This window comes from Xiphophorus hellerii, chromosome 3, assembly GCF_003331165.1.
Source record: "Xiphophorus hellerii strain 12219 chromosome 3, Xiphophorus_hellerii-4.1, whole genome shotgun sequence".
Lineage (NCBI taxonomy): Eukaryota > Metazoa > Chordata > Actinopteri > Cyprinodontiformes > Poeciliidae > Xiphophorus > Xiphophorus hellerii.
In genome coordinates, this window is record NC_045674.1 from 29,335,777 (window position 1) to 30,377,722 (window position 1,041,946).

Sequence of the window (1,041,946 nt, forward strand, 5' to 3'; positions counted from 1 at the left end):
TTTTGTAGGAAAACTGGAGCACCCAGAGAAAACCTTTTGTTAAAATGACTTATGCTACCTTCAAAGCTAAGGCCTCATATGTCTGACGTTGCTAACGGAAAATATTACAAAGATGTTTTGTAAATGATAAGTGAAAGCCGCTGTTTTCACAGACAGGCTGAAGAGAAAAGGAAAGACTGGTTTGAAGAGCCATCCGTCCGTCCATCCATCTATCCGTCCATCCATCCATCCATCTATCCATCCATCAGTCCGTCCATCCATCTATCCGTCCATCCATCCATCCATCCATCCATCCGTCCATCCATCCATCTATCCGTCCATCCATCCGTCCGTCTGTCCATCCATCCATCCGTCCGTCCGTCCATCCATCCATCCATCTTCTTCTGCTTGTCGGTTCATGTGGCCGGCAGCCTAAGAGCGGCATCCCAAACTTCCTTGGATGGGAATTTTCCTTTTTTAGAACTCTGTTGGCAATTCTTAGAGACGTGCACAGATTTGGAGTTTAGTGAGGGAAGTTTGACAGTATTGGTATTGGTAACTTTCTGACAGCTCAGTGAAGGTCTGCAAACCTTGCTGGTTTTTCCTTCATCATGTTTGTCAGAATACGTCGTTCTTCCCTCACAGGACTTGGAGCAACTTCTCTCTGGTCTTGCTGCTGGCAGAGTCTCCTTAACGTCGTCATAAACAGGCTGTTTGCATTTGTCAAGATGGATACTTTTAATACGTTCACCTCCACACACTCTCTCTAACTCAATTAAGGATAACATGTCTTTCCTCTCAGCCTCACGAAGTTCCTTCTTCTCCTGCTGTTTGCGTCGTATCTGATAATCCCACGAGTCGGTCAGAGACTTGGTAGCTGCAGCTTTTTTCTCTTTCGCCAGTTTTTCAAGCTTCTGCTCTGCAGCTTCCCGATGTTTCATTTCTTTCAATGACCTATCTTCCATAATTGTCCTTTTCGCGTCTTCTTTCTTCTTTATTAGGGACAGTTGGTTGTACACTAATTTTTGACGTATTTCACGACTCCTGTCCTTGTCATCAATGTACTGATGTCTAGTAGCCAATTCATCAGCCAGAGGTTTTTGCTTCGGAGTTTTCTCCTGCTGCTGTATTTGATGTGATAATTTGGTAACTTCATCCTTGGCCATCTTGTTGCATTGCTTATTGTGTAAAAGAACATCATAATCAGTTTCTTTCTTTAATATATTCTTTAAACTGTCCCCTCTAGATTTCTTTTGCTCTTTTTGGTTAAGTTGAGCCTCATTATGTCTCAAAAAATTCCGGCTTTTCTCTTTCTTCTGTCTCTTCATTTCCATTTCTTCATTTTTATGCAGTCTATCTGACTGCATTATGGCAGCCATTTGTTGCCTTTCAATTTCAGCCTTCTCCATGTTTTTCTGCTTTTTATATTGAACCTGGGTGTCCCATGTATCAGTCAGAATCTGTTTCATTTTATCTTTCTTCTCCCTCTCTTGTTCCTCTTGTAACTTTTGGTGTAAATGCTGCTTGGCCCTCTCTGCACGACGCTTTTCCTCCAAAAGGATGTAACTAGCAGTTTCTTTTTTCTTTATTTCATCCAGATTGTTATAAACAATTTTCTTGCAATCCTGTTGAGATGGAACCTTTTCAGGACGCGTGTTTTGAAATATAGGCGGAAAGCCTTCATTTGACTCCCGCTTAGCCATTTCTTTTACTTTTAAAGGCTTTTTAAACAGTTTGTCTTTTCCAGAAACCTCGCTGTAATAAGCTGTGGACGCGTAGGGAGCTCTTTGGCTCAGCAGTCTTTCCGTCATTTTTCTTTCAGGTTCCGTATCTTTAGTGTATTTAGTCCAGTAAGAAACATAGGTGTTTAAAGATTCTTCCTGTTCTCGAAGTCGGTTCGATTCTTCATTCGGTTCCGTCTTCTGTCTTGTCCTTAGCAAAGGATTAATAATCTTAGGTAATTGACGGGAATCCATCTTCCGTTTCTGTCTAACAATGAAAAGAGAACAATTAACTATAAATCCGCTGGGTTCTGCAAGTCTGGCTCTAGAACACAAGTGACAAACTATTTAAGAGGTTTCAGAGCTGATGTCATAGCTCTATGACACAAAGCATCTGATCCTAGTGACATCATCAGTCAGGTAGAAGTGTCGCATTAGTTGCTATTGCTATGGTAACCAGGAAAAGCTCTGAAGTGATTCCCACCTTCTAGTAAAGGAGATGTTTCAAACCATTAAAACATTTCCAAATAAATTCGTTCATATTAAGACAAATGAAACTTTTCCCAACATATTAGACTAGTTTCTGCCAATGTGGCTGTAATTGATATGGGCTTAACAATGTGCAAAACACAATCACCTGGTTTCCCATTGAATCTGCTCAACAGTGTTTTCCTCATCAAAAGAGGTTTTTGTGAGGAAAAGTGTTTGATGAACTCAGGTTAAACTGTGGCCGTTTCTCATTTAGACATCTTAAGGGCTTTTTTCCTTTATCTCGTTTTATTTTGTATAACATATGACTTCCAGTTTTTGATTTGATGTTATTTTATTTTTATTTTTGCTCTATATATGTTGTAGAATGGCAGCTTAACAACAGAAAGGAACAGAAGACAAGTTACAACAACGTGTTAAAATGTGTCTAGTTATTAGCGAACCCCTTGATAGAGGCACAAGGTATGTTTGTTTTGTAAATAAGGATGGTTCTAATTTTGTAATCGATTGAAATTGTGAATTTGTTGTATATAAACACTAGGGCATAGTTTTGAATTAGAGTTGATATTTTTAGAGGTGAATATTATTTTTAGTTGAAATGTTCTGGTTGTGTTTTTGTAGCTTACACTGTCCTTTGTGTGTGTGTGTGTGTGTGTGTGTGGGTGTGTGGGTGTGTGTGTGTGTGTTTGTGCATACAGCTATTACAATGAAACTCAGGGTTAACTTTCCAATAAACCTCACGTTCATCAGTAAAGCCACAATCCTTCATTTGGGGCTGGGGGTGTTACACACTTTTTTATCTTTAATCCTATTAGGCTGCTGTTCATGCTTGTATATATGTGTGGCCCAGTGTAGACAAATGAGCCAAACACATTCAACTGAAAAACGGAAGTGGGTTTTATTCCCGACTGTCCTCAGATGGAACAGTATTAATTTTGGTTTGATTTGTATGGAAGCGCATTGCTATCACACAGGAAAAAAAATATTTAGAGTGCCATCACGTTATAGCGTGATACTTATCTTAGACGTGATACGTATCTTGTTTAAACGTGATAATTGTATGTCCAGGAAGTGGCGGTTTTATGCTAGGCTAGCACAGTGGCTAACTGTACTAGCTTCCCTTGGTCAAGTTTCCCTTCATGTTTGGTCTAAAACATGGAGAGACACGGATGCTGCTTTGCACTGTGGTTAAAACCATTAATAGCATGATGAGCAGGATCCTAAACAGAACCGGACTGCACAGAAGGAAACGTCAGTCCAGTCCTCTAACTGTGGCGGCGATCCTAACTGACCGTCTGGATCAAAGCTGAATTTGGTTTCCGATTGTAGCTTCTGATTTTGGGGCTTTTGGAAACCAAGCCCCAAAAGCTATTTTTTCCAGCCGACTATGTAATCTTAACAAGCTCAATTTTTTGTAGGGGTCTGGGACTGTTTAATAAAGATTTATTAGGCCACAAAAATGCTACCAGAGCTAATTTGACCGACGGAAAAAAAATTCAAAAATTGACAAAATTGTGTATTTTTTTGACCACTTCTCAAATTTGTATCTTTCATACAAATAAATAAAACTTCTCTACTAAAGATAAATTAGGCCGCTGAATAATATAAAGTCATCCATTTTGGCCATCTTTAATAGTTTCAAGATATTGGTGGTAGAAAACAGGGATTTTTTGTTTGTTTTTTAAAATATCTAATTTTAGGGAATTTTTGACTTGCACCAAAATGTTTATTTTTTTTAATGCATTTCATTGAAACTTCCTTCTTAGATGTTAATTAGGCTGCTTCATCAGATAAAAACATTCATTTATGGCAATCTTTAGTAGTTTTGTTTTATTTTGCAGACTGAAAATACAGATCGTTTTTTAGATTTCTTTTTTTATGGAAAATTCCCTACTACCCACCATCTGAAAAAGTGCCAAAGAAAGTACAGTTTTTTTTATATATATATAAAAGGTGTCCAGAATATATTATTTCAGTATAGATACAGTCACTTCATCATGATGCCGCCCACATGATGATGCCCTGGGCGGTTGTCCACGCCGCCCAGTCTGAACATTTAATGATTCAATTACATTGAATCACCTGTTTGAACAGCATGTGATGACCGCTGCGTCTGTTGGTTTTCTATTACTCTTCTATCAATTATTTGCCATGTGAAATATTACGCCTTATATAGCGATGTTAGACTGCTTTATCTTTTAACACAGCTTCAACGGTAAATAAATAAATAAATAAATAAATAAACGGATCTGGGTAAAGAATTGACCCATAATTTCCAGATTCGTGTTCTGAGTTTAATCCGCTCAGTAACTTTCTCGAAATCACGCATTACATAATCGGATTTGAGTCCAACTCCTTTCGGGTGTTTATCGTCACCATGACCGAGGTTGTTCAATCAAGGTAGCACAGATTACCACCGGAAGTACTCTTCAAAATAACTTTAGCTGAAGTAATTAGACCAAAACTTGAATGGGGTCTGCAAACTAGATTAATTTCTGTTGTATCTGTGGTCTCCAAAAAATAGATCCTTCCCCTCAAAAAAAATAAAAAATGTTGGCCTGTGTTGCTGTGTTTGTTCACCCCAAAGAAGTCAATTGACCCCAGGGCCAGTTAATAATCAACCAATGCAAAAAAAATTAAAAAAAATATTCATATGGGGCCCATTCACAAGTGTCTGCTACAATGTACAATTAAAGTGTTATCACTAAATTATATTGATGCCAGTCATGTTGGATTTTGAACTTGGAAAGAAACTTCATATTTTCTCATGTGGACGTTTGACCTCGGGGACCCTGCCTGTTAATTTTCCTTTCCTTAAGAAGTTTCAGCTTCTGAGCGAAGTTCACAATTCGACTGATACCAGCTAAATAGTTCTTTCCTTCACCTGAAGAAGAAAAAGTACACTGAAACTGTGTTTGTTATAAAATTTCAAAGATTCCCTATTCGAGAAATTTCTTAAAACATTTTTGCGTCAATGTGAAATTCAGCTTTTAATTTGGAATCAGATTTCCGCTTTCCGCCTCAGATGGCGTCGAACTTGACGCGGCGGCGCGTTTATAATCCGCTCGAGCGACGAGTAAACAACCGAAAGACCAACAGCGGATGATTCTCGTCATTTCTCGGCGAGACTCGGCGCTCGGCGGACGTGGCTCGGACGACGAGGCGACTGCTTTCCTTCCCAACCCGACCCGTCACCGACCCTGCGTGTAAATGTTCACAGACAAGATGATGATGTCCCCGTGGGACCGCTGGTACTCCACAAGCTGCTGCCTGTGCTGCCATGTCCGCACAGGAACCATCATCCTGGGGGTCTGGTATATGGTGAGCATCCGTCTGCGTCCCACTGCATCCCTGTAGACATTCGGCAGCAAGCGGGGAAGCGTGGCCTCGTTGGAGGGATTCAGGTTGGATACTGCACTCCAACAAAAGGATGAAATATTATTTCAGGGTATTCTGGTCATTTTTATGGGTTTGTAAGCCTGTCGCAATAAGCAATTAATCAATTAATCGCGTGATAAGTTAAAAGCCCCCCCATTAATGTCCATTCTGACTATTCATATTTTTTGAAGGGCTATTTTGCTTAAAGAAACTTTGTAATCTAATTTATTTACGGTTTCGGTTGCATTTGGTTTAATTTTCAGTTGATTGTTTTTTGGTCTTTTTTTATTGTTATTTTTTATATAACAATATATATACATTTAAAATATCTTCCTTGTCGAGGATAAAGTGTTCTTTACAAAATTGAAACTTATTGATCTCGCAGAGGGCTGAATTTGAATTATTATGCTGTTATCTACACATGACTTAAAAACGGTCTCAAAATAATGTAATAATAATGTTTTCTTTTATCGCAATAATTTCTGTGATAATTTATCGTCCAGTAAAATGTTATCGTGACAGGCCAATAGTTTGTTATTGTTTACCTCTAAGATCGTTAGGCTATAACTAGCGCAGCAGATGACGTGTGCAGCTAAATGTAGGCAACTATCACAGTTTATTCCGGGTTATTGTCTCCTAATTGAAAACGAGGGGAAAACTCAGCAGCATTTTGAAGTCAATTTAAAGGGCCTGTGGAAAAATCCTTTTTCTGCCTGCTATTAATAAATCAGCAGCAGGTCTCTTCAGGTAGCAGGTTTGGTGTCAGGTTGCCTATTGAATGCGAAGAATGCTCCGTTGCTTCACCCCATCAATAGGGATGAATGAGTCATCAGCATAACCAACTGCACAAGCCAGAGATTGTGTTGCACCAAAAACACAAATTTCCAAGCAGACCTTTAACGTTCCTGTGTTTATAACATCGACTTTACGTCCTGCACAACACCTAGAGTTCATGTGTGCATTTTAAGTTCTACAGCTCCACTGTAATTTGCCCGTTTCTTACCCGTATGTCCTGTGTCCCTAAAGCTCATCAATGCCGTGGTGTTGCTCATCCTGCTCACGGCCCTCAGTGATCCAGAAAAGTATCATCTGACCAGTGCCGAGTTGGCCAATGACCTGGATGTCATGGATGATGCCAGTAAGTATCCTAAAAACAAAGTTATAAGTAGAACTTCACAGTTTGTTTTCCACCCAACACGCTACTATGCACTACCTGGTCTATCATACAAAACCCTGCTGAAATACATTGAAGTTTGTTACTGTGACATAAAAATATGGGAAAATTTAAGGGGTATTAATATTGCTGCAAGGCACTATATCTAGTACGCCTTTGGTACTTTTGCTGTAAGATGAATTAATCGACAAGTGTTATTAATATAATATAAAGGTAAGGGTTGTTCCTGCTCTGTTTGAAGCTAGATTTTCTGATTACTTTATGGTTTTCTCTGTGAAACTAAGGCGACACTTGACTGTTTTGCTAGACGACCTCTCTAACTAGTGGACAGTAAACACCTTTGTGTGACTTTAACATCCCAAATCACAGTCATGCAAACCTACTTTCCATCTGTCCAAAGAATTAGATAAATCCGTCTTAGCCCAGGAGTGCTCTGGTCTCGTTTGGCCGGAGTTTACCGGCACCACATGGCATTCATTCAGATTCCCTGATTCAGAATGACTGTAAAGTCCCCGGATTAGAGTCACCCTGTAAGGCTGGCTGCGTTCCAGCTGGTGCAGTGTCACCTCTTCTTTTGAAACACACACGAAAACTAGAACACTTTTAATGTGATTTATTTATCTGAGGGGTTTTCAGTGCCAAGGCTGGACAAACACTAAAAGTCAGAGAGAACGTCAATGCAGTGTCGGACTGTTATTGTCTACTGATCTGAGATCATCTTTCAATTTTACTCAATAAGAAAACTAATACAGTCAATGAAGACCACGCTACACAATCAATAAAAATATTATTTTTATTAGGACTTATGATTATCTACTCTATGAATATATAATTAATGGCAACTACATATTTTTGTAGAGACTAAGGAAACTGGAAACGGCTTTTTTTAACACCCTAATGTTTGCTTTGCACTTGTTTGAAAGTAAAGCTCTGCTAAACGAATGTTAAGGTGACTAATGGATTTAAAATCACCAGGAGCCAAAGACTAGAAGTTAAAAGTAACTTGTTGCTGTATGTTAGCTAAATTTGTTGTCCGCTAGTAGCAAACATAGCTAATAGCCACCAACAATCCAGCGCAACATGTCCAGATTAGCTGGAACACAAAATAGAGTATTATTGTACAGTTGCTCTATTATGGAAAAAAAAATGTAATCACACTTATTTCCTTAAATTTATGGCACTTAAAGAACAATCTAGGAATATACTTTCAAATCAGATTGAAAAAAAAAAATTGCTAAGAATACTTTTTTTTAATCAATTGATTTTTTTTTTCTTGTAATTGTCTAAATACAAATGAGATTAATTGTATATCAGGTCTGCAGTCGCACTTTCATTTTTGGTGTTCAACATTCTCAGGTACTGATTCTGTCAGCTCTCTTGACATTCAGGTAAATTAGCCGCTGCAAACAAAGGGACGTATTTTCTGGACCAGATGTGATTCACTGGATGACTCATAGCTGCAGTTTATTAAAGAAATGCTGGATAATAAGTTATTGATTCACATGACGAGCAAGATGTCGTCTCGGTGAACTGTTCCAGTACCGCCGGTGCTTTATCTGATTGTACCAAACTTTTATTTTGCGTAACACAGTTATTGGTTTTCCTCTGTTACGCTGAGGGTGATGTGAGGTAAAAGGAACAGTGAGTGACCCAAAAACTGAGGTTCATCCCTTTTCTGCTTGACAGATGCGGCGCACCTTTAGTGTTTCTATTTCTAGTCTGAATTTCTAATATACAGTATATATATATATATTTATTAAATTTTTTTTTTTGCTATTGCAGACATGTGTATTGCCTCAGCAATCTCCCTGCTGATGATCCTTATATGTGGAATGGCAGCATATGGTGCATATAAGGTAAACTTAGTTGTTATTTTGTAATATCTCTTTTTCGTTTTTTGTCTGTGGAAGAATTCTACCTTTCTGTCTCACAAACGTCTCTGTCGCAGCTGCGTGCCGCATGGATCATCCCCTTTTTCTGCTATCAAATATTTGACTTTGCTCTCAACGCCCTGGTGGCTGTCAGCATTGTGGTGTATCCAAACACAATACAGGATTACCTACAGCAGCTGGTAGGAGTCATGTCATATAAGGAAAAATGAGGAGACGCTCCTTTACGTTTACCTCTCGGCTGTTTAATGACGGGATTTTTATTTTGACTCGCTTGCAGCCAGATAATTTCCCTTACAAAGAGGAAGTCGCTGCGCTCAGTAACATCTGCCTGGTCCTCGTTGTGCTGCTCTTCATTGGCTGCATCATCGGCTTTAAGGTAAAACCTTCTTTGACTCCATAGTAAGAACCCGGGCATACATTCAAAAGTGTTTTTTTTTGATCAGTATTAATAACTTTTTATAATCTTTCTTTCACATATTCTCAGTTGGAAGTCTATTTGAATATCATTTAGGGGTTTTTAAGTTTTCATAGGCAGTTTTGAGATTACAGCATGATACTAAGACACCCATTTAATAATAAATATGTGATAATTCAAACATAGAGACATGTAATTTTATAATATTTTTGTTTCTGTTTTATAAAAAGAAGTTAAAACCAAAATAAAAATTATATATAATTATCATTATGTGAAAATTATAAAATGATTGCGTATTAAATAGTCTCTGTGGAATTTTCCCCACTTCTCAGTTACTGTGTGTTGCTAAAATAGTTAATTATATCGATTATTAATGATACAAAATATGCTAAATTTAGTAGTTTTCAAATGCTTAGTGAGTAAAATAAACATTTTTCTATGATAATCTTTATAGAGTAATAAATGCTAGTATTAGTCAGGATTTCTGTTGCGTTTTCTGCAGTCTGCTTCTTGTCAGATGTAACAAGGTCACTATGTGTTTTTCAACCCATATATTTTCCAAAAAGGGAAATTCCTCTTGAAAACGAGCAACAAGTACAGACCCATTGAATAAATAAGAATATCACTGAAAAGCTCCACATATTTCAGGAACTTTATCACAAAGTGAAACATATTATCTCGATTAATTCCACCCAGATGGACGTTTGGAAGCCTTTGTTTCTGTTACTCGTGACGATTTTCCACTTATGGCTAATGAAAACGTGACATTTAAAATTTGAACATTACGTCAAAGCAATTAAAAAACTATTTCTCAAAACAGAAATGTGGGCTTATTTAAAAGAGTGTTTAATACCTGATTAAAAGTTGTTATTTTCAAAAGTGCTTTCAGTCTGACAAACAAGTCTGATCTGGACATATTTTCTGATTCACTGAATATGACTGTAGTGTGGCAGCAACAGGCAGGGGAGGGGCAGCGCTGCATTATTGAACTCCACCCAGCTGAAGAAAACTTTTTCTTGGTTTGTGTAGTCTGCAAACCATCATCCTGATCACACTCTGATCCTCTGCAGAGACGTGGGAGGTTAAATAACCTCGCCCCAGGAAGCAGTTACTTGCCTTCCTGCGGAGGCCTCTTTAAATCACACCGGCTCGTCTAATTGGGCTGTGACAGTAAGAAAGTAAAGTGCACTCAGAGCGGCTTTGGGCCGTGGAGCAGATGGACGGGTGGATGGACGCGGCAGATGGTGCTGTGTTTAACAGAGGGGCTCCAGCGGCGATCCGCCTGTCGAGAGCAGAAAGGATTCTGTGGATAAAGAACACAACAGGAGCTTGTTTCTCCTTCTCCTGCTAAATGATGGATGGGCCTCAGGCAGACCTAGTAAGCCGAGACCGAACTCCAGCCTTTCACGCGCTTCTCATGTAGTGCGGCACGCGTCTCTGCATGCAGGAAGTAAATCATTTAACACGGCTTCTCTGGGGACGAGGTGACCCGACTGCAAATTAACAGGAACTCTTAGAGAAATGCTAAACAAACTGCGGCTCGGTTTCTGTCTTGTGAAGACAAACACGTCTGCCTAGAATCACTTACTGTCGTCGATTATTTTTGTAAACTCTTCAACGTTTTTCCCAGTTGGTAGAGTTGGTATGAGGTCATTTGAGGTTCTCCTTTGCTTTTCTCCCGTCCCGTCCCGTCCCAGGCCTACCTGATCGCCTGCGTGTGGAACTGCTACAGATACGTGAGCGGCAGGGGCGGTTCTGAAATCCTGCTCTACGTCACCACCAACGACACCACGGTGAGTCACTGTCTACCGTCTACACACACGTTCAATAAATCCAATTAAATTACAAAAAAAAAAAGTCAATTTATTTCAGGAACCTTGTCACTCAGTCTGCAACTTGTGACTCTGAAGCTCCACTGCAAAAACACAAAATCTTACCAAATTTCCTTACTATTGATGAAAAAGTTTTAGTTTCATCGGCAGACTGACATGGGAAAATATTATAAGTAAAATAATCTACCAGAGGAACCAGAACTTCTTCATTAATATAAAGGAACTATTGACTTAAACGAGCTCCTATATCGTCCCTTAAAACTGAATTATGAGTTAGTTTTGTCTTATTTTAAGTGTATTGAGATATTCGCACTAGAAACTCGACTAAAATACTCGATAAGATTTTGTTTTTGCTGTGTTCCACAGAATTTTGCTAAACTAATTAATCTAACTAATGTTTTTTAAATATACATATATTTACAAAGGTTTTAATGTTTTATTAGTTTTTCCCAGTTTTGCCATTGACTAATCTTCTACGACAGAATGACGCTAAAAGTTGCAGCTCTTGTCATTACGGTGGAAACTATGTGCTTTTTTTTTTCTCACATATTTCAACTAATATCTCATAGAAGGAAATGCATCCATCCTTTTTTTTTTTTTTTTGCAAACGTTTTAATTTGTTTTAAATCTAAAAATTGAAATAAAATTGTAGTTCTTCAGCAATTACAACAAATTTCCAATAGTAAATATTTACTAAAAAAAAAAAGCAAACTTTTTCCAAAACTTCATTTAACATTTGTGACTCTAAGCGAGTTTTATTCAGCAGAACTGGGGAGGAACAATGGCCGAGAACAAGAACTTTAGACAGAAGCTGGAGAAAAGAAAACCTGAGTTTATGTCTTCTGGCAGCCCAGCTGTGCTGCAGGCGTTCCAGCGGCCGCCTGAGCTCCTCCTCTTCAACACCGATATATCTGTCGGTCTTCATGTCTGGCGAACAGCTGTGCAAACAACTTTTATGAACAACACCTGTAAAGATACTTTTCGCATCAGGTCGCAATACGTGAAAAGCGGATAGTTCTGTGGAAAAAAATAAACTGTATTACCATAAATATGCGCAGCATTTACAGCGTTTCGCAGAACTGTTAATCCCCCCCTTTAACTGCTTCACCATATCAACCACTAAACCCGCTGTTTTTGTTTTGAGTTTAAGTGGAAGAAAAATCATCCGCAGTTTTAAATTGCTAACCCCCCAAAAATCTGAAAAGCCTGGCACTCGTTTACATTCACTCCTCCTGTGTGAATAGGAGTGAATGTTGTTCCACCTGTGAAAAGACGTTCAATAGGAATTCATTTTAAGAATTACTCACTACTCAAATGCAGAGACTATTTTTACATAAGCTATTTACTGAGTTGTAATTGACAAATTCGCGTGGGCCTGACTTTATTTGGGGGTATCGTGCAAATGAGGTGACTGAACATAATCGCATGCCACGCTTTTCAGATCCGTATTTCTAAATCTAAAAAAAAATCCTCCTTTTCCTTCCACTTATCTATTTTTGTGTTGATCTCTTGCAAGAAAACCCATTACAAAAAAATAAACTCAACTTTGTAGTCGTTGCGCGACAAAAACGAGGAAAAATTCAAGGTGCATGAAGACTTTTTTTGCAATATACTTTACATATACTTTGCATATTTCCACAGTGTTTATGTCAGCATCTCGGGATCCAGCATGAAACAGTGTTTAATGTCGATTTGTTTCTTTCTTCCACCTCTAAATCCATCAACACGCCTCACAGCTGGAGCGAAACGGATTGTGTTTTTTTTTTTTTCGTTTTCGTTCATCCAGTCCCCGGCCTGCGCTCATGTTTTTATCGTCTGCGTAGGTTTGCTTCTGCTTTAGCCAGTCTGTCCGCTGCGGAGCCAACATGTTGAAGGCAGGAAGGAAACATAAAGGCGTTCTGTGACAGCAGGCGGTTTTACAGAGGCAGGACGAACAGGGACGAGGCTCCGCTCTGCCAAAGCCCTCAGCCTGCAGCCTGGATGGAGTCCTGAGGCTCCACTGCTGCCACCCACTCACTAATTAGAACCACTTATAGCATGACAGGACGGAGGCAGAGGAAACACTAATCACCTGCTTTGACCATCAGCTCTTAATACCTGTCTCCATAGAGACCAGCATGTCCGCACGGTATAGTCGAACGTTGGATTCAAAACCAGCATTTGGAAAACTCCTACAGTTGAAACCAAAAATTTAAGGATAATTGTTTTTTTCTCATTGTCTGAAGTGAAATCTGATGACGCTTTTCTTGTTTTAAGTCAGTTTAAAGTTCCAAAAATTATTTCTATTTGCTAAATGCCAGAAAACATTTAAAAAAACCAACCATTTATGTATTTTTTGTGACTTTCTCGACCCAGTCAGGTGTTTAAGAGACATTTCAAAACATAAAAAGTTGCTATATTTCAGTTTACTCGTCATAATAATATTCTTTTTATTGTTGGATGAATAGGATATTATTGATAATGGTGAATTGAAACAGTCTTTTTTTAAGTTAATTTGTATTTTTATTTCTAAAGTGTGGTCTGAAGACGTACGTTGAAAACTTTCGAAAAGTTCTTTAATTTTACTGTGGGAAGGTTGAATGAACCCATTTGATTTGACTTCACTGAAAAAAACAGAACGAAGCTTCAACTTAATAAAATAAGAATTAATTTGTTACATGTAATCAAATTAACTTTGTCAAACTTTACCTACGTTTGCTTTACATGACAACTTAAGAAACTTACTATACTTACGTGATTACTTGTAACAAATTAACTAGTTTTTTTTTTTAGTTGGACCACCTGTTTTTTTATTATTTTTCAGTGTTCTACCTTGTTCAGTTTCACACGTGTTTAGATGAACGTGTGCTCCCAGTCTGCAGCATTTCAAGCAAACACTCCACGTATTAACACGTCGTGTGGTTTTATGCGTCGCCGTGGACGTTTAGGAAGCGGGGACGTCTATAGGGTCCTGATGAGTAAAACACCTGGCGGTGCAGAGGGGAAGTAGGAGGCCTCTCTCCTGCCTGACGACAGGAACCTGTCCATTTATCTCCCAGCATCAGCCTCAAGGTTTCATGTTTTTTCAGTTAAAACAAGGCGTATTCAATTATAGCCTGGTACACACACACACACACCCCCACACACACCAATACTTGCCCACACACACACACACTGCGGACTGCTCTGTGGGTTTTGGTTAATAGCCTGAGCGGTGAAACAGAAGTAAAAAACGACGGTTTAGGTCGAAAGTGCACAAATAGAGTCCATGTGGGACGAATTCCTGGCTGAGCGTTAAGTGGTGGACTCCCACACAGAAGCAATAAGGCTCCCATTAAAATGCATCAGAGCGCGAAATGAGGTCCGTTTCTCTTCATGAGGTCGAGGTGGTACATTTTCGCAGCGTTTTGTGCTGAACTAAAACAACAGCTGGGTCCAACACAGATCGTCACATCATTATCTGTGTTTCCATTGGCCGTATAATTGCGCACTTTGATATTTCAAAAATAAATTCGCTTATTAAAGGTTCGCTTATAAACACACAACTTTGAAAAAACAAAAAACAAAACATTTGTTTTTGGATAAAACGTTTTGGCATCAGGAAGAGCTATTTATTTATTTATTATTTAATAAACTTTAAAAATGATGTAGCTTTATGTTAGTAAAGTTTAATCAGTAATGCTTTTATAACAAATGTATGTCAGATCATGATTTCTTGGTTAATGTCAAGTTGTCATAACAAAGACATTTTGAATAATGTCAACTTTGTGTTAAAAGTGTCGTGATTTACCGACTGACACTTTATGACAACAGTCATAAATATTCATAAAGACTTACTCATGTTCATAACAGGTGTTATGTCATGTTTATGACGGTGTCATGACAGACTTATTCACAACCCGTCAAATAAAGTGTTACCCAATTATGCAACACACAATATTGCAAAATTGTGTGTTTTTGACACTCGCAGAATATTGGCAGAGTTTTGCGATCGTTAGCAGCTAGCTTCATGTTACTCTCCTTTGAACTCGCTGCAGCCGAGTTTGGTCTACATTTATGGAAGGTTTCGGTTTTTTCAGATTGGAAATGAATCAGTGAATCTTTTTGGTTTTGTTTTTAATTTTCTGTCGGATGCAACTTTTATGAACTTGCAGTGAAATTTTGGGTATCTAATTAAATCCATTATTTAATTGATCATTATTGATCATTTAAATAATGTTTGGCAGTTTTCTGGTCTAAAGCGGTTAGGTGTGTAGCTAACACAACGCCAACCTGGGAAGACATCAGCAATGATCTGTGATTTTGCTGAAGCAGACGACGTTTCAGACGGGTGCCTCTGTTCCCCTCAGAGGACCAGTTTGTATATTTATCCCAAAGTGCAGAGAAACAGGACTCAGGTCAGTAAAGGGATGGCTAACATTTCTGCAGACCCCACACATCCTGGACTTTCATGATACAGCATGATACAGAACTACCAGAAACTACTTCACCGTAGTTTTCCAGGGAAGAAGAGAAATGACGCACAGGTAAAAGTTAACAGTTAGGCGTTTGAGGGCCAGGTCCGTTCATGTCTGTAGGAATGGACTTTCTCAATGGCTTATTGTTTAAAACATGGGACCCATCAGTGAGACACATGGTGTTGTATATGAAGCCAGCTGAACCGTTCAGGGAGCTCACGTTTTTGTCGGCCACATGGCGAGAAGCGACTTCAGCGGGTGTCGGGTTGCTCAGCTGCTGGATGAGGAAGTACAGAGGAGGCTAAAGCAAACTTTCTTTTGTTTTTTGTTTTTCTTTCTCTCATTCTTTGTTTCTTTCGAGTTTCTTCGTTTCCTTTTCTTCTTCGTCCCTATCCTTATATTTGCACTGTATAATGTTTCTAATTTATGTTTCCTCATCCCCGTCGTCCTTTTACTTGTAGGCTAACATGAGGCAGGGTTGAAATTTTCAAAGTAATAACAAAACGGGATCTATCAGCTGTGGTCTGGACGTGAGAAGACTGAGTGAAAATGACGACCAGGACGTTGAACATGTGGTCAACAGTCTGGTTTAGAGCCTAATTCTAATCTCAAGTATCACAACGCCACAGATTCCAGCATTACTGATATAAATTTGCTCAATGTGTTACTTTTTAATTTAAGTATTCTAACTATAGTTATAAATTAGTCCCTATGTTCATCTGCTTAATCATTTTAAATGTTACAAAGCCATATTAGGCAAACATTCTGATTTATATTCTGACTTTGTGAAAAACAAAACAATGCTGACCAAAATATTCTCCTGTGTTTTGTTGTTGTTGTTGTTAATGTGCAGGTGCTGCTGCCTCCGTATGACGACAACATCAGCGTCCCGTGCAAACAGGCTCCTCCGTCCTACATCTCCGCTGAGGCGACGGCATGAAAACATTCCGATGTCGGGATCCTGCAGATTGGATCCTCCTGTTAGCACTCGATACGACACACTCCCAGCAAAACGACGCGCCACACTGCCTCTCCAGTTATCACTATGTTCATAAATATCCATGATAGCACACATCGCTCAGCGATCTCCCATTCCTTCTTGGCGTTACCGACCAACTTGTAATTTATCAGTTCTCTTCCTCTTAGGTTTAATCCAGGAGCGATTAGCCTTGTGCGCTTTAGATTCTGGCTGAAATGAAATGAAAGCTGTAGGAAGTCGCATACATTACATATATTTTTGTGAATTCTATTTATTCTTTGTGCGTTTGTAACAGTATTATGTGGATCTTATTTATCTAGTCGTATTTATGTTATGCTCAAATGCATCAGTAGCTGCGTTTCCATTACAAATGTGCGCCAATCTATGTTAAAAAACCCCCAACTAAACTAAAATTTGCAATTGCGAAAAAACTTGTTTCCATCAAATAAGAAATGAAGCTAAAGCCACACATGAATAAGCTTGTTCACGCAAAACTTGACCCAAAACTTGGTATCCTGCATTTTGGGGAAATAATAGTCTGCGATTTTACAGAAGAGTTACGGATTCCAAACATTTGAATGACACACATTCAAAGGCCACATATTTGTTCGATATGAACATCGTATAGTTCATATTTTTATGAACTATACGATGCTGTGAGAGCTCTGGTGGAGCCAGCTGCATGTTGTCAGAAAAAAATAAATGCAAACCATCATCCTGCTACCACTTCCTGTCATCTTCTTTGCCGTTTCCACCAGTAGTAACATCCGGCTGTTGATCACGTGACGCGAAAAAAGTCACGTGAAAAAGTGAACTGTTTCATCTATACATCTATTTTGGCTGAAACGCGTCTATTTCATTCGGCTGAAGAACCACCTCAACACACTGTAAAAGCCTTTTTATTGAAACCAGTGAGTTTCTTTTTAAATTTGGCATGTTTCCGTTCAGCGAATTTATTTTTAGAACTTAAATTTGCCCAATTCTATAGTTAATGGAAACGCAGCTAGTGAACGGTATGGATCAGCGTGGGAATGGATACGGAGTTATTCGGTATCGATCTCGTCTCTGCTCGTGATCAGGGTTGGATTGCCTTCTCTCTCTCTCTCTCTCTCTCTGTCTCTACAATGGGTTGCACTTTATCTGCTCGTGTATGAAGTGTCCCCTTAACTTGAAGTTTTCCAAAGAGATGTATCTGCCTGTATTCTGACGTGATCAAAGAGCCGCCCTAATGTACATCACCAAGCATATCACCTCTTTTTCCTGTGTTCTTTTTGACTGAATTACGTGACTGTAATCAGGAGCGTAGCGTTGTGAACTTTTAACCGTGTTTCTACCGACCGACGAAGAACTTCTTAGCTTAGCTGCACTTTCTATTTTTAAAGCACATTAGAGGCGCTGATCTAGAATCAGTTTGCTGTGCGAATGAGGGGAACCTGGAGCGTTGGGAAAGCAGGTCCTGCTTGTGTTTTATCGATCAAAGACAAAAAAAACAACAAAAAGAAGCAGCTTTTTGCTCTGGGTAAACATTACACAACCATGTTCCTCCAGATGGACTTGTTGGCTTGTTGCTGCCTGAAAACAAAACGTTCTGCAAGGACGCAAAAGTCACTGTTTCATGGAAATAATCGATGTGACATTTTTGCCTATTAAAACCAAATTTCCTGAGCAGATGTTGTGTTTTATTTTACGATTTGGTAGTAATCAGCTCAAAGCTCAGCTCTTCACTTTTTCCATATTTTGTTGTGTCACAGCAGGTGTCAAGGTCCGCTGGCCAAATCCGGCCTACCATAAGTTTTTACATCTAATCTTTGAGATTACAGTTGTGTTTTTAAATATTATTTTTGTTAATAAAATCACAGTTTTACTGTACATGAAGGTGAAAATATATGTAATATTATTTAATCTCAAGAGGAACTCACCGAATGCAGACAGCTTTCTATTAATATTTTGATAGTGTTTTTTTTTATAGCTAGTTTCATGAATGCTTTCTTGATCTTGATGTGGCTCAAAGTAAAATAAGTTTGATCACGTGTTACATTCTATCTCTTTCCTCAAAACTGTACACACAAACACTTCATTTTAATGGTATGGAATAACATTTTAGACATTTATGGCAAATTTATTATTAAGAATAATCACATTTACATAGGTATTCATGCCCTTCATTGTAAAATGGCGTGACACAAAGTATCACGCAGCTGTGAAGTGGAAGAAAAATGTTGGTTTTCAAACTATCTTACAAATAAAAATCTGAAACGTGTGGTGTGCACATGCACTATCCAGGCCTCTAAACAAACGGGGCTGGATAGCGCAATTTACTTTCAGAAGACTCACATCTGGACTATATTTCTATATTTCTGTGTGATTTATTGTTTGCGTGAATGCAGCTGTTTTGCGAAGGCCTCACAGGTTTGTTGGTGAACAAACGGCGTCATGGCAACCCAGGAAAACAACAGGCTGGGAAGACGTTTAAAGCAATGTTACGTAACGAGATAATATTTCAAGCTCTGAGCATCTCACAGATTCCATCCATCTGAAAACGGAACGGGTTCGTTGGATGCTAAGTGTGGTTGAACATCAAACACGGCGACCGATGCACGCTTATCGGCTAATCGGATGTCCTATGAAGCGCTCCTCCACGTCGAATGATGCGAGCGTCATTGTTCACGAGTTTTATTTCCTCATTATTTTTATGTCCTTTATTAAAATATTTAAACGCTGCACATGGGGACGTTTTTAATTCTGTTCTATTTGCTTGGAAAGTTGGGTGACAACTTTCATGTCACTGTGAAATAAACACAAGCTGCAGTTGTGGGTTTACAGGCAGGCTGAGCTGAACGAGAGGCGTCTCTGAAGTTTGAGTCAGAGGGAGTGTAAACAGAGAGGTGAAGCAGATGGAGGAAGGGACTGAGCGAAGCACAGAGACACACTTCTGGGATATACATACATAGATTTGAGTATTTACGGCAGGAGGCAGCAAGAAAAAATATTTCCATCGAAGCTTTTCGTTTTGATTCCGTTCTGGGGGAGACTGAGATATTGTTTCAAAGGAACTTAAAACTGATTCAGTTTTTCCAACAAGGTGAGTGACTTTCAAAAACTTTCAACGTTAGAACGCAGTTCTGTTGCCATTCTAGCTAAGGCTAATCCAGGAAACATTATTTAATGTTTTCTTCAGGGTCTGGGTCAGAAAAAAAAAACTGGGCTCCCTTCACTGTGTCAGGAAAAGTCATCAAGTACGGAGAAATGACCAAAACAGAGATCAGGTCTGATAAAAGCTGTTCAGTTCATTGTTGTTTGTTTGAGATGATAGTAAACATCTTATCTTGGACTTATTTTATTAAGCAGAAAACATTCATACAATTTGAATATATTTGACAGAAGAAAAACATGTTTTAAAATGAGTTTTTAAAAACGTATGGCTTACTATAGGCTAGGGATGAGCATTTATCGAATTGTTCATGATTTATCGTGATAAATTTCTTATCATGATAAGACGTGTGATTTATCATTGTCACAATGAATTCCAACTGGTTATGTTTAAAACCCCCCACCGCATTGTTGGGATTTTTAGTTTCACTATTTTCTCCATTGTTTGTTCAACAGAAGTATCAATAAATGTCAATATATTTTCAAAACTTTGTGTGCAGTTTAGTGTTGCTAGTTACACTTTATGTGACTGGTGTCCTTGAGACATGTATTGCAAATGTTTTTCAGGAGCAGTATTTGTTGTTTGTGTGGCTATTATTGCTGTGTCATGCAGTCACAACTATAAGGTCACCTTAAAAATAAGTAATTAATAGTTTTTATCATCACTTTTATTGTTATCACAATATGTATTGTGATTTTTAACTCCATATCGCCAGCATACGCATTACTTCACTGTTGCACAAAAGAGGGTTAGACGAGTAGTAAAGAGACATCAAAGCAAAGTGAGTTCAGAGGTCAGCTTATTGGTGAGGTAAACATGTGACCTCTGTTTGACCCCGGTCAGCAGCTACAGTGTAAACTGTTCCTATGTTCAGCGGTCCATGATGTCAGCTTTTCCTGCTTCATCTGAACGATCTGGAAAGTTCAGATTCACCACAATTCTGTCTTTCAGTGTGGCTGCATTTGTAGTTGTAGTGATTGTTGATACTTTTCACGTCGGTGCCAAGCTGTACAGTCTGAATATGGCAGATAGAGAATGGCTCTCCTGGGAGCCGGATTGGAAAACAGTCTGTGCTATCTGTCAACCTCTCTTAAATCAACCTTAACAACCTGTGTGGATAAAAATCTAGCGGCTCTGAACCCGCACGATGCCAATGGATAAATACGGTCCACTTCAGACAACACTTCTGTTGTCTGAAGTGTCAACAGACTCTCAGCCTGTAGGATTACAGTGGGAAGTGATTCTTATTTGAGGTTTCTCAGAATCTGCTAAAACGTATATGGCCATTTCCAGATCCTAGTGGCATTTTTTTTCCAGGTGAAGTCATCAGAGGCCTGCGCTCAGAGGAGCCAAAGGGGGCAGTATGTAAATTTATAAAAACATATTTGTTAAAACTGTCACCACGTCACGACAGTACTTTATGAGACAGATAATCTGTGAAAAGATTGATCTCCTCCGCCTCCTTCCTGAGCTGCTACTGTCGTCTGAAGAAATGCATTGATCCCGACCAAAAACAGCCAATAAGAGCCAAGAGGAGGGACTTGGCGCTGTCAATCAACCTCACGTTCTCGCAGCTAAATGTGCTAATGGCGGAGAAACAATTTAAAGTTACAGGAAAGCCATTTATCCGTTCTCATCGGTGGCTATGCTAACTAGCCTTAGCGTTCATGACAGGCTGTGCAATGGGAGAGGCAGAGGTGTGGATGAGCAGCGCCACACAGAGGGGTGATTGACAGCACTAATACACTCGTCTGATTGGTTGATTCTAGTTAGCACTGGAAGAAGGCAGAGGAGCTCGATTTTTTTCACAGATTTTCTGTCTGATTGTCACTTTTGCCTGGGAGCCGTGCATTTCTGCACCACAGTTTCACAGGCTACGTGTTTCATAACGTACTGTCACAACACAGTGACAGTTTCAACAAATATGTGAAACAATTTTTTTATCAAAAGTTACATACTGCAGCTTTAATGTCTGGAGGAAAACCATTTTATGACAAAAATTAGGATGACGAGGGTAGAAAAACTCTTTGGGATCGCATTGGGGAATCAGTGATCCTTAGCTTGCAGGAACTGATGTGAAAACACAATATTGATAATCAATCACTGTTTTTCTACTTCAGAGTAAGAACTGAGGGAGCAACTAAAAAACTTCAAAGAATCCTAAGCCTCTTTATATTTACATGAAATTCTGTCATGGATTTTATTTGACGCCAGTTGTTGGAAACAAAATGGCCGCTGCACCAGATAGGTTCTGCTCGTTCTGCCCTCTCCACCCCCGACCCGCAGGAGACTTTGGGTTCTTTGTTCATACTATCTGGGAATATCCAGCGATTCAGGATTTATGGACCAAAGCAATATGCTGTATTTCTAAAACAGCAGGAGTTACTTCTTCACTGGAACCCTGTGTACGTTTGATAAACGATGACACACAGTAGAAATTGATGGAAGAACTTGGCTAGCTGAACCAACTGCAATGAAGAAAACCACTGATGGAGATGGAATGAATTAATGAGGCAACAGCTTGAAGCCCTTTTTAGATTTTTGATATTTAATGATGTACAGGTTTCATTAAAAAAAAGTTTATTGTTGAGCAGGTAAATCAAACAAATAAACAAAACCATCAAAATAAACTAACATGTTGCATTTTTAATATAATGAATTTTGAGGCCTGCAAGTAGTTTAAATTTGCCCGTTTTGGCCTCTAGGATATGAAGTTTGAAAACCACCTTCAACAGTTCTTCACACAATAACTGTAGAATGGATTCAATATGATTTTTTTTTCTTCTACTTTGTGTTGGAATCAGAAACGCCCCAGTAAAATGCATTGATGTTTGTGGTTGCAACGGGGCAGCATGTATCAAGGCTCCCTATTGGACAGCAGAGTTCCTGGCTTGTTGCCTCTCTGAGTTTCTGTGCTGTCATTTCCATCCAGACGAGCTCTCATCTTCTGATTTTATGAATCCCTGTTATGTTGCCTCTCTGCTGCAGTTGCCTCCTCTCGTCGTCATGAGGTCGCTGGTCCTGGCCTTGGCCGTCTTCTGCCTGATGTGCTGCAGCGCAGCGCGTCCAGAGAGACGGCGTCCCAAACTGGTCACGGTCAAACGGCGAAACGACACAACCATCCAGAACAACACACCGGGTGAGAGACTCGGTGTTAACGAGACAATTTGCACTGCCAAAAAAAGAGAAAAAAACAGAAACAAAAATTTTTGGTTTAGTTTCTAACGCAAATATCTGCTACACTTGAAATAAGACACAACTAGCTTACAAATAACTTTTCAGCAAGATATTGGAGCTCTTTCTAAGTGGATAATTCCTTAATATTGATGAAAAAGTAACAGTTTCACTGGCAGGTTATTTCATTTATGATATTTTCCATGTCTTATTATAAGTGAAAAAATCTGCCAGTGGTGCTAGTACTTTTTATTAGGTGTGTATTGTAAATAGGCCAGCCAAAAAAAAAAAAGAAATAGACTCCAATTTCTTTAATTTTGGGAGATAGGTAATCTCTAAAAATTTGTGGATCTTATCCAGCCATCTTATCTTCCTCTGCAAAGGTCTAAAAATCAGCTACTGTCCCTTCTTGCTCTGTTGTGAGAGGTTTGACTGATAGACTGGCCCACCAGGTCATGTCTGCATCGGCCAAAATCCGTCATCAGGTCAGGTTTTATAAAGTTTGTGATCAACAATCAGACAGAAAACTGCAATTGTTTTTTATTAACATTCTCAAATTACCCACTTAAAACAAGCTACTATATTTTGCTGGAAAGTTGCTTGTTGGTTAGTTCTGTCTTCTTTCAAGTGCACTGCCACATTTGCACTAGCAAACTAGACCAAAACCACTTGATAAGATTTTGTGTTTTCGGACCAAAATCTGACCTCAGCCCTCTTCCTGATTTGCAGAGAATCCGTGTAAAGCCACGCCGCTGGATTTCGTCTTCGTCATCGACAGCTCCAGGAGCATCCGGCCCGAAGACTACGACAAGGTCAAGACCTTCATCGTCAACCTGCTGCAATTTCTCGACGTTGGCCCCAATGCCACCCGCGTGGGGTTGCTGCAGTATGGCAGCGTGGTCCAGCCTGAGTTCTCTCTCAACACCTACACCTCCAAAGCCCAGGTGGAGGAGGCTGTGAGAAACATGCGGCATCTGGCCACCGGCACCATGACCGGCTTGGCCATCCAGTACACTATGGAGGTAGAGCTCACTGAGGAGCAGGGGGCCCGACCGAAGAGCCTGCAAATCCCACGGATCGCTATGATCGTGACGGACGGGAGACCTCAGGACACTGTGGAGGAGATCGCGGCTGAAGCGAGGGAGGCCGGCATCCAGATTTTTGCTATCGGAGTGGGACGGGTGGAGATGAAGACCCTGAAGGCCATAGGAAGCGAGCCCCACTCTGAGCACGTCCACCTGGTGGCCAATTTTAGTCAGATAGAAACCCTGATCTCAGTGTTCAAGTCCAAGCTGTGTGGAGGTGAGCAATCCCTGACCTTGGATTTAGTTGTCGTTATCCATTGCAGAGCTGTGCTTTAGTGTTTGCGCGTGTTCATTAGGCGCAGACATGTGCAAGGTGGTGGAGCATCAGTGCCAGCACCTATGTGTGAGCAGTCCCGCCTCCTACAGGTGCAGGTGCAGGAAAGGCTTCACTCTCAACCCGGATGGGAAGACGTGTAAAGGTGAGTCTCTGACAGGTAAACATTTCCAGTGCAGCTGTTCTGAAGCGGTTAGCGACCTGCCGCCATGTTGTCTCTCTGCAGCTGAGGATACGTGCGCCGCGGTGGACCACGGCTGTGATCACATCTGTGTCAACCTGGCTGATGGCTATGAGTGTCGCTGTCGTCCAGGATATGAGCTCACCATTGACCTGAAGACATGCAACAGTAAGAAGTCTCACTTTGACATGATCCTCTCTTTATCCTGCTCATACTTTTACTTTAAAGGGACAGTACTGAATGTTTTCTAGCTACGTACAATCTTTTTCTAGCAGAGTTAGGTACCTATGTTACCGACAACTGTTATAAAATTATGGCTTGAAAGAAATTTAACACTGTAATTTAAAGCCTTATAGTTGGGCCTCTGTCTCTTTAAAAACCCCTGCTCTTTCTGAAACTCCACCTCCAGGAATTCATCACATGTCACCTCTATTAACCCTCTAGCGATGTTTTTACCATCGTTGGACTGAGAAATAGCTTTTATAATGAGCTCAGCAGATGAGCAGTTCCACCAGGTGTTTGCTAATTGCTGCTGGCTAGTCTGAAGGAGTTGAGTGGGGGAGTGAGGGATGGGGGACTGTTCTGTGCTTGGAAGCTTGGAAGCTGCAGCTCTGAGGAGGAGCTTCGTCTTGAAGACGGGGCTAGGTCCACCCCGGCGTTATGCACAGCTGAGAGATTTAAGGATTTTTCAAACATGCATGAAAAAATCAAGGCAACACTCCAGATGTCTTTGACGATGAAATAACCTTAAAACAGAAAAGTTGAACTGAAAACTTGCCATAATTTGTAGATTTCTACTTGTAGGAAAAGAAAAAAAACATTGGAAACCATGAATCATACTTCGTCTACTTCACAATTATGATCATCTTTGTGTCAGCTTATCACATTTGACGTTTGTGTTTGCATTGTAACATGTTCAAGGGACACCAACACTTTTCAAGGGTCGTAGTGTGATGTAAATCTTACTGTTTTTGCCTGCAAGACAACGTGCGCAAAATATGACAAAGTTTTAATTATGATCATGAATGATCTGAGTAAATAAGGCCGTGCAACATATGTGGCAGGCGAGGCAAAAAGAGTCATGCTGAGCGGGTTACTACGAAAGCATCTCTTGGAAATAAATGATCTTTGTGGCCCTCCTGCTGAAACCACAGCCAGCAGGACTGCTACTACTGATGTCTTGTCCGCCCACTGCTGGGAAAGTTTCCCCTTGCTCTCTTGATGGATGCTAACACACACACAAAAAAAGAAAGTAGAGGGGGATTTCCTGAAGGATGTGTGTTATTGCAATCATCAGAAACGAAGACTTGGATCCAGGCTGAATCCAAACACATCTACCTGACCGATCCCGAATTCACCGCCATGCCCCTGAAGGGAGGATTGAAAGTTACACCACTTTTTATTATTTTTTTAAAAGTCTGCTTCACTCGTAGATTTTGTATTAGTCCTGTTGTAAATGCAGCAGCGGCCCTGGTGGTGTGGTTATGACATTAATAATGCTTTCTCTCTCCCTCCTCAGGAATAGATTACTGTGACCTGGGAAACCACGGCTGTGAGCACAACTGTGTCAGCTTACCGGGATCCTACATCTGCAGCTGTAAGAAAGGCTTCGTCCTGAACGCAGACGGAAAGACTTGCAGCCGTACGAGAATTTTCCCTCATTTCTGGAACGAGGTCAAGAGACCAAATCAACTCTGAAGTCATTCTTGAACTCCCGCTCACAGCTAGATGATTAATAGTTTGAATAAATAGCGATTGTATTGGGGCAAATTTAATGCTTAAAGTGGTTTGTTTTTGTTGTTGTCCTTCTTCTCAGAGATTGATCACTGCGCTGCTGGAAGCCACGGGTGTGAACAGGAGTTTATGAACACAGAAACCTCCTGTGTGTGTAAATGCACAAACGGCTACACACTCAGGTCAGACGGGAAAACCTGCCAAAGTAAGGCTCTCGTTACTCCGTTTGGTAAAAGTGTTTGCAAGATATGTCTAGTGATATGTAGAAATAAAGTCGGAAATGTACCTACATTTTAACGAGACTAGTTTCCTTTTATTTCTTAGTGTTTAGCATTAAATTAGACCTTCTCTTTCCTGTTTTAAGTCTGTAAGGATTAGAAAATTTTTCCTATTTGCTACATGTGAAGATATTTGGAGGGAGAATTTATTAGAATATGCTAATAAATTACTTTCTTTTACATAAACTGAGATTCTATGTCTTTAAACAACTTTGTTATAGCCCAGATCATGATGTCACGGCTTTCCAAGCTTCTGATAGGCTGATTCACAACATCTACACTTTAATGCAACACATAAACAAAACTACCCCCTTCAGTGGCAGAATGGAAAAATCAGGAGAGACGATGTGAGAAATGAAGAACAGAAATGTGGACCGCTCCCGACGGTTCTGTCGGGAGGAACGGGACAAAATCCCAGCAAACAACTGAGAATCTGTGGAAGGACGTGTGGAACAAATCATACAGTTTTACATTTAAATGATCAATTCATGTCTTTTTTAACATGAATGGAAATATTTTACTTCATCTGTAAAAGGCAGAAAAATTCCTGCGTAGTTCATGACTTTTATCTATCAATAAATGCTTAATTTAAGAAGCAGACCAAACGATTCAGTTGTCTCCGACGTTTGCCGATTCTTTTCTTTTCCCAGAAAACAGAAAAGCACAACAGAACTCATGAGCATCAAACATACAGTACAGACCAAAAGTTTAGACACACCTTTTAATTCAATGAGTTTCCTTTATTTTCATGACTATTGACATTGTAGATTCACACTGAAGGCATCAAAACTATGAATAACACATGTGGAAATATGCACTAAACAAAAAAGTGTAAAACAACTGAAAATAGCCCTTATATTCTAGTTTCTTCAAAGTAGCAACCTTTTGCTGTGATTACTGCTTTGCACACACTCTGCATTTTCTTGATGAGCTTCAAGAGGTAGTCACCTGAAATGGTTTTCACTTCCCTGTCAGGTTAATAAGTGGGATTTCTTGCCTAATAAATAGTCATGAAAATAAAGAAAACCCATTGAATTAGAAGGTGTGTCCAAACTTTTGTTCTGTACTGTATGTTCTTGCCGTCTTTGATAATCTGATGAATGTTGAGAATGAGCTGCAGTATTGAAGCTCTTGAAAACTACTGGCAGTCTTGTTCACAGGAGCTGACACACCTACACACACACTCTCTCTCTCTTTCACACAGAGGTGGATCCCTGTGCTGACGGCAGCCATGGCTGTGAACAGGAGTTTGTGAGCGCCGGAGACTCGTGTGTGTGTCGATGCAGGAAAGGCTTCACACTCAGACCGGATGGGAAAACTTGTAAAAGTATGCGTCTAAACACTATTTTACCTTTAATTGTCCATAACTTTGGATTTCTCTTTACAACTTAGTAAAACACATTTAATGGTATTTTTGATATAGAGTTACAAAATTGACAGAAAATCCTGTTGTCATCTTGTAAATACTGAAATGAGCTTTTCTTTTGTCTGCTAGATTAAACCTCACAGACAAACAGCCTTGAGGAATATAAGAACAGATCAGTGCATGTGAGGCCTTGAAGGAACCAAAGAGTATTAAACAGCAGAATCTGTCTTTTGCCATCTCTAACGCCTTCCTCAGACTCCTCTGAGATCTTTGCATCAAAGAGCTGATTCAGAGAATAAAAGTGATGGAAGAGAGAGAGAGGAAAACATGCAGTCATTCACCAGCCAGCTGGGTCCAGTCGTGCCTACAGACTCGACTGGAATCTGGCCGCGTTGTTTTCAATGCAAGAAACATTCTTTCATCTTTCAGCAAGACAGATTTTCTACTTGCAAACAATTCGGCTCAGACGTTTTGAGAGTTCTCCTCTTTCCGTCAGACTCGTGGCAGGTTTTTGGAAATCCAAATTCTGTGCATGAAGCGCGAGTTGACCTTCTTCAGAGGAAGAGAAGGAAATCCTTTTTTTTAAAGCGAAATCAGAAATCTGAACATTCATTCTCCAAACCACTTGATTCATGCAATCTAATCGATTAATTTACAATTAATCGGTTAACCAAGAATGCATTAGTTATTTTTTTTTTTATCAGGTTCAAATCTTAAAAAGCTAACTCTGAATGATAAAGTCTTCTCATTATGAAAGGGTTGAGAGGAATAAATATGAAAATATATGCTTTTTTCAAAATCAACATATCAAGGCAAAGTGATGCTGCCTATGCATCATGTGAAAGCTTTATTAAGACACTCACCTCAGAATACATTCAGAACAAACAGATGATTATCACCTAAACTTTAGGTAGCTGAGACGACACCTGTTTAGTTGATTACTTTTTTTCTGAATTCTTTTAATTTCTCATAGAAACACTTTCTTAGAACTCACAGGGTTCTGATATTTGACTATGTTATATGTCTTCATTTATCCAAAATCAATTGCACAAGAAAACTCTAGGATGTCATTATTCAAAAATGTACGCTCTTGCTCTTTCCCGTCTAGCCGACAAATCTTGAGAAGAGATATTGCTGATGAAGAGAAGAAACTTTTCAAAACTGCTGACCAACCTACACACACTTTCTCTCTCTCTTTCACACAGAGGTGGATCCCTGTGCTGACGGCAGCCATGGCTGTGAACAGGAGTTTGTGAGCGCCGGAGACTCGTGTGTGTGTCGATGCAGGAAAGGCTTCACACTCAGACCAGACGGGAAAACTTGTAAAAGTAAGTAGATTGCAGCATATTGTGGTTGAGGAAAATGTGAAACTTTTTTTAAAAAGGGATTTGAGAAAGGTATTATGTTTCAATAGTGCCTTGGTTTTCAGCATGTAGCGCCTTCTCTTGTTTGCTAGACAGGCACTTTGACCAACTAAGCCACAGCACCTTGTAGTTGCTGAAATGACACTTTCTCTAAAATGTAGGACATGTTTTGAAACTGATTTCAAATAAACAATAAAAATGAATGAGTTACAAAGCCATTTCGTCAAAGGTGCGGCTGGGATTTGAACCCAGGATCTCCTGTTTACTAGACAGGCACTTTGACCAACTAAGCCACAGCACCTTGTAGTTGCAGAAATTACACTATCTCTAAAAGTCAGGACATATTTTGAAACTGATTACAAATATCAAACAATTTAAACAAAAATATCTAAATTATAAATACTTTTTTGGAAAAGTACTGCTGGGATTTGATCCCATCATCTCCTGTTTACTAGACAGGTGCTTTGACCAACAGAGCCACAGCACCTTGAAGTTGCTGCAATTACACTTTCTCTAAGAGTCAGGACATATTGTAATGACATCTTGAGATAATAGAATAAAAAAACTACATCAGTAAAAAAGTCATTTCATTCAAAGGTGCTGCTGGGATTTGAACCCAGGATCTCCTATTTACGAGACAGGTGCTTTGACCAGCTAAGCCACAACACCTTGAAATTGCTGCAATTACACTTCCCCTAAATGCCAGTACATATTGTAATGACAACTTGAGAAAATAGGATAAACAAGACTACATCAGTCAAAAAGCCATTTCATTTGAAGTTGCTGCTGTGATTTGAACCCAGGATCTCGTGTTTATTAGACAGGGGCTTTGACCAACTATGCCACAGCACCCTGAAATTGATGATGTTACACTTCCTCTAAATGCCAGTACATATTGTAATGAAGACCTGAGACTATAGGAAAAACAAAACTACATAAATAAGACAGTTTATTCAAAGGTGCAGCTGGGATTTGAACCCAGGATCTCCTGTTTACAAGACAGGTGCTTTGACCAACTAAGCCACAGCACCTAGAAGTTGGTTAAGTGACACTTTCTCTAAAAGTCAGGATATATTCTGAAACAGATTTCAAATGAACAACAAAAATGTATTAATTATTATGCTGTTCTTTAAAAGGCACTGCTGGGATTTGAACCCATGATTTGATATTTCGTAGACAGGCGCTTTGACAAACTAATCCACAGCACCGTGAAATTGATGAAATTACACTTTCTCTAAAAGTCAGGACATATTTTGAAACTGATTTCAAATATCAAAAAATTTAAACAACAGAAATGTCTCAATTATAAATACTTTTTTAGAAACGTACTGCTGGTATTTGAACCCAGGATCTCCTGTTTATTAGATAGGCGCTTTGACCAATTAAGCCACAGCACCTTGAGATTGATAAAATTACACTTCCTCTAGATGCCAGTGCATTTTGTAATGACGACTTGAGACTATAAGAAAATCAAAACTACATAAATAAGACATTTCATTCAAAGGTGCTGCTGGGATTTGAACCCAGGATCTCCTATTTACAAGTCAGGCGCTTAGACCAACTAAGCCACAGCACCTGGAAGTTGTGGAAACGCCGCTTTCTCTAAATGAAAGGACATTAGTTATTTTTTTTATCAGGTTCAAATCTTAAAAAGCCAACTCTGAATGATAAAGTCTTCTCATTATGAAAGGGTTGAGAGGAATAAATATGAAAATATATGCTTTTTTCAAAATCAACATATCAAGGCAAAGTGATGCTGCCTATGCATCATGTGAAAGCTTTATTAAGACACTCACCTCAGAATACATTCAGAACAAACAGATGATTATCACCTAAACTTTAGGTAGCTGAGACGGCACCTGTTTAGTTGATGACTTTTTTTCTGAATTCTTTTAATTTCTCATAGAAACACTTTCTTAGAACTCACAGGGTTCTGATATTTGACTATGTTATATGTCTTCATTTATCCAAAATCAATTGCACAAGAAAACTCTAGGATGTCATTATTCAAAAATGTACGCTCTTGCTCTTTCCCGTCTAGCCGACAAATCTTGAGAAGAGATATTGCTGATGAAGAGAAGAAACTTTTCAAAACTGCTGACCAACCTACACACACTTTCTCTCTCTCTTTCACACAGAGGTGGATCCCTGTGCTGACGGCAGCCATGGCTGTGAACAGGAGTTTGTGAGCGCCGGAGACTCGTGTGTGTGTCGATGCAGGAAAGGCTTCACACTCAGACCAGATGGGAAAACTTGTAAAAGTAAGTAGATTGCAGCATATTGTGGTTGAGGAAAATGTGAAACTTTTTTTAAAAAGGGATTTGAGAAAGGTATTATGTTTCAATAGTGCCTTGGTATTCAGCACGTAGCGCCTTACAAGAGTATCCAACCATTTTGTCGCCTTACGACTGCGAACGTGAGTTTGATTAAAATTTCAAGATCTAGAAACAACGAGGAATTGTGGCGGGGAAGGGGAGAAAATTTTGTTTTTGAAATTTAAAAAAACAATAAAAATGACAAAAATATCTGCATTTATATTTATTCACTCCGCATCAACACTTTCTGGTGCTCAATAAATTTATTAGGCTTTTCACATTAGCTATATATATATATATATATATATATATATATATATATATATATATATATATATATATATATATATATATATATATATAAATAAAGTCAGGACATATTTTGAAACTGATTTCAAATATCAAAAATTTATCAGTTTCAAACCCATAAGCAATTTCTTGCAATGGTGCTGCTGGGATTTGAACCCAGGATGTCCTATTTGCCAGACAGGCACTTTGACCAACTAAGCCACAGCACCTTGAAGTTCCAGAAATGACACTTTCTCTAAAAGTCAGGACATATTTCAAAACTGATTTAAAATATGAAACAATTTAAACAACAGAAATGTCTCAATTAAAAAGACGTTTTTAGAAAGGAACAGCTTTGATTTGAACCCAGAATCTCACGTTTACTAGACAGGCACTTTGACCAACTAAGCCACAGCACTATGAAATAGATGAAATTACACTTTCCCTAAAAGTCAGGACATATTTTGAAACTGATTTCAAACAACTAAATTTTCTCATTTATAAAGGTACTGCTGGGATTTGAACCCAGGATCTCCTATTTACGAGACAGGCGCTTTGACCAGCTAAGCCACAGCACCTTCAAGTCGCTGAAATGACACTTTCTCCAAATGCCACTTTCTCTGAATGCCAGGACATATTTTATTAAGAACATGTGTCAAAGGAAAGACAAGACTACATCAGGCAAAAAGCCATTTCATTCAAAGGTGCTGCTGGGATTTGAACCCAGGATCTCCTGTTTACTAGACAGGCACTTTGACCAGCTAAGCCACAGCACCTTGACGTTGCGGCAATTACACTTTATCTAAAAATAAGGACATATTTTGTAACTGATTTCAAATAAACAACAAAAATGTATTCATTAATAAGCTGTTCTTTAAATGGTACTGCTGGGATTTGAACCCAGGATCTTCTATTTAAGAGACAGGCGCTTTGACCAACTAAGCCACAGCACCTTGAAATTACTGCAATTACACTTCCTCTAAATGCCAGGACATATTGTAATGAAAACTTGAGAAAATAGGATAAACAAAACTACATCAGTCAAAAAGCTATTTCACTCAAAGTTGCTGCTGGGATTTGAACACAGGACCTCCTGTTTACTAGACAGGCACTTTGACGAACTAAGCCACAGCACCTTGAACTTGCTGCAATTACACTGTAACTAAAAGTCAGGACATATTTTGAAACTGATTTCAAACAACTAAATTTTATCATTTATAAAGGTACTGCTGGGATTTGAACCCAGGATCTCCTATTTACAAGACAGGCGCTTTGACCAGCTAAGCCACAGCACCTTGCAGTTGCTGAAATGACACTTTCTCCAAATGCCACTTTCCCTGAAGGCCAGGACACATTTTGCTAAGAACATGTGTCAAAAGAAATACAAGACTACATCAGGCAAAAAGCCATTTCATTCAAAGGTGCTGCTGGGATTTGAACCCAGGATCTCCTGTTTACTAGAAAGGCACTTTGACCAGCTAAGCCACAGCACCTTGAAGTTACGGCAATTACACTTCCTCTAAATGCCAGGACATATTGTAAGGACAACTTGAGAATATAGGATAAACAAAACTACATCAGTACAATAGCCATTTCATTCAAAGGTTCTGCTGGGATTCGAACCCAGGACTAGACAGGCACTTTGACCAGCTAAGCCACAGCACCTTCAAGTTGCTGCAATTACACTTACTCTAAAAGTATGGACATATTTTGTAACTGATTTCAAATAAACAACAAAAATGTATTATTAATAACCTGTTCTTTAAATGGTAGTGCTGGGATTTGAACCCAGTATCTCCTGTTTACTAGACAGGTGCTTTCACCAATGAAGCCACAACACCTTGAAATTGCTGCGATTACACTTCCTCTAAAGGCCATGACATATTGTAATGACAACTTGAGATAATAGGATAAACAACACTACATCAGTCAAAAAGCCATTTAATTCAAAGGTGCTGCTGGGGTTTGAACCCAGGATCTCCTGTTTACTAGACAGGCACTTTGACCAGCTAAGCCACAGCACCTTGAAGTTGCTGAAATTATTCTTTCTCTAAAATTCAGGACATATTCTGAAACTGATTTCAAATAAACAACAGAATTGTATTAATTAATAAGCTGTTCTTTAAATAGTACTGCTGGGATTTGAACCCAGGATCTTCTATTTAAGAGACAAGCGCTTTGACCAACAGAACCTTGAAAATAGCACAATTACACTTCCTCTAAATTCCAGGACATATTGTAATGACAACTTGAGAATATAGGATAAACAAAACTACATCAGCACAATAGCAATTTCATTCAAAGGTGCTGCTGGGATTTGAACCCAGGATCTCCTGTTTACTAGACAGGCACTTTGACCAACTAAGCCACAGCACCTTGAACTTGCTGCAATTACACTGTAACTAAAAGTCAGGACATATTTTGAAACTGATTTCAAACAACTAAATTTATAAAGGTACTGCTGGGATTTGAACCCAGGATCTCCTATTTACTAGACAGGCGCTTTGACCAGCTAAGCCACAGCACCTTCAAGTCGCTGAAATGACACTTTCTCCAAATGCCACTTTCTCTGAATGCCAGGACATATTTTATTAAGAACATGTGTCAAAGGAAAGACAAGACTACATCAGGCAAAAAGCCATTTCATTCAAAGGTGCTGCTGGGATTTGAACCCAGGATCTCCTCTTTACTAGACAGGCACTTTGACCAGCTAAGCCACAGCACCTTGACGTTGCGGCAATTACACTTTATCTAAAAATGAGGACATATTTTGTAACTGATTTCAAATAAACAACAAAAATGTATTCATTAATAAGCTGTTCTTTAAATGGTACTGCTGGGATTTGAACCCAGGATCTTCTATTTAAGAAACAGGCGCTTTGACCAACTAAGCCACAGCACCTTGAAATTACTGCAATTACACTTCCTCTAAATGCCAGGACATATTGTAATGAAAACTTGAGAAAATAGGATAAACAAAACTACATCAGTCAAACAGCGATTTCATTCAAAGGTGCTGCTGGGATTTGAACCCAGGATCTCCTGTTTACTAGACAGGCACTTTGACCAGCTAAGCCACAGCACCTTGACGTTACGGCAATTACACTTTATCTAAAAATAAGGAAATATTTTGAAACTGATTTCAAACATACAATTCAAACAACAAAAATGTCTCAATTATAAATACTTTCTTAGAAAGGATCTGAACCCAGGATCTCCTATTTACAAGACAGGCGCTTTGACCAGCTAAGCCAAAACACCTTGAAATTACTGCAATTATACTTCCTCTAAATGCCAGTACATACTGTAATGACAACTTGAGAAAATAGGATACACAAAACTACATCAGTCAAAAAGCCATTTCATTCAAAGGTGCTGCTGGGATTTGAACCCAGGGTCTCCTATTTACAAGACAGGCGCTTTGACCAGCTAAGCCACAGCACCTTGCAGTTGCTGAAATGACACTTTCTCCAAATGCCACTTTCTCTTAATGCCAGGACATATTTTATTAAGAACATGTGTCAAAGGAAAGACAAGACTACATCAGGCAAAAAGCCATTTAATTCAAAGGTGCTGCTGGGATTTGAACCCAGGATCTCCTGTTTACTAGACAGCCACTTTGACCAGCTAAGCCACAGCACCTTGACTTTGCGGCAATTACACTTTATCTAAAAATAAGGACATATTTTGTAACTGATTTCAAATAAACAACAAAAATGTATTAATTAATAAGATGTTCTTTAAATGGTACTGCTGGGATTTGAACCCAGGATCTTCTATTTAGGAGACAGGCGCTTTGACCAACTAAGCCACAGCACCTTGAACTTGCTGCAATTACACTGTAACTAAAAGTCAGGACATATTTTGAAACTGATTTCAAATATCAAACAATTTAAGCAACTAAATTGTCTCTTTTATAAAAACATTTTTAGAAAGGTACTAATCGGTTTTGAACACAGGGTCACATGTTTTCTAGACAGGCGCTTTGACCTGCTAAGCCACAGCACCTTGAAATTACTGCAATTACACTTCCTCTAAATACCAGTACATATTGTAATGACAACTTGAGATAATAGGATAAACAAGACTACATCAGTCAAAAAGACATTTAATTCAAAGGTTCTACTGGGATTTGAACCCAGGATCTCCTGTTTACTAGACAAGCACTTTGACCAACTAAGCCACAGCACCTTGAACTTGCTGCAATTACACTTAGTCTAAAAGTCAGGACATATTTTGAAACTGATTTCAAACAACTAAATTTTATCATTTATAAAGACGCTTTTAGAAAGGTACTGCTGGGATTTGAACCCAGGATCTCCTATTTACGAGACAGGCGCTTTGACCAGCTAAGCCACAGCACCTTGCAGTTGCTGAACTGAAACTTTCTCCAAATGCCACTTTCTCTGAATGCCAGGACATATTTTATTAAGAACATGTGTCAAAGGAAAGACAAGACTACATCAGGCATACAGCCATTTCATTCGAAGGTGCTGCTGGGATTTGAACCCAGAATCTCCTCTTTACTAGACAGGCACTTTGACCAGCTAAGCCACAACACCTTGAAATTGCTGCAATTACACTTTATCTAAAAATAAGGACATATTCTGAAACTGATTTCAAATAAACAACAAAATTGTATTAATTAATAAGCTGTACTTTAAATGGTACTGCTGGGATTTGAACCCAGGATCTTCTATTTAAGAGACAGGCGCTTTGACCAACAGCACCTTGAAAATAGCAAAATTACACTTCCTCTAAAGGCCATGACATATTGTATTAAGAACTTGTGTCAATAGGAAAAACAAGACTACATCAGGCAAAAAGCCATTTAATTCAAAGGTGGTGCTGGGATTTGAACCCAGGATGTCCTGTTTACTAGACAAGCTCTTTCACCAACTAAGCCACAACACCTTGAACTTGTTGCAATTACACTTACTCTAAAAGTCAGGACATATTTTGAAACTGATTTCAAACAACTAAATTTTCTCATTTATAAAGACTCTTTTAGAAAGGTTCTGCTGGGATTTGAACCCAGGATCTCCTATTTACGAGACAGGCGCTTTGACCAGCTAAGCCACAGCACCTTGACAATAGCACAATTACACTTCCTCTAAATGCCAGGACATACTGTATTAAGAACTTGTGTTAATAGGAAAAACAAGACTAAATCAGGCAAAAAGTCTTTTGATTCAAAGGTGCTGCTGGGATTTGAACCCAGGATCTCCTGTTTACTAGACAGGCGCTTTGACCAGCTAAGCCACAGCACCTTGCAGTTGCTGAAATGACACTTCCACCAAATGCCACTTTCTCTGAATGCCAGGACATATTTTATTAAGAACATGTGTCAAAGGAAAGACAAGACTACATCAGGCAAAAAACCATTTCTTTCAAAGGTGCTGCTGGGATTTGAACCCAGGATCTCCTGTTTACTAGACAGGCACTTTGACCAACTAAGCCACAGCACCTTCAAGTCGCTGAAATGACACTTTCTCCAAATGCCACTTTCTCTGAATGCCAGGACATATTTTATTAAGAACATGTGTCAAAGGAAAGACAAGACTACATCAGGCAAAAAGCCATTTCATTCAAAGGTGCTGCTGGGATTTGAACCCAGGATCTCCTGTTTACTAGACAGGCACTTTGACCAGCTAAGCCACAGCACCTTGACGTTGCAGCAATTACACTTTATCTAAAAATAAGGACATATTCTGAAACTGATTTCAAATAAACAACAAAATTGTATTAATTAATAAGCTGTTCTTTAAATGGTACTGCTGGGATTTGAACCCAGGATCTTCTATTTAAGAGACAGGCGCTTTGACCAACAGCACCTTGAAAATAGCAAAATTACACTTCCTCTAAAGGCCATGACATATTGTATTAAGAACTTGTGTCAATAGGAAAAACAAGACTACATCAGGCAAAAAGCCATTTAATTCAAAGGTGCTGCTGGGATTTGAACCCAGGATGTCCTGTTTACTAGACAAGCTCTTTCACCAACTAAGCCACAACACCTTGAACTTGTTGCAATTACACTTACTCTAAAAGTCAGGACATATTTTGAAACTGATTTCAAACAACTAAATTTTCTCATTTATAAAGACGCTTTTAGAAAGGTACTGCTGGGATTTGAACCCAGGATCTCCTATTTACAAGACAGGCGCTTTGACCAGCTAAGCCACAGCACCTTGGAGTTGCTGAAATGACACTTTCTCCAAATGCCACTTTCCCTGAAGGCCAGGACATATTTTGCTAAGAACGTGTCAAAAGAAATACAAGACTACATCAGGCAAAAAGCCATTTCATTCAAAGGTGCTGCTGGGATTTGAACCCAGGATCTCCTGTTTACTAGACAGGCACTTTGACCAACTAAGCCACAGCACCTTCAAGTCGCTGAAATGACACTTTCTCCAAATGCCACTTTCTCTGAATGCCAGGACATATTTTATTAAGAACATGTGTCAAAGGAAAGACAAGACTACATCAGGCAAAAAGCCATTTCATTCAAAGGTGCTGCTGGGATTTGAACCCAGGATCTCCTGTTTACTAGACAGGCACTTTGACCAGCTAAGCCACAGCACCTTGACGTTGCGGCAATTACACTTTATCTAAAAATAAGGACATATTTTGTAACTGATTTCAAATAAACAACAAAAATGTATTCATTAATAAGCTGTTCTTTAAATGGTACTGCTGGGATTTGAACCCAGGATCTTCTATTTAAGAGACAGGCGCTTTGACCAACTAAGCCACAGCACCTTGAAATTACTGCAATTACACTTCCTCTAAATGCCAGGACATATTGTAATGAAAACTTGAGAAAATAGGATAAACAAAACTACATCAGTCAAACAGCGATTTCATTCAAAGGTGCTGCTGGGATTTGAACCCAGGATCTCCTGTTTACTAGTCAGGCACTTTGACCAGCTAAGCCACAGCACCTTGACGTTACGGCAATTACACTTTATCTAAAAATAAGGAAATATTTTGAAACTGATTTCAAACATACAATTCAAACAACAAAAATGTCTCAATTATAAATACTTTCTTAGAAAGGATCTGAACCCAGGATCTCCTATTTACAAGACAGGCGCTTTGACCAGCTAAGCCAAAACACCTTGAAATTACTGCAATTATACTTCCTCTAAATGCCAGTACATACTGTAATGACAACTTGAGAAAATAGGATACACAAAACTACATCAGTCAAAAAGCCATTTCATTCAAAGGTGCTGCTGGGATTTGAACCCAGGATCTCCTATTTACAAGACAGGCGCTTTGACCAGCTAAGCCACAGCACCTTGCAGTTGCTGAAATGACACTTTCTCCAAATGCCACTTTCTCTTAATGCCAGGACATATTTTATTAAGAACATGTGTCAAAGGAAAGACAAGACTACATCAGGCAAAAAGCCATTTCATTCAAAGGTGCTGCTGGGATTTGAACCCAGGATCTCCTGTTTACTAGACAGGCACTTTGACCAGCTAAGCCACAGCACCTTGACTTTGCGGCAATTACACTTTATCTAAAAATAAGGACATATTTTGTAACTGATTTCAAATAAACAACAAAAATGTATTAATTAATAAGATGTTCTTTAAATGGTACTGCTGGGATTTGAACCCAGGATCTTCTATTTAGGAGACAGGCGCTTTGACCAACTAAGCCACAGCACCTTGAACTTGCTGCAATTACACTGTAACTAAAAGTCAGGACATATTTTGAAACTGATTTCAAATATCAAACAATTTAAGCAACTAAATTGTCTCTTTTATAAAAACATTTTTAGAAAGGTACTAATCGGTTTTGAACACAGGGTCACATGTTTTCTAGACAGGCGCTTTGACCTGCTAAGCCACAGCACCTTGAAATTACTGCAATTACACTTCCTCTAAATACCAGTACATATTGTAATGACAACTTGAGATAATAGGATAAACAAGACTACATCAGTCAAAAAGACATTTAATTCAAAGGTTCTACTGGGATTTGAACCCAGGATCTCCTGTTTACTAGACAAGCACTTTGACCAACTAAGCCACAGCACCTTGAACTTGCTGCAATTACACTTAGTCTAAAAGTCAGGACATATTTTGAAACTGATTTCAAACAACTAAATTTTATCATTTATAAAGACGCTTTTAGAAAGGTACTGCTGGGATTTGAACCCAGGATCTCCTATTTACGAGACAGGCGCTTTGACCAGCTAAGCCACAGCACCTTGCAGTTGCTGAACTGAAACTTTCTCCAAATGCCACTTTCTCTGAATGCCAGGACATATTTTATTAAGAACATGTGTCAAAGGAAAGACAAGACTACATCAGGCAAACAGCCATTTCATTCGAAGGTGCTGCTGGGATTTGAACCCAGAATCTCCTCTTTACTAGACAGGCACTTTGACCAGCTAAGCCACAACACCTTGAAATTGCTGCAATTACACTTTATCTAAAAATAAGGACATATTCTGAAACTGATTTCAAATAAACAACAAAATTGTATTAATTAATAAGCTGTACTTTAAATGGTACTGCTGGGATTTGAACCCAGGATCTTCTATTTAAGAGACAGGCGCTTTGACCAACAGCACCTTGAAAATAGCAAAATTACACTTCCTCTAAAGGCCATGACATATTGTATTAAGAACTTGTGTCAATAGGAAAAACAAGACTACATCAGGCAAAAAGCCATTTAATTCAAAGGTGGTGCTGGGATTTGAACCCAGGATGTCCTGTTTACTAGACAAGCTCTTTCACCAACTAAGCCACAACACCTTGAACTTGTTGCAATTACACTTACTCTAAAAGTCAGGACATATTTTGAAACTGATTTCAAACAACTAAATTTTCTCATTTATAAAGACTCTTTTAGAAAGGTTCTGCTGGGATTTGAACCCAGGATCTCCTATTTACGAGACAGGCGCTTTGACCAGCTAAGCCACAGCACCTTGACAATAGCACAATTACACTTCCTCTAAATGCCAGGACATACTGTATTAAGAACTTGTGTTAATAGGAAAAACAAGACTAAATCAGGCAAAAAGTCTTTTGATTCAAAGGTGCTGCTGGGATTTGAACCCAGGATCTCCTGTTTACTAGACAAGCTCTTTCACCAACTAAGCCACAACACCTTGAACTTGTTGCAATTACACTTACTCTAAAAGTCAGGACATATTTTGAAACTGATTTCAAACAACTAAATTTTCTCATTTAAAAAGACGCTTTTAGAAAGGTACTGCTGGGATTTGAACCCAGGATCTCCTATTTACGAGACAGGCGCTTTGACCAGCTAAGCCACAGCACCTTGCAGTTGCTGAAATGACACTTCCACCAAATGCCACTTTCTCTGAATGCCAGGACATATTTTATTAAGAACATGTGTCAAAGGAAAGACAAGACTACATCAGGCAAAAAACCATTTCTTTCAAAGGTGCTGCTGGGATTTGAACCCAGGATCTCCTGTTTACTAGACAGGCACTTTGACCAACTAAGCCACAGCACCTTCAAGTCGCTGAAATGACACTTTCTCCAAATGCCACTTTCTCTGAATGCCAGGACATATTTTATTAAGAACATGTGTCAAAGGAAAGACAAGACTACATCAGGCAAAAAGCCATTTCATTCAAAGGTGCTGCTGGGATTTGAACCCAGGATCTCCTGTTTACTAGACAGGCACTTTGACCAGCTAAGCCACAGCACCTTGACGTTGCAGCAATTACACTTTATCTAAAAATAAGGACATATTCTGAAACTGATTTCAAATAAACAACAAAATTGTATTAATTAATAAGCTGTTCTTTAAATGGTACTGCTGGGATTTGAACCCAGGATCTTCTATTTAAGAGACAGGCGCTTTGACCAACAGCACCTTGAAAATAGCAAAATTACACTTCCTCTAAAGGCCATGACATATTGTATTAAGAACTTGTGTCAATAGGAAAAACAAGACTACATCAGGCAAAAAGCCATTTAATTCAAAGGTGCTGCTGGGATTTGAACCCAGGATGTCCTGTTTACTAGACAAGCTCTTTCACCAACTAAGCCACAACACCTTGAACTTGTTGCAATTACACTTACTCTAAAAGTCAGGACATATTTTGAAACTGATTTCAAACAACTAAATTTTCTCATATATAAAGACTCTTTTAGAAAGGTACTGCTGGGATTTGAACCTAGGATCTCCTATTTACGAGACAGGCGCTTTGACCAGCTAAGCCACAGCACCTTGCAGTTGCTGAAATGACACTTCCACCAAATGCCACTTTCTCTGAATGCCAGGACATATTTTATTAAGAACATGTGTCAAAGGAAAGACAAGACTACATCAGGCAAAAAACCATTTCATTCAAAGGTGCTGCTGGGATTTGAACCCAGGATCTCCTGTTTACTAGACAGGCACTTTGACCAGCTAAGCCACAGCACCTTAAAGTGGCTGAAATGACACTTTCTCCAAATGCCACTTTCTCTGACTGCCAGGACATATTTTATTAAGAACATGTGTCAAAGGAAAGACAAGACTACATCAGACAAAAAGCCATTTCATTCAAAGGTGCTGCTGGGATTTGAACCCAGGATCTCCTGTTTACTAGACAGGCACTTTGACCAGCTAAGCCACAGCACCTTGACGTTGCGGCAATTACACTTTATCTAAAAATAAGGACATATTTTGTAACTGATTTCAAATAAACAACAGAAATGTATTAATTAATAAGCTGTTCTTTAAATGGTACTGCTGGGATTTGAACCCAGTATCTTCTATTTAGGAGACAGGCGCTTTGACCAACTAAGCCACAGCACCTTGAAATTACTGCAATTACACTTCCTCTAAATGCCAGGACATATTGTAATGAAAACTTCAGAAAATAGGATAAACAAAACTACATCAGTCAAAAAGCTATTTCATTCAAAGGTGCTGCTGGGGTTTGAACCCAGGATCTCCTGTTTACTAGACAAGCACTTTGACCAACTAAGCCAAAGCACCTTCAAGTCTCTGCAAATACACTTTATCTAAAAATAAGGACATATTTTGTAACTGATTTCAAATAAATAAGAAAAATGTATTAATTAATAAGCTGTTCTTTAAATGGTACTGCTAGGATTTGAACCCAGGATCTTCTATTTTGGAGACAAGCGCTTTGAAAAGCTGAGCCACAGCACCTTGACAATAGCACAATTACACTTCCTCTAAATGTCAGGACATATTGTATTAAGAACTTGTGTTAATAGGAAAAACAAGACTAAATCAGGCAAAAAGCCTTTTCATTCAAAGGTGCTGCTGGGATTTGAACCCAGGATCTCCTGTTTACTAGACAAGCACTTTGACCAACTAAGCCACAGCACCTTGACTTGCTGCAATTACACTTACTCTAAAAGTCAGGACATATTTTGGAACTGATTTCAAACAACTATATTTTATCATTTATAAAGACGCTTTTAGAAAGGTACTGCTGGGATTTGAACCCAGGATCTCCTATTTACAAGACAGGCGCTTTGACCAGCTAAGCCACAGCACCTTGCAGTTGCTGAAATGACATTTCTCCAAATGCCACTTTCTCTGAATGCCAGGACATATTTTATTAAAAACATGTGTCAAAGGAAAGACAAGACTACATCAGGCAAAAAGCCATTTCATTCAAAGGTGCTGCTGGGATTTGAACCCAGGACTAGACAGGCGCTTTGACCAGCTAAGCCACAACACCTTGAAGTTGCTGCAATTACACTTACTCTAAAAGTATGGACATATTTTGTAACTGATTTCAAACATCAAACAATTTAAACAACTAAATTTTCTCATTTATAAAGGTACTGCTGGATTTTGATCCCATCAGCTCCTGTTTACTAGACAGGTGCTTTGACCAACGAAGCCATAGCGCCTTGAAGTTGCTGCAATTACACTTTCTCCAAATGCCAGGACATATTGTATTAAGAACTTGTGTAAATAGGAAAAACAAGACTACATCAGTCAAAAAGCCATTTCATTCAAAGGTGCTGCTGGGATTTGAACCCAGGATCTCCTATTTACAAGACAGGCGCTTTGACCAGCTAAGCCACAGCACCTTGCAGTTGCTGAAATGACACTTTCTCCAAATGCCACTTTCTCTGAATGCCAGGACATATTTTATTAAGAACATGTGTCAATAGGAAAGACAAGACTACATCAGGCAAAAAGCCATTTCATTCAAAGGTGCTGCTGGGATTTGAACCCAGGATCTCCTGTTTACTAGACAGGCACTTTGACCAACTAAGCCACAGCACCTTCAAGTTGCTGCAAATACACTTTATCTAAAAATAAGGACATATTTTGTAACTGATTTCAAATAAATAAGAAAAATGTATTAATTAATAAGCTGTTCTTTAAATGGTACTGCTGGGATTTGAACCCAGGATCTTCTATTTAAGAGACAAGCGCTTTGACAAGCTGAGCCACAACACCTTGAAATTGCTGCAATTACACTTCCTCTAAATGCCAGGACATATTGTAATGACAACTTGAGAATATAGTATAAACAAAACTACATCAGTACAATAGCCATTTCATTCAAAGGTGCTGCTGGGATTTGAACCCAGGACTAGACAGGCGCTTTGACCAGCTAAGCCACAGCACCTTGAAGTTGCTGCAATCACACTTTATCTAAAAGTAAGGACATATTGTATTAAGAACTTGTGTCAATAGGAAAAACAAGATTACTTCAGGCAAAAAGCCATTTCATTCAAAGGTGCTGCCTGGATTTGAACCCAGGATCTCCTGTTTACTAGACAGGCACTTTGACCAACTAAGCCACAGCACCTTGTAGTTGCTGAAGTTCTACTTTCTCTAAAATTCAGGACATATTCTGAAACCGATTTCAAATAAACAACAAAATTGTATTAATTAATAAGCTGTTCTTTAAATGGTACTGCTGGGATTTGAACACAGGATCTTCTATTTAAGAGACAGGCGCTTTGACCAACAGCACCTTGAAAATAGCAAAATTACACTTCCTCTAAATGCCAGGACATATTGTAATGACAACTTGAGATAATAGGATAAACAAAACTACATCAGTCAAAAAGCCATTTAATTCAAAGGTGCTGCTGGGATTTGAACCCAGGATCTCCTGTTTACTAGACAAGCACTTTGACCAACTAAGCCACAGCACCTTGACGTTGCTGCAATTACACTTACTCTAAAAGTGTGGACATATTTTGTAACTGATTTCAAACATCAAACAATTTAAACATCTAAATTTTCTCATTTATAAAGACTTTTTTAGAAAGGTACTGCTGGATTTTGATCCCATCATCACCTGTTTACAAGACCGGCACTTTGACCATCTAAGCCACAGCACCTTGATGTTGCAGATATGACAGAAATGACACTTTCCTTCCATTTCAGGACATTCTCAATGCAGAATATATATATATATATATATATATATATATATATATATATATATATATATATATATATATATATATATATATATATATATTTACAGCCTTCTCTCAGTTACTACTCTGACTGTGTTGTTCTTTCAGCAAATTGCATGGTTTCAACAACAGATTAACTAGATGAATCGCTTCAGCCCCGGTTTTTAGTAAAATACAGTATGAATAAACAGGTTCATTGTTTCACAGCAGCATCAGTAACACATGTTAAACTTCCAGGTGTTGATCTGTGTCAAACTCTGGACCACGGCTGCGAACATCTGTGTGTCAGCACCACCGACTCCTACATCTGTAAATGTAACGAGGGATTCCTGCTGGCTGAAAATGGGAAAAGCTGTGGAAGTAAAGCTTTAGCTATTTTCTTCTTTATTCTTAGATGCAACTGAAGACAAAACAAGCAAACAAAAAAAATCGACATCACCACGTTTTTCATGTCTTTGCACCTGCAGAACCAGGGTGTCACGACGGAGTCATGGATTTGGTGTTCGTGATCGACGGCTCCAAGAGTTTGGGCCCCGCCAACTTTGAGCTGGTCAAGCAGTTCGTGAACAGCATCGTGGACTCGCTGGACGTCTCCAGGACGGCCACGCGCGTCGGACTCATCCAGTTCTCCACCAAGGTGCGCACAGAGTTCTCTCTGGGCCAGCACGCCGCGGCGCAGGACGTCAAGCGGGCCGTGAGCCAGATGCAGTACATGGGGAGGGGCTCCATGACCGGCTCGGCGCTGCGCCACATGTTCCAGTTCAGCTTTTCGGAGAAAGAAGGCGCCAGGTTGAACGTCCCACGCGTCTGCGTCGTGTTCACCGACGGAAGGTCGCAGGATGATGTCTCCGAGTGGGCCAGCAAAGCAAAGACCTCGGGTGATATGAGTTACTTTGTCTTTATCCAGATTTTCTAACGAAGGCATGTTCTTTCTGATATTAATCTCGTGCCTTCACTCTGTTTTCTGCCGCTTTCAGGGGTGACGATATACGCGCTGGGCGTTGGGAAGGCCATTGAACAGGAGCTGAGGGAAATCGCTTCGGCGCCTGCTGAGATGCACCTCTATTACGCGGAGGACTTTGAGAAAATGGGAGAAATTACAAAGAAGCTGAAGTCAAGGATGTGTAAAGGTGATCACTATTTATGAACTAATTTTACGGTGCAAAAACACAAAATCTTACCAAGTATGTTTGGTCTCGTTTTTTGTGCAAATATCTTATTTACGTATGCTTGAAAGAAGACAAAAAACTAACTGACATGTAACTTTTTCAGCAAGAACTAAGAGCTTATTTAAGTCAATAATTCCTTAATATTGATTGAAAAAAGTAAAGTAAATAAGTTATTTAACTTCTTTGTGAAAATATTGCAGATAAGTGAAAATATCTGCGTCTTTCTGGATACCGATATTTCATCCCCAGATGTAAAACTAGGAAGTATAAAACCAGTTTTGTTCCTGTTTCCATAAGCTTCCAAAATTTGATTTAGCACAGTTTTATTTGATCTTATTTAATTTTTTTATATTGTCCTAAAGGGTACAATGTATTTAAGTCTATTTTTTCATGGTTTTTAATATTTTAAAAACATTGAGTGCAGGGCTATTTGACTCATGTTACATTTACATTTATTGTTTGTGTTGATATTCATTTTCCTGTCTGGCAAGGAAGCTGAATCACTTCCCTATAATCAAATCGACCTAATGGTATAAATAAAGTTGTTTGATTAATTATAACAAGACGTTTTTTTCCCATGTTAGAGGTGAAATAATCTGCCAATAGAACTAGTACTTTTTAGTCAATATTAAGAAATTATTTCATTAAAACAAGCTTCTATTTCTTTCTGAAAAGTTACTTGTTAGCTTTGTCTTACTTCAAGTATACTAAAATGTTCGTAGTAGAAACTAGACCAAAAATACTTGGTAAGATTTTCTGTTTCTGCAGCATAAAAATGTTTAATTTTTAAAAAATAAATAAATAAAATAAATATTGGAACAGAATGAGAGCAGGAGGAAAAGAAACCCTTCCTCCTGTGTTATTTCCGGAAAGTTAAGAGTTTCCATTATTTCCGCAATGGCAATTTTGTAGTAAAAAGTTCAGTTACAGTAAAATCGTCCTTTTATATCAGCTGAGCATCACTCCTACCTGCTGGAAGAGCCGCCGCTCAGAACCGGTTCCTGACAGGAACAGAAATGTGTCGGGTGCTGAAAGAGGAAAGTCATTTCCCCTCACAGCCCATATTGTAAATTAAAGGTAAAAAAAACATGTGCTAACCGTATTTACTTTTGCCCCTACAGACAAACCGGCAGATGAAAGCTTGTGTCGGTGTGAGAGCTTGATCATGTTTCAGAGCCAAGTGACAGAGAAGCTGAAGAACCTGGCTCAGAGTAATATCCTTTTTTTTTTTGCTGGTTTCCTCCACAGCGGGAATAACTGGATTTACGGTAAAACGACAAAGCTGATGAGGTGATAAAATAAATAAAGCAGATGTTTTAAAATGCGGTCTCAGTGGGGCAAAATAACCTTTATCTTCAGTGCACAAAAACAGCATCTAAAAGTTACGCTTATTTATTTATTTATTTTTTATTTATTTATTTTTATAAATTATTTCTATATTTAGCTATACTGACTTATCTGACACATAACTTGTCATTATTACATTAGCAAAATTATAGGTGTGGGCCACCTTACAAGGATGCCTGTATATGAGAATGATGTCAGGTCCAAAACCAACATCTCACAGCTTTCACCCAAATAGACTCAGTCTGTAAGCTAAACTAGAACATGTCTGCAGCCGGTCCCACAACAACATGGTACCATTAACGGGGAACACACCATTAATGGAATTCTGGTTTTAAAGTAAAGATCCCTCAGTTAATAAAAACAATCGAATGTTGTCTCACTTGTCCGCACATTTGACTGAGCACAGCTTGTTGTTACTTTGTTCAGCTAGCTGAACAAAGTCTCTCTCGTCTCTCTTGTCCTCTATCCAAGAGAGGATAGAGGACAAGAGGGCGAATATTGTTTCCGACATGAGAATTATTATTCTTCCATACCTGCTTGTTTACCTCTTCAGACCGAGATAGCTTTCCAAAAATAAGCCGTCTGGAGGTCGAAGCCGAGGACAACACAGACGTGTCCTAAGCAGGGAAGAGACGAGGCTGTGTTCTGCTTCCTGAGCAGAAACAGCAAGGCCATTTTAATTTCACTTAATATTTTAAACATTTGATTATATTCACTGTGTTGTTCTTTATGCGTCTATACATAAGAATCCTCAAGAACGTTTTTTTGTGCATTTGTTAATGCTGCATTTATTCAGTGCCGTATTTATAAGGTGTTTCCTAACATATATCCAGTTGATGCTTACTAGAAAAAGTATGATTTACAAAGATACCGCTGTGCTCCTTTTGGGAGCCTTTTTGAATAGGAGTATCTGTAATATCTTTATTTGTTTTCCAACATTGGATGTATTTCTCGTGAGCCTCTTTAACACGAATACTTGAAGAGATGTCAAAGAAGCTGGAGACTCTGGAGAATCAAGTGGCGAACAAATGAAATTCTGGCGCTGCCTGGTCCTGACGGGATCGTCCTCAACTGTTGATGCAGTTTATCGTCTTACAGTACAATGTGACGTTTTTCCATTAGGTGGTTCTGTTTCACATCCTATATCTCAGCATATCTGTATACATTAGCTCAAATAGACACCTTGTCTTCTAATGAAACAAGCCTTTCAAAATGCAAAGCTGCAATAGGTGGAAGTTTATATATTTAGATGAAATCAAGTTTTATTTTGAAATCTTTTCAAAATTTCATTTTGGTCCTTCTAATGGCCGCCCATTTGCTGCAAAGATTACTTAAAATGCAAAGTTCTATCAGATGCACAGGAAGCTATATGAGCTATAAAAACTTAACGTGAGATATTTCAATTCAGACACATGAAAAATACAAAATCTATTCATTGATTCTACTTTACTAATAAGTCTAAATCTGCACAAGATATAAAAAACACAAAAGCATCTCCAATTTTGTGTTCTGGTTAATATTACACTGACCTCCCAAACGGGATGAAAACAGCATTAATTTGGTATTCAATATGCCCAGATGACATTGACTAACAACTGTGTAGAATTTTTATGGGATCTTTTTAGCCATCATTATCAATGGAGGCTCAATCTGCACAAAACCAAACACACTAAGGTGGATCCAAAGTCCAGGAAATTCTCTTTTTGTGTGGTTTCACAAATAAAACATGTTCATGCAATCTGTTTTAAAAATCTGACCGGTCCATTAGTTTTGGATTGGAGATGTTTAAAAGTTGTCCAAAGTCCAGAAGCATATTTATGCAGCTCCTTATTTTAGCAGAGAACCAAAAGCTTCAAGTCAGACACCAACTTCAGCTCATCAGCCACCAATGTATTTTACAGCGGTGTTCAATGTGTGGCCCCAGGGGGCCAGTTGTGGCTTTGTCATATTTTGGATCTTCACTCATATACACATTTCATTAAAAAAATTGTTTATTGTTGAGCAGGTGAAACAAAAACAAAAAAATGTAAACTAATTTCTGCATTTTCATTTCAATGAATTTTGTGACCCATCAGTTGTTATCAGTTTTTGCCTCCTGGGGATAAAGGTTTCAACACCACTGACTGGACATGCAATAAACACTAAATCAGTGTTCTACTGATCTAGTGTTATGTTCTGTAGTCGTGTGTCAGAACATAACACACGACTACATTTGCTCCTCCCTCGTGCTGCCCCCCAAACCCATGCCGCCCTGGGCAGAAATCCAGGAAGTCATGGTTTTTCAACTGAAGTGCTCTCCCACTTTAAACACTTTATTTGTGAAGAAAGTCGACTATATTATTGAAGATTGTACAGCATACTGATGAATAAACATTTAAATAGTTGAATTTCTGTGCCTTGATTTTCTTTGATCCATCCATCCGCCTATCCTGGCCTCACTTTCTTCTTCTAATTTGCATTATTTGTTGTTATTTCAACTGTGAACTTTATGTTTCCCTTGAGTTATTTTATTTTCATGGAAGCTGCAGTAGAGCATGTCTGCAGCTGGGATCATCTTTTGGTACTAACATTTTACTTGTCATTAACACAGAAAGCACTCCTCCTACATCAACTCCTCTGTTTATGTGTCTCTGCTCTGGATTCTTAAACCTCCAGCCGCTTGTGGCAGGTGGCCGCTCGTACTGACCCAGCTCTGGTTCTGCTGGAAGTTTCTTCCTGTTAAGGGGGTAGTATTATGTAAAATCAACTTTTTTGACTGTTACATCTTGTTATAATGTTATTACCTCATTAATAACAAAAATGGAGTGCTGATTAGTTCATGCATGTCTGAAAATTTTTTTGAATCTCCCACAGCACTGCTGAACTCATTATAGAAGATTTTTGTTGTTTTCTCTCAGCGTTTACCAGTGAAACGCTTGTAAAAACGTCAAAGAGTTAATAGAGGAGCCATGTTGTGATGATTTCATGAAGGTGGACTGTCAGAAAGACCAGCAGATTTTAAAGAGACAGAGGCCCGATTTCAAGGTGTTAAATTACAAAGTAAAATTTCTTTTAAGTCATAGTTGATATATACAGTATCTTTATAATAAGTGAAGTTAACACAGTTACTTGACTCTGCTACAAAATGGCACTATGTGCCTGGAAAATACATAATATCGTCTCTTTAAAGAGGAGGTTTTTTCTCTCCACTGTCTGTGGAGGCGACACTTGTCGTGGAACGACGCCATATAAATGAAATGAACTGAATTCAATGTTAATCCACTCATTCACTTGTAAATTCAAATTTCTACTTTTATATTTGTTGCGTGTGCAGTTTGACACTTCACCACCAGGGGGTGGATCTGTGCCACACAGGCCTCAGAGGGGAGGACACTGTCCTCAGAAGTGTTTGCCTCCACCCCCTCCTCCTCCTCCACCCCCTCCTCCTCCTCCTGCTGCTGCTGCTGCATGGATAGTTCTACATTAGAGCTGGAGGTAGTTAGGGGAACACTCAGCGTTGCTGCCTGAACTGCTTTACTGCATCCAGGGAGCAGATTGTAAAAGTACAGGGGAGCATGAGTGATCCCACAGCATAGAGGAGATAATGGTTCCCATCTGCTTTGAGGACTTGTGGAGAGTTTAGATGCTCCTGTTAGCACAGAAAGACAGCATCGACCTTTAAGAAAGAAAGAAGGCAGGAAGCACTAAAACTTGTGGTCGCTTGTTCCTGAAGCAGCCTCCAGCTTTCTAGATTTGCCATATTTGGCTTCCAAGCATGGGCTGCTCATCATCCAGCGCACAGACAGTGGAGCAGGAGAAGAGACCAGGCACAAAGCCTGAGGCGAGCAGCGGAGACACAGCGGGTGAGTGAGGGCCATCTGAGTGAGGATTAAAAGTGCAATTTGCCCGTGTGTTTCTGCCCAATTTGTGTGTTTTGAAGTGTCGAGAGCAGCAAATGTTCTGTCAGAGTGCAGCTGCTTGTCTAACTCTCCTTCTGCCGCTCAGTCACATTTTGCTGGAGGCTGTTTGCAGCTGGCTGGTACACTCTGTGCTTTCACTCTCCTGCACAGATCAAATACTTATAAAAATAATAGGTGTCGAAATATTTCTGTTGTTCTCTTTAAATCCTACAAGTCATTACTGTTTGTTGGTCCTGATCCTCTCCTGTCCTGCTGGGCTACTGCTAAGAAGAGGAGTGTTAAAAACATTCAATGATTTATTGATGAAACCAGACCTGAGAGGAGGGTTTTTTAAACTCTATGGACATGTTGACTTCTCTCAGTCTCTTCCCATAAAGCAAACTGAGCATTTTATGTAGGACAATAACTCTGCATGAGAGCAGCTGGGAGTGTGTAGAGATCTATCTGCGGCCTGCGGCAACATTTGCAATCTAACCTGTTTGTTACCAATCTTCTGTAGTGATTCACGGACGTCGGATTGTTCTGGAGTGCAAAACTTTCAAAAACAAGTATTTACTGTACAACACACAAAAAAAGATATTTATAGACCATGAACTTTTTTTGCATTTTGTCCACTACAACCAGAAAAAAAAACCAGGTGCTTCATTTGGGACTTTGGATAGAACATAATCGCGAGTTTGAAGAAAAATAATGCATGATTGTTCTATTTCTTTTTAAAGAACAATAATCTGGAAGTGCGGTGTGCGTTAGTATTCTGTCTCTCTATGGCATCTGAAGAGGGACATTTTTGCACATCCTGCTTCACAAATCAGATGAACTTCAGTCATATTTGATGGTGAGAATCTCTGAACAGCAACATTCAAGTTTTGCCACAGATTCTTATTTGCATTTGAGTCTGTACTTTGACTGGACCACTCAAACACATGAATATGATTTGATACAAACTCTTACATTGTAGCTCTAGTCATATTCTAGAGTTTTTGTTATGCGAATCTTTACCCTGATCTCAAATCATCTTTCAAGTCAATAACTGACCAGATTTTTCTGTTCCTGCTCATGAGTTCCCACAGCATAATGCTGCCACCAACATGTTTCACCTTGATGATGATGTGTTGAAAGTTTTTTTTTTTGACCCTCATAAAAAAACAAAGCAATTGAAATGTTTTGGCCTACATAAAACTTCAGATATGCCCAGAGAATCTTCTTCCACATGTTTTTTATGTTCCCTACATTTATGTTCCCTACATGCTTTGTGGCAACCTGGAACTCAGATGTCTTATCACCTTCTGCCAACGACCATGACACGCTACTAAAAAGGTCAGATTTGTGGAGCCGTTTGATATGACCAAACACTCCACCTCATTCTAGCGCAACAACGTTTTTTTCCAAAAATGTGAGTTACTTTAAAACTGATGTGACAGACTGGCGACCTGTCCAGGGTGAAGAAAATGGATTGATGGATGGACTTTGAAACTGACGTTCGTAATTCCAATTCCCAAAGTCATGTGGTGAATGGAAGCTCAGCCTTCTGTGTTCTGTCTGTGTCTCTCTACATGTGTGACCTCCGTGTGCAGGCCTGAGCAGATACCCAGCAGAAGGTCTGACACAAGCTATTACTGTCTCCTCATTGTTCCAGACGATTCACTGCCACACGGACGTGCCATGCCAGGCACCGCTCCATGCACTCTGTGTCCCCCATCCTGGTTTGCACATGAGCAACAGAACGCTAGAGCGCTTGCTCATGTGGAACAAAAGTTAATTCAGATGTCTGGGGAAAGGAACAACTGTATATTTTAACCTGAAACGGACTCGCCGTCTCTGTGTTTGTGTTCTGCTTCGCTGACTGACTGTGGGATGCTTGTGTTACTGCGTTGTTGTTCCTGCCAGACAGCTTTTTCCACCTACAGAGAGAGAAACTCGGGTTCCCTTCCAGACTCTTCCGTCATCACCACTGAGACCATCGGTAATTGTCCGCTCAGCCCGGCCAGGCTACGTTAAATGCGGCCGAATGAGGGGAGGTTTTTATTCCTACAGCGTGCCGCCTGTCTGACACACCAGCTGGATGACATCCTGGCCCGTGCCGGTCCCATCCCCTGGTCTGGGCCCCTGCTTTGTGTCCCGTCCCCTCCTCCCCTCTCTTCCCTCCACAGCAGGCCAGCCATGGCGCTGTTTTGACTGAGATCTGTGTCATCTTTGGCTGCTAAATCCTGTTGAAACATGGTTCATCGATGCCTGGCATGGAGGCGCCGACCTCAACTCAAACAGTCGCTTCCCCACTTTTCAAAACTGAACACTGACTAGGCAGAATGGATTTACAATTTTATTGCAATATTTTGAAGTACTATTGCGATAATGATCAAAATTATGATGAAAAAAAGCGATTCATTACTTATTTTTTAGGTAGTCTAGCAGGACAGCAACTGCATGGCACATTGATCTGAAATAGGCTTCTTCACGACGCCACTTAAAGAGTGATTTCTGTCACTAAACTGCACAGTTACTGCATTCAATCCTGTTTTTGAATTGACATATAGTATTTATTGGTGCTCTCATGGAACAAAAGGTGGAGAAAATTGAAAAAAAAAAACATTTCTGATCATACTGTCAAGTTTTATTTAACATCAATAACTGAAATGTATCATGACAAAAATCAAAATTCTAAAAGTTTTTTTTTTTTTTTTTTACAATAAATGACGAATGATAAACAATAAGTGCCCACCCCCCAACTCTGGACCACTGCTCAAACTTCAGCTTATCAATCCTGTGATAGTGGGAAGGGAGGGGGGGAGAAGTAAATTTTTAATCATACCTTTGGAAATTATCTAAAGGACTGATGAAAGTCATAAGTATCTACGTTTCTGTTGACCATATAATTGTGCAAATTTTGAAAATAAATTTGCTTACTGAGGACTTGGCAATGGCAACATTTTTTTTTTTTTAAACTCTGTCTTTTGCTAAACAGATTTGTATCTAGTTTGAGGTTTTTTTTTTTTTGGCTGCATCGATCCTGGTTTATTTTTGCAAAAACTGCAATGGAAACGCTTTTTTGCGTCACACGAGTCACGTGAGCAACAGCCGACGTTACCACTGGCGCGAACTACAAAGAAGACGACAGGAAGTAATCGGACGGATCCCGCAAACAAACTTATTCAAGTGTGATTTTGATAGCGTTTCTTATGTAATTGTAACCAGGTGAACAAATGGGTACATGTCTAAACTGTATTTTGTAAACCCTGTTTTGCTTTGTTTCGCCAACTGGTTGCAATTCTTGTTTTTGCCAGCATGTGGTGCTGCTTTACAGAGAGGTCAAAAGATTTCAGGAAGTAGGAAAAAACCTCTTGTGTATATATCGTGGAAATCTGAGCAAAGCGGAAGAGAAGGACATTTTTGTGTGCCGAGACCTGGTGAAAAGGATGCCACCAATCCGAGAATCCAAGTATTCGGTAATGTCGAAGCTGAATTATCTTCTATGAACAAAGTTAAGGAGAGGATGTTAATGTTACGTTTTTTTGTTTGTCCTCTAGAAGTGCCACTGCCGTTTAATGCACTCTTTGTAATAGTTTAGCTTTGTATGTGAAGCTACGTTGCTACATGTGAGCCCGCCATTTTCAACGAAGCTGAGGCTTTATGTTGACAGAATACGGGTCATTTACGTTTGTTTCTTTGCAACCCAGAAAGAGAGAAAAGTGTTCTTTTTCCATAAAAAAAAAAAACAATAAAGGACCCATTTTATTTGAAGCTCCGTGTGCTGCATTACTCCCGGCTTCAAATATTGGTACCAGGAGTGGGGTCTCGTTTTTTTTTTAAATTATTTCTCTCGGTTCGGGCACGAATATGGCGGTGCAGCGTTAGCTTTGTTATACGGCAGTGGCGAAGAAGTGGCCTAAACCTGAGTGGACCTGGGTATCGCATCTGTGTGGCGGGATCCGTTTCGAGATCAGAGGAGGACGTTGCTGGACAGTCTGTGCTGGCGTGGTTGTGAGGGATTTCAGCCGAGGTGACCATCAGACCAGAACGCATTCCAGGCGGGAGAGAGCATCGCCCAGCAGCGGTCTAGGAGCAGCCCAGGAGCATCCGGTGGACTCGGGACTTCGACCAATTTATCCTTTGCTATTTACACTTCTATTGACTGTTCAGTAAACTGAAAAAAAAATAAAATAAAAAAAATCTGACCATGTCTGAACAAGATGAACACTTTGAGATGGATGAACAACAGTTAGTAGTGAATAATGATGAGGATAATGAACAGGATGGTGGACAGAACAATGAACAAAATGACACTGAACAAGCTGGAGTGTTACAACAATTAAGTGAGTTAGCCAGAAGACAAGAAGAAGTCATGACAGTCATATCATCACTAAATACTGAGCCTACCAGATCTTATGTCTATGTACCCAGAGAAAGGCACATTTCACCATTTAGTGGAGACATTGACAAGGATGGGAGGAGTGTAGATGAGTTTATTGAAGAAGTAGAAAGGGTTATTTCTGCTAGAAATCAATCTGCACCTGAACAATTTGATTTTGTGCTGTCACTGTTAAGAGGCTCAGCTCTGGAGGAGGTGCGTTTACGCAAAGCTGATGGTGATGTTGTAAAAGACCTGTTTGTCTACCTAAAAGATGCGTTTGGAGATAAACGTAGTGCTTCCCAACTTTTACAAAACTTCTACAACTGTAAACAGAAGGAGGGTGAAGACATACGTGACTTTTCACATTCATTATCTCAGGCTTTTAGTTTTGTACGGAAACAACATCCTAATTCCGTGGCTAATGAGAACGCAGTGTTAAGAGACCAGTTCATTGAGGGCATCAGAGACCTCTCACTGAGACGAGAACTCCGAAAATATGTAAGAGGAAAACCTGCATCTACTTTTGTAGAGGTGCGTGAGGAAGCTTACTTGTGGTCCTTAGACCAAGCCCCTAGCACAAAAATGGTTAGAAGTAAAGTGAAGACCTGCAGTAATGTTGCAGCAGAAGCACAGTGCTGTGCAGTTAAAGAGACAGGAAATCCAATGTATCTGGAGGATGTGATGAAAACTCTTAAAGAGCAAGACAAAGTCACTAACTAGACCTAATGAGAAGTCAGTATCAATTGATGACGTTCTTAAAGTGCTCACTGAGCAAGGGAAAGTGATAACAGAACTCACTAAAGCTGTAAAAGAGTTGACAATTCAGAGCAAAAACCCTAGTAGCCAGACACCATATCAGATCAAAACTGTTCCAAGATTTACCCCGGACGGTAAGCCGATATGCTTCAAGTGCCAAACTGCTGGTCATGTTGCCAAACAGTGTCCTCAGAAAAGACACAAAAACTCTGATGAGTCCCCTGTTTCCGGTCAGTCGGGAAACGAGAGACCCTGGTTGCAATGAGTCGGGTAATGCAGGGTCATGTCCTAGACTCACCTACACTAGAGATCACACGAGAACAAATCATTGAGCGTGCCATAGGAAAATGTCCAGTGGTTGATCTAAAACTTAATGGCAGGTCAGCTCATTGTTTACTGGACACTGGCAGCCAAGTCAGTACTATGACAGATGAGTTTTTCAGAAAATATATTGGTAATGATGAGAGCATGCTAGCTACAAATAGTTGGCTTAAAATAACTGCTGCAAATGGACTTGACATCCCTTACCAGGGATATATTGAACTGGAAGTTGAGACGATGAGTTTAAAGATCCCAAATTGTGGCTTCTTGGTCCTGAAACCTTCAGCGAATCCTGTTGTTTCTGAAGAATGCATAATTGGTATGAATGTTATTCACAGATGCAGACAGCTGGTGACAACAGAGTTTGACAACACTTTGGGCGGATCCTTAGACTCTGGGTGGAGGACAGCTTTTCAACAGGTACAGATCTGTTGCATTGAGAGAAAGGCGGTAGTTCGGGTTGCAGGCAGAAACAAAATACGTATCCCTGCATCCTCGGTGTCCACTGTGTTCGTAAAAGGTCACACTAAAACCTCAGATGCAGCCTCGCAGTTGATCATTGAACCAGTGACCACTCCTCTACCACCTGGATTAGCAGTTATCCCAACACTTGTCACGAGGACCAACCATGTTCTTCCGCTCCAGGTAGTTAATTTCTCTGCCGAGGAAGTGTGGTTGTGCCCCAGAACCCGGCTAGGCGTGATCTCAAAGGTTGAGCCTGTTGAGAGTGAGCAGACATGCCAAGTAAAGTTTCAACGCATCTCTGCCGATGTTGAACAGGTTTCAGTGGACTCTAACACAGTGCAAACTGACAGTAAGGTGCAAGCCATGTTGGAAAGACTTGACATGGGGGGCACAGAGGAAGAGCGTGTTGCTCTCTGTGCATTGCTGTCCCGTTACATTGATGTTTTTGCAGATGATGATGAGAATCTGGGTCACACAGATAAAGTGAAACATGAGATCAAGCTGGTGGATGACGTACCTGTCACACAGCCATATCGACGTATACCTCCTAACCAATACCAGGAAGTAAAAGAACATATCTCTAAACTTTTGAAAAAAGGAGTTATACAGGAAAGTGAAAGCGCTTACGCCTCACCAGTTGTGGTAGTCCGCAAAGGTGACGGCAGTATACGCTTATGTGTAGACTATCGAAAGCTAAATCTAAAAACGAAGAAAGACGCATTTCCATTGCCTCGTATTGATGAGAGTTTTGATGCGTTAAAAGGTGCCAAATACTTTTCCACAGTTGACCTTGCCAGTGGGTATCACCAAGTAGCCATGGATGATCGAGACAGACATAAGACTGCTTTCACCACGCCTTTTGGGCTGTTTGAGTATGTACGCATGCCCATGGGGGTGTGTAATGGGCCTGCAACATTTCAAAGGTTGATGCAAGCAACTATGAGCGATCTGATATTCGACATCATGTTAGTCTATCTGGATGACATTTTGGTGTACTCACCAAGCTTTGAGTCTCATTTGGAACGACTAGACCTAGTTTTTAAACGTTTGAGAGACGCAGGATTAAAAGTGAAGTGGGAAAAATGTCACTTTTTGCAGAAGGAAGTAAAATTCCTTGGACATCAAATTTCAGCAGAGGGTATCGCAACTGATCCCTCCAAGGTCGCAGCAGTCAAGGATTGGCCTGTGCCTGGCACTGTTAAGGAACTCCAGTCATTTCTAGGCCTAAGTAGCTACTACAGAAGGTATGTTGAGGGCTTTTCAAAAATCGCCGCCCCACTACATGACCTTGTGAATCAGTGCCGAGGAGCTGCTACTACAGCCAAAGCTAGTCAAAAACTGAGTGCATTGTGGGATACCAACAGTCAGATTGCATTTGACACATTGAAAGAAAAGCTTGTGACTGCTCCCGTTCTGGGTTATGCAGATTTCACTTGTCCTTTCATTTTGGAAACTGATGCTAGTGGTCAGGGTTTAGGAGCTGTCTTGTGTCAGCAGCAAGGTGACAAAAAACGGGTCATTGCATATGCAAGTAGACGGCTGAGAAATGCAGAGCGAAATGACAAAAACTATAGCAGCATGAAACTTGAGCTGCTCGCGCTTAAATGGGCAATAGTGGAAAAGTTTCGGGGTTATTTGCTGGGTTCTAAATTCACTGTGATATCAGACAATAATCCCTTATGTCATCTAAAAAGTGCAAAACTTGGGGCTATTGAACAGAGATGGGTAGCGCAGTTAGCTGCTTTCGACTTTGACGTGCAGTACCGACCTGGTCGGTGCAACTCAGCCGCTGATGCACTGTCACGACACCCGTTAGCAGGGGAGCCAGAACCAAATGATGATGAGGAGTTTGATGATTGCGTTGCAATTTGCAATTTGATTTGTAGAGGCACTGTCCTTGAGCCTGAGCTGGTTACAGCTGGGGTCAAGTGTTGTCAACTAAACCAGATCAGGGCTGCAGAACCTGAAAAGTTCGAGTCACATGCTAAAGAGGCTACACCAACTCTTCCAGGTTATTCCAAGGAAGAGCTGCGGACATTTCAATGTCAAGATCCAGTGATTAGTGTTTTAAAACAGTTTTTGGATCAAGGCAGCCCACCAAGTTCACAAGAAAGGAAGAATCTTCCTGTTGCTGCTAAATCATTGTTGAAACAATGGAAACACATTAAGATGCGTGATGGATTGGTGTACAGAGTGGTGAGGGATGATCATGTTGGAGAGTACTTTCAGTTGCTTGTTCCAGGTTGTTTACAACCAGCTGTCATGAGGAGTGTCCATGACTCTATGGGACATCAGGGAATAGAGAGGACATTACAGTTGTTGAGACAGAGAGCATTCTGGGTAGGGATGCACAAAGATGTTGAGCGATGGGTCAAGAATTGCGAACGTTGTATTCTCACAAAAATGCCCAACCCAAAGATTCACCCTCCAATGAAATCCTTTTTGGCAACACGACCTTTAGAAGTTGTGGCAGTAGATTTCACGCTCCTTGAACCAGCTTCAGACGGCCGTGAGAACGTACTAGTCATTACCGATGTGTTTACAAAGTTCACTCAGGCGTTTCCTACACGTGACCAAAAAGCAGAGACCACAGCTAAAGTCCTCTTAAAGGAGTGGTTTATGAAGTACGGTGTACCTGAACGTCTCCACTCAGATCAGGGCCGTAACTTTGAATCAGAAGTTATTGCTGAACTTTGCAGAATGTATGGTGTGAAAAAAACGCGTACAACACCCCATCATCCGACAGGGAATGCACAGTGTGAGCGTTTTAACCGCACTCTGCATGAACTGTTGCGCACACTTCCACCTGACAAAAAGAAGCGTTGGCCTGAACATTTACCTGAGCTGGTTTACGCGTATAATGTTACTCCACACGCGACTACAGGATATTCCCCTTACTTCTTGCTCTATGGGGTTGATCCACATCTTCCTGTTGATGCATTGCTTGCAAATGAAAGTCACCATGATAAAAATCTTGATTGGCTTGCTGTGCACCAGCAAAGACTCAAAGAGGCACATGCAAAAGCAAAAGAGTATGCAGAGCAGAAAGCAGCAAAACGCATTGCTCGGCAAAGTCCCAAAGTGTACTGTCCTTCAATTGAGGTTGGAGAGTATGTTTACCTGAGACACAGACCAGCTGGTCGTAACAAAATTCAGGATGCATGGAGTCCAGTTGTTTACCAACTTATAGACATGGTAGGCACAACTTGCACAGTACAACCTGTAGAGGGAGGACCTACAAAAACGATTAATAGGGCTGACATCAGGTCATGTGTTAATCTGCCAGACACAACCCAGAGACACGTTGAAAACACTGTAATCAAACAGACGAACACTACTGAACCACACACTGACTCATGTGATGAGTATGATGGGGGTATAGTCATTGAAGAAGTTTCTTTTGACTTGACTCCTTGTTCAGGTGTAGAAAACTGTCCTATTGGTGAAAGTGTTCAGAAGCGAGCAGAGACTCAGTTGATTTCAGAACGTGAACCTCCTGTCATCGAACAGGTGGAGACGGAACATGTTGACAATGAAACATGCAATATTGACCAACCGGGTGAGATACCAGTATCTCCTCCTTGTGTTAGACAAGCTCCCATACCTGCTCCACGCAGGAGTAAAAGAGTGAATGCAGGGAAACACTCAAACCCGCATCATGAACCTAGGTCAGTGTTGGAGCCAGAACTAAACTCATCAATGGTTTCACAGATTATTGCAAGCTTAGGTTCTGTGTTTTTCAGAGAAGCTTTAAAAGAAGTAAAAAACAGTTACTTTGTCACCGAGGACGATGACGGTTAAGCAGGGGAGAATGTAACCAGGTGAACAAATGGGTACATGTCTAAACTGTATTTTGTAAACCCTGTTTTGCTTTGTTTCGCCAACTGGTTGCAATTCTTGTTTTTGCCAGCATGTGGTGCTGCTTTACAGAGAGGTCAAAAGATTTCAGGAAGTAGGAAAAAACCTCTTGTGTATATATCGTGGAAATCTGAGCAAAGCGGAAGAGAAGGACATTTTTGTGTGCCGAGACCTGGTGAAAAGGATGCCACCAATCCGAGAATCCAAGTATTCGGTAATGTCGAAGCTGAATTATCTTCTATGAACAAAGTTAAGGAGAGGATGTTAATGTTACGTTTTTTTGTTTGTCCTCTAGAAGTGCCACTGCCGTTTAATGCACTCTTTGTAATAGTTTAGCTTTGTATGTGAAGCTACGTTGCTACATGTGAGCCCGCCATTTTCAACGAAGCTGAGGCTTTATGTTGACAGAATACGGGTCATTTACGTTTGTTTCTTTGCAACCCAGAAAGAGAGAAAAGTGTTCTTTTTCCATAAAAAAAAAAACAATAAAGGACCCATTTTATTTGAAGCTCCGTGTGCTGCATTACTCCCGGCTTCATAATGGAAACACTGCGTTGTTTTTTCAACATTAGCAGAATACAGCGTTTTGCACACACTCATAATGGAAACGCAGCTAACGATCGCAGAGTGCATGTAAAGATTAATTGTGAAAAGGAAGAGCAAAGGAATTTGTGTTACTTAATTGCTGTAATTTTCCCACTGGCTCATTTTCACACAGTCTGTCAAGCCCACACATTCCCTTCCACCCATCACTCTGATCTCTGCTTAGTGCTTCCGACAGACAAATAAGATCAGAAAGCTGAAGCATCAGAGCCATCCACCCGTATCGCTCCGGTCCAGCTCGTCTGGGAGCGATGTCCACACTGACTGCGACCAATCAAAAGCTTCCATCGTTACGTTGGGATTCTGACTATTGACATAACTGAGGATTCTCCTGTAATATAACTTTATTACTTCCATACACAAGTGCATTTTGTTTGCATGTGCGGAGACCCAACTGACCGTAAAAAGCGGAGAGGATCATTTCCTCAGAATGCTCGTCCTCAGGGCTTCAGTAAATCTTATTTTCAAGTAAGGAAATGAAAGGAGGCCGTTTGTGTCCTTTATTGTTTTTCCTGTCTCCTACATTCTGTGTTCACTGAAGCTTTATATAATTTCCCTCAAAAATGTCTAATTCTCTCACATACCATGTTATATACCGAAAGACAATAGAAGCACACCTGACAAAATGATGAAGTTAAGATATTTATTCACTTTAAAGTTGATTCACAAATATTATTTTATGTGTATAAAACAGGTTGACAGGACAGCTGGGATTTTCACCACTGAGATCATTGTCTCTGTTTTAGTCTTATCATCTTTGTCCAAAATGTGCATTCACTTCACTATAACTTATGCTTTTGCAAACGAGGGCCTGGCCCCTGACAGAAATGTGACTGATGCAAAGTCTGAGAATTCATCTGAGAACTTTATAATATCACAGTCAACAGGAGTTAGTCAAAGGTTCTGCCTTTAAATCCAAGGCAGTAAATCTTATGAGGAGAAGAATGTGGCTCATTCTTTTATTCCCTGACTTTTGTCATTGCTATGTCAGAGTTACAGACAAATATGTCACTGACAACTGGTGGTCTAGTTGCAAGTTGCTAATCTTTTATTTTCCATCATTTTTTTTTGTCTTCATAGCAATCAGAAACGGCATCATCGCAGAAGATGTACAGACCATTGAGGACCAGATGCAGCTGCCTGTGCAGACCGCCTCACCAGACGATGCTGAAGCGGGACCTGAAGACGAGACGGAGGCCGTGCTGGAGGCCGTGGAGGCCCAGGAGGATCTCGGGTCTGGGGAAGATCTCCTAGTAGTTCCTGAGCCACCTGCAGCTGGTGAGGAGCTGGCACCACAGCCTGCAGTAGAAGAAGAAGTTGCTGTCACAGTAACTGAGGTATTGTCCCCAGTGGAGGAAGCACTTCCTGTAGAAACTGTATCAGCAGAAGCCCCTTCTGAAGTCAAAGCAGTTGAGGCCCTGGAGGAGACCCCTGAAGCTCAACCTGTTGAAGCTGTGCAGACAGAGGTCCCTGTTCTTGTTGAGGAAGAAGTTCCAGTATCGGTTGTAGAGGAGCCAGCAGGGACCGCCGGCGTTCTGGAAGAGGGAGTGGCTGAAGACGCCTCCAAAGCAGCAACTGAAGATGCTAACCCTGTCCAGGACGAAGCCCCACCCGGCAGTACCTCACCAGAAACTGACTCAGAGACTCCTGCAGCAGCTGAAGCTTCAACAGCAACCACAGATTCAGTAGGCAACGAAGCTGCAGCCCCAACCGAACCCTCAGAGCCTGCAGATGCTGTAATAGACACAACTATTGCTGCAGCGAGTATTCCAGAGATGCCTCCGGTAACTGCTGCTCAAGCTGAGCCTCACTCTGCCACCAATGAGGAGACGGAGGTTTCCACAGTCTCCTCTGATGTTACTCCCTCACCAGACGAGGCATCCGGTCCTGTAGGGGTTTCAGTCCCGGAGCCAGCCGAGGGTTCTGAAGCTCCACCAGTCGCGATGAATCCAGAGTCCAGTACGGAGACTGGAGTCACAACAGAAGTTCCTGAGGGGAAGCCCAGCGTGACGCAAACTGAAGCCCCCGCCGATCCAGAACCTGCAACTGAGCCGGTTCCTGAAACATCACCAGAGGGTATGACATACCAACACCTTATAGACACAAGCTGTGTTTCTATTACAAATGTGCACAAAACCTTCTCAATATTCCGCTAATAATGTTGGAAAAACACAATTTTTGCAATTGCTGCGTTTCCATTAAACAAGAAACACAGTTAAAGTCATACATGACTAAGTTTGTTCAGGCAATAAGTCATTCAAACACATGCCACGCCTTCATCCTCTAACTACTTCATGTTGTCTTCTTCTTTGTGGTTTGCGCCATCGGCAACATCTTGCACCACCTTGGAGGATGAAACTCTTCCTCAGACCAAACACCTGCTAGAGCTGTGCATCAGCTGAGCTCATTAAATGAGCTGCTTCTCATTGCAATGCTGGTAAAAAACGTTGTTAGACACTTATGTGTTTTTGTGTAATGACAGTAAAACAAGTCTAAATCCAGAGGAGCCATGTTGTGATGACTTCCTGAAGACGGAGTTATTAAAGAATCGGGGTTCCAATTTCAAGGCCTTAAATTACTAAGTCAAATTTCTTTCAAGTCATATTTGATATATTTATACACAGCATTTTATAACAACTGAATGTAGCGTTATTGTGATATAAAGGGGCACTACAGTATGTGCCTGTAAAACACATAATACTACCCCCTCTAAGTTCATGATGGATGCCTCTGTTCTCCAGAATCTGGCAGTTTTATTTTGCTCCATGATTAATGAAACGACACACACACCATGTCGACAGAACTGTCACACTGACAGACTCTTCAGGGAGTCACGTTGATTCAGAAGACAGTTTTCAGGCAGAGGTCATTTGTAGGAAGACTCCGACTGGAATGGAATGTGACAGAAATGCGAGCGAGTGTTTGGCTCGACGCGTGTGCAAACACGCAGAAACGGTTTGGAGGCGGAGCAGCAGGTGAGGAGAGGTAGACTCGGTGGAGTGGATGAAATCTTGTTGACATGCAGAGAAGCATTGAATGTTCCTTCATATGGCCGATCGCTTCAGTCATTGCAGTGGTGCAGGTGAAGCCGGAGCTGAAGTAGCTTTACATGACTCCTTCACATGCAGCTGGCAACCCTGAGATGTCAGTGAGCGATTCAGCTGCATGTGCTGAGACGGCTGAATGGGATATTGTTGGACCTTAATGTCTAACAAGTGACATGAGCAGAGACATGAATGCTTCTCTTCTGCATGTTGATGTTGTATTATGAACATGTTGTCAGCACAACAGCTCCAGTCAGACAGTCCTCTCTCATTGTGTCCCATTGTGAGCCGCCAGCAGACTTATCATGGCCCGCCGCTTCTGATTAAATACAGAACTGTCTGTGGCCTTTGCTGAGGTTTGGTGGAAAACTCCATTAAGATGAGCTAATTTAAAGTTTCTATTTTATTTTATTTTATTTTTTTCAAATGATTGAACCAGATACTTTGGTTTAGTTTACATTATTTCAGGTCATTTCATGTTAACATTTTTTTTTTCTATTTGTTAAAATAATGAGTCATTTAAAAATATATATGTATTTTCAGAGGGGCAGCATTATGTATTTTTCAGACAGAATGATATTTTAAAGCACAAACAAACACCAAATTTAGCTTCAACTGTTATAAAAAATCAAACATATCTTAAAAGAAATTTGACTTCACAATTAGACTCTGTCTCTTTAAAAAGCTCCTGCTGTTTCTGAGACTCCGCCTTCAGAAGGCCATCACAACAAGGTTCCTCCATTACGCATTTAGCATGTTTTTTAGGAGCACTGCACTGAGAAGCAGCTCATGTAATGAGCTCAGTAAATGTTTAGCTCCATCAGGTGTTTGCTAATTGCTGATGGCTAGTCTGAAGGAGCTCAGTGGAGAGTTGAGGGGGTAGGCGTGCTCTGTGAAGTGTAAATATACTTCTTAGTTTAAAGCAAGATGAATCAATCTTTAAAAAGAAATGTCTCATTATTCTGACAGTTTGGACCTAGAAATAAAAACAGGAAATGTGTTAGCTGACTTGATGTTAGACAGTGGGAGAAAAATCACAGTATCTTTTCTTGCAGTGTGTGTAAATACAGTATCACTTAAACTTTACACTTCTTGTCTCACTCTTTACACTGCAAACAGTTCGTACTTTTAGGGGGTAAACAGTCTGTAGCATTGTGAAAAACTCAAGTGGAATGGAAGAAAGCATTAATTACAATACGTTTACAAGACTTTATCTAGATGCTCTGTGTGTGGGGGGGAGGCGTGTGCGTGAGTGTGTGTTGGAATAAATCAGCAGTGGTGAAGTTAAAGAAGCTCAGATGTAGATATGAGTAACTATTAGCTCGTCAGTTCACCCGCGGCGGCTGTGTGTAACATGGTAAAGGTAAAATCATGTCAAACAAGCTCTGAGCCACTGGTATGATAATGACATTCCTGTGTGTGTCTCTTTGTGTGTGTGCGTGCGTGTGTATGCAGTGTCATCTGTAAATGAGGCCTCTAAGGATAAAGAAGAAGAAATAGCCAAAAAGCAAGATTAAGATGGTAAGAACCAAGACATAAAATATTGTTTTTTTTTATATCTAGAACAAACTCTGCAGAATGAAACTGACTGACTCATGTAAATACATTTAAATGCAGTAGGACATCTTCAGAGTACTGCACTATAATCTCATGGTGCATATTGTTCTTTATTCTGTCCCTGAAAGCATAAAAGCATTTTGTTGCATGTAAACTTATTGCTTGAATTGAGAGTAAATATGAAGTATAATGATACAAATTAACTCTAAATATTGTACAATTTTACTTCGCTTCTGTTTCTTTCACAGATCAGAGATTCACCAAGTAACGAAGCCACAAAGTGACGGGTGAAGACCAGAGGAGGAAAAAAACGTGAAGAAAAAACAAAAAAAGTCTAACTTCTATTTTTGTCTCATCAACACCAAACTGCACAATACATTTATGATTATTGAATCAATACATTTTCCTTCAGGATAAATGAGGATTTCCTCCGTGTTTATATTTAAGCATTTACCGCGACGGAGAGAATGAGTTTTTCTACTTAGACCACAAAGTGCCTGGAGCCACATGTTTTCTCAGGCACTAAAATATGCAACAAAAACACTTAGGTGGCGAGGAGTGTGAGGGTGCAATGCTACACGGGATCTCTTGGTAATGAGGTAGGCAACTGTAGGCTTGAAGTATTTAAAAAGTATGAAGGATGCTGGCATCACATCCTTCGTTACAGCTTTCTGAGGGAAACAAGCCAAATTTCACTGTGAATACAAAAACAAATGCTCAAAGACGTGGAGGAACAGAACTGTCTCACCAAGCAGGGTCGCAACTAGCTAAGGGTCGGTGCTTTGACAGCGGCTGTGTTTCCATTAGAATTGTGTGCAAAATGTTTGTCGATATTCTGTTCATGTAAAACCCCCCACTATTTCGCAATTGTGGTGGTTTTATGACATGAAAAGCACAATTAAAATCAAATGTGACTAAGGTTGTTCACACTATAATGTTATTAAAAAAAAATGCCACGCCACCATCATCCAACCACTACCTGTCGTTTTGTCATTTCCGCCAGTAGCAACATCTGGTTGTTGATCATTTGTGTGATGCAAAAAAAGAAAAAAGTGCTTCCTTTGCAGTTTTGCAAAATATAATACTTTTGATTGACATTTTTCAAAATTGACTTTCCCATTAAGCAAATTTATTTATTGCGCAATTTTAACTTTAATGGAAACGCAGCTGGTATCATGCTACTTGCACAAAATGCTAAGCAAAAATGTACGTGATCTAATTGCTTGGATTTTTAACAGAAATTCACAGTTTATTCCTGCGGCTACATTAACAATTTTCACATTGTACTCTATCTTTTGCTCTTTGTAGATTAACATGAGCTGATGCTATCTGGTTATTTGTTCTGGTTTGGCTGATTAACACACCTACCACTCCTGGCTATCAAACGACTTTGATAGGATTGATGGATGGAGGTCCTTTAGGTTTTTTAGGATCAGGACTTCTAAGTATTCACATTTGTGTCTCTTGTACGAAAAGGCAAAGGTGTCTGGAAATTCTTGGAGCCAGCTGACCTGCAGTGAGCAGAAAAAAAAAACAAGAGAGGGGCAATGCTGTGTTTCTCTTCGACAGAGAAAAACTCGGTCACTTTGAAACAAATGACACCATGTAATGTTTGTACCAGTAACCGGCCCTTGCCTCACCTCAACACTAACAAAACAAATCCTTGGAGATTCTGTTATTGCACACCAGGCTTTGAGATTTTGGCGGAAATAAATCAGGAAGCATGTTTGCATGTAGCAAGTTTTATCAATAGTAACGGCATGTTTTAAGTAACACTGTGCACAGCTCACATGGAAACACTGTAGCAAAGAACTTTCTTCATCTGCAGGTTGAGGATGAAGACGACCGAGTGCTGACGTGTTATTGTAAAGCCCTCTTGTTCAGCTCCAGTGTGGCTGTTAGCTGTTGCTTGGCAGTAAAAGTCTTTTCAGCAGACATTTACACCGTGTTCCAAATTATTATGCAAATTGGATTTAAGTGTCATAAAGATTAAAGATTAATTTTTTTTGTTGTGCTATTAAATTTATAGATGGTATTGTGTGTCAGGGCTCTTTGAATCACTATAATTAATTTCAGAGAGCTGAGTTGATTAGTTTGTTTAATGAGCTCAATTAAAGGAAATCTACTTAAGAAGGATGTTCCACATTATTAAGCAGGCTACAGGTTTCAAGCAAGATCGGAAAAAGAAAGGATCTCTCTGCTGACAAAAATCATCAGATAGTGTAGTGCCGTAAGACAAGGTATGAAAACATTAGATATTTAACAAAAACTGAAGCGATATCATCGTACTGTGAAGAGATATGTGGCTGATTCCGAGTAAAGATGGGTTTGTACAGATAAACGCATAATGAGGAAGGTTTCTGTTAGACAAATTCATCGGATTAAGAGAGCAGCTGTTAAAATGCCCTTACAAAGCAGCAAACAGTTATTTGAAGCTGCTGGAGCCTCTGGAACCTCAAGGTGGAGGATCCTCCAGAGGCTTGAGGTGCATGAAGCTACTATTGGGCCCCTAACCAGAGCTCACAAGCAGAAACGGTCTCAGTGGGTCCATCCGATCATGAAGATTAATTTTCAAACAGACTTGTTCACTGATGACTGCTGTCCAATCCTGGATGGTCCAGATGGATGCAGTAGTGGATTGGTGGTGGATGGTCACCACGTCCCAACACGGCTGTGACGTCAGCAAGGAGCTGGTGGAGTCATTTATTGGGCCGAAATCATGGGGAGAGAATCATTGGTCGACTCCTTCAGAGTCCTGAAGGTGTGAAAATGATCTCAGCAAAGTCTTTCTGACTGATCCTTTGGAGTTTCCTCAAGCAGAAGATCTGAGGATGGAATGCAGTTCATATCAAACCAGCAGCTCTGGGAAGGTTTTCTGACATCCTGCAAAGATTCAAGCAGAAACTTTCCACAAACTCACAAGTTCAATGGATCAAGAATTGTGCTGTGATATCAAAGAAGGTCCTATATTAACATGTAACTTGGTCTGTTAAGATGTTTCTGATTGAAACAGCTTTTGATTTTAGTACATGTGACCACTTAATGCTGCACATTCAAAGAATGATTGTTTGCAGTTCTTTATAATCCATAAAATGTTTAGAAAATCTGCTGTGCATAATAATTTGGAACAGTGCATTTTGAGTTCTTTATTTTTGAAAAAAAAAACTGTTCTCATGGGGAGCTTTGTTCAGTAAAATTAGATTTATACTGTAATAGTTCATGACTTGAAAATTATACTGACCATCATCTGCATTGACCATTTAAGAAAATCTGAGAAAATATGACTTGCATAATAATTTGGAACACGGTGTAAAGGTACTACTATGGGACTCTGATGTCATAATCTTGTATTTTTTAGTAAGAGTGACTCACCTGCTTGTGTAGCGCAGTCAGAAACCACAGCATTCTATTGAGCGTTCTACTTTTTTTGTGTTTATATATGTATGTATGTCTGGAAATACATTTGTTTGGTTGTTGTTTAATTTCTTTCCCTGGAATCAGCCGCTTCCTGTTTTTTGTCTAGGATTCTGCTAACTAGTTAGTGTACAGAATAAACTTTCCCTTACTAAAGAGATGCTTTTTGTTGCTGGAGTTGAATCTATATTTTCAACAGCAGATGTCGCAGCTGTAAGTATGCACTACCATGACAAGCAGAGGCAATGTTACAGTGTGTTGCAGAACTTTTTAAAAACTTTGTAATATTACAATTACAAAGTAATATTACATCTATGGTAATATTTATGGTGATTCTGTGTAGCAGACCAATAACTAGAAGGGCAGGATAGTGAAGCAGAAAGAAAACGCTACATGGTTTTCAGGTCTTGAAAAAAACTAAGCAAAGTTAAAAAAAAAAACTGTGTGGTGTAATCAGTTGCAACTTTCAGGTGTCACTGAGTTAGTAAAATACTACACTGTAAAAAACTGTATTTTATTTACGGTAAAATACTGGCAGCTGTGGTATTTTACTGTAACTAGACTTTTTTTTTTACAGTGCATGAAAATTAATATTAGTAAAAAGTAGTGGCAAAATAGTAGAAATAGTAAAGCAAAAGTAAATGTAAAAGTAAAATACAACGGAATATTAGGGCCTTACTAAGAAACAATAACAAATTGCAAAAATAAAGAAGAAGTTGTCCAGGTTTAGATGCGACCAAAATGGAAGTTTTGACCTACTTTCATTACATACTCCGCAAGAACAAAGAAATCTGTTCTCTGTCCCACTCCTGTAAGAACAAGATGATGTCAGTCTGTCCTTACAGCCTTGGTTTGCAGCTTGTTCTTGACGCTTACTCTGGGCAGATCTTCTTTGGTGAAATATGAGGTGGCTGTGCTGGTGTGGGAGAGACCTATGAAGAGACTTCCTGTGATTCCTTTGTTCTTGGGAAGTTTAAAATGTCCTTGATAGCTAGAACTTTGTTCTCAAAACCTTGAGTAAAAAGAGTTCTTGTTCTGTTGCTTTAAAATTTATAGACAACTAATACTGCGTGTAGACTAAACAACCAGACAGAAAGACGAAAACTTTTAAAATCTGACAAAGTAATGGAATAATACTTGGTGAGTTATCACTCTTATATTTAACTCAGATTCTGATTAACAAATTATGAAGATTCCCAAGATCCACAGACAAAGGTAGCATGTACTAGTGTAAACACAGGAAAACAAACTTTTTTCCGGTGATGTTGTTTTTATATATTCATATATTGCTTGTCGCTATGGTTTCTTGGTTCTCTTTTTTTCCTCTCTTTTATGCAGGAGTAGAAGCAGATTTCTAGGGTGTTGTATGTGCTCCATTCCTCTTTCTCCTTTTCCTTTAAACATTTTTCTCATTTCTTTCCCCCTTTTTTTTTCCATCTCTGTGTCCATTACATTTAGCGAAAGACATAAAGCTCCAGTTGTGAAATTAAACCAGTTGGACTTCTCCTTGGCACTCAGACAACAACTCTGAATGCCACACTGCTGGACAGGCTATGTGTAAAGCTAATAATAATAATAATTAAAAAATTAACTTTTTGTGGTCCTGCTGTCTTATTCATCGTGAACCACACACTTGGGTGGTCAGATGAGGCCATCGACACACATCCGCTGGTGGAGAATAAGAACACAACGTAAGCAAACGTGATCACAAACATGTGTAATTGTAAATATATATATAAAATTTCATGACGTAGAACAGTTAAGGAGCGTTTATTTCTGAGTTATATGTGAACATCAATAATGAATGAGGATATACATTATGCCATGGGTAAAACTGGTGACAATGAAGGGCGGTGGTGAAATTCAAGCCACAGACAAGGTTAGATGCTTAACAACTATTGTAAGTGAAAGTTGATCCGTAGGAACTGAAGATCCAGTGTTGTCTCTAAACACGGCGTCTCATCAATGTTAATGAGGTGAAAGTGCTTCAAGCTTGGGTGATGCTAGACTGTGAGGCAGCGACATCATGAAAACAGAAACAAATCACTTACTGGCCTTTTATTAGACTAATACACAACACCCTGCACATCCACTGGAACCTCTGGTGTAAAATGCCTGAAATATTAGTCACACAGACTATTTAAGGATAACCTAACTTTTAATATGGAAATCCATTGTTTTAATTGTATTAACACAAAAATTTGCCCTTATCCCCATCAAAAAATAAAAACAAAAACCTTAGGCATAAACGTGTGTCATTATTTTTAAGGCCAACCCTACTGTTTTAAGTTGAACATGGTGTTAAGTGACTCAGAGACCTAATTTTCTTTGCCTCTCTTCAAGATGGGGAAGATAAAAGAAGACAGCTCAATAACCGGATAGCAAGATACCCAGCTAGACAGCAAGATACCCAGCTAGATAGCAAGATACCCAGCTAGATAGCCGGATAGCAAGATACCCAGCTAGATAGCCGGATAGCAAGATACCCAGCTAGACAGCAAGATACCCAGCTAGACAGCAAGATACCCAGCTAGACAGCAAGATACCAGCTAGACAGCAAGATACCCAGCTAGACAGCAAGATACCCAGCTAGACAGCAAGATACCCAGCTAGATAGCAAGATACCCAGCTAGATAGCAAGATACCCAGCTTGATAGCCGGATAGCAAGATACCCAGCTCGATAGCCGGATAGCAAGATACCCAGCTAAATACCTACAAACATACAATAGGCTAACACAGGGACAAACAAAGAAGACCATGAAAGGACCTCAGTTTATGTTTCCACCAAGGACATTGAGGAGGATGTTAAGTCACAGTGTCTGGAGAACCTCAGATGTCACAGTGGCATGTTTTTATTTCTTTTACTGAAATAAAAGATTCATTTATTTCAAGGCCTTTTACACATCATTACCAGAAGAAACCAATAAATGTTGAGGGTGCTGTACATAGGGCAGTGACGTGCGGTCAGGGGAGGCACCTGTAATCATGGAAAAATAATAATGATAAAATCATTTATATTGCTATTTTCACCCTGTGGTTTGTACTATACCTATTTTTCATTTAATTTAAAAAAGTTCAGATTATTTTTTCTTCAAAATCGTTGAATTTCTGCATTTTCCCATTCAAGTGCTCGGAAGCGAAGCTGGTGAGGCAGCAGCAAGCTGAGCCTCACCTGGGATTGCGCAACTTCTCGCTAACTGCACTGGCTGGCTGCCATTCTGAGAGCATGTTCCTCCTGTCTGTACATCGCCAATAAAATGGCTAAAAAACATTTAATGTATGAGCTGATTTTCCATAATTTAGCTTATGTATATAATGTACAGTGTTTTTTTTTTTGTCACCAATTGTGTGCGTAACGTGTTTCATGTGCTGAAGAGCGATCAGAAACGAGGTGAGGCAGGCAGTTCTCTTGCCTCATGGCAGGGGGCGCTCATGATCCCAGACATTGTGACTCCACAACTGCAGAGTAAGATACTGTAAGCGAGCTAGCCATGGAGCTAGCCATACAACAAGGTCAAGTGCAGCGATATATTTATAGTTTTCTCCTCTTACCACAGCAATTAATTAATAATCGCAAAATAATACTAAAACAATACTACTGCAACAGATTGAATGTTCTGCTTTTTGCGTGGGAAATATTTGAGTGTTTTTTATTGTGGCGTTGTTGTCAGTTGCTGTGGCAACGAGTCTGTGCGTAGCTGCGCTGATACCGAGAGCGACAAAAGACGTGGTTTTGAGTTGTACTTTAACGGGTTTCCCCTTCGCTGTGGAGCACAGCACGAAATGAATAATATCTACATGTCCAAGTTTGATTGAGTGAACGGAAATAGTCTTTTTGCCCTCCAGCGTTGTCCACATGCGCGAAATTTCCTTACGTAAACAATAACATGCAGGGGGTCTATATTTGTACATCTGAATATGATTAAGTCAGTGCCTCACCAGCTATGAACCTCACCGCACGTCACTGACATAGGGGTTATTTGATCAGCTCTTTCCTGGATCGCAAAGCATCACAAATTGCTACCGTGTTGTTTTTATTGTTTCATCGATGTGTTTTTTTAAGAAGTATCGTTCAGAGGGCCCAAAACAGCGACTGCTTCAATCTCCACCAGTCCACCCTGCAGACACGCAGCGCAGTTGGCTTTCAGACAGATCTTAGTTTGGAATTAGCTCAAATCAGCAACAGTTTGTGGTAAGTACTCACTCTGGGAAGTGCTGCTACCTGATAGGCGGCTCGGGCTGGGAAGTTGGTACTGAAAACTACAGAGGGAAACTCAGTTAGGGCTCACATAAACGTAGTCGTAATAGGTTTGATTGTTTACTTTGATGGAAGTTTTATACTTGTGTCACCAAATACAAAAGAAACAAAAACCACCATAAAACCCTAGCAACTGTGATTTTAATTTGGTTTTCATAATAAAATGACTAATTTTCTGTCGTGGACTAATACAAAAGTGTGTTTTAAGCACACCGCAGTGTATTGTCGGTATTTTAAATCAAACACACAAACAAAGAGCAGGAAGATTTATTTAAAGAGGGAGCCGAATATGCCTATACTTAGTATTCTGTTCTTAAATATGCTTTTCAGTATTTACACAAGGCTTTGTATTTTGAAGGATTTTCCCCGAGAACCAGTACTTTGATTTACATAATTGCTAATTTATAATACTTGGTGGCAAATTTATTCTCTTGTTTTCAAGGATTTGATCAAACCAAGGGGATAAAAACAGTAAATCCGCCTGAGCGATGCATTTTTTGGGTTATACTGACACCTAGTGGTCATTTTTTTATAAACTGGAAATGAGGGCGACGCTTAGTTTTACACGTCTAATCTTTTGGAAGGAGCCAGCCTAGACTCTACTGTTTGCTAAAGATAATATACTTACACTGCTTGTAAACATCGTTCACATTTACAAAGTCGTTCATGTTGGCTAACAGTACGGTGGTTTTGACAACTGTAAAAAAAAAAAATAGAAGTCAAATTTATAATCTGGTCTCAAACGAAGGTAAAAACTAATTTAACTACTCAACTACAGTTTCTCTCACCGTTCCCATAGCCGCAGCCAGCAGCTTTAAGAATTTCACCCATATTCACAAGAGCCTGAAACAAAGTTCACAGAACAACGTCCAGCACAGTTCACCCAGCACTTCAAATATTAATTCAACTCTTAACAGTTTTATGGGAGGCAAAAACTGAAAATGGACAAATTAAGATTTAACCAAATGTTGCTTAAAAAGACCTTAAGAAACAAGTATTGCTTGACAATCCATTTCAAGTGTTGTGACTCAGTGTATTGAATGGATGAAACACTGACTTCTTTTAAATCTCGACTAAAAACCCACCTGTTTAGAGTTGTATTTGAAATGTAATCAATTACAAATTTATTGATGGAACCTGACTTAATGCTGTGTTTTGATTATTGATTCTATATTGCATTGTGTTTCTGTGTTTGTTATGATGCAAAGCACTTTGAAATGCCTTGCTGCTGAAATGTGCTATACAAATAAAATTTGATTGATTGATTGATTGATTGATGAATGAGAAGCGGCCGGCACCTGTCTGGCCTGGGCCTGAACTCCACCTGCCACCAGCTGTCCACTGGCAGGATCCATCCCCAGCTGCCCCGATACGAACACGGTCCGATCAACCACCACTGCTTGGCTGGAACACACACAGACGACAAATAAAGAGTTACCTGGAATGTGGGTAAGTCTGTCCTGCTGTAAGCTTTCTCCCAAATCAGTTTCTTGGGGTCAAAAACAAACAAAACAATTATAAATAAAAATTCTGCTTTAAAAATTATTTTTTATTTTAGTTGTTCAAGTTTAATGTATCCTATTCTAGAATGCAGCTGTGAAATCAAAAGAATTGCAGTGTTAAAATATGAGGTGTGTATTTGTATTCAGATAAAAGCCGGTGAAGCCCATTTCTTTCTGAATGCATATTGATCATAGATGATATAGCTAACCTGAAAAAAGATGAAAAAAGATAACTTATTTAAATCATTAAAAACTGTCTCAGATAATTCATTTTAAGCTTCATCAGACAAGAAGCACACAGTGGAAACATTTTAAGCACAAACCTGGTAGCAGAACTTGTTAATAGTTCAACTTTTGAACAGCTCTTCAGGTAATAAGTGCAAAATCTAAAAATGTGCACTTTGCTCTTAAAAAGCTGCTTGGGCATTTCTGCCCCCTTAAAAGAACAGAGGGAATAACATTTCTATTTACGTCCATACTGCAACTCACTATACTATTACAATGCAATAGTCAGTGTGTTGTATTGCTCGTATGGCACTAGCTGTGTAGAAGCTGTCAAGTTTCCTCTCACCTGTATGGGCCGATCGCAGCCGGGGCTTTAGCTGTAGTGATGATCCTCCTGATCAGTGCAGCCATTTTCCTAAAGTATTCAATGACCGAACAGAGTGAAAGGTGCTGTTTAAAAGAGAGCAGCTGACAAGAGAGCGTCACACTCTCTTTACCGTAAACAACAAAGTATCTGCGCATTATAAAAAATGACAATGTATAAAGTTTGGTTGGTTGCCCACACAAATGCCTTTGCATGCATTGATCATTTAAATTTGATGTAAATTATTCAAGTTAAGCTGAATGTTTCTGCTAGTATATACTGAACGTGCGAAAAGTGTGACTGTATTATTTTGCTGCGCTAATTCACTACATATCCCAGGATTCCTCCCCTAAACACGCGGAAGCAAACAAGAAGACCAACTAGCATGAGGGGAACTCACATGGTGGCTAACAGCAGGAGGAGAGCTCCCACGAGAACTGCGTGACATTTACAAGCCTTAAAGTAACGGTACTACAATCATGGATAACTTGTGTATTTATGGAGAAAAAAAAAAAAATTCCAGTTTTAACAGAAATGCTAACTTTGCCTTAAATAACGGAGCAAGTCAGCTAATACTGTAATGTGAGGGTGTTGAGCTGTGCCTTTTGGTTTCCTACAGAAAATGTCCGCAGCTAAAGCCAAAAGGCGCGAGAAGAAGATGAGGAACCAGCCTGCCAATGTTCAGTATCCATCTCCTCCTCACGTGGAGAGTAGAGCAGAGAACGGTGGAGGAGGGGAAGGCCTTCACGTCACCGGTATTCATGACTTCATCTCTGCAGAACACCTGTTCATTCCTCAGAGGCCAGTTAAAGCTTTGGGAGTCAATTTAAGTCGGAGTGATCCATTTATTTATGCCAGGAGTCGGACGACGTTATCGGTGTCACCAGGACCGAACTAACAAGGATGTGGGGCCCTGGGCTGGAGCCAGATTTGGTCCCCCAGAACAGAACCAACCTTCTTTATTAGGTTGTTGGGCCTGGTGAAAAAGTTACCAGTTATATATTATTATTATTTTTTTTCTCCATTAGGTGGGCAATCAAATGCGGATCCTTCCTCAAAGAAGGAAGGATCCGCACCCGTCAGGCACGGATGGGTTCGTGGATATCACAAAGATGGCGGTGGTTACAGCACAGAGATGCCCAACCACATCACTGGTAAACATGTTTACTACAAATCAATGAAAACTCTTTCTTGGCCTTTTTTGTGTTATTGAGCTATTTGTTTAATGCTTCAGGCAACAGAATAGAATCACACTGCTGCTTGCAGAAGTACTTTAACTTGGGGAGTGAAGAAGTCAGTTTTCTCCACTTTCTCCTTGCCTAGCTGGAGCTTTTGCTAGGGCTAGAGCAGCAGAGGTAAGTGCCATGCTGAAAGCGGCCACCAAGACGACGTGCAGCAGCCACGTGTTTCAGGCTCTGCCCAAGCACATGAGGCGGCGGGCCATGAGCCACAACACCAAGCGGCTCCCTCGCAGGCTGAGAGACGTGGCCAACAGGATGGTAACCTGAGAGACCTGCAGTACTTTTAGGAGGTGAAGAGCGTCCGAACGCCCGTCTCTGACATTCATTCCCTCTGAATGTTCCCCTTCAGAAGGAGAAGAGCCTCCTGGCTGGCTTGAAGAAGAGAAAAGAACCGGTGAAGAGCAAGAGCCGCAAAGCTCGCCGTCGCCACGGGAACCTGCTGCTGGAGTTCAACCGGCGCCAGAGGAAGAACATTTGGCTGGAGACGCATATCTGGCACGCCAAGCGCTTCCACATGGTGAAAAAGTGGGGATACTGTCTGGGGGTCAGACCCACATACAAATGCTACCGGCCATGCTACAGAGCGATGAGCAGCCACTGCCTCCTACAGGTAGCCACCAAGAACAACATGGTTTCGGTTTCTTCAGTGGGTTCAGTTTGTAACCCGTCATGTTTTTCCACCTCAGGATCTTTCTTATTACTGCTGCATTGAGTTGAAGGGGGAGGAAGACAAGCTGCTGGCTGCTCTGACTCAGCTGACATGCAAGGAGGCTGGTGAGATCAAATCTCAATCTTTCTAGTGATCTATTCTTATTTAGGGTGCATTCATACCAGCTCTGCTTAGTTCAAAGACAGTTCATTTGTCTAGGAAGATTGTTTGTTTTTTATAGCTGCAGATGCATAATCAAACTGTGATGCAGATCAAAAACTCAACTGTCTTCCACCTACGAACCTAGATCTCTGTTTGGCTCAAGTGAACTCTGGTGTGGTTTGAATGTAATGTGAATGTCAACTGGACTGGAGACCACTTCAAAAGCATTAAGTGGACTACAGCACAGGGCATTCTGGGTAAATGGTCTTTTATCAACAACAAAAGAGAAATCCTACAGCTGCTGAAACCTGACACCACTCCATTTTTGTTTGCATTCCTTTAAGAAGGATGTTGTGGTCTGTCTTCTTCAGTGGTTTTTGTGTCATTTCCTTCAGTGGCTCTTGGTGCAGCGCCACCTCAGACAAGAGGAGGAACAGGTTTATCTAAGAGTGGTTTGTTTAGCACAGTGCAGTGAGAAAGGGAACCACACTAGCTTCAAGAGTAACAAATGTTGTAACTTTGACCCCCAATCAAAGAGAGTCTGCTGGACTATCAGGCGTGAAAACACCTTACTCTAAATTTCTATGTAGAAATCCCATTCTGGTGTTTTCCTTTCTAGGTCCTACATTTGCTGCAGCCATGTTCCTGTCAGGGGCCAGACAGGGCAGCGTCACAGTGTACCGGGCGGGTCGCTACCCTTCCGACCCCCTGGGACCCGTTACCTTCCTCTGGAGACCCCAAACACCAGGACTAACCCACCGGCAGCTGTGGATCTGGGCTCATCCTGCTCTGAAACAGGTCTGATTTCTAAGGAGTGATTGTCGTGTAACCGGGAATGAGTCGGTATAGAGGCGAGTTGGGTTCATGTGTCTCGTATCCAGGATCTGCTCCCTGAATTACAAAGCGCGTGCCAATGTTCCGAGGCCGTGGCGCCCCCTGTTGAACCGGAGGTCTCGCGTGCAGAGGCTGATCCCACCCCTCGGGCAGAACCAAACCCTGACAATGAGCTGAAAGCTGGAGCCAAGAGAAAACGGCGCTGTAAGGATGGCAGTGAACCTCCTGCAAAGAGGATTCTGGGAGATGGAACCAGATTGCCAACCTCCCCGGTTACCTGGAGGTCCAGCTCAACTGGACTAGTTATAAAGTCAGTCCAGCTCCAAGATTCTGAGCAAAACCAAAGTTAGGATTATTAAGTCTGTCGATGATTGTTCTGTTTTTCCTTTTTTTTCCCTTTAAATGTATTTCAGCGATCTCACGATGGAGATCATACGCTATCGTCTGATTGGACCACAGTCTCACTCTGTGCTGGCGGAGACTTTGGAGGCAGCTACAGTCTGTGATGTAAGCAGCCTCCAAGAAGAAGTGGAGTTTCTGTTTTCACACTGAAAAACTCAGTTTGTATCTTTCTGTTTAAGGAACTGAAGTTTTCTCCCCTCTGGTGGCCTGAGCATTGCAAAGACCAGAGCAACATGAATCTCCATCAGCAACAAACGGATGTCTTTAATGTACTGAAAGGTTTGTCTTTTTCTGTTTTTTTTCGTTTTGCTTATTTACTGTCCCTTCAGGAAGTTGCGATCGCAACTACTGACGCAAATTCAATGGTCATTAACAAATTTTGTGCAGACTTCCAATTTTCACCAGTCATTGCAACTTTTCCAAAAGTCTGACCTTAATGTTTTCTGTATTTTATTATTTTTCTGACCAATTCCCTTAGCCTTCTTTTAATTTAATTACTTGTTTCATAGGGTCTCTTGAACATTACATACATCTTTTTTTCTTTTCTTTTTTGCAAAAATCAACTGTGCTGCACAATTTCCTGTAACTGTAAGACAGTAATGTAATTTTCCGAACTCCTGGTGTGTCTTTAAAAGCACCATGAGTGTACACAAGCTGTGTCATGTTCAGCAACTAGCCAGAGCCAAAAGACTTTACAATTTTCCTCCAGACAAACCAAGTAAGTTGAGTAATGATGCATGCAGGTAATGTTAGCTAAATGATGGCTACTTGATCCAAGCTTGTGAATAAGAATGCTAATGTTCGTTCTTATTTTACATCCCTTGCTAGTTAGTTAATGCCATGAATAAATCCAATTCTCTTTCATTTCTGTATAGAAGTTATGCTCACTGTTTCTTTCCACGTATTTAAAATCTTAGTGATGCACGGTTTTCTCAGGTAAGGCGGGAATTATAACTTGATGAGAAAAAGAGAAAGGAAGGGAAGATTCTTGTAGCAATTCCAAATTTTTTGTAAAGCTTAAAATTTGCAACTTTTTTTGAAAACGGTGTCCCAAAATAAGTAATTTTAGGCCTCAACTATCACAAAAAAGCACGGCAACATCCTGGAGGGACTGATTGTTACCAGGTTGCTCAGTGTTTGTGTGTGATGAACTCATCCAGGTATCTATTCAACTGGAGAGCTCCCCCCAGGAATGGTGCTGGGGTTGACTGTGGACGACCCCCGACTGACTCTACCCAGACAGAAGGTTAAAGCCGTACCCTGTGTGAACCAGGACCCAGGTAAAATCTGTCCTGCTGGAAAGGCGATGAGCTTTGTGCTCTGAATTCACCACACGCTGTGAGCCGGGGTTTATTGTCCGAAACAAAACCAGCCAAACGAAAGGATACAAACCGGTTCTAATGACCCTCTGGGTGTCTGCGCTCCAGCCTGGAGGTTGCTGCAGTGAGTACACATATGGTTCTGTGCTCTGGGAAGCCTCTGCCTTGCCATGCAGGTGTTCCAGGTTCGAATCCTGGCAGAACCCTGTACTCCAAACAGAACCTCCGGGATTGATGGCGACTCAGTGGCCTTGACTAGGTAAAGTGAGCTTTTAAACCCATCAGTGTAGTTCACATAAACGGCAAGAAACATGTGGTAACAGTTTCAAAATAAGACAAATCTTTGTTGTTCCTATTTGACCTTTATATTTATAAAGCCAGTTCTCACAAAATGTTCATCTATTAACCTGTTAAGACCTGATGGTGAAAAAATGCTGAAACCCAAATTTTCTTTGGCACTTGAATACCTCAGATTAAAAAATTTCAGCTGTTGTAAATCGATTTCATTCTGGGATCTAGTGAGCAGCTTCTGTTTCCTGAGAAAGAGAATCTTTCTCTTTCCTTCCACTTTCCTGACTTCCTACAGAAAGTCAGCAAAATGGAAGGATGTTTGAAAAGAAAAAAAACACGATTACATCAACTTTTGAAATTATAAAATAATCATTTGCATACAAAAGTTAAAAGTAGGAACATTTCCTACAAAATGTACTACAGGGATGTGTGAGCACTGAAAACACAATCTTACTAAGTATTTTTTTAGTTTCTAGTGCAAATATGCTTGAAATAAACTAACTTAGAAGTAACTTTTCAGTAAGACCTTTACGAAGGTATATAGTATTGGCTGATTGCCCAAAATTGAGAAAATCGTGCAGCTTTATTGGTGCAGCCATGAACATGTGACTGATTCTATTTACCGTGATCGACTCTGTGGGTTCTGTTGCACTGCGTCCAGGATCCTAGTTAGGAAGGTTCCTGGATTATCATGGTGCTGCCTTCACAGGACCATACTCTATGTGCGTGTGTGTGGTTTTTTTTTTTTCTTCAGTAGGTGACGAGGAGAAGAGGAACCAGTTGATGCTGCAAGGAGTCCCACTGCAGTGCTGCCAGAGCTTCCTGTGGGAGCGGTCTGTCCGGGACAACGTCACTGACAACAAGATATCTGAGCAGGTACCATCAGAAACATCACCACAGTCCTGCCTTAAAGGGGCAGTGTCATGTAAATGTAATTTTTTTTTTAAGCTTTGCGTCATGTTATTTTTTCATCAAAAACATGCCTGTGTTGTCTTGATTCTTTCAAGCACATTTGAGAAATCTTTAAATCTCCCGTGGCAACCATTTAGCTGGGTGGCCCTAGTGCTGTTTTTGAGATGCCTTTCAGCTTCTTCAGACTAGCCACTAGCAATTAGTAAACACCTGGTGGAATTGCAAATCAGCTGAGCTCATTAATTCAAAAATACTTTATCAATCCCAAAGGAAAATTAAATACAAAATCATAGGAGCTACTTCTCAGAGCTACTTCTCAGTGAAACGCTGGTAAAAACGTTAAAGGCTTAGTAGAGCAGTGATATTCTGATGACTTCCCAAAGATGGAGTTTCTGAAAGAGCAGGAGCTTATAAAGAAACTTTTGTTGGCCAGCCGCTTCTTTCTCCCCTGAAGAGTTTTCTGTGTTCTGGTTAAAGGAGCTGAACAGGATGAGGAGTGAACTGCTGGTTCCGGGCTCCAGGCTGGGCCCCGGGCCCCAACAGGGCAGGGTCCCCGTCCTCCTGGTTCACCAGCCTGGTAAGCAGGTGGGCGACGAGCTGGGCTCCTGGGGGGCCGGCTGGGACCTGCTGCTTCCTAAAGGCTGGGGGATGGCCTTCTGGGTCCCCCTGGTAGGTAGCTCTGCTCCAACATTTTTCTTAAACACCCTTCGTTCTTCCAATGCAAATAAAAACGGCCCAACATTTTTTTATTGGATCTTGTTGGGGGAAACAATCTATCATATTGTTGTTTTTTTTATGAGTGTGATTTTATGTGATGATCTCATTGCGGGGACAATAGCAGAGCAGCAACAGCTGCAGCTTGTTTTCTTTCGTTTGTGTTCTTTGGCAGAACATCAGGTCTGCCAAACAGAGCGGAATATGGCAATTTATCAGCAACATTTTAACTGTTGCCTTCTAGACTGCTTATCTTTATATCAGCTCTGTTGGAAATCTATAAACACAGCTAATATTTACCATCTTAATTCTTCTAAAGTGTCTTCTGACAGACAATAATGCTTCAGAAGCTGCTGGCGGTTTTTACAACAGATCTGGTTTGGTTAAAACATCTTCTGTTGAAGCAAACCAAGCAGATTGTATGGAGTCACTTTGAAGCAATCTCTGGTACATGCAGTGACAGTGGAGAGGAAAAACTCCCCTTTAACAAGAAGAAATTGCCAGCAGAACTTAGTGTATTAATTATGTAGATTCTGAAAGAATAAAACCTGAAAACTTGTTCAAAAACTTTCCAAGGACTTAAACATGTCATGATGTACAAGCTGCTATAAAATATTGTTGCTCACACTGTATGATGGAAGAGCTTCTGAGTGGGTGAATTTTAAATGTATGGGACTGATCCGATGGATGTTAGTCCAACCATAAAGGGACAGCATGATCAGTGTTAATCTTCCTCTTTTCAGCTCTAATAATCAGAAGAGCAGGATGCGAAAAATCAGACAGAAATAGAAGATAATCAGACAGAGGATAGTTAATCTCCATGATTTCCCAGAAACATGTGGACTCTGCCAGACATCGTCACAAGTCGTCTTTAGATTATTATGGTTTATATTTATCAAAAGTTCCTATGTTTTCTTTTCTGTCCCTCCAGGTGTACAGAGAGGTTCGAGTCAGCGGCCTGCACATGAGTCTGAAACACTCTCAGAACAAAGCGGCTCCCCACTTTCCCCACGACTATCCGGACTGCCCCGCAGGATCCCGCTTTCAGGAGGAGCAGGAGGCCGAGTTCCTGGACACATTTAGAAGGTCAGCTGAAGGTCGAGGCCCAGAGACAAGCAAAATATCCGCGCTAATTGAAATCAAAGCATTTCCGGGAACAGCTTGTGCTGCAAGTGGGGCTGAAGCGATTAATCGCGATAAATTGATTGAAACATAAGCCAAAACTATAAAAGTAATATATATATACATACATGTATTTTGTATTTAATAGAAATAAAAAACTTTTATGTTCTACCCAAAACTCCTTTAGTGGCAGTTTTAGCTTCACCTGGTTCAGATTCAGTAAAAAAGCAACAAAACATACAAATAAAAAGTTATATCTAGCACCTTTTGTTATCCAATTATTAATGTGTAAATCTAAAAAAATAAATCAACAGATCAGCCCTACACAGTACACCGTGTTCCAAATTATTATGCAAGTCATATTTTCTCAGATTTTCTTAAATGGTCAATGCAGATGATGGTCAGTATAATTTTCCAGTCATGAACTATTACAGTATAAATCAAATTTTACTGAACAAAGCTCCCCATGAGAACAGTTTTTTTTTTTCAAAAATAAAAAACTCAAAATGCAAAATGTTCCAAATTATTATGCACAGCAGATTTTCTAAACATTTTATGGATTATAAAGAACTGCAAACAATCATTCTTTGAATGTGCAGCATTAAGTGGTCACATGTACTAAAATCAAAAGCTGTTTCAATCAGAAACATCTTAACAGACCAAGTTACATGTTAACATTGGACCTTCTTTGATATCACAGCACAATTCTTGATCCATTGAACTTGTGAGTTTGTGGAAAGTTTCTGCTTGAATCTTTGCAGGATGTCAGAAAACCTTCCCAGAGCTGCTGGTTTGATATGAACTGCATTCCACCCTCAGATCTTCTGCTTGAGGAAACTCCAAAGGTTCTCAATAGGGTTGAGGTCAGAGGTCAGAGGAGGATGGTGACCACACCATGAGTTTCTCCTCTTTTATGCCCATAGCAGCCAATGACACAGTGGTATTTCTTGCAGCATTCATTGTCACGCATGAAGAGGATTTTGCTACTGAAGGTACGGCTCATCTTTTCCAACATGAAAGAAAGTGATCAGTCAGAAAGTCCAGATACTTTGCTGAGGTCATTTTCACACATTCAGGGACTCTGAAGGGGTCGACCAATGATTCTCTCCCCATGATTTCGGCCCAATAAATGACTCCACCACCTCCTTGCTGACGTCACGTTAGGACGTAGTGGCCATCCACCACCAATCCACTACTGCGTCCATCTGGACCATCCAGGGTTGCACAGCAGTCATCAGTGAACAAGAATGTTTGAAAATTAATCTTCATGTCCGGCTGGGCCCACTGAGATCGTTTCTGCTTGTGAGCTCTGGTTAGGGGCCCAATAGTAGGTTCATGCACCACAAGCCTCTGGAGGATCCTCCACCTTGAGGCTCCAGAGGCTCCAGCAGCTTCAAATAACTGTTTGCTGCTTTGTAAGGACATTTTAGCAGCTGCTCTCTTAATCCGATGAACTTGCCTGGCAGAAACCTTCCTCATTATGCCTTTATCTGCACGAACCCGTCTGTGCTCTGAATCAGCCACAAATCTCTTCACAGTGCAATGATAACGCTTCAGTTTTTGTGAAACATCTAATGTTTTCATACCTTGTCCAAGACATTGCACTATTTGATGCTTCTCAGCAGCAGAGATCCTTTTTTTTCCCCATATTGCTTGAAACCTGTGTCCTGCTTAATAATGTGGAACATCCTTCTTAAGTAGATTTCCTTTAATTGAGCTCAGCAGACAAACTAATCAACTCAGCTCGGGCTGAGCCCAGCCACCAGGCCCTACCCATCGTGCCCCCCCTCCAGGCCTGGCTCCATAGTGGGGCCCCGGTGACCCGCGTCCGGGCGAGGGAACACCAAGTCCAAGGTTTTCGTTCATCATAGGGGTCAGCTCTCTGAAATTAATTATAGTGATTCAAAGAGCCCTGACACACAATACCATCTATAAATTTAATAGCACAACAAAAAATGTTATTTTTATGACACTTAAATCCAATTTGCATAATTTGGAACACGGTGTATTAAGTCGAGCAGAAAGGCCTGAGATTTTCACATATTAATGTATTTTAGTTGCAGATTCATGCTGTTGCTGCATTATAGGCAATGAAATGTGTATTTTGTATTTTAAAAAATTATTTCATTATTTGTCTGCATCTTTTAATGTATTTCTAATATATATATGCTGTGTATATATATATATATAAGTAAAAGGCTTAAGTGACTAAATTAAAAAAGCTGAAGAATGTGATCACTTTGTTGATCCAGTTATTGTCAGAATAATTGAATAGTTGATTACTAAAATAACCCTAGTGGCAGATGCATTTCGAATATTATTTTTATCTCAAATGACCAACCTGTAATTCTATAAGCCTCACAATCACTTAGGTCCAACACCAAGTTTAAATAATTAACAGAAAGTAAGATTATAATCAGAATATACAGACTGAAAGTCTTTGACGTTAAGCAGATATTTGTGGACATGCTGATGAAGATGCTGCCTGAACTCAGCAGTAGTTCTGTCTACCAGAACCTGGCGGGGTTTCCGCTTACTGTTTGACGAGGGCATGACCTTTCACCCTCTCCCTCAGGCGTCCACCAGCCAAGAGGACCAATTACATAAAACATGGCTGTCTAGCTCCTTTTCGTTGCCCCTGGCAACAGCTGGCAGAGGAGTGGGAGCTCCTGGTGACGGACGGAGGAGCGGACAGGAAAGGAGGCGTGCAGACCCAGATGACCAGGAAGAGCCACGAAGTGATTGAGGAAGTGACATCACAGCAGAACGTAGCTGCAGCTAGTCCTCCGAGCTGCTTCACTGTTCTGAGGTAAAGTTAGTTTCGATTGTGCTTCTTATTTTACTGCGTTTGAGTGGCTGACTTAACGGCGCCATGAAAAAGTAATCACAGCCTTTTAACTTTTCAACATTTAAAAACTTCAGTGATTCTTAATGGGAAGTATCGACTCAAGGAGGCTGAATATAAATGCGCAGCAACATTATGACTGAAAATCAATAGAATTATAAGTTTTGTTAACATTGCAAAATGTGGAAAAATTGAAGTAGTGTGAGTAAAACCATCAATGCACACTCACTGATCTTTTGTAAATTTTGTGTGGACTTGCGGTTTTCACCAATCATGAATGTTTTCCTTCTTTTCTGGCCAATCCCTGCAGTCGGCCGAATTTTGACCTGTCCTCCTAGTCCTCAGTTCTAGCAACTCCAACTTTTTTGTAACCATCTTATGACAGAAATGAAGCTTAAAATATCGGCCACATTTTGAAAATGGTGCCACAAAATCAGTAAGTTTAGGCCAAAAATTCCCATAAACATCGCAACATCCTGGAGGGACTACTAAATACAATAATATAGATGAGCCCAGGAAGTCTTTTACTTTGAAGAGATCTCATAAGATGTTAAAGCTTTCGACAGGCTTGATGCATGCTGTTCCTCCAGTCTGCCCTTTTTCCATCAGAATATCTGAGAATCCTCAAAGTACACAGAGCCTTATTGCTGCAGTAGATCACAGATTAGCAGATGGGAAAAGTTGCATTTTCCCCCTGAAAGCAGCTCCTAAGCTGTGTGTAAAGTCTTCCTGACTTCCTGAGGATAAATCAAGTCCCATCGGCTTCATTTTTGTTTTCTGGGTCATAAATTACAAAACATAATTTCTCTCGCTCTGAGCTCACCAGTGAATTGAATCCTGAATATTACACACCTGCTCTAAATGGATGCTGGTTATTTTGGGTTTTCCAGGAACAGAAGGTCTCTGAGGCTTCTCTCCAGCTGGTGTAGACCCCCGACATGCAGAGGACAGAGACGGGGTCGCGGGGCAGCGGCGGCGCTCCCACTCAGCGACTCGGCGGTGACGTCTTTCCACGCCGCTCACAAGATGAGTGTGGTGTGGGTGCGCCTGACACTGCTGTCCAAAGGGAAACCAGAAGCCCATGCCATGGTGTGCGCGCCGACGGCAGAGGACCTGAAGCTGTTTGGTAAGAGCCCAGAAAACTGTGGCCCTCAGGAGCCCCCCCACAAAGACCACTATAAAAGCAGAATTAACCGCAAGAAGAAGAGCTTCAAGACAGCAACTCCATCACAAGAATCAGACGACCCAACTGCATCCACAGACCCCCATTCGCCCTCTGACCTCCTCCTGGGGCTCTGGCCGGACCCTCTGCCGAGCGTGGCGTCTCACTGCTCCCGGGTGACGCTGGGCTGGGTCACCCAGGGGGACTTCTCCCTGGCTGTGGGGCGTGGGGAGGCTCTGGGCTTCGTCAGCGTCTCCGGTCTGCTCCACACGCTCCTCAAGCAGCCGCCGGAGCTCAGAGGGACGCTGCTGCTGCGCAACCCCGCCTCCCTGCACTACCGCTTTGTCAGGCTCAATATCGACGTATGACTTCCAACAGCTGGACCTGAACAGAACCGAACCCCCCCCTTATTAAAAAATAAAAAGATTTGCATAGTGCAGCGGCAGGTGACCGAATGGCTGGTGAAAATTGTGCCTTCAGAGAGCATGACTGAGGCATCCAATCAAAGCTGTGTGTATTGCACACCAACAGTATCCTTATCAGAAATCGTTGTCTATGCAGATCATGAGATGAAAACTGAAAATGGAAGAAACATGTTTTAGTTACTCAGGTCTTATTTCTGGGTTCTTTGAAAGGAATCTGATCCCTTCTGCATCCTTTGTTGATAAAGTGTTTTATGTTGAAGAAAATACAACTGCAGCTAAGAGCTTTTGGTTAGAATAAATGCGAGTAAGAAAAAAAATAAAATAAGGTATTTGTGTATCTTAAAGTTTTTAAGACTTGATTAAAAAAAACAACTTACATTTACTTACATTTTTAAGTATGTTACTCAAATGTCTTAAATGTTGTCATGGCAGGACCATTGTAATCTCTTATATCCTACGCCATTTTTTATTTTATTTCTCCTCACATGACTTTTCTTTCAGGCAATAGTTTGAGTCATGCATGTTCTGTGACTCGAGGTGTTTCAGGCTACCACTAACTAGCCAATACTCCCTAGCTACCATTTAGCTAGCTATTCTGTATCTATTACGGTCAAGTTCAAGTTATTGCTGGTTGGTTAGACGACGTTCATCTTCGCTTCTGGGTCACTTGACAACCCGGTTGATGCTACGTGTATCCTGAGGAGGAAAAAAAAAAAGTTTGGACTACGGGGATACAGCTGTAGAGAGAATAGGCAAAATATGGATTTTTCTTCTGTGTATTTTTGTTGTGACACAAGACTTAAATTTGAGTTTGTGCAATCTGCAGAACCCCTGAATAAATTTGATGACAATGTTTCAACATTACATCCCAAAATCCAAGAAGAAAGCCATCAAAAGTCTTGTAATGAGACGTGTAGCAGAAGGTTTTTAAAAAAAAATTGTACTCCAAGAATGGCAACTGCTGCAAACTACTTTTAACATTCTATCCATACTGTGTAGGAGGTTCACCTTTGAGGAGGACAACCCCAAACATAAAGGCAAAGCTGCAATTTATTGTGGAGAATGGCCTAATTAAAGTCCAGAACGATATCAAAGAGACAATTTGTTGGAAGACTTGATGCTTGCAGAGTCTTTCCCATTTGAGCTTGAGGTGATGCCCAAAGACGACTGGACAAAATGTTTGGTCTGCAGATGTGCAAACCTGGTTGAAATCTGCCCCAAAAAGACTGCAACTGTGCTCAAAAGTGGCTCAGTAGAGGAATTTCTCTCTAAAGCTGAATTTATTTTAAAAAATGTTGGTCAATCACAAAACATCAATAAAACACAAAGTGTGTGGATGTAACCTGACAAAACTCCTGCAACTGCATCCAACTACAGATACTTAAACTTTGTGTCTTCTTATAGCAACCCTGCCATGAACTGTGGTTTCCCACATATCCCATAATGTGTAGGTGGCAGATAAGAGTTTTGTTGCTTGGCAACGCTACAGTTTGGTAGCGGCTCAGCCAGGCGTGCAGTCTGAGGTTTACCCGAGGTGAAGATGGGCGGTGAAGCTTCACTCTGGTGCTTCTAAGGTGAGTTAGAAAAGAGGTTGGTGCTTTTAAACAAAGTATTTACATTAGACAAGTAAAGAAAAAGAAGACACTACTTTAGAGTTGACTTTTCCTCTTTTTAAATTATGTAAATTTACATTTGATCATTAAAGGATAAGTGCAATCAGGCATTCTTTTCCTACCATTAGAGGGCAGTAGTGCACTTATTTTGATTCATAGACTATTGAGACATCAGGTCTGCAAAAACCTGTTTATATTCTTTTTTTGATCTTATTGCAGCCAATGAAGGATCTGATGTTTTAGTGCCGTCATGAAGAGTTTAATTTAATTTCTGAAACATCTTTCCTCATCGGGATATTCCAGACAGTGGTGACCATTATATAGATTAATATTTCTTTTCTAGATTTGTGCCGTTTTTAATAAGACATTTTGTTGAACCCTGTAAAATCTGAGCTCACTCCCAAACTGAGTAAAGCAGCAGTCCCGACAGACGGAGAGGCTTCCTGTCAGTCGTCTGTTTGGCCGGCTCTGTTGCACATGAGTTTGGCTGCCAGTGATCCGTATGTTTGGGTCTTTGCCTCCGGCTGCACTTTGTCTGTGTTCCTTCTCCCTGTGAACATGGACGGCACAGATCATTAGGCGAGACCCTGCTGCTAAACTCATTCTGTCTCACTGGCCTGTTTGACATCACATTGTTTTGTTTTTTTTAACTGATCTGAGAGAGAAAAAAACTTACCAGGAATCTTGTCCATTGGAATAAAAGTGCGATCTTGTTGCTTTATCTTTGGTCTGTTTCTGGCTATCAGGAAAACTCCGATGAAGGACAGAAGACAGCTACAAGACAGATTCAGGGAGGATTAACGCCAACACCTGCTGCTATTGTTGTACAAGAAAACACAATGAGGGGTTTGCAAAACACTTACCCAAATAAGAACATAAAAATATTCAGCAAAGCTAAGCCTTCAAATTCCTGGTAAAATATTATCCCTGCAAAATAAAAAAACTAAAGTTATCTCAAGTGCTCAGATATTTGTAGCTTTACAAAAAAACAAAAACAGAGAGTTTGGCTAAGAGCTCTATTATTAAACGATGTGCTTCTATAGATTGGTAGCAGAACAAACATAACTCACAATTAAATTTTATCCTGAATCTGCTCAAGTTGCCAAAAGGCAGGCAAAGACATCTCTTCATGCATTTCAGCAGCTCAAATTAACTGCTGTAGCAATTAGAAGGTTAAAAAAAAAATACAAACAAAACATTCATTTTCTTCCTTGTGGAACTAAACTAATCTTAAGAGCAAAATCCGCCCACGGATGTTCTTCCACTGCTGATGGAAAATAAAGAAGCAATTTGTTGTTCCGTGGAGTCAATCGTGTGTTTGTGTGGGCAGACACAGCAATGGTTAGACAAAAAGCTGTGGAAGGTGAGGGTAACTCCAAACCACACATCCTGAGACTCTTCCAGGTCCAACTAGTGACAGACCTGTGCCATTGTGAAGATGGAGGAAAACGCTGGAGAAGAACGTCAGGCTGGTGAATGAAATAATATGGAACGACTTTTCACATTGATCAATCTATTTGTTTTTGTGATTTTTTTTTTTGCAATCAAAATACATTTTTTGGTGCTAATTTAGAAATATTTGCAATATTTATACTATTTTGCAATATCTGAAATACAGTTTTTGGGTGGGAGTTAATCACTTAAACTCAATGTTTTTGACCATTTTTGCTGAAAATTTGCTAAAACCCAAAGTTTGCATTAGCACAAAAAATTGTGGGGATCTGTTGATTTTATGTGAATTTACACAATCACTCAATTGCAAAAAAACTGGAAGGATTTATTGATGTAATTTGGTGTCTGGAGGAGTCCTGAGGGCCACACAAAAAGCGAGGGCAGGCCAGATTTGGGGCCCGGGCCTCGAGTTTGACATGTTTTGGACCCTCGAATGTCTCAGGACACAAGCGGAAATGTCAGAAGCAGAAGATAAATAAGATTAATGCCGGTATTGTCAAGACTAATATTTTTTATGTTCTGTGCTGTTTCTACCTGTATCTACAGTATGTGCCACATACCAACAGGTTGAATTATTGTGAAAATGCAAGTTGCTTGTGGTGATTTCAGCAGCCGAGCTTTTGTCAGCTTTAAGTTATTTCAGTGACCATTTTTGATTTTGTCAACAATTTTGTCCATGTGTTTATTTTTTCCCTTTGGCATTAATGAAGTGCTTTTGAGCTGAATTGAAGTTTTCTTGTTGCAGATGGGCCAAAGTAGCTGCATGCAGCCTGAAAACAAGGAGGCCACGCCACCAAATACAGCTAATAGATGCAGTGAACAGCGAGGTTCCACCCCTTTACAACATTCTCTTTGATCACCTTACGTTCTTCCTTCAATGAGAGAAGATCAAGAGTGTTTTTTTGCCTACCTGCAATAATGGCGCTCGCAGTGAAAAACACAAAGTTGATGGGAACCACCTCTGTGGCGTCAAACATTTTCATTGCCTGATTGAGAAATCTGTGGAGAAGAAATCAAGCATTGTAAGTAGTAATATACTAATGATATAATTTTCTGTGTTTTGCAGCTGGAAATCCACAAAAGCGTTTTAGCCTGTTGTGAACACGGCTGATTTAAGCAAGGACACAAACAAGCATTTACACCAAGCCTGGCGAGAGTAAACCGTGACTAACTTGATCTGGAAAGCGCAGGAGGCCACCATGACGACGAGCATGACGTAGAAGATGGGGTAGATGAGCTGCAGCTGGCTCGTTATCGACTCTGTGATCATCCCTGACACGGCTTTGACCGAGATGACCGTAAGGGAGGCTGCAACGGAATAAAGTCAAAAGCAGCGTTTCTTCGACTTGTGTTCAAGAAATTCTCCTGTACTTGTTAGAAGACTTGCGGAGGCGATTTATCTCTGCCAATGTGAATTAATGTTTTTCCACATAGTTTTCCACTAATCTCTAACTAGAAATGATAGCAGATATCTGCTTTTGGTAGCCTAGCAACAAGGCAACCTCTCTGCTTACTTAAAATACCTCAATCCATAACCTCTGCCCTCGTTTGGAGGCTTTCTGTGTGTTCATACCGAGCAGGGCCACCAGCAGCATCACAATGACAATGTGCTTCACACCCCTCCTCTTGTACAGATAGAGCAGAATGCAGAACAGGACGACCTCAATGAACTGTGGAGAGAAAGAAAGAAGGGTCACACAAGTTAATAATGTTCATTTGATTTGCTCAGAAACAGAAAGTTGAAATTAAACTTTCCTTCGCCGTCTTATCGTTGGAAGAAAATGCGGCACACAGTCAGACGACGACAGTTTAATTGAAATAAGTGACTGTTGCAACAAAAAGAGAGATGAATTTCTTGTGTTTAATGAGAAGGGCTCGGAGCTGTCCTTGTGAGTCCGGCGGCATTCAGTCGTTTCCGACTAAACACAGATTTAATAGGTGCAGTAAGAAAGGAGCTCAGCAGCTGTATGGAGAGGAAAAAGGCCAAGCTGACCTTTAAAATGTCTCCCAATGGCATCCTGGTAGCGTAGAGTGTATGTTAAGTAAGAGCTCATTCCAGAATGTAATTATTCTATGTGGAAATGGATTACCAAAGACCTGGGTCATTACCGATAGCGCACACACACACAAACACACACACAGGGGACACCAACCAAAAAGTCTCTCTACACCAGGAGATGGGATAACCTCTGTTAATGACCAAAAGTCAGCAATGATATTTCATTTCCTCTGATTAATCACCATCTACAATTAATCCCACATTGGTTGGAGGAGGCCACTCTGCCAGCTGATGAACTAATTCACTGCCTGTGATGAGGAAGATCCTTCCATTTTGCACACCAGTGATGACAGGAGCAATCTGTCAAAACACACACACAGCAAAAATATCCATATGCCTTGAGTGTATTTACAGCTTTCCCTACTTTAAACTCCAGAAGCTTCAATGCATCAGTCAATCACAAAGTAATCATAAAGGTTTAAAACTGTTCTAGCTGTAAAGCAGGGGTGCCCAAAGTGCGGCCCAGGGGCCTATTGTGGCCCCTTGACCACAAATCCAGAACGGCACAAATGTGTACATCTGAGACGTTCTGTAATTTTTTATTTTTTTTGTACGATTACATTTTCCAACCGCTGGAAACAGCACCTCTTATGACTCCACATGATATAAGCGTGTTAGAAAATGGATGGATGAGATTTTCCATGGCAAGTTTATATCTTTTTAACCTGAAAATGTTAAGTACAACACTAGTTTCCTTCAGTTTGGTTTGTCTACCACATAAAAAATAAACATTAAAATTTGTATTTGTATTCTGCAAGTCTCAGGTTCTGCAAAAGCTAAAAGAAAACTGTCCAAATACTGGTTCCACTTTAAGAACTGCCAGCCGCAGTTGGACAGCAGCAGGATGTGAACTCCCACCTTGAACAGCATCTCTGGAGTGTTTTTAGACAAAGCCAAGTGTTCACATCCCAAGCCAACATTATCATTTTCAGAGTCGAGTAGTTTTTGTTTTCCCAACTCAGCTGTGTCCTCCAGATATGTTACTATGGCAACAGCTATGTTTGCGCCCTCGCTGCTTGAGGTGAAACGGGACGAGGCTAGAACATGGAGGAGTAGCAATGCTCTCAGAGGGTAAGTAGGTCTGTCGCGATAAACAATAAATCGCACGATGAATGAAAATTGTCGACCTCATTTTTTATTTATCGGCTTTATCGTTTCTTCCTGCCTTTTTCTATTTCTACTGATGACACTGGTTAAAAAAAGGCTCAACTCCACTGCTCTCCACCCCTTCCTTCCTCATTTCCTTAGCGTCAGGGAGAAGTGAATTATTGCATCAGGTGGTCGGATTTGCCCCTCTTCTCTATCTAAATCTAATGATTATTGAAGGGAAATATACTATACAGACTTCATAATCTGCACTCTTTTGGTTGAATGTAGTTTTTATTTCCACTTTGGTTTTATGTTGTGTTTAGTTTTTATTCAAGAAAAAAACTAAAAACTTCAGGGGGTTTTTGTTAACGGAAACCGAGAGTCCATTTTATTTTTCGGTTGTTTTGTTTATTTTGTTTACCAGTTCCAGTGTTAAGTGTTCTTTTGAAAATGAAGTGTATTTATTTTTGGCAGGATGTGCTTGTATTATTATGTCATTACCCTTACATGAGTTTAAAATAGTCTTCAAACAATGTTATCGTTTATCGCAATTATTTTTTAGACAATTGATTGCTCAGCAAAATTTGTTATTGTGACAGGCCTAAGACCAAAGCATTGTGTCTTACACAAGAAGGAGAATTCTTCAAATGTCACACGTTCAGAAACAGTGAGACAAACAGCAAGTGCTGAACAGGTAGAAGGGTTGATTTAGGCTCATCTATGAAGTTGGTTATTCTTTAGGTACAGTTAAGTTTCTTAAGCCTGGTTTACAGTTGAAGACTGGATGCAGAAAGTTTACTCAGCTGCGTGCACGTCAGACCTGTAGTCTGACAGCGCAGAGGAAGGCTGTCTAATTGTTTTCAGCTATAAATAATAGCAATGCGTCATCTGGAAAACTGTCATGACCTTCGCTTTCATTGTGCAAATTGGAATTACAAAAATAAATATGCTTAAAAGAAACACGGCAATTAAAAAAATAAAGAAAAAAACGAACAAAAAAAACTCACATTTTCTGATAAAATACCTTTTGCACTAGGATCAGCCAGTTATTCTGGCTGCATTGGACTTTGCATATTTTCAAAACTGCAATGGTAACACCTTTTGCACATCACACAAGTCATGTGAACAACAACCAGCATTTGCCACTGGCACAAACCACAAAGAAGAAGATGGCAGGAAGTAGTTGGAGGCTGATGGCGCGGCATGAGTTTTAAGGGCATGTCCTGCGAACAAACTTATACACGACTGATTGTAATTGCGCTTCTTATCCAATGGAAACACAAAATTATGTTTTTTGCAACACTAGTGGAATATCAACAAATCTTTGCGTGGATTTATAATGGAAACGCAGCTGCAGCCATCCATCAGTTCTCTTGAGGAGGGTTACATACGAGGTAAAGCAGGAAGTGCCAGCTGATGGCGTAGTACTGGACCAGATGAGCTGTGATGTGTGTGGATGCGTGGGGGGCAAAGGTCACCAGGAGGTACGTTCCAGTTATGGCCAGGCTGCCACCTATGGGAGAAAGAGACAGGAGAGGCCAGTCAAGTTCTTCATGTGGGAACAGAGGGGGACCTCATCCGAAACTGTTCCCATAAAATTTGCAGAAATCAGGCTTCGTCCTGAGAAACCTGATTGGTGCATCAGCTGCAAACATCAAATTAGACACAGCATCTTTTATAGCATTCATATTCTTCTTCTGTTAAAGTTACGGAGGAACCAATACAGCTAATCTCACCAAGCACATTCCTGGTTTGTGTAGTTTGAATAAATTCATTCTGGCTTGCTTACCTCTTTGTACACAGCCCATTACTGAAAACAAAGCCGGCCTCTGTTAATACCTCTCATTATAAATAATGCTTTTTCTTTTTTTTACTATGAAAATGTCTCCAAATTATTGCTGAATGCTGTGCAGCAATTACAGGACTAAAAACCCCCCAAAAAACAAAAACTGATGCTGCTGTATTTGGGAAAACAACAACACACAGAGCTGTGTGGTGCTGATATGGGTTTCCAGTTCAGCAGCTGTGACGCCCGTCATTGTGACAGCCATGACAATCATGCCATTTATCAGCATGCTCAAAATATTGTTGTAGAATCACTAAACATCGTGATTAGAACTGAGCAAAGCACATCTGGTCAACAATTGAACCAAAAAAGAATTAGACTTTTTTTGGCAAATATTCTAAAAGTAGGTACATTTTTCACCTGTAATAAAGATGTGTCAAAAGCCTCAAAACATCAAGTAATGAAAAGAATCTACTTTTAATTTGAGTAAATTCATTTTCTGAGGCAAAAAAAGCTATGTTTTTTTTATATAACAAAACACTCATTAATACTTAAACTACTTGTATAATCCCATTTTACCAGTGGGACTGCACTTCTTTTCTCTTAAAACATTTCAAAAATGTTAGAGCACACAGAGAGAAAGACAGACCTCTGAACATTTCTCTTTGAACATTTCCCCCTGGTCCTCTCTTTTGCTTTTTTCTCTTCAGCTCAATCCAAAGGTTTTCTGCAGGCTTAAGGTATTGGAACTGGGAATCACTTGGATAAAATAGATTCTATGTGTGGTGAACTAATTCTGTGTTCAAATAATTAGAACTTCCCTAGAATAAATGTGAAGAAGTGAAAATTTAAATATTTTCTATTCCATTGCTCTTTAAGGTAATGGTAAGAATATTAATCAACGAGCCACGGGCAATTTTGCTAAAAACAATTATTTGATTTTACATCTCGGATGTTTTCACTATCTAATTTTTAAGATGGAGTTCTTCATCTTAAATTTGCCACTGCACATAAAGTTACATTTCTTAAAGGCTTACATAATTTTCATAGACCAGGGGTGCCAGAAAATTAGTCTGCATGTTCAGGTCAGTTTATATGCCAGAATTGATTTTTGTAATATTTTCTTCCAATAGTATCACAAATATTCAAAAAATGTCATTTGTGGCCTCAAGTGTATGGGCCAATGTTAAATGAAACTAACAAAACAACACAAACTGAAATTGAGAAAACACTTTTGTTATAGGACATAAAAACAGTAATTAATGGGAAAAAAAGTATAACTAACTGGAACTATATTATGGATTTATAAAACTAAACATGCTGAAAAAATAGATTTAATATCCATCCCATTTGTGTTTATAAATCTACATTTGCCTTTTGAACAGATATGAACCAGATTTTTCTCCCCCCATACAAACAGTTTACGGCACCCCATCCTCCTCCTGGTAGTCTGAGAATAGTGCTGAGTAATCATTACCCAAATGATGTTTACATAATCACAATACTTCAACCGTTTTGAATTCTGTACCTAAAAATTAACCAGAGTTTGAAAAAACAAAATACTACCATAACTAATAAAAAATAAGCTAAATATTTAACGAATAATAACTATTAAAAACTGGCAAGCACACTCTAAAAACTAATTTAAACAAACTGAATTAGACTAACAAAAAGTCACAACAAAATTACTGCAATGAAAAACCCAAAACTATCATAACCCTGGTATGAACTTCAAGTGTTTGCTTACCGACTACATCAGAAGCTCGAATCGTCTCTTTGAGGAAAACCACAGATATAACAGCGCTGGCTGAAAAAAACAAAAAAACAAAACATTTAGTTAGTCGAATGTACTTTCCTTGCATTGTATACAATTTAAAAAGTATGTTAATGTCACCATTAAGAACTTTGTTAGTCACCTGGGAACATTTCATCAATACACCACGCACACGACAGACTATTTGACTTCACACGTACATGATGAATAACATGCTGGCATTTCTACCACTTTTGCAGCATTTTTCCTGTAACCACTCATCAATATCACTGTCAAAACCCGAGATGGTGAAATGCAATCAGCTTCACATTAGCTAAGCCTCAGATTAGTCTTGCTAACGTTTCCCCCGGACACGCACCAAACCGAGGGAGACAAACGGCGCTCGCGGTGTTTGGCTGTCACCGAGACGAATAGCGAGACAGACAGATGTGCGTGCAGACACGTAGAAGTGCTGAGTAAACAGACAGAAACACAGATGGACAGACAAACTGACCGAGACACAAAAACAAGCAGGAAGACATAAAGATGTCTGACAGCAGGAGGTCAGTTTACATCACACTCATGGTCAAAATTCATTAATGCTTAATGACCAGAACACATTTAGCACATTTCTTATATAGAGGAGTGTGATTGAGCAGGGGGGAATCTCTGTACTTGCAGGATTTTAAGTGTGTGTGCTGCATATGTGGACGCAGACTACAGAAACTTCAATAAAATTATTAAAGTGTCAGTCACACAATGAGATGAAAATATAGCTGGGAACTCAGAAAATCTAACATTTTTTAAAGATTTTCTGCTACCAGCTGGAAATACAACAACATTTCCCCCCTGAAGACGCAATTCTGACAAGAAAGGTCGGAGGTCAACAAGCAGCCCTGAATCCTGTATCCAACGTTGCCGTCGGGATTTAAAAAATGTTGTGAAAACACTTTTGAGCCAGAAGCACACACACAGAGCATCCATTTTCAAAAAAGTGTTTGAACACATAATTAGAGAGAAATACATAATTAGATGCGTGTGTTGGTAACACCTGCTGACACTGAAACAATGAGTAAATCCCACTGGTTTCCCAACTTGCTACCAGAACATTCTTAACTTGGCCGTGACGTCATTCCCAGATCCGAGCGTCGACTTCTGAGACAAACTGAACACACATTCATACACCGCTGGCAAAATGGACACAGAAAGGAAAAGCTTCTGTTAGTGCACGATGTGTTGTGCATCAACTTAACTATGAAATATTTATCAGTAAATGACAGACCAATGATTTAATGAAATATGTTACATTAAAATGCAATCTATATACATTATATCTCCCAGCATTGCAAAAAACACGGGCTCTTTACAAAATAATAAGCTGAACTAAGTGCTTACCCTTACTGACCACCTGACAGACATAATTTGTTAAACTCATTTACGTCACAGTATATTTCATACAGTGTTCAAACTCAGTGGTCACTGGGTTAGGTCTGTCTGTGTAATTACTTACACAAAAAGCAGAACATGGATCCAGCTCGCCTTGTAGCGGTGGTACTTTCTTGGCCCACTCTGAGGTCCTGTTCAACACCACAGCCTAACTAAGCATTGCTTCTAACTGGTGACCCATATATGAACACAGTACATCTTCCTATGGCTATTTTCAGCAGCACAATGCACCCGGTCACGAAGCATGAAGTCATATTTGATATCTACTGCATTTTTGAAGGTAACATAGTTACTTTGATTGTGCTATAAAATGGCACTATGTTCCTGGAGAATACACAACACTGCGCCTCTAACATTTTGTTTGGGTTTGGTTAGAGTTTGGGAGCCGAGTCAGCGGTGGCAGCTCTGTGTGTCAGGAGATGTCACAATAATACCAGGGAGAGCGGCACATGGACAGAGGCGGCCTGAAAAATTGCTTGCAAATAGCAATAACCAGACAGACGGGCCATTTGAGCAGGAGCTCAACAAGCACCAGAAGGAGATTAGCTAGAGAACACAAACAGCTCAGTGTCAGACACACAGTGTGGCTCACAGAAGACAGTGTGCCAACAAACACAGACACAACCCCACTTATGACGCTCTAATATTAGAGTTTTATCTGTGAATACCATCATAAAAGTAAATTTAGGAAATCAATAGTTCAGGACAGAGCAGTTAATTTAAATAAGACAAGCTTAATTATACATAATAATTTCTCACTAAATTTTATAAGATTTTCTTGGCACAGTTGAAATAAATGCACATAAAGAAGCTAGGACTGTTCACTCAGACTAAGTTTACAGCAACTTTCCTTAAAATGCAGATGAAACAGGGAGGTGTTCAATATTTCACACTCTGAGCGTGTTTACATGCACATTTAGGACTGTCCCTTTTGCCTCTGGGACCAGCTGGATCTACCAAGTTACCATGGCAACTCATGGAAAAAGTGAGATTCGCACAGCTTGATAACATGAGAAATATGGCAACACGGGAGCCTCTGGGGGATGCAGTTGTGACAGCGCTGCTGAACGCGTGTGTGTCAGATCGGTACACGGTCTCTCAGATGTGTCGTAATGGGGAAGCTCCCAGTGGGAAAACACACTGTGTCTGACATCTTTACACTGCAGGAATCCCACAGGAAGAGGTGAGTTACTGAAGCCTGGCTGTCATTTGCAACAGAAACCTAAACGTGAAAAACTGTCGACCTTTATTATGCGTGTGATTTCTTTTTCCTGGGGAGAGAAGCAACTGAGTGTATGCAAATGCTTTTCTTTATTGGAGTCAAGTTTATTTGTATAGCATATTTCAACGACAAGGCAGTCCAAAGTGCTTTACATGATGAATAAAAAACAAAGCACGATGAAAAAACAAACATTACATTACTGCTGCAAAATAAAGTTATTATTAGTCATAGGCAAATCTACACAGGTGTGCTTATAGCCTTGATTTAAAGGAACTCAGTTTTTCAACAGTTTTGAAGTTTTCCGGAAGTTGGTTGCAGTTTTATGGTGCAAGAAAGCACAACAAAATAAAAAAGTAATTCTCAAAAGTAGTGCATTTAAATAAATAAATGTATTTATTTAAATTAGATGAAAGAGCCTTGTTTTTTCTACTATATAAGATACATAGTAGAAACAAACAGAAACAATCAGGATGCTGAGGTGCTTCTCCGTGTTTGGTTCTGGGGATGCAGAGTAACTAGAACCAGAAGACCTGAGAGGTCAGGAAGGTTGATACAATGTTTTTTGGTGTTGAGCAAAATATATTAAGTGATTTATAAACTAACAGATGTATTTTAAAGATTATTCTCTAAGCTCTATCTCCCTGGTTTTAGTGCGATGGCGATCAGCTGATTGATTGATTTTTTTTAGGTAGACTTAGGCTTATTTCAGTCTGCAACTTCTCAAGTTGGACTAGATGTTTTTTTTTTAGGAGTATCAGAGTAAAGAAGTCCAAAAACATATGAGAGCATCACTTTTTAGATTTGCATTTTAAAAAATGAAAAAGCCTTGATTTTTATTTGTTATTTCACAATTGCTTTATGCTGATCTTTATAACAAAATTCAAACAAAATCCATTTAAATTTGTGATTTTAATATGAATAAAGGTTGATTGACTCTTCAGTTCATGGAGGTGGTGAGGGAGACTGACTTTTTTCACAGATTATCTCTCATATTTATACTGCCACCACATGGTGACAGTTTTAACAAATATGTCAAAATTATATGTTTTATAAAAGTTACTTATTACAGTTATAAGACAGTGCTAACATCACACTTTAAGCAGTGGTTACAGCTCTGCAGCCGTTTCCACCATGCCTTCCCGTTCTTTAACATGCAGTGACTTCATATCTGAGGAGGACGGCTGAATTTTGGATGATGCTGTCAGTCCTAATAGAGAGAGCTCCACAGACAGGACAGCAGTAATTGCTCTCCACGGAGCGTCGCAGTGCAGGCGTGACATGCATGGACAGCGGGATGACATCATCTCCTCCCCTAATCCTCTCCTTTTCCTTCCCAACTTCTGCTTGTCAACCACCTCAACACACACCCAACCTCCGCCTGCTGTCCCACTCCATTAATTCATCTTCCTCCGCCATCACCTTCTTCTGTTTTTCCACTCATCCGGCTTCCTTTTAGTCTCCAACGGGACCTGCTACTCGGTTTTATCTCGTTTACTCACCAAAAGGCACCCCACTGCCTGTATCCCCCCACCAGCCCCCACTGAGCCGCCACGCAGCTCTAGGAAAACGGGCACGACAGCGCAGCAGGAGGGAGAACGCATGTGTTAATGGAGGGAGCATCTCTGATCGGGAAAGTCTGTCAGACCTGAGAGTTTTTACACTGGAAAGCATTTGAGCCATATTTAGTCATGTCTAGTATCTAGTACCATTTCAGTAAAATAAATCTAGCAAGTTTTACATTTTGAACTTAAATGTGCGTTTGTGAAAGCTAAACGTAGTAGTTATGTTATCTTTTTTAAAACTTTATTTTATTGTATTTCTAAGAGTTGAGTAAATGGAGGTTTTTAAGTTGAACAAAAAAAAACTGAAAGGAAAAAAAAAGGTGGAAGTGAGGGACTTTTTCCCAGGGTGCTTAGCGGTATGCTTTTGTATTATGTGCTGAGATGGAAGTGTGTTACCGTAACCTGCATCTTGTGTGTTATTAAGGAAAACATGTATTTCTGTTTCAGCTGTGTGATCGAAACGACTGAGGAAAATGTTTTCTCTTTTTTAAGCTTTGTTCAAACTAAACGTTTCTGAGCAGAATTCATTGTGATGAGTTTAGATATTTTGTTCATGCAAAGTAAATCAAGAATTTAAGTTCCTCCAACTTAAAATGAGGTATTTTAGCTTGAAAATGTGAGTGAAAAATTCAATAAAACAAGTCTCCAATAAATAAATAAAATTCAAATACAGGAAGACAGTTATCTTCTGTATTGTGAATTTATGTTGTTTAAATTACTGAAACAAGTTATAACTACTTACAATTCATGTCTAAGGAGCACTCAGAACCTAAAAAACAGTGTTTAGACAACTTGTCTCTTGCACTTAAATCTACTTGGTGAACTATAATTTCTGAGTTAAAATCACAATCATTTTTTGTTTTAACTTAGAAATACAGTGTACACATCACCTTAAGTATGAACAAGCAGTGGAGGCATGTGTGTGTGCGCTTGTTCATTTTCCAATGTGTGAGTCAGTGTGAGGTGAAAGTTACGATTAGAGCAGAGCGTGCCACAGCTGCAGACAACTTCCTCTCTTTGCACCTCTTTATCTCTAGTAAATTAATTAGCTTGGCAGCTCCCTTTAACACCCATTTATGTCAAACTGTGGAATGTTACGCTAATATTTAAAAACCTGTGTTTTTTACACAGATTGAAAAGAAGTTGTAGTAACGTCAGCTTCGTACTGACAAAAGATGCTCTCAGTGGTTTACAGCGATTAAGTCCACTTATTGTGGCAGAGACATTTTTCAAGCGGCCGCTCGAGCAAATCGAACACCAAAAATACAGCGAGCAAGAGCTCCAAGCCTTCTTAACAAGATTTGTGGTTTTGTTTAGCTCGTTATAAAAACCATTCATCCGCTCGCGAGACGGGGAAAATCGTTCAAGGCACCGGGTTAATAGCTGTCGTTAATATCATCGACTCTCTGCCACCTCCAGGTCAGTGAGTGATGTGTGGCAGCAGGTGAGAAGTGAACCTGTTCAATATTTAACCCGCTTTTAAAGCAGCTGCCAGCAAGGCCGGCCGCTTCTGTTTTGACAGGCTAATGAATCTGGGCCCAGTTCACGGCATGTTTCATTCAAACTGCAAAAAAAAAAAAAAGAAGAGAGATCATTTTGGGGCTGAATGTTAAGATTTATACAGTTGGTGGTAATTGGACTTCCTGGGTCACCGGTAAAATATAAATGTCCAAATTAATCTTAAAAGCGACTAGAGATGGGAGAACCACTTACAGTCCAGCTACAGAGCAACCTGCTGTGATTTCAAGTTTTTGCTGCATTGCTCCAACTAATTATATGAAATGTTAAAGAAACAGTGAGCATTTAATGTGCTTAAGGCCCATTTCCCAGAAGAATCTTTGTCGAGTTTAGAACAAATCAGTCGATAAACGCAGGTGAAATTTCAACATTCAGAAACTCTGGGAACATTTTTATAGTATTTTGCAAAATATATTCATACCCTTTGAAAATTTTCCACATATTCTCACATTCACAGTTTTTGAAAATGAGTTTCCCAGAAAGCTGTGTCGGGCATAACATGGAACTTATGAATTTTAAAGGAAAAAGTTTGCATTAATCTAATACATTATTCTAATTTTCTGAGACACTAAATTTTGGGTTTCCATGTAAGCATCAAAATTACAATAAATAAAGGCTTGTGAAATACTCCACCTTGTGTAATGAATCTATTTATTATACGAGTTTCACTTTCTGAAACAAACATTTTTTTTTTTTTACAATATTCAAATTTATTGAACTACACCTGTATAAGTTACCTACTGATTTGCATATCAGTGTTTGAACATTTGCAAATTTCTGACTGTGGCTATGTGATTGTAGTTAAGTTTCTCTCATAGCCCTTCAGAAAAGTAAAAAGAGATTAAAAGCAGACTCACCTATCACAGACACACAGCCCAGTGGGGCAATCAGCGATGCTGGGGCAAAACCATAGGCTGCAAAGTTCCCCAGTTCCCCGACACCCATCAGGACGACACCAGACCACCACATCCCAGACCTGTAATACGGCTTGGAGCCACGCTGAGCCTGACGGACATGGGCGTATTTCTGCCACCAGGAAAAAAGGGAGGGATGGGGAGGAGGGGAACCATCATTTAAAGTGATTTAAACCAGAGAGCTGCACAGCATGCAAAACTACACAACAGTTTCTCAGTCTCACTCAGGCTTAAAAAAAAAAAGGAAATGTAATTAAATAAACAATACAGGATCAGATCGGCTGTAATGTGACTGTTAACACACCATAACACCCTCTGCTGATTAGAATTGTATCCAGGCAGAAGCATGACACCAATTAGGTAAGTCATTGAAGTGGGACTTTACAGTTCTAATGACATGAACACACGCTACGCTGAACAATCATTAATAAATCTGGTTTTGGAAGCTTCCGCTGCCTAATGATGACAAACGAGCAACCTCTTCAAAAACATTTGTAATCCTAACACCTCCGTCCTGTTCCTAAAAACCACGCAACCTTCTGCACATCAGCCTGCTATCACTGCTAAACAGAGAGCAGCTCAGCATGAAAGGCGCCTTGCAGGTATGATCAAAGTTACATAGCAAGAGAAAAACACCAGGGCATGAAATGAGTAATGTTTCTGGACTCCAGTCAGTATGACAGGTAAGGGGTGTGTGTGTGTGTGTGTGTGTGTGTGTGTGTTCCTGATGAATAATATTTACTCAGAAAAATGACTTGTAAATAAACAACAAGAAGCTCAGAGAGGAATACAAGCATTTTAATTGGAAATAGTGTGGATAAGCATTAGAGTTGCTATAGTTTAGGGCTGAAGCTACTATTCGGATTAGTCCTGATGAATCAATTATTGGAATAACTGTCAGCTAATTTAGTAATCAATTAATTGTTATCTAGAGTACCTAGACTTAAAAATGGCATCTGCTGAAAGAACAAGACTTTCTCAGCACTTAAGCCAATACTGTAATATACTGTATATGAATTTATGATAAAAAAAGAATCTAAGTAAGTTCTACCTAGATCTCCTCACTTTGCAGTTTTAGCTTAACCTGGTTCAAATTCTGTTAAAAAAAACAACTATTAAGCACCCTTTGCTATCTAATTATTAATCAGTTATTCCAAAAATAAATTGACAGATCAGTCTAGAGATGTATTTGATGTTAAGTAAAGCAGAAACCCTGAGTTTTTAGATACTGATCTTAGAAATAGTTTTTCAACCTTTGCTACAAATGTCAAGCATTCACTAAGGAAATGCTATGTTACTGTACTACAGGCAACAAAATGTTTATTTTCTTATTTATTTATATTTTTTGCATGACTGCATCTTTTAATGTATTTATAATATTTTTTTATCCATCCATCCATCCATTTTCTGTTCACCCTTGTCCCTAATGGGGTCGGGAGGGTTGCTGGTGCCTATCTCCAGCTACGTTCCAGGCGGGAGGCGGGGTTCACCCTGGACAGGTCGCCAGTCTGTCGCAGGGCAACACAGAGACATACAGGACAAACAACCATGCACACACACACACTCACACCTAGGGAGAATTTAGAGAAACCAATTGACCTGACAGTCATGTTTTTGGACTGTGGGAGGAAGCCGGAGTACCCGGAGAGAACCCACGCATGCACAGGGAGAACATGCAAACTCCATGCAGAAAGACCCCGGCCGGGAATCGAACCCAGGACCTTCTTGCTGCAAGGCAACAGTGCTACCAACTGCGCCACTGTGCAGCCGAATATTTTTTTATTTTTATTTTTTTTCTCCAAAGAGTTTTTGCAGCGCTAGTGGCTCGTATTTTTTAATGACAGTAGTCAGACAGGAAGGAGGGCGAGGAGAGGGGGGAAGACATGCGGCAAAGGTCGTCGGGACCGGGAGTCGAACCCGCGACGACCGCGTCGAGGACTGAGGCCTCCAAACGTGGGGCGTGCTAACCCCCTGCGCCACCACAGCACGCCCCATGTATTTATAATATTTAATAAAAAGGCTTACGTGGTTAAATGAAAAATCTAATAGAACGTGCCATTTGCTTTTATCTGATCAATCTTCAGAATAAACGATATATTAACTGATTACTAACATAACCATTAGATGCAGCGTTAGTAAGAGTCGGTTAACTCTTACTACTATAGTTATATCATCCACACGTTCCAACTGTGCATCACTTCTTAACTGGTAAAAATCTGTTGGTTGCACAGATAAATCAACATGAAGGTATGTTGATTTAAAATAAAAACAGGCCTGCATCTTTTCTGCTGCTCAGAGCCTGAGAGGAGATGCACAGTCAGTGCCTCAGGGAAGGTTTACAAAAATCCTCGCGAAAACAGAGTAAACTATCAGAGGAAAGCTGGTCGGGCAAGATAAACCTTCAGAGGCGCTGCGTTCCTGCTGTCGGCTGGCGCTCCGTACCTGTATGTTGAGTGAAACACTGATGAGGACATTCCCACATATGGAGATGATGATTCCCAGGAGATAGTTCTGTGCAAACAAAGAGCAAACAGGCAGAAGATTAGGCAACGCTCCACTTGCCAAACAACCCATAATACTCCCTGCAGCTGTCACATCTGTCGTTTCCATGTCAACCACAGAGAACGTCTTTCCATTGGTATTCTGTTCAGAGGTATTACTCTGCAGCCTCCTGTGGAGCCCAGGCTCCTGACGTTTAAACACATTAAAATCTTTATTCTCAGACTGTACGCACACACAAGTCAGTGGTCACAAGGAAGCACGAAACACACACAAAAACACAAACACACTTCACCTTTGTAGTTTTCCCATGATATCCGACACCTTAGATGGAGGTCGGTGAACTCTTTAATACTCCAACACTTCTGGTCTTAACACTGGTTCAGGACTTTTTAAAAGCCCGAAAGAAGTAAAAGGTATTGTAGAACCAAGACATATTTAACTGAACTTAACGAAATGGCAAAAGGTTTAAAACTTATCAGAAATGTACAGTACAATGGCATATTAGAGCCATTGCAGACAAGGAGAGAAAAAAAGAGTAAATAAAAATAAAAACTCAGACATTTTGAGCTTAATCTCAGAAATTTTCTAGAAAAACGTGGGAATTGTTTTGACTTTTGAAAAAGATTTTTCCATTTTTTTTCTAGAAATTTCTGAAATTAATCTCAAAGGTTCTGAGATTTTCCAAGCAAATTTTTGACTTTTCAAACTCAGAAATGCCCTTGTCTTTTCTAGAACGTTACTTTCTTTTTATCTATCTACAATGCCCCTAATGATCATTATAGAAATATGACCTAAAAGCTATGGGGGTTTTTAAGTCCTGATCTCTGCCTGCATTTTTTGCACCTCCTTTACTTTGTTGTTCAACAAGCACAAATAAAATTACAATAATTCAACAGACCGAATGAAACATAATTCCTTGAGGCTGTTTCCTTAAAACGTATTAATGTTAAAAAGCTTAGGAAATGACGACTATTTGATGAACATAGAAATGTTTAAGAGAAGCAGGAAAAATGACTTTTCTGAAAACCTCCCTCTATCTGTGGCTTACTGAGCCAGCCCAGCATTCATTCATAAACGAAAAAGAACATGTTGTGCTACATTTTTCACATACAAAAATAGCTGCCAGGTGGAAAAACAGTTTCAGGTCATAAATGTACCGCTGGGTGTGGGAGGACAAACTTTATAAAGGAATCCAAACAGCTTGGGGGTGGAATTTGAATGATGGAAACTAGAAACGGGAACCCAATCAGAGCAAATATGAGGAATAAAACAAAAGGATATGAAGCTGAGCAGGGGAGGAGATGCAGAGAAGAAAACAGATTAAGAAGATTAAAAATGAAGGAGAGGAGAATGTCAATGTTCAGGTTCAGTGGTTCATTAAGACAACCGCAATGTTGTCAGTGTGACTCTGCTAAAGGCAACATTTTTTTCCCCAGAAGACACAAAACCTGAACTACCTTCTGAGAACATCCCAAACTAATCACTGCTGCGTGGTAAAGTTGCTACTACATGTTGTTTTGAGTTTTTGTAATTTGACATTTGTTAAGTTGCACTTCTAGCCATCTACTGACGGGTAGAAGTGCTTTATTTGCGTCAACACCAACTTATTCAACATTTAAAAACCTGAATTTCACTTTGAAATAGGGTTGAGACGATTAACCAGATTAATCACAAATAATCAGTGATTAAAAGGATCTTCAGTGAATTTAGTAACTGATTAACTGTTAACTGGAGTTTACGGACCGCCCCCCCAAAAACGATCACTTGTTGAAAGAACACCACAGTCAGAGCTGTAATTAAGCCAAAACTATACAAAACATACAGAAAGAAAACTGAATTATTTGCTATTTTTATACATTTTAAATATTGTATCAAGTTAACTGTAAACCATTTAATATTCCAGTCCAACAAAAATAATACAATGACATTTGTAAGGCACTTCCAGCCATCTTGTGTAAGCTGTGCACATAAGGAAAATGAATAAGTCACTCCAGAAGATCCAGCAGAACGAATGAAACAAGAGACTTAGTTGTCGCTTTCCCTAAAACTCCAAGCCCATTTCTATTTGTTTCTGATTTTTCTCCTCATTACGCAACATAATTTTGTAAGTCCACTCAACATACGTCGCTGTACAGTAAAACCACTGCTCTGTGTTGCATGAAAGTGCTTTTTATCTCCTTTGAAAGCCCTATTGAAGCCCTATGGATTTATGGATGATCTGAAATTCACATTCAGTCTTATTTTTCTGCTCTGCTTCCATAATTTCAACCCCTTGCTCACTGCTTTCACTTTGGCACCATGTCTGATGATGAGCCCACTGACCTGGAACATACCTGAGCCGGGATGAGACATCACCAGAGCACAGCAGGATTTAGACATCAGTCTGTTTGTTTTTCTATATAAGCCCCAATGATTGCAGTGTGCGAGAGGGAAACAGGATTTCTTGGAGGAGGAGGTGGGGAGCAGATGGGCAGAGTGCTGATAAGATTCCTGAGGGACCAACACCAAGTCAAGGTAAATAGTTTCTGAGTGTGGGGGGAAGGAAGGTTGCAGCACTTCATTCCCACTTTAAGCCAGAAAGACTGATAGATCATAGTAGGGCTCAAATGATTAATCGTAATTAATCAAATATCGACATGGTTGATTAATCGTGATTTATTCATTATTAAACATAATAAATTAATCATGATTAATCATTATAAACACAACCAGTTTGTTGTGATTATAATTGATTATTCCAATAATCATCAACTGATCTCGTCATTGATTAATCGTCAACTGGACTCTGACACTAAAACATGCCATTTGCTGACAAAATATACAAAAATGTAAACATTATACAGTCGAGATGAAAAAGCTTCTTTGTATATTAATATGTTCCACCCAGAACTCTGTAAGTGGTATAGTTTTAATATCACCTGGCTCAAATTCTATTTAAAAAATCTCCTATTAAGAAGCTTTTGCTATCCAATTATTAATCAGTTCATCCAAAAAATATATATAATTAATAAATCAGCCCTACACTGTGTTGAGGTTAAATCAAGCAGATGCATCCTTAGTGATCAAGTATTCACTAGATGAAGGCTCTTATTGGATTTTAGGCAAGAAAATGTTTAGTTTCCTAATAAAAAAATCGATTTATTTATTAGTATCTTTTAATGTATTTCTAATATTGTACAAAAAGGCTTAAGTGGTTTTAAATAAAAAATATGCAGAATGTGTCAATCTGTATAAGATTAATCACAGATTAATCACCAGACTAATCGATAAAATAATAGAGTAAATGATAGTATAATCGATTACTAAAATTAGCTACAGCCCTAAATAGGGGTAGGATTTCATTGTAGGTGCAGCTGAGTTACAGGGAGATGTACGACATCCTCCATCAAATGCACTAAGTCAACATCAATAACCTTGTCAGGCTTTCCAAGAGACTGCATGAGGGGTCTGAAGAGGCTGCAGGTTAATACCAAGAGGAACCGGAGAGCAGAACGAGTCCTTGTGTGAGAAGAACGAGACTCCATGCGTGTGCGAGAAGGTGTTAGGGTAGTGGATGAACTGCCTGAGGATAGTTCATTTCACACACCTCACACTGGAGAAAGCAATTTAAAGTGTGAGCGGGGGTTCATCTCATCTTCTACTGGATTCATTCCCGTCATACCAAGCGTGCCAGCGAGCGGAATTCAACTAATTACAGGGAATTATGCTCTCCTTTGTTTATTTGTTGCCTATTGATGAAGACGGGAGGTGTGCTTTTGGAGTACGGTCGGGGAAAGAGAGAGGGGGGTCTCAGCAGGAATCAAGCACCTCACTCAAACAGCGGAAGATTAATGCTCTACTCACTGAGGGAGACAAATTCACATGAGAAAGTGTGAAAGAGAAAGCAAGCAGCGGAGGAGGACCAAGGGAGAGAGAGAAAGAGAGAGAGCTTTTTCAGTCACAGGAAGAGCAAACAAAGCAGCCGAGGCCGGTACGCTGGGAGGGGCTATTACTTAGCAAACATTGCAAACTTTACACACAGAGAGCAGGAGACAGGAAAGATCCTTATGTTGGAGGGGTGTTTGCTTTCAAGCAGGACCAAGTGGGGAAGATTTCAATTTTTTTATGCTCAGAATTGTGGAAAGGTAGCAGATTAAACACCTACAGAACAGGTCAGATGAAGTAACAATACTGGATTAGCTAATCTGTTAAAAACACTCTGTTCTTGCAATATTTTGGTTTTGGTTTCCATTATATTTGAGCTTCCTCCAACATGGAGGCTCAAATATATACATACACCTTCACTAATGGACTAAAAACAATGACAGAGGATTATGTTGTCGTTTTCAGACTTGGTCATGATTGGGTATTCCTACAGGATAATCATCCCAAAGTGTTTTTGAACACATAAATAAAAGACTAACATTAAGTCTTCATCTCAAATATGCTGGACAATTTCTCAACTATACTTAAAAGCTGGGTTTGCCTGAATACCTAATTTTGACCCCGTTTAGATTAGATCCACAGTAAAATTTAAACTTGTGTATCTATTTCTTGTTTTTATTGCATTTCTAATGGGTTGCATTGATTGTAGTTTTCTGGACGATCACCAATGTTTAAAAAGCGTGATCTGTCGATTCTAATTTTGGCTAATAATTTTTTAGACTAAAAGTCACCAAATATGGCACAAAAAAAAAATCGCTAAGTTGGCAACAGTGGAGTGACCATTGTTAGCCATGCATGTGCAGACATGATCTGGTGGGCGGTGCAATCAGTCAGTTCTCTCTCACAGCAGAGCAAAAGGGAACAGCTGCTGATTTTTAGACCTTAGCAGAGGTGGAAAAGATTGGTTTCACATGCAAGCATCGGACAATCACTGATCACCCAAAATGAAAAAAAATTGGGGTCAATTCATCAGTGCACCCCTAATTTCTAATATTCCTAACTGAATGTGGCAGTGATTGTGGTTTTTGCACTGTAAACCACTCACTATTCTACAAATACGAATCATAAAATACCAGAGTAAACTATTCCAAGCAGGACATTGTGACACGTGCTTAGTTAAAAGTTAAAATGGCATCACATAAATATCCTGGTGGTCTTTTTACCTGGCACTTTGAAGACATACTTACACAAACGTGAGCTGTGCTCCAACTCCAACAGGCCTGAAAATCAGGATTAAAGAAAAAGAAAAGAAACTGAAAGTTTGTTCACGTATGCTGGTTTTATTTACTGTCCTAGAGGAGAAATTAGTTCTGTGATTTCCAAACTCAACTGTGTCATCTAAATTAGATCACACACATGTTAAAATAAAAGTTGGATTCATTTACGATCAACTGAACCTGAACCATGTTCATAAAAATCTGTGGATTAAACAAGAACAACACTTATGATGAGAAGCTGCCATCCAGTCATCCTGGGCTTGAATATTATATAAATTCTTGACATTTAGCCATGTCCATGAAACATTAAAACACACCTTTTCAAATATTAATACATATAAGGACAAATTAGTCACATTTGTAACTTTATTGCCAAGGTCTGGAAGAACACCCAAATCTTCCCCGCTGAGACAGATGGAAATTGTTTGGGATGTTCAACAAGACTGAAGTTTGTCATGAACTGAAAACTGCTGAAATTGTTCACAATGAAAGTGTTTTTACATCATCTTGAACTGACATGGTGGCAGATGACTACATGGAGAAGTCAAATGCCTTCTGGATGAAATGATAATGGACCTTCGACTGAAATCGGGAGTTAACGCTGACTGATCGTGTTACGCTATCCCAGCTATGAGATGTAAGGATAAGACGGGACTGTGGAAAAAGTCTGATAAGATACAAAGCAGAGCCAGTTCAACTTTATAATCCTCCTGCATCCATCTGATGAAAGAAATATGTTACCGTGGTAACAACACTTTTGCTTTGATCTAAGTGCTAAATGCATTTGGACAGCTACCGTGTTACAGGATAAGGAGAGTTGCCCAACACACATTTACAGCCTGTCCTCATATTGAAGCTGCCTAGTTAAAGGCCCCTCGAGTCTCCAATCTGAGCCTAGTTATGTTGGTGTATCAACTGGCATGAGGAATGGAAAAAATGGTCCAAAAAGGGGGCTTCTTGGTTGAAACTATGGTGTGAAAAAGACTAAAAACTTCAAATGAAAAGTCAAAGTGGAACTTTTAAACCCAAGAGTTTATTTAAGTTCATTTAAAAAGTTACATTTTTGGGGGGGGGGCTGTATTGCCACCAGTGGCATTGGTGCACTACAGATGATGGATTAAACAATACAAAAAAATAAAAAATAAAAATGTTTTTACTTACCCTCTAGCTAACATAAAGCTTTTGTGCCAGATATAAACCCTTTTAAAATGTGCTAAATGTATGTAAGATCAGTGCCAGAAAACAAGAAATTTAAATGAGCTCAACTATATTTCAGAAGAAGAGTAGCCAAGAGTATACTGGAAGGAAGCTGATAACTACAATACAATAAATTCAAGGCACAATTTACAAAGGCACATTTAAAGAAGGATTAATGAGGATGTATGTCACGTTGGGTGAGGTTATAATCGGATCAAATTACAAACTGAAATGAGTTGGGGGGGAAAAGAAGCTCCAGGTTATTATAAACAGCTAACAGAAATACTAATCTGACGAAACAAATCAAAACCACAAACATTGAGAATTATGAACAAACATGGCAATAAATAAGAATATAAATACAGAAATGATCAAGGCAGAAAATAACTGTAGCTGAACGTCTAACACCAAAGGATTATGTGTACAGTATTTCTGCTTGTGTGTGTAATCATAAAAAAATCTATAACACATGTAAAGTTTTGCCCCCATTTTTTTCCCTGTACAAATCACTGCTGTTGTGCACTGACAATCATTCAAACTACTGAATGAAATCTTTAAAAGGCCCAAACTAAGATAAGAGTGATGCTCATGGACAGTGTATGTAAACTCAAACCAAAATACTTAGATGTTATAAGGAGGTGTGGATGTTATGGGCTTAAGAATTTGTTTCGCAATATTTTGTGGTATTGTGATAAGAAATATTATGATAAAAAATACTATTTATTACTTATTTTTGGGAATCTTTGGTTCTCCATGGAAACTCATCCATAGCAACACAAACTTTAATATTGTTTTTGAATACATTCCCATGAATTACTTAAAGAAGTTTGTTTTATGTCACCAAATTGCACAGAGTGACTTAATTTAACCATATTTTCAAATTTGCTGATATTTATTGACACTTTAGTGGGGAAAAAAAGAGCATTCATAAGTGAAATTTATTGTGACAACGATAAATCTAAATTCTTATCATGATGATAAATGTTTCACAATAAATGATAAACAATACAATAAATGCCCACCCTCACTACTAAGAGGGTAGTTGAATGTAAAACTGTGCAGGCTTCGAGGCAGATGAGAGGAACTGATCCCACTCCATGGTACGACACTGACCAACAGTGAGACAGACAGACAGACCAACAGACAGACATGGAGACAGCATGGCCTTTTGTGTCCAAAGACAATAGGTAACTGTCCCTCTATGGGACGGGCTGATCTTTTTTATTGCTGCTAAGTGCTGTGGAGAAGCACATAGGATGAAAGAGTCAAATCAAAGAGCGAAGGGGAAATAATGACGTGCAAACTCTTGATAGTCATCGCTGGTTTTGATAATTGTAAGAAATCATGCATCAGCATTCCTGGTGGACTTGGAAAATCTAAAAATATTTTTTCCTCAGATTCTGAAAACATTTAACCCCCAACTACGTATTTACTAAGCAGGGCTTTCGATCAAAATCAAGACACTGAACTAAAGCCAGTAGAGACATCAGCCAGAAGCATAAACAATGGCTATTCTTAGAAACTTAAATGAATTACAGCTCCAAAGATGTAGGGCAATTAGATAATCAAAATGTATTCTGCGCTTTGGGGGCACAAAAATGTGCAAATGGTTCACCAAGTGGGTGTTAAATCTGAATATATTTAGCAAGATGGAAACTTTCGCTTATTGACTGGCAGAGAATCGAGGTATGTTATGTAAAAGTGAACTCTTAAAGTTGCTTGTAGCATTGATATTAATGCAAAACATAAAGAGTTATGAAACGGAGTGAGACAGACAGATATTGTCCCCTGGTAGTTAGGGATGTTCCATGGGATGGTGGGTAGCTGGGACCATTAGGCAGCTGCTCAGGACTTCGTACACTAGATCTATTCTCCAACATCCCACCCAAGAGCCATTACTCATTACTCACGCCTCTCTCTTTCCTCCTCTGCCACTCTTTCTCTTTCTCTCCCTGGCCCCCGCTGGTAATGTCACGCAGAGGAAACGTGCCAATAAAAGACAGAAACACTTTGCAGAGGGAAATGAGCATCAGGAGAATGTGCCTTGGCGAAAAGGGCAAGAGGATATTTAGGCGGGCGAAAACACACACAGTGGGACATTAGCAAACACACATTATCTACCACAGACGGAGAGAAAAGGCTGCATATCTGAATATCAGATTTTATTGAAAAGACAGATCGAGAGAGTCTGCTAGTCACATTTCGGGAGGCTAAAGAAGGCTTTCGGCACAGTGTTTAGTCACGATCACTTTAAAAGGTAGTTGAAAAGGTTGCCAACAGCAGTAGATCTCTGCTCTGTCAGCTTCCTGGTTTACACCACTCTTCATTACACAAAAAGCTTCAGAAGCAAAGGTTGTGTTTTAGATAATAAAAAAAAAAGTTGTTGAATTATTGAAATTTCTTTACAAAAGCATACGCCAAAAAACACAGTTGTAGACAGCTAGGGTGTCCATTAGCAACAGCTGCTTAAGCATCATAAGGAGCAGAGCTTACAGGGATGTTTGACTTTAACACTAGTACTAAAGTCAGACTATTAAAAGTCAAGTAACTAACATTATTTTAAACCATTAAAAAGTCAAGAGCATTATTGGCTGCATGTTGGCGGCTAATGCCAAAAAGCAAAGGAACATTTTGGGGGGAATTTGAGAGTCACAAATTTCCACAGGTTTCAATGTAAACTCCGTGACGATATTTCCACACTAGCAGTCCTAATACTTGATACTTAACCTACACACATACTGCAATCAACTCAAACTTCTTTTATGCCATTTCAGAAGGAACTGTTGTTTCCAACATTTTGGTGAAACACCTGATATCAGCCTCTGCTGATCATGATGCACGAGAAATTGAGAACACTTCTACAATTTAGCTATAGTCTAATCCTAATGTTAAGTCAAGATGATTTTTCAAATGTAATAACTAAGCAAAGGATAGCGGAATTAGATTTAATCTAATTAATGGTAACGGACATTTAAAAACTAAAATGCTTGATTTAGACTTAGGGAATGGTTTTTTTGTGACTTTTGTTAAATGGACAGGAAAGAGAAGCGAAAGACTTGCAGCAAATGGACCGGGAATCGAACCCGGGACAACCGCGCCGAGGACAGCCTCACCATCACACGAGTGCGCGCGCGACCAACTAAGAAATCATCCGCCCGATTTAGAAAATTTTAATGACTAATATTTAATACGCTCCGAAGAAATCTGAACCGGGATAAATGCCGTGTTGTCTAACGAGATGGATGGGTCGAACGTGTTGAGGTGGATGGCTGATATCTTAAAGATTTAAAATTGTCTATTTAATTGGTAAGAGTTAACCCGTGTCTGTGAGACAAAGTCGGCTTTTAAAAGTATAACGACTTTCATTCAAAGAGGCCCCAACACATTAAGTCAACAAAGTTAAGTTTAAACTTAAAGCGCACGAACACGCAATAATAAGATGAATTCCTGACAATCCATCACCACGCGCCATTAATTCTCGACACAGCTCAGTCGTCTCATTTTTCCTGAGTGAAAAGTTAAACCAACTCACCTGGAGCGGATTCTCAACAATCTGCGCTCTCAGAGCTTCGGCGGAAATTAAAGGAACAGTCGCGTTAAAATCACTTGAATTCTCCATTTTTCTCCCTTATCATGCAGCAAGGAAATGTTCCTCCGTTAGAACTGCCGCTCCCATCACATCCTTATCTCCCTAAACGACCCCCAAAGCATCCCACGTCCGGAGTCGCTCCAGTCGAAACTCAAGAGGAAAAGTTCACCTCTGATGTCAACCCGGATCAGGAGTTTGTGAGGGGTTCAAGTGCGCCTGGGAAAATTGAACTCTCATACGCAAAACCACAAAGAAGACGCGATGGTTGCAATTTCTGGATCAATTTATCACGTCTTCATTCTTACGGAGAATGCGGAAGAATTTTGTGTGCATAATCAAATATTTTTTAACCATAGCAGCACAATTATTGTTTCTAAATGTTTCGGTAGCAATAAATTTGACATAAGCATTTCTAGTGTAGAAAATGAAGACAGGTGGTGGGGTGGGCGCACATCACCTCCAAGAACGAGCAATGTGCAAAAATAACTGCATACTGTGCAAGTTGCTGTTTTGTATAGTGCTTGCCTGGATGTAAGGTTATTGATCAGACCATGTTGGCCGGAGATGATCAGAATGTTGAGTTACTTAAAAACCTGGATTCACCCAGATTCTATTATGTAGTAATCAGCGCTTTTAAATGCCAATAAAACTTCTGCCAGTTTTATTGGCGGAAGTTTATAATGCTGGGGTTGAAAAGGAAAGTGAATTTCATTTTCTGTTTAGCACATCAGCCGAACCTCCCTGGTCTTTGGAACGGTGCGTTGTGGAAGCTGTGAAGAGGCAGTAATAATCTAAGGAAACAAACATCAAGGCCTTCATAGCACCACTTTGATTTGTGGCTCTAATAAAATTTTTTATATTGTTTCCATTCGGTTCTATAAAACCTCCTAAATGGGTATGAAGTTTTCCAACAGACAGAACAACATTTTTGTATGGAACAGTTAGACTATGGTGGAACTATGGACATCACTTGCTTCCCCTATCCAATAGCTTGCAAAACCACCATTAGTGACAGTAATCCTCAGTAGTTATTTTTCGTAGCCGTAACATTCACTTACTCTACTTCCAACAAATTCAAGCTGCTTGAGGTATGATAAACACTTTTTGGTCCGCACTGCCCACACATATAGCTTTCAACATCCATTTGAATAAAGTGACTCCTGTCTTTTAAAGGGGCAGTGTCATGTAAAATCAACTCTTTTAAGTTTTACATTGTGTTATAATGTTATTTCTTCATCAAAACGCATAGGTGGAATGTTGCCTTGATTTGTGGCTGAGCAATGTGCAGAAATAACAGCATATTGTGCATAGGTTATTGATTTCATTCATGATTCAGAAATCCTTTAGTCTCCATGGCAACAATTCAGCTGTACAAAACGCCTGGGTGGACCTAGCCCCGCCTTCGAAGACAAAACTCCTCCTCAGAGCTACAGTTTCCGAGCTTCCGCCTCACAGAGCAGCCATAGCCCACGACTCTCCTACCTAGATAATTCAGACTAACCACCAACAATTAGCAAACACTTAGTGGAGCTGCGCATCTGCTGACCTCATTAGAGAAGCTACTTCTCAATGCAACGCTGGTAGAAATGTTGTTAAAGGGTTAATAGAGGAGCCATATTGTGATAACTTCCTGAAGGTGGAGTTTCAAAAAGAGCAGTTACCTGATTATCATGCAAAATGGCACTGCATGCAAACACATAATACATTTAAAGCTCGGGAAGTCCTAGCTTAACCTGTTCCATCTGCTGGGCACATTCAGGACAGCAGGGAAATCAAAGAGACACACGTCAGTTGCCCGCACAGTCCAGGCAGCAGAAAATGATTCAAAGGAGCTACAGTGTTTCCCACTTGTTGCTAAACCAGTAATGATCTCCTCTACAGCCAGCAGGAGTGGCATTGTGGATGAGTATGCATATTCATGCCCCCTCTTTCCATTTGGGAAGCTCATCAGCAGCTACAGGGATGACAAAACAAGAAGGGGCAATTATAACAAAATGAGGCTGCACATGTCGATTCAGGTGATAATTTCTGTTCTGCAGTTAGAATGGGTCCAGCTGCGGCTGCTGGTCAAAGAGACGGACAGTGAAACGCCGTCGTTTGTCTTTCATGGGTTTTCATTGATCCCTGCTGTGAATAAAGGAATGATGAATGCGATTCATCTTCTATGTGGCTGTGTTTCTAATATAAAATTCAGATCTGGTCTGTTGCAGTATGCTACCCAGATTTTCACTAAATTGTTGTTTGATTACAAACTACAACTTCTTTTGCCATGAACATCAAAGTGAATAAGTATTTTTTGTTTAGTCAAAGCTGATTAAAAGCTGCATTAATCCAGAAATTCTCAATAATTTTGAGTTTGTGTTTGAGTCGGTGCTGTTCCCCTGGTTTGTGTGCAGCCATGACACAAAGCCTCATGTGAATAATATTGAAACAGACAATATCGAACATTTTGAAATACTTCGTCAGGATCAATCACTGGCTACTTATGCCTGTGTGAAATAGTTTCTATAAACATACTTATTCAGCTATTTTAAAAGATGTTGCAGCTGTTTGAATAATTTAGATGCAAAATTGACAAGTGGCCAACAGGACCTTGGCAGAGTCTTCCAGTCTTTACAAATAACCCAGAGCAACGCAAATAATTTAGTTTGGATATATTTTTAAGTTAAAAACAAAAAACGAAGGACTTTTGATGTTTCCCACAATTCAGTATTTCACCTGAGGGAGAGAAACTGTCAGAACAAGCAGAGTTTTCCTGAGGAACGTCTGGCTTGTGAAAACACAGCAGATCAGCTCCGATCTGACAGCCAAACATGCAACAAGCTGACGCAAGTACAGAAATCGACTGAAAAAAAAACTTTGCATTGCAAGTGTATCTTCCTTTTCTTTTTAAAGATTTCCGCCTGCTGCATACGTTGTTATGTTTCCAATTTTTTTCATGGCGATGCCTCAATATTCAAAGCTCTGTTCTGTGACGAGCAGAGGTTTGCTAGATACAGAAATTACTTCACTGTCATCTGTTCAGAAAAGAAGACTGGGCAACCAAATTCGTACTCCACAAACTCCTTCAACACCGTTAATAAGTCACATAAATTAAAAATCATAAATAAAAAAAACAAACAAAAAACCCACTTTTATCTTATGCGTTAAAAACTACACAAAAGCTTCCATCATGTTGAGTCTAAAAGTCTGATGACCCTGGGATAGAAATAGTTTTTTAACACCGTTGGCCGGTCAGGGAGAAAGTTTGGAAAATGTTTAAAGCAAAGTTAGGTTAAAATACAAAACCTTCGGCTTTAAACAAGCTTGAAAAAGGAAACTACTAAGAAATGTCTGAATGTCCACTTGAACCAGACAATGAGAACATTAATCAGGGAAACTCATAAAAAAAAAAAAACTGAATTATTTCTGTTTATTTGCATTTTTTATGGATTTATTGGGTAAAAAAAAAGGCTTATGTGCTTAAATGAGAAATCTGTATAAAATGCCATTTTTTAAAAATCTGAATAATTGATTAATTGTCAGAATAATAGATAGATTAATCGATCAGTAAAATAATATAAGTTGCAGCCCTTCTTAGTATTGGGTGATTATTTTATTTGTATTGTTTCTGTTGTTGTTCTGTCTGCTTTTTATGAACCATATTTGTGGCTGAACAAATAGGATTGTTTGATTGATTAGTAAAGTGGTGAACTAAATGGGAAAAACATCTCAAAATATTTGACTGAGCCAGTTTAGGGGATCACCAGGCTTTCAGGATTGTAATATTGTTTCATTTTGAAGAGCATATACCACATCTTTATTCAACATCTTTTAAATTTTGGTATAGGTTTTGCACTGCAGATATATTTAACCAGATTTAGGCTAAATTTCTGAATCTCTACAGATTTAAATGGCTTTTTTTTGTTTCTTCCTTTCTATAACACTTGTACTCAAGCTTAGCCCGCATGAAACTCGAGTCGCCAGCCACAGAATCAGTGGTACTTATGTCTTTTCACTCAGCAGATGCGGCTTTCATAGCTCTGACACGCCGGCCTGTTGAGCAGGATCTGTGACTGAAGTCCTCCCCCACCCAAACAACACCACACTGAGCCTCCAGTTAAAGTAATTAACTGAGCTTTCGCTGCTCTTTTAGATGTAGCGGAGCAATAATTGGGTATTATCTTTTTTATTATTTTTTTAATTGTCGCAAGCGCTGCACCTGTCTAAAAGCATTTGCCTTCCTCCACTCATTAAATCAGCCTTTTTTTTCCTCTCTCCCCTCTTTAAATTCCTTATCCAGCTGTAAGTTGAGTTGTTGCCGCTTTAAATTTCGATGTCAAAGCACATTTGATTCATGCCAAGCATGTTAGAGCATCTTAACTAAGCATCTTAGTCAAAAGGCGGATTTATTGTTTTAATGTGTTCGGTGTATAATTGCTGTCGTTGAAGGTAACACCGGGAGTGAAGCGGCTCCTCCAGCTCCCATCTGTATTCATTCTGCACTCGGTCCTGACTGAGTCAGCCAGCTTTCTCCGCCATAATAATCAAGACCCATTTGATGTGATTACTGTGGCGTGAAGCGGAAGAGCCAAGACGGCTGAAAGCACATTTTATTCCATATGTCAGAATAACAGGAGTAAATAGATTCCACCTTTTTATTATTTCTACAAATCTCCCAGGAGCCTGCTGGTTTGTCCGTCAGAGATGCTCTCTGGGTGAAAGCTGAAGGCTTCAGTGAGACTTCAGATGACGCTGACGTTTTCAGCCACGAATGAGGTCAAAACGTTGATGAACCTTCACCTTTTATGAAGAAAGCCTGGAAGAAATGAGATACATTGGGCAAAACATTTTTTTTTCTTTCGCAGTTATACGGCACTGTCAGTGTTTGATTTTACAGTTAAAAATGGTGCAGGAGCCAATGTTTTACTGTAAAAGAAAAATGTCTTAAAGGGGCAGTATGGTATGTTTTCCATTTTGTAGCACAATCAAGTAACTATGTTAACTTTTGTTGTTAAAAACAAGCTATGTATATGAAGTATGACTTAAATAAAATTTGACTTTATAATTTAACACCTTAAAATTGGGTCTCTGTCTTTTCAAAAAAAAAAAAAAAAACTCCTGCTGTGTCTAAAACTCCTCCTTCAGGAAGTCATCACAACATGGCCCCTCTATTAACCGTTTAACAACATTTTTGCCAGCTTATTATTTAGAAGTAGCTCACATAATGAGGTCAACAGATTTGTAGTTCCATAAGATGCTTGCTAATTGCTGCTAGCTAGTCTGAAGGAGCTGAGTTGGGGAGAGCTGCTCTGTGTTGCAGAAGTTCAGAAGCTTGGAAAATGCAGCTCAAAGGAGGAGCTGCACCTCGAAGGCGGGGCTAGGTCCACCCAGGAGTTTTGCACAGCTGAATGGTTGCCATGGAGATTAAAGGGTTTCTCAAATATGCATGTAAGAATCAAGGCAACACTCAAGGTATGAAGTGTTAACGTGAAAACATGATGTGAAGCTCAAAAAAGTCGATTTTACATAACACTGCCTTAACTTATGGGGGAGGGAGGAATTTTTGTTTCCTAAACAATAATGAAAACAATCTATAAAATGAATGTACAGTGTAAAATGTACAAATTGCAGTTTTCACCAATTAATTTATTTACAAGAACTGATTAATATACAGATTTTTTTTTTTTTTTACAGTGTAAGAGTAAATAATAGCAGACATTTGTGAGGGGAAACAGAAGATAGCGTGCTCCATGTTAAAGATGGTTAAACACAACAAAGAAAGAAAGTGAGAAAAAGTTTGGTATGATAAAGGTAAAACACACACGCTGAAAGATTTACTAGGCAAAAATAACTCCTACACACTTTCGCCTGAGCCCGCACTCCAGGATTTAAGAGAAAGAGGCCGAGCCGCAGTCTTATATTTTTGTCTCGGTGTAACTTTCTCCATTTTCCGGCCTCTGCCACTTTGCTTGCGCCATCGTCTATTTATGTATTCTCTCTGCTCAGTGCCTAAAATAATCCCACTAAAAGTTTAAAGAATATGGACCTCTAGAGGGATAAATGGTATGTCATATGCTGGTATGAATATTGAATATGGCATGCGAGCATCAAGTCTTCTAACCTTGAAATCTCAGTTTGTTATTGAATGCATTTTGTCCCATTACATCCACAAAGTAGGTGTATTTTATTGGAATTTCATGTGACAGATTAAGAAAAAAGTAGAGCTTTATTGTGAAATGGAAGGAAAATTATGCTTTTTTAAAGCAGGAAGCAGGAAGAAGGCCATAGTTGCAAGAAATCCACATGAAGTGCTTTCTTTAAAGCCAATTTGAACAAAATGGGCCAAAACTGAACCTTTCTTATTTTCCAAGGAACATAGTAATCTCAGGGTTACCCATCAGAACGCCACAGCATCAGCAGGGACAAGGAAGCTGGTCAGAGTTGAGAAACGGACAGATGGAACTAAATTCAGCCAATCCCAGACAAAATTATTAGTATTATTATCTTTAAAGGTCGACTTCTAAAAGCCTAAGCTGGGACTGAGTTGGTAAATAAGTTTTTAGTTAGAGGTCAATGGTTTCCTTTGAAAAGCAGCATTCAGTTTTTATGCACCACATATCTGCAACAAACGTCCAGAAAACTGCAAAACAGCCGAAACACTGAGTTCCTTTTAATCCGGGCTAGACCCCCGCCGGTTTAGAGTTGCCTTTGATTCATAAGTACTGTAATATTGAGCAACATATTTGATGTATATTGTCTCGATGGCGGCATTTGATAAAATACAATGTTTATTGCTCATTTCATAATTCATGACTGATTAGGGTGTAAAGCACTTTGAACTGCCTTGTTGCTGACGTGTGCACTCCAAATAAACTTGTATTTGAATGTAACGTTGTTGTTTATATTGTCCCTGCTCAAATCAATTTGAAATAAATTTAAGAAAACTGTGACTGTCACAGACTTGAAACTTGTGTTGAAGTTCACTTTCCGGCAAGAGAACAACACTAAACATGAATCCAATAACCATGTGCTGGCTCAGTCAAAGTATTTTTTTTTTTTTTCCAAAATCCAATTGATAATTTGTTATAAGATCTAAACCACGGCTGTTCACAGATGTTCTTCTTCAAGGCTGAGAGAGCTTGGTGGTGTGCAGCCCTACAAACATCATTAGTCCATCAAAGGCAACACTAAGACAAACTGGACAACAACAACATGCAATCACAGGCTGGGACCAGAGGTCATCTTAGAAACCAGGGCATCTTTGGAGAAGCCAGGATGCAAGATGAGAACTCTGAGACTCTTTATAGTCCGGCGCACCACTGACAACAAAAGCTTTACAGATACTTTCTGTCCAAGGAGTGATAACACTTCTGGAGAAAATGTAAAATCCAGCTCTAACTAGTGCTTTTACTTAGCAGTTTTCCATTTGAACTCTAAAATCCATGAGGATTTATGAACTAACATCAGATAAATCTAAATTGTGTTGTTGCCTAGAAACAGGTAAATCAGCTTCCTTTTTGTTTAATAACTTTAAATTAAATCCACTGACAGTTCCAGTGGCTGTGATTCATGTTTGCCTCATCACCTTCACGCTGGAAGAGATGGAGCCAAAAAGAAAATGAATCAGCTGGGCTGAAATATTTCAATTACTCAAGCAAAAACGACAGCTTTCAAATGTTACGCTCAGTTTCTACAAATCTCAGACCAACTTTTATATTTCTAGTTCTGTCACAAACCTCCACAGATTTTCCTTTTGAGTTGCTCTGAAGCTGAGGATTCCAACTGTGGCTCGTGTTTGGCGGACAAAACGGTTGTTTCTCCTTTTCTGCTGTTGTGTTGGCAGAGATGAACCACGAAAAGGAAAAGCCGACAGTCACGTTCTGCATCCGTTCACACAGGGCTTCCTGCAAGTCTCCATCAAGAGATAAAAGATGTGAATGAAAGCTTGCCAAGCATGTGCAGCATATTAATGGCTTTGATTTGAAATGTAGGAGCCACTGCACTGAGAGAGAAAAAGGCTCTGATTGCTCATTTTTCTCACCAAAGACCTCCTCTCTTCCATTCATGGAAAGTGTCACGTTTCACACGGCCTGATGTACTCTAGCGTTTTAAACCATCTGTTCTGACTTTGAAAAAAATCTCTCTATATTTATGCCTACATATGACATTACATCAGCACACCTGCAGGTGAAACTATATGTTGACTTTGAAACAAACACATAACCTTTTGTTTCTCCCCATCTGACAGCTACTTAAAATCAAATTAATCTTCTTCTGTTTTAAGTCAGTTAAAATGACCAAAACAATTAAATTGTTTTAAGTCTGAGAACGGGAAAGAGAGAATTTTACAGAATCTTGCATTAGCCTTTTTAAAGTCAGAGATTTACATGCGCTAAAGTTGTTTTTTGTTTCATTTTAAGAGACCAGTAGTTTCATTACTACTGATTAAAAGTAAACTTTTTGTGATGAAGATTCAACACTTTTCGGTCAAATCTACGCTGCAGTGAAACCCCAAGGTCAATGCTTCCCCTCTGTTAAAACTAAACAAATCAGATTTAGACACATGCCATGTCACACGAAATAGTAAAATAGCTGCATGAAATGCTGTCCTAAAAAGTAAAGTGCTAACGTCAACAAACCACCACCATGTTGGACAACTTGTGTGCCGTTTTTACTGAAGTGTTGTTCGCCAGATGTAGTAGGATGCACCAAAGGACCCCAAAAATCCGATTATTTTAACTTTTTTTTTTTTTAACTGACAGCTGTACTGAATAGCTAAGTAATCTTTAATCATTGTCAATCAAAGTTTGACCCGTTGGGGGAAAAAAAAGCAAAAGCGAAGGTTCACTGTAACAAACTTTCCTTGTTAATTTGCTTTCATTGATAATCTCCTGGATCAAATTAGGTTACTCAAAACTAGCACGCCGTGACAAGGCAAGGCAGAAAAATATCGCGGGATAATTTCCCTTCGAGAAAGCTTTTGCTTGCGACAGATCCACAGAGACTTTGGCAATGAGCTTCGAGGAATAGTTCCTCCTCCACAAAGAGGTGCATTAATCTCAACCACGTGGGAGAGGAATGAATCAAACGCAGAGCGTTTCCACAAAGTGCAGAAAGGGAAGGCCACAGCCTGTCGGCTCAAACAGTCACAAACAAACACACACATAAGTCTGGGACAAAGACTCGATAAGCATGTGTTAACTTCTTCACCCACGCTAATGACATCTGAGGAGGTGTGTTGGTGTGTCATCAGCCTCCGTTTATGTTCACCTGAATTACATGAAGAGACACAGACAATAATTTCCACTCGCTCTCTAAATGTTGGCCACTGGAGGCCATTGAAGGGCCTGAAAATCCTGCTGGGAAATATATCGAATGACAAAAAGGACATTTATATAACATTACAAACTAATTAGTCGCACAAATAAGAAGCATTTGAAGACAAAAGCTGTTATTTTATGCAACTAATCAGGAGAGAGTAAGTTGTAGGCGTGGGAGTGTGTTGAAGTTCGGTCAGAGCTTTTTATGATAAGAATACTCAAAGCAGCTGAACACATCCCAGCTTCCAGGATGAAGAATGATTACAGCCGCAGAGCTCCGATCCGTTAGGGCTATTTACAAGCTCTTCTTAACTTACAATTGTTCAGAGAGAGAGAAAAAGAAGCGTGATGAAATATTAATGCACTGGCTGCCTGGGAGTAAAAAAAAAAAAAAAAAAAACGCAAAAGAGGAAGATCTTAAACTCTTCCAGCGCAGCCTCTAGCTCCTGTTTATGTTTCCAAACAAGCGTTGTGTAACGCAATACAGCCAGGAGAAAATTGCTTCCAATGATCCTTAATGTATTCTCCAATGAAACTAAGGCCTGAAGACTTAAAGAAAATGGCCAGTGAACGACACCATCCGGATAAGAGTGGAGGGGGTAAAAGGACTGCTGTGGACTCTTATTACAAGTCCTCAGAAGTTTGTGCTGGTAATGGTTTGAAAATGTTTGTTTTCTTCAGACGCTAAAACTTCTCACACGAGCGCCGCCTGAATGTTTAGACCAGGTGTTTGTGAATATGTGTGAATGACAGCAGGTCAAAGAAAAACTGGTCAGGATGTTTAAGAACGGCCCAAGAGCCTCGTCTTCCACAAACCAGAAGCTGAAATATGCACTGAAAGAAAAAATAATTCTTTGAACTAACTAACTTAGACAATTTTTTTATTTGTTACAGGCAATTTTATTAGTTTCGCTCAAGCTATAATTCTAAAATCTGAAATGTAGCTCGATCAAAACCTCTTCAAGCCATCACCCAACTCAAACCCAGAATCAACAAGTGGACATGAAATTCTGAACTGCACATCTTAATCCAGGGAGCGAGATAAAAATTGGGGTCGTACTTTGATCAGTTTTGTAGTGTTCCACACATACACTTGATCAGAAAAACAAAGGCTATTGATGAGGCAGAAGAAGTAATTATTCATGTTCAATGATTAAACTCTGTTCATGGGGGGCAATTTGGTGCATTTAGGAAGTTCTTTGCCTAAATGAATTCCTCTGCTTGGTGCAACTACAGCTGAACCTCTAAAGCTGTGGGTAGTTTTACTGCATCTGAATTATTATTATTATTATTGATAAAAATGGGGGGTGGGGGACAAAATAAAGTGATGAACAATTTTAGAGACTCACATTCTTTCCTGTTTGACTGACTGGTTAAACATCTTTCATTCTTTGGTCATAAATAACTGCATTTATGTAGAATACGTTGTATTTTGTGGAAATTCAATTCTTACACCACTTCCTTTTCAAAGACACTTTCTAGGTGAATAATTCTAGGAAAAGTGTCTCGGCTCCATGTTTTTTTCCCCCCCTGATTCAAGCTTCGGCATGGGTCCGTTTGTGTTGGGGCGTTTTCATCAGCAGAAGCAGGTCTGCAGCGTGAGCCGCGTCGGGCTGTGTGAGAGAAAACCTTCAGTCCTCGATCCATGAAAGCCAGGCCGCTCCGCAAGGCCGCCTCTTTAGCCCTGGCTTTGTGTTCAGCCTGCCGAGGCCGTTAACGATGCAGCAGGTGGAGGTGAGAACACCTTCCTTTCTTCCCCCTCCGACACATCAATGTCCACGTTTTTAAAGGAAGAACTGCAAAGCAGAATCTGCGCCGTTTTGGCGCGGTCAGTTCCCGAAACCCCCTGAACGTAAAAATGTGACGATGGGTTAATGCATCCTGGGAAATGGAGTTTGAGGAGGCGCAGAGGAATGGTCAACTATAGCAGCAGAAATATAACAATAAGTACATTGGGAAATATTTGTTCTCCTTAAACTTTACCGCATTTTGATCAATCATCTGGTGTTGACATGTTGGTAAAAGAAAAAAAGATGCTTAGGACCCCAAAAAGGCTTGGACCGGCCCTGGCTAGATTTTATAAACGCACAATATAATTCTAGCAATTTTCCCCCATTAATTACTGCGTTTATTTATTTTAATTTTTTTTTTCCAGTTAACCAAAAATGCTTTCTCAATTTCAACTGAAGTTATTTCGTTGGGTTTTGGTAATCTATGATGACCTCGCAACGTAAATGTTTTATTAATGACGCATTAAAGTCAAAACATGTTGAGGGGTCGCTTTAAAAAAAAAAACACCTCTTTGGTTTTCGGTTGATGACCTCTGGCAGGCGCTCTGTCTGCTTTGCGCGCCGGGTTAGTTGGTGATTCCCTGCGCGCCGTGGCTGAGCTGCGCGCCTCGCCCCTTCAGCACCATGCTGAGATCACATCGGGAGGGCGGTGCAGAGGAGAGGAAGAGGAGGAGGAGGAGGAGGAGAGAGAGAGAGAGAGAGGGGAAGCTACGTGTTGCTGCGCAGCAACAGATAGAAAGAAGACCCAGAGAGGAACACAGAGTGGAATTCCCCACTGCTCAAACAGAAGCGGCTGTCAGGGCGTATCAGTCCTGTTTTTCATTTCTCTTTCTTTTCTTTTCTTTTTTCTTTTTGGCTCCCAGAATTCACAGAAATAAATCTACAGCCTACCTGTAGCTGGAGGCGCTGCAAGCCCCCCCCCCAACCCCACGAATGAAGGCTGTGAGAGCCGACAGCTGCAGCAGCAGCAGCAGCACCAAGCCACCAGACACTGAAAGGAGCGGATAGTGTTCTCTGTCTGGAGGCAACGCTCTCTTTAACAGCGGGTCCTCTGGAGCGGTGTCGCCCTCTTTCTGTTTGGTAGAAACTGGAACCAGTTTGGAGCTCGGAGGACAGAGGTCCAGAGGTTGCCCCTTGACTGCGATGAGCCGCCTCTACAAATGAAGAGTGTTTCGGAGAAATCGGTGAACCGATCGACCGTTTGAAGTAAGTTCTCTTTGTTTCAACAAGCTACAGAAACAAGCAGCTCTTCTTTGTCTTTTGGAATAGAGGCTTGGAAAGCAACGCGTTAGTTTAGGTATCTAAGTGTGGAACCAGTTAATTAAAGCATCAAAGCATTATCACTGCGTGCAGTTTAACTAACTTATGCTTTCTCCTTGTCTGTGATTGTGTCTTCTCCTTCAATGTGTTTGGTCTGCCACTCTGTCTCTCTTTGTTTTTTCTTTTCATCCTTTCATTTTGTGCGCCCCGCATCTCTCTCTCTCTCTCTCTCTCTCTCTGTGTGTGTGTGTGTGTGTGTGTGTGTGTGTTCCCCTCTTTCAAGGCATGACAGGTCAGGTCCTTAGGGACACGACCGCCGGGGCTCCCATGGACGACAAAGCGGGCATCCGCATCAACGTGGGCGGCTTCAAGAAGCGTCTCCAGTCGGACACGCTCTCCCGCTTCCCCGAGACCAGGCTGGCGCGCCTCCTCCAGTGCCAGTCCAAGGAGTCCATCCTGGAGCTGTGCGACGACTACGACGACGCGGAGAAAGAGTTTTACTTCGACAGGAACCCCGCTCTCTTCCCCTACGTGCTCAATTTCTACAACACGGGGCGGCTGCACGTCATGGCCGAGCTGTGCATCTTCTCCTTCAGCCAGGAGATCGAGTACTGGGGCATCAACGAGTTCTTCATCGACTCCTGCTGCAGCGGCGCCTACCACTGCAGGAAGATGGACCAGGACAGGAGCGACTGGGACGACGGGAGCGACGCGGGGAGCACCACGTCGTCGTTCGACGAGCTGCTGGAGTTCTACAACGACGCCACCAAGTTCGACAAGCAGCCGCTCGGGAGCGCGCGCAGGCGAGTCTGGCTGATGCTGGACAACCCCGGGTACTCCGTGGCCAGCCGCATCATCAGCGTCCTGTCCATCCTGGTGGTGCTGGGCTCGATTGCCACGATGTGCATGAACAGCATGAGCGAGTTCAGCGTGCCGGACAGCAAGGGGGAGCCCACGGAGGACCCGCGCTTTGAGACGGTGGAGCACGTCGGCATCGGATGGTTTACGCTGGAGCTGGTGGCCCGGTTCGCGGTGGCCCCCGACCTGCTGCACTTCTTCGACCACCCGCTGAACGTCATCGACCTGGTCTCCATACTGCCGTTTTACCTGACGCTCCTCATCAACCTGGTGGCGGAGAGCAGCCCGGCGCTCGCCAACCTGGGCCGGGTGGCGCAGGTCCTGCGGCTCATGCGAATCTTCCGCATCCTGAAGCTGGCCCGCCACTCCACCGGCCTGCGGTCCCTGGGGGCCACCCTCAGGAACAGCTACAAGGAGGTCGGCCTGCTGCTCCTCTACCTGGCCGTCGGCGTGTCGTTCTTCTCCGTCATGGCCTACACGGTGGAGAAAGAGGACAGCGAGGACCTCTCCACCATCCCCGCCTGCTGGTGGTGGGCCACCGTCAGCATGACCACCGTGGGCTACGGAGACGTGGTGCCCGTCTCCATCCCGGGCAAACTGACCGCTTCGGCCTGCATCCTGGCCGGCATCCTGGTCGTCGTGCTTCCGATCACGCTCATCTTCAACAAGTTCTCCCTTTTCTACAAGAGACAAAAGCAGCTGGAGATCGCAATGAGAAGCTGCGACTTCGACGAGGGCGCCAAGGAGGTCCCCTCCGTCAACCTGAGGAACTACTACGCGCACAAGGTGAAGTCTCTCATGGCCAGCTTGTCGAACATGAGCCGGAGTTCTCCGAGTGAACAGAGTCTGAACGAGTCGTTACAGTGAAGCTCGGCTCGGAGCTGTCCGGGGTGCTGACACCCGGAGGAGGAGGAGGAGGAGGAGGAGGAGGAGGAGGAAGAGTTCTGCTTCTCACAGTTTGCCTCCCTGTAGCTCAGTGCAATAACGTGTCGGTGTGTGTGTGTGTGTGTGTGCGTGTGTGTGGGTGTTCGTGTGTGTGTGTGTGTGTGTTGGTGTGTGTGTGTGTGTGTCAGTTCCAGTGAGACAATATAAAGATCACGTGCACTTTCTAAAGGAGCAACTCGGTTTTGTTTTACGTGGGGTTCTGTGAAGATGTGAACCGTAGTTCTTGTTGTGGAAAGACGTCACGTCACAGTGAGTCTGTGGGAAAGAGGAAATCCTCAGAGCGACTGAAGGCTGACAGGAAGTTACTTTTACTATTTCAAAAACAACTCGACCCTCAAACTGTTCATGTCTTTGAAAGTCAACAGCACCGTGTCGTCGCTTTTTGTTTTTCTGCTGTCAGTCCGTCTCCGAAAGCAGAGCTGGGAATGAGCGTTATGGTTTTCGCTTTCGATTAGATAGAAGCTGTGATATATTTTCTCCATGTTAAATATTCAAACACAGCATATGATCACAGCTAGGCGTTTTGCAGAACAGATGTGAAGTGCGTAAAAGTGGGATGTAGTGGTGAAGACGCTTAAAGACAGGCTTAAATAAAAATTAAGTGTATGACAAAAAAAAAGCAAATTTTTACAGACCAGTGCACTCGATCTGTGCGAAATTGTTTAAAAAAAAACAAGCAAACTGTAGTGATTTATGTGTGAAAGCAGCACACACTGCACCCAGCCTGCCACATCTGGCTTCCTTATCTGTAACTCCGATCCTGACAACACTGACGCATGCTCAAGATCTGTCTGTTATCTGAGGAACCAGGTCTTCCTCAGACATTGGCTCATCACCTATATTGAGCCACAGCAAAATATGGGTGACACAGACAGGGGCCAAATGAGACCAGAAGACAGTAAATCAATGTCTTATGACCATATGCACTGACAGGGAAACGGTGACTAAGTGAATGAATTTCATTTTCTACTTTCACAGTTTTACTTTAACAGTGAGTTAAAAATGGAGGTGTTGCATCTTCAGCTTCAGCTGCATTAGAATAGGGTCACGGTTTTCAGCTGCAAGTGGCTCTCTGACTCTCACGTGATACATTAGGCTTGTAATACGGCCCCAATAATTTTATTTATTTATTTATTTAGTTCATTCTTTTATTCTGTGCCCTTTATGAAGTAACAATGTCTTCCCCGGGTCTAGAACCGGCACTTCTCCAAACATTCCAAACTCAGCTTTTGACTTGGACACAGACCTGCTTCACTTCCTAACTAATGGACCTGTGGTGAACTAATACAAGGATGTGAGCAAAGTTATCCATGTGTGACTTTAATAGCGTTTCTAGTTTAATTGAAATACTGCAATTGTGAAATTTGTCTGCGTTAGCAGAGCATAGACAAAGTTTTGCGCGCATTTGTAAAGCTGGTGATGTTTTGGGTTTGTTCTCTTTTCAAAGTTCCCAGCTGGGGAAAAAAAAAAAAAACAAGATCAAGAAATTCTAAGTATGTATGAGGAGGGACAGGCAAATATTAATACACAGTTGCATCCCGTTGCTATAAAATGTTCAGTTTAAGTTGTTTTAAATTGATAAATAAACAATTTCAAATAGGACTTCCTGCCTGACCTGCTGTTCACCTGTCACTCCTCTGAAAACCTTTTTCTTTCCTAAAACCTCACTGTGATTTGCTATCGTTTTGCTGGTAAAGAAACTGCAAACGATTACATCTTCACTGGGGCCTCAGTTGAAGTGATCCAAAGTTTCCCCTGAAGGCCTCTTCATCAAAGCCAGATCACACCAAACACCGGTCCTCCTGTTTTTGTTGTCTTAGTGGTTCGTGTGGGCGTTAGTGTCACAGCGTCACACTGTTATCCACCGTTCAGCTGCACTTGTTCTGATAAAAAAACAAAAAAAAAACAATGAAATGTCCACATGAACCCCCTGGTGTTTCTCCAGTTGAAAGTAACTTGATGTGTAAATGTGGTGTTGCAACAGTACTTCAAATGTTCGGCCTAAACGAAATAACAAATTAAAAAGAAAAATCCTGTTACATTTCCACGTTTCATTCATGTCCAGAGCAGAGGGAGCAGCTCACTTCCTTCACAGCGACACATGGAAAAGTGCTTAGCGATGACTGACTGCCGCAGCGTCTTCAACACGCTGACAGCCACACCAGCAACCGCTCAGAAGTGACGCGTTGATTAAATTCCACTTGTGGGAATTTGTCAGGATGTTTTTTGATTTTTTTTAATTTTATTTTTTGCTGCATCATTACATTAGAGTCCATAGAAGCTATTTTACAGTTTTGTCTTTTTACTTTACATCAGCAAAACTGTTACTCTGCTACCACCGTTTAAGTTATTCCGCCTTACATCAGAATTAAAGATGTGATAGAGAACTGTTATTTTTCTAGCTGTAAAAAAAAAAAACCCAGTATGGGTGGTGAACTTTAGAGTTACATTGCAGGATTTGGAGCTGGATTGGAACGCTGCAGGTGTTAGCCAGCGTTTGACTCAGAATCATTACGGGTCTGTTTGCTAGCTATTGAGTTACTGACAGAAAACTCTGTTGAAACTCGCAAAACATTTTAATAAAACCCAGAAAGCAGAATATGTGGGAAACTGTTTTGCAAAATTCAAAATAATCGATAATCCACAATATTGAATTCTGACCACTCTGGTATTTTCCAGTCTTCTTTGCAAACTTTATTATTGCAAAACTTTCAAGAAATGCATGAAGTCCTCTGTATGTATGACACGAACCTTAAAATGGGAGGCTAATTAACAACAAATATAAGGACGGTTGATTTCTACCTTATTATATGCATCTCTAGGATATGATTTTGTCTGTTCATATAGTCAGCTCTGAATAGTAGCTGCAAGAAGAAGAACACATAACTGAATAGTTGAATAGTTTAAGTTACTAAAGATGTCTAAAGATTGTAATTTTTAGATCTGAATATGCGAGATGGAGCCAAAAAAAATAATTTATTTCCAGTTTTAAGCTAAGTGGAAAATATTTGCTTATTCCACTGGAAGAGAATGGCGTTTTGGTTCATAGCAGCCCAACCAGGAGTTCCCACAGCAGCTGCTCTCAATATTCAACAAAGCGCTGACCAACTGGCATTGATTTCAGTTTAAAGGATAAAGAGGCAATATCTACAAGTAGCTTGCAGCACTAAAAAGAGTCAATATTTTTTTTTCTTTTGGCATTTCATAATTTAACCTGGGTTAGCTTACCGACTTCCCTTTGAGATTTACTTCTACTTTACAGAGCTGCAAGAAGAAGAACACGTGATTTTAAAAATATAATCTACTGATGCTACAAGCAAAATCTTCTGATTAATGCTGCAGATTCCTCGAACAAACATCCCTATTTATCGTCTGTTCTCTCATCTCTAATAAGTTCAGTGAAACCTGTTACATTTTTTTCTCATGTAAAATAGTTTCTTGCAGTCTCAATTTGCAAACACAAATCTTCACAAAAGGAAAAAGAAGGCTTGAAAGAACACAACGTAATCTTGCAGTTAGATTTCAATAATCACAGAAAAAAGAAAGCACAACAGCAGTTTTCTGTCTTTCATTTTACTTCGAAGGTCATCCTGAGCTCTTCTTCAGTCCTAATGAGAAAACGACGGCGCTCCAGGAATGTTTTCCACACATTTCCGGTGAGCTCGCCTTGATTGGGACTTTCCCTTAGAGTCCAATTAAATCTGCCTCCGTTTGTTTACGCCTAAACCTTTAAAGATTTCCCTCCTGGGAGAAAATCCACCGCACTGGTGCAGAGCCGGACCGCTACGGAAACTCAGCTATTGATTGTAAACGAGTTCAGGGTGACGACTGGTGACCTTTCACCAAATCAGAGCAGAGAAACAACATGTGTCCATTTTCAGTCTCACGTAGAAGAAAAATGCGGTAGAAATAGATTTTTGTTCTGTGTCACTTAGATCCAAATATTCTTACAATTTCTAAGTGCGTCTGTGCAGGGGCGGTCCTAGGCTGTGGGTGCCTTGGGTGTACAACTTTCAACACTCCCCCCCCACTCCCACCCTCGCTGCTTTTTCAAACAATCACATGATTTAAATGTCCAATTGCCAGCTCAGCCACATTGAAAATGTATTTTACCATCTTATTTGTAAAATTGGCGGTGTGATGAAGCACACTTTTACAGAGACTGAAGGCGGTGTGGTCGCTTTTAGTGTTAAAACTCACTCAGGTGTTTGATGTTGGGGGGGGGGAAGGCAGGTCTTCCTAAACTCATTTCGTCACAGACTCCAGCTAAAGCCTCGACACGACGGGAAAATGTTCATCTTCCGCTGGTACGATCACAATCATCCACCCTTAAATTAAAGTTCATCGCGCATGGAAAGAAAAAGAAAAGAGAAGAGAGAGCAACATCCGTTCAGCTCCTTTAATCTTTAATCCCTCACGTGTGTTCATCAAAGCTTTCAGAGGTGCGCTTGATATTCACGGTTAATTATCAAAGCGCAGAAGAACGTTTTGATGAAGTGCCTGTTGCTGTAACAGAGGCGTCCTACAGAAGCTCAACGTAAGTTTGTGTGGTTTATTTTTTCATTAGGTGTGAACAAAGTCGAGCAAAAGCAGCACAAAAACAAATTCTAAAAATGTGGGAAGAAAAGCATCATTATTAACAGAGGGTGGATGGGGAATAAACTAAGCTGGGTTTTTTTCTGTCCAATGGTGTGTGCACGTGGGGTGTGTGTGGGTGTGTGGGGGTGTGTGGGTGTGTGTGTGTGAAAGCACTTTACACAAACACAGCAGACAGTGTGTCTAATGGGGAACTTATTAAAGCTGGCAGCACAGGCGTCATCTCCAGTCTGCTCTGTATTGGTGATTTAAACTCTGTTACTAAGCAGGCGTTCCGTGTTGTTGCACATTACCATCTGCTGCCATCCCTTCACTTTAAACAGAGTGGGAAGATTGGATCTTTTCAGCGGCCTCTTCTATTTCTCTCCCCGGCACTTTTTTTTTTTTTTTTTTGTTGATATCTTCCCAACGTGTTTCATCTGCGAGCGGCTCCAGAAATAGTCGTCACAGAGATCACGGCGTCGCCAATTATCACAGGTGAATCTCATGCCAACACAGAACGCAGGTAACGCAGAGAAAACTAGATCAATTCCAGACCAGGAGCAGAAACATTTAAATAAAACCCTTGTTGGACGTTTTTTAAATGTATTTATTTTTTGACCGGTTGAAGATTGTTATGATGATTCTAGATGATTATTGTCCTGTTTTTTAAAATCATCATACAATGCTTCAGCTTGTTTTTTCTTATCATTATTAAAGATAATTTTTTTATGACTTGCCAAAACTAAAATAGCTAGAAATAATATTAAAGGGGCAGCATAATGTAAAAGTGACTTTGAGCTTTACATCACACTATTCCCTTATCAAAAACATACTTGGAGTGTTGCCTTGATTATTTAATGCACGTTTGAGAAATCCTCTAATCTCCATGGCAACAACCTGGATGGACCTAACACCGCCTTCGAGGACGAAGCTCCTCCTCTGAGTTGAAGTTTAAAAGCTTTCAAGCTTCTGCCTCACAGAGCAGCCCTCGCCTGCACTCCCCCACTCAGCTCCTTCAGACTAGCCAGCAGCAATTAGCAAAACACCTGGTGGAACTGTGTACCTGCTGACCTCATTATAGGAGATACTTCCCAGTGAAACGCTGGTAAAAACGTTGTTAAAGGATTCAGAGGAGCCGTGTGGTGATAACGTCCTGAAGGCAGAGCTTCAGAAAGAGCAGGAGTTTTTAAAGAGACGGAGGATCAATTTCAAGGCATTGAAATAAGTACAATTTCTTCTAAGTCATATTTGATATATACAGCATTTTATAACAACTAAAAGTAACATTTTTACTTGATAGTGCTATAAAGTGGGACTATGTGCCTGGAAAACACTATACTGCCACTTTAAATATTTGAATGCAGATTTTAATACACTTTACAGTCTCAAATCCACCAAACTATAACTTTTAAACTATTACAGCTCATATGAAGCTCATTTGCTGCCCCAGGTTTTGTTTTGTTCTTCTAGAATGATCCGCCACTAATCTTCATCTACACCAGCTTTATTAATCAGATAATTAGACAACGGCATTGCAAGTTTTCTTCCTGATAATCCAGTGGCTATGTATTCTGGATATATCAGATAATCCTATTCATTTCATATAATTCTGTTTGTCTATATCCATTTAAAAATGTGAAAAGCATAAATTTGATCTTTTAAATACCTCCTGGGTTTCACGAGGATTGGGTTACAGTAACACAACTGGAATACTAAAGAGTTCAGCAGCTTAGCCGGGCTTAGTACCTTCAATTTGACAATTAGAAATTCTAAAAACATTGCAGAGATGTCATTAGCTGTTAACTGGGAAGTTCAGAGTTTCTCCCTGGACAACAAGTTGCATAAATCAGACATATGAGCAAGATTTATCAAGATAATTCAGCTATAGCAGAGGAGGGAAAATAACATAACTTTATTTATGCTGGTTGTGCGAATTAAGCACAACCAGTTTAATTTGCATGTATCATTTTCCATTTCACTGTGTAGGAAAATGCTTTTATATGCATTTCATACTAAAAGATGATTTAACACTCCTTAAAAATCGCAGCTTCAAGATATTCAGTTTTTTTTTTCTTTAGTCAACTACTTTACGAATAAAATCAGGACTGCTGTTTACATAAAAACTTGGATTACAATTGAAACAAATATTATTGCAGTCAAACCGTGCGGTAACCACCTTGTGTTTAAATTCTTGTCTGTGAAACTGTGTTTGGCCCTGTTCCAGAACCTCCCGGCAGGCATTAAAATATTGATTAACTGCAGTGACTGTGGACAAATTGTGACATTAATGCATCTTCATTTTAAAACAGCCATCCGTCCATTAAGTTACTTGTCCTTAGATACAGATGGTTTTGGATCTGAGTCAAAGCCGTTAAAAAACAAATAAAATAAAATTATGGATAGAACAAAATGGCCTTGCTGGTTATAGCAATTACTTACTTTATATTTGGAAATCTCCCCCAGATTTTAATAAAAAATATAAGTCAGTTTGGATTCCCTGAAAGGAAGGTAAATGTAATTTTAGTCAACATCCAAGAAGAAACTTGTTGTATTGTGGTTGCATGGATTTATGGATGTTAAACACAGAGAGCAAAACACTTCACTTCCACATGCCTGTTTTTTTCCCCAGAAACTTTTTACTCTGAGAACCTTAACCTACATGCAACCTTAAGAAATTAATAACTGTGTGTCATTTAATTTCAGCATTCAGTGAAGGCTGTGTTTATTACTGAAAAAAAAAAAAAAAAAAAACTTTACCAAGACGAAGGATCACAGCAGGAAGATCTGGGGGAAAGTTATGGAGGAGTTTAATACAGGGTTAGGTCATAAAAACAAGATTTTAACGTTACAGGGACTGTTCAATCAATCATGCAAAAATATGAAAAGCATGGCACATCTACAGGACATCCAGCTCAACCAGTGGAAGCGTCACATGGTGGGTTAGTGTCGCTTCAGCTCAGAAACAGAAGAAGTGGTTCGGATTTGATGGGAAGATGATGGATGGAAGTAAAACCTTCAGAAAAACTGAGAGTGTGGAGGAAGGACAGCAACACTAAAACACACCAACAACACATTGGTTCAGGTCAAAACAAATCTGGTAACATGACCCAGTCAAAGTCCAGACTTAAATCAAGCTGATATTTTCTGGCGTGACTTGAAAACTGACCGCAGATGCTCACCATCCACTCCCACTCACTTTATGGTATTTTACAAAGAATAGGAATAAATTTCAGTTGAACTACGACATAAAATCCTTGATAAAATACAGCGAGGTGTTCAGCTGTACTGTGACAAAACGTAAAAATGCTCGAGGGAAACGAGGAGCTCAGACTCTGCTGCAAGCACAAATAACAGACAGACTCAGACTGGATGGATTACTGCCCTGAGATCAGGGCTGCAGGGTTCGAGTAAAGAATACAGGCACACTAACACGTAATTTTACCCAACATCAAAGTGAGTAAAAATGTGCGTGTGTGTGTGTGTGTGCGTGTGGGGGGTGGGTGTGTGTGTGTGTGTGTCAGTAAGATGTGTTTTTGTGGTTGTATTTTTGCATGCAAATGCTTGTTAAGGGGATTTATGGAGCGTGGAGCATGTGTGTGTGTGCGCGAGTGTATGTCATCTCTTCTGCGTGGCATCAGTTTTCTCAAGGATGTGCCAAGGACACTGGTGCAGAGTTTAATTAGGAGAAGTCAGAGAGGATTTTTTTTTTTTTTTTTTTCTGAGCGCTTTGGGTTCAGCTGAGTCCGGCAGGATGACGTCAGAAAACACAACAAGGTTCTTAGCTTTAAAAAACCTGGACGGGAAAGAAACGGAAACAGCAGCAATGTGTGGAATAGCTGGAGGTGAATGGCTGGAGCAGCAATCACCTGCTCTTTGGGCGGAAGAACACCAACTGTGAAGTGATGCGTGTCGATAATGTCGATAATGTTTCAAAATGTTTTGATTTCGAAACATATCGAAACCCGTTGCCCCCCCCCCCCCCCCCCCCCCGTTTGACTTTAAGGGGGGGGTGGGGAGTAAATAAATTCTGGATCACAACCAGACTCCAGCTGTCAGCTGGATGTGTCATCACATCCAACACACTCTCTACATGCCAGGAGGATGAAGCTGATTTCCTGGAAGATGCAGGGGTTGTGGAAACACACTGGGAGACATGATGGGAGCATAATCACACAATGAGTCTGTTTCTTCTGCTACTGAGAAGTCCCATTCTTCTTGCCCGATCGCCCCTCTCTTCCTCCATCTATCTTCCTGAATCATCAGCTCACTAAAACACTCAGCGCCACAATTATCCTCTATAGTTCCGGGGCATAGTGATAATTGGCAAATTTGTCATAATTGTGGTAAAATAATGTGCCTGGTGTAGTTAATTGGCTTTGGGATCCACCTGATGTTAAAATCCTGCCCCACGGCCGCTGCAGGGTGCAGGCCCTCCAAATGAAACTGATTAAAGAAGCAAACCAAGCCTCATCACGGCTCTCTGCATCCACAACGTATCTTTTATGTGATCTAAATTCAGAAGTCAGTGGAGGCGATTTCCATTCAGAGGCAAAGTTAAAGCTGCAGCGTCCAACTTTTATGAGAAATATGCTTTCTACATATTTGTTGAAAGTGTCAGCACTTCCTGACAGTGTATGAGACAGATAATGTGTGAAAAGATTGATCTCCTCCAGCTTCTCTCTACGATACAATTGGTGTTTGAAGAAACGCACTGCTCCGGAGCAAAAACAGCCAATCAGAGCCAGGAGGAGGGTCTTAGTGCTGCCAATCAATCTCATGTACTTGCTGCTACATGTGATAACTCAAAGTTACAGAAAAGCCATTTATATGCCGTTATCGTTGGCTGTCCTAATTAGCCTTAGCATTCTCAACATGCTCTGCTAGCTGTAGCAGAGAGACATAGTTGACAGCATAAGCCCCGCCTGCTGGCTCTGATTGGTTGTTTCTAGTTAGCACTGGGAGAAGGCAGAGGACCAGGATTTTTTCACTGATTTTCTGTCTCATACTGTCAGGACATGGTGACAGTTTTAACAAATATGTAAAAATATATCTATGTATCTATATATATATATATATATATATATATATATATATATATATATATAGATATAGATATATCTATATATATATATCTATATATAGATATATATCTATATCTATATCTATATATATATATATATAGATATATATATATCTATAGATATATATATATATATAGATATATATATATATATCTATAGATATATATATATCTATAGATATATATATATATACTGTATATATATACATATACTGTATATATATATATCTATATATATATATATAGATATATATATAGATATATATACTGCAACTTGTCCCAGTATCAAGTCCCATACTGCAACTTGAAAGCTGCTTGATCCATGCTAATCTGTTGCTACAGGCTGTAACATTATGAACAATCACGAGCAGTTGAGAAAATCATGACCCGAATGACAACCAGACCTCCTCGGCGCCAATTACAACGGCTGAGTGAAGTACCATCAGAGATCATTGAGAATGTGAATGCAGCATTGAGAACAATCCCTACCAACACCATAACAGAAACCAATGAGCTGATCTACAACTCAGCATCAGTGATCCTTGAGACACTTGGCTATAAGAGCAGCCATGAGACCCAATACCCACCATGGAAAAGACGGTTAGAGGCTAAAATCAAGGTATCAAGGAGGGAAGTGAGCCAACTGTCAGAGCTCCACAAGGGTACAATGAAAAGACCAGTACCCAGAAAGTACAGGCAGATGCCCATACCTGAAGCACTCGAAACTGCCAAACAGAGGCTCCAAGCCTTGGCCAGCCGCCTAAAGAGATACACAAGGGAGAATGAATCCAGAAGGATTAACCGGCTCTTCTCCACTCAACCAGCTAAGGTGTACTCTCAATGGCAGGGTAATAACAACAGAGTAGACCCACCAAGGCTGGAGACTGAACAATACTGGAAAGGCATATGGGAAAGGGAGGCGTCCCACAACAGCAATGCACAGTGGTTGATCTCTCTACGAGAGGACCATAATAACCTCCTCCCTGAGCAAGCCTTGGTAACCATCACTGTGACAGATGTCCAAGAAAGAGTCTCAGGTATGAAAAACTGGACAGCACCAGGGCCTGACATGATCCATGCCTACTGGCTAAAGAAACTCACTGCCCTCCATGAGCGACTGGCAGACCAAATGAACCAGCTGCTACAAAGTGGGACTCACCCTGAATGGTTAACTGAAGGGCGGACAATCCTAATCCAGAAGGATCCATCAAAGAGTCCAGTCCCACCCAACTACCGACCAATAACCTGCCTCTCCACAACATGGAAGCTCATGTCAGGCATCATAGCGGCCAAGATAAGCAAACACATGGATAAATACATGAGCACGGCACAGAAAGGTATCGGTGTAAATAGCAGAGGAGCCAAACACCAACTCCTCGTAGACCGCACAGTTGCCCGAGACTGCAAAACCCGACACACCAACCTGTGCATGGCTTGGATTGATTACAAGAAAGCCTATGACTCAATGCCGCATACTTGGATCATTGAATGCTTAGAGATGTATAACATCAACAGGACTCTGAGAGCCTTCATTGCAAACTCGATGAAGCTGTGGAAAACCACCCTTGAAGCCAACTGCAAACCACTTGCACAAGTGTCCATCAAATGTGGCATATACCAAGGAGATGCTCTGTCCCCGCTACTGTTCTGCATAGGCCTGAACCCCCTCAGCCAAATTATCAACAAGACTGGCTACGGATACCGACTCAAAAATGGGGCCAACATCAGCCACCTTCTCTACATGGATGACATCAAGCTGTATGCCAAGAGTGAGCGAGACATCGACTCACTGATCCACACCACCAGGATCTACAGCACGGACATTGGGATGTCATTCGGACTAGAGAAGTGTGGTCGGCTGATCACAAAGAGGGGGAAGGTCATCCGCACAGAAGGGGTCTCACTCCCAGAAGGAACAATAGCAGACATAGAGGACAGTTACAAGTACCTAGGTATACCACAAGCAAATGGCAACCTCGATGAGGTCACAAGGAAAGGAGCCACAGCTAAATACCTCCAACGAATAAGGCAAGTCCTGAGAAGCCAGCTCAATGGCAAGAACAAAATCCGCGCAATAAACAGCTATGCCCTGCCAGTAATCAGATACCCTGCTGGAATAATTAGCTGGCCAAAGGAGGAGATAAAAGCCACTGATATTAAGACTAGAAAACTACTAACAATGCATGGAGGATTCCATCCCAAATCTAGCACCCTGAGACTGTACACGAGCCGCAAGGAAGGAGGCAGAGGACTAGTGAGTGTGAGAACCACAGTCCAGGACGAAACAACTAAGATCCATAAATACATCAGGGACAAAGCCCCAACAGACAATGTGCTCAGTGAATATCTCAGACAACAGGGAACGGAGGTTGAGGTGCCAGAGATACCATCATGGCAGGACAAGCCCCTACATGGGATGTACCACCAGCAAATAACCCAAGTGGCTGATATCAGTAAATCCTACCAATGGCTGGAAAAAGCTGGACTCAAGGACAGCACAGAGGCCCTCATCCTGGCCGCCCAGGAACAGGCCCTAAAAACCAGAGCAATAGAGGCCCAGATATACCACACCAGACAAGACCCAAGGTGTAGGTTGTGCAAGGAGGCCCCTGAGACAGTCCAGCACATAACAGCAGGGTGCAAGATACTGGCAGGGAAAGCGTACATGGAACGACATAACCAAGTTACAGGCATAGTGTACAGAAACATCTGTGCAGAATATGGACTGGAAACCCCGAGATCAAAGTGGGAAACACCCCCAAAGGTGGCGGAGAACGCCAGAGCTAAGATCCTGTGGGACTTCCAGATCCAGACAGACAAAATGGTAATGGCGAACCAACCAGACATTGTCGTAGTGGATAAACAACAGAGGAAAGCCGTTGTGATAGATGTAGCAATACCAAGCGACTACAACATCAGGAAAAAGGAGCACGAGAAACTAGAGAAATACCAGGGCCTCAGGGAGGAACTGGAGAGGGCCTGGAAGGTGAAGACCACAGTGGTGCCTGTGGTCATCGGGGCCCTCGGGGCAGTCACCCCCAAACTGGACCAATGGCTACAACAGATCCCAGGAACAACATCAGACATCTCAGTCCAGAAATGTGCAATCCTTGGCACAGCCAAGATACTGCGCAGAACCCTCAAGCTCCCAGGCCTCTCTATAGAGGACCCGAGCTCAGAGGATAAGAACCACCCGCGGTGGGTGAGAAGGGAATTTTTTTTATTTTTTATTTTTTTATATCCATCCATCCATCCATCCATTTTCTGTTCACCCTTGTCCCTAATGGGGTCGGGAGGGTTGCTGGTGCCTATCTCCAGCTACGTTCCAGGCGGGAGGCGGGGTACACCCTGGACAGGTCGCCAGTCTGTCGCAGGGCAACACAAAGACATACAGGACAAACAACCATGCACACACACACACACCCCTAGGGAGAATTTAGATAGACCAATTAACCTAACAGTCATGTTTTTGGACTGTGGGAGGAAGCCGGAGTACCCGGAGAGAACCCACGCATGCACAGGGAGAACATGCAAACTCCATGCAGAAAGACCCCGGCCGGGAATCGAACCCAGGACCTTCTTGCTGCAAGGCAACAGTGCTACCAACTGCGCCACTGTGTGTATATATATATATATATATATATACTGTATATATATACATATACTGTATATATATATATATATATATATATATATATATATATATATATATATATATAGATAGATATATATATATATATACTGCAACTTGTCCCAGTATCAAGTCCCATACTGCAACTTGAAAGCTGCTTGATCCATGCTAATCTGTTGCTACAGGCTGTAACATTATGAACAATCACGAGCAATTGCAGTATTATGGGTTTGCTGCTAAATCTTTACCTTATTGGAATGTAAAGGATCAATGTTTCACTTGATCTAATAAGAACAGCAATTCAATGTTTGGGGAGTCTTTGATTTTTTCAAACTGAATAAAAATTGCGTAACAAGAATTGTTATGGATTTCTATGTTCTGAATTACTCAACTAGTCCTAATTTGACTTACCCTCAGGGAGTAAGTTCATAGGTCACCTGCCTGCCAACCCTGGAGGCACAGCCGCAAGATTTTCCTGACACTTCTCTCCCTCTCTGTTTTAAGATATTTTTTCTTCTTCTCTTGTTCTTTATTCAGCTGCTGGAAACTTGCTTAAGGTGGGCTGTGAGATGCAAATGCTGGAGCTGAAACTCTAATGAAATGAAGTCGTACGTCCGAGTTCTTCAGGCTGCATAAATCACTCATCACTTCACATTTCACTGAGAAGATAGGAAGGAGAAGGTGACCTTTAAAACCTAAGGTTGTGTATTTTGTGCCTGATCAGATGGCCTTTCAAAACTCAGCTTCTGCTCTAGAGTCTGTGCAAGCACATTTTCCACTAATTTTAAAGAATCACAACATATTTTCATGTGTGCTTGCAAATATCATTTTGTCAATCCAGCAACTTTTGTCTTCCCCAAACAACCTAACTGCTATTTACCATTTAGAAAAATATTCACAGTGAAAGAGAAACAGCACTGAAGGTTAGGTGGGTGAAAGGTACCTGGCGGTCCGTGAGTTGACCAGTGGACAAGGGGGAGGAAGCTCAAAAATCAGGCAACGAAAATGTATTTTTGTGCTGCATTTCTTAAAGGGGGTCTCATGTGTTTTCCAAGCACATAGTTCCATTTTATATCACGATCAAGTAACTATGTTACCTTCAGGCGAATTCAAGGATTTCTCAAACATGCATGAATGAACCAACACTCTGCGTATGTGTTTGCTGATGAAATAAATGCTAATAGCCAATGAAAAAGTGAACAAAAGGGTAAAAACCAGAGAAATGATTTTCCGGAGACGTCTTTGTGGATTCAAAGATGAAAACCCAACTGCGCAGCAGGTGGAGGATTTTTCTGCAAAGGATGAATTTTTACTTTTGTCCAAGTAGAATAAATGAGATGGACAGAGAGAGCAAAACCAAGTGATAAACAAAGACAGAAAGTGATTTAGCCGAAGTAGATTAAAGAAGAGAATTAATTCTCACTTCAGGTAATGACTCTCTCTCTCTTCTTCTCCCTCTCTGTATCTCTTTCTCTCTCTCTCTGTCTCTGAGAACATTTGTTAAAGTGGATGTGGGAGATTCACAGCTCAGGATGAAAGAGGGACCAGCTGGAAGATGCATCATTATCCTGGTGGAGGCAACAGGGTTGGGAATGGGAGGAAGAAGAGAATACAGATGGATGGCTTCTCATTACAGGTCATTGTTGTTTACTATGGGCCAAAGGTCTGCAGATGTATCAAGGTCTGCTGTAAATTTTCATTGTCAAAATCAATTAATTAATTAATGGCATGATAAATTAAAACAAGCTAAATTATTTTATTTTTTTTATTTTTCTCTATTTTGACCAAAAACATGACGATAAAAGTCTTCAGTCTGGTGGTTTGGTCTGAACTAGACCATTTTTTTTATGAATAATAATTTTGTTTAGAGAGACTTCATAAGTCATTTTATTTGTGGTTTTGTTTATTTACTTTGAATATTTAAAATGTCTTCCAGTTCCAGTGTTAAATGTTCATCAGAACTGAAAGTTTATTGATCTTTGAAAATGTGTTCTTACATTATTATACCATTATAACAATATCACTTGAAAATGGCCTCAAAACAACAACAATGTTATTGTTTATGGCAATAACTTCTGGGACAATTTATCGTCCAACGAAATTTGTTATTGTGACAGGCCTAATTGTAAATGTTGAATCTTTCAGGACAAAACTTTAACTTTTTAAAACTTTATTTCCTAACAGTAAAGTCATCAACATAGAGTGAAACATAGAGGAAGAAATGAAAAAACAAAGCAAGTTAGTTACCCATCTTCCAGTGCAGATATAAAATTGCTTATGCGACTTTCAGAAAGACAGTAGCGGTAATAGATCTCCATGTCTTTTTTCTTGATTTTGATAATCACACATTCATGCAAGTGTCCCTATAGAGCTCCAGTACTTAACTCCTTAGTCTTACACATAAGGTTTGACGTCCATTAAATGTGTGTGATTTGTCCATCCAACGTGAAACTGGGTCGTTCAGTTTCCATCAGTCACAAAACAGAGAAGGAAGCGAGTCCGACTGGAAGCGACCTCACAGAGGACAGCTTTTATTATTATTATTATTATTTACTGAGCTCCCATAAAACACTTGTGAATTACTTCGCTACAACGTATTATAGCATAAATAAAAAAAACCCTGAAGACCAGAAAACTGATAACCATGGCAACAATGTTACATCCAAATTCAAAACCCAAACCTTCCCGGCTCTCAACACCAATTTCAATGTTATGGAAGAGAAACGAGCGACAAGGACAAAAATAAGTAAATAAATAAAACTCATCCAAAAATCTGGCACTACCTATTTTAACAGTAGTGCCAGACTAACTGTTCAGCTGCAGTTTGGCAAACACGCCTGAGGAAGATCTGACACTATTCAGACTCCGTGTTCAAAGGGACACATCTGAATAAGCCAGTTCGGTTTTTGGATGAGGTGTCTCCCATCCTATTGGCTCCGTAGTGACCTCTGTGGGCGGAACGAGGAGCTCAATAGAAACTTACGGAAACTGTTTTCAAGATATCAAAAGCCGGAAACGTGAGCTTCAGCAATCCCCACAAAACCTAGGAGGATTTTAAGCTTTTGTCGCCGAAGCTCTTGGATCCGAGCGTAGGAAAAGAAAAACCTTCCTATTTTTAACAGATAAATGAGATTTCGTTCTGCTAAAATGTCACAAGATTTCTTGCTCAAAAGACTGGATGTTATTGTATCTCTCAGAGCCACTGAGATCATTCAGAGAGGCTCATTACTCTTCAACATATCTCTCCAGTCTAAACACACACACACACACACCCCTACACACACACACACCCACGCACGCACACACACCATCATCACCATGTGTGGAGTTCCCATTCCTTCATAAGGTCACCATTAATTCCGCTTCTCCCCCGTTGTGGAGATGGTGATGGATGTTTGAGATTTGGGGCGGAATGTCCCCTCTGTTGCAAAGAAAAGGCCTCTCCTCCATCAGTGAGCCAGAAAAGCGATTTCCCCTCCATGCAGGGACATGAATCTGTTCGCTTCTGTCTGCCGGCACCTCGGCGCTGTAAGCAAAACAAGGAGAGCGCCGTCTGAGTGGATGAGGAGTTAATGGCGGTCTGTCGCTGCCGACGAGGAGCAGCGCCTGCCAAGGACTCAAACCTCCCCGAGAGGAAAGACGCACAGCCAGGGAATGTTGAAGGAATAATCCTCCGTCACTCTGCCGATGTCTGCCTCGCCTTAAACTCTGCTTTATTTTTCCCTCCTCTTGTTCCATCAAGTTCACTCACTGAGAAAAAAAGTGTGTTTTTTTGTTTTTTTTATCTGTGCCATCAACTATAACCTCCTGATCACTGGACAGTGATCAGGAGGTCACTGTCCAGTGTCCAGTGACCTCCTGGACTGGACAGGAGGTCCAGTCCAGTGAACCAGTGACTGGACTGGACTCCAGTCCAGTGCAGTCCAGTCCAGTCCACTGGACTGGACTGGAGGTCCAGTCCAGTGAACCAGTGAACCAGTGAACCAGGTTCACTGGTTCACTGTCCAGTGAACCTCCTGATCACTGGACAGTGATCAGCTGTCCAGTGATCACTGTCCAGTGATCACTGGACAGTGATCACTGGACAGTGATCAGTGAACCTCCTGATCACTGGACAGTGATCAGGAGGTTATTTTCCTAATAAGACACAAGTTGTGAAACCATAATACAGAGTTTAAAAGGTATAAAGTTACAAATAAAAGTATAGACTTAAAAAACAAGCTCTGTGAACATACTACTCTTAAACTTACACACTGTATAATTGTTTTGTTTTTTATGAATAATGGGAGGAGCAAACAGTCGTGTCCAAAACCTGGGAGTTGTTCTCTGACATGGACTCAGATCCCTCATATTTAACATTAATGTCATGAAACTACAATGCATTTACTATCTATTATGATATGAAGTAGCAAATCTATTTAATTTATTCATTTCCTACTTTAAGCCTTCTACAAACTGACTTATTTTAAAAGAGCACATTTTTATTCTGTTTTTTACATATTGTACAATTTTTATAATGTGGTGAACCTTTGTACTTTTTAATTTTGTAACCTGATATGCTGTTCTCAGATTAAAAACAATGTTTTATTCACTTTTATTATCCTCTTTTTTTGTTAGGAACTTGTTAATTTGCCTGTATTGCACTGTAATGTCATATGTGATGTGCATTGTCAATTTTGAAATAAACAACTTCTTTAAAAAGACAACTGATTTTTATGTTAACAGTCAAGTTTCCCTTCAGTTTCCTCTTTGAAATAAAACGTCTGATGACCTGCTGGGTGAACACAGTGTCAAGATTTAAATAGCTGGATTGTATTTCACTGTTAAATCAGCGGGTTGGCGGTGATGCAGCTGGGTGCAATGACAAAACCAAATGGCCACATTTCAAAAAAATGTCAGATCAGACACATTCTCTTGTGAGCTGTCAGAGAAACGTGAATGTTACTCCAAAAACGTGTTCAATAGGATCACATTTACTGCCTAACTTATCGCTTGCAGTTGTAGATCACAACTTGCTGTGAGAACTGAAGCTGCGATTGGAGCGCGGAGGCTTTGACAGCTTGGTGCATCCTCGAGCTCCAGCGCATGACTGCCAAATTGATTGTAAGCTAATTGTGGCATTCCGCTGTTTCATTCTAGATGTTTTCTACGTTTAAGTTAACCCCGAAATTTAAATAGAGAGACCAGCAAAGACTGTAGCTACTAGGAGTAAAGAGATCAGTGTGTACTAGATTATCATAAAGTTTGATAAATAACTCAACTTTTGGATGTCAAATCTTATAGGAAGCCGCTATGGAAAAAGTCTTTTTATATTATTTCATTTTTTATTTTTATTTATTTCTAACATGAGAGAAGTATAAAATCACACACATGAACAAGGAATGCAAAAGACACATATTTTTGTACTACAAATTAACTCAGTGTGTGTAATTTCAGGATTAGAAGAGGATTATTTTACATTAAGTATTCAGGTTTTCTGAATCAGTCTTGCTAAAATACAAATCTATTTTGATGGAAGTTCCCTCTTTTGTATTTTAGCCAGATTCTAATCCATTTTAATTCGGTGATTGATGCATTTTCATTTTGTATATGTTGTTAGTTTTGATTTATCTGGATTTTGCAAATGATAAATACATTTCCTATAGACCGGCTAACAGTTACTGTATTTTAGCTCTTGACATGACATAAGCATGGAATGAAGCGTTCAATTAAAATCCGTTTAAGTCTCAATGACTCACAATTTACATTTTGAACATGCGGAATGTTTTCATTTCGACAGCTATGCCGGTAAACGTTAAATAGAATCAAGATATTTCCACATTGTTGCAAAACACATTTCCCTCAGTCCCCATAAAGCGTCACATTTGCTGTATTTATACTTTTTGCTTTGTGACTTTGTGATGCCTGGTTTTTCTTTGCTGCTTCCTAATTAAGGTCAGGGTAAGAGAGGTCATGGAGTTGTATTTAAAAAAATGTATTTATTCCTCAGGTCAGTGTGGCTAATTGGGCAGATGAATAAATAAAGAGTCTGCAAAGTCCCTGCAGGCAATTAAGTCATTAACCGGGGGTCTTGGAGGGTCTTGCTTAGAATTGTAATTTTCCACTGAGGGATGTTGGGGATAACTACATTCCCAAAGGCAAGACAGAAACAATATGCAAAGTGCATTTTGATGGTGGACAGCTCTGGTCCTCTGGGGTCTGTGTCATGAGTATTTGTGAAGAGTCCCTGCAGGAGAGCATTTAAAACATGCAGGACCACTGCTATCAGACTCCGTGACAACTAATACGATGTGAGCTGGCACATGTTTTCATTTGTGCTGCTGCCAGTAATTTGTTTCTATGCTATTTTTGCATAGCTTATGTTCTTATCTGCACTGTTTGCTGTACTTGTAGATAATTTTCCATATTTGTTACGTTATTTTACATTGTCTACCTTTTTTAAAGCTTTTTTTAAAGTGGCGTTCTTGCAGACACTTTGCAAGCAAGTTTTTCGTTGTAGTAGAAAACGTGTTTCTACGGCGCACGTGACAAATGAACGTTAACCATGATCTCGGAATCTATTGCCTTATTATTATCAATTAAGAAACTTTGACAAATTCTCTTTGTGTGAATGTAATCAGCAAAGGTTAATATTCAAATAAGAAATTCATAAATGAAGTTTGCTTTCTGCCCAAACAGAGACAGCAGGCTGTGAATCCACGAGCCTGACAGCCAGACTGAAGCTCAGTTCTATCCAGGAACAAACACTTTGGTCTCTATAAATACTGAAAAAAATGTGACAAGCTTGTCTCATAATAAATTTAAAAACTGTTTTCCCCAAACTATTATAAGAGGCAAGATTTGTTTTTGCTTTTTTTACTTTGTATTTAACTCACCAGGCAGAGAAAGTCCTACTGAGCAATGCTGTGCTTTTTATCGTTCAAAAACTGCTGCTTATGTACATTTATGTATTTGGTAGCATACATCACGTCCAAGATGCAGATATATCAACAAACATGAATCATAATAGCTTTTATAATTCAGTTCAATTTGTACTGCTTCTCTATTAATGGTCTCTTAAACAGCAGCTTCATTTGGATGATCAACATTTCCATCCTAACATTTCCCAGCAGGATTTCTCAAGGTAGCCTCGTCTTAATGAACAGAGTCCACATTAATCTGATTAACCTGTAATCTGTATTAAGCAGCAAAGCATGTCAGGCTTTTCATGCTGCTGTGATGAAAGGGATTTTTCAAACTAGAAACTAGATTCGATTCACATTCCTAATCTGTTTTTTATTCTAGGTTCTGTTTTGAAGATGTTGAGCATTAACAATGTGGCCAATTTCACGAACGCAGTTTATGTCAAAGAAGCAGAGCTGACATCAGGCAGCAGGTAAAGTTATAGAAAATTCTGAGAAAGGATTTATATGAGATAATCAGTTCATCTTCATGTTCTTGGTATTATACAGTTGTGGGAAGAAATTAAGTACGCCCTATGACCCCACGGCTCACTGAGCCACTTTTAGCAGTAATGTGACTTAATCGTTTCCTGTTTGACTTCAGTCAGTCTCTCACATCCTCCAGCAGCACTTTTTGCTTACTCTCTCTCTCTCCTGCTATTGCTTTATTTTTGTCAGGTTTTGTAATTATGTATTTATGCACAGCATTATACAATGGCAATAAGCAATTACTGGTCTGGACTTTGACTGGACCATTGCAACACTTTGATTATTTTCTGATTCAGCCATCATGTAGAGTTGTGACTGATCTTGGGGTTACATTGCTGTTGAGTCAGCCAGTTGTGTGAAGTCTATTCTCATGGTGAGTGTGCTGGGAAGTGGACGCCTGGAAAGATCGATTAGCACATTTGAATAATCTGCCTCACTGTAGAATGTTGCACTTCAAATAGTTTAGAAATGGCCTTTTAACTTCCCCAACTTCCCAGATTGATGTGCAGCAAACATGTGCTCTCCATCCAGCCATTATCTTCCACTTATCCAGGCTCCCGGAAACCCTGCAGAGGAAACTCATTTCTGTCACTCATGTCCTTTGGTTCACCATCGAAAGGTCACGACTATAGATGAAGGGATGAACAAGGATTGACCGATAAATCTTCCTCTTCACCACAACAAACCAGTAGCACCTGCATCACTGCAGATGCACCAGTCCACCCATCGATCTCCCAATCCTTTTTTCCTTCATTCGAGATCAAGAACCAAGACCCTGAGATACTGAAACTCCTCCACCTGGAGGAGTATTAATGATCCTGAGGCCACCAAAATGGATTCCAACACCCTGTCTGCACCTGGTAACTCTGTTGATAAAGGTTTTGAACAGAATTGGTGTCAAAGGGCAACCTTAGCGGAAATGACCCCAACTTACTGCCGAGCGATACGGACCATGCTCTGGCACCAGTTGCACAGGGACCAAATAGCCTGTATCAAAGGGCCCGGTACGTCATACGTGACTTTCTGGGCACAGTTAAAAGCCTTCTCCAAGTCTACATAAAGCATGAAGACTGGTGGGATAAAGAAGGTCTTTCAGTCAGACCTCAGAGAACACCTGAGCTGCATTCTGTTTGAAATGCCAGCGACTATCAGATGCTGCCAGCAGTCTTTTGCTTTGTGTTAACAGACCAGCATGCGCCAAACCAGCAAACTACCAAGACAGTTTGTTCAGTTTGATGGTGGTTACCCATACAGTGGTGGCAAGAAAGTGATCCTAACCATGTAGTTCCAGCTCTGTGCTTTTCATAGATTTGTTCATTTATATATGCTTGCATATTTACATTGGGTCATTAGTGAAACCATCAACAGATAAGCATTTCTTCCTGAGTTTGCTCGTATGGACCGTAACTTGTAGACCATAGACCAGGGGTCTCAAACTCCAGTCCTCGAGGGCCGCAGTCCTGCAACTTTTAGATGTGCCTCTGCTGCACCACACCTGAATAGAATAATTAGGTCATTAGCAAGGCTCTGGAGAACTGATCTACACAAGGAGGAGGTAATTAAGCCATTTCATTCCAGCGTTTTGTACCTGTGGCACATCTAAAAACTGCAGGACTGCGGCCCTCGAGGACTGGAGTTTGAGACCCCTGTCATAGACTGACCTCTTAGTCTCATTCAACTAAAAAAATGTGTTCCAATAAGTATACTTTTCTTTTCCCACTTGTAAAAAGCTATTGCCCAGACAGAAGTATTTGGTGTCTGTAGTGGTGTGGAAAACTAAGACACATTCTTGAATAACTCAGAGCTTTTATTTAACCTAACACATCAGGCATGAACTAAACGAAGGAGTCCAGTCAGTATTCTTCATCATCATAGGAATCATTCTCACTCTTCCTACCGTTTTTTTATTCCATTTACTTCTTGTCGGCAGCTCCACCTAGTGGTGTGGAGTGATATAACTCTACATAACACAACAGTGTACCAGTGTGTCTTTCAGTGCCTTGACTCGTCTTCATTGCTGTGAATTTCATAAACAGGATCAAACTGAATAATTCTCAGGTGCAACTGATGAGAATGGCGCGCATGATGAAATTGACCTAACTCATGCTGCTATAATCCAGCACTACTGCAGAAGTGTTCATTTAGAAGTGAGCGCTTCTACTCCTCTCTCTCTGTGACACAGATCTTTCACAAAAAAGATATTCCAATTCAGGAACATCGATTCCCGAAATGGAATATTCAATTGTTATAGGCGTCGTGATGAACTGAACTGAAAACAGAGTCACTTTAATTTGGAAACCTTTGATTAAATACTAATTACAAATTGATATCTCCTTAGGCTGGGTAAGGGTATCTGAACACGGGGTTATTGAAAATGTTCATAAGTGTCTAAAAGCAGAAACACGTGGACAGGAATTCATTAGCAGACCTGTCAGGATCAACAAAAGGCTGCAAACACACGCATACAAATGAAGCCAGACATCACAGTCATAGTCAGACGCTGCTCAGCCAACCCTTCCACCTTTGGACACACACACACACACCCCTGCATATGTCCATACACACCCATACACACATACAGAGGCTTATTAAGAGAGAAATGTGGCACAGTTGATCACAGCGAGCGCCCGCAGATCTAAGGCATTATTGACTTAAAAGTCGCAGTCGGTCACAACTCTGCCACAGCTATCGACATGCTGTCTGCTGCCGGGCGGATGTCTGCGTGCCGTCTTTAATGGGCTTGTTGAAAATGGACTAATTAATATAACTGTGTGCTCTGATATCCACAGGAAAGGCTATTGTAGATTGATTGCTGGTTTCAGCCATTCGCCGTTTTAACAGACGCATTCCAAACGAAGTTACAGGATTAGTCTGGTTCTCCACAAACTCTCCGTAAACCCCGATGACTGGAAACCGCTCGGAGAATTTTTCCGCTGCTGTCAGAATGGGATTATGTCCCCAAATGTTGTGGGTATATTTTTAAACCGAGCCAGACGACAGTTCTTGTAGTGATTCATGACGCTAATGAAGTGTGGCTAGCCAACTGAAAAGACTTTTAATTGAGGCTTTATGTGAAAAGGAAGTGCAAATATTTTATTTGCTTTTTAGTTAATGTGTAAAAGGTCATCCGTGTTAGTTATTCCAAGCTGTCCATTATGTTATAATAAATCTGATACATACTACTTTGATGTTTGGGACATTTTTTTTTTTTTTTCAGTGGAAGTGTCATGCTTTTAGTCAACAAAACGAGGCCATTAGCGATGACCTATTAATAAGGGAAGATTCATGCTCTGATGCTAATGAGGTGTTTAGTATCAGGTGGAGCAGCTCTGTCATATTGTCAGAAATAACAATTACATGTTGTATGATCATGCTGAGCAATCTTTGGTGACTTGGAAGAGATATGTCAGTTTAGGAGCTTCGTTTTCAAGAACTTCTCTCAAAATGTTATGCTTTATGCTCCAAAGATTCTCAATGTGAGAAGGAAGAGCAAACTAAAAATATACAAAAAAAAACCCATAACTGTTTTTACTCTGTGGCTCTAATTAAGCCTTCTTATTATCCCATACATTGCTTTGTACATTCATAAAACTTTCTATGAGGAAGGAAATCTGGGATTCCTTCCTCCCAGAATCAAAAAGCTCTGCTGGCTTCTTTTTTAAGCCTCCTTATTTCCTTTCTATTCTGTCCGCCTGGCTTTGTGAGAAGAAAAGAAGAAGAAGAAAAAAAAATCAATCTCAGCTGCACATATTGAAGGATGCACCCATTTCAAAAATATATCCAAAGCACAAAGACGAGTAGTAAGCAGAGGGAGCACTGAACGGATGCACCGCTCTATCTGTTCAGTGAAAAAAATGATCACTTTCTTTATTATACACAGTGTGACTCATTATCATACTATGTGAAATATAGTAACTTTTGTACAGATAAATTTATGGAACTGGTGGACATATGGTAAATGAATGATTTTAAAGGTGCGGTGCAAGACAAAAACAAACCATCATCCTTCTACCACTTCCTGTTGTCTTCTTCGTAGTCTTCATCAGTAGTAACATCTGACTGTTTGATCACGTGACTCGTCTGGCGTGAAAAAATTTGCACTTCTGCAATGGAAATACCCATTTTGATAGAGCTGAAAAACCATCTCATCCTAGAACATGAAGGTTTTGTTTTTCTTTTATTCAAAAACCATGAGTTTTTTTTTTTTTTTTTTTAATTGTTGTATTTCCATTAAGCAAATTTATTTTTCGTAATTCCATAGCAAGTTTGCACAATGCTATGGTTAATGGAAACACAGCTGCTGTGGGTTTGGAGCAGAAACAGCCCTGATGAATCTTGATTGCCGTAGTATTTCTATTTTTATTCTCTTCAACATCAGATCAGCGTTAGCCCCTTGAACATCATCAAAGTCTAAATGGTTGGGCAATAAGTTGGTTTTCTTCACATCGTGCTGGTAGAATGTGTTCTGTCTCTATTCATATCTTTGAATTCAACAAGGTTAATGTTCCTCAGTTTGTTCCACAAGAATCTACTCTTGGTCTGCTGTTATGTTCACCTACGATTCGTGATGTTTCTGATCATTTTTGCGCAAAAGACACACGGCTGTATATATGTGATTCTACTGGCAGCATTAACTTGAAGGCCTCACTGATTGCTGGTTATCCAGAATTTTCTAAAATTGAATAAGGACAAAACTGAGATTCTTCAAGTGGGCCCTGATAATTTGATAAACAACATCATTTATTCTCTGTTTAATCATTTGTTGGTTAAACCTTGTGTGTTAAAAATATAGAAGTGCTTTTGCAATTGTGACTTTAATTTTCTGAAACGAATCTATGACATATCAAGGTCTGAATCTTACCTTCTTAGAATAATAACCAAAGTGAGATCCGTTCCCATCTTAGAAAAACGGGTTTATGTCTTCATTTCTACTGTAGCACTGCTTTTGCTGGACTGTCAGATCAGTTCTTCTGTAAACTTCAGCTGATTCAAATGTTGCTGCTGGACTTTTAACCAAAACCAAACAGTTTGAGCATCATCACTCCCATCCATGTGGAAGAAACCTTTTTTTTTTTTTTAGCACATTTTGGTTCTCGACTAGTGAGGATTTAAAAATGAATCTAGAGCAAATCAATAAGTGTCTCTTATGTAGCAATGAAAAGTGTCAGTTTGTGAATGTTAGGACAACAGATCATTGTTTTTTTCTGTAAAGTTCAAGACATAGAAAGACTGTTTACCATTGAGTTGACAGAAGAGAGAACATTTAATACAAGCTAAGAAATTATTAAGCAGAAAATGACGCCATGGCTTCCTCACCTAGAAAGGGGGATAATCTATCACAGCAGAAAAAGGCTTCACGTTCAATCAACTCATTTTAAAGCCTCACTTCTTCCAGTGACGCAGTTTCAGAAGCTCAAACACTCCACAGGAGCTGAGTAGATTGAAACTTGTACCAATGTTTGCTAAGAAACAATTAGCACAGATAGGATTAAATTGGATAAGCAGGAGCTGGCAGTGGAAGATGTGATGTTGGCACCCTAAACTTGTCCAAACGGCTTGGAATCAAGAGATGGATAAGTGTTGGTAAAAGGTATACGTTTTAGTATGCAGCGCTGCCTCAAATACAAATACAATATAGAACTTACGAGGGTGTTTATTTGTGCTCAGTCGCAAGAGTCATGGGGGGAGACAGGCAGTTAATCAGCCACGTCTCTCTTTTCACGGTTTCTCCGACAGAGGAGGCCAGGAGGCAGTCACCGGGAGCGAGAGAGACACTATCTTGATTACATTTTTCATCAAAACAATCGGCTGTCTGCCAGACTCGCGGCCCAACCGCATCATTGAGAAGATTTAATATCGGCAGGTAGAGAAAGCACTTTCCCCCGAAGGTTAGAGACGTATGCAGATAAGACGAAGAGGAGCACGAAGGGACAATTTTCCGACACAAAGGACACAAACCTATTTATGGCCTCGCTTGTTAAAAAGAAATCCAACTCGGAAACCAAGGACGTCTGATGACGCTGAAGATGAGAAGGCAGATTTACACCAAGTTGTACCTTAATAACTCTTGTGGAAACACACCACTTTCATTTTGAATAAGCATTATACAATACAGCAGATTTCTGTCCTTTCAGCAGAGGCATGAATGATCGGATGAAGGGTAAATGTTAATGGAAAGTTTTGACGCAGGATTACTGAGAGGACGGTGGCTCTGGAGGGCCGCCTGTCTGGATGAGTCACCCTGTGATAGCTCCTTTCCAAACAAACTAGAGCAAAAACAAGCACTACACCAGAGCAGCTTGATGAGGTCTGTGAAATCAATATGCTATCTCGACCCATCGTCCCCTCTATGGTCATTCTGTCCTAGCGCAAGCATGCTGGACCATTCTGCACAGATAGTTGACAAAAAGAGACTTCAGGCATTGAAAGCGTTTTCATCTTTTTTTTTGTAAAACTGAAAAAAACCCATAAAAAAACCATATATACATCATTTTGGAGCAACCTACATGCACATTTGCCCTTTAAAATAAACATGAATTAAAGACAAACATGTGACCTTTGCCAGTTGAACATGTATGTTGCCGTTTTAACCCATTTCTGTTCACCCAAACACCTACAAAAGCCTGTTAGCAAGCTATATTTTACAGCTATATTTTACTTGGCATTAGCTTTCATGTGTTTCATGTGAGGGGTTGCACAGTGGCGCAGTTGGTAGAGCTGTTGCCTTGCAGTAAGAAGGTCCTCCTTTCTGCACGGAGTTTGCATGTTCTCCTTGTGCATGCGTGGGTTCTCACCGGGTACTCCTGCTTCCTCCCACAGTCCAAAAACATGACTGTTAGGTAAATTCTCCCTAGGTGTGTGTGTGTGGTTGTGTGTCCTGTCTGTCTCTGTGTTGCCCTGCGACAGACTGGCGACCAGCCCAGGGTGACCCCACCTTTTGCCCGAAACGTTAGCTGGAGATAGGCACCAGCACCTCCCGACCCCTCTAGGGACAAGAAGATGGATGGTATTTCATGTGTTAAGGCAGCTAGATACACATTTAGCTAAGTTACAGCTAATACAAAAATATTATAAACATGAATCAAAATGACTTTATGTTGGTCCCCAATAGAATACATTGTGTTTTTTTGTGGTTTTAAAATTTGGAAAAATAGTGCAATATGCAGTGTGTGCAGTGTACACAGAGTGTATAAGAAATATTCATCCCATTGGCTATTTTAACCTTTTTAATGATGTTATGAATCAGTCAAGATCAACGATGTACATCAGTTAGACAAAAAAATTATAATAATGTCAAAGTGACAATTAAATAAAAACATTAAGGTTTGATTTCAGTTCTCAGTTTTTCGGGGGGTTTTGACGTATTATTATACAAAGACCTTTCTTTCCCTTCTCAACCAGATTGCCAAGGTTGCCAGTTAAAGAAAAAGCATGAACTTTTGTGAAAGCAGAATATCCACAAAGCACAAAAACACAAACCGTTTTTTGTGGGGGTTTTTTTACCACCACCAGCTTTTTTTCAGTTTAGAAAGTCTCATCTTTGAATAAACTTTCATAAAATGACCCAGTTACAGACGGCCTCAATCGAGGAAAGGAGCCTGTGGAGCAGCAGACCACACCGAATGACCCTACATATATTAGATTTAAAGAAAGCAGTACTTGAACTGACTTCAGAAGCCTGAAGTGACTGACCCTCAGCGCAGAACGCTTCTCTATTTTCTGCCTATCCCTCAAGGAATTGAACTTCAGTGGACATTCATTCAGTCGAAAATAGTCTTCTTTTTCCATTCATGAGGAACAGCAGTCAGTCAGTCGCTGTTGCTGGATGCATGACACACATTCAATCATTCCATTTTACACCAGGAGAGAAAAGCCATTAAAATCTGACACGTTCCCTAGGAAACAACTTTGCGCTCCGTACCACACCGAGCCGCTTTGTATTTGTTTTTCTTTTTCAGCTCTTCTTTCCTCAGGTAAAACTAACAAAGAATGCATTCACCCTCTTCTTTCTAACTTTTACTTCTTTCTCTCTTTTTTTGACATGTCTAATAACAAAACGTGCATCCCGTAAAACATTTTGTAAAGAGTGAAAGTGAGGTGTGAAACGTGAAACAGAGACAGAGGGGGGAAAAAATACATATAGGCTATGTCAAGCTTTGATCCACAATGAAAACGTTTTAGCCTCATCTCCTTTAAGTGTTCATCTCCATTAAGTGCGCTCTCAGTCAGTTGACTTCCAATTTGCAAATGATTCGTCTCTCAAATGAGGGATGGCAAGTGAGGCCCTTCAATAAAAGCCGAGTCGTGTGCGAGGCAGAGGAATGCTGCGGACAAGGCAGCTCATTAAATTGACAGTGCTGGTCTAAAAATGGCAAGTTGTTAAGGTGATTACTACATATAGCACAACGTGTTTCCTGCCACATACACATATTTATTTAATTGACTTGGTGGCGATGATCTCTGAAGGCATTTAGCACTTATTTTACTGAGTAGCTTAAATGGAAACTCTCTTCCCACTATTAATACTGATTAGTAGACATTATGCATTATATATATATATTTTTTCCACTTCAAAGACTGATAACGGTTCATTAAAATGCATTAACCAGTTGGAATCTAAAATGAAATCCATGCTATCTTACTTATCTGCCCTTTGCAGTCCAAGGCGACTAATGAGCTCAACCTGTGCTTCACCTCGACTCACAAATTAAGCTACATTTACGAAAAGCGAACCATGAGCAGGATGCCACATTATTCACCCCTTCCTGACACATGAGGTGTCAGAAACAAATGCCCCAAACATATTGGCAGGCTCACCTCAGTAACAAGATGGAGCTGGATAAGAAAAAGAAAGCATTTACGGCGTAACCGCGAAGCAAAAACCATGGCAACACTCGTACCTAGTAAAAGCCTTAAAAACCCGGGTTTGGTGATGTGAAGCGAGTCACTCGCTTTGACTGTACAGATAAGGATATTTTGGCTCCTTGTTAAAGCTAATTTGTTAATGGGAAGAGCCGTCTTAGTGTGCCGACAGAACATAATGACCGCTTTTCATTTCTGGAAAGTTGCACTCATGATTCTGCATAAATTTGCCTCGGTTGCGTCTGTCTGTTTTCAGATGGAAAAACTGGCATCAGTTGTCCCCACAGTGCTGGGGGGCGGAGGGGAAGTCTGTTAGGAGCTAGTTTGGTTATTAGAAAATATGTCTGAACACCTACATTACTATTAATAAAAGTATAAATAAGCAATAACTGTAACAGCTTCAAATAAAACTGCGTAAAAAATGAGGAAATACCTTAAAAAATACAGTAAAAGTATAGCAATAAGGAAAAAGATCAGTGGTAGAAAACTACTACTACTTACAGTGTACACAATTTAAAATGTGTATTAACAAGGGAGAACATAAAAGGATTCAGCAGCGTGGCTCATGACAGCATGAGGTCAGTTTTGTAACAAGATCATTAGATGGATATGAATATTTCTGTTGTTACGAGGTTCATTTCTGGTAAATTATTTGTTTCTTTTCTACTCACCACTGTTGGTTCCTTTAGGCCAGCGGTCCCCAACCACCGGTCCGCGGACCAATTGGTACCGGGCCGCGCAAGAAATAATGAACTACTTCCGGATCTTTTATTTTGAAAATCCTAAACCGGATTTTACCGGTTACGTCTTGCGCGTCAGAATTGAGCCAACCTGCAGCAGAATGAGTAACAAAACAACATCGGAGGGCTGACCGGTTCGCGACTAAAAAGGTTGGGGACCGCTGCTTTAGGCTACAGCCACAGCAGGTGTGTGGGCGGGGCCGGCTCGGCATTTCCGGTTTACATTGGTGTGTGATGTCACTGATTGCGCCGTCTTTCTTGTTCATATTGCATTCTCTGTTTTCTGTGAAGTGACCTTTTGAGTTGCCCCATATTAAATTGTTTTACTTTGTGGACCATTTGGTTACATCAGTGTTTCCCAACCCTGGTCCTCAAGGCCCACTGTCCTACATGTTTTAGAGTTTTCCCTGCTTTAATGTGCCTGATTCAACTGATTGCAGTTCAACAAATGCCTGTTAATCAGTCATCAATTGAAATCAGCTGGATTGAAGCAAGGAAATACCTAAAACATGCAGGGCAGTGAGCCTTGAGGACCAGGGTTGGGAAACACTGGGTTACATTGATGAGGTTGTAAATCAGATCAATAATTTGTTTTGTTTTTTTGTTTGTTTGTTTGATTTGATTTGATCCGTTTTCTCGTGGTGGCTAATAAAGCGAAAGTGTGTTGCCAATTTTGTGTAAAACCAGTGAGATTTGATCTATTTGAGATGGATGTCAGAAAACAAAGACGTGAAAGAATAAAATCCAGCAGAAAATCATCCAACAGAAAATCATCCAACGCTCCGACGCAGCAGCATGCTGATGCTGCTGCGTCAAACACGGTGGCAGCGCTGGGTCCAGACCGATAAGCAACAGCAAAGCAGAATCTCAACGAGATTTTTATTTACATTTAGTTTAAATCACAGCATGTGTGTTAAGTAGTGGACCCTGATATAAACAATAAAGGAGTGAAACTATGGGATAAGACATTATTTTTAGCTCTGTTGCAAACTTTTAAAGAATGTATCTGTTCTGTGGCAAGATGCCCACCATGGCAGGATTTTTATCCGTTTTTGGCACAGCTTCATTCTCTTCATGCTGTGATCCAAACTGCTGTTCACTTCACTGAAGCTCTGGATCGATCGGAGACCTTTCTCTTTTCTTATGAGTCAGCAAATTTTTTATTTTTTTTTTAAATCTCTGGAGGTGCTGTGGTGGCGCAGGGGTTAAGCACAACCCACATACAGAGGCCTTAGTCCTCAACGTGGCTGTCGCAGGTTCGATTCCTGGCCTTATGACCTTTGTCGCGTGTCTTCCCTGTTCTCTCATTACCATCTTTCCTGTCAATTCACTACCAAATAAAGGCCACTAGAGCCAATAAAACCTTAAAAAAAAATTCACATCTCTGAGACTTTTGGACATGGATTAATTTCACAGGAACTAAAGCAGTTACTCAAACACACAGAATGTGTCACAGAGTTTTAAAGGTAACCTGCAGCCTGCAGTGTTTCAGCTAACAGAGTGACAACAAACAGGCAGGACTCCCAACACTTTTCTCACCAAAGGTCACGTCTGTCAGCGAGTGGTGAAATCGCTTCTCCAGATTATGGGCTTTGAGTTTTGTTAGATAACATGTTTGAACGTTTAAGAGCAGAGAGACGTATCATTAAGCAAAGTCACGCAGGTTATTCACATCAAACCGACGGGAGAAACCTTCCTTCATCTCCTCCTTTCGCTGCTTCTCTTATTGTTCTGATTCTTTCAAGGTCAGACTTTCTTTTTTTTTTTACATTTCTCTATTGGAGAAGTTTCAAAGGTTTAACTCTGAGTACTGAACCAGTTAATGTGATGAAAATCCCACGCAGTGCGATACAGTGCTGGTCAGAAGTTTTCATACGCTGACATTAATGTCTTTAATGTTGAGCTTTTATTGACATGGATGAATGGTTTCTTCTTTTTTTTTCCAGGTTAACATGATTGTACGACAAACAACCAACTGGATGAACATGCTTGAATTAACTGTGGGTCAAAGTTTTACATATAAGCTCAGATGTATTCATACAGCCCAAACACAAACAAGTGCCTTAGCATGATGCACCACACTCTTCTAGTCACCAGAACTCCAGCAAGGTTCTGAGAGAATGCTTGATTGTTATTCTTTACAGAAATACTAAGAATAACTTAAACTAGTTAGGTTTCCTTCCAATGACTCAGTTTTTAAATAGAGTCCATTAAAGTCTTTTTATTAAAGCCATTCCAGAAGCTTAGTGTCATTCTGTTTCCATCATTCCAAAACCAGTTTTTATATTTGTTTTTATTAATTAAAGGGTCAGTGTTCTGTAAAATCAACTTTTTTGAGCTTTCATATCAGGTTTTAATGTAATTCTCTCATCAAAATTAGAACTGTCTTGTTTCTTGCATGCATGTTTTAGAAATTCTTTAATCTCCCATGGCAACCATTCAGCTGTGCAAAACACCTGGGTGGACCTGGCTCCGCCTTCTAAGACAAAGGTCCTCCTCAGAGCTGCAATTTCTGAGCTTCCGCCTCACAGAGCAGCCCTCCCCCCGCGACTCCTCCACTCAGCTCCTTCGGACTAGCCAGCAGCAATTAGCAAACATCTGTTAGAACTGCAGCTGAGCTCATTATAGGAACTACTGTACTTCTCAGTGCAACGCTGGTAAAAACCTTGTTAATAGAGGAGCGTTTTTAAAGAGGGTGTGGCCCAATTTCAAGGTGTGAAATTATAAAATTTAATTTATTTTAAGTTGATATACACAGCATTTTATAACAACTGAATATGACAGTTTTTTGATTGTCCTACAAAATGTCACTATTTGCTTGGAGAATACATAATATTGCCCCGTTGAAAAACTTCATCCATCTAGCTGTGAATTTTAGTCGAAGGTGAAAAATCCGGAAGGTGATTGTTCTTCTTCTCTGACCTGCCCAGTTCCAGAAGCAAAACAACACCTCAGCATGATGCCGCCACCACCATGTTTGACAGTTGATACCGCTTTCGTAGCTTTTTGAAATCCCCAGCATGATTCCTCCAAACATTTAGCTGTAGCAGAAAAATAGCTCCACCTTCATCTCATCTGACCTTAAAACAAAGTCGGGGAAGGCGTCTTGGCTCGTCTATGTGAGCAGCTGCAAATTTACTTGAACAACTGAACCGTTGTTCTTCCATCAGAGGTGACAGTTTTCAGTGGGCGGAGCCTAAAAGCTGAGCCCATGGCAGGAAACCAACCCGTTTAAGTGAGCTACACCATGACTGCCAAGAAAACGGGGCAGGGAATTATGAAGAAGCTTGTTGATGGCTACAAAAAAATAAAATTAAAATGTGTGTGTGCGTTCCCTGCAGTAGAGCGTGTGTATTTTTATAATTTTGAACCTGTGTTTTGCCAGTTTCTTTTTTTCTTATTTAATTCACAGATTTTGCATTTTATATTAGCTACCCACACTGAAAACGGAACAGCTAAAATTAAGAAGAAAAAGGCCAAAATTAATTAAAGCTGCAAGCAGCCTCGGGCGGCCCTCGCAGCAAGCGCCGCTCCGGCCTATTGGCCACCGTGGGGGTTCCAGCCACCGCAGAAGCTCTCGCACGATTTCCAGAGCCGCAGCCAACTCCCCACCGCAGAAGCTCTGCCGCAGTTTCCAGCACCGCCGCCCGCTAGCCGCCGCAGAAGCTGTCGCGCATTTTCCATGCCCGTCCACCGGGCGACACGCGTGAATGCGTTCGGCGGCGCTCCCCGACGACTGTCAAAAAATCTGGTGCAGATCGGTCGATGCATCGAGGAGATACAGCCGATGTATTAACTTAGGGGGCGCAGTGGAGCCAAATTACATCTCAATCCCGTTGGGCTCTTTAGAGGTGAACAAAGGTCATACATATCCAGTTTGGAGCCAATCGGATGATCCATGCTTGAATTAGAGCCAAACGTATGAATATGGCGAGGGACTGATATTCGCCATTTGGCCACGCCCACACGGTTCAGCCAGCAGCGAGCAATGACAGAGCTCATCATCCGAATCATCTTGATTAGGTCAAGAGAGCCATAAACGGAGCTTTCCAAGGAAAAAAACGGCACTTCCGGTTCCGAGGGGGCGGGGCTTAGATGACGTCATAATGTGATGACGTAGGATCGACGGGCAAGCCTCCAGGATCACTCAGGCCAAGTTTGATGCAGCTCGGTCAAAATATGTGGAATGTAGAGGCAAACGTATACGAACGGCGTTGCCGCCATTGAAAACTCTTGGCACTTTAAAGCAAGCGAGACCAACTTCCTATCTGTCATCCAACACAGAATCACCTTGATTAGGTCAAGAGAGCCATAAAAAGAGCTTTCCAAGGAAAAAAACGGCACTTCCGGTTCCGAGGGGGCGGGGCTTAGATGACGTCATAATGTGATGACGTAGGATTGACGGGCAAGCCTCCAGGATCACTCAGGCCAAGTTTGATGCAGCTCGGTCAAAATATGTGGAATGTAGAGGCAAACGTATACGAACGGCGTTGCCGCCATTGAAAACTCTTGGCACTTTAAAGCAAGCGAGACCAACTTCCTATCTGTCATCCAACACAGAATCACCTTGATTAGGTCAAGAGAGCCATAAACAGAGCTTTCCAAGGAAAAAAACGGCACTTCCGGTTCCGAGGGGGCGGGGCTTAGATGACGTCATAATGTGATGACGTAGGATTGACGGGCAAGCCTCCAGGATCACTCAGGCCAAGTTTGATGCAGCTCGGTCAAAATATGTGGAATGTAGAGGCAAACGTATACGAACGGCGTTGCCGCCATTGAAAACTCTTGGCACTTTAAAGCAAGCGAGACCAACTTCCTATCTGTCATCCAACACAGAATCACCTTGATTAGGTCAAGAGAGCCATAGATGAAAGTTTCCAAGGAAAAAAATAGCACTTCCTGTTCTGAGGGGGCGGGGCTTAGATGACGTCATAATCTGATGACATAGAATTTTCAGGTATCACACCAGCATCACTCAAGCCAAGTTTGGTGCAGCTCGGTCGAAACATGTGGAATCTAGAAGCAAACGTATGGCATCGGCGTTACAGGTCACTTCGCCACGCCGCCACGCCCAGCTGCTATCTCAAAGCCGGTCAGGGTTGGAATCCTCAACACACCAACATGTCTTCTGTGTCTGGACACAGTTTCATGTTGATTAGGTCAAAGGGCTAAGAGAGCGACCGCTCACAGTAAAACATGACACTTCCTGTTCTCAGGGGGCGTGGCTTAAGTGATGTCATCATTTCACCACAGGGTATTTTAGGACATCCGATGCCGATCAATCACTGAAAGTTTGGTCCCTCTATGTGTTTTTTTATAGGAAATATAAGAGTTTCGTGTTTCATGGCGAGTAGGTGAACTTTGACCCCTGCTAACCCCCCTTCAACATACTCCAAAACTCACCAATTTGATAACTTTAAATCAAACATGCCTTATGATCAGACTGACCGAGTTTGAAGTCGATCAATCGAAATCCCTAGGAGGAGTTCGATCAAATACGAAGGCTGTAAACGTCAAAATCGAGGAAAAAAATGGACGTTCAATACAAAATGGCCGACTTCCTGTGATAGTTGGCTAATAACATTAAATGTAAGTTCTGAGTCTTTTGGTGAGCTCTACAAGTGTACCAAATTTCATGTCTCTACGATGAAATACGTTCATAACATTGTGTCAACAGAAAATTGCTAGTTGCCGCCGTTGAGCAATTTTTTTTGCGATTTTTGCGACAACCTTAAAATTCAAAATTTTTAAATTTTCTAGTCGCGACCGCCAAGTTTGGTGAGTTTTTGAATATGATAAAGCCCCCAAAAAGGCGCCTCTTTGGGGGGGCAGAATCGTAATAATAATTAAAGCTGCGAGCAGCCTCGGGCGGCCCTCGCAGCAAGCGCCGCTCCGGCCTATTGGCCACCGCGGGGGTTCCAGCCACCGCAGAAGCTCTCGCACGATTTCCAGAGCCGCAGCCAACTCCCCACCACAGAAGCTCTGCCGCAGTTTCCAGCACCGCCGCCCACTAGCCACCGCAGAGGCTGTCGCGCATTTTCCACGCCCGTCCACCAGGCGACATGCGTGAATGCGTTCGGCAGCGCTCCCCGACCACTGTCAAAAAATCTGGTGCAGATCGGTCGATGCCTCGAGGAGACACAGCCGATGTATTAACTTAGGGGGCGCAGTGGAGCCAAATTACATCTCAAACTCGTTGGGCTCTTTAGAGGTGAACAAAGATCATACATATCCAGTTTGGCGCCAATCGGATGATCCGTGTGTGATTTAGAGCCAAACGTATGCATATGGCGAGGGACTGATGTTCGCCATTTGGCCACGCCCACACGGTTCAGCCAGCAGCGAGCATTGACAGAGTTTATCATCCGAATCATCTTGATTAGGTCAAGAGAGCCATAAACAGAGCTTTCCAAGGAAAAAAATGGCACTTCCTGTTCCGAGGGGGCGGGGCTTAGATGACGTCATAATGTGATGACGTAGGATTGACGGGCAAGCCTCCAGGATCACTCAGGCCAAGTTTGATGCAGCTCGGTCAAAATATGTGGAATGTAGAGGCAAACGTATACGAATGGCGTTGCCGCCATTGAAAACTCTTGGCACTTTAAAGCAAGCGAGATCAACTTCCTATCTGTCATCCAACACAGAATCACCTTGGTTAGGTCGAGAGCCATAGATGAAAGTTTCCAAGGAAAAATATAGCACTTCCTGTTCTGAGGGGGCGGGGCTTAGATGACGTCATAATCTGATGACATAGAATTTTCAGACATCACACCAGCATCACTCAAGCCAAGTTTGGTGCAGCTCGGTCGAAACATGTGGAATCTAGAAGCAAAAGTATGGCATCGGCGTTACAGGTCACTTCGCCACGCCGCCACGCCCAGCTGCTATCTCAAAGCCGGTCAGGGTTGGAAACCTCAACACACCAACATGTCTTCTGTCTCTGGACACAGGTTCATGTTGATTAGGTCAAAGGGCTAAGAGAGCGACCGTTCACAGTAAAACATGACACTTCCTGTTCTCAGGGGGCGTGGCCTACGTGATGTCATCATTTGACCATATGGTATTGTAGGCCACCTGATGACGATCAATCACTGAAAGTTTGGAGTCTCTGTGAGTTTTTGTGTTAGAAATACCAATTTTTCATTTTTTCCTGTGTATTACAAAATCGAAGAATTTCATCTGCAGGGCAATGCTGCCCTCTGGTGTCGAATTACTGAAATAATGAAACTATTTCAGTGGCCAGCAGAGGGCAGCATTGCCCTACAAACGACGAACATGTACTGTTTATTATGTAATTACACAGAAGATCTCTCTAATTCATTCTGAGGGGGCGGGGCTTAGATGACGTCATAATATGATGACATAGCATTGTCAGGCATCACAACAGCATCACTGAGGCCAAGTTTGGTGCAGCTCGGTCGAAACATGTGGAATCTAGAAGCAAACGTATGGCATCGGCGTTACAGGTCACTTCGCCACGCCGCCACACCCAGCTGCTTCATCGCAGCCGGTCAGGGCTTGAATCCACAACACACCAACATGTCTTCTGTCTCTGGACACAGTTTCATGTTGATTAGGTCAAAGGGCTAAGATAGCGACCGTTCACAGTAAAACATGACACTTCCTGTTCTCAGGGGGCGTGGCCTAAGCGATGTCATAATTTCACCACAGGGTATTTTAGGACACCTATTGTTGATCAATAACTGAAAATTTGGTGTCTCTGTGAGTTTCTGTGCAGGATATATAAGAGTTTCGTGTTTCATGGCGAGTAGGTGAACTTTGACCCCTGGTAACCCCCCTTCAGCAATCTCAGACAGTCACCAATTTGATAACTTTAAATCAGACATGCCTTATGATCAGACTGACCGAGTTTGAAGCCGATCAATCGAAATCCCTAGGAGGAGTTCGATCAAATGCAAAGGCTGTAAACGTCAAAATCGAGGTCAAATGAACTTCAATCTAAAATGGCCGACTTCCTGTTGGGTTTCGACCATGGCTGTAATAGACTTTTTTGTACGTCCTGACAAGATACACATGTGTACCAAGTTTCGTAATTCTAGGTTAAAGCATGGCTTAGGGCTGTTCATTTAAAATACTCTAGGGGTCGCTATAGAGAAATTAGGCCACGCCCACCAAATTTTGTTATGAATTCCTGTCGGTGGGTGGATAAGGATCCATCCTAGTGAGTTTGGAGCAGCTGGGCCCGAAATTGTGGAATTCAGAGCCAAACGTATGGCAACGGCGTTACAGGTCACTTCGCCACGCCTCCACGCCCACCTGCTATGTCAAAGCCGGTCAGGGTTGGAATCCTCAACACACCAAGATGTCTTCTGTCTCTGGACACAGTTTCATGTTGATTAGGTCAAAGGGCTAAGATAGCGACCGTTCACAGTAAAACATGACACTTCCTGTTCTCAGGGGGCGTGGCCTAAGTGATGTCATCATTTGACCATAGGGTAGTGTAGGGCACCCGATGACGATCAATCACTGAAAGTTTGGTCCCTCTATGTGTTTTTGTATAGGAAATATAAGAGTTTCGTGTTTCATGGCGAGTAGGTGAACTTTGACCCCTGCTAACCCCCCTTCAACATGCTCCAAAACTCACCAATTTGATAACTTTAAATCAAACATGCCTTATGATCAGACTGACCGAGTTTGAAGCCGATCAATCGAAATCCCTAGGAGGAGTTCGATCAAATACGAAGGCTGTAAACGTCAAAATCGAGGAAAAAAATGGACGTTCAATACAAAATGGCCGACTTTCTGTGATAGTTGGCTTATAACATTAAATGTAAGTTCTGAGTCTTTTGGTGAGCTCTACAAGTGTACCAAATTTCATGTCTCTACGATGAAGTACGTTCATACCATTGTGTCAACAGAAAATTGCTAGTTGCTGCCGTTCAGCAATTTTTTTTGCGATTTTTGCGACAACCTTAAAATTCAAAATTTTTAAATTTTCTAGTCGCGACCGCCAAGTTTGGTGAGTTTTTGAATATGATAAAGCCCCCAAAAAGGCACACGAAGAGGTGGGAAGAATCGTAATAATAATAATAATAAACAGTACAGATACAATAGGCCTTCGCAGCGCTTTGCTGCTCGGGCCTAATAAGAAACAGTACAGAAACAATAGGCCTTCGCAGCGCTTTGCTGCTCGGGCCTAATAAGAAACAGTACAGAAACAATAGGCCTTCGCAGCGCTTTGCTGCTCGGGCCTAATAATAAACAGTACAGATACAATAGGCCTTCGCAGCGCTTTGCTGCTCGGGCCTAATTAAAGCTGCAAGCAGCCTCGGGCGGCCCTCGCAGCAAGCGCCGCTCCGGCCTATTGGCCACCGCGGGGCTTCCGGCCACCGCAGAAGCTCTCGCGCGTTTTCCAGAGCCGCAGCCCGCTCCCCACCGCAGAAGCTCCGCCGCAGTTTCCAGCACCGCCGCCCGCCAGCCGCCGCAGAAGCTGTCGCGCATTTTCCCCGCCCGTCCACCGGGCGACAGGCGTGAATGCATTCGGCGGCGCTCCCCGACGACTGTCAAAAAATCTGGCGCAGATCGGTCGATGCGTCGAGGAGATACGGCCGATGTATTAACTTAGGGGGCGCAGTGGAGTCAAATTACATCTCAAACCCGTCGGGCTCTTTAGAGGTGAACAAAGGTCATACATATCCAGTTTGGCGCCAATCGGATGATCCATGTGTGAATTAGAGCCAAACGTATGAATATGGCGAGGGACTGATATTCGCCGTTTGGCCACGCCCACACGGTTCAGCCAGCAGCGAGCATTGACAGAGTTTATCATCCGAATCATCGTGATTAGGTCAAGAGAGCCATAAACGGAGCTTTCCAAGGAAAAAAAACGGCACTTCCTGTTGTGAGGGGGCGGGGCTTAGATGACGTCATAATGTGATGACGTAGGATCGACGGGCAAGCCTCCAGGATCACTCAGGCCAAGTTTGATGCAGCTCGGTCAAAATATGTGGAATGTAGAGGCAAACGTATACGAACGGCGTTGCCGCCATTGAAAACTCTTGGCACTTTAAAGCAAGCGAGACCAACTTCCTATCTGTCATCCAACACAGAATCACCTTGATTAGGTCAAGAGAGCCATAAACAGAGCTTTCCAAGGAAAAAAACGGCACTTCCGGTTCCGAGGGGGCGGGGCTTAGATGACGTCATAATGTGATGACGTAGGATTGACGGGCAAGCCTCCAGGATCACTCAGGCCAAGTTTGATGCAGCTCGGTCAAAATATGTGGAATGTAGAGGCAAACGTATACGAACGGCGTTGCCGCCATTGAAAACTCTTGGCACTTTAAAGCAAGCGAGACCAACTTCCTATCTGTCATCCAACACAGAATCACCTTGATTAGGTCAAGAGAGCCATAGATGAAAGTTTCCAAGGAAAAAAATAGCACTTCCTGTTCTGAGGGGGCGGGGCTTAGATGACGTCATAATCTGATGACATAGAATTTTCAGGTATCACACCAGCATCACTCAAGCCAAGTTTGGTGCAGCTCGGTCGAAACATGTGGAATCTAGAAGCAAACGTATGGCATCGGCGTTACAGGTCACTTCGCCACGCCGCCACGCCCAGCTGCTATCTCAAAGCCGGTCAGGGTTGGAAACCTCAACACACCAACATGTCTTCTGTCTCTGGACACAGGTTCATGTTGATTAGGTCAAAGGGCTAAGATAGCGACCGTTCACAGTAAAACATGACACTTCCTGTTCTCAGGGGGCGTGGCCTAAGCGATGTCATCATTTCACCACAGGGTATTTTAGGACACCTATTGTTGATCAATAACTGAAAATTTGGTGTCTCTGTGAGTTTCTGTGCAGGATATATAAGAGTTTCGTGTTTCATGGCGAGTAGGTGAACTTTGACCCCTGGTAACCCCCCTTCAGCAAGCTCATACAGTCACCAATTTGATAACTTTAAATCAGACATGCCTTATGATCAGACTGACCGAGTTTGAAGCCGATCAATCGAAATCCCTAGGAGGAGTTCGATCAAATACGAATGCTGTAAACGTCAAAATCGAGGTCAAATGAAATTCAATCTAAAATGGCCGACTTCCTGTTGGGTTTAGAGCATAGCTCTAAGAGACTTTTTTGTACGTCCCGACAAAATACACATGTGTACCAAGTTTCGTAATTCTAGGTTTAAGCATGGCTTGGGGCTGTTCATTTAAAATACTCTAGGGGTCGCTATAGAGAAATTAGGCCACGCCCACCAAATTTTGTTATGAATTCCTGTCGGTGAGTGGATAAGGATCCATCCTAGTGAGTTTGGAGCAGCTGGGCCCGAAATTGTGGAATTCAGAGCCAAACGTATGGCAACGGCGTTACAGGTCACTTCGCCACGCCGCCACGCCCACCTGCTATGTCAAAGCCGGTCAGGGTTGGAATCCTCAACACACCAACATGTCTTCTGTCTCTGGACACAGTTTCATATTGATGAGGTCAAAGGGCTAAGATAGCGACCGTTCACAGTAAAACATGACACTTCCTGTTCTCAGGGGGCGTGGCCTAAGTGATGTCATCATTTGACCATAGGGTATTGTAGGGCACCCGATGACGATCAATCACTGAAAGTTTGGTCCCTCTATGTGTTTTTGTATAGGAAATATAAGAGTTTCGTGTTTCATGGCGAGTAGGTGAACTTTGACCCCTGCTAACCCCCCTTCAACATGCTCCAAAACTCACCAATTTGATAACTTTAAATCAAACATGCCTTATGATCAGACTGACCAAGTTTGAAGTCGATCAATCGAAATCCCTAGGAGGAGTTCGATCAAATACGAAGGCTGTAAACGTCAAAATCGAGGTAAAAAATGGACGTTCAATACAAAATGGCCGACTTCCTGTGATAGTTGGCTTATAACATTAAATGTAAGTTCTGAGTCTTTTGGTGAGCTCTACATGTGTACCAAATTTCATGTCTCTACGATGAAGTACGTTCATACCATTGTGTCAACAGAAAATTGCTAGTTGCCGCCGTTCAGCAATTTTTTTTGCGATTTTTGCGACAACCTTAAAATTCAAAATTTTTAAATTTTCTAGTCGCCACCGCCAAGTTTGGTGAGTTTTTGAATATGATAAAGCCCCCAAAAAGGCGCCTCTTTGGGGGGGCAGAATCGTAATAATAATTAAAGCTGCGAGCAGCCTCGGGCGGCCCTCGCAGCAAGCGCCGCTCCGGCCTATTGGCCACCGCGGGGGTTCCGGCCACCGCAGAAGCTCTCGCGCGGTTTCCAGAGCCGCAGCCCGCTCCCCACCGCAGAAGCTGTGCCGCAGTTTCCAGCACCGCCGCCCGCTAGCCGCCGCAGAGGCTGTCGCGCATTTTCCACGCCCGTCCACCAGGCGACATGCGTGAATGCGTTCGGCAGCGCTCCCCGACCACTGTCAAAAAATCTGGTGCAGATCGGTCGATGCCTCGAGGAGACACAGCCGATGTATTAACTTAGGGGGCGCAGTGGAGCCAAATTACATCTCAAACTCGTTGGGCTCTTTAGAGGTGAACAAAGATCATACATATCCAGTTTGGCGCCAATCGGATGATCCGTGTGTGATTTAGAGCCAAACGTATGCATATGGCGAGGGACTGATGTTCGCCATTTGGCCACGCCCACACGGTTCAGCCAGCAGCGAGCATTGACAGAGTTTATCATCCGAATCATCTTGATTAGGTCAAGAGAGCCATAAACAGAGCTTTCCAAGGAAAAAAACGGCACTTCCGGTTCCGAGGGGGCGGGGCTTAGATGACGTCATAATGTGATGACGTAGGATCGACGGGCAAGCCTCCAGGATCACTCAGGCCAAGTTTGATGCAGCTCGGTCAAAATATGTGGAATGTAGAGGCAAACGTATACGAACGGCGTTGCCGCCATTGAAAACTCTTGGCACTTTAAAGCAAGCGAGACCAACTTCCTATCTGTCATCCAACACAGAATCACCTTGATTAGGTCAAGAGAGCCATAAACAGAGCTTTCCAAGGAAAAAAACGGCACTTCCGGTTCCGAGGGGGCGGGGCTTAGATGACGTCATATTGTGATGACGTAGGATTGACGGGCAAGCCTCCAGGATCACTCAGGCCAAGTTTGATGCAGCTCGGTCAAAATATGTGGAATGTAGAGGCAAACGTATACGAACGGCGTTGCCGCCATTGAAAACTCTTGGCACTTTAAAGCAAGCGAGACCAACTTCCTATCTGTCATCCAACACAGAATCACCTTGATTAGGTCAAGAGAGCCATAGATGAAAGTTTCCAAGGAAAAAAATAGCACTTCCTGTTCTGAGGGGGCGGGGCTTAGATGACGTCATAATCTGATGACATAGAATTTTCAGGTATCACACCAGCATCACTCAAGCCAAGTTTGGTGCAGCTCGGTCGAAACATGTGGAATCTAGAAGCAAACGTATGGCATCGGCGTTACAGGTCACTTCGCCACGCCGCCACGCCCAGCTGCTATCTCAAAGCCGGTCAGGGTTGGAATCCTCAACACACCAACATGTCTTCTGTGTCTGGACACAGTTTCATGTTGATTAGGTCAAAGGGCTAAGAGAGCGACCGCTCACAGTAAAACATGACACTTCCTGTTCTCAGGGGGCGTGGCTTAAGTGATGTCATCATTTCACCACAGGGTATTTTAGGACATCCGATGCCGATCAATCACTGAAAGTTTGGTCCCTCTATGTGTTTTTTTATAGGAAATATAAGAGTTTCGTGTTTCATGGCGAGTAGGTGAACTTTGACCCCTGCTAACCCCCCTTCAACATACTCCAAAACTCACCAATTTGATAACTTTAAATCAAACATGCCTTATGATCAGACTGACCGAGTTTGAAGTCGATCAATCGAAATCCCTAGGAGGAGTTCGATCAAATACGAAGGCTGTAAACGTCAAAATCGAGGAAAAAAATGGACGTTCAATACAAAATGGCCGACTTCCTGTGATAGTTGGCTAATAACATTAAATGTAAGTTCTGAGTCTTTTGGTGAGCTCTACAAGTGTACCAAATTTCATGTCTCTACGATGAAGTACGTTCATACCATTGTGTCAACAGAAAATTGCTAGTTGCCGCCGTTGAGCAATTTTTTTTGCGATTTTTGCGACAACCTTAAAATTCAAAATTTTGAATTTTTCTAGTCGCGACCGCCAAGTTTGGTGAGTTTTTGAATATGATAAAGCCCCCAAAAAGGCAATTCATTTGGGTGGAAGAATAATAAGAATAATAATTAAAGCTGCAAGCAGCCTCGGGCGGCCCTCGCAGCAAGCGCCGCTCCGGCCTATTGGCCACCGCGGGGGTTCCGGCCACCGCAGAAGCTCTCGCGCGTTTTCCAGAGCCGCAGCCCGCTCCCCACCGCGGAAGCTCTGCCGCAGTTTCCAGCACCGCCGCCCGCTAGCCGCCGCAGAAGCTGTCGCGCATTTTCCCCAAATTACATTTCAAACCCGTTGGGCTCTTTAGAGGTGAACAAAGGTCATACATATCCAGTTTGGCGCCAATCGGATGATCTATGCGTGAATAAGAGCCAAACGTATGCATATGGCGAGGGACTGATGTTCGCCGTTTGGCCACGCCCACACGGTTCAGCCAGAAGCGAGCATTGACAGAGCTCATCATCCGAATTACCTTGATTAGGTCAAGAGAGCCATAAACAGAGCTTTCCAAGGAAAAAAATAGCACTTCCGGTTCCGAGGGGGCGGGGCTTAGATGACGTCACAATGTGATGACGTAGGATCGACGGGCAAGCCTCCAGGATCACTCAGGCCAAGTTTGATGCAGCTCGGTCAAAATATGTGGAATGTAGAGGCAAACGTATACGAACGGCGTTGCCGCCATTGAAAACTCTTGGCACTTTAAAGCAAGCGAGACCAACTTCCTATCTGTCATCCAACACAGAATCACCTTGATTAGGTCAAGAGAGCCATAAACAGAGCTTTCCAAGAAAAAAAACGGCACTTCCGGTTCCGAGGGGGCGGGGCTTAGATGACGTCATAATGTGATGACGTAGGATTGACGGGCAAGCCTCCAGGATCACTCAGGCCAAGTTTGATGCAGCTCGGTCAAAATATGTGGAATGTAGAGGCAAACGTATACGAACGGCGTTGCCGCCATTGAAAACTCTTGGCACTTTAAAGCAAGTGAGACCAACTTCCTATCTGTCATCCAACACAGAATCACCTTGATTAGGTCAAGAGAGCCATAGATGAAAGTTTCCAAGGAAAAAAATAGCACTTCCTGTTGTGAGGGGGCGGGGCTTAGATGACGTCATAATATGATGACATAGCATTGTCAGGTATCACACCAGGATGAGTCAGGCCAAGTTTGGTGCAGCTCGGTCGAAACATGTGGAATCTAGAAGCAAACGTATGGCATCGGCGTTACAGGTCACTTCGCCACGCCGCCACGCCCAGCTGCTATCTCAAAGCCGGTCAGGGTTGGAATCCTCAACACACCAACATGTCTTCTGTGTCTGGACACAGTTTCATGTTGATTAGGTCAAAGGGCTAAGAGAGCGACCGCTCACAGTAAAACATGACACTTCCTGTTCTCAGGGGGCGTGGCTTAAGTGATGTCATCATTTCACCACAGGGTATTTTAGGACATCCGATGCCGATCAATCACTGAAAGTTTGGTCCCTCTATGTGTTTTTTTATAGGAAATATAAGAGTTTCGTGTTTCATGGCGAGTAGGTGAACTTTGACCCCTGGTAACCCCCCTTCAGCAAGCTCATACAGTCACCAATTTGATAACTTTAAATCAGACATGCCTTATGATCAGACTGACCGAGTTTGAAGCCGATCAATCGAAATCCCTAGGAGGAGTTCGATCAAATACGAATGCTGTGAACGTCAAAATCGAGGTCAAATGAACTTCAATCTAAAATGGCCGACTTCCTGTTGGGTTTAGAGCATGGCTCTAAGAGACTTTTTTGTACGTCCCGACAAGATACACATGTGTACCAAGTTTCGTAATTCTAGGTTTAAGCATGGCTTGGGGCTGTTCATTTAAAATACTCTAGGGGTCGCTATAGAGAAATTAGGCCACGCCCACCACATTTTGTTATGAATTCCTGTCGGTGAGTGAATAAGGATCCATCCTAGTGAGTTTGGAGCAGCTGGGCCCGAAATTGTGGAATTCAGAGCCAAACGTATGGCAACGGCGTTACAGGTCACTTCGCCACGCCGCCACGCCCACCTGCTATGTCAAAGCCGGTCAGGGTTGGAATCCTCAACACACCAACATGTCTTCTGTCTCTGGACACAGTTTCATATTGATGAGGTCAAAGGGCTAAGATAGCGACCGTTCACAGTAAAACATGACACTTCCTGTTCTCAGGGGGCGTGGCCTAAGTGACGTCATCATTTGACCATAGGGTATTGTAGGGCACCCGATGACGATCAATCACTGAAAGTTTGGTCCCTCTATGTGTTTTTGTATAGGAAATATAAGAGTTTCGTGTTTCATGGCGAGTAGGTGAACTTTGACCCCTGCTAACCCCCCTTCAACATGCTCCAAAACTCACCAATTTGATAACTTTAAATCAAACATGCCTTATGATCAGACTGACCAAGTTTGAAGTCGATCAATCGAAATCCCTAGGAGGAGTTCGATCAAATACGAAGGCTGTAAACGTCAAAATCGAGGAAAAAAATGGACGTTCAATACAAAATGGCCGACTTCCTGTGATAGTTGGCTAATAACATTAAATGTAAGTTCTGAGTCTTTTGGTGAGCTCTACAAGTGTACCAAATTTCATGTCTCTACGATGAAGTACGTTCATACCATTGTGTCAACAGAAAATTGCTAGTTGCCGTCGTTGAGCAATTTTTTTTGCGATTTTTGCGACAACCTTAAAATTCAAAATTTTGAATTTTTCTAGTCGCGACCGCCAAGTTTGGTGAGTTTTTGAATATGATAAAGCCCCCAAAAAGGCAATTCATTTGGGTGGAAGAATAATAAGAATTAAAGCTGCAAGCAGCCTCGGGCGGCCCTCGCAGCAAGCGCCGCTCCGGCCTATTGGCCACCGCGGGGGTTCCGGCCACCGCAGAAGCTCTCGCACGATTTCCAGAGCCGCAGCCAACTCCCCACCGCAGAAGCTCTGCCGCAGTTTCCAGCACCGCCGCCCGCTAGCCACCGCAGAAGCTGTCGCGCATTTTCCACACCCGTCCACCAGGCGACACGCGTGAATGCGTTCGGCAGCGCTCCCCGACGACTGTCGAAAAATCTGGTGCAGATCGGTCGATGCGTCGAGGAGATACGGCCCATGTATTAACTTAGGGGGCACAGTGGAGTCAAATTACATTTCAACCTAGTTGGGCTCTTTAGAGGTGAACAAAGGTCATGCATATCCAGTTTGGCGCCAATCGGATGATCCATGCGTGAATAAGAGCCAAACGTATGCATATGGCGAGGGACTGATATTCGCCATTTGGCCACGCCCACACGGTTCAGCCAGCAGCGAGCATTGACAGAGTTTATCATCCGAATCATCTTGATTAGGTCAAGAGAGCCATAAACAGAGCTTTGAAAGGAAAAAAACGGCACTTCCTGTTCTGAGGGGGCGGGGCTTAGATGACGTCATAATATGATGACGTACGATCGTCCGGCATCCCACCAGGAACACTCATGCCAAATTTGGTGCAGCTCGGTCAAAATATGTGGAATGTAGAGGCAAACGTATACGAACGGCGTTGCCGCCATTGAAAACTCTTGGCGCTTTAAAGCAAGCGAGACCAACTTCCTATCTGTCATCCAACACAGAATCACCTTGATTAGGTCAAGAGAGCCATAAACAGAGCTTTCCAAGGAAAAAAACGGCACTTCCGGTTCCGAGGGGGCGGGGCTTAGATGACGTCATATTGTGATGACGTAGGATTGACGGGCAAGCCTCCAGGATCACTCAGGCCAAGTTTGATGCAGCTCGGTCAAAATATGTGGAATGTAGAGGCAAACGTATACGAACGGCGTTGCCGCCATTGAAAACTCTTGGCACTTTAAAGCAAGCGAGACCAACTTCCTATCTGTCATCCAACACAGAATCACCTTGATTAGGTCAAGAGAGCCATAGATGAAAGTTTCCAAGGAAAAAAATAGCACTTCCTGTTCTGAGGGGGCGGGGCTTAGATGACGTCATAATCTGATGACATAGAATTTTCAGGTATCACACCAGCATCACTCAAGCCAAGTTTGGTGCAGCTCGGTCGAAACATGTGGAATCTAGAAGCAAACGTATGGCATCGGCGTTACAGGTCACTTCGCCACGCCGCCACGCCCAGCTGCTATCTCAAAGCCGGTCAGGGTTGGAATCCTCAACACACCAACATGTCTTCTGTGTCTGGACACAGTTTCATGTTGATTAGGTCAAAGGGCTAAGAGAGCGACCGCTCACAGTAAAACATGACACTTCCTGTTCTCAGGGGGCGTGGCTTAAGTGATGTCATCATTTCACCACAGGGTATTTTAGGACATCCGATGCCGATCAATCACTGAAAGTTTGGTCCCTCTATGTGTTTTTTTATAGGAAATATAAGAGTTTCGTGTTTCATGGCGAGTAGGTGAACTTTGACCCCTGCTAACCCCCCTTCAACATACTCCAAAACTCACCAATTTGATAACTTTAAATCAAACATGCCTTATGATCAGACTGACCGAGTTTGAAGTCGATCAATCGAAATCCCTAGGAGGAGTTCGATCAAATACGAAGGCTGTAAACGTCAAAATCGAGGAAAAAAATGGACGTTCAATACAAAATGGCCGACTTCCTGTGATAGTTGGCTAATAACATTAAATGTAAGTTCTGAGTCTTTTGGTGAGCTCTACAAGTGTACCAAATTTCATGTCTCTACGATGAAGTACGTTCATACCATTGTGTCAACAGAAAATTGCTAGTTGCCGCCGTTGAGCAATTTTTTTTGCGATTTTTGCGACAACCTTAAAATTCAAAATTTTGAATTTTTCTAGTCGCGACCGCCAAGTTTGGTGAGTTTTTGAATATGATAAAGCCCCCAAAAAGGCAATTCATTTGGGTGGAAGAATAATAAGAATAATAATAATAATAATAAACAGCACAGATACAATAGGCCTTCGCAGCGCTTTGCTGCTCGGGCCTAATAATAATAATTAAAGCTGCGAGCAGCCTCGGGCGGCCCTCGCAGCAAGCGCCGCTCCGGCCTATTGGCCACCGCGGGGGTTCCGGCCACCGCAGAAGCTCTCGCGCGTTTTCCAGAGCCGCAGCCCGCTCCCCACCGCGGAAGCTCCGCCGCAGTTTCCAGCCTCGCCTCCCGCTAGCCGCCGCAGAAGCTGTCGCGCATTTTCCCCGCCCGTCCACCGGGCGACAGGCGTGAATGCGTTCGGCGGCGCTCCCCGACGACTGTCGAAAAATCTGGTGCAGATCGGTCGATGCGTCGAGGAGATACGGCCGATGTATTAACTTAGGGGGCGCAGTGGAGTCAAATTACATCTCAAACCCGTTGGGCTCTTTAGAGCAGAACAAAGGTCATACATATCCAGTTTGGCGTCAATCGGATGATCTATGCGTGAATAAGAGCCAAACGTATGCATATGGCGAGGGACTGATATTCGCCGTTTGGCCACGCCCACACGGTTCAGCCAGCAGCGAGCATTGACAGAGCTTATCATCCGAATCATCTTGATTAGGTCAAGAGAGCCATAAACGGAGCTTTCCAAGGAAAAAAACGGCACTTCCGGTTCCGAGGGGGCGGGGCTTAGATGACGTCATAATGTGATGACGTAGGATTGACGGGCAAGCCTCCAGGATCACTCAGGCCAAGTTTGATGCAGCTCGGTCAAAATATGTGGAATGTAGAGGCAAACGTATACGAACGGCGTTGCCGCCATTGAAAACTCTTGGCACTTTAAAGCAAGCGAGATCAACTTCCTATCTGTCATCCAACACAGAATCACCTTGATTAGGTCAAGAGAGCCATAGATGAAAATTTCCAAGGAAAAAAATAGCACTTCCTGTTCTGAGGGGGCGGGGCTTAGATGACGTCATAATCTGATGACATAGAATTTTCAGACATCACACCAGCATCACTCAAGCCAAGTTTGGTGCAGCTCGGTCGAAACATGTGGAATCTAGAAGCAAAAGTATGGCATCGGCGTTACAGGTCACTTCGCCACGCCGCCACGCCCAGCTGCTATCTCAAAGCCGGTCAGGGTTGGAAACCTCAACACACCAACATGTCTTCTGTCTCTGGACACAGGTTCATGTTGATTAGGTCAAAGGGCTAAGAGAGCGACCGTTCACAGTAAAACATGACACTTCCTGTTCTCAGGGGGCGTGGCCTACGTGATGTCATCATTTGACCATATGGTATTGTAGGCCACCTCATGACGATCAATCACTGAAAGTTTGGAGTCTCTGTGAGTTTTTGTGTTAGAAATACCAATTTTTCATTTTTTCCTGTGTATTACAAAATCGAAGAATTTCATCTGCAGGGCAATGCTGCCCTCTGGTGTCGAATTACTGAAATAATGAAACTATTTTAGTGGCCAGCAGAGGGCAGCATTGCCCTACAAACGACGAACATGTACTGTTTATTATGTAATTACACAGAAGATCTCTCTAATTCATTCTGAGGGGGCGGGGCTTAGATGACGTCATAATATGATGACATAGCATTGTCAGGCATCACAACAGCATCACTGAGGCCAAGTTTGGTGCAGCTCGGTCGAAACATGTGGAATCTAGAAGCAAACGTATGGCATCGGCGTTACAGGTCACTTCGCCACGCCGCCACACCCAGCTGCTTCATCGCAGCCGGTCAGGGCTTGAATCCACAACACACCAACATGTCTTCTGTCTCTGGACACAGTTTCATGTTGATTAGGTCAAAGGGCTAAGATAGCGACCGTTCACAGTAAAACATGACACTTCCTGTTCTCAGGGGGCGTGGCCTACGTAAAAAAATAATTTCACGACAGGGTATTTTAGGACACCCGATGACGATCAATCCCAGAAAGTTTGGTCCCTCTATGTGTTTTTGTATAGGAAATATAAGAGTTTCGTGTTTCATGGCGAGTAGGTGAACTTTGACCCCTGGTAACCCCCCTTCAGCAAGATCATACAGTCACCAATTTGATAACTTTAAATCAGACATGCCTTATGATCAGACTGACCGAGTTTGAAGCCGATCAATCGAAATCCCTAGGAGGAGTTCGATCAAATGCAAAGGCTGTAAACGTCACACTCGAGGTCCAAAATGGACCTTCAATACAAAATGGCCGACTTCCTGTTGGGTTTAGAGCATGGCTCCAAGAGACTTTTTTGTACGTCCTGACAAGATACACATGTGTACCAAGTTTCGTAATTCTAGGATAAAGCATGGCATGGGGCTGTTCATTTAAAATACTCTAGGGGTCGCTATAGAAAAATTAGGCCACGCCCACCAAATATCGCTATGGATTCCTGTTCGGGGATGGATAAGGATCCATCCTAGTGAGTTTGGAGCAGCTCACCCCGAAACTGTGGAATTCAGAGCCAAACGAAATTCGATGGCGTTCGCAACGCCGCCACGCCCACCTGCTTCATCGCAGCCGGTCGGGGTTGGAATCCACAACACACCAACATGTCTTCTGCCTCTGGACACAGTTTCATGTTGATTAGGTCAAAGGGCTAAGATAGCGACCGTTCACAGTAAAACATTACACTTCCTGCTCTCAGGGGGCGTGGCCTACGTAAAAAAAAAATTTCACTGCAGGGTATTATAGGACACCCGATGCCGATCAATCACTGAAAGTTTGGTCCCTCTATGTGTTTTTGTATAGGAAATATAAGAGGTTTTTGTTTCATGGCGTGTAGGTGAACTTTGACCCCTGGTAACCCCCCTTCAACATGCTCCAAAACTCACCAATTTGATAACTTTAAATCAGACATGCCTTATGATCAGACTGACCGAGTTTGAAGCCGATCAATCGAAATCCCTAGGAGGAGTTCGATCAAATACGAAGGCTGTAAACGTCAAAATCGAGGTAAAAAATGGACGTTCAATACAAAATGGCCGACTTTCTGTGATAGTTGGCTTATAACATTAAATGTAAGTTCTGAGTCTTTTGGTGAGCTCTACAAGTGTACCAAATTTCATGTCTCTACGATGAAGTACGTTCATACCATTGTGTCAACAGAAAATTGCTAGTTGCCGCCGTTCAGCAATTTTTTTTGCGATTTTTGCGACAACCTTAAAATTCAAAATTTTTAAATTTTCTAGTTGCGACCGCCAAGTTTGGTGAGTTTTTGAATATGATAAAGCCCCCAAAAAGGCACACGAAGAGGTGGGAAGAATCGTAATAATAATAATAATAAACAGTACAGATACAATAGGCCTTCGCAGCGCTTTGCTGCTCGGGCCTAATAATAAACAGCACAGATACAATAGGCCTTCGCAGCGCTTTGCTGCTCGGGCCTAATAAGAAACAGTACAGAAACAATAGGCCTTCGCAGCGCTTTGCTGCTCGGGCCTAATTAATGTCAGTGATGAGTGTATGAATGATTCTCTCAACTTTCAGCAGATATATCTAAAAAAGAAGCTTCTATAATGAAGAAATATTTCCGCTCATTGTGACTTACTGCAGTGTTTTTTGTTATATTGTGATAACGATAAAAGATTAAAAGCTATTAATGTTTTTGTTTTTTTTAGATAACTTTCCGGCTGTGGCTGCATGACACAGCAATCATAGACCCACAAACACAAACACTCCTCTAGAGAAACATTCCCATTTGTAATGCGCTTATTTAAATCACACATGAAGAAGTGTGATTTCTACCACTAAACGGCAAACAGTAACTGCATTTCATCATATTTTCAAACTTATTTAAGCTCTCGTTGAACAAAGTGGAAGAAAATAGTACAATAAGGGCAGTTTTAAGCATCGTTCATCGGAACTTATCGCAATAACAATAAATCAATATTCTTATCACGATGAGAAGTTTGTCACGATAAATGGCAAAACGATACGATAAATGCCCACCCCCAGTCACTGCACTTCATTATTTAAAATGTTTTTCCTCTCAGAGCTGGATAAAGCTCTCCAGGCTGAGATTTGCAGAAGAGGATTTCTCCTGCTGAAATCCCTGAGACTCCATAAGACCACTCTGTGACGACGCTCAGCTCAGGCGGCCCGGCCCGGTCCGGCCTGTCCACCCACAGAACGCTTTTATAACGCCTGCAAGCCAACCTTTGGGTCACGCTCATCCCACTTTCACACTTCTCAAAAGCATTTGTGAGGAACTGTGACATGTTTTCTGTTGTTCCTGGATCACAGTGTCAAGATGCTCACTCAGGTGGGTGACAACAGAGCGGCTGAGGCTGACACAGCGGCCAAGAAGGATTTGTAGGTCAAACAAAATATCAGCGGCTACAGTTGTTGTTAAACTAAAATACAGCATGTTAACATAATTTAGAGCAGTGGTGTCCCAACGTGTTGTACCGAGGCCCAAAATCTCCAAGTTGAAAGCTTCCAATCAATAACATAAAAATAATATTCTTTTCTTTTTCTCCGTTACTTGCACAACAATAAATTAAACAAGTCATATTTTAACAAAACCAACAGTAGAATGGCATTTCCTTTAATGTTAATAAAGCTAGAAAAAACTTACAGAAAATTACCAAACAGCTGAAACACTGAATTCCCTTAAAGATTAAAAACCCACCTATTTATTATTGCTTTTGGACAATAATAAATGGAACATTGACCAACATATTTGATGAGTATTGATGAATTTGATGATGGCGCTCATTAAAATGTAATCTTTGTCACTCAATTGTTGACTGTACTGTTTTTTACGACTTTGTATTTTTGTGTTTTATTGATGCAAAGCATTTTGAATTGTCTCATTGCTGAAATGTACCACACAAATAAACTTGACTGATTGATTGATATTTACGTATCTATTTTGAGCCTTTTCTTTTCTTTTCTTTTTTTTTTTTTGATAAAGTGGTTTTAAGTCATTTTCAGCAACAAATAGAATTTTCCTTTAAAACTTTTGCCTGCCTTTAGCCTCAGTGTGTTTGTGAGTAAAAATGTGTTTGTGGCATGGCTTTCCATGAAATAAAAAATAAAAGCAAAAAAGAAAAAAGGGACCATTAAAGAGAAAGAAAATCTTCTTCACGTTTTTTATTTAGAATACAAACTTGCCATGAAAATCTTCTCCTGAAACAATTATAGAAACTGTCCTTCTGCATGCAAAAGTGCACTTCATATCATGGTGTATATGCAACAATATTTTCCATAAGCTGAGGACAGGATTTCAATATGTGCATAACTTCTTCTTCTCTTACCTCTGGTTTGCTTTTAACCATGGCTCTGGATAGTTTCAGTGACACAGTTTGCCCTCTGCTGTTCGCTTCATATAACTCACTCAAGTCCAACCACACAAAGAATGAGCAGATAATGTCTGAGAGGGTTTTTTTTTATTATTATTCTTATCCATTAATCCGCCTTCGTTCAGGCTCGCTGCCCTGTTAGCATCTGTAATTAGCCATGCTTGACCTTTTTCATGGAGCTACTGTGGAATTTTGGCGGCAGTGGCTGCTGGGAATTTTCCTCCGCCCTTTTAGCTGACGAGAAAAGACAGGAAGGGCTGCGATGAAACAATATGATATTGATGTGCGATAACTTGTCAGTGTATTTAATCTGAATCCAGAGTGCCACAGTAATTCTACAGTAAAACACCCGAGCAGAGGAGACGGTGGGAGCACCGGGATGACAGCGTCGATTGTTAGCTGCCTCACAAACTGTCTCTGATGACTTGTTCTTTCTCATGCGGCTCCTTTTGAATCCTTTGTTTTAAGTCGCAGCACGACTCAGGCTCAGCCCACCCCTTGTTCTCAGGCTTGAACTGAACCATCTCTTCACATGGTTATTGTATTTCCGTCCTCTTTCAGCTCCCCACCGCTTTCTGTTCCAGGTTCAAACCCTCTATTCTTCTTTTCTTCCTTTTTTCCCCCTCTTTTAAATTATTTTATCTCCTGCCTTTCGTCATCAAGATAAAATGAAAGCGGTGGTAATTAGCTCGGGAGGTTTGGAAGAAGCTGGATGTGGGCCGAGCGAATGAGAGTCTTTTTGACAGCAGGCCAGAGATAATGAAGCGATTTCATGTTCTAATCCCCCAAACTCACTCGCTCTGAGATGATTAATTTGGAAAGGAGAAGGGACGATTAGGCACACCTTTAAGAGATAAATGAATGCTTTTAAGTACAGAGTGGTCAAGTAGCTTTCATTTGACTTGATTTGACGACAAGATTTGTTGTAAAAAGTTATGCCTGAGCTGGAAAAAAGAAAAAACCCAATAAAAAACAAGTCATCATGGATCAAACAGAATTTCTTTTTCATTTCAGTCACTCATGACAACAACGTTTTTACATTCAGTTAGCCGTAGTTTAGAAACTAACAGAGAAATAGGGAATCAGGAGAATATTTTATCGCAGAAAAGTATTCACACCCCTTGTATTTTTTTCCACATTTTGTCACATTATAACTGCAAACTACACTGCAAAAACATAACATCTTACCAAGTGTTTTTGCTATAGTCGCTAGTGCAAATATCTTTTGAAAAACACTCAAATAAGTAACAAGTAGCTTTACAGAAAGATATAGAAGATTGTTTTAAATAAATAATTACTTAAAATTGATGAAAAAGTACTTGTTCTCCTGGCAGATTACTTCACTTTTGAAAAAATTTCTTGCAATGGACATTTTTTCCATAACTTATAAAATGTTATAAGTGAACATTTTTTTATGTTCACTTATAACATGAAAACATGTTTTGTTATAAGTGAAATAATCTCCCAGTGAAACAAGCATTTCAATTTAAATCAATTTGAAGTAATTATTTACTTAAAACAAGCTTCTATATCTTGCTGAAAAGTCACATGTAAGTTCGTTTTTATTATTTCATGTGTACTAACATATTTGCACCACAAACTAGACCACAAATACTTGGTAAGATTTTGTGTTTTTGCAGCGTACAGTGGAATTTATTGGAGTTCCATGTTCTATCCAGAGCAACACAAGGCAACACGTAACAATGAAGTAGTGAAGTTGAAGGAAAGGCTTCAGAGGTTCTTTGCTCAGGTGAAACACTCTGGGTGAGTCTCCCACGCCACAAACTGAGGCTGCTTCAGCTAAGATTTGTAGGATTTTGTTGAAAGGAGGTGAAAACAAATATTTTTGTGTTTTTAGTCGCACGGGACTAAAAATGCAATAGGGGTGGAAAGCCACTCCTGAAAGATGGTGGCGGCAGTATCTTCTTTTTCAACAAGGACCCAGTAGCCGGCCAGAGTTCACAGGAATTGCACTTTAGTGAGCTAAGCAAGCTGGTAGCAACACAGACCACGCCTCCAGGAAGCATTAATTTCTGAATAGCCAAAAGCCCAGACCCTCTACATGCAGCAAATAGCCTAGAACAAGGGTCTGGTTTTTACCAGGCCAGAAATTCACCAAAATCAGCATCTGCAAGATAGATGATGTAAGACTGATTCAAAGACCACGATGTCTGGTAAATGAGGGTCCAAAGCTATCTGGGGAAGATTCCCTGGGCTTTGGTTTCTGGTTCTTTGGGTTTATAGTGTCTGAAAACAGGCTAGTTTTCAGTGTCTCCCATATATGAAGGGCTATGCCAGTGAAGACCACTGCTTGGAGGTTCAATGTTCACAAGTGAACAAGCTGGTAGCATCAACTAATTCACACTTTGGTTACCTACCAACAACTTGCTGAGTAACTTGCACAGCAGATGTTTAAGGTTTCGCCACTGTGCCTCATAACTGCTACAAAAGAAACAACAGCATGGAGTGAAAACTGTGGATTAAACAGTGAACGTAATGCCTCCAGTTTGGCAGCATTCCACTTATTTAAACCAAGGAACAAATGAATAAATAAAGACATTGAGAATTATTGGCAATGGCTGATATGAAATGCAAATACTGTGATAAGTTTTTCAGCCGTATCGTCCAGCCCTCGCTGTATTTATAAAAAATATGATGACATGACAGAAGTTTTCACCAAAGGAGACTGAATGCAAACACGGCACATTACGTAGGACTTTACCTCCACTTCTCACATCTGTGTTGTTGTTATCACAAAATGCAAAACAAACACAAAAAAAACATTCAATATGTGTGTAATTTTTCAAGGCATTGATAAAAAGACATGACACTGGCAGTGGTTGCCATTTCCGAATGGGGCTCTGCATAATCACAGAACTGGTCGATACGTTTGTTGGGAAAAATAAAATAGTAATGAAGGTTTGGCTTTAATATTTAATTAGCCATTGGAATAGAGTCCACAGACAAAAACAGCAGTCTAACAAAGCACAAGTTATAATTTCTGAAAAACACGAGACCGTTTTATTTTCGGTTGTGGAGGAAAGAGAGAAGATCAAAGGATCATTATTTGTCTCCCATCATATTTGAGACTTACATGAAAGAACAGTTTCAGAGGCTTCAGGAAATAATGATTCACCTTTGCAGATGCTTCCTTCACTGTGTGAGATGTTGATGCAAATCAGATCAAACTTAAAAGCAATAGTCTCCTTGATAAGTAGCAGAGGGATCATTTGAAGTTGGACACATTAGACTTAATGGAAATATGGTGTTCTGTAGTCCTAATGAGTCGAAAGCTATTATGAAACAGCAGAATTATAGTATGTCCAATAAACGGACTACTACTACTGCATCAACTTATCCTAAGAGAAAAAGGAAGACTATTGACATTCATTTTCACACTAACAGTATTCAGAACAGAAGACTAACATTATCAACACAAAGAAAATTAAAATAAGGCACAAACCTTATGCTGTACTTCTGAATTCAGATAGTGCCAGTCAAACTGACCTGCAATTGTTGCTTAATGGCCTAAATATCCACTGCTTATTGTTTCTTTTTTTTTTGCCTATTGAACAAGCCGGTAAATGAGAAGACATATTTGATCAGACATGAAAAAAATATTGTGAAATATAAGAAACACATTTTTGAAAAGCCATTCCAGGCCAATATTTCTATTTTTTTAAAAATGGTACAGGTTTGTGGCGCAGACTTTGGGTTTATCACAGCTAATTATCAATCAATAAACCGATTAATCAATCAATCAATAAACCAGGTTTATTTGTATAGCACAGTTCAGCAACAAGGCAGTTTGAAGTTACATAAAAAAAACACAAAGTTATAGAATGCACAGTCAACAATCGCCAAGTGCCGGTGAATAGTTTTTCATACTGCAACCAACTGCAATTAATTGGACACAATTACCCAAGATTGTGTCCAAATGAGCAGATTATGTTAAAAAGAAGTCACCTCCCATTACTAGCAATAGCGCTGGTTCTTTTATGAAACCCTCATTTTCTCATGCCAACAGATACAGGAGAGTCAACATGTTTCAGCCCACAAAAACCCACGCACACACACCCACGCCCACACACACACTCCCTGCTGCAAACTACCCACTCATCAACAAAAAACAGCAAGACGGAGATGGTGAGTGTTTAAGAAAGAGAAGACGTTACAAGCGTCTTTTTCTGTCTTTATGAAAGTGAAATGACGTGTCACTTTGTGAGTTAAAATGCAATGAAAGCTAACAGAATAAACATCTGTAAAGTGTGATGTCAACTTTAGGATAACGTTGACATCACATCACGTTTGTAAAAACAAACGTTGCCACTGGTTTTTACTAAGGGGATGTTAGACGGCTGTTTCCTCTCCAGATTTTTATTTTGAAGAATCGAAGCAGGTGATACATGCTCAAACAAAGACCAGGAAAAGGCAATGGCAGACTCAGTTTTAAAGAAATGATACTGACGTGTAAAGAAGATTACGTGTTGGCCATAGTCACTGACGCACTGACGTATCAATTAAGGGTGTATTCATACCTGACACAGTTGGTCTGTTTTAAACGTAGCAGAGTCCTTTTCCCCTGTTGGCCCAGACCTTTTTGTGCAGATGTGAGTACACTCATGCAAATCCTTGTGCGGACGAAACAACTGGACCAGGACCCTCCATCTGAGGTGGTCCAGACAAATTCTGGTACAGTTCAGTTTGGTGTTAATACAGACCAGCCTCGATCTGAACCAGCTAGAGGAAATATACATGTTTAGTACTTCACAAGTCTCCGTTGTTGGCAATATGGTAAAAATAAGCCCTTCAGCGTTGCTAACACTACAGCATGGTATTGCAGTTATAATAACAAATGAAGGAAGCAGGATGTCCAGATCTGTGCAGTTTTTCTACCTCAACGCAAAAAATGTGACAAACTATCTTAAAGTATCCTGTTAGAGGAAGTACGGTGTTATCCAATTTCCAGGTTCCATCTCTCCATTCCCCAACAGTTACAGTAACATCATCTCACAAACATGTGACCATCTTCCCATATTTAGCATCACTTGTGAACATTGAACCTCCAAGCAGTGGTCTTCACTGGCATAGCCCTTCATATATGGGAGACACTGAAAACTAGCCTGTTTTCAGACACTATAAACCCAAAGAACCAGAAACCAAAGCCCAGGGAATCTTCCCCAGATAGCTTTGGACCCTCATTTACCAGACATCGTGGTCTTTGAATCAGTCTTACATCATCTATCTTGCAGATGCTGATTTTGGTGAATTTCTGGCCTGGTAAAAACCAGACCCTTGTTCTAGGCTATTTGCTGCATGTAGAGGGTCTGGGCTTTTGGCTATTCAGAAATTAATGCTTCCTGGAGGCGTGGTCTGTGTTGAAGTTTTAAATCTAACCAAGTTTTACATTGAACCAGTTTGACACAATGAAGCTTGCTAGAAATGGCCTGCGCTGTAAAGAACCATCTTCCACTGCAAAGAGAGAAGAGCAGATCTGAACCGAACGAGGGGGCTGTTAACGCTGATACAATATTTGGAACAGTGGCCAACACGGACTGAACGGCTTCCTTCACTTCCTCCGCTGCTGTTGCTAAATCGATTACAGCAGACAAGCGAACTACAAGTCTAAAACAGCGCAGAAAACTGACATAATCATTCACAACTTCACAGAGAAATCCAAGTTAATAGGAGAAAACCCTGAAGAGAGGTGAGAATAGAGCTGAATTGAGTAGGAGACCAATGGTCAGGTTAGTGAATTTCAAATGTATTGCATATTTTTAGATCAAATACATTTTGCCCATCTGTTAACCCTCTGATGCATGAATTATGATCCTTTGTGTCAGAATTTTGTTTCCATTTTTTAAAATTATTTTCTTAAGGCATAAAAAAGGTAGGAACATTTTTTTGTAAAAATAATTTTTTTTTTATTTTTTTTTTTTATGTGATCAATTGTAATTTTGTCCAAATACAAAGTTGTTATTTGAAAAATACATCAGTAGTATTGTTCCTTAGGGGTTATCTGATGTCACAATATTTTTTTTACTTGCATGAGTCGTCTACAGTAGAAGGAGGGACCGGGTCGGTTCTCATGCTTTTTTGTCTGTCGGCCATATTGTATTTAACAAAAATAATTTCTTGCATTTGCAGCTGATGGCCAGTAGTTGATGGTATATTTTATGATGCATTAGTGTCCACTTCAGTGGTCTGTGTGCATTTATAACATAAAAATCCACAGGAAGCACAAGAAAATGGCTTTTAGATAGCTGTCCACTGTAGTGACCACTATGCATGAAAGGGTTAAGCACCTGAAACAGGAGAACACGGGGTCCACAGGAAATGCAAAACATTTTTAGTACATTTCACCTTTCTTTTTTTAGGTGAAAAGCACACAGATGTTTCTTAGGGAGGAGTTTTAATCCAAACATGGCAACACCAGCGACGCACACACCATCTGATCACAGCAAAACCATTACTTGATGATGATTTTCTGTTTCAGGTGTAGAGCTCAGTTTTTCGAGACAAACCCAGCGTGTGATTATTTCATGCTCTGCACAGTGGAAAACAATGCAATCAGCAGAAACTCCCAGGCTGGACTGACATTGAAGAAGAAATGGCGAGATTTGTTATCACTCAGCGGTGGGCACTAAGTATGCAAATCACAGCTCTGAAAGCAGGGAGTTGTCAACCCTTCAAAGCTTTTTCAGCCACAACTCAGCTTGTCTATTATGTGACATGTTCAGCCTTTACAAGGTTTGTTGAAGTAATAACTACTAACATAGCAAAAATAGAAGTTTGTAGATTCAGATGTGGTTGTTAGAGACAAGGATCTTTCAGATGGCTATTTAGAAAAACCAAACTACGTATTTTAACTGGTTAATTGTAAAGTGCCTTCAGAGCCTCTGTGCCAGCCTGGATGTTGTTCTTCGAGCTGCCATGCTTATTTAAGGACATGTATGCTGTGCAATACAATCATCAATACACTCCCACACCATGCCTACAGTTTGACCCGGTTTAAAACTGTAGCTCCTCTTCTAGATTTTATTTCATTTTGTTTTTTTCGGTACATCAACTTTCTTTTTTTCCCCGGTAAGACAGAACCTGGTTACTGTAACGGAGAAATATTTTTCAGTGGAGAGCTTTAGAGAAAGGGATGCAGTGACTCACCTGGCTCTGCCTAAGTCCCTTCCTTCATTACCCTGGCCTACTTTATGTCCCTTTTTCTTACCACAGATGCCTCTTTCAATTTCTAATGCTCAACTCATTCTCTTTCTCACACACACACACTTTTTTCCTCTCTCTCTCTCTCTCTGGCCTGTCATGCTCTTTTCTCCTCTGAATCTCATTAACTCCCACCCCTCCCCAGCCCCTCTGTCCCTGTACCCCCTCCTCTCTTTCTGTCAACTCGGTCTCCTCCGGTCCCGCTTGGCTTGACTTGAGCTTTTGGCTTCAGTCTTGTTTTGATCCAGTCAAGGTGCCTGAGGGAATCTGTCGATCAGAGCTAACACTTTGACAAGGCATACCAGAGTGTTTATAATGAATACTTACCTCAACTTTGTTTGAGGTTTTGTACTAAAAAATTTCGATTTTAATGGCTCATGCAGACCATGTAAATGTTACAACTACAAACTGATTTTTTGTAGAGACTGATGCTACAATTCTAAGGACTTAGCGGCGTAGGCAACATATCCACTAAGGATCGATCGATCAATCAATCAATCAAATTTTATTTGTATAGCACTTTTCAGCAGCAAGGCATTTCAAAGTGCTTTACATCATTACAAACACAGAAACACAATGCAACATAGAATCAACAATCAGAGCATGACATTAAGTCAAGTTCCATCATTAAATTTGTAATTGATTACGTTTCAAATACAATCCTAAACAGGTGGGTTTTTAGTCTAGATTTAAAGGAAGTCAGTGTTTCAGCTGTTTTACAGTTTTCTGGAAGTTTGTTCCAAATTCGTGGTGCATAGATGCTGAAAGCTGCTTCTCCTCATTTGGTTCTGGTTCTGGGGATGCAGAGCAGAACCAGAAGATCTCAGAGGTCTGGAAGGTTGATACAACAACAGATCTTTAATGTATTGTGGTGCTAAGCCGTTCAGTGATTTGTAAACTAACAACAGTATTTTAAAGTCTATTCTTTGAGCTACAGAGAGCCAGTGTAGGGACTTTAAAACTGGTGTTATGTGCTCTATCTTCCTGGTTTTAGTGAGAACGCGAGCAGCAGCATTCTGGATCAGCTGCAGCTGTTTGATTGATTTGTTGGACAGACCTGTGAAGACGCTGTTGCAGTAATCAATCCGACTGAAGATAAACGCATGGATGAGTTTCTCGGATGGATGAGGATACGGGGTTAGAGCACTTTATTATCTCCCAATTGTCCCTTGGCGCTCAATTGGGCGAAGCAGATTGCAAAAACGATTTTCTTTCGTAGCATCTACTGTTTTACTGTCTTTCAAACAGCTTCAAACCAAAGAAAAAAGAAAGAGAAGTTAGATTTTGGTTGCAATTTACATCCCTGTCACTAGATGCCACTAAATCCAAAGCACTTATCTAACTGCAGGCCGGTGAAAGTTTTCCACACCAATCTCCGACAGAGAATTATGACATATATATTTAAAAGAAAACTTCCACTGATATGGTTCTTTTATTGTTTTTTAATGAAGGCTGCAAACAGTTGCAAAGCGTCAGGATTCAACGTTGATAATTGTGTTTCAGTTATAAGAAAAAAAGGGGGGGAAAAAAAAGACTGAATGCCGAGCCTTTCTCATAATCCCCAGCGGCTGATAAGCACAGTTACACGCATACTTTCATCTTAATGGTGGTGCTAATGAAAAACAAATTGCATAAATCTATAGGGTACTGCTTCATGTTTTCTGTGAGGATCAGAAGATATAAATAGATCAGAAAATGTAGATGCTTACCAGAGCATGTGTGCGAACGAGCAGAATAGAAGGAATTGCTTACATTTTGAAGGTAATATAAGGAAAAGTCGAATCTGGGTTGGCATCAACCATCTTTCTAGTTGTTAGACTGAAATCCGAAATGAAAGGAAATGAACGGACAAGCCTGGGGGAAAAAGAAACCCAACAACGACCAAACAGAGTTTTGTGTTTGCAGGGAAGCTCTGAATTCTGGGACACCACCTGATGAAGAGAGCAAGTTTTTAATAGACCTGAAACAGCTGTGTGACTCCACAGGCCACAGCCAGACACACACAGAAGGAAATTAACTTCTTCTTCCACCAGTGACGTCTTCCAGGTCACTGGTGGAGGAAACTTTGAAATTTATTGCTGTTATCTGATCATTTTCCAGTAATGATGGATTATGAAAGCAGAAGTGTTGAATTTGAAATGTTTCAAAAATAAATTATCTCTAAGTTGATTATGTTTCAAGTTGCAGTGTTATGTGTTTTCCACACACACATATATAGCCCAATTAAGTAACTATGTTACCTTCAGTTGTTATAAAGTGCTCTATATATCAAATGTGACTTAAAAGAAATTTGACTTTGTAATTTAAGGCCTTGAAATTGGGCCTCTGTCTCTCTGAAACAACGTCTTTACCAGAGTTTCACTGAGAAGAGGCTCATATAATGAGCTCAGCAAATGCATAGTTCCACCAAGTGTTTGCTAATTGCTGCTGGCTAGTCTGAAGGAGCAGAGTGGGGGAGTCATGGAGGAGAGCTCCCCTGTGAGGCATGAGCTTTGAAGCCACAGCTCAGAGGAGGAGCTGCATCCTGAAGGCGGAGCTAGGTCCACCCACGCGTTTTCCACAGCTAAATGGTTGCCATGGAGATTAAAGGATTTTGTCAAACAGGCATAAAAGAATCAAATCAACACTCCAGATGTGTTTTTAAGATGATGTAATACTAAAAAAAATCATTTTACAGAATGCTGCCTCTCTAAATTTAAATAAGCAACTTAAATAATAACCCTCCTTTAAGTGTTAGTTGTGGTAAATCTTTGTTTGCTTTAGAGAAGTCATGTTTAATCCAATTTGATTTGTTTGAAATGATTAACAATGAAAATTAACTTACATTAAGTGTGTAATAAATACATATATTCTTCATTGTTTGAAAGGTTATCAACCTGAATTCACCTTCAATAAAATAAGGAGCGAAGACAAAAAGCTGCCCCATGCGTTCTTCCAGGTTAAGCCTTTTCCAACTTTGGGCAGAAGAAATAAATAAGAAGTAGAGAATACCAATTACCTTGTTAGGCTGACAGAGTTGAAAATAAAACCCTTGCATGACGCTCCTCAAACGTCATTGTGTCAGTGTGTGTTTCTCCAAAGCCATGATCATCGTCACCAGATGAAGGTACAACATTATTGTAAAACCTCAGCTGACTGTTGTGAATCATTAACGAGGGATTTTCCTAGGGCGGGGATCAGCCCAGCACAGAAGGTGTGAGTAAGGCAGGCCACCAACCCTCTCAGGGAGGAACATCTACACCATTTCCTCAGCCTTTTGGCACCGGCTCTTTAAAAGATGACTCAGACCGGCAGAGGCAGAGGCACCGCAGAGCTGATGATTCCTCACAAAGCGAACACACAGCTGCATTCACACACAAGCCAAGAAGGCGACCGCACAGTTTTAAACACGTCGAGAGCGAACGCATGAACCGCCGTCTCGTTCACATGCAAGAACGCTGCATGAATGCACTCCTAGTGTAACCTCCCCCAGGACGCTTGTGAAAAAGATGTGAGAAATTAACAAAGTGCAACAAAACAAAACAAAACAAAAAAGATCACAAACAAAATCATGCAACATGGCCACACTCGGTCTAATTTTATCTCGCTGATATAAACCTTCTTCGGGTACCAAACAAAACCGCGCTCTCAAAATGCACTTCACATTGCTGGAACATAAACAGAGAGAGACCTGAAGTATATCAAAGGAGCACAACACAAATTAAACAGCTCTGCCGTAACCCAAACTGTTCGCCATAAAACAGGATCTTCTTTTTCCTGGCTGCTCGTGTGTGAAAAACCCATAACCATAAACAGTCCAGCTGGCAATCCGTTCAGAGGCCCCAGGGCTTTGGGCGCTGTGTCAGCGCAGCGCTGAGTGGCTTTAACAGGTCCTGGGATGCGTATGAAGGCCTGGGAGTCGCTCACCTGGATGTAATACGCCTTCGGTTGCTCGGACTCGCTGCTCTGTTGAAGGATGCCCTCCGCTCTCAGCAGGCTAGGTTTAGACTCACATGTGCTGGACAGATGGAGCTCACTCATCTGACAGAAGAGCACAGCAGGAACCCTGGTCGGATGTGATTGGTGATATTTTGCTGTTGTCCAGTATGTGGGTCAATCCCTGTTCTTGGGTCCATCACTTTGTTCACATCAGACCTGAACCTTCAGGGTCACGTTCAGATAGTTACAAAGTCGGCCTTCTGTCACCTGAAGAACATTTCCCGGATTGGAAATGTCTCAGGAAGATCTAGAGAAACTCATCCATGCGTTTATTTTTAGTCTGCCACAGTGTCTTCACTGGTCTGCCTAAAAATATCAGCTGGCTGCAGCTGATCCAGAACACTGCTGCTCACATTCTCACTAAAACCAGGAAGATAGAGCTCTATGTAGCATCACTATACATTGAAGATCTGCTGCTGTTGTGTCAACCTTCCAAACCCCTCAGGCCTTCCGGTTCCGGTTCTGCTCTGCGTCCCCAGAACCAGAACCAAGCATGGAGAAGCAGCATTCAGCTTCTATCTAAATCTGTAACAAACTTCCAGAGAACTGCGAAACTGTTGAAACACTGAGTTCCTTTAAACCAAGACTAAAAACCTGTTTACAGCTTCTTTTTATGGAACACTGACCAACATATTTGAAGTGTATTGGTGATTTTGCTGATGATATTTGACAAAATGTAATGTTTACTGTTTGTTTTACAGTTCTACTCTCTTCAAGTTGACTCGTTTGGTCAGTGTGGTGACATGCAACAATATTTCTGGTCATTTCGGTTAGTGCGGTGAAAAGAATCACATTATCCATAAATTAATGCCAAATGTTTAAGCGGCTGTCAGACAGTTTGTTTTTATCATCCCACGTGTTTTCATATATCTAAAGATGCTTTTTCGTCTTGGTCTAAATGTGAAAACTGGGAAATAGAGTCCTGTCATTTCAAAAGAGCTCAAGTATCTTTGATAGTGCCTTCCTACAATATGTGTGTGTTTTAGAGTGTGCTTTTCTTTCTCAGTGCCATGTCTTACTTTTTTAACAAAAAATCTTAGGCTGGAAGTTTGATGCTTTATACACAGTCTATGATTGTGTCCAGTTGGTTATTGTTACTTACTGCATATCTGTGTGGTGTAAGTTGTGTCTCTATGTTGTGATGCTTATCCAATGAAATGTTTTGGCTCATCCTAAATATTTGTGGCACCCTGGCTTAGCAGGAGAACGTGTTTCCTCAGCTAATCTGAACGGAAGTGCCTCAGATTAGCGTTAGCAACAGCATGATAAGGGTGTTATCAAACCACTGGCCTTGAGTGACTGCTTAGATAACGTCTCGTGTTTTAAATATGGTGCAGTGTCAAACAAAATATGTAAACCATGTGTAAAAGAATGAACAGATCTGCTCAGAGTAACTAAATCCTAATACAAGGTTCTTTTTTAGAGAAAGTTATTGGATCTTTATGAAATCATGATGACTGATTGATATTTGTCTAAAGGTGAACGGTAAATGCAGTACATCCACGCAGTATTCACATCGCTTCACTTTTTCCACAATTTGATATGTTTGTGCCAAAAAAAAATCACATCTGCATAAGTATTCACAGCCTTTGAGCTCTTTCCACTGATCATCCTTGAGATGTTTCTTTAACTTTATTTACCGCAGATTTATCTAGGCAGATTGGACATGATTTAGAAAGACACACACCTGTCTATGAAAGGTCACACAGTAGACAGTGCAGGTCAGAGGTCAAACACCAAGCATGAAATCAAAGGAATTTTCTGCAGACCTCTGAGATATGATTATTTGGCACAAATCTGGAGAAGGATCCAGAAACAATGTTGCTGCTTTGAAGGTCCCAATGAGCTCAGCGGCCTCCATCACTGGTCAGTGGAGAAAGTCTGACGCTCTCCCTACAGCTGACCGGCCGTCTAAACTGAGCAATCGCAGGAGAAGGGTCTTAGTCAGGAAGGAGACCAAGAACCTGTTGATTGCTGGTGGCAGAACTCCAATGTTCCTCTGTAGAGAGAGGTGAGCTTCCCAGAAGGACAACCATCTCTGCAGGAGTCCACCAGGACTCAGACCATGAGAAACAAGATTTTCTGGTATGGCCAGGCATGGCTCCTCAGGTCAATACCATCCATCCCTACAGTGAATCATGCTGGAGGTAGCATCATGCTATTTGGATGTTTTGCAGCAGCAGCAACTGGTAGACTAGTCAGAATAGAGGGACATAGACAGAGATATCCTGGATGAAAACTTGTGTCACCCCAGTCTGACCTCGGACTGGGCGGTGGTTCATTTTCCAGCAGAACAACGACACAGAGCACATGGCCTGGATCTCAAAGACTTCAGAGCCACTCTGGGAACGTCCTGGAGCGGCCAAGCCAGAGTCCAGGCTTCAATCCAATTAAACATCTTGGAGAGATCTGAAAATGTCTGACAGAAGTCTCCCGTCCATCCTGATGAAACTTGAGAAGAACTGCAAAGAAGAATGGCTCAAACTGCCTAAAGATAGACCTGCTAAGCTGGTGGAAGCATGTTCAGAAAGACTTGAGGTTGTAAATGCTGCCAAAGGTGGCTCAACAAAGTCTTAAGCAAAGGCTGTCAATGTCTACTTAAATATGATTTCTAGATTTTCTATTTTAAAAAAATAAGCAACACTTTAAAAAAATCTACATTTTGATATAATGGGGTAATTGTGTGCAGCATTTTAAGAAAGAGATCAATTTAATACAGTTTGAATGAGGCTGTAACATAACAAAATGTGGAAAAAGTCAAGAGCTGTGGATACTTTCTGGATGCATTGTACTTTGGCTTTCTCATATTACCTTATCTCAAAATGGAAATTTTGAGATAACAATTTCTGCCATTTATTATCATATACTATATTTATGACTCATTACACGAACAAAGGAGAAAAAAAATTGAAAAAATACCATGTTAGCAACTCTGAGTGTAAGCACTGCGGTATTCAGATATCAAACATACTATGAATATTATGAACTTATAGCTAAACTTAAAAAAAAAAGTACATGGATCTGGTTCCAGTAGACTTCATCTTGGTTGTCAAGGTGCTTGGGAGCAACATATAGAATTGTCTCACCCAAAGCTTTAAAATTTGCATGCAGGAAAATGTTTTTTAATCTGAGGTGAACATATGCTGACGAACAACCATTTCAGGATTAGAACCTACCGACAGGATTTATAAGAACCACTGTGTTTGCAGCTGTGAAAGGGGGATGACTCCTAACGCTTCTGTAAATAGACATGCATGGAGATGGAAAAAGCGCTGTTGTTTTCCAGCTTGAATCTCTTTATGTCTCTTTCTTTTAGGAGAAATTGCTTCTTCTGCGAAATACAGCACCGCTATGTGGCTCCATATATTTACCCGTGACTCTCTGAGTGGCGTTGCTGAAAAATGAAGTAACTTTTGCTTTCTTTAATGAAGTAATGCATGAAGTAATCCCCTTTCTTCGGCTTTCCAAGTCTTATTAGCATGCACTGATTGCTAAATGGATTGTTTACACCTTCTGCAAACAAACACGCTCTGCTTCCCATTTAGCACTTAACTGAAACTTTTAACACGTAGCTATTGGGAAATGCCTCCACGGCCACCAGTTTGTGGAAAAGCAGACAAGGACAAATGGAAAGCGAGGGTTATTTAAAAACAAATGTAAATGTTCCCACCCTCACTCACTTCATTCTCTCTAATGTGCCGCTCCTCTAGTTCCCTGGTAATCATTCACTAATTATAGCCACAGCTAAAATCCCTCCTCCATCATTCTCTGTTTTATTTTATTTTTTTATCACACTCACACATTCCTTCTAATTCGATTTCCAACTTTAACGCCGCTTTAATTACAACAGCCAGATTGCACCCTGCCTGCACAGACAGACACCCGAGCAACAGTCAAATCCAAACGGTGTTTTATTCTCTTCCCTCTGATTCCAGTAGCAGAGCGAATCCAAAATCATTCGAACATCTGGTTTAACACTTACATCTAGTGGCGGAGGGGGGGAACTGCAACTCAATGTAAAAGACCAGTACAGAGCAACGAATGACCGAACCTCCCAGGTTGCTCTTCCGGCATCTGATCTAAAACAACTGAAGCGCTCCCTTCACCAGAATAAAAAAGATGATGACTTCCACAGGAACAGAGGAGCTATTTAGTATCACATCACTGTAAGTGCGCTGGGCCCTGAAAAGGCGGCAGGGACTTTTCCATAACTCTGCCTGTAACTGTGTCTGGGTGTCCTGACCCCTGGCTCTGCAACGCGCCAAAAAAGGTTCACAACAAGGCTGCTTGCCTCTGTGTGTCTATGCAGCCTCTTAAAGTTCCGCGAGGACGTTTGTCCCGTAGATCATTATGCTTCCAACCACTGTCACCAAACTGCATCAAGGCCAAGCGGCTCCGACGGTCCATCACAACGCTGCTTCAGCAAGTCCTCCGTTTTCCTGGCACAATAAGTGACATAAAGACGAGCGCAACCAGTGAACAGCTTCCATCCATCACTGTCTCCATCTTGAAAAAGTATTCAACCCTCCTGAAATTGTATGTATTTTATCAAAACTTTGAAGTTTGTTGTATTTTTATGATAGTCTAACACAAATGAATGCATAAATATGAAGTGCAAGGAATATGATTCATTAAAAAAAATTTTTAAGTGTGATCTTGATGCTTCATTTACAGGTGCATGTCTTTTATAGTCTGTCTCTACTAGTCTTGCACATTTATACGCTAAATCCTTTGACCTTTTACTCTTTACAAATCCACAGGTTAGACGAAGAGCTTCTGTGCCACAGACTCTAAGTTGAATTTAGGTCTGAACTCACACTGAGCCATTCATACACTTATATAACTAAACCATTCCCATGGATGTATCTTTGGGGTCATTGTCCTGCTGGAAGGTGAACCTTCGTCACACTATCACACCTCTAACAGGTTTTCTTCCAGGAATTCCTTGGAGTGCGCCTACAGTATGAAACTGCCACACCGGTCACCGTGGGGACGGTGCGTTCAGTACGATGTGCAGTGTTAAGTTTTGTTTGCTGCACAATGTGTTTTGCATATAGAACATTTTAATTTTGCTCCCATCTTGTCAGATTACCTATGGCTTTGTTTCCTCTTGTACCAAACTGTAAACAGGTCTTCTTGTTTCCTTCTTGCCAAGCTTCAGTAAAGGACAGATTTTTGGAGTGAACTAGTATTCTTCCTCTTGAGAGATTCTCTGATCTGTGGATCCCTGCAGCTCCTTCAGAGTTACTATGAACCTCTGTTTCTTGTCTAAATAACGCTCTCCTTTCCTGTAGCCTAGCCAGTAGCTATGTCTTGATATGTTTGCAGTCACGTAATACTTTTCAACTTTGGAATAGGCTCTACTTTGTCTTGGTATGTCACATAAAATTCAAGGAAAATATTTTTAAGTTTGTGGCTGTAACAGCAAAATTTACAAAAAATGCAAGGGATATGAATGCTTTCTGCAAGGCACTGTACCGCCAGCAGCAGAGCTTTGCTTTGCTGGCGGCTGTTTGAGGTTGCTCCGAGGCGAGCGCTACCATCACAGTGTTTAGGAAAAAGCATTTAAAGGACATTAAGCGGCTTGGATCAGACTTCCAATGGAAAGTCAATCAGGGTGTGAAAACAGCAGCTTGTATTATTAATGGAATCAGTTTTTGTTCGAGAACGGCAGGCTGTAATAGTCAGCCATTTTGTGGGGGTTTTCCTTTGTAAACATAATTTGTGGTTGAGGTAAGCGGTTAAAGATCTGTGAATCTGGGTTCAAGACGGTACATGTGACAGAAATGAGTTTTAAAAAAATGTAGAGTTTTAGATTTAACTGAAGGGGGTAGCCTGAACATAAAGCTGGAAAAGGCAGAAGCAGTGAGTAACTTTACAGAAACTGTTTCACTTAAAGGGGCAGTGTTACGTAAAATCTACTTTTTTTGAGCTTTGCATCATGTAATAAAGTTATTCCCTCATCAAAAACATACCTGGAGTGTTGCTTTGATGCTTTCATGCACATTTGAGAAATCCTTTAATCTCCATGACAACCGTTCAGCTGTGCAAAACGCCCAAATGGACGTAGCCCCCTCTTTGAGACGCAGCTCTTCTTCAGAGCTGCAATTTCCAAGCTTCAGTTTCTGCTGACAGAGCAGCCCTCCCCTGCGACTCCCGGACTCAGCTCCTTCAGACTAGCTAGCAGAAATTAGCAAACACCTGGTGGAACTGCTCATCTGCTGAGCTCATTACAGGAGCTACTTCTCAGTAGAAAGCTGGTAAAAATGTTGATAAAGGGTTAATAAAGGAGCCATGTTGTGATGACTTCCTGAAGGCGGAGTTTCAGAGACAGTATGGGTTTTTAAAGAGACAGAGACCCAATTTCAAGGCCTTAAATTACAAAGTCAAATTTGCTTTAAGTCATATTTGATTTATACAGCATTGCTATAACAACTGAAGGTATCATAGTTACTTGGATTGTGCTATAAAATGGCACTATGTGCCTGGAAAACACATAATACCGGCTCTTTGAAGACTTAACCAGGTTACATTTAGTTTGGATTCAAAGAGCAAATGTGGCCAAGGCTCAGTCAGGAGCAAAGAAAGAAAGTGGGTGATTGAGTTACAGTGGGACAGAATGAACGAAACCCTTTTTGCTGGTCTGACCTGCGAGACGCCATAGAGCTTGCTGGATGAGATTAAGAAATTGCAGCTTTCTTCACCTCTTCCCCATGAATGACGGGATATAGCTGATGACGTCATCGTCATGGTAACAGCAGCCAGTGTTTGAGGCCATAGACTCAAACCTTGCGCAGGTCTTGCACAGGTTACATTATATGAAGCAATCCATTAAAACGTCATATTATGTATTATAATGCCTCGGGGGATGATAAAATCCTACACCTCCCATGTTTTTTATCCCCACCATTAAAAAAGGAGAGGCTACTCCATGTGTCTCCCATATACATGCTGTGAGTGTGCATGCATACAGTACACACAGATTTGTGCTCTGCTGAAATCATGCATGAATCAGTGTGCGTGTCATGACTAAGTGCATAAGAATAAAAGATCTAGAAAGAGGAGATTCGCCTCATTGCTTGCACCACCGGCCAACTTTACCCGGCACCGAGCGAGAGGGGGGGTCCCTGGGAGCCCAACGACCGGGCTCTCAACTGGACAGCAGTTTGAACAGACGCCTGACACATTAATGAAAACCAGCACTAAGAGTTCAAACCACATTTCTCCCACCACCTCGGCTTCCTCAGACGCCGACACACACCCGTGCACCCCCGCACATGCCGCACAGTCAGAGACACACACACACACACACACACGCAGTTCACTTTCCAGACTTGTTGTCTGTCCAGTCTGTTCACTACACAATGCATGTCATCTGAGGGAGCCGCACTAATTTGATGGCTCTGATGAACAATTGAATTTACTGAAATAGAATCAGCTGAAGCCCGCCTCGCAATCTGTCAAAAATGTGTCTCATGTACATTTTAAAAAACTAATAATTCTCCATATTCATCAAAATCATCCATAATCGGTAATTCTATTCATAATTGATTGATCTACCGCAGACAATAAAGGAAAGATTCTCCGAAGTATAACATTTAAATTGTGATGTTTCTTTTTTTAATTCAGAGAAAGAGTTGTAACCTAAACTTGATGGTTTTGTAGAAGTACCTTTTTGTTTTTTGTAAGGTTTTCTGAAAATGTAAAACTACATTGAACATAAAGTTATTTAGCAATTTGTACATTTTGTTATGCATTGCATAAATCATCACATGTTCTGACCCTGTGGGGGAAACTTGTAAGTGAATTTCCAATCCAATATTATGACTAAACAGCAAGGTTCAGGCTCTAAGTTTGCCTAAAAAATAACTGAAGAAAAGGAAAACATCATTTTTTTGGTTTGAAATAGCGATGTTTTAATATTACAACACTGAGTCTTGCAGGAATAATAGAAGTTAAACGTTTGGTAAAAGAAAATGAGGAGGGATTTAAAGTTTCCAAGACCCTCGAACATGTCAACTCTCTCAGTTCTAAACAATGTCAATAAAGAAGCAGAACGTCCAGTGCTAGTTTTTACTTACCTTAGTAAACTGAATCTCTTCAACATCCCAGCTCAGCCGAAGAGGAAATCTCAGCACAACTCCTGTTGTTCTGGCCTGAAGAGTGTTATTGGAAAGGGGAAAGCGGGCTGGAAATGCTCGATTTATTCTGATTTTTAGTACAGCACGCCATCTTTTACCTCGGTAATCTGTGTAAACCTTCAGTGGAAGTTAATAACACTTCCATGTGAGCATGACGGCAATGTACAGGTTTATAGAATAAGATATATTGTCACAAGTTTTTTTTATTTATTTGGAATTGTTTCCAGACAGTAGAAGTCCTATTTGGTCTTAATCCCTTTTGCATCGGCTGTTAGCTTCTTCCGCTAATCTGGAATTACACAAAAACGAAGATGTTAGAGTTTATCTTCTGCTGGTAAGAGATTAATTGGTTAAACATTCTAGCAGAACCAGATTTTTAAATCCAAAGCCCTCACTTTTACATTTTCTCAACAGCAATTACAATGAAGGAAACATGGTCTTGTAAAAAAAAAAAACAAAAAAAAAAAACATTAGGACTGAAATTACATCCTCGGCAGATCAGTGTGGTGTAATCTGGATGTGTGGTCACTAAAGATTTGTTCAGACACACAACTGCCTTTGCCAATGGCCAAGGGGGAGCAGTAATCAATTTGGCTCACATGGTATTGCGGTAATTATGTACTCCAATTTACTCCTTGAGGGTGGTGAGAGAGTCGGAGAGAGCAGGACGACCATTTCATGCTACTCCAAACCACTTCCATTCATGTATCTCTCAGATCCTATCGTATTATTGCGTCTGCACTCCGATTCAAACTGGCATGGAGAAAAGCAGGTCCACATTACCCCCTTAATTGGTCATTTCCAGGGGAAAAACTAGGTCCGCAAAACCCGCATTCAGCACGGGGCTTTCTTAAATAAGCATGGGTTTTAAAACAGAGTCTACATCTGGGAGCCGGCAGGTCGACAGGCGAGCATTGATTGGGTCTGTCCCAGTAGTAAGTGGGCTGATTACAGACAAGGCAACACGTTACATCAGCTTTTCGTTTCCTTTTATTTACCTCATGTCAGCGGAGAAAGGTATACAGTGCAGGAACTTCAAAGTGAACATGGAGGTAGAAAGCCTGAATGAATTTCAATTACAGTGTCCTCGACTGTGAAACTACACATTTCACTGATGCCACTGATTAGAGTCTGAGGGCCCCTTCATGTAAATCCTGGACAGACTCACTTGCCAGTACGGTCCAAACCTCTGAACAGCAGTTTCCATATCTGTTGGACTGTCCATTGTTTGCAGGAGCGTCTAACTGGTAAATAAAAAACAATCCCTTACATCCAAATCCAGCAGAGAAACCTGGATATACTTTAACCGCACGGCCCATCGGGTGTAGACCTAGAATTAAAAATGCAGAAGTTAATTTAATTGTGCATAATTTTGAATGAAGAGGCGTGGATATTGTTCTTGGTATATGTAACACATATCTGTCCATCGCAGAATGCATGCAAACATCTGCAAACACTGACTTCCCTTTTGAGCATCTTGAGACAAGGCTGTTAAGTACTACCAGATTTCCATCAAATGACTTGCTATTAAATTTCTAGCTGCAGGTTACTAGTCATAATTAGATCCATGCCCAATAGATGTGAATGTGTAATTTATTTTTGACTCCTCACTTTGTACTCCGTGTGCCGAATGCGTGCATGCTTGGTCTCCATAAGCTCAGACCCTCGACCTCCAAGCGCAACTATAAGCCCATTCCGTCGTCAAACTCAGAGTTTGGTTTCCTGGAAAAACAGGGGACACAGCGATGATCATGAGTGAATCCATGGATCTGATTTCAGTTATGCTTTACTACTAGTGTGGGAATGAGTTAAGCACTGGGGTGGCGGGGGGGCAGTGTACTGTACAGCTCAAGAAACCCACCTGGCCCATCTGACTCCACACGGACGTCCAACAATAGACTGACTGTTACTGGGTTAGAACCAGAGCTCTCCTCACCTTCAGCAGCGGAAATCACTGGTGGAATTTCTGCAACTGGCAGAGTGCTGAGTGAGGCGGCCTCAGCGCGCTGTAACAGTAAAACATACCCACCTCGCAGGGTTACAGCAGTGCATGAAAAATGAAAAGGTTAACCAAACACGTTTGAGCTTGCACAGGCTGTTTGCAGAAGTCACACATCATACAGACCTTAATGAATATTTAAATTAATTATGTAATTTAAGCTCAACCCAACCGCACAAGGTCATACTGGGCATGGACTCGTGTAATACGTAGCAAACAAGCGCATGAGCAACTGTCCAAATCCATTAGGAGTGTGAGTGTGTGGGGGTGTGTGGTTGAGTGTGTCCGCCGCTGTGCTGTAATAACATCGGCAGGTGGCCCAGCTAGCCCCATCCCCTCAGCGCTCCCCCCACCGTCCCACCGCAATGGAAAGCAGGTGTCGGACCCTGGTCTGAGACAGAATTGAATTAATGTGCAAAAACAAATGACTCCATCAGCAGTGTCTACCAGAGCCGCAGTGACAGGCCTGCAGCATTGTACAGCCCATAGCTGAGCGCACAGTCACCCGACACTGGGCTGACAGGACTAATATCCACATCTATTACACAAGGATTCCTGGGAAAACAGTTGGGGCCAAAGGTAATGATGAGAAAGATGAGAAAAAGGAAGAGAGTGGAGGTTAAAAAGGGCACTTGGAAGTATCTTTATGTCCCGTTTGGCCTACGACAGCCTGTTTGTCTGTGGTAAACATGTGAAAGGGAGAGAGCTTCCTCAAAGTCCTGCAGATCTAGCAGGACTTTGAGGAAATATTTGGTCTAATTGGAAGCGACGATAGTCAATACACAGGCAGGATCCTGTCTTTGAATGACATGCCCAGCTCTAATACTGTCTCCAATTTCAGGATTACCCTGATAATAACAGAGGCCGCCATTTCCAATGTACACACATGCACACGTAGGGACGGCCGCAATACACACAGGCTGTTCTGGCACTGACTTTGTAGCAGGGCACCAAGAGCAAATGTCTCAAATCATTAACTGCACTGCCTCCAATGAGGTTCTCTTGGCAGGGTGATCATGAGAACCATGGAGAGGAGCTGTAAAAATGACAAAGTCAATATTGAAGATGACTGCAATTACAGGCTTTCAGGGGAATGAGGAGTCATGGGGTCTTCCTGGGAAGTGTGTCTGCATATGTGCTGGGAGCTTTTCTTTGAATGCAACACGCCAGGAGTTACCCGAGTCTTTCTGTTGGGAATGAATTGTTACAAAAGCGCTTCTTTCCAATCCAGTTTTACACCGAACGTCCGTTGCGAACGCTGCAGCTTGTTATCATCCTGCGTCTCCTCAGGGTTCATGCTTAACTCAATGAATGCCGTTCAGATAAACAGGCAGCTATCAGCAGTCAGCTCTACAAAACACAATGGTTATATTTCTGCATGTTTCCCTCTGGTTTCCAGGCAACCAAGGGCTTTCCTTCATAAAGAATATCAAAGTTTCAAGCACCTCCAACACCCCTCCCCAACCAGTGATCGTACCATCTCAGGTCCACCCCTCCCACACACACACCCCAACACCAAAACACACCACTTCAGCTACCACAAGCCAATGGTTATCTTATCATGTCTGATCATTATACCCCTGACAAAAAGCAGCCAGACGCAACCGACATCCCTGAGACTCACTTGCCCTTAACTCGCCCTCTTGAAAACTCGTTTCAATCATTCAGTGATTTGTAACAACTTTACACAGCACCCCCACACAAACCGCCGATCACAGCGGCTGGAGCTCTGACTCAACTTTCTGTCACTTCACACCAGCCAGGAGGAGGTTTGTGGGGGTGGAGCGGAGTGCAGACGGGTTCGGACTGAGGCCACCATACCCCCAAAATGCTCAAGTCAACACCCAGACTTTGATGTTAAAGAATTAAGCTCCTGTCGGAATGGCACTATATTGCGAGGCAGGGGAGGCGAGGCGGCCGCCATAATTTCAGCCTCCTAATTTGAGAAGAAATGTGTGGAATGACATCAGCAGCTATCAAAACAAGAACAACTCTGCGAGGGAAGGGATGTACCGGGGATTCTGGCTGACCAACAGTGGCTGATTAGATTTTGGTGGGACCTCAATGAGCTTTAGAGTCGCGGCTTGTCTGTGCTTCAGTCCAGATGACACAGACAGACAGGCAGGCAGACAGGCACAGGGGCTAAAGGATGGGACGGAAGGAGATCAAATGTTGAGGGTGAAGCTCTCCTTCTCTATGCCACTAAATACCTGTGGTGTACTAAGTTGGGAGTGGCATGGGGGTCAAAGAGAAGAAGGGGGTCAGAGGCATTAGCTGGTCTGATGGTATAATCTTGGAGCAAACAGGGAACACCGGCTTGTGATAAATAGAGGCTGGAAAGGTTGGACTGAGACATCGGCCACTGTGTTACGTACAGTCCTGTCTGCATTTCCAGACTCTCGCACCGTCCAAATATATCAGCATTGGCAAATATACCACGCAGTTTAATTATTAGTAATGGAAGACTGTCTGAGAGAGATACACTGTCAAATCAAGCAACAAATCCATCCGGATCAAAAGAGACAAATTCATCAGGCTAATTAGATTTGAAGGTGCCCTTATCATCGACAGGCCACCCATCCAGGCCAGATTTAAGGTGACGTTCAAAGTTTTTATGTTAGATTTTAAGTATTGACATGCAGAAAATTATCCTCTTTTTTTTCACTGAAGTTCATTTTTCACTTGTTTAGATTGGTCCATGAAGTAGCCTTTGTGCCAATTGGCATTGGCTGTTGGAAGTGTTTACATGCGCGAAGGCTTGATGGATCACCAAGATACCATCCTCTCATTTCTCTAAGTTGCTCCTACTATCTTTCATTGCTAAATTTATGACCTCCTTAAGAGGTCATCAGCGGGGTTACACGTTTAGCATTCCCAACAGCAAGGAAGTTGAAGGAATGAGATGATGGGGGTGGTAAAAAAAAAAAAAAGAGAGAGAGAAGGAGCAAATAGCAGGTAAGGGAGTGTGGAAGAATGAGGGCGAAAGAGAGATAAGAAGTGGGGGAGAAATACTGATGACTGCAGGTCAAATGCCTGAAAGCAGCAGTCAATAAAGCAGCCGCCCACCTCAAAAACGTGATAAGGAATAGCCTTAAGTGTGTGCTATAGATCACAACAGTATCACTGAGATGTTTTGACCATTGATGGAAGTTGTCAACACACACGCAGGCGCTTATTAGCTTAGCTTTTTATTTCATTCTTAGGAAATGGACTGCTTTTGACCTGAACTACAGACCTTGTATCTGTCAGTTATTCAAATTATTAAAGTCTTTTATAATACACCTGGAATGACGAAAAAAATATGCTCAAAAGTACTGCTAGGTTCTTATTATGTTCTCACATCAGTTCTGTTTTAATCCTGCTGCTTCTGCGCACGAACAGAAGGATTTTAAGGCTTTTTGTCTTCAGCAAAGAAGGTTCCAGTTTGAAAAAAAAACGCAGGTGCCATTAAAATTCATCACACACAATGAATTGGGTGGGGAAAATATTCACAATGGCGGTTTGAACAAACCGTTGGCCGAGCTTGGTCTTCTTCAGGATCATTGTCTGCTTTGTTCTCAAAAAGCTGCTTGGAGCTGAAACTGACAGCTTCACTTACTGCCTCTTAATTGCAGTTAATAATTTTCTCACCTCTTGGAGACTAAATCACGAGACATCACAGACATGTTGCTTATCACACCACTGACAGAAAATGGCGTGAGGGCAGAAAGCCGACTGAAAGAAGTCACTCAGGCATAATATGCCATCATATTTTGAAATAAAGTTTTAAAAAGAGAGAAGAGAATCCATTTAAAGGGGAGGTGGGAGCCACAGTCTTCCTTACAGCCAATCAGAGACAAGGGAAAATGAACACCGCCCCTGGATTGGGCGCTTTGCTAATGCTAGCAAATATCATGTGAAGTACCACTGTGTTTTAGGTTCCTATAAGCTGCATTTTCACAAGGATATTTTAAATATACCCTATGAATCGCTTATTCTCTATGAAAAGAGGCAAACTGTTATCTGACTGGTTTAGATCTCTGGGCATTTCCACCTTTACACAGATAAAACTCTACAGCAGATCAAAGATAGTGGAAGAAGATAATAATCTACAAATAGGTAAATCCGCAAATACTGCACTGCGAACAGGCAGGTCTCCACTGTATTACCTTACATATCAAATTGCAATAAAACGTTCATCATAAAACCACAGATTTTTTAAATATCAAGATGGGGAGCAGTCTGTTTTATCAAAGATAAATAATTGAAAAATGATTTTGATAGATGAAAAGACGTGAGTAATTCATTGGTCTTTCCCAACAGCAGTCTCTGTTATTCTGCCACGAGAAACACAGAACTCACACGTATCCTCAACCGGTGGACTTTCCTTTCAAGACTTTTCAAAACTCCTAAAAGCCCCTCTAATCAGCGGTTCACATCAAAACATTTTGAAGTCTGGCTTAATTGAGGCTACACTGCATTACTCTGGTGCACACGGTGGAGTTCACATTCCGGATCGGGGCAGCGAACTTCAAAGATCAACAGAACACCACACAAACTGTCCGGCCCAATCGACTCCTCTGCTCACGTGGCCCTTTGTTTCCATCATTTCATATTCATCACTGGAATTAATTTCTTCAGTCTAATCATCCTCATCAACAAAATGGGCAGGGCTGGATTCTGAAAGTGAGGCCATTCCCACTGTATAAACAAAGACTATTACAATCCCATGCATCACTGCTGGGACTTGGGTGGGGGGGAGAGAGAGAGGAAGAAACCAACATGGCCGATGTCCACAGCACATCAGGTTTTATGTGGTTTCATTAATTAACTACTTTCTAACAACTTTACCCTTTTTCTGTTTTCAGCTGTCACAATCAGCCTAGGGTTAGCAGTGCTGTGTTAGCCCCAGGCTGGAAACTCCAGGTGTTATTTAAAATGGGACAGAGAACCAAAGAGGGAAACAGACACTTCAGTTGTCTTAATGTGGTCAAACGCAAAGTAGTTCTGTAGACTTTGAGTCGCAGAGGGGGAACGGGGACGCTGAGGCATTTCAACCAAACACATTATTAATAAACCAGATTGATTGTGCAATCATCAGGTCTTAAAGTAAGTGTATTTATTACTGTCATCTCACTCAACCACTCAACCCTCGGCTGAACCACCCACACACAGAGCCAGCTCCCACACGTATATGCATGCACACGCGCGCGGGCCCGCGCACGAGCGCACGCACACACGTTTCGGCTTGCAAGAACCCAGCGTAGGTTTTACTCTTTTCAGGAAGCTTTCTTCAACAACTTTACACCAAATTTGTCAGCCTGGAGCTCCAGCCTCAGGATTCCGCCAAGCAACTGTGGGAATCCTGAGAACCGGCAACCGAAAAGACAAATAGCGAGCGCATGAGGGCATGGGAGACGTGCACACTCTGTAAATGAAGCTAGTGAAGAGACAAGGAGAAGACAGGGGGAAAAAAGTGAAGAAAAATATGAACCCCCTGCGCCTGAGGTCCCAGGCAAATAAACACTCCCAACCACCCCACCCCTCCCCCGGTTCGATCCCCCCATCTTTATCATACTGTAAATCTGACAAACAAACTTAAACACTCGGCGTAGGGTAGGTGTGTGTTTCGGCTCGCGAGTCTCTGTGTGTCTAATAACTCTAACGTGACTGAGATCCAGGAAACTGCTCCATCTGCTACCAATGCAGCCACTTCCATTAAATTTCCTCCCACACAAGGGCATCACAGAGAGCCCATCACTTCTGAGTCTTTATCTTTGGCGTGCTCAAAAGCTTCTCTGGAGGTGGGCCTCCACCTCCACCTGGCAGCATTAGCCAGTACATATCTCCATCCATCAGATAAAAATGTATTTATGCCGCGCACAAATCCCAGCGGCTCGGAGGCCCGCCGGCCCGCGCACATAAACACGCATGCCGAGTTAACAAACGGGACTTGTTCGAAAGTTTAAATGAAGAAGAAGGGGGGGGGGGAAACTTCAGCTCGACCCGGGACACAGCAGATAAGGCTCCCTGCTACTTGTAGAGTTCAAAACCTGACCTCAGTCTAAGGCGTATTGAATTTGTAGAAATACAGCCCTTTCCTAAACCGCTACGATGATGTTACTCTTTCCATACGGCCAAGAGGAACTTTTGAAAATTAGTTAAAATAAAAATATCCTGCGACGGGTCATGACTTCAACTCCAGACCAGACAGCCAGCTCATGAACCGTTTTCTCAGGTTCTGGGTGAACTGCACTTAACTCGATTCGAAAATAGATTTTCGTCTCCTGGACCTGAGACCAGTGTCACCCAAGCTGACATTTTTGATTCAGTTCTGCTCAAGGGGGAAGGACCGGGGTGAGCGAAGACAAATAAACACAGCACTCAGGATCACAGACCCAGACCGAAGAGGCCCTCCACCCCCAACCCCCACCCTCCCACGCCCACGCCCCGCTCAAATTTATTCACCTCCCCAGTGGAAAGAAAAACAGGCCGAGCGGTGAAGTCCAGTTGTTGTAGGTGGCTTCAGGAGGGCCGGGCAGTGCTCTGACTACAGCGCACCAACACTGCGACTTCACATCTGTGCCTGGTTAGAAGTGAAGCAGGATGGGGAGGAAGGAGATGGACACTAGCTGAGTTTCCATTACAAATTTGAGAAAATCTTTGTCTACCTTCTGCTAATGTAAATAAAACACAATTTTGCAATTGCGGTGTTTCCATTAAGTAAGAAATGAAATTAAAATCACACGTGAATGAGCTCGTTCATGCCATATGTCATGAAAAATCACCGCAGTGACGGATGTAAACAGTTGCATGAGACCAGCCACCAGAGGACATGTCGGCGTCTTATTCAGATGTTTTAGCTACCAACCCCTTACTCTATGCAGCGTTCTGGGTAAACTGTAGTCAGTAATCTTACAGAAGACTTATGGATTCAACATGTTGGAATGCCACACAACTTTTTATGAACTGTGTGATTCTGTGAGCGCTCTGGTAGAGCCAGAAACAAAAACTAAAACAGACATCCTCCTACCACTTCCTGTCGTCTTCGTTGTTTTCACCAGTACCAACATCCGGTTGTTGATCACGCGACTCGTGTGATGCCAAAAACAAAAAAATTTCCATTGCAGTTTTGCGAAATACATCTATTTTACTACGGCCAAAAAAGAAAACAACACCTCACTTTTTATCTTGTTTCAAAATTGCCATGTTTTCATTAGCAAATTTATATTCGGAATTTCCATTCGCACAGTTCTGTCGTTAATGGAAACCGACAGACGAGACAGACTCGGACAAAACAGGCTTTGTCTCCAGCGTGTGCGTTATTGGTTTGTGTTTCCACGGTATCTGTGGGAAAAAAATAATAAAATGCATCCTATGAAAGTTAAAATTTATTGATTGCTCCATTCGGTCCAAGAGTGACCTTTATCCCTGGCTCTGAAACCCAAGAGGAATGTTCCTTCTGTGGGAGGGTAGGTGAGAGGAGCAAGGCTGGGGGCTGGCAGGATGGATGGATGGATGGATGAATGGATGGATGGCTGAGCAGCAGGGACTGAAATAGCAAAGGCATTTAAACAAGTTAACTAATAAGTGCTCGTTATAGACGACGTCTAGCCAGAACACAAACAGCGGCTCAGTGAAGGCACAGTGTGAACTGACACGCCGTGACAACTGAGCGCTCATGAGGTGAGCTCAGGCTTCAGTCTGTGAAAGTCAAAGAGTGTTTGTTGAAAACACAATTTAAATGTTAAGTGACCAAACTTTTCACTAACGCATGTCGGAACATGTAAAACATCATAAGGAATGATCAGAATGCTGACTCCAGCTTCCACCTGTTTCCTGCGTTGGTCCGACTGAGTGCAGTTTGTTTGGGGTTGTCTACATGTGAGATAGTGTTTTGTGTCACAACGGTTTGATTTTATCACCAAAATTCTCATAGCAAAGACTTTAGCATTTATAAGGAATCAGCGTCTACGCACAGAAAAGGCAGCCGGCTTCCTTAAAGCTGCACTGATTTGGAGTCTGCTGTTTGAAAAAGTAAAAATAAAAAGTAAAATCTTCACAGTGGTTTGGAAAAATCCATCACTCTAAGTGTTTTACAATGTCTTTTTCTTTACGACATTCTCTGTGTTTGCTTGCTTGACTCCTCGGTCCCTACTGCTTTTGGAAAACGTCACCCCGGCTGCCTTAAGCAGGTAGGACACTGACAGCTCAGAGGTACCTAACTCAGTCCCATTAAAAATGACATCCCTGCAAGTGCAATCAGCAGGGAGAAGCCCAAATTAATACAAATAATAATAATTTATATGAACTGCAGTAAAATCCGGTGCAGGTACATCTTGTGACTAAATACTTCATGTCTTATCCTGCCATTGGCTGTTTGAAAACAAAAAAGCCAATCCAATTTATTACACTTTATTTATACTGCGGTAATTCACAGCATGTGTCATCTCAGGGCACTTTGCAAAAGAATCTATTCAGTTGGACCGTGCAAAAAGACTCAACTGCAAGCATTGCAAGTTTTTCCTATAAGATTTTTGAGATTAATCTCAAAATTTCCGATTTTTTTTTTCTTGCGCACATTCACAACTTTTTGAGCTCAGAAATGTTCTTGTTTTTTTTACAGAAGACTTCCAAAGAAAAAAAAATTCTGAGTTTTTTTGGCTGAAATGTACTCCTCCTTTTTTTTCTGTCTACAAAATGTAAAGTTCAAATTCTTATTCAAACTGGTTTAAAAAGTTTTCATTTGAAAGAAATCCGGTGGCACAAGATCACCTTCTCATCGCTTGTTCTTTTTGGCTAAGATCAAGTGCAAATCGCTTTCTTTTTGCATAGCGACAGTCGACAGCTGCTTGCAGTGTGTCCTTGACTCTGCAGCAATTACAGGGAGCCTGGTGCAGTGACAGCGGAGAGGAAAACTCTGCAATGCAACACTCATAATTCTTTAAAATGTAAAAGTATTCTCATTAGAAGGCAAAACTTTACGTTAATTAAACAAACTATTAGGTGTAGAGCTCCTTTTTGTTTATTTTGCTTGTTTTGACTTTGATGGAGAATGAAAAAAGCATCTCTTTGCTACAACAAAATATTATTTGGTAAATTTATTAAAGGACGGACACCGGAAAAAGCAAACATTTATTATTTTTATTTGCTCTGTTAGAGTCTTCTGAACGGCTATCAATCAGTTTGCTGTTATTGCTGTGGTTAGGTGTGTTTGAAGTGTGGATCCCCTGATGTGAGTTTATGACAAAATATGAAAGAAGCACAAAGTTGGTGAATTTTGGAAACTCTTTTAGCAAGATCAAATATAATTAAGTACCATTTCTTGAATAATTATTTTAAATATTTTTCCAGTCATCTGTTCCTAGATGGGATTTTTTTTTTTTTTAACCACTGACATTCAGTTTGTCTTGCTCCTTCTACCCTTTGAGCCCCAGAAACACTCTTTTCCTTATCATGAAAGACAAACCATCTTGGTAGTCAATTATCAAAACCCTTGGGTAGATAAAAAAAAAAAAAAAAAAATCATTATGAGCCAGCTTGTGACCTTCAAAAGGTAGTAAATGGCACCAATAAACACATCACCTTTGTACTGGGGCGTCACTGATTTTAGGATGCATCTACATAAATCAGTATAGTAAAAAAAAACAACAAACATGGCTTCCTAAGATGTATGTTGTCTTCTTTTCTTTATTATTATTTTAAATCTTAAAAGCTGGTCCTTTAATCATAAATGGCGGTAGGAACCTGCTGAAGAAAACAGAAAGCTCCGGCGTGAGGAACTGACGTACGGCGATGCGTGACAGACGGTTTATTGACAAAACAAGCCACTTATCACATGACGATCGATATTATACTGCTTCACCAACATCCCAGAGTAATTAACCAGGTGCACTTTACATAAAGAACCCTCCTTATCCACAGCTCACTTTACCTGCAGGCCTCATTGCTCTAATGCAACTGCTAGATGTTGGGCCATCAGCGTCGGGCCATTGACTACGGAGGACACATGGCTAGATGGTGGAACGATACGCCGGTGCTGTATCGTCGCTCTGGAGGTTGATGTGGAGGCCAGATAGCAGCCTTATCGCTATCTTATCACCGGCATCTGCTGCTCGGATGATCTGCTGCCCTGCTCTGCTGATAACCGGCCCTTTTATGCTCTCAACAGCGTTCCCTGAAAGGCCGTAATGACAGCCATCATGCCCATGAGGTCATCGTTCAATTGGCTGGAGGGAAACACACGTGGCCCATCGCTCCTGGAAACGCGCACATCCCTCAGATAGAGGAGCAAAAACACGCAGCCGTCCTCGTCGCCCACCTGCGAGCGCGCAGTGCAAACAGTGGGCGCATCTGCCTTCGCCGCCTTCACATGCACAGAGGAGAGGAGCAGACAGACAGCAGATGATCAGTGTAAACCGACGGCTCCAGTCTGGCACAGAAGCTGTTTGGGTGTTGTAAACTGCACGAACATGAGGGCTCACACAAACACATGCAGCAATAAGCACAGCAAGTGAAGCAGTCGGGCATTAGATCTCGACCAGTTCGCTAAACTGGCAGCGAGAGTGAAAAACTATGAGGGGCCGTTTAGGACAAAATTTACGTTTTGTCTCTCACACACTACCAAAAAGTCTCGCATACTCCAAAAAAGTAGCCACGCACACTCCAAAAAATTACGTTTTGTCTCTCACACACTACCAAAAAGTCTCGCATACTCCAAAAAAGTAGCCACGCACACTCCAAAAAATTACGTTTTGTCTCTCACACACTACCAAAAACTCTCGCATACTCCAAAAAAATAGCCTCGCACACTCCAAAAAATTACGTTTTGTCCCTCACACACTACCAAAAACTCACGCATACTCCAAAAAAATAGCCTCGCATACTCAAAAAAATTACGTTTTGTCTCTCACACACTACCAAAAACTCTCGCATACTCAAAAAAATTACATTTTGTCTCTCACACACTACCAAAAACTCACGCATACTCAAAAAAATAGCCACGCACACTCAAAAATTACTCACGCACATTCAAAAAATACTCAAATTGCGTATACACACACTACTAAAATGTCACACACACACACACAAACGTTAACTTTCTCGCTCACATACACTACTACCAGCTCGCTCACATACACACAAACGTTAACTTTCTCGCTCACATACACTACTACCAGCTCGCGCACACACATACACACAAACGTTAACTTTCTCGCACACATACACTGCTAACAGCTCGCACACACACAGACGTTTATCTCTCACATACACAAGACTAAAGTTGAACACACACACAGTACTAAGACTCGTTTTATGTATGTGTGAGAGCGAGACTCTTTTTGAATGTGTGAGAGTTGTCACGGAAGAGGCGGGGCATAATTTTTGGATCAAACTGCGCATGCGTAGATCCTAAACTATAAGTTTCGATTGTTGACTCACTGTATGTTCTATTACTTAGTATATTTGTGCTTTTAAATATATATAGAACGTTTAACTTTCTTGTAGATTAAATGTGCTATAGAAATAAATGAATCTGATTGATTGATTGATTAAAAATAGCAAAATTGCTGTAGTACAATCTGTCCACTGGGTGCCAGATTGTAGCACTGCGGGCAGTCGTTGAATCGTTTAATGCGCCTGTCAAAGTGCTGGTTGCCTCCGGAGAAGATAGAATGGTGTTTAAAATGGCAGCTGCCTGACCAATTCTCTCTCGTTTCGAATTAGAGTTAGCCATGTTCGGTATAGCAAACTCTTTCTTCTTCGGCACTAGTTGGCGCCGGTTAATAATTCCTGTAATACTGGCACCCAGTGGACAGATTGTACTACAGCAATTTTGCTATTTTTAATCAATCAATCAGATTCATTTATTTCTATAGCACATTTAATCTACAAGAAAGTTAAACGTTCTATATATATTTAAAAGCACAAATATACTAAGTAATAGAACATACAGTGAGTCAACAATCGAAACTTATAGTTTAGGATCTACGCATGCGCAGTTTGATCCAAAAATTATGCCCCGCCTCTTCCGTGACAACTCTCACACATTCATAAAGAGTCTCGCTCTCACACATTCATAAAAAGTCTCGCTCTCACACATACATAAAACGAGTCTTAGTACTGTGTGTGTGTTCAACTTTAGTCTTGTGTATGTGAGAGATAAACGTCTGTGTGTGAGCGAGCTGTTAGCAGTGTATGTGAGCGAGAAAGTTAACGTTTGCGTGTATGTGCGCGAGCTGGTAGTAGTGTATGTGAGCGAGCTGGTAGTAGTGTATGTGAGCGAGAAAGTTAACGTTTGTGTGTGTGTGTGTGACATTTTAGTAGTGTGTGTATACGCAATTTGAGTATTTTTTGAATGTGCGTGAGTAATTTTTGAGTGTGCGTGAGTTTTTGGTAGTGTGTGAGAGACAAAATGTAATTTTTTTGAGTATGCGAGAGTTTTTGGTAGTGTGTGAGAGACAAAACGTAATTTTTTTGAGTATGCGAGGCTATTTTTTTGGAGTATGCGTGAGTTTTTGGTAGTGTGTGAGGGACAAAACGTAATTTTTTTGAGTATGCGAGGCTATGTTTTTTGGAGTATGCGAGAGTTTTTGGTAGTGTGTGAGGGACAAAACGTAATTTTTTGGAGTGTGCGTGGCTATTTTTTTGGAGTATGCGAGAGTTTTTGGTAGTGTGTGAGAGACAAAACGTAATTTTTTGGAGTGTGCGTGGCTACTTTTTTGGAGTATGCGAGACTTTTTGGTAGTGTGTGAGAGACAAAACGTAAATTTTGTCCTAAACGGCCCCTCATAAAAAACCGTTGAGAGGCGTTTTTTAAAAAGACTTTCAGTCGGGTACGAGCGCCTCAGATAAAACCTTTTACTTCTGCTTAAAATGTTCTCACCATGATTTCAGAGCCGGTGAAATGAATTAACGACGTACTGGAACCTCAGAGATAAGAGTGTTTTTATGACTTTGCTCTGCTGTTTTCCATCCAAACCTGTCAACACAAAGTGTTCTTTAATTTTGGTTTTATTCTGCTAGTTTCAAAGTTAGGAAAGTTTTTGATGCAGTATGTGTTTATTTCAAAGTCAAATTTCCAAAATATGTTTAATTGATTGATTTTTTTTTTTTTGTTTTTAACTGGCTGCCTAACGCCACGTGGCACAGATCAACCAAATTCTGTGTCTGGCTGGAAACTGAAACGTGTTCTCCCACAGACTCTGCCAAGTCCGACTGGTGTGTGTGAAGAAAACGTAAGACAGAAGTAAAGAATGAAGCAATGAGTTTTGCCCAGTTAATAAAGATAAACCCTGATCACCTTGCCAAATTTCTGTTCCAGTGTTTTTTTCTGCATTTTGCCTTTTTTTGATCAAATTTTTTCTCTTTCTTCCTTGTTTCCAATATGTCGATCCTACATGAGAACTCATTCAATGAAGAACTGCAGAATGACCTTCAGGCTAGACATTCTTTGTTTAAAAAAAAGCTCGATTTTTAATCAGCTTAATTAAAATCATTTTTGATTTTAATTAAAAATCATCTCCAGTAATAGAAATTTTCTACGTTTAAGTTTCCTGTTGGTTATTTTAGATTTTGGTTTCTTTGTTTATTTCATCAGTAGAAAGCCGACTTCACTGTGTGACGCATAGTCAACATTATACTCGAATATATACGTGTCATTCATTTTATTATTAATACGTATTCAGTACTGATAAATCATAGATACATTAAATATAACTTGCTATCTTTTTAAAGTTAGTTTAAAAAAAGGCAAAAAAAAAAACAATAAAATATTTATTTTTATTGCACTTTTTCACCATTAAGCATTAAATAGCAAGATCTGATTCCGCAAGACAATTTAGAGAATAGATGTACCAATTTATCTGATCACTATGCAGCTGTATGTACACTATGTTTACGTCTCACACTTGAGTAAACGTTTGTGTTTATTTTTGCCAAAAAAATATGTGCATTTATTGTGCTGCAGTACAACTTAATTTTTATATATAGATTACAGTTGTCTTATTATTTTTATTTTTATGGAAATAACAGAGGCTGGGCTGCACAGTGGCACAGTTGCTAACAGTGTTGCCTTGCAGCAAAAACGTCCTGGGTTCGAATCCCAGCCAGAACCTTAGAGCAGTGGAGATTTGTTCCCCAGAAAAAGTCTGGAAATCTGACTTAGTCTAGGAGACTGTCACCTCTCTGACTGCATTGAGTCAGGTTGGTTGCAGATTTTATGACTCTTGTTTCCAGTGAAAGTAACATTTAGTGAGTCACAACACTCACATATGTTCTCAGCTTTATAGCAGCAGTTTATGGGTTGTCCCATCCTCTCCCATTATATATGGACGCCGGCGCACGAAGCAAGGTAACCGAAGACATGAAGAATTTCACTGGACTGCACAGAGTCACCAGCTCAACAGAAAACCGCCCTGATGAATTAGAGCAGGGACTGTGTCCAACATGGTCTGATGTCACAAATCCTCTTCTGGAAGAAAAAGGGTCAGATGATCCCAGAAACACACACTTCCTGAACCTCACCAGAAGAGTCAGAGCTTTTATAGACCATAGACCAGAACCCAAACTCTTCACTTTTCACCTTCTAGGCACCACAAATCTGGAAGAAACATCCAGAAAACAACAAAACACCTGAAACAGAGTTCCTTTAAATAAAGGCAAAAAACCCATCTGCTAACAGGTGCCTTTGATTCAGGATAACTGGAACATTGATGAACTTAATTGACATGCGTTTGCTTGATGATGTTGATGATGGCATCTGACTAAATGTAATGTTTATTGCTTGTTTCATAATTGGTGACTGTGTGATGTTTTTATGATGCAAAACACTTTGAACTGCCTTGTTGCTGAAATGTGCTACGCAAATAAACTCGACCTGACTTGACGTGAATATTTTTGGCATTATTGTGTCTCCCACCCATAAGGCTGAGCATAAACGACGTTGCAGGTACATTTTGGTGGTGTGTGGTTTGCATGGCATGGATTGATAATCTTAGATCTGCAGCATCAATAAGGTGTCACTGCAGCTTCTGTACAAATAGAAAGCAGCACACTGACATACCTAATTTTGCATCTTTTTTGGGGGGGGGGGATAAAGCATTCAATCTTTAAAGTAAAAACAAACAAAACTATATTTTAGCCTCCGATGGCTAGCATGTCAATATTAATCTAATTTAGGAAGCCCAAGTTAAACTATTAACTTGATTTATGGTCTTATTTGATGGCGATAACCTTTCTTTCAGTAGCGTTAACATTTTAATCAAGAAGTCCTGTTAAGTGCCGGTGAAGTGCTGTTAGTGGTTCTTGGAATATTATTTCTTCCTATTCCGTTTCTAATCGCGCTGATAACGCACCACTGCGAAATAAGGCAGTCCTCATTCATAAGATATGAACAGATATGAACAGAGCAAAGGTTATAATTCAGGAAACCACGGTGAAGAAGAGGTCCAAAGTCCCTCTGAGAAATCTATAGACAGTAGCTCTGATAACGACGCCTTCACTACCTCATGTTTGTTTGGGATTTTTTACTTTTCATTCACCATGAGAGGGCATTGCTGCTGCTGTTTCTCTCTGAATGGATATCGGCAGTTCAAGATATGATATGAAGAAGATGGTTTTGAAAATCCGGGGGCAAAGTCTTCCTGGATCAGCAGGGAACTTTCTCCCGCTGGCACAACGGAACGCTTCGTGACTTTCTGCGCCCATGTGTGTTTTTTCCGCTGTGGAGACAGACCTGTAACCAGGAAATAAGACTGACAACATTGACACCCATGAATTGCCTCACATTGCTTCTGAACTTGCAGATGCATAAAGTTATTATCTGCATGAACCCTGCATAGGGACAGTTAAAAAGACCTGCGATAAAATTTCAAGATATGATTAGCAACTACTATGCTGACGGTGCTGTACACACACACACACCCACCCACGCACACCTGCACACGCCGGTACACAGGATTTTCTTTTTTTGTCAATGCAAAAGTTTTATTGGATTTGCTTGCAGCTGAAAAACATTTTAATAAAAAAATCCCACCGTGTTCCTCCCTGTACATCTGCACCCTCCAAACTGTTTGTGGAACCAGAAGTAATCCTGATTTTTGAGGTTAATAAAACTTTTTCAGAAGAGACCCTTTTTTTTTTTTCACATATTGTAACAATTTTGACCATAAAGCCCAGATGCGGCTCCCCCCTCTCTCCTCCCCTTCTTATTAAACCAGATTCCTTTTCCACTGTGCATTCTCGCTCCAACAATGACAGGTTGCAGCGTCTTCAGCTAGATTAGCCCTGGCATTTCATCACAGTGATTTATGTGTCATATAAAGATAAACTTACACAGATTCACTATGATTGATGCGCATGTATAAAAAGAGAAATGAGGCAAGTAAGTCCAACTTTGTGTCATTTTGAGATTTCCTGTTTTGCAAGCTATAAAAAAAAGGAAGAAAAAGACACTTCCCTCTGTTTCCCTTGATGATGTTTATGGTTATGGCAAAGAGCTCATAACATTCAGTAAAAATGTTAAGTAGTCAAGTTGAAATATGGATATTGTTTTTCATTAAATAACATTAAATACGCTTTAATCATTTCGGTGCATGCACAGTTTACTCTTTTATTAACAGTAGTTTGTACTCCTTCACGTCCCTCCTTACATAAGCTTATGGGTACGAAATGTGCTGCATAAAAGCCTCAAGCAGGCTTTTGTTTTGTGCGTGCAAGACTTCGAACTGACAGCACATGCGTGCAAACTTAAGATGAAAAAAAAAAACCCAAAAAACCCTCTGCAAATATCTCTTTAGAAACAGCGTCGACTCCATAAAGTCCACTGTCAGGGCCTGTGCAGGTACGGAGCGACAAAAACGGCCGAGAGTGCGCGGCAACGAAACTCGCTGCTCCGAGATAAGAGCGGCAAGAGATGGTCAGAGTCAAAGCAAGGTGGAGGCGCACCGTGTTTATGCAATTAAGTCACCTATCAATAGAGGCTTATGATGAGCTCCAAATAAAACAACCTTCCCCTCGCCTGGAACGCATCTTTGGCTTTATTGTGAGCAAAGGTCTGCGATCGCTGGCACCGAGAGGTTCAGTGTGGAAATAATCTTATCTACCATCAGCTATAAATATTTGACAGAAAGGGGAGTTTGAAGGAAAGATGAGAGAGGGGAGAGGGAGTGAAAGGAAAGGAAAGGAAAGGACAGGAAAAGAAAGGAAAGGAAAGGAAAGGAAAGTCATCTGCTGTTCTCATCTAAACAGGAACAGATTAAGATGCACTTTGGCGGGATGTTTTCAGCCTTTGGCCAACCAGTCGGACGTGCAGCCCAGTGCAAACTAAACTTCCTTTACACCCTATGTTCCTCATCACCATCACAAGCTCATTCTTCTGTGTGGAAACACAGGTGGTACCACAAATAAACACTGTAAAACCGTCTGGATAGCTTTTATATTTGTACAACACTCCCATAACAGTCCTAATCAAAGGAAACAACCGCCAAAATACAATCAGGTGGTCCAAGGCAGTGTGTGTGGGGGGGGGGGGAGGGGGGCATGTGTCTGTGTGATAGAGAGAGAGAGAGAGAGAGAGAGAGAGAGTGTGTGTGTGTGTGTGTGTTTGATTTAAGGCTCACTGTATTCTTACATGAAGTTTTTTGTTTTAATTTGTTCCATACCTCCTTGCTAACTTGTTGCGTTTCTCTCTCTAGCTCAAGGTCCCAAACCAGCTCACAGTACGGGAGAAGATTATAGGAAGAGTGGAAAAAAAACAAAGCTAATTACTCCAGGTATTTCCACCAGCCAGTGCAACTTAAAGTGTAATTACGTGGATTTAGTGCTGTGGCTGTGGTTGGGGTGGCCACAGATCTCACACTGATCCAAGTCTAAAATCTGACTACTGCTCAACATGACAGCGGGAGAGTGGAAGATCTTGATGAAGAGATTATTCCTGTCAGGGTTATCCCACTGAGGGTGGGCAAAGAAGTTATCTTTTTTTTTTTTTTTACAAGAGCAACATTTTGATTAGCTAGCTAAATTGGGCTAACTTAGAGAAAACATTAACCACTATCAGATGTCTACAACAAAATACATTTGGCTATAAGGGCAACCACCAACTCCCTATACATAGCTAGCTTAAAAGTAGGTTGTTTTATGCATCTCATTGTGGCTAGGTTACCATTAAATAAACTTTTAAGTAGATTTCTCTGTCCTACAATCTAAAAACAGCTCATTTGTTTCTTCTGACCTAAATTCAGGGGGTTTTTTTTAAACACAGACATAAATGTACTGAATTACAAATTTGACAATAGAGAGACTCTATAGGCACCCTTCTGTCAAAATTTAATCGGAGTTTGATGGATGAGTGATTTATGACCCTAATCATTAATTGCTATTAATATCCACCCCTCCCCCACCTTTCCCACCCATCCCCCACACACACCTGTTACGACAACTGTTATTCCCGCTATGTGTTTTAAAAATAGTACAATTAAAGAACTGAGTTTGATGGATGAGTGATTTATGACCCTAATCATTAATTGCTATTAATATCCGCCCCTCCCCCACTCCATCTGTTACGACACCTGTTATTCCTTCACCTTCTGACCTCTAGGGTTTGAATTAGCCAATAGAAACAGAGACAAGGGGTTCGGCCTTTAGTGTTTCTGCTATAAGTAATGTCGGAAAAAATCAAGCACTCTACTTGTAAGAGTTGTTCAAGAACTTTACAATGAATGGAACTAAACGAGTTCGTCCTGCTGCTGAGAAAAATGGACCTACCTCCTCTGCATCAGCTGATACGGATTCGAAGCTACCTAGCCCTAAGACATTCGCTAAGATGATGAAGTCAACACCGTTAACGAACAAATACTTGCTTGCTGAACAAGAAGAAGAAGAACGTGCTGTTGTATATGAGATCCCAATAGCAGTGAAACCGGATTTGGGCCCAGTGTTGGATAATCCTGTAAGCTCACCTTCATCGCCTGATGCATCTGCCTCAAAAACTGTGGATAAAAGAGAAATAGTGACAGGCGGAACGTCTCTTCTATGCGAGACCCCGATATCCATCTATGACAACTCCAGGCCTAGAGCGGATGCCCCAAAGAAATCGAAATTTTATCTGTGCCGCGTGCAGAGCCCGGTACTTGGATCCCTCAAGGCAGACTGGTCTTTAAAACCTCATGGTCTATGGGGGTCATGGGGTTATGTTTTCCGTTATGAGACCGGAGAGCTTTACCTGTACCAGCTGGACAAGGATGAGGAGCTTTCACCGATATCGGATACATGCAGCCTCACCTATAATGACTGGGCAGTGCTAAGGCTCGCAATTCCTCGCGCCAATGAAGATATGGAATTGGCCTTAGAGCAAAATACAAGAGAAGATGAACCTGACCCTCGATCTGCAAAGAAAACCAGAAGACAGTGTTTCCCAACCGATACTGAAATTGGAAAGGGACACATTCTTTTCAGCGCAGTGTGGGAATCGAAAACTACTGAATCTGGGCGCTGGTCCTTAAGGGCGAGCAGACGGAGGGGCGAGAGCCTGAATTCCCCAGACCTGTTTGTGTTGGAGGCTTTCAATGTGGACTGTGGTGTATTCAGAACCATGCTGGCTCTCCCATTTGAGGCCTGGTCTGAGAAAATGACGGAAGTCGGGGATCGGATTTCAGAACTGTTCCGAAAATCTCGCTGCTGGCTCGATATTTTGGCAGTGAAGAAAACTCTGACATTTCCTGTCCTGCCATCCTCTTCTGGCCCGACCCTCTTCTGAGGACCCGCCCCTCTACCTTATATAATGAGAGCGCTGCGAGGACTTCTGACACCAGACCTTTAGAATGGAAGAAGTAAGGAGCTATGGACTATGGGGATCAAACTGGGGCGAGCCCAGTTATTCTACAGAGAGCCTCTTCACTCCTCCGTCTCCTGGAAGCTACAACATGGGTCCATATTACCCGCCTTCTCCTGTTTTATACTCTTCCTCATCGGCATCATCTCCAGCACTCTCTCCTACAAAATTTCTGATACCGAGTACTCTAGCTGAAGAGGGTATCCCTCCGACAGCAGCAGCAGCAGCAGCAGCAGAGGACTCTGAGGAACCTTCTACCACCTACACCCAACCTCCAGCACTGGCAGCAGAGGATTCTGGAGAGCCTGCAACCGATTACTCCGAACCTACACCTTCTCCAATTCAACAAGAAGATGAAATTGATGGATGGATACCGAGCACGCTGATTGGTGGTGTAAAAACAGCCTTACTGCATCTATTCAGTTTAATTTGTGCCAAGTATGTCAAGGAAACCTGCTACGGCTGCAAAACAGATCACCCAAGCCAGCGACAGCATCAGTGCCTGGAAATACCGGAGGAGGAATATTACCAACTCCACTTTCATCGCATCACACAGCGACTCCTGACTCCACGATTCATTCCGGCTGTCCAGAAATTGCTGAAGCAGCGTTACATACAGGTTGAGGATGCAAAAGTGAAGATGATTGCAGAAACGGTTTTACACGAACTGAAATCGGCATTCGGAATCCAGACTGCAATTAACGACATGTATCTGAGCATGTCCACTGATGAAAAACTCAACCAGCTTCGTTCTGTTTCAGAGTGTTACACTCAGAATGAAAAGTAATCTCTCTTCTGTTCTGACTTGTATTTTTCTAGTTCTATAGATTTAGTTTAAGTATTATCCTTTTCTTCATCTTATTTAGCATGTTTAAGTATTTTAGTCATTATCCTTTACTTGTGTTTTATGACTGATTGACTAGCATTAAATATATCTTTATACACATATTATCAGTAAAACATTTAATTGTAATTTCTAGTAAATAATTGTACTGTTTGTGATTTCTTACTATTAAAGGAAGAATAAATCCTTTGTACTATGATCTGGTTTTGTCATTATTTATCATCCGTCCATCAAAGCAGGTGACACTAGGATGGCTGGGAAAAGGTTAATGAAAACGGTATATTACACTCCGTCACATCCCGGTAGTTTAGGAGGAATAGAGAGATTGAGAAGAGGTTTGGAGGATGAAACGGGAAAGAAGGTTAAGGTGGAAAAAGTACAAGGTTTTTTATCGGAACAAGACACTTATACTTTGCATAAACCTGCACGCATAAATTTCCCAAGAAACAGAGTTTTTGTCACGAGGCCTTTAAAACAGTTTCAAGCAGACCTTTGTGACATGCAAGCTTTGGCTGAGGAAAATGATGGTTATAATTACTTATTAACAGTCATTGACATATTTTCTAAAAGAGCATACGTACGGATTTTAAAGAGGAAGACTGCGGATGAAGTGGTAAAAGCCTTTGCATCCATTTTCAAAGATAGTCAGACTCCTAAAAAATTGCAAACAGATGCGGGTAAAGAATTTTTTAACAAAAAATTTAAAGCTTTAATGAAAAAGCACGGCATTGAGCATTTTGCCACTGCAAGCGAAACAAAAGCCTCAGTGATTGAAAGGTTTAATCGTACGTTAAAAACAAGAATGTGGAGATATTTCACCGCTAATAATACCCGTCGTTACGTCGATGTTGTGCAAGACTTGGTGAAAAGCTACAACCACAGCTACCATGCAAGTATTAAAACTACCCCTATGGAAGTGAATTCAAAAAATGCCTTTCAAATCTTTCAGAACCTGTATGGTACGTCCTCGAGCACACGTCGCAAGAATGCCAAACCTAAGCTTAAACCCGGGGATCTGGTTCGATTATCTAAATTACGCGGCGTTTTTGATAAAAAATATGAGCAGAGTTTTACGGATGAAGTGTTTACAGTGACCGATACCATACTTCGATCTCCTCCTGTGTATAAACTCAAAGATCTTGATAACGAACCTATTCAAGGTTCTTTTTACGAGGAGGAGCTTCAGAAAGTGAAACTGTGTAAAGATAAAATGTACCAAGTGGAAAAGATATTAAACCGACGCACCCTAAGGGGGGTTAAACAGGTTTTTGTGCAGTGGAAAAATTGGCCTCAGAAATTTAACAGTTGGATCAGACTGGCTGACCTTCAAGATGTATAAAAGACACCTGCAGTAAATCTTACACCTGACACAACATCATGGAGCGCTCGGTAGAGGATGAAGGGTTCTACGTTACTTTACCCTCAAACGCGGGTTTAAATGTTTTTAAGGATAATACCATTTCAAGTTTTCGTGTGAATTTAGCACAGCATATTAATTTAGAAGGTTCCTGGCAAGTTGCCTTGACAGAGATTTCTTATCCTCACACCTGGTATAATGTCCCGGAAGAATTAGCTTACTTTGAATGGAGGGATAGAAAAGTGAAAAAGGTGTTTCGGGAAAGTATTACTCACGGATACTACAAAAACGCGACACATCTGGTTGGAGAAATCGAAACTGTCCTTAGAGCAATAAAATCTGACATTTACTTTGAACCGATTTACGCGTTTGTAAATAAAGTATTCTTTCAAGTAGGAGGACAATATCAAATACGTTTTCATGCTCCGATTGCTTACATGCTCGGCATGGAACCTGGAAAATGGTTAACTTTTGATAGAAAAGCTTCTCAACCAATGGACATGCAAGCAGGATTTTACATGATTTATTGTTACAGCGACGTGGTCGAACAGCAAATAGTGGGGGATAGTTATGCTCCTTTGCTGCGTACGGTTAAAGTGGACGGTAAATTCGGTGAAATGATCACTCAAACCTTTAATCCCCCCGATTATCTTCCTGTGGCGCGGAAACATATCGAATCTATTCAAATAGAACTGAAATCAGACCAGAACGTTCCGATAGATTTTACCTATGGAAAGGCAATCGTGAAATTGCATTTTCGACCTGTGAGGTCACGAGGAAGCCTGAGATAATAACTGTATGAACTTCGATGAGAAACATTCGTATAAAATACCGCTGATGATAAGGTGATCATTCATACGGGCTCACCCTCGCAGCGTGAAAGAGAGTATTTACCTTAAGAGAAGAACTGTATAAATCAGGGGTAACATGAGTCAAATAAATCTGAGAGATGATCCTCACCGGTTTGTACATTATTACCATAACCAGGTAGGGGGCGCGTTACCTGGTTTCTATGGGGCGCCGGTGATGTACGGCAGAGGTATAGGGGCGGTATTCTCAAGATTATTCAGATTTGTGTCGCCCCTAGTCAAATCAGGTTTCGCCCTGGCTAAACCTCACTTAAAAAGAGCAGCCGCTAATATTGCCACAGATGTTCTAGGCAAAGCTATGAATAAAATATCTGGTTCTAAAGAGGGTCAAGAAGGGTCAGGAATTATGGTTCTGTCAAGAAGAGCAAGGACGCGCCCACCGGGAGAGCGTGCGCATAACTTACAAATACGTAGAGCACTGAAGCGGAAGAAGTCAAACGGGAGAAGGAAGGCTAAAGCGAGGAACTCTGTTCCTAGCAAAGATATATTTCAATAAAACATGGCTCTTTTGCATCACAAATCACCGGAATGTACTTTAGCCGAGTTAGATTTATTTTCAGCCCCTATGACCCAGCTATCTATAGAAGATAAGGTCTACACTGAAATTTTGCCGCTGTCGGCTCTTACGGACAACGGTCCTATCGAATTTATGATCCCGGGAGGAGAGAAATATCTGGACTTAAACGACACCCTACTTCATCTACGCATCAAGATCACCAACGCCGATGGTAGCAACCTAGCTAATGACGCTGCTGTGGGATTAATTAATTATCCTCTTAACACAATATTTTCCCAATGCGACGTCACGTTGGGAGACCGTCTGATATCTCAGTCGAGTTCCACCCACCCTTACAGGGCAGTGATTGAAACTTTACTTAATTTCTCTCAAGATACGCTGAGAAGCCAATTTAGCGCAGGTCTTTTTTACAAAGATACAGCGGGAGCCATAGACTCTATAGTTGTAAATAATGGTCCAAACCAGGGTTTAAATAAAAGGGCCTCCTTCACCGCTGAGTCCAGAGAAGTGCACCTGTTGGGGGCACTGCATGCCGATATATTTTTCTGTGAGAGGGTGCTGCTTAATTCTGTGGATTTAAGGATTAAATTAACAAGAGCCAGCGATGCATTTTGTCTGATGGGAGCCCGTGACTCAACTTTTCGATTGAAAATTTTGGGGGCTTCTCTTTTTGTGAAAAAAGTATCGGTTTCTCCCGCGGTCCGTTTAGGACACGCTTCTGCTTTAATGCGGGGAAATGCGTTGTACCCACTTTCCAGAGTTAATGTTAAAACATATTCTATCCCTGAAAACTCAAGAATATGTACTCAGGAGAACCTATTTTTGGGGGCTATACCAAAGTATATAGTTCTGGGAATGGTTCATCACGAGGCCTTCACAGGAAGAAGGGACTTGTCACCTTTTCATTTTAAACATATGGACGTTGAGTACTTGGCTCTGTGCCAGGAGGGCAAACAGATCCCCGGCAAAGCTTTCCAGCCCCAATTCAACCAAGGAATATCGGTCAGAGAATTTTACAACATATTCTCTGCATCAGGCCGTCATCTTAAAGACCTTCCGCTGAGCATAGACCGAACTGATTTTAACCAGGGATACTCACTGTTTGTCTTTAATCTCAACCCTGGAGAGGACGCAGACGCATTATCACCGGTTTCTAACGGAAACTTGAGGTTAGAGATCCGGTTCAGAGTCCCATTACCACACACGACCACGCTAATCGTCTATACGTGTTACGATTCTATTCTGGAGATCAATTCTAAAAGAGAGGTTTTGGTGGATTATTATTAATCATGAATAATCATCAACTTGAGAGTCTGCTACACCAGCTGTTGGGGAAAGTATTTTGCGGAGTCTGGGCATGCGATGAACTGTCTTTGCTCTCACACGAGTACGCAGGACCCGCATATTTTATTGTGAACACGCATCCTGCTCACATGCCCGGAGAACACTGGCTAGCTCTTACTTTGGAAGGGAACGGTATTGCCACGTTTTTTGACTCCTACGGCTTTCGGCCAGACTTTGATTTCTATCCAACAAGCATCGTAAAATTTTTGAAAGACAGGTCTTCAAAAATAATATATCATAATAATCAACTTCAAGATACTCTGTCTGTTGTTTGCGGTCATCATTGTGTTTATTACTTATGTAATAGAGCATGTGGTTTATCAATGCAACAAGTGCTTGATTCATACCCCGGGGATGTGAAAAAAAACGATGTCATGGTTTCAGATTTTGTGAAAAAATATCAGCGCTGTGTAAAACACCAAAAGTTTTGTTCTTTTCACCACGGAACATGTTCTATGCAAATGTTTAAAGATTGTCACAAATTGTTAACATGATTTTCTAATATTAGTGTATTAAAACAAGAGACTGTACACCTGAAAAATTCTTTAATAAAATATTTTATTGGAAAAAAGAATTGTTGTCAGAGAGTTTATGGAGTAAAAGCAATCCAACGTGATGGTTTTGTTCTTTTACGCGTACTTTGTCTGTTTCTGATCTTATTCTGTAGATCAAATTTAGGGGATAAGATAAATTTCTTTTTACGCGTACTTTTTACATCCGTCACCTCATCCCCAAAATCAAATTTTGGGGTTAGGATAATCTTCTTTTTTTCTCTTCTGGAAGGGGTTTTGACACCGTCTGTCTTGACACGCAAATATTGTTCACGAGCTTGTGGATTATTAACAGACGATACCGGGAAATTTAATTCATCCAGTGTGGAAAGGAAATCGGTCCACCCTGCAGGCAGGAGGCTTTGGGATTTTCTTTTAAACGGGAGCAGAAGGTTTTTGAGTAAATCAACCAAATGAGAACCTTTCATGACATTTCCTTTATAAACAAATTCTGCTTTAGATGTCCAACCGCTGTTACTTTTGGACAGCTTTTTCAAAATGTATTCAGCATTTTTACGATCTCTTTCAGGAAGCGCTTTCACAACTTCATTAGCAGTTTCATCCAATTCGTTAGTTTTTTGAATAGAATCATCTTCACGGTTTCTAAGTTCAGGATCATCCTTGGTACGCTGCACAGTCACAGATAACTGTGGCTCTTCTAGTTGACCTTGCTTGATTAAAGATAGAGATCTTTGTAGCAAAGCATCATATTTCTTAATTTTCTCGTATGCAGTGAGCCCTGATTCATTCAAAATGGCTCTCATTTGAGAATCCAGATCCTCCGCCGCCGCATCTCTGATTGAAGTCTTTGAGGAGTTCAAATGTTTAAACTGATGAGGTGAGATGAGAAACATCTTTTGAGATGTTTTAAGAGCCATTGCTTTTGTTCTATCTGCTGAGGATTCCGCCCACTAAGTTTCCTATTAACGGAGTCAGAGCAGCTAGCAGGGGGAGAATAAATCCTCCTCCTTGACTTTTAAGAGCCAGCTGTTTACGCTTTAATCCGGTTCTTTTATCCGCCAACAGTCTGATAATTTTTTGCTGCTTTTTCAATTTCCGGTGTTGAGAAGGTGTTAGTTTAATATTTCCTTTTAGAATGTTCAGCGCAATCTCACATAAAGTTTTAAGAAAATCCGGTGAGCAATGAGCTAAAATATCTTTACGCTTCTGAGGGGTGGCCTGGTAAAGAGCCCTGAGCATCGGAGCATTCCTTTTTATGCGTGCAGACATTCTGACTTACTTTGATTTAGGTACATACACCACTGGGCATTCGCCGGGTAATATCCCCGTCCTTAACCTGTAACGTTCTGGGCAGCTAGGAGTAAGATCTACGATTAAATATCCGTGAGCTTCTTTGGTTGCATCTTCAAAACTCTCCAGGAAACTTGCTTTAGCTGATGGGAAGACTTGACGCGCTAGTATATCCACCTGTAATTTATCTCGAGGGTTCTTAAAGAGCACCATATAATTACTGTTGAGACTAATGGTGCGGCTGTATTTTCCCTGCTGAAATACATTCTGGGTGAGATATAGAACAGACATATTTCTATGATGTCGATATTGGGTGAACAATTTGGCTACTTCAGGGTGGTTAGAAGCCTGGAAAATGACATCATCCAAAATGACCAAGTGACTTTGATTCACGGGGAATAAATCTTCATCGTCGAAAGAATCAGGCAGTCCTTCCACAAATTTAATATTTTTATTCAGTTTTTGCAATTCAGCATATAATGGTTGAAAAGAAGTAAAAATCCAAACAATATTATCCGGTACAACATTCATGACATGCTCAAGATTTTGCAACATTTTCCCTACAAAGTATGATTTTCCACTTCCACTTGCCCCGACGATCATACATGAGAAAGGTGAATTGAATCTGGGGTCAAAGTATACCTCTTGAACATCGTTGGAATAAGACATTTTTATTTTTTTATTTTTTTCCTTGTCTCTTAAACTCTAATAACCAAAAGGTAGAGTTGAACCATCAGGAAAAAGCCTGCGTTTGTCATACACAACCTGAAACCTTTTAAGAAATGTCGCGTTTCTTAAAACGAACCCTTTTTTATCGCGTTTTATGGTGTGTTGCGGTGTTTTGATAACACCGTGTCGGGACCCCTCTAAGTACCCTCCCACCAGCTCTCTGATGCTGTCAAAATTGACTCTCTCGCTGCACTCATAAGTCTGAGTGATGCCTTTCACCCGGATCACCACTTTCTTTTGATTTTTTGTCTGGTAAGCATAACTTTTAGGCCCCGCTGCTACAAATTCCTGAATGGTGTCACCTCCTAATTCGTCGGTTAAATCACCGAGATAATTTCCCAGTTCTAGAGGACTCTCACCATCTTTTACCACATAGATCAGGCTGTCTGTGTCTATGTAGAGAATCTTATCCTGCACACGCTCCAGACAGCTGAAAAGTTTTAAACGAGCATAAGCTGTGGTAAATGCTGCGATGAAAATATTATTTGATTTGTTAGGACGAACGATGCAACGTTTGCTGTAATTCCACTGGATCAGACAGGTTTCAGGGTTGATAAAGTGAAAGTACTTCACCACGTATTTACCTGAGAAAAAAAAATTGAAATATTCATCAGGATCATTTACAAAGCTGGTCTGAGAGAGATCATTTCTTTGCGCAAACTTTCCCCAGAAGCTATTGAGACACAGTTTAGCTACTTGTCTTTTAGCAGGGTTCACCTCAATTTTCCCAGCATCTAGTTGAATACCTTGATTAATTTGATAATCTCTCACATATTTCAACCTGCTCTCCTGATCCAACGCTTCAGGGGGATAACCGCTGGCTTCCTGTTTCCCCTTCAAAAAGGTGTGAATGTAGCCTTTAAAGATCGAGCTACTGCTTCTCTCAAAATGCCAGACCTCAGTGATTTTTCCAAGACGATAACCACATTGCAATGCTTTTTGAAACTCCGCACTCACCCAAACACCTGTCAGAGATCGAGCATCGTCCTCATGGGTGCAGATCCCTGTTTGATTGTTAATATCTGCACATGTGCGGCAAAGAGTGAAAACTAGCTTACCCCTAGATGTCTTGTAGGGTAGAACTGGAAAAAACAGGCCTCGTGGAGGATAAACGGTAGCTCTGATAAAACCAAAATAGTTGAAGGGATCATCGAAATCTTTGTAAATGAGGGTGGGGTGACCTAGCGGATATTCACACGTAGCATTTACATAAGGGTAGAGAGATGTGAAGTCCACATAATGCACAGACTCACCCGGTCCAGCGGTGTACCTGAGCTTTAGAGCACAAGTTCGACCTCCGTACAGAGCGTTCCGTGGGACCAAAGGTTCTGGCGCATCAAATTTTTCCAGGAATCTGATTACCCCTGGATCAGACTTTTTCATTTCATCCCACTCATGTTCCCACACAGTCTCGACTCGAACACCATAAACGGCTTGCAGAATCTTAGATCTTTCAATCGTAGCTGCATAAATTTGTTCAAACGGTACTTTTCTCAAAGGACACATTTCAGTCTGCTTGAAACACCGAGGGCAGGCATGATAAAGACACCCGTTGAAAGAGAATACGGTGGCTAAACCTGAGATTACTGCGAATCCGTCGACAAAATAGGGTCCGATTTTGCGTTCGCCCGAGTTTAGCGCGTGCTCAATTTGTAAGTTCTCACTGTCCATCTTCCACTCTAGCCACTGAATTGAAGCATTGGAGAAAGTTTTGGACCCACGCCTGTAATCTACAGCGGATGGGATCGCCAAGGATTTCTCTGGAAGAAAATTGGTCACAAAAACCTGCATGCATGCAGAAGCAATTGTGATGTTCTTAAAGGGATCCACATTTGTCTCCTTAAAAAACTCCTCTCTGAATTTAACACAACCTTGAAAAAGAATGTCCACATCATTTTTGCAATAATGCAGGGATTCTTTCTCAAAGTCAAAAATGCCTTTGGATGCTTCACCGTACCAATCAGTAATTTTCTGCCTCTCATCAGGATTCATAAGTTTGACGCCGTACGAATCTAAAGGAGGAAACACACCCACATACTTGAGATGCTCTTCAGCGGAAAATTCGTGGGGAAAATATCCTTTCGAGCGGTCATGGAAGCCCAGTGCTTTCGGCATGGCACTCAGTTTCATAGTCAGAAATGACAGGCTATCAATGAATTTCAATTTGTAATCGGGGTCTGTAAAACAAAGAACTTTTCCTCCTTGCATGATTAGAAAAGGCTTGATACCTAACTGCACCATAGAGTTAAGCAATAAATAACTATCAAACCCACGTGCATTATGTGCGATGAAGGTGTGTCCCTTAAACATTGGTCTTCGAAAATGAAGAAGGAATTGCTGTGCACAATCCAGGCCATAAGCGTGCCATTCAACACCTTTCACAGTTTTTGAACAGACTAGAAAGGGTTTATGTACGCCGCTCTGATCTACAAAGGTTTCAAAATCGTAAAACACAAGTTTGTCATGAAGTTTGTCATCAGTAGTACTGGTTTGAATGTAGCATTGATGATCGTTAAGAGTTACATCTGTACCAGGAGGTAGATTTTTTTCACCGCAGATGACACATTTTGATTCACATATGTGTAAAGTTTTCTCTTTGTTCATAGGAACGCGATACAACCTTTTACACGTAGAACAAAATTTGATCGTCTCGCAATCACTTACAAGCATTTCAGCATGAGGTCTGTTGCGAGGTTCTTTGTGCCTATCGAAGCATGTAGAGTTTCGACATATTCTGTTACAGTCATCGCAATGTACTGGATTGTACTGCAGTTGTGTGCAACTGTAACAACTGCAGACACCACAGTAACCTTGGCAATGATGGGTGTTAGAATTATTATGACCGCCGTAACAAAATCTGCAAATATATCTCGACCCGGTAAAACCAGACTTTGTTTGATCTTCTGAGACTGCACAGTGATACCGGGCCAAATTCTGGAAAAGTCTGGACAAATTCTTTAACTGCGGAAAGATAAAAGTTAAATTTGAGTAGGCCTGTTTACTGTCTGTCACATATTCTTAAGAAGTACGTGTACAGATGAGGAACATTTACTGAAACGTATCACACTAGCAAGTGTTACAGAAAACAAAATCTATAAGAGTTTAAAATTTAAGTGATGAAGGAAATCACAAACTCATAGTCAGCACTGACTAGTCGTGCTACCATAAAATAAAGCAGTAAAACAGTTAAAACTCTAGGCTTTCTCTAGAGGTATGTGTTCAGTCTTACGGGTGCACCCACACACACACACACACACACACACACACACACACACGCCTCTGTCCACCCTTATGCCCTCTCCCGTTCCTGATACACAGCATTCAGGAAGATTGTCTAATACCTGATAATTGATGAGAATCACCCTGAAAGACACGGACAGCTGGCTCCCGCCTTTTCCCGCGCAGATCCCGAGCTGATAATCGATGACGGTTTGAAAATCTGTTTTCTGGAGACATAGAGTTTCCTTACAGGCCCTCTGTGATGACCCTCAGGTCAAGAGAATCGCCTACCTAGGGTTTTTTTTTTTAGCCCGCCACACACAGATGACAGGTGAGGCCTGTCCGGTATTATGTCACAAACTCATAGTCAGCACGAGAGAGCCGGACACACACACACACACAAACACCAAATGGCTTAGTGAGAAAAACCGGAGGTAACTACAACATTCTATTTAAATATACTATATTGTATATTATTCTCAATTATCTAACACTTATTGTTTTTCATACTTTCATTGTATTATTCTTAAAACTCATAATGTTTTTTCATACTTTAATTGTACTATTTTTAAAACACATAGTGGGAATAACAGTTGGCGTAACAGGTGTGTGTGGGAAAGGGTGGGGGCGGGGGGGGGGGGGGGGGGGGGGGGGGTGGATATTAATAGCAATTAATGATTAGGGTCATAAATCACTCATCAATCAAACCCCGATTAAATTTTGACAGAAGGGTGCCTATAGAGTCTCTGACAATGTTGGTCAAACATGTAAAAACGCCACAACTTTAATCTGTTCAGTCAGAGCATCTACGAGTAGAACAGCCAATGTAAAATAAATAATAAAGAAATTGAAACTGACAAAAAAAACAAGGTCAAACATGAAAAAAACAAACTGCAACAAACCTTCTTTCAACCTTCTGGATATAATGTACAACAAATAATAAAGCATGAGCACAAATCATAAAATAAAATTATATACTGAATAGATCTGCCCTTATAGATTGGGCACATTGTCACCGGTACCCAATCTAGAATTTTTTTTATTATTATTTTGGGACTGATACAGATATTAGATTGTTGCATCTCCAGTTTTCACCTTGCAGTTTAGCTAGTCTTAAATCAGTTCAATTTCATTTTCATTATTCCTAGACATGACCAGAGTCAAAAACGGTGCCAGCTGTGCTAGTTTTAAAGTTTCTAGTTCCATACAATCCCCTTATTCAACCTTATTGGCAGCGTTTTTCCCAATAGCTACCCGTATATCGCGTTGAGTCATCTATGTTTTTACAGGTTTTTCTGTTATGCCAGTAAGCCTGTAAACATTCTCAGAATAAACAAAAGTTCACTTTAAAAGCCAATGAAATTCTTTACGTCTCTGAAAGTCATTTTTAAGCAGTTTAACACAGGTAGCAGCGTTTTACAAGGACATCTTGTCATTTAATCACCAATTAACTACTGGGTGGATGCACCTTTGAACACTATCATGGGTTAAGAGACGCTCACAAAGGGTGGTAAAGCCATAAAATTAGGGTAGCTATTTGACAAAAGGCAGATACCAGCCCATGTAAAGCAGAGGTGAAGGTTATGAACTGAAGGAGCTGATAAGAGCAGCTCATCTTTCCTCACACCGCTGGCAGTTGGAAGGGTTCTCTCTTTAAAGTCCGCCTTATCAGAAACAGCCTCTTGTTTTCCTTCATCAATGAGCAAGACGTAGTGAGCTGACGGTGTGAAAAAAAACATCTCCTTAATCCGCTTGTTCATTCATTTATCTGTAAACTACAAATAAATATTTGTAGAAGAAAAAAAAAAAAAGAATGACTCCAAGACATACGGAGAACTAATGTTTGATTCATGCTTGTTAAGCTAGCATAAAATAGCTACTGAAAAGCAACAAATACCTAAACCCTCCATTTAATTAGCTCACATTGAGCAGTAAAAATCTACATACACAAAATGTAGTGTTTCCTTAATCAAACCCGCCTGCTTATGCAATAAGACAGTAGATGGGCAATAATAAACTACTGTTTATGCCCCGGCTGTAAAAGTAAGGTGTGTTTCTTGTCCGCGGTTTACAGCCTCCTCCACTGTCGTCCGTGCGTTCATTCACAGTCTTTTACAAGACTATAAAACGGACTCTCATGCAAACATTTAGGAATAAAAAGTAAACATGAGCCTCTGAGGTTTCCATATGCACAAAGTTAATTACATTGTTAAACCGAGGCATGAGGATGAGCTCCGCGGACACATGACATATGCATTCCCTTAATACTAAAAAAATGCACAAAGAAAAGACCAGAAGATTTTAGGCCTCACTCTGCCTGACAGGTGAACGAAGAAGACGAGAAGTACATTTTGCTAATGCTCACAATGCTAATTGAGCTGCATGCTAATAGAATGAACTAAAGATGGCGTGAAATGTGAAGTCTGTGTAATTTGGACGTCTTTTAAAATAGTAAAACCCAACCTCACAGAATTTGCCTAAACACGGTTAATGACAGTTCTTAAAAAAAAACAACTGAAATCCAGGTCAGAGTTTTACAAAAACAAAAGATTAGAAATCAGCCAGAAGTGCCTGATTTGTGTATCTTTACTTAAAATAGGAATTCATGTTGATCTGAATCAATCACTGAAGCTCCCTGAATTCACAAAGAGTTTACAAACTATAAATGAGGTTGCCTTTTAGTGCCATGTATCTTTACAGAAGTCATCTAAATCCTTTTTCTATCAGCTCCAGCTTAGCAGCGTGTGTTTAGGCTTAAATTAAACAGTAGAGCGAACAGAGGAATCAGGCTTCCAGTCGTTAGAAACGACAAAGCATACTGCTCCCTTTAAGTCAGCTCCTTCCTCAACTTCCATGAAATATATAAAAAGGGGCAAACCCTCCAAAAGCAACAAAAACCTGCATTAAAGTGTCACGCTTCTGTTGCTATAAGATTCAGAACCCGTGTAAACACGCCAGGGCCCACGACAGCCTCCAAACGCGCAGAACGGGGCCTGATTCTGGAAATTGTAAATGGGAGTTTTGGAGAAGATGAGGAATATGGGCTGGGGACCGGGAGGTGATTTAATAGAGCTGGCATTTAGAACAACAAAGCGGAGACAAAAGCAGCCACTTGGACCGTGCTTCAAAGACTTGTGTGTTAAACACTTGCAGAAAGACATTCTTTGGAATCACGATCATTCGAAGTAAAGGGAAAGAAGAATTAGGGAGGAAGCCGAGGAGGAGGAAGGCAAGAAAGAAGAACAAGAAGGAAGCCAAACACACAAAACTGTCAACCTGATGATACCAGAGCAACATGAAAGGGAGGACGAGTTTTAGAGCTCCGGCTTAATCTGCAGAGTCCATCTTCCCCCTTCCGCCGTCCTCGCGTCTTCCTGTCGGAGCGGCAAGCCCACAGATACGAGCTCCACTGTTGCGTTTCAAATTAACGATAATTCAACACAGGTCAGCTGGTGTCCCGTGGCTCCAAATGACCTAATACGCAGAGTGGATGTGCTGACTCAACCAGAACCTCTCTCTGTCTCTCATCAGGTGGCTCAGCTCAGTTCCTGTACCGAATCTAAAACTCTGGCAGAGCGTTTTTCGGGCCCGCCGGATCAAGGCTACTGGCACTGAGATCTAAAGGGCCTGTACTCAATATAATGTGAAATAATAAACTTCCTCAAAGTATCAGTTCTGTAAGTCGGAGCCAGTTTTGCATGTGGTTTAAGGAGGCTTTTGTTTAAAAAAAAAAAAAAAAAAAAATTAATGGCAGATTGTTAGGCACACGTCATTATTAAAAGCAGATCAAACTCGTCCGCAGCGCCGCGCGTTTGAGCTGTTCTAAGTTACGGTAACACCTCGGACAGCAGAGGGCACCAGCTGTACTTTCTCTGATTGCGTTTCGCAAAAAAAAAAAAAAAAAGAAAAGAAAAACCACATTCTGCTGATCAAAATGACAGATTGGAGGTTCATAAAAACAAAGAAAAAGAGAGAGAGAGAGAGAGAGAAAATCCTGAAAGAAAATCTCAGTAAAAAAGATCCCTGCTTTAAAACTATCCACTTCAAAACTAAATAAGAGAAATACAATAAATCTGAAGCTCCTTGGCTGTCCTGAAAGTCCTTACATGCAGAGGGCAGGGTGGTATTGCCTTTCATTGCATCCTTTTTAATTTCTACACATTGAGCACAAAATGTGCTTTATTTGGATTTACGGGGAGGGACGACTGACATTTTGAAAAATCTTCCAGTAACTCAATCTCGGTCTTAAATGCTACTGCAGGAAGAACAGAGGGTTTTTCTTTCTAATTGTTTTACCAGTCCCACTTGCTTACTCTTTCAGTGATTAATCAAAGTTAAGAAAAGCCAACCATCAACTTTGGGGCATGTTTCGCATTTCCTCCTCCTGCTGGAGGATTCGCCCGGGCCCGAGCAGCCCGGGCCTTATTGCGAGTTAATTGAAACCTTGTTTAGAAATACCAAGGTCAACATTTCCAGTCATGTTATCCCAATTAGTCTGCAATGAATCCTTTCAAACAGGGGGAGGTATTGAGTGGCTGACCCAACGTGCTACTTGAATTCCCAATGGGACACCCACAGTCAAGAGCCTGGGAATGAGAGAGGGTGACCAGAAGGAGAGACACCGATGGAAAGGGGAGAGAACAGAGGGAAGCTGCAGAGGACGGCTGGTGCCTCTTGTCTCTCCTTCTGCCATAAATTTCCTCCGCATTTCCAATCAAGCCCAGTTGCGTACTTAAATAGTGCTCAGCGCTACTTAATGTCACAGATGTTGAACATTTTTACATAAATTATATTCCACGACGTAGGCTTGTGTAGCGTCCAAATCATCCCCCTCGACAAGCCACTTCTTTTATGTTTGCCTCTGCCGCCTAATCTGGAAGATAAATGAGAAAATACCCTGCTAAAAATAACCGAAACAGTATGTGTTTATGTAACCAAGAACAGGAGGCAAGGGTGGTGCCAGAGAGGTTGTCATGTGGAGTTTTCTTTTTGTTTTTTGTCCAAGCATGGGCTTTATCAGTGGATTTTCCTGATTAGAGAAGAAGAGAAAAGAGACAGTAATCATTGGAATCAGCTGGTCAGAATGAAAACCAGCCCCTTCGCTTTCACATCCCCTCTGTGACATGTGGACGGCACACGCTGAGCCAGACAAGTTTTTGACATCCCCTCCAGATTATTGCAACTACAGAGCCATTATTTTCTATTGTATGTGATGTCGAGCTGAGTTGTGTCAGATCTTTATTTTGATAAATCTAAGTTATGGCTTAATAATCCGTGACAACAGGACACAGGAGAGCATTTAAGACAAATGAAAACCCAGGCAGGGTAAAAATCTGATGCTTCTAGTTTGCTCTCATTTGTATGAATTTATCCAGTAAGACCTCAGACAGTAAAGCTGACACAACTTGTACATATTTTGTTACACTTTTTTTTTTTTTACATGAAGGCACACAAAACGAAGACAAAATACCTATCTACATGAAAGTTGGAGAATGGTCTCCCAACAAGGGGCTTGTGTCTGGGCAGAGAAAATGAGTTTATTAGTTCATTATGATGTTATAAAACAATTCACTTATCATTTCTTTGTGCTTGTTTGACGTGCTTTTAAATGCTTACGTGCAGGCTCCCAAAACACTACCTGCAGTTTCTGTTACAGATTGCTCGTTTCGTTCTGCTGTTTGTTTGCTTTGTGCTTAACTGACGAAGTTCACAGCAGGCAGCTGAATCTGACAATCTCTAACCAATCTAGATTGGTTAGATTGTTTGTACCGTTTGTGTAGGATTGTGCCTTTTTTTCTTCTTTTATCATGTCTTCTAATCTTCAGCCACACACCCATACCTGTATTCCTGCAAGGGGAGGCACAAGCTCATTTCCCCTCTTTATCAGGTCTTTAATGCTAGTTATAGCATGTGTTACTTTGTTCTAATTTGGCACAATTTTTTCATATGGTATAACAACGTGACGCCATCAGACATCAGCCATCCGATGTGCACCTCTTTTTTTCCATCCGCTAGCTTTCTTGCTAATTAGCCTAGCTTCACACACTCACTCACATACCCTTACCTGTATTCACCAAGCGTGTGCCCCTGCCCCCAAGATAGATAGATAGATAGATAGATAGATAGATTAAATTGAATAGATATATTTTAAATCACAACAAATGTCATCTCAAAGCACTTTACATATGGGTGTGTGCGTGTGTGTGTTATTAATTATCTTACTGCGTCACTTTTCAGTTTTGTAGATGCTTCACGTTGCATTCTGAGGAAGCGTTTCACACAGGAAGATGACTTCTAGTGCACTGCCTCCCTCCTCCATTTTCTGCGAAAGTAATCATTGGGTTTTGTGTAAATAATCGCCCAAAGCAAACATGATGATGATTTAAAGGCTCATAAAATAGCGTTTGCCTAAACCACTATTACGTCTATGACATTGGAGTGGATTTAATTTAGCAGTGGTTAGCTTCAGCCTGTAGGGTCAACCGGTCTGGATTTCTACTAAATGAATACATCGAGAGGTTTGTCTTGTGCAGCTTGGATATTAACTGTCCTTTTAGCAGAACGTCAATCCAAAAGAAAAAAAGAGAAAAAAAACACATCTGGCTAATAGTTAGCCTCAAAATCTAAAAGCAGGAGCAGAAACTGATCGTGCTGAAAGGAGCAGAGTAATGACAGTCATGAAGTCTGTTTGACTCATCTTGTAATGACAGTGTGAAGGTGGCGCTTGCAGTGGAACAACACAAACAGGCCGGCTGGATCAGCTTAAATGTATTGCTTAGTTTTAGATTTGGTGATTCATTTTGTTGGAATCAATAAGTTTTATCACATAGTATGGCTGAGCAAATCCAGTTCCAGTGTTGTCAGTCTGATTGCTGTGGAGACGTAGGTCTAAAATTCCACACGGGTGCAAAAAAGGAGCTGAACTAATATGTAATCATCAGTGTTTCTCTGTCAAAGAACCGATTGTCTTCAACAACGCATTACATTATGAGGAATACCTCTTACTTTAATTTTCCCTTTAGTAATTTATTTCACCGCTCCACCTCTAATTTTCTTGATTGAAAATTCTCTCATTAACTCTCGGCTCAAAATTTGGTCTCACATACTTCACAAACAATGAAATAAAAATTTTTTGCAGTTGGAAAATATTATCAATATGCACATTAGTTTTTATAAAAAATTTGCAACATATTACTCTGGCGAATGTGTTGGTGGATTGCCTGAAACGTGGCTTGAATTTAAAGATACCATGGGAAATGTCAGGATCTTAATCCGCTTTTGATTTTGATTTCTCACTGACACCTTCTGAACACATTCCCCCATCTGAAGTTGGAGACGCCATCTCCTGAAAACACTTCCGAGTCATTTTTAGCCATGCACATTTTGCTGTTTTTCTTTGCTCCAATTTATATATATGGTTATATATGATATATGTTTCAAGGAAGAACCACTCACTGCAGCAAATATATACTGATTAAGACAAAGTGAACCACAGCTGTTATGTTGTACGTTACAGCCGAATAATAACAGAATATTATTTTTAACAAACAAAATCAAAATTTAGTGCCATAACTCTGAACTCAAACGCACCACAGGCAGACAGGAAACGAGTTTAACTGCAGGGTCCAACTCCTGTACGTATGTCTTGAAGGACTGTTGAAGGGAAAGTTAAAGTGCTGCTTTCTTAAAGCCTTGTGGAGTCAGTCACATTCCTATGCTGATGAAGGCCACTCGTCTGCTCACATGCTGTAATGAGAGAGAGCACAAACACTGAGAGCTGATTAAACATCTGGAAAGAAGCAGCACAGTCACTTTTAATATATAAGTATATATATATATATATATATATATATATATATATATATATATGAGTTAATCCACCACAATGACAGAAACTTGAAGGTGATATGTTTGCTCGGACCAGCCAATCAGAGGGCGTAAAACCTCTGAAGTCATTGTGAAACTTCTAGCTGCCGGGGTGAAGTGAGTTTGAAAGCTGATTGGTTAAAAAAAACAGTTCCACTGTTATATAATGTATTTAACTTGCATCTTCTCTACCAGTTCTGAAGGCACTGGGCAGGTCCTCTCTGCCATGATGAGTGTATTTACTGTACTGTTGTCCACCAAAACACCATGATGTATTCTGCGGCGACAGGCGCTTCATAGCAGCTCAGCTCGGAGCGTCTTGTGGGCCGCAAAGGGTTAGGGGTCCTGAAGGTCCCGAAACCACGCAGTTCGACTTCCATTTGACCAGTGGAAAGAAAAATAAGGGTTAATGTGTGTGAGCTAAATGAACTGTACAGCTCCAGTGTTGTCTTACTTCTAAAGCTAAATATTTTCCCTACAATGCCTTTTTCGACTGAGCAAAGCCAGAGGCTCCTATCACGGTGGAGACACAACAGCGCGAGTAAGGAGCCAGCATGATGTAAGCGTAGTGCAGGACACAGGCCACGCATTCCAGCAGCAATCAATATCAACGTCTCTCTGAGTAATAGCACGGAATTACAGTCGAGCATTTCTTATGGGCTCCCTGCTGTGGTTTCACAGCTTCCAAAAGCACAAGCAGACAGTGTCATTACCTCGCCTTTGGGCCAGCCATGTTGAGCGCCGCAGCCTCTCCTTTCACTGCATTTCCACTCCAAATACACAGATCATAGTGCAAGGTTAAGAAAGCAGGGCTTGTGTATTTTGGCAGGTGGAGCAAGTTCCAAAGGAGCAACAAATCTGCTATATTTAGTTTTTGATGGCTGGGGTGCAAAGAGAACCAACAATCCCGGACCAACAGAAGGACGGACAAGGTTCTGCATGAGTGGGTTCGGGACGTGCAAGCCGCTGGCTTGGAGCAACGCCAGGACAAGTCGGCATCGTGACAATTCATTTTAGAGGTGCTCAAAAAATGAAATGCGGAATCTGCAGAGGCACTCTTTAGACTAAAGATCGAACCTTTATGTGGCAGCTCAGCCAAACGTCTTACTGGACAAACACAAAATCAGAATTGATATCTCTCTCTCCTCCCGCATCAAACTCTACAGCCGAGCATTACGGCAGCAACTGCCTGCACAGTCCAAGATGCTAATCCTGTTTACATTCAGTCTGCCATTTCCTCCTCTCCGAAAACCTTGAGAGAGCAAAGTCATGTAAGAAGCGCATTAAAAATAAGTGTAGCAGAAATGGGCCTATTGGCAGCATGCAGCAAGGAGCTTTTGTGGCCTGGCCAAGAGGCCCTGCGGTGAAAAGTAATCGATACGCCCAATATTCCAGCACATACTCTCAAATAACAATAACCAACATGTAGAGCTTCCACCGCAAGTGTTTGACGCGCTCCAGAAAAAACATGGGGGACTACTCTCTGTGTCCACATCAATTGGCGCGCGGGTGGTGAAGGTTGTGAAATGTAATGGTTGCTTGTGTGCGCCTAGGTGTTTGAGTCCCTGTGAACGGAAGTGTGTGTATCTTAATACCAGGCAAAGAAAATATAATAACAGGATTCATTTCATTTCATTGCACAGAACAAGTCAGACATTCAGCAGATCCGTCAGAGTACTCCAGAGTGGCAGGTTTATGATTATTAGAGCTACTTGTTATAGCGAGAAAGACATTTCTGTTTAGGCTCACTGCAGATTACCCAGAGCAGGTTACGCCTTATTCCATGAGAATGATAGAGGGGCTTTGTTATTGTTGTACTCAGAAAGTATTTTTTTGTAAAAGTATTCGCACATTTCGAAGCTTTGTAACATTGTTTCATGTCACACAAGACTATTTTCTCAGCATTTTATGTGTTATGCTAGAGCAAAGTGGTAAAAAAATGCTGAACAACTTTCAAAGGATTTTTCAATAAAACGTTACGTTCACCATCCCCTGAGTTAATTCTTTGTAGAACCACATATCACCGCAATTACAGCTGCAATTCTTTTTGGAAATGTCTCTAGCAGCTTTGCACATCTGCAGACCAAAATGTTTGGCTTGTTTTTGTTTTGTTGTCTTAAATTAGTTTAAGTTCACTCAGATGGGATGGAGAGTATCTGTGAATGTCAATATACAAATTTTCACAAAGATTCTAAACTGGACTTAGGTCTGAACCTTGACCAGCACACACACGCACACACACCACCACACACCCCTACACACATATATATCTACAGTATATATACAGTACAGACCAAAAGTTTGGACACACCTTTTAATTCAATGAGTTTCCTTTATTTTCATGACTATTGACATTGTAGATTCACACTGAAGGCATCAAAACTATGAATAACACATGTGGAAATATGCACTAAACAAAAAAGTGTAAAACAACTGAAAATAGCCCTTATATTCTAGTTTCTTCAAAGTAGCAACCTTTTGCTGTGATTACTGCTTTGCACACACTCTGCATTTTCTTGATGAGCTTCAAGAGGTAGTCACCTGAAATGGTTTTCACTTCATAGGTCAACCTGTCCTGTCAGGTTAATAAGTGGGATTTCTTGCCTTATAAATAGTCATGAAAATAAAGAAAACCCATTGAATTAGAAGGTGTGTCCAAACTTTTGGTCTGTACTGTATATATACAGTATATGAATATATGATTGTATCTAAACCTTTGCATTGTAACTCTGGTTAATTGTGTAGCGTTACTGTCCTTCTCTAAGGTGAATCTCTATCCAGTCTCTCATTTTTTATGGACTCAGGCCAGTTTTCTTCATCATTCTTCCCACCTACTTCTGACCAACGTCCCTGTACCTGCCGTGTGGTGATGTGCCGCATCTTTAGGCCCTTGTATTTGTTATCAGAGAAAACCCTTGTGATTGTAATGTATGGTATTGATTTGTAGAACTATTAATCCTTGATTTTATGTTATTTATTCCTGATGTACGCAACAGGTCACTCTTGTAAATGAGACGAGTCTCAAGAGATTTTTCTGCATAGTATAGGTTTTCCTGTACACTTAAAATCTGAGATGTAGGCCAGTGTTGGTTTTATCTGAAAAGGCATGTGGCTTAAGGTTTTTCTCATTCATGCCACTCTGTCATAATGGTCAGATTGATGGAGTGCCTGACCAGTAGATGTCCTGTCAACAGATTCACCAATATGATTAGTGACTTTCTGCAGCTCCTCCAGAGTCGCCGTGGGCCTCTTGGCTGCTTCTCTGATCCACGATCCTGTCTCCGTTTTGGTGTGTGAGGATGTGGGGTTTGGACTTTGGTCCTGTACTCCTGCCATTTTCTGGTGATGGATCAAATGGCTCTTTGTGATGTCCATAGCTTGGAATATTATTTTGCACTTGCATAACTATGTTTATCCTATTAAGTAGTTCATTTTGAAAGGCATTTATTTTACTTAAGGCTAGCAAAGTGAAATGAGCAAACTAGATATGTAGGCAAAGTGTCTCATTTTCCTTCCGTTTCACGATTATTCACCATATTGTGTGTCCATCACGTACTGCTGTACTAAAAACACTTTGAAGTTTGTGTTGGACCACTCCAAAATGCAACATGTGAGCAGTATGAGTACTTTTGCAACTCCCTGTACTTGTCCTCCATGATTCTGTAAAACCCCAAATTCTCATTTGATTGACTGCTTAGCCCCCAGTAATAGAGGCGCATTTTACTGTTGCACACAACTCGTCCAGAAACTAAGGTCTACAGAAAACCAGCAGCCAAAACCTTAACCATCATAGCTCTCTGGTGTGCTCTGAAATTAGCCAACTGAAATTTCTTACAGCGGGGAAAAAAAGGTGAGAAAACCTTCTGAGCATATTGGATGGTTTTTAAAAGCAAATTTAACATCGCATTGTGGAAGAAAGTAGGAGGCTAGAAGTTCCCAAGGGGGGAAAGAAATACAGGGAAAGGACGTCAGCGCTGCTGTTGTGTCAAGCCCAGTTCCGAACCAGCTGTGCCTAACAATGAATGAAAACCGAGGCCCGGAATGTACCTCCCTCTGGTACCACACACCTCTGATTTCTCCAGCACTGCCTACTTTTTGCCCCGAATACCAAAACTCCCTTTCCTCTAATCATGAAAGGTTGCTGGATTTAATAGAAGGTCTGGTACCTCTGCAGCACTTTAACAGGGACGCCGCATACACACGTGTACAGACACACACACACCCCCACACGAAAAGAAAAATTAAAGTCTGACTGAGCAGTGGAACCAGCTACAATCAGTGCTTTCCTATATCAAAAAATAAATAAAATAAAGTTTAATGAAGAGTTCCCATCTGACAAGTGATGATTTTTATAGAAGTGCTCTCAGAAAGCACGCAGCTGATAATGTAAGCAGCAAATGAAAGGAAATAGGTATAAAATGGGGGGTGAGGGGGTAGCACAACGGAAAAGTGTGTTCTTTTTACGGAAATAACTTCCTAACTGAAACCATGCAGTCACCACATTAAAGGGCTTCCATTCTTCAGTCGACCGCGGGTATGCGGCGTGGATGCCAGGGCAGTGTTTTCCATTAGATTTCTCTGTTTTTTCAGTTGATCTGGTAAATTAACTTACAACAGGCCGAACACGAGATGCAGCCTGGAAAAGGAGCGGAGCAGCAAATTGCATTTATCAAAAACACTCACTGTGACTGTTTGCTTTATGCGAGCTAATAAAAGAACGCTCGCGCCGAGAGATGTTTCTGTGATTGCAGAAGGGACGCGAGGAAGAGCGGCGAGCTTAAAGAGCCGCCGCCGCCGCCGACCACATGAAGAAGAGCCGCGTTTAAGCTAATCGCCTTCGTTTGTTTAGCGCTTCGCCCATATTCGGCATTTTTTTTTTTTTTTTTTTTTTTTTTAAGTTTTTTGTTTTGCCTAGCCTGGCAGGCTGACGGGAACGCGATGGCTCACGCTTTTCTGATGCATTCTTCGGCGGTAACGAAGCTTATAAACGCCGTAGGTCATATCCTCGCAGACGTTTTATCGCTGCGAAATTTACACACAAACACACACACACACACATTCCGTAATTAATTCCACAAAAAAAAAAATCGTCATATTCTTTTGAAGGGCCGCAGCGCTGACAAAATAAAATGTACTTCATGTCCTACCGCAGGTTTTATAGGGCTGCGGGGTGGGTTGGGTTAGAGAAAATTGCTTTCTCCAACACCCGCCACCTGGTAGCTCTCTGAAGAGATCATATGAACTTATTTCTGGGACTTTCTCTCTCCTCTGTAGCGTTGGGGGAAAAAAAGAAAGAAAGAAAGCAGAACAACATCCCCTATTTTGGATTCAGTATTGGGGAATTTCTTTGATTTTCTTAGCAATATATTCTCTGCTGAGAATATACAGTATAACTGTCAATGGCCTTTTTTTTTTTTTTTTTTTTTTTTAGTTTTGGATGGTGTTTTTTGTCTGAAAGCAGACATGGCATTCCACCTGTGACGGGGAACATGACTAAACAGAACTTATTGTATTTCAGAATGAAAAATAAGTGTTCTGATATGCCAATGGAGCCTGGACAAGGACAAGGATGACCCAGTGAAACGTCCTCCCCTCCAGTCTCCTTCGTTGCAGCTTCCATGGAGTGACGCGTGATGAGCTTAGCAGATCCGTTGGCCATGAAGTGAAATTAAAATAACCTCTCTTCAACCTCCTGCTCTTTCCTCATTGTAGATTGTTACCTCGTCGCATAGGTTCGGTTTCACGTTTAATTCCTTTTTATTGTACCATATACGTATATTCCATATTGAAACTCTAACACCTTCACGATATTCCCCCGCATCTTGATCCAAGTCGGTTTCAGGCAACGCGGGTTCCGAAGGGGTCACACTTCTGCAGGTTTTATGGATGTCTTTAAATCATCAAGTGCTTAGCAAAATGGGCTAAGTGTCCAAAAAGTAAAACAATGCAGCCAGGTAGGTAAGTAATGGGGTGCTTATGTTCTTTGGACCGGAGACCACCCAGTCAGAAGCAGCAGCAGAAGCAGAAGCAGCACGATTAGTCAGTGTGCAGCTGCTGCTCTCTAACTCAGGTAATGAAACTCAAAGCTTTCTTCTTCTTTTCTTTTTATTGCTTTGTTTAGTGGCGTTTCCATAGACTTTTTTTTTTTTTTTGCACAACTCCTTGCGGTCCAAGGAAATTTCCTTATCTTTTGGCTTGCTCCATAGATGGGGTCAAATGTGAGGGTCACTCTCAGAGCAGTGATCCTTGAGCTAGCTTCAATGTCTTGCTCAAGGGCCCTTCAGCAAGCTAGACGCCTGCCAGTGCTGGCCTTCGGAGATTGCGTTGATGACCTTTAGAGCGTGCTCCGAGCTCACTCCGCTTGCATGCTTTTTTCTAATATGTCTTTTTGTTTGTGTTTCCCCTCTGCAGTTTATGTCTTGTTTTCTTTATGTCATTTGAATATTTTGGAGTAATAAAAAACAAAACACTACTGTATGTCTCTGGTCTTCACCGAGAGGATGGCCCGTCGCCCACAGAGCTCTCTGTGGATTAACCGTCCTCAGGGAGTCGCTCTCTGACCCTCCCTCAGTGGAACGTTGGCTTTTCAGCGTGGAGAGGCATGAGGAAAAAGACGGGTGCGCTGAAGATGTGCCAGTGTGGGAAAAGAAAAAAGAAAAAAATAAATCTCTTCACCAACGCAGCATGTGCCAAACCACAAACTACTGTTGGAAATACATCCACTTGTCTCCACAGCTTGAGCAACCAACCTCTTGTCTTTTGTTCTTCGGCATGTTGTCTCTCTGGCAGCTCCGGGGTGTTTTCCTTTAAACCTGCGAGACATCGGCCTGTGGACTGAGCTAGGAGCCGCGTGATGATGAACACCCCCAAATTCGGTGACTTTGTTTTCCCCTCGCAAACGTTTACTTCTCAGCAGCAGAACTGGACAGAAATGAACGCTCTGTGCCATTTTCAAAGGGAGATTCGCTTTTATTATGTTGACTTTTAGAGAGTGGAAGGCTCAGCGGAATCGAGGCGCACCGTCGAATGTTCAGCCCGGCCAACGCCAGCCAGTTTCGCATGACCTTCTCTGTCACAGAGTAAATTCCCAGCTTTCATCTCCCAGTGGATTTTCCTCATAAAACGCAGATAGCACAGGCCCTTCAAGGTTGGTCTGGAGATGAAGACTATGTCATCCTCGCTGAGCTGTGCAGCAAAAATACACTCGTGAATTATTTTTCCAGTCATTAACACACTCCTTGTGGAATAAGAAGCACTTGGTGCGAAATGATTAGTTTTGCAGCTATGGAGCAACAGGTGCTCTTGCTTGGCGGTCTGTATTCATTTCAGAAGCTGTAAAATATACGAAAGGAGTTATTTTTTAGAAAACTTTATAAACCAGAGTTAATCTTGGTCGTCAAAGTTTAAATCTACAGTGCCTCTCAGATGTTTTCCCTGAGAATCTGTGCAGCTTTAGTGTTCAGTACCAACTGATTAGTAGAACGACTTTTTGCATCAATTACATCCTCAAGTCTCTTGGGTTGATCTCAAAATCTACAACATCTAGAGAAGTTTTTTGGGGTGTTTTGCCTGTTATAGTCTACAAAATAGCTCCAGTTCTGTTAGATTTGATAGAAAGCGTATGTGAACGTCAGTTCTTAAGTGGTGCCATAACTCCGACAAATGTCAAAACTGGATACAGGTCATTCTAGCATATGGGTCAGCTAATTTATTCGGTTGATACTCTGGCTGTATGTCTACAGCACTGAAGGTGACTCCTCAAATCCTTTGCATCCTCTAGCACGGGGGCATCAGACCCATTTCTTTTTCAGCCATATCATGAACGTAGATTTTCTCAAGGTTGTGCCAGAACGTTTTGAGAAAACCCATCAAGAAGCTGTTAAAATATTAATAAATAGCTGTGGCTGTACATCTCAAAATTAAATACTGAACATCTTTTCATATTGATCAATCCCTCCAGAATGTTGAGATTTTGTATTTTATGTTTTCAGTAAAATTTACAGATTTTTTTGGTGCTAAATTATAAATATGTGCAAGGATTTTTGGCAATATTTGGGTTTATGTGTGATGTTAAATGTGACTGGTCATATCGATCACGGGCAATAACTTGACATCAAGTAAGGCTGATGCAGCGGTATCGTAGCATAGCATCACTTATACCCAATGTTTTTGACCACTTTTGGTGCAAATTTGCAATAAACTCACAATTACACAATAGCGCCAAAACATGCAGGGATCTGTTGATTTTGCGTGAATCACGGAATCACAAAAAACTGACTCAGTGATGTAATTTGGTGTCCGTAGTCTAGAGGACCACAAAAGTTATGTGAGGCCAGATTTGGGCCCCGGTCTCCGAGTTTGACACATGTGCTCTAGGTTTCATTCAGTACAACCATGTATTTGTCACCATCTGTCTTTCTATGGAAATGGCACTATCATGGTTTTGACAGTGTGTAAGATGTAGTCCAAAAAGTTCAGTTTGGTCCTATCTGACCAGAGCACCCCATTCTTAATTTGTCACCTACATGACTTGTGGCAAACGGAACATGAGACTTTGTTTAACAACAATGGTTTTCATGTTCTGCTTTCCATAAAAGACAGATTTGGGGTTTGCGCTGCTACTAGTTGTGCTGTCAACAAATTATCTGCAGTTCCTCCAAAGTTACCATGTTCCTCTTGGGAGCTTCTCTGATTCTCTGAGTAAAGCTCAGGGATATTGTCTTATAGCCTAACCCTGACCTGTGCTTTCTGTTCCCTGATCCTCATGATGCAGCTTGCTAACGTTCTCCAACAAACCTCCGAGGCCTTCACAGCTGGGTCTAATTCAATTACACCCCCAAGTGGACTCTGGAGTAAGTTGGGCTGAGTACAAATGCATCTCAGATTTTTATTTGTAAAAACAAAAAATTAAAAAGCCATGTATCGTTTTCCTTCCAGTTCCCCATTCATGCTCTACTTTTTATTTATCACATAAAATCCCAATAAAATACACCAAAAGATTGTTGTTGGAAAGTGTCAACGGTTCAACGGATGTGAATACTTTTACAAAGCGCCGTAACTTTAGTTTATTTGAACATGCGCATACGAACAGCGTTTTTCTTCTCACGGCGGGGCTGCTGCGGTGTCACTCAGTTTCCAGGATTTAAACCTTTTACCCTGTTCTGAGCCACCCAGGTCTCCTGTAAGTCAGCCCTTTAGCAGATCAGACAGCCAGTTACCCAGAGCGCAAGCCAACCAGTCCAACAGTGGCAAACAAGTATGAGAAGGTTTACGAATCCAGCAATCCCCTATGTACCACCCCCTGCTACCAGCTGATGACTGGCAGCTGAGGACATGAGTCATGCATGCACCAGAGTGGCAGTGGCTGAGAGCGAGACAGAAGGGATGCATGGAAGGAAGGGAAATTCCCATTAAGGAATGGCCAAGACACCGGGACCCGGCCAAGCACGCCGGCAGAATGTGCACTTCATTAGTGGGAAAGTGCTGGAGTGAACCGGGCCAGGCTGAGTTCTTTGAGGCCCGGGGAAAAGCTCATAAAAGTGCAAGCCAAGGAGCCATGCTAATATACTTGCACCAGGAGATGGAGCAAGGCAGCAAGACAGCAGAGGTCTCATCAAAATGAATGGACAGATTAAAGTGTTCGTTATTCCAGCGACCCAATTTCAAGGTATCCGTGACATCTGTCACCAGGCGTCAAGACTGAAACCAGAAGCAAACCAGATCTAAGTCGCTCGCGAGAAACTCCTCGGCCATATCTGGATGTCCGACATCGGTTTTGTTTGTGAACTCTACAATGTTAGATCTGGATCCCACGGAGCTACAGGTTAGCATAGCCCCACCAGCCACCCAGCTGTTTAAGCTAGCAAAACTCACATAAAACACGAGATTTTTATTTTATTATTTTTTTTGTTCATTGCCTTTTCGCATATGGCTGCACTTACTCCGCGCATCGGTGCCCTGACTTACGTTGAGAGAGTTTCTGATGCAATAACACTGGGACTTGTGGTGCAAGTGAGAATCATAAAGAGAAGGAAATACAGCTGGGGATACAAAGTGAAAGAGGAATATTTATGGAAATCCAAAGGGCCTGAAATGAAAAGTGATGATTTCTAAAAGTTAGAAGCAGAATGTGGATTCCCCCCCACATCCCGGGAAAGACAACACACAGTATGATTCAAAATGATGGCTCAGGAGGGAGCAATAAGAGATGGTGTTTTGTCACTGCTAAAGTCTTGTTCACAGAAAGAGACGGGATGCTGGAATATTTACAGGCAGGATCTCCCTGTTCACCGGTGAGGCCTGAGCCTGCAGCACCTGGACAGTTACGGATCCCCACAGCCTGTTTCAGCTTCTTGGACTCCAGCGCACACCACACCATCCCGCCCAGAGATTCTTCTGCTTCCATCTTTCTCCCGTACACTTAGCTGGTGTTTATTCTCTTAAATAGTATCAAAGGGACTGGGCCACAGAGAACTGTATCTTTTTACAACGTGGTGACATCACTTGTAAAAGTAGAGAGGTAAACACAAAGAACTCGGGCTCCTGGTCTTCAAGGTTTACAGTTCCTTGCCTGTCCGTCCACAGGGTCCACAAGGTGGCCCCTGCCTCCCCTGACCCCCGGCACTGCTGTCTGACTCCTGATAGGGGTCAGGAACATGGCTCACGTTGGTTTCACAGCCCAATGAAATCAACCCGATGGACACGCTTGCACCGTCTTGTTAATTCAGTCAGCAAGGAAATGGAGGAAGAAAAAATATCCTGCAACAGCAAAGAGTTAAACAGATGTACGTCTTGGTCAGACAGGATGACAGAGGAACAGATGATGGAAGCAGAAAAATAAGGGTGAGCAAACTCGATTGTCGTAGGGAGAAAATTAAATACAAACGTATTTAAAATTCCCATTTCATCATTGTTTTGCTACCAGAACTGACAGACCTTTTTACTTTTTATCAAAGTAGATCCATTTAAAATTGCACTTTTCACAACCAACTACCAACCAACGGGGACAATCACAACATTTGAAGCAATTTCTTAAGTCAAAGAAAAGAGTCTTTGTGATTGTGGTCATTCACCCCTGAGGGAGACAGGTGAACAATGCTCACCATGGAGCGCTTTCAAGTCCCTTTGGTAGAGTTCAGGCCTGTTAGGTCTGCATGTTACTGCTTTGCTGTTCCTTGGGTCACCATTTTGTGATGTAATATTGCTGAGTTTGAGGTCCCTTTAGTATCTTTTATAAAAAAAAATATTTGACAACTTTTGCTGAATCTTCGGTGGCACTCATCCTCATATTGCTTGTTTCCCTCGTTTGTCTGGGGAGAATCTGGAACAATGTACTTGTAAACCAAAAAATCTGTTTTAAATCTTTCTTTAGAGCTTTGCCTTTATCATCAGGTCATCTCAAGCTGTTAAATTTACCGAATGGACCAATGATACGTAGGTTAGCCGATGCTAACTGTGGAGTTCAGTTCCAGTATTTAATTGCAAGGCTTTCATCACAGTAAATATCTGGTTACCCATCTTTGGCTTGAACGTACCAGTTACTTGATTTGCATGGTTGTTTCTAATCAAATGACTTGATTGTTCCTCCTATTCTTTATGTTCTTCAGATGAACAATAGGCCTGGACAAAGTCTGGATAATGAGGAACTCCACCGACAAGAAGAAATTCATCCGCCTCGGATGTGGTTTAGCTCATTGTTTTGTAAGTAAAGGCCGACTTGGATGTGTCTAGATCCCTTATATGAGAAGAACTTGCTTTTTCTTCTTTCTTTTTTTCCTCCCAGTGACGATTAGAATATAAGTTCTACTGAAACAATGGTAATGCTGACAAATTGTCTTGCAGCATGTCCACTTCTAGATTATCTGTATCATCGTGGCGCCACAACGGTTGGCAACGCATATTCAGTCAGCGGGAGCGAAAAGTCGGAGCCAGCACTCCGCACATCGACGCGAAACCAGTTCCTGCCTGTTACTGGGCGACCTATCTGCAGTCAGTGCTCTAACGAGGAACATTTTTCTCCTCTTCCTCGCTGTGGTCATTTTGGCAGCATCTGTTGACTGTCTGTACCACACCCTCGCTTCCCACTAAAACTCCCCCAATACAAACCAGCTAAACCAAAAGAAAAGAAAACACACACACACACAAATCAGCCACGAGTATCACGGTAAACATTTCCAGCTTTCCGCTACAGACGAGAGAGCTTCGCAAAGTTTTGCGCAAAAACCAACGTCACAAGGAGACTGTGGCAGGCTTCCCTTCCTTCTGCAGAATCCACAGAACATGAACAAGAATGTCATCATTAGAGAAACATTTTTAAATGACGTCAGGTTAATCTCAACACTTCAAACAGCCAGAAACTGATGCTCTGAGTTAAATTGGTAGTAATCAACTCCGGACCAAAAGGTGTAAAACCAAACAACTTCTCTGCTGCATTTCCTCAACAAACTAAACGTCTGTGTTCTTCTTTACTACCGGCAACTTAGCCCACTGCGTTACATTTGCTGCTTCAACTGTACTGAGTTTGCACTGAGAATCTAATTGTTTTATTTTGGCTCTAGTGGCCTTTATTTGAAAGTGCTAAGACAGGAAAGTAGGTAATGAGAGAGAGGGAAGGTCACCAGGCCAGGAATCGAACCTGCGACCGCCACTTCGAGGACTAAGGCCTCCTTATGTAGGTTGTGCTTAACCTCTGCGCCACCACAGCAACCCAAGTACCGACTTTCGATTGGCGCCTGATGCCGCTGCTGGTTCAACATCACAGTGACTGAATTGTCCGCTTGTAAAGCGGAGAACAATAGGAAACGGAATTGGTTCCATCTACTATTGTTTGGAACCAAAGTGACTCAGATTCATGTTTATGTCAGGATAATAAACGAAAGATCAGCTGAATCGTTTTAAAATCTGGAATTTAATGTTGAGTGAAACCATGTTTAGGCTCTATTGGCTTTTATTTAAGAGATAAGATGGTGAACACTGAGGGGGAACTCAGGACTACCTCTGTACTTAGTTGCTGATAGCTTTTAGGTAATTAATAATCTTTAATAAACATGGAAAAGTCTTGTTCTTTTTCTCAATAAATAATGTGCAGCTTAAAAGAAGAATCATTCATCTTGAAGTCACATCATTTATTTTCCTTTAATTAGTTGTCGGTTGATTTGTAGTAGATTTGAATTTTCTTCTATAATCTTTAGTAAAATATTAGATTCTCTATGTTGCTGCTTTCAATATGGTAATCCTCAGAAAATATAAAAACGTCTCCGTCCTTAAGTGCAAACATTAACTAGATGGAGAGGTGGAAGAGTTAAGTTTTGGATGGAATTCATTTTAATAACAGGTTATGACTCTGACTTAAGTTTTGATAAGTGATCAGACCCGGCTGAGTTATGGACGCTAATATCTTCGTATAGGAACTGGATCAAGCCCCCTGCCCCACGACCTGTGAAAACTAAGATGTGCACGTTACTGTGTATTTACCGTGCCAGATCTATAAAAAAAGAAAAAAAAATCTGTTGCCATTATGGGATATTTCATTAATATCGAGTGCACTGTTACCAGGGGAGCAGCAATCATTTTCCATGTTTTATCCATTAATATATCCACAGTGAGCCTTAACAAAGATTTATAAATCTAAAAAGTTAGAATAATTGTGAATATGGAACTTTTTTATGGTATTTTTAACGGTTCCCAGAGCTGTGGAACTAGGCTCTGGGCCCCTAGAGCCTCTGGCGAGGCCTCCATGAACATCCCCGGCTCTGTACTTCCCTTCCTCCTCGGCTTCTTGAGGCTTGGTAGTATAAGTCCACATGTGAAATCAATACCACTTCATTTATAGCCAGTTCTCACTTGTGCCATCAAACTCCAGATCCATTGCCAAACATATTACCCTGTTTTTTTGTTTTGTTTTGTTTTTTCTACGAGTCACTTTTCAAAGATAAAAAACACACAACCCACCCTCCAAACTAAAAAACAGATAAGGAAAATTTAAAGTGTGTCACAGATTGACGATTCTAATGAATCACAGCTCAATAATGGGGCCCGTATTTTGTTCTGGGTATTGAATAAAATCTTTAGAGGCATTTTAATTTCATGCCCAAATGGCAAGGACGTGTGATGAGAGCAGTCAGAGTGTTAAGTTGGACATTCAGAGTCCTCCACCAGCTCTAGGCTCTGTTGTAGGTGTTTAATAATAAAGTCTTGGTTCATCCAGCCCTAGCACTTCAGCCGAAATTATGTGCTTCACAGACCAACCCCAGGGCCCTTTAACATTTATAAAACATAATCCTGGAACACACTTCCACCATCCATCACCCTGACATCCGCAGCGGACGAGGCAGAGTCACTCTTTGTCTTACGGCGACAGGTAAAATGAAAAGCTTTTGAGCAAAAGTTGGGTCTGCAGAAACGGCGCTACACCCCGAGAGTTCTCCCTCACCTGCCTCGCGTCTGAAATTTCGAATGCGCCGCAGAAACGCCAAGGCCGCGGCTCGAACCTCCTCAGACGTGAGAAATGTGTGATTTGTGGGCAGTTTTAACACTACATCACAGCTCTCTCTCTCTCTCTCTCCCGCAAGCCCCTCAACGTCCAATTAAGGCATGAATCGCCAGCGACAAGGAACTTGTTTCAGTCCAAAAAGGTAAGAGGAGAGAATGTGGTTCTCGGTGGTATTAGGAGTTGTTTTACCAGAACCCGGGGCACCGGTCTGAGGTCTATATAAAAACGCAGCTGCCTGCTTGCCTGCGCGTTCACGCTCCCTTCAGCTCCGAACACTCACACACAGTCAGGCCGCAGAAGGACTTTTTCCACCGGCTTCAAACGAATACTCGAGCTGTGACTCGGCTTCCCCTTGGCTTTTTTATGACAAGGCACCACTGTTGGTATAAAACAGGTCACTGGGACCTCCCCGGGACCAGTTTTGGTGGAGCTGTGCAACTTGCCAATATCCACAGTGGCGCAGGAGAAACACATCCCCAAAATCCCCCCTCCTGACCAATAACTCCCCTCTCACCCGTACGTCGTAAACAGCTTTGGAAGCCCTGTTAAAAAAAAAAAAAAAGAAGAAGCACAAATACATTTTCAGAAAGTGAGTAGACATTTACAAAACGTTACTTCCTGTGTTGACTGTGTGGATGCAGAGGAGCTTGCGGCACTCAAGCTTGGCCTTAAGTTGCAAACGTGCTTCCTGTGAGTGCATCAGTGAAAGACGGTGATTCTGTGGACTGGAAGGGAAGTGATTACCAGTGATTACTGACGAGAGAGTGAAATTTTTTTTTTAAAACTCCTGACAGGCTCCACCTGTGTATATTAACGTCTACTTAATGTGTGTGTGAGTTAACATGAACGTGGGCCCATATAATAATGCGTGGAAGCTTTTTTCTGTGTTTGTGATTGCATGCATTCGCTAAATGCCACCACACAGGCATCCGAGTTGTTAAAGCTGCAGCATGTAATCTTTTTTTTTACATGTTTGTCGGAACTGTCACTACTGTATGTCGTGATTGTATGGCATGAGACAAAATAATTCTCCTCTGCCTTCTCCTGTTGTAAGTGCTAACGTAGACGCAACCAATCAGAGCCAGGAGGAGGGTTTTAGCGCTATCAATCATGCTCCGTCACCCTTGCTCTCTGCTACAATACAGCTTCTTCCTGTTAGCAATGGCTGTTGTGAATGCTAAGGCTAGTTAGCGCGGCCACCAAGGACTGTTTTTTTTTTCTGTAGCGGTGAGTTGTTTCTCCGACATTAGCACATTTAGCATTGCATTCATGAGGATGATTGACAGCGCTAAGTCCCTCCTCCTGGCTGTGATTGGTTGCTTCTGACCGGGAACGGTGCATTTCTTCAGACGGTAGTAGCAGCTCAGGGGAAGATGGATCTATTCACAGATTATCTATCTCATATTATCCTGTCACGACATGGTGACAGTTTTAACAAAAATGTAAAAAAAAAAAAAAAAAAACATACTTTTTTATCAACGTTATATTCTGCAGCTTTAATGCAAACCAGAGTGGAGTAGAAATCCATGTGCACCAGAAGAACCCATTTAAAAAAAAAATTCCTTTAGTTGAAACTTCAAGCAAAAAAAAAAAGACAAGTAAAAAAATTGGAGTCAAGTCAAAGAGGATATTTGTATATTTTGGGGGGGGGAAAGATTGTCTATTCTTCACGATAGCGCCCTGCGAAAGACTCCGAGGCAAAAAAAATAATGATAACACGCAGCAGAAATATTCCTCCTAGTGGAGAAATTGAATTAAAAATTGCTGCGCTCCGATGGGAATCTGCAAGAAGTGCCCGTGTCTCCAAAGTCCCTCACAGCCGAAGGTCCTTCGTGTAACAGTGTCAAGATCTGCTCTCGTTTGTTGAAGTGGAAAGCCATTTCCTGGCTCCCTTTGTACTGCACATTCATCTGGCGTGTCACAAAGGGAGAGAGCGGCAGGGGAATGGAGAAATTATATGAAATCACACAGGATGAATGTTATTGTTGTTGCCGTTGATGTGGGAAAGTGACTGCATGCATTGCTATGCTAATTCCTCTTCCAACAACATTACAGACTTCACCAAAAACCGTGCACTGCAGTGTGTGGGGGTGGGTGTGTGTGTGTGTGTGTGTGAGAGAGAGAGAAGCGCTTTGCAAACTTTCTTCCATTTCTCCATTCCTTACATGCACCCTTTCCCCCTTCCTCTTCACACATCCATTCCTCCTCCCTTTCTTCCATTTCTTCATCTTTTCTATCTACTAGTTCGTTTCTTTCTCTCTTTTTTTCTTTTAACAGATCCACCCAAGCTCTGTTAAATCTCCCCACGCTATAATCACTCAGTTCTCGCTCTGTTTCCGACTTTCCATCCTCAGATTGACAGTGAAGTCACAGGGAACTTTTAAAAACGTCACCCCCCCCCGACTGACTGGATGAGACACATCACCGCTCTGTTGATTTATTCTTCCAGTGTGCAGCAGTAACTTTGTTAACATCTCTCACCAGCCGATTAACGGCCCTCTGGTGTTGCCAGGAAACAGGTGCTGGCAGCGTTCAAGCTGTCCGTCAGCTCTACAGCAGCAGGAGCGAACGCAGCCGTCGTTACACGCGGGGAGTCTGAGGCAGCAATGGATGTCAACAGGAAGTACAATACAAAGTAATTCACTTTTTTTCCCCATTTGTTGTTACAACCACATTCTGTAACATATTTTGAGGGGGAGAGGGGGATTTCAAGTGACACACTGTCTACGCAGGTTTTGTGGTTTTGCATTTGTATTCAGCCCTTTAGCAGGAAAAATCTGTTGTGACCCACTAACCTTCAGAAGTGACCATTATTCGCTAGTCATAGTTTTTCCAGCTGTTCTGTGAAGAACTCAAGAGGTCTCTTAGAGAACATAAAGATTGATGAAGACCAGAGAAATGGCAAGTGGTAAAAATGAACACAGCAGACAGGTCAGCGATGAAGCTGTGGAGAATTTTAAAGTGGGGTTAGGTTATAAGGTAACTTAAAAAGCCTTGGAAAGTTCATATCCTGCTAAAAAAAAAGAAAACCTTGTTGTACACTTTGCAACACTCTGGGACTCTGGATCCCATTTTACCCGATTGCTAGCTTTTGACTTTTGTGTAATGCACTAGCTAGATTGTGAAGGAAGTTGCACTATGAAGCTTACCGGAATTTATGCACCACATCTTTGCCGGCAACAAAAAGTCCTAAACATTCCTCTTGTTCTGAATTGAATTGCTTAAAATTTGGCCAAAACAAACTGAACGGCACGGGCGAACGCCAATTCCAAAACAGCTCAAGAAATTTATGTGGCTGTTTACAACTCCTCCTGTTTGCTACTCGGCCCGGATGAAATCAAGCTCAGTGGGACAAATCCCAGACGAGCACTGGCGGGAGATGAGAATCAAGCGGAATTGCGTAGAAAAGCAACGGCCAGGCTAGACAGCTCATAAAGCATTAGTTAATCCATCAGTCAAACATGAAAACGTTATGATATGACCTGGCCATGAAACGGCCATCCACGTCATCTGATGGCTCAGAGGGGAACATTAATTAGACATCTATCGACCAGGTCCGTGGTGACGCTATAGAGGAGCTGAAGGGAACCACAGTTGGGTCAGAAGAGATCAGATTTGTCTTCTTTTTTTTTTCCACTTGCTTTCAAAAGCAGGTGACACTGTACATCACCCTGAACACTCCATCCTCACTGTGAAATATGCTGGTTCCAGCTTCATATATGTTTTTATTAACAGAGTCAAGAGTTTGTGTGAAGACGAATGGAGCAAAACGTGGGGCATTGCTAGAGGACAGAACTAGTTGCTAAAGACCTGCTGGGTAGTTTGCCAAGAAATAAATATGGCTATTTGTAGATGTACAGCGGTAGAGACACACTCCAAAAGACCTGTAGTTGAATCTGCAATGAAAGGTTCTATACAGCTTGGGTTGGTCCACCAGATAAAATCCTAATACATCCATTCAATTGTGTGGTTGTAAAACGGCAAAACGTGAAGAAGAAAAAAAGACATGGTATTGTAAAGAGTGGAGTAGTAAACGTCTTAGATAGACAACCAAGTATGAAGTCTTTTTTTCTCTCTCTCTTAAAAAATTCATCTACAAAATGCATGATTACATAGAATTTGATCTTTAGTGATTTTTTTTTCTGACTTTCAATTAGTTTTATTTTTACTTAACTGGCGTAAATTTGGGGGATAAGTTTCTCTGTGTCCCGAAAAGCCCTTCAGTTCATACTGAGGGGAAGAAAATTGTGAAGTTTATCATTAAAATGCATTATTTGTTTTCACAGTTGTTTCCAAGACAGAAGATGATTAGGACCACTGGAATTTAAAAAAAATCTTTTTTTTTTTTTGTCAGTGACCCTAATTGTCTTCCCTATTTAAAGAGGGAGGAAAAAAATGATTGGTCTAACAAGACAACTTTGAAAAAAAGGTCCTCAGCGTAGCAGAACAGCTGCATCCAGAAATTCCCCACCCTGAGAAGAAAACATGGGGCCTGTCGCAGCTGACCCGTGACAAAACTCCGACCTCAGAAGGAGAAAACAGCGTGTTGATGACAATCCCACATAAAAATTCTAAACTGCTGTGATACTGCAGCAGGGAGAGCTTGCTCTGGGTGCTACGATATGACCCTCCCTGCCTGTATCTCTGCGGAGGAGGAAGTGAAGCCCACAGCGTGCAGGATAGAGTGAGGCCTCTAACCTGCTTCCCTGCTGCTCTTCTACTCCTGCGTCTCTTCCTGCCGCCACTTCTACCCAGAAAACCGAGGCAGCTGTGCTGCGGCGGTTTTCACACATCTGCCTTATTCTTCCTTAAATGTCATGAGACTTTGATCCTTCGCCTTTTCACCTCTGACTCTGAACGTTCAGGATTTTTGGATCACGCCGGTCGGTTCACCGTTTAAAAAAGAAACGATTCTCACGGTTCACCGTTTAAAAAAGAAACGATTCTCACGGTTCACCGTTTAAAAAAGAAACGATTCTCACCCTATGAATTTGCGCACGTTTCGTTACCGTACACGCTTACGAGAAGATTAAAAAGACACTTCATTACAATGAATTAGTAACACAGATGCATTTTATTTTTTGTCTCCGACGACAACTTGCGGCAGCGGCTGAACATGGAAGTTGAAGAAAGCGAGGCCGAGGCGCAAAGATGCTTCTCCGAGGCGAACACACCGAGACCAGCGGATCCACTACAATGCTGGGAAATGCAAAGACTACATTACCTTACCTTGTTATACAAACTTGCAATTAAATCTCTATGTGTGCCATCATCATCATCAGTGCCCCTGTGAGAGGATGTTCTCAAAAGCAGGAGAAACGGTTTGTAAAGGGCGCAATCGCCTCGGCCCAAAGCTGTTAGAGCAGCTGATGTTTCTGAACACGAACATGTGAATGAACCTTGTTTCCGGACGACTTTTTAAATCCAGCAGATGTCACTTGCAGTGACAGCAACACAGTTTGGGAAATGTGCCGTTACACCCAGTGAGGCCTCATCTGCCCATCACTAGGTTTCCAAGCTAGCAGCTAGCTATTTCAAACTTTTGTAAATGGCGCCGTCTATGAGCCCCAACCAGGTGTGTTACGGCCACAGACAAATGATCTTAACTCGGACGGGTGGAAGCCACGAATAAACTGGCAAAATGTAGGGAAAACAATGTCAGTCGCCTTGTCCGATACTCCCGTCTCTCACCTCCGACGTCCATCATGGCGCCTCGAATGATCTGCTGACGTAGCTGCCAAAGGTCTCTTCTCGTCTTTTAGGGATTCGTTCACATTCTCACCTCGAAACCCAGGCTTCCGACAGAGCCACACGACTTCAGAGCCTGTGCAGTTTGAAAACCGGCATTATAATATCTAATTGACCTCAGAAACAGGAGCTTAACACACTGTGACATTGTGTTTATTTTTACTTTTTTTGGAAAACAATCTATTACTTAAAAGCAGATAATAATTGGATGGAAAAACAGATATCAGATCGCGCGTTTCGTGAGGAGCTTTCATGATGGCGAACAGATGTCTTCCTTTTAATCCCCCCCCCCCCTCCACCCCTCCTCATTCACTCTGCCTGCCGTCAGACCAGACAACAAATAACCGAAGATGTCATTTTCATGGCAGGGAGCTCCACAGAAGCACCCGGCCAGCTCAGTCAAACCGGGGGAAGCTATTTGCTGACAAATGGGATTTGGTGCCGGGCTCCAGCTGCATTTACTGGTGGGTTTTATTGGCTGAAGGAGCGCAATATCATGGCGGTTTTCTTCTCCATGCCTCTCCAGCAGAGTGGATAACGTTGCAGGGAGCAAAGAGGAATGCCGGTCACGCAGCGGCGCTGTTAAACGGTGGCAGGAGACCAGTGAAGAGGCTGGGCACCGGACGGCAGATGGAGAAAAGATCCTGCAGGAGCGCGGAGGAATGCAGTGTGTCCGTTATAAAGTGCGCTTTACCTGTTCACAGGCTCGTTTTATAGGTCTGGTTTAGCTTTTCATCACATAAAACGCCTGAGGACGGGGCGGAGGTGTGGGGGGGGGGGGGAGGAGCAAAACTCTGAGTATTGCACCAGAAATGAAAATGGAAAGCTGGAACAGAGCGGGCAAAAAGCTATCCTACATGAAGTGTTTTAATCTCTGTTTCAGTTCTGAAATGGACACATGTTCCAGTGATTACTTCACACGGCTTCTGACGAGAGAGCAGAAAAGGCTACACCACGGTGATCCAACAGGAGGCAGTGTTGCGCAGGGCTCTGGTTTGCAGGAAAGGGGCTGTTTTATTCAAACTTGCATCTTTTCAGAGGCGACCCTGAAACTGTCGGTGAGCAGAGGGGTTCGGTTTAAAGCGAGGCGACACGTGTCACCGTCACGACTCACACAAACCCACCGAATGAACTGGATCTAAAACTTAATGGAAGCATTTTTTATTTATTTATTTTTGGCTAGTTAAATAAATAAAAGATGAATAAAAGATTTTTTGTTCCAAAACAATATTCTTTTGTCTAAACCAAAAGATAAATAGAACGAGTCTAAAAGGCCCAGCACAGCCACACGTATTCACTGCCAAGTGTTTATTAGTTGTGGTTTGATGAATATGCTAAATAATATTTATAAGGCACGCAAAATAAAATGGTCTGAATACAACACATACAGCGGCACACATTAGTCATCAAAGGAGAAACAAAAACTGCTATACCTCTTTTGATGAAGTGAAGGATAATTGTAGCTTTAAATAGTTGCTCAAAATGATAAAAACAGGATATATGTTACGTGCATTTAAAGCAGAAGCTATTTCCAGAGGAAGATGTATGACGGCTTAATTCTGTTTCATTCTCAAAAAGAAAAAAAAAAACACAACCACCTGTATGATAAGAGAGTCATAACCCCCCCCCCCCCCCCCTCTTATTCTGAAATGCTCAATTTCAAGTAAAAGGAGTGTGATGTGGAGGAAAATGTGACTTGGGGGTCTTTGAATGAAAAACAGCCATCCTCCGAGCTGCTGCTGCTGCTGCTGCTGTGGGAGAGGATGAGTGAGAGTGTAGGTGGGGAAGTGGGGGCTTTCAAACCACAGCAGGTAGGCAACAGTGACAGGTTTACCTCCCCCTGCTCGTACACTATGGACCTGACATCCTGTCTGCCAGCACACACACACACACACACACACAGAGAAAGAGAAAACAACACGGAGAGACAGAAAGAGCCCAGAGAGGGAGAGAGACTCCGGAGAAGGCCGTCGGCTCCGGCTGTTCTAGCGAGGGATCTGCGGGCGGCCCCAGGTAAGGAGGGTTTGAAAACTTGGGCGACGCCGTTCAGCAGCTGGACACATATGAGGTCAAAATTATGATTCTGTTATCAAGAACAACAAACGTCTAATATGACCGTGACAGACAGAGGTCAGGACATGGTGGCAGCTACAGCGGAGTCTACTTTCTATTTGTTTTTTGAACATTACAAGGAATTACATATCAAACACTTTTTTAAGTTTGTATTTTTAAAAAAAGTCAGAAACTGAAAACCTGTTTGTTTAGGTATAAAGAAGAACACATTCCAATTCAGTCCATTTCTTCGTCTGAGCCTCATCACACCTCTTCGATGTGTGTGACTGACTCCTGTTGGACTTCTCCTCTGTCACTTAGGTTTATTTAAACAGGAGTGTCGGCCATTACGGGGCTTGGCAGCTGCACCGAGCTGCAGCTCCGATCCTTCGTGGGAGTCATATTATCATAGAGGACGATGGCGGCTGCAAGGGACTCTGGCTGGGGGCCAAAGGGCAAAAACGTTAACTCCCCAGCTCTGACGTTACCCAACGTGGAATTGATACAACGGTGCACGTTTTAAACGGAGGTGCAACGTAAAACTGGAGCGTTAAGACACTCCAAGTGTGATCAAGTTCTCTGGACCTTTCCCAATCCGCTGCATGCCTTAATAACTGTGTCATCAGAGGCTACTGAGCACAGGAAGTCCTACGATCCTGTAGTCGATAGTTAGAAGTCTTAAGCTACAAAATGATTTGTCTCAGCAAAGAAAAAAAAAATAAAAACACAAAGCAACCACTTATCACTGCAATGCTCTAGACTCCATCAGCAGTAGAGTTTGTTTGCACTAAAGTTTAGCTTTTCACTCAAGGAGGGAAAACTTGGCTGCAACAGGAAGTCAAGAGAGTTTTGCAGACAGTATTTTGCATATCTGGTGAGAGGTGTGGGTTGTCTTCGTTGAGTGAACAGCACAGCACTGATTAATGGAATGTAATTATCAGTGGGTGGATCTCCTTTACCAACCTCTCTGAGATCTTTAAACAATTACAGCCTCTTCTTTTTTCTTCTTCTTCTTCTTCTTCTTCTTTTTTAACTCCCCCAGCACGCAAAAAATAAACATTTAAATTGTTATGCTTTTCTGAAGTGAATAGGATATGTCGCGTTGGGCCTTTTATGTGTGCTCTATTCTGTCTCTAGTCGTTCGGTGTTTTGACAGTGAAGCTCGAGGCCGGGGTGATACGAAACCGAACCAAAAACCACAAGCATGTTGTGCGCAGACGACATTCTGCAGCTGTAAGAAAACGAAAATTGGGTTACACACACGGCCTCGTGGACAGATTAAACCCCAATTATTATTATTATTATTATTACTTGAGTCGCTTATTTCTCATCGTTGTGGACTAAAATCTGTCCTTCTGCTCTCATCGGAGAGGCCTCGTTAAACCAGGGTTTGCAGCTCGCCTCTATGAGTCCAACCTTCATGTGTTTGTATCTAATGTTCCAGATAGCTTTAATCATCTGGGTATTTGAATTAAATGAGTAATCGTTTATTTAAACGAACTTTAATGTTGACCCGTTGATTAAAAAAAAAATAGAGAGAGAGACTTGTTTTCTAGTGCGAGGCGCATAAAAACAGAGGATTTGGTGGACGGAGGCGGAGTGGCGTTTGATTCCGTCCTTGGCCACTGGGCGCCGCTGTTGACCTGTATTCTGACACAAGCAGCAGAGTCTTCCCTGCCTTCCACGTTCACGAACTGAAAAATTCAGGCCGAAAGTTTGCAGAAGTTTGGGAATGCGGAAGGATGAGGCCAGAGAGGATGGACTGGAGCGACGTCTCACTAAAATGACAAAAACATAAAACATAACTACTTGTACCTTATTTAATGAATATTGTTTAAAAAAAAATATTGGAATTATGTAGATTACCTATTGTTATTTTTCATGTCAGAGGAAGCATGTTTACGTAGCACCAAGCTTTTGTATTGAAATAAAGCTCAACGAAACTGTAATGTAAATAAATGACCGTCAAGACGCCACATGAGTTTTTCCATGCTAACCATAAGAGAGGGTGTGCAAAAAAAAAAAAAAATCATTAGCAAACCAATTTTAAATGTTTTTCTTTTTTATTATTATTATTACCACTTCACTGAAAAACCAAATGTTGGAATTTAGCCAATTTAAATGTTGGGACACGTTTGCATATACTTTCTTTGAGTTCATTCTATTGAACATTTCTAAGAAGAAATCATGTTTAAAAGCTAAAAGAATACTGAAATATAAGTAGGTATATTTAAGTGTACTTGGAATGAATGAACCAACTGATTCCTCTGGGGTTTTTTTTTAAAAAAGAGATAAACAAAGACAAGTTTTAGGTTATGTGCATAAAACATTGATAAAACAGGACCATAACTGTTTAATGTATTGTCAACCATTTTCTCTTCTTTTAGAGCGACTGCTTCAGATTTGATAAGCTTCACTGTAAATGCTGTTCAATCTGGATACAAACTTCAGTTGTTGCTCCAAAACAGAAACCTACAAGTCTTCTTAAAACTGCAATTTATTTTTTTTATTTTTTTGCTTGGTTGATATGTTTATATGATATAGAATACAATATACACATAAGCCTTTATTTATTTATTTATTTATTTATTTATTTATTTTTGCTGGACACGACAAAGACCAGTCCTACTGACTGAACCAACATGCTCTGTTAACTCTGGAGAGAGAGAGAAAAATTAGGAACTAAAAGAACGTTAGAAACAACCAGTAATTAAACTTTGCATTTGAATTTTAATATAGAATTTAAAACCATTTTAGAGACTGGCCTTGAACATTTTTTTTTTAATTCCCTTTATAATGTTGTCACAACACAATTCGCTCAGTGTTTATTGGCTGTCCTGTAGCTCACGCCATTTATTCAGATTGTGTAATTCCCATCATAACGCTATGCTAAACATGTTAGATCATGCAAGACAACAAAAAAAGAGAGAAAGAAATTAGGTTGTGCTCAAAAATGACAAAAGGAAAAATCCAGAGGATATAAGCGTCAAGTGGTAGAGGTTTTCTTCTATTATTTTTATTTCATTTTTCAAATCCAAACCTCTAAATCTACTTCTTCTATTTTTTTTTTTTTTTCACCCTGACCACAATGAAATAAAACGATTTAATGAGGCGGATCTTGGATATAGCCCTCCATTTGGCAAATGAGCTCTATGGTTTGAAAAAAAAAACAAAAAAAAAACTTCTTGTAAGCTGCTTAAGATTCCAAAAAAGCACGTTTTAGAAAGCGTGGAGTTGGAAGGAGGGGGGGGGGGGGGGGGGGGGGGGGAGACAAGAAAAAGCCGCTCAGGGTTTCCCCCATGCGCTTTCCAAGCAGCGTCTCCAGCAGGAAGGTATCAGCCTTGGCCGCGCCGCGGTGTGTGTGAGAGGTGTCAACGAACGGCAGGTTGAACGGAACACGCTTCTCTACTATGGTCTGGAGCCTCAGTTGCTATCCAAACACAAATAAACAGAGGGGAACATTGGAGTTAATGATAGAGGAGGTGGGGGTGGAGGCGGTGGGAGACGGACGGGGGGGGGGGGGGGGGGGGGCGTGTCAGAGGGCGGGCTGAGCGCTCCAGAGTCCCGTAGCCCTAAAAAGTGAAGAACCGCACACTTCCAGCCCCAGCTTCGGACGGGACTCCCACGCTGCCGCTGCCGCCGCCGCCGCTGCCGCTGCTGCTGCTGTCTCTCCTCCAGAAAAACTCTCTTCGCCTCTTTCCACAACTTTTCACAACTTGTCACATCCCAGCAAAGGTCCGAGGCATCAGAGTTTGGCTGCATGGCTACATGAAAGTTTCATGGACTTGGATGTTGGAAGCGTTTTATTGGAGCTCGTCGCCTGTGTAGTTACTGTGGATTACTGACATACCGCAGGACCTCTGGCAGCCACTTATTGGGGTAAGATTGTGTTTGGCAGGGTGCATGTCAGTCCTCCGCTGGGAGAGGAGCCAGCCCCACGGAGCCCACTTGTTAGATCACTTTAAAAAAAAAAAAAAAAAAATCAACAACTTCTAATTAGAAAAAAAACGTTACTTTTTTTTCCCACTCCCGTTTTTTGTTGTTTTTCTTTCCTTTTTTTTTTTTTTTTTTGCTGTTTCACTGCGCAATTGGACCAAACCGAAACGTCCGCTTTTCCAAAAAAATAATCAAACTGGGTTGATAATGTGCAAGACTAGACATCTGAGTCTGATGACAACCGACAGGAGGACGTATCTCCCTCACGTTGTGACATCACTGACCTCTGTCCGTGCAGAGCGCGAGGCGTCACTGAAACTGACAGTGTGGCCTTCGACTTTAGAAAGCATATTACGCCTCCTGACACGCAGTGCGTCATTTAAGCGAGATATTAAAGATTTTAGACGAGACACTCAGGCTGCTGCTAAACTGGGGGGGCAAAAAAAAAAGAAAGAAAAGAAGTCCAAAGGTGAGGCGAAAACGAGCTGAATGAAAGCTGCTCCACTGGGCAAAGAACAACAAGTGTCTCCACGGTGATTTATGCTGCACCTGTGCAAAAATGATATTTAACCGCACCGCATGTGACAGGGAAAGCAAAGTCCAGGGAATTCAATCACATCTGCAGCAAAAACACAAGAGCATGTGCAGCCTGTCCGAGAGCTTCGTGTCTGTCCTCTCCAGGTGTGAGCAGAGACCTAATATCCACAGCGTAAAAAGCCAGATTGATATATTTACATATATGTATATTTCCCAGCTATCAGTATTTCATGTTATGTAGTCAGTCTAAATGATGATAATAATAATAAAAAAAAACCTTTTAGTTTTCATTCTTGCCTGAATATCTGACCGCCTGATAACTGCTGGATCATTTCCAGTTCCACTTTCATCAACTGGAACTCTTACTACTTCCACGACAGTTTTTAAAAATTATTATTATTATATTTGTGAGTCTGTGTGTATGTGTGTGTGTGTGTGTTGGGGGGTGGGGGGGTGTAAAACATAACTTGTCGCAACAAAAAAAAGAAAGAAAGGAGGCCAATCCTGTTCCGCTCACCTCGTCTGTCCCACGTTAATACGGAGGCAGGTCGCGTTTTATTACTGGCAAATATGGTTGTGTGAAATGTTGGCCTGTAAATGCCAGGAGGTTGCCAAGATATGGGGTGTGATGGTGGGGGAGACACGCCATATATAAACATGGACTAAATTTAATAAAGAAAAATACATACTATTCTCTTTCAACTAAAACCTAACGGCTCCAGTAAAATCAGAGATGCATTCATTTCATGCAAGAGGTCAAAGCCGTTTATTATTATTATTATTTTATTTTTTTTTAATATTCATATTCTGCCTTCTTTTCAAATCTCTGAAACTCTGCAAACACCAAAAAAAAAAAAAAAAAAAAAAATCCGTCTACCACGAATTTACACGGAGAACACTTGTTTGTGAGTGGAGCAGTCTCATCCATTACGCCTCCTGACACGCAGCGCGTCACTCACTGTGATCTGAAATCCCCGTTTCGCTGCGATAATCGAAGCCAGATGAGCGACGCGTCTTACACCTTCTTGATGTCGACCGGTTACAGTTTCGATGAGTGATTTTTTTCTTTGATGGAATTATTTAGAGACGCGGTGCGCACGTCGCGTTAAAATGTTAAATGTGTGGGCGTAAATCTGGGTACGGTAAAAAATGAAAAAGAATAAAAATAAATAAATAAGCAGGTTGTTCATTATGTTTATCTGATTAAATAGAAAATAGAGGCTAATTCGAATTTCATTTTGGCTACAGATGTTATTGGATTTTTTTATTTGATTTATTTATTTTTTACATACAAGTTATTACATCAGAGTTTTTGTCGTCATGTTTCGTTATTTAAAAGCCATGAAATAGCCATGTTTCTGTATTATGACAGCCACATAATTACTCACGCTGAGCTTGGCGTTAACTCACAACTTTCATTGCTTAACTTTCTTTGTTGTTGTTGTTGTTGTTCTCCCGCAGGGTTTCCAGCTTCCTCCGCTGAGGTCTGAGCCGAAATGGGGAGCAAAGCCCTGCACGCTCCGATCCCGCTGCACCCAGCCCTCCAGCTCACCAACTACTCCTTCCTGCAGGCCGTCAACACTTTCCCCGCTGACCAGCTGCAGGGACTGTACGGGCTGAGCGCGGTGCAGACCATGCACATGAACCACTGGACTCTTGGCTACCCGCACATGCAAGGACTGAGGTCGACGATCACGGCGGCCGCCCAGGGCCTGGTGGACCCCAGGATCCCCTTCCCGGCGTTGCCCTTCACGGCGGCCGCGCAGCTCTTCCATCCGAAACAGGCCGCCGTCACGCACGGCGTCCCCCCACATCACAAGGACAGACCCAGGTTTGACTTTGCCAACTTGGCCCTCGCCGCCACTCAGGAGGACCCGCCAAAGGCCGCGGACCTGGCAAAGCTGACGTCGGGACTAGGGGGGACCATCTCCGAGCTGAGCAAGCTGTCCCCCGACAGAAAACCCACCCGGGGCAGACTTCCGTCCAAGACTAAAAAGGAGTTTATTTGCAAGTTCTGCGGCAGGCATTTCACCAAGTCCTACAACCTGCTCATCCACGAGAGGACCCACACGGACGAGCGGCCCTACACGTGCGATATTTGTCACAAGGCTTTCAGGAGACAGGACCACCTGAGAGACCACAGGTGAGACGGCGCTCTGTGCAAAACTACCTGCCTGCAGAAATATCCACTCTGTTTTCAGCTCAATGTTTCTTTCAAAACATAAATTCTTCTACAGCCTTGATTTTGTTTTTGTTTTCTACACGAGTGCGCTAAATCTTTACATTTATTTATTTATTTATTCTTTTTTTTTGCATTCTAAATGTGTGGGGGTTTTTTTTTACGCAAATCCATCCAGACCCTAATGAAGTGCCACTTCTTCTCCCCCCCCCCCCCCCCTCCCCCCCACAGATATATCCACTCCAAGGAAAAACCTTTCAAATGTCAAGAATGTGGGAAGGGATTCTGTCAGTCCCGCACTCTAGCCGTCCATAAAACCCTACACATGCAGGTAAGCTCAAAATACTACGCATGACCCTGACCTGAAATGCTCAAACATCATGACTCTGTGTATGCTTGCATGCATGTGGGATGTGGATTAGTCTTTTTTTTTTTTTTTTTTTTTAAATCTATCAATAAATAAATAAAACTACTGCATTTTGGCCTGTGTTCTGTTTAAAGCGTAAAAATTAACCCGTAAAATTGTCATTAAGAGCTTGCAAACTTAAAAGCTCTTTATATATATATATATATATATATATATATATATATATATATATATATATATATATATATATATATATATATATATATATTAGTGTATTTGGATGTCTGAAAAAATACATCTGAGCTGTACAATTAAAGGGAATAATCCTTTGCTTGCTTTAAATCTAAACAGGAATCCCCCCACAAATGCCCCACATGCGGAAGAACCTTTAATCAAAGAAGTAACCTGAAAACTCACCTTCTCACCCATACAGACATCAAGCCCTACAGCTGTGGCCGCTGCGGAAAGGTGTTTCGGCGCAACTGTGACTTGCGACGGCACAGTTTGACGCACAGCCCACATCAGGACTACTAGGCCTGGACAGACTAATAAAAATAAACCAAAAAAAAAAAAACAGTGGGGGGCAAACAAAGCTCGGCGGGATGGCTCCCCGACTTTTTTCTTCTTCTTCTTCTTCTTTTTTTTCTTTTTCTGGTCATCAAAGAGACTTTTCGAAGCAGGACACCGTTGCTGCCTCGGTGCGCAATTTCACTGAGAGGATTTGCTTGCGCCTCAAGGATAATCCAAAGTAGCCACGACAAAAAAAAACAAAAAACACCCAGCTTCCCCGGCACCTGTAAATATGAAGACTGTGTAAAAAAAAAAAATAATAATAATAATATTAATTAAAAAATAAAAGTGTTGTTTTTTTTATTATTATTATTATTATTTCCTTTTTCTGACCTTGAAATAATAAAATTGTCCAAAAAAAAAAGTCATAAGTTGAAAGTATGTTAAATTGTATTTTAGAAATAAATATTTTCATGACACGTATGCAATTTCGTCCTGTTTTTATTTCAAGCATTTCGGAGGAAATGCAGAAAAAAAACCCCAACAACATAAAAACAAAAACGTGTTGAAGACGTTTCAACTAATCAAAAGTGACGGATCGTTGGTTCTAGTTCCTTCACTATGAATCGACAGCCAGCGCACAGAACTGGACGACTTCCAGCTGAAGACTCTGATGATAGGAATTACATGTTTAATTACAACAACTGGTGGTCTCTGTAAGTGTCTGAATCACGAGGCTCTGATATTATCTTCCAGAGGCTGATAAGTATATTAGGAGCATTAACAGCCGCATCACGTCTTTATCTGAATCGCGCACCTCTGATTACATTATTGACTTGCTAAGCGGAAGAAGGACGAGTCTGCGCCACAAAGCGTGTTAATGCACATTGTAGACAGGCCGGTCCCCTACGGAAGCCTTGTGGTTCCTGCAAAATCAAACTTAAAGTAATTCAGAACTTATCTCCCACCAATCAGGTTAATGCAAGACTTCTCGAGCCATTAATATGAGAGTTTTTGGTTTTCGATGACACGAGAACCAATGGGCGATCCAGCGGCGGTTGTTTCGTGTCGACAGACTTTGGATTTCATCCAGCTAAACTTTGACCGCAGCCACACAACAACCATCAGAGCTCTGGCCTGTAATATGATGAGTTGAGATATATATATATAAAATTGCCATATATATATATATATATATATATATATATATATATATATATATATATATATATATATGGTAAAATAAATAAAGACCTAATTGACTGAGCTGAAACCCGAAGCAATTACTTGAAAAATTACTTGTATCTTCAAGGCGCTTGCAACTACAGTCTGACTAAAGCGACAGCAGCAACAACATGAATTTCATTTTTTTTTTTTTTTTGCTTGGAAGGGGAGGAACACCTTGATGGAGGCTGTGGATCAAGAGTTTTCGTTATTTCCCAGAAGGCAATTCTGTAAAGAAGCGAACTTATCCTACAGCAACAAGGAAAAAAGTTACCTATAATTTTATTAGATTAGATTTTAGTAGAATAGTATTCATACAGCATCAGCAGCAACAATAATAAAATCACTATATTATTATTATTATTATTATTATTTTTTTTAGCAATAGCCTATGTATATTTCAATTTTGTCATTTACACGATGCCTCTTTTCCCTTTAATTTTTTTTTTAAAAAAGCAGGCACAAGTAAGAGAAGTGAACTTGACATTTTGTTACAAGGTGTGTCATCCATCCATCCATCCATCCATCCATCCATCCATCCATCCATCCATCCATTCATCCATCCATCCATCCATCCATCCGCTCGTGCGTGCAGTCGCCGGGGTGCTGGTGCTTCTTTCCAGCGGTGGTTTATCTATTACCAAACGATATAAGTCTGAGAAAATACTTGTACCTTGTAACGAATACCAAAATTTTGGATGAATGAATACAATTTTAGGAGAACATGTGTGTAACGCGCAGCAACTTATTGTAAACATTGATGCGCGCGCGAGACAAAAAAACAACAACAAACAAACAAAAAAACACCAACAGTGGTTTCCATGAAACATATGCCTTACAACTCTGCGTGAGTATCACTAAATTCATGAATTAATTAAATAAATGACCAATATCATCATCCTCATCATCATCATAATGATAATAATAATAATACAAACAAAATGCCGAGCGGATTTCAAAGACAACCTGATGTTTGACTTTCTTCCAGGACGCAGTCAACAGTGCGTGGACATTCGGGGACGGATTCCGTTGACTGTGTCCTCTGTAAGTCTTATCTAACTGACAGGTTAGCGGCTGCGTTGACTGCAGGCCAATGGGAGCCGCTGCTCTGCTTTCCTATCTTTATATGACCTGAAGCAGATTTTCCTGACACTTTAGACAGAGAAGGAAGGTGGAAAACACTCCGGGTGGAAAAAGGAACCCGTATATATATATATATATATATATATATATATATATATATATATATATACATACACCTGCTGATTACACCTGCGACAGTCCATTGAAATTTGAAATTTGATTAGTTTGATTCACAGAAAGAAAGAAGAAACACAGTTCAACGGCAGTATACAAGGAGAGGCTTAAGAATTATTCAAATGGTTTAAGTATTAACGAATTTCTATAAAGGTGCCCCCAAAACAATGTTTTAAATATTTCTACTCTATTATTATTATTATTATTATTATTATTATTATTATTATTATTATTATTATTTGCTATTTAATAATATTTTTGTACATTATGTCAATATGTGTCTCTCCAATGCAATTTCTAATATTTATTCATAAAATCTTCAGCAAGCCTATTATATGGCAACATTGCAATTCACATTAATATGATTCATTTGCATCAGAATAGCAGTACAGATGAAAAAGATATATATTTTTAATGACTTGTCTCTCTCATGTTCCTTTAAACTCAAAGTGTTACAAAGGCAGATGATTTAGTGAAGATAAATATTCCTACATATAGGAACATTTATTCCTATTCTACCAGGATAGGAATAAATATACCATCCACTATTTTTTCTCTTGTAAATGTACATTTTTGATAAGAAAGAAAAAAGCAACAACAAAAAAAAAGCATTGCTAGATAATAAAGTTTGTATTTCTACTGCAGGATTCCTACTGAAATGCGCACTGAGGGTGAAAACCACAAACCTAACCAGCCTGAACAGTTGGCTTTGATGAACACAAAACACATTTGACAGATTTGACCTAGATTCTAAAGTTATCAAATCTTCTGGAGATTAGAGCACTGCTCTCAAATTACAGCTTGCTGGAGAAATACTGAACAGAAGAAAATACAGTTAACAGAAAAAAAGGAGTTTGATTATTTTTCTTTTAATTGATTAAGCAGAAAACCAACAGAAGAAAAATACAAATGGACGCACTCAAAAGACGCAAAAGTTGGTCAGCTGTTTCATGCCTCATGTGACGTCACAAGAAGCATGTGGGTGTTGAGGCTTGCAAGTGTTTGGGCGGGTAGATTATATATGAATTCAACAACATTTTACAATAAAATACCAAAACAAGTGGAAAACAATTATATGTTTTTATATAAGGGATAAACTAACGATGTAGAGTTTGATTACTTTATAGAAAAGTCGGACGTTCCTTTAAAGGGAATAACTTTAAAATAGCAAATATTAATAGTTGGATTTTATAAATCGAATGTATCATAAAACACAACTGTGACCAACATCTACAGCTATTTAAAAAAACAAGACAACATACAGTCAAAATGTGCACTTAAATAAGGAGACAATCATGTTCAATCTAATACATAATGTTGATCAACAGTAAGTGCATTGAATCTTTGAACCGGCTTTAAAACCGCTAATCTAATAAATGTTTTAAAGATCATAAAAGCACCTTGTGCTAACCACAGAAGAAACAAATAATCTATTGACAGATTCATAGCGTTTTGGTTGTGTAAACTGGTTAGGGAAATGCTCTTTTCCCACGAACGCAAAGGCAACGCTTGTCATACGGAAGCCGCGTTGGTGTTTACAGATGACGTTTGAGCTGTAGCCGCTATGGGATGTAGCTGACAGGAGAAACGCTGAATTCAAGAACTAGTGGATGGACAGAAGCTGGAATCAAGTAAGAAGCTTATTTTCTGTGTAAACCTTCAATGTTTTTGTTTTAGGGTGTCTTTTCTTTGCCGCAGCTGAACATTTTTCTGCAGAGTACGAAGCTGCTTTAATGACAGGTAGGGTTAGCATAGCTAGCCTCTCTCTCTCACTATCGAGAACTGCTCCTTAGTAAGTTAAACTTGGGGTTACACAGCACTTTAGTTCTGTTTATGTCTTTATCATTTTGAAATATAGGACGCTGATTACTGGTACTGGTTCTCCGTCGTTGCATTTCGCGAGGAAAAGCTGCATTAGCTCTCACGTTAAACGACTGTGATAAAGTTTAATTTGCGAAAGGTTAACACGTAAATAAGAGTTTGTGCAGCTAAATATTTGATAAAAATCATCTTTAAACGGGGAATGACACAGCTGTTTGATACATTTTGATATGAGGCAAATGGGAATACGTCATTAATGTACACAAAATGTCACGTTTTCTGCAGATAAAAGACCCGAGATATTTGGAGTTTTAACTGCAGAAAAAACACAGGTGTGGTCAATATCTTTAATTAGCTTCCTTCCATTCTGTGTTTTTCAGATATACCGAAGTACTGCCTTTAGTGACGCACATGAGATTATTTTACCTTCTGTTCGGTAACTATTGAAATTAGGATTTCTGCTGTTACCAATACCTAATTTCAGGCTTTAGCAATGCGCCAATATCCATACCATCAGTAGTCTTCTATTGGGCATGACTATTTTTCACCAAAAAAAAAAAAAATAGTGCAAGACGATCACACACGTTAAATTGTATAAACATGTCATAAGTTTGGTATTTAATCATACTAGTAACACCTGAGAACATATTAAACATGCATGCTTTAAACAAATTTTTAACATCTCGCATACTTAAATGAATTTATTTTAAATTCGCTCTCTACTATGAATATACATTGTAGCCGGGTGCTGTACTTCCAAAGTCCAGTTGTTTAATGTGCCTGTACTTTATTCCAGTCATCAGCCATTTGAATGTTTATTGTTTAGAGAATAGCTGTTTTTTTTGGAGCAAGTAGGTTCAAATCAGGCCTGGGTTCTTTTTGAATGGAGTTTGCAGGTTCTCCCAAAGCATGTGTGTGTTTTCTCTGGGTACACAAGCTTCCTCCCATAGTCCAAAAGACATGACTGTTAGGTTAAACTGTCTCTCTAAATTACCCTTAGTTGTGTGTGTGTGTGTGTGAAAGGGTATATGTCCAGTGTGTCTCTGTGATGGACTGACAATCTGTACCCTGCCTCTTACCCAATGACCGTTGGAGATAGGCACCAGAGCAACCTCTTTTTCCCTGTTTCATGAGATTAATGGACAAGCCTATCATAACAAAAATAGAGTATATCTTGATGTTAAGCAAGTGTTTACATTTTCTGTCATTAAAAATCACAATTTCTTATTGTGGTTTTCAAACGCTTGTACTTCAGACGGTGTGAGTTAGAGATCAAGTCCTGCAGGAAAATGAAAAAATTATAAATCTTGGGAGAAGAAGGAGACACGAAGCGCCCTAAAATTTCCTGGTAGACGGCTGTGTTGACAGTAAATCATCTTTATTTGTGGGATGGGGATGTAGAGCTTAAATTGCTCTCTACACCACCCCAGTAGCTGGTACAAAATTCTACAAATGAACACCATTATTGCCCGACATTGTAGTGTTTTGCTGAGCCTTTGACTTGTGTCCACCACAGTGAAAAGATGCTGGAGTCCTACGTCACGCCGCTCTTGATGAGCTATGTGAACAAGTACATAAAGAACCTGAAGCCATCTGACCTACAGCTTTCTCTATGGGGAGGGGATGTGGTGCTCAGCAAGCTGGACCTGAAGCTGGATGTGCTGGAGCAGGTAACGTATGCTAAATAGAACTTGGTACTTTTCTGAACATTGATCAAGATGGACTCCATACTTTATTACAGTGCTCCACATTTTATCTGCCACACTGTCAGAGGTGCAAACAAGTTGTAAACATAACATTGCATTTGTCTGAGAAAATGTAGCTTAGAAAAATATGCAACAAACAGCCTAAATAAAGAAATATGCCTTGAGTAAAAGTGCAGGTGCCTGAGTCACCTCATTATGAAGTGAAGTTAAGTAAAAAACTAACTGTTTTTTTGGTATATTTGCACTTAATGTCATTGGTCTTTATTACAGTAGTGTTTTCATTCTGGATCTCAAACCTGCTGCTGCTTATGAAAGAAAGTAAAGAAAGCAAATTGTTCATTTTTCAGTAATAGACCTGAGAAAGTGGCCTGGAAGTTTAGGAAGCTGTGTAGGTGCACACACCCATGTACAATTATGTAGAGTGTTGATATAATGAATGCATTGATTGAGCAAAAAGGACAAAATAACATTCAAGTGAGTTTCCAAGAGGAACTTTGGAAATTAAATAGCAATGATCTGGAGCCATCAAGAGAATGAACAATTCTTCAATATAGGGATAATTTTAAAGAAATGGATTTAATATTACTGTGTGATTGCATTTCCAACTCTATGGCATCAAATGGAAGCTGGCTGTACCCCACTTAATTACAACATGATCACAATAATTTTTCAATTGAAGTCCAGATGGATTCTATCGAAGTAACTGCTTAAACACCAACCGGGAATCTTCCTGTTACAGTTATAGGTGCAAGTCTTTCGGTATGTTTCTAACTGCTTTGCATTTCTAGAGTGTGACTTTTTTTTTCATTTGCTAAATGGCTCAAGCTCAGTCAGATTAGAAAGTAAGTAGCAGTTTTCAAGTTTAGCTTTTGGCCATTCTAACATTCTGTATGTTTAGCATCATTGTCCCTAGAAGATGAACTTTAGGCTTAACAATATATCGCCAATATATTGTCCAGGCAAAATTCATGAATGAAATTTTCATATCACGAAGGACTGTTTGGAATGCAGTTAAATATCGCTCTGACTCTTATTTTAACAATTATTTGTATGTTTTATATCTTTGTCTTTTTGCAGGAGTTGAAGTTACCATTTACGTTCATGAGTGGCCATATCCATGAGCTACGGATCCATGTACCCTGGACCAAGCTGGGCTCTGAGTCTGTTGTCATCACCATCAACACCATGGAGTGCATCCTCAAGTTAAAAGATGGAGCACAGGTCAGTTCTTTATGAGAAGCATATTTTTGAGTTAAACTGACATCTGGGCTGAAATAGCACTGACCAGAAAGTCTTGCTATTTAAGGTTCACTGTATGCTAAAATAAAACTCTCTTATACATTTATCTTAATGTTTCCAAAAAGTGTAATAGGTGTTACAAATGCAGCTTCTTTACACACCTTTCCCCCTTCTTGACACAAAGGGGAAAGGTACAAACCCTGGACTGTTGCGTCAAGGTCTCTGTATATCTTTAGTAGTGAGGAGATGGCAGAAATTATATCGCCTGAAGCAGACAGCAATCAGAGCAGATACAAGCTAGCATTTGCTCTGAGCAAGGCTCTGAGAATTGACAGCAAATTTCTGCCATTTCAGAAATCCATATCAGATGTTTCTTAGAATTGGATTATTTCATGCAATTTAAACATTATCACAACACAATGCTGCTAGTTTTGCCAGTTCAGCATCCATGGTGTTGCATCTATTGGTGTACCCCAAGATTGTTGACTGTGTCCTACTAGCAATCAGCTGGAGCTGCATTTATTCCTGTTCATCTGTTCGTTTTTCTTTACCCACAATACAACAGTGAAATACATTAAAATGGACCTTTTTAAAACTGCTGGCAGACTCAACTTAAGAGTAAGTGGTGGGATATGCCCACTATCAGCTATATAAGCAATTGCGTGTAGTAATAAAGATGCTGTATGCAGGGGAATGTACTTTTTAAAGTAAAAAAATATTTTACTGGTAAGGTTTGAATCCACTAGAGTTCACCTAGACTGTAATAAAATGGATTGTTGCAATAATGCATAAGATATTTACTCCTCATTAGACAGTTTTTTTCACAAGGAAAAAATTGAGAAGTCTTACCTGATTCAAGATGCAGATTTTGCCAAGTACTCATAAGTACTTCACTCAGCATCATTAAGAAATGATTTAGAAAATATCCCTTTAAATGAAACCAAAAAAGCAGATTTTGTCTTAGTAGGTTTCTCAAGAGTACCATGTCCAAGATTTTGTGGTTTCACCATTTAATCAGTTTCATGCCGTTAAAAGGCCTTTTTTCATAATATCGCATTTACACACTCTAGATGCTGAGATAATGTTTTATAGTTTCTGTAGTCATAAATCTTTTTAGTTTTGAAGTGCAGTGATGTAAAAGCAGTTGTCTTGGATACAATATTTTAGATTTTTCTGGACTCATGTTTGCCACCCATGCTGGTTATAAAATTCCAAATGCAGCTCAGAGCTGGCCCCTTATATGGGGAGGCTGAAGTTTCAAGGCCAGATGTCCCAGAAGAAACACATTTCAAGGGAAGTCAATTACAGCTAATTATATAGGCAGCAGCAAAAAGATTTGTAACACATGAGTTTGAGCTCCCCAGAACTAATGGTAAATATCATTCTATGCAGGTGGCTACTGCTCATGCTATCACGTTTCCAGTTCTATGGAAATTTAGACTTGTTTTAATGCTTCGTACACAGCTTTAGGTCATGTGCCAGTAACAGCACTGATGTATTCTCAAAACAACTATTTGTTACAGATGTTTTCTGAAAGGCTTTGGGTAAAGAGAAGATTTTGGGGAATTGCAAATGACATTTGGACAAATTATTCAGTGGTATGCGAACCCAAGAGACATAATTTGGAGTAAAGCCAGACTTACAGGAGAAATCTTTCAAACATGTGGAATTTAAATGAAGCCCTGCACTTCTCCCCTGTCTGGGAGGCACGAGGCTGACTACTGGGTTTTAACCCAAGAACATGAGGCCAGCTTGTTTTTCTTATTAAAGCTGTGATTATATTAATGAGGATAATTATAAGATCATAACAAGAATAAATAATAAAGAATTTAGTGAATCTTTGTATATATAGTTCCATCTAATGTTGATATACGTTGAATTGTAATCATATTCTGATTGGATGCAGGGAGCTTGTTTGGCATAGGTTCATGCAACAGATGGGCCTTGACATTTCACCCTGGAGCTCTCGCGCAATTTGCACAACGGCCCAAAGGATTTTGAAAAGAACTGCAAAATCTCATGTGTGTATGGAAAATCTTACGCTTTGTTTAGACAATCACTAGTGTTTCTTTTGTCCAGTGGAACCTTGTGGTAGGCCTCACACCGCCAATGTGTGGAAATGATAAATGATATCATTAATATGGTTTGTTTTCATAATTACCGTTAAAGCCTGAGCTCTGGCCTGTAAAAACATCCGCACATCTTTTGTAGTTCATTAAAGGCCACGTAATTTGACCGGAATTATTTAGACCTTTTGAATGTTCATGTTTCCTCCCGAGAGGAACCGGGTAATATTAGGGATATTGAGATTGCCCAATAGGGTCCATCTGCACAGCAGCATGAGCAGCTCACGACTGTGGTTTCCAGAAAATGTGGAAACTTGGGCATTTAGCAGCAATTGGAGATTACAGCTCCTGCTGACAGTATAATTGCTTGAAATACAGTGTAATAAGGATTGTAGTACAGAAAGAATGGTAAGGGTTTTGTCCATTTTCTTTAGCTTTAAGTTTGCAAACTAGTGGTAGGTTATACATGCCAACATTTTATAAAAGAAAAGTTACCTGCGATAAATTAATTACAGTTTATTGTTTGTGCTCTTTTTTTTAAAGTGTAAAATACCATTTCTCCAGGGTTCACCTTTGAAAATGGCATTACACTATTTGCACAAGAATTTACCTTGCTTTTCTTTTCAGACTTGCCTTATGAGTTTGTTGCTTGTTGACATAGTAACCTAAATCCCCAACATTACACAATTTTAATTGAAAGTCTAAATGCGTACCTTGATGGAGTTTTTTTTAACTTACATTTTTTCCCCTCTGCAACATGGTAAATTGCCCCAGATGTTGAAGATAAGCTGTGATCAGCTAAGGCAGAGAGGAACTTGCTGGACAGCAGTTACAGCATAATATTCTAAGACCCTCTTTATTTTTTATGAGACAGTGATAAGGACTTGGGTTTACTGAGCAGAGCCTTTCTGGTTTTGGCTCAGCTTGCTGCTTGATCTGTGGAGTTTTATGACCGCTGAGTGAATTTGCCACTGATGTGGAGTTTTTGATTGATGCTTTGCCTCAAGATGATTTGGGGAGGTGCCTTTGAGACTTGTTGGTTTGGCATGCATTCCCTTCCTCTGTTAAATTCCTTCCAAACTATTTTTAGGGTTTTACACCACCAGACCTCATTGCTCCTAAATAATGGGTAATGCATGTGAATTAGGAAACCCCTTATTCAGGACTTCCCCCAAAAAGCCTAAGCTACTATTCTAAAACTGAATCTATCCCCTAATAGACAGAGGCTTGTTAGTTTATTCTTATATGTTAAATTTATTACATTAATATATTTATTATTTCACATTTTGTTTCCAAATGTCTTAAAACATTCGTTGTCCTACATAGAGACTTTACATCTGCCTTTTGAGGTTGAATTCATAATGTGTAAAACAAAAACTTTTGTGTTTATAGACTGATAGTCCATAAATACTAGTAATATTGATTGTGTCAAGATGACTCGTGCACAATATATCAAATTGCAGTTGTCAATATCAATGTTTTCAACATTGTACCATAAAGGACTGCTTGAATGCAGTATTTTGGAGGATACCTTCAAAATACCTCCTCTCAAAAAACATTACAATGGGCGTGCCGTGGTGGCGTAGGGCGTAGCGCGACCCGTATTTGGAGGCCTTGAGTCCTCGCCGCCGCCGTCGCAGGTTCGACACCCGGACCTGACGACATTTGCCGCATGTCTTCCCCCTCTCCTTCCCTGTTTCCTGTCAGCCTACTATCACATAAGGGACACTAGAGCCCACAAAAAAGACCCCCTGGAGGGGTAAAAAAAAACAAAACATTACAATCACTTTGACTACACTGTATCATTTATGTAATTTGAAATCATATAGAAAGGAACAACTGTAAAAAAACCCCAGAAAAGCTTCTGCTAATTTAGACTTCCATGTTTACTCACCTTAGGAGCGAAGCGCAGGCATACAGCTACAGCAGCAGCTGCAGCCGTTACAGCACATCTGGTTCTTTCAAACTCAAAACTGGTTAATGATACACAATCCTGGAAAGCTGAGATTGTTTCAATTTGTACCTCAGAACATAAACACTGTAAAACATTCTTACTTTAGTGGGTTAAAGTACAAAAAAAAAAAGCTGTCACAAAAGAGTTATTCCCTTAACCTCTAAAAATCCTAAGTGAAAGTCTCTGCTTCATTTAATTCATTTTGCAATTAAGGTTTATGTTTTAGTTAATGTATCTGATGGAGGTTGTGCTAGACTTCTTTATTGTCTGTCATTTTGACTGACGAGGTAAAAAAAAAAAATTAGTCACAGTCTATTTTTACCTGCCAATTTTTTAAATAACTTATTCAATTACATTTAATTTTGACTTAGTTTAATATTCAGTCCAAACACGATGAACAGAAATTCCACATCGAGCCGTCATACATCAAATGGTGAATAATTGTAACATTTTCCTCACAGTGACAAAAACCACTGACTGTGGCTCCAATAACTACATATTAACAATGAAATTAAATTATTGCATTTAAATTTGAACAATTTACTGCTTCTAGTGTGAACGCACAGTCTCAAAACTTCCTCTTGCACTGCACGGACCTGAATTGCGCACCCGCTTGTGCGTAACCAAATGTCTCAAGGGTTATTGCTGCAGAGGCAATTGTTATGAGGTTTTGGACTTTTGCTTTGGACAGATAACGTCTTATTGCGGTGGCCCTGAGGTGCAAACCACTTCAGCAAATTGAAAGCACAATTACAAATTACAAAAGCACTACAACATTAACGAAACGGAAGAGGTATGTCCCAGTAGGAGACCTAAGAAATCGCTGGTTGGACTACAGCTCGTTTTAATTTTGAACCGGAAGTTACTCTGGTGTGCTTCGTTTTAATGAGAAGCAAGCGGGAATACGATGACGTCGCCATGTATTGCCCAAACTGTGGAAAAGAGCTGGTTGAGCCGTCACCAAACTTTTGTAGCAGTTGTGGCAAGAGGCTTTGGATCACCGAGAACATTCATGTTTTTAAAAAACACGTTAAAGCCAGAATAACTTCTGGTTCAAAAGTAAAAACGAGCTGCAGTCCAATCAGCAATTTCTTAGGTCTCCCACTGGGACATACCTCTTCCGTTTTGTTAATGTTGTAGTGCTTTTGTAATTGTGCTTCGTTAATGTTGTAGTGCTTTTGTAATTTGTAATTGTGCTTTCAGTTTGTTGAAGTGGTTTGCACCTGAGGGCCACCGTATCTTATGACTGTTTTGATGTTGATCTGGAGGTTGAATCTGTAATCTGGTGTCACACTGGAGGCTGAAATTACAAGTGCCACTTAAGCCAAAGTTTTGAAATCGGGGCACATTTCTCCAAATAAAGTGATCGAAAGTCGACAAGACTCTGGACAAGGGATAAACTACCTTTTTTGTTTCAGCACAGAAGAGTTTCTATTTGATTGCTGTTTATAAGAGAACAAAAGTACTTTGTCTTGAGCACAAAATATCCCAAAATCTAGTTCATTTTTTATCACAACTGGAAAGTAGAAAAAAAATTATAATAAAGTGAAAATTTTGACTAGCCCAGATAGCAAGAAGTGGAACATTCAGAACAAGATCTAGTTTTGTCATGGAAATCTGGTAGAATTTGGGTTTTTGGTGGCATGAAACATTTTTTCCTTCTGAAAACTTCTTGTAGCAGGAAAGAAGCTGGTGGAAAAAAATCATCCCAGTAGCTTCCTGTATTCAGTAAGTCGAGCAATGATCAATGCACTTTGGGCAGGATGCTGCTGTTCCACGGTTTAATCCCTGCTCTCAAGCCATCCGGACCAGAGCGGCCTCTCTTCTGACCTTATTACTCTTATTACATGTTCGCTGTTCTGACTGATACTGTACTTTAAGAAACAGTTACCTTCATTTAAGGCAAATGTTTACTCTAGTGATACTTTGTTCTGTCAGAGACATGTTGCAGTTTGGAAATATATTCTACTTAGCTCATATATAAAGTAAAAATGACAACCACTGAGTGTTACTTTTAAATAACAAAATATTTTATACTCTTCATTGCCTTGACATGGAGGTTCTTTCCTGCCGTGTCTCATTCACAGTATTTCCAGGTCATCTCACTTTCTACCGTGGTGTGGAAATTGCTTATTTATATTTCTGAAGCAATATGTCTACTCTAAAGCCAGAATCCTGGTCTCGGATTTGTTTTGGGTTTATTTTTAAGTGCAAAGTTGAAGTCTAAAACTTGTGCTGGTGCTGCAGAAGTGCTGAGCAAATACTTCTTTCAGTCTGGGTATTCAAACATCGTCTTAGCTGGGAGTGGTATTTCCTGACACTGAAGGAAAGTCCTCTCCTATTTCATTTGTCTGATTTATTTTATCTTGCTGGTTTCAGAACATTGACTCTTACTACAGTTTGTTCCTTCCAGCTGCACCTCACATGTGTAATTAAGTTGTCAAAGTTGCTTCAGCCACTGCTTACACTGTACAAGGAGCCTGATGCTTACATTGTTCAAGGGGAGCTTATGTTTTGCATAATGTGGCTTAGTGTTTTGTTTGACATAATAGGAAAGAGTCTGAGAAATTTATAGTTTTGTTTAAACAGATAAATGTCTAGTTTAGTTTTCTGATAAACTTAGATCCTGTGTTGTCACTTCACTAAAATAAAAAGGCTGATGTCATAAAACAAAGATTTGGAATCAATTATTTTTTCTTTGGAAACTATTTTAAGTTTAAAATTCTTATCATTTGAGTGATAAATTCATGGAAGACAACCAGTAATTTTTATGAATAAACAGAAGTCAGGTTAAAACTAAAACTCTTTCTTATGAATGCTTGTTGTGTTAATGTTAAACCTTTAAGTCCAAAGTTTTTTTTGTAAGCTTCTTTGTATATCAAGACTTATTGTAGTGTTTTAATGTAACCAACACATTGCCATTATTATCATCGCAGAGTGAATGTACCAGTGGAAGTCACATGCCTCACATGCTCAGCCTTGGCTTGTGGTTAACTGATGGAAACATCTAAAGGACCATTGCTTCTCAGATCTTAATCTGGAAAAATTTACCCCGCTTTTTACATTTTTCTTTGACTTCTATTGTGCTTTTTTCCTTTCATTTTGTGATTTTTTTCTTTTCTGATGTCTAATTCTTTCTTTTTTCTTTTGTATTAGATCTTCAGTTGTCCTTCATTTATTGTGTGTACAACTATTCATTTCTTAAAAATAGTATTGTTTTACGTTTTTTTAATAATCACATCTGTAAAACATAGTTATGTTCTGTTTTCTCATAATTTACAAAATCTAGATGATGAAAAATATCTGATTAGGTGGGGCAGCCAGATTGTGATACATTTTGGACACTCCTTACAAAAGTACTTCATAAATATGCGCAGACTGTGAATATTGTGCACAAATGTACGTAATAATTTGCTACACATTTGGGTAACAAATTGTTTTAAAAATGTCAGAACAACCCACTGTTTCCAAGAAAACTATTATCAGAGATTTACTTTTACATTGCAAATAATAGAAAAGTAGTGTCACATCAGTGTCAAAACTAAGCTACTGTAATGGGGCCTGCTGCTTATTTATAACATATCTTTAAAAATTGTGGTTATATATGCTAAAAATTTCAAAGAAGAATATCGGTGGCTTAAAATTCTCAAGTCCTGCTCTTCGGACACAAGATGAACAATTTTGTGTAATTTTAGTTGATGTGTCAGGATGCAATCACACCTCCTCAATCCCACCGGCATGTTTTCCAGTGAAGAAAACACTGGAAAACAGACTTGGGACTTTGGGTCAGGCTGAAGTCACTGATTTGGTTAAAAAAACGTATCGTAGCAGGGCCCCGGGGGTGGATGAGATTAGCCCAGAGTTTCTTAAGACTTTGGATGTTGTAGGGTGGTGTTGGTTGACGTGCCTCTGCTATGTCACAAGGACATCGGGGACAGTTTCCCTGGATTGGCAGACCAGGGGTGGGGTTCCTCAGGTTTAAAAAGAGGGACCGCAGGGTGTGTTCCAACTACAAGAAGCTCACACTCCTAATCCTCCCTGGTAAGGTCTATTTAGGGGATCTGGAGAGGACAGTCTGCAGAAAAGCTGAATCTCGGATTCAGGAGGAGCAGTGTAGTTTTCATCCTGTCCATGGAACATTGGACCAGCTCCACACCCTCAGCAGGGCCGTGGAGGGTGCATGGGAGTGCATCCAACCAGTTTACATGTTTTGTAGACTTGGAGAAGGCGTTTGACAGTGTCCCTCCGGGAGTCTTCTAGGGGCTACTTGAGGAGTTCAGACTTCCAGGCCCCTGACACTGTTACGTCCCTTCATGGCAAGTGTCAGAGCTTGGTCTGCATTGTTGGCAGTAGTTAGAACTATTTTCATGTGAGAGTTGGATTCCACCAAGGTTGTGCTTTGTCAGTGGTTCATAACCTTCATGATAATTTCTAGGTGCAGCCAGTTTGGTGGCCTCAAGATTGAGTCTCTGTTCTCTTGGCTTCATCACACCATGATCTACAGCCTTCACTTGAGCGGTTCTCAGCTGAATGTGAAGCAGTTGGAATGAGAACCAGTACCTCGAAGTCTGAAACCATGGTCTTGTGTGCTTTTTTTGGTTCGGGCACGAGATCCTACTCAAAGCAGAGTTTCAGTATCTGCATGCCTTTTTTGCGAGGGAGAGAAAAATGGAGTGGGAGATTGATAGGTAGATGGATTGATGCTGCATTTGCAGTAATTTGAGTGCTGTACAGGTCTGTCATGGCAAGCTGACTCAAAAGGTAAAGCTCTCGATTTATTGGTCAATCTGAGTTCCTACCTTTATCTGTAGACACAAGCTCTGAGTAGTGACTGAAAGAACAAGACTGGAGATTCAAGTGGCTGAAAGGAGTTTGCTCTGCAGGGTTTCTGGGCTCCCCCTTGGAAATGGAGTGAGAAACTCAGTCATCCAGAAGACATGAGGCCAGTTGAGGTGGCTTGGGCATCTGGTTAGGAAGGTCCATGCCGCCTCCCTGGTGAGGGGTTTGGGTATGTCTCATAGGGAGGTAATCCAGTGGAAGACCAGGGACTCTCGAGGGACTATGTTTCTTGACTGCCCTGGGAACACCTTGGGATTCCCTCAGAACAGCTGGTCAGAGTGGCATGGAAAGGGGAAATCTGGGTGTCGCTGCTTAAGCTTCTGATGGATTGTGTCTCAGGAGCTATTTTGCTAGAGAATCAATAATGAACAGACAACGCCATTGAAATTTTATTTTGGTGTTGTGTAATATCCCTTTCAATTTATATGATGTACAGCTGGTGTATGCTACTTCTATGAAATTGCATAGGGAATTTCTAACACAAGTTACACAGTGAACTGAGCAGTGACACACTGGACAGTTCAAACACAGCTAGAATAGTTAAGTACACACTCATATGTTTTATTTTTACTTACTAGATGATTTAATTAAAAAAAAAAACTTTTTAAAACTTAGAAATATATTTTCACTGTTACATCAGCTTTCAGATTTATGTTGTTCCACAAGTTCTGTGCGTCTGGATTCAAATTTGATAACATTAGAGGTTTTGCCAGGATGAAGAAAGTTACCAATGTTGGTTTAGTTTGTTTCACTATGTTTTCACATTTAACGCCTCCACTAAGACTTGTGGTGATGGGGTTAAAAGCATTTTTCTTTCTTTGAGGTTTATGGGATTTAGTCCTCGTTTAAGACTTCTGACTGCCCTCATTGCACATTATAAAGTGTTAACTTTTTTTTTAACACCGTCCTTAAAAAAATAATGATAGGGTTCTTAAACAGCTTACAGACATCAACTTTAAAATTAGCATTCAAATATATTCAAAATCCTATTTTCAGCCCCTTCTGCAGTGAAACAGTAGCTTTTCATGTGTGGATAATATTGGGGAAGTTGTCTCATTAAAAACTAGAATGTTATGTTGTGAGCCTATTAATCTGCTCTGTAACTTAGATTTATTAGTTATTCTGGGCATGTTGAAGTCAGATATTAAACAAGGCCAATTTCACTTTGGCATGCGGAGGTATTCTTGGCTGAGTTGTACAACATGACATCATCAGCGGTGTTTGTTTTTTCTTTTCTTTACAGAATTCACTTATGTAAATATACTTTCTCTTATCATTCTTATCAGCCTGCCCTCCTCAACATGCTGCATGCTCTTTCAGTGGAAGTTTGTGGAGGTTAAGAGGTTTTGTCGATTTCTCTGTAATTAAAACTACAGTTTGTAATTGAAACAACTCCTGGATTAATACTAAACTCTTTTTATAATAGCCATTTAAAAAAACACTAGACTAACATTACATACTTATTTGCCAAATTTCCTTTGAACATTTGAACTTGGTGTTACAGATGGAATTCTATATAATCTATTCTCACTGACTTTTGACATTTGAGTTAGTATGCACAACTATATTATCGTAAGTGCTTAAAAATAGTTCATGAGGAAAATGTTTACTTGAACAGCGATTTTTTTTATCAATGACCATTAGAAGTGTGTTTTTTTTCTTAAAGATTACTTCAACATAGTCGACATAAAAATAACCATTGTATGTTGAAAATTTGTTTTTATTGCTGCTTTTCACTGTTTGAAATGTTAAATCAACTGAGTTTTTTGTCACTTGCGGTGACTTTGTTTTTCGTGAATTTGTTTTTATTTGCTGAAAGAAAGATGACTAATAAAGGAAGGCTCAGTGTATACGATGTACATTGTGTACATTTCAGTTCTTTATTAGAATTTTTTTTATTTCAGTCACTTTAAATTGAGATTTCCTCTCCCTGTAATTAACTTGGATCCTGGAGCAGAGGAAGAAAGCAGCAGGAGGAGAGCACATTTTTGTAATGAGCTGTTTTCATTGAGATAATTACTCAGAATGTCACACAATGTTACATTCATCATGGCTGATTTCAGTCTCTAATCCCTCCAATCTGCCATGGATTCCAGCTGCTTCACAGGGGTTTTTAGAGTCTGGGTCTTTATATTTAGCTTCCCTGTGAGAATGTTCGCATACAGTTGTGTGTTGGGTTGTAAGCAAGGTGTTCACTCCGGGCAAACGTCCCTAATGTAGTGTGGTTGCATCTGAATGTGGGTTACTGAACAGGTTTGTAGTTAAAAGTTAACTCCAATCTGAGGACGGAGAGCACAATTTCGTAGTTATTCTGTCATGTGGTACTTCTACTTATAAAAAAACCCCTCCCATTCAACCCCATCTTTAATCACAGTTCTTTTGCTTTCTACATTTGTTAGAGTTTCATTAAAGTCATTCGCAGCCAATTTTTAGCTGAGCAGATGGGTGTGTTTATATGTAATGGACGTTGAAGAGAAGGTCGTTTGAGTCTACACTGGTGAGTTCATTTTTGTTTCTGCTAAAATTTAATTCACATTTTCATGTCAATGAAAACGTACAATGAAATTTCTAATCTTAAACAATTTCAATAGTTTGAATACAAATGAGCGACTAAATACTTGACTATTTTGTAGCCATCTAAATAGTTTGATTGTATGAACTTACATTGATAGACATTGTAAGCAGTAGACAGGATGTGTATTTGTCAGATTCAGTATGGATCCATTTGTCTCTGTTTATGTATGCCAGTGTCTTGGAGAAGGAGGGCCTGTGTCTGAGATAAGGAGCTATTGGGTTTCCATATTTATTTTCTCACTCTGTAGGCGTTTGCCTTCCCCTGCCTGGCCTCCAGTCTGCAGCCCTGCTGCTTTGATGTCAGCATAAGTTTTCCAGCAACCTGCAGAGAAAAAGCAACAATAACAGAGTGTGTTTATTCAGCAATGGTCTGCATGCTCTTATTAATCTGGGAGAACTTTATGAAATTGACCAGTTTCAAAAATGTTTTGATTTCAAAGATCAAGCAGTTTCTGACAAAAAGGTAATATGCTTCCAATTCCTGTTAATTTTTATGTGTCCAGTAAAAACAGTTTTGTTTTGTAATAGAAAAAAGCCTTTTTTATTTTTCCCAACAAAGTTTTCTTACACTGAATGTCGAGAAGGCTGTAGATGACAGGAAATTACAATAGGACTTGTATATCGTAATACAAACAAGTATGGAAAATCTTCTCTGAAACATGTAATTAAAAAAAAATATGTCTGCTCAAAATTTTGCTTGACCTTGAAAGTTTGACTAATTAAACACTTAAAGATGTTAGTTTTTATCTAAACAAGTAGAGGTGTACCAATCAGACTTTTCCTGACAGCAGTTTCTATTTGTGCATGCAAGGCCTAAACTGTACAATCAAGTTTTTTGAAGGGCAATAAAACATGAAGGAAAAATTGTAAACTTCTCTAACAGGAGTAAAGAGTTTTTAAAATCCATCAAGCTATATGTAAGTTTGCACACAATATTCAATGACAGGTGCATACTTGGTTCCTACTATCAGGGCTTCCTCGTTTACTTAGCTCCTGCAGTGTGTGGTTCCTAATAGCAGGAGGTGGTTGAGCTTAGGCATTAACACTTAGACAACCCTATGAGTTGAGGTTACTACTGGTCCCTACTGGTCTATGATTGAGTGAACCGTCTGTTTGCGGACACAGGTCACATATGACCTTCTTGTGCCAGACATGCCTACTCTAGTGCCCACTTACCCTCTGAGTTGGGGGTCCCTCTCACCTGCCACTCACACTTGTGGAGGCTTTTTCATTTTCTTTCTCCTGTGGTCTTCCAATCTATAAGGTCCTGTAACTCCCTGCTTCTCTCAGCCTAGCCAGCTCACTTTTTTTCTCACTGTATTATTTTTCCACTTATCCCATTGTTTTTTGTTGCCCCTTTCCTTTCTAACTACCGTCATCTTAACTTAACGGCTAAGTTGACATGCCTGTAGGATAGTAACCCCTTTTCCTGTTTTTTGTGTGCGTCTGTCTCTCTCTCTTTCTCTATCTTTCCATGACTTATTCCCTGTCCTGTGCACAGCTTTGGCATTGCTGGGATCAGTTTACATGGCAGCAGCTGAAGCAGGCTTCATTTGTCCCAGGGCTTCCCTCTGAAAAGGCATTTTTCACCTCTGGAGAATTGCTCACTGCCCACAGTGACATTGAGTGCTTAATTGCACTACTTCCAAATTTGGAAGTCTTGATCTTTAGTGGCAGTCCAAGCTCTTGAACTCAATGTACTATGTGGGCTTGGAGGGTTTTGCATTCCTTTAGGTATAGATATGAGTCTCAGAGAAAGGCAGACTGTTTCTAATTCTTATCTAATCACATTGCGTATTGTGAACTAAATACAATAAAATGTGAGGGATTTTTATAAGCCTACTGTTTTTTTGTTTTTTTTAACCTGGATATATTTTATCATTACACACCTGACACTTATTTGTAAGTGTTGGCAAATTTATGTTTGTCAGTATTGAACAGCAATCTAATTACTTCCCACATACAATACCTATATTAATTCTTGACCTGATAAAGTTTTTCTAATCTTACCCTCTGTTTACCATTGATACACTGAGAGAAAATGAATGTGGATGAATCGGTGTGTAACTTGAGAACGTGGCATTGTTTTTTTTTATTTTCTGAGTATTTTAGAGTGAGGTGTAATATCCTTGAAGTACCCGAATACACTTCATTTTTGACACATTCAGTGTTGTTCTGGTTAGTCTAAAGAGAAATGACTGAGACATGTAAATACCAAACATATGCGATCCTCTTTTTCTTTGTCCAGATTGTCTGTCTAACTTACCACCCTGGTGAACAGTGGAAAGGTTACAGTGCTGTGGTAACCTCTTAATCAATACCATACTGAACTTTTAGTTTGCTCAGCTAAGCTCCTTTGTCTTGACATCCAGTTTTCCAGAGGTTTTAAATTTGTTCCAAATTTGTTTTTGAGTTTTTTTCGCCCCAGTACTTTAATATAAACTCCTGTTGAACAGACAGTTGTTGTAGTGAAACCGTGTTGGATTTTTTGCTGCCTACTTGATCCAATGAAGTCATTTCTTGTTTAATGCTTTTTCTGGCCAGTCATGTTATTTTACTTAATTAAGGATGTATATATTTGTTTAAATTCCCAGTGACACCAAATAAGTATAGACCTAATGGAAGAGAAAAGTTATGTTCTATACAGTCTCTTGTCTATAAGGATGCATCATGCATGTCTTTCCTCATTCCTTGCATGTTTTCCTATTTGTTTTCCATTACTGTCTAGAAACATTTCATAAAAAGGTAAGATTAAGACTTGTTCCAGACAAGTCTGTCTGTATGAACTCCATCAAATTAGATCAAATTATTTCAATGAACTCCTCCAGAATTTCTGTTGTTGACACATCAGAGCCTCTTTTGGAAACACTTACTCATATAGAGGTGATACAGTGGTAGAACAATTAAATTACCATTTTCATTTTCAGTCATTAATTTTCATATTGGTAAATATTTGCTTCGATTAGTTTTATATCCATCTGGGCCTTATGACTGAAGTTCTTTGACCTGAATCTTCTGATATCTCTCCTCTTTGTCTGCTGTTTTATTTGTATGTAAAGTAACATAAGGCCTGTTGATCTGAGGGAGTTTTTTTTACTCAAGACAAAAATGTTCCTAATATAATGAAAATTTTGACTCATTATGTTTCTCTGCAGCCTTATCCTCTGAAATAATAATTTTTTTTGTTATCAAACACACCTAGAGAGTCTTGAATTTCTGATCTTAACATGCCATGTTTTTATGGTAGATGACATGTGCTGTTGTCTTGTGCCATCTTTGGGTACTTTTATTTTTTAAAAGTAATTTATATCAACCCCCTGTGAGGATGAGGATCCTTGTTTCTTTGTAGAATTCATCAAGGTAGGAGACAAATCCGCTGCGTTTGCTCTGCTCGCGCAGCTCAGTGTGAACCGCAAATGTCCACATTGAGCTGTGCTCAATGTTCTCACAGGTGCACCTTTAGAGGTGCACGTTGAGCATGCGGTGAGAATATTTCTTTGTGAACAAAGCATTATGTGCGGCATGTGTGTTTATGTTTCAACATTCTGACTCTGTCTGCATTGATAAAGCTTGAGTTCCCAGTTAGTTGGTGCGTTATGAACCAGTGGTTCAGCCCGTGGAGGAGCTTTCGTGCTCGCCTCGTGACTTGTGCATCACGCTGGCTCTTTTTTTTTTTTTTTAGTTTATTTTTTGCGGCGACAAAATGCATATGAAATGCTTTGTCTACTTAAAGTCAGGTAGAGTTGGTGCGCGGCCTCGGGGAGATCAGCACAACTCCTCCCATGAAGCTCGGACAACCAAAGCAGTCTCTGTGGTGCTTATTAAAACTCATTAGACACGAAATGAAAGAGCTACTAAAGCCACATAAATTAAATCTCCCGTTTGTTTGTCCCTCTGCAGCCAGTTGCCGAGATGCATTGTGCAGCGGGTCTAGCTCATCATACAAGGCCGGTCCAATGTTGATTGAGGCCTTGAGCAGAATTTGACTTAGGGGTCCCTCTTGCTGCAAACATCAGCACCACTAACAGCATTTCACCATGTCTGAAGTGAAATCTGGAAGAGGGGGCCTAGATTAATTGACAGAGCAGTCAAATGTAATTATAGTTTACTAAGATGCATTTATGAACAGCTAAAACTCAAAGAATAAACTGAGAGCATTAGATTGTAGCTATGGTAACAAAACAATCTAACTATGGAGATTGTTCTTTGAACTTTTACAAAGAAAACTTGCCAGCTCCCTAAAATCCTAACTTTAAATGTTGAACAATTTATAATCTTTTAATTTGCTGAAACCATTAAATCAAATTTAACTGCATTGATATTCTCTTAGGTTATTTATGCCTTGGGCTGGTTCTAAATGTGATCAGCATTACATCGTATTTTTAGATCGACTAACTGATGCCTTAATTTGGATTTAACAGAAGTGCAAATAATTGACATTTATTTTAGTTGTATTTTTTTATTTGTTGTTTTTAAAACTACAATTGTGGGTTTAAGTCTTGTTGGCAATGACTTCCATTAACATAATTATCCAGTAATATTTATGTTTCCTGTCAACTTAACATCTTTTAATACAAAACCCAAGTGGACCGCCTCGGTGCCCTGATCACCTTGCTTAGCAAGTTTTCTGGGGGGAAACCCTGTAAATTTAACCCATTTTAAAACAGGAGAAATGTCAGACAATTTCTGTTAAAAAAAGAAATTGACAGAGGGTGTACTTGATTACAACAGATTATTGTGATATATATTTTTTTCATATTTTTCAATTTAAAAGCCATCAAAGCCTGATTTGTTTTAAAATGAAGATCACCATTGTGAAAACTTTCACCTGACTATTTTATGCTTGAATTAAAAGTTCTTGGTTTAATGCTGTATTAATTTGACCACCCTCTTTTTTGTTTTGTTTAGGATGACCATGACAGCTGCTCCAGCTCCACCAGTCGCAGTGTCTCTGATGGCTCCAAGTCCACAACAAAACCTCGCCGTCTCCAACAAGCAGCTCCCAGCGACCCAGACCTACCACCAGGTAACTAGTTGTTTTCTTTTTCCCAATGTGGACATTAGTTTTTTTTTATGCTTCGTTTTTGTTTAATGAAGCATAAAAATATAAAACAGGATGTTTTGTAAGTATTAATATAAATTTTTGTGTTAAAATATCTCTAAATATATCGTTCTTAAAGATGATCTCTGACACAACACATTTTCTAGGGGCATGGTATGTTTAACTTAAAGTAGAAGGTGGAAAATAGGAGATTACAGTATAATTATTTAACAAAGACAGGGTAAAAGCAGTGAGCTGTAAGATATAGGAGCCAGATCACTGTACCATCCAAAGGTTAACTCCCAGAGCCCTGGTAGGCCTGAATCTACGAACGTATACTCCTGACTGGTTTTATCAGGGGAGGATCCATTTCCATGCCTGATGTTATGAGATAATATCTCTCCCCAGCTGTTAAAGCAGGGTGCCCCCACACCCCAGCATCCCCTACGGTGCCTGCCTCCAAGTAATCTCTTTGGAGTGTGTGAATGTGTGCCTTTGTTCCACTTTGTGTGTCTAGGATTTTTAGAGTATCAGTGTTCATTTATGTGCACGTTTTAAACTTTTCCACCAGTGGTCCTTGTTTTAACCCATTACAGGCAATAGAGACAACTGAGGTCAGAGGTTAAAGGAGCTCAATAATAGCAAGGAAGTAGATGAATGCCGTAATCCCTGGCTTCCTAATTAAGAGGTAGAGGTTAAAAGGTAGGTACGGTAAAACTAGCCTGCTATGACTCAGACTGGATATTTTTGTAAGAATAAGATACAAACCAAATGTGTCAGAACACTTGGTTTCTAAAAGCAAAGACAAAGCACATTAGTGGACTTAATTGGGTTCTGTAAACCATGAGAACTTCTTATGTTCTCGTGGTATGGATAGATTTTGTTGCTTTAAGTTTGTTTGCTTTTTAGGTTAACCTGTTTACAGTCATTTGAGTCAAGAAGTGTAAAATGTATTGGTACTGAAAATACAGTATGATCATTCATTATTGACATGTACTGAATGAGTTTTAAATCTGATCTCATGCAGAATATCAATGTGCACAATGTAACGTTCTGTAACACAACTTTTAAATGTGACATCAGAAGTAAACAGAGAAGTGATCACTAAACTCTGCTATTTTGCAACATTAAGGTTTCTCATGCAGCTGTAGCGCAGAAAGAACCAAAACTTTGCCAGTGAAAAGATCTTTCAACAGCAATAAATGTACATGACTCCCTCTGGACTTAACTGAATTGGTCACATGAAAAAACATCAAACAGAATATAAACAGAATATATATCATTTTGACTCATTATGGTTATCTGCATAGACATTGTGTATGTGTGTGACTGAAGAAGATGGAGATTTTCATTGATTGAAATAGAAACACGTGTTAGCTATGATAGGTACGTTCCAACTAAACTGCTTTTCTGGGTCAGTGGACTATAATTATACATCCACTTGTTTTGCTATTACTGGGAAATAGAATAGTTGCCATTAAGTCTCTTTAAAGTGTAAAAAGATAATATCCCATACTGATGAAGCATGGGAGTACATTGAGCTCTTTTCTCTTCCTTACATGAGACCTTAGGGGTTGCTCCTCATTTTTCCCTTTGAACATTTCATAATACTTCTGGCCTTTTTCTTTCCACCTGAGTTTTTCAGGTCCAACTTGGACTCCATTTAAATGTACCTTATGTTGACACTTGGTATTGGATTGGAACATTCCTGCTAAGCACATTACAATACAGATTTCTTTGCGGTACTTGACATAAGAGAGGACATCTGGCTTGTTTTTACATTGCATAAAATTGTTATCTTTTCCACTCTGTTTATGCAAAAGGTTTAGAGCTGCAGGATAGCTTGCAAACAAAGTGGATTGAAGCCTTAGACCTCTTGTGAACCAAGACCAGGCGAAAATGCAAGAGTGCAAAAAAGGGGACATTCTGTAATGGGTAAATTAGATCCAGAGAGTTAAATAGCAGGGGGTAAAGTGGTAGTTTTACTACCCAGTCTGCAGGTGCAACAGCAGCTTTCTTGCTGACCTCAGAATCACACGCACACATGCACACACACCCCGCCACTCCCACAGTCATTCATGCTAAAAAGCATGAATGCCTGGAAGACCATGCGCAACTTGAGTGAACATATGCTCCCTTTATAAGAGAAGTTTACACTCCTTCATTCTCTCTTCCTGCCACTCTGTTTGGTCAGACCCATGAGAATTCTGGTGATTGGATTATAGCAATATGCAGTGGGGCCTGTCTAGAGTGGCTCTACACTCAAACTATTCATATAAATTTTCTGTCAACAGCACTATTTAGTTCTGCCTAATTATTGATTCTCTTCTTCCTTAAGCCAAGTGTGCAGATACAGGAAAACAAACATTTGGTTTGGAAATAACGCAAAATCAGTAAAGATTTATGTTTCAATTTGCCGTGAGCAAGTTAAACATTATACAGTAGGAATGAAAAGTACTTTTCATTCCTACTGTATACTGCTTCCTGTGGTTGGAAGCTGTTATTAGTGTATATTTTCATATTCTCTTGTTAAACTCTGCAGATCTGTCATTTTAAGTTCTTTTCTGACTCACTCCAAAGTGTTTTCCTGTGAAATTGCTGTCTCTTTGTGTCACTGTTTCTGAAAGGCAACATTTACATGCAGCCCTCTTGTTCTATGAAATTCAGCCTGATGCAGTGGTTCAGGCTTCATAGAGTATGCCCCCGTTAGAGAGTGAAAACATCTTCAGGTGCAGTTAAACAATCACTCATGATGATGTCACTTTCTCACAGTATTCCTGGCTTTGTTCATCGCTCACTCACTCTGCTTTTTGGAAGTAATTTTCCTCCTTTTGGTTTTCCTTTAAACACAAAATAGTTTAAAATGGGACTTGGGCTTTAAGGTCTACTTATTTTGTAGGCTACATACTGTAGACTGACATAACACACAAACAAATCTTGAATCTTCTATTAATTGTTGTAATCTCAGCAAAACGGTATCCATAGTAAAATTGTTTTTGGCATTTGATCAGTTTTTTTTATGCCTCTACGTTCTTTAGATTTCTACTTGTTCCTGGGATGAAAACAGCTTTCTCTCCTTGACTCATATTTATTGTTCAGTAAATCAGAAAATACTGAACTTTAGTGTTGCTTTAATAATTTTCCATAGTAAAGTATCTAAATGTGCTGGTGCTGAAATATCAAATTTTAAAGCTATTTACTATTATGTATTCTTGTTTCTTTTTCTAATTAAATATTCAAATGGCATTTGTGTATTTGTTTTTAGGTTATGTGCAGAGTCTAATCAGACGCGTGGTGAACAACGTGAACATCGTGGTGAACAACCTGATTCTCAAATATGTTGAAGACGACATTGTGCTTTCGGTCAACATTACTGCAGCAGAGTGCTACACTGTGGATGACATCTGGGAGAGGGCTTTCATGGACATAACTGGTAAGAAGAAACTGGCTACATTCAGCAGTGTTGGGTTTAATTTGTCAGTCAGGAGATGAAAACCAATAATGTTGTGCTATCTGATGCGTTGCAAACATCCACCCCCATGATATTGTGAAGCCAGCTGAGAGGAAATAACTAATGATGTTTCTCAGAGATGGGTACTCAGGAAAAAGATAGTGCCGCCTTCAAACATAACACCTGTTTTTTATTAAGTAGCTCAGGAAAATTTCCAAACGTGCTGCGGCCTCGAATCTTGTTAATCCTGTCGGGTGGCTGGTGGCATATTTTAAGAAATGAATGATTAGATGTTAACTAACAGAAAAAGAACACCTCTTAAAAGAACTAATTATTAGAAGCCTCTAAAAAGTTTTAAATTTAAAAGCAATGAGATATAATTCCAAGCAATTCTGTGTAGAAAGTAATTTAATTTTGAGAGGCAAAATGGAATTAATGTATGCCTATTTCATATCACTCAAAAAAGAGCAGCTTTCTTTATGTGGGTTTATCTTCTTTTAAATTGCAGCCTTTAATATTATGCACTGAATGTTCTACAGCCTGCAGTGTTTAGCAGCAACATTTCTTAGTGTCTGTTTTAAAGCAGCAGTTTTAAGAAGCAAGAATCATTCATTTTTTTGTTAGTGTACATATAATTCTAATGTTGAAAGAGTTTCAATGGCCTGATTATATATTAAATGACTTTTTAAAATCTACAACCAGTCATTGACCCATTCATACAGACATGCACATGAATAATGATTTACTTCCTATTTATGCCATAAAGTATATTACTGCAAGCATTCTGTGATTGCTGAAAGTAACAAATGTATATTAAAAAATCGAAATCTAGTTTACTTTGATTTGTAAAGCTTTAATTTTAGTTTTGTAATTGTTTCCTAAATTATTTCCTAAGTACTTTAATCAGTGAAAAAAATTATTAGATGTATTTTCAGAATTATATCTTCATATATAAATACTAACTTTTTATTTTATTTTTTATTTTTTTTGCTCTTTTGTCTTTGTAGCTCCAGAACTGGTCCTGAGAAAAGTGATAAACTTTGCTGACTGCACTGTGTGCTTGGACAAAAGGAATGCTAGTGGCAAGATCGAGTTTTACCAGGACCCCTTGTTATACAAATGCTCCTTCAGAACGCGCCTCCATTTCACTTATGACAACATCAACTCCAAGATCCCCTCTGTCATCAAAGTGAGCCTTTTCACACTGTGTCAAAACTATAGGAAATATGGTCAAGATATGATTATCAGGATTTCTTAAATTTTTTGAAGGTTTTGGTTTGGCCTTGGTAATATCTGAGATAACTTGGCTCTCATTAGTGTTTTTGTAGCTATATTGGTTTGTTTGATATTCATTTTAGGTAAAAAAAAAAACAACATACATAATTAAATACTTTTATTAAATTACCATGGTTTTACCCTTGAAAAAGTCATGCGTTTATGGAAAGATTTTTGAAGAAATTTGTGTGGCTTTTAAAAGTAAAAGATTTGATTATTGATCATTCAGCCTCTCCTAGATTAAGATATTATGCAGGTTCTCAGCAAACTGTTGAAATAGTTTTTACCAAAATGTACACATTATTTACCTAATAGGTTTTAAGTTGTTTTAATTGGACTTTAACATAAATTCCATATTAGTGAAATGCAAACAAAATTTGTAAAATTTAATTGAGCGGTAACTTATCGGCAGAGTATAGTTATTGACCCAGCATCATAGACATAATAAATTTATTGTGTTATGCCCATTGTCTCTTTATCTAATAATTCTTCTGATTTTCTAAGTTTGCTGCCTTCAAAATAAAACAACAGGCTTTAACATTTATGGTAGTGTCATTTTAATAGAGAAAGAAAAGGCAACTTATGACCCAGAAAGACTTGCATTTCATCAGATATTTAAAAAAGGTTTTCAGTCCAACATGCATTTTTTACTTTTATGAAAACCTTTTGTGGATTTTTGTTAATTCTCACTCTCCATATTGCCTTGAAACACTTGCATTTATTTATTTGATTTTTTTAGAAGAAAATGCATAAAATCAACAGTGAATTAAATTACTTTTATTTTTATGTTCTTTCAATAAAAAAGAACTTGTAGCTTATATTTATTAAACAGACTGTTTCTTTGTATGTAAAGGCGCACTGGAAGAAAAGAGCATGCATTTTATTCTAAAGAATAATAAAACAGGAGGCTGTACCAACCAAATTCCAATAAATTGTTATCTATTGTTTCATAGATTCACACAATGGTGGAGAGCTTGAAATTATCCATCACTGACCAGCAGCTGCCCATGTTTATCCGAATCTTAGAGCTGATTATTGCTCTTTACTATGGAGAAATAGGAGGACACAAAGAAAGTGAGGGAGAAGAAGGCACGGGTCATGTAAGGGAAGGCGGAGCAAGTTCACCTGGTGAGTATTTTTTTCACAGGCAAAGTACAGCCTTGTTAACTTACAAAGATCCACATTGGTCAGGCTCGATCATTTCCAAATGAATTGGTGTTGAAGGTAGAGGATGAAGAAAGGGTTGATTAACTGTTCTGCTGCTGTAACATGCAGCTCGTATCCAACAGTCAGGCAAATGCAACATCCATAACATTAAGTGGACAAGAAAAGATTTGCAATTTGCTTTAAAATATACTTATTACTTATTAGCAGGTTCATTCTTCATTTTTCATAATCCTGAATAAAAAAGGAACAGACTAAAAACAAAAGTTTGAATGCTTTTATTTGTGCGTGCTTTGTGCACTTCCAAACCTTAAAATATTTAACAACTCTTTATAATTTTTGTTGCCACCTAAGTCTTCCGGTTTTTCTGTGAGGCATTTTTCAACATTCTTCCTTCTAAAGATTTCCAGCTGTTTGAGGTTTTTGGGTTGCCTTGCATGTGCTGCTCTTTTGGGATATATGATCTCTGTTGAGGGTGATGGACTTAAAAGATTATAGAAAACTTTAGCTTTTACTCCTTCAGGAAGTCTATAAGGAGTTCTTGAGTTTTAGCATCTTGATATGGCATAAGCTATTGTTTACATATCTAAAGCCTTCCCTTTTCTTCTCCAGAAACAACTAGCTTTGTTTCTACAATTTGCTCTTGTTTAGCTAAATCAGTTCTGCTGCCATTTAAGCTTGGCTTTACCATCTGATTTAATGTGATTCTATCTCCTGTTGAAAAGTCAGGGCACACAGTTTTGGGGTAAATGTTGGTTTTCATCAGGCTGCAAGAGTGTCGCTTCACTCTTTTTTGTTAAGTTGCTATTTTCCAAAACATTGATGCTGCTTTCATTCCAAACATTCAGAGAATCTTTGTATTTGTACTTCATGAAAATAGAATAGGTCATCAATTGCTACAGTCTTCGAGAAAAAAAAAATTGTTGTCCAGATATCAACTTCTAGCCAAATACCTTGCAGGCATCAGTGTTTATACTATTAGAGACCTTGGCAGCTGCCTATTTGACGCTATTACTGTTAATAGCATCAATCTTTAAAAGTATAGAAAATGTTGGAGAATTGCTGGTATCAGGACATTACTTGACCTTTACAATCTTTAAGGAAGAAGGTGTTAAAAGCTGTATGGACAGCATGACCAGATGCAAACTTTCATCACTCTGACCTTCTAAAATTTTGTTAGGCTGGATGTCTCTGAACTCTGTGAGCAAAATAAGCGCAAACCAAAAAGGCTAAGTAGCCACAGTCGCACTCTCTTCCTCTCGTTTGAAACTGTTGCTAGTCAGACTTATCACTCGTTTCCAAAGGAGAGGATGAAAAATCTGCAAGCAGAGAAATCGGACGTGACAACGCAGGTTTGACGTCCTGCTAACAGACAGATGTTTAAGACGGAGAGAGATTTAAACAATTTCAGAAGATATTTGGGCAGGCGTCATAGATTCGGAGTGCTGAATCAACATATTTGCAAGCAATATTTCTGACAGTAGAGTTTTGAGTGAAGGCAGCCCATATTCTGAGACAGAAAATAAGGTATTGCGCTCTTAAAATTAAGTTACATGCTCATCTATCTTGGAAAAATAAGTGCCCCCATATAATACTCCCTTCATTCCCCTAAACACCCATCTTGTTCCCTCTTAATGTGTTCATCCTTTACCCTGCCAAACAGAACGAAATAAAGTCACAACTCCTTTTGGGTTTAATCAGTCTTTGTTGCCCCAGGAGCAAATATTCATGGAGCTAAAGTGGTGGCCAGAAGGACAACACATTACAACCTTGCTTTCTTTAACTTGCCTGCTGCTTCTTGGCCTTTTCTGCAAGTTGGCACAGCTTCCAGTAAAGTGTCCAATGCCAGATGTAAGAGTCGCGGTCATGCTATTGCTATGCAGAGCCTCTGAGAATGAATTAGTATCCCGTCACAAAATGAGAGAGGACCAGCCCTTGGAACCTGAGTACTCAAATACTTAATTATGTAGGAAATATATGACAGAGTCACAAGGCTGAAGAGGGGAGGGGAGTCTGCATTTCTGCATTGTAGCAAGTCATTCGGGACACCAGAAACCTTTTTCAAAGATCTAATATTTTCTATTCTTTTTTTTTTGTTTGTTTTTAGGCTGCAGGAATCACAGCTTCACCTTCAGTAAAGTAGCACAAAAACAATTAAAGCCCAGGCTTTCTTGGGCCTGTTTACAATGAAAGGGAAAATGTTTTAAAGTAGGGCTACAAAATAGTCACAGATTGTAATAATACGTTTTTCAAATGTATTTAATTTTAACCCATTCATAATCCAGGCTCAAGATGGATGAGTATGTTACTTAACTAAAGTTCTAAATTGTCTTTAAGAAAATGATTCTCAACTAAGGGACTCAAATGTGTTTTTAGGCAGACACCGAGCCATTAGAGTTGTCACAATTCAAAATGTCAAATTAATACTAATGAAAATGATTTATCATTTTTGATATCCCAACAACATTCTTTGAGGGCACAAGGTTCTTTGTAGTTAAAAGCAAAAAATATAATTATTACAAAATGACAAAAAAGAAAATAACCTCCTTAATTGAGGCAAAACCAGTAAGGATGGAACAATTTAGCCCTTCTTTAAAAAAAATAAAATAAAATAGCACTTCCCTTTTTCAAAAAAGTAGACAAGATAACATACGTAAGTGTTAATATCCTTTATAGAAGTGTGTACATTTTATTCCGTTTTGCAGTTATAATATTTTACTATAATTTTCTATGTTTAGTTTGCCCAAGTATGCTTCTTTTTAAACTATTAATACCAAATGGCTGGTGTTTTAAATGTTGTTTCATGTAGAGATTATCTACCAAACTGTATGTGCATCACCTGCATGTAGGCGATGAACAGAAATTGAGACCAAACATTCAGGTAACCACTGTTCCATCTATAAATAATCAGAGACTTATAATTCTGTTTATTCACATTTCTACTTTTCATTATTTTAAGCATCTAAAATAATAAAAGGATTTTTTTTCTTCAAACGAATAATTTTCATTCAAAACGTTTATACCGACCCGTGACATGTTCATTTTAAACTGTAAATGAGAGAAATAAATGCATAAATAAAATAAATGACTGTATGAACTGTACATTTCATGACATGGTGCCTGGATACATTTTCAAATTCTCGTTTGTCCCAGAAACAACTGTCTAACCATTTGTTGGTACGAAATAATCAAAGATAAATAGTTAGATTTCTTACATCACTCTTGTTTTGCTCAGCTTTTTCGGCATACTATTTCAAGGTCTTCCTAATCGGGTCAAGTTGTTTAATACTTGTGCTTCTACATGATTATCTTCACATTCAGACTTTGAGTGTGATGTGACATGAAAGAGCTCAACTAGGTAAACGGACACCTAGAGCTTTCTTGAGTAAAGGCAAAAGGAAAGGAAAACAAAACTATATGAGAGATGGAATCAGAGAGGGAAGTTGGGACTTAAAACCATAACATGGGATTTCCAACTGCCAATTCTCAAAGTGAAAGATTTAATTATAATGTGTCATATTTTCACTGCTGTTGCCTCTGGGATTCCTAAAGTATGACTTCACAGACAATAATGTTTCTGAAAAGGACATGAGGCAGTAAGGAATGGGATTACACATTCTTTACTATTGACATCAGTTTCCTCTATCCTGACATGTATGGAAACAGAAGTGATAGGACCAGGTCAAAGGTCATGATTTGTACCAGAGGAGTGTGAATGTATTCGGGTTCCTGATGACCATAGACTTGCCATATAACAGAATTAAATTCTTGTGATATTTAATCACAAGATTTTTAATTTTTAATCATTGTTATTTTTAATTGTGAAAAATATTTGAATTTGCAAAATTCAGTTTTTTCACCACATTGCAATTCCCTTTTGTCTTCTATCTAGCTTATTTTCAATCTTAACTTTGATATTTTGCAAAAAACAACAACAAAAAAAGTGCTTTTAATATGACATTTTAAGGGGAGATTTTGAAAATACATGTCTAATTCTGAAACATAGCACACTACTTTACACATGCCTGCCTTATGGGCTGGAAGCTACATCAAAAATAAAGCTAATTTTGACATAGGTCTACGTTTCCCACAAACTATTAAACATTAATCAGATGCCCTTGCTGCCATAATTAAAAGTACAATTGTTGTCAGAAAAAGTGGAATATTCTGATTCTGATGCCATTGGATACTCTCTGTACAACACCTGACCTGTATTTATTAGTATCTTGAAATAATAATAAATCTAATTCAGGATTGTAAGATGTAAAACCTTATATGGTTTGAAAATGTTACTGTAGTTGTAATAATTTTTTCCCCATCCATTTTATGGCTGGAATAATAGATGTTTTTTTATGCTTCAAAGCATGATTACTGAGAATGTTTTTGCTATTTAGCAACACCATTGCACAACTTAATATGACTGATGTAGTGGAGAAGCCTATTTCATAAGTAGATTTTAGAGGCCTGGTTGGGTTTTTCTGGACATCATATTGTGAGAAGTGTCTTGGGACAAAGTTGAAATTTCCTGTAAATCTTTTAGACTTGCTATATGTGCCACAAAATATGATGATAAAAATATGTCTACATCTTCCCTCCTGATTATCCAGTGTCTTCATCATCAACAGAAGAACCTCCTTGACCTCAGTTTGCACATTCTCAATGTCGATCTTTTTTAGCCTTCACCTTAAGCTCTGCCCAAGCTTGCACTGTACAGCTGGCTTAGACAGTTACATAGTTTGTTGGCTGCTTATCAAATTTGTGAGCCAGCCCCTCCCCAGATGTATTTGTAGACACAGCCTGGGCTGTTGGTTCAGGGCATATATCCTTGATCAGTGAGCCCAGTCAAGGGCTCTGTCAGGATGCTGGCTGACTCACTTTGCTCTCTGGCATCAAATGGAATGGAATGGACTTCCCCTGTCTGTGTAGAGTTCATGCTGCACTGCAATCCAGCAATACACAAAAACTGACACCTGCACAGTGGAGCTGCAGTGGCACTGATCTGTGTTAGCTTTGTGTTTTCATTTGACAGCTGTAACAACTTGCCTTAGGCATCCCTCAAGACATGAACAAATTGACTGTTCTGCTAGGCGTTCAAAGAGACTTCCATTGTGAACTGTTTTTTTCTCTGAAAGAAGAATGTTCTGTAGTTTCAATCGATTTATACATAAGATTGAAACGATGCTAAGACAATGGCAGCATTTTGTAATTTGAGTATTTTTCTTTTCAATAAGTCAACAATTTCTTCATGATACTTTGTGTTGAGGTTTATGGTTTTGCACTAGAAGTCTTGACTGTAAATTTCTATGAAAAGTCTTGTCATGTCTCCCAGTAGGCAGTTCAGGAATGGCCATGATTGTCTGCTTCTAAAGAAATCATGTGGTTTTGTTTGCTTTTTTTTTTTTTTGCAAACTAAGACTTTCTATCATTTCAGGTACCGATGTTGAAATGGAAAGTTTGGGATCTAGTCCGTATTCCAGCCAGGACCTCTACACGGAGGGTGGGAGTCCTGAAGATCCAGATCAGGGTTGGATGTCCTGGGCTTGGTCCTTCGTCCCAGCCATTGTAGGCGCAGAGGAAGAAGGGGAGGGAGGCCTCTACATGCAGGGGGACACAGAAGGCATTTCCAACTACCCTCAGCAGCACACATTGAAGGACCCTATTGTCTCTATTGGCTTCTACTGCACTAAAGCTTCCATCACCTTTAAGGTAAAACTGATAAAAACACAACTTTAAAGGCTTCATGCTATAACAATTCAAAAATAAAAAAGTGCTTTTTTTGCTGAACCAGTTTCGTACCCTTTTATGTTGTGTTCATGTAAGTGCTGTTTTCTCACAAACTGGGCACATTAATTTTCCTTAGCTTAGATCTTATTAGTTCCTGTGGACAGCATCAGGGCGGGTAGTTTGACTAATAGTTGCTGTCCCTCGTTACATTATTACTTAAAACATTACAGAGGAAGAAAAATATTTAGAAAATGTTGCCAAAATTTTAACGTTTAACGTCTTTTCACTCAGAATAATTGGAATCCATCCCTGCTTCCTTCCAGAATTAGGCCGTATATATCAGATTACTAGGAGTCTGCGTTTTTCTTCTCTTATGTTGGTGCATGCACATGCGTGTGCAGACATCTCGGACACACGCATTTGTGTGTGAAGGGAAAATGTTCATACATTTGACAGTGTGTGTGATCAGTGGAAGGGAGCTAGTTCTCAGGCCACATAAACCTTGGTGTTTTTCTAATGTTTAAACTGTTCCTGTATTGTTTGAGTTCTTTTAATCAATTAATTGCCTCTCTTTTGGAATAATTGCAGGCAGCTGAAAGGAAGGGTTTTTTACATTCTTGTTTCTTTCCTAGAAGGAAGTATTTAGGTTGAAGTAATTTTATGTCTTTGAACAGCCACGGGCTGAACTTGAGTTTGACGTGAATGTGAAATGAGAGATGTATTTTTAGATTACCAACACACTATTCCCCAAATCTCTTTGATTAGGGGAAAACGGCAGTGTAAGACTTTAACTTGTAAACACATTATTCATAGTTTAGCCTTGATCAGTTATTTCCTTTCTTTGATTAACACACCTGCTGAGCCTTTACTGGATGCCAGATTTAATGTTGCTTTCCCAAAAACAAAACCAAAAAAAAAATTATTAAATTTTCTTTACATATTTTTCTGTATGATTGATATGTAAGCTACTTTCAAAACAGTCGTGACCCTGTGTGTTGATGCTAGAAGCCAGTATCTGGTAACATGATGATCCTTTCTGCCACGAAGAGTCCTTAAATCTGGGTCTACCTCTATTTCTCTTTATCACTATCAAAAAATAGGAAGTGGTGGAACTCAATTAAAATTTTCAATTGAGGTAATTATATTGCCTGTAATTAATTAATCACATTTTGATTGAAAACCTTATGTAGAAAAATAAGTAACATTCTCAATTCAAAACCCTTTTTGTTGCTAAATCATTGAATTGTACTTTTATATGCAGTAAAAAAAAAGAAAAACAGTCATTTATTGTGTTGATATTTTGAATGTGTTAAGTGCTGCATAATTAATTAGTCGGAGTTAGCGTGTTAAAGAAGATTACCCTTATTCTGAAATTCTCCACCACAGTAGTATGGATAATGACTGGTTCTTATCTAAACATTTGTTGTGCCTTCATCATCACCTTTAACGATTTAGTGGGCTAGTACGTCTACTAGACAAAGAGCTTCCCCTGATATTCTTCATTGTTGGTTTTCACAATATTATAACTGAAGTTACCACACACCCAGTACTAATACTGAACTGTTATTCTGTAAATATTGTCAAATCTAATTTGTTTGTGTTGTTTAATGTATATTTGTTTGTTTTATTTTCTGATCATATTTGACATAAACTACTAAACTATGTAGCACACACTTTGCACTTGTGTTGCTAGAATGAACAGTATTTTAATGATATTATTAATTTTTTTTTTAATTTAATTTAATTTTTTTGCTATTTTCTGGGATGTGCTGCTTGGTGGAAGATTGTTTCTGCACGTGATTAAACTATCCGAACCAAAAGGGGAAAAGAGATCCAGGGTGGGAGTGTGCTCAGTAAGAATAATAAGCCACAGCTGCTTTTGCTCTGCACCTGCTTCCTGTGTTAAAGTTGAATGGGTTTAATTCTGCTCTACACCCAGCTTATTAACCAACATCAGGAGCATGCTGTACTGTCCTTCTGCCAGATCATTTTAGCCAGGTGTTTTTCTGTCTTGGCTTCCATCTCTTCAACCAAAAATGATTGAAATACATTTTCTCTTGTTCCAGTGTTTTGTCCCAGAATTTAATGAGCAGCATTTCTTAAAAAATGTCAATATTATAATTGGTAATTTGATAGATTATGGTGATGATCTGGTTTTTCATTTTTCCCCTAAAATCAAATCTAAAACAAGATGTACCGTTGCTTTCAATTATGTTTGTCAGGTTGTTGCTTATTTGTAATATTCGCTATATTTAAAGGAAAAAAGTTTTTACTAATTTTTACTAGGAAAAAATATTTTTCCAAATCCAGCAGTTTAAAAAACCTTAGCTTTTGCTGCACATATCTTTCCATTTGTGGATCATTTCTCCAGTGAGGTTTGCTGTCTAGTACATTTTAATGGTTCTTTTTTCCTCCCCTTCATCTCAAATGACTTAGACAAAGGGTTTCACCAGGTATACTTCATTGTTGGTTTTCACTATAACTGAAGTTGCCACACACCCAGTAGGACACGACTTACTTATGCTGCTGTTTATTAATAAAACGTTATTAACAATATTATTTTTTCTCTTTGTTTATCAGCTGACAGATACACAGTCAGAGAGCAGCTACTACAGTCCGCAGAAAGTCAAGTCCAGAGAGGTTCTGTGTATGGAGCACGAGGGAATCACTATTGAGGTATGAGTGTCAACCTTTCTGGTTTGCTAACAAGTTGAACTTTCTTTTGGTTCTTGATTTGTTTGAGCATTGGAGCTAAATCTGCATTTCCTGTAATAAAACAATGGCCAACAGATGGTACCTATCATTCGTGCCTGTAGCTAGTTAGATTATGCAACTCCCAACTCTGAGTGTCTTTAAGATAACTTACCGTGTTTATTAGATTTATAAATTCACATGTTTTTATTTACATACTTTCTCTTATTTGTTTTTGGTGTATATTTTGGTAGTATTTAAATTAGTTATCATTTCACATGTTTTTTTTTTGGATGTTACTAATGGTTATATTTATATTTGTTAATATTCAACTCTTTGGATGGGAGTAGCTTGTCAATAAATAATCAATTTCCCCTTGAGGATCAAAGTACAGTATATTCTGATCTGATTTTTCATGCCCTTGACAAAGCAATGAAAAACAGTTTTCCTTTAACTATTAGTTATAGAAAACAAGTACAGTTATAGAAAATTTGCGCTAATGTTGATATCTGACATTAGCGTTGTGACTGATGACTGATATTCACAGATATTATATATATTATATACATTCCCTACCCTTTAAACACTGTGATAAACAATCAAACTGCTGACCTTTCTTCTCTGCTTCAGTTAAAGGTTGGCTCTTACCATCAACCCAGTTTAACTTATCGGACCGATGTGATTTAAATACAGAAACTGTGAAATACTGATCCAGTATTTCAGATGTGGCACAACAATGGTATTAAATCTGCTAATGATGTACACAGATGGCATATTCTCCTCATTTGAAGAGCTCCCGACAGCCTCCCAAATCAGCAGCTTTTTCAGGCCTGGACTAAGTCAGAAAATTGTTTCCTCATTTTCCTGGTCTTCCCTCCCGAAACAACTGTAAACACGTTACTCTCTACGGATTCTGTCATTAAAGGATCCATCTCAGTTGGATTATATGGATTATATGACTATATAGGATTATATGGCTTTCTCTCCTCGTCCTCACTCTGTGCTGTTAGGAAAGTTCAGGAGGAAAGCTTCAACATTCATCACACTGATTGGCAGTGGGATGCTGCTGTGTCTCTGCTTCATGCATCTTCCATTTGTGTCTGCCACAAGCTGATTGAATGCAAGGTCCTACTAGGGACCTACTAGGGATACACTATTCTACTGCCAGGCTGGCAACAACCTTTTGTTCTGACAGTGATGTAGGTGGCAGATGTAACACGTTTCTGGTGAAAAATGTACACATGTTTTGGCTTTGGGGGACTGAGGGATTCACATAAAGGTGATGTGTGAAGTTGTGTATGTGCTGCTCTGATGTTTGCATTTTGAGTTATTGTGTAAAAGAGAAATTGTTCTATAAATAAAGTTGGGAGGGGGGGAATTACATCAGTTGATACCGATGATAATGCCAATACATTGTGCATCCATAATTGTAATTATTATTTTTAATGTTAGTAATAATCTGTTAATCTTTTTTTTAATATAACTCCAAACCCTTATTTTTAAATGTTTAACGGTTTTCCATGTTATTTGCAGACTGCAGTGTACTAATGTCTGACTAGTACCCAAGTCTGATCATTTCCACCTTTCCTCCCAAGACCTGCTTTTTAGTCTGATTTATCTAGACAGAGTTGGAGGGAAGTTTTAGCTTTATGGTTTCTTCCATATATGAAAATTCAGAGATTTTTGATTTCTGTCATTTATAGTTCTGTTGAATGAAGGGCTGAGTATTCTTGGACAGAATATGAAAGTGCTGAAAGGTAACTGGGTACCTGAAATGAAACCTGTGATATTTGATGGTGGGAGCAATAAGCCAAGACATTATTATATCTTGGATCAAATCAATCAATCAATCAAATTTTATTTGTATAGCACATTTCAGCAGCAAGGCATTTCAAAGTGCTTTACATCATATCAAACACAGAAACACAATGCAACATAGAATCAACAATCAAAACACGACATTAAGTCAGGTTCCATCAATAAATTTGTAATTGATTACGTTTCAAATACAATTTAGACAGGTGGGTTTTTAGTCAAGTTTGCATCCATAAAAGGTTTACCTGTTACTCTCCTACTGTGTTATATGGAACAAAATACCTATTGCTGTTTTTATTCCCACTCACGCTCACAATCACAGTTTAAAACGATATAGAGGCATTTTAATGGGCTTCTGGCACAAGGCTCCGTACACCTCTTTCACGGAATTTCGAGTTGGGACTCCGCCGTCCCTCACGGATTTTTGTGCAATTCTATGGTGTTTGCTAGGTGGATGAAAACGACATCCACCATAGGAATACAGAATCTGACTCTTGCGCTACCTAACATTGCAAAGTCAAATGTTTCCACTAAGAAAACATCTAGTCATTTAGCTGGACTCAACAGTTCAAAGGCAAAATTCCAGATTTCACACATTTTATATTTAATGTCTTAAAAAACCAAAATGTTTCTGTACAACTAAACATTAAATGTTTTTGCAAAGTTAAGTGCTTAAGTAATTTTAAAAATGTTTCCTAAAATTATACTGCTTGCATATCTAATGAAAATACCTCTTCTTCTTTTTTAAAATCTAGTTCAGACTATTCTATTATTTACCATTGTGGACAAAATCTTGGGTGGTGAGATAATTGTAAGAATTGGTTGTGAGGTTAAGTCGGTGGTCTGTGGTTTTTGTTACAGGCAAGTCGATTTGCCACTCTAGATATCCAAAAATGATTCGACAAATATCAAATGTTGTCTTAGGAGAACATCTTGAAGATTATTGCCCTTTTCCATTCCATCCTGTTTTTAATGTCCTACTCTAATAAGGCCGTTAACGCCTCCAAACTGGCTTCTCACTAATTGCTGAGCTCATATCACTGTCTGATCTGACTGAGGCAGTTTTGCCATTTTAAGAAATCAGTCTTGCATCTCCCATCACACCGTGTGACTCAGGTTACTACCAACATTTTTAGAATATCGATCTTGTACACTGTGGCCATTGAAATTTTTGAACTGCACAGTGTGCAGCGTTAAGGTCATAGCTGACTTGTTTTACACAAAGTTAGTTTGATGCTAAAGCTGGTATGTCTTATACTGAGTCATTTACCAGTCGTGTTTGCTTTCCCTCTGTGTGGGAGTGGAGTGGAGTGGAATACTGAACAGCCTTTGTCAGAATTAAATGGGGGTTTTGAAAGCTCCTAAAATGTTTTGTCAAAATTTCACCTAAAACACATATAAGTTTACCATTTTTATCTAAACGAGTAAATAAATGGCACTTACAACTACTAAGTCTTTAAATATTTAATACATATGCATATTGCTTCTTCTGTGAATCATTGCATATAGAGAAACTTGCTCAAGTGCTAGCCAGCCAGGCTAATGAAAGCATACTACCTCTCTGATATAATATTACTCATTTATAATGTGGTTGGTACTATGTTTTCTTTTGGCTCCAGATAACTGTGTGGACAGAGATCGGTGTTGAGCTAAACTCTTCAAGTCATTCTATCAATGTTCCTTTATTACTACTAATGTTTAAATAGAGAACATTTCAGAAAACTCTGGAACCCTCCGGTTGTTTGATCTGACATGTCTCCATGCCTAGGTCTGGAATTTCTTCCAGGCCTTAACTGCTATTTGACTTTCTGTGGCAAAGACAATAAATTACAGCCTCCAATTTTGAAGCTGTATATTTAAATTGGGCTTTTAAAAATGGATGGGGAATCAATGGTGGCACAGCTGGTTGGCTAACTGGACTTTAATGGTTGATGGAGATTTCTTTTCTGGTTATATTTCCAGGTACTCATGATGGGGGAACCCTTCTTCAACTGTCAGATTGGCTTTGTCGGCTGTCGGGCACTGTGCCTGAAAGGCATCATGGGAGTTCGAGACTTTGAAGAAAATTTGAACAGGCGTGAAGAGGTAAAAAGAGCCTAACAGATCTTTTTATGAAGAAACCTTTAAGAACAATTAAAGCCAAAAATATAACCAAATCATTCTTTCTATTTTCAAAGGAGATTGACGCATGTTTGACATCGTTTAGTAGTTTTATTATTAGGGCAAAATGTTCCATTTCTTATTCACTAATAGTGGTATTGTCATGTCATGTATATCTGTATTGACTTACAGATAAATAATTGTTACTTTCATTTGATGTACTTACTGTATTAGTTGTATACATTCGAATACTTCATTTAGGTATAAACATATGTTAAGTTTTATTGTGTTATATAAATTTGCTTCGTTTTACAATCAAACATGATTTTAAATTGATTTTTTTTTCACAAAAGCTTATTTGATGTTTTCTTCTTCTCCATAAAGGATGCAGTGTTCTTCAGCTGTGGGGACAACCTAAAAAGTAAAGGGATGACTTACCTTACCAACTCTCTGTTTGACTACCGCAGTCCAGAGAATAATGGAGTAAAAGCCGAGTTCATCCTAGACTCTGCTAATCACAAGGTAAGTACAACATGCCTCTAGTAAATAGAATGACAAAATGCAGAAGTAGATATCATCCAGATAACTCTGGATTTTGTTGGTATTTGATTTTGACAGTGATATAGATATTTGACATTTTAACATGATGCTATGTTAAGCTTTATAATTGATTATGTCCTATTTAAAATATAGTTCTAGCTTAATTTATTCATTGCTTTTACTGTGAACCTTATAATAAACTTCGATTTATTATTTTACCACTCTTACCCAGCTGGCTGTAATGGTCCAGCAACTCAAGTATTAGTGTTAACGCCATTGTTCCTGATAATCCACGGCTCCCTTGATCACCCCTGCAAGCATAAGTGTTGACTCTTCTTTGAAATGTTCATGACCCTCAATAAAGCCGGTGTTTGGATGTCCGTCCATCCTCCCATCCATCCCCTCTCTGTTTATAAATGGACGTTTAAGACTAACTCGAAGGTTCTGGTGTTAAATCATCATCAGAGATTTTGAAACCAGGCTGACTTTGATCCAAAAGCATGCCACATCCATTAGAAATCCCCTAATAAATATTAATCATTAACCTGTCTCTCTGATAAGGTTCTCCTGAAAAAAGCTGTTTAAAGAAATTTTGGGTAAAGGTGGGTGGTTGAAGGAAAGGACTGAGAGTTAGTTTAATCCTTTCAGTGATTCATGTGGAAGGAAAACTTACCTCCTGACCTTCCAACTAATGAGTTATAACAGTAGGCTTTTAGACAAACAAACTTTCAAACAGGAGTTTAAAAATCTAGAAATGTTAAGAAACAGCTTTTTCTTACAACATTTTATTATTTATTGTGAAATTTCTAAATAAATACATTTAAAAAAGGCTGTTACCTAGTGCTGCCAACCTTTTCTGAATGAATTCAAACTGGAATTACCTATTGAGCTTTACTTTATCATTTATTTTTATGTTACATTTGTGTTTGGGAGTGATTTTTTTTCCTCTTCTTTATTGTCTGTTAAATTGCAGACTGTGACACCTGCCTAAGAAAAACAAAAATACTGTTTTTTAAAAAAAATTAATCAATTTCTTGTTTGCTGTAAGTTATAAATATTTTATACATTTTTCTATTTACACTAAATTGATCTCTTAATGGTCAATCAAAGTTTGCAGTTTTTTCAGTTGTGAAACATTTACACAATTTACTTGCTCTTATAGTGTTTTTCTTTTAAATCTTAACTGTAAGGTTCTGTGCTTTTATTGGGATATTAAAAAACTCCAACAACAAACAAAAAGCAAATGTCCAACTAAGTAGTTCTGCCACTCAATAGCTTTTTATCTGTGATATGACCCTCACTACCATATCTCCCTTGACCCCAGTCATTGCCACTCTTAAAGGCTATCAGTGCGTTTGCTGCCTTGTTGCCATGTTTACCGAACTCTGCTTTTGTCTGATAGGAGAGCTACACAGAGATAGCTGGCATGCAGCGCTTTGGGGCTTTCTATATGGATTATCTCTACACAATGGAGAACAGCAGCTCCAAAGGTATTGTTTCATTTCTTCTTCCTCACAGAGTTTGTTTGGTTACCTTGTCACCTCCTCTTTCTTTCTCTCTCACTCTTCCCTCATTCCCCCTTTTTTTCTATCTCACTCCTTTTCTCTTTTCTTCTCCCTGTCAACCTGGCCCACTCAAGGCTTGAAGAAAGAGCTTTCCTTGTTTCATTCACAGCCACCTGGTCTTTGACCCTCCCTGTCCTCACTCTCACCCCAAACTTACCTGCGGGGCAACTGTCAGAAGTGTTTAGTCTACGCTGACACATATTTGAGTTTCTCTCTCCTTATTGCTTGTTGAAACAATGTTTCCCCCTCTTTCTCTTTACCTGTAAGCTGTTGAGAAAGTGAATTGGCCCCACTTGCCTAATTAGGTGTCACTCTTCCTGGCAGAAGTCTTAAGATGGGCAAGGTTCCTCATTCCTTAGCAGCAGCAGCACTTGAGATTGTTTATCCAAATCCAAGAGATCTGAAGATCACATTAAGAGATAAACTGTTCTTAAATTGGAAATGTTATTCTTGGACCTTTTTGCTTATTTGCCTTTTTTCAGTTCTGGTGGGAAAGGTTCATTTTGTGCTCTTCTATTAAAGAAATTAATTCTACACTACCTTGTTGTCATTTATCTTATTTAATGGCAGTAGTCCAGAACATTATCCTTACCTTTATTTTAAGGTGATAATGATTCTAAATTGAGTTAACCATTTCATGTATTCCTTTAATTAACCATCTTGCAGTCTTACCAGACAGGAGTCATTTAGACCTCACAATTTTTTTACTCTGCACTGTCCGGCGGGGTCACTGTGACCCCGCGTGTGCTTTTACAAGTTTTTTTTCTTTTTGCTTTTCTGTGTGGTGTCGGAATCTGAAAGTCTGACGGGACAACCTGCCTGCTACCTCTCTGTCCCACATTGACGTTTGCCGTGCTTCTCCTGAGTGTTGCACTAACACTGTGGGAGGGTTAAATAAAAAGAATAAATGTCTTAGCAGACTAAATGTGCTAATGTTTTTGTTTTAGTTGCCTTCTTGATTTTTCACTTTTATTTTCTGTTTTTGTGAGCGTCTCTGTCCAGATTCTGCCAACTATAGACAATTTTTTATTATAGAAATCATTTGCAATCAGAAAGAGCTATCAAAGATATTTCTGACAACAGAAGAAGTGCCAGTTGTGTTTCCTGTGGGACAGCTGTGGTTGTTCTGGTCTAGGAATAGCTCTTGCCTTCTTGAACATGCCTCTGATCCTATATTAACCCCCAAAAATGACTTGACTCTGCATTCCCACTGGAGTGCAAAGTGACAAACAAAATACTTACCCACTCAGGTCAGTTAAATACACCTTAGAATAATTACTGCAGATTAAATTTATTTTTAATCTTGAGGAACGAGGATGCTTTCAGATGTCTAAATCGGTGCTAATTTCGGCCTCCTCATCATTACATCGACCATTCTAACTATGGCCATCTGGTTAATATTAGGCGTAATCCACTGCAGCCCTATCTTACTGGGTGTGGGGAGGGAAAGTGGCAATGCCTGTCGCCTTTTATAAGTTTCAAAAATCTGTGAGTTACGACCCTCTCTCTCAAGCCAATTCCACAAAAAAAACTTAAAGGTCGCAGTGTTTAACTCTGAGCTCAGCGTATTGCTGGAATGTAATGGGAATAAAGCAAGTTTTGACCCTTTGTCCTCTTCCTCCCTCTCTGCCATTCTTCCACCCCCGTCTTTTATTTTTAATTTCTCTATGTTTTTTTGTTTTTTTTATTGCCGGAGAGCTTAGTCTTTTAAGTGGACTTCTGGTACATGGGCCTGAGATGAATGAAGGGACAGCTGTGTGAGAGAACACGACATTTGGAATATTCATCACTTCGGTTGTTCATGGCTATGTGTCCTTCTCCCTGCTGCTGAGTTACACCACAGCTATCTTTGTAGTGTTATTCCAGGGAATAGAGGAGAATATAATACTGCAAATATTAATATGAAAAACAAATCTTTTATTCTGTCCACAAAAAAAAGTTCATATTTGGGGCTGAAAGAAGATACTGTGAGTATTTTAAGCCATTCTATTATGTTTTTTGTAGGTTCGCAGGACATTTCTGGGCTACATCCAGAGGAGTTGGTACCTGCAGTTCAAGAGACCTCCATGAAGAGGCTGGTGGTCGGACCTCTTGACATCCGGCTGCACAGTAGTGCAGCCCACCGTATCCTCAAGATGATCACCTGTGCCATGGATCACGAATATGAGCCCTATTGCAAACCACAGCAAGGTCAGAGTTCACTCTTGAACATGTGACCAAGCCTCACAAACTCTTGTTTTACTCTCCAGATCCTGTATTTTACCCTCACCATAAGGTGTAACAGTTATACTTTCTAATGTCTTCATCACATTGCTATCTACTTACACAATCTGTTCCTCAGCACACAGCTGTGCATAAAAGTAGCAACTTTTAAAGCCTTTTGAGGAAGTTTGAAGCCAAACACATTCTCTTAGTGATCATTCCTAGATACTTGTAGAGGTATGAGCATTCCCTGGGTGGTTGTGAAAGAGAGAGCAGTGTGCTTCTGTGTTTAATAGTTGAAGCACTAACATTGTGAAAGACTTGGAAATAAGTTTTACTCTGGTTTAAACGACTTCACCTTTGGAAACAAAATATAACAGATAATGATTCAATCAGAAGTGTTGTCCTTTGGTCAGTATTAATACTTTTCATGCATATATATTCTTCATACCTGTCTCTACTGTAAGGACAGGTGTGGCAAGATTCCCAGGTGGAGTTATAGAATGAATTTATACAGCTGACTAGTTGAGGCAGTTACAAAAAATATCACACAGCATGTGTATTGTCTTACAGTCTCAATTATACTATTTTGTGAAGATGTACTCATGCTGATTTTGTAGCTAATTTCAGATTTGTGGTCTTTGCAAATCTTTAACCTGTTGATGTTAATTTGATCAGACTGCAGTTTTACTCTATGAATTATAAGAAGAAATAATAACAGCAATGAATATATTATTTTTAGCCTTTTGCTGTGAGCAGTAATTAGTTATCTATAACACAAGGCAATTTCATGCAGTTCTGTGAAAGAGAAGTTGCTGTAAGACAAAGGAAAAGTAGTTACAAAGTTTAGCATTTTAAATGAGCTTTTACCATATTTAATCTGGCTAGCATTCCAAATAATGTCCTTCTCAATCTTTGAGAATTTCAAAAACCTGCAAGCATTTCTAAATCCAGTATGTTGTGTGACAAAGAGAGTTTGGAAACTTAAAAAGTTAAACCAGAGCAAACTTTAGTTCAGCTATGTCAGTTTTCCTTGAAATAGCTTCTTTACCTCTCTGTGCTTTGTTTTAAAAACATTGCAGATACTGAAAATGGCTCCCATTGAATCTTCTTCACTTATCCAGCATGACCTGATCAGAGCTTTTTTTTATTTTATTTATTTATTTATTTTTTTATTACCCCTCCAGGGGCTCTTTTTGTGGGCTGTAGTGTCCCTTATATCACAGTAGGCTGACAGGAAACGGGGAAGGAGAGGGGGGAAGACATGCGGCAAATTTCGTCGGGTCCGGGAGTCGAACCCGCGACGGCCGCGTCGAGGACTCAAGGCCTCCAAATACGGGTCGCGCTAACCGCTACGCCACCACGGCACGCCCTGATCAGAGCTTTTTGTGGCTCATTCTCCGGTCAGAAAATATGTTTTAAGTTTCTGACCTGTTGGTCAGCTGGCAAACTGAACTTTGGCCGACTCCAAAAAGTTTACAGTATTATGCACAAAAGAAAAAGAATGCTTATTTACAGAATGATTTACCTCTTGTTTTTAGATTTACAACTTTTGAACTAGGAATAATAAAAAAAAGAAATAAAAAAAAAAACAGTTCAGTTTCGGTTCCTCACTTTTAAATCTTGCATGTTTTGTATTCATTTAAGTTTTACAATTAGAATAATCTCTGGGAAAAGAACAAATGCTGCTTGATTGTCTTTTCCATATAATTTGGCTATTATTTAGTCCCAGGATCAAAGTACAGATTTCAAGGGAGTCATGGATTTTTCAAAACTATGTGCAATTGTGTGTATCTTTACATAGACAGTTATTCTTTTTCAAGTGTATTACACTGAGTTCTGTTCTGAATGGTTAAAGACTATTTGTCTTCATTACCACTTTCTTGTGTCCAAGTTCAATTAATTATCTAATTGTGCACTGAGGATATCTAGTTGAACCCTGCCACTCGATTCTTTTTAGACAGAGCAGTGCTAGTCTAATCTCACTCATACTCCAGGTTGGCCAGAGACCAACACATTAGATTAGGTTCTGGGACCACCATGGAGGTGGGAGCCAAGCCCATCAGAACCCTAACAGAAGTAAAAGAAGCCAGTGTCCCGGAACAAGAGCCAAGACCACAACAGAAAGCTACCTCAGGCATAAGACATGGTATTCCTCATTAAAGGTGGGCAGGTTTGACTTTACTGCTGCCTTTTCTGTGGGGTTATAATTATTGATTTTATAAAGCTGTTCATGAACATAGCTACTGAAAAGCACTCTAAAGCTAGTGCCAAAAGGCTTCAAATAAATCAGCTGTGATTTATTTGATGATTACTTTTTTTTCTGGGAACCTGATTATGTAGTTCATGTAGCAGGCATAGTGGGATGACACAAAATCACTGAAATTGATTTACTTGCCAAACCGTAAGTAACCGTAAGATTTACTTGCCAAAATCCAAATGAACTCCGTACCGGATTCCTTTCATTATTAAACCACTGATTACTCATGGCAACATTCATTCTAAAATTATACTCTGACACTTGCAATTTAACATCAGTATCTCTCCAGTATATAAGAGTAAATAATCAAAGGTAAACTTGTGTATTTGTGTGTGAACACCTCTGCAGAAGCTATTGAGGCGAGCCATGGTCCAGTTAGTCCAGAGGAGATCTCCCGTCTAGAGGAGTTCATCCCGACCAGACTCACTTCTGTCACGCTGCTCCAAGTCTCCGTTACCGTCTCCATGGCAGAGTTCAACCTTCTTCACACACTTATTCCTGTCATCTTGGGATATAAGGTAGCTCCTCAACGTCTTGTTTTTCTCCACTCAGCAGCCGTCTGTCTTCATTCTTGCCGCACATTTCTTTAACGTATTTAAAAGCGTCTTTAAGTGCCATGAAGGATTGCATGGTGAAAATCTCTAACAGAGGCCAAGTGGGACTTTTGGCTTCATCCAACAAACTCTGACACTGCTTTTGATTCAAATGTGCTTAATAAATATTAGGTTATGTGTATTTTAAACTCCTCATATGGAAATCAATTGCTAAATGTTTACAATTTGACAACTTGCATTATATTTTGCAATATATTTTGAATCAGAAACCAATTAAAGATAGCTTACAAAGCATGGCAAAGATTTGAAAACTATGAAAACCAGTCATATTTTATAAACGCCAAAACATCCAGCATCATTTTAATGTTATGATTGTCAATAATGTGAGCTGTGTGGTTTGGAATTGAAGTCATGTTTTCTTTCTAAACTTTAATAAGATTCAAATTACAATTTTCTTACCTGGATTTAATCGACTGGTCGCAAGCTTCTGATCTGCCAAGTTAATCGACGCTTTGCTTGTATTTCTGTGACGGTGATGACATCACAACAAAAGGGTGTTTTATAGGTTCGCTGTTTTAAAAAAAAGTAATGCAAAATAAACCATTTGTAAAGTGAAGGTATTTTTGATTAATTTTAGTCGAGCAAAACTTTATTCTTATAATTACTGACCATTGGTGATGAACTCCAAGTCACTCTGATCTTTAGCTCTCTTCAAAGTTCCCAGTCTTGACTTTGACTTCATCAGACTTAAATTTCAATACCCCTCCCATTTAGAAATATGTTAATAAAATGAAAAGATTGGTGCAAGTCAAAAGCTTCCAGGGATATGAATCATTTTGGTCTTAACTGGTGATAAATTGTCATATCCTGAGGAAAGATGGCGTAGAAATGTTAAGCATCACCGAAGTCTACAGCATCTTTCATGCTTGATTGAATTTATAGACTACACTTTATTTACATTTAAATCCAAGTTCATGTTCCCTTTTTTGTCAAACTACTGATTAGAAATCAGTTTGAAGTAGTTAAACTGTCACTGCTTTATCAGACTGAATCTAAAGTAGAAATATTTTAGTATTATTGTCAACTCTGAAGCGTATTAATGTGAGAATGGGCTTGAATAGAAATGCAAGGATTTTGTAGTCTTTGTTTTAATCCTTTTACTTTTCCCCCCTCTTCAGGCTGCACCAAGACCAGTCTCTGTGCCAGTGTTTCAGCCACTGCACCCCCTACCGTCCATGCAGTTTCAGGTTGAAAGGGTGAATTTTGACCACTCTGTTCCAATGTATGGTCCAGAGCTGGTCAGTACTGTCAGTAGCCTTAGCCAGCCCCCAGACAACCTGCTCCACCACTGCTACTCACATCTCTACCTCAAGGTGAGCAGAAGACTGGCGAATTCTACTCATAACTATTCAACTAAAAGATTATAGGGAGTTCTTTTGCTTTAAAATATAATTTAAATGCACAGGACATATTTTAAAACATGTCTTATAAAAATAAATATTTTATCCCCTGCTAATTTTGTAAATGTTGTTCCTTTATTGTGGGGAGAGACAATATCAACCAAAAATCCAGATAATGCATTACACCATTTGTATGTGATGAACTGAAATATGATATTTTGGAAAAACATGACTTAGAAATTGCTGCAGAAGCTTTTATTGATAAGAAGATTACAAAGACAGTTCTGTAGTTTGTCAACAGGTCTGCCAAACTCTGAGGAGGAATTTTTATCCAATCCTGCACTTTGTTGAAGTGTGGCTCCCTTAAATCAATTATGTACTCATGTTACACTCATCATTCAGTCTATTAACTGCAGAAGTTCTTGTTCTTACCTCACCAGGCAGTTAACATGACCGAACCGGTCTCCACTGCTCAGTCTTCCAAAAAATGTGTGGAGGGAACTAAAGTTCTCGGTTGTTAACAATCTAGAAGGATTTCAGTGGTTTAGTAAAGTAGTATGTTCAAACCAGCTGAAAAACTACAGAAAATGTCTTGGTGCTGTGGTTTCAAATAAAGGATTTTCCACCATGTTCTGCTAAAGGATCAAATAGTTATTTTACTCAGAGATGTGCAAATCAGATTTTAATGGATGATGTAATTCTCTTTTCTGTATTTCAGTTTGATATTCTAACTCTCTATTGTACATTTATTTTGTTTTAAAAGAACAATCTCATTACATGCTACTGTTTTGTTTTTGTCAAGACAAACAAAACCTTTAGAAAATGGCTTCTTAGGCCTTTATGTGCAACATTGCAGTACTGTGGTGCCTTCTTTCATGTCTGCTGTACTGTATTTTTGAAGTTTTCATACAAATGAAGCATAACAGTAGGTAAAAAACCTTTTAAGTTAAGTTAATATAAAATTCTTGCAGAACAAAGTAATACACATAGACTAGTCAGTTTAATGGCCAGTTCATCTTTTTATAAAACTAACCAGACCTGAACTAATTTGTGTTGGACCAGTCTTCCAGGGTTTTGTCTAGGAGTGTTTTTAAAAGCAGGATGTTTACTGGATGTCTTACTGCTCGTTCTTATCAAAGGGTCACTGGAGGGTTAACAGTCAACTGGTCAGTGGCTAAGGACTTTTGTGACCAATCAGCATCTGTATCTGTCAGCGTTCTAACTGCCTCTGGATTTTGGCAGCGGGATCATGACAGGGTGGAGGTCACTCTGGCCGCAATTCACCTTAATCTAAGTTTTATTACCATGGCACTTTTTGTCTGTGCCATGGTGTCTGTTTTGAGGGTAGCGTTTATCTCATTTCTCACGTTTCCAAGATTATTGGCAAGAGCTCAAAGATGTGTATTAACTTAACAAGGCTATAAAAGAAAACTGACATTATTTCTATTTTCTGATAAACTGTAAAATTGCATAGTGATCTTGTGACAAAAAACCTTAAGTTCTGTGTCTTTCATGCAGTTTATGAAAGACACAGCAACTACATGACTGTATGTTCTGTTCCAAGAGTGGTGTGCTGTTTCAGATCAAGAAGATAAGATAAATGTACATAACATGCTTAATAATGCTGTGATATATTTCCACAGAACTAAAACAAATATTGTAAAATTGCACAGTTTTATTTTGGACGGTGTTATTACTCTGGGATTTATTTTTTGTGGGAGTTTTGCATGTTATGCATGTTGTTTAATGTATGGGGGTATTGTAGCTGAAGTGCCCAGAATGAGGCCATGATGTATAGGCTAAGCCTGAAAGTGACATTTTTAAATCATGGTATGTTAATAACAGGATAACGAATCTTAGGAACCTTTTCTGAATTTTTAAATTAGGCATGAGTCAATATGAGATAGAAAAAACACACAAATATTATGAACATATCTTCTGTTATGGATGACCTTTTGGATGCAGTAATTAGGTTCAGCTGTGCAGCAGCATGTTTTCCATCTCAGTCCATCTCCTCTTTAACCTCCTCTGTCTCATTGCAGGTTTTTGGGTTCCAGGCAGGCTTAACATGCCAGGACCGCATGGGAAGCTTCCTGCCTCTCATCTCCATCATCCCTTCTTTCAGCACAGCAATCTATGGAAAGCTCATACAGTTGCCTGCTTATTGGTGAGTGTGTAAACTTTTCTTTGGTAGAAATTTCTGTGGAAGTACAGTAGATGAGCCACACTTTTAATGTTACTTTGAATTCACAAAAAAACGGTACAAGCCTCGGCAAAAGGTAATTTTGAGTGCGATAAAAGTAAATTTAAAAAAAAAGTAAAATGTATAATGTCATTTTGTATATGTGAATAAAGGGGACAATACAAAGAGGAGAATAAAATGAATATTGACTCTTAAAATTGATTAAACCAGTTTTTAGTTTGTATTTCCTTGCACCATTACCTTCTTTTATGATGATCTCAATTTAATGGGCTTGAGTTGGTATTCCTTAAGAGAGACTGTTTAGGTTGTTTGTTTGCTATATCTTCCTTGTGCAAGTTAAGCAGCTTTGTAATGTCTTTTATCTATATGGAGCAAAAATAAGATTGTTGCCATTATTCACTCTGTCACCAATCTCAGTAACCTACTGTACTTGAGGAAAATCCCACACAAGCTCACCATGTGCCCTCTCTCTCACACCTTGCAGTCAGAGTGCCTGTTAAGGCAGGAAGCTTGTGCCAGAGCACCATCTTGGGAATCTATTTCCCCCATTAGTTCAAATTTAAACACGTGAAGACCTGCAGATGGTTTTGACTTTCTTGACTACTTCTCCAGACAAATAATGTATTTGCTGCAGAGTGGTTGCTTTGCTGGGAAGTTAACCAGGTTTGAGCTGGTGCTTTGACGGAACCTGAATGTCTCTTCTCTCTGCTACTGTGAAAATCTGTTTGCAGTCTGTCAGCTCTTTGCTTAGAGATCCACTCTCTTCCCCAGATTCACTGCCTTCCTTAAGTAATTGATTGAGAAGCTTTATGCAACAATTTCCTGTTACCTTTAAAAAAAAAGAACAATAGGAATATTAGTTTTGATGAAATAAGATTATTTTATAAATATACTTTTAGTGGGTCACAGAGTGTGGTGATGAACGTCATGAAGTGTAGTGTTTACTTATCCAAACTATTGTTTGTGAGTTTGACATTTCTCTCAACTTTTTGCCAGTTAACTTGTCCTTGATGTTAAATATTTTGGAGAAATATTGAAATATGGTTATGTTTGTTCAGTTATTCTTTTTCTTTTTCAGTATTTTCCCTTCAGGCAATAATAGGGGCAGTCTGCTGTGTTACGTTAAATAGTCTTCACTCAGAAACTTAGCCTCTGTCATTTCAGTCAATGTGACTCGTATTTGACCCCCACCTGTCTTTAAAAGGAAGCAGCTTGCCAGACATCCTACCTCTTGTATTATCTGTCACTAAAGTCAAAATCTCATAAACACAGCTTCCCAGTTTGCTCCTGGAAGAAAGGTGATAGGCAGGTTTGACAGAGTTCAGGGATATACAAGATGACAGCAACATGCCTCATGAACCAAAGTCTTGGGCAGGTAATACTCCTGCCCAAGAATACTTTTCAGTGAACCCCAGGGATTAAATCAAGTGGGTCAAAAATTTAAATGTTGGTTGTGACGCTTCTATGGTAAATTTAGCAAATATAGCAAATTATTACTCATCTAGTAAATCCATCTGCTTGCATGATTGTGAGCCTGTATATTGGTTGTTATACTGACAGTAATGGTTTACTGATAAATTGCCTAACTATTATGATGTGTATGGACAGCCGACCTTGTGGACAACTCTGTTAAACATTTTAGTCTATATAAATTCCACACCTACTTCTTCACTCCTGTTTCCCTCATGAGAAAAGATGGAATAAGGGGAGGCAGTGTACGTTAGAAGTGCCACCTGCATTGATTTCCCTAAAACTTAGCCTCACTCTCACTCAAACACATGAGTGCATACACATGCACACTTGCGCTCACACCATATAATATTCCTTATTCAGGGCCACCTGACGGCAACAACATATGGAGGCTGGCTGTGGCCCACCAACCAACCAACTAACCAGCAGCAGCTTGGTGTGGTTCGTCGCGTTGCAGGCCATAATTCAAGCCTCCGCCAGCTTTTATGTGGCATTTTTAGCAGCCCCTATTAGTTGCACAGCTATTTCTGAGGGGATCATTTTTTTAAAGCATGAAAGCATGTGGTATTACAGGTGCATGTTATACAGCGTCTGAAAGAGGACTTAGTTTTAGACTGGTAGCATAGAAAAGAATGTTGGTTTTCCCTTGATATCTCATTATTGGTCGTAGTCTATTACCCTATCCCAGTTAAATTCCATTTTTAGCACTAGCTGTGAGATTTCTTCACTTTTTTATTTGAAGTTTAGAAGTGCCTTACTATGTCTGGCCCAGTGGTCTAGACTCTAGATTAGCTTGTGTTGTGATTTATGAAGTCTGCTTGAGGTATCTGAGGCACGAGGCTTCTGGTGTGATTGTAATGCCTCATTACTCCTGTTCATAGTTACTCATAGCAAGCTGCTCCTGGTCTATGTCTCCAACTACAGCCAAAAGCTGGATGACAAATGTTTTTTGTGTACTTGAAAATAGAGCCAAGTTAAATTTAGAAAAAAGTACATGAGCAGGATGCACTCATGAGAACATTGATTGTGGCTTTGACATTTGTGAAACAGAATTTGGATTGTAAAAACTGTGCAGTAGATGGTGCATTGTAAAAAAAAAAGAAGAAAAAAAGACTCTGAGCACATTATGGAATATTAACAAGGATTTTTACTTTCTACTCAATTGTTGGATCAGCACATACTTTGAAGCAAAATTTGTCGGTATGATTTGAAATGTTTTAGTAAAGGTAGTTATAGCAGCCTTTGTGTATAAACACTGTACTTAAAAGTTGGAATATGGCATATGATGTAATTATGTTCCACGTTTTACTCAAAGCCATTTCATGTAAAGAATTGTGAGCTGCAAAGTATTTTTTTTGTTCCACAGTCTATAAAATATTTTGGCCTACTCTGCAGAAAGGAGTTTTTTCTCTTTTGCATCTGGTGTTAGACAGTTTTATTTGGTTTTATGGCTGGAGGAAATCAATGGATGTATTGAGCCGTGTTATTTTAAGTAGATGGCTTGAGAAAAAGCAAATCTTATGTCCTCAGTGATTGGCATTCCTGCTATAATAAGCCATATATGCCTTTCTTAGAACATTTGATCACATCAAGAGTTGAAAAGTAACGTTAGCAGTGCAGCAGAAGTGCTATTCCTTCACTTATTTTTGTGATAAATTTTAGCCTCAGTCAGCCTGGGTTTTAATTTGTCCCAGAGATGTATATTTTATGTTGTAATGCCAGGAGGCAGCGTTAGTCCAATCCAAGAATATCTACTAAATTTTAACTTGACCATTAAATAGATTTTGTCATGTACATTAAGAGCACCATGGCACATATAAGAGCAGCTGGAGATGTTTTCAGTTTACCGAAAGACTCCCATTAATTCCTGAATTAGTCATCTGAGGACCTGACACTGGATGGAAGGATAACAGTGGGAAGTAGGGAAGGATGGATGGATTATCAGCTCTCTGTGGATTATTATCTCCTGTGGTGTGCATTCCACTTTCCTTTCCTCTCCACCTGCCTTCAGTAATACTCCTATTTCTTCCAAAAAGCAAGAGAATAAAAGTGAAATCTTAGATCAGAAATCATTCATGTCTTTAAATCTGAACTTTATCTACACAAAGTGGGGGAAAGATTGTTCTGTTAACTTTAATTTCTTCTACCCTAGTTTTCCTCCACAGCTGGACTTGTTGAACAGAGGCAGAAAGTTGAATGTCCACTAAACCTCTGGCCTTCTGATGCGTCTTTCTTTAACGCCTGATGAACCGCATCATTGTCATTTTCTCGCCTTGTGGCCTGCAGCTGTCTGAGGCACTTGATTAAAACATTTCTTTTAGTAATCCCTATGTAATAAAGCTGTCTCTGGAGAGAGAGAGAGAGAGCAAGAAAGGGTGAGAGAGCGAGTGTAGGCGTGTGTGCATGTGTGTGCATTTTGGGTCAGGGTGCTCCAGATGTCTAGATAGGGGGGGTGCGAGGTGTGTGAGAGTAAAAGAAGGCAAGTTTTTCTTGTGAAGAGTTTTTGCTCATGTACGATTGAGAAAGTAAAATATTGAGGATCATTGACTTTGAGGAGCTCCAAAGCACAAATACAAAGCTCGCTGTGGTTGCAAATGCAGTCTTGGACCTTTAACTTGTTTCCAGATTGAATCCAGATAGTTTTGCCATGCTGGATATCAGTGGAGATTCCAGTTAAGATACGGTAACATCATAATTGCTTAATTGTCCCACTAGAGTAAGCATAAGAAATGATCTAAAGTGTAGTACCTAGATAAAAAATGTCCAACAGTTAGGGTTTGTTGGGTTTTTAGCTTGTCAGATAGCAAATTATTTTAATGTATATTTGCATACACTAAAATATATGCAAGTATATTTTTTGTCCTCCATTTTTGACTATATAACAGACAATTAAAAATGTTTCACAAAAAAATTATATTTAGTGTTGTTAAGTCAGCAGCTGAGTCCATTATTGCTTACATAGTGCAAGTAAAATGCTCAATATCAAATAAAATGCTTAATATTTGCACTCTGCTTTTTACATCATATTCTACTTTCATTAGTTAAGTGAACAAGTTGTCACTTAACTAATGAACAAGCTGTGCCTAAAAGGCATGCCTCAACCTTTGTGGTCTAGTAAATATGTAAAAATGTTGGTGCAGGCAACAATAAATAAACAGAAGTTTAGTTACAGTAGTAAAATCATTACACTTAAAAATGTGAAATTATCCACCATTTACTTTGCTTACCATTTATCCCGTGGGTAAAAAGAAAAAAAAATCTCATCGCTTTTTATGTGCCTAATTTTACTAATCCATTACTGAAAGAAATATTTCAAGGTGGACTGTAGAAATTAAATAGATAAGGTATCACTAAAGAGCAATAAACTTGTGCTTTAGTTTTTAATTTAGTATTGTTTTAATGCACTTAATATACTGTAAAGTGTTTGCTTGTTCAATAAATCTTATTTTGAAGAATTTGCAACACATACTAAGTCAAGTTTGTTGTAGGATAAAATTGGGCACTTCACAGCAATAACCACTGATTGTTACCAGGAGCAGTCAGTTCTTGACTAGAATGCAGTAGGCTGCTGAAAGTCCATTTTGGCACTGATTCCCCAAATAAGCTCTAAAAATTTAAAAACAATTATTGTTAGTGAATTTTGTGAACCTAGTTTAGGAATTGTGCCATTAGGATAGGTTAATTAAAGTAGATTGTGACAGTGAGTGATTTGAAATAATTTCTGATAAGGGATTGCTGGTCTTATGACAGTTGCTATCTATGGTATTTATCAGACAAATATGTCAGCCCTTAATTGATTGCACTGGCACTTCTGTGGACTTTGCAAATAGACACAGATAAGGTAAAGTAAAGAGAAAGTTTCACATGTTCCAGAGCCATGATATGTCCTTAGGAATGTTAAATCCTTGGACAACTCATTGATGCCTTTGCTACATTCTGTGGTCTGCCTCCCTGTTTAATGAGTTTGTGTTCCCTAGTACTTATATTACCATAAAGTTTTCCTTTTTTGGCAAACTTATTTGATATAGGCCTCTCTATTAACTGCATTTTGTAACGCGTAAGACGACAATTTTTTGGTACACAACATTATACAGGTAATTACATAAATGTATATTTTGAAAACGTTAAAGACTTTCTAGGGTTTTATTCTGGAATGCTGTGTGATTCCTGTTAACCAACAGGAATCACCCAGTGGTGGGTGCACAGGATTCATACTGATCAGAAGCCTTAACTACCCAGCTTACTTCTTTCAACATTATGGAGCAGCAGCTATGTTCTCAGCTCTGGCCTATGACAATGGAAACTCAGAGCAGCTCCTTTAATCCAGGATTCTGTTCTTTTAGTCAAGATTTCTATTTTCACCTAGCCATCCAGGAGAATTGGAATGTACACTACATAGAATGCTATATTATTAGCTTTGCTTCTTTAGTTCAGCTGTTTTTCACCATTGTAGACTTGAGTACTGTCTGGATTGCTGCAGACAAGACCCCATCAGTTTACCACTCTGCATCACTTCTGAGCAAAACAAACAGATAATCAAACCCTTCTGCTTGAAGGAACAGTCCACTTTTTTCTATTCAAGAACTTTGGCGTTGCACTAAAAGGACCTGACTCTCATCTGAGCCGCCGCACATATGGCTGTAAATTGCTTTAAGGCATGCTAAAGTGTCATAGCTTGAAATACCAACATAACCATATAGTCTGTAAAATGCAAAAATGACAGTGAGTCTCCTAAAGCTCTTGCTGTTATACAATGGCTGGATTTCTCTTAAGGCTCCCACATACTCAGACATTCTCTGTGTATTCTGCGAACTTCACATGCACTGTCCATGGACTGTTGAGATGTCATAGCTGAGCATACCTATTACCTAGATTCCTTGTGACAAATTCCTTCATTTCCCACAATCTGAATGGATACTAGCAAGTTTGATGAGCAAAGCTGTATTTCTTCTCCACTAGGGGAGCCACAGCCACCTGTCAGTGTGGCACAGACAATGGCAGTCACGCTTTGCGTCCTTGCAACTGGTTGCACCGACTCTCAACTGTGTCAGCGTGATGTTGGATACAAAACAGTTTGATGTGACACATTCCCACTGAGCAGTTTACTGTGTGACACAAAGTACATGTACATGGTAGTAAATATTGACTTTTGTTCGGATGCGACCAGCAGACGTCAGCTTCGAGGACGTGTCCACCTTTACGGATGCATTTGGTGCAGCAAGTACCACCAAATGCTATGAAGGACTTCCGTCACCTCCTTACCAAATCTTTACCCTTGCAAATATCAAAGCTGAAATGCACTCTCTGGTTACCCATCTTAAATATTCAGACCACTTGTCTGGTATTCCATTCCTTAGGTCTTGTCATAATGGGCCACCCACAACACCATAAAACAATATTTGAGAAGTCATGTTAGCCCCACATTGTCCAAAGCCTCAAGTCTTTTGGCTTTGTGGAGATTTTAACAGCCTCTTCAACCTTGCAAGTCCATTCAGCGTCACTGTTTTTCTGCTTTGCTGCATGCCAGAATTTTCTAGAGGCCACCTGCATGGTTGTGTTCCATTTTTGTGGTCATGAGAAGAGACAACCAAGTCCTAAAGACTTACTTTTTCATCTTGATCATCTTAATTATCTCAGTTACCTGTTTTGTCCACCACCAGTCTGCTAGTTTCACAAACTACATGTAGGCTGTGTTTTTTTCTGATCTTAATGTGGACAAACGGAGAAACCTCTCCAGGAGCTGTGAGAAAAATTTCAATAATAGAGTCCAAAGGGGATGATCAGTTGATGGTTCTGCCCCTCTCTCCATCCAAGTGTCCAAGACATAAGCCACTGATCTGCTGTCATTAAAAAAAAACCATATTCCATCTTTGGCTTAAAGTGCCCTGGTACCAAATACACTTTAGGTGCAGATTATATTCAGATCAGGAGGGCTATTCCTCCAGATCACATCCTTCCAGGTGTCTCAGTTATTACTCACATGGGAGTTGACATTGCCAAGAAGAACAACGGAATGTTCAGTTTGCATCTTTATTCAGTGAACCATGCTCATCTGGTTTAGATAATCTGAACGGCTGTTTGGAGCATAAGTATAAACAATGAAAAACTTCCCTTTTACAACTCGAAGCTGCAATGAGACAACCCTCTCACTGGGGATCCTCAGCAGGGTGGCTTGCAATTAACCCAACACCAGTGTAATGTTTCTGCCTCAAGGCAAATCTGGACTTTCTGTCCTGGCACTGAGGAGGCATTCCATGTCCATAGAAGCAGATTATTACCCCCAGGAATCAACAACTCCAGGTTGCTACCTTCCACCTGGCTCACTTGGCACATGACCTCAGCTTCCCCTACTGCAGGTGATGAACCCATGAGAAATTGGCTCCCTGTTGCTTTGCCTGTATCCTTAGTCACAGGAACCAAAGCTTGAGCTTAATTTGCTCCCCAAAACAACCAAACAAAGATGAGGCAAGCTTTTTTTTTTATTTATCAAGTAACGCGTTGTTAGAGCAGTGGGATCCTTTTCAGTTTTGGAATCATTATTGCTACCGACCGTGCTTTGGCTCACTAAGCTGCCATTAGTAGTTTGCACTTGAATGTAAAGGTGTGTTGGAGTTTGTGTGACAGCACATGTGTTGGCATGGGATTTGTGTGAATTTCCAGGAATTTATCTCTGTTGTTTGGGGGATGTCTTCATGTTTTTTATGTGATTTGTACGCAGTGTGTATAAATCAAGAATTAGACTTAATAAAAAAAAAAAAAAGTTGAGACAATATAAATATCTCTGCTTATATCTCTAAATCTTACCACTGTATCTACTGTTGATGCTAATCCATTATGACCTTTGGATTGCTTTTGTTTTGCTCAAAGCCTGTGGCAACAGTGAAAAGCTTCCTGCCAAAAAGCTGTTTACCATGCTGCAGCAAGAAACACTGACCGTGCCAGCTACTTAATGAAATACGATGAGTGCCTGGCTGTCCTCACATCCAACATTCCCAAAACACCCTAATGAGGGTTTCTGCTTCTAATTTATTTCCAAGATCCAAGATGGTGTTCACAAAGAACTGGGTATATTATAATAAAACAGGTGCATAATTAAAATTTTAGGGGACCACATGCTCATGACAGCTCCCCTTAAACGCTATAAACACTCAAATAAGCCAACAAACTTTCATCCCTTGCCAGTCCTCTCATTGAAGTGGCTCTGCCAGCACATTTGCTCTGCATGTGGAAGCATTGTTGATGCTGTGTCGTCTTTGCTGTCTTTTGTTGAACTGCAACGTCTTCTAATGTGCTCACACACATACACTTTGCGCAAATTTGAGCACACAACTTACATATTACACACATATGATTTATGTCTTGTTGTACAATGCAACAGTAGGGATTGCTAATGCCTAAAAAACATGACCTTGCATAGTTTACCACGGTGCCATATGCATCAAATAGACATGGTTTTGGGTACGCTGTGTATGTCAGTGTTGTCGAGGTAAGACTCGCTGTACTTGTCATGTCTGAAATTTCTTAACCTTTTTTGTCCCTCTTTCCTTTATTCCTTTTTATCAAATTCTCACACTTTTTGCCTTGTAGTAGAGGCAGCAGTCTTCAGAAGTCAAAGCTTGCAGAATTGCAGCTCACACCTCTTGTCACAGTTCTGAACCACCCAGGAGTAGAAGAAAGAGAAGGATAAAGAGAGCCTTGGAGGAAAAAGAGGGAGGGAAACAGAGGAGCTAAACGATTGCAGAGCTGAGAAAAAGATCAACTCTGTGACATATCCCGCACTCGAAACACCATATTCTGTGTGTGACTGAATGAAAAACAAAGCACATTTCTGACATTTTCCCACCATTGTCAGGATTACACACTTTTTATTTTCACTAAAATCACTGTTGGGAAATATACTTCTTTGTTTCCATTGCATTGTTGGTTATGCATGGGTGACTCATCAACTATATATGACTATATATGCAGAACAGTGTCCACTGCAGCCCTGTCACATAAAATATTTTGCTGGATGGTACATTGTCCCAGAAGTTATTACAATAAATGATAATATTGTTGAGACCATTTTTGAGTTGGTAATGGTAAAAGCATTATAATAATAATAATTTTGGTAGAAACAGAGAGAGAAAAGCATGATAAATTATGAAAATGGAACTTAATGAACTCCCTTTAATTTATCATGTGATTAATTGATTTATTGCAACAGGCCTAGTTCACTGCAAGTAAAGTGTAGCATTGGACCTTTTACAAAGGAGAGAAAGCATGCAATAATCCTAGCAAGAAATCTGTATTTTCTGTGTTTAGTTGAAGCATCCAAGGTTTTTTTTCTCCAGTAAATTCAGATAAGATATATTTCTTTAAAAATTAGCTTTGTCGCTATGATGGGCACAAGTGCTTTATTGACCTGTGTACACTACTTTCCCTTGTTTGGGGATATTGGGGATGTTTGCTAAATGTATTGTTTTGTTATGTATTTGATCGAAATGACTGAAGAATATAGTGGATTTAGTAGGATTTCAGTGAGTGATAGGCAGGTATCACAGTAGGTAAAAATACCTTTAGAAGATTTGGAAATGATTAAACAAATAGAATGAACCCCATATAGTGAGTTTGTGTGCATGTCAGATGATAAATGAGACCATGGTCCGTTGAGGTTCTGATGGACAGAGGCTCAGAGGTTTCCATCTCAATGCTCTGTTACCTCATCCCCCAGAACACTCAGCTCATCTTGTCATGTGTCTAGAATCTCACAAGTTCTCTCTCTGCACTGCGGACGTATGAAATGTTAAATGTGTAGAGATGTATTTCAGGCTCAGGTTTCTAGGGTGTTCATCTTTTCACATAAATCATCGTCAAAGTTGTGACAACGGGGGAGAACAGGGTCAGAAAACTCGACCTACTTGCCAAGTAACCAAGGAAAGCTTGGCTTACCCGTTGTACTCCTTCGCTGTAACTGTTGGAAACTAGTTCATTTTACTTGGGCCTTTTTGACAAGTGATTTTTATTTATTTATTTTATTGTGGTGCTGTTTTTATTGAACAATAAAATTTATATACTTGAGTTTCTGTGTATTTCTACCAATTCGACTAAGCGATTATTTGCTCATTTGGAACACATTGGAACATCATCCTCGGTGTAATCTTGCCTGTTCTGTCTTTTCTTTTGCAGGAGCAAAAGGTCATCAGTCCCCACCTCAGAGTGTATTTTTGAGCTTCCGCATTTTGCTGTACAGGCCACAAGGCCTCAGACACTTTTGCTTCAAGCAATCTGTCAGAGCTGGACCCACAGTATGGTGAATGGATCCTCAGTGCCAATCAGTGAAAGCCTGCTTAATGAGGTGTTCAAAGCTCCAGGTAAGCAACATCTATGTGAAGTAAGACGATATTAGCTGTTTCCAAAAAAAGCAAAGTTATAGTATAAACTTTTACAATTTTATCAGTGACTACTTTATGTTTTTCCTTCCGTTTGTGTGTGTAAGAGTAAGTGTGATTTCCTCTGGACCTTTTCAGTGTCACACAGACTTTTAGATAAGTCTTCATTTTACTATACATTTACTTTTAGTGCTGCAGACAGTTCCAAAGCAAAAGTATCCCTCTATTTACAATGAGAAGTATTTGCAACTCCAAATGGTTCCACATGTGAATTTTCTTGATTTTCCTTATGCAGTTATGAGCTAAAACGATCAACACTGTAATCCCACTACATATAAAGAACAAAGTATTTAGTTATAAAACAAGGACATGTTCACATGTTTAGTTTTAGGTGGGTGCATCTAAAATTCCTTTAATTGAGCTTAGGTTTTAAAATCTTGTTTATGTACCTCAAATGAAGTAGCTGGAGGAAGAAATGAGTGAGATGCATGTGAGGGATATGAATCAGATTAGTAGAGTAGTAAAGTTGTTTATGGATAAAGCTGGATCGTTAATGCCAAACAAATTCAGCTGAGAAATCTGTAGCTGACAATAACTTATAGTGAGTTGGGTCTTGTGAAACGTTTTACAGTTATTTCTCAGGGCTTAACTAAAGTGTGAGACTATGACTAAGAACAAGTCACCCCGAGTGCAGCTAGTAATCTGGAGCCAATTCCTTAAGCAGGGGTGCAAAAGATTCTACAAATTTTCTCCAGATACATTGAGTTGCAGAAGATGGTTAAAGATGTACTTTTTTTTTTAAAATGAAAGTTACAATAACTGCTGTCAAGTGTGAAATTATGTAATGCTTCATTTCACCAAGAATCCCTTAAAGGTTAATTAATAAACGTTACCCCTTTTCAAAGAAAAGGAGGAGAGCATAAATTGAACAAAACAGTAGCACGTCTTATGACGGTAGCATCTGGACTGTTCTCTGGAGGGCCAGGGATTTTCCAACTCATTAGGATCATGTTGTTTGGTATGCTGTCAACATTCTCCTTCAGCCAGGCCAGCTAAGCTACCTTTTTACTGTTGTGTAGCTGCCAAAATGTATGAAACTAGTCTCCCATGAAGTGAAGTCAAATATTCCTCTTCCCCCATTTTGCTGTTTTCTTGGAATGTGTCTTGAAAAGTGACATGGAGAAACATTTACACATCTGGCCAATATGCTGGCAGGTCAGGCAAAGTAGAGTGGGGGGGGGGGGGTCTTAATAGGGGGACTGAAGTCTCAGAATGCATGAGAGTGAAGGGAAAAACGTGATGTATTAGGTCAGAATCTTTTAGTAAGGAAAATACTCACCATAATTCATATAACCAAAACCAAATATTTTAGATTGTGTATCTCCATTTGAATACGTGTCTATACTTTCCTCTATAGCAATCCTCTTTAGGCACACTAATGTGAGTGTTGTAATTAAGTGGAAAATTAAAAATGAAGACAATAAAGAAAAGTAAAGTCGATCAACTTGAATTTAAAAAACAAACACTGATTTACTTTCTGACCTTAGTTGTTCCTGGTGCTGTGCAGGAACCACTGAGTTTCCCCTGGGAACTTACCTTTCCACTTACTTTTTTCAGCAAAACAATACAGTCCTTTAGCTGGTACAGGCTTGCCATGATTCCCATAAAGATTTATATTCATAACAATATGTGTTTTCAATGTACCAAATTTGCAGTGCTCAAGATGAGGCTGAAGAAATGTAGATAACAAAACTGTTTGCATTTTAAACATGTGGTTTTGTAACCTTTTCGGAAAAGACTCTCTTCTCCTTTTGATGTTGCTGAGCCTTTCAGTGGTGGAAGGCGTTTCATATTGAGGTCTAGCTGACAGCACAGTTGGTTAGTGTCCTTTGTGAGGGAGAGCTATTTGCATACGGAGTACACTTAGTTAGAGGGAAGTCAGACTGTTTAGTTGCTGGGGAAACATTACTGCTTCAGTGTTATTTGCATGCTTCTGATGGTTAATCTGAAGACTTGAGATAAAGAAAAAATTGCAACAGCAATAAAATGACATCAATAGCTAGATTTCCAATGTCACGTGAATTTTGAGCACACTTTTAAGATGTTGCAAAAAGAGAAAAAAAAGCAAGTTAGGTGCATTTCCAGCTGTTGGTTTGGAGAAAATCAATTGTCTTAAACGCCCCGAGAAGTGACATTTTTGAACAGACATCTGTAATGCATGACACTTTGTTTTTCAGTCATCTATCTGTGGTGAATCTGTAATAGCCTTGTGCTGTTAGAGGAAGAAACAGGGTCTATTTTCTCCAAGTTTTTGATCTTTGTTGCTGGTATAACTACTACATACTCCTTAGCTCCTTCGCTTCAGTAACTCTGGCTCAAGTTTATTAGAGTCTTTTGTAGTCGAGCTGTTTTCAACTCTTTTTTTTTCCCCTTCGAATTGTATTAAAAGTTATATTTTTTCTTTAAAGTTTGATAATAAATTTCTTCTGACATGGCCTCATCTAACAGTATTCTGTTTCTCTCTTTCTAACTTTCTGGATATAGCCATGGTTAAAACATTTGAGGTCCCTTTGTGGCTAGCGGAGCAGCAGTAGTAATAGTGAGAAAGCAGGGCCAGTAATTCCTGTCTGCTTTAGGGCAATTTTACACCCTGATTCCACCACACACTGACCACACTGACCTCCCACACATTGCTCAGATCTGTACGCATCTGTGGGAGAGGGCAGTGTGTGCTGCTTCTGCATTGTGAGTGTGTGTCTGAGTTTACTACTACTACCATGTAAATTGCACTGCGAGTATATAAACATGTAATTTTGTTGAAGCACAAATGCTCTTACTTCTGTTAAGCTTAGTAGTAACAAAACTGCGTCAGCTGTTTCAACATCTGTATAATCTTAATTCTCGACATTTCGACTTCTCGACTTGATAAACTTGACCTTTTCTTCACATCTCCCTTGTCTTGAAGGATCATTTGAAAAGACAAAGGTAAGATCATTTAAATCATCGCAGCACTCGCTTTTCCCAGCAGTGATTGATTAAACTTTGATCCAGCCACCACAGCTGTTTTTCTGGCCACAGAACTCTGTGGTGGTCTGGTCTACAACATGATGAGGGGGAGGTACTGGTAGACGTCGGTGGATGGTGGTCACCAGCCATGTTCTGGATGATTGCCGGGGGATATATGAGCTGTGACATAGCTTTAGCATGACAGATCCTCAGGAGAAAGAACAGAGGAAGAGAGAGTGAATGTTTTAATGAGCAGAATAAAAAATGAAAAAGAAAAGGAACCTGAAGGCCGAAAGGGAAAGTGACAGGATGAGGGAAATAAAGCGACTTAAGAGTTTGGGACCAACATCAGTGCCCAAAGTTACAACTGGCCGTTGGTCCCCTTTATTACACACTGCTCTGGCGCCTCTTTGAGTGTCAGGTTTGGCATTTGGACAAAGAGACAGGCATATGCACAGATGTGTGCCTACCTTTATCATTTCTGGATCATATGTGCACTTTTGAACTCACACCATGTGATCCCATTTAGGGCAAATGACTCAAAAATGTTGAACTAGAGCAAGTCAGTGCTCTCACTGCATACCAAGCAGATGGATGTTGATATTAAAGAAGGACCTGGGATATTACACATAGTGCAGTCATTATTAAAACATTTGAACATTTGTTCTTGTTTCTTCTCTTGCTTAAATCTTGAAAAGGGAGGCTAGATTGTGGGGTTTGTGGGGTTGCTGATGGCCAAAAGAAATGGAAAAAATCTTGCATCACCTGAACTTATTTGTACCTTTTTTCACAATGACATACCTTGTTGCTAGGAAACAAATGTCATTTCTGAGATTATGTCAACCATAGTTTTAACACATTTTTGCACTGCATGAAAAAGACTACTCCTCCCATGCCCAGCACTTCATACTCCTGTGATCTAACTAGCTTTAAGAGCCTCAATCTGACGCAAATCCCCCTGTGACGCAGTGGTACAATACTGGTCTGTAAGAGCTCTGCTTAGAGGTGGAAAAGTGTCTATTTTCATATCGCTTGATCACCTCTGTAGTCTGATATGTGGCATTCTGTGTTTAATGATGTCTATTTACAATGCTTATCTGTCTGGTTTTTTTTCTTCCATTTTTTTAAACTCACCTTTATGTTTTTTTCTGTCTCTACTGGTTATCCTGACAGTAGAATGATCAGAGAGGGTTCCGTTTTTTACCGAGTTGCTTTAAGGAACTTTTTAGGAAACATGATGTTCACCATCTATTAATTGAGACAAGTTGGAGGAACAAGCATCTTTGCCTTGTCAGCTAATAAGCCCAGACACTTTTTGCAAAGATTGTTTGGATACATTTCAGTGTTTTACAGTGAGAGTGAAAGACAGAAGGACCAGAGGTTTCCTTTGGTCTGTGGTTGTCACAAATGTCAGTAAAGAGATGAGGAATTAAATGAAAGCCCTATGATGTCTGTTTCAGCATAGCCTGGCCCCTCACTCAAATATCCATACTTCTTTGAAGAGGTAACTTATTGGTTTGGGAGAAAATTCTTCCTGTCTTCTTGTCTGCTTCACAAATTGACATCAGGACAAGAAGAAAGCTAGAGAGAAAGGAAAGAGAATGGGCTTTTTCATCTATACACAACCTTATTTCTGACATTAAAGACACGTTGTGTCAGCATCAGAGAACTGATAAATAAATTTTGCATGGAACTTGAGACAGTTCTTGTCAATGAAAACTTCAATGGACTACAGACGGCCTTTATTCCACCCATGGCAGATTGTGATGATGTTTTAAGTCACTCCAGACTCAGTCTTTCCCTACATTTCTTTTGTCTTACTGAAGCTGTCTGCACCTTTGCTGTTGCTCCTTTTAGTCACTAGCTAACAAGTAATGCCAGTGGAGTCAAGTGTCAGAGTTTGTTGAGTCATGATTAGACTTCCAAATGCTTAGTATGTTTATATTTAATACCATGAATGGACCTCAAAGTGGCTTCTGTTTCCTCCATCTAAAAAACAACAGACATATTATTTATTATTGTGATGGTGGTTTTGATTGTGGCTAATCCAGAGTTTCCTTCCTTTACCATGCTAACCATGTCCTCACCACTCTGAGTTTCAAGCTCTCACATGCTTCATCCAAAGTCAAAATGTAGTCACGCAGACACATGGTTTCAGGATGTTGGTATTTACACACACCTTTCATACGACACCATAGACCACCTAGGGGAGACTCCTCCCGCTTCTCTATATGCACTGACCCTGCCATTCCCACTCTCTCCTTGCATTCTCTTGCGAAGAGAGTGCCACACTTTTCTGCAGACAGCCCCCTCCGTGGACAATGACATTACAATTTCCATCCCCGAGTATTCAATCTTTTTATTGTAGTAGTTATTTAGTGAAGAACACTACAAATGTACGCAATTCCTCACCAGATTCCTCAGATAAACATTCCTTGAAATTATTCATGTCTTCTGCGGATACAAAAAGCTGAGCACATTCCTCGATAAAACACAGAAACTCCTGACCGATCACACAACACTTTGAGCAGATTTCTTTTGAAATAGTTTGACCATGGTCTGGTGTCGAGAAGGAGAGGTGCATGCCTCTGATATGAGCAAAATGAAGCATTTTTGTTGTCATGCTTCTATATCAGTGAGAACCTATTTCTACACTTTTGATGAAATATGTGGGAGCCTTTAGCCTTCACGCTCAGGTTTGAACAATGAACAGCCCTCCCAGGTGACCAATAGTTAAAAGTTTCAATCCATGGCGACTGAATTGTCATGGATTACCATGTAGTGCGTCCAAGATGTCCTTTGTGATTGCGATAGTGCACACATTTATATTGTAATGACTGAGATTCAATATGTTGTTCAAAATGTGAAATAAACAAAAATGGACTGATCTTATATAGCACCATTTCAGTCACATTCGCCATTCCTAGCATTTAGAAGGTACCAAAAATGTGTTTTAATGTTTTACTCAGTAGTGACTCACAACTTTGTCTTGGAAAGGTAAATAGAAATAATATGTAACTTTACCCACTGTGGCCTTGGATTATAAAATATCACAGAGGTAATGACTTGTTGACTATTACAGTGTCAGTACCCACACTTCTCTTGATCATATTTAAATAAGCAGAGCAAAAGATGTGAAAGAACTGGCAAGAAGAAAGCGTTATGAGAGCCCAAACCAATTCAACAGAAGCCTTTATTTTGATCTGAAAGGAGATTCTTAAAATTAAAAGCATAGAAAAACTTTTTTTATGGTTTGGTTGATTAATGGCAAAGATTTTTTCAAGAGTTCTTAACATGAATCATCTAGGACATGAAACAAAATCCACTGTGAGAATAATAAATTTTAAAGCACCCGGAGCAGACTCTGGATGTTACCAAGTCCTAAATTAATGACAGATTGAAATAAATCTGTTTGTATTTATTTCATCTTGTAGTGTCTACAGAGCTGACTCCCTGCTGAGAGCCAATGGTCCCATCTGAGGGTAGTGACTAGTGCCAGCCGAGCACATAGCTCCACGTCAAAAGGCCATAAATATCCGCTGTAACACCCATTGAAGTGCCTCACCAGCACTAAAACCTCAGTCTTGGCTACCACCACACACAGACCCAGCAGTTCCCTCAAAGCTTAGATGTAAATATTGATCCCCATGGATTATTAGTAAACAAGAATGCTTTGCTTGTTATTTTATTAGTTTTTTCTCATCAAGAGAAAATGCACAAGTAGTAGAGCCTTTATGACTTATAGATACACAGGGGTGTTGAGATCTGAAGCGAGGGAGAGAACACAGTATTTCCAAGTTGCTTTTAAGCAATAAAGAGACTGGTTTATTGTCATTAGCTGTGGTGTGTTGTTTCGAGCATCTGTCTCGGTGGAACCACACTGGCATTCCATCCTGGCTGCTACTTCAAAGCTATAATGCCCTTGTTTCTTATAGCCAAATTTGTCAGGGCAGCATTAAGCTGAGTATATGAGTAACGGAAGGACTACTGGAAGGACTACTGGAAGGACTACTAATATACTTGATCCTCATCCAATACTGTCTTACCACTAGCTAATTAATTCCCTCCAAACGGCAATGTGGAAATGACCTATTTTGCAAGAAAATGCCTTTCTTCCCTTTTTCCCCCTATATGTTCTTTCACATTTCTATCTCTCAGGCACTGTGACTTTTAATTCATTTTTTCCCTACACACTCCCCTGTTCCACCCCAATGTCTGCCAAACCTTGCTTCCTCGGCACATTAGTGTTTGCCAAATTGCTTCCGCATGAAGCCTCCTTAATTGTGGTAATTCAGTGGCAGGGAAAACCATGGCTTGAATGCAGAGAACATATGTCACTGTTTTAGTGGACAGACAAAAAGGCAGGCAACACCTGGAGGGGATGGAAATTATGAAAACTAGACCTCCAGCTTGTGCTACCACCAGCACTTAGACCCCATCACTGCCTTTATTGCAATGATTGTCCTAAGCACTGAGTTGTGCAGTTGTTGTAGCCTCTGTTCAAAGTGTTCAATGAGGCCTGGCAGTACTTTTCTCAGTTAGGGAAAACCACATTTACATTTGTATGTATTTGTTTGTAGACACTCTTTTGCTTGACTCCCTGTTTCGATGTACATTCACCCAACTATGTTTTTTATTTAATATTTTGGTGAAAACTTTTTGCAGTCTAGATTGATTCAGTCAATTTAGTATTTTCAACTATTTGAAGAACTAGTGTGCTTTGGGCAGACCTGTGTGTGCGAGGTTGAGTTGATTGTTGTGGCTTTTCTTATAAATGGCTCATAAATGACATTTTTTCTAAAACCAGCCCAGTAACAAAAATTGTAAACATATAATACAGTTCAATAGATAATTATCTCAACTATATTAAGAGTTGGTGTCATGGTAGGTGACATTAGGAACAGTACTTCTATGAGAACTGCTCTTCTCTCAGTTTTAACTGCAGGACAAACCACTACTGCTTTGCCTTGTCTGTTTTCCTGTCCCACTCTTTCTGCATGTGTCTATATTTCTGCTGTGTGTCAGTTCTGGGCACAATGCCAACAGACCTGCTCCTACTTACTGCCTCTACTACAGCCCCTCCTGACTTAAGAGAGACAGTTATTGTTTCTGCATCAGCACTTAATGGCTCAGCTGGCTGCTTTCAGGCTACCCAACTTGTCTATGTCTACCTCTTTTTCTGTCAGCCCCCTCGTTGCTTTAGGCTCATTGCCAAGCTGGAGGGCTGTAGTGCTCTAGCTTACCTTCATATCATGGTTTGGCAATAATGTACAGTACAGACCAGAAGTTTGGACACAACTGTGTGTCCAAACTTTTGGTCCGTACTCAATACAGACCAAAAGTTTGGACACACTTTCTAATTGAATTCAATGAGAAGGTGTGTCCAAACTTTTGGTCTGTATTGAGTACGGACCAAAAGTTTGGACACACAGTTGTGTCCAAACTTTTGGTCTGTACTGTACATTTTACTAATCATTTGCCATTAGTTACAGAGCAAATTAATACATTTACTATGAACTGAAGACTTTCACTTGAATTAAAACAAACTTGTTTCTCTCAGAATAAGTTAGTGTTACACTTTGAATTTCTTCAGTCCGGTGGTACATATCAACATGCCACATGACCAATACCCTCCTGAAACACAAACAGGAGGGGAAAAATATTGGCACATGTTAAAAAAAAACAACTCCTGACTATTGTTGATGGTCGCAGAAAGTTGAAACGTACCTTAGCTCTGCCATATTCAAGTTAGGAGTTCTTACTTTTAATTTCCTTTAACTCTTGTCTAAGTCATTTTTGCTTTGTTGCAGTGGATTCAGGAAGCGGTGTCTGTGACTCTGTGTTCTCGTCATAAACTTTTCTGGTTCTGCATTTACACACTTCTGAGTTCCCTTTTTTTGTGTCAAAATTGGGTCATAGGTTTACTCTGAGATGATCGAGTTCTGATTTTTGTTAATCAAGTCAGAATCATCCGGGTCTGATTCTTGATGCTTTGAAAAATTGATTTGATTTCCCATCTATACTCTGTACTAAGATTTTTAGATGTCTGAAGAGTAAGTTCACAATCCGGATGACTTAAATGGAAGAGAACTATGGTTTCTACACTTTGAAGGAACTTCCTCAGCTCTACAGCTCGATGGTTGAGTCAGGAGTGCTTAGTGGAGGAACACTCACTGAAGAGGTTTACAGATGGAAAACACGTAAACAGGCAGAAAAACTTTTATGTGGCTTGGTCATTCCATAAATACTCGCATAGTTGTGATTTTAGAAAGCACAAGAAAGAAAAAGAGGAAAACATGAGCATAGCTGTTGTTGTGGTTGCTTACCATCCCCTGCAGCTGGCTTATCATTAGTGCATTATTGCATTAATGCAGTTTTTGTGCCAGCATTGAGGCCTGGAAGACAGCTGTCTGGAAACAGTGCAAAAAACAAACATAGTACTTGAAGTGCTCCTGATCTGCTTTTAAAATCTACCACTGACTTTCTAGGTCCCATATGGAATAAAAAATACACTCAGGAGGCTTCAGTAAAGAGGAGACAGGCTGAAAATAAGACACTTCACGGGGGTTAACTCTCAATTATTTTATTTTTATAAAATAAAAATAAAATAATTCCTATCAGTGGAACTCATTCACTGAATAATGATGTAAAATAGCTCACAAGGTTTTTTCTTTGTACTCCTTCCAGTCCTCACAGTAACAAATTGTGATTTTAATATTAATGTATGTGAACAGGTGTACATCATACTTTTCCCATCATATATGTCTGGCTTCCATGAATAATGGGCACTAGTGGACCATACAGCTTACTGATTTTGACCTGATTTTGTCTTGGCCTTATTTCTATAAATTAGTGTTGTTTTACTGACTTCCTTTTGCTCTTTTCCTCCCGTCCTTTCAGCACATCTCATTGGGGTTTAGTCAGGCAGTTGCCCTCTTTCTGTCTGACGGAGTACTGTAGCCTCTGACCCCCAGCTGTGTGTTTATGTACCTCTTGCACCTGCCTTTGCTTGACGACTAACAGCGCCACACATCCATTCACTTGGTCTCTTAATAACACGCAGAGACGAACAGACACACGTCTGGTTGTGTTACACACACATGCACCTTGCACACATACGACACACAGAATGCCATTGTTCAAGCTGACAAAATTACCAACCCTTGTTTTTTCACTCTTCCTGTGCACCCCACATTTTTATAGTCCAACAGCTGGACAAAACATTTTCGAGAGCCCCCCCACCACTTCCCAACGCCCTCCTCCTGTTCAGCAGCTACCAACCCAGCAGGTGCGCTGTGCCCTTGAGGGCGTCTACGTGGGCAGAAGGGATGTGTTATCGTGATACCCCTGGTGCTATTTATCCACAGCATGTTGGAGACTAATTATTAAAAACTGAATTTAAACTCAGACTGTTCAAAAGCTGATCAATAGTTTCAGACCACAGTTTTAAAACTTTTAGTTGTCCTAAAAAAGGTCTTTTAAAGATTGGTCAGAGTGGTTGGGAACAAAAAAAAGTTAATTGGTAAACCCAAAAAAGTTTCACTTAAACAGAGCGGAAGGATCAAACAGGGGTCTGTAAAAACAGATACTTGACCCAGACTAAGGCCCTTAATAAAGAGCAGTTTTTAAAGAACAGAAAACAGAAAAATCTTCAAATCCAGTGACTCCTCCTACGCCACAAATTCTGTTGTTGGACTTTTCAAGGGAGGACCATGGCACATTCAAATGTGGTGGCAAGTTTCATTTTCAGACAAGAAAATTCACTTTTGATGGTTTTCATGGTTTCCAACATTGCTGGCATGAGAGGGAAATCCCCCTTAAGATGTTGTCTGTGCAAAACAGTGGGGGAGGCTCAATCACAATCGAGAAGCTTTTTTTCTTCAAAGGAACTAATAAATGTGGTTAACTATGTGGATATCTTGACTAAGAGCCCTCGTCATTATGACGATGACTGGATCTTTCAACAGAACAACACTGCAGTTCACAGTACACGTCTAAGGGCTTCTCCCAGGAGAATAATGTTCGTCTTTTGGATTATCCTCCATATCTCTCTGATCTAAATCCTGTGGAAAATGTTTCAAAAACGATGATGAGAGATTTTTGCAAAATCAGATTTTATGAATGCCCGTCATGTAGTCACCTTTAACATATTGAAGAGAGTTCCCTAATTCTACTGTAAACATTGCATGAAACATCACTATTAATCAACAAAATATTGTTGGGCTCCTCACTCCAGAATTCTTTTGGAACATTTTTAGTTTTGCTTGTAGGTTTTTTAGTTTTATGGACTGTTGACCAGCTGATGAACAGACAGTTTTTAGCTCCAGGCTCCGTTTTTGTTTGTAATTTTGAAGCTCCGTTTCGAACTGGGTGACTCCCATGCAGTGCTAAATGTGAGTTCTTCTAACTCTTTCTCTGGTCTTATGACTTCGATTGTGTATTTGTTATATCCAGTGAAATACAAACCAAATCACAATGTATTAAACTAATGTAATACTGAAAAGTTAAATGGACAATCACAGATATGGTTATAATGCTTCAGCGTACCACCAGTTTTTTATGACAGTGATGCATTTATTTTGATGATATAAAAATCATGTGTTGTTTACTAGCAGCTGACTAATACATCCGAAAGATATTAAAGTAATTTAGTAGTTTAGAAAAAATAACGTCCAATAGAAGCACATTATTAATTTGGATTTAAACATGTCCACGCTGGAATGTCTTCCCACTGCTTTCGTCCTAAATAGACTGGAAGCTGTTACAGGAGTAAGGAGCCAAAATCCCAGAGCGACATGAGGTACTGTTCTGTTTGACTTGCAGGTTTATTAAAATGTGTGGCAGAGAGACTTCAGCTGGGTTGTTAACGTTACCATCTTCCATCTGGGCGTATAGAGGGCCTCTCAGACAGCAGGTGAAGAGGTTGATTGGTAATTTGTCTGAAAGAGAGAGAAGGGAAGTCAGTGGTTAGGGATTTTAGCAATTTCCCAGCAATTCCCTTGGTTAAGTGTGGTATTTGTGGTCAACTCAAATCCTGCCATCCATGTCTGCGTGTTCGCAATAAAAATACATTTGAGCTACAGTTGAAATGAACTCAACCCACCAAGAGATGTTCATCTGATGTTTGCCATCATTTCATCTTGGAATTAAAAAAAATATTTTGTGTAAATGTATTGTACTTTATTAGTACCACTGGAATGTATTGGTTGAACATTATATACATTCCACTGTTTTTATGCATTAAGATCAGAACCTTTTACTGTTTCAAATTAGGAGTTTCAAGCTTCATTGCCAAATAAGTTGTTTTTTTATTTATTTTTTATTTTTTTGTCATGGTTCCCCAACTAAACTTTGTACATCTTACATTCCTAGAGAGGAATACCCTTCCAAGCCAAACAAACCAGCCTGTGTTCTCAGCTGAGTAACTTGACATTAAAGTGACATTTGGGGAAAATTTTTAGCACAGAAGTACACATAGAGAAAACTTAGGTTTGTTTAAAGAAAATATAAGAAAAGTACTGACAATGTGTTCATAATGTTGAAATAATTTTTGGATTTTTGGAATCATAGGTGTATGAAGTCCAGACTAGGGCTGTTGTAAACAAATATTTTAGTAATCGAGTAATGTGTCTATTATTCTTATGATTAATCGAGTAATTGGATAAAAAAATTGATAAAATAAAATACTGGTAAATCTAGTATAATACCAGTGTTACTATTGGATACCAACATCAGTCCAATTTTTAATATTTGAGGATCCCTAACAGTTACTTTCTTGTAGTTTAGAAAAAAACCTTACAATAATAGCACACTTTCTAAGTTAACCTGAAGAAAAGTTATACAATAATCTGAAATTATATTAAATTTAACAATAGAGAGGCAGGCTCACAAATACGCTTATAAAACATGTCTATACTCCAGCTTAAAGTTTAGTTTTAGTTTTTTGTTTAGTTTAAACATCTCCAATCAGTTTAATAAATGAACTCTCACCTTGCCCAGACATTTATAGCTTTTGTGTTCATGTTAGCGACGGGATTTGACACCTTAGTTCATCACAGAAACTCACCTATCAGCTATGCAGCATCATGATGCGCTCTGCCACCCGTTTGTTGAGACCGGGATGATATGAAATAAATTTTCCGGTTCGTCCGTAAACTACACTTACATTATAAGCATCAAGTACTCAGCCACCCGCCGTGTCCAGTTTATCTTCTCACCTGTATAAATACTCCTGCAGCGCTCTTCCTGCCGTTCGCTTCGAACCAGCAGCTCCCGGAGGAGAAAAGCTGGCGTACTTCAGGCATCGCGCCATTCATTTTAAGGATGTTTACTGGTCCCGCAAAAACTATCAAAACCCGGGCATTATCATCAATCAATGAAACCCCATGGGCCAAACTCGAAAATTGGACACTATGCTGCCAACACTTAGCTTTCGTCAACAACTCATAGGCAGAAGTGAAAGCGGTGCGCAACGCAAATAATGTCCCGGCCGGAACACGGTGTGCTAAATAATAAAACATAAATTGACGAAGCTTCGAGGCAGATCAACTTTCCTCGAGGGATTTGAATAATCGAGGTATTCAAATTATTCGAGGAATCGTTTCTGCCCTAGTCCAGACCATACTCAACTCATGAAGGGAAGAAATACAAAATGAAATAATGAATATAGTTTGGGGAACACATATATGATTTTATTTCATTTTTTGTTTGCTTTCTAAACTAAAACAGAACAACCAACTGACATCTTCAGCATTTCAGTATTTTGCTGCTGGGATATTTCTGACTTTGGGTGATTCATACAGTAAAACACAGAAGAGGATGTGTTGGAAAATATCTCAATAGAAGAGAAATTATTAGGATTTCTGTTATTGCTTTCAAAATTTTTGCCTGCAGTCTTTTACAGCTGTACACAGTACTGCTCTTCTCCTTATTCATACAGAACCGTCACATTAATCAGTTGGGAAGTAGTCCCCAGTTAAACGACGCCCCTTTTGTTTTATTTAATTAAAATTTCGCAACTTCTACTTGGTTTAACCTTAGTATTGTTTTTGTGGCATTTTGTTCTGCCTTTTGGATTTGTTCATCTCAGAGCCACATGTTCAACATGTTGCAAAAAAACCCAAAACATCTGTAAACTCAGTAAGAAGAAAAGTGTTGACTGCTTGTCGGAAATGAAGAGGTATTACTGTAAGAGGGGATTGTTTTGAAATATCCCGTAAAGTCTTGTTGGAAATGGTGATGTAAGAATGCAGTGTCTTTCCCTTGGCCAGTTTGTATCTCAGTGGAAGAATGTGTCAGGTGATGGATGGATCTTCCTCCCTTCTCTCAACAGGCTTTTTGGCACATGACACCATTTACTTTATAATGCTTTTCAGTTATCCAGCTAGTGTTTAACCTTCTTCTGCTTTTATGTGCTTGAAACGGTTTCTGACTATAAAAAACATTGACATATAATTACTTTTGGTATGAAAACTCTCCCACCACACACACCTGCAAGTTTCACACTCTTTAGCACTGTTGAGTTATTAGATGATGTGATTTTTAATTATATGTCCTGTAGGTGCAATTATTCCTCTTTCTAATAATTTTCGTTTCAGTTCTCTGAGAAACGCGAGCCCCTTAAAATCACTCACAGTTTTAATCTTTGGGTTCTTCAATGTATGCATGTAGTAGAATATACACATCAATATGATACGCTTGGAAAGAAAAGGTCCTTTTTGTCTGTAGTAATCACTACAAAACACTTTTTAAAATTTTTTTTATTGCATTTGTTAGTTGTTTGTTACATAGCACTTGGTTGGTCAGTTGTAATTAAAACCCAATCAGATAAAAACAAAGCCACAGGAGAAGTGTTTTAAAGTTGCAAGACTGCAGTTCATATTCACTTTTTTAAAAAATTTTTTTATTAGGTGTGAAATATCCAGGCCCGTCACCGACTCTCGAGGGCTTGATCCAAAATCTGGAGCTGAAGTTCTGCAGCCGTGCGATGGTGAAATGTGCCTCAGGAACTGTGGGAGCTGTAAAAGTGTGCGCCAGGACCCCAGGTGTGTACAGCTGTGCCCTGTTAAAACTTTACTGCTTGTGTAGGAGGGAAAGAGTGAGACAGACTAGACTCTTCCTTTACTTTCTTGAAGTCATACTTTTACGTGCTCCAGTCTGTCTCTATCCCCCTCTTTTCTTTAGTCCACATTTTATCTTGATTTCTTTCCAGCTGTTTGATTCAGCCGCTGTTTTCTCCTGGATCTCATGTCGCTGGGCTGTGGTCACGTCTTTGATAGGATGGATGTTATTGAAATAGTGTCATAGCGAAAAGTTCACAAGTTCAAAATGCACACATGATGCTGGTTAGATTAGATGTAATGCAGCTGTAATTATAGAAACATATAAAGATAAAAGCATGCATAATAAATTTTGGTAACTTTAATATCTGGGATTCACAGAATATTCACTGCATAAAATAATTCACTACTTTAGCAGAAGATGACACTGTTTCATTACAGCTAATTTTCTGCCCTGCATTTAGAGTACAGTGTTTGGTTTCGCTTTGGCCGTTTAAACAGTGAATGGACTGAATCTATGCAACACCTTTTAGCCAAATTTATCAATCAGAGAGTTTCATACTAGAGCCACATTCACCCAGTCGCCCCCAAAAATACACATTTTTATATACCAATGCTCCTGGGCAGGAAAAGGCCAGAGTCGAACCCACAACTTTTGGATTGAGTATTTTTCTTTTCAGCAACACGGAATAAGCTACAAATGTTCATCATATTTTTCCTCATGGATTTTACTGTATGTTTAGTTTTCATGATGCATGCTATTTTGACCCGAATTTTATACAACTACTTTATTTTACCTTTTCATTCCAGACTTTGTTTTAAGCTTTAGTAAGAATATAATTAGGTTATGATTGTTTTGTATTTGCTGTGATAACATGTAGCACAAGGCTGTAGCTATTAGCTCTGTTACCTTGCAGCTAGTAGGTCCTGGATTAAAAATAAAAAATAATAATAAAAGATAGAAGAGAGATGCCGTTTTGGAGCATATAGATAAAAGTTTTTAAATAGAGTGGTACCTTGAGATCCAAATATAATTTTGTTGCTCCAAATAAAGGTCAAAGACTAGATATGCTGCCTGGGATATCTAGATATGTTGGCTGGGAACTCAGAAATAGCTAAGAATTTTGATTTAACTTAAACTCTTGTCTTTCAGGTTCAGAGGAGGGCATAAAGGAAAAGCTGGTTCCACTTATTCAGGGCCCTTCTGACACCAAAGAGCTCCACATGAGTCGCTGGCTTAATGAGATTCGCAAGCCCGAATCTTTATTGGCGCCGGACCTGCTGGCATTTTCTGTACAAGTGCCTCAGCAAGGAGATGATTGCAGGAACTCAGGTAAAAGAACGATTATTTGGCTCCATAGTTGTGCTTCCAGTGTTGTAGAAATGTTGTTTAGATACTCTGTTCCTGTACAGACCTAACTGCATACACAAATTTAAAGCTAGAGGCAGGGGACGAAAAAAAAAAACATTGTCTTTTCAAGACTTGATTGATTTCTACAATGCCATTTTTTTAAAGCAATGTATAGTTTTTGTAAGAGTGTTGGTTTTGTCTTTATTGACACTGGATAAATGTAGGAATTCTGGTAAATTCTGTTTGGTGCACGGTTTCAGAGTATTACTTTGATTTAGTAAGCATATTGCTGCAGCGAAGCAGTGGCTCATAAACTAAAGACATATTTTTTGAATATTAAAACCTGACATAAACACAAAGCAGAAGACTGAATAGAAACATAAAGGGACAGAGTGAGGCCAAAGATGAAGTTGATGAAGTTGGGCTTTGAGTCCCTAAAGAAAAGGTTATATCCCCAGCAGATGTTTAACTGTGGAGCTCTGCAATCCTTCTCTATATTGCCTCTTCTTTTTTTCCAATCTTTTTGGTTTAAAGTGTCTTTATTTCATTCTTCTTCATTTTGTCCAGGTACTTATTTTTTTGCCGTGTGGACTCTCTGTACCTACGTCTATAATTTCCTTTATTTCTCTTTAAACACATTGATTGAATTTTGTAATTGTTTAGTAATCTGATTTAAGGTAGTCTTTACCAAAAAGCAGATGGTGTAACTTTGTTTTATATTGTGCTGTGTAACTTTCTTGACCATACATGCTAGCTGGAGTACATGTGCAAAATTTGAATTTGTGCCAGAAGTCCTTTTATATGAAATTCACCTGTCCATACAGGCATATCATGGGGCACCCAAATTGATGGGCTGGAATTTTTCTCTCCGTTTCTGTTTTGCTGTGTGTGTGCGAGGAAAGAGTCTGAAAGCCTGTGTGTGAGCGCAGGCAGTCTTAGATGTCCACTTAAAGGTCTGGTTTTTCTAGGCTTTTCAGCCCCACATCAAAGCCTTTGGTGTGTGCACATGTCCCTGCTGTCAACCAGAGCTGACTGAGAGCCTATCAGTGAAATGTTTATGGAATGATAGATGTAACGCCTCGTTCTGCCAGAGGTGAAAGGTGGTCCACAGAAAAAACCTAAAAGCCTGCAGCCTTTTAGGATTCATTTGCTTTGCTACTACATAGCCAATTTAGGAGATTAAGTGATTGTGATATTTCAAAGTCAAGAGATTACTTGGTGTATTTTAATGTATACATAAACCTTAGGATTTGGGTAAGCAAACTAAAATAAGCCTTTCTTTCACTATAACCGTTGTGATAAAATATTCTGCAATAGACTTTCACTAAATGACTTTCATTGTCTGAATTACTTTTATTTTGTGGAAATTGGCATATTGAAATGCAATTGTTTTGTCATTTAAATATCTTATAAATATTTATTTTACTCTCCTCAAGCAATGGAACTGATAAACTGGCAAACTGTATATAAGTTCATGTTTCAGAGAATGTGAATGTTAGTTAAGGTCTTGTTTTCAGTGTTTCACCTCCATTCATACATGTGTGACCTGTGTTCTGTCATTTCTTAGCGATATCACCAGCACTTTTCTTAAGAATCTTTATATTTTCCATTGATTAAAAATGAGAAATGTTTCCATCACTAGGATTCCACTTACTATAATTTTCTTAGTCTGATAAACATGTTATCCACATTTGCAGCATGCATGTCTTTTAGCATTGTTTCCCCTGTGAAACACTTGTAAGACAAATCACAAATGAGACGTAAATTGCCCATGCAAAAGCAGTAATGGTGCCAGTTGTTGACTTTCTGGTGCAGCATTTAAATGGGGACTTGGAATAATATTTTAATCATGTTGCAATCTCTCCTATTTTAATCTCTTTATTGAAAGACTGAGTAGTTTGAAAATATGGCCAGGGACATCTGTTTTCTGTCTCGTTGTTTACCAGTGACTTAAAACAAAATTCCAGTTTACTTAGAAAATGAAGGGAGTGGGTTGGGGTTTTGGATTGGCGGTTAAAGGAAGTCCTGGTACACTTGCAGAACTCCTGCAGATTGAGACGAATCTGTTTTCATTTAATTGAGCTGAGGTTGGAACGTTCTAATAAATTGAACACAATTAAAGGCTCAACTCTTGATGCTTAAGACCCAAACAGCTCTGGTTTGAAATGTCCTCTGAGAAATGATCTCTGGAGGATGTGTAATTGCCTGTAAGCATCTTTTTAATTTACAAGGTCAGTTATGCGTTGTCTTCAAATTAAATTGTACTACTGTTCTTAATAGCGATATATACATATGTTTTTTAAAGAGTTTCTCTTTCGAAAAAGTCAAAAATTAAATACGTTGTACATCACTAAAGAGAACGTAATTGACTCCGTTAATCGTTCTGTTTGCTGGACAGTAATTGGCTGACGATTTCCCTCTTTGTTACTGATGATTGAGAAAACCAAGGTGAGGCTAGAGTGGAGGCACTAAAGGTCAGAGCCATGGTTTCTCCAGAACCTCGCGAGTAGCAGCAACCTGCAGGTGTCCACTACCAGTACACACACACACCCTTCACTATGAGTTTCATTAGTTGAGGGACCAACAAATCGGGTGGGCTTATGATCAGAGAGAAAGGGAAAGAGGGGAATAGCATGTGTTTTCCCTAGGCACACCAGCAGCTGCGAGAGAATGATTTATGCTTTTCTCAGAACTCTGGGATCCTAAAATGTTACATTTAATCAAGCACACTGTGAACGGAGCAAATGTTAAAGATGTTCCCTATAAACCCCTCCTGTTTTGATGTCTTTTCCATACCATAGGATCTGTGGGAATGGGGCAACAAAGCAATCTTTAATCTCAGTTTAAAGATATTGAAGGGAATTATGAATGCAACACGAATATGGTCCTTTGAGAATTTCTTTGGCTCTATAATTATGATCACATTTAGTTACTTCATAGATATACATGATACTTTTTTTTCCTCCACAGTTTTAAAAATCTGAAAAAAAGTCGATGTCTTTATGCAGTCTGTCAACTCAATACTTACTGCTACCAGTGTTGCATATGTAGCACACATACTTTTAAGGGAAAATGATTTCCTCTTAAATAGCATGGATTGTTTAATCTTCATTGATTCTTCACACTGACTTGTATGGTGGGGTGTGTTCGTAGTGTGCATTAATTTAAGTGTCTTGAGGGATCTAGCCAGATCAGTCAGAAACAGGTGGTACCTTATTCTGCTCTGGGTCTGTAGGACCCTAAGACTAATGAGAGCAGGTGGGAATGACTGCCTCCTTACTTTGATCGGACCACTTCACACATGCAGCTCACAGACACTCTATTATCCTCATTGATACATGGACACACGTATGCGTAGAGGAAAGCTATGCAAATTCTTTCGCTGTGAAACCAAAGCTTTTTGTAATGGAGGACTGACTCTGTAGATGTAGTGTGAACTGACACAGGATCTCCCTTGGTAGGCTACTCCATTACAATCTTTCAGAAGCCTGTCGTAGTTTTATATGTCCATCTATCATGTTATTTTCCCCTCCTCTGTATGCGTCCTCTCACTCCATAGAGTGTTAAATCAACAGTCTGGCTTTGTCTCAGGCAGCAGCCTGATGTCTTAAAGCTGCTGCCTGAACTTTTTGCTGCTGATGGATCTTCAGTAGACATAATGCTACTAAAAATACATTTCTTGTATGCTTTTGAAAACCCCCATGTGGCAATCTGTTAAACCCTTTGTTCATAAAGTTGGGTCCTGACCAAATATATCCTGAAGTGATTCTGAATAAATGAAAGATAAATATCTTTTTCAGACAGTTCTTGGCGGTACGTACATATACCTGTCAGGCAAAAGATTAAAACCTCCTGCTTAATATTGAGTATGTCTTCCTTCAGTCTCTAAAGCTGCTCTACTCTGTAAGAGCATGACATATTTCGGCAGAAAATACCTTCAGCCCTTGTGGTTGTTACTTTTTTTTGCCGGCGTAAAACCAGGTTCTGCTGCTGAGGTGCTTGTAGTTTCAGTTCATAACAAGTTTAGTTTTCAACTTTTAAGATGGCCACAAGAGAGCTGTGCCATTAAGTCATTACATATTTGTTCAAGTGCATTTAAAAATACAGTCGAACCTTTGAATGCAAACCATCTGAACATAACAATTTTCATGTCATAAATAGTCATATACATGAATGTCTCAGGACTACCCCAATTAAAAATGTTCTGGATCCTGAATATGAATCACCAGGATGTTTAGCAAGCCAGCCAGCCCACTGCACCCTGGTGATCCTGGCTTTGTTTTACCAGTTAATACTCCACATGCAGCTTGTGTGTAGTTTTCTCCTTCCTTTCCTAGGCCTGCCACCCTAAGCAACTGATTGTAGATGTGTACTCTTCCAGAGCCAGTTTTGAAAACAGTGCACTACTTTTGTGCACATCATCGCCAAGTCGTTTAAATGCACCAGAGGTCGGTACATAAGCAGTGCTATGTGACCTTTCCACATAGGTCACTTTGTACACTTTCAAATGCTTCTGCCTGCATTTGAAAGTGCAGGCAGAAGCAAATAGAAATGGACAAAGTTGTTTTTAATTATAAACCCATACATAGTGACGCATTTATTTTTGCCAACTCTTCCAGGCAGTTCGCATGGAATGCTACAAGTGTCAAAATATGTTGTTGTGCAGAAGAAACTAGGATGGGCAGCACACCATGATCACTTGTGTTGGAACAAATAATTTTAATTAAGACAGATTGTGACCTCTGATAAAAACCTAAGTTATAAGTGAACTCCTAGTGGTGTATTTTGTTCATTGAAACAATATAACCCAAGTATTCTTAAGTGCTCAGAGTTCATCCCCTCAGATATTAGAGTGTGTAAATGGTTATGTTATGTTATAATACCACTCTCTGATGTATGTCACATGTAGCAGTGTATTCCACATGAGCTGCTTCTGTCTGCTTCTCACTAATCTGCATTGATTTTGCTTTGTCTGGTTTGGACATTTGAGTCACTAATGGGAGCTTGCTGCCTGATGTCAAAATCCTCAACATAATGACGGCATAGTGTCTGTTTCCTTCTGGCAGGTAAAAGACATCATCAATGTATTAAAGTAGAGCATAAAACCCACAGAAACTGAATAGTCCGTATAGTGATTACAAATAGCTTGACTAACTTCTTCAGCTTTCCGGCTGCGGTGGGTTCTGATGACAAATACATTCTCGATCTTCCCACGGCTCACAGGGCTGCTAAAAATCCCTCTGAGGAGGAGGCCATCTCCATTTCCACAAATAAGCAATTCCTCCAATGCCTTACAAAATGAACTCGCTTCATACTCCTGTGTAGTAGTGATTTAGATTTAAATTTACAATGGCTTCAGAGTCCCTTGTGTAGCTCTAGGCAGTTGTTAAAGAAGCTTAATTCTAGGATGCAAAATATTTTTTCACTTCCTGACTATAGCTATACAGCTCAGACTTACTCTGGACTGAATAAATATCTGACAACTTATTGCCAGCATTAACAGGGCTAGTGTGATATGTTGATTTGAAGATTACATTTTAAAGCATGTAAGCCTACATAGCAATAAGACATGGCCAGATAAATAAAGCTATATCTCTGATTGATGCATTAATAGAAGTTCATCTTTGCATATTGTGAAAAGTTATTTATGGATGATAAATGACAAAAAGTTCAGCCAGCTCACATTACTGTTGTGAATGACCAGCCTGTAGTTTGAATTCAGATAGTAAACAAAGTGAATGCACCATGCAGATATGCTTCAGAGAATATTAGATTTACAATTGTTTTTAACTGGATCATAGATTTTTATACATTTAAAGATTTTGAAATTTCTTCACCAGACCAATCTTCACCGCTCCCACTCTGGTCATGTTTTGGCATTTAGTGTATGTTTCAAGCAAGGCAGATAATGTGGAGATTAGACCCAAGGGAACCAACTCAGAGCTGGCTGTTGGGATAAATCATGGCCGATTACTGGAGCTGTTCATCTGTGAAGTGTTGGGCTACCAAGACCACTCTCACAGAGCTTAAAGTCTGTCTGGAGCGTGAGGCTGAGGAACATGAATAGAAATGAGAAACAAAGGAATGAAAGCTGAAACTAGAACATGGTTAATGTTGGAGAGTTGTCTTGGCCTAAAACTGCTGCTAACTCTGCTCTGCACAGTTATGTCTGAAAGCTCCCAGACTGTACCTGTTAAATTTTCAGTTAACTTTAAAGTAGATGACAGTAGTTCTCTATTGCTGTTTGCAAGCAAAAGCTTTAAACCCAGACATAGGCTTTTACAGAGTTTGAAATATTTAATGACATGAAGGGTTGACTTTAGCATCTCCACAGATGTGGAGAAAGAAATTCAGTCTTATTATGAAGTTTAAAATGTTTAATATTTGTCCTCTGAAGCATTCACAACTGCCCAGGATTGTTGATTACTCAACAATTTATATGGAGCAGACATGCTGCTGCAGCCACAGCATGTGTTTGTGAATGTACAGTTACTGTTCCTGTGAGATAAGCAATAATAATTGAAGATCTATAGATTATTTAAAACTTGTTTTGAGCTAAAGCTGTGCAGGAGTAAAAGATGCTCAACATCAGGTAACAATCTATAATCATCCTGCTATGCTGCTCATCTGCAATTGAACCCACAGTTAAGATCATGGTAAAGTTGAAGATGGTTTGGCAAATAAATGGATTCCATTGTTAAAACTTCCAAAATAAAATTTGCTAAATATATTTTTTATTTTTTTTCCACAGAAGTTTTAAACAAGGACTTTGTGGTAGTTAGAAGCATAATCCTAAAAATTAGCAGGTGAGTCAGAAACGAAGACTTAGGTTTTGAGTGTGAAAACAGGTCATTCTGGGTCACTGCAGTTTAACTTCTATAAGCTGTGGTCTTGGTAGGGCAATGTCTCAGGAAAAAGTAGAGGCAATTAGCCTTTTATACTGTGAAAGTAGAGATGATGGTAGCTAATCAGTCTCATTAAGAAGATCTTTGCAAAGGCTTCATAATGCCTACAATGGTTGGCTTAACAGTTAAAATGTTTTAACCGTTTTATCACATTTATTGTGAATTTAACTTTTAGCGGTGAAAAATAATTTGGAAACTTTGCAACAAAACACCAATGCATTGATATTTAGCTAACAAATAGCCTTGTTTGCCTTGTTTTCATCATTTTAGTGGGTTATAACTCCAATAAACTGTTGTAAGAAGCTTGTGGAAGGATAGCCAACACACTTTGACTCAAATAATGCAAGCCTTAGTGTATGTATGGTGGTGTATATTCTCAATCATCCAGAAGATGACAAAATTGAGTGCTTAAATAATATTGCAGTTTGGACTCTAACTTATAACCCATGTTCAGAATTGAAGAAATGATGACATGTGAAATGTCTTTAAGAAAGAATAAAACTCCAGTTGCTATCTTTTTAAGCCCTTGGTTTATACCATTTTTTAATTTGAAAACTATAAAAGAAAAACATTTTCACTCTATTGTCATCTAACAAATAGGCATAACTTTATTAATCTGTTGTATGTGGTAATTGGTGGATCTCCCTAATCACCTCCCACTAACATGTAACTAGTTTTTAAATTTTGTCTTTAAAGGAGATTTTTCTCACAATTTGTAAGACTCATACTTTTCAAAATAGCCTTGCTTAGTGAATGTAACACCTGATAACCAAGATCGACCTGCACTGTGAGATTATTCAGTCGTCAAGCATAATTGCAGAACAAGAGAAACACAAGTGGTTTTAAACCAGAAACACTTTGTACATGTTCTGTAGGGTTTGTCTGTGAAATGGCATTCTTACAAGCTGTTTACCCTTTATCCAGCTTTGGACTGAGTAGCAGGAATGGAGAAGGTCAATTTACTTAACCTTATCTAATTGAATGTTGTCACTGGATCAAAGGTCGCCACATTCCACACAGTGAGATCAAACATCACACAGCGAAATCAAAACAGTTGGCTTCCCTCCATAGGTTAATCAGGGTTTGTGGTTTTATTTTAACAAATTAGAAAGCATAATCTAGACACTCGCTGTGTAACACAGAAGACTGTGCAAATTGTCTTTAATTATGCACATAGAATTTAATATAGTTAGGTTTTATCCAGAGAACTGGCTCTCCTTTTTCTCTATTTCAATAGTAAAAAAATTTGTAAACTATTTTGCTACTTTATTTCAACTTTTGCTTTGCAGCAATTGTCCTATTTCTATATTTGTTGTTTCTGTAAGTCAAATGACTCCTCTTTTTTGCTGACGGAAACAAACATCAGCTTGCGGTTGCTCATCCCACCACTTAGTTTATCAGAGTCACTGTCTGTCTGTGAGCCATGCATCTGTCTTTCATCTCTCATTATTGCTGCTCCAGCAAGTAAGATCAATCACCGGCTCCTAAAATCATTAAAGTTTGGTTACTGATTCATACTGTGCCAGTTGTCGAGCTGCATGGAGGCTGTCCGTCGTTTATGCAGATGCTGAATAGGCAGAGTAAAGTGAGTTGACTGAAGTTCTGTACCAGTAGCCAAACCAATATGTGTTTCATTGCTTGAGTGCCCCTTAGAAAACACGCTGTGGGCGTGGGAAGAGAATAAGAGCCCATTAGCTTCTTCACAGCTCAATTGGTGCGATATGCCTTCTTTCTGGTAAAGCCTCTTACCCCCAACAAAATCTCCTCCACATCGACTCCCCTTCTTATCTTGTGCTTCATACACATTTTCCCAGGGCGCACTGCTGCCCTAGTCAGTTTGTGAACCCACACTTGGTAAGGTTTTGTCACATACAATTCTCCAGCACACACCCTCAGGAACAATACAGAAGTGAAAACTAGTGTGCAAATAAAGCAGCAATATGGAACATGAAAAGATTGAGAGGAAAGATGAGTACATGTATAAAAGGAGTAAGAAATGTTACATATTTTATAATTTGCTTTTTAAACTGATTTGAAGATTAGTACTTGGGGACTAGGACAAGATTAAATTAATCAAGACAATAGTTGTTATAAGAGTCTGGGTGGGGCAGTGATGGCAGTCAGTGAGATTTCTCACAACTTTGGCAAAGTAAAACGTGAAGTAATTAACAGAATCATTCAATGGGAACCAGACTGGGGGAGTTGGAGGTGTTAAGTAAGGCTCCATGAAGAATGGCATGTAGCACTCACAACTCTCATGAATGTTGAATTTACTCTATGTGTGAAAACTAAGCTTATTTTCTGCCTGTATTGAAGCTATAATTTCTAACCTTATGATATGACAGTTTGTATGTCAGTTTGAATATTGCTTAATTATGCAAAGCTTAACCCTGCTCTGTTTCTCCACATATGCAGAGCTAAGTGATGCAGCTTGTCAGCTAGTCCAATCCTTGAAGCTGAACCTGAGGGGTAGAAACCATTTATTCCACATACCTTCAACACTGCTCATGTCACTCCATTTCCTTTTGTACCAATTTATAAAAGCGGTCTGACTTAAAAGTTGTGTAATCTATTCACATCTTTAACTACTTTGATTGTGTGCAGTTAATATGTATGTAGTGCAACATTGATTTTGTTTCCCCCACAGTGATAGACATGGGCACAGTTATACTTAGACTGCACTGACTATCATTTATTTTTGATAAAACTTACACCCGCTAACTACAACTACTAGCTTTTTATGCATAAACTAAACCGAAACATCTTCACAGTGACAACAATTAGTACTTGTGACATTGCAACAATAATCTCAAATGGCCTGCTTCTGCAAACAGACAAGAAAAAGAGTTCCAGATTCCTCCTACAGCCCCTTACCTCCTGGTCTTCACCCTCTTCCCTCCTTTCCCTCTCAAGGTCTTTTCTAGCCATCACCATATTCTCTGTTTTTTCTTGTTAGACCTTCAAACTGATTCAGCTTCCCTACCCCACTTAACCTTTTTGTACTTGTCTGCCAGGTTGGGCAGGAATGTTAATGGAAGCTGTCACTGGGAACTTATTTGAGAGGTGATGGGGAGCACCAACCAGGACATCATCTAAGTGACAGAGGCTCTGGCCTTGTGAGAGTTATGGTCGTTTGAGTGCAAAGAGCACCGCGCTCCCTTACCTCCCTCAGCTTCTTCTGGTAACTTGAGCCCTATATTTTTTAGGACCTTGGAGGGCCTTGTGACTGGTCATCCTCAACCCAACTACGGTTTTATGGCTAGTTGTCTTTCTCCGACTTTAAGGACCCAGATTTTTCTCTTTTTTTCCCTCCATCACACCATGTAGCTTAGAAACAGACCCAAACAAGTGCACTAATGACCTTAATTTCCTGAGTTGTGTGGTGATGACAATTATGTCCACATGCAATATCTGATTATAGGGAGCCTCTTCAACATGTTTGCTTTTCTTGAAGCTTGTGCTGTAACTCTAACCTTTGTTTTAAATGTATTTCTCACTCAACCTTATCTGCAGCATCAGCATTCTTGGGTTACCAAGGCCTTTGGCTTCTGTTGGATTTATTTTATTCTGGGGATGTGAATAGAGGATTTAAAAGTGGGCTCTGCCTAAAGGCATAAAGGGTGTCATTTGTACTTTTTCTTCACATCTAGATTTGTGTGATGTCTGAGCATAAAATAAAGTAGACATGCCACAAAGCCAACACATTTATTACTGAAATTAATTAGGAAAACATTTTAGAAAGATATCTGATCCTGTGTTTTGAAAGCTGCAGCTAATGTGTTTCTGTACCCAGAGTGTGTATTAACTCAACAAGGTTTCAGGCTGTACAGGCTGTCTGAACTGAGAAGAGGCCTGACACTTTGCCTACAGGCTACACCCTTGCCTCTGTGATGCTAAACTCCACAGCTAGGTTGCAGAATTTGCTCCAAGGTTTAATGCCTCAGAACCGCCTGTCAACTCCCTGGGTGACTTCACTAATAGGGCCTTCCTGCCTTGGTGTGTTTGGAAAAAGAAGGCAAGACCTCTCAAACATTTGATCATATCACACTATATGGCTGTGCTTCAGCTGATCAGGTCATCAGTGTGTCCACACAATTTATGCATAGATGATTATTTTTTCACAACATATCAATTTTAAGACTTACGACTGAAAACAAATTTGGTAATCTGTGTTAAATAGGAGAAAAAAATGCAGCTAGTTTTTCTAAATAGCACTGAATACACCTATATTACCATTTCCAATATTTTCAAGAAGACTGCCGCTAAGCAGCTAACTGCTGCTTTAGGTAAATGGGAGCATTCTTTTTAACTTTAAATTTGGATTTTGTAGAGGTTTTTAAATAGAAACAGCTGAAAAATCTTTTGGGGTTGACACGTTTTCTGAGTTTGAAAATATTGTTGTTAAGTCTCATTATCTCATGATCAGAACAGAAAACTACTATTCACCTGAACAAAGCATCCTTTAGCCATCTGCAGGTTGTACAAAACGCAGCTGCCAGGTCTTTGACTAAATCCCACTGCTGCTTGTCCATCTCAACTACATTGTGCAATTGTATAATTTTAGTTTTTACTTGTAGGGATCTGCAGCAGCATGCATCTCTGAACTTTTAAATCCATATGTCCCCAGCAGGTCCCTGAGGTCATGTCACCAGGATCTGTTGTTGACGAGTGAAAAAGTGGCAAACAACAGGAAGATAAAATTATCTTTTCTTCCTCTCCCTCTGAGTTTGTTTTTGCAGACTGAAGTTTTTTTCATAAGCAGCTAAAAGCCCATCTTTTCAAAGTTGCTGTTGCTTAACTAAATTGATATACTAATGGGTTTTTTTGTAGCAGTTTGTGATCTATGTCTTGAAAGGTGCAGTATACATAATGTTTTACATATTCCTCTATATATACATGTAGACCTATTGGTTTATATGTCTTGTAAAAAAGCAAAAATACATTGTGGATGATTCTGTTTTAACAAAGGAGGAAAGGAAAAGCTTGTGACAGCAAGTGAGGGTGGACGAAATAAAGACTTCTGAATGTGTCTGCTCTGGTTTAAATTGTCAGTGTCAGCCTGTGATTTTAGACAGGCGAGGATCTCTGGCCAGGTGGAGGCATTAAATTCACTCTGCTGCTCCACTCAGGGAGATGGATGAATTGTCTACATGTGTGGTGCTCAGTGTGCAGTAGGCCAGCTTTCAGTGGAGCTTGGTACTAAAGAGTAGAGAGGTGAAATGATGGAGCGCATTCACAAGGTGTCATTTATGAAGTGAGAGGTTACCCATTTTCGGGGGGGGGGGGGGGGGGGGGGGGGGGGTATTTATTTTTTTTAATCTAATGCCTATACGGAAACAAATGTGAATTTGGTTCCTTTTTAAACTTCATCATACACATCTGTAATTATTATTATTTTTTTTTAGAAAATGACCTTATTCAAAACAAATCAGATTTGATGCCTCCACATGTTTTATTTCACACAGAGCTACAAAACCTACAAGACCTGTTCTAAGAGATTATTTGATCATGTGAAAGTAATCTTGGCCCATTTGTTTTTGTTTTACTATTTTTGTTTAGAAAACCTTCTTGTCAACTAGTGCATTATTTAGGATTACTGCTGTATTTCAAGAATTTTTTTTGCTTTTGCTCTTTTATTCATCAACACACTTTTTTTATTCAGAGTTTTTTGTCTTTGTCATGTTCTGTGTTTTCTGTGTATTTATTTAGAGTTTTCTGTGTCCCCGAGTCTTCGTGTTGTCCTGTCTTCCCCTTGATTGTTCCCAGGTGTGTCTCGTTCTGTGATTACCCGCTGTGTATTTAACTCCACCTGTGTTCCTTGTTCCTCGTCGGGTCCTTGTCAATTCAGCGTCTAATGTGCGTGCTGTCAGTCGTGTTGTCCATTCGTGTTGACGGTTGCTACCGGCGTCGAGCCCTGGCTTCTGCTCGGCCATGCTGCCCGTTGATTGGACGGTGTTTGCTTTATTAAAATCATTTATTCATCTTACCTGGGTCTACAGCGTCTGCCTCACCACCTCTCACCACCCGCACTTCATGACAGTCTGCACAATTTTCACCTCCGCATGCATTTTACAATCCGTCATCTAACTCCTTTTTGGATATCTTTCCAAAAAAATGTATGGTCATGCAGACATGCAACAACAAAATGCCTTGTTTAAATATGTCTGAAATACCATTGTATAGAGGGTGAATATTTTATTTTCTGATGTATCGTATGTTCACATTTGTGTCCAATAATGTTCAGAACTTACTGTGATTTAGTTCTCCTCTATTAAAAAAAAACTGAAGATAAATAGGCCGTCTCTTTGACACAGGGCTTACGTGAACTAGGCAGGGAAGTGGTGTGTGACAGCACTCAGTGGGTGGAAAGTTCCTATCATGGGCCTAATAAGCCAGCCTAATCTGTAAACCCTGTAATGTCCACCACTCTCCCACCACTTCTGCCACCTCCAGTGTTGGCGACAGCATTTCAGCGCTGCTGCTCCTGGATCCCTCTTAGCCTCTAGGCCAGCCAACCAGTCGCCCTGTCAGCCCAATCTACCCAGTCCGCTGGGTTTGTTTAAGAGTCTCTATAATTCCTCTTGATTAAAGTGTCAAAGGTCACACCGTCGTGCTTTTCCACATCGTGTCGGGGGTGCAAATTGGGAGGTGGGGCAGAGAAGGGGTGAAACGGAGTGATAAGAAGCAGATGGGGGGGCTTTTAAAAATGGGACCTTATCACAGAATCACACAGAGGATTTATGACTCGGTAGAGCTGTAGAGTCATGAGCTGATACGTCAAGACTGAGTCATTTTTCAAATGAGATATAGTTATAGTATGTAGCCAACAACTCAAACCCACAACCATCTAGCATATCTGGTCACAATCCTCAGAGTCTGGCCAGAAAAAACAGGCTTACCTTAGTCTTACTTTAACTATGAAAAAAGCCAACACTTCAGGTGATTTATTGAGGCATTGTTTGCAATATTCCTGCATTTATGAAAACGCCATAAATGTGTATTAGCAAATCAATTTACTTAACTAAAACCTAAAGTCAGAAGCTATGACTTTGGGTTTTAACAAAATTAAGAGTCGTAATTATTAAACAAAAATCTGTAATTCTGTAAGGCTATTATCTACATTCCCTGGTCTTGTAGCCCTCCAGCCTTTGATGGCCTGTCAGTCTTTGCCTCCTGCAGTGACATGCTTATGCTGCTGTTCACACCTTTCTTATCAGCCACCATTGCTTCTCTGCTATCAGAAACCTTCACAGGAGCTTCCTCTGCAGGCACTGGAAAGCCACCACAAAGCCAACTCTGGAGCCAGACAAACACCCCAAAGACAAGTAGTTTGGGAAATGGCTTTTCTGCGGATGTAGAATTTTACCTTCTTGTCAGTATTTGTTTAAACTGGTCAATACTTGTAATGATGTGATTACAGAAGGTGAAGGAGACTAAGCCGTTCATTTAACCTAAATCCCCTGTAATCTGGGGATCTACCAGTGAGCAGAGCTTGATGAGAAGATGATGTCTTATCATGACACTCAACAGATTCACTCAGCGGGTACCCACACAGTAGGTGGTAGTTTGAGCTGGTAGACGGGGTGAAGAGAGGCATTTCAGAGACGTTACTGCAACTCCTGTATTTATCTTGGTGTGAACATAGGGTCATCTTTGCCAGGGGAGGGAACAAGCAGCAGGGTGCTGGAGACGGCTGTCAGACAGACCTCAGTGGCTTGATAGTTTCACCCCATTGGTCGGTTGCACTCTGGGTAATGGGCTTCAGATCCCATCATCTGCATTGATTCACCTCAAACCATTACTATATAGTGTAAGTTTTCTGCTATTAAGTTTGTGTACCCAATATCTGATGGGCAATGGATGCAGAAATGTAGTCTATTGTGTACCGCTGCAGCCAACTGTCAATGTATGAAAGATCTGCACTTCACAAATAGTGAACATTTAATTTCCCAAAACAGCAGCCTAATAAACACCATTTGGAGCTTGAAAAAAAAGCACAGCTTCATGGCTGTTTGTGGTCTCCAGTTTAATGCATGGAAGTAATTACAAGCAGCTTTTGAAGTGAACACACAAAAATGTTACAGAAAACCCAAAACGCTATAAGGATTGGGGTAGTCATACACATATGATTTAAGGTCCATAGGAGCTTTTTTGTTTGTTTGTTTGTTTTAAGGGGAGAAAAGAGGGTTTTTTACCGATTCAAAACCTTATACATTTAATTCAGACTGTAATTAAACTCTTCTTTGCGTCTTTCTTCAGTGTGCTAAATGCAGTACTGATTTAAGTGCCATTAGTTCATTTGCCACATTTTGTTGGGGTCACACAGAATTGAGTGTGGTGAATGCACGCTAAGTCTGGGAAAAATAGATTGCAGTATAGCAGCAAGTACTGCAAGCAGTAATCTATCTTTATACGAGTGTGCCACTGTAGCTGTTGCTGAACCCTTCATCCTCTCCAACACGAGTTATCTATTAAACCAAAGAGTCATGTCTCATCTAGAGGAACTGTCGGTCCAGCTTTAAGGTCCACAGAAAGTCCACTGCATGAACAAGTTTGGTCAGGAAACCTGCACAGAAAGTCTGTTCAGTACAATAGCATAAAAGTAGAAAATCGAGTGCATGGAGAAATTTTTGTTCTCACAAATTGCTTGTTGGGTTTTAGTTTTTCTGATAGAAACCTATTTTGTGTGCAGTGACGGCCTTCCAAGTTGTGAAAAATGTAAGAAAAATTAAAGATGCGGTCTCCAATGTTTGCTGTTGGCCACCATAGACACAATGGAAATGTCCAGGAAGTTTCCACTCCTATTCATGGAATGGGTCACTAAAGGCATACCAGGGTGCCTCCCTATGGGAACTGGGGCTCCACTGGGACAGCTCTGTGGGAGGTCAGTGTTTATGGGTTACATGCAATGTTTCCTATTCAAAGGAGAGAAATGACTTCCATTTTTTGTATTTTAGCTCATAATTTAAATTAGGTATGCATAAATCATTCTGGCTGAGGGAAATTAAGCTCTTCTTTTTAAGAATATGACTCATATAAAGTAGCATTAACTTTGTTTTTATTGAAAAATCCAATATACCAAACATTGACTAAGAGAAATGGGCTGGGTATTTCTTTTTAAGAGATAGTCATTTTAACCCAATCGAGAATAACTGCCCATTTTTGCCTCAAAGCATATGGCCCTTACTTTTATGTGAATTTTGCTCAACTCAAAACAAAAGTGTTTTTGTTGATGCATTAGCAGGAAAAACAAAATGGGAGTTTTTTTTCAGTTTTGATGCATTTAATGGGAAGGAAAACAAATCTGATCACTGATGAGACGGTCAAAGATTTAGCTGTCAGATTAATAGATTCACTAATTCAAATAATTTATGTGTTCTTTGTAAAGTAAAGTAAACTAATATTTACCTTTGTGTTTAATCAATAACATCAGAGTTGAGAATTAATGGGTTGATTTTTTTTCTTCTTCTTCTGTTTAAACACCGTTGGTTGCAGGTCACGTGAAGCCCCCCACGTTCTGTCCCTCATGTTCCTACAAATGTCCCCCACTGCTTTCCATCTCCTATAACAACTTTTTCTTTGTAAAAGCTAAATATTCCCATTTTGTGGACGTAAACCGTGCTCTCCTTTTTTCCACCACCTGACCTCAAGCTTCCTAATACTCAATGATCAGTGCTTGCTCAGACCTTTTCCCAGGTCTTTGTTACATCATTGCCCCCTTGTGGTGTGTCGTTCTCTCCAATCAAATGAGTGTTTCCTTCTTTGGCCACAACAACTTTACTGAATAAATACTTATTACTCACTTTTTGTCAGATAAAATGAAGCATAGAAGAAACAGTAAGTAATCACATAAAGGTATTTAATTGTGGTGCATTTGGATAAAACTATAACTTATCAAGCTTAAAATGTTCAAATATTGTGGTGTATTTAATAAAATCCAAAAAGCAATTTAGTCATTAAGATTTGGTTCTAATCAGTCACTTAATCAGTGCGTGACCAGAGCATGCAGTTTTGGTGTCGTTTTCTGAGCTCATCAAACCCCCCAAAGTGTTAGAATCTGGAGGGAGCTCAGCAGCAGTTTACACAAGAGGAAATAGACATAATCATGCAAATACCCACAGTCACTTTCCAAATGGAGCAGACTTTCACTGAAGCAAGTAAATGCAGGCACTTTACAAATATGCTAGAGGGTTGTGTGAAACACTCTCATAAACACATCTAGCCTTGGCTGTGTGGAAGAGTGTGTTTGTGCTCTCATGCAAAAAGTTGTGTAAATGCTGCAAAGCAAAAGGAATTCAGCCACTCAGAGGTCCTTTTCCTCTACAAATAAATATTTGGTGATGACAATATTGGAGATATGTTAAACATGAGGAAGGTAATTTTCAAGTTAAATAAACCTCTGCAATGGTGGTGGGGCACGGGGGGGGGGGGGGGGGGGGGGGGGCACAGATGTCTCTGTGATTCTGACATAAAGGCAAGAAAAAGCATCACAGAGGGGCATGGGCCTGAGGGAGAGGCGTAAGCAGTATGTTATAAAACTGATTTATTTCATGCTTATTTGGATTGATTGTCTTTGTTACAATACCAATCCTTCTACTGTGAGTTTGGTAAAAGGTGATTTATGAAAGGGTGAGGATTTTATGACACTTTTATTGATTTGAATTCATGTGTAGGTTCATCTGTTCAATCTGATCTGACTGTAAAATATAGATGGAAGAGATTTTATCTGAACTTTTTTTTCCCTATTGGACAATTTATCTAGCTTTAATTAAATTGTAATAACTTGTGAAAGATTTGTTACACAATAACTTATGTCACCTTAACAACATTTAGCACTAATTTGCAGCCTCACTGCCTTGCTTTATTAGCAAAGCTATTTTTTGCAGTATAAATATTAAACTCAGAATTGATCACTACTCATGATCAATTGACAGTTCAAAGTGAAATTGTAATATTACTTTATAAATTCTCATGTTACTTAAAATCTGATACTTTAGGAATTCCAGACTGTTTAAAAAAAGTCAGCTGTTCTTGTTTCTAATCTGCAGGCAGTGGTTTGTGTGGCTAAAGGCACTTCAGCAATAATGTTTTGTCAGTAAATGTGCCACATCTGGCTGGCATTTTTTTTAATCTTCGCAAAGACTTTCCAACTTCATAGAGTGCCCACAAACTGGAAAGATGCAGAAATGATACTTAATTGCTTAATTCCCCATCGGTGCAAAATGATATTTATCCTGTTGCTTTTACCTCACTGTTTATTTCATCTTTTGAGAAGATGAGATCCTTTAAACTTCACTACAAAGGGTGAGGGTTTATGGTTTTTTTTTTTTTTATCTGACATGCTTTTAACATCCACTGGTTCCCCTCAGGGCTGTGTCCTTTCACCACTTTCATTTATTTCTTACACTTATTCGTGCCAGTCGCATCATAAAGTTTGCTAATAGCTCAGTGATTGCGCCTCTGCTTGATGACCAGGGTTCCGATCATGGCTCAGTGATGAAGGATTTTATTGGTTGGTATTGGTGCTCTTTTCTGAAACCTAATGTCTCAGAAACTGAAGAAATGTTAATTGACAAAGTTCTCTTTGCAAGTCCAAACCCCCCTTTTTACCATAATTGCATGTTGCTAGCAGACACATTGCAGTAAATTGCTCCACAAAAAGCTACAGATCTTCATTTGTCCCCTTTTGTGTCAGACTCGTTAATAATTTGACCAAATAGGCCCAAATCGATTCTGCAGGGCCCTAGGTTTGTGTCTATGAAGCGATTTTAATAGTGTGTGACATCATATGGTCAAGTTCAGGTCTTGAATCGGCTGATATGACAGACCTTCTATTTTGCAACACTTTTTCAGGTCTGATCCAAAATCGTTCCTGATCTTAAAGCAACTAAAACAAAAGACGAACACAATCCTTTATAGTTAGGTAATGCTCTGTGGACTTGTGTTGACCAATCCTTGGACTTGGATTGAAGGATCTTTTTTTTTTTGTATACTGTTGTTTGGTCTTTATTATTCAGCTGCACCCATCTTGGGCCTGGATTCCTAAAAGCAAATTCCCAACACAATCAAATGAGTCATATTCTTGCTGTGAAAGTAAGCCGATAATAATACATGGATCATAGTTTCATTTTGCTTCTGGAGAGACCTAGTCAATCCTGAACTATATGCCAAAGCTTCAAGATCATGATATCCAAGTTTTAATTTGAAATATAGAAACTTATGCAAAAATAAAAAGCTGCACAGACTCACAAGTTTTAACAAAATGATTCACTAAATAGAAGAAACGTGTTTTTAAGGTGAATATTTACTCTTAGTTTTGGTAAGAAGTGTTTTTTAATGTCCCATATAAGGCATGTAGAGTGGATTTGTAATAATGATGTTTCATGTAGCAATCAATGGTACTTAATGTCATTGAGACAGGGAAACGTTAAATCAGACTGTTTTAGCTTGCACCTTCATATAATTCATACCCATAATCTTGACTTATTGAAATAAAACATTTTCGGCTCAATATGACATATGTCAAGCATGGGTCTATTTTTTTTTCTTTTTTATAGTCAGTGTCTCTTTAAGCCACATGTAACACTTAATCTCATTCTTGCTATAAATCTAGCTTTAGCCCTTTGGCAATCTTATAACATTAAGAAGGACTGAGTTGTTGTTTTCTTTTGCACATCTTTTTGGCAGTGTATAAATATTAGCTTTTATATGCAGTGATAGTGTTAACTGTTCTCATCAGGACTTTAGAGCATCTGCATTCACCATGCACAACATAGTGAGCAACTACTATTTAATTTTATGAGCGGAGATTATGGCCTTTTCATGGTCACTGTCTCCAAGATGGCCATGTTCATTTCTACGCCAGCTCTCTTTCTTCATATGTTCCCCTGGTTATCTTAAATTTACTTTGCAACTTTTATGGTTGTTTTGAATGAAAGCTTCTTGCAGTTAACAAGTTGGTTTGCACAAATGAGTATGCTGGCAACCAAGTAACGTTTTTTTTCTTTTGTTTCTTTTGGAAAGCTCTTGGCTGTTTGAGCAAGTCGGTTAGATAAACATTCTATGTGACAATTCTCACCACATTTTTACTTTGAAAGTGCAAAATGCAAAATTGGAGTGCTACGTTATTATCAATAATTCTTAGGAAAACTGTACTGATATTGTAATGCTTGTAAGGAAGTAGAATTAAGTGGTAAAGACAAAAAAAAGAAGAGCTAAGTGTAATATTATGTTTAGCTTAGATTTTCTCTTACCTCCCCATGCCATGTGTGCAATGCTTGAGTGGAGGGAGGATTCACTGAATCAGAGCGTTAAGGTTGATAATCATGTTCTACAAGTGCATCTCCTTTGATGTAGGTTGTTGTTGCTGTTAGCCTCTCTGCCTTGGCGCAGCCCCCTCAGGCAGCTGTGCATCGGTCAGCCAGAGTGCACTGAGTAAGATGCTCTTAGTTGGATTTCAATGAAATTCATAGGGATTTATACACAAACCTGAATAGTTCAAAAATCCAAGTCTATGTTCAGAAATTTAAATATTTAAAACACTTGATCTAAATATTTTAAATTTTCTGGCATATTTTGGACAATGTGTTTATTTGGGATGCATCACCAATAACATCGTGGACTTTATCTGTGACAAATTAAGAATATATTAACTTTATTTTCCTACATGTCAATGTCATTAGATTCTATTGACATTAGAATCTATTGACATTTTATTGCACAGACAATAAAATCTTTAAGCATGTATCCATCTGTCTAGAACATTCACAATCTACATATAGTAAATATATTCAATTAAATTCAAAAATACTTTATTGATCCCAAAAGGGAATTTTTTTGTGTATTCTGTATTGAAACAGACAATAAAACATTTTCATTTTCCAGCAGCCATTGCAGCGGTAGCTTGGAATGAAGTGGGCGGAGCTTTACTTGGGTTGCCAGGTTAGGGACTGGGGTTAAAATTTGTCATGCAACAACTTAGAGGTTTTTGGAACAGGCTTTTTTGCAGATACCAGCAGAACATTTACTGTGTCTAGAAAGAGGTTAATTTTGCACAATAGTGGACCTTTAAAGCAGTGTGAGAAGATAATTATTTTTTTAATTATTTTGTATGTAAACAAAATTATATTCTTCTCAATAATCAATGAAAAAAACCTGTATTGCCATTATATGAATTATATTTTTATAACTGATGAACATCTTTATAATTGCCACATATTTCTACTGGTATTTTCCGAAGTAATTTGTGGTGATGTCAGCTCACCGGCTCTTTAAAGTTGGAGGAAATCGTCTTTGGCTCCCTCCACAGATTCCAGTTGAGCCACTCCAAAATGTTAATTTTACCTATAGTTGGAAGCAATGTGTTGGTAAAATTAAAGGATTACTTTAAACCTAAATCTGCCAGGGGCATGTTTCGGGCCTAACGGTACATGTATAATTTTTACTTTTTTGTTTGAAAGATTAGGGACAGCAACACTTTAAACTTGTTGAAGGGGGTATTTTTTGTCTTTCTCCTTTTCGTTTTTGCTTTCTTTCCCTCCCTCCTCCTCCTCCTCTCACTAGTGCCACAGGCAGTTGTGCTCATTAACTCTGGATGTAATTATTTTTGTTTTAGTCTCATATTGCTGACATTTCAACTCAGGGGCTCCTCAATCAGGATTAACCCAAACCGCAAGAAATCACACTTCACAGCCGTTTCTTACAGCAGCGCCTGTTGCCTCCAATTTCAGTCAAATTAAAGGTTTATTTTATTTAGCTTTTTTTCCACTCTGGCCCAGTACCCTGTAAAACAAACCAAACTGCTTGTCTTTGATTTGCTGGTTGCTAGTCACTTTCTCAGTGTTCCCTTCTTCTCTGTCTGGTGGGCACAAAGCAATCCTCTGTCCAGAGACTGGTTCTAAGGATAAGAACCACGCAGGTGCTAACAGTGTAAAGATGTCACATGTGTTGGGCTTTTCATTTGGTATAATTGGTGTTATCAGCTACAAGTATGTAGTCTCGGGTTTGTGGTGAATTCTGTTCTCTGAAATGATTTACTCAAAGTATTTTCAGTGTTTTGATGGTTCAGTGTGAGGTTTTCACCCATAATACAGTTTGGTATTGGTTCAAATTTAAACCTTCCCATGTAATGCAATGTGTTTAAGTCAAATTTAAAGAAACAATCTAGTGGCCTAAAAGTGTTTTCCCCTCATTTTTACCTTGGGGCCCCCAAGGTCTACAGGAAACCTCGTCTCATCTTTATGCCCCAAGCGCACTTAGCCCTAGCACAGTAGTAATAAACTATCATCACTCTGCGTCAAGTATGTGTGTGTGTTTGTGTCAGTCTTTTGCTGTGAAGCAGTGTGTGCGGCCTCAGTAGTCCTGGACCAAGCAGTAGTTGTAAAATCCCATCACGTTGAGTGGTCCTCCGGGGGTCCTGTACTCCTTTCGCTGTGTGTGGTTTGACCTGCTGTGGCCTTTCAGCCCCCAAATGCCCATTAGATAAACGGTCAGTAAACAGAGGAAGCCTCACCATTACTCTCTCACCCTCGCACCATATACAAGGATTGTAGATGAAAGGATTTTTAGCCGATGCCACTAGCTAGTGGACATTAACTTTCATCAGCTCCCTCTTGGTCCTTGTTTAATTTGAATCCTTGTTTAAAATTAAAGTTGAGCCACCATGTTTACATAGTTTCAAATAGTAGTTGATATACGTTTAGATTGCCTGTCCAATCCTTTCTATCCTGTTCTTGCCCATTTTTGAAAGAATTCGATTGGATATAGACCGTATTTGAGCAGGATTTCCAAAGACCTGGGGCCTCATGTATAAAGCGTGCGTGCGCACAAAAAATTTGCGCCGCCATATTTTGCGCACAAGTCGGCATATATAAAAATTTACTTTGCGTCAAAGTTTGCGTAAATATATGCACACTTTTTCCCGGGTGTGAAAATGTGCGGCTGCCACACAAATTTTTTCTGTGGACAATGTCAAACTACAAAGCGTCAAAACTCACCTAATACACTGAAATATGAAATATGACATTCAGTGTTATTTAGGCCAAGAAGCATCAAACCCGATGTTTTTTTTTTTCATGATTATCATATTTCATTGTTTAAACGTAAACGATGAAACTGAACCACAATTATTTTTATACAATAACCTAACACGCACACAAAATAAAGAAAACGAAAATAAAAGGATGCGAAAACTTCACTAGAATGTTAAAAAATAAATTTTGTCATAAAGATGTAACACATCGGTCTGTAAAGCACATGAAATGCGTCTATGGGGTAATTTAATTCTCACTGAAAAAGAAAGCAGGTTTGGATCAGCAGATTAACTCCAAACAGGTTTGATTATTCTTAAGGTAATTAAGGTGTGTGTACAATCACACGCATATAAGTAGCTGCGCAAAGGTGAGCCGCGTAATTGTGCAACGCTTTGGCTCTGATGGAGAACATCGCCAATGGAGGGATTCCGAGGGAGCGATTGATCATATTGATCTGCTGGGAAATGTTGATGATGGTTTATCAGTGTTTAGATTAATCCAGACTGATCATCCTGGAGCTCTGAGCAAAACTTAAAGGAGCCGCGCGGTACCGGTACCGGTCCAGCTGCAGTCATCCTTCAGTGGAGCCGCCAGCTTTGCACCTTTGTGGAAAGAAAGAACCTCTATTCTGTAAATGTACAACTTATGCACATGATTCCTCTATTTAGAATAAACGTCCAATTTACCCACTCAAGGACTCTCTTACACACTGTCTCTCTTTAAATCCTGGCTGAACGCGCTACTGTTCAAACAGGCATTTAAATCAAATATATAATAATTATTATTATAAATACTTATACTGCTACAAACAAGGATGTTGCCATGGTTATTGCTTCACGTGGTGGCAGACTTCCGGGTATTTATACTAATTTACATATGTATTTATGGGTGGCGACAGGCGGACCAGCAGCTGCGCTCTATTTGTGGCAAATTGGGATGTATAAAGGAAAAGTGCGCGGCCACGTGTGTGCACATTGCTTTATACATCCGAATTTATTTTGCGCTGCACTTTTCTAAATTTTTCCATGCGCCAAGTTTTGGTGTGAAAACTGCTCACTCTTTTATGCATGAGGCTCCTGGAAATTGACTAAAATCTAGACTTCTAAAGACAGCATGTTGCACTGGTATCAGAGTATACGGGGTTGATTACCATATGTCATCTACCTAGGATCCACTGTAGGGTAAACAACATGGCAATGTCCATGTGACAATACTTTAATTACATTAATTTAATTTAATTTATAAAACTAACCAGCTTACAGTATTTTTACTGTATTGTTTTTAGATCTGAAATCATTGTTTCTCACAGTTTACTACAGCTAGTCATGGACCCATTTAAAGCTACGATGTTCAAATTGTCACCATCTCGTGACAGTATGGTATGAGACAGATAATCTGTGAAAATTGAGCTCCTTTGCCTTCTCCCAGTGCTAACTAGAAACAACCAATCAGAACCATGAGAAGTGTCAGTCATGTTTGTGTATGTGTTGCTTATCCCCTTGCTCTCTGCTTCTGGATGGCAGAGTCTAACAAGAATGCTAAGGCTTTAACCCATTTAGCAGTAGGTACTCATGGTTGATTGACAGCACTAAGACCCTACTCTTGGCTCTGATTGGTTATTTTTGTTGGGGAGCGCTGCATTTCTGCAGACAGCAATGGAAGGGAGAAAATGGAAGAGGCTGATCTCTTCACAGATCAACCTGACAGTTATGTCCTAACTGTCACTGTTGGGACATAGTGACAGTTTTTAGCAAATATGCAAAAAACATATTTTAATTAAAAGTTGCACACTGCATCTTTAACAACATTTCTTTTGGCTCCTTCCCTCCTGAGAGCTCTGTATGCCTATCATCCTTCTACTCACACTCCCATGCTCCTGTTCCTCTGGTCTGCACTAGGCTGTCCTGGAGTTATCTCCTGTTTAGAATACTGACCTGGCACTTTTTTTGTGTTTAATGTGAGACAGCTGTCTTGTGCTACAGGTGGCCTGAGCATCCTTTAAATGTTGTTGAAACGATGCATGATGTGTGGGGGGGTGTGCGTGTGTGTGTGTGTTTGTGATGTCCAACTGTATTAAATACAGTTTTGATGTATAAACACCTCCCAATTATCCTCAGTGTTTGTGCAGACAGGACTGACCCCTTCCAACATCAAAACACATACTTGGCCTTTACTTTGAACTGTCAGTGATGAGTGTGTAAACCAAGACTTCATTCAACGGTAGCTAATAACAGGCCTAGGACTCAAGAAGAAATGCTTCTCTGAAGGTTGAGGACAATGCAGACACACACACACAACATATCATTGCTCATTTCCTCTTATAGTGTATATCTTCTGTGCAAAGAATAGATATATGCCATAAAAGAATGTTATTCGTGCTTTGAGCTGCTTCATGAATAAAAGAAAAGTCCGATCATAAGTGGTGTTTTATTACACTGTGTATCGCCTTATCCTCTTTGTTCCCACATAGCAGCTGAAACGCCTCATCCTGAAACCATTAGACCAAATTGCTAAATGGTTCAAATGTGCTTCCACTTAAAAACTATGTCTCTTAGAGGAGTAATCTTCAATCTACTGTGGCAAGCAAAAAGAGGATGAGTTGGATAGCAGGAATGGAAACTGAGAGAAAGACCCTCAGAGACAAAACCTGAAAAAAGAGGGTGGAGAGATTGGTTTGAGATTTGAGCTATGTCATAAAATTCTCCCCCCTCACTAGATTCCTCTTTAGTTGTGTCCATGTAATACAGAGCTTTTTAACAGGGTTTCAGTCTGTGTGTAGTGCAAAATGGTATTTATTGGGTTTTGAGTAGCAATGTTAAATTTTGAATGAGCAAGAAACTGCAAATATCAAGCCCTAATTTGTTTCTGAATAGTTTGTTTTTAAACTTCCACATGGCAAATGTGGCAAATAATTCTTTTGAAAGAAGCTGAAAGTATGTGAAACATTAAATTGATGATTATGTATTAGGCTTTTTTGTGGGGTAATTATTACTTTATAGGGCTAGGGTTATAGGGTTATTTATACTTATAAATTTAACCTAAAAGTCATTTTTTTTGTTGCTTTGTTGTAACAGTGCTTATTGGAAATGACTCTGATACTTTTGGAAAGTTTGATATTTTTTTCCTTAAATTATCCGACATTAAGAAAAATATATTTGTGGGTTGAGCAGCAGATTTTATGGGTTGTGCCCATGAAAAACTTGGCAGATTGTTTCAGCCAGTGCCAAACAGCTCATTCTTCTAGTAACTCTTGTTTGGCAATTAAACAATGTATTGATTTCTAAAAATGAGGGCCTTTGTAGTGTGTATGAGAGCTGGCATGAGCCGCAAAACTCTGACATTTCTTCCCGGTGGTGACCAGCATGAAGACTAGCTCGGTCCCTCTGCTGTGGAATGGCATCACATTCTCCAACCAGCATTTGTCACAAGTCATTAAATGAAGGATGCATTAGTCACTCAGTCACGAACATCACGCCCAATCTGATCCCACAATCTGATCCCGGTTGCAACAATACACAAATCCAGTTTGGTCGTTTTGTGAATATCTTTCACAGCATGTTTATGTTTTACTGGCAACGCTGGCACCAACATTTTCTTTGATTGTGCTACATAATACAATAATTTGGTACCAATTAAATCAAATGAACTAATGATCTAAGGTGATACTGATATATTCTGGTTGTTTCTTTTTGTTAATCATGAATGCTTATTTTTCTGAACACTGGCGAGACTTGAAGCGTATTTAAATTTGGACTGTATAATTGAATGTATAAATTGTATAGCTGTATAACTAACTGTATAAATGTTCAAATAATGGGCTGATAGAACTATGCAACTGTTAAAAATATTATTTAATTTGTATCTGAAACACAACAAAATGTGTCTATTTCAGACTGGTGATGTGTGAAAGAAAATCAAGAGTTTAATATTATTGAACATTTTCATCCTTTTCAATGGCAATATGTTTATTCTTGGTAATGTTCAATTTCAACTGGAGTCAGAGGAAAGCAAAAAAAAATGCCCTCCTTCCTCACCCTTTATAACAAATTGAGAGAACTTGGTTTGAACTGAAGAGAAAGCCTTCAGAGACAACTGAATGATAGTAGTGATAAGGTTTTTACAAGATGACTACGCACAACTATAGCTTTCTATGGGAAAGCAGAAGCACAAGACTATTTATTTTAATGAGCTCAGAAGTGTCTCTCTTGTTCCCCTAAGATTACACTGGGGCTCATTGGAGTTCACCCAGTGCAGTGAATGCTGGTGATGGATATGGTAATGATACATTAATGCAATCAGGACCTAGACTGTTTTCCCTCTCATTAAGAAGGCAAGCTATCTTGCTGACAAATGACTGGGTCACACTCGGCTGCGAGTTATTTTCTATTGATGTGGTTTTGAGTGAGCAAGACATTGTGTTTTGTGAAGGATTAGGAAAGGAACGACATACTGAAGGCTCCACAATGAGAACTGGGGTAGTTCAGTTGGGGCACAAGCAGCCATGTTTTCTTGGGTTGGGTTTTCAACACCAGAAGAGATGATGTAGGTGTATGAAACTGTGCAGTCAACCAGATGCTGTCTGTCTATGGCTGTGAGGCTTCTTATGCGAACACAACTGTTCACTTAATTATATTTGATACAATTGTTCAAAAATAAGAAAATGCCTAATTTATGTGTTTAGATGAAATATTAAAGGATCATCTATAATGTAAAACATGAAATAAATCAGATTTACAAATCAACACTATCTGCACAATAAAATGGAAATAAAACAAGATGAAGCAAAATTTAATTGCTCAATTATGTAAAGGCAGCATCATGCAAGCACGGGATTAATTGGACAGACATGCAAAAGTTAATGATTTACTCAGGGAAAAACAAACGAAATAAATATTTTAAGTTTTTAAGATTTTAAGTATTATGCAAAAAATTTTACAATAGACTAGTGTTTTTTCTGGCTCATCAGTACCTCCAGACTGTTGTTTTTTTAGCTGCTCATGCATCTGTTTATGCTGTGGTGATGCAATAGGACTGTTCAAACTAACTTTACTCATCCTTGCCCACTCTTCCACTTCAGACTGACTCAGCTTTTGAGAACTTTGAATAACTTTTATAACCTTGCTCGTTACACCCTAACGGGGACAGTTAACCAGCCATGTATGTTTTAAAGCCTGGCCAGATGAAGCAATCCAATGAGTGAAATAGAATATGACCGATGTACACGTCACACACAACAAATTGAGGTAGAACAATTGCAACTTTTGTTGACTTACTGTTATACTGTTAGAACATTGAATTATTTAAATTTGACTTTGAACGACTGAAGGATAGAAATTTGTTGTCAGCATGGGTCATTGCTGGTGAGTGAATTTCTTTGTACGTTATTCTTGCATCTTCACATAGTCTAAATATATGCGTTAACATTGTCCCTATTTTATATTTACTAAAGCTGAAATATTAACATTAATATAATACTAGCAGTTTTTAGTGTGCACATTAGATGGTCTGTATGTAAAGTACATGGTTGGACGGACGGACGGACGGACGGATGGATGGATGGATGTGCAGTGACTCTTAAAACTTGCACAACATAATTTTGTGATTTATAGTTTTGTTATCCCAATAACTCATGCCATGACCATAAAAACGTTTTTTTTTCTAGTTTTACTGCTTATGTTCTTTAACTGTGTCTCATCTCTTTGTTTTTTCTCAAGATTTCTTTGCTGCTGTTGTTCTAACCTTCAGTGTGTAGCTCCAGTTTTATCATTTTCAAGCATGTAAAAGTGCATGTAAGCCAATTAACTCTAACCTTCCCACCCATCTACATACACGCATACTTGCATACCCACGTACACGCCTGCATGCCGTATGCAGTGGCATGTTGTCTAGTGTATTAAATAAATCCAGAATGAGAGCTGGCTTTCCGTAGACCTGGGTCTGTTTCCAGTCAGACTTGCCTGTGTCCTTCCTGAGCCCCTGGGCTCCTGTGGCGGCGTAGCCCCGAGCCTCTTGGTCGTCGCTCACTGAGGGGAAGAGAAGTGCCTGTTTGTGTGTGTTGTGCGTGTGTGTGTGTGTGTGTTTGGCTGCAAGTTGTGTGACATCAGTGCCTGTGCAGTAATGTAGACACTGTCTTCTTAAAGATACATTTACACAACCAAAATATATATTACTCCACACAGTGTTGCATGCCAACCACCCACACACAGCTGAGTCCCTTTTTAATGGTGTCAGCAGTTCCATTTTTTTACTTCTTTTCTCTCTCCCTTTCTTTCTCTCTCTCTCACACACACAGACAATTACACTTATAGCTACACCTACACACTCATAAGTAGAACACCTGTCGAGTAGCATAGCTTGCTCCAGGACACCTTCAAGTCATGAGCTCATCGGAAAAGCAATTAAAGGCGGTGTAGGCTGTGCACGCTGGCGTAATGTTTTGTTTTGCTACTTGGCTTAGAAATTAACCAAACCTGTCAGAAGTCATCTGGCTGACACGGGCTGGGCTATATTTATTTATTTTCTGTTGGAGAAGCTGGACGCACAGTCCCTGCGTTGCCTCACATCCAACAATGAAGCGATTCTGAGGGGGTGATTAGCTGGCCGGGACATAAATCCCTCCCCTCCCGCCCTGCCTGGGGGGTGGTTCGAGAGCACCCCCTTTGGTTCCTTGCCCATCTCTTACTGCGGAGGTCACGGCCTTCTAATTGAGAGGTCACAGCCTTTGTAACCCCAATCAGAACTTTGGTGCCAAATGAGGGACTTGGTGTTGAACTTGTTCTGACCCAAGCACTCCTCGTCTCTTGAATTTCAGTGTTGCAACACAGTAAAGCAAAATTTTCATGTGGAAAGTTCACAATGTTAGCTTGTGATACTTGTACAAGTATATGAATTCAGAATGAAGGCAGAAATCTTTATTGCGGCTAGATTTCTGAGGCTGGACATGAACAGAGATAAGACTACTGGTGTGACCTATCTGTGTCGCCCGAGGCTATAAGCAGCCTGATGTCACTGAGCCGTAAAACAACACCAGCAGCCCCATGCTTTCTTTTACCTCTATTGGTATTTCACCACTGAAGGAAAAAAAACAACAGCTTTGACATTAATAGGTCCACCATGGAGAAGTCAATGCAAGCCTTTTCATACAGCAGTCAGTGGTCCGGTTCATATTTTCAAAGTGTAGGCCACTGTGCATTTTTTTTTCAGGAATATTGAAGAAGTAAGAAAAACACCTTTGTTATTATTGTCATCACTTGTGTGTAATTACCCACATGCCACCCGGTGAGCTTGGAGGAAAAAACAACAGTTAGCCTGCTGTCGAGGTCACCCTTTAAGCATGCTAGGCCCTTTGATGATGTTTCATGCTTCAAAGGATTTGTCACTTATGTCAACACAATGATAAAGCCAGAAGAGAGTGTATGCGGTAGAGCCGTGGCCTTCAAAGCTCTAGAAGACAGGCGCTTTACACAGTGAGGAAGGAAGGATGATCCTAGAAAGACAGCTTTTTTGGGATGTGCTATAATCTGTCAACATGGGGAATTTATCAGCATGAGGTTCAGTATGGAAAGATAAGCAGTCCGACTGCCACTGTTTATCACAGAGATGCTATATATAAATTGGGATGTACTTGGAAGACCAGTGTCCTGGACCGACATACGCGATGAGATCGGTAGACAGCCATCTGCTATAACCGAGTTTGAAAATTTATTGTCCTATGTGTCATTTATGCTGATTGCGCTAAATGTGCTAAATTGGGCTTACTGCATCCCGAGGACCACAAGTTAGGATCATTCCATTAAACACATCTTCACTACTCAGGCTGTTCCCAGTCTTTTTGGGTTCCTTGCTACCCCGAAGTGATGATGAAACAGCTTGAAGTCAAACCCCAGCTCTGTAGCCGCAGCCAGAGCCTATTAAGCAGCCACAATGTGGTGGAAAAGTTCAAGCCACAGTTCTAAGCTTATAATTCCATGTCAGGAAGAGAAAGTGAGTGATGGCTGTAGGATGATAAGTACTGGTGGAAGAATTAAGGATTTTTGAGAAAACTGATAAAAGGTATCTGATGTTGAATGCAAGAACAATTGATGTAAAAGAGAGAGCGAGACAGCATACTTGGACACATGTCTAGAAACAAAGATGTTTATTGATTCTCTTTGAATGCACCAATAAAGATATACATGTACATCTTTACCATAGTGTAAATGGTGAACTACCTCTCAGTTTAATTTGTTTTCAGTAAGAATAGTAAGTCTCTTTGTCCCAAAACAATTCTGTGCCAATAATATATCATCACTAAAGGGGTTAGGTGCAATATTACAGCACATTCTGAATCCTCAAGCTGTATTAAAAATGTAAATTAGATTTACACGCAAACATTGGCAGTGACAATTTTATAGGCTGTCATCATGCGCATGAATCATTTTAAATGCACAGAAACCACACAGCTGCACACCTTCTACTTTTCTGATACAGACGATTGCCTTGGTGTGCGCATAAATACACACACGGACAAGTTCATAGGCCACTAATAACATGCTGTAAAAGCAGAGTAAATTAAAGAATTTTTATTTGCAATGTTCACAAAGAGTAATGGAGAGGAGAGCAAGCCAAGCTGGAGAGCTAGTGTAACAAAAACATGTGTATTTGGAAGTGTATGTGTGCTCTTAAGGAGGGTTTATTATTATGCTCTGACCAAGCATTACAGACGCTACAATATTAGACTATGCAAGAGGCAGCCGGGCGTTATTGGAGATAAAAACGCATACTTGTTCAGTCCGACCCCATTCCAGACCCTGAGGCCTAAACAGAAGACTGGAGTTTAGTCCAAAGCTCTATTAAACTGCTGAAAGTCTTTTCTAGAGCAGAAACATCCTCCTATCGTCATGCTGGGACATTCCACTGCAAGCCAAAGAGCCTACACTAATCCTGGCGGCATGGGAATCATTATTGATATGATCCTAATGCATTACCTCAGGGCCTGCTTATTGTTGGTCAAGAGTATTTTTTAAAAGTCAACCAAAACCCAGTGAAAGTCTTGAGTTTCATTGAAATTTATCAAAAGAAAATGTTATTCTTGGCTTAGCGGGGTTACGGCTTTGAACAGTACAATTGAAACAAACTGTGCTCCTTGCTGCACTCTGACAAACCTGCTTGATACCCAGCAGCAGGTCTGTGAAACACAGTATGGACTGCTCTGAAAAAGAAGTGCACTGACAATCTATGCCACTTTCACTTTATTATCTTACATTGATTTCAGAGATCTCGTCTGTCTTATCTCCCTCCTCATAATAATAGTTTGGTTTGGTCTGAATTGCCTTTCAATATGGGTACTTTATCATGGATTTTGATTAATCCCAAATGCTTAGGTGTTGCTAGTGTTGCATTATCAAACCTGAAGTTTTTGATTTTTAACTATGCTTACAATTATCATTTTGTTTTTTGAACCCATTTATGTTTCACTAACATTTTTTGTTTTGCAGGTGCAGTCCTACTGGTCAGTGTCCAGGGCATAGCTGTGAATGTGGACCCAATCATCTGCACATGGTTACTGTATCAGCCTCACAGAGGGAGCAGCAGGAAACAGCAACAGGTACTGGATCTCATATCGTGTTCTCGGACAATATCTGTCAATTTATCTTTCTGGCCAGGTGTTCACTTACACAGTCATTTTCTGGTGCTTATCAGGATTCTGATCACAGTCATAGCAGACTAAAAATGGCTCTGAGCTCCGTTTTTTTTTTGCCGTCTGAACTTTTACCCCTGTGTCTTAGGATGAACACAGCCATCAAATAAAGGAGATTATTTGCCTTAAAGTATTACATTATTTTACTTTTGTACTGTTACTTGTCAATTGCACAGTAAAATATGTATTCATGTGATTGTGTGAGTTGAACTAGAGCCAATTTGTAGGATAGACATGCCGGTTGTGTGTTTCTAAGCAAAAGTGTGTGTTTGTTTAAAGCTGTGAACATCTGCCTGTCAGGGCCACTTTTCAAGGCCTGGCTAGTTACACAAAGCCTTCAGTTGAAGGACAGTGAAATGCATATGAAGGACAGTAGAGAGGAAACTGACATTTTTGGTACAAGATTCTAGGAAATCCTGAAAAATAAAAACATATCTGCTTGGGAGCAGGGGCATTTTTAGTGCACAGTGAAGTACATAAACAAAAACTTTGGGTATGGAAATGCCTTTTGTTGTGCAAGAAAAAGCCACAAATTTAAGTGAAAGTGAGAGATAATCACCAAAGAGTGGGATGTGATGAAAATGGAAGAGTTGGAAGCGAATTTAAAACACTGCGTATGTGAATGAGGAAAGGGGAAATGTAAGAAGTAGTTTGGGACAGGGAGGATAGAACATTATTTAGCAGGTGGGGTTGAATTAAATGTAAGCTTAAACCAGCATGAGCAGGAAACTAAAGAAATCAGATAAGGATAAGGATGGCTAGGGAAATGAACAATGAAGAGAAAAGAGAACTGGAATCTGAATCGGCATTTGCCTTGACTGTTTTTAATGCTCCCAGTCCCCCATGTGTTCAATTGAAGGAGTTAGCTTATATTATGTCATTCAGGAGGAATGAACAATGATTATCAGCCTTTGAGACAAAGAAACTGAAGATGTTTATATTTTTAATGCATATATATGCTGTAATGATACTAATTATTTAATTAACTATGGATTATTGATGTGATCACCATTTAAATATTGACTACTTAAATCCTTTTTCTTTTTTTTTTTTGAAGTTTGAGGATTGTTGTAACAAAGAGGTTACGCTGAATAAACTGTAGAAACAGTTTAGAAGTTTTAATGAACATATATACAGTATATATATATATATATATATATATATATATATATATATATATATATATATATATATATATATATATATATATATATATATATGTTCATATATGTATATATATATATATTGTATATATATATATATATACTGTATATATATATGACACCCTTAAATATATACACCCTTAAATACACCCTTATATATATATATGACACCCTTAAATACAATAAATAAATAAAGGAGGGGAAAAAAACAATCCTAGTACTAAACCTAGCTCTAGGATTGCACTAAGAAACTCATGTTATATCATATCATCCCCAGAAATGCAGCAAAGCAAGAATATAGATCTTGAATATGTGTTCATAGTTTTATGACCCTATGGGTGCTCAGTCATGCTGGGGTGTCTTTACAGAATCCAGGTCCAGTTCCTCTCGTCAAGAGGAGAGAAGACGAAGTATCGGTGGGGAGTGCACCACTGGCCAAGCAGCCCTCCAATCAGGCCTCAGACTATGCTAGCAGCCCCATGAAGACCAAAACAGTGACAGGTAGGTCTACCAAAGCCTATCCACTGTGAAATATTAAAGATGTCACCTTGATATTCATCATAGAACGTATCTGGGCAATTCTTTTATGAAATATGAAGTGCTTTTTATATAGTGTCTCCTCTGAAAGTGCTAAATAGTTCATATCATAAAGGGGCTTTGAGATGCCTTACATATCCAAATCAGCTCCTTCTTGGTTACGAACGAGTTCAACCCTTTTTCCTATCTTTTTTTTTTTAAATTGGATAATTACAGATTGTAAAAAAAAAAAAAAAAAAAACATTTAAAGTTTTGGACCCTAACCATTACCATTTTAGGTAATTGACTGGCCCTGTTCTTTGGGCACAGTATTTTGGAAGTGAGAAAGGCCCTCAGTTATTTTCTTTGCCATTTTCTTTTATGACACAAGACATTTGCATCCATTCGTACATGTTCAGCATCCTCTCTTTCTCATGCTTCCTGTCACTTCCCCTTGAACTTCAGAGCGTGGGATTTTGTCTTTAGTCCTAAATAAAAAAAACTTGTTTCACATTAATCACAGGTTCGTTAGAAGGTTGCTTAGTAACATAATCACTGAAGTGTTAACACTTTTTGCTGTTGTTTTTTACAAGATAGGCTGTGAGAAATGACTTTAAAAACAAGCAATTTTTTCCTCAGTTTGAGGTTGATTTCTGTCTGCCCGCACAATTAGACCACAAATTGATTCACATAAAACTGGCCTCTAAGTATTTTTCTTTATTTGTCCCTAATGAATGTTCTTATTGGCAGCAGCACAGTGTCTCTGATCAAGATCTGAGCTTCTCATTGTTCTTTAACATCTACCAGAGTAATGAGCTCACTGGCTTTTCTTTTCAATCCTAAAATTAGCTGCTGGCTCTCTGCGAGCATACTTCCATAGCTGTGAAATCTAGCTCCATACCTGGCTCTGCTCCTCAAAGTTTGGAAGGAGAATTGTTGTCTTTGTTGCCGCCTGCTTCTGGTCTGAATGATGAGATAAAATATAGCTTTCCTGGTAACCAAGAAAACTAAAAAGAAAGGGGGAATAAATAAACAGTTACGTTGTTAACATGTTCAGCTTTCACTTCAAGACTTAAACTCTGGTGTTTGTCGAGGCACTGCTTGTCTCGTACCGTCTGCTTTTGTAAGATGAATTACCATCAAAACAGGGAACAATGTAAAGGCTGGAATGGATGGATATTACAGAAAGACAAACAAATGCGTTTTGAAGGAATAAACAGCAGAGAGAAACAGAGAAATAGAACTGATGAGAGGACGTCTGGCAGAGCTGTAAAGTCGTACATTACCATTACCCGAGCCCAAGTAGCTTGATGGAAGTCAGGCAGGTTTTTATTGGCTGCTGTGGGATTTTCAGAGGGGGATAATATTTTCATTCTGGAGTTATTTATGTAGTTTAATTTTTCTAGTAAAGTCAATAATTTATCAAGGTAATGATGGTTGGAGTTGGGAAAAGAAAACACAAAAACGAGGAATAATTGGATGGGAACCCCAAGCTGCCCCCGCAGAGTACTCCCCTCGTCACTTCAGGATGTATCATCTACTCACAGATGGACCCTTCCAGTACTCTCGCTCACTTCCAGGACAGACTGAAGGGTCTTTGGTGAAAAATGCATCCCTGTGAATCGCAGGTCGCCTTTCAAGAATGATAACAGTGTTAGGCTTTGTGGATGTTGCTTTGGTTTCCGTGGTTTAAGTAAGAGGAGCAGAGAGGGAAATTGGGATTGAATTGGGGTTCATCCAATGGATGCCACGGATTACTATAAAGGCTCGGTGGTGTTAGTGAGAGATAATGATAGAGTGGAGGAGGAAAGTGGAAACTGGGTTGAGATGATTGCTCTTAGGGTCTTTCAAAACCTCTTAAAGTCGCAGACAGTGTGTGTCATTATGTTGAAATTCTTTGCATGTCATAAAACAGTTGGCAGATCTCTCCTCATCTCTCAGTGGCTTTTCTTTATAGAATACTTAGTACTTTGGCAGGGGACTATTTTTTTCTATTTTGCAGGAACAATCACTTTCTGCATATCATTGCTTAAAAATCCTTCCTCTGGAGCTACGTTGGCTGGATGGGAAATGAGTGGGGAAGAAACTCTGAAACTCCTCCTGGACAACTTTATTTTTCTTCATTTCAGTTTACCTCTGTACAACACAGATTTTTCTTAGTATCTTCAAAAATGTGGAAACAAATTGAGTCATGTGAATGTAAATAAACACTAGCTTGCATCCAAATCCAAATCAAATGGGCAGCCAGGTTTATTAAAATGGTGTGCCTGTATGCAGCTGCAACACTTCACCTTACTGTAAACCATTTGTAACAGGGTACATACTGTACTAGACTAGAGTGATAATAGTCAGCATCTATAATTCTGATTTCTGCAATTCTTAGACTAGTTTTTTATTTACTTACTGAAGCTCAAAAGAATAACATTTTCTTTTACAGTTTTGATGATGTAATTAGATAATTAATCCCAATATTAAAGTCAGGAAATTCAACCAAAAACACTCCTAAAAAACAAATGAGATCATCATTACCAAACAGCGAAAACTTCTATTAAACAAAGGTGCAGCAAACAATAAGTTATCTTTGACAAAAAGGAGCAAAACAGTCTCCCTTCTTCTAAAACATCCAAAAGCACACTCCTTTCTTGTCAAATAAAACTTCCTTATTACTTCCTTATCATGACACCTAGCTCTACAGCAGTCTGCTATTTAGCCCCTAATTTGATTCAGGTGCGTTGGATCAGGGCAACATTTAAAACATGCAGTGAGGACTGACATTGGACACCATTGGCTCAAATGTGCTGCTTCACATGCTGACTAGTTGAAGTGGGAACAGCTGCACTCACCTGCACAGTCAGGCCACATGAGGGGGAGAGTGAGAAAAGAAACCGCGTCAGACACAACCTGTGTCCAATGGGAAGTGATCAAGGACACTATGTCATTTTGTTCTGCTGATTTTTTTATTTTTTTTGTAGATTTACAATAATGTTTAGTGCTTTATGATGCTTATAGCTCTTTTGTCCAGAGATGATGGTTATTACACCCATGATATTATGTTTTAGCTAGAGATGGTCACCAAGACACAGACGCTGACACTGTTGCATATACAAACACCTACACCTGGATTTCCCCACCATGGGTCAATAAAAGCTTCTATTTATTTTGAGCTATGCAAGTGGGAACTACATTTTTTCTCAACTTTATATGTGTGTGCAAAATTTTCTGAGTAGTCACTTGCCACTGATTATTTTGTTACAGGAAAACAAAACATACTAATTGTTAAAAACACTTAAAATTGCTGGATAATTAATGATTAAAGAAGGTAAATAAACAACTCTTTTTAAGAGTTGTGCCACGCCACCTGTAGGCAAATTCATAGTCTCATAATCCCAAGTGTCAAATGAACCTGGATGCAGAGTGTGAGAAAATGCTCAGTGATCGTGACCTACTCCTTTGTGCTCTTTTATTTGCACACATGTACGTACACGCCCACACACAGTATGTCTTTCTAACTTCACAATTCCCTATAAGGAACATTTAGTCCCCACAACATGGCATTTGTTGGAAAAATGATCCTTCCAATGTATCAAATACAAGGCCACACGCGTTATGCTCCATCCACTTACATTTTTAGTCACTAATTACTTGCACTCACACATGTGCTTAACACACACTGTTACGTCCACAAAGGGCACAACATATTTGAGGACACGAAGACAAAAATGAGGATTCAAAAGTAATTTTTATTTTCAATTCTCTCGAGCTTTTCTTTAAGATGAGCTTCTTTTGATTTTTCTGTGAAGAAAAAAGAGAATTAAATCCTCGGTTCCCCGTGTCCCAAAAAAGAAAGAACACAAAAATCCCAAAGTATAAACAGAAAGTTGGACCTGATGAGCTGGTCAAAAAGAACAAAACGGTACAGCAGGGGGCCAACCCTATACAGGGCCGTCGAAGCCCCTGCTAGTACCGGACTACAAGAAAAAAGAAACTACTGTTAAAGAAAAATCGAAAACAGGACAACCGGCCCCACCAGGTCAAAAATTACAACAAAAAAAACATCAACCAAACAAACAGCTAACAAAAACTACCGTGTGGCAGGCTGGAGACGTGCGCACCGCGTCAGAACGCATCCTGGGTGTTGGTTGGGAGGGCGTCGCCTTTACCTGGCGCAATCCAGCCTATTTATAGGCTGTCCAACAGCGTCACAAATTAACGGACCAATTACAAGAAAGAATTATCAAAACTCCAAAGTATATTAAACAACAACAACAAAAATCATACAACTAACTTCTATACAAAATAATCCAAGTGAAAAAAAATAGACAGAAATAAATACAATGTGCCGGAGCACATAACACACACGCATAGTTATTCCACACGTTTTAGGTTGGTTTCCACAGCAACTACAAACTAGGTGAACAAGCCATCTGATTTCCTATTTCCCTAGTAACAATTTGTTATTGCTTTGCGAACTTTCTTTGTGACATTTGGTAACTCTGTGTCAGAAAAGACGAAATGGTCCTGTGACATCAGTCCAGTTTCATGACAACTGTGGAATAAGTCTGCTGAGCAAGCGGAGCTTTAAATCATGGGATATAGTTTAATGTGTCTTAAGAGATGCCTCCCCTTTTTTTTTTTTTTTCTAAATCCTGACATCCAGATGGCTTTAACATACACAGACCATACACAGGTTATCCTGGTGGAGCAGGTTGGTTTTCTTTCATACCTGTGTTTGTGCATCTCTTCTCCTCATTTGTTTTTCTTCCTCCTTATGTTTTCATCTGTAAAAAGAACTATTATTAAACCGTAAAGATGTGATTTGACCACAAGGTTAATGCGGGTAATTGAAAGCTGACTTGTACGTTTGTTGCCGTTTGACTTCTGTTGCCATGAGTGTCAGCACAGACAATCAGCCTGCGTCTGGACCACAGCTGGCACACACAAGAACAAATCACGTCTCTAACAGTAGGCGTGTATGTGTGTGTGTGTACATGCACACACTTTATGTCAGTTCTCACAGTTCCCTCTCCCACTGTTGGAGACAAGAAACCTGAGTGCCAGCATTACATCATCTCAATGAAGTGTCGGTTAAACATCATATAACATGATACTGTACAGCAAATGAAAATAACAGGGAGTTTTAAAGAGGGTTAAGTAAAGGATAAATGCGGGACAGTACATTTCCTCATGTTAATAAATAAAATATTGATTTTGTTTAAGACTTTAACAGGGTGCTACATTATTTCTGTGGTAAAGAGGTTACTCAAGCAGTGGGCTGAATGTTTCAACAAATCTGACATCACTACTGGATGCATAAAGTTCCCAAATATGTTTTGGGGAAGTAGGATTTAAAAGACTACTGAATAAAACTTTGAATGTCAAGTTCAGTTAGTCGTCATTATATTTGTTTTCCCCTGTCTCACAGAATCACGTCCCATGTCCATCCCAATGAAGGTGATACCAGAGACTTCAGCCGAGGAGTCCTGGACGACTTCTGAGGAGCGAATGAAGGAACTCTTCAGTCATGCCTGGGATGCTGTAAAGCGACTTACTCTCCAGGTAATCTGGATGGTATTGCAACCCACTGAATTTAGTGTTAAAAAAGCTGCACTTTATACTTTTGTATTTGTACAGAGTCCCTGTCCATTCACTTCAGGGCTACATCTAATTTCCCAGGATGCACTTGCACCTGTTCTCCTGCATCTACTATTTCCCCTGTTTGTTTGTACCTAATGATTGAAGTATTTTATTAAGAAGAAGAACACTTCTTCAAGAAGTCCCTGCTGATTCATGGCACCTAAGTTCCAACAGACTATTAGGGCCAAGATATGGCAATCTTTATTTTTTATTCTGAGAGTATAGTTATCACAGTAGCAGGAATATTTTTAAATCACGAGAAATAAGCTATTTAATGAGAAAAAAATGATTCTTGCTGATATGTTAACATACTGTATTTCCTTATTTCTAAAACCAATGCCAAAGTATAACTTCAGTAGATACTCAACATTCGTGATTTTAAGTTCTTATCTTTCATTTACGAATTCTCATAAAATTATTGCTTCACTCTCTCAAAATTATAACTTTATTCTGAAAATAATAACCTCCATCCCCCCACCCTCGTATTATGACTTTATTCTTGTTTTGCTACAAGAATAAATTCTGTAGCGCTCTGATTCTGGCAATATTTTGACTTAATTTTTGTATTATTACAACTTTGTCATGCAACTTTATTCTTGTAAAATTCTTAAAAATATTAATGTCATAATTTCATTATGTCATAATATTACTGTTGTAATTTGAAAAAAACTAATTTGTTATTTTTTTGCCTATATACTTTGCTTGTTGAGAAGAAATAACAATATCAAACCAGAATACATTGCTTTGAATAGCACTAAGCTATACAATATTAACAAACCATGTAATGTGAGGGGAAATATTTCAAATTAGAAAATCTAGTTAAATCTTTTGCTATTTTTATTCCCACTGGCAACAAATAACAGTGATACTAAATGTAAAATATCCAAGCATTTCGAACTTGTACAAACACACAGCTCTGTAGCCTTTTTAGATCGGCACTCATGTCCATGTCTGCTTACTAGGACCAGTAAGGATGTCAGTCAAACTTGGAAACGAGCATGGCTCGTTTGAATTGAAATTATACACCAAAATTAATTTTATTGACATGTTAGTGCATTGGAAGTGTTAACAGTAGTTTTACAAAAGCAACTCAACCTTCTATTTACCACCTTTACCTCCATTTTCCTTTGTCCTCTTCCGATGTGTGACCACTGCACCACAAGCTGGGAGTTGGCACAGAAGTAGAAGGAAACCAAACTTAATAACCCGACAGCTGGCTCCACAGGTCTGGGATAATCTGAAACATAAACAATTACTTCTATTTTAGTGCAGTGTAAACAGAATACATTTTAGCCCGCGCTGCTACTGTGCCCATTTGACTGTGTGGCCCTTCCTCTCCATCTCTTTTAGAAGCTGTAGAAACAAAACAGCAGAAAGAAGCGCAGTCTGGTAGACACAAAGTATTTGTTATCTTAAGTATGTAAATCTAATTAAACAGAATAGCGAAATGTGATAGTGATTATGTAAACTGCAAAAAAAATTATTTCTCGTTTTAAAAGTGGGGTCAAGACGCTTTGTCATGATGGCATAAACTCTGAATTAAGAATGTGCAGCATTTTACTTAGACATGGTTGAAATGTTCCTTATGTTCTATAGTATACCCTTTCAAAATTTAATCTGGCAAATTACAGGTTGAAAATTGGTATGTTCTTGCTCTGGTTAGTTGGCTTTTATGCCACAAGTTCTTAAGTGTAAGTCCAAGAAGAAATGTCTCTGTTTTCACTCCATTTCATGTAATCACATGTAAGAAATAATGGGGAAGTCAATCTCTGCAATGAGAATCTCCCAAAATAATAAAGCAAACATATTGGTAAGTTCAGCAAGAAAGCCTTTGGTCTGTCTGGTATGTCCTGGTTACTGCCAAATTCTCCCTTTATAAAATTTAATGTTAGAAAAAAATAAGTTATTTTTGTAACATTTGGAGGTAAGGAGGAATGAGTGATGTTTTTGAGGTATGCGTGCAACATGTGTAGAACAAACCACACAGCCGTACGTTCTGCGCATGTTTGCTTTCACACATGCAGAGTACTTCACACATCTACTCCTACTCTGAGACCTGGTTTCAAAAAGTGTCGGTGTGAGTCGCTCCAATCAGTGGAGAAGTATAAGTACAAAGCTGGATTCGCAACTAAAATGTCTTAGTTTCATTGAAATCACACTCAGTGTAAACGGTGCCAGAGGCTAGTTAAAGATTTTTAAGATTTACATGTCCAGCTTTTTCTCTGACCAACAAAGAGATTGAAAGCACAAAGGAATATCACAGAGCAACTTTCCTGTATCCTATTCAGCCTTCCTGTCATTTAGAAAACGTTTTCCTCTCTCGCTCTCACACAGATTAAATAAACAGCAGAAATGTTTCAACTTTTAGTAGAAAATAGTTTCCTCTTGGAAAGCTTTCTACGTCTGCATTGATTTTATTTTCAACTGGCAGAGCACCGATGTAACAGCCAGCTGATTTATCAGTTCCAATTTTCTTAATTTTGGGAGATCGGTGGATACGCCGATCTTATCCACCGATCGTATCAACCTCGGCAAAGGTCTGTGAATCAATCGCTGTCCTCTTCTGCTCTTCTGTGAGAGGTTTGGCTGGTAGATCGGCCCACCAGGTCATGTCTTTTCATTTGCAGTTAACAATAGTCACCCCACTGTAGCCAACTCAGCAACTTTCTTGCCATGTTTGGCAACATTTCAGACAAAAAAAAGTTGGTATAAGCCAAAATCGGAATCGGTAGGTCAGACTTTTTAAGGTCGGTAATTGGCCAAAAAAACTGCAGTCTGTGCTCCCCTATTTTCAACACCTCTCTGTTACCGATAACAGCTAACTGTTGAGTCTTTTCCATTGGACTCAACTGGTTAGCATCCTTACTCATCTGTTTTGTTTTTTGGATGTTTCGCGTGTCTGACTGGCTGATTGCGGTCATCGATTTCTCTGTTAGTGTCTTTTAATGGATGTTAGCGTTTAAGTTTAGATGTTCCAACTACTGGTTGTTTTATTCTGTACTTATGGTATGTTCACTGGTGTCCTGTTTTTAATTTTGTAAATCTACACTTTCTTTTGCTCCTATGCTGCCCATTCAAAACATAGTTGTCTACCTGACACCACTCTCCCTGTTTTTATTCTGCTGTCCCTCATACTTCGTTCTCCCCATGGACACCCATGTTCTCCCCTGTCCTGAAAATAATTGCAACTGATTTTATTTCAAGAATTTTGAAATAATTTCTTCTATTTAACACGTAAATGTGTTCAGCTTTGGCAAAGGAACACGTTGCTACCAAAACTGAAATGGGATATGCTGAAACAGAGAGACCGTTGCCATGGAAAAATGAGGTAACACTGCTCCCTGCAGCTGCCATGCATTAATGAGTAGGATATTTTTGAGTGAGAAAAAAAACGAGGAAAAAAGCAGTGGGGTTGAAAAGGTACAGTGATGGAAAGGAGGGTGAGGGTAGGAAGCAAAGAAGAATGCAAGGAAGGAAAAATGGACACAGGAAAGAAAGCAAGACCAAATGGAGAATGGTGTGCACTTCAGGTTTGGTGTGGCCCACATTGGAGTTGCCAGATGGTTTCCATGAAAAAATCTGTCCCTTGGATGGAGTGCCTTTTGGGGACACATTACTTCATGCTCCACCTTCCCCTTCATCTTTTCATTCCAACATCACCGTCTGTCAAGTTCCAAATGATTGACAATTACATATCAAGTCATTTTCTAACACAAAATCTTTGTGTTACAACTTTTAACAACTTTTCTGTTTTATCTGATTTGCACACATACTGATGAACTGCTGTGCAAAATCCTGTCTGGGTAAAGGCAAGTAGATCAACCCTGATAATCCAGATGAATCCAGTTGTTTCCCTGTAGATCTTTACCGGGACAAGAACCAGACTGAGATAAAAAAAGAAAAAGAAACACCACTGCAACTTCAAAACTACAGGTTTTGTGGAATTTTTTATGGACTGTTTGTTTTGCAGTAGAACACATTTTAGCAATCTCAAAGATTCAAGATTGCCAATAAGATCTTGAGTTGAATCTGACTGGATCTGGGCATGTTGGGAAGATGTTTCTGGATCTGCCTGTCCAAAAATATCTGCTTCAGGAAGACTGACTTAAAAAATGAATGTGGGTGCCTGGTACCTCAGCACAGCTTCAGATGAATATATTTTATGACGCTCTTGATGGCCCAAGAACTGCAGGTTTGGTTAGATGCTGCTTCTGCCATGTTGACATGGCTAATGGTAGGATAATAGGAAATGGGATGGTATTTGACAAGATTTTGCCTGTTGTTTCCCACCTAGCATATAAGTTTATTGGAATCAGGAACAAACTTTAGATAATAAACAAATGGACAATTAAAAAATAGGTGAAAAGTGTTTTCCTATTAGTTTTTGTGCCTATCTGAAATTACCTGATCGAAATGAATACGCCAAACTGCAATAGTTGTAATTAGTGCTAAGACAATGGAAACCACGTTACAATGGAAACCTATTAATGGAGGTTTTGATGACTATAAGTTCTGTCAATCATCTCCCGTTGTCAATTTACCAATGACCACACTGCTGTTTTAGAAGCACAAACATGAGAGCCTCCCTACAGACTCTACTGGAAAAATACTTCCAAGATTCTCTTTACTCTGAAATATGTTGAATCTCTGACGCCCAGCAGCCCACACCTGACTTTCATTAGTGTAAAGAATCCTAAACCATCTGCAATTTTTAATATTGAGAGAGTCAAATATTGATTAGAATATTCAGATGTTATAAAATGGTTACAGATAATTGTCCTGTACTTTATGCTCTCTTCACCTAAAGCTGTGGATTTAGTGAAATTTTCAGTTCATTCGTCCCTTGTGTCGGGACAGAAAAGGAAGCCATGGGTTAAAAAGATCAGTTGGGGTTTAGATCAGCCCGGTTTGGCCTGTTTTATACAGTCACACTACATAAATCAGTAGTGGTGAAAATTCGCCAGAGTTAGCCTATAAACCTTTTTGCATCTGCAGTCCATCACATTTGATCCAATTTGGCCTGTAATACATACTGTGTAACATAATCGCAGCCACCTTTGCTCTCCTCCGTGAGCTCCAGACACAATTGTCTGGCCATACCACTACTGCAGATAAACCAGCCCGGGAATTTTTTTTTTAATATACATACGTATCGTGCCAAACATTAGTTCAGCTGGCTTTGCATGTGAAAGCTCAACTCTGGCTTGTCAGTTCCAGTCCGATTTATCCACCCTTTTCAATCTTACTCTCAGTTAACGGTCTGCCTTTCTCAGCGAAGAGATTCCATCTTATAAATTCTTCGTTCTGCTCAACTGAACACCAGCTTTTTTTCGTTCTTTTTTTTTTTGCCTCGTAGACCTTCCAGTCATGACCACCCTCTCCAAGTGCATTCTCAGGCTTTGTTTGGTGTGGTCACCCCATTAGACCCCATCTGTATTGGCTCACCAAGCTAGGATGTTGGTGGTGGGGGGTGGGAGGGATTGTTTGGGATAGGGCGGTGGGAGTAGGTGAAGCAGGCCTGGCCAGCCGCACTCCTAAGGCCACTGTTGGATCAATAAACGCAGCGATCAAAGTTGCAATTAACCCACCGCGCTAACACAAACAGCCGGGCCAGCAGAAACAAACAAAGCCTTCATGTCACCTAAAGCGTTTATTTTTGCAGATTTCCACCTCGGCCAGGGAGACCTCCAGAGCTTGTCAGCTTCTGTAAGCAGTGTTAGAAAAGAGGAATGCAGGGCCACAGGGATGGCTGGCTGCCTGGCCGTGCTGCAGTGCCAGGCCACGAGCTTATTGCTTGCGGTGACGTGGTGGTTGAGATCGAGCTTATCTGTTGTCAAGACGCATCATGCTTAAAGGCTTTTTTCCCATGGACATTGAGGTAGATGGCTAAATTATGAGGTCATAACCAGAACGTTGTGTACACATGTTCGCCGCAAAACACACATCTGAATGGTGTCATCTTCAGGTACACACATTAATCATGGTAATTTACAGGAATACGTTGTTTACACTGCACCCCTCAATTCCAAATGCGCTTTTGGATGAAGCAGAAAACTCAGGATGATACAGGGAAGGAAAAAAAGGGAGCATAAGGTCACCAGTGGGTGTGTTGAGTGTGGGGGCTGGTTTGTGGACCTTCCGTTCATCCGACCGTCTACTTCGGAAACACAGTGTCCTGTCTGTTGCATGGACAGGAAGATTACATTTGGAGAGGTATCGGGTTTGTAAAACAAAGGGATGTGTTTTCCGTTTGCTGCCGATCCCTCTGCTGAGGTTTTTGTGCTCAAGAGTTGCAAATGTTTTCACTGGGGATGCTGGGAGGGTGTTTCTAATTTCCGATCCTCTATCTCCTGGCGATTTCCTGTGTGTCATGACTTGCTCATTGTGTGTAGGGAGGGGTGGGGGGAATGAGAGGAAATGTGTCTTTTACAAGTTGTGTAGACTATGTACAGAGAAGTGATCTTGTCCTCCAGAGTTCATGAGCTGCTAAGGTCTGCACAGAGCTGGGGCATCCAAGTTTCTCTTCCCCACTGAGATGTGAAAACAATCAGCCTAACAGCGGATATATCCACAGCGCCACAGAAAAAATGTCACACGTATGGTAAAGCTTAGGTCAAGTTAGATGATGACATTGTACATCTGTACTGCTAAAGCAATTTCTACTAAGCTTGAAAAAGCTGAAAAAGCATGAAAAATTGATGACTGAGGAAAAAAAATCAGCTGTAAAAATTATGTAAAAATGTACCTCTGCAACTTGTAAGCAGACTTGTTGAGGTATTTTCTGAGCTTCTTATTGTTTTAAGAGCTATTTGTTAAGAGCATCCTGTTGTGAGCACACACTGCTCACAATAGGATGGTAATATTAAAAATATTATAAACTTTGGTAATTATGGTTCTTTAGGATACATTTTTAATTACCTAAAAATATTATTGGCATGTCAGACTTTCAGAAAAATCACTAGAAAATGCATCACTAGCTTTATTCATATTCATTTTCACACGGTAGGTTTGTATATTTTTCATATAATAAATCCAAGGAGATCTGAAACATTAACTAAGATGTACAGTATTTCCTACAATGAATAGCTGAAAATAATCACATTTATGAGTCTTCTGAGTTGACAAGTTATCTTCAGTCTAACTCGCTGCTCTGTCTTTTAGTTGTAAGGCCTAAGGGCCTCCTGTGGTTATATAGGCCTTTTCCACATGGCGTTTTAAAGCCTAACTGTGTTTGGCTCTCGGCCTTCTCTCTATTAGAACCTGCACCACATCTACTCACAGGAACAACCGCACAAAAGACCCATGAATCCTATGTAGAAAAGTTGAAAGCAAGGGACGGGTTGTGAGGGTATTAAAGTTCAACTATTTCAAACAGGGTTAAATCACAGGCCTGTATTCTGAACATCACCTGATGGTCAAAGAGGTGATCAAGAACAAAAAATGCGCAGAGCCTTTCACAAACCCCGGCACCCCCCAACCCCCCACCCCCCAAAAAAACATATTTTCAACAGTCACAATCAGATTAGAGGTGACTGGGACGAAACTGACAAAAACCGTCATCTTTCTGTATTTACAATTTATTCTCCACATGGATATTTTAAGCTTCAGGCTCTCGATGTTTCCAGAGTTTAGTTTGAGTTTCTTCTAGAGGATTGTATTTATTCCTAAAAGAACATGGTTTCCTGTTTCAGAATATAGTAGATCTAAAGATAAGCTGTAGCCTGCATCCTGTATGGTGGACCTTCTTAAATATTCTAGGCAGGGGTGCCACCAGGAATCTTGGGCCCCCTGACAAAAAATTAGACTTGGCCCCCCCACTCATTTGCTGTTAAAATTTTTTGAGTCTATTTGACCCATAAAACGCGTCACAATTTTAAAGGCTTGCAACTTGCTTTCTTTGGTTCAATACTGATACTAGCACAATATTTACTGCTCATGAATTTAACATCCAATAATCCGCATACAGTATGCAAGTAGGTTGCTTAAATTTTTTCTATTACTTTTAGCTTACTGAAATGTCTCTCCCCACGAGCAGCAGTCAAAAGCAACATGCAAAATACACATAAAGCAATCCAGACTACTCAAAAAATGCTGTGTAGTTGCGTTTTATTCAAGTTGCAGTATATAACTTTAATAAAAAATATGTTTTCTCCATATTTGTCAAAGCTGGCACCATGTCGTGACAGTTTGTTATGAGACAGATAATCTGTGAAATGATCAATTTCCTCCCCCTCCTCCCTGAACTACTATTACTGGCTGAAGTAATGCACCGTTCTGACCAAAACAACCAATCAGAACCAGTAAGAGGGTCTTAGTGCTGTCAATCAACCTCGTTCACTCACTGCTAAATGTGCTAATGGTGGAGAAACAACTTATCATTACAGGAAACTGTTTATCTGCCGTCATTGGTAGCTATGCTAACTAGACTGAGCATTCACAACAGGCTATGCTAGCTGTGGCATAGTACAGAGCAAGGGGGAGGAGGATGAGCAGCACCACATGAGATTGTGATTGACAGCACTCTCCTGCCACTGACTGGAAATCTGCACTTTGAGAAAGCAGAGCAAATGGATTTTTCACAGATTATGTCTCATACCATACTGTCACAACATAATGACAGTTTTAATAAATATGTAAAAAAAAAAAATTATTATGGTAACATAAAATTTTTACTGCTAAAAACAATCTTCGAAAACACAATATGATTAATTTTGTAATTGACATGGTCCCATTTTGTTTTTTTAAATTTCTATGAACAAAAAAATAAATAAATAAATTGTGGAGGGCCCCCTGTTGGTCAGGGGCCCTTAGAATTGTCATAACTTTCCTCCCATATGTGGTGCCCCTGATTCTAGGTACATTCTTTTCTTAAAGAAGAGATTTTTAAAGCCTGCTGTTATCTATAGTCTTGGACATAAATACTTTTTTTGAGTTGCTTGTCAAGTGTGATAACTGCATACTGAATAAAACAAGGTGAAACAGCATTTAATTTTCATGCTCCTCTGGAAGAAGCACCTTGAAAACACGATTATTGGTTCTACTTTACATTAGAAGTGAAAACATTTCTCTTTACAATATATTATGCTCAGAAAATTTGACTTATGACTTTTTGTTTCCTAAGGGGCGCAAAGCACTTTTGATTACCTTGTATATGAATGACTCTCTAAATAAACTTGCCTTGCCTTTAAAATCTGTAGAAACCAACATAGTTTTAATAAAAGTGTGTCATTGCTGGAAAATGATCACAAATAGGCTTGTTGTATAGAACTACGTTTTCTTTCCTAGAGTCAAATCTGCTACAGGTGCCAGAAATAGGATTCAGGTGTATTAGCGTGTGGCCAAGAGGGTTTACATTTTACTTTCTTGTTTTCTTCAACTCTATTTTTCCATAATGGGCTCTCTTTTTAATGAAATGACTTTAGATTGTTTTTAGGAGGACATTTGATCTGGATCTGTGCGTGTGTTCAGTTTTTGTATGAATATAATTTGAGCATGCGAGCAGACATGATGTATGTCTGTGTATAGTCTTGTTAATGAGTATGCATGTCATTTGAGCATGTTGTTACAGTTAAAATAAAGCATGTGCAGCCTCGCGAGGGGTTGGTTACTTCAGTCATTTTTTAAAATGATTTTTTTTTTAATTTTCTGTCAAAACAGAAAGACGGTCATTTTTTCCACAAGTGTATTAGTAAAATATGGTGCAAGATACACCCTGCTCCTGAATATAAACTCGAAACATGGTCACATTGTCAATCAATGTTTTGTGTTTTTTTTTTTCCTTAATGGATTCGGTCATTAAACTTGGAAACTGAGGTACATGTCCCAGCTGACAGTTAAGTCCATTTGTTATGTTTAAAGACTTTGTTTCACCTCAACAGGACATGATGTCATTGGATAAAAAGAATGAAAAATCATGTTTCCTTGACTCGTCTTTTCCGTTCCTAAATTGTAGAATTACAAAGATGCCCTTTGAGCACAACTGCTAATCTGGACTTAAAGCCATCTTAAGAGTTGATCTCTAATCTATATCGGTATGCGTTTCAATCGTGGTTAGTACCATCTACCATTTTTTAACAAAAGTTGAAAATGTCCTGCTTTTTGAAACATAAACTACACCTATACTTCCAAACAGCTGCAGGACTCTGTTTGGTATTAATATTGTTGTGCCTGATCCATGTCCAACTCTCTGTCAGTTTGTGCTGCTGTTTTTATTCCACATTGCCCCGAACACATCAGAGGTTAAACTTATGTAATATATTTTCCTTACTACAATTATACTTTGGGCTTTCAGATGGGTTTTTTTGTGCCCATTTCTATTTTTAAATTCATTTTAAATTTTTTCCTTTTGCTGTATTGGAAAAAGTCTATTTCTACTAAGTCTACTATTACAGAAAATACATTTCTATTGTCCTAATATGGGTAAAATTTGTGAACACAATTAAATTCCACAGATTCCGACTGATACATTCCGATATATGAAACTGGATCAAATGCGTCTTCAGAAGTCACAAACACAAACCTTTGTGAATGTAGGATGTCTGTCAGTATTGGGAGGCAAAAATTATTAGACTACTTTGTTTCACTACTGCGTTTGTTAATTACAGAGCTATTAAACACAGTAGGAACTGGCAGGGTTGGTTAATGTTTGCAAAATACCAACGTTTTTAAAAAGTTACACTTTCAAAACTGCCACAGTTTTTCTCTGACATCTCATTACCAGGAATTTAAAGATTAGGAACGCACTCTTGAGGTTTTCTGGGGTTTTCTCCAGAAATAATCAGCAACAAGTAAGGGTGGGGAACACCGACATGCTCCTCCAAGTTAAACCAAAGTCTATTTCTATGGCACATTTAGAAACAACAATAATAGAATAGAATAGAATAGATAGAATAGATAGCATTTATTGTCATTGAACAGAATTCAACGAAATTTCCATTTCCATAATTTACCAAAGCTGAGAAATCACCAGTGACACAAACAGGTAAATAAAGTAGAATAAAACATTAAAATACAACAGAATGAAACAAGACAAAGTAATATGATAATTAGCACAGTAAAAGCTAAGAAAAAAAATGCAAATCAACTTGATCTAAAAGCCAGTGTAGAAGTAGGTTTTTCCAAACCTTAAAATGATTAACAGTCTATGCAGTTTGGATATATAAAAGCAGGTTGTTCTTCTGGATCACCTCTATATTTGGGTGTGGCAAACAGCTCAGACCAATATGATGGCGCCATACCATTAACACTCTTTAAAACAAGCGATACAATCTTGATACTGGATACTGAAATGAAAAGACAGCCAGTGCAGGCCGGCCAGCGCTGGTGTGATGTGATCATAGTGTTTAGTTCTTGTCAGAAGGTGTGCAACGGCACTTTGTGCAGCCAGCAGCCACTAAATAGACGATTTATCAACACCAACATGCATAGCGTTACAATAATACAAGATTTAATAAAAGCTTGAACCACTTGCTTTTATTGCATCTGTTAATGGAATGGACTTTTCTTTAATGAGGAGTCTTAAAAAGCTCAGGTGATCTGTCAGTCAGATTAAAGCTACCGTTGAAGATCACCCAAGGTTTCATAATAAACAGGCTTACTTGACAACAGAACTTCTGTATAAAAATAACATTTTCAGCTGTTGTATTGCAATTGCATGTTTTTTTTCTAGGAAAAAAATCGTCTATTCTGTTGTTCAATGTTGTTTACCAAAATCCTAAAATTTATGTCAGCTTTTGCTCTCTATTGTTCAGCTCCCTTCTATCCTCATTTTGCCTCATTTTGCTTTGGTCACAAGATGTGTACAGATGGAGACTCTACATCAGTGAGTGGCTAAAGCAGGCAGAGATATGGAAGAAATGACAAATCTAACATTAGTGAAGGAAAGGAGAAGTTGTCATTTATTTTGGCAGTGGTCAAAACAAATATGTAAGTGGACCGTTTCTGAACTTAGACTGTTTTTCTTTTTTTTTTCCTGGATCTGTCAGCACTGTTCTGCTGACGGAACTAGTGTGCCCCTTTTTTGCCAGTCTTATGTTTTTTGCTTGGGTACTCAGAATGTGTCTCCCATAGTGGCGGATAAGTATTGTGAAAGCTTCATGGTTCTAGAAGTTTATAGTGAGACAGTAACTTAAGGACTTAATAAAAAAATAAAAATGTGGGTCTTTTTTGCTCTTAAATAAGTAATGGTATGTTAAACTTGAGGAAGCAACATCACTAATTATAAATACCTTCTTGATTTCTGTGTCTCAAATGTTTACATATGAGTCTATTTGGTTATGTAACTTAAAATACCTTGCTGAAGTATTTATATCTTATGAACCTTTTCATATTTTGTCACAATACAAGCACAAACAAATCAGACGGGTCACAGATGAAGCTGTGGAAAAGGTTTAAATCATGGTTGGGTCATAAACAATATTTCAAGTCTTCAGCTTCTATTCTTTAATGAGAAACTAATTAGAACATTTGACAAATCATTACGACTCTGGAGCTGCAGAGGTCCAATGCTCAGGTTGGCGAATCTGTTGGTAGAGCAAATATTAGTTTAATCTTTATGTAACAAATGCAAGAAGAAAGGCATTGTTGACAGAAATCCATAAGAACTAAGTTGATACAACAGGACACTATAAATGTGGAAGAAAGTTGTTCTGGTCAGATGACAACATCATGGCACTTCTTGCCCTACTTAGAAAACAGTAGGTGTGAATATGCCTGTCATGATAACAAATTTTGCTCGATGATGAATTGTTCCAGAAGTTATTGAATAAAACAATAATACTTTTGTTTTGAGACCATTTCCAAGGAATATAATGGTAATGACATATTAGTGCAATTATGCCCTGTCAGAGATCAATAGGTTTTAATCTAAAGAACATTTAACCCTGGACCTAGAAGACATTTTAAATATCCAAACAACAAGTGAAACACCAAGTAAAATGGAAACCGAAGACTCTGTAAACATATCTGTCCTTCAAAAAAGGAGATAGTTGAGACCAATACACAAGACTGAAACTTATTGTTGTGGCACAAAGAGACACCAGAAAACAATCAATCATTCAAATGTAATTTTCAAGCTTGTTTTAATTTATAATTCAATTAATTGACTTACTGCTTATTGCGACAGGCTTAGGTATGGAGGAAAACATGCCATAACAACCATGCGACATGGTAGTGGCAGCATTTTTCCACTAAAATAAACAAATATTAATTTATTTTCCTACGATAATCAGAATTCAGTATTTTTCTGTCATAAATTGTCAGATTATTTTTCCATCAATGATTGTTATCATCATGATTGTTCTTTAAATGTGCTTGCAAATTCCTAAACTTTATCTTCTATTAAAGTAATTAGTTCAAATCAATGTTAAGCATTGGCTGTGACACTCTGTTTTTATTGACTTCCTAGCAATTATTGTTTTTATCCCTTCTTCTTAATGACTACCCTTTGTGGTTACTCTATTTGTGTTGGATACAGCTTTAGCAGGGAACCCAATTGACTCCTTTTTTAGTTAAAGGTTACAATCATTTTTTTATTTTTTTATTTTTTATTTGGTCTCCAGATTGGCTCAATATAATCCAAACCCTGATTAAAAACAATTTCCTATGCCAGTCCAAAAATGAATCCACTTGGCCCCTAGTTTACAAATTCCCATTCTGCCGCCATTCTTACCTGCTCTGTTGGCTCAGTTGTCCTTGAATCGTTTGCCTTTGTTCATTAAAGCATCTGGAAGTTTTTCAATGGTGTTTATTGGATTTCACAAAAACATGACTGTAAAAAGCATACAACCAAACAGACAGAAGTAGCCTTGTAACATTTTGTTTCCTGTTGCCTTCCAAAGCACATTAAGGCATTTAATTTTTTTATGCATCTACACACACTAAGCAGATGTCACTTAGCCTCCAATGTATTTGTGCCTGTCATTCAGTAAATGTTACATTATTACTGTTAAACTGTTTTTAATCAAATATGTATTTTCAAAACATTTACTAACAATACTCAAGAAATAATGTCATTTTAGCAGTGTTGTGTAGTGTTAGTTTCTTTCTATCCAAGTACAGCCTGGCTTCATTTTCCCTTTGTCAAGATGTTTTGCATACACTAACATATTTGACACAACAGATCCTAGGAATATAAGTATGGTTCTGCAGATCCTGCATAAGCAATAGACAGTGCAGAATAAGTTTATGTGAATCAGCAGGAGGTAAAACCATCAAGTAGCAAATGAAGCTTAACTTTTTGGAAGGACTGTTTGAGCCAAGCATTTACTGTGCAGTTTCTGGAAAAGAGCCGTTCCAACCAACAGGATTTAAGAGGTTTCTGGCAATGATAAGGTATCGGTGTGAATAAAGCTTGCCGTAAACATGATCTGTGTACTTAAATGAGACACTAAAATGTAGAACTACTGAGTTACAGAACCCCCTTTTTTAAAAAAATAAAATAAAATCCGCAGTCTGAAAACAATGAACGTTTTTTTGTCATTATCAAATAATTTTGACTCATGAAGGCTGAAATGAAATACAGGATGTGCTGAAAAAAAAACGTACATCTGTGTTTTTTCATGAAAACTCAGTCAGGATGTATTTCTGTGGGTCGAGATTTTCTTAAGCTTGATTCTCATATATGTGACATGTGGTTACAGATTTATTCAACCATCATGTATACTGTGGAAGCAAAATCATTTAGGAAACTTTAATATGTTATTTACTGCTGGTTTATGTGGTATGTTAGCTGTGCTCTGAAATGAACAATGTGCAACTTCAAATGTATGAGCATGGGATTACTTGTCTAAGTTATGTCAGTTTCTCTTTTTCCCTTCACCCTCTTCTCTGCTTTTGTCCAACTCTAATAATAAAAGCATTAGCGTCTTTAATTTTCTGTCCATGTGTATTATCATATCTGTCCTCTGCTCTGTATTTTGGGACTGATACTCACAGGCCCTTTGAGGATGTTTAAAATATTTTTGGTTTGTTTCTTTCAGTCTGTTGATGCTTTACTCATTGAACATAAGTTCACTAACAAATTACCGGTACTTGAAATATTTACACTTTGTGTCACCTTATTAAAGATATGAGAGGTTTTTAATACTCTTTAAGGAAATAAAATTGGATACAGAACATGCATTTGTACCTGAAACTGCCCTAAGGCTCTGTAACTGTCATTCATATGATTTGGTCTTTTAATTCTGTGGTGCACCGTTATGATAGAGAATGACAAACCTCGTCTCATTCTCAAAAAAGGCAGAGCAGTGGCTACTGATTACTGATTACTGGACCAAATCCCTGAACCAAACAGCTTTATTTTGATGAACAAAAAACACGTCGACCGTAGGGCAGCTAGAATTTGTCTCTGCTCCTTCAAATATAATTTGAGGTCTGGATTTGACTGCCAAAGTCTCTAAAGTTCTATATGGTGTTTAGTTCCCTTGAAGGAAATTTCAAATTGGCTTCAAAAGGGCTTTAAAACTCTCCAAATATTTCTTTAGCTAAGGTCAAGTAAAATTTTTCTCTCAGGGGCAAAGAAACAAATAAATATGCACAGTCTTAAACTGTGTGAACTAAGTTAAGTTCATTAAAAGCATCACTCAAATACTCACGCATTGCCAAATCTGTGATTCAAGGGTCCTGATCCCTTGCACACAATGTTTCTTCTTTTCAGTGCTCTGGAAGTCCCTTAATGATGCCATCTGACTACTAAAACAGTTCACTAATGTTCTTTAGAAAGGTCCAACGCTGCTGATTTCGGAGCCATGACCTAATGTGGGTTTCTTCTTGTCCCTTTTCCAGCTGGATCTCCAGTCATGCTGTGTGTTCCTGCCTAATGACAGCCTCCCTTCTCCCAGCACCATCATCTGTGGAGACATACCTGGTACCGTCCGCAGCTGGTACCACAACCAGGCCTCTATGCCCGGAACTCTGGTCGTCTGCCTGCCCCAAATAAGCGTCCTCAGTGCTGGGCACAAGTACATGGAGCCCCTGCAGGAGCTCCCCTTCGTGGTCTCAAAGCCCATTTTAGAGGAAGGTAGGTTCTGATCTAATCACATCTAAACCTGAATGGATGTTAGAGAAAAAAAAAAAAACATTCCCAGGCACAACGTGAGATCCACTGGTGACCCGGTGTCAAGAAGATTAATTTGAAAGGTTAAATGAGAAACAATGATGGGTGAGAAGTACACACTGTGTGCGTTAAAAATGGAATCATAAAAACTATGCTCCAATTGGTGGGGAAAATTGGAGCATTATTAATGTAATTGATAATTACATTGAATAGTAACTTAATAGTTATAGGCTGTATAACATGAATTCATCATCATTATGGCTTTTTCAACACTGAGGAGACCTTTGACCTTCTACCACTCATTTACTGTGACAAAAGACAAACAAACTTAAGGAGAGTTCCTTTGAGAGACAGATCTCACACATGTGGTGTGCACACCTGGGAGGGTTGACATAAGCAACACTTAACACAGTTGAGCTGAGTTTCTGTCTCTCTTTAGCGCAGGAAGGAAAAAGAAGGGGCTTCTTTTCTCTTCAACCTTTCAGTGACATCAGTTTTGGCCTTAAATGTCAGGATAAGAAAAGACAGCAAAATGGCGACATTAGTTGCCTCGTCTGGTTCGCTGCAAAAATGACTTCCTTAGCTAGTCATCTCTGTGAAATCCTCCCTTTTGGACCATTGAATATATGGAATAGTAAATATTAAAAATATAGATTTAGGACATTATCTAATTACTGCTTCTCAACTTATAGAACCACAGAGGCTCTTCTCACAAAAGCAACAGCTTTTCCTTCTAGATGTTTGTTAAAAGAACATAAATGATTACTTATATTAAAAGGTGAACTGAAAACTACAATAGACATAAAAGTAGACAAGGTAACTGACCACCTAGTTGCATTCAGCATGGTGATGGCTGATGGGTAAAAACTGTTTCTCAGACTGTTGGTTCCAGTTTTTAGAACCAACCGTCTGATATCAAAACAAATTAATGTTTGGTTCTTAAAGATGGGGTAAAAACTGTAAGCTTTACAGAAAAAGCAGCAAGTTAAAGACAGAATTATTTCTTAGGAACTTCATGAACTACCATAATGACTGAACTTGTTCAGATTTATAGTGCTGACGGCATATTCTCTTAATTTGATCCTCTTTTTAACTTCTACTTAAAGTATAGCTGAAGTGACTGAAGAATGAAATGTAGCCATTAGTGCCTCTAACAAATTCAGAAAAATGGCTTATATAGGTATATATGAATTCTTCGTAATAATTCAGTTCTGTTTATTTATATATCTCCAAGTCACAACAAATGTGTCTAGGCACGTTACAAACAAATTTCAATTTAATCGCACATTCATTCAGTTCATCCTGAATGGAATGAAATTTGGGTGCAGTTCTCCATATTAAAACACTATAGTTTATTATTCAAAGTAGTTTAAAAATTTTCTATGAAAGGAAACCCAGCAGATTTTTTTGAGTCATTGATTTGGCACATTCACTCTTTCTGGATGAGAACGTGCAGACAGTGGAGAGGAAACGGAAAGTTTTAAGCCCAGTTGTGAAAGTAGACTGGGTCTCTACCTCATGGACTAAAACTGGGAGTCAGAGAACTAAAGGATCCGTCTCCCATTCTACCTTTAGAAGCTTTAGGAACCAGCATAAACCCGCAGTATGAGAACAAAGTGCTCTGTTAGGAACATACGGACCAATCACATCTCCTATCAGGTGATTATTAAGGGCTTTACATGTGTGAGTAATCAGCTTTGCTCATATATCTGGTTAACATTTTCTTCAGACTATACTGTAAAGTGCAAACTGCTTCTCTTAGTTTACTTTTCTCCCTTCCCAACATGTTTATGAATGTATCGTTGTTCCCTAGGTGATGCCTTCCCATGGACCATAAGCCTGGGTCAGTTCAGTGTTTACACATTGTTGGGAAAGCAGCAGAGTCTTAGCCTGTTGGAGCCCATGGGATGCACCTCCACACTGGCTGTCACATCTAAACTGCAGGGCAGCTCGGAGGAGCGACCCTCCTTTGTGGTCTGTCTCCATGTTGACCTGCAGCCCGTCCATGTCAAGAGCTCTAACTCTCAGGTCAGCCACACCGTCCTAACATTCACAAAGTAGAACCGATTAGAATTCCATGTTTACTTAAGCAAATTATTGCCAATCAGAAATTTTGCCAAGTAGTTTATATTATTGGTACATTACAAGTAATATGTAATTCTAACCACAACTTCTGATATCCTATTATTCCTTTCTATGTCTCTGTAAGAACTCCTTTTTAACCCAGCCCACTACAGAACCTGAGATCTCAAAGCTTTTCTGTTTATTTATCATTTGCATTGTTAATAATCCACCTTTTGATCGGTGCATTGTTCCTGAACAGTAACTATTACCAAAACCAGAGTTCGCACTAGTACTTTCCAGCCTCTGCTTTCTGTCTTTGGGTTGGTTAATTAATATTGCACCGAATCTGAGACATTGATTCACTCAAAGTACTTGAACATACCCAAAGCATTTGGCCTTGTAATGGCTCCTTCCCCCAGGAAATACATTCTTGCAACATTAAATCATTTTTTCCATTGCTTTGTGATGAAATACTTCACAGCACAACTAGAAGTATTTTTAGAAAGTGGGATAAAATGGTCAAGTGCTCAAGAGAACGCTCTTGTATTTTTTAACATAGCATTTTTCCTTGGTATTTACAGCCAGAAGACATAAGTGTCAATCTGCCTGTTGTCTTACAAGTATTTTATGTGAAATCTGAACTTTATCTTGTTACAACAAACATCAGAGAGTCTTATTAGGATTGTATGCAATAGAAATCTCCAGTTCAAAGATTTGTCAACTTGTCAACCTGTTGCTGACAGCCTAACGTGATGGTTTTCAAAAATCAGGTAACCATTTTATGCTCTTCAGCAAATAAATCAGTTTGCAGTTGCAAAGAAAAATTAAGATAAAAACTGTACCTGATAGAAAAATTAAATGTAAATGCCACTAATGAGAAGAAAGGTAAAAGGAATCAGCTGAAGATCTCTTTGCAGAATTGATTAGCGACCCTGGCTTTAAAAACTTGGGCCCCTCAGCAGCCTAGTTGTTCTTTATTCAATGTGCACTCCCTATCCCTTCTTCCCTTTTTCCACTCTCCAACATTCTTCATTCCCTTGTTCCACATCTGCTGTTGAGAGCAGTAGGCCTTGTTGTGCTTGGTTGGAGTTCCAGGACCAAAAAAAACAAAAAACAAAAAATCCCAGAGAGGGGGAACATGGTGCTTTACCTCCCCTGCCGGCGGTGCTGTTTGGTCGGGTATGGCAGACAGCTGTTGGCCCAGACTCCGGACAGCAACTGGATCGACATCAGCAGCTCTTCCTGGACATGTTTGAAATGGCCCAGCTGTAATGTATTGTGCTGCATTTAATTTGATTTATGTTCATTTGTGGAAGGCTTCCTTGCAGTTTGTGCTCTCACAGTAGTGCACGTGTGTTCGCCAGCAATCGAGAGTAAAAATGGGTTCTAAAGAAATCCAGTTTTGTGTATGTGTGTGTCTGTTCACCTTAAAGCCTGAGGGACGCTTATTGGTGGGGATTACAGGGAGGGGTCGCTGGCTGCAGGAGCACAGCCTTTGAAAATCCAGAAATTTGCTCACTTTTGAAAGTATTTTGCTTTTCTCTGTTTCTCTCCTTCTCTTCCCCTCCCTAAAAATACTGTGTGAAGGCACAAATAACTGAAAGCATCACATCACATTCTCATACTGTCCTCTCATGTTTTCCACTTCTTTATTTGGCTTTGTGTTTGTTAAAAGCCAAGACCTCCTTTAATGTGAACACATAATAAATAGTTGAGAACACTTGACAGCAGCTCTTCAGTTTTTCCTAAAAGTGGAAGTTATTTTTTTATTTTTTATTTTTTCAAGGGAACTTGATGACATAATTCAACTTTCCTTTGTGATTGTTGTTATGGATAATGATTTTATTCTAACAGGGAAGCATGTGTATGCGGATGCTGGGGTTTTCAGTAAATGCCCTATGGAGTAAAACACGAACGTTGGGCTAAAGCTGCGTTGGGTTGGGAATTATAGCAAATGAGGATAGATTATTGTCCATTTCTATGTAATATTTCCCTCTTTTCTTTCCCTCTACCTCAACTTTAACTAGGTTTGTTGTCACGTAACTACAAAGCTGCCAAGCTAAATCATGATAATGGCCCTTGACGCCTGAACTATGAGAACTCCCAAGTGCAGCTGTTTGAGTCAGACCTTGGCATATATATACATTTCAGTCTGGTAGTAAAGAGTGGGCTTGCTTGTGGTTTCTCTTAAAAGGTACACTATTTGGTCTCAGATTTATCCAGAAAGCCATTCTTGTTGATGCATAAAAACGTCCTACAACAATCTGTCACACATAAAAAAATAAAACACAAAGAATTAAAAGTACGCAGAGTATCATTTTTGTTCTATTCTGAAGTAATTCATCACATTGGCCAATGAGTAGGTTGGAAGTAGAGGTAAAGATATGTTGCTGTGACCTAATCGTACATGTTTATCTTGTTCTTGTTTAGGTGCAGCTTTTATATGAGATCTTCCTCAGCTGGAGCTGTACATGGGCACGTCTGCAGAAGCACGGTATTCTGCGTCAGACGTCCAGCATCCCAGACCCCCCTGCTGGCGCTGCTCCGTCCTCCCCAGTGCGCAGCAGTGCAGGCACGGCTCTCCCCGACACCAGCACCTGCAGCCCCTCTGCAGACTTTGGCTCCCCCACTGAGGTTTGTTTGTTGGCCATTGGACTTTTTCTTAGAACAGTTTTTAAATTAAAGAAGTTTAATCTTCCTGTCACAATCTGAGGGGGGTGGAGGTTGTCAATACATCCTTTGTATCATACAACAGGACTAAATCTATCCTTGAAGCAAAACTGATTCATCATTTAGTCCTTCGTTTAATGTCTCCCAGCACATTGCTCCTTCCAAGCCCCTTGTTGAACTATTACACCATTATCAGTCAGTGTATTTTCATATTCTGCCTTTGATGGTGTGTTGCATTACTCTACCAAGAGAGCAGAAGACTACACCCCAACCAGATCCAGTTTTTTTTTCCTAACAAAAGGTGTTATGAGTCACGCAGTAACAAATGATATTTAAGTCTTTGTTGTGTATATAATTCTTCTGCTGATTTATGACTGTAAGTGTAAGCAATGTTTTATTGTTGTGAGCAGTTGAGTCAGTACCAACACATGTGATCTGTCTTAAAAAAAAATTGTTTAGGAGTAATTTTCAAAGCTGGAAAAAACCTCATCAGTGTTTGTGTTTCTTACGTTGGTGTGTTTCAGTGAGAGCAGACTCTCGATAAGCTGCGAGTTCTGTTTGATTCTTTTAAGCTGGGGCTTGGTTGCCTCCTAATTAAGAAAAATTGACTTTTTATTATGCTTGCATAAAATATTAAACTTTGAGAATGAAGTGAAGAGGTGTGAAAAGTTTTTGCCACCTTTCAGATCTCTTCAGTTTTTGCTTTTTTGTCATTCGGACTACAAGCGGACTACAAAAAGCTGTTCTCACTGGAGTCCTAAAGCCTTAGGAATTGTTTTTCAGACCGATAGATTTCAGTGACTCTGTTTTTCATTTGTTCTTGAATTTCTTTAGAATGGGACATTATGTATTGCTTTTTTAGATTAAGCAGGATTAAACCTGTTAAGAACACTCACAAAATGTGGAAAAAGTTCAAAGCGCGCCCGACTTGCTGGGTGGGGCTTGGAACCCATTGATAACTCCTCGCAGTTCTAGTTTGCTCTCTAGTTTCTTTAGATTGGGGCATGATGTGGTGCTGTTTTAGATTTGTCAGGGATAAACATTTTGAGAAGTCTCGCATGCACAAAATGTGGAAAAAAGTTCCAAATGTGAGTATTTATGCAAGGTACTGTACTCAACTAGATGTGCTGTTTGTTTGCTGAAAAAAATATGACCGGCTGCCTGTGTTTCTGTTTTATTCTTTGCTATCAACATCCATGTATTCTTGCATCATTTGTGCTCCCACAGAAGTGGCAGCTCTTCACAATCGCCTTGGAAGACCTGCAGAATAGCGGAGCCAGTAACAACGGCAGAGTGGCCCCTGACAGTCCACTTGTTACTGTTTACATAAGTACAAACACTGGTAGAAGTGTTTAGACCTCTGGGAGTCTTGGTGATTGAGCAAGGCTGTAGAAGCTGTTTTGATAAGTCTCAGCAGTGGTGGCAGCAGTTCTTCCCTAACGGTCTCACTCCCATCACTGTTTTTTGTACTTTGGGCAAAAAAAAAAGAAGTGTTGTACCCTTTTCAATAATAACATAAAAGCTTTATTGGGCTTACATGAATCAAACCCTTCATCTTGACCAGCTTTTTGCTTGTTTCCACTTGGTAGTTTAATGATTCATGCTTGGTGAAAGTGCAGTTATCAGAAGATGGACGGCCTCCTTGCCATCACCCTAATCTTTAGCTCCTTGCACAGACTCAAGTCTGTAACTCTGGCAGCGCTTTTCCAAAATGTTAATATTACTTCCACTCAGAATAAACATGTAAAATAAAAAGGTTACTTTAAACATAAATCCGCCATGAATGTAAGTAGTTTTGGGCCAAACTTTAGATCCTGTACATTAGAACCAGACATTTTGTCTTTGGGCTCATCAGAACTGGTAATCTTTTATTAAATAGATATGTCATGAATGATATTTATACCTATATATTTCTATGGTTGACCTCACCTAATTTTAGGATCTTGAAAAGATATGATTTTTTTTTACCTTGTAGTGGCAACCAAAATTTGTACTATTGTACATTGACATTAGAATTTATGTGACATGCTTTATTGTCTCACATTTTATTTACTACAACACCACCATATATGTTTTTCTTAATTTCCCTATTTCTAGAGTTTCATCTAGTCTCTTTGCTTCTTCTGTCCTTTTCCCTCTTCCACGTTCTCCTATCCTCCCTCTGGTCCCTTCCCTTCTCTTCTCATTCATTCCTTCAATAATCAGCATATCCCTCCATCTCTCCTTGACACCTCCCGGCCTGCTGTTGTCTTCCAATGTTTGAGTCTCTCTGATGAGGAAAGACAAACTCTGCAGAGAAAATAAACCCGGATCCTCAGCCCGTTTATAGCATAGAGGCCCAGGAATTAAACTGTATACTTTACAGCTTGGCCTGTGGAGGTGTGGGAAAATAACTCCTCCTGAGAATGTGTGCGATTGTTTGGGGCCACAGTTGGGCAGCCTTTCGAACATCCCACATCTATCAGGTCCTTACTACCATCAGTCTGGAGCGTTTTCACTTTGATCTGATTTTCTTCACCTAAAAATCTTTAACGTTGACATGCATTTTTGTTGTAAGTTACCGAATGAACTCTAAACCTTATCTTTTTAAATTGGTTTTTAAGCTGAACATGCAGTTTATTTTGAATACACCTTTTTTATGGTTCTGTTGACTTTCTTTTTCATCACTAAAACATAAAAAAAAAACAAGACGTCTGTCAAAAACCCATTACTTCCTTTTCCTCTGACCTGTTTGAATAGAAATTTGTTTTAAATTGCCAGCAGCTGTTCTGGATGGGAAACTGTAGCAGTTGGGTGTCCGATGCTCGACTGTAACCACGCGGCAGTACACTGTGGTCGAAAACTTCCCACAGCGCCAATGCTGGCTCCTGTTTCCACACATGACAGTACGGAGCCTAATCCTTATGACTGGCCAAACTGTAAACCAAACACTCCTAACCACACGCACACACACACACACCCCCACACACATACCCCTACAGGCAACACACACAAACACTTTTTTGTTTTGACTCCATTTCAGCAATAATTAGTCTCTAAATGGTAGCTGACACAGGAATATCTCACTGAGACTGCATTACTACTGGTATCATGTTACTCATTACCTGTCACTGCAATTGCAGACTGAGACATGAACACCCCTACACACACACACAGTTATAGTGACCGATTGAAACTTCGAAGAAATCCTTTAGTCGTTCGGCTTTTGCGATGTTTCTGTTAGGTTTTAACTTTACAGGATATATTTTGGTCAAAAGCTCTCCTACATATAATTAACTCAACTAATATGGGACTCCAGCTAAATGTAGGCCTCTGTTTCTCAGTCCATTTCTTTCACTGTAAGGCTAGTACACAGAGCACATGCTTCTCATCAGCGTCTTGTGGTCCCCAGTCTATTTTTGAATCCGCATAATCCCTAATTTCTTTATATTGTTGTCATCCGCTGTTTTTGTGTTCTACTTTCAGCCACCCTCAAGTGTGTGATTAAATTAAATTTGCAAATTAGTGCGGGGGCCCTCCTCCCTCCCCCATCCTGTGGAACGGGGACATAGTTTCCTCATCTGGATCCTCTTTCGGGACACTGTAATCAGCCTTAGCAGCTGTGGGGTTTCTAATTGAGATGGTTGATAACCTCCGCACCAGCCACAGCCAGGCTCAATAACCATGACACGATCTGTCATTACCACACTGTGATGAGGGAAGCAGTGGAAAAAGTGAAACTCTGTAGAGCCGAAGCTGCACACGGTCACACCGTTTGTTTACAGGCTTTCCACTTCAGAGATATGGATTTGAAAAACAGATTTAGCAGAAAAGAGATAAAATGTCCCCAGTGTCGTCTGTGTCTTGCCAAACCCTCAGCATTGTGTTGAGCGCTTACAAACGACTCTTCCACCGCATCCTGCTGGCTTTTCCACTTCACCTCTCCCACACACACACACACCCCTCCACCCCTGCCTCCAGTCTTCTCTTCCATTCTCTCCCAGGACGCAAGACGTGTGTGTCCCGCCGTACTTCAATGAATGAGGGGCCTTGTGGGTGATGGTGGCTCAGCTTGGGGTTAACACCAATGACAGCCTTGCACCATGCTCCCCTCCATCCCCCACATTGCTCTCTGCTGTGTACAGTTCTGTTTACCAGACGTTGATGTCATCTTCACACAGGAAGGCTCGATTGTTGGTGGTTGCTTTGTTATGGCTACATGCACAGCGACAACACTTGCAAACATATGCATCCACCAGGCATATGGTTGGACTCATGCCCTCAAGTAGACTTTCAGCAGTAACACAAACACAGGAATGTCTTTCTTTTCCTTTTTGACTCATTGCATAGGTCTGTCAATAAGTAATAGCTGTCGCTTTGCTCCACCTGCTTTACCTTTTCATAGGGGACACTGAATCGTTGAGGTTTTCCATCAGTTTGTGGTTGTTTACTGCCTCACCTATCCCTTCCTGCTTTGGCTCCACAGGGTGACTCGGTGCCTGCTGGAGATGATGGTCCATTCGCAGACACAGTGACTCTGGAGCAAAAAACCAGCAGCATTGAGGGAACAAGTGGGAAGGTCAGCCTTTGGATGCAGTGGATGTTACCTAAAGTCACAATTCAACTCTTTGCTGCTGATCCGACTGCAAGAAAGACAGGTAACTTGACCTAATTCTTGTTAGTCCCATTTTCTGTACATGTACCATTTTATCAAGCTGTTCTATAATAAAGTTTAAGACCATTTATTTTATTTATTTATTTTTTTCCCCATTTTATACAAACTTATAAGTTGAAAGCTTGTTTTTCTTTCATGTTCTAGGACTAACTAATATAAGCAGAATTGACAGCGCAACCAACTACAGCAGCCTTTCAGTAAATTATGGAAGTGTGCTACATAGTATGTTACATACCCAGTGCTACTTTACCTTGTAAAGTAATCTGACTACTGATTAATTCTTTAAACAGTAACAGGCTTTAGTTACTTTACTTGATTTCAAATACTCATTTTAATGGAAGTGCATTTTTAAAAGTAACATGAAAAATGTTTCTCCTGACATTTCAAGTTCAACTTAAAAACTTTCCTGATGAAAAAAGAATAAAGACAGGCTTTCTAGACTTAACCTAAATAAACACAACATGTTTATAAAAAGAAAAGCACTTGGTTTAATGATCTGTCCTCATGCAGAAAACAGGGCTTGTCTCATATGTAATGAAACTCACTGTGACACAAGAAGATGGCAAAAACATCTTTTTACAAAGAAAAATGACAAACATAGTAACTCACAAATGACTTGGACAACTATTCCCGTTTCTGAAAAAAAGTGTTCATATAAGAGTAACTCATTAATACCAAAACATGCCAAAAATACCAAGACCTGCTGTAGTGTTTTCAGAAAACTGACCTGACCTAAAACCCTGAAAAAAAAACAGAGGAAGAGATGTGAGACAAATAGGCTGATAATGTGAAATATTCTGGCGGTTGCTGTTAAAAACATAATATTTACATTTTCTGATCATTTTTTTAGCTTTTGTTATTTGTACACCAAATTCATTCAAATTTGGGAAGGTCAGCCTTTGGATGCAGTAACAGGCCACAGTTTGTAGACTGAAAAATAATTGTATTACTTATTTAACTTCATCAAGTGATTCTTTGGACTTTTTAGGAAAATATTTTGCACTCAGTATGGAAACGCTGCTGAAAAGACGTTGGCATGAGGGAAAAGACAAATAAATAGGTGGATGATGAATCCCAAGCAAACCACCTCTTGTCTCCTGAAGATTTACTGGGGGATGAAAGACCAGATCTACCTTTAATTGCTGCCTGTAATGTTTAGCATCTGCCAAGCAGATCACCAAACTTAAGGGGTTTTTACATGGAATGTCTTAAAGGATGCAAAGATAGGATCTTAACTTGTACATGTGTACCATTATTTTGGGGGTATTGGCATTAAGAATTTTTACAGACAACACGCAAGAAAATAAAATAGTAAATTCTTTTAGTTCTTTTCTGAACAGAACTACTCTACCTTTCAAGATAGGGAAGCTAAAAAACACGAGATGATATTATTCGGTGGTTTAATGTTTGAGAAATGTAAGAAAGAAATCTTGTAGACATTCATATTATATTCTTCCATGTCGCATAAATGTGGGATAGAAAGACACATACTGAGTTTGATTAAAATAAATAAATAAATAAATAAATAAAATAAAATGAACTGTTAATGGCATATTAGTTGTGGTGAATAAAATTTAATTATAAGCACAAACTAATTTGTGCTTATTAGGTGGTATAAAATATTTTCTAATTTATTTAGGGTCATTTAAAGTGCATGTTAAGACACAAGTGTTTAATAGTTGTCTTTTTTTATGTTTTTCAGTTTATATTGTGGGACACAAAAAACAATCATAAATATTAGATGAACATTGATTAACATTGAATTAACATGAATAACATTACCATTAGCATCTTTTTTTGGATTACTTTAAGTGTCGTTTTTACTGGGCAACAAAGCTAATGAACCATCAAATGTTCTATGTTTGTGCATAATGCATTAAATATTAACCTATAATATGCAAAGGCTTAGAGACAGACTGCTGTAGCATTCAGAGAGAAATGGATGACATCCTAAAACTCTGCATGGGTTTTAAGAAAGCACAGGGTTTTTTTTTTCAGTGATCTTGCTATGTCAAGCCCATATGAGTTCCTGAGAGAAACAACTTCAATCCTTTCAGTATCCACACTAACTTTTAAGAGCTTTGTTTTTCATTAATAATAAGCTGGTGGGGGATATTTTCTCACCACAAAGCATCAGTACCACATCTTTAGTTTCACATGCATGAAGCCCATTTCTCCCAGCTGGTTTGTGGGACTTTCTCAGTGGAAACAATTAGACTTGAATGTTAAGCATAGAGACTATGTTCATCACAAAGCAAAGCGCTCCTATGATGCTTACTCATGTTGCCTCTGCAGTGGGTGGACACTTGTGCTCAGAGCTGAATAGAGGCATCAACAAAACTTCTTAACTTTTAAAATACCAACATAGAATAAAAATATATACCAGACTGCATTCAACTGCAATCAGTGGGACAACTATTTAAATAGAAATAACAACAATATGTTCTAAAACCAATGAAACTGCTGACTCAATAAACTCAGACCAAAGTTAATTCCTGATGTAGTTTTTATCTTTTGCAGGTAATTGCACGAACGGATACAAAAAAAAAAATCTCTGGAAGCCTAAGCTGAGCTGTGTGTGCTGTTAGTCTGTCACTGAAGGAATATTGGAATGTATAGTGATAAGACATATAATGAACAGCTCTTTCTTTGGGTGGGGGGGGGGATTTTTATATCCTATACTAATGTTGATGAGGTCAAAACTCTGATTTTCTTTTTCCCCCACTAGAAATCTGTGTCCTCAGTGAATTAGAAGACCTGAGTGCGTCTGTAGATATCCAGGATGTATACACAAAGATCAAATGTAAAGTTGGCAGCTTCAACATTGATCACTACCGATGCAGGTATGAATCTGTTAACATCTTGTAAACACATTTAGACATATTATATACATATAATGATATATTTTTCATACATTTGTCTAATTCATTTTAACCTATCTTTTGCCTCAAGTCATAATACTTGGTGATTGACATATTTTAAAGCTGTTATTTTGCCTAATGTATTATATTTCCATGTATTATTCACAGTGCTTCACATTCTTTCACATTTTGTGTTACTGCCTCATTCCAAATTGTTTTAGATTAACTTCTTTCTTCCGCTTTCTACACACACTCAACATTTTTTTAAGTGTTTTGCAAAGTTTTTAAAAATAGAAAACCAAGAAATTACATTTGCGTAAGTATTCACAGCCTTCACAACAACAAACCTTCACAAACACAGAAGTGGACCACAACCCTCGTTAACCCACCTGTGTTCCCTACTCATCAAAGTCAACATGGCTGCTGGGAAGTTGGCTAAATGTGAGCACATTTTCTGTCCACCTCAACTCTACCGCTCCTAAACACCAGATCTCAGAATCCCATAGTTCACCCCGTCCATCTCTGAAAAGATAATGAAGTAGCAATCACAGTAATCAACATCCTGCAGAGTACTGCAGGATGTTTGGCTGCATTTGTAACCCTGCGTGTTTGCGTGTCTGACTTTTTGTTTCCAAGTGTCTCTCACTCCAGTCAAGCCAGACCGTAAAACTCAGTTGGACCGTCGGAGGCCGTGACTCTTTTGAACCCCGTCGTAAACGATGGATGCCCTCACAACTAACATGATAATAGATATTGATTCAGATTTGCCAGGTTTTCAAATCTCTTCAGTTGGATCCTAGGAGCATCGGCGAAGGTCAAAGAGTGATTGAGGCCATTTGCTTGGCGTTGAACCTCGCTGACTAGCTGGCATCCCGCGGACCTCCCTGTGTCGGTTGCAGCTTGATTTGTAACCCTGCAGGACTGCATATGCTTCACACGGAGTTCTCAACCTTAGCCAGAACAACGTCAGCGCTCAGACAGTTCTAGTGTGTGTCGATGCTGTGGGTCATTATTTGATCCCTGCTCTGTTCTCCACAGGTGTGTGTTCAATTGCTTTTGAGCCAGTGCCAGGCCTAATCTTTTTACTAGACCTCTATTCCTCCTTAACTAGATAATTAGTCAATTTTCTTATTTCTAGGTTATTTCAGTGAACGTGCATTTAACAATGTGGTCTCAACACACTTTTACCAACCACGGATCTGGCAAGCAGAAGCAATTCATTATCCATGCCAGGTTACAGTCATGGATGTTCAGGCCACAGTGGAGAATCTCTGGGCTCCTGGCCCACTCCAATCTCTATCATTCACTTACACTGTAGTGCTCCCAGTGACTGGAGTCCGTATTAATCATTCTGAATAGATAATTGCTCAGTATTTCATTACCCAGCCCAGGTTATTTGTGTACAATGGGTCAGATTAGATCAAGTTTGACAGATAAAATATCTTTTCTGGCCTTAGCTATGTCACTGCTGGAAAACGAATAGACCATTACATAGGGCAAGCAAATATGGGAGGCCAATCCATAATTGAATCAGTGATTGTATCAGAATAGGGTGAGGAGAGAAAGGGTGGAAAAATGATCTGTCACAAGGAATGTAGAATAGATGGACGCAGAAACCTTAGATGGTGTGTAGGACACTTGGATAGGATTCAAAGGAGGACATGAAAGTGGAAAGGTAAAGAGGTGATTCAGTGCTAAATATTTCAGGGATGTTTCCTGTCTTGTGGAAAGTTCAAAAGATGATCCCGTTCGCCTTATTTTAACAGTGTCTTTCAACTCTTTGATGTTCATTAAACTATTCAGTTACTCAAAAAGGGTCCCCAAAGAAAAGAGACACTTCACCCTTATTCACTCCAGGCAGCTCACACTAGATGAAGCTGATGTTTTCCAGCTGTGCTACCAAAAGCGGCGCCTGAAGAATGGCTGGCAGAGAAACTCCACATCACAACTGTGTAAATTGGTCTCTTTGAGTGGAGAGGTTACAAAGATATGTTTAAATAGGCAAAAAATTGCACACACACTCACATGGTGGCATTTAAAAAAAATACTGTTATACATAAATGCAGTTCTACACACAGGTTGGCTAAGCTAGCCCGCTAGCTTTAATTGTATATTCAGTCAATGGGGTTTGAGTGCCCACCTGTTTTGTATACTTTCTAAATACTGCCAGTAAATATGTTGATGCACCATGGCAGGTTATTGATTTGGATTGGTTTCTGACCCTTTGACCATCTCTAGTTGAGAGTCCAAATTATTTTGATTAGTCAACTAGAAACTGGCTTATTTTACACAAAGCAGAAATGATTTACAACAAGGTTTTGCAACTTCTGCAGACTACATATGAAAAGAGATTTACTAATGATTTTTTGGTTTTGCATCAGAACACCTTTAGATTTGTAGGTGCAAAAATCATTATTGGAGAAGCTCACTCAAGTTGCTTCTACCTCAGAACCATCCTCCCTGAGAGGAGGTCGTTGCTGCTATATGCCCTGTAACTCATTTCCATCCTGACACAATATCTGTTTCTTTCTACCTGCTGCTTCTGCTGCAGCTTATGCCTTATTTTGTTCCTTTCAAATTGTTTTTTTCCTTTTCCAACAGATGAGCCTGAATTAAATGTGGTTCAATTCAGATTTTTCATATGACACCAACTCCCAACAAAAGCCTTCTTAAAGCATTTTACACATTCAGTCATATTACTGAAAGTTTACCATTGCTGGACCCTGCCTGCATTGTGTCAGTTTGGGGTTCAGTAAATAAAGTACAACCTGATAACCCAGGTTTGCCCAAGTCCAGTTCCCACACCTGAATCAAGCGGCTGGCTGATTACCAGGTGAATGAATTCAGCAGTTTGATTCAGGGAAGCATGTAAAATTTTAAGTTCAGCTGCTCCCGAGGTCTGGACCTGGGCACCCCTGTTGTAACTTTTTTTTTATTTTTTACTTTAACATGCCTTTTACCTTCCCCAGGAGCAGCCACACAAAATCCCTCATTGTGAAATTGGTCTTGCATGTTTCTCTAGGCCAGGGCAATATGGCTTACAGTCTGGGCAATATGAAGGAATCATTCTACATTGCAAGGAGAGCGCTGTGGTGAGGCTCCTGTGTGTCCCCAGAGCAGCCATAGAAGCCTTAGTTCTTCATACACCATCTGCTGCGCTGCTGCTCCTGTTTAAGATTTTTCATCTTTTCTGTTGCTGGACAGACAGGAGAATAAAAAGAAGAATAAAAAGAGCGAACATTGCGAGTTTAGGCAAGTAATTTACTGAACAATGTAAATTCATAGAAAAGAATAACTTAAAAGATGATTTGGGATGGTTTGCTGCTTAACCCTTTCCTGTCTCTCCAGTAACTGATCGACTGAATTCTCAAGCCAATTTAATCTGGTCAAAGAAAATTTTCTGTGTGTGTTAAAGACTCCTAGAACATGGACTTCCACTCTTCTTTGATGAAACTTTATTCTTGTGATGGTCTTATATAAGCACTCAGAAAAACAAAAATCTGAAAAATTTACCTTAAAATAATTGCAACACAGAGGATTTTTCCATAACCTTTTGTGTTGATTATTCTATTTTCACTTGAAATATGGCACATATTGCTTCAGTCTCTGTTGAGGTATACTATAAGACCATAACTCAATATTTCAACCGAATCAACCTCAATAACTTTCTTTGGGTTTAATCAGTTGACTTCTTTTGTGATTTTTACTGAAACTATACTGAAAGTATGTCTCTGGCTTCTTCTTTTTTATTTTGTGTTTTCCTCCTTTTCTACTCGATCTGAATCCACGTCTGTCTTCTACGTCTTTCTCTTTCTGGATCTACCTTTTTGTGTGTGTCATGTCCTCCGCTCTCCTCACCTCCAGTATGGAGGAGGGTGTTCGGACCTCGGGCAGCTGTGGAGGAGTGGTCCTCTCTTGCACTGACAAGCTGAACAGACGCACTGTGTTGGTTCGACCCGTCAGCAAGCAAGGCTCTTTCAGCCACTTCTCTGGCTTTTCCCCTCCTGTAAGAATCCAGCTTCTTTTTCCTTTATTTTTTTTTCTGTTATGTGAACTCTGTTTTAACATCCATCAACAGTGGGTCAAGAATTTTCTCTTTGATCCTTTAATAAATTTTAGGCAATTATCACTTCAAAAGAAATGATCCTTTTAGTAACCATAAGAAATCATCACTGACTAGAGATGCTCATATTAATAATTTTCCGTCCCTGATACTGATCTGACTCATTTAATAGGCGTAGACCAGCCAGCCCGAGGATGATGCTTTATTAAAGTTAATAAAATCACGCCATGTTGTTTGCTCAAAAGTGCAGTAAAATACTTGTCTAAAGATTTCATCAGTATTGCCAGGTATTTATTGCCATCAGTGCAGGAACTGCAGAATCTTCTATTTTTCTTTTTCTAGACATCTGCCCATATTTTGACCTAACCAGAACTTTCCTCAATATCCTCTGCTGCCATGTTCTGACTTGCGTTGCTTTATCATTTGATGATATACGTGACTAAACATACAGTTACAGTCAATCTAGTTGACTCTCAGCTTGCTCCCACTGTTTTCCACAAACGTTTATCTTTGCACGTTTACTCTCTCAAACCAGAGTTTTAAATTTAATCATCTCATTTCAAAGCAGGGCAAGTTAACTTTGTGGTCAAAACGTAAAGAAAATGTTGTTCCGCTGCCTCTGGAACTTAGTTTTGAATGTGATTACTAATCTTGCAAAGCCTTCTCAGCAAGAGCTGTCTGTGGATATCTTAGCACATTAAACAGAACAGGTCACATTCTGTTTAATGTGGCCTGTTCTGTGTGAGCCAGAGGAAGTGTAGCCTCTCTGGCTCTTTTACTTTGTAAAAAGAAATTAAAAAGAAGTTAATTCTTAGTTGAAAACTACTATTAAATCTTCAAAATCTTCTTGACAAACACTATTAAAAATTTACAAGCTGTGCACATGAAAACACATATACCATAATTGCTAACATTGGCCACACAAAACTTAGTTGTGCGTCTCGCTCTGGGTGTGGTCAGTAGACCCACAATGGGTACTGGGTTTGAGTTTATTCAGGGACTTTAGTACATGGGACTGGAATGGACATCTCTAACTTTAATGAAAATATTTATTCTACAAATTTCATAAACCATCTTACTAAGAAGTGCAACAGAATTGTTAAAAAACAATAAGATCCACTGTGACTGGATGTTTTTGCTTACCTTGATGTCTTAAATCAATCCACCAGACTTTTAATCAGGACTTATTTCCAGATTTTTCTAGGTATCTTATGTATTTTTACTTAATATTGGCTTTAAAATATGTAAAAAATAAAATATATATATATATATGTATATATATATATATATATATATATATATATATATACACGTTTCTAGAATCTAACGTTTTTAATGTGGACTGATTTCCTGCTTCTTGCTAAATTATTTTACTAAAGGTGAAATTTGTCCTCTAAGCCTTCCTCGTCAGTAGCTTCAGCTTGGCTTTCTTTTTAGACGTCTCATGATATAAGGCTGAGGTCTTTGGATGAGGTCAAGTCTGTTTTCTTAAAAAACAAAAGTTAAGAAACAGAATGTAAAATGTATAAGTATACATTTTACAGAGCATTTCAAAATCATGTATCATTTCTTTTATGAAATCCTTCTAGAACTGACTAAGTACATTGAAGTCTCCATTTGAAGAAAAAGGGGGGGAAAAGAGATTGAATCCTCATCCAAGAATTTGAGCCAGAATCATACAGGACAGTTATTGGACTTGCCTTGCTCTGTGTGATCATGTCTGTTGTCAGCCTGACCTGTCCTGTCTCGCATCAGATGGCAGCTAAAATCCTGGAAGGTTCTCATCAGCAGCATGGTTTCCTTTCGATTACCTACACCCAAGCTGTGACCAAAAACGTCCGGCACAAGCTGACCTCCCGCCTGGAGCGGCCGTCGCGCAGCAGCATGACCACTCCGAGCCAGAGGACGGCCAGCGACCCGCTGGCAGACAGCTCGCCTCAGTACCTGAGGGAGATCCTGCTGACAGCACAACCCTTTGATGTGGTGTTATTTTGTCCCTTGCTGGCTACTGTAGCAGGGGTATTTCAGGTGAAACAAAAAAAATACATTTTGTGTACAGTGCAGACCAAAAGTTTGGACACACCTTCTAATTCAATGGGTTTTCTTTATTTTCATGACTATTTATAAGGCAAGAAATCCCACTTATTAACCTGACAGGGCAGGTTGACCTATGAAGTGAAAACCATTTCAGGTGACGACCTCTTGAAGCTCATCAAGAAAATGCAGAGTGTGTGCAAAGCAGTAATCACAGCAAAAGGTTGCTACTTTGAAGAAACTAGAATATAAGGGCTATTTTCAGTTGTTTTACACTTTTTTGTTTAGTGCATATTTCCACATGTGTTATTCATAGTTTTGATGCCTTCAGTGTGAATCTACAATGTCAATAGTCATGAAAATAAAGGAAACTCATTGAATTAAAAGGTGTGTCCAAACGTTTGGTCTGTACTGTATATTGGGCAGATATTTTCTCAATGGAAGCAAGAACCAGATTATTTTTCAGCTCGTGTAAATAAATACTTATCTGCTGAAAGAAATTATATAAGGGGGACAATGAATATATTGTTTCATAGTAGTTGGCATATTACACATTGTACTAATGATTTACTTCATTTGTTGTATTTTTATTTAATTCTAAAACACATCATAATTGTGACCTTCTGTGTGCTGTGTATTGCTGTGGCTTCATGTCTCTTCAGACTACAGTTCCCAGGCGCTACAGAGAGCGAGGGAAGTCTGCAGGTCAGCCAATGCGGAGCCACACATTGACGTCCAGGTGTTTGCCTCTCATTTACATCAACACCAGTGTGATCCGAGTCTTCTGCCATGGCACGCAAGACAGAAACGCAGCTTCAGGTCACACTTTTATTTCTTGATTCACACATGGAAACAGCAATATAGTAATATAACACACATACAATAAAATTGGCTTTCTTGATTTTATTTAACATTTTACGTATAGCCATGACAAGCAGTATTAGGTCCGCTAAAGCTAACAGATCCTCTACAATTAGTAGTTATTCTTACACCTGCAAGACTTTTTCTTATAGTTTTAACAATTTTTGTGTTTTTACAAACCATAGTCCACTAACCTGACTTTTTTCTGTCTGACTGTCACGCTGGGTTTTATGTCTCAAAATCAGTGGAGCTCACATGAAAACAAATAAACTTTCAATTCTTATTTTTCTTTGTGATGATGATAAAACTGATGAGCAGAGGTGTCAAACTTATTTAACTTTTGGGCTATAGCAAGATCATGAATATCCTCAAAGTGTGTGTTGTGCCAGAATGTATTGAATGTATTGATAAAAATCCATTCAGAAAATATTAATAGCTGTCTAGCATTCGCTAAATATTAAATTAAATAATGTTGAACATCTTTTCGCATTGATCGATCCCTTCAGGGCCTTTCAGTTAATTTTATAATTTTTTTGCAATCAAACTCAGTGATTTTGTGGTGCTACATTGCAAGTATTTGCAAAGAACTTTGCAATGTTTGTGCTTACATATGACTTTCTGTTACTTCCTGTATTGATCACAAACTTTAACTTGACATCAATTAGGCAGCGGTGTAGAAGTAACCAATACTGCCACCAGCAGGAGGGAGTTATCAATCACTGAAACCCGACGGCTTTGACCATTTTTGCGAAAAGTATATAATAAACTCACAATTTTGCTTAGCATGAAAAAAATGCAGGCATCTGTTGATTTTGTGTGAATTTACACAAAAACACTGGAAGGACTGTCAACTAGCTTGTCCCTCTCATTGTTTGGCCGTCTTTGATGTTACCAATGGAATATGTTTGACAAATCTTATGTATTAATAAATTAATATTTAACAGATACGTGCAAAAGGAACACAATTTGGCTTTTCTAAGATTTTGACTGTTTTCCTTTTAGACAAATGAAATACAACTATTTAGGTAGCTGAAGTTTAAAAGGGGCACTCATTAACTTGTTTTCTATACAGTTTTTGTTTGATTTTTCGTGTGAATGTATCCTTGCAGAGTCCAGTGAGAAGAAGGAAGACACCCTCGTGTTAAAGCTGGGTTCCCTCAGCATGGCTCCACAGGCTGACAACCCGCTGACCCGCACTGTGCTGCGAAAAGATATCTATCAGTAAGACAAACTCTTTTTTCACTCTAGCTCTTCTGATAAATTTATGACTTCATGTCCTAGCAGATATTTACTGCTGTAAAAGCGCCGTCGAAACACCAAGGAGTTGACACAAACACATTTAGTGGACAGAGGTTTGCAGATTTATCACCAAGTCACCCTTCCTGCTTGTTGCATATTTCAGTTGCTATCTCTAACATCTCCTTTTGTTGCTCAATTCAAATACGGTTCGTACAGCTCGATTATACTCAGCTTTGAAGTCGCACAGAGCTAGAACTGGCTGTTCCTAACCACCACAGATAATTCATTAAAGATGCCTCTGTGTATTTTTAAACATTAAGGCATGCAACAATTTTAGGTATATTTTTTGCATGTCCCATCATTTGGACGCTCCTGTGTCCCTTTGGGAATGTTCGCCGGGCTCTTGGGAAAGTATAGGATGCAAAGTATAATTGCACTTCATAGTGGTATCTGTGCCCCTGCCATGACAGAGCAATGAGAGAGAGCCGTGGGGGTCTGGCAGGCCCGCCAACTGAAACACAACACTGTTGACACAACCCTTCGTCCCCCTGTGCCATGTGGATCAAAGCTGTAGGGCAAGGAAAATCTGGACTTTAGAGGAAAATACTTTAGTGCAAAACACATTTTCCTGCTATAGGCAGCAAGAATCTGGATTGTGTCATAGCTGCCTCAAAACCACAGCCCCACAGAGTGTAGGGGTGCGTGTGGGGGTGTGTGTGTGTGTGTGTGCGCATGTGAAGGAGGTAGCAGTTGGGCAGATATGAAGCTGGCAAACACATGTAATGAGGGAGATAAAAGTGGTGCCTAATGCTTTGTGCAGATGCTAGTGAGATGGAGAAAAAGAGCAAGTAAAGTGGACAGAAATGTAGAGGAGGGGGGCAAAGCGAGAGGCAGTCTGACTCACTAGTGTGTTGGAAAGCCTGACACAGTCCATGCTGGATTGACAGAAATCCAGCTTGATTCCCCCTGCCTACGCTGATATGTTTGTTGGTTGTTTCTCTGTTAGCCGGTACAGCTAACTGTGGCTTTAAGAAGCTCGGTATCCATGGAAATTGCACTTCGTCTTCGTTACTGACTTCCTGGCTATGTTGTTGTTATCTTGTCAGATGATAAATGATGATCTGTGGCATGGAAAATAATCTGCAGTTTTTCTCAGACTTTCTGCTGGAAAACCATTAAGACCATCCATGTAATTTCAGCCTTTGCTGCGTAACAGTGTTCTGCCTTTGGTAGTTAGAGGACATGCAGCTTTGTGGCCGTGGTGCCCACATCTGCTTACACATTGATCGTGTCACACAATGCTCCACCCTGGTCTAAACAGACACACTTTACCATGCAGCACATTTACACACACATAACATGCACATCAAAATGCAGCAATGTTCATATTTCTAGCTATAGGTTCACAACTGCACATGCAGGACACCAAAAATACATATACAAAGTCACATCATAACAACAGTCATAAGCTTGTCTATGTGTACAAAAGTACCAATGCTGAATCATCCCCATAACCTCTTCATACAGAAGCCAAACCAGGAATTATTCCCAACCACTTTCTATGTTTTTTCTTCCATTTCTAACTAGGCATTATCCTCACAGTCTTCCCTTTTTGCATCTTCCCTCCAATCCTGGATGATAGCACTTCTGAATCCCATGATTGATATCCCCAAGATCAGAAACATGTTGACTGTCAAGCCAAGCACACTTTTGTGTGCTCTATATGTGCTAAATTCTGCAGCTTGTGCTCCCCCAGTTTGCCTATAGAAAGTCATAAAGAAAGTCTGTAATCATACAAACCGATGTGTGTTTACTGTCTTTAACCAACTGTCACTATAGCAAGACACATGTCTGCGTCCCAATAGCCATTTACTGCACTTCCTTTTAAAGTCCACCGCTAATTACCTCTGCTGTTATAATTAAATGACTCATTTATGCAACTATGCTTTTATTGTCTGCTGTTCAAAAAAATGATTGCCTCACAGTGTCTAAAACCAAGATTTACTGTTATGCCACCCGAGGAGACGAGCGCTGAGACGGGAGAGCAGCGAAGGCTAAAATAGCAGACATATGTAAACCCTTTAATGGAGTATATGAAGATATAATTTCACTTACACTATTTCAGACACATGCAAAAACGTGTAAATCCAGTTGTAGGCCCGACACGTTCAAAATGCAATATGCATTTATCATTAGGAGTTAAAAGACTTCATCAAAGAGGCTAAAACCTGCCTGCTTGGCTGGGATTTGACTGTATACTGACCAGAAGTTATGACAGCACTGCAATCTTGCCCTCTTTTTCTCTCTTATCTTCAGTTACAAGGCCGCTGTCAATTTATACAGCTGAAATCATTTTTCTGTCTTGAAAAGAAAAAAGCGGGCATTCTTGAAGTACACGAGCAGCAGCCTGGGAAATGTCCAGCATTCTCTCAGCCCTGGCTTTTTTGTGGTTTGGGCCTCTTTTATATCTCATATATTTTGCTCCCCGCTCTTTTTAAATGGGAACCATTCTTTGAAATAGTGTGTAGAAACTGGGTGTCCATAGTCACAATGATTGAATTCTTTTTCAAATTGTCTTTCAATTACAAAAGAATGAAAGTGTTCATGTCTGCATTTCTATGTTTGCTCAGTTAAAGACTTGTCTCATTTTAGTGAATAAAGTGATAATTTCTCAGTTAATCAAGAACTATATGCTTTTTGAAGTGTTTAGCTTTTGTCCCGTTTTATAGTGAAGTTGTGAGCTTTTGTAATGTAGCTGTCTGTTAACTTTGAGCTGTAGTGGAATTAAAACCTAAATGCAACAAGTTAAAAAAGGAAGCCCAACATTATTAACTGTTTTATTTTAGGTTACAGCTACTAGTTGCAGATAGTCAGTACGGTGCACCACAGCTCACACAGGACCCGCCTGATCACCATCATAACTCACACAGTGCACTGTGCAGTGAAGCAGACTTAAGTGTGCGATAAATAACACGGCCTTTCAAATCCGTCGTATTATGCTGAAAGTCCTGAATACACTTCACAAAACATTCTGTATTGCTATGTATCATAGCAATTTTCTAAAATCAAAAGTTCAGACACTCACCGCACGAGAAACTGAAGAGTATTCCTGCAGTCCTCAATGCCTCCAATCATAAAAGTAGTCCTGTTCTGTGCGCTTTTTCACTTTCTCTTTCTGATGGATGTTGTCGTGTTTGGAGACTGGAACTCTGGAGAATTTTTGCAACTGAACAATGGCATCCCAAGTGTCAATTCGTTGTCCCACATATATATTACCATTATCAAAAGTGTTTGAGTGGCCATACAAAGCCGGTATGTCAATCAGTTGTGAGTTTCTCCATCCCCCAAAACTCAAATGAACGCCATTCAGATTTACTCTGTACGCAAACTGAATTAGAACACAAAGTTTACCATTTTAAAACTGTTATTTAAAGCATGTTGTCATAAAAACAAATAGTATTTTTCTCAGAAATTGTTAGATTTTCTGGGTTTTTTGGTCACTGTTTATACTCTGGCGATTTGTTCCTTTTGCCATGATGCGTCACTCATGTTATCAGTTTTTGTAATGAGGTTAAATAAAACTATGCAGAAGAATCAAACGATGGCTACACTGTGGTCATAAACGGTCAGCAACATTAGTTATGTAGGCTGAGGCATTGAAACAGTCATCAGTTGGAACCGAAAGTGAGCCTTGAAAACGCCTCCACACAATTACACCACCAGCAGCATAAGGCAGTAATATGTATCTGGAAGGATAGATTTACACACTGATGTTGTTTTCACCAAAATTTTAATTGATTTTTACTATGATTTGAATTGAAACATGCGCAACTTAAGTCCCCATATGTTATCTGAGCCTGTTTGAACTTTACTAACCATGTTTAAATTGTAAACTTTGTGTTTTGTTCTTAGTTGGCAGGAACAGCTCCTGGTGTGTTCTTCTGCTTGAATGTTTGACATGTTGTGTGTTTAGAGTTGCTGTTGAGTATATTTTATTTAAAATTAATGGTAATCTGAAATATTGCTTCCTTTCTATCTTTTTTGCCCATTTTTCTTTGACTTCAACAAGTGATTTTCATCTACACAACTGGTCATTATATGATTTTAAAACTATAATTGGTAAACCTAAAAGATGGTTATGTGTGGAGATAAGCGGTATGAAGTATTCCATGTGACACCAATAACTATTCCACATTCAAAGTAGGGCTTCAAACGCGGGACTTTAAATGTATGAGCTACAGCTCACAAATTTACTAGTAATGGAGTGCTCTATCAGATAACCGTCTGATTAGTTGAGTAAGTGGATAAACATGTTCTGCTCCAGACATTCCAAACCTTTTTTTTTCTTGTGTAACCTGCAGTTCTGCTGGTTTAATGCGTCATGGTCAAATGCATTCGCATGCCTTAACCAAAAATTTATGGTCAAATAATATATTTCTATAACAGAAACTTATCCTCAGATATTTTCAATAAAAGTTACCAGTCATCATGGTTTTACTTACATCTGTCTTGAGATCGGTTGCAGCACCAGAGTTGGTTTATTTTCATTGGTTACTGGAGTCTGAATGTATATATATATATAGAGAGAGAGAGACTAATTTAAAAATCACCGTTTGTGCCTGAGTGCCTGTTGATAATCCAAAACTTTCTGTCTGTATTCTTTATGAATATTTTTTTCAACACTAGCTCAAATAAAGGCCAAACTCCTCACAGACAGAGTGAGCTGGGAATGTAGACGTCTACCAACACATGATTCATTTCCTAAAGTATGTCGGGATCATTAAGCAGCATTTTTTTTTTTTTTTCCGGGAGTTGTTGGAAATCTGTAAAGACCCTCGGAGCCACCATTCTGTCTGCAGGTATAGATAGCTGTTTCATTCATCAAACCTGCTACATCCACCCTCAGAAGTTACTGTTAACGTCAAGCTATTGTGCTAAACTAACTGGATTTAGTTACTCATTTGTTTGATTAAAACGTCATGGCCTATTGAGTCTTAATCTCTTCTTCTATCACCCTAAATATAAATAGAACCATTTCTTGTAACCTATTAACAATAAAAACTGTCACAGCACAACAGCATGTGTCTATGTGAAATGATCAAAACATCAAAACAGAGATTTTTAGGATTTTTTAAAATGCATTTCATATTTCTTTTTTATTCCAATTCTTTATTTTCAGCACAACCAGATGCCAAAATGCAATGGATTCCTATAGTGTGAGTGGGTGATTGTTAATTTGTATAAAACAATTGAACAGGTGCCCTTTATAAAGTCACTGGTAATTATGTTCAAGAAACAAACATTAACTTTAATGAGTGTTATTTTATTTATTTGTGACAGGCACATTGTGGTTAAGTTCAAGTAATGCTTTTCAATAAGCCCTGGATTTTTGTCTGTGAACCTCTCCTTTCAAAGTTCAGACTATGAGCAATTTTTGTGACTGCTTGCTTCCATGTGTCTGTGCGTGTTTCTAAATGCTTGTCTAAAATTACCCTGCACATTTCCCGGCATCCCCACACCTACATGACACAGCCTCAGATTCCATCCCATGCTCTCCCTCAGAGAGACTGAGAGCACACCCGACTGCCACAAAATATAGTTGTTGTTTTTGTTTTGATGTGTTCACATCGATGGGTTTCCACGGTAACGGCTCAAAAGGTTGCAATATCAGCAAAATTCATGGTAATGAGATGCTGGTATTTCAATGAACACTTTTAAAAATATGCACTCTGTTTGTTGGGCATAATTTTCTGCCCCACTTTTTAAACATTTTTTCTTTCCTGTAGTTTCCCCCAACCGTTCCTCTTTAGAATATAATCGGAACTCTTATATTTTTTCTGGTTATCCTATTTATGAATACAAACATATTTCTATTAGCCGTGTCTCTTTTCTGTACTCCAATTTCCCAGTTGTGGTTATTTTCAAGAATGCACAGCAGTCCTAATATTTTTCTTAAAGATTAACAGAATTCTGAATCTTTAGTACCAAACTATTTTGAGATTTTTTTTTTCAGTTTATTGAGCATAGCAGTGAACCTAGTGTAGCAGTGACACTGAGTTTCCACATGGGTAGAGCGTTCTTCTTTACACTTTTTTCTTCCCGTTTGTGTCTATGTCCTTCCAATTAGGAATCAATGTCTTCATGTCTTCCAGGAGTGTAAATATATCACATCAAACACAGGCATGTTTCCTTTAGCTGCTGGCCAGTAAACTACACCATGACCCATATTTAATTTTATACCAAGTCTCTATGACAACCATTAGACTGCTTTTTGAATTCCATCTGGATATTTTTGGATTAATCCTGAAAACGCCTTTGCTTTCAAACTCTTCCAAATTGTCTTTGGTCAGACGAGACTTAGCCTGAGCTTTTCAGCAACAGACACTCGAGATGATTCTAACAAAAACAAAGGATGAATATGTGGAAGAGCACCTCATGCCCACTGTTAAGTATTGTGGACGATCTGTTATGGTGTTAGCCTGGTAGAAACCAGCTATTTGTGCTAAACTAGGGTCTGGACCCTCGACTATGGAGATTGCATGCTGGAGGTGTGGACTCTGAAGTTTTAAACGATTGGATCTGATTTTACCCAATCGCTCACATTTGGACGTGACATACATAATTCATCAGCTCGATTGTGAAGGAAGCTACAATATGAAGCTTACCGGACATTACGTTCACTGTAAACGACAGTCTCTCACTGCGAAGAAAGAAGTGCCGATTTAAATTGGACCATGACATCTTTGCTAGCAAAATGTCTTCCTCTGTCTCCGACTTTAATGTCTAAATATTTAGAAACTTGGCAAACTACAACCATAGACAGGCTGTGTTTCCAAAGCAACATAAATTGATGTCAGTGTTCACAACTCCTCATTCTGTTCACTGATTGGCCCAGATTAAATGCATGCCGTGGGTAATTTGTGTTCCAAAAGCTGTAAGAAGTGACGTTTCTGAAACCCAGGTCATTTAGAAAGCAGTCTGGGAACCTGCTAGAGGACTGAAAATGTGTTATGATCAGGTCCTGTAGCAGGATAATTACTCACTGTACATTCTGTTTAAGAAGTATTGACAGGAACACCAATAATTGTGTTTCTGGGAATTTTGTTGCAAGCTATTTTTTAAATGGATTTATCCCCCCCGGGCCTTCCTCACAGAACCAATTTACTCAATTTTAGGGTTGAATTTTCCTGACATTTTATCACATATTGCCAATAAATGTAGTTTCTTACGGTGTGCCTCATATCCTGTGTACATAATAGTTTATCTCTTCACACCTCATTTCCCTCACAGTTCCATCTTTGAAAACAGACCTCAAGCAGAAACCTCCTGCTGTGAAGTGAATCCATGAACAGCACCTGTTGGGAACAAAGTTCATACTCAATATGATCTTTCTTGGGCATCACATCTCCAACTAAGTAATTTCCTTCCATCATTTCCCTATTTTTTCTCTCTAATTGTTCTATTATATCCTGTTTTGCTGACTATATGCACTTATGTATTTTTCACATTTCCTTCAACTCGTTTCCACTCACTCTCGCCTTCTGCTGGAAGTTGCTTCTGTCCCTCTTTTTTATTTACATCTATTTGTTATTTCCTTCTTGTCTCAGTTTTCGTCTCTGTTGCCCCAGTGTTGGTTAAACTGGTCCCAGTCCCAGCTCACTGTGGTCAGCAAGCCACGTCCTTATTGCTGTTGAATGGCTGCCTGGTTAAACCCACATATATGTCCTAATAAGTGGTTGTGATGGGGATCCCCGCTGCATAGATAAATACAGCCAACCGATGCCAGGACCTTGCCTGTTCCCAATAAAATTTCTTCTCACTACATTAAATACACCCTTGTCTCCCAGTAGCTTCCTTTCTTCCGCTGTGTGGAGGGACTGGTACGTACTGCTGGAGAGCTGGGAAACGGAGAATGTTACAACATTGGAAATCTAGCATAGTCTTTATTGAAAATGACTCGAAACCTTTGGAGAAAACTTTAATATAAAACGCTAAGAAATCAACTTAACAGAGGGGATTCTCGGCTCTACACAGGCTTGAAAAAAACCTACATTTTAATTCTAAAGTTGGACATCTTAAAATAAATCTAACTACAGTAGATTAAATGTGTTCTAATTAAAAATGTTAAAGTTACTCATAAGCTTGCAAGAGTTGAATGCTGTGGATTTTCAGCGCTGAAGCTTTTCTGTAACATTGTTTTTCTTTCGGCAGCTCGGTAAATGAAGTGTAAGTTAGGTTTCCATGTTGTTGCTGCACCTGTAAAGGATAAAGTATTCTAATCTTATTCCGATATCTGGGTAAACCACTTCCTGACTTTTCCTCTTTGTGCAACAGCCATTCTTTTACAACGTTTTTAGCTTGTCTCCTTCTTTTTCCATCTTCCCCCTCATCTTTCTTTTCCTCATAAAAACCCAGCATTCCCAGCAAATGATTCATTAGATGCTTCAGTGCACACTTGCCTCATCACTCACTTTAGTCTGCTGCCAAGTGCCCCATTTCCCCGTTTGTTTACACTAGTGTAAAGTACTTCGGCTTTGCTTCCCCGCTGCAGCGGAGACGAGCTGTTTGGGCCACACACAGAGATACCCAGGACCCACTCTTATGTACATTGTTTTAGAAACTTCCCGTGCTGCTGAGCAGGTTAAATGATCAACTCAATTCAGAGGCAGCGACGCCACGGACTGGCGTATGACAACAATAAAAAACCTCCTAAATGTCCTGTGTGGAACATTTGTTGTGATCTACTGGCAGATTTAAACTATTAATAAATATTTGCAGATATTTTTTTTGTGGCGGAAGTTAAACAAATGGATGCAAGAGTTTCTGTGGCTTAACTTAGCATTCAGATCAAATACAATAATTCTTCATTTTGAAAGCATTAGGTGACTTATTCCCCCATCACCCATCCAGCATCGCCATGCTGTCAAAGTAAGCAGTTCAGTTCAACTCTATCTCTGAAGCAGGCTGTAGGTTTGGTGAACTTGATCAACATATTCTTCCAAAAGCCCCACATCCTGTCTGTCCTTTTACCTGCTACTGGACGTTAGCTACAAGGGAAACAAAATGTTAAGTCTCGGTGTTTAAAAAAAAAAGTTTTCAAAGAAATGGCCTGTTTAAGTGGCCCATGAAATTGAATAATAATAATAATAACAATTGTCCAGGTTATTATAGCAAACATTTTTGATGAAATGATTTGACCAGGCCTAAAGCCAATTCTATTGTATTCAATCAAACATTATTAGAGGTCTTAACTAGGAATGCACAGGAGTGTCCTCTGTCAAAAACTGTCGATTTTAAACACTGCTGTTGAACTGGCTTCTGTGTTGTCAGTAGAGCATGTGTTTGTAGTGATTTCATTTGCAGCGATTTTTACCTTTACTTAGTGGGAACTGGAATGCTGTGACTGTGTTTTCATGCTGCGGTTCATCCAGATCCAGATGCAGCAACATTTGGAATTTTTCACTGCCAGTGAGCCAGCAGCTTTATACCTCTGTAAGTAAGAAAGTGATCCTGCAGCATTTTTTGGAGAAAGCAGTTGAATATTTCTATGCTTTACAGAACAGAGTGTCTGAAACATTAAGCCTGCTTCTCCGTCAATTTAACATTCTTTACACACTCCTTGCTCTGCAGAGTTAATTCTGTCCCCGCCTACCTAATTCTTGGTTCTAGTTTTATGTTAAACTTAATATTCTATGAATTATTAAAAGATGGTTTGTCCTCTCAGCTGGTCAGCATGTCTCATGTCACCACAAAACATACTTTTTGAATGTTAAGAATGTAGAATAATTACTTATGAGACTTACTTTTTGTTGCTCTTGGACTCAGAAGGAATTATTTGAGATGCTGCATTCACTTGCACTAAAGTATTTACACATTTAAACATTAGTTCAGATGGAATATGTTAATTTTCCTGGGGGTTTTTTTGTCATTCATTAATCAAAACGAACACATTAAACTCCCAGCCCCTGTATGCGAACGTATACATTGTGAATTATTCCATATGATATATTATTTTTGTAAGTTGATTTTCTAAAAAATAAATTATGTTAAATTACTTTAAAACTCAAAAAAAAGTGCAATTATTGTACTGAATATCAGGAGTCATAATAAAGTGCTTATAATAACACTTTAGTTAGCACCGATTCAAGAGAACTCACTTTGCTGACAGACAGAGGTTATGGAGTAGAAGATGTCATGAAATGTCACTTTTAGACCACAAAGTCAACATTTTATTCATTGTTTATATTTAAGTCATAAAGGACGAAAACATAAAGGAATTTTAAAATGAGAGCCCAGCAAGCTGTTTTCCCTTTTTTTTAGCACACAAGTCAGTCATACGTTCATGTTCACCGACTCCTCTTGTGAAAAAAACAAGATAAAAAACTCTTGTACTGGAGGGTCAGCCAGAACAAACTTTGCTTTTTGTCATCCCAGCAAATGAAACACCTGGTGCTGGTAAACTCAGAGGACATATTTCACATCGCCTTGACACTCAGGATTAATGTAACATTGAATTGTTCTAGAAATGAGGAAGGCCACTGCACTGAGTAAATCACACACCCCTTATTATTAAAGTTTGCTCTTAATTTACGTTTTGAGTGAGACAGGATAGCCAACAGATGAGACTAGGAGATTAGTTGGAGGGACAGTGTGTGGTGATGTGCACAGGAAGTTTACGTTTAACCGCTGAAAATACTGCTGTGGCTTTTATGTAGATTTTACGTTTCTCTCTCTAAAAGTACATTTAGTTGTGAATGAAGAGCTGTAACAGGTCAGTAAGAATATAGGTTTGCGTAGAGTTGGTCATATTCATAAAAAATATATATACCGATATGTTCTGGTTTAGTTTCCAGTTTAAGTCCCAACTCCTAGGCTGAACTCCACAGCAGGAGAGGTTCAAGTAAATAGAAGACACAAACAAGTGAGTGATCTAGAGACTGAACCATATGAACAAAATTAACAACCAAACTCATTGGTGCAAACAGTAACAAGAAAACCATTACAAAGATGTACTTTTTCTATCTCACCTCCCTCTTCAGATTAAATTAGATGGAACTTTATTTTGCCTTGGGAAGTTTCCTCGTGACAAATTCAGTAACAATTCTGAAGTTTTAAACATTGAAACAAAAAAAGTTACATTTTTAACTTGTTTTACACAACCACAACCCTTTTTTATCTGAATCTGTGGATTAAGGCAGTAGGCCTTCTTTTCTTGGTATGATGTATTGCCCATTGGTGTCAGTAAAATTATATGGAGCATTAATGTAAGTATCCTAATCACAGAGTGAGGCCACTTTAAAAGATCCTTGAAGTCATCATGTACCTTCTTTCTAAATGGCTGATTTGTATCTTTATCTGTCTTTCTGTCTCTAATTCCATTTATCCATCATCAGTGAGCTTTTGACCACAGCTCTACATTTCAACTTGCTGGTTCTAGTAATGAACATGAGCCTGTATACAGCATCGTGTGTGCTGTGTTGTGGTGTCTACTGACTTCTGTGTACAGCCTGCGGTTCATTCCATAAATTTCTGTGGCCTGTGTGATGTTATTCTCAGGGCCTCTGCTTTGTGAGAAGATTGCACCACAACACTTGTACTCTGTGCCCAGCAGTTAGAGGTTTTGGGGAATTGGGATGAAGAGAACCTCAGCCTTCGTTCTGCTGTGCATTTTTATGGCTACGTTTTGTGTAGCACTCAGGTTTACTGTGTAGAAAAAGGGAGGAGTGAATAGAAGTGGTAATAAGAGTAACCATGGAGGAAAAAGTGCGTTATAAATTAGTTATAATTTTAAGTCATTTAACTTATTTCAGACATGTACAAATGTAAACAGATTCTAGACTGGCAAAGAAAAAAGTGGGTAAATATTAAAACAAATCAGTCATGGTAAAAATACTTTAAAATATACCCTGAAAGTCTTTGAGATAGCTTAGAAATCCAAAAAGGAGTAAAAGGATGTATCGGTCTGTTGTGAAAGTGAAATATCTACGTTTTGTTTCATTTTCTAGGACCATCTGCAAAGTAGTCAGTACACACATTTCCTTCTTATATAAAAAAATGCTACTTTCTATTTTAGGCCCCGCCCACAAGTTTCTTTTTTTCTAAATTGCTGGATTCACAAACAACCGTGTCCACACGGGGCGTTCCCGGAAATGTCTTCATCTGCAAAAAGGGAACGACCCAAAACGCTATTTTTCTATCCCAGGCCTGTAAGTGGCGCTACACATAGAATACGGGTTATTGGTAAACAGAACAAGAAAACCAGAAAGGCAAACAGCAAAGCCCAAGAGAAGGTTTTTGTGTGGCGTAACGAAGAAGTGGAGCTTCTTTTCCGGGTCACATTGGGTTATAAAACCAATAAGCTACAAGACGAACAAATTCATCGTTGTTGTTACGGATGACGAGTTTTGGTTTATACATCAGATTAGAGGTTGAGCTAATATGTTATTGCTTTCTCTGTCCACATAAATATGCAACTGCGAAATTTTCACCCTGAAACCCATCTAAAAAAATATGTTTAATTTCTTCTAAAATGCCATTTCCTTGTTGATCTGTTTTAGGATAAAACAGTAAAGTTTCATCCTAAAACAGTAGGATAGTGCCACATGGGAACTGAATTAAAGTACATACAGACCTATGTAACTCATTGATTGTCCTCATTTCAAAACAGGAGCAGCACAATGCTAGCAATTTCCCTCTTTTCCTCATCATGTGGTTGTGTGTTGCTGTTGAAAGAGAAGTTGAATTCTCCAGGCCACACATGCAGACTTCTGCTTGGAGCTTTCAGGAAACTGCTCTTGTGTTTTGGCATGCTGCTGTCAGTCAGGTCGAGATCTGTGGTGACAGAGGCAAGAGGGATCAGCGCTCACATGTCCTTCACACATAAAAGAGCTCAATCCATGGGTTGACCACACGGCCCCGGGCTTGATCTTTGTTGGTCGTACTTGTGTATGATTGGAAACTGCTCATCCTTAGGCAGGATATCAGGATTCTAAGAATACACCCAACCTCTGAAGGTTTGTTTCCAGATGGCAGCTTGTGAAATACATATTCTACCAGTTTTACTGTTTGAAAATGTGTGTGGCTAAATTTGTGTGTGTGTGTGTGTCCAAACTCCTTTTTTGTGCATTGTGTATCAGTAGTTCATTTCCTTCCAGCTCATGACATGTTGATGTTCTGGCATCCTGCATGGTTGGTTTGAAGCTGAGATGATCTTTTTACACTTCAGAGGAGGTCTGCTGGGCTGTCAAGAGAATCCAAAAAAAGAGATCACATATACTGCACCTTGATCAGTGGATTTCATTTGCGAATTTACAAAGCAAACCAGTAGCAACTTGAGAAAATATGGAGAGAGTAAGAATCCTTAAAAGCTCTTATTGCAAGCATTATAGGAAGTGACACAAGTTCTCCTATAATAAACAGCATTTCTCTTATGACAGCAAGATAGATTTTGTTCAACATTATAGGTAAACCTAATAATTTAGTAAAATCAGTTCCATCTTAGCTTCCTCTGTTGTGAAATACAACAAACTTGCATTTCTCAAATTTGAATCAACACTGAGAGTGCTGTACTCCTGGCTTGTGTCACCTTTACAGAAATGAAAGAAAAACATCTTCCCATCTTGGTTGTCTTTGCTGGTTACCATAGTGGTGTCTCGCCAAGAAAACAAACATCATCTATAAGACCAAAGACATGAATGTGTAGCTACATAAACATACGGATGAGGAGAAGAAGGAGGTTGCTTGAAAAACAGAGGAATGTTGCGACATTTTCTAATGTCCATGTGTGAAACCACAAGCTCTTCTGTGGCTCTGGAAAGCGGGTGAGAAACCAGTGGCATAATTGCCTAATGCTTGTGTAACTACAGGCACATTACAAACCAAGGGGGCCCAACCAGACATAAAAGAACCAAGAGTCTGGCTTTCTTTTCTTTTCTTTTTATTATTTGCTCTGTGTTGTCTTGCATTCTCTTTCACCATGTACCTTAGTACGAAAAAAACTTTTAAATATATAGAAGGAGGCCCGATGTGTTGGATTAATCTTTGCACCGCAGTGTATTTCCTTTGCTTTCTTTCTTGTTGAGGTCCCCAGAGTTTTTTTATTGATGGGATCAAGATTAGGAAAGTTTACAGCAGGGTGCTCAGTGTGTATGAGAGAATCTCATTCAAATCACTTCAGCTGCAGGTTTGAGGGAAATGCGAAGCCGCAGTGTAGACAACTCAACTGTGGTGGTCTCCTTTCTTCTCTCCATAACTTATCCCACGCACACAAACACATACACAAAGCGGCACTCCGGTCTGCACACCCAGCCTATCCATTTATCATTTCACAGCTCCAGTTATGCACATGTAGCTGAAAGAAAATATATTAACTCCACCAAAAATGCTTTCCTCCATATGCCTATTCCCATATAAAATGCCTAAAAGATGGCAGAACCTACATCAGTTCCTCAGTAATGATGTAAGGCCAGGGAATGTGTCCGCCTTAATATTTTTACATTCACTTCTAACAGCTCTAAAGCCATTTGAAAAGCTTCAAAGATTTTTTTTTCTTTCCTTTTTTTTTCTTGGCGGTAGGTTTCCATCCATTATATGCAGCCTGGTGGTAGAATGGTATAGTTAGTGTTTAAAAGCCACATTTGATTCTTTCTTTTTCAGTGAGCAGATGGCTGAGTGAAGATTTATTGAGAGATCCAGATGATGGGCATATGTTCAGCAGTGAGCACAGGGGGGGGATGAAAGATTTACATATAATATTACATATAGAAATGAATATAGTGCCTGAATGCTGGCTGAACACAGCGAGTAGAAGTCAGCCACACACAGACCTGCCTTTACTTGTTTGTGAGTAGGACCCACTCATCATGAAGGAGCATTGCTGTGATGATGTGCTGAAAGGGGAGTGTTGGAAAGAACAGGAGCTTCTTAAAGAGACAGAGGTCATTTTCAAGCTGTCAGGTTGCAAAGTTAAATGTCTTTTATGTTTGATATTTGATATCATTTTCATAACAACTGAAGATAGTTAACTTATTGTGCTATAAAATTGCACTACATGTGTGTAAAATACATAATAAATCCCTGTTTAAAGAAAAAAATCACAAAATCTGAGATCTATTTATTATTTTACTTTCACATTAACATGTTCTTCTACTAATAGAATATACATACTACCAGGCAACGGCTTGCAACCCAAAAATGTAGCGTTTTTGAGCCCAATGTTGACAATTTTGAACTTCTCATTGAGTTTCTATACTTTCCTCTTGTTCTGTTCTTACTTTAAAATTGCTTCAATTCCCGCTCAGCTCATCTCTCTTCATTCATCTCTCCACATCTCTGCAGGATGCTTTTGAACATTTCCTGCGTCTGCTGTCCACTTCTCCTCTCTCATTGTGGTCTTCTTGTTGCTACCTCTTGTCTGTCTGTCTGTCTGTCTGTCTCTGGTCAGCTTACACAATGCTGTAGAGCGTTTCCTGCCACCCGGGCTACAGGAAAGACAGAGCACACATCTCTGTTTGATGTGCCATCTCCTCTAATTCTTTGCACCTGGGCTGGATTCTGTACAGATTTTCTGGTGAACAGAAGCCCTGCTTGTTTCCCTTTTTCTTCATCATCCCTCACTCAGTTTCTCAGTGTCTCACTGCAGTTTCTTAATGCACAACATGCTCTTCTGTCCAATTTGTTTTTCAGAGTTCAGCGGGGGGTATAATCCTTCCTCCGCGGTGGTACAGAGGATTGTCATGTCAGCGTCGTGACTTTCTGATCTTTTTTATTTTTTTCCATCTAATAAAAACAAGTTCCAGCCCAGTTTTCAACTTGCCATGCAAACTCTTGAAGATTTGTTGTTTTTTTTGGGGGGGGGGTTATGGTTTTGATTTTGAATCCCCCTCTGTGTAATTTCTTTAATAATTGGATGCCTTTTTTTCTCTAGCCCTTTTCTCCCCCATGAATGGTTTTCTGTGTCTCCAGCATTATAGATGTCAGCCGTAGCGGTCACAAACTTTGGCATTATGATATTTGAGGACTGTATTTTCAGAGCAGAGTTGTGGTTTTCCAGGAGCCTGGCATACAGGAGCTATTTGCTCCCAATCGTCCAAAAGTAGTTAAACATATTAAACAAGACAAAGGCTTTTATAGGGTGAGTAAGGCAAAAGTAATTCAAGATGCCAAAGGCTAGCTGATGTCTAAGTTTCAACAGCATCCACTCAGAGTTGTTTAATCAAAAAAAAAAAAAGAAGAAGAAAGAAAACCTTCTGCATATCCGTAAATAATAAACCTTTTAAGTTCTCTCTTTGGTATGCTAAACCAAAATACTGCCTTCTTTGTCTTCTTTGGGGTTTGTGGCATATCACAATACCAACTGTTGACCAACTCTTTTCAACATGTTTGCAATGTTTAGGTTTAGGATATAAGAAGTGGGTTTTTCTGTTTTCTGTATTATGTTTTAAAAAGAAAGCTTTAGAACAAAGAACTTTAGAAGAGAGAGGTCGCCAGGAAATTCAAGCGTTTTTGCTCCGAAAAATGTTTAAATTGAACATGTTGTTAGAAGTGTTTTATCAACATATTAGAAAATCTTGTATATTTTTGTGATCTGTGAGCATGTCAAGGTAAACATTTCAAACATTCAACCCGGTCAGTTGTTCATCATAGCTTTTTTCTTGGTTGATATCCAACAAACCCAGTTGGGTTATGGAAATATTCTGGTTTACATTATCTGTTTGTCATCATCAATAATGGAAGCCAGGCAAATATTAGTCAAAGTGTGAACAAACTGGGAGTTTGAGAAGATAGAGAATTAATTCTATGTCAGATGAGTGTTATATGATTAATAACAGCAGTAGTCTTAGTGTTTTCACCTACAAGAGAGACAGATGACCAACAGATTTGTGACTCAACAAGATGGAGTGATGGAGTGCTTCAGGCTTTAGCCTCTAGCTTTATCAAGAAGAAAAATTTTAACTCTATCCTTAGAAGTTGATGGGTTGGCTCTATGACCAGTACAGGTAGGGTAGAAAAACTAGAGAGAACAATTAGTGATTTAATTAATAATGCTGCTGATTGAGCTCAGCAGATGTTAAAAAGTAAAACATTGACTAAAACAACAAATTTTCTTATCTGAGAAATTGTAGACTCAAAATCAGCTGCAGTTACCTTAGTTAGCTGCTTCCTCTGCTAGAGGTATTGTGACAGCCATTGCATAAAGTGTGTCATCATATCAATTCTATCTGCCATCTTTGTTTTGATTTTGCCACTGCCTGCCTCCTACAGTATTCAAAGCTGTAACACTTTCTCACTTCAGTGGTGTAAAAGTTGGATGGACTTCTTTAGTCAGGGAGGAGAATGTGGAAAGAAATTCTCACAGAGAAATGTCACCTTGTGTAAACCGTTCAGACTGTGAGCAGTTTAAAGAACATCAGATATACTATATCCAATTTAAGACCAAATATAAAGGTGAACTTTGGTAAGATTATATATATATATATATATATATATATATATATACATATATATATATACATATATATACAGTATATACATACAGTACATACAGTATATATATATATATATAGCTCTAGGAGTGTCATTAAAAAAAGCAGATGAGGATCGCTTCATCCTTTTCTCTGTTGCCCTTAGGCAGCTGAACATCCATTCAGCATAATCAAGAGGTGTAGTTCCAAAGGTTGTTTTTATTAAAATTACAAACATGCTCCTAAAAACAACCAAAAGACCAATTTTGATTTATTTGTGTTCTATGTTTTCAAAATTTGTAGGTCTCCTGGTTCTAAAGTGAACTCAGCATTTTTTTGTATAATACAAAACACCTTTCATAAATGTTATGGCAATGCTACCTACATATATGCCATGGACGAGCCATATCATAGCTTGTTTTGCCTGCTTTGACTGGTGATTCCTGCAAATCTACTGATTTTTTTTTTTTTCTTTAAGTTTATTTTTGTCTCTGGTCTTTCTACCTTTTCCAAATGAACAGCATCTCCAGTAGAACTGGATGGCACATGGGTTAGCTCTGCAATGTTAGTTCTTTAGTCAGGGAGGAGAATGTGGAAAGAAATTCTCACAGAGAAATGTCACCTTGTGTAAATACACTTGGCGGCCTGGATGAATTGGAGATCCGCCTCATAATTATAAACATTGGTTCTGTAGTCATTCACAGAGGGGGAAGAATTAGCTGGTGCAGCAGCCATGTGTTCTCCAGATTATTGCAATTATTTTATGCAGTTTTTCCTCGCTGACATCAAAGTATTTGGACACTATCTCATGAGAAAGTGTGTGCAGTCCTGCAGGACTGGGCTGAACCGGGGAGAGAGGGGAGGTGGGGGGCTTTTGAGCTGCTCATAAAAGCCACCCTCTCTTTCTGCCGAGCTATTGACAGACGTTTTTAATTCCCATTATGCGGGAGCTTCCAGCAGCAAGCTGTCGTATTCTGTTTCATCGCGCCTTTACTTTGCTGCCCTGGTGCTTGCCTTTGAACACAATGTTGTTTAAAGTTAAGAAGAAAGAAACAAGAAGGTCCTACTGTTGCAGCTATCTAATTACATGTTTGTTCAATCTGTCTGCTTAACCTGGAGCATGCGTTAACCTAATCAAATATGGCCATCAGTTCCCCGACTTTGTTTAGGAAACTTTTTGTTCTGCGTCCAAAACGGATCGGGCCTTGATATGCAATCTTGTTGCTTTAAATATTTGTCGGAATTCAATAATTGCTGTAAACAAAATGTAATCAACTTGAAAGGGCTCCTCCGAAAAAGCTTTCCTTTCAGAGATAAAGATGAGCATTCTTCAGATTGCTTTGTACCGTGTCTTTGTGTACACTGCTTTACAGCAGCGTGGCGATATTAAACGTCTTAATCAATATCAAGTGGAAGAGCGAGGAAAGAAAAAAAAAAAGGCACACAAGTAGCTGAAGCTGTGGGATCCATAAAATGCGCCTAATTTTACAGCTCTATAAAACACTCTCCTTCCAGGAGCAGGATTGAACAATTTATATGCAGGAGTAAATCACGAGGAGCGCTGCAAAGCCTGTAGCCATCTCAACTTTAGATGTCGGGGGGGATGTTTTGGTTTATTTTTGCTCCTTTCCTAGTAATATATGATTGGAAATCTCCTTTCTGTTTGACCCAAATGTCAAAATGGAGAGATATTCATTCATCACTGCTCATTTTACAGCATTTTCTTTATTATTCTTTCAGAAAACCTGCCAGTATTGCTGATACTGGTGTTTAAATTGCAACAACTTGAATTGGTTTTGACTTTATCTGTCAAATTGGTGCTGATTTAATAGCACTTTGTTCACCTAGTGTAATATAAAAATTCATGTATGATCCTCCAAACTCCTCCCATCCTTCTACTACACTGTCAATTTTTTTCTGTCATTTTCTACATTTGTGACACGTCACAAAAAAATTAGGAACAAGTCCAACAGAGCAAAACGGAGAAGGAAGATTCCCCTCCCACTTTCTCAGTCACACCTGTTGATGGTCAGTGCTTGGGGGGTGAGGTTATTGCAAAAAAAAAAAAAAATAAAATTAATTAACCTTTAAAACCTCCAGGCAGCTGGGGGAGTTGTGGCTAATCACATTTCTTAGATGATTGTTTAAAGATAAGATCTGTGAAATTAAGCAGGTGGTAGGAAGCTAGGCATCCCCGTCACAGTTTCACATCAACAAAGCACCGCTAAAACTTCCACTGACTTCATTCCGATTTCCAGAGCAGGAAAGAAAGTGAATCAAATTTGTTGCTGCTAACAGGAATTCCCCAATCATTAGGGGGTTTTAAGGGAAAATGGTAGCTCTGTCCACCCTTTATATAGACATCGATGACTCATCATCAACTTCAAATGCATATATAATGTTGGAGATCTGAGACGGGGTGGTGCGCACGGAGACCTGTCAGTGATTTTCAGCAGCAGCCAGAACTGAAGTTGTTCCTAAATGAGAATCCAAGGTGCCTTTGTTCAGTAGATCCATTGCAGATGTACCTACTGTATGGAGGAATCCAGTGAGTCAGAGCCTTTTAAAAAGCTAGTGAATTACAGTCTCTGTTACCCAGGAATGTTCCGTGCTTAGAGCTACATGCAGGCAGAAGCAGAGAGGAGCACAGTTAAAGCTAAGCAGGCCAGGCGAAGTGTGTCTCAGTGTGTGTGCGGGCATGGGGGGGCGTGTGTGTGTGTGTGTAAAGGAAAGCAGAACAGAAGCAGCGGGGATGAGGACAGCATCTGTGCAGTTCAATAAATGACCCTTGCAGTGCTGTTGGACAAACTGCAGGTCCTCTCAGACTGAAAGGGAAGTTTTGAAGGTGCATCACCATTCTGACTGATCTGTAGCCAGGAATGTCAGATATATATTTATATATAGAGAGACAGAGCTTCAAAAATACTTTGTGGTTGAATGTGGTAACAAATACTCCCATCCTGAGATTGTTGTGACTCCACAATTGTGAAACTTAATCCCACAATGACTTTACAAATCCGGCAGAGGTTCCCAAACTTTTCATCCTGTGACCACCAAAATAACAGCGCCAGCAACTGGTGACCCCCTATTGGTAACCTGGCAACCCACAAAAAATACATATAGCAATTTCCCTATATTTATTTATTTACCAGGATGGCCTGGTCTGGCTGCCCAAAGCAACTCCCTATGGTTAACTTTTATTTACAAGGCACTACTTGGACTCCTGCCACCATATACTCTTTCTGCAGTTGCACTTTTTGCTCATATAATTTGCTGCTTTTTTCTGTCCCTTTTGCTCAGACTGAATTGGGCAAGAAGGCTTTTGCTTATTCTGCTCTGTCTTCTTGGAATTTGCGACAACAAACTTAGATTAATTGAATTTATCTCATTTAGTGCTTTTAAATCCAAACCAAAAGTTCTTGAGGCCGATTCTGTGACATGTACCTGATTTTAATAGCTTGACATTTTTGTTTAACTGTGTATTTTTCAGCATTGTTGTTGTTACCTTTTGGCAAGGACTCCCTTGAAAAGGAGTTTTTTTTTTTATTTCAATGGGTTTGAATTCTGGTTAAAAAAAAGAAAAAAAGAAGAAGGTTAAATAAGAAAAATAAAAATAAAAAATAGAGTCAAATAATTATATGTATGTTTTAATTAATTTCATGTAGAAAAAATTCTAAAAAGTATTACTGTATATTAGGAGTGCACTGATCGATCACAGTTTTCTGGCTGATTGATGACTACTGATCTTTAAAAAGCCTGACCTGTCGATTCCGATTTTCGCCAATACCATTTTTTTTTTCTCTGAAATGTTGCTAAATATAGCAAGAAAGTTGCTGAGTTGGCAACAGGGGGTGACTAATGTTATTTTCAAACGTCTAGACGTGACCTGGTTGGGCCGCTCTGTCAGCCAAACGTCTCTCACAGCAGAGCAAATAAAGACAGACCTTTCCTGAGGTAGATAAGATCGGCTTCACGTGTAAATAGCAGCTGATCACCTAGAATTAAAGATATCGATTTATTGCTGCAGTCCTATTGTACATTATTTAATTAGATATTTAATGATGCAATTATTTATTTTTTTATGTATATTTATTTGCATGCACCTCAAGGGTGACTTCACTGTAATTCTGAAAATCATTCCGAGTCCCCCGACTTTGCGTCTCATAATCCCCACTTTGGGAACCCCTGCATGAGAGTATGGATATGATGGGAAAGGTGGACCCTCTCCCCTTTTCCCCAACATTCGGAGCATATTCTGTTTTCAGCCACCTTCTGTTGAGTTCATATATTTGACATTGTGATCAGGATCTCATGTGGTGCACTAGTTTGTTTCTTTCCATCTTAAGCCCTGTTTAGAGCCGTACAACTTCACTGACATGTAAACTGAGGAGATAAATGACTCCTGTAATTAAGATATGTTGAAATCAAAGTGCGCACTCTGCGTTTCGCAGTACACCAGGTCAATGTAAACAGCAGCCTGTCTTCTGTAGTCATTTTCTTTTAACTCATCACTATCACATACTGGTGTCTTGAGGGTGGTATAAACTCAAGCTAATCCTCGCTTTGCTTGCTTTGTATATAGAAGTAATAGTTTACTCTTAAGATCTTGTGTAAATATGATATAATTGGTCAAGCATGAGTGTCTTTAAAGTGCAATCAGCCTAATGAATAACAGGCTTCTGTTAGGAACAGCAGTGGAGGGGAGTAAATGCTGCCAGGATAAAAATGAATGGATGTTTGAGTTTTTGTCATGGGAATTTGTCAGCACATGAAAAGCACTGGTTATTGTTTGATTTATAAAGAAAAAAAAAATCAACAACAATGTACTTCTCCAAACACACCCAGAGTACCTTGGACTATCCTAGAATGAACTATTGTAGCTTTTTTTTTGCTTTTGGAGCTTTGTTGAAAAGCTTGGGATCAAAAATAATTTCAGTAGCACTGCCGTGACAGTCCGTTATATTCTGCTGACTCCCCATATTCCACCAGATCATTTTCCTGCTTCGTTCTAAGAGCTGTTCAGTGTTGTAATTTAGAGCCTTAATTACTATAATTGGTAGATGCAAATTAACAGCAATTGAATTTGACTGGAGATATAAATCCACAACTCAGAATAAATCCCCAACTTAGAAGTTGTAGATTTTCTGGCAGTACGGAGTGAACCACTGTAGGTAAAGAGTGCTTAACTCACCAAGTAATTGCAAGATTCATGAATCATAATGCTCTTGAATTCCCCTTCAGCACACACACACACACACCGCTCCCCAGGGATCTCCACTTTAAGCCACTAGGAGTCAGAGCACACTGATTGAGAAGCCACTGTGGGGCTTTGACTTACCCACAACGGAAATGCGTGGAGGAGTGAGTTGGTGCTGAAGGTGTTGAGCTAATAACATTCAGAGCCAGAGAGTCTGTCTGTCTGCCTGTTTGTCTGTAGTGGAGATCCCGACCAAAGCACAGTTCACTCATGAAATATCTGACAAATACAAACCTGATTTAGTTTGAGTCGCCTGAGGTCTCAATGAAATACCCCAATTGTGTGTTCTACTAGGAAAACAGGTGGGGGGTCAACACAAACACACATACAAATATTCTGACTCTCTATTTTTACAAGGATTTTCCATTGATTTCCAATCATTTCCATAACTTAACCCTGACCATTACCAAAACATACCTAAACTCTATGCATATCTTAGTCCTAAACCTAGCCCATAAACAGCATCCCTTCTCATGGAGAACAGTGATTCCCCACAATGTTGTATGTGTTAGAATAATGGTCCTTACAACATAACAAATACAAGGCCACACACACAAACCTGTTTGTGGGCCTACCCATATTAGGACTTTGCATTGACTTCCATTCATTTTAGTAACTCCATGTATGCCTAACCCAGACATTTTCCCCAACCCTAAACATTACTAGTTTATTCAGAATCTTAACATTAACTAAAACCTAGTTCACATCGTACCTCTAAACCTAATCGCGGGTCCACTGTATTTGGGCTGGGCTTTTGTCCCCATAAGGCCCATCGGTCTTCAGACGGTTAGTAAATATGCTAAAAATTGTCCTAAATAGAATAGCTAAACAAATGCACACACACATGCACACATCTTTGTACTTCTGTACAATCTGAAGACTTTGGATTGATTCAGTTACTACATTAATGCCTAATCCTTACCACTACTAATCTATTCCTAACCCTAACCTTATCCAAAACTTAATTCATACCCTACCTCTAAAACCAACTAGTAGAGCACAGTAGACCTCCAAAATAGTAAGGACCGGGAGAAGGTCCCCACTTTCCACAAATGACCTCCCTTTGTTGATAAATATTGTGAATGTGGTCTTCTGTATGTACACCCCCCCACACACACACACACACACCCCCGCACGCACACACACAGGCATTTAATCTGCAGACTAGGTAGGCAGTCATTTATTGTATGTGATTGTTGGGGAAATGGAGTGAAGAACAGACCTGGGTTGTGGGTTAAGTTTGCACATTTCAGAGTGACGAGATCCAGAAGCCAGAAGCACTTGGCATTGCCCTGCTGCTTCCTGCCCCACAGGCTTGGGGTCGAGGCATATGGATCGGGTAAAAAGTGGATGGAGGTTGGGAGACCATATAAAGCTACGGGCCATGCTACAGCCTGCTCCACAGACTCCTGTGCATGAGGCCTTTAGCACAACCCGCCACTCCCACACATCTAGCATTGGACCCTGAGCCTTAACCAGATCCCACTGTGGTTTGTTTTACAACCTTGAACGCAGTTAGCCTTCAGATGTTCTGCATAGTAATCAAGTTCTCCCAGTTTCCACTTTCTGTCCTTTTCAACAAACCTCTTTTCTTATTTAGCCATTTGGCTCCAGTTGTTATGAGTTTTTTATTTATGTATGTTCATTTAGTTAGATTTGTTTTATTACAACTGCTACTTCCTACCATCCAAAGTTCTGGTTGTCAGTTGAAAGTGGTTCTGAGTAGGAAAACTCATAGCGCCAGGACAGGCAGCTGGGCTATATGTTTTGTTGTTACAAGTCTATGCATTTGCATGAACTAATGTCTTTATTAACCCAAGTGCTGCAGGCTTGTTTATTTATTTGAAAATAAGTATTTCTTTGGAGTGATGAAGAAGTGGTCTTTCTAAAGCATTGCCACAGCATGGCCATGTCTTTACTAGAATCAGCTTGAATAGGCTGGATGGTTTCATTTGGTTCCATATTAAAGTTTGATGTGAGCCATCATATTTTAGCTCTAATGCAGAATCAGCCTAGTGGCTTTCCAGTTATAAGTTGGGTTTAGATTGTGTCAGAAAATGAATAAATGTGTTTTTTTAGAATAATAGCCATGACGTACTGAGACAGAACTTTTCTTTGAAGCCTTTGATCAATTTTTTTTATTTTTTTTAATTTTTTACAAACGGCAGAATATTGTCATTAAAAAGTGATGTTTCTGTTTTTGTAATTAAAATAAGGTTGGCTGTTGAACAGAACAAGGACCATATTCATTTTCTTTTCCCTCTCCGACTCTGTGTCCCTATCCACCCTCTGGTTTCCTCCATTTACAAATGCATTATTTCCATTAATGTAGTGTTTCTTAGCAGATTTCAGATGCATATGAGATCCAGTAAAGTGTGTTCCCCACCTGCTTTACTATGTATGTTTATAAGTTTGAAAGTCTTTTTTTTTTTTTACCCTTTCTGATTCTTCTTGGCCAAGCAGTGTGGTCTTCACATGACCAATCAAATATGTCAAACCGCCAGTGTTTTCCCCCCACATGTACAACAAGAAAATCTGGCTTCAATTATTATTTCACCCCAAGGGGAACTTCCAAAATTCCTCCTCTCCTCATTTGTCAGAAATGAAGCTCTTTAGTTTCCTGCGATTTGCTGAAATATGTCTTTTGATATTAAATCACACCGTTTTCCACTGGCCGTATGACCAAGACAAATGTTTATCATATTTATTTATGTCATTGGAGATGACCCTGCTGCTCGGCAGTACGGAGACTTGGCTGCAGATTCCCATGTTAGGCTGATTGTGAGAAAGAGAGTCCCCCTAAATAAGCCACAGTTAAGAGATAATTTGGAAAGCACATGAGGTAACCGTGGTTTGTTTAAAGTGAAAAAGACAGTGTGGGGTTGCGCAGGGTGATGGAGGTACTGTTACAAAAACCCTAATGAATCTCGACTGACACATCCCACCCAAATCCTACCCGGCTCTTAGTTTGATTTCTATTATGCTTTGTTGATAAATGTGGTTCCAAATGTTGATTAGGGATCTGTTTCACTTGTTTGTATGTCAACAAATCCAACTAAGCCCTGTTATGCACCTCTAATCTCCCATTGCCAGTGTTTTTGTTGCTGGTGCTCATTGTCATAACATCATGCTCTGGTAGAGGCCTTCCCAATGTGGCAAGGAGAGCGAAACGCTATCTGAAAATTGCCATTGACAATGCCGAAACAAATAACCCTGCTCATGCTGCCGCTACATCTGTAGCCATTTTAAGCCTTCATTTATGCCATTTAAGCTCTCATTTGAATTCACCAGCACAAATAAACATTTCATAATGAACTGAAAGCTCTGATGTCATATGCAGATGTCAAATTCTGATTATTCCTTTTTGCCCCGTGAATTTTCGTCTGAATCTTGTCTCTCGAAGGCAAAATAGATGACATCATTTTTTCTTGGCATGGACGGGTCAGTGCTCGCTCCCTCGACTGCAGCCGTTCCACTGCAGACACGGCGCTGCCCAGTGCCGTTGCATCTCTACATCTCCTCTGCCGCGTTTGCAGTTTGTGTATACTGTAAAAGTTGTGTTTTTTGTAGACAGAAATAGAAAGGATAAGAGCAGCGTGTTCAGGGCTGCTGAGCAGGCTCTAAGCAGTGCATGATGCCAGTGATGATAAGGTGGCATAAAGCAGAGGTTTGGATAAATCTAATGATTTCACCTGAGGTATGTGGAGGTCATTTTTCTAAGTTTAGTCCAGTTTTTAGAAGCTTTGTTTTTTTTAAGTCATCCATAGTGAGTCTGGTAGAAGACTGGATTTGCAGAGCCTGTGAGGAGAACACATTTTGGGTTGGATATTTTTTACATTTTCTCATAATAAAACCACATACCTTAAATGTGTTTTTATTGAGGTTTAATGTAATAGATCTGCACATGTAGGCCTTATTTATGAAGCGGAAGGAAAATGTTACATATTTATTAAAATTTTGTACGAATTTATATATAAAAAGTGTTCCCTTCATTTTTAGTTAAAGCTTGAGGTCGTTTTGTGGGGCCACCTGTCGTCACAGCTGTAACCCCCAAATACTGACAGTTTTTTGCATAACAGCTTAAATGCTCTGAGCTATAATTCTATTTAATTGGATGGGAAAAGTCACTAAGTATTCATTTTCAGATCTTGTCTCAGTTTGATTTGACTGGACCGTTGATTTGATTTGGGGATTGCATGACTAGTTGTGCTGTCAACATGATCTCTCGCCTTAGCTGTGAATTTCTAATCTGTTGAATGAGACTCTTGCTTACTGACTATGATTCACAGTACACTCATACCCAACATATAGAAGAAAGTTTTCATTTTTTCTTGTTGTCTTTTACTCTTCTATGCTAACACTGTATTTCCGAAACTCAACTTAGCATTAAAGTATATCGGCACCTTCCCTTTTGTTTTCCCTGCAGGCGTGCACAGAACCTGGGCATTCTGCGTGACCCAGGTTCAGAGGTGGAGGACCGACAGTATCAGATTGATCTCCAGTCTATCAACATTGGTACTGCTCTGTGGGAGCAGCTCAAGCCGGAGAAGGAGGGAGCTAAAGGAGGGGCGTCGGCAGAAAGTGAGAGGAGCTCTCAGAACCCAGCCCTGGAGTGGAACATGGCGAGCAGGTTTGCAGGAGCAGTTACAACTTATGCTACACAAAGCTTCTTAATGATTTATGGATGTATCACTTACACTTGGTAACCTTTTTTCTCTTTCTGATAAAGAGAGAATCTAAATGTAGTATTTTAATAATCGTTAACTGGAGTATTCAGATTCTGAAACATGCCATTTGCTAAAACCCTTTTTCTGTAAGCAGGTTCTACCCAAAACTCCTCAAGTGGCAGTTTTAGCTCCACGTAGTTCAAATTCTGTAAATAAAATAAAATAAAATAAATAAATAAATAAAATAAAAATAAAAAATGTTTTAAAAAATCCTATTACATTTAGCCCTTCACTGTATTTATGCAAAGTCAAGCAGAAAGAGCTGAACTTTTTACATGTTTATATTTACATCTGTTTTTTAGCTGCAGATGCATTATTTACTTCAAATGATCGATCGTACATTAAACTAATACCATGTCGTTGTAATTCAGGCATTAAAGTGTTTATTTTTTCATTCAAAAATAAAACACTGAATTATTCATTTATTTACATTATCTCATGGATTTATAATATTGTATAAAATAAGCCTAAGTGGTTAAATGAAAACTAAGTGCAGTTTTATTTTCTAATTACTCAGAATAATCAGTAGAATAATTGATTACTAAAATAATCGTTAGCAGCCCTACAAAAATGGCTATTCTTATAGTTTATGCATATGCAATATGTGACAAACATGTTTTATCTTTAAAAATCTATAAGATGTCAGCAACCTCTTCTGTGACTAAGTAAAGATCCCTGAATAAAGGAAAACTAATTTTTTTTAAATTTAACAGAAATTATAAGATCTCATGCATACAGTCCGGGGTGGTACTAATTTTCCTAATGTTCCCGTTATAACTGTATGCAATGCGACAGTATGTTGGTCAGTTTATCGTTCATTAAACTATTTCCATATTAAGCAGCCTTTGCATTTTCACTCATAAATACAAACCGTGACTACTTTTTTGCTTTTATAGGATCAGTAGCTAAAACAAGCAGAAATGTTACAGCCCGTTTGGCCCCACTTCCTTTTTTCCACTCATGTATTGAGAGGGAACCGGCCCAAAACTCACAGATTTGCAGGCAAAAAAACGCAGATTTGTTCCCTGTCAACTAAAAATAACCCTTGTGGAAGAATGCATTGCAAGATCAACAGAGGCCTGATTGAGACCGGGCTCCCAGGTCATCAGGCCTTTAAGTGATGCATGCTGAGATTCACACACCATCCTCACCCGGATGGCCTCACTCTCTCGGGTGCAGGTTCAAACTAACCATCATACATACTCATTAGGGACATCAGTATTTTTTTTTGTTTTAAGCACACAATCTCTCTTTCTCTTTCTCTCTCTCACACACACACACACACACACACCTACCCAACTCCCCATGCCCCCACACACACACACACGCACACGCCCGCAGAGTGATAGCCTTTGGAGTCCTGCCTGAAAAAAAGCAGACTGTTGGTGTTGCAGCTGATACTGATGTATGGGCCCTGGGCTCTCAGGGATGTAGTAAGAGTTTTATGTGGCAGCCAGTTGAGATTTATTTACTGGGGTCCTTTTTTTTTTTTTTAAACTCTTCTTCCAGAATGGGCTCGTGCTACTGTACATGTTCTCATAAATGCAAACGATGCCCACAAAGCACTTAAAAGTCAGTTCAAAGTAAGTAAGTCAGGAAAATGTTCAAATTTTTTTTGTAATTGTTTTAGACTCACTTAAGTTTAAAATGTACAGCATGAGAAGTACAGAGAGATATTAATTTACTTGTGTGCTGAAGTACGCTTGGTCTAGATTCAACATTTAATGCAGTTTATTTATATGAAACCAGTTCAGCCTCGCGGTGAATCGCTGGAGCTACCTGCTCCTTGCTGTTCTTGGACCCTGACTGCTGTGAGCTTTCTGTTCTGCATGTGTATTGTGATCAAGTATCAGATTTTGAATCTCAAATTGTTATGTATAATATTACATATAATGCAGTTGACTGCAATTCAACTGTTCTTCTTTTAAGTAAACTATACATAGTAAGAGATCTCTAGTTATTTGTTAGACTTTGTGAAGGTCTGCTCTGTGCCATTGCTGCATCTCCGCTCCCCTTCTTTCTTAATAATTGTGTCCTGATTTACGACAGCGAACTGAGATAAGTAGGACCGGACTTTATCATGTTCATTTTGAATAATTACTTTTAACACACGAAAAAATGTAACCTGATTAATTTCTTTTTTTTTGAAATACAAAAATTCCAAGCTAAGACTTTAGTATTGTGTTTCCACTACACCAAATAATTTGGATGCACAACAGCGATAGTGGTGGACGACAAAGCCTCTTCTCTTGGCTCACTGAGGGTTCATTTTTACTTCAAAAACAATCTGATGGGACGCTGGAAAAGAGTGCTGGTGTGTTCAGGTTGTGCTAAACGAAGTTAGCCTATTAGTGAAGCTATTCAAACCTAAAATAGGATTTGAGTGCAAAACATGTAGTTTCAGCACAAACGTCCCCAAAGCTAACGTCAGCATCCACAGTCCACATTTCTAAAGAAGTTCCATGAAATATCAGGACTTCTTGAAATGAAAACTGAATGTCTATTACATCACTTTCCACCAAAAACCAAAATAACAGATTAAAAACAATAAATCTTTGTTTTTGAGCTCAAATGTCTGTTCATTCAATGATTTAGCAGCAAATGGGGCTTTTTGAATTGAGAATGTTGCTGAGTTTGTCAATATGGTTTTAGATTCAAATGAGATTAATTCATTACAGACCCTGCAATTTACTTGAATAAAAATGTTCATTGAGTCCCACCATTAAGAAATAAAATGACCTTCTCTTTCCCTTCTCCCTTCTCGTTGGCAGCCAACACAGCCAGAGGCTTTATTCAGCCTGCTGCTCTGCATGTCAGCCACCACCGATTCATAACCAAACATGTGATGGAGAATGCTCCAGCAGGTTGAGGAAAGGGGAGCAGAGGAGTCAAGTTCACAGCTTTACTTGTCCGCCACAATCACAGACAGAAACGCACCGCCTCGGTTTTAACAAGCTTTGACACACGCCGCCTCCAGAGTTCACACCTTTCCCTCCTTCCCTGCATCAGTATTCTCTGCCCTCTCTAGATTTCAACTCCTGGCATGTTCACTATGTTGCCTTCAGGGTTCCAGTTTCAGTAGTTGTGGATCCGTAGCGGCCCCTGTTAGCTTCCTGAGATTTTGTGAGGAAATTCCAGTACCACGGATCGGCTGACAGGATCTGTCCTCGTCACAGTTTGCAGTTGCCCACTAGGAAACGACCCTCTGTCATAGTGCTGCGAGACACTTGGCCAGACCTCTCTTTATTTCCTTCTGCCATTTATGTTTCAGATTACTGATTGGACCGTGTACCATTGAATTTGAAAAGTTTTTTTATGTGCGTGCATGAATGTTTTGGAGGGCATTTGCACAAAACAATTTTGCCAAAAGAGAGAGAGCGAGAGAGACGTTGTGTTCTCAAGTCCGTTTGAGTTGTCATAATACTGGTAAATTGAACCGTGCGCCTCTAAGCCTTGCTGCTGAATGATAGCACCTGTCCTCTGCAACGAGACTCTCATTGTTTCAATCCCCCGTCTGAGGAGAGATTAGCCATCACCAATTGGCCTCACAGATCATTTCACCTCTGAATTAGGCCCCTCTTAAATTCTGTACACAAAGAAATGTGTCAGAAAATAATCCCTTAAGGGCACTGGTAATGCACATTTGTATAGCAGAAGTGAATGTGATATTGGTTCCGGTTAAGTACTGTAGTCTGGGCCACCTAGACTCTGGGCCTCTTCTAATCCCGGCCAACTATAAATATTGGAAGCTGCACCGCTTGATTGTTTTAATAGCACCAGATGTGGCAATTAACACCACCTTATAAAGCTCTCTTGTATGTTTGTTTTACTGCTAACAAATGTTCCCACAAATATGACTTGATTGTGGGAATGAACGTTAGTGAAATGGAGAGAGTTGATATGAGACGTTCTCAGTTTGATCTTGTGCAAACAGTACGGGGTTTGTTCCCAACCGAGATCCGTCAAATAACACCCCAATCTTTCAACTTATTGAAGCTTTACCAATAAGATCTTTGACCAGGAATGTGGAAATCTGTTATGGAACAGTCGGAAAACAAGCTTGTTAAAAATAAAAATCCATGTTTTAAGTGTGTTTTTAAAATAGTTTATTAAAAGCCTCAAAATGCTTGAAATATTGGTATGCCATGTTGCCCTTCAACCATGGATAGAACCATAAATCAATTGTTAATGTTTTCTGTTTTATAAGGTTTTTATTGCTCTAGAGGCCTTTATTTGCAGTATTTAGGACAGGAAATGGGCAGAGAGACAACGGGCTAGGAACGACGTGCAGTAAAGGTCCCAGAGTCGGATTGAATTCTGAAAAAGTAGCTGCTGTATATGACATACATCATGCTCCACCTCAATTGCAAACATTTTTTGCTTTTGTGTTTGTTGACTTCTTACACTTTGAAAAATGGCATTTCTTTGAACATTTTTTAATAATTGCTAGGCATAACAAAGCAGTTAAAGAGGGACTTATTATACAAAATAAATTTTTTACACATTGTTTCACTTCCATTTGTGTCCCGACTGCTTCTAGAAACAGTCCGAGCTCTAAAAAATACAAAAAAAAAAAAATACATCCAACTGTTTTCTGGCAATAAGTTCATGTGGTGTCTGGAAAAAGAGCCATTTCAAAAACCTTGCGATTAAGTCACAATTGGTGGGCACTGCCCCTCACCTACCAACCTAAGTGGTCAGCTGGTATTACCCTGTATGCGCTGTAGTGTTTTGTTGTTGACATACTATTTACTAATTGTTGGGGAGGCGTGGCCAGCAACAGCTTATTTGCATGAAAGTGACAGAGCCCTACAACAGTTCATCCTGAACAAAACTCAAAAAGGCAGGTCAAAAAGGCAGAAATCTTGTTAACTGAGAATGATTTTGTGGACAAAATGTCAAGAACATGTTTTGTACAGCTCATAGACATATCCTAAATTATTTAAAAGCAAACATAATGGACCCCCATCACTGAATAAGTGCAATCTTACGGTCAATCTGTCTGTTAAATGATATAACACAAAACTCTCAGTTTTTATGGAAAAGAGAACAGTAATTTTCAAGCTGAACTGTCTTCTCTCGTTTGTACAGCATCAGACGCCAGCAGGAGCGGAGAGCGATACTGACGCCAATCTTGACGGACTTCTCTGTCCGGGTCACTGCTGCTCCTGCCATCATCTTCAGCAAAAATCTCTCTCTGGATGGTGGACAGACGGAGGTGAGCGTATACTCTGCAATTTTTATGAGAAATCATAGTGTTCAGATTGTTTTTGCTGCTGAGTTTCACAGTACTGTATGAATTTAAAGGACGTCTCAAGCATGAGAAGAATCTTAATGCCTGTCCATTTACACTGGCATTATTCAGAGAGCCAGTCAGGAGGTCCATAGTAACTCTGGAGGAGCTGCAGAGATCTTCACCAATCACACATACAGTCAGAGATGCAATAGATGGATTTAGATCAATGTATGTTAATTTATTTAAATGGCTTAGTCAACGTTTTAAAACCATTTCATAATGAAAATCTGTGGAGAGACCTCAAACTCGATGGGCACAGATGCTATCCATCAATATGACTGAGCTTTAGCTGTTATGTAAAGAACAAGAGTCATAAATGTCAGTCTCTAGATCTGCAAAGTTTGTACACACTTAACCCAAAATGACAGGTAGCTGTAATCTCAACAGAGCGTGGCTCCATTAAGCATTGACCCGAGGTGACTAATTACATACACACACCACACTCTTCAGATCTATTTCTGTTAGTGATCCTTCCACTTCACAGGCATTCAGTACCTTGTGCTGCTCTTATCACAAAATAACCCAATAAAATACACTGATGGTGAAATGAAACTGAATCTTTGTTTCAAAGATGTAAAAAAAAAACAACAAATGTCAGAAGGAAAAAAATAACTAAAAAAGAAATAAATAGGAGAAGTAATCAAACATAAACAGCTAACTTTCATATTCAGTTTGAAAAGGAATAGGAAGAAGTCAATTCGTAATAAATCCGACTCCAAATTGACTTGTCTTGTATATAAACTGCTAGTTAAAATGTGGCACATTGGAAAAAGGTTTAAGTGGAATGTAAGGCACTGTAATTACCACAAAGTATAATGGTATTTTTTAAAAGATTAATATATCTTTAACCAGTTCAACATCTTAACTCCACATTGTCAGTAGCTTTTCCATTCAAATAGTTTTGGGGGTATTAATGTATTCATCCATTTGTAAGGGTCGGCTCTCTACTCAAGCTAACTCTTTGTACCTTTTGACTGCAGCCTGTTAAAGCCATGATTGTAGCCATTACTCTTCTAATCTGCTGTTCATATGAAAATAGACGTTGATTATGTGAGATGTCAAAAGTATTTATGTTTTGCTCTTAGCTTACAGTAACAAACTCATTTAGAAGCTCTCCACCAGTCCAGCATGTAATGGAGGTTTTTGACCTCCAGAGTTCAAACCTTTCTGCTTATACAGCTGATGTTTTCTGGCACGGCTCTCGGAGACTTCCTGCCTCTTTGATGCCTTGTCCGACCACACTAACGTGCCCCCTGACAATGTGTAACAGCTAATCCATAGTTTTTACTGAGAGACACACATGCGCACGAACAGAGACTAAGTAATTTGTGTAACCTCCTGTGATACAGAGACCCAGAGCCAGAAACAACTTGAACGAAGCAGGACTGCGTAGTGTTGAAAAAATGTCTAGGTTGAAATTGTCATTAATTTTACTCCCCACTGCCCACTGTATAGCATTTGTTTATGCTTAAAACATAATATAAAAGCTACTTTAAGTTTATTAAACAGGCAGTATTATGTAAAGTTGATTTTTTTTTAGCTTTACATAATGTTATAAAGTTATTACCTCATCAAGAACATACCTAGAGTGTTGCCTTGATTCTTTCTTGCATGTTTGAAAAATCCTTTTATCTCCCATGGCAACCATTGAGCTGTGCAAAACGCCTGGGTGGACTTAGCCCCGCCTTCAAGGATGAAGCTCCTCCTCTGAGATGCAGTTTCCAAGCTCCTGCCTCACAGACCATCCCCCACCCTCGAATAACCTACTTAGATCCTTCAGACTAGCCAGCAGCAATTAGCAAACACTTAATGGAACTGCACATCTGCTGAGCTCATTACAGGAGCTACTTCTCAGAGCTATGCTGGCAAAAACTTTGTTAAATGGTTGATAGAGGAGCCATGTTGTGATGACTTCCAAAAGGTGGAATTTCAGAAAGAGCAGGGGTTTTTAAAGAGACAGAGGCCCAATTTCAAGGCATTAAATTACAAAGTCAAATTTCTTTGAAGTCATATTTAATATATACAATTTTATAACAACTGAATGTAATGTAGTTACTTGATTGTGCTATAAAATGCCACCATGTTCCTGGAAAATACACAATACTGCCCTTTAAGTACCGTAATTATTATCCTCAGCTCTCTATTAGTAAAACAATCATGCTGTATTTATACATTTTAAAAGGTCTGAGTTATTTAGATGTTTTAGTCAATTCTGTCCAGCAGCAGTTTGAGAAGGTACTGTAGGCCTGCTTCATGTGTGTGGCTCAGTCAGTCCTCAGTGTTGGTGAGTAATATCCTATCAGATGGAGCCTCCTGGCTCAGGTTTACACTGCTGGCTGTGGGTGGGACCCTGGAGAGGACAGAGGGTGAAGAGGGGAACAGAGCAACACACTGAACAGAGAGCAGGACATGTGCACACAGTGCTTGAGCATTGTAGAAGAAACAACTGAGAGGAGCAATAAATGAGACCACAAACAATCCCAATGTTGTGTTGAGTGCCTTCCCCCCCGTCTTTTCTTAATTTCCTCCTACCTCCCCTCTCTCTTCAGGAAGTGGTGGTGTGTGGCCACTCTCTGGAGGTGAATGTGACCAGCAATCTGGATTTCTACCTCAGCATTGCCCAGGTGCAGCTCCTTCAGCAGCTCCTCAGAGACAACCTGGTGGGCTCGAATGCTTCAGAGAAAGGTTCTGAGGTAACTTCTAACCCCATATATGTTGCACATTACTGCTGAAATATTTTAATCAGTGGTGTCCAAATTTTCGTAATGTGGGCCCAAAACTGTCAAGTCAAAGTAATTGTGGGCCAAAGAAATTAAAACTACCAAAAAATTTCTTTTACTGCTCAATAATAAATTCTAATTAAACAAGTTAGCAAGTTTTTTTTTTTTTTTTTTTTTTTTTAAAGAAAGGCATTTTTAAATCGTTGTAGATCCAAACCTTTGAGTTTTACACTCTATTAAAACAAAGACATCCAGTTTGCAAATTCTTTTGGGCTCAGATGAAAAAAAAAAAGAAAAACATTTTGCCTATGTAATCCGATGTAACAGGATTTGGGTCTCTGTCTCTTTAAAAACGCTTCCTGTATCAAGCGAGGTTTAATAAATGAAATAAAAGCCGATTTGGATTCTGCAGTCTGTAGATAGTCGGCTGATAAATCTGTTCCTTTTTACTATGAAATGAAGAGAAAGTGAAAAGAGTGGTTGTTAAAAGACAAACACTTTGCACTTCATATTTTCCATCGCAGAACGTTTCAATTTGTCGGTAATAATTAGGCCACCTGTTCCGGCGGGCCACACAGAAACAGTCAAGGGACCGCAAATGGAACATGGCTGAGCTTTGGACACCCCTGATCTACACTGTTTTCCCTTAGTCATGCAGTAAAAATGTCAGCTTTGCTTTTGAAGACGATAGGTTTTATTCTCCTGCTTACGCACCGCGTACTGTCCGATTGATCCCGGATTGCTGAACAAGTGAACCAGTTTTCTCTGAAATCTGTCAGGATAAGCTCCTCTGACACCGTTTCCTGACTATCATCGCTGACTTTTGTTTTTTGGGTGAATCCAACACATTTAAATATTTACTTACTCAGAGCAAAGCAGCGCTCTAATGTGGCATTAGTTTACTGTGCTGTGCTCCGCTGCAGCCATCAGGGCCCTTCCTATTGTTTACAGGACAAGGAGCACCCAGGCGCCATTTGCCCCGTCTGACCGCTTAATGAAGGTTTCTAATGGAACACAATATAAAAATATTTACCAGCATTGGTGAGGAAGAGACTCCCAGAGGAGGACAGAGGAGAGAAAAGAGGGGGGCTAAATGAAGTGAGTCCACAAAGGAGCTTCTCTGTTCACTTATTGTGAGACTTTTTGGAAGAATCTGTTTAGTTCGGATGACTCAGTTCTTCTGAAGGCTTCCGAAACACAATAGAAGAAAAACAGAGAAGAAACTGCACAGAAAATCCATAACTACTAGAGCATAAACAAAGTGTTTGTGTTTATTAATGGGGGGGAAAGTAATAAATTTGCCTTTCAGATTTCTATTTGGAAAAAGACTGAATTAGCAATGATCTATCTTGTATGATAGTTATTTGACATAAAGTTTAGGTTTTACTTAAACATTCTGTGGTTGTAGTTATTATTGTCCATCTTTTGCTCCTAAAATCTGCTCCACAGAGTCAATATAAGTTAATCTGCTTGATTTTTTAAAATTGTTTTGGCATTGAAAGTTGAGTCTGGCATCTTTGTGGAGTCCATAGTTGCAGTTAGGACCCTCAGCTAGATTTTCCTCTGGCTCAGTGAACACCAGGAGGTTTTCGGACTGTTTGAGCAGTTTTCTGTCTGCTGTCCTGCTGATTACTGGGAGTGTTATTGTCTAACCAGTATGAAGAGTTCACAAAAAGCATTTATTTGTTCATTAAATGTCCATAGAACATTTGCAAGTGCTCTGTTTTTCTCAGTATAACATTGTATTGTACCAATAATCTAGTCGTAAGATATCCTCCGTTTACCTCTCAGTTCTCATTTTTGATGGTTTCTCTGGTTCCTGCTGTGCAACTCCTTTGTATTTATTTGTCTTTAGTGCTGTTGGTAGAAAACACTGACCTTAAATCCATAGTGTTTTGTTTTGTCAGCCTGGAAAACATTCAGCTAGGTGGTCATGTAACATCCATGTGCCTGTAGCTGCAGCGCCTTGTGATCAGCTGTGTCAGCCTGTGTGCTGCTGGGCTGTAGAAGTTACTCTGAATAAATGTTATCTGCCTCAGGGTTACACTCTTTGTAGCTCTATCTAGTCTGTTTGGTTGAGTATGGTGTGTGTGTGTATAGGGGCTCATTTTTCAAGCTACAGAGCCCTCTAGTGGTTACCTTTGCTAAGAGTGCTGTGTGATTCCTCAGATCCTGGCTCCTGTTTAAGCCTCTGTTCTTTCCCACAGATAAAGCACATCATGCAACACATATCAGTATAAAGCTGCCTGTCAGCTGACAGCAAAGGGGTAAAATATGCATTGATAACATGCCTTTTCACTTTAATTTTAACTTGATTTATGATGTGTATACAGTTGGACAGTCTTCTTTGTACAACCTGCTCAAAGGATCAAGTCAGAAGACATCTGGTGTGATTGAATTGTTTTTGCTGTTGGGATTCTAAAAACATTTCTTGCATTACTGTCCCCAATTCAAATCGAAATAAAACTTGGCTCCATTCTTCCTGATCCTCCCCTCCCCCATGTGCAGTTTGTCTTGAATCCCATTCTCTGATTTCAAACAGTTCCCATTACCCCTTACAGCTGTGTTTTATTGTCAGGGTTAATGAATTTGTTTTGTTGGGGCTTTCGGGTTCCTTGGCAGCGGGAGGCAAGCCAGGCGCGTGGGGAATGTGTGCGAGCATTGTGTAGGGTTTTCAGTCATCTCTAAACACTGTGCCGAGCCATAAATCTGTTCATACACACACTCGGTTAATTGTCTTTTATTTTCATTCTCCCTCCGTGTGCTCTGAAGCCGTTTTTCCACAGTTGGCGTTCCAGTTTCAGTTCAGATCCGGACCGGGATGCAGAGCAAGTGTAACGCGATTTCTTAGCGGTCCATAAGCAGATGTGTTGCTCTTTAAATCGCCGGATTATTAGAATGTTTATCATGGCGTTAGCTGCGGTTCGTCACAGTCTGACTTCATCTCAGCGTTTCCCGGTTGACGGTAATGATGATGAAGTGAAGTGAAGTTGGGTTGGGATCAGGCCGCTTTCAGCAGCAGGAGGTCCCACAGCCAAGGAGCTATGAATAGATGCGGTTTCCAGGACTAATCTGGCTGCTATGTCATCAGCCGTGTCACCCGGCAACACAGAAATGCATACCATCAAACAGACACATGTTCACACAGCCAAACACACGTACACATGCGCTCCACATTCCCCGCATGGTGAGTGTCTGCCACCTTTATTTGGAAGGCACAAAAGTAATACGTCTGTAGGACCAACCAGCTGACCTGTGGGCGTGTGTGTGTGTGTGTGCATGTTTTCTTCTCATGTCAGCTAAACTTTATTAAGTCATGTTAATCTCCATTACATATGGACACTTCATTCATACAAAGTGAATTTTGAGAGCTGAGACTTATTGACATGATGGAGTTTGATTAAGCATTAATTATAAGGTTTAAAGAGTACATGCATTTATGCATGTTTTCAGTTAACACATGAGCACTGCCAGTAAAAACACACCTTGGTGATAAAGTCTGGATTTTCATTGCAAGATTTTGCAAAAATCACAGAAGATTAACACTACTAATTCTGCTTTGTGCCTATTTGGTCCATGACATCACAAGAGGTACAAGAATCAAGTGACTCAGTAAATTATATTGGAAAGCAATATTTGGCAAATTTCAACGCAAATTCAGAAGCATTTGAAACTCACCAAAGGGTTCAACCGCATGTGTTTGAGACAGAGTTGGACCCCAAAGCCAAGCTGCTGATGACGTAAAACCAACTTGAAGCTTTATATTATTTTGTAATGTTATTCCCTCATACAAAACATGTTGCTTAGATTTTTTTTTCATGCATTTTTGAGATTCGTGGCAGCCATTCTGAGATGCTTTAAAGCATTCTCTTACAAAGCTCCTCCTCGGAGCTGCAGTCTCCAAGTCGAGCTTCCACCTCACAGAGCACCACTCACCTACGCCTCCCCCACTCAACTCCTCCAGACTAGTGGCAGCAGCAATTTCCAAACTCTTGGTGAAATTGCAAGTCTGCTGAGCTTATAAAAACTAGTTCTCACACCAGACACAGGCTTGAAAGAGCAAAAACAGTAAACGGCAAAAGATAAAGTTAGTGCCATTTCATAGCATGGCATATAGTGCCATGCTATGCCTGTATGCCTGTATTTTCCAGGCATCCTAAATGCCTGGAAAATACATAATACTACCTCTTTAAAACTAGATGTCAGCAGCGTTACTAACCTTCAGTAACTAGTAAAAACTTGCTTTTTCGAAGATAAATGTCATCTTGATTCAAAAGTGATTTTGGACAAAATGTCAAGTAGGAGAAAACTTCCTATCACATGTAGTTATACAGCTGATCAATTATATCTCTACAATATTTTACTTTTACGAAACTTTAATAATATTCTTCTCAGATTTTACTTGTTACACTAAAACAGTGATACTCCTTTCTCCATTTTTTATTATTGCAATGTCGTCTGTTATTATACAAGCTCTCTGTATCCCTATGCTGTTGCCATGCCGTTGTTTTAATAATATACTTTCAGGACCAAAGCAATCGGGATTCAGGATAGTTTTGTTTTATAAGCGTATCTTTGATTTCCATGTTAGTGTGTCTGGCTTCCTCTCTTTCTGACACAGATACACAAACACACACACAGATGCAGCCTGGGTCAGCCATGTGCGTGTAGCACTGTGTGAGAGGAAAATACCCTCTGGTGCAGGGGGAAGTCCCGCTCCACCTCATCCTGGGATGATTACACGCATGGGAAGCAGGGCTCTTGACTTTCTCCAACACTCATGGACACACATTCACATGGTTGCCAGTGCGCACACACAGATATTCCAGAGTGCTACAGACGTTTAGGAGAGGCTATTCAACCTTGACAGAACCTAACACTTAGAGATTTTAGTACAGACACGTAAAGTGTCAGATATAGTACCTGTATTAGAGCTCAGTCTCAGCATGTGTTGTTTTTCTTTTCTTTTCTTCCCTCTTCTTTCCCTGTCCTTCATGGCACTGTCAAAAATCACACGTGAAAAAGTTCTGGCCCATCCCGGGCTGGCTGGTTACATAATAAGCTGGCTGATACCATGGAGGGTTCCTCTCTACAGAATTTGTTCTATATATAGGGTACTGGTATATGTAGTTTTTAGTTCCAACCCAAAGGAGATTGACTGGATTGTCTCACAAAGTTTAACTAGTGCTGTTTTTATAAAACAGGTGACAATGACAGCTATGATAAGCTTCTGTTGGAATTTAAGATTAGGAAGTTTTGATCATAGACATCAAATGCTCAGTTATGATAAACTTTTGAAGACCACAAAGCATCTCATCCATACATCATCTGTCCGTGCAGGAAAGCTCTGATTTTAAATTCCAACTGCATTAGATTTAGTTTAGCAGTATTAGCATCTTTTGTCAATGAAATAAAGAATTAGATTAATTTCTAACAATCTGAGATATCAGATTGTAGCTCAGCATTTACTATTAGACATAAATTATAAAGTTATAAAGCTTACAGGTGGATTGATCTACACCAGAGGTTTTCAAAATTAATTAATTAAAAGATTAATTAATTAATTAATTAATTAAAAGAGACAAAATTGACCACCATGCCCTCCCAACTGCATTATTACTATTATTTCTGTAAACTTTTTCCTATTGGTATACTTGATGTTTCATTCTTACATGTCTTCATGTAAGAATGAAACATGATTCAACATATTCATGATTCAACATATTCATGTTTCAACATATTCAACATATCTAAACATGAATCTGCTTTAGATATAATAAGAGCCTCACACATTGAAAAATCCCTGATCTACACAAGTAACTAAGCCCAATATCAAGAGTTGGTCTTAAATTAATTAAGAATAAATTCAAACCTTTCTTTTCCTATCTAACTAGTTCAAGTGCAACTAAAAGTTCCACATGTGAAGCTGGATTCCTGACTCCTGGTGACGTGTCCTGCCCTCTTCTTATTCCTACTCCAAGTAGGCGTGCTCTGCTCATCAAAGCCACTGTGTTGTTGACAACCTTGGCTCGGGAAGCAACCTCGGGCTTTATCCTCGTCTGCCTTATGTTTAATATAAAGTGTTTGTTCCTCTTTGTGATGAGTGTTTCATATTGTCTGGTCATTGACGTTCCTCTTTTGACCTCCAATAGGAAAAAGTGAGATGTCAAAGGAACTCTTACCTGATGTAATTGCCAGTAAAAACAGATAAGTTTGAAACTATAAAGGATCATAGAGACAAAAAAGGATGATTTAGATACAGTCTGAGTAAGAACCTATTAGATTTTTGCTTGAATTTCTGACTGAGTTTATTCTATTTATCTGTTAACATGGGAGTTGGTGTTCCTGGCAGAGCAAATCAATTCTTAACCACTTAAGTTGGTTGTTAACCCTCTCTGGGGTCTGGACCACCCTCCAGCCCCCCATTCTAACAAATGCTAACAAATAGAGCTCTTCACGCAGCTAATTCCTTTTCCCTTTGGCTGATTCACATCGGTAAAGTAACTGTCATTATCATTGGATTATCTTCAACACATATTCTCACAGCCAATGTCCCTTCAACAGCCTGTTTTTGTTTTGAAGCCGTATCTTTTTTTTTTCTGTCTTACTGCCCGTCTTGTGTGACTCAACTGTTAATTGACAGCCAGTCATAACAAGTCGCCTTCTCTGTTCAGCCCTAGCATCCTAACCAGCTTTCTTTTCTAAACATAAGCGTAACACATTCCTAAATTGACTCCTTGGAAACCTGATCTATTTGAGATCAGTAGCAGCTGAATTTGCTGCCTTTTCAATCAGTTTTGGCGAAATTGGCGTGAAAACTCCAGATAAAAATCGTGCAGGCTGGAATTCCAAGCGGAGAAACAAACGGTGCCTTTGAGGAGAGGCAGGAGGCCCCCAAATGTGAACCCCGGGATCAAGTGACCAGTCAGGTAAGCAGGAGTCAGTAGTGCCCTCGCTCTTTGCCTGCAAGGGAAATAGGGTCGCAGACCCAGGGGAGTAGTAAAACCAGGACATGGCAGGCCAGCTAGTAGGCTTATTTGTAAACGCACATCTGAGACTTGTTCTGTGAAAAGTACCCAAGAATCTGTAAGGAATTTCAAGAGGGATTCAAAGAGGAAGCCTTTTTTCTCTACACCTGTGTAAGCAGGTTTCCAACTAAACTAACAGCTGATGCAGACTGTTGGGTGACTCAGAGAATTTGGTATAAATGCTATTTCCCTTCTACTTCATTTGTCCAGTAGACGTAACCACAATTTTGCATGATTTTAAGACATTTTTCATTATTTGCGTTCCAAGGTTCTGCTATGTTTTGTTTTCACTGGATACATTTATTTTCCATCCGTGATTATTTAGTTTAACCTTGTTTTGAATAGGACGTGTTGAAGAAAGTTTCATCTCATTAATGTTTCTTGTTTTTTTTATTAACATCTTCAATGAATTAAACACCGTTTAACATTTGCACTCACCGCCTACTTCATATATAAATATACTTAGTAGACTTAGTATATTTAATGGTTTTTAACCAGGTTGTTATTTGCATAAATGGATAATTAGACAAACACATGACAGTTACTTGGTGCATTTAGGTATCTAGGCATTATGGAGACTTGCTAAAGTTAAAAAAGAGATCAGATTGGTAAGAAAGAGTATTCAAGTGACTTTGAACGTGGCCTGTTGATGCCAGACAAACTGCTCTGATTATTTCAGATACTGTTGATCGGCTGGTATTTTCACGCTAAACCATCTCAGATTTACAAAGTACAATCCATTGTTGTGGAAGCCGTTTTAGTCTTAGTCTTTTGGGCAAAAATGCTTCTCAGTTTTTAGTTATTTCTAAATGTAATAGTTTTAGTCCAATTCATGTTAACAAAAAGTTTGAATCAACTTCTACTCAGTTTTAGTGAAAGAAAGTATCATTCTTTACAAATTAAATTGGAGAATTCCTGACACCCTTTTAACTTTTGACTGACAGGTTAGAAGCACAATAAGCAGAAACGTCCGACAGACCAACCAATAGCATTTTCGTCTGGTTTCGTCTCAACCAAAACTCACAGAAGTCTAGTCATGCTTTAGTCATCAAAGACTCATGTTTTTCTCATCAATGTCATTCAAAAAAGGGGCTTAAAAATAATTTTATTACTGTGATTGTTAATGAAAACGACATTGTGTCCATAATGGAGATGTACAGAACACCTCTCACACATCTTATACACCTTCTGCTGGTTACACACTTAGTACAGATTAGTAAACTTAGTACCAACTACAATTTTGCACATGTTCACCCAATTTAAGGAGTAACCAATTAGAAAAACATTCTCTGCTTTGATAAGTCTTGACTTCAGCATAAACATTCAGATGGCAGAGCTAGAATTTGGTGTAAGAAACATGAAATTATGGGTCAGTTTTCTGTCTTGTGGTGGTGGAGAGGTAATAGAGTGCGGAGTATTTTCTTGACACTCTAAATGTCACAGCTTACCTGAATCTTCTTTCTGGCCATGCTCATCCATTTATGAACAGAGTGTACCCATCTTCTGATGCAGTATGTCAAATCTGGTCTGTTGAATATGACAATCTGTTGACAGCATTCCAATGGCTCCCACTGTCACCATCTTCATCTGACAGAAGATGGACAGATCTGCAGCAAACTGTGAGATGCTATTATGTCAATATGGACCAAAATATCTCAGGAATGTTTTGAGGCCTTGTTGAATCTTTGCCAGAAGTTCTAAAAGTAAAGGCAGATGTACTGTAATCTGGTATTATCAATGTGTAGCTAAGTGAATTTTATTTGTTAAGCACCTTTCACAGACAAAACCATCACAAAGTGCTGTAGAGAAAACCAAAAAATACTAATACCAATAAAATAACATAAATAAATTCATATGTGTAAGGAAATAATCAGTATAAGAGATCTTAGTCATTGTTTTTCCTCGCTTGCTTGCAGTTGTCTAGCATAGTGTGTGGGGGCGAAAGCAAAAATGACTCACACTCCACTCCTATCATCTGCGTTTCCTCTCCTGACAATATTAGCTATGTTTGGTTTGACTTTGATTTTACACCAGCATCATTTATCTTTCCTAATCTTTGCTTCTGAATTCCTCTGCATTTTCTCCTAAAACTTTACTTCTAAATCTAAAATAACTGAGCATCCTGACGAGGCAGAAATCTGTTTTCTAGCTGAGGTGTTCTGCTGTCTGCAGGTTGTTTTGCTCTGATTATACTCCACCATTGTGCACTTTTGGCCGATGTCTTCATATTGTCAAAACTCTCCTCGCTAACTTGGATAAGGATACGGGTTCTTGCAACATTCTCTGCTGTAAACCTAACATGTACATCAGACTTTGTTTCACTGTGTGCTGGGAACACATCCAGGGAGAAATTAAAGGAAGATTACTTCAGTTCTCCCAATCCTTCTAATTTCAGCTTTCTTGTGACATTGTGCCAGAATCGTTTTTGCCTTCCAGTTTCTCAGATCTTTCCTTTGTTCACACTCTTTTTGTTGTACTTTAAGGTGCTTTCTAATCTCTCCATATATATATATATATATATATATATATATACACTGTATGTATTCCTGCAGCATGTCATGTCAAAGCCTACATTTGTGCGGTGGATTTAACAGACCACCCAGAACTTATTACACTTCCCAGTCTGTGCTGATTTAAACAATCTCATCTCACCTGGGGTTGCCGTTATTAGGGGCTCCAATTTTCCATGGATCCAGTGGAGTGTGGAACCGAATTGTTTTCGTTCTGTTTGTTTTTCTTCCATCAATAAATGCCATACTGCACTCTACGGTAATTACCCAGGTCCAACACTTTTTGGCTTATAGCTCATAAATATTTGGTCACACAAACAAACCAGATATTACCATATTATATCACCATTATGGATGACACAGGATCACATGGGCTTGGCCGCAACCATTTCCGTTCATTTCTTTGCTACGTGGCTAAGTAAGGGATAACTTTATAAGTTGGGTACAATCAAACATCTCTGGCTACTGGGTTAATTGGGTATCACACACATTGTAAGAATTACTTCAATGAAGATTATATCCTGAATTAGATTCGGCATCCTGAATATGGTGCACAGTGGACCCCTGCCTATCCATGATTCAGTATTCACTGATTTTTGCATACAGCATAACTAAAATAAAAGACAATGCAGCTTGGGAAGCTGAAATACCTAACAGTGCTACTTTTGACACATTACTAGCTCATGTTTGCAAAGCAGCCAATCCAAGAGCGCCTTTCATTTGGCATTGATTGGCCGTACCACCAAGAGCAGAGGTAAGGAAGACTGTTATCTTCTGTGGTAGCACTGACTGTTTCTGATGTGTACATTAATTCATGTTAAAGTTTATTTGGTGTTTAAAATATTAATTTAAGCAGGTACAAGTACGAATACTAGAGGTCCATTGTATTAAACTTTAGAGACACCAGATATCGGCACATTTAATGTGGAGGAGTTTAGCTTATAATAGTTTGATTAAACTTTTTTGTCTACATTCATTTATCTGAGACTATTTCCAAAATGACACTGAACAGTCAAAGTATTTGATAGTTAAAGTCTTAATCTGACTCTAAAAAAAGTTCATAAAATCCTTTCTGACCTAACTACCTTATGATCTAGTTCAGCTCCATTACTCTACTTAATTAGACTTTTGAAGTTGATGGTAGCTAATGTATCTCTGAATCAGTTTGAATTATTGCAGTCAAATTTGAAAAATCATTCTTTATCAGGTTTTCCAAGGCCATTTAAGCCCTTGTTGGGCTCCACCAACAAGTAACTATCTTGCAAACAATTTTTAAAAGTGATATCAAACTTGCGTTGTCAGTAAACTTCTAAAACAAGAGTTTTAGAAGTTTAGTAGCATGTCTCGATTATAAACAGCATTTCAAGAGCTGAGGAATTCCTTGGGCCTTGGATAAAGATAGAAATAATACCAGATAAAATATTTTTTGGTTGGAAGTTAGGTTGATTAAGAATTAATAGGAGGCAGTTTTTCTCTGCTACATTTTCTGCAAAATAGAGGACTAAAGAGGTGTTCTTTCATTTGCTGACGCATCTCCTGTTTCTGTTATACCTGGCCATCACCGTAATGTAATTATTTAGGCATAGAAAACGTTCGCTGAGCTGGCTGGAGATGTTTAGGGATTTAATTTGAGTTAAATGTGTTTTCCTATTACACGTAAAGTCTAATAATCCATTTATCACACCGTCATTCTGCCAATTTCTCCATCAAGCTTTCAAAGTTGAGGTTTTTCTCTCCCTTTTTTTTTTGTTTATCTTGTGTCTTGGTTGTTATTAACGATGGGAGAGTTTATTAGGCTGAAGGAGCCAACTTACTCAGTCATTTTTAAGCACTTCTCACTGCATTTCCCCGTATTATTTGTTTTCAGTAACACAGTCATGGTGTTAATCTAGGACCGGTCTTCTGGGATTTTTAAACACTCTCTCAATACTGCTGCACTGCAAGTTGCTTTGACAGTCAGCGTTATTGATGTGCTGCAGTTCCTTCATGTCCTCAGACTCACCCTAACCTTAACTATTGGATGTGATTGGGGACTCTAGTTTAGGGTTTTGGTTTATATTGGTGGTTCTGTCGAGGATGACTGAGGCAATAAGTCTCCCATTTAGCTGTAAGGGAGGTGGCTGTCAAACCTTTTAAATCATTCTCGATTGCCAAAGATAAGGAGTGGGGCGCAGTGGGTTTGGCGAGCGTCTCTGAGGGCCTAGAGTCGGTCGCTAGGAAGGCCTTGGTCTTAAACTCAAATATTTGAGCGCACCACTGCAGCCTGCTGAGCGTCAGCATTCTGCAAACAGCTTCGCTCTGCTAAGCAAAGACAATCTGCATTCTATTTGTGAAAAAATATTTGTAAGTAAACTAATTTTGTGCATAGGCATGGGAGATGGGGGCGGGGAGCTGAACTTCAATCAATTATAAAACAGAGGCTTTTGCTGCCACATTTCCCAGAGCCAGGCCTTTGTTGAGCAGCATACTGTAGTTTCCCACATGGACTACATTAACTCTCTCTTTTCACATTGTTTTTTTTCTATTCTTCAGCTTTTATCATTCTGTATCTTTGTTTGTAAGCCAGAATATTTAAAAGCCATAAAGCAACTGAACGCTGCACAACATCATCACAGTATTGATGTTTTCTAGTCTGTTCATCTTTTGCTTTGTTTATGCACAAAGGCTTCCATGAGCTTCTGTCAAGTTCCTTTCTTTTAACCGGCCATCACTGCACTTTTCCGAACTTACCTCGTGCTTTAGGAATGTTGACAAGCGACTTTGGTGCATGTGATCAGAGAGAAAAGTAATGCTCTTTCAAAGCGGACAAAATATGAATTTGTTTTCATTTGAATCTTCTGGTTCTTTGATAATTAAGCAAATTGACAAATAGATCCCGGTGATAGAACAAATAGTATCAGAAACATGGTCTTTTCCTCATGCAGAGTAAACCCACCAATCAATGTCAGAGCGGGCTTGTTAAAATGACCCCACTTGGCGCTGAACTCTAGAGTACACTGGTTAAAGTACTGCTGACTGTCACAGTGAAGCTCTCTGTATTCATTTTCAGGCTTCAGGGTTGTGACCTTCCATTGCATCTTTGTTGTGGTTCAGTTGAAGTGCATAGCAGGTTGCCTTTGTAGCTGAAACAAAGTTCAGTGTATGAGCTGCCTGCCTTTGATGGCTTGTATGCTTTTTGTCTGCTGTAATGGCACATGAAGCAGTGACTTCATATTATAAATGTCTTCCCCCTTCTGTTTTCCACAAGAAAACGAGAGAAATCTTTGTGGAGTTTGGTTGAGTATTGTTATTAATTTTCTTTTTAAATGAGATATTGCTGCTTTGTGGCTTTCTTGTTTGAATACAAAAGCACAGGGGGCTGCTTTCAACTTTATAGCTCTGCTAAACAAAAGTGGTTAGCACAGCAGGGGCCTAACCTGTAAACTTTGATGTATTCAAGAGACAGATGTTAATTTTCCATCTCAGCATCCTGCAAGTAAGTAGCTTGACTGAATGGTATGTCAAAAAGATTTAGTAATGACTTCCGACAATTTTCAATGGCAATTCTACTGGAGTTACATGGGAACATTCTTAACTACTGGTCCACAAGACATTCATGAGAACTAATTCAGTTTTTAAAACTGTGGCCTGCTGACACCAGTTCACTTTAATAACTAGAATTTAACAGAATTATCATTTGTCATTATTGATTACTGCGCCCTCATATAGTCCCATTTCTTTTTAAAATCTGAAAAAGTTTGGTACTACATGACCAAAACTACAAAGTTTAAAATGATACAGGAGCAAAATGAGCATTAATCCGTCTGGCTGTCTCTATTAGCATCCCAAATAAAATGGAGGCCATCATAGAAAACATTGGGGGCGGGGGGTTATAATAGCTTCTAGACGCTTTGGTGTATTCTCCATTTCTACTCTAACATTGTCAATATTTAATATATATCAGTCTGATAAATACAATTTGGCTGATATTAACAACAGATTTTTTTCCATCTTGTTGAAGTTTATCAGTGATGGTGATGCATCGCAGGATTGTGGGGAGCTTAACTGAAGCGGAGAAGCAATTATGAAGTCAGCTGTAAGGACATTTATTTCAAGATTTAAAAGGGGTAGTGAAATATTTACAATATCAGTCAATATTGGTTAGCACTCATAACAGCAATATTAATATCTAATATTGATATTGGCCCAGATACTGGAGCATCTCTAGTAGCTAAATTTGTGTCTTCCTGCCACAGTCACGACTTCCACACTAAAGAATGTTGTTGTCTATGTGAACAGTTGGCCACAAGGGTATCATTAAAAGATTGGAAAAACTTTGGATTTTTGAGTTTACGAACTGTTACAATACAATGTCTCTGCTGCTGTAATGGCACATTACAGCAGCATTATCTTTCAGATTCTTTGACCACTCTGAAAATCTCATTCAATCACAGTGTCAGCATTCTCATATGCTAAGTGTGAAAAAGTTTCTTTAAATCTACTTGAATACATCCATATCTGCCATTTAATGCTATATTATTGCATCGGCTCTCTTCCAAAATTAGTCCTGTTGTCGCCTCTAAATAATATTCCATCAACCTTTTCCTTTGTCATAAGTTCATTTCTGTGTGTATCTGTGACATGTTTCAGACCGCAGTGAGACTATCTGGCTGTTGAAGCTACTATTAGGGCGAGAGTTATAGTCTAGTTTCTCAGTTGAGTGTGTTCATTTTGTTATTTTCTTGTGACCATCACGGCTTCCTTACTGTGCTAAAACATCCAATTTTCCATGTTCCCTGATCTTTGAACCCAAATTGCAACCCTTTTTTAAAAATATTCTTCTGGAAACAATCAATCACATATGTGGTTTTTCAAACGTAAAAGTCATGTTGTCATATTTGACTGGCCTGCCAACACTGTAAACGGCTGGCATTTGGATGATGTGACATTTGCTTCCGAGTATTAGCCATCTTCCAGTCAAGCTGTTCTCAGTTACACTGACAGAAATGGGGTCAGAAGTCATACAGATGCACTCTGATGTGATTGGCACTCGGGAGACTCGTGGTTTCACACTTTGGGGATTATCCTCCATTTTCCAGAAAGTCCTGCCTAGAGACTCTGAGGGAATGATCTCATGATTGGCTTAGTTTTTTTTTTTTTTTGTATGTGTGTGTGTGTGTGGGTGTGGGGGTGTGTGGGTGTGTGTGTGTGTGTCCGTATGTTTGGGTCAGGAGGGGTCATAACAATGATCAACTAGGTCCAGAGAAAGATTACATTGGGTTCTGGAAATAGTGTTTCAGTACAGCCATTATACAACACTATAAGTAATAGTTCAGCTGGGATCCGGCCCATGGATTCGGCCAATGTTTGCATTCTAAATTTATTGCCTTCTTTAAATGAATAAATTGGCGTAGGGTTAATGTTATAGAGCTTTACAGTACCTTTTCTTTTTGAAAGACTGAGTAACATAAAAAGCAAGGTATGTGCTGCTAAGTGTTCGGCCAAGTTTAGAGTAAATCCTATGAAGGTATGTGATTGGACTACTTGCTTGTGTGTACTTATACTAGCTGAACACGGCGTGCTGTGGCATATTTTCTCATTGTCTCTGTGCTCCTGTTTGTGTTCCCCTGAAGCCCTCTTTCTACTTTCAAGCTAAATTTAGACCAAGAATTTGCTTAGGGGGCAATTTCTTGGTGGTGGTGGTGGTTATAAAAAAAGATGGGGTATTTGTTCTAATTGTAAATGCATGTGAGCAGCTTGAGCTTGGGAAAACGACACAGAAACTTCCAGACCATCTTGCCTTTTCAGCTGACTTCTGCTCTTTTTTCCCTGATGCTGTGCGGCTTATTTGTCCTTTCCGACGCGAGACGTTTTCTTGGAGTGGATGTTTTGCCTTCGCCGAATGTCTTCTCAACTCCTTCCTTACCTCAATACAATGTTTCACTCACCTAACAAAGCACACATGGCGAAAGGTCCGGGCCTTTTTCTGCCTGCCTTTCCCCCTCCCCGTAGCTTGGAAAATCTTACATTTGTGCAGAAAAGAAGTGCACACATCCTGTCCTGATTATGGCAAGCGAAAGGAGATGGATCTGGCGTGGCCAGTCCTATGTAAGTCCGACACATGAGCGTGGTTGAGCAGAGCAGACATCCAGGCAGGCATGCTGCTGCGTTTTATATTGCTCTTGTTCTTAGCCTTTGATGACACTGTTTTGAATAGGAAATATCTAATAAGTCAAGTATTCTGTCTAATGTGCTGCCAGTTGGTTTAATATTTGCCTGGAGGTCTTGAAACACTATCTCCGCCACAGCAATAATATACATTTAAAATTCTCATTGAGTGGGAGGGAAGGAGGGAGGGAGGGAGGGAGGGAGGGAGTGATATGCAGGAAAAGAAGGGCCAGCTGAGAATATATGCTGTAATAGTAACCATATGCAGGACGGAGGAGTAGATGAGGGTGGAATAGAACGGGACACACCTTTGGTCTGCGTTCTGTAATTTGCAATTTATCAAAATCGCGCTTCAAAGACAGCAGTAGTTAATTGAAAGTGACGTGGGATCCATTATCGTGATTAAGGGAACATGGGGATTGGCCTCACAAAGGTTGTGTCAATGTTGAAAATAATGATTAATAGGCCCAAGTTATTTATTTTTTATTTTTCCTTACAACAATGCAGCTGCAGAGGGGAAGTTTAAATGATTCACTGGTTCTAAAAATGATCATTTTTGTGTATTCTTTTGTCATGGTGTCTACAATTTATTACAGGTTTCCATTTTAAAAACCTTTTTTTTGTTTCCTTAAGATCTATTTTACACATTTCAGTTAATTTGGAAATCTGCACTGAGTTCAGTCTTTTTTTTTCTCCTTCCTGTTTCATCATTTCAACTTGAGAGATCTTCATAGTTTTAAGATGACATTCCTTGGTAGCATTTTCTTTGTCGCCCGAAACCCAGAAAGCCCCACGCTTTTGATTTATATCATCTGTCACTGAAAGCTTTTTATTGCCACAATGGCAGGAACCCTCCTGACAACAGTTAACTAGAGTCGAGCATAAAATCTGAACTGCTTCAAAGGCAATACCACAGTCACTTCACAAAACAATTTAATATAATGGCAGTGTGTCCCATTTTTTTGAAGACATTTTGAGTATCGCAAAAAGTACAAAATGATTTTTGACCACAGAAAAAGTCCCAGGGCATGCCTTGAATACGTCTGTGGCTGTACCCTGCACTTCTTCTTTGGTTTCTTTGACTGTGGGTATTTGGTATTTGTCTTCATGAACCCACATAAGAAACAAATGTAGAAATTCTCAATGTTTCCATCAGCTTTTACACATTTTATCCAAACAAGGGTCACAAGAGGTGTGAGTCTAGACAAACTGACATTGACTGAAAGGAAAGGAGTACCTGGCTTACACAGCAAGACGGATTACCGTGGAAACTCATATCTGCTATAAAGTGTGTGGCGATGCATGCAATTCATGAGATGAAATGCTGAGCAACTATCGGTTGCAGTAGAACAGAGCTAGATTAGATTTTACAACTATTTCTGCTAAGAACTAAGAAAACCCCTTTTTTGTTTACACAAATGCAAGAAATACCTCAACTGTATCTTTAAAAAGTTTGGAGTTATTGTGGACAGTCCAGGCGTGATAGAGGCTTATGTTGTAGTTTGTATGATTATCTAGATCTACTATGATTGTCTACTTTCTTTCCCACTTCAGAAAATTAGAGTCAAATGTAGATACTGCAGGATGATAAGCTTAAAAAACACACCTTCATATCTGGGATCCTTATGTTCACTTATGCCACAAGATTTCTTTACTTGTACACTAACTGCAGATGGTGAGTCACTAACACCACTTATTTCCTAAAGCTAAAAGTCAGTCTACGTCTTTAAAGATGGCTACCTCTTCACTACCTTCTGAGACGTCAGTGTCCGCAAACCCCTCACCCTCGCATCCTAATATTGCCTTTCTTTGTACAGGTAAGGAGACAAGAGCAAAAGGGAGTCCATCCAGATCCTTTAGGCAGTGGGGACTCTTCGTCACGCCACAGTGGGACGGGACAGGACAGCGGCTTTGGCAGTGACAGTACCCGCATTCGCATCGTCCAAATAGAGCAGCAAAGTGGGACCAGCCATCACTGCATTGCGAGGCCCTCTCGCAAGTCCACCATCACTAAGAACCTCACTTTCATCCCTTTTGACATCTTTCTCACTGCCAGTAAGCTATCTGTTATGACCTACGCTTGTTCGAGTACCCCAAAGGCTCTCACTACATTGGCTGATACACCAAGCACACCAGAGAAGAAGGAACCTGAGGATAAGGTAACGAGAAAAGAAGATTAATTAGCTTGTAAACTGTCATAAGCACAGAGTACCAGTATTTAATCATTCTCTGTGATGTTTAGGTGGGAAAGAGCATCCTTAATCACCCTGAGATCATATCGGACTCCCCACCGGTCTCGCCTTCACCAACCCCTGATCAAACCCCAGCTGCCCAGGGTTCACTGGCTGGGCTGACTGCAGATGACATCCTGAACAGCAACACCTCTCAGCCACCTTCTCCACTCATAAAAGGAAGCTTGCTCTCACTTGACGGTCTACCCACTCCAACCCGTTCCTCGGCTCGCCAAGCCCTGGGTGTTACCATAGTGAGGCAGCCAGGGAGACGAGGGACAGGGGATCAGGTGTTGGAACCCCTGTTGTACGTGCAGCTTATGCAGCCTTCCGTTCTGCTTAGCTGCCACCATCGAAAGCAAAAGATGGAGCTGTCTGTTTTTGACGTGGCGTTGAGAGGAGTACCTTCTGACTACAAGTGCCAAGGTGAGAGAGTTTTCTCACAATCATGTCAAAATGCACCAATTAGAACTTTGCTTTGTAAAGCTTTGACCTACATATTCAGATTTTTTTCAAAGATCTGTCTTATTGGAAAACATAATTATTTCATGTTAGATGAAAAAATATTTCAGAACAAAGAATTTGCAGAAATTACTACATAAACTAATTAAAGTTAGCATTAATTATAGTGTCTTTGTGTATTCCCTAGAGAAAGTAAATCTTTAACTAGCTGTATTTCCATTACAAATGTGTGCAAAACCTTGTAGATATTTTGCTAGTGTCAAAAAAAATAAAATTGCAATGAAAATTGCACGTTTGTTCCCTCAATAAGTCATTAAAAAACATGCCGCGCCATCATCTTCCTACCATTTCCTGTCGTCTTCTTCATGTTTTCCGTCAGTAGTAACATCCGGTTGTTGATGCAAAAAAAGTCTTTCCATTGCAGTTTTGCGAAATACACTAACTTTGGTAGAGCCCAAAATAATTCCTCCTCCAAACACAAAAAAATGTTATCAAAAAACATATTTCTTCAAAATTGGTGTTTCCATACAGAGAAATTATTTTCGCAATTCCAATTTGTGCGACTTTACAGTGAATGGAAATGCAACAATGTGACATTTCCAAAAGATTGGGAGCATTTCTAAATGCAGCATGTTCTTTGTCAGACAGACTGGAAGCTCAAAACAAAGCAATTTAGTTAAATTCAGTTTAGGTCTTTCTGCTATTTAAGTAGGTAACATTGAATCTGTCTCAACTCAGAAAAAGCATGCATATTGGAGAATGTTGTAAATTTTACCTTGAATGATTTAAGTATAATGATTGGAAAAAACGAATGCCTCTTTAAGAATCTGACCTGCCACTTCCTTGGAAGTTCTAATCAAGCTGAACATGACCTCCACCTCAAAAAGATTTTTTTTCCATATCCAAAAGTTTTTTTTTGGTCTGTCTTTTGTTGTCCAGACCCAGGAAAAACTCTCCCAGAGACCCTGGACTACAACGTCTGCTGGGTGCAGACGGTGGCTGCAGAGGTTGACAGTAAAACAGGTGTGCCTCCTCCTCTGCTCTGCTTCCAGATCAAAGATTTCCTCAACGGACCAGGTGAGGGTCTCACACATTTTTACCTTCTGTACATTCCTGCCAACACACTGCACCAACTTCACACTTCATCCTTTTTTAAGGAAAAAGCTGAAAAGCTGTGCAGCAGATGCATATAAACCATACTCTGGAACATCCAATCATCTACACTACAGAGAGTTAAAATAAATAACACGGAATATTTGAAGGCCATGTGCCCTACAAACCCACATTTCAAAGAGCCAAAAGCATCGACTTGCCCACAGAACCTTTCAATTCCAAGTTAAATAGGATCAAAGATTGATACACCAAGTTCCAGAACCAAAGGCCAACCCAACAGGGATTAGAATGACTCTTGTCAAGAAGCATGACTGTCTGGATGTTTGTGTATATCAAGTTGTCTAAATAATACTGAGCATCTTTGGTCACAGGAAATCCGGGATGTGCTTTTCACGTTGATCCACAGGCTACTAGTTCCTGTGCGCCAAATGTGGATGTTTGCATGTGTCAAATGCGCCTTCCATATACTTTGACTTGCTATTTTTAGGCTGATATGATATCCATATGAGCAGATTTTAGCAAAGCCCATTGACCTTAGGGTGTGTTTGACATCCTGCCCAAATACAACTGCAGTGAATAAACGTGCGAGTGGGTTTTTGGAGTCTCAGTGAGCGCACCCTTTTCATCCCTGCGAGGGTTTCTTGGAGAGAGTGTGTAGGCGCAGGTCATCCTTCAGCTTGCTGAGCCCTGGCCAGATGTTGCAAATACTTACACACTGTCACGGTAACTACAGACAACGCTTGACATATAGACTGTCCTTCCTCCACATTCATGCAATCATTGACAGATACTGAGCGTATTTACAGGAATGGGCTCCAGGGTGAACTCCAGGTGTTACAGATGATGGTTTTAATGCAGCATTTGTTTAATAACTCTTCCGCATGTCTCCGCTCCTTTTGTCAAGTCAGATTCTTAAGCTGTTTCTGTCCACCTGAAATCACACAACATGCATCTCTCAACAGGGCTGAGCGAACATACAGTACGGTCCAAATGTCAATGCGCCAGATGACATGAGCAGCCAAACTACAAATCCAACTTTGCCTTATTGAATAAAGTACATCAGAATTTCTGCAAGTTTTTTGTACATGACACATCAGGAGAAGCTGATACAGTTCTGGAAAAATCCCAACTGAAGTCAGTTAACTAGTAAATCCACCTGTATGTAATTAAATCTCAATACACAGACCCGTTCAATAAGTCAGATTTTTATTGGCAAGTCCATTTATTTCAGGAACTTTATCACACACTATATACATTGACTACACACAGATGGATGTTTGAAGGCCTTTATTTCTGTCAATTATGATCATTTTCTGCTTACATGTAATAAAAACATGACATTTAAAATTTGAAGATTACATTAGGCCAATAAAAAAAAACATTGTAATATAGAAATGTAGCCTTAATGGAAAGTATGTCTAACACTTGGTTGTAAATTTCCTAAAAGTACTTTTAATGACAAATTTGATTCATTGTAATGCATACTCTAATTTGTTGAATATTACTGCTGTGTGAAAGCCTCAGATTTTTAGAGAACGTTAGTGAATAAACATCATCATGAAGACCAGGGAACAGAGCAGACAGGTTGTAGAGAAGTTTAATCCTGGGTTAGGTACAGAACATCTCCCACAGGCCTTTTCAGTCAGCCTTCCTAAAACAGAAACAGTCACAGTCCGCGAAGCTGGGAAAGGAGAGCATATACCTAAGAAGAAACAAAAATGTACTTTTCATGTACTTGTCATCAGCGGGACAGCGACACTGCTCAGAATTGAGGCTGCAGAAGATTTGAGATTGAGGCGAATATTAATCCATAGCCTACAACCTACCATTAAATGACAAATCAAAGCACATTTATGTTAAAAAGGACCAGTCAAAGGCCAGACCTAGATTCAGGTAAAAGTTCATGGAAAAAATTTAAAAGTCTAGATGTGCAGTGAAAGAGTGAAAGGTGGTTCTGCAAAACATTGACTCATTGGAGTTGCATAGAAATGCACACCACACTTTTCAGAGTTTTAAATGTGCAAAAGTTTAACAACCGTGGATCTCTCTCTTTCCACTTCCACCATTTTGTTGTGTGTGCAAAGGGGCACAAATACTGCTGCAAACTCACTGTATGTATCAGCAAATACAGAAGTGATAGTTTAGAACACCAGATGAAATCTTCATGTGTAAGATTCCTTACTCATTTTCTGGGTAATGCGTAAAATAAAACACGTGAAAAAAAAAATCTTCCAGGTGTTTGACCTGTCTTAGTGGTACCGTTTAGAAGATAGTCAGTCATATTTATTCAGCGAGCACACACACAGACTAACAAGGCGGTCCCAAAAGCCTCAGACAGGATCCAGGCTCTCTGTGAGGTTGCCGCAGGTCAGGCTCTGGTGGAAATACCTAAAATTGACCACATATGCTACTGGTTCTCCTTCATCCCCTCAGCCACTTAGTCATGCAAGCACACATCCACATACACATTCTCAACTGTATGTTGTTTAGTCAGATGACTCTCTGGAGGAGATACTTACCCTCTTCAAGGATGATGGAACAAAGGAAGGACTAGATAAAGCTGTGGAAACCATTAACTCTTTGTTGTTGCTCTTTAAAGAAGCCATTGATTCCCGACTTTCAGGCAGAAGAAAGCGAAGCGCCACGAATCAGGGATCTGTGGTAAAGGGCTTCAGGGGATTGGTTGTTGGAAGAAGCTAATTTAAAGATTTAGGAAACAAATTGAGAGAATAAGCGGAAAAGATGTGAAGGACGTTGTTAGGAGGAAAACGTGCCATCAGCTTTTCCTTCATCTGTCCTCTTCCTTTGCAAATATCCGTGTGTGTTATGTGATGTGTATTTATCATGCTTGGCAGCGCTACTTTAATTCGACAATACTTCACATTTGATTTATTCCAACCAGGCGCATACAGAGAGCAGACCGCCATGAGGCCACGTCTTACTGTGTGTTTACAGCAATATGCTCTCAATTTCAGCAGCATTTATTCTGAAGGACCAATCAAAGCGCCCATTCCAAGGATGCTGAGTGGGAAACACTTGTAACATGTGTACTGTAAACTGGATGGTGTTTTAGCTCCGACCGTCACTCAGCAGCCGCTCATCAAACACACACAGGCACACCCCAACACTCCCATAAACACAGCTCGTACAAATACACGCAAGACGGGCAGTTACAGAATTTACCACCAAACATGTGCATTATGTTGATTGAGGTTGATTGAGGTAAAATGCTTTCTGAGTATTTTCTTTTCTAACAGAAGCAGGAGTTTAATGATTGATCAGCACAGATGTGCTGTGTATTTTGTTTTTGTCATCTTCTTCACCTCAGGCCTTTGGACAGGTCAGCATCTGCTTTCCTGTTGATAAAAATAGTTTAGCAATTTGACATTTCGAAAATAAATGAGCTTAATTGGAAACACGCCAATTAAAAGAAAAATAACAGTTTTTTTGTACAACACGTTTTGTCGCAAGCATGAGCTGGTTTTTTTTTTTGGTCTTATCGAAATTGGATTATTTTGTAAAACTCTAATGGAAACACGTTTTTCACATCACACGGGTCACATGATCAACCAGACATTGCGCAGTGGCACAAACCACAAAGAAGACGATGACAAGAAGTTGTAGGAGGCTGATGGCAGAGCATGTTTTTTAATGACTCATCGAGTGAATAAACGTATCCACCTGTGATTTTAATTGTGTTTCTTAGTCCATGGAAACTCTGCAATTGGTAAATAGTGTTTATTTGACATTAGCAGAATATAGACAAAGTTTTGCCCACGTTTGTAATGGAAACACAGCTAGTGTGTAACTCCTGGAGGTAACCACTCCCCCCTAGGAGGCCAAAGGTCAGCCATCTCTCTATGAACACGGAGCAGCTGATAGATTAGCTAGAACAAATTGGAGCCATCACTCTGGTGTGTCTCTGCTTCCCAACAAGTAGTTCATGATAATCCTGTAAGTTACTGTATATGCAAGCATTTGCCCCTCCATGCCATCCAGAACTTCTTTAATGTGAGTCAGATTTCATCTGACTTGTGTGTCATTGGCCTTATGGGCTTTGACGCTTTCTTTTAACTGTGGTATTCAGCACATACCACTCCAAATATTATTCCCCATTGCCAAACATAGACATGCACCTATGCCCTCCACACATGGACCCCAGTGTTATTGGACACATTGCAACTTGTTTCTGACTCAGGTTTTCTGCTGTCAAAGGACCGAGCGTAAAAGAACACACAAATAACTCAACTCCAGGCTCACAGTGGGGACTTTTGGAGATGACCCTGCCAAAAAGACACAGGCACCTGGTTTACAGTCATATATTCAACCTCCCCACACACACACACACACACACACACCCACCCATACATGCGCAGCGCAAGAACACCCCTTTTTGCAGAGGTGTATGCTTGTGTGTTTATGTTTCTGTCAGACCCTGAAGTTCTACTTTCTTCAGCAGTAATAGATGCTGACAACTGAGAAGGGCCAGTGTATGATTCCCTACAGCCTGTTCAAATTAAAGGGTTGTCTTTAAAGATATGTGAACACCAACACATCTTTCTACCTTCAGTCTGTGTTTCTCTGTTCAGAGTCTCAAGCCTGAAATATTGGGTTATGTTATGCTGGAAGTCAGTATAAGTCACTTCTTACTGCTACTAAAGTTCTCACCTCTTAGTGGTGGCAGAAGTAAAGCTGTACAGAGATATATATGTGGATTTTTTTCAATATACAGAATATAAACATCATTCCAACTTGAATTATCTTCCATGAATTTTTATTTGGTATAAAGTATAAAATTAATAACAAATATATTTAAAAACAATATAGAGTGGTGCAGTCACTCTGCTCTCAGGTGAATTTCAGATGGGTCAAACAGGCAATAAATCACTAACCATCACCCTTAAGCTGCCTGGGGTTGGGGCAGTTGGGTGCTTTTTTTAAGGTGGGGCAGAAAGGAACTTGGGAAAGGAGGGCAACCAATAATCAGAAGCAGGCCTCAATGTATAGTGAGTCAAGGCTGCTCTGGCCCTGACTGGGTGATCAGAGACATATTTATGTGGTTAGAGGGAGTTGATTAGGTGGCTGCTCAAGGAAAAGTAAGAGATAAAAAAAAACTGGACTAGAAAAGAACCAGAATATGAAAAAAGACATAAAAGCAGGACAGAGGAGGAGAGGAAGGTGAGCAGAGGAACCTAAAAAGCTGCACATAAACAGTTAATTTCACCGCTGGAAATGTTTCAATTCAATTTACAAATATGGAGCCACTTCACAACAAATGTCATCTCAAGGCACTTTACAAAAAAACAAAAGCATTGCAATATTATTTCTAGTAAAACTGGTCATGTGCAGGACTTTGCCCTTCAGATTCCACCAAATATGAATTCACTCGCTTTTGGCAGCCATCCTTTCACCACTTCCACTGAAATAAATTAGATGGATTTCAGTTTTTCTTCTCTTTTCGTGTGCGTAAGTAAAGTGTGTGTGTGCTTGTGTGTGTCTGTATGTGTGGCACCTTTGGCTGTGCTCCAGTGCACACCTTCCCTGGGTTGGAGTCGGACAGAAGGTTTAAACCCCTCAAAACTGCTTAAACTGCCGGTTCCTTTGACGAGAGCAACAAAAACAGCTGCGCTTGCTTTCGCCCGCTTCCCCTCTCCCATCATCATAACCAAGTGGAAAAACGTGCTAATGGAAGCGGTGTAAAGCGGCATCGGGTTAATTCCTGCGCCTCCGTAAATTCCAGTCAAGTGTTTTTGAGGGCGAAGTGAAGGATAGAGCAGCGTCTGATTTACGTAGAAGGCACGAAGAAGATATTTTCTCCTGCCGTTCGGCGCTGCCACGTTAGGATGTTACAGTGAGGCAGCCAGGAACTCTGCGTGTGTACGTGCTGGGCTCAGCTCAGCATGCCAACTCGTTGCATGCGGACTTTGTGATCGGAGAAGAGAAGAGCTCAAAGTTTGTTTTACAAGACTTCCCATGGGTTAGATAGCTTTAGATCTGTTCAGAGAGACACTCATGAAGCCTGCCTTGTCTTAAAACCCCCAGATGGATTGTGACCAGTTTATTGTGGCTTTTCCAAATTTGAAGGGAAGGTTGTAAACAGCAAGGCCCCCCGCCAATAGTGGATTTATGCTATTTCTGTTCCTACTTTTACAAACTTTAAAGGGAACTGCTTTTACACACAAAAAAAAAACAGTCAAATGGCTTATCATTAGATTGTTTGCAAGTCATTTGAAACTTCAATAGTCTCCTGGTCTATTTCAGGAGATGTTTATATGTGGTAAAAAAAAAAAAAAGTCCCTTTTTTTCCCAAATTGAAAGAGCACAAGAGATTTGTTTATTACTGAGAGAACATCTTTTTATTACCGTCCCAAAAGCTTCGCTCTCTGTGCTTCCTGGTGGGATTTTTTTCAGGACTCAGCAGCACATCGTGGACACAAATCAGGTTGAACACAAATGGGCTTCTCTGAATAGTGCCTGATCAGAAGCTGTCCTTGGAAAAAAAAAAAAGAAGTTTATTTGCAATGCTATTTCAATTTAATTTTGTTTTACAGGATTTCCTTTTCTCTAAACCTGCTTTGTTTTTTTCCCCGTTTCTTTTCAGCGGAGCTAAACGTGGAGCTGTGTCGTCCCCTGAAAATCAGTCCCACTCTGATGAAAATGGAGCAGGCCAAAGCCTACCTGCAGAAGGTCCTGCCAAACTACACATGGGAAAGCTCCAGCAAAACACCGTCTGCCTTCTCCACTCCTCACTCATCTCCAAAAAAGTCAGCACAGCGAGCCTTTCCCCCCCGATTAGACCCACACCACGAAGCATCAGCCCTGGGTAGAGCTAGCCCGGCCACGGCTCTGACCTTCCACAAAGTCTCACTGCACACAGCACAAATTGTCGTAGTCATGGAGACAGAGGCCTGTCCAATGAAGCCCAGCGTTACGGTATCTGTGTCGGCTATGACGTCGTGTCTCACGATGAAGTCAGGGCCTCGGATAGATGGTAAGTAAAAAACATGTTTTATCGCTTTTTCAGTCAAAGCAACAAAGCCTAAAGTAACTCCTGGTTTTTTCTTTATTAAAAATGGAACTGTGTAACTCAGGGCTGTCCAAAGTGTTGTTCATACACGTTTGAGAAATCCTTTAATCTCCCACGGCAACCATTAGGCCGTGGGAGTCCTCCCAGGCAAAACACCTGGGTGGACCTAGCCCCGCCTTCAAGGACGAAGCTCCTCCTCTGAGCTGCAATTTCCAAGCTTCTGCTTCACAGAGTAGCCCTCCCCTGCACTCGCCCACTCAGCTCCTTCAGACTAGCCAGCAGCAATTAGCAAACACCTGGTGGAACTGCATATCTGCTGAGCTCATTATGGAGCTACTGCTCAGTGAAACACTGGTAAAAAAAAAATGTAAAGGGTTAATAGAGGAGCCATGTTGTGATGACTTCCTGGAGGCAAGAGAACAAGTGTTTCTTAAAGAGGCAGAGACCCAATTTCAAGGCGTTAAATTACAAAATCAAATTTTTTTAAGTCATATTTGATGTATGTAGCATTTTTATAACAACTTGGGTAACTAGCTACTTGATTGTGACATATATAATTAGTCAACAAACCAGCCAGTCCTGAAATTATCCTAAACACATCAAGGATATCGAAGGAAAGTTCTTGTTTTTTGTTCAGATTAGAATGAAAACATTTTCCAAACCAACAAAAAAGAAAGCGAGAAAAGTTCTAAACTTGTACACCTTTGTTTTATGAAGGACTGTTTTCAGGATCTATAAGAAATTGTTCTTTTCTACTTTGTTCCTTGGAACTATTGCATGTTTAAAATTAAATGAAAGATCTACTATAAAATAATTTCTTGCATTTTTAATTGGGGAAAACACTCTGGCTCTCTGAGTGTTTTCAGCTTGGTGATTTTGACCCACGGTGCAATAAGTTTGGACACCCCTGATGTAACCTCTTTGGTGTGATCTGCTTTATTCTGTCTGAATAAACTGCTTCAGTAATAGTCTTGAAACGGGGAGCACTGGAAAACAACCTCACCTCATACGTCAGAGTCGATCATTTCCGAGTAGCGCGCTCAGTAATGCATTAAACTAAGCCTGTGCATGTACCGTTTTAGTGTTGTGTCACTCATCTAGTAAGCAGATTAAGTTTCTGAGCCAACAGGAACCCTTCCAGGCCCTTAAAGCATCCTCCCTCACACAAGGTTTGATAGCACACAGCTGTATACAACCTCTCAAGCAAAAAGCCATTAGTTTCTAATATGTCTGTCTGCGTTTAGTTGAGAGTTGTCTCTTGTGAATCTTTGTTAATCAGCGGAGTAGCATGAGTTCAAACTTTCCTCTTGTTATTTTTGTTTTCTAAAGAATGTTTGATGTGTAATCCTGCTGGGAAGATTCGACGTTCTGTCCTTGACTCAGAAAAAAAGATCAGAAAGCAATCTCCAGTAATGCTTTCAGTATTTTCTGGAATATTCATGTTTTTTTTGTTTTGTTTTGTTTTTTTGTTGTTTTTTTTTAAAAACATGTTCTTGCCAAAGCCATCCTCAGCCAAAAACAAGGTTCGTCTGTAAACTGTAACGTGAGATATTTGTGTTAGTGTTGGATCTCAGCTTGTTGGTGGACTGTGTGGATTTGATTACATTGGTGTGGGGTGTGTTAGGATCTCAGAGAGAGCTTTCCGTGCATTAATGTCGGCGTGTGTGAGGAAGATGTTTGTTTTGTGTTGGGACGAACCCCTGGCTTCATCAGCGCTGCTATCCAGAAGGCATCACCGTGTTTCCATTATGACAATCAGAACTTAATGCTAACGTAAATGAAAAAGCATCCAGTTTCCCAGTCGCCGCCGGGTGTGAGGCTGCTTGCTGCAGCAAATCACCAAGGATTTCTCATTTCTTGGCATGTCTTTCAAATTGAACAGTACGTAGAAATAGAAGCATAAAAGGAGGAATACCGAGCCGACATGCTACATGTAGTAGATAACAAGAAACAGTCTGCCTCATCATTTTTGCAAGAAGATGCTTTATACCTCAGTGCTGCTGAGCAAAACATTTCTGGGTTTTTTTGTTGTTTTTTTTCTAGGGGTTCAAGGACAGAGCTGGAGCAGGGCTCTTTTAAGAGCCTGCATCTGTTTTACAGATGTTGTTAATATAGGGTTACTCCAGATAAAATGATTGTCAAAAATGTTAATTAAAACCTCAAACAATTTGCAGTTTGTTTACTCAAATCTGCATAACTGCACAGTGACACAATAGCCGGTGCTGCTGAGCCGTTCTGATTTCCACCAGCCTTTCAGCTGTCATCTGTTTTTAAAATGGTGATGGTAAAAAAAAAGAAGAAAAAAAAAAGAAAATACAGTTGGGTTTGAATTGTTTTTATTCCGAGCAGTGAAAAGCATTATAGACACTACTCTGCTGACATGAAAGCAGCATGAAATCATCTCCTCTGATGTAAATTTAATCGGTTTATGGCTTTTGCTCTCTTTTGCTCCAGTAGTACTTTTCAAAGTGCTTTGATTTGTGGAGAGTGGAGACAGAATGAACTATATTTTTATGTATATTGTTTGTTTCCATCCCTGCAATATAAAAGGAGTCACTTCTGCTAAAGATTTTCCACGTTACCCAGAAACCATGTTTATTACCATCACCAGCATCATTCCCCTGGCTCTCGTTTAACGTCCTAGTTGTTACAGCTAAAAAGAAAGATTAAGTGACTTTCTTCTGATCCAACATTATACCTTAAGGACGTTCCATCACAGACTGGGCTTCTGGATAATATGTCTAACTTACCCAGAAGCCACATAGTCCCTTACAAACTAGGGCTAAGACTAAGCAATTCTTGCTTTTCTTACAGCACTCTATTCACCTTAAGCCATGTAGATTGAACCACATCAAGATTGAGGGGTGACTGGTGTCATGTCGTTTTGTGTCTTCCATCTTTGTATCTAAAATGAAACAGGTCGTCGGCAGTGTCAGTGTATCCGTTGTAGTAGCCACAGACCAAAGGTGCAAATAGCTTCTATTCCCTTTCACATTTTGTCACATTGCAAGCTCAGACTTAGTCTTTTATTTGAAGTGTGTGTAACAAACCAAAACAATGTATGCCATTGTTGTGAGGCAGAAGGGAAAATATTCTTTTCAAATTTTTTTTTTACAAGTAAAAATCTCAAAATGTTTGGCATTCATTTCCATACCAACCCCATTTACTCTGATAGCCCATAATTAGATACATTACAACGGAGTGCCTTCAGAAGTCTCCTAATTGGTAAATATAGTTTAGCTGTAATATCAGTATAAATCCAACTGTTGTGTGTGCAGATTTGGTAGAGAACACCCAAATCATGGAAAAAGCTCTTTTGTACTGTAAATTAGGGTTTCATTATAAAAAAAAATATTCCAATTAGTGGTTGGACTGGATTAGCATTTTGAATTGAGTTAATTGCAGGGCCTGTGACTAATAAATTAACACGTATCAACAAAATAATCAACATTCTGAAATGAAAAATTCTTTTTGCAGTTAAATTATTGAATAAATAGACATATGAGCTCATTAACAAAGACATTTGCTTTCAATCTGTTTTTAAGTCAATTAACTGTCCAATTTGTGCAAAGTGCTGTTATACTCATTCAACTGTCTAGTGTTTCATAGTGTTTCAAAAATTCCTGAGTATTCATGGAGCTACTTTGAAACGTATTAATACAAAGGTTCCGGCTCGGCACGGAAAAAAGAGAAAAAAACTAGAGTAGTTGCATTAAAATCTATGTAATTAACTAATTGAAACAAGTGAGTTAAAGTCCCAGCCCTAGTAAGAATTAATTTCTGAGACACTGTAGATATCTGACAAATATATAGCTTAGTTCCCGTGAGGGCTTCGACAAATAATGGTTCCAGATTTACTGGCATCAAAGAAGACAAACTGTCTCCAATTACACAGCCTGATCTCTGGTGACAATAGATGTATCTGCTGACTTTTAGCCTCAACTGCACCAACTCCATCACTCACCACTCATTCTGCTCCGTTCCTAAAAGAAAAAAAAAGAAAAGAAAAAAAATTATACCTGGGTTTTTCTTTCCAGAGATAAAGGTCAGGATTCTGTTCACTAAGGTTGAGCCTTTGAGCTGGCGTAATAAGTCAGCTGGAAGTACCCCCCTGAGAGGGGCTGTACATGAGATGTTGGACAGAAGAATGGAATACCACGACTGCTTCTGCTGTTGTTTCTCTGCTGGTCTTTAATGTCAAAGTCAGACTAATGGGCCAGATATTGAACAGGTATCAGGGTTATGTTTTTGTTTAAGGCCAAACAAAAAACAGACAAACCAAAAGGAAGTGATGCAACAATAATTCAAAGGGTATTTTATAACTAGTTGGTGAAAATAAAAGGTTTAATGAACGAATTGGATGATGAGAAAGGTTGTCTGAAAATAGAATAGATGAGCTACTGAGGGACATAACTCAGGATAAAAGAAGCTGGAGGATAGAAAAGAGAGAGGGCTGGATGAACGACAACATGAGATTTGCTGTAACACAGGATGGCCATTGAAACAGAATACCGCTCTATGTGATCAGTACGCAGAGTCTCTCTGTTTCTGTCGTTTCAATCACCCCATTCCAACCTGGCTTCATCAGCAATCCCCCCAACCCCCTCGCCTCCCGTGAAACATCTGGGGCTCTGTACCTGGGCTAGCAGCCCTTCAGCCAGGGGACAAGATGGAGAGAGCGGGGATTAGGTTGACAGTGAGGTGTGTTACCAGATCCTGTGTTAATGAAAAGCAAGTGGAAGCCCTGCATTCCTAGCTCCATCCGTGGCTCACCACTCCCTAAGGTAGGGGGGCATTTATAGTTCAACAGAAGAGAGGAGGAGGGTGGGCAAAAGAGGGAGAACAGATGTCCATGAAACGGGACCCTCCCTAATCTCTCAGCTCTCTTTCTTACCGTGCCCCTGACTTCCTTTAAAACACACACATACACACACGCCCACTGATGTTGGTGCATGGTATTGGGGAAACACATGTGTGCAAAACTTTTTCCTTAGTTATTTGCTTCCGTGGACCCCCTGTTGGTCATTTTAAATCTTCTTTTTGTGAATGACACAGAAGACACTTAATATGTGTCGTCTTTTTTTTTTTATTATTTCCCAAACCACTTTTTGAAATTATGATCATATGATTGCTTTGCTGAAAGGAACATTCTCTCAGGCTTTAGTTGATGTATTGGTTCTAATCATCTAGAGAAGGTAAATCATCTGAGGGCAACTACTTGTTCTCAAAGCACCATTGCACATCAAGGCATTTTAATCCACACAACTAAAGCTCACTGTATATTTTCTCTCTTATTGGAGCATCGGTCTGATGCTTGGTTTGAACTTCACCATGCAGTCCTAACTATGCCTATCAGATGTGTTGAGTTGCTGCCATTTGATTGGCTAATTTGCTGATTAAGCAATTGAACAATGAAGTGTGTGTTGCAGCTGGAGATGTGAGTTTGGATTAGGTTCACAGAGCTTTATGTTTATGCATTTGGCAGAGGCTTTTATCCAAAGCTACTTACAGCCTGAGGATGTAACATGACGGTGTTTATAACGCTTATGACCATAATGTTGTTCTAAGCTTTTATTGCATATTAAATCTGACTATTTCTTTTCTTCAAGATTATTGAACTAAGTAATAATGACTTGCTTTACTTATATCCAGCCTAACTTTTAGGACTCCCACTTTATTCATAAGAATAAATTGTTGAATTTGTACTAAAACAATAGCTACAACTACTTAACTACAGTCCAGTTTAGCCATAAGTTTTATTCTTCATTATAACTAAACAGATAACCGACTGATGACCTCATTCTAAACAAACACTGACAGGTGATCAAACATGCAGCTTAGCTATTAAATCAAATAAGCATATGTACATAAAAACATCAATTAATTCTCTCTTTTCCTTTTTTCTTTCATGCTCTAGGAAACTCTTGCTTGCACCTTGTTCTGTATTACACAGTCAGATCTATACTGAACAGACATATTTCTTATTAAGTTCAGTATAAAAACAAAAATATAGAAAATGCCAGAGATAAAAAATAAAGCCTTTTTTGATATTTACTCAGTATCATCATGCTTGAACTGTGGAAACATCTTGTATACAGCTATCATTGTTATATCATTTGTGATAAACAAAGGGGAACTAATAGATAAATCCTAACCTGTAGTTTATGCAGCCTGAAATTCTATTATTCTGGTCTTAGATTCAGACTTAAAGACTCATATCTGTTATCTAGGTCATGCGTGGCTTGTGTCATGAAACCCATATGTTGCTCATCACCAATCATCAGCTCTGTATTTGTAATTGGCTGGATGACACACGGCTTCCTGCGCTGTGCCATTTTGGCTGACAGTGTCCTCTTCGACAAAACCAGTTTCCTCTAGTGTCCTATAGTGGTCTTGTGGTGAGTGAATAGTGTATTTCTGTGGTGAATGACAGTATATTACTGCCATTACTCTTAGCATCCCAGAAGGTCTTGAGGGGCCTCTGCTAGTTATGTAATGACTCCTTTAGGTTTCTACTAATTGATACCAGTACACGGTGGGGTATAAATCAGCCAGGCAGTGGTCAGATAACGGCTGCCAGGGAGAAACCGACACGGTAAATCAGTCTCCGATCCTATCTCATCTTACCCGGGTGTTTGCCATAGATGGATTTCACTTTAGGATGATTTCCATCCACCCTTTTTCCCACCACCCAGAAGGTTTCCCCTCTGTTTTATTCACAGCGTCAGCCTGCAGGGGATATGTGCATGTACACTTGATTACCGACAAGTTATTGCATTAGTCGCGCAGGTGTAGTTTTTATGAATTTAAAATATATACATAGGTTTCCCAAAGAAGTAGCAAGAAATCCTACTGAGTTTCACAATATCAGATGTCTTTGTAATGCAACACATATTTTATATAGGAGACAGGCCTTGACTGCAGCCAGACAGGGAAGTCTACTCAGTCCGAGTACATGCAGTGGATGGAATAAGTCCTTCCATAGAAGAAGATGGATCTATGAACTATGTAGTAAGGTGAAATAAAAAACTAAAAATGAGGAAGTAACTTAATCCCTGCTTCTTGCCTATAAGGCATTCAACCAGCTCCTGAGTACAACCCCCTTGTACTTCCTACTCTATAATGTCTCTGAGGAGAAGATGCTTTAAAATGTTGTTGGACTTCATTTTTCTTCCTCTCTTTAGCAACATGATTTTCCCCTCAAATGTATTTCTTACCTTTGCTTTTTCTTTTGTCTATGCGGTGTTTTACCAGTAGTTTGCAAAGTGTTTTTCAAAACGCTTCACTGCAAGGCGTAGCCGTGTTTAGATTTTACGGGATACACCAACTTCATCTTAAAGACCAAAACATTCATATTAGAGTGAAGGTCACCTGGGGAGTCTTGGTATGCGTTCACACCGGCCCTGTTTAGTCTGCTTTAATCTAACTCTGGTTCATTTATATAGAAAGTCCAGTTGGTTTGGGGAGGTGTGAATGTGCACCAAAAAGTCTTACTCTGGTTGCCCTACAAGCCTAGGTCTTGGTTCAGTCTGTTATAGTGCGCTCAGAATGCACATGCGAATGCCAAGTGGATAAATACCTCACAAAAAGCTGGAGGCAAACTATAGTGTAGGGCATTCTGGGTAACTATGACCAAAACATAGGCTCACGCCACTAGAGCTAGTGGGAGAAATAGCTTGTGGTCCTTTATCAATGACAAAAGAGAGACTCTACAACCTCTAAAAACACCAATCCATTTTTTTGCATTTTGTGAAAGAGGAAGTTACACTCAGTGTCTTCTTCAGTTTTTCGTGTTGTGGTTCTTGGTGTAGCGCCACCACAGGCATAGAGGTAAACAGGTTGCTCAAAGAGTTTGGTGAGTTTGACACAGTGCAGTGTGAAAATATATTACACCAACTAAAAATGTAACAAATGTTGCAATTTTGATGCCCAGCCGAATCGAGTCTACGGGACTGTCAGGAGTGCAAACACCCTTAAATTCCTATTAGTGTGAGTTAATCTGTTTGCACGGTGGCTTTGTCAGATGAACCTGCAACCTGTACCTATGCTTCATACTGCCAAACCCAGCTAGTTAAATTGAGAAATTAATATATACAGTAACAAGCCCAAAGATGGCACCTTCTCTCTAATAGTTCAGCGATTTGTCTGTCCGTTTTTGTTGAACATCTTTACATTCACTCAACACCTTCAAACTCTAGCAGTAATGTCCTTTGGCTGTCACATCTTTGAGGGCAAAGCCAGGGTGGCAGTTTGGTCATAGAGAGGAAAAACAGATACAGGGAGGATGGAGAAACTTGCCTCGGACTGTTATTTGACTTGGACGGAAGAATAAAGCCAGTAAGAAAGGGATTCCCCCCATTAAAACCACTCCCAGCTTGGTTGATTATGGAGCATGCTGGCTGCTGCTGCTGGCTTTTGCACCAGGATGCTGCGGTCAACTGAGCTGTAAATGACGCACAGTGAGACAGGAGAAGCTGGTTTGCTGCTCATTCCCTGCGCGAGGGAGAATATACACGTGTGAATATGTGTTTCCACTTGTTCACCTGGGTGTGAAGTCCGTTTGTTTTTACATCTGCATTTACAGTACGCAGCCATTTGGATGTAGTTTTCTGTGTTTGTGTGCCGATGTACGCCTTCATTTAACCTAAACTCGCTCATATATACATTTGTTAGAGAGTCTCGATTAAAGTCCGTTTGGGAGTTCCCTTGGGCTGTCTAATAAATCCTGCCCATGAAAATAAGCCCAATGTCCAAAGTCCTATAAGTAATCCAACAACTCTGTCTGTGCTGTATCACCAGGAGTTATTAACAGGTAAACTGCCAGCTTGTATCAACAATGTTTTTCCTGAGAGAGATGAGTCATCCCAGTGTAATATTTCCCCCAGATTGTTTTATACAAGAAAGGCCCTCTTTGACTGCATCACTCCTGTTGCGTTAGTGCACTCTCATGTTTAATAAGATGTTCTGAGTCAATCCACCAAGCCTGGAAAGATCAGAGTATTCCTGTGTGTCATTTCATCATGTCATCCATCACTGCTTTCTCGAACCCTTTAGTTTTGACTCTCGCACTTTTTCCCATCATCTTCGTCTGTATCTGTTGATCTTGTCATTTATCACCTCCTTCCTCAGCTCCTCCATATTCCCTTCCATTCTTTCTCAAGCCCTATTTATCCTCCTCTTACCCCAAGTGAACCCCAAGCCCAGCGAAGCCACTCGTTACTGAAAACAGTGAGGTTTATCCATGTCATGTTTATATCAGTGTAAGAAGCAACCTTTCTCCAGAGGTCGGCTCATTCGGGTTTAACAGATGTTTTCCTACTAGATGGCCAATTTGTGGCCAATTTACAATCTCCGATTCTTGGGAGTTCTGATAGGCAGACAGTGGTGTTGGATAGATCAGTATTTTCTATAGGAACTTCAGAATACAATAAAGTACTACTTTTCAACATTCTGGACTTGAAAATCAGCTAAATATTTATGGGAAAATTAAAAAAAGAATTTCTGAAAAATGTAACACAGCTGTGTCCCCAAGGTATCTGAACAAATTAAATCCAACTAAAAAGAACGGCATGTCATTTCTGCACATCTCAAAATGGAATGTACAAAATCCTTCAAAATAAATGGCTGCATTCATTTTAATATCTGGAAAGAAAAAACATATAACAGATTTTTTACAGATATTTTTGTTAAACATTTATTTATTTGTTATGACTATACAGAAGCAGGTGGTGAGACAGCAGTTTGTGCTATACATCTCTCCACGCAAGACTTTACTATGATTTCAGCATGATTAGCATGATTAATATTACTAAAATTAGCACAATGCGTCTATTCTCTGATAAATAAATAGAGTCTTATAATAGCCATGAGACTTCCAGAGAATGACCAACATTTCTCTAATTTTTGAAAGAATAAAACAGAGTAACCTACTGGTAATACATACAGCTTCAGGTTTCTTTTTTCTTTTCTTTTTTTTTACCAAGTCTCACCTCCTGTATTCAGTAGCTGACATATCTTCATAGAAAATAGTTTTCTTTCAAGAGGCTCCTTACATCTTTTGTGCTTTCATGTCATGGGGAAAAAAAATCCTCACTGATAATGAAAATAGTGAATACTGAATCTTCCTCCCCCAGAAAATACCTCCACACTGAAGAGTGTTGTCAGAAAGTTGAGTTTCTCTGGAATCAACATATTCTTGACAAACGCTTCTCTGTTTAGGACATTTTATTGAACACCAACATCTTTGTCAGTCAGCTGAATTATATTGTCTGAAGAACGACCTTCAACCGTGTTAATGCATTGTTTGGTAACAAAAATGACAGAGAAACCTTTACATTCACTTTCTGTTGCCTTCTGATTCGTCCTGATTGAGTGGATGTGTTGTTGTTTACTGGATGACATCAGCATCTTTATGCTGTTTTCAAAGTTAGCGCTTTATTCTGGGAAGTGACATTTCTCATCCAGTGGTGCCACATTGAATATATGAAGCAAATTACCCAGCCTGGTGATCGTAATTGCACTACTTTTCTAGCACTGAGCCAGTGCTGTAAGCTGTAAAAACACAGATAATTCCTCGTATAACTTTGCACATTTAGTAACTGACTATGTTTGTTTTTGTGCGTGCGTTGCCACCTTTGAGCAGATTTCATTAAATCTTTGTGTTGCATTTTCAGACCCAGTCGAGTCTGCGTCTGTGCTGTTGACGGTGAAAGACGCGCTGGTGAAAACGGGACTGCGGGACCGGGGCCACGTGTTCCTGGGGCCCTTTTCCTGCAGCAGCTCCCTGGAAGCTCGGTGGTGCCGGCACAGCGGCAGCCCTGGACCAGAGCCCGGCCCCCCTAAGCTGCTTCTGGACCTGAAGGGAGGTCTCCTGCAGGTTTGTGCGCCTATGACATCAGTTCATCTCTCTAAATCATGAGATTTATTTCCCCGCTCAGCTTCAGCTCACGGGGGTTAGGGTTAGATATGTGCCTCTGCACCTGGTAGAAAGTGAGAATGAGTGAGAGTCACTCGATGTTTCTGTGAGGATATTGTAGCTGGAACTGTCTTCTTTCCGAAAGATACATTTTATATCAATTTTGCAATCTGACAACACTTAAAATCTGCAGTTATATTTCCTTTTTGCAGAGGATTCTGTTTTCTCAGGGCTGAAATGGGGACTTCTTTAGCTTTGAGTCATATCTTCTGGTTAAGTAGTGGAATATTGTAAATCTATTTATAGTCTGGGGTGATCTTCTGCCTTTTTTTTCTTCTTTTTTACTTGTGAGAAGTTACATAATGCAAACTGAAAAGTCCCTTTTCTATGTGACTAACAGTTCACATTTTTCTCTAAATAATATTCCACATTACTTCCACAGGGGGAACACCCTTACTCATGTTCAGGTTTCCTTAATGCTTTTATTGCATGTCCATTAACAGGAAAATCACTTCCAACTCAACACTTAATATGTAATCATACATTTCCCTCTCCAAATATTACAGTTTGTGGTGTTTTGATCAATTGCTGCATCAAAACCACCGGAATTCCTTCCGAATTTTTTTTGTCCTTTTAGGGCTCCGTCTCCAAAAACCTGGGGAAAAAATCCCCAAATTTTCCTGTTTTTAGAGTTTAGTTACAACCCACTCTCACAAGTTAGTAAGTGGTGGGCAAGCACGCAGGCAGCTCTGTGTGTGAAATCTTTGACTCAAATATTCCAAGCCCTCGGTTCAAATCTCAGGCACACTCACTTTGATGGCACATAGGAAGGGGAATGCCATGGGTGAGTGAGGAGAAAATCAGGCGCTGTTGTGTAATCTCAATGAGGTTGTGAAAGGGCAAATGTGGAGGCCAACCCTGACTGTTTGACTCCTTGTTTTGGCAAAGGAATTGCTATTCCTGATCTAGGCTTTATGAAATGAAATATTGCTCAGGGTTATTTTGCAACTTTTTTTTATTATTATTTTCAAAAGAACTCCCTTTCCTTCTTTGCTATCTGATCTTACATGTTGGCATTCTTTTCACAGCTGACCCAACTCCCTCTTGTTCTTTCCCAACAGGTCTTTTGGGGTCAGGAACATTTGAACTGCCTGATGCTGGTTGAAGAGCATCTTCGTAACTACCTCCACCTTCATAAAGAGGATTCTAACAATAGCTGGTCTAAGGGAAAGGCCTGTCACACCCAACCCCCACCCTCTCCCGTCGCTCCCTCCCCCAGGACAGAGCATAGCTCAGATGACCTGCGCACTGGAAACTTTCAGTACATTCAAGACTCAGGTAAATGTTCATGCACTAAACAATATTGGTAAAGCATTTTCCAAAAGCATTCATTTTCTTTGATGTTATAACCACTGACATAGAACAACACAAAGGGTATAAGTTCAAAATTATTTTTAAAACTGGGACAGTATGTGTTAATGAAGATTAATATGTAAATACATGAGATTTTAGCCAGGCAGCTAATTTCCATGTATAGTCCCATTGACAAGTGGATGTTAAATGTCAAAATGATAAATGCAGGAATGGTTGACCCCGTCGCTAGGTGTGGTAGATTCCGTCGTTAGGTGTGGTTGACCCTTTAGCTAGGTGTGGTTGACCCTGTCGTTAGGTGTAGTTGACCCCGTCGCTAGGTGTGGTTGACCATGTCGCCAGATGTGGTTGACCCCGTTGCTAGGTGTGGTTGACCCTGTCGCTAGGTGTGTCTTCAAGGGATTCTTCTACTTGTTTAATGGCGGTTGGCAAAAAAAATTTCATAGATCATTACTGCCACCAACAAGTAAGGAGTTTGGTCCAGATGTTGCCAGAAAAACAAAACAACAAAAAAACCAAACTCATAATCCTGTCAGGCAAATGTCTTCACTATAGATTATGACCCGGTAGCTTTCACCAATCACAGCCGGTTTTGGGTGTGATTGGTTGATACACAAAACAAAATAACAGACACAAAAAAAAAAAAAAAACAAATATACCCCCAATAATCAGTGGATAGAAATTTATAATGGAGTCTTGACTGGATTAAGAAAAGTCTGTCATGATGATGACACTGTGCAAAATTGACTTTGCGGCCACATAGCATCAACATGCAGTGGCTGCTCTTGTCACAGTTCCATCCATTTTACGGACAGTATCTTTCTGTTGGTCTTTTTTCCATCTGTCCGGCTTAAGACACACGTACTTTCACTAAAAGTCCTCACTACTAACAATTTGTCACCTTCTGATCTTCTTAATGTCTAAGGTTAATTGTGAATAGCTTTATTCTTACCAAGGTAAAATTTTAAGAAAAATCTTAGATCTCCAGAAATTCTTAGAATTTTCCTAAACTAGGAGCTTCTTTTAGGATTGTTTTAGAATACTGGCCCAGATTTGCAGAGTGGCCAAATCAACGTTGTCATGTTAACAGATTCTCCCACCTGAGCTATTTATCTCTTCAGCTCCTCCAGAGTAACCATGATCCTCATAGCTGCTTGTGTGATTACCTGAAGAGTAGGTTGCCATCACTTGTCTTGGTGGGTTTGCAGTTGTTTCATACTTTTTGCCTTTTTTAATGATATTTTTTTTAAAGGTAGGTACATTGCCCTTTTTAGCACATTGTTCAGGAGATAGTGTAACATTAAGACAGCAGCTTGTTCCCTGTCATGATCGATGGTCTAGTGCATTTCTTGTCCAAACAAAAGAAATCCTAATTATTATTTCAACTAAAAATTTAAAACTTAGGGATTTAAGTCCGTTAAGATGCGCATTAGCTTAAAACCAAGTTAGATCAAAGCTCTCTGTTAAAAGAAGTTTCATCAGGCATGTCTGCCTGTTTCCACTCTAAGTAACTTTGTGTTTATTCCCTTTCTTTGTGCTTTGTGTTCATACACACAGACAGACACTCACAGCAACATACACAGAGGATCAAACTTCTCTCTGGCTGAAGCCCAGCCTTCCACTCTGTCAGCTGTGGTTGAGTCTTTGTTTGTTGCACTGTTCCACTGCTCTTTGATGCATTTAATATTCTGGCTGAGGCTGAAGAACGTACAGTGGTGAACTGGAACCAAGAGGACAGTCTGTCTGCAACATGTTGTCAACAGTGAGAAAAGTCAGTGCCCCAAAGTACAGAGACGGGCTACGGGTGCCCCCAGGGCCCAGCTCAGACATGGCTGGGTTACACGAGCAAAACGTAAATGAAAGGTGGTCAGAGAGAGAGAAGGGAGAGTCACTGTCTCACTCACTCACAGGGTAAGTGGGTGAGACAGTGACTCACTCACCCTTAGGAATAGAGCAAACAAAACAGCAAAACTGTTTTTTTCTTTCTTTCTTTTCTCTTTCTTTCTTCCTTTCTTTCATCCCCATTTTTTAACTAGTCTGAAGTTACCAGTGAAACAGTTCTCATTGCAAAGAGTAAAATTGGACCCAGGCAGAGTGGGTCAGACAAAAGCAGCAGTTCCCTGTTTGCCTTCTTCTCTTGTCCTGAATAAACACGGGTCCCAAACAGCAGCTGAGACGTAAGTCAAACATCACTCTGGAGCTTCGGTCCTGTGCTGTCCAGCTGCTGCAGGTGCTTGGCACGGTTTAATCTGTACATGTTTACAGAATGGCAAAAATGTTTACTAAGGTACGTTGTTTATGCAGAGCTTCTGACACACATAAACATTCAGAAAATGCAGATACAGGGTTTCTACATTTCTTTTTTTCTTATGTGCAGCAGTGGACACGAGTCTTGACTAAGAAAGTCTTGATCTCTAAGAAAGGAAATACGAACAATTTGTTTAAACATTCCACCAGAAATCCAAATAAAATATTTCAAATTGTGTTTACTATTTTAATTGTGTACAACTTAGATTTTAGGTCCATTGTGTATCTTTTCTTATAGCCTGAGCTTATTTAGTTAAGCTTTCTTGGAAGTGACTCTCCAGTTCATATTCAGTGATAGATTACTGTAGAAAGTCATAGTTACATCTACCTCCTGAAACTCTTATGGACATGAGTTTAAACGAAATGTATTAGTTGTTCATGGCATGTGTTTTTTGTTAATGCAGATTTTCAAGTATGTCATTACAAAACGTTGATGGAAACTGCAAAATTCAAAATAACTTCCTCAGTTTTGTAAAAATGTTTTTAGTCGCTTGAGGAGTTTTTTGGCTTTTCCGGAGAAGAGTTATTTTTTTCCACTTTACTTTTTGTGATTTTGTTTCCTTTTTGTATCATTTTAAAAGTTTGCTCAAAATTCTGACTTAGTTAAATTCGCATGACGTTTGGATGTATGTGTTGGTGACGTGTGTGAACCTCTTGCTAATGAGACATGTTGCATCTGATGTTCCTGTGTAATTTGGCTTACGAATGCTTTTTCTAGAGTTTTTTATTATTATTTTTCCATGTGGCCCATTAATAAATTTTTTTAAGTGAAGTCAGACCCGATGGATCTGATGCATCTCTTAGACCTTCATTTTGTTTCCTTGCAGCATCATGACTCATGTTTTCTGTTTTGTTGCTGTGCCCCTGATTATCCTTCTGTTTGCACTGGCACATCCAGCTTGTCGTTATTGTTTTTCATATCATCTCCTAGGATCCCAGAAGCTGCCGGGACCCCATGAGGTCGTGTTCTACAGCGAGACCGAAGACAGCCCCGGGGTGATGCTGTGGCGGTACCCCGAGCCGCGCGTCCTCACCTTTGTCAGGATCACGCCTGTCCCCTTCAACACCACCGAGGACCCTGAAATAAGCACGGCTGACCTGGGTGACATCCTACAGGTAGCGTGGGGCTCTCACGTGTCATCAACACAAACACTCAACACTTTCTCAGTTTCTGCTTTTCATGCGTCTTTTTTTTTTTTTTTTCGCCATAAAACCGCAACAAAGCGAGGCTGGTGATTTATCAAGCAGCTACGTGTTGCATGTATATCTTTATTGCTTCAGTTGTATTGGGATGTCTTCTGCGAGGTTGGGGTTGTAAGACGAGAAGAGTACACACACATCCCTCTCCCAGGTCCCTGCCTAACATCACCTGCACTGAAAGAGCAGCAAAACGGTTTTAGATCTGGGCTGCGCGCCATCACGATTCCCCTGTCAGGACTCATGTTACGGAATGACCGAGACCTCTGCTGTCTCTCCAAACTTGTAATACATGTTCGGACAGCTGTGGAAGTCATTCCGCGCTCTGGTGTGAATAGCCAGGTGCCTTCTACCCCAGATGAGGTTATATTTTGGCAGGTCTGTTGCGGCTACTGAGCCTGCAGGGCCTCGGTGGGGGTTAGAACATCCTTGTTTTCCTCCCATCACTCATCCCCGTCTTCCTACCCACCGCCTCACTGTCCGGATAATTACTTTGAATAAAGGATGGAACCCGATTTATTCATTTAAGCTCATTTGTTCCCCCCTAAAGCCATAACACAATGCTGTCATAGCAACTGTTGCTCATTTTGAAACCTTCCATTTTTGTAATTGTCTTTCTCAGCATTGCATCTAAACCCTGTTTTTTTCAAATGAATAAATGCCATTCTTAATATTAGATTTATATTATTGTTGTTTTTTTACTTATAAAAAGCAGCTGTAGACCAAGAGATGATTTATCCCCATCTGTTGCGATATATTACAAGAATTCATTAAAAGTCCAATAAAAAAGTAGATTAGGATAAAACAGTACATTGTTGCAGCAATATAATGTTTCTCAAGGGCTTTGACAGTTAGGGAGGAAAATTCAAGAACAAAGTTTTGTTAATTCTTATTTATGTGTTATTAAGATTCCTATTATTAATAAAAAAAAATGTCTGTTTTTTGGGGGGGGTTTGTCCAGAGATGAGACAGACCCAATTTTGTTACTTTTTCAGCTCCCTCATGGCTATTTTTACCCCCAAAAAATCCACTCTTAATGTTAAGTTACGTTCCCTCCTCCTTTCCCTTCTGCTTTTCATCATGGCTTATCTCCCTCATTCTTCTTGGACTCCCACAGTCGCTCCACCTACGGTGCAGATGTTCGCTCTGTTTATGCATGCCGGCCCAGGAGAGGCAGGGCACTGGAAGGTGCTGCAGCTGTGCGACTTTTGAGCGCGGCCCCCACAGCTGCAAGGACTGCAGCGAGCGCGACGCCAAAGCCTCTCGCTGATTGGCCACGTATTGGGTTACAGCAGGGACTGGTGGGAGCTGGGGCACTTGGAAGTGGGAGGCGGAGAAGATGCAGTGATAGACAGTAAGGACGAGGTTAGGTCGGGAAGGAAGAGTCGAACAGATAAAGATTCTGCGAGGGGAGGGGGCGAAGAAATACTGATTTGTCGTCTTCTCCAAGACAAACAGAAGCCTCGGTCTAAGTTCTACAAGAGGATGATTTATTACCCACCAATGAAATGTGAAAAATATGCTTTTCTGGCTAATGATGCTCTGTGGTAACAGTATGTAGTGCCAGTCTTTCATTATTGGCTTGACAGTTTATTTATATTTAAAGCTCATGTCTTTAACTCCCGACTGAGGTAAACGTGACTAACGTGTTTCTTTGGATGTTCACATTAGAACATTACAGCAGCAGCCTATTGGAAACGGGGTTTGATTAACATGTGGTTTCCATATCACGCCTCTCTTGTCATCTGTCAAAGAATTATTACATGCGACAAGACTGTTAAAAGGAATCAGGTAATGGGAGTGTAAATGCTGCAGTGCTGAAAAGATGACACTCCAGGCACACATCTTTTACTGAAAGCACTTCATTTGGGAATTAGAAGCAGATATTTGCAACGTTTTTTTTTTTTGTTGTTGTTGATGTTTTGTTTTTTAAAGGCAACATTAACTAAGTAGAGAAATTGGCATCTGTGTACTTGAGAAATAAGAAAATAGCTATTAAATCATTAATTTAGTTGTGCAAGTTTGGAACCGAAGAATGTAGAGGAGCAGAGGTTGTGAGTCCATCACAGTACAACAATTTCAAAATAACAATCTGAAAAGTGTGTCGTGCTTTCCCCCCCCCCCCCCCTCCCTTTATTCTTCAATATTTTATAAAACCAGCTTTTGTTGGTATTACCTCAAACAACTTTTCACATCTGGGGACAGAAAATCTGCAAAACAACTGGAACTCACTCAGATTGCAGATCATTTTCAACTTTTGCCCAGATTGTCTGGACTTTGACTTATAAATATTAGTTGACCCAACTCCTCTCACTTGAAGAGGAGAGGAGTTGGATCAGTACACTTGTGTACTGTGTGCAGTTCTCTCCACAGACTCACAGAGGGTTGGTTTGCAGATTTTCTCACACCGTAGTTATAATTTTGAAAGAAACAACACATTTTTTTAATTATTATTTTTAAGATGGGAAAGAAAAGATTTTAAAAAAAACGGGACCTGAAAATGCACAAATGCCCAACATTGCATCACAATAATACACACTGTTCACAGTGCTTTACACAATAAAAACATAAGAACATTCTGGGATGTGCTGTGGTGGCGCAGTGGTTAAGCACAACCCACATAAGGAGGCCTTAGTCCTCGACGCGGCTGTCGCAGGTTCGATTCCCGGCCTGACGACCTTTGCCGCATGTCTTCCCCCTTCTCTCATTACCCACTTTCCTGTCAATTAACTATCAAATAAAGGCCACTAGAGCCAATAAAAAAATAAAATAAAAAATCTAAAAACATAAAATAGTGAAACCAGTAACTAACATTACAATTTGTCAAATGCCATCATCTAAATCACAGGTGTCAAACTCCAGTCCTGGAGGGCCACTGCCCTGCAACCATTTAGATGTGCCTCTGCTGCACCACATCTGAACAGAATAATTAGGTCATTAAGGCTCTGGAGAACTGATCTACACAAGGAGGAGATAATTAAGCCATTTCATTCCAGTGTTTTGTACCTGTGGCACATCTAAAAACTGCAGGACGGTGGCCCTTGAGGCCTGGAGTTTGACACCCCTGATCTAAAACATTAAGAAACAGTGATAGAAGGCCGAGTTTGTAGTTGTCTTTATCTGGCTCTGAAGGTTCAGGTCAGACTCCATCACTACACCCAAATTTCAGGCCTGATCTCTAGTTTCCTGCTGTAATAACTGAAGCTGTGTGTTGACTATAGATTGTTCTGCTTTAGGTCCAAAGATAATAGCTTCAGTTTTGTTTCTGTTCAGCTGGAGAAAGTTATGACACATCTGTTCAGTACTTGGTTGGGTTCTGAGTCACCTGTTGACATCATAATGTAAAGCACTGTATCCTCTGCGTAGTTATGGTAACCAATCTTACAACTTACTATAACTTGAGGTAGTGTAAGCATCTATAGATATTGAATAATGAGGGGTCCCAGGATTGAACCTTGGGGTACCCCACATGCGACTTCTGTCTGCTCCAATGACAAATTTCCTGTTGAAACAAAGAAATTCTTGATCTTTATGTCAGAACCAGTTGAGTACTGGACTGGAGAGTCCTACCAACTCTCCAGTCACTTCAATAATATGTTGTGGGCAATAAAGCCATATATAAAAAATAAGCTATTGGATCTTTTTTTACCACTTTATAACTACATAATTCTTAGCCAGTGCTTTTTCTACATGATTTAATAGTACAATGTTTTTCCCTTCATAAACGTTATAATATTGTCTTAAAGCTTTTCTACATCCCAGATTTACCTCATTTGACTTTCTGTAAACCAGCCATTACTGATCCTCCTTTTTTAAATGATTAACGGTCTAAAATGCCCAGATAGAGTCCATAAAATTCCACACACAGCAGTAGCCGGGCTTTTCCTCCGCTGGAATCTCACATATCTAACATGTTGTCTGTGCAGAGAGGGAACCTGAAGAGAAAAGAGACAGCGCTCTGAATTTCTCAGGCCTATAAAGTTACAATACAGCCATTTGGAAGTGGAAACTGATAGTTGTGAAGAAATGGAAACTGTAAAGGTAGGGAAAGAGACGTAATGTATAATAAAGAGAGAGGAAATTAGCATTAAACTGTCTGATCATTCTCTGTCATTTAGACAGAATGTTTGGATGATTTATAAATGGAGACAGGGGGATTGAACTCCTGAGCAGCTAAATGGACACTGACATTTTTATACCACTCAACCTCCTTGTCACCTGTTTTTCTGTTTTTGTCATTCCCGACACGACGCGACCTCTCTTCTTTTGTTGTAGCTCTTCTCTCAGCCGAGTGTAATAAATGAGCAGGAGAGGGGCTAAATGGAGGCAACAAGGGGGGTTCACTCCTTGCCTTGCTGCTTGCTCGTCCCCAGAGCAGATCGTATTAACATTTTATAAAATCAAGATTTCCTGCATTTAAATACTTGCGGTTTCCCAACTGGTTCCAGTATCTCAAAGGGGAAATTCAAACCACCTTTCATTACTCAAAGTGAAATTGCTGGCCGTGCTGTTTTTTTTTTTTTTTTTTTGTATACAGTACAAAGGGAGCGATATCATAAGCGTCGGCTTGTTGGGGTTCAGCTAAGAACCGACAGGGTCCACCTGTAGAGAGAGTACTGGAGTTCTCTGAGTGGTGAGGAAATCAGCCCGATCCCACCGTGGGGGACTAGAGGAGGAGACGCTAAAAAGAGAACAACAACCTAACTTCATAAAATAAGTGCAATGTACATTCTGTTCTCAATTAGATTACCTTTTCCCCACACCAGCTTTGTTCTGTGTGGAAATAGGTTAATGTGATCGTCCACTTGCTGTTCAAGAAAGTTTCCAAATTGCTCTGACTTTTTCAGACAAACCTCACACCATCCGCTCCCCCGCTGCTGATTTTATAGATGACAGTGTAAGGATTGCCTTTCATGTGCCAGTGAGGCTCTGTTGCTATGGAAGCCCTGCTGGCCTGAGACAGATGCCATAAAAAATGTCCTGCGATGATCGAGCAACCTGCAGCTATAGCCATTTCTCAAGCTGCTTTGTTTGTCATATTTTTTTAAATATAAATAAGAAACACATAACAGCGAGTTCTACAACCACATTTGCCACTTACAACGCACCTTTTTTTTTTTTTTTAATGAAGCATACTTTTTATGCCATTTGTAGAGATATTGCACTTGTTGACGGGGAGCTTTGGATCGGATGTCAGGTGTTGTGATCTGTCGCTTCAGATAAACACGGTGCATCAGAACGAGCGAGGCGCTATTGTAGCCAAGATAACTATTATTATAGAAGGATGGTGCGCTAGCAGGCCTGCGTTAGTCCCAACTAAAGCACTATAAAAATAAAAGACTTTCCATGTGGTTAATTTGATCTTGGAGTTTCTACACCTCATCCACCAAAAACTCAGCTTCTTTTCCAGTTTCCAGTTTGGCTTTAAGTAGGAAAAAACAACCAAAATAATAGCTCAAAGATCTCAGCGTGGCCTTATTCCTGATTTTCCACACTGATTAATGTTAAAATATATCAGCCCATATGACACAGCATAGCAGGAGTCATATTCAGAACAATTTTCATTGCATTTGCTGAATAAACATTTGCTCAAGACAATGTCAATTCAATTTGTCTTCAAGCTGATAAGAAGTAGCTCGCTGCAGATTGTTTTTTCCCCCCCAGCATATAGGCATCAGCGAAATAACATAATAGCGGTGTTGATATTGTTAATAAAAATAAAGGCACACGACGCCGTGCTTGTCAGCAACCACGGCCTCCGAGTGAGCTGAGGGAGTCTTCAGTTGCAGAAACATTTTTTTGAAAATTTAGCAGCAATCACACTTTGGCCAAGCCCAGAACCCTGAAATAATTTCTTTCTGTTGTGTATTTGCTTTAGAGTGCCTGCCTTGAGTTAACCTTCTGAGAAACTGCGATCACTCAAACAGATCCAGAAAAATAAATCTCCTCCGAGTGGTAGGCTGCAGTTTTTTCCTAAACAGAGCTGGGTGTCAGGAATGAAAAGATTTATGCGAGCTGCCAACACTTCTGAATCCCAAAATATTTGTAAGCAGTTTGGACTATTTAAATACTTAAAAATTCCTCAACACGGTGCTCAGGGCCTTTGAACCGCCCGTCCGAAAATGAGACCCAAAACATTCGGCACATCATTTCGACTGATATTTTGCCCAAGGCCGGGCTGCCAGGCTCACTTTGTTGAATGTTTGAGGAAAACACAGATTGGACTCATCCAGCTGGGGGAATGTCAGCTATTCAGACTTGCATATTGTTTTTCAGATAAGGTACACACACAATCAGGCAGAGGAAGCTGACACTGCCCACGCTGCATCATGTACTTGCATACAAACGCACACCTGTGTATACACACATGATTTCCTTTGTCTCTCCCAGAACTGGAAAAGTCCCGCTCTTGGATATACAATCCGTTGGACTTTTGACAGGTGTGCTCACCTCCCCGAACCTTTTCCGTCTCCTGTCCACCAATGAATTGGTTGTCATTCATCTCCACTTTCTCCCCATAGCCAGAACTGCAATTGGACGGGAACATGACGCACATTCAGCCGCGCACACGTATTCCACTCTACTATATATGCCTCAGATATCCATTTCTATATGCCGTCATGTGGATAGGATATCACAGGTGCAGAGAAAGAGCACGCATGGTGTTTTAGCAAACCGACTCTGGGAGTTCTCAAAAGGGATTCGGTGAGTTTCCGCTCCGGTTGCTCGGCGTTGGGATTGCGGGTGCACAACTCTGTCAGGTACAATTAGGAAGAGTTGACTCTAGGAAAACCTGTGTGACAGTTCATACATGATGTAAGCTTCCAGTTACCTCATTCGCCTGACAAATGGACACACACACACACAACATTAGCGTCTGTGTGTTGGACATTCCCAAGAGTTTGGTAGTTGTCCAAGGAGCTGTACACCTGCGGTGAACAATTCACTTGTTAACAAAACATACACACATGTATTCATGACTTTCCGCCTGCTGTTCTTCAGGTGTGTTCTCAGGAGTGCTCTGCCACTTTTGATCCATCAGTAGCAAAGTAGTGCAGGCGGTCAAGGGGAATGTGAGAAGCTGGTTTAGTTCACACAGCAGAACGGGACGCATTTCTGTTCGTTTTGGCATGGCGCCCTACGATTCATCACATCTTCTTTAAAGGAACGCATGAGCAGGAGCTGTTGTTATTCAGTGTGAAAACCAGCCACAGCTTTTCAGCGCTGATGACTGTCACACACTTGACAAGCTTTAGGCATCTGGCAATGTGCTGTTATGGTGGAGATGAGTTGCAGTCCTACTGCGTTGGTGGTCTTCTGTCATTTCTTGACAAGATTAGAAATTTGTAGGTAGTCTTTTTTTTTTGTCTGATTAAGGCAAAAATCAAGGTTACAAATTGAAGCAACCCTAATGACGTTTCTTTTCAAACTCACACTGCGGCTGATCAAGTGTTTCCAAGTAGAATAACTGGGTGATGTAGAGGTAGGGTGCTGTAAAAAGCAAAAAACAAATGTAATGGCTTATTGCACTTTTCATGTTCTGTGTTCAGTGACTGCCAGTCAGAGGTGATTGGTGTCCAGCCCATCTATCCTATGTACAAAACCAGAATGTTTAAATAACTACCCACTTTAAATGTGATTAGATTTAAAGGTTGATAAAACAGATGGAGAGTTGTTATGAAGCAGTAGAAGTCGGCTTTGGTCCCAGTTGGACTAGCCTTGTAAAAACCAGTCTCTTGCTCTCCGCTATACTTCATACAGAAGGTCTGGACTGATATTTAGATACAATTGCTTGCTGGAGTCTGGACTTTGTTGAGGTTTCAATCAGTTGGATCTGATTTTGCCCAATTTCTTTTTTTTTTTTTCCCCTCCAGGGGGTCTTTTGTGGGCTCTAGTGTCCCTTATGTGATAGTAGGCTGACAGGAAACAGGGAAGGAGAGGGGGGAAGACATGCGGCAAATGTTGTCGGGTCTGGGAGTCGAACCCGCTACGGCCGCGTCGAGGACTCAAGGCCTCCAAATACGGGTCGCGCTAACCCCTACGCCACCATGGCACGCCCAACCCAATTTCTAATGTCTGGGAGTGATACTACGGAGGCCCCTAAGGGACATGGAGAAAAATTTTATTTTTGCGTTGCCTCGCAAATGTTTTGCATTCCCTCGCAATAACCAAATATTGCTTGCTGCAATATTGTCGGCCTATTCTGTATACAGTCACAAATGACAATTTAAAGTTTAAAATATATACACGTTAAAGAGTCTCGGTGAAAACATGTTTATATATTCTTTTTTTTTTTTCCTTTTTTTTTCTCCGAAGAGTTTTTGCGGCGCTAGTGGCTCGTATTTTTTTGTACAGTAGGCAGACAGGAAGGAGGGTGAGGAGAGGGGGGAAGACATGCGGTAAAGGTCGTCGGGACCGGGAGTCGAACCCGCGACATCCGCGTCGAGGACTAAGGCCTCCAAACGTGGGGCGTGCTAACCCCCTGCGCCACCACAGCACGCCCCATGTTTATACACTGCTCAAAAACATAAAGGGAACACTCAAATAACACATCCTAGATCTGAATGAAAGAAATATTCTCATTGAATACTTTGTTCTGTACAAAGTTGAATGTGCTGACAACAAAATCACACAAAAATCATCAATGGAAATCAAATTTATTAACCAATGGAGGCCTGGATTTGGAGCCACACACAAAATTAAAGTGAAATAACACTACACGCTGATCCAACTTTAATGTAATGTCCTTAAAACAAGTCAAAATGAGGCTCAGTATTGTGTGTGGCCTCCACGTGCCTGTATGACCTCCCTACAACGCCTGGGCATGCTCCTGATGAGGTGGCGGATGGTCTCCTGAGGGATCTCCTCCCAGACCTGGACTAAAGCATCCGCCAACTCCTGGACAGTCTGTGGTGCAACGTGACGTTGGTGGATGGAGCGAGACATGATGTCCCAGATGTGCTCAATCGGATTCAGGTCTGGGGAACGGGCTGGCCAGTCCATAGCTTCAATGCCTTCATCTTGCAGGAACTGCTGACACACTCCAGCCACATGAGGTCTAGCATTGTCCTGCATTAGGAGGAACCCAGGGCCAACCGCACCAGCATATGGTCTCACAAGGGGTCTGAGGATCTCATCTCGGTACCTAATGGCAGTCAGGCTCATGGAGGGGCACATGGAGGGCTGTGCGGCCCTCCAAAGAAATGCCACCCCTCACCATTACTGACCCACTGCCAAACCGGTCATGCTGAAGGATGTTGCAGGCAACAGACCGCTCTCCACGGCGTCTCCAGACTCTGTCACGTCTGTCACATGTGCTCAGTGTGAACCTGCTTTCATCTGTGAAGAGCACAAGGCACCAGTGGCGAATTTGCCAATCCTGGTGTTCTCTGGCAAATGCCAAGCGTCCTGCACGGTGTTGGGCTGTGAGCACAACCCCCATCTGTGGACGTCGGGCCCTCATACCATCCTCATGGAGTCGGTTTCTAACCGTTTGTGCAGACACATGCACATTTGTGGCCTGCTGGAGGTCATTTTGCAGGGCTCTGGCAGTGCTCCTCCTGTTCCTTCTTGCACAAAGGCGGAGGTAGCGGTCCTGCTGCTGGGTTGTTGCCCTCCTACGGCCTCCTCCACGTCTCCTGGTGTACTGGCCTGTCTCCTGGTAGCGCCTCCAGCCTCTGGACACTACGCTGACAGACACAGCAAACCTTCTTGCCACAGCTCGCATTGATGTGCCATCCTGGATGAGCTGCACTACCTGAGCCACTTGTGTGGGTTGTGGAGTCCGTCTCATGCTACCACGAGTGTGAAAGCACCACCAACATTCAAAACTGACCAAAACATCAGCCAGACAGCATAGGTACTGAGAAGTGGTCTGTGGTCCCAACTGCAGAACCACTCCTTTATTGAGTGTGCCTTGCTAATTGCCAATAATTTCCACCTGTTGTCTATTCCATTTGCACAACAGCAGGTGAAATTGATTGTCAATCAGTGTTGCTTCCTAAGTGGACAGTTTGATTTCACAGAAGTTTGATTTACTTGGAGTTATGTTGTGTTGTTTAAGTGTTCCCTTTATTTTTTTGAGCAGTGTATATTCTTAATTCTTTGGTGATAATAACCCCGTGATAATAACTCAAAAATAATCCAAATAGTTTGGATGTATTTTTTCTTACAGAAAGTTTCTGTTCATAGGTTTGTGGTGCATCTCTATCCTAAAGAAAAAGATACAAAACTTCAAATATTTCACAACGGGTTAGGGTTGCCCTAACGCAAAAGAAAAAAAAATCCTCCATGTCCCCTAAGGGGTTCCGTATGATACCTGTAAGCTGTCAGCATATGTTTCCTAATCTGGATTTTAGGAAAGTTATCTGCTGCATATAAGATATTATCAGCTATATTGTCATTCTAAAAATCCTCACCTATTCCTGTTAGAGTCCTAAAAGCATCTGTGTTTGAGGTTTTGAAGTCCACTACAGTTTTTCTTAATCATTGTGTAACTCCAAGAGTTCAAGAAAATCACTTGTTCCTGGTGAGTAACAATGGTTCCACCAAAGATTGTTATAGAAACCTGTTGGTTTGAAATGAGTAATTTGGTCTGAGTCCTAGTTTTCCGTACATCATGATTGTTTAGTAGACATAGCCAGGGTGCAGATGAAAACATCTGTGCGATTAACTGGTGTAAGAGTATTTAGTTTAGTTCTCTTTCAATCTGACGATAAATAACAGACGTCAGGTGGGAAGAGTAACACTTTGAATGTGTGTTTGGTGTTAAACATTTAGAATTATCACTGAGTTTAGAACTGGGACAGTTGTTGAGAAACAAAAGAAAATCACAGTCGAGCATCTTTGTGTTCTCCAAAAACGAATACCTGAATCTCTACACTGTCCATTTTAATTTTTTTTTTTGTTTGTTTGGAAGGCAAAAGGGAACAGGAAGAACTAGGATTGACCATCATGCTTAAGTGATTATGTGTTCTGCTCATATAATGGATGTTGAAATCTAGTCAAAACCATTGAGTGAGCAACCTGTGATATGACAGAGCACTTTTCCAGGCAGCAGCCGTTGTTTGGACACTCCTTTTCCACATTCTACTTAAGTTCTTTATTAAATTGGGAATTCTTTTTTTTTATTATCATTATTATTATTTCATGAAAGGTAGTCCTGAGAAGAATAAGACATTTAAAAAAATATTTAATCACGCAATAAAGTTAACCACAGACCAGATGCCAATCTTGACATAAACAGAAAACGAAGCCTCTAAATAAGATGCATATGTAGAAGTTACTTTTGGAAGTTGTGTAAATGACTGTGTCATTTCTTTTAGGTACCATGCAGTCTGGAGTACTGGGACGAGCTCCAGCAAGCTTTTGTCCCTTACAGGGAGTTCAGCCTGTCAGAAAGCTGTTCCTGCCAGCTGCAGCTGCCCAGCCTCAGCCTCACTGATCAGCAGAAGGAGCTGGTGGCCTCAGACCTCTGGAGGATCGTGCTCAACCACAACGGAGAAGGAGGAGATGAGCAGAGGTGAGGCAAACTTCTGTTTTACCAGAAAAGTTGTGACATCTGCTGGAAAACACGTTCAGGAACCGGAACGGGCTCCAAAGCTCATTGGTTGTACAGGCCTGTGAGGGCTGCTTGGAACACAGCGTTGCCTTTAATAATCAAATCGGGACCTCCTTGCTTTCTTACTTCAGAACAATGGTGTCAAACATTGTCAAGCTTAAAATTTCACTATCTAACATTTACAAATAACGGTTTTTTTCCATACGTTAAAACTGTCACCATGTCGTAACAGTATAATATTAGACAGATAATTTGTGAAAAGATCGACCCCCTCTACTTCCTCCCAGTGCTAATAATCTGGTCTGCAAAAATGCATCCCTCCTGATCAAAAACAACCAATCAGAGCCAGGAGGAGTGTGTCAATCTACCTCCTGTATGCTGCTAAATGTGCAGCATACAGGAAAACCAACTTACTGTTCCAGGTATACTGTCATCGGTTGCTATGCTGACTGGCCTTAGCATTCATGTCAGACTTTGTTGAAGGGGAGCATCTGTAGCGTAGCACAGAAAAATGTGCTACGAGAGTGATTGACAGCGCTAAGACCCTCCTCCTGGCTCTGAGTGGTCATTTCTGACTGAGTGATGGATTTCTGCAGTTAATACTGGGAGATGGCAGATAAGCTCAATTTTTTTCACATATCTATCTTGTATTATCACATGATCATGTTAACAAATATGTAAAAAAAACAAACAAACAAAAAACAGATTTTTTCATGAAAAAAATCTGGTTTTTTTCGTGAAAATTACGTACTGCTTAATGGTTTTGTAATATTGTGAGATTTCATGGGTCAAGATCTTGTTACGCCCCTGGTAGAAGCAGGAGGAGATGAGATTAGAAAAGGGCCTCATTAGAGCACAAACATATTTACTCTGTGCACTTCTAGCTGATTTTAAATACATACAACAACCTTATTGGAACGTACATCAAGTATGTGTGTGGATCTGCAGTCTCCGTTCCCATCGGGTGTGAGTAAAAACAGAGGCAGAGTGCTCCCAGACTGCAGAGCACAAAGATCTAAAATGTGTCCCTCGCCCCACATCTGGTGTGCAGGAGCAGGGAGCGGGCTTGGAAGGCGTTCAGATAGGCCTAATGAGATTTCCCAGCACACCAAGTGCCTGTCAGGGCCCATCCGGATTCCTTCCTGCTTACCTTGAGTGTATCTAATCGAGGGGAAGCTCAGGGGAAGCACGAGTCAAGCCCCCTTCAGGTTGGCCCGTGAGCTGTTAGGCCATTCTTAGCCCAGTTTGGGCTGGGCCAGGTCTGACCAAACTCTAACACTTCACAGAGCATGCTCTGACTTCAGTCTTCTCGCTGCCACTGGTTTCTCCACCCGCCTCTCCTGTGTCTCCCTTCGCCTTCTGGGGTTTAGACGATTTTCTGAAATATGTTGGTCTGCCATTTTCTCCTTCGTTTTATATTTATTTATTTTTATCTTACTTCATTCTTTTTTATTTCTTTGTCCATTTTTGGTTCCTTTTGGGATTTAGAGAAACTTTTTGTGGAAAAATAAGCACCAAGCCCCACATTCTGTGGGATTTAGACAACTTCAGAAAAGGAAAAAAAATATCTAAAAGAAGAAACAGAACTCTCTTAAGGACCGTATAGTAAAACAAACATCTGTATTTAATTACAATCATACCCCAAACACTACATTTCCTTTATGTTTAAATTATTTGTCTTTTTTGATCAAAAGTGATTCCACTTTCCTTACTCTCTCATTTCATCTGCCATACTTCAGTTTCCACCAGAAAAATAACTTGGCTGGCCCGCCAACTGGAAGTAATGAAAATTGTCAACATATGATGGTTATCTTTTTAAGGAGCGCTCCGTTGGACCCACATTTTTCACTTCTTGAGAGTTTTCCTCTCAAAGTGGATCATGGTAGCAGCAAATTATAGAGCAAATGGTCATTCGTTTCAATTACTTCCACTTCAACATCATCAACCATGACATGCAATTAATGTCCACCGAGGGCTTTTCCTGGAAACTGTGGCTGTAATAACTTACCTAACAGCCCTGGACAGTGAGGAGGCCCTCTCTGCGTTATTGTCTCCTTCATTCCAGGTTTCCTGAAAAGTCCTGGTGTTTATCTCAGAATGGATTTATGTCACTGTTTCACACAGTTTTTTGAAAGATATATGAATGTTATTTTTTCCATCTTCTTTTATTGGATGAACCAATGTGGGTATATATACATATTAGTCTTTTTGGAAAAATCTCCAACAGTTTCAGTATTAAGTCTTACCAAGTATTTTTGGTCTAGTTTCTAGTCCAAATATCTTAGTACAGTCAAAATAAAATAAAAAAAATTAACTTAAAAGTAACTTTTCAGCAAAATATATGATCTTTAATAATTCCTTAAAACTGATTCCACTGCTACTAAGAAAATGTTTGGTTATAAATGAAAGAATCTGCAAGTTGAACTGGTTCTTCTTTTATCAATACTATGGAGTTATTCACTTAAAACAATGTTCATGTTGATTATTAGCATCGTCATCGTTCTGATGAGCTGTTCTATTGAAACATTTCTCTCCTCCAGTTCGGACAGTGAGTGTGGCTCCCAGCTCCCGTGTGATCAGCTGGTGTCCCCCATTGCGTTGGCAGCCTGCACCCGTGTGGACTCCTGTTTCGCTCCCTGGTTCGTCCCGTCGCTGGGCGTGTCCTTGCAGCTAGCGCAGCTGGAAGTTCACCTCTGCCACCACCTGGAGCAGCTGGGAACAGGTAGGCTGCAACAAACAGCACTGCATCACAAGGTCTCATGTGTCACCTGAAAATGGACCCTAAGTGTACAAACCTGCGGAAAGAGTTGCTTTCACAACATGTTGGTCATTTAGACTTTATTATCTGAATTAAAGTTTAAAACAATCTGCAACAGGGGAGTGCTTTCCTGAAGTATTGACGCCTGCTGAGCTTTTTTACATGTTGTCATCTTCCAACCAGACTGTCAGGAAAATGGATGGAGAAAACGTTTTTTCCAGGGATCCTGGTACACTTGATACCAGGGCTGAAGTAGAGACAGTAACGCTAAACATGTTGGTGATTTAAATAAAAGTCATAGTCCATTTCTAAATACAAATAAGTATCGGTGGCAAGACTTGAAAACTGATGTGTATGGATGTCCTCCATACAATCTAAATGAGCTGGAGCTTTTTTGCAGAGATAATGGGGAGAATTTTCAAAGCTGGTAGAGACTTACTGCAAATGACTTACAGCTGTAATTTTAGTGACGGGTGCTTCTTCAAAGTGTTCACCCAGGAAAGAGATTTAAATGACATACACTGTACCAAACTTACTTTGCAATAAGTTTTGTAAAACATAGTATATTTATCTTTATTTGTAAAGGTGTGCCCCATGCTTGTGTTGTTCTGTAACATAAAATTTCAATAACATTTGTGGTTGGAACGCGAAAAAATATCGAAAGAAGTTCAAAGGATATGAATACTGTAGGCAGGGACTGTACATTGAATCCTTCTGATTGGCTGTCTAGATCAGGGCTCTACAACCTAAAGAGCCATTTTGCTCTCATGACAGCCGAGTAAACTTCGTCTACAGCCGCTCATGTCGCATGAATTCTTTTTCTTTTTAAAACAGCATCTTATTTCTATTTTTAGGATTTTAAACAAAGATAAATATAAGACAGCATGGATAATAAATGGAACATTGACCAACATATTCGACATGTATCGATGATAGCACTGGTCATAATCTAATCTTTGTCACTGGTTTCTCTTTTTGTGGCTTCTTATTCTTGTGTTTTTATGATGTAAAGCACTTTGAGCTGCCTTGTTACTGAAATGTGATATGCAAATAAAGTTGATTGATTGATATATGTATATTTTTTGATCACATAGATTCCAACCTGATGACAAGGAAAACAAATCTAAAAACATGACTGGTATTTTAGTATGATTCCTTTAGGTTGCAGAGAATAAATCCAAATCTAATGCACATGTGGAGAATAGACATTCAGTTGGCTAAGAGCCATTCTGTTCCCCCAGAGTACAACCTTTGAAGTTTGAGTCTCGATGGGTAGTCAGTCCAATTCATTCACATTTTTATTTATTTGGTGACATGTAAATAATTTTCATTAATTTATGGACTATTGACACATTTGTGTTTGATCATCTTTAATTAGAAATGTTTTTTCCTTCATCCAGTTGCATCAAGGAAACTTCATCCCTTCCTGCCAGACAGGAAGTTACCTCAAGAACAGGAGTTCATGGTGATTGGTTCTCGGGAGCCCCAGGTGTTCATGCGCCAGTGGAGCAACGGACCTCGTCACTGTCAGGAGACGAGCTTTTCCACCCGGCTGGACTGCAGACTGCTGGAGTATCGAAACCTAACCCACCTGCAGCTGCTCCAGTCCTGTGCACTGCAGGTTGGCTTACCAAAACTCTGCTCGCATGTTTTAATTATTCTGCTAAAAATGAAGATATACTGATTTGAAACGTAATTTGATGTGTCCTTTTTTTAGGGACAGGCCACTGCCATCAGCTGTCCCCAGAACAGCTCTTTAACTGTCAATGTGTTTGTGGATCCCATGTTCCTCAACATTAGCCAGTATGCCATCCATACTGTGGACACTGCACTGCTCAGCTGGCAACAGGTACACTTCACAAAACATCTCTCCATGGGTGGAAATGAACTATGTCAATAAAGCCAAAGCCAAGATTCAGATAAGAAAAAGAAGTTTGCCACATTTTTTTAATGTTTTTTTATTTTTTAGCTATTTCACCAGGTAAGTTGATTGAGAACAAATTTTCATTGTCAACAGCGTCCAGTTCAGAAAACATCAAGACATCATCCAACAGAATATCATAGCAGAAAAGAGAAGGATACAACAAAATGGAGAAAAAAAGTAAAATACAACCATCTATACTGACCAAATGTACTATCACAAGTCAACAGTTTTTAAAAGCAGGTACATTAATCATGTGTTATGATTTTTACTGAGTTGATAAAGTTGGATATGTTCTTGTACATGTGTGGGTCCTGTCCGGTTTCCTACCACAGTTCAAAAAACATGACTGTTAGGTTAAATGGTCTCTCTGAAGTTGTTCTTAGGGGTGAGTGTGTGTTCATGGTTGTTTGACCTGTGTGTCTCTGTGTTGCCCTGAGATGGACTGGCGATCTGTCCAGGGTGAACCCTGCCTGTCGCCCAATGATCACTGGAGATAGTTTACTACCCTGCAAGGATAAGTGGCAGACAGCAGATGTATGGGGGGATGGTGGAGTCTAGAGATCTACTACTGATTCATGTAGATTTTATCTACACAATTAAAAGTGTTTAAAATGGGGTGAAGTGCAATTGATACAGTCAGACGTCTAACAGATTCCCACTAACATTTATTCTGTAGGAAAATGTTCCAGACATACAACCTGCCAATTTTCACTCTGTTCATCATCTTTACAAAAATCGACCATGAATTGGTTCTCTATGTCAGCTCACCAGAAGCCCTGAAATTTCTCTCTTCGTCAGGAGCTCATGCATCACACCTTTGCTGCTGTGGTTCACAGAAATACCGAAACCTCCTGTTCTCATCTTCTAATCTGAACTGCTCTCATAATTTAGACCATATCTGCATTTAAAAAACTTGGAAAAATGCAATGCTCATGTCATGTGCTTTATCCACCATGTTTGTTTTGAAACTTGCTTAGTCAAAGGGAGCAAAAAACTGGTGTACCCAGTGTAAGCAGTGCGCACCAGATTGGGGCTTTGAAGGAGAAACATTTGTTACATTTATTGAAACATTTCAGAAATTAAAAAAACATAAATTCACTGTCCAACCTTGCCTCACCAAGTCAGTCACTCAGCTGTGGCTCTTTTCATTTTCAATCAATATTACAGTTTATAAATCTAAGAAAAAAATAATTACCAAAAGTAAAATAGTCATTTTTTGACTTAGCTCGCCATTGTTGCATAAGGATGTTTGCCTAAAGTGATTAAATAATCACTGATTTGTTTTTTCTTGTTCAAAGTTAATTCTCAACTGTATCCCTTTTCGATTCATGTTTTGGAATCCCTCAGAAAGCCAGGGAAACATTTGCTTTATGTCTATTTTGTTATAAACAACTCCCCATGGAGTTAACAACTATTAAGAGAGAGCATTGGAAATCACTCAGAAATGTGTGCACATCCAGAGAATATGGTAAAAGCCTGCCTTTTGTCCCAGATGAAATATGAGTTAATTTGACAAACAGAGCGGATTCCATGAGACTGGTTCAGGTTGTACGCCAGCGGCAATAAAGTTTTCAGAAGGGAATTGCCTTTCTGTTTGGTGTAAATTGTGACTAAGAGGATACCAGTGTTTGGTCCTCATCATTTCCCAGATCTCAGCTCTCAGCACTGTTTCTGGTAGCCAGGATACTTGTGTGTGAAGTGATGCCCACAAAAACATGGTAAAACTTGAGTGGTGACACCTGCCAAGACTTCATCTGGGCCTGGTTCCCCACCCAGATGTTTGTTCTCTGTACACACTTCCACCAACACACTCACACTCACCAACACACGCACAGACATGCTTTAGATCCCGTATCATGGCTCTCTTTGCGTAGCTGTGCTGACTCATATACTGGCCTCTGGAGACACGAGGTTCTCATGATTTTACATGCATGTAGACACTCAGTGCCAGGTGAAGGAAAGAAAAAAAAAAAGCAATAGCTCATGTTTTTCTAAAAACAGCTGTGATCTTTTTACCTGTGGAAAATAAAATTAAACAAGCTGTATAAAAATACACCATGAAATTATTGCTCTGGCTCGTGGTTTATTACTTTGGTTTTCACTCAGGGACATCACTGAAGACTGTCTGACTGTTTACCGACTTGTCAGGTTTGATCCGTGGCGTCATCATAGCACAAGTCATTGTTCCCTATTTATGCCAGTTATTTAAGTCATAAATAACTTAAGGCTGTTGCTAATAATAAAGTAAAAGGCCATTTGAGGCTCATTTTGAGTGTGTGGCGCATTTTGCAGCTTACTATTTTTGTTGAAACAAAGGCTAGCCTCCAGCGCTGACACAGTCCCCACCAATCTCTGATACATAAATTTCAGCTGTAAATGAGATGAATCCAGTTTGATTCTTTCTGACGGTCTGAAAAAAAAAAAAGCTGAATTACTATATACTGTATTGGCCAATCTATTTTTAAAATAATAAGTAAAATGTTTAATTTCATAAGAGTTTTTGTTTATTCTGTTGTTGCTGTGACATCTTGTAGGGGTGCAGCTCAGCAGAAACAATGTGCACAATCTTAACTGATGAGCACCATTTTTTTAAATAAATGGTCCATTTATTTATTCAGTTGTAGTCAGACATGATAAAAGTCTTTGTCTTACAAAGATACTTTTTTTTTTTCAATAATTCTCCTGTTTCTTTGGGTCAAGGCTAACAGGCAGGGTGGTTGAGGAGCGACTTGGGGGCCAGCACTGAAACAAAGCAGATTCCTCAATTAAAATCTGGCTGCAACCTTACAACCCAGGCATGGTCGTAACAGACCCACTACAAACAGAAGAGATGGCTCTCTTCCAGAGGGATTGCAATAAATAGCCATAAAACCCAGATTTTTATGATCCGAACACACGATCACTTAGCAATGTTCCATATGTCCGCGATACACGGCTCTTGGTTCTCAAATAAAATCGGTTTCCATAATTTTGCTCGAGCCAAATTCTTGTTGTCAACATCGATTTACGATTCACACCATAACATCACAGCACAAGGCTGACCTGTTCCAGTGCTGTAAACTTTGAGTTCTCATTCAGATGGAGGACAGAACGATTAGGTTCAGAGGTTTTGTAAAAAGGTACAGATTTTTCCTTTTTTTATTTTATTTTTTACTTTTTTGCTTCATGTCCTCAGACTCAGTGGCCTCGTGCGTCCCCAGCCCCCCAATCCCTTAGGCCCCATGCCTCCATTTTCAACTGTTCGTCCCGAGTGCCGGCCTCAGTCTTTGCTGCCTCCAGTTCCTAACTCAAGGGAAGTGGCTTTGGTGGACAGCCACACAATAGCCCAGTAGTGTTTCAACAATGTTCTTTTCTCACAGAACAGTCACAGGCTGTTCCATATGCAACCGAGACAGCAGGAATTTTCCCTCTTGATAATTTTATTGCTTTGTTTTATTTTTCTCTGTTCTTCCCATGGTTCATTAATTTTGTTTTTCTTTGCAACTGGACAGAAAAGAACACAGATCTTGAGTTTCTGGCCCTAGCAGAGTTATGTCCTACTTGGGCCATTTTTTGACGAGCGTATCATCTTCGGTAGATCGGAATTGGGTTCATTTTCTCATTTACGGTATTTTCGTATCATCCACAACGTCGTTTTTTTTGTTGTTTTTTTGTTGTTTTTTTTTTTTTTTTTACATGCAACTTATAAGGTGACCATTGTTTGCAATCAGTTTTCCAGACATTTTACTGAACCTTTCCATTTTTACAAGGGCCATACAGCTAAGGGTTGGAGTCTGGATGGATTAGAGTAACGAGTAGTAGGACAGTTTCTGAAGAAGAAGCTGTCATCTTGTGCTCTTTTACAAGATTTATGAGACAAGTGTTTAGGTTTCTTCGTATTAGTGTTTATCCCCTTTAAGCCCCTACATACTTAAAGAGTGAGTATGATTATAAAAAGAAGCTTTCTGATAAGTGTATCACATTAGCTTGTGAATCAGGGGAGAAAGACGATATGGTCTCAGAGTGGGCTTAGCAATGGCATCTTAAGATGGCAGCAGGAAGTTGGTAAATCGCAGTGTCACATTCAAAAGTAGGCACAGATAGTGTTTCCACAATAAAACTGGAAATGCCTTTAAACCCGCTGCTGCAGCTGTCCCTCCTATATTTTACTCTCCAACTCTCATGCGCACGCACACATCTATCATCACTTGTTCTTTAAGTGGTGTAAACTTTCCCATCCGTTTTCAATCTAATCAACCACCCCAGGATCCTGAACGTGCTTGGCAGTCAGACTCTGAGATTTTACTGCCAGCTTCTCTTAACCATCTCTGCTTTTCTCTTCAGAAACGAGCTAGCCAGATTACCGTATTCTTTGTTAACATATTTGGGTAATTATCGAGAAGCCATGTGAGCTATGTTGGTGTGTCGGGAGCGGAGCAAGAGGGACCCTCATCAGGTCACTGGAGTCTTGAGTAGGAGCTCAAATAACAGCTACAATCTAAGTCATATGGGGCGCCGTTGTTTGGTGTTATTTAATCCAGGAGAGTTGACACACACTGTTCTCTTCTTGTTGCATCTGTGTTTTAATAGCAAGACAGTGAGTTCTCCTTTTTGCATGCAAGTTAACAAATGAGTAGTTGCCTGTTTAAGGCTTTCTGTGAGAGAGTTTCTTTTATCAAACACACTTTAGCGGTGGATGTTATTTACCAACAACGTAAATGGGGGGGAAAAAAAACTAATATTTTACACAAATCAATTTTCATGTAGGCTTGTGACAAAATGTGAACGCATGAAAGGGCACCTAGATTTTGTTTTACCGCCTACATTCTTTATCCATTGCAGTTCTTACTCCAATCTCTCATATCGTTTTGTTCCTCAGAATGGGAACCAAGACGCAGAGGAGCTGCTGTACAGTCACTACGTGATCTGCAATGACACAAATGAGACGCTGCGCTTTGGTCAGGTGGACACGGATGAGAACGTACTGCTGGCCAGCCTCCACAGCCACCAGTACAGCTGGAGGTCCCACAAGTCTCCTCAGGTAGTGCACACATTTCCAAAACAATTCCAAAATAGTCTAGAGGATGGGAGATTTCTGATGGCTCACATCAGAGTGGTTTTGATTAGTTGGTTGTGTTTTTTTAGCAAAAGAATCACAGTTGATCTTGAATGCAATTGAAATTCAGATTCTAAATTTTAAACATAGGTTTTGATTTGATATAAAATCTGAAAGTTTTTTAATTTTGAAATCACGTCAAATTGTTTCTTTGGTTACCTGAAACAATTCAGAATTCCTGTATGGATCCAGTGTGAATGTGTAATAGGATTTACAAGACACAAAAAACAGGAAGACAGTAGAAGTGTTCCAAAAGAGTGACTATATAGTACAAAAAAGATCGTGCCACATTCATTTGCTTGTGGATATACTTCTATTGCATGTGTTGAATGGCACACAGGAATTTGTTTGCCTGGAGCAGGGCATTAAAATGTTGTCCTGAGAGGTTCAAACACATGCACACCCCCACACCTTCATCAATGCGCTGCAGCTATCAGAGTGTTCCTGTCAGCGATCTCAGACAGTTCCCTGACAGCATTGTTAAAGAAGATTGATTATATTTAACCCTATGTGGTTTTGAGGTTGAGTGGAGGGTGGGCTGGTGATCTGTGGCATGTGTGTGCAGGGTGTGCGTGTGTGTATGTGGTACGCACATGTTCCAGGACCCCCATGTGTTCCACAATGAGTGTGAGAAAGTCAAGCTTGAGAAAAGACATGGCCATAATTGCTCGCAGTAAGTCAGTAAGTCAAGTTGTATTAATCATCGACCATGGTTAATCTGTGCTCTTACCTCACTCTCACTCACACACTCTGTGAGTGGCAATCTGGCATATCGGCACAGCGAAATACCACAACTCATTTTTAGCAGCGAGGCAAAAATGACCTCTGCGTTTCCAGGGATGTTTTGGATGAAAGATTGTCCGAGTGAGCCAAATGTCATCATGGATGAAGAATGCGATTCCAGGCTCGTTCTGTCATGTGTTATTCCATCATGTGTTTGTGCAATATAAAAAAGTGTGTTCTTAAGATGGACATGATTTGAGAAACTAGATAAAATACGAAGCGCCGATGTTGCCAAAACAGCTTAACTAACGTTAAGCGCGGTGATAAAAACCTAGCCAATGTGTCCGCCTCAGCAAATTGTAGCAAACACTCCTAATTACATTTTAGGGTTATAAAAATAGCGACACTGATAAGGGCGCGGATTTTATTTCTTTAATGGCTACATGGTCCTGCAAAGTGTTGTTGGAGCCCATAAAAATCCACTTTCAGGTGGAATTTTAAATGCTTGGGCTGTTAGCTTTAGTCCCTCGATGCTAAGGAGATTCAAAAACAAATCTGATCCCTCTGCATCGCTATTTCTCTATTTTTCACACCCTCCCTTATAGGTTTCTCTCTTTCTACATGCTTGATGTGTACTTTAGTACATTGTCTCTTTATCCTCTGACCTCTACACTGTTCACATAACTGTATATTTTCCTATATTCCTTGACTTTTTTGTTGCTTATCTTTGTTATATATTGCTTACGTACAACTCAGGAGCCATTGGTTGGCTGGTATTTGGTCTAATGCACTTAGTTTCAGTCATTCTCAATGTGATTTCAGAATCCACAGCCACATTGCTTATTGTAGAAATGATTATGATTTTATCAAAGCAGTCCTCTTTTTCTTCGGTTTTTTTGTCCAGCCATCAGACCTATGTCACCATTTTCAGGTTGTCAGCGTTCCATTGAAACTGCAGCCAAGTCATGTTCCCATCCACGTTTTCTCATACTTTTATTCCTTCCTCATCTTCCAGTATTGTAACCCTTCCAAGCCCATCAGTAAACACTTCACTTCTCGAGACCTACGGTGCAGTTACCTCAGTCACGGTCTCCTGGGTTGTTTGTAGCCCTGCATCGTAGCAACCTACCAGCTTCAGGTCAAAACTCATTTCAGACCTCAGACCCTAAAACGCAGGTCAACACATAGCTGTAGAATGATGTTGGCTTAGCCTGGTTCTCTCTAGTTCATCGGCTCAGTGAGATCAGCAGACCAAGGCTTTCTCTTATGTCCACACTAGCTTTGAGCATTTTTGTCCCTTCATGCTTAACTCTGCTTAGTTACAACACACGGCTTTCTTATGTTGTTCTTGTCTCTTTCTGATTCCTGAAGCAAAGCCATGTGTTCTCGTGTTTTATGGTCATCCTGGCAGATCTCGTTGGCCCTTGCCTTTTTAGTCCTTTTCTCCTGCCATCTATTAGACTTTTTCTTCAGAAGAAAAACATGTTTTCAGTTACATTAACCTAAAAAAAAATCTTTACTTCCAAGATTGTAGACGTGACAATCCCTTCAGATCTTCTTCCAAAAACACCCTCACACAGTTTTTGAAAATTAAGTCACTTTTAGTTTCATGTCGTTGCCCTTTAGCTAATTATCTAGCATTCACAGGGATACTGCTCGGTTGGATGCTAGTCTTTCACACCTTCTTGGCTGTTTTGTACACACGTTTTTTAATGGCGCCATCTGATATCAATTTGCACCTTCCAGGAGAATGTTTTTTTTTTTTTCCTCAGCAACTAGTGAATTGAAGTATTTCTGCAATTTTCTCATAATCTCCGGCAATGTAATTTACGATTAATTAACATATCTACTAGTAGGGGGTTGTTCATTCATTTTGGTATTCTTTGACACCAGCTCTGTTCAGTATGCTTTAATCGAACTCTTGTCTATTTGTTTAGAAAGTCCAGTTCATTCAACGCATAACTGAAGACCTTGGTCTCTGGTACGGTTCAAATTCATAAGCAAACTAGAAACCGCTCCAAAAGCAGAAAGCGGATTAGAGAACAGAGCATTCTGGGTGGACTGAACTAAAACAAATATGCAGTATAGCAGTAGCGGGAGAAATGGCTTTTGATCTTTTGCCAAAGAGAATCCTACAATCCCTAAAATCTGACACCACTCTGTTTTTGTTCACAGTTTGTGAAGAAGGAAAGGGCACAATCATCTTTTTGATTTTTGACGTTTTGTCGTTCCCTTCAGTGGTCCTTGGTGCAGCACCACCACAGGCAAGGGGGGGGAACAGGTTTTCCAATTAGTTTGGATAGTTTGACACAGAGCAGTGTGAAAGTGAACCACACCAGATGAAAGTGGAACAAATGTTGCAATTTTGGTCCCCAATCGAACCAAATCTACCGGACTATCAGATGTGAAAACACCTTCAGGTTTTATCAAGCGTCAAAATCTGCCTTATGTCATAAGAGAGGAATTAGTACCAAAATAACCTAAAAACATCCATCCATCCATCTGTCAACCAAGCCATCCAACCACATTCCTACTTACTCCAATTCTTTATGTTATCCTAGATTAAAAGTCTAGAAAGGAAACCCAGACAAACTCTCTCCCAAATGACCCTGCTCAAAGCATTTTAGGGAATTCTACAGCGTTCCCTGGCCAGAAGGAATAATCCCTTTAGCAGGTTCTGGTTCTGTCTCACGCTCTGCTCCCAGTTGGAAACCCCCTGAAAACCTCCATAGGGTGGCGCCGGAAAGACGTCCTGATCGGACGGTCAACCCGTTTTACTATTTCCATTCAGTTCCTTCAATGAATGGAAATAGCGTGTACAAAGTTGTCTTTAATACTACTCACTTGGTATAACCCAAAGTGTGGTACTTCACACCTCCACATGGTCGACATACCATACCTGGTGTTGTACCTTGTTACTCTACTTCAGGGAACAGCAGTAATGTGCTTTTATAATGTAATGTACAATTCAAAGAAATTTATACGGAAAAGTTTATTATAAATATTAAAAATGGTTAGCTGTAAAGAAAAATAAACTGAAACTCAACAATTTAAGTAGATGGATGAATGTTGTTTGTTTACAAAATGTAAATGGGAAGGGACTAAACGGCAAGGTGTGAGTACAAATTGGCAAGATGATGATTTGACCCGGAGTTTTTCAGTCACTAGTTCTGGTTTATTTCTTTTCCCTCCTCTCAGGAAAGCATGGGCCTGTTTTCCATCCTCACAACTTCAAAGTATGTTTTAATGCCCTGGCTTTCCCTAAAGTTTAAATATTGGTACTTTCTAATATTTACCCTGTTCTCCCACTTGGCCATCAGACGGGGGCAGGTCAAATGGGAGAACAGGGTAAATATTAGAAACAGAACGGTCCCTTCGTGATGTCCAAAGTTTATATTTTCCATAAAGTCTGGGTCTGCATGACTGGGCAGACCATCAGCATGATCTTGTCATGGATCTGGAATGATGCAAGCGTCCCAGCTGATTTCTCCCACAGGCAGAGCTACTAATTGCTGTTGTAAAGTTATCTGTCCCTGTTTTTCTCTCTGGAGCTCCCTGGAGAACCCACTGGACATGAGATCATTCTGGAGGGAGGCAGATGGGTCAAAAAAGAATTGAAAGAAAAATATGAAAAATCTGACACAAGGGTTGCATAAAATCACCAGGAGGGACCTTGCACAGCTTTACTTGAGAAAAACAAGGCTATTAAAAGGGGAAACGGGGGCAAAGACTCCATGAGCCAGGCACTTAACACTCACAGATTGGCTTAGATATCTTGACAGTGGGAACAGGCACCTCTCAATTCTCCTCTGCTTGTTTAACAGCTCCTAATAGATCCACAAGGCATCAAGGAATTTAAAACAATTGGGTTGTTAATAGTATAACAACATTTCTGCAATAAATGTTGAAAAAGTTTTATAGAACTACGTTGTTTAAGCTTAAACCAAAAGATTCACACCAGAAGTCCGTCAGTATCCCGTCTGACCGACCGATCTATCCGATGTACACTTCCAGTGATGTTGATGTACTTTGGACTATCTGTCATTTTCTGACAGAAAAGCACTCTCTGTTTTTGGCCTGAAATTTGAACTGGAGCTGCCCTTCGGTTCTCCCCTCCACCTTCACTACAAACTGTGCTTCTTCTGTTAGTCAGAACTGTAACACTTTTTTTAAAAGGCCCAAATGATGCAGTCATGTTCTTCAAACCTGTTAAAAATGTTCACACACACACACGCCAGATCCTCACTTAGGAAGGCTAGAGAAGGGTCCCGGAGTCTGAGTCCTCCGGTGAAGTGCTCAGCATACCTTCATACTTTACTAGAATAAAAATGTTTAGAAATACAGAATTTTTTTTTTCTCATTCTATGTGCGATTCAGTCTCTGCAGATAAAACGGTGAAACTTGACGATGGATTACCGTAACTCATCACCAATTAAAAAAAAAAAAAGAACGATCATTTGTCCAAGTATGCAGACTCCTAACGTCCCACTCTGAGACACGTACCATCCCCACCCTTCTGTTTTTCAGGGCTCTAGCCTGTGGTGTGGTGTGGATGGTTGAAATATCTGGCTGCTCAGTACAGGATGCAGCCTGGCTGATGGAAATCCCAGTGGTTACTGTGGTTAGAAGGGAGAGGGGCGTAAAAAGCCCCCTGGATTTGGAAAGGACTTTTTAAGTATCTACAAGAAATATTACTGAGTTTGAATAAATTCTAATTTGTTCCAGAAGCAAACTTCCACTGGACTTTTTTCCCCCTCTTTGGAAATGTCCGCTTGCTTCAATGTTTCGGGCGTTTTGTTATCTGAAACAGGTGTCATTTTTTTTGTGTGTCTGCACCGGTTTGGTGTTTTTTGTTTCTCTGGGACCCGTGAGGACAAAGGGCAAGAGATAGGAGCCAGGGCTGTTAGTTTGTGGTTGGAATGACTGTGTTGTTGGCAGAAGGCATGCCAGAGTGCTAATTGGTATGAAACTGTGTGACAGGGAGAGGACTGAAAGGGAATGTTTTCATTGGCTGAAGCTGTCAGTATAAAAACTGAACATTTATGTAGCAGTAATTGCTGCTCGTGATTCATTGAAAAAGAATGTAGTTATATGTTGGGTGTTTTTTCTGACTGATAGAATTATTTGTTGTTCCTAGTTTATTATATAATGCTGTCTTCATAGAAACTTTAGTTGGGTTTTTTATGCATAACTGGATCTTTAACATCTACTGTGTATGCCAAATGCTACATTTGTACTTGTGAGAATTAACTTATGTTAACTAATATGGTGAAAATATAGAGAACAATGCTGGTATCAATAGCACTGTTGGAGAAACATTTTATATTGGAAGCCCACAGAGTTCAAGGTTTGCTATGACTTTAGTTAAAGTTCAAACTAGTAAATGAGGACGTGATCAAATGATGCATGAAGAATCTGCTCCAGCGGAGGCCTGGTTAATTGTTCATCAGGGTGGAAACAGTCGGTATACTGCACCTGTACTGTAACAACATGTACCACATGCTAAATAAAGCATGACTTTTTAGCACCTCTGAGGACTAACAAGAGAAAGATCAAGGCCAAAGCTGTCAGAACTTGTAAAATTATCTTGTAAATGCAACAAAATAAAAAAAAGAAACTTAAATGACTACCTCTGTTAAGGTTTTTTCAACACTTACGATTGTTTCATTTGTTTCGTGTTACAGTCTGCACAGCCACAGTAAGCCTGCGTCGCACCCAGATGTCCCTTCTTGACACGCTCATCGTATTAATCGTTGTACTTAGTGGAGATTAAACTGCAAATTATACAATTAAACCTGCTTCAATGCTCTTGTACCTACAAATATCAGCCAGCACTAAAACTGTGCTGAACACAGTTTTTAGCTTCAAAGGTTTGAATACATCCGTTGTGTTTTAATCAACCTCCAACTTTTAGCAGCACCTACTTTAAGGTAGAGATAAATCTAAACAGGGATTTGTTGGCGTTAGTGAAAACTATCGTGGACAAGTGACTTTTGGTTGATTCCAAAGTAGATTCTGAAGCATTTTTATCTTCTCTGACTGTTTTTTTTTATGAGGGATTCATTCAGATGGAAAGTAACACTACAAAAATCAAACAGAGGGAGCATTCTAGCTGCCAGGGGTTAAGTCTTAAACCCTGGGGTTAAACACAGAAAGACAGGGCCTAGTGTATTATCTATAGAAAGAGAACATAAAATTATTACTGGCAGCAGTAGTTCAGCCAAGGGCCCACTCCAGGAATTTGTCACAACTAATTAGAAAATGCCAGGCCAGACGTAGCTTATGTCAAGAGAAAAAAAACATACAGAGAACATAAAGTTAACGGCAGCAGTAAATGCATTTAATGCGTAATAGGAGAGAAGTAGCCGAAAGTAGCAAAGAAAGAAAAAGTGCTCAGTTTGTCCTCCAGCAGTCTAAGCCTGTAGCAACATAATTATAGAGATACTGTAGCTCAGGAGAACTTAAGCCCATCTAACTTTAGGTTTGATCATAAAGAAAAGTTTTAACCCGTGTCTTAAAAGTAGACAGGACGTCTGGCTTATGGACCCAAACTCTGAGATGGAGAGGAGGCTGAAAAGTAAAAGTTCTACATAGGAGATGTAAATATTATGTCAATTCAGTTCAGTTTATTTACGTTGCACTAATTCACAACACATGTCATCTCAAGACAATTTAATAAAAAAAAAATTCTAAAGATATAAAGGGCTTTGCTTCAGCTTTTTTTTTTTCGCTTATACTTTCTGAGGAAAAAGAAAAGCCTGAAAAAATAAAACTTTTTTTGTTCTGTTGTTGTGTGTTGGATGAGAAAAAAAAGAAAAGTCCTTCAGAATGTGAGCCAGAACATAAAAAATCAAGACTTATGACAGACTTTTCTTTTCCTCCCTTCTTCTTGTTTGCTGTAGAAATGAACAAATAATATTTTTAATAGTCAAAATGACTACATAGAAAAATGCCTGGTTAGATTTTGAACATTCACCCTGAGTATCCCTGAGTATGCATCCATCCAAATTAAGACATGAATGGCTTCATGTGAGTTCTAGAATCACATTCTAGAATCTGTGGGCTCACCTGAAGACGACTTCGTTCTCACCATCTGATAGATTTGGAGATCTTTGACTGGCCACAGTCAAACAGATTTGTTTGTTTTCATTTCAGTTGCATGGGGAAAATGACACATTATTTGGAAAATGCTTTGAAATTATTTATTATTGTCCAATTCTTCATATCAAAAAAACTGGCATTTTAACAGAAGTGTGTCAACATTTGAGATCCACCCCATAATCATGGCTTCCCTCCTCATAATGAGCTTTTCCTTCTTGATCAACATAAAGTATTCTATGTGCCACATTCCTCCAAAACTCACTCAAAACTCTAGAACGTTGTTTGTTCCGTCTTAGGTGATGTTGGGACTGTTTTCACATTGTGTTACTGTGTGATTTCCCCCTTCATGTGGTTTGCCTGAAAGGAAACACTCCCTTTGACATTAGAAGTTTAATTCAGTCAATCCAGTTTGATGAGAGATGCATAAAACACTGTAGCTTGCCAGCATATTAGCAGTTTACATATTACACTTTCATCACCTCCATCAGATTCCTGGCTTTAAAAGAACAACAACCGCAGCTGCATTATGACAGAAAATGATGTCAGCTTGGATCCAGGAATGATGTAAGTTGTGGAACTATTGACAGAAGGACAATGTTTCAATAAACATTAACATACTTTAGGTAAGGAAGATGTTTCAGTAAATTAGTCCACCAGATCTCATCTGTACGTGCGGAGTTAACAACGTATATTGTTATATTACTATATTTAGCTACTTTTCAAACAAAAAAAATTGGTATCGGCCAAAACTATGTTATATTACAGGTAATTGCTGAATTTAGTTCCCATCGTTTTCACCTCAGAGTTGGTTGTATCTAAGAGAATCATGTTTTTTGTTATGAGAATACAGCATACTTCCTGACAATAATTAACACAATAGAAGTACAATAGAAAACTTGGTAACACTTTATTTGAAGGGGTGTTGTCATAAGATTGTCATGAGACTGTCATATTCATGACATAACACCTGTCATGAATATGAAGGAGTCTTTATGAATGCTTCTAACTGTTGACATGACGTGACATTTGGTAAACACTTTTAATGCAAAGTTGGCACGTTTAATTTACTTTTATTGCAACTTTTAGTGCACCTCTTCATTAAAAGTGTCATTATTTACTGAATGACACTTCATGACAACAGTCGGAAACATTTATGAAGAGTCATTCATATTCAGTTTTATGCAATATGTCAGTTTTATGCAAAGCCCTTCAAATAAAGTGTTACTGAAAACTGTTTGTATGTATAATCCCATATGGAAAAGATGTATGTAATTGTTATAAGATTTTTATCTATTTTTTTTAAACTTATATTTATTGCATAACACACTGTTGCCAAGTGTAAGATCCTTAGTACATTTTTACAAAATGAAACTTGTATAATTTGAGTACTTACTTACATTGTATGTAATAAATTCAAAAGTGGCCACTTTCAAGAGTAAATCATATTTGCCTTATACTGTCAAATATACAAAACATATACTGATGATGATATAAGGCTTGTTTTTCTTTTAGATATGTTTTTTCTATTTCTTTTCCATCTGGGATTTTTCCTCACTGTTAGTAGAAACGCTATTCAAATCAAAATATGTAAGGCTGGACCTAATTGCAAATCCTTAATAAATAGGCTTATCTGAGAGACGCAGGCAGATGAAAGGGTTTTAAAAGCGGCTCAACCTCCGGGTTGCATCAACTAACTTGCTCACTCTCTGGTTACCTAGCAACAATCTGTTGAGTACCTTTCTCAGCAGCAGCTTCAGGTTTCATGTCATAACTGCTTAAAAATAAAAAATACAATGGTGTAGAGTGAAAATTGTACAATAGAGGAAACGTTATGGCAACAGTTTGACAGCCTTTCAGATATTTAAAAGAAAAACCTGAATCATAATCATTGATAGATTTTTCAACATTATGGTCCAGCCCTAATCAGAGACGGACCAAAAGAAGCGTTTTGTTCTACCAACCTGCCATGCAACTTATGTTGATATGTATAGTTGAGAAGCTATTTGGTAGGTGAGTATAATAATATCCAATTACTTGTATTCACAAGTGTTGTAAAGGTTTCGCCTGCTCTTACAAGCAGACGCAATGATAGGACGACTTAATAAGACTCAGTCCGTTGAAGAAAAGCAAAAATCTCCCAACAGCTCCTGTCAGGTAGTTGGCTCTTCTCGACGCTCCATATTATTCTGTCACACAACAAGGAAGCAAAGGTGAATGATTTATTAGCCCTGCAGTTCCTGTTGACGATGCCGTCCTGGTTTCAGCACCATGGACAGTACCGTGGTGCTGGGTAGTGGTCCAAAAGCAGAGTCACAAAGCTGTAGTACCTTTAGTGTCTTTACAACACATGACTCCTGGGGAAAACAGTTCCATGCAAAAAAAAAAAAAAGAACCAAGAGAAAAGATCGGAAAATTTCCGTAGCACACATGCACTTAGTTTATGAATATATTTTTTTATTGAATGAACATGATGTGGAGGTATGTTTTCTATATGTTCCTGGACTTAAATCACATTATCCAATCTTCAGTTTTGTGGTTGGAGGTAGTTGTGTGGGGTCAAGCAATGATTAATTTCTTATTTAGGAGGAGAGCTTGTGGTTTTGCTACATGGTAGCAGGCTTTTCTGTTGTCAAGTGTTACAATGCATTATCAAACAAGGGAGGATATCAATTGCATACATGTTGTCTGAGTTAGACTACAGTCTGCCCACAGTGGAAGCACAGTGGAGTTGTGGTCATGGCATGAGCAACTGAGGTCTCCCCTGCAGTGAGCTGAGTGGTTCTGACTTGAACTTTGTATCCTGACTATGTCACAGGAAGATCAAAAGGGTGACATTTAGGAGGTAATTTATCTGAAAATGAAAAAACGTGGAAGTGTACATCACATACAGGAAGTCTCCCTCAGTTGTGTTCATCTTGGTCGACTGTTTTATCTTTCTTTTTCTCCCCAGACTGTGACTATGTGTCTGTCCTTCTGAAGGTCTTTGACCACTAATTCCGTTATTCTCCTTCTATGTGGTTTTCAAACCTCTCTCCCCTCAGACAGTGAGACAGTACTCCTTTTGTCAAACCCCATTTGGTTGGTGCAAGCACTTGCTCCTTCTGCGTATCCTGAAGCCCTCGAGGCCCTCGCACTTCCACCACGCCTTAGCAGAAACCAGAGGAGCGATGGAACAATGTTAGCCAAGCATAAACCTCTTAACATCGCCCTGTCAACAATGGACCCACACAATGTCTTTTCTCTGTACCTTCTTCCAGTTCCCAAACCGCCTCTTAGACTTGCAAATCTTGACTTTGATGTTGCGCAGCTTTTTCTTCTCCTGTCAGAAAGAGAGCGCTAAGGAGGAAAAGGCATTGTAGACAGCTGTGAAAGCCACCATAATCCCCTCGTTTTACATGGGTTAAAACGCTGTTCCTTTGCACTGTCGTACTATTCTTTTTCAGAGTAATTTTTTTATTTTATTTTAAAGACAAAGCAATCCATATTCTTTTGTTTTGCTGTCTGAATCTCAACCTGCTTCCAATTTGTTAGGTGGGTAGCTAAGTCCCTTGTCCCAGAGTAATTTCACTAGACAAGACCAGGCCTCTGCTTTACATCTCTGTTCTTTTCATCTGTGCCTGTGTAACATTAAAGAAGATTGGCAGTACAGAGACTCCTCAAACTATTTTTAAGCTGTCAGTGTTTGACACTGAACTCACATGATTTTAATAAACCATCAAAGATGTGTCTGAACTGTTTGGGCTTTTTTTTTTCTTTCTTCCTTTTTTTTTTAGGGGACTTGTGAGCAAAGCTACTGGTGTTGTTTATACCTCCACATGTCCGTAAATCTCAAGACTCCTATTATTGTTTGAATGAAATAGAAAGAATAAACGGTAGTAACGGATAAACAACCGATGACCACGGCAGCTTTGCGCCATCTGCGCAGCATCCAGGATGGCTGATTACATTCTCACAATGGACAGACGCATAATTTGTGTTTTTGTGTACTGCAGCAAATTCCTGCCTGAGGACAATAGATGGATAGCGGTTACAAGAGGCAGGACTGACTCAGTCTGTCTGCAGGAGCCCATGGGTTGGAGGCATAAATCCCCCGTGTCTCTCACTGCGTCTGCGTTTAATCTAACACTCATTATTAAAGCTGAAATATGAGCTATTCCCAGTAAAAGCTAAAATGACCTTCTGTTCTACCAGGAAGTTAACAGTCATTGCTTAAGTTATGACCGATATCCCTACTGTCTTTCACAGGGAAATCTGTTAGTAATAACTTTCTACCAGCATAAGATCAAGCAATGAGCAAAGGCAGCAGGAGTGACATCGTCCACATGATGCGCACGGTTGACTCAGTCCATGCGACTCAGAACTGAGGTGCGGTTGATGTTTCTCTGAAATTAACACCATTTCTTAATGTTCACAGTCTCATGTTTGGGTTGGGTTTCCATGGCAATCGCAAATCTCGGGTTTTGGGGTTTCGGAGAGTTCATATGGTACTCATTTGATGTTTTAGACCATTTATTGCTCCAATATGATTTTTTTTTGTGGAATTTAATTTAATCAATCTGTCCATCTGATATTTTGTTTGTTAGGCAGGTGTTCTCTGTTACTTTCAGATTAGTCACAAGTTTTGTGCAGTGTTTGATTTAGAAACGGACGTCAAGGCTTTACCACGGCAAAGGGGTCAGAAATACTCGTAGACTCTAAAGCACATAACCATAAATGATGCTGGTAAAATGCATAAAATGCTACGTTAGTACGGTCATATATATTACATGTAATATATGTCATATGTTGGCAGTCAGGTGTATGTTGAGGTGGGCCAAAAAAACTGTGGTGCCGAAACGAATTGGGTTAGGAATCCATTTCTATATTTCTATACAACTGGGATTGAATTATAATATGTACAGATGGAATATATTTTACAGTTTCTAATTGTTCCATGAGTGGAGGTCTTAGCAAATGTATCCTGATGCCAAACTATGCAGTGTGTCAAACCTTAAAAATGCCAAAGAAAAACAGAAAACCAAGAGCTGCATTTTAAACCGGGTACATGACAGTGCAGATAGGAAAAGGCTGGTCAAGTGTTGGAAAGTGTTGGAAAGTGTTGGAAAGTGTTGGGGGTCCACCTTAGGGGACTTTCCTAAAATCAGATACTAGCAAATATTAATACACCAATGTACCTGGTTAGATTTTGGCAGCATGAAACATCAAAATGTTTCATATGTTTTGCAATATATAAAAAATACTGGTGGGGTGCAATTAAACAAAGGCGTTGTAATTATAAATGACTCTTATTCCCTTTTTTTTAATCTAATACTGATATTTGACACAATGCACAAACTTTTTCAGTTTCAATAAATTCATGGCTGAATCAATAAAATAATCAAATTTGTATTATGATAATACATGACCGTTTAATGGCAGCTGGAATTTTGTGCCTTTGCTTTCATGCAGTGATTCAGCCAAGTACTGATGCACTCATGTGGAAAGTCATTATTATTGTTATTAATATTGCTTTTGGTTTATTACCAGTGTGTATGCATATACACACGTGTAGATACACACACTTTCTACACCATTAAAAAAATAAACACACTGCTGGCATTGCTTCTCTGCTTCTATATTCAGAAGCCTTTCTCTGTCACTCTTTACAGTTGCTACATTTTAGTTGAAATGGGACTTTTAAATCCTCCACACATCAGTGTATTTTCCTTGACCCCTCACCCATCCATCTGAATCAAAAGTCTAAGTAAAACCAGAAAAATGTTCTGCTGGCATTGCAACACTAACACGTGTTCACTTGTTTGCTTTTTTTCTTAACCTCGTCGATATTCTCCGGTTTTAGATTTTAAGCGCTGGGCCGTTCTGTAACGTTTACTCTTAAAGTTGTGTTCATCGTGTTCCTGTTATCCGGCGCTGTTTGTTCACATAACCCGGTAATGGATCTTGCGCACTAAATTCGGCACCGGCTCTGCTGTACTCTATAAATCTGTTTATTGGTATTGTATGCTCTGTGCAACAGGGGCTTAGCGAAGTGGAGCGAGGAGGAAGCAGGCGGTCAGACTGGAAAGCGAGCTCCTCTGCATGCTCCACTCTGCTCTCTGAATCACAGGCAGTGATCATAATTTTTTCCCAATATTTTTTTTTTCGTCTCTTCCCCTGTTGTCTCACTATACAAGTTCAGTTCTATTGCCAGTTTTAACACAAGAAAAAAAAAATCACAGTTCTCAGATGTCACCAATATTTACTTTTTATTCAGAGACACAGAGCACGCTGCCATCTGTGTTGCTTTCAGTTTAGCTGAAGTTCACCACACAGCTCCACTGTAGGTACGCCAAACATTGTTTATGAAGTGCAAGCTCCCCGCTAAGGTTCAAACGGACCTTAAAGGGCATGCTACATACCTCACCAATCATTATGCGCTACATTCACTTACATTGGGACACCTGATGTTTACTCATTTAAACACTGGTTTAGGTGGTATATGGGCTTACATTCTACATTGTTATGAAATAACTCATTTTAACTAGTCTTTATTTAATATCGCAGCAAAGTTAGTAACAGTGTTGCCCCTCGTCCTGATCACACCCCTGCGCTCATCCCCACATTTGGCCATTCCCTCGCCCCTGACAAAGTTTGAAAAACCCCAGAAAGTGGGCGGAGCCAAGAGACACTGAGAGCCACGGCCGAGTGTGGGCAAAGAAAGCGAAGCCGCGGTCAGGAGGAAAGAAAATCTGCGAGAGCTGTGACGTGGTTTTCTACCCGAACGCAGGGCTGAGTGACAAAAAGCCGTGTCGTTTTACACAAACAGGAGAACCCAACTGCATCAGCACAGTTTGACAGGAGTCCAGATGTGAGATGGTGTTTGTCAAAATAAAAAGAAGCATAAAGATAGAACCTTAAATGACCTATTTAGACAGTTTATCAGGACAAAAAAGTTAATTTACTGTTTACTTCCACTTTAAAGAGTTGTATTTATCTTGTGGCAGAGCAAGATAAATACAGTAAATGAGGTAAAAATAAAAAAAAACATGTCCAAAGCTCATTGTCTGAGAGCTGCAACAAATGATGGCATTTTAAGATTACTCAGTATCCAAAACAATAGGATGCTGTTTACATGTCAACCACTTTTTTTTGGTGGAGGCCAGGGGGAAAAAAAGCCTTTTTTCTGTGTCCATCATCGAAAATGTTAGCATGTGAAGTTTACTTAATTCCACAAGGATTTCACCTGGAACTATGTGCTTCCTCCCAGATGAGATAAAGATGATGTTTGGCAACAAACACGTGAAACAAAAAGATGAATATATGGAAAAACACCTCACGACCCTTTTGGTGTGGTGGAGGCTCTGTGGTTCCGTTGCCATGTTTTTCTTGCAAAGGTCCTGGGAATCTTATTAGAGCACATGACATCATGAACACTTTGAAATAGCAAAAAGACACGTTAAATAAAAATCTTGCGGACTCTGAAATAAAAACCGAAATTGTTTGTGACTGAAATGTTTGACACAAGCCTTCCTACACGGACATCGCAGTCCTGTGACATAAATCCACCTGACTGACCTTTGGGGAGAGTTGAAAAGAGCGGCTGTCGAAAGTATTGAAAAAGCACTGAACGGGTAAATTTGTACCAAATAAAATTATTTCCTAATGCAATTCCTCCCCCTCCTAATAAATATGTTCTAAAGCTAAAGGGATTTTTTTAAACATTTCAGTGTGAGATTATGCTGCCGCAGTAAAAAATTGATTTATTTTAAGACTTAAGCTTCACCAGGGATGCCAGTAGGTGTAAAGTACACTATTATTTTGGCAATTAAATAAGATTTTCTAATGTGTGTCAAGTGAGTAAAATAACTTAGATTGTAAGTTATTTTACTTACAATCTAGGTTGCCTACAGAGAACGTTCTCTTTAGGGGGAAAGGAAAAAAAAAAAAACATTTCTTCTGAAAGTAGCAGCCCTGAAACTTAATGTCCACCACAAATCAACCTTATCGCAAACTTTCTCCTGGGATTAAAGGGATATGAAGAAAGATGGAAGTTTTTATTTCACACTCAATAGAAAACCTGGGAAAATATTGTAAGAGATATGCTTTTAGTTGGTTTTGGAAGCCAATTGTGTACCGCGGGCCAGCTGCTGCGGGTGAGTGTAGGAGTCTTCGAGATATTTCTAAGCAGAGGAGATTAGAATTCAACTAGCATCGGATGTTACGACCGTGGAGCTAAAATGGTTTTTAAATGATTAATAAAACCACAACGTTGTACAGAGCGTATCAGTATTTTTACAATGTTTTGTTTCACATCAGTCTTGCACAATACGATAGTTCTTATTTTGAAGAAAAAAATGATCATTCAAACATATTTTAAGCAGTTTCTCCCTTTTCTCATTCCATACTTTAAAATCTGTACAACATGGATGTGCTGTGGTGGCGCAGCAGTTAAGCACAACCCACATATAGTGACCTTAGTTCTCGACGCGGCGTCGCAGGTTCGATTCCCGGCCTGGTGACTCCTGCCGCATGTCTTCCCCCTTCTCTCATTATCCACTTTCTTGTCAATTCACTATCAAATAAAGGCCACTAGAGCCAATAAAACCTTTCAAAAAAATCTATACAACCTGAAGCCAAAGTACAGCTTATAAAAAACGGTTTAAATAGGAGCTTATTGGGAAATATGTTGTACAAGGAGTGTTTCAGAGACCAAAAATGTCATTGATTATATTAAAAATGTATTAATAATTGGACATTGAATGTGAGATTTAAGTATCATGTAATGTGGAAATAATTTAAGTTTATCTGGCGTATAGAGAGTTAAATGTTTATAAGTAAATAAGTATAAGAGAGGCAGGAAATCTTGTATCTTCTACCTCCTCCTTTTTTAACAAATCATGTAAAATTGCATTGCGCATTCATTGGGCATGATATTTTGTTTTAATTTTAAAAAAATTTCTTGTTTTTCTTTTTTTCTGTTGGAAATGAATAAATAAATAAAATGAAGTTACGTGGACTATGATTAAATCACTGCATTTTATCAACAGAAGTAATTCAGTAACTATTTACGTGACGTCAATTAATGAATTCTTCAAAATATCCTTTTTTTTTGAATGAATGAATGAATAATAAAGTGTGAGGCTGGGGCCTAAAGAATGTGCTTAAAATGACCACATATGGCTGACTGGGTTTTCTCAGTGTCACAACCTCCTGCGTAAGTCAAAGAGGCAAAACAGCTTCTTATTTTTCATTCTTGTTGTCCTACGTGTTCGGTTCATCTGTGTCACCGCTGCTTTTTCTTCCTCTGCTTGAGTCGGGGCAGAATTAGCCGAATTAAAACAAAAGCGGCAGTCGCCGTTTGAAGTGTGAGCAGAGACGTTATTATGACTTCTCCCCTAAAGGTCAAGTTGAGCCACAGGCACGATAAAGTCTGCAGAGGCACGGGGAGGAAAGTGAAGGGGGGTTTGAGAAGTGTTGAAATAACAAATCTGTTCTCGCAGATGGCGCTCCGGCTATGCTGGGATCTCCACTGGATCTGCCCGCTCCACATTTAAAACAAACTTTACACTGTAATGCTGAGGTGAAGTCAATACGCTTAAATCCGATTTTCATCCCAAAGGGGAAACAAGGCGGGTTCCTTCTCGTTCGCGTCAAAACGTTGGCCGAGAAACTCTTAACAAAATAGCAGAAAATCCCACATTACAGTTGTTTTTTTTTTTACTTTCCCTTTAGCTGTCCTAATCCGAACCGGTCCTGGTTGTGAGGCCGCTGTTGGCGGAGGAAGCCTGAGGGTTGCCCCGCCCTCGGGCTTAACCTTAACCTGCACCACCTGGCTGTTTACACTGCTCTGCCACTTGCTCCGCGAATGTGTCCTGCGAGAAATTGAAGTAATTCCTACACAGCCAACACTGACGGAGAGCGATCCTGCAGAAAGCCAGCGCCGGCTTTGATTAAGAATGTTATTGTAAAGAAATCTGTCTTCAAACAGAGAGGAAAGGCTGCAGTGGAGAGAAACATAGAAGGTCCTGACCAAGGTCCTAACATGCTCTTTCACCTCCAGGGTAATTTGTTTTTCTTAAAGCAGATTGGCTAAATGTTCGCCACATTGAAGCAATGACCTGAAGTGTAAATGTTCAGAACAGGTTTTTTTTCTCTCTCTGTGTGTGTGTGTTTTGATCTGGTCGCTAACTTTCTGTTAGATTATTGAGCCTGTAAACCCTCGTCATCTCTGCCTGTCTTTTTAGATCCATTGGTATTCTTCGTCTTTCTCCTGGTCTGTCCTCCTCTATTTATTTTTTTTCTGAGGTTTGACATTGTCTTGGCAGAAGGGCTGACGGAGAAAGTTCATTGAGGTTAAAGGTCAGCCGCAGGGCCTCAGGAGGGAACGGCACTTTAGATCTCCCTGCATATTTATGATTCTGCTCCTGTATTATTACCATAATCTTATGACAACATTCACATTGTTTGACAAATGAGAGTTTTTGTCTTGTGGTGTTTAGTGAGCTGTGGTGAATAGTGGATAGGTGCTCTCTGTATGACCTCGGCATAACAGAGGTGTGATTGATAGCTGACCAGTTCCTTTGCCTTTTTCCACTTTGTGTTTACAGAAAGGGAGAGAAAAAAAAAGTCTGCAGAAATGTGCAGCTGAAACTCTTGCAACATGGATATTGTGCAACAGAAAGTGCAATTAAAACAGTGTTCTTCATCCAATGCAGATGTCTTGCAGCTTTGCTTAATTTGATCCCCGTTTGCCATCTTGAGACCCACAATACAAGGAGTTTTTATGGAAAATGGTTGGCATTTCGTCACCACTCCACACTGGTTTGGGATGTGAAAAAGACAGGAAAGCATCTGTTTATTGCTGTCATTGTGTGGCTGCGTGTTTACACCCAGCCACACACATTGATGGCCTCCACAGAGCAGCGATGGATATCTAGCCCTCTGAAATGACGGAGAAGAAGTGCCTCTTATTTAAAATAGCCTCCACATCCAGGCGCACAAACACAGACGGGGCCTGATGATGACGTTCCACCCCGGCTGGTTTCCACCAGCTGCTTTAATGTGTGCAACCTTCTGTTTCTGCCGCCGCAGCGAGCCTACCCGCACAAAAATGATGCAAACAAAGACTCGTTTTTATTTTATTTTTTGTTTCTTTTGAGAAAAACTAATGTGTTTTCTGGTTGCCTTGGTTTTTTTTTCTTTTTCTTTATTTTTTAGCTGTTGCACATCTGCATCGAGGGCTGGGGGAACTGGCGCTGGTCCGAGCCGTTCAGCGTGGACAATGTCGGGACGCTGCTCCGGACCATTCAGTACAAAGGACGCACCGCCTCCCTCATCATCAAGGTGCTGCAGCTCAATGGCGTCCAGAAGCAGGTACTCTTTACTCTCATTTCCCCCCCGGCCCCCCACCTCCCCAAAAAAAACTTGAATAAAGCATTTGCAGCACAAGCATGCTGTAAGTTTACATCAAAGCTTAAAAACATCAAGAACGTAGACGTCAGATCCCAGCGCCAAACCACGGAGGAAAATCTCTGAAATAAAAAGCAACAACATGTTTGTAGGATTATACAGAAAGCCTGGCGTCTGTCCAAGTCCCCTCGTCAGGATTAGCCACTTTAAACCCGCCCTCTGTTTGCATCCTGTGATTTAGTAGTTGCTTAGCTAACAACTGAATGTTTTCTGTTTTTGTCAATTTGTTGTCATCTGTTTTGCAGCAATAAAATGTGTCCCATCAATCCACACAGAGGATCACAGGGGAATCAAAAGCCAGATCACAGAGCAGCCAGCCGCCTGCTACAAGAGCAGGGCTGAATCATGTCTGAGTTTTTCCTGCACACATGCAAGAGAAAGTCCTGAAAACGCAGAGATGCCATAGTAGTGACAGTTTGTTATGTGAACGCTGTAAAGTGTCAAACATCTCCCACTCATCCTGGAGACGAAGCTGACTTTTCAGTTCACACTCATTTTTCCTTCAGTCCTTATCTTTGAATAAATCTGATCCCTTCAGCCACAACCAGACGCCAACATATAACCAACCCCACAGCGCTACAGCGGTAGCTTTGACAGATAAAGTAAATAACTACATGCATGAGAATTGGTCAGCTTATATTTTCTTCTGATTCTATTTGTTCTGTGACGTGTCGCAAACTGCAGTTGTCTCGGTGAGAGAGCTGTTACTGATTTTAGCTCATTCTGATTGGTCTATAAGACCTGCAATCTAAAAAAATATACAGCATATAATAGGGCTGCCACTAACGATAATTGTTGTTATCGATTAATCAGACAGTCAGTGATTAACTGAATACTCGGATACAAGAATGTAAACAGTCTGCAGATTTTTTATAATATCCTTTTTTAGATAATATTAGAAATGCATGAAAAGATGCAATAAACCCATCAATTCCCTTTTAAAATAAAAAAATAACATTTAATTGTCTAAAATGCAACAACACAACTTGATTATTTGTAGCAAAGGATGCTTAATAAAAGATTTTTGTATTTTTCATGGAACTTTAACTGGGTGAAACTAAAACAATGTTACTTGAGTTGTGGATAAAACATATTTACATTTTTTTTATGTTAAATGCAATATGTATATATTTTTGTACAGTTTTGGCTTAGTTACTGCTCTGACTGTGTTGTTCTTTCAGCAATAATAATCGATTCAGCGGGATTAATCCAATAAACCGTTTCAGCCCCAATATATGACCTACATATCTTATAAAATCTATAATTTTACAACATGGGTTCTGTTGTTAAGGCCAGGTGTGTCTTTTAACTTTTCTTGCAGATAATAATCTGCGGACGGCAGGTGATGTGCAGCTACCTGACGCAGGACATCGAGCTGCGAGTCGTTCAGCACTATGTGGGAGCCGACAGTCAGACGGTGGTCAGGGAGCATTGTGACTGCCTGGAAGCAGGGGCCAAACTTCCCTCCTACGTGCTGGAAGACGCAGAGATGACCGAGCTCTGCATGAGAGCACGCGGAGACGAAGACTGGTCACAGGACGTAGAGCTGGAGCGGAGGGAGAAGGGCAGCAGCAGCAGCTCTGTTGTTCAGGTAGATCTATACAAAATGACCCAGATCCATGGGGTTCTGATGTAACTCTGAAATATCTGGCTGTTTTGTGGAGTTGGAGGCAACACTTGCTTCCATTAGACGTCTTTTCTAAGATGGACTAATTGGTTTATACTGAACGATGGAAAAGGGCCATTGTACTGACTGCAGCCAATGCTTTGCGCTCAGAAATGTCCAAATGTGGTAGCCAGACACAAAAAAGTATACATACAAACATTGCACACACCAAGGCTAGCTCTCTGTCCACACGCATGTTTGGAGCTGGTGGACTGGACCACCAACTGTGGCCGGATCCTCCTCTTCTGGGTGGCCGGAGTTGCTGAGCTTCCATGTTGCTGCTCACTGTTAGGAAACAGATTGAGATCTTCCCCTCAGATAGGCTTACAAAGGCCCTCCGGCCCATAACCTGACCATGTTGAGAGGTAGAAAACACAGTTTATGCTCTCTCATAACAACACTAACCATAGACAGGAAACACTAGCTGATATGTGGGCACACAGAAAGGCTTTGAAGGCACTTTCGCACCGCTGGATTAACCCCAGCTCGAGCTCCGCTCTCCCTGCTCTTTACTTTTCCTGTGTGATTTCTCCTTTAACTTTTCCTTTTCTTTTTTTTAAAAAATTAGCATTATAAAGTTAAAAACTTTTCCAGATTCTAAGATTCTAGGTCTGATCATCTCTGACTGAAATGATCAAAGACTAGAGATAAATCCAGATTAGTAGATGGCTCCAACTCATCCATCTTTTAATTGTTAACACTCTTTACTGCTTCCTGTTGCATCAGGCTTGTCCACCTGTCTCATGCCAGCATCTGTGTTTTTTCTCATTTGTCTGATGCTGTTCTTCATCAGTAAGATCTCTGAGGTAATGTCTTTCCTTTGCCTCTCATTCATCTCCTCTTTTTGCATCTCTCCTGCCGCAGTCCTGTAGTTCTAACAAAGCACAAAAGATGATCATGATCTTATTTTTTTGTTTTTCACCAGATCTGGTCTGTATATCCGTTTCCCAGAGTCTCACTCCCTTGTCCCAACAAGGCAGTTATGCAAAGCCTCGTATATTAAGTCTGAAAGCTCTCTGCTCTCTGTGCTGTCCCCAGCACTAAATGAAGTCCCCTGTCTGTTATAAATTGGACCACTTGTAATGCATCTTGGCATCTCAATGCTTTAAGGAGAAGTAAGTGGGACAAAGACCAGTGAGACTTGAAGAGCCCTCAGCTTTTTGTCGGGCACATTCTCAGCTTTTAAATCTTGTTGGACTTATACTGCCTCTGATACTCCTTTATCTGGCACTAGCAGTTGTCTGTCGCCTCAGCCTGTAATATCGCATTAGGGAGGCTCAATATTTTACAACTGAAGGAAGCCAAGAAACAATGGTTTTAAGGACAAAGCATCATAACGCAATACTGATGGAGGACTATAAACCTGGAGGCGACGAATGCATCTATTTCCAAGCAGAAACAATTAGAAACATGTTGATCTTCAGTCCCTGTGATCAATCTGAACTTGTTGCAGCTATTGTAAGAGATTAGAGGTATCACACATACTAGATCTTTCCAGTGGCAGTGGGGTTGGTTTAAATAGAGAGGACCTTAATTGATCAGTAAGAACAGATCTGTGCTCTTTCAGGTGGCCTGTTCCAGCGGCTCGTTGCTTTACGTCTGGTGTACTCTGATTACCGTTGAGCCGGACTCACACATGCAGCAGAGACTGGTATGTAATGCACAGCATCACACTCTTTCATCTTTATATTTGAATTTGCTAGTATTTAATACTTTGGATGGAGTAGCCTGTCAACATAAAAGCAATTTCACCCTGAGAATCAATAACGTATATTCTATTCTATTCTATTCTATTCAAGCCTTAGCACCACATTGTGACACAATTTTAAAATTTAGCCTGACATTCTATTAATTCATATTTCAGTCAAACATTTGATCTGTGCTTTATTGCATAGCAAATGTTGGAAAAAATCTATTATGTAAAAGATATTTAAAAAATATAGTGTGTGTGTGTATATAAATATTTTGTTTTGTTTTAATAAAAGACATAGGAAATTGTGAGATCCAACATACCATCCGTCTAAGAATTTCACTTTCACATACGATACGTTGGGCTGCGCTTGACACTAAATGCATATTATTTTAACTCGCACCATGTACTTTGCAGTGATGTAATTGTTGTTATATCTGTATATTTTGTTTTTTGCAATGGTTTGTCTGGGTTTTTGTCTCTCTTTCTGCAGGTGCAGGAGCAGATTTCTAGGGTGTTGACTTGTATTCTCTATGCTTCTTTTTCTCCTTTACTCTTTTTCTCCTTCTTTCCTCTGAAACCATTCCCCCACCTTTCTTTCCTCCTTTCTTTTATGTCTCCATGTCTATTACATTTGAAAAAATCCAAAGTGCTTTCTTGTATAACCAGTGGAGTATTCAGTTATGAGTAATTATAAGTAAATCTGTTGGGCCTCACCTTTACACCCTGACAGCAATTGTGAGTGCTACCCTGGACAGGACACCTTAAAATAATAATAATAAATTTGTCTTCTCAACTGATCAACTCCCCTTTTTAGCCTAAATTTGCAGTTACGTTTTAATTTTTCCAAAACTCTCTTCTTTCAGGTGATTTTCAGTCCACTTTTTGTCATGAGGAGCCATTTGCCAGAGCCACTAGTTGTCCACATAGAGAAAAGGAGTCTAGGGCTGAAAGAAACTCAGCTAATTCATGGACAAGGCCACCAGGAACCTCTTTTAAACACCGAGGCAGAACTTACCCACCACCTGATTTTCCAGGCCAGGTAATTAAAATCAGATTTACTACTATTGCACAAAACACGTGAGTGAAAAGTCTGTTTAATGTTTTTTATGGCTGACAAATACTTACTAATCCAAAACTTAAATTGTTTAAACTATTTTATGCCTAAAGGATATCGAAAATCTTGTAACTATCTCGCACAGTGGAACAAAAAAACTCTGTATGTTGAACAAAACACTCACGTAGCCTTACACCTAAAGGTACAACATAGATCTGTCAAACACTCATAATGAACCAATACCTACTTTCAAATAGGCAACTTCCTTTCCTCTTTCCATCGCTCATACCCGGTACGGAGCCAGTAGAATGTACTCACAGGACAATTTAGTTCTTTCAGTGCATGGTTGTCTTAAATCATGAGCGACTAGCTCATACAGCTGCAAGGGAAACAGCAATTCTGCTCTTTTAATGGGTTTTTGGTGTGCCTACATGTAGCATAAAGTCAAACCCTTCACAGCACATTCTGCTCTCTGTGAGCCACTAATGAAGACATGATCCATGAGAATCTGCGCACATTTCAGGGGAGCAGTAAGCTGCCTTGGCTGCAGCTGTGACACAACTCTAACTCCAGCATGTCAGGTTGGATCGTAATTACACCTCACTTAGATATGAGATGTAGCACAGAGCAGCTGAGCGTGCGTTGTGTGTGTATGCATACCCACACAGATGTGTAGGGGAAGAGTATATGTCCTGTATCTGTGTGTGGTCCATGTATGTGTTGGTTAGCTAAGTGCTAGTGTAAGTGTGACATTTATGGTCAAAGCTTGTCACATACATCACTGTTGTGCTCTGTTACTTTGTCAAAGTTTGTAAGTGTTCTTTTGCACTTTCTAATCTTTTTCATATATTCGTGTTTCCAGGCAGTTCTTCATAAAAAGTAGTACAGTTGGTCTTAAAATCAAAATTTATGGTCAAATCATATGTTTTCAGCAGCCACAAATAACTAAATATTTCTCATTTGAAATAAAATAAATGTATGTATTTTAATTTGTACTTTTTTTTGTAGTTTATCAGAGTGTTCAGGAACTTCTAATTTGTAATCCATGACTGCATGTTTCCATAAACAAGAGGTAACACAGACTAGCATTTTTTTTAGCCAGTGACCACAAGGCTGAATGAGAGTCACACACTGAGCAGAATGACCATCTTCAATGCTTAGAGAGCTGCAAAGAGTGCTATCTTATGGTTACCAATCCTTATTAAGAAGTCACAAAAACCACCATTAGATGCTACCTAAATGGGTTGTGGTGCCAGAAAAAAAAGCCTTTGCACATGTAAATGTATGTAAATGTTTTTAAAGGTTCCTTAAGTCCAAAGTTAGTAAAACAACAACCCTGGCCTCCATATGAGTCACTAAATAATACCTGGTTCAAAGTCAAGACCGATTTGTAAAATAGGGGGAAAATTACTGCTAATGGGTGTGGTCTACACCATCGTCCAAATTATTATGCAAATTAGATTAAAGTGTCATAAAGATACATTTTTTCTTTCTCAATTAAACTCATGTTTAATTGAGAAAGAAACTCATCCTGTTAGGATGTTTTTTATTGAAATAGCTTTTGATTTTAGTGAATGTGACCTTCTAATGCTTCAAATTCAACAAATGACCATTTTCAGTTCTTTATGACCTATAAAATGTTTTGAAACTCTGCGCTGCATAATAATTTGGAACAGTGCATTTTGAGCTTTTTTTTATTTTTCAAGAATATACTGTTATCATTGGGAGGACAACAAAAGGTCTGAACCAAAGAATGAATATGTAGGAATACAGTTCATGTCCACTGTAAAGTGTGACGAAACATCAATGATGCTGTTCATCCTTTTCTCCTCCAAAGACCTTGGAAATCCAGTGAACAGCATCACAAACTCCTTCAACTAAAGGATACCAAACTGAAAATGGGTCAACAAGACATTGATCCAAAATCTGTGGCAAATCTTAAAGTTTTATCTGATACATGATCTACCTTCTTCAAGAGTCATCTTCTAAAAATCCTAACGGGAAAAGAGCATAAGAGGGTACTCTGGATAAATAATCCATCTATTGATATGCTCCAACCTTGTGAAATGTTATTGGAGAAGATTAAGTACCGTCTTAAAAGAAGGGTATACAAGGTAATATCAGCAGGGGTAATTAAAGCACCAGTAATTCTATTAAAAATAATTATTTCTGAAACTATTTTTTTTTTCCTCACTAAATAAATCTACTCACATTACATGTTTTCCTCCTTTTATTTTTGTGGTGCGAGATTATGATCTCGCAATCACGAGTGAATTTATTGTGTTGTTTTCGCTACTGATTAAAGTATTTGAACATCTCTAATTCTTGTTATTTTATGCACCCTTGCAGAAAAATTATAGCTCTTTTTGGTATCATTCGCCGGTAATGGGAGCAAACAGGATAAATCTTTGAACGTGACCGACTGCTTCTGAGATATTTTTGTTAACCGTTGTATTTAGATATCTGGTAACAAAGTTTGTTTTGGTTTCAGTTGCAATAAAGAAACCACAGTGGGCATACTGTCCCTGGGAATATATTTGGCTGATGTTGTTTTACAGAAATCTTTTTCATGCGTGCAAAAAAACAAGCTTTGAAAAAAAAACCAAGTGTCTTGTCCTTCTAGATTGCAACCACAGAGCTCCTTGTATTTACAATCCATCCCCTGTCTGAGCTGCTTTCAGACCGCACAAACTTACATTCTCTTCTTTGCTACCCCCCCACACCCCCTGCCCAACTCAATCCATCGCTCATCTCTCTTCATCCTCTCAAACACACACTACAAGCCACAACTGTAAACATACACACATGTACAGAGACACCCCCCCCACCCCCCCTCCAACCCAACCTTTCAGCTTACCCTAAACCTCTACGATAGATCCAATCGTAAATGTTCACTGGTCAACAGCTCATCTTTCCATCCTGTAATTACACATAGCTGTGGACTTTAATGGACGAGGTAGGGAGCAGAGTTGCGGTCTACAATGCTAGAGACACAGGCAAGTCTTAACCAGAACGGTTTTGTCCTGCTCCTCTCATCCCAGCCGCCACATAGGAAAATGGTGGGTTAAAATCAGAAGTCCGTCCAGTTTCCCCCCTCAGGGACCGCTCTGGATGAAAAGCTTCCTGTCAACACCTTGTCCCTCTCCTCAGTCTTGTTCCAGATCCATAAGCTGTAGCCCTCTGCATTCCCTTTATAGCACAATGGGCTCTGTTAACAAACTGCTGTTCTGGGTTATGGGGGCTTCTCTGCTGCAGCCAAGAAGAACTGGATGCTTCCCAGAGAAAGAGTAGATGCTATTACATTGTTTGGATTTTGGTTCTTTTTTTGAGTCCGGTCTATAATTGACCAACGAATGGAGATGAGGTATCCAATCGGATTATTTACTGCCATTTAGCTCTCTCTGTGATCTTTTTGAATTAGTGTTTGTAAGGCAAGCTCCATGTCACACACACAAAAAAAACTATAACAAAAGACAGATTCCACCCACTTCAAGGTTCAAGGGTAAAAATGGAGTTTAGCCGAAGGTCGCAATGGGAACAGTTAGCTGCTGTCAGGAGATGTCTTGTTTTATAGTGAAATAAAAGAGCATTGCTGAATTGTTTCTGGCATAATGTAAGTAAACAAGCTTCCATGCCAGATTCACAGAAATACACACACACAGCAGCTTCTAGCTCTCTTTTCAAACAATGACTTATCACGGCCTGCACCGAGCAGGAGATCACGTGGGATCAGTCTATGCACTGATGTGCACTGATGTGCATAGACTGCACTTTTGATGTTTTATGTAGCAAGACAAAAATGGCGTGTGTTTTGACAAGGAATCAAGGATCTATGATGACTCTTGAGCTTGTGCTGTTTTCCCTCAGGGAGGATAAGGATGCGTCACACTGTGCCGTACCCATCTCCACCGGTCTAATCAAACAGATAATGAACAAGACAGGGAATGAAGACAACCCGGAACACATCCTGGCTGATTTCTACGGCCCCAAGGCCACCACAGAGTCACCATGGCCTTACGTCACCAAGGACACTGACAGGTACGCCCTCCCGAACTTTGTTGTCTTCAGTTTTATTTATGTCAATTGAAATTCTAAACAAAGATCATCTGAAGGCATCTCTTTGCAAGCTCTAGGTGGGTTGTTCTTGACATTGGGTGTTTGTTAATAGCACCTTGAAAAATATTTTAACATAAACCCTTCCTCCCTGGGCATGGCTATAACTGGATCTTTCCTTGTGAACCCCAGCCAGATTCATCTCAGATCCCGCGTATTTTGTGGACCCACTCCAGGGGTGGTACAACCCAGGTATTGCGCGCAAGCGATGTGATTGGCAGCAGACTGCATTCGTTGATTGTCCTGTGGATTTACATCAACATGTTCACCGTAGTTTTCAATCTTCAGCAAAACCATAGTAGTTGGCGAGACGGCTAACGGCAAATTGATAACTCTGGTCAAACCTCGTGGTTCCAACTTTTTTATCAATTGTGCCTGAGGAGCTGGGGCAACCCGCAATGAAAAAATATACCGAGAGATTTCGGAGAAACTGCCCGCCCAAGGGTACACATGCAAGATGACATCATCAGTGTTCCCACTTTCACCCCCACCTTCCTGCCCATATTCACGCCCACGTAGTGAGGAACACACTGCCAACGGAGGCACACCCAGCTTGGCTAGAATCGAACAAGACATTAAATGGCTAGAGTGAGACTTGACAATGGAGAAGGGGCTTTATAACATTGTTGATCTGTTGAAATACTTATTTCACCCAGATTCAATTCAGATCAAACCACCTCATTCTTATGTATCCAGATTTAAGTACATAGAGCTCAATTATAATTGTCATGCTCTAGAAAGTTATTTAATTAATTGAATGCTAGTTAGTAAGCAGTCATTTTTAGATTTGTGCTGTAATTCCTTCTAATTAGCAGGAATGTGGTGTCATAGAACTGGCTCAGAGTCACCTGCTGCAGGTTAAGGATTTAGATTTAAAAGCTTTCCATCTTTCAGTCTTCTCTGAAAGAGAGACTGAAAGAGCACCTGCTAAGACACTAGGTGTCTTAGCAGGTGTCTTAGCAGGCATTAGGTGCCTGCTAAGACACCTAATGTGGAAAAGCCTTCCTCATCCACTTTTACTTGTAAACAGTGAGAAACAAAAACAAATGCAGGGTGGAAATGAAAAACATGATGTATGTTTTAAGCTAGTTTCCCACTAATCACATCATCAGCGCTCACCACTTCAAGGCCCTTTAATACCTCATAACCCATCTAAGTCAACATCTATAATTCTTTTTGAGATTAATTGTAGTTCTTCTGTGGCAAGCTTTAAATCTCAGATTTCATAATACTTTTCATCAAGACCCTCCACCACTGTTTTTTGTTTTGTTTTGTTTTTTTCAAATCATAAGATTCTTCTCGCATTCTTGCTGCAAAGTTGTGCAAGCCTGCTTTTAATGAGGTCAGCCTCTTTTTATTGGTTACTTTGTTCAGATAATAAAATTGTACAGTGCAATCTCCACACAGGGCTGTGCACCAAACTAGAGCAGCAGTCCAGAGATTCTGGATGTCAATTTTTTTACACACACAAACCACAAGGCCTTACCTTCAAGTTCAAGCACTGCACTTTAGTGTGCATGTGTATTCTGCTTATATGCGTGTAGCAATGGGATGAGTCTGCATGTACAATATACAGTGTTTATAAATGTCTCCGTGGAAATCATATTTTGTCACCAACTAGTCACATCTTGATAGCAGCGGTAGGAGAGCCGACCACATGTTCCACTTCAGGCTTTGGACTACAAAGAGTCCCAGAGGATCTGTTGGACATCTGAGTCGTATGTCTGCCTGTGGTTTCTTGAAAATCTATTCGTTTTTCACACACACACACACACAAGTTTGTATTCTTATCCGTATTAGAACTATGTATTAACTTACATTCATTTTATTAACTGCATTCAAGCCTAACACTAACCATTACCAGTACATTCCTAACCCTGGCCAAATATTAATATTAATTTATACCTTATCTATAAACTTAATCCCTAACCATCACATTAGGACCCGGTTTTGGCCCCCATTTTTCGGAGAAGGTCCTAAATGGAAACAGGTACACACACAAAGTGGCCATATTCTGCAAGCAAACTCCATCATATACCTTGTTATATGATCTGTCTGTGTAAGCAGGCTGCTTTCTAATTTTGAGTGTAGGTTTTTCAGTGTGTTAGCCTCATGTCCCTCATTGTGAAGACAAAATGACTTTAATGTAACAGTACTGATCTTTGACCTTGAATGTAATCAAAACAAAGGTTCAAGTCATTGTTTTGAAAGTCACAAGCCTTTATCCTCAAGTCAAGTCCGAGGCAAAGACAGTCCAATCAGAGTCAATCATTAAATTTTAAGCCATTTCAAGTCTTAACAATGTTGCAATTATATGTTAAATGTAAATGGTTCGTGTGTACTTTTTTTAATCTGTGATTATCTCAAATCATTATGAAACATAATTTTAACATTTAACCTCAATATTGTGCAGTTCGATTAAAGTTAGAAATTAATTTGTGTATTTTAGTTTTAAATGCTTTAAGATTTTTTAGTTTGGACAGTTTAGTTGCAGCAGAACATCCTAAGTGAACCAAACTTACTTTTGTGAATATGGTGTTTTTAATAAGCCAAACTGGTTTTTCAGTGGTAGCGCGTCAACTCCACAATAATTAAATAAACATCTTGTAATGGCTGGACTCAGCTGCTGCGTTTTCTACGTTTAAAATCCTCAAAACTCCACTTTTGGGTTTTGACAGAAGCAGTTGAGAACATTTCTTTCAATTACCTTCTTGTGAGCTGTGTAATGTGATTTATGATGCCTGCAGTTTTCTGTCCTCGGCATTGAGGTCAACCACCTATTTAACCACACATAGCAACATAAATAGCAGTAAACGGTAAGGAAAAGCTGTTCCCAGTTTAGGTCCCATGTCACAGCAGAGAGTCTTTGAGGTGTGTGACAAGTTTGAGTTGGCAGGTTGGTAGCTTGAGCCAGTTCCAGGTGGTCTTGTGGGAGAAGGACTGGATCGTATTTAATGGCTTTGAACTTAAGAGGAATTCTGTGGAAAATGTTTGTTTGGCTCTCCGCTAACATTCGGCAATATTTAGGACTCAGGAGACCGCGATTACTTTGAAATGGCTGCTGTGTCTGTGAATTGGTGGAAAAATGATTGTGTGTTTCTGTCTGTCTGGCTTTGTGTCTCTGTCCCAACATGTTGGTGTGTGATCCCAGATGCTTTGTCAACTCTTCTCTGAATCTGTTCGGGTCGCATAGCTTGTCGACAGGCCATTTCTCTCTTCATATTTGTTTAGTCTTTGTGACTGCTGTCTGCTCATTGATGGTCTGTCACTGTAAAAATACATTTTAATTATGCTAACTAAACCTCATGGCTTGTGTGCATAATAAAGGTTGAGTGCCATATTGATTTAGGTTTACGCATCAACCGGTTTATCTCAGGGATCTCGACGGAAAACAAGCTCTATCATGGACGTTTGTTTTACATGTGACTGTAATTTTCTGAAGGTAAATTAATGGTAAAATTGAATGATTTTTCTAGTATTCTAATCATATTCTTGTTCTTTCAAAGGGTTGTTGTCTTATTATGTTAGTTATGCTCAAGTTGTACCAGGGGGATTAATCTTAAAGTTCTTCTGCTCCAACAGGTCTGCGCTGGAGCCGCTTGCCCAGTGGGACAGTCCGATGCAGGTGAAGCTGTCCCAGTGGAAACCTGGACTGAACACACTGCTGGTGGAACTGCTTCCCTGGGCTCTTATGGTCAATGACTCTCAGTGGGACCTATGGCTTTTTGAGGGAGAGACCATTGTACTGCAGATACCAGCCGGCAAAGTCATTGTACCCCCAAATTTCAAGGTAGGAATTATTCAGAAATGTGTTTAATCTGTTGAAAAGTGATGAGATGAGAAAAGGGGCTCTAAAGTTGGTCCTGATGAGACTGAAGTGTTTTGTGTTTGACTCAGAGAATCCCTGATGGGAGACCAAAGAAAGATGATCTGACTCCATTGGTTACCATGGCTACATTTGGTCTTTTATATATTGTTAGCCATTGGGAGAAGCAGAAGCAAATCCAAAATGTGACACTTTACAATTATGTACTATATTGTGTTGACCTGTTCAAATTCCAACACATTGGAGTTTAAGCGGTTCAAGGTGTGCGGATAATTTCATGAGGCATTACATATGAGAAAAGAGTTGATGAAAAAGCTTCATGTAAATAAGAATCACATTCGTCATTAAACCTGTACATTAACTTTTCAGCAAAGTGATTATAATTAGAGTCTTTAGAACACTGAATATTTTCTGAGGTCCTTTCATTTTTCTTCACATCGGGACCTGGATGTCTTTTTATGACATCACAGCAATCATTATGAATCCAGCTCTTTTCTCATTTCAGTCATGACTAATAAGTACAAATCCTGAGATCATCTAGCAGAGCTGCATTACAACAATATTCCCTGCCTACGTCTTCAACTATAGCCAAGCTCTGTCACAGTGTACTGCAGTCATGTCTTCTCTCTGGCTGCTAAGATCAGTAGAAGAAAGCTGCAGATGGTTTTCCCCTACGGAACATAACAAACACACACACACAAATTTCACTAACCCAGAGCCGAGCCGTGAGGCAGCGTATCAAAGAGCAGATGCTAATAGGGTTCAGCACAAAGGAACAAAATAAGAAGTTGTAAGTGCGTAAAAGGCTGTGAAATAGAAACAAATAAAGCATTGTTTCCATAGCACCATGATATTTAGGAAGGCCCAACAAACCAAGAGCAGAGTCTTAGCTGTAGGTCACATGTCAGATTGGTTAAACAGGAGAAGGTTTGTGATTTGATCTGTTTGTTTGATGATGCATCTCAGCCAGATGAACAATCATTGTGTAATTTAGCCATCTTTTTGGCACTTTCATTATGTCATCCCAGCACAGCAACCAATAATGTAGGAGGATGTAGCTGCCATATCTTTTAGAAATGCCATTCACTGACACGGAGTTTGTGTTTCAGAACTTAAGCTGCAGCTGACTTTACCGTGCGACTGTTTCCAAAATGCAATCAAATGCCAGGTTTTTTTTTTGTTTTCTTTTTAGAAAATGTGGTCTCCTCTGACAGACAGTGATTTGATCCTTTTTCTCCCAGTCTTCCCCACATCATCCTCTCAGTGCTTTGTTCTGTCACTGAATCTTTTTTCCCCCCGCCATCTAGGAAGCTTTTCAGATTGGCATCTACTGGGCCCACACCAACACAGTGCACAAGTCCACGGCACTGAAGCTGGTTCACGATCTGACCTCTCCTCGATGGAAGGAGGGGACGAGCTCTGTGGTGGTCACCCTGGACGAGGAGGGATACGTTGAAGTTGACATCTCTCTGGGAGCCTTTCCTGGGAAACAGAAGGTGAGAGAGAGAGAAAGACTCTCCTCCTGGATCCTCCTGGCATATTTATGCTAACATGTTTTTTAAAGAGCAAATCTGTTTCTGTATGTTAAGATTTTTAAGATTGTTTTGAACTGGAGATGGAAAAGAAAGGAGAAAAGACAGGGAGAAAGGAGGGGAAAAGGTTTAAAGGGAAAAGTGGGGATAGGAGTAGAAGAAAGATAAGTCAACACCCCAGGAGTCTGCTCCTACACCTGCAGAAAGAGAGACAAAAATGAAATAAAACCAGAGAACCATAGCAACAAGCATATGAATATATAATAACAACAATTGAAATGCCTTCTTCCACATTTTTCACATATGTTTCTCCTGCTGTTTTGGACAGCAAGAACATATATTTTTGAAACTCTACATTATGTAACAAAAAGTCAGACAGGTAGAGTAATTAGTGTATTTGTGTGTTTTTTCCCTGCAGGTGTGTCAGTTCTGTGTGTCCTCTGTAGTGAGGCACGGAGTCCAGATCCTGCAGATAGAGGATAGAACCATCCTGGTCAACAACACTCCTTACAGCATCCACTACAGACCTCTGCTGACCAACCACGCCTTAGGAGGAGGCGAACAGGTAGCGCACACTGTGCCGCTCTTTGTTTTCCCACTGATTCATTCATCTGGAGAATGCACAAGTATGACAGATGATGAAGTTTGAATTCTGCAACACCTGCTTGGATCTCCTGCTGAACTTCACACATGCAGCGCATTCGCTTTGCAGCACGCTTGTCTACCCCAGTACCAATCCTCAAAACCCCTACCACACACACACACATATATATATACAGTATATATACACACACACACATATATATGTATGCACAGCCGCACTGTGTTGCAAGCCGTTTTCCATCAGATCATGTTCCCCCAGCCCTCCTCCCTCCACCGCTCTCCCCATGTGGCAATGACACTTCATAGGGACATTAGACAAACACCCAGAATTGGATGCAGGTTTCCCCCGCTTGCTTTCATCTGCTGCCTGTCCCCAAAGAGAGCAACAATGCTGTGATGTCATTTAACAGTCCTTCAGATCTCCTTTTAGAATAATGGTGAAGCTTGCCAGTTTGCCCCTAATTGACTGAAAGAAAAAACTTAAAAAAGAAAAAAAAGAGAGAGAGAGAATTAAAAAAAAATAAAAAAATCTAAAGATTTGGCAAAAACACAGACCACAAACAAGGCCAGGAATGCCTTTCTAGTTGCTCTCTTCATCATGCTTGGTGCCTGATCTCTGAAGTCTGCACTGCTCACCGCTCGCTAGCTGCTAAACCAACACAGCAGGATTTCTCTGCTACCAATTTAGCACCAAGCTTAGAGGGAAAGGGAATAAAGTAAAATAACATTGTGGTTTTACAAAGTATCGTCGGTTGTAATCACTTGCGCATTGCATGCCTTGGGTCTTTCTTTTCTGCTTTTATTCTAGCTCATCTGGGTTTTGGTGCCATTTTTAGTTCTTTATGTCTCCTGTATGCCAAAAAATAATGTCCTCTCCACCTCCAATCATTTTAATTTTCCTTCCTGTCCCCTGACCAGTTCTGTGAGGCACCAGAGAGCACCGTGTTCACCGTCCCTCCCTCAGACGGGTCGTCTCTGGCCAAGCCGTGCTCCGTGCCGTGCTGGGACCTCCTTCAGCCCGCTGTCCAGGGGTCGGTGGAGTTCCCTTTGCCTCTCAGACACATGCTGTTCAGCCTGGTCTCAAAACCTGACGCTGGAGCCGCAGACGCAGCGTGGAGCCTCCCTGCTCCGGTGAGACCAGACCTCCCCAGGCAGAGCATATCCATACCTGTGGATCAGGACTGTGGGCGTGGCCTGTGCAGCAGGTGGGTGTGGCAGTCCGTTTAGAGTGGAAATGCACCAATCCGTTAATATCTGCATCAGTCCTGACATTGGAAAAAACATTATGGATTTGGTGTCAGTGACAATATATCCGATCTATAAGGGCAGAACTATTTGATATGAGCGATGTCATGCTTTATTATTTACTTTACATTATATTTAGAATTCCTAGTTGAACTTTCTGAACCATTTGAAAGAAGGTTTGTTGCAGTTCATTTTACATGTTTGACCAACATAATGTTGTTTTTGTCAGTTTCGGTTTCTTTGTTATTTGTTTTACATTGACTGCTAATCATCTAACTGTGCTGACTGAACAATTTAAAGTTGTGTTGTTTTTTTACATGTCTCACCAGATTTATGAAGCTGTGTGTGTATTTAAGTGGGCTGTACTGGTGCAGTACATTAGATCAAATACTTTTGTCCATGTTTCAACAAAGTAACATTTTAAGTCAATTCAGCTGTTTTTCTGAATCGGATCGTATTGGTCAGTGCTAAGCCTCAGATATCTGTGTCGGTGTTGGAAGTGAAAATCTGTGCGTTCCTAGTTTAAAGCAGGGCAAACCAACCCTGGCTGCCTCTGGACTCCAGCTAGCTACACTTTGTTAAACACTGGAGGTGAAGCAGGAAGAGAGATACTCTCAGCGTTTCCACTGCTACGCTCTCCAAGGTTGTCTTATGTAATCCATCTGAAGCTCTTCTTTGTTTTTTTTGTTCTTTTTCTCCTCTTCTATCATTTTCAGTTCTTGCGTTCCGATTAGATGGCAGCTTGGACAGCTCTCAGCAGTGACATACGCACCACAGCGGACATACATTGTCTGTTTTTCTGCTGTTCTGGTTTTGATTCTGGCTCCTCTCATTTAGTGTGTTGGCTCACAATCACATGTAATCAGCACAGATATATAGCGTAAACCAAAATAAAACCCCAGCCGCAGAGCCCTGCGGAGTAAAGATGTGTCACCTCTTGGCTTTTGCCTGTAGGTTTATCTCCCATCCACAGACGGACGCGAAAACGATCCAACGTTTTTTGATTTGTTGATGGGTGTGTGAGCTCTTATCTCAGTGCGGTTACAGGACATCACGAACAGTTTGCGGACAGTTATTTACGCGTTTGTTTGTTCGTTCTTGTTTTGCAGAGCCATAGTGCTGACATATCAGGAACATCTTGGAGTGACATACATCACGTTAAACGAGGACCCCTGTCCACGCATGCTAATTGAAAATAGGTGTCCAGTTCCACTGCTGCTTAAAGAGAACGTCAAAGGTAAACAGCATCCTAAATCCCTGGATATCATGACTTCTCTTATGTTTTGTTGCGTCTTCTTCAGATCGTACATAATAGACCAGCTTTTGTACTTTAGATCAGAACTCACCTAATTAATAAGCAGAGCAGAGTGTAGTTTAATCTCAGTGTAAATCCAGATGTTCTGTGAAGGCCTCATGAAGACCAAGGAACAAATCGGACAGGTCAGGGAGAATGGTTTATGGAGGCTTAAATCAGGTTTAGTTCTAAAATAATATCTCAAGCTTTGGAAGTGTTTCAGAGCTTTGTTTGGAGAGGAGAAGTGTATGTCACAATTGCAAATCTACCAAGAGACAGATGCCCATCTAAACCTTCAGGACAGAAAGAGAGGGAGAGTGATCAGAGATGTGCAGCTCAGGTCAGAGAATCTGTTGACAGAATAGCTATTAGCTGTTAAGCTCTCCACTAAGCCTGTCGCAATAAGCAATTAATCAATTAATCGCATGATAAATTAAAACAAGCTTGATAATTTCCTTTTCCACGATTGTTTTGTATTTTTCTCGTTTCTTTCTCTTTCTACCTGAGACTAGAGGACAGAAGTCTTCAGCGGCCATTTTTTTGTTTATTGAGATTTTAATATCAATTGTATTTGATGTTTTGGTTGTTTATTTTGGATATTTAAAATGGCTTCCAGTTCCAGTGCTAAACATTTGTAAGAAATGAAGGTTTATTGGTCTTGGGGAGGATGTACTTTCATTATTGTGCCGCAATTTTGTATTACTTTAAAATGGTCTCAAAGCAACAATATTATCGATTATCGCTATAATTTCTAGGACAATTTATTGTGATAGCGCTTTATGGAGGGGTGACAAAAAGGAAGCAATTGCTGGATAAATAAAGTCATAAAAACTATTTGTAGTTTGCCACAACGCACTGAGGAAAGACAACAAACATGAAGATGTTCTGATCAGAGAAGACATAGAAAGAACTTTTTGTATTTTATGCAAAATGCATGTATTAAACACACAGTCCCATTAGTATAACTTGGTGGTGGCAGCACTATGCTTTGGGGAAGCTGAAGTTTTTCATTAACAGAGACAGGAAAAGACATCCCCCAAAGGCTTTCAGCTTTCCAGTTGTTCATCAAGATTTTATTTCACCCTGTTTCTCATCTCCTTTCATCTGAACAGAAAGCATTCTCTCCACTGACAATTTTCTAACATCGCACCTTGTTTCCTCCGTCACAGAGACACCGAGGAGCGAGGTGTTCTGTCACCCGCTGCCTGCTGACTCTTCCCTCCACCATGAGCTCTATCACCACTTCTCCAGCTTCCCAGAGTGCAGACAGAGAGAGCTGCTGCCCACCCTGCAGCTGAAGACCAGGTCAGATAAAAGCGCCACCGACTGGACAGACCCCATCGACATCAACTGTCCCGGCACTCAGGTAAAAAAATTTGCTATCCTGTCTGATGCGAAGTGAAGACGTTATTCATCTGCCCGCCTCTACAAAAAAAACTTTCCACATCCACATTTTTTTATACCTTTTAACAAACATTTGAACATTTGGTTGACCTTACCTTCTAACTTGGAGTTCATGGATTTCCAAGAACAAGAAATCCCCGCTGAACACGCCCTCCACAGCTAGATGGCGCCAGAGATCTCTTCTCTTCTGGCAAAGTTGATGTTTTGAATTAGCTGACTAATAACCAGACTTACAATGACAGTAAAATCTCTTCAGGTAAATGTTAGCTCTTATTTATTTATTTATTTTCATTTTTTTAGCAACATTGAGCTTTGTGTTAAGAGAACAAGGTTGGCATGTCCCAGAGAAGCAGGTTTTATGTGTCAGAAAGTAATTTGTAGATGGTTAGGTTTGGTTCTGTCTGTTTGTGGATGTGTGTGTGCAGGCGTGCGTGTTTGTGTGTGTGCGTGTGTTAGTCCTCTGGTGAGTGTAGATGTTTGGCATTAATAAGTTGTTAAGGAGGAGTGTTTGGTGTTGTGTCTAGGCAGCTGTGAGCTGGGGTTGACACAAGGGCTGCATAGCTCTGGTTACTGTGAAATCTGAATCTGACCCGAGTGGTGGAGGTGGGAGGTGAAAGGTCAGACTTGTTATGACTGCTCGGAGAAGCGCCGAGCGCCGATGGTCTTCCTTTGGTCGTGAGTTTCTGATGACTCGTAACCTGGGATGGTGGAGGTTAGAGGGAAGCAGAGAGTTTAACATTTCATCCTGAGAGTTTATTCAAGGCCAAAATGTTCATATGCAAAAATCAGCTCTTCTTCTTTAAAGAAAGGTTTGTATTTTTCTCTTTTACCGATCAGGTGGTGTTCCTACCAGGCTTTGGCTGTCTGTACGTACATGTGGCGTATGAGAGAGGCACCTTGGTTCTGTCTCTGGCCCCAGAAGGCGGCGTGGAGGCCGTCATCAACCAGCACAACAGGTACTGCTTTCTGTTTTTCATTTTTATTTTTATTTAAAAAATTTAAAAAAAGGTTCTGCATGTTATTCTGACTAACATTCAAATATCCGCTCATGTGCTTTTTATATACTCGGCAAAACTCTCTTAATGATTATTGTGGACGTTTTTCGTATTTATTAGGGCAGATGTAAGGAAGCAGCCGTCGTTTTCCACCACAGGGGGGCAATAAAACCTCCATCTGCTGTCATGGCTGAAATTGTTTGCGCAGCAGAGCGTTTTATTACAGCTTTATTCCATTACATCAACACAGGGGCTGCTGCGACATTTTGCCAAAACAGGATATAATCATAATGAGCTTTGTTAGGTAAAAGTAAACTAATGACATCAGACTCTGATCTTTGTTCATGTTCTGGTCAAAAATTCACAGAATCCAAGATGAATGGGTTTGGTACCTAATTATTCTTTGTAATCAATCAAGCGTCATTGTCAGGCCATGCTGGGAGATGTTTGCTTTACAGAAAAACATAATCTGTTTGCTGCTGTTCAGCATGGCTGGGGTTTTTTTTCTGGTTTTTAGGCTGAACTCTTGACAGCTTCTGTTTTGTTTGTTAGATCCTCCAAACTGTCTGTGAGGATCCTCCTGAGTGAGGCCAGCGTCGTGATAAGTGATGACATCACCAACCCCAGCGGCTCCATGGAGCTGCTGAGGCTCACGCTGACCAAGCTGCTGCTCAGCCTCGGTCCGGCACCCGCGCCTTTACCCCCCGAGCTGGCCGAAGACTCCGCCATGGCTTCCTGCTCCCTCTCCGTTCTGATGGCTGACGCGTCTCTGATCGAGGTCTACTGCTACGGCCTGCAAGTCGACAACCAGCTGTACAACCGGACAAGTTTCCACTTCCCTGTCCTGCTGTGCCAAGATCAGAGAGGGCCGTCTGAACCCGGGGGTGCATGGAGCATCGACGCCAATCCCGGCGATTCCCCCGAAGGGTTAGAGGAGTTCAAACGCTCCTGCTTCCTCCAGCTGAGGATGACATTGACTGGGGACCAGCGCACTGTGGAGGAGGTTAAACTCATTTTCAGTTTTTTTCCCCTAGTGCATTTCCTTCCTCAAGGTACATGAGGTAGAATGGCTGGTAGCAGCCCAGTGGCTAACCCCTACTTAATATACAACGTATTAGACGCTGTAAGTTTTTCTCACATTCTGTCTACAAATGTCAACGTGTTTTATTTGGATTTTCGGTTTACCTCATGTGATGTACCAACATGAAGTACAGCGTAATTGTGAAGTGAAAGAAAAATGATCTCAACATTGTTTCCATGAAGCCACAGAGATCCACCCGAGTGAACACTTTGTAGAAAGACTGTGATGGAAAAGACAGATTCAGGTCTTTAGGGATCTGTGCCCTGCTGCTGCAGTCATCAACAGAATGACGTTTTGTTCTAGAGGTGCACAGATAAATTGGCCCCGATTGCCTTAATTCTGGACAGTCGGTGATCGACCGATACATAGAAACTGATCTTATCCACTGATCTTATCTACCTCAGCAAACATCTGAAAACCAACCACTGTCCTCTTCTGCTCTGCAGTGACAGGGATTTGACTGACAGACTGACCCACCAGGTCAGGTCTGCATGTCTGCAGTTAACAACAGTCACCATACTGTTACCAACTCTGCAACGTTCTTGCTATATTTCTAGAACATCTCAGACAAAGAAATCATTATCGACCAAAATCTGAATCGACAGGTCAGCCTTTTGAAAGATCAGTGATCGGACACCGAGGTTTTTTTTTCTTTTCAAATTGGTAAAGATATCGATGAACATCAGTTTTCAAGTTTTGACACATATTTTCTCTTGAATTTAGTTGTGGATGAGGACTGGACTATCCTAACGTACTGCTGCAACATGTTTAGCATTGACATGCTATTTTAATCTTGACTAGCTTCGCTGTTAGGCTAACTGCTTTAAGCACAACTTGAACACAACAATAATCTTTTTCAGCTTTGTTTGGTTTTTCACCTCAGGTCAATTTCCAGCTCCAGCCTGCCAGAGTTTACATCGAGGACACTTTTGTTTACTACATCAAGACGCTGTTCGACACGTACATCCCCACCAGGCCAGCGGAGGCCAAGAGGGGCAGAGAGCCTGGAGCTCTGATCGTACCTGAGCAGGTGAGCAACTCCTGGATCATTTAACATTGTTCTGCTGCTGATCCTATTTATCATGTCAAACAAAGGAAGGCTAGCCTCTTTCTGAAAACAGCCTGCCTGTAAATAAAGTTCTTAACTCTTGTGTAAATGTTCTTCCCGTGACACCATGAAAACGTCACTCTGGAAGAGTAACTCAGGTAGAGCGAAACTCAGGCAGACAAACACGTTTACAAAGGTGAAGGTCGTGAAGCTCGTTACCTCAGATACTTAGTGAGGCATTTTTGCCTCATCAGTCAACATTAAGGCAAAGAAAATGGGCAACAAAAAAATGGAGGAGTCCTTCATCAGGTGAATTTATTTGCAGGAAACCACGGAGAAATTGACGTTAAAGCCCAACGCTCCGATCCTAAAACATTCCAAATCAGGAGCTCTGAGCTGCTTTAAAACTGTCTCACACGAGGCTGTAAAGGAACTTTGAGGGGAATTATTTTTATTTGCTTTATCATTAATATCCCTTTGGCTCCGCGACTGGTTTCTGATCTCTGGTGGCTGTTAATATTCATTTTTGTTTGTTCAGTAACGAGGCACAACATTACAGTATCTCATCATGGTATTATTCTTTTAGTTTGTTTGGCATAAATATTCTCAGCAGTTCGGCCGGACTGATCTGTCTCACTTGCACGTCTTTTATCCGCACAATTTGTGGAACATGCTGCAAATAAAATCTGCACCAACTTTCCTGAGCTTTAGACCCGGAGCATCCACACACAACGGTCATGTGACACAATGCACCATGATGCTGCAGTTATCAGGCTGTCCTGCTGCTCAAAACTGGCATTGCTGAAGAATATTTATCATCTATTTCTAATTATTAATTCAGTTCAGTTTGTTTATGTAGCACCAATCCACAACAAATGTCATCTTGAGGCATTCTACACAAAAAAATTAAATTCCAGTTATCAAACAGTTCATTATGCTTAAATTAATTTTTCAAAGTAGCTTAAAAGGTTTCTATAAGGAAACATTATTGACATTCTTCTTATTATTGTTATTGGTAATAATAATAAACCCACTGGACTGACAAGAGGCGTCATGTCAGTTGTTTTGAGAGCAGGAGTAACATGAAGCTGATCACATTAATCTGAGTCGTTTGTGTTCGTCTCTCCTCGGTTCTGGATGCAGATGCTGCAGTCGGTGCAGGCGTTGGTTCACCCTGTGAGGCTGCAGAGGCTCTCCATCCAGCCGGTCCACCTGCTGGTCAGCATCCACGCCTCCCTGAAGCTCTACATCGCCTCAGACCACACGCCCCTGTCCTTCTCCGTGTTTGAAAGGGGGCCGGTGTTCACCACAGCCAGGCAGCTGGTTCACGCTTTAGCCATGCACTACGCTGCTGGAGCGCTCTTCAGAGCCGGTAGGGGTTTTTATGACGCCACGTAATGTTACTCCTCAATTAATATCCTCCTTAATATTACATGATGCAGATTAGTCAAGCTGTCTATTTAGACCTAACAGTCTTTCTCCTATGGAGCGTTATGGAGCACTGTGCTATGGATTCAACAAGGAGAGCAGTGAGTGATAGTGAAAGGTGACAACAGAAGTTGAACATTTTTGATCTTTCTTGTGTTGCCTTGCTAACCTGCGTGTCACATCGATGTGTACGAGCTGCACATTTCACAGGAATTACGCCGATCCATCAGCTGGACGAGGACAAGAGACTGTGGCCTCATCGCACAAGTTCTATAGGAAATGAATGGAGAGGAGGAGAGGGATATTTCTAAATCAATATCCTGCCTCAATACAAAAACCTGAAAAACTGAGAACATTCAGGCATGTTTGGTTTAAGAAAATAAAACTTTTTTTTAAAAACGTGCATATAGTGGCGGTAGGGCACTCACAGATTAGATAATAAAATCTTAAAAATATTATCTGTCACTTGTTTCCTGAGCAAGTTTGCTTGTAGAGGAGTAAGTCTCTCTTAGTTGCTGTAGCAAACTGGGAGAATATTACATGACCTGCTTCCTGCTACAAAATAATCAGATAATTGGTTGAATTTTAATTAGTTGGAATGCAGCAGATCTCCATTCCTGCAACAACCACAACTGCACGCATTTTTTTATTTCAAGCTTACAGCTGTGATTAATCTAATTACATTTTTAAATCGATTGACAGAACTAATGAATACAGAAATTTCCACTTCTTTTTTCTTTGTGCAGCATGGAAACTCGTTGCAGTACCAGCTGCCAGTCTCTGGTCACTAGAGTTAACAAGTGGGAGCAAAAACCCAAGACAGATTTGCTTTGTTCCTCAGTGGTGATTTACTGCTAACCGATGAGTCATGGTGTGTAATTTGTTTGAAAACAGTATTTTATGGTTAATTTGTGGGCAGCAGCAGGAGCAGGTAGACGGCCCTGTGTGTCTCCTGAGCGTTGTCCTACCGTCCGCTCTGAGCCTCCCACACATGGTGTGACTTAACCCCATCATGTCCGCAGCAGAAATCAGCAACACACTCTCCTTCCTGCTGTCTCTCATTAGAGCGCCGCTTTCTGCTCGTATTTCAGCAGATCACCTCACCGCCGTCTTCTCCTGCAGCCGTCAGAGGCGGAGAGCGGCTCTGGGAAGCGTTGCACTCTGAGGCTTATTAACGGAGAGCAGTCTGATCCCCCCAATCACACAATCTAACATGCGAGCGCATAAAAATACTTATTAGAACGTTAGAAGGCTCATTAAAGGCCTACCGCGTTCCCGCTAGCGCATCAAACGTGTTGGTGTGTGTTTAGCGGCAGAACTCTCCGGCTTCTAAACATCATCTCCCGTTTAACTGTTCACTTCACCAAAGCCACAGCTCTGAGACCCTATAAAACCGAAAGGACCGCCGGTTCCCACTGGGTTTGGTTTCCTTCAATTAGAATCCAAAGCTCAAGCACAAATTGACAGAGAACGAGAGCAGAGCAGGACCTGGCGTCCTGACAAATGGCTGCTTGATTTTTGTGATGCAGTTCTCAGAGCATAAATATCAGTGAGCCGTGCCATCAGAGCGGGACTCTCTGGATGAATGAGAGAGGTGAGATAGTAGGAGGCTGTAAATCTCGCTGAGGCTCGCGTATGATTACATGCAGGTGTGGTTTTTCCTTCTTTTTTTTCCTGCATGCGTGAAAAGTTTCTGATAAGTCTTTGTATCCCTAAGATACGAATTTGGAATGATTATTTCAAATAGCTTCTGGCAGCGAGAGGAAGATTTCTGTACAGGCACGCATATGGACGACTCATCCGAGAGGAAGTGATGTAGATGGATGCCTTTTCCTCGCTGCTGGACACAAAACTTCTGTCAGCAGTTTGAAACGTCCCAGCTGAATTTGATTTGAAAATGATCTTTTATTTGAGCTTCCCTCCAAATATTGAAACGTCAAAGCAACATTTTTGCCCGGAGTCCAGGCTTTTTCAGCTTTACTGACTGTGAGCAATTGATTTGGATGGGGAAAAAAAATAAAAATAAATTTGGATGACTAAATAAAAAAATAATACAAGGGCAAGGTAGATGATCAGCACATCAGATTTCTTTTTAAGAATTATATGACGAGATGTAAAAACAGTGTTCAAAATATGCTTTTTATCTTTCTGACCTCGATCTGGAAACAGGAACCAGTAGTGAATCTGTGTGAGATTCACTACTGGTTAAGACAAAGACAAAATGATTAAGAGTTCTTCTTTAAAGTCATAATAATACAAGAATATAGTCATGTTACCAGCATAAAGGCATCAGAATACAAGAATAGTCATATCACCAGAAAAATATGTAATACAAGAATAAAGCCATATGTATGGCTTTATTATTACAAAAATATGTAGCAATACAAGAATAAAGTCATAATATTACCAGAATAAAATATTTTTTATGAGAACTCCTGTATTATTTGATTTTTCATTAAAAGGTTAAATGTTGCGCATTGTGTTAAGTTATACCTTGGTATCAGTTTTACATATTAAAAAATACTTCATATTTTAATACATCAGTATTAAATCATTCTAAGCAGCAGGACTTTGAGTCATGAAGAAAGAAGCATGGCCTTCCGGTCACATCAGATCTTAATAATTCTGTTAGTTTTTCCTCATAAAAACGACTTTTTCTCGTAATTTTACGACTTTTTGTGTGGTAATGTTGTGCCCTTATCCTGCTAATGTTATGACTTTATTGTCATAATTTAAAAAAAAATCTTTGTTTGGCCCCATCACTCGGCGCCCAGCATGACAAAGTGACATGGCTGGTTTTCTCTGTGGTGTTGAGGTGTGTGTTCTGTGTGTGTCCCAGGTTGGGTCGTGGGGTCCCTGGAGATCCTCGGCAGTCCCGCCAGCCTGGTGCTCAGCATCGGCAACGGCGTGTCCGACTTCTTCCGCCTCCCCTACGAGGGCCTGACCCGGGGGCCCGGGGCATTTGTCAGCGGGGTCTCCAGAGGGACCACGTCGTTTGTTAAGCACATCTCAAAAGGTAACGCAAACCTTCCCAGCTCTTCTTCTTTGTTCTATTTGTGGATTAAAATGTTGGTCTGTTTTTTTTTTTGTAATGCTTCAGTTTCTTTTGAATTTCTCCCAGAATTTTGAGTCATGACACATTTATTCTCTTAAGCTTTACACTCTGTGCTTATTAAAGTTCATTTGTGGTTCAGCGTTAGTTCTTGGCAGATGAGAAGATTCATTATGAACATCTAGATTTATCAGTCTCCTAATTTGTTCTCATTTGAGTTCTCGATTTTTTTTTTTCCCTCCTCCCCTCTCCGCCTGTTCAGAGCGTTCCCTGAATCACTGTAAATGCTGAATGTTTAAAACATATTTTCCTCCCGTGCTTAGGCACCTTGACATCCATCACTAACCTGGCCACCAGTCTGGCGCGGAACATGGACCGCCTGTCCCTGGATGAAGAGCACTACACCCGGCAGGAGGAGTGGAGACGGCAGCTTCCAGAGAGCCTGGGGGACGGACTGAGACAGGGACTGTCTCGCCTTGGAATCAGCCTGTTAGGTATGAAGACATCCACACAGGCTCAGAAGCTTTTCATTCAACCAGTCTTTGTTGGTGGTTTTTTTTTGTTTTTTATTTACATGTGTAGCTGCACGGTATCAAAACTAAGAAAAGGCTTTTTTTTTTCTTCTTCTTTTTTTCTTTTTTTTTTTAGTTCGGTTGTTAGTTATTTTCCATCGGCCAACCCAAATGTGCAATCCCTCCTGCTGCAGCATTAGGTCACACAGAGCGGAGAAGAACATGTTCTCTCTGCTGTCCAATAAAACGCAGCAACACATGTGTTACAGAGTGCAGTGGGACCTTATAAAAGCTGAGAGAGCAAAGAAACTCAAATCAGACCCAAACAGTCACACACTGTCACCAAGAAATGCTTTGTCTATCAGTTAAAGCTGTGGTATGTAACTTTTATTTAAAAAAATATTTTCTTTCCCGTATTTTTTAAAAGTGCCACCATGTTGTGACAGTATAATACGAGACAGAGAAACTGTTAAAAGATCGATCTCCTCCGCTTCTTCCTTGAGCTACTATTGCCGTCTGAAGAAATGCACCACTCCCAACCAAAAGCAACCAATCAGAGGCAGGAGGCGGGGCTTAGCGCTGTCAATTATTCCGATGCTAATTGTGGAGAAGCAACCCACTGTTGGAGGATAACCATTGGTGGCTATGCTAACTAACTATGGCATTAATGTCAGGCTCTGCTGACAGGGAGGGGCTGTAGCGTAGAAGAGAGTAAGGAGGTTGAGTAGCAGGCACACAGGCATGATTGGCAGCACTAAGACCCTCCTTGCTCTGTTTCTAGTTACCACTGGGAGAAAGTAGAGGGCTTTGATTTTTTTCTCAGATCATCTATCTCATACTGTCACAATGTGGTGACAGTTTAAAAAAGATGTAAAAAAATATTTTTTGTAACATGCATTCTGCAGTTATAATGTTATAATCCCTAAGATCCAGTCATCATCACTGATCAAACATCAGATGAATACTCATAGATAACCTTTTTTAATCCACACACACATTACATGCCGTCTCAGTATTTATTCAACCAAATGGATAGTTTTTACATTCAGGACTTTTCTCTTCTCCTTCTATCAGGAGCCGTAGCCGGCATCGTGGACCAACCCATGCAGAACTTCCAGAAGAACTGGGAGACGCAGAGCTCAGCTGGGAGCAAAGCCAAGGGGGTGATCTCTGGAGTGGGGAAAGGAATTGTGGGTGTGTTCACCAAGCCCATCGGAGGAGCAGCTGAACTGGTGTCACAAACTGGATATGGTGAGGATGGCAGGCCCGCAGGCTCGGTTCCAAAGCTATGTTACTGACTCTAACTTATTGAATTAAAAAAATATATATATAGTGAAATTTGTAAAAACATGAAGCATAACGTTAGCATGACTCAATCCACGTTTCCTATTGAGCTAAACAGATTCCTGGTCCTCAGGCATTCTGTGGTGTTGAAACTCTAGTTCCTCATGTTATACACATGTAAAATCTGTTATGTACAGATGCCAACTGTAACGCTCTAAACTTAAAAGTGCTTTATGTTTTTGGACCACACATTCAGCAGCACAGCGAAGTTTGGCCTTGGAACAATTTATTTAGCCAAGCTCAAGATATGTGAATTATGTAGAACGTTCTAAGCAGCCCGAGGCAATAATAAACACATGTCTGAATTAGTGTGTCAGGAAAATCATGAATCCGTCAGTGGACGGACATTCCCCCAAACCCACCCACACACACACACACACCCCCACACATCTCAGCCCCATACAGGAGGCAAGTGTTTATTAAAGCAGGACCCCGGAGAGAGCTGCTGAAAGACCCCCGACACACACGCTTATGTGTCCAATCATACATGCACAAACACTTGTTCGTCCAGGCGGCGCAGCTCTCTGGAGTTACTTAGTGTTTTATTAGGGGGAGAGAGCAGGGCTTGGGAGAGGGTCAGAGGCTGGTGTGTGTTGGTGCTAACAAGTCTTGGCTGCAGCACATAAACCACCAATGAGGTGAACAACTCCACATAAGAACGATTCCTCCCCAGAGACTGGCCTCCAGTCTGACTGACCTGCTCTGAGCTCAACACATGAAAACAAGCTTAAAAACACACAAACACACACGCGCGCGCGCCCACACACGCACACACACACACTGTGCTGCAGCTAAAAGGTACAGAAGCTCAAACCGGAGAACTCTACCGTGAGTTCTGTTGTTTTTGTGACACTGCTGGGTGTTTCGACTACATGATGATTATAATGAGTTTATTTAGCATATTTACAGTTTAAAATGAACATGTCACGTGTTGAGATAAACAAAAGTTTTGAATGAAAAGGAGTAGTTTAAAGAAAAAGTCTTAAGTATTCTACCCCTTCTGTCAAAAGCATGTAGATAAATATGCTACATGCTACAAGTTTTGATACCGTCCATGTAGATAAATCTTAGACACAACAGGCAATGTGTATAAATAAAAATAATAAAGAAAATACATATGATCTTTGTAACAGTACAATACACCAATAAATCAATAAACTACATTACACCTAGGCAGAATATTTTATTTTATTATTTTCTTAAGAGCAGATATTAATCTTTCTTTGGTTTCTTTACAGATTATTCCATAAATAGAAATACAACATTCCATTTGTTTAGTACTGTTATGTATTGTAAACATAACTTTCAGAATATATCATAGCACTAAGTGCACTAATTTCAAGTTGAAGAAAAACAGATTTGTTGGATGTCTGTAGCATTTTCTGCTTAGAATTTTAATAATGCTTTTTTTTTTTTGCAAAATTAAAATAGAATTTAAAGACATTCCTCCAAACTTCTACACAATAGTTTGATGATCTGCAGCACATCACACAAGTTTGTGTGGATCTTTGTGGGGACTTTCCATTGACTTCCATTCATTTCTACAGCCTAACCCTACCCCTTATCCTAACCCTAACCCTTATCCTAACCCTAACCCTTATCCTAACCCTAACCCTAATCAAAACTCAGTTCACACCGTAGCTCTAAATGTGACCCCTGACCCAAAAACAGCATTTTCCCTTGTGGTGACCAGGCTTTGGTCCCCACAAAGAGCAGTGGGTCCCCACAACATAGTATGTGTCAGGAAAATGGTCCCCACGAGGTATCACAAACAAACACACACCCACACACGCGCACACCCCCACACACACACTCTCTCTCAGGGCTGCACAGCGTGTCCAGTGTCACTGCAGTGACATCATTGATGGAGTCCACTGTGTTCTTTATGAATCACTGGGTTGTTGCTGTAGTGCTGAAAGAAAACTGACCACATGCTTATGGGTTATACACCCACTCTGTAACCATTCGTCTTTAAAAATGAACAGAATCGGTAATAAACAGAGTTTAAATGTGTGTGAAGCTTGTAATGGTTAACTGTCCGTGCTGTGTGCAGGGATCCTCCACGGAGCGGGCCTGTGGCAGCTTCCTAAACAGCTCTACCTGCCTGCAGAAGAAAAGTCTGCTCTGGCCTCCAACAGCCACCTGAAATATGTCTGGTATGACCCTGAAGCCATTAAAACATCTCTTCCCTTCTACAGCTTTACTGTTGCCCAGCTCTCCTTCTTATAAGTGGGGCATGTGTTTTCACTTCTGCATTTGTGCTTTTCTTGGTTTCTCTCCAGGAAATGATGTATTTTTCTCTAGCTTTACCCTCCGTCATTTCCACTGTTTAGTTTACAAAGACGTCCGCATTTCTTTCTTTACCTTGAGTCCCACACGTGGTGGCCAGTCTGCCTCTCCTTGTTCTCATGAATTCTCCGCTGCAGTTGTTCTTACCATTTAGCCACAAATCTGAGCAGAGGTGTTTTGTTGTTGCTCTCAAAAGGAACAGAATGCCATTTGAGTGCAACAAATGGCATTCTGTTGGCATGGTTTGTAAGGTGGTAGATTATAACTTTATTAGGATTTTATATAAAGCAGAAAACCCAGAGGAAGTTATCTGTCAGTTCTGTTTTCTAAAAGCGTGTGTGATCCAAGCAGTAGTAGGGGGAACCGGTTGCTTTTTTCTGACCAATCTTTGAAAAGCCTGATGCTGATTTTTGCTGATACTGATTAATTTATTTTTTCCCACTAGACACTGTCAGGCGCTCACAATATTCCTTCAGTGTCCCAGGCTTATTTTATTGAAAAGTTTTGAACAGTACCTGTGAAACAATGCAAACCCGTTTTAACTGCACATGATGCGGTGCTCTCAAAAATAAGTGAAACGTAGGTGGGTGGGCAGAGCAAAAGGGGAAAGTGGTTGATTCTTGGACCTTGTTGGAGTAGTTCAGATCAATTTTACATGCAAGTATCGACCGACTGATAATCACCCAAAATTAAGGTACTCTGTTCACCCCCAGTCTCCAATCTGTTAAAGGTTCCAGTACAGCTTCATAGAAACATTCAAGAAAGATTTATGAGCAGCCTTTATGAACAGAAGGTTATCATGAGCTGCTTAATAAGTCTTTATGACATTTTATTGAGGGGTTGGTTTGGTTTCCATAGCTATCAAACATTTATTCCTGCTAGTTTTTTAAGCTGCCATCAGGAAAATGTCCAAATTGTTGATGCATGAAAACATTCCTCTGGAGCTGTCATCAGCTGAGGGGCTTAGCGGAGTGTTTATACATACATCTGATGTTCTCTTGTGTTTTACTTGAACCACAAAGCCGTCAAACTGGTTTCCATCAGGCATTCGTCACTGCCTTTTACAACAACAGGTAGTCCGTACTTATGAGAGCTCTGGCTGCGAGCGGCGTAACACTGAGCAGACCCAAAGTGCCCAACTGTGCTCGCTTCAACATCTGCCCCGCAACGCCAGCACCTGCCGCCCAAAGTAAACACTGTCAGAGGAACATGGCTGAACACACAGTCACTGCTGAACATGTGTGAGGTCTGAATCACACAGAGAACTAAAGGAAAACCAAGAGCACAGGATGCATGAAGGCATGAATGGTTTGCCGAGGGGTGAATTTTGAGCGATATATTAGACCGTATGGAAAACATGACGATCCGTTCTGTTTGCTCCTTGGTGTGACCACAGGAAGATGCTGCAGTCTCTGGGGCGCCCGGAGCTCCACATGGCCCTGGAGGTGACCATAGTGAGCGGATCGGGTCAGGAGCATGCTGGCTGCCTGCTGCTCACCTCCGAGGTTCTGTTTGTGGTCAGCCTGTGTGAGGACACGCAGCAGCAGGCCTTCCCCATCACAGAGGTGAACGCAGTGCTCCAGGTCAGCTGCAGGAGGAAGCTTCCTGCGGCTGACCTCTGGTCTCTGTGCAGGTGGAGTGTCAGCAGGAGCCAGAACAGCCGGGTCAACTCACACTCACCTTACAGCAGCAGACGCTGAGCAGCGACTCTGAGGTGAGCCAATCGTCAGGAAGGTGGATGTGGAAATCAAAGCAGCTAACCTAAATATTTCATTATTATTTTATTATCATTTAATATAAAGTTCATTCACAAGTTAGTCCAACCTCTGGCTTTCTGGTTAAAACATCCAACAAACTGTTTAGATCAAATGCTGCTTCATTCATTGATGTCTAGCTAAAGGCTGATGCAGTAATAATAATCTTTACTGTCATTATAGAAGATTAAAGTAGCTTTGTAAAGTTACATTTGATTTATGATTAGTGTCATACGCTGGTTTCACCCCACTTCTTAAAGGAATAATTTGTGATTTTTAAAGGAAAGTTCTGTTGATAGGAGGTATTGATACTGTAAATCAGGGGTGTCGAACTCCCCTGATTTTCATTTTTCACATCGAGATCATGAATGTCCTCAGAGTCGTTTGTATCAGAATGTATTGATAAAGCGAACTTTTAATTAACTGATGAAATTATTACATCTTTCTCTGGATTCAAAGAACACTGCTAAAAATGTCATCTTTAATACTGATGCAATTTGGTACAATACAAATAAAATGGATTTGATTTGATTTTTAAGCATGCAGCTGTTATCTTAAAGTTCTATTCCTGCCACAAAAATAGTTATGGCCGGCTATAGATTTGGCACATGTGCTGTAGATAATCCACTTCCAGCAGAGGCTAAGACCGAAGCAGACCTTTGCTGTCTCAACATTAATCCACCTTCCCAGGTTTATTTGATTGTTATTTTAATAAACTTTAGACTGTTGTCATGGTTACATAGACTGGGATTTCAGCAAAAGCCAATGATTGACAACAGAACATGTGTGCAGGTTCAGTCAAGCTGCCTGATATAAGAGTTAAAAATATAAGTTTATTTTATTATTTTTCCATTAGGTAGTTAAATGTAATATAAACATTTTACATGTTTTATTCACACTGTCCATTTAATACTTGAAGATCTTTCCTTCTCTCCTCTTTCCTTTATTTCATGGTAACCATTGGTTACTGAACAAATAAACAGTGTAATGAAAACATGGTGTTCAACGTCCTAATCTGGATTTAGACTAAATGAAGATGCTAAGAGTTATTCTCTATAGGTAAGATGTTAATTACTCATAATGTTTTAACAGAACCTCAATATGAATTATTATAACATGCTACTTTCAACAGAGCTCATGCATAAGCTAAATTACCACATATTTTATTTTTGGCTAATAACTGAATTAGCCAAAAAGTAAAAGTGAATGTTTAGAAAAGGAACATCTCCTTCAATGCAATATTCCACTTAAACGACAAGTTCATTAATTGGTGCTCTGAACAGATGTTTGCTTTACTGCAGCAAAATAATTTCTCCCAGATAATTTCTACCATGTTGAGATTACTCAACATGGTCTGCAGTTGTCATGACAGCATAGTTAACATTATGTATTCTTGATGTCAGAGTTCACTTGACCAGGACCTCTGTCCCCCTGCAGGGTGACGGCGTCCGGGAGCGTTTATCAGAGCAGCAGTATCAGCGGCTGGTGGATTATGTGAGCCGAGCCTCCCAGTTCGTCTCTCCGTCTGCCGCCGCTCTTCAGCTCCAGCCTCCAGTCACCCTTGCAGAACCCCCACCCTCTGTCACCAAGTGCTACCGCTACCTGGTGGATCCTGCTTTTGCCAAGGTGTTTGTTAGTAAGTTCACTATAGTGAAGAACAAAGCTCTACGCATCGGATTCCACTGATAAATCTGACTTATGCGCCACATTTAACGTTTGCCTTAAAACCCTTTCACGCTGTGCTTAATTCCTAACAGTTACCATGTGAACTAATCCTTTTTTTATGTAACTGGTCACTCATGCCTTAGAGGTAAAGTTTTAGGAGTAATATTTTCTTACAGAAACGTGGATCTGTAAAAATCCTTCTGTTAATGTAAGCTCTAATGTTTGAGTGAGGAGGCAGAGTAGAGAAACACTACAGCAGAGTTTCATCAAGTTAGTCTAAAAAAAACCTCAGTCAGAAGAAATATTCAAGCACTTTGATGTTTCATTCTTTCTGAAACTGTTTGGAGTGCTTCAGGCTCTGTGTGTTGACATTCTGTGAATTATCCCATGCCAATGTAAAGTGCAATATTTATACATGTTGATGGACTCTAGAGATACCAGCTGTTGACCAAAAGTTTTACAATGATGTAACATGCTTGTTTAAAAATAAAAACACTGTTATTTGTACCTTGTGTTCATGCCAAACCCTACTGATGCAAACACGTTGCCTTTTTTATGGTGTCACTGAGCTCTCCATGAAATGTAATTGTTGATCTGAAACTTAGAAACTTAATAAAAAAAAATGTAATTCACATGAAGTATTCTTTTATTTTTAGTGCAGCTATAAAGGTTGTATTGAAACCGTGGACATCACTACTTTCACAATCAGCAGGCCCCATAAGGCTTAGGCCTGAATAAGAAATATTCTAATATATGTCTTCAACTTTTTATAATCAATGTATCAGTTACTCTCTCAGCCTTCACTCCTGCTCAGATAGCAGGGATGTTCCTCCTGGGCCCAGGGTTGGGACATGTTTTCACCCATCCTGTAGTAAAACAGAAAATTTAAAGCTCGTTACATAAAATGGCTTCAAGTGTGTCGTCAATTAATTGACTTACTTTTGGTGAAGCTCCTAGAGGAGGCAATTGATGGCACCTGGGAGCTTTCCTTACTGCTTACTGACTGGATACTGGAGTCTAAGAAGAGAGTTGGTGGTAAAAATCTGCCCCTACATTTAGTTTTGGTTTTTAATGTACAACAAACCACCTTGGTTATGTGTAGTGCTGTGACTTTTACTGTCCCCAAATTAATTATTTTATTGCATTTAAATTCTACGCCAGTGTTCTTTATTTGGTTTTAGATGGGGATTCATCGATACAGAAGAAGAGCTGGATTGACTTAATTTCTTTTTTTTTTCACAGAGACTTAAATGTACTAAATTACAAATGTGATAACTCTGCACCAGTACAACACACTGAAACACACCAATAACGTCAGACATGGAAAAACACAACTTTAATCTGTTCAGTGGGCGCAGAAAGGAGTAGAATACAAATGGAAAATAAATAATGCATGATGTCACTCAGAGAGCACAAAGCATAGAATTAGACAGAATAGATCAGCCCTTGTTGATGGGGACATCGTCACTGATATCCCATCTTGAATTTTTTTTTTCAGCATTGGGACCGATACAGATAACATCAGATCAGTGCGTCTCTACTTCTAGGTGAAACTAACTTAATTGGCTATAAATTGGAAAAGTGATTGTTTGCTTTTCTTTTTTTACAACTTCATATAACACTTGAATAGTAAATGTTTCTGCGAACCTGAGTCTGTGGAGACAGAATTCTCAAGCGAACTGAACGCGTCCTCCCTCTCCTTCTGCTGATCTTCGATGTACTTGGAGTATGACCACAGCAGCTGAAAGGAAATGTCAAGATTTAACGAGGTTCCATTCCTGGACTGAACTCTTTGGTTTAAGTTTGTGGTTGAGGCCGACAAACGTTCTCTGCAGCATTCATTTCACAAGTTTCCCTGAATTCAGACTTAATTTCATACACCAGCAGTTTTGATAGCGTGCTGCCCTTGGACATACAGGTATGTTAACAGGACGTGGTCAGATCATTGCACAACTGGATCTCAACACCAGACCCTCACCTAGTTACCCTCACAGCTATCGGTCTGAGTGGAATCAAAGAATGGGTCATCTAAATCCAGCTCGCTCATGGCCGTCAGGAGTCTACTGCAGGAAATCTGTGTCCCACTAAATGACGATAATGGTTGTCTCACCATGCCAATATCAAATCTGTCAATATTTTTTTGCCCACCTTAAGAATATTACTTAGGACTAGTCATTTCTAATTTAGCTGCAACAAAGCGCTGGACAGGCTTTAGTGTCCAAAACTCAGCTAAAATGAAGCTTTACCAACCTAAAGTGGAAAATACTTCACATTTTGGACAGAGTGAACATAGAGCTCATCTCAAAGCTGCAGTATAGCTTTTTCAAAAACATGTTATTTTCCATATGTATTAAAATTGTCACTGTCGTGACATTATGAGGCGGATATTCCAAAAAGAAAAAATTTAGCTAATGGTGGAAAGACAACTAACTAGTTTTTATGGTACAACTTATTGTTTCAGGAAAACTGTTTATCTGTCATCATAGGGAGCTAAGCTAACTAGCTAACTAAGCTAACTGGCTTAGCCACCACTACAGTTGTGGTCAGCTGCAGTGTAGCAAAGAGCAAGTAGGAGGGGTGAGAACAAAGGTAATTGACAGCCAGATCCTCCTCCTGGCTCTGATTGGTTGTTTCTGACTGAGTGGTTTATTTGCATAGTTAGTTCTGGGAGCGCTGGGCGAAGGCAAAGGATCTCAATTTTCAGAGATTATAAACTTTATAATTGTAAACTTTTAAAAAAGTAAAAGATACATACTACAGGTTTAATGTAGTATGTTCCCTTATGTTCTTCGTTTTGGGGAAGAACATAAGATTTTTAAGGGCATACTTTGGATATGTCAGTGAGAGTCACAGGATTTTATCCTCCCTCTGTGTGGAATGGTAGAAGGTTTTTGCACCTAGATTATTTTTAGTTTTATGGATGAAGAAAGAAACAAAGACGTGGAAAAAGACTGAAGTTGTGAACTGAAACTCTGACCCATCCTGCAATAAGTAACTGAAAGAACACATGTATTTAATTTACATGATTGTAAGAGTTTGGCAGCTGATGTACTTACATGGAATCAGGATTTATTAAAGAGAAATATAGTTATGACCAAAATTATATCTAGGCAATTTGTTTTTATGTGTTTTAATTTTATGGCTATAAAATTTTTAAAAAGTAATGAGTGAGTGATTTTTCCAAATTCAACTTTCAGTATTTGGCACAATCACTGTGGGGTTTTCAGTTGTGCAATAGCAGCACAATTAATGAGCAAAACAAAAAAAAAAAAAAACTCAAAATCTGGCTAATTCCATCTGCACTGAGGGTTAAAAGTGACCAAGGTTATAAACATTGCAGAAATGTGGGGGCCGTTTTTCATAAAATATATATATGTCAGATTATGTTAATAAAGAAGCTGAAATACAGCTTTTGGGAGCAAAGACAGCAGGAGGCAATAAAATTAATGTCATTGTCTATATGTCAACTTGTGAATGAGATTTTATGCAATTTAATATATTCTCTAAATTTTGTCTCTGAGAAATAGCAAAGGAACAAGAACTAGTAGAACTGTAAACATAGTCCAAACATTGAGGTGGTGAACTATGAACATGAATCAGTTCATTTAATCTTGCTGAACTGAACTTGGAATGAACTGACAACACAACGCTTCACCTGCACTCTCATTAGTCTTCACTTATAAACCCATAAACACCTCAGGTCACCAGTAGGTGTCGTATACACAGTTCAGACACTAGCATCCTGAGCCATGGCTCTACTTCCTGTCCCTCATCAAACTCTTCAGCTTTCAGGGTAAAGCCAGAACCTTATCATCTATGGCTTTTTTTTTTTTTTTTTTTTTTGAAAAAGCACAGTTTATATCCAATTTATTATTTTTGGCTGAAAAGGAATACCGGTGTGTAAACGTTGGTCCCAAATTTCTACACTACAGTATGAGGAACCTAGAAGTTCAAACAGGAAACAATCACTTCATATTACTGCTATATTGTTTTTGCATTAAATTTAACATTGTTTTTGTTGACTAAATGACAGTGTGGAAAATGTAAATAATTTTAGAACTTTATGAACAATATATTAAATCCAGATATATAAAACTTAGAAAAAGATGAAAACCACATGACTGTAGTTAATAAAGACAAACTGCTTTTGCAGCCGTCAGTCAAAACTTTGTGCTTGTTTAACCTCAGGCCCCTTAAATTAATCTAAGTTCTGGAACCAATAGCTGCCATTAAAGGAGTTTTACTTCAGTAACAGATGCATTCTGAACAAAATGGGCCATTTCAAGTAGAAGTGTGTTCAAAGTAAGAAAATAATTGGGATTTTGATCATAAACACTGAGGAATGACTGATGGAAATGCTTTTGCTCTTCACTTGGGCTACCATGGTTTAGAATAACAATGCTTTTTCGGAAAAACACACAAAGTTTCTGCTTTAAGAGCAGATAAGAGTTTCTCACTGGTTCTGCGTGAGTCATCAATGAGCTTTGGGATATGAGGAAGATCTGGGAGTCGAGTTGGTGGCTCCCGTTGCTTTCGAAGCTGAAGTTGCGTTCCAAGGAGAAGCTGTGGCGTGGCTTCAGATGCGTTTTAGATCCGTCTTTTTGTTCCAGCTCGTGATTACTCTCCCGCTCATCCTTCTCCAAACTCATAAGGGACTCTCGTTTCTCCTGTAACAACTGGTCATACAGGACTGAAATGAGTTCAGATTTTAATCTTGCAGTACAATCTGGTTTCTTATAACTTCAGTTTTGTTTGTTTGTTTGGGTCCACCTGTGCTTTTTTTTCACTTTCCTCCTCCTCCAGCCGTCTCTGTTTCCGTATTTTGGCCTTGTGTTTGGCTCTCTTCTCCTGCAGCAGGGGAATGAGCTCCGCTTTGGAGAGATTCCTGCTGAGCACTTGAAACTTGGGCCATAGCTTCAGCAGTTCACTGAACACAGCTATCTGGATAAGCAGAGAAGCATGAAGAATAATAAATTTTGGTTTTATTAACTGTTCTCACACACATTCATGTTTCTTTCCATATTAGGACTTTGTATTAACATTTGTTCTTTTTAGTAACTACATGTCTGCCTAAACCAAACACTTACCAGTATATTCCTAACCTAGGTCAGGACAATAAATCATCTCTATATTGCAATAGACACGTGATCAATATCAATGGATAATACATTTGATAGAACGTTCAATAATTTCACTAAACTCCAATCCACAGCCACACAACATTCTGGTAGATGTAGGCAGAGGAAAGACTTTAGCCGCTCAATCTCAGCCAGCTAAGCTGGATAGATGGCATTGAGGAATTGACTCTCTCTTAGGTTACCTAGCAACAACCAGCTTAGTGACTTGCGTTGCAGCAGTTTCAGGTTTCGCCACCATGACTCATAAGAAACAACGGCATGGAGTGAAAACACTGGATGAAGCAAGAAAGGTATTGCCACCAGTTTGGCAGTATTTCAAATATATAAAACAAAAATAAAAAATCAATAACACTGGTCAACTGCCAAAAAATTGTCTGGGGTGTTTCAACTGTTTTAGGGTCATTTTGATGAGCTGAATCCAAAAATCACATTGGTTTTGCTCAATGAGGTCAACTTTCTGAACTATGGAGCAACACGAGCATCAAAATGCAGGACTTGTTTCTACATATGGATCAGTTTCCTGAGAATCTGGGATCAATGAGTGATGAGCAGGAGGAGAGATTCCAGCAGGACAGAAAAGAGACGGAGACGTAAAGTTCAATTAACATGAACTTACCCTTAGAAGTGTTTATTATTCACTTTACAGAAATCCAGGTTTGTGACATTTAATTAATAAAACTCTGTTAGAAAACAATTAGTCTCTTTTTTTGGATGAGAAATATTAACAGAAATAAACTGATAATGTCACAAAAATGTAATCAATATACTGTAGTCAGAAGATCGGATTTCTCTAAATCAAATTAGAATAAAAACCTGACCTGATGTGGAAAAATGGACGTCATTTTTGGATTCAGCGCTGCAAAATAGTCCTAATTCAGTTGAAAAAAAACAGACATCCAAAAAAAATATTTTTTTGTAACCTGGTGTAATTATTGATATCAACTGATATGAAACACAGGGTTTCCTTCAGTGCCCCACCACCAAGATAAGTGTTGTTTGTTACTAAACAATGACAGTAAAGACGGATTAAGGTTTATAGTTGATGGACTGAACTGGGTGTTGGCCTCTATTATTTCCGTATTATAATGCGGGCTCCTGCACCTCCGAATTATTGTAACTTTGACATTTTTAACACAAAAACTCGGTGGGCTGCTGGAGGACTGTCCTAGCGTCCCTACATCAGGCTTAGCATGTTTTCTGGGGAAAACCCTGAAACGATTATCTTGTGATACGCTTTCACCCATATCGTCCAACCTTATGCTAACCCAAACTAATTTCACACCATACCTCTAATCCTACACAAGGAGGTCCACCACATTAGTACTGGGTTTTGGCCCCCATAAAACCCATCGTTCTTCAGAAGGTTGATAAATATGCCAGAGAGGGTCCTACATAGAGTAGCTAAACGAGAACATACACAGAGCCAGTACCTGTGCCTCTCTGAAGATATAAGGGCCGAGCTCACGGCGCTTTTCCAGAATACGCCGAGCCTGTTCATGAGAAATGTTGATCTGCACAGATGGTGGCATGGAAGAGTTGATAAAACAGCTGATGATTGTGGAGATTTTCTGCTGGATGATGGTCAGACTGCTGTGCGAATGGCAGAGGTCCTGTATCCAGACAGAAATAATGAGAGTAATGCTGTAGAATCTCTCTCACACACACTGGGGAAAAATGTCATATTTCTGAAGGTATGAGGACTGTGCAGCCGCCAGCACAGAAGCTTCTGGATCTTCACCTTATACCTCTGCACCTCCACCCAGAAGCGCACGTCATTTTCCAGTAACTCTCCTTTCACAGAGACATAGTCCTGGAACTGCTTGCAGGTGGACGGGTTGAGAAGAGCTCTCCGAAACAGAAGGATATCTCTGGAGGTACTCATCACTGAACCCTCCAGATGAAAACAGGGAGCTATAATGTTAATCAGTTCTACTGGTAATAGGTAAAACAGGTTTTTTGCCAGTGAAAACATAATATAGGGACAATTATACTTGCTGTACATATATTTACATATACATATCTGCATTTTTTGAATCTTTGCAAGGACTGCTCTTAAGTTGCTTTTTATATTAACAGCATTTTATATTTTTACAATTTATAGCATTTTATATTTTATTTTTTATTTTATCTACAACTACTACTCAGTGGTAGGTGTTATTGTGTCTTTTCTCTATGCTTTAACTGCAAAGTAATTTCCCTGCTGGGATGAATAAAGTATTTCTATTCTATTCTATTATGTAGTTAGCTAAAGCCCTTTTCTTTAAAGGGAGGGTATTATGTATTTTCCTGGCACATAGTACCATTTTATAGCACAATTAAGTAACTATGTTAACTTCACCTGTTATAAAAATAATGCATATATCAAATGTGACTTCAAAGAAATTTGACTTCATAATTTAACGCCTTGAAATTGGGTCTCTGTTTCTTTAAAAAAAAAAAAACTCCTGCTCTTTCTGACACTCAGCCTACAGGAAGTAATCACAAAATTGGTCTATTAACTCTACGTTTTTACCAGCGTTGCACTGAGAAGTTGTTCGTATAATGAGCTCAGCAGATGTGCAGTTCCACCAGATGTTTGCTAATTGGTGTTGCTAGTCTGAAGGACTATCAGCTGCTATACCCTCGTATACCCCTGCTAAACGAAGGGGAGCAGCTCTCCCCTCGTGTTGCAGGGAGGGCTGCTATCTAAGGAAGAAGCTCAGAAGCTTGGAAACTGCAGAGCCGAGGAGGAGCTGCACCTCGAAGCCAGAGCTAGGTCTAGAAGGCAATTTGTACAGCTGAATGGAGATTAAAGGATTTTTCAAACATGCATGAAAGAATCAAAAGCAACACTTCAGGTAGGTTTTCATTTCCCTGTATGAGGGAATAACATTATAACATGATGTAAAGCTCAAAAAAAGTCAACTTTACATAAGACTGCCCCTTTAATTATTCTGACACATGAAAGTTCAGCTAATGTTTAAATCTGTTTGAAAAAGACACAAGTCAAAGTAAAGTTAGCTAAGCAAACATCCTGAAGCCTAACGTAGCAGCCAAAAAAAAATTTAAGTCAGTGCTTAAAGCCAAATCTTTCCTGAAAATCCATGATGCCTGGTGAAGAAGAAATCCCTCATTTCTCTCTGTTCTTGAAGGGCTTCTTCTCACCTTCCTTGCTCTGATCCGGTTCAGCTGTAAGGCTCTATCTTCTGATTGACTCTGCCACACAGAAACAAAGGCAAAGAGTCAGTAATCAAGACCTCGAGGAGATGCCTCACACACGTCCCTGTAGTGCTGTCTCTCCCTGTCGCTAGAACTGCATCCCTCTCTCCTTTGTCTTCAATCTCATTTGTTCTTTCCAATCCTCCTCCTCTGACCTTTTCTCCTCATTTCACCTCTTAAACATCTTTTCCACCCTTCCACGCATCTCACTTTCCAGACTGTAATGCTAAACTACATCTACCTTTCATTACCTAATGAGAAGATCTGTGTCACTAAACCCTGTAAACTTGATAACATAATGAGGCAGAGCAGCAGAATCTGCGGTTTATGTGTTTCCACTCGAAGAAGGAACCTAAGAGATCGACAAGCCAGTAACGGCGTTCAGTGGCTGATCCTATAACCTTAATGTGTGTATGCGTGTGTGTGTGTGTGTATGTGTGTCAGTGGGCACATCCATTATACAGACTTTAAACATGATACACATCACAACTGCCTCTGAAATATTTAATGCAATTATTGTCAAATTAAATGAGATCAAATGACAATTTGGTTCTAGTTTAAAGTGTCCATCCAGTCCATTCTCTGCATATCATTGAAACATTTAATAAGATCACCTTGAGAAAAAACAATTCACACCTCTGAACATTTTCACATACTGTCAGATCACAACCAGAAACTCTAACGCATGTTGTTGCAAAATATATGTGCAAAACTGAAGTGAAAGTAGAACAAATGACTGAAAAGTGTGGCATGCAGTTGTATTCAGCCTCCTTGAATAAATACATTGTAGAATAACGTTTCGCTGCAGTTTGAACCGAAAGTATTTGGGGGTTTTGCTGAAAACAGACATTTCCACAGCACAATGCTGCCACTGTATGTGCACTCTTCATTTTTCCAACACAAACTGAGCTTTGTTTGTCCCCCATGTGGTCTATGGCAACCGTCATTGAATATTTTTTTGTTTGCTTCTTTGTCAACAAATTCTCCCAGCTGAGCAGTGGATCCCTGCAGCTCCTACAGAGTTACTCAGAGCTAACCTGATCAACGCACACCCTTCCAGGCTTTTTATTTCAGGCACTATGACTTGGTAAAACAATTTGAAAACCACGTTATCCATTTTCTCCTGCTGCACAATTATGCACTACTTTGTGTTAGTACGTCACATTAAATATGTTGAAGTTTGTGGTTGTAACTTGATGGAATGTGGAAAATGAGCAGGAAAACATTTTTGCTTTGCAGTAATAGGGTCTGGATGTTATATTTTGTGTTTGCTAGAAAAAAAAAAGTCAATTCCATGACACCATTTGCTAATTAGATTCAAATACAAAACAACACTGTTGGAAAAGCCAATAATATTAAGTCTCCAAATATTGTTACATATAGATGTTACACCTATTAATGATAATGGAAGAGAATGATAGAGCACCAGACTATAATTATTAGTATTAATAATTATTTGCTACTATATCAATGTAGCTAAGGGTTTTTGGGGTGACAGTTAAGGGGTTAAACTTTGTCCAGCTTGCTAAAGTTTCTCTAAAACTTGTGTGCTGTGAATTTCTATACTAAAGGTAGCAGGATGCCACCCAGTGGTGGAAAGGAAAATGAATGTAGGACTGATGCAAGGTGCCTAAACCTGTTTTCTAGCATTGCAAGTTTTTTTTTGTTTGTTTTTTTTAAATCAGCAATTATTTATTGTCAGAAATGTTGGTGTCAAGTGTGAGGGATCAAAATGTTTACCTTTTCCCTTTCCTTTATTTTCTGCCGCTCAACAAACTCTTTTGAGGAGAGGAACAAAGGTACCCATGTTTCTTCAAGGTAACACCTGATTATTTCCTGGATTGCAATCGCGACTTCGTTTGAGAGGCTTTCTGACTGCAGCTTCTCCTCTCCACCTGCCTTAACTAGAATCTACACAACCAGAAGACATAACAGAGAAGGAGGGGGAACGGAATGCTTATCATACTTTGTTTAAAACAACATAAAAAAAAACACAAAACAAGTAAATGTACAAGTAAATGCATAAAGGAGAAACCCAACAGTGAACCTCTCCCCTTCTTATCTCCTCCTGTGCTCTGCATTATTCCCACAAACTCTTCCCTTAATCTTCTAGCTTTTTTCAGTCCTCATATGCTGATTTCTTCCTTTCTTACATCGCCTTTATTCCATTTTCCTTTTTTATTTGGAGCGCACACAGCCCTGCTTGCCCTCATTTACTCTCGTAAGGCTTTTGAAATGAGAACCAGTTGCAGAGTGGGAATCAGGAGATGAAAGAGGGGCATTATGTGACTGGATGACTGAGCTAGTGAAGGGCCAAAGCAGTAAAGCTGTCACACTCTCTGCATTGCACACACAGAAAAGAACCAACAATGAGACATAAGAACAGCTGCCAGGGCCTCATAGAGTCAGAAGCATCAGAACTGGCTTTCTAATTTAAAAGCAATTTTAATAATTGTTTTGAAGGCATTTATAGGATGACGCTGACAAATCACAAACATCTTGCCCCACAGTTTAGATCATGTCAACACAAGCATGTTGCTTTTGTTCAATAAATTGGAGTAAGTCCTGTGTGAATGAAGTCAGTCTGATCTCGGAGAGTGATTTTGAGCTTATGTAACAGACTTTGAACTTAAATTTAAATCATTCCTGAAAAAATCCAACCTGACCCAAACAATTAGGCATTTTGTCAAAGCCCAATCCGACTTGATTAATTCACTTTAATTAGGGGCTCGCAGTCTGAAGTAAACCTGACATGTTATTTTAATTAAGATTTTACTGCTTACTATTTTTAGACCACCATTTAAGCGAGCAGTGTAACTTCTCCTATCTTCCAGCTCCATCTTGTTGCTTGTTGTAAATGTTGTTGGAGTCAAGTGCAAATCATCTGGGATGTGGAGGTTGATAGGATCCTGCACTTGTTACCGTCTGGATTACTACTGCACTGCTCCTCTGTTTAGGTTAATCTATCATAAATAGATTAACACAACTTTATATCAAACATTCTCGTTCGGTTTTCTCCGTACTGCAACCTTATTAAACACTCTCCAGACATCGGAGCCTGACCCGACCATCAAGCCAAAAAGTCTGGCCTGACCCTGCCTGAATTTCAGCTTGGGCCATAAATCCAAACTCTACCTACAACAGCTGGGAGGGAAATCTAGAAATGATCCTGGAGTCTAGAAATCCAATCTGAGATGGATTTAAACTTATAATCATTGTTTCTGAAGCTGAATAGAAACCATTTAATTCTCAGGAGGCTGTTTTATTGCCGATTCTCCTGCAGCAAAGGATCCCAGAGGAAAGTGAAAAAAAAATTATTTGAAGCTGCAGCAGCCACTGTTTATAAAACCTGGATACATTTATTGGTGTAAACAAATTGTGGATTTTTAGTCAGATTAGATCAAATGTTACATACATCTTCCTGTTGTTCTTTTGTGGCAGGGCTGTCAGGACCAAAGAAGTAGTCTTCGTTCAGGTACTTTTTAACAATCAAAGTTGTCTTCTCCAGTCTGACGCTCTTGCTTCCCTTAAAAATCGCCTTGTACCGCTCTAGGTCCAACCAACAGAGCAGATGAATGCTGCACAGGAACAAAAAAAAATTAAACCTTTGAATAAATCTCATCTTCCTGTATATACCACCTCTCTGCTTGGTACTGCCTCTTACCTGGCGTTATTTTCCTGCAAGAAAGTCATGAAGTGTTTGCCCTCTTGAGGGTGATGAAGTAAGGTCAATAGACGATAACTTTGGAAAATTGCAGCCACTTTGGACCAAGGACCAAGGTGTCGGCCACTCTTTGAGGAAGAGAATGGCTCGACAGATATAGGAAGATTCATGGACCTCTGCTGCTCCACATGAAGAGACACAAGAGAAAATAGAGACAGAAGAGAAGAACACCATTAAATGGGTACTCTAAAGTCAGTTTATCTGTGAGGATGGATGCTGTGTGATACAGCAAAGGATATTCAGCTTTGTTCCAAAGGAAACAGGTGAAGATTATTCCAGGTACATCCATTCTGTCTGTTCCATTCAAGGCTTCTTTCAGTTTTCAAATCAAAACTTATAATTTATAGAGTCCTCAGTCCTTAAATTCACAGTTTTAAAGTAAAAATACAAATGTTTACCATGAAAACAAATGGATGAATGATTATCAGATGGATGTATAAAAAGGTGGATGGACGGATGAACTAATGATGGGTATATCTTTTACACTAAAGAACAGAGTCTGACTTAGGGCTGGACAATAAATCAGTAATAGGTGTGTTAAACACGTGATCAATATCAATAAATAATACATCTGATAGAACATTCAGTATTCATTGTATAGAATATTCACTGAACTCTGATCCGTAATTGCAAAGCATTTTGGGGGATGTATGCAGAGGAAAGGCTTTAGCTGCTCAACCTCTCATGACGAGCTAAGCTAAAGTGACGGCATCAACTAACTCACTCGCTCTTTGGTTACCTAGCAACAACTTGCACACGTTACTGTTGAGTAACATGCGAAGTTGTCGTTTAAGGTTTCGCCACTATGCCTCATAACTGCTTAAAAATAAAAACTAATGGCAAAGAGTGAAAACTGTGGATAAATGAGGAAAGGTCATGGCACCAATTTGTCAGTATTTCAGATATTTAAAACAAAAACTAATCAATAATTATTGATAGACAGTTATTGATATTGACTGATATGAAACGCTTATATTGTAATACGTTTTTCAGCCATTTTGTCCAGCCCTAGTATTCAAATTCAAATTCAAAAATACTTTATTAATTCCAAAGGGAAATTAAATGTTGTTGTTGCTCATCAATATTCTTCAAAGACGCATTGAGGATGTTGGCAGGAAAGATCTCCTGAAGCGATCTGTACCACACTGAACCTGAAGAAGCCTCTGGCTGAAGCTGCTCCACCTTCCCAAGACAGTCTTGTGAAGAGGACAGACAAGATTGTCCATAATTTTCTTCATTTTTATGAAGAATCCTTCCTTGCATTATCGTCTCCAGAGGATCCATAGGTGTCTCCAGAACAGAACCAGCCATCTTCATCAGGCTGTTGGGCCTTTTTAGGTCCCTGGCTCTGATGCTGCTGTCATAACAGATGACGAACGCAGAGATGACACTCTGAACAACAGACTTATAATAGATCACCAGCATCTTGCTGCAAACCTTGAAGGATCAAGGTGACATCTGAAAATTCAATTATTTTTCTATACCTATAGAGACCTTGAAAATAATAATTCCACAGTTTCTCAGTGTGTTTATGAACTCTTTGACCTGTTTGCTGATCCGTCTCTGGCGGTGCTTTAATTCCTTGCAGACCCTCAGGAGTTCTCTGTGGTCTGGACTGTAGAAGCACCGCTGCTCCTCGTGCACAGGCACCTGGACGCAGACAATAACTCTTTAGCTAACTGATTAAACATTAGCAGGTAACTGATCTTTAAATTTGGATCCAGGCTAGGGTTTTCTGAATATTAAACAGGATATTGTTATTATTTTACTTGTTTTGATGTTTGTAAGTCTGCTTAAATCGAAAAGCCTTCACAGTATCTTTATACCAGTGTCTTTGTATCCATTGCAAACTTCAAATGTGTTTTATTTGGATTTTATGTGATGTGTCAGCATAACGTACTGCATAATTGTACAATTGAAAACAAAAAAAAAAGATTATGATTGCAAACAAAAATCAGAAAAAAGGTGTCATGCCTTGACATTCAGGCCACCCAAGTAAAAACTTTTTAAAACCACCTTTGATTGCAATTACATGAGCAAGACTTTTCTAGGCTGTGTCTCAACTGGTCAGCGTCATACTGGAAGGAGATGCTCTTCCTCAGTTCCTGATCTTTTTATTATTTAATTATCCCAAAACATATGGCTGTCTCCTGCCATTAAACTTCATAAGTTTGTGCTACATCATGTTGGTTTGTCACTTTCTCAAAAAAAATGTTGAAGCTTAGATTTGTATTGCAAATATGTGGAAAAGTTGAAAGTATGTGAATATTTTACAAGGCACTGCAACCCTACCAAACACTAATAACACTAACCAGAAAGTAAACTACAGCTACAAACAATTAGAACTGCACTGATCTGATATTTATATCAATATAGGTCCTGACATTATTTTTATCCATAAAAATCTCCACTGTTGTTCTGCACCTGCAGAAATGACTCTTTGTCCCTCTGGTTCAGCTGTGTCCACGGCTCCAGAAGGATGTCCAGCGCATGTTCCTCCACCCTATCAAACAGCTCCTCAAAAGCAGGCTGTAGTTTGTTGTACACCTCTCTTCTGGTTTTGGTCTTAACATTAATGCTCCTCCTGGCAAAGCTGGAAATATATGTGGAATAAAGGACCTGAGAAGGAGGAGAGATGAGAAAATCTTTTCAAGCAAGAAATATTTCTTTGCAAAACCACAATCACTTTCATCATCACCATTGCTCTGTGCTTTTACAATACACCACACCAAATAAATGTCACTCATTTAACCCTCCTGGCTGTGGCACTAAGGAAACAACATTAAATGTCATCCCTCTGGTGAACTAAAAAAAGTCAGCATCCCGCTGTGATGTGTTCTGGACCGAAACATTCTTCTCTGGTCCTTGGTCCCAGCATGGTCGAGCACAATGGTTCTAGGTGACTGAGCTGGCACAAAGAACTGTGGGTGGAACTCATTTGTTTTTATGAGAAATGCAATTTCTCCACCTAAAACAGGAGTAGTAAGAGAACACAGTTGAGAATGGTGGAGGCGAGGAGACACAAATGAATGTATCAATATATTGGCATAATGGGGACAGCAATGACGCTTCTGTGTAAATGTGAAAGGGAGGAAGAAAGAGTACCTCATGGACCTCTTAACAATTTTACATTTCTCTTCTGGTTGTTGGCTTAGAATACATTAAAAAAAATGTTCTCTAAACATTTGATTGATTGTAGTACTTGGTTATTTTTCCGTAAAGATAGGACAGGTACTGCAGGTACTGACCTGTGCCTCTCTCTGCACACTGTAGGGGTCCATTTGCTCTTGGTGGAACAGTTCATGGTAGTGCTGCAGGTCTGTCCAGAAGTAAACTGCATTTACCCAAAGCTAAAACCACAAACAAAGAGACATTGGATTATTTACTTCGCCCATATGAATCAGCTTACCACAATAACAGCAATGTAAAATGGGATTTTTAAACTTTTTTAGATGTTGGGCATAAAAAAAATTCCACAAAAGGCAGTATCCATACGGTCAGAAATTCTTTGGGTAAAAACAAATGACTTGACTCCATCATTAAACTGTGCCCTTTTGATCAGATTAAAAGTCTGTGGATGTGTTGGAATGAAACAATTTAAAACATTGAAAAATGTAACTTTTTGGCATATGGTCCCTATCTATAATTGTTGGGAATGATATTCTTTTCAAAACAATAAACCCTCAATTTCTTTTTACCTTTTACCAAAGACGTACAACAAAGTAGAAGTGCAAATAATTTAGGGACAGTACAGTTAAGTCAGTTCAGTACAACCAAAACACATCAGACAAGCATCCATCACAGCCACTGATGAATATTCTATAGATCCTATTCAACAAATATTATTTGCAAACAAATCAAAGCAGTTGATGAGCTAAATATTAGGTAATATGAATATTATTATTTTATATCTCCCCACCACCATAGCAAAAGGAGCAAAAATGTTTGAAATGCCAAAGATATTTATTAAAATTTGTAATAAATCTACTCTCCGTTAAACAAAATGATTTAAGATAGCCAAGTTGTCTGGACTAGTTATTCAATAGAAGAGTGTTAATCCAAGCCATAGTCTAAAGCATTAACAATTTCAAAAACTGTAAAAACTATAATCTATAATTAGATTTAAAAACTACTTTCAGAAAAGATTTTTCTTTCTGAAATAATTATTTTTAAAAAACGACTTGAAAAGAGTGGTTTTATTCAGAGTCAAAGTAACATTAAGATTAGGAGTCTCTTCCTAACATTATTTAAATCTTCAATTTATTGTTGCCTTATAATCTGATCTTTGTAAAGATAAAATATTTTGAGCAAAAAATTAAGGTGTTCAAACTCTGAGTGACTACTCAGAGTTGCCAGTATTTGGATTTATTTTAAAGTATTAAAATAGTGAATTGCCTTTGTGATGTCATATCACTTATCCACAGCACAACTGTTTAGTAGAACCTTTCAGATTTTTGTTTGTACCTTGTTTCCAGATTGTTCACAGTACTGTGTGAAGTACAGCCCAGTCCGGAACTCAATAAACAGAGACGTCATCATCGGTTTCACTCTTCTTCCAAATGGTGTCTCACATTTGGCAGACATCTTAGGAAATATATACACCACAGTATAAGCTACTTTCTAAAATTGTAAGTTAAGATCTTAAAAGAAAAAGCAGACAGCTTTTGGAACAAGGGTGTCCAAAGTGCAGTTCCAATGTAATGCAAATTTGACCCACCAGTGCAGGTGGACCATGAAGATGAAGACTTTTTCCTATTAGGACAAAACTATGAGCCATAAATTGAGATCTTGTCACAAATTGTCAGACACAACACAAAGTATTCATCTTTTAATAAGGTTTTCTGCTTTCTCTTCACTTTCTTGGTAGAATGTAGGACCACTAGGCCTGTCACAATAACAAATTTTGCTGGATAAATGATCCCAAATGTTATTGTGATAAACGATAATATTGCTGTTTTGAAACCATTTTCAAGTGATATCATGATAATGGCATAATAATGCAAGAACACATTCTCAAAGATCAATAAACTTTAAATTCTAGTGAACGTTTAACACTGGAACTGGAAGAATCTTTTAAAGGTTTTATTGGCTCTAGTGGCCTTTATTTGAGAGTAGTTAGAAAGGAAAGTATGTCATGAGAGAGGGGGAAGACATGCAGCAAAGGTCATCAGGCCTGGAATCGAACTTGTGACATCTGCATCAAGGACTAAGGCCTCCTTACTTAGGTTGTACTTTACCCCTGTGCCACCACAGCACCCCAAACTGGAAAAAAATTTATAGATCCAAAATAAATAAACAAAACAACAGAAGCAATAAATAAAATTAATTATGAAGTCTCTTCAGACAAAATTGTTCTTAAAAAAAGAGATAGTTGAGGCCAAAGCACCAGACTGAAGACTTTTGTCATCCAGTTTTTGGTAGAAAAAAGAAAGAGAAAAATGATAAATCATGCAAATGGAAATTATTGAGCATGTTTTAATTTATCATGCGATTAAGTGATTCACTGCTCATTGCGAGAAGTCTAAGGACCGCATCTGTCCATTGACTTAAACTATATATACAGCTCCGAAATCTGCTTTTGATGACATTAAACCATCTTCAAATAAAGACTGACTTACTCATGTTTTATTGCTGAGAATTTACTAAATCATTTTCAGTTTTTTTCAGTCAAGCCCTAAATAAATGAGTAAAGTAGTTGCATTTCTTTCAATAAGGAAAGCATGTGAAACCCTTTTGAAGTTTTGGCTCTTCAATGATTTACACCTTCCTTTCCTACACAAAAAAAATCTGACAATTTTCTGTATTTAATTAAAATATTTCTTGCTTACTTTATTGTTGAGCAGGAAAAAAAATTGTCAAAACTTTTTGTTATTTTAGTATTTCAACTATTTTTAGTTTTTGGCCCGTGTGTACTCTTGAGTTGAGTTTTGTAACATGGTTTTGGTCCATGTTTCAAAAGATTTGAACACCCCTGGCTCAGAATAAGCGCCCAGTGAAATGACATGAGGCCTACCTGAGTCATAGCAGAATGATGGAATGGGGACAGATACTCTTCAGAGTGACTGCCAGGCTGTCTGCAACGAGTCTTCATCCAGTACCGAGGTAACCTGTAGGACAGATGGATGAAGTGTGCAGGTTAATTGGCTGTATGCTAACAGGAACAGGACTCATTGCAAATATAAATCTAAACTGTGGGCCACACCAGTAGCTGAGTAGAGGCTCAGTTAGTAGTTCCTGAACCGAGAACAATTTCTCCTCTATCCAGCAGGGGGAGTTCGACAACCCCAACCTTGCCAGCAGCTCCCCATTCAAACAACAAGGACTGCTGTTCCTCAGGTAGCAGTTCCTCAACAGAACTAAATATCTGGGACAGATGATACATTTACTTTTTACATTACATGAGACAAGTTGCTTGAATCAGACAAAAATACAAACGTTTTACCTTTTTTTTCGTTCTTCAGTCTGCAACGCTATCAGTGTCTGAATATCCATCCACAGATTTAGAAGCTTCTCTCCTGACGTTCCTCGCAAAAACTCTTTGAACTCATCCAAGCCTGGCCTATTATCAGCACTGGAGACTTCCCAGCACAAAACAGGACTCTTCTTAACCTCTTCTGGCTTGTCTCTATTATTCTTTGCACTGTTCAATGGTGTTGATTTCTTCCTCTCCGGTTTTGCTTCATCTTTATTTGCTTCGTGTTGGTCATCTGTCCTGGAGAGGTCTGGCTGGCTGAGGCTCTCTGAGGTTTCGGCCTGTTTCTGTCCGTCCAACATGTCCACAGCCTCTTTAAGCACCTGATTAACCACTTTACTAGCAAAGTACTCTGGCTGTTCTTCAGCAGTCAGGTTGTCTGACAGACCCGCTGACAGGTCAGATGAGCTGTGGAGTTCTTGAGTTTGCTCACATTCAACTCCTGACAAAGAGAAAGAGACAAAGAGAAAAAAGAAAATGAACGGGTTTTTGAGTGAGTATGAGATGGACAAGACTTAACATCGGAAACATTTGTTGTAAGCCTTGTTGATTTCGGTCAGAAAACAAATTCAATCTATAAATTAAATAAATAAATTACATTTTTAACTTAACAGTATTAGATCTAAAAATCTACCTGGTTCTGGTGATATACTCTCCAGAGAATCTGAAGAATCTTCTTCAGAAGAGAAGTCATCAAGCAATTCTGAGATTGAATGAATGCTAGTGTCTTTTTCATCTAACCAGTTTTTCAAATCATGGCTCCAAAAGGTTGGCTTCCACTGAAACAGCAGCTTGGCAAGTCTGGAAGAAATCAACCGCCACAAAATCTTAAATCACATGTTTGCTTGCTTAATTTAGAAACCAACTGAGTGTTGCCATATTTAGTACTGCTTTTACTTGGTAGAAAGTTGATTTAATCACTTTTCTGAACCCAGAAACAATAAACACAAAAATATTATTTTTCATTCAAAACCATCATAACATTCCCTTTCTGATATTTCTAGAATAGGCTAGAATTGCAAAAATATGACAGCGTATTAGGGGCAATGTAGATTTAAAAATAAATAAATAAAAAAATTTTAAAAACCAAAGGCGTACAATTCCACCAAAAAACTAAAAGAAAAAAATATTTTTTTACTCAGAAATTTTGCCTTTTTAAAATTTCAGAGTTTACAAAGTCAAAAATTTGCGAGACATTTTTAGATCTCAGAAATTTTCCAGAAAGAACTGACTTTTGAAACTCAAATCTCCAACTTTCCTTTTTTCAATTTGAGATTAATTTCAAAGTTTTTTCTAGCAACTTTTGAAACTCAGAAACTTGCAAGTTTTTTTTTCTGAAATAAATGTAAACATTTTTGAGTTTTTGGTAGAAATTTACTATTTTTTAATTATTCTATCTACAATGGTCCTACTATGCAATCATTTTCATTTGAAAAACAAAAAAAGGGGGAGAAAAATTTTTTTTTTCACTTTCTTTAAAGTCAGAGCTTTACTGTCACCAAGGTTACTATGCCTTTATAACAGTTCGGGAAAGCCCAGATGATGTCATAACTTTGTAAGCTTCATTCTCAGATATTGCTATGCATAGTTAAAGTTCTGAGATGCTGGAAGGCGACTCAAAGAGGAAGAAGCCTTCACTCGTAACATAAAAGAACAAAAATTACATAATGTACATACATGTCCTGTTAAAGTGTATTTCCTAACAATTCCTGTGATCCGATGAAATAAGTTTGGCCAAAATAACCATAGTGACATCTGGAGGAAAACATGGGTAAGATCACAAGCCTAAGAACTGTGAAGTATGGTGGTGGCATATCATGCTGTAGGGATGTTTTGCTGCAGGAGAACTGGAGCAAAACAGTTCAATTTCAAAAACAGATGCCCTCATGGAGAATCAACATAGGACCGAAATACTGAAGCAACATTTTTAGATAACAGACAAGAAGCAAAGTTTTTGACAAATAGGCCTTCAAAATGGAAAATGACTAAGCTGTCTGACAAATTAGCTCAGAAGTGACTAAAACAAAGCACAGAGGAGTGGCCATCACAAATGCCTGATCTACCCTGTATCTATTTTTTTTTTTTAAATGGTGGTCTTTACAGTGCATGTAAAACTGCACCTGTATTCATGGTAGCAATCGCTCTGCAGGAAGAAGGGCAGTCTTTTCTCCTTAATCCACTGAATTCCTTCCTCTCTGTGGAGGCACTGCAAAGACACATTACTCAAATCACATTGAAAAATTTAATCTATATGTCAGCCGTTTTCCCTATACAAGTTCTTACGACGACAGCGAAACAGATGTCCGGTACAGGTGGCATTTTGGAAAATGTTTCTGGGTCATCAGAAAGCAGTATTGATTTATAGAGTTTCAGGGTAGCGCTGATCTGTTCGGCGATAATGTCAGCTTTTCCAGTCACCACCTCAAAAAGTCCAGATTGCTGGTTGTATACCAAAGCTTCTGAGAAAGACTGAAAAATAATGGGCATTAGAAAGCTTTTTTTGTACGAAGATATCTATATTACTGTGCCTACATTACCGGCAGACTTAAGAATTCATTGAAGTAGTAAACCAGTACGTCATCAGAGGCCAGATAGCTCTCCTGTAAAAAGACAAAACAATTCAGCGACAGACAACTCTGCTAAACATAACTATAGCTCTTTGAAAAATGAGAATGTTTACTCACAAAGTTTTCAGCAGTAAGAAAGGGGGTTTCTTAAAATGGAAAGAAAAAGGTCTAATTTACAAGTGTGTAGTGTATTACAAATGTTTGAGAAGATTGAAAGTTTAAGCTTTTACTCTTACCAGCTGAAGTAACTCCACACATTGTTCATCTTAGAAATTCAGAGGCATCTTCTAGATTTTCTAAAGACAAGCAAAGCAGTCACTTTTAAACTGGTGTGCTGTAACTGCAAACAGTCCAGGTTGCTATGGACTCATTTTCAACACAAGGACGACTGTAAAAGATTGACTAGAAAAAACAGAACCCATATAAGTTATTTCTGCAAAGTTGCATCAATGTTAATGGTCAAAGGTGAAAAAATAAATAAAAACCCCATTAACGTTACAAAATCACTTTAATGTTAAACTCATTTGTATATAGCAAAAGAAAATTTAAAATGGCATTGTTGCAGTTCACATTTTAGAGCATTAGATGGCACCAAACCACAATGAACCAATTTGAACAAACCATGTAAAACCCTAACAAATGAGAAGTGAGGCATTTTTAGAAAAACAATGCAATTTATTATAAAAAAGTAACCTGGACACACACACGTGCACTTGTAAAAAATGACTACTTCAAACTTACAAAAAAAAAAAAAAACAAAAAAAAAAAAACGTAATCAAAGTACATCAGAACCCAATTTCATAGTTAAAAATCTGTGCTGAAAGAAAAGTGCTGAAATAACGACATTCAGTAGCGCAGACATTGTTTAGAAACTTGCTGTAAAAAGTTGGGGTAATCAATTGCAATTTAAAATTGTCCACATGACAAACTGGAGTAAGGATTTAATTACAGTCTTCGAACATTTCGCTTGCTTTGAGCACTTCCTGGAAGCAATTTGTCCTTCTTGCAACGGCCCGCTGACTGACTGCCGCAATTTCTAGATCCATGGAAAGCACACAAGCAGGATATGCAAAACTGAAAGCCACAGTCGACTCTGCTACACACACCCTCCCCTTTCACCGAGTGACACCTTGCAGGATGCTGACATCTAGGGCAAGGCTTGAGGCACTCGTCATGAAAGAGGGTTTTGGCAACCTGGGAGAAAGTTAAATGAAATTATTGCTAGAGGTTTTATAGAGCATTTAAAATGTGCCTTTTGCTGGGTTATTCACAACTGACCTCCAGAAATTTGTCCCGTTTGGTGCTGCCTGTGCTTAAAGTGCAGTGCTGTGGCGTGGCCAATGAGTTTGCCGACTGGGGGGTGCAGTAGCTAGAGGTTCTGGACTGGGCCTGAATATTCTTTAAGGCTGACCTCTTTGGCAGAGCTGATCTGGTCTCCCCCTCAGAGATTTGGAGAACACCCACACCATACTGTAACACCAAAAAACTTATTAAACATCATGAGAAACAAGCAAACAATGATTAGCTCATGCATTCAAGTGTTTCTGCTTGAAACAATGAACAGTCCATCCTATGAATCGTGTTAAAATGACATAATTGCTCAAAGTTTAAACCACTGCACTGGTAGATGTAAAAAACACTTATGATTGCAGAGAAGTACCTGAAGATCCTCTAGTTCACTCAGGTGGATTCTTCTCCTTAGGCTAGCTTGGTGGTCCTGCTCGATAATTTCATTCCAACTTCTGCAAACTAGACTACACCTGTCAAATAAAGACCAACAATTCTAAAGATCTGCTCAAAAGGGACATAATTATATGCAAAAATAGCTCAAAAACTAATATAGTGAAAAAAAGCTTCATATTTTGTCACTCATTATACAGAGTGAAATGTTTCAAGCCTTTGTTTCTAGTAATTTTCATTTTAAGAATAAGGCTGCATCAGAAATTTGGAACAGCATATTTTAAACATTTGCATTGTTTGGTGTCTCATCTTTTACTTGACAATGCTCCATATATTCTCTATGGGGTTAAAGCTAAGGCCAGTTTCCTGACCAATCAAGAACAGAACCACCATGGTCACTGAAGCAGCTTTTGGTACCGATGGCAGTCTGGGCTGGTACCAAGACCTGCTGGAAAATTAAATCAGCATCTCCATAAAGTTATGAGCAGAAGGAAGTATGAGGTGCTCTAAAACATTCCGGTTTTAGAGCACCATCTGGCTGCAGGACTTTACAAAACACAGTTGACCAGAACCAGCAGATGACATGGTGACCCAAATCATCTCCAACTGTGGAAACTTCACTCTGGACTTCAAGCAATGTGGACACTGTTCCTCTCCACATTTCCTAGAACTGCACAACCCTGATTTCCAAGTGAAATGCAGAGTTTTACTTTCATTTGAAATGAGGATTTTAGATCTTTGAACAACAGTCCAATTCTTAAGAGATCTCTATATCAGGAGTGGCTTGACACATGCGACATTTAGGATTCATCTGGACATAGTTGAGTCAGCCTCAGGCCAATACTTGTGGAGCTCCACAAAATTCTTGAATGGGTTCTGCTTGACAGCAGGTCGTTGTAACTGGTGCACCTTTTCTTACCACTTAACTTTCAATGAATATGTTACCATTTTTTTTCCCTAATTTCCCAATTTTCTGAAATACTGAACTTAAGGTTTTCATCTGTAAGCCACAATCATCAGAATTACAATAAAAAAGGCTTTAAATATTTCAAGCTATAGCTATGCTATAACATACATTTAACTTTCTAAAATGAGTGACCAAAATACTGAACTTTTTCTTTGATGTCCAAATTTTTTTTAGATGTACTTGTACATCCATTTGTTCTGCTTTTATTTTTTGTACTTTAAATCAGACTTGATTGAGAAATGATTAGATTGAATTTACAAAATATCTAAAGAATTTGGGATTGGCTGTGAATTGAATTACTTGAATAAAAATACACACATCACCTGTACAGACATTCTGAGTTCAGCTTGCTGAATACATTAGCCAAGATGTGCCTGAGATTCCTCTTCTTCAGCTCTGTCAGTATATCCAGCTTCCTCAGGCCCATCTTTCTGCCAATCAGCCCTGCCAAAGGCATACTGGTCCTGAACATCACTGTAGTCTTTGCTAGTGCTGCTGTGAATTTCAACTCTTCCTTCAGACTTGGACTTTGACCTGCAAACTTCTGAAACTTGTACTGGCACATAGCCTGAACTATCTGCAAGGCTGGAGTCAGAGATAGATTGACTGGGGTTGTTCTAAGAGGAGTCATGGAATGATCAGCAGGATCTGCATCCGTGGATGAAGGGTCTTCTAGTGGGGTGTGAGGGTCATTTTTTCCAAAAACAATTCTATTAAAACATCTAGCAGACATTGTGCTGCAAGGGGTGGCATCAGCGAAAACGTCATCAGTAGAATGGCTGCTATATTTAGAAGGATCTTCATGCTTTCTATTTGCTGGGTCTTCTTCGGACTGAGAACCACCTTCTTTAAGAGTGGAAAGCCGGTGGTGACGATGCAAACGGGAGCGCCTCTTCACATCAGTCAGAGTTGGAGTTCTACTGGTTCCTTTGGAAGCAGAAATGAGAAGTTCCTGGAATGAGCCATCGTAGTCTGAGGAGTCTTGTGATTTATCAAGCGTTAAGGAACTGAAGCCACTGTCCTCATACACCGACCTGTTTCAAGGTTAGAAGGATGGTAAGATTAGCATGTTTTCAAATTCAATTCTCTAAACATTTACAGCAAATGACTAAATAAAATTCCTACCCTTTTTATATATATATATACATAAAAAACAGCAGATTAAGGCATTAAGGAACTTAAAATTGTAGCAATGCGAGATCACCCTACCCCCTACTCCATTAAGGCTAGATGTATGCTCTCTAGTCCTAAAAAAAAAAAAAAAAAAAAAAAAAGGTATTCTTAATCAGATCTAGAAGCAAAAATCCTATTTGAGGGCTCAAAATATTGAAATAATGTCAAGTTATCTTTTCTTTTTTTCCCCGTCACTCTTCGACTTGTAAGAGTAATTTAACACTAGACCTTTGGCTTTATACATAGGTACTGTATAAAGCACCTTTGTGTAAAGTTCCTTTATACAGAAGCACAAACCTAAGAGTTTATGCTACGAACGCACAAACTAATTTTGTTAAGCAGATCCACTGTAAATGGAAACAAAATTTAGAGGCCATTAACCACACCACGACGAAAAAGGATGTAAAGGAAACAAGCTAAAAATAAATAGGATCATTTAAATACTACTTTCTGACTCAAATTGTGAATCCAGTCAGTCACAGTTTTGTTATTGCTCTTATTAAACTGCTGAAGTGGCAACTCCATTTTAAATCCATTCGGATTTAATTTTTAAGGCAAAATGTAAACTAATGTGTTGGTCTGAGAGAACAGAGCCTACACTTATTCACTATATATATATATATATATATACACACACACACACACAGTATATACTGTGTATATACTGTATATAAGGAGATGGAAAAGTCTCACTTTTACAACAAAGGAAATGGGAAAGATTTTTCTTTTTCAATAAATACAACATTTTCTAATTTTAAGATTGAGCTTTATTCACTTAAGTGATTTTTACATATAGAGACATTTAAAATGAAAAATAGGTGCTTAGGATGCCGTATTATGGAGTGTTCAAACAGAAAATAGAGAACTGATTAAATATTACTGTATTCTGCACTTTATTCTTTGTTACTGAGTAATTTGATGGTTTGGAATTTAATAGCATTAGGCTGACAATGATACATTTTGCCAGTCAATATTTTATACTGCCTCCTTTTATATAGATGAGATGAAAAAAATGAATAAGAGGAAATGGTAATAAAAGAAAAGCAAACGTACCTGATGTTTAGAGACGTTTGGGTAAACAATGGCGTGCTGAAAACACTGGTGCCGTCACACAAAACGCTGCTTTCACTGCTTACTGGCGATGGAAAGTTTTCTTTTGTTAAGAGAGGGAACAAACTGTCATGGCTTGGAGTATCTACATCAAGTTGACAAGATGAAATGTTCCCCCTGAAATCTGATTCAATGATTGAAACGCTTCCGTCAAAGGATGGGAGGATGCAAGTGTTGAGTTTGCTGTCTTCACAGGTGGACGTCCTCACCTGCGTGAAGAGGAGCCGCCGTTTCCTGCCAGACATAGCCAGATCGTGGCCCATGTTTAAACTACTGGTGGCCCCACCAGAGGCAACATCTAGAGAGTCAAATGATTCACTGAGCCAGTGTTCAGATCTCCTACTCAAAGAGGCTTCAGCATTTGTAGTAATTGGTGATCCTGTGCTGTCATTTTTGACTACAGTGGGTTTGGATGTTAGAAGTTTGTGGCACAGAATATTACCCCTTCTGTTTAGTTTAGGAGTTTCACACCAGTTCACTACAGATGCTGCATCTCTGGTGTATTTGCCCAACACACTAACGGATTCTCTGCTCTGTTCTTTAGGGGTGACATGAAGCCTGAGGTTCTCTTTAGGCGTTTCAATGAGTTCCAATGGGGACAACGAGCCAGAGAGGTCAACTCCGGTGATGCTCGCTGGGCTCTGGAACCAACCCAAGAGTCCGCTGTCAGAGCAGTCTTCATTATAATGCTGGCCTTTGTAGCTTTGTGGGTTGATATTTGACTTAGGAGTACACTGCATTGCCCTCAGTTTTCCACACAAGGATTCCATGAGAAAGGTTGTCAAGTGACCTGAAGATGAAAAAGTAAATAGCTAAAATGTTGACACTAGATGTGTCGACTGGTTAATATACAAGCCAAATTTTAGCTGGAAAGCTAAATTACTATACATTTTTCATGGGAAAAGTCCATATATTGACTGACTCTTTCAGTTTGTAGTGAATTGTCAGAGTGTAAATCCATTTTGTTTAAAATTGTCTCTAAATACTTTTCTTTTGCCATACTTCTCGGGATAAAAAACACACGTTAAAGCTAAATTAAAATTCCATATATTTCCAGATAACGTAAGTACCCCGGCTTTAGCATGTCTGCGTCAAGATAGCTGGTATTTTTGAGGGAAAGAGCGAGATAAACGTCGCCACAGACTTTAGCTTTCAGTTGCTAAAGACAGTCACTCATCTGGTGCATCTCTAAGGTCCAGCTGTCTAATTAGCGTTGCTATGAGAGCTTGGTGCCGCCCATTTAAATCCTCCGTCGCGAGCTCTGATGCCGCTACAAACACAGCTGTAACCGCCAAACTGAAGTCTGTTGTATGTCGGCATTTAGTTACGATATGTTTTTAAAATTAACAAGAAAACTTAATTTATTTCTTTTTTAAACAGGACACTGTGAAAGCCCCTCAGCTGCGCCAGACATAAGAGTCTGACTAATTAGCATGTCAAAACACACCTGAGTAAAGACAAAGGAAACTAGTACAACATAAACGTAGCTGTAGAGTTCTCCAAGTTGAGACGCACGTATTTAAAAAAAACAATTTATTTGGTATTTCAGTTAAACATGAAACTTACCCTGTAAAAGAACTGAGCTGCTACGAAGGCCGTGTTATTACCTCAGGTCCAGTTCCAGGCCACGGCTTCCACCCCTTATTTGCTGCTACATATCCACCAACACACACACGGCCATCGCTTTCAAATTTGGAGCCTTATGGGATGCGTCACGTGCTTCCGATCAGTTCAGCTGGTCTTCCGTGGGTGGTTACCATAGCAACGGAGTCTCCATTGTGCTTTGGTCAAACAGAAAACAGAGCAGGTAAGGTAGATTTTTGTTGTTGTTCGCTTAGACTTCGCTTCCATTGGACATAAATTAATGGGACGATTTCAAACTAAGGCAGACCTGTCTTATTATGCTGACTGAAAGTTGAAGCCTCAAACAAATATCTTAAACATTTTTTGTTACCGAACTAGTTGTTATTAGAGCTACTAGCTCTACTACTATGCTATTAAAAGTTGTGCTGTTATTGTTTTACAGTTCCTACATAATAACTGAGTTTTCGCTCTCAGCCATGAGTGGCGAAGCAGTTTTCTCTCGTCAAAGTTCAACCGCTGGCTTCAGTACGAAGGTCCCTGTGGAGCACCTGGACTATGATTACATTGAAAAATGCAAAGATGTCAAATATCTGGAGAAGATACTGAGAATTTTGAGGTAATGTTCTGTTCGTTAAGTTTGCTGTGCAGTGTGGTCACAAAGGAAATGGGTGTTTTTTCTTTTCTGTATATATTTTTTCCTTCGCTTCTTGGTGTTTACTCTTTCAATTATTATTTTTTTTAATTATTGTTTCCACTCTAGCGGAAAAAAATAACTTAATACAATTATTCTGCAGTAATAGATACTGGAGTCTTAATGCACGGGAAAGCTTTTCAGCCTCAGGTCTTTTGCAGCTCTAAAGGTGCCTGCATCCAGCTCCATTAATATTTTTGCTTACCCTTTTCTTTGCCCCTTTTGAAGAAAAACATCCCCACAGCAGAATGCTGCCAACTTCATGTCTTGCTGTGGGTGGGGGTATATTTTTTCTAAAGCAGATTGGTGCTAGGCCTGTCGCGATAAACGATAAATCGATTAATCGTACGATAAATTAAAACTATCGACGTCATTTAAATTATCGGCATTATCGTCTCTTCCGGCCTTTTTCTCTTTCTGTTAATGACACTGAATGAAATAAAGGCTCAACTCCGGTGCTCTCCACTGATCCTCCCTTCCTCATTTCCTTAGTGTAAAGCCCAGCGCACACTACACGATCTTACAGCTGCCAATTGTGGCCCATTTTCAAAACCTGACAGATCACACATTAGCCGACAGAAATCCTAGGTATATCGGTTCGATCGGATTCGTTCCTGCCATGTGGTGTCCAACAATGGGCACAAAATAATGGCTACAAGTCCAGTGAACTAATTTTAAAACCAGGCATTAATCAATGCTTTACTACAATCTACCTGCAATGCATGTGGCTAGTGTCAGCGTAAAGTCCTGACTGAATGAAAATCATTATAACCTATTTACGTCACGTTAACGAAGAACAGCTGAAAAGTTACCGGGTGCGGTAGCAATTTTGCTCCAACTCCTCCCCTTGTCATTTCTATATTCTTTGCATGTTGAATAAACATTAATGTTGTTTTCACATATCATCTCCGATGTCCGCTGGACTTCGGGTTGCGCCGTTTCAGCTGTTTGGGATTCCCCGACGTAATTTCCCCTCAGAAAGTGCTGAGGAGAATCCGCGCTTTCTGATTGGCTACCTGTCACATTCAACAGGTGTAGTTAAAGCTCCCAGTCGGGGAAAATCCCTGATTTAGATCGGAGCGGCAACGACGATCTACCGTAACACACCACACAATCTTAGAAAGACCAACGATTTAAGATTGTTGTAAGGGGAAAAATAGGAGCAAAAAACCGTGTAGTGTGAATTATTGCATCAGGTAGTCGATGTGCCCATCTTCTCTATTTAAATCTAATTATTACTGAAGGGCAACATAGTATACAGACTTCATAATCTGCACTCTTTTGGTTGAATGCAGTATTTATTTCCACTTTGACTTTATGTTGTTTAGTTTTTTTTTTCCAAGTGCGTTTTTTGTTAATGGAAACTGAGAATCCATTTTATTTTCGTTTTTGGTTGTTTTGTTTATTTTGTTTATCAGTTCCAGTGTTTAGTGTTCTTTTGAAAATAAAGTGTATCTATCTTTTGCAAGAAATCGCATGGATTATTATGTCATTTCCATTAAATCAGTGTAAAAAGGTCTTCAAACAATATTATCGTTTATCGCAATAATTTTTGAGACAATTAATCGCTCAGCAAAATTTGCTATCGTGACAGGCCTAATTGGTGCATTTCAAAACATTTTAGAAAGCACTGGAAGAAATAGCTCATTAAAGCGTTTCAAAAATACACCAACATTTAAAGGCCATCTGATGAAGGATTAGGGGCACTAAAAAAAAGAATTCGAAATTAAAATTTCGACACCAATCCTGACTAACATTTTGCAAGGAGTTTGAAGTCCGATGACTTAAGGCTTACTTTGTGTCAAGGTCTGGTGAAGAGGGCATATATCCCCATCTGATCAAGTTCTGTGAAAGTCACTTGGAGAAGCTGAACCCTAACAGTCGAGCTCTCAGGAAGGAAAACCCTGTTGCCACAGAAGCCAGCTTCTCTAAAGATGAGTGGAACCAAATCGTTGACGATCTAAGGGTATGATATCCATTGGCATGTTTTTTCCGTTCAAGAATTTCGTCATGAAGAACGTTTTTCAGCCATAAACATATTTTTATTGAACTTGTCTTTCTGTTTTGTTTTTTTTTTCTTTTTGGTAGACATGGACCGAAGAAACCAAAAAGACTGAAACCTTGCTGAAAGAGGAGTCAGTGTTTGAGGACCTGTCAGATGTGAAAATACCTCCTATAAGAAGTTCAAATTGCTTCGTTCCACCTAATAAGGTACTTTTATTTTAAACAGTTGTACAGTGTAAACATTTCTCTTAGATTTCATTAAGTAAACATTTTTATAGAGTGTTTTTCTGCTGCAGACATCACTCCCAAAACAAACAAGAAATTCCTCAAAACGTGTTGTACCTCGTGATTACCAAGAATGGGACAAGTGAGCTGTTTTCTCTTTTGTCTGTTATGCTTTAAAGAAAGAATGCAGTATTACAGCATCTGCATGCACTTCGAAATGCATAATCCCATCTGTAGATGCAATCATTAACAGCTAAATACTGAACGCTGCAGATATGGGCTCTTGTCTGTCACAAAGCTTTCTATTTTCAGGTTCAATGTGGAAGAGGAATGTGGCAAGATAGATGGGAGTATGCAAAAAATTGACCCACCAGCCCAGCTGAACTCAGGACATCTCAACATCAGGAGAGAAGTGGATGCCTCATGTAACGTATTGTGTTCCTAAAATACGTGTGTTGTATTTTACAGCTGCAAAGTGATAATTATACAATAGTTGCTGGGTATGTGTGTGACGTGTGTGTGGCGTGTGATGCAGCGTTGTCGCATCAGGAGAAGCTCCTTTTGGCTAATCGGGAAAAGGATAAGGGCAATGAAGCTTTCAGAGCCAACGATTACGAAGAGGCGGTTGCATACTACTCCAGGTCAGGGTCTCTAAACACCTTTGCTACTATGAAGAACTTCACTTTGCAAGACATTATTTTAAACTTATAGTTATCTAAGTGAAACGTTATATTTTTGGGAGGATTTAAATTTTATACCCTCTTTAATCTTTTATTTTTCTGTGAATGGAAATAGTTGAAACTAGAAGTTTACTTACACAGTACACATAGTTAAATAGCCAATTTTTCTAATTGTCTTTCATAAAATCAGACAACACTTCTTTCTGTCTTAGGTACATTAGGTTCCCCAAAACAATTTGTAAATATTAAATAATGACGGAATTCTTTAATAAATTGTATATTATTTTCCTCAAAGTTTGAACTTTACATACACCTTTAATAGGTTAATTTCCAAAATTTGACAGATTTGGAGACACATCTGTATTTTTCTAGGCACACCTCTACTACTCACTACTTCCTTTCATAGGACAGGCATAGGACAGTCAAGACATGAGCCGAGATACCGGGAGGAGAATGATCAACTTCTACAAGTGCGAAAATGTCATGTTCATCTGTTGAAAACAGTTGCATGCAAGATAAAAACTACATAGGATTGTCCAGCCGTCACACTGTTCATCCATGACACGGCCTGAAAGGTCACTCAGCGAGAAAGAAGCCATCACTTCAAATGTAACATAAAAAGCAAAATCATAGTTTGCAAATTCACACAGGGACGAAGACGTTAGTTTGTGGAGACATGTCTTGTGATGTGACAAAATTAAAATGAAAGTGTCTTGACACGGTGACCACAACCATACCTCACAATCTGGGTGTGGCTGAATGCTTACATGGAAATACTGAAGCAACATCTTAAAACATCAGCCTAGAAGATACAGTCAAATTGGTAAACTAAAATAAAAAAAGTTACAGAGTGGCTGAAGGACAACAACTGTCAGTGTTTTTAAGTGGCCATTATGAAGCCCCTGGAGCTGATAAGGTGTTTGTAAAAAAAAAGTTTTGTAAAGTTTTGATCACTTAAAAAAGTGATTAAAATTGTCTGCATAATTCTTTCCCTCGTAATCCTGGTATTTAACAAATAGACATAATTTTGGTATTCCTAACTGACCTAAAGACGGAACACGTTTAGTCTTATTTAGTTCTTTTGCTCTCTTCTGTTACAGGAGCCTTTCCATTTTCCCCACCGTGATTGCATACAACAACAGAGCTCAGGCAGAGATCCGCCAGGAGCACTGGCACAATGCTATGACAGACTGTCTGCAGGTGCTTGAGCTAGAACCAAGGAATAAAAAAGGTGCTTTCTTTTTTCAAGAAGTGTAATCTTGTGAAATTGCAAACCTGCTTGAGTCCTGGTTTTAATGAGAAAATGAGTATTTATTGTGGTGTGTTTCATTTTAACCAGCCCTTCTGCGTCGTGCTACTGTTTTCTATCATATGGGGAAGTTTCAAATGGCCTCTGAAGACCTGAGGACGGTACTTCAGGAAGAGCCGAACAATCCTGCAGCAATGGTAGATGACAGAGTTATGAGAAGCGTTCATTTTGTGCCAGTGAGCATCCTGTTCACTAGGGGTCATTGTATGTCTTTAGGATTAAGGACCTTATTAGCATACTAGAGCAAGTCAGAAAAAGGCTTGGCAGATAAAATGAATTTAGTCAGCAGTCAGATGTACAGTGTGTAATTATGGGAAAAAATATTTTACAAATAAAAATATGAAAAGTGTGTCATGCACTTATATACACCCACCTTTAGCTTATTGCAGGGTTTGATATCTAGGATCAACTGGGATGTATCCATCCATCCATTTTCTGTACACCCTTGTCCCTAGTGGGGGTCAGGAGGGTCATATGTATGACCCTGTATAAAGAGTTCACCCGTGTGTAATCTAAAGAACCAACAGGCAGATCAGAGGTAAGGTTGTGGAGAAGTTTAAAACAGTTTGTTCCGTGCAGTTTGCTATAATGCACATACTGCACACATCAAGCATTTGGAATAAGGTTCTCTAGTCAGGGGAGACCAAACGTTTTTAATAAATAATTGAAAACTTAACACGTCAAAACACCCCAAAAACACGTACCACAGAGGTGGGAGCCTCATGATGTCGTGATGCTTTTCTTCAATAAAAACGGGATAGATTCAAAATTAGCTGGAATATAGATTGTACTAAATCATTTATGAAAAAGAATATATCACAGTCAGTAAAAAAAACTTGCGACTGAGACACCGTTAACATTTTTATATGTAGAAAATGTCATAGTTATGCTCAACTATTATGTCACATAAAACCCTAATAAGAATATACTACATTTTTACAGTGCAACATGTAAAAAAAAAACATTCCAATAAATTTTAATACTTTTGTAAGTCACTGTAAGAGTTTGGTTTTAGTTGGGAGGGGGAAATGTGAATATGATTTTTTTTTTATCCCCATAAACATGATTATTTATTTTCCTTTTATGTGTAATTTTTGAATAAGTTCAATGTGAAAATCCTGGGTGGTTTTCCCCCAAAGAATGTACTATTCAGTAATGTATTTACTTTAGATAAGTTGTACCTGGATGGTAGTTTCTGTTGACAAACAGAAATTAATTTGGTTTTGGTTGCTGACCAAATTCTAATGCACAAATTGCTTTTGTTTAGCAACTTCTGTCTAAAATTGAGAAGAAGATGTCAGATTGCCCACCAGAGCAGCAAAGCAAGGGGAAAAAAATCCTCATTGAAGAGGTAGAGGAGGACCTGTGTTATAGCAAAGAAGAACAGGAGGAGCAGAGAGGTGAGACTGAAACGTCACACAATTATCAGTATCTCTGATTTACACAGACAAGAGAGGAAATAGCCTGGAGATGTTGTTCCATGAGTGTTTCTAAAAGCCATTATGCAGTTCATTTCTTTTTTGTTTTGTTTATGTTTTTTTTTTAAAAGCGTATTCAACATTTATTATTGTAAAGGTATTGTAGAGAGATACATGACTTTAATGAACCGAAGCAATGTTATAAACCAGAGTGGGACACAATTCCTCCAATGTGAGAGACAAATGGAGGCAGACTGAAAACAACTAAAACAACTACTCAAGGTATTTGTTATTATTCACTTTTTACATGACTCTTTAATATCCATCCATCCATTTTCTTCCACTTTATCTGGGGTCGGATCGTGGGGGTGGCAGCTTCAGAAGGGAGGCCCCGACTTCCCTCTCACCAGCCACTTGTTCCAGCTCCTCCGGGGGAATCCCCAGGCCAGCCGAGAGACATAGTCCCTCCAGCGTGTCCTGGGTCTTCCCCGGGGCCTCCTCCCGGTGGGACGTGCCGGGAACACCTCACCAGAGAGGCATCCTGACCAGATGCCTGAGCCACCTCAATTGGCTCCTGAAGGAGCAGCGGCTCTACTCTGAGTCCCTCCCGGATGACTGAGCTTCTCACCCTGTCTCTAAGGGAGAGCCCAGCCACCCTACGGAGAAAACCCATTTCGGCCACTTGTATCCGTGATCTCGTTCTTTCGGTCATGACCCAAAGCTCATGACCATAGATGAGGGTGGGAATGTAGATCGACCGGTAAATCAAGAGCTTCGCTTTTTGAATCAGCTCTCTCTTCACCACGACAGACCTGTACAGCGCCCTCTTGACGGCAGACGCTGCGCCAATCCGCCCGTCGATCTCCCACTCCCTACTTCCTCATTCGTGAACAAGATCATTCGTGAACAAGATCCCGAGATACTTGAATTCCTCCACTTGGGGCAGGACACCCCCCCTGACCCTGAGAAGGCACTCTACCCTTTTCCGGCTCAAGACCATGGCCTCGGATTTTCGAGGTACTGATCCTCATCCCAGCTGCCTCACACTCGGCTGCAAACCGCTCCAGCGAGAGCTGCAGATCACGACCTGATGAAGCCAACAGGACCACATCATCTGCAAAAAGCAGAGATGCAATCCCAATCTTTAATATTGAGGAGTATTTTGTTTTACTCAAACAGCTTTTCCTTTTTTGCCTCTACTTGGGATAATAAATTAGGACACTGTGGGATAATTTTTAGGGGTGCACTGGTATATTGACAGGCTGATAAATCGACCCTATTTTTAGGAGATTGGCGATTGGCTGATACATACATGTGAAAACGATCTTATCTGCCTCCACAAAGATCTGAAAATCAGCCACTGTCCCCTTTTGCTCTGCCATGAGAGAGGACTGACTGACACCTGCCCACCAGGTCACATCTACACATGCACATTTAAAAATAGTCACCCCACTGTTACCAACTTAGTAACTTTGTCGCTATATGTAGCAACTTTTCTGACAAAAGAAAACTTTGTAGCGGCCAAAATCTAAATTGGTGCACCCGTAGGACCTGGTAAAGATCAAATCTTTATGTCTTCTTATGTAGAACGCAGACCTGGACGAGGGAACACTTTGTTTTTCCTGTGTACACAGAACATCTGAGTGGGCTCTAATAATAGCATGTAATAAGTGCTGTGGATAGAGGAAATTCCTCTTGTCCCTCAGGGTTATGCGATATATAATATCTGCATGTGAGTAATTCCCTCCCCCATAAACAGCTTCTGTAATTGACTGCTCGCAGTTGGTGTTTCCTGGAACTCCCCGTTTGAGGTGTAGCATGTGTCAACCCTTCCCCCTCTGCCCTGACGTAACCGCTGACTCTTTCCTGTGGGTGTCTCTGTCTCTCTCTCTCTCTCTCTCTCTTTCTATCTCTCTCCCTCTAACTTCTAGCTCGTCCGGTTCAACCCAGCCAGCCTGTGGGAGGGGAGGAGAGCTCTGCTGCTCCTGCTGAAAGGGGAGACATGGGAAACGCTCAAAAAAAGCCCCACAGTAGAGGGGACGGGGGTCCGCACACTGACACCAGCAACTCGCATCATGGACCCTGGAGGGGCAAAGGGGGCACCTCGGATAAGTACAAAGTCCCAGAGGAGTCGAAGGAAAAGGTGGCCAACGGATCAAGCAAGAGGGGATCGACCGCTTCAGCGCAGGGCAATAAGGGGACTACAGGTGGGGAAAAAGCAAAGGAAACTGTCAATCTGGACGCCCCCTGCGGAGCCCTCCCCCCACACCTTTCCCGGCTAAAGAATGAAGGGAACCTGCTGTTTAAAAACGGACAGTTTGCCGATGCTTTGGAGAAATACTCACAAGCCATCCAGGGCTACACAGATTCAGGTGAGTCCTTGCTGTTGACATTGTGCTGTTTAGTCAGACTCTAAGGCAGCAGGTGAGTCTGGAAGTGTCTTGAGAAGTAAACTTTACGGATCAAAGCGGCCACAGCAGGGCCACAGACAGGTACTGACAAGAAACCAGTGAGTCAGAATCTAACTCACCAGCACACCCGTGCCTAGAGCCGGCTGAGCAGATCTCTGCGCGTTTTAATTATCAGTAGCTGTGAGACTTTGGCTGACCGCTCTAGTTGCATATCAAAGGTCATAAGCTGTCAGCCATTACTGCGCTTCTGTTTTGATCTCCAGAATCTTCTGAATGACATCATTTGATTGGGAAAGGTCGGTTTCAGTTTGTCCGAAGTGAGTCAGCTGACACAGCAGTGGCCACTGCAGCCTAAGAACTGTCCTGAAACAGCCAGGACATGATCTGGCGGTGAGTTTAATGACTCTGTGTCCTGAACACTGCGTCACAGTTAGGCTGCTGTGGAGTGGAGGGACAGCGTTTCTGTTTTAGCCTGGGCTAAGCCTCTCAGCTTTGCTCTGTCCAAGTCACATGACCACTAACCACTCACTGTGAAACAGAACGAGATGGACTAGAGCTGCTTTTTTTTACAGGAAGTGAAAGCCTGAACAGTCAATGGAGAGAGAGAGAGAGAGCTCATGATTTCTGTGCATGTGTAGGCTTCTATAGGGAGTCCCACAGTTATACACAGAATAACATAATAAAAATTTCCTATGAGTGTATCAGAATATAAATATGTCTCATAATGTAAACAGTCTCTACTGTTACATTAGCAGAAAGCGTTTGCTGAGACGTCGTCTCTGACATGCTGCGTCGTTATCCGTAATCTGATTTGATTTGAGGAGCTGGTAGCTAAGCTGCTGCTATTTAGTGCAACAGAAGCATGTTGCTCCGTCCGTAACACTCAGACTCATTTCCGTAACTCTGTTACACAAACGTAAACCAAAATGATAAAAGTAGGAAATGTTGCACATGTTGGCTGGTTAATAGAGGCCTACAGGTGGTTTAATAATGAGCATCACCTCGATCAGCGGAGAAGCAGGAGAGAAATGTTGCTGTGTTAGTAAAGCATTGACATGGTCATCATGGGGATAAATGTCATGGTATATTTTTTATACTTAACTTTAGAATAGTTTTTTTTAACAGTGTTAAAAGAACTTTAAACCAAACAACTTTTGTGAATTTTAGAACACATGGTTGGATTATGAATATAGGCTCACAACCTTCCACTGATATTTGGTTAAATTAACTTTAGAAGGTTGTAGACAGAGTTGGGTAGTAACTAGTAACATTTACATGAGTAACATTTTGGACAAAATGTACTTGTAGGAGTTCTTTTGCTACGCTGCACTTTATACTTTGTTGAGCTGCCAGTAATTTTATTTTTGAACTATCGCTCCTCTTCCTTGAATAAAATTCACACCTGCAGTTTTTGTTCAAGTTTCGTAAGTTTTGTGTAGGAAGAAATTGATTTAGAGATTTTTTTTTTTGCCTGATTTTGCTATTTTGTAATTTTGTTGTTTATATGAATTATTGTCATTTTTGACCATCAAATAACAGCATTTCCACATTACTTTATATTTTGGTCCTCCTAATGAGGTAAGTTTTAGATATTAAAATGATTGATTATCTGGTCTACTCAGTACTTAAGTGGCACTTTTACCAAAGACCTTCCACATTGACTCTTAATAACTTTGACTAAAAACAACTAAGTGCCAACTGCAGGTTTTAGCAGTTCTTTTAGATATTTCATGGAATAATTGCACTCATTTTCAAAAGTTTCATTTTTTAAAACCTAAAACTAAATTTCTGAGCAGTTCAGTTGGTAGAGCATGTGCACCCTGTCCAAAGACGTTGACTACGCTATTGTCCTGGATTCAATTCCTGATCTTGAGCCATTTGCTGCATGTCTTCTCCTTCTCTGCTTTATCCTTTCCAAAACCAGTTTAAATCTGTCTTTGTGATCACTGTCCCTTTGTGACAGTGATCACAAAGGATACTGTCTTTATATCCAATTTGGAACGCCAAATTGTATTGATTTTCCAACCACCTAGCCCAAACTGTCCCCCTCAGATGAAAGGAAATGGATTACGATATCCAAGAACAACACAGGAGGGAAGAAGGCTCAAATTGATCACTTCCACCATTAAGGCAGTTCTATATCAACATGTATTGTAAAGATGCAGTTCCACCGGCTGATTTTTTCATTTATAACAAGACATTTTCCCTATGTTATAAGTGAAATCATTTGGCAGTGGAGCTGGTGCTTTTTCATCAATATTAAATAAGGATCGACTTAAAACAAGTTCCTATAGTTTGCTGAAAAGTTCCCTGTAAGTCAGTTCTGTCTTATTTCAAGTGTATTAAGATATTTGCACTAGAAACTAGACCAAAATATGTGGTAAGATTTTGTGTTTTTGCAACGCAGAGGTGAGTAGAGTACCACAAATATGTACTCAAGTAAACAAAGCGGTGCTGTGGTGGTGCAGGGCTTAAGCACAACCCACATATGGAGGCCTTAGTCCTCGACGCGGCTGTCGCCGGTTCGATTCCTGGTTTCTTCCCCCTTCTCTCATTATCCACTTTCCTGTCAATTCACTATCAAATAAAGGCCACTAGAGCCAATAAACCCTTTAAAAAAACAACATAGAGCTACTCAAGTAAAGGCAAAAAGTAACTAAGAAATAAAGAACAATATTTTATAAAAAGGCTTGGCAAGTACTGAGTAACTGAACCTCTTCATATTTTTAAATTATGTAGTCAGAAAGATAGAAATATATGTTTATGTGCAAAATTTTAGAATTCTAAAGACTGAAATGAAAAAACAAAGAATTCAAATAAGTAGCATAATAATACAATAATACAGAAGGAACCCTTTTTATTTCTATATAAAATGTACGACACCAATACTAGCTGCCAGTCATACAGCTGCATAACAAAAAGTGGAAGGAAGCCCAGAAGGTTTTGACCCAAGTCATACATTTTGAAAGACAGTTATGTCTGATACTGACCAAATGTATGTAAAAACCTTTGAATTTGAGGAAAGTTACAAAACATTTCTAAAACAAAACGTTCTCACTAAATCTTCTGACAAACAGACATAATTTTGGTCATTCTAACTAAGCTAAAAGAAGAAAAGTGTGGTCTGATTTAACTTCACAGTGATGAAAACCATAAATGTGTATGCGTAAAGGAACCCTTTATTTCAACATGCACACATTCAAAACACTGAGGAGGAAGTGACAGCAGCTGCTGTGAAAGTATTTCACTGTAAAGTATTTTATGCTGGTGCAATAAACTGATATTACTTGAACATTGTAATTCATGACATGCAAATCTTTTAAGAGTCACTGCAGCTGAGAGGCACGTCTGTGCCTGCTGGTGTTGTCTGTGTACTTAAATACATTATAGGGACCCAACTAATAAACCTTTCATTCAAAGTTATACTGTAAAATTTTAAAGGTGTAAAGCAATGAACAAAAATCTTCCTTTAGGAAATCATAAATGATTTAAGTTAAGAAAGAGTAAACAGAATTTACAAGGTTTGTTCATATTTGAACATGCTAAAGAGTAAAGTCAAGTCTGGCTGCGTTTCAGTTATCAACGTGAAACTGGAAGGAATTGAATGGTGATATTAAATTATGTGCTTTTTAGTGAGATTCAAGAGCCTTAAAATGTAAAATCATAAAAGCTCACACTGTTACGTAGATGTATATATGCATTGTGTAACACTATATTTATGTGAACTACAGTATGTACATGCCTATTTAAATATAAATGTGTGTATTTATTTATGTATTTATATGGACAGTAAATAAGCTCCATTACTGTAGGTTGCTGAGTAGGGAAGTATAAGCCTTGTCTTCAGCCTAATCCTTCTTTTTTGGTAAATTATTGGTTTGCAAAATAGTGTTTTATTTTCTTTTTTTCTTTTTGTTGTAATGTTGTTCATTTACCAACATAGAGTTCATCTGAAATCTGAACCTGGTTTCTCTCCATGCAGGGATGGATAGTCCTGAGGATCTGTGTCTTCTGTATTCCAACAGAGCGGCGTGCTACCTGAAAGACGGCAACAGTCAGGACTGCATACAGGACTGCACCAGGTGAGCTCACTCCTAATCCAGCATGATGACAGAGAGGCTACAGTAGCCGATCCCAGTCATTTAATGAACCATCACTGAGGGAACCTCCCACCCTAAAACACTTAATGTCCCTGCAGAGCGATGGGGTTACAAACACCACACTGATATGTCGTGTATTAAGTAACAGACATCTAAAACAGCTTGTAAACACGAACTGTAGATACAGAAACACAGTCTTCTCGTCTTGCATGCATCACAGGGGCCTTGATCCTTTGTGCTCGTCTAATTATGTCTATTTATACTAACCAGAGCCCTGGAGCTGCAGCCGTTCTCCCTCAAGCCCCTCCTGCGCCGGGCCATGGCTTACGAGTCGCTGGAGCGCTACAGGAAGGCCTACGTGGATTACAAGACCGTCCTGCAGATCGACACCAGCGTGCAGGCGGCACACGACAGCGTCAACAGGTGTTAGCTCCCACCGTTCAGAGCGGCTACGCTGAAGCAGGGCAAACTGAACGCATTCAGTTCAAAGCTGTCCTTCAAATATCAGCTAATGCTTTATAGTCATTGGTTTCTGGCTGAAGCCTACTGAAAACCTTGATTTTACTTCTTTATCTGTATGTCTTTACATGTTTGTAGACCCCACTATGTTAGGGTTGGCAAATAGAAGTCAAGTGTCGTCTTTCTGACCACTGGCTGCCCTCAGGGTTGTGTACTGAGCCCACTGCTTAACTTCAGTCAATCATTTTACTGTTTATATTTGTATTGATATTTTCATTTGTTTCTTTTGTTATTAGTGAAGCTGTATCAATCTGTAGATTTTAATTGTGCAGTTGAATGACAGTAAAGTCTGTCTGTCTACTTTTAGAACTTAAACTGTTACATTTCCAGAGACTTAAACACAACCAGGTTTTTTTTTAGTCACTTAGAGATTTAGCCTGAGCTAAAGGCTAAATATGGCTGCTAAAGTACATGTGCTTCTGTGTTATGCAATAGAAACACTTATAGTCACTCATCAGGTCAAGGGAAGTTACTCAAGTTGCTCAAGTTAAAAAAATTTACATATTGAATAAACTAAAAGTAGGAAGTTTGATCATCACGTCATCATCATTTAAAGAGTGAAGGTTACAAATTAACAGCTTTTCTGAAAATATATTAGAGGTTATTTTTGACATCTTCCCAAAATAACTGCATTTATTGCCAAAATATGACTTAGGTAAATAAATACATAAATAAATAGGCAAAAAAAAAAGAGACAGGACATTATTTTAGGAAGTTGATGATTTTAAAAATTCTTATATGGTTAAAGTTTGCAGAGCTTTACTCAAAGCTAAAAGTGGCTGATTTAAAAAGTCCAGGAGTAGAAATGTTTGTCTTTTAGTTTTAGATTACAGTAGAATTATTTCAGTATTTTTCCCCTTTTTATTTCTTTCTTTATTTCTCATCTAAGAACCAAATCAAGAAAAAACTACGAAGACCTAAACGACTGCACTGAACGCAGTTTCTAAAAATAGACATAGACTTTATATGATATTTTCACACATTTTCTTTTTGCTTCGCCTAATTTTACCCCCTTTATATGATCCGTTTACATCACAGCAAAAAAAATGTGGGAATTACCGTAGTATTTTTGGATGCAGAAAGTGAAAAATACAAAAAGTGAGTTTTTGTTTTTGCTTTTGTTTTTTGTTTTTTTTAGCTCTATTCAAACCCGCTCTGTTTTTTGTTTTTTTTTCTCTCACCAGAATCACTCGGATGCTGATCGAGGAGGACGGTGCAGAGTGGAGAGAGAAACTCCCAGACATTCCCCTGGTTCCCCTGTCCGCCCAGCAGCACCGACGAGAAGAACCCCCCACCCAGCAGGTCCTGCAGGCTCGAGCAGAAAAAGCCTCCAGAGACGCAGGTCTGTTGAAAACGGACCACTATGCGTTTTAATATCAAGGAATTTGCTATATTTTACAGTGAAGGACCAGTTTAAGAATGTTTTTTTTTTATTTTTTACATGAATTATTCTAAAAGGATATCAGATACAATTGTGTGTTTTTACAAATGAACTAGTTGGGGGGTTTGTCTCTAGAAATTCTTATTTTGGGGGAATTTTTTTTTTTTTTTTTAAGTGCCATTCTGATGATTAACATTTTTTGAAAGGGAATGTTGTTTACAGAGACAGTTCGTCTTATTTATGGTTTTGTTTGTTTGCCACTTTTACTTCCTTTTTATTTATTGTTTTATTATTTTTGCTTGTTTTATTTTGGGGAAAAAAATATATTCCAATTCCACTGTAAAGAGTTCTTTAAAAAAAAAAAAAAAAAGTTGAATTTCTCTTTGAGAGAGTGAAGCAGCATTTCCATGCCTTTGAAAATGGTCTCAAAACAGCAACATTATCGATTATCGCGATGATTACTGGGACGATTTATTGCCTAGCAGAATTAGTCATGATGTCAGGCCTACTAGCAAGGCGGCTCGACTGGACTGTTATTTTGTATCAGATTTTTTTTGTGTTTGCGACAAGAGGCATTTATACTTTTAGAAGCCACATTACATTTGTCACCTCCTTGTGCTGACCACGCGCTTTCCTCATTCCCCAGGCTTTGCTCCAGCTGCTAATAATACACTTTAATAAAGAAAAGAGCTGCTGGCACACTTTCCCCTCCCTGGTGATGCTCTGCAGCAGATTGATTAGCCCGTAGTTCCCGCTGTGACTGATTGCTGACTTTCTCTCTCATGCCGTGTGTCCGGCCAGCTCAGCATTCTTCTACAGCGTTAAACCCCCAGCTGCACAACACTGGCCCGTGAAACGGAGGCCAATTAAAACGTCCTGCCAGCCGGATTTATGACGGCAAAAGAGAGGCAAATGGAAGTGGTCCGCACAGGAATAATCGATGTTAAGTAATCACCTCTTTATTCTGTGTTGTAGAAAGGAGAGCAGAAGTCCGTTTTACAGCTTTGAAGCAAGAAGGGAATGATTTTGTGAAGAAGGGCCAGCACCAGGAAGCTCTGGGGAAGTACGCAGAATGCCTTAAGCTAAAGCCAAAGGAGTGTGCTATCTACACCAACAGGTTAGATAACTCAGTATCTCTCTCTCTCTCTCTCTCTGTCTGCCGCTGTGTTCTTTCTGTTGTCGGCACACTGCTCAGAATGAAGAAAGGAAACTCCTGCTGGGATGAAAAATCTCCTGCTGTGCGATTCTGTTCGCACACGTCACGAACTCTGCTGTGAAAATAGCTTTTCTGTAGTACAGCCAGACCAGAACAGACGCCCAAGGTCACCTCAAGGTAGCTGCTGAGGAGTAACTGAGGAGAGACAAGAGATTCTTTAATGTATTCTTTAATGTCCCTTTTTTCGACATTTAACCCTCCCACGATCTTAAGAGAAGCGGTCAATTGAACCTTGCGACCTTAACAACGCGTGTGTTCGGTCTGACGTGCTCTTTTATGAGTTTTCCCATTGTCCGACTGTGACATGTGGGGTCTAACTGGCTCTTAAGATCGTGGGAGGATTAAATATGCCTAGATTTTCTATATAAGTTTTTTTTTTTTTTTACTAATTCTCAGGAGTAAAAAGGCCATTTGCTGAAAGAACATACTTAGAGCAGTAATTCAGTGGAAACTGTACAAGAGATACATACTGCACGTTTTGCATTGAAGATAAACAAAAAAAACCTTGTAAATATGTTCTACCTAAAATTCCTCAAGTCCTGTCGTTTTAGCTTCAGCCGCTTCAAACTCTGTAAAACAAAATCTCCTATTGAGATCAGTTCAACCATAAAACGGTCAACAGACCAGCCACACTCTGGGCTTAGCTTTTCATGATGATGTTAAAATTAAAATCCGATTAATCAATAGAACAATCGATTGCTAAAATAACATCTGCAGCCCTACACAAGGATTATTTTTTGTCTTAAATGTCTAAAATTCTAACGATAAAAATGTCTTCAACGTATTAAATTTGTAGAAAACTCCAGTTGAAAGTAATCCTCTTTCTACTGTGACTTTTACAAGTATTCACACTCCTTAAACTTTACAACCCCAAACATAAGTGTGTTTTATTGGGATCGCGTGATAAACACAGAGAAGTCCAGAAGCTGTAGGCTTTTGTATCCGACCATCTTTACTCAGGTTCCTATAAATAAAATTGAACGCAACCAGAAGAAAACTGATTTATAAAGCTAGCTGGCAGAGCTAGGTCACAAAACAATATTTTACCGCTTAATCCGTCGTCTGATAATGACAGAACATGGAGCATGTTATCAAATTCAGTTCATTCGTCTATCAAGCCGAGCGGCTGGTGAGCAGAACTGACAGGGTTGTTGGTGCGATTCCAGAGCTCTGTGCTACCTAAAGCTGCAGCGGTTCGGTGAGGCCAAGCAGGACTGCGACGCAGCGCTGGAGCTGGAGCCGGACAACAAGAAGGCCTTCTTCAGACGGGCCCTGGCCAACAAGGGCCTCCAGGTCAGCACACACAAACGCCGCGCTTCTGTCTTCATTAAAACCAGCGTTTTTACACAAACGGCACATTTGCGTGCAGCATGAATTCCACAGCCAGTTTGTGTGTTCGCTCCCATCAGGACTACCTGGCATGCAGCTCGGACCTGCAGGAAGTGCTGCAGCTGGACCCCAACGTGCAGGAGGCTGAGAAGGAGCTGGAGGAGGTCACGGTTCTGCTCAGACAGAGTCTGGCCAGCGCCACACAGGACAAACCCAGGAAGACCGTCGCCATCACAGAGGTACGTCTCTGTTCTGTTTCATGAACACCCGGGCTGGGCCGTCTGCGCTCTATTCAAGTTTATAATCAGTTTTATTTAGCTGTAAGTGGAAAATCATCATAATTAACAGGAAAAAAAATGCTCAAAAACATCAGTCTGTGTGAATATAAAGCTGTTTCATTTGGTGAAATAAACCTTCACTTATTAAGATACACATCAGCAAAAAAACAACATGGCGGTCCTGGTTGGAATTCCCATTACGGGTGCACTGATTGACGTTTATTGGCCGACCACCGATTTTTTATTTTTATCGTAAACATTGCTAAATATAGCAAGAGTTGCTAAATCAACCAGTACATGTAGAAGCTGACGTGGTGGGCGAGTTTTCAGACGTTTGCTGAGGTTCCACATCCATAACTCACCTGGCTCTAACACGTGTGTCCGTCTCGTACCGCAGGTTGACGGTGAGGAGGCCGTGACGGAAGCTCCAAACTCCGTGAGCAGCTGCACAGGAGACAACATCAGCATCAACCTCAAACCCAGCAGCGCCTACGAATTCGGTCAGTCTTTGAACGCAGCGCGCTGCTGCGGAAACGCAGCAGTCTGCGCCAAACTGCTGGCATCCACGGAACCAGAACTGCTTCCCCAGTATCTTAGCAACCAGCTGGACGGACACACCATCAGCTTCATCGTGAAGGCACTGGACTCACATTTACTGGAAGAGAAGCCCGACTTGGCGTACCGGCATCTCGATCAGCTGCACACCGCCGACAGGTTCCGGGTAAGAGGCAATTCAAACGGTTTTGTTGGTGAATATTTTAAAACTATGACTCGTGTATGAATGGAGGTAAACAGCTGGACTGTGTCTGCAGGTCGCTCTCATGATGCTGGAGAAGGACGAGCGTCGCCACGTGACTCAGCTCTTTGAGCGTCTTTCAGCTGTGGAGAGCGCAGAGTTCACCAAGGATGAAGTTCAGAATCTGGCCAACAAATACATCTGACCCCCCTCCCTCTGCCTCCTCCATGCTGCATGAGCTGCTGCTCCTCCAGTCTGGGCTCTATGCAACAGACTACACCAGAACTGAGCTCACAGTGTTTCCACAGAAAGACCAAGGAACTGATTGAAAACCTGATCGACTCCGACAAGTTCTGAATGTCCTCTTACGTTTGGATAAAGGCTTAAGATATCTTTTTTTTTTGTTGTTTTTCTTCGGAACAGTTTGCTATGCAGATTTTATGTACCAGCACAAACCACTTTAATTGAACAACTGGATCATTTAACGTAACAAAACTGTTCCAGCCTCAATGTGGGACAGCAGGGCGGTCTTCCTCCCAACCCCCAGTGGTCAGCCGGGGTTACATAACAGAAACTCGTGTTCCCAGAACTGAGCTTTGTTTATTTGGTCCATGAAGCTTTTGAAATCAGAGGCTGTTATTAACCAGCCATGTTAAGAGAAGGTATTCAGTTCAGTGCTACTTAAGGAAACTGCGGCCGTTAGCAACTGAAGTTCCCTCGCTACACAAACGGAAACAACAAAGCTCATTGCTGTTCGGCGTCAATAAAGCCCCTCAAAAACTTTCATGTTTAATTCTGTTTCAGCAACTATGCAATAAGATGTATTGGATCACTAAGTCTTTCCACCGATATAAGCTGGGGTCAAAGTCACATTCACCTTCACATGAGCTATAAGACGTGAAAGCTCGAGTGAAGCGGCGTGCCTATCGTTTTGATTCTGCTAAATATTTGATTTAGCAAACCAGTTTGATTCTTGTTTTTTTTTTTTTTTAAATTACTTTTTTTTTAGCACTGATTTCAGTTTTCTGTCGGATTCCAATTTTGGCCGATACCGTTATGGTTTTATCTAAAAGGTTGCAAAAGCAACAGTGGGGTGGCGACCTCAAAAAGGGTCGGCGGCCGATTTACAGAGCTGTGGAGGTAGATAAGGCCGGCGGATAAAATTCAAAAATCACCCAAAATTAAGGAAATCTGGGCTGATTTATCAGTGCACCTCTAGTTTTTTTTAGTTCTTAATTTGACATATAATCAGACCACAATTAGAATATGCTTCTTTTTTTTTACATGCTAGAAGAATAAAAATGAAACATTCTGATTATCCTAAACTGAGAGCTGACCCAGTTTTAAAGTCATTTTGAATGTACAGAGTTAAATTCAGGGACCCGATCGAGGGGCGAGAGGCAATAATTTCATATTTTACATTTGTTCTCTACAATCTAGTTTTAGCTGTATATGTTTCAGTCAAATTGTCATCTGTACAGAATTCAGAGGCCTGTTCAATAAAGTCAAAGAAAATGTGTTTCGCGCCATGTTTGACATATTTGTTATTTTGCTTCACAAAAAAACACACACACACATTTGATATACATTTTTTTATTTTTTTTTATTTTTTGCAGATATGCATTTACGCGCATATAGTAAAGCAAATTACCAAACAAATATACAAACACCTTATCCCGTTCTGCACAAACGACCAATTTCATCTGGCACTGGTGTGCAAATTACAGCCAAAACATTAGATTACTTTTGGTTAAAACCAAGAAAAAGAGGAAGAATGAGCAGAAAAATCTTAGCTGTGATGAATGGAGATAAAGCCGTGAGGCTTTTATCCACGGAACCAAACCAGAACAGACCTGGGTCAAAACCACACTGCTAGTAGAGGTTCACCAGAGCCAGCTCAGCGGCCTCAGTGCAGACCACAGAACAGTTTGGGAGAAAGAAAAAAAAAAAAAAAAGAAACTGACTTCAAGTCTGCTCAGCAGCACCGTTTTGGCAACACGAACCCGATTCACAAGACAAACTCACATTCCCATCAACCTCTGCGTCAGCAGAACAGGAAACAGTGCAGGTGCCTGGAGCCTTACTTACTTGCGTAGTATTAGTGGAACATGTAAAAAACAGTAATGTGTATGTGTGTGTGTGTGTGTGGGGAGATACCCTGGGTCATGTCTTCATTCATCCCCACGGTGTTTAAAAAAAAAAAGAAAAACAAAAAAGGTCGCGTGTTACTGTCGGCAGCTGAAGAGTCAAAGAACTAACAAGAGCCTGAGTGCTGTCTTTGGTAGGCTGTTGAAAAGTCTTCAGTTAAAACTCCGCCGCAGTGTGAACAAGCGCGCCTCTAGCAAACACACACACTCCGCTGTCAGTACGATGTTCTCCTCGCTCCTGAAGGCACCACGAGTTAAGATATCAAAGCTCTCAGAGAGGCCGAAGCATCGTCCAGCAGAAATCAGCTCAAACAGTAAACAATTCACTTCTTTGTACAATTTCAGTCAGCTGACCGACCCGCTGAGTAATGTTACAATTCTAACTCTAACCCTTGCGCAGTCCTAAGACGGGTCGAGAGGAAACCGCTGTTCACTGTCCAGGCAGGGTCGCACTGACCTTACGTGCACTTTAACCAAGTTTTTTTGTTGTTGTTGATTGTTTTTTATTTGTAGTTTTGGGAAGTACTGGGCCTGTAAATGGACTTTGAAGGAAAAAAATAAACGTTCTCGTGCGCACCAGAATTTTATTTCCTCCTTCAATGTACATTTACGGGCTGCCCCCATGGCTTCCCAGTTGACCCGACAGTGACATCTGCCACACTCTACCTGAGCGCCGATTTAAACTACGGGAGGGTTAAGCAAAATCTACAGCTTTGGCCTTCCAGAGACCTTTTTTTTTTTAAATTAATCAAATCGGTTCCAAACTTTCCCACAGCTAAATTCTGCCCAAGTTTTCAAAGTTATCTTGGCACTAAAAGACACTTGAGAGATTCGAGCTACAGAACAAAGAGCAGTGGAGCACCATCTCCCTCAGTAGATCTTAGCATTGTGAAGGTCGATTTTCAGAGCTGGAACAGTTCAGTGTGGAGATATACAGTATATATATATATATATATATATATATATATATATATATATCTTCAAAACAGTTACTTTTACATTTACGGGGGAAGAACACAAACTAAGAAGTCATATTGCCTGGTCCCTCGCTCAGTTTGTCTCAGGAAATCAGATCTATTTAATGTTGTATGATGAAATGAAAAACTTTATTTTGACCTACAGATCAATGCAACAGCCAATCAGCGAACAGCTTTATGTGAAACGTGACAAATAAGGAAAGATCCGAAACAGAGAAACGGCCTCAGGAGGAACTTTAACACTTTCAGATGGCTGCTTGTAACAATTTTACTCAAAAGCTGCTTCCCATGGAAAACCTCCATCCTAACAAGACACATCTCTTAACTAGGGAATAACCAAAACTGTAGAGCAGCTGCTGTTAGCTTAAAGAAGGAAAGGAGGAGGTCTATAAAGTGAGTGCAGCACTTCAGGTATGGAGTTTATTAAATATCAGTGTGTAAGCAGGTGTTCCTGGCCTACTGGTCGGGGGGGGCCGCTTCCTGCGGCGGGTGGTGGTTGTTGTTGTGCTCCTTCAGGAGCTCTCCGCTGTTGCAGTCCAGCTCGCCGGCACACATGATGTTGACGTTCTCGTCCGTGACGAAGCAGAGCGCCGACAGGTCCGTGCCGTTTCCCAGGGAGGAGGTGGTGCAGGTGGAGGTGGGGGACTGGGGCGAGCAGTGAGAAGGACACGTCTCCAGCCGGTCGTTCTCCACCTCGGGGAGGGGGCTGACGGTGGCCAAGCGCAGGTGGTAGTCGCCGCCGGCAGAGCCGTGGCTGCACGACGTCTTCATGCTCTCCAGGTCGGAGCAGCTGAACTCGGACATGTGGCTGCAGTGAGAGTCGGCCACCGAGGGCAGACTGCCGCTCAGCGACGGCGAGTCGAACTCCGAGGAGTTGGTGCTGCGCTGCTCCAGCAGCTGAGCGTCCATGTCCTCCCGCGTTTCGTTGATCTTGGTGCCGCCGCCGCCGCCCTTCTTACGCAGCTTGCCTTTGCTCTTTTTGCCGCCGGCGCTGAAGGAGGAGGCCGACGCCTCTTTGGCCCACTTGGCGGCCGTCCCTCTGCCTTCGGAGGAGCTGCACCCGGCCGTGGGGTTGCTCCAGCCGCAGCGGCCGGCAGCATTGCTGCAGCCGCTGCCGCCGTCGTCGGCGCTGCTGCCGCCGCTGTGGTGCCGTCGCTTGACGGGTTTGGACTCGATGTCCACCTGGACCTCCATACTGTTTCCCTCTCTGGAGGGACGAGGGGGAAAAACATAAATCAGGGTTCGACGCTTTTCTCACAGCAAAATTCAAGCATTTTCAGAGTAAGCTTACCAACCTTTATAGCAACACACTTAGGAGATAAAGCCAATAGAAATGAATTTTGAAAAAGATAGTTTCAAATCTCAAAATAACTACAAAATATCATTTATTGATGTCTCGTGATGGTTTTCTACATTCTAAACTAAAATATTACAAAATGTTGCCCTTCTTCAAATTAAACAAAGTGTCAAACATGTGCCAGGTTTCTGCAGCAAATATTTTTGTTTGTGCTGCTATCATTTTAAAGATATTAATAAAAACTTTCAGAAATGACACAATTATATATATTGTATCTGCACAAACCAGCTCAAACATGGCACAATTAATTTATATCAATTTCTTTTGATTTAAAGGAGGTGGGGAGGGCAACTTCACACAGGTTGGAATTTTATGTTTGAAATATCCATCACACACAAACACACACACACACACACACACACACACACACACACACGCACACACACACACACACACACCTGACTGGTCCGAGAAAATAAACACCAATTTAACAAAGAAACCTCACAATTTCAATAACATTTAACATATAAAAAAAATCAAGACAATCCTTATTTCAATTACAAAGATCAATAAGTAACTGAGCCATTAGGTGTGAAAAATATATTTTTTTAAAGTTCTCGCCATGTTTTCTGGTATTTATCAAATAGAAATGTTAAAACAAGAAGTTAAAACAAGAAATGTTTTATCTGATTTAACGTCAGACAGTGAGAAAAAATTTCAAATTATTAGGTATATGAAAATATCTACCTTCAACTCTAAAATTAATGTTTCCCAAATTTAGGCTTTAATCAGGCATAAGACTGAACTTTACTACCAAACTCATCAGTTTGAACATCAGTCAGTTTACACAGAATTCAAACACCTCATTGGAACTGAAGCATTTTCAAGAATCTTAAACAGCAGTAGGAACCCTGATGAAGAGGATAACAGCACAGTCAGTGTGTGTGTGTGTGTGTGTGTGTGTGTGTGTGTTCAGTTATGATCCTAGGGTGTTTTCATTCTTAAAGAAAACACATTCACCTATTAAATTGTAGGATTTTGAACAGAAAACTAGCAGCGTGTAAAGCTGCCCAGGAAATGTGCTTGAGATCCTTTTGTAGAGACGGGAGGTAAAAGCTCGCTCACCTGTCCAGAGGCATGTAGGCGTTGAGAATGGAGCCGGCCATTGCTTTGGTGCTGGCGTTGTCGCTGATGGTGCCCAGGCTGACGGTGGCGGACTCCCCGCTCAGGCTGCAGCGCTCCTTCTGCACGTCGGCCTGGACCTCCATCCTGAGACGGCGACACATTTTAGGTGAAGCGGGAAACCAGAACAACGAGACGAAGCGCTTTCGCTGGAGCGCTTTCGGCGGGCAGCACCTGTGCAGGTAGTTGACCATGGCGCTGCCGGACAGGCTGCCGGTGATGCTGGCTCCGGCCAGCGCCATGGTGGAGGCCGTCTCGCTCAGGTTGTCCCTGGCGGCGCCGAGGCGGTCCATGTGGCTGCCGCTGGCGCTCAGGCTGCCCGTCAACCCCCCGACGCTGCCTTCGCCGATACTGGGGTTGTTCCTGGTGTCGGCTACCGATGTCGTATCTATGGAGGAGATGACGCAGGAATAATTCAATGTATAATAATAATAATTAGTCCTTTTGATTTTGAGTAATTGCATATGGCATAACATTACGTTTTCCATGCAAGAACGGATGCAGTACATGTTTAATGACTTGTCTACAGTACATATGTATTATTTAAACTATTGATGTCATATATACTGTCATGTATTTTGATAAAAGGGTTTCATTGAAGTACAGTATAAAGGGCTGAGAGTTAAATTGCGTAAACGTGCAGCTAAAACTACTAACTTTTACGTTGCAAAACAAAGCTTTGTGTAGATTCAGTTATTGTTTCATTTTTTTATTAATTTATTCAAAATAAATATCAAAGTAAGTTTTTAAGATGTTAAAAATTTTTATGCAATTAATCAAATTTTGTTTGTTTTTTTTTTTACACGTGATTAATTGCGGCTGGAACGTTTGCATTTGCACGTTTCTGGTAAGCCCATAAAGCCTGACGCACAAGTGACATTCGCAGCAATGGGCAACGAATATGCTCATATGCTTATTTATTCAATAATTAGCAGCAAAACCAGATTTTGGAATGAAATTGTTGCTTGTTTTGTAACACATAGTCTTGATTGACCCTGCAGTTGACCCAATCAAACATTTCAGTCCCATCACGAGAGCGTGTTGTTCAGCTCGGGAAGCAACAGTGAAAGTTACCGGTGGCGGCCGTTCCGTTGCCAGAGTTCATGTCGTTCTCGTCGTCGAACTCGATCCGAACTCCCTTTCCGTTCCCGGCTGACACGCCGCAGCCTCCACTGCGGCACAGAGAGATGGGCACCACGCCGTAGACGTAGGCCAGCATGATGGGGACGCCGATGCCTGACGGAGGGGGCAGAGAGAGACCAGCGTGTGAGAGACCGGCTGTCTTGATGGCGCAAACAACACTGCAGCAGCAGAGAGACCGAATCTCGCTCAGAAAATGGAATTTTCATGAGAGATTCTGGCTCAAAACAACAAACTTTAGCTGAGGGTGATATTTAGTCACAAGCCAAGAAGTCAATAAGGATGTGAAGATATAGATGAGGAAGAAAGAGAGAGAGGAAGAGGAAGAGACTGACCGACGGTGACTGCAGCCACCACAGGAGACACGATGGCAGACAGCGTCACTCCACCAGCGATCACCAGGTTCCTCTCATGGTTGGAAATATCCTTGCCTTCATAGCGGTTATGGATCTGGAGGGAACAGTCCAGACATGAGGGAGAGTTAACCCTGGAACTGCCAGGCAGTTTCCATTCTGACTGGACGCCAGTTGAACTGCAGGACGTGACTTCAGAGCGACTTTCTTAAAGGTTGGTCAGAGCTGTGTAGAAAAACCCTGACAGACGTCATCAAGTCTAGTAGAGCTGGAACAATTAATCGTGATGAATCCATTTATTGAAACGATGGTCAACTAATTCAGAATTGATTAATCGCTAACTGAAGTATGCAGACTCAAAAACAAAGGGGACATTTGCTCTAAGAATATTGTGAGTCATAATGAGGCCAAAACTGTACAAAAAATATAAACATTTTGTATTGAAGATGGAAAAAAAAACGTATCTGTTTGTAAACGTGTTCTACTCAAAACTCAAGGGCTGAGCTTTTCACATGCTGATGTTAAGACTTTTTTTTTTTTTGTGAAAAAAGCTTCCACTATAAGAATGCTATTATTGCATTTTAGACAATACAATGTTTTTATGGAACTGAATTTGTTTATTTGCAAAATTTTAATGCGTTTGAACTACTACTACTATTGAATAGAAGAGGTTTGAGAGGCTAAAAAACTTCAGAATTAATTGTTAGAATAATCGATTACTAAAATAATCCCTGTTTGCCGCCCTAGAGTCTAGACATTGTTTTATTTACTTTGGAAAATGTCTCTTGGCTCTGGTTTCTTCTATTGGCAGGCTTCGCCGGGGGATTCTGGAGAGTCTTAGTCATGCCACATTATTGGAAAGAGAAATTATAACTCCTCACACAAGAATGTTTTTAGACTAAATTAGCAGTTTGCAGCAGAAAAGAAAGCTCACTATACTCAGACCAGTTAAGTGGAAAATATCTGGATAGAACCAAGCACACAGATTCATCTGCAAATTGTCCATGAGTAAAGCAGGAAAAAAGGAAGGACTTCCCCTCGGTGTTGCTCTGCCTCACCTTCCTGCCCACGTATACAGGTATGCCAATGATCATGGCGGGGATGGCTATCCCAGCAATCAGTGCGATTCCCACAGGAGCGCCCACTAGTGTTCCCAGCTGCCAAAGGATCTTCTTCTTCCTGCTCCAAGGCTTCTTCCCCCAGAACGTACAGCCTGACGGACTGAAACCAGCAGCACAACGGTCAACTTTCACCAAACTGATGAAAACATTATATGACCCATCAATACAAGAGACAAAAGGTAAAGACATACAAGACGTGAATCAACGCAACAGAAGATGAATTTTAATAGTAATTAGGGGTGTGTCAGTTGCAGTTTTCTGGCTACTACAGATTTTGTTTTTTGTCTGAAAAGTTGTCAAGTTGACCACAGTGACCCGACTGTTGTTAACTGGACACATACATACAAAGCAAAAAGGGACAGAGGCTGGTTTTCAGATGTTTGTGCAGGAAGTTAACATTGGTTTCTCATGTCAGTATTGGGCGATCGCCGATTTCCCAAAATGAAGACAAATCGAGGTTAATTATTGGTTTTTCCTACCGTGAAATCACATTTTCATTCTCAACCCAGCATTTAAGCCGATTTTTAAAAAAAAACAACCTCTCCTTACCGTTTAAACTGACTGTTCTGGACTTGGCGTGCGACTCTTACCTCAAGTAGTGCAAGTCTGAAATCTCCTTCATGCAGAGCCAGCAGAACTCACAGCCACAGACAGCACAGGTCATGTGGTTACAGCTCCCGTCATTCATTTTGACGATGTAAGCGGCGCAGCAAGGACATGGCTTAATGTCGTCGGCTGCAACAAAACAGAACATGACGGACAGGAAAGGAAAACACATCAGACACGGCGCTGGAAATGGAAATAAATAGACCTGACAAGCATTTCATTTTAGCAGCACTGGACAGCTGGTCTCTGCTGAGCTCCAAATTTATACTCAACTGCTGCAAAGTCTGATAAACCATGAACTGAAACAGTCCAATAAAAAGTAAAAAAATATATATATATGTAAAAAAAAAAAAAAACATTCACTTTTTTAAATTATTTTTTTATTTTTAGCCTTGCTTTGATTCATTTCACATTACTCTAATAACTTTCATTATGGCAGAAAAGGTACAGAAATGGCAAAAGAGACACAAAAAGCAGCAGATATAATGCAGTCAAGGTCATATTCAATAGAATTAGAATATGAACTTTGATGAGGCAGGGTCATCAGCTTAAAACGAGCTTTTGAAAATAAGCAATACATAAATAAAATGATTCAATTAGAAAAGGAGCATTAAAATACTATTGGTGTAAAACTATTTAATTCAAAAAGATTTTTTTTTTAAATCATTAAAAAAAATAGATTTTAGCATATTAAAATCAAAGTCAAAAGTTATTGTAATAAGCTTCATGTAACATTCTATTCTTCTATGGTGTTTTTTTCATTACTGTAGGCAGAAAATCGTAATCCAGTTCATTAAGGGCATAAAAACATTAGCTTATGTGTGTTTAATCCATATAATGCGTTTTGCCAAGTGAAATAAATGAACTTTTTAATAATTCTCTAAGTTCCTGGACGTGGTCGTGCGCTTTCTGGAGCAGCCCACCTGTGGCGCCGCTCTCCTGACTGTAGCTGAGGGAGGACGAGCGCACGGTCCTCAAGCGGAGACTCTGGGCTCTCTGCTGGCGCGCCGCGTCGCACGTCTGGTTGGGATGCCACCGCTGCTTGCAGTGGTAGCAGAACTCCGTGCCGCAGCCCTCCCTGCCACACGTGATCTTCGGACAGCTGGCACAGCCGAAGGCTATTACTGCATATCTGGGAAGCAGCAACAAAATGAATAAATAAATCGCTTCAATACGTGATGGTCACAACTCTTGGGGAGGGGGGGGGGGGGGGGTATTATGGATCCCTGTTTGCTATACATTAAACATAATTGCTGGCACAATAAAATAAAAATGCAAAAGAGTTATTTTTTGTGAACAGTTGCAAATAGTGCTGGGTATTTATTATATCGTATCATTTATAAGAAATGTATCACGATAAGTGATAAGAATTTTGATTTATTGTCACAATAAATTTCAATTAATGTTTAAAATCTATCAAACTTGACTATTTTTCCACTGTTTTTTTCAGTGAGTGTATCAACAAATATCAATACTTCTTTATATGACTGATGTCCAAAAGAAATGGGTTGCAAGTATTTTCAAGAGTTGTATTTGTGTTTGTGGAGCTATGATTGCTTTGCCATTTACCTGAAAAAGTAGTAATAAATAGTATCGTCACTTTTATTGTAATCACAATACTACTATAAAATATCGTGATAAATCTTCAGGTCTATATCCCCAACTCTGACCTGCAAACTCTACAGATCAATACGATCGATACAGAAGTTTTCTCCAATCCATCAGGACTGTTGAGAAAAAAATAAATAAATGTTTGCATCATGGGAAAAAAAATAAAACTAGGTGTAATGAATTTATAATGTTCATGTATGAATGCACACTGAATATTTGAAATAGTTTTTAAAGGTCAAATTTAAAACAGCATGGACTGTGGAGTGTCGGTAGTAAGGCAGACGGTTCATTCAGGGACGCTGCTAATCATCGACCTCAATCCGATCCCATAAAGTGATGCTAAACACTAGAGAGTCACATTTCAGGGGTTAAATGACGTTCTGGAGGTTTGTGTAGCAGTTGGGCCTGACCTCAGGGCTAATGTTTAATCACAGAGCCACTGAGGGCCTGGGAGACTTCCTCCACTCTGGATCAATTTACACTGAGATCCCCGTCTAGAGCGCAGACAGAGAGGGCTTCCACGTGAGCCCAGACAGACACCGGACACCAGTGGGGTCCAAACTGTGGCCCAGGGGACATTTACACCCATCTGAACACTTTCCTGTGGTACAAATTTATAGCAAATGGAGCTGATATAGACTGATGCTGAATAGTTAGATTTTAAATATGACAGACTTTTAGTGACTGATTTTTCTTAAATTGGAAATGTTAGCACCTAAAAATCTTCTGTTTTGGAGTAAAACATCTAATAAAATGTTTTATTAGATGTTTTAGCACATTCATCAAATTTGGGTAAATACATCAAGTATTTTCCAAGAAACCTCTGGCTGATGCTGGGAATAGACAAAAAAGAAAAGAAACGTATGACTGTTTTATTAAAACAAATATCTAACTTTCTCAGAACGGCAGTGATTTTACACTTTCCAACTTTTTTCAGTAAAAGCAGGAATGCTCCAATATGAACATTTTGGTCGATCTCTGATATTAATATTGCTGTTATGGCCAAAAACTGATCCTGTTTTAGTCATTCCCAATAACAGTTCCAGGTTTTATTTGCGAGAAAATTTGGCCCCTGACTAATCTCAACTTGGCCATTTTGGCCCACGGTGCAGAAAGTTTAGACGCCATAGCAACAGGATTGGCTCAAAGATCACAGTTCAAATAAATAGCTACACATCGGTTTACACACATAACATGAATAAACACTAATGGTTGAGAGAAACTTAAAATTCTTACTTGCTCTAAATATGGTAGAGCAAAAAATGACTTCAAAAACAGGATTTGTTCATTTTACAGACACTGAAGATGTTTACATTTGCTGTCTGGAGCTAACAACACGCTCAAAATGTTTAGTGAACAGTCAATTATCAGAAATATTAACGTAGTAACATCCTGTTGCTAAGCTCACAGTATGATGTGGTTTGGTTGTTTACATGTAAAGAACCAACACGGGTTCACTCAGAATGGATTTTAATACAAAGTGTTTTGTATTAAGTGTGTCTGCTCCCGCTGCTTACCCACAGTCTGGCGCGGGACACCAGCGGCAGTCCGGATCTGCGACCAGCCACCTCCTCAGCATGAACTCCTCATATTTCTCCATCAGCACTCGGTCCCCCAGAATTATGCGGATGTCGTGCGGGTTGAAGCGCTCGGCGCACTCGGGGCAGCTGATGTTGATGCGCGACTCTGAGATCTCGATGCGCAGATACTGGCGCAGGCAGTCGCTGCAGGAGCGGTGGTGGCACGTCATGATGTCGGGGAAGCTCTCCCTGGAGAGGCGTAGAAGGCACAGTGGGCACTCCAGTAGCTCCGCCCCTGCTGCTCCCCCCGCCTTAGCTGAGGAGCTGGTAGCAGCATAAGAAGGCCCTGAGGCGGAGGACAACGAGGCGGCAGCGGCGAAGGCGGCTCCTGTCCCCGCCGCGGAGAAAAAGGCCGAGTTCTTGTCGTTGCACATTTCAGAGTGGATGCTCTCGATGGTGGCGATGCTGTCCACTCCCCCAACGCCCCCTGACCCGGGGTGCTGGAGGTCCCTGGACCGCTGGCAGCCTGGTTTAGTGTCCCGTCCTCGTCTTCGGAAGAGAGAAGCCAGAGAGAGCCGCCTCTTCTTCGGGGCCTTCTTCACTGACGGCAAAGAGATGGAAGAAGTGGCAGACTGCAGGTCGCGGTCAGAATCCATGACCCCGACGTTTCCAGCGCCCAGCTGCTGCTGCTTCTGTGTGCTCATCTCCCCAGGAGGAGGAGAGAGACGCGCCGGTGGGGAGCCAGCACTGGGCAGCCTGTCTCGCACGTGGGTGGAGAGGTCGGGGAGTGGGGGGGGGCTGGGAGACGGGGTGAGGTGGTGGATGGGAGAGGGGCTGGGTGAGGGGCTGGGTGAGGGAGGGATGGGGTGGGGGGGCAGGGCTCCAGAGGGCCCGTCGACGTTTAGGACATGGTGGCTTCTCCTGATCAACCTCGACGTCACATCTAGCAGCCGGATTTTGGCGAAGGGGTGGGGGTCACGAGGGAGAAAAAGATGCAACAGGACCTGCAGACAGAAAGGAGAATGGGTGTGAGAGACAAAAAAGACAAGGACAGGAGGAAGTGGAGAGAAGATGAGAACAAATATAATTTATTGAGTATCCTCAATACTCAAAAAAAAAGCTATGAACTATAGCTTTCTTTCTTTATTGGTTTTTTAATGGTGTGTTAAGTCTAAACAAATACTGAACGTTATAATATTTACAGTCTTGCAGTTTGCAGTGCATGTCCCTAGGTGGTACACATATGGGTGCCGCAATAAAGGGGGCGCCAAAATGAAGGACAAACGTTACCAATTGGCAATTTCTGTATTGAACAGCTGTTTGTGTATGTGGAAATGTGCAGATTACACAAAGCATCTTTTGTTTCTGATTGAGCTGATCACCTACTGAAATACGTAGCATAAAACCTGAACTTTGACATACTGAATATCCAATTGTTTTCTCATAGACAAAAAACATTCTTAAAATAATTCTTAGCTGGACTAACAAGTGAAAAACAGTCGAACACATTTTCATTGAGTTACAGTAAACACATTCTATCACAGAATTGCCTTTAACTTTCAGTGTTTTCAATTATTGAAACCATCATCCTTTATATTCTCCTGGGAACATTTTAATCTTTTATCTTTCAGTCAACCTTCCCGCCTCAGTCTAATACTTCATGATCATTAAGTCTGCCTTGACGAAGAGCTTTTCAGCGAGGGTTTCATTCAGGGTTTCCTAAGCAGAGTTTTTTTTTGCTAGACCAACACTATAACTTGACAAAGTGCACGTTTGCTCAGCTAATCAGAACATAACTGCAGAAGCAAAAGAAAAAACAAGAGGTAGACAACCTTGGACAGAAGTGAGGCAAAGAGACAGCGCTCTGATCTGCCACTAAGATCAACTGTGACGAGGCCTTGGCCGTCAGCTGATAAAGGCAGGCGGGAGGAAGTGAGCTGCACCATACTGGACCATTTGTCAGTTGCAATTTTACTGCGACAAGCCAACTAAACTTAATCTGCGAGAAAAAAAAAGTACTTAACCTGAACCTAATAACCTGTTTGTTAAAAAAAAGTACAAACATCAAAAACACTCAATAATAGCAACACATCCTGTCCTCCAGTCCATAATGGCAGCTGAATGATTACAAGGATAAACTGCAGTCCAAAAGCTCAGTAAAGCACTGGTAAATGATTCGTTCAAAACTGGTTTTGCAACACTGGAAACATTGGGCAACGCAAACATCCCACCTCTGGTAGAGCTGGAGCTTTTCCTATGAAGCCGCGTTGAGCTTTAGTCAGAACTGTTGAAGATGTTCTGAGAAACGAGGCTCAGTATCTGGAGGCTCAATCAGACAATTTCTCAATTTCCTGTGTGACAGCAATTACTTGTGTTATCTTAATGTGTTCAGCGTGCGTCTCTGTGTCGAGTCGGGCTCCTCCTGAGCTAATCTGATGAGCGCGTCATCTAGCCACTTGAGAATTTTAAACATTACAACCAACAGTGAACAGCAGCAGAAGCAAAAGAGTAGATTTAACTCAATTCTGAAGATTGGGATTATTATACGGTTTAAACTGCTGTTTAATACACGAGGTAACATTCCATAATAAAAAGGAAGCACACCATCAAATACATTTTTATGTGCAGAAAATCAATACCACTCCTAAGGTAAGAAATTACTTTTATATGTGCACTAGAGGTGTAAAAGTTTGTATTTTTAACAGACGCTGCAGTTAAAATTTGGTCTGTATTAACTGGTAACAGGAAAGGAGTAAATAGAAGCAGTGCATTCAACGTACAACTCTTATCTGCAAAGAATGTAATTAAATATTGTATTTTAGTCAAGTCTGTCGAACACCTAGTGCCTTCTGTGAGATTTTTATTTCCTCTATGCTTATAAAAATTAGTATTCAGTTTACTCATTATTCTTGCGCCACTAGCACTAGCACTGCCTGCGTTAGTGGGGTGCTAGGTGCCCCTCCCCAAAAATGGGGAGGGACTTAAGAGTCAGCCCAGAACTACACAGGAGGACCTGGTCGATGACCAGAAAAGAACTAGCACCATAGTCTTGAAGGTTACCATAGTAACGTACAATGCCGCCATGGATTAAAATCCTGCAGCACTCAAGCCAGCCTGAAGTTTGCCAATGACTATCCGGATGATCCAGGGGAGGCCTGGGGCAAGGTCAGGAGGTCAGGAGGTCAGAGGAGACCGAAAATAGAAAGTTTTGGTTGAAACTCCAGTCATCGTGTTTGGAGGAAGAAGAACACACCATTCCAACCCATGGTGGTGAAATCATCATTCTTTGGGAATGCTTTTCTCACAAGGGGACAGGACGACCGAATCGCATTGAGAGGTGGATAGATGAGAATATGCATCCATGAGAGAGTTTCCCTCTGTAAGAGCATTGAAGACGGGTTGTGACTGGGTCTTTCAGCAGGACAACGAACCAAAACACACAGCCAGGGTAACTAAGGAGTGGCTCTAAAAGAAGCCTTTCAAAGTCATGCACTGCCCTAGCCAGTCTCCAGACCTGAACCTGAAACTCTTTAGAGGGAGCTGAAACTCTGTGTTGCCTAGCGACAGCCCCAAAAGCTGAAAGATCTGGAGAGGTTCTGTTATGGACAAGTGGGCTGTGATTCCAGTTGAAGTGTGTCAAGAACTACGAGAAACGTCTGACTTTTGGAATTGGAAATAAAGTTGTGTTTTTCTGTGATATCAAATACTTATTTTGTGCCCACATTAAAAAAAATCTATTGAAACAAATCCCTTCTTAGAAACTGGTTCATTCATTTGAAAGTATATAGTGATGATTACAAAAAATGTAAAAAATAAAATAATAATTTTTTAAAAAGTACTGATATTTTTTGGTCTATAAGGCTCAGATCTACATCCAACATCTCGACCTCTGCTTTGACAAATCTGGACAATATGTAAGAAATTCTAAATGAAAGGTTCACACCATACGTAAAAAGCAAAACAGATCTTGAGGAGAACTGACCAACTACTTCTTCTGTCCCCTGTTTTCACATCTGTGTTATGCTTTGTGTTTCTAGGACTGGGAGTGGCCATGAGAGAGAAAGAATTTCCATTATTCTAGAGTAGTATTGCTGCTGAGGTCCAGTTCTTGTTCCGCCCATCTATCCGGAACGTACTGAAACAGTACTTGAAGACCCTTAAACAGAGGGGTGCAGAACCACAGTCCCAAGCTAGAAGCCCACTGAACATTGCTCCCTGTCTTACTGAACCTGTGCACACTATAGAATGTTTTGCTGAAAACGCAGTAAAGAGAGCCCCCACAAACCTGTCAGTCTGCGCTACACGAAAAGATCAAAAGCAGACCTCAGCACAGCAACTCTGCTGCTGCAAGCAAACTTCACACTCTAGCACCACTACACACTCTCAGAAACAAGTGCTTTTATCCAAAATCTCTCTTCTCCCATCTTCTTTCTCTCAATTACAGCAATTTCAAATAGGAGTCCCATCCCTGCTGTAGGCCTTTAACCTTAAGAATAAGTAACAATTTCATAGTAGTAAGCAATAATATTAAAACTCAGCACTGACAGAAAGTTATACAGGAGGCTGGTATGACAATACCAACTATTCCCCAAAGCATCCCATAGCAGCTGTATGGATGATGGGTTTGAGTCAACAAGAAATTACTACTTGTGCAAATCAGATATCTTAGTGATGAAAACTGATGATGCAGCAACTTAAAGGTCTGAGGAAAGCATCAAGTTATGCAATAAAATATACCTGTTTATGACACAGCCCCTCCGAATGCACACTACTAGTTAGCTAGGCTGGCGTAACGATACAATACTTCTCTCTTGCCAATAAGAAAACACAAAGTTGGCTGTTTGAAAATAATTCCGGCCACAAAAACAGAAGAAATGTGTCGAAACTAGAAGAAGTCCCACACATCACCTCCTATTAGGGCAACACATGTTTGCAAAACACAAGCAGTGGGTGTGAAATGCAGATGAATCCAGCTTGTGTTGCTCATGTTACTCTTTGTAGCAGGTGTTAATGCTAACACTTTGCTCAAAATCTAAATGATAAATACTGTAGATGGAGCTTTAACTGATTTAAGATTTCATTTAGCATCACCTAACTGTTGCATTTTATTTTATTAATACATAATATACATTTGTTACATTTTTAAATAAAAAGTCACATAGAAATGTTTAGATATAGTAACAAGGCAAAAATGTTTGATTCGCTGTTTGGAGGATTTACATTGAAACTACAATATGGGGACTTCTCACACGTGGACTGGCATGTTCTACACCGACTGTGGATTCTTTAAGCCTTAGTTTGTAATTGTGAAGCCTTCACTCCATTTATGAAAACAAAAAGTAAAAGAAAAAAAAACGGGCGCACCGATGAATCAGTCAGGATATCCTTAAATTTGGGAAATCCATGATTGCCCGATACTTTCATATGAAACCGATCCCACCAATCTCTGCAAAAGTCTAAAAATCATCAACAGTCGTCACCCCATTGTTGCCAACTTAGCAACTTTGTTATATTTTGCAACTTTTCAGACAAAAAAAATAAAAAATAGGAATCAGCCACAATCGGAATCAGCAGGTCAGGCGATAACGTTCAAGTCGGCAGTATTCAATTAAATGACTGGACTAAGTATTTAACGGCAACATTCACCTCTGCTGACTGACATTCATACAGTTCACTTGTATCCCCGTCCTGCAACAACACTGAAAAACCACGAGTATGAACTAACTTTGACAAGAAGAATCAAGTACTGTCAAATCAGGTTAATAAACCGATGTGTAAGACAGACAGGCAGTCAAAACACAACTGCTAATTAAGGTCTTGGAACACAGAGCGTCCAGAAACGGCTGAGCCAGTGAACTCTCGCGGTGAGAGTCACTCCGGCTGCATTCCAGTCCCGGGGTCTCCTGTGTAATGTTGCCTTTCTGCACATTCCTGGGAACAGAGGCTCCACAGGCGAGGCTTCCAAACGCTCCGCGATCGGACACAGAGCAACGTTCTGGCAAGAGAGCTGCAGCGCTGCCGACTGATGTGGGTTTCAACGTTACACTCAGAAACTGAAACACTGACTGCCTGGAGTAATAGGGTGCATTAAATCGCACCTAAAACATTAAATAAAATGGCTGAAACACTTGCAGAAGGTTAAAAAAAAAGAAGAAATTTTAAAAAAAAATACTAAAAACATTTTTTTTTACGTAAAATTAAAAGTAAAAGCTTGCCTGACCATCGCGCTGAGAATCTGACCCCCTGCATTAAACAAAGGATCAAACGGTACAAATAACGACAACGGCAGCAAAAAACAAACAAAAAAACAGTGCAGGCATTGTTAACGTACAAAGGCAGGCGAAGCAGGCCGACAAGGGAAAGAAAAGTTTCCAACGGCAACAAAGCCAGTATAGTCCCCAGCTGCCGCCCCTCCTCTCCGCAGTCAGACTTCCCCTCCTCTCTCCATCCCTCCTCTTAAAGGTGGCGTGGGCAGCGATGAGGTAAGCATCCTGGTATTTCTGCTCAGCTGAGAGAGCTCAGCCTCCAGGAAGACGCTGTGAAGAAGTCGCATTAGCTGCTCAATTGCAATCAGTTGGCACATGTTTGGAAGAAAACAGGAACATAAATCGCCTCGACGCGCTGAGCTCACACTCAGAACAGGACCAAACCGGGCTGCTGCGACCGTTCCACTTAAAATCCATCGCAACAACTGTATTCAAGTGTGAAAATGTTTTAAAGTCACTGCAAAACACACTATATAGCTGCATCACTTTAACAATTGACAATATGTCTATGCAGGGCTCTAAGGTGCGACCTATTTTCCCATTAGTGGGATTATAAAAAAATCTGAGGTCTAAATTACAATTTCAGCTCATTGAAGCACTTCAAACAGTTTTTCAGTGAGTTACCCGTCTTGTACAATTCTGCTTCAAATGAATTCTGCGTTTACTAGATTATTAATCTTTTACAAGTCAATATTACCTTCATAAACAGTGAAATGAAAAAAGAAAGAAGTGAAGCTGTAAAACTGACGTCAAATGCGATGCGGTTGAAAATTAAGGTGAACCTAACTTCTTTTGTTGGTGATCTTGGTAAAAGAAAAAGTGAGCTAGTCTAAAGCTTTGCTATGAACTTTGGTTTTGTTTATCCAGCTACTTAAGAAAAATGAATAAATTCATTATTTCCATCTCAACATCAGAGTCTTACTGGTTGGGTTGAGTCTGGCCAACATCAGTTTTACCACCAATTTCCAGTCAGGGTAAAAGTTGGTCAACAGGTGAGTCAGCACAAAAATCTGTGTGTGTGTGTGTGAGAGAGAGAGAGAGAGAGAGAGAGAGAGGGAACTGACTGGGTTGCAGTCAGAGTTAAACATGCATGTCTGAATTTTCTGAGGTGGATCTGAACACTGAAAGAGTCTTGGATTTTTCAGACCAAAATAATTAAGGGCATACCTGAAATAAACCAAACAATTGACAAATTGAACGTGAAAGTTAATAGGACTCGATTCTGAATAAAATATTTTACAAATGCAAAACCTGTTTATCATAAATCCTTAATGTTTCTGTGGTCCAAGAATGATGTTGTCTGTTAAGATATAAATAATATTTTTAGATTAAAGCCAACATTGACAGTCATTCCAAAACCTACAAACAAATTCACAACCTCAAATAAAATGTTCCAAACTCTCGCAACACCAATTTAACATGCAACACTATTCAACTCATATTCACTTATGGGCAGAACGTAGCTTAGAAATAAAGACCATCCAAATTCAGTTATCAAGTGTGATCAAATGTTACAGGTACAGAAAGAATTAATGAAGAAAAAAAAACAATTCTTTAAAATGCATTTCATATTGCTTATGCTCATATTTGTATTTACTAATACTTAACACTTTGAATGAGGTAGCTTCTAAAAAAATAAGCCCTTGGAGATCAATAAAGTACATTGCATGCTAAAGTGTGGCATTTAAACAATTTGTTAACATTTCTTGCAGTCTTTGCAGACCTTCCAAATATACACATTACATGCAGTGATATTACATTTTGTACTTTTGTGACAAGCAGTAAAAGCCCATTTTTTCCGACGAAAATAAAAGCATTAACATCGTTTCTGATTTTTAAAGAAAACTGAGTCATTCGATCTATTGTTCAAAGCTTCTCAGTACAGGCTGTTTCTGTTTAATCCACTCCTTGTTCATATTGATCATGTTTCATTTGTTTAGCATGTCCTTGCTGTTCAACAGCATTAGCTTCAGCAAACTGCTGGACATGCAGCACATCGTGTTTTTCAGACAGTGTGCAGTGATGCTAAACCGTGACATTGGGAAAATGTCTAAAGTCTAAATTTCAGCAGGCAAAGTAAACACCAGTTACAAGAGATAACGGTAAACTTTTTTTTTTTAATTCAGCTTCAAAGTGGCCCACAAAATTGGGATCCTCTCCACTTAAATACTGATGGGTTGTGTGGAAACTTTAACTAACTGGTGTCCTACATGTGGTCAGTATTACTTGCGTGGCTACAGAGCAGGAAAGTAAAAACTCAGCACATGATTAGCACTCCGGGCCACAATGACAACATTCTGCCACGCAGCGAGCTGTGCAATCATAAATTCATATTCCATTTGAAAAAGCTGTAAACAGATTAGGATGACACCAGACAGACACGCCCACCCATGCTTAAATACTGAGACAGTATCTTGAGTAAAGCTTTTCAGAAGACAGTAAACATTTAGAACCTGAAAGTTCTCCACTAATCGCCCGGTTCTCACATGGCAGGAAATTGTTGGTCGATTTTCAAAAATTGATAAACCTTACACACATACACACACACACAACAATAAAAAACAAATCTTAGCAATAGCAGGTTTGGTCGTACAGTGTGTTGAAGCCACACACAAACTGATTTCATGCACCTACGTTTGGATGTCATAAAGCAGGGTGTCAAACTCCAGTCCTCAAGGGCCGCCGTCCTGCAGTTTTTAGATGTGCCACAGGTACAAAACACTGGAATGAAATGGCTTAATTACCTCCTCCTTGTGTAGATCAGTTCTCCAGAGCCTTGCTAATGACCTAATTATTCTGTTCAGATGTGGTGCAGCAGAGGCACATCTAAACGTTGCAGGGCAGTGGCCCTCCAGGACTGGAGTTTGACACCTGTGTCATAAGGTAAAACTCAAAACCTTGAGACCAAGCGTGAGTTAAGAGTTAACAAACATGGCTGACTGGGAGTAAGAACTTGGCGATAGTTTGTGGACCGTATGTAACAGAGAGAGAAAAAAGGACAATAGAAAGATGTCTACAACGTACATGGGACTTTTGGGTGCATCTTGGCGATTGTTTTGACTTCTTTGTATGTTGGATTCCCAACCGTGTCTTTGTCACCTCGCTTTCTGACTGGCTACACGCAACATCCATCCATTAAATGACTAATTGACCTCCTCATGTAGGTTATTTAGCATCCTACTAATGACCATATTATGTGAGGCAGAGAGATACTAAGCTGCAGAGTCACTTTAGTTGCGAGTCGTTGCGAAGCCCCATGTGGTGATGTCATGGAATCAGAGATGGATGACCGATACAATGCCTGAAACCTCCTTTAACCACATGAGAAATGAGCTGAAATGCCTTGAAATGGCATTTGTTGTATACTGGAGCTATATAAATAAATTGAATTAGCTATTACAGGGTATAATAAAGCTTGATGTACAATTTAGTGGTGTGCCTAGCCCCTTTTTTTGAATTTCCCCTTTGCGGGACAATAAAGACTGTTTCTATTGTATTATAGCAGAAGAATTGAGAAAAACATGTACTCTTTATTAAGTAAACATTAGTCAAATCTCAAATAGCAAATGTCTAATTTTAAAATTGTTGATGATGGTTGGTTTTTGTTTGTTTGTTTGTTTGTTTTTTGTGATGTATGTAACAGGTCTTCCTTGTAAATGAGACAGTGAGTATCAAGAGCTTTTATTCTGTATAAATAAAGGATTTAAAAAGTCCATCTGTGGCACCAAATCAAAAATGACTTCAAGAGTCTTAAAGCAATAAGATCACTTTCAGTTAACCAAATTAAAAATATTTCATGTGCCAGAATTAACACAGTGTTGTGACCTTTTACTTTCTGGTCTTGCAGCTGTGTTTACCATCAACCAATAAAGGGAGGTCACACACAGGTCCTGACACACACAGGCACACAGGCTGCGGCATGGCGAGCCAATGACCTTTACTTTAAGCTTAGGTGTATGGTGTTAAAAACCACTGTGTTCTTAGGAAGCGGCTTCGAACATCCAAACGATGATGACACGCTGTACGTTTTTTGGACAACTTTTATTGCTCAACTGTTACCATGTCAACATAAATAACTAGGTAATTGTTTATTTCAGGAGAGATTTGTGATGAGGGAAAAAAACAAAACCTAAGAAAAAACATCAATTTAATATCTTTCTACTGAACTTGAAGATAACAGCATATTAACCAGAGACATTAGTTAAGCTAATAAGAGAAAATATGATAACTGTCCACCATTTAGTACAGGATGTACTCAATATGATGGTCAGAAAGAGTTTATGCCAGCTTCTTAGGTAAAAAGAAATACAAGCGATTCTCTGCACCCAAGTGTACTTGATCAGTTTCCTCAGGAAAAGAACATTTTCATTTCATTGTATATTTTTATCCATATCATATGACAATAAATAATTCATTTACAAGGGGAAATTAAGTAAAAACTAACTACATATTTAATTGAAGATTGACATTCAACCTCAACAACCAATCAAAAATTTTGACTTTAAAAAAAAAAAAAAAAAGTTTCAATGGTCCAACTCCTCATGTATTTTCCATTTTTCAAATCCCAAAGTAATGTCATAAAAATCATAACTACTGAGGCAGAAGGCAATTTCATAAAGTTAGAAAACTTTCCCTTTAGCCGTGCAAATCTGTTCCCGGCAGTTTGCAGTGGTTGAGAGACGCAAACCCAAGTTCCAAGGATGGATATGGGATAATTAATATTCAAACCGTTATTTTGGCGTCAACAGGTGATTGGTTTTATTTAGCATGTGAAGGTTTTATGCAGAACACATCTTCTCTTAATTTAAATAACTTTTTTTTTTTTAAAGGAGTTGATCAAATGATCTGTATAAGAGTCAACGTACGAAGGAAAAGCAATAACATAAAAAATCTTTTGACGTAAATCCATTTGTTTACATACGTAGTGCGGTAACGTCGCAACCCCCCTGAAATCGTGACTTTCTCTAGGGCTGTTCGAAGGGTTTAAATATGTAACCAAATAAATAAATAAAAATCATTAAATCAAAACTTTAGACCGACCTTCCATGTCGTCGGTGTTAGATTACCCGATGTTCATCCGATGTTTTAATAATTATCGAGCCATCAACTGTTGCTGTTTTGATTTGCATCCCTCTTACGCTGAAACTTCTCAGCAAAGAATGTTTGCTGAGGTAGCTACATAGCTCACTGTTTGACAACACCTGATGAAAATTATTAGTTACATGTTACGTACAAATACACACAGGCTTCGGCGAACACGGCAAAAACACACGAGAGAATGGACATTTTTCACAGGTCACAGCTTGCCTCAGTGACGGCCATCAGACTCCCAACAAGCTAACTAACTTCTACACAGCGAGCGTTAGCAGCTGGCTAGCAAGCTTAGCTAAACGCGTTGAGAGAACCTACCGTCTGTTGCCAGTGACACTTGTTCTGGAGACCGTGGGAAACACCAGACGTGGCGCGTTTTAAGATCAGTGAACCTGACTTATGACTCGCCCAGCTATTGTGCCGTGAATTCCTCATACGCTGATAGAGGCACTTCTTTTCCCCTTTCTTCGGTCCCACCCAGCAGCCCCGTTTCGAACGACAACAGCTCCTACAAGAGATCGCTCTGTTGTTCGCTGATCTCGTTCTAGCTCTGGAAATTCAAATAGTATCGCGAGAGTTTGTGTCGCGAAGCGAACGGACTCTGGACTGTTCACTTTTTGGAAGTAAGCTGTATCTCAACTAATGTATTTCTAATGGTAATAACACAATAATTTTTGAATGGAATAAAGTTGTTTAAGGTTAAGCACATCGAAAAGCTGAGGTGGGTGGTAGATAGTTACATTTACGTAAGTAACTTTTTGGAAAAAACACGTCTGGGGTAATCTTACTACCCCAGACGTTTTACTTTTACTTGCGTACTTTTATTATGAATCATCACAACTGTGTGTTGAGTAATTTTTGGATATTCTACCCACCTCTGCATAAAACTAAAAAGAGAGAAAACCAGAGCCAACTCTATGCTTTTGGATAGAGGATCCAGGATAGAATGTTATTTGGCGGGGTCAACAATGTCCACACAGCATCATTAAGCTTTTTATAGCCTATTGCACAAGTTGGATTATTGTTGTATTTCTGTTTATTTGCTTATTTGTTTTGCATTTCGCCTTTATATGTAGCTTGCTTTAGTGAACCAAAAATGAATTTACTTCAGTTTGGCAGGATATTATGCTTGATTTTAATATGGGTCACATTATTTAACAATTACTACTTCAAGTAACATTTTCCCTTTTTTTCACTCTTTCATTTCCGTAATATTATCAGTCGCATCTGATGGACCGGTTTACACGTAGAGGTTCATAATTTCTTTCACTGAAGCTTTTTTGGATGCTGTGCAGCTACGAGGACTTTTTGCTTACTTTTCTTTCAAATATTTAATATCCTTTTAAGATCAAAAACGTACTTTTGAATAAATTTCCAGCTCAGACATTAGAAATGACTAAATATTGATATACAATCACCCTAACAGTTGCAAAATTTGCTCATGCAATAGTATATCTAGCCACAAGGCACTTTATACTTGATTTGATTGTATTTATGGATATGAATTGGATTTCTTATAAAGACAGATTTAAATTCATCAACTCCAAACTTATTCTAGTTATTACAAAGGAGTAAAATTTAATTTTTATGGCCAGTCAATAACTATGTAGGAAGCACCCACTGAAGGTGATTTTTTTAACATATATATTTAGCTATATTCTACAAGGGATTCCACAATAACCTTTTTACTGAAGAACTTACAATTTTTCCCCTTTAATTTGGTTTGGTACAAAATGGGCAGATAGTACATGAGACAATTTGGTAATGAGAAGGCAGACAAGACCGTTTTAGAGCACCAAATCCAATCCAAGATAGAAAGGATTATGTGAAAGCTCTGTGCGTCCAAGTGATTCAGGAGGAAATGAAGTATAAGCCTGCATATTTAGAAAGCTCATTAACTACATTCAAATCCCGTCACATGTTTGAAACCCAGTACTTGAATAGGAAATTCCGAATTAAGCTGAAAAACCAACAAGTAAACTGCTTGTACCAGAATTTTGACATCATGTGACAGAATACAGGGTGTTTTTCAACCACTTGAACATTCTGTTGTAGTGTTCAAGACAGATTTGTCTCAATGTAATGCTCAAGAACGGAGGCAGATGGTTTACTGCGACGCTTTAATAAATGTCAGGGCAAAAAGGATTGAGTCAGTCCTGTGACTCTGACACAACAGTGACACCTAGTGGAGAAAGCTGCTGAGAAACTGAAACGTTGAAGACGTGATGTGTGACAAATGGAATGTGGTTTCTCTTATCAGAGTCGTGCTAACAATAAATCCCACACAGGGAGGTGTAATTTCGAATGACGTTTTATTACAGCCAGTAGGTTACGATACAAATCACCTCAAACTGCTCAGCAACCATTTCCCTGACATTGCCGACAGTTTGAGCACTGACACAGTAAAATGACATAAAACAGAGGAATGCATTCAAATTTATTACAATTTTCAATTTTATCTATTTTGCTATTTTTTTTAACTAATTTTTGTTTATGATCAAGGTCTAGTCAAACCATCTCTAGACCTGGCAGATTCAATTTCTTCTTTTTTTTTTAAGAAATAATTTATCGTTTTGCGATGTTTTCTGAGTTTTAGGTTTTTCAATGTTTAAGTTTTTTTTCTCTTTTTCCATCGGTGAAGCAGGTTTCAAAATGCTCAAGCTGCAAGATAAAAAAAAAATTAAATAAATATTTCAGATAATAGTTTGAACAATGTTCATAATGTATAACTGTGTATTGTCCCCACCTTAGACGCTAGGAACACCGGCAGGTGTGGTGGACTTCTGCGCAGCCTCTTTGGCCTGGTGGGCCTGGAGCACAGCAACAGCCTCATCCACCTGAAACAGAAATGTGTGTGAACCCCAAAGCAAAAGTAGTGTTTCCACACAAGTCAATATGTTAAAGATGAAGCAACGAGATGGTGCATTCCCCGTTATTGTTCAATTCTGTTCATTTTTGTTATTGTTCACAACGAAAATTAGTAATAGTCCGTAAAAGAAAATACCAGAAAGGCAGTATGGACAAAATCACTTGGATTCTCAGGTTGTATACTTATGTACGATCTTAAATGGGTAAAGATGTAATTAACGAATGTGATGGAAATCTGTCTTTCTAAATAAAAAAATAATTACAAAAAAAAAAAAGATGAAGCAAACCTTGGAGCGCAGAGATTCAGGTGACTCAAGCATGTGAAGCAGCTCAGAGTTGTCTATCTCCAGAAGCATACCGGTGATCTTGCCAGCCAGGCTGGGATGCATATTCTGGATCAGGGGGAACAGACGCTCACCTGAGGAGGGAAGCAGCCAACTGGGTCATAAAACAGAACTCAACTGAAGGTGTTTTAAAGAGTCCCAGAAATCTCCATCAGAGCTGATGGTTCACTCACCCAGCATCTGCTTCTGCTCCTGAGGAGGAGCAGCAGCCAGCATGGAAGCAGTCAGGGGCTCCTGTCCTTGGACATGGACAGCAGGCTGAGGGACAGAAAGACGTCAGTCTACACCAACTGTGCCAATAACGTAGGTATCTGTATGGGTCCAGATATTAAATATTTCTAGATCGAGTTTTAATGCCAATGTCCCCAATCCATAAGGGCAGATCTTTTCTATTTAATTCTATGGTTCTCAATTTATTTGACATTACATTTTGAATCCCTAATTCCACTTTCTGAGCAGTTTAGAAATAACACTAATGTGAATATGTAAATTGAGGCTAGAGCATATGAGTCTGTTGTATGGATGAATTTTGAATCCCTAATTCTACTTATATATGTATTTAGACATGTACACCCAGATAAGATGGAAAAATTAACTAACTTGTGTCATTTTCTTAATTGTTTTTTTAATAATGAGGCTCCATCTGGAAATACTGTATACGTTTATGGGGTAGAAATTCATAGGTTTCTTACTTCTTCCTACTCCTTTTTGAGCAAGTTAAGATTATTGTACAAAAATGTGTCTTTTGCATTCCTTGCTCATGTGTGTGATTTTATATTTCTATCATGTTCAAAATAAATAAAGAAAACAAAAATAAACGTGAAGCTATTGGTGTATTTAAGTGTGTTGTACTGGTGAAGAGTTATCAAATACATTTGTAATTCAGCACATCTCATGTCAATCCAGCACTGTCATTCTGTATTGGACTAGACGACACTAAACCTCAGATATTGGTATCAAAAGTGAAAAAAAGTGAATCTCTGTTTGAAACGACTGATTTGTACGTAAATGCAAAAGGTCCTCTTACTTGCTGCATGGCAACTTGTGGCTGGGACGCCATGTGTTGCTGTGGGTTGCGCACACCAGCAGCATATTTGTACCCAGGCATGGCACGGACTGGGGCTGCAGTGGCTGAAGCGCTGGCAGGGCGCTGGCCGAGGGCCTGGGTGGCTGAGGGGAGAACCAGAGAGACGATTGGTTAAAAACGCCCACAGAGAGCGACCACTTCGTTAGGATGCTGTGACGTGAAATCCTTACGCATGCGCTGGGAGGCCATCATGCGCGGGACCTGGGTGTTGGTGGTAGTGGTGGGACGAATGGTGTTGAAGGTCTGGGGCCTTGGTGCTGACGGACGCATGGCGTTGGGCATGTTTTGGAAATCTGACGAAATTCCACACAATTAATGCACCAACATCAGGATGTTTAAGAGTTGAAGTTGCAGTATGCAAGTTTTATAAAAAAATATATATTTCTTTTACATATTTGTTAAAACTGTCACTATATTGTGACGCACGTATGGAAAAATCTGTGAAAAAAAAACGCAAGCCGTCTTCTCCCAGTGTTGACTACAAAATACAATCACAGCCAGGAGGAGGGTCTCCTCCTTAACTTATCGATAAGTTACATACTGCAGCTTTAAAGGAACATAGGAGAAACGACTTACGCTGAGGTCGCACTCCCTGAGCGGCCCAGCGAGGACCCGGGCGGAGCTGGGCCAACTGGTTGGCGGAGTAATATGCAGCGCGGTTCTGAGCCTAACAACACCAACATGTATTGTTAAATACAAATCCACATAAAAGCACTAATGGAATATTAGCAAACAATGTTAATCAGCTGCTTGGGGGGTTCACCTGTGGAATAGCTGCCATGAAGTAGCCTGAGGGTGGAGCGGGCTGGTAGGGGTTGAGGACAGGGTTGGGCACGGCCCGGACCGTGGCCATCCTCTGCATGTACTGATTGGTCAGGTGGGCCTGGCGCTCTTCCTTCCGCTGAGCCAGTGCCACATACAGAGGCTTCGTGGCCACGATGCGCCCATTCATCTCCGTTACGGCTTTAGTGGCCTCTTCTGGTGACGAGAAGCACACAAAGCCGAAACCTTTGCTGCGGCCGCCCTCCATCATCACCTAAAGCAAGAGTGGAAGACATCTGTTGCGTTTTCAGACCACCGGCTGAGACGTTTTGTCTGAAATAGAAGATTGGCTTTACCTTCGCACTGGTGATGGTCCCGAACGGGGAGAACTCCTTGCGCAGACGCTCGTCATCTAGGCCGTCGTCGAGGTTTTTAACGTACAGGTTGACACCCTGGGAAAAGAGAAATGAAACAAAATAAAGCCCAACTTCAGTGGAATTTAAATAGCTACGATTCTGAAATGTGACTGAATATTGATGCTATAAAACCAATCTTTATTCAATCTTGTATACCAATTTTAGATTGTTTCAGTCTTTTATTCTGTTAAGTTTGTTTTTATTTTAATAAATCTATAAATGCTGTTGTGTTTTTTTTTATTGTGCTTACTTAGGACAAAGGATGAAATTTAGTTATTGTGCTAATTGCTGTATATTGCGATAATGTTGATTAATTCTATTAAATTTATATAGAGCCAATTCACAACAAAAGTCTTTATAAAGAAAAAAGTTCAATCACACATACATTCCAATTGGTCCTGGTTCTCAAGTAGTACAGTACGCTCAATAAGTTATTCAGACGTTTCTGTTCTCTGAATAAGGAAAACACTGTTCTAATCAAACAATTCAATTCAATTACATTTATCTTGCCTTCTCTATGAAGCAGTGGGGTTTGCAGTTGAGCTGCCATACTGCTCAAACAATGCAGACCTTTATCAGTTTGTAAATGATTCACTGGATCTTATGACTGTATTACCAAATCAAAGGTTGTAAGTGTACTCCTGTGAGTACAAGATGTGGATTCATAAGATGTATATTCAGCCTCGACAGATGGTCAAAGTATCAAGTACACTCTATGTGTAAAAAAAAAATTATATGTATCTACAAATACACAGATGCATTTTGGTAGAAATAGTCAAAATAATAAATTATTTTTCAATCCAATTAATATTTATGTCCTTGTTTTACTTACAGCCTTACACAGTATTGGGTCCTAAAAAGTTTATCTCTGCAGCTAGTTATTATCCACACATACAGATAAAGGAACCACATTTGTGACATTAAATAGAGGTTACAGCCAAGGTTAGCTTACGGTGCCATATTGTCTCATCTCACTAACTACTTGAGTAATTTTTACTTTTTTATTTTCTAGACTCATATCTCTATCAAACCCTGTAACATGTTAACTGTTTAACCATCACGGAACGAACACCAACCTGGTATCTGGTCATGCGATCTTGCTTCATCTGCTCAAATTTGCGTTTAAGTTCATTCTGGCGCTCGCCCTTCTTCTGCGCGCGGCCCACATACACCTGTCGGCCATTCAGTTCTTTGCCGTTCATGTCGTCCACGGCCTACAAAGCCACCAGAAATGGAGCCGACACACATTCAGATTCAAATTCAAATGGCAAATGTGAAACTGAAGTTTGATAAAAAATAATAATAATAATAAAAAAAGACATGAAACCTATGCTAACCTTCTGAGCGTCTTCGTGTCTCTCAAAGCTGACAAAGCCGAATCCCTTGGACTTGCCGCCATCGTCTGTCATAACCCGGATGCTGAGCGCAGGACCTTCGGAAACAGGCAGGCTAATCAACACATTTACCCAGCCACTTCATACCCGATAGCTGGCGACTTGCAATCGTCGGCATCTGAAATCTTGACGTCTCACCATATTTACTAAATAACTCCTTCAGCTTCTCGTCATCCATGTCCTCCCCGAAGTTTTTGATGTAAACGTTGGTAAACTCTCTGGCACGTGCCCCCAGCTCAGCCTCCCTCTCTTTGCGCGACTTGAAGCGGCCGACAAATCTATTAAAAAAAATGACAAAAGTATGCTTAAATCACACACTTTGATATAAAACAGCAGGAGTATACAAATACAGACTGCATCAACGTGGTTACATCCAAATTATGGTTGATTTTTCTTAAGAATCAAATTCAAAATGTACCAATTCTCTGTATTTTAGAGATACTTTATTCGTAAATGTTTCGAGTTTACGGGACGCTGGTTGACAAAATGCAGGAAAACACAAAAATAGCGCTTCGAGTTAGGCGTCAAAATGTTTGTTAAACACATTCCCCTCACACATTTTAAAAACAAAAGTGTAACAATCTCCACCACTTACACTTTTCTGTCATTGAGCAACATGCCGTTCATTTTCTCAATGGCACGCTCAGCTGCTTCGTGGGTCTCAAAGTGCACAAAACCGTAACCTTTTGAGCCATTTTCATCACAAACCACCTTAGAAAGGACAGATTTGAGGATGTTAAAAAAAACATTGAAACACACACACACCATGCAGGCCAAGCATTACAAACTAGCTTAAATCTTGTGAAATCCTAACTCGTGCATTAACACAGAATAGATCTGTCGCTGTCTTACCTTGCAAGAGAGGATGTTTCCAAACGCAGAGAAGGTGTCATAAAGGGCCTTGTTATCAATGGACTTGTCGAGGTTTTTGATGAAGATGTTTCCCACCCCGCTCTTCCTCAAGGAGGGGTCACGCTGGGACCACATGATGCGGAGAGGCCTGCCCTTAATCACATCGAAGTTCATCGTGTCCAAAGCCCTTTCAGCTAGAAACGTTTTTTAAAAACAAAATAACCTTAGGCATCCTGTCGTATATTAAGTACGAGTGACATATCTTTGTAACTATATCCTACCATCAGCTGGTTGTTGGAAGTTAACATACGCATATCCCAGCGAACGGCGGGTGATCATGTCTCTGCACACTCTGATCGACAGGATGGGTCCGGCCGGGCTGAATTTCTCGTAGAGCATGGCCTCGGTAACATCTGGGTGCAGGTCTCCTACGTAGAGCGAGGCCATGGGGTAGCTAGGCGCGCTGGGATTCATGTCGGGCGACGTTTGTTTTCAATCAGATAGCTGTTTGAGTTCGACGCGCAATGGTGGCTGTCAGGACAGCTAAATACGTTTTCTTCACTCTGTTTTGGCAAATAAAAAGAGAAGAGACAGAAAAAAACCGTTAACTGCTAACAACGTGGGCTATGTAGCTCGGCTATGTAGCAAAATGTCGGAGTGCGGCCTACCCGATATGGCTTAAATGTAACAATTTGAGAATTTTAGCTACTTCAAAATCACAAAGAGTGCTAAACTATCGATACAACAAGACACAAACAGCGACAATTAACTTACTATTAGTAAGACTTCTTTAAATGTGAGAGGGGGGACTAACAGGCTATCGTTAATTAGCCGCGCTCTCAACAATGACGCTAGTAACGTAGCTAACAGCGTTTTCGTCGTTCCGTCTTTCGTTCTTTTCCGAAGGCAGCGTCTTCTTCGCGTTGCTTGGTTAGCAAATCAAATCCTGCTTCACCGATATTAGGTTTTCTTATAAAAATATGTCTGCGGGTGCTCACTAGCTTTTGGTTTGTTTCATAATAATAAAATGTGTGCCGAGGCTAGCTCCGGAGCACACCCTACGCAGACGGATTACAAGAATGAAAGGAAGGACGGGGGAGGCTGTTTCCAGATTCCAGTCGAAACGCCGGCGCGTGCACTAACCGTGGTTAACGTCACATATCTCGCGATATTTTATGTTTATGAGTAAAATAACGTGTAGAGAATTTAAATGAATACTCTTACTAAGAATTAACTATACGTCATTTGAAAAATGTAAACCCAGTTTCTCTGAAAATTAGAGCTTAAGACGAGCCCAGGGAAACGATGAGTTTTTATCCATAAATTCTAGCTTTGACAGGACAGGAAGAAAGTGACAAAACAAATATGGCTTTTTGGAGGGGTTGCTAGAAGAATGATGCAGGACCTGGAGACCTTGCTGTCAAAGAACTATGAACTATGGCTGAAAAAGAAATATTGCAAAGGTCCAGACAAAATCCAGACCTCAAAATGATTTAATTGCTATTACAGAACCTTAAGAGAACAGTGCATAAAGAGAGCCATAAATCTACCTAAATGGAACAATAAAGTGCTTTATTGTTTACTAGCAAGTGATGGCATTGTGGAAGCTGTTGTGTGATTCCTTTTACTTTAAAATATGTAGAACTTTAAAGACTAAATTTTGTTTATTATGCTCTGATATAAAAAACACCAGACTTGGAAGATGAAGTACTTTCTTCTTCCCATGCCTGCACTTCACTAATCCATCTTTAATACCTCAAATCCTTGCAGCTTCCCTGTACAGGGAACTTCCATCTCAGACATGTTTGATTTCTAAAAACTTATAAAACTTTTGATTGCTATTTTAACACGTAACAGTTCACATATCATTAGTGCATATTTGGACCATGTTTTAACAAAAACATCATCCAATTAGTAGAATCTGAATATAGGAACCTTGACAGGACTGCTTAAACAGAACAGAGCAGTCCGCTTCTTCTAAGTTAAACATTTAAATGCATTGTATTTATTTCATTAAGCAAAACGTTTGTAAAGATTGTACTTTCTGTGCGGGCTCTACAAACATTTCCGAGTTGTAGAGCCTGCAAGGGAGTGAACATCTGTAATATCATCATAAGGACTGCAGGGGGTGCTAAATCGCACCAACACTTAGTTTTCGACTTCTTGAATGGAACACTAATTTTTTAGCCATTTCGACGTTTACAACAATGAAGATTCCTTATATTTTAAATGATCCTAAATAATAAGTACGTTTACTAAGAAGGAATACAGAGGCCATCTTACTTAAATTGAGTATTAGGTCATAGTAATACAGCACAGTAGGCCTTCAGCATTCTTGTGTTGAATCTGCCCTGTGATCAAGTAGAGCCGTTAGAGTGGAAGACGCACCCAAACGGTAGTTTATGGGTAGCTGACTCTCCATTCATGGCAGTAAAGAATGTGGAGATTTCCCCTTTTGGAACAAACCACAGTGAAAACAATCTTATTCAGAACAACAAATTGCAAAGCTTTTCATCCATTGTCTGATGTATTTCAACTGTTGATGTTTAGAAGAGAACCAAAAGCAAAAAAAAAAAGAAGACAGGATTAGCTTGCTACATTTAATAATTTAACATTAAATCAAAACTAAATTAACATTTACAGTATGGCTTATTTAAAACTTATAGGTTTTAAATAAGCCATACAAGGTAATTTAAAAAAATTAAATGCATGTCCTGTTTTCTACAAGAAATTAAAATCTTAAAACCTTATCCAGATTACTATGTTTAGCCAAACTGAACTTTTAGGTGACCATGCTTAAATGCTGAGCTTGCAGATGACTTTGAAACATGTCATGAGTCATGGCAGAACACTGAAGATTACTATATATTTAAGTAAGGAAAACAAAGGACAAGTTAAACCTTTTAAATTGTTTATTTTACTTAAATGAAATTATGCATTACCCCCAAATGACAGTTACGCTCAAGTGTTTAGTATGAAAACTCCAAAGAGACAAAGCTAACCCGCCAACAACAACCGTTTACTTCTCCAGACTACCCTTTGACCAACTTTATGCAAGAACTGGAAAAAAAAAAAAAAGAAACTTATTTTCAAAAACTTTTAATTATATAAAAAGTGGGATTTTTTTTATACTTACTGAGGTGCTCATACAAAAACAGCAACAGTACAAGCTTGTGCTCTTGTTCTTTTAATTTTCTATACCTCGTAATGGATACATAGACATACAAAAGCAGCCCCCCCAACAAAAGAAAAAAAAAAAAAGACAGTAGAAGATTGATAACAGTTTATGGAATGTAACCTGTGTAAAAATCTGCCCCTTCATCACCAGCTCTCCCCCATTATGTCATCATTGTGTCTGCCTTTGCTGTAATTCCTCCTTCTGCCAAGTCAGGTACAAGCAGGCAGGTTGGTATTGAGCAACCACTAATTGATCATCAAAAGATGTGGCTGCATATAAACAGCACCTTTTATATTTAGGACACACACAGTAATTCTTTTTTGTGGCTTTTAAAACTGCTTGTTGCACGTCTCAGGACTGGAAAACCCCCAAAAATGCTTAGACCCTGGAAAAAGGTCAGCAGGCAACCCAACCCCAAAACATGCATGAACCCTCCCACCACACTTTAAAGCCCCTACCTGTGTATCTGCACTTACTGCAGAACAACAGCAACCAAAAAGAGAGGGATGACCTAGATAGAGAAACAAAGGATCAAACTGGATGTCATGGATGAGGTGGTCGAAGTGCTGATCACAATAAAGAGGACTTTGGATGATGTCAGGCAGACGGGGATGACTGAGGGTGAGGCTCATTCTTTGGGCTCCTCTGATTCCTCTCCCTCGACTGCGTTGTCAGAAGTCCAAAGCTGAGGAAGGAGATGATCAAACTTTTGAATCGCTCAACTCTTTGCTTTGCTCATCCAATTTTCTCCAGTGCCAAAAAATTTGATTGCACAAAATAATAAAAAAAAATAAAAAGGGAAACTTACTGTCAAGTTGTCTCTCAATAGCTGCATGATTAGTGTACTGTCTTTGTACGATTCTTCACTCAGTGTGTCAAGCTCTGCAATGGCATCGTCGAAGGCCTGGAAGATATAAAAAGCCCATTTTTAGAGGTATAATAAGATGATGTGATTCGTCTTTCATGTCTGCCTATTCAGAAGGTCAATCCATTCACCAGTCATATATAAACTTTGTGTTCTTGGGAACAATTTGAGATGCCTCAAGAAAAAGCCGGAGAATATTTCTGGAGAGAGGGATGTCTGTCCATCCCTCACTCCATCACATTTGAAAATGAAAGGATAAGTGTGTGTTTGTTGGTGATCTGCAATTAACCGCATTGAATACAAAGCGTCTGCGTCCTTGAGTATTGAATTACCTGCTTGGCTAGCTTGCAAGCCTCTTCGGGGGAATTGAGGATCTCGTAGAAGAACACAGAGAAATTAAGGGCTAGTCCGAGGCGTATCGGGTGAGTCGGCTGCATCTCTGCTTTGCTGATGTCGAAGGCCTGTTGGTAAGCCTTCTGTGAATCTTTGATGATGCCTGAAATAATAATGACAAAAAATATGAGAAAACAGAACAATCATCTGAGCACAGGACCTAATTTTAAGCATTCTATAATGCAATTGGATAATTGGATATACATTAATTTGGGTATACTGAGCATAAGTTCTACTCAACGAATTTAAACTCGATTTTGATTTATTTTGAGAGGCAATAATTTTTAAAGCTTTCAGACACTGCCTCTGTAATACTAACCTATATATAACAGTGAATATTATTTAGTAATTTATAAGACATGTTAGCATAAAGGAATATAAAGCAAACAAAAAAAGTTCTGTAGCAAACATTGGAGAAGGTTTGGAGGATTCGTCCAATCTTTTCTGTGTTAAACACATACGAGGATCAGGTTTTTCACATATATCATTTAAATTAAAGGCTGCAAGTTTTAGCAAACAGGACTGCACATGCTGCAGCAAAGTAGCAGTTAGTGTGTATTGCACATTGCCATGTTCGGCTGCTTATTTTACTTGTTTATTTTTTAGTCTAATACCGTACGAACCTTTTATGAACTACCCAGAACAGATCAATTTCTAAGCAACATGTTGTTTCTGTAATGTAAAGTGCTTTGACTTCCTGTCTATGAACCTGCTGCTTTGATGCTTCGTTCCATGATGCAGTTTGAACTAAAAACAGTTGTGTGTTGCAGAATATCTAAAAAAAGTATTGATAAAGGCCAGACCAGAAAGTCTTAAAACACCTTAAATACAGCAATTGTAAGACATCATCACCAGGGTAAACAAACTGTAGTAGTGTTTACCCTGGGAATTGTTTTGCTGTGAATGACAGTAGTCTCACTGTGACACATCAGCAATGTTGCAGATAGCAGAAGTGAACAGAGGCGTACCATCCTTCTCGTCTCCTGTCGCCACCTCAGCCAAGTAGCGGAAGTAGTCTCCTTTCATTTTCAAATAAAATACTTTGCTCTCTGCTGCCTCTGCTTTGGGGATGAGGAACTTGTCCAAAAGACCCTTGAAAACAAAACCAAAAAAGTAGTTATATTTTTTCAAGTTTGTATTCATCTACCCTCTAAATTTTACGTCCACTTGTTCCTCCCAAACACACTGTTGGTTGTTCAACTTGTGCAAGTAAACAGATTTTCCAATCCATAGGTTTCGGACATAAATCAGTGGTAGAAATAAGCTAGGCATGTCTAATTAACCTCCAGGCCTGAAAAATTGGCCAGGCTACATCACAGATGCTTCAGGGACCACAGAGGGGGTCGGACCTAAGTGGATGTGATAGCATGATAGCATATGGGCGGGGGTGCATTAGGGGAGAGGAGTGATCTGAAGAGATGAAGGGATACTAGGAGTATGGATGGAAGCTGGTGTGAGTAGAGAGAGGAAGCAGGCAGCTGAACTGATGAGGAAGTAGGTCACATAGACACCAGCTTGGCTCTCTATGACACAAGTATGCACCACTTGATAATCTGCTCTGGTTGCTAACCTGAGCGCTAGCTGAAGGAAAGCCAGCCATCTCATTGTGAGCAATGATAACCTGCTGTTAGAACTCTTGATTATGAAACTTATGACATGATGGCATAAATCTATGGATTCTCCTGTTAGAGAGAAGCAAAAGACCTTCATTTATGATCCTACAAAATAAATTACAATGTGTGATCGCCGCTCAAATCCAAATCGACTGGAAGACAATGGGCCGTTTTTAAAGTTCTCAAGACCCTCTTTGAATACAGCTCATTTGCATATTAAAAGAATAAAGGGATAAACAAGGCTAATGAGAGCATGCATTTACTGAATGCTCTTAAACCAATGTGAAAGATAGCAGAAGCCCTGTGGGATGTGAATGTAGAACTAGGCCACTGGCAAGGGCACAGCTAAAATCAGGATATCACTATGGCAGTACAGAGCAGAAGAAAATTACACTGAAGTGGGGATGGTGTTTCTGCACAATTTAAAAACAGAAAAACCTTTTATAGGCAAGTAGGAGTTTCATCATGCAAAGGTCTCACATGGCTTTTTGGGGTCAACGGAAAATCCAATTCATGTCATTTAGAATAGGAAAACTTGTGCAAGCCAGTGGTTTATTGATCTGTGAGAGCAGAACGTGACAGCAGTGCAGCATAGTGACCATTAGATTCCACAAGCCCAGCTAATAAAATTGTAGTTAAAACTTAAACAGACCTCTAAATAGCATCTCAGGTAGGAGAAAAACTGATTTTATTCCCATTCACCTCAGAATAAAACTGACAGCTGCATAAAATATTAAATGTAAGCATTTTATTCACGCAGTATAATGGATTTAAGACTAAAATGGAAACGCATGAGACCATAAATATGTTATTATCCAACAGTGGCTGAAAAGAAATGACATGTTGCTGTCAGAGTAGTAATTATTGGAGCTTTAATTGTATAAAGTTTTGTTCTTGTCTATTAAAAAACAAGGTGATGTATTTTGATAAGATAAAAAGAAATCTCAAATATATTTCCATGTGCAAAGCTTATTCAAAATATTTTAAAAACAATGCTGTTGCATTCAGGAACAGTAGGGGGAGCCCAGCAGGACAAAAAGCTGCCACACCCTCTATGTTGATTTAAAGCAGCATTATAACAGTGCTGTTACTACTGTTGAATAGAATCTCAAGGTGGGAACAATATAAAAGGTAGATAGGTAAATGCATACTTCATCATTTTTTATGACTTTAAAACATTTTCTCCTGTAAAAATCAAAGCATAAATAAAGTCCTTTAGTTTTGACTGGACAAAACTTAAACTCAACTCCTCTTCCTCTATCAATACAATCTGTCTCTTTTACTCTCCATAAGGCTGCAAGTGATGCACAATACTGGAGGGTCAGCTTCAGTCATTATAGGATTAAGACTTTGAGTCATCGCTGGGCAGATAACATGCTGAAGCCCTGTGCAACGATGAAGAGGTTTATATTGGCACAAAATTATAAACACTAATTTAACAAATAAAGTGGTCTTAAGGTGATTGGAATTTAACAAGTAGTAAAACTGATTCAACCAAAGCTAAATATTAAATGGTAAGTTATCAAAACATTTTGTGGTATAACACTACCTCATGCCAACCACTACAGGTAACTGATTAACTATTGTATAGCATGTTACACATCCTCATGTCAACTGAAAAAAAATATATAGATTGGTAAATTATTAAAAATAAACTTTAAAGCTTCTGCTTTGTTACAACAGTGGTACATACAACTGCAGGAGAGATGACTCACTTGGAGCATTAGTATTGTTAAGTCGAGCCTTCTTAATAGACTTACACATCTGCTACGTCACATAGAACAGAGGAACCTGGGTAAGAAATATTAAACATATTTACCGATCAGCTTTTTCAGGAAACAATTTGGTTTTGTTAACAAACCAGGCTTGAATTACAATATTGACCAACTTTTTCGGTAACTGGCTCTTTGGAATCCTATTTAACAAACCTAATATGAAAGTGATCAAATTTAAAGATTAAACCCAATGACAAAAATAATATGCAAGCATGTTGCTCTCTTTTTAAAGGAAGAAACAGGACTTTTTGTGTCCTCATATGAAGCCAACAAAAGGGAGGCGATAAAGAATAAGACGGACAGATCCAAACTCACCAGAACGTCATTGCAGATTTCTTTCAGCTCTCCCTCGATTTTCTCCCGGTACTCTTTGACCTTGGCTTGTCTGCCCTCGCTGGCATCTGCTTTCTGCTCGATGCTGGACACCACGCGCCAAGACGAGCGCCGGGCACCCACCACGTTTTTATAGGCCACCGACAGCAGGTTGCGCTCCTCGTTCGTCAGCTCCTCGCCCTCCTCCGTCACCGATTTCATGGCGGCAGCCATGTCGTCGTAGCGCTCGGCCTGCTCGGCCAGCTTGGCCTTTTGTACCAGTTCCTTCTGAGATGATTCGCTCATGGCTGCTCACTGCAGGGGCAGGGAGCAAAAGACAAAGTAGTCACACAAAGGTAGATTAAAAATTAAATAGACAGCTGGAGAAACTGTAAGGCTGCAGTGCAGCACTGCTAGCTGCACTTCATTAAGACATTCTGCACTGACAGCATGGACCCTAATGAGTGCCATCCATCATTCTTATAAAAAATAACCGTTTTAAAAGTGCAATTTTTAACTAGCAGTAGCATGTCTATGAAGCAGCCCACTAATGGTTGGCTACCGGAGCAAATACCCTGACTAACTATTACCAAGCTAACATTAGAGAATAGAGAAAAACTGCTAAAATAGTTTAGAGTGGAATACAACACTTTTCTGATCAATAAGCAGCTAAAGGTTCAAGCTAGTGTTTGCCCTCCATTTTTTTAAATCCATGTATCACAATGCTGAACTATTAAAATCCTTGTCTGTCCTGACTGGACTTAATGCACAAAAATACACAATGGAATTCTTATCAGTACAATAAAAGCCTAATAACTGTATTCATTCTTACAAGAAATGACAAGCAAGGTTTTAACTAAGTTTTCATATTGCTGACCCATCACAAAATGGTAAGGAAAAAAAAAATTGGTGGAAGAATGTATGCCAAAAATAAAATCCATCCAGATTTAGTTCCACACAAAGTTCTGTCTAAACCATTATTAAGTGGTAATGTTCCCGGTGTTCCAAACAGAGGGAAACTTGTTAAATACCTCAACTATGTGGGCAAGGAGTGTAAAGGTTTGAACACGAACAGACTGGCAGTGTACCTGTGACGACTGGCATTTTCTTGGCTATAGCAAAAAATGTAAAAAATAATGAGCTGTTAGGCTATTATGTAGCTGCCATTGTGGTTCCAGTCACTGGATTTATGCTTTTGCAACCTGGCAAGGCCAATTTCTCTTTTAATGAAGCAAACTGATATCGAGGCAGATTTGAGAGAAAATACGTTTACCAAAAAATAAAAATACACCCATAAATTTGCTCAATAATGTTTGACTTTCTAACTGCTGGCAGGTTAGGGCACATTTAAAAGCATGGCTGATGTTGTTGCAAACAGAATTCTTGAAAAGAAAAAAAACCCTGATAACTATAATTATATATATATATATATATATATATATATTAAACTATGATCGCTGTGATAATTACATATTTTATGTCAATAATGAACTTTAAGATATCTGCTAATGGGGTTGAACTACGTTTTTTAAAAACACTAAAATGCACTAAATATATTAACTAATGAAAAGGTAGAATAGTTGAAGTATATTTGTTGAATGATCTGTGGTAAAACCTAAAAATCTGTAGAATTATGGTATTTTTGTGCTAAATATTTTCTTTGGGTTAACAGGGGGGTAATTTTATGGATATTTGACCTTAATGGATGATCTCTGTATCATTCCAAAGGCCATTTCACAAACCTTCGCCTTTAAGCTCGTTTTGTCAGCCACTCCTTATTAAAATGTTGCTAATCCACCCACATTCGCAACAAATGAGCGTTTCCAAGACAAAAAAAAAACACCTAAAAAAATAATGTTGCAATTACAGTAGTGTCACTCCATTCAGTAAGGCTTTTCTAGCCTTCAGCGTTAATGTGGCCCCCTCCTTTTCTCTCATTCACACTCACCACACCCATCCCTGTACCTGTAGCTTGTCCGACAAGCGGAAGCTAAAATACGAAAAGTTCGTTTGAAGACTTTGTTAAGACGACACGTTGTGGCAGACATTAAAGCAAATGTGCAACTGGTGAAGAGGATAGCATATTCCCTCTACAGAAACAGCCCCGTTAAAAAGTGCAACTAGCTACAGGCTAGGCCCTCGTGACCGACGACTTTCTACTATGGCGCCAACTATTTCCTGAAAAAGACGCTTTCCAAGTTAGACAGCTTTTCCAAACGTAATAACGGTAAAATGAAAACCGTTCTTGCAGCAAATTGAACATAACATTTAACAATGTGGCCAGGCAAACTGCCCACTTGGAAATGTTACGTTTACTTAACTCGTTTGTTTTTTTAGTACCTAAAAATAAATCACTTGGGGGGGAAAAAAACGGAAACTACTTTGTCACAAACGAAGGAGTATAACAATGTAAATTGACCATATTTGCAAGATGTCATATAGATATCGGCTCTAGCTAATAGTTCACTGCCACAATGCCATTTCCAGCAAGCCCTCATTTGCCTTATCGGCTATCTACGGCACAGTTTCAGGTAACATGTACAACATTTGTATCAAGCAGGATTTTACACTACTCTGAACTGACACGCCTTTCTATTTTCAGTTAGAAAATCAGCCATTAGACACATCCCGAACTGAAACGTTAGCTAAGCTAGCCTTTGTTCTGTAGTTTGATGAGCGTCCCCGCTACACCCAGTCCTGCCAGTAACCCGCAGACAATGGGCTTCTTCGACCGCCAGTTATTTATTTACACTCATTTTTAAAAAGTACATATACAATATATCAAACCGAAGATACATTTTCTAAAGCCGCAGTTGTTTCATACCTGAATTTTAGCAGATGTCGGCGTACCAAGGTGCAGCTGATTCTCTCAGCCTGTCCGAATGAGTTCAGTCAACGGGGTTTCCTCCCAATCACACCGGTCCAAGACACGGCCACAGTAGCGCCGAGGCAAATGAGGTCTGACGTCAAACGTTACCAGGGCGACCAAACGTGACGGTTTGTGGGAGTTGTAGTTGTCTTGTACATCCCCTGTTAGCTTCATTTTAAAAACAGTTTGGAAATAATTCTTACTATGGCCATCCTTTGCTGTGATTCTGTGAAACACGGAAAACTGTACTCCCCCTATTGCGGTTTTCTTGCAACAAGAAAACCCAAACCTATTACTTTTTAACCCCTTCAAAGTTCTAAATCACATTCTCTGAATCAGAACTTTGGTGCAGGAAAATAAATAGAACTAGCAGACACAAACTAATAGAATATCTTAAGTAGTAAATAATTATGATAATCATCTAAAAAGTCTTGTGTTTTTGAAACCAACAGGTATTTGCTCAAGACGTAGAGGGCACCACAAACTGGAACACAAGACACAGCTATGGTACTTTTCTAATAGAAACTACTATTTTTGCATTCTGGTTGGTTTCCAAAGGGAGAGAGTGACGCTATTTTTGCCTTGTCACATGATTTCCCCTTGAGCAAAGATTTCAAGCTTGTAACCTATTTAAGGACGGATCAGATAATTTTGGCTGCAATGTGCAGAGACAGGAGCAAAAGAAGAGGAAGAAAATAAGGGGGAAAATATGTGTCTACTTTCTAAATAAACCGTGGTCAGGGAAGGGTGAAACTCCAACCCATAGGGACTCCACTATAAGAGCTTTAGAAACCAGTTAGGTGGGTTTTACTGTCCGTGAGCCATGTCTTGTATGCACATGCACAGACACACAGAGAAGCAGCTTCTGCACACCGGAACAATGGCTAAGTGTTGAACACAAATCTTTCTGTAATGGCAACAGTTCTCATGTTAGATTTCAGTTGAAAACGCTAAAGTGGAGAGGATTAGCACATAGAATACAGTAAAAATAACTGAGGAAATTAACACAGCAAAAAAAAGAAATGTGTTACATAATCAAAGTGCAGTAATTATTTTATTATTATTTTTACTAAGTCTCAAATTTTTCCTTTATTTTGAAAGGGCGAAGCCAATAAAGCATTAATATCTGTGAGAATAACTAAAACTACGGAGGCAGTCTGAAATAATTGCAAATAATCCATAAATGTACAGATGGAGAGTCCTGGGAATATAATTTCCTATATTATGAAAGCCATATGTTGTGCCTTTTTAGCTCTCTTGTGTAACATTCATAGTCACATTTCACTGAAGTGATATTGAAAAGCTGTCTAACAATAGTAGAATTATTGGTTGCACTGTGCACACCATCTATTCCTCGACACACGGATGCCGTTATTAAACTCTTCTCTGGTGTGAAACCAGGAGGACAAACTGACCAATTCTTCCTGCTCTGCAATTTTGCATTATTCACAGTTATTTCAACTTTTAACATTATCATCTGTTCTTCACTCTTCATAAACATTCTTTTTAGCTCTGACATCTTTGTGATTGTTATGTCCTTTAGGTAAGTGCTGTGAATGTGACCCACCCTTTCGTAAAAGTGGCCAAAAGCCGATGACTAATTTCCAGGTGTTACATTCCTGGCCCTGGGAAGACATAACATGCTATGTGGCTCTGAGCTCTTCCCACACCCATGATGGGCCAGCTGGATGGTAGCTATTTAAGGAGGTGAACAATTTTCATGGTAGCTAAAAGGTCATAAAAGCATATTGTATAAATCATTTTTACCTTAAGCAGAAGTAAAGATTCAGTTCAGAACTGATATATTTAGAGAGAAAGACAGGTAAGTATGTCAGAAATCTTTATTCTTCAAGGACATGACTGTAACTTTCCACTACCATCCCACACAGGTCTCTCATTAACACTCGCAGAGTAAATACTGAATCCGAGTCAGTTGCGGTAAAGTGTGAGGAGAGAGTGACAGTGGTGTTGATTGGAATTTAAAACGCGGCTCCTCTTTAGTCCCAGTGCGCGCACACACACACACACACACACACACTTTCCGGAGGGGGAGAGATCTCTTACAAAAGCACATTTCCAAAGGGGACGAGCAGATGGGCGACACTGAAACAAAACAAGCCGGGTGGCCTCAGAGGCGCACCGACGTTTCTGAACAGCAGAAAAGCGACTCAGGCCTGGTTAGGATCGGGAGTGATGCAACCGCATGAGAAAAGGTCTTACGTAAACACCGGGAAACGCCCAGCATTCCTCTGAAAACAAGAAAGTGCATGACTGTATTACTGGAAATCTAGGAGACTCACACCTTAGCAGTGCCGTTCAGAAGTTTACATACAGTGGTCATCTGTAGGTAAACCTACCTCCATCATGTGAAAATCACATTCATTTTGGTCTTCTGATGAGGTGGTGAACCGTTAATTTGTTTTGACTTTAGCGAGGGTTAGGGTTATACTTATAAAATAAACAATTTCACTGATTTTTAAAAGCAGAAATTGCCGGCATAGGGACTTTTTCTAGTACACTCGGGGTAAAAAGATAAACACAATCTTTAATATTTAGTGCTAACATACATTTTGTGATATTTTTTTCACAATGTTTGAAATTAAATCTGAGTAAACCTTTTTCTTTTCTTTTTTACCAAAATGTATGTCATTTAATCAAAATTGAGATTTTTTTTAAAGCATTTTTATACACCAAGATAAAATATAGACAGTGTGGAAATATTCCCCATTTTACTAAGGTGTCAGTGTTTTGTTGCAAAATGTGTGAGTCAGCTTTTGAAGAAAAATAAGCAAAAGAGCCTGTGAAGAGGCTGACTGAAGTTGGTGAAAGAGCGACTGCACAGTGAAATCAGTTCTGCACCAAGATGGGCTGGAAGGCCACTCAGCGAGGAAGAAGCCATTATTCTAGAAATTACATACAAATCTACATCGCAGTTAGAAAACGCACATAGAGACAAAGACCTTAATATTTAAAGACATGTCCTGGAACTCTAGAGGCGTTTGGCTGTAGTGACCGTCCTTACATTTAGAAGAAAAAGAACCATTGGAAGCATGAGACCACCATCCCAACTGTGAGGCCAGGAAGTGGGAACATCCTGTTGTGAGGCTGTTTGGCTGCAGGACGGACTGGAGCGCTCCACAATATAGATCATCAGTATCATGAGGAAGAAACATTAACTGGCAAGTTTGAAGGAATATCTCAGGATATCAGACAGGAAGATGAAGCTTGACCAAAAAGCAGGTCTTCCAAATGGGGTCTGGGAGGAACACTCAGTGTACCATCAACACTGCAAAAACACAAAATCTCACCAAGTATTTTTGTCTCTTTTTAGTGCAAATATGTTAGTACACTTGAAATAAGGCAACATTGACTAACAAGTAACTTTCCAGCAAGTTTTAAGTCAATAATGTTTTAATATTGATGAAAAAGTACAAATTCCACTGGCAGATTATTTCACTTACAGTATAACATCACATTTTCCCCATACTTTAAGTGAAATGATCTTCCAATGGAATAATTACTTTTTCATCAATATTAAGGAATTATTGACTTAAAACAAGCTCTTGCATCTTTGCTGAAAAGTAACTTGTTAGTTAATTTCGTCTTATTTCAAGTTTACTAGGACATTTGCACCATAAATACTTGGTAAGATTTAATGTTTTTGCAGTGAAAGCAGTGAAAAATCTTTAAGGCAAGTGTTCATCACAGAACCCTGATCTCAGTTTTATCAATTTACAACAATCATTCCTTATAAGTTGGAAAGCTACAAACCTCCAAAGATGGATGCTCTGATTAGGATGTGATGAGGATTTTTGCAGTCCAAAAAAGGCGTTTGTTTGTCTTCACAGCAGGTATTCAGTTACGTCTTTTTTTTGTTGTTGTTTTTTTTTTTTTTATCTTAAGTGCTCCTCATATATGCTATGAAATAAACCTTACAGTTCAGGTAAACCTTTATTCCCTGAAACCTGGAAAAAAAGAACTACCTACAGAATTTATGAAGTACCTTTTCAGGATCAGATAGTTTATTTTACAGACTGTGACGATGCTTGTGACAGGAAACCATGACTGATGACTAATGGCATTAAGTCATTATTTAAAAATCCCTAAAATCCCCTGGACTGGTTTCAGTAGTGAACAAGTCCTGACAAGCTTAAGAAAAAAGAGATATTAGATATCTCTTTTCTAATTAGAGATTAGAAATCTGAGAGCTCATTTAGTGGAACATTTATCTACTTGTTCTAGTTAAAATAACTGTGTATAATTTTTGCATTCATACATACACTTATAAATGTAAGTATTATAGTACATTATCCTGACCTGGCGATTACACAGGCTCAGACTGAGCTGCAGGATTCCTCATCAGTGTGACAAGATTCAGGAAGGTTTGGTTTACATTTACACTGTATGACTGCATAATATTTATGTGAAATAAGTTTTAAAAATGTAGTAAATACTAAATGCTTCCATATTATATAGGAATAACCAGATTCACTTTCTTCCAGAGTGTCCATAACGTCATATTCAGTTAGAGCATGTTCTGATGAGGCTTGTTTGTCAGATTAAAATGGCCTTCTGAACATATTCAAGTTTCAGCAAGCTCACATTTCTGAATGAAAAGGCATTTCTTAAATTTTTGGTATATATATTTTTTTTATTATTTGAGCAAATCAAAGAAAAAAAAATGAACAAAGAAGAAAAACGTTACAAATTGCTCAAAATGTAGTAAAACCTTTATTTTCCTGCATGCTGTTACAAACAGAATTGGTGCAAAATACAGTAAATTAGATTATATACCACTCATTCTGTGCTATTTACAATATTAGGTGTGTATGTTATTCAACTGCATGTTTTAAAAATATGTATTAGCTTTAGATTTTTTGTTAAAATTTTGCAGACTTTAATACCTTACTTAAGCTATTCCATAAATCCACTCTCTGTAGCGCACATTTGTTTTGTTGTAGTATAAGCACTTTTTTTTTTTTTAAGTTTTTCCCAGTAGTTAATTTTGTTTTGCTTTATAAATTGTTTGTGAAAGTTTTGAATTACACAAAATCTCCAAATTTGAATACTTTAGAGTTTAAAAACAGTGGATTTGAATAGTCTCTGAAAATCAGAATAGTGGGGAATTCTAATTACTTTTTTTTGTAAACTGAAAACTATATCTAAATTGCTCTTGTAGCCTCAACTCCTTAGCTGACATATGGTGGTGCAAGTGTGTATTATAGAATACACAAGGAGTTATAGACTAACAGGTATTTTGATTTCTCCATTATAGAAAAGCTCCTGGCCATATTGGATTGTGTGTTAGCAATATGAAGTTTCCAGCATGATCGAGTTATGATTCAAAATTTGTGCCCAGGTTTTTAATAGATTCATAGCTATTCTAATATTAAATGTGTTTATTAGCATTAAGCCCCATACAGCATCAGTCTGAGTGTATTTCATAAATGTTTCATTTAGTAATTCAAGTCAACAAAATAAACTTTATTCTAATATTCCAATTTATCAAAAACAAATGTAAAAATGTCCCATGAAAAATATATCATGGGACATTTCTGCTTATAAATGCAAGAATGCTAAAAACAAACACTGAAGATCTGATATAAAATACCTTTATTAAAAGACTAAACATTACATTACGCTGACAAGATATGATTATTACAAAAGTAAAAACATGGCTGGTTGTCAGTCCAGACTTAGAGCACAGTGATACAATGTTCAGTGGTTCAATACCAGAAGGTCCAAACCTGTTGGGAAAAACTGTTCCTTTCAATAAATTACATCTGTTAGTTGGTCATGATAGGAAGTTTATACAAAAATAACCAAAGCTGACTTACAGTGTAATGCAATTCAGACTTTTAATGCAGGTTCAGAGTCGGAACACTTTACCTCAACCGTGATTGGAGAACAAAGACTTGCACTTAAGAATGTCAGAAATTTGACTGTTAAGGTCGTTTACACTGGAAAACTCTAGTGATAAACTACATTGTTATCAAAGCTACAGCTGTGCACACGTATGTCACAAATGTTTTACCATGGTAACCTCTGGGAACTAGAGTAGCCCATTACCATCATCTATACTCACTTCAAACTAAGTTTAAGTAAGAGATACTTCATGAGGTCAAAGGATTTTCCTCTGGATAGAGTTTACTGTGAATAAGCTTTCACTCTCCTCTATTTACCTTTCACAGGAAGTAAACTATGTACAATTCATGAAAATCTGAGGAGAAGATGGAGGAATTTCAGTACCCGTGTAGCGCAGTGTCTTCAACATATTCTTCGTATCGACAAAAATAACCAGCATGCTAGGCTCTGTTGAATCTTTCCAGGCAGGAACGATATCAGTGCAGCTTGGAAGTAAAAAGGAACAAACCACCGTTTTGACATTTATCTTTCCAAACACATTATGAACTCAAATATTTTTGCAGAAATCGCTGGATTGAAACGTGGAGGACAGATTGACCGAGCGGAGCCACTACCACCGGCTCATTGCTTTACAGCCTGCTCTGCAGCAATGGGAGACCTGAGACGGTGCCGTAGTCACAAAGCACACAGACGAGCTGCTCTTGTAACGTTAGCATTGGAAATGATTAAATAATGTTTACAATTCGACATGCAAGACTTTTTAGAAGTGAGGCGAGGGGGGAGTACCAGTCGGTTGTGCATCTTCTGTCCTTCGGTAATGGGCCTGGATCAAATTTTGGCAGGTTAGGGCAAAGCAAAAAAATAAATAACATTGGGGGTGAAAAAAAAAAAGAAAATAGAGATGAACCAGTAGGTACATACCATCTCTGCATAAAACACTCAAAGACAGACAAATCAGCTGGAGAAACAGATATTTCTTCCGAAACACTCAATGTTTTGTGTCCAAAGTGGAGACAGAGCCTGTCCAGAATCAGCTTCAGCTGTCTCATTAGTGGAGGTGGGTGTGTTACGCCTCCACGCCGACTAACTCAGGGGGCATCGGAGACTTTGGATGTTTGCTTTCGAAGTGCTGCTTGAAGGTTTTAGGGTCAGGCATTTGTGTCTGATAAAAAAATAGAAAAAAAGAAGAGAAATTGGAATATGAAAATAGAAGTTAACAACTGTAAGTACAGAAAAGATTCTTCCTACAAACAAGAGGACTGTGTCAAATGCATACAGTAACAAGGAAATGAAAAAAAAAATGTTAATTTTTTCCAAATAATATAATGAATAATCAAACCATACAGGCAGGAAGTCAAGTTGAAAACGTCAACATGACTCAGCATTGTTGGAGTGATGCTTTTATTTTGTTTGGTTAGATTGTTGTCACAATAAGGAAAGAAATACCACAGTCTACCCAGTTTCCACTTCAAATTAAAATTCAAAACAGGCAATTATTATTTTCACATTTTAGGTGCTGATTTAAAGCTTTGGACTAGAAATACATGCTATTTATTTTTTTAAAATAAAGAAGGATGTTTAAAGGTTCTTTCTAGGGCTCAAACGATTAGTCCGAATAATCATCGATGAATCAATTATTGGAATAATAGTCAACTAATTTAGAAATTGATAAATCGTTAATAGCATACAGACTCAAAAAAAGGTTAGTTGCTGAAAGAACAACACGCTCAGAGCAGTAATTAAACCAAAACTGTACAAAAATATATACATTTTGCATTCTAGACATGAAACAAATAACCATCGGCAGTAAAAAATGTTCTGCCTAAACCTCCTCAAGTGGGAGTTTTAGCTTCAAATTCTGTAACACAAAAAAAGCCAAACAAAACCAAACCAAACCAAACCAAACCGCTACTATGCACCTTTTGCTATCCAATTATTAATTGGTTAGTTCAAAAATAAGCAACAGAGCAGTTGCACACTGTATGGATGTTCTGTCAGACAGAAAGGACTGAATTTTTCCTGTAGATGTTATGATTATTTTGTTAGCTGCATGCTTTGCAACAAATGATCAAGCACACGCTAAAATGAAATGTTATTGCATTTAGGCAAAAAAAAACAAAAAAAACCCAACTCATTTGAAAAAGAGAATTGATTTATTTGTTTGCTTTTTTAATGTTGTATAAAAAGGATTTAATGAAAACTCTGCAGAATTGGACAATTTTTTGTACCCAATCAATCAATCGCCAGAACAGATTAATCGCTAAGTAAAATAGTCAATTATCGCAGCCTTAATTCTTTCCAAATTGAACATTCATAGGCACCAGATCTGATGAGAGGAATTCCGTCTGATGATGCAGGATACAGTAAAATCTGCTGAAATGTTTCATTTGAAATTTTGCTTGTTTTCTTCTTCTCCATCTTTCTGTCTATTCTCCAAGTCAACCTTCCAGTCTGGTGGAGGCAGTAATGCACTTAAATTAGTTTGCCAACAGTCAATAAAATCAAAAGAAGAAGAAGAAGAAGAACGTGGGCTGAACACATACAAGCCACACTTTTCAGATTTTTCAAAACCATTTACCATATTTCTTCCACTTTTAAAATTGGCACTACCGTGTGACGACTGTCCGTCGTGTGAAATCCCAATTCAATACAGCTTGTGATGCAACATGACGCGGGTACAAACACTTCTGTAAACCATCGATGGTTTGGGTAATGCTTAGCAGGGAGTGCATTTTTAATAACTGAGACTCTCCTGTTCTCTTTTTAAAAGCAATTTAAACACAAAAGCATAGCCTGTGCCCAGATTGATGCATATAATTTACATACCCGGCATACACTGCAGGTGTACACCAAGGCAGCTTTGGCTGCTGCCTTCTGGTCATGACCTTTGCTCTTCTTTATTTCCGCCTGCTTTTTGGCATTTTTCTGCTGGGACTGAAACTTCTGGTGCCCACGGGCCATATCTGATGTTACACCTGAAGGAATCAGACAGGAGGCAGAAAATGTCAGTGTGTGAGGGAGGATGGATGGAGAAGGTGGTGAAAAAACAAACTATGAAAGCAGGAAATCCATAAAAAAAAAAAACAAAAAAAAAAACGTCCAATGATGTTGATGTGTTTTAAAATGTTCAGAGCAACATTAAGTGTGAAATATCTCTCAAAACTGGGTTAATTGACTCTTTTTAGGTCACAAGCAAAAAAGCAATTAACTTGGAAATTTCCCCAAAGAAAATTAAACAGCAGACGTCTATAAATTTACCGGAACTGGGTCAGTTTTAGTGGCCCTGCTTCAGAGGGGAAACGATAAATGTATATAATTTTACTATCAGCAGTCCAAACAACACAGCAGTATTTCTAAGCCTGTACAGTACGTGCCGTGGACGGAGTGACGTAAGGCTAGCATTGTAGCTTAACCGCTCATTGCAAGCGTTGAGTTAAAAGCAGTTATAAACGATAACACTGACAGAGACGGTGGAAAACGGATATCACATTTTGGTAAATATACACAAGATGGACATGAATGAAACCCTAATGTCATTTTAAACTAGCTCAAACATACACATTTTATCAGCCGGTTGCAATTTCATACTAGCAGGAGTAATACGTAGAAATGTACAGAAGATGCTAAATGTCAGTTGTTAACTTACGTAAACACAGCATCTGTAAATGGCTTACCAATCACAAAAATATTATTATTCACAACAGCCACAAAAATGAAATTTAACAAACGCCAGCTTCCTCTGAACCATCCGTCGATTTCGAACGGTTTGCATACAAAATGCTCTAATGCGCATGCCCAAGCCGTCTACCGTGCTGCCTTCAGGGTCGTTCCTAAGCGCTGGAAAGAAAATCGAGTTTTCAGGTTTTAGTTTTGTACTGATATGGATATAGTGATTTTTTTTTATCAACACATTAATAATAATATTAATAATTTATATATATATATATATATATATATATATATATATATATATATATATATATATATATATATATATATATATATATATATATATATATATAAAGGTTATTAAAGTTTACAAAATAACAACATTTTCTCAGCTCATATATATAAACACGTCCGACCTAATCGTGTAAGATTAAATGCTCGCCACTAGATGTCAGGATACAGCCTAAAAACTCACTTTACAGGATCAACGTTATTTGAAGAATTGGCTTATCAGTTTACACTAGTAGCATGTTTGAGATTTGTATGAAGACATTTAAAGCGAGTAATTCTTCTTGTCATTTCATTGCACGTGAAATAGCAGAAATATACCACAAAACGAGACAGAGTCTCTGGGATTTATAAAAATAGATAGACAATTGAAAACAAAAGCAGATAAAAGGACAAATCTAATATATAAAACAAGTAAGGTAACGGAAAGAACAGTAAAAGGACATAAACTCTAACAGTTTAGCATTTTCGCAGCTTGTGGCAGAAAGCTGTAGACGGCAGTGTTTCAAATAAATGTTCAGAGCCATGTTCATGCAGTGGCTCTGGAACAGATCCTAGGGACCAGGGATCTTCTCAGGTCCCCTCACCATCCTCTGCCCTCTTGTCTGTATAATTTGTAAATATATATGCAATGTTACGGTAACAGTACGGTTTCAGAACCTTTTATTCTTTTATGGAAATTATATCTCAATTTGCAGCGAAAGACATGAAAGTTTTCATATATCCACCCTTTTTCAGTTTCATTGTTGTCCCTAATGGGGACATGGATATATATATTGTGTATATTCTTGTGTATACAGTATACACAAGAATATTTAGAATGCATAAAAAATACTGCAGACAATGCAACAATGCTATTTGATGTTATTTGCACCAACACACCCAAAGTTATACAAAAATAAAATTAGTACAAATCCCTCAACGGAGGGAATTAATCCAGAATTAAAACGTATTCCCTGTAAACCAGCTGGTTTCTATTGTTTTTTGAGTTATTTCCCTGAGCCACATAAATAATAAACGTGCAGTCCACATCGCTTCCCTGGTCCTTTTAAGTCCACCCTCTCGTCTGTGAATCCACCAATAGGAACAAGAATGCACCACCTGTGTGGAGTCGTTTGACCAATCAGCAAAGCCGCCCCCTTTTCCTCATTCGTCCTGCCTCTTTAGGTGCTGCATTGAACACCTTTATCCCTCGCAACTAAATATACACCCTGTCCAGTTATACCCAAGTTTCTTCTTAATGAAGTCAGTTTGATGTTTTGTTGGTGTTGTTGGTTTTTTAACTTGACAGTAGTAAGATGGACATTGGACCACGGTGTAGCTGGTAAGATTACCTACTCTTCTGTTGGCTGTTTTCATCGAGAGCCTCCTCAGAGACAGCCTCAGGGGCCCAGGCTGCCGAAGTTTGAAGAGCCCCAAACAGAGTGACCCGATCCAACTCGAAAGGCCGGTTTCTGGCGCCAGTCCAAAGAAATTACTACAGAGTGCAACATGGACCTGGATAGGTAAGACAAAGCCATTAATGTTACTTCTCTCTTTTTTTTTTTTTTTTTTTTTTTTTTTTTACACGCTGGTTAACAAAACCCCATCAATATTTAGATAATTAAGCACAACTAGAACCTGGCTTAATGTGGGGGACCGCGGTGTTGAAGCGCAACATAAACATACTAGATGTGTTGGTTGCTACAGCTGTTTCTGATTCTAAACGATAGCATATTCTCAAACGAAGATGTTTTATGGTTATCTTTTGAGTATTGTGTGTGTGTGTGACAAAATATATGATTTACATTCATAGTTTGTGTTCTTAGCCCATCTGAAATGAATCCTGTTCACCCAAACAGACAGAAGTCTGGTGAGAAACAGCCTGAGGCAATGCTGCTGGCTCCACAGACTGTTGTCCCGTGTTGACAGATTGACTTTGATCTGACACCCAACGCTCTCCGTCTCTTCCCACTTTCCCATCGCCTCGACAGCAAACGGCTGGTGGTGGTGGTGCCAAATGAAATGTCGGTGGCCCCCCGCAGAGTGTTCAGCAAGGAGGATGAGGCGTGGAAGAACTACCTGGAAAACCCGCTGATCGCCGCCACCAAGGCCATGATGAGCATCAATGGAGATGAGGACAGCGTGGCAGCTCTGGGGCTGCTGTATGACTACTACAAGGTCAGAGGCTTGGGTGCATTTTTGATAATTAATTCACATTTAAGGGATGAAAAAGATGTACTTTTCACAGAGAGAGTGCAAAGATTTTGCAAGATCCAAGTAGGAGAAGTTACTTTAGTATCCCATCTACTGGGAATTCATGATCTCCACTAATGGACGTTTGTGTAGTATCAAAAATGTCTTGTTTGCTCCAGAGATTCCTTCAGTTGCACAACTAGCTAGATTCCTGAATAAATGTGCCAGAAATCTAAACGCTAAAGAAGAGTTCACTCTTGTCTTACACATGGACAACACTTCTAAAGTCTAAAGTTGGTGAAAGGCTGAATGTCAAACATTGACAGATAAATCTTTCAGAATTCTTGTTTCAATATTATGTGACTGCATCTTTCCGGACTTTTCCCGTGTTTTATTTTGAAAATCCCTGAGCGATTTAACCTTACACTCTTTGCATGTGTAAAGTAATGGGTAACTTTTACAGATCGCATAAATTCTGATCAGTTTACAGAGTTTGCATTTAAATTCTTGTGTGCTCTCTGTTTTATTTTGACGTCGGGAGTGTTTCATGTCTCAAATGTTAAATAATGACTGAAACTATTAAACTACAGCAGCGACCCAAGCCTCAGATGGTGGAGACTCTTTTATTATTATTATTATTTGGAGGTCATGGATTTTTGTTACACAAATTGTACCAAAAATCCATACTCTAATTTAGCAAGAGTATGGAATATAAAAAATCTAGACACATCCTGTTAAAACGCCAGGTTGGCATCTCAAAGCAGTTGTGACCAAAATGATTCCTTTCGATCTGTATATACATACATTATTTCCATCCATCCATCCATATTCTTAACACCCTTGTCCCTAATGGGGTCAGGAGGGCTGCTGGTGCCTATCTCAAGCTAACGTTCCGGGCGAGAGGCGGGGTCACCCTGGACAGGTCGCCAGTCTGGCAGGGCAGCACAGAGACACACAGGACACACAACCATGCACACACACACTCACACCTAGGGAGAATTTAGAGAGACCAATTTACCTAACAGTCTTCTTCCCACAGTCCAAAAAACATGACTGTTAGGTAAACGTATATTATTTATTTATTTTCTTTTCTCTTTATAATGTTAACTATAACCTGCAGGAACCAACAGGAAAAACAAACTGAAATCCTGAGAGCAAAATAAAACACTAAAACAACGTGTCTGCATAAATGTTCACACTCTGGGGCATAGACCACATGTAGACAGACATCTTCAAAAAACAAATACATTTTTTTATGCTTTTCGGCCTTTCATCCACACAGAAACTCAATTACTTATAAAAAAAAAACAACAAACCAAAGGGGGTTTTACAGCCGAAGAAAAACAAACAACCGCAAAGCCTGATTTACTTCACTGTAGTATATTTATCACTTTTCTCCAGACTAATTTGTATTTGACAATGCAGTCCCTCTAATTTGTCATTAAAATTGAACTAGAACAGTCAGATTTTTTTTTTTTTGTTGTCATCAGAGGTATTTTAAATGTGGCAGGTGTGTATTCACTCCTATTTACTGTGTGTGTGGTGATTAATTCTCAACACAATTGATTGGGTTTTCACCGATTGCAGTTTTCTTTACCGATCTTTAAAAAGCCTGACCTGCTGATTCCGATTTAGACCGCTATCGAATTTTATTATGTCTTTGTCTGGAGTGTTGCTAAATGTAGCCTAAATGTCGCTGAGTTGGTAACAGTGTGGTGACTAGAAGTGAAAGTGAAGTGAAAAAAGGTCAGAAATGATCTCTTACTTTTTTTTTTTAATATCACAATAATCTGTCATTTTAACAAGAATGGCTTTAGATATGCATCGTACATCTTTTTTCCCCCCTTCTGTCCTGTGTGGGGCTTGGTAATGACTTCAGGTTTTAGTTCTTATCTTTTCCGTTGCCTTAAATCCGTTCAGGTTCCTAGAGAGAGAAAGCGCTCGTCCGGCGGTGTCCCGCCCCCGGACCCCTCCAGCGCCTACGGCGGCCCGGACGTCCTGGATCACCACAGCCAGGCCCTGAGATCCATGCCGGTGAACCTCTCCCTGAACGGCTCCGCGGCGGAACACCACGGCTCCAAGCGTGCCGCTGCCGCCGTTGCCTCGGATACCAGAGGAGGAGACGGCAGAGGCGGCGGCTGTGCGCCTCTCGCCCTGGTGAAAACGGAGAGCCAGGCGTCCACTCCGGTTTTAAGCTCCCACCCGGGGGAACCCAGAGAGCAGCTGAGGATGCTTTACGAGCAGAGCTGCTACGACTTATCGCTCTCTGGGTACCAAAGGGACGAGCAGAGCAGCCCTCCGGACAGCACGTATGAGGAACGGCTGGGGGAAGAGGTCAGGTGCCGCTTCCTGCATACGAGTTCCGTGTTCCCCGACTTCTGCTCTACTTTCCGTTTTTTTTCAAAACACACTTGTTTTTTTTTTGTTTGTTACAGATTTATCACAGAAGTCGATCTTCACGAGTCGACGCGTCCCTCCATCAACTACCAATGTAAGACTTTATGATCACACATAACCTTCTGGTACTAAAGGCTTAAATGAATCAACCTGTCAGATAGGCCTGTCACCATGACAACAATTACTGGGTGGTAAAATGCCCCAGAAATTATTGCGATAAACGATAATATTATTATTATTGTCTTTGAGACCGTTTCAAGTAATACATTAACGACACAATAATGCAAGTTTAGTTTCTCAAAGATGAATAAACTTTCATTTTGTAAAGAACACTAAACACTGGAACTGGAAGATATATATTTTAAATATCCAAAATGAAACACGACAACCAAAAACAATAAATAAAACGTAAATTAAAAACACAAGTGGAACCATGAATAAAATGAATGATGGCGTCTCTGCAAGCAAAATTGCCCTTCAGAAAATATTCATCCTCACAATGGAAATGATCAAGCTAATTATAATTCATTAGGAGATGAATTAATTAATTAATTGCTTATTTTGACTGATTTACTGTCAGTATCATTTCCAGTTTGGTTTCAGGACGTGAAAGAAAACCTCATCCAGTACAAGGTTTCTAATATTCTTTGCTTCCTAAACAGGTTGGACTTCTTAAATCTACAAACAGTGTTTGTTCTAGAGCCGAGGGAACCGCTGGATCACCCGCGATCTGTTTTTATCTTTTCAAATTCAAATTCAAAAATGTGTTATTAATCCCAAAGGCAAATGAAATGAATTCCATTTATTTTCGAGGAACAAATGGATAGAAAGCCTGTTCACGTCCTTCATTGTTGGAAGAGTTTTAGAAGTGTCGGTAAAGAGATAAAAAAAACAAATTGGGAAACTAAATTTGCAGGCGTATCTCAAATAGTGGTAAAATAAAAGTTTTAGTGAGCGACTTTGCGTATTTCTTTTTCAGAGATGAGAATGGTTTTCTGTTCGCTCTGACTGGTTGGTCTCCAGTCGCCCGGAGAATCCAACAGGTTTTTTTTTTTTCCTTTCCTTTATTTCCAGTGATTTCCTGTTTTCATCCCCAATAATCAGTTCTGACCAGCTTCCCCTGTCTCCACTGGAGAAAAGTGCCGCTGCAGCATGATGCTGCCGCCGCCAGGGAGTGGAGAGGGGATGAAAGGATTAATCGTGATGAAATAATCGTAATCGATTAATTGTTACCTGGAGAATACAGACTCAAAAAAAGGGTAATTTGCTGAAAGAACAGCAGAGTCAGAGCAGTATTTAAGTTAAAATTGTACAAAAAATATTCGCATTCTACATTTAAGAGCTACAAAAAACCCTTTCACTGTAAAAAAAAAAAAAAGTAAAATGTTCTCCTCAAGTGGGAGCTTTAGCTTCAAATTCTGTTTAAAATAAATTCTCCTATTAACCACCTTTTGCTGTCAAAATATGAATCTGTTCATCCAAATCATAAACACCAGATCAGCTCTTCACTGTATTGATGTTCAGGCCTGAGCTTTTCACTTGTTGATGTTAGAAAGATGTTTTTAGCTGCAAGTTCATCCTTTGCTACAAATGATCAAGCACTCATTAAAGAAAAGCTGCATTATTGCATGTATTCAAAATTCAAAATCGAATTTTGAATAATTCGATTCAAAAAGTGAATCAAATTATTTGTTTATTTGTGTCTTTTTAATGTATTTCTAATATTGTCTGAAAAAGACTTAAGTGGCTAAATGAAAAATCTGCCGAGTGTGCCAATTTTTAAAATCAAATTAATTAATATAATAATAGATGACTAAATTTCTAGTTGGTTGCAGGCCTTAGTAATAATGTTTTAGAAGTTATCTCTTTATCTTAGTGTTTTAGCTGCAGATTTTCATCCTTTGCTACAAACGACCCAGGCGTCACTAACGGAATGCTGTTGTTGCATTTTAGGCAATAAAATCTTTATTTTCTCATTTTTAGAAAAGGAATTGAATTATTTATTTACATCTATCGATGGTTTTCTAACACTGTATAAGTATGAACAATCTGCAGATTGTTTTTTTTTTTTCTCCCGATTAATCGTGAGAATAATTGATAGAGTAACTGATTGCTAAACTAATCGTCAGCTCCAGCCTTAGAATGGAATACAAACCACATGATTTGAATTATTAGTAAAAACCTTTCCACATGTTCACTACCTTGACCTGTTCTTTGCATGAAAACTTGTGGGCATATTATGACATGACAGTTTAAGGATTTGACAACTCGATGTCTTGCAGTGACTGCTTCACCTACAGCCTGGAGGCCAACATGTCGCTGCGGCCGCGCCAAGGGGAGGGCCCCATGGCCTACCTGAACCGCGGCCAGTTCTACGCCTTGTCTCTGTCCGACAGCGGCTACAGGTCGGCCCACTGTCAGCCCAGGGGCCCGGCGTCCAGTGGCGAGCGGCGCGCCTCTCTGAGAGGCTCCGACCTGCAGCGGGACACCGTGGTGCAGGTGAGGGATCCTCGGAGTCCCGGCTAAGAGCTCGACGCTCTCGGCCCTCGTAACGCTGCGTGACTGTGTCTCGTCACGCAGAGTGTGATCATGGTGGTGTTTGGGGAAGACAAGTCCAGAGACGACCAGCTAAAGAACTGGAAGTACTGGCATTCCAGACAACATACTGCAAAGCAAAGGGTACTGGATATTGGTAAGAGGATTTTTTATATATATATATATATATATATATATATATATATATATATATATATATATATATACAGTATGTATATATAATTTTATTTTATTGTTTTACACAAATTAGCATTAGCTGTTACTCTCAGGAACTGCTAACTTCCCCCCCCTACTCTACAAGAAAAACAAGGTGGGAGCAGGCGGCACACCTGACAGAGAATCCCTCCACCTGCTGTGCTGTAAAACCGGATTAGATTTGAATAACAGTTGATGTTCGATTCCCACAGGAGTCATGTGAACAGACAGCCAGTGGGGCTGCGATTTGCATAGACGTTACGGAGAAATGAGTGCAGGCCTGGATTGCGGCCATATCCTGTATGATCATTCAAGAGGCAGGCCTCAACCTGCGGCCCAAAAGCTCAGGAATGAACCAGATCTGTCATCCACTAGTGGCTGTTTCTGTGTGGGGCAAGTTCACGCCACTAACGCTGCTGGCATGGACTTGCTGCACAGTGGGTAAGAGAGTGGAAGTGAATGCGTGACCGGGGTGTGCTGGGATGATTTTTTTATTTATTTTTTTTCTTAGTTGGAAGTTGGATTAAGAAGCGAAAATATTTGCGCATCAGATGTTGATTTACTCAGAGACTTTACGTGTAAGATAAGGAGATAAGAGGAAAAAAAGTTGTTGAACTCATAAACACTGCAGATTGTTTCGGCGGACTGCTAAACGACCCGCAGAGTTTAGGAAAGTCAGAAGGTTCGTTTATTCAAATAGATTAATAAACTTCATTCTTTCGAGCTGTACAAAAATATTAAGTCCCGATATATTTGGATTATTTTGTCTGTTGAACTGGTGAAATTGAAAGTTTCAGGTGAAACAACTTGTTTGTGATGTGTGGAATTTTGAAAAATAAAAAAGGGATCCGGGAAATACTACAGTTGAATCCATGATGTCACCACCATATTGTTTCATTGATTTAATGAAGTGTTGACATTATAGTGCTGTATGACTCAATCTTCCCATTGACCCACAAAACTATTTGAAATATTCCAGTTAATTAGTTTAACTTTAAACGAGCTGTAAAATAGGATTTTCTCCTCCTTAACTATTCACTGTCGCTAACATGGCTGGTATTGGTCTGGTAAGTAAAGAAAAAAAAGTTTGATATCATCAACTGATATTAATTCCCATCCTGTTGCTGTTTGGTTTTCGGGGATTGGTCATTTGGTGTTTGTTTGGTCATGTGACTGTGGAGTGTTTAACTGCAGCAGTGTCAGTGTGTTGGTGATTTTACAGTGTTGAAAGGGTAGGAAAATATATCGATATCTAAATGTAACTATATCTCTCTGTGTTTGTGTACATGTGTAAATCTATATATATATATATATATATATATATAAGTATCAATATATATCTCCGTTATCGGTCATAACAGCAATATTAATATTGTATATTGGTATCGACTCAAATTTGTCCATTATTGCATCCCTAATGTCCGGTACAGTTTTTTGGATACAACATTCCAAAAATAAGGTTTTAAATCCTAATCTTTTTCGACTTTAAAGTTATTTTAGGATATATTCCCCTCGTTGTAATTTTGAGATTGCATTGAAATATTAAAAATGATGACAGATGGACGTCTGCCCCGGAGCTCCACCCCGGCTGAAACGGTTCTCTGGTGTTTTCTGTCTTTGCATCCAGCCGACTACAAGGAGAGCTTCAGCACCATTGGGAACGTGGAGGAAATCGCCTACAACGCCGTGTCTTTCACCTGGGACGTGAGCGAAGAAGCCAAGGTAAAGAGCCGACAGCAGCAGAGGCATGCTGGGATTTGAGGTTTTCAGAACCCGGCCGATTGCCGCGACGACACGCAGTCCAATACGTCCGTCCGTCAGATCTCGCATGAATTACCGATCCATTTTCACTTCCATTCATTAAACTATTCCACGTTGAGCTTATTGTTGAGCATGTAAAAGCAAAAAAAATAAAATAAAATAAAATAAATAGTTTCACTTGGATGAAGACAGAAGCCATATTTGCAGGCAGTCTGCGGCCAGCAGCAGTGACCCCGTCCTCTCGCACTCGGTGTCCGAGTGTCACGCTTTAAACGGCTGTACAGAAACGCAGACTGGTAATTGCGGCTTTGCAGGTTAGACTGTAAATATTTACTGTTTGCCACACGCCTTCACTGCGCTCTGCTGGGTTTTCGGCAGGTTTCCGCTGCAGCGCTCCCCTCATGTGTTCACCGTACCGCGTTCCTCTACTGCTTGGTGAACATGATTGCTCAAGTGGTTCCATCTGAGACAGGATAGTTTAATTATCAGCATTTTTTAAAATGCTGAAAAAAAAAACATTGTGAGGTACAGCTGAAACAAGAAGTTTAGATACCCTGAATAACAAGACACACACACACACCCCGCCCCCACAAACACACACACACAGTTTTTTTTCCTCACTAGACTAAACTTCTCTTGTTTTAAATCGGTTAGAATTACCAGAATTATTTATATTTGCTAAATGCCACAATAATGAAAAAAGGGTATGCCAGAGATTTATTTATTAATGTCTTCAAAATCAGTATTTTCTAGCACTGCTGTTGAATAACATGGATTTGGCTCAAACCTTCCTGTGTTAATTTACAAACTGCGATGTGTTTTTTATTTTTTCTGTTTCTTTGGAGTAATGGCTTCTTCGTTGCTGAGTGGCCTTTCTGTCTGTGCTGCTGCAGAAAACGTTTCACTGTGGATGCTGAAGGTTACACAAAGTTTTGACTTTTGTTTTGGGGTAGATTTGCACATTTTGGACCAGAACCCGTTCATCTCTGGAACACAGAATCCGTGTCCTTCCTGTGCGGCGTGTAATGTTTGAACGCGGCTCCTTCAAGCATCGGTAAATTGTTCCCAGGATGCATCAGACTAGTGCAGCTCATCAATTCTCTTCCTGACATCTTGGCTGATTTCTTTTGACTTTCCCGTCGTGTGAACCGTTGAAGCGGTGTGTTCCAGGTGTGTTCCAGGTGTGGCCACTGTGTGTTGCTTTGGATGTGGCCTCACTTTCTTTATTGCGATGAAGGCTGTGAAATTCACCATGACGACTGTGTTAGGATGGAATGAGTTAGTGCTCTGTGATTTCATCTTTGTATTTATTTATTTTTCTCCCCTCCAGGGGGTCTTTTGTGGGTCTAGTGTCCCTTATATTAAAGTAGGCTGACAGGAAAGGGGGAAGGAGAGGAGGAAGACATGCGGCAAAAGTCGCCGGGTCCGGGAATCGAACCCGCGACGACCGGGTCGAGGACTCAAGGCCTCCAAATGCGGGTCGCGCTAACCACTACGCCACCACAGCACGCCCATCTTTGTATTTTTTTTTATTCTTTATTTTTTGAATAATATTAAATAATTAAAACATGCATTTTGACATCTTTTAGCTTATTATTTATCTTCTAAACACTTTGCTGTGGCAATTGGAGCAAAATTAATTTCCAGTTGCTCAAAGCATTTATTTCACCCGTGTTATTACTCAGTGCCACTGCCAGTAAATGTTATTATTATATCAGTAAATAACATCCTAGGACTTTAGTGCTTCTACTTCTGTATGCTTGCGTTTTTAATCTTTCTACTCAAAATGAAGTCTTCGAATTTTTAACACATTAGATCAACATTATTTGTCTTTGTTTTTCCACAGCCCTGCCATGCCCATCCTTCCCTGGGTTTTGACTAGACCTTGTCTGTGTAAATCTGCTGCAGTTGCTTCATCTTCAGATTTCACTTTACAAACATTGCTGATTTCTGATGTAGATTTTTGGGATCATTATTTGGCACGAATCTGTTTTTTTAAATTTTATTTGTCACAGTCTGTCGTTGCCTGGCAACAAGCCGCTCCATCCTCATTGCTAGCGGGTCTTCCAGCAGCATGTTTGTGTTTGCTTTGTGGCCGGCAGAGCGGCGAACTGCCGCTTCACTGCATCCTCTTCAACTTTCTGCTTTTTACGAGGGCATTTGAGCGCCCTCACACAAACACAGCAACCCTCCTGCAGTCGGACACAAACACACACACCCCCATTGATGCTGGCAGCGGCTCATGTGGCGCTGGTGGAGGAACTGCAAATGGCTCGGGTCGGTGGAGGTGGGAATCGGCGGAGCTGCGTAGGAGGCCCATTTGCACTTTAGGCTTTCAGAGGAATCAGCCCTCACCTCTGCAGGTTGGGGCACGACGCTGTTGACGCGGCGCAGTGGGAAAGTGATCGCTGAGCCGCGGTGGGAGCTCACGTAACCGTTATCCGTCTCCGCCGACCTGTTTGCTCAAGCCGCCCATCCCGTTTTACCGGAAAAATCTACAGGTGTTTGTGTTTGGTTTATGCGATTTGGCATCAGCCATGAGAATATGTTCCTCCATGTAGTTAAATTTGTGAGACAGCCGCGTGGAGGAGTGTTTACACTGTACTCTGCCGGGGCCGCTCTGTGATTGTTCTTTTTTCTTTTAGGGTGTGGTTTGAGTTTTAGAAGTTGAACCAACATGTCGATTTTATTTGAAGTCTTTGAAATTAAGGCTTTTTCTTTACGCCTCCCTCCACCTCCCCAAAATGTGAGATTTATGAGAAGTGGGGCTTGTCTGAATGGCTCTGTGAACTGTTCCATTTCACTTAGTGACACTGTGACCTTCTGTCATCACTGCACACTAAATCACTCACAGACTCACAAGAGAACAACCGATTTATTTGTCGATGACTGTCAGAAAAAAACAAAAAACCCTCTGCTTTTATCAAGAAAATATAACTTTGTTTCTATAACTGCCAGCAGGGTATCAGTTAAAAACCCAATTCTAACAGTAATTTCTCTCTTTAGTTGTTTGCTTAGCTGTTGAATTTTTGGAACTAGTTTATTTACAACATTGCTTCATCATGTGGAAGTTTGAAGACATTTGGTTCTTCACAACTCTTTTCAAATCCAGACACAATTTGAGATCTGGGTTTTGACTAGACCTTGATTTCTTTTTTTTTTTTTTTTAATTTTTGTTGTTGTTGTTTTCAGCCATTCTATTATAGTAATTATCCTGCTGATGTGCCAGTTTTGTGGCTTTGCTCTAATTTGACCAGAGAATACAAACTTTCTAGGTTCTCGTGGAACATTTTTCTTTCCAGTCATCAAACCTGTCGAAGCTCACACACACCTCACAATCAACCTTTCACACACGCTTTACCGCTCTCTTCTATTTCGTTAAGTCCGATGTAAGCCGTGTACACATTACAAGACCTTAATATTTTTTTAAAAATCATTAGAAGTTTACGTGAACAGACTGTTCTTGCTTCACGACTTGAGAAAACCCCCCAACCAAAACAAGGTTCTCACACATGTAACGACTGCACCTGCTGCTGGACCGCAGACCGCCGCAGTTTTCAGATTCTCTTCAGGTCAGTTTGGAGGCGGTAGTGGGAGTCAGCCTCAGGAATTTGATTTGGTCTCCAATAACATGATGGAGCTTAAGAACTGCAAGAAAAATAAAATGGTGGAATCTGCCTGACTGTGGGTGTGCCAAGCGTGTGGCATCGCACTCAAAGAAACATGAGGTTGCAATTGCTGCCTAGGTGGATCAACAAATTATTAAGCAAAGGCTAAATGTTATGTCTTGGTTTTCTATTATTAATAAATTTGCAAAACACTCAAAAACCTTTTTTTTTCTGCCTTACCGTAATAGGGCATCTGAGTGTAGAATTTTGAATAGTGAAATTAATTAGATACAATTTGGAATAATGTAGCAAAAGGTAACAAAATATGGAAAAAGTGCAGTGATGTGTAAACTTTCTGGATGATATGACTGTAATAAGGGATCTGCCTCATCTTTCAAACTGACTTTGTTTTTTTAGATTTTATTCATAAGACTGATAAATCCTAAACTCATGAACTCTACCACTATAATGTAGTTTATGGTAGCTGTCAGATTGGCTACCCTGGGACCTCATCTTATACCAATATGACTTCTTGGGGTTTTTAGCAGTTTCTCCAAACAATGCTGCAGGGAACGTTCTGGAACGTTCACTCTGGAAGACCGGCAGCCACGTTGGCTTAATGATGGTTAGCAACAGCTGCTTCTCTAATGGCATTGCAGAAGTCTTTACATGTTGGGGGTTATGTTAACACTCACCTAGCGACTGTCAAAACTTCACATTTTTTAAATTGGAGGCGGTCTGTGGATTGTATAACAGCACCTAGCCGTCTGCTGCGTTACCTTTTAAATTCAAATTTAATACTTACCATCTCACGTTGATTTCATAAGAATCCAGATTATAAATAGCTAGTTTATGAAAAACTTTTTTTCCCCTCCATCGTTTCCCGCTTTTTCTACAAAAAGGCAGCTAAATGTTTGCGACGTAGCTTAGAGATGATGATGATGTCTGTTTGCACCAGAGATTATTTTATAAAGCAAGCCATTAACTGTAAATAGTTAACGTTGTAACTTATCACTGTTTTTTTGTGCCGTCTTGAAACCGTCTCGTGCCGTGGTTGTTAATCTGACATTGAGCTCGCAGAGGAAGGACTTGCTGACACCTTTTCCTTTTTACTGTTTTTATTTTACAGTTAAGAACTAGATTTTTTGTTAGCGCAGTCACGGGGAACAACTGTGATGGACTAGCGGTCACGGAAACGTGTTTCCCCCCACCCCCCCTTCTCTGTACTTGGCAGAATAACTTTATTAAGAGGGAGCGACCCAAGCAGCCTACACAGCCCCTACACTGGTGGAACAGATGAATGTTTCTTTCTTTCTTTCTTTCTTTGGGAGGAAGAAAGAAACTCCTGTCACATCCCACTCATCCTGCTGGCTCCCCAACATGTCCAGACACGGACCCTGGATTTCTTCTCACTTTCCTTTTCTTTTTACCTGCACACCAACTATAAACAGAGAGGTGTTTACCGAGAGAGCTCAAAGTGCCATGGCATTGTCAACCAGGTGGTTTTTATCTGATCAAGTGTGGGGAAGCGGTACTTAAGGGAGGACTAAGACTGTGATGGCACATGTTGGCAGGCTTTAAGGCCAACATGTAAGGAGTTGCAGGTGTGAGTCAGATGTGGTAAAGGTTGGTCAGATGAGGCATTCTTGGAAGAGAGGAGTCTTTGGTACATTCTTGATGGGAGCGAGACCGCCATTGTGGTGATTGCAGAACCAGGGCTTCTCGTTTTGCTGAGGTGGCATTGACAACGTGGGAATTGAGAACCGGTTCTCAGTCATCTCACCACGATAAAGAACGGTTAAAAAAAAAACAACCTCCTTAAAACTTAAACGCACCGTTTGAAGAAGAAAAACAGTCTACATACTGCTTTCCATGTTAACTCGGCTTACAGAGGAAAAGCGTTACTCCCTGAGGAAAGAGCCCAGAAGGAACGATCTGATTTGAATGTATTTTGACAGGCATCAAGGCCAGCAAATCATCTGGGTTTGCATGATGAGCTGCTATACCCAGAACAAGCACCAGGGGGCATAACTGGAAGGATCTAGATTGAGCTCCAGTTTCTGATCCATTCCTGAAAAAAGTCGAGTGAAGATCATCAGCTGATGTGTTGCAGACAAAATAGGGAAGTCAAATAAAAGCCACATACTGGTGGTTGTATTATAAAACATGAACACAGGTCACATGCGTTCCTGGTGTAAACATCTGAGGGCTGCAAAATCACCAAATTGGCTCCAGTTTTGGGAGGTTCCTTTGGGTCCCTGAGGTGGACGAATAGGTGAAGCCATTAGGTTGTGCAGTTCATCAGTCTTACCTTCAGGAAGTTGATCTTAACAGAGAGGGGTTAGTACTTTCAAAATAGAAGTCTACCTAAAACAAACTTCTTATCAACCAGGGTCTTGTGTCCTTCACCCCAGTGTGAGAGATGTTCATCTCTCCGTCCTTCTATCAATGTAACCTGCTTTTAAACAACAGCTGTGAACATCTGTAGAGCTGTTGTTTAGGCCTGAAAGTAGAGGCTGTGATAGTGATCTGGGTTTACTCGGGAGCAGTTGTGACAGTAATCAGGTATGTCCATCATAAACATCAGAAAGTGTCAAGATCATCTTTTCAGATGATCTAGTTTAAATAAACACAGTTCTGACTCGGGCCGCACAGTCACCACTGGAATTATGTCGCAGAGAAAACGTCAAGTTAAAGGCTGAAATATGCAAAATTGGAGAGTAGTAGGAGAATGTAGCACAATGAGGAAAAGTGGTCAGTCTTTCCTTCAGTCTATAGCAGCATACGTCTATAAGCTTTATCAAAAAAGGAAGGTTCTAAGCCCGGTTGTGAAAGTAGACCGGGTCTCTGGCTCATGGACTAAAACTGGGAGTCAGAGAACTAAAGGATCCGTCTCCCATTCTACCTTTAGAAGCTCTAGGAACCAGCATAAACCGGCAGTATGAGAACAAAGTGCTCTGCTAGGAACATACAATCACATCTCTGATTGTATGATGGAGGTGATTAAGGGCTTTACATGTAAAAAGGAGGATCATGGATTTAACCAATGAAGCCAATGAAGGGAAGCCAAAACAGGAAAAAATATCATCTCTCTTTAATTTATCAGAACTCTTCCTGTACTATGAGGAGTTTTACAAGAAGATACTTCAAGTGTCACTGCACTTCACCTGTCCACCATCAGCAGCAGCTCAACGGTCTGATCGTGGTTTAAGGTCTGACGTAGTTTTTTTTCCTTCTGTCTTTCCGTCCTCCAGGTCTTTATCTCTGTCAACTGTCTGAGCACAGACTTCTCGTCTCAGAAGGGCGTGAAGGGCATGCCTCTGATCATCCAGATCGACACCTACAGCTACAACAGCTGCAGCAGCCGGCCCGTCCACAGGGCCTTCGCTCAGATCAAGGTCTTCTGTGACAAGGTGAGGGAAGGTCAAAGGCAACGGGAGCCGTCTGCTCAGCGTGGCTGACTGGACCCGGGTGGATCGGTTCTTTTAATTGCCGTGTCCCCTCTGCCCCCCTCCTCCCTGTCCCCCCACTGCAGGGAGCTGAGAGGAAGCTACGCGATGAGGAGAAGAAGCAACTAAGGAGGAGAATAAAAGGTGATGCATGTTGTTTTGTCCATTCTACACATTAAAATGTCTAACTTAAGCTAATTTGATGTAAAATGATATTAGCAAACATTTTCTTTTATGGAAGCAAATGTTTGAACTATACTTTAAAGGGGCAGTATTACCTAAAAACCGACTTTTTTGAGCTTTACGTCATGTTGTAATTTTATCCCCTCATCAAAAACATGCTTCGATTCTTTCCTGCATGTTTGAGAAATCCTTTAATCTCCATGGCAACCATTCAGCTGTGCAAAACGCTGAACGGCGTCTCGAAGGCGGTGCAGCTCCTCCTCTGAGCTTCTGCCTCACAGAGCAGCACTTCCCCAGGATTCCTCCACTCAGATCCTTCAGACTAGTCAGCAGCAATTAGCAAACACCTGTTGGAACTGCTAATCTGCTGAGCTCATTGTAGACAGAAACAGGAATGTGACGCCACGGTCTGAACCTGGCAGGTTTTATGATCAGCATCGCTAAAGGGTTACAAATGTGCAACGTAAACCGTCTTCTCTACTGAAAGAAACTGTGTTTTTCTCTTAAATATGAGTTGATGATCCTTCAGCATTGGACGCTTCTCAGTGCAATGCTGGTAAAAATATCTAAGGGTGAATAGAGGGACCATGTGACCACTTCCTCAAGGCAGAGTTTAAGAAAGACCGAACAAGAATTTTTAAAGAGACAGAGACCCAATTTCAAGGCGTTAAATTACAAAGTCAAAAATGTTTTAAGTCATTTTTGATACATATAGCATTTTTATAACAACTGAAGGTAACAGTTACTTGTTCAATGTGTCTGAAAAAACACATTCCCGCCCCTTTAAGAGTTTGCTTAAAAACAGATGCTGAGCTCTGTCTCTCTCTCTCTTAATTAGGAAAGAACAGCAGCTTGGGGCCGAGCTCCCCCATCAGGAGGGCTGAAAGCACGCTGTTCAAAAGCATACTGGACCTGGACTCCCAGCCGGTCCTGTTCATCCCTGATGTCCACTTCGGGAACCTGCAGAGAGCGGGGCAGGTGAGGATCCAGTCGGCTTGCTGACACATCCGCCGTGACGCTCGCCGCCTCCGGCCGGCTGAGCCCTTCTCACTTCTTTCTGACGCTTCCTGCAGGTGTTTGCCGTCAGCACTGATGAGGTTCTTGTGGAGAGGTGAGCATCTCTGGTTCTGTTAGAAGTCCTGCCTGCTGCAGCTCAGTACGACACAGAGGGTTTGTGTTCCGACGGTTAAGATGCGTTGTCCTGAAGCGTGGCGCGACAGGAGAGACTTTGGAAACAAAAACATTTGTCTGAGTTCCAAATGATTGATTGTCAAATCAAGTGTTAACATTCTGGACTGTTTGTCTGTTCATGTGTCCATCAGAGGGCTGCCTAAGAAGACCATGTCAAGTCAGGAAGAGATCTGCCCACCGCAGCCCAAGAAGTCCAGAGTGGAGCCTGAACGGAAAGGTGAATTTTTTTAATCCCAGTCAGATTCTTGTTTTCGTTTCCAAATATCTATTATAATTTATTCCATTTTTAAAATGCTTTGCTTTGCTCATGCTGTTCTAGTTCTGCTGTATGTGAGGAAGGAGTGTGATGAGGTGTTTGATGCCTTAATGCTGCACGCCCCAACCCTCGGCGCGCTGATGGAGGCGGTGAGTGATCGGCCTTCTGATGTTCAATGGTTGAAATGTGGAAGGCTTCGTCTGGACCTGGAATACTTTTCACATTTTAAAAATTTTTTTACTTTATCTTCACAGATTTCTGAGAAATACACATTGCCTGTTGAGAAGATCGCCAAAGTTTATCAGAAAAGCAAAAAAGGGTGAGAAAGCTCACAGACACAAGACGTCCGACTGATGATGTGGATAACCACAGGGAAGTCCCAGCTTTCGCTTTGAAAGCAAAACGCATACTAATGCAAAATAATATACACTTAAGGTTTCGAAAGGTTGCTTTTCTTCCACCAAAAGAATTAATATAACATTGAGGAAAACATAATTGCTGTGCTTATACAAACAAATGATTGCCATTGTAGTGGAGAATGTCAATGAAAGTGTGATTTCAAGTATGCAACAAACTAAAATGTTGCTAAAAATGGTCAATAAAGGTGCATTAACATGATGTAACAGCATAATAAAGGGCTATCGCAGCATAATATCCAAAAGTATTAATGTAGTTGTGTAGGATGAAAGTTGGATCCGTAAGCTTATGCCCTGGGTATTACTAATATTTCAATGAAACTACATAATTTAGGACATTTCTATTCTAATTTGTAGGAAAACTGGTGTTTACAAAGTGAAGTCAAACTAACAGAACACCATAGCAGTCTTTATTATTAAAGTGCTAGAAACGATAACGTGTCTACGTATGCTAACATTCAGAACTTGAAGTTGTAACTTTTTAAGTCACATTTGGATAAATGGCAAATTGAAATTAAAAGTAACAGTTGCTTATTTTATTCCTTGTCTTTTTGCTAAATGATGTAATTTGATCAACAAAATGAAAGCTATTGCTTGATATCCCAAAATCTGCAGTTTGCTAATTGTTGTGCTAACTACAGTTAGCAACACAAATCCGTAGCAATGACTTCCTCTGTATCTTACATGCTTATGTATTGTAGCAACATGTTCATTAGAGATATGTGTGTGTCATGGAAAAAATTATAATACTGATTTTATAATATACAAAGTGAGGGAAGGGCAAATAAATAGGTTTTTACTGCAGCTATCACTGCCATTTATTTGGCAGCCATATTGGATGTCAGCTTTCCAAGTCAGAATTTCAACATATGGGGTTTTTACTTGGATTATGTGACTTGGGACTTGGAAATTCTGACTTCAGAATACAAATGTAGCACACCATTACATCTGTGTTTCTAACAGCCGCTACATGATTACCTATGCATGTTAGCATGCTACGTTTTGCTAATTTGTCCTAAAAATGTGGACTTATGTGGACATATCTTGTTTTGTGTGAGGATTAAAAACTAAATGGCTACCATATTATGTCAGGTTTTTAAATTAATTCCAAGCTGGGCAAAAACGGCGTAAAACATTTTGATAAAGTCAATATATATATATATAATGGCATAACCAGGAAGTAAGGTATTAGCTATAACCCTGGCTCTGTATTCTTTAGTCTCTTCTGTTTTTAACAGCATTCCCTGTTTTTATGAACCACAGGGTCCTGGTGAACATGGACAACAACATCATCCAGCACTACTCCAATGAGGACACCTTCATCCTCGCCTTGGAGAGCTCAGCCGACTCGTTTCACGTCACCCTGTCAGAAATATGACCTCCGTCAGCCTCAGCGCCGGATTCAGTCATTACTTTATACGGACAGAGAAGATGCCTGCTGAGTGAGGCAACAGAACTGGGTAGACACTCACAAGCATCTCAAGTAACCGTTAAGAATGGCACCAAGCAGGGTTCCCTGAACGCCACGCGGCAGTCTTAGGAAGGCAGCCTGGTCGCTTTCTGAACTGTTTTTTTATTCCGTTGGAGCTGATAATATTCCAGATCTACATAAAGCAACATGCTGGTTTGCTGAGGTTCCACAGGATGAACACTAAACACCAATGAGGTCTGCTGTTAGCGCCTCGTCTGCTTCCTGACTCGGCCAAAAGTTGTGCAGGTTGGTGTAATGTATGATCTAGCATAGCATTATTCATGGTTCTATGTTTACAGCTCTACACGATGCCTCTAGAAAGTAGTTTCTATGTTTTTCCTTGTTTTCTTTTTACTCTAAATTCTTTTTTTTTTTTTGGTATGTCAAAAGTTAGCATGTGAGTTGCAAATAGATGTCTGAGAATTTTAAAATGACATGATAGCAGTATAGTGCTTTTTTTCTGGGTTCTTTCCAACATTATTTATGATATTTGCTCCAAACTGAAGAGGTTTATACAACTTTCTGAGATTTCAGCTCAGAGCTTTACTTTCCTCTACTTTTAACCATACTGAAAATGATATTGAGTGTCAACTTCTGTATCATTCTGTCTTTGGCACAATGATGTACAGTCTTATTCATGAATCATTAAATATAGTTTTATACGCAGAACTCTCTGTGTCTCCGTTTGGTTGCAACAAAATCTAAATGTTGAGGATTAAGTCACTTTTGGAGGCTTTAAAATGTTGTTTTTACTAGAAAAAAGTATTTATTTTTAATCTAAGCCTTGAAGTTTTGTAGTTCTTTTCCTTTTCTAGTAAATGATCTCAGTCTAATTTTTTTTTACATTATAAAAGTCTGACATTTTAACAAAGATGCTTGGGCTTTTTCGGTCCAACGTAAGACAGAATCACAATTTAACGAAACAAAAATGAACCACACACACACACACACCACATGAATACGTGCACGCAGTACACCATGGATTTAATTCTTGCCTTTTAATTGACCAAAAAAGAACAAAAAATAAGAGAATCCTGTGTTTCAAAACGTCAGTCACTAAAATACAGGATACCTTACAAAACCTACAAAATTCAACAATTACAAACATTTTGTTCAACATATAACCATTCTATAGTATAAATTTATACAATACTGTTTTGTTTTTATTTGGCACTTGGTCACAATTCGCTAATTTGTATTTGACAGAAATATTACACCTGACGCATTTCTTTTCTTTTCCTTTCATAAGAAAAGCTTCTCCGTGTATATTTATATAAATATATATTTAAAAAAAAACAGTAAAAGCGACACATCGTGACAGCATCGTTGCAGTAGTTCGGATTCTCTGTTGGTCTTCTTCTTTAGCATTTTTCTGAACATTCAAAGCTCCTCGATGCTCGGTTACATTCACGGGGCGGCGTCAGGCGGATCCCGCTCAGACTCCAGACTCTCTCCTCCCGAACGCGGAACGAAGCCGAGCGAATCCTCCCGCGCGCATCCGCCGGGACGCGCTCGTTGTTTGACCGCCGTTCCGCTGGCAGTTTGAGTATCTATGAACTTATAGTTAAAAAAACAAAAACAAAACACACATGCGCTTAAGTCACATGCAAACGCGTCGTGTTAAGTTTACACGCCCGTGTACCCAACGACTACATGCAGCATTTTCATTAAACAAGTTAAAAGAGAGCGCGAGGCGTTTCTGTGCGCCTCACTTTTTAGTCCGAAATGAAAGAATCTGGTCCGCATGCTTGATATCCGGCGACATTTAAATAAACATCTTCTATTATTATTATTATTATTATTTTCATTATTATTATTTCACCACAACTTTGTTCGGAAGCGAACGTTCTGGACTACATGGAATTGCTCAATGAGCTTAGGTGCACTTCAAAAAAAAAACTACACTGTTCTCGAAATACCTGGAAAGACTAAAGTGTGTGTTGTGTGCGAAGCTCGAGCACAGCAGCACTTCCTGTGCTCTTACTTTCTGATATTTCAAAATAAAACATAGGAACAGACGGAGGGAGAGGGACGCTCGTCACAAAGTCTAAGTACGGATCCGGGAGCATATGCATAGTAGCATAATGTTGCAAGATGTGTCCGTTCCAGCACGATATATAAAACAAACAGTCTATCAAGTTTACAAAAAAAAAACAAAAACAAACAAAAAAAAGAAAAGAAAAAGAAAGTGGGACTCATTGTGAGCGAAGGACAGACTTCACAGGTCCTCTCTTGCTCACCTACAGCGCGTGCCGTCTCTCTTTCTCTCTTCTGCACGCGCTCAGTCTGTCACACTCCGCGCTCTGTATGGGCCTAACTGGAAGTTTAGATACAACAGAGAGCCAAGCAAAGACACTGATACAGAGACTCCAGTTTACACTGCATATATACACACAACCTACGGTAAACCTTCTCTACACTCTAACAGGCCTACAGGAGAACTGAGGAGGCTCATTACAGTCAGTAAGGGGCAGTGATGGTGATGGTGGTCTGTAACCAGAAGTGGAGTGGATTTCGCCTGGATTTCAGAGACAGGCAGCTGTTTAGTTGGTGGATCGGGCAGAGGGTCGTAGAAGACGGAGGGAGGGGAATATTAACGAAGAATTAGGCTCCTGCGGCCATCTTTAAAAAGTCTTCAGTACATGTTGAAGGCCTGGCTTCTTCTTCATCTTCATCTAATCATTCTTCATCATCAGTCTGCTCCATAGTGCAGAGTTACAGGCATGTAGAGTCACCCAAAGAAGCACTGTGAAGAAAACAATCTGAAGTCAGTCAGTGTCTCTGTGCGCAGATTATTTTAATATCTGCGTGGATCTACATAACGTAAAATGTCTAGCAAAGCCATTCAGTCCTCTTGAATTTTTTCCCTTTTATCGCTTGCTGACAAACGTCAGTGCTTTTTTTTTTTTTTTTGTCAAACTAAAACCATCTTTTGAAAATAACACCCTAAAAGCCGGTATTAAACAGATGTTTCACCAAGCTCACAATTCTGTATTCATTTTTTTATTGGTCAGATATAATATTCTCATTTTAAATGTCATGTTTTCATTAGCTGTAAGTGGAAAATCACCACGAATAATAGAAATAAAGGCTTTCAGAACATCCAAATGGATGGAATTGATCCATACAATGTGTGGGAAAGTGTTCAAGAAATCTGCATATTTTAAAATGTTGTTAGGATAAAATAAATGAGTTGAGATCAGGCGTGCCGTCCCTTTATGCAGCGCGTCAGACGACACGCTGCATATCAGTGTTATTGTTACTGCGCAGTGACAGGATGCTTTCACCAAGCTGCAGTCGGTCTGCAGCATCACTCAGTGAGGTCTGGCTGGGAAGCGGGCCTCGTGTTAATCACCACGGCTGGGAATCCACTGACTCACACTGAGGTCACACCGCTTTCCCAATACCTGTTAGAGCAAACGCACACTTCACCCTGAGTGAGTGGAAGGTAATATCTCACCAAACACACTGTTAAAAAGTGCTGCTGAACCCATTATGTTAAAAGGAGCTGCATGAAAAGCGACCCCCCCCTCCCCTTTTTTTTTTTCCTCCATAGCGTTTTTTTTTTTTTCATTCAGCTTTGGAGAAATGAGAAAATGTCTTTCACTGCAAAAACTAATTATTCAGTTATTGTTAATCTACTTTCTAGTTTAGCACACTTGAAATAGGGAAAAAATTAACAACCTACAAGTAAGTTTTCAGCAAGATGTGGGGGCTTTAACATGGAGAAAAAAGCAGTTCAAATGAGAACTTATTTCACTTGCAAGACATTTTTCCCATGTTAAAAGTAAAATAATCTGCCAGTGGAACTAGTATTTATTAAATTATTGTTTACTTAAAAGAAGCTGATATATCATTGGTGTCCACAGTGGGGCATTCGGGCCATTTGTGGCCCTTGAAATGATCATGATTGGCCCCATGACAACGAGTCAACAACGGTAAAAAACTTACTAACAAAATAGAAAACAACTGACGACGAAAAAAACATTTGTAAATTGTCTTTTTTCTTTCAACAAGGCAACAGCCCAAAGTTTTTTGTTTGCATTTTGGATCATTAAGGATTTATAGATTTCATAAAAAGGGTGTTTACCTTTAAGCAGGTAAAGTTTAAATAAACTCCTTGTTGCATTTTAAATTGAGTGAATTTTGTGGCCTGCAAGTAGTTTCCATTTGCCAATTTTGGCCTCATGGGCAAAAGGTTTGGACACCACTGACCTATAAATTGCTCAAAAGTTATTTGTATGTTGGTTTTGTCTTATTTACACTAGAAACCAGATTAAAAAAAAATATTTGGTGAGATTTTGTGTTTATGCAGTGTTCACCGTTTGTTAGGCTGCACTCTGGGAAACGTTTACAATATGCTACAGAAAACGTGAATCTGATCAACCTAGACCTGCCTGTCTAAGCAGAGATGGTGAAAATACCACTTTAAAATAAAACTGTACCAATACACTTTTTATCCAATAAAGTAACATTTCACAAATGGCTATAAATGACATTTCAGGGCTTTAAATCGATTTTTCTGCAGGTTTAGCTCCAGCCTACCAGGTCACCTCCTACAGCGCTGCAGCTGAACCCTCCCACATCAGCAGGGCTGGCTGCCGGGGAGGAACCAGGCTTCGTGGGAGAAGAGAACAGCTAGTGAGGCTGGAGCTCTGGCCTGCCTCGGCTACATCAGTCAGGTTTGCACGACTCTGAACCGATGAGGCGTTCCCGCGCTTCATCACCTGTCCTCTAACTGTGTCAAATGAACTTTTAGTGGAAGAGCCTGATGGAGCGTGAGGCTTACAGATCGCGGCGCTGCCTCGGGTTTAGAACTGGCCGGCGCTGCTGGGGTCGCACTGCAGCAGGCGGACGATGGACGGGTCACTTTTTGCTCCTTTGATGAACTCTTCCAGAGACAGTTTACCTGTATGCACACACACATGCACACACACACAGCAGCAGAAGCAAGAAAGCAGGAAAATTTGAGGATGAAAAAACTCAATCACACAAAAGAAACACTGGCTTTTATGTGACTTTGGCAAAGTTACTTTCTTAGGGATTCTCTACGAGCCCTGGATTTTTAGTGCTCAGGAATGGCCACCAGGTGGCGGTGTTTGGATGTTTAAATCACCCTCAGACTGGCTTCTTCCATACAAGCCACCCATTCGTCCTCCTCCTCCTGAGAGGACAAAAAAGTACTTCCTGGTTCTGCTCCCTCACATCATGTCTGTTTTAACAGCTTCACACGTCACGTTTAAAGCATCACGGTTGATACGCTTTGGTTTGGTGTGTGTGAAGCTCATGTGTCCCAATTCTACCGTCACAAACTGTTAGGACTCTCAGAAAAATGTAAACAGAGGAAAGACAGTCTGATCTTGGAGTGAGGGAGATTCCAGTTCCTGTTTGAGTTCAGCTGCAGAACTACTCTGTGAGATTTCAGAGGACGATTCTGCAAATTTTCAACAGGAAGTGGGATGAAACTAGCAACGTCTGCAACTGGCACAAAAACCGTTAACTGGCTCAATATATACATTTTCTCAAAACATTGTAACTGAAAGACACATTTATTGATCTGACTCATTGGATATCACATGTATTTATTTCTGGTTCATTTCCCTCCTTTATTAGTTCCTTAACTTCCCTTTTTAAATCCATTTTCATATTCCTGTGATTTCTTTTTACATTCCTGTGTACATTAGAGTCATTATGTCACTATGGAGAACCATGGAGAGTCATGGTGGGAATATAGCACACTGAAACAGAGATGGCTGCTTTGGTACGTTTCAATCTTTGAATTATTGTTGGGTTTTTTACATTTATTTTAATACTTTTCACTGCAGGTGCACCAATTGCAGTTTTCTGGCCGATTTTTAAAAAGAAACATTTCGGTGCCCTAGTCTCTAAAAAAAAAAAACATTTTAAAAATACAAATTTTAGTACAGTGATACATACTCCTATATGTAAAAAATGTACTAACTTCACAATTCTCAAATACTTGATGTTATTGCTACCTGAGCAGATAGCCTGACTAATTAACAAGCTAATAACAAAGCTACATTATTCAGTGCTTAAGTTGACACAACTTTAGCAGGTGCTTATTCTGCATATTTGTCCTAGTCCATACATGTAAAATCAGAATTGCATATGTATGTTTATAGATAATTAATACCGTAACAATCGATATTGTATACAGTCTTGGCCACAATGGAAATAATTACAGCATCTCTGTTGTAAATTAAATGAATTACATCATCTTCAACTTTTCATTATTATTATTATTATTATTATTATTAATAAATTGCAGTTAAATAGTGTGATACCATGAAATTTTGGTCATTTTTCTCAAGAGGCTATGATTCTCATACTGATCCATGATTAGTGTTGTGTGAAAAGAAGACTTATTTTCTTTATCATGTTTTTTTTAGCTGAAACGAGAAGAAAGCCTCCTTCTGCTTCTCTTCAGATGAACTCTGAGACACCTACAGGAATGTTTCCAGCTGTGTTTTACAAACAGTTCATTAAACCAGTTCTTTCTGAGGGAGGCCACTGATCCCAGCGTCTGAAGATAATATATGAAGACCCAATAAAAAAAACTATATCGTATAAGACAAACTCACCGTCTCTGTTGGTGTCCATCTGCCTGAAGATCTTCTCCGTCCTCTTCTCAGGCGTCGACTCGTCCTCAGGCATCTTCATCACAGACGACACCATCTTATATATCGCCTAAAGAAAAGGACACATTGCTGTTGGAGGAACATTTTAATGATTCATAAGGCAAGCTCCGCTGTCTAGGTGCATCCAGGGTTTGTTGACATTTTATTGAAATGTTTTCTCTTTAAAATCTTATTCACAGGAATTTCAATTGTTCCTTCTAACTGTACGCAGTACGTCACAAAAACATACAGAAAGAGAGAAGACTGAAACAAACATGAACTCAGTTATGTTCCATGGTAACATGTATAAGCTTTGAGATTTCAGAAAACATTGAAATGATGAGAAGTCCACAGACGTCTCACCCATATTAAAGCAAAACTGTTTCCAGGCAGAAGAACTTCATGTCATTATGTGGCACAGCGGGTGGTGCTGTTGCCTAGCAACAAGAAGGTCCTGGGTTCAAATCCCAGCCTGGGGTCTTCCTGCATGGAGTTAGCATGTTCTCCCAGTCAATGTGTGTGTTCTCTGCAGGTACTCCGGCTTCCTCCCACAATCATGAGGAGGCTGAGCTAACATGACTGTGAGGTCAGCTGAACACTCCAGGTATAACAGTGTGTTTTGTGTGTAAAGTGTCATTACACCAGAATCTTTTCATTAACAGAGCATATTAAAAATCTGAATCGAGTGTTATGACTGCAGCATGCGAAGCTTCTGCTGATAGAAAACCATTTTCAGAACAGCACTGGCCCAACAACTGGAGACGTTATTGTAATAAACCATAGTATTGTTGTTTGGAGACGCTTTTCAAGTAATACGATGGTAATGGCATAATAATGCAAGGACACATTCTTAAAGGTCAATAAACTTTCAATTCTAATGAACATTTAACACTGGAACGGCAAGACGTTTTACATATCCAAAATAAATAAACAAAAGAACCAAGAAACAACAAATAAAATGAATTATAAAGTCTCTGTAGACAAAAACTGTCCCTTAAAATATGGGTCTACTCCAGACCAAAACACCAGACTGAAGACTTTTGTCATCCAGTTTTTTGTAGAAAGAGAAAAATGATAAATCATGCAAAATGGAAATGATTGCGTTTGTTTTCATTCACGATGCGATGAACTGATTTGCTCCTCATTGCAACAGTTTACTAACAGTTTACATCCCGTCTCACTCGGAGTGAATGAACATCATTCCAGTATGAAGCCGTTCTGCTGGTTCCGCTCTGCTCTGCTGCTCTGCGAATGGACGTCCGCGGCTTAGGTAGACAAACATATGCACGCACACAATCCCTGACAGACTATTTACCCGTGTTGTGTCTCCCCCTGCTCCGTGCTGCATGGCAGGCTGTTTGGCAGTAAACAGTGGAATCACAGCCCACTCTCTGTGCCTTTAATAGGGAGGTGGGTTTGAGGGGAATGGGAGCTGACATGTGAGCAGAGCAGGGCTGATTGTGATTACAGGCCAGCCGGAGCTCCATATAGGTGTTGATTATGCTGCCTATTACCCAGAAGCAGGATGGAGGAGCAGCCGGGTCAGAGAGGAGCGGAGGGACAACCAACACTGACACTTAATATCAGGGCCTGATTTCAGCACAGAGCCGGCTCTGTTATTATCTGATGAGTGTTCAGGACGTTTAGCCAATGTCACAGTCAGCTGTCGGCCCTATCTGGAGAAACACACTCACACCGGATCTAGTTCCTAAATCCCTACATGACAATAAGGAGTGAAATGATGGGAAGTGCACCGAGTGTCATCTTAACTCGATTTACTCTGAATTCATTCCCTGAGATCTCCAAATGCTGCAAATCCCCCAACAGGGAGCTGGTGTCTATTTGATGCTGTGTAATCTCAGATGTTTGTATGATCAAAATCACATTTCCCACTGAAGATGAGACGCGCCAACTGTGTGCAGAGTCTCGCCCTCAGGGGGCGCACTCACTCACAAATTCAATCAGTCCAGTTCAGTTTTTTTCTCTCTTTATGTAACTTCTGGACCAGAGCAGTTAGGGCTGTTGTTGGTAGAGAATTGATCAAATTTCCAAATTTTGAGATTAATCTCAGAAATTTTCAAGACATAACAAGAACACTTCTGAGTTTGCAAAGTCAAAAAATTTGCTAGAAAAAAACTCAAATTATGGAATTAAATTTTCAAGAAAAAAAACGTCAACATTTCTGAGTGTGAGAAGTCAAAGACTTTTGACTTTTAGAAGTTGTGTGAGGTTGAAAAGTCTAGAATTTGCCATATCTTGTGAAGATAAGGCAACAGACACTCGCTTTCAAAATCTGATTTTAAATCAGTGTAAAAAAAGTACGTCATTTTTACACATTTCTTGAGTTGTTGCTTTTCCCCCCCTTGCTTAAATATTTCAAAACATTCAATGAATAAAATGTGCTGTTGGGAAATTAATAAAAATAGCCAGAGTAAGCAGAAAAGTTCTGTCAAATAATGGTTTCATTTATTAAAAGGGGAAGAAAAACTATCCAAACCAGCTATGTGAGAATATACTGTAGCTATTCCCTGTCAAATCATGCATGTTTTGTTCCAGTTTCACATTTTTACAGCCGAGTCTAAATAACTTCAGACTAAAAGACTCAAGACATCATTTAAATAGAATCGATCTGACAACATGAAGTAGGCAGATATATCTCAAAAAGCAGCCCTAATACAAAAAAGAACATATAAACTTGTCTCATACTTGTCAAAAACTATTTCTAAGTTTTAGAGTGGCCTAGTAAAAGTCCATAAGAGAAAAGAGATATCATTTTTGTCATTTATCCAAAAGAAATAATGTGACCTTAAACAGGCTGTTCCAGCATCGACACCTTTGAATACTGAGAAAGGAAAACCATTCTGCAGCAGACCGAGTGGGTTAACTGAGGACTTTAGAGACTCATTGCCAGTTATTGCCTCAAACCACTTTGGAGGTTTTGGGGGCAATTACATTTTCACACAAAGCCACAGTTGATTGAGAAAGCTAATCTTAATAAATAAAACTACTTTTATTTTTTGTTTGTTTTTTCTTTCACTCACATTTTCTTGGATGATATTTTTTTATGATTTGAAAACCTTAAGAGGATCAATTCTGAAGGCGGCAAATGTTTTTTTCTGCCACTGTATGCCCTGATGAATAAAACCTTTGAATTTAAAGACTTCAGTGTTGCTGTTTTACATGCTGTCAGCTCGTGGAGCCTCTCTGAAATGTTCACCTTCAGCTCCCTTCAAATTCAAATTCAAAAATGCTTCATTAATCCCAAAAGGAAATGAAATATTGTTGTAGCTCATTAATTCAGATTCTTCAGAGGTATTGTAGATGGTGATGGCTGTTGGCAGGAAACATCTCCTGTAGCAGTCTGTATTATAGCGAATCTGAAGAAGCCTCTGACTGAAGATACTTTGTTTTCTCAAGGCAGTCTGATGAAGAGGATGGTCAGGGTTGACCATCAACTTCTTGATTTTATGAAGAATCCTTCTTTGCATAATCATCTCCATAATCACACGACCCACGATAAATTAACTCTGCTTATAACAATTCTAAAAAGAAAACACTGAATACCAAACATACCAAAAAGAAGCCAGGGTTTCTTCCTGCACATGAGGGTAAAAGTAAAAAGTAGCCATTAAAGATTTTTCTCAAGTAAGAGTAAAAAAGTATTTTGTAAAAGTCCACTCAAGTACTGAGTAACTGACCAGATTATCAATCATTCAATATTTAAAAATTACATCATCAGACTGAACAAAATATAAAGTGGAAATGTTGACATTTTAAGAAACAAAATGACAGTAACTAATAATATAAGAAACACAAAATAACAAAATGAGGCAAAAGAATTTTTTTTCCAAATCAATTCCTTTCAATATACATATACATATATACACACCTTTGAAAACATAAAGTATCCAGTAACATAGAACTCGCGTAAAAATACTTAGCAAACAGCGCGCTTGTTCCTAACCACAAAGCACAAAGCTCTCTTTCTAACGAGGGGAAATGCTAACCACACTGGCTAGCAGTTGGGTGAACCGAACTGACTAGCAGCGGTTCTGCCTGGGTGGCTCAGTCAGAGTTTTAAGAAGTGGAAAGGCAAAAGAAAAAGTTGCCATCCATATGTCAACAGTGTCATCAGAGCAAGCGAAAGCCAGTCTGAACTGCTCTAGCTAAATGTGAATGATTCTCTTCCACTGAACTGCTTTCTTCTGCCTCACCAGATGACCTGTCTGAATGCCCCCTCCCTCCATCTGCCAGCAGGAACAATTACCCCCGCCCTGCACCCCGTCTGCTCTGCTGACAGCACAGCCTTCCAGATGAAAGACATGCAGGCGTGAGATATCAACTGCTGATGAGTGGACGATGTGGCTTTATGCGTTTCTGTGTTCGGCTTTCGACCATTGTCTGAAGAGCCGTGCCGACTCTGATCTGTCCCATTCAATTACTCCCACAGCAAGGCTAATTACGAGCATCAGCAGCGTTTACACGCTCTCTGCAGGAGAGAGCATTAAATAGTGGGAGAGAGCTGGAGTTCTCCGTCACTGGCCAATGGCGGCCGGTGTCCAGCGAAACATAAAAGCATCAGTGGGAGGGATGGCAGGGTCCTCTGGGTGAAGCATCGGAAAGTGGCAGCAGTCACGCGGCTGTGGCTACTCGTCACAAAAAGCAAAATCTGAATAGCAAGCTGTCCAAAATAAAGATTAAAAACAACAATCATTATGTCCTTCTAAAGCACGTAATTCAAACCAGGTGCTTTTTAATACCTAACATACTTCAGGTGAGTTTCAAACTGCAGGAACCAGAACTGAAAGCATTCGGATCAGATAAAGGTAAAAGGAGAGGTAAAAGGTACAGAAGACCTTCTTGCTGTTGTGTGATGCAGAAAAACTGCAATACTGAGAAGAAATGATGAATGTGTGATATATACTTGGACCCTCAGATCAGTGCAAACACAATTAATCACCGCAGGTTGGTGTGAAAGGTTTTTAGATAAATGAAATAATGAGGGGGCACGGGGCCCAATTTAGCTCTAAAATCGTTAGGCTTCCAACTCCACCTTTAGAATATTAAAACATTCCTTGTTATGCCAGCAATAAGTTGTTGAAATATTGAGAAATAATGCATTTTAGTGGCACTGATAGTAAAAGTATGTCCTGTAAATTCGATGCCAAAATAGAACTTCACAAGACGCTCAGTATTCCTCATGTTAATTTTTTACTGTATTTTGTTTAGTAGTTATCATAAAATTACTACTTAATTTTTCTAATATTATGACTTTGTTCTCATACTATTACTACATATTTCTCTCTTATCTTATTACAACTTTATTCCTGTATTATTTCTACTTCATTGTCCAACGACTATATTCTCGCATTATTATGACTTTATTCTAGTATACAATTTTTTTTCTTACTTTTTTTCATATTAATGTGATGATGATAAACTGACTGATTCGCATTTTTGCCACTGTTGTTTCTGTGAGAAGACCCACAAATATCAATATATTTCAAAATATGGTTGGATGCAGTTATTTATGTGTTGTCAAGTGACACTACGTGCAACCAGTGTGCTAAAAAAAGCCTGTAATGATGATTATAATAATGGGAAAGTTTTATTTTAGACCAGTTCTTGATCTAAAGAACCAAGAACTTTACTACATCCTCCTCTGATTGGATGTAGTAAAGATTTGTAGCAAACAGAGACTGGTGCATTTTGTTTTTATTATCTCTTCCATCGCTACGGCATTAGATACCACAACATATCATAATGAAATTTTGAATTTGAGTTATAGCTACAGTAAGAAGAAAATCCATTCTCTGTTAACTGCAGTTACATAATTTAGTAAATAGATGCAGATATATCTACTAGTCATGTTCTCCCTCGTTTGAGCAGGTAAGCCTGGAGAAAAGCTTGACACAAGAATCTGAGTCACTGCGTTCAGCGCTTTAATCTTTGCAAACAGTTTAAGATTCTAATGGGAAGTAGGCAGAAGGTTGATGTCATTAGGCTGCAGAAGGAAGTGACAGGTTGAGGTGTGACTCACTGCAGTCTGGGTAAGGTTAAGGGAAGAACATGGAACACATGTCAGATCTCTTTCCTTTAACTTTCTGCAGCTGCCTTGAAAAAAGTGAAGGAGGCTTAATTTAAGGTTAAAATGTTCATACATGTACCAACAGGCATAAACAGTCACAGGAAACAATTTCACTGAATATTAGAAAGACACCAAGTCATAAAGTGATCAGGAAGTAAAACCAGCCGCATGAGTGACTGACCCAGCCAGAAGTTTACATACACTCATCATCATCAGGAAGGTCAGAATCATTTTGAGCTTTTGATGATTTTTAAAACTTTTCTCCACCATATAAAACATAAACTTAAAAATGATTCCACTCAGTAGTATTTAAGAACCACTACATTTGCATATCGTGTTTTTGCACCACTCCCAGCAGAGACTGGTTTAGGTAAATAATTAAAAAAGGAAGTGACATCAGCAGCTCACTGATGAAATCATATGGACTGAACTTCGCAGTTTTCTAGAGCCGCTGACCGCTCAAAGGGCTCGTACACTACACGTCTCACTCAGCTAGAATAACCCTACTCAACACTGATACACAGATCAGTAGACAACCTGGGGTCAAGTGCCTTGCATAAGGGCACAAAGGTCATTTCCTATCAGAAAAAAACCGTCTTGGTTACATGAAAAACACCTAGGTGTAAATTTGCCAGGTACAAACAATCTTAAGCTTATTAGTTAGTGTAGAAGAATCAAAAAGAAGCTATCCTGTGGGCAAAGCTCAGAGCACAAAAACGCATGTTTAACAAAAAGAAATTTTGTTAAACATTTTTACATTTTTAATACATTATACGTACATTTTTATCAATGTATCAACATTGTTGCCAATTTTTTTTTTTTTGCCAAAACAGAATATTTAATTCTACATTTTTGGTAAATAAAATGTGTATTTTAGTCACATTTTGGATTTGTAAAAATGTTAAGTAGTCTTTGGCCTATAGTCGACACGCGGGCATCTGGGAAAACAAATTTTTATGCATCTTGATTTTTCATGAACGCAAAAAACTTCATATCACTAAAAATGAATATTTATAAAAACTCCGACCAAAGTGGAGATTTGACAAAATGCTGCATTTGTGTTCATAGGAAAACAAATATTTCGGGTCTGTGACAAATAATGCACCAATATATCCACTTACTTGCTTTGACATGATTCCCAGTCAACATCGTCTCGTCTTACTAACTTGATATCCTAATAGGCTATTTAAAAGTAGTTCAACCTATATATTTGTCCACATCAATGAACCTACTGGTGCCATGTTTAATTCCTGACAGGAAGTCCTGATTGCTTTGAAGCAATATGATTGGCTGACAGGTTTCAGCTTTGCATTACACTTCCCCCTACGGGTCTAGCATATTTAAAACAACGTTCAGGAGCAGATTTGTCCGGGTTCATGTGGAAGAAAACGCTCCTTAAACCGATCCAGCATGTGCCATACTATTTATTTAAACGATGTGGTGAAGACATTTGTTTTTATGAAGACCCGGCTATGTGTGGACAAGGCCTCAGAGTACTCTCTGTCCTTTAATGTCCACCTTTAAAAGCTATAAACAGATAGAACTTTAAAAACATGGTGTGGCAAACAGGGCAGTGGCAGTCAGAGCTTAGAGACAAAAAGAGTTTCTACATCGACGAAACATATCATTAAAGCTTAGACGCATTTCAATGCTCGCTAAAAGCGGGATCTAGAAGGACTTATCTCTCAGAAGCCACGTGGTAGAAAGAGCCACAACCAGCTCCATGTCTTTCAGAACTTCCTCTCACTTCCTGGGTATTCTGTTCTTAAAATATCAGCAGAGGCTCACAGTATCAGACACGGGCTGTCTTACGGATGCAGCTACAGCGCTGTTTCTTAGACAAAGTTCTAGTTCTTACATGTGTTCCCTAAAAGTCAGTGAAGGCGCAATCAGGGAATTTTAGAACGCTTTCTGTACTGTCTGCAGCTGGTTAAATATGATGCGAGACACTCACCTGTACAATCTCCAACATCTCAGCTTTACTGATGTACCCGTTCCCGTCCAGGTCGTACATACTGAAGGCCCACTTCAGCTTCTGCTCCAGCTTGCCGCGGGACGTCACACTCAAAGCGATGATAAACTCCCTAAAATCTATCGTCCCGTCACCGTTGGCGTCGAAAGTGCGAAAGACGTGCTCGGCGAACTTGGAAGCGTCTCCGTACGGAAAGAAGTTCCCGTAAATCTTCTTGAACTCCTCCATGGACAGGTTCCCGCTGGGGCAGTCCCTCAGGAAGCCCTTGTACCACTCCTGGATCTCGTGCTCGGTGAAGTCTGTGCTCTCCAGCAGGTCCTGCATCACCTCGGGACGGAGCTTGCTGTTCTGCTTCCCCATGTCTGCTTGTCCTGTCAGTCACTCAGCTCGCTGCTGGGTGGGAGACACAGAGCAAAAGACGGTTTGAATTCAGGACGACACAGTTAGCATAAACTTCAGGACTTCTAGCTTTCATCTCAGGAGAACAGTTCAAAGTTTACACGTTCTTTTGAAATGTTGAATTTTGATAAATGCATGTTAAGCAGGTCTAAAGGTGAGGAAATAAAGGTGGATTTTGTCTAACAAGAATCTGTCACTTTTGATGCGTTTCTGTTCTGAGTAGTTCAAGTGTATTGGGATCAGGAGTGTGGAATTAGCAGTGGGATGGTTGTGTGATGTTACTTTTTTATATAAATGTTGATACTTTCATACAATGACCATCTCCAAATGAAATTTTCTCTACAATCATATTCAATAAATTAGAATGTGCATTCTGATGAAGATGAGTAGTCAGCTAAACAAAACAAAAAACATTTTTACCTTTAAATTTGTGACTTTTCACAGATTTACATTTTTTCAGATTTCAGACTTTTTTGTTAGATTTCTGACATTTCTCAATATTTTCTTTTCAATTTCTGACTTTTTTTTAGATTCCTGAAGAGTGTTCAGTGTACCTTCTGAACATGCTTTTCTTTAAGGCTACATTTCTGTATTAAAAGATCTTGTTTCATTGGTCTGAAGCAATGTTTTAATATAAATATGAAATTTTCATTAACTGCAATCAGAAACACCGGTTTTCAAATATCTATCTGTGTGTAATTAACCTACACAAAGTGATAAAGCTCTGGAAATTAATTAAACTTTTCAATAATATCCTAATTTATAGAATGGATATTTATGAGGGTCACCAAATATTACCTAAATGAATCAGAAAGTAGGCCAAGCTGTCAGTTTGACTTTCCGTTTCAAGAATCCTGAGGTCAGTGTGTCTTCATCAATGCAGGTAGCTCAGATTAGTGTGAAATTAAGCAATGTTATTGGGTCGTTGTGTGACGTTGATTCCATAAAAGTGGTGCGGTGGACATGGTGTGTGAGAACCGAATCAGTGTTGTGGCCGAACCTTTCAACGTGTCCAAATAATATAATCTTTGATTTAGCTGGAAAATGATTTTCCTTTGCTACTGTGTATTACTACACCACTGAATCAAAAGATACATATCCAATAATGTGGCAGGACCATTGCTTTAAACATAAATGATTAATTATGAGACTTTTTTCCAGTTAATTTATCACTACATCCCAAAGCTCAGATTTTATCTGCTGCTTCTGACTGTTCACAATTCATTATAGGCAACTAGAACCAGCAAAAGTTTGCTAACATAAAAAAAAGTGTTGAAATGTGAGGCAGGAAATGATCTACTTGAATAGTTAAATAGGAAACTTCACAAAGTATGACCCAAAAATGAAAACACCTTAAAGACACCCTCATTTGGACAGAATAAAATCTCTCCTTACAAACTCCTGGAGCTTTCCATGGAAAGCAGATCTTTGTACTCTGAGTAAACACAGCACCATATGCACGCCGTGCCTTTAATAACCCTATTAAACTCTCTCGATTGAACACCAAATTAGGCTGAGTTGCACAAGAAGGAAAGCATGGGGTCATCAAATATTACGTAAGATGAGGTATTTAAACAAGATCCTCCATATTAATAAATTCTTGAGAAACTATTTCTCCCCATCCAGACGTTGCCTACAGTGTTTGTGTTTGCAGTTCAGATCTTCATGCAGCTTTACAATGCCCATTTGCGCTGTTTATACTCAATTTATAAGTTCTTGTTAAATGAGAAACTCAATATTTGATTAAAATATTCACCCAGACAGGATGGCCACCAAGCATTTGATGGAGGATAAAGTGACACGTCTTCTTTCAGGGAACACTGGCTGACTGCAGGCTGACAGTGGAGAAAGGTCAGCTGAAAATTATAGTCATAAAACATCTCAAGGAAGAAACCTCAAAGTACTTTATCACAATAACTCGCTCACTAGAAACTATACAGTGTTTCATTTTCAAATCAGCTTTATGGTGACATCATGGGCAGAAATTCCCAAGTAGCTCCGTTCATAAAAATGCTTTGAATCTGTATTTTTGTTCGCACAGCAGTGTTGGACTTCTAATGAGAGACATGAGCGACGCGGACAGAAAGTCATCCTGCTGAGATCAGAACAGTGAAGAGAGGCACACTGGTGATGACTTGAGCCTGCCTTTTTCTCTGCTAGCACAAACAGGAAGTGTCTGGTCATAAAGAGATTGCGCTCAAATATCGTCTGTATCTTTTTGTGCAACAGGCGTTCATGCTTGTATTGAAATAGCTCTTAATTTTTTGCAGCAATCCAATGCAATTAGGAGTGAGAAACAGCTTAGTAGCCGACCTCTTTGGTTTGCATACGACTCAGTGTTTGAGATTGCATTTAAAGTAAAAGTGTCAGGAAATGAGTCACTTGTGTCCACAAAACCGCAGTGAATTAAAGGCTGCAGTTGGAAACCGTTGGAGATGAAATCGACTGCACTGGTGTTGGAGTTTACATCCCTTCAGTGGCTGCAGAAGTCTCACTTTTTTAACATCAATGTTGACCAGTGGACCACTTTCTCACAAATTTGCTCTGACTTTTTTGTGTTATGTACATGCAGATATACACAGAAATGTAAGCAGCACAGTTCATATATATATATATATATATATATATATATATATATATATATATATATATATATATATATATATATATGCCTGTGTGGGCGTCTGTGTCCAGTGTGGTTAGCTAGGTGCTTTTTTTTTTTTTTTTAGAATAATGTGGTCTACAGACTGATAGCTTTGATGTTGCATTTTTAAGCATTGTGTTTCAGTGAGACAAGCTAATGTCTAAATATTCACACAAACAAGGTTCTGCTATGTAAGTGTATCAAGTAAAATGTTGACTTTTAACTATTTTTCAAGTTGTTTAAAGTGGCACCCATGTTTGGAACACTTGCATAGCATCTCATTAGTTCCCTTAAACAGATTTCTGACCGTAAAATACAAGGTTAAGTACAGACAGTTGACTGCGTTTAGTTTTTCAGTGGTCCAATCAGTAGTTGTTAAGGGAGATCACTGAGAACAGCAAATGCTGCTTTCACGGTTGTGCTGAAGGATCAGAGAGGAGGTTTTCAGGCTGTAGGGACAAGCCGTGTCTTTACACTCCCATGGCGAATCAGACGGAAGCGGAAAGTTGGGAATGACAAAGCGTCTAACTGACCATAACATCCCTACGCCGTGCTTCTGCTATGAAGAAGAAATGAACAAAAAACAATTAGTTCTCCATATGGAGGCAAAGCATGTGCATGCACTGAATTTATGCTGATTTGTTTAGCTACTTTAAGGTGTTTTTCTTGAATTCCCTAGAGTGTAAATAAATGTTACTCGCTTAATTTTTTTTATCTGCTTTTACCAAAAGCTACTAGAAAGAATATTTAATCCATAATTTGTCTTTCCACAGCGTAAACAAGATGATGGCTTGGATTTTCCTCAGTGGTAACATTTCAGTTTGTTGCCAAGCTCTGTAACTATGAGAGTTCCCACCTGACAGTAAGTACTGACACCAAACAGCACAAACACACACACACACACACACACACACGCCCACACACAGTCACAAAGCTGTTATCACCGACCCTGGGTGCTTTGTGACCTGTAATGATCCACTCTACCTGCAGCCTGCAGATATACTCCTGTTCCCACTCCACTGCTTTTGATGACATCCTCAGCCAACCGAGGTCTCTGCTGCAAACCGATCTGTGTGACTGTGAGGACTCTTTGTGTGTGTCCGTGTGTTTGTGTGTGTGTTAGTGTTAAATTGCTAAAAAGCAAAATTCCTCAGATGGTTGGTTGTTCAAGGAATTTTTTTTTTTTTTTTTTGCTAAATATGCTAAATAACTGTCAGGGACTTCAATGAATGCAGATAAGACGCTGAGTGGACTTGAGAATACCGAAATGTCAAAATACTTTAGATAATTTAAAGAAAAATTAAGCTAATCTTTAGAATACAATATAAGCAAGTTTATTCACACATTTATTTTTTTCTGTCTGAACTCTGCATGTTTTCTTATTGTGCTTGAATTCCTCTCAGATCTATCAGTATGAAAACATCAAAAGGCAATGTGGCTGAGCTGTCACTTTACCACAAATACACCACAATCTAAGCAGCCAGCTTAAAGAAATAATAGGGTAGTTAGGCTAGATCGACCTGTTTTGTTGGTGTGTGTGTGTGTGTGTGTGCTGAACTCGTCTCTGATAAGTGCATTGTATCTAAGAGACTGACAGCAGCTGACATTAAAATGAGTAGGCATCGCTGAGTGCCAGGACACGTTTCTGTCTTTCCAGGCTGACGTGAGCAGGAATCACCTCTCATTATCGGTTCCAATGAAGCTTCTGGAGGCTCTTCTAATACAAGGTGTTGGTTTGCTCACTGACAACGAAGGGACAGTTCCTTCTTCAGATGACACTTATTCACACACACAGTGTAATAAAAGCACACTGTTGGCAAATGCAATCTGTGACAAAGATCTCAACATCTGCACACGTGTCCTATGGTTTAATGCAGTGATTTTTGAAAGTGGAGGGAGCCGCTGTCGGAGCCTCAGAAAGTTGGAGGGAAGATGGAGAGAAAAAACAGAAAAAAAACAAACAAATCTCTTGAATTTTTCAAGAGAAAATAATAATTTTCATTATTTTAGTTTCGTTTTTTAAAAAAAAAATAAAATAAAATAAAAAAATAAAACAGAAGCTAAAATAACTGATTTAAATTTTATTTCTGATGCTCATTTTCTGATTGGCTGCCAGTCAAATTCATCAAGAGGCTTTTGCTCCGCAAGCTAGACTAGTGAACGCAAAACGTTCACTAGTCGCAAAACGTTCACTAGTCTAGCTTGATGAGCCTTTTCATCAAGAACGGAGCCTTTTCCGTTCTTGACAAAACAGAAAAGGCTTCGTCAAGAAAAAACACCGAAGGAACCGACTCTGCTGCAAAAAACACAACTGTGGGAATCAAATGAAAGTTGATGTGATTAGTATAAAATATTGCACATTTTCTTATAGTCAAGAGGGAAAAAATGATCTGGTAACATTTATAATATATTATCTAATGAAAAGAAGTGCCACAGAACTAATAATCCATCTAAAATCAGAATATATGAGGCAGCATTTATGCTAAATGAACGTAATAAGTATTGAATAGTAAATCAAAATCATTCTAAAAGTTGATGTTTCTTTACATATTTTGTAGCATTGTCTGTGAGTTTCAACAGGAAGAGGGTAATGCTCTTTCGGAGACAGTGGCGTGGAAAGATTTGGAGGTTTGGTCTAATGAAGCTAAAATAAAAGCTTTTAACTATATTTAGAAAATATTAGCAAAATGTATTTATTTTTTGTACAGTTTTGGCTTAATCACTGCTCTGAATATGTTATTTCAGCAAATGGCCTGTTTGAGACTGTATGTTAATCAATTGATGAATTGTTTCAGTCCTAGTTCTAGTAGTGTAACACAGTGTGTATCCAGCCCACAATGCTGTAAAAAAAAATTAGAAACGGCTGCAGGGGTACCAGCTCAGATTTTAAGTTTGACCCTTGAACGATTGAGTAATTCTGAGAAGGTTTAGAAGGACGATCTGTGATGTTAGCATCATGGTCTGGGAACATAAGCATATCAAAAAAGGTACATTGAATAAAATGGTGTATATGAATACACCATTTTATTGATATAGGCCTGAACAACATCTGGACACGAGTCCTATGGTTTAATGCAGTGAGTTTTTAAATAAGACGTACAAGTTATTACATTTTCAAATATCAGACCTGTTGTGTAGTGTATTACATCAACAAAGTCAAACAAATCAAATAGATTTTGGTTCTTACTCAAGATTTGACATTTTGGTTTGCGAAACCCCCATCAGTCTTTGTACTTGTACAACATTTTGTCCAAATCTTGAGTGATTTTGTTGATTAAACGTCACATTTTGTTTTTAAAGCAGCAGCACTAGCTGCTCAAAGCGACTTGAAATCCCCTCAGTCACAAAGGGCAAACATTTAAATCAAACAAATTTTCAGATTCAGACAGGAACACAAGCGCCCCCTGGCTTGGATTCAGATGTTCATCTCAACAGCCTGACCCACCAGTTCAGAGGCAGATACTCTTCTTCTGTAGAGACTCTTGGGTTTTATGTAAAGCCCTTCTGAGACTGTGATAAAGCTGTTTGAATATTAGCAAGATTGGGTCTGGTAAGCTACCAGTAAACAGCCATGAATACTAGAACGGATCAAATGGCAGACAGCACTAGGCAAACATTATGTCTATGTTATGTATGCCTCATGTTTTCCTGAATCATGTCTTTGTTTTCCTATGTCTCTGCTCTGCTGATGACCTCAACAAATCTTTTCTCTCTGCCATTCATAAATGCCTCATCACTTTCTCACCCTCCTGCCTACATCTTCCATACTCTTTATCCTCAGATTTAATTCAGCCTACACATGACCGTCTCTCTTTTATAAAGCAATTTCTCTGCTGTTACCATAGCAACATTTGGCAAAATCTCACAGCCATTGATAAGCTTTCTAGCTGAGGGCTCCGCGCTCACATTTGAATAGAGGCACATGCACAAACACCCACAACTTTAAAAATATTGTAAGATAGCACAACCAGTCAGGTGTGTGTATGTGTGTGTGTGAGGGGGCGTTTGTGTGTGTAGGAGAATATGTGGGTGTACAAATTTGAGGTGTGCAACAAGTACACAAATGTGATCCACTGTTATAAAAATTAATAAATATATATATATATATATATAAAAAAAAAAGCGTAGCTGTGAAGCAGCCAGTCATGTATAATGGATCTGATACCAGTGCTGAATTACTCACTCAGAAGATCAAATAGAAACAGTGATATCATACACAGACTGGATGTGTGTCAAGACTGATCCCAGTCTCTTCCAAATAATGAGTCACTGCGAAGTGGAAGTGCTTCTAAACAGGAACGCTTCAAACTTCCAGTGCTCTCGTTATTTTTAAGCTGCAGGAATTTAATTTGGTGCAAAGTATGTAAAGCAGCTGCTGCAAAGAGACTAACAAGACTTAAAGGGCCACTGCACAAGGAACAGAATAGGAAACGGAACATTACCTACCCACCCACCCACCCGTAGTGGGGTTGAGAGGGCTGCTAGTGCCTACCTCCACCGGTCAACGGGCGAGAGGCAGGGTCCAAGCTTGTGAAGCTGTTGGTGTATGTAAGTGTGCTGTGCTGGTGCAGTTATTAAATAAATTTGTAATTCAGTACATTTTATGTCTGTTTCAAAAAAAGAAACATTTTAAGTTAATTCAGCTGTTTTTCTGTATCGGATCGGCCGATACTAAACCTCAGATATCGGTATCGAAAGTAGAAAAAGTGTATCGGTGCATCCCTAATGTATTAGCTTTGAAATCCAAACCATACCACTATGAAGACAACATTAAGAACTGGCTGTGGCTGCCATCACCAACACTATGAAATTGTATATAGTCATTTAAATGCAAAAAAATGTAAGTTTTCAGTGAAGTTTGTTTGATTCAGGGGGTCAGAGGTCAGCAGCTGTAACAATCCAAAAGTCATTTTGGATCACACAATGTTTCCTGAGCTGTAAAACTTACAAAGTCAATAAAAAAAAACTATGTACAAATAGTTAAAAAAAGAAAAAGAAAAAAGGAAAAGCTATTGCTATACTTTTAAGTCTCAGAAAGAAAACAGAAAATTCCTTCCGTCCATCTGTCCAGAGATTTGACTTTCTTCGTTCCTATCCACAATAACGGCTAATTTGTGTAATATTATTACTTTACTAAAAAAGGGTGCGGATGAAAATGATCCCTCTTTTCTGGCTGCAGACCCTGGGGAGTCCACCCAGCCTTGGACTGAACCACATCGATCCTCAGTGCTGGATTTGAAGAGCCTCCAGCATCGGGCTCTTGACTCCAGCTGTGCTCTAATCCCCTCAGACAGCAGAGGCTTCTGTCAGACAAATCCAGCCCAAATCACACACACACACACACACACCCACCCACCCCCACACACACACGCACACACACACACCCCCCCACACACACACACACACACACACGCCCACACACCCCCACACACACAACGGTTGCGCATGTCCTACAGCTGGAATATATGATGCAAAACCTGTGATCAAATGTTTATATGAAGTATAATTACTTCATCATTGAATTATTTATTGCACTCACAAAAACACATTTTAGTAAACACAATCTGATTTTGTTTATTTCAACATAGTTAGAGGCCATGTATAAAATATGAAGATGGAAAAAATGAAAATCCACACAGGAGGTAATGTAGTTATTTGACTGTGCTATAAAATGGCACTATGAGCCTGGAAAATACATAACACTGCCCCTTTAAGCCAACATACATTAACCATGGGTGCATGACACGGGTAGAAGAGAGAAGGGGGAAAATAAAAGTGAAAATAATAATAGAAAATAATAAAATGTCTAATGATAGGATGATTCTGTCAACCTGCATAAAATATAAACATCCCTATTCGCTAGAAATGAATCGCTGCAGCTATTCCTTTCGATTTGGCTACTTAGAAACAAAGGAGCCTATTTCAGCAGGAGGAAAAGAACCCACTGTCATCTACGATGACAAGTCTCAACCTATAGCCATTCTGCAACATTCCAGACCTTCAAAGACAATCGCAGAAGAAGAAACCTCTCCCATCAAAACTTCCTGCCAAAGGCTCGGGCAAACGAGGGGAAGCCACTGAGACAGACGCTGGCCAGCCTCCAGCCAGAAGCTGGAAGCAGGGTGACAGTGACGGGGACGGATGAGTTTTGTATGAGTTGGACTGAGGCCAGATTTTCCAGGATCTGAACCTTTGTTCGTTCCCTGTTTGCACTCACAAGCAACCCTCTTCTTGGAGAAGAAAAGTGCTTGCGAGCGCATGAGCTGGTTTCCTTCCAATCAGCAGCGAACCCGACGGCGCAGGCCGTGTCTGAACTCCTGTCACATCGATTGTTGCTGCTTGCTGGTTGGCTAGCTTGATGCTGCCCACAGTGGGTATTTTCAGCCTTCACACTTTTAAATGGCCTCTTTAGCCCTCATTAGGTTGCTATAGTAACAGACTTGATAGAAGGAGTTGGAGAAGGCAACCAGATGAAGTGCCTTATTGATTCAGGAGAGCAAGAGTGAAAAGCTAAGAAGCCTAGATGACAATGTTATTCAAGTCCATTTCATAATCAATTTAAGGCTGTTTAAATTGAATCTGGGAAGCAATGGCAGGAATATCGGTGGAGCAGCATATTACAAAGAAATATTCACAGGGTTTCTGCAGGTTTTACCAAATCAAACTCAAGACTTTTCAAGACCATTCTGAATTAAATCTAACACCCATCTTGCGACAGAAATGTACAAAATGGAAAATTATTGAGGAAGAAGTGGTACTACATATTAAGTTCACTATAGATCTTGTCACATTCTTACTTTAGTTGAAGACATTAATGAATGTTTTGTGTATTAGCAGGTATACTATGCCCTAGTTAGCTAGCAAAGATATAGCTAGCTGCTAATAGCAGCTAGTTACCAGTAGTTGCAATCACAAAAGGCAATAAAGATGTCTGCGCACAGCTCAAACTTTGCCAGACAGAAAAGTCCCACACTAGCAAAAAAAAACAAAAAAAAATGAGAAAGAAAAAAAAAACTACATAGAACATACAAGCTGAAATAGTCCGGCCAGGACCAAATCTAAGAACTTTGACTAATGTATTTAAGTTGAGACATTTTTAGGCCTTAATTTTGATACATGAATTCAAAACATTTTAAGGATATTTAACTCAGATTAAGTAGCTGGTGTTATTCATTATTCATTTATGCTTACCCTGATAATCTAATTCTCAACAATCTCGTTTTCCTACTCCCTATTTGTTTTGGAATCATTTTTTAAAAATCTGAATATTGAAAAGAACAGATTTTTGATTCAAATGTATGAATGAATTGTTTTCTGGAACATGCAGAGTGAAAGGTTCTGGAAGAGTTTTCACACAAGGATGTGTGATGGAAACGGTCAGAGAATCATCATTTAACTCAAAAATGAACTGGATATAAAACAGAATGAAGCATCAACAGAGCATGAAGAAAAGATTCAGGCGGTCTGCAGGCACCACACCGCACGGAGTCATGACAAACGTGTTCAGAATCATCAAGAAAGGCTATCATGCTATCTTCATCAATGTAGCCCCACTGGCAAAGGCGTTCTGGGCGAAACTACTCTTAGTGGACAGAGCCTCCTGCTGCATCTGTAAATGTAACCTGAAACTGTATTACACAAGGAGGAAGCCATACATCAACTCTGCACGGAACTCTGCCAAGTTGGAGCACAAGCTTCACAGACAGAGAGCATATGTGGCTGACAAGCCTGCCTGCAGTCTATATTTATCTCCTATTTAAGATGTAAGAAGAATCACGAAGGCAAAGAGACAAACAGTGCTGAGCAGCAGAAATGTTTTATTCAGTGATAATTTTATGAGAAATATCTGTAAAACAAGGTGATGTAGCACCATGCTCCATATTAACTTCCTGCACTGGGTGTGTTGGTGCCTTTAACTTAACACCACCAACATTTATCTCACCATCTTTATCACCAACATATTATTTGTTTAAATGTCATATTTAAAAAAAAAACAAAACTTTTATTTTCCTTTGTTACATGTAACAGAACAAAAAAGAACACATATCAAAAGACGAACAGAAAAGGAAGATGTGTTTCTGTCATTTCTCTTGCAGATTAGCGGCATGATCAATACGGATACAGGCCTGTCATGATGATCAATTTTGCTGGACAATAAATTGTCCCAGTAATTATTGCGATAAACGGTAACATTGTTGTTTTGAGACCGTTTTCAGGTTATATATTGCTAGTGGCATAATAAAGCAAGTTCACCCCCTCAAAGACCAATAAAACACTGGAACTGGATGACATTTTAAATATCCAAAATAAAACATGGCAATCAAAAACAATAAATAACAACGGAAATAAAAACCACACACAACCAAAACCATAAATAAAATTGAATAGGAAGTCTCTGTGAACAAAATTGCCATTAAAAAATATTAATCATGAGAATGGAAATTATCAAGCTCATTTTCATTTGTTACACAATCACTTGATTATTGCAAAAATGCTTTTAGGGGTTTTCTAAGTTAACTAAAACACTGCAATTGTGAAATTGTGCTTTTCGACATTAATACTGAAAGTTTTGCGCACATTTGTAAAGGAAACGCAGCTACTGTTTTAAAGCACACTTCTTTAAATAAACTGAGTTTTGAAGGAGCCTATTTCAGCAACAGAAAACCTCCTGATTTCAAAGACGCTTTATTTATCCCGATGGAAAACGACATATTGTCATAACTCGATACAGCCAAGTAACTTCAGAGTCATGGATATTCATGGTGTGGGCAGGGAGGATCTTCAGTAGCAGTCAGTTTCGCAACGAAACTGAGGCCTCTGACTGAACACTGTTACTAACAGCTCAATATCCCAGCAGCAGCAGAGACAATATTCCACAGTAACTTGCGCCGAGCAGAGGAGTTCTGTTCTGCTCTGTGTCCAAGAAGCCTCCTTTTCTACTCATCTGGGATGTGAGGTCATAGTTCAGCTATTATTTGAGCTCTTGGTGCTAATCAGCCGCTCCCAGTTGTAAAAACAATACCTTGTTGCCACGGTTCCGCATCATAGCAACTGTCCGAAAGTAAAACAGTGAGAGCAAAAATCCTTCCAGATGCACAGCATCCGAAACCTGAGGGAGTAATAAAAAACGAGGTGTGACGGTTGTACGATCGTGCAAAGCTAAATGAACCGTGATGAAATATTGGCACATCTGCTTGTTAAAGGAATAACGGGGAAGGAGAGCGAAATGGAACATCGGGTGTGTAACATTTCTTACGGTTTCTCCCAGTAAGAAAGAGGGAGAAATGGAAAGAGAAATGAGAGGCAGCAGCTTGGAGATATTTCTGATTGATAAATGCCCCAGGGGTTAGCAACCAGCGTGCGCTTCCTGTGGCCAAGGAAAAAGATAGAAACAGGAAATAACATCATGGAAAGAAAAATCTAAAAGGAGATTAGTGACATCACAGTGAAGGTCAGTGGTCAGGATGAACCCGCTAAACTGGTCAAATAGTTTTTCAGGGTTAAGATTTCTGAATTGGCCCACCAGCAAACCATTAGGAGTCATTTCCTGTGTTGTGCTAAGTCAGATAACATCCTGCCACTGTTTCATGTAAATATAATTATCTCTAAAGATAGAATAGGATGACTTTTTGCCGGTCACATTATAATGCCGCTGTAAGAGTGATTTTTCTGGATAAAGAACGGTGGCGTTCTGTTCTGACATCGAGTCGATGCGTCACGTCTGAATGGGAGGCCAGGAAACGTCGCGTACCATTTATTCACAGCATAACAAGCTGGCGCGGCTCTGAAAAAGCTTGTTGTTGCGATCAAATACCAACGGAAATGCACAGATTCGGCGTCATTAAAATCAAACAGCAACTTTGCAATGCAAACTTTCTAATTCCATTATTATTTCTCGGTCCTACGCAGTGTTTATGCAAAGCTTTAGGCAAATCAGCAGATAGAAAAAACACTTCAGCCAAATGCCTGGGATCTGATTTTGCAGGCTTTCCTCGATGCCTGACAGATAAAGCTAAATACACAGCCGACATGGAAAAAATGTGCAAAGTAGATGTTTCTGTTAAGTTTCACCAGCTGCTCTCCACACACACACACGCCCACCCCTACACACACCCACACACGAGTTAAGATTATATCAGACAGGAAGGCTGTTCTTTCAAACAATTACAGCTGTAGATACTAGTAGCTACAGTCAACTAAATGGACTGAATGATGAATGTATAATTATTGTGTGCCAATTCATAGAAATGATCACTTTATTAAAATGTGCTAAAAAATAGCTAAAAGTGTTACTGCTCTCATCAAAGGATGCCTTCTTTATTACATTAAATCTGTTTTCAACCACATATTTGGATTTAAGAATGAGACCTGCTGTCTCAGCGGGTTTTGATGACCTGCTTATATGAGGCTAAAATTTAAAAGAATAAATGAAAATCATAAATAAATTAGGGCTGAACCTAACAATTATTTTAGTAAATCGATTATTTTGACACTTAGTCGGATTTAAAAAAAAAGCCACATTCTCATTTTTTATTCAGACTTCTTTTTATATAAAAGATTAGAAATATAGGAAAAAATGCAGTTAAACAAACAATTCAATTCCTTCTTGAAATAAGAAAACACATCTTGTAGCCTAAAATGTAATAACAGCATTCCTTTAGTGAATGCTTGATCAATGGTAGCGAAGGATGAATCTGCAACAAAAACAAATTTCTAACGTCAACATGTAAAAATCTCAGGGCTTTCTGCTTGGCTGACCTGGTGATTATTTTTTGGATTGATCAAATAATAAATGGATAGAAGAAGGTTCTTAATAGGATATGTATTTTACGCAAATATGAACCTTAACAGGAGAACAGAAAATCACGCGACAAGCCTCCAGTTGGACAGTGCTCAATACATGTTACCACCCTTAAAGGGGCAGTATTATATATTTTTCAGGCACATAGTGTCATTCTATAGCACAGTCAAGTAACTATGTTAATATCAGTTGTTATAAAAATGCTTTATTTAAATCAAATATAACTTAAAAGAAATTTGACTTTCTTTGACTTTCAAGGTAATTTAGCGCCTTGAAATTGAGACTCTGTCTCTTTAAAAACTCTTGCTCTTTGTGAAACTCCGCCTTCAGGAAGTCATCACAACATGGCTCCTCTGTTAACCCTTTAATTACGAAGCAGCAACACTCCAGGTATGTTTTTGATGAGGGAATAACATTATGACATGATGAAAAGCTCAAAAATTAACTTTACATACTCCTGTCCCTTTAACATTAGTTGCTTTCAAAGGTGGTCTGGATAATTAGCATTATTAGCAGTCTAAATGCAAACGTTCTTGTGTAAAACAGACGACTACTGTAATCTGAGGTGACTGCCCTTAGGTAACAGGGGAGTTTGTATTGGTTAAAAATGGACACCAATGTTATAATCAGGCACTGCTGTTAGCTAAATTAAAACCATTACATATTTACACAAATTTTTAATAAAAACTTGAATTAGACGATTTCAAACTGGTTCTTGTTTTTTAATCACATACAGGCTTGACTGTAGTAAGACAGATTGAAATGTGTTGAAAAGATTCCTTCAAAATATTACAGCTTATCTGGACATATGCGGCCTGAGAGCCATCAGATCCAACAGAGACAGAAAACATTATTCTAGCTTCCTAATGTTGGAAGCTAGATTTTGTACATGTTCTTTTTTTTTTGTCATTACTGTGACTTGTTTTGTCCACTTTGTTAAGTCTGGCTCTCTCTATGCGTTTGAAAAGTGCTATAAAAACAACATTTACTAGATTTGAAATTAAAACCATAAATCATAAAAATTGTGTAAACCGTGCAGACAACTCCTCATTAAAATCATTTTACGCAGGCTCACCAGGGATTGAATTATACAACAGCCCAAATTCAGGTTTCTCAAAACCACATCGCTGCTTTGAAATTCCCCAGAGCGGTTTACAAATCTGTCCGCATGGAATGAATACCTGGTGAGCCGATTGCAGAGCCAAGTTTTACAAACCAAGAACACGGATATTGGATTTTATTTATTCCTTTATAAACAATAGCTGAGCTCCTGAGCACAGTTTATCGCTGCTAATGCGTCCTGCCCAATGGCCACCGGTGTTTACGTAACGTGCGTGTCCGTTTGTCACCACTTTATAGAAAAAACTGCAAAGCAGCCTGTTAGGATTGATGAAACCCGGTAAAGGAGCCCCTCGCTCCATCCTTCTGCTCAGGATGTTCCTCTTATCTCTCATAAGCCTTCCTGCAGTGGAGACTTTGCTGATACTAAACAGAGCTTCAAACCTGACAGAACGATTAAAGAATTTTGCTCCGTTGAAATAATGGTCTTGTCGGACTTCTCTTTTAATGTGATGGCGTACTGAATTGCTAGGTATTTCATCCACTTATTGTTGGAAACATAAGGAACCGATAGCCACTCAGCTCCAACGTTAACAGATCTAACTATTAAATTCTCACATGTAATAATAAAAGACCAACTAAAAAACACACAAGTAGGAAGACAAAAGCCCTACTTAATTACATACATTCTAGTTATGTCAAACTCAAACGTAACAATATTTAAAATTACAGCAACAACACACAAAGTATTAAGGGAAAATTCCAAATTTAAAATGAACAGCTTACAACTGGAGTCAAGATTAGGGGGCATACCTGCATATCCAGGATCTTAGACTATGTTAATAATGGACATTTCCCCCCAAATACAACACATATTTAACTTCTTCACAGCTGTCTGAATGGCCCAATTCAGATCTTTTCACCTCACAAAAAAATCCCACTTCCATTAGCGGTAATAAATTGGATATGTACCCGATAGTTTCAAAGTGTCTGCAGTCGGAACGATCATGTCGCATTTTATCCGATTTTTATGTCATAAGAATCTCGACACTGAAAATCCGTGAACAAACGATGGATGAAAATTACAATTGAAATTCAGAAAGAGGTGTGTGTCAGTGAAGAACATCACTTCACAGTCTCACCATTCTTGGCTCCGACTACAAATCCAGACTTCTGAAAAGAAGCTGCAGTCAATGCTCCACAACAGGCCATTGCTGTTAGTTGTGCTTAACTTTAAAACTGATTCATAGACGGCGGCATCCATTATTACTTGCGTAAACAGTGCGCTGCTTTGTGACGTTTACTTTCTTCCTTTTTCTTTGCTTTGGGTCTGACTGTGGCCGCATTTCATTAGTAGTATAAACAATAATGCAGAAAAAGAAAATTTTATTTCAGCAAAAAAAAAAAAAAAAACAATTTGAATTGAGCACCTGGACCTACTATGGGGAAGTAGCTTTAATCTTAGAAGTGTGCTTTTGCATAGCAACAGATGGAAACTGCAGCTGTATTTAAGGTTTAATATGAATAATTTCATAATCCTGCTTTTTCACTTCTGCAAAAAGCAGGATTGCTGTTTGCAACTTAAAATGCAAAAAAAATGTATGAAGTAAAATAATAAGCAGTTTAAGCAGAGCATGAGTTTTTAAGTACTTATAACACCAGTTATAGTTTACCTCAGAGAAATATTTATGATGAGTACATCACACATCCTTTCAGGTTTCATTGCCACTCTTCATACTTCACGGCAACAGCTAGTGCCAAATGCACCACAGTGCAGACAAATCTGTATTATCAGTAACATAAAAAGGAATCTCAGCTATATTTTGGAAAGCAAATGGGGCTGGTGATTAGTCATGATCTGATTATGTTCTGTTGAATTTTCCGTAGTGTGCTGACGTAAAAAACAACAGCGATCAGGAGGTCAAGTAAACTTGATCAGCCGTCCTAAAGTCAAGCCTTTCAAGAGCCACTAAGTGACTGCGCAGACAGCTACAAGCGAAGCAAACACGCAGTATAAACAGCAAGCCAAAATCCTAACACAGCAGGATTGAAACGACATCCAAACCCAGTGTGGGCTTACAGGATCTCAATCTGAATTGTAAACAGCCACCACCATGACATGTTAGACAAATCTTCATCTTATTATTAGCACACACCTTGGAGAAAAGAGAGGACTTGGAACGCTACAATTAGCAACAATTGTTTAAGTGTAGTTTAGTGACAGCATTCTTTTCTTTTGGCATCAAAAATTCTCCAAAGGCATGCATCCTCCTTGCCAAGCATCTCTACAAGCACTGAGGAATTCTAAGTGGTTTTGTGTCTAACATCCATCTCTCCTTAGCGCCACGCTAATATCCAGCGACGGTGCGTGCATGTTATCACGCAAGCCTTCAGGAAAAGATTTAAGAGATCTATTTTAAAAGATTAAATTTGGTTCAGCAGCACAGACAATAAAATATTCAACAATTTATTTGGGGAAAAAAAAGTTTTACTTGAGGCATGAGATGGGTTTCGGTTTAAGCCACAGTTTTGAAGTCACGTTTAAAACCACTAAAATGTTGTGTTGCGCAGTTCTTCCAGTTTAAGTCATCTTTGATGAGGTGCCACACGCAGTGCAGAGTTTTCTGAAACACGCCAAAGTGTTAACATAAGCATAAAGACCTCATCCAAATTTAATTTAATTTTTGTCAAAAACAGAAGAGCTTTCAACCATGTCTGCTTGCCGTCCACACAAATACGCCATTTAAGGAGATCCTAACTTGTTTTTTTAAGGGTTCCAGAGTGAACATGTTGCCCTGGCATATTCACGTGTACAGCTAACACACCTTATGTGAAACACCTACGTATGAGCCCAACCTCGAGCCTGACCTATAACCCCAAATGCTTCATACATAACAACAAGAACAGCGGCGGATTACATGTTTGTCTTGACGTTTATGGGTTTTATAACACAAAGTGACACAGACAAAGAAGCTTGACTTTATTGCTTCACACAATATACTCTACTCTGGTTTTGCTGTTTTCCTTTCTGGTTGTCTTGTTGCGTTTACTCCTAACCTCACATGGCGATTTTATGTGTCATACCCAAGGTTTAGTGCCACCTACAGGCCTGGGGGAGTAAAAAGAGCATCTTAGGCTTTTCTCTGAAACTTTCTTTAGGCTCTAGTGGCCTTTATTTGAAAGTGTTATGACAGGAAAGTAGGGTAAAGACAGAGAGGGAAGACATGAGGTCACCAGGCCGGGAATCGAACCTGCGACACCTACGTCAAGGACTAGGCCTCCTTATGTGGGCTGTGCTTAACCCCTGTGCCACCACAGCAACCTCTTTTCACTGAGTTTCTGTGTGGATGAAAACATTTCTCGAAATGTGTGGACAACCCGTGTTTAAAAAGAACATTTTAAACACGGGTTTAAATGTCTACATAGACTCTCCCAGTCTATGTAGACTGGGAGAGAATTATTAAACATGACAGGAAAGGAATTCCTTAGGAACACATTTTCAAAGTGTTAAGAAGAAGACAAAAGCAGTTTCCATGGAAACACCTCTAGTAGCAGAAAAATAGAGAACCTTAGAGATCAAAAAGTGATAGGTACGATAAAACAACCAATGTTGTTTTCTATCTAATGTTTGTAACAAGAGTCATATTTATTCCTCTTTAAAAAAAAACTCTCTTCTGGTCAAAAAGGTTGTAATACATATGCTACAACAGTGGGTGGCGATGACATCTATATTACCTACACTAAAATTTAGAAGAGTGTTAGTGTGACTAAAGCAGTGATAGGCGAAGAATTCTTTCGTAAAGGTTGCAGCTTTGACACATTACCTTCTTCCACTTGGATCTGACGTTTTATGGAAACAGAATCAGAATAAAGCAAGACAGATGTGAAAAGTACGCATGAAAACATCCCTCAGCCTGAGGAGAGTAAGTCTCCATGTTGTATTTAATCATGAGCAGATATCTAGTCCACATGAATGCGCCACACTCAGTAGTTTTGTTTGTTCTTCTTGCAGACTTCTCTGGGTGAGAATTAATACTACGGCTACAAACAACCAAAAAAAAAAAAAAAAAAACAACAAAAAAACCTTACCTTGAAGAGGCTGAGTTCTTGAGTTTGAGTAAACCTATAGCTTTCATTCACAACTGAATTGACTGGAATAATCACATTGTCAGAATCTTGTATGTACATGAGAATGTGAGCAAAGCCAACAAGCATCATCTGGCTCTGTAGAAACTGGAAGCTTACAAACAACTATGACCTACCAGCGTGTGTGAATTCCACCCTGTGACTAAAAATAGAACATCTGTTTCCCATAGCTTTCCCTCCACATGCATGGATGTTTCTATGTGAGAGATTTCTTTTTAAAACCTGCCACTTTGTGCGCTACTTTTAGCAAAGGCCAACATCTCCTCAGAACTGATAAAACCCTATCATGAAAAAGCCCATTAGATAACACAAAAAAATATGTTTCCAAAATGTTTTTTAAATTTTTCATTCATATATTGACCAAAATAAAGCACTGTATTTTAGAGGTTTCTACTATATCCCAAGCTCATGCCTACAACTATAGACAGTGCTGTTTGTTAAATCATTGTTGTAGAACTATGAGTAATGTGACCCTTGATTTCCTTTTCATTCTCTAACAGCTTTTTCCCACAGTCGCTGAATCAAACTGGAAGCAGCGTAAGTCAGACAGGCAGCCATAATGCCAACTCATCCTACTTGATCCACTAATCATTAATAACCAAGCTGATATGATACACATACTTAATAGTTTTATAATGTCTCTTGTTTTTTTACGTTAAAGCTTTTAACGAAAGCGGTGTAATATCTTCTCCGGCAGACGCTGACACGGCCATCCGGAGAGGTTGTGCTTTGACAGTCGGTGAGTAAGCACACTTCACCCGGGGTGAACCACACAATCAAAACACAACACCTCAGAAGAGAAGAATAATTGTCTCTTAAGTGTCCCGGGTCCTTTCTGTTTTGACCTTTAAAGCCGAGAACAGACAAAGTGCTGGAAAATGTCACATCCGCTTCATTACAGTTATCACAGAGAGGCTTTTAAGTCTACGCTCTTACTTGTTCTCCAGGGCTTGCTTTTGTTTTCTTCTCTTTTTTGGAAATGTGGAACATTTTTGCAGGGCAAAAAAAAAACAAAAAAAAAAACAGTTGTGGGGATGTGAGTATCATGCATACTAATGAAGTGTAAGTGAGAAAGCTATTAGTATTTCATCCTGTAAATATTCAGTTGATTTTGACACCAGGGGTGGTGTTGATATTTTGGCGGGGGGGGGGGGAGATGCTTTCATGTTCAGTTTAAGTTTTGTGCAAAAATAAAAAACTCTAAATAATTTCGTGGAACAATAATTCCATTAATAATACAGTATTTCTGACACAACAACTGCTGAAGCTAGGCATCCCTCCAATAAGACGCTGACAGAATTAAATGGCTATAGAAAATGAACGAATAAAGACGGACCGGCTCAGTCGTGGCCTGGTTATCACTAAACGTTGTATCCTGAAATTGTGGAAATCCGACTTGCCTCCTCAGTGATGCTCACATAGTTTTACGCCCCACTATCCACACATGGTGTATTATTTTGTTTTTGTTGCAATAATGTTTTCCTATCTCTTTCATTATTATACTTTTTTTTTAAGATGTCGTGATTTGCAAACATTGCGGTCTTCAATCTGGTCACAGCTGCATTTTTAGCATTTGTTATTGTACTGTTTTAATGTATTTTTTATTCTCTTTTTATGCACGTTTTTTTCATCGTGTAGTAGTAGTAGACAAATATTTTAAATATTAAAATTCAAAATATATAAAAATAAAGCTGAGAAACGGATATATAATAAAGAAGGACTTCCTTGAACGCAGGTGTTTTACAGTGTGATGTTTCTGGAGTGTAATTAATTAGTCGTGAACTTTTTGTTTTTATGAGTTTTCACAGCTAGTATCACATCTGCAAAGTGTTGAAAGGATTATTTATTATTTTCTTATTTGTTACAAATTTATGACAGGTTTAAAAAGTTGGATCACATGAAATTGCATTTATTGAGATCTGTTTGTACAAAAAAAAGTCCAATTTTTGTTTGATTTAGGCTTTAATTCATCTATAGAGCAACCTTTTTTTTTTTTTTACTAAATAATTGACTAGATAAAAGAGAGCCCAGATCTTCTGGATTTTAAAAAAGCTCCAGCACTTTCAGCTTCAGTTACCTGACACTAGATAAGAGAGTTGGAAGAACAGAGCAAGGAAAAATGGCCGACTGCCTCCCCAGGTGTCTGCCTCTTCTCATATCTCAGAGTATATTTCCCACTTCCTCTCCTTCTTTCTTTCTGTCTGTGGACATAAATCAACAGTTACATAAACTGCCTTCAAGTTAACTTTCCACCAGCGTTACAAGAGACTCCCTGTTGTACCAAACGAGATGTTTGAGAAAAATCGTTCATATGGCTCAGCTCAGCTTGTGGGGGTGTGTGGGTGTGTGTGTGTGTGTGTTTGGCCAGGCTCTTTAAACCGATGCAGCTATAAACGCATCACTCAGATATCACTGTTAGTGTGTGGGCTCCTCTGCTGGAACATCGGGAGGCAAAGGTGCTGACTTTTTCCATGACATAACAACCTTAAATCAATCGAGAACTAACGCACAACACACACACACACGCACACAAGGTGACTCCCCAGGCCAAAAAGATAGCTTTTGCACTCATAATGACAGATGAGAAACACACTCAGCAATATGTATATGTATAAAGCCAGAGTCAACAATGCTTGCCCATCTGTTACCACACACACACACACCCCCCCACACACACACCCACACACACCCCTACACACACACCCAAACACACACCCACACACACGCACCCGCACACACATAGTGAGGTGATGGGGATGATCTCTGTGCAAAGTTCAGGTCCTAATAACTTTAGAGCAGATTAAAAAAGGCAACGGCATAGAAAACAGTTAAACAAATAACAATGAATTATTACATAACTCAGATGTCTGCTAAAGCATTTTTATTTACTTTCAATCCCGGGTGGTGCAGCAAAGTAGAAGTAGCTTTTTTTAACTCTTTACTTTCTGATTTTTAAAATGATTATTATTACTTTTTTTTTTTTTACTTTTAAGGCTGTTTGTAGAGTAATTAATTTTTGGATTATTGTTATACTGTTTACAACTATAATTGAACAGATAAATTTTTTTTAATCAAATTTTTATAATATATATGTATATTTTTAAATACACTCAACAATGTTTTAGTCTTATGGGATAGAGTTAGGTTCTGAAATACAAAATCTACTCAATATTTTATACACTGTACTTGTTGCCTTCTGAAAAACCAAATCTCATGTGACTGGTTAGCAGATTACTAGTTAATCTTTTTTAAAGTTTAGAGATTAAAAACAGACAAAACAAAACTTGTGCAGAAACAAACCTCTGAATGTGGCAAGAGGTGTCACGTATCATCAGCCCTATGGATGAAATCTGCTTGATAAGGACCGGCAGCCCTTGGTGTATACTGGGGTTGTTACTAGGTAAAAAGATTCAGATTCATATGCTTCAGAAATAATCTTAGTAAGATGCAATCAAATATTTCATTATGGAGAAGGAATGCATCTAATCAGTAGTAACCATGGAGAAAATGCCGCATTATCATGTAGCCTACCATGTACAAAAAAAACTGGGAGGCATCTAGACTTTTGTGCACTTTTAAGTCTGCTCTGGTGTAAGAGGAAACGCTGTTTAATGACATATTGATACAAATCATGTGGCATGAATTCAGGCAGATTAGATCAAATCAACAAAGATGAAGCAGATATGGGTCATTTTCACAGGCATGTCCAACTTTTGTAAATACTGCTGTCTGTGAGCCCAACTAAGTCTACTACTACCACAGACAATAAGTTTGATTTGAATAAGTAGAAGCTGTGGCTTTACTGGCAAAAACAAATTGGGAAAACAATCCTTGTTGCTCTGTTCAACACTCCCGTCTCTGAAGTTCAGCAATCTGACGATTCACCGTGACCAGGTGACGGAGTTGCAAAGGGTCAGTACACCTCTGGACGAAATTCAAATCGGAAAGCTCACCATTTTACTCTTCTGCTTTGAAATGATTTCTGAGGCTTGCCTACACCTGTACATTCTGCGGCTGACCGGTGACACAACCCACAGGTCATCACTACATCACTCCCTTGCCCCGTGAAGTTGGCTTCCACTAACCCGAGTCATCTGACAAGGCTGTGAAGGGAATGTATTCGACCAATCAACGTCTGGTGTAGAGCCAAGATATCAGTCAAGCTTAGTTCTTCACCAGCTGCTCTTCAACAAAGATTTTCATGGCCTTTTTAACTCCAAGGTGCATTGAGTGAAACCAGACACAAAGTTGTCCAAACTAAAATAAGTTCAGGTTGAATTCAACAAATCAAATGTCACATATGTCGATTCCCACATACTTGAGCGAACTTCATTCCACAGAGGTCTCTTCATAGCAAGCGTCTTCCGGTCACGTCCACACAAATGTCAATTTTCACCGCCGCTTACGCATACTTGGTGTCGCACAGTAAAGTGCCCGGAGGGAAACAATGTTGACATCAAACATTATTCCATGCAACACTGAGCCGATAAGTTTCACAGTCAGCTCACCAACGTGTTTGGCTTCGGCTCATTCTGCCAAAGTCTACATGCTCCACCACTTTTTAATCTTGAATAACTGCATAAGTCTGACTTCTTTTGTAGAGTTAAAAACCAGTGCAGCATCGTTCTGCTCATCTAAATGCTACAAAAATCTCCCAGCTGAAGATCAGATTTGATTGTAGTGTGCATAATGAAAAACAAGCTTCTGCTCCCTGCCATCTTCATAGATCACAGGCTCCAATGACGGTAAAAAAAAAAAAAAAAATCACTAGTAAGCTTCACCTCTCCTCTAGTTTCGTGTTTCTTTTGGTGCACTGCAGCTCGCTTCTTCCTTTTTCTTTTGAACCTCTGTCAAGCTCTCTTACAAAGTGGTGAGGGTGATAAAAATGATTTTGTTTTGATGGATCTGACAAACACAACTCACAAAAGTTTTGTCATTAGAGAGGCTTTTAAGTCATTTTCTTTTTATTTCATTTTATGTACAGTACAGACCAAAAGTTTGGACACACCTTTTAATTCAATGAGTTTCCTTTATTTTCATGACTATTGACATTGTAGATTCACACTGAAGGCATCAAAACTATGAATAACACATGTGGAAATATGCACTAAACAAAAAAGTGTAAAACAACTGAAAATAGCCCTTATATTCTAGTTTCTTCAAAGTAGCAACCTTTTGCTGTGATTACTGCTTTGCACACACTCTGCATTTTCTTGATGAGCTTCAAGAGGTCGTCACCTGAAATGGTTTTCACTTCATAGGTGTGCCCTGTCAGGTTAATAAGTGGGATTTCTTGCCTTATAAATAGTCATGAAAATAAAGAAAACCCATTGAATTAGAAGGTGTGTCCAAACGTTTGGTCTGTACTGTATTTCTGAGAAGTGGCAGTGTGAAAATGTATGCTAGAATCACTGCAGTGCATGCTGCTTGAGATAAACTAGCATACCAAGAAAACAAACTGGAGAAGAAAATCAAATAGTAAGTAAGTTGAACTATTTCAGCTTCACATCCGGCATTAAATTCTGAATTTTTAATGATGCTATTCAAAACTATGCTGGTGACCATGGGATACCGCCCAACCCTAATGATCTTAGAACAACAGTGAACATTCTGCCTACATTGTGATCCTGCATCTTGCACCATTCATGGAGTGTTTGTTCCACAACATAAGCGCCTTGTAAAACCTACAGTGGCTTGTCATTTTGAGACGTTTCACATTCTCAAAGTAAATTTAATAACAGGCAAAACAACAAAATGTAGGTTTCATTCTTTAAAGTAAAACTCTACCAAAACAAACATAGTCCAGTCTGAAAATGTAGCTGTTCGAAAATAATTATGAACGTTGAGGTTGGATTTACCACATTTTGTTTTCAGCAGCCACAACTTGAATCAAGACATCTTTAGAACAGACGTAGGCTGAGAGATCTGAAAACACATCTCAAAGTTCTTTACGTGAATTAGAAGGAAATACAAACAAAACATATATTTAAATGATCAATGTTTGGAAAAATATTGATCAAAATAATACTGTGGGCAGACATAAGGGAAAGTGCCATAAAACCAACACACCCGTTTCAGGAAAAAAATAAAATAAAATAAAATAAATTATGTTCACGCTCAAACATGATGCTGCTAGGGTGATGGTCACAGAGTGCTTTCCTCCTTAGAAATAAAACCAGAAGGAGAACTCCCAGCTCTCACACACTCGGGTTATGCAGCAGGATAATGATCTGAGGCACACCAGTAAGTGTACGTCTGAATAGCTTTAAAAAAAAGGAAACAACCCAAAAACCAATAAAAGCTTTAGAGCAGCCTAGTCAAAGTCTTGACAGGCATCAGATTTAGATACTGTGGTGTGAAAAACTTTAAGATGTGGCAGAATCAAAACCGCTGTGTTTAGAATAGTGGGCCAGCGTCCTCCCATAGTGAGATTCATTGGCTGTTATCTCCCAGCCTGGATGGCAGATGTTGTTGCCAAAGTTTGGAGCAACCGGTTATTGTCAGGTTTGTTAAGCCTTTTTCCCACAGGTCAGCATTACTTTCACATGGCTTTTCCCCCCCCTCTATAAACGGAATTAACATTTCAAACCTGCTGTTTGCTTTCATACGGGTTGTCTTTGACTAAAATTAAAATTTGTTTCATGAGCTGATGTATTTTATTTCTATTATTTTAAGTGTTACATAAAAGAAGAAAAAAAAAAACCCCTCAAGAAATCTTGAAATCTTTTCCATTACTGCACTTACTCATCTACAAAGCCTTGAAAGTGCATTTCAAACTTTAGCCTGAAAGAATTTTACAAAGCACTGATTGGTTCTATTAATTGTATTCCTTTGCAAAACACCAAAGATTAAACCTTTCCTCTTAAGCTGAAAGAGCTTCTTTAACTCTACGGGGTTGTTTTTTTTTTGCCAGACCGTTATCTAATCTGGTACGTTTCACTGACAAATGCACCATGCAGGGTATTATGTCACCATGACATTTCTCTTAAATCCAAGCCATAAATCCTGATGTAATCAACAAATGCTAATTTTTTTGTCTTTATCTTCTCAACAGCAGTGGACATTTAATTAGATGGGCTGGCAGATATCTGCGGCTTTAAGACTTCAGATTGTGTCACAGAGAGCTGTTACATGCCACTGGCAGGTCTCCACATCATTAAGTAAGAGGAGGGAGGCTCTGCTGAGCAGCAGAGGAGCAGATGAAGAGATGTCTCGGAGCTGAAGAAAAGCAGCGACAGAGAAGGTGGAAAAAACACACCAGAAATGATTTATTCTACAGATTATCGTACCCCTTCGGTCTATCTGAGCCGAATATAAGCCCAAGTAATTCATTTATGCTAGGTAGCTTGCTGGCTGACCACCGATCTTTAAAAAGCTTGACCTATCGATTTTGATTTTAGCCAATACCATTTTTTTGTGTGTCCACCCTGGACAGGTCACCAGTTCATTGCAGTAAACAACATTATATAAACTGCAAAACTAACTGTAAAACAATGTGAAACACAAATGCAACATATTCCCAACTGGAGATAAAATAACATAACACTATTGTGTAAAATAATAATAGGTCTCAGCTGAAAACAAAACATCTGTTTTGTCAATTCTGAGTGATTAAAATCAAGATCACTTTTATTGAAATGAATATTGCCCAGTTTAATAAATTCATGAAACGCAGATCAGGGTGCAGGAAAGCCTGCTGGGTAGATGTGGCCCCCATAAGAGAAAATAAAAAATGACAAAAAATGGATGCTTTGTGTTGTAGCCAACACTTTATATTGTAAGATTTTAATTTGTCTGTGATAATTTTGCCCTGAAAAAAAAAAAGAAGTCTCCATTTGCATTAACCACTTGTGCTGAGGTGGAGGGGCAATGTTGAATTGGAGTCGTGGGCCACACAAAATCAGTCCAGGCTGCTCTGTGCAGTCTGAAAACGGCTACATGAGGTCGACTGTGGAGGGTACTAGTTTAGCCTTTGAATCATGACATATATTTTTGTGATCCGAAATATTTTCAAACAGCAGTATTTGTCTTTCCTTTCAGATAGCCGACTAGTGCAGCAACACGTGGGGGAGGGGTGCTGTAGAATTAATTTCTGCTTCATACGGCTGGATGAATCTATGAGTAGGCCTGTCGAAATAAGCAATAAATCAATTAATGGCATGATAAATTAAAGCAAGCTTGAAAATTGCCATCTACATTATTTAGCGGTTTTCGCTTTTCTCTCTCTTCCTACTAAAAACCGGATGGTAAAAGTCTTTAGTCTGGTGCTTTGATCTCAGCTATATCCTTTTTTGAAGGATAACTTTGTCTACGAGACTTCATAATTCATTTTATTTGTTGTTTCTGTTTTGTTTATTTATTTGGGTATTTCAAAGTCTTCCAGTTCTAGTGTTAAATGTTCATTAGAATTTAAAGCTCATTAATCTTTGAGAATGTGTTCTTGCATTATAATGTTATTATATTACTTGAAAAAAAAAAAAACAATATTACTGTTTACTGCAAAAACTTTTGGGATAATGTATCGTCCAGTGAAATTTGCTGCCTTGACAGCAAATTGTCTAGGATAACTCCATGACTTTCTCTGGTATCGCAATAAAAAGAGAAGATTAAACCATAGGAGGGAGTTTTGAAACCTTGGCATTATTTTGATACCAGCTATGATAACCAGGGGGGAAGAAGCAGGAAAATTCCCTCAAATATTTCTGTAAAAATGTTTTTTCCCCGACATATTTGTTGGAAAAAAAATAATAAAAATCTCAGATAAGTGTGAGATTGCAAGGAATCCAAATGCATGCGTGTTTTTGAAGCGGCTGAGGCTTTCCCACCTCATCGCAGGGGGCAGGTGGCAGCTGTTCTGCACCCCCCAAGCCCCCATTCCGACTCTCTGGCAGTCAGCGCCAGCAGCTCCCAGCCCACACTGCTGCCTCTAACATTAGCAACGCTCGGGGAGGAGAAGCCATGTGGCGCTACACACATCACGACACCCGCACAGTCCTCCTAATGTTCACTCTCTCCTTCCTCCTCTCCTCTGTGATGCACTCACTTCCTGTTGGGGGTTTGAAAACAGATGTAGCTATGTTTGTTGATGTGAAGGAACGCTGACGGAAGGGTGGGGGTCTCCTTGAAGGCCCCCCCGCCCCCGACACACACATCACACAGCGTTTTCTGCGATCACTCAAATGTCAGGCTTAGCTAAGAACGTGAAGGGCTGACTGAAAAAACAAAACAAAAGGAGTTTCACAATTCACAACTTCCCTTCTACACAAGTATCCGACTGACACAACCAATGAACCCCTTCTGTACCCAGGCAGACCCAGGCTACTAACGCACACATAATCCAACACACGGAGACAAAATATAGGTTCTTACCTCACTTTGTAGCCGACCAAAAGCTGTTCAGCAGCCCATCACACAGGAATTTCACTAAAGACTCAGTTTGCGGCAACAGCAGCAGCAGGAGGAGCAGAAGAAGCAACAGGCGAGAACAGCGGACAGCGCTGGAGCAAACAATGAAAAAGAGGAGGAGGGAGGGGGACAGCACACCCGAGGTGGGGGAGGCGAGAAGGAGCGACTGACTGGGCGACTGAAGCAGAGCTAACGGTTACTGACAGACTCCCAGACTGAGCTGGAGGTTTATTCAAAGCCCACAAACTAACTCGTTTCTCAGCCTGCCTCCCCGGTCTGACGTCAGCGTCGTCACATGACCGCGCTCTAGTATGTGGACGTGTAGGGGTGTGTGTGTATGTGTGTTGGGAGGGTGTTTTAAAGTAGACGGGAGAGAGAGAGAGACAGAGGGAAAAGACAGAAAAGCAGAAGCCCATGTTGCTGTGGCAACAGGGCACACTGCACCTCAATGATTTCAACAGGTTATCTGAGATACGAGGACAGATCTTCAGAGATCTGTCCTTTTATTTTATTTCATTGTTTAAGCTTCCCATCGTTTGCTGAGCTCCACGACAAGATCAGTAACTAAACTGGAAAATGTTCAGCTCAATGGCATTTATTGAATGCAATCAGATGTGAAAATGTGTCATTTACCTGAGCTAACCCAGCGCTCTGCGTTGCTATGGTCTGTCTGGGGCTTTTATTCCTTTGTGAGACTGGTCATGTTTTACCCCCACTGCCCATACTTCAGAGACCCTCCGCGTCCCCTCCTACACCCACCGAAGCAGCGAGCACCAACAGCTTTCGTCTGCTTCCATTCATTCCAGCAGCATCTGTCGGCCTGTTGAATGGGACAAAGTGGGGCCCAGGGTCGGCAGTGGGTGGGGCGGGGGAATTAGGACTAGCCTGGAGAAAGCAACCACCCCCCCCACCCCCACTGGTGGAGTGGGGTGAGTAAGGGTACGCTGGAGTGGGCGAATCAGAGAGAAGATGCAGAGTAGTGGAGGAAATTGACAGAGAGAGAGGATCAGTCATTTAATAATGTCTGCAGCTACAATAAAAATGATTAGAAAGATCCCGCTGAGGAGCCAATCAGACGCAAGGAAGACAGCTGTAGGCACAAAGCAGAGAGGGATGATGACAGAAAGTGAAATGATGCTCAGGTAGGTTATCAGTTTGACACACTATTTTTTAAACTAACGTTTGTGTCTTCTGAAATAACAACGTCTCCACCATTTTTCTTATCTTTATTTGCCATTTGCACACATACTGAGTCAGTTAAATGTCTACATCTCAACTCGAGATTTTTTTTTAGCTGAAATCCTTTTTTTTTTTTTTTTGCGTGGTCGTTCATACTATTAATTGAACATGACTGCAACCAGACTTCTGTGTGAACAGTTTATGGCCCCAAAGTGACCCGCATGCGCAGAAGAAGAATGTAGACGTCTCACAGCTGTGCATTGTTTACACAAGTATTGACACAAGAGGAAGGAAGTTAATAAAAAAACTAAATCACACCTAGTAGCAGAGGTCTTTTGTGAAGCATTGGCTGCAGCTTCTGTAGAGAAGTTTGTTAGGATGCGAATTCATGGCGAAGAGTGGTGATGTGCTTCACTGACACAGACTTCTTTCATAACTTCAGAAATGTAATTTTCAGCCAATGTTTACATCCAGATTTACAGCGTCTGGCTTCTTCGGGCGCAGAATTCTGACGAATGTCTCACGTCAATGACATAAACGTCGAAAATGCTTCATAGCAGTTCAGACTGCAAACGCTTTGAAAACTATTGGCTGCGTATCCGATTTTCTTTGGGTTAAAAGATTGAAATTTGGCCTTTTCAGTTTGTCATGAAAAGTCAGATATAGATCGCATTCTCATTTATTTGTTTAACCTATTTTGTTAATGGAGAGGAAGTAGTGGATAACTAAAGCTCGTAGACTGGAGAAAAATGAAGCAATGTTGAAGCAATCCACATAGATTATATACAAAGCACTTCCATGGAGTCGTGTGTGTGTTTTAGCGTCTGCATGTGTTTTAGGATGTAGGGTGGGTAACAGGCACAAGAAGGAATTCCTTCCTCAAAACTCTCAGGAAGTAGCAGCAAGGGCGGAAGTGAAAACAACTTTCCTTCCAAGGCAAAATCCATTGGAAGTTCTTCCTCTGGATGCTAAGAAAAACAATCGATGCACAATGGCTGAGGGTTTGTAACCTAAATAACTCCACTTCTGACTGCAGTGTTACTAAAATCAGATGAAGGAATGATAAAAGGATGGAATAAAAATAACCATTGAAGCCAGATCAAATAGTAACAAGGAATGCAGCCGATGCTGGATGAGTTGCAAGACTCTATCGGTCACACTTGATTGATGCTGGGAAGTCAGATTGAAATTTAAAAAAGCAACATTTGTAGTAGAAAGCTGGGATTATGTTCCCTACATCTGGATTTCAGGGATTAGGATGCAACAAATCATAAACTGGATAAACAGCTACCAGGGACGAAAAGGCAACAACAGGGCAACAGGATCTGAGCAGCAGAATAATCAACTGACACACACACACACACACATACAGTCCTGTTTTTGTATCTTGTGGGGATTTTCCATTGACTTCCATTCATTTTCTACAGCCTAGCCCTAACCCTATCCATCACATACCTAATCCTAACCAAAAGTTAATTCACCTCTTAACCCTAAACCTAACCCCTAACCCAAAAACAAAATTTCCCCTTATGGGGACCAAGAAAATGTCCCCACAATAGAAATAGATCCCCACAGGTATATAAAAACATGGTTCTCACACACACTCACACATGTACATATGCTAGAGTTAGATTCGATCTGTCCTTTTATTGTGAATGTATTGTTGAACCTCTCTGCAGCCACCAGAGGTCCATAGCGTCTGCTCTCATCTTTCATTCTACTTAACCCAGTCCTGTTCTCTGCTTAGCATCGGCAGACCTCCGTCCTCTCCACAGAAGGGAAACCTTCAGGTCCGTGCTTGCTTTGCACATTAGTATCCTGACATAAACTCAATTAGGCCTTAATCCAAATAAATCGCTGCCATGTAAACAGCTTTTCTGATTAACTAAGTCTAAGAAAGCTTAGATTCCAAGTAAACAATTATCGAATGTGCCAATCGTGGTCACTTCCTAGACATGCAAGCATGTATGCTGGTTTATTAGTATTTTGTGGGGCACTGCTGCATTACTACCATGCAATAAACGCAAGAGAAGCTGAGCAAACAGACTTTAACCAGACTGTCTATTGTGTAAAGTTGACAGGAACAGGAAGGAATTATCCAAGACAGAGGACATACAAAGACAGTAATAGGAATATTGTTTTACTCATAATAAATTCAATACTTATACCTAAGGATGTTATTTTTTGTTTGCTTAGTTTTCTCCTAACTAGTTCTTTGGTATATGGCATAGAATTTCATTTCAGTTAGCAGGTTTTGAACTAATTCATACCAAGATCCTTTTAAATGGAAAACAAGACTTTGCAAAAGATAAAATTGACACAATTTGAGCAGCACAGTTATGGCAGTGCTGTACTTTGGCTCAAACTGCAGCACTGTACCCAGCTGTGTCTCAGATATTTCTTAGTCCCCCAGATATTGGGGACCACTGTCACATGTTGGCCATGTGACAGTGATGCAGCAAGGGATTGTGGGTAATTTAACTGAAACAAAAAAGCAGTGGTGAAGTCAGCAGAGTGGTCACGTCATTGTCAAAAGGATAACGACTTATATATATTACATACAATATAGGTAAGTATTGGTTTCCAGCCATAACAGTAATATTTATATTGGATATCGATATAGTGGGTGCTTCCCTACTTGAAAATGAAAGTGATACTGACTAAATAATCATCCCACCAGTAAGGGGCACTTATGGAGCACTGAATCTTCATCCCAAGATGGGTCAACTAATCATAAAATATGACAAAAAAATAAAGCGAGGCAGTGATGTGGTGGTGAGAATAAAAAGTGTCAATTCCTGATCCAGAAGAACAATATGAATGTGGGAATCTTGATCACATACTTCAAAGTTGAGACAGTTTCACAAAATCTTCTTCATTTCTTTACATTTAGACTGAACGATGTCAAGTATTTCAATATTCCAGCATCGACGGGAAGATATAAGGCACAGTGAGACAGTATGCTTTACTCAACCAAAACTTAATGTCTTAACCACAATTTTACTCAACAAAACTTTGCCTGAAGCCATCATGTCTCATAACATTACAGTGTCTGAAGAACCCCAAACACTGAAGAGTCGCCCAACATTAAGAGCAGGGAAGTCAAACTCCAGGCTTCGAGGGCTGGAGTCCTGCAATATTTTAGATGTGTTTTGGTTTAACACACCTGAATCAAACAGTTGAATTACCACCTCAGCATGCAGTCAAGTTCTCCAGAGTCCTGCTAATGACCTGATTATTTGACTCAGGTGTGTCAAAGCAGAGAGACGTCTGAAAGTTGTAGGCAACTGTCTGTTGGAGACTGGAGTTTGGACCCTGTGATTAAAAGGAACTGATGGATCAACTCCAGAGTATTTCTGTCGTCACACACAAGTATAATTTGCAAAAGAAAAAACAAAGAGGAGCCTGGTGTTGTACAATAAATGTGTAGCACTTTACTGTGGATGCCAGTTATATACTCAGAAACCATCAGAAACTTGGCTGGTAGCCTAGGGACTTCATTCAGCTCCCACATACCATATGGCTGCAAATATATCACAGCTTAATGCCAAAAGGAATCTGTGTGACTGCACTCTGCTTTATCCTACAGCAGCTGGAGTAAAAGGCACAAACAGCAGGCTGAACTCAGCTGATCTCAGAGCTTTCATCAGTGGAAGTGGTTAAATTCACAAATCACTGGGATGAGTAGACAAATCCCCTCCTGGTGTGTTATGTAACAGCAGCACAAGGGGTGGGCGAGCTGATGCGCCTCGCTGAACGGGCTAATCCAACACACCGCTCTGGGTGCCAACACGAGTGACGACAGCATCTTGGAGCTCTACGGTATTGTGTAATGTTATAGCCAGTTTAACAACACATGGATTTCTAACTTTAAAAACAGTGCACTAAAAGAAACAAATACGGTAGGTTGACAGAAGTTCAGGGGAAGAACATAAATGGAATTTCCTTTCAAGAAAATCATAAATAAACGGCTTTAGAAAGGATGAAGAAAGGCAGTACCAAAGCATTGGTCACAAAATATTTCTGTTATAACCCTGCAAACACAAGTTGCTGCTGAGCTACTCCTGGCCATTCATAAATCTGAAGGGCATAAGGTGATACGTTGCAGGCTTCAAATGCCGCTGCAGGGCAACAAATTACCATCGACTTCTCTCGTAACTGCAAAGAAAGTCCAACTATTTATTTACTATTAGAAAAAGTAGAAACCAGTTGGAAACATTGTCTTTATACAACTGTAGTGAGAAGGTTTGACATAACGTGTTGCTTTCTTGGTGTGTATGCAGCATTTACAGATAATCTTCTCTCTGTGGTTATTTTCAATTTCAACATACAATTTTCTATGTTGTCTTGCAGCATGGTGAGCGACATGCTAACCATGTGTTAAATATTACAAAAATTGGGGATGTTCACAATCAGCAGAAACATCAAAACTTGCCCCCTACTGGCAGAAACTGTGCCATCATCTTCAAAAAAGCAGCAAGGGTCTGATGCTGCTGTCCATTTTATTATATTGTTTGATATGATTGCCTTTCTGACTAATACGTCCTGTGAACTTTCATTACTTTTCCTTTCTGTGGATGTTCTACTTGTATTCAGTCCACTAAAACAATAAGCATCACTGTTTCTCTTGACTGAATCTTTAATGTTCCTTCTCTGCAAGTTTCTCTTTGCTAAATAATTAAAACGTAGATTTGGCTTCTATTATTACTCAGTAGAATCACATTTCTTTTGTTTTTATAAAGACATATTTAAGAAACGACAAAAACTAATCAGTGTAGAATGATGCACTTTGACTAGTTTTTATATTCAGCTTGTCTTACTTAAAGCTCACTCTGAAGCTAAAAAAAGGAGGGAAAATGTGAACTCATGCTTTTTTCTTTTTTTTTTTTTTACAAAGACAGTAGAGGTTTTATAAATTTCAAACTGTGCTTAAAAGGATTTCTGTTTAGGAAATTACTATTCAGTCCAGGTTAGTTAAAGTATTTTTTCATTTTCAACTGGCAAAGATTACACAAAAGAACTCGTAAACTAGCCCTCTAACTTAGCATTACTAGGAAGCTACAAAGTAGATGAAACTTTAGCTAGCTAGCTAGCATTGCTAGTGGCCCACAGTTTATGCAAGGTTGTGCACACTTGTGCTATCAAGGTAACTGTACATTTTATACATATATTTCCTTCCTAACAGAATCTCGGTTATTCATGAGCCGAGATTGGGCGGTAAATCCCCGCCTAATCTCGAATCAGCACTCGTTATTTTTCATGGAAGATAACTACAAATTATTGATGGAAGAGATACACATTCACTGATTTTTTTGTGGAGCATATGTAAAATACTCGACAGAAAATGCAGCTTGGGAAGTTGAGATACATAGGCGGCATTTTACTTTACAACCTACAGCACTATGGTGTTTGTAAAGCAGCCAATCAAGGGGTACCATTCAGTTTCCTTGGCACTGACTGAATGTTCTCGCTGATAGCGTAGATAAGACCGTGGATGTTGGAAGTGCCAAAATGGTTTCCACTGTGTATTAATACATTTTACAGTATATTTGGTGTTTGAACTGTTAAAAAAGGCAATTATAATTATTTTAGAGGGGACTCATCAATAATTCGCCAAATCAAACTATTTGCAGGTGGTTTTGATTACTCCCTGATGTGATCCACTGTATACAGCATGTCACATTAACGTAGGAACAAATTCTGGAAATGGTTTGTCACCGTCTAAAGCTTTAGAAACGGAAAAATCTAAAATTTTAACAGCTGTGCGCTTTGTTGGATGATCCTTCAATGCACAATTCAACTCATTCTGCCATCAAAATAAAGAGTTTGAAACAGAAGTTCAACATAGTGTCAAACTTAAAGTGTTCACCTTCATACCTGGAGCTCAAGATAACAACATCCTCTAACCTGAACAAACTACATGACACGATGACAGCAAGCAGATAGCACTTCACCTGACAGATTTCACTTTGATGAAAAATAGCGCGGCATTTTAATTAGTCAAGGACTCATGTCATGAAATCTTACAAGTCAGATTTAGATCAAAGTTTGATCTGACTAGATTTTAGTGAAGGTTTTCAGCTTTGGACAAACTGAACAGTGTCATTAATCTCCTGACAGCCATGTTCAGTAATTCTATTTCATGAGGATGAGTCAGCCTTTGATGTGAATCCAGAATTGGGCGAAGAATATTATTTACATAACATTTGAATGTATCCCGTTAATAGTTAACAAGGTAGACAGTGAAGAAACAGAAAATTGGAGAAAAAAAATAACGAGAAAAAAACCCCAGGTTTGTTACACAAGCTGCAAACTGTCATAAGAGTTATTCAACAACATTACAGCCCACTCCATCCCCAGTGATTCAGTAACTATAAACGGAAGGCAAAAGAAAAGACTGATGACCAGTCTGTCTCTTCAAATTTTCTTTTTCTTTTTCCTTTTGACAGATGGCCGGCTGGATCCAGTGAGAGGATTAACCAGAGCCCACAGTCTCAGTCTCCGTCTTATCAGAGAGCAGCAGGTTGAGAATCAGGAGCAAAGGGAGATGCATCATCGCCTCGCCTATGAGTCACCCCGCAGTCCCCTGCTCTGTCTTACCCATGCACTTCTAAGCAAAGAATACAGAGAAATATAGAGTCGGCAACACACATGCAAACACACTCCTACACCTGCTATCAATAACGGTCAGACAGAAATAGAGTCATTGTCCCTGCGTGTTAAAGACTACATCCAGGGGTGGTGAGGATGGACAGATGATGCTGCCTTGTCAAATGTCTAGCAGCTTAGCTGCTACTTCTACTGTCTTAGAGTTGGGACGTTTCAATTTGGAAAAGATGTCAGTGTAGCATATGTATGATAAAGATTACGTAAGAAATGTGTCAAAAAAAGATTAGATTATAAAATAAACTATGATGAGAGTCATCACACAAGCCCTGTTCAGTTTGCTTTAATCAAACTCTGGTCGGTTTGCCTAGAAAGCCCAGTTCGCTTGGGGAGGTGTGAATGCTTATTCGAACTCTGATGTGGACCAAAAGAACCTCGGTCTCTGTTCGGATGAAGTGAACTCTGGTTAGGGTTCAATGCGAAGGGGACCAGAGACTGCTCCAAAAGCAGGAAGCAGACTACAGCAAGGGGCATTCTGGGTAAATATAGCCTAAGCAAAAGCCTGAGTCTAGTACTGGTGGGAAAAATAGATTCTGGTCTTTTACCAGAGACAAAATAGGAATTCCTACAACCGCTAAAATCTGATGGCACTCCATTTATGTTCACATTTTCTGAAGAAGGAAGACACACTCAGTGTCTCCTTCAGACGTTTTCTTGTGGTTTCCTTCAGTGGTTCTTGGTGCAGCGCCATGATAGGCTATAGGGGGAACAGGTTGCTTAAAGGGTTTGGTTCATTTGATACAGTGCAGTGTCAAAGCGAACTGCACCAGCTGAAAATGGAACAAATGTTGCAATTTTGGCCTACTAAACTATCAGGTATGAAAACACTACTGCACCAGCTCCATCATAATAAGATTTAAATACCAGCGTTTTGAATAATCTTTTTGAAAAACCTACAAATCTCTGCAGATACTCAGTTCTCAGTGTGTAACACCTGATTTACACCTGATCTACCTTTGTTCACTCAGTGAGATGTGACTCAGAAATGGTCTGACATCTCGTTAAAGTCAGGGGTTAAAAATCTATAAGTTACATTACGCTACATTGCAAGAAGCATGCACTGACGTGTTGTGCCAGTGGTGCACTGAATTCACAATGAGGTTCTCAGCTATTGTAACACTTCAACACAGCAACTAAAAAGTTTTAAATAGTGTCGCTGTGAGCAGACACTGCTGTAATACTGAACAGAGGAAACATCCAAAGTAACATTTGAAGAAAAAAAAGAACAAAAACTGTAACAGTACAAGTTGTACTGATAAAGTTTGAGATTGACATTATTTCAGCTGCCACACCAATGTTCCTCATCTTTGTCTATAAAATGTATAATAATTATAACAAGTAAGGGTTGGCATTCATTGTATCATTTATCATATTAAATGGTAAGATCTTGACTTATCATTCTTGATGAATTCCAATTTAATGATGATTAAAAAATGCTAAAACTGTCAGGATAGTTTTTTATTTTTTAATAATTTTTTTTTTTTTTTTTTTTACAATTTTTCTTCATTGTTTGTTTAATAAATGTGTATCAATAAATATTAAGGAATGTAAAAATATGATTAAATGCAATGTGTTACAAATGGAAATGTTTTTTGAGAGCAGAATTTGTGTGCTTATGATTCTTGTGTCATGCAGTCACAGCTATAAGGTCACCTAAAAAAAAGGAACAAATGGCTCTCATCATCATGTTTGTTATCACAAAATATCATGATCAAACTTTGAGCCCCTTCAAATTTAAATTCAAATTAAAAAATACTTTATTGATCCCAAAAGGACATTAAATGTTGTTGTAATTCATATCAACACAGGTACTTTAAATAGTTATTCTTCAAAGCCCACCCCTAATTACAAGTATTAAAAAGTGTTTAATCAACCCGCTCCATCTGCAAATAAACACACAGAGCTAACATCTCACATATTTAGGTACAAGTGTTGTCTACAAAAAAGACAACACTTAAAAATCATAAATTCCTTTAAATGACCAGAAGTGGGGATGTGAAAAATAACTGATTTGTACTGATTCAAACAGGTGAGTGAATGATGTGCGTCATCTCTGAAGCAGTCATGTTTTTACTTAAAATCTTCATCCAGTCTGGCCAGAGACTTCACAGATATCCTGAGTGACTTCATGTGTGAGTGTCAGTCTGGCCTTTTTACATGCAGCGGACAAGCAGCAGCTGTGAGTTGCTCCCAATGTGTGGAGCTACGGCTACGAGAACATATGGGCATCAAAGAGCAAAGGATGTTCTAGCCATCTATCTCTTTTAATGTTCGGAATATAAACAGACACATACACAGAGACATATTTGTTTCTGACTTATGAGTGTGTGCGTGTGTGTGTGTGACTGTGAGTAACAGTTTATGTTTGGAGAGATCTGGGAGCCTGGGAACTGAGTGGAAATCACACTGGGCTTCCTCTGGCTCAAACAGCGTCATGGGAAACAACAATGCCCAAGGTCAACAGGACAGTTACACTGCAGACCATCCAACAGCCGGAGAGCCCATTACACACCTTTAGCAAACTTCACACTTATCTGTAGCTTTAAACTTTATTTGTGACACAAAATGACGCAATAAAAAAAAGATAATCATCTGATTATCTGTAAATATGATCAGGACATTAAATTGCAAATTATCTGCCTCAAGGCTACGTTAAATTATGTTTTACAATTTAGTATGCCTTGTTCCGGCTGGATGATTATTTGTGATGCGCACCGTTCTCTGTGCATCGCTGTTGATGAATGCCAAGTTCTACTACCACCTATGGAGGGAGACAGCGAGGGACAAGAAGAAGTTCCACCAAGAAAGCGACAAAAAGTGTCAAAAGTGTGGGATCACTTTAAACTAAAGAGGAAAGACAGCACAACTCAGTGCATATACTACTGTACAAAATGGACCTGACGTTTCACAAGAACACGTCTTCGATGCGGCAGAAAACATCCACTACATGCGTCGAGCTCATTTGTGGCTGCTAACAGATGTCGTTTTTGTTTCTTTTGCAAAAGATGTTAACTTTTATCTGAGACTGTTAATACAGAACCTGGCAGATTATGCATGTTCATGGAAATACTTTTTGGCAAGCACAGCATGCACTTGCTATTCAAGAAGAGCAATACTTCAAACTTGAGGCTGAAAGACAACTGTAATACAAAAGGCAGAGTTTACTAAGGCCTCTAGTTAGGTTTGGTTTTTAATTTTATTTCAAATCTGTTTTTACAATTCAAGAAAAAAGTTTTTCTAAAAGTGAAGTTTCAAGCGTTTTGCAATTTAAGAAGTAAAATGTTTTCTTACTAAACAAAGGAACTGAATTGGGTTTTTTTTTACTAGCATTTTTTCTTTCATGTATTACAGTATTTTACCGGCTTATGTAGCTACAACAGAACAGGGCAATTTTTAAAAATTAAATTACTGGATTAATCGTCAGAATAATAAATAGATTACGCAATTATAAAAATAATTGTTTACAACAACCCTACTAAAAATAGCTTAAGAGACAGAGAATTTTGACAGATGCTGAACTCAGGATTTAGTGTTGGCGTTTATATTATGTCAGTTGTTTTTATTTAAGACAGTAGGGTCAGTAGAAAGGCACAAACCCAGTCAGTTTTCACCATAATGCTCGCTTCAAATACAGAAACTGAATCGGGTCATCACTCTAAAATTGTTTAACAGTACTGATATCCTTCTTGCTGACCCTGAGCCTTGTATCCTGTTTACACCTGGCACCAACATCTGTCCTGGGTGATCCGACTGTAGCAAGACCAATTATTATATCTGGACTGTGGAAGCAGCTGGACTACTGGAGAGGATATGTAAACTCCATGCAGAAAGACCCCGAGCCCAGATTCAAACTCAGGACCTTCTAACAACAATCAGGATCATGAAACCCTTCCATACATGTTAGAGAGTTATGTATTGTTGTTCTATTGAAAAGAACATCTTAGGGACTTTCTACCAACTTCATGTGTGTGACTGCAGAGTCACTACAGAGCACTGGTAAGCAGAAGAATTGTAGTGTTACTCTATTGCTTCTCAACAGTTAGTTTAAAAAAAAAATCTTATTCAGAAGTGAATATGAAAATAACTTTTGAGGGTAAAAGAAATGACAGAGGTATATTAGTTTGGTGTACAAACCTGTCTTCTTCTGGGCTTACAGCAGGACCACTACCTTTCCCACCTCACACTTAGACCTGAGGGAAAACAGAACACAACCAAGAAGTTGAACAAGTTTAAAAATCATGTTGATAAGTAATGATTAGTTGAGTGGGACAGGTAAAAAAGAAATCATTAAGGTTCTTCTGTGTTGTATTAGTTTAAAAGTATCTATTTTAAATGTCTGAAATCAAGAATGCCCTGACTTAAATAAGTGTTGAGAACTGGGAGGAAAAGAAGACATGAGGGCAAATGGTTTCAGGTTACTGTTACTCTTTAACCACTAAATGAGCTCACTTAGAGTAATTATCACCGAGTAACTGCTTGGGTTGTAAAAAAGTGTCATCCTGGTGCTGTCAGCATGTCTTTGTCTGATGAAGATTACGTCTACAGACATAAAGGGAAGCGCTTTAAGCTCAACACTCTGTCGGCCCGGGTAGCCTGTAGCGTTGATGGAGTCGGCTAATACAGACAGCTCATCAGAGTATCCGCCATACTAAACGTGGTAGCAGCGTTTTGGGTACCGAGTTGAAAATACGAAGAGTGAAATAGAAAGGAAAGGTTGATGGAAACAACAAAATTCGGTTTACGTTCATTTAAGCAAAATTTTTGTCTGTGCTGGAAAAGAGATGATCTCATTACGAGGAAATGGAAGCACATTTACTGAATAATTTCTGACATAGCAAATTTATCAAGTCCAAACCTCCAGCATGGAGGTGACGACTCTCTACATTTTCCTCAGATGTGTACTCCATGCTAGTTTGCAACCTCTATTTTCTGTTTATTGCAGGAAGTAATAAACAACGTCAACATCTGATGAAATCACCCTTTGCGTAGCCTGGTTCATTTACTCCAAATCAATAGATGGAGACATGCGTAATTCACATTTCTTGTTTGCGATATCTTAGAAGCTTGCTCAAAATTTGCATGACAACTGGATGGAAACATAGCTACAGTTAGCCGCTAACAATCCTGAGAGTAGCATCCTCTTCATAGCTTCCTACAGGTGCTAAATTAAAATGCTGTCAAAGTCGATTCAAGGAGTCTGGGCTGCATCAGATAATCACCTGATCATTTTTAATTACTCTTAGTTGCACTTTTCTTACCATCTGAATATTCTCTTTGTAGTAACTGCAGTATTATTTTTTGCCTTCACTGTACTGGGTTTTATTTCTGACTTTGATTTATTAAATTTTACTTTTTGGTGCATGCAGGTGCACCTGAACTTTCCTCCTGAGGGCCGATACAGGATATTTGTTATCTATTTTATTCTAATAATTAAAATTTCATTTGTGATTTACTGAACCTTTACTTGTGAAAAGAAAAAATAAAGGTGTTTTTTAGACAAATCTCATAAAAATCTTGTATTGTCTTGATTTCTGAACTTCCTCTGTCATTTCATGCCTAACATGATAACTGGTTCCGCTCCAGGATGCCTTCAAACTGTAACTGAAGCATCCTCCCATAAGAGGAATGCATCAGCGAACAGTAATAGAACAACCCTCTCCTATGTTTCTGCCACCTGAGAAACAAAACAGCTCTTGAATGTTTTGTCCTTTTTACCTCTCTTGGTTCTCTTACATAACCCAACTCTTTAGACCCAGCACAGTTTGCTAATAGCAATCTCTGCAGGGACATTGACAATCCACCTTGTGTGAATTACATGGTTTGCCGTAACACTGCCAAAGAAGAAGAAATTGTGTGTAGGCTGCTTTTTTCCAAACATGGCTATACCTGTCACAATAAATCAATTAATTACATTATAAATTAAAACTAGTACAATTTTCATTATTTCTCATTTCTCTTTTTTCACCAAAAACTGGATGATAAAAGTCTTCAGTTCTGTCATTTTACTTGTTTTTTATTATTTATTTTTAACATTTATAATGTCTTCTTGGTATCAACGTATCAGGGTGTCTTGCTTAAAGTACTTTCTACTCTGATTATGTGAGCTTGCATCTCGCAAGCAAGACAAACCAACTTCACTAAGTTGGTTTGTCCTACTTAATGAATGACAAACCAAAAAACAATATTAGGTCTTAAACCTTAGTTTATTCAATTCAAATCAAATTCAATTCAGAAATACTTTATTAATCCCAAAGGGAAATTAAATGTTGTAACTCATTAACTGAAGTCTTCAGAGAGTTATACAGTTGGTGATCGCTGTTGTCAGGAAAGATCTTTTGTAGTGGTCTGTATTACAGTGAATCTTCCAAACACTACTTAGAATTCTCTTAAAAATACTGAATTTCAAATACATTGCTGACAGAAAAAAAAAGGTTTGTTGCTAGTTATTGGGAGAGAAAGACGACTACCACTTCTAACATGTATGGTCTTTAGGAATTGATTAAAGTTACTGTCCCTCTCCTTATTATGCTGAACGTAAATAAAACAACACACATTTCTGATACTGTGAACATATTAAGAAACCATACAAAAACGTGTAAGAAGTCACTACGAAGAAGTATCTCGCAAGTATTTCAATAGGCATTTCAAGGGCTCAGTTATTGCTTTGAGGTGTGTAGAGCCGTGTCAGCAAAGCCCAATTAGCTTAAAAGCATTAATACTGATATAGCACAAGGTGATATTAAAATGTAAGTTCATTTTGATAAATTGGGAAACCCTTATTTGAGAGAATCTGTATTCCTAGCCATGTTTTTATGACATACTCTGAGTTACATTCCCTACCTTGCACCATGCAGAGAGAGAAAACCAGCAAGAGTATAAAATAAAACACATGACAGTAATAAAATGCTTTAATCCGCTGATACTTTAAAAACAAGGACTGTTCCTCTGGTTTTGTAAGAGCTGGTTTAGGTAAACAGGCCTTTTATAGCCCCATGAGTGAAAACAGAACATCTCCAGATAAAAGCAGAATGTATGACTGTAGACACCACAGACTGTCCCAAGTGTGACCATATTTCACACACCATTTGCGACTAAAACAAACATTAATGCTCTAGGAGTTGGCCCGTCTAACGACCATACATGGAATGCAACTTTTGGCTCAGTAACAAAATTACTCAGAGAAAAAAGGGAAAAGCAGGACACAGCAACTAAAATTAGATCTAAAAATTCATGATGGAGGCCAGAGTTGTTTTCCAGACTTTGGTCTTAATGCCATTACATCATCTCAAAGCCATTTAAGTAAGCCCCCCCACCCAAAAAAAACAGCTATCTACAGTGGCCATTTCACCACTTTGTAATTTTTTTGGTAGAAATTACAGTGTGTTGTTTTTCGGTTTCTAAAAGCCACTAAAGAAGTGGTGCGATCCCCTGTGGAGACATATGGCTTCAGTCTGAGCACAGCGGTGAGAGCAAAGACATAAAGGAAATAAAGGCACAGAGTTTGGAGAGCTCGTGTTGTCTTTGAACAAAATGTCACACCAGGGAAACCACAGCCTTTTACTGGCACCATGGCAACGTGTTCGGTGCGTATTGGAGGTAAAGCGAAAGCTGCGGAATCAGGTGTGAAAGCTGTAACATGAGATCTTTCTCACAGAGAACGAGCAAACGTTAAAAAGCTCTTCCAGCGTGTGCAAGTGTTTGCATTCATGCATTATATGAGGCGTTGTTAGCTACGTCGCATGAGCAGGAAGACCGAGTAATGACCGGGATTGAAATGGAAGAGGGACTCTATAACTGCTGAAATGAGGAAGATAACACTAAACATTAAAGAAACAGCAGAACAGAGATTATATAACTGAAGAGATTAAACTAGTGGATGTTGATTGTGCTCTTCTTTTCTTGAACATTGTCACTTTCTTTTCCTGCCTATTTCTGTAGCATGGAAGTCACGGATCATTTAGGGCTGCTGTGTGGAAAAATGACGCCAGACATGAAAATTAGGCATATGTCTGGCACTTTTTATGAAAATGAAGAACAAATTGCTGACCACTAAGCAAATCCCTTCTGCCAGCCTATGCAGATGTCACACAGGGGAGATTCTTCCCTTAGGGACATTGTTTCAGACAAATTCTTCACGCCGCTGTGTCAAAAGACCTAACTCACACATCAAATCCCTCAAACATTCCCTAACAATGTTTTGAACAAAGTCTGACCGGTGCAATGTGAGTTCTGCCGCCATCAGTTAAGTGACCTGCCTGTTTTACTGAATATCAAACTCAACATCAGCTTTGGTGGGCACATTAGAATGAGCCGTCATTGCTCTTCTGAAGCGATGACGTAAGTCTGGTTGCTATATAGTAATGGTGAGTGGGATGGATCCCTTTTCAAAAGCTCGTGTAAAAAAAACCACAGCCGTGGATGCATCTTAAAACGGTGTTAAAAACAACATAATGCACTGAGAGGCGAACAGAGAAAGACGTAACAATGTCTTTATAATCTCCTTGGACACCGGCCCAGGCAGAGTGGGTGTCTGGACGACACGCGCTTGCTTGCTCATTCGCTCATCTGCTCCAGTAAACTGGGCCGCAACGTGTTGCCTTCTGTGTTCACTGTGGTTACCTCTCACATGTAGCCCCTCCACCCACCCACCCCCCATCATTCTCTGTTGCTCCCTCACTCGTGGCTGTTGTGGTTCGGATCCTACTCCAAACCACTCATTACAGTCCCTCTAACAAAACTGTCACTTCAAGAAGGTCACATCCTACCTCTCCTTTGCTGCACGCTGAGCTTTTTCTGGTTTTGGTTGAGTTATAGCCATTAAATTCTAGGTATTTTTGGAAGGAGTTTATATGACACAAAGGAGTGCGCAATGGGAAAGGATACATGTTTTCAATTTTGATTTTTACAAATAAAAATTCACTGGGTTTTACCCAGTGAATTGTAAGCCTGGTGGGCCACCAGGCTTTACTTGCTCCCCCACCAGGTTAAGCATTGTTTTTTTCTAAGGGTTTTTGTTTTAATACACCAGTAACAGTGATAGCCAAGACAATTTGAAGAAGAAGTACAAAGTATGGATTCAGTTGTTGGACAAGTTGTTTGAACCTTGGTTCCCCTTTTTTATTAAAATGTATAAGTAAGTAGTTTTCTTTTTTGTGCAATTATTGTGATTCTGGTGATTTCTGCATCATATTTTCTTTGATGAACAAACAGAATCAAAATGGGTGGTTGTCATAGTTACAGTTGACCAATTTTTATAATCTTGTCAGGTTTAAGAAAACGCACCGGTTCAAATGTAAATTGTCACTTTCTTAATGTGACATATTACCTGATGAAATCGGCTGTCAACCCAGAAATCGACAGGCGATTTTTTTGTGTCATGTTTATGCTTTTGACTTGTATGGATAACTGGTCGCACAAACCGTAAGTCATCATCACATGACTTACTCCCTCCACTTGCAAAGCTAGCTTAAAATTGGTTTATGTTTGCTATATGTCAGAAAAATTAAACTGCAGACTAAAAAAATCTAAATAATACAATTTGTGAGGAGTAACTGTATTCTCCTGAATGTAGCTTCAGTAGTCACAAAACCAAGTACAACAAGTACTTTTGTGGGTTATTTTTACAGTAGAAGTAGTACCTTTTAACTGTTAACTAAGTGTTAATTAAAGTAAATGGTACTGAACACTTTACTGAATAAAACATGGATGGAAACATAATGTGGAACTCATGTTGTTCGACACTGACAGTCGAATTCTGTATTTTGATCTAATGTTACGGAAGAATGGGAAGGCTGACAGAGACAGACATATACACGCTGACTTGAGTTATTAAAGCCAGCTGGTGAGTATAGCTGACATTTTGAAGAGCCAATGAGCAATGTTGTTTTTCAAGCATCCAGACAGATGGGTGCAGTAAAAGATGAAGTGCTAAATCAAAGATGATTTCTCGAAGTAAATATGATGAAAAAGCCCGCAGAGTGTAACTGTAAACTCTTCAGACCTAAACCATATGGATCCAAAGAAGAGTCACATTTGTGCCGCCTACACACAGCAGAGTGATTAGGAAACGACAAGTCTGCGGTCCAAAAAAAAAAGTTGTTGAGATTGCGGGTGCCAACGCTATTACAATGTACAGTGCCGCATCATAAAGACAAACACATGTTCTCAATAAATGGCTTCAAGTTCTCTCCAGTTTATAACAAAAAATATGTCAAGGTTGATTAATGTTTGAGCGAGTTCGGGAGTACCTTATTAAACACTTTGACTACAATGAAAAGAACAGACTGGAGAAGAACTCTACCAGTTACAGTGGGAAGGACTGTATTGAAAATCAGAAAATCCTACACAATACAGCCTTTGAACTCCAATCTGTCGTCATGTTTAACCCTCTATGGCATGACTTTTTATTTTTGTGGGGAAGAAATATTTTCCTGCATTCTTTGGGAGCTTGGTGGTCCCTAATTACATGTCAATCATAAAATCGGACTCTGACACCTCCTGGAACCAGATTTGGGTTTGTTGCCTCAGGGTAACATTGGTCTAGAACACCAAGATTGTCTACACTGATTATGAGAAATGAAATACAAATCAAACAAAAACTATATTCATAAAAGAACTATTTTTTGGACAAAAATATGTCAAAAATCATGCCCCCCAAAAAATAAAATAAAGGAGCAATGTGAGGTACAGCTATGTGGTTTGTTGCCTGAGGGCAACGCCATGCCATAGAGGGTTAAAGTCATCTATGATCTAACATATGACAGATTGACAGTGGATTGCCACGACTTTTCACGGGTCGGAGAATGGCATGAGACCAATCACAAAGCCAGGAGTCAGCTAGAGGTCATCTGCAATCTGAAAGTGTATTTTTACACACATTACTTCACACGGGCCAGCCAATGATAATATAATTATAAACTTCGTATGAGCTTTTCAGTTAAAAAAAACAATAAAAAAGCGATTTTTCCTTTCATTTGCATACAGTGAAGCCTGATAAGAAGCCCTTCACTTTTCCTGCACAAGTGTGACATTAGCTGCATGTACACTGACCATTATTTGATGAAGTGAACCAGTTCCACAACATGATGCTACTTCCTAGTTGTGATGGTGTTCCTTCAAATTGTCTCTAGCCATAGACAAACGTTTTGCACTGGTTGCACTGATGCACCAAAGTTTTTTTCTCAAGTGGACCCACATTTTCAACCTCGTAATTTTTGAATCACTGTCCAATAAGACAACATAGACTAGTACAATATTTCATTAACAGCCCAGTAAACATAAAGTTCTGTAACTGAAGCAGAACACAGGTAACTTAGTGAACAAGTGTTTAAAATACTTCAATAAGTTGAAATTTACACTTAAAAAACATCTTGAGATAAAATGCATGAAATGAAGAGAAGGTCTAAATTACAAGTGCAAATGTCTAGTAATTCTTTTTAAGACAAATTATTTTGGACGTGAACTTAGCAAAGGGAATGTTAAATTTTATCATCTGGTCTGATGATCTGCTTGCTTCTGGCTGCCGATGAAAGGCGTCAGGGAGAGGGGACACTTGAGCGGTGTATTAATCATGGCATGTTCTTTAGCATTTTCCGATCTCAAATGGGGACTGGGACTATTTGAGACTAAACCAAGAGAAGTTTAGTCTGATTTAACTTCAGAGAGTATTAAATAGAAAGGTGCAAGTCTTTTTACGTAGTATATGTAAGCTTCTGTTTTCAAGTACATCTGCATCATGCAACATCTTAACCAAGTGTTGTGTACGTCTTTATATCGGTACAGCTTTAGTGATCAACTCTTCCTCACTCTTCTTTTAGCCATTTATTTTAGTTTCAGTGTGGTCACTGCAACACCTTGACTGGTTTTGCAAACCACCATGCTTCACAGCCGGGAGGATGTGTTTGTACTATACCGTTCTCTGAAGCTCAACATTTCCACTTTGGCGGTTCAAAAGTTTTATTTTATAATTTTTTATCTGAGGCGACATGACAATCCTAAGCTGGGATGTTAGTTTTTTTTAAAGAGAAGCAGCAGTCTCCAGCCAACCATACTTCAGCTGATGTAACTTTCATGACCTTTTGCTCACCAAGGCCTGTAAAGTGCTAAGCAGCTTTTGAGTGTTTGTGTCTGACCTCAGGTTGAACTAGCTGGATGTCAGTTTCTGTACAAACATAGTTTGTGAATGGTGTTGAGGTGATGTCACACAAAGGGACTTCACTGACATAAAATTGTTAATCCACATGACTTAAGATAAGATAAGATTTATTGTCATTGTCATCAACAGATTACGAGATTGAGATTTGCTCGACTCGAGTTAAGATGCAGGTTATGTGTATATACATAATATACAAAGATAAAAGAAATAAATAGTACAAAATGAGAAATAAACTTAGACATCAGAAGATGGTTGCAGCGCCTGAAGGTGTCGCAACAGAATTTACATTTTTAACAAAGTGGTGTCAAGAGCAGAAGTTCTTATGCCTTTGAATTTAGTGCCATGATTGCCATCGGGTAAAAACTGTTTTTTAGGTGATTTGTCCTGGTTTTTATTGCTCTGTATCTCTTGCCTGATGGCAGCAGCTGGAAGAGACCATGGCCAGGGTGTGAAGAGTCATTTAAAATGTCCAAAACTTTCTTGTGGAGCCTGGAAGTGTAAATCTGTTCCATAGTGGGGAGGGGGCAGCCTATGGTTCTCTGCTGCCCTAACAACCCTCTGGAGAGCCTTCTTGTCCGCGGATGTGCTACTGCCGTACCAGACACACAGACTGTACGTGAGCACACTCTCTATGGAGCAGTGATAGAAGGCCTGCAGCAGGTCTGAGGGGAGACGGTTCTTCTTGAGTATTCTCAGAAAGTACAGTCTCTGCTGTGCCTTCTTCAACAGCTCCTTGGTGTTGGTGCTCCAGGTTAGCTTGTCCTCCAACTCCATGCCCAGAAACCTGAACACTGGGACCCTCTCCACACAGGTCCCACTGATGGTGAGAGGCTGGATGTCTGTTTTGTTCTTCCTGAAGTCGATCACCAGCTCCTTTGTTTTGGAGGTGTTGAGGAGCAGGTTATTGACTTTGCACCACTCTGATAGCCGCTTCACCTCATCCCTGTACTCCTGCTCCCCCTTCCCGCCTGAGATGAGACCAACAACAGTCGTGTCATCTGCAAACTTTATAATCTTGTTGCTGAGGTGGTTGGAGACACAGTCATGAGTGTAGAGGGTGTAGAGAAGTGGGCTGAGCACGCAACCCTGTGGTGATCCGGTGTTCAGGCTCAGAGCAGTGGGGGTGTGGGGGCCCAGTCTGACCCTCTGGGAGCGACCTGTTAGGAAGTCCAGGATCCAACTGCAGGTGGCTGATGGGAGCCCAAGGTTTGCTAGCTTGGACACCAGACGTTGGGGAAGTATAGTATTAAATGCTGAGCTGAAGTCCACGAAGAGCATTCTGACGTAGCTCCCCTGCTTCTCTAAGTGGGTCAGGGCAGCATGAAGTGCTGTGGATACAGCGTCCTCTGTGGACCTCTTTGCTTTGTAGGCAAATTGGAGAGGGTCCAGCTCAGCAGGCAGGACTTAATGTAATGCTGGCCCACTCTTTGAAGTTATAGCAGTTTCAACTCTTCTGTTAAAGCTGTGTTTATAGGACCTTATGACCGTTCTTCAAGAAGCGCATTTTTGAGATCAGACACTGATGTTGGATAATGTTGATGTTGGTTCAAAGTCTCTGCACCAAGCCAATAGATAGTTATGTTGTAAGATAGCTCATTATATTTAGAGAAATAATACATAATGGTTAAGCTCTGAAACAGAATCATAATTAACTCTAACTATATATTTTCTCATTTTTGTGGCATTTAGAAAATAGAAATACATTTTGGTAAATCTAAGTGACCTTAAACAAGCCTGATTTCTAGCTTAATTTGATTTCTTTTTACATCTGGTAAAAAGACACACAGAGGCTATGATGTAAAAGTTCACAAATAGTTGTGAGGAGGGAAAAAAAAATCAAAAAAATATGGGTCAATCGTACCCATCAATATTTAACTACTATCGCAATTAAATATTTTCCTTTAACATTGTTTCTCATCTGTTTCTGGACGCGTCATGAGAAAAGTAAGAACAAGTTACCAGAGCAGAAACGGAGGGGAAAAAAATAAAATAAATAAAATCATCCAATTTCTGATAGTGATTTTTCACTTTGTTGAAGTCATGAAAACACCCTGTGCTTCCAGAGGTTTTAAAATGGTAATATTTATATTTGAATTTAGCTTCTTAACAGAGTAAATTGGAGCTCTTTTAAGGGCTGGCGGAAACCCACAGCTGATGAACATACCTGACTTTATTGGCCATTCACACGGTTTAATTTTTGGCAGTGAGATTAAAGTCTGAAAGAGACACGTTGTGACTTAACATTTCTGTAAACTGACCCCAGCACAGGTCAGTGTACCACTCCTGCACTTGGTCCTCGGCCAGAGCAGACAACTTTTGCAGTTTGGGTAAATGCTAGGAGAGAAGGAAAGGGAACTTCTCCAGATTACAACACGCAGATGGATACTTTAGCCGCAAGAGAGAACCGCAGGACATAAGACTAATTGGACATCTTGAAGTCAGCAGGCGTACATCCATACTTCGGAGATGACAACGTTCACCAGAAAGATATCAGTGGAAAGAAAACTCCAGGACGAGTTATATGACTGGAGGCATTTTATGTCTGCAAAGATATTTTTCAGTTTCTCATTGGGAGAGCTTCACAATTTTTATTGCTTTTAGAAACAGATTATAACACATAGCATGCCACTGACACACAGATCTGGGCCTTCCCGCACTGGCGCCCTGCGCTGACTAACTGCACCTATTAGCTGTAACACTAAGAAAAAATTATTCTTCTTCTAGCTGAAAGAAACCATAATATAACATGTTGTATGTATTACTATCTTTTACTTCCACAATAATGTGACACTCACGAACAGTCAGATATTTTTGAAAGGTTCTTCACCCTGAAACATAGGAATCGAGACTCTGATAGTGAGAGCAGTTCTGTTTTTTTTTTAAATTTGCTTGCTTATAATGTTCTGCACACACTCCAACAGCTACTATAATTTTTATTTCATTTAAAACGATATTTATTTAATTGGTGAATAAATACAATAACAGAAAGGGGTGGATGTATGAGCGCAGGGAGTGAAGGATCATGGGTGGTTTTCATCACGTGTCAACGGCGCGGATGCAGGCTTCAAGCAGCGCGGTTGGTTTGAATCACGCTAGCTCTTAATAAATGAAATTATTTATTAACATTTTAATACAGTTAAAATGGAATCTGTGTGGACGCAAATACTTTTTAATGGAAGTGTGTCTGCACTCTGTATTAAACTATGATATTGTAAATCTCATGAACAGCTTATAGAGCAACAGCTTGTTGCTCTATAAATCCACCCCTCTGTTAATGTAAAGGCTGCAGGGTGTGGCATGCAAGGTCTTTTAAGAGAAGCTGAGGGTAGCACAGCTTATTTTTAGAGTGAAGCTCTCATTACTTTATCCACGGGAAACAACAGGCTGACAAATGATGATCGCGTTTGATCCAAGCCACAAACCCGCAGGGGTGTGAAGCAGAACAGAGCCACAAGACAACAACTGTACAGCTCTCTGAACCACGGGACAAAGGTGTTATTTGACAGCTCTGTGACTCTGCAAGGGTCTATAATGAAGTTTGATCACACAAAAAGTTGGATGAGCAGTGTCAGGATTCTCTTCAAATTTCAGATTTTATTCTTAGATTTCTTTGCTTCTTGTTCCGCCCACATTTTTTCATCCTGTGACGTTAACATTAAAAAGGAGCATGCCAACAAATACTGTCATGACAAATGATACAAAATCTGTAATCTGTGTCTGTAATTAGACTCACAAATATTCTTGTGGGAGCAGAGTACTGCAGCATAGCTGCATCCTTGGTTTCAATGAAGAATGCAAACAATCCAGGCTATCTATCCTGGGAAAACTGGAAGACAAATGTTTAAAGTGTTTCCCACACTAAGGCTGTGTGAGATAAAGGAATATGAGCTTTAGAATAAAACAAGCAAGCCAACTTCTAGGCATATTGCAGAAAAGATTGAGTGGTTCAATTTTGCTGCAGTGCAGGTTTAGTTCTGTAACTTAAGGGCCATGTTTTATACTGGGGTTGAGACAAGCTTATAACTCTCTAAGGCTCTGTGTTATTGGTAGGAAAAGCTAATGACTGTTTATTATGGGTTTCAGTGGCAGTACGATATGTCCAGTATTGAACAGGATGACTCACACACTGTTATCAAGATGAGAATTTTAAATAAAACCACATAAATGTGGAATTCAGACTGAGTGAACTTCATTTTTCTCAGAGTTGGTTGACATATGATTGTAGATTTCAAATATTTTGTTCTGTATCTCAAAAATATATTGCTAGTTTCACCTAGGGATGCACAGAGTTATTGGCCAGCCGCTTTATTGGTGCCGATTTGCTTAATTTTGGGAGATTGGTGATTGGTCGATACTTACATGTGAAGCCGATCGTATCCACTGATCTTATATACCTAAGGAAAGGTCTAACCATCAACCACTGTCCTCTTCTGCTCTGCTGTGAGAGGTTTGGCTGACTGACAGACCACCAGGTCAGGTCTGCACATTTGTAGTTAACAACAGTCACCACACTGTTACCAACTCAACAACTTTCTTTCAGACAAAAAACAAAAAAAAATTGGTGGAGTGTCAAGATGTGTGTGGGAACTTAGTGACAGTGGTGTCAGAGATTTTTACATGTTTCATGCTGTATAAGAAACTAATAAAAATATGTTTTAACATCTTTGTTAAAACCATCTATATCCTGACTGTAGAATATGAGATAGATAATCTGTGAAAAAGATCAAACTCCTCTGCCTCCTTTCTGTGGTCCTACAGCTCCCTGAAGAAATGCACCGCTTCCTGTCAGAAACAACCAATCAGAGCCAGCAGGAGGGTCTTAGTGCTGTCAATCACCCTCATGTATGTGCTGTTAAGCTAGTCAAAAGAGGTTTGGCATAATTCTCATCCTGAAATCCACTGCTGTGGTTCTGCTGCTTACCAGTTGACATGTGCTGAGTAAGTCTGCGCTTCCAGGCTGCAGGAGAACCCTTTCTGGAAGTCCTTCCTTCACCGTCAACAACTGTCTGTGAACGCTGACCACACCTGAGACAAAATATATGTATGCAAACATTCTAAATGGCAATGGATCAATTTACAAGTAAAATTGTTCTCTATGTCTCCTCACTTACATGTGACCTAAGGATAGCATGCAAATAATGATGCAAATAATACAAAACCATTATTATTACACGCATTCTATCTTCATGCCATCTAGACGTTTTATGAAAGTTAAAACTGCTCAGATTTGACTGGATTTTATTTATGTTATGGTAAACTTCATGAGTTAAAAACAAAATTTAATGAATCATAAGAACAATGGAAGAATTGGTATTCATCATCAGTAATATTTATACTACTGAATACATTGTCTCAGCTGTAGAGTTATCATGAAGATAAACTGCGCTGTCCTGATATTAATAAGAGCTGTTCATCGTTGATAACTGATTATGTCTGTCTGCAACAGTCTGTTGATGTGCAGCTTGTTTTACATCTTAAGGGAAACAAGTTAGACAAGCTGCTGCGCATAGCCACACTATAGAGTTTACCCTTGTTAATTCCTGCTATTTACAGTTGAAACCAAAAGTTTACATAAACCAAATTAAAACACACAACATTTTTTTCTCAGTCTGAGGTTAAAGCAGATCAACTTTCTTACGAGTTTGGAAGATTAGGAATCGTATGATCATGAGAACCCCACCTTATCCACCAATCATATCCAACTCCACAAAGGTCTGAAAATCAGCCACTCTCCTCTTTTTGCTCCGCTGTGAGACAGACCCACCCACCAGATGACGTCTGTGAATGTGCAGTTAACAATAGTCACTCACTTCTGCCAATTTAGCAATTTTTCAGACAAAAAAAAAAAAAATTGTTATTGGCTAAAATCGGAATCAGGAGGTAGAGTTTTCTAATGATTGGTAATCGGTGAAAAAACTGGAATCGATGCAACCTTACTTAGAATGACACCATTGAATACTCCTCACAAACTGAACCATTTTACAGAAGAGTATGGGTCAATGTGTCATTCTGCATATATTCAAATCTGACAGAGAAACATCACAACAATGTAGCTGCAATTACACTAAAAGGTGATTCTTTGGAGTATTAACTCAGAAAGGTTCAAAATTAAAAAACACGCTTCAGATCATTATTTGGAAGAATTTCTGCTAACCATGTATAATTATTTAATTAGCAAACAAAGGTCAGTGGACAAACAGATGGACATCTCGTAAATTTTCTACAAGATGTTGAAAATGTAACTACTTTAGCATTATATTAAACATAGACAGACTTTACTGTCATTCAGCTGTAGGTTTAAAATGTACACATTGAGTGAAATTTCATTGTAATGCTCCAATAAATATGGGATATTTGTCTCAATGTAAATCTGCACAAATCTGCATTTTTAAGACAGCCCACGATTGCTGTTCTCAGAATTTAAAAATTACTTGATTGGGTAATATTTTCTTAAGTGCTATCTCTTTTTTTAAGCTGAGAAGCGCTAAAGTTGCACAGTGAGTGGGACACTTATGAAGCTGTCCTGTCAGTGCTCTCTGGTGGACAAACGATGAGGATGTTTTATCAAACATACCTTAACATCTCTATGTTTTCAGCCCTTTCCTTCTATGTGTATAAAAACTTTAAAAAACAAAAAAAATAACACAGCCAACCAATCTTTCCGTTAGTGGAGATCCCAGTAAATTCATCTCAACTTCCAACATCCAGAGAGAAAGAGAGAGAGAAAAGCTCAAAATAAAAAAAAAATCTCTGAGCTCAATCCCAGGCTCTGTGGGCCTCACTTAGCCTCGAAAATGTTAAACTCCACGACAAGACGCTACAGAACAAGTCTGGCTTGTGTCCAAGAGTTCCCAGGAAAAAGTCTGTTCTCTCTAAACAGAATATGGCAGCACGACTTTGATTTGTAAAGTTGCATCTGAATGATTCCCAAGACTTCTGGAGAATACATTTTGAACAGATGGGACTAAAGTAGAGATTTTTGGCCTTAATCCACAGTGACATGTTTGGTAAAAACAAGCCAATTTATCTGCAGAAACTCCCCTTAACAACTGTTAAGCATGGCGTTAAGAGAGGCGATATTTGGGCTTGTTGTGCAAACAGAGGCCCAGGGTCAAGATGTTATAATGGCCCAGTCAAAGTCCAGATCTCAACATTATCGAAATTGTGTAGGGACTTTGAGAGAGCTGGTCATGAATGAATGTCTGCAAAATGCAATAATTGGAGCAAATGGTCGCCAGCCATTTTTTTAGGTTCACCTGTCCAATTGCAACAGAAATATCAAATCGGCCAATCACATTGCAATACCTCAATCCATATCACCGTGTAGATGACTTGCTGAAAAAGACTAATTCTTCACTTCTACTGAGCGGGAAGTCAGTGCAGAACGCTATTTTGGGCCCTCTCAGTTGGAGGTCCACAGGCGAATAGTACGGCACAGTTAGGGTGGTGCTACTAGCATCACAAAACACCATTCATAGTCCATTGACTGGGGGACATAAAAACATGACTGCTTGTCACAAGCACAAGATATATTAGTGTGTCATATTTGTTGTCACACTAGTTTGGTTGCAACCCAAAAGCCATGTTCGGCGTTTGGGTTGCAACCTGCCAGCCCAGTGAGAGTCCAATACACCGGACCGTAAAACGCCCGACTCGTTTTGTACGGCTCAGTGGAAACGCAGCACTTGAAGCACCTGGACTACTGCAAGAGAAGGCCACAGAGTCTACCATTCACACAACCTTACCAATATAGGTTGGTAAGGTACAAACCAACCTATATTGGTTTGTATATTTGTTATACCGTTGGGGCAATAACAGATTGGCAATATCTTACAGAGTTTAAATCATCTTAAGCTGCTTTCTTTCTTCCCTCATGCCAATGAGTCCAATAGAACTCCAATGGCCTCTGCAGTCACCAAATCTCAACCCAACAGAGGAACATGGAACACGATGGGATCTGTAGCCAATGAATTTGCAGCTGCTGAGAGATGAAATCACATAACATGGTCCAAGCTTTTTAAGGACTGGTTCCAACATCTTGTTGAATCAGTGCCACAAGGAACTGGGGAGGTTCTGAAGACAAAATAATCTGGCAAGGTCTACCGAAATGGTACGGTATTTGGTATGTTGTAAAGAAAAATGGTCTGAAATGTCTCTGCAATGAAGTGAGAGACTGACTAAATCAGTCACAGAAATCTACTGAGTATCTAACAGGTTATCTCTGCTACAAGCAGTTCTAAAGGGCATTGACAGACATGGAAACGTTCTTTGTACATCAAAAATTAGTACTTGCTGAAGGTATTACAGAATGTGAAGTATATAAAGTACAGAATAAAGAATACTTACTTACACATTGTATATTCTTTGCATCAAATTCACAGAGTCTGAAAAGTCATTTCTATTACGGGAATTGTTTGGATTATGTAAATTACACATGGGATAATGTTCGGTGTTTGAAGACTTAATCTAAAGCAAACCAAAAGGCTTTATGCAACCAGAACAGCCGTTCCAGAAATAGAAAACATAAGAACATAAGTAGAAGACGTGTCTTTGTTTTGTTTGATACATGAACATTGTGAGCATTCATTCCCACGAACTCTACACTCAGCCAAAGCTGTTCTGGACTTTCGATCTTACAGAGCAGGGTTGTAAATCCATGCTGTGTGCTTATGCTCCCCCTGAACACAACACCAACAGCACAGCTACATGTTGATAAATGCAGCAGGGTCTGTGTAAGAACAGCGGAACAATATCGAGGGTACTATCAAGTCTCCAGCATCCAGTCGGTCGGAGACAAAATTTCTAACCAGAAAACTCCAATTAGCTTAGCAGGCTAATGTGTTAATGGTTTTATGAACGTCGTTCATTAGGAACGTTAATAACTTTGTTGCACCGTACATGCTGCACCAAAACAATGTAATGGAAACTATCTATGAAAAATGTCAGGGGCTGTTTTTTTTTCTTCTTCAATGAAGTGAGGAGAACTCATTTGCTTCATTTTGCTAGTTCTTTTTGTTGTATTAATATTGAGAAACAGAAACATGTCTGAACGCTGGATAAACGCAGCTCCCTGCCGTCCTCGGACAGGTGACTTACCGCTTGGAAAACAAATGTGCCCCTCTTCTTCCACCGCTGGCTCGGCACTTCTGCAAACTGAAGCGAGGCTACACATGTGTCCACAAGTGTCAGTGTTTTTGGCGTTAGTTAGAGCCAACACATCGTACAGAAGATGTTCTGCTTGTGAGGAAAAACGGGTTCCTCTTCCGGTCCGAGCGGTTGCGTCCGTTTCAATTATTTGGGCTCTTGCCGAGCCTGAAAGTAACACGAACCATAGTTTTATGCGTTCCTTTTAAATACTACTCTTTATATATAATATGTATAAGTTACAACCATGTTTAATTTCTGGCATTCAGAAAAACAACGGAGTGAGACCTCCTCGGGTTTTGCTCTTACTTTCTCTTTGCCGTGTTGTTTCTATAGTTATACTCGATTGCCATCTAGTGGACGATTGAGATACAGACGATAACTGAAATTTGTGAATTTCAAATGATTCACAAATTCTATTTGTGAATCATTTGAAATATTACTCTTAATAAGAAAATGAAATTTTTCTTAAAAGCCTCAGTATTTACAGTAAAAAGTGTAGAGAAATGCAATTTGTTTAAAGTGTGTTTCAATAGGCAAAGAATTATGTAAAGGTAAACAGGTATGGTTGGCTCAATTAGTGACCAAATAACCTTCATTAAACCTCTTCAGCATCAAATGAAAGCAATGCATTTCTTTTTAGTTTTTTTGCAGTTTGACAATAATTTTCCTGAACAAACTGTTTCGAGCTTCTCAATAATCAATATTTTAGAACCAGACGGCTTCTTTGTGTCATTGAATTCAATTCAATTCCGTTCAACTCAATTCAAGATCGGTTTATTCATAAAGCACTAACTCACAACAAATATCACCTACGTGTAGGTAAGAGGACAAAAAGTTCTGCTTTACAGTGTTTTCTACTGATACGTCCACTCATCTGCCTCTTTATGAGGTAAACTGTCAAATTGGATGGGAAAGCTGATTTAGAAAAGCATGAGTAGATTTTAAGTGGCAAGTAAGTGTGTAATCAAATCAATCTGGCATAACCTAAAACATATACATACTAATTCAGTTTCATAAAGCCCAGTTCAGTCCTGATCTGTTCCTCAGACTATAAAGACTTCATATAAAGTGCTGATTGAGGTTTATTTCTGGAGCGTCTTATTTGGCTAAGTGTCAAACGGTATTAAAATTGAGATGTGAGCTTAGCTGCAGACAGGAATCTATTTAAAATCTCTCTAGCCAACAGACCTCTTCAGTTTTATGACAGGGAAACATAGACTGGTTGTACATGACAACTTTTGAAAGATTGTTTTGGCATCAGGAGAAGTTGGATCTCTTGGTTTTATTGAGATTATTGAGTCAGGCACTGACTTGTTTCTCTTTTCTATTCTAGAGCTATCTTAGTTTTTTTACACGCTTGTCTGCTTTTCCGATTCCACCAGGTGGCGATGGAGTATCACGTACAATCTGAACGTCTCCCTCTTAAATCTAATCACCAAAATGAGGAATACTCAAGATTTGATTTTTTATTTTTGTCTCAACGCCTTGGTTTCCTCATTACCTTGTTTTTAGCAGCTTCACAGTAAGCAGAAGACGATGAATAGATCTGCATGGGCTTAATATTAAGCTCATATTATTCTCTAAACAGAATAATATGAGGCTTTTCTAAGCTGCTACGTTGCCACTGACATTTCTTTCAGGATGGGGAGAAGGGAGATATGATTTTTCACCTGGGCATTTTAACTGTGGTCGTTTGGGAAAAATATTCTCATGTCCTCTTGTTGGAATAAAAGAGTATTACTATTTCAGAGGTTGTCTTCTTGAGTACAATTGTCACAAGAGTTGCATGCCAAAACAAAAGGCTTCACCAAAACAGACTTTTTAAATCATTTTGTGTAGATTACATAGTAAGACTGTTGCTACATGCTGCATCTGAATCCAAAAGTCTGGAGTAATTTATGTCCATTCATTTACATTAAGCTTGCAAAATGTTATGATCCAAAACGGCATATTCATCAGCAAAACATTCACAATTTGAACCTTTTCTGCGTTTTCCAGAAAAGGTTTTTCTTCTACCTTTTTCTCTAATTTGAACAAATAATAATTCTTCATACTGTCTTTTAATAGTCCTTTATCCAGCCAAAAATAGCAATGTTCATCATCATAGGAATTTGCTATCTAATAAATATTGTTGCTATTGAAAACAGCAGTGTAGAATATTCTGGCAGGAAACTGAACGGCAATCTGCTTGAACAATTTCTCAAAGCAAACCTTCTAGTTGACATTAACAAGAAATAACTTAAAAGCAAAAAAATGTAATTAATTATCATCATAGTCTGTATTTAATGTGATATGTTGATAAAAACAGAACCCTGCAATGATTTTAAATATTTTTCACTTTAGTACCAGATTTTGCATGGGTCAGAAAAACACGCGTTCATGTGTCAAATTAGCTCATTTCCTTCATATTGGTACTTGTAAGAAATGTACTCAAAAACAATGATTTTTAACAATCTACTCATGTTGAGATGAATCAGGTTTAGTTTTGTTGAGTCAAAGGTTTGTTAATGGGAAGTAAAACTTACTGAACTCTGGGTGGGTTTCCATTAAATTTTTAGCTGGAATTTCTTTTTTTTTTTTTTACCATTTTTACCCCAAATAAGACACAAGTCACGGTTCGTTTTAAAATTTTTTAAAACTATAAAGCCCTTCCAGTGGTATATTTACAAATCCTTTGATGGCAACAAAAATGGCCAAAACAGTCTCATTCTTTGCTGTATGTTTCTTATTTATTACTGCATCTGCTTTTAAGTTGGAAATTAAAAACATTTTGTTGAGTAAAGACAACTTTAACTCCTCTATTTATTGTAAGCCTCTTATGGTAGTTAAACCTCCTAATTTTACTTATTAAAATTTATTCAAGTAAAGCTATCTGCAAATTGCTGAATTAAAAGTTTCGGGTTAATTTCAGCCAGTTTGTTTTTACAGTGTGCAGATGTCTAACCACAGTGATGTGTCTCCCCCATGTCCGCATACATCAGCCAGATTGCTCTATAGATCTGCTCCCGCTTTAATGAGCAGAGGGCTAATCAACAGGAAGCGGTGCCACACGTGCTAATAAATTTTGCAGGATTACTAATAGGGGTGTTAAAGGGTCAGAGGACGGAACCCTGAACATAAAGCATTCACACACTCTACTCACGCCGTGAATGAACGCTAGAATGGCAAACTATGGTTTAGAATTACGGAAGGCAATTAAAGGTAACAGATAAATACCAAACGTTTGCAGGTTCCTTCAGTTCTTACATTTTTGCGTGCGTTCTACTATGGCCTCCTGGAGGAGTCGTCAAAGAGTCGATTGGACGCACACTCCTGGAAAGATTTACCCCTGTTCAACGGTTTTTTTCCCATTTGTCCCTCCCCTTTGTTGTAACAAGTTTTTTTTTAATCAGTTTTCCTGAATTTCTTTAGATTGAGGTATGACATGATTCTTTGTGAGATAATTCACTCTACTTCATGTCATCAGACAAGTTTTATTTAAATTATCAGTAAGAAGTCAGGCTTAGGCGTGGCCTGCAAATTTGAATAACAATAAATCATAATTTAACAAGGGGGGGCAATCATAGTTTCACATATTTTGTATAGCTTCCTTCTCTATATAAATGGAATCATAAGTAGGAAACTACATTTTGTCTGTGCTCATCGCTGTCTGACCTTAAATAATAATAATAAAAAAAAAATCTAAAACAGGGGTGTCCATAGTGTGGCCTGGGGGGCAATCATCGGGCCCTCGGATTGATTTTGGGTGGCCTTGCACCACAATTTGGTGGTTGACGCCGACACACCGACGCCAGGCCTTTTAAAAAACAGCAGACAAATTAAAAGCTTCCCAAACTATTATGTGTTTATTAACCAAATTTTCTGCATTCTGTTTAATCTGATAGTAAATAAGGCCCCAAACATCCACTGATTTCTACTCAAATGCAGACTTGGTGCGCTGATTTATTAAGCTATGCTGAATAAAAATAATGAGTTTCTGAAGAAAGAGTAACTCATATCCTATTCATATTATTCAGAATCAACGTGTAGACAAATAAAAAAAAAAAAAAAAAACTCCAAAGAGGAAACAAAAATTTAATTAACATATTTTGTAGTTCATGGTAGGGTAGGTGAACATAAAAAATATTTAATAAAAATGTGAAGACAATTTTGTAGCCCTCGATTACCTCTAACTTGACCCCGGTGAAAAAAACGTTTGGGCACCTCTGATCTAAAAGCTTTAAGTGTTCCAAAAAAAAAGAGGAGAAAGAAAGTAAAAACAGAATAAATCAGTACGACTGATTATTTTCCACATCATTAATGAGCTCATTTTATTCATCATGCAGACACAATAGCAACGAGTTATCACAGAACATATCTGCGTCCCATTGTCGGCATATGCCGAAACGACGTTCTGGAAGTCAATCTCCGTCGGACGAGAGCGTGGTGAGGACGAATCGGGAAGTAGGGATTTCATCGGCGGCCCCGCTCCTTTTGTCCCGGAGCCACGGCCAAATCCACTTTCCATCCGGCTCAATCTTAATTACTGTTAATTACAATTAACTGGACAATAATGCAGGCTGAGATGAGGGACAATTGAGGGGCCGGATGACGATTCTTTAGACTAACAAAAAGCCTCAGAATGGAGGCAGAGAATTCCATTATGAGGGGAAGCTTGGTGATCAGAAAGGGTTGGGAGGAGGGGGGCATAGAAATGGCCTAAAAACAAAAGAACGTGTCCAGAGGGGAGGATTACATTTATCAGGGCTACAGAGCTGCCAAGCTCACAGAGGCAGGATCAGAGAAGAAACACAGAAACTATCTGAATGATAAAATGTGTGGAATAGGACAAAAAAACAAAACAAAACAATAACAGTTTTTAATTATTTCAGCTATATTTTGGTACATGAAATTGCTAATTGCGTCAACAACGGCTCCGTAAAATCGTTATCTCCAGAAGTGATTTGCTCGTGCCTTTTATGCCGTGCAGCATTTTTAAATGAATTAATTAGGCGATCACAGTAATTACTGTTTATATTGTTGTTAATGAGCCCAAAGGCAAGCGAGCTGCACTCATCCAAATTACACTCATGAGGCACGGAGCCAAGAAAAGGTCCAAACCGGAGCGCCTCCTGCTAAATACTCCCTGGGTCTTCCTGGTGAAGAGACAACAGAGAAACTGCCAGTCTTGCACTCCAAACTTCTGATTTCCCACAGAACGCGTCTGTCTCATTAACACATGTAATTATATTTTAAGGAACTGATTTTAAACCGTTTGTTTTTAAGAGAGAGAGAAAGAGGGGCCTCTTCTGAACAAACTGGAGTTTAGTGGGGGAATACAGGGAGGGTCTTCAGATCCCAGTCCCTTTCCTCTGATTGGATTTAGTCAGGAATCCTGTCTCAGCTTTTACCTTCCTGTCTGTCAAAATTTGCTCTGACATTTACTGGCTGCATCCCGCCCGTGTTCCTGCATTTCATCGGGCGCTGCAGCTATCTGAAGCACAATGACCGTGCTGCTATAATAGAAAGGTCTCATTGTAAATATGATAATTCCATCAGACGCGGTAATCAGGTTGGGATTGAGTGACATGCGTGCAGATCGCAGCCTGAGGATCGCCTTGTCCTTTTGTTTTGTTTTTATTAGTGAAAATGTCAAAGCGGTGGAAATGAAATGGTGGGAAAATTTGGCTTCAAAATTCTTTTATTATCCATATGCTTCGGTACTTGCTGAAACGTTAACCTTTAAATTTACTGGAATTTTTAAAAATCTGTTCCCGTATTTGTTGACATTTTAGTGCAGAGCTACGAAATAGACAGTGTTATTCTTGGGTGATTCAAAGAATTACCATAAACCCCGTGTAAAGCAAGTGCCATCACACAAAGTTAATATTCTTAACCTCTGGCATAGCACTGTGACCTTTAATTGAATCCCAGACAGAGCGCTGTCTGTGCAGAGTTTGCATGATCTCCTCCTACATGCATAGGTTCTCTGGCTGCCTCCTGCAGTCCAAAGACATGACTGTGAATTGATTAATTGGTTACTCTCCATTGTCTTTAGGTGTGAGTGTGTGTATGTGTGGACTTGTATTTGTTATCTTGTAAGAACAATGTACAACCTAGCATGTCATGAGGACTGACTACTATTCATAAGGAGCAGTGGTGTTTTAGGGTCTATGGTTAGGTTTAGAACTAGCATGTGAATTGAGTTTAGGTCAGGCTGAGGTATGTACATGTAGTGGTTAGGTTTAGGGTGAGGGTCAATGTTTGGCTATAGAACAAAAAATAAAGGGAAGTCAATGCAAAGTACTTGTGAAGACAGAAAGACATACTATGTGTGTTTGTTTAGCTATTCTTCTTTGGACCATTTTTGGCAGATTTGTTAACCTGAAGACCGATGGGTCTTATGGGGACCAAGGTCCGGCCCTATTACACTGAACCTCCTTGTTCTGGATTAGGTTTATGGTACCATGTGAATTAACATTAGGAATGTACTAGTTGTGGTTAGTGTTAGGGAAAATGAATGGGTTACGCATAAATTACTGTAATGAACGGAACTCAATACAAAGTCTTAATATAGGTAGAAATACAAACTAGTGTCTAATGTATGGGCTTGTTTTTGATACAGTGTGAGGAATATTTTCCTAACAAATACATTGTGGACCAACTGCTGCTAATGGAGTCCAAAACCCAGACTCAACAAGAAGAAGTGCTGTTTATGGGGTTAGGGATTAAGTTTAGGACAAAGGTGTCAGTTGAGTTTATGTCAGGTTTAGGGTTAGGCTTGTACTGGTAATGGTTAGGTTTATGGTAAGGGTCAGCGTTAGGCTGTAGAAATGAATGAAAAATGAATGAATGGAAGTCAGTGCAAAGACCATGTGAAGATAGAAAGACACTATGAATGTGTGTGTGTGTGTGTGGGGGGGGGGGCGGGGGGGGGGGGGGGGTATGTGTGTCTACCTTTTTTGGACTATTCTGGCATATTTTCTATCCTTCTGAAGGCCAAAGAGCCTTATAGGGACCTAAGTCTGGCCCTACTATGGTTGTGTTGGGTTAGGGGTTAAATTCAGAGTTATAGTGTGAATTGGATTTTGGTTTAGGTTAGGTATAGCAAGGGATAAGGTTAGATAAAAGGCTGGGTTAACCATAAATGCAATTACTATGATAAATAGAACACAATACAAAATCCTAATATGGGGAGAAATACAAACTTGTGAGAGTGTGTGTTGCCCTGTGATATTGTATTTCAGCAAAAAGGCAGTTTAAAGTGCTTTACATGGTGTTCAGATTGTAAGGATGATGCATCAAAGATGTGAATATCTGGCTTCTTTCTCTTTGAAAATCATTTTCTTTAAATAAAACCAGATGATGTATATATCCTGTGTTCATTCTGCACCTAAAAGGGTAAAAGAACCACATCAGGTCACTGGAAAACAAATTTAGTCTTGGATGGCTGTAAAATGACTCACTTGCTTTTGCGGCTCCTGCTACGCCATGTTGGAATGAAAAGCATGGAATCCAAAGGCAGGATGATTTCTGGGAGCAAATATATTCAACAGAGCCAGACAAAGATCCACAGAGAAGGGGAAGTGGGAAGCATCAGGAGACTCAAACGGACTGGCTCCACATCTTGTATCTTTTGTTTCTGCAGCAGAGAGACAGAATAATGTTCCACCTGAGTTTGCAGGGGGTCATCCAGCATTTATCAATTCTCTTTGTTTTTCTTTTTTTGTGTGAAAAAAAAAATAGAAAGAAAAAAAAAGAGATTTTTCTGTTGCCTTGGTTACCATTATGCTACCCCCTACCTGCAACACACACAGACACACGCACACACACACGAACACTTCCAAACTTGTCTTGTTCTCTGCTTGCTGATGGTTTCTCTGGGGATGAACCATTTCAGAATCTGCTTCAAAGCAACAACTCTAATTATACAGAGCAGGGCACGTTTATTGGCACCCATGGTAAAAGATGTGTAAAAACAAAAAAAACCTTCAGATCAAGTCCTATTTATTATTGAAATAGTATAATGTCACCCTGAAAATTCTAGAAAAATCCATCTCTTGATTTGAGAAAATGCAGGAATAAATATCTCAAATTCTTTAAGCAAAAACACAGAATGCATTTCAATACAATGTGTATGTTATGTTTTTGAGTTGGAGAAGCACACCAGGGAAACATCTTAGGACCATCTAGTCTCCATAACAACCATTAGGGTAAACGCTGCTAAGTCCTTTATTGGTGATTTGAAAAAAAAGTATTTTGTGTTCAACCATCACAATCATAAACCTGTAGAGTTTATCTATTTGCAACATATCCAATCTACTGGAATTTTAATTGGAAACTCAGGCATTTGTGAGATGAGACAAACATTTAAGCGACAAACAGCCAAGGTTTGCCCTGGTATCGAACGAAGGATAAATATATGAAAAGCACCTCGTTATGGTGAGATAAGCAACAAAAAAAACTCCAAATGCTCCCGCCGTGGTTAGATAAACAGTACATAAAAAAGTTAACATACTCAAACCCCCACCTGCAAATAAGACAAAAGGAGTAAACCATAAAAAAATTAAAGCAAACAGAAAATAAAAAATAAGCACAGTTAAGAATATATTAATCTGTTATGAAGTGAATAACAAAGATTAATGTAAACAACTGCACACCAAAAACAGACATTGAAAAAGTTACATTTCTCATCTAAAAAAAAAAAACCCAAAACTTTTTTTGCTGCTTAATTACTGAATAAATAGACACATGAGCTACAACAAAGATATTTACTGTTTTTAATCTGTTATTCAGATTATTTTACCATCAGATTGGTTCAAAGTGATATTCGACCCATTCAGCTTTTCCGGTGTTTCAGGAACCCCTGATCATCCATCAGGATGAATGACCTTCTCTGAACTGTGGATGCTGACATTAGTGTTATGGACATTAGCGTTGTTGCTTGTGCGTCAGATTTACAGGCGAACCAGAAACACAATTACAACGGTTTCAGTTGTATGTAGAAAAAAGTAATACATTAAGCTGGGTTAAAATATTTGACGAATTAAAATCAATGTCATAATTAATGGGAATTAACCCGTTAAAGCACTTGTCAAAAACAATTATTTCTTTATTTTACCCCAACCCCTCCTTCACTTAATAAATAAATTTTAATTAAGGTTCCATGAAAAGCTTGGTGTTGGGGTTGATTGGCTCATTTCTGGATTTATTTATTCCACAAATGTCACTGATGTTAGATATCATCGTTGGTTGATGATGACCTTTATCTTGTATGGGCTGATATTTAATGATGTTTTGGGACACTGCATTGTTCCTCATTTTTAGAACTTTGATTGTACGTCTCTTAGTTTTTATACCATGTTTTTTTTTTTCTTTTTATAACATTAATCGCCCTTTGGGACTCGAACGAACCTGAACCTGGACCTGAACAGGTCCATTTTAATTCATCCAGCCCCCCCTGCAGGGCGCGTCAGCTGGAAGCACTTTACAAAACAACAAAAACAGGAACTGTGATTGTCAATTAAAAGTGACAGATTTTGTCCTACTCGATTATATTTACCAGTTGTGGCTGACAGAATGTGGAAATGATAGAAAAACTCCCCAGTTTTCCACTCAAAGTTGCATTCCACCCATACAGAGGTGACATTTATTAAGAAACATATTAAGAAGAATCACATCCAAGTATTGTCATGTTGCATATTTATAAGTTCCCCTGCATTCCCTTTCCCCTGCACCTCCTTCTCTCAGACATTTATCTAAATAGAAGCTCTCTAATTAATGTGTCTGGCGGCCTTATTATTCTTTGAGGGTGATATTTTCCTGTGATGAAAGGCAGAGAAGGTCAATTTTAACAGAGACCCATGGGAGAGAAGAGGACGAGCACAGACCACGTGTGTGAGTGAGGTCGGTGTGTATTTGTGTGTGTTTGATTACCTGTGGGCGTGCACGTGTGTGTGTGTGTGTGTGTGTGTGTGTGTGTGTGTGTGTGGCCTTCGACCAAAGAGAGAGAGTTCAGCATGTGGTTGGATGGTGTTTGGCCTTTGTGTGCACGTCAAGTTGTAACACCACTCTGCTTCAGTTCAGGACCTGTTGAAAGGACATTTAATATTAGCAATATATTAGCCGTCACACCGCAAGAAACATGAGGAGAAATACTGTGGCTATTTCTGTTTCAAATACCCAAAGTTTGCCTAGAAACTTTCCTTTTCCTTTCACTCAAAAAATTGAGCACCGTTAAAATGATATCAGGGGGAGATGTGTGTCCTACATCATTCTTAACGTAAAAAACAGCAATGTTCAAACATCTTAAGAATGTGCACTTCACTCTTGATGCAGAACACTATTTGTGAAAGGAAAGTCCAATAAACAAGGCTGTTGATCAAAATAAAGGGCAGCTTCTCAATTGCCAACAATTGCAATTGAGAACATGAAGGAATCACTGCACTCTATTGGCTTATTTATTGTTCACTTTTTAGTCTTACCAGCATTTTATATGTTTTTAATCTACAAATCTTGGTTTTTAACCTCCACTGGTTGAAGCAGGGAGAGAGGCACCAGGACCCCTCCTGACCCCACCAGGGACAAAGGTTTTAGAAAATGGATGGATGGTTGAAGCATTAAGAATCAGTGCCCTCTGGTCAAATATTAATTGTTCGTGCGTTGTTGCTTTTTTTCTTCTGACTTTCTGTAAGATTAGTAACACCCCAGCAGAGGTGCAAAGTATTCCGCAGGTGTGAAAGCGCACATGCGCAGAACGCACAGCTGTAAAATAAATAAATAAATACATACATAAAAAGAACGCCAGGCTGGGGTAAAATATAAGAACAACGAACAGCTGCAGGGTTTATTCCACGCATACACTTGCAGAAAACAACAAACACAATGGTGGATAGCATTGTGGTGTACAGTAAGTGCTACATGACCTGCAGTTTAGCACAATTTCTGATGAGGAACATGTGTTACATCATGAGACGGAGACGGGTTACTCACTTGTTTATACTAAGGTGGAAGCGAAGGATCAAAAGCGCGTTCGCAGTCGATGACATACTAAAGTCACAGCGCCATCTAGTGGCCTGGCATAACAACTACAGCTGATTCAATATGTCTCAGCAGTGCCGTCTAAATGTGGAATGTGGAAAAAATTTCCCTGTGTGTCACTGAATTGAGATAATTTTTGTAAAGTGTCTTGAGATGACATTTATGAGTTAACACTATATAAATAAAACTGAATTGAAATGAAATCATAATATAAGAATACCAGCGTGGCAACCAACCTGCTGCAAAACAAGAGCAGGACACAACCTGAACAGAGCTCTAAATATTCTGTAGGTCTTGATATGAAACTCAAGGATTTTATTTTGTTGTCTATTCATCTATGCAACCAGCTAAAAGTATTACAGTGAATCTGGCCTGGTCTAAGGTAAGCATCTATCCACGACTGTTTTATTTATTTATTTTTTCTGAAAGAACTCATTATAAACACCTGAATAAACAATAGTTGCTCAATGTCATTAAAGCTGTATTTATCCTGCCAAGTTCAGCAAGACACAAATCCAGGTTTACTTCTGAATTCTAAAGCTTTGATATCGCAATTGGCTGAAACCTCCAGTAATGAGATCTGCAATTAGCACTGGCCAATCAATGGGGTAATTGCAGAGCAAGACTGATGGACCGAGCGCAGAGGGGAGGGGTCTGCTTCATATTGATTTCCCCCCCCAAACCAATTAGATGGTTTCAACCACTTTGGCTTGCTAGTCCCCAGCCATCTGCTTGCAGCATGCAGGGAGAAAGAACACACAGTTATGAAGGACAGACCACTGCCTCCCAGTCTGGATCCATACCTTTGTCAGAAAGTTGACCAAATTTAGACTTTCACAAAATATTATATGTATTGCGTTGATTGTTATAGACCAGATCTGGTAGAAAAATTCCAAAACAAAGCCAGTACCTAAAAACCCCAGAAAAACAAACATTTTTAACACAGAAATACGGGTTTAGTGAAAAGTATGTTAATCAAAGGTTGTTATTTTCAAAAGGTACATTTAATCCAATAAACACACCTTATTTAAACTCATTTCCTAATTTATTGAACGTGACTTAGAAGAATTAATTGTAGCCCTGGCTACCAGTGTAGCTGTTAGCAGGTTTTCACACTTCTCTGTAATAACTTGAAGAATGCATTTTTTTTCCTAATGTATTGTAAAGCCTCTTTCTCTCTCGATGAAGTCACCTTGTCCTCATTATGCCACCTATGATGATGTAAACACACAGCCCCACACAGGTCCAGTATGGATTTACAACATGTCTTTTTCCATTTAGGCACTCCTAATGTGCAAAAGGCCAGCCTCCTCCCCAGGTAAGAGCCGTTAATGTGTGCAACCTGTCCATCCAACCAGAATAATAAACCCACTCGAGATCATTACAACAGCAGCATATTTTCTTTTTTTGTCTACCTTTTCTTTCGGAGACTAAAATAAATTAAAAAAAACAAAAAAACAAAAAAAACGTTTTTCTTCTTTTCACAGAAACACTAAATGGACCTCTCTCTAATTACAACGACCTGCTCTGAAAAGGTTGAGCCGTAATTGGAAAACAGCTCCAGAGTACAGGCCATCTTCAGTACAAGTGGCTGAAATAAAGGGGAGAGATGAGGGATAGTCAAGGTGACTGAACTCGGGCAAAATGGAAGGAGTGATGGAAAATAAAAATAACTGTTTTTCTTCTTCTTGATCTCCTTCTTCTGCAGTCTGCTTGGTGCATATTTCAGAGTGAGAATAGGCTGTTTAAATACATTACAGTCATCATCTGGCCTATTGGAAATGTTATAAAACTACAAGTCCAGAATTGTTTGTTGATTAAAAATAATTCTGGGATAATACTGATCAGTTCTCATTGATCCAGGTATACTGTATATGTTGTGTTTCTTTTGCTGTTTTATAGCAGTGACAGTTTATCAGCAACACAGAATTATGAATGTTGAAATAACTTTATATTCACTTAAGTCTCTGTTACAATAACCAGCAGAAAATATAGTGATAAAATAAAGTTTGTTTAATATGAATCCATGATTTAACTTAGGTTTAACTGATGTTTAGTTTTAAATAAAAGGAAGTATATTATATTATACAGTACTATAAAAAATAATCTATTCTGACCTTTGGGATCAGTCCTTGATTTTGGTGGTTAAAACTCCTTTGGGAAGAAGGTTCATCACTGTTTGATGTTTTCTCCATTTCTGGATTTTTGTTCTCACTCAGGCCTTGGAAATGGCTTCGTAACCTTGGAGACAGAAAGATGTGAATGACTGTGTTCTTAAATTTCACTAGTTTGTTTAGAGGTGTTTCTATTTAAGACCTTTCTGCCTACTTCGCATCGTCAGAAAAGCTCTATTGAAGTGGTTTCTTGATTGTTCAGGTATGGCAGTAATCAGGCTTGGGTGTGTCTGCTGAAACTGAACTCTGTTTTCCAAACGAGATCAATCACATCTGATTCATGTTTTACCAAGGGGATTAATTACATTTTCATACATGGCAGGCTAGGTTGGATAGCTTTTTCTCCTATAAATGAGATTCGATATTGTTTTTTTTTTTGTCTAAATATGAAATGTTCATTTAAAACTTGACAAAAAAGCAGAAACAGAAAAAAAACAGAAAAAAAAAACATGGGAAATTTTTCTAGAACCAATCCAGGTGCAAATTTGGACAAAAAAAAAGGCATTTCAGTTACTATTAGTCATTATATTTGTGAGCTACTTTTCTCTCTTACTTTGCTGTGAAAATTTCCAGAGTAGCTGCATTTTCAGTGACGACTGAAAATGCGCAATTTGGTATTTCGAAAACAAATTCACTTCATGGAAACATGGCAAATTCGAAAGCAAAGGGTTTGGCACTATGAGAAGATGTTTTTGTTTGGCCATATCGAAATTGGTTTATTTCACAACACCTTTTACTCGTCACATGAGTCACATGATTAACAGCTGGATGTTGCCGCTGGAGCAAAAGAAGAAGAAGACGACAGCAGGAAGTATGTTTTGGTGCAGCTTTTTGTAATGTCTTATCACATGAACAAACTTATTCATTTGATTTAAATTGTGTTTCTTATTGAATAGAAACAGCAATTGAGAAGTTGTGTTTTTTGCCCACATTTCTATGGGAAAATGTCTATTGAGAGTCAAAGGATTTTTCTATTCCATTCTAAATCAATGTAGCTTTGTTAAGATTATCATTACCATCTTATTCCAAGCCCAAGCCTCCAATATGCTTGACTTTTTGCCTGTTGTCTGGCACGCATGATGCTTTTTTTTATTATTCAAAAGACTAATTTAAAGCATATCTGCCTAATCACTTTTTATAAAGTGTGCAATATAAACTGTAGCGCTCTCTAAGGGAGCAGAACTGAGGCAGGAAAAGATGGTAATTGCAGTAGGAAATTAAAAAGTACTTTTAGATAAGTTAGACGTTTTTTTTTCCCAGTCTGTTTTCATTCCCGCAATGAATCTAAATGTTTTTTTTATTTTATTTCAGCAGCCAAATTAGCATACGCTATACCTGCGTCCGCTCTTTTCATTACCAAACTAAAAGATTTTAATCTATTGTTTGTTTTTTTTGTTTTGTTTTACATTCATTTCACCCAGCAGACTCATCAGAACATGGCAGACATACTGAGAGACACACACAAACACACCCCCCCCCCACACACACACACACACAAACTGCACTGTCTGTCTGTCTATGCTACTCATCCTTCTCTCTCCTCTGATTTTCTTCCTCAGAAACCGTCACAATGGCGCTGGCAGCGAGAAGAGAAAACTGCTTCCTTAAGCACACTCTCTCGGCTCCTTTTTGTCTTCAACAAAGCCGGTTTATTAATCCAAAGGAGGACGTGAAGAGAAGGGAAGAGGAGAGGCAGAGAAAAAAAGGAGAGGGTGGTGGGGGAGAAGAGAGCGAGCACAAAAGCAAGTCAAAGCAGTTTTGAATTTCATCTCATTTTCCCCCCCCCCCCCCCCACCTTTCTTTGAGAACTCAGGGGTGAAGTGGAAAAAAAGAAATCAATTATGGAGCACACCTGAATATTATTTCGAGCACCCAGCCACCCACTCGCTGCCTGTCCCCTAGAAAACCAAATTACTCAGCAAACTTATCGCTTGCTGTAGCAGGTTTGGTATTAAAGAAAACAATCAAGCGGGCTCGGATTAATCTCTGACGGGCGCCTTATCTTTAACTTGCACCTTTGTTATTTTCTGATGAGTTGCTTTTTCCCCCCCCCCGCCGCACCCGCCACATTGTACCATACCTCACTGCCCCCTTTCATTTTCTCTATTGGCCACGGCGGAGGACCTTTCAGTTTATTAAAAAACCCTTTATTTGTGAAGAACAAAGAGGAGGCGAAGGCAAACAATAAGGTCAGGCAATCTCCTTTCTGCCAGCAGTCGCTCACCTGTTAGGTGGAGTGTTATCAGTGCTGGGGAGGGAATCGCTGTAGGTGAGGGAGACGGGCGGGACGGCGGAATCCGCTGCTGTTGCACGGGAGGAAAAGAGGCTGATTGACACGTATCAGCCTGCAGCCTCGGACCTGTTGGCTGCTTCATATCAGAGGAAACAGTCCGCCGCTGCACACCTGCAGGGAGCAGGGGTTCCACCAGCATCATTTCCCTACACTGTAAAAAACAATGAGTGTACTTCACAAAAAGAAATGTATGCAAACTCATTGCTCCCCTGCAAACCCCCCCCCCAAAAACCCCAACACGTTTTCAAACCATAAAATGTTTGTATGTGAAAGCTGTACATCTTCAGTTTACACAGTTTGGCTAACTTGATCATTCTGAGTAATTTAACTCATCTGTTAGACCTAAAATGGTTTTAGTTTTCATTAAATTAACGATGCTCTGTGAGGCCGAAGCTTGCAAACTGCTGCTCAGAGGAGGAGCCTCAGCTTCGAAGGCGGAGCTAGGTCCACCCAGGCGTTTTGCACAGCTGAATGGTTGCCTTGGAGATTAAGGTATTTCTCAAACATGCATGAAATAATCAAGGCAACACACCAGGTATGTTTATGATGAGGGAATAACATTAACATGACCTAAAGCTAAGAAAAAAAAATCAGCATAAGTTATTATGCTGTGATCAATAGTCCACAGGGGTAATTGCCTGAAAACTACAAAACCACGAAAAAAACTCTTTGGGGGAAATAACAGGTCTTGAATGGAAGTGAACATGAATGGTGAGACGTTTTCCACAAAAATGTTGACATTGAAGGTTTGAACAGTAAATCCAGAGTGATGGAGAACCAGAACGGATGGTGAGTACCAACGTTTTCCTTGTAGGTTGGTGGCTTTGTGGATGGTCTCAAGCTTAAGTTAGCAACTTTTCGAGGTGAACCAATGAGCAGAATGCAGATTATGTCTCTCATAAAGGTCAGTTTCAGGTGAGAAACTGGTGATTGTTCAGGAAGATACCAGAGATTGTACAGGAGGCAATTTGAGTTGAGTTTAGTACGGGGAACAGAGACACCAGAGATCAGCAGCTCATATAACCTGGAATGGGCTTAAAAACAAAGAATATATACATTCATCTATTGTCTTTACCTGCTTTTTCATGAAGGTACGTGGTGGGATAGGGTCTATATCCAGAGGGATTAGGGTGACAGCCCTAATCCCTGTCACCCTAATCCATCACTAGTCTGGAAGTCAACAACAATAATTTAGTTTTTTAGGTCACTAGTCCATCAAAGGAAGAAATAAATATATAATAATATACGTTTTTCTATTTTTTAAGTATAATTTTGTGACACAAAGTGTGAAATATTCTGTGGTCATACTTTTTGTCCAACAACTGCATCACCTTTGCCACGTGCATTGAGTCAGTTTGGGCTACGTGGAAACTCAGTTAAATGAGGACGTTTATTTTTTATTAGGATTAATCAGACAATGGAAAAAAAACCCCAAACGTTTTAATTAAGAAAACTTTCTTCAGTGAGTGACACAGGATCAGAACAACTCTCATTAGGGTTTCATCATTTCAGGAAATGCAAAAAAAAATAAATAACGGGAGCAGACTTCGTTTAGAGACGTTGTACACGCAGCGCTGCGTCCCGACACAAAGATCCCAGCCGTTGCTTCCCCCTCAACCAGTCCCAGTTGTGCCGCGATTCCATTAAATTCTAACCGCCTCAATCTGAAGCAACATCGGCCGTGACAAGTGTTGCTGTTTACTCCTTCCGCGTTATCTTCCCCCTACCACATAGCCCTCTCTCCTCTTTTTCTTATCGCATTTCCCTCTTCTTCTGCAACCCTCCAAAGCGAAAAGAAAGACAACATGCACACCCGCCCAAACGCGCAGAACACTCGCAGATTTAGAATTGCAGAGCGCAACTTGTTAATTAAGATTAAAAGATCCAAACTGAATAGTGTACACATCAGAGTTCACAAGGTTCTGACTGACGTGTGTGAAAATGACGGCGGGAGAATTCTTGCATTTACAGCACAGGTCTTCAGCACCAAATTTTCTGTATCGTTTTTTTAAAGCTCGAAGAGTATAATGGATTTATAATAATTACGTTGGGAGGAAAATCAACTTTTTTGTATGCAGTCAAGCCAGAAAGTTTCAGCGCTATGATTTTACATACAACGGCGCAATAAAAATACTTAGTAAGTTAAAAAAAATGACATAGCAAAGTAACTTGTTTTGATGTTAGCTGATGGATGATATGGCTCACTGCCCAGGGTGTCAACACACCATGAGGTGTGGGGCAAAACCAGCAGAGGTTCTTGATATGTTTTCTGTTGAGTCCTTGCATGTTGAGTCAATAGAAGTTAGACAGACACTCTGTGTTGCTAAAATGTAAACACCGTAAGAAGATATGACCTTAAACTACTAGAGGCAAAGTATAATGTAGTTAATGTTTCATTACCTTCATTGCTAATGTAGTTAATGAAACTACAATAGATGTTAAAAGTCTGACTGTTGGATGATCTGGAAACTGGCTGCAAATCATTTTGGATCCAATCAAATCATTTTGGAGACTAGAGTTTAGATCGGGTTTAAAACATCCAAGCCGACCCCGGCCCGATCTCATCTCACTGATTAACTTTAATTAGAGGGCCCGAGTTCATTATTTTAATCAAGATTTTGCTGCTTTTGTTTTTAGACCACCATTTAAGTAAGAAGCACAGCGTCTCTCATCTTTAGCTTTTGTGTGACGTCTTCCAGCTCCATCTTGTTGCTTGTTTGTAAATGCAGTTGGAGTCGAGTGCAAATCATCTGGGATGTGGAGGTAGATAGGAGAACTAGATAGTTTAGATAGCTCAACCTCAACAGGTTAAACGATTTCCTCCTCTATTTACACTATCATAAGTAGATTAACACAACTTTATATCAAACATTCTGATTGTGTCGTATGTGTCGCAGTTTTATTAAACACTCTACAGAAGTCGGAGCCTGACCCGACCATCTAGCAAATAATTCAGGTCGGGCTCTGAACACCAATCTAAACTCTTGCATAGACAGCGAAATCCTTTACACACTGAACTGATTTCTTCATGTCATTGTTTTAATACACAACATATGTTTGTAAGCTGGCAAACAAACAGTGGAAAAATGTGTTTCCTCCAAATAAACAAGGATGTTTAAAGCTCTAATCCCCAAAACTGAGGACAAACTGCAAAATTCAACTTGGCGTAGCAGAGCTAACTGGGAAACAACAAGGTGCAGAATCTGAATCATCTCCACACGTTTACATGCAGACATGTTTGGCATATCAATCATCCAGCTAATTATTCCGGTTCCTCTAAAAAATTTTTTTAAAAATCTAGACTTTTAGGTGATTCTGACATTTACTGAAAACAGCATAAATCCTGCTTTATTTCTTACTCCTGAGAGCCTTATTCATGTCTTGTTTGGCAATGTTCATTTTGAAAATGATTAACTCCATCTATTTGCATTTCAGTCTCATGAAGACCTCTTTTCCCCCTCAACTTGACCCGTTGAAGGACTCCCCGCTCTGTCCCCCCCCATAAAATGTGAAAATACCTCGAATTGACTCAAACAGAAACTAGAAGTGAAAGAAACAGCTGAACAGGTTCAGAGTGAGTTCTTCCCCTCCTGGCTTTGCTCCAAAGAAAACCTGCAGTGGACACCGTGTCGTCCCCACAGCGCTGCTGATACACAGCTTATTTTCAGCAGAGCAGCGCGAGGACCTGATGGGGATGCAGCGGAGGGGGCGCGCGCCTCCCCTTCCTCCTCCTCCTCCTCCTCCTCCTCCTCCTCCTCCTCCTCCTCCTCCTCCTCCTCCTCCTCCCGTCATCCTCCACTGCCATTGTAGCCCGGTGTGTGCATTGTTTGATGTTTGCTCGAGAAGTAAATAGGCGCCGCGAACACTTGACACAGTTGTTGAACACGAAGCCTCTAAATGTCTCCTAACTCGACATCAAACGCTATGCTAATGTCTGTTGCATTAGTGATAGGGAGCACGGCGGAGCGCAGGAAAGTCAACGCAACACAACAGAACACGACGGCACACCTAGCCTAGCGTAGCACGGAGAAGAGATAACGAAGGCGACAGAGTGGCGTGAAGAGGCGCTTTGTTCGTGGCAAGGGCGCGTTGAAGGGGCTCCTCTGTGTACAGGAGCGGCAGAGAGCTAGTTAGTCTGAAGCTATGGAATGGTTTGCACCTCGCAAATGAATTTTCTCACTTCATCTTAACGTTTGACATTTGTCTCACCAATTGGGCATGAGTTCAGGCGGACTGGTAATTAAATGATTATTCTCCTCGGCAGAGTACTCATTAACGGAACGCTGGTGCTGCTTTTCTAATTTTTATAATCCTTTTACCTTGGCTTTCTTCATAATTGTTTCAAACCAAACGCCACCTCAGGCACATCGTCTTTCCCTTTAAGAACTGATTTTTAATTGTTATTGAGGCCCTAGACACTGATATTTATCTGAAATCTTTTTCTTCCCAACTACTCTGTCTGTCTTTTTCTGGTTGGAAGAATGTTGAAGCAATGGCTACTGCTAAAACTGTTAAACAAAGACCCAAGTTATATTCGATACATGTAGCATTTGTATAACAAATGAAGGTAACATAGTTACTTGATGGTGCTATAAAATGGCGCTATGTGCCTGGACAATACATTATGCCGCCCCTTTAAGAATAAAATTACAAGGGAAAGTTGGCAGCGTCTTCTCTTCAGGTGTTTCTCTTTGTGAGTTTTGTTTATGATATTGTATCTGCCGGTCTCTCTTGACCCAGCTTTATCTCGGAGTCTCCACTGAGCTTTTGACTTTGTGTGTGAAACACAGACAGAGATTTCCTGACATCTAGAATGACGATTTAACACCAGTGTGATGCTCTCAGAAGGCCAGCGCTTTCATTCCCCTCAACTCTCTTCAGCTCCTCTCCTTCAGAGGGAATGGAGAGAACGCTCCTTCCCACCACCCACCTCGCCTTTCTTCTCTTCTCTGCCTCTCTTCTCTTGCTATCTCTCCTCGGCTTCTTTCACTGCGTCTGTTTGGCCCTGCTCTCTGCTATTTTCCTCTCTTTTCTCTCTTTGGCAAGGATGCTCTGTCAAAATCGATTCACCCTCAGAGAAATTGATCTTTTTCTTTTCCTCTTTTCATCACCGAAAATAGGAAAGTGAGGCGCAGCACACCAAAGAGGAGACAACTTGACAATCGGTGAAAATCACTGCAGACCTAATGGCGAGAGCACTGTTTGAATATTCCTAAAAATAATTCCAGCCTGAATGTAGCATTTTTAAAAGAACAATGTACACTGCAAAGAGTTTGATCTCTCTTCAGTCTTCAGATGAAGAATTGCAGTGTGCCACGCCACGCTGTCGTTCTTGTGCTAAATGATGTTTTGCACATGGACTCTCCCCAGTATCGACTCTCTCTCAGTTCTGCACTCTCGATTTTCTCGTGTGCTCCTGAAGCCACCCCGGAGGAAGCCGACTAATAAATTACCCAGTTCCCCCCTGTCCCCCCCCCTCTATCCTGACGCTCCAAACTGAAAGTGATGGATGTGAATAAATGGGCCATGTAGAAGCGATGGGACTCATCCAGTCGGCTCGGTCCGTCCTCTGTGCCGTGTTAGATCTCTCTCTGTTACTATGGCAAGTTTTATGAAAATATAGGCCACGTCCATGCAGGCTATAGATGGAAAATTTGAATACTCTATTTTTTTTTTTCAGAAGTGCAAAGAAACAATGACAATCAAACTTTTAGTGATTTACGTTTTTATAACCACAGAGGTTACATTATGATCCCATCTGGCATTTGTATTTTATGAGTCAATCGTACAAAGAAAGTTCTGGGTTGTATTTATATATTACGAGGGTTTATTGTAGTGTGTGTGTGTGTGTGGGTGTGTGGGTGTGGGTGTGTGTGTGTGTGTGTGTTGGGGGGGGTCGGTATTGACGTCATGTACAGTATTTGATCATTTTCTGGTATGTTCAGTCGTTTATTAATTTACTGTGATCTTGGATGCTCATATTCTATATTTTAAATTTTCTTTCTTTCTCTGTGGATTGTTTTTTTTTGTTTGTTTAGTTTCACAATCTCAGCTTTGCTAAAAGGAAACTTTGGTGCAGTTTTTTGCATGTATTCTTACCAGGATTGCACCGATACCAGATTTTTTTAAAGCCCAGCACAAGTACTTAGATGTAGGTACTTGCTGATACCGTCAATACACTCTTACAAATAACTTCTACATTGTTCTATTTCATTTGCAGCATTAAACTAAATATTTACTTCTTAGCTAAATACTTTATTTGCAAGCTAAATATTTAGGATTCAAGGAATCAAGGAGTTTTTTAAATTTGTCATACCACCTTGCTTGTTTGTGGTACGAAATTTGGTCTCAGGTCCCAGATTAAGAAATTTACTACACAATATAAAAATAAATAAAGCAACTATTATTTATTTTACTATTATTGTATTACTGTTATAATAAGTTATTTATTTGTTTATTTAGCTCATGATTTAGAAAATGAACACCCATTTTCTTTCTGTCTACGACAAACTAAATAGCCCAAAAATATTGCTGTTCATTTCAAATGTGCAGGTCAATCTTCACTTTTTACCACAACCCACCAGAACAGTTTCTGCACAACAGAAGAGGAGCAGGTGATTTTCTTTTAGAATAAACTCCAGTTTTCCACCTTTTCCTTCACTTTGCAACATTTCAGGTTCTGCTGAGTGAAATTGCGTACATCTGAAACAAAATCATAATTTTTGCACAAGATAACCTTCACTATGACAGTTGTTGTTAGGGTGAAAGTCAAGTAAAAGTAAATAGGGGCACAAAAATGTCAAATAATTGCAACCCCCTTCTACACACATGCACACAGACGCACACGCTTTCTTTGATTTGACATCAGTCCTGTTTCAGTTTGGGGAACAAGCAGGGTAATCACTGCTGCTGCAGGCTGCAAGAAATGATGCAGGCGAGACAAAAGGAAGTGGAGAAAGCAGCAGAAGGTGAAAACAGAGGCCAGTTATGAACCATTAAAGCGGATGGAAAGGGCAGACGGGAAAATAAACGGACAAGGCAAGGAGAGCCAGCTGGGCAGACACAGCTAGGAAAACAGAGATACTTATTACAGACAGAGACTAATTACAACGCTCTTACCAATACTAACAGGCGCACGTCTCAGCCACAGCACTCACACCTGAGACCTGCCATTGGCCGAGAGGAAGCCTAATTTCAGCCAACGGGAGGTCTACAGAGATCCTTTAATAAATAACGATGCCCCCGGATTCAGACGTGTGCACCTGCGCCAATTAACAGGTTACTAATTGGCTCGTTCAGAGCCGGATGCAACCAAAGTCCCTGTTCCTCTCAGCACACTGATTGATCCACAGGGGGAGGAAGTGGATTGTGCTCTGCGCCGGGCGACTGAAATCACAACCAGCTTGTTTTCTTTCATTTCTTAGGTTCTGATTCTCATTAAAGATCTGCTGCTGTCGTATCAACCTTCCAGACCTCTCAGGTCTTCTGGTTCTGGTTCTGCTCTGCATCAGACGCAGAACCAAACATGGACAAGCAGCATTCAGCTTCTATGCGCCAGAAATCTGGAACAAACTGCAAAACAGCCGAAACACTGAGTGCCTTTAAATCAAGACTAAAAACCTGCTGCTTCTGAACCATTCTGATGCGTCATGACGGAACTTGGAAAAATGTCATGTTTCCATTGTTGATTCTTACGTTTTCTTGATGTAAAGCCCTTTGAACTGCCTTGTTGCTGAAATGTGCTATACAAATAAAATCTGATTTGATTTGGTTTGGAATGTGTGTGTTAAATACACAGGTCTGACTTTGGGTGGAGTTGAAAAACGGGGAAAGTACAAATATGCTGCTCGACCTTAGGAATTAAGACTTTATCTTATTGTTTTGTAAAATCCGTGGATTTTAAAGATAACATTTGGTAGCGGTTCTTGCCAACTGGATGACATATTTGGAATGTCATCCAGTTGAATGTCAACTGGATGAATGTCAACTCATTCATCCAGTTGAATGAGTATCGTCTGTTTTGAGCTGAAACAGACGATAAAAACCTACATCATTGCAGACAATACATTAAAGGGCCAGTATTATGTTTTCCAGGCACATAGTGCCGTTTTATAAGATAATCAAGCCTTATAAAATTTTTATAACTATCTTCTGTTGTTATAAAAATGCTACACATGTAAAATATGACTTAAAAGAAATTTTACTTTGTAATTTAACGCCTTCAGATTGGGCCTCTGTCTCTTTAAAAACTCCTGCTTTCTGAAACTCCACCTTGAGGAAGTCATCACAACATGACTCCTGCATTTACCCTTCAACAACGTTTCTGTCAGAGTTTCACTGAGAAGTAGCTCCTACAATGAGCTCACCAGATGCACAGCTCAACCAGGTGTTTGCTAATTGCTGCTGTCTAGTCTGAAGGAGCTGATTGAGGGAGCTGTGGAGGAGGGCTGCTCTTTGAGGGGGGGCAAGGAAGTCCCAGGCATTTTGTACAGCTGAATGGTTGCCATGGGAGATTAAAGTATTTCTCATACATGCAGGAGACAATCAGAGCAACGGACCAGGTGTGTTTTTGATAAGGGTATGACATCATAAAAAAGTTGATTTTACATAATCCTGCACCTTTAATAATTGCTTTTAAAAGTTGATCTACTCTTCTTCTTGTGTCATATACCTGTGTCTGTCTGTAAAGAAATGTTCTCCGTCTTTTTGTGTGGAAGAACGGAGTCAGGAATTAGTCTGGATTCCTGGTTCGCTTCTTTTATTCTTCATCGTCGATGATTGCGTACATACTGTGTAAGGTGCAACGGATGTGAATATTCTGGGTGTCATAATGACATCGCGATATTTACGCAGTCATTTTATTGACAAAGAAAACATTAAATTCAAGCGACATTCATTTCACAGAGCAGATCCATTTATCCCAAAAGCAGAAAACCTGCTGCAGCAGCTGCTGCTGTTTCTGCGCTAGCTCTCCAGTATCTGCAGCCATCACAGTTGTTATCCCTGAATCTCTCAGTCTGGATCTTCTCTTTCCTTCCCCTGCATCTCTTTATTCCCCCGCCTCATGTTTCACTCTCGCTTCTTTTCATCTAAAGTATTATGCTCCTCCTCTTCGCACTCCTTGTGTTTTGGCTTTTTACGAGCTATTTCACAAACAGTAGTTCTTACTCAGCACCTCAAAGTCTTCTCCCTCGCTCCCTCCTGTCTGCCTCGTTTTACCTCTCTCTCTCTCTCTCTTGCCCTTGTCTTTCTGGCTGCAGCTGCACACTTAAAGACCCTCGCTGCATTATCCTTTTAATAAAGGCCTGGGCAGGAAGCAGGGAGGCAGAGGACGGAGACAAAGACGAGGCCGCCGCTGCCACAGCAGCCTTCAAACCTCATTAACTTTTGTCTTGTTGCAGCAGTCACACACACTCGCAAGAACACCCCCACATCCACACACACACACAAACAAGAAAAGATGTTCTCCCAAACATGTATGTACAAAAACAACAAGCCACCTACTCGTCGTCGCCGTAGCGAACATACAATCAGCCTCTGAATGAGTGTTTGAGTCACACAAACACTGAATCCTGGTGTGTAGCTGTCCGTCTCCAGCTCGGTTTTACATTTCAATTAGAATTTTCTGATTAAATAACACATTTGGTCTTTTTATTATTTTGATTTTTTTTTTTAATGCTGCTAATGAACAGACATAAATTTACAGAAGTTAGGAGTAGATAAATATCAGTTCCTTTGTAGTTACTGCACATACATGTGCTTCCTTGGAGGTTTTTTGCGCTTTAATATATATTTTTGCAGATTTATGCCACTTACATAACACTTTGTCGGTTTACCTATTTTGGGGTCATTTTTATTTTTTCTTAATTGTGCCTTTAAAGCTTCACAGAAGAGCATTTTCCCACTCAAATTCCCATTTTTGGGTGATATGGATATAAGCTTCCATCCATTTATCCAGTTAGTTAGTTTAAACTCTTTTCAAGCAGATTGATCTGCTGATTACCTCACTGTTCTCACCTTCTTGATGATTTTGACGACGGCATTTGACAAAATGTGATGTTTCTTGCTTGTTTCACTGGTTATCGTGCTTTTTATCATAACGCACGCTGAGCTGCCTCGTTGCTGAAATGTGCTGCACAAATAAACTCGACTTGACTCACCTCTGCTTCCTGCTCCTGCTGGCTGCTGATTGTTCCCACCTGTGCTGCTGCTCTCACTCAGTGACAGATCATCTGTCGTCATTTTCCCTTCTTCTTGTTTTCAGATTGTGACTACGATCTCTGAACCCAGACCGATTATTCGATCATGGAGTGTTGAATCCTGGACCTCTATAGAAGTCGCTCTTCCATGGCGAAACCTGCTTCCTGTTATATATGGTGGGAACCGCCTGACGTTGTCAAAGCCACCAGTTTTGGAAGAGCCTTTCTCCTTCGAAGAAGAACCTTTGTTGTTGGTGAGTCTCAAGGCAGATGTGGAACGTGGACTTTGATACTAGTGTTATACTCAAAAACTATTTTGACAAGTGCAATTTTCATGTTCTAAATATTCATAATAGTTATTATTCTTCTTCATTGATTCCACAAAAATCCTCACATGTCCGTCAAACCTGAGTTACATTGAGCCATTTATGGAGAACTTTGGGGTGCCCTTGATCCAGAGAGTCTTAATGGTTTGTTACACTCCATAATTGTAACATCAGCTGTGTTGAACTCAATTCTCTGAGTCTATAATAATACAAATTGTCTACTGTTAGGCAAATGTCTGTACGCTTAAGTTGTGCAAAAAAATTAACTCTGCTTAACTCTGCAGTTTGTAACTTTTACAATGTATGTTTTTTTTCCCATATTTATTAAAACTGTCACCATGTCATGACAGTGTGGTATGAAACCTCCTCCCATTGCTACTTTTGCAAAAATGCACCGCTCCCGATCATAAACAACCAATCAAAGTCAGGAGAAGGGTCTTAGTGCTGTCAATCAGTCTTCTGTACGCTGAGTAATGTGCTAGTGGTGGAAAAACAACTTACTGTTCCAAGAAAACTGTTCATCCGCCGTCATTGGTGGCTGCGCTAACTAGCATTAGGATTCATGGCAGGCTATGTTGCTGTAGTATAGCACAGAGCTAGTGAAAGAGGGTGAGCATGAGAGTGATTGACAGCGCTAGGACCCTCCTTCTGTCTCTGACTGGTTGTTTCTGCAGCAAGTACTGGGAGCACTGAGATAATTCAGAGGAGCTCAATGTTTTTCTGTCTCATACTGTCACAATATAATGATCATTTTAACAAATATGTAAAAAAAATAAATAAATAAATAAACAAAAAACCCAACATTTTTTGAAGTAAAGCTTCAATGTGGTGTCTGGAAATATACAGAATGCAGACTGAGAAAGAAAACAAACAAACAAACAAACAAAAAACGATTGAGTCAAATCTTTCCAGCGTAATAATTACGGCGCTGGTTCCTGACTTCGGATCGGGTTTTAATTTGTTCCTTCTGTTGCGTGCCGGTCTACTGTGCCTTTGTGTGCTATACGGCAATTACAAGTACATACAGTAAGAACACAGGAGGGAAATTTAAAGGGGGTGCCAGGGTTGTTTATGCCACTCAGTCACTCGCTAATGAGTAATCAACTTTCACAGCTTGAGTGTTGGGGCGGTAATTCGGGTTGCACACCATGTTCCCGAACCGTGGAGTAGCGATTCATTATCGTGGAGATCTGTATAATCAAACAATTAGTGGATTTCTTCTCATCAACAAAGCCAGCTCGCTGTCTGATGCGCTCGCTGGCGACAGGAGGCGGCTGGAGGGCGGAAGGGAATGATCAGCGCTGACAAGTGGCCGCCTGATGTTCCCTGGCTGTTTTCCAGTTTGGGGGTACAGGGGTTGGGGGGGAAGGCACCGCGAAGGGTTAAGCAGCTCTGATGTACACCCCACTCTCTCTGCGGATGTGTCAGACCGAGGAGGAAAGACCTCTGGGACGGTAATTGACAAGTCAGTAAAAATTTGAGAGAGCGAGAGAGACAGAGAGACAGGAAGGGTTATTTTTTTTCCTTTCTTTTTTTTTTTTTTGGAAGATGAAGGCACAAAGAAAAGAGAGGCATCTCAAAGTATCAGCCCTTGCTGCTTGTTTACACTTTTTTACTCTCGAAGCAGAGCCGTTTAAATCTTTATGGAGCCGGGGAAAGAAATAAGGCAACATTCTGGCATTTTTAACGCATTCCTCTGGCGGCTGGTTTGAAGGGCTTTGACGTGAGCTTCTTCTTTCAGGGGGTTTGGAAAGATGCTGTCACTTCAGATGTCATCAAAGAAACATCCACTGTTGAGATCTTTGAAGTAGCAATGGATCACTGTCGTGTGGGAACGGCTTGTTTTCCTACAGCAATTATCCTTCTTAAAATTTGAATTGCTGAAGGAAATGTCTTGTGAGTACAGCGGATAAAGATAGGCTACAGAGAGCAGTTAACAATGCCAGGATTTTTGTCATGTGAGAAACAAGAGCATGACAAGTCATTTCATTTCCCCCTTTCCTACCATCTTTCTTTTATTATTCAACTAAAAAAAAAAATTATCAAATCTGTTTGAGGATAAAAAAAATAAATAAATCTGCATATGCAAGTTGCAATAAACCAGCTGCATGTGTTTACACCCTTTAACTAAACCAAACTTCTCCTGTGTTAGGTCTGTTAGAATGACCAAATGTATTCTTATTTGCTTAATGCCACAATAATTAGAGAAATAATACCTCAAAGATTTATTTATTAATAACGTCCTATAAATCAGAAGTTTGCATGCAGAATGATTACTGTCTCTTTAAATGAAAAAGAGACAGTATTATTTACACATTTAACTCAAATGTGTCAGATAACCTATCAGATGTTTTCAAAGCCATGGCAACATCATCATCATCATCATCATCATCATCATCATCATCATCATGGCTTTCTCTCATTGTTTATCATTCTGTGGCTTTTATGAAATAGAAATTATTTTTGAACATTCTGACTTGGTCTGGCTTAACTTAAGATAATGAGGAAAAATAGATTTATTGAGTGTTTTTATTTGGTGTGTGTAAACTTCTGGTTTCTGTATGTGGTCTGAAGAGGTCAAAGGTCAGAAGAAGCCATCTGAATCTGGAAAAAAAAAATCTAAACATCAATAACAGAACACCTGTATGGTAATGCCAGCATCATGCTTGGGGATGTTTTTTCATTTAAGTCTTTATTTTAAGGTCGATGAAATGCTGAATATGTCTAAATATCATTCAGTTTTGACCCAGAACTCCTGTATGTAAGTTTTAGAGAAGGTCTAGTCAAAGCTCAGAACTGATTGAAGATGTGAAGAGTGTTTACAGAACCAGATTCTAACAAGCTCCTATTAAAATAGACTGGATGCTGAAAATTATTCAACAAAGTATTAATCCAAAAGTGTGGTCAGTTGAGTTTTTTTCTTCTAATTTTCTCTATAAAAGATTTATTTGTTTCTCAGTTGAACAACAGATAATTATATCAAATTAAAACACTTTACAGAGATTGATTATGCTCTCTTTTTATTTCACCCATCTACAAGAAAAAAAAGGCGTTTGCTGTATTTCTGTGTCCGTTAAAACACTCGATGTAAACTCTTATTATATTTGACTCTTCAGTTCGTGTGATTTTCTTGGCACAAACAAGGAAATGACAGGAAAAGCGGATGCAGTAATTCATGAAATGAGCTGTGATCGCTGTACAAACAAAGATGACACAAAACCAAACCCTGATGACTGAATGCGACATCCATGAATCAGGCCAGAGACATGGACTGATGGAAAACACAAAGACAAGATAAGTTGCTGTAAAAGTACAGCAACCAGAATGATAATTGGTAATTGATATATGGTAACTATAGTATAAATGTTTATTGTGTCTGACCTTTGCTCTGCAGTGCAGCGCATCCGGAGAGTTTTCGAAGCGCCTCACGTTTCCCACCGGACCGGACCGCTGCTCTGTTTTCCAAAGTTGGGGAAATGAAAGGAGCGACAGAACTCTGGCTGTCTGAGGCGCGGCGTGACGCTGATTCGTTACGCCGTGTCATCTGCCATTTTTTGTCCTCTGTGTTTTAGGAAGTCTAAAGTTAGCGCATCTGTCAAACAGCACATTTTGGAGGACTTCATGTCTCCCTTTGCTAACAAGACTTATAAAGATGCTGATTTAATTCTCCTGCAGGACTTGGCGCCTGCCCACATGGCCAAAACTACCAGGACCTGATGATTTACCAGGCAAAAGCACCGAGTCCACACAGTACAGTCACTTACTTGTCAATAAGTCAACATTTATGCATTGAAAATCATTTTTTTGCTGGTCTCATGTAATATTCTCTAATTATTGTTCTGACAAAAGTGAATTTTGGGGTTTTTATTTTTCAAAATGAACAAAAGAAAAAGCTAGCAAAATATTAGTCTCTGTGTAATAATTCTCTGTATTAAGAGTTTCACTTCTTTAACTTCATAAATTAGCCTTTCAATAACACTCTAATCTATTTGTCACCCCCGAGCCCCCTAAATAAAATGCTCTGTGCAACGTGCCACCACCCAGGTTCGGGTCACTGAGTCCGTCACCGTTTAGTTATTTTTGTGGTCCTGCAGCATTAAGTCCCAGAGGACCCACAGCATGCTGGGTAATAATTCAGTCACGAGGCACTAGTGTTATTAACTGCATTCATAGCTCTGATAATGCAATAAAAATCCACATGATGCATCTCTATTGGTTTTGCATGAAAACAATATCAGTCTGCACCAGTGAATATTCCACAGCTGAAAATCAAATTTGTTTGCCTGTGTTGTGATGAATAGTTTTTCATAAAGTGAACAAACCACCCCATTATTCCTACTGCAGAGTGTGAGCCAATGACATTACACTGTATATTACTTATCTGGGGAAAATAGGCTAGCAGGGAGACATTATGCAAATGATAAATAATGCATTCAGTCAGAGTTACCATATTAGGGGTAAGCCATATGTGGCATATACACTACGTGTGTGTTTGCGTGTGAGAGAAGAGAGCTGGAGGTGTGTGTTGAAGAAGTTTGCTGGTGCGGTCCGTGTGTGTTCCAGTGGGTTATCGAGGAAGCAAATGAAACACGGCGAGCGCAGAAGTGGAAACAGAAAAATAACCCATAGAGAGACGCAGCGGGGAGACAAATGATATTTATATGTTGCTTTACGTGGCAGAGGTTTTCCCTCCAGAGTGAACGGGAATAACACTCTTTCATTTAAAATGGAGAAATGCAGAAAAGCTCCTCTCTGAATGACCTCAGCACCGTCACATAAACATTTTGGCTCTGAAAGTTGCGTCTTCATTGGAATGTAGACCGATCAGTGAAACCTGAAAAGCTATAAAGCTCAGAGGGAGAGGCTGAGAAGAGTTTCGCAGCGTAACAGTGGCTGCGTTCACATCACAAATGTGTGCAAAAGTTTATTGATATTCCGCTAATTTTGAAAAAAAACCCCCAAAACTTTGCAATTTAAAACAATTAAAATCACACGTGAATAAATTTGTTCACATGATATGTTATTAAACATCATGCTGCCCCAGGATCCTCCAACCACTTCCTGATGTCTTCTTCTTCGTGGTTTGCAGCAGCGGCAGCATCCGGTTCTTGATCATGTGACTCGTGTGACGCGAGTTTTGTGAAATAAACAAATTTTGACACAGCAAAAAAACAAGTTCCCACCTCATCATGGTGCCAAAACCTTTGATCAACTTTTTCATTTTAGTTTCTGTGTTTTCGTTAGTTAAATTTATTTTCATAATGTCAAATTGGGCAGCTGCATGGTCAATAAAAACGCAGCTAATTTAGTTCCTGAGATTTTTACGTTTTTGCAGGTTTTACGTATTTTTGCTGTGGCTTTTTTATTTTGTATAATTTGTTTCTCTATGATAGAGTAGTAAATTTTCATTGGTTTCACAGTATTTCTCTGTTTTATTTACCTGGTAGTAGTTTGACTTTAAAGCACTTTGAGTAATTTTAGTTGATTTTAATCATGCTCAATAAAAATGAATCTGTTACTGACAGGACAATAACAAAACTATGATTTGTGTTGTTTAAAACTGATACGAAGCTTCAAATGAGAAAAGTCCTCCGTTAAGACGCATTTCAATATTATTCACACCCTGAATCAGTTAGTGAAAAATAGTGAAAGTTTGGGAAATCTAGTTTTATCATCTAGCTAAGTCAGGATGTTTCTCATTTTACTATTACAACTAAATATTTTTAGAAGGATCCTAGATGTAATTTGTGATATTTGGAGGTTGTTAGGCAGGGAATTTTGTTAGCTTCAGACACAACAAGGCCAAGAGGTTGTTATGGAGACATCAGACCAACCTTTATCTAGATCTGATCTGGCTGGAAGACAAGAAAATGAAAATGTAGAAAATAGTACTTCCTTTTGTCTGAGTAAAAAAAGAAACTAAAAAACATTCAAATAGAACAAACAAACCAACAAAAAAAGGTACCTAATATCTTATTTGAAGGAAACAATTAAAGGTGAATTACTGACATTGGCAGTCAAATTACCTTAGAAAACACATATGTATATTATTAAAATTACTTTTTATTATCATTATCCAAAAGCATTAATAAAAACCATAGCACCTAATTATTCCAGTTTTATTCTCAGAAGTTGGACTCTAAAGCAGGATGACACAGATCCTGACAGCACAAACATGGTTTTTTTTTTTTACACGTTATGATTGAAAAGTTTATAAATATTCCTTGACTTGATCCTGACATCCCACCATAATGATGATGAATAATAATGGCTTTAAGCAGTCACCTTGGCCTCAGTGAGGAGTAGACCTCTGCAGCAGACTCAAGGAGACATCCTCAATAAATGGCCGTATGTTTGTGTGTGTGCGTGAGGAGGCGTGCGGGTGTGTGTGTGTGTGTGTGTGTGTTTTATCTCCTTTTTCCTCCTCGTCTCAATAAAAGTTTTGGTTGTATCAGCACAAATTAGCATTGATGGTACCTAGCTAATCTCACACAGCTGCAGAATGGAGCATTAGGGAGAGGGTGCAGGGCCCCGGCCCATCTGTGGAGGGACCGACTCACGGTCCCCTGGAAGCAACATCGCTTTGGCCTTGTCAGATGGTCCCTCCTGTGTGACTCTGCATGTGTGCGCGTGCGTGTGTGTGCGTGTGGAAGAGGAGGAAGGAAGTAGTGTATTGTTTGTTTGCTCGTGTCGCAGTTCCTCTCAGGGAACTTGTGGTGTGAAAATGCTAACTTGAATGTGGTGAGTTGCTGTAATTGTGGATAAGCAATTCTCCACAGACGCAACCTCTCTCTCCTCTCCCCCCCGCAGACCTTAACATCTGTGATGGAATTATTTCACTGTAAAAATTTCCATGAATTATGGCCTTCCTGTTCCTGTTGCCTCTGGTGTTATCACATTTCTCCCTCATCAGCTCCCTCATGCAAGATATTGTTCCCCTCAGCACCATTCCGCTCCTCTTCCTCCGCCTCTGCCGTCTCCCTCCACGCCGAGCAACGGAGATCCGACATCGGTCTCGTACTCGGGCGTGCCGGTCACCGTCTCTTTCAGCCGCTTGTGCCCCGTCACCCTGCACATCAGCAGCTGCTCCGTCCTTCAGCCCGCGGCGCGGTTAAAGAGGGAGACATCTTTACTTAGTGGATGTGTTAGACTCCACGCTCAGTTGGCACTTGGAAACAGGGCTGAAATGATTAGTCAGATTAATCGTGATGAATCAATTACAGAAATAATCGTCAACTGATTTAGTAATTGATTAATCGTTGTATGGAGCATACAGACTCTAATATGTGTCTGTATGTACTGCAGAAAGTACAACTTTCTCATTGCAGTAATTAAGTCAAAACTGTACAGAAAATATATGCATTTTTATTACTTAACTTTTAAAAAAAAACGTTTTTAAACATGTTCTACCCAAAAGTCCTCAAGTGGCATAGTTTTTGTCCACCTGGTTCAAATTCTGTAAAATAAAAAATAGATCTCTTATTAAGCAACTTTTGCTGTCCAATTATCAATCCGTTAATCAAAAAAATAACAGATCAGCCCTCCACTGTGATGATATTAAATGTGTAGCATGTGATTTTCACATATTTGTTAAAACTGTCACCAGGCTGTGACAGAATAATATGAGACAAATAATCTGTGGGGAAAAAAAAATAAAAAATCAAGCTCCTCTGCAGAAATGCACCGCTCCTGTTCAAAAACAACCAATCAGAGCCAGGAGGAGGGTCTTAGTGCTGTCAATCAATCTCATGTATTTGTTGCTTGATAATGACAGAGAAACAAGTCACCATTTCAGGAAGACCATTTATCCGCTGTCATCAGTGGCCATGCTAACTAGCCTTAGCATTCACATCAGCAGAGCTAGCTGCAGCGTAGCCAAGAGGGAGGCAGCAAGGACCGAGGATGGGGAGCAGGCCCACATGAAGGGTGATTAACAGCCCAAAGACCCGCCTCCTGACTCTGATTGGATGTCTCTGATTGGTTGTCTCTATGTTAGCACTGGGAGAAGGCAGAGGAGCGCAGTTTTTCTCACAGATTATCTGTCTCATATCATACCGTCACGAAATAGTGACAATTTCAAAAATATGTAAAAAAGATATATACTTGTTTTATAAAAGTTACATTCTGCAGCTTTAAGTCCAGCTTTTCACAGGTTGATGTTAGAAATATGTTATTAACTGCAGATTCATCTTTTGCTACAAATGATCAAGTGCACGGTAAAGGAATACTGTTACTGCACTGGAGGAAATAAAAATATTTTCTTATTTAAAATAAAAGTTGAATTATATGTTTATCTGGATCATCTAATGTATTAATATATTATCATTACTGTTCAAAAAGGCTTAAATGAAAAATAACTAAAATGATCATCAGCCGTAAAATGAGCCATAATTGAAAATAATGAAATACGACTTATTTTCTGTCGTCATTGTAGCCGTACACACGCCAGCGTTTCCTTCGGGCCCAAAGTGCTGGTGCTGGCAGCTGGTGGTTCTGGCCCAGCTACTTTTACATCCCCAGCAGTGGTCCTCTTAAAGCTATCTGAGCGTCTGGAGGCCTGAGTCCAGGTGGCGCTGAAGGCCCTGCCAGCGTGGCGCCGGCGGCCGGACGGTCCAGACGATAGCGGCTGACGCCCTGTCAACGCTGACGGCTGTGTCGCGCACACAAAGGGCCGCTGAGTGCTGCTCATGGAAACGAGGAAGAGCTTCGCTCCGTCTCAGCCAAGCAGACAGACACAGAAATTAATGAGTTTATTTATATAACTCTGACATAAATTCGGTCTTCTATGTATTATAACCCCATCTATCCACAGAGATTCAAGCCAAAGCTGTCATTAACCCAACTCCTTCAGTTTTTTAAAATGTATTTTATTCGTAAGAGACGCTCTGTGTTCTCTGGTTCATTTTTCACAAATGTTCCTATTTTCCCATTGTTGTTATTTGACATTTGTACGTTACACAGAAAGAGGTCAGTCAAAGTGTATGAGAGAAATAGTTTCTCGAACCCTTGTGCGAGAATGTCAATACACCTGGTGATTTGATTATGCCACAAAAAGCTGCAATTGTAAATCAGTCGAGGATCTTTCCACATGACCTTTTACCTTTGGCTAACTATTTTGAAGTTTGAACACATTTGAAGCTGAGACAAAAAACCTTGAAAGCTTCATCAAACTTAGCAACATTGGTTGTAAATGCATCACATCATAAAGCTAAAATCTCCTCTATTTCACCAAAGATTGTGGACAAGGTATCCTCCTGTGAGCTCAGGTCCGTGCTGGAGGAGAAGTAGCTGCTCGCTGATGATGGCTACCATTGGTTTTAGCTTTCAAGATGTCAACATAACGCTTTAAATCTTAAATGTACGCGTGATATATTAAAGCAGAAAGGATGCAGTGACCTGTTACTAATTGTCAACATTACAACTAGATAAGAAGATCAGAAAAGGTCAGAAAGGTTTTTAAAAATAATTCGAGGGGAGTAGGTCAGCTATGTTAGCTTAACTTGGACCAACAAGTCATCAGAAGAGCTGGTGCTTAAATTAGCTAATCAATCACCGCTGTGTTCAGGCAATCACTTATCAATAATCACAAAACAAACATCAAACCTGAAACCATAAAACTGTAACGGACTGAATGTTCTGATTTCTGAGAGGGAAATGTTTGCATGTTTTTTGATGTTGAATCCTGATACATTAACAGAGCTATTGTTGGCCAGTTGCTATGGCAACAGGTCTGTGTACAGCGTAGCCGACTCGACAGAGAGCGAGAAAAAGGAACCCTGGTGGTTTTGAGTTGCTCTTCAATGGATTTTCTGTCATTTTTGCCTTTGCTTTGGCGTACTGCAATCAACTCTTAAAACCAAAATAAATACAATGTGTATGTATAATTTTGCTTTTGTATGTCCATCAAAACTAAAATAATAATAAATAATTGCTATACAAAGCGGAATTTGGAATTATCGGTGCTTTTCTATTTAAAATAATATCAATTAGATCATGGTTGTGTACAAATCTGTGCAGTAAATCAGATTATTTAAAGCCCCATTTACTCGATCACTTCATAAATCACCTTAAATAGATTAAATACACACAGATGGATATTTGAAAGCCTTTCCTTCTGATAATTATGATGATTTCCTGCTTACGGTTAATGAAAACGTGACATTTAAATATAGAAAATTGCACCAAGCTAAAAAACAATAATCTATTCTTAAAAACAGAAATGTGGGGTTAATGAAAAGTATGTTCAATATCCGCTTAAAGGTTGTTGTTGTTTTAAAAGATCATTTGAATCTGACAAACCTGTATTCTAATTTATTGAATGACTGCAAGTCTGGTGGTTTTTAATCAAAATCATTTCTCCATGAAAATGTCATCCTGGCCTCTGCCGAGTTTTAACAGTAGAGTACCAAAACCAAACAAAGGCAGTAAAACTATAGCATCAAAGCTTTAAGTTATGACTAAGTGACCTTAGCTTCACCTTTACTTTACTGAATGTCAGTGAATAATAATAATAATAATTTTAAAAACTACATGTAAAGGTGGATGCGGCTGTGTGGCATCCTGCTGATTTTTTCTCCCATTCAAACAAATCTATGGCGTCATTACTTACATTTTACACATTTAGATGAATTACCAAAAGTATTAATATTTTTCTGTTTCAGTTGACCACGTATTGCTTATTACAAATGTGTTAGCAACTGTTTCCAGCCGTTTCATCTCATAGTCATATTCTGTTTGGTCTTATTTTACGCGCGCTCAAATAACAAATAGAAACAATGAGAGAGAAAAAAAAACTGTCAAAGTTTGTCAAAAGGAGAAGAAAAAAACATTTGGAGACGTCGTTAGTGCAGCGGGAGTTTCTCCACACTGATGTGGCGTCATTTCACTTTAGTGCTCCATCATCTTAGTGAGCCACAGTGGGAACCTGACCACCAGGACCAAGAACAGGTAACGTGCAATAACAGAAGTTTTTGCAGCTAAAATAAAACAACATGCAGCCCCCATCCAAGCTGCCTCCTCCATCGGTCCTTCTTCTTCCATCCAGAAGCCATTAACGTAATGAGAAGTGAGATAGCGGTGGCTGCAGCAGGACGCTTCCTTTCTGCTGTCCCTTTCCATCGCTCTTATCGCTCCGCTCTATAATCCGTCATATTCCTCCTCTCCTGCCCCAGCCACCTTCTCTCCTTCCCTGTCCTGCTAGCTCTCACTCTCTCTCCCTCTCTCTCTCCAGTTTTTTTTAAAATTTTTATTGTTGGACATCCTTTTGAAAATCACCTAACTTGTGCCACAGCAGCACAACAGCTCTGCTTCTCGGGGCGGCTCTGGGGACAGACATTTCATTTCCGCCCTCTTAACGAGCTGCCGGTGAGTGTGCGTTAATAAGTGTGTGTGGGGGTGTGTGTGTGTGTGTGAAGGGAGCTATGAGGGGAGATGGTTGGTGTGGGGATGGGGAGGGGGTGCCTTCACCGCTGGCCTCCTCCTCCTCTTCCTCCTCCTCCTCCTCCTCCACACTCTCAGACAGAGATAATGGGGGAGCTGATAGCAGCCTTGGAGACTGCTGTGGCTCCAAGCACAGATATGGACCGATAACGCCTCCACCACCTCGCCTGCTGCTGCTGCTGCTTCTACACTACGCATGTGTGTGTGTGTGTTTTGTTCCTAGGTGTGGGTGTGTGTACACAAAATCTGATCCATGACTTCAGATTTTCTCCAGATGTGTTGGATTTTTGCATGTTAAAGTTTGAGTTTAGAGAACAGTTACACATCTGTGTTGTGGGAGTTCTTCTATGCATGTGTGTGTGTGTGTGGGCGTGCGCGTGTGTGTGTGGAAGACTGCTGCACTTGTTCTGCATGTGCCCATCTATCGTGTGTGGGTGCGCGTTTGTGTGTCCCACATCTGCTGCTCCAAAAGAAGCAATGTGTGGCTCTGTCGGAGTCTCTGCATCCTCCTTCATCCCACCAGACATTCCTGCCTCGTTTTTATGGCACCAGAACAGCTGGCCACCCCAGTAGGGCATTTTCACAATGAGACAATCACAATATACGAGCCTTCTGCCACACATTCACACACACACACACACACCCACCCCCACCCCCCCCCCCCCCACACACACACACACACACACACGCACGCACACACGCAGAGAAGATGCATGCAGCATCCTGAGACCCACCGCCTCCCGAATTTTGCTAATATGTTTCCTGTTGCGATGTTATGTTACAAGCGCCATCAGAGCGGGTTACTGGTTCGAGCGCCTTCCTCTGTGGCCCCGCCCCTTTCCTTAAACGTCACAGATGTGTGGATTTTTTTTTTTTTTTTTTTTTTTTTTCAGGCGCCTCCCGGTCAGTCCTGGCAGAGGCAACCTCTTCCTCTCCTCGTCTGACTTTGATAAATGGAAAAAAAGGCGAATCTTGTCGTTGTACTTCGCGGCGTCTCCTCGCGCGACAATCACACCCTGACAGTTCAAATGAGAAAATGATTAATAGGGCTCGTGATTAACATAATGAGTTATTATCCCGGACAGGTAGAGAAATTATTTCATCAAGCCAGGCTATATTTATCTTGGTTCACCTATGCACCTGTTCAGCTCATTTCAGAGGGTTTTACTGCGTTGGAGATTACAGTGTTTTTTTTTTTTTTCTTTTTCTTTTCTCGCATTTGTGGCCCAGCGCTGATTAGTTTTCAACTACAGGAAACGCGAGTGGCTAAAAATGCTTCCCTTTTTGTACGTGAAAATGCATATTTATGAATTCATGAGTGGCCATGTGAGACTGAGATGCAGAGTTTTTAGGCTCCGTTGCGTCAGATGCAACAATACAAGGGAACGTTCTGACACTCCGTGCAAACAATGCATTTTGTCACACATTGGTGTTTAAGATCATCAAGCAAAATGTTAAATCAGATGTGACCTTCGTGAGTTCAAGGTTTGGTTTTCAAATGAGTCTTTTATTTATAAAGGATAAAAAGCGAGCATGGAAACAAGCAACAATCAGCTGCTCTGCAACACAAATCTGAAACAAACTTCCAGAAACTTGCAAAACAGCTGAAACACTGAGTTCCTCTAAGGCTAAAACCCCACGTGTGCAGAGCCGCCTTCGAACCATACTAAATGAAACACTGATACATATTTGATGTGTATTGATTATTCTAACGATGGCGCTTGACAAAATGTAATCTCTTATTGCCTTTCACAACTGTTGACTACATGCCGGTCGATCTTATCTTACCTCATCTTATCTGATCCTTTTAACTTTTGGTTGTTTCCCCCTCTTTGGTAAGGCATATTAAAGTTTACATATTGTTATATTTTTCATTAGCTTTAATCTTTCTGCCTGAAATGATATTCCAATAACAAAAATTGAGATAATCAGCATCCTTCTGCCGGTGTCCTCATAAAGCCTCTAAGGTGTGTGTGTGCTGATCTCTGCCTGAATTGGTCAGTCGTTTATTGTCGCCTTTCTGAAATAAATCACTTGATAAAAAAATATGACTTAGGCCTTTGTTTTAGGAAGGTTTTGTTATGAACTTAAACAAATGAGATAAAAAGTGGCAGTACCCAGAATGCCGTGTTCTGGGGCGTTGTATGCATTTGTGTTTTGCTAATGAGCACATTTAGGGGACATTTTCATGGAGGCAGGAGTACGAGCACACCCCCACACACACACGCCCGCATGCACACACCCACACACACACACACGCACACCCCCCCACACAGATCTGGAAAGTCACACACTCCTAACTGCACAGGACTGACATTCTCCTCACACAACCGCAGAGAACGTCTCCAGAGAAAGAGTGCTGCCAGGCACAAAAATGGAGAGCTGGATGGAAGAGAGAGAGAGCAGAAAGCAGAGAGCAGAAAGGTGAGGGATAGAAGTATGTATGAGGGGGAGGATGGGGAGGAAGAGGTGGCTGAAATGGAAATCATGTTTTCTCCTCTTCTTCTCTCCCAGCTGTCTTGTCCCCGGCGCTCGTGCCTTCACTTCGTGTTCCGCTTTGATGGCTTTCGGCACACTTGACTGTATCGACTGCGGCGTTGGCAAGCACGAGGACAAATCAATTAAGCTTCGACTGATACGGCGTCTGAGTCGCCAAACCCCCACCCAACCACTAACCCGGCCCACCCCACCAGTGTACCCCATTTTCAATGTCGAATAAGAGCAATTAAAAACCAACTGTAGCTCATGATGTGACAGTAATGGCTATAATGGATAGTCGTCAAGGTTCACACACCAGATAATGTTGTTGTTTATCTAGATGATTGTTGTTTATTCATAAGCCTGGGAGTCCTCGACACCCCGCCTCCCCGTTTTGACAGCCCCCCCTCACCACCGGTACCCAATGCCAAAACACAAACAGACGTCTGGGATATTGAAAGGTGGCCATCTGTCCAATCAGGGAATCAAGTCAATGAGGAGAACCAGTTTAGGGGCGAGACCTGATCTGGAAGACATTAGCATGTGAATTAGTTTTTGACTCGGTGCCAAAGCCAGCAGCCTAATCGCTGCCAACTAGATGACAGCGTTCCTCTAATCGATGGCTTGATATCTATATGGAGACATATGGAAGGGATCAGGAGCCCGGGCGGTGCCGCTTCATTTTCATCCAGCTTCGCACAGAATTTCACAGCTTGTGGTTTTCTTCTCTTAACTAACAAGCTGCCAACGATGAGGCCAAAAAGAAAAAGGAAAAAATGGATGCATGTGAGGTTTTACTTAAGATGAACCATGGTGTGGAGATGAAGTTTTCCTTGCACACTGTGAAGGCATGGAAGACCAGAACCAGACTCTCCAGAATCTCTTTTTGTCTCTTTGTTTCATTGCATTTTGCTACTTGGAAAAGTATCGGTTTGAGTTTCTAAGTTTTATAAAGTGTGATTAGAACACAAGAATAGTTTTTGTCATCTCATCTTTTGGTTTGTTGGAAGACTTTAGGAAATTGTTTGTGTTTTATGCTCCTTTTGGACACAGTTTACTCTCCTTTATTCAAAGTCTAGAAGACGCATGATGGAATAGTTAACCTATGATTATTATTTAAAGATTGGACCTGATTTGTCTCTGCTGAAAAATGATGAATTCCAATCATTTCCATCATTCCAAAACATAAAACTGAACAGTCAGTTCAGTTTTATTTTAGCATGACTCTTCAAATCAAAGTCATGTCAAAGCTCTTTCCAGGATGAACAGGTTACTAACACACTCAGTTATTTAATCAAATCAAATTCAATCAGATTTAATTCAGTTAAAAAAATAAATGCTTTTGGTGACCAAAATCTACCCACAGAAAAAAAGCAAAATTACACAGACAGATACAGATGTTTGGTTTCCATGCAACTGATGTGTAATGCAAGCTGTGCTCTCCAGCTAAGTTAGGCTGTTTCCAATATTTTGGAAATGTTGAAAAATTCAGATGCATAAAAAGCCTTGCTTCAGTGGATTTCGAGGACAACTTTTAAAATGTCGCAAGAAAATGCGAACTACGTCTGTTTTCATCTGCTGGTTTGGAGAGAAGGCCACATGTGGCTGTAATAACAAGGTGTAGAGGTTGCAAACTGACATGTAGTTCACATCTCAGATAAATGGTGAGAGTTCTTCTCTCCATGCTGGATGTTTGGACTTAGACATTTTTCCATGTTTCATCTCTCTGATGAGGCACAGACCCACCAGTGAATGGTTACGTCAGAAATTATTTGACAAATGTATTTTCATTTGCCGAATAACTCAACATTAATGAACTTTAAAAAAACCCAACAATATTTAGACAAGTTGTCTCTTGGTGTTTCTTGTTGACTTTCAAGGCGGCAGGCGGACGTTCATTTTCAAGTTAAACCAACTTCAAATATCCAAAGCAGAACATCTTTGTGGGGAAAAGCTTCCTCTGCTTTTCTGTCGCTGCATCGATTTTTATTATTGCAAATGGATTAAAGCAACAAAGACAGGCAGGTGATGGCGAACGTTTCACCGGTGAAATGCAAAATGAGTTCTATAAAAATTTCTGCACCCAGATGAGCCCTAAGGATCTGAAGCACCGCGCTGCAGAGGAATTAATTTAGCCCTTTTTCAAATCTGATATCAATAATTCTGTTATTCAAGGTCTCCATTTGTCATCTCAGACTCCAATATGATTTCTGTTGGCTTAGATACAGTTCCCCCTCAGGCAGTCGCTAAAATAAAATACCCATTTGACTCTGTATTACCACTGAGGGGAGAGTCACCTTGTTTCCATCCATCCGTCCGTCCATCCGTCCATCCATCCATCCATTGTATAAATATATAAATATATATATTTTATTTCTGTCATCCTGATTCAGCAGTTTCAGTATCAATTGGTGGCTGATGGGAATGTTTTATATAAAAAAAGAAAAAGACATAAATCAAAATGAGCAGTTCAAAATAATGAAAGAATTGCATACTCTTTGTGTAACTGTACTGGGTATGCAGCTGATAAATGAGATCTTTGTGTTGCTGAAGTTATACTAAGCAGGTTTGGAGATTTGATCTTGGCAGAGAACAGAACATCCTGTCCCAAACGTTTTCAGGATGAAATGCTCAGCAGTTTTACCGATGCAGGGCAGGAAGTATTTAAACCACGTCATGTCGTCTCTGACAGTGACGTGAAGGCCCTGGTGTACTATTACTATAGTTTTTATTGTTTTGTGCTAATTCACAAATTAAACCTGTAATTCAATACAGGTTTAATTTCTGTATGCTGCTTCTGAAGTAAAGAATCCAGTACGCTTACTGAACTGAGATGTCGTGTTTCCTGTTGTACACGTTAAACACATTGCCCTCAACTTTGAGCTAATTTTTCTGTTTTCTGTTGCTGCACTTTGTGTTTGGGAATCCGTCACATGACTTTTATTGGTGTATTTAAAGGGACAGTATTATGTAAAATAGACAGTTTTTCAGCTTTACATTGTGTTATAATGTTATCCCCTCATCAAAAACACACTTGTAGTGTTGCCTTGAATCGCTCGTGCATGTTTGAGGAATCCTTCAATCTCCCGTGGCAACCATTCAACTGTGCAAAACACCTGGATGGACCTAGCCCCACCTTCGAGGACAAAGCTCCTCCTCAGAGCTACAGTTCCCGAGCTGGAGCAGCCCTCCACCTCCACTCCCTCACTCAGCTCCTGCAGACTAGTCAATCCTTCAATCCTGGTGGAACTGCGAATCGGCTGAGCTCATTATAGGAGCAGCTTATCAGACCAACTCTTGTAAAAACGTAGTTAAAGGGTTAATAGAGGAGCCACGTTGTGATGACTTTCTGAAGGCGGAGTTTTAAAGAGACAGAGGCCCAATTTCAAAGAGTTAAATTACAAAGTCAAATTTTTTTTAAGTCATATTTAACATACAGTACAGACCAAAAGTTTGGACACACCTTTTAATTCAATGAGTTTCCTTTATTTTCATGACTATTGACATTGTAGATTCACACTGAAGGCATCAAACTATGAATAACACATGTGGAAATATGCACTAAACAAAAAAGTGTAAAACAACTGAAAATAGCCCTTATATTCTAGTTTCTTCAAAGTAGCAACCTTTTGCTGTGATTACTGCTTTGCACACACTCTGCATTTTCTTGATGAGCTTCAAGAGGTCGTCACCTGAAATGGTTTTCACTTCATAGGTCAACCTGCCCTGTCAGGTTAATAAGTGGGATTTCTTGCCTTATAAATAGTCATGAAAATAAAGAAAACCCATTGAATTAGAAGGTGTGTCCAAACTTTTGGTCTGTACTGTATGCATTTTTATAACAACTGAAGCTAACATAGTTACTTAATTGTGCTATAAAATGACATTATGTGCCTAAAAAATACTTTAAAGCCTTAATTTTAGACACAAATTGAAGACTTTTTTAGACTTTTGTAAGGATACAAATAACGCAAACTGATTGGCTTTAACTCCATACAGGCAGTTTATGAGTGGCTCAACCGTAAAGTAAGCCTTCCCTAAAACAAATAGTCAGATGAGCCGGTTGTTGGCGGCTGCTGGGCTCCCAGATTCAGGGTCTGCTTTAACCTCTCCATGCTGACAAAGTTTCTCTACAGGACTTTAGACAAGCAAGTCATGAATCCTTCACAACCTTTGTCATTCTTGTGCTTTTTTTGTTTTATTCTGACAGACATGATTACCTGCTGCTTTCTCTTCCTGGTGTGTGGGCCCCTCCGCTGCAGATCGTGGGAAAGCATCACATCCTGTTTGATAAGAGTGTCCAAACCAAACCAAACTGGTCGGCCGACTTTCCGTCCGGGACGGAGGGAGTAGACAGGCCGGCCCCATGACCAGTCAATCGGAAATGTCATTATGAACACAGCACTATTACTAACACAACAAGGGCACCAGTGGAGCCAGTTGTTTGCACAGGTGTGAGTATGCGCACTGTGGCTTCAAACGTGTGCATCAGTCAGATTTTCCTCCTGGCTTTGCTTGATATTAACACAATATAAAATCTGTAAGGCTTACTGAATAAATCACAGGCGCTCGTTAACCTTAAGCCTCCTCCTCTCCTGGAGACGCTGGGAGGAGGAAAAACATATCAGTTGTTTTCCTTGCAGAAACAGAGACACCCAGCCCCTCTGCTTCCGGCAAATTTAACACAAACACATAAAGCGGGGACGCTCACCGTCGCCTCTGCTTTAAATTAACCTTCCGCATATGTTAAACTGCAATAACAGGTTTAGCCGCGATGTCTCGCCTCCTTCTCTCCCTGATTTAACTCCACATTACTGCGTTCCACGGGGGCCTATATCCCCGCGTGTTAATCACTGCTCTTCCCGCCGCACAGAGAAATATATGGCGGGCGCTTGCAGAGGAACAGTAGAGGACAAAAACGTGCTCGCTCTTGGACACTGCTTGATTACAGACTAATTGGTCTAGAGTGATTAAATATCTCATGCTACTCTCTAATTGCAGCTATTTAAAGCAGCTATTAGCTTCAAATCTCTGCCACCAACAGCCGTTTACTCATAAACAAAATGGGAGATGCAGCAATTCAACCTGTGCCGTCAGATTTAAAGGCCGGCACACTTCGAGGAAGAATCCTCCTCGTTAAAGCTCACTCTTACACACATGAAGGGATATTGACTCAGAAAAATAAGTGATGTTTCAAATTCCAACAAGCAGGTGTGTAGGTTCTTTTTATTTTATTTTTTTAATTCTTGGCTGATTAGTCAAAAAACAACGATTAAACAATAATGCAGGGCTGTCGACAAAGTATTTGCCCCCTCAGAGATTTATGTTGGATTTGCATTTTTTTTTCCCGCAGTTAGATAAAATCTAATATTACAAAAACCAGAGTAAATGCAAAAAACCCTAATGATTTAATTTACTAAAGTGGAAGTATTACTTGTTGTCCAGATACATAGTGCCATTTTGCAGCATAATCTAGTAACTATCTTAACTACAACTGTTTTAAAAAAAACAAGTATATCAAATGTGACTTAAAAGACATTTAACTTAGTAATTTAATACCTTAAAATTGGGGTACTGTCACTTTAAAAACTTCTGAAGCTCCACCTTCAGGAAGTTATCACAGCATCTCTTGTCTATTAACCCTTTAACAATATTTTTACCAGAGTTGCCTTAGAGTAGCTCCTATGATGAGCTCAGCAGATGTGCAGTTCCACCAGGTGTTTGCTAATTGCTGATGGCTAGTCTGAAGGAGTTCAGTGGGGGAGGGCTGCTCTGTGAGGTGGAAGCTCAGAAGCTTAGAAACTGCAGCTCAGAGGAGGAGCTGTTCCTTGAAGACGGAGCTAGGTCCAGCTAGGCATTTGGCACAGCCGAATGGTTGCCATGGAGTTATTATATCTTCTGGTTCAGTCTACTCTCTGTCCCCAGAACCAGAAGCAAACATGGAGGGGCAACATTAAGCCTTTACCCTCCTCTAATCTGGAACAATCTTACAGAAAACAGCAAAACTCCTCAAAAACGGAGTTTCCTCAAATCAAGACTAAAAACTCATTTGTTCAGAGTTCCTGTGAACAACTCGGAACAAATGAAATGTTCAAAGGAACAACTCAGTTGTTGTTAATCTGGAAAACAGATTAATAATTGTGGTCGACTGCAACTTGTCATTTTGTAATGTAATGTAATGTCTCTGTTTTTGCTTTGGTTGTTTATTGTTATGTTTTATTCATGTAAAGCATATTGAACTGCCTTGTTGCACAATTCATTTCTCACATAGAACTAAGCAGGTTTAATAAATGAAATCATTTGAAAGCATAATCTTACTCAGGTTATCTTTATGTGACAGAAAATTTCCTTGATGACCTGAAAAATGTAGACATAAGCAAATAATTCTTATGGCGCTGTTTGTTCCACGATCATATTGCTTGTGATTTTGATCAACAAAATTTTAAACAAAATCCAAGACATTAGGAAAAATGAACACCCTCAGCGATCTGTTCGATCGTTGGAGCCTCATTCGAGTCTTTTTCTCGAGACATTAGCACGAGAAGGACTGCCTTGGGCGCAAACGCGTGTGTTTTAATGTGTGTACACCCACCGGTTTAGCTGCAGTCAGAGCCACTTCCAGGGCAACAACAAACAACAACGGAGGCTAAACAGAGCAAGAAAGGCCGACACAGCGAGAGGGGAGGAAGGGGCTTTAAAAGAGTACGAGAGCGTGTGAAGGAGGAGGGAGGACTTGGCATCGCCGGTGCCAACCTTGGCTCCCAGGAGACGAGCGATGAATTACAGAAATGAGATCTCAGACAAATGCCAAGCTTTTGCAAAGAGCAGCGAGAATGGCTGCACGCCCCCTGGAGAACACATGATTAGAGAGGGGGGAAGCAGGGGTCTGCCAAGCCCCTTACAGGGTGTGTGTGCGTGCGTGTGTGTGTGTGTGTGTGGAGGGGTGGCATTGGGACAACAACCATGTCACAGAACATGACCCTGAGGTGCAGCCATCAGACAGCCAATATGGTGAGTTAAATACCACTGCTGCATCGGAGCGGAAGGGCTCCAACTGCCTCCAATCAAACAGGTTTCTGCTCACCTAATGAGCTAAATTAACGAGGCTTAGTTTACACGATTTTACCTCCGAAGAACGAACCGGCTGTATTTAGTCAAGGTGCAGCGGGTTGGTTGGTTTTGTTTTTTTTACCCACCATGTATAAAGAAATACAGCTGAAACAACATATTTCCATCCACAAGAAAACAACCTTTTATTTCTAACCATCTGACATTAAATCAGACATTTTTCCCCCCTGTTTGAGTTAGTCAGTTACAATTACCTACAATGTTTCTATAAGTTGAATGCTAGAATAATCACAGACTTTCACAGAGCCTTCTTGCTTTATTTTCATTGTGACAGGGATCAAACCTTTTTTTGGAATCCATCCACACGCTTCTCACAGCAGGCGTCGGCTAACGGCTGTTGGCTATCTACTAGCTAGGCTGTTCAACAGCAAGGAGCCAGGCCTTCAATTCTGACCGCCTCCATGTTAAAGGAGGCGGAGCAGTAACCAAAGGTCAGCAGAGAGGAGAGCCAAACTAACCAGTCAGGTAGCCCCACTGAAATCAAGCTGATGGCCGTTAAAATGTCTTATTTTTAAAAATGTAACTTGGCTTTAAATATATCAATCAAACATTTTTTTCATGGCAGGACTACTTTAGGTTTTTTTCTCGTGGGACTTTTCTGTCAGGCAAAAGTTTGACTCGGAGCAAACATCTTGATGTCGTTGTATAACTTGATGTGAATGAGGCTACTGGTAGCTAGCTGCTAATATAACCCTTGCTAGCTGGACAGCTAGCTAACTTGTTTGCATAGTTGGGTAAGTGACAATGTGTCGCCTGTCTTGTCTTTGCCACTGGCTCACTTCTGTTTCCAGTCCATACAAGGCCAGGGTAAAAATATTTAAACTCCCCACTTGGGGGCTTTAAGGCTGTAGAGAGCCATGTTGTGTGAAAAGCACAAAGCTGTTGGAAAAGGCACAATTAGAGCTCAGAAGTTTCACAGTTTTTGCGATAGTTGATTGTGATGCAGCAGGATCCGCCAACCGTCCCCGATATCTACACTTTTCTGAAGGGTTTTGAATTTCATTCATGATGGCATGAAAAAGGTCTTTAGAAGTATTACATTTGACTTGCTGAAACCTCCATATTCCCTGATTTATTACGTAAGTACATCAAGAGTCTTTGAAGGCAAGCTGTAAATAAATTGTGCAGATTAGATTATTTCATGGACTTACGTTTCTGCTGTTGAAAACATTCCAGTCAGGATGAAAGAACAGGTTTAATTAGCATTGCTTAGATCCAGAGGCAAACTTATGGAAAATTGTCAGATACATGTTTAATTTTTTTGTTTTTGCCAACAGGGTGTATGGATACAAACAGGAATGATTACAGCTCATCTTCAGTAATTGTTAGTGCAATTACTGAAGACAAAGAGTGTGAGGAGGCGTGCTCACAAAATTACAAGTAGTCCAACATGGAGGGAGTTCAACTGGAAAACCTAGAAGAGTTTTTTTTTTTTTTTTTTTAGGACACCTATCGTTCAGTCTTAAGAGTGGCAAAACTAAAACTGATTCATGTTGCCCGGTTTTAAAATCCTGCTGACAGGGGATCCAAGACGAAGCTCAAACTATGTTCAAATTTCATTTGCCATTCGCTCCAAAATATTACAACTTGGGTTTGATGCCATTGGGTGAGAAAAAAGTTAAAATACTCCACATCTGTTTTGTAGTGGCGATGAAAATGATAGCATGCCGTTGTCCTAAAGCACGGCCTCTCACACGTCTTCAATGGCATGAAGGTTTAAAAAATGTCTGCTTAGTGGAAAAAATGACTGCAGAGCTTCATCTGACAGTAGATATTGTTACAGACTTCATTGATGTTATAACTGGCCATCTTCTCTTGATATATTTTTATTTTTATTTACCACTTATTTTTGAAGTGTGGCACAGCATTGTAGCTTTACACCTTCAAATTTCAGTTTGGCAAAAAACAGTTTTTGAATGCATAACTTGCAGAAACTCCATTTGCTCTTACTGCATTTTGTTGTAAATTATATATATATATATTGTATATACTGTATATATATATACTCTACTCTCTATAAGTAGAGTTATAACTCTACATAAGTGGAGAGTAAGAACCAATTTATCAAACTTTCAACTCATATGTTTGTACACAAAACCTAATTAATTATTTCAAAAGTTAATTCATTCAAATGTAATTTAAAAACATGTATACCGAAGTATTTAATAATTTGTGGGGTTTTATTTTGTAGGATCCTCTGCTGCCCTGGTCGCTCTAAGCAGTGATTTCATTTGCTTATGCCTCAGGCCGCTCCTGTCCTGTTTCCCCCTAACTCTTTTAGAAACGTGTTCTTTCCGAACAACATGGACGACAATCTGCAGAGTTCCTCTTCAGTGTGGCGTGTCGTTCCGAGTCGGTCTGTGAAAAACACGCTCTACTTAAAAACGAAGCGCAGCCTCAGCTCAGGTGACCGTCAGCCGGCTCCATTAGATGAGGCGTTTCCTGTGGAAATGCGTTGGTGATGCAGTCAGTTTGAACTGCCGGGCCTCCGTGAGAACCAGAATATCTTTAATCATATCAGGAAGGTCCAACTGTCAAGCTGGCCACCTGTGCTTTAGCACACTTTTTTTTAACCTTTTATCACTCGCGCACACAGACAGCCACACACTCACATTTCACATCACAAGGACAGTGCTTGTCAAGGGCATCAAGGCCGGGTTCTCTTACTGTGGGCTGTAAACACACACACGCACACACACGCACACAGGTGGCCTTCTGTTTCTTTTCTTTTTTTTTTTGCAGAGGTTTCTGAAAGGTGGCTGGAGCTCCCACAGAGCGACTCAGTCACCAAGCCTGTTGGAGTCAAGCAGCCTCTTTAACCCCCCCCCGCCCCATCGACCATGTTGACGTGGCGAAGCGAGGCAGGAAAGCCCTGCAGCTCGATGGGAGAGGAAAAGAGACCGTCTCTAACGTAGCTAAACGACGCCAGATGACTATCTGTAGAGAAAAAGTAGAAAGGAGCTACTGAAACCTGCCTCGCTCCTTTTTCCAGATGTGTGAAAGCATGAACACTCATTTAAATTTACACAATTTTATACCCAAAATACAGCAGCAGCAGCAAAAAAAAACTCCATCTGGTTCCAACTATAAACACATGCTGTCATGTTTTGAATTTTAAAACCTCAGCGGGCATCCAGTTGCCTCCTTTCTGTTTAATTAAAGCAGTTATCACCTCTTCTCTTTACTTCTTATGTTCATGTTGCTTTCAGACTTCCTCACTGGCAAGCGTCCGCCGCTCTGAAACCAATCAGCAGGAGGACAAGCGCTAATCTGCCTGTGTCTTAGGTTAACTCGGAACAATTTAGGCAAAAACATTTGCAGAAAGTCCGATAAAATTCCAATTGGCTCCTTGCTTCACTCGGCCTGATTCCGTTTCTTTTCCACTTGTTTCAAATTTCTTCAAATAAAACGTGTTTAAAGAGCCCATTTAAAGTCTCCGCAGTTCACAATGTTCTTTTCTGTGAAATAAAACTGAGCCTCTAGAAGCACTGATTTCATCTTCGTTTTAATTTTGCAGTGTCGTTGCCAAGACCAGTTATTTGACCAGGCTTTGCTTGTTACCCCTTTAATAAACTATTAAAGATTTAAAGAAAACAAAACGGTTGCTCCCAGCAGCAGAAACACCACATTTGAAACTAAAGATTTAAGATGATCTAACTTTAGGAGCACTGTTGCTAAAAAAATATTGTATTTATAATATTAATGTTACCTATAACATGTTGTTCATTGTGAACATTTGTATTTTTATCTTGATTCTGACACTTAGAGTTAAGAAAAAATATAGAACATACACCTGCTACATTTTACATGCATTATTCTGCAGTGTATAGAGGACAGGATGATTTTCTCATAGTCAAGCTAGCTTGCCCGCTGGCAGGCCGCTTATATCTTCCAATTTGCAATCCATATTAAAGTGTAACTATAATATGAGTTTTGGTTTTCACACCCTGACTGTCCTTTTCCTCAATCAGTAATATTTCCAAACACACAAATGTGTTCACCCTGAAGCTTATCAACCAGCTGACAACAGGCGGGGGAGGGGCAACAATACAGCTGGATATCTCATTAAAAGCAGGTTTAACCTTTAACAACCAAGGAGTGAACACTTTACTTGGACTTATATATTTCATTCCGTGACGGATTGTTTTTGCTGTTTTTCCATAATAACGTCAGCGTTTGGTATGTGACGGTTACTTTAAGCTAACCACTGTTAGCTTCAAAAAATGGACGTTGAATTGTGTAAACATTCAATATTTAAGTCCTTTTAAAAGAGCGACTCTGAAACCCTGCTGCACCCTCATGCCCAGTTAGCAGAAGCGGCTCTGGGAGCTCAGTAAATGCGGTGCTGTGTAAATCCTAGTGAGAAGGAATTCAAGGAAGGGTCGGAAAACAAAAAGGCTGGATTTCTGGATCCTGTAAAGCAAGTTTCAAAGATCACATTAGAGCAACATGTTGACCTAAGGACTTTACCCTGCCTTTCTCTCAGTGAACGCCAGATTATAGGACAAAAGCACGACACGACACAGTTCTTCTGGGAAATTTTAATTGTTGCGACAACTCCTCACAAGCCAGTGGTCAAGTCCAACAGTGCAGTAGACCAAAACGTACAAGTGCCCTCTTGCACTGGCAGGAGGGTGGTGAGGTAAATTCAGTGCTGAACGTCATTAAAAGTTAAAAGTTTTTTCCTCCCCTCGTTTAAAGGCCGCCGGCAGAACAATCACCTCAGGTCAACGTAGACACGTCGCCTGTTTGTTAAAGAATTCCACCAATTTATAACCAAAAGCTTAATGATTTCTTCAAGTAAATCATTTACTGCTTAAGGAGAAACTCAAGAGACGGTGAGCTGCGGATTTTTGTTTTGTTTTGTTTTCCTCTTGGAAGTGCTCTTGGGTTTCATTTTAGCATCGGAACAGAATCAAATCAAGACAATAAAAAGATTTGAGGAGAAGAGTCGATGGAGGATGCAGGGGGAGGGGAGATGCCGAATGTGCTTCAGTGCACATTCAGCATCTTTGTGATGAGCCTGACATGCTACATTTCAAACTATTTCAAACACTGCAAAGAGTTTAATGATATCATCATGTGAGGACATAACCGGCAGAGCATAAAACATTCACTAAAAGTGGAAACACAATATTTACAGAACTGCAAACCTCCCCCCCCCCCCCCCCCCCCACAAAACAAAGAAACAAACAAAAAACCCAACGGTTTTCAATAAAAAATATCTTATAATAATTACAATAATCTATTTACTCATATAAGTCCTTCCACATACCTTAATAGAACATTTGTGTCTCTGTATTTACAAGCTTAATTGTCTCGAATCAGAATTGTTCTTCTTTACAATATCAAACATGTTTAAGGTACCAGGGACCGGCGTCCCTTTTCAAAACACAAGTCATCTATTTTAAACAATAGATGTGAGGAACGTGTACAATGATTTTCTTTTTTTTTTTTTTTGTCTTCTTTTCTTTCTTTTCTCGCAGTTTAGTAAAGCTTTGAGCAGGAGTCTCTCGGACACAATTCACAATCCGTCGCTCTGCGAATCGGTTTCTGACAAGGAAAAGAAAGAAAGAACCTCGGAGACGGGAAGTCGACGCTTTCACACGTTAAGAACTTAAAAAAAAAAAAAAAACAGCATGAAAACTAAAAAGAGAGAACTTGAAGGAGATGAGTCCATTTTTTTCCCTTTCTCAGAATCAACATTATGAAGGAAAAAGCTGATGTGAAAAAAAAAAAGAAGATTTTATTCGGGTTTATTTCCTCTCAGCGGGTGTGTGTGTGCGTGTGTGTTTCCCCCCCATCCCTCCCTCTTGTGACACTGTGCCTCCAGTTGGGTGTGTGAGTCCCTGGCGAAGCTTTGCTGACTTTTGGAGCGGCTCTGCGCTGCCTGCACACCTGTGGAGGGGATGAATAGAGGCAGAGGGAAGGGAGGGTGAGCTGCACAACTCCAGACTGACTGGCGCCAACGACAAAACAGAGGCCATGCTTGATCAACAACCCAAAACAAACCAGGTCAAACAGCAACCAGGCTGGCCCGATTCGAACACACACACACACACGTGCACGCACCCCCACACGCACAGGCACTCCGGTCCTACCCAGGTGTGTGTTAAGAAATAAAAACATTTTTTTAAAAAAACACCTCCACAGCTAGAACTGCGAGCTGAGATTGAGAGAAAGAGCGCGCAGAGAAAGTGTGTGTTTGTGTGACAGACAGAGAATGAAAGAGAGGGCGAGCGGAGGCTTTAACCCGCCGTTCTCCTCTGATTGCTACACCGGTGACAGTTATTGCGCAAAGCACAGCTGCCTCTGAGGCTGGTGCCAACTGCATGTTTAACAATTATTATTTTTACCTGACGTCTCCTGGCTTTACTGCTTTACACCATTCACACACACGCACACACACACACACACAGAGCCCACTAATGCTGCTGATTCATTAGGCCTTGGTTTGGATTTGTTTCACTATTATTATTTACAGAATCCCAAAGAAACTAAACTGAACCATTTTAAATATTTTTTTTTATGCACCTCCATTAAAATCTGACAGAGTACGTCGAGGCCTGGAAGGTGTGTTGTAATAACTGTTGTGTATGCAGTCTACATTTCTAGTTGTTTATATGCATTGTATGTGTATTTATTGTCTGCTTCTGTTTATAATGTGTGATTTTCACCCTTGAGTTTATGACAGATTTCCCCTTTAGGGGACCATTAAATATATTCAACTATATTCTATATTTCAAATGATTTGTATAAAACAAACTAAAATCAATTCCCTCAAAAGAAGAACAAAAAACAAAAACAACATTTTGATCTAATATGATTTAAGTCCACTTACCAAATGCAGCATCGATGTCTCAGCGGCATAAAACTGAGTCCTCTGGTTTTTTCACTATTGATGTTCTCTGGGAAAAACAGTGAGGAGGAAAACAAAAAGATAGAAAATGAGGTAAAACAAAGAATGTCTCAGAATAAGAGTTAAAAATAATAATAATAAACAGGCCTAAACCAAGCAAAGCCCTTCATGATATTCAGTTGAATCTGGTATTAACCAGCTATCTGCGCTGTAATAAATTCTCCTCCAGCCTATTGAATGACAAATTGGCCCTATTGTGCGCAGTGGAGTGGACTGCAGGCTGAGGCACTTCACCAATCCCGGGATAAGGTGGGCCTCTGACACGCTGTCATTATCATGCAAATCATAAAAGCCCCGCAATCAAGTGTGCAGTCTTGAGCCCACGTTTTTCTTGTTCTTTTCTTTTTTTAAAATTTGTTTGTGTTTTTTTTTCTGCTCATATTTTTAAGGCTTTCATAACCAGACGCCGTAATTCTTTTTTCTGCTCTCTTCCTGTTTGTTTCTGCAGCGCTGGAAGGACAATGACATCTAACGGTATATGACGCGCTTTGTCTGAGGCTGACGGATCCCCCCCCCACCACCACCACCTCTCCCCCTCCCCACCACGGCCCACAGCTTACCTGGTGGTGGTCGATGTTGAGCACCGTCAGCGGCGTCCTGTTGGGGTTGGAGGCTGCCGGCGGGCAGGTCCGCTGAGGCGGCTGCTTCTGCAGGGAAGGGTGCGTCTCCAGAGCCAGCTGCAGGTCCAGGATGTAGTCTATGACATGCTGGAGGATCTCCACTTTGCTCACTTTCTTGTCCTGCGGAATGGTGGGCACCAGGCGCTTCAGGCGGCTGTAGCAGTCGTTCATGTCGTACTGCAAGCAGAACAGATCCTCCTCTTCCATCCGGCACCGGGCGATGTTCAGGCTCTGCTTCGACAGATAGTGCAGGGAGAGCTGGCTGCTGCTGCCGCCGCCGCTGGAGGAGGAGGAGGAGGATGAAGAAGAAGAGGAGGAGGAGGAGGAGGAGGAGGAGTCCTGGGGGTGGACTGGAGTAACAGCCTTCATCTTAAGTAACCCGACGGCTCTCGCGCGGAGGCAGCGGCGATAATGAAACAATAAGAACCCGAGCAGGAGCCGCTTCTGAACACGGCAGCGACGACAACGAGAAGCTGCAGAAGACCGAGCGCGAAGCGAAACCCAAAAGGCGGAATTCTGGTCTGTCAACACATCCCGCGAAGCCCTCCGGTTCCTCTCACTTCAGCAGGCGCGGAATGAGCGCAGCGAATAGACTTGGTTCATTTATAGAGGAGAGGGGAGGCGCCAAGGCGAGCAGGCTGACAGATCAGGGAGAGGAGCTGGTCAATCACCGGCAGCCCGCTGCCCACCGACCCGACGGCGGAGCCGAGAAAAAGGCGTGTCTCTCTCTCTCTCTCTCTCTCTCTCTCTGTCTCTCTCTCTCTCTCTATGCGCGCGATGCGGTGGGCTGCCTATCCGCTGGAGGTGTGTGTGTGTGTGTGTGTGAGACAGAGAGAGGGAGAAATGGAAAGGGAGACAGAAAACAAACCGATCCGACGGAGGAGAGAGGAGTGCGGCCGCTCCAAGAGCGCAGTACAGATGATAGGATAGAGTGTGAAGGAAAGCGGAGCTTCGTGTGTCTGTCCGGAGGAATCCTGCAGCACAACGGATGCGGTCACACTTTCACACCGATGGGATTCAGATCAGCAGCTTTTTAGTGCCCGGACTTATTGATGCGTAATTACGCACAGCCACGTTCGCATTGATCACTGCGACAATGAAACACCTGCACGACCAGACAGACCGGGTTGGGTCAAGTTAGCAAATGACTGAAAAGACAAAAAATGACAACAAAAAGAGTAAAATAAACGCTACATTTGCGGCTTGCTTTGGAAAACGTTATCTCGAGTTTCTTAACGGTAAAGTTTTCGGTTATCATAGTTCCAGATTTACACCATTTTACTCAGGTATTTCATTCTGATGAATTTTATTTTTTTTTTTGCATGTTTTTTTTTTTAACTTTATTTTTTTTTATTTTTTACAACACATGTTGAAGGTTACATTCTTCCGTCTCTTACTGACATTTGTCATCTGCATTACAACTTGGCAACAGGAGATGAGACAGTAGGTGTTCTTAACAAATGTAATAATGATTACAAAACAACAAAACAAAATCAACAGACAGATAACAGCAAAATAAAAAAAATACAAAACATACGATTAAATCCTCCCTGAGTTAAAGTGGTTCCCACCATGGTATTTTAGACCGACCCAAGAGAACATACAAGTGCAAAAGGGCAATCCTGTTATTGTGTCACTGAAATAATAACGGTATGACAGAGCTCCACCTTATATTAACAACTGTTTTTTGAAGCCTTAAGGAATATGTGATTTCTTCCATCAAATGAATGTCCCAAACTTTTTGTATCCATGTGTTATATGTAGGAGGTCCTGGCTTCAGCCATCTGATAGTTATGCATTTCAATGCTGCTGTAAGCAAGATTCTTAGAAGATATCTATCATCCTTCCTGTCCAATCCATCGGGTATTACTCCCAAAATTGCCACAAAGGGGGTTTTTGGAACATTTCTTCTAAAAATTACCTTGAGAGCTTCAAAAATGTCCTCCCAGAACACACTTAGTTTAGGACAAGCCCAAAAGATATGAGTATGATTTGCATTCAGCGTCCCACAGTTTCTCCAGCATGGACTGGGTTGTGTTGGGTTCATTTTACTGGTTATTGCTGGTGTTCTGAAAAACCGGACTATTACTTTCCATTTGAATTCTCTCCATGTATTAGAATTTGTTGTTAATTGTGCTTCAGTACATATTTCTTCCCATGTGTCTCCTGCTATTGACTCCTGCAATTCAGTCTCCCATTTATGCTTTATGTTTGTGGAATCGTGCACATTTATGGACAGAAACAGGTCATATATTTTACTAATTACTTTATCATTTCCCTTTCCCCTTTGTATGTCCATTAGGAAATTTTCTATAGGTGTAGATTCAAGAAGTTTAGTCCAATTGTTGTGTGTCGTCACAAAGGTTCTAAGTTGTAAGTATCTATAGAAGTCCGTCTTAGGGAGGCCAAATTCACTTTTTATCTGTTCAAAGGTTTTGAAATTCCCCTTATTAATTAATTGGTGGATATGAGATAGCCCATAATTAGACCAGTTTTTGAACCCAGAATCTAAGTTGTTCGGTGTAAATGTCTTCATATATCCTATATTTTTTGCATGTTTGACTTGGATTTAGTATTGAATATTCGAAAATTAAAAATTCTTGACGTTTTCGTTGACTTTATATAAAACAATTGAAAATGAAATCAAACAAAAATGAAGTTTTAAACTGTCGCTCCTCCATCTCTGTTGTTCCTCCAACATTCCTCCGCCTCTCTGGAGGCCTCTCTTCCTCCCTCAGCCGCTCACTGAGCGGCCCCCGCCGGCCAGACTGCCTGGCGCCACGCAGCCTCATCAACCATTCACACCAAACTTTAACTTCTTCCTTTCCTTCTATCTCCCTTCGTTCCTGTCTCTTTCCTCCTTTCCTTCTTTTTTTCCGTCAGGCCACAGTGCAGTAAAGATGGCGCCCACCTCAGCATCCCTTCCAGGTTTAAGTGGGATTCACCACATTCGCTGTTGTCATGAGCAGTGAAAGGCCTACATGGCTTTAAACTGGAACTTTATTATTATCATTTTTTTCAGCCTTTTCTCCTATGTCTTCCTCTGGCTGTCACTGTTTCCCGGTTGCCATGGAAAGCCGCTGCTCTGCTCAGTCGTGTGTGTTTGTTTCAAGGAGAACTTCAGAGGAATCAGTGATACGAATGGCTGATGGTAAGCCTTCCACCAGCAGCGTGTTGCTCAGACTGTCTGTGCAGCAGGAGGATGATGGTGGCGGGCTGAGAGGAAGAACAGTGGAGTCGACCTGTGGCGGTGACTCACTCAGGCCGTTTGTCTCCGAGCGATAACGGTGGTAAAACATCAGATTTCTACTAGATTCTTCTTGTGATTTTTAGAATGCTACAGCTAACAGTGTTGTTTCACCTTTTTGTGAACTGATTGATTCATGTGGTTAGTTGGTTTTTTCTCCTTTTTTTTCTAACAAAGATAACCCCTTTGCTTCTGCTGTAGACAAAATGTTCTGTTAGTCAGTTTGAATCCCAGAACCGTTTCAGGGTCCATACAGCTCCATGGAGGCTCTTTGACATGTGCTTCACTTGTTTCCTCCCTCTCTAGCTCAGGCTGTCAGCCTGGACGGAGGGCAGCATGAGTTTCTTGACTGCTTTTCTGATTGACGCGCTCCTTGCCGGTCCTTCAGTTTATAGTCCAGGTATGTTTCAGTTTTTGCTTTTGAAGATGGATTAAATGCTCTGTGTGAAATGTTCAAAGCTCGTTTGAAAAGCTAACCCTGCCCCCTGACCTCTCTGCTGTCTGTGTTCTTTGGTCTTCATGATGCCGTTGTTTACTAAATGTTCTCTAACATACCTCACATGCCAACAGCAAAACTGAACTTTTCACATCCAGATATATTAGTACATTCAGGAAGTAGTCTGCATCTCGTGCACTAGGTTTTATTTGGTGCTTCAGAGTAAAAGGGGGGGCTGGATAGAAATGCTCTTTGTGTCAAATGGTAAAAACCGTGGATCATTTCCCTAACACGTCACAAGTATTTGCCAAATGTGTGTGGGATCAATTTTAAAGCAATGCAAGGCGACGGCATCGTCATATGATCATAAGCGCGAGCTGCAGCAGCGGCCTTTTGTAGAGCATCGACTGCAGCTTCTGTAGAGACGTCTGTTAGGATGTGGAGTGAGAGTTAAGAGAGTTGGGATTGTGATGCGATGCGCTTCACTGACAGACATCTTTCATAATCTCATAATCACGATGTTTTCAGCCATTGTTTACGTCCAGTCTGTCTCCTCCTAGTGCAGATGTTTGATGCGTGTCTCACATCGACGATGTAAACGTGAGATAAAATGCGATGCGACTGTTCAGACCGCAGGAGCCTTGAAAACAATCGGATAAGAATCCGATTTAGTACCATATATGGAAGTGGCGCAGATCTGCTTTTTTTTTTTTTAGGTGAAAAGATCAGAATCAGATCAGACTGCTGTGAGAAAGTCAGATGCGGGTCGTATATGGACAAAAATAATTTGACATGGGTGACATTCCTCCGTTGTGTGAACGTAGTCACCGTCCTGACATCCTCACAGATTTGATTGGAGCTGCTTCTATCTGGCAGCCTCTATTAGAACAACACTGGAAAAAATGGAATAGATTATCAAAACCTAACAAGAGAACAGCTGACAAGAGGGAGTTTTGTTGTGCCTCGTAGATAACCAGAGGAACCTTATTTGCTACATTTGGTGGCATTTTCAAGGTTGATCACAGCCACTCTTGTTGGAAGCACCTTGCTGTGACCTCTGTGTGGTACTTTGACCCTTTGTGCTCAGTAGCCTTCTTATATTCGACTCCTGCTTGTTTTAGTCGAGTCCTCTGTCACTGGTGTGTAAACCATCCAAAGTTTACCACAAGGAAAAATTCGGCGCTGCTCAGAACAAAGATTTTAATCGTGCGTTTGGATTTCCTTTTTTTTCCTTTGCTCGTGTTCTGTTGCGTTTGCTCTGCTGTGCTTCCTCTCTGTTTACTTCTCTAAACGGGGTTTGTTCCGACCCCACTTCCCCAAAGGCTTACAGTCGCAGTGACATGGGACTCAGGCCTGGAAACCAGAGCCTCATTAGCTTAGCAGACAGGTGATAACCTGACAGGTGAAGCTTTCTTTGTTGTGGCTACACCAGCGGGAGGCAACAGGCAGACTCTGAAACACTCCTCTGAGCACACGCCTGGACCAGAAACTCAGCCGAAGAGAAGTAAGTGTTGCATGAGGCAGAATTTCATCAGGATCCTCTTGTGGTGTGCCTTTAATGCAGCAACTATGAGCAAAGTGGAAATTGCACGATGCGCACATCTGTGTGAGAGGTTTTCCTGGGTGGTGACATTTCCACACTTTCAGGAGAGCTCGCACCTCTCAGTCTCATGTGACACCAATAACATCAGATCATGCTGGATGCTCTTTTCATGGGTTAACACCGTTCAGACATCAGGATTAGTTGGTATTAAAATGAGAACTGTACGCTTTCTGAAAGAGTTTTTGACTGAAGAGTTAACATTGAAGTGACTCTGAAGTATCATTTTGAGCATATCAGTAAGTCAAAAGTGAAACCTGTGCCACTAACCGCGTTTCCATCACAAATGTTTGCAAATCTTTGTCTGAATTCTGCTAATGGACAAAAAAGAAATTGGAGCGACAGGTCTCTTATACTTGTGAGCGTCTTCACATGCAGCGTTTTGTTACTGTTGCATTTACTTTCATAAAGTGTCTGCTTAGCAGGCGCTGAGGAAGAATCGCACAAATAAAAAAAAGAGTGAATTTTTGTATTCTGGCATTTTTTTTAGGCGACCTGTCCCTGTGAAGAAGCATGGGGGTGATGGGTTGTATTGGATTGCGGTTGTGGTCCATCTTGCTGACTACTAACGCCTCACGACGTCGAAGAAAACTGACGTCAAAGTGGCTGTTCCCACTGGAATCAAATCTGAGACGATTTGATGCAAGTCGGATTCAGGACCATGTGTGGAAGTGGCTCAAATCTGACTGAAAAGAATCAGACATGGCCTCATCTTCGTACTTATTCTAAAAAGCCTGATCTGGGAACTTGACCCCTTCAAAAAAAAAAAAAAAAAAATCAGATTCGGACCGTAGCTGACCGCAGTGTGAATGTAGCCAAAGCTTCAAAATTGAAGTAGATGAATTTTCTCAACCGAGCTGATTAGATTTACCTTGTTTCAATCAGTTTTGTTCTGACAGAAATTACACACGCATGTTAAAGATAAAGTTCTATCCTGTCTGAAAGCCTGTAGTGCAGATAGGCAAATCTAAAGGAACGTCACTGCTATTAGAGTCTGTGCTGCGTCTTTGCTTTGGGAGTTTATGACATCCAGTAGCCATGTTATACCTGACTCATATCTGACCCAGTGTGTTTTGCTGTACGACGTAATATCTCTTCAGAAGTGAACAAACTGGTCGTCTGGTTGTGGTTTTGGTGGGAAAGAACCGTCTCTCCAGCTTCCATCTGCAGCTGATGCAGTTTAACCAGAAGCCTGTAAATAATCCCCAACAGCTGGTCTGTCTGGTTTGTGATAAGTGGTGACACAGGGTTTTAAAATTTTTTTTTTACATATATATATTTTTATCAAGGACTGTATCAGGTGTCTGAAGACAGATTTGTCCACGTTCCGTCTCAAGCGACGCTTTCCGTTGCTCTCTCCAGGTGACACAGTTTGCACAACATGTCTTATTCCCTGATGGCCTCCAAGCTAAACACAACAGCTCTGTGTGTCATTTACACAGGTGCATTCACTGTTTACACTGCATGACCTGAGTAACCATCCACACGCTCACACACCTCCTTGCAAACACACGCGCACCCACCCACACACACAGATGCAAGGTGAGTCACCAACAACATATGTTGACATAAATATTAAGAAAACTTAAGGCTTTCATTTGAACAGAATGGAAATGTTGCGTTAGAAGAAAAACCAGTGAACCTCCCTCCCAGGTGGACCGTGTTCCACTCCACCTGTGGTGGTGAGTTTAGTGGCGATGATCTATTTTCATATTAAGTGCGCTAAAAGTAGGAGCTGTGTTCTGGGCCACACTCATTTAGGTCACCAGCAGTTCAGTCAAGTCTGGAAGCATTATTCACTGCTGTCTCGTCGCACCAAATGGGAGTTTGTTTTTTTTTTTCTTTTTTTTTTCACGAGTCCCCCAGCTGCTGCTTTCACTTCCTCGTTTCCCACCGTGGTCACTTCAAACGCTCCTGACCTGGCGTTTTGGATGCTCACGCACTTCTGCTCCGTCCTGTTTGTACTAAAAACTGTGGAGAGACCTAGCCGAACAAATGTGTTGTATTGAATGTGTGTGTGTGGGTGGGGTGTGGGGGTGCGAGGGGGTGTGTGTGTGTGTGTGTGTACGCTCTCTGTGCTGGAGTGTGTACAGGAGTGACAACAGGTGCAGCTTTGTTGCATCCTGTTGTACAGCTGCTGCCCTGCTTGTTGTTTCCTCTGTTAGCATCAGAAGCTAAACTTCTGGCCTGTTTCAGGTGCGTCTCCAACATAGCATGCTACCAGTTATCAGTAGCAGCATCTGATTGATTTTACCGTCAGCTGAACACTCTCTACCTTTGGTGACGATGCTTTGATGGTATACATTTGGGTTTAGACCAAAGTTTAAGAGAAGCATAGATTTTCGATTGTAATTTTTTTTCCTTTTTTTTCTATATTTTTTTATTACTGAAACACATCCAGAGTTATGTTTTAACACTGGTAATAATTTAATAGTGCATGACATCCTGTTTTTTTTTTTTTTTAATGCCTGACCACATTCTAAACCGACACCAGAACATTAAAATAGTCAAACAGAACTTGCTCTCAGCGGTTTATAAAGGAAGGAAACGGCTGATCAGTGTCTAATTAAAGGACATTTTTCACATTTGTCTGTAGGAGGGGGGTTGATGATGCAGCTAAATCTCCTAGGATACCATTTCTTCAGTTCAATCTTCCAATCTTCAAAACATGAAGGTGCAATTCTGGTTATTTTGTCCTATTTAAAGGGTAAACTCGACATTCCAGGCTGTTTTAGTTATATAAAACAGCCACAAATTTGAACCAGAAAAAACTGTGCATTTACTTTCAAGAAAGCTGGTCAAGAAATCACTCATAAGCATCATAGAATATTTGGGAACAGATTTATGTTGAAGTAGATAATAATCGCTCAAGTACAAATTTATTTGACTACAATGTGTTAGCTAGAAACATTTTCATAACTTGAGCTTTCAAACAATTAAATCCAACGCCAAAAGCAGGAACTGCTCCTTTTTGCGATTTCAAAATAAGAGTCTCAAAAATAGATACAAGTGGGTGTCGAGCGCTGCAGGCCGACTTCCACATCCAGGATTGCGTAGCTTGTTGGATCTGATTCACCAGACAGAAGTCGCACGCCGACATCAACTGATCAGCTCTTTGTGAGTCATCAGAAGAATCGTGAGAAAATATATCAAAACTGGGATTTCAATATGAACGATACGTTTGAAGGAGAGGCGTTACATTACTTTCCAAGAAGTGTTTGCACTAGGCTTAACTGAGACAGACTTGATGAAGGATGTCTTATAAGAATGAAAGTGGTGGATGAGAATAAAAGGTTCATACTCTACAACCAAAGTGTCTTTAGGATGAACAGATGACAGCAGTGGTGTCCGAGTTAATCAGGGACTTGACCTTTGACCTGCAGGGTCATTGGGAGCTCCGTGGTGACAGCATTCAGCTATTCTGTTAGCATTCTTATCTTTGGCACATCAAACTGACGTCTCAAGGAAGCATCGGATTTATCAGACAAATGAACACTTTAGGATCAGTGTAGCATTTTTATATGTTTTTTAATACTCTACAAGTGATCTTCATTCTAAATTTGGTTCTTAAAACATCAACGAATAGATTCTATTTGAGACATTAAAAAAACAAAACCATATTAATCTACATCCTTTAATAAGAGAAATGTTTTCCTGTTTATTTTTTCCCTGTGGAACGAAAAATTCCATCGCAGACCCTTTGGTCCCTTTTCAGTGGGAAAAGTTCCCATAGCCAGCCTCATAATCTGCATGGGCTTTCTTGTCAGAATAAAAGCCCTTCCTTTCACTGCGCCCTTCCTGAAGCCTCCCACCGCAGCTTCCCCCCAGCCCCCAGCTTCTAACCCCCCACTAAACTTTTTTTTTTTTCGTAGAAGAATTTTAAGGAGGAATGTCTTTCAACACATTCGACCACGCGCCCCCAAAGCTCTGCCGCAAACATGTTCCCACTGATTCTCTCAAAGAATTAATTGCTCCAAATAATCTCACCATCTGGTCGCGGAGGTCCGTACTTACGAGGCTGCTTACATAGCAATGGTTAGTGCCTATTCAGATGTCTGCAGTGCTGCTGTGGTACAAAAAAAAATAATAGAGGGAGAGAAACACTGAGAGGGAAAGTGAAGCTCGCGAGGAGACTGAAAAGAGGAGGAAGGACAAAGACCACCATCTGCTCCTTGTCTTTCTTGTCAGCGACCCTGGACGCCAGCGCAGGCCTGGCATCGCCATGATCCAACGACAGACTCAGAGCTGGAATGTTTTTCACAGACAAGATGAAGAGACAGAGGAGCACGTCCAGAGGGAAACAAGGAGTCTTTCACTTTTATCTTCCACCAGAAACGCTTCGCTTGTCCACACTAATCCATATTTAGCGCAAACGCTTGAAACGCAGCGGAAAACAATGTGAGAATTCAAATCGCACATAAGCTAAGAAATCAACATCTTAATACTCATATAATTGACTGAACATTTGTTAATGTGAGGGTAGCTGGGTTTTCAGTAGTCATGAAACTACAAAATAAATTAGCTACATGGAGACACAGGAATTTAGAAACAACAGTTTTTGGTCAAAGTTTTTGCGTTAGGATGAGGTGGTATTTGGCTGTCGTGAAATAGACATTTTGTAAAACTGCAATGGAAACATTTTTTGCGTCATAAGAGTCACATGATCAACAACAGGTTGTTACTACTGGAGAAAGCAACAAAGAAGGTGACAGGAAGTAATAGGATGATGGCTTGTTTTCTTTTTTTTGCTTTGTTTTATTTTGTTTTGTGCTTTTTTTGACAATGTGCAGCTGGCTCCACCAGAACTGTGATTCTTAAGTGTTGAATCCATTGCTCTCCCTTAAAATCACCGATTACAATTTCCCTTAAATGCCGCTGGGCTTGTCGCTCCAACGCCTAAATAAGACAGCAACGTTTCCTCTGATGGCTAATAGATGACGAGCGTTGGCACCATGGCTGAACTATGAATATACTGTATGTCACGTAGCAGTTTACATCCGTCACTATCATGATTTTTAATGACTTATCGAGTCAACAAGCTCATTCACGTGTTTTTTAAAATTTAATTTCTTATTTCATGGAAACACTGCAAATGCGAAATTGTGTTTTTTCGACATGAGCAAGAATATCGACAAAGATTTGTCCAGATTTATAATGGAAACGCAGCTACTGTCTGGGTTGGACGTTATAGTCCTGTCAAGTGAGTCATTCCTCCAGCTCTGCGATTCATATCATTAAGTTAATGTTCTCATATTCAGGAACTAAAACCAAAAGCTAAAAAGAACTCAAAATGTTCTTACCAGAAGGCCTTCCTTCTGCTGTAGTTCCATGAACAGTGTGTGGGCTATTTTTCTCTACTTGCTCTCTGAACGTAGAGATGTCTACATGTGTCTCTTACCAGGCAGCCGGTTCATTGTGTCCAATCTTGATCACCAGCTTTGCTGGCTCCAGTGACACTTCTGAGAAAAAAATGCCAAGAATGTTGGGGCCAACTACTCCATTAGCATGAGAATTGAACAGGCAGATCAAGTGTATTCACCCCCACACATTTCTGTTTTTACATTTTGCAGTTGAAGGGTCACTGCCCCATAAAGTTCATGGATTTAGGATAAACATTTTGGTTGTGACGTGCTCTCAATATAAATATTAATTTTAGCAGCTTTCGATGTTTTGTTATCACTAGTGCCAATTTTTTTTATATTTAGTCTCTCAAAGATTGATTAATGAGAAATATTAAATGATGATTACAAGTGCATACGTACTCTGACATATACATCCAGACTTACCTTTTCTAAGATATTATGGTGGCAGTATTGTCTATTTTCCAGGCACATGTTACCATTTTATAGCACAATTAAGTAACTATGTTACAAAAATGCTGTATATATCAAATATGACTTAAAAGAAATTTGACTTTGCAACTTAATGTATTGAAACTGGGCCTCTGTCTCTTTAAAAACTCATTTTCTTTCTGAAACTCCACCTTCAGAAAGTCATCGCAACATGGCTCCTACATTTACAGGGTAACACAAACCCTGTAAATTCTTGACACTAACAGGTACCATAGAATTGCACAAAAATCCGTGAGGGACGGCGGAGTCCCAACTCGAAATTCCTTGAAAAAGGTGTACGGAGCCTTGTGCCAGAAGCCCATTAAAATGCTGTCTATATCGTTTTAAACTGTGATTGTGAGCGTGAGTGGGAATAAAAATAGCAATAGGTATTTTGTTCCATATAACACAGGAGGAGTGTAACAGGTGAACGTTTTATGGATGCAAACTTGACTAAAAACCCACCTGTCTAAATTGTATTTGAAACGTAATCAATTACAAATTTATTGATGGAACTTGACTTAATGTTGTGTTTTGATTGTTGATTCTATGTTGCATTGTGTTTCTGTGTTTGATATGATGTAAAGCACTTTTTTAATGCCTTGCTGCTGAAATGTGCTATACAAATAAAATTTGATTTGATTTTTTGATTTTGATTTATATTAACCCTTTAACAAGATTTTTACCAGCGTTGGTCTGAGAAGTAGCTCCTATAATGAGCTCAGCAGATGAGCAGTTCCACCAGGCGCTTGCTAATTGCTGCTGGCTAGTCTGAAGGAGCTGAGGCGAGCTGCAGAGGAGGGCTGCTCTGTGAGGCGTTTTGCACAGCCACGCATTTTGGCACAAGTAAATGGTTGCCATGGTATTCCTCAAACTTACTTGAAAGAATCAAGGCAACACTCCAGGTATGTTTTTGATGAGGGAATAACATCGCTGCCATGTAATTTCTCAGGGTGAGGAAGTCAGTAGCTCCATTTCCGTTACAAATCTGCGCAAAACTTAGTCGATATTCTGCTGACGTCGAAAAAGCACAACATTGCAATTTCCGTGTTTTCAGTGAATAAGAAACGCAACTTATTCGCATCTGAATACGTTTGTTCACCTGATAAGTCAATGAAAACATGCCTCGCCGTCATCCTCCTGCTACATCCTGTCGTCTTCTTCTTCTTCGTGGTTTTGCACCAGTTGCAACATCTGGTTCTTGATCATGTGACTTGTGTGATGATAAAAACTTTTTATCATCAAGTTTTTTTTATAGTTATTGAAGTTTTGCAAAAATAAATGGCCAAAGAAATCACCTCATTCTAGCAGCAAAAGTTTTTTGGGTTTTTTTTGTCAAAAAACAAGTCATTTTTTTTAAATTGGTATTTTTCCATTAAGCAAATTTATTTTTCAAATATCAAATTGTGGAATTCTGTAGTCATTAGCAACGCAGCTAATGATTCAACACAACTGACTTGGGCTCTTCTGTTGTTCTGTATGAAGGCATCTGTAAAAGACAGTTCTGGGTTAAAGTTTGACTTGTCTTTTAAGGGAATGTTGGCCGTTTAGAACCTCGTTTACTAACTGCACATTGGGTGAAAATCACATGAACTGGCATGCTCCTCAAAAAGGCTGATGGGAATATTTTGTTAGGAATTTTGAAAATGTGACTCCAAGTGAAAGGAAAAGTTAATGATTGCAAAAACAAACACAAAGAAATGGTAATGAGGACTGTAATCCTAATGAAAGTTCAGCTGAAGGACATCAATTCCAGTCAATGCAAGCCTATCATTAGTTGCAAACCATAAAATCTATTGGAAAAATTGACCAAACTCTTTTACACACCTGACATATTTCACATATTTCCTGCCAACTGCAGAGCTTCTTGTCTTATGGATTGAATGCACGGTGGGAATTGTGATGTATTTTAAATTGTGAATTTTTAAGTCAGCCTAATTTAGGATCTACTCAAATGATACGTATGTATATATAACGACCAGCTTGATCTCCCAGCCTGGTCTTATTTGGAAGGAGCGAAGAGCTGAATCCTATCTGAGTGAATAGATGTGGCCTCAGAGAGGCTCATTCTCTAAAGCACAACACCGAGTATAAAGGTATGCAGCAGTGCTGGGCTGGGCTCCGGGCCGTTCACCGAGCCGTGCGGGGAGAGGAGCCAGCACAGATGGTTAGGTACCAAAGACTGTGGACTTTTTCTCATGCTTTTAAATGGGATTGCTCTCTTTCTTAGCTAATATTTAGCTCCTTCAAATGCTAATGGAGTGGCTTCTCTCTCCAAGGTTAGCATAACAACTATGGGAAAGCCTTTAGATCCCAGACATTTGTTTCCCAGATGAAAGAGGCTGCACATCGAGAGAGATAGAGGGAGAAAGAGAGAGAGAGATAGAGGGAGAAAGAGAGAGAGAGAGCGCACCAGGCCCCTCAGCACCATTTCCTCAACAGAGCCCAGTCTATTTCAAGTTACATGCACTATTTCTGCCTCTATTTAACACTTACTGTCCCCTCAACACTCATTTTCCCCTCTGATGAGTTTGAGGAGAAACTGTTTTCATGCTTTTCATGTGAATTGTGTGTGTGTGTGTGTGGGGGGGGGGGGGGGTGCGTGTGCGATTGTGTATTTTGTTTGGAAATTGGATACAGTAGGATAATAAATAAATTGTGGGAGAGTAGATAACTAAATTACTTGAATGGATAAATAAGCCTGTATATATTTCTGTCAATTACTCAGTAATATTTGGACATGAAGAAAAAAACAAAAAGCAAAGTGCCTGATTCTGTGTATGTTTTGTGATATGAGCACAGATTATTTATTTCCAAAACATCCACAGACGTCAACAATGTTCTGCAGGCTTTTTAAAAAAAAATTATTGCTGCTTTATTTTTATTTCAGGAAGGATAGATTCACACTCCTGTGATTCTGCTCTATTTTTTTTTTAAACTTCATCTGACCCATTGTGATGGAGGGAAAAAAAATTTATATCACCATGGAGACCACCATAAAAGGGATAACATCTCTGAAAGGCAACAAAAAGAAAAGCAACACTGCTTTGGTTTTGATCAGAGCTCTTAAACTTTTCGACGTGTGCTCGTTCTGAGGCTGAGGAGGAGAATTTTCCTTTTTCTTCGTGGGAGTTTGTGATTAACGAGACAGGTGCACTGCGTTATTAAATATATATCAAAAGACAGAAATGCAGGAAGGCCCAGAAAATGATCCTCAGTAAGTTGCAGCATTTCCCCTCGTGAACTCCTTCAGAGGCAAACAACTTAGATTATACTTCAAATCCATAATAAAACACGATTTTCCCTGCATCTCCACAATGCATTATTCACTTTCAGTTGCCAAGAGGGTAGTTAAGAAGACTCTACAATATTTATATAGCATGCTAAAGTGCACACACACCCACTCACACACAAAACCCCACCAAGCCCTGGAGGTTCCTGCCAAGGATCTGCAACAAATACACAGAGAGGTTCAAACCTCCCTGACAATGTTTGTGCATTTATTCCTCCTGTGCGAGTAATGAAGGAACATGTTCTGTGTTTGAAATGATTCCTACTCACATCACACTGCCTGCTTTGCTCCAGTTTTGGCCCACATACTCATACGCTGTTTGTCTGTTTTGCGATCCAGGCCAGCCATGACTTCCTTCACCAGGGATTTGTGTAGCAGGCGCACGCTAAGCAGAGATGTATTGGAAAACCAGAAGCAGATCCTCAGAGATGCTCAGAATGTTTTTCTACACAGGATAGGAATGTGGTTGAACGCTTTATTAAAAGAGCGCTGAAATAGTTTGGCAAACCTTTATTATTAACAGAGTAAATAAAAATTCAGGATTCCCCCCACCCCCATTCTGTTCTGCACTGTAAATTTTAATAAGTTGCTTTTACTCACACAGCTAATAATTATCAGACATCTATTGGGACATATCAAAGAAATACAGGAGCTGAAATGTGAGAGTGCTGTCAAGGCAGAACTTCTTCCTGTCACAGTTGAACTCTGTGAATTCCCAATACAAATGCACTATTTAGAGTGGAACCAAATCAATTCTTTAAAGGGGCAGTATTAAGTAAAACTGACTTTTTTTTCTTTATATCATGTTATAATGTCATTCCCTCATTTAAAAAAACATACCTGGAGTGTTGCCTTGATTCTTTCATGCATATTTGAGAAATCTTTAATCTCCCGTGGCAACCATTCAGCTGTGCAAAACACCTAGATGGATGTAGCTCCGCCTTCAAGATGTAGCTCCTCCTCTGAACTGTATTTTCTGAGCTCCCAAGTCACAAAACAGGCAGAAGTTCCTGTCACAGCTCTCCCACTTGGCTCCTTCAGACTAGCCAGCAGAAATTAGCAAACACCTGGTGAAACTGCGAATCTGCTGATTCGCAGTTTCATTATACAAGCTACTTCTCAGTCCAGCGTTGTTAAAGGGTTAACTGAGGGAGCCACGTGATGACTTCCTGAAGGCGGAGCTTCAGAAAGAACAGGAGGCAGAGGCCCAATTTAAAGGCATTAAATTACAAAATCAAATTTCTTTTCATTCATATTTGACATATATGTAGCATTTTTATAACAAGTAAAGGCAGCATAGTCACTTGACTCGTTCTGAGGCTGAGGAGGAACGAGACCTCCTCATTCCTCCTCTCTTCCTTTCCGCACTAGCACACAGGGCAAAATAAAGTTGAGATTTTTCTCCCAAAATCTCAACTTTACTTTCTTTGTTTGTTGTTAAGCAGACACAGCTAACTTCATTCCTGTATACCATCTAATGTGCATAAGTGAATGTTTCAAGGGGTCCTGCACTCGATCAATCTCATTACATTTTCCTGACAGCAATGACCACAATGTTTTGAAATCAAGTGTTATTTGAGCAATTTGGAAGTAACTGGGGTATTAGAAAATCCACCAGGCTTCACAGTCAGAAGCAACAAAAGGATAAAAGCAACTCTAGGCTGGAATGACGCCTGGCTGAAGGTCTGTGTGGCTATTTTAACACCAGTGTTGAGCTGAAAGCGAAGCTTCGGGCCCAGACCTCCACAAGAAAGAGATCTGGAGATTTTGTCCTAAATTTAGCAGCGATATGAAGGAGAGCACCCAAAAGGAAAGAATCCTACCTCCATCTGCTGTCAGGGTTGGGGAGGGGATAGTGCAATCCTTTGGCTTTTGTCCACCTTTCCTGTCAGGCAGATGATCAGTCAGGCTGAATTCACTTTGACTCACTGATGAAAAACTGACATTTTCCCCTCTTTGTGCCCTGTCACGGTATTTCAGGGGATACAAGCTGCCTTCATGTTCCAGGCCCGCGTTGTTATCCAATAATGGTGCTAGGCAACGAAATCGTGCTTGATTGGTGTAAACCTAACTAAAATAAAATCAGACTGGCACACGGCATCAGAGAAGAAATCATTTGAATTTGAAATAATTACTTAAAATGATCTTGTTTATTGTTTTATGTATTTGTACAAACAGACAACGTATAATTAACACAAGGGAAGGGCTGATACACATAGATCTCTACAGTCTGTCAACACCTCAGGATCTGTAATTTCCTAAACAGGATCTGTGATTTTTCTTTTAATATTTTATAATAAGGGAAGTGCAACCTTTCATCTTCAAAGAGCATCTGTTAATAGGGGAAAGAGAACAGGATTTCCTATTATTATTATTATTATTATTTTAACATTCGGAAAAGTCTGTCCATTTTCAGATTTTTTTTGTCAAATATCTATAAATGTTACAAACATCCTCTGAATTTTATTTATTTGTTTATTTTATTTATTTATTTATTTCAAACAGACAAAAGTAAAATCAAGAAAGAAGAAAAAGAAAATAAAAGTTAAAACAAGTTAGCATGCCCAAGTGACATGCAATTTTATATTATCTGTCCGAAAAGGTAGAGGATATAAGATCTTATAATGTTCTGCCCCTTTTATACTCATCAACTTGTAATCAATTAAATGTCGAAACACCAAAAAGGCATAAATAATTTCCACCGTACATGATATTTAATAGATTCTCATCTTATATGTACAATTATTTAAACACTTTTTATATCATCAATAGCAGTTATGGTCTTTAAAACACTCATCTTATAGAACATATTTCCCAATAAGCTCCTTTTTAAACACTTCTTTGTGCTGGTTTATATATATATATATGTATTTTTCACTTATCATTTGATCCATTCCATACATCTACTCCACACACCGATAAACAAAAACTCTTTTTGATTGTTCTAATACATTGTTTTTTAAAATGTCTTTCTCCTCTAATTATAACCCCCCTCTCTGTCACAAAAAAAATGTTGTATATTGTGTGGAAGTTGATGATTTCATACTTTAAAGAATGAATTGTACAGTTTTAAGGGATTATAAGAGAGTTTTATTTAGGGATGCACAATATATCTGCACTAACATTGGTATCGGAGATATTAGTAATTTTATAACGTATCGGTAGAAGTCCGATAATTAACCTGCGGCGATACTAACAACCGATAATTCAATCCATCTTGTTGCTGTTTGTCTCTGTGGGGGGGATGTGGGATGTTCATGTGGTATTTGTTTAGTCGTGCGACACTGATAGTGAAACAGCAAAGGATTGTGGGGAGTTTAACTGAAGAAGAGAAGCAGTGGGAAAGTCAGAGGTGTCAATTTGTAAAATATATTTAATATATACAATATTAGTAAATGTTGGTTATCAGCCAGAAACGGCTGATAAGAGAGAAATGGTCGCAGATTTATGACTGGAAGATCAGGATTTAATCTTCTCCCTGCTTTTGTTCCGCAGCAGAAATGACAGAACACAAACTAAGGGATGCATAATCCCTCTGAAAATTAGTCCGTTTGCACCTTCACATGTTCAAAAGAAACAATAAATCTAGAAAAAAAAAGAAACCGTAAAGTTAAAAATAAGCCTGAATATTATGACCAGCGCTGTACAGATTTTCCGAACAGAAGCTATGAGTTGCCAAGTCCAGACTGAGAGCCTTGATAGTTTGTAGTCAGGGACACTGTTGTTGTTATTTCAGCATATTTGAGGTCATGGCATTCAAGGAGCTGTCTGCTCTTTACTCAATGAATAAGAGAATGGGACAGCAACCGAAATAGTATGAGCTATTGTGTGTGTGCGGGTGCACATGAGTGTGTGTAGGTCAGAGATGGAGACAGAAAGCTAGCAGACAGGAACAGAGAGAGAGAGAAAGAGAGAGAGAGAGAGAGAGATAGCGCTCTTTGTGCTGATGTGTTCGGTGACCTTGCACTCTCAGTGATGGGCTTCTATCTCCACTCACACAATGGAGCAGCAAAATAGAATTCTTAGATACATCAGCAGACGGCGGAGCCAGAAAGTGGATTTCACTGATGCAGTGGGCCCAACACCAAGGCACTGCGCCAGCAGAGTGTGTGTCGGCCGGCTTCTACCGTAGGTGTGTGCAGTCCAATAGTAGAAACAGCAGAAGCAGAGAAAAAAGGAATGCCATCTATCACAAAGGCTGAGAGGCCTTGGCAGAGCCCAGGGGGCGCTTATTATTTTGCCCACAGTGTGTGGGCGAAGTGCAAAACGCAGCGTGGTGAGGCAGCACATGCATGCAGAGCCAAGGTGTTGTGCTGAATGTAAGGTGCTAATCACATTCCATATCTAATGCAATTATATGGCCATTGTAGCTTTTTGCAAAACCATCAGTAGCAGGTCGACTGCTAACATGATTAAGCTCATTTTATATCCCTAACCCTAAAAATCAACAGATCAATAAATATTTTTTATTTGACAAACTGTTTTAAAGTTGCAGTATTGTGTGTTTTCCAGGCATATTGCTCCATTATATAACATAATCAAGAAAGTATTTTACTTTCAGTTGTTATGAAAATGCTATATATACAAAATATGTCTTAAAAGACATATTGACTTCATAATGTATTGCTTTGAATTTGGCCTCTGTCTCTTTAAAAGCTCCTGTTCTTCCTGAAACTCCGCCTTCAGGAAGTCACCATAACATGGCTCCTCTATGAATCCTTTAACAATGTTTTTACCAGCATTGACCTGAGATCAATTTGATTAATAAGCTCAGCTAATTGCTGCTGACTAGTCTGAAGAAGCTGAGAAGGAGAGTCGAAGGAGCTTCGTCCTTGAAGGCAGAGCTAGGTCCACCCAGCTGCATGGTTGCCATGGGCGACTAAAGGACTTTTCAAACATGCATGTAAGAATCAAGGCAACATTCCCGGTACTTTTTGGATGAGAAAGTAACATTAAAACATCTTGTAAATCTCAAAAAGTTGATTTTACACAATATTACCACTTTTACTTGATTCTCAGCTGTTTTTTTTCAGTGAGTGCATCTGACAAACTGAATAAATATTAAAGAGGAGAGATGTTTTAAACGCTGCACATGTTCATACTTTTAACTCAGCAGTGATTCAGACTCTCCGCGTTGTTATAGCTCAACATTCAAAATGGTAATGGGTTGATATGGAAGAGAAAACAGTTTACTTTGCACAAATTTCACCTTTTACCTGTTGGGAAAAGGCAATCTCTTATATCCAAGAAAGCACTCCCTGGCTGCTGCGTTAGGCACTCATTTTCAACATCTTGTTAAGATAAATAGTGAATCAGCCTATCACGTAGCAGCAACAACACAACACATGTAGTCATGGCGACATGATGAAGATGAGTTGGTGATGTTCATACTCACCAGAATCAATATCAAAGATCATTTTAGTGACGTTGAATGTTGCATGTTTGTTGATCCCAAACAGGCTGGACTGAGTATTTCACTACTGAGCTACTAGAACTTTCATTTTCTTAGGAATAGTGCAATAAAAGAGAAAACATCCAGGGAGTGACAGCTGAAAACACTGTTCAATAAATTAATTGAAAAAAATTGGATGCACCAAAGTTACCGGATCCAATTAGTCCTGTTTACTATTAAATTAGAAATAAGGATCAAAGTGTGGTTATTAAAAGGAAATACTTTGGTGTTGTTCCCTAGATATACCCAATGTAAGAGTAATTTAATTTATTAGTAAACAATGTCTAAATTTGGTTAAATTTGTACCATTTTCAAATTGCAGTGGCTGCATAAAATCAACCCTGAGGCCCCAAATGGCCCCCGGGCCACACTTTGGGCATCCTTGGTCAACACAAAGGAATGCGTGGTAAATAATATCAGTACTGTGCAAAATAAAATAACTTTCACTCAGAAATTTTTCCACTCCAACTGTCAAGAGTTGTGCACGTCTGGTTGGTCCACTGATTGTCCTTCAAAATGGCTAACATGAAGTTTACCTACATCATATGAAACAAAAAAACCTCATCAAAAACAAAACACCAATTACACAACCACAGCTTCCTGAAACAGAGGGGCAACAATGTGCAGTCTTAGATCGGTTGTGCAAAGCTGAAGGGTAAATTATGCGATAAGCTAGTTAATGCTAGCTGTAGCATTGAATACTAGCGATGTGTTTGGCCAGAGTTTGCTCAGTGACTCTTGTGTCATAACGTATTCACTCTGTTTATGTTTTCCAAATCCAAATAGTCTTTATGACAGCCTGGTGGAAGTGATGTGTAGCATCCTTGTTAGCACACATGTGCATTAAAAAGTAACTTTACGCTGCAAAACCAAGAAGTCTTACAAAGAATTTTTGGTAGTGCAAATATCTTTGTTCACTTTGTTCAAATAAGACCGAACTAACTTAAAAGTAACTTTTCAGCAAGATATAAGAGCTTGGTGTACGTCAATAATTTCTTAATATTGCTATAAAATAATACCTATTCCATTGGCAGATTATTTCATTTATAACAAGACATTTTTCCCATGTTATAAGTAAAATTATCTGCCAATGGAACAAGTACCTTTTCCACAAATATTAAAGAGTTATTGACTTAAAACAAGCTCTTATATCTGAAAAGTTACCTGCAAGTTAGTTTTGTCACATTTCAAGTAAACTAAGAAATTTGCCCTAGAAACTGGACAAAAATCCTTTGTAATATTTGGTGTTTTTGCAGTGTAGAGAGCTTCTTTCTCAGTCATGGAATGAGTGGAGTTGGTGATGTACATTTTCAGACTGACAGGTGCTTTAACTGGACCATTCTGTCTGCCGATGTATTGAGTATATCTATAAATGTAAATTCAGAGGGAGAATCTATGCTTATGAACAGAATGCATGGCAGTGTTTTTATCACTTTGTAATTGTGAATCACTCAGAGCATCTCCCCGTTATTCCTTCTGTGTGTTCTCTCTTTCCCCCTGTCATCTGTCCATTTAGCAGGGATGCGATAAGACATCTTCGGTTACTCCCACTCCGGGTACATCTTGACACAAGGCAGGCTCCCTGGGGCATAAACCCCAAGGTCTTTGTATACCTCACCTTGCACAGATCAATCTCCTGGACAGTTTCCCAGAAGGAACACAAAGCATTACAGCAGAGGCTCCACCATCCCCAGGCAGCAGAGAGAGAAAAAAAACCTGCAAAGACAAGAAGAGAATGACAAGGAAGGAGAGAAGGGACGTGGTAAATAGGTGGGGGTTTGGGATTTAGTCTTTTCTTCCAGGGCGAGAACCTATCTCTGGGAAAACGGGGGGAAGCCAGGCTGTCTTGGAGGAGGAGGATAATGTTTGATCCCTTCATTTTCCCCATCCTCCTCCTTTTGCCTCTCTTACCACCTCTCTCCTTCCTCCCTCCTTATCTCTGCTTCTTCCATCTTTTGTGTCCTCCTCTCGCTCAGTGTAATCCAACGTGACACAGTTACAGATGGTCTATCAATGCCACATCCCATCAGAGCCACGTTGAGGGGCCTGCTGGGGGCCAGTGGGGGCTCATCCAGAACCCTGCCTGTCTTCCCTGTGTGCATGTGTGGGGCTTGATATTCATTACGCATGTCTGTCCACCTCCTGCTAGTCTTCCTTTGCACCTAGAAAACAACTTAGGCGATAAAGAGGGTATGGATAGTTGACTAAGGCAGAATAAATGTGAGTTTGATATGCAGTTGGGGTAAACGGCTCTATGCTGCAGTGTTGTTTTTTAACAGATATTTCATGGGAGGTAGGAAAAAAACAACAATAATCTAACGCTGCAAAGGATGGATGATTAAAAGGAAGCTCCTCTGTGCTACCTCACCATGGTAATGGCTTTCCCAGTCTATTCTTGTGGCTATTTCGTCACATAATCTCACTCAGAAATTTTCATCTCATACCTGAAAAGATAGATGAGTTTAACTGATCCTGACAGTTAAAAAAAAAAAAAAATCCACAACGGTCTTTTCCGTTGCTAATCAAGTAATGAACATGAAACATTCACCAGGTGAAGCAGGTATTAAAAGAGTACAGGCATATGAGTATAGACACACGCTCTCTTTGGTTTAAAGAAACCAAAGAGAGCAGCTCAATTTTTTACTTTTAAGAAAGGAACAAAATATAATATTCCATCCATCCATCCATTTTCTGTACACCCTTGTCCCTTAGAGGGGTCGGGAGGGCTGCTGGTGCCTATCTCCAGCTAACGTTCCGGACAAGAGGCGGGGTCACCCTGGACAGGTCGCCAGTCTGTCGCAGGGCAACACAGAGACAGACAGGACAAACAACCATACACACACACACCCACACACCCACACCCACCCACCCCCACACACACACACACACACACACGCACACCCGCCCACACACGCGCTCACACCTAGGGAGAATTTAGAAAGTCAGTTAACTTGACAGTCATGTTTTTGGACTGTGGGAGGAAGCCAGAGTACCCGGAGAGAACCCACTCATGCACAGGGAGAACATGCAAACTCCGTGCAGAAAGACCCCGGCCGGGAATCGAACCCAGGACCTTCTTGCTGCAAGGCTACCAACTGTGCCACTGTGCAGCCCTATAATATTCTGTCAATGTGTAATGAAGTGTATTATTCAGTAGAGTGATGTATAACAAATATAACATATTGTCATCTTCCTGAAATAATGGCCTTTGTTGTTTTTTGGCCAAAAGTGAATTTTTTCCCATCTTTTGGAAAGAAAGTGGTGTTGATTTATTTATTTATTTTTGCCAAAATTTCTTTTGGCAAAAAATTACTTTATTTTATGAAGGAAACAATATATATATAGACTTCGCCTGTTTTGTATTTAAGATGTATTGTTATAGATGGTTGATTGATGCTTAGTTGTTTATGGTGTGTAGAGAATTGACTTTAGAGAGAAATGGTAGACTATATAAGAGTTTTTTTCTTCAAACTTCTCTTTTCAAAACTTTTCTTTATGTCAACATGAGACATGTTCATGAAATTACTAAATTGCAAATGAATAAAATAACAAATAAAATGTATTAGTGAGCTCATTTACAACAGAGTGGTGAAAAGTTGTAGTACAAACCCAAACTGGTTTATGATCATTTTTAAGACCCAGTAAGATGATACAATCAACCACAACAAGCAGTTTTCACAAACATCTCACCACTCAACTCTTAGTAAGCCAATAGAACAGAACAGGGGAAGCACATACCACAATTTACATCTCACACCATCTTAGTCTACCTCAACATTGCCACATTTTGAGCAGAAAACTAAAGGATGCCTTGCTAATTGTTATACGGCTGCAATAACCACAATGTGCCGAGCAATACACCATTGGTCGTTCAGCTTCACTCAACTCTTTATCAGAAGGATTCATATGTAAAATTTTATTTGCCTTGTTCTCAATGACAAAATTTAATCTGAAAGTAAAACTTTCCAGCTACAACTCTAGTTGGTACAGAATTTAGTTTTTAACAGAGAAGGTTAAAGTGTTTACAGCTCATGATAAACATTGACAATGTATAAACTGAGCAGTAATAATCAAACCAGATCATTTAGGATGGTGTAAACACAGTTTTCTGGCTCTAGAGGCCTTTATTTGAAAGTGCTTGGACAAAAAGGTAGAGCAATGAGAGAGGAAGGACATGCGGCAAAGGTCACCAGGCCGGGAATCGAACCTCTGACAACCACATCGAAGACTAAGGCCTCCTTATGTGGGTTGTGTTCCACCCCTGCGCCACCACAGCACCCAGTAAACACAGATTTTGGTTAAATGAATAAGTTGTCACCATTTTTGCATCCTTTTAAATGCATGTATAAGGCTTACATTTGTCTCATTGTCTCAATTAACTACTAACAAATGAATTCATTTAGTAGAAACTTTGGAAGAAAGCCATCACTGTGACAAAAAGCCATGGATGTCTCTAGAGCTTGGACTGTGGGTGTGTGAGGACAGAAAGGGACAACAGAACTGGACAGTCAACACTGAAGTCCATCACAACAGCTGTGTCTCATGGTGCTTTGTTCTGACAGAGTTAAATGTCATTGGACCATCTTGTCTGTGGTTGAGCAAACTCTGGTGCCTTTTAGCAGGTGCTGCTCACCTTTTGCTACTTTGTGATCTCTAGAGGTTTGTGAAACCACAACTGAGCATCAGAGAGTAATCTAGACCAAAAACATCTTCATAAAACCTGTGGTTTGCGGTTCTCATGCTGCTTAGACAGACTTTGACTTATCCCCCATCCACAGATGGCTTACTCTATCAGTTTTCTGTGTTTGCTCCAAATTAAAACTGCAGTTCAAAATAGGATTTTTGTTGTTGGTGTCCCTTTCATCGTCCACTGTCACTGCTTCTGTTTTCTGCTTTCTCTTGACCATCCCTCCACCTGGGACTCTTCTCCACCTGGATAGTACTTTGGTCTTATCTGCCTGATTTGCGCAAGCAGCATCAAACTCCTCCCTGTGTCTGCCCTCGCCTCCAACTCAGTTGATCACACCAACTTCCATCTACCTGCCTTAGAATTGACCAAATGACGTAAAATAATTTTCCTCCCAATTTAAAGAAGACGCTGAAAATGCCACAAAATGTCAAAAATGATCTATGCTATATAGTAGTATAGTTTAAAGAATCTCTTGAAAAATGACTAAGGTCACACCAGTCCAATATTAATAACTGTATTGGTTCTAATATTTAAAATAATGTAGATATATACAGTATCAGTGACAATATACCTGATCTATTCAGTACAATTCTATCATTTGTGGTCTGAGTGATGTCATGCTTTGTTCTTTACTTTAAATTATATTTAGATTATTTATTTGAACCATTTGAAAGGTTTGTTGCAGTTTATTTTTACACGTTTGATCAAGGCTGTTTTCGTCAATTTCAGTTTCTTTATCATTTATTTTCCATCGTCTGTTTTACTCCTAATTGTTCCGACTGAGCTGATTAAAGTTGCGTTGTTTTTACATGTTTGTCCAAGCTTGTGAAACTGTTGGTGTATTGAAATGTGCTGTACTGGTGCAGAGTTATCAAATACATTTGTAATTTAGTACCTTTATGTGTGTGTTTAAAAAAAGAGAAAGGTTTTAAGTCAACTCAGAACTGTTTGTCTGTATTGGATCGGTATCAACCGATACTAAACCTTAGATACTTGTATCATATCGGAAGTGAACAAAAAAAAAAAGTCAATCGGTGCAGTGATGCATTCAAGACATTTCACAAATGTCTTTCAGGTCCAGAACGTAACGCAAACTTGATACAAAAATTAAAAAAAAAAAAAACAGACTTTCAGAGAAGATTATGTTCTTTTAAAAAAAAACTTTCAGAGAAGATGATGTTTCCAACAAATGCAAAGGGAGTGGAGTGTACTGACGAGTGAGAAAAGAGTCATAAAGAAAGAAACCTCACTGACACAATCACATGAACTTTTTATAAAGTGTGTATCTGTAACTGTGCGTCTCTGTGCTTGTGTGTTGCTCGGAGCCGTGGGGTGTTGTCTGCCACTCCGGGCCCCTCTTGTCGACTGCCGGCGTGTCCCAGAATCCTATTAGGAGCAAGTCACACTTGGGTGGCGCATTCATCATGGACCCTGCACATTCAGATTGCTGTTATGAATATAATTAGAGAAGAGCGCAGAGGAGATGTTCGGGGCACTCACACAAACTACACTTTCATATGTGGCTGCACAAACACACACGTCTAAGTTCACACAAATGTGACTTTTTTTCGCTATATTGTGCATTCACGATCATCGACTGCTCTGTGCAAATGACACATGAGGCTGTGCATTCTCAGACGACTCGATTCGATCTCTGTTTCTAACAGGTGAAACATGGAAATACAAAGAGAAAAGCCTGCTAACACACACACACACTCAAACCTCTGGCGATGTCAGACACTTAATTTTCACCTCGGTGTGCCTTGCTTCATCTCTGCGTGTGGAGGCTGGCCTGCTCACTTGGGATGATGCAGAGCTCTGCTTCTGGTTCTGGTTCTGATTCTGTGGCTTGACTTGTTGGAATATTTCTACAGCAGCAGCATGTGTGAAGCAATAAGGGTGGTTCACTTTGCCCAATAGTGCCACTGTAGCATAAGAACAAAGCTGTGGCCACTGAAATCTAATTTTAATGACTTACTAATAGAATTCCACTTCCTCTATTGAGTGCAAGTTTTAATTTGAACTGCAGTCATTTCTTCCTCGTCATCTTTCCACATGTGGATTTTAAGCTGACTCTATGTCAGCTTATTTTTGTTCTTTTGAAAAACAGGATATGAATAAAGTATGTTGCAAGAAATTCAATTCAAAAATGTTTTGCTAATACTGAAGGGAAATTATGTGTTGTTGTAAATCAAGTTACAGTACTCTTCAAAGAATGATTGTAGATGCTGATGGCTGTGAGCAGGAGAGACCTGTAGCAGTCTGTGTTACAGCGGTTTGGAAGAAGCAGCTCACTAGCTGTGTTTCCTGCAACAGTAGAATTGCAGAAGTTGAAATTATAAAAATGCATTTGCTTAATAAAAACACTCCCATTAAAAATTTTTTTAAAAACCCCGAATGTTTTTGGATAAATAGTTTTTGCTGTAGGACTAGGTGACTTTTCAGCCAAGTTGAGATTCATTTATTTTGCAAAACTGCAATGGAAAAACTTTTTTCTAGTCACACAAGTCACATGATCAACAGCTGGATGTTACTACTGGCGAAACCAATGCAGAAGACAACAGGAAGTGGTAGGAGGATGATGGTTTGTTTTGGGTGTTTTTGGACAAAGTGCAGCTGCCACCAGGAACAAATGTGAAATAGATTTTTTTTTAACATTAGCAAAATATAAAGATTTGCTAACATTAACAGAACCACAGCCACTGAAAACCCTCCGTGGTCGTATCATGAAGAGGATGCTCAGGGTTGTCCGTAATGTTCTTTATCTTATGGAGACAGACGCTTCATGAACGCAGCATCCTGCATGCGCCCTGTGTTCAGAGGAAACAGCTGGTTTCTAACCGAGATGAAGTCACACACAGGTGTGTGTCACACAATTAGTAACTCTAGTTACTAATTGTGTGAATTGTCTTGAAGACAAGAGGTGTTTTTTTTAAAGGGGATGAAATACAAATGCACAGCAAAACTATGAACATCATGTATCCACTTGACTTTTATGCACACGTTGTGTTGGTCTTATCTCATTAAATTACGATAAAACATACAGTTTTAATGTCAGGTAGTTCAAAGTGCTTTACAGCATAAAAACTCTTGCTGAAACGTTAAACTTTTAATCCTGGAAATGTCCTTCAGGCAACAAAAGGCTGACTTTGTAACTGTCTATATGTGACTGTGAAGGCTCGGGCCAGAGTTCATCACTACACCCAGATGTCAGGTCCGATCGATAGTTTCTAGCTGTTTCTCTTTGGGTCCAAAAGAGTCAAAAGGTTTGAATTCTTTCACTGTAATTCAGTGATTCTTAGCGTGGCCTTTCTCAGTAGCCTGAGTGGAAGCATGTTGGACGTGGCGTCTACCTGGCTGAGTGCAAAAAGCTTCATTTGTCCACTTCTGGCATTCCTCATGAGGCCGACACTGAGCTGTAATTGACTCTGTGAAAGAACTCGGCACATCAGTGATGGCACGCCGGCCATGCCCCGCTGCTCTCTCTCTCTCTCTCTCTCCCACCCTGTTACTGAGTGCTACCAGGAAGCCGGCCAAGACTCTTGGAGAGCCAGCATGTGTTTACCACCCTCTGAATGCGTGCCACATCAAGAGCTCTGCCTGCCATCTGAATGCTCTGTAATATCAATAATTGATGCTCTTGAGGAGTAGTAATTAAATTAGTTAATTATGCCGGTAAAATTACATGTAATTACGAGACTGGAGGGTATGTTTAGTAAATTAGTCTCATCCATGCTCAGTGTGTGTACTGCTGCCAAATTTTATTCCTTGATGACTAGGTAATTCTGATACCCTCTCCATGTTTAAACACAAACACGGCGTTTGCTCTAAGACAATGTCTGATCACGACTTCACCGGCGAGAATAGAGCAGAATAGAAATACCCTTTATTTAAGTGTCAGGGAAATGGGAGACTCACATAAAGATACCAGCAATAACAAAAACTAAGAGAAAACCAATGAGCAGTGTAACAATCTTTTAAAAATATGAAAAAAAAATTAACTAAAAGAGCTTGACTCCTGAAAAGCTTTGTGAAGAATCACTGAACGCAACACTTCTGCCTTTGCTCCCATTTTTCCTGAGCTGAACTCAAAGATCTGAAACATTTTCTATATTCACACACTAACCATTTCTCTCAAGTATTGTTCACAGATGTGTGATAGTGAGCTCTTCTCCTTTGCCTAGACAATCCATTCCACCTCACAGGTGTGGCTTATCAAGATGTTGATTAGACAGCATGATTACTGCACAGGTGTGCCTTGGGCCGGCCACAATAAAAGGCCACTCTGAAATGTGCTGCATTGTCACACGGCACAATGCCACAGATGTGGTAAGTTCTGAGGGAGCGTGCAATTGGCATGCCGACTGCAGGGATGTCCACCAGAGATGTTGCCTGTGAACTCAATATTCATTCCTTTACCATAAGCTGCCTTCGAAGGCGTTTCAGAGAACATGGCTGAACATCATCCGGACTCAGAACTGCAGATGTAACCAAGCCAACCCAGGACGTCCAAGATCGTATGAGACCAGCCACCCAGACAGCTGCTGGAACAATACAACTAAAAGAAAAATACAATTGCATAATAATTCAATATAATTAAACTCTAAGTAGATGTCAAAACTTAGCGGCTGCCTACATCAAGCACCAGATTTTTAAAAGGATCAATAAATCAGGTAAAGCACGGCTGCAGTCCCAGCACAGTCGTCTCTCTGCTGAAACAGTGTCTAAATATGGCAGCGTACATGCTGCAGGCTGTGTGTCAATAATGCCTGCGAGAGCCTGCAGGCTGCGGACCAACTCTCACTTGTTTGACTTTGCACTTTGGAGAGCGGCTTATCTGTAAGCCCCCGCCATATTGCAGCATCGCATTTCCCCCAAGACCTCATAAACAGCTTGCCAAACTCCTACTTGTGAAATCAACGGCATATTGTGAAGACCAGGCTGAATGCACAAGACAAATATCTTAAACTAATCTTTAAAAAAAAACACACACACACAAAACAAAGTGTCATTGTTGCTAATGAGATTAAGTCTGCTGTAAAGGAAGTTTGTTTTTTTGTGTTTTGTTTTTTCTCCGCTAAGCGCCTCTGGATTACTCAGAGAAAATGTGGAACACATCAGTGATGTCATGCGTGGACGTTTCCATAGGCGAATCGTTTGTGGTATAACCGATCGTCCACAAGCTGATATTAAATTGATGGTGTAAATTTAATTTCACAAGCCACCATTGATTTATTCAATGGTACACTCTTACATGTTAGCCCACATGAAACGTATTAATGATTGGCAGAAATGATGGTCCGTGTGGCCCTCCTGTGGCATGCTGGGAAAGCTGGGCGGCCCTGGGAGACCGTCGGTGTCTAACTTCGCCTCAGGCCTGATCCTTTTAATTTATGTTGGTAAAGAACTGCAAAGTGCTGCCTTCTCTCCAGAGATGCTTCTGCAAGTTAATTGCATTCTCCCACTTGTTACCGTTTTAACACTATCACTCAAATAAGTACACGCCTACACACACACACACCCACACGCGCACCCCTACACTCATTTATGGATGTTGTATTGGGTGTCACACGTGGTTTGATTTCCCTGACTTAAAACTCTCCTTCCTGGAAGGTTGTTGGGTTTAGACATACGTCCAAGTTATGGAGTAGATTCAGTCTGAGTGCAGAATTGCATAAGTATACACGCACACACACACACACACACATGTTGGGGTGTGCACATAGACTCATATCTATCTTGACAGGCGGAATAACAGGCTGATTGAGCAATGAGGAACCAACTGACTGAAATCCATGACCTTACTGATGATTGAATATTGCTGTGATAAATACATGTTGATTTGGTGCATAGAAAAACAGATATGTTGAAATCGAAGTAACATCAGTTGTGAAGAGATGAACGTATCACAATTTTAGTTTGGATTTTATGAAGCAAGTGATTATGTAGAATAATTCTCTCACCTGAAGCTGAACCATGTTTTCAGAGATTGCCATGATATCAAAATACTCCTTAAACTGTTAAAAAGTGAAACTTTTTTTAAAGGGGCAGTGTTATGTAAAATCAACTCCTCTTTTTTTAGCTTTACATCATGTTATAAAGTTATTCTGTCATCAAAAACATACCTGGAGTGTTTTTATTCTTTCATGCATGTTTGGAAAATCCTTTAATCTCCATGGCAACTATTCAGCTGTGCAAAATGCATGGGTGGACCTAAGCCCGCCTCCAAGGCGCAGCGCCTCCTCTGAGCTGTAGTTTCCGATCTTCTGTGACTCCCCCACTCAGCTCCTTCAGACTAGCCAGCAGCAATTAGCAAACACCTGGTGTAACTGCTCATCTGCTGATTCTCAGCGAAACACTGGTAAAAGCGTTGTTAAAGGGTTAATAGAGGAGCCATGTTGTGATGACTTCCTGAAGGTGGAGTTTCAGAAAGAGCAGGAGTTTTTAAAGACACAGAGGCCCGATTCCAATACGTTAAGTTACGAAGTCAAATTTCTCTTAAGTCATTTTTGATGTATATAGCATTTTTATAACTGAAGTTTAACATACTTGGTTGTGCTATAAAATAAAAAACACATCAAACTGCCCCTTTAAGTTGTTGAACTTTATACCTAAACATTTGCCTGAAGTGGTTTTGTATTCATATTCTACTTTGTATTATTAAACTGTTGCTCAATCTCCCGTGTTTTTCTGTCGATTGCTACCCCTTTAACACACTAACATTTATACAATAGTATTGTATAATAATCCCTGTCACACATCATCTACAAGCCATCCCCCCCAACATCATCACCTGTAATAATAATAACTGTAATATCTGCTTGTGTCTCAAAAACAAAGGCTCTATTCAGTTTTATCAGTACTTTACAATCTGATCACCTATGATGACTGTGTTGGTTTTCCTTTCTCAATACAAGGTTTCCTTTTCAAGGTTTTTGTTGACAAAGACGTGAGTTACTTTCACCCATTTTAAGAAGTTCTTTTGCTTTTCATTAATTAAATGAATCATAAGAGCAGATTTGTAGTTTTTGCAGTTTTTTCGGCAAGGTGAAAGCTCTCACTGCCCTTTTTACTTCAAATTAAGGCCCTTTAAAACATGTATGCCTTTATTTATACCCTATAAAAAGCTAATTTGTTTAAAGGATATTAGTTTGTGTTCAAGAAGGTCTGTACTTTCAGCTGCAGTAACAGTTCCAGAAGACCCTCTATGGTTTTCCAGCCTGGTTGAGTCTGACATCATTTACCAAACAAAGCCCTGATTTTATCTCATCAGAACAAAACTTTCTCCACATGCCTTCTGGAAAACTCTTAGTCGAAAAACCTCAAACGAGAACGGGTCAATCTGTTCAAGGGCTGTTTGTTTTCAGCACTTTCATCTCTTCTTTTCCAGGTGAAGACCTGACCAAGAACTGAGTGCATTTACTATTATATCTAAAAAAAAAAAAAACTTTTTTTTTTGCTGTCAAACTACTTCTTTTAGGAGAGATCGTTAATCTAAATAGAACACAAAATTATATACACTTAGGTCTATATAACTATCTAATTTAGCTAATTAGATAGATTAGATAGATAGATTAGCTAAATTTGACATCATTCTGCATCCAATGCTATCCTTGGTATGTGTAGAATATGCATCATCAGGCATGTGTGGTATGTTTCTGGTGGTTTTTGTGTCAGTGTGTGACAATTGTTCGTAAGGGATGTAAGCTGGAATGTTTCCCAGTTCCAGCTCCAGGTCGGTAAAAAAAATCAGCAATCTCCAATGAGCTTCTGAAAGCTGCTACTTGCATGCTTAAGAATAAAACTTTAAATTCTGCCTGAATATTCAAACTATTTTAATAAGGTTATCATATTGCTTAATATTTTAGCACTGTAAGGCCAGTCGGTATTATCCTATATGCCGATAGCGTAAATATAGGTCAGTTTGGTGATAAGTGCCTTTAAAAAAATAACAAAAAAACCAGTCATGCACATCCAGGTTGTGATAATCTTGTAATGTTAGTTTTGAATCAGCCATGCAGTTTTTTGTGTTTCATATGTTGGCCTTGCCAGTCTTCAGTGAATACGTCAGAGACAGTGTGGGGACTTCAAAGTTCTTCCAGGCTTATTTCTCTTTGAAGATGATTGAACTTCTCAGGCAGTTTGGGTTTTTCTTGTGGACTGCAGTTCTGCTGTTTTAATGTGGAACAAAAAGACAATGGGCCCTTTTGCAAAATCAAGATGATGCTGGTGGCTTTAATTATTTTTCCAAGATTTATGAGCTCGGGTAATTATTCAAATTATCCAATAAAAAAATCCTGACATGTGGCTTAAATGTTTGCATATTTCGTTTATTAGCCCCCTCTTGCTGTGATCGCCTGTTTATACAAATGCGTCTCTGTTCGTGTGTAGCTGTGTGTCTTTGTGGTGCCTCCATACAACATTAGCATACATAAAGCTCAAGCACGGGCCTGCCATTTCACCCCCATTCCTAATAATGTGAGGGCGGGAGATCTGCATTTTATGAAGCCTCTACTTTCACAAATGACAACAAAAATCAAATAACCCCTTTAATTACATCCTATAATCTTTGCTTCATCCTCCTTCGTAGATGGCGTCACAGTTCAGGTAATTTGCTTGGAGGATTTTTTAGCCTCATTATTTTTTTTTTTTGGAGGTCATATCATGGATTTTAAGAGTGGAAAAAGAGTTTTTATGCCTCTTTATTTATTTACATTTGACTGCATGGCCTACTTAAAACAGACAATTTTTCAACAAAAAAGTACAGATATTAAGAAAAAAAATATTATTACTGAAGACATGGAGGCTAGTATAGAATTGTTTGGCCTTTGTTTAACTCACAAACGCCTCGCAAGATTCTAAGGGAAGAGGTTTTTCATCCAACTGGTTCCAGATCTAACTCAGTGCTGGATTAGCAACAGTTCTATCTATTCACCTCCTAAACACTCATACACCAACTAAACATTTCTATTTTAGCATCAGCACCTGATTTTACATCAAATGTGAACGATGTTCTGGGTCTCTGCGACGTCCCGATCCAAGTTGCTTCTCTGGTCTTCACCCTTTTCCTACGGCAACACAGAATCATTTTATTTCTCTTTGGTTTCTAAGTATTTTGTCAAATGATGGAGAGAAAAAAAATCCCAAAAATGTCTGTCTCACATATAATTTAATTTATTTGTACACTTTTATGAAAAGCTTGTCATGCAGCCTATTTCAATTCAGTTTTATTCTGATCCACATTTGGTTTAGTTGATGAGAATAATGACAAAAACATCAACCCTGTTTTTTTTCCCCCATACAGACCTGGACGTTTTGTGATTTCTCAGTTCCTTTAATATTTGGATAATGTCAGAAACTCATAACGAATGCATCGAGACAAAAAGTTGAAAAGTCCTTACATTTGCTGGACTGTAAAAAATGATTTGCTCTAACTGAACAGGAATGTTGGATATGTCCTGTGTGTGGGAATATCTGACACAAACTCAACAATTAGACAATAAAAAATAACAATACCAGCAGCAAACAGGTGGAGGTGAAAGGTTTTTCTTTCTCAATGCATCAACTGTAAACTCATCTTTCAGGAATAATTCTGCTCTGCCAGTGAAAAGCTCAGTGCAGCAGACGCTTGCAGTTGAATAATGGAGAAAATTTTTTTTTTACTTTTAATAAAAACCAAAACAAGCAGCGCTTAGCCTGGCGGGGGGAAACGCTGATAATATTCATAAACACAAAAACAAAGCATATTATATAAATTCAGTACGTTTCAGTTCCTTTTATAAATGCATGATATAGTTCCAGATAATTATAGTTTTCCCCCATTAATTACTGTTTTTATTCAATTCAATCAACAAAATTATCTTCATTTCAGTTTTCGTTATTTCGTTGGTTTTAATTTACTGTGCTCCTGCTGACCCACAGACGAATTTTGAAGGAGGCGACTACGTATGGTGAAAAACATTCCGGCATGGTCTCTGAAAAATGGAGGCAGAAAATTGTTCCACGTTATTTGATCCTTTTTCAGTTAGCAACTAGAAGGGATAAAGTCGGCTCTCAGTCTCAGTTTGGCTCTGGAGGATTTACAATTGGATGAAATCTCTGGGCCTGTGTGGAACTGGGAAGGCTTTGAAACCCTGAGCTTTTTAACAAAAGCTGGAGAATATGTATCTATGATCAATTAATGTGATTAAATGTGTGTGTTTGGACGTCAAGGAAAACAGTGCCTAGAGAACAGGGCCGTATCTGAGCTGAGTACAGGTACATAGGAAAAACTGTGAGTATTTCATGTGAGTATGTTTTCAGTTTCACATTTCTGCCTCTTCTTTGCTCACTGCAGTTACAAGGTGACTTGTAACAAAGCAGCACTTGGAAACTGTGATTCTTAGCAGCAAGGTTCCTGAAATCAATCAAAATGTGCTTTGTGAGCACTGATTACTTAGAGACAGAAAAACTTCAACACCAAAGACAAAAAAACAAAACAAATCTATTTCTGTCTGAGCTTTAGTTTGTTTTGCAGCCATACGCTAAATTCTAAGTCACACTACCAGAAAGACAACGGTGCGTTGGGATGAAGGGATTTTCAGAGCATGAAACATTGAAATGTTGCCCTCTGAAAAGAGTTATGGAATAGGATGTGCTAATGTTGCATTTCCCTAAAACCATTTAAATTAATGTGCCATGAAATAGGTCATTAATGAGAATGCATGGGCCACACATGGCAACAGAGATGAGAAAGATGTCATCCCACAGCAGAAATTATAACACTAGACACTGCCCCCAGTTTAAGCACTGGAAATATAATCACTATATAAAATGTTACAATACACATGTAACATTTTGCATTCTGCACATGTAGCACTTTTGAATAAACATCCAGTCTACATATTTATGGTGTCACTTTTATGTTGTGATTGCAGAAAAAAATCAGCGAAATAATAATAATAATAATAATAATAATAATAATAATAATAATAATAATAATAATAATAACACTTTATTGATCCCCTAAAGATCGGGCTGGGGGGATTTAATTTGTCCCAGCATAGCACACAATAAAAAAAATTATATATTTCTTCTGTACTGTTTTGCCTCAACATAAAGAATCTAATACGTTTCAGCATTCAAAACTGCCATAGTCAAACATTTGATCTTTCAGACAAATAGAACTATGTTGACTCGATTAAAATTCTTTATCAGTTTAACTCGGCATAAACAAATGTGCTTCATTAACAATCCTTGCCATTATATGCAGAGAAACGTTCCTACAGTTACTGCACACTTATACTGCAGTTGTTTTGTGCTTAAAAGCATATTGATGTATGCAAATGATGTGAGCGAGATGAGCGACCATTAAATTACAATCACACGTGAATAAGTTTGCTCACGTGACAAGTTATTAAAAAACACGCCACGCCATCATCCTCGCAACTACTTCCTGTCGTCCTGTTTTCTGTGTGAGTGTCTGGTTGTTGATCATGTGACCTGCGTGATGTGGAGAAAAAAAAGTGTCTCCATTGCAGTTTCAATTGGGCCATAAAAATCACCTCATCCCAGGGCCAAAGCTATCGACAAACCAAAGTTGTTTCAAAATTGCTGTGTGTCTGTCAAGCGAATTTCTTTTCAAAATGTCAAATTGCGCAAAGAGTTACATTTTCATTGTCTTTACTTCTATTCATCTAAGTAATGTAGATTTTCAGATGCAGTGGTGGCACAAAATACAAAAAGCATCTTTTTTTTATTTGTCAGTGTGTTCCCGTTAACGTCCTTGCTATATGTTTGTGCTTTTGTTGCTGTGATGATTTAGATTTTCCTGTCTGTATTTGTTTCATTGCTGTTAACTTGTGATTTCACAGATGATTCGGACACTACCCTGCTGCCATACAGGTCCTAGAAATTGCTCCTACACATAGGAGCTCCTAGGAGCTCGGACACATAGGTGCTCCTACACAGCTGTGTACTTCCCTCGCCACCCTGCAGCGCGCTCCTCCATCGCCCAAATAACCAATTTCCTTCTGTGTTCAGCTCGTACAGCAAACCCTGAGTTTGTTCTTTCTTTCCTCTGGTCTTCCTGTGGCGCGTGCTTTAAAGTTTACCAGTTAAATGCCCTCCTTTTACTGCTGTCCAGCTAGTGCTTTGTGGTGAGTAATCACCTTTTCCACCTGCAGACATGCTTACCGTATAGAAAAGAAGCATGAGAGCGCGATTGTGTGTGTTTGCTCACCACTCACATGGTGGGGTGTGTGTGCGTGTGTGTGTGTGTGTATAAGAGAGAGAGAGAGTTTTTGTGTGATTTATGACTACAGATCTTAAAACCGATTGTGTTTTCTACCTCACAGGCTGCCTGTTGCCCACACTTTTTTTTTTCTTCTAAGCCACCATGCCCAGCAGTAGTTGTGCTGCAAAGACTAAGTGCTGCACACACATATACAGGTAAGGGGTTAGGGAACATCAAAACTGCTGTAACATCAAAACTTTGAATTAAAGCTACAGTATGTAGCTTTGTGTACATACTGTACATAATGTAGCATGCTGAATACTAACCACAGATTACCTGCAGTATGTAGATTTGTTGATAATCTGTGGGAAAAAAAATCAATCGCCTCCTTCCGGTACTCCTACTGCCATCTGCAGAAATACACAGTCGGTCAGAAACAACCAATCAGAGCCAGAAGGATGGTCTTAGCTTTGTCAATCATGCTCATGTATGCACTGATTAGTGTGCCGATCGTGCAGAAAAAAAGCTTACCGCTACAGGAAAACAGTTTATCAGCTGTCATCGGTAGCCATGCTAACCAGCCTTAGCATTGCAGGCTCCATTGGGGAACTAGCGGTAGAATAGCAGAGCAAGGTGGAGGGTGTTGGCAGCCACATCACTTGGACACAGCAAACTTTTTACAACCGCGTACCTGTACTCTGTTGGATAGTAAACTGTTCGGTGGTAAACGGGTTTTCACATCAAACCGTTTTGTGTGAGACACAGAGCTGATGAAGTGGAGAGTTGGTGAAATCTGTCCCAACAGTGACTGCTGCACTCTGTGTTGCAAAATACAAAAAGCAAGGTGTGCGATGGCGAAGCAAAAATGGGGCTAGTCGCACAACTTCTTCATCAAACTTCCTAGTATCCATTCAGATTGTGAGGAATGAAGGAATTTGTCAGAAGAAATGAATATTCTGCATTTATGAAATATCTTTCCCTCAGTTAATCAAGTTGTATCCTTATTAGTGATCGGACTTGATAAAACTTAAGAATTTTCTTTTAGAGTTTATTACAGTGTCAGTAATTAATGAATCACAATTCACTGCACTTTAATCGAAAACCTTAAATTGACAAAATCAACATTTTCAATTCAAAAACCAGTTTTGCTGCTAAATTATTGAATGAATAGACATGGAGTCAACAACAAAAATATTCATGTTTTTAAATTTGCTATTTAGATTATTTACACATGCATGAACAGCTGTTAAATACAGAATATTCTTACTAGAAATACTTTTTTTTGCCATTGTTTTGGCGCCCTCTCTAACACAGCACCCACTGATTATACCCATTCAGCTTTCAAGTGTTTCAGGAATCCATGATCATTTAACATACATTGAAAATATACAGAAATGTGGACTGTGTGGACACTGACATTAGAATTGGGGTCGTCTGTGCTGCTGGTACATGTTTAGCATTGAGATGCTATTTTAGTCTTAAATATCTTCGCTGATGGGCTAACTCCTTTTAGCACAACTTGAGCACAACAGTCTTTTCCAGCGTCATATTAAATCATTTGCTGAAGCAAAAATTAACCCCAAGTGGGTCGAGAGAGGCCATTTTGTCATCCATTGTTGATGTTTATGGATGTCACTTGTGCGTTAGATCTACTTGTGTACCAGAAACACCATGCAAAGGTTCCAGCTTGGGATTTTTATGTGTAAAAAATAAATAAATAAATAACGCAATGAAATCTATGTAATTAATTAATAAAAATGATCACATTAAAGACCAGGCCCTAGTTTGCGTTGTCCTCCTGAAATACGGTATGTCAGAGAGAACCAGGCGACATCCCGGTCCGTCCAGTTACCTTCTGTTCTGCGTATTCAAGGTTCAATCTCTGCTGCTCTTGAGCAACTGATTTTGGTGAAGCCAAACAGGAAACAGACAGAAACACCCCGTCACACATGTGCTTCCCAAAGTTGCGAAAATGTTCTTTTCACCATCCAGCGAAGAGGAGCGCCGTGTGTTGACAGGGCACGCGATGCACTGTGGCATGCGCCGTCACCGAAGGTGTCGACGGAGAGACAGCTCAGCGCCCGGCAGGAAGTGTAAACAAGAAACACTGTGAGAACAATCACCGTCATCATCCGCCAGAACTTCTAGGCACTCGTTACAAGCCCTACTGATAAAATATGAACTTCATTCTGTTACTGAGACTTGACTTCGTTGAAGAATCTCCAGCAGCACCTTTACGTCCTTTGACGCGACGAGGTGTTTGGCACAATCCCGCTCGTGCCGCTTTGTGGCACAGATGGTAGGTGACGGGGACTTTTGTTCTGTCTGTATGGGAGCTGACATGTTTCTAACGCTTGTACTTCCCCAGCACTTTTTCAGCAGCGCTTTCCCAGGTACGACACAAAATGACACAACCCACGTTAACGCCGCTGTCAGCTGATACACTTAAAGCAGCTGAAAACACTCCAGCGAAGCTTCAATTAACATGAAGCCGGGACACTCAGAGCACACTGAGCTGCTGTCACAAGCTTTGTCCTTCCGTGATTGTATGAAGAGCGTGTGAACGGAGCTTTTTTCAAAGCTTTTATTCAGGCCTGGTTTTGATATATGATGACTCATAATGAGCTATAATGAGGAGTATCAATTACAGACACTTTTGCTCATGGAGTTTAAAAAAAAGAAAGAAAGAAAAAAGAAAAGTTTAAATTTCAACGGTTCAGATTTTTGGACCTTTACTGCGCAATCGGAGTCATTATGCATCCTAATAACCGCATAAATCACCAATCTGTGTGCAGATGCAGTGAAAGAAAAAAACAAAAAAAGCGAACAAACCGCTTTTATTTATGGAGAGCCTTTAACGACTCTAATTACATCAAGCTATCGCATGTGCATTGTTGGCAAAGCCACGGCAGAGGAGGCATTTGGGAGTAAGGAAGGGTAAAATGCTAAAGGATTACGTCAAACTGTTGCAAATCTTTCTCGGGGATTAGGGAGGCTTAAACTCAGGAGAAAACCCAAGGGTTTCTTCTCCGGGAATGGGTGTGTGTGTGGGGGTGTGCGTGTATGTCCCATTTCTCCTGCAGATGACACACAACGAAGGTAAACAGCAGCACAAAAACTTCTGTATTGCTGGTCATGTGCACACCCAAGTCCAAACATCGCCACACAAGACTATCCGATTCTACTGAATGTGCTGCTGTGTGTGTTACTGAGGTGTGAATAGGGACCGCGCTGCGCCGCACTGCGCTCCCTCCTACAGGCTTAATCTGCAAGATGACCTGCGGGGTCAAACCCATTCTCTTGGACGTGTCCCTTATTGTAGCAGGCAGTTTAGAGGCTCATCCGCAGTCAAGCCCAGTTAAAGCATGACGGATCTGGCGGCTATCAGACACTGTGGCCATCACATCACGTCTGTGTCTGTCTCACTGGGCCTGACGGGGAAGGCAGAGGAGTCCCCCCCCCCCCCCCAACGCACTGAGAAAGCCACCCTGACAGCTGTCTGACATCTACTGTAAATGACAGACCAGAGGACAGCCAGAGAGCTGGAGACACTAGCTGTGTTTCCATTAACCACAAACTGAAATGATCAAAATAAATTTGCTTAATTGAAACACAACATCTTAAAAAAACCCTCACATTTAGCTTTTTTGAATTAGGATGAGATGGTTTTCCAGCCGTATCGAATTGCAAAACTGCAATGAAAACCCTTTTTTTTTTGCACCACACGAGTCACGTGATCGATAGCCTGATGTTACTACTGGTGGAAACGACAAAGAAGACGACAGGAAGTGGCAGGAGGATGATGGCTTGTTGTGGGAGTTTTTTCAGACCATGTGCAGCTGGCTCCACCAGAGCTCTCACAGCATCTGGTGGAGCTCTCACAGTTCATAAAATGTTGTGTGTCATTCCAACATGTTGAATTCTGGCCCTTCTGTAAAATCACAGACTACAATTTCTCCTAAACGCCTCATACGTAGCAGCTGACAAGTATAAGGCCCCTGTCGTTCCGACATCTGAATAAGACGCCGACGTCTCCTCTGATTGGCTGATAGATATCCGCTGTTTATATCCGTCGCTACCATGATTTTCATTGATTTATCGCGTGAACAAACTTATCCATGTGTTAATTTAGTTTCATTTCTTACTTAATGAAAACACCGCAATTGGGAAATTGTGTTTTTTTTCAACAGCAGAAGAACATAGACAAAGATTTGAGGTAGACCGACGGACTGAATAATGGACAGTCAATCAGGCTACACAGATGACACACAACCGCATAGAAGGGCACAGGTGCATTCGCTGCAGCTTCAGTTCAGGCGGTTGGCTTCTGCCTGGGAACAATTGAGATAGTGGTCATACAGTGCATAAGGGAGACTTCACAATTAGTGATAAGCTCCTATTATGGGCCCAGACAAACAGAGAGTTTGTCCAGGTGCTGCTCTTTGTCAAACTGCATGCATCTGTGTTCAGAATGTGTTTACAGTGGGACAATGTGACGAGTCAAATCCATGTAGCTGCAACTCCTACTGCTGCAAACATAAGCTGTGTTTCCATTGAGCACATAGCTGCAAAACTGGAATTACAAAAATAATTTTGTTTAATGGAAACATGCCAATTTGAAAAAAGTCTCTAAAAGGCTTTATCGTTATCGGATGATGTGATTTATGGGTCGAAATAAGTGTATTTTGGAAAAGTGGCAACACTTTATTTTTATATCACACCAGTCATGTGATCGACAACCAGACGTCACTACTGGTGGAAAAGACAAAGAGGACAACAGGATGTGGTAGGAGGACGTAGTGAACAAACTTATTCACATGTGATTTTAATTTTATTTAATATTTAATGGAAACACCACAATTGTGAAATTTCTTCAACATTAGTGAAATATTGACAAAGTTTTGTGCACATTTGTAATGGAAACGCAGCTACTAAGCCACTATTTGGGAAATAAACCCAAATTTACTTCTGCTTTTTGATTTGATTCACTGTAGAAAATAATTTAAAAAAAAACTTATCCTGTGTCATATTTGTTTCAAAGATCTTTATTCCGTTTCCAGAAAAATGATGCCGGATCATCTTAGCCGGCTGCAGGTAAAAAAATAAAAATAAAATAAAATAAATATATATATATATATATATAAACGATCCGAGCAAAGACATTCGTTTTCCCAAAGCCTTCCCCGATAGAGACAGATGGTGTCCATTTAAAAGGTCCCATGGAAGTGTGTTATTTCTGGTTACGATCCACACAGATACTGACACACACGCACAGAGGCGTGGGGAGAAACACACACTCCGGCAAACGCAGACACCTGGTGGCATCCTCATCAGCGTGTGAGCGCCGGCTCCCGAGGACATGGTTAAGCCTCTGTGCTTTCCTCTGCGTACCAAACGCAAAAACGGAAACAGAAGCAGACCGTACGTCTTCACGTCCGTCCACAGCTCTCTTCGACCCGAGCCATTCCAGTCTCTGGGCATAAATGTCATTTACCCCTCCACCCCCCCGGCTGCCTCCATCCCTTCTGTTTTCTAGCATTTGCACTATGAAAGTAAAGGCAAACGAAATTCTGCTGATGCATAAAATGAGGATGGGAAAGGCACACAGTAGCACCTGGTGGCGTAGCATCAATTGGTGGCTGTTAAATAGCTCGCTGTTTGTGCCAGCTGCTGCATTGTTGGACTGAGACAATATGAGAGTTCCAGTAGCAGGAGTAGAGACCGCTTCATCTGTCTGCGTGTGTGTGTGTGTGTGTGGGGGGGGGTGGGTGTGTGTGTGTGTGTGTGCGTGTGTAGCCTGACCTCAGCCCACCCCACACTCCACACCCCCCGCTCAGAGCATTTTGTGTTTTCTAGACTTAGCTGCACAGATGTGAGAAACTTCTTGGCTAGAACAGCAGGATTCAACAAAAAGAGCCTCTGCTGTTTGTTTTTTTTTTACACCACACCACGCAGTGCTGACCCCAGAAGTCTTGGAAGTCCGGATGTGTAATTCATGATGCCGCCTACCTTCCTACGTACTGCATGCACTCTGTGAGGAGTTTCTCTGCCGGGGGCTGCGGCAGGAAATGGTAATTGCTGTTTGGCGACGCACGCTTTCATGCTCCATCGGTTCGTCATTTTTCAAAGTGTGATATTTTCCCTCTCGTGATCTCATCCACTCCTCGTCTCCACTCATTCACCACAGAATCAGATGAAGCTCCAGATGAGAATATGTGGTCAATGCTGTTTTTGTTTTTTTTATCTGGGTTGGTATTGTTTTTGTCTTTGTCAAGATTTTCAAATGTTGCTCTGTTTTAACATTCAAAGCTGGTTTGATTTTATTTTTTGTAGCAACCCGTTCTGAAAGATGATGATTATTGGTTATTATATGATGATCGGGACTCAAGCATTATGCATGATTGTCCAAACTTTTTGAAATAGGGGCGACAACTGTCAAGTTAAAAGTAGCCCTGGGCCACAAAAATGTTACATCTTTTGTTATGAAAAATGCAAGAAACAATACTAGTGTAAAAACAAAGTAAATACACTATATCTTAATTAAATGTTCTAATCTGATTTCCATAGAGAAAGTATTGTAAATCAGTTTAAATGAAGAAGAACCTGTGTTTTTTCTGAGTAAAAGTTACTGGATGTTTGTGGTGCTATGTACTATCAAAATTAAACAGAATCACAAAAATGTAGTTAATAATAATGTTTTTACCAACATTTTGCTGAAAGGTAGGTCCTATAATGAGCTCAGAAGATGTTCAGTTCCTCCAGGTCTTTGCGAGTGTTGTAGTCAAGGCCACCTAACCCAAGACCCAGACCAGAGTGTATCGAGACCGAGACAAGACCAAGACTTTTAGGGTCCGAGACCAAATCAAGACCAAGACTAGCGCCCCACGCCACATGACACAATAAAATGTGAAATATGATCAAAATTGCTAATCAAATTGATCTGAAAGATTCACATTGCCATAAGAACACCTTGATATTAAATACTTAGAGCTGAAATAAATTTAACCAATATTAAAAGCAGAACAAACTCTTTGTTCTGCTTATCTAAAAAGATAACTCCCTGGGCATTTGCCCATATCATTCATGTCAGAAACCACAACTGTCTGCACCATTAAACATAGCAATTGAGGCAATGCCCTGACGGTAAACAACGCTCAACTATGAACACTGACCAAAGAACAACAAGCAAGAAGTAACCAAGCACAAGGCGATGACCATGACTGTTCTCACTCTCTCTCCCACTGCATGAAGCCAGGCAGAACAAAGCTGTAATGTCTGCTGCCATCATGGCATCATGCCACTATGAACGAAAACAATCAATGAGCGATGCGCATGCTCTGCGTGCTCTTTCGTTGTGTTGTTTTATTTATTTGCTAATTAAATAAATATCAATGTGTATAATTAAATTAAATAATGATAGCTTATGCAGTCTACGCAGAGCATTACAAGGACAAAGAAGGAGGCTCTCAGTGAGGCTCCGGTTCTATCTTCTTAGTAAAGAGAAGTTCAGAAGACTCGGATCGTTCGTGAATGTCACATCACTATATTGCAGACTTTTGGACACAGTGTTGTCCCATATATGGAACACGTCAGTCAACACCTCTGCACAATAATTCAACGCAGTGAGTGACTTTTTTTTCATCACAAATGCTTATGTGTCTCTGCACAGCTTTGAGCTTCTTTTCTAAGTGACGAAAAAAGTTAGACGTAGTCCCCACCGTCTGTGAAAGCGAAGCGCTGCTGAATTAGCTGTCGCCATCGGATTTCTTATGATTTATGCAGCGCAATTCTATTACTGGCGATTAGACAGACATCTTCTGCCGCTCAAAGAAAACCACTGCGCATGTCTTGGAGCGCTGCGTGTGAGTGAACGGTGGGGAGGGGGAGTAACAGAAACACGTAATTGTTAAGTCACGTTATTGCTTGGATTTTAATCAGTGTGTTTTGCGTCCAGTGAAAACAAACATGTTGACACATAAACTAAACAGTACGCTGCAAGTTTACTGATATTTCCACAGTTGCGGTCTTGACTGGTCTTGAAATAAAATCCCGAGTCCTCAGCGCCGAGACCGAGACAAGGCCGAGACCAAAAGCGGTCGAGTCCGAGACGAGACGAGACCGAGACCATCAAAAAATGGTCTCAAGACCAATACCGGTCTCAAGTAGTACAACTCTGGTCTTTGCTAATTGCTTCTGGCTAGTCTGAAGGAGCTGAGTAGGGGAGTCACAGAGGACGGATTCTTTGTGAGATGGAAGCTTGGAAACTGTAGCTCAGAGGAGGAGCTTCATCCTGGAAGGCGGAGCTAGGTCCACCCAGGAGTTTTGCTCAGCTGAATGGTTGCCATGAAAAATGAAAGGATTTCTCAAACATGCATGAAGGAATCCAGGTATGTTTTGATGAGAGAATGACTTTATAACATGAAAAGCTTTAAAAAGTTGAGTTTACATAATCCTGTCCCTGTAAGTTGCTCTTTCTGGACACATTCACCCGTTTCCAATGTTTTCAGCTGTTAAATGGTCGTTGTTAGTTGTTGTCATCGCCATAGATTGCCTTCAGACTAGGCTGGTAATATCTGACGCTGCTGTGTTTCCTTTCAGTCTCAGAGGATATTTGAAGCAACCTTTTAAAACGACAGCTTCATTGCAAATGCACTGGTTTGCCACTACAACTCCTTTTCTTTATTTCTTTATTCCTTTTGTTTCTCCATTTCCTCTGGAATTCCAGTTGAAAACCATGATGTACACTTGGACTGCTGGGTCTTGACTGAGAGTCTCTCGTGCAGAACTGCAAATTATGTTGTGAAATCCCTGCAACAACACTTTTGCTTCTCTGCTATTTTCCTAACGAACCACCATCTCCGATCCTCCTCCGCCCCCCTCCACCACCACCACCACCACCACCTCATTAGTGTACCCTGCCAACTCTCAAACAACAGACTCTTCCTCTCCCTGCTATTAATGAGGGAACTGAGGATTCCTAATAAGCAGTTTTTCTTTTAATTAAAAAGTCTCCATAAATAATCACCTCATAATCCACATGTCAGATTCCATCCAGCTCCTACTTTATTAGATTCCAAGATTAGAGATCAGGAGCAATAGGAAAAAAAAAATCCATCCGTCCGTCTGTTTTCTTCTCTCCCTCCAGCTTTGAGGAATATGCTAATAAAGTTAGTCCATGTTAATAATTGATGGTCATATAACACTTTGCTGTGCGTTGCTGACCTAGCAGTATTAGTGAAGGCGGCCGGCCGTGCTAAATGATTTATTGTGTCCAATATTCTTCCTGGAGGAATTCAGAATTTCTAATAAGGAAATATTCCTCCTGCGCCGCTGTGTATTTATCAAACAGTAAACTGTTTTCTGATAGGCGCAGAGGGTCTCTGGGTTTCCATCGAAGCCGTATGTGACCGCAGTCTCTACATACTCAATATTTCTGGGAGTCAATTTCCTTTAAATCCAATTTGCTCTGATCCATTTTGCAAGTTGTTGGTTTTTTTTTTTTCTTTGTTTAAACTGAAGCCATTTTCCAGCTGCTCGGCTTTTGTTTTGCACAAACAAATTGCAGCTGTAAACATTATTAGCTGACTTAAAATTGCTCCTCACTATCTCAGATGTGAACAACAAAAAAAAGTGATTAGAAATAATAGTTCCAGCTTAAAAATGATGGATGGAGCTTCACTTTGCCGCACTCTAAAAATGTGGCTAACGTGAAAATGAGTTCTCCTGTTGAACAATGTGCAGGTGCAATTTATGCTAGCGTGTGTGTGTGTGTGTGTAATCTTAGGACAGCCTGTTCATTCTTCATCCAGTCAATGCAAAGCAGTCTGCAGGTGTGTGGTGTCGCATGTGTTTAGCGCCGTTTCTGTAAGTAACACATCAGGTAAAGTGTGTTTAACTGTGCGTTTATGGGTGTGTGTAGGGGTGTGTGTGTGTGTGTGTGGTGAGGGGATAAAATCCCAAAAGAAAGTAAGAACACACGAGTCATCGCTTTCTCACTGCCCACTGCCAAACCACATTCTGCATGTTTATGATAAGCTTGTTTGAAAAGGGAACAAAAGCAAAGCAGGGAAAGTTCATGATCACAGAAAAGAAATATTTGGTCACATGAAAGGATGTAGAGATCTTACCTCGGGTTTGTAACATCTCCTAAATTAATTATGTTTGCCAAAGGTGAAGTCCCACATCGTCTCGTGCCTTCAGTCACCTCAGGCTAAGAGTAAACCTATTGACACCTCAGCGTGTTGACTTATGGATTATCTGATACAGCAGCATGTGCCTAACAAGAAACAAGCTAAAAAAAAAGTTGTTGACACAAGAAAATGGCTGTACAGGACTAAATCAACTTTTGTCCCAAACTCAGCCCATCTGCTTACTAAGTCGTGACATAAAAATAAAAAATAGAAAAAAAACGTCCTGGTACGGTCGATGCATAGCCTCGATATTTACAGGTTGGATTTCTGCAGTGCTAATGCAAACAGGAAGAACAAACACCAAAGTCTTTTCAGGTGCATGAGACTCAAAGAATAGATGGAAGAAGAAAGAGCTGGAGACATGTTTGGTTTTAATGAGCACTGCCAATCATAAAAATACATTTTCACTCCATGCTTCACATTGGTTTCTTGGCTTGTTACACTTCTGTTTCTCGTTGTGCTCGCAAATTGTCTTCATAGTGTTATTAAAAATATATCAGCTGAGATATTGCTGCACTATTTTCATAGCTTTTGCACACAATTGCATCTGCTTTATAAGGATATCTTTTTTAATCACATAATACATAAAATCTATGTACAGTACATAATAAGGGGAGGCTGTTTCGTTATTTTCCTAGGTAGGATAGTGTCTTCCTATGGATTCACTCTATTGCTGACTTCTAATGTTTTCTCAATTTTGTCATTTATGTAGATTTCATTTAACTCTTCTATAGTGTCATTTAGACACACAGCTAGTAAAACAATGCTTTTATTAAAGAATCAATTTCTAATTGCATGACATTGTACAGATAATTCTTAGCTCACATCACCAGTTAGATTTCAGTGGAATTGCTACTCATGTTGCCTTTCAAATTCAATATAAAGGACATTTATACACATTTAGCAGTTAAAACCTGTACTGTGGAAGAAGAAATTACACTCACTGTTTTTATATATATATATATATGCAGTTAAAAACGGCTGCTGATGACAGAATGTTCTTCTGTCACTTCTATATAAGGGACATAAGATTAGTTAATGGAGTTTACCTGTAATACTTAGATCAGTGTGATGCAGCTTCAGTATTTCAGTAAATAGTTGTACTTTGTTGTAATGTAAGTTACCATCAATGTTCATTAGTATTTGATTGCAATTTAGAGAAAACAATAAAAAAATAAAAACTTCCCAATTTTCTTTCAGGCAGGTTTGCAGAGCAGGAATAGCTGAGGTATGCTGCTGGCTGCATATGAGAACAACAGAAAACTGACGTCTGTGTCTGAAGACAAACAGTCTCACTTCTACAGCTCAGTGGGTAGTACCACCATGCCGTTGCTTTTAACAGATGCAGTAATATACACTGTGTCTTGTAACAACAGAGGACATTCACCTGTCAACTTTTATGCTGTTTGCAGAGTTGATTGAAACACAGCTGTGCAACACCGGATGTAACCCAACACTACATACACTTAGCTTAATTCCACAATCCCATCTCTCATGTTACTCCACCCATGAGAAAAAGCCGGGTCACACACATACTGATCTCTTGTCTGTTAACGTTGGGTGCTGACACTCCACTAATGGAGCTTACTTTGCCCGTACAAACCGCTCGCTTTACGTCTTCGGTGTAGCTGCACTGTCTCTACATGCTGACACACAGTAAAACATGCGCTCACACAAAGTGTGTGACCAAGGTCACCGTCCTGCAGGGCCCTCCCTCCCGTCACACCTGTTAGTCTTCTCCTGACCGCACCCCAACCTGCCCCCACTCAGCACCGGCCTACAGGCTGACTGACGGGAGCTCCATCTGTGACCTCTAAAGCTCATCACACAGCAGCAGGTGGAGCAATGTTACCTTCATGGGAGGACGAGTTGGTGTCTTGGTCATAAATTGAAGGACTACCTTACCAAAAGAGTTAAAGATGATTTTCAATTTGATAGTACTTGGTTAATATAGTATGTAGAGGTTATTATGCAATATTACTGCAGCTTGATTTTTGCTACATGGTAATAAATCTACAGACAAACTTGAGCATCAAGACCTACGGTGGAAAAGTAGCCCTTGAAACTTTTCTTGTGCAACTTTGTACTGTTTCCAAATTACACCACAAAACAGGTTACCCCATAATCTAACACGCCAACAACGTTTTACTCAGGTCATAAAAAAATTGAACGGTTCAAAGTAAATTAGCGTCTGGATGAACTACTATGAACTTTTTAAACTGTTATTTTATTTTCAAAACAGTAAAAAAAAAAAAAAAAAAATCTGGTATTCCAGTTTCACCAGCAGAGGGCAATGTTGTTGAAAATTATACATCAAAACTTAAAAGCATGGCTAAATCATTGCTAGGCTGAACTTTCAACAGAGTTTACTGAAACAACCGCAGCTCCGGCTTCATGTCGGTTTGCTTGAAGCTTGATTGAAACAAAGTCAGGATAAAGTGAGAGAAATAAAAGGAAACAAATCAGCTTTAATAGCTGATTAACAGTAATTTGCATGATGAAACCCTCTAGATTACTGTTTTAATAATCATAAGGATCGATCAACATGAGAACATACTGGATGGAAGTCAAAGTTAGTGCACACAACTCTACAGCATCCGACAAGTGATGCTTAGTGAAATAGAAAAACTTTTTTGCCATTATGAGGATGTAGGAACACGTTGCCTTTAACCATCACTAGAGGGCAGCAGAGGAACCTCTGGAAGAATTTTCCACACAGATCAAGAATCCAGTCAGAAGCACTTCACAGCTCTCTAGCCATCAGAGTGTGAACTGCACCAGAATGTGACTACAGTATTCACCATATAGAATACAGACAGAAATAACAAAAACAGGTAATTCCATTTCAAAGCCCTGATTCCACAATAGCTGCATCAGAAACATATTCTACGCAACAAAGACTGGAAATGTGTTAGTTGTGCCTAATGTTGCAAATTTACATCATACCTTAATTTGAATATTATTTTAAAAAGAATTTATATTTACATTTGCTTTTGCTTCATAGCAAATATACAACCTATATATACTGCTCAAAAAAATAAAGGGAACACTTTAAGTGTTAAACACCTGTTTAAGTGTTCCCTTTATTTTTTTGAGCAGTTATTTTTCTATAGTAATAAATACATTTGTAAGGACTTGCAAAATTTCCAGATTTGCCACCAAAATCTCTGTCTGAAGTTGAGAAAATCTCTTCTTTAGAAACTTACCTGTGTTAGTGTTAATGTTGAAGTGAGAAAAGTTAATCAGATTAGCAGAAACATCCTGTAACTACTGCCAGATTTCATAACATAAGGTTATCTTAGTACCAAATGATGCGAACTTCCTCTCACGTCACAAAAACATCTTAAAACTAAATGACCAGATTTGACTGGTACGTCACATTGGTAGACGGGTGCGTGCTCTTAAAGGTAATGTAAGACATCTTAATTAACTGTGCTTAAAATGGAAGAAAATACAGGTTTTATTGGTGCTTTGAGCCAAAGGCAGTAAATGTGTGACCACTACACATTTACTGTTTAGTGGGGCTCTGTAAACTGTTGCGTCCTGCTGTGCCCTCATGCTCTGACACAGCTAATCCATCTGCTGGGAGAATAATTCAGATGTTCCCATCTTCACATCGTTGTCTTTGTTTGCTGAGCTGTACTGACAGAGGGACTTTTCATATTTTGGAGTTCAAGTCTCAGTTTTTTGTTGTAAAATTTCAGCAGCTCAAAAAAAAAAAAAAAGTGGGAAAAGTGGCAGAACTAAATGTAAATAAGAGAGAAAAAACCTGAAAGCATCACTCTTCACATTACTGCAAAAACACAAAACCTTATCAGATATTTTTGTCTAGTTTCCAGGGCAAATATCTTCTTTCAGCAAGATAAGTTAATTCTTGTTGAATATTATTAAAGTTCCACTAACAGATTACTTCCACTTATAAAAATGTGTCGTATTACAAGTTGGAAATCTGCAGGTGGAGCTAATAATTTTGATCAATATTCACATATTGATCATATTGACTTAAAATTGAAGTTACTTGTAAGTATACACTCATAAATTTGCCCCAGAAACTCTACAAAAACTACTTGCCAATATTTTGTGATTTTGCAGTGTAAAATTGATCAATTATGAGCAACTGAAGAAACACTTATTAAGTCCATATCAGGCAGTATTCTAACCGAGTCTTAGTGGGTGAAACCGTATTTAATCCTATGGCGTTACAAATCATATTATTATTGAAATGAGTCAACTGTTGCATCAATATTCATGTCTCTGGGGAAAAGGACGGTTTCAGTGTTGAATAAGGAAAACTAACAAAAGCTTTTACAAAAAAAAAAAGGCAACATGCAAAAACCTTCTGTTTGTAGATTAGATGATCATATTCTGTGTCTTTTATCTGCAGTCTGTGTAATGTGCCTCTGTCTGCCGTCTAAAACGGCCAAAGTTTTTATATGATAAGGAGGGCTGTGGAGATGAATGCAAGGTTAGAGACCGCTGCAAAAATGAGTGAAGCAGGGCAAACCTTGCCTGGATGCAGCCCTGGGAAAAGAAAAGAGTCTAAACTCAGGCCATGTTTAAAGACAGCCTTTCCTTTGAGTGGGAAGCTGCTTTTTAAGGTCATAATGAAACAAGACTTCAACATTTGGATGTAGCACCTGAGAGCCGGTGTGTAAAACACGGGGGCATCTGGGTCCCATCCACAAACTGAAGCAAAGAAAAAGCAAAAAAAATAAATTCCCCATCAAACCCTAACCCTCAAAAAATATCCCAGTAAGGGAAGCCTCAACGCACTGCAGCAAAACTAAGATAAACAAACACAGCTTTTCCTACAAACCGTGTTTATTTGTACTAGAATAAAAAGACAATTTCTCACGAAGATCCCATTAATATCGCCTCCAGTGTTGTCTTAAATGTCACAGACAGTCACGTAGAGGACAATTCTCAAGGTGTTTCACACCAACGCGCCACTCACTCATCTACTTCGACTCTAACCATGAAAACGTTTGTATAGACTCGGTGTAAATGTCACTGCTCGGCTCTCGTAGTTTGCGTCCTGCTCCAATATTTCGAAAAGATTCCGTTGAATGGGAGAGAAATGAGCGGCGGTGCCGGACGGGCCCGCCGGACCCGCTGATTACAAGGTTCTGAACACAAACCGGAGCTCGCGCGTTTCCTTCTCTGATCAAAAGCGGCGCACACGCGGGACCAGGCGCGCGCTAATAGAGACATTTACACCTTAGTAAAAGTTGGCAGGTGTTAACCCGCTGTTGTCGAGAGCAGACGCATGCCGGGCATCATTAGGCCCGGTGCCAAGCCTGCTTTGGCTGGCAGCCTGGCTCGCTCATTCTGGCGTGTGTGGGGGTGAGCGTGCGTGCGTGTGTGTGTGTGTGTGTGCGTGTGTGTGTGTGTGGGCGTGTTTAGAGCGGAGTGGTGGATCTGATGATGTTGCGTCCTGACACACACCGGAAGGATGTTGGATAAAGTGGATGAATAATAACAGAATGGAGAGGTGCAGTATGTTCAAATAATTACTTTGATTCGAAATAACAACTCAGATTTATATCATAAATAAATAAAGTGGGTGAGAAAAGATCATTGAAGATGTAAAACTGATCTATGTTTCATTTCTTATCCCACTGATTGAATTAAAGATTGTGCCGTTGTAGCCAGACATTCAACAAATAAAAATAAAATAAAAAATTTTCTGGCTGTCTGTAGTTAAATCAGACCAAACCTTTCTTGTTTTAGATCAGTTAGAATTACAAAAATGATTTCTATATCCTGAATGTTTGCATGTCAGGATATTTTTACAGACAAATGTTGCCGTTACATTTTGTTAGTCTGTGCTGCAGCAGCAGGTGTTGTGCTGTAAACCGTCTCACCTGTTGGACATGCAGAGCTGAGGCTGAAATTGAATTGTTGCGATTGATCATAAATCTTCCCAGTCAACAGAAAGCATCTCCTGCAGGTTACTACTCAAACAGGAGACTTCTGTGACCCCTTAGCCCCCAAACAAAAAAAAAACAAAAACAAAATAATGTGTTTGTATTTCATGCTGCAGATTTGGTGACGATTTAAAATATAATTCAAACCTGTGAACTGGGATGGTTTTGTTTTAGCAAGAATAATTGAACATAAACTGCAAACTTCAAGGATGAAGGAAAAAAAAAATTCTTTTTCACCTCCATAAAGAGTATCTAAATCATATTTTATTCAAAACACATTCTCATCCTGGTTGTCTCTCTCTCTCCTTTTTTTTTATCATACAGCCTGATGAACAATTACCCTCGTCCTGCTCCCGAACTACCCGCAGTAAAGTAATGGGATTAACTTGATCAACTGATCAATATCACACACACCCCATGGTAATACGCTCCACAGCAATAGATGTCACTACGATAGCTGCATTTTAGCACACACACACACACACACACACATGCCTACTGAGGCACAAGCACAGACCCATACTCTGAGTAATGAAGTGTTGGTGCTGCAGTCACCCTCCTCTATTTCCATACAGAATACATTACTTAAAGGTTTACACCGGCTCACAGTGAGATTCAATAAATTCTCCGTTCCGCAGAGCGGAGGTCTCAGAGACGGAGCGAAAAACAACAGAGTGAAAAAAACAACACAAAACAAACGACAAAATAAAAAAGGCAGGAGAGAAAATGACGGCAGAGAGACTCTGACACGTCTCCTCTGCTCAAAGAGTGGGATGTAAATTGACTGCAAACAGAAAATCCATTAATAATGTTAATCACAATAATAATTTAGAAGCACGGGACACACACATTTAGCCAGGCAATCAGAAATCCATCTGTGGAAGTGTTAATGCTGAAGACATGCTGATGGTACAGAAAGAAGACGAAGGAAAAAAAAAAACACACAGCATCTGCATATGTAACGACAACCAGGAGGCCACAGCAAACTCTGCTTTTATGTAGAGTATTACTTATTAAAACGGCATCTTAAATATTTATTGCTTTATAGATGGCCTCTGTCATTTGTTCCTTATTCGTCTCCCTGAAGATTACTGTCTGAGGCGAAGGGGATATATGAAGTCCCATCCAGATTAAACAGCCCCCCGAATGAAACGGCTGATTAAAATCAACTTGTGATGAATTATGCAGACCTTAGCAAGGAAATGAAGGAATAGGCGGTGGCTAATTTAAAAATTTAATTTAGAAACTCTTAGGTGGGGATGCTGAGGGGCTGGGAGAACACTGCATACTGATAAGGGTGTGGTGCTGCAGCGGCGTGTGACGCCTTGTTCCACAGGTGAGGCTCGTCTCTGTCATCTGCAAAGCTTGTTGAGTTTCACAGCAGAGGACGTTTTGCAGGAACTCGTCATCGTTCGTCTCTGCTGCCTTTTCATCGCAACGTCCAACAGAATCCTGCATTCGGTTTACGTTACGGTGGAGATGAATCAGCACCACGAGCCGGGCTGGTGGGGGGGGGGGGAACAGAAAACAATGATGCATCATCGTTACTGCTTTAAATAAGATGAAGTGTTGGGGGAGATTTTAAGGAAGTCTAAGGAATGCAGCTGCTGCGGATAAATGTATCTTGTTTTGGCATCTGAACAACAGAGCACTTCAGTTTCCTCTCCTGTTAAAATAACCCCTTCCCTTAAATATCATTTTATATTTCACAACCTTTATTTTGTCATAATGAAAAACTTTTTTAAAAAAAAGGTTTTGTGGCTCTAGTGGCCTTTATTCATCAGCAGCAGCTGGAGAGGAAGAAGAAAAGAGAGAGAAGGGGAAGACATGACATAAATGTCCCGGGTGTCTGGACAGCTGGACCGAAGACCCACATTAAGGTTTTTTGTTTGTTTTTTTAAATTAAAGCTGTTTGCAGAAACTTTTTACGAAATGTAGAATTAAGAATGAATCTGCCTCATCTCTGCATTTGACTGTAACTTCAAGCAACTGTTGAAGAAACATTTTTAATGTCATGGGTAGACATGATCAAGCTGATAAACGTTACATTACGTCTGTATGCAGCTGAAATCCACTCCAGGTTTAGACACTTTAAGGTCAGAGGTCAGGGTTATTTCAATACCACACTGACATAACCTGAGTAAATAGCAAAAGTAGTTTTCAATTTGCAATTTTATCAGGTATTAATATGTGTGTCTAGGATGTTGCAACATTTTTTGTGTTTTTTTTAAAAGTTGCATTACAGAAAACATTAGTGATTTTTCTGATTTGCAAAAAAAAAAGTTGTGAAAATTGCAAAAATTTTGAGCAAATTTATAGTGCATTAATAGTTAAAATCACAACTTCCTGGGGGGTCTGATTTCTAAAAAACAGAGGAATCCAAACCCAGTTCAAACTACATGAAAACGTAGTGACCCCCTAACCTGATATACTGGTAGTGCCACTCTTGGCTCTAACAGTTAGCATTCATTGTTTGTGATAACTAGCTATGAGTGTTTCGCTGTGCTGTGGAGAAACGCCCTCTTCTTAGCAAGAATTGCTCCGATTCAACGTTGAAGGGCTTTTGAGCAGGCTGAAGATCAGATTTACCTCCAGGGTTTTACTAAGACTCTCCAGATGCTTCATCTGGTTCTTTTGAGGCATTCAGAGGTTAATGTTTGAGTTTTCTTTGGATCATTGTTCTGCTGCCTAATCCATTGTGCTTGGCCTTAAATTTGGAAACTGAGTTCTTGGTATTGTACGTTGGGATTTTCTCCTATAGACCAGAATTTATGGTTCGGCCAAATATGACATGTTGTCCATGTGTTGAAGAAGCAAAGAACCTTCACACTCTAACACTACTACCTCCATATTTGACGTAACGTTGTTTTTCTGAAATGCTGGCTTATTTTGTAGTGTTTTTAAAGCACAGTATACAAAACATCCACTTTTTGGAGCTTATGCTAATAACTAGACACCAGGAAAACATCATAAGAAGAATTTTATATGAATTTGGTCTGATATATTGAGATCATTAAGATTAGCTTGGAAGAATTAGCTAGCACTAGCAGCTAGTTAGCATTAGCAGCCATGAGCACTAGCAGCTCTTTAAAAAACGGTACAATAACAACACCGAAGCATTTATTTCACACCCAGAACTCAACAGCTTGGAAATAACAAATATATATTTTAATGACTTTTCACCACCGGTGAGAAGAAGTGTTAGTTTCTGGGAGAAGCGGGGGGTCAGACTCAAGGACCCTGTTGAGCTCCGCAACGAAACAAGCAGAGTGGAGCCTTTTAGCTACAACAAGTTAAATTCCGAGGATCAGCGGCGTTCCTTTATCCTGCAGGCGGGGCCCGGTTTTTAAGACGCGGCGTGCTCCTTTTCTCGGCCCCGTTTCTTGCCCCGCGATTGGGCTATAATATGGTGTGCGACAGGGATGGCTGCCCCCGCTGCCTCTCCCACCTCCCCACGCGTCTGTCCCGCCTGAAGAAAGGAACACAGAGGAAGAGCTTTTTAATGAGATCAACACGGAACCGGCAGGAGCGTTGATAAGTAAATACTACAGCTTTAAATGCTTCTCGCACTCAATTGGCTTGCTGCTATTGTTGCCGAGCGCACGCCTCGGTGAACACTAAATTTTCACTGTCACACTCCAATAACCCTAATTGTCCAAAATAAATGAGCTAATTTCTGAAGTTCCATTTTCATATGTGGGAGAGATAGGGGAAACTTTGCTGATTGATTGGGTGCCTTTGTGCGCGCGCGTGTGTGTGGGTGTGTGTGCGCGTGTACGCGTGTGTGAGAAACCACAGCACTCATAATTTGAGTGAAGGCCTCTGTTTATTATGCTTCTGTTATTCACTGCGAGCATTACTCTGACCCCTGCTGATATCCATCCGGCTTCCTCTCCTCATTGCAAGGAGAGAGAGAGGGGGGGTGGGTGGGTGTGCGTGGGGGGATGGAGTGTGTGTTTGTGGAGTGGGGGGGTAGGGAGGTTGTAGATGGATGGAGAGAGAGAAGAAGTGAACGGGAGTGTTTGTTTGTGCGGTTGTGTATGGGGGCTGTGTGAGCGTCCCCGTGGATTCAGTGCTGGGTCTCTCGCCTGATCATTTGCATTTTTTCATTTGAGCTGTTATTTGCAGCATTGCGTGCAGCAGCAGCCCCTCAGGGCCCCGCAGAGTAATTCAGTAAAAAGGCAGGTAAGGCAGAAATTAATCATACGCCGTCGGAGAGTTATTGCTCTGGCATTTGTGCGTAAGGATGTAAATAAACGCATATACGGTGCCAATACCCCGTATATGCGCATGTGCCTGAGAAACACATATGGGGCTGCAGCACATGCAAACAGGAAGGGAGTTTTAAACACACACAGAGACACACCCAAACACACACAGGCCTATGCAGGGAACACCCACACCCGCATCACCGAGACTCCGACTGACTGTGAAAGGAGTTCTCAACTCCACCAGGACGAATGACTGAGCTAGTCAGAGGAGAGCAGCTTTTAATGGATGCTAAACTTTTCCAAATGCGCCACCATTGGAAATGCATGGAAGCTGAAGATGTCCTACAACGTTCCAACTCTGAATAAATGTCGTCTTCATACTTCTGTTTAAATGTCAGGATTTTCTGACCTTAAAAGCGTTACGTTCAATGAGACGAGTAATACTGCAAAAACACAAAACCTTAGCAAGTACTTTTTTTTTTAGTTTCCAGTGTAAATATCTTCGTTCACTTGAAATAAGACACAACTAACTTACAACTTTTCTGCAAGCTTTAGGAGCTTGTTTTACTTAATAATTCCTTAATATTGATGAAAAGATACTAATTCTGCAGACAGGTTATTTCACCTGTAATGGGGAAAATGTCTTATTATATGACATAATCAGTTCCAGTTTCATCAGTATTCTGTGTCTTCCTGAAAAGTTACTTGTAAGTTAGTTTTGTCTTGCTGCAGTATTTGCACTAGAAACTAGACTAAAGGTACTTGGTAAGATTTTGTTTTAAACAGATTTTTAAGAGGATTAGAAAAAAATTGTCACCACATTCAAATGTTGAACAGGAGTCAGTGAGTAACTAATATTGACCTCCAGTGGAGTTCAACTTATCTTGTCACGTCGCAGCAAAGGCCATGGTGTGCAGAACGCTTCCAAAGCGCCCGAGACATCTCACTGTCAAAAGGTTTCAGTGAGAAGAAAGATGCAAAAGAACTTCCTAAACCATTGACAAAGTATTGGTTTAAAAAGGTAGTACTATTTAAAATCAACTTTTTCGAGCTTCACATCATGTTATAATGTAATTCCCTCAACATTTCATGTTTGAGAAATCGTTTCATTTCCATGGCAACCATTCAGCTGTGCAAAGTGCCTGGTGCAGGAACCAAACCCCACCTTCGCCGAGCGGCTTTTTCCAAAGTTCCGCCTCACAGAGCTCCTCTCTTCTCAACTTCCTGCTCGGCTCCTTCAGACTAGCAGCAGCAGTTAGCAAACACCTGGTGGAACTGAGCATCTGCTGGGCTCATTGTAGGAGCTACTTCTCAGTGCAACGCTGGTAAAAACGTTGTTGAAGGGTTAATAGAGGATGTTGTGATGACTTCCTGAAGGCAGATTTTCAAAGAAGGACTCTCTTAAAGAGGTGTTAAATTACAACGTCAATTTTCTTTTAATTTGATAAGTACATCATTTTTTTTTACATAAATTTAAAACACATAACACTGCCCCTTTAAGGGTGTGCAAACTTATGAAATCACATTATTTAAGTTTTTTATTGAATTTATTTTTCAATTTCATTCCACATGTCATAGGTCACATGAAAGTTAGAAAAAATATTATAAAATATATATCTCGGCCTCACCCCTTAACGTCACAACAAACTAGTATTTTACTAGGTGTGTGTAGGTGTGTGTGTGTGCTGAGGGATCTATCAGATTCATTGGATTAAAACGTTTTCAGAGATTAAAAATGTTACAGACTAAACAGTTTCATCTGTAAGATGATTGATATTCTGGGGTCAGCTGAAGGTTTTATCCAGCACAGAAAAAAATAGAAAGCAGTTATTTGGCAGTAAATGAGAAGCTCTAGTAAGTTGAATGTGTTTTTTCATTTTGTGGGGCTCAGTGCAGTATTTTGACATTTAAAATTGACTCATGTATTTTTCATACCTAATTTTAGCAAGTTTTCTTTTTTTTTTTTAACATACGACCGACCACAAATTACTGCAAACTTTTAAATAAATCCCGTAGCTTGATGCTAACCCACCTCACATCTCAGCCTGTCTCTTTGTACATGTTGACGGTACAAAGTGATATTGCATTTGGAGTGCAATATCACTCCAAATGTTCATTTTAAATAATTTGCAGTTAAACGAAGCCAATGTAACAGTCTTAGAGCCCCTAAAATTGCACTTTTAATTGTTTCAGAAGGAGTTATGATTCTAAAGAGCATGTCATAATTATCCAGCTCCCAGAAGTGTTGTAATATTCCAGCTTTTGGGGCTTTTGGAAGCACACTGGAAAATCTGTTTGTTATATTCTCGATGTAATCTGGTCGCCGCTGAGCGTTTTCCCAGCAACTGGACACATTACTGACGTGAGAGTTCACTGTTTTTACAACAGATATAATATCTAATATTTGTTTTTCCAGCTGTATCTCTGAAGCTACAGTGCTGAATGAGATGATTAATGATTCCAGTCGCAAAACAAACAGAGCTGAGACTGTATTGTTTTCCAGTTTACTTTCTGTTTTTAACTCAGAAATAAATTAATAAGAATGCAGAATAGCTTGTTGACAGTGATGACAGGAAGAGAGTGCGTCTGTTCGCGTGTGTGTGTGGGGGTGCGCGTGTGTGCGTATGTGTGTGAAAGCTACTAAGAGGTTGATTATATTCCAGTGAAAATTGGTTATTCGAGGAAGACGCAATTAGTCGGATTCATCTTCTGGAAAACAAAATTTCAGGACAACAATTAAGATTCTGAGCAGATTTTAAATATGACTCTGTAATTTCACAGCAGCAGCAGCGCTCAGTTCCAGAAAGAATCCCTTTTACCATGAATGTGCTCTGAATAAACTGAGCGCTTCAGTTTCACCACAGAGGGAAACCAACGTGCCTGCTGAGATGAGAGTGTAAACTGTGAAATGATGCCAGAATTGGAAGAGCTCTATTTTGATATCAGTTGCAATTAAAACTAAATTCTAGGTTCATAGAAGTCCGAGTATGTCAGGAAGTAACGATTTTAGTTTTCCCTTAAAAAAAACAAAAGGCTTATCATTTTTTCAGGAATTCCGATTTGCGATGTCAGTAGTCTGAGAAAAACTGGGTAAAAATAGGTGACTGTTAGTTTTGCAGTAGTTCTTCTTATTCAAATACACACTTACTCTGTAAATTAGAATATTATTAAAAGTTTTTTTATTGTAGGAACTGTATCACTAATTGAAACACTTTATATAGATTGTCTACACACAGATGTCTGTTTGAAAGCCTTTATTTCTGTTAATTATAATAACTGCCCCCTTACAGCTAATGAAAACATGACATTTTCAGTTGGAATATTACATCAGACCAACAAAACATTATTTTTGAAATAAAAAAATAACTAAAGTTAAAACATTTCTGTTTTAAAAACAGAAATGTGGGCTTAAAAGTATATTTAATACCTGCTCAAAGGTTGTTATTAAAGTTACTTTTAATTTGACAAATATGATTCATACTCTTGTATATTCTAATGTATTGAACATGGCTGTATGTTCTTTTGTAGGTTTACAAAAAGGACAGAAGTGGCCTGAAGCACTGCAGACGTGCATCCAGGTCAGTAAATGCAATGTTAAAGCCAAACTTTCTTCCATTCACGTGTAAGAAAAGTTCAATATTTCATGTCAAACTTGTTCATTTGAGGAAGCATCGGTCAAAGGCAGAGAGAATATCACTGTGACATCATTCCTGTCAGCCACAACAGCTGTCATGGTAGCATTTTTATTTTTTTTATTTCAATATATTCTGCTTATTTATTCCGCTCTTCAACTCCTCCCCTCCTCCTCCTTCCAGACTTATCGGTGCCTTTGTTCCTGAATTCAGCCCATTGGCCCATCAATACACTATCAGAGAAGGTAGACTAGATAAGAATTCTGCTGCTATCTGTCTGCGGTGAATAAGCTGTCTAGAGGTCTGAATGGTCCAGGTCAACACACGTACGCTGACACACACACACACACACACACTGAAGAAGATGTCTACAGCGTTTCTTTTTTGTGTGTGTGCGTGTGCGTGTAATCCGGCACACGCGCGGCGTTATCTGTGAGAGAGAAAGGATTCAATGCAGCAAGAAAGATATTGCTGCATCTTGTGTATCTCAACTCACACATTGTGTTACTTTAATACTTAACTTGGTGTAAAAGAAAAGTTGTCTCTGAGATAACACACAGCGTGACTGGAGGCGCCGCCCGGCTGGTGCTGAAGACGGGGAAAATCCACGAGTTTCCAGCGGCAGCTGCCAACAGACATTTATTTCAATTCACACCAAATATGGTCTTATTGGGGTTTTTTCATGTTTGCTAAAACTGTGACCATGTCGTGACAGAATGTTACGAGACAGATGATCTGTGAATACATCTGTTATTGAATAATCGGAAGAAATGCAACCAATCAGAGCCAGGAGGAGGGTCCTAGCGCTGTTAACCATGCTTGGGTATGCGCTGCTCAATGTGCTAATGGCAGAGACACAACTTGTTGTTGTAGTCGGTGGCCATGCTAGCTAGCCTGAACGAAGTCTGTGTGGATGCATAGTCAGAACCAGGAGTGGTGTGACTGTGATGTGATGTGCTTCAGTGGAACAATCTTCTTTCATAATTTCATAATTATGATTTTCAGTCAGTCCTTGCATCCAGATTTACCAGGTTACCTTGTTTCTTCTGGTACAGAAGTATGATGCATGTCTCATGTCAACAATATTAAAAGTCAGATAAAATGTAACATGACCTTTCAGACTGCAGAAGCTTTTAACACATTAGGATACATATTCAGTTCAGTACACATAGGGAACCGGCACACATCTGATTTTTTAGGGGTGAAAAGATCAGAATTCGACCGTTGGGGATGCTGTGAAAAAGTTGATACGAGTGACATGAATGCAGCTGACATATATAAGTGCAAATAAAAAAGGCAGTGAAGAAAAGATGTAGCTGCTAATCTTTCCCCTGACACCTTATCCAAACAGTTAGCTGTTCCTTAAACATATAAAAGTAATACTAGAAGATAATCCATCCATCCATTTTCTCTACATGGATGGATGTAGAGACCCCTCCCAACCTAGTGAGGTTGGGAGGGGTGCTGGTGCCTATCGCCAGCGAATGTTTTGGGCGAGAGGCGGGGTCACCCTGGACAGGTTGCCAGTCTGTTGGATACTAAAAGATAATGTCAAAGAAAAAGTGACATACCCGACCCTGATGCAGTTGAGTTCTCTGAATTCCACACCATTGATCCCAATACACACACACTCTGTTTAAAGACAGAGTGTAACAAAAGTCAAACACGCTTCTAAGACATGAAAGGACTTGTGCCATAAAATCCCCTTCATGTCCTCAAGTTCAGACCTGCTTAACATGGCTTTCAACCTGCAAACATACATGACAAATATGAAAAATAGTGGAACAGCAGCCAAATAAAGTAAATAAGCACAAGCATTGTGGATTGTCTCCCCCCCCATATTATTAAACATTTTAGAAAAATTTGTGCTAATTCTTTAATTTTTTTATTTTTGAAACTTCTAGAACTTTCCGTTTTTGAAATTCCTTTTGGAAACCATAGAGCAAAAAACAAAGGTCACACAGCGCCGGTCCAAGTATGTTATTTATTACCTCCAGCTATACAACATAACCCCCTTAGGCTAAGGAAAAACATGCAACGTAAAGGTCGTTTTCCTGAATTATTCTGGACCCGCTCCCAGATGTTGAGAGCGTCTTTTATTTTAGCTGCTAATTTTAAGCTTAGTCATCAATGTGTCCCATCTGTGCTGCGCTTAAACAAACATCCTGGGACTGTGAAGGTGAAGAAGAGATGAGAACTCTGCCACAGAACGGGAAGAGAAAGAAGGATCAGTAGTTAAACAGACAGCAAGACACTGACTGAAGACGGTCAGATGGGGAGCTTCAAAATGTGCAGGAGGAAAGAAAAGGAGCGAGGATGAAAGGAGGGAGAGGAAGAGGAAGAGGAACGAGGAGGGAGGTTATTGTTCGCTCTGACCTGAAACAGCTGTTTCTCTGCGGTGCGTTGAAGATGGATCCTTGCTCATTTCCTCTCCATCTTGCAACTCTATTTATGTTGCCAGATTATGGTCTTTGGTGGGACAGAGACCTACTTCTTTCAAGAGAGAGAGAAAGAAAATCAATTTGACTCAGCAGAGAGCCGCCACAGATTTACACGGATTTTTAACTGAACAGTGCAGTCCTGCGAAGAGTTTCTGCTGGTGAGAGAGCTTCTTCTGTACGGAGGTGCCCTCACCAGGATGCGGCTTTGACGTTGGAGATTTGACATTGGTCTGAAAGACTTTTTCCAGACTGGTTTTAGTGGCAGTGAGGAGGCTTGTGGCCTGACTTCAGCAGATGAAGACTCCCTCCTGTTCACCACAGCTGTCACCCTGAAAGCACCGGAGGACCAGCAGAGGCAGAGGAACCCAAAGCCACTGGATCTGTCTCACTGCTAGGCTCAGAGGTTAATGGGAGGTACACTTGAAGTAACTAGAACACATTCTTTTCTTCATTCTGAACATGTTTCTCACGTCTTTATCCACCAACGTTCTAGTATTAAAAGTGGGGCACGTTAATAAGAAAGGAATTACCACCTAAACATTAATAAATGATGGATTTTTTTTACCCCTCCAGGGGGTCTTTTGTGGGCTCTAGTGTCCCTTATATGACAGTAGACTGACAGGAAACGGGGAAGGAGAGGGGGGGAGACATGCGGCAAATATCATCGGGTCCGGGAGTCGAACCCGCGACGGCCGCGTCGAGGACTCAAGGCCTCCAAATACGGGCCGCGCTAACCGCTACGCCACCACGGCACGCCCAATAAATGGTGGATTTAAACTAAATCAGCTGAAACTAGTCAGAACTTGTAGTAACTTACTCTATTAGCCGGATTTAGTAAAACTACACCCTATTTTGAAAAGTTTGCTTGCTAAGATATTTTGGGATAGAAAGTCTAACAGTAGTCTATTTATAATTTTATGATTTGAAAAACTTTTATTTGGTTTTTGGTAGATGATACAGGTTTGTGTTTGTGACCTACACAGACTAAAGAAATTGCATCGCTCTAGATATAAACACTAATTTTAATGAAAAGGGATAATCAGACATTACTTTTTGTTAGACCAAACTGCACACTGTTTGCATTATTATAACACAAGAAGATTTTAATTTAATTTAACTCAGGTTTGAGACAGTTAGCTTTAGTCGGAATGATTGTAAATTTAAGGGCATTAGAGTTGGTGCGTCTCCAAAAACACGTTTCAGGTCACAAACAGGGTTGCCAGGTTTGACTGACAGTTTCCAGCCTAACCACATAAAACCTGCCCAACTCCAAAAAACAACAACAACAAAAAAAACAAAAGAAAAACAGCCCTAACCTCAACTTCTAATGAAATTTATGGTGATAACTTTTGACTACTCACAATATTTTACGTCGCCTTTTATTATGTACTGACTCTTTGAACACAATGAGACTTGAGTTTTTTGTGCTGATATGTCCTTCTATAATGATGTTGCCCTGGGATTTCTGTTTTACAAAACTAACACATAGTGGCACGTGATTAACCAATGACTAATCATTCATAATGTCACATTTGACAGATTCTAGAGATTTCAAAATGTATTAACTAATAAGATAAGTTCAATAGCATGCCATTTCATTATAAGTTTTGTGCTTTCCTGCCACACAATGAAAACTTTTTCAAAATAATTTTTTCTCTGAACATTTTCTAAAAACCCAACAAATGCAAAAAGCCGCCCAAATTTTAACAACCCACCCAAAGTTTTTTTTTTTTTTTTTTCCAACCAAACGTGTTCAAAAGCAGCCCAGTTGGCAACAGTGGTAAAAAACAAACAAAAAAAAAAAAACAATCAAAAGCACTGACTATAAAAACAGATCAGTGATTAAATTGATTCTAGAGAGCGTATGTAGTGAAATAAGAGCAACAAAGCAAGGAGAGATACCGAAGAGTGAAGGAGGTCTGAAGGACAGTGTTGAAGAGCGGGTAGAGGACACGGCGTCAAAGAGGACTGGGCTGAGCGGCTCATCACTGGCCGTCTATGGAGGTTGATGACCGGCCTCTGTCAGTCAAGCTCACACAGAGAGAGCAGGGCCCTGCCATCTGCTCCAAAGTTAAAAGGAAGGAGACAAGGTGGGTGGGTTAGGTGTGGCAACGCAGACCAGGGGGGTTGGAGCTGGAGAAGAGGGGACAGTGAGAGGATGAAGGTCTGGTTCCAGTAGGGAGAGTGAGGGCTGAACTGGGTGAAGACAAACTGTTCTGTAGGGAAATAAAAACACCAGATACTCATTTTGTAACTGTTCAAATAAAAGAAATTGTATTTTGTGAAAGAAAAACAGACCAGTTATGATCTGTGAAATAGAAAACGCTGATTTGTCCATTAGTGGATGATGACAGGATTCTGACCAATCAGGAAAATCAGGAAGTCCTTACAGACAACCAGACAAAGGTTTTTTAGATTTTCGCGGTCAGACTTTGTGTTATGTTACTATTATTATGCAACATTATTTACTGCATCAATAAATAATACATCCATCCATCCATTTTCTGTACACCCTTGTCGGGAGGTGCTGGTTCCTATCTCCAGCTAACGTTCTGGGCGAGAGGCAGGGTCACCCTGGACAGGTCGCCAGTCTGTCGCAGGGCAACACAGAGACAGACAGGACAATAAATAATACATTTCTCTGCAATTTATGTATGTTAGAAACACATTTGTAAAGAAAAGTTGTACGTTATGTTGTGTGCTGCTGATTTAATGAGCCACAAACGAACAGATACACAGATATAAATAAACAGTGTGTCACTGCAACTTTTACTATGTTTTACACAGACAGCAGACATATTGGATTTTGATGAGATGACTAACTCCTTCCTATGCGTGCATGTCTTTGTTGCTGTTATTAAGATTAGAAAAAAAAACATTACATGGAGCTTAGAACAAAAGATCTTCCCATACTGTTTAATATCTCGCCACATATGTTAAGGGTTCAGAAAACATGTTACGCAGGTCTAAACTTTCTGGTTTTCAGTTTGGTTGTCACAATGCTTATTATGGTTATCAAACTGGTTATCATGAAGTGAGAGTCGCTGAAATGCAAGGTAGATAGATACAAAATGGAGCATGGAGGTGGCGGGGGGCTACAGCCCATAACTCGGGTACAGAAGAGTCCTGGCCCGTTGACCTTTGCTGCATGTCTTCCCCCTCTCTAACAACCTTGTTTCTTGTCAACTCACTGTCAAATAAAGGCCACTAGAGATGAAAATATCCTTAAAAAGAGACAGATGCACAATGATTTGATGGAGGTATAAGTTCTAAGAGTGTTCACATCAGCCCTGTTTAGTTCACTTCAATCCGTTTGGAGAGGTGTTAATGTGTCTCTGATGTGGACCATAAAAGGAAAACTCTGGTCTACATAAATCCTAAGTTTTTGTTTAGTTGACGGGAACTCTGCAGTTCGAATGCACATACAAATGCAAAGCAGACTCGACAGCGCTCCAAAAGCAGGAAGTGAACTACAGCACAGGGCATTCTGGGTAAATGCAACCAAAACAAAGATGTGAGTCTAGCGCCAGAAGGAGAAATGCCTTGTGGTCTTTTACCACAGACTAAACAGAAATCCTACAACGGCTAAAGTTCCATGCCACCCATTTTACATTTTGTGAGAAAAGAAGCTGTGCTCAGTGTCTTCTTTCTTCAGAGGTTTCCATGTTGTTTCATTCAGTGGTTTTTGGTGCAGTGCCACCACAGGCGAGGAGGGGAGCAGGTTTCTCAAAGGGTTTGGTTGGTTGGACACAGTGCAGTGTGAAAGCAATACGCAGCATCAGAAAATGTAACAAATGTTGCAACTTTGGACCCTGACTGAACCGAGTCTACCGGACTCTCATGTGAGAAGACACCCTAAGACTTTATGGATGGAGTCCAGGAAGTAGGCCACAGCTACACAAAGTCACAGGCAGACAAAGTCAGAAAGCCCTGGGTTAGAATCCAGGTCTGAGTCCAAAGCTTCCCTCTCAGTCATCCGACACCCTCCACCCCCTGCTGTTGGACATGAGCAATACCGGGAGTGTTTTCTCACAGGTTCACTCCCCCCTCAGGTTAACCTCCTGACTGGGCAGCAGATGGACAGAGGTGGAGCCCACACATCAGCACCACCTCCTGCCCTTGTGTGTTCATGTTTATGTTTATGTCTGTGTGCCCTGCTGGCTAGCTGGCTGTGTGTTGTCAGGTCACACATGGATGCAGGTGCAGGTGTGATCCTTCATGTCGGTTGCTGACACCATCATCACTCATTAAACATGGACGGTCCAGTTTGCCTTTCTTTCTACTGAAACTTTTTTTTTTTTTCAGAGATAGCTCAACAGTGAGACCAACAATCTGAGTACTAAAGCGAACTAGATTTCTGTAAATGAAAAGAATCGGCTTATTTCCCTTAGCATCCAGTCAGAGAAGTATGGCAGAATTGTTTTTCCCTTTTTTTAATCTCAGTGGAAATCCATTTCCCTTCATTTCTAAAATCAGAAGTTCATTGAATTAATCAGTTTTACTGGATTTAGATGGAACAATGCTCTCATGTTGTTACCTACATAAGAGGGCTCGACACGTCAAGGCTTTCCGCTGTTTTCTATAATAGTACAATCATGATCAGGTATGGATAAAAATGGGTTTGAAAACAATGAAACACATCAGGTATTATGAACTTAGCATTTAAGTTAGCTGCGTTATAGAAAGTAAAAACTACATGAAATTAAGAACATCTCAAACCCAGAGCACATCCCAGGAGGGTAGATCATTTTTATTGACAACAGTTTGAATGATCAAAATGATTTGTGATGGTTTCAGGCAGAAAGGTGAGGCTGGGAGGAGAAACGGGAAGTAATGTGTAAACAGGAAGTAAAACTGATGCAGTCTCCTGAACCTCAGTAAACTGAGATGCTTAGAATAGATTTGACATGTCAACCAGCAACCAATAAATTTCCATTATAATAAAGCTGACATGACTTAAAATTTTGTACATACAGAATACTTTAAGCAATTGTTCTCAAACATCTTAAAGCAAATCCCATAATACCCGAGTACCATCGTACTACAACATAATTTTAACTTTTCAGTTCATTGTGTGATGTCATAAAATGACAAAAACAAACCAAATTGACTCACTTATCCAAGGATGCTGCTTAATGGGTTGAATGATGACGTTTAGTTATACTTTCCTTTCTAATCAGAGGTTAAAACGTTCATGTTTGTGGTTTTAATGCCTGACAGACGTCAGGATTAGATGTCGCAAAGTCGCCAACTCTAACCTCAAACTCTAATATGTGTGAAGTGAGAAAGGATGAAACTGTGATGTGTGGGTGTGAACGGAGTTCGAAGTGACAAAACCTGTCTGCACCCAGAAATCACAGAATAATGAATAAAAAATGGCAACATACTGTTTAACCTTGAGTTTTATTATTTTATCGCCCTTAAATTGGAAGGAACTGGCTGGGAAAACAAGACCATTAACAACGAAGCTGGCAATTTATTATTGACTTTCCTACATTTCTAAACTATAAAGACAATATTTCTATTGTCGTATTGCTTTCCTTTTTATTGTTTTATTGCTTTGCTATTTATTGTCTAAACAGCAAAGCAACTTTGCTTCTTTTTTTTTTTTTGTCATGCTGTAATACTGGATTGAGTTGGTTCCTCCGTGGCTGTGATAATGAGCTTTGTATGTAACATAAGATTGTGTTAAAACAACTCACTTTGATATAACATTATACGTTTTACAAATAAAGACAGATGACAGCCATTGTACATGATAAATGGAGACACTGACTGTTAGATATAGCAGCTGCCTATCCATCAGTCACTGTCAGTGAGTTCATCCTCCTGCTGGGTGCATGCTTAAAGTTGAGAATATTTGCCGTTTGGAGCCTCTGTAATGAGAGAAACAGTCTTCCTCAGTTCGCCATGCATAATCATCACTCAGCAGCTGAAGACATGCATATGTTGTGGCAACAAATTAGACATTCAGAAGAACAACAAACATTTAGCACCTCGTCAAACGGAGCAGCTCTGTCTGCCGTGGCTCGCGCTGCACGCTGCCACTGTTCGCAGGCTGCTGTACATACACTGCTCAACATACGCACAGGGAAACATGCTTAAAGAGTGATGTTGCAGTTGCAAAAATAAATAAATAAATAAATAAATAAAAAAATGTGTGCACATACACACAGAGACAAATGCAAACACTCCCACACAGACTGGTCTCCAACCGCGGTGAGAGTCTATCAGCACTTGGTGACATCTGGCAGGGATGCTGCTTGTGAAGACGGGATCTGCTGAGCCCGCTTCGTTGTCACTTTGTGCATGGGTGTTCATGCAAGTGTTATGGTGCGTGTGGGGGCGTGTGTTTGTGTAGGTGGTTGAGTGGGTGAGTAAATGCTGGGTTATGTTTTTGCCAACATCTGGAGTCTAGACTAAGAGACTCTGGCACAGGGGGTAGAAGGGTGGCTGCCTATCCCCACGATGTGGACTTTGGTGCTGACACAGTAGGGGTGCAGGGGGCCCAACGCTGTCAAAGGTTGTGTATTTGTCTTGTGTTTCAATGGCATAGGAAGACAAACTGCCTCAATATTAGTAAGTAATGCTCCATCAGCACCTCCACACCTCCTCTCTGCATGTTTGACCGTGTAGCATTCATAATTTGATCACCAGGAAAGCAAAATTCCCAAACATTTTTAGGAGCGGTTAAAGAATTCTGCAACTACATCAAACATGCACCACTGCTGCAGCATTTACACAACCGCAACTCAAATATTGCAGCAACGTCCCTATAAAAAAAAATTATATATATATATATATTTATTTTATTTTATTTTTTTTAACTTCTGATCCAAAGTGGTGGAAAGACTGCTTTCTGATTAATCGGGCTGATAATTATCTGGCTACTTAGGGGGAACAAATAAAATATTTTTTATTCCATGCTGGTCAGTTGATCCTTCAATATGAAAAATTAAAAAAAATACAAGAAGGTGATGCCAAAGCAAAAGTATCAAAACTGTCCTGATAAAAGCCACAGATTTCCCACCCTTCATCCCAAAGCACATGCCCTATTCAACACCAACACCTGCAAAGAAAAGAACAAGGAGAAAGTTTCATTACCCGTCGTACAACTGTAAAAAAGTACAAATCAAAAACATTACAGCAGTTTTACTGCAATGCATTTTTATTAAATTTTTGCTCCCTGTTATTTTTACCCACAGTTTATTCTTGAAAACTATTCCTACACATTAATTCAGTTCCACTAAGTTTATTTGCGTCGCGCCAATTCACAACAAATGTGGTCTCAAGGCCCTTTTCAAAAAGCTAATCCAATCATACAGAGATTCTAAGTGAAGTAACTTCCACTCAGGTTTGATCCTAGTTATCAGACAACGCAGTCAAGTTCAGTTTATTACTCACGTTGGTTAAAAAGTCTCTAATCCAGCAGATTGCATCGAGTCACTGACTTCACTCCTCCTGAATGAACATGCAGTGACTGTTTATTGCTGCAAGTATCTGTTTACATGCAGAAATGCACAACATGCAATCGTAATGAATAAATCTGAATTTGATTCTGAAGTTTTTTCCAGTAAATCAATTCACCAAGTAACGTATACCGTAGATTTTTTTCAACCTTTTATTTAATTAAGATGATTTTACACTTGCAGTTAATTAAAACACAACATTTATTAGTAGAATATTACATAAGACCAATAGAAAATGTTGAACTAAAATGTGGCGTAAAGTTTATTTTCAAAACATACTTTTAATCTGACAAACTCACCTCATCGGAATACACACCTTGTGTTACTAAATATGACATTATTGCTGGGTCTGACTGTATTTTGTGTGACCTGTTTGAAGTTACATTATTAGAGAATCTTTCAGTTCATTTTTGTTAATTCCATAATCTATAAATCACAAATCAGAATTTCAGAATCTGGTGAGTTATTTCCAGGCTTTTTGAAGTTGCCTTCAGGGTGCCGCTGTAGTTTCAGAAACTTAAGGTAAAATATGTAAATATGAATACCATTTTAAAACTATTGCTAAAAGTTATTGCCACAATGTACAGTCTTATTACTGCTTTGTCCCTTCCTAGTTCCATTTCCTAGCCATAAATTTACTTAATCAATTATTAGTTCAACATTATATACAGAAAACAAAAACAGTAATAAACAAACCCATAATTTACCAAAAGAAGGAAAAAGGCTGAAGCCAAAACTTATTCTTGCCTACCCTGTTCATATACTCAGTGGCCTGTCGCAATTATTACTTAACCCTCTGATGCATGAATTATGATCCTTTGTGTCAGAATTTTTTTTCCATTTTTTAAAATTCTTTTCTTAAGGCATAAAAAAGGTAGGAACATTTTTTTGTAAAAATAATTTTTTTTTAATTTTTTTTTTTTTATGTGATCAATTGTAATTTTGTCCAAATACAAAGTTGTTATTTGAAAAATACATCAGTAGTATTGTTCCTTAGGGGTTCTCTGATGTCACAATATTTTTTTTACTTGCAAGACTTGTCTACAGTAAAAGGAGGGACCGGGTCGGTTCTCATGCTTTTTTGTCTGTCGGCCATATTGTATTTAACAAAAATAATTTCTTGCATTTGCAGCTGATGGCCAGTAGTTGATGGTATATTTTATGATGCATTAGTGTCCACTTCAGTGGTCTGTGTGCATTTATAACATAAAAATCCACAGGAAGCACAAGAAAATGGCTTTTAGATAGCTGTCCACTGTAGTGACCACTATGCATGAAAGGGTTAAGTGTTTAATGATTTTGCGTCTCTAATTTCATGAAATACAGAGAAAATTTGCAAAATTACAGATATGGTTCATCTAATTTTGAGTTTAGATTGTTTGATGATCCCAAAGTCCTGGAGATTTGGTCGAAAATTTAAACCAACAAGTCGCCAACGAGTCATTCTACAGAACTCTAGGTTATACATTATGTTGTTGGGTTTCACCTGAACAAAAGGTTTAATCAGACTTTGCTCTGTTTTCACATGGACTACAACAAATAATTTTATAAACAATGCATTTTGAGACACGACCAAGCAGTGGAGGAACATTTGTCTCTGATAAACATCTATAATGTACTGAAGATCAAAGCTAAAACAAACTCGGCCAGGAAATAAAAAGACTTAATTGCAGCCCTGAAGGCCGCTATTATTAACATTCTGCTCATGAAATTCATTTGTAAAACAACAGTCCTCAAAAAGAGCCATTTACTGTGGCATTTAAAACGAGCATGTCACTGACAAGAGCTCGCTATGCTAATGACACGAAAAGAAGCGACGTTAAAGACAAAGTGAAAATAAATTAGCATAAATTATTTTAAAATGCATCTTTTTTTTTTATTAATATCTTTTAAGCAAAGCTGGAAGCACTTAAACGACACGTGTAACTGTCGCACACACACACACACACACACACACACCCACGCGCGCAAAAAGTCACACATTGATACCCTACAGAATCAGCAGGAGAACCTCTCTGACTTTGGTCTTTCCGTCCCCGTGTTCCAGTGAGGCACTTGAGTTAATTAAGTCTGTAATTACGCAGGATTGTGTTTGTTTACTCTTCCAAATACCAGAATGAGCAAGTGGTTTCAGGGGCGCTCTCTCAAATGTCATGTAATGAACAGGCCAGTTGACATTTGGCCATCCAATTCTTTTCTTCAACCTGACTGTCTTAGTTCTTGTATTAGTTTCAGATTTCACATATTTGGCCAATTAATGTTTTTGAGGTTTAAGTGTGTTCTGGTTGTAGCCTTTGGAAAAATGTGAGAACCATTAGTCTGTGACTTAATGATCAGTTGGAAAAAGTGCAGAAACGCCGTGGTGAGATGCCTCATTATCCCAAGGTTCATCAAAATCCAATCAGCAGTCCTGGATTTCTCTGTGACACATGTGACAAATAGAAGCGTGAGTCATGGGGGGTGTTTTCCTCCTGTCACTTTGATTTCTTGCACACTGTTCCGAAGGTTTGCGTACTACTCTTTCATTATTTTTCTTCCTGTCATTGGAGTTTCACTGTGGGGGATGACATATGCTAATTCTTTAGCGAATAACTCAGGACTGCAGGCAGAAAAAGCTGTCTGAATCGTGCAACATGAACCCCATTGTTCAAGCCTTTCAAATTAATAAAAGCAGGGTTTCTTTCTATTTCCATGGGAACAATTTGCACTTGACAGAGAGCAAAGACGCTGCAATGGAGGAGGACGGTGAGCGGGGGTAGAGCCGGCTGCAGGGTCTGCCTCCAGAATGCCTCCACATGCTCCAGGTCTGTGGATTTATGGCCGTGCCACTGCTGGCCCAGATCCCCCACTGGCTGGGGGTCAGAGGGCGCCGCAGTGCCCTGTACACTTAGCCAGCTGGTCCTGCTAACCCCTGCCACCCACCATCTGAAAGTGAAAATCACACACACACACAAACACACACACACACAGGGCATACAGTAAACAAACACATACATGTATACACCGGGGGAGTGCCAAAAAAAAAAAAAGAATCCTCATTCTCATGAACTACAATTCAGGAGAGATTGAAAAAGATTCAAATAAATCCGAGGTCCACTTTGTGGGTACGCGGGACAATCTGACGTCACCAAGCAGACGGTCCTGGAACGGACAAACACCACAATACAGAGGAAACAACAAAAGCAAAAGACAGAGAGATCCAATTGATTCGTCTTAGTTGAAGACAAATACTTGGAGTTTCACTGTGGTTTTTGTCTTGACTTTGGTTTTTGTTTTTTTACCAAATGCCCAGGAAGATTGAGCTTGACATGTGGAGACCAACCATTAGGTAGCACTCACACATACAGTATAAGCTAATAAAGTGACATTATAGCGTAACCAACCAAACTTTGGCTGGAAGACTGAGGCACTCTGATGCTGAACACATTGGTGCAAAGCAGACCTGCCTTTACTCTTCATTCAGTACTTTCAAGTATAATTGAATCTCTCTACCAGACAGAAACTATGACAACCAATCATCCAGAATCGTAATGTTGTGAAGTGACCTTCACGTCATGCAACTCTCCAACACGGAGAACGCGCCTCCACGAAATAATACCAAGCTGTCGATAAACACACCAAAACATGCTTCTTCAGGTCAGCTCTACATGTCCCAGATAGTAAATGAGTTTCCCTCAGTGATAAACCTCTAATGGTGTGTGTGTGTGTGTGTGCGTGGGTGTGGGGGTGTGCGTGTGTGTGTGTGTATTTCTCTATCTGGCTGAAGGGGTGTACGTGAGTCACCAGCACACCCTGCTTGTCCTCTGGCTCCGGCAGGTCAGCGTCTTAAACCTGGCATGATGAACGCTGACTGTATGCATCCCTGTTATAACATGACACTCCCCATTTACAGTGCTGTCATCATGGACCCAGTTATCGCCTCCCGTAGCGTTTTGCTGACAGACATTTTAAATTAGACTAATAAATTGCCTAGCGCTCTGCCTGGCTCTTTCTAAGAGCTCTGTTACCCAGAGACAAATTAGCGAGCCGCAGGTATCGAGGCCGGGACCGGCACGGAGCGCCACGCTGCTTTTATGAGGCAAAGAGCAGATCTGATTGGAAATGTAAGGGTCATCTGAGAAGGTCGCAGCTAACAGAGAGGACTGGTGATAAAAACAAGGAAACAGACTTTCAAACAAACATTCAGGACCGATCACAGGGCAACGAGCACCCAGCTGGCTTGTTGCAGAAATACAGTTCTTCCTCTCAGGTGGTTAATTAAGTTTTAAACCTTAATGTTCTTTTTAAGTTTAATTTTCTTTAGACATATTTAAATGTGTTTGTTTCCTGAGTCATAAACTACAGCTTATAAAGTAATCAAATTGCATAGTTGCATATGTTTTTTGAAATGCAGCAAAATTAGACATTGTATTGTATCATTACGACAAAGCATTAGGCAATGCTAAGGAGATATAAAAACAAAATTATAAAAATAAAGTCATAAAACTACCACAACGAAGTCATAATATTACAAAAATAAATTTGTATTATTATGACTTTATGCTCATATTATTTTGATTTTATTCATGTAATATTCCTGAAATTTCATTACTTTATTTTCTTTACGTGGCCCTAATACTCCATCGTGTTTTATTGATCCAGATGCATTTACACCTATGGATACCTTGAATGCAGCATTCATTATAAAAGCCAGGGGAAAAAAAAAACAGTTATATGTTCAGAGAAACGCTGAGGTTTGTGATGTAAATGAAGGTAAGCATAGCTAATTTATCCAGTGTGTCTACATCTGCACAGCAATAACAATGACTGGGAAAAATATGTAGAAATATGTATGAGATTTATGTATATGTATAAATAGTTACATCTGGTTAAAAAAATCTGGTCTTTGCCCTGTTTTAGTTTAAGATATCTTGGTAAACAACCTGGTTCTTACAGTTAGTGAACTTTAACCTCGAATATATAAAAACACAGAAGAGATCAAACACTGAATTCAACTGAGTTTATTTGTAGTGCTGTCAGTTGAGTAAAAAAAAGTTAGCACTATGCCTCACTTTGTAAAGCTTGAAATATAAATATGCACACAGTTGTGGTTCTTGCAGGAAGGGAGCCCTGGACAAGCCCCGCCTTCTCCTTTCTAACTGAAAGCCACACATCTACTAAGGGAAACGTACTTCACAACATATGCATACAAGTAGTAGCAAACATGTTCAAGAGACAATTTACAGATAAAATACATTTTATTTTCTAGTTCTTGGGTGCCCCACCCCTTTCTGATGCCACCCTGGGCAACTGCCCATACCAAAAAGCGCCGCTGCAGTGAATGTTTTCAAAAAAAATGCTTTATTGTCTCAAACGAAACACGCCTGAAGATTCTCCGTTTTTCAGGTTTTTATATTCAGGAAGGCTAACAGGAAGTCATTCAGTCATTTAAACATTCATTTAGAAATGTCCCTCTAAATTCATTTCCTATAGAATTTGTGCGCTGAGGCGACGGTCTCTTGTCCTCACCCAGCCCAGCGAACGGCCTAAATTCACGCATATGAAACTTTTAGCTCGTACACGTAGATTTGAACACGTGGGCTAACGAACAAGAAAGTTGAAAAATGTTCAACTTTTCTTGCTGTTGTGGAAAACTTTCACTTTTCGCTGCCCTTCGTCGTGCCCATGTGTGGAGTCCATAACGCTCTGCTGTGAACTAGGAGAGAGAATTTTAATAGGTCAAAATAGGTAGTTAGGTTCAACTGTGTCATGACATATGGAGTTTAAATGTTCAGGTTAATCGAATGTGTTAAAGTTGACAGCTCTAGTTTTTTTATATCCTCACATCGCATGTAATCTCATTCAGCTGATTTTCATCACTCCCTCGTCAGAATTTCTATGTTCCAACTCCAAATGCAAAATACCCTAATTCAAGACGTCTTCGTCTAATATGAGGAGATATATTCAAAACATGGTTGCAAAACCAGAAACATAAACCAGGAACAGAGACACAAATTCTGTTCATTAAACCAGAGTAGATATACATTAGGAGGTGAACTGATGAAGTGGAAGCTGCTAAATGTGGAACAAAGAAAATGGTGGAATCTAATAGGAGGCTGAATAGAAAGTAAGGCAAATAAACCAGAAAACAAAATAATAACCAAACATAACATAACATGAGAACGGTTCACCACACAGAAAGACTGGGGAGGGAAACTTAGAAACACAACTGGCAAGAAGAAATCAAAGGATTCTGTAAAGAGGAGCAGCAGGACTATATGAAGAAATACTGAAGAAAAACTCCAAATCATCACAGAGAACTGCAGACGGGGCGTCCAGCACAATGCAGCGCAAGTTTTAGATGGATGAGAAATAAGCTGAAAATATTACTGTTGAAAATGACATTTCACCCAGTCATTTAACCAGCTTTACCAGCTGCCAGTAAACGCTTATTTTATGTTGTTTTAAATTTTTGCGTATATCATTTTTGCAATACTTCAGGTAAAATGGATTGTTTCCCTCTGGTCGTTCTTTAGTGACGATTTGTATTCGTGTGTCTTACTTGAACTGAACTGAACTGAACTGAACTGAAGTCAGTGCAGACAACGAGCAACGAAGCTGCTACTTGTGATTCTGATTTATGGAAGAACAAACCTGTGAAATCAACTGATACTCGGCTGCAGTGAACTTCAGCAGCCAATAAAGAATCTATATTTAAAGCTGCCATTACAAAAGGTCCCATCGTGTCACTTTCACTCCAGACTCTATTGATAAAATATACATAGAGGATGAAGTGCTGCTTCAGGTGTGGTGAGCTGTGTGTTTGTGTTGATGGGATTGATGTGACGCTAAGACGACTGTGTGTGGAGGAGGGGGAAAAAAAGAAACAGCTTTAATATGTGATGAGAAGTTTGTTGAAGAGAAACGTGTTAATGAGACGTGAGGAACCGTTTCAAGTTTCAATCTATAGAGCAGCGTCGGTTTCTGTGCTCTCATTCTTTCAGCTCCCAGAGCCGAGCCTTAAAATGTCCTCTCCTCTCCAGATGAATTGAGTCGCACTTGGAGAGGAGAGGAGAGGAGAGGAGAGGAGAGGAGAGGAGAGGAGAGGAGAGGAGAGGAGAGGAGAGGAGAGGAGAGGAGAGGAGAGGAGAGGAGAGGAGAGGAGATGGGAACGGAGCGCGTGGGCAGCGCTGCCAGGCACATGACAAAGTGGAAAGTGTTGTCTTTAAAACCGTGTAATGCTCCTCAAATGTGTGGCGACGCAGCCAAAAGCTCAGAAAGAAAGCGTGAGAAGCCAAAAGAAAAAAGAAAAAAAAAAGGAAAAGAAAATGAAAGCTGAAGAGAGTGGAGGTTGGTGGGGGGACGAGACGCAGAGAGAGCTATACAGTCAGCTGAGATAATTGACACTCTCAGAGAGCGAGCCAGCACTTCTCCTCTTCCTCTCATCGTTTAAGTGCCGCGCTGTGGTTTAAGTTATTGCGCCCATTGTAAGTCACAAAGCGGGGAGGAATGTTTGGCCGGCGCTCTGGGAAACGCCACTCCGGGCCCCGCAGCTGTCACAGCTCCGGGGACTTGAATTCTGCCACGGAGAGCTCAATGGCGGGGAGCTGGCACACCAACATGTGCTGCTTATTTTTTTTAATTTTTTTCTGGTGGACTTTATGTGAATCTGAAAACGCGTAGCCGTGTAGCTTCGCTCACATCCTCGCACGCTACCGTGACCGCGCCACTCTCCGACAGCCGCAAGAGTTCAGAGTGAGTCTATGTCGGTTTTATTCACTCGTTACGTTTCTCCTCTTCCGTCCTCTTTTCAGCGGCTCTGCTTTGTGCCTAAACCTGAATGAACAATCGCTCACTGTTCAGAAAACTCCCCGTCCCGCCAAAACAGTTCACTGGGAATCAGAGTCCTATTTTATACGGAGGGAGCAGACGCTCAAAATCTCCAAAGATGGATCAACTGTTTTTTTTTTTTTCTCTTTAGTAAAACTCATTAATATTGTGTGTAAATATATATGTATTTTACAGAAGGCTACATTTATTCATCTATTACATTCATTTCCGGTTGAAACTGAATATGTCACATGTTGATATAAGCAAACAATTTGAATGAGAAGGATTAGTTGGAAAAAAAAGTCTGCTCCTCTCAAAAGTCAGTATTTCTAAACAGCTAAGCGTCAAGCAACCATCTTTAAACACAAAACAGGCAATGTGTATTTATAAAAATAATCAACAAAGAAAAAATGCATACTTTCTGTGCAGTGATACAGCACTCTACTGAATCAATATACTTCATTATACAGTGATAAAACGTTATATTTTATTTACTAAAAGTAAATTTGATCTACTCTCGACCTATTGTTGCACAGATTTGTTCCATAAACAGAAATCCAGCTCTCCACTTGTTAAGTTGTGACTTTGGGTTTTTTCCTCATGTCTGAGATACATGCAAAAATAAAAAAATTCAAACGTGCAGAGATCATCTGGCATCATTTTACCAGCAAGAAAAAATTGATTTCACTAAAGCCGTTTTCTGAGTCTGTCACATTAATAATCCGCTTCAAACATCTGCTTTCTTAATGAAGTGATAAGGACTTTACAACACCGCGGATAAACGGCCGCATCGTGCATCATAAAATAAACATTTGCTACAATCAGCCTGATTATTCTCACATTATTTTGTATTTTCTGCTTACAGGAAAAACTATCAAATGTAAATTTTATTTATTATGTGTTTTAATTATGCCAGAAAACATGAACCCTTCAAGAAAAATTATGCTAATTTAAAGATATTTTTTTCATGCCTATTTAATGACCTGTTTTTGATCAGGTTTTGTGCTTGAAGCTGCATTAATTACAGACTTGTGAGCCTTTAAAATAAAACCTTGAAATGGAATCATACTGACATTTTGAGTCGGTCACTGTAATTGAAACACTTCAGCCTTGCTTTAGGCCAGACTGTTGAAGCTTTAGCTTGTGCTGCACGGCTCTTCCTCTCACGATCATCTTATTATGATAATCAGCCTCACATTTTCCTGCAGTTATCTCGCTTTGTGGCACAACAACGCCTAAGAAAAACTATGCAGAGGAACCCAAAGGCCTTAATCAACAACAAGAGCTCTGCCCGCTGGGAGGTTCTCAAACCTCGGGAGATTAGAGAGGAAGCTAACTCCGTGTAGCCTCTGTTGTGCTGTTTTCTTCTGATGTGACGTCGTCGGCTGCAGCTTTAATGGCCATGCGAGGTTGCTTCCCTGTGACGCTCTCCACCTCCGACAATTACAGCCCTGCAGTTTGATGTCACGCATTGTGCTGCGCGCCGCATGCATCAAGAACTGATAGAATTCATAATTAGACATGAGCTACATGTGCACCTTTGGGTTTAATACGCATGAACAAGCGGGAAAATGTACAGAAAAGGACGTGTGTGATTGTTGTCAGCTTTTGATGAAGCAACAGCAACGGCGGTGATAATGGCTCAGTAGTTCATTTTATTTTATTTGACCCTGACAAAATGTACTCCCTCAACATTTGGGAAATTTTTTAGCCAATTAATGTTAAAGCTGAGAATTACACACATTCATTGGAAGGGGCAGCATTTAGAAGAATTGACTTTTTTGAGCAGAACCTGATGTTATAATGTTACTCGCTCCTCAAAAACAGACCTGGAGTGTTGCCTTGATTCTTTCCTGCATGTTTGCGAAATCCTTTCGTCTCCATGGCAACCATTCAGTTCTACAAAACGCCTGGGTGGACCTAGCTCCGCCTTCGAGACACAGCTCCTCCTCTGAGCTCCTCTCAGCTCCCTCAGACTAGCCAGTAGCAATTAGCAAACACCTGGTGGAACTGCTCATCTGCTGAGCTCATTATAGGAGCTACTTCTCAGTGAAACGCTGGTAAAAACGTTGTTAAATGGTTAATAGAGGAGCCATAATGTGACGACTTCCTAAAGACGGAGTCTCAGAACAAGTGTTCCTTAAAGAGACAGAGGCCCAATTTAAGTAAAATTTCTTTTAAGTCATATTTGATATATAGCAATTTTGTAACAACTGAAGGTAGCATAGTTTATTGATCATGCTATACTACTGCAAATTTAATAATTAAATACACTTTATTAATCCCAAATGGTAAAAAAATAAACCTTTATAACCGACAATCCAAGTTTCTATGGTGATTGCTGTGGGTAGGAAGGATTACCTGCAGCAGTCTGTAATTCAGCAGCTCTGTAAAAAAAAAAACTTTGACAATAGAATCTCTATTATTGCATTGCTGTCTTATGGAGATGATGCAGTCTGTTATTTTCTTCCTTTTATGAATCATTCTTCTTCTCACAATCACCTTCAGACTCCACTTCTTCTCCCATGATGTAAATAAAGAAAGTTTAATATGTTTCTGTTTCTCCTTGAAGTTCACAGCAGGCAGACGGGGGACAGAACCAGAGCCAGGCCAAAAGTCAGACCTCCGTCAGGCCCTCTGTTCAGCTGAAGAACCCAAGACTTTTTATTCCACTTTCATTTCCAGCATTTCTGTCTTACATCAGAGTTAACAACAGAATTCAGATTTATGCCATAAAATATTTTGCTGTAAGCTTTTTCTCCCCAGTCTCACTAGTGTTGGTATATTTTGTTTATCTGTTATTACTATGTGTGAATCAAAAGTAAAGCCGTTTTGATTCCATTAATAGTATGTTTTGATTATTTGGCTACTTTGGTTTTAGTTCATTATCAATATGAAGTTATTGATTAGTAACTAATAAATGTTACTTTACTGATTATCGGCTGTTATTAATTTTCTAATTTTCAATCCAGTGCTTTTTCCTGCATTGATTTGAAATAAAACTTTGAATCTTGGAACATATGCAGACTTTCACTTGTGCTTCTTCCGGTGTGATAAAGAAACCTCTCTCAAATGGAAAGGCGTTCTCACTCTTCAGAGTGATTTTGACAGATTGTGACTCATAGTTTTCTGTATTTGACCTTCTCTGTGGCGTTAACGCTGAAATAATGAATTCAGGGCGAAGTGAAACACAAACTCGGAAATCTGAAGGAGCCCCCGTCCTCCCCCCTCGTGCAAACACATACATATTTCTCTTGCAAAAATGCTAATTTAATTTTGTGCACTTCCATCTTCCAACATGCCCTCACCTGCACACCCACCTTGATAACACACACACACACCCACACACCATTATACACATGCACACCTCTTCTTCTGCCCTTCCTCCCCCTGTGCTCTACTGTAGCTTTGCCATTAGAGTTATTTGCATCTGACTGAGAGTCCATTAGAATAATAATTAGCCTGACCCACCAAAGAGGGACGGCCTTTCGGCAGCTCAGAACTAGACACCAAACTAGACACACACACACGCACACACACCCCGTCAATCCAAAGAGACCCTTTCACATTCCATTTCATCTAAGGACTTCTATGCAATTCATTTGAACAAACAATGTTTTTTTTTTTTTGCCCACGTGGGCTTCTGAATGTTTAAACTCGAGGATTTTACGTCTTTTTTTTTTCTCTTCCTTGCTTGAAAAATCAGTAAGCGTGAAACCTTTGAAGTAGACTAAAGGGAATAGAACAAAAAAAAACAACCAAAAAAGTTGGGTTACTTGTTTTAGAATTTGTCTAAAACGGCACTCAAATTACAGAGCAGAGCTGTCTTCTCCTTTTTTTTTATTTTATTTTATTTTTGTAACTGAATTGTAAAACCAACAGTACTCCATGCTAGGAAAATGTTTTTCTGGCAAATGAAATGAAAAATGGATATCACATGCTTTTAGCAGATATGTGTTAATGTGTCTAATTTCCAGGGTCATTATGGCGGTAATGTACGAATCACTGGCCTGGGTGGAGATTCTTCATGTTGAAGGCAGAAATAATGACTAATAATTAGCCGGGCTTGAGCACAGCTGAGGTATTTTATATATATATATATATATATATATATATATATACATATACAGTATGAAGCATGGCTATCTGTACTTTTTGTTGTAATTACCGGTGAATTTTGAACAGATATTTGAAAGGAAACCTGCTCATTTATTCATGTTTTATTTATAGTATTCAATTAATGGTTTTATGCAAGCCAAGCAGCTGGTTTTACAGTATGAACTTGTGGAGGTCACATTGTGACTGCTGCAAATTTATTGCAAAAAGACAAACAAAGAAAACAGGAAACACCTTGATTATTTGTAATTTAATCAAACAACAAACTCCACTGTAGTTTTTCTTCTCATGAGAAGTCTGTGCTTGCATGCAAGAAATGTGGAATAGAATACAATAGAGTTTATTGTCCCCTATAGGGGCAATTTGTCATGAACTCAATGGTGTACATTGCATAGTAGCAGCTACCCAAAGAGATAATAAATAGCTATAAATGTAGACAAACACAAGAGTTTGAAAACAACAACAGACTTACAGTGAGTTTCTTTATTTAGATATGTGGCTGGCAGATTTAGATTCAAATAAATTTTTTACTCTTTATAACATGTCTCATGTAACCCGAAGCCCAGCCATGAGTCTCTACTCTGATTGGCTGTGCCATCACCCACACCCATCACGCATACTGCTTCACAAAGCTGCAGTATGTCACTTTTATAAAAGAAAATGATTTTTTACATATTTTTTTAAACTGTCACTGTGTTGTGACAGCATGTTATGAAACCGATAATCTGTGGAAATGGTCTAACTCCTCTGCTTTCTCCCAGTGCTAACTAGAAACAAATCAGAGCTAGAAGGCGGGTCTTTGCGCTGTCAGTCACCCCTACCTGTGAAGCTGCTCAACCCCTCTGGCTCTCACCTTGCTCTAATGCAAAGGCTAGTTAGCACGGCCACCGATGACAGTGGATAAAAGGTTTCCCTGTAATGATAAGTTGTCTCTCCGCCTTTAGCACATTTAGCAGTGAGTACATGAGCCTGACTGACAGCGCAGAGACCCTCCTCCTGGCTCTGACTGGTTGGTTGTTTTGGTGTAAGAAGTCAATAGTATGTCAAGGAGGAGGAGAGCCAACTTAAAAAAAACAAACAAAAAAAAAACATTATGTGCCTCATGTCACCACTGTCAGGACATGGTGACAGTTTTAATATGGAAAAAAAGTATTTTTTTATATAAAAGTTACATGCATCTTTAATAGATCAACTGTTAGTCTTTAACTGGTAAATGCAACAAATTAAAAATAAAAATATCCAACACCCGATCGCCTTTCTTTACATCTCTTGTTGAAATGATCTATTAATTCGTCCTGTTCTTTCAGCCTCCCTCTGTTGACCAAAGTTTCTTCTCCACTCACAACAAAGCGTGTCTGAATCCGTACACATGTTCGGGGATGCGCGGCTACGTTTACACCTCCTGAGTCTGAGGCGCAGCCATGAATTATTTCCCGTGTTTTGGGAGCCGAGCGCGACAAAACACCGCGCGCGCCCGCACGCTCGTGTGAAACATGCGTGCGCGTCGCGAGTGTAACACCGGCAAAAGCCAACTTCCAGTATCAGCATCAAGCTCCGCCCGCGCAGAGCAGACTGCTGGGCGGATGTGTGGCTGCTGCAGGCAGGTTGAAGATTGTCTCCCCCCCGAGGGCCCTCTCTCTCCCTGCAGCATGTGGGAAACCATGGCGCGTTGCCAGGATACAAGCCCCTCGTCTGTACTGACAAGAAGACATGAAGAGCAAAGATTAATTATTTACAAGCAGACCCCTGTACGCCGCGTCTGGCTTGGCACTTCTCCTGCATTTAATGTCACTATCCATGAAGCCATCCGTTTTATTGCTTATTCTATTCAAAGCATTTGGGGGAAAAAATCTGTTGCATCACTCCGCCCACCGTCTCATGCCGGCGTCCTTTCGATGTAAGAGCCAGGATACTTTTCTTTGCAGTAAAGCTGTTTTATGTGGGGGGAAATAAGGAGCTCCGACCGCGCACAACCCAAAACTCCGTTTAAAATAAAATGTAAAAAGCTGCTGTGAGCTCTCTCTCCGCGGCGGTCTCCTGAATGCATGCAGCTATTTGTTTTTGGTGTGTTTTCAAGCTGGGATCAGCCGCGTCCTCTGGGCTGCATCATCTAATATTTATGGCTCTACACTCAGCTGACTGACGAGCATATGCGCTCAGTGAGGGAGCAGGAGCGGAAACAGAGGAAACTGATTCATTTAGAGCCACAGACAGTCAGACCGGACATTAACTCAGCCTCAGTGATTCAGACACATCAACAAAAAAAACTAAACTAAAAACACACACACACGCCCGCACCCCACCACCACACACACACACACACACCCACACACACACACACACACACACACCCACACACGCACCCACACACCCACACACACACACACACACCCACACACACCCCATCAGCTTCCAATACAGTTTGGTTGAAGATCATTTAAATTCGCAGCTCCTGTTTGTGACTGTGATATCTGGGAGTGAAGGCATCTCCGCAGCCTTTCCCTGGACTACTGCTCCTTTGTTCTGCTTTCCTTCCACCTCTTCTCTTTGTTATGCCGTCTGTCTGTCTGTCTGCTCCTCTCTCTCTCTCTCTCTCTCTCTCTCTCTCTCTCTCTCTCTCTCTCTCTCTCTTTAGCCGGCCGGGGTTTATTTGCATTCCTCCAACGCATCCATATTCATGATGGAAGCGGGTCACTCCGCGTGAATATACGAGTCTGTGTGTGTGGGTGTGGGGGCGTGTGTGTGTGTGCGCGCGCGCGTTTCGTTTAGAAGCGCGTGCGCGCAAGATTTAATTGGGCCGTGGTCAGAGGGGATTCTCGGGCAGCGAGTCCCAGGTGGAGAGGGGAGCAGAGAGCCCACCGTTCTGAGCATTATGCATTCTCCATTGTTTCTCCTCCTCCACCCTCCTCCACCCTCCCCACTCCCCCCCAGCTCCATCCTGTGGCGCCTTCTCATCAGGCTAAATTCGCTCTGATCCGGCACTAATTCTGTTCATATCGGACTGAATTATTTTGAGGACCACATGCTGGGAAGGATGTTGCAGTGTTTTTTTTTAGATGGAGGAAAATAACATGCGCTATATATATATATATATATATATATATATATATATATATATATATATATATATATATATATATATATATTCTAACAGTTTTGATGTCGATTTCTTTTTCTCTGAAAGTGGTGAATATATTGAAGAAAAAAACTACAACTTTCAATGTGAAATCTTTGAAATTACATTTAAATGTGTAATTTCAAAGATTCAAAGCAGCAGTGGCTTTTGATTATAGTCAGAAATGTAATTGCTCTGTTGTTGTTGTTGTTGTTGTTGTTGTTGTTGTCTTCACAAGCTCCACATATAAAAAGCATTAATGCACAGTCCACTTCTTCCCATTATATTCCCTCTGACTTCCTTACATGACGGAGCCATTGTGTCCCCTTGACCCCCCTGCATGTCACATATCAGAGAACACAATGACTACTGCAGCCTCCTTCACCCCCAAAGTGGAAATGAGCTGCAGCGGACTGAGATTGTGAGGCAGAGCGGGGCTTGTGACAGAGGTCAATGGCTCGGATAACACCGCTGCAGCAGCAGCAGCAGCAGCAGCAGCAGCAGCAGCAGCAGCAGCAGCAGCAGCAGCAGCAGCAGCAGCAGCAGTCCAAGGCAGAAGAGACGATGTTCTCTCTTAGTCCAAATCTCTCCAACCAAAAATGGATGGAGAGATTTACTGTTTAATAATCTATTTGATGCAGGGAGACAATAAAACTTGTGTTCTGTAGAGCTGAAAACTGAAATAGGACAGGGGAAAAAATGAGAGCAAAATAAATGATCCATGTTTGTTTGTCTCTATTCCTTCTTTATGCATTTATTATTATGCATTGTTTTTTAGCAGTCAGCCTGCGTCCAAAGTTATTGTTCATCCAAATTACATATATATACATATATAAATTTATTCACACCTACAACATTAAGCAGGTGAGAATGGAAAAGCAATCTTTTTTTATATACTTCCTTTTGAACATTGAAAGTGTATTTGTGATATCTAAAATTAAAATTGCTCCATTCTGCATAATTCACATGTTTTTGTGCCCTTTTTGGAAAAATAAAAATCTTGGGAAGAAAAGATGTGTTGTAATATTAAAAGAAAAAAAGCCATTTACTTTGGAGATATTTGCCAAATTATTCCTTATTTCTTTATAACTGTAAAGAAAAGCTGTATGTTAACATAATATTAAATATGACTCAATGCTATGTTGTCTAATTGTTGCAGAACTGTTGATTCCTAATGTACAGTATATTGGTGGTTCAAAAATTGTGTGTTTTTTATCAGTTGTGAAAATTTTGTTTATTTAGTTGGAAAATGTACTTTTAATAAAATGTGCAGTTCATTGGTCTAAAGTTGCTTCTGTCTGGTGCAGGATAAACATAAAGAAAAGCTTCCAAGTGGAAATTATGACATTTTATGATACGACTAGTAACAATTATCCTTTTATATTTGTAGAAGAAACAAGACGAACAGTATTACAGGGAAAAAGTTGACACTATGCTCACTTTGATGGCTAAAAATAGAGTAAAAGCTGAGTTTCTGTTTTTATTATTATTATGAATAACCAGACAGAGTTTTTTCTCGCTGGTGTTTTAACAACATGTGTTCTGCAGTTGATGGACGGTTAGTTTGTAACTCTGTGTTTACGTAAATCTTTTGGTCCATTTTCCATCTTTTTCTTTATTTTTAAGGAAAATCTTGTGTAACTTTTAGGCGACTGACGGTCAATTTCCAATTTTTTAAATTCGGAACATTCCAAGGAGAGCAGATCTGAACACACATTTTACAGCGTCATTGAAGCTGTTCATTCAGACGTGCAGACGAAAGAAGTCTCATCAAAAGAAAACAATTTTCTGAACAAACTTTACAGAATCTAAAACACACAATTGATTTTGCGATTTGTGATTGTTCGTCGATAATTATCTCAAGCGCAGAAACACACAAATGATTCAAACCAGATAGCAAGAAAGACGGGGAAAAAAAAAACATTATTTCTTACATATTAGCATTACATGAATCTGGGAAAAACAAAATCCTCAAACTGTGCCCTCACTCTCAGACAGGTATATAGCTTTCAAAATGTCTTGCTTGATAGTTTTCATGGATGTAAACTATCCATGCAGCAAATACATTGCTGGCCTGTTCTCTGGCCTCTGGGGAACTACTGCATCTAAAAATCTGGACCAAACTAGAAAACCCCAAAGATGCTGAAACACTGATTTCCTTTAAATCAAGGCTAAAAAAGCCACCTGGTTAAAGCTGCCTTTGATTGATAGCATCTGGATCATTGATGAATATATTGGATGTATAGCTGCTTGATGATTTTGATGATTGTTTTTGGCAAATTGCTTGTTTCATATCTGATTGCTGTGGGATGTTTTTATCATGTTAAGCATTATGAACTGTATTTCTGATGCTGTATGAATAAACTTGATTTGGTTTGGATTTGAACAACAACTTATAATGAATCAGGACACAGTTTTTGAAACAATTAAAGCATTTATGTCTTTTTTTTCTTTTCCTAACCCGAAGTCAAACATCTGTAACCCTAAACCATCACACTTTTTGTTCCATAAACTCTTAACTGTAGGGGAGCCTGCAGGAAACTGCAGGCTAAAAATGTAAAGTTTCAGACTGGAAAGAAACTGAAACCATTCTTCTGATGACAACATGTTTGTTTCTATTCTATGAACAGCCGATGAAGCTGGTAGCAACTATTCTTCGATTTAGGCTTTAACTTTGAAATGCAATTACAATTATGGTTTCTTACTCCCAAAGACACAAACACGTGACATTTTTCCCTCTAAACCGTTTCTCTTTTTTTAAAAAACCATGAAACTAGATATTAAATTGATGAGCTGGAACTGCAGCTTTTTTTGTTGTTGTTGCTTCTCCTGCCAAATGCTCAAGCTGTGTATATTATTACATAGACTCAAGGTAATTTCACTAAAATGCTCACAATGGCTGTTAAAAAAAACAATTAACATTTTTGGTTTGACGGGAGGGCAACGACAGAGTCTCCGTGAACTGATTATTGTGGCGGGACTTCATATTGCTTTTTAAAAACCAATTAACTCTTGAGAGCTTTGTGTCTTTGCGGCAAAATGGCACGTCGTTAAAGTATTGTGAAGAAACATTGTTGGGCGTGATAATTGACATCCATTCAGAGCCGCCCTGGCAGACTCTTAGAAAGGAGTTGATTGTTGAACAATCAGACTCTCGGAGGCAAAAGCCTGACTTGGCACTTTCTCTGGCTTTTCCCCTTCGTCGGCGTCTCACTCAGAGCCAGCAGCAAAACACTCGCATTCAACACGACGCTCTCAGTAAGCAGAATGGTGGACATCAAGTGCCATCTATTGCTCATTCCTTCTCTATGAAGAAGACAAAATAGACCTGCTTATTGTTTAGCTGCACTGCAAAAACACAGAATCTTACCAAGTCATTTTGGTCTGGTTTCTAGTGTAAATATCTTGTTACACTTGAAATGAGACAAAATTATTTTAAAAGTGACTTTTCAGCAAGATATAGATATATAGAGACTTGTTTCACGTAAGTAATTCCTTAATATTTGATGAAAAATCACTTGTTCTATTGGCGGACAAATTAACTTAAGTGGGAAAAATGTCTTTCTATAAGTTAAAAAAATCTGCCAATAGAACTAGAACCCTTTCATCAATATTAAGAAATTATTTACTTAAAACAAGTCTCTATACCTTGCTGAGAAGTTATTGTAAGTTAGTTTTGTCTTATTTTGAGTTTACTAAGATATTTGAACTGGAAACTAGACAAAAAAAAAAAATACTTAGTAAGATTTAGTGTTTTTGCTGCGTAAACTAAAAAGTGATCATTTTCCCCTTTTGACTAGGTCAACATGTTCTCAGAATAGAATAGAAAGTGCAACATGGCAACTCATGAATCAGGGTTTCACGAGCAGAGGTGTGTAACCAAAACGTTTACACACCTCTGTTAAATTGGCTGGTTTTTATTTTTGCTTTTAGTCTCATAAAAATAAAGTTGTCTCTTATCATGGGCGGATTTAGCTGGGGGCCAACAGGGACCAGTCCCCCCATTGTACTGGTTCTGGCCCTTCTCAACCGTACAGCACTGAAGAGCTAATACTGAATCAGTTTCTTATTGTGACATGAGTTGGCACAGAAATGAATTAAAGTCTGAAAGCCGAAAGTGTCTCTTTGACTCACTTACTATATTAAATAGGGCCTTGTTTTGATCCTTTTTACTTCCTGCTTTTGCTCATTCTTTTCCTCTGTGACCCCATGAAAAGACACAGTCTCCACTCCATGAGAAGAAAATGAAAGCTTCAGAATTACCAAGCCAGAGTCAAGAACTACATTTGACAGAGAACCTTTTTTGTGACTTTTGTAATGTAAAGTGGGCAAACATTGTCGAGTGAAGATGAGGGTTTGTGATAAACTCCTTCCAAAAGTGCTGAATGCTGAAAATGAATCAAGATGTGCACACCTGACCTATATGACTTGATTATTGGTTTCCTTTTCTCCTTCGGGCAGATTTCTTTACCAGGGAAAACGTACAGGGTCACTCTCACTTTGACTGTGGAAAAAGTTGTTAAATCATTTTTTGGTTTTCATTTTTCAACATCGCAAAAACTTGCTATTGTTTCAATTTTTTAAACCCACTCAATTCTGATTCTGCGAGTTTTTCGTCTCACTCATTGTATCCGACCCCATTTCACCCTTTGCAGCAATTTATTCTGAAATAAAGAATATATAATAAAAGAACACAAACTAATACTGTATTATACATAAAAATGTATGAGAGCCTGTATCTGTTGAAAAGACGGAGGTAAATAAAAAATGGATTATGAGTGGGAAGTTATTTTGAAAAGATATTTATTGTCTAATAAATCATTGATCCACACAAACTTTCTATTATTTAAGACTTAAAGTTATCAAAAGAACGTTGCTTTGTGCTACAAGAACAAAGTAATAATTCAAATGGTTTTTTTTTTGTTTTTTGTTTGTTTGGTTTTTTTTGCTAGTGGCTGAACCAACGGAGAAAAACAAAATGAATAAAACATTAAGAAACAAAAACGCAAACCACTTTCAGCAGAACAAAAGTTTGCATTTAAGATTCTTGCATTAAATAGACATGAAACAAAAAAAAACCCCAACAACTCTTGTTTACTCAAAGAAATGAGCTTCTCTTTTCATCACCGCTTTGATCAGAGTGACACACACGGATCCGGAGAGAGAAAAATAGAAGAAGAAAAAAAACCCCAACATGTCAGAGTGCTGATTGACAGCTTTAATTAACAAAAGCAGAGCAGGTTCTGTGTATTTCCTCTCGCAGCCTCTGGGGCCTGTGCTGTGATAACTGGGAAATGCCAAAAGAAGAAGTAGAGAAAAAAAAAAAAACACCTGACTTTACAAACACTTTTTCTATTCTCTCAGTAGATGCATTCATTATGTTCACACCGGGTTTGTTTTAATGAGGGTTTTCACTCTGGTAGTGTCGGGGAGAGAGCAGAAAACTGTCCACAGACACTTAGGAAAATGCGTTATGTTTTTTTTTTTGTTTGTTTAATGGTTCATGCTTCACAGCTGAATCAAGAGTTTTCTATAAAATTAGGATTTTCACCTCCACATTCTAACGTAACGTAATAATGTAAAAAGTGCAATTTGGAAGCTGCTTAACAAGCACCATTCTAAAAGTTAAAAACTAATTATTTAAGCATCTCTTATATATATAAAAAAACAAAAAAACAAAAACAATGACCATTCTAGATTTTATATTTTAATTTTGGAAGTTTCTATTTAAAGATGATTTTAATCATTGTGACGAGTCTTTTTGCACCGAGTCGTAATCAAAACCGCCATAATGAATGATGTATGGCTGAATGGAGGACATAATTGCTGGTTTAGACACAGGAGGGAGGCAGATAAGGCGGCTGACTGACTTTATTTAATTTAGAAACTAAAAAAAACACACACTAAAAAAGTGAACTCAGACGGGTTTAAATTTGATTCCTCAGACATAATACTGTGAATAAGCAGCAGAAAATATTACAGGGACATAAACTGAACGAAACAGAGTTAAGAGTAAGAAATGTAACTTTGACAGTGACTAACTCCACTGTCCACCTGGTTCATGGCAGTGTTGTTGTAGGACCGATCATGTCTGCAATATCTGGCAATGTGGATGCTGCATGAAGTTTATGTTTTGTGTATCTGTATCTCTGGGAAAAAAACCAGATCTACTAGCTGGTTTGTAAAAGACAATGAAAGCTTAAAGAGAGGCTCATCTTTCCCAACAGAGAGCAAAAAGACCTTCAAATTGATTTGAATTACTGCTTGGCTTATTAGCTTAAGAATACCTTTTATACTCAAAATCCACCATACTTGAACTCCAGCTCAATTACAGAGAAAGCCTGGTGAGTTTGGGGAGGTGTGAATGTGAACCCTGATGTGGACCAAACCAGCAAAAGCTGGTCCCCCTACAAACCAAGGTCTCGGTTTGGTTGAAGTGGACTCTGGTGTGGTTCGAATTCAAATGTGAATGTCAAACAGACTGGAGCAGACAGCAGGAAGTGAACTAGAGTGAAGGGCCTTCTGGGTAAATACAACCAAAGCAAATGTGTGAGTCTAGCGCTAGCGGAAGAAATGCCTTGTGGTATTTTGCCAAAGACAAAAGAGAAATCCTACAACCGCTAAAATCTCACGGCACTCTGTTGTTGTTTACAGTTTGTGAAGAAGGAAGTTGAGCTCAGTGTCATCTTCAGAGCTTTTCATGTTGTTTCCTGGTTCTTGGTGAAGCGCCACCACAGGTAAGGGGGCAAACAGGTTTTTCAAAACAGGTTTGTTTGACAAAGTGCATTGCAAGAGTGAACCGCACAGCTGAAAATGGAACAAATGTAGCAACTTTGATCCCCAGTCAAACCGAATCTACTGACTATCAGGTGGGAAAACACCCAAGCTTTGATCAGAGAACAAATTACTTGTCAGTGATATCATGTGTAATGACAGCTTTCTGAGATAATCGAGTTAAAAAGACGTGAACTTTTCATGATCTTTGTCGATGATATGTCGCACATGTTGCAGGAACCAGGAAAGTAAAAATAAAAACTGAATACAAAGTAACATTTTGACTGCTTAAAAGCCACATAAGCAGAAACATCCAGTATTTTGTGCATGTAAATTGCCCATGAAAGCAATAAAACCAGTTTAATTGAAACACAAAGTAACTTTGTGGTCATAGTGAAAAGCAGGTAAACATGCTGATTTGAAGCGGTTAGAGTGAGTTCTCATTCATGTGAATGTACTTAAACTGTCTGAACCATTATGAGCAGAGAAGAGGGGCGGGTGCAGCCTCTGCGGTGTAGAGGAGCAGAAATGGCAACCAGGCATTAGCACAGCGACATTAGCGTTGTCCCGACAGCCTGTTAGCTGAAGTGGGCTTTAATTAGCTATTTTCCAGTTAGTAAATGGAGGAATTATCGGTGGCCCAAAAGCAAGAGTGAAACTAGGCATGCATGTACTCCGAACACAAACACACACACACACCCACGCACACACACACACTAATCTGCTGAGTACAAAAACAAACACTCCAAATAAATGGCAGATACAGGCATATCACATTAGCATAATACGTGGCTCACAAATGGGAAAAGCCATTATCGGGTTTTAGGAAGTGGAGGTTTTCTCATAGTCATGCTGCCTAACAAATCCCAGCCTGTAGGTGATTCTGAATGCCAGGCTGCTCTTACCTTCCGCTCCTTCCAGTCTCTCACAAGCCACTCTTACCTTCCATCACTTATTTATGGCCAAGTCCTGAGCTGTCATGGCTGCAGCCGCCACATTAGGACTGTTAACAGAATGTGAAGGTTATTAGCCAGCTTTTTAATTAGTTTCTCCCCTACCACACGTGACCCCGGTTATTTCTTCTCTTCTCTTTTCTTTTTTTTTGTTTTGCATGTGTGTACACACCATCAAGGCATTATTAATATTTAGATTAGAAACACCCGTTCCTGCCTTCCAGGTTGCTGGTAACTGCAGCCTCTCCCCACTGGGGCCGTGTGGATGGATGGATGGATGGATGGATGGATGGATGGATGGATGGATGGATGGATGGATGGATGGATGGATGGATGGATGGATGGATGGATGGATGGATGGATGGAAGGAATAATTCCCCTGATGGTCCTTCATCTCTTTGGCTGCCACAGCTATGCAGCCCTGCTATAACAAGAGACAAGGGACACAGCTTTTCGTAGGGTACAGTAGCATGTTGTGTTGGCCGTATAGCCAATCTCTGAGCTTTCTGATAATACGATACAACATTGGTATGTATTCTGATGAGACTGTATGTATGCCGAATTACAGAAAATCACTGTGTAGAATAGTAATGTCTAACTAAAGTGAGCAAGGCTTGAGTAATGTCTACAGTTGCTATATGTTTATAGGTGAACATGTTCATAGAATGATGTGCAGAGGACAGTAACATTAATATTTTGAGTAAAATTTGACTTTAGTTACAGTGAGAGCAGATATTTGGACAAAAGTAATCTGCATACAACCATGGAATGCATGCATTTTCTGACCTTCCTTCCAAAAATAAAGCAAAATCAATTTAGCAGCGTTATAACTGAGTTAATTGTAGAGTTTGTAATAATTAATTGCAGTTGATCACATTTTAAACACGAACTATACATGTTCAAAATATATCTTATCTTCAGCTGAACATCCATTTTGCTGCCAAATTATTGAATAAATAGACAGATTAGCTCAACAACAAATATATTTATTGTTTTTAATCTGTCATTCAGGTTATTAGACCATCAGCTTTGGATCACAGTTCCTTTCTATCCATTCAGCTCCACAGTGTTTCAGGAACTCGTGATCATTCGTGGAACTTCTTTAGAAATGTGGAGTGTGGACGCTGACATTAGCGCTAGCATCTGTGCTGCTGCTACATGTTTAGCATTGAGATGCTATTTTAGGCTTGAATACCTTCACTGACAGGCTAACTGCTTTTAGCACAACTTAAGCATGACAATAGTCTTTTCTAGCGTCCCATCAAATGGTTTTTTGAACCCAAACCTAACACCCAGTGAGCCGACAGAAAGCTGCTTTGTATGTAAATAAAAAAAGGTGATTATTTGCATTTTAAAAAATGATCCATTAAAATCTAGGCAAGGCAGCTTTATTTATATTTGGCACCTATTTAATAAGAAATTAACATGTTAATGTCCCAGATCTAGTTTAAATAAAATCAAGATTTCTACCCAAGAAAAATGCCAAATATGTGAAATATCTTCAATAGTGATGGGACAGTGGCTGGTTGACATATAACAACATGTCACCCTCATACAGAAAATTCTTATTATTTGATGCTCTGTATTACATCCATGAACACTGGACTGTGTTCAGATGGTTTCTGCAAATTGGACCCAAAGAAGACAAAGCTGCTGTCCCTGCCTTGTGGAATGGAAACAGTGAGGTTATGATAGCACAGGCCTTACTGTAGAATAATTAGACTAGGAACTAAACTTAGTACCACAGTTGAACTTTTGCATGCCATGAATGCAAAAAGGTACAGCCAGTCAAAGTGATTGAACATTTTATAAGCTAAACTGGTAATTATCAGTTCTGCTTGGGTAAGTTTGAATGTGTGATGTTTAAAAGAAGTAGAAAATTGTGGAAAATAAAGACCTTTTGTTCAGAGTTCAGCAGCTTCTGGTTAACATTTTGGTCAGAATTTCTTTTATGCGTCTCAGTGAAGCCCCCCTGTAGAGGATTACATCTTCTGGGTCTTTCCTCCTTTGGGAAAGTCGGGTAATAGAGGCTCCATTCAGAGTCTAAAGCTCTTCCATCTTCATATAAATGGGTAAATAATTTTAAATAGGTAGAAGACAAGCAAACTCCCAAAGGTCTCATGGTCAACACTTTGGGCTTTTACAATTTTTCGGTAATTGAAAAGTTTCCAATAGTATCTGAAGCATTGCAACCTGCTTGGTGTCGTTCACAAGCAGAATTCATTCATATCATGAAGTCTCATAAAAACTGTTTAGATCTACTGTTACAATCTGAAAGAGATTAAAAAATATCACCTGCTTAAGGTTTAATTTTTGAGAGTAACTCTATTTTTAGTGCTGTCATGCTAATAATTCATGTGGTTTGCCACCAAATTCAAGGTCTTTTTGCCTTTAAAGCACAAAAGCTCTACAGATTCTATCAGAAAATATTCAATTAACCTAAGAATTAGAGAGATGAAGTAGCTTAACGTTTTTCCACGTCTAACTGAGCGTTTTGTTTTTCAAGTTCTGATTATTCTGTTTTGTCGAGGGAAGATTGGAGTGACATGCATCCTCTGAAGTAAGCCCTAAAAGTTTCAAGTTGTAATACAGGAGAAATGTAATTTTTATCAACGGTTTCAAACGACTATTTAGAGAATGTAGCATTTATGGGACGTTTGGAATTTAATCTCAAGTGTCTCTGAAGTGTTCTCGCCAAGTTTAAGTGCAAACACAGGGTTCTGATCAGAGCTAATAATGTTATAGTATTTTGCGTCATAGAAAATGATATAGTTGTGCTAGAGAGTGAAAGGAAAAGTCACTACTTAAGACGTCCTCCGTGTGTTCACCATATGATTCCACCGGGCTGCTTTGGACGACAGGCTAGTGAAAGCCATATTTACTTAGTTGAAGACCTAAGTAAATTACATATCATAAACCAAAGGTTATATTGTCTTGCTGTCCTAATTTCCCACACAATTCCAGATTTTGACATTTGGGTCAGAAATTATGAACCAGAAATGCTGCATGATATTAAAACTATGTATTAATCATCTTAGTTATGTAAATATAGCTGTTCTAGAATGAGCGATCTGGGATTTACTACAGCTCTCTCTCCTCCCTCTTGTTTGTTGTACAACCACGATACTACAGTGACCCAAATGGGACAAACCAAAAGTTTACTCTTTTTCTGGGGGAGTGAAGAGGAGAAGTGGGCCGACTGGAGTTCTTTTAATGTTACAACATAAAACACACATGACCTTTAAGACATCAAATTAGGTCTTTCCATCTATAGTGTAGGCGTGGCCTATTTCAGGCTAATTCTGGTTCATTGAGTTGTGGGGAATCAGGACGCCGTCTTTGAGCAATGTTGGTGCATTTAAGTTCTCAAGCATTAAAGGCCAAATTGAAGAGACAAATTAACCCAACAGTTTGTGTTTTTGTACAGTGTGAGGAAGACAGAGAGAGAGAGAGCCAACATGCACCGGGAGAACATGCTACCACTAATCAGGATTTTAACTCAAACAGTAAAATCTACAGGGTTACCATGGCTATTTGGTCATAGCAACGACTAAATACATGCTCTGCATTATGTCTTCTTGCATTATTGGGCACTTTAATAGAACTGAACATCACACCTTCAATATATAAACAGATCAAATATTTAATTAGATGATTTCCAGTGCTGTAACATTTATCAAAAAGTAGTCTTAGTAAAAATCTAAGTCAATATGCAAAACTCTGAATTGTTACCATCATACCATCACCTTCCTAAAATAATGGCCTGTTATTTTTGGACAAAAGTTTTGTTGTTTGTTTGTTTGTTTGTTTTTTTTGTTTTTGCCTAGACCATCTTTTGGTGGAAAAAAAATAATAAGAAAATAATAAGAAAAAAGAGATGGTGATTTAGACACAAAAAAAATCACTTTTGGCAAAAAATGACTTAGGCCATTATTTGAGGGAGGTGATGATATGTTTGTATTAAAACTGTTCATAAATGCTGTGAAGGAGTAGCGGTTTGTCCAGGATGTACTCTCCCAGCAATTATTGCCTCTCGTCCAATGAGGTACCACTCCCCCACCTGCTCCCTGACGACCCAGAGAGGTTAAGCAGGTCTAGATAATGAATGAATGGATGTTTATAAATGTTTCGGTTGCATGACCAAAGGCAGTTCATTTCTAGCAGGTCAATATCTCTGCCAGCCCACACAGTGGAGTCCCTCTGTGACTGCAGCGATGTACGTTCAAAGGAGAAAGTTTTCCAGAAACAGCAGAGGCAGAAATTCCTGAGGCTTTTTTAGACTGTGTGGGGTAAACTTATTGGAGCGAACATCTGAAAGCCTTTCCAAAATGAATAACAATGAGGGGATTTGGAAAAAAAAAATCAAGTATCGTCCCACTCCAAATGGTGTGTAGGAGAGACATCTGTTCCTGCAGGTTGGCTGAGGCAAACAGAGGATAGAGATCCAGATGCAACGATGCGAGTGTCAACATTACCGCTTTCAACTCTCCAGAGGTTGTCGAAATAAGAACCATTAGATCTAATATTTTAGGTCATATTCAAAACAAAAAAAAACCCCAGACATATTTGTATTGTTATGAGGTTGAGTAAAGTTTGAATCCGAAACATTTGCAAAAGTTTTCATTTCAGTTTATTCATAAAGCGTTAATTCACAGCAAATTTCCTCTCGAGGCACATTATAACGGAAACAAATCTGTTTTGTGTACAGAATCACATGCAATTAAACACCAAATTATTAATACCCCTGGCAATTTTAATTTGAAAGTAACCTTTTAATCTTACCATCATCTTGCTTCTCCAGCTGTGTTTTCCCTGTTCCCCCTCTAGCCTGTGGGGGCGCTGCACCAAGAACCACCGAAGGAAACATGAAAACTTCTGAAGAACACACTGAGCACAACTTCTTTCTTTACAAAATGCAAACAAAAGGTGGAGTTACGTCAGGTTTTAGCAGTTGTAGGATTTTTCTTTTCTTTTTGGTAAAAGATGACAAACTATTTCTCCCGCTAATGTTAGACTCACATGTTTGTTTTGGTTGTATTTGCCCCAAGTGTCCTCCATAATAGTCCACTTCCTGCTTTCGGAGCGGCCTCCGGTCCACTTGCCGTTCACATACCCATTCCATTCAGCCTGACCAACACCTAGGCATTTTGGTGGACCAGAGTACACTTTCTTTCCAGAGTTCAGCAATCACAGATTAAATTTGATATTATGACCCACTCTCATAGATGTCAGCAGTGAATAGAGGAAGGAATGAGCAATGTTGGGTAAAGGCCGTAGAGTGTGTGTATGTGGGCGTGTGCGTGTGTGTGTTGTTCTCTTCAGTCGTATGAGTGTGAAGCATAGACTGTATGTCTAGTAATCTTCACTCCCCCAGAAAAAGAGACAGTAATAGTCACCCTTAAGACTGAGACATAGAGCTGTAAGTTAACACCTTTTTCCCACAGGCATAGTGATGTTTATTGTATCTTTATCCATATTTACTTACTAAAATATGCAGAGGACAGTTCAGAAAACAATTGAGAGGCAGATATTAAAGATTAGACTTCATTGTTTTGTTGGAAGAATCACTGTCCATCTCAACTCTGGCTACTTATTGATATTATCCACAGCAGTAAAGTAACACCGTGCAGCCTAGACAAATATAACAGGTCTTGTAGGAGCATGAGGGAGAGGGACGGATGGAGCCAGGAATATAAACCAGCAATCAATAATTGAGGGGAAGGATAGACACTGCAGAGGGAATATAGAGTAAAAACCTTTCCCCTATAATGTCAAACATTTCATTTTCCATACACATATTTCTGCAACCTGAACTTCTTCAACAAGGTTGGTAGTTTCCTCAATAACCTTTAGACTCAGGTACTAGAATTATCTTTTGCCCTCTGGCGGATGACCTAAATCCAAGATGGCTAAACACGCATTCAAAGAAGCAGAGTGTTCATGTAGGGTGAAGTCCTTCTCTTGATATGGTTAAGAACGCTAAATGTTAAAAAATCAGCTTAAAGTATTACAGAGTTTCATAGAAAGCTTGAAATATTTAATGCTCTGTAGAAAAACTGGCAAAAATGTGTGTATTAGTTTGGGGCGCTTTAGATTTTCAGGCGCATTTTTTCGGGGTAACTGATTTCTGCCATATATTTTATGAGGCCTAATATTAATATTCTTTTGGTTTGGAGCAGAAAATCACACTGAATTGCCTGCTATAGCAGTTATGTTACAAAAGAAAAAAAAAAAGTTTAATAACATTAAGACAAAGTTTCAAAATGTAAAATTCTGTCCTTCAATAAAAGAGAACCACTGATGCAACAATAAGGGGTCACAACCCCGAGGGTCTTTGAGTCCAGATAGATGCAGATAGGTGTGTCAGAAAAGGCAACCGACATGAAACCTAAGACAAATGAAATGTTTGCATCACAAACATGGACCGCATAGTGGACCGGAACCTACACGACACCAGTGGAAAGTAGACTAATGTTGGTTGTGTGTCATTTCAGCAGGTCACTTTGTCTCATCTGTTTGTTTTGTATTGTCACTTCTGATTTTTTGAGTCTGTTGTAATTCATTGACCTGTTTTATTGGCATGCCTGTTTAAATGTTTGTTTTCTTAGGTATTTTTCATATTTCTGGGCTAAATGAAAGCCTATATTTTTGAATCTAACTCATGTCCTCCATGCGTTTCTGCTCGGTACCTGACAACGAACATGAAATCAGTTCCTTTCCACAATGATTTTACTTTCCGTATGCAAACCTAATACGGAAAGTTTTTAAACTGTAATTCTTCGGACCCATAAATTAAACAATAGTTTGCTGCGTAAATTAGGCCTTTCCCTCGCTACCGGTTTCCATGTAAACATTCTCCGTCTTCCCTCCCCCAGTTTTAATCGCCTTTTGAAAAAATCATGCACTGATTCACGGCGAACTCTCATCGACTGTGACATCTCTGTGATTTAAATGGAAGAGCCGTGTACCGCTGAAGTTTACCAGCATCAAATATAAAACAAAACAAAACCTCCTCGTTACACCAAGGCCGCCTCGCTGTTAAATATTTCAAAAAGCCACCCCACCCACCCGCCCTTTTTCCCTCTTGCCAGCAATCAGGAAACAATCTTTTCATGTCTCTCCCCGGCATCTTCAGGGACTCCGGGTACGGAGTGTGAGAGCAGACATCTGCATGCGAGATGACTGCTCCAAATCCGACGACGATGGGTGTAGCCAGTGGAGAGCGGTTTAATTGGAGCTGTGGCTGGCTTCTCCTGTGGAGGGGGAATAGGAATATGAGGGGACTCCCAGTGGCTCGGAGCATCACATAACCAGTGACCTAGAAAAGGAACACTGATCACTCCCCGGAGCTGACGGCACAAGAGCTGCACGCTTTCGGAATGCACTCAGCCAAAGTTTGCTGCTGATCACTGAAAGAATGAGAATTTATGTGGGACAGGAAGAGGCAGCGCACACACACCAAGTATCCACCTGTTCTTCGTCATTCCGATGGATCAGTGTGGAGGGCTGCTTAGTGTTCTGAGAGGAAAGGTGAAACTCACCTGTTGCCATAGTTTCCACCTTTGAACTCCTTTCCAGATGAAGCTCTGATGGCAGAAACTGACACACGTGAATAGGAACACTTGTATAGTTTTGTGCTAAAACACTCCTGGTGGTTGGGAAACGAGTTAATACTTTACCAACATGCTGTAGTACTTTAGTTACTAGCCCGTTGCTAACCAGGTGACTGGATAACAGGCCCTGATACTATGGCTGTGTCTTTTTTTTCTTTCTTTTTTTTTTTTTGCAATGTTTGACCACCAGCCCTGCTGGTCAAACTAGGTATGGTATGAATCATGTTGCAAACCACAATGCAACACCATAGGGCCCTTTCAAAAAGATATGAAGAGGGCCATCAGAAATAGTGGTTGGACAAAGTTCACCTGAGTTAGATGTCCTCAATCGGTTGGACAACAAGGCAGTTGGTCATATATCCTCTGCAACGGTGTAGAGCCTGAGGATACACAAAGAAGAAAGAGAGAAGATTTCTCTGGCAGTCGCTGAGTACAACACCAACATGAATGGGCTGGACTCATGGGAGCAGAAGCTGATTTTCAATAAACCTTTTTTGTGTTTATCCTGTTTTTCCTGATATAAAATATCAAACTTTCACTGAATGACGGGGCAATCTGACATCCACTGGAAAATCAGTTTATATTTCAACCTGTTGCTAGGTTCACTGTGCACAGTTATTAAGGAAGTCTTATTTTTGAGGATTATTTTTATTAATCACCTACTATAGTGACTTTGGTTAATCCAACATGTTAATGAACCTCCAACATGAATGTCTAAGAAAGTTAAAAAAAAAAATTATTTGGAGAATATCTGTATGTGCATAATTATCGGACAACTATTATTGTGCATAATTATTACGCAGCTAAATATTTTCCCCTCTCATTTTTTTATTTTCCTCTGTTTAAGTGAGAATTTTAAACAAACTCCAAACTTTCCAATAATTTCCATTTCTGACTTTAAAAAAAATATCACTTTTTGCAGTCAAACATTTTAATATCCCAATGTTTTATCCACTCTTAGAGTGCTGCATTCTTCATTTGAAACTTTTCAGAGTTAGTTCCAAATTTTTTGGCTCATTTTACCAAAAGAAAAGAAGCTGTCTGATAATTAAGGACACCTCGATGTGGTGTTGGCCTCTTTAGACCTCCTGGGTGATTCTCATCACCTGCCAATTAAATCCATGAAGCATTCCAGTCTATCTATCTATCTATCTATCTATCTATCTATCTATCTATCTATCTATCTATCTATCTATCTATCTATCTATCTATCTATCTATCTATCTATCTATCTATCTATCTATCTATCTATCTATCTATCTATCTATCTATCTATCTATCATTATTTATATATAAATGATCAATTTTCACAACACTACTGCCGATTATTTAGAATGTCGTGTGATTTTCAGATTATCATTAGAGAGAACAAATCTTTTTTAAAACATCCAAAATATGATAACATCCAGTATGATGTTAATCTTTGATTTTTTTTAGCCTGGCTAGTGTTCTGATAACAAGTGTGCAATCCATTTACTTTGCGTTTACCTTTTCAGTGTTTAGAATTTATTTATTTATTTAATTTTTTTTTTTTTTTTTTGCTTTTATGAACAAAAGGTGGAAAGGTGGAAATGTTCCGTTAATGAATTTGAGAACAGATCTCTCGGGTTTCTGGAGAGGCACGACTGTCTCGATAAATACGGTTATTAAATTTTGAGAATAATTGGCAGATTGATGAATTATATTCTGTGCAAAATGCCAGGGGTGAGAGTCAGAATCTACTTTCACCTATTCAGTCAGATAATAGCATTTTAGTGTGAGATATGCTTACAATAGGTGAGAATCACATTACATTTTCATATATACATTACGTGTATATATACATATATATTTAGATACACATATAGATGGCTTCAACTGGTTTTAAAGATTTAAATGTGGCCAGCCTGTGTTCCCCCTCTCTCCTCTCTATCCCTCCATTTGTCTCCCGTTGATGTGCATCACAGCCTTCACATTAATCACCAGTCTGTCGCTCCTTTCTCTCCTCCTCCTGGTCTCAATTTATTCACATTCCTCTCTTTCCCCTTCCTTTACCGTGAATCACGCCTAATTAGGCGCTCTCTAGATCTGATTTTCATAAAAGGCTGGGGGGGAGGCGGAGGGCGGCGGGGGAGGTTTGGTTATGACAATTATTTTTCATAGAGCTGTACAGAACAGGGACAAAGGATAAATGGTTATTAGTATTCTGTGCCTAAAAGAAGACCGTCCAAAAGATTCTGCTTTGATTCTGAAACCACAAAGAGATGCTGCAGTTTTTTATTGTATTTTTTTTTTTTTTTTTTTTTTTTGCAAGACGGCGGAGGGGCGACTGCAGCCACGGCAACGTTGCTGCAACGTCGGCAACTTGGGAATCAGAACGTCGGATGGGATGAGAAAAATAAAAACGCATGATAATTTGTGTCATAATTATAAGTAACACTTTTAAAATTGCACACATGCAAGAAAAGGTCTACAGTGTACAATAATACACTGTAATAATGAGCAGCATGGAGAAACACACAGATCGTATGACTTCGCCGTGTCGCTCTGCTGCTGCAGCAGACTTGTGCTGTTCCAATTAGTGGCTTCTGAAGCTGCAGATGCAGCAACCTTTCAGTGGATCCTTCATAAAAACAAGAAATTCTAAAGACTGCAGGGGTAAATGCAAAGTAAATGGGCTGCACACTTACTATCAAAACATTAGACAGACTAAAAAATTAGTCTACGAAGATTAACATCATACTGGAGTCGTTTTAAAGTGAAAGTGAACCTGACGTATGCTTTGCATTTTGGATATTTAAAAGAAAAAACTTTCTTCTCTCTAATAATAACCTTAAAGTCGCACGACATTCTAAACAATCGGCAGTAGTTTGGTGGAAATTTATGATTTTCTTTCTATAACTGTGACCCTGTTGTCCAGACGAGACCCACCTCCTGTCTGACGATCAGCCCTCACCTTTCAGAATGTTCATGCTCATTTCTTTCTGTCATTTTTAATCATTGAAAAACTTAAACTTGTTCATTTTGTTAATACAGTTTTGTTTTTTTTACATTACCAGTCTCATCTACTCTTAGAACTACTGCAGCGATGTGTGAAAAGTAAAAATATCTCCACTTATTGCACAAATTTCAAGATTTCAAACTTTAGTTAATAACATTGTATTTCATTCAGACAAAATGCAGTATCGCATTATATGTTTAAAACATTCTTTTTGAAATTCAATAAACAAGCACATGTTAACATTCTGTTTACCAGAAGTTACTAGAACTGGAAGAAAGTATTAAATTATCTCAATTCATAACTGTTAAAATGACCTTCCCTCAAGTTATCAAGAAACCCCAAGCTGTTGCAAAGTGGGCTTATACCTCCGGCCGGCCCTGCTTATGTGTGTTAAAAAAAAGGAAACTCTTAGTTTATCTGCGGTGTGGAGGGTTAAAATGTCTTTCCTTCACTCTGAAAACCAACTGTTTGAGACATGGATGCACTGCAAAAACACAAAATCTCACCAAGTATTTCTGCTCTATCTTCTGGTACAAATATCTTAGTACACTTGAAAAAGGACAAAACTTACAAGTACCAACTTTTTGGCAATACATGGAGCTTGTTTAATGTCAATAAGCACTTTATATTGATAAAAAGTATTAGTTCCACTGGCAGATAATTGCACTTATTGTAAATCATTTTTCCCACGTCCAGTGAACATAGTGCTTTTTCATCAATATTAAGGAATTTGTGACTTAAAACAAGCTTAACAAGCTTAACATTTACTTACAAGGAACTTTTGTCTTATTTCAAGTTTATAAGATATTTGCACTAGAAACTAAAGAAAAATACTCTGTAAGATTTTGTGTATTTGCTGTGTGAAATCTGCCATCAACTAACACAGAGAGAAAAGAAAAAGAAAAATTTGTACAAAACAAGTATTCACATTTCCACTGTCAAATAAAAGCATCTACATTATTCAGAATATATGGAGGCCCTGAGGTGCCAAACAGCCCCGGGGTGAGAAAACATTGGTTTAGGAGACCATCCTGTTAAACTGACAGCGCATGCATCCACGTGAGCTGATTACGTCTTCCTCCATATTGACTGGCCTCTATTGTTTATGGCCCCCTGGACAGGGTCGCCAGATGGCAGGGTGCCTATTACTGCGGCCCCTACTGTGAGGGCCCGAGAGAGGATGTGTGCGTGTGTGCATGCATATGTGTGTGTGTGTCAATGCGAATGCATCCAGATAGTGAGAAGAGAGTGACACGTTCCTCTCTGTGTGTTTCTGGCTGCGTGTGTGTGTGTGTGGATGAGCCAGAGGCAGCACAAAGGGAGACGCAGCAGTGACATTCCTTCAAAGCCGTCATCACAGCTTTTCCCCTACAAAGCCGAGCCGTGCTCATCCCCCTGGGGGCCTGGCCGGGCCGCGGTCATTAGGCTGCAGCCCAACGCCCCTGAGGAGACGCTGCCCGGATCTGTAGCATGAAACATACAACCAGCTCCCAACCGTATGGCAGGCCCAGCTCATAAATATCACATAATGCAGCGTAAGTAGGCAAGGAAAATAACTGGTGTGGCATGTTCTGCTTCTTAGGGGTGGATGTATGGATGGCTTTGCAGGTGGGTTTGTGGGTTTTTAACACATTTCAGAGTTGGAATTTAATATCTGCTTGGAATTGGAGACAGGGGCCCTCAGAGAGAGGCTCGGGGGAGGGGGACTAGAACACCGTCCCTTTTTCCTCTGGACAAAACTGTGCCCTTCTGAAATCTTTTGTGTTGTTTTTACAGCTTAAGAGGAGATATTTATCAAAAATCATTCAGCATTAGTGGCTCTGTTACAGACAGTTAGTTCGTTGGACTGAGGGCAAAAATGGCTCTTTGGCTTGGATTGCCCTGATATAGAAGGGGAAAAAAAGACAACACTAAAGAGAAATAGAGAAAAATACATGTAATATTTTATATATGTATAAACAAGCGGCATTCACTTCTGACCCTTTCCACTGATTCAGTCTACAGATCAACCTTACAACACAATGATCAGTAGAAGAAGAACTAGGGATCAATGCTGTCATCAATCTCCATAGATCACTGATGCTTAAACCAAACAGGTTTTACACAAAATCATTTGGATTCACAAAGAGGAGGAAAGCACTGATTTATTGCAGTAATACACAAGAGATGAATTTAAAAATAGAGGAATGATTATTTCATGCAAATTCATCACATTATGAATGTTATTGTTTTGTTAAAGTACAACACGAATAAGCTACCAGCAATATCACATGCTGATATTGCTGGTAGCTTATGATATTGCTGTAATGAACTTTTCCAGCACCATAAACAGTATTAAGATTATGTATTAACCATATTATTAGTACGGAATAGTATATGTCTTTATTTTTATTGCAGCAGGTACAACCAGTTAGTGTCTGCCCTCATTATTGTTTTATTATTAACAATAATAGAATATTATTGTTAATATTTTACTAACGTAATTGGTAACAGTTTTTGTGTTGATATTGCTAAAAATATTTGTCATGATTTCACATATGGACACACAGAGAATATCTTGTCTATTTACTACGAGATTAGCAGATTAAGCAAAAAAAAAAAAAGTGTTGTAAATAACTAAATAGTGCTTAATAATGTGAATGGTAACCATGGACATTTTTCAAAATGTGCAAAATATTCATTTAAATATACCATGAGAGCAATGTCATTTTCACTGAGATAAGTAGTGCAGAAGATCAGTCTGGAAGATTGTTTCTAGTGTTTTTACAAGCAGCGAGTAGCAAAGGTCCCAAATTTGCTGACGATGTCACAGACAAATTCAAGAAGGTAAGCTGTTTTAATCCTTCTAAATGTTACTTCAAGTTCAGAGTGCTTCATGCTATCTGCTATTGCTAGGTCTGTCTCAGTTTATTAGCTGTGTTGATGTAGAAAAAACAAAGATGGTTGTCCAGTTTCTACACTCATACAGTCTCAAATTAACACTGCTCAGTCTCATCAGCTACTGTAACACTATAGCATGAAATATGACAGTGAAGAAGGTTAAACAGATTATTCTGCAGGCTATAGGTGGCTAGCTAAAGGTTAGCTCAACTAGCATTTGCCACTAGGCAGCTAGAGGCAGAGGGCTACATGTTTTTGTGAAGTCTTCATAAGACAATAAAACACCCAGAGTTTGCAACAGAAAGGATTTAAAAAGGATGTCTAACAATTACAGTTAGACAGGTTGTTATGGCAACAATAAAAAAATAGTTCATTTTACACCCCTATATCGTACAGTCACGTTTCAGGAAAAATAAATGAATGAACAAAAAATGTAGACATTTTTCTCTTGGAAAATTGTGATTTCTTATCATTCTGCAAATAAAATTTAACAACGAAACTTTTTTTTTTTTTGCTTATCAAATGCATTTTTAAACATTTCCCAATACATTTTCAATACCCCTAGTGTCAATGTCAATATCAAATGAATTTATATAGCACTTTAAAAACAGGTTTAAAACGGCACCAAAGTGCTGTACAAAAAATGATAATAAAATAAGTTGATAAAAAGAAAAAGAGAAATAATACAAGAAAAAACATATAATAAGAGTAACAATAATAAGTCAAAACATATATGTTTTAATCTGGTTTTAATATTAAAAACTGTATTTTTCAGTTGTCCCACAATTGTTTTCTTTGTCTTCTGAAATAAATATTTAAAAGGAAATCCAATTTTTTTTTCTTAATTGTCTTTTAGTCCTAAAAGTAAAATCTGTAGCATGTGCACACACACAACATAACACACAACATAATATGTATGGAGGCTGTAAGCAGATCAGTGTATATTTCCCGTCACTGGAGTGAGATATCTTTACGGTTGAAACAATTCATTACCTGCAGGATATCTGACAGGGCGTGCTGCGATGCTTCTCTTCGCACGGCTCCCAGACATGCTGACATTTCAACATAATGGTGCCAATAATGCATTCATCTGTTCACTGTTTATGGACCAGCAGTCAGGGGTGATATGATGAAAGGTACAAGCTGCTGCTGCTCCATCTTTGATGGGGAACATTTGACTTTTAGCATTTGGATAAACAGAGGAGCACAAAGAGTAAAAAGGAGGGGTACGGCAGGTTTTCATCTCTTTGTAGCTGACACATGAATACGGCTAAATGAATGCCTTTAATATCGTTCTCTTAATGTCACAAAAATGGAAAACACCATCTATTGTTTGCAGTTGTTTACTCTGTCACACGTTCATTTTTCCTTTAATTCTCTCCTTCCTGTCCCCCTCTTTTTCAATCTGTTATGAATTATTAAGACAGGAGTACAGGTGATCTCAGCGTACTGCAGTTGCCGAGCTGCGTTGGCCGCGGGCGCAGAAAGGGGGGGGTGAGGTGTGACGGGTGGCCGGGCATTTTCACGAAACAGCAAGCAAGCGAGGCGAAAATGCAGTGTTCTCCAAAGGTCACCGCCACCCACTGGGTCTCCTGTGATATTTTCATTACTGAAGTGGAAAAAAAGGGGAAGGAAAAAAAAGAAAAGAAGAAAAATAAAACGCCCACCAGGCCCATCCCACTCATCTCTCTGTGTACGTGCACCACCTTCAGGTCTACAGCTGTAATCCCCGGCGGAGAACGGGAGTGAAAGGAAGGAGATGCAGGAGGAGCGAGGGCTTCTTTAGGAGGAACTATCGAGTCAAAAAGAGCCGGGCGGAGAAACAGGGAAACAGGAACAGGAGGGGACAGAGGAGAGCATGTAAAAAGGTGGGGGAAAGAGGAGAAACAAGAAACTTCATTACAGCAATCTGTCTCCTGCTAAAGCCGGGAATCAGATAGGCTCTGATTGTTTTTCCTTAGATACACTGTAATCTTGCAGATCTCCAAACAGTGCTGTAATTGGATTCCTCTGGGAAGATTGGAAAGGAAAAAAAAGTCCTACAAACTGCTGTCCTTTATGTTCCCAGAGACAGGAACAGCAGCGTCACATAGTAATAAGAACAAAAAGATGGACAAAAGTTTGTGGAGATGTTGGCGTTATTAGAATCTGATTATTAGTTTGTTTTTTGTTTTTAAAAAAAAAGCTCCCATTGCGAGCCACACACTTTAATGCCAAGATAATCAGGCATTATTTTCAACGTTGTTTAAACGTGGATGATAAATTTACTTGTGATTTCATGTTTACTCAGACAAATGGGACGCTCCATTAAACATCTAATGACAAAGTCAGTCAGATTTGGGTAAAAACTCAAAATAAAAGCTATGGAAAACACTAAAATACTGATTTGTAGCGACATTTTTCATATGACGGAGAACTAGGGACAGACCAAGAGATTTATTTTTTTTAATTGCGAGAATAAAGTCACAATATTAACAGAAAAAAGGTCATAAAATGATGAGGAAAAATAGATGTTTTAATGAAAGCAAAACATGGACAGAGATCCCAGCTGGTCTACTCTGATTCTTTCTTCAAAATAGTCTCAGCCATTTGACCAACCAATTCAAAGTCCTGCTACTGACAATGATTTGATACTGATGTGTTAAAATATGAAGTATTTCTTCATTTGTTAAAATTGATACCAAAGTGAAACTTCACAAGAGGATCAACATTCCTCATTTTATTTTTCTGAACTTATTTTTTGTGGAGAAATTCTCAAAAAATTACTCCTAATATACAACCTTATTCTAGTAATATTATTACTTTCTTCTTATAATTTTTATCACTTTATTTTTGTTTACTATGACTTTATTCTCAACTATTATAACTTTATTTTAGTAATATCACTTTATTCTTTTATTACTACAACTTTATTCTAGTAAAATAATCGCTTTCTTCTCATATTAGTATTGCTTTATGATTTATTAGACTTTAAACTGGTAATATTATCACTTTCTTATCATTTTGTTACAACTCTATTCTGGCAATATTATGATTCCAAATTTCTTCTTGTGTATTGCAACTTTGTACTGGCAATGTTATCACTTTATGCTCACATATTTACGTCTTTATTCTCACATTTTAAAATCGTACGTTAAGAACCACAGTGACAAACTAAAGACAAATTAAAGATCGCAGACACGTTTCATGTCTGCCATCATGAAATAGTTACAGAGAAAAACAATCTCTTCATGTGACTGAATCAGCAAATTTACATGCAGAGAAGTTATTTCATTATTGTCACTTTGTGGGGACAAACAACTGCATTATGAATAAATGTACTCTCACCGACTCACACAATAAAGCACCAAGTTGAGAGTCCAGAAGGGATAGTCCAGATGTAATCCAGTAGACATAGAGATCAGCTGCAGGTCAGTCAAACCTTTACTAGTTTGACTTTGACCAAATGGTGATGCTGAGAATCACAGGACAATGTCCGTCATCTTAGCATCTCTTATCAACGGTGAAAATGAATCATTTTCTATTTCTAATTAACTTTGAAAAATGACTTTGTACCTACATGTATGCATGCACATGTATGGAAGGTTTGAACAGCTGGAGTAGATTTACTTACTCCATGGAAATAGATGGAGCTTTGAACATTTTCATGCAACCTAGAAGCAATTACTGTTCCAGAAGGTGTGTGAAATTGGTGTAAAAATGCCAGGGCTGACTCTTAATTAATTCTTCCTTTGAAATAGCATTAAAACTCCATTGAAAACAGAAATCCCTAATTGCTGAAGTAAACTCTTACAGGGACAGTTTGGAGAATACGAATCAGGCCGTGCTAAACAGCTTAGCCGGCTGAAAGGCTTTCATCTGTGATCGCTTTTTTCCCCCTACGCTCTCTTTCTGGCGGATCCGAGCGAAGCAGGTGGGTGGAAAGGTGGAGAATGGAGAAGAGAGGGTTCTTTTTTTATTTTACAATTCCTTAAGTTCATGTTTTCTTTCTTTCTCTTAATCACTTTTTCTCATCCATTTCTCCTCTCTCCTTCGGTTTCTGTGTCCCGCAGCGAGTCCTTTTATCGCCTCCATCGGCGAAAACCAGCCGTCCCTCTGATGTCGGCTCCCTTTGGAAATCCTTTTCAGGCCATCGATTGATCCTTTCTTTCACCTTCTCTTCTGAGTTGCGAGTCTCTCTCGGTGCCCCTTCGACATCAGTGGACAGGGTAACAGAAAGTTTCTCCGTCCCTGCTGGCTTAACACTTCAAAAGGACTGGCACCTCATAGCTTCAAAGTGGCAACATTACCTGCTGGATCAACAGGCAACTGCTGGAAGGTTCCAGCTCAGTCCTGTCCTTCAAGGTAGTGAAATAATTCTGATGTAATACCTTAGGTCATTTTGGAGCTCTTTGTACGAGGCCTGTTTTTTTTTTTTTCAGATTGTTGGCAGGTCTGTCACAATAACAGATTTTGCTGGATGATAAATTGTTCTGGAAATTATTGCGATAAACGATAATATTGTTGTTTTGAGATCATTTTTACATGACATAATGGTAATGGAAAAATAATAATGCAAGAACACATTCTCCAATATCAATAAGCTTTAAATTCTAACGGACATTTAACACTGGAACTGGATCACATTTTAAATATCCTAAATAAATAAATAAACAAAACAACAAACTGAAGATGTTTACCATCTACAGTAGTTTATGGTAGAAAGGAGAGATATACGATCAATCATGCCAATGGAAATTATTGGGTTTGTTTTAATTTATCACACGATTAATTGATTTATTGATTATTGTGACAGGCCTAATTATTAGTACAAGGTGGCTGAACATTAAGAGCCTTTATTTCCACAATTTAACTTGAAACAACCTTAGTGTTGGACAACTGATTACTCAGCATTCATTAGTAAAATTTGCCTGTTTTGAGTTTAAGATGTATGCATATGGATATGATTTATGTTTATGTTTCTTAATGATGCAATGAATTTACGTTTGAGAAAAGGGGTCAACTATTTTTCTTCAAACTACTTCCTTTCACTCAAAATGTCAACATGTGACATGTTCATTGTAAACTGCAAATGAATGAAATAATCCATCCATTTTCTGTTCACCCTTGTCCCTAATGGGGTCAGGAGGGTTGCTGGTGCCTATTACCAACTACGTTCTAGGCGAGAGGCGGGGTCACCCTGGACAGGTCGCCAGTCTGTTGCAGGGCAACACAGAGACAGACAGGACAAACAAGCATGCACACACACACTCACACCAAGGGAGAATTTAGAGACCAATTAACCTGACAGTCATGTTTTTGGACTGTGGGAGGAAGCTGAAGAACTGGAGAGAACCCAAGCATGCACAGGGAGAACATGCAAACTCCATGCAGAAAGACCCCGGGCAGGGAATCGAACCCAGGACCTTCTTGCTGCAAGGCAACAGGGCTACCAACTGCGCCACTGTGCAGCCCATTGAAATAATCCAATAAATAATAATTGTTTAAAAGTTGCATCTTTGAAACCAGTCATTCAACGTAAGATCTATTTTAAAACCATTAGTGCCAATTGTATATACTATTTGGTTAGGCTAACCTAGTAAATGTTCTCTCATTTAGTAGTGGGATTATTTTTAAGAATTATAAAATATTAGCCTGGTCACTGCCTTTCATACTCAATTCTCCATCTGGGATTTCTCCAATAGAGCTTTGTGATGGAGACCACGGGTTCCATCCCATGTTGATTATTGATATTATGTTGTTTTCAGTTCAAATGTGTTTGTATTAGTTCTTTGTTTAGTTATTTTGTGACATTTGGTGAACATTCTTTGTGGGTGGGGAGACTGGCCATCTTTCCTGTTCGGAGAATGTGGGGGGAGGAAATGTCAGTTCGTTTTGATTTAGATTAGTTCAATTTGAGTTAATTAAGTATTTGCCTTTCTGGGTGTGTCTCAGCAAGGTGGATCAGAGAGGGAGACGAATGCTCCTGGAGCATACCAATTTCCATTAAGAGGGGGAATACTCTGAGGATTTATATTTAGTTATATTTACTTTTGATTGACTTTAGATTAGTTTAATTTTAATAATTTGCATGCATGTAAATATGTGTTGGATCATTTATTGTTAGGTTTGTGTAAGTAGTGTTTGTTTGTCTTTTCTTTTTGGATCACCCCTTTACCTGGTGTAAGTGTTGGAACTTACCTCAGGTATAAATGTCAGCTTCTTTGTTTCACTAAAATAGAAGGGTGCTGGTGTAATGAAGATTTGGAGCTCCCAAATAAATCCACCTCAAAGACATTTGTTGCCTCACTTCCTTCATTAAACGCAGAGCCTCCGCCGGTCAAAGTGACAAATGGTGTCAGAAGTGTGGCTTTTGGAGGAACAACGAGACGATGATGACAAGAGGTGGTAAAAGAAGTAATGAAACTGAGAATCCGGAGAGTAGTGCTGCTATGAGTGGAGCTGAAGCAGCTGCTGGTGCTAGCGCTGATGACAAACTGGATCAGCTGGCTAGCCTCGTCAAGTCACTGATGCAGTCTCAAACTGCCCGAGACCAGCAGATTGAGAAGGAATCAGCACGCCAAGAAGTAAGATGGAAGAATTTACAACAACAGTTTCGACAACTCCAGACTCATGTGGAGGAATTGAAGGAGGAACGACAACATGAGGGTGACTTTGTGGAGGAGGATCCTCGCACTCATGATGACGACGGCGACAGCCATGATGATGGACGAAGTCAGATGTCTTTCCAGCTTCCAGCCACACAGAGGGAGCCAAAGCTGCTTCCATTGGCTTCTGATGATGATGTGGAGCACTTCTTGACAACTTTTGAAAGGATAGCTAAGGTCTGTCATTGGCCTAAAGAGGAGTGGGCAGTCCGACTGGTTCCGCTACTTACTGGGAAAGCACGTAGTGCTTATGTGCTGATGGACATTGCTGATTCTCACATGTATGACAAGGTGAAAGATGCCGTTCTGACCAAATATGAGATAACTGCCGACACCTATAGAAGGAGGTTTCGATCCCTGGACATTCATCAGGGTGAGACGCCGAAAGAACTTTATGTTCAGCTCAAAGACATGTTCTATAAGTGGGTTAAACCAGAGACTTCTACAGTGAAGAACATTTCAGAACTGATGATCATGGAGCAGTTCCTGAGGATGGTGAATCCGGACTTGGAGGTGTGGATCCGGGAACGAGCCCCAACATCTGCAGAGGAGGCGGCAAGTTTGGCAGAAGTCTTCTTGTCAGCGAGGACAGGGACCAGAAGAGCCCACTTTGGCCGTGAAAACTTTCCTACGGGAAGAAGTAAGTCTGATGGGGGTGAAAGGGGTGGTGCGCTAGGTCAGACTAGGAGTTATTCAGCTACAAAGTCATTTTCTGTTGCTAAACCCAACCCTGCTAAGAACTACTCTTCCTCAAGACCAGATGTCAGGTGTTTTCAGTGTAACAGAATGGGTCATACACAGTACACATGTCCTGCCACTATACGAAGTAAGCCCTCTCTTCTTTGTTCGGTTCCCAGACCACCCTCCCCATCCCCTGCCCCTGAATCTGCTCACACAGTCCCTGTGTTGGTTAATGGTCAACGTGAAACAGCTTTGTTAGACACAGGAAGTTTTAAGTCTGTGGTTCTGTCTAGCTTAGTGCCAAGAGAACTGTGGGGTGATACTAAGACAAAAATAAGTTGTATTCACGGTGATGAAATGGAGTATCCTGTAGCTGAGATTTATCTAACTATAGGCGGTCAGACATTTCTATTACCTGTAGCATTAGCTTCAAGGCTTCCTTATGCTGTCATTTTGGGCTTGGATGTCCCCACTTTGACTGATTTAGTGTCGAACACAGCAGCTGGACATTTGACTCAAACTGATGGCCATGAGGGATCCCAGGTCAGGACTCAGAACACTACACTCTTCCAAAAACATGTCCCCATAGTGGCAGGAGCAGAACTTTCCTCTCCAATCTGTAGCTTGGTCACTACTAGAGCCCAGGCAGTACAGAACTCACTTAAGGAATTACCATTCTATGATGTAGAACTGGAGGTGGGTGGTGTAAAACCATCCAAATCCAGAGCACAAAGAAGAAAGGAGAAGTTTTTGGGTTCGGCCAGAATGGAGGTGGAAGGTAAAATGAAACCTTGCCCTTTATTTGACTTTGATATTCCTTCAGATATTTCTGCCCATCAGAGATCAGACCCAACATTAAAACCATGGTTTGATAAGGTTACAGAAGTAGAGGGAAAGAAGCAGGGTAAACTAAATGCCTTGGAAGATGAAACTTATGTTGTGAAGAATGGTGTCCTTTATCAGGTTAAGGGTAGATCGGAAGCCATTGCTTTACCACAGCAGCTAAGGGGAAAAGTGATGGAACTGGCTCATTCAGTTCCTTGGGCCGGGCACCTGGGATTTCAGAAATCCCTTCATAGAATAGCGAGTCGGTTTGTGTGGCCAGGCATGTACACACAGGTGCAACAGTTCTGCTCTTCCTGTCACACGTGTCAGTTAACTACGAACAGAGGTGTTTCTAAAGCACTTCTACAGCCATTACCTATCATAGAAACACCATTTGAAAGGATAGGAATGGATGTTGTAGGTCCCCTGGGGAGAAGCTCCTCTGGTAACCGTTACATTCTGGTTATCTGTGATTATGCTACAAGATACCCTGAAGCTTTTCCTTTGAGATCAGTGAAAGCTAAACAAGTAGCTAACTGTTTGCTTCATCTGTTTTCACGGGTAGGCATTCCTAGAGAGATCCTTACTGACTGCGGGACTAATTTCCTGTCAAACCTTTTGAAGCAGGTCTATCAGTTGTTGGGTATAAAGGGTATAAACACCACCCCGTACCACCCCCAGTCAGATGGACTGGTTGAACGTTTTAACCAAACACTGAAGAACATGTTGCGCAAGTTTGTTTCAGAGACTGGCACAGAGTGGGACAAATGGTTGCCCTATATGCTTTTTGCATATCGAGAAGTTCCACAAGCGTCAACTGGATTCTCTCCATTCGAGCTGCTGTATGGACGACAAGTACGGGGGCCGTTGGATCTTCTTAAAGAGCAATGGGAAAGCCCAAGTCCATCGGGTGAGCATGTGGTGTCTTATGTGATAAAAATGAGAGAGAGACTTGAACAAATGGCTGTAATGGCACATCAACACATGACAACTGCTCAAGCAAAACAAAAAACCTGGTACGATAAAAAGGCCAGGGAGAGGAGTTTTCATCCTGGACAGAAAGTGGTGTTGTTGCTCCCCACCAGTGATAATAAGCTTCTCACGAAATGGCAGGGACCTTATGAGGTCACACGATGTGTTGGGAAGCTTAATTATGAACTGTATATGCCAGACAGGAAGAAGAAACATCAGACTTTCCATGTTAATCTTTTGAAACAATACCACGATTCACCACAACAGTTTGCAATGCCGTCTGTTTCTCAGTCATCTCAACAGGTCTCAATGCAGAATAAGGAGCATGCAGACACTGTTGTACCACAACTCTTTGTGCGTGTGGTGGACGATGAGGAGGAAGATGAGCTATTTTTTCCAGCCTGTAGCTCCGCACCTGTTGCAATTTCTCTCTCTCATCTTCAGCCATCCCAACAGCAGGACATGAAACCCCTTTTGGATCCAGAGTTGTTTCAGGAAAAACCTGGGTTTACAAGCCTGATGCAACACAGGGTTCACCTCAGAGACGATGCTGTACCTCGCAGGAAGTTCTACAGGGTTCCGGAACGTCTCGTCCCACAACTCAAGAACGAGATACAGTTCATGTTGGAGCTGGGGGTCATTGAGCCCTCTGTGAGTGAATGGTGCAGTCCAGTAGTGCTAGTACCAAAAAAGGATGGCACTTTAAGGTTTTGTATTGATTTTAGATACCTCAATAGTGTCTCTAAATTTGACCCTTATCCAATGCCTCGCATTGATGAACTGTTGGAGAGAGTTGGGAGATGCAATTTTATTACCACACTTGACCTCAGTAAGGGCTACTGGCAGCTGGCCTTGGCATCAGAGGCGAAAGAACTGACTGCGTTTAAAACACCATGTGGGGTTTTTCAGTTTAGGGTGATGCCCTTTGGCCTGCAGGGGGCACCAGCGACATTTCAGCGCCTCATGGACCAGGTGCTGAGGGAGGCATCTGACTTTGCTGCGGCATACCTGGATGACGTGGTGGTTTTCAGCCAGACGTGGGAGGAGCATGTTCATCATTTGCAGCATGTTTTACAGCTCATTAGATATGCGGGCCTTACCATTAACCCTAATAAATGTAAGTTGGCTCAGAGGCAGGTAGAGTACCTGGGCTATGTGGTGGGACATGGCCAAGTTAGACCTCAAGTGGGAAAAGTAGAAGCGATTCATGCATACCCAGTTCCTACGACTAAAAGGAAGGTCCGTGCCTTTGTTGGGTTAGTGGGGTGGTATAGTAAGTTCATTCCCCATTTCGCAGACAGGGCTGCTGTTCTTACAGATTTAACAAAAGTCTCTGCACCAAATAAAGTACAGTGGACTGAGGGGTGTGACAAAGCTTTCAGGGACCTGAAGTCTGCAATTTCCAGTGACTCTGTTCTCTACAGTCCAGACTTTGATGAACCGTTTATATTGCAAACTGACGCCTCTGGAGTAGGCCTTGGTGCTGTCTTGCTGCAGGACATTGATGGTGAGAGACATCCTATTGTTTTCCTCAGTAGGAAGCTTCAAGACAGAGAGACCAGGTATTCCACAGTCGAAAAAGAATGCCTTGCAGTTAAGTGGGCTGTGGAATCACTGCGGTACTATCTGTTGGGCCGCCATTTTACCCTGGAGACAGATCATCGGGCACTGACATGGCTACACCAAATGAAAGACTCTAATATGCGCATTGCAAGATGGTATCTGTCACTACAACCTTTTGATTTTACAGTGCAGTATCGGTCAGGGAAGTCTAACCTTGTGGCTGACTCTCTGTCCAGGATGTTTGAGGACTGAGTACTGTTGTCCTGGGTGACGGGGGAGGAAATGTGATGGAGACCACGGGTTCCATCCCATGTTGATTATTGATATTATGTTGTTTTCAGTTCAAATGTGTTTGTATTAGTTCTTTGTTTAGTTATTTTGTGACATTTGGTGAACATTCTTTGTGGGTGGGGAGACTGGCCATCTTTCCTGTTCGGAGAATGTGGGGGGAGGAAATGTCAGTTCGTTTTGATTTAGATTAGTTCAATTTGAGTTAATTAAGTATTTGCCTTTCTGGGTGTGTCTCAGCAAGGTGGATCAGAGAGGGAGACGAATGCTCCTGGAGCATACCAATTTCCATTAAGAGGGGGAATACTCTGAGGATTTATATTTAGTTATATTTACTTTTGATTGACTTTAGATTAGTTTAATTTTAATAATTTGCATGCATGTAAATATGTGTTGGATCATTTATTGTTAGGTTTGTGTAAGTAGTGTTTGTTTGTCTTTTCTTTTTGGATCACCCCTTTACCTGGTGTAAGTGTTGGAACTTACCTCAGGTATAAATGTCAGCTTCTTTGTTTCACTAAAATAGAAGGGTGCTGGTGTAATGAAGATTTGGAGCTCCCAAATAAATCCACCTCAAAGACATTTGTTGCCTCACTTCCTTCATTAAACGCAGAGCCTCCGCCGGTCAAAGTGACAAGCTTGATTTCTCAGGATGGATTTTATCCTGGCCAATCAATGAACAGAAGGAGGAGTTGTGAAGGATGAGGTCGATTTTCTGTGCTGTTTCAGAATCGTAGTCTGCTTCTGCATATAATTTTGGCAATGGCACCGCAGGAAGTGAAATAAGCCATTCAGTCCGTGTTGACCACACTTTCAAATACGGAGCTGTTAAAGTCAGAGAAAGTGGAATGTTAAAGACATTTTACTGGTTTTAAAGATGTCGTTTCGCTCATCACTTCTCTCTTTGCAGTGAGGGATGGGTGTTTGCATTGCGCGCCATTCCTGATAAGCTTCATAGCGTAACTTCAGTCACAGTTCAGCTGGCGCGTCTACATAGTCCACACAATCGTTTCTCAGTACCTGAGGGACCCACTGTACGAGATAACCTTCATCACAACTTGATAAAGGTTATTGGAAATTGTGTGTACGGTAAACTAACCCGTGGGAAGTATAGAGCCACACGTCTTTGTCTTAAACACTCCTCTTTCTCTGACTTTTAACTGCTCTAAATTTCTAAGCGTGGCGCACAAGGACTGAATGGCTTCATTCACTTCCTTTGTTGACTTTGCTATACCACAGTAAAAGCAGACTACAATTCTAAAACGGTACAGAAAATATCAATGTGACAGTTCACAACTCCTCCTTCTGTTTGCTGATTGGCCTGGTTGAAATTCAATCAGAGAAATCTACCTCAGTGGATGAAACCCCACACAGGGCCCTGAAGGGAGCTGAAAATCAAGCAGAATTGCGTAGGAAGGCAATGATCAGTCTAGGCAGTGGTACTCGAGACCACTACCCAGACTGCTTGAGACAGTCTATGTTCCATCTCCAGTCTCCAGCTGTTAGCTTCCACCGCAAGGACTTACTTTATTTCCAACTCACAGTGATATGTCGTCTTTTCACAACAGCTATGGCAACTATTACTAGTAATTTCATGTAATCTGGCTTCAAAATCACTACACTACTGTCTGAGATTTAGCTGTCACGGAGCTGCCAGGCGTTAGTTCTCCCAGTATTTACCATAATCAGGAGGAATACCAGCACCTAACCTTCATGCACTGTCCAGTGGCAAAGCCCCCGATGAATTTCACCAATGTTTTGGTGTTTAGCCAAAACTGAAGACCTTCTTTGATGGTGGAGTAGCATCAGTCCTTCTCCACATGATAAAAGATTCTAGAGGACCTGTAAAGAAGGAAGGTGAAAGCCACTGCATTAAGAAGGCTCATAAAATATCTATCCTAAATGTCCAGGGAGACATTGCAACAAAGGATTTAAAGCCACAATTCATTTACTTTACTTTTGATTTGTCAACCCAGTCATTACCTGAAGGTAATGCACAGTTTGTGCAGTGTGGGTGGCATGCTGCAGCTGGTGGAAATAACATGATCAAGATAAAGAACTAACCCTTTGTGCAAATCAAACACTAGAGTTATTTCTTTTGTCTGTGTTGAACTTCAACTTGTTAGAAAAATATCTTTGATCAAAGGTAAACTATGTTTTTTTTATATACTAGATGGCACAATTTGTCAAAGCATTTTCCTCCACCCACTGTTCCATCTTCACCTTCTCTGCTTTTCATTTTCTCCCTCTTTTCCACGTTTGTCCCTCTCTCCCTGCCGCGTTCGGCCCTCTCCGCTGCTTTATGGCTTTCTGCCCTCTGCCATCTCCTTTGATTGACCACTATTTCAATAGCAGTGGCCCAGGTTATTTGGCAGCCTCTGCAGAGCCCATTTGTTTGACCCTCTCTGCAACTGCAGAAGACACTCTGCAATTCTAGCAGGCTCCACAAGACAGAGTCCTTTGAGTTGGATCCATAAGGAAATGCAGCAGAGTCCCCTCTCAGCTTCTCTCTGCTCCTTCTCTGTCTTTGTAGACGCCGACAGAGGAATCTCTCTGTTTGCCACAGGGCCAGATGTACCCAGACTGTTGACAGGATGCTAAACTTAAACAAGCTTTAATGTTCGCTTTAGTCTGCGGCGGTCCCTACATTGTGTACACTTCGACAAAACATATTAGTTGGAATATTTCATATAATTTTAAGTAATTGAAGAATTATCATATTTTTATTGGATGTTTAAATGAGCAGCCATCTTGAGCCACACCTAGCTCCCACGATCTCTAGTTGTATGACAGTTTTTAGAGCAACATATTTGGGCATTTGCATCCAACGTCCTTGAGAATTTAATAAGTGAATCAGATCAGTTTGGATTTGAGACATTTCTCTAGGCAATCCACATGACTGGCTCAGTTATCTGTTGTTTCATACATGTGCGGCACAGCCAAATGTGCATTTTCTCCTTCATGCACATGTAGGTTTCCTCCAAAACTCTAAATGCATGTTAGGTTATTTGAAAATGCTTATTAGATGTTTGAATGTTTTTGTGATGACCCCGAAGGACTTGAGTGTATCATCATCTGCCACCAACTCATTTTCTGAAAAAAGGCAATAGCTAATAAGTGATTCTGAACAGGATTAAGCAGATAGAGACAAATAAATGTTTTAAGCTTTTGCGTTGCACTAACTTGAACCAGAATACCCGTGCTGCATTATTTCATCCGGTTTCTGTCAGTAAGGTGTTTGTGTCATTCAGGCTGTCTGTGTCATTTACATGGCATTGAGCAAACTGCAATTAAATTCGTTTAACAGAAATATGCCAACAGGATGAGGTGGTTTTTCAGCCGTATAGAAAATTTGTATTTTGCAAACCTGCAATGGAAACACTTGAGTCACATGATCAACAGCCCAGATGTTACTACTGTCAAAAACCACAAAGAAGACGACAGGAAGTGGTATGCCTATATTGCTGTTCATTATGATTGTTTTCCACTTTAGGTCAATGAAAACATGTCTTTGAAAATCAGAATATTACATAAATTACGTACCAATAAAAAAAAAGCAATTTCTGAGAACAGAAATGTGGTCTTAATGAAAAGTATGTTTAATATCTGCTCAGAGGTTATTATTTTCCATAAATACTTTCTGACCAACTCATCAGGATCATTTATTGGGTATGACTGTATCCAGTAAATTAGAAGACATAACTACACATATTAAAAATGACATAATGTTAACATTTACATTATGTAAAAGTAATTAAATATTTTTACATAAAAATATATTTATTTTTCATGTGGTTTTTTTTTATTATCTGAGACTATCAAATGCTATTAAGGATTCTAATACATAACTTACTATATAAAGGTATAATATAAACTATTCATGGGACAGAACTAGCAGTAGTTTCTTAATGAGTCCTGCAGAGATTAAAGACTTGAAATAATCCCAACTTTTAAGGTGTTGCCATTCGCCCCAGACAGGTTCTCCTTCCCTCTGCCTGTTTCTCATGCGAGTTAATAATCCAGCTCAGAGAACTCGTAGCCAGTTATTTTATACACAGCTATGAAATAACAGAATGGCTGATTTTCAGATTAAATTCTTGTCGTCTCCACGAGTATCTCATAGTGATGACATCTCCTGTTGCTCCTTTCTGGATGTTTTCTCCTCTCCCGCAGCCAACAACAAACTCATTAAACTGCGAGCAGAGTGACATTTCACCTGAACTTCTCTCCGCTCGCTCTTGTTCACATCATTAAGAGGCAGCATCAGCCCCAAAGGTAGCCGGGCAAACTCTCTGAGAGAAATGGCATGCCTGGCAAGCGGGCTTTTTGATGAGCTTGTCACTCCCTCACCCCAAACATGCCTCATTAGTAGTTCAGTCGATACACCTATCCATACCCCCCTCTGCCTGCTACTTCTCTCTCTCACACACACACACGCACACACATTTCTTTTGCTTTCAGTTTTAGCCTCCATCTTCCATCTCGCTCCCCGGCCCCCCTTCTGTTTTTCAGCACTAATTAGCTGACTTCTCCCTCTTCTGCGCTTCCCCAGTCACATCTCAAAGGGAGACGGATATGATTTTTCTTTAACCCAAAGGCCAACTTAATCAGCTGAATTAATGACTTTATTACTCGTTAGGCTCCAGGCCATGCAATGCTTTTCTCTCCAATGCCCAGCGCTCCTCTCTCTGTCACTCCCACTTCTTCTTCTATACACCCTACAGGAATTTCTGCTTTCAAATGGGGAAAAGGAGAAAAACAAAACAACGCGAACGCTGGCAGAGAGACAGCCTTTATAATAACTGTAGATTTGACGTAGATGTTGTTAAATAGTAGCTGTAAGTCATCTGTGTGTTTTCGGCGAGTCATTTAGCTTTGGATATATTTTTTTTCCAGCGCTCGTGTCGGGCAGAGATGAGAAATGGCAACATGCTCAGGCACCATGAAAGCCCTGCCAAGCTCAACGACGCGGCGCTTCGTTTTAAACGACTAAAATACGGTAATTAGTTGATACATCAGTGTCTGTCAGCAGATATATTACCACTGCTGAAAAACACCACTGATAAGGAAATGCGCCATTAGTCTTCTCATTTAGGAGACAAACTTAAACAGAGCCCAAGGCCCGGCACGCTAACATGGAATTAGGTTCATGTAGTGACAACGACATAATGAGGAGGTTCTGCAACTTCCTCCTTACTGAAGTGACCAGAGGAAACGGCAGAGCTCCAATATTTCTCTGCTCACTAACTAAAAGCTCATTTTACGCGCAGGTGATTTCCTGTTACTGTCGCATATGAGCTGGTGAGAGGATATCCTGTTGTCTGACTGGAAGGAAATGTCAGACAATTTGAGATTTAGGTGAAGATACCATTCGAAAAATGTGCAGAGAGTTTGTAACCATGCTTGGCTTCACACACTGAGCTCATCACAGCAACTACGACTCAGTCTAACGCTTGTAAGAACTGAAGAAAACGGCAAAATGGAGGAGCATTCTTGTGATGACGTACTGAAGGCAGGAGCGTCTGAAAGATGAGGAGCTTCTTAAAAACACAGAGACCTAATTTGAAGTTGTCAAATTTCAAAGTAAAATGTATTTTTAGCTCTGTTGGATATACGAACCATTTTTATAACAACTGATGGTAACATATAGTTACGTAATTGTGCTATAAAAGGGCCATAATAAAGTAACTGTAAAATAATGTAGCTGATCTGTACACAACACATTTCATTATGTCCACTGGGATTATTTTACAGATAAAATGACTGTAGAATTAAAAGGTGATTTTTGCAGAAAGATGTTAGAGTGAAACTTGCAAATCCACAGTAGCAAACGTGAACACTTATCTGTTTCTCTGACAAGCAAACGTGGATCCATACTTGTTGAGAATGACTTTGATGGTCAGAAACAGCTGTAAGGCTTTGGGATGAGACCACAGTCAGAGGTTTTATCCAGAGATGAAAAATCCATAGAGCAGTGCTGAACAGGGCTCACCTTGGAGGTCACAGGTCAGCCTAGAAGAGTTCAATTAAGACTCACTTGCCTGAGTTAAGTTAAGGTCAGAGTTCATGATCCAGAAAAAAGAAGAAATTATCCATGGGAAAGTTTCACCATTTCATTACAAACCATTTTTGCGAAAAGATTCCATGCACTGACCGGACTAAAAGTGGACCGATAGTTGGAAGGTGTGTGTCCTGTTACATCTGGGTAAATACTAAACACAAAGTGGCGGTGTGATGATAAAAGGCTGCTGTGGGTCTTCAAATGCCGGATGCAATAATGAACGATAAACACGGCGGTGTGCATTAAGTCTAAGCATCTCAGCCGGCCTCATCCGTTCAAACAACGTCGTTCCAAAAGTCTTTGCTCTTTAGCATGCGGCTTTGCAGACCGTCGTCGTGCTGCTGTTACTTTTAAATAAAGGAAGCTTAAAAAACAAGTCATATGCTCTTTTTTAATTCTTCTGTCATAAAGTTAATAGTACATTTTGCCATGCTAATTGAGGCCTGAGATGGAGCTCTTGGGTTTTTTGTCATTTGAGCATTGCATGGCCTGATCAGTGGTGAGTTTGGTGGGACGTTCACTACTGGGAAGGTGAACAGCGGACTAAAACGTTGTCCTCTTTTAGATATGTTTCTTTGTGTGTAGAATGATAAAAATCTAACATCTGACCTTCTAACTCTTCACAGATTGTTGGGCAGAAACAACTCCAGCTCCAGACCAGAAAAAACTGACAAAACTCCTGCTTTAGTAGAGCTGGTCACACCTGTTGATGATGATGATTATTCTGGCTGCTGCGTTTCCTCTTAAATCCCGTGGAAACAGGAAGGGTGTACTTACTGTTGACCTTACGGGGATTTGAAGTTTTGCTTGATGAATAATAACTGTAAGTGTTGTATGTTTATGTACGCTTGAGATTACATTTAGATGACTTTAAAACCTGATGAAGGACACAGAAGCTAATTCTTCTCTTAAACTACAGCGAATGAGCTATTCACCTAACAAATGTACAAAATATATATGTATTCATAAAGTATAATATAAATATAGAATAGTTCAAATTGTTGTTGTTGCATTTTTGCTTATCTGCAGCACAATTACTAATAAATTAATTCTTCGTTTTAGCCCCAATGATACTTCAGTTTCGATTGAAGACACAATATTGCAACTCTTAAAATAAATAATTCATTTAATGGTTTAATCAATGCCGCTCTGAATTATGCAATGAGATAGCTCCCGGTAAAGAAAAGAATCTCCTTCAGACAGATTCCTGTGATCTCCTCTAAATGTTACGGCTGGGATTTTCTGTTGGCTGAGGGAAAGAAAGGGAAGAGATGAGAAATGTGTGAAGTGAAGAACAGAGCAGAAAAATGACACCAGACCCAATGGGAACATCGGTATGGCCCCATAAACCAAGACAAAAAACTGTAAAATACTGATCTTGACAAGAAGTAAGAAATAAAATAAAACTGTTTCCTTGGATGTGTGACTTAGTACAGTCAGTATAACACGGAAACAAAAATCGTCCTAACCTGATACAGTTTATTAGATATAAGCTACACTAAAGATATTTGTTTTATGAAATAGTACTTTATGAATACTCCATGCATTTGTCTGTAATTTCTAAACATCCAACCCAAAAGCTTTGATTGAAACTCTTTGACTCCAAAGTTAACGTTTTGTTGTTTTGATTTTTCTTTTTTTAAAAATTACAGTTCATGTCTTACGAAGGTCGATAAGTCCTTTGCAGTCTTATCGACCAAAATGTGCTTACCTGATTAATTAGGGCTGAAAACGGAGCTGATTTCCCTGCATCAAACATTATGTGAAACACAAGAGGGACAGGACAGGAGCGTTTATACGGCTGAATGACATTCTGGATAAAAGGGGAATAATTCATTAGTTGTGTTTTTCCTCTTTCTTCCTCCCTCCTGAACCTGATGCTCAACAACTCTGGGGCAAATGCAGAATTGCAAATTAGATGTTGGAAAAATCGAATTAATTGGCCGTCCTCACAGCGTTCTTGTCAGGGTTTGGGCTGATGTGTCAGTCCCAAAAGAGGGAGGGGGAGCAAAGTCTTCCACATTCAATACCATACAATACTGTGCTATTTATATATGTATTACAAATAATACACAAAGGCTAGTTTCTGCAGCTCTTTTAACTGCTTTCTTGGAATATTTGCCCTGGTGTCTACAGCATGAAGTACAAGAAATATTTTGGTTTTTGTTCAGTCATTTTCTTTGTCATTCAGTTGCAAACAGTGTGCTTTTCACTCCTTCATTTTACATTACATGCAGTCTGACAAAGGAAGTTATTTATTTATTGCAAGAAAGAAAATTAAAGTAAAATTGCGGTTAATCATAAAGCTAAATTTATGTAGAAGGCAGTTAGAGTTCAAGCCTCTTTCAAAAGTCCTGCAGATTTTGTGGCAATAGTTACTTTTGATTATAAGTAGTGAAGGAAAAAATGGTTATTTATACTGTAAAGGTTTTTGAACCCTTCACTTGAGACGCATGCAAAATAAAAATTATATATAAGATTTTGTGACATATCAGATTTTTTATTTTTTGTTAATTTAGCATAATCTTTTCAAATTATTTTGGGACCAGTGAAAACTGGATCTCTACAGTTGAACGAAGACCTGCAAGTTCATCCACGATGCCATTATCAGGATTCCTCTGCCATCTAGAGTTTCACTTGTGCATTACAAGTTAATTTGTGTGAGCTTTATTGATTCATGAAAAATACGCTTTTGTATTAAAGTTGAAATGAGTCTTATTTTAAAATACATACATTTGAAAAAAGATGTTTACATAAATAACCAGTTCTCTAAAAAAAAAGTGTATTTAATTGGGCATTTATTGTGATTGGGCCTTATGCTGTTCCATTGATATTCGTACTGATATTTCATAGACTTTGAACTGTATATGAAATGTTATAGATTGTTTCTGTGTTTGTGTTTAAATTCCTATTTTCTACCCATTTTCCTGCAAGGAAAGGTTCTCTCAGGGGGCAATAATAAAGTGATACGATAGGATTTATTCTTGTAATCATAACTTACCTTAGCAAGGAACGTTTTACTCTGATTTAATGTCAAACACTCGATACATTTCCATCGTAAATGTTCGCTAAACTTTGTTGATATTCCGCTAATGTCAATTTTAAAAAAAAAACTAAAATCACACGTGAATAAGTTCACACTACCACTTCCTGTCGTCTTCTTCGTCTTTTCCGCCAAGAGTAAAATCCCGTTGTTGATCACATGACATGGTGTGATGCGAAAACAAGTGTTTCCATTGCAATTTTGCGGACCATACAAATTTCGCACAATTTCTTTTTTACTCAAAAAATGTGTTTTATGCTCCCCAACCCCCCACCCCCTGAATTGCCATATTTCCATTAAGCAAATTTATTTTCGTAATTCCAATATGCGCAGTTACATGGTCAATGGAAATTTCAAAGTTCAAATATTAAATATATACCTTAATATTTCAAATTTGTACATCAATCAGACGTTGATTGATGAGCCAATCAACATCTGATTGGCCCATCAACTCACGTTTTAACAAGATAGCTATCACATTTAAACAAAACACGTATCACATTTTAACAGATAGTTGTCACATTTAATCAAAAAAATGTATCACGTTTCAACAAGATAACTCACGTTTTAACAAGATAGCTATCACGTTTTAATGATAGTTAATAATGACAGTTAATGGTTTAATGATAGCTAAAGCCAAACAAGAACAACATGAATCTGAAATGGCTCATAAAAACCCCAATATTGTCAGTACAGGCAATAAAATGTAGTTGTCCTCAGAGTGGAAGTATTGGTGACATTGGATTAGATTGGCTTCTCTGGACATATCTTCCTGTATCAAGGAGTTTTAACAGGAAGTGACAACTCCCACATCCCTGTGGTTCAAATGCTGTCAGAGAGACATGATGTCCAGGCAATCACAAGATGGTTGTCAGAATGGATTCGCGGTGGAGCACCAGGCCCAAAAGAGGCAATTTCAGATTTTTCTTTAGCTTTACTTGGTGCTTTAGTTAAGGCTTTCACACAACTGTCTGATTTGAAGAGCTATGTAAATGAGTGCTTTGGTGTTCTGCTTCAAAACAAATGCAGCAAACTGCCCCCATGCTTCATCCGAGTGGATGTGGCACACCTGATCAAAATGATTTCCCAGTGGGATTGTTTGAGGAAAAAACCGCATCGGGTGAAAGACTTCTGTGTGCCTTCCTCCACAATCTTTGGAGGAAGCAGAGGTCCTAATACGCAGCATTGCCACTGTGGCATTAAGTGAGACAGAAGGTAATGACATTCATGGTAACCCCATCATGTCAGAAGTGTGCAAATCAAACCTTAAAAAAAATCGCAGATGACAATATGTCCATTCCCAGAGAAGTCTTGTTGAGACCAGATGTTTTCATACACAATATACAAAACCGTTTTTTCTCACCAGCTACATTTCCATTGACCATGTAACTGCGCATATTGGAATTACGAAAATAAATTTGCTTAATGGAAATATTCAGGGGGTGGGAGGGGAGCAAAAAATATTTGTTTTTTTCATGCCCTAAGAAGAGTAAAAACATATTTTAAAAAATCTTGACTCAGGGATTCATAATTCATGCATCAGAGATAGCTATCACTTTTAAACAAAACATGGTTTTTAGCTGTGGTTTTTGTGCTTTATGTCATCACAAAGGCGTATCACTACATCTCCAGCCATTCCCAAACCACTGCTCTGACCCCTAATTGCTGAGCCCTGGTATATTTCAAATTTGTACATCAATCAGATGTTGATTGATGAGCCAATCAACATCTGATTGGCTCATCAACATCTGATTGGCTTGTAATCCTTTGCTGGTCCAATGAGGACCCTGCCCTGACTACGATCTCCCCATCGTAGCCCGAATCTGGCCCGTTCGAGTCTATCGATAGGGGGATCCATAGCCAGGTTGAAAAGCAATGGTAACATGGGATCACCCTGCTTCACACCCAGTTTCATGTGACTAGGTTGTGTGAGGCCGTCCACACAGTTCACCATGGTCACACAATCCACATACGAGTTCCTGACCAACTCAATAACGTGAGGGTCGGCCCGGCGCTCACCCAAGGCACTCAGGATGTGCTCATGGGCTATTGAATCAAAGGCCTTTGCAAAGTCTACAAAAACGACTGCTAGAGGGCTCCCGTCACAAACACACGCTTCCTGTTAGCTAAGTACAGCATAATGGCAATACCGATACAACTTCTACACCTTGAAGCCTGTCTGCTACACAGTCTTACGTTAGCTAAACAGATGTGTACTGTATCTGACATACAGTGAAGATTTTATTTTAGCAGAAAAGGCTTTGGACTAAACTGTTACTCGTGTTAGCCACTCTAGCTCCAAGTACAGCTAGTCAATCAACCATGGCTGTGTTCAGGGAAGCCCTGATTAATAATCAAGAAATAAATATCAAGCCTGGAAACTTGATATTGTAACTGACTAAATGTTATGTTTTTAACATAATCTTTGCTCTTCTTGCAGGGCGCAGGCGATTGCCACGGTAACAGGTGTGCTTAAACTATAAAGAGAGAGAGAGAGTATAAAGGTAGGAGTGGTTTTGAGGTAATCACCTGTTCGGGTTATTTTACCTTTGCTGTGGCGCATTACAGCTGCTGTAGTTTCTAAATGTTGGACTAATTACCTCGTTCGTTTGTGAGTTTACGTCCTTCACGAGAAACATCAAATAGAACTAGGCCTGTCACGATAGCAAATTTTGCTCAGCGATTAATTGTCTCAAAAATTATTGCGATAAACGATAATATTGTTTGAAGACCTTTTTACACTGATTTAATGGAAATGATGTAATAATGCATGCGATTTCCTGCCAAAGATAGATACACTTTATTTTCAAAAGAACACTTAACACTTGAGCTGATAAACAAAATAAACAAAACAACCAAAAACAAAAATAAAATGGATTCTCAGTCTCCATTAACAAAAAACTCACTTGAAAAAAACCCCTAAACAACATAAAGTAAAAGTGGAAATAAATACTGCATTCAACCAAAAGAGTGCAGATTATGAAGTCTGTATATTATGTTGCCCGTCAGTAATAATTAGATTTAAATAGAGAAGATGGGCACATCGACTACCTGATGCAATAATTCACACTACATGATTTTTTGCTCCTATTTTTCCCCTTACAACAATCTTAAAACGTTGATCTTTCTAAGATTGTGTGGTGTGTTACGGTAGATCGTCGTGGCCGCTCCGATCTAAATCAGGGATTTTCCCCGACTGGGAGCTTTAACTACACCTGTTGAATGTGACAGGTAGCCAATCAGAAAGCGTGGATTCTCCTCCGTGCTTTCTGAGGGGAAATTACGTCGGGGAATCCCAAACAGCTGACATGGCGCAACCCGAAGTCCAGCGGACATCGGAGATGATATGTGGAAACAACATTAATGTTTATTCAACATGCAAAGAATATAGAAATGACAAGAGGAGGAGTTGGAGCGAAATCGCTACCGCAGTTGATAAACCCGGTAACTTTTCAGCTGTTCTTCGTTAACTTGACGTAAATAAGTTATAATGATTTTCATTCAGTCAGGACTTTACGCTGACACTAGCCACATGCATTACAGGTAGATTGTAGTAAAGCATTGATTAATACCTGGTTTTAAAATTAGTTCACTGGACTTGACAATTGGCCGACAGCTCGTGTGCGCTGGGCATTACACTAAGTAAAATGAGGAAGGGAGCAGAGGTGGGGACTCGAGTCACATGACTTGGACTCGAGTCAGACTCGAGTCGTTAAAATCACGACTTGAGACTTGACTTGAAAAAATGCTCAAAGACTCGGACTTGACTTTGACTTTCATGCCATTGACTTGGGACTTGACTCGACTTGAAGCTGTTTACTTGAAAAGACTTGATATTTTTTACTCAAAGTCTTAAAATTTAAAACACATTATTTATAAAGTGGCGTCATTAATTAATTTCACTCATTCCGTATCAATATGCGCAGACCGTCACTATGTTTTTCCTCTCTCCTTATGTATGTATGTGTACGTAGCTGCAGCACAACCAATCAAATTAACAGGATTTGGACGTTTAAAAAACCGCGGCAAAGTTACAGAGCTCAGGGAACGAAATACGAAATAACCGCTCGAATATGCTTCCGCGAGTAATTTCTTTTGGCTACGTAGGTTATGAACTTTCGACTAAAAAACGAACTGCAACTTGTAAAACATGCAAGAAGAGAATATCGGATGGAGATGCCACGACGTCCAACTTTGTCCGGCATTTGAAGCTTCACAAAGATCGGTAGGTGGCACTTTTCTTTTGCTGTAAGATAGTTGACTTTAGCTAACTTCGTGTTAGCATGTGCACTCCGGGTTAAATTGGTGATGATTTACCATAAATCCGGTCCTTCAAATGCCTCCACAAATAATGTGCACCGTGTTAGCTCAGGAAGCCGGTGGATAGTGAGCGGGGCTCCGGAACAGAAAGCAGATTCTGGACCTGAACACAGGGAACAGAGTCTCTCTGTCCCATCATGATGATGAGCCGGGTCTAGTATCATCTAAGGATGGTTGGTGTATTTGAAGACATCTACGTTGGGAAATTATATTGACAATATATTGTTTTGACAGGTCAGAGAAAAGAGGAAAAAACTGCTGTTATGGTTCTTTGTATTGTGCTGTGGAAATGTCAGCATTTTCGTCTTTTTTTATTGAATATCAAGTTTAACAGAACTGGGCAATAAAGTGGTCCAATTTAAAAATGTTTTTTATACTTTGTGTTCAGCTACACATGTTCTATCATTTGAGATAAATACATATTTTAAAACGAACAAATGGTCTATTATTTGAATTTTTTGTATAATTGCAAATTATAAAAAAAAAATAAAATAAAAACGACTCGAAATGACTTGAAATTAAAGGTTCCTGACTTGAGACTTGACTCGACTTTTGCCTGTCTTTACTTGAGACTTGACTCGGACTTGAGGACAAAGACTTGAGACTTACTTGAGACTTGCAACACAGTGACTTGGTCACACCTCTGGAACAGATTCATAAAAGCTATAAGGATTCAAAATTTACTCAAATTTAAGATTTACACTTATTTTAAATAAAAGTACCGTATTTGCTATATCAATGTATCATGAGATTGTAAAAGTGGTATTCATTAGACCAAAGATAGAAAAACTGGCCTTTATTTAGTCTTTTTACATATGGCTTTAGCTTTTCTTTTATTACAAATAAGTTTTACAAAACGATTCTGAGGACTTCTGAATCAAGCAGAGGTGGAAAACAAAAAAAACAAAAACAAAACTAAGAGGCTGACAACAATGCCATCTAAGGATGGCATTGTTGTCATCCTTAGATGACAACATCTAAGGATGTTGTCATCTAAGATGTTGACAACATCTTAGATGACAACAAATTGGGGGCATTTGCCATCAGATGCCCCCAACTTTCAGCATGACTGCGGCTGAAAGACAGCAACCGGCCGTAAAAAAAAAAAAAGACAGCAAGAGAACATTTTGTTGACACACGGCAGCAAAACGGACGAGACGAACAAGATGGACAGAGGTGGTGACATATTTTTTTTCCCCAGAATCACAGGAAGAAAAAGCAAGAACCGCGGAGTCGACGCGAGTCCCTTTCCTGTGCCTGACGAGGCTCATTTACATCACGACAGTTTACATCTCGTAGAGCTTCCAGCCGCTGGTCTGAAACCACCGACATCAGAGCAGGTTAAAAGAAGGCCGGTTCACCCCGTTCGGCCCAGTGTTGAGAAACAGTTACTCTCCGCACAGTGAGCGGCGCTCGTCAGCCGCCGCCACAGATTTCTAAACTTCATCAGTATTTTTCCTACAGGTCTAAGGACTAAATTACAGCTCCTTCAGTTATTTGATTCAGTGGAATTAGAAGACATTATCAGAAAGATCAAATGCATACATAGAAACCATCAACACCCCATCACATTAGATTGCACTGCATTAAAATTTCACTTTTCAAGGATCCACCAAACTGGCACATGATGTGTATTTAAAAAAAAAAAAAGTTGTTTTCGGACACGTTTTTTTTTTTTTCCTCCCTCCTGGTAAAGTTCGTCAACGGCGACCGTCGTTCCAAATCCCTGTCAGAGAAGGTGTTGCATAAGCAGGATGTGAAGTCTCTTGCATACGGAGGCGTCTCATGTCTCTCTCCTCGCCTTCTTCTTCTTCGCAGGTTTGGGCACTTGGCTCTCTTCGATTTTTTCTGTGGAAACGAGGCAAAGAACACCTTCAACGCATGAGGCAGAAAATTTAATCATGGAGAACTAGTCGTTTTGAAAAGTTGAAGCACTATAGAACTCTTGGATTACCAAAAAAAAAAAAAAAAAACGACTTTCTGTGATTTTCTTTTAGTTTTGCAATTTTTTGGGAACAAGTCTGACTTTTCAGCATTTAAAATGCCTAATCCAAGACATTTTGTACTTGCCTGACCAAATTACCCCGACTCCTATAATGAGCTCAGCAGATGAGCAGTTCCACCAGGTGTTTTGCTAATTGCTGCTGGCTAGTCTGAAGGAGCTGAGTGGAGAGTTGTAAAGGAGGGCCGCTCTGTGAGGCAGAAAGCTGGAAACTGAGGAGGAGCTACGTCTTAAAGGCGGAGCTAAGTCCTGCCAGGTGTTTGGCACAGGTGAATGGTTGCCATGGGAGATTAAAGTATTTATTGAAAATTTATGAAAGAAACACTCCAGATACGCTATAATGTAAAACAAAAAAAAATAAGTTGATTTATGATGATACTGTCCCTTTAATAACTCTTATTAATTGTCTTACAACTTTTCTTTTTTACCAAATAGAAAAATTAAAGTAAAATTGATTTTTAGTTGTTTACTTTGATAACAAAATTTACTGATTCGTTAGTTTTTACTTAGAAAAAGGTATGACTACACTGCAAGTATAATCAAAACATGCCTGAACAGCGCCCCCTTGAGAAGCATTGGACCAAGTGCGACGTTCTTACTTTGCTCTGTCGAAGCAGGAAGGTTGTTCTGCTTGTAAGCGGGCTCTCCATCGGTTGGCTTCTGTATAGCAAAAAATAAATAAATAAATATATATATATACTGTATATTAGAAATTCAGACTAGAAATAGAAACAATAAAGGTGCGTCGCATCGGTCAAGCAGAAAAGGGATGAACCTCAGTTTTTGGGTCACTCACTGTTCCTTTTACCTCACATCACCCTCAGCGTAACAGAGGAAAACCAATAACTGTGTTACGTAAAATAAGAGCTTGGTACAATCAGATAAAGCACCGGCGGTACTGGAACAGTTCACCGAGACGACATCTTGCTCGTCATGTGAATCAATAACTTATTATCCAGCATTTCTTTAATAAACTGCAGCTATGAGTCATCCAGTGAATCACATCTGGTCCAGAAAATACGTCCCTTTGTTTGCAGCGGCTAATTTACCTGAATGTCAAGAGAGCTGACAGAATCAGTACCTGAGAATGTTGAACACCAAAAATGAAAGTGCGACTGCAGACCTGATTTACAATTAATCTCATTTGTATTTAGACAATTACAAGAAAAAAAAAAATCAATTGATTAAAAAAAAGTATTCTTAGCAATTTTTTTTTTTCAATCTGATTTGAAAGTACATTATATTCCTATATTGTTCTTTAAGTGCCATAAATTTAAGGAAATAAGTGTGATTACATTTTTTTTTCCATAATAGAGCAACTGTACAATAATACTCTATTTTGTGTTCCAGCTAATCTGGACATGTTGCGCTGGATTGTTGGTGGCTATTAGCTATGTTTGCTACTAGCGGACAACAAATTTAGCTAACATACAGCAACAAGTTACTTTTAACTTCTAGTCTTTGGCTCCTGGTGATTTTAAATCCATTAGTCACCTTAACATTCGTTTAGCAGAGCTTTACTTTCAAACAAGTGCAAAGCAAACATCAGGGTGTTAAAAAAAGTAGTTCCCAGTTTCCTTAGTCTCTACAAAAATATGTAGTTGCCATTAATTATATATTCATAGAGTAGATAATCATAAGTCCTAATAAAAATAATATTTTTATTGATTGTGTAGCGTGGTCTTCGTTGACTGTATTAGTTTTCTTATTGAGTAAAATTAAAAGATGATCTCAAATCAGTAGACAATAACAGTCCGACACTGCATTGACGTTCTCTCTGACTTTTAGTGTTTGTCCAGCCTTGGCACTGAAAACCCCTCAGATAAATAAATCACATTAAAAGTGTTCTAGTTTTCGTGTGTGTTTCAAAAGAAGAGGTGACACTGCACCAGCTGGAACGCAGCCGGCCTTACAGAATGACTCTAATCCGGGGACTTTACAGTCATTCTGAATCAGGGAATCTGAATGAATGCCATGTGGTGCCGGTAAACTCCGGCCAAACGAGACCAGAGCACTCCTGGGCTAAGACGGATTTATCTAATTCTTTGGACAGATGGAAAGTAGGTTTGCATGACTGTGATTTGGGATGTTAAAGTCACACAAAGGTGTTTACTGTCCACTAGTTAGAGAGGTCGTCTAGCAAAACAGTCAAGTGTCGCCTTAGTTTCACAGAGAAAACCATAAAGTAATCAGAAAATCTAGCTTCAAACGGAGCAGGAACAACCCTTACCTTTATATTATATTAATAACACTTGTCGATTAATTCATCTTACAGCAAAAGTACCAAAGGCGTACTAGATATAGTGCCTTGCAGCAATATTAATACCCCTTAAATTTTCCCAGATTTTTTATGTCACAGTAACAAACTTCAATGTATTTCAGCAGGGTTTTGTATGATAGACCAGGTAGTGCACAGTAGCGTGTTGGGTGGAAAACAAACTGTGAAGTTCTACTTATAACTTTGTTTTTAGGATACTTACTGGCATCATCCATGACATCCAGGTCATTGGCCAACTCGGCACTGGTCAGATGATACTTTTCTGGATCACTGAGGGCCGTGAGCAGGATGAGCAACACCACGGCATTGATGAGCTTTAGGGACACAGGACATACGGGTAAGAAACGGGCAAATTACAGTGGAGCTGTAGAACTTAAAATGCACACATTAACTCTAGGTGTTGTGCAGGACGTAAAGTGGATGTTATAAACACAGGAACGTTAAAGGTCTGCTTGGAAATTTGTGTTTTTGGTGCAACACAATCTCTGGCTTGTGCAGTTCATTATGCTGATGACTCATTCATCCCTATTGATGGGGTGAAGCAACGGAGCATTCTTCGCATTCAATAGGCAACCTGACACCAAACCTGCTACCTGAAGAGACCTGCTGCTGATTTATTAATAGCAGGCAGAAAAAGGATTTTTCCACAGGCCCTTTAAATTGACTTCAAAATGCTGCTGAGTTTTCCCCTCGTTTTCAATTAGGAGACAATAACCCGGAATAAACTGTGATAGTTGCCTACATTTAGCTGCACACGTCATCTGCTGCGCTAGTTATAGCCTAACGATCTCAGAGGTAAACAATAACAAACTATAGGCCTGTCACGATAACATTTTACTGGACGATAAATTATCACAGAAATTATTGCGATAAAAGAAAACATTATTATTACGTTATTTTGAGACCGTTTTTAAGTCATGTGTAGATAACGGCATAATAATTCAAATTCAGCCCTCTGCGAGATCAATAAGTTTCAATTTTGTAAAGAACACTTTACCCTCGACAAGGAAGATATTTTAAATGTATATATATTGTTATATAAAAAATAACAATAAAAAAAGACCAAAAAACAATCAACTGAAAATTAAACCAAACGCAACCGAAACCGTAAATAAATTAGATTACAAAGTTTCTTTAAGCAAAATAGCCCTTCAAAAAATATGAATAGTCAGAATGGACATTAATGGGGGGGCTTTTAACTTATCACGCGATTAATTGATTAATTGCTTATTGCGACAGGCTTACAAACCCATAAAAATGACCAGAATACCCTGAAATAATATTTCATCCTTTTGTTGGAGTGCAGTATCCAACCTGAATCCCTCCAACGAGGCCACGCTTCCCCGCTTGCTGCCGAATGTCTACAGGGATGCAGTGGGACGCAGACGGATGCTCACCATATACCAGACCCCCAGGATGATGGTTCCTGTGCGGACATGGCAGCACAGGCAGCAGCTTGTGGAGTACCAGCGGTCCCACGGGGACATCATCATCTTGTCTGTGAACATTTACACGCAGGGTCGGTGACGGGTCGGGTTGGGAAGGAAAGCAGTCGCCTCGTCGTCCGAGCCACGTCCGCCGAGCGCCGAGTCTCGCCGAGAAATGACGAGAATCATCCGCTGTTGGTCTTTCGGTTGTTTACTCGTCGCTCGAGCGGATTATAAACGCGCCGCCGCGTCAAGTTCGACGCCATCTGAGGCGGAAAGCGGAAATCTGATTCCAAATTAAAAGCTGAATTTCACATTGAAGCAAAAATGTTTTAAGAAATTTCTCGAATAGGGAATCTTTGAAATTTTATAACCAACACAGTTTCAGTGTACTTTTTATTCTTCAGGTGAAGGAAAGAACTATTTAGCTGGTATCAGTCGAATTGTGAACTTCACTCAGAAGCTGAAACTTCTTAAGGAAAGGAAAATTAACAGGCAGGGTCCCCGAGGTCAAACGTCCACATGAGAAAATATGAAGTTTCTTTCCAAGTTCAAAATCCAACATGACTGACATCAATATAATTTAGTGATAACACTTTAATTGTACATTGTAGCAGACACTTGTGAATGGGCCCCATATGAATATTTTTTTTAATTTTTTTTTGCATTGGTTGATTATTAACTGGCCCTGGGGTCAATTGACTTCTTTGGGGTGAACAAACACAGCAACACAGGCCAACATTTTTATTTTTTTTGAGGGGAAGGATCTATTTTTTGGAGACCACAGATACAACAGAAATTAATCTAGCTTGCAGACCCCATTCAAGTTTTGGTCTAATTACTTCAGCTAAAGTTATTTTGAAGAGTACTTCCGGTGGTAATCTGTGCTACCTTGATTGAACAACCTCGGTCATGGTGACGATAAACACCCGAAAGGAGTTGGACTCAAATCCGATTATGTAATGCGTGATTTCGAGAAAGTTACTGAGCGGATTAAACTCAGAACACGAATCTGGAAATTATGGGTCAATTCTTTACCCAGATCCGTTTATTTATTTATTTATTTATTTATTTACCGTTGAAGCTGTGTTAAAAGATAAAGCAGTCTAACATCGCTATTTAAGGCGTAATATTTCACATGGCAAATAATTGATAGAAGAGTAATAGAAAACCAACAGACGCAGCGGTCATCACATGCTGTTCGAACAGGTGATTCAATGTAATTGAATCATTAAATGTTCATACTGGGCGGCGTGAACAACCGCCCAGGGCATCATCATGTGGGCGGCATCATGATGAAGTGACTGTATCTATACTGAAATAATATATTCTGGACACCTTTTATATATATATTAAAAAAACCTGTACTTTCTTTGGCACTTTTTCAGATGGTGGGTAGTAGGGAATTTTCCATAAAAAAAGAAATCTAAAAAACGATCTGTATTTTCAGTCTGCAAAATAAAACAAAACTACTAAAGATTGCCATAAATGAATGTTTTTATCTGATGAAGCAGCCTAATTAACATCTAAGAAGGAAGTTTCAATGAAATGCATTAAAAAAAATAAACATTTTGGTGCAAGTCAAAAATTCCCTAAAATTAGATATTTTAAAAAACAAACAAAAAATCCCTGTTTTCTACCACCAATATCTATGAAACTATTAAAGATGGCCAAAATGGATGACTTTATATTATTCAGCGGCCTAATTTATCTTTAGTAGAGAAGTTTTATTTATTTGTATGAAAGATACAAATTTGAGAAGTGGTCAAAAAAATACACAATTTTGTCAATTTTTGAATTTTTTTTCCGTCGGTCAAATTAGCTCTGGTAGCATTTTTGTGGCCTAATAAATCTTTATTAAACAGTCCCAGACCCCTACAAAAAATTGAGCTTGTTAAGATTACATAGTCGGCTGGAAAAAATAGCTTTTGGGGCTTGGTTTCCAAAAGCCCCAAAAGCCTCCGTCATAATCGCCCTTTAGCCATTTCCCGAATCAGAAGCTACAATCGGAAGCCAAATTCAGCTTTGATCCAGACGGTCAGATAGGATCGCCGCCACAGTTAGAGGACTGGACTGACGTTTCCTTCTGTGCAGTCCGGTTCTGTTTAGGATCCTGCTCATCATGCTATTAATGGTTTTAACCACAGTGCAAAGCAGCATCCGTGTCTCTCCATGTTTTAGACCAAACATGAAGGGAAACTTGACCAAGGGAAGCTAGTACAGTTAGCCACTGTGCTAGCCTAGCATAAAACCGCCACTTCCTGGACATACAATTATCACGTTTAAACAAGATACGTATCACGTCTAAGATAAGTATCACGCTATAACGTGATGGCACTCTAAATATTTTTTTTCCTGTGTGATAGCAATGCGCTTCCATACAAATCAAACCAAAATTAATACTGTTCCATCTGAGGACAGTCGGGAATAAAACCCACTTCCGTTTTTCAGTTGAATGTGTTTGGCTCATTTGTCTACACTGAGCCACACATATATACAAGCATGAACAGCAGCCTAATAGGATTAAAGATAGAAAAGTGTGTAACACCCCCAGCCCCAAATGAAGGATTGTGGCTTTACTGATGAACGTGAGGTTTATTGGAAAGTTAACCCTGAGTTTCATTGTAATAGCTGTATGCACAAACACACACACACACACACACACACACACACAAAAAGGACAGTGTAAGCTACAAAAACACAACCAGAACATTTCAACTAAAAATAATATTCACCTCTAAAAATATCAACTCTAATTCAAAACTATGCCCTAGTGTTTATATACAACAAATTCACAATTTCAATCGATTACAAAATTAGAACCGTCCTTATTTACAAAACAAACAAACCTTGTGCCTCTATCAAGGGGTTCGCTAATAACTAGACACATTTTAACACGTTGTTGTAACTTGTCTTCTGTTCCTTTCTGTCGTTAAGCTGCCATTCTACAACATATATAGAGCAAAAATAAAAATAAAATAACATCAAATCAAAAACTGGAAGTCATATGTTATACAAAATAAAACGAGATAAAGGAAAAAAGCCCTTAAGATGTCTAAATGAGAAACGGCCACAGTTTAACCTGAGTTCATCAAACACTTTTCCTCACAAAAACCTCTTTTGATGAGGAAAACACTGTTGAGCAGATTCAATGGGAAACCGGGTGATTGTGTTTTGCACATTGTTAAGCCCATATCAATTACAGCCACATTGGCAGAAACTAGTCTAAATGGTTGGGAAAAGTTTCATTTGTCTTAATATGAACGAATTTATTTGGAAATGTTTTAATGGTTTGAAACATCTCCTTTACTAGAAGGTGGGAATCACTTCAGAGCTTTTCCTGGTTACCATAGCAATAGCAACTAATGCGACACTTCTACCTGATTGATGATGTCACTAGGATCAGATGCTTTGTGTCATAGATCTATGACATCAGCTCTGAAACCTCTTAAATAGTTTGTCACTTGTGTTCTAGAGCCAGACTTGCAGAACCCAGCGGATTTATAGTTAATTGTTCTCTTTTCATTGTTAGACAGAAACGGAAGATGGATTCCCGTCAATTACCTAAGATTATTAATCCTTTGCTAAGGACAAGACAGAAGACGGAACCGAATGAAGAACCGAACCGACTTCGAGAACAGGAAGAATCTTTAAACACCTATGTTTCTTACTGGTCTAAATATACTAAAAATACGGAACCTGAAAGAAAAATGACGGAAAGACTGCTGAGCCAAAGAGCTCCCTACGCGTCCACAGCTTATTACAACGAGGTTTCTGGAAAAGACAAACTGTTTAAAAAGCCTTTAAAAGTAAAAGAAATGGCTAAGCGGGAGTCAAATGAAGGCTTTCCGCCTATATTTCAAAACACGCGTCCTGAAAAGGTTCCATCTCAACAGGATTGCAAGAAAATTGTTTATAACAATCTGGATGAAATAAAGAAAAAAGAAACTGCTAGTTACATCCTTTTGGAGGAAAAGCGTCGTGCAGAGAGGGCCAAGCAGCATTTACACCAAAAGTTACAAGAGGAACAAGAGAGGGAGAAGAAAGATAAAATGAAACAGATTCTGACTGATACATGGGACACCCAGGTTCAATATAAAAAGCAGAAAAACATGGAGAAGGCTGAAATTGAAAGGCAACAAATGGCTGCCATAATGCAGTCAGATAGACTGCATAAAAATGAAGAAATGGAAATGAAGAGACAGAAGAAAGAGAAAAGCCGGAATTTTTTGAGACATAATGAGGCTCAACTTAACCAAAAAGAGCAAAAGAAATCTAGAGGGGACAGTTTAAAGAATATATTAAAGAAAGAAACTGATTATGATGTTCTTTTACACAATAAGCAATGCAACAAGATGGCCAAGGATGAAGTTACCAAATTATCACATCAAATACAGCAGCAGGAGAAAACTCCGAAGCAAAAACCTCTGGCTGATGAATTGGCTACTAGACATCAGTACATTGATGACAAGGACAGGAGTCGTGAAATACGTCAAAAATTAGTGTACAACCAACTGTCCCTAATAAAGAAGAAAGAAGACGCGAAAAGGACAATTATGGAAGACAGGTCATTGAAAGAAATGAAACATCGGGAAGCTGCAGAGCAGAAGCTTGAAAAACTGGCGAAAGAGAAAAAAGCTGCAGCTACCAAGTCTCTGACCGACTCGTGGGATTATCAGATACGACGCAAACAGCAGGAGAAGAAGGAACTTCGTGAGGCTGAGAGGAAAGACATGTTATCCTTAATTGAGTTAGAGAGAGTGTGTGGAGGTGAACGTATTAAAAGTATCCATCTTGACAAATGCAAACAGCCTGTTTATGACGACGTTAAGGAGACTCTGCCAGCAGCAAGACCAGAGAGAAGTTGCTCCAAGTCCTGTGAGGGAAGAACGACGTATTCTGATAAACATGATGAAGGAAAAACCAGCAAGGTTTGCAGACCTTCACTGAGCTGTCAGAAAGTTACCAATACCAATACTGTCAAACTTCCCTCACTAAACTCCAAATCTGTGCACGTCTCTAAGAATTGCCAACAGAGTTCTAAAAATGGAAAATTCCCATCCAAGGAAGTTTGGGATGCCGCTCTTAGGCTGCCGGCCACATGAACCGACAAGCAGAAGAAGATGGATGGATGGATGGACGGACGGACGGATGGATGGATGGACAGACAGACGGATGGATGGACGGATAGATGGATGGATGGACGGATGGATGGATGGATGGATGGACGGATAGATGGATGGACGGACTGATGGATGGATAGATGGATGGATGGATGGATGGACGGATAGATGGACGGACGGACGGATGGCTCTTCAAACCAGTCTTTCCTTTTCTCTTCAGCCTGTCTGTGAAAACAGCGGCTTTCACGTATCATTTACAAAACATCTTTGTAATATTTTCCGTTAGCAACGTCAGACATATGAGGCCTTAATTTTGAAGGTAGCATAAGTCATTTTAACAAAAGGTTTTCTCTGGGTGCTCCAGTTTTCCTACAAAAACAATAGACAGACAGACAGACAGACAGACAGACATTGTCTGTAATTTTCTTTATTAGTAAAATTAAGTAATCCTTCTTCAAATATAAGTTTTCTCTGGGTGCTCCAGTTTCTCTAAAAACACAAGTGACAGACAGACAGACAGACAGACATTGTAATTCCTCTCTTAGTAAAATCAACTATTCTTGCTTTAAACTAAAGTTTTCTCCGGGAGCTCCGGTTTCTCTACAAACACAAATGACAGACATACAGACAGACAGATAGATATTGTCTGTAATTTTGTCTATTAGTTAAATAATTCTACTTTAAACATAAATTCTCTCCGGGTCTCTACAAACATGATGCTACATAGGTTAGCTAGCTAAAATAGATAGGTCTATCAATAGGTAGGCAGGTAGAAAGATACCTGCCTACCTATTGATAGACAGGCAGGTATACCTACCTGTCTATTAGGTAGGTATACCTGTCAGTGCATAAGACTGACATGACATCATAAACATGACATAACATCTGTCATGAACATGATGGAGTCTTTATGAATGTTCATGACTGTTGTCATGAAGTGTCATTCGGTAAATAATGACACTTTTAATGCAAAGCTGCATTAAAAGTGCCAACTTTGCATTATTTTGAAAATAAAGTCACTTTAATGCAAGGTTGGCACTTTTAATGGACTTTCACTGCAACTTCTAGAGCAACTTTGCATTAAAAGTGTCATAATAATAACATTAAAAGACAAGGACAGAACTGTATTGAATTGAATATATATATATAATGATGACATTAAAAGTGTCATTATTTCGACACTTTAATGTCATAATTAAAAGTGTGAGGCCTTTTAATTATGACAATTAAAATGAAACGCCTCACGCCATATATATATTAAGTTATATATATATATGATGTCATTATATACAGTATGTATATATATATATATATATATATACTGTATATATATATAATGACATTAAAAGTGTCATTATTACGACACTTTTAATGTCATATTTAATAGCGTGAGGCATTTTAATTATGACAATTAAAATTAAAAGGCCTCACACCTTATATATATATATATATATATATATATATATATATATATATATATATATATATATATATATTAATTATAATATATTATTATATATTATATTATTATATAATAATATATATATATATACTGTATATATATATATATATATACTGTATATATATAATGACATTAAAATTGTCATTATTATGACACTTTTAATGTCATAAATAAAAGTGTGAGGCCTTTAATTATGACAATTAAAATTAAAAGGCCTCACACCTTATATATATTAAGTTATATATATATATATATATATAATGTCATTACATACAGTATGTATGTATATATATATATATATATATATATATATATATATATACTGTATATATATATAATGACATTAAAATTGTCATTATTATGACACTTTTAATGTCATAATTAAATGTTTGAGGCCTTTAATTATGACAATTAAAATTAAAAGGCCTCACACCTTATATATATATATATATATATAATGTCATTATATACAGTATGTATATATATATATACACTGCCTGGCCAAAAAAAAAGTCGCCACCTGGATTTAACTAAGCAAATAGGTACAAGCCTCCTATTGGATAAGTACTGCATAGGCGATTATCTTTCAGCTGGCAACAAGTTATTTAACCCCAGCTGATGCAATGAGTAACTCCTCATTTCTTAAACAACCATGGCAAAAGACACATCCTGTGGTCGTGGAAAAGACGTTAGTCTGTTTAAGAAGGGTCAAATCATTGGCATGCATCAAGCAGAGAAAACATTTAAGGAGATTGCAGAAACTACTAGAATTGGGTTAAGAACTGTCCAACGCATCATTAAAAACTGGAAGGATGGTGGGGAACCATCGTCTTCCAGGAAGAAATGTGGTCGGAAAAAATCCTGAATGATCGTGATCGGCGATTACTTAAACGTTTGGTCAAATCAAATCGAAGAAAAACAACAGCAGAACTCAGGAGTATGTTTAATTGTGAACGCAAAAGCATTTCCACACGCACAATGCGAAGGGAACTCAAGGGGTTGGGATTGAACAGCTGTGTAGCCGTAAGAAAACCTCTAATCAGTAAGGCTAACCAGAAAAAAAGGCTTCAATTTGCTAGGGAGCATAAAGATTGGACTCTGGAGGAATGGAAGAGGGTCATGTGGTCTGATGAGTCCAGATTTACCCTGTTCCAGAGTGATGGGCGCATCAGGGTAAGAAGAGAGGCAGGTGAAGTGATGCACCCATCATGCCTAGTGCCTACTGTACAAGCCTGTGGGGGCAGTGCTATGATCTGGGGTTGCTGCAGTTGGTCAGGTCTAGGTTCAGCAACATTGTGTGCCCAAAGAATGAGGTCAGCTGACTACCTGAATATACTGAATGACCAGGTTATTCCATCAATGGATTTTGTCTTCCCAAATGGAACGGGCATATTCCAAGATGACAATGCCGGGATTCATCGGGCTCACATTGTGAAAGAGTGGTTCAGGGAGCATGAGACATCTTTTTCACACATGGATTAGCCACCACAGAGTCCAGACCTTAACCCCATTGAGAATCTTTGGGATGTGCTGGAGAAGGCTTTGCGCAGTGGTCAGACTCTCCCATCATCAATACAAGATCTTGGTGAAAGATTAATGCAACACTGGATGGAAATAAACCTTTGACACTGCAGAAGCTTATTGAAACAATGCCACAGCGAATGCGGACTGTAATCAAAGCTAAAGGCGGTCCAACAAAATATTAGAGAGTGTGACCATTTTTTGGTGGCGACTTTTTTTTTGGCCAGGCAGTGTATATACTGTATATATATAATGACATTAAAAGTGTCATTATTATGACACTTTTAATGTCATAATTAAAAGTTTGAGGCCTTTAATTATGACAATTAAAATTAAAAGGCCTCACACCTTATATATATATATATATATATATATATATATATATATATATATATATATATATATATATATAATAATATATTAATTATAATATATTATTATATATTATATTATTATATAATATATATATATATATATATACTATATATATATATATATATATATATATATATATATATATATATATATATATATATATATATATATATACTGTATATAATGACATTAAAACTGTCATTATTATGACAGTTTTAATGTCATAATTAAAAGTGTGAGGCCTTTAATTATGACAATTAAAAGGCTTCACACCTTATATATATTAATTTCCCAAATCTCTCTGGAGTCACTTAAATAATGTCCAACTAAAGAACAGAACAGAATGTTAGGATGTTTCTGTGTGAACAGAAAGGTGTTTGGTACTGAAACTATGACAGGCCCACTTCATGAACTGTGAACTGAAATAGTAAAACTCGACTCATCATGTCTACTTTTCTATAAATGGACAAACATTCTTGTAAAAAAGGCCAACAGCTGCATAATGTTCAAATAAAAATAAGAGTAATTAAATTTCTAAGTATGATTTTCAAATAAAGTTCAGGTTAATGACTAGTTTTCACTAGTCATTAACCTGAACTTCTACCTTGATAATAAACTGGTTTTAGGTTTATTAATCCTATGAATTTAGGAAAAAGTTCTTCAATGACTTTAAATGCAGTTTTGAGTAGATTTGATTTTAATTTCTGGGAGAGCAGATCACACCAGGACTGTCTCTCCACAGCTGCTTGTGTCTCATTAATGTTGGCAGGTATGATGTGATCTTGAGATTCTGTTTCAAACTGAGTTTATACACCTCTGGAAAACATTTAAAGTTTCTCTGATTTGACTCTTTATAGGTATATGTTTGAGTAAAATGAATATTGTTTACTCTATGAATTACTGACAACATATTTCTTCATTCTGTTTGTGAATGTATGTAAATAAGCAGTTAGATTTAGAAAACTGCACCAGCAAATATCTTTTCATGGGTCTTAGCCTTACTGGGGGCTAAGCACCCCTAAAAGTCAGATCCTAGACTGGTTCTGACTTTTAGGTCTAAAAGTCCTAAAAGTGACATCATTCATTCTGTGGAAAAACAGATTGCTCTTATGGATGCAGTAGATGATGTTTTTAAAGAGCGATCCAGTCAGGAAATGTTAGTAAAACGTTTGTTTGTTCAATGCCATGTGGGGCCTGAGATCTCATACTTTGATCTCAGGCCTTATTATTATTATTATTATATACTTGGGATCATGGCTCAGATTGAATACACCAAAAAACTTGAAAAAGTAATTGCCTTACACTGAAGAGGATTTGATCTTGATAATGTGCATTTCAAGAAGCCAACCACAGACAAGTGAGCTGTTGGCTCCAGATCTGTTGGCTCCAGATCAGCAGGATTCATGTCATGAAGTAACTTTTTCACTCGCCAGACATTGAACCAACAGAGAACTAGATTACATCACAAGTGGTAAAAAACCAAGAAATGTAGATGACTTGTTAAATAGTACAGCTCTGGAATGGAATCCATCTCTGATATTTAGCAGTGTATATCAATGGGGTCAACTCCATACACTTCATTCATTTAATCATAGAACAAAGTGATTACACAATTAATGATTAGTACAGGGACGCTCGCTATTATTCAGTTTATAGAGTGAAAGGAGTTTTCCTGACTTTTTTTTTTTCCCCCATGTTTTGATTTGAAACAGAACAGATCAGAGGTGGGGACTCGAGTCACATGACTTGGACTCGAGTCAGACTCGAGTCTTAAAATCACGACTTGAGACTTGACTTGAAAAAATGCTCAAAGACTCGGACTTGACTTTCATGCCATTGACTTGGGACTCGACTTGAAGCTGTTTACTTGAAAAGACTTGATATTTTTTACTCAAAGTCTTAAAATTTAAAACACATTATTTATAAAGTGGCGTCATTAATTAATTTCACTCATTCCGTATCAATATGCGCAGACCGTCACTATGTTTTTCCTCTCTCCTTATGTATGTATGTGTACGTAGCTGCAGCACAACCAATCAAATTAACAGGATTTGGACGTTTAAAAAACCGCGGCAAAGTTACAGAGCTCAGGGAACGAAATACGAAATAACCGCTCGAATATGCTTCCGCGAGTAATTTCTTTTGGCTACGTAGGTTATGAACTTTCGACTAAAAAACGAACTGCAACTTGTAAAACATGCAAGAAGAGAATATCGGATGGAGATGCCACGACGTCCAACTTTGTCCGGCATTTGAAGCTTCACAAAGATCGGTAGGTGGCACTTTTCTTTTGCTGTAAGATAGTTGACTTTAGCTAACTTCGTGTTAGCATGTGCACTCCGGGTTAAATTGGTGATGATTTACCATAAATCCGGTCCTTCAAATGCCTCCACAAATAATGTGCACCGTGTTAGCTCAGGAAGCCGGTGGATAGTGAGCGGGGCTCCGGAACAGAAAGCAGATTCTGGACCTGAACACAGGGAACAGAGTCTCTCTGTCCCATCATGATGATGAGCCGGGTCTAGTATCATCTAAGGATGGTTGGTGTATTTGAAGACATCTACGTTGGGAAATTATATTGACAATATATTGTTTTGACAGGTCAGAGAAAAGAGGAAAAAACTGCTGTTATGGTTCTTTGTATTGTGCTGTGGAAATGTCAGCATTTTCGTCTTTTTTTATTGAATATCAAGTTTAACAGAACTGGGCAATAAAGTGGTCCAATTTAAAAATGTTTTTTATACTTTGTGTTCAGCTACACATGTTCTATCATTTGAGATAAATACATATTTTAAAACGAACAAATGGTCTATTATTTGAATTTTTTGTATAATTGCAAATTATAAAAAAAAAATAAAATAAAAACGACTCGAAATGACTTGAAATTAAAGGTTCCTGACTTGAGACTTGACTCGACTTTTGCCTGTCTTTACTTGAGACTTGACTCGGACTTGAGGACAAAGACTTGAGACTTACTTGAGACTTGCAACACAGTGACTTGGTCACACCTCTGGAAGGGAGATCCCTGGAGTTGAGCCTTTTTTCATTCGGTGTCATTAACAGAAAGCGAAAAAGGCCGGAAGAGACGATAATCCCGATAATTAAAATGACGTCGATAGTTTTAATTTATCGTACGATTAATTGATTTACCGTTTATCGTGACAGGCCTAAATAGAACAAATATATTTCATAAAATTTTAACAAACAAATGGCTTCTACCATGGTAATTATGTGAAATTAAATTAATTATATCGCAACTTCAGAAGATTTGCCTTTACCTTTACAGAACTCTTTGGTTCCTCATATCAGTCTGTAGCTTCTCATATTGAGGTCATCAAACCAAATTTCAGATCTACCATAACTGACTGACACCTGCTGGCCTCAGGTTTGCAACCAGCTTGGGACTGAGAAACCAGTAACCTCCTCCCAGATGATGACATGAACTTGTTAGTTCCTCTGTCCATTGTAGTAGCTGATATATTGTGAAAATCCGGTAGAAATGATGCACTAATCAGTCATGTTTACATAGAAACAATTCGCCATGAGGCTTTGTTTGTGAGACTTGTGGTCATGTGGGTCGGTTGTGGGCGGAGCTTGGTAAGGTCCATTGGCTTGTAATCCTCTGCTGGTTTAATGAGGTGTAGCTCCGACAACTTCCAGGCAGCCAATCAGAAGATGTGCTCTCACAGCTGAACCTGCATAACAAAGAAAAGAACCTGCACAGCCTCAAGAGGCCAGGAGCCGTAACAACCACGAACCCTCTCCCTAAATATTACCTCCCCATTTACAGGCCGGTTTAAAGGGCAACGTGCTGTGCACCTCCTTCTGGCCCTAGATGGAGAAAATACTAGTGTGTAAACATTTACATTGATCAGCAGATGACTGTGTAAAACATAAGAGCTAAAAAAATTGCTGATTGAATATACCTGTTTGGAGTCTCTCTGTATGAAATAACTGGTACTCCATACATGTCATAGTACCCATTTCTTATCAAACGTTCACTTCTTCTTAGTGTGATCCAATTGGGCAACTTGAATTTAAGACCATTAATTTAATAAATATAAGGTTGCAATAATTCTACTTAAAAAGTTACCTTTAAGGCACACAGGCCTGCTACAGATGAGGATTGAAACAATTTCACCCAATTCAATAATTTTATTTATTGCACAATTGTTTTCATTCTAGTCAAGGAAATATACTAATTTAAAACCACTCACACATTAAAATAACAGTTATGGCTCAACTCAAAGATGGCAGTGCAAATCAGGGTAGTGACCTACAAAAGAAACACAGCAAAAACAAACAAAAAGAATAAGAGAAAATAGTGCACCACCCAGAAAGTCCGCCACCAACACCACGAGCCGGCCGTTCCTGTCAAAATAAAGGAGACATTCAAATTACATACATTATTTCATAATTATACAGTTCAGTCCACGACAAATCAATCCTTTTGTGCAGTTTTTTTCCGCTGTGCATTTTGTACTGCATCCTGATTGACTAAACAGTCTCTGCGCTTCTTCTCTGCCTGTGTACCAATAACATCACAGTATTTAAATATACGTAATACAGCTTGGAAATTTTTGGTAAATGTATTTGCCCAGAAGAAAAACAGAGTGACAACAATTACTGATAACTACTGTATTTTCTTCTCTCAATAAAACACACCTGCACCACAGGCTTCTGAAGAAAAAGAGACCAAGCTTTTGCATGTACTCCAAATTGTTCAAGAACAGCAGCTGATTTAACTTGGGTATACCTTTTCAGTCATTTTTGGTGATTTTGGTACCGGCAGTTAAGGGGATAAACTATATTCCTATTCAGGGTTGGTAGATAAGTTTGAGTAAGTATCCTCTAATTCCTACAGAAGCGCATTGCTATCATGCAGGAAAAAAAAATTTGAGCGCTATCACGTTAATACTTGATAGCTATCTTGTTAAAACGTGATAGCTATCTTGTTAAGACGTGATACGTATTTTGTTTAAACGTGACAAATATCTTGTTAAAACGTGAGTTATCTTGTTAAAACGTGATACGTATTTTGCTTAAACATGATAGCTATCTTGTTAAAACGTGATAACTATCTTGTTAAAACGTGATACGTATTTTGTTTAAACGTGACAAATATCTTGTTAAAACGTGATACGTATTTTGCTTAAACATGATAGCTATCCTGTTAAAACGTGATAACTATCTTGTTAAAACGTGAGTTATCTTGTTAAAACTTGATACGTATTTTGTTTATGTAGCAAGTGTGTAAAGCTGTTTATATTTCACCTCAAATCCTTCCTCATCACCTATTTATATTTGTTTTTCTTAGTTTTTGAATTTTATTTTATTTTGGCGGAGAAGCTTTTATTTTCTTGTTTACTGTCTCCGCGTCATATCCTGTGTGTTGGCGCTGCCCTCCTCAGTTGGCGCCAAGCTGCGCTGGGGAGAGGTAAGCGTACAAAGCTGTCTTCTGTTTGTGTATTAAAGTATTCAAAATGTCCTAAAAAGTACGTTTGCCAAACTCACAAGTTGTTACATATTGTTCCCCAACTGTTTTATGTTTAGCGCAGCACTGTACTGGGTATTTAATTCCCACGTTAATGACATTTATTGACTTTACCGTGCCAATGTGGTTATTTTTGTTCTTTTGATTGTGTGTGGGGAAAGCCAGAGCTCAAGAACTGCTGTGCTGAGAATATTCTTGTTTTAAACAGGTATGTGAGTTGCTTCAAAATGTCATCTGAATGTTAGATTAATGTATTTAGTATATTTTCATATTATAATGGAAAATCCTTTTTGTTATTAATTCAATTTGAACTATAAAAATTGTAACTAATGGGCAGATTATTTTTGTTTGGGTCTTATTTTAATTGTCTTGACATTTTACTTTATTATTTGTGAACGTCTGAGAGAATTTTGGTTGGTTTTAACACAGTCCTGTATCAGTTCGCGCCGAGCTGCGCTGGGGAGAGGTGTGTGTGGGAAAGCCAGAAGCCAAGAACTGGTGGGCTGAGAATATTCTTGTTTTAAACAGAATAAACCTGCCCTACTGCTGCAATACACCCCGGTGTCCTCGTCTGCTGGTTCCTTTTGCCTATTACACACAACGCAGGACCCAGCGGAGTACATACAACAGATGAGTCGGATGAGAGTGGCTACATTTAAACGTGATAGCTATCTTGTTAAAACGTGAGTTATCTTGTTAAAATGTGATAGCTATCACGTTTAAACAAAATAGGTATCACGTTTTAACAAGATAACTCACGTTTTGACAAGATAGCTATCACGTTTAAACAAAATACAATACAGACCAAAAGTTTGGACACACCTTTGAATTCATTGAGTTTCCTTTATTTTCATGACTATTGACATTGTAGATTCACACTGAAGGCATCAAAACTATGAATAACACATGTGGAAATATGCACTAAACAAAAAAGTGTAAAACAACTGAAAATACCCCTTATATTCTATATACCCCTTATATAGAGCTTATGACATCAGCTCTGAAACCTCTTAAATAGTTTGTCAATTGTGTTCTAGAGCCAGACTTGCAGAACCCAGCGGATTTATAGTTAATTGTTCTCTTTTCATTGTGAGACAGAAACGGAAGATGGATTCCCGTCGATTACCCAAGATTATTATTCCTTTGCTAAGGACAAGACAGAAGACAGAACCAAATGAAGAACCGAACCGACTTCGAGAACAGGAAGAATCATTAAACACCTATGTTTCTTACTGGACTAAATATAGAAAAGATACGGAACCTGAAAGAAAAATGACGGAAAGACTGCTGAGCCAAAGAGCTCCCTACGCGTCCACAGCTTATTACAACGAGGTTTCTGGAAAAGACAAACGGTTTAAAAAGCCTTTCTCATGTAAAGCCGAACAGAAACCCGCCCGTCACACAGGACCTAAAGGAAAAAGAAGTTGCCAAACACGATTTAGAGGAGAAAAAGTTTTCTAAAGAAATGGCTAAGCAGGAGTCAAATGAAGGCTTTCCGCCTATATTTCAACACAAGCGTCCTGAAAAGGTTCCATCTCAACAGGATTGCAAGAAAATTGTTTATGACAATCTGGAGGAAATAAAGAGAAAAGAAACTGCTAGTTACATCCTTTTGGAGAAAAAGCGTCGTGCAGAGAGGGCCAAGCAGCAGTTACACCAAAAGTTACAAGAGGAACAAGGGAGGGAGAAGAAAGATTCAATGAAACAGATTTTGACTGATACATGGGACACCCAGGTTAAATATAAAAAGCAGAAAAAGATGGAAAAGGCTGAAATTGAAAGGCACCAAATGGCTGCCATAATGGAAGCGGACAGGTTGTGTCAAATTGAGGACATTGAGGCGAGGAGACACAAGAAGGAGAAAGATAGAAAATTCTTCAAACAGGACGAGACTGAACAAAACACAGAAGCCAAAGTCACAATGCAGTCAGAGATACATGAGAGTTTTAGTGATAAAAAGGAAGATGTTCAGTCTGAATCAAACTGTCCAAACCACATGAATGAGAAAAGGCTTCCTGAAAAGTTGAATTCTCTAGAGGATTGTAAAAAGGTTGTTTTTGAAAATCTGGATTGTATAAAGAGGAAAGAAGCTGCCAACTTCGTTATTTTGGATGAAAAGCGTTGCAAAGAGAGGGCCAAGCAGCAGCTACGCCAGAAGTTTGAAGAGCAACAAGAGAGGGAGAAGAAAGTCAATTTAAAAAAGTCTCTGGCCGAAACATTGGATTCTCAAATTGAAGGTAAAGAACAGAAGAAGAAGGACAGAGTTGAAATTGAAAGGCAACAAATGGCTGCCATAATGCAGTCAGATAGACTGCATCAAAATGAAGAAATGGAAATGAAGAGACAGAAGAAAGAGAAAAGCCAGAATCTTTTGAGACATAATGAGACTCAACTTAACAAAAAAGAGCAAAAGAAATCTATTGATGACAGTTTAAAGGATATATTAAAGAAAGAAACTGATTATGATGTTATTTTACAAAATAAGCAATGCAACAAGATGGCCAAGGATGAAGTTGCCAAATTATCACATAAAATACAGCAGCAGGAGAAAACTCCGAAGCAAAAACCTCTGGCTGATGAATTGGCTGCTAGACATCAGTACAAACAGACAAAGAAGGCTGAAATGGACAGGAATGAAAGGCAAGGGGTTCTTCCTGGATATCGAGGTGAGGAAATTGGAGCCAGGAGACAGAAGAAGGAGGTTCAGCAGAAGCTGCAGGACAACGTTAGTGAGCAAGGAAGAACTGTTCTTTATCAATCGGTTGTTTCAGATAATGACAGTGACATTGATGACAAGGACAGGAGTCGTGAAATACGTCAAAAAATAGTGTACAACCAACTGTTGTCAGGATCTGTGTTTTTCTGTGTTTATTTAGAGTTTTCTGTGTCCTTACGTCTCTTCGTTGTCCTGTTCTCCCCTTGATTGTTCCCAGGTGTGTCTCGTTCTGTGATTACCCTCCCGTGTATTTAACTCCACCTGTGTCCCTTGTTCCTCGTCGGGTCCTCGTCTATGTTTCGTCAGTGTTTCCTTGTGCCTGCTTCTTGTTGCTGGACTTATTTATAATTAAAATCATCATCATATTCATCTTACCTGGGTCTACAGCGTCTGCCTCACCAACCCGCACCACACCTCATGACAGTAGGACCCGACCAGGCCGAACGGTGAGGCACGCTTTTTTCATCATGGACCCAGAAGACATTAAGGAACTCACGGACACGATCAGGGAATATAAGGAGGCGATGGCCAAACCATACGCTGCCTGCAGACGGCTCGGTTTCGCCATCCGCTTGGGGCTCCTACTGGACTACTGGGTTCCTCGTTTTCCGCACCCGGGGTTGGTGGAGTTGCAGAGGGAGGCAGAGTGGGAGCGTATGGCGGCTCTAGCCGTCATGGCTGGCGAACCTCTGCCTCCCAAGCCGCAAAGTTTCTCCGCCAGCCCAGATCCCGCTCCAGTTCCGGGACCAGCACCTCCTGCCGGCGTTCCAGCCGGCGCACCCGAGGCCGTTTCTGCCGGCGTTCCAGCCGGCGCACCCGAGGCCGTTTCTGCTGGCGTTCCAGCCGGCGCACCCGAGGCCGAATCAGCCGGCGTTCCAGCCGGCGTACCCGAGGCCGAATCAGCCGGCGCTCCAGCCGGCGCACCCGAGGCCGAAGCAGCCGGCGCTCCAGCCGGCGCACCCGAGGCCGAATCAGCCGGCGCTCCAGCCGGCGCACCCGAGGCCGAATCAGCCGGCGTTCCAGCCGGCGCACCCGAGGCCGAATCAGCCGGCGTTCCAGCCGGCGCACCCGAGGCCGAAGCAGCCGGCGCACCAGCCGGCGCACCAGAGACTGAGACTCCCTGTGTTCCTAACGAGACTCCCTGTGTTCCTACCGAGACCCAGACTCCCTGTGTTCCTCCAGAGACTCCCTGTGTTCCTCCAGAGACCCTGACCTCCAGCGTTCCTCCTGAGACCCTGACCTCCAGCGTGCCTCCTGAGACCCTGACCTCCAGCGTTCCTCCTGAGACCCTGACCTCCAGCGTTCCTCCTGAGACCCTGACCTCCAGCGTTCCACCCGAGACCCTGACCTCCAGCGTTCCACCCGAGACCCTGACCTCCAGCGTTCCACCCGAGACCGAGACCCCCAGCGTTCCACCCGAGACTGAGACCCCCAGCGTTCCACCCGAGACCCCCAGCGTTCCACCCGAGACCGAGACCCCCAACGTTCCGACCGAGACCCCCTGTGCTCCACCAGAGACCCTACCTCGGAGGGCTCGTCATCGCCGTCTGTGGGCGGCCCCCGGGACTCCCCATTGCCACCTCCAGCGCCGCGGACGGCCGCCGGACCGCCTCCGTGGTTCCCGCCTCCGGGGTTCCCGCCTCCAGCGCCGCGGACGGCCGCCGGACCGCCTCCGTGGTTCCCGCCTCCGGCGTTCCCGCCTCCAGCGCCGCGGACGGCCGCCGGACCGCCTCCGTGGTTCCCGCCGCCGCGGACGACCGCCGGACCACCCCCGTGGTTCCCGCCTCCTTTGCCTCCGCCCACCTTGTGGGTAGTTTTTTGTTTGTTTATGGACTCTTGGCCCTTCTTGTGTTTCCGCCCACGATGGTGGGTTGTTTTTTGTTTTTCTGGACTCTGGCCCCCCGTCCAGCGCCCCTCCGCCCACCCTTGTTGTGTTTTTGTTTTGTGGGCGTCTGGTAGCCGCCCTTGAGGGGGGGGTACTGTCAGGATCTGTGTTTTTCTGTGTTTATTTAGAGTTTTCTGTGTCCTTACGTCTCTTCGTTGTCCTGTTCTCCCCTTGATTGTTCCCAGGTGTGTCTCGTTCTGTGATTACCCTCCCGTGTATTTAACTCCACCTGTGTCCCTTGTTCCTCGTCGGGTCCTCGTCTATGTTTCGTCAGTGTTTCCTTGTGCCTGCTTCTTGTTGCTGGACTTATTTATAATTAAAATCATCATCATATTCATCTTACCTGGGTCTACAGCGTCTGCCTCACCAACCCGCACCACACCTCATGACAGTAGGACCCGACCAGGCCGAACGGTGAGGCACGCTTTTTTCATCATGGACCCAGAAGACATTAAGGAACTCACGGACACGATCAGGGAATATAAGGAGGCGATGGCCAAACCATACGCTGCCTGCAGACGGCTCGGTTTCGCCATCCGCTTGGGGCTCCTACTGGACTACTGGGTTCCTCGTTTTCCGCACCCGGGGTTGGTGGAGTTGCAGAGGGAGGCAGAGTGGGAGCGTATGGCGGCTCTAGCCGTCATGGCTGGCGAACCTCTGCCTCCCAAGCCGCAAAGTTTCTCCGCCAGCCCAGATCCCGCTCCAGTTCCGGGACCAGCACCTCCTGCCGGCGTTCCAGCCGGCGCACCCGAGGCCGTTTCTGCCGGCGTTCCAGCCGGCGCACCCGAGGCCGTTTCTGCTGGCGTTCCAGCCGGCGCACCCGAGGCCGAATCAGCCGGCGTTCCAGCCGGCGTACCCGAGGCCGAATCAGCCGGCGCTCCAGCCGGCGCACCCGAGGCCGAAGCAGCCGGCGCTCCAGCCGGCGCACCCGAGGCCGAATCAGCCGGCGCTCCAGCCGGCGCACCCGAGGCCGAATCAGCCGGCGTTCCAGCCGGCGCACCCGAGGCCGAATCAGCCGGCGTTCCAGCCGGCGCACCCGAGGCCGAAGCAGCCGGCGCACCAGCCGGCGCACCAGAGACTGAGACTCCCTGTGTTCCTAACGAGACTCCCTGTGTTCCTACCGAGACCCAGACTCCCTGTGTTCCTCCAGAGACTCCCTGTGTTCCTCCAGAGACCCTGACCTCCAGCGTTCCTCCTGAGACCCTGACCTCCAGCGTGCCTCCTGAGACCCTGACCTCCAGCGTTCCTCCTGAGACCCTGACCTCCAGCGTTCCTCCTGAGACCCTGACCTCCAGCGTTCCACCCGAGACCCTGACCTCCAGCGTTCCACCCGAGACCCTGACCTCCAGCGTTCCACCCGAGACCGAGACCCCCAGCGTTCCACCCGAGACTGAGACCCCCAGCGTTCCACCCGAGACCCCCAGCGTTCCACCCGAGACCGAGACCCCCAACGTTCCGACCGAGACCCCCTGTGCTCCACCAGAGACCCTACCTCGGAGGGCTCGTCATCGCCGTCTGTGGGCGGCCCCCGGGACTCCCCATTGCCACCTCCAGCGCCGCGGACGGCCGCCGGACCGCCTCCGTGGTTCCCGCCTCCGGGGTTCCCGCCTCCAGCGCCGCGGACGGCCGCCGGACCGCCTCCGTGGTTCCCGCCTCCGGCGTTCCCGCCTCCAGCGCCGCGGACGGCCGCCGGACCGCCTCCGTGGTTCCCGCCGCCGCGGACGACCGCCGGACCACCCCCGTGGTTCCCGCCTCCTTTGCCTCCGCCCACCTTGTGGGTAGTTTTTTGTTTGTTTATGGACTCTTGGCCCTTCTTGTGTTTCCGCCCACGATGGTGGGTTGTTTTTTGTTTTTCTGGACTCTGGCCCCCCGTCCAGCGCCCCTCCGCCCACCCTTGTTGTGTTTTTGTTTTGTGGGCGTCTGGTAGCCGCCCTTGAGGGGGGGGTACTGTCAGGATCTGTGTTTTTCTGTGTTTATTTAGAGTTTTCTGTGTCCTTACGTCTCTTCGTTGTCCTGTTCTCCCCTTGATTGTTCCCAGGTGTGTCTCGTTCTGTGATTACCCTCCCGTGTATTTAACTCCACCTGTGTCCCTTGTTCCTCGTCGGGTCCTCGTCTATGTTTCGTCAGTGTTTCCTTGTGCCTGCTTCTTGTTGCTGGACTTATTTATAATTAAAATCATCATCATATTCATCTTACCTGGGTCTACAGCGTCTGCCTCACCAACCCGCACCACACCTCATGACAACTGTCCCTTATAAAGAAGAAAGAAGACGCGAAAAGGACAATTATGGAAGACAGGTCATTGAAAGAAATGAAACATCGGGAAGCTGCAGAGCAGAAGCTTGAAAAACTGGCGAAAGAGAAAAAAGCTGCAGTTACCAAGTCTCTGACCGACTCGTGGGATTATCAAATACGACGTAAACAGCAGGAGAAGAAGGAACTTCGTGAGGCTGAGAGGAAAGACATGTTATCCTTAATTGAGTTAGAGAGAGTGTGTGGAGGTGAACGTATTAAAAGTATCCATCTTGACAAACGCAAACAGCCTGTTTATGACGACGTTAAGGAGACTCTGCCAGCAGCAAGACCAGAGAGAAGTTGCTCCAAGTCCTGTGAGGGAAGAACGACGTATTCTGACAAACATGATGAAGGAAAAACCAGCAAGGTTTGCAGACCTTCACTGAGCCGTCAGAAAGTTACCAATACCAATACTGTCAAACTTCCCTCACTAAACTCCAAATCTGTGCACGTCTCTGAGAATTGCCAACAGAGTTCTAAAAGTGGAAAACTCCCATCCAAGGAAGTTTGGGAAGCCGCTCTTAGGCTGCCGGCCCCATGAACCGACAAGCAGAAGAAGATGGATGGATAGATGGACGGATGGACGGACGGATGGACGGACGGACGGATGGATGGATGGATGGACGGACGGATGGATGGATGGATGGACGGACGGATGGCTCTTCAAACCAGTCTTTCCTTTTCTCTTCAGCCTGTCTGTGAAAACAGCGGCTTTCACTTATCATTTACAAAACATCTTTGTAATATTTTCCGTTAGCAACGTCAGACATATGAGGCCTTAGCTTTGAAGGTAGCATAAGTCATTTTAACAAAAGGTTTTCTCTGGGTGCTCCAGTTTCCCTACAAAAACAATAGACAGACAGATAGACAGATATTGTCTGTAATTTTCTTTATTAGTAAAATTAAGTAATCCTACTTCAAATGTAAGTTTTCTCTGGGTGCTCCAGTTTCTCTAAAAACACAAGTGACAGACAGACAGACATTGTAATTTGCTCTCTTAGTAAAATCACCTAATCTTGCTTTAAACTAAAGTTTTCTCCGGGAGCTCCGGTTTCTCTACAGACACAAATGACAGACATACAGACAAACAGATAGATATTGTCTGTAATTTTGTCTATTAGTTAAATAATTCTAAGTTCTCTCCGGGTCTCTACAAACATGATGCTACGTAGGTTAGCTAGCTATAAATAGATAGGTCTATCAATAGGTAGGCAGGTAGAAACATAGATCTATCAGTAACACTTTATTTGACAGGCTGTGCATAAGACTGACATGACATCATAAACATGACATAACATCTGTCATGAACATGATGGAGTCTTTATGAATGTTCATGACTGTTGTCATGAAGTGTCATTCGGTAAATAATGACACTTTTAATGCAAAGCTGCATTAAAAGTGCCAACTTCGCATTATTTTGAAAATAAAGTCACTTTAATGCAAGGTTGGCACTTTTAATGGACTTTCACTGCAACGTTTAGAGCAACTTTGCATTAAAAGTGTCATAATAATAACATTGAAAGACAAGGACAGAACTGTATTGAATTGGAGTTATATACAAGTGTCATTATTATGACACTTTTAATGTCATAATTAAAAGTGTGAGGCCTTTTAATTAAGACAATTAAAATTAAAAGGCCTCACACCTTATATACAGTACAGACCAAAAGTTTGGACACACTTTCTCATTGAATTCAATGAGAAGGTGTGTCCAAACTTTTGGTCTGAACTGTACTGTATATTAAGTTATATATTAATATTACATATATATATTGAATTTACTTTTAATGTCATAATTAAAAGTATGAGGCTTTTTAATTATGACAATTAAAATTAAAAGGCCTCACAACCTTATATATATTAAGTTATATATTAATTATGTATGTATGTATATCACTCTTTCCAATTCAATATATACTGTATATGTATATAACGATGACCCTTTTAATGTCATAATAAGAATATGAGGCTTTTTAATTATGACAATTAAAATTAAAAGGCCTTACAACCTTATATATATTAAGTTATATATTAATGTTATATATACAGTACAGACCAAAAGTTTGGACACACCTTCTAATTCAATGGGTTTTCTTTATTTTCATGACTATTTATAAGGCAAGAAATCCCACTTATTAACCTGACAGGGCAGGTTGACCTATGAAGTGAAAACCATTTCAGGTGACGACCTCTTGAAGCTCATCAAGAAAATGCAGAGTGTGTGCAAAGCAGTAATCACAGCAAAAGGTTGCTACTTTGAAGAAACTAGAATATAAGGGCTATTTTCAGTTGTTTTACACTTTTTTGTTTAGTGCTTATTTCCACATGTGTTATTCATAGTTTTGATGCCTTCAGTGTGAATCTACAATGTCAATAGTCATGAAAATAAAGGAAACTCATTGAATTAAAAGGTGTGTCCAAACTTTTGGTCTGTACTGTATCTACTGTATATAAACACATATCACTCTTTCCAATTCAACACAGACTTGAGTGAAAAGAGGCGCATTATAAGCTGAACAACTTCAGAGAGGATTTATATTGTGTACATCAAAAGACAAAAAACAAATTGTCCGTTGTGGCTCAGTGTGCTGCTGTATATCAGAACCTAAAGAACCAGAAATCAGCGTCTCTTCATCTTCAATCATCTCCAGATGCTGACATGGTACAGAACATTTAGTTATGATTGATTAAGTTTCTTATTGTGATTTTAGTTCACTATTGTGGTTTGATTCTTTGCTTAGGATGTTGAGTTTGGATGATATTTAATAAATAATAGCAATAGCCAAAATAAGTGGCCATTTAAAGAACAAATCATACGAATAGATTAACAGTAAATCCATAAATATTTCCTACATTACCTTACTTTCTGTGTTTTATTCAGAAGTATTGATATATTTTATGGATAATTGTTCAGTGATCACTTAATGTATTATTTCACTAATATTGTATTAATGTGGTTTTCCAGTTTGGATAATCTGACTTCCTATCAATGAAGAAAAATCATGCTAAGCAAAAATGCACCAGACCTGCAAGCCAGGAGCGGTTCTGAAGAAATTATACTAAATAAATGTCTTTTCTAAATATTCAATGGTAGATATTTTATAAATCTTCACAATTTTATTTTAACAATGAATTAATAATTGTAATACTGCACTTAAAAGTTTTAGCTGTTGCATGGTGATAGGATCACACTTTCCATCTGCTAGATCAGGATCTGCAACCTGAATCTTCGGAGACACAAGCGTCTCTTTGGTTCACAATATTAAATGAGGAAATATTGCTCTGTTTGTGTTTAACTCTTTAAGTGTCTCCGTTTTAAGAAAAAATTAAAATAAAAACAGACTACACGGGCCCCTCTGGTAAATTTGTTGTAGAAACAGCCTCCAAAGAAAACAGTAAAGACCATTATTTGTATTTTTTAACCAGCTAAAAGAGGCCAGACTTGTATCATCAGCACCTTTATTCAGATGATAATTTGCAATGCAAAATATTATGCTTAGTGATTTATTGCAATGGGCAATTTTAAATGGCAATGCAGTACTTAATTTAGAATGATTTTTATATTTATGAATGGGCATTCATAAATATATTGGACAGTAATGGCTTTATTTATTTGAAGAGTATTTTGTACTTCAGTGCAAAATGTATGTGGGCAAAATATTTGGATAAATAATGGGTTAGTCTGATCCTGGTCCTTAGCCTTGTTAATTACTCTTATTGGTCTTTTTTCAAGTTTGATTAGTGACTGGTGTGTTGTTTTGTAATTAATTTCCCAGACCTCTCTGGAGTCACATAAATATGATATATTTCTTTTGTATATGTTTAGATAATTAATTTTAAGTCCTCAAAAAGCATGGTTCTGACATTGAACAGGCCTTAGAGGCAAGACAGCCACGTCCACGTCCAAGGACAGAGCGAAGGAGACCACAGACTTTGACATATTTTGCACTTGGAGAACCAAGTTCCACAGACAGAACAGTAGCCACTAAATGTGTAAATGGGGTCATCTGGACTACATCTGGTTTTTTTCCTCCTCTGATATATTTCTTTTGTATATGGACAAAAAAACCTCTAGTTCCTATAGGAATTCATCCATTTGAAGAGTTCGATGTCGGATATATTACTTCAAGAATCACCTGGTTTTTTCTGCTTTGATATATTTTATTGTATATGTTTAGATAATTAATTTTAAGTCCTCACAAAAACCTGATACACCAGTCAACCATAAGTAGATAAAGAAATGAAAGAAAAATAACATACACATATACGTACATACAGGTGTCATTATGCAAGGTTTCCAGGACTCTAAGGCAAGCAACAACTACAGACACCAAAACAATTTCAACAGGTTCATTTAACAGAGAATGTGCTGGGGAGCGAGGAATTGATCTGTGACAGCTGGGAGGTACCGGTCCAGCGGAGGAACTGAAAAGGGCAAGAGGTTAAAGAATGAAGTAATGACGGAGTAACATGGTGATGGCTTACTGTCTGAGCGTCGAGGTAACAGAGGTGAGTACATGGGGTTCCAGCAGATGACTGAGGACGGACAGGAACCAGCTGAGGAGTGGGCGAGACGTACCCAGGTGCAAGGCCAAGCGGAGTAGCGAGGTTCAGACACTTCAGGTCAGTCTGGCTCAGAGTATTCAGCGCGGGTTCACACTATTGAGGCGGAACCATCTGGCGTCTGCCTCAGGGAAGCCGCTCCTATTTAAGGCCCTTGCAGATTGGAGATGCTGAGAGCCAGCTGGATCCCATCAGCCTGCCACCCTGTGAAGGTAAAGAAACCCAACAACAGGCCCTCAGACAGGTACAACAGGAACCAATGTACTTGTATATTTTACAGGAGTGATGTATGGTCTATTTATACTGTAATAGTCTAGATTTTGTTCTAAATGAGGTCTGCACAATGGCTCAGTTGGCAGCAGCCTTGCAGAAGAGGCTCAGACATAATAAAAGTGGCATGCGTGGGTTCTCTCTGGGTACTCCGGCTTCCTCCCACAGTAAAAACATGACTGCTAGGTTAATCAAAATCTCCTTAGGTGTGAGTATGTGTTGCATGGTTGATTGTCCTGTCTCTCTCTACATAGAGCAGGGTCCATTGACACATCTTTTTAAATAATTCTTGTTATTTTTCTTAAGTCTGACAAAGGAAGTTATTTATTGCAAGGAAGAAAATGAAAGTAAAATTGTGGTTAATCATAAATGTAGTGGCTGCTTATTCGTTCTGGTGTAAAGCCGCTATATTGTTCAACCAGCTTCTTTGTTGACGTTTGTTAGCTTTGCTCTTAGCTGACGCGTTTCTGTCCCACGATGTGCATTAAAAAAGTACTTCAGAGTCCACACAAAGTCTGATGAAGGACAAACTTTACTTTTCTTCGAGCAGACATTAAGTCTGACAAAGGAAGTTATTTATTGCAAGCGTAACCCACATAAAGTGGGTATGCCTCTTTAATAAACTGAGGTTAAGGAGGCTGGTGGTCTACTTGGCCAATGGGAAGCATAGTTCCCAAAGTGTATGAACCTATCAGAATGCAGACTGCCGTTGTGGGTCCCGACCTTCTCCCCCGGGTCTGCAGCACTCTTGGTTTGCGGGAGAGATTCGACGTACTGAGACTGCTGAGCTGCGTATGTATTGAGACAGTTAACGTATTATATACAAACTGTATTCTATACGAACTATATTATATACGAACTGCAAACAAACTCTTTTTGTAAATCGATTTGCTGTTTTATCATCCAACTTCTAAGCTGGAAAATGTTTGAGTATAAAGATTGAACTTCAGTTACTGCCGTTAGAGCCGTTAGCTCTTTCTGGCAGTTGGTTTGCCTTATTCTCCGTCCAGCTAGAGGTAAAATTTAAGTATAATATATTTCACTTTCTTACATCATAAGTTACAGTTTTTTCATATATAAGGCGCATAGAATCAACCCATTCTCACTCCCAAGTCTTCATATATTGACGCATGGGATGGTCTGTCCTCGTCACATATTGAGGCCGTTCGTGTCAATATGTGGCAGGAGGGGTTTTACCCTATGCCTTACCGTAAGGGGTTTTGAAGGTTCGGCAATAATCCACGTTGCGCCGTGTCAGCTGTTTGGGATTCCCCTCTGTAATTTCTCCTCAGAAAGCTAGGAGGAGAATCCCCGCTTTCTGATTGGCTAACTGTCACATTCAACAGGCTCCCAGTCGAGGAAAACCCCTGATTTAGATCGGAGCGGCAACGACGATCTACCGCAGGGTGCTTAAACCTTTTGAGATCAAGATCTACTTTTTCTCTCACCAGCCGGCTGAGATCTACCTCATGACACGAAGACATAAAAATTGTAAATTAAACTTTATTGACTTATTTTATATGCGAATATACATCAGTTATAGCAGAAATAATAAAGTGATAGAAAACCTAATGCAGTATATTTCTTCCTCAGTGAGATTTTCCTACCGTTTTACTCTCTCTCTCTCTCTCTTTGTCGTTAAGCATGCCCGTTGCCGTGGCAACCGACTGCGCCCCGCAACGGAGCAACGGTTAACATTCAGTCCGTTAAGATGTCAAGTTTCCAGACTTGATATTTATTTCTCGATTATTGGTTGATTAGCTAATGTAAACTCCTGCCCTGCTAGTCAGTCGGTCTTTGTCGCCTTTTTTTGTTAATGGAACTGAAACGCACTGAATTGCGCAACACCTTGTTGAAACAATAATTACTGAGAATATAAATTTTTTTTCAAGTAAATTTTTTGTTAATGGAGACCGAGAATCCATTTTATTTTGGTTTTTGGTAGTTTTGTTTATTTTGTTTGTCAGTTCCAGTGTTTAGTGTTCTTTTGAAAATAAAGTGTATCTATCTTTGGCAGGAAATCGCATGCATTATTACGTCATTTCCATTACATCAGTGTAAAAAGGTCTTCAAACAATATTATCGTTTATCGCAATCATTTTTGAGACAATTAATCGTTCAGCAAAATTTGTTATCGTGACAGGCCTACATCAAATCAAAAACTGGAAGTCATATGTTATACAAAATAAATCGAGATAAAGGAAAAAAGCGCTTAAGATGTCTAAATGAGAAACGGCCACAGTTTAACCTGAGTTCATCAAACACTTTTCCTCACAAAAAACCTCTTTTGATGAGGAAAACACTGTTGAGCAGATTCAATGGGAAACCGGGTGATTGTGTTTTGCACATTGTTAAGCCCATATCAATTACAGCCACATTGGCAGAAACTAGTCTAAATGGTTGGGAAAAGTTTCATTTGTCTTAATATGAACGAATTTATTTGGAAATGTTTTAATGGTTTGAAACATCTCCTTTACTAGAAGGTGTGAATCACTTCAGAGCTTTTCCTGGTTACCATAGCAATAGCAACTAATGCTACACTTCTACCTGACTGATGATGTCACTAGGATCAGATGCTTTGTGTCATAGATCTATGACATCAGCTCTGAAACCTCTTAAATAGTTTGTCACTTGTGTTCTAGAGCCAGACTTGCAGAACCCAGTGGATTTATAGTTAATTGTTCTCTCATCATTGTTAGACAGAAACGGAAGATGGATTCCCGTCAATTACCCAAGATTATTAATCCTTTACTAAGGACAAGACAGAAGACGGAACCAAATGAAGAACCGAACCGACTTCGAGAACAGGAAGAATCTTTAAACACCTATGTTTCTTACTGGTCTAAATATACTAAAAATACGGAACCTGAAAGAAAAATGACGGAAAGACTGCTGAGCCAAAGAGCTCCCTACGCGTCCACAGCTTATTACAACGAGGTTTCTGGAAAAGACAAACGGTTTAAAAAGCCTTTAAAAGTAAAAGAAATGGCTAAGCGGGAGTCAAATGAAGGCTTTCCGCCTGTATTTCAAAACACGCGTCCTGAAAAGGTTCCATCTCAACAGGATTGCAAGAAAATTGTTTATAACAATCTGGAGGAAATAAAGAAAAAAGAAACTGCTAGTTACATTCTTTTGGAGGAAAAGCGTCGTGCAGAGAGGGCCAAGCAGCAGTTACACCACAAGTTACAAGAGGAACAAGAGAGGGAGAAGAAGGATGAAATGAAACAGATTCTGACTGATACATGGGACACCCAGGTTCAATATAAAAAGCAGAAAGACATGGAAAAGGCTGAAATTGAAAGGCACCAAATGGCTGCCATAATGGAAGCGGACAGGTTGTGTCAAATTGAGGACATTGAGACGAGGAGACACAAGAAGGAGAAAAACAGAAAATTCTTCAAACAGGACGAGACTGAACAAAACACAGAAGCCAAAGTCACAATGCAGATACATGAGAGATTTAGTGATAAAAAGGAAGATGTTCAGTTTGAGTCAAACTGTCCAAACCACATGAGTGAGAAAAGGCTTCCTGAAAAGTTGAATTCTCTAGAGGATTGTAAAAAGGTTGTGTTTGAAAATCTGGATTGTATAAAGAGGAAGGAAGTTGCCAACTTTGTTATTTTGGATGAAAAGCGTTGCAAAGAGAGGGCCAAGCAGCAGCTACGGCAGAAGTTTGAAGAGCAACAAGAGAGGGAGAAGAAAGTCAATTTAAAAAAGTCTCTGGCCGAAACATTGGATGCTCAAATTGAAGGTAAAGAACAGAAGAAGAAGCACAGAGTTGAAATTGAAAGGCAACAAATGGCTGCCATAATGCAGTCAGATAGACTGCATGAAAATGAAGAAATGGAAATGAAGAGACAGAAGAAAGAGAAAAGCCAGAATTTTTTGAGACATAATGAGACTCAACTTAACAAAAAAGAGCAAAAGAAATCTATTGATGACAGTTTAAAGGATATATTAAAGAAAGAAACTGATTATGATGTTATTTTACAAAATAAGCATTGCAACAAGATGGCCAAGGATGAAGTTGCCAAATTATCACATAAAATACAGCAGCAGGAGAAAACTCCGAAGCAAAAACCTCTGGCTGATGAATTGGCTGCTAGACATCAGTACAAACAGACAAAGAAGGCTGAAATGGACAGGAATGAAAGGCAAGGAGTTCTTCCTGGATATCGAGGTGAGGAAATTGGAGCCAGGAGACAGAAGAAGGAGGTTCAGCAGAAGCTGCAGGACAACGTTAGTGAGCAAGGAAGAACTGTTCTTTATCAATCGGTTGTTCCAGATAATGACAGTGACTGTGACATTGATGACAAGGACAGGAGTCGTGAAATACGTCAAAAAATAGTGTACAACCAACTGTCCCTTATAAAGAAGAAAGAAGACGCGAAAAGGACAATTATGGAAGACAGGTCATTGAAAGAAATGAAACATCGGGAAGCTGCAGAGCAGAAGCTTGAAAAACTGGCGAAAGAGAAAAAAGCTGCAGTTACCAAGTCTCTGACCGACTCGTGGGATTACCAAATACGACGTAAACAGCAGGAGAAGAAGGAACTTCGTGAGGCTGAGAGGAAAGACATGTTATCCTTAATTGAGTTAGAGAGAGTGTGTGGAGGTGAAAGTATTAAAAGTATCCATCTTGAGAAACGCAAACAGCCTGTTTATGACGACGTTAAGGAGACACTGCCAGCAGCAAGACCAGAGAGAAGTTGCTCCAAGTCCTGTGAGGGAAGAACGACGTATTCTGATAAACATGATGAAGGAAAAACCAGCAAGGTTTGCAGACCTTCAGTGAGCCGTCAGAAAGTTACCAATACTGTCAAACTTCCCTCACTAAACTCCAAATCTGTGCACTTCTCTGAGAATTGCCAACAGAGTTCTAAAAGTGGAAAATTCCCATCCAAGGAAGTTTGGGATGCCGCTCTTAGGCTGCCGGCCACATGAACCGACAAGCAGAAGAAGATGGATGGATAGATGGACGGATGGATGGACGGACGGATGGACGGACGGATGGATGGATGGACGGACGGACGGATGGATGGATGGACGGACGGATGGATGGATGGACGGACGGATGGCTCTTCAAACCAGTCTTTCCTTTTCTCTTCAGCCTGTCTGTGAAAACAGCGGCTTTCACTTATCATTTACAAAACATCTTTGTAATATTTTCCGTTAGCAACGTCAGACATATGAGGCCTTAGCTTTGAAGGTAGCATAAGTCATTTTAACAAAAGGTTTTCTCTGGGTGCTCCAGTTTCCCTACAAAAACAATAGACAGATAGACAGATATTGTCTGTAATTTTCTTTATTAGTAAAATTAAGTAATCCTACTTCAAATGTAAGTTTTCTCTGGGTGCTCCAGTTTCTCTAAAAACACAAGTGACAGACAGACAGACAGACAGACAGACATTGTAATTTGCTCTCTTAGTAAAATCACCTAATCTTGCTTTAAACTAAAGTTTTCTCCGGGAGCTCCGGTTTCTCTACAGACACAAATGACAGACATACAGACAAACAGATAGATATTGTCTGTAATTTTGTCTATTAGTTAAATAATTCTAAGTTCTCTCCGGGTCTCTACAAACATGATGCTATGTAGGTTAGCTAGCTAAAATAGATAGGTCTATCAATAGGTAGGCAGGTAGAAACATAGATCTATCAGTAACACTTTATTTGACAGGCTGTGCATAAGACTGACATGACATCATAAACATGACATCACATCTGTCATGAACATGAAGGAGTCTTTATGAATGTTCATGACTGTTGTCATGAAGTGTCATTCGGTAAATAATGACACTTTTAATGCAAAGCTGCATTAAAAGTGCCAACTTCGCATTATTTTGAAAATAAAGTCACTTTAATGCAAGGTTGGCACTTTTAATGGACTTTCACTGCAACTTTTAGAACAACTTTGCATTAAAAGTGTCATAATAATAACATTAAAAGACAAGGACAGAACTGTATTGAATTGGAGTTATATATAAGTGTCATTATTATGACACTTTTAATGTCATAATTAAAAGTGTGAGGCCTTTTAATTAAGACAATTAAAATTAAAAGGCCTCACACCTTATATACAGTACAGACCAAAAGTTTGGACACACTTTCTCATTGAATTCAATGAGAAGGTGTGTCCAAACTTTTGGTCTGAACTGTACTGTATATTAAGTTATATATTAATATTACATATATATATTGAATTGGAAAGAGTGATATATATATATGTATAATGATGACATTAAAAGTCATTATTATGACCCTTTTAATGTCATAATTAAAAGTATGAGGCTTTTTAATTATGACAAATAAAATTAAAAGGCCTTACAACCTTATATATTAATTATGTATGTATGTATATCACTCTTTCCAATTCAATATATACTGTATATGTATATAACGATAACCCTTTTAATGTCATAATTAAAAGTATGAGGCTTTATAATTATGACACTTAAAATTAAAAGGCCTTACAACCTTATATATATTAAGTTATATATTAATGTTATATATATATAACATAGGGTATACAGTACAGACCAAAAGTTTGGACACACCTTCTAATTCAATGGGTTTTCTTTATTTTCATGACTATTTATAAGGCAAGAAATCCCACTTATTAACCTGACAGGGCAGGTTGACCTATGAAGTGAAAACCATTTCAGGTGACTACCTGTTGAAGCTCATCAAGAAATGCAGAGTGTGTGCAAAGCAGTAATCACAGCAAAAGGTTGCTACTTTGAAGAAACTAGAATATAAGGGGTATTTTCAGTTGTTTTACACTTTTTTGTTTAGTGCATATTTCCACATGTGTTATTCATAGTTTTGATGCCTTCAGTGTGAATCTACAATGTCAATAGTCATGAAAATAAAGGAAACTCATTGAATTAAAAGGTGTCCAAACTTTTGGTCTGTACTGTATCTACTGTACATAAACACATATCACTCTTTCCAATTCAACACAGACTTGAGTGAAAAGAGGCGCATTATAAGCTGAACAACTTCAGAGAGGATTTATATTGTGTACATCAAAAGACAAAAAACAAATTGTCCGTTGTGGCTCAGTGTGCTGCTGTATATCAGAACCTAAAGAACCAGAAATCAGCGTCTCTTCATCTTCAATCATCTCCAGATGCTGACATGGTACAGAACATTTAGTTATGATTGATTAAGTTTCTTATTGTGATTTTAGTTCACTATTGTGGTTAAATTCTTTGCTTAGGATGTTGAGTTTGGATGATATTTAATAAATAATAGCAATAGCCAAAATAAGTGGCCATTTAAAGAACAAATCATACTAATAGATTAACAGTAAATACATAAATATTTCCTACATTACCTTACTTTCTGTGTTTTATTCAGAAGTGTTGATATATTTTATGAATAATTGTTCAGTGATCACTTAATGTATTATTTCACTAATATTGTATTAATGTGGTTTTCCAGTTTGGATAATCTGACTTCCTATCAATGAAGAAAAATCATGCTAAGCAAAAATGCACCAGACCTGCAAGCCAGGAGCGGTTCTGAATAAATTATACTAAATAAATGTCTTTTCTAAATATTCAATGGTAGATATTTTATAAATCTTCACAATTTTATTTTAACAATGAATTAATAATTGTAATACTGCACTTAAAAGTTTTAGCTGTTGCATGGTGATAGGATCACACTTTCCATCTGCTAGATCAGGATCTGCAACCTGAATCTTCGGAGACACAAGCGTCTCTTTGGTTCACAATATTAAATGAGGAAATATTGCTCTGTTTGTGTTTAACTCTTTAAGTGTCTCCGTTTTAAGAAAAAATTAAAACAGACTATATGGGCCCCTCTGGTAAATTTGTTGTAGAAACAGCCTCCAAAGAAAACAGTAAAGACCATTATTTGTATTTTTTAACCAGCTAAAAGAGGCCAGACTTGTATCATCAGCACCTTTATTCAGATGACAATTTGCAATGCAAAATATTATGCTTAGTGATTTATTGCAATGGGCAATTTTAAATGGCAATGCAGTACTTAATTTAGAATGATTTTTATATTTATGAATGGGCATTCATAAATATATTGGACAGTAATGGCTTTATTTATTTGAAGAGTATTTTGTACTTCAGTACAAAATGTGTGTGGGCAAAATATTTGGATAAATAATGGGTTAGTCTGATCCTGGTCCTTAGCCTTGTTAATTACTCTTATTGGTCTTTTTTCAAGTTTGATTAGTGACTGGTGTGTTGTTTTGTAATTAATTTCCCAGACCTCTCTGGAGTCACTTAAATATGATATATTTCTTTTGTATATGTTTAGATAATTAATTTTAAGTCCTCAAAAAGCATGGTTCTGACATTGAACAGGACTTAGAGGCAAGACAGCCAAGTCCACGTCCAAGGACAGAGCGAAGGAGACCACAGACTTTGACATATTTTGCACTTGGAGAACCAAGTTCCACAGACAGAACAGTAGCCACTAAATGTGTAAATGTACAAGGTTACTGGCAGCCTTGGTAAAATAAAAATAAAAAAAGCTAAACTGATTACATCAATGCTGCAGTGCACAGGCCAATAAAGTTGGTTCCTTCCGCTACGTGACTCTAAAGGTGAACAGCAACCGGAGTCATCCGGACTACACCTGCCTCTATAACTTTATAGTGCATGGACAACTTGCCAAATGACGAGGACAAGGAGGAAATGGATAAAAGATATGAAAGTGAAAAAATGTTTTTTTCCCCCTATGATACATTTCTTTTGTATATGTTTAGATAATTAATTTTAAGTCCTCAAAAAACGTGGTTCTGACATTGAACAGTCCTTAGAGGCAAGACAGCCAAGTCCACGCCCAAGGACAGAGCGAAGGAGACCACAGACTTTGACATATTTTGCACTTGGAGAACCAAGTTCCACAGACAGAACAGTAGCCACTAAATGTGTAAATGGGGTCATCTGGACTACGTCTGGTTTTTTTCCTCCTCTGATATATTTCTTTTGTATATGGACAAAAAAACCTCTAGTTCCTATAGGAATTCATCCATTTGAAGAGTTAGACGTCGGATATATTACTTCAAGAATCACCTGTTTTTTTCCGCTTTGATATATTTTATTGTATATGTTTAGATAATTAATTTTAAGTCCTCACAAAAACCTGATACACCAGTCAACCATAAGTAGAATAGAATAGAATAGAATTCAACTTTATTGTCATTGCACTGTCACAAGTACAAGCAACGAGATGTAGTTTGCATCTATCCAGAAGTGCTCTACGAGATATAATATTTATTTACAGATGTACAAGACTATGTATGTATGGACTATAAGGGGTTATAGCAAAGAGATATAGATATTGCGTATAAATATAAATATGGGAGCTATATGCACAGATTGTACAGAATATACAAGAATGTTAGGGAATGGATTATATATCTATATAATATAATACAAGATAAATAATGGCAGATAAATTTACAGGTTGTATGTGTGTGTGAAGAAAACAGTCCGTGATGTGTGTGTGTGTGAGGATAGTCCATGTTCTGACAAACTGCCAGCAAGCCACTCCCCTCTGCTGCATCTTTCTTCTCTGCTGGAGTGATGAGAACCAGGTGGATTCAATCTCCTACCAATCAGAGTGTAGGTACTTAAGGGATGTCTGACACCTGAGTGAAGTTGGTGCCACAGCATGAAAGCAAACAATCCTGGTAGCATGTAAATTGAAACTTTGCAAAAGTTTCTAAAAAACTGTGAAGGACAGCCGGTAAGCTTGCAATACTGTTGCTCATAAACATGGACTTGGATTGATTGTTTGAGAGTTAATATTATTGAAAAGAAAAAAGAAAAAAAAGACAATACACTTGGTGTTTATTGGTTGAAGTAGGAAAGTGAAAAAAAAAATGTTGGTTAGGATGTTTAACTATGAAATTAAATGTTGTTAAATATGCCAATTTATTTATTGGCGTTGAATTTTATTATAAAACATTTGCTATTTATTATACTTCAGGATTAAATGGTTTAAAGGGGTGGAAATGTATCTTAATTTCACAATGTATTTATCTTGTTAATTTCAGATTGTAATAGATGTGTTTCTGTTTGTTTTGAGGTTTTTCATCTATGTGGTTGGACTACAAAAATTATGAAAATAAAGATGGACTAACCAAGATGAAGACTCCTTGAGTGAAATCCAGTTATGTTTCACAGTAGAGACCTATCCTTTTCTAGTGGGGATCGCACAGTAAATGAAACCTAACAGAACTACAGTTTTGTACCACAACAAGCTGGCAATGAAGAGTTTGTTGGTATGTACTGTGTTATTGTTGTATGAGAGGATAGGGGAGTACAGTCCTTATAATTTATGTTTTATGTCAGGAGGCGTTCAAAAGCGTGACAGCTGTGGGAAAGAAGCTGTTCCGGTGCCTGGTGGTTCTGGTCCGTAGGCTTCTGTAGCGCCTCCCAGAGGGCAGGAGGGAAAAGAGTGTGTGCTGGGCGAGTGGAGTCTTTTGTGATTTTCCCGGCCCTTTTCAAACAACGCTTCCTGTAGATGTCCTTGATGGCAGCTTTATTTGTGGTTTCTTCTTTACAGGTAATGTCTGTTGCAAAGCTACTTTTCTTGAGGCCATCTCCTTTTACACTTTTGATCTGTGTCTTTCTTTTTTTCTCTTTTTTCTGCTGGTTCAGAGGGGTTTATATTTCCAAACAATGGATCTGTCACCAGCCAAGCTTGTCAATAAAACTCACCAAGTCTGTGAATTTGGCTCTTTTTTTAAAAAACGTTTTTCTTGTAGTTCAAATGCGTGTGCTCTCAATTTTTCTCGAATCTTATATGGGAGTTTGGATGTCAAAATCCTTATGTTGACATTATTGTCCATCTCATCCAAGTAGTCAATGTCTTCCATAGCATTGCAACAACTTGTGAGGAAAAGAGAAAAAGAACTATAGAAATAACTTTCCATCTTCAGGCTTAACTTGAGGCCACTGTAAGGCCTTGTCCATATAAGCTGAAGCAATCTGAATCTCATTTCCATATTGGATTTGTAGCAGCTTCAATGCTTCCTGAAGACCTCTGTGTGGTTGCATGTGTTGACAACTCCTAACAATATCTCTGACTTCACCTCTTGTATATTGTTCTAAATAGTGCCGTTTATCAGCAGGATTCTCAGTCCTTGTTTCAATAGCGTGATTGAAAGCTCTCATGAAGGAACGGAAATGCAATGGATCACCGTACAAAATAGGAACATCAACTGGAGGCATTTGAGAAAGTAGTAGTTGTTTAACAAGAAATTCAGTGATGTCATTCTGTTTTTGCATTGCTGCTGCTCTTAAAAAGAAGCAGTTGTTGGAATTAGAGGAGGCTGAATTAAAAGCTAAGAAAGAACAGTTAGATGTTGAAACTGCCATAGCAGAAGCGACTGCCAAGATAAAGGTTTATGAAGACTATGAAGCTCCAGTTAGCAGAGATGGAGCATTTGAAAGCAAAATCTTCACACACAAACAATAAGGTGAAAACATGCATCATTCCCTCATGCCAAAAGATTTGCAACAACAATCAACTTGTTGTGATGCTGTTTTCCGGTCAACCCAACATGTCACTGATTTTTCCCTCATCTGAACCGTTACATGGAAACACACAGCAGAGTAATAATATGGAGGAACTTTGCCTGTTTAAGAGCAGCAGCCTTCGCAAGAAGTGCAGCTCTTTTCGCTTCCTCCTTCAAGCGAGCTGAGGATGCAGATGATGTGGAAGACGAAGCACAGGAACGGCCACTAAATGACTTTACTTTAGATCCAGTCCCTTTTGATCTTTTCTTTGACACAGAAGCAATAGACACACTGTCCATAGGACTCACTTCTACATCTAACTGATGGTCATCTGTGGTTTTCCTTTTGTTCTTTAATCCATGTTTCTGTTTTTTTCCAAAATAGACTTAAAATGATCATATTTTGGCTGAAACCAATATTCTTGGTCAACATGTTGTTCATCTTCATGAAGAATTTCCAAAACTGACTCATTGGATTTACTAAACTCTTCAAGAAGTGTCTGAAATAATGGTAAATGCTCTTCTTTGATCTGGATCAAACTTCCATCATTTTGCAGTAAGCTTTCAATCTCCTTAGATTTAGTTGTCAGCTGTCCAAGTTTGTATCTTCTTACCTTGATCAGTTCATGGGGTTTAGAATCCAGAGCGTTTTCTGTGGGCTTTGGCGCCCTCTTTTGGTCATCTTCGGTTACTACAGTGTTTAAGTCTGAGTTGTCCGCCATTATGACCTTCGTATGTTTTAAAGATCGTTATCACGTTGCACTTCGGCTTCAATAAACACATAAAGTCATCTTTATTTTCAAATGATAAGAACAGTTTTTGACTTATGTAGTGGCTGCTTATTCGTTCTGGTGTAAAGCCACTATAATGTTCAACCAGCTCCGTTTTCTTTCTTTGTTGACGTTTGTTAGCTTAGCTCTTAGCTGACGCGTTTCTGTCCGACGATGTGCATTAAAAAAGTACTTCAGAGTCCACACAAAGTCTGATGAAGGACGAACTTTACTTTTCTTCGAGCAGACATTACATAAGAATTCTTCAATCTTGTACAGCATTCCACATTTTAACGGTCAAAAACTGTAGAGCTTAGTTGACCAAACCACATTCAATTTTCTTTTCTGAACGAAGTGACGCAGCACTTTTCATATATTTTCAATTATGTCCTTTAGGTGGCGCTTTTCTACAAAAGAAACATACATACAAAATAAAACCTTATTGCTAAGAAAATATTCAAATATGCAAAAAGCATACACAACAACAAACAATGTTCAAACTGACCTTTTTGGCTCTTACAATAAAGCTAAATTTATGTAGAAGGCAGTTAGAGTTCAAGCCTCTTTCAAAAGTCCTGCAGATTTTGTGGCAATAGATACTTTTGATTATAAGTAGTGAAGGAAAAAATGGCTGTTAATACTGTAAAGGTTTTTGAACCCTTCACTTGAGACGCATGCAAAATAAAAATTATATATAAGATTTTGTGACATATCAGATTTTTTATTTTTTTGTTAATTTAGCATAATCTTTTCAAATTATTTTGGGACCAGTGAAAACTGGATCTCTACAGTTGAACGAAGACCTGCAAGTTCATCCACGATGCCATTATCAGGATTCCTCTGCCATCTAGAGTTTCACTTGTGCATTACAAGTTAATTCGTGTGAGCTTTATTGATTCATGAAAAATACGCTTTTGTCTTGAAGTTGAAATGAGTCTTATTTTAAAATACATACATTTGAAAAAAAATGTTTACATAAACTATATAAGGAGATAAATAACCAGTTCTCTATAAAACAAATAAACAAAAAAAAATACAAAAGTGTATTCAATTGGGCATTTATTGTGATTGGGCCTTATGCTGTTATATTGATATTCATACTGATATTTCATAGACTTTGAACTGTATATGAAATGCAGTAGTTAATTTAGAATGATTTTTATATTTATCAATGGGCATTCATAAATATATTGGACAGTAATGGCTTTATTTATTTGAGGAGTATTTTGTACTTCAGTACAAAATGTATGTGGGCAAAATATTTGGATAAATAATGGGTTAGTCTGATCCTGGTTTTCCTGCAAGGAAAGGTTCTCTCAGGGGGCAATAATAAAGTGATACGATAGGATTTATTCTTGTAATCATAACTTACCTTAGGAAGGAACGTTTTACTCTGATTTAATGTCAAACACTCGATGCATTTCCATCATAAATGTGCGCTAAACTTTGTTGATACTCCACTAATGTCAATTAAAAAAAAAAAAAAAACAACTAAAATCGCACGTGAATAAGTTCACACTACCACTTCCTGTCGTCTTCTTCGTCTTTTCCGCCAGGAGTAAAATCCCATTGTTGATCACATGACATGGTGTGATGCGAAAACAAGTGTTTCCATTGCAATTTTGTGGACCATAAAAATTTCGCACAATTTCTTTTTTACTCAAAAAATGTGTTTTTTGCTCCCCAAACCCCCAACCCCTGAATTGCCATATTTCCATTAAGCAAATTTATTTTCATAATTCCAATATGCGCAGTTACATGGTCAATGGAAATGTAGCTGGTGAGAAACAACGGTTTTGTATATTGTGTATGGAAACATCTGGTCTCAACATGACTTTGAGTAAAAACATTGTTTAATGTCACCTCTAACTAATCAATACTAACAACTGGATAGTTTTTGTAGTCACACAACAAAAGGGTGTAATAGGAACTCAGACAGGAACTCCTTATGCAGTTTAAGCATGTAGATGTGTATGGTGGTGAGGAATGGGTTGAATCACGGACCCCTCTTAACAACAGATTGCACAACGGCTCCATGTTAACCTCCTACAGGTCCAGCTCTTTTTCTTTTTTCCAAAAGTGCTCCTAGAAGCAGTACTTTTTATATGTACACATCTAGGACTCATATAGATGAGCCTATCTAGAGCTCCTTCTATATGAGTCCTAAATATAGATGAGTCCACTTAGTACACACTATGGGTCCTAAATGGATTCATATAAATGAGTCCATTTACGACTCATCTATACAAGTCCTAGATGTGTTCTTGTTAACCACTTGAGAAACAGTTAAGACGTACTCTGAAAATATTTATAAAAAAATGTGTGCAGTAAGTTTGACAAATTTCAGTTTATTTGCAAAATATAAATAGCAGAAAAAGTTTTTACATATAAAGATTCTAACATACAAAATGAATGTCAAAGCAACATCATTCCTTTAGTTCATTTCAGTTCAGTGTTCTTGTGGACCCGCTGGTTCTGTTGACCATCAGCTGGGCCTGGCTTTGTGTTTGTAGAACCTTCCCTGTGGTCCATGTGCAACACGAGGCATTAGGTAGGCGAACATTCTGCCTGCTGGTCAGAGTACAGAACGGTATTTACAGGCAAACATCATCCATACGGCGCAGGCATTCTCAGGATACACAAACACTCGAACTCGAACGGCGAGCCTCACATGGTCGCCACGACAACACACAATCTCCTCGCAGAATGGCGACCTGTAAGAAATGGGGACAGAGCTTGAAAACGTACTTCATTAAAGCAAAAGAACCATCAGATGCGCAGAGGTCAGAAGTTCAATCAAGGTTTTTTTTAAGCACATGTTGAAGTATTGCTTTGGAAAAGGTCGGAGGAAACGGCAACATTCAGAATAACTTCCTCAGTTCAATTTAGTTTATGTATATAGCACCAGTTCACAACAAATGTTGTTTCAAGGAACTTTACGAAAACAAAAAAAATTCAGTTACATATACATTCTAAATGATCCCAGTTGTCAAAGTACAGTATGCCCAATTAATTAGTCAAAATAGATTAAACATTTCTAAGGAGACCCAGCAGATTGCATCTTCAATTTCACAAAAATGTTTTTTATGCGTACTTTAGTTTGTGGCTTTTCTGTCCATACTTACCACAAGTATGGACAGAATACTTAAACAAGCATTTTTTAATAGGATTTTTTGTTCATGGAACAAAAAACAAGCAAGCACCATCTAGCAGATACTGAAAATGTTAGCACATTTTTAGTTACTACACTTTCTTGAATTTATAGATTTTTCAACCGTTCTTTTGTAGCGTCATACTAACAGAGTACTTCTACTTTTGCTTTTACAAATATTTCAAACAGGGGAATTAAAAGCCACAAATGTACACTAAAATTAGAATTCGATTAAGTATACCAGTACTAAGGTCTAAGGATCAGACTGTTAATGTAACTGGAACAATGTAGAACCTGAGGCAGGTGGCGAAGGCTCTGCGAGCGTTGCGGTGCAGGAAGTGAATGGGGAAGCCTTTGAAGGTGTGTCCGTCTGGCACGGCCCTCCTCACCGCGTCCTGGAACTCCTCATTGCCGCAGGAGACGCCGGTACAACGCTCCATTTCATAAGCCGATAGGGCTGAGGACAGCAGGTAGGACAGGTGATCGTCCCACACTGTAGCCAGATCGAGGTCCTGGAGGAGAGGAACCGACAAAACAGAAAGGCATTTCTACGTATTCTGCGAATGATTACGTTACCACTACTTGGTCAATTGGTACTGAAGGGGACAGGCTGTTAGAAATTAAAACCCAGAAATCATACTTCTTTGTTCTGCTGTTGAGAAGATAGAGTCTACAGAAATACACAGAAAAGTAGACAGTGGTCTAGATTCGTCAGGAGCTACACGGGACGTAGCTACTGACGAGGAAGAGAAAGTTGGGAAATAAATGGCCCTACGCTGGGAATCAAACTCAGGACAGCTCCGTCAAGGTCTACACCCTCAGCACATGGCACACCACCTCTACCACTAATCCACGACATCACTGCAGCTGCCATTTTTAAAGGGGGAGTATTATGTGTTTTTCAGGCAAATTGTGCACAATCAAGTAACTGTTAACTTCAGTCATTAAAAAAATGCTATGTATATCAACAATGACTTTGCGATTTAATGCCTTGAAATTGGGAATTAAAAACTTCTGCTCTTTCTGAAGCTCCGCCTTCAGGAAGTCATCACAATACTGATACTCTATTAACCCTTCAACAACGTTTTTACCAGCGCTGCTCTGAGAAGCAACTCTAATAATGAGCTCAGCAGATGAGCAGTTCCACCAGGTGTTTGCTAATTGCTGCTGGCTATTCTGAAGGAGCTGATTGAGGGAGCTGCGGGGCAGGGCTGCTCTGTGAGGGAGTAGCGTGGAGATCGCAGGAGCTGCGTCTCGATGGCGGAGCTAGGTCCTCCCAGGCGTTTTGCACAGGTGAATGGTTGCCATGGGAGATCAAAAGATTTCTCAATCTTTCATGAAAGAAGGATTTTTGATGAGGGAATAACATTATAACATAATGTAAAGCTAAAAATAAGACAATTTTCCACAAAACTGCCCCTTTAACTCATCACAGAAACTCCTAGCCCTCAAGCAACAGCACCGTGTTCACCGCTGAGTTTTACCTTCCTGTGTTCCGAGACCAGGAAGCGCATCTCCAGCTCCAAATGGTTGCTGACCTCAGCAGGATCCAGAGATGGAGCACAGAGAGGAGGCAGAGGAGGTAAAGAGGCGATGGAGCCTGGAGCACAGACCGACTTCAGAGCCTCTTCACTCATCGCCTTCCAGCGTGACTGATTCTGGAGGGAAAACAGATGGGAAACATGCTCACACACACACAGCATCCACAGTAGCTTGTTGTCATTTCTCATGGCAACATGACAGAAGTTGCTCACACGCTAAGTGTGAGCAACCCAATGTTTCTCTTAAGGGAACTTTGCGGTTCACAGGGATCCTACCTGGAAGTCAAACACACAAAGCTCCACCGCGTCAGACGGCTGGCAGTTGGCCAGTAAGGTCTGGTGGTTAAAGACGCAGCCCACGGTGCGGTAAGGGGACGACGGTTTGGGTTGGGGCACCAGTGGGGGAGCATCTGGATCAATGGGCCGGTGCAGATACCTGATCGCATACACAGGAGAAGTCAAATTAGTCCCAAAAGAAATAAACATTATTTAGATAAATTATAAAATGACTATTTGTCACATATTTCATTGAACATACATTGTTGAGAAACAGAAATACTCTACTGACAGACACACACACACACACACACACACACACCCACGCTCCTGTTTCACTATGCGTGTGTGGACTTGTGCTGATTTTCATTCATTTCTGTGGACTAACCCTGACCTTTTCCTAACCAACTCAAGTACATAACTAACACTAACCTGAACTCAATTCACAATTTAGTCCTAAATTTAACCTCTAATCCACCAATGATGTTTCCAGATTGTGATGACATGGCAAAATGTCCTCACAACTACAAACGTTCACACTATTTTGGTCATTTGTCAAGAGTAAGTCCCCCCAATGACAGCTATACAAGTACACACATGCAGTTTACTGCACTGATGAACAGTTTTTGAACTTCAAAAAAATATTAAAAATGTGTATTTTCAAATTAGATATACTGTATATCCCTGTACTTATATATGTGAATATGAATATATTTCTATGAGTGCAATGATCAGATCAACTTTAAAAACATTCCTGTTCCAAAAGGTGAATGACCTGTGGCGTGTCTGTGTTTGTAAGGAGGTGAAACTAAATCGTACCTGTGTGCCGTCAGACTCTCCCAGAAAGTGATGCTCCCGTCGGTACCTCGGGTCAGGACCCAGGTGTGTGGACCGCTGTTGACCTTGGTGCCCACACACACATATGCATCCAGCCCGAAGCCCAGCAGGAGGCTGCAGAGCAGAGTAGCGTGGTCCTCACAGTCTCCCTGAGGAAGGACAGAGGGAGCTGGGTAAGGATCTATGGATGGTTTGGAAATCAGAAAGGCAATGAACCTTATTAATGTTTGTAAGACACTAATTAAGGGGAGAGATGCAGGTTACTAGAACTCGGATGTGAAACAACAGATTAACCGTGACGTCTGTGAGAAAAATTAAGCTACTTAGACTGCGACTGGCTGTAGATCGGAACAGAAAAGATGTTTTAACATGCTTGCCTAATTCATCACATTGCTACCGTCCTGTGTTTGGTAAAAAACAACAATATCTTGTTCTCGCTGCACCTTGAGCCTTTCTCAGAAGTGTTGAGCACACAAAAGACCAGCCTGCTGGAGAGGAAACGAGCTCTGTAGTCATCACATTGGCTCTAACAGTAAGCAACTCTAATTTCACTTGTGCACCTTTTCCAGTAAAATGGCCTCGGTCGAGTAGTGGGGGCTGCAGCTTTGGCGTGCCGGCACAAGGCTACGGGCAAGTCAGGATGATAGATGTTCCCCAGAAGTGCTAATATGAACGGTAGCATCCGAACAGGCTGGGGTCTGATGAGGCTAAATTAATTTTCCCTGGAATGAAACTCATAAATCACAGTTGACAAGGGCCACTTTGTGAGAATTGTGCTGTGTCTGTCTTGCCAGCCTCTTCACTGAGGAGAGGGACTGAGCATTTATCCTGAGGCACTCTGGGAAATTCCCCACTATCAAATGCAGCAGCCAGTCAACCCTGCACAAATCTCCCTTCCTCGGAAAGAACGCAATCCGTCCTACTCAGAAACGGGGAACGTGTGAAGGCAGCTGAGCAGAGTTGAAGTGACGCTTTCTGACGTCTGGAACATCATTTTAGCTACAGCAGGACATCTTGTCCCAAGCAACAGCTAAACCTAATCACTAAAGCTATAATGAGGATAAAGTCTATAAATAGTCTTCCAAGTAGGAAGAAATTAAACAGCTATCTACCACTACATGTGTAGATTTATCTGTAATTTAAAGTCATTTTAATGGAAACTCACATGGGGTTTGTGTGCCACTAAAATTGAAGAGGCGGTATTATGTGTTTCCCAGGCACATAGTGTAATTTTATAGCACATTCAAGTAACTATGCTAACTTCAGTTGTCATAAAAATGCTGCATATATAAAATATGACTTAGAAGAAATTTTACTTCGTAATTTAACACCTTGAAATTGGGCCTCTGTCTCTTTAAAAATTCCTGCTCTCAAAGGCAACACTAGGTGCAACCAGGTGTTTTGCACAGCTGACTAGTTGCCATGGGAGATTAAAGGATTTCTCAAACATGCAGGAAAGAATCCAGGCAACACTCCAGGTGTGTTTTTGATGTGGGAATAACATCATAACATGATGTAAAGCTAAAAAAAACAAAAAGTCAATATTACAGAAAACTGCCCCTTTAAACAGCATGCTCCAGATACTGAATAAACTGTATCAACACTGATACAGGGTGAGTCCACTTTGCTGTACATCTTCTTGGAGTGGTTGATGGGATGTAGATAAATGTGAACATCAGATGAGAAAAGTGTCATAATATGTCATATGATTCACTGAAATCTGTCAGCCAATATATACGTAAGCCTGACAATATAATATAAATATCAGGCCTATGTCTAGACTTTGACTAAGTCCTCGCAACCTCTATATTTATTTTTTTGTCAGCATTTCTGTTGTAGATCTCCTGCTGTGTTGAAGAGTAAAGACACAGACTAGACAGTAGAACACTGTGTTCTTCTGATGAGGTTATGGTTGAGAGTTAGCAGGATTCGTTTGTGCTGATTTGCCGTGTTTGTCGGTTATGGACTGTGAGGGATTTACCCCCCCTCAACAGGTGTTGTTGTTTTTTTGTGCTTCCTGTATTGTTGCTTTATTTAATATTTTGTTTTGATCATCCTCTCTTTCCTTTGAGGTCATGTGCTGCCATGGAGGCGCGCCCATGAGCAGTGATGCCTAGGACCTGGTGTTTCCAATTTACCTTACTGGGAAGGTCCATTGTTTGAGAAGGAAGAAAGATGTTTGTTTTATTTTTTGTCTGGTACCAGCTTATTTTTTTTTTTTTGTTAAATTGTTAGTTGTAATTCTGTAAATATTTGTTTAGGAATATTGTTTAGCACAAATGTTTGTTCTTTTGTTTACCTGGAAATGTAATTGTTGTCTCCGCCCCTTAATTAGTCCTGGCCATGCTTTAAAAGCCAGGTGGTTTGAATCAGAGGGGTGGCTCCCTCTTGTTTGGAATGTTTGTCAGTTTGAAGATGGTAGTGTAATGTGCAAAGAACTGATATAAAGAAAAGTTTTAGAGCTCTATAACGGCTGGACTTTGTCTGATTTCGGATCGCAAACCAACATGGACAGACATTCTAGAAAAGTTGTGGCTCATTCAAACACAGCTTTTCATTTTCCTGTCGAGCCTTTCTAACAAGCCGCACTTGTTCAGTCTATTTCCAAACTGAAATTCCAGGAAGGTTGAAGTGGTTGAAAGACGTGCAACAGTAGTCAGAAGTCATTTCCTTCATGAACAATGCTGCTAATCTGAAACTGAGAAATAAAACACTTAGCTGGAAGTTTAGTAGAAGAACCTGTAAATCTGCCACCGTCTTACTCCGATAGTAATTATTGAGCATTACAGTAAGTGCACTGCCATAAACTCACCTTCCCTCTGCACAGGAAAGCCATTAAAGTGCACCACTGCTCCTGCTTGCCCCCTCCTCCCACCACTGGAGCCCTTTCATGGGTCAGCAGGCTGACGAATCGGGTGGCCTGTCGAGGACTCTCCAGCAGCCGTCCGGCCCGGAGGACGCGCACGTAGGAACACACAGGCCTGTTGACACCGTTCTCATCCTGCAGACAGCACAGACTGTTTACTGCTCAAATGAAGGGTGCACCAATTGCAGTTTTCTGGTCGATCGCCAATTACCGACCTTTAAAAAGCCTGACCTGCTGATTACGATTTTTGGCTGAGACCGACTTTTTTGTCTGAAATGTTGCTAAATATAGCAAGAAAGTTGCTGATTTGGAAACAGTGGGGTGGCTGCTGTTAACTGAAAATGTGCAGACATGACCTGGTGGAGTGGTCTGTCAGTTAAAACTCTCTCACTGCAGAGCAAAAGGGGACAGTGGTTGATTTTTAGACCTTTGCCGAGGTAAATAAGATCGGTGGATCAGATCGGTTTCACATGCAAGTATCGGTCGATAACCGATAACCCAAAATCAAGGAAATCGGGCCGGCTTATCGGCTGTGAGTAAAGAAAGAGATTGCACTGTTAATTAAAGATTAACTGAAGAAGAGGGAAGAGTTGAATAAAAAAATCAGACGAACCTGGGCAAAGATCTTGACCAGCTTGGACTGATGGGACGGTCGGATCTCCAGGAACTCTCTCCACCACTGCTTGGCGTATACCAAGAAGAGCCTCTCCTTCTCCGCAGTCCTCTGCCTCTCCAGCGATTGCTAAACGCAGAGAACACAGTGGCATCAGTGCTTCCATTCAGAGCTTTCATGTTTCTTTCTCAGCACCGCATTGATGGTTTTTCCTGGGAGTACTGACTCTGGACAGCAGTAATGGAATTCTGTGGTAATAATTCAACATTTGCTCATTCAGGAAAGAAAAAAAAAAAAACAAGCAGAGGGAAGTTCTCTGGTTAGCGAGAAAGAAAGTTTTAAATGCTAACATCTTCCCTTTTTATGCACATTTTTTGTAAAACAGCTACATGAACCTTCGTAAAAAAAAAAAAGTTTTAAAGGCGGTTTATCTCCAGCAAGGGAGGGAACTATCGGTAACCTTTATTGTTAATGTTTATCGTTAACCTTTAACTCCATGTAGCCGATCCAAAGCCCCTGTTTTCTACATGCCGCTGCTTTTACCTGTGTGACGATGATATCGGTGTTCAAAGTCTCTTGGAGAGGAGGGAAGAGCTCCAGGCTGACAGTCAAAACACCTGCTGGGATTTTACTCTCACTTCCTGGTGACACACAAACATATCACTAAAAAGCTATGTGCTATTGATTTCTAAAGAGAAATACAGACTCCACTCTACGCTCCGTTTATCCATCTAATTTCTAACTACAACACAAATCACAATAAATAAAATGAAACTGAATCCACATGGAGGCATCCGTCTTCCTAAACGTTTGACTGGTGGCGTGAAACTATTCTTCAAGAGGCAAGCAACGTCAGTGAGCGTTACTTTAGAAGATTTAAAGGTTTCGATTTAAGTTCTGCAGAAATGGAGACGTACTTCCTCAACTTTTCCAGAGTGTAAACTACTTAAAACAAAAACACATGTATATTTGTAAAAACAAACTTGCTTTCGATTTCACAACACCTGCCCACAACTGACTCAAGAAACATCAGTCCTTTTGAGCACTCTAAATCCCACAAAGAGTAATGCACTACTACGTATGCAGTTGCCTGCTGTTTTTTTTTCTTCTTAAACAACATGGTTGTGCAGGCTTTACTGAATCTGATTACTGAGCCTAGAAAAAGCTTTCAGCCCCTTGCAGCTTCTACCCTTTATTACTGCTTTTGATCATGATAATCAAAATTAGGCTTTTTTTTCTGAAATCTACAAAATAATGACAATTGGATAAAAGTACATGACTGAGCTAATTCAATAGAGGTCCAGCCAATCGGCGCTAGTAGTGGCAAAATGATAGGAATAGAAACCAGCTGAGTCCAGTGAGCATCTCCAGTGATTTTAGTGTCTGGAGGGTCCACTGGTTAATCAGCATTTCTGGCTGCCATTACAGCATGAAGTCTAAAGAACACTCCAAGTAAATTAGAGAAACGATTATTGAAACAAAGAAGTCAGGGGTGGATACAAAAAAGATCTCTGAGGCCCTTAACAACCACTGGATTCAGTTCAATCCATCAAAGGTTCATCTACTGAATACCAACTTGAAGGAGGTGAATATTTATGCAGTCACTTATTTTATGTTGAATACTTTAATTTGACTTTTGTTTTGTAAAAAATTTAGACTTTTTAATTGACACTGTAATTCTGTCCAGCGCTGCAGCTCCAACTCTCTGACCCAGATATAATCTGATCCTTCCTAACCTCTATGTAGTTTTTTAATGTTCTTAAAAAAAAAAAAAACTATGCTAGCTAAAAATGTCTGAAAATGTCCCAACATTCCATCACAGATTTTTTTTTTGCATGGCTTTAGAGAAAAGATGCAAAGAACAATGCGGCTGCTGTCCGGTGATGCTCACCGACTCCCATCATCTCCACGGCGAAGCACGTCTTGCAGCTGGGCGAGCCGAGGACGATCCTCCAGTCCAGGAAGTAGGACGTGACCAGCGTCGTTTCACCGGAAGTGTCTGTCTTGATCAGCACCAAGTGAACCGCGTCGCACATGGACAGCATGGCGGTTGCATCCACCATCTTACTGCCGTCTCCTGCCGCACCGCAGACAGAAAAAAACAAAACGTCTGGTTACAGAGAAAGATGTCCACAAAGGCGTATTAGAATGACTGTAGATTGTAGAAAAAGACTGAGTAAATTTTTGCCAAAAATATTTAAGAAATGTTGAGATCTATCTGAGTTTCAAAATTTTACAATTTTCGACTTCTGAAACTCTTCTAGAAAATTCTCAAAAATTCAGAGTTTACGATAGCAAATGTTTTACAAATATTTTCTAGAAAAAAGTTTAAAATTTCTGAAATTAATCTCAAAATTTTTTTTTTTCTTTTTCAACTTTTGGAGCTCAGAAATATCCTTGTTTTTTTTCTAGAAAATTCTCAGATTAATGTAAAATTTCGGAGTTTTTTTGTGCTTACATGCCCTAGATGTCTCGTGATTGCATTCTCTTACGCGGTTTCCTCTTACCAAAGCTGTCTCTGTGGATCTCTAGAAGGAAACCCTCTTTCAAGTCGGGTTCACAGGCACAAGGAACCGGTTTGGAGCGGAACCTCTGGTTGCGGAAGTGCAGGTAGAGCATAAACGTGGGACACACCTGACCAGGTAGAGGCTCTGAGTCCTGGAGGTGCTCCAGAAAGGCCTTACCTCCAAGAACTTGAAGATAGAGGTATCGCCTTGATGGATCAAGATTAGCTTAGAGAGAATCAAAACAAATTAGACCGAGGACTTTTATTTCCATTAAGCATTATGAGTGACGTCTCTTACTTTTCTTAAGATGCATACTATCTTGGTCAACATGATGATCAGCAGGCTTGGACGGAGACTCTGCATCAATATTTGGAGCACTTTCCTATCACAAAGAAGTGAGAGACAGTACTTTATTTGTGGCATTTAACATGTCAGAAATGTAAAACAGACATCTTTAAATGTTAACCTCAGTCTGACACAGTCTGCAAAACGGTGGCAAACCTGAGTGAAGTGGAGGTCTCTCATCACATCGTCGATGATGCCCCGGCGTTGGAGAGCGCGTACAAAGTCTCCCTCAGACAGAGGCCGGTGCGCCGAGCCTTCATCGTGTTTTATAGTCTCTGCCAGGACTTCTCGGATTCGCCCATGGACGTCCATCTGACGGGCAGAAAAAAATCAAACTGCTCACCTTTCCATTGTTTCAAACTGAGAAAATGACATTACAGAATTACAGAAGGAAACCAACTGTATAGCAACAATTCTGTAGGAAAGCATAAATTAGAGTTGAGTAAGCAGCATTAGGTGTGTTATCTGGTTACTATGTGTGGGTTTTCCAGGATAGTAGAACACTGTTTCATAAGACAAAAGTGGCAAACTACCTTCAGAACATTGTTCATTTAGTTGTAAAGAAATTCCACAGATCTGAATCTGTGGGCACTTGTGAAAAATCAAGAAAATAAACTGAAGATGAAGAATAAATTAAAATTAGAGATTTGGACTTTAATTGGGTCTTTAAAGTAGCATAAAAACGTCATTAAAGCGCAAATATCTTTTTTTAAAATAACCCTTATCAATAATTCATATAGCCAAATTTAACAATACGACAGATGAAGAAATATGATTAATCATTGAATCTTTTTCTTAAAAATAGGTATCATTTTGCTGTATTTGCAAATTTAATTATTAGGTACACAATCGACAGAAGAGTCATTTGGAGAATGAAATAAACGTCCCTGTCGAAACTGGCCAAGTACAGAATAAAGTTACTGCTTGCAAAACAAAAAAATAAGAGTGACACAGTTAGCTTACCCTGAGGAGATGGTTGTGTATGATCTGTTTCAACTCGGAAGCTTTTTCTGGAGGAAGACACATTATGGCTAATTAGCTTTAGCGGCCAGTCCAGCGAAGATGCGTACACAGCAGATATACACACATATATCCGTTGTTGCTTAAGCTAGATATGATATTTGTAAACACTTGTCAGCTCTGCCTTTTTTGTTTAGACAACCAACTGCCAGTTTTAAACTTAGGCGAAAAAGGAAACTGTAAGACCTCCACATTCATGCCTGACGGCAAAAAAAAAGAACAACATTAAAAAAAGCCTACAAAGTTACATTTAAAAATTAACAAACTAAATACGGAAGTAAAATTAATATCCATATTTTTAATGTAATGCGCATTTTTTAAAAATTCAACAAAATATAGGTTTAACTAAATAAAATGTGTTCAGGTGTCATATCGGTCGCCCCAGGATCCTAACCATTAGCGGCTACCAGAGAAAAGGACCCGCTTCTAATTTGTAGTTCAAAATACTGTTCCTGGTGGAAGTGCTTCCGTGGGTGGAGTTCGAAGTTAAACCAAGCAAAAATAGCTATTTGAAATATTCAAAACGAAACATCTAACATTTACTTGTATTTGTTCTGTGGGGAGAACGATCCCATGTTGCTTTCAACAAAATACACGTTTTATGAACTCTCTACTCTTTAGACTTGATTACATTTTCAATGAACATCTAAGTATTCCAGGACATTTTACTTCCGTGAGGTAAAACTATAATTCATAGACACATTTCTCTTCATGGCCACTAGGGCAGACGAGCTCATATTTATCTGCCACTATAAATAGTGTGCAGAGGAAAGGAAGAACAAACGCTCATTACTGCATGGAAGAATTGCTTCTTACCAGGTCGCCATAACAACCATTAAACGCCAACTACATGCAAATCTCTTGGTTGGAGGTGACGCCACACAAAGCCTGTTCCTATCCAACAATCACACACAAACATGTGAAGTTTGCTTAACTCTTTTGGAACGTTAACTGAAACTGTGGTTTAGTCAAATGAGATTAAGATTGAGCTTTTTAGCAATAGAAACCATACAGGTTTGGCATGGATAATATATGCAAAATCCTAACATGTTTAAGCAGGTGGAGGATGTATGATGCTGTGGGCTGTGCTTCCCTTCCAAATGCACGAGGAATAAAGGCACAGAACAGGCCATTATGAATAATTAGAAATTATTCTAATTTTAAATACATTTATAAATTTCATTTTAAATCTTAAAATAAACATGTTCTCATTGGGTATGAATTTGAACAGTTAACAGCAGGGACACCAAAAGTTGTCTGCTTTTTGCACAACCCCCCACTTTCTCCTTAACATTGGATTCATTTCTCCCCACACCATAACGATTGAACCTTCCTAGATTTTTAGTTGGAGTACGGCAACGGACTGCGATCAGAGTTGTGAGCAAACATACCTGGCTGTAATGCTTCACACAACACAGGGTTGCATTAAAAAAAAGGATTTTATTGTGTGTTGTTTTTAATACAACTTGTTTTTTTGTTGTTTTTTTTCTCAACACATCCCAGCTGCCACATTCTCCCTGTTCATAAGTATGTAGGACTGTTTCACACATCAACCCTGAAGGCAAAAATACAGTCGATCTCAAAAGTGTGCACACCCCAGGTAAAATGCCAGATTTTTGTGATGTAAAGAAATAAAATGACAAATCATTCCCAAAGCTTTCTCGTCTCCACTGGAAAACATAGTGGTGGGTGTAAAAAAAGACAAAAAAAACAAACAACAAAAACACCAAGCCTGTTGTTTTGAATATATACACACACACACCCATAATGGGGCTGTGCCCATAATTCAATAACAATAAAGTATTATTAATTAGCATTTTTTTAAGTTCCTCTTGATTCAGCTTCAGTATTTAGTCTTGTTGAGTTCATATCTGTCACCAGTTATGATGGATTTAATAAAGTGAACACATATGCATACTTTCCCTTAAAGTAAGAGTGCATAGGCAGGTTACAAAAGATCAGAGGGTTTTCATTTTACAAGAATACAAAAAAAAAAAAAAATAGATAGAATTAAATATATTTATACCATGGCACAGTCAACATACTATTTAGAGGAAAATATGGGACAAAAAGCAAAATGTGGGAGAAAAGGGACAAGAGGAAATATGGATGTTTATCCCAGGATTATTGAGAAGGTGAAAATTGCTCAGGGAGGCTGGCAGCAGTACTGAAGAGCTTCAGGTCTGGTTGTGATCAATATGTACAAGCAGTGGTCCCCTCCTGTCTGCGCCAAGAAGCTTGGCTACCGTTCTTCACTCCGAGTGGTTTTCATGTTTGTGGAAACAACTCAGTGTGAAGTACTAGTGAACCTTGGCCCAAAATCTTCAGACGAAAAGAGATTTTATTTCTCTGTATCAATGCCAGTCCAAGCATAGATCAAACCAATTTGAGAAGAGCTTCTGCAGAAGAAAATTCAAGAGCTGTCCTGAGAATTAGATTTGGAGTGGGAAATTATTGTCAAGTCAGTACGTAGGATTGCTGATAGGCTCTTACAGACACAACAGATTGGTAAAACTAAATCAGAAAGTAACTCAAGGATGTAATGATAAATTGACTTTTCCAGTCATTTTGACCCCTCAAAGCACTTTACACTAGTCACATTCACCCATTCGGACTCACTGATATACACTTGTACACTGATCGGTACGCAATTTGGGGTTAAGTGCCTTGCCCAGAGGCACATCAACATGCAGCAGCTGGAATCGAATCTACCACCTTTCGATTGCAAGACAACTACTCTATATTTTCCCATTTATGTGTGAAAATATTTTGGAAATGATTTATCAGGTGGAGGCCTGAACAATCACATGGCTCAATGACTACCTGACAAACAGACTCAAGGACTGTGTGTTTAACCAGGCAGTCTGCAGCACAGCAGAACCGCAGGGCTCTGTCCTCTCACCATTACTTTTCACTCTGTACACTTCAGACTTCCAGTACAAGTCAGACTCCTGATTTCTACGGACTGGACTTGAGACTCAACAGTGAAGCTGTCTAATTAATGTGAGTCACAACAACATTTAATTTTTCTTTGAGATCCATAAAGTATTTTTTGAATTGTGAACAGAATCATATTCCAGGGCAATATTTTTACTTCACAAAAGCCTGGTATTTTATCAGGGGTGTGTACACTTCTGAGAGCCAGAGCGTATCTTTGGACTTCTGTGAAAACTAAAACCTGTTTGCAGTAAGCAGCAGCAGCAGCAGCCCATCAGCCATCTTATTTTGATGCTCAAGACATTTGGCAGAAAATTGATTTAATGTATTGCACAGCAGATTCTGTTAATAAAAAGGTAGCTGAACTGTTAGCATACCTTGGCACATCTATTACTTTAGGAACGTTTGCAGATTTAATCAACAATTTCTGCCAACCTCAGATTTAATTCAGCTCCTACATGCACTGCTGTAGCTACAGACTGGTCCCTGTTAACTGGAGAGCAACCTGGTGATGCTATTGATTCAAATGAAGGAGTCAAACAACAAAATACCTCATGGGTACCATGAGTAGTTTCATTTAGTAACACAGGTGTGAGTTATGTCAAAGGGTTAAGAAGAAAAAAAAATTACATTCCACATCCTGGGAGTACAAGGCTTTAGTCATCCAGGAGCTGGCCTGGCTGTTAACCTCCTGAACACAAACAGCTTCGCTTTGGTTTTCTCAACAACAAAAACAACAGCAGGAAAACTTGGACCCAACCAGTGGGTAAATACATGCAATAAATGGCAAGGAACCTGGCAGTTTGTATGATTTACATAAGAATCTAAATTAATCTTATTAGTGTGGGAGAAAAAAAAAGAGAAAAAAGATATGGCCTGCTTATTAACAGTGGAAGAACAGATGGCGCTGTAGAAAACCTGGAACATGCAGTTTATCATAGATATCAAAAAAAAAGAAATCCCAAAGTTAACGTCTTCAGTCTGGGGACTTTCTCTACATTTTAAGGGTTGGATCAACAGTCAGTAACAATGACTTTGAAATGCAAAAATGTATCCAAAGATGATAAACACACATTTGATTATTACAAATAAAGAATGCAAAAATAAACTTGTCGGATTTTCTTTTGTTTCTATGTACTGCACCTTTAGTAAGTTCCATTCAAAGTCATGTTTCTATGACACAGTACATTCTTGAACAGTGACAACGAGAGGAAAGAAAAATAAAACAAATCACTGTGCTGGCACAAAGATCCTGAGATGTCACTATTTCTGTTAAGATCTTATGAGGAAAAAATATACACACACTCGGTTGATCTAGTGCTCTTGCATTTTGACCTTAATAAATACCCTCAGTTATGCACATGTTACCATCTACGGCTACTTAAAGAAGTACCTAATCCAAGGTACCGGTGCAAAATAGGAGTCAGTTTCTTGAGGGGGAGCCAGAGTTACTTTACTGGAAGTACATCCAACACAAAACGGTGACAGCCAGGGCAGCCCCAGAACCCAGGCTGAGCAGGACGGGCCTCCAGTACTGCCACTTCTCCTGCTTCTTCTCTGATTCAGTCAGTTTTTGTTTCATCTGCTGGACCTTCTGTGCTGTGCCAGCGATCCTCTCCTCACGGTGCCTCTTCCTCAGCCTAGCACACAGGAGAGAGTTGAGCAGTGAGGACAACATGCGAGCAGTTCATAAACGACAAATGCTGTTTGAAAAAAAGAAGAAAAAAAAGTGGAGAACAAGAATAAAGGTCGGCGTGATCAATTGGAAATTTCACCATGGTGGAATTTGGTTAATTTTTCAGGTTGAGTTGGGAGTCCACCATACACCAGCATCCAAATCAGAAACAGCAGATGCGAGTTATTTTTGAACAATAAGCAACAAATCAATTAACAGCATGATAAAATAAAATGAGTTTGATTATTTCTTTTATGATGATTAATATTTTTGGAAGGGAAATTTTGTTTATAGAGATCATAACTCATTTTAATGATGGTTTTGGTTGTGTGAGCTTTGTATTTCAGTTTCATTTATTGTTTTTGATTGACTTAATTTGAATATTTAAAGTATCTTCCAGTTCCAGTGTGAAAGGGTTTGTTGCAAAATTAAACTTTATTGATCTTTGAGAAGGTGAACTTGCATTATTATGTCAAATATTAATAAATTACTTGAAAATGGTCTCAAAACAACAATGTTATCATTTATCACAATAATTACTGGGATAATTGATCATAAATCAAACGCTATTTTGACAGCCCCACATCGGTATTGGCCTGATGAGTAAAACTGGGTTGATATTAATGACTAATATTTATTTACATCTATTTGTTGTTTGTTTTAGGAAGGGGAGGAAGTTGGTTATGTGGTTTCTCTTCAGTCATGTGACAGCGAGTCATGCAGAACAGGATTGTGTGGTTGTTTAAAGCAAAACTGACATGTAGGATGTGATTTTTACAGTGTCAAAAGCGTAGGGAATATACACGCAATACAGGTAAGTGTGAGACATCAGCCATCGCAGCAGTATTACTACCTGCCCAAATTTTTATATTGGTGCATCCCTCCTTGGAGTGGCCTTAACCGATGACCTGCTGGTCAGAAACTTAAGGATCTGGTTGGTGAACGCACCGTACCTAACAACTAAGGTTTGTAAACATAAAAAAACCAAAGAAAACTGATTGTTTTGTTTAAAATCTAAAAATCAAAACCATTGAAATGACGACAGGAGCAGTCCAAAGCTCCTGCGAGTGTCTAATAACAATTTTTAATTGTTAGAAAGAATAATGTCTTGTTTTACTCCAGTCCTGTCCAGACTTGAAAAAATGACCAAATAAAATTCCATACATTTCCAGGCCTGAGAAGGCGGCCTGAGCTGTTCCTTCAAAGAGCTGGAGCTGAGTCGGTTCCGGCTCCGTCTGCCACTGCTCACCAATTAGTTGCTGGCTTCAGAACCTTTCATTGAAGTGGCAACAGAGCGAAGTGACAAGGCACTGACTTCAGTGGGGCTCAAAATATTAGAGCAAAGCTGGTCTGATTTATCATCTTAGACTTTCCCAGCCCTGTCTGTCATGGAACGTGTTGGATTTAAGAAGGTTGACAGCCCTGAAACCTGCAGGTTACAGTCCATATTCTCCAGGGAACACACCAAGAGACTGAAGATGTCTTTGGTTAGTTAATCCTGACTGAGTTATAATACTGATCACTAATATATGATGCTGAAAATAGTTTAAATTTCAAATCACTTTGTTTTTGTTTCAGTTTGAAAAACTGTTTACAGCGCTGTCTCTCTCACACACTGACACAAAGCTCCTCTTCTTGATGAAAATAACTCATTAATAATTCTCTAGAAAGAAATAAACAAAATATGTTATTTTAGTTGATTTATTTTTTAGTTTAACAGTTAGAAAGAGTTAGCCAAAAGCTTTTAAAACTTAACACTATATTTTCTATCAAAAACTGTCCACAAATGCTTGATCGGTGCAACTCTAGTGATGTTTTTCTGTGTGAGGACACTCATTCCAAATGTGCTGAATTATCACTTACTGCACAGAGTTATCTGCCATACTGCGGCAGTCTGAGTCCCTCGATGAGAGGTGGTCCCCTGTGCTGGGCTGTGGCTGCAAGCAGGGGCCGTTGGGCCTGCTGGCATTGAGGTGAGGCCTGGGCGGAGGCGTTGGAGGTCGTAGATCCATCTCCAGGACTTCTCTCAACAGGCCAATCTGTGAGTTCTGCAGCAGAGGTCAAGAAACACACGCATGGGCAAATAGAAGCATGATGGAAACGGGCAGGAAGCCAGGCAAGACTTTCTAAACTTGGAACCCATTCGAATTTTATGATGGTTCAAGTCTATGTGCATGTTCAGTTATTGGTTTGTCTTTTGTTTGGAGCATTTTTTGAAAACAACATCGTATTTTCTGAAGTAATAACAAGAAGATTATTGATCACAAAAATGCCATGGATGATGGGGACATAGATTCTTTTACATGTTATATTGTTATTTCATATTGCAGAGAGGTAGGACTGCATGTTACCTTGGGAGGATTTGCTGGATCACCTCATCCACAAAGACTGATTAGAGAGTGAGTACAACTGCCTTGACTTTAACACTGAAGCACAGTCCACTTTCCGTTCAGTTTGTCCAATACAGTACAGTCTGTCTCAATAATCTGTTCTAAGGCTGCGCATTAATATTGACTGTGTGTTTCTCTCTTTTCTGCTCGATTCGGCTTAGGATTCAAATAAACAATATAAATTCAAAGGGGATTTATAAGCTAATGCTAACCTAAACTTAGCTTCAACTGTAAAACAACAGTTGGAAGGCTAGCCTGTTAACATCAAACCAAAGCTATTACCAAGGTAACCCTTGCTCATATTAGAGCAGAAATTAAAAACAAACAAATTACAAAGTAACATCAGCTAGAAGCCAAATAAAGCGCAACACTTACATATCAAAGCAATAATTAGCAGTCGTTAACAAATCGCTGTAACCCTCCTTTATCATAGACACAGACTTTTATCAATGCAAAACAAAAAGTAAAGACCCCCTTAGCTGCCCGACAAGGTGCCTGCTAATGCTGTTTAAGTTGTTTAAGTTCAGCATTAAACAAAATTGAACCCCCCCCCCCAAAAAAACAGTAATACTAGGGAATTTATAGCAAATCATATAATGCTCACTGGACATTTTTTGTGTCTATAAAACAAGTACATTTCTCATGTGTTTCTGTGTGAAACTGGAGCTCACAACCCAACTAGCTAATAGCTCCAAATTAGCAACAGCCCCTGATCAAACCTGTTCTGCAGAGCTGTAGGTCAGAATGAGCTTGGCTCCCTGGATGATGGACATGTAGGAGAAGCGCAGTTGGTCAGAGGTCTGGATCAGGCCCATGCGATATTCCCTCATATCCAGCAGCACCTTCTGTATGTCCACAGATGACGAGCTCTTACTCCTGTCCATCTACAAAACAGATTTATCTGTTTATGGAATACATTTGGAAGGCGTTATTCAGTTAAGCCAATGTTTTCACTCCACACTGAGGCGCATCAGACTGCTTAACAGCATGTTACCACTGGGTTTCATGAGGTCACCACCTTGGTGGCTCACAGTGTGTACCTGTGAGTCAGTTGTGCAATTATTTTTTATTTATTACAGCAGCTTGTCTTTCATGTGCGCTTCCATTTGTTAGTCAATGTGCCTTTCATTGTTTTACTCGTGTTTCAGAACAAGCGTAGATCTGGAAAATAGATATGCTCATCCAAGAGTCGTGGTCAAGAGTCGCTTGCATTTTTATTTTGTCATAAGCTAGAACGTTTGGGAGTCACTGAAATGGTTTTGGTAAAGCTTCAATCTACCAATTTAAAATTTAACAGCTCCTGTCATTAGTGGCCATTAGGTAAACATTATGGGAGCAAAGGAGACGTCACACTGTGTGTGAGAGAGAGCAGTCACCGTAAAACAGGCTTTTTTTATTGTAAAGCAAGATAAAATACTTATGAAGTAGATATTTTAAGCTGCACTGTTGTGTTGTTCTTTAAGCAGCTTGTACTTGTGATTAGCACCATTAGCTAGGTTAGCATGGCTAAAGTGACTGTTTTTGGATGTATTTGTAACAGATTGTAAACCCTTACTGTAATTTTGAATTTTCCAAAACACTGCCTACATTTCCCAAATCATGGTATTTCCATCCTAACCAGATTAAATGCTTAAAAGGATACAAAAAAAAAAATCTTTATTCTTCCAAATGTTACTGGAAATTTATGTATTGTAAACACCTCACCTCATTCAAATAGTCACCTTTGAATCTTTTCTCAGTAGCAGCATCCACACAGCAGAGTGTCGTCTTTACAGTGACCAGGCAGTGCTTTGCATGGCATGTTCAGGGATTGAGAAAAGATCCGATTACTGAGTTTCCAACTCGTCTCTCACCAGTTACAATTTGGTTGCCCATGCTCACCGACCAATTTCTTGATACGTCTCTAAATTTGAAATATTTTTAGGGGAGTTTGATAAAGTTCCAAATATATTTCAGCTAATAACTTTGAAGCAGGTAGGTAAATAGGCTCTGATTTATACATCACTTGTAAAAAATAAGAGGGAAGATTCATTCTGCTGTCAGTTTCTTACAAGTTTTAACAGAGAACAGAAGAAAACTTTCTTGAACTGTTGCTAAAGATACTAAGTTATTGAAAAAAAGAACTAAAAACAATTCCACACAGACAAAAAAAAAGGCACAAAGCTCATGGTGCTGAATGAATCTGAAAACAGAAGAATTCCTGAATGTGGGAAGGAGTTTCCAGGTAATCACTGACATCATTGTTTTCTGCCTGAATAAGCAAACTAAATATACCATGAATAAAGTTCAGAACCAACATGCCACAACCTCTCTCTCTAGCTTCCAGCCCTCTCAAATATTATCTTAGGATGACTGACTCATCAGACTCAGATGCCAAACTAAATGGTTTAACCCTTTGCTCCCAGTATAATCAGCGTTAAGCAACTACTTCCCATAACAATAACACTCTCTCACCAAGACCAGGCAAGTGTCCACCAAGGCAAACGTCCCCGAGCGTCCAATCCCAGCACTGCAGTGCACCACTGAGGGCCCATGTTGGGGCCCCAGGGAGCCAGACTCGCGGACCTTGAAGAGGAAGTTGAGGAAAGAGGCGGGAGATTCTGGCACCCCGAAATCAGGCCACGTGGTGTAGTGAAAGTGGTAGATCTCTCTGGATTCCCCCGTCTGGCAAGAAAAGTATGACATCAGTCGTGAACCATGTGCAGCACATACAAGTTCCGGCATTTCTGGTTTTAACAGGAAATAAAGACAAAAACAAAGACCGAGTCCTTGTTTATAGACTGATTTACAATCACCCTGTATGAAAATAAAACGGAGGAATTTAGGGACAATACAATGTTAGCAACACATTAGCCCAGGGGTCTTCAACCGTTACAATGCATTCCAAACAGTCATTTCTACCCTCTGTCGAGCTGAATGAAAATATCAACTATAGAAAATTTTAAAGAAGAAAAACAGAACATTTTTGCTCACAGAGCCTGGGTACATTCTCTCCTGTGGAAAACGAAGCAAAGAAAGTGGACCGTTTCTAACCGTTTCTTGTTGGTATTCATAGTTACCAACAAGAAAGTAATATTACTGGTTTAATATGACTTTAAGGGTCATTCTGTTGTGGGAATTCAATGCAATTCCAACATGAAAAAAAACTGAAAACCTCCTGAAACCTGCACAATAACTACATTTAAAAACATCAGATTGTTCTTTATCATTTTTGTCAAAGTTATTAAGAGCCAATGAGGAAAACCCAAAGAACCACTTGTGGCCCCCAGAGCCGCAGGTTGCATCTAATCTACTTAAGCATGCTGCATGGTGGCAAGATCTTCCTCTTTTGAACTTTGACCTTGTTTTTGTAGGGCCCGACTAGGATTTACGTGATATGGAAAATGCACAGAATTTGACAAACTAAGTGGAATCCACAACAAAACACGGAATTTCACAAAAATATTTCTCATCAGCAAGTAGGAAAATATATTTTGTGGTTTCTGAAGTAATCTGGCTGCCTGTACTTGTCTATACCTTGTTAGTCAATAAGAGTTTACACACCTACTGGCACTTGCACAATCATTTACTCATTAAAATAACATTTCTATTCTGTCTTTTTTAATGTTAATTATGTAAATAAAAAAAATGCAAAAAAATAAAAAGTCATCCTACTGAGTTGTACGTCCGTTGGATCAGGAGTAAGATATTTCTATTTTCTAATTATTGTTGTTAATCTTGTATTCATATATTTTTGAACACTTGGAACTATTTTAGTGACTCATTCTGATGCTGATGTTACACCTGAATTTCAGGCTGTTTCTATTCTATTCTATTCTATGATTGCTAGATCCGCTCGGCTCCACACAAAGAGAGAGAGAAAAACTAAATAAAAATTGGCTGCCATTGAGAAAAGGCTCACTGAAACACCAGAGTCCTCCAGAAAACAAAAAAAAAAACTCAAAGCGGAGCACAAATTTCAGATTATTGCTTCCAACGTTTCATCTCATGCTCACCTTTGTGTTCTCTAGTTCTAGCACCCTGATTGTATAGTGGGATTGGTCCTCTTCTGACAACAGTCGAACAACAAAACCCGTGTCAGTGAAGGACATCTGCAGCTCCTCTGAAGTGGGCCAGTACTGAGCACACTTTTCCTGTGGGGAAACAGAGAGGTCATCACTCAGGCTCGGACAGGAAGCAGCTTGCAGCGGTTTCATAGACAGATGAGTACGTGTGACCTTAAGCAGCATTCAAGACAGACTCACAGACCGAGTTAGCGCCTTTTAGGTGAGTTAGTCATTCTCCAAACTCCAAGAATTCCACCGTATCTAACAGCAGTGGCGCAAAAAGTGGGTGCCCCACTAGAAGGGGCGCCACATGATGGCAGACAACAATTATTTCTTGTCCGCATTTTCTGTAGTTAACAGCTGTTTGTGCTTATAATGTGCCCGGACCCACGTCAGAAAGTACTTAGCTGCACAAACACTGTAAGTACAAGCTCTGTGCAGTCCTGGTAAAATAAACAAACAAAAAAAAAAAGAACACAAAACATAAGAGCTTAAAGTCTTAAAATATATGACATATTGCATTGTTTCAGAAGGACTAAGCTGTAATGCAGAAGCACTATGTGAAGAAACCAAGAGCAACCTAGCTTCGTAGATAGCGACTCAGATTGTAAGTAGCTGCAGATCAAATGCAGCGATTACCTGATGCACAGGAAGTGCACGCATCTCTAGCTTTCTGTTCTTCAGCTTTTATGTGGGTGTTACCCTGGAGCTAACCCACAGCCATGACCTTAGGGAAGCAGCTGTGGCTGTATCCATTATTTTAAAAAAAAGCTATTTCCAATGTTTTTGTAAGTTAGTCACTTTACAATACAAAAAAAAAGAAAAAGAAAAATGGTTGCCCATTTTTCCAGGAATGGACGCTTTAGCAAGTTCCTCCCTGTGAAGGTCAGTCATCCATTGCTCAAAGAAAAAACACTCTTCAGACTTCACTATGTTAAAGTTCATGACAGAGCAGCTGCTAAGAACCAGTATGGCTTGTTTGAGTGGGTTGGGAGGGGAAAGGTCTGGAGAACTGAATTTGAACAACACACAAAGGTTTGGGCTTGTTTTACAGCTGCAGGACCACGGGCATGCAGCAGCTCCAACCATGACCTCCTCTGTTTCTCTAGGGTAAACGAGAGGCCGTCTGTCTCCCAGCTGAGGTGTGGCTGAATGTTGGTCGTGATCAGAAAGGTACAACTGACAAAAGGGTCGGGAAGTGGACGAGACCTAGACAATGTCCAAACCTCAACCCGATTCAGAGGCTCTAGTGAACTCTAAGAGAGCTATGCTTTAAAAAAAATACCTGAAAGGCATAATAAACTAAAACACCAAAGGAAGAATAATAAACCAGCATTCCTGCACAGTGGAAGAGTAATAAGACCACAGAGATGATGATAATATCATATTCTTGTTGCTGAAGGCAAATCAACATCCTGAATTTTTCATGCAGTTTGCTTTGGTTACTGTAGAATAAACAATAACATGCAATTTAACTGTTGTATTTCACGCGTTGTTGTTGTTGTTCTTTTGGGTTAATATTTTTTAATATTTAAAATTTTAACAATAGGTCAGATATTTTTCCACATTTTATGTCCTGAAACATCAAATCTCAGAACCAAAAGCAGAAGCACAGTTCCATATAGAAAACATAGAAATGCTTCTCTCTCCCACATGTACAGCTTATAAAGTTTTTCCTTTCCTCAGTTAAACACCAGAGAACGCTACATGTGTGGCTAAGCCCAAAATTACTCATATCTGTAGCAGATTAAATATAAAGTTATCATTTCATTTGACCAACATCGTCATTCTGACTGGAGGTAATGACGCATAGAAGTGGCCTGACTTGTCGAAACATCCCAAACATGATAGGAAATTTGTGGAAAGAAAATACTGAGAAGGGCATAAATAATATCTGCCCATTTTTAGATAAAATGCAGTTAAAACGATAACTTTATTGTTTCAAACTCAATCCTTCTTTGACACCGTTGTTTTAAAATTAAATAAATCCTCATCTCTATATATTAAATCTCAAGCAGCCAGAGGTATAAATAACTTAAGGCTGTAAATCTGGTATGTATTAAGTAATAAAGATAGACATTTCCAAACACAGTCCTTGTATATGAAAACTTATGGTCATCATGTCATACTCGTCATACTCACAGATCCTTTCTCTATCACTCTGTTGAGCATTATAACAGCTTTAGAACATTGCTCCCAGACCATCAACCAGAAATGGCCACACGTATTCCTCAAAGGGCCCTGTCAAAGTAAAAAAAAATAATAATAAAGTTCACGAAAGTGTGACATACCGAGTAGAACAGTGTGCAATACAGTAGCATTCTCTCAATGGCTTCCATACCTGAGTTAGAATGTAAGCTCTCTCGGCTTCTTTCACAGCGACTAAACTCGCGTTAATGTAGTCATTGTCCGCGTTTTCAAGCTTTACCCGACTGTGATCGTCTGACGAGGGAGAAAAAAAAAAAACGACAGACGGCGAAGCAATTACAACAATGCAAATTCTCAGCCACCATATTGGGGAAAAAAACAAAAACAAACAAATCTCTCGTTGCGCAAAGACTCACATGGGCTGACGTCTCTGTAGCGATTCAAATTCCTGTTCACTGGAAGCTTAGCTACTTTGTACGGATATTCGATGGCTTGGTTGCGGATGTCCTGGCGCAAACGAAAAGAAAGGTTAAAGGTTAGCTTTCACAACATTGCAAACACAACATTTATATAAAGTTCCTTACAGTCATTCTGCTCTTCTTGATTCACTTAAAGTGTTCCACTTTGCTTGATTGGTTAGCTAGTGAAAAGATTTTCTACTAGCGGGGTTCCTACACACAAAACTCCATACATTTACATCCTCAGCTTTCAGAGTTCTCGGTCCTGGTTAAGTCACGTTGGCAACAATATTTAATTGAGAAGCAGAAACTAACGCTAGCAAATATGAAGGTTTGCCTTAAAATTGAAGAGAACAAACAATGTACTGTCTGATACCAGTAGTGGAAATTTGATTTGCATTATTTTGTGCTTCTACTGAAAAACAGTTGCAATCTTGACTTTTGTACACACATATATACAGCTATTTAAAATAATGCAACATTTTTTGATTGTGTGATTATAGTACCCCACACGGCTAAAGGGAATTATATGTTTAGTTTCTGACAGTTTCACACCTGTTTGGGTTCAAGTGACTCCTTCCAGACGCTGTGCAGTTTGAGGGATTTTTTTGAACTTACTCTTTTACTTTAGGACTGTTGTGTTACTGTGGCAACAAGGTATTGTTTATATAAATGGGAGCGGCCGATGGGCAATTCAAGAGCCTAAATAATACTTGAACTACGGCCCAAATCCCAGAGGAGTTGAAAAGAGCGGAGCGTGCCAACAACTGATGGCGCCATCCAGGACATTTGACTGCGGAATATCATCTCTGCCACCTGGAAATTGAGCTGTTAGCATGTTGTGACAGTCATGCAAAAATCTCCAGTCAGAGGACTCCTCAGGTCCTCTGCAATACTGACTGCTTTTGGAATTACTGTCCACAGTGACTCTTTGAGGACACCTGGATGATATTATGACAAATTTACATTTCCTTTCAGGATCACTTTTTCTTCTTTTATTTAATTGAACTGAATACACGCCATAGATGATCAAATCAACAACCCAGATTTGGATTAATTTGATACAGTATTATGATTCTTAAATGGTTAACATAATTTATTGTACTATTGTATTTGTATTCCCTTTGGAATTAATAAAGTAATTTTGAGTTACTTTTTTTTTTATAGAACTCGTTTAATAAAAAACAGAAACAAGATTTTTTTTTTCGTTTATACATTTTCTGATTCTGTAGAGAAAATTGTTTATTTATTTGCGTCTCCTTTAAACAGCTGAAGTCAAACAGCAAACATTTCCCACTGCCTCAGTAAAAAAAATAATTAAAAAATAAATAAACCGCGCAGTCAGTTTCTACGTTAAACAGGAACTAAAGTATTAAAAACTTTACTTGAATATGCCAGATTGGCTAACAGTGGTGGTGATAAAAACAAATGCGTGTTTCTCTGGAACTCTTTGGTGAGTTCTCAGAAACTGCGGCTGACGTCCGCAAGCGTCACCCAAGCAGAGAGCTCCCCCGATGCACGCTTCCCCGCTACGGAAGTCAGCCTCCCCCCCCCCACCCCGCTAGCGCAGCTCGCTACTTTCTCACAATTAAGTGTTCGCTGGCTTCCTGCGGCGCCCGACGTGTCTGCGCCGCGCCGCGAGACGAAGCTCGTTAGCTAGCGCAAAAACACACGCCGCGGAACAAGCGGGGAAAGTAGTGAAACACAAGGAGATGAGTCTGAGAAGTGAACTGGCTAAGTTGGTTAGCAACCGATCGTCATAGAAACACGAGAGGCCCTCGGTGTCCCGACTTACATTGTAAAGGTTCTGCCATTTCCCGGACGAATCGATATCCTCGAATTCTTGCTCCATTGTGTCGCGGTTGGTGAAGTGAGGAGCCAGCCGGAGGACTTCGGGGTGTTTTCGCCGCCGTTATCTAACTTACTCCTCTCCTTTAGCCATCTGAAGAGCGCTGTGTGTAACCTGATGAATCCCTGCGGGGAGTCAATCTGCCTCTCCTTCACTCTGACTCTCGCGGGTTGCCAGGTTGCGTAACGGGAGCTGGTCATTTTTGCCCGTTTCGTACTTTTGTAGCTCTGGTCGTTATGTGTCGACTCGCGTCATTTCGTGCCCGCCTTGAAGATGTTTCCTTTCAGTGTTTCGGCATTGACATCTAATGATACCCCTATACTGCTGTCTCGTCCCTACACGTTGTTATCCAACTTAAAGCACAGTTTATTTGTCTTGCTTGTCATTAATTTTAGATTAATTATGAATGGAAATACTGAAATGCTCAATTTTCTTGTTGGTTGTGACTTAATTCAACTGCATATTAATTTCTGTAAATATTCTAAAATATTTATTTTGGAACGTTTCTTTGGCCAAGTTGACTCGTGAAACATGGAAATTAAGGACTCATAAAACTCCCCTATAGTAGCTGCATACAGAACATAAAATTATATTAGATGAATTTTAATCCAGCCAAAAATGAACTTTCTTTAACCTTTCCTTTGTGGGAGTACTACATGTTATTTTTTATTTAGTGCTCATAGTTTGCATTAAAATTATGACTCCATTATTATGAAAGCAGAAAGGTTCTCAAAGTTATTTTTAGATTTATGCCCCGATTTTTCATAGTTTGTAGAATTGCCTGACTAGAACGGAATCAGTATTAACACCAGTGGAAATATTTTTAAGGCACCAATTTCACAAATCAGTCCAGTTTGACAAGTTTACTTAATATGCTATACATTTATTTTCAGTTTGAGGTGGTCTTACTGTCAGGAAAGCAATTATACAGAAAGCTCTATAGGCATTTTTGTTCAGATTAAAAAGTTGCCAATCACTGTTTTACTGAGATATTTTTAGTATATAGAACTGAGCATTAATTATGAGCTTAATCTAACCTATCATACATGGTTGAAAAAAGTAATAACTGGCACGTTCAGAAATAAGAGTGCAGAAAGAACCAGGCAAAAAATAAATAATAATAATAATAATAATAATAATAAAAAATGTATGATTATCTCATGAATCTTAATGGCCACTATTTTAAATTGTTTATGTCTTTTGAATATTGATTTAATTTTCGAAATCAACCACGTTTGTACGTGGCACATTCGTACAAACATGGCAACCTTCTAAATTACGCTTTGTGTTCTTGCTGCTACTATTTTACCTGAAAACTAACACTCGTCGTAACTCTGTGCATTCCTTAAGAGTGAAAAAAACACTTTCAGATTTCGATTATCTATATTTGTTTACATTTACCTTTTACGTGCAATATGGCACATTTATCCTGATGAGTACCTACATCAAATAAAAAAAAAACATTGTTCAAAAACTGTTTTTTATGTTTGTCAGAAGGCGCCCCCTTGTGGTCAACGCAATTCTGCAACGCATTCGCGGGCGGCAAACTCCAGCAACCGGAGTAGGAGACACATGACAGGCCTACCAGCTAAGCCCTGCGACTAGAGGAGCTGGAATCATGTTCGTCGCTCGCAGCATCGCCGCTGACCATAAAGATCTCATCCACGATGTCTCGTACGATTTTCACGGCCGCAGAATGGCGACTTGTTCCAGCGACCAAAGCGTCAAGGTGAGCTAGAGTCGGCGCTAATGCTGAAGCTCAGCCTAGCATGTTAGCATTCCCCACGTTAGACACTGTTAGCTCTGTAAACATTACTGACTCATTTAAGTTGACTTGCTTGAGAAAATGTAAGCCTCCTTTACAACAAGGTAGCTTTACATTACAAATAGGGCTAAAGAAGCTTGTTTTACATATAGCTAATATAGCTAGTCCGACTGAGTCAACTAGATGGAAAGAATTTCGTTTAGATATTTTAAAATTATCTAAACAAAAGGCGTAAATGTACACTGATAATGTTCCGGGACTAATGTTTTTGAGTGAATTTCTGCCTCTCAGGTGTGGGATAAAAGTGAGAATGGAGAGTGGCAGTGCACAGCCAGCTGGAAGGTAAGCACCCTTGCTTTCTGTCATTGTAAAACTGCCTGCCATATAAATCCCTGTTAAGCTGGTAGGGCTGTCACTAATGACTACCTTCTTATTAAGCTGTCATCAAATCAATAAATTGATTAAATATTAGTTCTGAAAATAGGGGTCATGTTGGAGTCCTAGAGATGATTTCAGAGATCAAACTAATGAAAAAAAAATGATATATTGAAAGCAGAAGTGTGCGGTTGATTTTGCAACAGAATAACAAATAGATAAAAAAACAGTCTGGTATTGATCCTTCTTTTGTTGTTGCTCTACTGTTTTATTGAGTTTCTTGTAAGTCATGGAGTTAACTGATAGACTATTTGGGATCAGTTTCTTATTGGATCGGATGCTAAAAGGTTTGTGAAGCTCTACAGTGGAGCCCCAGTATTCTCTGGGGTTAGGAACCTTGGAGAATAGTTGAGTTCTGTAAATACCTGACTGACTTTTTTTTTTGTCTGAAAAGTCGCTAAATATGGCAAAATAGTTGCTTAGTTGGCTATAATTCTTAGCTGATATATCGGCATTACCGTCGGTATCGACTGCCATTTTTTAGCATAGAAATATCGGTCTCCAAAGTAGAACTGGGATGATATTATCAGCTGATGTTTATTTCCTTCTTGCCAAGCACTGTCACCTGTGGAGTCATTTTTTCACAGTATTGAAAGGGAAATGTATATCTATATATATTGGTTATTGGCCATAAAAGCAACATTAATGTCGCATGTCGTTTTTAGCCCAGATGTTAACATCAGTGCATTGCTAATCATGTTATTGCTTTGTCCTGGCAGCCCTATGAACACTCTTACATATTTACCTTATTGCTCCATAACCCATGTGTGTGTTGAGCTCAAATCCATGTCCTCCTGTCTAAATACTATGAAATTGGCGTGAGTTTGAGAAACGTATCCCTTTGTCTGGTGCAGACCCACAGTGGATCGGTGTGGAGAGTGACCTGGGCTCACCCGGAGTTCGGCCAAGTCCTGGCCTCCTGCTCGTTTGACCGAACAGCCGCCGTCTGGGAGGAGATCGTCGGGGAGTCCAACGACAAGCAGCGGGGCCTGAGCCACTGGGTCAGCGCAGCCACTAGCTGTTTGAAAACCAGCCCCGACTTGATTCTTGTCGTGTTGAGTTTTAACCCAGGCCATCCACATCGCCTCTGTCCAGATCAAGAGAACCACGCTGGTGGACAGCAGAACTTCGGTGACGGACGTGAAGTTTGCGCCTAAACACATGGGTCTGATGCTGGCCACCTGCTCTGCAGACGGCGTGGTGAGGATCTACGAGGCTCCGGACGTGATGAACCTGAGCCAGTGGTCTCTGCAGCACGAGATCTCCTGCAAGCTCAGCTGCAGCTGCATATCATGGAATCCCTCGAGGTACTGCGGCCGTAATAATAACAAATGTATGATTATCTCATGAATCTTAATCTACGCAGCAGGTTCCTACCAGGTCTGGCTAGTTCCCACGTCTGCTTTCCTTTAATGTCTGATTCAAATCCTTTTTCTAATCTCCAGACTAAACCACGTCCAAACTCATTTTCGGAAACTTGGTTTCCATTCAGTAATTAGAAGTAGTGAACTTTGACCATAGAGAAAAACAGTGTGCTGCAGGTTCTTTGATAACAGAAGCTGTTTGGAGTTCAACAGACGATGAAGGGATTAAAAGATCATCCCTGTTTATGTATCAGTGCGTATTTTCCTCAGCTGTATATGATTTTTTTTTTAACAACTCAAAAAACGTGTTTTCTGCATTCCGAACGTGGGATGTTTCTATTTTAATGCACTATTAATAAAAACCTCCTGATCAGTTGTTGGAGCCACTTAGGCAAAGAATGTAGCAGCACCTTCCTTGTGCTGCGACATGGAAGCATTAGAAATGTTATTAACAGTGTTCATTTGTGTCGCTCTCCCTAACAATTTTCATGTTGATGAAAGCGGTGTATAGTTGATTTTTTTTTTTTTTCCTTCCATATATATTTCTCTTATTGTTGCCGTTTTCATCAGGTTTCGTTATCTTCCAAGCCTGCGTCATCAGTTTGCACATCCTGTTGTTTACCCTGAACACCGACCGTGTTGGTGCTCAGTCACAGAATAAAACCTGCTCCGCTTAAACCAGATAAACCGTCTCCATAAGTATTGAACAGTAAAATCAGTAAAAATAAATAATGAAACAGACTAAACTTTTAAGTTTCCTTGTAAATAATGATTTAGAAAGCATTAAAAACTTTCCTAATCTTATCAGTGGATTTTAGCAGATTTTAGCTGTTGTAGGATTTCTCTTTTGTCTTTTGGCAAAAGACCACGAGACATTTCTCCCTCTAGACTCACAGGTTTGCTTTGCCTGTATTTACCCAGAATGGCCGACGCTACGATAGGTTTCCTGCTTTTGAAGCGGTCTCACGTTCAACTTGGCGTTGACATGTGCACTCGAAGCACACCAGAGTTCATTTCAACCAAACCCAGATCTATGTTTGTAGGCGGACCAGAATTTTCTTTTTTGGTCCCCATCTGGAGTTTAATTCCGCATTCACACCCAAACAAACAAACTGGAGTTCAGTTAAAAAAGATGATCAGGGCTGGTGTGAATGCAGCCTAAATGATTGCTTCTCCTCGCAAACTGTTTTCTCTGTGAATTGAATTATTATTCCAGACTAAAGCTGCATGTCAAATATTAGTGTTTTTAAAATGTCCTTCTTGTTGCACACTGTCTCCCTGCAGTTCTCGAGCCCACGCCCCTATGTTCGCCGTGGGCAGCGATGACAGCAACGTGGCGTACGGTGGGAAGGTTCAGATATACGAATACAACGAAAACACGCGGTAAGAACCCCAATCTGGTAGATTCCAGTACGGAGTAAAAACCGCAGCAGCCATGAGTTGTGTTGTCCTGTTCCGAAGGAAGTACAGTAAAGCAGAAACGCTGATGACGGTCACCGACGCCGTCCACGACATCGCCTTCGCCCCCAACCTGGGCAGATCGTTCCATGTGCTCGCCATCGCCACCAAAGACGTCCGGATATTTAAGCTCGTCCCTTTGAGGTAACGTCACAGAGAGGGTTATTCCACGATTGCGTGCGCTTTATTGGGACCCACTTGTTCCGGTGAAACAAACACTGCTTTGTACTGGATTCCTCTCTGTCAGGAAGGAGAGCACGGCTACCGGACCCACTAAGTTTGAGGTCCAGATCGTGGCTCAGTTTGACAACCATAACTCCCAGGTGTGGCGCGTGAGCTGGAACATCACCAGCACCCTGCTGGCCTCGTCTGGGGACGATGGCTGCGTACGTCTGTGGAAAGGTGGGACACCGGTTCAAAACTGTTGTTTACCCGTCACTTCTTTTTCTTCTTGCTTCGGCTTTGTTTCTTTTTTTGTATGTTACAGGCTCCAGATTCTAGAATTGTTTATATACCAAATACAATAAAAGCCATTCAGGTGACACCAACAATGAGGGAAAATAAACTATAGGACAGTTTGAAAACAGATTTTCATTTCAGTTGTTTAGAAAACTTAAACTTAGACTTAGACTCCGTGCAGTCAACAATTGGGAAAACCAGTAACAAACCTTACATTTTGATTAGTGCCATCATCAATACACATAAAAATATATTGATCAGTGTTCCATTTATAATGGGTTAAAAGCTGCTCTAAACCGGTGGGTTTTTTGTCTCAATTTAAAGGTAGTCAGTGTTTCGGCTGTTTTAGAATTTTCTTGAATTTTGTTCCAGATTTGTGGTGCATAGAAGCTGAATGCTGCTTCTCCATGTTTGGTTCTGGGGATGCAGAGCAGAACCAGAACCAGAATACCTGAGAGGTCTGGAAGGTTGATACGACACCAGCAGATCTTTAATGTATTGTGGTGCTAAGCCGTTCAGGGATTTATAAACTTCATCAGGACAAATACTTTCACAGTGCACGCTGTTTTAGAACTTGCTAATGTATGTTTTAATATAGCCGGTAGGGGGCAGCAGAGGCCAGTCTTTTATTTATTTTTTTTTGAGGTCTCGGTGTATTGAAGCAACACTTCCAGCTGATGTTTCGGTGTTTCCTCCTGCAGCTAACTACATGGAGAACTGGAAGTGCACGGGCATCCTGAAGGGAGACGGCAGCCCCCTGACAGGCTCGTCTGGTCAGCCCACAGCCATGAGCACGGTGGTGGGCTCCTCCGTTCAGAACTCCCAGAACATCCTGAACGGGATGTCGGCAGGAAGGTAGGTGGTGTGGTGCCGCCTGCCGCCACTCACCCAACCCGAGACCAGCCGATAGAACTGCTAACCTTACCGTGCCTCACACTGATTGGAGTGCAGCTGACCACTGACAACAAACCTGGACTCACACTGGTCTGGATCAGGCCTTTAGAGCTGGTGTGTGTATGTGTGTGTGCGTGTGTGTGTGTGTTGGCTTCCCCTTGATTTATACTGATGCATGTTATGAGTGGCGTTTAAGTTTCCCCTTTACTTTTCCAATAAGGACTAACTGTTTATCTATTAGTAAAAAATAAGTCAAATAAACTTGTTTATATGAATTTGATTTGTGGTTATTATTTGAGTTGCTAAAGTTACTTGAAGGGAATCGGCGAAATGTGAACTGTGTGAACTTAATGTTTCCATCAAGAGCGTATCCGCACCCCGGGGACAGTTTCCAACTCAGTCATTCCAAGTTCTCCTTATTTGTCTGTTCAAATGAATGTATCCTGGTGCCAGCCTGGCCAAGCTGTGTTCCTCTGGAGGGGGACGCTTTAATGAACGCTTTTAACCAGCTGTGAATGTGAACGTGAGGATGAATACAGCCATTTTTAGAATGACAGAGAATCTCATTTTCATTTATACAAATTCAATTCCTAAGCAGTAAAGCTCACATGGGGGATGTTTAATGCAACCGCTTTATATAAATTTTTAATTCAGTTAATTTCAGGGTCTGTAATTAATCTCTTTTTTAATTGGGGAAAAAAAGCAACATTTTCAGTTTAAAAGGCCCTTTTGCTGCTAAATTATTGAATAAATAGACATGTGAGCTCAACAACAAAGATATCTTTGGATTTTAATCTCTTATTTAGGTTATGTAACCATGAGGTGCAAAATGCTGCTCTACCCATTCAGCTTTCCAGTGTTTCAGGAACTCCTGATCATTCATGGAACGTCTTTGGAAAAATTATTCGTCATTATTTAGAAATGCAGACTGTGGACGCTGACATTAGCTGCTTGTGTTTATCACTGAGATGCTATTTTAGGGTTGGATAGCTTCTCTGATAGGCTAACTCCTTTTAGCACAACTTGAACACAAAAATAGTCTTTTCCAGCATCCAATCAGATCATTTGTGGAAGTAAAAATGAACCCCCGGTGGGCCAAGAGAAGCAGCTTTGTCGTCCATGATTGTTGTTTGTGGATATTGCTTGTGCGTCAGATTTATGGTTGTATCAGTAACATGCAAATACAAAGGTTCCAGCCAGAACATTCAAATGTAAAAAAAATCAAATAAAGTAAAGCTGTTGAGGGCGCATTAAAATCTGTGTAATAAATTATAGAAATTAACACGTTAAAGTCTCAGCCCTTGTAAATTTGTAAGATTAAAATATTTCATTACTTAAAGAATAATTTTCTTACAGTTCCAACAATAAAAAGTGCATAATATACTAGCTTGACAAGGGTGGCAGAAAACAAAGGGGCGTCGGGGCTAACTGGTTCTGGCAGAGTGGACAAAATGTGGCTGTATTTATTTTCAATCTAATTCCTGTCTCGAATTATAATTATTATTATTATAAACCTAACTCTTGATTCACATCTAACACAAGTAACAGAATCAACTCACTGTGTGACTTCCTCTTACACGTTTATTTTTGTATATTTTCAGATTACTGTACACAGAGTGTCCTAGCTAGGGATGCACCGATGTGAAAATTTGGGCTGGTATTGATATCTGATACTAATATTGCTGTCATGGTCAATATCTGATATTCATGATATATTTATTTCTTCAGTTAAACCCCCCACGATCTTACGCTGCATCACTACAGTGGTGCCTACAAGGAGGAGTCGGGACATTAGCTGAATGCAGCCATTAGGGTGGCGGAGGGCACCCCTAGAAAATCAGATGTAGTTCATACAAATGTCTTGAAAAATCAAGACATAAATGTAAAACCCAATAAATAAATGTGAAAAAAAACAACTAAAAATGTAACATTTTCTTTACTAGCCTGGTCTTTGTACTTCCTCTTCAAAAAGCACATACACAAACAGCAAGATGGAATTAAACATCTGTTAGTCCAGATTTACATATTGGCATGATTACAATGTAAAAGAAAAAAAAAGACTAATATCGCCTGAAACCGATATTATTGCCTATATATGGTGCATCCCTAGTCTTGGCATTCCAGTTGTCGTCTGTTGACGTTGAAACAAAAAAACTTGGTTTGTTGACGTTAATTTGCTCTCATATTGGTTGTTGCATGCAGGATTGCCAAACGAGCCCCCTTTGCTCCTCCCCTGCGACAGCTGACCTCTCCAAAGATAAACCAGAGTCCTGCGTATTACTGATAACACTCGAACAAGACCAGCCATTTGCCTGAAATGCAACACTTCTTCGCTGTGTACTTGTTCTTCTGGCATGAAAACTGCACGCATGTAATCCACACTTTGTTTTTGTGACACGCGGCCGAGTTTCATTCCTTAGATTTCTTCACACCCGTCTTGAAAGAATAAAGCAAATTTTGCCATTTCTAAAATTTAATCTCTGCAGCCTCCTTTACATCCTTCTCCTCTTATATTCTATTTGTTGTTTTGTTTTTTTTCTTCTGTTTGTTTGTCTCCTTCCTTTTCCATCACTCTCCTCGTTGCTTCAGGTATTTCTTCCCCCCTCTGGATCCTCCCAGGGGGGGGACCAGGCATGGTCACCTGCTGCCTCCATCGTCCCTCATAGAGCACTGTGATACTGATCCTGTTGTTCAGCCTCAGCAGCTGGCTCTTGTTCACAGGCGCTCCTCTAGGGCGCTCCTATCCCTGCCAGAAACTGAAGAGCAATGACTTGGCTTGGAAGGGTTTCCTCCCTCCCCTTTTTTTTGTGTACTTTTATTAGAAAATGTAGTGCTGGGATGTAATGCTGAAAATACCGTGTCATTCACTTGCAATAAAGACTTTTTTTTTAAAGTTTGCAATGTTTTGTTCTTGTCATGAATTGAAGGACTTCTGAATAAAGCTCACGAATCGGGTGTTACTTTTTTAAAATCCTGCGGAAGTAAATTTAAGTCATTTTTAACTACTTCCCATTCATTCCAACAAAACCAGACACCATGTATGAGTAAGTGACTTCCATGTGAAACAAGAGATAGCTTATGATTCATTGTCATGCAGGTAAAGTTATACTCATGAGTGCATCAGGCTCATGTACAAACAGGAGGTCTGACTGTTACATGAACTCTAGGTGTGTTTGCTTGTCTGGTGCATTTTGGTTAAAATATGTTCTTAAGGTAAAGTTACTCACAGTGGGTAGAGTACTTGACTCAATTTACTCAAGTACGAGCGGGTATACTTCATTATTATTATGCTACAGTTCATAATATTACTCAAGTAAAAGTAAAAAGTACTGTCTTCTCAAACTACTCCTAAAAGCTAAAAGGAGCTCTTTTTTTCCAAGAGAAAAAAAAAAGTAATCTGTGACCTTCAAAAACTGGTGTAGTTGTTTCAAAATTCACTTTAGCTAGGAACCTGATTTAAAATGGGCTGCATGGTTAAGTTACCAGCATGGCGTTGCAACATGTTCCTAAACACAAGGCCAAGTCGACCTGGTGTTGGCAACATCATTAAATGTTGCCAATGTTGTTAAAAAGGTTCCTGAGTGGCCATGTTAGTCTTCTGACCTCATCATTTTTGTCCATCCATTTTCTAACACCTTGTCCCTAGCGGGGTCAGGAGGTGCTGGTGCCTATCTCCAGCTAACGTTCCGGGCGAGAGACGGGGTCACCCTGGACAGGTCGCCGGACTGTCGCAGGGCAAGGCAGAGACAGACAGGACACACAACCATGCACACACACACACCTAGGGAGAATGTAGAGAGACCAATTAACCTGACAGTCATGTTTTTGGACTGTGGGAGGAAGCCAGAGTACCCGGAGAGAACCCACGCATTCACAGGGAGAACATGCAAACTCTGCAAAGACCCTGGTCTGGGATTCAAACCCAGGACCTTCTTGCTGCAAGGCAACTGCGCCACTGTGCAACCCATCATTTTAGTCACTTGAAGCTAAAAAATATAA

The 1,041,946-nt window shown here is 39.9% G+C and overlaps 22 protein-coding genes, 2 long non-coding RNA genes and 58 other non-coding genes across 103 annotated transcripts; 11 read left to right on the forward strand and 71 right to left on the reverse strand.

Annotated features, from left to right (window-relative positions):
• Positions 1-5,222: 5,222 nt before the first annotated feature.
• Positions 5,223-17,963, forward strand: LOC116717803 (lysosomal-associated transmembrane protein 4B-like). The gene is made up of 7 exons (XM_032559424.1): positions 5,223-5,510; positions 6,594-6,705; positions 8,524-8,597; positions 8,690-8,812; positions 8,911-9,009; positions 10,746-10,841; positions 16,170-17,963. Exons 1-7 carry the CDS (start codon positions 5,400-5,402, stop codon positions 16,254-16,256), a joined length of 702 nt encoding a protein of 233 aa, XP_032415315.1. The 5' UTR covers positions 5,223-5,399; the 3' UTR covers positions 16,257-17,963.
• Positions 17,964-19,159: 1,196 nt separating this feature from the next.
• On the forward strand, positions 19,160-49,817 carry LOC116714301 (matrilin-2). Of its 2 annotated transcripts, XM_032554783.1 has the most exons (15): positions 19,162-19,377; positions 22,435-22,585; positions 23,350-23,922; positions 24,002-24,124; positions 24,206-24,328; positions 25,680-25,802; positions 25,977-26,099; positions 27,377-27,499; positions 28,744-28,866; positions 31,041-31,163; positions 45,152-45,274; positions 45,382-45,792; positions 45,892-46,044; positions 47,205-47,297; positions 48,407-49,817. In XM_032554783.1, exons 2-15 carry the CDS (start codon positions 22,453-22,455, stop codon positions 48,460-48,462), a joined length of 2,403 nt encoding a protein of 800 aa, XP_032410674.1. In that variant the 5' UTR covers positions 19,162-19,377; positions 22,435-22,452; the 3' UTR covers positions 48,463-49,817. The 2 variants fall into 2 exon arrangements, with proteins under 2 accessions (XP_032410682.1, XP_032410674.1); XM_032554791.1 differs by lacking the exons at positions 28,744-28,866; positions 31,041-31,163 and having other exon boundaries at positions 19,160-19,377.
• trnat-agu (transfer RNA threonine (anticodon AGU)) lies at positions 29,130-29,203 on the reverse strand. The gene has a single exon. It is a non-coding gene; the product is annotated as a tRNA-Thr (tRNA).
• On the reverse strand, positions 29,498-29,571 carry trnat-cgu (transfer RNA threonine (anticodon CGU)). Its single transcript has one exon. It is a non-coding gene; the product is annotated as a tRNA-Thr (tRNA).
• Positions 29,860-29,933, reverse strand: trnat-ugu (transfer RNA threonine (anticodon UGU)). The gene has a single exon. It is a non-coding gene; the product is annotated as a tRNA-Thr (tRNA).
• On the reverse strand, positions 30,405-30,478 carry trnat-ugu (transfer RNA threonine (anticodon UGU)). Its single transcript has one exon. It is a non-coding gene; the product is annotated as a tRNA-Thr (tRNA).
• trnaa-ggc (transfer RNA alanine (anticodon GGC)) lies at positions 31,662-31,735 on the reverse strand. Its single transcript has one exon. It is a non-coding gene; the product is annotated as a tRNA-Ala (tRNA).
• trnat-cgu (transfer RNA threonine (anticodon CGU)) lies at positions 32,010-32,083 on the reverse strand. Its single transcript has one exon. It is a non-coding gene; the product is annotated as a tRNA-Thr (tRNA).
• On the reverse strand, positions 32,208-32,281 carry trnat-agu (transfer RNA threonine (anticodon AGU)). Its single transcript has one exon. It is a non-coding gene; the product is annotated as a tRNA-Thr (tRNA).
• Positions 32,385-32,458, reverse strand: trnak-cuu (transfer RNA lysine (anticodon CUU)). The gene has a single exon. It is a non-coding gene; the product is annotated as a tRNA-Lys (tRNA).
• On the reverse strand, positions 32,568-32,641 carry trnat-agu (transfer RNA threonine (anticodon AGU)). The gene has a single exon. It is a non-coding gene; the product is annotated as a tRNA-Thr (tRNA).
• trnat-ugu (transfer RNA threonine (anticodon UGU)) lies at positions 32,727-32,800 on the reverse strand. Its single transcript has one exon. It is a non-coding gene; the product is annotated as a tRNA-Thr (tRNA).
• On the reverse strand, positions 32,925-32,998 carry trnat-agu (transfer RNA threonine (anticodon AGU)). The gene has a single exon. It is a non-coding gene; the product is annotated as a tRNA-Thr (tRNA).
• trnat-agu (transfer RNA threonine (anticodon AGU)) lies at positions 33,456-33,529 on the reverse strand. The gene has a single exon. It is a non-coding gene; the product is annotated as a tRNA-Thr (tRNA).
• On the reverse strand, positions 33,808-33,881 carry trnat-agu (transfer RNA threonine (anticodon AGU)). Its single transcript has one exon. It is a non-coding gene; the product is annotated as a tRNA-Thr (tRNA).
• trnat-agu (transfer RNA threonine (anticodon AGU)) lies at positions 33,959-34,032 on the reverse strand. Its single transcript has one exon. It is a non-coding gene; the product is annotated as a tRNA-Thr (tRNA).
• Positions 34,157-34,230, reverse strand: trnat-agu (transfer RNA threonine (anticodon AGU)). Its single transcript has one exon. It is a non-coding gene; the product is annotated as a tRNA-Thr (tRNA).
• On the reverse strand, positions 34,334-34,407 carry trnak-cuu (transfer RNA lysine (anticodon CUU)). Its single transcript has one exon. It is a non-coding gene; the product is annotated as a tRNA-Lys (tRNA).
• On the reverse strand, positions 34,517-34,590 carry trnat-agu (transfer RNA threonine (anticodon AGU)). The gene has a single exon. It is a non-coding gene; the product is annotated as a tRNA-Thr (tRNA).
• trnat-ugu (transfer RNA threonine (anticodon UGU)) lies at positions 34,876-34,949 on the reverse strand. The gene has a single exon. It is a non-coding gene; the product is annotated as a tRNA-Thr (tRNA).
• Positions 35,074-35,147, reverse strand: trnat-agu (transfer RNA threonine (anticodon AGU)). Its single transcript has one exon. It is a non-coding gene; the product is annotated as a tRNA-Thr (tRNA).
• Positions 35,251-35,324, reverse strand: trnar-ccu (transfer RNA arginine (anticodon CCU)). Its single transcript has one exon. It is a non-coding gene; the product is annotated as a tRNA-Arg (tRNA).
• On the reverse strand, positions 35,623-35,696 carry trnat-agu (transfer RNA threonine (anticodon AGU)). The gene has a single exon. It is a non-coding gene; the product is annotated as a tRNA-Thr (tRNA).
• On the reverse strand, positions 35,796-35,869 carry trnat-cgu (transfer RNA threonine (anticodon CGU)). The gene has a single exon. It is a non-coding gene; the product is annotated as a tRNA-Thr (tRNA).
• On the reverse strand, positions 35,994-36,067 carry trnat-agu (transfer RNA threonine (anticodon AGU)). The gene has a single exon. It is a non-coding gene; the product is annotated as a tRNA-Thr (tRNA).
• On the reverse strand, positions 36,346-36,419 carry trnat-agu (transfer RNA threonine (anticodon AGU)). Its single transcript has one exon. It is a non-coding gene; the product is annotated as a tRNA-Thr (tRNA).
• On the reverse strand, positions 36,519-36,592 carry trnat-cgu (transfer RNA threonine (anticodon CGU)). Its single transcript has one exon. It is a non-coding gene; the product is annotated as a tRNA-Thr (tRNA).
• trnat-agu (transfer RNA threonine (anticodon AGU)) lies at positions 36,702-36,775 on the reverse strand. Its single transcript has one exon. It is a non-coding gene; the product is annotated as a tRNA-Thr (tRNA).
• On the reverse strand, positions 36,900-36,973 carry trnat-agu (transfer RNA threonine (anticodon AGU)). Its single transcript has one exon. It is a non-coding gene; the product is annotated as a tRNA-Thr (tRNA).
• Positions 37,098-37,171, reverse strand: trnat-agu (transfer RNA threonine (anticodon AGU)). The gene has a single exon. It is a non-coding gene; the product is annotated as a tRNA-Thr (tRNA).
• On the reverse strand, positions 37,450-37,523 carry trnat-agu (transfer RNA threonine (anticodon AGU)). Its single transcript has one exon. It is a non-coding gene; the product is annotated as a tRNA-Thr (tRNA).
• trnat-ugu (transfer RNA threonine (anticodon UGU)) lies at positions 37,623-37,696 on the reverse strand. The gene has a single exon. It is a non-coding gene; the product is annotated as a tRNA-Thr (tRNA).
• Positions 37,819-37,892, reverse strand: trnat-agu (transfer RNA threonine (anticodon AGU)). Its single transcript has one exon. It is a non-coding gene; the product is annotated as a tRNA-Thr (tRNA).
• trnat-agu (transfer RNA threonine (anticodon AGU)) lies at positions 38,017-38,090 on the reverse strand. Its single transcript has one exon. It is a non-coding gene; the product is annotated as a tRNA-Thr (tRNA).
• On the reverse strand, positions 38,194-38,267 carry trnak-cuu (transfer RNA lysine (anticodon CUU)). Its single transcript has one exon. It is a non-coding gene; the product is annotated as a tRNA-Lys (tRNA).
• On the reverse strand, positions 38,377-38,450 carry trnat-agu (transfer RNA threonine (anticodon AGU)). The gene has a single exon. It is a non-coding gene; the product is annotated as a tRNA-Thr (tRNA).
• On the reverse strand, positions 38,736-38,809 carry trnat-ugu (transfer RNA threonine (anticodon UGU)). Its single transcript has one exon. It is a non-coding gene; the product is annotated as a tRNA-Thr (tRNA).
• On the reverse strand, positions 38,934-39,007 carry trnat-agu (transfer RNA threonine (anticodon AGU)). The gene has a single exon. It is a non-coding gene; the product is annotated as a tRNA-Thr (tRNA).
• trnar-ccu (transfer RNA arginine (anticodon CCU)) lies at positions 39,111-39,184 on the reverse strand. Its single transcript has one exon. It is a non-coding gene; the product is annotated as a tRNA-Arg (tRNA).
• Positions 39,483-39,556, reverse strand: trnat-agu (transfer RNA threonine (anticodon AGU)). The gene has a single exon. It is a non-coding gene; the product is annotated as a tRNA-Thr (tRNA).
• trnat-cgu (transfer RNA threonine (anticodon CGU)) lies at positions 39,656-39,729 on the reverse strand. The gene has a single exon. It is a non-coding gene; the product is annotated as a tRNA-Thr (tRNA).
• Positions 39,854-39,927, reverse strand: trnat-agu (transfer RNA threonine (anticodon AGU)). Its single transcript has one exon. It is a non-coding gene; the product is annotated as a tRNA-Thr (tRNA).
• On the reverse strand, positions 40,206-40,279 carry trnat-agu (transfer RNA threonine (anticodon AGU)). The gene has a single exon. It is a non-coding gene; the product is annotated as a tRNA-Thr (tRNA).
• trnat-cgu (transfer RNA threonine (anticodon CGU)) lies at positions 40,379-40,452 on the reverse strand. Its single transcript has one exon. It is a non-coding gene; the product is annotated as a tRNA-Thr (tRNA).
• trnat-agu (transfer RNA threonine (anticodon AGU)) lies at positions 40,562-40,635 on the reverse strand. Its single transcript has one exon. It is a non-coding gene; the product is annotated as a tRNA-Thr (tRNA).
• trnat-cgu (transfer RNA threonine (anticodon CGU)) lies at positions 40,735-40,808 on the reverse strand. Its single transcript has one exon. It is a non-coding gene; the product is annotated as a tRNA-Thr (tRNA).
• Positions 40,933-41,006, reverse strand: trnat-agu (transfer RNA threonine (anticodon AGU)). The gene has a single exon. It is a non-coding gene; the product is annotated as a tRNA-Thr (tRNA).
• trnat-agu (transfer RNA threonine (anticodon AGU)) lies at positions 41,131-41,204 on the reverse strand. The gene has a single exon. It is a non-coding gene; the product is annotated as a tRNA-Thr (tRNA).
• Positions 41,483-41,556, reverse strand: trnat-agu (transfer RNA threonine (anticodon AGU)). The gene has a single exon. It is a non-coding gene; the product is annotated as a tRNA-Thr (tRNA).
• trnat-cgu (transfer RNA threonine (anticodon CGU)) lies at positions 41,656-41,729 on the reverse strand. The gene has a single exon. It is a non-coding gene; the product is annotated as a tRNA-Thr (tRNA).
• trnat-agu (transfer RNA threonine (anticodon AGU)) lies at positions 41,854-41,927 on the reverse strand. Its single transcript has one exon. It is a non-coding gene; the product is annotated as a tRNA-Thr (tRNA).
• trnat-agu (transfer RNA threonine (anticodon AGU)) lies at positions 42,052-42,125 on the reverse strand. Its single transcript has one exon. It is a non-coding gene; the product is annotated as a tRNA-Thr (tRNA).
• trnar-ccu (transfer RNA arginine (anticodon CCU)) lies at positions 42,229-42,302 on the reverse strand. Its single transcript has one exon. It is a non-coding gene; the product is annotated as a tRNA-Arg (tRNA).
• On the reverse strand, positions 42,412-42,485 carry trnat-agu (transfer RNA threonine (anticodon AGU)). Its single transcript has one exon. It is a non-coding gene; the product is annotated as a tRNA-Thr (tRNA).
• On the reverse strand, positions 42,772-42,845 carry trnat-agu (transfer RNA threonine (anticodon AGU)). The gene has a single exon. It is a non-coding gene; the product is annotated as a tRNA-Thr (tRNA).
• Positions 42,944-43,017, reverse strand: trnat-ugu (transfer RNA threonine (anticodon UGU)). Its single transcript has one exon. It is a non-coding gene; the product is annotated as a tRNA-Thr (tRNA).
• trnat-ugu (transfer RNA threonine (anticodon UGU)) lies at positions 43,488-43,561 on the reverse strand. Its single transcript has one exon. It is a non-coding gene; the product is annotated as a tRNA-Thr (tRNA).
• On the reverse strand, positions 43,687-43,760 carry trnat-agu (transfer RNA threonine (anticodon AGU)). The gene has a single exon. It is a non-coding gene; the product is annotated as a tRNA-Thr (tRNA).
• On the reverse strand, positions 44,219-44,292 carry trnat-agu (transfer RNA threonine (anticodon AGU)). The gene has a single exon. It is a non-coding gene; the product is annotated as a tRNA-Thr (tRNA).
• trnat-agu (transfer RNA threonine (anticodon AGU)) lies at positions 44,571-44,644 on the reverse strand. The gene has a single exon. It is a non-coding gene; the product is annotated as a tRNA-Thr (tRNA).
• A 1,056-nt stretch (positions 49,818-50,873) lies between the features above and the next one.
• Positions 50,874-67,851, forward strand: LOC116717508 (uncharacterized protein KIAA0754). The gene is made up of 4 exons (XM_032558953.1): positions 50,874-51,272; positions 62,761-63,756; positions 66,180-66,245; positions 66,530-67,851. The coding sequence occupies exons 1-3, from the start codon at positions 51,185-51,187 to the stop codon at positions 66,239-66,241; spliced, it is 1,146 nt and encodes a 381-aa protein (XP_032414844.1). The 5' UTR covers positions 50,874-51,184; the 3' UTR covers positions 66,242-66,245; positions 66,530-67,851.
• Positions 67,852-73,663: 5,812 nt separating this feature from the next.
• Positions 73,664-76,151, reverse strand: LOC116716916 (2-iminobutanoate/2-iminopropanoate deaminase). Its single transcript, XM_032557893.1, has 6 exons — positions 76,028-76,151; positions 75,253-75,358; positions 74,743-74,797; positions 74,583-74,651; positions 73,901-73,956; positions 73,664-73,814 (listed from the first exon to the last, which is right to left on the reverse strand). Exons 1-6 carry the CDS (start codon positions 76,090-76,092, stop codon positions 73,755-73,757), a joined length of 411 nt encoding a protein of 136 aa, XP_032413784.1. The 5' UTR covers positions 76,093-76,151; the 3' UTR covers positions 73,664-73,754.
• Positions 76,152-76,385: 234 nt separating this feature from the next.
• Positions 76,386-88,982, forward strand: pop1 (POP1 homolog, ribonuclease P/MRP subunit). 3 transcript variants are annotated; one of them, XM_032557887.1, is made up of 16 exons: positions 76,386-76,513; positions 76,665-76,800; positions 77,074-77,199; positions 77,369-77,544; positions 77,636-77,896; positions 77,973-78,060; positions 78,717-78,895; positions 78,979-79,241; positions 79,345-79,438; positions 79,513-79,612; positions 80,494-80,613; positions 81,698-81,819; positions 82,333-82,524; positions 83,501-83,655; positions 86,267-86,500; positions 87,427-88,982. In XM_032557887.1, the coding sequence occupies exons 2-16, from the start codon at positions 76,668-76,670 to the stop codon at positions 88,064-88,066; spliced, it is 2,883 nt and encodes a 960-aa protein (XP_032413778.1). In that variant the 5' UTR covers positions 76,386-76,513; positions 76,665-76,667; the 3' UTR covers positions 88,067-88,982. The 3 variants fall into 3 exon arrangements, with proteins under 3 accessions (XP_032413778.1, XP_032413777.1, XP_032413779.1); XM_032557886.1 differs by having other exon boundaries at positions 76,396-76,533; XM_032557888.1 differs by lacking the exon at positions 76,386-76,513 and having other exon boundaries at positions 76,684-76,846.
• A 386-nt stretch (positions 88,983-89,368) lies between these two features.
• On the reverse strand, positions 89,369-117,158 carry nipal2 (NIPA like domain containing 2). 3 transcript variants are annotated; one of them, XM_032557891.1, is made up of 12 exons: positions 116,910-117,158; positions 112,151-112,183; positions 106,980-107,048; positions 104,481-104,649; positions 97,870-97,929; positions 95,728-95,849; positions 92,762-92,858; positions 92,361-92,496; positions 92,099-92,187; positions 90,600-90,663; positions 90,413-90,510; positions 89,369-90,286 (listed from the first exon to the last, which is right to left on the reverse strand). In XM_032557891.1, exons 1-12 carry the CDS (start codon positions 116,994-116,996, stop codon positions 90,183-90,185), a joined length of 1,128 nt encoding a protein of 375 aa, XP_032413782.1. In that variant the 5' UTR covers positions 116,997-117,158; the 3' UTR covers positions 89,369-90,182. The 3 variants fall into 3 exon arrangements, with proteins under 3 accessions (XP_032413782.1, XP_032413781.1, XP_032413783.1); XM_032557890.1 differs by having other exon boundaries at positions 112,127-112,183; XM_032557892.1 differs by lacking the exon at positions 112,151-112,183 and having other exon boundaries at positions 116,910-117,157.
• A 4,392-nt stretch (positions 117,159-121,550) lies between these two features.
• Positions 121,551-129,041, reverse strand: LOC116716917 (uncharacterized). Its single transcript, XR_004338657.1, has 3 exons — positions 128,950-129,041; positions 124,685-124,852; positions 121,551-121,764 (listed from the first exon to the last, which is right to left on the reverse strand). It is a non-coding gene; the product is annotated as an uncharacterized LOC116716917 (long non-coding RNA).
• On the forward strand, positions 128,487-133,160 carry kcns2 (potassium voltage-gated channel modifier subfamily S member 2). Its single transcript, XM_032557889.1, has 2 exons — positions 128,487-129,264; positions 129,602-133,160. Exon 2 carries the CDS (start codon positions 129,604-129,606, stop codon positions 131,041-131,043), a length of 1,440 nt encoding a protein of 479 aa, XP_032413780.1. The 5' UTR covers positions 128,487-129,264; positions 129,602-129,603; the 3' UTR covers positions 131,044-133,160.
• Positions 133,161-267,704: 134,544 nt separating this feature from the next.
• Positions 267,705-275,613, forward strand: osr2 (odd-skipped related transciption factor 2). Of its 3 annotated transcripts, none has more exons than XM_032559470.1 (4): positions 267,705-267,728; positions 273,702-274,383; positions 274,651-274,750; positions 275,138-275,613. In XM_032559470.1, exons 2-4 carry the CDS (start codon positions 273,737-273,739, stop codon positions 275,318-275,320), a joined length of 930 nt encoding a protein of 309 aa, XP_032415361.1. In that variant the 5' UTR covers positions 267,705-267,728; positions 273,702-273,736; the 3' UTR covers positions 275,321-275,613. The 3 variants fall into 3 exon arrangements, with proteins under 3 accessions (XP_032415361.1, XP_032415360.1, XP_032415362.1); XM_032559469.1 differs by lacking the exon at positions 267,705-267,728 and adding an exon at positions 271,353-271,646; XM_032559471.1 differs by lacking the exon at positions 267,705-267,728 and adding an exon at positions 271,354-271,646 and having other exon boundaries at positions 275,220-275,613.
• Positions 275,614-279,301: 3,688 nt separating this feature from the next.
• On the forward strand, positions 279,302-584,257 carry vps13b (vacuolar protein sorting 13 homolog B). Of its 3 annotated transcripts, none has more exons than XM_032557919.1 (68): positions 279,302-279,408; positions 281,115-281,268; positions 282,382-282,525; positions 298,885-299,002; positions 302,283-302,450; positions 303,476-303,657; positions 304,697-304,871; positions 310,339-310,613; positions 313,212-313,307; positions 317,100-317,222; positions 317,622-317,759; positions 319,180-319,267; positions 321,347-321,532; positions 324,153-324,322; positions 325,537-325,731; positions 327,801-327,925; positions 338,600-338,784; positions 353,718-353,852; positions 355,021-355,200; positions 387,631-387,740; positions 389,365-389,497; positions 394,935-395,068; positions 410,930-411,164; positions 413,014-413,228; positions 415,695-415,898; positions 420,400-420,571; positions 423,317-423,431; positions 426,472-426,541; positions 429,268-429,540; positions 430,209-430,365; positions 431,517-431,628; positions 458,792-458,995; positions 464,184-464,310; positions 466,938-467,081; positions 484,611-484,952; positions 485,036-485,450; positions 486,426-486,563; positions 493,201-493,590; positions 504,300-504,502; positions 505,663-505,879; positions 509,151-509,335; positions 520,741-520,937; positions 523,517-523,698; positions 525,135-525,355; positions 525,452-525,583; positions 530,517-530,678; positions 549,774-549,929; positions 551,347-551,616; positions 553,259-553,342; positions 554,248-554,423; positions 558,306-558,476; positions 562,134-562,341; positions 563,685-563,873; positions 564,328-564,474; positions 565,431-565,717; positions 566,867-566,994; positions 568,221-568,417; positions 569,293-569,411; positions 570,003-570,453; positions 571,415-571,561; positions 572,723-572,951; positions 575,847-576,023; positions 576,383-576,553; positions 577,646-577,822; positions 579,969-580,071; positions 581,601-581,769; positions 581,838-581,918; positions 583,396-584,257. In XM_032557919.1, the coding sequence occupies exons 2-68, from the start codon at positions 281,122-281,124 to the stop codon at positions 583,642-583,644; spliced, it is 12,105 nt and encodes a 4,034-aa protein (XP_032413810.1). In that variant the 5' UTR covers positions 279,302-279,408; positions 281,115-281,121; the 3' UTR covers positions 583,645-584,257. The 3 variants fall into 3 exon arrangements, with proteins under 3 accessions (XP_032413810.1, XP_032413808.1, XP_032413809.1); XM_032557917.1 differs by lacking the exon at positions 426,472-426,541 and adding an exon at positions 427,314-427,455 and having other exon boundaries at positions 583,396-583,644; XM_032557918.1 differs by lacking the exons at positions 279,302-279,408; positions 426,472-426,541 and adding an exon at positions 427,314-427,455 and having other exon boundaries at positions 281,122-281,268.
• rgs22 (regulator of G protein signaling 22) lies at positions 584,252-604,980 on the reverse strand. Its single transcript, XM_032557637.1, has 24 exons — positions 604,959-604,980; positions 604,840-604,868; positions 604,693-604,755; positions 604,439-604,624; positions 604,276-604,361; positions 602,790-602,956; positions 602,126-602,597; positions 601,886-602,047; positions 601,697-601,790; positions 600,148-600,267; positions 598,932-599,033; positions 598,108-598,302; positions 597,229-597,333; positions 595,624-595,805; positions 595,375-595,537; positions 593,700-593,870; positions 591,906-591,956; positions 590,500-590,652; positions 590,192-590,371; positions 588,394-588,564; positions 588,081-588,299; positions 585,271-585,364; positions 584,563-584,640; positions 584,252-584,489 (listed from the first exon to the last, which is right to left on the reverse strand). Exons 1-24 carry the CDS (start codon positions 604,978-604,980, stop codon positions 584,434-584,436), a joined length of 3,321 nt encoding a protein of 1,106 aa, XP_032413528.1. The 3' UTR covers positions 584,252-584,433.
• A 403-nt stretch (positions 604,981-605,383) lies between these two features.
• On the reverse strand, positions 605,384-608,590 carry fbxo43 (F-box protein 43). The gene is made up of 5 exons (XM_032557638.1): positions 608,586-608,590; positions 607,693-608,403; positions 606,383-606,482; positions 606,001-606,192; positions 605,384-605,916 (listed from the first exon to the last, which is right to left on the reverse strand). The coding sequence occupies exons 1-5, from the start codon at positions 608,588-608,590 to the stop codon at positions 605,668-605,670; spliced, it is 1,257 nt and encodes a 418-aa protein (XP_032413529.1). The 3' UTR covers positions 605,384-605,667.
• A 3,098-nt stretch (positions 608,591-611,688) lies between these two features.
• LOC116716932 (sperm-associated antigen 1) lies at positions 611,689-631,052 on the forward strand. The gene is made up of 18 exons (XM_032557922.1): positions 611,689-611,852; positions 613,734-613,893; positions 614,016-614,138; positions 614,228-614,298; positions 614,469-614,581; positions 614,692-614,797; positions 615,937-616,067; positions 616,176-616,282; positions 617,413-617,545; positions 619,495-619,935; positions 623,957-624,056; positions 624,345-624,497; positions 625,778-625,935; positions 626,950-627,091; positions 628,357-628,483; positions 628,600-628,758; positions 629,195-629,518; positions 629,610-631,052. Exons 1-18 carry the CDS (start codon positions 611,713-611,715, stop codon positions 629,736-629,738), a joined length of 2,817 nt encoding a protein of 938 aa, XP_032413813.1. The 5' UTR covers positions 611,689-611,712; the 3' UTR covers positions 629,739-631,052.
• A 58-nt stretch (positions 631,053-631,110) lies between these two features.
• On the reverse strand, positions 631,111-653,384 carry LOC116716931 (E3 ubiquitin-protein ligase RNF19A). Its single transcript, XM_032557920.1, has 10 exons — positions 653,163-653,384; positions 641,485-642,491; positions 639,280-639,488; positions 638,341-638,485; positions 637,688-637,850; positions 636,612-636,726; positions 636,211-636,372; positions 635,311-635,524; positions 635,080-635,223; positions 631,111-633,864 (listed from the first exon to the last, which is right to left on the reverse strand). The coding sequence occupies exons 1-10, from the start codon at positions 653,277-653,279 to the stop codon at positions 633,114-633,116; spliced, it is 3,027 nt and encodes a 1,008-aa protein (XP_032413811.1). The 5' UTR covers positions 653,280-653,384; the 3' UTR covers positions 631,111-633,113.
• A 1,755-nt stretch (positions 653,385-655,139) lies between these two features.
• Positions 655,140-661,657, reverse strand: LOC116716933 (polyadenylate-binding protein 1A). Of its 4 annotated transcripts, none has more exons than XM_032557924.1 (16): positions 661,342-661,657; positions 660,849-661,130; positions 660,568-660,761; positions 660,311-660,426; positions 659,854-659,993; positions 659,659-659,753; positions 659,398-659,535; positions 658,262-658,357; positions 657,907-658,179; positions 657,720-657,810; positions 657,314-657,436; positions 657,084-657,226; positions 656,230-656,314; positions 656,000-656,130; positions 655,591-655,681; positions 655,140-655,505 (listed from the first exon to the last, which is right to left on the reverse strand). In XM_032557924.1, the coding sequence occupies exons 2-15, from the start codon at positions 661,039-661,041 to the stop codon at positions 655,592-655,594; spliced, it is 1,908 nt and encodes a 635-aa protein (XP_032413815.1). In that variant the 5' UTR covers positions 661,042-661,130; positions 661,342-661,657; the 3' UTR covers positions 655,140-655,505; position 655,591. The 4 variants fall into 4 exon arrangements, with proteins under 4 accessions (XP_032413815.1, XP_032413814.1, XP_032413816.1 ...); XM_032557923.1 differs by having other exon boundaries at positions 660,849-661,135; XM_032557925.1 differs by having other exon boundaries at positions 661,236-661,657.
• A 1,807-nt stretch (positions 661,658-663,464) lies between these two features.
• LOC116716934 (14-3-3 protein zeta/delta-like) lies at positions 663,465-671,666 on the reverse strand. Its single transcript, XM_032557927.1, has 6 exons — positions 671,528-671,666; positions 668,707-669,018; positions 665,972-666,095; positions 664,943-665,106; positions 664,554-664,649; positions 663,465-664,430 (listed from the first exon to the last, which is right to left on the reverse strand). Exons 2-6 carry the CDS (start codon positions 669,007-669,009, stop codon positions 664,374-664,376), a joined length of 744 nt encoding a protein of 247 aa, XP_032413818.1. The 5' UTR covers positions 669,010-669,018; positions 671,528-671,666; the 3' UTR covers positions 663,465-664,373.
• A 5,502-nt stretch (positions 671,667-677,168) lies between these two features.
• LOC116717858 (zinc finger protein 706) lies at positions 677,169-681,233 on the reverse strand. Of its 2 annotated transcripts, none has more exons than XM_032559500.1 (3): positions 681,112-681,233; positions 680,264-680,412; positions 677,169-678,599 (listed from the first exon to the last, which is right to left on the reverse strand). In XM_032559500.1, the coding sequence occupies exons 2-3, from the start codon at positions 680,396-680,398 to the stop codon at positions 678,504-678,506; spliced, it is 231 nt and encodes a 76-aa protein (XP_032415391.1). In that variant the 5' UTR covers positions 680,399-680,412; positions 681,112-681,233; the 3' UTR covers positions 677,169-678,503. The 2 variants fall into 2 exon arrangements, with proteins under 2 accessions (XP_032415391.1, XP_032415390.1); XM_032559499.1 differs by having other exon boundaries at positions 681,084-681,226.
• Positions 681,234-682,557: 1,324 nt separating this feature from the next.
• On the forward strand, positions 682,558-701,721 carry LOC116716935 (grainyhead-like protein 2 homolog). Of its 2 annotated transcripts, none has more exons than XM_032557929.1 (15): positions 682,558-682,899; positions 683,306-683,554; positions 685,490-685,903; positions 686,005-686,060; positions 688,249-688,465; positions 688,547-688,658; positions 690,345-690,439; positions 697,341-697,499; positions 697,622-697,679; positions 698,557-698,696; positions 698,792-698,829; positions 699,041-699,126; positions 699,229-699,314; positions 699,420-699,484; positions 700,845-701,721. In XM_032557929.1, exons 2-15 carry the CDS (start codon positions 683,399-683,401, stop codon positions 700,957-700,959), a joined length of 1,797 nt encoding a protein of 598 aa, XP_032413820.1. In that variant the 5' UTR covers positions 682,558-682,899; positions 683,306-683,398; the 3' UTR covers positions 700,960-701,721. The 2 variants fall into 2 exon arrangements, with proteins under 2 accessions (XP_032413820.1, XP_032413819.1); XM_032557928.1 differs by having other exon boundaries at positions 683,368-683,554.
• A 290-nt stretch (positions 701,722-702,011) lies between these two features.
• Positions 702,012-773,427, reverse strand: ncalda (neurocalcin delta a). Of its 6 annotated transcripts, none has more exons than XM_032557934.1 (7): positions 773,300-773,424; positions 769,125-769,228; positions 756,184-756,239; positions 715,733-716,140; positions 707,655-707,760; positions 705,842-705,961; positions 702,012-703,798 (listed from the first exon to the last, which is right to left on the reverse strand). In XM_032557934.1, exons 4-6 carry the CDS (start codon positions 716,108-716,110, stop codon positions 705,864-705,866), a joined length of 582 nt encoding a protein of 193 aa, XP_032413825.1. In that variant the 5' UTR covers positions 716,111-716,140; positions 756,184-756,239; positions 769,125-769,228; positions 773,300-773,424; the 3' UTR covers positions 702,012-703,798; positions 705,842-705,863. The 6 variants fall into 6 exon arrangements, with proteins under 6 accessions (XP_032413825.1, XP_032413823.1, XP_032413826.1 ...); XM_032557932.1 differs by having other exon boundaries at positions 715,733-716,143; XM_032557935.1 differs by lacking the exon at positions 769,125-769,228 and having other exon boundaries at positions 773,300-773,427.
• A 51,505-nt stretch (positions 773,428-824,932) lies between these two features.
• Positions 824,933-828,638, reverse strand: id4 (inhibitor of DNA binding 4). Its single transcript, XM_032558765.1, has 3 exons — positions 827,886-828,638; positions 827,248-827,314; positions 824,933-826,304 (listed from the first exon to the last, which is right to left on the reverse strand). The coding sequence occupies exons 1-2, from the start codon at positions 828,312-828,314 to the stop codon at positions 827,267-827,269; spliced, it is 477 nt and encodes a 158-aa protein (XP_032414656.1). The 5' UTR covers positions 828,315-828,638; the 3' UTR covers positions 824,933-826,304; positions 827,248-827,266.
• A 77,065-nt stretch (positions 828,639-905,703) lies between these two features.
• LOC116714348 (uncharacterized) lies at positions 905,704-909,407 on the forward strand. The gene is made up of 2 exons (XR_004338044.1): positions 905,704-906,311; positions 908,959-909,407. It is a non-coding gene; the product is annotated as an uncharacterized LOC116714348 (long non-coding RNA).
• A 95,834-nt stretch (positions 909,408-1,005,241) lies between these two features.
• On the reverse strand, positions 1,005,242-1,016,266 carry cep76 (centrosomal protein 76). Its single transcript, XM_032559461.1, has 13 exons — positions 1,016,013-1,016,266; positions 1,015,206-1,015,361; positions 1,015,002-1,015,086; positions 1,014,705-1,014,929; positions 1,014,089-1,014,274; positions 1,012,741-1,012,838; positions 1,012,198-1,012,326; positions 1,011,531-1,011,719; positions 1,008,701-1,008,867; positions 1,007,882-1,008,041; positions 1,007,549-1,007,722; positions 1,006,359-1,006,576; positions 1,005,242-1,005,627 (listed from the first exon to the last, which is right to left on the reverse strand). Exons 1-13 carry the CDS (start codon positions 1,016,073-1,016,075, stop codon positions 1,005,489-1,005,491), a joined length of 1,989 nt encoding a protein of 662 aa, XP_032415352.1. The 5' UTR covers positions 1,016,076-1,016,266; the 3' UTR covers positions 1,005,242-1,005,488.
• A 1,619-nt stretch (positions 1,016,267-1,017,885) lies between these two features.
• ptpn2a (protein tyrosine phosphatase non-receptor type 2a) lies at positions 1,017,886-1,031,769 on the reverse strand. 2 transcript variants are annotated; one of them, XM_032558178.1, is made up of 9 exons: positions 1,031,519-1,031,769; positions 1,029,682-1,029,772; positions 1,029,459-1,029,559; positions 1,029,260-1,029,358; positions 1,027,067-1,027,204; positions 1,025,526-1,025,735; positions 1,023,791-1,023,955; positions 1,022,584-1,022,729; positions 1,017,886-1,020,646 (listed from the first exon to the last, which is right to left on the reverse strand). In XM_032558178.1, the coding sequence occupies exons 1-9, from the start codon at positions 1,031,573-1,031,575 to the stop codon at positions 1,020,460-1,020,462; spliced, it is 1,194 nt and encodes a 397-aa protein (XP_032414069.1). In that variant the 5' UTR covers positions 1,031,576-1,031,769; the 3' UTR covers positions 1,017,886-1,020,459. The 2 variants fall into 2 exon arrangements, with proteins under 2 accessions (XP_032414069.1, XP_032414068.1); XM_032558177.1 differs by having other exon boundaries at positions 1,022,545-1,022,729; positions 1,031,519-1,031,767.
• Positions 1,031,770-1,033,075: 1,306 nt separating this feature from the next.
• On the forward strand, positions 1,033,076-1,040,845 carry seh1l (SEH1-like (S. cerevisiae)). 2 transcript variants are annotated; one of them, XM_032558174.1, is made up of 9 exons: positions 1,033,076-1,033,301; positions 1,033,629-1,033,679; positions 1,034,627-1,034,773; positions 1,034,868-1,035,079; positions 1,036,421-1,036,519; positions 1,036,598-1,036,738; positions 1,036,842-1,036,996; positions 1,037,755-1,037,908; positions 1,040,537-1,040,845. In XM_032558174.1, the coding sequence occupies exons 1-9, from the start codon at positions 1,033,191-1,033,193 to the stop codon at positions 1,040,715-1,040,717; spliced, it is 1,251 nt and encodes a 416-aa protein (XP_032414065.1). In that variant the 5' UTR covers positions 1,033,076-1,033,190; the 3' UTR covers positions 1,040,718-1,040,845. The 2 variants fall into 2 exon arrangements, with proteins under 2 accessions (XP_032414065.1, XP_032414066.1); XM_032558175.1 differs by lacking the exon at positions 1,040,537-1,040,845 and adding an exon at positions 1,040,150-1,040,424 and having other exon boundaries at positions 1,033,079-1,033,301.
• The last annotated feature ends 1,101 nt before the right edge of the window (positions 1,040,846-1,041,946 follow it).

Excerpts from the sequence above, each read along its gene's own strand:
- LOC116717803 (XM_032559424.1), top strand. The coding sequence starts at position 5,400 with ATGTTCACAGACAAGATGATGATGTCCCCGTGGGACCGCTGGTACTCC. Across the intron at positions 8,598-8,689 it reads CAGCATATGGTGCATATAAG|CTGCGTGCCGCATGGATCAT; the intron begins GTAAACTTAGTT and ends TCTCTGTCGCAG. Across the intron at positions 9,010-10,745 it reads GCTGCATCATCGGCTTTAAG|GCCTACCTGATCGCCTGCGT; the intron begins GTAAAACCTTCT and ends GTCCCGTCCCAG.
- LOC116714301 (XM_032554783.1), top strand. The coding sequence starts at position 22,453 with ATGAGGTCGCTGGTCCTGGCCTTGGCCGTCTTCTGCCTGATGTGCTGC. Across the intron at positions 24,329-25,679 it reads TGACCTGAAGACATGCAACA|GAATAGATTACTGTGACCTG; the intron begins GTAAGAAGTCTC and ends CTCCCTCCTCAG. Across the intron at positions 26,100-27,376 it reads AGACGGGAAAACCTGCCAAA|AGGTGGATCCCTGTGCTGAC; the intron begins GTAAGGCTCTCG and ends TCTTTCACACAG.
- LOC116717508 (XM_032558953.1), top strand. The coding sequence starts at position 51,185 with ATGGGCTGCTCATCATCCAGCGCACAGACAGTGGAGCAGGAGAAGAGA. Across the intron at positions 51,273-62,760 it reads GAGCAGCGGAGACACAGCGG|CAATCAGAAACGGCATCATC; the intron begins GTGAGTGAGGGC and ends TTGTCTTCATAG. Across the intron at positions 63,757-66,179 it reads TCCTGAAACATCACCAGAGG|TGTCATCTGTAAATGAGGCC; the intron begins GTATGACATACC and ends GTGTGTATGCAG.
- LOC116716916 (XM_032557893.1), bottom strand. The coding sequence starts at position 76,092 with ATGGCTGCACTGATCAGGAGGATCATCACTACAGCTAAAGCCCCGGCT. Across the intron at positions 74,798-75,252 it reads TTCAGGCCCAGGCCAGACAG|GCTCTTGTGAATATGGGTGA; the intron begins GTGCCGGCCGCT and ends ACTTTGTTTCAG. Across the intron at positions 74,652-74,742 it reads TGGCTGCGGCTATGGGAACG|TTGTCAAAACCACCGTACTG; the intron begins GTGAGAGAAACT and ends TTTTTTTTACAG.
- pop1 (XM_032557886.1), top strand. Across the intron at positions 77,200-77,368 it reads GATGCCCAACCACATCACTG|CTGGAGCTTTTGCTAGGGCT; the intron begins GTAAACATGTTT and ends CTCCTTGCCTAG. Across the intron at positions 83,656-86,266 it reads TTCCTGGACACATTTAGAAG|GCGTCCACCAGCCAAGAGGA; the intron begins GTCAGCTGAAGG and ends CCTCTCCCTCAG.
- nipal2 (XM_032557890.1), bottom strand. The coding sequence starts at position 116,996 with ATGGAGAATTCAAGTGATTTTAACGCGACTGTTCCTTTAATTTCCGCC. Across the intron at positions 92,859-95,727 it reads GGCACTTCCTGCTTTACCTC|TTCATTGAGGTCGTCCTGTT; the intron begins GTATGTAACCCT and ends TTCTCTCCACAG. Across the intron at positions 90,511-90,599 it reads ATTTTTATGTTCTTATTTGG|CTGTCTTCTGTCCTTCATCG; the intron begins GTAAGTGTTTTG and ends TCTGTCTTGTAG.
- kcns2 (XM_032557889.1), top strand. The coding sequence starts at position 129,604 with ATGACAGGTCAGGTCCTTAGGGACACGACCGCCGGGGCTCCCATGGAC.
- osr2 (XM_032559470.1), top strand. The coding sequence starts at position 273,737 with ATGGGGAGCAAAGCCCTGCACGCTCCGATCCCGCTGCACCCAGCCCTC. Across the intron at positions 274,384-274,650 it reads GACCACCTGAGAGACCACAG|ATATATCCACTCCAAGGAAA; the intron begins GTGAGACGGCGC and ends TCCCCCCCACAG. Across the intron at positions 274,751-275,137 it reads ATAAAACCCTACACATGCAG|GAATCCCCCCACAAATGCCC; the intron begins GTAAGCTCAAAA and ends AAATCTAAACAG.
- vps13b (XM_032557917.1), top strand. The coding sequence starts at position 281,122 with ATGCTGGAGTCCTACGTCACGCCGCTCTTGATGAGCTATGTGAACAAG. Across the intron at positions 325,732-327,800 it reads ACTCACATCTCTACCTCAAG|GTTTTTGGGTTCCAGGCAGG; the intron begins GTGAGCAGAAGA and ends GTCTCATTGCAG. Across the intron at positions 572,952-575,846 it reads TGGAGCGCTCTTCAGAGCCG|GTTGGGTCGTGGGGTCCCTG; the intron begins GTAGGGGTTTTT and ends TGTGTGTCCCAG.
- rgs22 (XM_032557637.1), bottom strand. The coding sequence starts at position 604,980 with ATGTGTGGAGTTACTTCAGCTG. Across the intron at positions 604,869-604,958 it reads GTGTGGAGTTACTTCAGCTG|AAACCCCCTTTCTTACTGCT; the intron begins GTAAGAGTAAAA and ends TTCCATTTTAAG. Across the intron at positions 597,334-598,107 it reads ACAAAGAGTCATTTCTGCAG|GTGCCTGTGCACGAGGAGCA; the intron begins GTGCAGAACAAC and ends GTCTGCGTCCAG.
- fbxo43 (XM_032557638.1), bottom strand. Across the intron at positions 606,193-606,382 it reads GTGAACTAGAGGATCTTCAG|TATGGTGTGGGTGTTCTCCA; the intron begins GTACTTCTCTGC and ends TTGGTGTTACAG. Across the intron at positions 605,917-606,000 it reads AACGGGACAAATTTCTGGAG|GTTGCCAAAACCCTCTTTCA; the intron begins GTCAGTTGTGAA and ends ACTTTCTCCCAG.
- LOC116716932 (XM_032557922.1), top strand. The coding sequence starts at position 611,713 with ATGAGTGGCGAAGCAGTTTTCTCTCGTCAAAGTTCAACCGCTGGCTTC. Across the intron at positions 625,936-626,949 it reads AAAAGCCTCCAGAGACGCAG|AAAGGAGAGCAGAAGTCCGT; the intron begins GTCTGTTGAAAA and ends TCTGTGTTGTAG. Across the intron at positions 628,759-629,194 it reads AGACCGTCGCCATCACAGAG|GTTGACGGTGAGGAGGCCGT; the intron begins GTACGTCTCTGT and ends CTCGTACCGCAG.
- LOC116716931 (XM_032557920.1), bottom strand. The coding sequence starts at position 653,279 with ATGAGGAATTCACGGCACAATAGCTGGGCGAGTCATAAGTCAGGTTCA. Across the intron at positions 636,727-637,687 it reads CTGTATACGTGGGCAGGAAG|ATCCATAACCGCTATGAAGG; the intron begins GTGAGGCAGAGC and ends TGTTCCCTCCAG. Across the intron at positions 635,525-636,210 it reads CAACGGAACGGCCGCCACCG|ATACGACATCGGTAGCCGAC; the intron begins GTAACTTTCACT and ends TCTCCTCCATAG.
- LOC116716933 (XM_032557924.1), bottom strand. The coding sequence starts at position 661,041 with ATGAATCCCAGCGCGCCTAGCTACCCCATGGCCTCGCTCTACGTAGGA. Across the intron at positions 659,754-659,853 it reads GGAGTTATTTAGTAAATATG|GTCCTGCGCTCAGCATCCGG; the intron begins GTGAGACGTCAA and ends CTGTTTCCGAAG. Across the intron at positions 657,437-657,719 it reads TCAGGGAGTGCGACCTCAGC|ATTTCCAAAACATGCCCAAC; the intron begins GTAAGTCGTTTC and ends GAATTTCGTCAG.
- LOC116716934 (XM_032557927.1), bottom strand. The coding sequence starts at position 669,009 with ATGAGCGAATCATCTCAGAAGGAACTGGTACAAAAGGCCAAGCTGGCC. Across the intron at positions 666,096-668,706 it reads AAATCTGCAATGACGTTCTG|GGTCTTTTGGACAAGTTCCT; the intron begins GTGAGTTTGGAT and ends TTTGTTTTCAAG. Across the intron at positions 664,650-664,942 it reads CTTGCAAGCTAGCCAAGCAG|GCCTTCGACGATGCCATTGC; the intron begins GTAATTCAATAC and ends TATATCTTCCAG.
- LOC116717858 (XM_032559499.1), bottom strand. Across the intron at positions 678,600-680,263 it reads ACACCTGCAGTGTATGCCGG|ACACAAATGCCTGACCCTAA; the intron begins GTATGTAAATTA and ends TTTTTTTATCAG.
- LOC116716935 (XM_032557928.1), top strand. Across the intron at positions 683,555-685,489 it reads TGCTGTATGACTACTACAAG|GTTCCTAGAGAGAGAAAGCG; the intron begins GTCAGAGGCTTG and ends AAATCCGTTCAG. Across the intron at positions 688,466-688,546 it reads AGCGGGACACCGTGGTGCAG|AGTGTGATCATGGTGGTGTT; the intron begins GTGAGGGATCCT and ends CTCGTCACGCAG.
- ncalda (XM_032557935.1), bottom strand. The coding sequence starts at position 716,110 with ATGGGGAAGCAGAACAGCAAGCTCCGTCCCGAGGTGATGCAGGACCTG. Across the intron at positions 707,761-715,732 it reads AGATGTTGGAGATTGTACAG|GCGATATATAAGATGGTGTC; the intron begins GTGAGTGTCTCG and ends CCTTTTCTTTAG. Across the intron at positions 705,962-707,654 it reads GATGGACACCAACAGAGACG|GTAAACTGTCTCTGGAAGAG; the intron begins GTGAGTTTGTCT and ends GTGTGCATACAG.
- id4 (XM_032558765.1), bottom strand. The coding sequence starts at position 828,314 with ATGAAGGCTGTTACTCCAGTCCACCCCCAGGACTCCTCCTCCTCCTCC. Across the intron at positions 827,315-827,885 it reads TCAACATCGACCACCACCAG|AGAACATCAATAGTGAAAAA; the intron begins GTAAGCTGTGGG and ends TGTTTTTCCCAG.
- cep76 (XM_032559461.1), bottom strand. The coding sequence starts at position 1,016,075 with ATGTGTCTTCCTCCAGAAAAAGCTTCCGAGTTGAAACAGATCATACAC. Across the intron at positions 1,014,930-1,015,001 it reads TAGTATGCATCTTAAGAAAA|CTAATCTTGATCCATCAAGG; the intron begins GTAAGAGACGTC and ends ATTCTCTCTAAG. Across the intron at positions 1,007,723-1,007,881 it reads TTTGTGTGTTTGACTTCCAG|AATCAGTCACGCTGGAAGGC; the intron begins GTAGGATCCCTG and ends TTTTCCCTCCAG.
- ptpn2a (XM_032558177.1), bottom strand. The coding sequence starts at position 1,031,575 with ATGGAGCAAGAATTCGAGGATATCGATTCGTCCGGGAAATGGCAGAAC. Across the intron at positions 1,029,773-1,031,518 it reads AATGGCAGAACCTTTACAAT|GACATCCGCAACCAAGCCAT; the intron begins GTAAGTCGGGAC and ends CGTTTGCGCCAG. Across the intron at positions 1,023,956-1,025,525 it reads TGGACACTTGCCTGGTCTTG|ATGGACAGGAGTAAGAGCTC; the intron begins GTGAGAGAGTGT and ends TCTGTTTTGTAG.
- seh1l (XM_032558174.1), top strand. The coding sequence starts at position 1,033,191 with ATGTTCGTCGCTCGCAGCATCGCCGCTGACCATAAAGATCTCATCCAC. Across the intron at positions 1,033,302-1,033,628 it reads CCAGCGACCAAAGCGTCAAG|GTGTGGGATAAAAGTGAGAA; the intron begins GTGAGCTAGAGT and ends TCTGCCTCTCAG. Across the intron at positions 1,036,520-1,036,597 it reads GAATACAACGAAAACACGCG|GAAGTACAGTAAAGCAGAAA; the intron begins GTAAGAACCCCA and ends CCTGTTCCGAAG.